General features: G+C 24.8%; 21 protein-coding genes and 3 non-coding genes across 56 annotated transcripts; 12 read left to right on the top strand and 12 right to left on the bottom strand.

The window, feature by feature from the left end:
- Positions 1 to 57,547: 57,547 nt before the first annotated feature.
- LOC122498051 lies at positions 57,548 to 63,806 on the top strand. Of its 3 annotated transcripts, none has more exons than XM_043605574.1 (24): positions 57,548 to 57,705; positions 57,890 to 57,926; positions 58,081 to 58,280; positions 58,373 to 58,465; positions 58,540 to 58,814; positions 58,897 to 59,026; positions 59,117 to 59,270; positions 59,427 to 59,472; positions 59,591 to 59,746; positions 59,836 to 59,968; positions 60,047 to 60,148; positions 60,307 to 60,462; positions 60,582 to 60,689; positions 60,769 to 60,855; positions 61,436 to 61,576; positions 61,676 to 61,813; positions 62,117 to 62,215; positions 62,283 to 62,408; positions 62,485 to 62,580; positions 62,644 to 62,784; positions 62,856 to 62,990; positions 63,135 to 63,222; positions 63,436 to 63,510; positions 63,592 to 63,804. In XM_043605574.1, exons 1-24 carry the CDS (start codon positions 57,646 to 57,648, stop codon positions 63,651 to 63,653), a joined length of 2,838 nt encoding a protein of 945 aa, XP_043461509.1. In that variant the 5' UTR covers positions 57,548 to 57,645; the 3' UTR covers positions 63,654 to 63,804. The 3 variants fall into 3 exon arrangements, with proteins under 3 accessions (XP_043461509.1, XP_043461508.1, XP_043461510.1); XM_043605573.1 differs by having other exon boundaries at positions 59,355 to 59,472; positions 63,592 to 63,801; XM_043605575.1 differs by lacking the exon at positions 59,117 to 59,270 and having other exon boundaries at positions 59,333 to 59,472; positions 63,592 to 63,806.
- Positions 63,807 to 92,333: 28,527 nt separating this feature from the next.
- LOC122498060 (protein abrupt-like) lies at positions 92,334 to 219,918 on the bottom strand. Of its 5 annotated transcripts, none has more exons than XM_043605600.1 (9): positions 219,373 to 219,696; positions 216,336 to 216,530; positions 215,851 to 216,126; positions 212,377 to 212,512; positions 212,210 to 212,278; positions 161,867 to 162,039; positions 141,489 to 141,708; positions 118,335 to 118,449; positions 92,334 to 94,250 (listed from the first exon to the last, which is right to left on the bottom strand). In XM_043605600.1, the coding sequence occupies exons 1-9, from the start codon at positions 219,559 to 219,561 to the stop codon at positions 94,199 to 94,201; spliced, it is 1,425 nt and encodes a 474-aa protein (XP_043461535.1). In that variant the 5' UTR covers positions 219,562 to 219,696; the 3' UTR covers positions 92,334 to 94,198. The 5 variants fall into 5 exon arrangements, with proteins under 5 accessions (XP_043461535.1, XP_043461534.1, XP_043461536.1 ...); XM_043605599.1 differs by lacking the exon at positions 92,334 to 94,250 and adding an exon at positions 115,458 to 115,640; XM_043605598.1 differs by lacking the exons at positions 92,334 to 94,250; positions 118,335 to 118,449; positions 141,489 to 141,708; positions 161,867 to 162,039 and adding exons at positions 204,405 to 205,594; positions 219,703 to 219,918 and having other exon boundaries at positions 219,373 to 219,587.
- A 477-nt stretch (positions 219,919 to 220,395) lies between these two features.
- On the top strand, positions 220,396 to 303,577 carry LOC122498050 (trafficking kinesin-binding protein milt). 6 transcript variants are annotated; one of them, XM_043605570.1, is made up of 11 exons: positions 220,396 to 220,715; positions 227,559 to 227,760; positions 242,250 to 242,354; positions 242,734 to 242,838; positions 292,224 to 292,300; positions 293,175 to 293,550; positions 295,765 to 296,000; positions 296,086 to 296,276; positions 296,453 to 296,716; positions 298,751 to 299,734; positions 302,623 to 303,577. In XM_043605570.1, exons 1-11 carry the CDS (start codon positions 220,692 to 220,694, stop codon positions 303,095 to 303,097), a joined length of 3,039 nt encoding a protein of 1,012 aa, XP_043461505.1. In that variant the 5' UTR covers positions 220,396 to 220,691; the 3' UTR covers positions 303,098 to 303,577. The 6 variants fall into 6 exon arrangements, with proteins under 6 accessions (XP_043461505.1, XP_043461503.1, XP_043461504.1 ...); XM_043605568.1 differs by lacking the exons at positions 220,396 to 220,715; positions 227,559 to 227,760; positions 242,250 to 242,354; positions 242,734 to 242,838 and adding exons at positions 253,820 to 253,976; positions 268,958 to 269,722; XM_043605569.1 differs by lacking the exons at positions 220,396 to 220,715; positions 227,559 to 227,760; positions 242,250 to 242,354; positions 242,734 to 242,838 and adding exons at positions 253,822 to 253,976; positions 268,881 to 269,722 and having other exon boundaries at positions 298,775 to 299,734.
- A 4,177-nt stretch (positions 303,578 to 307,754) lies between these two features.
- On the bottom strand, positions 307,755 to 310,369 carry LOC122498054 (peptidoglycan-recognition protein 1-like). Its single transcript, XM_043605579.1, has 4 exons — positions 310,220 to 310,369; positions 308,592 to 308,802; positions 308,183 to 308,301; positions 307,755 to 308,109 (listed from the first exon to the last, which is right to left on the bottom strand). Exons 1-4 carry the CDS (start codon positions 310,269 to 310,271, stop codon positions 307,925 to 307,927), a joined length of 567 nt encoding a protein of 188 aa, XP_043461514.1. The 5' UTR covers positions 310,272 to 310,369; the 3' UTR covers positions 307,755 to 307,924.
- A 482-nt stretch (positions 310,370 to 310,851) lies between these two features.
- LOC122498052 (ankyrin-1-like) lies at positions 310,852 to 323,588 on the bottom strand. 3 transcript variants are annotated; one of them, XM_043605577.1, is made up of 3 exons: positions 323,448 to 323,563; positions 315,183 to 315,504; positions 310,852 to 312,701 (listed from the first exon to the last, which is right to left on the bottom strand). In XM_043605577.1, exons 2-3 carry the CDS (start codon positions 315,500 to 315,502, stop codon positions 311,249 to 311,251), a joined length of 1,773 nt encoding a protein of 590 aa, XP_043461512.1. In that variant the 5' UTR covers positions 315,503 to 315,504; positions 323,448 to 323,563; the 3' UTR covers positions 310,852 to 311,248. The 3 variants fall into 3 exon arrangements, with proteins under 3 accessions (XP_043461512.1, XP_043461511.1, XP_043461513.1); XM_043605576.1 differs by lacking the exon at positions 323,448 to 323,563 and adding an exon at positions 315,781 to 315,940; XM_043605578.1 differs by lacking the exons at positions 310,852 to 312,701; positions 315,183 to 315,504 and adding exons at positions 318,323 to 320,391; positions 322,852 to 323,173 and having other exon boundaries at positions 323,448 to 323,588.
- Positions 323,589 to 323,876: 288 nt separating this feature from the next.
- Positions 323,877 to 329,446, top strand: LOC122498049 (exocyst complex component 3). Its single transcript, XM_043605565.1, has 5 exons — positions 323,877 to 324,080; positions 324,570 to 325,049; positions 326,624 to 327,476; positions 328,326 to 328,757; positions 328,885 to 329,446. The coding sequence occupies exons 2-5, from the start codon at positions 324,586 to 324,588 to the stop codon at positions 329,380 to 329,382; spliced, it is 2,247 nt and encodes a 748-aa protein (XP_043461500.1). The 5' UTR covers positions 323,877 to 324,080; positions 324,570 to 324,585; the 3' UTR covers positions 329,383 to 329,446.
- A 226-nt stretch (positions 329,447 to 329,672) lies between these two features.
- On the bottom strand, positions 329,673 to 347,964 carry LOC122498048 (serine-protein kinase ATM-like). The gene is made up of 17 exons (XM_043605564.1): positions 347,828 to 347,964; positions 347,637 to 347,752; positions 347,312 to 347,449; positions 345,794 to 346,175; positions 345,298 to 345,648; positions 338,741 to 343,228; positions 337,671 to 337,997; positions 337,230 to 337,535; positions 336,589 to 337,141; positions 333,579 to 334,051; positions 333,081 to 333,304; positions 332,871 to 332,987; positions 332,446 to 332,601; positions 332,164 to 332,309; positions 331,982 to 332,088; positions 330,131 to 330,397; positions 329,673 to 329,862 (listed from the first exon to the last, which is right to left on the bottom strand). The coding sequence occupies exons 2-17, from the start codon at positions 347,712 to 347,714 to the stop codon at positions 329,687 to 329,689; spliced, it is 8,289 nt and encodes a 2,762-aa protein (XP_043461499.1). The 5' UTR covers positions 347,715 to 347,752; positions 347,828 to 347,964; the 3' UTR covers positions 329,673 to 329,686.
- A 313-nt stretch (positions 347,965 to 348,277) lies between these two features.
- Positions 348,278 to 351,568, top strand: LOC122498071 (probable enoyl-CoA hydratase). Its single transcript, XM_043605622.1, has 4 exons — positions 348,278 to 348,543; positions 349,134 to 349,387; positions 350,641 to 350,935; positions 351,159 to 351,568. The coding sequence occupies exons 1-4, from the start codon at positions 348,426 to 348,428 to the stop codon at positions 351,431 to 351,433; spliced, it is 942 nt and encodes a 313-aa protein (XP_043461557.1). The 5' UTR covers positions 348,278 to 348,425; the 3' UTR covers positions 351,434 to 351,568.
- Positions 351,569 to 351,627: 59 nt separating this feature from the next.
- Positions 351,628 to 554,621, top strand: LOC122498070. Of its 6 annotated transcripts, XM_043605619.1 has the most exons (8): positions 351,628 to 351,940; positions 364,398 to 364,631; positions 365,910 to 365,956; positions 435,090 to 435,213; positions 435,713 to 435,876; positions 551,756 to 551,992; positions 552,115 to 553,062; positions 554,183 to 554,621. In XM_043605619.1, exons 6-7 carry the CDS (start codon positions 551,926 to 551,928, stop codon positions 553,023 to 553,025), a joined length of 978 nt encoding a protein of 325 aa, XP_043461554.1. In that variant the 5' UTR covers positions 351,628 to 351,940; positions 364,398 to 364,631; positions 365,910 to 365,956; positions 435,090 to 435,213; positions 435,713 to 435,876; positions 551,756 to 551,925; the 3' UTR covers positions 553,026 to 553,062; positions 554,183 to 554,621. The 6 variants fall into 6 exon arrangements, with proteins under 6 accessions (XP_043461554.1, XP_043461550.1, XP_043461552.1 ...); XM_043605615.1 differs by having other exon boundaries at positions 435,090 to 435,876; positions 552,115 to 553,073; XM_043605617.1 differs by having other exon boundaries at positions 435,090 to 435,876; positions 551,753 to 551,992.
- Positions 398,836 to 465,995, bottom strand: LOC122498067 (terminal nucleotidyltransferase 5C). Its single transcript, XM_043605613.1, has 2 exons — positions 465,272 to 465,995; positions 398,836 to 401,038 (listed from the first exon to the last, which is right to left on the bottom strand). The coding sequence occupies exon 2, from the start codon at positions 401,036 to 401,038 to the stop codon at positions 399,665 to 399,667; it is 1,374 nt and encodes a 457-aa protein (XP_043461548.1). The 5' UTR covers positions 465,272 to 465,995; the 3' UTR covers positions 398,836 to 399,664.
- On the bottom strand, positions 457,916 to 463,288 carry LOC122498059. The gene has a single exon (XM_043605596.1). The coding sequence runs from the start codon at positions 463,286 to 463,288 to the stop codon at positions 457,916 to 457,918; it is 5,373 nt and encodes a 1,790-aa protein (XP_043461531.1).
- LOC122498069 (2-oxoisovalerate dehydrogenase subunit beta, mitochondrial) lies at positions 516,979 to 542,972 on the bottom strand. Its single transcript, XM_043605614.1, has 8 exons — positions 542,652 to 542,972; positions 541,481 to 541,558; positions 539,770 to 539,972; positions 539,505 to 539,660; positions 525,623 to 525,794; positions 522,831 to 522,976; positions 519,948 to 520,034; positions 516,979 to 517,700 (listed from the first exon to the last, which is right to left on the bottom strand). The coding sequence occupies exons 1-8, from the start codon at positions 542,785 to 542,787 to the stop codon at positions 517,560 to 517,562; spliced, it is 1,119 nt and encodes a 372-aa protein (XP_043461549.1). The 5' UTR covers positions 542,788 to 542,972; the 3' UTR covers positions 516,979 to 517,559.
- On the bottom strand, positions 543,954 to 549,564 carry LOC122498066 (retinal dehydrogenase 1-like). The gene is made up of 12 exons (XM_043605612.1): positions 549,470 to 549,564; positions 548,628 to 548,871; positions 547,898 to 548,002; positions 546,889 to 546,990; positions 546,585 to 546,750; positions 545,993 to 546,297; positions 545,266 to 545,368; positions 545,019 to 545,200; positions 544,765 to 544,929; positions 544,458 to 544,615; positions 544,289 to 544,363; positions 543,954 to 544,157 (listed from the first exon to the last, which is right to left on the bottom strand). The coding sequence occupies exons 2-12, from the start codon at positions 548,673 to 548,675 to the stop codon at positions 544,088 to 544,090; spliced, it is 1,479 nt and encodes a 492-aa protein (XP_043461547.1). The 5' UTR covers positions 548,676 to 548,871; positions 549,470 to 549,564; the 3' UTR covers positions 543,954 to 544,087.
- An 833-nt stretch (positions 554,622 to 555,454) lies between the features above and the next one.
- LOC122498064 (retinal dehydrogenase 1-like) lies at positions 555,455 to 563,450 on the top strand. Its single transcript, XM_043605610.1, has 10 exons — positions 555,455 to 555,635; positions 560,219 to 560,323; positions 560,431 to 560,532; positions 560,676 to 560,841; positions 561,148 to 561,452; positions 561,523 to 561,625; positions 561,706 to 562,004; positions 562,169 to 562,377; positions 563,137 to 563,211; positions 563,304 to 563,450. The coding sequence occupies exons 1-10, from the start codon at positions 555,600 to 555,602 to the stop codon at positions 563,362 to 563,364; spliced, it is 1,461 nt and encodes a 486-aa protein (XP_043461545.1). The 5' UTR covers positions 555,455 to 555,599; the 3' UTR covers positions 563,365 to 563,450.
- Positions 563,451 to 563,507: 57 nt separating this feature from the next.
- Positions 563,508 to 566,781, bottom strand: LOC122498065 (NADH dehydrogenase [ubiquinone] 1 beta subcomplex subunit 2, mitochondrial-like). Its single transcript, XM_043605611.1, has 3 exons — positions 566,568 to 566,781; positions 563,807 to 563,927; positions 563,508 to 563,726 (listed from the first exon to the last, which is right to left on the bottom strand). Exons 1-3 carry the CDS (start codon positions 566,678 to 566,680, stop codon positions 563,652 to 563,654), a joined length of 309 nt encoding a protein of 102 aa, XP_043461546.1. The 5' UTR covers positions 566,681 to 566,781; the 3' UTR covers positions 563,508 to 563,651.
- Positions 566,782 to 577,893: 11,112 nt separating this feature from the next.
- On the top strand, positions 577,894 to 760,800 carry LOC122498063 (zinc finger SWIM domain-containing protein 8 homolog). Of its 5 annotated transcripts, none has more exons than XM_043605609.1 (21): positions 577,894 to 578,007; positions 746,411 to 746,662; positions 750,039 to 750,220; positions 750,398 to 750,708; positions 752,195 to 752,627; positions 752,918 to 753,169; positions 753,506 to 753,802; positions 753,892 to 754,509; positions 754,588 to 754,764; positions 754,874 to 755,060; positions 755,325 to 755,451; positions 755,576 to 755,732; positions 756,263 to 756,462; positions 756,561 to 757,062; positions 757,162 to 757,290; positions 757,411 to 757,621; positions 757,788 to 758,098; positions 758,317 to 758,418; positions 758,513 to 758,880; positions 758,995 to 759,144; positions 759,227 to 760,800. In XM_043605609.1, the coding sequence occupies exons 1-21, from the start codon at positions 577,983 to 577,985 to the stop codon at positions 759,291 to 759,293; spliced, it is 5,058 nt and encodes a 1,685-aa protein (XP_043461544.1). In that variant the 5' UTR covers positions 577,894 to 577,982; the 3' UTR covers positions 759,294 to 760,800. The 5 variants fall into 5 exon arrangements, with proteins under 5 accessions (XP_043461544.1, XP_043461542.1, XP_043461543.1 ...); XM_043605607.1 differs by having other exon boundaries at positions 757,785 to 758,098; XM_043605608.1 differs by having other exon boundaries at positions 752,195 to 752,645; positions 755,343 to 755,451; positions 757,785 to 758,098.
- Positions 615,205 to 615,275, bottom strand: Trnag-gcc. Its single transcript has one exon. It is a non-coding gene; the product is annotated as a tRNA-Gly (tRNA).
- Positions 615,818 to 615,888, bottom strand: Trnag-gcc. The gene has a single exon. It is a non-coding gene; the product is annotated as a tRNA-Gly (tRNA).
- A 10,381-nt stretch (positions 760,801 to 771,181) lies between the features above and the next one.
- Positions 771,182 to 771,263, top strand: Trnas-aga. Its single transcript has one exon. It is a non-coding gene; the product is annotated as a tRNA-Ser (tRNA).
- Positions 771,264 to 776,357: 5,094 nt separating this feature from the next.
- LOC122498062 (alanine--glyoxylate aminotransferase 2-like) lies at positions 776,358 to 793,416 on the top strand. Of its 2 annotated transcripts, none has more exons than XM_043605602.1 (9): positions 776,358 to 776,510; positions 780,515 to 780,609; positions 783,918 to 784,036; positions 787,435 to 787,669; positions 789,702 to 789,795; positions 790,322 to 790,530; positions 790,974 to 791,199; positions 792,411 to 792,809; positions 793,081 to 793,416. In XM_043605602.1, the coding sequence occupies exons 2-9, from the start codon at positions 780,545 to 780,547 to the stop codon at positions 793,186 to 793,188; spliced, it is 1,455 nt and encodes a 484-aa protein (XP_043461537.1). In that variant the 5' UTR covers positions 776,358 to 776,510; positions 780,515 to 780,544; the 3' UTR covers positions 793,189 to 793,416. The 2 variants fall into 2 exon arrangements, with proteins under 2 accessions (XP_043461537.1, XP_043461538.1); XM_043605603.1 differs by lacking the exon at positions 776,358 to 776,510 and adding an exon at positions 776,729 to 776,783.
- A 2,849-nt stretch (positions 793,417 to 796,265) lies between these two features.
- On the bottom strand, positions 796,266 to 798,703 carry LOC122498058. Its single transcript, XM_043605595.1, has 3 exons — positions 798,053 to 798,703; positions 797,015 to 797,453; positions 796,266 to 796,826 (listed from the first exon to the last, which is right to left on the bottom strand). The coding sequence occupies exons 1-3, from the start codon at positions 798,296 to 798,298 to the stop codon at positions 796,489 to 796,491; spliced, it is 1,023 nt and encodes a 340-aa protein (XP_043461530.1). The 5' UTR covers positions 798,299 to 798,703; the 3' UTR covers positions 796,266 to 796,488.
- A 33,605-nt stretch (positions 798,704 to 832,308) lies between these two features.
- Positions 832,309 to 838,128, top strand: LOC122498057 (serine-aspartate repeat-containing protein F-like). 6 transcript variants are annotated; one of them, XM_043605590.1, is made up of 7 exons: positions 832,309 to 832,458; positions 832,603 to 832,761; positions 832,988 to 833,161; positions 833,240 to 834,175; positions 834,344 to 835,327; positions 837,065 to 837,154; positions 837,406 to 838,128. In XM_043605590.1, exons 1-7 carry the CDS (start codon positions 832,395 to 832,397, stop codon positions 837,459 to 837,461), a joined length of 2,463 nt encoding a protein of 820 aa, XP_043461525.1. In that variant the 5' UTR covers positions 832,309 to 832,394; the 3' UTR covers positions 837,462 to 838,128. The 6 variants fall into 6 exon arrangements, with proteins under 6 accessions (XP_043461525.1, XP_043461528.1, XP_043461527.1 ...); XM_043605593.1 differs by having other exon boundaries at positions 833,240 to 834,553; positions 834,929 to 835,327; XM_043605592.1 differs by having other exon boundaries at positions 833,240 to 834,553; positions 834,845 to 835,327.
- A 3,817-nt stretch (positions 838,129 to 841,945) lies between these two features.
- Positions 841,946 to 927,355, top strand: LOC122498055 (chondroitin sulfate N-acetylgalactosaminyltransferase 1). Of its 5 annotated transcripts, XM_043605583.1 has the most exons (11): positions 841,947 to 842,265; positions 842,377 to 842,912; positions 874,505 to 874,562; positions 895,983 to 896,032; positions 903,068 to 903,216; positions 919,452 to 919,571; positions 923,016 to 923,679; positions 924,054 to 924,236; positions 924,532 to 924,714; positions 924,971 to 925,118; positions 926,502 to 927,355. In XM_043605583.1, the coding sequence occupies exons 4-11, from the start codon at positions 895,998 to 896,000 to the stop codon at positions 926,775 to 926,777; spliced, it is 1,758 nt and encodes a 585-aa protein (XP_043461518.1). In that variant the 5' UTR covers positions 841,947 to 842,265; positions 842,377 to 842,912; positions 874,505 to 874,562; positions 895,983 to 895,997; the 3' UTR covers positions 926,778 to 927,355. The 5 variants fall into 5 exon arrangements, with proteins under 5 accessions (XP_043461519.1, XP_043461518.1, XP_043461517.1 ...); XM_043605582.1 differs by having other exon boundaries at positions 841,947 to 842,912; XM_043605584.1 differs by lacking the exon at positions 874,505 to 874,562 and having other exon boundaries at positions 841,946 to 842,912.
- Positions 852,087 to 853,642, top strand: LOC122498056. The gene is made up of 5 exons (XM_043605587.1): positions 852,087 to 852,243; positions 852,397 to 852,459; positions 852,656 to 852,997; positions 853,076 to 853,220; positions 853,345 to 853,642. The coding sequence occupies exons 1-5, from the start codon at positions 852,204 to 852,206 to the stop codon at positions 853,493 to 853,495; spliced, it is 741 nt and encodes a 246-aa protein (XP_043461522.1). The 5' UTR covers positions 852,087 to 852,203; the 3' UTR covers positions 853,496 to 853,642.
- Positions 927,356 to 940,488: the final 13,133 nt, after the last annotated feature.

Genomic DNA, 940,488 nt, shown 5'->3' with positions numbered 1-940,488 from the left:
AAAAGTTAATTTTATTGAAATTTATTCATCTAATCATCTGAAAAGTAACAGACATTCTAGTATGGACGAACCCTACACAATCCTGAAAGAATAGAGAATTTATTTCAATTTTTAGTAGTAGCACCGGTACACCCGACGCCATCAGACCAATCAAAGATTAGTATAAAAACGAAAATGAAAACTTTATTTCCTTCCAAATTTATATCAATCTAATCATCTGAAAATTACCAGACTTCTAGTAGGGACTGAACCCTACACAATCCTGAAGAGATAGAGAATTTTATTTGAATTTTTTTAGTAGTGGCAGGTCCACCCGTACGCCATCAGACAATCAAATTAGTAAAAACGAAAATAAAATTATTCATTCCAAATTTATTTAATCTAATCATCTGAAAATTACCAGAAATCTAGTAGGGACTGAACCCTACACAATCCTGAAGAATAGAGAATTTTATTTCAATTTTTTAGTAGTAGCACCCTCACCCGAACGCCATCAGACAATCATAATTTGATAAAAAGGAAAATAAAAATTTATTTTATCCAAATTTATTTAATCTAATCATCTGAAAATTACCAGAGTTCTAGTATGGACTGAACCCTACACAATCCTGAAGAATAGAGAATTTTATTTCAATTTTTTAGTAGTAGCAGGTTCACCCGTACGCCATCAGACAATCAAAATTTGGTAATAACGAAAATAAAAATTTATTTCTTCCAAATTTATTTAATCTAATCATCTGAAAATTACCAGAGTTCTAGTAGGGACTGAACCCTGCACAATCCTGAAGAATAGAGAATTTTATTTCAATTTTTTATCAGTAGCAGGTCCACCCGTACGCCATCAGACAATCAAAATTGGTAAAAACGAAAATAAAAATTTATTTCTTCCAAATTTCACAAATCTAATCATCTGAAAATTACCAGAGTTCTAGTAGGGACTGAACCCTACACAATCCTGAAGAATAGAGAATTTTATTTTAATTTTTTAGTAGTAGCAGGTCCACCCGTACGCCATCAGACAATCAAAATTGGTAAAAACGAAAATAAAAATTTATTTCTTCTAAATTTATTTAATCTAATCATCTGAAAATTACCAGAGTTCTAGTAGGGACTGAACCCTACACAATCCTGAAGAATAGAGAATTTTATTTCAATTTTTTAGTAGTAGCAGGTCCACCCGTACGCCATCAGACAATCAAAATTGGTAAAAACGAAAATAAAAATTTATTTCTTCCAAATTTATTTAATCTAATCATCTGAAAATTACCAGAGTTCTAGTAGGGACTGAACCCTACACAATCCTGAAGAATAGAGAATTTTATTTCAATTTTTTAGCAGTAGCAGGTCCACCCGTGCGCCATCAGACAATCAAAATTGGTAAAAACGAAAATAAAAATTTATTTCTTCCAAATTTAACAAATCTAATTATCTGAAATTACCACACTTCTAGTAGGGACTGAACCCTACACAATCCTGAAGAATAGAGAAATTTATTTCAATTTTTTAGTAGTAGCACCCTCACCCGAACGCCATCAGACAATCTTAATTTGATAAAAAGGAAAATAAATATTTATTTTATCCAAATTTATTTAATCTAATCATCTGAAAATTACCAGAGTTCTAGTAGAGACTGAACCCTACACAATCCTGAAGAATAGAGAATTTTATTTCCATTTTTTAGTAGTAGCACCCTCACCCGAACGCCATCAGACAATCATAATTTGATAAAAAGGAAAATAAAAATTTATTTTATCCAAATTTATTTAATCTAATCATCTGAAAATTACCAGAGTTCTAGTAGGGACTGAACCCTACACAATCCTGAAGAATAGAGAATTTTATTTTAATTTTTTAGTAGTAGCAGGTCCACCCGTACGCCATCAGACAATCAAAATTGGTAAAAACGAAAATAAAAATTTATTTCTTCCAAATTTCACAAATCTAATCATCTGAAAATTACCAGAGTTCTAGTAGGGACTGAACCCTACACAATCCTGAAGAATAGAGAATTTTATTTCAATTTTTTAGCAGTAGCAGGTCCACCCGTACGCCATCAGACAATCAAAATTGGTAAAAACGAAAATAAAAATTTATTTCTTCCAAATTTAACAAATCTAATCATCTGAAATTACCAGACTTCTAGTAGGGACTGAACCCTACACAATCCTGAAGAATAGAGAATTTTATTTTAATTTTTTAGTAGTAGCAGGTCCACCCGCACGCCATCAGACAATCAAAATTTGGTAAAAACGAAAATAAAAATTTATTTTATTGAAATTTATTCAATCTAATCATCTGAAAATTACCAGACTTCTAGTAGGGACTGAACCCTACACAATCCTGAAGAATAGAGAATTTTATTTCAATTTTTTAATAGTAGTAGCAGGTTCACCCGTACGCCATCAGACAATCAAAATTTGGTAATAACGAAAATAAAAATTTATTTTATTGAAATTTATTCCATCTAATCATCTGAACATTACCAGACTTCTAGTAGGGACTGAACCCTACACAATCCTGAAGAATAGAGAATTTTATTTCAATTTTTTAGTAGTAGCACCCTTACCCGAACGCCATCAGACAATCAAGATTTGGTAATAACGAAAATAAAAATTTATTTCATTGAAATTTATTCAATCTAATCATCTGAAAATTACCAGAAATCTAGTAGGGACTGAACCCTACACAATCCTGAAGAATAGAGAATTTTATTTGAATTTTTTAGTAGTGGCAGGTCCACCCGTACGCCATCAGACAATCAAAATTTAGTAAAAACGAAAATAAAAATTTATTTCATCCAAATTTATTTAATCTAATCATCTGAAAATTACCTGAGTCCTAGTAGGGACTGAACCCTACACAATCTTGAAGAATAGAGAATTTTATTTCAATTTTTTAGTAGTAGCACCCTCACCCGAACGCCATCAGACAATCTTAATTTGATAAAAAGGAAAATAAATATTTATTTTATCCAAATTTATTTAATCTAATCATCTGAAAATTACCAGAGTTCTAGTAGGGACTGAACCCTACACAATCCTGAAGAATAGAGAATTTTATTTTAATTTTTTAGTAGTAGCAGGTACACCCGCACGCCATCAGACAATCAAAATTTGGTAAAAACGGAAATAAAAATTTATTTTATTGAAATTTATTCAATCTAATCATCTGAAAATTACCAGAGTTCTAGTATGGACTGAACCCTACACAATCCTGAAGAATAGAGAATTTTATTTCAATTTTTTAGTAGTAGCACCCTCACCCGAACGCCATCAGACAATCTTAATTTGATAAAAAGGAAAATAAATATTTATTTTATCCAAATTTATTTAATCTAATCATCTGAAAATTACCAGAGTTCTAGTATGGACTGAACCCTACACAATCCTGAAGAATAGAGAAATTTATTTCAATTTTTTAGTAGTAGCACCCTCACCCGAACGCCATCAGACAATCATATATTGATAAAAAGGAAAATAAAAATTTATTTTATCCAAATTTATTTAATTTAATCATCTAAAAATTACCAGAGTTCTAGTAGGGACTGAACCCTACACAATCCTTAAGAATAGAGAATCTTATTTTAATTTTTTAGTAGTAGCAGGTCCACCCGTACGCCATCAGACAATCAAAATTGGTAAAAACGAAAATAAAAATTTATTTCTTCCAAATTTATTTAATCTAATCATCTGAAAATTACCAGAGTTCTAGTAGGGACTGAACCCTACACAATCCTGAAGAATAGAGAATTTTATTTCAATTTTTTAGTAGTAGCACCCTCACCCGAACGCCATCAGACAATCATAATTTGATAAAAAGAAAAATAAAAATTTATTTTATCCAAATTTATTTAATCTAATCATCTGAAAATTACCAGAGTTCTAGTAGGGATTGAACCCTACACAATCCTGAAGAATAGAGAATTTTATTTTAATTTTTTAGTAGTAGCAGGTCCACCCGCACGCCACCAGACAATCAAAATTTGGTAAAAACGAAAATAAAAATTTATTTTATTGAAATTTATTCAATTTAATCATCTGAAGATTACCAGACTTCTAGTAGGGACTGAACCCTACACAATCCTGAAGAATAGAGAATTTTATTTCAATTTTTTAGTAGTAGCAGGTTCACCCGTACGCCATCAGACAATCAAAATTTGGTAATAACGAAAATAAATATTTATTTTATTGAAATTTATTCCATCTAATCATCTGAAAATTACCAGACTTCTAGTAGGGACTGAACCCTACACAATCCTGAAGAATAGAGAATTTTATTTCAATTTTTTAGTAGTAGCACCCTCACCCGAACGCCATCAGACAATCATAATTTGATAAAAAGGAAAATAAAAATTTATTTCTTCCAAATTTATTTAATCTAATCATCTGAAAATTAACAGAGTTCTAGTAGGGACTGAACCCTGCACAATCCTGAAGAATAGAGAATTTTATTTCAATTTTTTAGTAGTAGCAGGTCCACCCGTACGCCATCAGACAATCAAAATTGGTAAAAACGAAAATAAAAATTTATTTCTTCCAAATTTATTTAATCTAATCATCTGAAAATTAACAGAGTTCTAGTAGGGACTGAACCCTACACAATCCTGAAGAATAGAGAATTTTATTTCAATTTTTTAGTAGTAGCACCCTCACCCGAACGCCATCAGACAATCTTAATTTGATAAAAAGGAAAATAAATATTTATTTTATCCAAATTTATTTAATCTAATCATCTGAAAATTACCAGAGTTCTAGTAGTGACTGAACCCTACACAATCCTGAAGAATAGAGAATTTTATTTCAATTTTTTAGTAGTAGCAGGTTCACCCGTACGCCATCAGACAATCAAAATTTGGTAATAACGAAAATAAAAATTTATTTTATTGAAATTTATTCAATCTAATCATCTGAAAATTACCAGACTTCTAGTAGGGACTGACCCTACACAATCCTGAAGAATAGAGAATTTTATTTCAATTTTTTAGTAGTATCACCCTCACCCGAACGCCATCAGACAATCATAATTTGATAAAAAGGAAAATAAAAATTTATTTTATCCAAATTTATTTAATCTAATCATCTGAAAATTACCAGAGTTCTAGTATGGACTGAACCCTACACAATCCTGAAGAATAGAGAATTTTATTTCAATTTTTTAGTAGTAGCAGGTCCACCCGTACGCCATCAGACAATCAAAATTGGTAAAAACGAAAATAAAAATTTATTTCTTCCAAATTTCACAAATCTAATCATCTGAAAATTACCAGAGTTCTAGTAGGGACTGAACCCTACACAATCCTGAAGAATAGAGAATTTTATTTTAATTTTTTAGTAGTAGCAGGTCCACCCGTACGCCATCAGACAATCAAAATTTGGTAAAAACGAAAATAAAAATTTATTTCATCCAAATTTATTTAATCTAATCATCTGAAAATTACCAGAGTTCTAATAGGGACTGAACCCTACACAATCCTGAAGAATAGAGAATTTTATTTTAATTTTTTAGTAGTAGCAGGTCCACCCGCACGCCATCAGACAATCAAAATTTGGTAAAAACGAAAATAAAAATTTATTTTATTGAAATTTATTGAATCTAATCATCTGAAAATTACCAGACTTCTAGTAGGGACTGAACCCTACACAATCCTGAAGAATAGAGAATTTTATTTCAATTTTTTAATAGTAGTAGCAGGTTCACCCGTACGCCATCAGACAATCAAAATTTGGTAATAACGAAAATAAAAATTTATTTTATTGAAATTTATTCAATCTAATCATCTGAACATTACCAGACTTCTAGTAGGGACTGAACCCTACACAATCCTGAAGAATAGAGAATTTTATTTCAATTTTTTAGTAGTAGCACCCTTACCCGAACGCCATCAGACAATCAAGATTTGGTAATAACGAAAATAAAAATTTATTTCATTGAAATTTATTCAATCTAATCATCTGAAAATTACCAGACATCTAGTACGGACTGAACCCTACACAATCCTGAAGAATAGAGAATTTTATTTGAATTTTTTAGTAGTGGCAGGTCCACCCGTACGCCATCAGACAATCAAAATTTAGTAAAAACGAAAATAAAAATTTATTTCATCCAAATTTATTTAATCTAATCATCTGAAAATTACCAGAGTCCTAGTAGGGACTGAACCCTACACAATCCTGAAGAATAGAGAATTTTATTTCAATTTTTTAGCAGTAGCAGGTCCACCCGTACGCCATCAGACAATCAAAATTGGTAAAAACGAAAATAAAAATTTATTTCTTCCAAATTTATTTAATCTAATTATCTGAAAATTACCAGAGTTCTAGTAGGGACTGAACCCTACACAATCCTGAAGAATAGAGAATTTTATTTTAATTTTTTAGTAGTAGCAGGTCCACCCGCACGCCATCAGACAATCATAATTTGATAAAAAGGAAAATAAAAATTTATTTTATCCAAATTTATTTAATCTAATCATCTGAAAATTACCAGAGTTCTAGTAGGGACTGAACCCTACACAATCCTGAAGAATAGAGAATTTTATTTCAATTTTTTAGTAGTAGCACCCTCACCCGAACGCCATCAGACAATCATAATTTGATAAAAAGGAAAATAAAAATTTATTTTATCCAAATTTATTTAATCTAATCATCTGAAAATTACCAGAGTTCTAGTAGGGACTGAACCCTACACAATCCTGAAGAATAGAGAATTTTATTTCAATTTTTTAGCAGTAGCAGGTCCACCCGTACGCCATCAGACAATCAAAATTGGTAAAAACGAAAATAAAAATTTATTTCTTCCAAATTCATTTAATCTAATCATCTGAAAATTACCAGACTTCTAGAAGGGACTGAACTCTACACAATCCTGAAGAATAGAGAATTTTATTTCAATTTTTTAGTAGTAGCACCCTCACCCGAACGCCATCAGACAATCTTAATTTGATAAAAAGGAAAATAAATATTTATTTTATCCAAATTTATTTAATCTAATCATCTGAAAATTACCAGAGTTCTAGTAGGGACTGAACCCTACACAATCCTGAAGAATAGAGAATATTATTTCACGTTTAGTAGTAGCAGGTCCACCCGTACGCCATCAGACAATCAAAATTGGTAAAAACGAAAATAAAAATTTATTTCTTCCAAATTTATTTAATCTAATCATCTGAAAATTACCAGACTTCTAGTATGGACTGAACTCTACACAATCCTGAAGAATAGAGAATTTTATTTCAATTTTTTAGTAGTAGCAGGTCCACCCGTACGCCATCAGACAATCAAAATTGGTAAAAACGAAAATAAAAATTTATTTCTTCCAAATTTCACAAATCTAATCATCTGAAAATTACCAGAGTTCTAGTAGGGACTGAACCCTACACAATCCTGAAGAATAGAGAATTTTATTTCAATTTTTTAGTAGTAGCAGGTTCACCCGTACGCCATCAGACAATCAAAATTTGGTAATAACGAAAATAAAAATTTATTTTATTGAAATTTATTCCATCTAATCATCTGAAAATTACCAGACTTCTAGTAGGGACTGAACCCTACACAATCCTGAAGAATAGAAAATTTTATTTCAATTTTTTAGTAGTAGCACCCTTACCCGAACGCCATCAGACAATCAAGATTTGGTACTAACGAAAATAAAAATTTATTTCATTGAAATTTATTCAATCTAATCATCTGAAAATTACCAGACTTCTAGTAGGGACTGAACCCTACACAATCCTGAAGAATAGAGAATTTTATTTCAATTTTTTAGTAGTAGCAGGTCCACCCGTACGCCATCAGACAATCAAAATTGGTAAAAACGAAAATAAAAATTTATTTCTTCCAAATTTCACAAATCTAATCATCTGAAAATTACCAGAGTTCTAGTAGGGACTGAACCCTACACAATCCTGAAGAATAGAGAATTTTATTTCAATTTTTTAGTAGTAGCAGGTTCACCCGTACGCCATCAGACAATCAAAATTTGGTAATAACGAAAATAAAAATTTATTTTATTGAAATTTATTCCATCTAATCATCTGAAAATTACCAGACTTCTAGTAGGGACTGAACCCTACACAATCCTGAAGAATAGAGAATTTTATTTCAATTTTTTAGTAGTAGCAGGTTCACCCGTACGCCATCAGACAATCAAAATTTGGTAATAACGAAAATAAAAATTTATTTCATTGAAATTTATTCAATCTAATCATCTGAAAATTACCAGACATCTAGTAGGGACTGAACCCTACACAATCCTGAAGAATAAAGAATTTTATTTGAATTTTTTAGTAGTAGCAGGTCCACCCGTACGCCATCAGACAATCAAAATTTGGTAAAAACGAAAATAAAAATTTATTTTATTGAAATTTATTCCATCTAATTATCTGAAAATTACCAGACTTCTAGTAGGGACTGAACCCTACACAATCCTGAAGAATAGAGAATTTTATTTAAATTTTTTAGTAGTAGCAGGTTCACCCGTACGCCATCAGACAATCAAAATTTGGTAATAACGAAAATAAAAATTTATTTTATTGAAATTTATTCCATCTAATCATCTGAAAATTACCAGACTTCTAGTAGGGACTGAACCCTACACAATCCTGAAGAATAGAAAATTTTATTTCAATTTTTTAGTAGTAGCACCCTTACCCGAACGCCATCAGACAATCAAGATTTGGTACTAACGAAAATAAAAATTTATTTTATTGAAATTTATTCAATCTAATCATCTGAAAATTACCAGACTTCTAGTAGGGACTGAACCCTACACAATCCTGAAGAATAGAGAATTTTATTTCAATTTTTTAGTAGTAGCACCCTCACCCGAACGCCATCAGACAATTAAAATTTGGTAATAACGAAAATAAAAATTTATTTTATTGAAATTTATTCCATCTAATCATCTGAAAATTACCAGACTTCTAGTAGGGACTGAACCCTACACAATCCTGAAGAATAGAGAATTTTATTTCAATTTTTTAGTAGTAGCACCCTCACCCGAACGCCATCAGACAATCTTAATTTGATAAAAAGGAAAAAAATTATTTATTTTATGCAAATTTATTCAATCTAATCATCTGAAAATTACCAGACTTCTAGTAGGGACTGAACCCTACACAATCCTGAAGAATAGAGAATATTATTTCAATTTTTTAGTAGTAGCAGGTTCACCCGTACGCCATCAGACAATCAAAATTTGGTAATAACGAAAATAAAAATTTATTTTATTGAAGTTTATTCCATCTAATCATCTGAAAATTACCAGACTTCTAGTAGGGACTGAACCCTACACAATCCTGAAGAATAGAGAATTTTATTTCAATTTTTTAGTAGTAGCACCCTTACTTGAACGCCATCAGACAATCAAGATTTGGTAATAACGAAAATAAAAATTTATTTCATTGAAATTTATTCAATCTAATCATCTGAAAATTACCAGACATCTAGTAGGGACTGAACCCTACACAATCCTGAAGAATAGAGAATTTTATTTGAATTTTTTAGTAGTGGCAGGTCCACCCGTACGCCATCAGACAATCATAATTTGATAAAAAGGAAAATAAAAATTTATTTTATCCAAATTTATTTAATCTAATCATCTGAAAATTACCAGAGTTCTAGTAGGGACTGAGCCCTACACAATCCTGAAGAATAGAGAATTTTATTTTAATTTTTTAGTAGTAGCACCCTCACCCGAACGCCATCAGACAATCATAATTTGATAAAAAGGAAAATAAAAATTTATTTTATCCAAATTTATTTAATCTAATCATCTGAAAATTACCAGAGTTCTAGTAGGGACTGAACCCTACACAATCCTGAAGAATAGAGAATTTTATTTTAATTTTTTAGTAGTAGCACCCTCACCCGAACGCCATCAGACAATCATAATTTGATAAAAAGGAAAATAAAAATTTATTTTATCCAAATTTATTTAATCTAATCATCTGAAAATTGCCAGAGTTCTAGTAGGGATTGAACCCTGCACAATCCTGAAGAATAGGGAATTTTATTTCAATTTTTTAGCGTTAGCAGGTCCACCCGTACGCCATCAGACAATCAAAATTTGGTAATAACGAAAATAAAAATTTATTTTATTGAAATTTATTTCATCTAATCATCTGAAAATTACCAGACTTCTAGTAGGGACTGAACCCTACACAATCCTGAAGAATAGAGAATTTTATTTTAATTTTTTAGTAGTAGCAGGTCCACCCGTACGCCATCAGACAATCAAAATTGGTAAAAACGAAAATAAAAATTTATTTCTTCTAAATTTATTTAATCTAATCATCTAAAAATTACCAGAGTTCTAGTAGGGACTGAACCCTACACAATCCTGAAGAATAGAGAATTTTATTTTAATTTTTTAGTAGTAGCAGGTCCACCCGCACGCCATCAGACAATCAAAATTTGGTAAAAACGAAAATAAAAATTTATTTCATCCAAATTTATTTAATCTAATCATCTGAAAATTACCAGAGTCCTAGTAGGGACTGAACCCTACACAATCCTGAAGAATAGAGAATTTTATTTCAATTTTTTAGTAGTAGCACCCTCACCCGAACGCCATCAGACAATCATAATTTGATAGAAAGGAAAATAAAAATTTATTTTATCCAAATTTCACAAATCTAATCATCTGAAAATTACCAGACTTCTAGTAGGGACTGAACCCTACACAATCCTGAAGAATAGAGAATTTTATTTCAATTTTTTAGTAGTAGCAGGTTCACCCGTACGCCATCAGACAATCAAAATTTGGTAATAACGAAAATAAAAATTTATTTTATTGAAATTTATTCAATCTAATCATCTGAAAATTACCAGACTTCTAGTAGGGACTGAACCCTACACAATCCTGAAGAATAGAGAATTTTATTTCAATTTTTTAGTAGTAGCAGGTTCACCCGTACGCCATCAGACAATCAAAATTTGGTTATAACGAAAATAGAAATTTATTTTATTGAAATTTATTTAATCTAATCATCTGAAAATTACCAGACTTCTAGTAGGGACTGAACCCTACACAATCCTGAAGAATAGAGAATTTTATTTCCATTTTTTAGTAGTAGCACCTTCACCCGAACGCCATCGGACAATCATATATTGATAAAAAGGAAAATAAAAATTCATTTTATCCAAATTTATTTAATCTAATCATCTGAAAATTACCAGAGTTCTAGTAGGAACTGAACCCTACACAATCCTGAAGAATAGAGAATTTTATTTTAATTTTTTAGTAGTAGCAGGTTCACCCGTACGCCATCAGACAATCAAAATTTGGTAATAACGAAAATAAAAACTTATTTTATTGAAATTTTTTCAATCTAATCATCTGAAAATTACCAGACTTCTAGTAGGGACTGAACCCTACACAATCCTGAAGAATAGAAAATTTTATTTCAATTTTTTAGTAGTAGCAGGTCTACCCGTACGCCAGCAGACAATCATAATTTGATAAAAAGGAAAATAAAAATTTATTTCTTCCAAATTTATTTAATCTAATCATCTGAAAATTACCAGAGTTCTAGTAGGGACTGAACCCTACACAATCCTGAAGAATAGAGAATTTTATTTCCATTTTTTAGTAGTAGCACCTTCACCCGAACGCCATCAGACAATCATATATTGATAAAAAGGAAAATAAAAATTTATTTTATCCAAATTTATTTAATCTAATCATCTGAAAATTACCAGAGTTCTAGTAGGGACTGAACCCTACACAATCCTGAAGAATAGAGAATTTTATTTCAATTTTTTAGCAGTAGCAGGTCCACCCGTACGCCATCAGACAATCAAAATTGGTAAAAACGAAAATAAAAATTTATTTCTTCCAAATTTATTTAATCTAATCATCTGAAAATTACCAGAGTTCTAGTAGGGACTGAATCCTACAAAATCCTGAAGAATAAAGAATTGTATTTGAATTTTTTAGTAGTAGCAGGTCCACCCGTACGCCATCAGACAATCATAATTTGATAAAAAGGAAAATAAAAATTTATTTCTTCTAAATTTATTTAATCTAATCATCTGAAAATTAACAGAGTTCTAGTAGGGACTGAACCCTACAAAATCCTGAAGAATAAAGAATTTTATTTGAATTTTTTAGTAGTAGCAGGTCCACCCGTACGTCATCAGACAATCAAAATTTGGTAAAAACGAAAATAAAAATTTATTTTATTGAAATTTATTCAATCTAATCATCTGAAAATTACCAGACTTCTAGTAGGGACTGAACCCTACACAATCCTGAAGAATAGAGAATTTTATTTCAATTTTTTAGTAGTAGCAGATTCACACGTACGCCATCAGACAATCAAAATTTGGTAATAACGAAAATAAAAATTTATTTTATTGAAATTTATTCCATCTAATTATCTGAAAATTACCAGACTTTTAGTAGGGACTGAACCCTACACAATCCTGAAGAATAGAGAATTTTATTTCAATTTTTTAGTAGTAGCACCCTTACCCGAACGCCATCAGACAATCAAAATTTGGTAATAACGAAAATAAAAATTTATTTTATTGAAATTTATTCCATCTAATTATCTGAAAATTACCAGACTTCTAGTAAGGACTGAACCCTACACAATCCTGAAGAATAGAGAATTTTATTTCAATTTTTTAGTAGTAGCAGGTTCACCCGTACGCCATCAGACAATCAAAATTTGGTAATAACGAAAATAAAAACTTATTTTATTGAAATTTATTCAATCTAATCATCTGAAAATTACCAGACTTCTAGTAGGGACTGAACCCTACACAATCCTGAAGAATAGAGAATTTTATTTCAATTTTTTAGTAGTAGCAGATTCACCCGTACGCCATCAGACAATCCAAATTTGGGAAAAACGAAAATAAAAATTTATTTTATTAAAATTTATTTAATCTAATCATCTGAAAATTACCAGAGTTCTAGTAGGGACTGAACCCTACACAATCCTGAAGAATAGAGAATTTTATTTCCATTTTTTAGTAGTAGCACCTTCACCCGAACGCCATCAGACAATCATATATTGATAAAAAGGAAAATAAAAATTTATTTTATCCAAATTTATTTAATCTAATCATCTGAAAATTACCAGAGTTCTAGTAGGGACTGAACCCTACACAATCCTAAAGAATAGAGAATTTTATTTCAATTTTTTAGCAGTAGCAGGTCCACCCGTACGCCATCAGACAATCAAAATTGGTAAAAACGAAAATAAAAATTTATTTCTTCCAAATTTATTTAATCTAATCATCTGAAAATTACCAGAGTTCTAGTAGGGACTGAACCCTACAAAATCCTGAAGAATAAAGAATTGTATTTGAATTTTTTAGTAGTAGCAGGTCCACCCGTACGCCATCAGACAATCATAATTTGATAAAAAGGAAAATAAAAATTTATTTCTTCTAAATTTATTTAATCTAATCATCTGAAAATTAACAGAGTTCTAGTAGGGACTGAACCCTACACAATCCTGAAGAATAGAGAATTTTATTTGAATTTTTTAGTAGTAGCAGGTCCACCCGTACGCCATCAGACAATCATAATTTGATAAAAAGGAAAATAAAAATTTATTTCTTCCAAATTTAACAAATCTAATCATCTGAAAATTACCAGTGTTCTAGTAGGGACTGAACCCTACACAATCCTGAAGAATAGAGAATTTTATTTCAATTTTTTAGTAGTAGCACCCTTACCCGAACGCCATCAGACAATCAAAATTTGGTAAAAACGAAAATAAAAATTTATTTTTTCCAAATTTATTCAATCTAATCATCTGAAAATTACCAGAGTTCTAGTAGGGACTGAACCCTACACAATCCTGAAGAATAGAGAATTTTATTTGAAGTTTTTAGTAGTAGCAGGTCCACCCGTACGCCATCAGACAATCAAAATTTGGTAATAACGAAAATAAAAATTTATTTCATCCAAATTTATTTAATCTAATCATCTGAAATTTACCAGCGTTCTAGTAGGGACTGAACCCGACTGAACACTAGCATGTGTATCTTAACACTTTTAAATAATTATTCTAAAATAAAAAATTATACAATAGGTATACAGTAAGAAAAGCTATCCGTCAGTCATAGGAAAGTATGGGAATCGCATAAGTCTGTCTCACTCCCACTCATGGGATATGACTGACGTGCTAGGTTATCGTACTGTATATTGTATTGAGGAAGCTAAATGATCATGAAATGATCAACTTGTTTTTTTTTTTGCTTCCTAAACTATAAAATTACTACGAATTCTAATACAAAACCTTCAATTATTTCTATTTCTGACAATAATTTCTTTTTAAATAACTTAATTTTTCAAGAACTATTATAAAATTATGACTTATAAATTATTTGATGAATAATTTTTACAATTTTCATAAATACTAGATTTACAGGAAAATTTAAGTTAAAACTACTAAAAAAAAATTGAATTTTGGAAAGATTAAAAATAAATTCCAGAAATTGAATTATTTTTAAAAGTTATAAAAATTCTTCGCACAAATTCAATTATGTTCAAAAATTTTTTTTAAATTCTCGTCAAAATTTCAATTATCATGGGCCCCATTATCATTATAAATAATAAATTTCTTCTTCGAAATTCAAATATTTTTAAAAATTTTATCAAAATTCTTGGCAAAATTCCACAGGAATTCAATTATTTACAAAATTTTTAATAAATTATTATTATTAATTATTTTTAATAATTCAACTATTTTCATAAGTAATAAAATTTTCACAGGAATTCAATGATTCAAAATACAAAATTTGACAAAATTTTTCGAAAAAAATCAATTATTTAAAACTTTTTTATAAAATTCGTCACAAGAATTCAATTATTTTTATAAATAATAAAATTCTTCACCAAAATATAAATTTGAATAAAATTTGTTGCAAGAATTCAATTATTTATAAAAATAATAAAATTCTCCACAGAAATTCAGTTATTTTTTAAAAACTTGAATAAAATTTCTCGCAAGAATTCAATTATTTATAAAAATAATAAAATTCTTTACAGAAATTCAGTTATTTTTATTAACTCAAATAAAATTCGTCGCAAGAATTCAATTATTTAAAAAAAAATTTAACAAAGTTCTTTTCAAGAATTCAATTATTCTTATAAATAATAAAATTCGTTGCAATAATTCAATTATTTATAATAATAATTAAATTCTTCACGAAAATTCAGTTATTTTTATAAACTTGAATAAAATTCGTTGGAAGATTTCAATTATTTTCAAAAGTAATAAAATTCTTCGTAGTAATTCAATTATGTTCAAAAATTAAAAAGAAATTATTGTCAAAATTTCAAATTTTAATTATTTTCATAAATAATTAAACTTATCACAGGATTTTAATTATTTTTTATACAATTTTAATCGAATTCCTCGAAAAATGTAATTATTCTTAAAAATTTATTAAAATTCTTCAAAAGAATTCAATTATTTAAAAATTTATTGGTATAATTCTTTATGAGAATTCAATTTTAAGAAACATTCAATTATTCAATAAATTATTTATTTTTTAATTTAAATAATTGAATTCTTCTAGAATTTTCCATTAAAAATTAATTTAAAAATGAATAAAATTACCGAATAATCGATTTGTTATTTATGAAAATAATTGAGTTCTTGCAACGAATTTTAATACATTTTTTTTTAAATAATTGAATATTTTAAGAAATTTTACTATTTGTAAAAATAGTAAAAAAATTAAATTCTTGCAAAGTATTTTATTATGATTTTTGTAAATAATTATTCTTAAAAATTTATTAAAATTCGTCAAAAGAATTCAATTATTTAAAATTTTTTTGGTAAAATTCTTTATGGGAATTCAATTTTAACAAACATTCAATTATTCAATAAATTATTTATATTTAAATTTAAATAATTGAATTCTTCTAGAATTTTCTAATAAAAGTTAATTAACGAAGAATCGATTTGTTATTTATGAAACTAATGGAATTCTAGCAATGAATTTTATTACATTTTTTTTAAATAATTGAATTTTTTTTGAGAAATTTTACTATTTGTAAGTTTAGTAAAAAAATAAAATTCTTGCGAAGAATTTTATTAGGATTTTTGTAAATAATTAACTTTTTTTTTTAAAAATCAGGAAAAAAGTGAAAATTTTGTTGGAAATCAGGAAAAAAAAATTAAATATTTGTGGCAACCCTGATAGATTGAAAAATGAGAAGATAAAGTATAAAAGGTCAGAAAATAAAAAATAAAATACTTGGAAGTAATATACGAAACAAGAGCGGAAATTAGGCAATATAATATGAACTGGAAAAAAAGTGAAATGAAAAAGAATTCCCATTTTTATAGTTTCATTGTGACCGTAAATGTCTCTTCAATAAATTTAATACCAAAACAGAGTGGAACGTAAAAGTATATAAAAGTTGAAGATTGGTCGGCATAGTGAGCATTTTCTTAAGTGAAATGAGACTGTTTAGTGCACATATTCTTTTTTAGTCCTCCTTGTAGTGAAAACAGTACAGAGGGTGGGGGTTAATCTACAAGAGATATCGTAAAAGAATGGGGTTTATTATTACCACTAGGATTTCTTTTGAATGTACTTTGCACGTGCTGGCTCTATTATGAGAAAGCACTGAGTATAAGAGATAATTAAATGAGAGGCACTCTTCGCGAGCACAGTCTCGCAAAAAAAAAAAAAAAAGAAAAAAAAAAAACTTTACAGCACATACTCTGATATGCGTTTTTCAAAACGAAGAAAAAAAATACCGCAGTTTTTCAAGTGAATTCAAATAAAAATAAGTTCACAGTAATTTTTCTAATTACTTTCTTTTCACACATGTCAAATTTTATCATCAGGCATACTTACATTTGAAAATGTTGCGGAAAATCTTTTCAGGCCTCGCACTCATCTACTAAAACCTACTATTTACTACTTTTTTTACGATTTGATATTATTTGGATACTTTTTTTTATTTGTTACACTAAAAGCTATTTTTTTCCATGTTTGAGAATTTATAGTATTTTCAATTTGTTGACAGTTGAAAAATAAAAAAATTGTTTTAAAAAATTTTAATAAAGTTATTGGAAAAAATTCCAAAAAAATTTTAATAAAATTCTTTAAAACGATTCAATTATTATTTTCACAAATTTTTTATAATTCAATGATTTTTAATATCTATTAATAAGAAATTTCCCAAAAGAATTGAATAATTTAAAAAAAAAAATGTTTATAAAATTCTTCGCAAACATTCAATTATTTTCATAAATAAAAAAATTTTCACAGGAATTCAATTATTTAAAAAAGAATTTTCCTAATTTTTTTCTAAAAGAATTGATTATTTATAATAGATTTTTATAAAATTCTTAGCAAGAATTCAATTATTTTTATAAATACCTATTACAATTCTTCTCAGGAATTCAATTATTTTTAAAAATCTATATTAATAGTCGCTGTGTTCCGGCAATCTGTTCGCAATTTAAAGTTAGTTGATGTTTACTTTTTTGTTTTATAACTTTTTTAATAATTTTTCTTTTTAAATATTTTCAAATTTCAAATTAATGTTTTGAAAATCATTGAATTGTTGCAAAGAATTTTATCAAAAAATTTGATAATAGTAGAATTTCATCGAAGAATTTTATTATTTAGAAAAATAATTTAATTCTCGTGAAGAATTTTATTAAAATTTTTGAAAATTCTAATTAAATTCATTTTGAAAAATTTCTTTGATTTTTTTTTTTTTTTTTTTTTGAATAATGGACTTTTTTAAAATAATTTTCATTAAAAATTTTGAAAATAATTGAATTTAATGAACAATTTCTTTTAAGTTTTTAAAATAATCGTGTCTGTTAATAATTGAAATTAAACATTTAATTATTGAATTTTATTAAACTTTTAGAAAACAATTGAATTTTTGCAAAGATTTTACTATTTATAAATAGAATTGAATTGTTTTGAAGGATTTATTAAAATTTTGGACAATAATTATGATCCCCAAGTTTTGAACGTTCAAATGAACGAAATATTTTTTATTGAAGATATTTTAATAAATTATTTATCACAAATAAATTTAAAAACTGAAATATTTACGTTTAGAAACTCAGTAATTAATTTTTTGGATAGTAACGCAAAATAATTGCAATAAAAATTTAATTTGGAGAAGAAATAAATAAATTTCGTTCATTTGAACGTTCAGAACTTTAGGTTCTTCAATAATTGAATTTTTTCGAAAAATATTATTAAAAATTGAAAAAAATTGGATTCTTATAAAATTTTATTAAAATTGTATTAAAAATAATTGAATTTTTACAAAGATTTTATAACGAATTAAAAAAAAAATTGAATTCTTTCGTAAAATTTTTTGGAAACCAATTGATTTTTTGCAAAGATTTTACTATTTATAAATCTAATTAAATTGTTTTGAAGGATTTATTAAAAGTTTAGACAATAATTGTATTTGTTCGTGAAATGTTATTAAAATTTTGTTAAAAAATAATTGAATTTTTACGAAGAATGTTACTCTCTAAATCTGAATCAGCGATAAGTATGCCACTATTTCAATTAGCGTATATGCGCTGTGAATTAGTGAAATTTCACTAAATAATCAGTGAATCTTCACTGATTAATTAGCGCATATACGCTGTTTTAAAATAGTGGCATACTTATCGCTGAGAATCAGTGAAATTTCGCTGATTCAGATTTAGAGAGTATTATTCATGAAAATAATAATTGAATTCAAGCGAAGAACTTCATTAAAAATTTTGAAATTAATCAACAAGAACAATTATTTAGTAAATTTATGAATAATTAAATGTTTTTAAAGTTTGAATCTGAAATTATTCAAAAATTTATATTTTGAAGGAATTCAATTATTTTTAAAAATTTTAATGAAATTCTTTATAATAATTGAATTGTTTTCAATATAATTTTAATAAAATTTTTTGAAGGAATTCAATTATTTTCATAAATAATATAAAATTTTTAAAGAAATTCAATTATTTAAAACATAATTTTCGTAAAATTTTTTGTAAAAAATCATTTCTTTAAAAAGATTTTTTTTAAATTCTTCTCAAGAATGCAATTATTTTAAAAACTTTAGTAACGTTCAGTGACGAAAATTTTAATTATTTTCATAAATAATAAAACTCATCGCAGGATTTCAATTATTTTTAATATAATTTTAAATTAATTCCCCTAAAAACGCAATTCTTCTTAAAAATTTGAAAAAAATTCTTCGAAAAAATTCAACTATTTAAAAAAATTAATATAATTTGTTTCTTAGAGTGTAATAATTATTTTTAATTCATTTTTAATTACATTTTTTGAATGAATTCAATTATATTATCAAAAATTTTAATGCAATTCTTCGTAAAAAATTAATTGTTTTAAAAAATTTTGATAAAGTTTTTTATAAGAGTTCAAATTTAAGAAATTTTTAATTATTCAATAAATTATTTATTTTTGTATTTAAATAATTTTATTTCCGTAGAGATTTTTAATAGAAATAGATTTAGAATTTGAATAAAATAAAATTATTAAAGTTTTGAATAATTTTACTTATAAATTTAAAAAAAAAAATAATGATTGAATTTTGAAAAAATTACTTTTGTAATTTTTAGAAATAGTTTAATTAAAAAAATGCGTTACATTGAAATCATTACAAATATTTTAATTCCTGTAGACAAAATAAATGAGTATTTGAATATTTATTTTAAAAAGAATAATTATATTTTTGAATGTAATTAAGAAATTATAAAAAAATTGAATCGTCAAGTTTAATTTTTCGATAGATACTTTTTTCTGTCTTTAAGCTATTTTTTTTACTTTTTTAATATTTATTATTTTTATTTTTTATTTCTATATTTAAATGTTTGCATTTCTTTATATTTGTTGTTTCTACTTTTTTTGATTTTTTTTTTTTTTGTTTATACTGTTTTTACCTCTTGCTTTTATTTGTTGTTTTTATGCACGCAGACGTCTTATACCGTCAGAAACTATAGTTAAAGTGTTTTACGATTTAATGAAACAAAGTACTGAAGCAATGGAAAACAAAGAAATTGGTTAGTAAAGTTAACATAAATTTAGGTGCATTAGGACAAATTCTCTTGGTTCGAAACTGCTTTTAGTACAGTGTAATATAAACTTATATGTATATGAATCTCCATTGAATTTGTCTTTAGCTGGAATTATTCTTGTGCCACACGTTCCATTCTCTTTTCAAAACAACTAAAAAGATTCATTAACAAATCTCTCCACACTCAAAGTGACACTTTCTTTTCATATTTTCCACAATTTTTTTTTCTTAATAATTTTATTAAATATTACACTGTAAAAAAGGGAGTTAAATTGTAACTCCCCAGGGGATTCTATAAAAGTCACACCCATTAGAGAGTTAATGCCAGGGGAGTTAAATAAAGAGAGTTAAAATTTAACACCCAAATGCTAACTCCCCATGGAAAAAATAACTCGCGCGGTTGTTGAGTGAAGGGAGTTAGAAATTAACTCTCTTTTGGAGTTGATTTTTAACTCGAAAAATTTAACTCCCAACTCTCGAGTCCGTTAACTCCCTAAATTTTTTACAGTGTATGTGTTTTGTCAAATCGAAATTATGCAACGAATTTTATTCAAGTTTATAAAAATAATTGAATTTCTGTGGAGAATTTTATTATTTTTATAAATAATTGAATTCTTACGACGAATGTTACTCAAGTTTATAAAAATAATTGAATTTCTGTGGAGAATTTTATTATTTTTATAAATAATTGAATTCTTAAGACGAATGTTATTCAAGTTTATAAAAATAATTGAATTTCTGTGGAGAATTTTATTATTTTTATAAATAATTGTATTCTTGCAACGAATTTTATTCAAGTTTATAAAAATAATTGAATTTCGGTGAAGAATTTTATTATTTATAAAAATAATTAAATTCTTGAAAAGAAATTTGTCAAATTTTTTTTAAATAATTGAATTCTTGCGACAAATTTTATTAATTTCATAAATAATTGAATTCTTTTGACGAATTTTAATAAATTTTTAAGAATAATTACATTTTTCGAGGAATTCGTTTAAAATTGTATAAAAATAATTAAAATCCTGTGATAAGTTTAATTATTTATGAAAATAATTAAAATTTGAAATTTTGACAATAATTTCTTTTTAATTTTTGAACATAATTGAATTACTACGAAGAATTTTATTACTTTTGAAAATAATTGAATTCTTGCGACGAATTTTATTCGAGTTAATAAAAATAACTGAATTTTCGTGAAGAATTTAATTATTTTTATAAATAATTGAATTCTTGCAACGAATTTTATTCAAGTTTATAAAAATAATTGAATTTCGGTGAAGAATTTTATTATTTATAAAAATAATTGAATTCTTGAAGAGAACTTTGTTAAATTTTTTTTTAATAATTGAATTCTTGAAAAGAACTTTGATAAATTTTTTTTAAATAATTGAATTCTTGCCACGAGTGATCGATTTCTTCATGTTTTATAATAATTAAAGATGACCAAGCAATAAAATCGTTATTTTATATTATAAGAATATTGTTACTGTTATTTCATTAAAATTATTTACATCATTTTAATTCAATTATTATTTTCTAAAATTTAAAATGATTTTTTATGAAAATAATTGAATTCCATTAAAAAAAATTTATTATTTATAAAAATAATTAAATGTTTGCATACAATTTTATTAAAAAATTTTTTTAAATAATTGAATTCTTTTTGGGAAATTTTTATTAAAATAGTAGATATGGAAAATAATTGAAATTAGAAAAATTTTTGAAAATAATTAAATTGAAATTAGGACAAGAATTTTTTGATATTTATGAAAATAATTGAACTTTGGAGAAGAATTTTGTTATTTATAAAGATAATTGGGATTTTTGCGAGAATTTTTTTCAAATTTTGAATATTATTTATTTGAATTTTATTTAGTTGAATTAGTTGAATTTTATTTATTTTTTTTTAAATAATTGAATTTGTAATTTCTTCTAAATTGAATTTTTTTAGTGCTTTCAACAAAAATTTAAATTAGAAAAATTTTTAAATTCTATTATTTTTAAAATTGTTAATTTTTATTTTAAAAAGGCAGTAAGAAGTTGCAGTAAGAATTGTTGCTAGTTAATTCAAATAAAATAATTTAGTTATTGAATCTGTTACTTGAAAAAAAAACCTTTTTAAGTTCGTATTTCAAAGAAAAAAAAAAAATGAAAATTTGTTTGATTTTGAAAATAATCATATAAAGTAATATGGGTTTAATTACTCGTAATGATGTATAAGTCTATATAAAGGAAATGAAATTGTTTTGCAAATATATCATGTATAGTATTTGCATAGGTCGTTGATGCAGTTTGTGCTGACTGGTATATATATTGACAAGCGCCATATGCTTCTGCAGGTATTGCTTATTTCAAACTACATATACCACTAAAACATGAAACATCACCGGAAATGCATAATATATTCGTGCGAGCATAAACCCTTTCACCCATTAAACATATCTTACGAACTAAAAAAATAAAAAAAAAAGTGGAAAAATCAAATAATCTTCTGTTGATGTACTATAGCTCTAGGAAAATATTTACTTTTTATTTCAGTTTATATTCTTAAACGTAAAGTATACTTTGCCTAGTGGAGATATATACACCGAGTGCAAATAATATATCGAATAAACATTGAAAATACGTATGAAAATATATACACAAACAAACGGGAATAAAAAAAAAGAAATAATATATATACCCTACAATACAATTTTTATATGCACGAATTTCAATATTTAATCATTATTTTTTTAATTAACGAACCTGATTTATCCAATACTTTCGTTCATTGGAAAAATAACAATTGAATTTTCGAGATTTTAAAAGCGAATAAAATCAGAAGAAATAATTAATGAATACATTTCTCTCCACTGAATGATTTTCCAAATGAATAGATATATAGTTTTCAGATGCTAAATTATAAGGGATTTTATATGAAAAGAGTGTTAAAAATTAGGTACATTATTAAAAAAAAAGGTTTAACGTAAAGTTGAAATAATTTTTTTTTCTTGTTTGTGACAAACAAAAAAGTTATGTATTTATGAAAAGTTTTTGAATAGCAGTTGGGGATCTAAAAGCATCAGTGGAACGGATGGGAAAATTATGTGTTAAATGAGAAAAGTTTAAGGGTTTTATGTGATTGGCAACTATTCATATTTTTGACTACGCTATTTGACGGGAGTTTTTTCTTTTTAAAAAGAGAAATATGTAATAAAATATAAACTACGTTTTATAAACTTTACTATATTTTACTATAAAAAAAATTGACAAATTTTGTATACAACTTTTAATGATGCTTTGACTTTATTGAGATTTAACATCATTTACTTTCTTGTGAAATTAGGAATTAAAAAAGAACTTCCCATTCCTACCAAGTTTTGTCGTTTTCTCCCCCTCTATATTTTTTTATTCCCTAATTTTCAAAAAGAATTTCCCTTTTATTCACTAAACTTTGACTGCTGTCAATTGTTGTTAACAATTGACATAGAAAATAATTTTTTTCTCATCCAGGGTCGATTATTAAGCAATCCTAAAAAGTTTTGTCGTTTTCTCCCCCCTATTTTTTTTTATTTAGGTATTTTCAAAAAAATTCCCTTTTTTGTTTACTAAATTTTAACTGTTATTAATTGTTATTAACAATTCAGATTCTTCTTTTAATTAAACGAGTTGAATATTAAAAAAAAAATTTTTATTAAAAACTAAAGTTTTTTTCTTTAAAATTTTCAAAAATTTATAAAAAACTTATAAAAAAATAAAAGCCAAATAGAAAAAAAACATAAAAACAATATAGGTAAAAATAAAAATGAAAAGAGTAAATAAATAAAATGTTGTGAAGCATGTTTGATGTCAGGATACTTTATCAAAAACGCAACTATTTACTTTGGGTCGAAATATTTTTTACTCCAGTTTTATGTTCTTTATAAATACAAAAAATAACTCTAGAGCTTAAGAAATACCGAAAAGAGAATTCAAAGGGTTAAAATATTGGAATATTCGAAATTTCCACGAGAGGAAATTTTCAAATCTTTTGAAATAATCTTTGAATATCCTTTGAAGTTTCAAAGAACGTATTAAGAAAAAAAGTTTCTTATTATATTTTTTGAATAATTAAATTGAATTCTTATTCAATTTATTTCTATATTTGAAACTAAAATAAATTAAATTTTTATTCAATTTATTTTTATATTTGAAACAAAAGTAAATTAAATTCTTATTTATTTTATTTTTATTTAAAACAAAAGTAAATTAAATAAGAATTAAAATAAACATTTATTTTTAAATTAAAATCAAGTTTTCGTTTCTTTTAAAAATGATCGAAATTTTCCCAAACTATTTACAATGAACGTATATTAAAGGACTTGAAATAGTTTTTCAAACAAAATGTATAGAACTTTTCCAATCTTATCCTTTTAACGTTATTGTTATTCTTTCCTATAAACGAAGAGAACTATAGTTTAAAAACACGAAAAGAATGGTCATAAAATATGAAAAGGTATTACACTTGAAAAAACATTCGTATCAATTTTTTTTTTTTTTGTCTCTAGTATTATAGCAATTTTGAAATCTCTGTGGGAAATTGTTTTTCCATGATTTCATCATAAACAACATGTCATATTTATTATCGTGTTTCTTCTATCTTTCATTTTTTACTCATCGCAATTTTTTTTACGAGTTTGAATATTCACAATGAGATGACTTTTTTTTTTTTTTTTTTTTTCTTTTTTTTTGAAAGGCAGATTTTATGTTTCAATCTCTTGTGTAACGATGACATTAAACCTTTTTCACGAGAATTAAATTTTTAACGGGCATTTGGTTGTCGCGTCATCGGGACAGTTTTTTATTTATGAAGAAAAGTTAACACACATGTGAAATAGTGAAGTGTCAAAAATATAATTTTTTTTTCCCCCGATGCAATATTGTAAATGTGAAAAATTTTATTTTCATGGAAAAAAATATTTATATTGGATTCTTTCTTTTATTATTCATATATTATTGGTTTTTTTTAATATTATTACGTATTATTCATATATTAGGAATTTGCATTTTAATAACGAATTGATGAAAAAAATTCTTCTGCTAATTTTCGTTTGGGGAAATAATCAAATATTGGAAAATTGCTTTTAAATTGATATTAAATTAAGAGTAGAGGTGGGAAACAATTAAAAAGTACAATTTTGTCTGTTTCGAATTTTAATTAAATATTTTTTATTTTTCTGTAAAATTTTATTATTATAAAAATCTTTAAAATTGATTTTTTAATTTATTTTCTATTTTGTTCATTTTTGCGTTCTTGACAATAAATAATTATATTTCTTTCTTTCTTTTTTTAACTTTAACAAAAAGAATTGTTATTTTACCTTCTATAACGGAGTTTCGTTTTCAAAACATAATTTACTCTTTTTAACGTAACATTTCCAATTTATTCTTTCATTTAAAAAATCCTTCTTCGCAGCAGATGTTAATTTTCAGCTTAAGTGAACTCTATTTGAATTTCTCTTTCCTTTGTGCACTTTTATGCTTTTCCTTCTATTGCGATTAGACGTTTTTTTTTACTAAAATCCGGTTTAATTTCCACCTCTCTTCCTGCTTTTCTTTTTTAAAAAGTAAAAAAAGAATAAATAAATACTTTTCTATTTAGACTTATATCTATTCATGCCATTAAAGTTTATTTTAATACTTCCTTCGTTTAACTATTTTTCAAAATAAGAATAAAACTAAATTTTTTAGAACGAGAACAGAGTATAAATTCAGTAATTGAAACACTAATTTTTTAAAATATTAACATATGAATATTATTTATTATATTTTTATTATTTCATTTATTTGTTACTGTAAAAATAATGAAAGGTAACAATTATTACTTTCACTGGAATAATAATTAAAAATTATTATTTACACTCTTTTAATAATTTAAAAGTAAAAAATTATTATTTACACTACAATAATAATTAAATGTTGAAATTATTTCTCTTACTGTATAAATAACACTGGGTTACAAAAAAATGGTCATATCGTGTTTATTCAAAGTTTCCTGTATTTATTTAAAGTTTAAGTGTCACTGAATAAGAATATACCAGAAAAACATTTTTTCATTCGGTCATTCCCTTAAAAAACGAGTTTAAAGTTTCAAAAAACCGTATTTTTAGCACTTTTTGAGGCAGCGTAACAAGAAAACGCAACATGATAAAAATCTCTACAAGAGCTTAAATAAAATCTTAAACCTTCAACTTTAAGGCTCAGAACTGAAAAGTACTTAAATAATCAATGAAAACCTCCTTAATCAAGCAGTCGCTACATAAAATTGTCAAAAAAAGCTAGAACAGGAAGCAATTGGTAAAAATCGATTTCCCTAACCGGATTCGGTTGCAACTTGTTACTTGAGGTTTTTTGAGGTTTCTAATGACGAATTGGAACTTAGATTTAAAAATTTCAAAATGGCAGACTGAAAATAATGAGTTCACTTAATTTTTCAAAATTTGCGTTGATAATTTTAAAAAATTGAGTCTGCCATTTTGAAATTTTTAAATCTAAGTTCCAATTCGTCATTAGAAACCTCAAGTAACAATTTGCAACCGAATCCGGTTAGATGAATCGATTTTTACCAAGTGCTACTTAACCCAGCTTTTTTGATAATTTCAAATAGCGACTGCAGGTTTTCAGTGCTTATTTAAGTACTTTTCAGTTCTAAGCCTTAAAGTTGAAGGTTTAAGCTTTTGTTTAAGCTTTTGTAGAGATTTTTATCATGTTGCGTTTTCTTGTTACGCTGCCTCAAAAAGTGCTAAAAATACGGTTTTTTGAGACTTTAAACTCGTTTTTTAAGGGAATGACCGAATGAAAAAAAGTTTTTCTGGTATATTCTTATTCAGTGACACCTAAACTTTCAATAAACACAGTAAATTTTAAATAAACACGACATGACTATTTTTTGTAACCCAGTGTAATTGAAGGTAAAAATTATTATTTCTATGATAACAATAACTTTGTAGATATTTAAGTTAGAAATAATAATAATAGTAATATTAGTTCTTGAGTCAAGAAATTACATTTACTTTTGTCTTGCTTTAAGGGTAGAGATTTGAAAGCAATGAAGGAGAAACTAGACTGGAAAACATTTTGCAAATTGAACGCCTGAAGCGAACGTAGATTATGTGCATTTTGCTACAAATATATATATAGAGAGAGAGAGAGACAGAGAAATGTAAGCTCATATGAGTAGCGTTAAGTAACATTATTATTAAAAAAAATAAACTTAACGTGACTTGCCTAAAAACTGTTAAAATACCAGAAAAAACACAAAATTTGGTTATTCAAACACAATATATTTACTATTAAATAATTTTGTAATTATAATCGGGAATAAAAAAACATGATAGAAAATGAAAATTGACTAAAACATTCTAAATTCCCAGTTAAATGAAAATTCTAAAGAATTTTACCAGTATGATTCAACATAAAAATCTAGTGAATATTCCATAGAATTTTCGGGCGAGAATATTTTAGCTTTGAATTAAATTTAAATTAAATAGAATTTTAATTTTTAAGGGCATTTGAAATTCTGTGAAGTCATAATGGGTCAAATGTCCTTAAAATAAAAAAAAAACCTGAGAACGCTAAGGTCACCGCTAGATGGCAGTTGAGTTGATAAAATCAGATTCTACGCCACCTGGTGATGACCTTGGCGTTCTCAAGTGGAGAAATTAAACCATTTTAATACCAAAAAAAATTTGTTATAATTAAAAAATGTTATTGTGAGAATAATTTTATTTATTTTTCAGAAAATACTTTTTTTATTTTTAATTTCCTATTAAAATAAAAAGAAATACTATAAATTTATACTTCTTTATATTATACTTTTTATTTATTTTTATTACTTTTCATTTATATTAATTTTATACTTGAATATTCGTGTTGAAATTCCATAGAAATTTTTTTATATTCTTGTACAATTCTATAGAACTTTTCATTTTTTTTCTGGGATTGAATCTGTTCTACTTGAAAAGGACAATTTCTTTATTTTTTCTCATGGATTTTTTTACTCTCTTTATTTTTTTGCAATAACAAAATGAGAAAATGAAAAAGTAAACAAATTGGAGAGAATAAAAAAAAATTAATAAAATAATACTTAATAAACAATAAATTAATAAAATAAAAATAATAATTAATTAATTTGGAGAATTTTAGAGAAATAACATAAAAATGATTACAGAAATTCAATTATTTTCAAAAGTAATAAAATTCTTCGCAAAAATTCAATTATATTCAAAAGTTGAATAAAATTCTCGTCGAAATTTCAATTATATTTAGAAATAATAGTATTCTTCTTCGAAATTCAATTCTTTTCATAATTTTTAATAAAAATCTTGTCCAAATTTCAATTATTTTTAAAAAAATTTCCTCAATTAAATTTTCCAAAAGAATTCAATTATTTAAAAAAATTCTAATAAAATTTTACGCAAACATTTAATTTTTTTCATAAAATAATAAAAATTTGACAGAAATTCAATTATTTACAAATTTTTTTATAAATTTCTTCTAAATAATTCAATTATTTTTATAAATAATAAAATTTTTACAGAGATTCAATTATTTTCGTAAATAAAATTATTTTTAGGAATTCAATATTATTTTCACAAATAATAAAAATCATCGCAGAATTTCAATTATTTTTAATTCTCTATGACAATTCAATTTTAAGAAACATTTAATTATTCAATAACTTATTGACTTATTAACTTATTTTTTTATTTACATAATTGAATTCTATTAGAATTTTCTAATAAAAATGGATTTAACAATGAATTTTACTTAAAATTTTATTTTTTGAAAAAGTTTATTTCAACTATACTTGAAATTATTTTTTTTAAGTTTTTATTTTCTAATATACATATTTAATTGAAGAATTTCCGAATAACTGAAATTGTGTAAAATTGAATTCTAAACAAATGAATTTGAAAATTCTCAAAGGACTTGTTCAAAAATTATTAAAAATAACGGATTTTTTGAAGAATTTTAGTTAAAAATACTATAAAAAAAATTTAATTCTGTAGAAATTACAAATTATTCCAGAAATTCAATTATTTTCAATTCTATTCGAAAAATGTAATTACAATTCGTCAAAAGAATTCAATTAACACAATTATTTAAAAATTTGTTGATAAAATTCTTTATGAGAATTTAATTTTCAGAAACATTCAATTATTCAATAAACAATATTTTTCTATTTAAATAATTGAATTCTAGTAGAATTTCTTAATAAAAATTGATTTAATAAAAATGAATATCAGATAAAATTTTAGATAATAATTGAATATTAAAAGCGTGAATTTTTAGAAGTAATTGAATTTTGAAATTAATTTTGTGAAAAAGTTTAATTGAATTTTTTTTTATATTATTTGAAGTTTTTATTTTGTAATATTTATTTAATTGAATTGAAGAATTTCCGGATAATTGAAATTTCGTAAAATTAAATGTTGTAAACAACTGAATTTGAAAATTGTCAAAGAACTTTTTCTAAAATTATTAAAAATAATTGCTTTAAAGAAGAATTTTAGTTAATAATTCTTGAAAATAGTAATTGAATTGAAATGATGAAAATTCGAGCCCAGTAATAATAATTATTATTTTTCTGAATGAAATTCATTTCTTTACATTAATAAATTAATGAAAAAATAAAATAATTTAAAAAAAGTTATTACAGAATTTTCAGAATGAATTCAGATTCAATTTTTTGTTTCTCAAGAAAAAAATGTCCTTCACTTCCCCTAAAGGACAATTTTTTTTTAAACTAAAAATTTTTTTCCCACCAAAATGATTGAATGTTTTGTTTTTTCTCTCTTTTTTTTAAATGCGTAGTACAATTTCTTTTGCGTCTCCCCGAGAGAGAGAGAGAGAGTGAGTGAGAAAAGGAATGGAAAAAGTTAAAGAAATGAAAGAAATATTAAGACTTGGAATTGTTGCGTTGTTTGTCTACCAACAATATTCAAAACACATCTCAGAGGGATTTGAAGTAACTTTATCTCGCATATAGTCTCAGTTGAAATCAGTGTTTGAGAATTCGATGGAGCAAGAGAGAAAACTTCTAATTCTTTTTTTTTAGAAAAAAAAAAGTTTTGATTTCACGGGAAAGTAAAAGTCCGTTTACTCCACGGTTACCAAGTTGTTTTAATCAGACACCCAAAGTAATCTAATATAATCCCACTGGTGAGCCTCGTCCCGTGATTAATTCATTTTATCATAGGAAAAAAAAGGAAAGTAAAAAACAATCTTTACAAAAAAAAAAAAAAGAAAAAAAAAGAAGAAGAAGGTTAAAGATTAAACGTTTATTCTGGATCAAAAATTCTCTTGAAATGAGATTAAATTTTTTCGTTTTTCTCCTTCTTCTTTTTTTGGAGACGGGGAGAGCAAGAGAAAATAATCCTCTTGGAAATTGAACTATTGTTAGGTGTTATTTTTTTCTTTTCACTTTTAAAATTTTAATTATCGAAAAGAATTCACTGCACGATTAAATATGGATTTTATTTTCTTTCTTTGTACCAAAAAAAAAAAAAAAAAAAAATTATCTACATGAAAAAAATGGTTTTTTTTCTCGTATCTGAAATTGACAAGCGCAAAAATTATTGCGTTTCGTTTAATTCGTATTTTATGTCCTTGAAATTCATAGCCAGATATCATAATCGAAATCCCCTTATAATGCCAAAGACAAATCGGAATATTTTATTAATATCGTAAAATGATAATAAATAGAAATGTATTTCTTGGAACAATTTCCTTATTTGAAAGGATTCTTTGTTTAGAGTTTTCATTGAAATTCGATTCTGGATTTTTTTTTAATTGAAAAAGAAAAATTGGAGGTAAAATTATTATTAATTTCAAAAATTATAAGAAAATGTAGGTATTTATTTATTTATTTATATACACGGACCGTGAGAAGAAATCAATTTTTTTCAATATCTACTATTTTAATAAAATTTCACAAAAGAATTCAATTATTTAAAAAAATTTTAATAAAATTTTCACAAAAATAAAATAATTAAAATAAAATTTTCATCAAATTTCTTTAAAAAATTATTCAAAGATTTTTTTTTTATAAAATTCTCCGAAAGAAATAAATTATTGTTAATAATTTTGCTATAATTTATTTATAAGAATTCATTTATTTTGAATACGATTGTAATTATTTTCCTTAAAGGAATTTAATTATTTTCACTATTCTAATAAAAAAAAAAATTCTTCAAAATTCAATTATTTAAAAAAAATTTAATAAAATTCTTTCCAAGGATTCAATATTATTTTCATTAATAATAAAAATTTTCCTAGAAATTTAATTTTATAAAAGAATGTTAATAAAATCGCGAAAATATTCTTTTTTTCAGAAGTAAAATAAAATTCTTCGCAAGGATTTCAAATATTTTTAAAAGAATTTAAAATAAATTCTTCAAAAAATTCTTAAAATTTTTATTCATTTTCTTTTTTTAAAAAAATTCGATAATTTTTAAAAATTTTGATAAAATACTTAATACTTAATAAAAATTTAAAAATCATTTTATCGTTCACTTTTTAAAAATTTTTGGAAACCAATTATCGCGTAATTTTCAATAATTAGATTGTTAATTTTTTATATAATAAATTCGAATAAATTTAATTTTCTTTTTCAGATTTCGGACAGTCTCCTGGTTTTCCAATTTAAGGGATTAATACCACTCTAGAGGCAGAAATAGAAACCAGTTTTTGATGATTTGTTTTGGGAAAATGAAAAAAGGAAAATAGGATTTTTATATTGTGAATTAAATTAATTTTGATTAATTTTGCCTGTGTTTAAAGATTTTGAAGAAAATTTTTAACTTAAAATTAAAAAATGTTTTTATCTCATTGACATATAAAATCTCTACGGTAGAAAATTTTTTCGTTTTTAATTCTTAAGTTTTTGGTATTTGAAAATTTAAACAAAAATTTAGAGCTAATGCTGTGTTATTAGGCCAGAAATTTTTTTAATTTTTGACTGTAATTTCATAAGTATTGACCTGGAAACCATAGAAAAAGACTGAAATTTTATATTTATCATTTTGTGGCAACCATGTTTTGCCAAAAAATAAACAGTAATTTGTTTATAAAAATATTACATCCAATTAAAAAAATTATATGTACTTCCCAAGTTTATAGTATATTATAAAATTTCTTTGTTTTTTGTTCCAGGACTTGAACTTTAATTTACCTTTGCCATTTTGTTATATAGTTTTTAAAAAAAAAATTTTTTTGTCCTAGCTGCACGAAAAGTATGTCATTTTGGGCACTTAAAGTGGGCGCAAAGTAACTGATTCTCGCCCGGGGCCGGGGAAGCGGGCGCAAAAGTTCTTTTACGCCCGCTGACGTCACACAAGCGGGCGCAAAAGTACTTTTACGCCCGCTTGCTGTACTTTTGAGCCCGCTTCGCTCGTGCCCTCAATGCCATACTTTTCATGCAGTTAGGACAAAAAATTATGTTCGCAACATGGGCGCAAAGGTGATTACGACTTTGGCGAGATTTCGGGACCTCGGGGACACTTTCGCACCCTCGGCTTCGCCTCGGGCGCGAAAATGTCCCCTCGGTCCCTTCATCTCGCCATCGCCGCAATCACCTATTTTGCGCCCTTGATATGATAATAACTATTTTCCACACTTTATTATGTATTTAAATAAATCCTCTAAAAAGAAATTTTATTCTATTTCTTATTTTCTCAAAATAAATTATCAAAGATAGGTCTCTTATTGTGTCTCTAGAGTGGTGTTACCCCTTATCACAACAACTTTGGCGAAAAGAGGTAAATTTTTATAATTTCTTTTTTAAAACTAAAAATTTGAAATTAAAATATAGTTACCTAACAATATAGTGACATTTTCGTTCAACAAAACAAAAAGTAAGCTTCACTGATATCACAAGAAAAAAAAATAAAAATTTTAACCTGTTTTTGGGGTAAAAAATCCCTGTAACAAATTTTCTCTATACGAGAGGGCTAAATTCGTTGAATTTTGACAAATCGTTGACTTGGTGTTTGGTTTGAAATAAAATTTCAATCATAGCCAAAAACAACACCAATATAGATTATTTTAATCTTTTCTAGTAATAGTTTAATCCTAGAAATGGTGGTCAAAATGAAAATCAAAAAGTATTTTACAAAAAGACACTGACGGTGCTATAATGTTAAAGTACTAAAACTTTTTCGTCCTGAAAATTGTTCTTCACGAAAAACGACTGTCTTGCAGAATAATAAAAACTAACGTAAAGTTTATTATTTTTTTTCGCTTTCAATTTTATTTGTCTTACATAAAAATAAAAGCAGATGTAAGGGAAAAATTTTTTTGGCTCCTATTACTAATGCTTTTTATATAGAGGGTTGTTAAACTAGAATATGTAGGGTGGACTTTGTGGTAAAGGGGATGAAAAATTCGATTTACCTTCAACCTACTAAGATCCATTCTTTCGAAAAAGAGAGAGTTTTATCCGATAAAGCATCTTAAAGACGCAGTGATTTTATGTCAAGAATTTAATAATAGCAAAGAAAATTTAAGTGCAAAATGTTTTTTTTTTTTGCTTAAAAATGTTTTCTTATAGATTGAGAGGGAACTTTTGTTTTGAAACAACTAAATTTTTGTTGAATCAGATAAAAATAAACTACGAAATTAAATATACCCAATATACCCAAAGTTTGCCTAAGTACAAATTTATTTGAGTTAAATGAAAATCTATTTTTCTTATTGATTGACTCGATATTAAATTATTTACTTATCTTGAATATGAATATTATTTAGCACACAAATAAAATTTTTATTAAACACAATTAAAATTTTTTAGTAAGCTCTGAGTGATTATGTCTTATTTTTGGTTAGACTTATGAAAACATTTGCATAACCAAATTGTGTTTCATAAATTTACATAATCCTTTCGAATAGAACTAAGTTCAAGTAAGCTTTGAATTCAGACGTTTATTACATAAGAGCAAATTTAAAGGTTTTTGATAACTCTGATAGTAAATAAAATTCCTTTTCCATGATAAGCATTCTCGAAAGTTCGAATATATATATGATTTACCTGAACTAAACTCTCAAGTGTCAAATCCTTGTTTAATATGTTCTCCCAAACAGCATTTCAGTTTATTGATTCCAAAATTATCAAATGTTTGTTTTATCATTTTTTTTGGGGCGCATGACTTCAGCCAAATTATTATATTTATAATTGTCATATATCCGAATTTTTAACTTCATAATCATCATTTACTCGAAATTTAGGTGTCTATAATTTGATGTTGACATTATTATAATAATATTGAGAATTGATAGGGGAGAGTGGGTCAAAGGCGCTATGCGGGGCAAAGACGTTTTTTAAAATATCTCCTTTATTTTCTGTCTATTCCAATTGGTATTAAAAATTAAGTTGCAATGCAATCAGACCAATTGATTAAAAAAAGAAAAACCTAAAAATATCAAATATTTTAAGAAATATAACAAAAAAATTGTTTTGCAAAAATAAAATGATAATTTTACTGAACAAACTTTTATTTTTTAAAACATAAGTTTAAGTATTTAATTTTTAAAAACGTAACATGTAAATAAATTAAATATTTCTTTACACAACTGGCGTGGTGTTTTAGTTTAATTTTGTATCTAAATATTTTAAATTTAAAGTAAAAAAAAAGTTTGTTATGTGGGGCAAAGACAATATTGAACATAATTTGGTTAAAAACAATGGAATATTCCCATTTTTTCCTTATTAATTTACAATATAAGGTTAAAATCACTAAAAGTTTTTATTTTCTATTTAAATAGTTTAATTCTTTTAATAATATGTGACACGGACAGTTAAAAGGGACCTACGATCCTACGTAAACGTAAACCTAGCGCCTTTGCCCCACTCTCCCCTATTTGTTATAATTTACTTTTAGTCAAATTTTTATTTTATAGATTTTCTAAGTATTAAAAATATAAATTACAATAAATTTCGCACTATGAAATTGTATGTATAATAATTTTTTTAAGTATAATAATTATTTTTTATAATTTCTATGGAATCTAGTTATAAATTAACATAATTTTTAACTTGTGAAATGGAAAGTAATATAATTATTAAAAGTACCATCACTGACTGTATAATATTTACTTCTTATAATTTGTATGAAATCTAATTATTATTTGAAATAATTACTGTTTTTCACATTTTTCAAATAACCGAAATTTAAATCCTCGAATTATTATTTGACATCATTTAAAATTATTTAAAGTTTTATTTCTTATAATTTTTATTGAACAGAATTATTATTTAATATAATGTTTATTTTATAAATCTTTCAAATATCTTAATTTTTATTCCACTGAATATACCTGAATCGCAGAATATTTTACGAATTAACAATAGATTTTCATTGTTTTCACAGTAAAATTTTCATTAAGTCGTAGAATATTCTGCGATTCAGGTATTCAGTGGCATGAAAATTAAGATATTTGAAAGATTTATAAAATAAACAATTTTAAAATTAATTAGATTTTTAAAAAAATTTTAATCTAATAAGTTTTCTATAAAAATTCTAAAATTATTTTCAATTTTCAGTGTTTTTCAATTTATTTTAACAAAAAGATTGTAAAAAAAAAATTGTTTATCTAATTCAGGTAAATTTGTCAAGTAACTATAGTTTTGAAGGAAGCATTTAAATTATTGCAACGTTTCATTAATTTTTGAATTTTCATTTATAGAATTAGGACGTGTGCAACGAATATTTGATTTTTTCTTTTAAAATTTTAATTATAAAAAAGGAAGGAAATAAAATTCAGTCGGATAAATTACGTGAATGATATTAAATGTCAACAATATCTAATCCATTAGCTCTGTTACACCTGACAATTTAGTTCTAAGTAAAGGTGCTTTTTTATCACATCGTATATACATTTGTATATATATATATTTATATGGATCAATAATCTCATCATTTGCGAGTAATTTTAACAATGCATTTCCAAATGTAGAGCAATAATGATTATTTTTTTACATAATAATGATTTTCTTTTTATATTTAAAGTATTAAATTTAAATAATCAATATTTTTTGTTTTCAAGAACATTAACATTTTTTTAAATAAATTTCGTAGAAAAGGAATTAATTATACGATTTTCCATCTTCTTGGTTTTATATACCTACATTTTTGTTTATAATTTTTTAAAACAATACTTTGCGAATTTACATTCACGAAAACCTTGAAATAATAAATTTTAATTTTTAATTTGAAAGTTTTCAATCTATATATCATCATCTATATATATATATATAACTTTCACCTCCTCATTTTATTTATATATGAGCTTTTAGAGTACCCGAGGAAAGTGGTGCATCATCTATTTTTCCATAATAATTTTAATTAAAATATTCTTGAAAAAAAGTAAAAGAAAATTTATTGAATTATAACTTTTTTTTCATGAAATTATATATTCTTTATTTTCAAATGCAGTATTCTGTTACTATAGTATTTTTTATTTACATTGCATTGGAAAATTACATGTTTTATGCAATATTGTTTCATGCTGAAAATAAATTTAAACATATGTAGATATTTATTTCCTTTCGATGTTTAATTAATTGTAAATGACACAATATTGTGTGAGCAAATATTAAAATTCATTAAAAATTGGTAAAAGCTTTTTGCAAATTTTTCACGCTCTGTAGGTATACTTTCTGACTGTACAATTTAAAAAATGTGTCAAATAATTTTTCCGTAACGTACAGAGTATGTTCCATTTCCAGAGTTGCCACAGGTCAGGAAAATCAGGGAAATCAGGCGACAAATTTTTGCAGAAATTCTATTATTTTTAAAAATTAAAAAAAAAAAATTCTTGTCAACATTTCAATTATCTTTATAAATAGCAAAATTCTTCGCCGAAATTCAATTATATTTAGGAATTTTTGTAATATTCATTTAAAAATTCAATTATTTTCATAAATAACAATATTTATTTCAAGAATTCAATTATTTTTCAAAATTAATAAAATTCTTTCCAGAAATTCAATTATTTTTAAAAATTAAAAAAAAAAGTTCTCGTCAACTTTTCAATTATCTTTTTAAATAAATAGCAAAATTCTTTGACAAAATTCAATTATATTCAGGAATTTTTATTAAATTTAGTAAAAAATTCAATTATTTTCATAAATAACAATATTCATCACAAGAATTCAATAATTTTTAAAATTAATGAAATTCTTTCTAGAAATTCAATTATTTTTAAAAATTTTTTAAAAAAAAGTTCTCTTCAACATTTCAATTATCTTTTTAAATAAATAGCAAAATTCTTCGCCGAAATTAAATTATATTCAGGAATTTTTATAAAATTTATTATGCAAAATTCAAATATTTTCAAAAATAACAATATTCACCACGAGAATTCAATTATCTTAATAAATATGAAATTCTTTGCAGAAATTCAATTATCTTTATAAATAGCAACATTTTTCGCCGAAATTCAATTATATTCAGGAATTTTTATTAAATTCAGTAAAAAATTCAATTATTTTCATAAATAACAATATTTGTTACAAGAATTCAATTATTTTCAAAATTAATGAAATTCTTTCCAGAAATTCAATTATTTTTAAAAAATTTTTTCAAAAGTTCTCGTAAACATTTCAATTATCTTTTTAAATAAATAGCAAAATTCTTCGACGAAATTCAATTATTTTCATGAATTTTAATAAAATTCAGTAAAAAATTCAATTATTTTCATAAATAACAATATTTATTACTAGAATTCAATTATTTTCAAAATTAATAAAATTCTTTCCAGAAATTCAATTATTTTTAAAAATTTTTTTCAAAAGTTCTCGTAAACATTTCAATTATCTTTTTAAATAAATAGCAAAATTCATCGACGAAATTCAATTATTTTCAGGAATTTTAATAAAATTCATTGCAAAATTCAATTATTTTTATAATTAATAGTATGTTCATCACAAAAATTCAATTATTTGCGAAAATTTTAATAAATTTTTTTTAATTCAATAATTTGTTGATCTACTATTTTAATAAAAATTCCCAAAAGAATTTAATTATTTAAGAACAATGTTTACAAAGTTCTAGACGAATATTCAACTATTTTCTAAAATAATGACATAGGAATTCAATTATTAAAACGGAATATGCATAATTTTTTCGAAAAAAAAACCAATTGTTTGAAACATTTTTTTATAAAATTCTTCACAATAATTCAATTATTTTCATAAATAATAAAACTCATTGCAGAATTTCAATTATTCTTAACACAATTTTAATGGAATTCCTCGAAAAGTGTAATTATTTTTAAATAAAATATTCAATTAAAAATTAAAAATTAATATTCGAAATATTAATATATTTCGACGAATATTAAAATTCGTTGAAAGAATTCAATTATTTAAAAATTTGGTAATAAAATTCTTTATGAGAATTAAAGAATTTGTCATTACATTTTTCGCAGTAATTCAATTATTTTCATAAATAATAAAATTATTCGTAGGAAGTCAATTATTTTCAAAATTGTTTTTAATTCAATAATTTTCATATCTATTATTTTAATAAAATATCCCAAAAGAATTTAATTATTTAAAAACAATTTTGACAAAATTTTACACGAATATTCAATTATTTTCTCAAATAATGAAAATTCCACAGGAATTCAATTATAAAAAAAAGAATTTCCATAAATTTTTTCGAAAAAAGTCAATTTGTTTGAAGCCTTTTTATAAAATTCTTCGCAATAATCCAATTATTTTCATAAATAATAAAACTCATTGTAGAATTTCAATTATTTTTATTACAATTTTAATCGAATTCCTCGAAAAATGTAATTATACTAGAATTTTCGAATAAAAATTAAAAATTGATTTATAAATTAATTTCTGTTAAAGTTTTAATAGATAATAATTGAATTTTGGAGAAGTTACTGATAATTGCAATTTTTTTTTTTAGAAATAATTGAATTTTGTAAAGGTTTTAAATTAAAATCTTTGAAAATATGAATTTTTCATATTTTTAATTAAAAATTCTGTGAAACTATTTTTTTTCAAAAAGCTTAATCGAAATTTTTTATAATTATTTCAAGTTTTTATTTTCTAATGTATATTTAATTAAAGAATTTCCGAATAATCGAAATTTCACGTAAAATTGAATTGTAAACAAATGGATTCGAAAATTCCCATGAAGAACTTTATCAAAAATTATTAAAAATATTTGATTTAATTTAATTTTATTTAAAAATTGTAGAAAATAATAATTGAATAAAGATTGAATGATTATAAAACATGAAGATCCATTTCTTCATGTTTTACAATAATATTTTTATCATTTATTGAATTTCAAAAGGTTTGAATTTAGAATTTTTTAAACTCATAATTTACATGGAAAAATAATAATGATTAATTATTTATTTAAAATTGTAAAGTTATTGGTATTTTTGAATAATTTTACATTTAACGAAAATTGTAAATTAATGTAAATAGAATATTTTTTTGAGTATATAATAATTTTTAGAGTGAATCAGAATTTTCTTTACGGTTAAGGGAAAAAGTGAAAAAATTTTCTCTGAAAATGAGGGAAAAGTCAGGGAAAAACAAAATTAAATTTTTGTGGCAACTCTGATTTTATAAGTAACTTTTTGCTAATTCAGATTTAAAGAGTAAATTTACACTTTAAATACTAAATTTATTTTAATGTATGCAGTTTTAGTTTAAAACAGTAAATAATGTTAATTTTTTTTAAAAGTTAAATTTTGATATTGAAAGTGTGAGAAAATAATTTTTCTAAATTTAATTATATTGAAATTTGTTAGTATTCTTGTTAGAATTGAAAATTAATAATGAATTCGCACTCCTTGACCCGCATGAAAAATAACATTCGATTAAAGTTTCATGCTTTCATTTTGATTCACAGAGAAAATAAATATTTACTGAAATGTGAGAAACGATGCTTGGGAAACTCGGGATGAGTTCCAACCCTTGAAGCACAACTCCATACCTCAATTTAATGGATATTTACTTGAAGAAAGTACAGTTGATTAAATAGAATTCTTTAAGCTTAGGTCACTCACATTCTCCTTTTATTATTTTCTAATTCTTTAAACTCATCCTTTTTTCCCTTTTTTTCGGAAAATAAAAATTTCTTTGAAAATAGAGTACAATTTTATTTTTTTTTTCTATATAATTTTTTATTTTCTAAAATGAATTTTATTTTCATTCTGTAAAAAAAAAGAAAGTCAAGAGTGTGTGTATAAGTAAGATTTAAGATTATTTCTATTGCGATGGGGTTTGGTTTTTTTTTCTACTTAAGGGACGATCAAAAGGGATATGAAACGGATCGAAAATTTTTTTTCGAAAAACAAGAAAACCTTTTTCTGTCAAGAAATGTCGCTTTTTCGTCTTTTAAGTAATGTATAACCTGAAAGAGATGTAAAAAGTGTTTCTTGAAGGAAAAGGGAGATTTTTTTTTTCCTCCACCTATATAACTATATATTTTTATAGAAAAAAAAGTGGGTTAAAGACCTGAAAGAATGGAATTTTATGATTTTGTAAGAAAACTTTAGTACTTTGAACAGAATTATACGGTCGATGGAATGTTTTTTTAAGAATATGCAAAGCAATTTTCAAAACAAAAAAAAAATAATTTTTTTTTTGGCATTTATGATCGAATTTAGTACACAATAAAAATTAATTTTAGCGTCAGAGAAATATTTTTATGGAAAAATTTTAATAAAACAAAAATATATGTATTACGAATAGAACTCTTCAAGTTTTGTATAAACAAGAAAGTCGAGTTTTTAGCGTTGAAAATTTTTTTATGACAAAATGCATATATTTCTTTCTTCGACACAGTGGGAAATAAAATTCGTTTATAGTTTTAGCGCTGAGGGAGAAAGTTTATATTTATAAATTTTTAATTATGAAATAGAAAATTAAATGAAATTCTCTTTTCTGATTCCTGTCAATACAAATTTAAAACTAATTTGAAGAAAGAGAAAAAAACAAAATTTGTTTGTAAAATTTACTTTCTTTAAATAAAAAAATTTTTTTTTTTGAAATAAATCTTTTCTTCTGAGTGTGACATGTAGTAAATTTGAAATTTGTTTGATTAAATTTTATTTCGACTAATAACTGATACCAATTTTCTTCGCATCAAATTGCCAGTAGGTACACGTAGGAGAATTGAAAACGTGTCATGTAACGTACGCTTCAGGTGAAACGTTTAATATGAGATTATGTTTTGATAGAAAATGTTAGGTAATTGCTGTTGCGCACTTTACATAATATCCACATTGTTAACAATATTTGCTTATTAATTACAAACGTATAATTATATCTTAAATTTCATTTAATAAACTGTCAACTATAATTAAATTTAATTCTTTGGGATAAAACAGTTTTTTTGTGTCATAACAAAATTTTGTTCAATTCATTAAATATTTATTAATATTAATATTTATTAAATATTTCATTTGACTACACGAGAGACGTTTTACACCCCCTCAATTTTCTTTACATTTGACATTTATATCAAATTCCTATTATTCAGAAAATAATATCACCTGCAGCTTATTATTATAATCAATAATTACTGTTTAAAATTTTTTTTGTTACTCATACATATTTACTAACAATGAGTCAGTTTTTTTTTTTTTTTTTTGGGAAAAAAGGTCCGTAAAGTCAGTAATTTGATTGAAAAAAGACGAAAAGTTCGAAAATTGTACGAAAAAATTTGTAAAACTTTAGAGAAATTACAAATTATTGCAAAAATTCAATTATTTTCAAAAGTAATAAAATTCTCTGAAAAAATTTAATTATGTTCAAAAATTTTAAAAAATTCTCGTCAAAATTTCAATTTCTTTTAGAAATTATAAAATTCTTCTCTAAAATTCAATTATTTTCAAAAATTTTAATGAAATTCTTAACAAAATTTCAATTATTTTTAAAAATCTTAATAAAATTCTTTGCAAAATTTCAATTATTTTCATAAGTTTTAATAAAATTCTTAACAAAATTTCAAATTATTTTCAAAAATCTTAATAAAATTCTTTGCAAAATTTCAATTATTTTCATAAGTTTTAATAAAATTCTTAACAAAATTTCAATTATTTTGAAAAAATTTCCTCAATTCAATGATTTTCAATATCTACTATTTTAATCAAATTTTCCAAAAGAATTCAATTATTAAGAAAAATTTTAACAAAATTCTACGCAAACATTTAATTTTTTTCATAAAATAATAAAATTTCACAGGAATTCAATTATTTACAAATTTTTTTTTATAAATTTCTTCTAAATAATTAAATTATTTCCATAAATAATAAAATTTTTACAGGGATTCAATTATTTTGGTAAATAATAAAATTCTTCTTAAAAATTCAATTATTTTCATAAATAATAAAACTAATGTAGAATTTCAATTACTTTTAATACAATTTTAATGGAATTCTTCGAAAATTGTAATTATTTTTAAAACTTTTATTAAAATTCGTGTTAAGAATTCAATTATTGAAAAATTTGTATATAAATTTCTTTATGAGAATTGAATTTTAAGAAACATTCAATTATTCAATAAATTATTTTTTTATAATTAAATCATTTGAATTCTAATAGAAGCTTCTAATAATATTTGATTTGAAAATTAATTTCACTTAAAATTTTAGATTATAATTGAATATTAAAAGCATTATAGCGTGAATTTTTAGAAATAATTGAATTTTGAAAATGTTAAAATTTTAGAATATTAAAATCATTGAAAATTTTAATTTTTGACACTTTTAACTTAACAATTCTGTAGAAGAATTAATTTTTTTGAAAAAGTTTATTTCAATTTTACTTGAAATAATTTTTTTGAAGTTTTTATTTTCTAATGTTTATTTCATTGTAGAATTTTAGAATAATTTAAATTTTTGGTAAAATTGAATTGTAAACAAATGAATTTGAAAATTCTCAAAGAACTTCTTCAAAATTTATTATAAATAATGGATTTATAAAAAAAATTTAGTTAAAAACAGTAAAAAAAAAAAAAATTATTTTGGAGAAATCTCTTATTATATTAAGTTGAAGAACGACCGACCGACCGACCGACCGACCGACCCTAGCCGTATATATATGTATATCTTTTAAAAATAATATTAACACAAATGTATACATATTCACAATGTCACGCATGCGCAGTAGTGTTCTGTCAATGTTACGCATGCGCAGTAGTGTTCTGTCAATGTTACGCATGCGCAGTAGTGTTCTGTCAATGTTACGCATGCGCAGTAGTGCTCTATCACTGTTACGCATGCGCAGTAGTGTTCTGTCAATATTACACATGCGCAGTAGTGTTCTATCACTGTTACGCATGCGCAGTAGTGTTCTGTCAATATTACACATGCGCAGTAGTGTTCTGACAATATTACACATGCGCAGTAGTGTTCTGTCAATATTACACATGCGCAGTAGTGTTCTGTCAATATTACACATGCGCAGTAGTGTTCTGTCAATATTAGGCATGCGCAGTAGTGTTCTGTCAATATTACGCATGCGCAGTAGTGTTCTGTCAATATTACGCATGCGCAGTAGTGTTCTTTAAATATCAGGCATGCGCAGTAGTGTTCTATGAATATCAGGCATGCGCAGTAGTGTTCTATCAATGTCAGGCATGCGCACTATTGTTCTATGAATGTCAGGCATGCGCAGTAGTGTTCTATCAATGTGAGGAATGCGCAGTAGTGTTCTATGAATATCAGGCATGCGCAGTAGTGTTCTATGAATATCAAGCATGCGCGCATAACACTCACACATGTATACTCACACATATACACTAATCACATGTACATGTATACTCACACATGTTCATAAATTACATACACATGTATACTGCTCATATGCAGATATAAACTCCTACATATACACAAATCACATATATGTATAGATTTAATAAACGATTGATAATATAAATTGTTGAATTTTTTAAGGTTCGTTGATGCACGTAGTGTCTGTTGAAATTTTTTTAAATATACGTAAATACCTCACTCGCTAATGCTGCGCTGTCTGTGTTGTAATGGAACTTATTTATTTACTTGTGTATTTACTTATTTATTTCAGGGTTGCCACAAGACATCGATTTTAAAATTCCATGACTTTTCCAGGTTTTCCAGACCATTTCTTAAAAAATTCCAAACCAGAAATAAAATTGTTTTGGTATGTTTTTAGCTAATTACGACAAAAAGTATAAAATCCTTTAAGTAAATTGTTAACAAAATAAGTTATTAATTTTTAATTTCATTATTAACAAAAAATTAAGTTAAAATTTGTAAGGTTATTTGAGATACGCTCCGAAGAAAGATGAGGAGCAAATCTTTTTAAATTTAAAAATTTAGTTAAGTTTAGAATTTTTCACAATTATTAAACCAGTATTTTAAAAAGCATTTTAATAACATTTTATGAAACTGAAGTTACCTACGTTTATTCAATGACAATTTTTTCTTTGCTAATTATTTATTTTAATGTTAGAAGCCTTTTAAAAAATTTTAAAAGATCAAAGTCGGGGAAATTATTAATTTTGATTTTTTACACAGATTTTCGAAAAATCCATATATTATTTAAACAAAATTATTATTTCCTCACCTCATAAGCAATTTTTTCTTTTACAAATTATTTATTTTAATGTGACAAGTCATTTAAAAAAATTGTAAGAGGATCTAAGGAAGACAAGGAAATTAGTGATTTTTAATTATTTTTTCGTAGATTTTCCAAATATCCCGAAATTTTAACTAAATTATTATTTCCTTGCTTCAGAAGCAATTTTTTTCGATTGCAATTTTTTAAAGGGCTTCTTACATTAAAAAACAATTAGCAAAAGAAAAAATATTCATTGCATAAAAGTTGGTAGCTTCAGTTTCATAACATTTTGGGGTTTCTAAAATGTATTAATTTAAAAATTATTTAAAGGAAGATAGAGACCAAAAGAAACTAAAATTTAGAAATGCCATATTGATTTCAATTGTAAGCACTAAATTTAAAATCAAAAAGTTGTATGTCAACTTGAAAACTTGAAATTTTTACGACTCAAATACAAAAAATTGAGCTTTTAGTATCAGGCTTTATAAAATTCCCTGACAATTCCAGATTTTTCAGGTTTTCCATGAGTGAAAAAAAATTCCATGACAATTCCGGGTTTCCCAGGTTTTCCAGGTCCGTGGCAACCCTGTATTTGTTTGGCAGACATCAACAATAATTTTTTAAATGGATAATCAGTGAAAAATGACTTATATTTCTGTAAGTTAGTGTTTCACTTCGATCCGCGAATTTCATTTTTTCGAGCGATTATTTGGTTATCGTCTTTGGTTTTCAAACGATCATCTTGTTTATTCTTTTGTTAATTGTCAAATCGTATCGTCTAATTTTCTAATTGTCATCGACCGAACTTCTCGACTGCTTCTCGACTTTCCCATAACTGAAAAATAATACAATAATAACCTATTTTTTGAAAAAAATCGATATCCAAAAACATTTAAATTCTTTTTTATTAATTCTATTAAAAACTAAAATTAAATTCATTTTAGTGAATTAAAATTATTATATCAAGTTAAAAATTAATTCAAGGTGTCTAGTGAATTATTATTTTTAAATTCCCGGACCAAAAATAAATATTCCCGGATTGATTTTTTAAAACAGCAATTACTATAAAATTTAAATATTAATACTTTTAATAAACAAATTTTTAAGAAAATCAATTTTAAAAAGTCAATAGACATCTTTATTTAGAGAAATATATATAATATTACTTGTTATATATTACTTAATAAATCTATAACATTGTAATAGTTGGATCTAAATTTAAAATTAACCTACTTTTTTATTTTTCTATTAGTTGGGCTTTTTTGCGGAGTATTATTATTATTTTTAATTGTGTATTTAAAAAATAAAAATTAAAAATAATTATTTTTAATTTTTATTATTAAAAAAAAAAAGTTGTCTGTTCATTGAACAAGACCTACATGTCTTATAGTACACTGTAAAAATTTTTAAAAATTTTTCTAACAAAACTGTTAGAAATATTTCGAAAACCCTTACGAAAATGAGTTTTCTATACAGAATTCGATATTTTTCGAAAAATGTAGAATAATTTCAAAACTCTTAAGAAATATTTCGAAAAGTTGGTAAGAATAAGTGATTTTCGTAAAGTATAAGAAATTTTTCTAACTCTATTCGAATATTTTCTTCAAGAAGTAAGAAAAATAACAAAAGTTTTAGAAAATATTTCAACTTTTATTTCGAAATTGATTTTTCGAAAAAATTTAGATTTTTTTCTACTAAATTTCTATATTTTACTTAAAGACATTTCGAAAATTATCTTAATAATGTAGAAAAATTTCAATTTTTATTTCGAAATTGATTTTTCAAAAGAAGTTAGATATTTTCTATTTAATTTAAGAAAAACTTTTAATTTGTTTCATTGCTGTAAAAACCTTTTTATTTGCAAAAAAATTTACAATTTTTAATTGTAAATATATATTGTTATAATTATGTAGTAATTAATTAAATAATTAATTATTAATAATATTAATAATAATATTAATAATAATATTAATAATAATATTAATAATGAATATTAATAATAATATTAATAATAATAATAAATAATTAATTAATTAATAATTTAATTGTAATTAATTATTATTATTTTAATTAATTATTAAATTACTAATTATATAATATTGTTATTGTTTAATTTAAGAAAAACTTTTAATTTGTTTAATTGTTGCAAAAACCTTTTTATTTGTAAAAAAATTTACAATTAATATTAAATTAAATTACAATTTTTAATTTTAAATATATATTTTGTTATAAACGATTGAGTTTTATAAAATATTTTTGAATTTCACTTTTAATTTATCTGGTAAAATATTTTTTGCTCTTAAGCAAAGAAATAAAGTAATAAAACATCTAGAATGCTTAAAATATTTTCTCGTTTTCTAAAGATTTGTCACATCTGGTTTGTCTTAGGATGACCAGCTTTATAAGGGTTTCTTGTTGTAAGTCCCTATTTTATGAGTTTTCTAAACCCATTTTTTTTATAGATTTATTTAAACTGAAAGTAAGAGAATGTTTTTGGATTGAAATTTGGAGAGGAAATGTTTTTAACATTTTCTAAGGAATTTCTTTCAAAAAGCCTTTCAAGCGTCAGTTGCTTTTCAGTTTTTGCCGAAAACGTACTAAAATCGCGTGTGACAAAATAGTTTTCGAAGTTATTTTTACGTGTAATGATTTGTTAAGAAGGATTGTACCACTACAGGATTATTTAAAAAGGTAAATAATATTTTTAAATACATTTAACCTACGCTAAATATTAATAAGTAAATCTATAAAAAAAATTAATTTCAGGCATTGAAGTAAAAATTTAAGGGAAAGTGTCCCAAGTAGCACGTAACATTACTGTTATGTTACTGTAATATTACATTGTGACATTACAGTGACATTCCAGTAATATTAAAGTATTTCCGTCCCAAGGTAATATTACAAGTAATATTGCAATGCTATTACATGGTAATGTTACATTAATGTCATTGTAATGTTACAGTAATATTACATTAAGGTCACAGGAATGTTATAAAGAAAAATCGCAAAATTCCGTATAATATTAATTTTATAAATTTTTTGTAACATTATTTTTTGTGACATTACTGTAACATTACCATAAAATGTCACTGTAACATGTTATACATGTCACTGTAATGTTACATTATAATGTTACTAACTTTACATGTTACATTACAGTAACATTACGTGCTACTTAGGTGTTCTATTTTATTCTTTTTAATTAATATTAAAATTTTGTTTTAAATTAATTTCAGAATGCTCTTAGATATAAATCCTTCTACTAAAGGCAGTAAAAGACAAAGGAAAAACAAATTTCAGAAGATCAATGAAGAAGATTCACGTGCTATTAAATTAATAAATAACATTATAAAACATATAGATAGTAGTATCTAATTGTAAGATTTTTGAGAGCAATGCAATAGTTAATAGTATTATTAGTGTATTATTTGTGTGTATGTTTGTATGCTGTTAATGTGATGTGATTGTTTTATAATACTTAGTATATGATATAAATAAATGCAATTTTTCGACTTATTGTTTATCAAATAATAAATAAATATTATAAAATCAAAAATAAATTGAATAAACATAAAATAAAATATATATTCAAGCAGAATTTAAATATTCATTTTACCATTGCGTTATTAAAAAAATTAAAGTGGCATACAGAAACTTTTTTTATCAATTTATTAGAAATTAATGAAATTATGTTTTGACATTTTTTAAATACTTCAAAAGAATTAGAGTATTTTATAGAAATTTCTTTTAATTTTTGGTTAGAAAACAGTGTATTAATATTTAGAAATATTTATAATTTCTTAATTAGTAAAAATTTTAAGTTATTTTAAGTTATTAAAATTTCCACTTCATTTTTAGTTAGAAAAAAATTATACATATTTTAGAAATTTATTTAAATACGTTCCTAGTAAAATCGATATGAGTTTCGAAATTTTTCTTAATACTTTGTTCGAAAAAAGTCGAACAGATTACAGAAATTTTTCTCATCGTTTGGTTAGAAAAAAGTCGAAAAGAGATTCGAAATTTATCTAAACACGTTGCGGGAAAAATCGAACTGAGTTTCGAAATTTTTCTTAACACTTTCTTCGAAAAAATTCGAATAGGTTGAAGAAATTTTTCTCAACGTTTGGTTAGAAAAAAGTCGAACTAAGTTTCGAAATTTATCTAAACACGTTGCGGGAAAAATCGAACTGAGTTTCGAAATTTTTCTAAACACGTTGCGAGAAAAATCGCAATGAGTTTCGAAATTTTTCTTAACACTTTGTTCGAAAAAATGCAAATAGATTGAAGAAATTTTTCTCAACGTTCGGTTAGAAAAAAGTCGAAAGGAGTTTCGAAATTTATCTTAACACGTTGCGGAAAAAATCGAACTCAGTTTCGAAATTTTTCTTAACACCTTCTTCGAAAAAATTCGAAATAGATTTCGAAATATTTCGAAATTATTGTTTCGAAAAATTTCTAACCTTTGCGAAATAAAACTGGCAAACAGTTTTTCGAAAAATTTCGAAAAAAATTTTTACAGTGTATTTTGGCCCCCTGAATACGAATATGAAGTCAGAATTGCTCCATCACCCTCTGTTTTCTTTTAAATCGAAAAAACTACCCTTAAGTCTAAAATTCAAGAATTAAAGTAAAAAAAAATAAAAACACGGCTTTCTTCGGAGTAGAAGAATATATTTATGCGTTTTCTTCTTTCAACAACTCAAATAATGTCAAAATTGCTCCACCACCCCTACTTTTTTTTAAATCGAAGAAAGTACCTTTAAATCTAAAATTCAAGAACTAAAGTGAAAAAAAATGAAATAACCGGTTTTCTTCGGAGTAGAAGAATATATTTATGCGTTTTCTTCTTTCAACAACAAATAACGATAAATTAACTCTGATTCTGCTTTTTAGTTATGAGAACAAAAATAAAGGAACGTATGCTTTTGTCTAAAACTAATTGTTTTTATTGTTGTTAGTATACTCTGGGTTCATACTTAAAGGGGTAGTTTTTTCAATATAAATCAATAAGATGGTGATGAAGCAATGCTGATGCTTTTTTAAAAAGTACATAAATATATTCTTCTACTTTGGAAAAAACCTGTTATATCATTTTTTACTATAATTCTTGAATTTTAGATTTAAGGGCAGGGGGTGATGGAGCAATTTCGTCATTATTTCTAAATTGTTGAAAGAAAAAAACGCATAAATATATTTTTCGACTTCGCAAAAAAACTGGTTATTTCATTCTTTGACTTTAGTTCTTGAATTTTAGATTTAAGGGTAGTTTCTCCCATTTAAAAGAAACAGGGGTGGTGGAGCAATTTTGACATTATTTCTGAGAGGTTAAAGGAAGAAAACGCATAAATATATTCTTCTACTCCTAAGAAAACCGGTTATTTCATATTTTTTTACTTTAGTTCTTGAATTTTAGATTTAAGGGTAGTTTCTCCCATTTAAAAAAACAGGGGTGGTGGAGCAATTTTGACAATATTTCTGAGTGGTTGAAGGAAGAAAACGCATAAATATATTCTTCTACTTCGCAAAAAAGTGGTTATTTCATTCTTTGACTTTAGTTCTTGAATTTTAGATTTAAGGGTAGTTTCTCCTATTTAAAAAAACAGGGGTGGTGGAGCAATTTTGACATTATTTGAGTTGTTGAAAGAAGAAAACGCACAAATATATTCTTCTACTCCGAAGAAAGCCGTGTTTTTATTTTTTTTTACTTTAATTCTTGAATTTTAGACTTAAGGGTAGTTTTTTCGATTTAAAAAAAACAGAGGGTGCTGGAGCAATTCTGACTTCATATTCGTATTCAGGGGGCCAAAATACTATAAGACATGTAGGTCTTGTTCAATGAACAGACAACTTTTTTTTTGTGTGCCTGTGATTGTAATCATGCCTAAATTAAAAAAATTTAACATTTTTAGGTATAAAATAATTTTTTAATAAACATTAATAAAAATTTAGTTTTCTAAACATTATTCAAAAGTAGACGAAAGAACAAAGTTTTGTCCTCTTGATGTAATTTTTCTAAATTCAATAGATTAAGTTATAGATAATTAAAAATAAGTATACTTAGATTTCTTTGAATAATTTTTTAACACAATTAAATTTTTCAAATATGTCTACAATAGAAACCTTTTTGAATAGTTGAAATTGTGCAAAATTTAATTGAAAATAATTAATTTATTTCAAGTATTTTGTTACAATTTTTTGAAGAATTTTAATTGCAAATTTTGAAAATAATTGAATTACCAAAAATTTAAAAAAAATTTTTAAAGGTAAATTAGGATATAAGAATTATTTTAAGAAATTCAATTATTTTCGAAAAATAACATTATAATATTTTTAAAAACTAATATTATTAGAATTTTTTTATAGTAATTTTTTAAGATTTAATTATCTTCGAATAATGTAAATAAACATTTATGAAAATTTACTTCAATAAGACGAGCGAACATGACAGCTTGGTTATCAAAACAAAAAGAAAATCGTTTTTTGTTCGTTTCTCGGATCGTGTTGCTCGAATGAAACACTACTGTAAGTGTAATTTTCAACTGACTTTTAGTAAAATTATTTGTTTGACAGAAATTTACAATATTAATAAATAAATCACAATAAAATAATAATCAGTGAAGAATGACTGATATTTTAGTACTTTTCAACTGATTTTCAGTAAAATTCCACTGATTATGAATCCAAAGTCACTTTTTAAAAATACAAAATGGCGAATCCAGGATAGCGGACGAAAATGAAAGGTTTAGTAAGAGAATACGTAAAAATAACATTTCGTATAATGTACAATGACATTTTTTGTAAATGTCACTTCATAATTTTTGTCTTATTACACAATGATTTTAAATAAAATAATTTATATTTTTATAAATATTAATAATTTTTTACATTTTCTAACCACTATAAGGTTTTAATTTTGTAAATGTTCAAATTCTGGTTTAGAAAGAAAAATTTATATTATTATACAACTATATTGTCTAGACTTGCAAAAACCCAAAGTCTAGACTTTGTTGTAACAATATTGTTACAATATATATTGTAACAATATTGGTGACGGTGACATGCGTAAGAATACTGCAGTAAAAATTTCAAAAAAACACCCTGATCATTACCTACAGAAAATCCTATTAGTAAGAAAAGAATGGACGTATCTTCGCCCTTTTCTTACTAATTATTCAGAGAATCAGGCTAACATTCAAAATCTAACCTTCTAAGTTTAGTTATTTCAAAAAAATTATTTTATTGATGCAAATAAATATTTATTTTAATTAAAAACTATGCATTATTTAATCAAGTAATTTTTATAATTGATTTAAAGCAATATTTATTAAATTAAATTATTCTATTTAATTGACTTAAGTAATTTGTATTTGGTTCAAATAACTATTTAATAGATACCATAAATTAAAATATTTATGTCCAGTAAATATTTACTTAGTTCAAATAAAAAAAAAAATAAGTAAAAACTAATAAGTTTAAATACAACCGAACGAGCGTTAGCGAGTGAGGTATATGTTGCTAGTTATAAATTATTGCAGAAACTCAATTATTTTCATGAGTAATAAACAGAAATTAATTTAAGTATAAATAATAAAATTATTTTTAGGGATTCAATTATTTTCACAAATAATAAAACTCATCGCAGAATTTTAATTATTTTTAATACAAAAATTAATCAAATTTCTCGAAAAATGTAATTATTTTTAAAAATTTTATTAAAATACGTCAAAAGAATTTAATGATATAAAATTTTTTTTAAAAATTCTTTCCAATAATTTAATTATTTTTATAAATAATAAAATTCTTATTAGGAATTCAATTATTTTTAAAAATAATACAACTCTGCGCAGAGTTTCAATTATGTTAAATACAATTTTAATTGAATATCTCGAAAAATATTTAAAAATGTTTATTAAAATTCGTCGAAAGAATTCAATTATTAAAAAATTTGTTGATAAAATTCTTTAGGAAAATAAAATTATGATAAACATTTAATTAATTATTTATTTTTGCATTTAAATAATTGAATTCTCGTCGAATTTTTTTAACAAAAATTAATTCAAAAATTGATTTCAGATAAAATTTTAGATAATAATTGAATATTAAAAGCGTGAATTTTTAGAAATAATTGAATTCTTAAATTAATTTTTTTGCAAAAGTTTAATTGAATTTTTTTTATATTATTTGAAGTTTTTATTTTCTAATTCATATTTAATTGAAAAAGAATTTACGAATAATTGAAATTTCGTAAAATTGAATATTGTAAACAAATGAATTGGAAAATTGTCAAAGAACTTTTTCGAAAATTATTAAAAATTCAAGAAAAATTCTAGAAAATTTTTTTTACTGGAAAATAATAGTTGTTTATAATTTTGTTGAACAACTTTATGAATCTTAGTCAGCCGAAAGATTATGGACATTTCATACGCCCCTCGATAAAGTTAAATTTAAGTGAAATAAAATTTAAACTCTTAGTCATCAAAATATTTTTTTAAGAATAAAATTTTACATCTAAATGAAAAATTTCCGAAACAATATTAGGAAAAAATTGTAATATTCTTTTATTTATTTATTTTTTTTTCTTATAAATTGCAACAAGTGAAATTCTATTAAAATAAAGTAAGATATAATGTCTGAGATGTAATTATTATTCAACGTAACACTCGGTAGTTACATATCTGGAATTTAGATCAGTCGACGAACATTGAATGCCAATATATATGCGCGTATATTCCACGCAGGAAGAGACTAATATATATTGAAAAAAAAATCCAATCTGCCTAGAGTTCTGACCAATTTATTGCCTTTTGCCCTCATTTTTTTCCTTTATTACGAACCTCAGCAATGTTCCAATGTCACTTCATTTATAACTTATACATTCATATATAATTACACGATATATTCGCGAATAATACTTTGCCCTGTGAGTACAGTTGTAATTATTCGATTTTCTTTTCGTTTATTGCTGCCAATTAAAAAGTTTAAAAAATAAAAATGCTGAGACAGAGAGAAAATGTGCACAAAGTTCTAGACTCATAATGGTGGAATGAAAAGTGTAAAATTCTGTCATGAATATTATTTATGTTGCAGTTCTTTATTACTCTTTGAATTTTTATTAGTAAAAGTGTAAAAATTTATGATTAACATTTTTTATTATTCGAATTAGTATATCTATTTTATATTTCATTAAAGAAGCTTCTTTTCTACACTGGAATTTTTATATTAAAAACAATTTTGCTTAGAAAGAAAAATTAAGATTATAAGATATTAAAAAATTATATGGAAATATTTTATATTAACATTATATCATAGATGGCAATTTCTTGTCAGAAACAAGCAATTTTTAACGCAAATTGAAATATAGCTATGTAAATAAATAAAAGGATTACAAATTTTTAATAGTTAAAAATTAATTAAATTAAATTACAGTATAGTGAATTAAAAATGATGTTTTAATATTAAACAAAAATGGTATTATAACAAATGTCGCTTAAGAAAATTGAGAAAATATTTTTCATATTCTATATATATATATATATTAAAAAGCAAGGAAGTGTGGAAATTTAATAAAAATTTTTGTGTGAATTTAGAAATTCGTGCTGTTTTGTGTTTTATGAGATTCAGTGAAATAATCTGTCTATAGTCAGCCACAGCGCGTAAATATTATACGTATATCTAACTTCATAAAGAGGAACACGATGGCTGACTAAAGTCTTGTTTTTCTACTGAAACCTTATAAAGATGTCTAGCAGTATGTATGTATATATATCCTTATGTAAAGTATTATTTTCTTTTTCATTTAATAAAATTCCTTGTTCGGAATAATAAATGAAAAGCCATTTAATTATACTTGTTTGTTCCATTCTTCGAGATTCTAATATTAATATTATTATTTTTATTATTTTTATTATATTATATTTTTCATAAGTAATATTCTCGAAGAAAAAATGTTGATTTGGCCTTCAGTTCAGATCAAAAAATTAAATTACCAACTGAAGAAAATCACAGTAAATCGTGAGGTATTAAAAAGTGTTGCAGATTAAATTAACACCAAAAAAAATTTAAAACAATCAATTTTGGTGTTATTTTTTACAATGAATGAAATTTTAGTTCATTATTTTCAAAAATTTTTAACTACAATTTTACTTTTTCTCAATTATTTTTAATAATTTTCGAAAAAGTTCTTTGGCAATTTTCAAATCCATTTGTTTACAATATTCAATTTCACGAAATTTCAATTATTCCTAAATTCTTTAATTAAATGCATATTAGAAAATAAAAACTTCAAATAATATAAAAAAAATTCAATCAAACTTATTCTTAAAAAAATTAATTTCAAAATTCAATTATTTCCAAAAATTCACGCTATATTGCCTTTAATATTCAATTATAATCTAAAATTTTAACTGAAATTCATTTTTATTAAATCAAAATCAATTTTTATTAGAAAATTCTACAAGAATTTAATTATTTTAATGCAAAAGTAAATAATTTATTGAATAATTGAATGTTTCTCAAAATTCAATTCTCATAAAGAATTTTAGTAACAAATTTTTAAATAATTGAATTCTTTTGTCAAATTTTATTAAAACTTGCATGAACATAATTAGGTACTTTTTCAAGGAATTCAATTATAATTGTATGAAAAATAATTGAAACGTTGCTATGAATTTTATGAGAGTTTTCAAATTAATTCGTTTACAATTCAATTTTACAAAATTTCAATTATTCGGAAATTCTGCAATTAAATATATATTAGAAAAATAAAAACTTGAAATAATTTCAATAAAAATCCTATTAAACTTTTTAAAAAGAATTAATTCTACAGAATTTTTTGTCAAAAATATGAAAAATTAAGAATTTCAATGATTTTAGTTTGAAATTTTTTCAATGTTTAATTATTTCTAAAAATCTACGTTATAATGCTTTTAATATTTAATTATGATCTAAAATTTTAACTGAAATTCATTTTTAGAACCATTTTTATTAGTAAATTCTACGAGAATTCAATTATTTAAATACAAAAATAAATAATTTATTAATGTCATGTTTCTTGAAATTAAATTCTCATAAAAAATGTTATTAACAAACTTTTTAAATCATTAAATTCTGTGGATGAATTTTAATAAAAATTTTAAGAATAATTACATTTTTCGAGGAATTCGATTAAAATTGCATTAAAAATAATTGAAATTCTGCAATGAGTTTTATTATTTATGAAAATAATTGAATTCCTAAAAGAATTTTATTATTTATAAAAATAATTGAATCCCTGTAAAAATCTTATTATTTATGAAAATAATTGAATTATTGCGAAGAAATTTATAAAAAAAATTTGTAAATAATTGAATTCCTGTATAAAAATTTTTATTATTTATGAAAATAATTGAATGTTTGCGTAGAATTTTATTCAAATTTTTTTTAATAATGGAATTGTTTTGGGAAATTTTATTGAAACAGTAGATATTGAAAATCATTGAATTTTAGAAAACTTTTGAAAATAATTGAAATTTTGACAAGAATTTGATTAAAATTTTGTAAAATAATTGAATATCAGAGAAGAATTTTATTATTTATAAAGAGAATTGAAATTTTGACAAGAATTTTTTTAAACTTTTGAACACAATTGAATTTAGTAACTATGTTACTAATTTAGTTAGTAAGTTAGTAACTAACTTACTATTTTCCCTGGAGAAGCTAAATTCGTTGAATTTTTACAAATCGTTGACTTTGGTATTTTATTTAAAGTAAAATTTCATTCATTGTAGAAAATAACACCAAATTTGATTATTTTAATCCTTTCTGGTGTTAATTTAATCCTAGAGGGATTAAACTGTTGCAGATTATTTTAATCCATTTCTGGTGTTATTTTAACACTTCTCGTTTTACTATGATTCTATCAGGAATCGAACCCTGACTAACAATTTACAAATTCATTACCACAACATCTGAACTAAAACCTAAATTATTTTTTAGAAAATTCAAAATTATACAACATACGTCATTTTGAATTTTAATAATAAATTTTCTAAAAATTTTAATATCTCGGAATATTATACATCGATTTTTATGAAATTCACACATTTTCCTATTAAAAATATATACTTTAAAATGAAAATAAAGTTAATAAAAAAACTTCATTTTAATATAAAAAATTTTTTTTGATTATTTACTCCTTTCTGAAAAAAATTTTATTAACATATTTGGATTTCTTATGAATTCACCTTTACTTTCAAAAAAAAAAATTTACGGAGACTCAACTGGTTCCGAAGATATTGAAGCAATCTAAATTTTTTTTTAAATTAAAGGTGAATTCATAAGGAATCCAAATATGTAATAAAATTTTTTTCATAGTGGAGTTAATAATAAAAAAAATTTTAAAAATTTTTAATTGGTAAATTTCATAAAAATCGATGTACAATATTTCGAGATATTAAAAATTTTAGAAAATTAATATTAATATTCAAAATGACGTATTTTGTACAATTCAGAATTTTTAAAAAAATAATTTGTGAAAATTAAGTCTCATATAGTGTAGAACTACGATTCCATTAAGTTTCGTAAAAAATCGGTATATTCGAGAAATGTTTCCTATTTAATTGGGAAATAATTGTTTAATTAGAAAAAAATATGGATAAAAATATAAATAAATTTTTAAAAAAATATAAAAATTGTGATAAATTAAAAATGCGATTAACTTTTATAATTCGTGTGAGAATAGATTAAACGATATTAAGTAAACTATCATTGAAAAAATAATAAAACATATTTCTTGAATATTTAATTATCCTACCTTAGATTTTACTATGAGCATAAAAAACTACAGCTGCAATATTATCTACTTATTGGCTCGAAGAGCAAATAAAACTCTATATAGATAACTGAAGAATATTTTATGTATTTTTGGAAAATGTAGAAGTGTTTGAAATAAAAATTTATTTATACGTGGCGCTTTGTTAATTCCTAAACGTCTCATTCAGTTTCCGAAAATTACTAGTGAACAGAAAATGATTTACACCTGTATTTTACTTTGTGCATTCATTGTCCCAATCACGTACACAGTGAAGGTAGATATTTGTTTTTTAAATCATAATTTGACAATATGTACCATTCGACACTGAAAGATACTCCACGCAGCAAAAATTTTTAATTTATGTTTATGACCATTTTACATTCAATATTAACAATTCTTATAGTTTATAGAACCAAAAGTGTTTGTTCATAAAATAATTGTAAAATTTCTTCCATTAGGCCCAACAATATTTTACTGATCATGAAGCCAATGAAGGTATTCATAAATATTTTCTAAAATATCAGTCACACTTTTTTTTAAACATGATAAACATTTATCTTATAATAGACAATTATTTATTTGCAGTAAACGAACATTTTAATCAATTTTAAAAAAGTAAGAAGTATATTTACATATTCAAATTTTTCAGAATCTGATGGGGAAGTGATTTCGATTGAACATTCAATTCATAAAAGAAGTATTCCTGAACTTTCGCTCTATATAAAAAAACATAACTATGATAGAAAATTTATATTGCAGTCATCGCAAGGATTTTTTGCTGGTAAAAGTACAAAAGTCTGGGTAGCTAAAAAAAATGGCACCAAGTTTACATATATTCGACAAAAAGATGTAAGTTAGATCTGCTTTTTTCTGGTCCTAATTTTAAATTTACCAACTTGTATTTAAAATAATTATTAAAATATAATTCATAACATATATAGATTATGGAGAAATTGAACCTTACATTTTATCACGACCGAAAAACGAGGTCTGTAATAACTCATACAGTAAATGAAAAAGGTGTTTCAGAATTCGTAAGTAAAATATATTTAACTCCCGTTATGGTCTTTCTTAAAGCTACAGGTGTCTAAAAAAATTATCTTTTTAGAATGGTATTATTGATTCTGACAAAGTAATACGTTCGCTAAATAATGTCAAACGCTTTCGCCGTGATGTTTCATCAAAATCACAGTTGGAATCAGAAAACAATGGTTTCAAGAATTATCACGTACTTTTTAAACGAGAAGTATCTCCAACAAATAGCGGGAAATCTAATTATTCTCCAAATTCCGCACCTGATCATGACGATTTGAGAAATATTAACGAAACTCCAGTTATAGTATATCCAGAAATATTAATCTATGTAGATACAACAATTTTTCTGTAAGTTAAAGTTTAATTTTTAAATTCTATTACATACTAACTCTCCATTAGAGTTAGCAATAGAAATTTTTTCTCTTTTCAGACACTTTAATAGCAGTATCGAAAAAACTGTTGCTTATGTTTTAACATTTTGGAACACAGTAGATCTTTATTTTCGAGAAATGGATGATCCTTCAGTTCGTTTAAGTATAGCTGGAATTGTTGTGTGTGAGGTATTTTATTTTTACAACAAAAATAATTAATGACAAAAATTATCGATATCTTTTCCATCGTACTTTAAATAATTTTCTTTCTAACCGAAGGATCCAATAGAACCGATAGATGAATACATTCTTAATGACACGACTTTGTTTAGATTTACAAATTTTATGTTTAATCAAACTGATTTCAAATTCTCTATTGATTACGATATTGCTGTTTTTTTCGTTAATCCAAAGAAACCTCAGTCATACAGAGGTGAATTTTTTTAAATCATTTAAAATTATACTTAAGTACAGAATGTTTGTACCTATTAATAGAATTTAACAAAAAACTTTAAAGGATATGCATATAAAGACGTTTGTTTGACAATAGCACGAAACATATTCTCAGTTGCAATTATATGTGATGCAGGAAACTTTGATGGAATTTTTACAGGTGTACATGAAATAGGTCATGTGTAAGCATAGCATTGAAATTAATAATACTTAAATAAATTAATCAAATTATTATTACTCCAAAAAATATGGTTAATTTTTAATAGAATAATTTTTCATATTAGAATTTAATTTTGCTAGATTGGGAGCTCCTCATGATGATAACGAAAATATGACTGCAGAAAAGATAGAAAAATGTACTTTTAAGAAAGGTTTTGTTATGAGCTATCATAGAGTAAATGAAAATCAATTTTACTTTTCTCCATGTTCCAAAGAAAAAATGAAATTGAAATTGAGGTTAAATTCTTTATATTTACCCATTAAAGTAAAAAATGTGAATCGAATGAATTGTTTTTTTTAAATAACATATGCACATTGTAAACTAGTTCAGAGCAAGCTAAATGCGTTCAGAATAATCCAGCTGTTGGTAGAACTGATGATCAAATGCTATCAACTTTTTCTGGACAATACATGTCAGCAGATGAACAATGCATATTCTTAGGATATGAGAGAGCGCTTGTAAGTTATTGTTTAATATTGTTATAAGTGAAATTAGTTTTAAGAAAAGTTTAATAATTTAGGTTTATTTTTTAAAAGGTGTCTCCAAGAATTTGTGTACGATTAGAATGCGTCGAATATTTTGTAAAATTTAATGAAATTGAACCAGCACTTGAAGGAACTCCTTGTGACGTGGAAAGCGTGAGGAATTTATTGATATCAATTAATGTTTTTTGTAATTATAGTATAAACTCGACGGCTCAAATTTGTCTTCTATTTCTGACCTCATCTGACAATACTTTATACTTATTTACCATATTTTCACACTATAAATCTAACACATTTTATTCATCTTATAGGTCTGTTTAATGGGAAAGTGTGTAAAACTACAATCTGATAGAAATGACAGGAATTCAGATCTAAATGTATTATTTCCAAACCATTTTCTACCGTATAAGAGTAATAAATCTCTCGAGGAGCAATGTGATGAAAGGGGAATATCAAACGTTAAAAAAGTTATTTTAAATTTATTACAAATTTAATAATTTTATAATTTTAATAATTTTACAATAGTTATATGCATTCAACAAAACATGTTACAAACTTCTGAAAGTTGATTGAAAATTTATTCCAGGCTACTTTAAGTGGTTGTAGACTTAACTGTCAAGATATAGATAGTACGGGATTCATTTTAAATACATTTTATTATCCTGATGATGGAACTGTGTGTAATAATAACGGAGTAAGATAAATGTGAATTTTAAATTTTTTTTAAAATAAGGCTGTTAATATTGACAAATAAAATATTTTTAATTCTTTAGTATTGTCTAGATGGAATATGTTACGATGAAAATTACAAATTAGCTGAAATTCAGTGTATAAATTCTGGAGCATCAAGCTTTTTAAGAGTTAGTATTCTACAAATAATAATAATTCTTTTTTACGTCATTTAACGTAACTTTCATTTTCAGTTTCACACGATTCACACTGAAACTTTTGTTTTTACTTTCACAAATTTACATTTATATTTTCATTTTTGAAATGACGAATAACTTTTTAGAGTAAAGTGAGATTTTAAAATATTTAATTATAAAATGAGCAATATCATTGAAACAAATTTGATGCACTTTAGAGGAATTTCCTCTCGTATATTATTTGCCAATTATGGTTATAAACACTTAAACTATAAAAAGTGTTTTGTTCAAATATTAACCACCAAAGAATAAAAGTATTCTACATTCAAGTGGAATACTTTTGTTTTGAGATGATATTAGAAGATATTTCCGTTAATTATGAGATGACAGTTTTTAGGGTGTGAGAATTTTGAAAATGATTTTAAAAAAGAAGCACTTTTTACATTAAAATTTATTCGAATTTGTTTTTAAATCAATATTGTTAAACTAACACTTAAATAACTAAGTATATAAATACAATTATTTCAAATCTTTTGAGAATAATTTAAAAAATATTAAATTGTTGATATTTCAGAAGGCCTCAAAAGAATGTCACTTAGTCTGCAAAAAGATACATTACGAATTTCCTGATACATTCCATAACCAATCTTATAAAAAGTATGATACCATATCGATAACATTAGCTCAAGATGGATTTCCGTGCAATAAAAATGGAGTAAGACTTATGATTAAATATAAAATTTGTTACTGCAATGCATAAAAATTATAAGCAAAATAAAAAAGTTCCAATTTTAACACTTTTTCTCTTTTTCAGTACTGTAAAGATGGGCAATGTGTCAATGTGACAATTATGTCAACTACTGTCAGCACTATTGAAACAACTACTCCCTTAGATATATATAAATCTCCCCAAGAACGATGCAAAAATATTTCAATGACTTGGATTCTCGACGTTAGTATTAGAACAAATGTGAATTGAATATTCACATTTTCATTTATTTAATTTAATATTTTTATATTTCATTGTCTTCAATTTTTATTAGAATAAGTACAGGAGATTTAGAGCACCATTTTTCAATCCGCTGCTAATTTCAAGAAACTTGATAAAAACATTCAATTATTGTAAAATTCTTTAATTTGAAACTTTCTACGTGTAAGAATGTAAAGTTTCCGTGATCTAGCAAGTGTAACATCTCTACCATTGTTCCAACTCTTCCGGACTTACCTAAGTTTATTTATTTTCCTTGATTTTTAGTATAACGACGGATGTATAACTCATTGCAAAAATGAAGAAAATAACAAAATCGATGATAACTTAGTTGCTGAAAATGGATATCCTTGTGATTATAATGGAGTAAGGAACATTTTGACAAACATATATTAATTTGGTAACATAAAATTTCATTTGTTTTCTTCTTTAGACCTGTGAAGATGGAAACTGTATGAATATGACAATAGTGCCATCAACTACTCCTTCAGATAAATGGCATGGTTTTAAATCTCCTAGTGAACGATGTAATATGATTGGAATGACTCTGGTAGAGAATGTTAGTTTTGGAACAAAAAATAAATTCAATTTTGTGTGTTTATTTCAATATTTTCATTTTTTCCTCCGCTTTTTAGTATAACGAAGGATGTATAGCTTATTGCATAAATGAAACTAACAAACTTGATGATCGTTTAGTTGCTGAAAATGAATATCCTTGTGATAATGATGGAGTAAGTGGCATTTTACCAATATGTACAATTTGTCACGATTAACTTCGACTGTTTTCTTTTTAGATCTGTGATAATGGTATTTGCTTTAATATGACAATTATGACAAGTACTATTCGTTCAACTACTCCCGTAGAAAGACAGTACGGTGAATTTGAATCTCGTTTGAAACTATGTCTAAAAATTGGAATGTTTTTGTCGTATGATGTTAGTATTATAACGATATAATATTATAAAGTTTTCAAATAATCCTTTAATTTATTTTTTGACATTTTTAGCACGATAGAACTAAATGTACAATCGTGTGCACTAGCAGAAATGCGTTAAGTATCAAAGATATATTTAAAATAGATGAGAAAATTGTCTTTCAAAATTTAACCGCAGAAGATGGATATCCTTGCGAAACAGATGGAGTAACTAAAATTTTTTAATATTTTAATTTTGCGAATTTTAAAGATATTTACATTTTACACCATTGTTCATAACTCTTTTCACATTATATAAAAATAATTATCACCTACGCTAGATTCTTCTCTTATTGCTTTACAATTTTTCAGTATTGTTTAAATGGGAAATGTATTATTATTAAAAGTTCTCCAAAATTAAATATGACATCCACTAATTGGGCTACTGATGAACTGAGAGGAAAGTATTTAAATTAATGCACATTATGATTTTTAAAATATTATAACTAAATAATTTTCAAAAATAGTTTTTATAATCTCTATCCTGAGTGAAGAGATTCACGACAATACTTTTAGAAATTTCATGCAATAATTTCATAGTATTTCTGTAAATATTAGTTACCAATCTTTATAGGCAGAAATTTATTTACAATTTATATAAAAATATTTACAGTTTTTCCAAAAAAGAGAATTGAAATTAAGAAAAAAGTTTTTGACTCGATAAGTGAAGATCAAAATGTTGCTGATGGTTAGTATTGAAATAAATTCTTATATTAAAATTTGCAATATTTCGTGAAGAGAGCATAAGTTGATTTATTCTTATCTTTAGATTTCTCCAATGGCGATGAAGATATAAAAAGTTTTGCGAGTGACCTGGGAATTGAATTTTAGAATCGACTTTTTTGTGATTTTAATTCGAGGAGCTAAGAAAATTAATGTTTTAAATAAATATGAGATAATTTAATAATTTCCTAATAATAATTCAAAAATGTTGCAATATAGATTTAGTATTGTTTTCTTTTTAAATGATGGTACATGTAAATGATGATACATTATTAAAGAATAAATAGTTCAGTTTGTGTTTTAATAAATGCAGTTACTAAATTTGCAATGTTTACTTTTTACTCTTTTCTCTTTATTATTTATTTTCTTATATTTATTATTATTTTGTTTATTTTCTTGAAAAAATTAATAAATGATTATTTATATTCTTCTAAAAGAAAAATTAGACGAAATTATTTTTAATGAGAAGAATGTGAAGATGATTGTAAATTTTAATTAATTTTGTAGATTTCTATTTCTTACACCATTGATCAAATATTAAGTTAGATTAACATTTACGCTTATAATATTTTAACATTATTAAGTAAAACATATGTATACATCAAGCCAATATTGAATATTAATGAGTTTCAGGAGATTATCTCATTAGTTGGTAATTAGGTCAAATTGAAATTATCGGACCCAAAATGCAAATAATGTTCTAAATGAAATCTTTCGTGATTAATTTTATTAACGAGAAATTAAAAAGAATAATTCATTATTTAGAATAAAATCATAATTATAGTTGGGAAATTCTCGAAAGAAAACTGTAATTTAAAATTACATGTTTTTTAATTATTCACTGTGTATCCTCAAAAGAGATGAGTAAAATCAGCTCCTCTTGGTTCAAATAAAATTGTCTGTTAAAATCTCTAGGGAGTGAAATACGAACTTTTTTAATTCTATAGAGAGAAAAAATGCTAATTGTTTTTTCCTCATTTTATTCGTTCTATTGTACTTACCTTCTTCTGAAACATTTTTTATCTTCGGCTATTATTTAATATTAAATTTAATAAATTGTATATAAAAATACAATAAAGAAATAAAATATTTCGTATTTGGATGATGGAATAATATGGGTGATACTAGACCAATAACGGGTAATAATAATAACTCATTAAAAATTATTTTAATTAGTTGATATATTTAATATCATTACCTTCCCTTTATTTTGCTTCTCTACGGGTTTACAATCTACACGATATATAATAATCTCGGCTAATAACGACTTCTTTAATTTTTTTTTTTTTTGTTTTTCCCTGTATGCATCTTACTCATTTTTCTAGCTTTCATATTCTTCCACTATTAACGTCACTTACATAATTATCTGTATTGCGTAGATATAGAGCTGGTATAATTAATCACTAATTAATTATTACAGGTTTTTTTTTATCACAATTACGGTATTATCGTTTAGCCTGCGGTTTTGAGCGGCAAGCATTCAATCCGAGCGAATTCGATTTTTTTTTCTTTTTTTTTTAATACACTATGTACATGATTCTTATCACATGTAATTTCGTATAATTTACATAAAAAAAATCAAAATCTCGATAAAATAATTAGAGCTTTTTTTTTCTTGCATAATTAATTGGAAAATAACACGAAGAGTCGTTTATGTTTTTTAGTTCAATGAACAAAATTTTTATGATTTCGATCTTGATTCATTAATGGAAAACCAGATTTCTTTTAAGTTTAAAACAATTTTTTTGTCTTTGAAAACAAATTCTTTTTTATTTGGGAAGCAATGATTTTGAGTATTATTTTGTTTTAATTTGGATCTTTTTATTTTTTAGTTCCTCTATCTGAATTAGTCGAAAGTCCGCCACTAATTTAAATTATAGTATAAATTTCTACTAATACACTTATTTTATTACATTTTTTTTATTTTCATTTTCTTTGCATTTTATTTTAAAAAAAGTCGACTAATTTAAAAGTAGGAAATATTTCTACTAATTTTTACAAATTATAATTTTCCCTAATTAGTGAAAAGTTCACTAAATTGAAATTAGTAAATATTTCTGCTAACTTTTACTAATTTTCCACTCGAACATGACTAAACAAAATTTACTCTAAAAATGTGCTAAATTATGAACCTCTAATTTTAATAATATAATTAAATTAGTAAAATTTACTATTTTTAGTTCATGCACTTTTTACTAATTTTAAGCAGTGGTTTCAAATAATTTGAATATAAGTGTACTTTTAACTATTTTTAATTACTGTAATTTTTACTAATTTGAATCAATGTACTTCTTACTTATCTAATTACTGTATTTTTTACTAATTTGATAGTGAAGTTTTTTACTAATTTGAATAAATAACCGAAAAAACCTTTTTGTTTACTAATTATTGACGAATTTTAATTAGTGTATTTTTTTAACTAATTTTAATTAGCGTTCTTTTTACTAATTTTAATTAGTGTACTTTTTATAAGTATCAATAGAAAAACTTACTAATTTGAATTAGTGTATTTTTTACTAATTTTAATTTCCTTTTTACTAATTTTAATTCGTATTCGTTTTACTAATTTTATTTATTTTATTTACTCAACTTTTTTTTATTTTGAATTCGTGAACTTTTCACTAATACGAATAGTGGACTTTTTACTAATTAAGATTAACAGAGGTTGGTTTTTTTTTTGTCTTAAATTGTAATTAATATTTATAAATTTTTCTTGTCTCGTGGTAAAATTGAAAATATAGGAATATATTTAAATATACATGTTAACAATAATATATATGTGGGTATAAAATTTTTTCTCTATGTGAAAATCACCACCAACATGATACAAATAGCACTCAAGAAAGTGCAAAAAAAAAAGAATATTTTTACAATTTTCATTTTTTTTTCTTTTTTGCAAAAATACAAATTCCTCTGGAAGTGAATGATGTATTTCATTCGGTTTCTTTTTGTTCATAATTTTTTTTCCAATTGAGAAAAAATGAATTTAAAATAAAGAAACAATCGCTAGTGATTGCAATATTGGTGCTATAAAATCGGTACTCGCTTCGGCGATGCTTTTTTTCTTTTTACTTTTTTTTTATACAATATTATCAGTTTTCTACAATATAATTCTTCGATGTTCCGCAGCTATAGAATAAGGTAACTCAAATTCTATCCCACTATTTCTATATTTTTTTTTTAATATTACAAAGCTCTTTTGTTTTTGTGATAAAGAGAAATATTGAGTTTCTTTCTACTCAATATTTTCTTTCACCAAAATAGCGATAATTAATTTGAAAACTGAAAATTTTTTAATTAATATCTTTATGAATTTTTTGATGTTTTGAAATTAAGATTTTAAAAAAAAGCGAAGGATTTAATGTTTGAGTTACCTCAGTGAAGAGCTTATTTTTTTTTGCGTTAATCTTAATTAAAGGTATAATAATTATTGCTTCAGGTTTCGTAATATTTGCATTGACTGATTTGTTATTTATGTGTTTAATCGGAGCGAGCAAAGTTATCCTTTGTGTCCTAAAATCAATTGTGATTTAGGGGTGCTCTCTCGTTTGTATATCTATATACGGTATATCAATGTCGTTGAAAGTTTACATTGAGTTTGACAGTTTCATAAACTGTTGAGAACTTGCCTCCAGTTGAGTTAACTATCATCGCTTAACAAAAACTTAGATATCGTTCACACTGTTTTGTAATCTAATGTAAAAAAATTATTAACGTTAAATTTAACGTAATAATAACAAATTGAAGTGATTTGAAAATCTAAGTCCATTTATATTAATTTTTAAACTCTGTAAATTCAATCTCTGAACGTAAATAATTATAGAATTTCGAACAACTTGAGATTCTGTATAAAGCCGCTATTCTCCACCTGAGAACGCCAAGGTCACCGCTAGATGGCACTTCAGTTCTTTCTTGGAATTTCTCTTGCCATCTGGTGGCGACCTTAGCGTTCTCAAGTGGAGAACCATTTTATCAAAAAAAAAATATTATTTTCAGAATAATTTAATTTTCTTTCAGTAAAAACTTTTATAAAATTGTTAACTTCCTATTAAAATAAAAAAAAAACCGTTGTAGTAATTTTAGTAATTAAATTATTTGCTAGAATAAATTTATTTGTTAAAATTTAGGATATTTGCTGAAATAAATGTACTATTTGTCAAAAAAAAATTACCATTTACGAAAATAAAATATATTTATGAAAAAATAGTGTGAGAGGAAGAATTACAAGGAAAGAAATATTTTTTTTATTTCTGTTTTTCAAAATTGTTGAGGGAAATAAACAAGCTTTTAGTTGGGAAAATATTTGTAGCTATGTGATACATTTGAGAAATTTTCTCCCACAGTATCTGCGTTGAATAATTTTACTTTAGGAAGGCCCCGTACTTTTGCAGTAGTAGTGAAAATGTGTAGAGGGAATTTTTAATAGAGTATGTACGCTGTTTATATTTATATATCCACTCGGCACTTTTCTGGTTTAATACGTTTTACTTTTTTTTCCTCAGGAGATATTTTATCAGTGTGTTGACTTTTAATGTCACAATAACGATCCTTTTCAGGTTTTTAAATATAATTAAAGCTTTCTATAAATATCCGAAAATACATTATCGGTTTTCTTTTTTATTAATTTTCTTTTTTTTTTTGAGTATTTTTTAATACCTTTCAGTTAAAAATAAACTTTAAAAAAAATCGATTGTTACTGTTAATTAAATTATTGTTATTCATAAAAATGGTTAATTAAATTATTGTTATTGTTAATAAAAAATGCTCTTTATTTAGAAAAATTATTTTTATGTAAAACTTTACAAATAGTTTGGGAAATTTTTTTGTGGAGAAAGATACCTTAGAAACATAACCTCCAAATGTATCGAAACTCTACTGCGCAGACTCACAAAATATTTGTCCGCCATTTTGTTCCACCTCACTTGGGAAAAATTAAATATTTTCCACATTAATCGCTTGTTTTCATTTATTTTTTTTTTATTATCTTTAAAATTTCAGCAGCTGTATTTAAATATATTTTTTAATTGATTTTATTTGAATTTATTTATTTGCATTTACGGTCAGTGAAACTATTTTTTACAACAAAGTTCATGATTATAATTTTCTATGGTTAATTCGATAAAATTTTATTTCAAAAATAATTATTTCTGTTTATCGCGAATAGTGAAAAATTATAATTTATGTCTATAAATAAAAATGAAATCACTAATTACGAAAAATAATACATTTTTATCAGAGGGAAAATTTGTTTGTATGCTCTTTATAAGAAAAGTTCTATTCAGTGTTAATGTTCCTTTCATATTCATTGATTAAATTAATAAATTGGTTGAAAGAAAGAAAATTTTGTTTTCTTTTTATTTGAAAAAAAATATATAAAAATTACAAAATAGGCGCAATGAATGGAAAATTTCATATTATACTCGTTGTATTACGAAATATAATGGATTCATTTGAAAAGTTGACGTTGAAAAATAAAAGGAGATCGAGTTAAATGAATGGATCTGGTGAAACAAATAAGAATCAGTGAACTGTGATGTGCATGGACAGCATTAATGATTTTGGCTCCACTACTTCATTGGATGAACTATCGATTTGATATATATTGTATTGCAAAGCACGATAGAATTGTACATATAAATGCTTATTTGCACATTTTCTATTGTCTCTATAGTTTAGAATTTACGAGAACCTCATTTGGCAAGTGAAAATGTTTCAAATATATATATAAAAGCTCTTTAGTTTCGAGCGTAACAAAAAGTTAAAATTGAGGAGTGTGAATGTAGAACATTGTAAGTTTCCTAAAATACACTTGCCACTAGCCGAATTTGTAAAAACATCCACAAAAAAAAAAAAAAAAAAAAAAAAATTACACAAAAGGGAGTCCAAATAAAATAAATTATAAAAAACAAGTAAAATAGCCAAATTCAAAAGATATGAACTTATAAATATAAAGAGTCAAAAAAAAATAATAAATAAAAAAATAAAAAAGAGGAAAAAAAATTCTTATAGAAAAAATTAATTACTTTGTTTGTAAAAATATTTGGGACAAATCGTGAATATTTAAACAAAAAGCACAATTTGCAGTTAACTTTATCGAATTCGGAGTCGATAAAAAGCAACTTCCGCGTTTCTACACGAGTGCAAAGTGCATCGATCACTCAACTAGCTCAACCTAATGCAGCGTTGGTAATGTAATTGCTTCCCCTGCACATGTTCACGTTTTAAAGAAAAACATTTTTTAAACAACTTTTTTTTTCTATTAACATTTTACATAAACATCGAATTAACTGTATTTTTTTTTTTTTTTTTTTTGCTTTTAAATTTATAATTAGAAATTCTTCACTGTTTCACAGTGTTTTTAGAAATATTTGCAACAAAAAGGTATTTTTTTAAAAATTAATTTTTACTAGTTGAGAAATATTAATTAGTAAAAGTTCTCTTTCAAATTTGATAGTGAAAGGTCAAAGAATCACAAAATAAATTCTTTGTAATTACACGGAATAAACGACTTTTTTATTTTTAATCTTTAATCTACTACTTAAACTCGATCCGAGGCCTGATATTAAAAAAGAAAAATTATTGTACCTTAAAAAAATGTTCGTTAAATAACAATTTTTTTTAGAGAGAATTAATTATCAACTAAAAAAATAATATTTATTTATTATATTAATATTATTAATTAAATAATAATTGCTATTAAAGGCAAGAGACAAATAATAGTTTATTTTCGTATTGTGTATAATTAATTGTCGGCAAAAGAAATAACTTTTTTTTTATTTTAATGATGTATGTTCAACGAGTTCGAGAGTAGAGTTTGACTTAATGAAAAAAAAAGAGAGAGAGACAAAAGAAAAGTAATCTTTTTATATTTACTTACTTACTTACTTCGTTTTCTTATAAAGAAAGAAAAAGTATAGCATCGCTTTACTATTATTTAATTTAAAACTTTCGATGAGTATTATTACTTCTTTTTTAAATTGAAATTTTGTACTCGTGTCTGTTTCATTTTTATTCATATACAGTTTCATTTGGCCTGCACAAAATAAAATAGAGTGAAAAAGGGAGAGTGAGAGAGAGAGAGATACGAGGAATGCGACGTGATTTTTAAAGTCAAAAGGCATATATATCTACACTTTCACAACGAAAATTACATTTGCTATCACATATTTTTTCCGACAGAAACTTTTTCCGTTTATTATCCACATCAGATGGGAAATATACTAATAATAGTAATAATAATAATGTTAATAATAACAAAAAATATAAATATTATTGATGATAAAAGTTTGGTAGCCTTTTAACAATTGTTGATATTACTTTATTTTTTAATAAATTTTTAATAAAAAAATATAATAATTCTGAGAAATATTATTTCGAAATTTACACAAATATTTTTTCTATAGATAAATTATTAATTATACGTTATTAATATATTAATGTGATATGTTAATTAAATTTTTGTTTTTAAATTTCGCGCCAATACAGTTCTTTAAATTGCCGCCTAGGGGGCATGAAAATTCTCTCATAAACGAGATGGAACAAAAGAGAACATGAATGATCTTTTAATTACAAATCACAAATTACAAATTTTTAATTTTCTAATTTCAATGTTTAAATGTTAAATGTTAAATGTTTAAATGACAATGTTTAAATAAATATCTTTTTCTACAAAATATTTACACGGAGAGAGAATATATATTAAATTTTGTAAAAATATTTTATAAATTAGGAAGAAAATGTAACAAAACGAAATTAATATTCTTGATATTTGATATAATTTTTCTAAATTTCACATAAGGTTTTTTAAATTTTAGTATTTTTTATATCAAAATTTCGCTTTTTTACATTTTTTCCCCAAATTTTTAAAATACTTTTACAAAATTTAATATATATCCTTTCTCCATGTTCTAAAATTTTTTTATAGAAATTCTATACAGAATTATTCTAGTAAAATTGTATAAATTTTTTTTTGACTGGCTATTTATGTAAAACATTATTTTTTTATAATTAATAAATAATATCAATGATAATAATAATGTAAACTAAAAGTTATATTTATTTATTTTTTAAACGTTTAAAATAATTGTTAATAAATTTTTTAGTTTCAATTATTCTTATTATTATTATTATATTTAATATTAATATTTATATGAAAAAAATGTAAACAAATATTTTAAGAAAAAATGAAAAAAGATGACAAAAGACCAATTATTCAGCTAGGAATTATTCATCTGTCAATATTAACTGAAACAAAAGAATTGTCTGACTGAATACTGATATATTTTCTACTTACAGGTCACCAGTCACTGAATAATAATTGAGATTAATACCAAAGAATAATCAATTTTTTTTCTCCATTTTTTCCCCTGTAAATAAAATTAAAATTTTATTTAACATTACAAAATTTTTATTTTTTTTTTAAATTTCTTATCCATTTTTGTTTCTCCGATTTTTTTTTTTCATTCACGATTTGTGTTTTTTGAACTGTTAGTTTTGATATTTTAAAATATAAGCAAAACTCGGGGTCAAATATAATATTTATTTTTTCACTGGTGTATTGCATTAATAAAATTAATTAAAATTGCCTCGAGGTTTTTTTTTTTATTTAATAATTTCGTTGAATTAAAATAAAAGCGATGTGGATGGTATAAAATAGGTCTGCAGTGGTCGTTTTAATTTGAAAAAGGAATTTAAATAGAATTTTCGATCAAAAAGATTTTAGAGAAGTGTTATATAGTTTGATAGTGTAATACAAAGTGAATTAAATATACTGAGAATTTAGAGAAGCTAAAGTTATTCCAAGAGGATAAAATGAATCCTGTAGTATTTCATTAAAAACGTCTTTCATTTACATCAGGCTCTCTCTCTCTCTCTGTCTCCTTCTTTCTCTCTCTCTCTCTGTTAATCTCACTTGGAAGAAAAAATTCGAAAGACAATAGAATCTTGAAAAGAAAAAAAGGGGTAAAAATCTATTAACTATATGTGGGTTAGATTTACTGCATAATAAAATTTATGTCCGTAAATTAAAGCCACCTTTTTATATCTCGAAGTGAAATGAAAACCATTTTTACTGCTTTCCACTTTTTTAATGCCCTATATATTGAAAACAAATTTCAATTCCAAAAAATGTAAGTTTTTCTATTTTTATTATCATTTTTTAAATTTTAAATTTGGTCTTGGGTCAATTTCCTAAGAATTCCGAATAGTAAAAAATTCGTTCGTTTCCGAGTTTGCGCAGAAGTATTCTAACCTCTAAATGTATTGAAACTCTACTGCGCAGACTCGGAAAATATTTCTCCGCCATTTTCTTCCACCTCACTTGGGAAAAATTGAATATTTTCCACATTAATTGCTTGTTTCGATTTGTTTCTTTTTTAATTTCATTAAAATTTTAGCAGCTTTATTTAAATACACTTTTTAAATAAATTTACTCTTGGAATTTTTTTTTATTTATTTTTAAAATTAACCAACTTTTTCTTACGACAAATTTCAGTTTTCTGTTGAGTAAAATTTTTTATTTTAAAAATAATTTCTGTTTATTGAGGAAAATTATAATTTTCCTGGTGTGTGGAAAATGTATTAAGATATTTAAAAATAAAAATAAAGCTCACCGAGGTTACTCACTGTAATAATTAATTTCGCGTTTGTCCATTAAATGTAATTACACTTGACAGGATTGCCAAGCAATTTACAAACCCTTTATACGTTCTAATGGAATTCAAATAGAAGCTTAAATAGCTTCGCTTCTATTATATATAGAATAATTTTTTTTTTCACTTTTTTTTCGTTAGAGAAAAACATTTATAACTTTCTCGATACAAAGTTTCATATTTAAAAAAAAAGTAGTAATAATAACACGGAAAATAATGGACGTCCATTTTCCATTATGAGACATCTTTTACGTTCGTTGTTCCGGAAACAAAATAACTCAGAACAAGAGATGTGTAGTGTGAGTTATAACTTATGATAAAAATACGAGAACATTTCTGTTTATAATTTTTCAACTGACTATTTTATTAATTTTTTTTCTACTTACTGTTTTTTTTTCGTTTTGTGAAAAAATTATGTATCTGTATAATTCTCAAAAATAGGCTTGGCTTTTTGCTCCGAAGTGAGATTAAAATTTATCCGTTTGTATTCTTTTAAAAAAAAAATACTACTTGTAGCTTGTTCGAGCTTTTAAGCTTAACGATAAATTCGCAGAAAGAAAATAAAATTTACGGATAATGAAATGTTTCGTTTGTTTGAAAAATACTCGTTGACTTTATGTGAAAAAAATTTTCCCATTTTCTAATGAATTCAATTGAAAATTAGAAATAGTTATTAAATTAGAGTAAATAATTTATTTTAAAGAGCAAAATTTGAAAAAATTCTGTATCCGAAAATTCAAATTTATTATAAATAAATGTTTGAAGAGTTCAATTTTATAAGGATTTTATAGTCTGTAAAAATTGTGTGAAAAGTTTTAATCGAATTTCGAATTTTGTTGCGGCAATTGAAGAGTTAAGATTTCTTTTTAAGAGTCACACCTTAAAAGTTTTGGGAAAATTTTTTAAGGGCCTCCTGAAAAGAAGTTTGAGATTTAAATGCTCCTTTTTTCTCCATGCTTGAGAGAAAAAAAAAGTTGAATTGAGTCGAACTTTTTTTTAAGTTGAAGAGGCCTTGAAATGATCTCGTTATTTCCGCTTAATTAAAGAAACTTTTCTCATGACAAGTTTTATATAACTTTCGATATGTTCTTCTCTTGCTGAAATATCAATATTCACGTCTTTTTTAAATTTGGAATTTTTTATATAACATTTAATAATTTCCCTTTTTTTTGTCATCATTCTATTAAAAAAAAAATTATCACCCTCTTCGAGTAGCAAAAAGAGTTTGAAAATTTTGGTCATCATCAAATAATTTTTCTCTGAGTAAATTCTTTTTTTCAATACGGCGAAGAAAAATGAACTTTTCTCATTATTCAAAAAAAAGGTTTTGTTGCGAATTTTAATAAATGTTTTGTAGAGAAAAAATCTTTTTTATTTAATAAAGAAAGATTACCAGGTGATTTTTTGTTAGGGAAGAAGTAGGTATCAGATTCCTCGCGAAGAAGTTAGAAAACGAAAATCCGAAGCTCGTTGCTGAGTATCTATCTATACTCTCAGGAGATTCACATTTTAAATTGGAATTTTTTACAACGAACTAGTAGATTTCAAATTCTCAAGATTAAACATGCAGATGAAAAAAAAGAAAATAATTATCAATCAATAGTTCACAGGAAATTCGTTAAAAAAAAAGTCTTTCCGGATTTTTATATTTATTTTTAGATTCATGTGAAAATTTGTTTCAGAGTACTTTCCTAATACTTTGTTTTCAATATTAAAAAAAAAATAATAATCATAAAATTATTACTCATAAATTATTTAATGAATAATTTTATTTATTTGAATAATTTATTATTCATTTACTGTTTATTTCATTACAACTGCTAAAATTTCATTCTGAAAAAAAATCCGATTCTTGAGGCGGGATTCGAACGCCGAACACGAACGCCGAATTGATATGCCTTAAGCTCCGCAGCCATGATCACAAGTAAAGAAAAACTTACAAAATTTCGCTTCAATAACGAATTTCACAATTTACCTCGAAGTTGTTTATTTATTTTTCTTTTTTCTAGTAATTATTTTAACTTTTTAGAATTAAAAAAAACGAAAAGGAAAACGAAAGAGCAATAACATAAAAGGTTAAAGGAAATGGAATGAAAAAAAAATGGAGTGCGAAATAAAACAGTCTGAGAACGAAATAATCCATGAATTTATTAAAAATAACACAGAAATTCAAAGTGACACAACAAATCAAGAAATAAGCCGCTCTACAACTGAATAATAATAATGTAATAGTAATAATAATATAATATAATAATAATAATTAATCTTTATAATAATAATAATAATAATAATAATAATAATAATAATAATAATAATAATAATAATAATAATAATAATAATAATATTTAATAACTAATAATAATAATTAATCTTTATAATAATTAATCTTTATAATAATAATAATAATATTTAATAACTAATAATAATAATTAATAATATAATAACTATAATAATATAATAGCTCTTGACAATTAAACTTATCACAACTGTGGAAGAACCGAAGACACGTCTTCGAGAAACTTCCTTCTGTACTGAGATGCTATCACGAAAAATGGTATCTAACGCTGATCTCTAAGTTCTCTGACTGAATACATCAAAAAAATTATTATTTCAATGTATTCAACCTTATAAGCATCACGCGACACCATCTAATAAATTCAGCGAAAAGAAAAGAAAAGCTTTGCTGATCCAATATTAATCTTTCTCTTTTTACTTAAACTACTTAATTATTATAATTTTTTTTTCTCCCTACAATTGAAAAATGCTCTAGGCGAAAAAACAAGTGCAAAATTGAATCAACAAAAGCTTATCTTGCGCCATAAAAGAGCAAAGAATTTTAATATTATTTTGACAAAAAAAAAAAAAGAAGAAAAAAAAAGTACACCAAAAATTACTGTATATACTTAATCCGTAAATATAATCATCATTTCTTCGAAATAAATTTTCTTTTTCTGTTATTAATTAACTCTCTCATTAACACTTTAAAAAATTTATCTCGACGCTTTAATAGAGGAATAAAATATTTTCTTTCTATTTTTCTCTTTTCTGTAACAATTGACGCTGATCGAATTTCTATATATATGTATAGTAATGTATATTATACCTTTAAGAGAAACTCGTCTAAAGTAATTTTCTAACTCACGTTCCGAAAGTTAATTACGATATCGATAAAAAAAAGGGAACATCGAAGAAAAAAAAAGCTCACACTAGAAACATTTTATTTTATGTTCTCGTTTCTTTTATATAGAAATATCCCGATTTTTTATTATTTTCTCGATTCTCATTAATGTCCGGGAGTATATAAAAATTAAAAAAAAAAAAACATAAGAAAGGTAGTTTCAATTTTCTTCGTTTTCACTTTTTATCGTTGTCTCTATTAATAAAGCTTTTAAAAAAAAAATTTTTAATAATTTTCCTAAATATAATTTAATGATCTGACCTGACAGGGGAATTTTTTTCTAAGCATTTCATTCGCCTTTTTATTTTAGGAAGAAATCAATTTATGAAAGTAGACAATTTTTTTTTTTATTCTACATTCAGTGAAGTGTTTTTATTTTAAAATTCAAAATATTTGTCTTAAATAAATATTTGACTCATCAACTAAACGTTTTTATGTTTCAAATTATAATTTTATATCAGGGTTGCCACAAATATTTAATTTTATTTTTCCCTGACTTTTCCCTGATTTCCAGACAAAATTCTCACTTTTTCCCTGACCCTAAAAAATATTCTGATACACTCTAAAAATTATTAGAAACTCAAAAAAATGCTCTATTACATTTATTTACAAATTTCATTAATTGTAAAATTATTCACAAACATCAATAATTTCTTTTTTAAATAAATATTTAATCATTATTATTTTTTTGTAGGAATTAAAATTCTTCAATACTTTCAAATTCAAACCTTTTTGAAATTCAACAATTTATAAGAATATTATTACAAAACATAAAGAAGGCGATCGCCTTCTTCATGTTTTGTTATAATTTAAATTACCATGAAATTTTCCAAAAAAAAAATTTATTATTTACAAAAAACCTAATAAAATCCTTCGCAAGAATTCAATTATTTTTAAAAACTTAAAAAGTAGTAAATTTTCTCAAAAAATTCAATTATTTGAAAAAATTGTAATAAAATTCGTTGCAATAAATTAATTATTTTCATAAATAATTAATCAATTATTCGGTAATTCATTTTTTAATCAATTTTTATTAAAAAATTTTAGTAGAATTCAATTATTTAAATTAAAAAATAAATCCTGCAATGAGTTTTATTATTTATGAAAATAATTTAAAATTTTCTCAAAAATGTTATTAAAAATTTTTCTAAAATAATTGAATTTCGGTGAAGAATTTTATTATTTACAAAAATAATTGAATTCTTGAAAAGAACTTTGTTAAATTTTTTTTAAATAATTAAATTCATGCGACGAATTTTATAAAAATCTTTTTAAATAATTGATATTTTTCAAAAAAATTTATGAAATTATTTTATATTAAATAATTGAACTCATGTGAAAATTTTATTATTTATGAAAATTGAATTAATTAAATTGAATTAATTAATTGAATTATTTCAAAGAAATTTATTAAAAATTTTATAAATTATTGAATTCCTGTGAAATTTTAACAAGAATTTTATTCAAGTTTTTAAAAATAATTGAATTTTGAAAAAGAATTTTATTATTTATAACAATAATTGAAATTTTGACGAGAATTTAAAAAATTTTTTTTTAAATAATTGAATATTAAAGAATTTTATTATTTATAAAGATAATTGAAATTTTGACAAGAATTTTTAAAAAATTTTTGAACATAATTGAATTTCTGCGAAGAATTTTTAAAACTTTTGAAAATAATTTAATTCTTCCAACGAATTTTATTCAAGTTTATAAAAATCATTGAATTTCGGTGAAGAATTTTACTATTTATAAAAATAATTAAATTCTTGAAAAGAACTTTGTTAAATTTTTTTTAAACAATTGAATTCCTGCGACGAATTTTATAAAATTCTTTTTAAATAATTGATATTTTTCGAAAAAATGTTTGAAATTTTTTATATTAAATAATTGAATTCCTGTGAAAATTTTATTATTTATGAAAATAATTGATTTATTTCGAAGAAATTTATTAAAAAAATCTTGTAAATTATTGAATTCCTGTGAAATTTTGCCAAGAATTTAATAAAAATTTTTCTAAAATATTTGAATTTCGAAGAAGAATTGTATTATTTATAAAGATAATTCAAATTTTGACGAGAATTTTTTAAAAAAATTTTGAACATAATTTAATTTTGGAGAAGAATTTTATTATTTTTAAAGAAATAATTGAAATGACCAGAATTTTTTTTAATTTTTGAATATAATTGAATTTCTGTGAAAAATTTTATTATACTTTTGAAAATAATTGAATTTCTGAAATTATTTGTAACTTTTCCAAAATTCAATTTTTGTCAGTATTTTTAACTAAAATATTCTTTTATCAATCTAGTATTTATGAAAATTGTGAAAATGATTTATTAAATAATTTATAAGTCATAATTTTATGATAGTTCTTGTAAAATTAAGTTATTTAAAAAGAAATTATTATTTGGCACAAATAAAAATTTTGTCAGCAATACATTTTTTGGAAATGGACCGGAAATAAAATTTAAATTGAAGCAAATAAGAATGATTTGTAACTTATTAAATAGTCGAGAAAAAAGCAAAAACTTTGTGGCAGTTTTGTAAATTAATTTTGTATGTTATCTAGTAAATGATAAAAAAAAAGTAAAACGTTTAGTAAATTAAAGAATAGAATAATTTAGGTTTCTCAAATGGATCTTAATGGTATTTTTTCCGATTTACGGTTATTAATCTTTAGGTCAATTAATCTTCCTCCTCGAGATTGATTCTATATTCTTAATTGTTTCCTAAAAGACGATTTCGTTTTTTTTTTATTGTTATTAATTGTCATCTCATAGGCACATGTAACGTACTCGAACATTTTGTCTACAACTATGAAAACAAAAAGTTAGAATTTACAATAAACTTCTGGTAAATAGAGTAAATAATATATATAATATTTATATTAGAAAACAGGGGTTCTTTATATATTATTTGGTGTATATTTCTGATTCTCGGAAATACTGCATTTTCATTGAATCATATTTTACAAATTGGAGTGCTTTCTTTTTTGGTGCATTTGGCATTTTTTTGGTTGGTTAGTATATGCTTATACAGAAAAATGGGAATTAAAGGCATTTTCAAAGAGCTTCACTTTCAAAAGAGAGACTTTCGATTTCCTCTTTCAAAGGGATTCCAATTTTTAAAATCCCTTTTGACCTCCTTTAAAAAATCAAAAGGTTGTTTCAATATATCTATAAGAAATTTTGTTTGCCTTTTCTGAATTTTTTTTCCAAACTTAATGGACCAGAAAGGGGAAAAAAAAAATTGAAACCCCCCCATACGATCTGTTTCATTTCTCTCATTTCAATGCCAGACATTCTTCTTCTTCTTCTTTTTCTTCCTTCTAGTTTTATGCAAAAGAAGAAAAAATTGACTAATCTGTTTTTCGATACAGAGAACGGAACTCTTGTGAATTGTAAAGCAATTTTTGTATATAACAAATAGCCTTTTCTTCGGATCGTTTAAAAATTCAACAAATATTCCATCTATTCTCGTTTGCCATATCAATAAACGTTTTACGTAAGTTTTTTTTCTCTCCAAATGCATCGTTAAACTCACGTTATTTATTATTCTTGAGCAATTTTTATATTCTCGGTGTTTTTTTTTCTCTCTTGCTTTTTATAATTCACAAGTTTGAATCGATAAATTCTGCTCTCGTCTTTTCTCGAGTAAATTTGTTTTGCAAATTAGGCACCTGCAGATTTTCGTGGATAGTACAAAAGAGTAGTTTTTAGAATTTATTAAATACTCCGCCCTCCTCCTCCTCCCCCTTCATGGTAGAAAATTTTCGCAGGGGATTTACTGATTTTAGAAAGTTTCTAGATCGTCTTTTTATCAAAAGTTAAAAAATATGCTTTTAATAAAAATGTAAAAATATTATCGATTTAAAAACACAATTAATTTTTAATTTTGAAGAAAAGTCTAAAAAAAAAAAATTGAGAAAGAATCTGACGGGCAGTCAAAACAAAAATCCCGCAAATATTGATCATTTTTTACTCTTTTTTCATCTCATACAACTATTTTCTTTTTCAAATATTAATCTTTTTTTATTAATATTAGAAATTCTAATTAAAAACGGAAAATTTAAAATTGAAATAAATTTATATTAATTATTAAACTCTCTGGATTTAATGTTTAATCATAAATAATTTAAAAATTACGAACATTTTAAGATTCAACATGGCTATTCTCCACCTGAGAACGCCAAGGTCACCGCTAGATGGCACTTGAGCTCTTTCTTGGAATTTCTCTTGCCACCTGGTGGCGACCTTGGCGTTCTCAAGTGGAGAAATTAAACCATTTTATCAAAAAAAAAAATATTTCCATAGATAAGAAATATTATTGTGAGAATAATTTATTTTCCCTTTCCTATCAAAAAATTGTTTCAAATCCTAAGAAAATTTTGATATGATTTAAATGAGTTATTTTTAAAATACCAAATTATTGGGCTAACTTTTACTCCGATTGTTCGTTGGATTCTTTCTTCAAAAATTTCTGTTTTTTTAGAGGATTATTTTGGTTGTTTAAAAACCAAAGAAAAAATTAATAAAAAATAACAATCTTTTTGATTATTATAATAATATTAATAATCTTTTAGAATATTATACAATAATATTATTATTATTTATATTATTATAGTTTGCATTATTATTATATAATAATTAAATAGATTATTATTCAATATTATAATTTAAATCATTATAATAATAATCGTTTAGAATATTATTTTTCAGTGAAATATTTGTTTAAAAAAATGTCTATTTTTTTTTTTTTAATAGAAAAAAAATACTGTCCTTTTTCGTTGACTCAAATGTAAACTTTCATTTGTTTCTTTTTTTTTCTCTTATCAGAATGAAAATTTGCAATATAATTGCTGTAATTGCTGAAAATTTTAAGGTGCGAAATAAAAGCGCAATTATTTAAACGCCGATCGTCTTTATAATCTTTAGGGGGTTTTTTTTTCTCATGCAGTGTATATAGATATAAAGTCGATGTTTACTCGAGGCAACATTGCTCGCCCTAATTAAGACAATTTTCTACATTAACGATGCGCACTAATTTCAAAATGCGAGTCCAAAATTAGCAGTGGTTGATTATAAAGAAACAAAAGTTCGTATAATGATACTTTTTGATGTTAATTGTCATATCTCTAATTAGTGTTTTTCCAATGCGACAATTTTTTTTTTTCGTAACATTGTAATTTTGCGGTGAGAATTTAAAAATCAAAATATTAAAAATTTATTTAAAAAGAAACAATAAAATTTTCCATTTCTTTTCGATTAAATTGGATTCTAATTATTTTCGGAATTCTTCTAATTATGTATGTTTGTGACTCGAATGAATTATATTTTCTTTACGTATAATTAGTCTCGCATTTTTGCAATGCAGTTTTCTTTTTAAGAATTCATTTTTAATTTTGTAGAATTCGAAACAATTTTTGTTGTAAAAAAACAAGAAACAATGTTGAAAGTGAGTAAAATTTGTTGCGAAATAGAACCTAAGAAGCATTTTATAGGTTATGTTTGTTATCTTTCGACATTGAATAAAGGTTTTTTTTCTAATTTTGTAAAATAAAAAATAATTCTTATTCAATATTTTATGAACAATAAAGGCTAGAACAAGTATTTTGAATTAAAAGTTAACTCACTTTATGTATTTTCATTTAAAGGATAGACAAACATAACCTATAAATTTTTGCTTCTAGGTGCCTTTCGTTACGATGCGTCAAATTTGTAAAAATAAAAAAGTGGTAAAATCAGAAGGTAAAATAAGTAAAAAAAAAAGGGTAAAAAATCTTTTTAAGAGTTAAAAATAACACCGAATTTAAAATAACTATTTGTTTTGCAAATATCGAAAGTAAAAAAAATTCATAAAAAAAATTCATAAAAACTACTGCCGATTTTTGACTCACAATTCGAATTTTAGACACAGTGATGTGTGTATGTGTCAGGGGAGAGGTGCTTACTTTAAGTTTAAATCTACTTAAATATCTCTATCTACCCTTAATTTACTCATATTATCTATTATCGTAAGGCATGGAGTATGTTACTTGTGTCGAGTGACCTCACTCCTTTCTCGTTAGACTTTAAAACCTAATATGTTTTTTTTTTCATATATATATACCTATTGCTTATCGGTTTGAAATATTTCTTCTCGTCGATTCCTAAAACCAATTCGTTGGAAACTATTTTGGTATAATTATATCTAAATATACAGATAAAAGTATGCATAAATATTTCTCTATCCCATCGAACGGAGAAGGTGTCCCGACACTATTATTTTCATTCTTCTTTAAACCGATTTTTTTTTATAAAAAAAAAAAAATTGAAAAAAAAACTCCAATGAAATTGACATACGACGAAGGGGATCTTCTTTCGTATTCGTGAGTCGTTTTTCTCGCATTCATTGCACTGGCATGTATATGGGATAAAAAGTTTAAGAAATACAATTCCCTTGGAAACGTTTTTGCCAGTGAATTGTTAGCGATAGAGGCACATTTTTAAACCGGAAATTTTTTTCTTTTAAGTTCAGGCGAAATAAACTTTTTAATTGACACATTAGGATTTTTTTTTTAAATTTTGCACATGTTTTGATTTCTAATTTGACTGGACAAAAAAAGTACAATTGTACATTTTGTTTGTTTCTTTATCTTTTGTCTTCTTTTTTTATTGTTAAAAATGAAAAGCAAATAATAAGACAGTAATAGTTTCTCATAATATTTAAATAAATATTATAAAACAGAATTAACATTATTTAAATTATTTATTTATTTAAATTATTTGAATAATCTGGTTAAATATTATAATGACTTCAGGGTTGCCACAGGGCAGGGAATTCAGAGAAAAGTCAGGGAAAGTAAAATTGGTCAGGGAAAAGTCAGGGATTTTTAGTAAAAGTACTGGAAAAAATTGAATTTTTAAAATTCATGAGAAAACTCTGAATTTTGATGTTTTTTTTTGTCTCGTAAATTATGAAATTACCACGAATTTGAATACAAAACCTTCAATTTTTTCTATTTCTGACAATAATTTCTTTTTAAACAATTTAATTTTTCAAGAACTATCATAAAATTATCACTTATAAATTATTTAATGAATAATTTTTACAATTTTCATAAATACTAGATTGATAGAAGAATTTTAGTTAAAAATACTAAAAAAACATTTAATTTTTGAAAAGTTACAAATAATTCCAGAAATTTAATTATTTTCAAAAGTTTTAAAAATTCTTCGCAAAATTTCAATTATGTTCAAAAATTAAAAAAAAAATTCTCGTCAAAATTTCAATTATCTTTATAAATAATAAAATTCTTCATCGAAATTGAATTATTTTTTAAAAATTTTAATAGAATTCTTGGCAAAATTTCACGGGAATTCAATTATTTACAAAATTTAAAATAAATTTTTTCGAAATAATTCAATTATTTTCATAAGGAATAAAATTTTTGCAGAAATTCAATAATTTAAAATACAAAATTTCATAAAATTTTTCGAAAAAAAATTCAATTATTTAAAAAGATTTTTATAAAATTCGTCGCAAGAATTCAATTATTTTTTATAAACTTGAATAAAATTCATTGCAAAAATTCAATTATTTATATAAATAATAAAATTCGTTGGAAGAATTAAATTATTTTCAAAAGTAATAAAATTCTTCGCAAAAATTCAATTATGTTCAAAAATTAAAAAAAAAATTCTCGTCAAAATTTTAACAATCTTTTTAAATAATAATCTTCTTCTCCGAAATTCAAATATTTTAGAAAAATTTTTATTAAATTCTTGGGAAAATTTTAATTATTTTTATAAATAATAAAACTCATTGCAGGATTTTAATTATTTTTGATACAATATTTTAATCGAATTCCTCGAAAAATTTAATTATTCTTAAAAATTTAATTAAAATTCATCGGAAGAATTACATTATTTAATAATTTGTTGGTAAAATTATGTATAAGAATTCAATTTTAAGAAACATTCAACAAATTATAAGTATTTAAATAATTGAATGCTCGTAGAATTTTTTTAATAAAATTTAAAAATTGATTTAAAAATTAATTTCAGTTATTGTTTTAGATAATAATTGAATTTTGGAGGAGTTACTAATAATTGCAATTTTTGAGAAATAATTGAATTTTGTAAAAGTTTCTTTTTACTTTTTGTCTTTCTTAAAAATTTTATTAAAATTTGTCAAAAGAATTCAATTATTTAAAAATTTATTGATAAAATTCTTTATGAGAATTCAATTTTAACCAGCATTCAATTATTCAATAAATTATTTATTCTTTAATTTAAATAATTCAATTTTTCTAGAATTTTCTAATAAAATTTGATTTAAGAATGAATTACCGAATAATCAATTTATTATTTATGAAAATAATTGAATTATTACAACGAATTTTATTACATTTTTTGAAATAATTGAATATCTTTGAGAATTTTTACCGCTTGTAAAAATAATTGAATTTTCGCGAAGGATTTTATTAGGATTTTTGTAAATAATTAATTTTTTTTTAATTTTATGGTAATTTGAATGTTTTGAAGAATTTTAATTTTTAAATCTCGCGACATTTTTGAAAAGAAAAAAAAACAAGAAGACAGAGAAAACAAAGTGTAATGTGTTTAATGTTCTACTTCTCTCTTTAAATATTAAATAAATTAATCCATTTCTATGATGTGCTATTTTTTTTTTTTTTTTTTTTTTTTTTTTTTTTTTTTTTTGATTTTACAATGTAGAAATAAAAAATACTTTTAGGGAGTAAAGTAGCCAACAGTATGATATAAGGAGAAGAAAATAGTTTTCAAATATGTATGAATGTGTCTTTTCTCAGAGAGAATCATTTTCTTCAAACACTTTACACTTTCACGATTGAATACTCAAGGTTTGAATTTGGAATATTAGCAATTCTAAACCAAGTTCTCTCTATCGCCAGTTTATTGGCAAGCCACTTATGATAAAATGCTCGTTACACTACAATAAAATAGCAAGTAAAATTTATACCTCACTTTGAAGATCGATGATAAACCACAAAACTGGGCTCTTCAATAGCGATTTCTAGTCAATTTTCGGATTTTATACCCAGAAAAAAATGTAGGTTAACTTTTATTATATTTATCAAATAAAATCTAAAGACTTTCATTTAAATTAAAATTAAATTTACATTTAAATTTTTTTTTTTTTTTTTTTTTTTTTTTTTTTTTTTAATTACATTTTTAAAAACGGTAAAAAAATTTTAAAAAATATGTTAATATTTTGATTTTCTATGACTTAATACTTTTACTTTACTATTAATAATAAATTAATAAATATTTGGTGTCACAGTAAATAGTAAAAAAAAAATTTTTTTCTTGCAACGAAAACCGCAATTGAGAATTTTCTGCTCTTTTCTCATATAAGAATTTTAAAAATATATGTACCATGGGATAGACTGCAATTTTTACGTGAGACTTTTCTTTTCATACAAAAACCTTTAAAGAGACTTTAAAAATAAATGAAAGTCTTTGCTATAAATTTTTATTCTCACACTCTGATCTTAATGTCTTCTTAAAATGTTTTACGTTGCTATCTTCTTGTAAGAGTAACGAGAACGTGGATTTTATAAATTTCCCATTCATTCAACATTAAGGGGAGTTCATATTCCCGACATAACCTCAAACAAAAAAATACTGCTTCTATGACAATGCAACTATAATCGCAATTAGAATTTGATTTAAAAAGTTCAATTCTGTTTTCGTTTAATTAGTGCGAGTTAAAAATTAAAATTAAAATCTACAAAAATTAGAAAAAGAAGAGAAATAAATTTTAGGAAGCAAAAAAAAAAAAAAATTAAAAGAACACAAACGAAAAACAAACAAATAAACAGACGGATTATTTGTCTTTATTGAGAAACTAAAACACGAGAATGAAACAATTTGTGTGAACTTGCAGTTTATTCACGCCTCAAACTCTGATTGAAATGAAATTTACTTAGTGGTTTTTAGTGTGTCTTGGGGGTCTCGTTCTCCGTTCGATTGCATTTCGATCACTAGTCGTATGAACTATCCATTATAGGCGCTTGGTACACGCGAACGGACTTAAAGAGTCCAAATCGCAAACTCACCATCACAAAAAACTTTTATTATCGCTCAAAGAAGTTGTCGTACTATGGTATAGCTATTTACAAACGTTCTCTACGAGAGCGAAAAAACTACGCGCGGTTTGTTTATTTTTATTTTTATTTTTTTTGCTATTTTTACCTTTTTTTATTTATTTATTTATTTATACTCGATAATGAGAAACTGTTCGTGCAAATGAGTTTCTTTGACTTCTTAGTGCAGCCATGATACTCACATGCTCGATCATATAATAATTTTTATTTCGCTTAGAAATTTTTCATTTATTATCATTTTTTTTTTCTTTCTTTCTTTCTTTCCATCTCTTTTTTTTTTTTTTTAACAAATCGTCAAGAAAATCTCGTGTAACCATAACGACACCGTTAATCCCTATTAAGAATTCTCTCGACTCACAAGGGACCGAGGAACGGATATTTATAGTTTCAAATAATCAGTATTTACTTTGAGTTAAAATGTACTTCTCTTTTTTTTGACTTAATGTAATGTAAATTTTTCTTTTCAAATAAAAGTCATAGGATGAGAAAAATTTAATTTTTTTTCTAGAAAAATATTTTAAACATGGAATATTGTATCAAGAAAAAATTAAAATGTGGGGGAAATGTCCTGTAAAAAGGTTATTTTTTAAAGACAATTTTTTTCTAAGAAAGACAGTGCAAATTAAATTAAAAAAAAAAAAAAAAATTTTAGAATTTTAAATAAGTGTTCGATAGTGACGGCAAATTATACAGTAAAAATAAGTCTAGTAATTTTTACAATATTTATAATGTAAAGTTCTCACAAAGATTAAAAAATATAAATATAGGTACTATTTATGAAATAAATGTTCTTTGAAAATTTATCAATATTGAAACAATGTATTTTTTAATTCAATAATATTAACGATTTTAAACTATGCATAATAAAATTAATAAAATTATTAATATTAATAACACTAATAATAATAATTGTAATTCTAATTCTAATAATAATAATAAAAATAATTTTAATAATAATTATAAAAATAATAATTGTAACAATAATTATTATTACAATTATGATAATAATGGTTATAATAATCATAAAAATTATAATAATATTCTCTATTCTTGTTCAAAGACTTAGTTTTAATGGCACATTAAGCTTAAATATTTAAAAAAAAAATTACAACAAAAATAATTCATCAATAGCTGACATTAAAAATAAGCAACTTTTAATATTTCCGTCCATACTTATTATATACATAATTATATATTTTACCCTATCACATTTTTCTCAAAACTGAATCAATAAAATTTCACTGATTTAAAAATTTTTTTTTATTGAATTTCAAATAAATTCATTAAATTTAATTAAATTAATTAAATTAAATTCATTAAATTTAATTAAATTCATTAAATTAAATTCATTAAATTTAATTTAATTAAATAAATTTTAATTAAAATTAAAGTAATTAAAATAAAATTTAATGTTTTTAACTCAAATTAAATTTTCAGTTAAAATTTCAAGGATCCTGTTTTAGAGATAAATAAAAAATACAACTTGACTTTTAGTTTCTCAAGAAATTTTTCATTAAAAAACAAAATTTTATTGTTCTATTAAAAATTAAAGATATTTTTCTATAATTGAAGAATAATTTTAAAGAAATCATTAAACATTTAAAATTTTATAATTAAAATTTTTAATTAAAACTTTTTATTTAAATTTTTGATTTAAATTTTCAATTTAAATTTTGAATTTAAATTTTGAATTTAAATTTTAAATTTAAATTTTAGAGTTTTTTATTTCAAAATTATTTTTTAAAAAAAATATGATTTCTAAATCCTACATATTTTTATCAAATATTAAAATATTGCAATCACGATAATAAATTATTTTTTGTTCTTTGGAAGTTTAAAGTTTCACAACTTCTCATAAATAAAAAATTTCTTTATATTACTTAACAATTTTCTCACTTATTAAACCTAATGCAAAAAGAAAAGAACAAAAAAATATGAATATTGCCGAAAAATTTTATTCAATTCTTTTTAAAAATCACATTTCTTCTGTCAGTCCAATTAAGAAAAGTAAAAGTTAAAATAAAATTATTAATAACATTTTATTCGAGAAAGAAGAAAAACATTTTTTTTAAAACATAAACAAAAAAATATAGAAAGTAAAATTGTGTAAAAAAGTTTTTTAAACAAAAAACTATATTTTAAAAAATTTAAAAAAAAACAAAAAAATTTTATTAAAACAGAAAAAAATATAGAAAGTAAAATTGTGATCACTATTTAGAAAGTAAAATTTAAACTTTCTGAAATTTTTGGCAACTTTTCCTATTTACGGTTGAATAAATTTTTACTATACAACGGAAGTAAATTTTGCTGATTGTAATTTTTACTCTAATATTTACTTTCATGTTTAGTGGAAAAGTAGTGAAAAATTTTCCAAAACAACTTTATTTTTTTAATTTATAAATTAGTAATTCCGATCATTAAAAAATTAGAGAGTAAAATAAAATTTTACTGTTCAGTACTTTTTAATATTTTGATTTTTTCCTTTTGGAAAAGGAAACTCAAGAAGAAAAAAAGAAAATTTATTCAATTCGTAAAAGAAGCATTAAAATTTATTTCAATTCATAGAAAATTAATTAGCAGAAATAATTTCGTTCTCATTAAAAATTAAATAGTTAAAAGATAATTGAAATGATAATTAAATGATACTGTTTATTACTTTTTAATTAAAAATTTTTTTCCTTTTGCGAAGGAAAACAAAATTATTTTAATAAAAAATGAAACAGTAAATAAAATTCATTTCTAGTTTTTTTTTGAAACTTGAAAAATAAAATATTTCCTAGCATCCCAGGAATATAAATTTTGTAAAAATTGATAAAATAAACTTTTTGATAAAGTTGAAAGAAAAAAAAAGACAAATGAAGACTAAGCCGTTATACTCGGTGCCCTTATGTCGAGGAATGTTGGCATTATTTGGTGCATTATTTGTTATAAATAGTGTTACGTATACGAAATTCGCGATTGTTTTTGACGGTAACAGATATTTTGGTATCATTGCGCGAAAAAAAATGAATATATATTTGACACGTGTGTCGATGCGATAAATCGTATAACGTATTTATAGGCCCCGTTTTCTTGGCCTTTTTATAAAATCATATATTATATATATATCACCAAATCAACAAATAAATATCCTAAATATATATAATATATATGTATATATATTAAATATGTATGTAATATATAATAATATGCTCTCCCAACAAATAATATAATATGTTCATCTATTCGAAATATTTAATATAATAATATATTAGGCTGATCTATGTGAAATCTACCCTTGTATCCCGGAAGGGCCGGGGGCTGATTCACCCCCACTCATTTTTTTTTTATTTCTTGCCCTCACTATTTTTCAAACATTTTTTTTTTATCCTTTTTATTATTATTATTATTTATTAACTTTTATCATTGTCATCATCTTTATTTTTTCTTCTTTTTTTTTATTCAAAGTCCCAAATTTTTTTCTCGTCCCCCTTGATCTGCAACTCACAGCCAACCAATTCGTCTTAAAAAGAAAAAATCACGGATGCCCAATTTTCTGGCTAGATTTATGACCAAAACCCCGCGAGCAAAAAGAGATAACTCTCTTTTCATTATCGTCCACTTGAAATTAACGCTTAGATTATTATTATTATTTTTTTTTTGTTAACATAAAATTATTGCACTAAGTATTTTGGGGGGTAGGCGCGAAGCACAAATGGATTGCGTTCAACGTGCCAATAAGGGTATTTTTTTTTTTAAAATAATTTTCATGGAAATAGAATGTTAAAGAAAAAGAAAAAGAAAATTTGCGCTTGTATGATAAAGGAGCGTCACAGCCGGATTCTCGCGTTGGCCGTCATCCTATTTTTTTCTTGAATTTAATCTCGGATTTCGGTTCGCCGAGTTTTTTTTTCAAAACACCTCGTCATACAGCGCGCATAGAATTTTTCTTTTTTTTTTCTCCACCCCTCTTTGTTTTTTTTTTCTAACTCAACTTGCTTTGCTGACTTTGTCCGTTGGCAGTCAAAGGCCGTCGACCGAACACAGTTATCAGACACGAAATCAGATTAATGATTTATTATTTTTGCGCTTGACATTTTATAGGTTTATTATTCAAATTTCTTTTGCGGCAAAAATATATTTCAATCTCGAAATCATTTGGAGAATAAAGAATTTGCAGGGGGAAAAAATTCCCTGCAATAAAAAATTAGGTTCTTGTTACTATATAATATTAAAATCGATAGGAAAAAAGTAAGGTAATACTTGAAATTATTTTTGAAAAGAAATTTGCGAAAAAAAAATTGTTAAGAACCCGGAGAAAAATATAAGTTTTACTATTTGTCAAGTAAAACTGTTTTTTCCGCTTTTGCAATTTTTACCATTTCCGAAGTAAATTTTTCCACGTTCGAAATTTATCGATTTTTCTTTTAATATCATATTCTATTTGATAAAATTTCTTTTCTTTAATCCTAGGTACTATTTCTAAATTTTATTTTTCAATTCTATTTCTTATTTTTATTTCTAATTTCTAATTTTTGAAATTCGTATTTTATTTCTTTTCCATGTAAACGGATTTTTGTTAAACATAATTTTTATCTCACGTTATATTTTTCATTCAAGAGAATTTTTGTTTCCTGAAAATTTCTATTTTACTTATTTTTCCAGCACAAAAATTCTAATTTAATCGAATTTTAGTTTCTACGAATTTTCATTTGCCGACATTTAAAAATTAACAAAAACAAAAATTCGGCCAAACTTTGATTCGGTTAAATGAAAATTTTTTGATCTAAAACTTTGTAAAAACGAAGAATCAGACGAATTTAGATTCGGCGGTTAGGAAATTCTGACATTTAAAAATTAACAGAAACGAAAATTCGGCTAAATTTTTATTCGGTGAAATAAATTTCTTGCATTTAAAAATTTGTAAAAAAAAAGCTAAATTTGTCGAATTGGAACTTTTAATATTTTAAAATTCGCAAACACTAAAATTCTCTTAAATTTTGGATTCGGCAAAATGGAAATTTTGACATTTAAAAATCGGCGGAAACGAAAATTCGGCCAAACTTTGATTCGGTGAATTGAAATTTTGACATTTAAAAATTTACGGTAATAAAAATTCGGCCAAATTTAGATTCGGCGAAATGGATATTTTAATACTTTAAAATTCGCAAAAATTGAAATTATCTTAAATTTGAATTCGGCGAAATGAAAATTTTTGCATTTAAAACTTTGCAGAAAAAAACATTCAGACGAAATTTTATTTGGTGAAATGGAAATTCGAACATTTATATATTTTCGAAAACAAAAATTCGGCTAAACTTTGATTCGACGAATTGAAATGCTGACAATTAAATATTTAAGGAAACAAAAATTCGGCCAAAATTAGATTCGTCGAAATGGAAATTTTGATATTTTAAAATTCGCGAAAACTAGAGTTCTCTTAAATTTTGGATTCGGCAAAATGGAAATTTATTCATTTAAAAATCGGCGGAAACGAAAATTCGGCCAAACTTTGATGCCGCGAATTAAAATTCTGTTATTTAAAAATTTACATAAACAAAAATTCGGCCAAATTTAGATTCGGCGAAATGGAAAGTTTTACATTTAAAAAACAACTAAAACGAAAATTCAAACAAATTTAGATTCAGCGAAATGGAAAGTTTAAATATTTTAAAACTCGGCGAAATTCGGAGAAATGTAAATTTTTTCATTCAAAAATCGGCCAAACTTTGATTCGACGAAGGAAAATTCTGACTTTTAAATTTGACCAATCACAAATTTTACTGACCTAAAAATTTGTTGAAATTAAAATTGTAGCAAATTTAAATTTTCTGAAATGAAAATTCTTCAATTTAAAAATTTCCTAAAAATGAAAAGCCGAACGACTTTGGATTTATAAAAATTGAAATTCTCAAAATTAGAAATTCGTAAAAACGAAAATTCGGTCAAAATCCGATTCGGTCAAATCGAAGAATAGAAATTCGGCTAAAAGAAATTTTTTTCAAATAAAATACAAAGTAATAAAACTCTTTAATTGATTTCTATCGGGGATGTTTATCAAATTCAACTAAAATTCACTTACCTACGTCGTCAATGATCAGAAAATAGTAAAATTTACTTCATAAACAGTAAAAATTACTGCATTTGCGGAAACGAGCAAACATTCCGGACAGTTATAAATTTTACTATACGAAAGTAGTAAAACCTACTTTATTCATTCTTTTTCCAATAGATTTTGAGTTTGATCTTGAAATCCGAGTTTTGATCTATAATTGAAAGCCAAGTTATTAGTATCTGAAATCGTGTCTGAATTACAATCTACGTAAGACTAGTAATCCGGTTAGAGATCGGGAACACATGAACTGACTTAACTCCCAAAGACCTTTCGCATCTTTCGCTAAAGCCTTGTGGATTTATTGAAGCAGTCAAAATCCGCTGAATATACCTCGTGTATCATCTTCCATTTCTAGAGATTATCAATTTAATTCATGATATTCGTATACAATTTTTGCTTTCAAAAAAAAATTCTATCTTATTTCCATGTTCAAGTCTTCTTTAAGAGAAAACTTAAAGGAGCAGTTAATAATCGAAGCATTAAACATGTAAAACGTTTGACTTTTTTTTCTTTTTCTTTCTCGACAAAAAAAAATAAATAAAAAAACAAAAAATTTCCAGAGACTAAATTTCTATTTGGATGATGATGATAATGATAATAATATTTAGAGGGGAGAAAAAAGACTGACCACGAGAAAATTCAGCACTTGACACGTTCAAGAAACCAAAGGAGGCTTGAGAGTGGAATTTAAAGACGAAAAGCGCTTTTTAACGCGAGATGGTTTCCGGCAGTTTGCCTTGAATGCGAATGCAAAATCACGAGTCTGTGAGGAGTAAGTCCGGAGAGCTGGGGCACTAAGTGCCCGAGCGCAAGATTTCTAAATCGTGACCCTTTCATCTTGCATCGTTACATTTGCATCTTTTTTCGTGTCTGTCGCAAAAGAATCGATCCACGGTCTTTATTTCTTCAGCCGAATTTCGGCTTTTAACGCGAAAGAAAAGGAAATTATAAATTCTTCGTTAATGTTTAAAAAATTTGGAATCACGAAATTCTTAATTTCGTTATAAAGCACAAATAAAAAGAGGTTTTAAAAATGCATCGCATTTTTTGTGGTCGCCTTAATGCTAACCTTGAACCAATTGCCTTTGCAGACAGTGTTGATACCTTGGAGTGCATTTCCAGTTGAAAATTAGGTTGACGAGCTAATCACAAGTAAGTGGCAGCTGCAGCGGAAGTGGCGGCCCTAAGGGTGGCTCGGAGGGCACGATGAATGGCATGCAATCTCATTAAGCTCCCGAGACTTTGGTCCTGGTGAGCCTCTTCCTCGTCTTCATCATCTTCTTCTCCTTCTCTTTCTTCTTCTACAACTTCTTCTTCTTCTTCTTCTACACCATCTTCTTCTTCATCTCCTTTTCCTTCTCCTACTTTTTTTCTTTTTCTTTCTCCTTTTCTGAAATTTTCTCCTCTTTCTTCACCTTTACCTCTTTCTTCACCTTCAGCTCTTTCTTCACCTTCTTCCTCTACCTCCTCATCATTCTCATCCTGGCTCACATTCCGATTATTATTCGGGTGTCGGAGATGTTGTTGTAGACGAGGGTGCGGGAGGACGCGGCGAAACATTAGGGTGGACTGCACCCCGCACGCACCCCTTGCCCCCTCTCACTTATCCTCTGACTCGGCCATGGACGAGGGTTCAGTGTCCTGTCTCTCACTGAAAGCAAAATGAGAAAAAAAAAAAAATTCTTCATTATTCACAGTGTGGGGAAATTGTTGGAAAAATTGCGACAACAATTTTGTATGAGGAAATATTCAATTTTCGAGCAATATTCACACGCATTCAATTTTCAAAGACCTTTTGCCTTTGCCATATTGTGCGCTTGAACAAAAGAAAAAAAAAACAAATTCACTTTTCTGCGAGTTTAATTGTAAAATTCGAAAAATACGTGTTTTTTTCTCGGAAATGTGGGAAATTGTTGATTTGGACTTTTATTCAATTATTTACTTCACTTTTCATGTTCGGAATAATTTTTAATCTTTCTAATCGGGTCAAAACAGAAATGAAAAATCGAATCGTATAAATTTTACTATACAAAAAAAGTAAAGTTTATTTAATTTTAAGTGTAATATTTACTTTCCTATTTACTGAAAAAAAGTAGCTATCAAAAAATTAAACTTGACGACAAAAAACAAAAAACTCGTTTTAGACACTTCACAAAACTATAACAAAAATTCAATTCTATATTTTATTTTTCTGACTTTTTCCTAATTTTCATCAAAAATATTAACTTCTCTCTTATCCTGATAATAAATTGAATTCCTGCAACAAATTTTATAATTGATGAAAGAATTTAAATATATATAAAAATAATTTCATTCTTACGAAGAATTTATAAAATTTTTTAAATAATTCAATTCTGTTTGGAAATTTTATAAAAATTTATATTTAAAAATCATTGAATTGCAAAAAATTTTTAAAAATAATTAAATTTTACAAAAAAATTCAATTAAAACTTCTGACAATAATTGAATTCTTGCGAACGATTTTATTAAAATTTTTTTAAATATTTAAATTTCCAAGAAGAAATTTATTACTTTGAAAAATAATTGAATTCTTGTGATGAATATTGTTATTTATGAAAATAATTGAATTTTATGAAAAAGCCTCAAAATAATTGAATTTTTGAATAATTTTGAATTTTATTAAAATCTAAAGGAGTAATTGAATTATTTCAAAAAATTTAATTAAAATTATATTTAAAATAATTGATTTTTTTGAACAATTTTATTAAAATATTTTTAAATAATTGAATTCCTGTGAAAAATTTTAATATTTTTGTAAATAATTGAATTCTTCCAAAGTATATTTAAAAACATTTTTTAAAATAATTGGTTCTTTCGAGGAATTAAAATTAAACTTTTAAGAATAATAACATTTTTTGAGCAAATTCTGTAAAATTGTATTTAAAATAATTAAAATCCTGAGATGAATTTTATTATTTATAAAAATAATTGAATTTTTGCTAAGAATTACATTAAAATTTTCAAAAACAATTAAATTTCTAAGAAGGATTTTATGCAACTTCTTATTTGAATAATTAAATTCCTATGAAATTTCTTTTATTCATGAAAAGAATTGAATTCTTACGAAGATTTTTACAAAATTTTTTTTTATTAATTGAATTCTGTTTGGAAATTTTATGAAAATAGTAGATATTACAAATCATTGAATTGCGAAAAGTTTTTAAAAATAATTAAATTTTACAAAGAATTCTATTAAATTTTTTGAGAATAATTAAATGACTGCGTGGCATTTTATTAACATTTATTTTTCATAATTGAATTCTTAAAAAACATTTTATTATTTATGAAAATAATTGAATTCTTGCGGACGATTTTATTAGAATTTTTTTAAATAATTGAATTTCCAAGAAGAAATTTATTATTATTAAAAATAATTGAATTCTTGTGATGAATATTGTTGTTTATGAAAATAATTGAATTTTGCAAAGAATTTTATTAAAATTATTACAAAAAAATTTAATTAAAATTGTTTTTAAAATAATAGACTTGTTTCGAACAATTTTGTTAAAATATTTGAAAATAATTGAATTCCAGTGACAAATTCTTATCCTTTTGTAAATAATTGAATTCTTCCAAAAAATTTTAAACATTCTATTTAAATAATTGATTCTTTCAAGGAATTAAAAACAAATTTTTAAGAATAATTATTACATTTTTGGAGAAATTTTTGTAAAATTGTATTAAAAATAATTGAAAACCTGAGATGAAGTTTATTATTTATGAAAATAATTGAATTGTTGCTAAGAATTTTATTAAAATTTTCAAAAAAATAATTGAATTCCTGAGAAGAATTTTATTCTTTATGAAAATAATTAAATTCTTGCGGACGATTTTATTAGAATTTTTTTAAATAATTGAATTTCCAAGAAGAAATTTATTATTATTAAAAATAATTGAATTCTTGTGATGAATATTGTTGTTTATGAAAATAATTGAATTTTGCAAAGAATTTTATTAAATTTATTTCAAAAAAATTTAATTAAAATTGTTTTTAAAATAATAGACTTGTTTCGAACAATTTTGTTAAAATATTTGAAAATAATTAAATTCCAGTGACAAATTCTTATCCTTTTGTAAATAATTGAATTCTTCCAAAGAATTTTAAACATTCTATATCAATAATTGATTCTTTCAAGGAATTAAAAACAAATTTTTAAGAATAATTATTACATTTTTGGAGAAATTTTTGTAAAATTGTATTAAAAATAATTGAAAACCTGAGATGAAGTTTATTATTTATGAAAATAATTGAATTGTTGCTATTAATTTTATTAAAATTTTCAAAAAAATAATTGAATTCCTGAGAAGAATTTTATTCTTTATGAAAATAATTAAATTATTGCGAAACATTTTATTAAAAAATGTTTAAAAAGAATTTAATTTCTGTAAAAAATTTTGTTATTTTTGAAAGCAATAGAATTCTTCATAATTAAGAATATTATAAACATTGTTTTAAATAATTAATTTTTTCGAAATATAATAGATATTATGAAAATTTTATTTTAAATATTTGAATTCTTGTGAAAAACTTTAGTTGTGAAAATAATTGAATTTTTCGATTAATTAATTTAAAATAGTATTAAAAAAATTAAAATTCTTATATGAGTTTCATTATTAATGAAAATAATTGAATTCTTGCTTAACATTTTATCAAAAATTATTAGTGAAACTATTTTAATTATTGTGAAGAAATTGTATAAAAATTTTTGTAAAATAATTGATTTTTTCGAAATTTTTTTGAAAATACTATTCTAAACTAATTGAATTCTTGTGAGAATTTTATTATAATTATAAAAATAATTAAACTGAATTGAGTTTTATCATTTTTTTCTTAATTATTGAATTTTGGATATTTTTTGAAAATAATTGAATGGTTTTAAAGAATTTGATTATATTTTTTGAGAATAGTTTTTTAATTTCTAGTATTAGTGAATTTAAAGTAGTGGAAATTCTAAAATTTAATTCAGAATATTTTTTTTCACAAATTCAAGGGAAACACTCAGCCACTGGAAAAATGGGTGAATTAAGATTAAAGAAAGTTTTTTGAATTAATAATTATTGCTTGCTCCAATATCTCTCCGAATTAGAATACGACAACTTTCATTCTCTAAAGCCAAATGAAATCGCTATCAAGAATAATGAATTAATTAATATTCTTATGAAACTGTTTGCGTTTTTTTCAAAAAAAAAAAAAAAGGAATAAAATAAAAATTATTTCCCTTTGTTTTGTGAGCGAGAATCTTCATTGAAATTCAGATGGGATAGTATGATATTTCAAAGCAAATCTCATAGTTGACCTGGAATTTTATTAAAAAAAAAAAGTTAAACTTTCTGACACTTGAATTTAAAAATTAAGTATCGAAAGAAAATATCCGCGATTTTATAAAAGAGAAATCCATTGCGTTTTAAGACTTTTAAAATTGACTTTTATCTTATAAAAGGTCTTTAAATTTTATTTCTCAAAGTGTTTCCACTTTCAATGGGAATAAATTACATTTTCATGTTTCTCAACATTCATAAAGAAAAGCGTTTACCGAGACAATAAAATCACTGAATTATTATGACTCATTTCTGAAACTATTCAAGTTTCACTTTAAATAAATTAAGTTTCGAGAATTATATAGTTTCGTGAGGAAATAAATAGAAAAGTATCAAGTAAACTAGAGGGACTTTTTATAATGAAAAACTTATTCTATGAAAAACGGAGATCATTTATAGAACACTTGTGATAATAACTGGCTTATCTCGAGTCATTTCGAGATTGAATCAGAACATTCTGTAAGGTCAGGAAAAAAGTCAAAATACTTTCTGACAATCAGGAAAAAGAAAATCAAATTTTTTTCTAGCTTACAATTTATTTTTACGAAATTTCGATTATTCTGACATTCTTCAATAATTAAATATATATATTAGAAATTAAAAATTTCAAATAATTAAAAAAAAATTCCATTAAACGTTTTGAAAAAAATTTATTCTACAGAATTCCAGACTTCGTACTCGATAATTAATTTTAAAAAAGAAGCAAAAAGTAGCTTTTAAACTAAAAAAAGTAGTAAAAAGTATAGCTATCGAAAAATTAAACTTGACCAAAAAAAAACTCGTTTTAGACACTTCACAAAACTGACAAAAATTCCATTCTATATTTTATTTTCCTGATTTTTTCCTAATTTTCATCAAAAAATATTTACCTCTTTCTTAACCTGCTAATAAATTGAATTCCTGCAACGAATTTTCTTATTCATGAAAGAATTCAAATATTAAAAAAAAATAATTTAATTCTTGCGAAGAATTTTATAAACATTCTTAAATAATTGATTTTTTTTTTTTTGACTAATTTTATGCAAATTCTAATAAAAATAATTGAAATCCAGAGAAATTTTTATTATTCATGAAAAGAATTAAATTTTTACGAAGATTTTTACAACAAATTTGTTAAAAAATTGAATTCTGTTTGGAAATTTTATAAAAATAGTAGATATTGAAAAACATTGAATTGAGAAAATTTTTTTTAAAAAATTAAATTTCACAAAGAATTCTATTAAAATTTTTGACAATAATTAAATGTCTGTGTGGTATTTTATTGAATTTTTTTGAAAATAATTGAATTCCTAAAATGCATTTTAATATTTATGAAAATAATTCAATTCTTAAGAATGATTTTACAAGAATTTTTTAAAATAATTGAATTTCCAAAATAAAATTTATTATATTTAAATTTATTAAATTTTTATTTATTAAAATATATTTATTTTTTTATTAAAAATAATTGAATTCTAGTGATGAATATATTGTTATTTATAAAAATAATTGAATTTTGCAAAGAATTGTATTAAAATGCCAGAAAATAATTGAATTTTCGGGAATTATTTTGCTATTTATCGACATAATTGAATTTTTCCGAAGAATTATTTATGTAAATCATTGAATTCTTGGGAAGAATTTTATTAAAATGTAAAAGAATAATTAAATTACTTCAAAAAAATGTAATTAAAATTTTATTTAAAATAATTGATTTTTTTTCGAACAATTTTATTAAAATATTTGAAAATAATTGAATTCCTGTGAAAAATTCTAATATTTTTGTAAATACTTAATTTTTTCGAGGAAGTAAAATTAAATTTTTATGAATAATTACATTTTTTAAGCAATTCCTGTAAAATTGTATTTAAAATAATTGAAATCCTGCGATAAATTTTATTGTTTGTGAAAATAATTGAATAGATGGTAAGAATTTTATTAAAACGCTTAAAACGAATTAAATTTCTGTGGAAAATTTTGTTATTTTTGAAAATAATTGCATTCTTTATAAGAATTTTATAAACATTGTTTTAAATAATTAATCTTTTTTATAATAAATATTATGAAAATTTTATTTTAAATAATTGAATTCTTGTGGAAAACTGTATTTGCGAAAACAATTGAATTTTTCTATTAATTAATTTAAAATAGTATTAAAAATAATTGAAATTTTTCGATGAGGTTTATTACTTACAAAATTAATAGAATTTTTGTGATGAATATTGTTATTTATGAAAATAATTGAATTCTATTAAAGTGCCTCAAAATAATTGAATTTTTGAATAATTTTGAATTTTATGAAAATCTAAAGGAGTAATTGAATTATTTCAAAAAATTTAATTAAAATTGTATTTAAAATAATTGATTTTTTTCGAACAATTTTATTAAAACATTTTAAAATAATTGAATTTCTGCGAAAAATTCTAATATTTTTGTAAATAATTGAATTCTTCCAAAGAATTTTAAAAAACATTTTTTTTTTTGAATAATTGCTTCTTTCGAGGAATTGAAATTAAATTTTTAAGAATAATTACATTTTTTGAGCAATTCCTGTAAAATCGTATTAAAAATAATTGAAATCCTGCGATGAATTTTATTGTTTATGAAAATAATTAAATTTTTACGAAGATTTTTATTAAAATTTTCAAAAAAATAATTGAATTCCTATAAGAAGAATTTTGTTATTTTTGAAAATAATTGAATTCCTATAAGAAGAATTTTGTTATTTTTTGAAAATAATTGAATTATTGCGAAAAATTTTATTAAAATGTTTAAAAAGAATTGAATTTCTGTAAAAAATTTTATTATTTTGGAAAATAATTGAATTCTTCATAAGAATTTTATAAAAATTGTTTTAAATAATTAATTTTTTCGAAATAGGTGAATAATAAATATGAAAATTTTATTTTAAAGACTTGATTTTTTATGGAAAATTTTATTTATGAAAATAATTGAATTTTTCGATTAATTAATTTAAAATAGTATTAAAAATAATTGAAATTCTTGGATGAGGTTTATTATTTGTGAAAGTAATTAAATTCTTGCTTAGAATTTTATTTATTTATTTATTTTATTTTTAACGGGCTTGAAGCCCTTTCGTACATTGTACTTAACAAAGTATTTAACAAATTATAATAACAATAACAACAATTATAATTGCGCGCGAATAAACATTTTAGTTTTCAAAAGTGTTAACTATTCGTAATTTTATCAAAAAAAAATTTTAAAAATTGAATTTCCATGAAAAATGTTATTATTCCTGAAAGTATTTGAATTATTGTGAAAATTGTATAAAAATTTTGTTAAATAATTGATTTTTTCGAAATTTTTTTTTGAAAATGAAGTTACAGTATAACAATATTCTTGTAATATAAAATATTGATTTTACCACTCGGTCATTTTTAATTATTACAAGTTGTTGAATTTCAAAAAGGTTTGAATTTGAATATTTTGAAGAATTTTCAATTCCTGGGAAAAAAATAGTAATGATTAAATAATTACTTAAAAAAGAAGTTATTGATGTTTTCGAATAATTTTACAATTCAAGAAATTCGTAAATAAATATAACAGAACATTTGTTTGATTATCGAATCATTTTTAGAGTGAATTAGAATATTCTCTAGGATGAGGGAAAAAGTCAAAATTTTGTCTGAAAATCAGGGAAAAGTCAAAAGAAAAACAAAATTAAATTTTTTGTTGCAACCCTGAACAAAAATAATGGTATGGGAGTCTGTAAAGTACAAAGTTTCCTTGGGAGTAAGAACAATGAGAACTCTCTAAATCTGAATTAGTAAAAATGTTTACTAATTTGAATTAGTGACTGACTTTTTGCTTTTGAATTAGTAAATTTTACTAATAAATTAGTAAAAACGATTATTTATTACTAAAATCTGCTAATTAAAAAGCAAAAAGTCAGTCACTAATTCAAATTAGTAAATATTTTTACTAATTCAGATTTAGAGAGAAGAATTTTGAAAATTCTGGAGAATCCATACCTTGTTTGATTGGATATGGTTAGCAATCAGGTACATATGCATTTTCGTTGGTTAAACTTGAACCTCAAAGTAATTCATAATAACATTCGTTAAGGGTCTCTGAGCAAACGCAGCTTTTACCACATATTAATGACAAAATTCCATCTAATAGAGGTGATAGTCAACAGAAATGAGTATTCATTCCGATTTTCAAAAGAGAATCCACCTTTATGTATATTACGTCTTTATTACCAGTTTTATTAACCATAAAACTCACTGAATGAAAGTCATGCTGTGAAAGAAACATTTTCGCATATCATCATTGCTAATTATCCATCTCATTTAATTTATTATCTCGACTATCATTATTTTTTACTTAAAAAGAAGAAAATCACAAATTAGAATATTTATCTAAAAGAAAGAAGGTATTCTCTGATTATTTGCAACAAAGAAAAATATTCGCAGAGGAATTTGTAATTTCCAATTTTGGCGAACAAAGACACATAATTAAATGCTGTGCTACCATTAGTTTTCCAATCCTTAGAAATTTAAGATTTTGATCTTTGATTCTAGAAATCTAGTTAGGAACTTCTTGAAAATATATATATAATGGAGCAATTTATAAAATTCTAATTAGCAATAGAAATAAGCGAGTTTGCGCTTACAAGATCCCTCCGGACATTCCGAAACTTATACGTTCGAGGAGGTTTCAAAGTTCTTATGACTAACTATAACTAGTTTCCTAAAGCGTTGATGCGTTACGATTGGGAACAAGATGAAATATTTAAATGTCTTGTTGAAATTAAGTAATAAACTTCCAAATATTGTAAGTAGATTATCGTTTAGTAAACATTTCTTTCAAAATACGTTCCGGTAAAAATTCTCTTTTCAGAAATTTTTTTCGATTATTTTACTAAAACCATAATGAATATTAATTGTACTGCTTTTTCAGACTTGATTTATGCAAAAAAATAAAAAAATTTCAAAGACCTTTACTTCTGTTTAATTACCAATAAATCACAGAGTTCGAACTAAGTCCGTAAATCACGTAAAGGTCCGTAAATTTGCTTTCAGTACGTAAAAGTCAGTTAAAAAAAAAAGTCCGTAACGTCCGTAATTTGATAGATAAAGGATTGCAGGAATTAAATTATTTTCGAAAGTAATAAAATTCTTCGCAGAAATTCAATTATGTTCGAAATGTATTTTGAATTCTCTTCAAAATTTCAATTATTTTTAGAAATAATAAAATTCTTCTCCAAAATTCAATTATTTTCAAAAATTTTAATAAAATTCTTGACGAAATTTCAATTATTTTCAAAAATTTTTCTCAATTCAATGATTTTCAATATCTACTATTTTCATAAAATTTCACAAAAGAATTACATTATTTAAAAAGAAAATTTTAATAAAATTCGTCTCAAGAATTCAATTATTTTCAAAAGTAATATAATTCTACACAAAAATTATTTACAAATTTTTTAAAAATTTCTTCTAAATAATTCAATTATTTTAATAAATAATCAAATTTTTACAGGGATTCAATTATTTTTGTAAATAAATTATTACTTTTTATTTAAATAATTGAATTCTAGTAGATTTTTCTAATAAAAATTGATTAAAAATTAATTTTACTTAAAATTTTAGATTATAATTAAATGTTAAAAGAATTATAGCGTAAATTTTGAGAAATAATTGAATTTTGAAAAGGTTTTATACTAAAATCATTGAAAATGTTAATTTTTCATACTTTCAACTAAAAATTCTGCATAGAAGAATTTATATTATTGAAAAAGTTTATTTCAATTTTACTTGAAATTATTTTTTTTTTGAAGTTTTTATTTTCTAATAAATATTGAATTGAAGAATTTCCGAATAATGGAAATTTTGTAAAATTGAATTGTAAACAAATGAATTAGAAAATTCTCAAAGAACTTTTTCAAAAATTATTAAAAACAATGAATTTATAGAAGAATTTTAGTTGAGAACACTAAAAAAAATTTTAATTTCTGAAGAATTACAAATTATTGGAGAAATTCAATTACTTTCAAAAGTTATAAAATTCTTCGAAGAAATTAAATTATGTTAAAAAATTTTTTTTTTAAATTCTCATCAAAATTTCAATTATTTTTAGAAATAATAAAATTTGTCTCCGAAATTCAATTATTTTTCATAAATTTTAATAAAATTCTTGGCGAAATTTCAATTATTTTCTAAAATTTTCTTCAATTCAATGATTTTCGATATCTACTATTTTCATCAAATTGTCCAAAAGAATTCAATTATTTAAAATAATTTTAATAAAATTCTACGCAAATATTAAATTTTTTTCATAAAATAATAAGAATTTTACAGGAATTCAAATATTTACAAATTTTTTTTATAAATTTTTTCTAAATAATTCAATTATTAGATCATAAATAATAAACTTTGTACAGGGAATCATTCATTTATTTTTGTAAATAAAAGAATTACTTTAAATTTTTTTTCTGACTAAAAGTCACTTATACAACTGGGAGAAAAATTACAAGAAAAATGCTGTGGTTTTGACTACTGATAAACAAAAAATCGAAATTGGACATTTCTGTCTGACTAAAATTCAGTTTTACTACTGAAAAACAATTCTTTTTAATTTTTTTGTGACTAAAAAACACTTTTGCAACTAGGAGATAAATTACAAGAAAAATGCTGTTGCTTGACTAGTGAAAGCAAAAGAAAACGAAATTAGACATTAATGTCTGACTGAAATTGACTTTTACTACTGAAAAACAATTATTTTTTATTTTTTTCTGAATAAAATTTACTTATGCAACTGGGAGAAAAATAGCAAGAAAAATTCTGTTGCTTGACTAGTGAAAGCAAAAGAAAACGAAATTAGACATTTCTGTCTGACTAAAATTGACTTTTACTACTGAAAAACAATTATTTTTAATTTTTTTTTTTACTAAAAGTGTAAAAGTCACTTTTGCTGCTGGGAGAAAAATTACAGGAAAATTAACATCGTTTGACTACTGTTAACAAAAAAAAAACGAAATTGGACAATTCTGTCTGACTAAAATTGAGTTTTACTACTGAAAAACAATAATTTTTAATTTTTTTTTGCCTAAAATCACTTATGCAACTAGGAGATAAATTACAAGAAAAATGCTGTTGCTTGACTAGTGAAAGCAAAAGAAAACGAAATTAAACATTTATGTCTTACTAAAATTGACTTTTACTACTGAAAAACTATTTTTAAAAATTTTTTTCCGACTAAAAGTCACTTATGCAACTGGGAGAATAATTACAAGAAAAATGCTGTGGTTTTGACTACTTGTAACAAAAAAAAAATCGAAATTGAACATTTATGTCTGACTAAAATTGACTTTTACTACTGAAAAACAATTATTTTTAATTTTTTTTTTTTTACTAAAAGTGTAAAAGTTACTTTTGCTACTGGGAGAATAATTACAAGAGAATTAACATCGTATGACTAGTGATAATCAAAAGAAAACGAAATTGTACATCTCTGTCTGACTAAAATGCTTCGAAAAATGTAATTATTCTTAAAAATTTGATTAAAATTCATTGTAAGAATTTAATTATTTTAAAAACCTTTGACACATTTTTATTTATTAGAATTTAAGTATTACTTTTAATACATTTTTAATTAAATTTCTTTATAGAATTACATTATTTTCAAAAATTTTAATTAAATTCTTTTTAGCAATAATTAAATTTTTTTTCAAAATAATTTTAATAAAATTCTTCGTAGAAATTTAATTAATTTCAAAACTTTGTCAAAATTCAATTATTTTCAATGTCTTCTATTTCAATAAAATTTCACAAAAGAATTCAATTAATTTTCAAAAAGTAATATAATTCTACGCAGAAATTCAATTATTTTCAAAAATTTACAAAAATTCTCGACAAAATTTCAATTATCTTTATAAATAATAAAATTTTTCTCCAAAATTCAATTATTTTTAATAAGTACAATTTTCATCAAATTCTTCGAAAAATAAATATTATTCTTAAAAATTTTATATTAAAAAAAAATTTGTCTAGAGAATACAATTATTTATAAATTTGTTGATAAAATTCTTATATGAAAATGCAATTTTAAAGAAGCATTCAATTATTTAATAAAATATTTATTTTTGTAGTTAAATTATTGAATTCTCGTAGAATTTTTTAATAAAAATTGATTTAAAAATTAATTTGAGTTAAAATTTTACATTATAATATTGAATATTGAAAGAATTATAGCGTGAATTTTTAGAAATAATTGAATTTTGAAATTAATTTTTTTGAAAATGTTTAAGTGGATTTTTTTTTAATATTAGGTGAAGTTTTTATTTTCTACTTTATATTTAATTGAAGGAGAATTTACGAATAATTGAAATTTCGTAAAATTGAATCTTATAAACAATTGAATTTGAAAATTGTCAAAGAATTTTTTCGAAAATTATTAAAAATAATTGATTTAAAGAAGAATTTTAGTTAAAAATTCGAGAAAATAGTAATTGAATTGAAATGATGAAAATAATTTTAAAGATGTTAGAGTTACAATATTTTTATAATATAAAATAATGATTTTATCACTGGGCTAACTTTAATTATTATAAAACATGAAGAAATCGATAATTCCGAGTCAAAGACTCGGAGTGATTGATTTCTTCATGTTTTATAGTTATAAAAAAATTAATTTATAGTTTTAAGTAAAATGTTTTCTTATTTGACTTGGACTGGTTATATTTTTGTCAGTATTTGGTCCGTAATTTTTATTTTTGGTCCGCATTTTGAAATACTTTCACTGGTTCGTGCCTTGAAATCAAAAATTAAATGAATTAGTTCCACCAAGTACGAATACTATTTTAATTATTTTTTCAACGATAAATAATCGTCTTTGGTATTCAGATTTAATTGTCATAACAGGAGGTTACAAATTGAAGCAAATTGTCCATTTCGGTTGTTGATTGGAAACGAATGCATGAACGATAGAAATCAATGAATTCCAAACATTGTCAGGGCAACCGCAGCCTATCGCTCTATAGAACTAATAAACTTTCTGGAGACGAAATTTCTTCTTTTTTTTCTCTTTTTTTTTTTTTTGTTCCAATGGGAAATATTCCCAAGGAGACAGCATATCGAGATAAAAGGAAAAGTGTGTCTGGAATTTAGGGAATCTTTGTCATTATTTCCTTGAAATCGACTTTGTCTGAATTTCGGGAAACCGTTTCGTCCAGGAGTCCATTCGTGAAATGAATTTCGTAAAGGTTCTTTCGCTTCGAGGAATAGTGAGCATTTCGATCCCCAAAGTCTTTCATAAATAATAATGAACACGTTCGATTCAGCGTCAGATCTTCGTGTTCTGTAGATATTGAGAGAATGACAAACAAAACATACTGGTTCTCGCAAAAACAAAAATAAAATCGAGAGAAAATCTAGTTTAGGTACTGTATATAGACACTTTTGCGAAAGTTAGTTCTCTCCTATTTAGAGACAAAAGTTTATTTCATCAAACGAATATATATATACAGAAAATAGAAGAATATTTCACTCGAAATATTCAAACTCTTTTTTTCTTTTTTGTTTTTCAATTCGGATATATCTATTTTTCAATATCAAACTTTTTTTTCTTTTTGGTTTGGAAATTGTTCTTTTTTTCTTGGTAATATTAAAGGAGATGGATCATAGACAGTAAGGGAGTATTTTTTACGAATGGGAATTCCGATTTTTGAGATAATATGAGAAATGTCATTTATAATCGCAACATGAACTGGACATTCATCATCATCATCATCATATGAGAGAAGACTTGAATAAAAAATTGGAATTTCCAAAAAATCCTATTAGTTTTACTATTAAAAATATATATTACGAAAATGACAAATTAGAATACTTTTTTTTGATTATTTAAACTAAATTTTTTCAATAGTTAAATTCATTATTTTCTTCAAGGAGAATTTTCACTTTAAATTGACAACTTAATGAGGTGAAGATGAAATTTGCGGAAGTGGTTAGAAATCAATTTCAACTCGCTCGATTCAACAAGTTCTAACGATCTTAGTTTCCTAATTCATTTTAATACAATCACACCCTAAGTCTCATTGAACTGTTTATTTAGTATTGAATTTTTAAAATCAAGTCATAAATTCAAGAACTGATTAATTACCTTCCTTGATATTATTAATTCTACAAGAAAATTGACAAAGTTTTTTGCTACAAAATTATTATTCAATTATTTTTAAAAATTCATGCTGTAATGCTTCTAATATTCAATTATTATCTAAAATTTTAAGTAAAATTAATTTTTAAATCAATTTTTATTTGAAATTTTACGAGAATTCAATTATTTAAATACAAAAATAAATAATTTATTGAAAAGTTAAATATTTTACAAAATTGAATTATTATAAAGAATTTTATCAACAAATTTTTAAATAATTGAAATCTTTCGACAAGTTTTAATCAAATTTTTAAGAATAATTACATTTTTCCAGGAATTCGATTAAAATTGTATTATAAAAATAATTGAAATTCTGCATTGAGTTTTGCTATTTAGGAAAATAATTGAATTCCTAAAAAGAATTTTATTTACGAAAATAATTGAATATCTGTCAAATTTTTATTGAAATTAATTTAATTTTATCAAAATTTTTTTAATAATTGAATTCTTTTGGAAACTTTGATTAAATATATTGAATATCAATTCAAAATCATTGAATTAAGGAAAATTTTTAAAGATAATAATTGAAATTTAGCCAAGAATTTTATTCAAATTTTTGAAAATAATTGAATTATTGCGAAGAAATTTATAAAAATTATTTAAATAATTGAATTCTTTTGACGAATTTTAATAAAATTTTTAAGAATAATATTTTTTCAAAAAATACGATTAAAATTTTATTAAAAATAATTAAAATTCTGCTATGAGCTTTAATTATTTATGAAAATAATTTAATTATTGCGAAGAAATTTTTAAAAAATTTTGTAAAGTAATTGAATTTATGAAAATTTTTGAAAATAATTGAAATTTTGCTTAAAATTTTATAATTGAAATTTTGAGGAGGACTTTTTTAAATTTTTGAACAAAATTGAAACTAATTGAATTTCGCAAATCTTTAACTATTTTCAGAAATTTTAATAAATTAATTTTTAAATTAAATTTTAATTAAAATTTAAATATTTTAGTTAAATAATACAAAATCTTTACAGAAATACAAATATTTTTAAAAGTTTTGATAAAACTTTTTCGTAGGAATTCAATTATTTTTAAAACAATTTTAAAAAAATTTCTCAATAAGATTCAATTATTTTTAAAAATTAATGAAATTCTTCGAAAAAATTCAATCAATCTTGAGAATTTTGATACAATTCTTTATGAGAATTAAATAATTTACAATACAATTTTAATTGAATCCATGAAAGAATTAAAAATTTTTTGAAAATAATTGAAATTTTGCAATGGAATTTTATTATTTGAAAAAATAATTGAATTTCAAAAAAATTTCTCAATAAGATTTAATTATTTTAAAAAATTAATAAAATTCTTCGAAATAATTTAATTATTCTTGAGAATTTTAATACAATTCTTTATAAGAATTAAATAATTTTCAATACAATTTTAATTGAATTCCATGAAAGAATTGAAAATTATTTGAAAATAATTGAAATTTTGCAATGACTTTTATTATTTGTGAAAATAATTCAATTTTTTGAACAAATTTTAGAAAAATATTTTAAATAATTGAATTCTAGTGAAAAATTATATCATTTGTCAAAATAAATGAATTTTTGCAAAGAATTTTATATTGCTTAAAATTCTACATAATTTATGATAACAATTAAAGTCTTTCGAGGAATTTAATTAAAATTGCATTTAAAATAATTGAATTTTTATAACGAATTTTATTTAAACTTTAGAAAGTAATTTGAAATCTTTAGAGAAGTTTTTTTAAAATTGTATTCGGAATAATTACATTTTTGCGAAGAATTTTATTATTTATGCAAATAATTGAATTCCTTTAGAAAGATTTTATTGTTTATGAAAATAATGAAATTATTGCAAAGAAATTTGTTAAAAAAATTTGTAAATAATTGAATTTTTGTGAAATTTTTATTATTTCTAAAAATAATTCAATGTTTTACGTAGAATTTTATCTAAATTTTGTTTAAGTAATTGAATTCTTTTGAAAAATTTTATTAAAATAGTAGATATTGAATATCATTGAATTGAGGAAAATTTTTAAAGATAATTGAAATTTTGCCTGTAATAATTACTGTAATGATAAATTTAAAAATTCTGTATTGGATAATGTAGCATAACTCTTTCTTTAATAAAGAAAGTTTGTTGATTTTTCATTATTTTTGTCCTTTTCTTCTTTCAAACACATGCCATCTCATTTCGAGGTTTTCGCTGAATTTGCTGGAAAAAAGAAATGAGAGATCCTTCGGGACACTCCTACAATTAGCTCATTTCACCAACCATGAACTTTATTTTAGGATTTTATATACCTTTTGTCTCCGTGATAATTCTTGAAGAATTCACTTCTATTGCATCTTTATACATTTATGAAATATGTATAAAGACGAAAGAATGTACTTCGAAATACGCTTTACTCTCCTCTAGTTTGTATATAAGGACAAAAAATCTTGAGAGAAAAAGTATTTTCATCTGTCAGATATACAACTTTAACAGTGGACAAAAAGAGGATGTGAGAAGAAAAATTACACTCTAGAATAAATATATCTTTTACTGAGATAATGTTTTAAGTGAAATAACATTTTTCCACGTAATAAATTTTAATATTCGAATATTAAATTATTCACTAATTACAGGCTTCGCACTCATCTACTAAAACCTACTATTTACTAATTTCTTTACGTTATGATACTATTTGGGTACTTTTTTTAGATTTCAGCCACTAAAAGCTACTATTTCTGTTTTTTCTTTAAATTTCCAGTACATTAAATTCACTAATATTAGAAATCAAAAAACTATTCTCAAAAATTATAATCAAATTCTGTAAAACGATTCAATTATTTTCAAAAAAAATATTCGAAATTCAATTATTTTCAATATCGAGTATTTTTATATTTGGCAAAATAATTCAATTATTCAAAGCAAAAATTGATAAAATTCATCCAAAATTAAATTATTTTCATAAATAAAATAAAAATAAAATAATAAAAAAATTAAAAATTAAAAAATTAAAAAAAAAATAAAATAAAAAAAAATAAAAAAAAATAAAATTTCCACAGAAATTTAGAATAGCATTTTCATAAAAATTTCGAAAAAATCAATTATTTAACAAAATTTTTATACAATTCTTCACAATAATTCAAATACTTTCAGGAATAATAACATTTTTCATGAAAATTCAATTTTTAAAAAAAATTTTTCATAAAATTCTAAGCAAGAATTCAATTATTTTCATAAACAATAAGACTCATTGAAGAATTTCAATTATTTTTAATACTAATTTAAATTAATTAATCGAAAAATTCAATTATTTTCACAACTAAAGTTTTCCACAAGAATTCAATTATTTAAAATAAAATTTTCATTATATTTATTATATTTTAAAAAAATTAATTATTTAAAGCAATGTTTACAAAATTCTACTGAAGAATTCCATTATTTTCAAAAATAACAAAATTTTTCTCAGAAATTCAATTCTTTTTATACATTTTAATAAAATGTTTCGCAATAATTCAATTATTTTCATAAATAATAAAATCCTTTTTAGGAATTTAATTATTTTATATAAATAACAAAAAATTCTTCCCTAGAATTCAATTGTTTTCATAATTAATAAAATTCATCGCAGGATTTCAATTATTTTTAATACAATTTTACAGGAATTTCTCAACAAATGAAATACTTATTTTTAAAAATTTGACTTTAATTCCTCGAGAAAATCAATTATTTAAAAAAAAATGTTTGAAATTCTTTGGAAGAATTCAATTATTTACAAAAGTATAAGAATTTTTCATAGGAATTCAATTATTTTAAAATATTTAAATAAAATTGTTTGAAAAAAATCTATTATTTTAAATACAATTTTAATTAAATTTTTTGGAAATAATTCAATTATTCTTTTACATTTTAATAAAAATTCTTCTCAAGAATTCAATTATTTACATAAATAATTCTTTAAAAGAATTCAATTATTAAAGATAATTAACAAAATTATTCCCGAAAATTCAATTATTTTAAGTCATTTTAATAAAATTGTTTGCAAAATCCAATTATGTTCATAAATAACAATATTCATCACAAGAATTAAATTATTTTTTAAATTAATAAATTTCTTCTTGGAAATTCAATTATTTTAAAAAATTCTAATAAAACCGTTCGCAAGAATTCAATTATTTTCATAAATAATAAAATTCATAAAAGAATTTCAATTATTTTTAATACTATTTTAAATATTTTTAATAAAAAACTTCAATTATTTTCATAAACCAAGTATTCCCCAAGAATTCAATTATTAAAAATAAAATTTCCATAATATTTATTATTTTTCGAAAAAATTAATTATTTAAAACAATTTTTATAAAATTCCTATAAAGAAATCAATTATTTTCAAAAATAACAACATTTTTCAAAGAAATTCAATTCTTCTTAAACATTTTAATAACATTTTTAGCAATTATTCAATTGTTTTCATAAATAATAAAATTTATCGCAGAATATAAATTATTCTTAATACAATTTCACAAGAATTTCTTAAAAAATGTAATTATTCTTAATAATTTGATTTCAATTCCTCGAAAAAATCAATTATATTTTTAAAAAAATGTTTTTTTAAATTCTTGGGAAGAATTTAATTATATACGAAAACTTTTCGCAATTCAATGATTTTCAATATCTACTATTTTCATAAAATTTCCAAACAGAATTCAAGTATTTAAAAAAATTTTTGTGAAAATCTTCGTAAGAATTAAATTCTTTTCATGAATAATAAAAATTTATTAGTAATTTAATTATTCAAATTAGAATTTCCATAAAATTAGTCGAAAGTCTAATTTTTCCAAGAAATCCATTTCTTTTAAAAACATTTTAATAAAATTTTTCACAGAAATTCAATTTTTTTAAAAAAATTTTAATAAAATTAGTCGCAATAATTCATATATTTTCATAAATAATAAAATCCTTCTTAGGAATCTGATTATTTTTTAAAATTTTAATAAAATTCTTAGCAACAATTCAATTATTTTTATAAATAATAAAATTCATCGCAGGATTTCAATTGTTTTTAATACAATTTTACAGAATTTGCTAAAAAAATGTTATTATTTTTAAAAGTTTAATTTCAATTCCTCGAAAGAACCAATTATTTTTTAAAAAAATGTTTTTAAAGATACTTTGGAAGAATTCAATTATTTACAAAAATATTAAAATTTTTCACAGGAATTCAATTATTTTCAAATATTTTAATAAAAATTGTTCGAAAGATATCAATTATTTCAAATACAATTTTAATTTCATTTTTTGAAATATTTCGATTACTCCTTTAGATTTTAATAAAATTCTTAGAAAAAAATTCAATTATATCGATAAATAACAAAATTATTCAAAAATTCAATTATTTTGAGGAATTTTAATAAAATTCAATTATTTTCATAAATAACAATATTCATGACAAGAATTCAATTATTTTTGAAAGTAGTAAATTTCTTCTTAGAAATTCAATTATTTAAAAAAATTCTAATAAAAACGTTCGCAAGAATTCAATTATTTGCATAAATAATAAAATGCTTTTTAAGAATTCAATTATTTTCAACGAAATTTAATAAAATACCACACAGACATTCAATTATTATTGTCAACAATTTTAATATAGAATTCTTTGTAAAATTTAATTATTTTCAAAAACTTTTCGCAATTCAATGATTTTCAATATCTACTATTTTCATAAAATTTCCAAACAGAATTCAAGTATTTAAAAAAATTTTTGTAAAATTGTTCATATGAATTCAATTCTTTTCATGAATAATACAAATTTCTCAGGAATTCAATTATTTAAATTAGAATTTGCATAAAATTAGTCAATAATATAATATTCTTCGCAATAATTAAATGATTTTTATAAATATTTAAATTCTTTCATCAATTATAAAATTCGTTGCAGGAATTAAATTTCTTATCAGGATAAGAAAGAAGTAAATAATTTTGATGAAAATTAGGAAAAAGTCAGGAAAATAAAAAATATTGACTGGAAGTTTTGTCAGTTTTGTGAAGTGTCTAAAACGAGTATTTTTGGTCGTCAAGTTTAATTTTTCGATAGCTACTTTTTTACTACTCTTTTACTACTCTTTTTAGTTTGAAAGCTCCTTTTTTACTACTTTTTTTACTTTGAAAGCTACTTTTTGCTACATTTGTAAAATTAATTATCAAATGCGAAGTCTGTAATTATTATCATCCCTATGCCTGAAAAAACGTAAAAGAAAACAAAAATACTAAAAAAGAGATTGTAGACAAAAAAGTCTAATTTGATTTTTTTTTTACCCAGGTTATGAAATTCTAAAATTGGCAACAGTGGCGACATCTAAATCTACTTTACCGACTGTAGATATATTGGATCATGTGTAGCATCAAAAAAAAAAAATTAAGGGACCATATAATTTTTAATAAAAAACTGTCATATTTTCTAGAAGAAAAATCTCTTCATATATGCAGGAAACATGGACAGAAAAATAGTATGTAGGATATGTGGTGGTTTGTCGGAAATGAATGAGAAAAGCCGACGTTCATGATGTATTTGAAACTTTATAGTGGTTAGTCGTGTCTGCAAAGAAGACATCATTTGCTAGAGGATAAAAACCAAATGTCCCGAATGAATGTAAATAATTTTTGACGTGCATTCATTCAGGGATATTACGTTCCTTGTCAAAAAGAAACAAAAAAAAATAAAAAATAAAGAAAACTACCCGTGACAATTTAAAACCCGAATCACTTCAAATATGAATCTATAAAAGTTTCACAAATTTCGTCTCGGGAGTGATAAAAAGATTTTTAAGACATTTTTTCTTAATACCACTAAAGATAAAAACTTTATCCAAACGAGTCCATTAGGAAAAGTTAAGTAGTCAGAGCGAAAACTTTCTAGCAAAAAAAACCAATATTCATTTGGAGATTTAAATTTTACCTTCAAATACGAATATTGAACAACGAATTAATTGATTTTAACAAAATTTCCTAATTGAAAATAATTTTTGAATTATAATAAAAAGATAAATAAATAATTTTGAAAAAAAAAATAAATTCAATTTAAATAGAACATGAAAGGAGGTTACTCCACTAATTATTCCACGTAGCAAAGAAGATTACATCATCCAGCTCCTGTACGTGTAAAGGATTATTTGATCGACAAAGCGAATTAAGCGAAAGTACTTAGAAATTGTAATCAACAAGTTTAGCGCCAACGTCTGTATCACTTTGCATATATTTATAAAATCAAGACAACATTTCATTTAATTTCATAAATTAAAAATTCAGATAAAGTAAACAAAAAATTTTAAGTACAACTGTTAATTTTATTCTTTTTTTTTTGAGAGAGAGAATATATCAATTTTTTTTTCACACAAAAACTATCTATATAAAGTTGATAAATTAAATGAATATCGGATAGGACATGCGGATATCAAGAGCGTAGGGAAAATGAAATATTCCCTGAATTCTTCATTGAGAGAAGATCGATTGTTAAATTGGCTTCCATTGTGATTTCGCTATACTTTCACCTCCCCTCACAGCCTCACAACTAAAAAAAAAATTCCTATCATCACGAACTGTGCGATGGAAAATACAAAATAAAGTTTTAATCAACAATGGCCTTTATTAGAAAGCATGAAATGTATATATACATAAGAATTAATTTTTCCCGACAAAAAGCTATCATTGCTTATAAATTATACTTTTTATATAAATATACAATGAACAAAAAATTTATTTCATTCGAATAAACGATTCTTTGTCTATTGTCAAAATAATATTTATTTGTATCAAACAATTTTTTCGGGGTCAAAATCTGGAGGTGATTTTTTTTTAGGTCATTATACCCAATTTTTTGAAAATCTTGACGTGTTAGGCAATTTTGAGACCAGGAATCGTATCCAGCTGGCAAAAATACATTGGAATCGACTCCCATGTCAGAAATGAGACAAAAAAGTTTTTTTTTGGGTCTTTACCCCCCCCCCACTTTTTTTAAAATCCTCTATTTTTTGGACTTGTGAAAATTGATCTTAAAGTTCACGTTTTAGGTTTTAATTCAAGAATTCAAAGGAAGTTGTGTAATTTTACTTGTAATTTTTCTCCCTGTTGCATAAGTAAATTTTATTCAGAAAAAAATTAAAAAATCGTTTTTCAGTAGTAACAGTCAATTTCAGTCAGACATTAATGTCTAATTTCGCTTTTTTGTTACAAATAGTCAAAAACAAAGCATTGGTCTTGTAATTTCTCTCCCAGTAGCAAAAGTGACTTTTAGTCAGAAAAAAATTTTAAATTATAGTTTTTTAGTAGTAAAAGTCCATTTTAGTCAGACAGAAAAATCTAATTTCGTTTTTCTTTTGTTATCAGTAGTCAAACCAAAGAATTATTCTTCTAATTATTCTCCCAGTTGAATAAGTGACTTTTAGTCAGAAAAATATTAAAAATAATTGTTTTTCAGTAGTAAAAGTCAATTTTAGTCAGACATAAATGTCTAATTTTGTTTTTTTTTTATCAGTAGTCAAACGGTGTTACTTTTCTTGTTATTTTTCTCCTAGTTGCATAAGTGTTTTTTAGTCAGAAAAAAATTAAAAATGATTGTTTTTCAGTAGTAAAACTCAATTTTAGTCAGACAGAATTGTCCAATTTCGTTTTTTTTTTTTTTTTTTGTTAACAGTAGTCAAAGGATGTTAATTTTCCTGTAATTTTTCTTCCAGCAGCAAAAGTGACTTTTACACTTTTAGTAAAAAAAAAATAAAAAATAATTGTTTTTCAGTAGTAAAAGTCAATTTTAGTCAGACAGAAATGTACAATTTCATTTTCTTTTGCTATCACTAGGCGAACCACATCATTTGTCTTGTAATTATTCTCCCAGTTGCATAAGTGACTTTAAGTCAGAAGAAAATTAAAAATAATTGTTTTTCAGTAGTAAAAGTCAATTTTAGTCCGACAGAAATGTCTAATTTGTTTTCTTTTGTTATCACTAGTCGAACCATGTTAATTTTCTTGTAAATTTTTCTCCCAGTAGCAAAAGTGACTTTTACACTTTTAGTAAAAAAAAAATTAAAACAAATTGTTTTTCAGTAGTAAGAGTCAATTTTAGTCAGACAGAAATATCTAATTTCGTTTTTTTTTTCTTATCAGTAGTCAAACGATTTTAATTTTCTTGTAATTTTTCTCCCAGTTGCATAAGTGACTTTAAGTCAGAAAAAAATTAAAAATAATTGTTTTTCAGTAGTAAAAGTCAATTTTAGTCAGACAGAAATGTACAATTTCGTTTTCTTTTGATATCACTATAGTCATACGATGTTAATTTTTCTGTAATTTTTCTCCCAGTATCAAATGTGACTTTTACACTTTTAGTAAACAAAAATTAAAAATATTTGTTTTTCAGTAGTAAAAGTCAATTTTAGTCAGACAGAAATATCTAATTTCGTTTTTTTTTTCTTATCAGTAGTCAAACGATTTTAATTTTATTGTAATTTTTCTCCCATCAGCAAAAGTGACTTTTGCACTTTCAGTTAAAAAAAATTAAAAATAATTGCTTTTCAGTACTAAATGTCAGTTTTAGTCAGACAGAAATATCTAATTTAGTTTTTTTTTGTTACAAGTAGTCAAAACCACAGCATTTTTCTTGTAATTTTTCTCCCAGTTGCATAAGTGACTTTTAGTCATAAAAAATTAAAACAAATTGTTCTTCAGTAGTAAAAGTCCATTTTAGTCAGACATAAATGTCCAATTTCGTTTGTTTTACCCGTAGTCAAATTTTAGTCAGAAAAAAATTTTAAATAATTATTTTATTTAGTTATTTTATCTAGTTCGAGCCCTGAAAAATGATAATATCAAAAAACAAGTTTTTTCGAGACTTTACCACCACTTTTCTCAAAATTCATAATTTTGGGTACAGTAATTTTGGATAATTTTGGGTCCCGGAATTATTAGCGGAGTATATATTGAAAACCACTCCAATATTAAAAGTAAAAAATATAATGTCAAATTCTACGTAATTAAAAATGAAATTTAATTTTTCCCAGAGTAGAAAGAAAAAGAAGTTGAGCGCATCTAATTTTAAATTCCAGAGAGCACAAGTGCGAGATTTTACCATAGGGATTCCCTGTGTGAGTCAGCAGAAAAAATGCTGATTGAAGAGAACTAATTGTGGATTCATAAGTTTGAAAATAAAAATCAGACGTCGAAATGAAAATTGATTTTTAAAGAAGAAAGGAGTCTTTAATTATCATGAACTTACCAGATGTAACGAATAGACTTCATCTTTAGAGCCGTAGAATTCTCTTTGCACTTGTAGGCCAGGACCTGCTTGACGCTACTCACGTCCACCGAAGGGAACCTCGATGTCACGTACGCTGGAACATCAAAGCAAAATATGCCTTTAAGCAATGTTTCATCAACAGAGTATTGGTCAATATTTAGCTGTATAAGCATCCACCTATTATTAATGATGTCGCTTGGCAATTCCTCGAGGGAACTTCGTAAACAGAGGAGTTTAATCTCATTAATTTATTAAGGTGTCGTCTTACCTTCAGGCGAGAGGAAAATCAATTATTTCCTTGATTTCTGTTTTTTTTACTAATTCCTCAATATTTTTAATTTTTCTTCTTCCTTTTCAGGACAGGGTTGCCACAAAAATTTAACTTTGTTGTTTCCTGATTTCCAGATAAAATTTTGCCTTCTTCACTGAATCTATTAAAATATTCTGATTCAATCTAACAATGATTAAATGCTCAAAAAAAAAAAATTTTCTAATACATCTATTTAGTAATTTCTTTAATTGTAAAATTATTTCAAAACATCAATAACTTCTTCTTTAAATAAATATTTAATCATTATTTTTTCATTGGAATTAACATATAGAATAAAAAAATAAAAAAAAAATTTTTTCGAAATTTAACAACTGTGGGAATTATTATAAAACATGAAGAAATCAATCACTCCGAGTCTTCGAGTCGGAGCAATAGCTTTCTTCATGTTTTATTATAATTAAAAATGACCTTCTGATAAAATCACTATTTTATATTATAAAAAAATATTTTTACTTTAACTTCATCAAAATTATTTTCATCATTTCAATCCAATAAACATTTTCTAGAATTTTTAACTTAAATTCTTCTTTAAATCAATTATTTTTAATTGATTGATAAAATTGATAAAAATATATTAAAATTCTTGTGAATAATTAAATTTTCTAAAAATTATAATTCCAAATTCTTAAAATAATTGAATAATAATTTAAAATATATAAAAATAAAGAAAAGGAATTGAATTTTCAAAATGTTTAAAAATTATAAAATCCAAAATTCTTAAATTAATTGAATAAAATGCATAAAAATTAAGCAAAATAAATTGAATTTTCGAAAATTTTTTAAATATAATTTAAATTTTCTGCAATATTATAAAAATTAATGACAAAGTTCTTGGAGAATTTTCAAATCCATCTGTTCACAATTCAATTTTAGGAAATTTTTAATATTTAAAAATTCTTCAATTAAATATACATTAGATAATAAAAACTTGAAATTTAATTTTTACGAAGAATTTTAGTAACAACTTTTGAAAATCTTTATTTTTTTTTTTTTAAAGAAATTTAATTAAAATCTTACTGAAATTTATTATATAAAAGAATTTTACAACAATTTTTGATAATAATTGAAAACTTTTTGAATAATTTTATTAAAATTTTTTTAAATAATTGAATTTCTGAGAAGAATTTAAATAATAATGTACGTAGGGTAAAAAGTCCCAAGGTTTTTGAAGAATTGTATTAAAATTTTAAAAAAAATTGAATTCCTGAGAATTATAAAGATAATTTAATTCTTGACGAGAATTTTTAAAAAATTTTGAAAATAGATTAATTTCTGCAAAGTATTCTATTAATTTTCAAAGGAATTGAATTTTTGTGATAAAATTTGATATTTATCAAAATCATTGAATTCGGAAAAATTTTTTATTAAAATTCCTTAAAATAATTGATTTTATGTGAAGAATTTTGTTGTTTATCAAGATAATTGAATTCTTTTGCAGAATTACTTAGAATTTTTTTTTAATAATTGATTTTCTACGACGAATTAAAAGTTATTTATGAAAATAATTGAATTATTAAATAAAATAAAATAATATTAAAACATTTTCTCAAAAATTGTGGCCAAAATTCTAATTAAATTTAAAAACTAAAACTTTTCGAAAATCTTAATTACTTTGGAGAAATTAATAAATAAAAATTTAGTCTAAAATTTATTTACGTTTTACAGAATTTTAATTATAATTTTAAAAAAATTATAGCTTTTTAAGAAATTTTAATTGAATTGTTTAAAATTTTTCATTTGATTGGAACTTTTAAAAAAATTATAGTAAAAAAAAATTTGAAAAGCACTCGAATAGATTATAAAAATAATAATAAAATTTCGAAAAAGAATTGAATTTTCAAAAAATTTCATAATAATTGAAAATTATTATTATTAATTATTATTATTACTTAAAAGTTAAAAGTAATTGTACTGAAACTAGAGAAAATAATTAAATTGTCCATAAATTTTAGTTAAAAAATCGAAAAATAATTGATTTTCTGATAAAGTATATTAAAATTCTTGTGAATAATTGAATTTTCTAAAAATTATAATTCAAAATTCTTAAAATAATTGAATAATTAAAAATAAATTTTAAAAATTAAGAAAAGTTATTAAATTTTCGAAAAGTTAAAAAATTATAAAATTATAAAATCCAAAATTCTTAAATTAATTAAATGCTTGAAAATATATAAAAATTAAGCAAAATAAATTGAATTTTCGAAATGTTTTTAAATATAATTGAAATTTCCTATAATTTTATAAAAATTAATTGAATTTTTTTAAAGAATTTTGTTGAAATTTTTAAAAATAAATGCAGTAAAATTTGCCATAGAGTTCAGGCAAAAAGTTAATATTCTGCCTAGAAATCAGGGAAAAATAAAATCAAATTCAAGTATTTTCCATTCTTTTTCCTCTATTCAAATTTTTTTTTTTTTTAATTCCCTTTTCTTTCATTTCCACATATATACATTTAGAAATTGAGATTCAATTAGAGACAAACTCTCGAAAGATGTAAGAGGCGGATTTCTTGCGATGACAATGTTGCGATAAAAGAGGTAATAAATTTCAAGTAGGAAATTAGGTACAAATTTAACGAGTTTGCACTTGACGCGTGTTATAAATCAAGGGAATAAATCAGAACGATAAGAAAATCCCAATATCACGCTTTGAACGTGGTCAGAAATCCCAGGAGAATCAATTCGATTTTGAGAAAATAGAACTTGCACTGTTCAACCACTCGCCCATCATTTCATGAATTTATCAAAAGGCTACACCTTTGAGATGCTGTCAAATAAAATTATCATTTTCGGAAAAAGAAAAGATGCACGCGATCGTAAATATATATTATATAGGTAAATTCAGAAAGCGAACAAATAAACTTCAATAGACAAGCGTAAAAAATTTATCAAATTTCATATGAAAAAAAAAATTATAATAAAATAAAAAATATTAGTATTATTATTATCTTTTATTTTTTCATTCATTCTGTCCGCAGTTTGAAGTTAAGTTTTGTGTACGTTTTTGTTTTTTTTTCTACAAAAAAAAAATTGTTTGAAAAATTGAAATTGTGCAGGTTTTTCTTCTGTGATTTGCAATAAAATATTAGAAAATTGTTAAAAAATTATTATGATTAAAAAATGGAAAATATATCCATTTTCCATATTTTTTTATTTCTCAATAAAAATTTTGTATACAAAATTATTAGTTTCTTTTGCAAAAAAAAAGGTTGCATAATTCCTATTTCTCAATTACAATTTCCGTATAAAGTTCAGTTTTTTTAAAAGAAAATAATTTGCATAATTCATTTTACTCAATTACAATTTTTTAAAAAACTCTAAGTTCTTTTTTATAGAAATAAAGAGAAACATTTTTTTAAAATTCAATTTGTCAATCATAATTTTTAACTAAAAATAAAACTTAGAATTAAAAAAAAAAGGAATTTTATAAAATAGAGGAAAAAAATGTTTGTAATTTTTATTTTTTAATAATAATTTTTAACGAAAGTATAATTTTTTAAAGAAATTAATGAAAAATATTTAAATAATTTCTATTTTACAATCACAATTTTTAGACAAAATCCACTTTTTCCTTTTCATTTCTGAAAAGGATGAAAAAAAGTAAAAAATTTGGACAATTTATATTTCTCAATTAAATTTTTTTTTTTTGAAATTTTATTCTTTTCAGAAATAATTTTTAAAAAATTGAATGATTTCTATTTACTTATCACAATTTGTGAACAAAATCTCAAAAATTTTATAAAATAAAGAGCTTTTTTTAAAAATTTGATTTAACAATTTAAATTTTTTAATTGAAATTTAAACTGAGAATTTTAAAAGATTTTTATAAAATAAAGGGAAATTTTTGATTAATTTTGAATAAATATAAGAAATTTGCATAATTTCTATTTCCTCATCACAATTTTTGAACAAAATCTCAAATATTTTAAGAAAAATAATTTTTATTTTTATAAATTCGATTTGTCAATTATTACAAATTTTTAATTGCAATTAAAATTGAAAATTTCAAGATTTTTGTAAAGTAAAGGAAAAATTTTTTCGTAATTTTGTTTTGTTAATTATTTTTTGGTTCACAAAATTTTTAGTTTCTTTTGAAAAATGATTTTTATATTTTTAATTTTTTAATCACAATTTTTATACAAAATCCTAATTTTCCTTTTTTTAAAAAAAGAAAAGAAAAAAGAAATAAATTTCAAGAATTTATGTTTCTCAACTACAATTTTTTCATAAAACTATCATTTTTTAAAGAAATAAATAAAAAAAATTGTCATAATTTCTATTTTCTCATCACAATTTATTGAACAAAATGTGATGTATTTTAAAAACAAAAAAACAATTTATAAATTCGATTTGTCATTTCTAAAATGAAGGAAAACTTTTGTAATTTTGATTTGTTAATTATTTTTATGGGTTACAAAATTTGTAGTTTTTTTTTTAAAATTTCTATTTTTCAATCATAATTTTTAATATCGAAAATATAATTTTTTAAAGAAATTAATGAAAAAAAATTTGCATACTTTCTATTTCATAATCATAATCTTTTTCACAAAATATCAGAAATTTTTAGTAATAATGGACAAAATTGTTTATAAATTCTATTGGTAATCACAATTTTTAATTGTAAATAAAACTGAGAAGATTAAAAGATTTTTATGAAATGAAGGAAAACAATTTTCATAATTTTGATGTTTTAGTCATATTTTTTTATTTCAACGGTTTTAGTTTTTTATTCAAAAAATATTGTAGGTAGAAAATTGAAATTCAGCAAACTTTTTTCTTTATTTTTAATGGTGACTAGGAATATTCTTAAAAAAATTTTATTGAAAAAGAGAAATTATGCAAAATTTTTTCATTTTTTCAAAAAGAAAATATATAATTTGTAATAATATAAAAATTGTAATTGTCAAATCAAAACCATTTGTTCTTTTTAAATAAAAAAAAAAAGTTTTATTAAAAAATGTTTGTCAAATCAAAATTCTGTATGTTTTTTTTTACTTATTTATGAAAAGAATTTGAAAATTATTTGTTAACAAAATTCCAAATAATTAAAAAAAAAGTTTGATTTTATTTATAAAGATTAAAAATACAATGTTAATAATTGTTTTGAATTGACTAGTTTTTTTTAATAATTTTTTTTAAATTCACTAATGAAAATAATAATAAATTTTTTGGTTGTTATTATTAATCATCAATTGTATTCTTTTAATACTTCACTCAGAACGTGCACGCGCGTATCTAATGCTAGTAAAATGATAATAAAATAAAAAAGAAAATAAATTGAAAATAAATAATTGCAAATACTTTGATAAATTTCTTGTCAACTCAAGTGAGAAATGATCTGTTCAAAATTAATAAGCGAAGAATTTTTCAAGTTATCAATAAAAAATAGTAGCAGATGCAACGATCATCATATTTTGTTGGATAATATTAATAATAAACGAACGAGTTTGCAATCAAGCGTAACAAATTTTACATTTTTTTTCTTATACAAAAAATAGGAAACTTCACGTTAGAATGCAAAATTTTCCATGTTTTAATTTAACAGAAAAAAATATTTTTAATTAGAATACTAATTATTCTGGAATAATTACTTAATCCAAAATAATTGTTTTGGATTAATTATTATTTTGAAAAAATAATTATTTTTGATTAATTATTATTTTAAAATAAAAATTATTTTGAATCAATTAATATTTGGAAATAATAATTATTCTGGATTAATTATTATTTGGAAATAATTATTTTGGATCAATTATTATTTGGAAATAATTATTTTTGATCAATTATTATTTGGAAATAATTATTTTTGATCAATTATTATTCAGAATTAATAATTATTTTAGAATAATACAATAATAATTATCCTAGAATAGAATAAAAAAAAATTGAGTGTCAAATAATAAGTAATCAAAAGTTAAAAAACAATTTCCGCCTTATTTATTTCGCTTTTTTCCCCTCAATATCATAATTCGTTATTCACGAAGCAGAAATTTTACTATTTTTTCAAAATTTAAAGTGAAAAAAATTCAACTCGAAGCAGAAAAAAAATTAATGAGAAGGCAACTCAAGAATTGTATTTCTTAACGAATGTCCTAAATAATAATTCCACTGTACACTGGCTTCAAAGAAATATTTCATTTCACAAAGGAATCCAATTCTTTATCAAAGTCTTTTTAAATCCTTTTCATATATAACTTCTTATTTATTTCTCACAATAAGACATCTGGACATTTCATAAATCAGACAATATTTTACGAGACATGCGAAGGTGATAGATTTAATAACAAAAGTTTATTGATAAAAAAAAAACTATTTCACACCTAAAAACTTCTTTTTACAAACACATTCTTCTATCATCAAAAAATAACTTTTTTTAAATTTATTTTTTATGTATTTTTTTGTATTTTCTTCATAAGAGACAATTAATTTCTTCGAGCTCAGAAAAATATTATTGCTTGTAAGTAATATTTTTATTAGAAACAGTTACGAAGAGAAAAGTAAAAAACAAAAAAAGTATTTGACATTTTTATCTATTACCCTTCTTGTTGAAATTTTCCGTAACTTTTACTTTATTTTTTTTCTCCTTCTCTCTCTCTCTCTCTCTCTCTCTCTCTCTCTCTCTCTCTCTCTCTCTCTCTCTCTCTTTCTCTCGTTTCAAGAAAGTTTGAGCTTAGAGAAAATATCAAGTTTGATTATTTGAACTACATTGACAGTCGATATAATGGAAACCGAGAAAGGGACACGATAAAATTTCTATATTACTTTCCTCCTTCTTGGTTGATAGTTGGAAAAAAAGGGTCAGAGGAAATTTGATACTATAAATATAATTTACTAATACAACATTTTTTTATAAGTTGACAAGATAATTTCAAATGACATGAATTCTAATATAAATGAAATTAACTGACAACATATGTCAAAAAGTTTGAAAATCATCAATTTTTGTCAATAAACTTTTGGATATCAAAGACAATAAAATATATTTGACATAGAAAAAAGTCAAGAAATTAATAATGTATACAAAGTGACATACGTCGTGAGACTTATCGATATTTCTGCGATCGAAAAAACGAAATAAAAGATGTTTACTTGAAGGGCTTTTTGTATTTCAATTTAAAGCTTGTAAAAAATGTCTCGTTTATTAAAATTTAAATCTGTGGACAAAATATTTATTTGAAAAAATAAGAATGAGGACAGAGGACAATAATTCTTCATTATTGTTTTTCTAAATTCTCCTTTAAATTTGATATTAATTCTCTAAACTTGAATTAGTATTAAGTACAAATTTTATTTATTTTTATTTTGTAAAAATTAGTCATTTTAGCGGTAAGAAAATAAGGGACGTATCAATATTCCGAAAATGTTAATTCAGATAATAGTTATTTGACATAAAACCATTTATGTCAAATAAATTTCATTTGACATCAAATTCAGTTGACACAAAATTCATTTGACATAAAATTAATTTAACATAAAATTCATTCGACATAAAATTCATTTGACATGAAAATCAATTGACATAAATTTCATTAGTCATAAAAATTAATTGACAGAAATTTCATTTGACAAAAAATTTATTCATTAGACGTGAAATTCATTTGACATAAAACTCATTTAACCTACTTCACATTAGCAATATGAAACTCATGTAAAATAATTCTAATTTTACATTAAAATCACTTGACATAAATTTTATGAGATATAAAAGTAACTTGACACAAATTTTAATTAATATAAATTCCATTTGACATCAAATTTATTTAACATGAATTTCATTTGACATAACATTTTTTTAACGTAAATTTTTTTTGACATAACTCATTAAATAACTCCAAGTTAACATAAAAAATTTTAATTTTGTCCAAAGAAACATATCTTCACAATATCTGATCGGTTAGTTTTAAAATTCGCGTTGATATTTTTATGCCAAATGAACTTTATGTCAAATGAATTTTATGTCTTATAAAATTTATGTCAAATGAGTTTTACGGACAAATAAAATTTAAATCGAATGAATTTTACTTTAAATGACATTAAACGTTTATTAAAGGATTTGAAAATAAACGTTTATCGACATTTAACAACAATAACATTCAAACGAATTCAACGTCAAATGAATAATATGTCATGAAATTCATGTTAATAAAAATTTATATTAAATGAAATTTCTGTAAAATAATTTTTATGTTCAATGAAATATAAGTTAAGTGATTTTTATGTCAAATGTTAATTATGCTAAATGAAATTTATATCAAATGAATTTTGGGTCAAATGCAATATATGAAAGTAATTTTTATTTTAAAACTTATTCAATTTAAGTGATTTTTAATTGGAATCATTTCTATGTCAAATGGTAATTTTGTTAAATGACTTATATGTCAAATATAATTAAATAAATATTAAAGTTAAATAATAATAATATTAAAGTTAAATGCATTTTATGTCAAATATAATAAAATATTAAATACATTTTATGTCAAATATAATAAAATATTAAATGCATTTTATGTTAAATAACATTTATGCCGAAGAAAATCAAAAATAATAATTTTGTAAAAATTTAAATAGAAAAATGTTTTTTCCCCTCTAAATTGTTGAGTCCACTAAAGTAATTTACTTTCAGAACAGTAAAAGTTTCCATAGAATATCTTTTTACATTTAGAATTAAAAAAAAATATAAAATACTCGAGTGAAATTTCACTTTTTCATTAAAAAAGAATCCTTTGAAGTATTACTCAAAATTTCTTTTATCAGAATTTTTTCATATTATTTCCTCAATGAAAGCTTTTGGATTTAAGAATATATGTACATTTCTTCATTAGTATTAAAACTAAAACAGTTTTTAATTTAACTTTCTAACCTATATTTATATAGAATTGTTAAACTGCTGGAGAAAAACGAAATTTTCTTTTTCAAAAGAAAAAAAAAAAGAAAAAGTCTTCACTATTGCTGATTGTGAGCTAAATATATATAACAACAAAGTTGGCAATTTCACGAATTGCATCTCGGTACCTAATTAACCTACAACATTGTTTTGGTTTTAGGTTCACCGAAAGTTAAGTCTGCTGGTAGTTTAACTTTTCCACATATATCACATTCAAAGCGGATCTAATTTAAATTCTAGAGATTCGACAAGATTAAAAAAATGTGTTTTTCTCCTTTTTATTCTTTTGCTAGATTCTCTGAAAAGAATTAAAAACATTTCCCCTTTTCTACTGTGATGTATCTTTGAAATATAAAACACATAGAGGTATCTAAAAAATTTATCTTTCAAATTGAGTTGAATTTTGTAAATTTATGAAATTTAGATTTTTGTAGCTTTTGTTATTGTAACTTTCAAATTAATTTATTTATATTTTTAATTACTTGTAACTAGTTCTAAAAAATGAGAGACCTATAGTAGCAAAAACAATTATTTTTTAAAATTGAATTCTTGTAAAAAATTTTATAAAATTTTTTGAAAATAATTGATTTTTTTCGAAGAGTTTTAATAAAATTTTTGAAAATACATACATTTTTCGAGGAATTTATTTAAAATTGTATTAAAAATAATTGAAATCTTACTGTTAAGAATTTTATTATTTATGAAAATAATTGAATTCTTGCAACGAAATTTATTAAATTTTTTATAAATAATTGAAATTTAGTGAAGAATTTTATTGTTTAAGGAAATAATTGAATTCTTGGGAAGGATTTTTTTTTAAATTTTAGGAAATAATTGAATTTTTTGAATCATTTTACAAAAATTTAAAAGAATAATATTCAATTACAATTTTATTAAAAAATAATTGAATTCTTGCAATAAAAATTAAATTTTTTTATAAATAATTTAAATTCTGGGAAGAATCTTATTATTCAAGAACATAATTGAATTCTTGAGAAGGATTTTTTTTTAATTTTCTGAAATAATTGAATTTTTTGAATTATTTTATAGAAATTTAAAAGAATAATTTAAATATTTCGAATAATTCAATTACAATTGTATTAAAAATAATTGAATTCTTGCGATAGATTTAATTTACATTTTTTGAAATAATTGAATTCTTTTTATTTATTTTATGAAAATTTAAAAGAATAATTCAATTATTTCGAATAATTTAATTTAAATTGTATTAAAAATAATTTAATATTCTTGCAATGAAATTCATAAAATTTTCATAAATAATTGAAATTCTGTGAAAAATTTTGTTAACTAAGAAGATAATTGAATTCTTACAATAGATTTTATTCATAGTTTTGGAAATAATTTAATTTTTTTGAACCATTTTATTAAAATTCAAAACAATAATTCAAATATTTCGAATTATTCAATTGCACAATTTTATTAAAAAATAATTCTATTCTTGCAACGAAATTTATTAAATTTTTAAAAAATAATTAAAATTTAGTGAAGAATTTTATTGTTTAAGGAAATAATTGAATTCTTGCAAAGGATTTTTTTTATTTTTCTGAAATAATTAAAATTTTTTGAACCATTTTATGAATATTTAAAAGAATAATTCAAATATTTCGAATAATTCAATTCCAATTGTATTAAAAATAATTGAATTTTTTGAATTATTTTATAAAAATTTTAAAGAATAATTCAATTATTTCGAATGATTCTTGCAACGAAATTTAAAAAATTTTTTCAATAATTGAAATTCTTTGAAGAATTTTATTAATTAGAAGATAATTGAATTCTTGCAATAGATTTTATTTATATTTTTTGAAATAATTTAATTTTTTTAATCATTTTATGAAAATTAAAAAGAATAATTCAATTATTGCAAATAATTTTATTGAAATCGTATTAAAAATAATTAAATTCTTTCATCGAAATTTAGTAAATTTTTATAAATAATTGAAATTCTTTGAAAAATTTTATTATTTATGAAAATAATTGAATTCTTAAACAAAATTTATTAAATATTTTATAAATAATTGAAATTCTGTAAAGAATTTTATTAACTAAGAAGATAATTGAATTCTTGCAGTGGATTTTTTTTCATTTTTTTTGAAATAATTGAATTTTTTAATCATTTTATGAAAATTTAAAAGAATAATTCAATTATTGCAAATAATTTTATTGAAATTGTATTAAAAATAATTAAATTCTTACATCGAAATTTAGTAAATTTTTATAAATAATTGAAATTCTTTGAAAAATTTTATTATTTATGAAAATAATTGAATTCTTAAACAAAATTTATTAAATTTTTTATAAATAATTGAAATTCTGTGAAGAATTTTATTGTTTAAGAAAATAATTTAATTCTTGCGAAGGATTTTTTTATTAATTTTTGGAAATAATTGAATTTTTTTGAATCAATTTAAGAGAATTGAAAGGAATAATTCCATTATTTCCCAAAATTCAATTAAAATTGTATGAAAGATAATTTAATCCTTCCAATGATTTTTATTATTTATGAAAATGATTTAATTCTTATAAACAAATGTTATAAAAATTTTAGTAAATAACTAATTTCTTTCAAACAATTTTATTCAAATATTTAAAATAATAATTGATTTCTTTCGAAAAAGTTTCTTTAAAATTGTATTTCAAATAATTAAATAATTGTGTTATTTCAATTATTAGCGGATTTGAAAATTTTCAAAAAAAGAAGAGAAAAAACTATGTTTCAGTGTCGCATATTTAATAAAAGTATTCAAATTGTAAAAAAAAAATGTAAAAAAAAAAAAAAACAGTAAATAGTAGGTTTTAGTACAGATTAGTTTAATTAAAATTAGTTTAATTATTTAATTAAAATTTATTAAATTATTTTATTTGTTTATTTAATTTTTATTTTGTAAAATCAGAAATTCAGAAATAGTTTTTAGTCAATATTTTGGATAATAATAAAAATAAGTAAATCGAAATAATACAAAAAGAATTTTTAATCGAGGAAAAACTATTTAAAAAGAAAAACAATTACTTTTTGTACTTGCGTCCTTTTTTTCAATGCACATCACACAGGGAGAAAAATTTATTTATTTATTCATTTATATTCTAGAAAAGATAGAGATTTCACAAAAAAATGCCTTAAAAAAATATCGTCTCAAGCAAAAAAAAAAAGGGCCGAGTATGAACAATTTTTATATATAGTTTTTTTTTACTTTCTTCATCGCTGTATATCCTTTTGGAATCGTTTCGTCAAGAGATTCATTTATAAGAAAAAAAAAGAGGAAAACTTCTCCCCAGGGTAAACCAAGTGGCATAAAGAGGTAATATGAGAGAATATATAGATCACCTATTGGACAGTCGAGCATTTTCTTAAACTCTCGGGACTGAGGTTAAGATGTTTCACGAGCCAAGTATGTCTTACAAAAAGTTTATACTGATGCAGTCTGTCAGATGTGATAAATTATCCTCCCCTATCCATTTATTCAATAAGGACTATATCTTTTATCCTCAGAATTGTATTTTCAAAAAAAAAAAAAAAAATTCTTCTTCCAAAAGACAATATAGACTTAAAAATCAAACTTTAACTTTTACACCATATTTATTTTGCGCATCAATAAAAGTTTACTCAATTGATCACTGTAATAGAAGAAATGTTTATTTTATTGGGAAAATTGTGATAATCGATTTTTGAAAATATTTCCCGCTAAGACTATATGATAGAATTTAATATCAATTGTTAATTTAATTGTGAAGTTAATTGAGGTTTGTTTGTGGGCAATTACAGTTGAATTGGTCGAGACAGGACGATTAGAATTTATGGTAAATGTGTATGCATAGCTCTGTACTTTGTGATTGACAGACAACCTTTGTTTGAAGCTACGATTAGCTGTGGTATTCGATAATGAAGATGTGACGAATTTAATTGTAAATGACTCCCCAGCTCGTTAGCTCCTTCCTATGCGTAATTTTATTCAATATTTCACGAATTGGAACGAATTTTATTGAATATTTTTAAACAAAGAATGAGATTCCAAATAGAAAATGTATTCTTAATGAATTACTTATTGTCAGAAATATTCTATACAATTTTACTACAATAATTCCATAGAATGATTTAATGTAAAACCTAGTGAAGATCTTCACTAGAATAATACAATAAAATTTTTACAAAACTTCTATGGTAAATATTTGATAGGAATTTATATAATTATTTTTATATAAATATTAATTAATTATATTAATATATATTAAAATTATTATTATACATTTATATTAGGTATAAAAATATTTTTACTCTAACATCTTTAAAATTATTTTCATCATTTCAATTCAATTATTATTTTCAAGGATTTTTAATTAAAAATCTTCTTTAAATCAATATTTTTTAATAATTTTCGACAAAAATTCTTTGACAATTTTTTTAAATAAATATTTAAATACCTATTTATTTTGTCAACAGGAATTAAAATATTTCAAATGCTTTGAATATCACGCATTTTTTAAATTTAACTATTTCTAAAAATTACCTAAGTAATTCTTTCAAAATTTAATCATTTTTATTTCTTGAAATATATAAAAAATGAAATTATTCAAAACTTAATCATTCAATTATAAATCAATTCTTATTAGAATGTTCTATAAGAATGAAATTATTTAAATACAAAAATAAATAATAACATTTTTCGAGAACTTGGATAAAAAATAATTGAAATTCTGTGATCAGTTTTATTATTTATGAAAATAATTGAATCCCTGTACAAAATTTTATTATTTATGTAAATAATTTAATTATTCCGAAGAAAATTATTAAAAATTTTGTAAATAAATGAATTCCTGTGAAATTTTTATTATTTATGAAAATAATTAAATGTTTACGTAGAATTTTTTTAAAATTTTTTTTAAATAATTGAATTCTTTTGGAAAATTTTATTAAAATATTAAACATTGAAAATCATTGAATTGTGGAAAATTTTTGAAAATAATTGAAATTATGCCAAGAATTTTATTAAAATTTTTGAAAATAATTGAATTTTAGAGATTCATTTATTTCTTGAAATTTACACTATATTGCTTTCCTTATTTAATTATTATCTAAATTTTAACTGAAAAAATTGAAATCAATTTACATTAGAAAATTCTACGAGAATTCAATTATTTAAATAAAAAAAATAATTTATTGAATAATTAAATGTTTCTTAAAATTGAATTCTCATAAAGAATTTTATCAACAAATTTTCAAATAATTGAATTCTTTTGATGAATTTTAATAAAATTTGAAGAATAATTACATTTTTCGAGAAATTCGATTAAAAGTGTATTTAAAAAAAAAATTGAAATTCTGCGATAAATTTTATTATTTCGGAAAATAATTGAATTTCTAAAAAGAATTTTATTATTTTTGAACATAATTAAAATTTTTGCGAAGAAGTTTATTTTATTACTCTTGAAAATATAATTGAATTTCTGCAATAATTTGTAATTTCTCCAAAATTAAATTTTTTTTGTTAGTGTTTGTAAACTAAAATTCTTCTATAAATTCATTATTTTTAATCATTTTTGAAAAAGTTCTTCGAGAATTTTCAAATACATTTGTTTACAATTCAATTTTCTCAAGTTTTAATTAATCAGAAATTCTTCAATTAAATATATATTAGAGAATACAAACTCCCAATAATATAAAAAAATGCAATTAAACATTTTTAAAAAAAAATAATTTCAAAATTCAATTGTTTCTAAAAGTTTACGATAAATTGCTTTTAATATTCAATCATTATCTAATATTTTCACTGAAATTCATTTTAAAATCAATTATTAATAGAAAATTCTACTAGAATTCAATTATTTAAATTTAAAAATAAATAATTTATTGAATAATTGAAAGTTTGTTAAAATTCAATTCTCATAAAGAATTTGAACTGAAATTCATTTTTAAATCAATTTTTATTAAAAAAATTTTACTAGAATTAAATTATTTAAAAACAAAAATAAACAATTTATTTAATAATTAAAAATTAAAAAATTTAAATTTTCTTAAAATTTTAAATTCTCATAAAGAATTTTAAGTGAAATTCATTTTTAAATCAATTTTTATTAAAAAATGCTTCGAGAATTCAATTATTTAAATACAAAAGTAAATAAAATATTAAATAATTGAATGTTTCTTAAAATTGAATTCTCATAAAGAATTTTATCAACAAATTTTTAAATAATTGAATTCTTTTGACGAATTTTAATAAAATTTTGAAGAATAATAACATTTTTCGAGAAATTCGATTAAAATTATATTAAAAATAATTGAAATTCGGCAAAGAGTTTTATTATTTGTGAAAATAATTGAATCCCGAAGAATAATTGTATTATTTTTTATCATAATTAAATTTCTGCGCAGAATTTTATTACTCTCGAAAATAATTGAATTTCTGCAATAATTTGTAATTTCTCCAAAATTAAATTTTTTTTTTTAGTGTTTGTAAGTAAAATTATTCTAAAAATCCATTATTTTTAATAATTTATGAAAAAGTTCTTTAAGAATTTTCAAATTAATTTGTTTACAATTCAGTTTTAGCAAATTTCAATATTATTCGGAAATTCTTCAATTAAATATATATTAGAAAATAAAAACTTAAAAACATAATTTCAAGTAAAATTAAAATAAACTTTTTCAAAAAAATATTAATTCTTCTACTGAATTGTTAGTTAAAAGTCTGAAAAATTAAAATTTTCAAAGATTCTAATATGAAACCTTTTCAAAATTCAATTATTTCTAAAAATTCACGCTACGTTTTTAATATTCAATTATAATCTAAAATTTTATGTGAAATTTAGTTTTAAATCAATTTTTATTAGAAAATTCTACTAGAATTAAATTATTTAAATAAAAAAAAATAATTTATTGAATACTTAAATGTTTCTTAAAATTAAATTCTCATAAAGAATTTTATCCACAAATTTTTTAATAATTGAATTCTTTCGACGAATTTTAATAAAAGTTAATTTTCCATTAAAATTGTATTAAAAATAATTAAAATTCCGCATTGAGTTTTATTATTTAAATAAAAATAATTGAATTCCTAAAAAGAATTTTATTTACCAAAATAATAATTGAATCCCTGTAAAAATTTTACTATTTATAAAAATAATTAAATTATTTAGAAGAAATTCATGAAAAAATTTGTAAATAATAGAATTCCTGTGAAATTTTGATTATTTTATGGAAAATATTAAATCCTTGTTTCGAATGGAATAAGTAAAAACTATTAAAATAGGCTTTGCGCGAAAATAAATCATATATTAAACTTATAATGATTTTTGTGTGAAAAATACAAAAAAGTGCATTTTTGGACCATTTCCAATTTATTAAATCATAACTTTTTTATTTAAAAAAAGAAAGTTTTTCGATTATGATATTACTAAAAAAACATAGCGAAGATTAATTGTACAAAAGTTTGAAACAGATTTGAAAATAATTTTTAAAGTTATTAAATAAGGGAACAATGGGGAAGCAAAAGTAACCATTGAGTGAAGAATCATCTCTATAAAAATAATTCTATAAATTCCTATCCAATATTACTGGAATTAATGTAGAAATTCTATTGAACTGTTCTACTGAAATTCTATATAAGTTTCACATCATTTTATATAAAATCATTCCATAGAAACATTCCAGTAAAATTTTATACCGATAATTGTTTTATACTGTAACTAAAAAAATAATTATTAAAAAACTTCGACCAAAACTAATAACTTTTCATATGATGAGAATGTAATAACTCTAATGAACAGAAACAAAAATGCATAATTCTATGGATATATTATTTTAAAATATTACGTATAATATTCATTAAATTCAATGAATTTATTCATTGTTTGTATTAAAATTAGAGAATAATGAAAATATCCATTTGAAAACAAGAGAATTATTATTCCAAGAGTAATTAGTGTTCGCATATATGAAATGTTTGCAAATGTTTATATATATAAATATATAAATTACAAAGTAAACAATTTGATATATGGATTGTTGCGCACAAATAACTCATCAAAACAGAACATAGATTTAAAAACTAATGAAGAAACGAAAAATTAATTCCCGTGAAAGTTTTTTAATTAATTTTTTGCCTCTACTTCAAAGTTTTTCCTGGGAGGCTAACTCGAAACTTCAATATTTTGACTTTTACTTACAATAGTTGATCGTAAAGGAAACGAAAGAAAAAAATATTATAAAGGGGGGGGGGGTGAAAAATACAGACGTAGTAAATTTAATTTTTCCGTATAGTTGAATTCTTTAATAATTTGTCCTTACCTGCGCGAAGATAAAGAAGATGAGGACATTAAAAAAATGAAAACTTGAAATAATTTCAAAAAATTTTCTATTAAGCTTTTTGAAAAAAAAAAATTAGTTTCATAGAAATTTTAATTAAAAGTATGAAAAATTACGATTTTCAAAGATTTTAATTTGAATTAAATGTTTCTTAAAATTGAATTCTTCTACATAATTTTATCAATGAATTTTTAAATAATTCAATTCTTTCGACGAATTTTAATAAAATTTTTAAGAATCATTACACTTCACGAAAAAATTCGAGTAAAATTGTGTTAAAAATAATTGAAATTCTGCAATAAGTTTCATTATAGATAAAAATAATTGAATTATTGCGACGAATTATATAAAAAAAAGTTTCAAACAATTGATTTTTTTTCAAAAAAATTTACGCAAATTATATTTTTAATTATTGCATTTTTGTGAAAATTTCATTATTTTAGAAAATAATTTAATATTCGTGTAGAATTTTGTCAAAATTTTTTTAAATAATTGAATTCTTTTGGGAAATTTTTTTAAAATGGTAGATATATACAAATGAATGAATTAAGAAACATTTTTAAAAATAATTGAAATTTTCTCATAAATTTTATTAAAATTCTCGAAATTAATTGAAAAGATAATTGAAATGTTGACAATTTTTTTTAAGATTTTTTGAAAATAATTGAATTTTACATTGAATTTTATTTAAATTTATAAAAAAAAATTGAATTTTACAATGAATTTTATTAAAATTTATAAAAAAAATTGAATTTCGGCGTAGAATTTTGCAATTTATAAAGATAATTTGAATGTTGACAGGAATTTTTTTTTTTTTTTTGAATTTTTTGGAAAGAATTTTGACATTTATTAATATAGTTGAATTCTTTCAAAGAATTGCGTTAAATTAAAATTCAAAAAATTTGAAACTAATTTCAACAGAATTGAAATTGAATTCTTTCGACGATTTTTAATAAAATTTTTAAGAGTGTTTTCACTTTACGAGAATTTTGATTAAAATTGTATTAAAAATGATTGAAATTCTGCAATAAGTTTTATTATAGATGAAAAGAATTGAATTATTTCGAAGAATGATATAAAAAAAAGTTTGAAACAATTGATTTTTTTCGAAAAAATTTATGCAAATTATATTTTTAATTATTTTATTCCTGTGAAAATTTCATTATTTGAGAAAATAAATAAATAATTGAATATTCGTGTAAAATTTTGTCAAAATTTTTTTTAAATAATTAAATTCTTTTGAGAAATTTTATTAAAATAGTAGATATATAAAAATGATTGAATTATGAAACATTTTTTAAAAGAATGGAAATTTTGTCATGAATTTTATTAAGAATTTTTGAAAATAATTGAAAGGATAATTGAAATGTTGACAATTTTTTTAGATTTTTTGAAAATATAAATAATTGAATTTCAGCGAAGAATTTTTTTATTATAATTTTGAAAGTAATTGAATTCTTGTCATGAATATTGGTAATTATAAAAATAATTGAATTTTACAATGAATTTTATTAAAAATTCATTAAATAAAATTGAATTTCGGCGAAGAATTTTTCTATTTATTTAAAAAGATAATTGAAATGTTGACGAGAACTTTTTAAAAAAATTTTTTAAAATATTTGAATTTCTGGAAAAAAATTTATTAATTTTGAAAATAATTGAATTCTTGTGATGACTTTTGTTATTTATGAAAATAATTGAATTTTGCAATGAATTTTATAAAAATTTCTGAATAAAATTGAATTTGGGCGAAAAATTTTGCTATTTATAAAGATAATTGAAATGTTGACAAGAATTTTTTTTTTAATTTTTAAAAATAATTGAATTTGTGCAAAGAATTTTAATATTTATTAGGATAATTGAATTCTTTCAATGAATTGCGTTGAAATTTTTAAAATTAAAACTAATTTCAAACAGAATTGAAATTAAAATTTTTCAAAAAAATACTTCATTAAATGATTTATAAGTAATAACTTTATGGCAGTTCTTCAAGAATTAAATTATTTAAAATAAATTATTGTCAGAAATAGAAAAAATTGAAGGTTTTTTTTTTACAATTCGTGGTTATTTCATAGTTCAAGAGGCAAACAAAAGAGACACCAAAATTTAGAATTTTCCTATGAATTCTAAAAATTTAATTTTTTTCCAGAGCTTTTAATAAAAATCCCTAACTTTTCCCTGAATTCCCTGATTCCCCTGACCTGTGGTAACACTGAAAAAGAATAAAGAAAAAGGAGAACAAAATAAAAAGAAGAATAAAGAAAAAGGAGAAGAAGAAGAAACGAAAAAAAAGAATAAAGAAAAAGAAGAAGAAAAGAAAAAGAAGAATAAAGAAAAAGGAGAAGAAGAAGAAACGAAAAAAAAGAATAAATAAAAAAGAGAAGGAAAGAAAAAGGAGAAGAAGAAGTATAATGGATATGAGTTAATTGTTAAGTTAAGTGACGAGATAAGTTACAGGGATGATTTTGCGAAATACACGACCACAGTGATAAATAAGCGGTAAACAATAATCAATCGCCGAAGCAATTAATATAGTAAAGTTGAACTATGAGGGCGAGTGCTTTAACTACTTTAGTCATCGAGATATCGATTTTCGCGATGAGAGTCAACTTCAGGTCAAAACTGAGCAAACGACGTGCCTTTCTAGACCCTAAAGTTAACGACGGCACTACTCTCCGATTTCTCTGACACGGTCACGTTTGAACCCACTTACTCGTTAGCTTTACAAATGGTTACAACTTGTCTTAAACCACCATCGCCACAGTCACTCTCCTAATGCCAGACAATGGTTTCCTGTTACTATACTTCCAAAACTTCAAAGTCAACTTCCCTTCCAATGTTATTCCGATCGGATAACATATGTCTCAATATTGATCGCCAATCCCTACTATCAAATAAAATTCTTACTTTTCAAATTTTTTTTATATTCATCCTTTACTTCTTTTTTTCACTTCTTTATTTTCCAACGAGTTTTTTAATCAGAAGAATTATTTTTTTCATTCGCTCTGGTATTAATCTGCATAATTGCAATTTTACTATATATTTTAATTCTAGAATTTAATTATATCAGAGTTGCCACAAAATATTAATTTTGTTTTTCTCTGACTTTTCCCTGATTTCCAGACAAAATTTTCACTTTTTCCCTGAACCTGAAGAACAACAATAACTTCTTTTTTAAATAAATATTTCATCATTATTATTTTTCTATAGAAATTAAGATTCTCAAATTCAATAACTTATAATAAATTTAAGATGCCAGAGTGATAAAAACATTAATTTATACCTAATATAAGAATATTGTAACTATAAATTCAAATTTTCAAAGATTTTAATTTTAACCCTTTTCAAAATTCAATTATTTCTAAAAATTCACGCTATAATGCTTTTAATATTCAAATTATAATTTTAAATTTTAAGTGAAATTAATTTTTTAATCAATTTTTATTAGAAAATTCACCGAGAATTCAATTATTTAAATACAAAAATAAATATTTTATTCAATAATTCCATGCTTCTTAAAATTGAATTTTTATGAAGAATTTTATCAAAATTTTTAATAACAATTGAATTCTTTCGACAAATTTAAAAAAAAAGATTGTCAAAATAAATGCAATTTTCTATCATTTTATTTAAAATTGTATAAAAAATAATTGAAATTCTGCGATAAATATTGGTAATTATGAAAATAATTGAATTCTTGTAACGAACTTGATTAAAAATTTTTTTAAACAATTGAATTCCTCTGAAGAATTTTATTTGTGAAAATAATTGAATTCCGAAGAAAAATATTATTATTTATGAAAATAATTAATTTCTTGTGAAGAATTTTATTCAAATTTTTTTAAATAGTTAAATTTTTCAGAAGTTTTAAAAACTTTTTAAAAAATAATTTTAATTAAATTTCATGAAAATAATTGAAATCTGACAAAGATTTAAAAAAAAACATTTTTTTTAAATAATTGAATTCCTGTGAAAATGTTTATTTTTGAAAAGAATTTTATTAAAATTTTTTTAAATAGTTGAATTTTTCAAACCTTTTTAAAAATAATTTTAATTAAATTTCATGAAAATAATTGAAATCTGACAAAGATTTAAAAAAAAACATTTTTTTTAAATAATTGAATTCCTGTGAAAATGTTTATTTTTGAAAAGAATTTTATTAAAATTTCTTAAATAATTGAATTTTTTCGAAGAATTTTTATTTTTTATACGAAAATAATTGAATTGTTTCGAAAATTTTTACAAAGATTTTTGCCAATAATTGTATTCTTAGGAAGAATGTTGCATTTTACGAAAATAATTGTATTCTATGACCAATTTTATTATAATTTTTTAAATTTATAAAGCATTTTATCAAAATTTTTTAAAATAATTGAATTCTCAAAAAAAATTTTATTATTTATGAAAATAATTGATTTCTAGCGAAGAATTTTATTCAAATTTTTTTAAATAATTGAATTCCCATAAAAAAATGTATTATCTGTGCAAATAATTGAATTCTTGAGAAGAATTGTATTGAAAATAATTGAATTGTATTGGAAAATTTTATTAAAATTGCAATTTTATTAACTAAATCTTGTAAAGAATTTTGTCAAAATTTTTTAAAATAATAGAACTTTTAAAATAATTTTATTTAAATTTTTCAAAATAATTGAATTTCTTAGGACTATTTTTGTCAATTCTCTGAATTGAAAAATTAAAAATAATTGAATTGGTGCGAAGAAAGTTATAAAAAATTGGTAAGTAATTGAATACCTGTTAAATTTTTATTAAAATTTTGTTTAAATAATAGAATTCTTTTGGAAAATTTTATTAAATTAGTAGATATTAAAAATAATTGAAATTTTGCCAAGAATTTCATTAAAATTTTTCAAAATAATTGAATTTAGGAGAAGAATTTTATATTATTTATAAAGATAATTGAAATTTTGACGAGGATTTTAAAACATTTTTCAACAAAATTGAATTTATGCGAAGAAGTTCATCACTTTTGAAAATAATTAAATTTCTGTAATCCGTTCTTCTTAAAGTTTCTATTTAAATTCAAACAAAAAAGACACAAAATTTCAGAATTTTCTTAGAAATTCTAAAAATTAAATTTTTTCCAGTACTTTTAATAAAAATCCTTGACTTTTCCCTGACTTCCGTGACCAATTCTAATTTCCCCGACTTTTCCCTGACTTTTCTGACTTGTGGCAACCCTGTATTTGAAACAAATTTAATTCAGGAATAAGAAAAATTTAGTTTTTGCTTTAAAATTCATTTTGATTCAAAAGTTTTTAAGGTAAACAAAAATTCAAGGTTCTTGTTTTTCAAAAATCTTTCTCGACACCAAAAATACCAGGACTTTCGCAGTAATTCTGGAATTTTATTATTTTTTCACTACTTTTTAAGTTTTAATATAAAATTCCTTAACGTTTTTCAGATTTAACTGACTTGTGGCAACTTTGATAATTCTTATTATAATTTGTAATCATTATTTTTTTAAAAATTATAATCTCTATTAATTATTTTTTAAAAAATATGATATTTTTAAAATTATAAAATTATAATTATGTTAATACTAATTATTATGAAAATAATATGAGGAATTACTCACATATGATTGCCTGCACTTTTGCTTTATCAAGAGCTGGCTTAACGGGACGTTCAGTAGCCGTTCCTGCACGACTCCAACGTTGTCCCGTGACGGAACACGTCGCTAGTTCCGTAGGACTAAATAAAATTGCTGCAAGTCCTCTCGTTAATTTCCGATAATCGCTCCACTTGACAGCTCTTAACTGTTCTTCACAGATTGCTATTCCCTCACCCAAATGAACCTGTAAAAGATCATTTTAGACCTCATTAAAAAAAATCTTTTTTTAGAATAAAAAATATCTCTCTCAATACTGAAATAAAGTTTAATTATAATTTTACTTTCTTTTTAAATAAAAAAGAGAAAATTGTAGTATTGCGGTACTCGAAGTAATAAATCGGCCGAAATAAAAATTTTTCTACTATATATACAATATTATTGAAAAATTGCGGATTATTGAAATTAATTTTTCTTTACTTTGATTTTAATTGACTGTACCTCGTGCTTTAATAGTGAAAAATTCGAGTTGTTTTTAATAATTATTTGATTTGATAGAAAAAGGACGAAAAGTTCGTTAATTTTACGATATAATTTGGAGAATTTTAGAGAAATTACAAATAATTGCAAAAATTCACTTATTTTCAAAAGTAATAAAATTCTTCGCAGAAATTCAATTATATTCAAAAATTTTTTTTAATTCTTGTCAAAATTTCAATTATTTTTAGAAATAATAAAATTCTTCTTCGAAATTGAATTATTTTCAAAAATTTTAATAAAATTCCTGGCATAATTTCAATTATTTTCAAAAATTTTAATAAAATTCTTGGCATAATTTCAATTATTTTCAAAAATTTTCCACAATTCAATGATTTTCAATGTTTAATATTTTTGAATGAAATTTTCCAAAAGAATTCAATTATTTAAACAAAATTTTAATAAAATTCCACGCAAACATTTAATTTCTTTCATAAAATAATAAAAATTTTGACAGGAATTCAATTAGTTACAAATTTTTTATAAATTTCTTCTAGATAATTCAATTATTTTTATAAATACTAAAAGTTTTACAGGGATTCAATTATTTTCGTAAATAAAATTTCTTTTTTGCAATTCAATTATTATTTTCATAAATAATAAAACTCATTGCAGAATTTCAATTATTTGTAATACAATTTTAATGGAATTCCACGGAAGTGAAATTATTCTTTGAAAGTTTATTAAAATACGTCAAAAGAATTTAATTATTTAAAAATTTCTTGATATAATTCTTTATGAGAATTCAATTTTAAGAAACATTCAATTATTCAATAACTTATTTATTTTTGTATTTAAATAATTAATTTCAATTATTTTTATCAATTTTAGTAAAATTCTTAGCAAAATTTCAATTATTTTAAAAAATTTTCCTTAACCCCTTGACTGTTTGAGGAAAATACAACATGATTGTCCCAAACTGCCCAGCGGAATCTGATACTTTTTCAAATAGTATAATATATTTAAATTATAACTAATTATTCAATTATTTTCTAAAATATCATTAATGACCCTCATAATTTCTTATAATATTGATATAAAGAAAAATATAGTATCAATTTATTTACAAATTATATTTATTTTGAGTGATAGTGAACACGACCCACGGGTGGGTCGGAAACAGTTATGGCCATACTTTTTCACGACCCACCCGTGGGTCGGAAACAGGCAACGGGTTAATGGTTTTCAATATATCTACTATTTTAATAAAATTTTCAAAAATATATCAGTTATTTATAAACAATTTTAAAAAAATTCTACGCAAACATTAAAATAAATAATAAAAATTTCACAGGAATTCATTTATTTACAAAATTTTTAATAATTTTCTTCGGAATAATTAAATTATTTACATAAATAATAAAATTTTGTACAGGGATTCAATTATTTTCATAAATAATAAAACTGATCACAGAATTTCAATTATTTTTTATCCAATTTCTCGAAAAATGTAATTATTTATTTTTGTATTTAAATAATTTCATTCTTATAGAACATTCTAATAAGAATTGATTTATAATTGAATGATTAAGTTTTGAATAATCTCATTTTTTATATATTTCAAGAAAAAAAAATAATTAAATTTTGAAAGAATTACTTTGGTAATTTTTAGAAATAGTTAAATTTAAAAAATGCGTGATATTCAAAGCATTTGAAATATTTTCATTCCTGTTGACAAAATAAATAGGTATTTAAATATTTATTTAAAAAAATTATTCTTTTTTTTATAGAAATTATAATAATAAAGTAATTAGTCAAGTTTAATTTTTCGATAGCTACTTTTTTACTACTTTTTTTTGTCTTTAAACTACTTTTTCTTGCTTTATTAAAATTAGTTATCGATTACGAAACCTGAATTAGATTAATGAATGAGGGTCACTTTTACCAAACCATCAGTTCCAAAGTTTTGTTTTTCCAATTTTATTTTTTCCAAAAATTTACATTTCCAAACTGATTTTACCAAAAAAAAATTTTACCAAAAATATTTGAATCTTTTTCAAAATTTAATTATTTTTTCAAAATTCATGATATAATGCTTTTAATATTCAATTAATTAAATTTAATAATATGTGAAACATTTAGGTACTGAAATTCATTTTCCAATATAAAAATAAATAACTTATTGAGTAAATGAGTATCTATATAAAAATTGAATTCTCCTAAAGTATTTTATTAATAAATTTTTAAATAACTGAATTTTTCGACGAATTTTAATAAAATGTTCAAGAATAATTACATTTTTTGAGGAATTCGATTAAAATTGTATTAAAAATCATTGAAATTTTATGAGTTTTTATTATTCATAAAAATAATTGAATGTTTATAGAATTGAATTCTTGCGAAGAAGTATAATTTTGTAAATTAAACAACATGAACTTGCTGCTGGTAGTATAATGTGTTTTGTTTAAAATGTTCCAAAAACTATATTTGGAAATTTTTTTTTTTTGGAAAATATAAATTTTGGGAAAATTGGTTATTGGTAAATTATTTTTGGAAGAAAGAGATTGGGAAATAAATTGGTAAAAGTGACCCCCTACCAGATTAATATTACTTTTTGATACTTTACAGAAGTTGATATTGGAAATTAACAAAAAAAAGTACAAATTAAAAGAGACATAGTTGGCAGGATAAGTGGCTATTATTATTTTATGTTTTATAAAATTGAGAGCGTAGCCTTCGCATTCAATAGAAATTCGACTATCCAATGCATAAATTTAAATACGAATTCAAGAATTGCATTCGAAAGTACCTATGTAATTAATAACGAAAGTATGCATTCCCTTAAATGTTATTTCACTTGTGCATTACCCCAAAAAACAAATTGAAAGAAACTTCTTACTTGTTGTTTTTGAATAGAATTTGTGAATATCATTATCATATTGAGCTTTTTGATTCTAAAGAAGAGAGAGAGAAAGAGAGAGAATAAGAAAGTTTTTCTTTGCGAATATTTAGCTTACAAAGAGGATTTCGAAATGGAGTGAAACAGCTCCACAATAGAAACAAATATAAGACGAGAAACGTCAGGCAAGAAATTGAGATGGGATACTTTGGAGGCATGTTAAAATAAACGACAGCCCGAGAAAAGAGTGCCAGACACTGAAACAAATTCCGATATGCCAGCTGCTCATTCTCTTTCTATCATTACCTTCTTTTTCTAAGTCATCGATTTTCAAAATTTCAATAATTGAAAAAGAATTTTCAACTTTTGCAGCAAAATTTCTTTTAACAAATGCGGGCAATAGTTTGATTTTGAAAATTAAAGTTTTACTTATACAGACTTTTGGAGTTTAAAAAGTTGAAGTATTTTTGTTAGTCTTTTATTCAGATAAGAATTGAAAACTCATTTTCTGTGATGTGTATTTGCATATAAGACCAACTATGGAGATTTATCGTGGAAACAAGCAATTAACAAGAATTGGTTCACGTTTAAATTTTCACCGAAAAGTGGATTTTAAATTAAAAGTTCAAAATAATCTCGGTGAAGTAAGTTTTCATTGTAAAGTACTTTAAGTGATTATATTTTCCCCACTACTAAATGAATTACATTTTTAAATTTAAATAAGAGAACATTTTACTTAAAATTATAAATTAAATTTTTTCATAACTATAAAACATGAAGAAATCGATCATAAAGATAATTGAATTTTTTAGAATGATTTTATTAAGATTTTTGAAAATAATTAAATTCCTTCAAGAAAAATAATTAAAAATGAAATTGAAAATAATGATTTTTTAATAAACAAATTATATCAAAATCATTTTAAATAATTGCATTTTTCGCGAAATTCATTTAAAATTATATTTAAAATAATTGAAATCCTGCGATAAGTTTTAAAATTTATAAAAAATAATTGAATTCTTGCAACGATTATTATTAATAATTTTGAAAAATAATTGAATTTTTGCGATAAATTTCATAACTTGAATAATTTTTGACCAATTTTTTTTTTCTTGGTAGCAAATTAAAGGGGAATTATTGCTTCTTAAAATGTGACAATTGCAAATTTTTTTAATAAATTTTTGATACCCTGCGTTCCCACCCGCCCGTATCAGAAAAACGAAAATTTGAAAAAAAAATACAGAAAAAATTCATAACTCGAACAATTTTAGACCAAATGTTTATTTCTTGGTCGCAAATTAAAGAGGGATTAATGCTTCTTTTCATTGGACCAATAGAAATTTTTTTAAAACAATTTTTGATAGCCAGCGTCCCCACCCGCCCGTACCAGAAAAACAAATATTTGGAAAAAAAGTTCAAAAAAAATTCATAACTCGAACAATTTTAGACCAAATATTTATTTCATGGTCGCAAATTAAAGAGGAATTAATGCTTCTTTTCATTGGACCAATAGGAATCCTTTAAAACAATTTTTGATAGCCAGCGTCCCCACCCGCCCGTATCAGAAAAACGAAAATTTGGAAAAAAGTTCAAAAAAAATTCATAACTCGAAAAATTTTAGACCAAATGTTTATTTCTTGATCGCAAATTAAAAAGGGATTAATGCTTCTTTTAATTAAACCAATAGGAATTTTTTTAAACAATTTTTGATAGCCAGCGTCTTCACCCGCCCGTATCAGAAAAACGAAAATTTGGAAAAAAGTTCAAAAAAATTCATAACTCGAACAATTTTAGACCAAATGTTTATTTCTTGGTCGCAAATTAAAGAGGGATTAATGCTTCTTTTAATTAAACCAATAGGAATTTTTTTAAACAATTTTTGATAGCCAGCGTCCCCACCCGCCCGTATCAGAAAAACGAAAATTTGGAAAAAAGTTCAAAAAAAAATTCATAACTCGAACAATTTTAGACCAATTTTTTGTTTTTTGGTCGCAAATTAAAAAGGGATTAATGCTTCTTTCAATTAGACCAATAGGAATTTTTTAAAACAAATTTGACTGCCAGCGTCCCCACCCGCCCGTATCAGAAAAACGAAAATTTGGAAAAAAGTTCAAAAAAAATTCATAACTCGAACAATTTTAGACCAAATATTTATTTCATGGTCGCAAATTAAAGAGGAATTAATGCTTCTTTTCATTGGACCAATAGAAATTTTTTTAAAACAATTTTTGATAGCCAGCGTCCCCACCCGCCCGTACCAGAAAAACGAATATTTGGAAAAAAAGTTCAAAAAAAATTCATAACTCGAACAATTTTAAACCAAATATTTATTTCATGGTCGCAAATTAAAGAGGAATTAATGCTTCTTTTCATTGGACCAATAGGAATCCTTTAAAACAATTTTTGATAGCCAGCGTCCCCACCCGCCCGTATCAGAAAAACGAAAATTTGGAAAAAAAGTTCAAATAAAATTCATAACTCGAACAATCTTAGACCAAATGTTTATTTCTTGGTCGCAAATTAAAGAGGGATTAATGCTTCTTTTAATTAAACCAATAGGAATTTTTTTAAACAATTTTTGATAGCCAGCGTCCCCATCCGCCCGTATAAGAAAAACGAAATTTTGGAAAAATTTAAAAAAAAAATTCATAACTCGAATAATTTTCGTCTAATTTTTTGTTTTCTGGTCGCAAATTAAAGAGGGATTAATGTTTCTTTTAATTGGACCAATAAGAATTTTTTAAAACAATTTTTAATAGCCAGCGTCCCCACCCGCCCGTATCAGAAAAACGAAAATTTGGAAAAAAAGTTCAAAAAAAATTCATAACTCGAACAATTTTAGACCAATTTTTTGTTTTTTGGTCGCAAATTAAAAAGGGATTAATGCTTCTTTCAATTAGACCAATAGGAATTTTTTAAAACAAATTTGACTGCCAGCGTCCCCACCCGCCCGTATCAGAAAAACGAAAATTTGGAAAAATTTAAAAAAAATTCATAACTCGAAAAATTTTAGACCAAATGTTTATTTCTTGGTCGCAAATTAAAGAGGGATTAATGCTTCTTTCAATTAGACCAATAGGAATTTTTTAAAACAATTTTTGATAGCCAGCGTCCCCACCCGCCCGTATCAGAAAAACGAAATTTTGGAAAAATTAAAAAAAAAAATTCATAACTCGAACAATTTTCGTCTAATTTTTTGTTTTTTGGTCGCAAATTAAAAAGGGATTAATGCTTCTTTCAATTAGACCAATAGGAATTTTTTAAATCAAATTTGACTGCCAGCGTCCCTACCCGCCCGTATCAGAAAAACGAAAATTTGGAAAAAAGTTCAAAAAAATTCATAACTCGAACAATTTTAGACCAAATGTTTATTTCTTGGTCGCAAATTAAAGAGGGATTAATGCTTCTTTTAATTAAACCAATAGGAATTTTTTTAAACAATTTTTGATAGCCAGCGTCCCCACCCGCCCGTATCAGAAAAACGAAAATTTGGAAAAAAGTTCAAAAAAAAATTCATAACTCGAACAATTTTAGACCAATTTTTTGTTTTTTGGTCGCAAATTAAAAAGGGATTAATGCTTCTTTCAATTAGACCAATAGGAATTTTTTAAATCAAATTTGACTGCCAGCGTCCCTACCCGCCCGTATCAGAAAAACGAAAATTTGGAAAAAAAGTTCAAAAAAAATTCATAACTCGAACAATTTTAGACCAAATGTTTATTTCTTGATCGCAAATTAAAGAGGGATTAATGCTTTTTTTAATTAAACCAATAGGAATTTTTTAAAACAATTTTTGATAGCCAGCGTCTTCACCCGCCCGTATCAGAAAAACGAAAATTTGGAAAAAAGTTCAAAAAAAATTCATAACTCGAACAATCTTAGACCAAATGTTTATTTCTTGGTCGCAAATTAAAGAGAGATTAATGCTTCTTTCAATTGGACCAATAGGAATTTTTTAAAACAATTTTTGATAGCCAGCGTCTTCACCCGCCCGTATCAGAAAAACGAAAATTTGGAAAAATTTCAAAAAAAATTCATAACTCGAACAATTTTAGACCAAATGTTTATTTCTTGGTCGCAAATTAAAGAGGGATTAATGCTTCTTTCAATTGGACCAATAGGAATTTTTTAAAACAATTTTTGATAGCCAGCGTCCCCACCCGCCCGTATCAGAAAAACGAAAATTTAGAAAAATTTCAAAAAAAATTCATAACTCGAACAATTTTCGTCCAATTTTTTGATTTTTGGTCGCAAATTAAAGAGGGATTAATGCTTCTTTTCATTGGACCAATAGGAATTTTTTAAAACAATTTTTGATAGCCAGCGTCCCCACCCGCCCGTATCAGAAAAACGAAAATTTGGAAAAATTTCAAAAAAAATTCATAACTCGAACAATTTTAGACCAAATGTTTATTTCTTGGTCGCAAATTAAAGAGAGATTAATGCTTCTTTCAATTGGACCAATAGGAATTTTTTAAAACAATTTTTGATAGCCAGCGTCCCCACCCGCCCGTATCAGAAAAACGAAAATTTAGAAAAATTTCAAAAAAAATTCATAACTCGAACAATTTTCGTCCAATTTTTTGATTTTTGGTCGCAAATTAAAGAGGGATTAATGCTTCTTTTCATTGGACCAATAGGAATTTTTTAAAACAATTTTTGATAGCCAGCGTCCCCACCCGCCCGTATCAGAAAAACGAAAATTTGGAAAAATTTCAAAAAAAATTCATAACTCGAACAATTTTAGACCAAATGTTTATTTCTTGGTCGCAAATTAAAGAGGGATTAATGCTTCTTTCAATTGGACCAATAGGAATTTTTTAAAACAATTTTTGATAGCCAGCGTCCCCACCCGCCCGTATCAGAAAAACGAAAATTTGGAAAAATTTCAAAAAAAATTCATAACTCGAACAATTTTAGACCAAATGTTTATTTCTTGGTCGCAAATTAAAGAGGGATTAATGCTTCTTTCAATTGGACCAATAGGAATTTTTTAAAACAATTTTTGATAGCCAGCGTCCCCACCCGCCCGTATCAGAAAAATGAAAATGTGGAAAAAAAGTTCAAAAAAAATTCATAACTCGAACAATTTTAGACTAAATGTTTATTTCTTGGTCGCAAATTAAAGAGGGATTAATGCTTCTTTCAATTGGACCAATAGGAATTTTTTAAAACAATTTTTGATAGCCAGCGTCCCCACCCGCCCGTATCAGAAAAATGAAAATGTGGAAAAAAAGTTCAAAAGAAATTCATAACTCGAACAATTTTAGACTAAATGTTTATTTCTTGGTCGCAAATTAAAGAGGGATTAATGCTTCTTTTCATTGGACCAATAGGAATTCTTTAAAACAATTTTTGATAGCTAACGTCCCCACCCGCCCGTATCAGAAAAACGAAAATTTGGAAAAAAAGTACAAAAAAATTCATAACTCGAACAATTTTAGACTAAATGTTTATTTCTTGGTCGCAAATTAAAGAGGGATTAATGCTCCTTAAAATGTGACGATTGAAAATTTTTGAAATACATTTTTTATAGCCATTCTTGGGAAGTTTATTAATTTTTTTTAAACAATTGAATTTTTGCGAAAAATTTTATAAAAATTTCTGAAAATAATTGAATTTTTGCAAAGAATTTTAATCAAATTTTTTATGAATAATTGCATATTTTCGCGGAATTCAGTTAAAATTGTATTAAAAATAATTGAAATCCTGCGATGAGTTTTAAAATTTATAAAAAAATAATTGAATTCTTGCAACGATTATTATTAAAATTTTTTATTATTTAAAATTATTACGAATAAATTAATTAATTATTTATTATTTGTAAATAATTGAATTCCTGTCTAATTTGTATTACTTATGAATATAATTGAATTTTTTTTATTAGAAGTTTATTAAAATTTTTGAACACAATTAAATTCTTTCAAGAAATTTTATTATATTTATTAAAATAATTGATTTCCGAACAAAATAATTTGTCAATATTTTTGAAAATAATTGAATTTCGTAAAATAATTTTATTATTTATAAAGATAATTGAAATATTGACTAGAATCTTAAAAAATTTTTTAATAATTGAATTTTTCTGAAGAATTTTATTACTTTTGAAAATAATTGAATTCTTGTTTATATATTATTAAAATTTGAAAAAATAATTGAATTCTTGCGAAGAATTTGATAAAAATCTATTTAAATAATTGTATTTATTTCAAAAAATATTAGGCAAATTCTGTTATTAATAAATAATTGAATTCCTGTTAAAATTTTTTTATATATAAAAATAATTGAATGTTTGCGAACATTTCTTTTTAATTATTCAATTTTTTTGGAAATAGTTTATTATTAAATATTTATAATCGAATTACGAAAAATTTGTGAAAGTAATTGAATCGTTTTAAAGAATTTTATTTAAACATTTTTTGAATTTTTTCCGATAACTTTATTAAAGTTTTTTAAAATAATTTTTTATGTTTTAGTAGATGAGTACGAGGCCTGGTATTTTTTTCCTTTACCAAGAACTTTATTTAAAAAAAATTATGGACGTTCTCCAATTATTCATCTTCGAAATAGAAAATATTTTTATCTTGAAAAAAGAAAATGGTCTGGACATTTTTTTTACATGATTTAGTCAATTTAAATAATAGGGCGTTTTTTTTTTAAAATGACTTCTTTTCCGAAAGGATTCAGTACTTACAGAATTTGTTAAGAATTCAACTACATAGAAATTATTTGTTTCTAGGATCTTCTTTCTTGACCCTTTTTTTGACATGAATTACTTAGTCGATTTAGAAATTATTTGTTTCTGGGAAAAGGAAAATGGTCTTAATCCTTTTTTTGACATGAATTACTTAGTCGATTAACATATTAGGGCATTCTAGTTTGTGAAATATAATAAATTAGCAATTTGTTTTTTTATCACTGTCAGTTCTTTCAAACTAAACTAAACAAAACACTTCTTTGAATCCAAACAACTTTCATCATGAATGAAAATTCATCATGCAAATTGTTTGAAACTAATCACAATGCTAACGATGTGTGAAAATAAAGACCGTTTAACCCACAATGAAAACGAGAATGTTGAGATCTTTTTTTCTAACATCACGGATCTTGTGTGTTCTTTATAAATTAGATGGTTCGCTTATCGGTGGAATCTTATTGGCCAGGCGGAAAACGCGTCCAGGATAGGGATGTCTAGTTAAATATGTCACCGCCGGCGTTATTAATTACCTCGACTAATGGTCGATTACTCCCTCTCTCTCTCTCTCTCTCTCTCTTTTGCCCAGGCCTTGGGGGTGATTATCCAAACATACGATGTCACACAGTTATCTCCATTTTGCACTTGACTTAGAATACAAAAAAAACAAAAAAAAAGAAGAAGAAATATTATCGAGAAATGGGAATCATTTAGGGAACATGGACCGAGATTCTGTTAACGAGTTGAACAGGAAGAGGGAATTTCCCTCAAGCTCTTGTTATCGATTACTGTTGAACCATACTTCCGATTTCTACATTTCTAGCAATGGATAAGTCTTTGTTGGAATAAAAGCAACGTTTGCTGATTTTGGAATTTCATCAGGGGGAATGGTGCTGCCACTTGAAGATTTTATCTCAAGAGAACATACAAGAGGCTTTTAGTGGTGATAGTATAGTTGAAAAGCAGTATTTTAGTGTCCATTACGATAAAAATCAAGAGATATTTAATGAGGAAGCTAATCGTTTTTCTTTTGCCAAATTCTCGCCTTGGGATGTGCAGAACCAAAAACTAAATTGTGACTTTTAACACTTAACAGTACTAAAGCTGAAATTAATTGTCTCGAATTTTGAAATTTCCGCAATTCTCAAAAATTGGATACCTTCTTTCTTATCGATCGTATAATCATTAAATTTTAGATGCAACATTTCAGAAATTAATTGTTTTTTATAATTTGAATCTAAATCTAAATTTTTGACTTCATCGAAATTCATAGAATGATTAAATGTAGTTTGATGTTTGCATTAACAACAGATACAATTTTTTTTTTGTTTTTATGTTCCTTGATTCTTTTTTCCAAACTGCGTTTTGATTCACCGATATAAATGTCAGAACAATTATTATAATTAAATTTGCACGGCTTGAACGAGTTAAAATATTTCAAAATAAAATGGACTTTACGGACCAAAAATTAAAGATTGTGGACCAATTGTTGACAAAAACATAACCAGTCCGAGTCAAATTAGAGAACATTTTACTTAAAACTGTAAATTAAATTTTTATAACTATAAAACATGAAGATATCGATCACTCCGAGCCTTCGACTCGGAGTAATCAATTTCATCATGATTTATAATAATTAAAGATGACCAAGTAATAAAATCATTATTTTATATTATAAAAATATTGTTACTCTAACATCTTCAAAATTATTTTCATAATTTCAATTCAATTATTATTTTCTAGAATTTTTAATTAAAAATCTTCTTTAAATCAATTATTTTTAATAATTTTCGAAAAAGTTCTTTGACAATTTTTAAATTCATTTGTTTATAAGATTCAATTTTACGAAATTTCAATTATTCGTAAATTCTCCTTCAATTAAATATAAAGTAGAAAATAAAAACTTCACCTAATATTAAAAAAATTCAATTAAACTTTTTCAAAAAAAAATAATTTTCAAACTTCAATAATTTCTAAAAATTCACGCTATATTGCTTTTAATGTTCAATTTTTAACTCAAATTTTAACTGAAATTCATTTTTAAATCAATTTTTTATTAAAAAATTCTACTAAAATTCAATTATTTAAATACAAAAGTAAATAATATATTGAATAATTGAATATTTCTGAGAATTGAATTCTTTTTATAAAGAATTTTATCAACACATTTTTAAATAATTGAATTCTTTTGACGAATTTTAATAAACTTTTTAAGAATAATTACATTTTTCGAGAAATTCGATTAAAAGTGTATTAAAAATAATTGAAATTTTCCGATGAGTTTTATAATTTGTGAAAATAATTGAATGCCTAAGAAGAATTTTAATATTTTTGAATATAATTAAATTTCTGCAATAATTTGTAATTTCTTCAAAATTAAATTTTTTTAGTGTTTTTAATTAAAATTCTTCTACAAATTTATTAGTTTTAATAGTTTTTGGAAAGGTTCTTTAAGAATTTTCAAATTCATTTATTTACAATTCAATTTTACAAAATCTCAATTATTCAAAAATTCTTTAATCAAATATATATATATATATATATATATATATATATATATATTAAAAAATAAAGGTTTCCGTTTCCGGTACCGGTTAAAGTTACACGTGTGGGAACGCGATCTTGAATTTTTGGAAATTTTTAGTGAATTTTTAGCAGAGGGAGGGTTTTGAGTGAAGTTTTGAGTTGTGTGAGGTGTTTCTGTTGGAATAATTGAAAATTTGGGGAAATTAGGGGAAAGGATTGTGTGATATAAGTGTGAAAAGTGAAGCAGGGAAGTGAAGGTTAGGTGTTGCGAGTGGGGAGAGTGAGTTAGGTAGTAAAGGGTTAAGTAAGTAGTGAGGGGTGAAAAAGATAAGGGGGGTGGAATTTAATGGTGAGGGGGTTGAGGGGTTGTTCAAAGAACGGTATAAGGGGTGTAAAGTTGTTAAAGGAGGAGTGTGTGGAGAAAAGAATTGTCGCTTTTGACTGGCGTGGTGTGTAGGTAAGGCAGGTATGGCGTTCTTAGAAAGGTCTCCGATAAGGGACCGTAGAGGGCAGGAGGTTACGGCTGAAACGAGCGAGCCAAGCGAGTCAAGAATTGATGAAAAGTCTGGGAATGGGAAAGGAAAGAAAGCGGAAATGGCTGTAGCGGTAATTGATAGCGTGGAGAAGTTTAATAAGAAACTAGCGGTGCGAAGGGGTAGGAAGTCAAAAGCAGAGTTGTTAGGCTTGGAAGACCCGGGTGAGTCGCCGGCTAGGATGCATGCGTGGCTACGGTCAGGGGATTTAAACAGCAAAGCGGTTAGTGAGGGGTCGAAAAGTGATGAGGAAAAAGAGGAAGAGGGGGAAGAAGGGGGATGGATGGAGAAAATGCTGAAGATGGGGGAGCAAACAAACCGGAATATTGCGGAATTAAGTAAAAAAGTGGATTGTGGATTGGATAGGGTGGGGGGAGAGCTAGTGGGATTGAAAAGGGTATGGAGAGAATGGGAGGAAAAATGGGAGGAGGAAAAGGAAATAATTTGGGGGAGGCTAGAAGAATTGGATAAGGGACAAAAGGACGAAAATGAAGAAGTTAAAAAAGAGATGAACGACTTAAAGATAAGGGTAGAAGGGTTGGAAAATGAATTGGGTAGAATTAAGGGGGAGAGTGATAAAAGGGAGGGACAAAAAGGTAGGGGGGTAGGGGAGGGTTTAGAAAAAAAGGTAGACAATTTAGCATGGAAGTTGGGGCAAATGGAGAGGGAGAAGAGAAGGAACAATATTTTGGTAAGGGGATTGAAAGTGGTGAAGGAGGGGGGAAAAGAAAAAATAGAGGAGTTATTGCGAGAGCTGGGAGGGACGGTAGGGGTAAAAGGGGTAAGAGGGGTGGGCAGGGAGGAGGGAGGCTTGATGAGTTTGTGGGTGGTCGAGTTGGAGAACGAGATACAGAAAAAGGAGATTTTGAGGATTAAGGGGAGATTGAAGGGCAAGGAGGTATGGATAGAAGAGGACAGAACTTGGGAGGAGAGAAAGATGAATTGGAAGATTAATGAAAAAGTCTGGGAGGAAAGGAATAAAGGTAACACCGTAAGAAGGGGGAAGGATTGCGTGTGGATTAATGGGGAGAGGTGGGGAGTTAATTGGGAGACTGGGGAGTTAAATAAGAATGAAAGGGAAAAGGGTTTTGGGGGTATGGGGGGGAGAGGTGGGGAATTAACGGAGAAGGGGGGGGAATAAAAGTTGTGTTTTGGAACATCTCGGGATTGAAAAATAAGGATGACGGTTTTTGGAAGGATATTGGTAAATGGGATGTGATAATGCTAAGTGAGACTTGGGTTGAAGATAAGGATTGGGAAAGGGTCAAAAGCAGATTGCCGAAGGAATTTATTTGGGAATGTCAAGGAGCAATAAAGGAAAAGGTAAAGGGTAGGAGGTAGGGATTTAAATATAAAAGAATTTATGGGTGGGGGTAACAAGGAGGATGGTTGTATGGTGAGGGGGGTTAAGTTTGGAATGGAAAAATTAACGGTAGTAGGGATTTATAGAAGAAGAGGGGAAAGAAGGGGTTGGAGACAGCTGGAAGAATGGATTGAAAAAGGGAAGGGGGAGAAGATTCTGATAGGGGGGGACTTTAATGCTTGGACTGGAGAACTGGGAGGAGGGGAGTGGAGTGAAGAGGAGGAAAAGTATAAAAGGGTGTCCAAACATAAGGAGATAGACAAGGAGGGAAGGAAGTTGATTAGCATTATGGAGGAAACGGGGTGGGAAATATGTAATGGGGGCATTGAAGGGGATAAAGAGGGAGAGTTCACATTTATAGGGAGGGGGGAAACGGTTATAGATTATGTAATGACGGATGGGAGGACGAAGAGTAATATTAAGCGGATGAGGGTGGGGGTTGAGGGTGGTTCGGGACACTTTCCATTGATAGTGGAAATGAAAGGAAGAAAGGAGAAGTTAAAGAAAAAGATAGGAAGTAAAAGGGTTAAAGTCAGAATGGGAAACTGGGGAAAGGAAAGCGTAGTGGATTTTGAAAACAGGATGCAAGAGATGGAGGAAAGATTTAAAGCAGAAGCAGGGGTAAATGAAAGAATTGAGAGATTAAGATGCGTGATGGAGGAGGTGAAGGGGGGCATAGAGGAAGAAGAGAACAGAACGAGGAGGAGCAGAAAGGGTTGGTGGGATGAAGATTGTGTCAAAAGTAGGGAAAATTTGAGGAAAACTGTAAAGGACTGGAGGGGGGGTAGAATTAGAAAGGAAGAATATAATAGGATTCATAGGGAACATGGGAAGTTAATAAGAGGAAAAAGGGAGGAGGGTAGGATAAGATTTATGAAGGAAGTGGAAGCGGCAATTAAAGAGGGCAAGGAGTGGGATATAATAAACAGGGAAAGGAAAAGAAGACGAGGTTTGAACAGAGAGATAGAAATGGGCACATGGACGAATTATTTTAAGGGTCTAAGTGGAGGGGTAGGGAGTAGAATAAGGGGGGAGGGAAGGAGAAAGGACATAGGGAGGGATGAGAAACAAATTACCAAGGAGGAGATAAGCGAAGCCATAGACAGACTTAAAAGAAATAAAGCGGCTGGGGGGGATGGGATGGAAGGGGAATGTTTAAAATATGGGGGGGAGGTGGTGAGGGATGAAATGTGGAAAATTGCGAATTTGGTGTGGGAGGGGGAAGGGTGGCCAGAAGAGTGGAAAACGGGCTTAATAGTTCCAATTGTAAAAAAGGGGGAGGGAGGGAAGGTGGAAGATTATAGGGGGGTAACTCTGATGCCTGTCGGGTATAAGGTGTATGCGGAGGTGGTTAGGAAAAGGTTGGAAGAAGTGGTGGAAAGAATGGGGTTAATTCCGCATAATCAGACAGGATTTAGGGAAGGGATGGGGACGGTAGATAATATATACGCATTAAATTTTTTGGTAAACAGAAGCATTAAAAAGGAGAAAGGTAAATTAGTGGCGGTGTTTGTTGATTTTAAGGCGGCCTTCCCATCGGTTAACAGGGGGATTTTGTGGAAGACTTTGAGAGATTTGGGTATAGGGCAGGGGTTTATAGAGAGAATTAAGGAATTTTATGAGGACACCAGGGAAAAGGTTAAAATTGGGGAAGAGTTGGGGGAGGAGTTTTGGTTGGGTAGGGGGTTAAGGCAGGGCTGCCCCCTTAGTCCAATCTTGTTTAATTTGTTAATGGCTGACTTAGAGGAGAAAATGGAAAGAAAAGGTAAAGGGGGAGTGATTCTGGGAAAAAGACGTGTGTATGTACTAGCGTATGCGGATGATGTAGTGTTGATGGCTGAGAATGAAAGAGGGATGAAACTGTTGATGAAAGAATTTGAAGGATACGTCAGAAAGAAAGATTTATGTGTGAATGTGGAGAAGACAAAAGTGGTGAGATTTAGAAGGATAGGGGAGGTGGAGGAGGTGGAATGGAAGCTAAATGGAAGAAGAGTGGAAGAAGTGAATGAGTTTTGTTATCTGGGTTATTGGTTTAATTGGAACGGGGAGCAAGAGTTAAATATTGAAAGAAGAATAGAAAAAGGGGGAAGGGTGATGGGACAGGTATGGGGAATTGGGGAGAGGAGATTTAAGAATGATTGGAAGAAGCGTGTATGGTTGTTTGATGCTTTGGTATGGGCGGTGATTAGTTATGGAGTGGAAGTATGGGGGTGGGGTGAGATTGGAAAGGTTGAAAGTTTGCATGAAAGGTTTTTAAGATGGACTATGGGGGTAGATAGGAATTGTCCGGGATACATGTTAAGGGAGGAATTGGGAAGGGAAAAGGTTGTATTGAGGCAAAGGAAGAGGGCAATGGGATTGGAGGAGAAGTTGGAGCTGGGAAGAGGGAGTGACATCGCGAGAGAGTGTTTGAGGATGGTTAAGAAAGGGAAAGCAATGAGAAGGAAAGATATTCCAAGATGGGAGAGAGAAAGAGGAGATGCGTTGGAGGAGGGAAGGAGATGGGGCGGAAATGAGAGGGAGGTGATGGAGGGTTGGAAGAAAAAGGATGAGAATGAGAGGTGGAGCAGGATAGTGGAGTCAAAATATAATAGATGGTATAGGATGGTGAGGGGAGAGAAGGAGCCGGGGTATTTAGGAAAAATGAAAAAGTATGAAAGTTGGAATAGATTGTGTAGGTTTAGAATGGGTGAAGGAGTGAAAGAGTGTAGGTATTGGATGGATGATGAAGAGAAAATGTGTAGGATGTGTGGGTTTCAGGTAGAAGATTGGAAGCATGTTTTGGAGGAATGTATGGGGGAAACTGAAGTGGGAGGGGTGGAGGGAGGGATGGGGGATAAAATTAAGTGGATTTTGGATGAGAATGGGAAAGGGGAAAAATGGATAGAAAGATTAGAAAGAATGAGAGAAGAGAGAATGTATTAGGGCCGATAAAGGGAGGGGTTTTTTGTATTGGGGTAAGGCAGTAATGCTTAAATATAAAAGGTAGTTTGTAAAGTTTTTAAATTTTGACGAAGCCAAAAAGGGCAAATTGGAACGGGAAACGGAAACCCGGTGCACTGGCGGATTGCGATTAGTAGATATAAGTAGAGCGTATTAAGTTTAGTTGTAAGTGAAAATGTATTTTAGTTTTAAGTAGAGGATGTGTATTAGGGAGTCTCGAACCCTGCGTGAGCAGGGAGAGTAAATAAAGATAATATTAAAAAATAAAAACTTTAACTACTTAATTTCAAAATAATTTCACTTAAACTTTTCTCAATGGGTCATTCCAGCAAAAATCGTCTAGAGCTGGTTGCTCGATAATTTTAAAAAATTCTGTAATTAATATATAATATTCTTCAATACAATTAGATTATCCTTTAGTGGTTTATAGCACCAAATATATTTTACATTCTTTTAAATAATTATTTTAAATTTCGAACTGGTTATGAAGTCTAACATAACCCATTTTTCGAAAATTCAGTATAAATAACTAAAAACAGATTAAAAATACTGCTTTTTATTTTAAATATATATATTTTTGTTAAATACATTTAAATAAACGAAAATTATTAAAAAATAACTCACCAGAACATTTAAATCAGTATTTTTTTGTACTTGCACAGTATAATAAACATCATTTTCTTTTTCTTATATCTTCTGTGGAGAAAAAGGAATCTTCACGAAACCTTTTAAACTGGATTTGTTTTAACATTATAAATTTATTTTAATTGAAATTTTTTTGGGACCTGTACTCATTAATTATTTAATAAATATGAAAAATTATATAAATTTAACCTGATTTTGATTAAATTTTTATTTTCATGACTAGACTGAAGTTCATCACCTTATCGTTTTTTTAAAGAAAACAAACTTCAGTCTAGTCATGAAAATAAAAATTTAATCAAAATCAGGTTAAATTTATATAATTTTTCATATTTATTAAATAATTAATGAGTACAGGTCCCAAAAAAATTTCAATTAAAATAAATTTATAATGTTAAAACAAATCCAGTTTAAAAGGTTTCGTGAAGATTCCTTTTTCTCCACAGAAGATATGAGGAAAAGAAAATGATGTTTATTATACTGTGCAAGTACAAAAAAATACTGATTTAAATGTTCTGGTGAGTTATTTTTAAATAATTTTCGTTTATTTAGATGTATTTAACAAAAATATATATATTTAAAATAAAAAGCAGTATTTTTAATCTGTTTTTAGTTATTTATACTGAGTTTTTGAAAAATGGGTTATGTTAGACTTCATAACCAGTTAGAAATTTAAAATAATTATTTAAAAGAATGTAAAATATATTTTGTGCTATAAACCACTAAAGGATAATCTAATTGTATTGAAGAATATTATATATTAATTACAGCATTTTTTAAAATCATCGAGCAACCAGCTCTAGACGATTTTCGCTGGAATGACCCCAATAATTAATTCTTCTACAGAATTGTTAGTTAAAAGTATGAAAAATTAAAATTTTCAAAGATTTTAATATGAAACCTTTTCAAAATTCAATTATTTCTAAAAATTCACGATACAATGCTTTTAATATTTAATTATTATCCAAAATTTTAACTGAAATTCATTTATAAATTAATTTTTATTAGAAAATTCTACGAGAATTCAATTATTTAAATACAAACATAAAGAATTTATTAAATAATTGAATGTTTCTGAGAATTGAATTCTTTTTATAAAGAATTTTATCAACACATTTTTAAATAATTAAAAAAAAATTTTTGAAAATAATTGAAATTTTGCCAAGAATTTTACTAAAAATGATAAAAATCATTGAATTTATGTAAAGAATTTTAATACTTTTGAAAATAATTGAATTTTGGAAATTCAATTATTTCTTAAATTTCACACTTTATTGCTTTTAATACTCGATTATTATCTAAACTTTAACTGGAAAAATTGAAATCAATTAACATTAGAAAATTCTACGAGAATTCAATTATTTAAATACAAAAATAAATAATTTATTGAAAAATAATTAAATGTTTCTAAAATTGAAATTCTCATAAAGAATTTTATCAATAAATTTTTAAATAATTGAATTCTTTCAACAAATTTTAATAAAAGTTTTAAGAATAATTACACTTTTCGAGGAATTCCATTAAAATTGTATTAAAAATCATTGAAATTCTGCATTGAAATTTTTTATTTATGAAAATAATTGAATTCCTTAAATGAATTTTATTTACGAAAATAATTTAATCCCTATAAAAATTTTATTATTTATAAAAATAATTGAATTATTTAGAAGAAATTTATAAAAAAAAATTGTAAATAATTGAATTTCTGTGAAATTTTTATTATTTTTTGAAAAAAATTAAATGTTTACGTAGAATTTTATTATTTTTTAAATAATTGAATTCTTTGGGAAAATTTGATGAAAATAGTAGATATAAAAAAAATCATTGAATTGAGGAAAATTTTTGAAAATAATTGATATTTTGCCAAGAATTTTGTTAAAATTTTTGTAAATAATTGAATTTTAAAGAAGACTTTTATTATTTCTAAAAATAATTGAAATGTTGACGTGGATTTTTTAAAATTTTTGATCATAATTGAATTTCTACTAACAATTTTAATACTTTTGAAGATAATTGAATGTTTGCAATCATTTGTAATTTCTCTAAAATTCTCCAAAAATTATATCGTACAATTTACGACAATTTACGAACTTTTCGTCCTTTTTCTATCAAATTACGTACTTTACGGACCTTTTTTCAGAAAAAACAGATTTTTACTTTCCCAAATTTAACAACCGAAGTCAAAGACTTATTAACCATTGGAATTGACAATAAATTATAATCTTTTAAGATCTTTGACAAATTGTACAGTATTTAAAAAAAATATGGAATAATTAAATAAATTTTTATTTTATAATTAGGCGTAAAATGTATTTGTTGAAAACTTACCACACCGTCTGAGGAGGTTTCTTCAAACCCTCGAAAAGCGGGCATTGTGGGTGGAGTTGTCCTCATATCAAGAGGCAACCAATCACCTCGAGATGGAGAATTACCATGAATGGACGTCATATGTCTTCCACCTCGCGTTCCCAGTCGTGGCCTGCCACGACGAACTCTTTTTGCTGCAAAACAAAAACAAAAAAACAATTATAAATAACATTATATTTTGAAACAAATTCTAAATTATCGGTTTTTTATATAGATCTAAAAATCTAATAGAAAAAATTTTTAATTTTACCCCCTAAAAAACTTAGTTTTACCTAGTTCAATATAATAATTTTTTACTCAAAATATTTCTCAAAAATTCGTCAATTAATTTAAAAATATTTAACCAACAATAAAGAATTATATGATAGAGGCAAAAATGTACAAATGAAAATGAAGAATTATGGAAATTATTACCTTTTTTTGATGACAGGTGATGATTAATGTATCTAGTGACCTAGTCCGAATGGACATATAAATTCTTCATTACGTTTAATATAATTACAAATATTCACCCGAGATGTCAATTTTAAACTTTGAAAAATTAAAATATTAAATACAATTATTCTAAATAATTTGATAATTTTTATGATGAAATTATCAAAAAAAATTTCTCTTTTCTCTGACCCGACAAAAAAAAAAGAGCAGGAAAGAATGAGAAATTGCGTTTCTTCGACTTTTCCGAGTGTCATTTACTTGAAACACTTGAAAATGACTTCCTTGGATTGAACTTAAAAAGTATTTGTGAAGCCAAAAGTTTCTGGTATGACTGAAAGCAATTTCTTCGATTTCCTATTTAAAGTTTGCATTTCGGTCAACGAGTTGTGCTATGGTCGAAACGCCCAGAAGTGCTATTCAATAGGAATCGATGTACATACATGTACCACTCTTTCGACTATTTCCCTCTTTCTTTTCTTTTCTCTCACCGAGCTCTCTTATTCTAAAAACAAATAAGGAACAAAAAAAAAAAAGACAAAAATTACAGGAAAACAAAATTACCTTTCGAAACTCACAGAAATAGAAAAATTTAGAAATTACCTGAACAACTTCATTTTACTCTAATTGCTTTTTATTTTCTTTAACATTTTCTTTTTCGTTCTGGAGAAACATCACCAGAACGAAAAATAAAATGTTAAAGAAAATAAAAAAAAGGAAAAAAAAACAAAATTTTCCTCCAGAACGAAAAACAAAATGTTAAAGAAAATAAAAAAATTTAAGTTGCAATTATTACCACAAGAAAAATATTTAAAATAATGAAATTTAAAAAAAGTTAGAATAAAAAAAGTATTAAATTTAATTTTTTAAAAGTATTTAAAAATAATTTTTCCATAATAATATATTTTTTAAAAAATGAAAAATTTCTTTAAAAAAAATAAAATTAAAAGAATTTTAGTAAAATTTTCTTTGACAATAATAAAAAATTCTTTTAAAAGAATTTTTTGAAAATATAAACAAAAAGTAATCAAGTTTTTGAAGAATTTCAATTACGAATATGAAAATAATATTTTTGCAAAAAAATTTTAATGATAAATCTAAAAAGCACGCTTTCTTGAAAATTTAATATAGTTTTTTGTAGATATAATTGAAATTTTTTAAAATTATGAAAAAAAATTCTAAGAATTAATTTCTCAGACATGTTATTTTTCAAAAATAATTGAATTTTCGCCTGAAAATCACAAAAAAAGAGAAAATCATAACGTTTATAATTGACAATTGAAAGGAAAAAAATATATTTCTCCTGACAAAAAGTAATAAAATATTTTTATTTACTTTTTCATCATATAATTCATTCATCAAAAACTGTGCAAAACATTTTTTGAAACAAAAATTTACAGATGAATTTAAATAAAAAAATTATTTTCCCCCTAAATCTTTGATTATAAACTTTACAAAGTTCAATGAACGTTGAATTTTTAATACAAAAAATTTTGCTTAATTTGAAAAATTAAAAATTTCTTTAGAGAAATTTAATTAAAAATTTTGAAAATAATTCTTTCCTCAAAAATCTTAATAATACTTTTAAAAAATTTTATTTAAAAAAAATTACTGTCATTGTTTTTTGTTGAATTTCTTAAAAAAGAAATTTGTATAATTTAGAAAATTACAAATTTTTTTCGAAAAAATTAATTGAAAATTTTGAAAATAATTGTTTCCTCAAAAATCTTAATAATACTTTTAAAAAATTTAATTTAATCAAAATTACTGTAATTGTTTTTTGTAGATATTTAAATTTTCAAAATATACAATTAAAAATGTTAAAAATAAACGAATATTAAAGAATTATGTTAAAAGTTATTAAAAAACAAAGGTAACGTTATTTTAAAAAAATTATTGAAACTCACAACATTTATAATCGACGATTGAAAAAATGAAAACATTTTTCCGGACATAAATAATAATATAATTTCATTACAGATAATTTTTTTATGTTATAAATTATTTATCAAAAGCTAGGCAAAACATTTTTTACATAAAAATTAAAAATAAATTTAAATAAAATATTTTCTCTGCTAAATAGTTGGTTATAAACTTTGCAAACTCGAACAGCTTTCAATTTCTTAAAATAATTTTTGTATAATTTAAAAAACTAAACAATTTTATGAAGAATTTTAATTAAAAATTATGAAAATAATTATTTTTTACAAATTTTTAATAATAATAATGCTAAAAAAATAAATTTTAAAGTAATAGTTTTTGATAGTTTTTTGAATTTTTAAAATATGTAATTGAAAATAATTGAAAATAATTGAAAATAATTGAATTTCAAAAAAAATTATAATAAAAAAATTCTAAGAATTACTTTTGACAAAAAAAAATTGTTAATATACTTTTTTTGAAGCTTTTTTTTCATTTTGATATTTCATTAAATTTTTTGAGAAATTATTATTGCAATTATTTAAAAAATTTGCGATTAAAATTTTTCAATATTTGATTTTTCAATATTCTAATAAATTACTTAAAGAAATCAATTATTTTCAATGACATTTTACAAAATTTTAATTATTTAAAAACTTTTTAATTATATAATTATTTCTAAAGTTTCATTATCTTGGAAAAATTATTCAAAAATAAATTTGAAACATTTGACTACAATTTTTTTCACACTATAAAAATTGAAGTAATTTGTATTTGAAAAAATTTGGAATATTTCGAAAAAAAATTTTAAAATTCGTATTTTTAAAAAATTAAAAAAAATTAAAAATTACGTAACATTTCGAAATACTTTCAATTATTCTTCACCGAGATAACGAAATAGTTTTAATAAAATATAAAAAAAGTGTCGCAAATTATTTTTTCATTCTCAAAGAACTATTTTCTATTAAAAAAAAAAAGAAAGAAAATAGAAGCCGAATAAACAAAATCAATCAGGGCATAAAGTAGATGGTCACTTTTACTATACAGAATGATCGATTAACTGCTAAACAATTCATTAACTGAATTCAATGAAACAAATCGTTTGAACCTTCGTTCAAATGTTTTCAACTCAATGCCTCTGCGATCCGACTTTAATTCCACCAATTGTATTCATCTGATCTAGATTCAAAGAACTGAGCTTTTTGAAGTGAAAAATCCTCTCTTGAATAAAGAAAAAAAAAAAATTTTTTTTTTTCTTCTTTTTGGAAAATTTTTTTCTATCCACCAATTCACTTGACTTTATTGTTCTTTATTATTATCCAATTTAAATTATTGGAACCATTAAAATTTGACGCAGATTGAGTCCTCTCTCTCTTGGTTTTAATTACAAAGGAGTTAAAGGATCAAAGGGAATTTAGTCTGATTATATATAGCTTCGGATTAAAGACTTGAAATGGAAATCGTCGAGAGTCCTATTCACTATATTCAATAATCTTTTGTTTAATCAAAATCAGAAACAAAACTTAAATAGCAGTCATGAATAATAATTTTAATCGAGTAAATTACAAGCACATTTCAAATATAAGAAAAAAAAACCGCATATCTAAATATAGGTGGATAAAAAATTTGTTTAATTAAAATTTTTTTCTTTGAAGAAACATGAAAAATTGCATCATTTCAGTTGAATTATTATTTTCTAGAATTTTTGATTAAAATTATTCATTTAAATCAATTATTTTTAATAATTTTTGAAAAAATTCTTCTTTGAGAATTTTTAAATCCATTTGTTTACAATTAAATTTTACTAAAATTTCAATTGTTCAAAAATTCTTTAAATAAATATATATATTAGAAATTAAAAACTTTAAATAATTTCCAAAAAATACAAATTTTTCTACATTTTAATTTGAAACCTTTTTAAAATTCAATTATTTCTAAAAAATCAAGATATAATGTTTTTAATATTCAATTATTCTCTAAAATTTCAATTGAAATTCATTTTTAAAAATCAATTTTTATTAGAAAATTCTACGAGAATTTAATTATTTAAATACAAAAATAAATAATTTATTGAATAATTGAATGTTTTTCAAAATTGAATTCTCATAAAGAATTTTATCAACAAATTTGTTAATAATTGAATTCTTTAGACGAATATTAGTAAATTTTTAAAGAATAATTACATTTTTCGAGAAATTGAATAAAAAATAATTGAAATTCTGCGATGAGATTTATTATTTATGAAAATAATTGAATCCCTGTAAAAATTTTATTATTTATGTAAATAATTTAATTATTGCGAAGAAAATTATTAAAAGTTTTGTAAATAATTGAATGCCTGTGAACTTTTTAATTATTTATGAAAAGAATTAAATCTTTGCGTAGAATTTTATTAAAATTTTTTATAAATAATTGACATATTTTTTAAAATTTTATTAAAATGGTAGATATTGAAAAACATTAGGAAAAATCTTTGAAAATAATTGAAATTTTGCCAAGAATTTTACTAAAATTGTTAAAAATAATTGAATTTCTGTAAAGAATTTTAATACTTTTGAGAATAATTGAATTTTGGAGATTCAATTATTTCGAAAAATTTACACTATATTGCTTTTAATATTCAATTATTATCTAAATTTTAATTTAAAAAATTTAAATCAATTTACATTAGAAAATTCTACTAGAATTCAATTATTTAAATAAAAAAACAAATAATTTATTGAATAATTGAATATTTCTTAAAATTGAATTCTCATAAAGAATTTTATCAACAAATTTTTTAATAATTGAATTCTTTCGACAAATTTTAATAAAAGTTTTAAAAGTAATTACACTTTTCGAGGAATTTCATTAAAATTGTAATAAAAATAAATAAAATTCTGTATTGAATTTTATTATTTATAAAAATAATTGAATTCCAAAAAAGAATTTTATTTACGAAAATAATTGAATTCTTCTAAAAACTTTATTATTTATGAAAATAATTGAATTATTTAGAAGAAATTTATAAAAAATTTGTAAATAATTGAATTCCTGTGAATTTTTTATTATTTTATAAAAGAAATTAAATTTTTACGAACAACTTTATTAAAAATTTTTTAAATAATTGAATTCTTCTAGAAAATTTAATTAAAATAGTAGATATTGAAAATCATTGAATTCAGGAAAATTTTTGAAAATAATTTAATTTTGCCAAGAATTTTATTACAATTTTTAAAAATAATTGAATTTCAAAGAAGAATTTTATTATTTATAGAGATATTTGAAATTTTGACGAGAATCTTTTTTAATTTTCAAAAATAATTGAATTTCTGCGAAGAATTTTATTACTTTTAAAAATAATTGAATTTCTGCAATAATTTGTAATTTCTTCAATACTCAATTTTTTTTAGTGTTTTTAACTAAAATTCTTCTATAAATTCATTATTTTTAATAAACAATCAAATTTATATATTTAGAAATTTTAAAGAATTATTTAAAATCTCTAATTAAAACTCATTCAAAATTGAAATTTTCTAAAATTTCAAATTAAAACCTTTTGAAGTTAATTTATTTATGAAAATTGTAAACGCAACTCTTTTAAAATTCAATTAATTTAAAAATATTTAAGTAAAATTATACATTAAATAATTTACAAGTAATAATTTTATGATTGTTCTTCGAGAATTAATTTATTTGAAAAGAAATCATTGTCAGAAATAGAAAAATTGAAGATTTTATACTGGAATTCTAATTATAGTTTATGAGGTAAAAAAAAAACTAAAATTTAGAATTTTCTTATGAATTCTAAAAATTTATTTTTTCCAGTAGAAATAATATTAAAAATATAGAAATGAAACTAGTTCATCATAATTTAATATATTATTTAATTTGAATATTAATTACAAAAAGGTAATTAACAAAAATCTTAGAGTTATTCTGACTTTCACTTTTCTAAAAAAATTGTTTGTGTCGAAAAAGTTCTATAGAATTTTTCTAGAATGGTTTTACAGAGTCACACTCTATTCGCTTGATTTCGTTTGTGAGAGAATTTTCATGCCATCTAGGCGGCGAATCAAAGAACTGTAATGGCGCGAAATTCAAAAAAAAAGAATAATTTAATTCATAATTTTAATGTTATATGTTCATTTCCTTAATATACAACCAATAAATACATTAATTAATTATAATCATAAATAATTAATATCTTAATTATAATCTCTCTCTAATCTTCATTAATTATAATATTAATTAATTAATTAATAATCAAACAAGTGGAAACTTCTAACTAAAAACTAACAAATAAATAATAAAATTCAGAGAAAAATACTACTGAATTGTTCTAGTGAAAATCTATAAAACATTCACTAGATTTTATGTAGAATCATTCTAGTCAAAATCTATAGAATTTTTTTTATTAAATATAAATTAATCTTATTAATAATATTAATCTAAATAATAACAAAAGTTTTTACATCAGACACATGCGACGAATTCTAAAGAGAGGGAACTAATCAGCAAAAATTTATAGATTATGTCTCTCTATGATAATTTTATCCTCATTTTCATTTAATTAAAGATTCCATTTTAATTTTTGTTTTCATTTCATTGAGGTTCGATAAACATTTTTTATTTTACAATTATTAAATTTTCGGCTTTAAAAAATTAAGACCTAATAAAAGCTATTAAATTTAGTTGCTGTTTAGGCTCCTTTCTTCAGTGCGCGCGTCGTTACATATTTATAACATTTGATTGCACTTTTTTTTAAGTATAGAAGAAAATAATTTTTTTTTTCTTTCACTCCGGTAATATTATTTATATAGCACTTATTAAAAATAAAGGAAAACACTCGTATATTTTTTTCCAATAAGTAAAATACTGTTTGGTCATAAAAATAAATGAAATTCGCGTATAAAGTTAAATTAATGAATATATCGAGAAAGAATGGTTGCCTCTTTTTCTATCTATTTCCTGGTAAAATTTATTCTATACATGTTACGAATATACAGGGATTTATCAAGATATACTGAAGCAAATGTCGATTTTTATCCGGATGAAATATTTATCGCTTTAAAGCAGTACAAGAGTTGAAGGTAGAAAAAAAATTTTATTTCATGGTCATTAAAAGGACAATGAATCGTAATAATAAATAACCGAGAATTAAAAGGTACTTTTTGTTAAACACAATGCCTTAATTGAATCGCATTACAAAAAAAAGAAGAAAGGCCAAAAAAAAAATGTAGAAGGAAAATACTCCGGTTTCCCATCCATTGAGTCGAGACAATGATTCGTTTAATTTTCATTAGGCTCTTTCTTTCAAAACTAATTCCATGTTTGCTACTTCATTACCAAACTTTGTATTTATCAAAAGCGTAGATTTTTTTTCCTTTATAATAAGAAACTCGAAAAGTTTCTTAATTTCTCGAATTTTCATCCTCGAAATCAACTCGAAAAAATTGCGATCTAAAATTCTTATCAGAAAAATAAAAATTCTCCAAAGAATAATTTTCGAAATAAATAAATTTTGACAATGGGATTTATTTTCGGATTTTTTACTCTTCAATAGTGAATATTATAGACAATTGCAATATTCAATTATTCTCTAAAATTTCAACTAAAATTCATTTTATAAATCAATTTACATTAGAAAATTCTACGAGAATTCAATTATTTAAATACAAAAATAAATAACTTATTGAATAATTGAATGTTTCCTAAAATTAAATTCTCATAAAAAATGTTATCAACAAATTTTTTAATAATTCAATTCTTTAGACGAATTTTAATAAAATTTTTTAAGAATAATTACATTTTTCGAGAAATTGAATAAAAAATAATTGAAATTCTGCGATGAGATTTATTATTTATGAAAATAATTGAATCCCTGTAAAAATTTTATTATTTATGTAAATAATTGAATCTCTGTAAAAATTTCATTATTTATGAAAATAATTTAATTATTGCAAAGAAAATTATCAAAAAATTTGTAAATAACTGAATTTCTGTAAAATTTGTAATATTTATAAAAATATTTAAATGTTTGCGTAGAATTTTATTAAAATCTTTTTTAAATAATTGACAGATTTTTGAAAATTTTATTAAAACAGTAGATAATGAAAAACATTGCGAAAAATCTTTGAAAATACTTGAAATTTTGCCAAGAATTTAACTAAAATTGATAAAAATAAATGAATTCATGTAAAGAATTTTAATATTTTTGAAAATAATTGAATTTTGGAGATTCAATTATTTCTAAAAATTTACGCTCTAATGCTTTTAATATTCAATTATTATCTAAAATTTTAACTGAAATTCATTTATAAATCAATTTTTATTAGAAAATTCTACGAAAATTCAATTATTTAAATACAAAAAAAAATTTATTGAATAATTGAATGTTTCTTAAAATTGAATTCTTATAAAGAATTTTATCAACGAATTTTTAAGTAATTGAATTGTTTTGACAAATTTTAATAAATGTATACTAAATTTATAAATAATTGAAATCCAGTGAAATTTTTATTATTTATGAAAAAAATAAAAATTTTTACGTCGAATTTTATTAAATTTTTGAAAATAATGGAATTTAGGAGAAGAATTTTTTTTTATTTAAAAAAATAATTGAAATTTTGAAGAGGATTTTTTAAAAAATTTTTGAACATATAATTGAATTTCTACAAAGAATTTTATTACTCTTGAAAATAATTGAATGTCTGCAATAATTTGTAATTTCTCCAAAATTAAATTTTTTTTAGTGTTTTTAACTAAAATTCTTCTATAAATGCATTATTTTTAATAAAGTTCTTTGAGAATTTTCAAATCCATTTGTTTACAATTCAATTTTACAAAATTTCAATTATTCGGAAATTCTTCAATTTAATAGAAAATAAAAACTTAAAAACATAATTTCAAGTAAAATTAAAATAAACTTTTTCAAAAAAATTAATTCTTCTACAGAATTGTTAGTTAAAACTATGAAAAATTAAAATTTTCAAAGATTTTAATATGAAATCTTTTCAAAATTCAATTATTTCTAAAAATTCATAAAGAATTTTGTCAACAAATTTTGAAATAATTGAATTCTGTCGACGAATTTTAATAAAATTTTTAAGAATTATTACACTTTTCGAAGAATTTCATTAAAATATTCTAAAAAATAATTAAAATTGAAAAAATCTTTAAATTAAGGAAAATTTTTGAAAATAATTGAATCCCTGTAAAAATTTTATTATTTATATTTAAATAATTGAATTATTTAGACAAAATTTATAAAAAATTTGTAAATAATTGTTTACAATAATTAAATGTTAAATTAAATTTGAAATTGAAAAAATTAAATTTTTGCGTTGAATTGTATTTAAATTATTTTTTAAATAATTGAATTCTTCTGGAAAATTTGATTAAAGTAGTTGATATTGAAAATCTTTGAATTAAGGAAAATTTTTGAAAATAATTAAAATTTTGCCAAGAATTTTATTGAATTTTTTTTTTTTGAAAATAATGGAATCCCTGGAAAAATTTTATTATTTATATAAATAATTGAATTATTTAGAAGAAATTTATTAAAGAAAAAAAGTTTGTAAATAATTGTTTACAAATTAAATTTTAAATTGAAAAAATTAAATTTTTCCGTAGAATTATATTTAAATTATTTCTTAAATAATTGAATTCTATTGGAAAATTTGATTAAAATAGTAGATATTGAAAATCTTTTGAAATGAGGAAAATTTTTGAAAATAATTAAAATTTTGCCAAGAATTTTATTGAATTTTTTTTTGTTGAAAATAATTGAAATAATTGAATAATTGAATCATATGAATTTTTTATTATTTTGTGAAAAAATTAAATGTTTGCAAAGAACTTTATTAGAAATTTTTTTGAAGAATTAAATTCTTCTGGAAAATTTAATTAAAATAGTAAATATTAAAAATCATTGAATTCAGGAAATGTGAAAAAAGTTTTTGTTGAAAATAATTGAATTTTGCCAGGAATTTTATTACAATTTTTTGAAAATAATTGAAGGAAAATTATCCGGTTTTCTATTCATTCAGTCGGGACAATGATTCGTTTAATTTTCATTAGGCTCTTTCTTTCAAAACTAATTCCATGTTTGCTACTTCATTACTAAACTTTGTATTTATCAGAAGCGTAGTTTTGTTTCTTTTTAATAAAAAAAAACTCCAAGTTTCTTAATTTTCTCGAAATCGACTCGAAAAAATTGCATTCGATCTAAAATTCTTATTAGCTAAATAAGAATTTTCTAGGGAATTATCTTCCCTCGAAAAATCGAAATGAATAAATTTTGACAAATGGGATTTATTTTTGGATTTTCAACTCTTCAATAGTGAACAGTATAGACAATTGCTTCAGAAATCAATTTAAATTTCAATTAAGTAGGATCATAACCGACACTATAGGATTCAATATCAGAACGTTGAATCTGAACGTTCTCACATTTCATGGATGCATTATTGGAATGTGTATTGAGTGAATCATGTGGAATTGTATCTCCATAATCGTCAATATTGAATGTCGATTGATTAGTAAAAGTTGTTGGCCTTTGAATTTGTGAATCGATTGTCATTAATTTAACTGGTGGTCCTGTGGGTTTTCTTTGAAGTGAGGTAATTTCGAGGAGATCGGTGGCGGTGGGATGTGCCGATCTGACATGACGACGCAGGTTACTGTTGTTGCTGTAGATCCGAGGGCAGACGGGACATACACGAGGTGAGTCCCAACAGGTGCCACCTCCAATTTCACCGCCAGCAGCACTTCCAGTTACTGAACTGCTTCCAAATGCAAGCATCGATGATGATGATGATCCAGAATCTGCTGGCACTGCCTCGTCTCCTATCAAGCCCTCGTCACCAAGCACGATCTCGGCTGCAACACACCACCGGACCAAAATCTCAATTAGTCCCATCGACGTCGTCACATCACCATCGCTCTTAAACCACCGCCATCGTCCATCTCTAACTCTGTTTTTCTTTTTCTTTTTTTTTTTATTCTTGGATAAATTCTAAGCTAATCTTTTCTCCGGGTGAAGGAATATTAATTAATTACTTAATTAATCCCTTTTAGTATCGGTTCTTTCACCTACTACCAGGGTATTGCAAAATACGGACTTTACGCACCAATTACTAACGAAAATATAACGAAAGTAAAAATTGTAAAATCAAATATCACTTTCAAAATTGAGGGTCCCAATCATATCACAGAAAAAAAAGAAGTGTTGTTTTAACAAACTTCATTGGTGTTAAAATAACACTAGAATGTGTTAAATTAACACTAGAGGGTGTTAAATTAATATACATTTTTAATGGGGTTAAAATAACACCATCTGAAAATTACACGCAACAAATTTAACACATATTTTTTTCTGAAAGAACCGTTTATAAGTTTTTGAGACTCAAAATTCTTGACCTCTAAATAAAAATAGCATTTAAAATTTCAATTTCGATTACCAAAATGTTTCTCAAAAAATTGGGATTAAAAACAGTTTAATTTTTGACTTACAGGGCAATGATTTTGAGTTTAATAAAATTATAACCGGTTCTTTGAATGGGACCCTCAATTGTTAACCTTTAGAGGGCTGGGGTAGCCACCATTTATTTTGACGAATCTTTTTAACGAATTGACTTCTAATTTATAAATTTTGTTTAAATAAAAAATTACTAAAATTTATGCAAATTTACCGGCCCTCTAAAGGTTAATTTCAGTGTTTTATAATGTAAACTTGATAAGGATAGTGGCTACTACCGAAACGTTGTTTCATCGAAAATAAAATAATAATATTGTGGTAATGGAAATTGGCCTAAAAATCCCTGGTCTCAATCAAAGAACCGGTTATAATTTTTTAACGCTCAAAATCATTGTCCTGTAAGTGAAAAATTAAAAATTAAACTGTTTTTAATCCCAATTTTTTGAGAAACATTTTCGTAATCTTTCAATTATACGAAATGTTTTCAAGAAATTGAAATTTTAAATCCTTTTTTTTTATTTAAAGGTCGAGAATTTTGAGTCTCAAAAACTAACCGTTTCTTTGATTGGGACCCTCAATTCTTTTTCTCGAATTTTCATAATTTTCGAAAAAGTTCTTTGACAATTTTCAAATTCATTTGTTTACAATATTCAATTTTACCAAATTTCAATTATTCGTAAATTCTTCTTCAATTATATATTTGAAAATAAAAACTTCAAATAATTTCAAAAAGAATTGAATTAAACTTTTTTAAAGAAATTAATTCTACAAAATTATTAGTTAGAAGTATGAAAAAATTCAAATTTTCAAAGATTTTTATCAACAAATTTTTAAACAATTAAATTTTTTCGACGAATTTTAATAAAATTTTTAAGAATAATTACATTTTTCGAGGAATTCGATTCAAATTGTATTAACAATAATTGAAATTCAGCGATGAGTTTTATTATTATTTATGAAAATAATTAAATGTTTACATAGAATTTTATTACAAAAATTTTTTTTATTGAAAATTTTTGAAAATAGATAATTGAAATTTTGCCAAGAATTTTATTGAAATTTTTTAAAATAATTAAACTTTTGCGAAGAATTTTGTTACTTTTGATAATAATATTACATTTTGCAGATATTCAATTACTTTTATAAATTTTAATAAAATTTTTCACAAAAGTTTAAATATTTTGGTTAAATAATAAAAGTCTTTGCAGAAATTCAATTATTTTGTAAAAATCTTAATAAAATCTCTTGGCAAGTATTCAATTATTTTCATAAATATCAAAATTTTTGCAGAAATACAAATATTTCCGAAAGTTTTAATAAGACATTTTCGTAGGAATTCAATTATTTTTAATACAATTTTAAAAAAATTTCTCGATAAGATTCAATTATTTTTGAAAATTAATTAAATTTTTCTAAAGAATTCAATTATTTTTAAGAATTTTGATACAATTCTTTATAAGAATAAAATAATTTTCAATACAATTTTAATTGTATTCCATGAAAGAATTTAAAATTTATGAAAATAATTGAAATTTTGCAATGAATTTTATTATTTGGAAAAATAATTGAATTTTTTTGAAGAATTTTCGAAAAATGTTTTTAAATAATTCAATTCTGTTAAAAAATTATATTATTTGAGAAAATAATTGAATCCCCAAGAAGAACTTTATTACTTTTGAAAAAATTGAATTTTTGCAATAATTTATAATTTCTCCAAAATAAAATTTTTTTTAGTGTTTTTAAATAAAATTCTTCTATAAATCCATTATTTTTAATAATTTTTGTAAAAGTTCTTTGAGAATTTTCAAATTCATTTGATTACAATTCAATTTTACAAAATTTCAATTATTCGGAAATTCTTCAATATTAAATATATAAGTAAAAACTTCAAAAAAAATAATTTCAAGTAAAATTGAAATAAACTTTTTCATAAAAATTAATTATCTACGAAAATAATTGAATCCCTGTAAAAATTTTATTATTTATGAAATTAATTGAATTATTCAGAAGAAATGTATAAAAAATTTGTAAATAATTCAATTCCAATGAATTTTTTATTATTTTGTGAAAAAAATTAAATGTTTGCGTAGAATTTTATTAAAATTTTGTTAAATAATTGAATTATTTTGGAAAATTTGATTAAAATAGTAGACATTGAAAATCATTGAATTGAAGAAAATTTTTGAAAATAATTAAAATTTTGCTAAGAATTTTTTAATTTTTAAAACTAATTGAAAATAATTGAAATTTTGCCAAGAATTTTTTAATTTTTAAAACTAATTGAAAATAATTGAAATTTTGCCAAGAATTTTATAATTTTTAAAAATAATTGAAAATAATTGGAATTTTGCCAAGAATTTTATAATTTTTAAAAATAATTGAAAATAATTGAAATTTTGCCAAGAATTTTATAATTTTTAAAAATAATTTAAAATAATTGAAATTTTGCCAAGAATTTTACAAATTTTTAAAAAGTAATTAAAAATAATTGAAATTTTGCCAAGAATTTAATTATTTTTAAAAATAATTGAAAATAATTGAAATTTTGCCAAGAATTTTATTATTTTTAAAAATAATTAAAAATAATTGAAATTTTGCAAAGAATTTTATTATTTTTAATAATAATTGAAAATAATTTTTGAACATAATTGAATTTCTGCGAAGAATTTTATTACTTTTGAAAATAATTGAATTTCTGCAATCAGAAAGGTTTAGAAATTAATATGAAAATTAGCAGACTTGAGGAACTAAATGTCAAAATTGTTCTACATGTCTAGTGATGCATTAGGGAATATTTATCACCCAATTACGATATTCAGAACGTGATACCACACAAGCGTGCTCACTCGACATTCTAGTAAATTTTTAATTTCACTTTATAGACGAATACCTAAAGCATAACTTTTTTTTTGCCATAAAAGTTTTTTACTTTTTACGAAACAATTTAAAAATTATTGTTTCCTCATAAAGAAAATGATACATAAATCTATTAGGAGATACAATACCTAAAAAATAATTTATAATGCAAAAAAAAAATTGTTCACTAAAAGGTTTTCTGGATAAAAGGGTCTAGAATTCTACAGACGGACGGACGGGCGGGTTAACTAAATATTTATAAATAATTTCACATCTCAACTTCCAAAAAAAAAAGGAAGTGCAAAATTTTATAATTTTCTACTTCCTTTTTAAAAATAAATCAATTATTTTTAATATTTAACTTTTAAAAAAGTAGTAAAAAATGTTCTAATTTTCTACTTCCTTTTTTTCCAAAATAAATCAATTATTTTTAATATTAAAAACATAATTGAATCTTGAATATTGAAAAGGGCTGAAATCTGAAAATGACTGGTTTTCAAACTTGAACCCTATTCAAAATTCGCAATACAGTTTAATATTAAAGCTGATTATAACAATTTGTTTACTAAATTAATTATAATTTTAATAAACTTAATTATTTAATTTGAATTAAACTTAATTTATTATTTTAACTAAAACTTATAACTTTAATTAAACCTACAATATTGTAGTTGTTAATGAAACATTATTATGTTTTTAATAAAACCTACAATATTGAAGTTTTTAATGAAACATAATTATATTTTTAATTGAATAAATTTAATTAGCAAAAGTTATTTCTTTGTTAAAAGAAAGCCGAATAGCAAGTAAAATTAGTTAGTGAATCGATTATAAAATGTCATTTGGTGTTGAAAAATATTTACTCCTCATTAATACATTATTTATCGTTGATGATAAACATGTATAGCGACGACACTTTACGACCTGAATTTAATGTTAAATAATATTTTAACCTGAAGTGCCGTCTTAGGCAAGCTTTTAGGATACAATATGTACGTCATAAGTAAACAAGTATGATATTAGTTTCCAAATAATTACGTTTAATATCCTCATAATTTCCGTATCATCAAAGTCTCTATTGTTGTATACATTCCATTGAAAGTTATTTGAGAGAATATTGTTAGCTATTTCTGGTTGAAATGGAAATAGTTTACGGATCATTATTGTCGTTCTTTTGTGAGAGTGCCAATTACAATTAATAATATTGATATTGAAATTCATACATAATGCAATATTATAATTTTTTTTTGTACCTAAAGACACTTTAAAATTAAAATGAAGAATGTATTTACGATAGGGAAGACTTTAAAGCAACAGGAAACCACAAAATCTACAAACAACTTTTCAAGTGTATTTAATATTTTATCGAGTTTAATGAAACTTTGAGACAGACACTTTATTCCGTCCTTCTTGACAGTTTACACATATTTTCAAAATCAAATGATGATAGAAACATTTTAAGGGGTAGTAAAAAATAAATTGAAAAAATTCGTGAATAATTCAATTATTTTCCAAATTTTCAATTAAAATTCATTTAAAATTAAATTATTTTCAAAAAATTTTGATCACAATTCCACGTAAATCAATTATTTAAGTAAATTTTTAATTCATATTCGTAAAAATTCAATTGTTTCAAAAAATTTTAATTTAATTCTTCCAAATTGAAATTATTCACAGCATTTGAAATTCTAATCTCTATAAAATTCAATTATTTTTAACAACTGAAATTAAAATACTTTACAAATATAATTTCTAAAATTCAGAAATAAAATTCTTCGTAAAAGCAATTATTTTCAAAATTTTTAAATAAAGTTCTTCCAAAATTCAATTATTTTCAAAATTTTCAATTAAAATTCAATTACTTTCAAAAATTTTCAATCACAATTCTTCGAAAATCAATTATTTAAAAAGTTTAATTCAAATTCGTAAAAAATTCAAGTATTTTCAAAAATTATAATACCAATTCTTCCAAAATTCAGATATTTTTAAAATTCCCTATTAATATTCATCTGAAATTCAATTATTTTCACAAATTTTAATAACAAAATTCAATTATTTTGAACATTTTAAAATTTAAATGTAATTCTAACAAAAATTCAATTATTTTCTAATTTCTTAATTCAGATTCGGAGAGAATTGAATTATTTTCAAAAACTGCAAATTTTAACTACAAAATTCAATTATTTTTAATATTTCAAAATTTAAATGTAATTCTAACAAAAATTCAATTATTTTCTAACTTTTTAATTCAAATTCGGAGAAAATTGAATTATTTTCAAAAACTGCAATAAAAAAGTTTTTTAAAATACATTAAAAAATATAACTTGAAAAATTCAAAAATCAAATTCTTCGAAAAGAAATTATTTTCAAAATGTTTAATTAAAGTTCTTCCAAAGTTCAATTATTTTCAAAATTTTCAATTAAAATTGAATTATTTTCAAAGTTTTCAATTAAAATTCAATTATTTTCAAAAATTTCAATTACAATTCTTCGAAAATCAATTATTTTAAAATTTTAATTCAAATTCATAAAAAAAATTCAATTATTTTCAAAAATTTTAATTCCAATTCTTCCAAAATTTAATTATTTTTAAGATTACAAAATTTCATTGTAATTCTACCAGAAATTCAACTACTTTCTTAATTTTTAATTCAAATTCAGAAAGAATTCAATTATTTTAAAAGATTGTAATTAATGTTCTTCAGAAATTCAATTATATTAAAAATTATGAGTTCAAATATTTTGCGAAAATACAATTATTTTCTAAATTCTTAATTACAATTCGTGAATTCTTTAATATTATTTGAAAAATTTTAATTCTAATTCTTCCAAAATTCAATTATTTTTAAAATTTCCAGTTAAAATTCATCTAAAATTTATTTATACATTTATTTATTTGTATTTACAGGCATGCCATAAAAATTATGTGAATTATTTTCAAAAATTTAATCACAAATCTTCGAAAATCAATTATTTAACAATTTTTAAATTCATATTCATAAATAAATCAATTATTTTTGAAACTTTTAATTCCAATTTTTACAAAATTAAATTATTTTTAAGATTTCAAAATTTAATTTTAATTCTACCAGAAATTCAATTATTTTCTTAATTTTTATTCCAAATTCGTAGAGAATTTAATTATTTTAAAAAATTGCAATTAAAATTCTTCATTAATTTAATTATTTTCAAAACTCTGAATTGAAATATTATGAAAATGCAATCATTTTCTATAAACTTAATTAAAATTCTTGGATAATTCAATTATTTCAAAAATTCAAATTATAAGTCATCAAAAAATTCAATTACTTTCGAAATTTTTAATTAAAATTCATCTGAAATTTAATTATTTTAAAAGTTTTAAGCTAAATTCTTTAAAAATCAATTATTAAGAAAATTTTAATTCATATTCGCAAATAAATCAATTATTTCAAAATTTTTAATTCCAATTGTCACAAAATTCAATTATGTTTAAAATTTCCAAATTTAATTATAATTCTACCAGAAATTAAATTATTTTCTTAATTTTTAATTCAAATTCGTAGAGAATTTAATTTTTTTTTTAATTTCAATAAAACTTCTTCAGAAAGTCAATAATTTTCAAAATAATTCAAATGCTTCGAAAATTAAATTTTTTTCTAAATACTTAATTAAAATTCGTGGATAATTCAATTATTTCAAAAATTTTAATTATAATTCTTTAAAAATCAATTATTTACAAAAAAATTATTTCTTATTCATAAATAATTTAATTGTTTTAAAATTTTTAATTCAAATTCTTCAAAAATTTGAAATCCCAGTTTTTACGAATTTCAATTATTATTAAAATTTGGAAATATAATTCGTGGATAATTCAATTATTTTCAAAAATTTTAATTATAATATTCTTCCAAAAATAATAATAATGATATTACATTCTAAAGTATAATCAAAAATGTCACTGACAGAAATTATTTTGAAAAATGTTGCTAAAATTTACTTTTGATAAAAACATTATTGAAAAATGTTTTTCTCTTTTTGCAATCTTTTCAAAATTGGCAACTTTTAACATGAAATAACGACTTTGCGGTATTGTGGAATATTTTTTCCTCCTTCAAAATAGTAAACCACGATTTATTTTCATTGAGCTGATTTTATCGATACTTGTGCCATTTGCACTAATGGTATAAAGAGAGAGAGAGAGAAAAAGCGAGAACTTCAAGTGTTAAATAAGCTTGATTATTGGATTTTAAAGTGCAAGTCTTTTTGTATACGACAGGTAGAAATTTTATAAATTATATTTAGCAAATAAGTTTTAATACACACAAGTATAATTTCGTTTCGCTCTCCACGGAAAGTAATTACAAATATGAATATGAAATTTCCAACTTTCAAGTTCGAAAGGAAATGTCTATTACGGATTTATGTGTCATACTCAATTCGCAGTTGAATTTCGCACAGAGTATTTAACAAGGAATATTTCTAGACATACTAATATTTCTCAAGAAGAAAAATATAAATTATAAATTATTCTTTAAATAATTTAAATAATTCTCTTGAATAATTTAAATAATTCTTTTGAATAATTTAAATAACTGTTTTGAATAATTTAAACAATTCTTTAAAATAATACAAATAATTTTTAAAAATAATTTAAGGGGCTATTTAAAAAAATACGTAATACTACATTTTGAAAATTTAAACCCCTCCCCCTTGCAACAAGGTAAATTTAAAAAAAAATATTTAAAAAAAAATTATAGAAAATTTCAAAATATTTTTAATAAAAATATAGAAAATTTCAATTATTTTAAAAATGTTCAATTAATAATTATTTATAAAAATTCAATAACTTTTAAAAATAAAACTGAAATATTTTTAATATTATTTTCTAATTTAAAATTTTAAAAAATTTTTTTTACATTAATTGTAGTAAAATATTTTAAATTTTTTTTAGAATTTTAAATTAAAACATCTTTAAAAATTAAATTATTTTCAGAATATTTTATAACCAAAATTCTTTGAAAACTCAATTATTTTTCTTCATTTCCATGTAGGGTCAATCTCTAGAAATGAACAAATTCAGAATTGAAATTTCATTTTAAAAAAAGTTGAAAATTCACTTTTATTATTAGTCCTTTGGCAAAAGGGGGATCCTAATAAGCCTATAAAATACGTGGTTACAATCTTTATCAACATTATTATTAAAAATTAATGTTTTTTAATCAGAATTTTTGTTGAAAATTTCTCGCAGCTAAATGGGTTTCAAAATTGATGAAAATTAATTAAAACTCGTTACTCAGGGGTTTTAGGGGTCGCCGATTACGAATCCGATGTCAGTTTCTCAAAATCCAAAATGGTGGATCCAATATGGCAGACACTTTCTTCAAAAATTTAACGGATTTGCTTGAAACTCGTTACTCGGGGGTTTTCGGGGTCGCTGATTATGAATTTCAAGATAGTTTTTGAAAATTGAAAATGGCGGATCCAATATGGTGGACACTTTTTTCAAAAATTCATCGGGTATGCTTGAAACTCGTTATTCGGGAGTTTTCTGGGTTGCTGATTACGAATCTGATGTCAGTTTTTGAAAATTCAAAATCCCGAAATCCCCAGAGCGACAAGTTTTAAGCCAATCTAATTAATTATTCATACTAGATCAGCCATTTGCAATTTTCAAAAACAAACATCAAATTCGAATTCAGCGACCCCAAAAACCCCTGAGGAACGAATTTCTATCGAATAGCATCAATCTTCAAACTATCCGCCATATTGGATCCGCCATTTAAATTTTTTTTTAAACTGACCCAAAATTCGTAATCAGCGACCCTGAAAACCCCCTAATAACAAGTTTCAAGCAAATCCGATGAATTTTTCAAAAAGTGTCCGCCATGTTGGATCCGCCATTTTGAATTTTTAAAAACTAATAACAGATTCGTAATCAGCGACCCCGAAAACCACCAAGTAACAAATTTTATGCAAATCTGAGCAGTTTTGAAAAAAAATGTCAGCCATATTGGATCCGCCATTTTGAATTTTCAAAAACTCACATGAGATTCGTAATCAGCAACCCCGAAAACCCCCGAGTAACGAGTTTCAAGCAAATCCGATGAATGTTTTAAAAAATTGTCCGCCATGTTGGATCCGCCATTTTCAATTTTCAAAAATTATTATCATATTCGTAATCAGCAACTCTAAAAACCCCCGAGTAACGATTTTCAGGCGAATCCGATGATTAATAAAGTCTGTAATTTACGTGCTGTGTAATGGAAATATACCATGGGTAACGGAGGGGAGTTTTCTTCCATTATACAGCTTCAAAATGTTATGATTCTAATATAAAAAAAATAAATATTATAAATAAATTAATGACAGCATTTGTTTTCTTTGTTTTTAAATAAAACAATGTTTTAAAGATTATTAAAAATTATTATTATTTACGTCCTAAAAACTAAATTTACTGCGGTAACGGAGGGGAGTTTTTATTGTGTCGATGAACACTGACAAACTAAAGATTCTTTTAAAACTAATTGTTTTCATTTTGTTTCATCATTTTATGCAATAACCATAACTATACTGACACTACAAAGAGTTTTGATGTATTTATTTCTATTTTATCGTTTTTGTTTATATTTTATAATTATATTTGTGAGCGGTAACGGAGGGGAGTTTTATTTCTGCACAAAACTAATTTAATTCTAGGTAAAAATAACTAACAAATATTTTACTTTATTTTTCATGATTCAATTAGAAATAAAATAATAAGTAGATATTACCGGGCAAAAGATTTTTTTGTATTACAGAATTAATATAATACCTTTTCTATAAATGAAACTTATTTCATGAACGGTAACGGAGGGGAGTTTTTATGCTATATAAACACGTGTATCTTTAAATATTTCAAATTTTCGATTTATTTTTCATAGGATCCGATTAAATCATGATGAATGCTATTATTAGGACGTAAAGATTTTGAAAAATTATTATTATTTATTTTTAAAAATCTAATGTACGTGTCATGTGTCCCGATTGTGAGAATGACCCTGTAATATTTTAAAGAATTCAATTATTTTGAGAATATTAAATTAAAATTCTTAGAAAATTCAATTATTTACCTAATTTTTATTGTAATTGAAAAAAAAACAATTATTTTTCGAATTTTAAATTGTAATTTGTGGGCTACTCAATTATTTTCCGAAATTTTGAAAGGAAATTTTTAAGTTGTCAATTATTTTAAGAATTTTGAATTCAAATCCTTAGAAAATTTAATCGTTTACAAAAAGTTTGATATAATTTTTGAAAAAATCAATTTTTGAATTTTTAACTAAAATTTTTGAACAATTCAATTATTTTTAGTAGTTTTAGAGTAATATTATTTAAATTATTCAACTATCTTAAGAATTTTGAATTAAAATTCATTAAAAATTTAACTGTTTACATTTTTTAAAAAATAAATTTTTAAATTTTTGACTATAATTAAATTATTTTCTGTAGTTTTACAAAAATATTATTTAAAACATTCAATTATCCTAAAAATTTTCAATTAAAATTCTTCGAAAATTCTACTGTTGACAAAAAGTTTTATGTACGTTTTTAAAAAATCCATTTCTGAATTTTTATCTAAAATTTGTGGAAAATTCAATTATTTTCTGTAGTTTTGAAAGAATATTCAAGTACTTGGAGAATTTTTTACTAAAAATCATCAAAAATTCAATTATTTTCCGAAATTTTATTATTTTTTGAAATATTTGATTACTTTTAAAATTTTTTTTCCGTGGAATTTTTTTTTAAAACTTTAATTTCTTAAAAAATAATTGAATTTAAATCTTTTAATCTTTCACTTATTAATAAAAATTTTAATTATTAATAACATGTATTTTGAAAAATTATAAATTATAATTAAAATTCTTCAAAATTTGATTATTTTTTTATATTTTTCAAAAATTCAATTATTTTAAAAATATTTTACCAAAATTTCAATTGTTTGAAAATTTTTCAATTGTAAGTAGGTAATTAAAAAATTATTACCTTTCAAAAATTATTTAAAAATATTTTTAAAAAAATTAATTTTAAGAGTTTTTTCTATAATTTCTTGGAAATATCATACCTTAATAAATTTTTTTAAAAAAACATGGACATTATTTTAAAAAATTTTAATTCCAATTCTTCCAAAATTCATTTCTTTTTTTTATTTAAAAATTTAATTGTAATTCTACCAGAAATTCAATATTATTATTTTCTTAATTTTTATTTTAAATTCGGAGACAATTAAATTATTTTAAAAAAATTGTATTTAAAATTCTTGAGTAATTCAATTACTTTCAAAATTTTTAATTGAAATATTGCAAACTTGCAATCATTTTCTATAAACTTAATTAAAATTCTTGAATAATTCAATTATTTAAAAAATTCTAATTATAATTCTTAAAAAAATTCAATTACTTTCAAAATTTTGAATTAAATTTCATCTGAAATTCAATTATTTTAAAAGTTTTAAGCTAAATTCTTTGAAAATTAATTATTAAACCATTTTTAATTCATATTCGCAAAATAATTCAATTATTCAAAAATTTTTAATTTCAATTCTTCTTTTTGCTTTCAAATTATTTTAAAAAATTGAATTTTTTATTAAAATAATTGAATTCTCGAAGAACTTTCGGAAAATTATTTATAAGAATTTATTTAGAGATGAACATTATAGTTAAAAATTATAGAAAATAATTGAATTTTGAAGTTGTAACTTTTTGGAAATTATTAAATTTCACAAGGTTTTAAAAATTAAATTTCTTAATATTTTATTTCCCGTAAAAAAATAAATAAGAAATATTTAAATATTTATTTAACATGAAATTATTCAATTTTTGAATAATTGAATTTATAAATCAGGGAAATACAAAAGAAATTTTTTTTAACAAAACTGAATTAAATAAATGACTATTTCGACTTTTTTTTCTATTTTTAATCGACTAAAGCGAATTTTTTTGTGTCTTAAAGTTGATCCGAGGCCTGGTCACTTTTACACTCTTGTACATTTAAAAATGTTAACTTTTTTATTTTTCATTCATAAATTTTATTTTCATGAACATAAGGAACTATTTTTCAACGTCGATAATAACTTCAGGGAGGTGAGCTTGATCTACTTTACCGACCGTTCATAGATGGGAAACTCGAAGAACTAAAAGTAACTTAATCAAACGGAACCTAAGTTGAAAATGTACGCCATTTAGAAAGCAAATAAGGGACTAAAAAAATGTCCCAAAAAATACTAATTTTGCAACACTGTTTTTTGTCCAAGAAGAGAAACAATAGTAAATTTCGCACAACTGGAGTAAAGTTTATTTATTTTAGTACGTCTTCTTTAGATAAATATTAGAGACATTAAAGTCAACAAAGGGACAAAGTACCCTTGTTAAGTGTGAAATTCATCATCTAGTTTTGAGTAGAGTGAGAAGTCGAAACATCTTAGGAATGCAAAGGATGCTATTTCTCTGTTCTTATAATACATCCCTTGGACTTTAGTTAACACTACCTCCACTGCACTTCTCTTCATTCAAAGCCATAATATACAAAAGGAGAATAGAACGTGAGTGTATTATACTATAACCTAAACTCGAAATAGTTCTCACTGTATAAAGCATATTATGTACGTAAAGCACGTTTGTAGATATAGAAACAACGTCATATATCCAAAGATTCGCCCCCTGCTTTTAATACAACATAACCTTTTTTTCTTCTTTTTGAATTTTTATTTTTTTTTAATACTCTACGCAGCACCTAAAAACAAATATTAAAAAAAAATATAACCCACTTCTCTCATATACAAGATGAAAAAGCGGTAGGTACTTTCAGTTAATTAGATTTTCCACCAACCGAACTCCAAAGTTTTTATTATTTCCTTTTTCATGTCGAGTTTCTATTTCGCAAGGAGAAAAATTTCAAACGAAAAGAGAACATTTTTTTTCTACCGCACACCATTCTAATAGCAGTTTATATATATAGAGTCCTTGTTTTTTCAAAACTATTTTTAAAAATTTTTATTACTTTTTTCCTTATTCAAACTAAATATAAAATTTTTTTAAATTTATAAAATTTCCGAGTATTGTTCCATTAACATTTAAGGTGATATCGTAAAATTTGTTATATAGAGAAAAAAAAATTTTTTTTTCAAAAAAAAATTTTTTTGTGTCAAAATTGTACTGTCTCGTCAGAACAATTCAATTATTTAAAAAAATTTAAATGAATTCTACATAAGAATTGAATTATTATTTTCAATATAATTTTACTTAAATTCTTCGAAAAAAATTACAGGAGTTCAATTACTTTCAAAATTTTAATTATAATTCAACCAAATATTCAATTATTTATATATTTTTAACTAATTCAAATTTTTGGATAATTCAATTATTTTCAAATACTAATTCCAATTCTTTAAAAAATCGATTTTGTTTTCAGAATTTTAAAATTTAATTGTAATTCTACTAAAAATTCAATTATTTTCTAAATGTTTAATTCAAATTCAAAGAGAATTCAATTATTGTCAAAAAGTCCAATTAAAATCCTTAAAAATATAAATTTCAAAATTCTCAACTCAAAATCTTTGAAAATGCAATTATTTTTTAAGGAATTTAATTAAAATTCATGTATAATTCAATTATTTCAAAAGTTTTAATTTTCATTCTTCTAAAATTTAATTATTTTCAAAAATTTTAATTTCAATTCTTCTAAAATTCAATTATTTTTAAGATTTTAAAATTTAATTGGAATTTAAAAAAAAATTCAATGATTTTCTAAATTTGTAATTCAAATTCGAAGAGAATTTAATTATTGTAAAAAACTGCAATTAACATCTTTAAGAAAATTTAAATTTCAAAATTCTTAAATCAAAATCTTCAAAAATGCAATTTATTTTCGAAGTATTTAATTAAAATTTCTGTATAATTCAATTATTTACAAAAATTTTAATTCCCATTCTTCTAAAATTCATTTATTTTCAAAAATTTATTCTAATTCTTCCAAAATTCAATTATTTTTAAGATTTCAAAATTTAATTGTAATTCTAAGAAAAATTCAATTATTTTTTAAATTTGTAATTCAAATTCGAAGATAATTTAATTTTTGTAAAAAAAAGACTGCAATTAACATCTCTAAAAAAATATAAATTTTTAAAATTCTTAACTCAAAATCTTTGAAAATGCAATTATTTTCAAAGTATTTAATTAAAATTTCTGTATAATTCAATTATTTTCAAAAATTCTAATTCCAATTCTTCTAAAATTCAATTATATTCAAAAAATTTTAATTCAATTCTTCCAAAATTCGATTACTTTTAAATTTTCAAAATTTACTTCTAATTCTACCAGAAATTCAACTATTTGCTTAATTTTTAATTCAAATTCGTAGAGAATTCAATTATTTTAAAATAATATAATTAAAATTTTTCGGAAATTCAATTACATTCAAAATTCTTAATTAAAATTCATGGATAATTTAATTATTTCCAAAATTTTAATAATAATTCTTCCAAAATTCAATTATTTTAAAAATTCTCTATTAAAATTCATCTAAAATTCAATTATTTTTAATAATTTTTAATAACAAAATTCAATTACTTTTAATATTTTAAAATTTAAATGTAATTCTAACAAAAATTCAATTATTTTCTAAATTTTTAATTCTAATTCGGAGAAAATTGAATTATTTTCAAAAATTGCAAATTTAAATTATTCAAAACTTTGGTTTTCCAAATTTTTAATACAAATTATTCGAAAATGGAATTATTTTCAAAATATTTAATTATAATTCGTGGATAATTAAATAATTTACAAAAAATTTTAATTACAAAATTTAATTATTTTTAAGATTTTGAATTCCTTCAAAATTCAATACAAGATTTTTAATTTAAATTCTTTGAAAATTTTATTATTTTCAAATATTTTAATTCCACAATTATAATTCTTTCAAAAATCAATTATTCTCAAAATTTTTAATTAAAATTCTTTGAAATTTTAATTACTTTTTGCAAATTTTTATTTAAATTAAAAAAAAATGAAAACAATATTCAAAATTTCTAATTAAAATTCTTCAAAAATTTAATTCTTTTAAACATTTTAAATTGAATTTCTTTAAAATTACAAACGTCTCTCTAAATTTGAATTTGTTAAAAATAACTAATTTGATGCTAAAAAGTCAGTCACTGATTAAAATATTAATATTACTACTAATTACTCTCTAAATTAAAATTTAGTAAAAATATTTACTAATTTGAATATTAGTGACTGACCTTTGGCTTTCAAATTAGTAAATTTTACTAATAAATCATAGTTTCTACTAATTTATTAGTAAAATTTACGAATTCACAAGCAAAAAGTCAGTCAATTATTCGAATTAGTAAAAATTTTTAATTTTTTACATTTTTACTAATTCAAATTTAGAGAGCAAATAGTTAGTAATGACTAATTATTGTTAAATTTACTTTTAGACTATGTCTACTAATGATTAAAGAATTAGTTACTTTCTACTCATAATTAATAATAATTAATAATAATTAATAATAATTGTCTACTAGTAATTAAATAATTACTTACTTTCTGCTAATAATAATAATTAGAAAATAACTTATTATAATTAGTTATTTTTTTTTACTAAATGCTGAATCAATATTCACTAACAATTAGCTATTTTTAACTATAATTCAGAATTAGAGATATAATCTAAAACCTTTTGCTATTGTTATTCTTAGATTCCTTTCTTCATAGCTCGTCACAAATATATTCTAACGATATTCCACAAAACGATATTTAACAAAAAAAATTTTTAAATAAACATTCTAAATAACAAAAAATTTCTAAACAAAAATTCAAAGAAAAGAAGCAATGCGGATTAAGAAAAATCACCTATAGCCGAAAAAAATGTTGTTTATTATTAGAACCTTGAGTATAAAACAAACGCAAAATAGGAACATTTCTAATACATATGATAGCATTGTAATACTTATGCAATATAAACGATGAGAAACGAGATGACTTAAATATACATACGTTTTGCATGATGATAGCACTTTAAATAATGACAATACAATAATTATAATGACAATGCTTGATAATAATGATTAAACAGAGCTCGAAAAACACTGCATTCAATAAATTCAATTTCCATCATTCTTTTTTTTACACTTTTTATTCTTTTACTTTTTTCTTTTCTTTTTCTTCTTTTTCTCCATTTTTTTTTTTATTTTTCAAAATTTCATTTTTAATCTAAAATTAAAGTCTTTTCTTTTATGCCACATATTCAAATATTTATGAATTTCAATTTTCCGAGCTCTGATTATAGAAGAATTACGTCATTTAAATATGACGCGTCGAAAAACACAGGATTACAGTTTTTCTGCGTTTCTCCTCTTAAACGTACAATACATAAACGTAAATGCGATATATGTACACTTACACAACCGTGAAATTTACATCATTTTTTTTTTCATTGGCTCAAAATAGCCATTAATCGAAAATTTTTCTTTCATTTTTTCTATCAAACAACAATTTTTACTTTTTTTTTATTAATTGATTTTTATCATCATTTTAGAATGATTTTTGTCTCACTTTTTATTTTACAAGGAAATTTATCAAGTTTCCTATCATTATTTATTATTATAATCGAAAGAGTCAGAAATAGTTTTTTTTTCTACTTTAACGATAAAGCCGATGTAAATACGGTTTTTTGTGTATTTATTTTTTTTTGTTTTTTTATTTAAACAATATGACTTTTTGCGCTTTTTTTTGCTAATGATAGTTTTCAAAAAAGGTTTTAAAAAATATTGCACTTTTTTTTGGGAATTTTTAATTTTATAATTCAAGAAAAAAAAGAAAAAAAAAGGGAATGAACTTTATTATATTATAAGTATTTGAAAACGTATTTATTTTTTTACCTTTTTAAATTCTGAATAAAAAATTATTTTTTTATTAAATATTTATTAAAATGAAAAAAGGATTTTCTATTTTTAGTTTCTTGAAAACTATCTTAGGAAGGGCAAAAATTAATTTTGTTCTGATATCCATTGTCAATAAAAAAAAAAATGAACAAATTATTTCAATTGTAATTAAAAATGCAGCAGAAAAAAACTTAAAAACAAATCAAAATTTAAAAAAATTAATATTTCGAAAATTAACAATTCATTACTAGTTGAATATTCATTAATTAACTAGTTAATTGAATTTTATTTAAAATTTTTTTTTCCACTATGGAAAAAGAAGAATTCAATTTTGTTTAAAGTTTGTATAAAAAAAATTTTTTAAATTAAAAGAAAAACATTTTTAAACAAAATTAAAAAAAATACTGTTTATAAATAAAGAAAATTTTACAATTTCTTGAAAATTAAAAAAGTCTTCAAAAAAGTTATTAGAAAAAGTTTAAATAAAAATTTTCATGTACTTTACAAGTCTCAAATTTTTACAATTTTTTTTAATACTTTAAATAATTGTTTAAAAAATAATACCGATATTTTCTTTTAAAGAAACAACTACTCTGGCAAGTTTGCTTTAAATGGAAACTAATCACAATGATAATATAATCACAGAATCTTTATAGTATAAACTATATACATATAGTAATAATAATAATAATAATAATAATAATAATAATAATAATAATAATAATAATATTAAAATTAGTAATAATAATATTCATATTAATAATAATAATAATTATATTTGGAAAATTAAAACTATAAAAATTTGAAATATTACAATATTATTAATAATAATAATAATAATAGCAATAATAATAATATGAGGAGAGCAAATGTGACACTAGATTTCAGAACATGAATTAAATTTACATGTAGAGATTTCTAATCGGTTTCTACGTAGGTCGCTGTATTCATCTTATGAATAATTATTATTATACGTAACTTTTACATGCTGCATCCTCGCGATGTGGTGTATGACAAGTACAAAAAATTACCGATTACATGTACGAATTTTCGTACCCAAAAAATGCAATTTTCTTTCTTACGCCTTTCCTCAATAACTTCATTCAAGTTTTATTTTACTTATTGCACTATATATTCGATTTTGATGTAAAGCTCATTCTCTTGAGACAATTTATAAAATTTTCTTTTCAAACTTTAATTTTTATAGATTTTTATTAAAAAAATTAACTGGAATAAATTTATTTCACAATTAATTTTTTATTTGAATGCATTTTGAAATTTTAATTTTCAAATTTGAATAAAAATGGTCGATTACATGTACGAATTATTCAATTGAAACGAATTCATTTTGAAAATTATTTTCATTTAAATTGAATTTTCAAATTTGAATTAAAGTTCGAATAAATATTATTTGAAATAAATTTATTTCGCATATTATTTTCAATTTGAATTTTCAAATTTTTGGTCAAATTTGAATAATAATTAATTGAAATGAATTTATTTCCGAATTTATTTTCAATTTGATGGAATTTTCGAATTTGAATAAAAATTAATTGAAATGCATTCATTTCGCAAATTATTTTCAATTTATTTGAATTTTCAAGTTTTAATTTTTAGATTTTTATGAAATATTAATTGAAATAAATTAATTTCGCAAGTTATTTTCATTTTTATTGCATTTTCAAATTTGAATTTAAGTTCGAATAAATATTTTATTTGAAATAAATTTATTTCTGTAAATTATTTTCAATTTGAATTTTCAAATTTTTGTTCAAATTTGAATATAATAATTAATTATTTATATGAATTTATTTTCAATATGATTGAATTTTTAAATTTAAATTTTTAGATTTTTATTAAAAATTAATTCAAATAAATTAATTTCACAAATTATTTTCAATTTAATTGAATTTTCAAATTTAAATTTTTAGATTTTGATTAAAAATTAATTGAAATAAATTAATTTCTCAAATTATTATCAATTCAATTGAATTTCCAAATTTTTGCTCAAATTTGAATAATAATTAATTGAAATGAATTTATTTTTTGTTATTTCTTTTTATATTTGTTCTTTTATTTAAAAAAAACTGTTTGTTACAAAAAGATGAATTAAAATTTTCATAAATTGTCCAAAAAGAATTAATGCTGATAAAAGAGAAATTTCTAAAATCTCATGCATATCATTAATTGTTTTTGTTGTCAAAAATTGGAAAAACATTGAAAACTAAAGTTCGATTTTCACGTTCAAAAAGAAAATGAATTTTTTTGTCAAATAAACGTGAAAATCAAAAACTCGAATTTTCAATGAACTTTTAATTTACCATTAAAATTGTTTGTTTTTTATTAAATCTTTTGTTTTTCTCTACTCACATATACACTGACTATCAGTCGCACTTAAATACTATTATGAGTAGTATTTTCGACAATTACTCAAGATCCTAAAGTTAATTATTATTTTTAGTAACCTCGTTATGCACTTGCTTCAACTAAATAATTTCACTTAGTCATTAAGCACTGATTACTTAAAAGCGAGAAATTCATATACTCATTATCAGTCTCCTCGAAAAGACTTTCTAAAAAATGTTCAAAATTAATGGTTATTTACAATTCACATTTTCAAAAATTTCGTTTCAATTTGAATTTTTGTTTTTTTTTTTTTATAAAAGAGAAAAAAATTAATAATTCCTATTTAAATTGTATCAAAAATCGCATGTGAAGAATATGAATCGTAAATTTGTCTTTTTTATAGAAAGAAAATTTCGCTTAGTTTAAAAATTTTACAAAAGAGATGAGTTAAAAAAAAAATTTATTTTCGAAAGCCACGTAAAAAATATTTGACTCACAAGAAACGATTGTTTATATTATTTATATTTCATTGTCATTTCTTTTTTTTCTCAATATTCAAATTTTTCAAAAACTTTTAAACAAATTTTTACAAATCATTCGAATTTAATTGTTTTCATTTTTTGTTTCATTACATTTTTATTTTTTAAAGTTACTTAAATTAAATTTTCCTTTCAATTCAATTTAATTTTTTGAATGTCATTCAATTAATTCTTTAATGTAAATCAAAACAATTTTTAATTTAATTCAATTCAATAAACTTTTTAATTTAACCGAATAAACGTTTTGTTTATTTCGATTTTTATTTTATTTAATTTTTTTCTGTCACTTCAATTAATTCTTTAATTTGATTTAACTTAATTAATTCTTTAATTTGATTCAATTCAATTAATTCTTTAATTTAATTCAATTCAATTAGTTATTTATTTTAATACATCAATTAAATTAACTTTTTTTAATTAATTCTATTCAATTAATTACTTAATTTAAATCAATTCCAAAAATTAATTTCTCAATATAAATCAATCCAATTAATTTTTAATTCAATTCAATCTAATTAATTCTTTAATTTGATTCAATTCAATTAATTTTTTTTAAATTTAATTCAGTTTAAAATTTAATTAAATTGGATTACATCATCTAGTCGATTATTGCACCTGAATCTTAGATTAGATAAAATTAACATAATTAATTTTTACAGTTATTTATAAAATCCTTTAGATTTTTAAATTATCTGAACTAAAAAAATCTTATTTTTAAAATTAATTTAATCAAATCAATTTAAAGAATTTAATTAATTAATTATTATTTACTTCAGTTTATTTTTTGACAATAAAACATAGAATGTATCGATCACTTCGATTCAGTTAATTTTTATTTAATTTTATATTTTAAATTGTCATTTATTTATGAAAAATTTGAATGGAGAAAAATGATTAAACTTTATAAAAGAAAAATTGCGTAATTAAAATAAAAATGAGTGAGACGAGTGGCACCATTTTTTAAAAGTCTCGTTAAACATGACCGAATAACAATGTTTATTCGGACAATAATAATAAAAAATGTTTTTAAGCAACATTGCCGACGCACAATACACTAACTAAAGCTATACGACCCTTGCTTGATATGAACTTGGCAATAATTTGTCTCGATTACTCAAAAAAAAAAACGAAACATATTTTTTTATTTAATTTTTCTTTTGTTTTTTTTTCTCTTCATTAAAAATACCTAAGAATACAATATGTTCGCTAAGAACTGACTAGATTAAAAAAAATCTATAAAGTGCAACTTAACAAAAAGAAAAGTAATAAAAAAAAAAAAATACTCCAAAAACCCTACGCGAAAAAAGTGCTTAAGTATCAATAATTATTTTTTTTTGTCACTTTTCATTTTCAAAATTTAAAAAAATACCTATTCAGTTACTATATATTAGCTTGTCCGAATAAGACGCAAGAAATTACGTCTACTTTTTTTTTCTTTGTGTTTTTTTTTCTTGTCTTGTCTTCCTTTTAAAGAGGTAAAAATTCCGATATCTAGACCTATATTAGTTAAATTTTCGCGTATACACGACGTCACAAAAACCCTCGGATACAAATGCGTGTTAATTTACATATTTACAGAATATAAATAAAAGCACTCGAGAATCCTAGCTAGAAAAGAAAAGTGAAAATACGATTTTATTCTCCGTCTTCATTTTTTTTTTCTAAATTGTTAAATTTTTCCTTTCGATTTCTCTGATACTTCAATTTTTTTTTCATTACATTTTTCATTGTAATTTTCTTTCTTTAATTAATTTTCTGGTAATTAATTTTTTATCGTTTCTTTCTATAACATTTTTAGTTCCTAAATTTAATTTTTTTTCAATTTTTACATTTATATCTGTTTGATATAACATATTTAACCTTCCGTCAATACACTGGGTCATTTTGACCCTGATTAAAAATTAAATTAAAATTAAATGTTTAATTTCTAAAACTGAATTAGTAATATACCACTAGCAATTTAGTTAGTTAGTATTTTACGTAACTTTAGTCACTAATAAAAATACTAAAATTTTACCAAATTTTAGTAATTTTCTACAAATTGTCAGTTAAATTCTACTAATTAATAAGCTTTCTACTAATTATTAGTGAAATTCCACTAATTAGTAAATTTTCTAAAAATTATTAGTAGAATTCAACAATTCAGTGGATTTTTTTACTAATTTTTAGTAAAATTCTACTAATTAGTAAATTTTCTACAAAATTTTTAGTGAAGTTCTACCAATTATTGCGAACTTTCTACTAATTGTTAGTAAAATTCCACTAATTAGTAAATTTTCTACAAATTGTCAGTTAAATTCTACTAATTAATGAACTTTCTACTAATTATTAGTGAAATTTCACTAATTAGTAAATTTTCTATAAATTATTAATAAAATTCAATCAATTAGTGAATTTTCTACAAATTGTTATTGAAATTCCACTAATTAGTAAATTTTCTACAAATTGTCAGTTAAATTCTACTAATTAGTGAGCTTTCTACTAATTATTAGTGAAATTCCACTAATTAGTAAATTTTCCACAAATTATTAGTAGAATTCAACAAATTAGTAGATTTTTTACTAATTGTTATTGAAATTCCACTAATTAGTAAATTTTCTACAAATTTTTTTTTAACTTCTACCAATTAGTGCGAGTTTTCTACTAATTTTTACTGAAAATCTACTAATTATTAGTGAAATTTTACTGATAATTAGTATTATTTTACTGACAATTAGTAAAATTTCACCGATTGCTAGTAAAATTATTACTAAATTATTTGAGTGACTATTTTTCGTCTTATAATTACTAACTTTTTACTAATTCAGATTAAGAGAATAAAAATTTTTCTATTTATTTTATTTGAGAATTAAATTTAAAATCCTCTTTTTAAGACTTTAAGTGTTATAACACGAATGCAGCTGATTTAAATTTCCATTGTCAATTCTCTCTAACATTGAATTAGTAAAACATAACTAATTATTTTAGTAAAATATGAGCTGACATTTTGCATCATCAATTAGTAAAAAATAACTAATTATTAGTGGAAATTAAATAGCAATTATTCTTCTGAAAAAAATAACTAATTATTAATCGAAAAAAACTTATTACTAGTAAAAAATAACTAATTAGTAGTAGAAAATATTTTATTTATAGGTAGAAAATAACTAATTAATAGGAAAAATAAATAATAAAAAATAAATAGGAAAATAGTAATTGACTAATTTAATTAATTGAGAAAAAACTTTAGTTATTTTTACATAATCTGAACATAATTTTAACTATAATTATTAACTTTTTAATTAATGGAAACATTATTTTTTAAATCAGTGACTAATTTGAAAATAAATAATTTGAGAGTAAAAATTGTATGAATTTAATTAGTTATTCGTACTTATTTAATAGTAAAAATACTATTAAATCTATTATTTTTGCTAATATGATAGTAAAAGTACTATTAAATTAGTTATTTTTCCAACTTCAAAGTTCATTAGTTATTTAGTCATTATTAACTATTTGATTAATATAATTATTACTATTTGAATTAGTGACTGATTCAAAAACAACTAATTTGAGAATAGAAATACTTATTAGTTATTCTTACTAATTTGATAGTAAAAATATAATTAAATTAGATATTTTTTACTAATTCGATAGTAAAAATATTATTAAACTAGTTATTTCTACCACTTATTTTTCTTCCACTATCTATTTCTACTCTACTGAAGATTCTCTCAAATTAGTTATTTTTACTAATTTGATAGTACAAATATTATCAAATTAGTTATTTTTACTATTTTGTTAGTACAAATACCGTCAAATTAGTCATTTTTACTATTTTTATAAAAAAAAAATACTTCTGGTTATTTTTACTAATTTGATAGTAAAAATAATATTTATTATTTTCTACTAATAATTACTTATTTTTAACTAATTGCTGAATTATTTTCAGATTTTTCTAACTTCATAGTCTCTATATTTTGAACTAATTAAAATTTGGATTTCATAAACTGTTAATTACGCGGCAAAAAATAATTGTGTCAACGGAAGATTAAATATGATTACAAATATCGTTTTCTGACTAATTTTGCCCCTCTTCCTGCTCTGGCCAATTTTTTTTTATTTTCCCCTATAATAAAATAAACTCAATTTCTAAAAATTTATTTTCGATTTTCTCTCTCGAAAATATACTAAAATCGACAGAGAATAGAATTCATTAAATTTTTCATTAACACTACCAAAAAAAAAGCTACATTTTTCTCTACTAATAATTTAAAAACGAAAAAATTATTATTATATTTAAAATTTAGTGCTGTGCTTTTAACTAACTAAAATTGTGATACCTAATCCTATATTTTATTGGGTCAATTATTGATTTGAATCCTTGATTATCAACTCGATATATTAGATAAGAATTGTAAAATTTTTAAATACTTATTATAGTGAACCAAAATTATTTTGTTTTTTTGAGAGATGTACATTGTTTCAGAGATTGAATTTGTAATTTGTTCGACTTTTTTTTTCTTTTATATCGGACGTGCTTTTCATTTGCTTCAAAAAAAATTTTTTTTTTAATTTGCTTTCTTGTTTTTTTTTCATTTTTAATTAAACTTTTCCATTTTTTTCATTCTCTTTGCTTCTTTTTCTGTATTATATTATTTTGAACGGTTTAATAATCTTGGATGTTGATCGGAACTCGAAATTGTTAATAATAACAGAGTGTATTCTGTTTGTGATATAACTAGGTAACCGGTTTAATGCCCAGCGAAGTTCAGCCTGTCAAATTATGCCTATTATTATGTAACGTGTGTAGCACGTCACTCGGGGGTAATGTAGTATGGATATTAAACTTTGAACTGCAACGATTATCTCAATAATCTCGAGAGTATAAAAGGAAAAAAAATTGTTATTTAATATTTTTATTAAATATTGGATAATGTTGAATATTTATTATTAATTAAATATTCCATTCACATTTTAATACTAATTAAATATTTATTAATATTTAATACTTATTAAATGTTATTGAATATTTAATACTAATTAAATATTTATTAGTATTTAATACTAATTAAATATTCATTAATATTTAATACTTATTAAATATTATTGAATATTTAATACTAATTAAATATTTATTAGTATTTAATACTAATTAAATATTCATTAATATTTAATACTTATTAAATATTCATCAATATTCAATACTAATTAAATATTCACTAATATCTAATATTAATTAAATATTTATTAATATTTAATTCATATATTCATCAATTAATTAATAATAAAATATTATTTATCATTTTAATGAAGTTCACAATAATTATAATCAACGATTTAGAGAATAAAATAATTTTCTCAACAAATTTTTTGTTAATCTCCGCTTGAAAATTTTTTCTCTGGACAATTATTTTTTATAGAGAAAAATTTTATTGCTTTTTGTGAGAAAAATATTTTTTTTCAAAAAAAAAATTTTCAAATTTACAATTGTAAAAAAATTACAATTTGTAAAAAATTTACAATCGTCGATTATAAACTTTGTGAACTTCACCGACGTGATTTTGTAGAAAAAAATTTTGTAAAATAAAAATATAAAAATAAAAGCACATTAATAGTAAAATTAAAGAAAAATAAAAATGAACTGAAAATAAGGAGCTTAGCCTAGTGGATAGTGTTCAAGTCTACAGTGCTTGAAGGTCTCGAGTTCGATTCCCAAGGGAGGCGGATATTTTAATTTCAGATTTAATAAAAATAAATAAATTCAATTCAATATTTGAATAACAAATACAAAAAATTAAAAACTTGTTTCTTGTTTAATTAAATTAAAAATAAAGTATAAACAAAATAACATTAAATTATAAACAAAATAAACATAAAATAAACAAAAAATAAAATCAAAATAAACAAAAAATAAATAATATAATTAAAAAAATAAAATAAAAAGAAACGAAAAAAAAAATAAATAAATCAATGAAATAAAAGAATAAAATTAAAAAATTGAAATTAAAATACCATGAAATACAAACAGTGAAAATTAACTCAAAGTTTCTAAAAATGAGTCACTAGAAAATACTAAATGGTAAACAACTATGAAAAAAAATTAAAAATAAACAAAAAAAAAACAAGAAAATGAGATAAATCGTGCAGTGCAGAGTTTAATTTTTGACATCAACACTGTGTGGCGGTTGTATAACAATATAATAATATGATATGCAACATTTATAATCTAACCTTATTTCCATATTAATTATCAGTTATGCTGGGCATCTATTGTTTATTGTAACTTAAAGAATCATTTGAAAATTTATATTTTTTTTTAGTATTTCAACTTGTAAAAAGAAAACAGAGCTATTGCTTATCAACGTAGTAACAGATAATAAAAACCGTTTTTTTTCTTATTTTTCTGTTTTATAATTTTTGTTGCAGTTGTTGCAACATTCGTACTATTGTAAATCTGTTTTTTTTATTGTAAATATATTATAATAATATATAGCTGCATCTGCTTTGTAATTTGATTGTATGTGAGGTATGGAGCCTATTTTTTTTTCGTTTGACCGGCACGTTTTTGAAAAAAAAGAGAAAAGAAAAATCTTTTTGCTAATAAGACCACAAAAAGACGATTCTTTTTTTTTCTTTTATAAAAACGCATTTTTAACTATTTTCTTTTATTTATGGAACTATTGTCTTCTGTAAAATATATAAAAAATCCTGAGTTGTACTGTGTGGTACTATGGCTATGGAATTGCGTGGCTTCATTCAATGTTTATTGCTCTTTATTCGTACAAACAAAATCTTTCGGGAATCACTTGTTCTTGACTTTAAAACACAAAAAATTTTATTTTAAAGCTAAAAAAACGTTTTTTTTAAATTTAATGCATAAAGTAGATTGTAACTTTGTCCCTTTTGGTGCAAATTCAATTATTTTTTTAATTTAAAACCTTTTTTTACTAATTCAAATTTAGAGAGTACTTAGGTACTTTAGTAAATATTTATTTTAAAAAATGACTGAACTGTTACAAGAACTGGAAATTAATAAAAAAAAAAATACACCTGCAATTAAAAAAACAACAAAAAACAAAAAAACCCTCAGAAGAAAAAAAAATGTCAACTAAAATTGAGGCCGATAATTAGATTTCAACTTGTAAAATATATCTTGAAAATTTATAATTTTTTAATTCTGTTTAATTTTTCTGTCCTAATTTTTAAGCACGCATTGGCTCTTTTTTCAGTTTTCAAATAAAAAGAATCACTAAATTTGGACGAAAAATGATTAAAGTTTCAATTTATTTTATACATTAACTTTAAAAAAAAAACGGTTTTTTGCTCTAAAATGAAATTTTTGTGTTTTTTCAGTGAATTAACATCTATCATTATTTTTTTTTTTGATATTCAAAACTAACAAATTAGGAAATTTCCGATTTAAAGTAATTTTACTTTTTTTATTTTTTGTAACTATATAATAATTAATATTATTATTATTTACAATTAATTAATAATAATTATTAATTATTCCCGTGAAAAAAATTAATAATTTATTGACAATTTTGAAAATGTTTTCCAAAACAAAATATTTTTCTCCAATATCACGGAGGGATAATAAATATTAAATTTTGTAAAATTATTTTTAAAAATTGGGGAAAAAATGCGACAGGGCGAAATTTTTATATTAAAAAATACTGAACATTAAAAGAACTTTTATGAATTTTAGTAAATTTATATTAAAAATTAATTACTATTCTTGATATTTGATAAAACTGTACTAAATTTTACAGAAGTTTTTCCAATGTTTGGTATTTTCATATAAAAATTTTCGCTTTGTGACATTCTTTTCCCAAATTGTAAAATACTTTTACAAAATTAAATATTTATTCTCTTTTTGCATAAAACTAAAATTTCTCTAAAATTTATTTTTTAATTTATTTTTTAATTAAATAATTTAGAAAAATCGTAAATAAATTCTCCTTAAATGAGAAATAAAGGAAATTTTAATCTCTTCTCTTTTCGATTTCTTTTATTTATATTTTTTATTTTCCTTTTTTCTATTCACTTTCTTTTTTTCTTCCCTTTCCTTTTCTTTTTATTTTATTTGTTTCTTTTCTTTTATTGTTTTTCTACTATTTTATTATTTTTCTATTATTTTCTTTTCTTTTTCATTTCATTTCATTTCATTTCTTTTTCATTTTCCCCTCTTTTTTCATTTTCTTTTTCACTTTCGTAATAATATTGAAATTGTAAGCCGAAGAAAAAGCAATAAACAGTGAAAAATTCAGCCCATTTTTCTTATTATAATAACGTTCATTCAATCTTGCTGCAATTTTTGCAATCACGGTTTGTCAATAACTGTTAATAATAAATATTATCACTCTGTTGAGCTGTCGATTGGCTGTATATTATTTTTTTTTTTTTTTTTTTTGCAATGTATGCACGTGAAAAATATATCATGTATGAGCTATTTCAATGCACATTGCGCTGCAATTGTAAAAAGTAAATATAATTCTCTGTAAGAATATAATATTGTTGTAAATATCTGTAGTCTGTGTAACACTGTATAGCATCAAATAAAATAACAAGTTTATCCGGCTGCAGAAGTATTTCAGTACGAGGTGGGGTGGCCGATCCACCTTCGTTTTTTAAAACTCCCAATGTTCATTTTTTTTCCCCGACGCAGAGTTCCATCATTGGCAAGATTCTTTTTATTCACAAGAATATAAAAAAAAAAAAAAACTTTTTTCCTCATGAGACAGAAAAATTTACCGTAAAGAAAAGGAAAAACAAATATTTCTTTTTCAAAATAAATTCTCTGACATTTTTCGTTTTAAATAAAGAAAATCTAATCATTTCGTAGTTTAGGATAAAAATCCAAAAACTTATTCCTTATTAAAGAAAATTTTAATAAAAATAAATAAAAAATCAGGGTGGTCACAAGTTTCAGTTTATCAATTTCCCTGATATTTCTCTGACAATTTACTGACATTAAAATTATTTTCCCTGACAGAATTCTTCTTACAGGAAAATATGAGTTTACGGAAAATGACAAAAATTTATAAATTTTAATAATTTTTAAAAATTACAATTACAACGCTCTTTCTGAATTTAATTATTTTCTACGATTTTCAACTAAACTTCATCTTTAAATTAACTACATATTTAAAATAATTTTCCAAAAGTTCTTCTAGAATTCAATTATTTAAATATAAAAACTCAATTTTTTATAATAATTGCAACTGTCTATGTTTTTTAAAAGTTATTAAGGTATAAAAATTTCAAAAAATTATAATAAAGAAATTCTTAGAATTAATTTTTTTGAAATATTTAAAGATAATTTTTGAAAGATAATAGTTTTTAAATTATTTACAATTGAAAAATTTCCAAACAATTAAAATTTGGTAAAATCTTTTAAAAATAATTGAAATATAAATAAAAATAATTAAATTTTTGAAGAATTTCAAATATAAATATAAACATAATTTCTCCAAAGATTTAATAAGTTTAAAAAAATTAATTTTTATTAATTTTGATCAAAGGTAATTGAATCTTAAAAAATTATGATAAAACAATTGTAAGATTTAGATTTTAAAAATATGTAATTTTTCGAATAAATTGAATTTTTGTAAAATTTAAAAATAACTAATTAATTTTTTGATGAATTTTAATTAAAAATTTTGAACAAGACTTCTTTTCTCCAAAATGTTAGAAATAATTCTAAAATGTTACTATTTTTTGTATGTTTTTGAATTTTCGGAAATATTCAATTGAAAATACTGAAAATATTGAATTTGAAAAAATTAGTAGCTAATTTTTATTAACTTTAATTTTTAAATTTACATTTAAAAATTTTTCATTTCTGATAATTTAATTATTTTCAAAATTATTTTCAGAACTTGAAAGAATTCAATTATTTTTAAATTTTTCGATAAAATTCTTTGCAAGAATTCAATTATTTTCGTAAATAAAAAAATTCATCGAAAAAATTCAATTATTACCAAAAATTTTAATAACATTCATGACAAGAATTCAATTATTTTCATAAATAATTAAATTCTTCGAAAAAATTTTATTATTATTCAAGCTTTTTAATAAAATTGTTCGCAAGAAATTCAATTATTTTTAGATTTTTTTATAAAATTCTTTGCGATAATTCAATTATTTTCATAAATAATAAAATTTTTCGGAGAAATTCAATTATTACTAAAAATTTTAATAAAATTCTGGACAAGAATTCAATTATTTTCATAAATAACAAAATTCTTGGAAGAAATTTAATTATTATTAAAACTTTTTAATAAAATTATTAACAAGAATTTAATTATTTTTATAAATAACAAAATTCTTCGAAGGAATTCAATTATGTTTAAAATTTTTGATAAAATTCTTTGCAAGAATTCAATTATATTGAATTTTAAAAAATTAGAAGCTAATTTTTAATAATTTTCATTTTTAAATTTACATTTAAAGATTTTTCATTAACATTTTTTATAACTCAATTATCTTAAAAGTTTTCGATTATGTAATATTTTTGAAATGTTGATTTTCAAAAATAGTAAAAAAAAAATTGTAAAAATTTAATTATTTTTAATTAAATTTTACAAAATTACAATTATTCAAAAAGATTTTTGAAAGATTTGTTTATAGTTATTTTTCGTATTGTAAAAATCGAAATAAGTTGCACTTTCTTTTACTAAATATTGTGTTATTTTGTTGCAAAATGAAGAAAAGTCGAAAAAGTCACAATTTTTGAAAATATGTCGAAAAAAATCTCAATTTTCTTATTATCCCTGACAAAAATTTTTTTTGTCATCTCCCTGACTTTACTGACATGTGGCCAGCCTGAAGATTTATTAAAACAAATTTAATTAAAAAAATATATTAAAACAAATTTATAATTATAAATTTTATATCAATAAATATAAAATTGATCGCTTGAAAACTGAATGAATAAAAATTTCTTAAAATGAAAACTAAATTCATTAAAGAGACGAAAATTGCTTTTAAAAAGAATAAAAAAAATACTTGAATCAGTATTATTGTTTACCAAAAATATGTTATTTAATTCTTAGGGAAAGATATCAACGGATATCGTTTGTAGAACTCTGCGTCTTGAAATTGAACAGGCACGGGAAATATACGTAATACTCTCTATATACAAGAAAATACAGCGAAAAAAATTCCGCTGTCTTAAAAAATAAAAAAAAAAATTTAATTCGTACCCTAAAATCAAAATGTTTCCTCCTCTTGTTTCCCCTTAAAGAAAAAATTCTCCCTACAAATTTCGAGTCTTCAAATCAACTTTTAGTTTTTTTCCTCCCTTTTCTACAAAAAAGGATTTTTCTTTTTTTAAATATCAGCCTTATTTTTTCGCAAAAAAAAAAAGAAAACACCTTTTCTTTTTTTTTCCGTCAAATCTACACCTATCGCTTAATAATTCGAAAGAAACTTGTATTTTTTCTCTTTTCAAAAATACAAATTTCTGTTTCTTTAATACGTTTCCTATTTTGTAATCAATTTTTTTTTTTTGTTTGTTTGCTTCTTTCTAAAATTAACAATAAATCTCGCCTTGGGCGAACTATTATCACAAAAATGATACTTGGGAGTTTGTATGTTCTTTTCACGAGAGAAATTGAAAAAAATGTCTCTATATGTAAAAAAAAAAAATTTGTTTAAAAAATTCTAGTGAAATGTGGTGTTAAACTGTTGGAGAACACCAGCAACGAAATTTTTCGTATCACTTATTTGAGCGACTGATTCCATCGAGTAACTATCATCGTCGACATCTCCTGAAAAAGATCGCGATGATTTACTCTCGACAATTTTACAAGTGGTGCTGGTTGCACTTTCATCGGAAGAAGGAACTTTTTCTGTTTGTTGAGTTCCAGCAGCTGCTCCTGGAGTAGCAGTAACAGCAGCACTTCCACCACCTCCTCCTCCTCCCGCTGAACCATTCCCACTTCCTGTTGTTCCTAAAACTGCGGATGGTGCTTGCCGTTGTGCCGTTGATGCCGCCTCAACCTTAACTTGTTGGTGATGATAAATTTCCTCTTGCCGTTGACGATCGGCGACGCTCAACTCATGGAAGCTGACCAGATGTCGCTTGAGGTAGAGTTTGGTCTTGAACGGCTTGTTACAGAGAGGGCAAGTGACACTCTGAGGGTTGTGGATGAGGCGCATGTGCTGCCGCAGGTTGGACAAGTTACTGTACATGCGGTTGCACACAGGACAGGGGCGCGGGTCCAGCGAGTGCAGTTTACGCAGGTCAGCTGCAACACACACACAACTTGCTCTAACCGGTAGCAGCCCACATAGCACGTTTTACCACAGCATAGCACCACACACTCTCTTTCTCTCTTTTTTTTCTTTTTCTTTTTTAATCACCCACCACAAGGACAGCAACAACCAGCAAAACGATTCTAGTAGCAATGACAGGGTTACTGCACACCATTTTTATTTACATATTCCCCACTGTCTTGATTCTTTTCTGCTCATCAATTTTTTCTTTCATATATATATTTTTTTTTACTGCTTATATTTTAGTCTGCAAATTTTTATATTACATATTTTATACTATTTCTTATTGCAAATTTTTATATTACATATTTTATACTATCTCTTATTGCAAATTTTTATATTACATATTTTATACTATCTCTTATTGCAAATTTTATATATTACACTGAATATTTTCTATTGCAAATTTTTGTACTGCATTTTTTCTATAGAAAATTTTTATACTGCATTTTTTCTATTGCAAATTTTTATACTGCATTTTTTTCTATTGCAAATTTTGATATTACATATACTGCTTATCTTATATTACAGATTTTATACTGCATTTTTTCTATTGCAAATTTTATACTGCATTCTTTCTATTGCAAATTTTATATTACATATCTTATACAGATTATTTTATATCAAAAATTTTATACTGCGCTGTTAGAAAAATCTGTATTAAACTTAATAAATTGTAAGTGAAGCAAATATGCAATACGAGCATTGAAATTTAGTATACATTTTTATTAAAATTACACTGTAAAAAAATTTTCTGTAGATTTAGAGTTTTTTTTTTATCGAATTTTACAGAAACTCGTAAAATAAAATCTTTAAAATTAGCGAATTTAAAATCCCTTTTGTAAAATTAATACTTTTAAAGTGTAAATTTGACAAATTTCCATAAATTTACTAGTTTGAAAGTAGGTAATATTTTTGTTTTTTTATTACCTAACCTACTTTCAGAGTACAGGCCTCGGATCGACTTTAAGGTGCAAAAAAAAATCGACTTAAAATGGAAAAAAAAGTCGAAAAAGTCGTTTATTTAATTCATTGTCATCACAAAAATTTTATTTTTTATTTGATTTTTAAATTTAATTATTTAAAACTTGAATAATTTCGTTAAATAAATATTTAAATACTTCTTGTTTGTTTTTATACGGGAATAAAATTTTAAAAATTTCTATTTCTAATTCAATAACTTCTAAAACTTACAACTTTAATTCTCTTAGTTTTACAAACATTCAATTATTGAAACACTTTTGTTATTGTAAATTTTGAAAATTTATTTTAGTAATTTATAAAAAAAATAGTTGAATTGTTTCGAAGAAATTATTAAAAATTTTAGGAAATAATTGAATTTTATGGAAATATTTGAAAATATTTGAATTCTTCCGAGAAATTCAATTAAATATGTTTTGAAAATAATTGAATTCCTACAAAGAATTTTACTATTTATAAAAATAATTGAATTCTTGCGATGAATTTTACCATTTATAAAAATAATTGAATTTGTTTCGAAAGATTTATTAAGATTTTAGAAAATAATTGAATTTATTCGAAAATATTAAAAATTATTTTAAAAATTAAATTCTTCCGAGGAATTTAATTTCAATTATTTTCAATATTTGCAATTAAAATTCTTCAAATGTTGATTTTCAAAAAAATTTTTAAAAACACTTTAAAAAAATCAATTATTTTTAATTAAATTTTACAAAATTTCAATATTTATTGAAACTCTTTTCAACTGTAAATTTCGAAAATAAGTTGCATTTTATACTAAAAATTATTGCAATATTCGGAAAAAAAAGTCGAAAAGTCGTAATTTTTGAAAATATGTCGAAAAAAAAGTCGCATTCTTTGAAAATAGTCGAAAAAAGTCGAAAATGTTATAATATCCGAGGCCTGAGAGTAGTAAATTTACGGAAAATTTAAAAATTGACACAATTATAAGAATAATTTTACAAAAGGGATTTTGAATTCGCTACTTTTAAAGGCGTTATTTTACAAGTTTCTATAAAATTCCGTAAAAAACTCTAAAATTACAGAAATTTTTTTTACAGTGTAATATACATTAATTACATTAAATTTGATATAATTTGTATTACATTTAATATAAATGTATATTAATCTTAATAAAAATATATATTAAATTTAATATAAATATATATCAATTTTAATAAAAATGTCTACTGAATTTCAATGTTAGTATTGCATATTTGATTTATATAAAATTTATTAAATTTAATATAGATTTTTCCAACAGTGTGCTTATTTTATATTACATATTTTATACTGCGTATTTTCTATTGCAAATTTTTTTTTTTTTACTACGTATTGTCACCTCAATGTGCGAACCATAACTCCATTTAACATATTAAAAATAACGAAGCTGCTTTATGAATTTTTAATTTTATATATCATGTATTTCCAGTGTGGCCGCAAAATTTGATTTACAAAATTCCCCGACTTTTCCCTGACTCATTATTCTTTTTTCCTGATTTATAAATTTTTGAATAATTTGTAACAATTTTATTTCTAAAGGAAAACCTAAGATAAAATCTAAACACTCATTTTAGCAAGGTTTTTTTTAATTGTTTAAATAATTTTAATATTCATTTCTTTCGATTAAAAAATCCCTGACTTTTGAAGAATTTTTACAAATTCAAAATTTAAAAAATAATTTAATTCGTTCGAGTAATTCTATTATAATTGCAAATTCTTGCGAATTTTTTCGACGAATTGAATTAAATTTATATTGAAAATAATCCCATTCTTATATAAAATTTTATTGATATTTATTAAAAATAATTGAATTCTTTCAAGAAATTTTATAAAGATTGTATTTAAAATTGTTGAATTCCTTCGAAGAATTTTACTATTTATGAAAATAATTGCGATTCTAAATTATTTTCCATAATTATTCATTGTGCTAAAGACAAATTGTTCAATTGTCTAATTATGTTCATTTTTTAAAATTATTTAATTAAGTTAATTTTTTTTTACTATAAAAAATTTAAAAAGACATTTTTTTACTACTATATTTTTGACGAAAATTGGAGTTACAAGTTTTGCAGATTATAGTGACAATATTTTCAATTCTTTTATATGGAAAAATGTGAATATTTTTTGCTCGAAATATTAAATTTTACACAAGAAATTCCTTTTCCCACACGAGAAGCTAGTTTTTTTTTATTCTCGAGAAAATTGGCAATTGAAAATTTCAAGACAGCTGTTAAAAAATATGCAGGAACCCTGAATATCGAACACCAGGGTGGCCAGAGGTTCATTTTTCTCTGAATCTAAAAATTTTTGTCATGAATTTATCTAAACTTTTATTATTTCCCCTTTTGAGAATTATTTTTCTAAATATTCTTTTCTTTAAATAAATAGACTGAAATTCTGTATTCCTTAAATTTTGTAATCTTTATACTTCTTTAAAAATTTGTCAAATATATTTTTAATATTCCAATAATTTTTTATTAAATTTTCTAAAATTAATTAATTAATTTAAATTATGATGAATTACAAGAAAATAATTTTTGACTCGCTCTGAGGAAAGAAACCGCAAGCAAAAAGTTTTCAGAGAGCATTTATATTTTAAATTATAATTAAATTATATTTAATTATAATTAAATATAGTTTAACATATTCCATAAATATTGTTATGAATTTATTAATTCGTTTATTTTTTCAATTAATTCCTTTTTTCTACGGTTATTCTACAAACAAGTAGATTTTTCACTTTTTATTGATAAAAATTACGAGAATGTTCTTTTCAAAGTGTCCAAGACAAATTTAATTTAGAAAAAATTTTCTCTAAGAAAAAATCTGATAATTTTAAAGAAAAAAAAATTTAGATTTCTTTTTCAGACCTGTGGTCACCCTGCAAACATTGCTGTCTGTGCATTTTTGATTTTTTTGCATGATCTAAAGATTGCAATTTGCACTGAAATTCTAAAAGATTCTAGATTTTTCTAATATACTTTAACTATGGCAGAATGTAAGAGTCTAAATACTTTTAAACTAAGTAAAAAATCTTTATTATTATTATTATAAATATAAAATTATTTATTCCTATAATTAAATTAATTAAATAAATAATATTAATTTAATATAAGATATTAAATATTTAATAGTAAAGTTAGTAACTAAAAGTTGAATAAATATAATTTCAATAAATAAATTTAGAGGTAAGATATTATCAATAATTAATATAATAATCAATAATTTTGATAAATAAAATTAAAAATAGAATTTATTATTATTTTTCTTATATTAGAATCATCATAAATGTAATTAAAATGAATTTTATCTAGAAACAAAGTTCGAATATTTAAAACACATAAAAGATTTATAAAAATAAACTGTTACGTACTGCCAAGTTAAGTATTTAAAAAAAAGAAAAAAAACATTTTGAAAGGGTGTTTTGATTTCTCTAAAGGAACTTGAGGTGAATTTAGTGAAAAGTGAAATCTAATAAACGAGCACTACAATATCTAAACTTAATTGTTAATAATCGGAAATAAAATTTACACGAAAAAATGTTTTTTTTTTAAATGAAAAATACTAATGCAAGGATCATTAACATAAAACAAAAGTGAAAACCGCTCGATAATTGAAACAAAACTATTTCAAAAGACAGTAAAATAATGCACTTTATTTTAAAACGAAATTGCATAAAGTGCAATCTTGATAAACTTCTAATGAATGACTGTGTGTATGAAGTGTCGATAAAGACGAAACATGTCCACAATGCTAATGAAATATTAAACATCTCGTCTGTCTAAATTTAATTTTGATTCGATTCTTAATCTCTTTTTTTTTATTTACAAACAAAAAATTGTAATCAATTTTGAAAATATTTCATTTTTCTTTCATTTTAGTTATTCGGATAGTAATTTTTCTTTTCTTCAATCTTTTGGTACTTTAAGTTTCTAATTTTTTTAAAAATTTTTATTAAATTTTCACATTAAAATCTCAATTTTCAATTTAAAATTTCAATTTTCAATATAAAATCTCAATTTAAAATTTCCATTTTCAATATAAAATTTCAATTTTCAATTGAATATCTGAATTTTCAATTTAAAATTTTAATTTTCTATTTGAAATCTCAATTTTCAATTTAAAATTCAAATTTTCAATTTAAAATCTCAAATTTAAATTTAAAATTTCAATTTTCAATTAAAAATATCAATTTTCAATTTAAAATCTCAAATTTAAATTAAAAATTAAAATTTTAAATTGAAAATTGATATTTTTAATTGAAAATTGAATATTGAGATTTTAAATTGAAAATTGGTATTTTTAATAGAAAATTGAGATTTTAAATTGAAAATTGATATTTTTAATTGAAAATTGAAATTTTAAATTGATATTTTTAATTTAAAATTAAATTCGCCATTATTTAACTAATAAATTGAATAAATTTACCAAATTGAAGTTCAGAACTTTTTGATCAATAAAAAGATGTTTTCAATAATTAGGTACATTCTTCAAAGAAAACGCAACAATATTGTCATAAAAATGTATAAAAAAAGATAATTTTTATTTTTGCTTTAACAATGATTATAATAAGAATTAATAATATAATAATTATAATTAATAATTAATTATTATAATATAGTAAAGTCAGAAAATTACTTTAACAATAATTGTTATATTTTTCTTTAAAGCAAAATTAAAAATCATTAAAAAATTTGTTTTCGTTAATCAACGTTGTAGACTTCAACTTTGTATTAATTTTTATAAAAAAAATTGTTACATTTAAAAAGAGAGAATCTATTTTCTTATTTATATTTAAGAGAATAATGATTATAGTGATTCTCTTCTTATTAGTAATTTTCATTAATAGAAACTTTTGTCTTTAATTTTCGTTCTATTAATTTCTATTAATTTTCTTTTCTATATTAATAGAACAGAAATAATTTTTCCAAAATTAATTTTTTAGACAAACTTGAAAATGATAAAAAGAGCTTTTTTTCTCCTCTTCAAGCATAAAAACATATACAAAGTTAGGAACATAAACAAAAAGCGTAAAATGCGAATGGAGATAGAGAGAGAGACAGACAAAGAAAACAAAAATGATTTCATGTTATTGATTTGTAAAAAGCGAGAGATAGAGATAATTCATTAGCATTGAGCGTGATGAACGAATGGTAAATAATGTAGTATTTCTTTTTAAAATACAAAATGAAAAGAAATGATAAAGCCAAGGGACATGAAAAAATTGAAAAATACACCACAAATTATTGTGGTTTAATAAAAAAAACAAAAATAATTTTCTTTTCTGGTTAAAAAAAAACCCGGCCGGTTATCGTTCATACACCACAGCTGTGTGATTATTAGCTGTAAACTGCACTCTGCGGACCAAAAAATGTGCCCGTTTCGATGCCTCCGAGTGTCAATATTGTTCTCCTACCGCCTACCAAACAAGGCCTACCGAGCTACACACGAGCTTACCATTTCAAACCGTCAAGATTCCTTCCTCCTTCCTTCACTCTACTCACATTTCTTACTTGTGATGTAATTGGCTAGGTTGTTGCTGTTTGTAATGGTGCTCGCACTACCAAAATTATTTTTATTGCAATCATATTTTTTTTACTCACCCTGCTGATCCTGGTTTAACTCGCTGTTCCCGTGTGAAGGTCCCGGCATTCCACCCTCAATTCCGCTCCCTAAAAATAATTATAACCCTTCTTGAATCATATTCTTCAGAATTTATAAATATTTAAAACCCCCTTTTCGATCAACTTTTTTTTTGCAAATTATATACCTGAATACGAAGTTGGATAGGATGGCAAAACTTCCATTCCGCCATCCAAACTGAGAAATCCTCCCGGTAAGGTATTGATATCCGGTTTCGTAGAACATTCATCATCACTTCCATATTCTGGTAATTCTATTTTTGGCTGAAAATTGGAAATTAATGTAATATCGATTGTCAATGAACACTTTTAAAAAGAAACATTTCTACAAAAAGAAATTATTAATAATATTAAGAATAATAATCAGGGTTGCCACAAAAATTTTATTTCTAGATAGAATTTTGACTATTTTCCTAGACCCTAAAGAATATTCTAATGCCCTCTAAAAATAATTAGATCAGGGATGCCACAAAAAATTAATTTTGTTTTTCCCTGATTTCCAGAAAAAATGTTCACTTTTTCCCTGACCCTAAAGAATATTCTGATTCACTCTAAAAATTATAAGTTACTCTAAAAAATATTCTACTACATTTACTTACGAATTTCTAAAATTGTAAAGTTACTCGCAAACATTAATAACTAAATTTTTAAATAAGCATTTAATTATTATTTTTCCATAGGAATTAAAATTCTTCAAAACATTCAAATTCAAATATGAATATTATTATAAAACATGAAGATATCAATCACTCCGAGTCTTCGACTCGAAGTAATTGATATTTTCATGTTTTATAAAAATTTAAATTTCGATTTTCAAAAAAAAATTTAATTATTTACAAAAATTATAATAAAATTAATTCGTTGCTGAAATTCAATTATTTTCATAAATAATAAAATTATTCACAGAGTTTCAATTATTTTTAATACAATTTTAAATAAATTTCTCGAAAAATGAAATTATCTTCAAAAATTTTTTCTAAGAATTAAATTACATTTCACAAATAATGAAATTCTTCGCTGAAATTCAAAAATTTTCAAAATTTACTATTTTAATAAAAGTTCTCAAAAGAATTTAATTATTTAAATAAATTATAATAAAATTCGTTGCAGGAATTCAATTATTTATTTTTTTGTTACAAGTAATACAATTTTTCACATGAATTTAATTATTTTTCAAAAAAATTAATAAAATTCTTTGTAAGAATTCCATTATTTTCATAAATTATTATAAAATTTTTCTGAGCATTTCAATTATTTTTAATACAATTTAAAGTAAATTTTAGAGAAAAATAAAAATATTTTCAAGAATTTAAATTACATTTCACGAATATAATGAAATTCTTCGTTGAAATTTGCAAATATTTTCAAAATCTGTATTTTAATAAAAAGTTCTAAAAAAAATTCAATTATTTTTAAAAAATTGTCATAAAATTCGTTGCAGGAATTCAATTATTTTCATAAATACAGGATTTCAATTATTTTAAATACAATTCTAAATTAATATTTCGAAAAATGTAATTATTTTCAAAAAATTTATTAAAATTCTTCTAAAGAATTCAATTATTTTTAAAAATTCATGCTATAATGCTTTTAATATTCAATTATTATCTAAAATTTTAAGTGATGTTCATTTTTAAATCAATTTTTATTGGAAAATTCTACGAGAATTCAATTATTTAAATACAAAAATAAATAATTTATTGAATAAATGAATGTTTCTTGAAATTAAATTATCATTAAGAATTTTATCAACAAAATTGAATTTTTTCGAGGAATTTTAATAAAATTTTCAAGAATAATTAAATTTTTCGAGAAATTCAATTAAAGTTGTATTAAAAATAATTGAAATTCTATGATGAGTTTTATTATTTATGAAAACAATTGAATGTTTGTAAAAAAAGGTTTTTATTTATTATTATTATTTATTTTTATTATTATAAATTTCATTTTTTGAAAATTGAAATTTTTCAAAATAATTGAATTCTTTTGAGGAATTAGAAAAAAATTTTCGAAAATAATTAATTTCTTGCGAGGAATTCAATAAAATAATTGAATTCCTTTAAAGAATTTTATAAAAAATTTTGAAACGTTAAAATTATAAATAAATAATTAAATTTCTTCGAAGAATTCTATTATATGAAAATATGTAATAAAATTTCTGCAAAGAATTTTATTAAAATTTTTTTAAATAATTGAATGCCTGCGAAGAATTATTATTACCTATTCAATTAAAATTCTATTAAAAATAATTGAATTTTTTGATAAAATTTTTCGAAATTTTTTGATAATAATTAAATTCTTTCGAGGAATTCAATTAAAATTCTATTAAAAATAATTTAATTCTTATAAAGAATTTATAAACATTTTTGAAAATAATTGTCGGAAGAATTTCATTTATTTGTAATAGTAATTAAATTTCTACAAAAAAGAATTTTATTAAAATTGTATTGAAAATAATTGAATTCATCTGAAGAAATTTACTAAATTTTTTTTTAAATAATTAAATTCTTTCAAGAAATTTTTTCAAAATTGTATTGAAAATAATTAAATTTCTGCGAAGAATTTTCTTATTTATACAATATTTTAATTTTTGCAAAGAATTTTATTAAAATGTTTTGAAATAATTGATTTGTTTTGTAGTATTTTATTAAAACGTTAAAAAATAATTGATTTGAATTGAAGAATTTTATTAAAACGTTTAAAAATAAAAAATTATAATTATTTTAATTAATAAATTGTTTTTTTTAAATAAAATAAATTAAAAATTTTTCTAAATAAATTTGAAATTATTCAAAAATTGACGTTGATATTTGAAAATAAAAAATTTTGTAATTCAGATAATATAATAGTAATAAATTAAATACTATATTAATAGGTTTCTCGCCTATCATTTGCTAGTTATTTATAAAAAACTTTAAACGCAGTTTTTATAAAAACTCACTTCTTTTTGAATTTTTAAGTAAAATATTATTCGCTATATAATTTCTAAACAATAATTTTATTATAATAGTAATTCAAGAATTAATTTTTTTAAAAGAAGTTCAATTTCAATTCTATATAATTTAATATTATTGTTTCAAATAGAAAGAATTGAAAGTTGCATTAAATCATTTCACTAATTTTAAAGATTGCTAAACAACAAAATTTTGAATTTTCTCACAGATTCTAGAAATTTAATATTTTTCCAGAACTTTTGATAAAATTCTTCGACTTTTCGCTGATCAATTTTACTATCCTTGACTTTTTTTAACTGAATTTCCAGATTTCCCTGACAAGTGGCAACCCTAAATTAAATTAATTAGAAATTATTTTCACTCGTTTTCCAAAATGAACGAAATTGATTTACAAACTTCAATTTAGATTCTGTTTTTAGAGTAATTTTTAAAAATATCTAAATTGAAAAACTATTTCGTTCATTTGAACTTTCAGAATTTCTTTTATTTTTCCTTTTTTAGGTTTAGAGTATTTTCGTAAATTTTTTAAATTAAGATTTCTTACATTGCGAATCAATTATTTTTTAAAAATAAAAATTGAGAAAATTAAATTTTAATGTTCGAGGGAATTTTTTCTTTCGCGTTTAAAAATTGATATTGGAAAAATACCTCAACTACATCGACGTCTTTATAACAGTCAAGTTGAACTTGAGGTTCAATGACAGGTCGAGAACGAGGTCCGCTCGTTGGTGGAGGTGCTGCTGATGCTGCAGCAACTGCTGCTGGTGGTATAGGACTAGAATTTTGAGGTGAATCACTTCTTTTGCACAGCCTTTTCAATGGTGGGGGACTCGAAGGCGATGGAGTTTTACTGCGCTCGTCATCAAAACTCGGCGATGTCAAGCCACGACCATTCGAAGTGTGTATATTGTTCGTCTTCGAAAACTGGAAACATTCCAAAATCTTATTCATCACTGAAAATTTTCATTTTTCACGCCGCATTTTCTTGGTCAAGGTCAAATTGTAAATGACAAAACTGTATCATGACAAACTGTTGTCATTTGTATTTTTTTCAAAAATAGAAAAAAAAAGAATCAAAATCAAAGTGAAAAAAAATTTCTGAATTAAAAAAATTCGATTATTTCAAAAGTTACTTTTTCGTTGTTGTGCTGATTGCTTTGGGAGTCTGTGAGGCCACGGATTTGAAGAGATTCGGCAGTTCGCAGAAATGTTGGCAATTCAGCTTGAGAAATATTCACTTCCCCAGCGTACATAAACTCCAGGAGCGATTGTAAATGTTCGAATTCAACATCCCTCATGAATATTATCGGATGTTTACAAGGATTTGTCTGTGAAATTCATTTAAAACTTGTTAGGAACATATAAAGTAAATTGAACCATTTGAATTCTAATTCTACGAACGTTTCTTTACGTTAAAATTAATAGTTTACAATTTTTATTTTTTTTTAAAATTCAGTTTTGATTATTATTCAAAAAACAATTGCGAGTTTAGGTTTTTTTTATACAAAAAGGACAAAAAGATCAAAAAAGAAGAAAATCGGGAAAAAGCAAAAAACAGGGTAGTCACAAGTTTTCTTCCTGAATTCAATTATTTTCTACAGTTTTCAACTAAACTTCATCTTTAAATTAATTACGTATTTTAAATAATTTTCCAAAAGTTCTTCTAGAATTCAATTATTTAAATACAGAAACTCAATTTTGTATAATAATTGCAACTGTCTATGTTTTTTTTAAGTTATTAAGGCATAATATTTTAATAAAAAATTATAGTAAAGAAATTCTAACAATTAATTTTTTTTAATATTTTAAAAATAATTTTTGAAAGATAAGTTTTTTAAATATACAATGGAAAATTTTCCAAACAATTGAAATTTGGTAAAAACTTTAAAAAACAATTTAATTTTTGAAAAATATAAATAAAAATAATTAAATTTTTCAAGAATTTTAATTATAAATATGAACATTATTTCTCCAAAGATTTAATAAGTTTCAAAAGTAAATTTTTATAAATTTTTATTCACTTTGTTCGAAGATAATTAAATCTTAAAAAATTATAATAAAACAATTTTAAGAATCGGATTTTAAAAATTTCTAATTTTTCGAATAAATTGAATTTTTCAATTATTTTCAATTATTTTTGTAAAATTTAAAAAAAATAATTAATTTTTTGATGAATTTTAATTAAAAACTTAGAACATGACTTTTTTTCTCCAAAATATTAAAAATAATTCTAAAAATAAATGTTATTATTCTTTGTATTTTATTTGAATTTTCGGAAAAATGTAATTGAAAATACTGAAAATATTGAATTTTAAAAAATTAGAAGCTAATTTTCATTCATTTTCATTTTTAAATTTACATTTGAAGATTGATCATTAACATTTTTGATAATTTAATTAATTTCAAAATTTTTAATTAAAATTATTTTAAAAAAAAAATTTTTTTCTCAGAAAACTTAAAAAAAAATTCTCAAAAGAAATTAATTATATTACAAAAATTCTAATAAAATTGTTTAAAGGAATTTAATTTTGTGTTCTAAAGATAATTTAAATATTTTCTAGAAATTTAAATAAAATTCAACAATCAAATATACAATTTCAATTATTAATAAACACAATTATTTTCAGAACCTGAAAGAATTCAATTACTTCATAAATAATAAAATTCTTCGAAGGAATTCAATTATTTTCAAATTTTTTGATAAAATTCTTTGCAGGAATTCAATTATTTTCGTAAATAACAAAATTCTTCGAAGAAATTTAATTATTATTAAAACTTTTTAATAATATTGTTCCCAAGAATTCAATTATTTTTATAAAAACAACATTCTTCGAAGGAATTCAATTATTTTCAAAATTTTCGATAAAATTGTTTGCAAGAATTCAATTATTTTCGTAAATAATAAAATTCATCGAAGAAATTCAATTTTTTTCAAATTTTTCAACAAAATTCTTGACAAGAATTTAATTATTTTCGTAAAAAATAAAATTCATTGGAGAAATTCAATTATTACAAAAAATTTTAATAAAATTCTTCGGAGAAATTCAATTATTACCAATAATTTTAATAACATTCTTGACAAGAATTCAATTATTTTCATAAATAGCAAAATTCTTCGAAGAAATTTAATTATTATTGAAACTTTTTAATAAAATTATTTGCAAAAATTCAATTATTTTCCTAATTAATAAAATTCTTTGAAGGAATTTAATTCTTTTTAAAATTTTTAGAATAAAATTCTTTGCAAGAATTCAATTATTTTCATAAATAATAAAATTCTTCGAAGCAATAAAATTATTTTCAAATTTTTAGAGTAAAATTCTTTGCAAGAATTCAATTATTTTCATAAATATTAAATTTCTTCGAAGACTTTACTGACATGCGGCCACCCTGAAAAAATGAAAATTTGACATTCAAAGATAAAAATCTTTCTTTCTAGACGGAAAAATTGAATTCAAACTTTTCCATTAAATTCCAAAGGCAATAATTTTATAATTTTTCAATAAATCACATTCAATCTGTCAATATTCTTCTCTCTCGAACTGCTCATCTACATGAGGAGTCAAGTGCACGCTAAAAAGATAACAATTACATAACTATGTTTATGGTGACCCACATCTCAGAACTAATTATATTGCATTGCAAATTCTCCACAATATTTCGCAAATAAAAAAATTATCATTTTTCGTTAATTTTCAAATAAAAATAAAAATCGAATTCAAAAGAGGACAAAATAAAATTTTAAAAAACAGAAATTGAATCATTCATTTTATTAAAATAAATAAAATAAATAAAATTGCAAAAAAGATGGAAAAATCGATTTGTTTTGAGAAATTTCGCGAAAAAATAAACGATGAATATTATTTTGATTGTTTGAGAGAGATGCTGGTAGAGAATATATGTAATTGAGGGAGGATGAAGATTGTATATATGTATATCGAAAAATAAATGCATGGCCGATGAAATGGAAGTATGGTGTCGAATCAAAAGAGATACATATAATGTATATATGTATGTATGTACGATAGAGAGAGGTAGTGTCTGGCATGTGAGTGAGAATGAGAGAAAGATATCAGAAAAAGTCCATTATAAATGAAAAAAGAAGGGGTGGGGATCACTTTGATGTCAAAAGAAGAAAAAGTTTATTAGACAGAGATGGGTTTTTCTAACCTTGAATAATTCCTTGAAGTAAGGACTACAGGCTGAAAGTACGACCTTGTGTGCCTGTAATCGCCTACCGTCACAGGCGAAGGTAACGTCGACAAAGTCCTCGTCATCGCGAAGCGCCTCAAACTGGCTCGTGATATTCGCCTGAAAATTGTTCCACCGCAAGCAGAACTGCTGCTGACTATCCGTCATTCTCTTTCACTCGACTCCCTTAACACCTAAAATCACACATGGGGAACTTAAAGTACCGCACAGCTAACTAAACTTATTTCTCTCATTACTGTAAAAATGTAAAATGTAAAAAGTGAATCGATGACTGAAGAGGAAACGTACGATATAAATAATGACAATCGATATTCAGGTTGCCAGCTATCACGGAGAAAAATTCTCTAGTCACTCCAATTGTCCGCGACAATTTTCCCATAGTTGAGAAATCAAAATTAGAAAAATAATCCCTCGACAAGAGAGATGAGCACAAAATTAATATTATTATCGAATCGAAAACTAAAACTAAACATTTTTTCTCTGATTATAAACGTTAGCAGACTATACCGGGAGAAGTTGGTTTGAAACTAAATTCACGGACTTCCGGAAGTGTTGCCAATCGCACAAATGTCTGGGTTAATTTCACCCTTTTTCTCTCCTTCTTCCCCGAAATTTGTTAATCCGAAATATATCCAAGTTTTCCCCCCGATTAATTTGAGTAAATTTATTTCAATTTACAAGATTGGGCCGATTTTTACAAGAAATATTTAATTACAGGAAAATCACTAGAATTGAAAAGTGATGATAAGGCAGAAACTGTTATTACCTACAACACCGCTTTCAATATTCGAATTATTTAAATCCTCTTTAATTATATTCATTATTATTATATTACTCGATTATGTTTTACGAAATTATACGAAAATGATATCAATTTCAATTTTAATTAAATCTAAAAAGATTTACGAACTTCTTTTTATCGTTTTCAATTTGAAATTGGCGCCAAGTCTACGATCACTCGTCGACTAACGTCACGGAGTTGCGTCTGCTATGCGCGAACTCGCGTTGCGATGTCCGTGCATGCTGTTTGATTTTTAATTTTTCCCTTTATATCTCTCGTTATATCTTTCAACACTTTGAATACAAACGTAAAGTGAATCACTCTTAACTTTTCTAGTCTTCTTCTTCGCGCTCGTAATCATTCCCCGAAAAAAACGTGATTTCGGAATTAAAAAAATGTGCAATTTGAAAATGATAAAGTCTAAGATGGCAGTTTTGTGACGTGAAGGAGACGGTGTGTGTTTCATCAACAAAATAAAAATTTATCCTGCGCGAGGATGCGTAGCAAAACTACCTGTAAGGTGAGTAAATAAAACTTGATTTTCAAACAAAATTTTATATCTCTTACATTTTTTAGTTACATTAGTGAGAAAATAAAAATCTCGAACAAAAATCAATTATATTGTAGGCTTTGTAGGCTTTGCAAAACGTTCGTCGACATTTAACCTAAATTCGTAGGCCTCTGGGCCTCGCGAACACCCTAAGCTTACTGCAGAATTAAATCAATATTTTAAATTAGAACCTTCGATAATATTATTTCTCCCTATTTCTTTGAATTGTTGACTTGAAAAAAAGTCATCTTTCACGGTCGCTTTGCGGGCGAATGTCCTTTGCACTTTGCATGATTCATTTTATTCGGAAAAAAGAGCAATCAATTTTTATTATTTTTCAATTAAACTGTCATTCAATTTTCGTTTATTTTATCTCACTGAATTGATTTTTTATTTTCAAATAATATTGAGAGGAAAAAATCAATGTAACTTTGACCTTTTCCCAAATGTCGAAAATGAAAACAAATCTTGATATTCGTAAAAAAAAACCTGTATACTAATTTGAATGAATTGTCATACTGTCTTTTACCTATTTTCGTGTTCAATTGTTGTGATTAGAAAAACCGAATGTTTTTGTTTCTCATTTTTATTGATTGTTGCAATTCTTTATGCAATTTTAACTTATCTTTGATTCACTCGATTAACTCTAATTATCATAAGGAGTGATGTATTTAAATTCAAATTCTTGAAAATGGAAAGAAATGCTAATTTTCGGTAACAATTTGTTAAAAAACTAAAGGGCAGATAGTATCATAACCTCAAAATTGGATTTTTTTCAAAAATTGACACATGTTAATATTTTCTTTTACAATTAATTATTAAAATTAGACAAATAGAAAAATTTCTTGATTTTATTCAATTTAATAAAAAAAAAATTTTACTTTGTGATTATTATTTTGAACTTTTTTTTTCGTTTTTTCTTAGACATTTCTTTGTTTTAATATTAAGAGAATTTGTGTTTAATTAAATGTAAGTGTGACAATTGGACTGAAGGAAAATTGAAGGTTTGCTTAAATTTTTGCAGCTACTTGTCCTCACCTGTAACTGGTGATTGTTGTGGTTTCTGTCAGAGAAACCAGGACCTTGGTACCTAATACCCGACGGTGAGTCTGTTGACAACTAATTCAATACAGAAATCTTAAGTGCATATTTCTGATAATTTCTTTATCTCCCATGGAAACCAAACGATGAGATTACCAATTCAATAATCGATCACTGAAACATGAATTTCAATTCTCTTTTAGTTTTTCGTTAAATTAAAGATACAAGTCTTGATTTTTTAATTTAGTTTCTAAATTATTGTTATTAATTATTATGAAATTAATATTTTGAGTTCATTTTGTCCATTTTAAATTTCTGCATGGAAATTACAAGGAAATTATTTTCTACTATTATTATTTTATATTCGAACGTTTATTGAAATGGAAATCTTTTTTTTTTTTTTGTTAAGAATTGCAAGTACGAGAAAAAATCATGCGACAAGTTTTGCTGAACTTTAAACACCTGTAGATAAATTTATAGCCCACGTAACCATAAGTCAAACATATTCTATTGATGGCGTAATGCATGTCACTTGTCTTTGACTGCATTTATAACTTTATATTTTGAAGTACGTCCGGTCGAAGTACCTCATGCCAACTACTTTGATTGCGCAACGAAAGCCTATCTCTTTCTCTCCTTTTTTTTTCTTTCTCTCTTTCCCTCTCTTTGTACAAGGAGATTCTCCGAGACCTGTCAATCTCTTATCAAAATTAAACGACAAAAATGTCCCATTCACTTATCTGGTTTTAAAAGTTTAGTCAAAAAATTTATTTCCTATTTTCAAAATTTGCAACTTATTTCATCATAATGAATTTTTTTTTCAATTTGTTTCGGCAAATTTTTTTTCAATTTCTTCTGATAAATTTTTATTTTTGAGTTGTTTTGTTTTTTCAGGGTTGCCACAGGTCAGGGAATTCAGGGAAAAGTCAGGAATTTGTATTAAAAGTAATGGAAAAAATTGAATCTTTAGAATTCGTAGGAGAATTCTTAATTTTTGTGTCTTTTTGGTTTGCCTCATAAAATTACCACGAATTCTAATACAAAACCTTCAAATTTTTAATACAAACTTAATTAATTTATACAAATAATGGATTCACAGAAGAATTTTTATTCAAAAAGGGTAAAAAAAAATTGAAATTTTGAGAAGTTAAAAATTATTGCAGAAATTCAATTATTTTCAAAAGTAATAAAATTCTACGTTGAAATTTAATTATTTTCAAAAGTGATAAAATTCTTCGAAGAAATTCAATAATTTTCAAAATTTTTAAAATTCTCGTCAAAATTTCAATTATCTTTATAAAGAATAAAATTCTTCTCCGAAATTCAATTATTTTTAAAAATTTTTTAATAAAATTCTTGTCAAAATTACAATTATTTTCAAAAAATTTTAACAACTCAATGATTTTCAATATGTAATTACTATATTAATAAAATTTTTCAAAAGAATTCAATTATTTAAAAAAAAATTTAATAGAATTCCACGCAAACATTTAATTATTTTCATAAATAATAAAAATTTCACAGAGATTCAATTATTTACAAATTTTTAAAAAATTTCTTCTCAATAATTTAATTATTTTCACAAATAAGAGAATTCTTCCAGAAATTCAATTATATTCATTTTAATAAAATTCTTCGCAATAATTTAATTATTTTCATAAATTATAATAAAATTCGTCGCAGAAATTCAATTATATTCATAAATAATTAAATTTTGTACAGGCGGGATTTAATTATTTTCCATAAATAATAAATTCATCGAAAGAATAGAATTATCTAAATAAATGACAGAAATTCAATTATTTTCAGAAATTTTAATAAAATTCTTTGGAATAATATAATTATTTTCATAAATAATCAAATTCTTCGCAATAATTCCATTATTTTCATAAACAATTCAATTTTAATACAATTTTAATAATTAAATTCCTTAAAAAATGTAATTATTCTTGAAAATTGTATTTAAATTTGTCGAAAGAATTTAATTATTTCAAAATTTGTTGATAAAATTATTTATAAGGATTCAATTTAAAGAAACATTCAATTATTCAATAAATTATTTACTTTTCTATTTAAATAATTGAATTCTCCTAGAATTAACTAATAAAAATTGATTTAAAAATGAATTTCGATTAAAGTTTTAGATATTAATTGAATTTTAAAACTTACCGCGTGAATTTTTAGAAATATGTAATTGAATTTTGAAAAGGTTCCAGATTAAAATCTTTAAAAATTTGAATTTTTCATACTTTTAACTAACAATTCTGCAGAATTAATTTTTTTGAAAAAGTTTTTTTTTCAATTTTTTTTTGTAAATATAATATAATATACCTATTTAATTGAAGAATTTCCGAATAATCGAAATTTCGTAAAATTGAATTGTAAACAAATAAATTTGAAAATTCTCAAAGAACTTTTTCAAAAATTATTAAAAAGAAATTTAAGGAGGAATTTACGATAAAAAATCTAGAAAATAATAATTGAATTGAAATGATGAAAATAATTTTGAAGAAGTGACTTTAACAATATTCTTATAATATAAAATAAATAAATTCGAAAAGGTTTGAATTTGAATCTTTTGAAAAATTTTAATTCCTATGAAAAAATAATAATGATTAAATTTTTATTTAAAAATGAAGTTATTGATGTTTTCGAATAATTTTTTATTTAAATGAATTCGAGAATAAATGGAATAAAACATTTTTTAAGCATCTAATTATTTTTAGAGTGAATCAGAATATTTTTTAGCCTCAGAGAAAAAGTCAAAATTTTTTTTGGAAATCAGAGAAAAGTCAGGGGAGAAAAAATTTAATTTTCGTATAGCAACCTTGATTTTGTGGATTTATTTTATTTATTTCACTTTTGTTTCGGCAAATTTTATTTCAATTTCTTCAGTGAAATTTTTTTATTCTCTTGGTTTTGAATTGTATTTGCTTTTTTTGTACAGCACGAGTTTGATTTATAATTTCTTTTAGTTTTTTAGAATATTGCGGAGAGAATGGGAGCACCTCATTTTATACTGAAAATCGAAGGCATTAGAGTCAATATAGGCTTCCTCACACCTGATTTATCACTAATGGAGCATTTTAGTCTTGTGTTGATTATGCAAGATGTCTTCTTGCAGCCACTTGCCATTTATCTAATACGGACGTAGATTTGTGACACGCTCAGCTTTTAAAAGCATATTCTCATTCAGAATCCACACATTATACGGACATTTATATACTGGAAACAATTAACTTTTAACCGTGGCAAATTCTGCGAGAAATGAAGCCATATGACGATGTATCTGACTCAGTTCTATATTTGCCTTCTTCAATTCGAAACAATTCAAAAGGAATTTTTGATGGATTATTTTGACTTTTTTAACTACATTTTCATCACATGAGAAGGATTTTTTTTCATCACTGAGAAGTAACGATTTCTATTGTAAATCATAAATCAAATCTTAAATTTTTTTCCTGGCAATTTTAATTTTTGACTTTGTAAAATTACGAAAGGTGGAGAATTTAGTTTTTGAGTTAAAAAATTTCCTGAAGCAAATTATTATTGCAATTTTCGAAACTTAACCAGAATTAAGAAAGATCCGAAACCTTAGTATTTTGATTTTTTATTTAATTTTTCTAGAAAACTTTTTCAAAGTAAATAATGTTTCTTTCTAATTTCTATTCGTTTGATTTAACTGTATATAAGAATTCATAAGTCAAAGGAATTTAATCAATTTTAGAATTTAGTAAAAATAAAAATAGAAAATAAAAATTGGGTAAAAAAATTAAAAATAGCGAAAGTAGAAAATTTGAAAGGATATCTAATTAAAATAAGTGGAAATAAAAAATAAATAGGTGAAGAATAAAAATAGCAAAAACAGGAAATAAAAATAGAAAAATAAAAAATAAAAACAGCAAAAATAGAAAATAAAAATATCAAAAGTAGAAAATAAAAATAAAGGAATTAAAGAATGAAATATGAAAATAACAGAAATAAAGAAAAAAATTGCAAATTTTAAAGAACTTAAATTTTCAATTATCTTTATAAATAATAAAATTCTTCTCCAAAATTCAATTATTTTTTAAAATTATAATAAAATTTTTGAAAAAATTGCAATTATTTACAAAAATTTTCCTCAATTCTATGATTTTCAATATCTGCTATTTTAATAAAATTGTCCAAAAACATTCAAGTATTTAAAAAAAATTATGACAAAATTCTTCGGAAACATTTAATTATTTGTATAAATAATAAAATTATTTACAGGGATTCAATTATTTTCTTAAATAATAAAAATTTCATAAGATTGCAATTATGAATGAATTTAATTAGAAATTTTAAAGAACTTAAATATTTGAAAAATTTTAAGAATTCAAATTCTTCTGAAATTAGTTACAATTTTTAATACAAACTTAATTAATTATTAAAAATAATAGATTTATAGAAGAATTTTAGTTAAAAAGACTAAAAAAATTGAAATTTTGGAGAAGTTACAAATGAATGCAGAAATTCAATTATTTCCAAATGTAATAAAATTCTTCGTAGAAATTCAATTATGTTCAAAAAATTTTTTTAATTTTTCGTCAAAATTTAAATTATTTTTATAAATAATAAAATTATTTTCTAAAATTATAATAAAATTCTTGACAAAATTACAATTATTTACTAAAACTTTCCTCAATTCAATGATTTTTAATATCTATTTAAAACAACTTTCCAAAAAAATTCAATTATTTTTTAAAAAAAGGTTTGATAAAATTCTACGCAAAGATTCAATTATTATTAATAATTAATTAAATTTAGTTCAGCAGAAATAAAATATAAAAATAGCTAAAGTAGAAAATAAAAATAATAAAAATAAAGAATAAAAATAGCAAAAATAGAAAGTAAAAATAGCAGAAATAAAATATAAGAATAGCAAAAGTAGAAAATAAAAATAGAAATAAATATTGAAAATAGGAAAAATCGAAAATGAAAATAGCGTAAATAAAAAATTAAAATAGTAGAAACAAGTAAAATTAAAATAGCAAGAATACTTTCTTTTTAATATTTGTATATAAAAAAATTATCAAAAAGTATTATCATTATCAAAAAGTAATGAAGAGGAATTTTTTTTCTAGAAGGAAAAAAGTACCACCTTAAATAGCAATTTGTACTCACAGCGATGATTCTCGGCCTCTAACAAAGTTTTCTCTTTGTTCCTCAAAATATCCTAAAGATGAAGAATCCTTTTTCTTCTAATTTAACTCTTGTTTCATAGGTCACAATTTTGTGACCTGTTATTCGTCACCGCCCACGATTTGGATAAGTTTCCAAACGAAAACAAAACCTTTTAGTTGATTTCCACTCTTCGAGGAGAGAAGCTTCCTAATTTGAAAATGAATTTAATAAAATAATTAAACGTTTTTTGCAATATTACGCAATTTTTCAGTCCTTAAATTAATATTAAAATTTTCTTCATTTATTAATTTCAATTATAAATTTTTTTGTTTCTTAATTTAAATTAATATTTTTTGTTTCTCAATTTAAATTAACAATTTTTATATTGTTTGAAAATTTAAATTTTGAATCTGCTCTGAAACGGTTGCTTTATTGTTTAAAACTGACAGTTATTAAAATAAAAAACAAATTTTTAAGAACAACTTAAAAATTTGGTATGGAAAAATAGAACTTAGCAGGATTTGTTAATTAGATTAAGGATATTAACATAATTAGATGAAATTTGTAATTTGAGTGAATAAAATAAATGAGTAATTAATGATAATTGGTGTTTATTTCTTGTAGGAAAGTGAGGCGATCTCCTTCGTCGCCAAAGCTGCGTCCAAGCTGGCCGCCGTGGAGGATGTGGGTCTGCAGAGGCCCGAAACCTCGTTTGACACCTCCTTGAAGGTTTCGCCAACAGCCAAGGCGGCTTTACAATTATTAAAACGAAGAAGACCTTTTACCTCGACCTCCGCTACCACCCGAGACGCTGAGACCATTACAGGTAAGAAATCCTGTTTCGTCAATTTATCACTAATTATTCATATTTCTTTCTCTTTGAAACAAAAGGAGAGATTTCAATTCTTTTTTTTCACTCTCATCTTCTTTATTTAAAAAATGATTCCTCATTAGCCTTGACGAGAATTGTTTATTCGAATTAAAACTCGGCAAAAATTTCGATATAAAAAATTATAATTAAATAGTTTCTATTAATGTTAATTAAATTAATATTAATTGATTAAATTACTATTATTATTAATTAATTAAATTACTATTAATATTAATTAATTAAATTACTATTTGTATTAATTAATTAATTACTATTAATTATATTAATTATATAATAATAATAATCAAGATATTCTGTTCTCACGTGAAGTTAGTGTTTTTTGATTCCAAACTGTTTTACAGTTCGAATTGTTATGTCAAAAGTTTGACAGTTAATTAAAAAAATAATAAAATTAGTGAAGTAAGAAAATTAAACCCAAATAAGTAGAAAAATACCAAATTATTGAAAATCTAAATTGTATTTTAATTTTTTTCCTCAATTCTCAATTTCAAAATTTCAAAAACACAATAAAGTGGTACGTTGCAATTTTTACAAATAATTAATTATTTTATAAATTATTCATTTTTATATTTAAATAATTCAATTCTTGTAGTTGAATTTTAATAAAAATTGCTTTAAAACGTAATTTTAGTTAAAGTTTTAGAAAATAATCAGAAGTGTTAAAGTAGAATTTTCAAATAATTGAATTTTAGAAAAGTTGTTAAATTCAAATCCTTGAAATTTTAATTGCTGTAAAAGTATGTAATAGTATTTAAATATAAAAAATTATTCATTTGTTAGTTTCTTTGAAAACTAAAAGTTTTGAATAAAATTCAAAAATTCTAAAAAGTAATTGAATTTTGGAAGAATTGTAGTTTAAGTTTTCATAATAAAATTAGGTTTTTTGCAAAATTGTAATTAAAATTTTTTGAGACTAGTTGAATTCCCGAAAATAATTTTAAAAAATTGAAACAATTGGAAATTTTTTCAAATTTTATTAAAATAAATTTTATATTTTAAAGAAATTTCTTTTTTTTTACGTTTTTGAAAATTATTTTTAAATATAATTGTATTTTCGAAGAATTGTAACTAAAAATTTAGAAAATAATTGAATTTTACAAAAATCATTCTATTTAAATAATTATTTAATTCTCGTTGTTGAATATTGATAGGAGTTAATTTAAAAAAATTTTCAGTTACAATTTTAGAAAATAATTGAATATTTGTAGCGTTATAACAGGAATTTTAAGAAATAATTAAATTGTAAAAGATTTTTAACTCCAATTCTTTGAACATTTTAATCGATGGAAAAGAATAATAAAATTTTTCTATAAAAATGATTAAAGTTTTGAATAATTTCAATTTAAAAATAAAAATAAACTAAAGAAATAATTGAATTTTGCAAGAATTGCAGTTGTAAGTTTTAGAAATAATTAAATTTCAAAAGGTTTTTCATTGAAATTATTTGAAATTTTAATTTTTGTGGTTAAATAAATAAGTATAAGTTTTTAAATATTTGCTTAATACAAATTATTGAATTTTTGAATAATTTAATTTAGAAATTCCGAAAAGATTTTTTTTTTTGAAAATATGTAATTAAACTTTTTTGAATTTTATTTTCTTTTACTCTTGAAAATTATTTTGAAATATAATCGTATTTTTGAAGAATTCAAACTGAAAATTTGGAAAATAATTGAATTTTTAAAAAATTTAGAATTGAACTTATTACCAGGATTGTTGCAATTAATAATTATTTAATTATAATTCTTTGTATCGAAATTTACTCCCTTGATTTTATTCATTTATCTCAATTTCATAAAATGATGCTCAATTGCATGAATCGTAAAATTCGATTTTAATTGGTTTCGTTTTTTTTCACATTTAATATACAACGATAGTTTAAACAATTTACGAAAGTTGTAATTTTCCTAAGATTATTGTTATTTACCGTTTTATTCGTCTGGCAGATGTTAGGAATAATTTAAGTCCTTATCTTTTTTGCCTTTCAAAAATTATTACACATCTCAGTTGAAAATGTTTTTAATTCTCTAAACAAATAGTTGGATAATAATTCTTTTTACTTAAATATTTTATTCTTTCAGTTCCTTAAAATTTGAATTTAAAAAATATTAAAATATTAAATTTTTTTACAAAAAAAATGAAAAAAATGACTAATCAACACTTTTAACATCTTTTATTAAAAGAAAATTTATAATATTATATTTTTTAAAAATACAATATTTATTATTATTATTATTATTTCAAAAGTTGATTCTAATATTTATCTAATAGCAAACCTAATATTAATTCAATCGAATTTGAATTTAAATTATTGATGTTCAACTTTTGTAAATAAAAATAATTTTTTCTCTCCATGAATTGTAATTTTTCTTGACAAAGTTACGTAAATTGTTTTTCGCTCTAAACAATCTGGAAATAGTCTTCAAATGCAGTTATTAATAACAATGAAAAAAAATAATGCTATGTTAATTGAAGTATTTAGCTTCGAAAGAATGAATTTTGAATGAGGAGATGGGAATAATTTTAGTGAAAGTAAAAAAAAAACTTTTGTGCTATTTTTGCTAATGGAATTAGCACACAATATACAAGATTAGAGTCTCAGATCATATGCGAGTTCCGTGAGTCTTATGTGAACAAAGTTACACATTACGTGTCACTCGACAACTTGGAAAAATAAAAAATTCTACACCCTCATCGTTCTTTGCACGTAAACAATTTGTCATTCGACACATTCTACTTACCGTGGCAGCAGATATGATCGATCCAGAAGAATAATCACTGAAAGTCTTTACGCAAATAGCATTTCATTGTCTTCTATTGATAATTTAAAACTAAAAACTTGTCACTACGTTTCTTCACGATGAAAATCCATTTTGTTGGAAATTATTGGGGATTTTTTTTCCTTGGTGAAAATTGTTTTGTCTTTTTTTAATAAACTTTCACTGTTCTCTTTTTTTGATTTAGGAGATTGGAAGTTTTTAAAGTTTCACGGTGGATGTTCGCAGAGTTACTGGAATTTTGTAGCGTGGCAAGATTTTATAAAGAGTCGTGCAAGTTACCTGCGCGAACTCATGGTGTTCCCCATTGGTCCGCGTCAAATGATGATTACTCTGAAGGATAATGTGTTAGTGCTCCGGTCTGATTTTCCACGACGGAGCGATGATCATCATCATTACGCTCATGCTGTTGTTGCTGCTGCTGATGATGATGATGATGACGATCATCATCATCATCATCATCATTAAAATCATCTTCATAATGGAAGTTCCCTGCTTTCTGCTATACCAATCATAATAATCATTATCATCACCATCATCGTTACTATAACTGCAAACCATAATTTTTCCCTTTATTATTATACACATGGTTTTTATTTATTTTACTTATTATTTATTTTACATTTTATTATTATAAATTATATTTTATCATTTTTCTTCCCTTTGTTTTCATTTTTTATTTATTTTATCATTTCTTGTCCTTCATTTTCATTTATTATACTGTGACAGTAAATTTTAGTTTAATTCGAACCTATTTCAAATTCTTCGTCTTAAAAAACTAAAGAATTAATGGTATGCAATTAATCACCTAGACACTCCCAAAATTTCATTTTAGAGCAAAAACCCGTTCTTTAAAGTTAATGCATAGAATAGCTTCTAACTTTGTCCTTTTTTATCCAAACTCAATGATTTCTTTTTATTTTAAACCTAACGAATAGTTTTTAAACCTTACGAGTGTTTTTTGTCATAATTAAATAAAATTCTCGTTAAAATTTCAATTATCTTTATAAATAATAAAATTCTTCTGCAAAATTCAACTATTTTCTAAAATTATAATAACATTCTTGACAAAATTGCAATTATTTACGAAAAATTTTCTTCAATTCAGTGATTTTCAATATCTGACATTTTAATAAAATTTTCCAATAGAATTCAAGTATTTAAAAAAAAATATGATGAAATTCTACGCAAACATTTAATTGCTTTCATAAATAATAAAAATTTCACAGGAATTCAATTAATTTACAAATTTTTTTATAAATTTTTTCGTGATAATTCAATTATTTTTATAAATAATAAAATTATTTACAGGGATTCAATTATTTTCTTAAATAATAAAAATTTCTTAAAATTGCAATTATGAATGAATTTAATTAGAAATTTTAAGAAACTTAAATATTTGAAAAATTTTAAGAATTCAAATTCTTCTGAAATTAGTTACATTTTTTAATACAAACTTAATTAATTATTAAAAATAATGGATTTATAAAAGTATTTTAGTTAAAAAGACTAAAAAAATTGAAAATTCGAAAAGAATTCAATTATTTGAGAAAAAGTTTTGATAAAATTCTACGCAAAGATTCAATTATTTTCATACATACAATGAAAATTTCACAGGAATTCAAATATTTGTACTAATTTTTTTTATAAATTTCTTCGCGATAATTCAATTATTTTCATAAATAATAAAACTCATACCAGAATTTCAATTATTTGTAATACAATTTTAATCGAATTTTTACAAAAATATAATTACATTTTTTTACAATTCTTAAAAATTTGTCGATAAAATTCTTTATGAGAATTGAATTTTAAAAAACATTCAATTATTCCATAAATTTTTTTAAGTTAAAATTTAGATAATAATTGAATATTTAAAGCATTTTAGCGTGAATTTTTAGAAATAATTGAATTTTGTAAAGGTTTCAAATTAAAATCTCTGAAAATCTGAATTTTTCATATACTTTTAATTAACAATTCTGTAGAACTATTCTTTTTAAATTGTTAATTTCAATTCTGGTGAAATTAGTTAAATTTTAACGGAATTCTTCGAAAAAAACTGAATTATCTTGATAAATAACAGAATTCTTCCAGAAATTCAATTATTTTCAGGAACTTTAATACAAATTTTTTAAGGAATTCAATTACATTTTGATAAATAATAAAACTCATCGGAGAATTTCAATGATTTTTAATACAATTTTAATCAAATTTTTCGAAAAATGTAATTATTCTTAAAAAATTTATTAAACTTCGTTGAATTCAATTATTTAAAAATTTGTTTATAAAATTCTTTATGAGAATTCCATTTTAAGAAACATTAATTAATTTACATTAGTTTGTCTTAATTTAGAAACATTCAATTATTTAATAGATTTTTTATTTATATAATTAAATTCTCGTAGAATTTTCTATTAAAAATTAATTTAAAAATAAATTTCATTTAAAATTTAAGATAATAATTGAATATTAAAAGCATTATTGCGTGAATTTTGAAAAGGTTTCAAATAAAAACTTTGAAAATTTGAATTTTTCGTACTTTTAACTAAAATTCTGTAGAATTAATTTTTTTTGAAAAAGTTTAATGAAATTTTTTGAAGTTTTTATTTTCTAATATATTTGAAAAATTTCCAAATAGACGATATTTATCGTAAAATTGAATTGTAAACAAATGGATTTGAAAATTCCCAAAGAACTTGTTTAAAAATTATTAAAAATAATTGATTTGAAGAAGAATTTTGGGTAAAAAAATTCTAGAAAATAGTAATTGAATTTAGATGATGAAAATAATTTTGAAAAAGTTACACTAGTAATATTCTTTTAATAAAAAATAATTATTTTATCACTCGGTCGTTAAATACTTTTAATTAACAATTCTGTAGAATTTTTTTGAAAAAGTATAATTGAATTTTTTTTTTGAGATTATTTGAAATTTTTATTTTCTATTATATTTTTAATTGAAGAATTTTCAAATAATCAAAATTTCATAAAATTGAATTGTAAACAAATAGATTTGAAAATTCTCAAAGAACTTTTTCAAAAATTATTCAAAATAATTAAGATGAAAAAATCATTGAGTTTGGATTTTATTTTTATTCCTCATTCCCAACAAGAATAGATTCAAAACTTTCATCCTGCTTCTAAAAATTCCCTTCCATAAGAGATATTTTTAATTTTTCAGTTTTTCGAACAATTGTGATTTTGTTCAAAAAAAAAATTCGTTTCATAGATTATTTTGAGGTCGCAGGGCAAGGAGTCAATTAAAAGAATCGAGAATCGCTGATGTTCTCTAATTATGAAAAAAAGATATTTCTATCGTTAGGATGGGTCAGTGACAGAGATTAATTTTAAATATATAGGTAACGTGTTTCCTTGCACGCGTCTTTCTCGCGCAGCCGCTTTTTAAACGAATTACATAACTTTTAACTTGTGTCACATGATTCGGAACATCTCTCTCGCGTTTAGATATAAAATAGGTACATACTTATACAAAAATATCCCACGACTCTAGAAAAAAAAAATCTTTGAATTAAAAATTATTCAAAATTATTTTTTTAATCGCTTCACATCATAACTGGAACGAATAAAATTCCAATAAATTAAAAAAATTAGCAGGATAATATATTCGAAGCGTTCCTCAATTACAGAGATCAATAAGTTATTTTACTTCTCTTAATTATTAATTTAAATAAATTTTATTAATTTCGCTAATTATTTAAAATAACGTTACAGAAAGAAACTAAATTTTAATTATAGGAAGAAAATGGAAAATGCAATTTCTTTTTTAAAACATTGAAAATAATTCATAAATAGTATACTTTGAGTGATAAATTTTATAATTAGATAAAAATTACCTTCGAAACTGTCGCATTATAAAAAAAAATTAAAATAAATGATAATTACAGTAATTGAACTATCTTAGAATAAACTGATAATTTTTTTCATAATTTCCTTTATCTGATGTCGTGAAAAATAAAAATAGGATTATATAAGTGTCTTTAGGTCTTTTTTATAGTCGTAATACATCAATGTTTGCCATGCATCATTATTTCTCGTAAGGTATAATTAAGTTGTGTGAAAAACGTGTGTCTTTTATTATACACTCTTTCTTATACTCTGTTTATCAAACGGAATTTTTACGATTTACCTGTAGTTTATCTTTTCCCCGTTTCTTCCGATTTTAATTCATATTTATTTATTTATTTATTTTTCTTTTTAATTTTTATTCATTATTCATTAATTTTTGTAAAATTCTATTATTTTCCCAATTTTCAGTTAGAATTCTTCAAAAATACGATTATATTTCGAAAGAATTTTTAAAAGTATAGAAAAATAAAATTTCTTAAAATATAAAATTTATTTCAGTGAAATTAGAAAAAATTTGCAAATTATTTTTTAATTTTTTAAATTATTTTCGGAAATAAAGCTTAAAAAAAATTTTAATTACATTTTTTAGAAATTGCTGAATTAAATTATTCAAAAACTCAATAATTTTTGTTAAACAAATATTTAAAGACTTATTGATACTTACTTTTTCCACAGGAGAAAAATTGAAAAATTTGTCAGTAAATTAAAAATTTTGGTAGTAAATTGGAAATTTTGTGAATAAATTTGAAAATTTTGTGATTTAATTGTCAGTAAATTGAAATTTTTTAAACAAACAGAAATTTTTGGCAATAAATTGAAAATTTTATTAGTAAATTGAAAATTTTTGCAGTAAATTGGCAGTAAATTGAAAATTTTGTCAGTAAACAGAAATTTTTGTCAATAAATTGAAAAATTTGTCAGTAAATTAGAAATTTTGTCAGTAAATTGGAAATTTTGTGAAGAAATTGAAAATTTTGTCAGTAAATATTGTAATTTTTTAAGTAAACAGAAATTTTTCTCAATAAATTAAAAATTTTATTATAGTAAATTGAAAATTTTTCTAGTAAATTGTCAGTAAATTGAAAATTTTGTCAGTAAATAGAAATTTTTGGCAATAAATTGAAAATTTTATTAGTAATTTGATAAATTTGTCATTAAATTAAAAATTTTGTCAGTAAATTGGAAATTTTGTGAATAAATTGAAAATTTTGTCAGTAAATTGAATTGAATTATTTTTGTAAAATTCAATTAATATTTTCTAAATTTTTAGTTTCAGTTCTTCAAAAGTACAATTATATTTAAAAATAATAGTGAAAAAATAAAATTATTTAAAATATAAAATTTATTTTAATTGAATTTGACAAAATTTCCAATTGTTTCATTTTTTAAAATTATTTAGAATTTCCAAATTTTTTCAAATTTTAATAACTTTTGTAAAATAAATTTTTAAATACATTTTTTTATTTATTTATCCACATGAATTAAAATTTCAAAATACTTTCATTATAAAACCTTTTGAAATTTAATTGTATATAAAAATTGGAACTGCAATTCTTTCAAAATTCAATTATTTTTTTTCAGTTTTTTTGAATAAAATTATCCAAAACTTTAATAATAATTTTTTATAGAAAAATAATATCTCAATGATTTTTTAAAATAAACATTTAAATATTTTTATATTTTTCCAGCGTTAAAAATTTTTTATCTTTTAACTGATGCAACTACGAGAATTGAATTATTTAAATAGAACAATTATTGTAAAATTCAATTATTTTCTAAATTTTTAGTTCTAATTCTTCTAATACAATTATATTTTAAAAATATGAGCTGCAATTCTTTCAAAATATAATTACTTTTTTGGAATGTTTGAATAATATTATTCAAAAAATTTTAATTATCGAACGTGAATTTTTATTTTAGAAAATTAGTTGTACAAGTTTAATTTCAGAGAATTGGTTAAACAATTTTTATTTCAAAAGATTTTTATTTTTGAAAATTGATTATCTAATTTTTATTTTAGAATTATAATTATTATTCTAAATAATATATTTGTTGTGAAAAATTATTTTGACAAAAAGAATAATCATTGTTTCTATTTATTCATCAGGAGGAATTGAGGGGAAAAAAATCAACTTCATTCATCTTTAGTATTTTCGGAAAGATTATCCTCGACATATGAGTTTTAGAGGGAAGGTACCAAATTCGTTCTTCGCGGAATATTAAAGGGACAGTAAATTGAAATTGGCTCCGATCCAAAGCAAACAAGACAGTGTGCCTTCTATTTTCTGCGATGCGGTAGCTGCGTTTAGGCCGTGTTCAATCTCAGAATTTTCAGACTTGGAAGTCTTGTATCGTACTTCGTTCGATAAACTCTGAACAGGCGCCGGTTTTTTTTTTCTTTTCAAAATTCCACGTGTGACTCAGGAAAAATAGTCCAAAAAGAAAATAATATATTGTCACAGTGACACTTCTCTATTCTTCTTAAAGTGTGAATTCTGTGCATTTTGTTTCATTCTGTGCTGTGAAAAGGGAAATTTTCATAGAAAAATGAAAATGTTTGTTGAAAAACATTTTCTCTCTCCGGCTTTATTTTTTACTTGATGATGATAGTTTTTCGGAGAAAATTCTGATGCAGAGAAAATTTGTTAAGAAAAATGAAATAATTTCTGAATTAATGGTGATAGCGACGTAATTTTTGTAAAATTTGGATGAAAGTTATTTTTTCGATTTTTGTGGAACTTGATGAATAAGTTGGATATAAAATTTATTCCTGTAGTTTTCCCTAGAAAGATATGTCCCTCGGCGCGAGTCGAGTGGTGAAAAGGCCCAGAGGCCCGGCGAAGTATAAGGAATTTTACGAAAAGAGAGAAGCAATCCTTGGAAAGTGGCGTGATGGTATGGAAATTTGTTAATTAGCGTTTATTATATTCGCCGTTTTGTTACTTATCACTGAATGTGAAAATCGATACAATCGGTACTTAAGTTTTAGGCAAAATACTAAAATCTAAACACACAAAAATCTAAAAATACTAAAACCTAAAAACACAAAAATCTAAAAATACTAAAATTTTAAAACACCAAAATCTAAAAATACAGAAGATTAAAGTTTCAAGAATGAGTATTCTCTATATTGAATCATTTTATTTTTGAATGAATCTATTTTCTTTTGTAAATCGATTTTTCTATAAATTTCCTTCGACTCGAATTCAATATTTCTTGGAATATTTATTGCAACAGAAATTGTTTTTTGAATATTTTCGGTTCCCTGCTTTTTCAAGAAAAATAGAAATCAAAGTCTCTGTTTTATTTCTTCGTTATATTATTCCATATTTAATAATTTTTATACTTCATTTCTTCCAAATATTGAATTCAAAAAATAGACAAAACTTTTAAATTTATTTACAATTTTTGGCAAAAATTAAAACTTTTGTCAGTAAATTGAAATTTTTTTGCAATAAATTGAAAATTTTGGCAGGAAATTAAAAATATATTCTGAAAAAATTGAAAAATTTGGAAGTAGGGGAGAGTCTCCAGTTGTGAGACGGGTTTCATTTTTGACCCGTAAATTGTAAACGGGCAAACGAAATTGTAAATAAAATATACCGTTCGAAAGGTAACAGAAATACACAACTTTTATTAAAAGAAAGTATAGTGTTTCGATGAACTCAAAAAATTTTACGATACATTTTCCGAGCACATCGCTTTTTTCAAAAAAAAAAAATGTCTCCAGTTGTGAGACACTCATTAAAAATTGCTAAAATTTAATAAGTTTGACATAAAACGTTATGTTTAGTAGAAATAATTAAATATATTAATAATATATATTATTATATACTAAATAATAATATTTATTCGCCAAAATATGACTATCAAATAAACACAATTTAATAGCTTCAACAAGAGCATTAAAATTGATTTCTTCTGAATCAATTGACTTTTTTCCACTTGACATGCCCAAAAATACTAGAAAAAAGAATCAAAACAACATTTAAATAGTATGCCTGCAAAGTAGTATTTTTTATGCTGCCCAGATGGGTGTTGACACCGTCTCACAACTGGTGATATGCTGTGTCTCACACCCAGAAATTGGCGCTATTTTGAAAAAGGAAAATTAAATTATTTTCAACCGTAGATTGGAACAATGCAATGTTGCATCACAAAATATAAGGAAAACACTAAAAGAAAATGCATTACATTTACCTTTTTCAATTAATTAAATTGCAAAAAAAGTACTTTGCATTTATTGAAAAAACGCTTTTTAGTCGATTATCACACACAGTGTTGGTATTTAACAAAAACAGTTTATATATCCGCCTCGGTGTACACGAAATAGTTGGCTCATATAAAAAGAAATGTTTTTATATAAACCAATCGGCTTTTTAATATTGCATGTTAAAAAAAATTGACTGTCTCACAACTGGAGGTGTCTCACAACTGGAGACTCTCCCCTAAATTGAAAATTTTGTCAATAAATTGAAAATTTTATTAGTAAATTGAAAAAATATTATGAAAAAATTAAAAACTTTGTCAGTAAAATGAAAATATATTCTAACAAAATTAAAAATATTTCAGTAAATTGAAAATTTTTGCAGTATGGAAATTTAAAAATTTGACAGTAAATTAAAAAATATGGCAGTAAATTGAAAATTTTATCAGTAAATTGAAAATTTTGTCAGTAAGTTGAAAACTTTTGCAGTAAATTGAAAAATTTTTCAGTAAATTGATTATTTTGTCATTAAATGGAAAAATTTGTTAGTAAATTGAATACTTTGTCATTAAATTAAAGATTTTGTGAGTAAATTAAAAAATATGGCAGTAAATTTAAAATTTTATCAGAAAATTGAAAATTTTTCAGTAAGTTGGAAATTTTGGCAGTTAATTTGAAAAATTTGTCAGTAAATTGAATATTTTGTCATTCAATTAAAGATTTTGTCTGGAAATTGAAAATTTTGCAATAAATTGAAATTTTTGTCAATTAATTGAAAATTTTATTAGTATGTAAATTGAAAATATATTCTGACAAAACAAAAAATTTTAGCAGTAAATTGAAAATATATTCTTACAAAATTAAAAATTTTGGCTGTAAATTGAAAAATTTTGTCAGTAAACAGAAACTTTTGTCAATGAATTGAAAATTTTATTAATAAATTGAAAAAGTCAGTAAATTAAAAATTTTGTCAGTAAATTGAAATTTTTTAAGTAAACAGAAATTTTTCGCAATAAATTGAAAATTTTATTAGTAAATTGAAAATTTTTCCAGTAAATTGAATATTTTGTCATTCAATTAAAGATTTTGGCTGGAAATTGAAAATTTTGCAATAAATTGAAATTTTTGGCAATTAATTGAAAATTTTATTAGTAAATTGAAAATATATTCTGACAAAACAAAAAATTTTGGCAGTAAATTGAAAATATATTCTAACAAAATTAAAAATTTTGGCAGTAAATTGATAATTTTGTCAGTAAATTAAAAAATTTGTCAGTAAATTAAAAATTTAGTGAGTAAATTGAAAATTTTGTCAGGAATTGAAAAATTTTTCAGTAAATTGAATATTTTGACATTAAATTAAAGATTTTTACTGTAAATTGAAAATTTTGACAATTAATTGAAAATTTTATCAGTAAATTCAAAAATTTTGCAGTAAACTGTCAATTTTTTCAGTGAATTTATTTATTTATTTATTTGAATTGAAAAGATTTTCTGCCAAAAATTTCATAAGTAAATAAAAAAAATTATAAATTTTGTCAAAAAAAAAGTTTTTCTTACGAAAAAATATTGTATTTTTCCCATTGATTTGTCAATGAAAAATCTTTCCTGAAAAATATGTCAAATTTCCTACAGACAAGGTTGAAAACAACACAAGATTCCAAGATTTTTGTCTGGTGATTGCTTTTTCTTATTTTCTCGCGATAAATAGTTTTGAAGCTAATGTTAATAAATTCTGTGGATTTTGCAGGGAATTTTTTCCTTTCTCATGAGTTCGTTTACCTTAAAGAAAAAAATTATTGAACCGAATTCTTCGCTCGATAGTGATTGAGAACAGTTTGAAAAGTACCGGGTGGATGTACTAGAGACGAAAATACTATTTCTATTTTGGTATTCATGCAATGTCATTGTGGAGTAGATGCAGTTCTTATTTCCCAATTGTTCAAAAATTCCCTTTCTTTTTTTAAGGAATTTTATTCCTAAATATTTGAAATAAAAATGGTAAATTTTGGTCAATATGCTTTTTTCTTTACTTACAAATGAAACAAATAAAATTAAATAAAATAAAATACAAAACATGAAATAAAATAAAATGCAAATGACATCTAAATGGTAAATTTAGAAATACCTAGTGAAATTAAAATAAGGAATTAATTTTACCAATTTTATTATTTTTCAATAAATAAAAACTATTTTGAAAAGTAAGAAAATTGAGAAATAATTAAAAACTATTTTAAAAAGTAAGAAAATTGAGAAATAAGTAAAAACTATTTTGAAAAGTAAGAAAACTGAGAAATAATTAATTTTTTCAATTTCATTACTTTTCAAAAATAATTAAAAAAACTACTTTGCAAAATAACATAATCGAAAAATAATTTTTTCAATTTTGTTATTTTTAAATTAAAAAAAACAGCAAAGTAATTAAAGAATAATTTTTTCTTTTTTTTAAATTGAAAATGTGAATTCTATTGGAATATTTAGGTGAATACAATAAATGTAAGAAAGAAGCTGGAGGATAGTTTCATTAGCAGAATAGATTTTTATTGACTGTATTAGTTAACAATTCAACGTTAACTACAGTTTACAGAGTTTCATTTATAAAAGATCTTTTCAAATAATATCTTCTTTGTGTATTTTTGTTTCAAAAGTTGACCAGTTTTCAATATTGGAAATCAATATAGATGGATGAGAAAAAATAGAAATATTTATTTTAGAATTTATAGAAAAATTTTGTTAATATTTTTTTTTCTTCAATAGTAATAATTTGCTTTTAAGTACATTATCAGGATTATTTTTTTCGTTTTCTATTGTCTTTGCTTATCAGACGGATGTTTGTTATTTTCAAGTTTTTTTTTTCTTCTTTTTGTATTACCGACGGCTTTTCAATTTAACCGACGACCTCATAACCAGATAACAACTTCGTAGTTCCCTATCTCATTCGAATGTGGCAGCACAAGTTCGTTTTTCTATTTAAAATAAAAATTTAGTTTTAAAAATAAATTTGAAATTAAAAAAAAAAATTAAAATTTAATTTTTAATTTATTTTTTTTTTAACATTTATTTTTTGTTATGTTCATTTTATGTATTTTTTTATTTATTTTATTATTATTTATTTCGGTAATTCATTTAACTATTTGCTCATTTTTTGTTTTAATTTTAACAAATTTCAATATTAATGTTTATTTTGTTTTTGTTATTATTTTTATTATTTAATTTTTTATTAATTATTTAGTCAATATTTATATGGACTCACAAAAATAAAAAAATGCCCCTTGGTACAAATAGTATTTAAAATAAAAAATTTTCTAGAAAGACAATAATAAGAGATAATTATTATTATACAGGAAATTAAATTTCATATATATGAACATTTTATTTCGGTTGTAAATTCGATTAGGTGTTAATAAATAAATTATCTATACTCTGTTGAGACTGAAAATTATACTAAAAAGTTGACAATTGTAATTTTATTAAATTATATAATTACAATGATTGTTTATCTGGTTTTAGTAATTAATTTTTTATCAGATTGGAAAAAATAGAATGAGACATTGTTTTTATAATTGTTACAGAGGTGTGCAGCGGAGGGGAATTACCAGAAGTAGAAATAATCAGTTTACTTGAAGAACAAATACCGAGGTATCGTTTAAGGGCAGACGCACTTACTCAGTTTCAAGGTAAATTGTCTATTACTTTTTTAAGCTACTAATTTTAAAAAGTTAATTTTAATTCAATTTAATTGCAAAAAGGATACTAGACCTTATTCGGTTAAAATTTATTTTAAGCTTAAAATTTTTGGCTCAGAGATTAAAAATTAAAAAATTTCCGAAGCACAATTTGTACAAAATACAAAAATATTTGTAAGAATAAAAATATTTAGAAAAATAAAGAAAGTATAAATATTTTTGAAAAATTAAATAAACAATACAAAATTCTTACAAGGAAGAAATTTTTTTTATTTAGACGAAAATTTAGTCGAAAATTCTGATTCTTAAAAAATTACAACCGGTTCTTTGATCGAGAGATCAATTATTATTAATGAATTTTTATTTTCAGGTTACGAGAACGCTGATTGGTTCGTTCCGGCTCCTGCTTTACGATTAGAGGACGTGGATTTGAAATTATCACCGGAGCAAATCCGAGAGACACTTAATTATTTTAGTGAGTACTTTTTTTCATTTATATAAAAAGTTACAAATTTTTCGTCTCGTTTCGAAGTAGTTAAGGATCTTTTTCTGCAAATTAGCACAAAAGGATGTGCTAATTTTTTCGAAAAATTATAATTAAGAATTAGAATTCTTATATTTAAAGAGTTAAACTCCAAATTACAACTTTAAGTTTTCCAACTTTGCAAGTGAAAGAGAAATCTTATTTTCGGAATAGTAGAATTAGAAACATAAAGGGAAAATTATTCCCAAAATGTCCCCTTTTCGAGAAAGATGTGCAATCTTTTTTTTTAAATCAAAGTTGAACATTTTTATTGTGAAGAAAAGAGTCATTAAATTTTAGATGAATATTAAAAACTTTTTTATGACTTCAAGTGAAACGTCAGAACGTGAATCATTTCTGAATAGTAAAAATTATCTTTTATTTATAATATCGTAGAATTTTCAAATTCAGGATTTATAGAAAAATTCAGGTTTCGTATTCATCTACTAAAACCTACCTACAAAAATATTGAAGTGAATTTCTGGGAAGAATTTTATTATATTTATGAAAATAATTGAATTCGTTCGAAGAATTAATTAAAATTTTAAAAAAAATTAATCCTTTCGTGAAATTTTATTTAAAAAAATTTTTATTAAAATTATACTAAAATTATTTGAATTCCATAGAAGAATATTATTTATAAAAATAATTGAATTTTTGAGAAGAATTTTATAAAAATTTTGGAAAATTGTAACTAAATTTTTCTGAAGAATTTTTTTGCATTTTTTAAAATAATTTAATTCATTCAAGAAATTTTATTAAAAATGAAAATAATATTGAATTTCTCAAAATAATTTTATTATTTATTAAAATAATTGAATTCTTTCAAAGGATTTATTAAAATTTTAAGGAATAATTGAATTCTTTCGAAAAATTTTATTCAAAATTTAAAAAATATAATTGAATCCTTTCGTGAAATTTAATTTTAATTGTATTAATTTAATTCCATAGAAGAATTTTATTATTTATAAAAAAAATAATTTAATTCTTGTGAAGAATTTTACTATATTTATTAAAATAATTGAATTCTTACGAAGGATTTATTAAAATTTTAGAAAATAATTGAATTCTTCTGAAAAATTTTATTATTTGTGAAGATAATTGAATTCGTTCGAAGAATTAATTAAAATTTTAGAAAATAATTGAATCCTTTCGTACAATTTTATTAAAATTATACTGAAATTAATTGAATTTTTGAGAAGAATTTTATTCAAATGTTTGAAAATCGTTAATAAATTTTTATGAAGAATTTCTTGGAATTTTTTTAAATAATTAAAATTTTTCGAAGGATTTATTAAAATTGTAAGGAATAATTGAATTCTTTTGAAAAATTGTATTCAAAAATTAAAAAATATAATTGAATCCTTTCGTGAAATTTATTTAAAATCGTACTGAAAATAATTAAATTCCATAGAAGAATTCTATTATTTATTAAAAAAAATAATTTAATTCTTGGAAATAATTTTACTATTTATTAAAATAATTTAATTCTTACGAAAGATTTATTAAAATTTTAGAAAATAATTTAATTCTTTAGAAAAATTTTTAAAAAATAATTGAATCCTTTGTGTAATTTTATTAAAATTGCATTGAAAATAATTGAATGCTTCCAAAGAATGTTATTATTTATTAAAATAATTGGAATCTTGCGAAGAATTTTATTCAAATTTTCGAAAATAATAAACAATAATTTGTAATTAATTATGTACCTAATAAATGAATTTTTTAATTTAAAATCTGAAATTATTCAAAGAGAATAATTAGTAATATTTAATAATTTATGAACCAAGACAACCGAGTGATGAAATAAAATTTTTTTTATATTTACAGATAGATTTTGATAAATACTGATAGACTTGAAATTTTTTCAAACAAATTTCTTTTTCTTAGAGAAAAAAATACAATTTTTACGTATTGCATTTTTTCATTTCCGTTTAAAATATAGGGAAAATGGATTTTTTTATATTGACTACTCGCTGAAAGTATTACATAATTATAATTAATTAATGAAACTAAAAGTAATCAAAAGGAAGTGCACTGTCACTGAAGGAAAGGAAACGCATCCCTTTTAGCTTAAGGCCACTTGTGGCTAATTTCTAATTCCATTATTGTGATCCCATTGTTATTATTTCGTGTGGTATTACTTCCTCTTAAGGAATATCAACTGTAATCTTCTTCTTTTTCTTCTTTTTTCCAACTTCTACGATTAAGTACATGCGAAACGCATTCCTTGTAAACAAGGCCGTGTAAAACTGCTCATTTAACACTCGAACTCACTTTATCCTCAAATGAAATTGTACCTCTCGTAATAGTTTAACATTCGTCACTTTAGTTGGTTTTAATTTTTCCATTTTTCCTCATTATTTATTCTTTATTTCCGAGAATGGCTTTTAGAAAAATTCTGTTTTGAAATTTAATATATTCTACATTAGAAAGACAATATTTTATATATGAAATTTCTATTTCATTTCTCGTTTGTTTTCTAGAATTGTTTTTTTTAATAAGGGCATGTTAATTGTAGGTGTGTTCGCTAATAAGGTGCGGTCACAATCCCACGAATTTATTTATAAAGACTTGTTGCGTGAAAACGGAACAAAAAAATCCACATTTTTGTCTCGGTTTATAAAATTAGTGTCTTTTTTTTAATATTAAAAATAAAAAGTTAATTTTCGATGTCTATTTGGAATTTTTTTTCGAAATTTCAATTAACACGAATTTAATTATCTCGAGTAATTAATTAATTGGATCAAGTGATAGGCGGTTATCTCGAAAAATCTCAATCTTCAAAATAATTAAAAAGAATTAAATTATAAATTCGTCTCGTAAAAAAATTAAGTCATTGAAGAATTAGAGGATTTTATTCTTTTCGAACTTTGAATTAAATGTAAATTTCGTTTATTTATTTTGCATTGAAAACTAATTATTAAGGTAAAGCAGAAGATTATTTAATGTCAAGTATACCATTTAAATTTTCGTTCTATTTTAGGAACAATTATCGACCGACATTCCTCACGAAATTGGTTCGAATATAATTTACCTAGTTCTAAACGTTAATTCACGAAATGTCACATTTTGTGAATTTTTCTTTCTTGTAAATTTTTTTTCCTAACTTTTTCTGAATAACAAAATATTATTCGTTTTTTAAATTTCACTTTTGGTGTTTATCAACGTGTGTATACTTCTTTTAAGTTGTCTGTACTTTTTGAAATATTGCGTTCTATTTTTAAAAAGCAGTATACACCGGAAGTGATCTCTCTTAAACTTTTGCACTTAAATTCTTTTATACTGTGAAGCGCTTAAAATTCTGTGCATAAAATGTTCGAGAAAAATGGTTTTTACAATTATTTTTATTTTTTGCTAAAAAAATTTTATCCATTGCAAAAAAAATGAAATTTTTCTTATTTTTTTAAACGTCAAAAGTTTTAAAATAAATATTCATGAAATTCAAATTTCAAAAATACAATAAAGAGGTACAGTTGCAATTTTTAAAAATAATTAATTATTTTATGAATTCTTTATTTTTGTATTTAAATAATTGAATTCTCGTAGTTGAATTTTGATAAAAATTTATTTAAAACGGAATTTTAATTAAAATGTTAGAAAATAATTAGAGAAAGTAGGAATTTTTAGAAATAATTAAATTTCAAAAAGTTTTTTTTTAACTCTAAGCTTAAAAGTTTTGAATAATATTATTCAAAAATTCTAAAAAATACTTAAATTTGGGAAGAATTGCATTTCAAATTTTTAAAAATAATTATATTTCAAAAGGTTTTACAATGAAAGTATTTTGAAATTTTAATTCGTGAGAAAAAATAAATAACAATATGTATTAAAATGTCTATTTTACCAAAATTATTGAAGTTTGAAAAGTTTAATTTGAAAATTACGAAAAAATTAGGTTTTTGCAAAATTGCAATTAAAATTTTTTGAAGATAGTTGAATTTTCTAAAATAATTTTAAAAAATTGCAACAATTGGAAATTTTGTAAAATTTCATTATAATAAACTTTATATTTAAAAGAATTTTATTTTTCACTTTTAAAAATTATTTTTAACTATTATTGTATTTTTGAAGAATTGGAACCAAAAATTTAGAAAATAATTGAATTTTACAAAAATTATTCTATTTAAATAATTCAATTCTCGTAGTTGAATTCTAATAGGAATTGATTTCAAAAAAATTCGGTTAAAATTTTAAAAAATAATTAACGTTTAAAATACGTTTAACTTGAATTGTTTGAAAATTTTAATCGATGTAAAAGTATAAAAATATTTAAATGTTTATTTTAAAAAATTATTAATTGTGTATTTTTTGCTATAATATCATTAGTTTTAATTTTTAAATAATTTTATTCAAATATACTAAAAAAATAATTGAATTTTGGAAGAATTGCAGTTACAATTTTTAGAAATAATTAAATTTCAAAAGATTTTTGATTGAAATTATTTGAAATTTTAATTTTTGTAGAAAAATAAATAACAATAAGTTTTTAAATATTTGTTTAACAAAAATTAATGAATTTGTCAATAATTTAATTTAGAAATTTCTAAAAAAATTTGTTTTTTGAAAAAATGTAATTAAAATTTTTAGAAGTAGAATTTCCGGAAATAATTTTAAAAAATGGAAATAATTAGAAATTTTGTTTAATTCTATTAAAATAAATTATAATTTTAATTTTTTTTAAAGAATTTTATTTTTTCACTTTTAAAAATTATTTTTAAATATAATTGTGGTTTTGAAGAATTGTAACTAAAAATTTAAAAAATAATTGAATTTTACAAAAATTATTCTATTTAAATAGTTCAATTCTCGTAATTTAATTTCTGATAGCAATTGATTTGAAACAAATTCCAGTTAATATTTTAAAAATAATTGAATATTTAAGCGTTATAACAGGAATTTTAAGAAATAATTAAATTGTCCTCACGATTTTTAACTTGAATTCTTTAAAATTTTTAATTGATGTAAAAGTATAAAAATATTTAAAAATTTATTTTAAAAAGTTATTAATATATATTATTTTTCTATAAAAATTATGAAAGTTTGAAATAATTTGATTCAACAGATCTAAAAAAAATAATTGAATTTTGGAAGAATTGCAGTTCAAATTTTTATAAATAATTCAATTTTAAAACGTTAATTTGCAATTATTTGAAATTTTAATTCCTGAGGAGAAATAAGTAACAATAAGTTTTTAAATATTTGCTTAACAATAATTATTGATCGTTGACTTCATTGTTTTAATAATTAAAAATTTATTGAATTTTTGAGTAGGTAGTTTAATTTAGAAATTCCGAAAAAATTTGTTTTTTGAAAAAATGTAATTAAAATTTTTTGAAGAAAATTAAATTATTTAATTAAAAATATCTTACATTCAAGTTGTAACTAGAACTATTTTGACAATTTTTTCACGAGCCTTTCAATTATTTCTGAATTTTTTTTTAATTTAAAGAAAAACTGTTCGAAAAATTATATTTTTTAAAAAATAAAGAATTTTCATTACATTTCAAGAAGAAAATTTTTTAACTCTCAAATTTTACGAGCTTTTATTTCTTCTAGTTAGAATTAAAAGAGAAAAGAATGGAATAAATTATTTTCACATTTCGAAATAATAAATATTAGATAAAATAATTCTGAAATTTGAAAAAAAAATTGAATAAAAAATTCGCTCTTTTAGAATTTAAATAACAATTTAAATTTTAAAACTAGAATTAAAATAGAAAGGAATAGAAGAAATTAGTTTTACAAATATTATTATTCCAGGGAGAAAATATTAATCAAATTAATGATCTCGTTAAAATTGAAATAACTCAACATTTTGCGAGTGATGAAAAAATTCATTTAAATAGAAAGTAGGATTATTTTTGTTTTAAATTGTAACTCTTATCACGTTCGAAGGTGGAAGGTGTAATAAAATAAATGGTCATCTTGAAAATTACGAGAGTATTTAAAATGTTTTCTTTTTTATTGAAATAATAATTCGTATCTGTTTATGTAATTCAACGAACGGTGAACAATTAAATAGTTTATTTAGAGAAAGCACGATATATAAAAACAAAACTAGACTGTGGCTTGGAAAATTTATATACATACACAAGTATTTATTTAATAGAATGAAATAATCAGGATTTATTCTTTGGAACAAGTGGGACAAGGTTGTTGATTCTTCCAATTGTTCACTTTGGCAGAAAATTCTTTATATAATTTGTTAATTGTCGATAATTAGCATTAGATAAATATTGAATTATTGATTCGAGAGAAGAGAAAAAAATTTTTGATGAACAAATTCACTTTTCTTAGATTCTTGTATTTCTTTTGTATTTGAGTTGGAATCCGGATGGACAAAAGAATTCTTCAAAATGCAAAATTTTTGAACTTCTTTATTGAAAGTTTATAAAGCAAAAGTAGTTTCAGTTGCAACGTTGTATTTTCTGTACTAGGATTGTAATTTTGATTCTTTTTTCTTTATAAATTTCCAAGAAGTTTAAACTTGTAATTCAATTGAATTACTATAATACAATTTCGATATAGTTATTTATTCAGATATTCGTGACGAAGAAGCGATGCAGTTATGTCGTAACAATCAAGTAAGGACACTAAAAATTACTGTTATGTATATATTGTACCAGTAGTTGACATTTTGTCTGATTACGTATAACTTTTTATTTCAATTTATAGTTTACAGTGGCCTTTCCACTATATATTTTTTGTTTATATAACATAATGGGGTTTCTGATAATATTCGAAATACCATTTTCTATATTTGAAAAAGTTCCATTTTTAGCAAAGAAAAATTTTTTTCTGAAGTTTGCATTTTTGTAAAAGTTTTTCTTTTTTCTACAAAGGCATTTCTTACAAAAACTTGTACAATTTTTGTAGGAAATGATTTTTTTTAGATATTTGCTTTGAATTATTCACTTTTGTTTATGTGATGACACAATAACAAAACAATGCATTTAAAAGACGATAAAATTACATTATTTGCCAAATTCTTATAATACCGAAATGGCTTAAAATTCTCTTGTAATCTCCCAACAATAATAAATCATCAATCAATTATTCGGTGTTGATAAAATATTGTTTACTCATTTTTTTGGTTTTTCTTTTCATTCTTTTCTTCGCCGTTCGATATCGATCAATGCGATTAAATTTGTTTTTGGTACTTCAGATTTTTTAGAATTTGTAGTTGGACAGGAAATTTTAGGTAATTCAGGGGAAAGTTAGGGAAAGTGGAATTGGTCAGGGAAATCAGGAAAAAGTCAGGGATTTTTATTGAAAGTACTGGAAAAAATTAAAATTTTCAAATTCATAAGAAAATTCTGAATTTTTGTGTATTTTTTGTTTGCCTCATAAACTATGAACGCAAATTTCAATTATTTTCTTAAATAACAACATTCATTACAGAAATTCAATTATTTTCAAAAGTAATAAAATTCTTCATAGAAATTCAATTATTTTCAAAAATTTTAACGAATATGTCGTCAAGAATTCAATTTTCTTTATAAATAGTAAAAATTTTCACAAAAATTCAATTGTTTTCATAAATAACAATTTTCATCACAAAAATTCAATTATTTTCAAAAAGTAATAAAATTCTTCGTAAAAAATCAATTATTTTCAAAGACTTTAACAAACATCTCGTCAAGAATTCAATTTTCTTTAGAAATAAAAAAAATTTTCCACCAAAAATTCAATTATTTCCATTTAAACAATATTCATCACAAGAATTCAATTATTTTCAAAAAGTAATAAAATTCTTCATAGAAATCCAATTAATTTAAAATAGTTTAACGAATATCTCAACAAGAATTGAATTTTATTTATAAATAGCAAACTTTTTCACAAAAAATTCAATTGTTTTCAAAGTTTAAATAAAATTCTTTGCAAAATTTCAATTATTTTCAAAAGTTTCTCGCAATTCAATGATTTTCAATATTTACTACTTTCATAAAATTTTATCACAAAATTTAATTATTGAAAAAAATTTTATGATACAATTCTATGAAAACATTCAATTATTTTCATAAATAATAAAATTTCAAATATAATAAAAATTCAATTATTTTCATCGCAGAATTTCAAATATTTTTCATACAATTTTAAATAAATTCCTCGAAAAATGCAATTATTCTTAAAAATTGTATTAAAACTCGACAAAAGAATTCCATTTTAAGAAATATTCGATTATTCAATAAAATAATAAAATTTGTTGAAATAAATCAATTATTTTCATGAATAATTTTTAATTCGTCGTAGAAAATTAATTATTTTCAAAAATTTGTAAGTTTAATTCTGCAAAAGAATTCAATTATCTTGAAAATCAACAAAATTCTTCCCATAAAATCAATTATTTTAAGGAATTTGAATAGAATTCTTTTCCAAAATTCAATTATTTTGATCAATATCAAAATTTATCTCAAGAATTCAATTCTTTTGGAAAGTAATAAAATACTTTGCAGAAATTAAATTATTATTTTCAAAATTTTTGAGAAATTATCGTCAAGAATTAAGTTATTTTTATAAATGAGAAGCGAAATTCTTCTCAAGAAGTTAATTATTTTCAAAAATTTTAAAATAATTCTTGGCAAAAATTCAATTATTATAAAACAAAATTTAATAAAATTTTTCACACAAATGCAATTATTTTCCAAAATTTTAATTAATCTTTCGAAACAATTCAATTATCTCTTCATAAATAATAACATTCTTCGGAAGAATTCAATTATTTTTATAAATATTAAAATTCTTTGCAGGAATTCAATTATTTTTAAAAATATTCGAAAGAATTCAATTATTTTTTTAAATTTTGATAATAATCTTCGAATCAATTCAATTATTTCTTAAAATTTTAATAAATATGTTTCGAAAGAATTCAGTTATTTTCAATACAATTTTAATAAAATATCTTAAATGAATTAAATTATTTTAAAAATATTAAAGAAATTCTTCGTAAGAATTTATTTAGGATTTTCAAATATTTTAATAAATATTCTTCGCAAGAATTCAATTAGTTTCATAAACAATATTCTTCAATTGAATTTAATTATTATCAGTATAATTTTAATAAAATTTTACTAAAGAATTCAATTATTTTTTTAAATTTTTGGAAAGAATTAAATTAATTCTTTAAATTTTGACAAAAGTCTTCGAAAGAATTCAATTATTTTAATAAATAATAAGATTCATCTGAGGAATTCAATTATTTTCAATACAATTTTAAAGAAAATTTCTTTAATGAATTGAAATATTTTAAAAACTTCAAAGAAATTCTTCGTAAGAAATTATTTAGGATTTTCAAATATTTTAATAAATATTCTTCGCAAGAATTCAATTATTTTCATAAACAATATTCTTCGATGGAATTGAATTATTATCAGTACAATTTTAATAAAATTTCACAAACAGATTCAATTATTTTCAAAAAATTAAATAAAATGTTTGGTAAGATTATTTATTTCTGTATTTAAATAATTGAATTCTCGTAGAATGTTGTAATAAAAATTTATTTCATAATGAATTTCAGTTAAAATTTTAGATAATAATTGAATATTAAAAGCGTTATTGCGTGAATTTTTAGAAATAATTGAATTTTGAAAAGGTTTCAAATAAAAACTTTGAAAATTTGAATTTTTCGTACTTTTAACTAAAATTCTGTATAGAATTAATTTTTTTTTATAGTTTAATGCAATTTTTTTAAAAATTATTTAAAGTTTTCTATTTTCTAATTATTTTATTGAAAAATTCCCTAATAATCGAAATTTATGGTAAAATTGAATTGTAAACAAATGGATTTGAAAATTCCCAAAGAACTTTTATTAAAAATAATTGATTTGAAGAAGAATTTTAGTAAAAAATTTTAGAAAATAGTAATAATTGATTTTAAATTATGGAAATAATTTCGAAGATGTTAGAATAACAATATTTTTATATAAAATAATAATTTTATCACTGGGTTATTTTTAATTATTATAAGAACCAGGGACTCTTTCCAACACAAATGAACACAAATATCAAGTTTGTGTTGTGATCAGAACACAACACAATTCAAAAAATTGAAATGTGTTGTGTTCAGAACACAAACAGATTTCAATAATAAATTGAACTCGCCACATGTGTTTTTTCGAACACAAACACATTTCAAAATTTGAATTGTGTTGTGTTTTGAACACAACAAAATTTTAATATTCAAATTGAGTTGTGTTCTGAACACAACACAAACTCAGCACAAACATTTGGTAACTGTCCCTGATATTAAGAACATGTTTTATAATGTTCTATAATGTTCTGTTTTATAATAATTCAACAACCTTATAGGTTGTTGAATTTCAAAAAGGTTTGAATTTGAATCTTTTGAAGAATTTTAATTCCTATGGAAAAATAATAATTAAATACTTATTTAAAAATTTAGTTATTGATGTTTTCGAATAATTTGACTTTTGAAGAAATTTTTAAATAAATGCAATAGAAATTTTTTTGAGCATCTAATCATTTTTAGAGTGAATCAGAATATTCTTTAGGGACTTAAGGGTCAGGGAAAAAGTTAAAATTCTTTCTGAAAATCAGGGAAAAACAAAATTAAGTTTTTGTGGCAATTCTGTTGGAGTGCTTCTGGTACAACGACAATATTTTGGACCAAAAATATACCAACTAGTCGTTTAATTATCGGAGTAACGACAATATTTTGGACCAAAAATATACCAACTAGTCATTTAATTATCAGAGTAACGACAACAGAGAATGTTCTTTTTTTCCCTTAATGTTTCGTAATAAAATTGAATAAAATTCAAAAGTACTGAAGAAGTAGTTGAAAATAAATGAAGTAAAAATGTAAATGTCGTTGTCTCGCATGATTCCACCGGTTATCCGTAATGTGGCGCTTCTGTTCGACGAGGAAAAGTTCATATACAAGAATGGCAGAGGGAGACCGGCTAGAAAATTGAACGGCAGTTACGTTCATGCCTTCGTGTTGGGCTATGCCTTCGATCGTGACAATGTGTTGTTGCCTCCGTGAACGTCATTATAAATTGTCTTGATCACGTGCCAATGAGTGTGCAAGAATTTTCAGAAAGGAATTTCTATAAAAAGTGCCTGTGAGTGATTAAGAAAAAAATTAAAAGAAAATTGCAATTTTTAATGTACCCAAAGATAACAGAATTTTGAGATAACAAAAGCTTTTTTGGAATCCATAACTGCTCCACTACGCATACACACTGCATTTCTAACAGAATCCCCATGGACCATTCTCATTTTCCCTCTCTCTTGCTTCTTCTCTCAATTTTGTTTGAAGAAGACGAATCTTCTTTTTCTCTCAGTGCCCTTGGTTGGAGAATTCTTTTAAATGGTTGTAGTTGAACAAACCCAACGTTGTCAAGTACATGAGGCGCATTCCTTGAATATATTCCAGACGCAAAGATTGATCTCTCTCGCAGCTTACGTACATTCGGAGCACGAATTTTATAACATAACCTATCCGAAAAATATCGGATTAGATAATTTTTCAGGGTGTAATCGATTTTCTTGTCTGGAAAGTACTGATGAATGGACTATTATTAGTAATACAGACTTTGGATAGTACGAATTTTTATACTCTTTTCGACTTTCTTTTAAAAAGTGCGACTTTTGTTTCAAATTATTGCAACAAAATGGGTAAAATTTTTGTTGTACGAAATTCAAAGTACTTCAATTTTTATAGTGCAGAATCTACATAGTCAAATGTTTCAAAATTTATTTTTGAATATTCTAAGAAATATGAAAGTGCGATTCCAGCAGATTGTTAAATGTTTTCGGAGCAGCTCATAGAATTACTTGAAAAGTAATATTAATTTTCCACATTTATTTGAATCAAATTTCAGAAAATCAACTTTTTGGACCAAAACAATTGTTTATTTATACAAAATACAATGATTGCTCAAAATTGTTTGAATACAAAATACAACAAATGCTCAAAATTGTTTGAATAAAAAATACAAGAATTGCTCAAAATTGTTTAATTGCTCATGTCTTTTAAATGATTGAAGATAAACCAGTTTTGTTTTTTGCATTCAATTCAGAAAATGAATCACTTCAAGTAAGTAATAAACTTATTTACAATATTTTGTTAACTAACAATTTTGAGTAATTTTGTTGAATTTTGTAAACAAACAATTGTTTTGGCTCAAAAAGTTTTGAAATGATTAAACAATCCTTTTGGTTAAAACTATACGAATAAATGTAATATTGATGTTAATTTTTAAATTTGCAGTGACTGCTCCGAAAATATTTGATAATCTACTGGAATCGTACAGAATTAAAAAGTATTTAAATAATTAAAATTGTATAAAAATTTTTAGGAAAATAATTTATTTTTTTCATGTTATTGGAACCTTTAACATTCTAGTATCATTTAAAGTAAAAAAGATTAATTAAAACAAACACTTTCGGGTAATAAACAATATTTTTTTAATATTTAAATTTTCTCCAACGTTTCGAAATCGTAAAGATTTCTTCTTGAGTCGAAAATTAAAATTACAGATGTCAAAATAATAATAATAATAATAATAATAATAATAATAATAATAATAATAATAATAATAATAATAATAATAATAATAACAATAATAATAATAATAATAAAAATTTAAGAATTTTATTAGAATTTTTAAAAATTAAATTTTTGAAAAATTTTAATTGCGAATTTTTAAAATAATTAAATTGAGCAATTCCACGCCAAGTGATCATAAGAATTTTCGATGATTTTAGCAATATTAAAAATACTTTCAGAATTTGTTCCTTTTTATACATGGAATAAAAGTGTATAAAAGTTTTTTCAAAATTTTCAAAATTTTTTGAGTTACCTCTTACTCAAAATTTTGGTCGGTTTTTCAAAAAAGGCACATAACTTTTTTTCTTGTTAACCGATTAAGATAATTTTTTTTGGAAAATACTCATAATAAGAAGTACTTTAAAGAAAAAAATAAAAATTTAAAAAAAAAATTTTTTTTGCCCGAAAAAAATTTCAAAAAATTTTTTGAATTAAAATTTTGAAAAAAATATATCTTCGATTTGAAATTTTTTTTTTGGTAAATATTGTCAATAAAGTAAAGAATACTTCCTGTAAATTTAATTATGGGACAACAATAACTTTACGAGAAAAAAAATAAAGTGTCCAGCGCGGCGTGCTGGGACTTGTGCATGTATTCACTTATGGCGGCGCAAGTTTCGTTTCAAATCACTCTACAGGTCACAATTCTTTACCAAAACGCTTTTTCTTTTTTTCTAAATCTTCGTAATTAAATTCTCTATCGATCTCTCGAGCCTTATTTTTGAATTTTTGTTTTTAAACATTTTTTAAATAACAATAAGTATTAAAATAATCAAAAAATCGTAAAATATATTTTCCTTAGTTTTATTGATTAAAAAAACTATTTAAAAAACCTATTAAAATAATGTTTGATTGATAAAAAATAAAAAATTATTTAGTTAAAAATTGTTATACAATAAAAAGTTATTATTTTGTTATAAACGGTACTTAGGGTTAAAAATTTATATTTTTTCTGAATTGTGCAATTTTTCGTGAGTAATACATCTACTGATGATAAAAAAACAATTATTTATTAAAACATTGTTTAAACAATTAATTGTTACTATTTTTTACATAAAATATTTATACTTAGGGTAAGAAATTTATATTTGTTTCTTATGTAATTTTTTAAATTTTTTCATAATTTTTATTTGGGTTAGAAATTTCTAATTTTTTCTAAACAATTAATTGAAAAGTTGAAAACTATAAACTGTTTAAACAAGGGTTAAATAATTAATTTTTAGTTTTTCTTTTATACTTGAATACTTTACTTATGAAAAATTGCACAATTCAGAAAAAATATAAATTTTTAACCCTAAGTACCGTTTATAACAAAATAATAACTTTTTATTGTATAACAATTTTTAACTAAATAATTTTTTATTTTTTATCAATCAAACATTATTTTAATAGGTTTTTTAAATAGTTTTTTTAATCAATAAAACTAAGGAAAATATATTTTACGATTTTTTGATTATTTTAATACTTATTGTTATTTAAAAAATGTTTAAAAACAAAAATTCAAAAATAAGGCTCGAGAGATCGATAGAGAATTTAATTACGAAGATTTAGAAAAAAAGAAAAAGCGTTTTGGTAAAGAATTGTGACCTGTAGAGTGATTTGAAACGAAACTTGCGCCGCCATAAGTGAATACATGCACAAGTCCCAGCACGCCGCGCTGGACACTTTATTTTTTTTCTCGTAAAGTTATTGTTGTCCCATAATTAAATTTACAGGAAGTATTCTTTACTTTATTGACAATATTTACCAAAAAAAAAATTTCAAATCGAAGATATATTTTTTTCAAAATTTTAATTCAAAAAATTTTTTGAAATTTTTTTCGGGCAAAAAAAATTTTTTTTTTAAATTTTTATTTTTTTCTTTAAAGTACTTCTTATTATGAGTATTTTCCAAAAAAAATTATCTTAATCGGTTAACAAGAAAAAAAGTTATGTGCCTTTTTTGAAAAACCGACCAAAATTTTGAGTAAGAGGTAACTCAAAAAATTTTGAAAATTTTGAAAAAACTTTTATACACTTTTATTCCATGTATAAAAAGGAACAAATTCTGAAAGTATTTTTAATATTGCTAAAATCATCGAAAATTCTTATGATCACTTGGCGTGGAATTGCTCAATTACCTACTTAACAAACATTTTAATGAAAAATAAAAATGAAAATAAATAATCAAAGTTTATTGAAAATTTTTGTTATTAAAATGCAATTTTTGGAATTTTTTCATTATAATTTTTTTAAATTCAATTATTTTAAAATTAACAATTTAATAATCAAATTTTGAAAAATTTTAATTTAAAAATTTTTAAATAATTGAATTAATAAAAATTTTAATGAAAAATAAAAATGAAAATAATACATTTTTATTAAGAATTTTTTTTATAAAATGTAACTCTTAGAATGTTTTCATTATAAATTTTTTTAAATTCAATTAATTTAAAATTAACAATTTATTAGGTATTCAAATTTTGAAAAATTTTAATTGCAAACTTTTAAATAATTGAATTAATAAAAATTTTAATTAAAAATCAAAACGAAAATAAATAATCAAAGTTCATTGAAAATTTTTGTTATTAAAATGTAATTCTTGGAATTTTTTCATTATAATTTTTTTAAATTCAATTATTCTAAAATTAATAATTTAATAATTAAGTTTTGAAAAATTTTAATTGCAAAATTTTAAATAATTGAATTAATAAAAATTTTAATAAAAAATAAAAATGAAAATAAATAATCAAAGTTTATTGAGAATTTTTTTTTATTAAAATGTAATTCTTAGAATGTTTCATTATAATTTTTTTTAAATTTAATTATTTTAAAATTAACAATTTAATAATCAAATTTTTAAAAATTTTAATTGCAAAATTTTAAATAATTGAATTAATAAAAATTTTAATAAAAAATAAAAATGAAAATAAATAATCAAAGTTTATTGAGAATTTCTTTTTATTAAAATGTAATTCTTAGAATTTTTTCATTATAATTTTTTTTGAATTCAATTATTTTAAAATTAATAGTTAAATAATAATTTATTAAAATTTTAAATTATAAATTAATTAAAAGTTTTCAATTACATATTTTAAAAATTTGAATATCTGCAAATCTGCATATCTGAAATTTTGTTTTAAAATTAATTTTTTACAATTTATTAAAATTTTATAGAGAACAATTATTTTCAAAATTTTTAATTAAAATTCTTGAAAAAATTGTTAAGTTTTTTAAATTATACAAAAGTTATTTTCAGAAATTCAAAGTTTTAATTAAAAAAAAATAAAAATAATTGACGATTTAGAAGAAAATCCAAGGCCTCACTAATAAATAATAAAAAATAATTAAATAAGTAATAAAAAAATAATAAAATAAATAATAAAAAATAAGAAATATAATAATAAATAATAAAATAAATAAATTATAAGAATTATTTATATTTCTACGCTTATTAATTATTTACAACACGAAAAAAATATTTCACCTGGAACAGCGATAATTTTCTCTAGAATAGCGAAAGTCTTAACTAAAAAATCTAAAAATTTTAAAAAATTTTTTTTGTTTTAAAATCAATAATTCACAATTCTGTTGGAATAATTATTTGTTGATTCAGTAAACATATTTCACAGCTATAGAATAAAGTACAAAGTGCTATTTTAAAATGTTCTACATAAGGTTTATTCTCACTGTCTCGGTTATAATCCACATTATTTATAAACAAAAATATCTTGAATGTGTTTTTCACCAGAAAGAAGTTATAATTAGGATAAATAATTATCTCTTTCTTCGAATATATATAATCGATCTTCCCGTCGAATTTTTTTTATTCTTACACTTTGTGCAAATTTAGACTCTAATTATGGAATAACAGTTTTTAATTTTAGACTCACAAATTCTTTTCCTTGTTTATATAAATTATAAACCTTTTTTGAATTACAGGATTTGTTTTTACAAATTAACATAAAACAGAGAGATTCCATCATTTCACTCATGAGATTTTCGTCTTTGATACTTCTTCGAGATAAATATCAATTTCTTTAAAATTCTTACATCAAATTTCTTTAAAACTTTCTTCTGATTGTATTCGTCTTTTATTGTTTTCGAATTTTTGAATGTATAATTTTTACCTATTTTCTTATTTCAATTCTTGTAAAATATTTCCATATTAATTATTTTATGATCCTCAAGTTTAGAACGTTCAAATGAACGATTATTATTTTATCACTATTATTAATAATAATAAAATTTATTTATATTCTTGAAGTTAGTTTCTTACTCAAAAATATTTAATAATATTTATTATTATTTATTATATAGATTTTTAATAGTTTATTTCTTTAAATTTGAATTCCATTAGAAAATATATTTAGTAATTGAAAAAAGTTAATTTCTAACACAAAGTAAACACTTAATTTTTATTTATTTTTTTATTTTATTGCGTCATAATTCTTGTAAATATTTGAAAAGAAAGAAATTTTGTTCATTTAAACCTTCAGAACTTTATAGACTAATTTTTTTAATCCTAAGTAATAAAAAATTGTCATATAGTGTAGAATTGTAAAGATAGGAATCGAAATAAAAAAAATATCAAGATTTCTGAAATTCGATATAAAAGTAACGAAAAAATTATTTCACTGAATTTAATTTTATACAGAAAAATTTTTAAGACCCCTCTAATATTCTAACAAACGAAATGAAAGTGAATAGATTTTAGATAGGAAAATGGGAAGAAGAATTTATATTTATTTCTGATGTCACGATTTCAGTTTTAGAATCACGAGAATTTTTTTTTAGAGAGAGAGAAGTTATTTTTGTTTAAGTACAAGTTTTGTGTTAATTTTCTGTTTTAAAATTGAAATTTAGAAAAGCTTGTCTTAAAATTTTCTGTATCGACAAGTTTGAAAGTCAATAATTATTAAAGCGTAACAAATAGTGTTTTGACGATTAGTTCATTAATAATCATCAATAAAGTGATTAGTTTCGTCTGGTTTGCCGTTAATTGTAAAAGAAACTGTTCTATTAAAAATGCATTTCAATTTATTCACTTTCCATCTTTTTCAGTAATTTTATGTTATTATTAACGACTACTGACATTATTACTATTATTATTACTTTTATTACTATTGGTATTATTATTTTGATTATTTTCAGTATTATTACTTCTACTTTTGTTATTATTTTTTAAATTTAATTTGAATTATTATACTTATTAGAGTTCATTATAAACACGAGTAACTATAGCAATAATAATTAGCATACAATTTTTCTTTTTTAATGTCTTCAATTTTATAACTAATTTATTGAAAATCATTGAATTCTTTCAAAGAATCAAAGAATTTTATCAAAGAACTTGAAAGAAATTGAATTCTTTTGAAGACTTTTATTTATTTATGAAAATAATTGAATTCCTTCAAAGAATTTTATTTTTGAAAATAATTGAATTTTTGCGAAGAATATTGATTAACATTTTTAAAAATCGTAAATAAATTCTTTAGAAGAATATTTCTTTGAATTTTTTTAAATAATTTAATTTATTCACGAAATTTTATTAAAATTGTATTGAAAATAATTGAAATTCAAAGAAAAATTTTATTATTAAAATAATTAAATTCTTTCGAAAAATGCCTTTCTAAAATTTAAAAAAATAATTGATTTCTTAGGAATCATTTATTAAAATTTTAGAAAAGAATTGAATTCCTGCAAAGAATTGTACTATTTATAAAAATAATTAAATTCTTCCGAAGAATGTTATTATTTATGAAAATAATTTAATTGTTTTGAAGAATTAATTAAAATTTAGAAAATAATTGAATCCTTTCGTGAAATTTTATTTAAATTTTTAAAATGCTTGAATTTTTTCAAAGAATTTTGTAATTTCTGAAAAAAATTGAATTCTTACAAAGAATTTTGTTATTTACGAAACAAATTGAATTCTTGCAAAGAATTTTGTTATTTATGAAAATAATTGAAATCTTGGTAAGAATTTTATTAAAATTTTTGAAAATCCTAAATAAATTCTTTTGAAGAATTTCGTCGAATTTTTTTTAAATAATGGAGATTTTTTAATAATTTTAAATCAAAATTCAAGTTTTTAAAATAATCATGGTTGTTAATAATTGAAATTTAACATTTGATTATTGAATTTTATTAAAATTTTTAGAAAATAATTAAATTCTTTCCAGAATATTATTACACCTATTTAAAATATTTTAATTCATTCAAGGAATTTTATTAAAATTGTATTGAAAATAATTGAATTTCAAAGAAAAATTTTATTAATAAAATAATTGAATTCTTACGAAAAATTCTTTTCTAAAATTAAAAAAAATAATTGAATTCTTCCGAAGAATGTTATTATTTATGGAAATAATTAAATTGTTTCGAAGATTAATTAAAATTTAGAAAATAATTGAATTCTTTCCAAAAATTTTATTAAATTTTTTTTAAAATAATTGAATTCTTGCAAACAATTTTGTTATTTATGAAAATAATTGAAATCTTGGTAAGAATTTTATTAAAATTTTTGAAAACAATTAAATTCTTCAAAAGAATTTCATTAAATTTTTAAAAAATAATTGAATTTCGTTGAAGAATTTTATTATTTATGAAAATATGTAATTGAATTCTTGAGAAGAATTTTATTAAAATTTTTATAAATAATAAACAATAATAATTATCTATTTTTGTAAATGAATTTTGGAAATTTTGATTCTTAAATTATTCAATAATTGAACTTTATAACTGAAAATAAAAAATTTTGTAATTTGCATAATAATACTAAATTAAATATCATCGCTAGCCAATATTTAATGACAATACAATATTGTTAATAAAAATAAAAAAATAAAATAAAAATAATTAAAAAAAATGTTGAGATAAATTTTTGTAGAAAGCCATATAATTTAAATAATAAATAATAATAAATAAAAAGAATGATAATAGTTATCGTATTAATTTTTTAATTAAATTGTAACATGAAAAAAGATTTTAAAAAGAAGCTTTTTTAATTTTTTATATATTTATTTATATTCATATGTTTATTTTTTATAAATTCTATTTGTATTGTTTTATTATTTTTTTTGCGGAACATTGAGAATGATAAGGATTTCTAGTTGCTTTTTTTGCGCAATTATAAACAATATATTGGTTATCGGATGAGCACGACATTTTTACACGCTGAGTGATATAGTATTTTGTAATTTGCTAATTCGGTGAAACAAAAGGTTTTCTTTTTCCCTGCTTTTTATAAATGCACAACTGCTAATTTAATAAATGCCAACGTTTGTGTCTATATGATTATCGATCGGTAACTTTATTTCGGTCGTTAGGTCAACGACTCGAAGAAAGTCATGAAAGGTAATGATCTATGGCGCATCTGAAGAGATTCAGACGATTTATGCATAGCGGTTTTGCATATTCCTCAGCAAAAGGAAACTTCAAGTTCATTACTCCATTTGTAGTCAGTTTCTTTGTTTTTTCTTTTTTTTTTTTTTTAATTGAAAAAGAAACATTTTTTTTCCTTTAGTATTTTTTTGTAGTATTTAATTCTCTACTTTTACTTCTTTATAGTATTTAATTCTTTATTTTTACTTCATTATAGTATTTAATTTCTTATTCTTTATTTTAATTCTTGATTGGACTTTTTTTCTCTTTTTGATTTTTACTCGCTTTTCTTTTTTTCTTTTTTTTCAATTTGGAAATTTTTTTCCAGTATTTTTTGTATCGTTTATAATTTTTTTCTAATGGTTTTAGTTTTTTTGTTTTTACTCGAGAGTTTTTGATTATTATTTTTCTTTCAATTTTCTCCTTTCTTTTTACTTCAACTTTTTTTCTTGTTTGCTTTTGTTTGAGAAGTAGAAAAAAGTTGACTATTTTTGTCAATGGAAAATTAGAAAAGTTTTTTTTTCTTTATCAATTTAGTTTGTATTAATTTAATTTGAAATTAGATTAAAAAAATTTAATAGAATTTAAAGGAAAAAAATTATTAAATGAGTGAAATTTAGATAAAGACTAAAATTAATAAAAACGTATTTATAAAAAAAGTAATTATTTCTCTAAAGTTTTGAACAATATAAAGCGATTGAAAATTTTTTGTTTGAATATTTTCAAAAATTATTTTATTGAAAAGGACAATAATGTTAATTAAACATTTACTTTCTTGAGAATTAATTTTTTTTTAATATACAAAACATTTATTTTTAAAAAAATGCAAATTAAAAGGAGTAAAAATAATTGTTGGTTCATTTGAACATTTGAATCGTTATCAAAATCCTGTTTGATTTTCGTTTAAAAAATTAATAATTTATTTTATTATGAAAAATTAATAATTTATTTTATTATAAAAAATTAATAATTTATTTTATTATGAAAAATTACTAATTTATTTTATTATAAAAAATTAATAATTTATTTTAGTGTAAAGAATGAATAATAATTAATTTTTCTGTAAAAATTTAATTATTCCTATAATTAATTTTAGTACTAAACATTAATTTTATTATTGAATAAGCGAATTTCTCTTCTTCTTTTAAAAAAAGTTAATTATTACGTATCAAATTAAAATCAATTAAATTGTAAAATTTATTAATTAATTTAGCTCTATAAGTGAGTAATAGACACAAGAATATGTAATACTCCACTTCGCATGGGTAAAAATAGTATATCTTTTGCTCTAATAATCCTGAACAATTGAGTCATGCCTATATATATGCATATACCTGCATTTATAAAAATAAACCCCATATAATGAATCCTAAAACTCTTAAGACTAATTAACTAATAATTCTTTTTTTTCTTTTTTTTTCGAGAAAGCATACCTAATCGACACAGTTGATTTTAGAAAAAAAAATTGAAAGATAAATTAAAAAACCTGTCATTTTATGGTTTTCATGTTTCTTTTTCTATAATTGAAATTCAATTAACCAGTATTAGAGATTTTTAGATTTGGATATATTCATAAAATTTCACTGTTATTATCACAATATTATAGACATTGATAATTATATAGTAATTCCGGTTTTAAAAACATTTCCGTTATAATCGTTTTCCTTTTTCTTTATATTACAATGTCAAATGCTACCTGTTTTTGTATTTTATTCTCAATTTCGTTGTTTTTTAGAAAGTTTATTTTACTGTAAAAAACAGTTGTGTTCGTTGGGGACATTTTTACACTTTTTTTTTGTTTTCTTTTCTTCGGAAAACATTATTTATAATATGAGCATAAATAATTAACAGTTATTCTTTTTTTAAACTTTTTTAATTTATTTTTTTTAATGTTTTCAATTTTAAAATTTATCTATTGAAAATCATTGAATTCTTACCAAGAATGTTATCAAAAAAGTTTGAAAATAATTAAATTCCTTAGAAAATTTTTATTGTGGATTAAAATAATTGAATTCTTGCAAAGAATTTTATTAAAATTTTTGAAAATCCCCTAATTAAATTATTTTGAAAAATTTCTTTGAATTTTTTAAAAATATTGGAGTTTTTTTAATAATTTTAATTAAAAATTGAAAGTAATTGGATTTTATATTATTACGAATTTTTTTCAAGTATTTTAATTAATCGTCTTTGTTAATAGTCAAAATTAAACATTTGAATTTTGAATTTTATTAACATTTTTAGAAAATAATTAAATTCTTCTCAGGAATTTTATTAGAATTTAAAAAAAAATTGAATTGATTTAAAGAATTTTAGTAAAATATTGAATTATTACAAAAATTTCTTTAATTTTTTAAATATAATTGATTTTGTTAATAATTGTACCTAATTAATAATTTTACTATTAAATTTCATTGAAATTTTAGATAAAAAATTCCATTAGAGTTTTTGTAAATAATTAAATTTTTTGAAGAATTTCTTTACGTTTTTTGAAAAGAATGTTTTTTTTAATAATTTTATTTGAAAACTTTGAAAATAATTGAATTAAACAAATAATTTTTTTCAACTTTTTTAAAAAATCGTGCCTATTAATAATTATAATACCTAAATAATTTGATAATTGAATTTTATTAAAATTGTATTGAAAATAATTGAATTCCTGAAAAGAATTGAATCCTGCGAAGAATTTTATTATTTATAAAAATAATTCAATTCTTGCGAAGAATTATTTCACTATTTATTAAAATAGATGAATTATTTCAAAGGATTTATTAAAAATTTTAGAAAATAATTGAATTCATGCAAAGAATTTTATTATTTATAAAAATAATTCAATTCTTATGCAGAATTCTACTATTTATGAAAATAATTAAATTCTTTTGAAGAATTTATTAACATTTTAGAAAATAATTAAATTCTTCTGACAAATGTTATTATTTATGAAAATAATTAAATTCTTTTGAAAAATTTCTTTAAGTAACTAAAATAATTGAATTTTTAAGAAGAATTTCGTTAAAATTGCATTTAAAATATTTGAATACCTGTGATGAATTTTACTATTTATAAAAATAATTGAATTCTTTCGAAACATTTATTAAAATTTTAAGAAATAATTGAATTCTTTTGAAATTTTTTTTAAATAATTGAATTTCTGCAAAGAATTTTAATATTTATAAAAATAATTGAATTCTTCCGAAGAATGTTATTATTTAATATTTATGAAGAAATAATTGAATTGTTTCGAAGAATTAATTAAAATTTTTGAAAATAATTGAATTCTTACCAAAAATTGAATAATTGAATATTGAATTCTTGCGAAGAATTTTATTAGAGTTTTTAAAAATAATAAACAATAATAATTAATTAATTATGTGCTTAATAATTGAATTTTTTAAATTTCGAATCTGAAATTGTTCAAAAATTGAAGTTTATAATTGAAAATAAAAAATTTTGTTATTTGCATAATAATAGTAATAGAAAATTGAATATCATGTTTCACGCATAACATTTGCTAGTTATTTGTTATAATTATCAATTAATTAATATTACTAACAATTAAAATAAAAATAAATAAAATACTAACAATTAATTGTCCAATAACTAATAATTATTATAATTAATAATTACTATATATGCAATTATAATCAAAAGTGTAATCATAATTTGTAAATAATTTTTTTTTCTTTGAACGATGAGATATAATTTGTTATTTTCGCCTCTAACATCGTTTGTGCATCGTCTTTTTTAAAATAAGATCAACAGTTCAAAGTATGAAATGCCAAACGAGTGAAACATTTACATCTGACATTTTCTATACAATATTCTTATCCAACAATAATCGCTAAATGATTTTAGAAAGTAAAATAGTAAATTATTTTTGAATAGTTTATCTTGTGGAGTTTTTCTTTTCGTCTTTTCTTTTTTCATCTCATTTTAGATATATTGTTGTTTCCAGTGTAAGTTTATCCGATATCGAATCAATTACAGGTTTTAGAATTTGTACGATTTCTCTCTTGTTTTACATTTATTTATTTAATTTCAGTTATCTTTAATTAGTAGCTAATTAATTTAAACGAATGAAAATTATATTTTTTTCTGAATTTTTTTTTTGTGAATTTCTGAATTATTCTCTGAATATTTTAATAATTTTTGGAAATAGGTATCTGAATTATTTTCTGAATTTCTGAATTTAATTACATTCGTCTCTCAATTTATTTCTTCTTTTATTTCACAATGACAATCACTGTCCATCAAACTTCTTTCCTGTGTGGCAAAATTGACCTAATTTGAAATTTGAAATTTTTATAATTTTTTTTATTTAGAGGAAAATTAAAATGTTTCGTTATTTTTTATTTTTTCATTAGAGAAATAATTAAAAATTGATGAATATTTGTGAATTGCATTTACTTTGTTATTTTATTTCATTTTTATTATTTATTTTCTTATTTTATTTATTATTTTATTCCACCTTTTTTATTTACTTTTTTTATTTATTTATTTATACGGGTAGTTCCCGTGTAAAATTATATTTTATTTATTTATTTTGTTTGTTATGATAAAAATCATCAAAATGAATATTTGTTTATTTTTATTTTTATTTATAAATTGTGATAATTAAATTCGCTTATGATTTTTGATGAGCGGAAAACTTTCGATATGTTTTGTTTTTATTTTCCATTTTTATTTTCGTTTGACATTTTTCAAATATATATTCTCGAATGATAATTAATATATCGAGAGCTTTTATTGTCAATACAGGTTGTTTTGTTCTGAATGAGTCTGCGTGTGAAAATAGATCGAACCATTCCTATAATGATTTTTATTTATTGAAAGTCGTTTTGTGGTAGAATAATAATTTGCTTTTCTGCATTATAGATATTATTACCTATTGTGAATTATAGGAATTGTTTCGAAAGGAAAGGAAAAATTGACATTTGAAATTTTCCCTCGTGTTCGAATTATATATCCATCGAATTATTTTATCGTTCAACTGAATTATTATACTTCCTGATTAATGTTATTCGATTTCTTTATTCAAAAATATTGTGAAGAAATTATTTTACTTTATTTCCCCTTTACTTTTTTTTTATCTTTTTAGGCCTCGGATATTATGACTTTTTCGACTTTTTCGACTATTTTCAAAAAATGCGACTTTTTTCGACTTATTTTCAAAAATTGCGACTTTTCGACTTTTTTCCAAATGTTGCAACAAAATACCGCATTTTTAGTACAAAATGCAACTTATTTCGATTTTTATAATGTGAAAAATAACTATATAGACAAATTTTTCAAAATTATATTTTTGAATAATTTTTTACGATAATAAAATTTAAAAAATTTACTTATAATTAAAAAATTTTAGAATAATTAAAACTTCGTAAAATTTAATTGAAAATAGTTTATTTTTTTAAGTATTTTATTAAAATTTTTGAAAATCAACTATTAAAGAATTTTAATTGCAAATTTTTAAAATTAATTTTAATAATTAAATTCTCAAAAATTTTAATGGAAAATCTTTAAGTGTAAATTTTGAAATGAAAATTAATGAAAATTTTCTTCAGAAGGTTTTGAATTGAAATTTAAAAAATTTTATTTCCTGTAGAAAAACAGATAAGAAGTAGGATTTAAATATTTATTGGACAAAATTATTCAAGTTTTAAATAATTGAATTTAGAAATTAGTGAAAAGTAAGGAAAATACAAAATAAAATTTTTGTAACAACACTGAATTAAATAAAACGACTTTTTCGATTTTTTTTTTTGTATTTTTAATCGACTAAAGCGACTTTTTTTGCGCCTTAAAGTCGATCCGAGGCCTGAAATTATTTTACTTTATTTTCCCTCTTACTTCCTTTTTTATCTTTTAGAAAAATATTTTTTTGAAAATTTCTCTAAAAAGTATTGAATTACTTTTTTTTAAATTGAATTGAAGTATTTTTTAATAAGATTTTGAAAAAAGAGTTGTAAAATATAATTTGAAATGACGCACTCAACACGACCTTCTAAGACAAGCTTTTTCTTATCTCAATATTCTGTTATCTGAAATATGTCAAGACCCTGGAATGGATGCTGTGCACCATTCAATTAGTAAAGAAAGCAATTTTATTAACTCGTCTTCAATTCGCTTGTAGAGGAACGAAAAAAATGAAAAGAAAACTGGACTAATTCATCGCCTATCGACACGGATTCGGATCGGAGCAGAGGAAAAAAAAAGAGAAGAGCGAACGAGACAAATATCACATCGATTGTGACCTTCTCGGAATTGTTCGGAATCAAAAAAAGAGAAGCTGATTGAAAAAGAGAAAAATTGATTTAAAACAAAGTGTATTCTACGAAATTTTTGCTTTTCGTGAGAATTATTTTTTTTTCATCCTAAAATTGAAACCGAGTTTGAAACTATGTCATGACCAGCACCGACTCGACGACCTCATTTTGCACTAAAAGCGAGGAAAAGGATGATGATGATGTTCGTCGCATCGATTCCTCGTCCTCGAGACAAGCAACAAGACCGAGAAATTTTGGCTCCACAATTGCCCTCGGAAATTCAACATTTGAATCGCTTGCACTCGATGTTTCATTCTCAGGACTTGCCAGTGCATCGACACCAACACCAACGACAAGGAAAAGGACGACGACAAATTTTTTCACTCGAAATCCAGAGGAGAGAGATCCTGAAATTTGGGAAGATATTGGAGTTGTTGAATATTTGGAGAGAGGACTCAGTCCTGGTGATGAGAGTACTGTCGAGGATCGTGAAGAGACACTTCGACAAGTTCTGTCCGAAACAGATATACACGAGGGCGATGGAGATCTGTCGGATTTTTTATTTCACGTAGCACGAACGAAACACGGGAGGATTTACATTCGTGTCATTCGTACACTTCTCTTAAATCGAGGTAGATTTTTTTTGCTTTATTTGCAAATTTTTGCAATATTCTTACTGAATATTTTTTTTCTAAATACGAAAAAGTTACTTGTTTTGTAGAAAGGGATCGAGATGTTAAAAAAAAAATTGTGGGTTATGATTAACTTTCAGTTTCTTTTGTTTTTATTTTACTTCTTTTGTTTTCATTACATCCGCAGCTCTTGGATAAAATCTATCTTCTTTATTAATAATCATAGTATTCTGGTAATTAAAATTTTATTGAAAATAAATCCCATAAAAGAGAGGAAAAAATGTTGAATTTTAAGTAATTCGGATTTTTGAATTTTTGATAATTTTCGATAATTTTAGATTTTTTACCAAAGAGTCGAGACTATTAAATAAGTAAAGTATTTTCCAAGAGCACAAAAATAATGAAGCTTAATCCCATAAAAGAGAGGAAAAAATGTTGAATTTTAAGAAATTCGGATTTTTGAATTTTTGATAATTTGGATAATTTTAGATTTTTTACCAAAGGGTTGAGACTATTAAATAAGTAAAGTATTTTCCAAGAGCACAAAAATAATGAAGCTTAATCCCCTAAAAAAGAGGAAAAAATGTTGAATTTTAAGATTTTCGGATTTTTGAATTTTTGATAATTTGGATAATTTTAGATTTTTTACCAAAGAGTCGAGACTATTAAATAATTAAAGTATTTTCCAAGAGCACAAAAATAATGTAGCTTAATCCCATAAAAGAAAGGAAAAAATGTTGAATTTTAAGAAAATCGGTTTTTTTAATTTTTGATAAATTTTTGATAATTTTAGATTTTTTACCAAAGGGTGGAGACTATTAAATAAGTAAAGTATTTTCCAAGAGCACAAAAATAAAGAAGCTTAATCCCATAAAAGAGAGGAAAAAATGTTGAATTTTAAGAAAATCGGTTTTTTTAATTTTTGATAAATTTTTATAATTTTAGAATTTTTACCAAAGGGTGGAGACTTTTAAATAAGTAAAGTGTTTTTAAAGAGCCCAAAAATAATGAAATTAGATTTAAAATTCCACTAGTATTTCGTAAAAATTTGACCTGGAAGTCATGGAAAAGGTATGGAATTTTAAATTCGGATTTCTGTTGGAATCCTGCCAAAATGTTATGTTTGAAAATTTTAAAAATTTCACATGTTAACGCAAAATTTTGAAAAGTAAATTAATTTCCAAATTTTTTATTGCAAAAATTTTATTTTGAACTAATTAGAACAAAAATGATTCTACATATAAAAGAAGACTTGAAAATAAATAAAATTCTGTTTTTCTTAGAAAATAATATTAAATAATATTAAAAAATCGTATTTTGCATTTTTATATTAGTTTTTCCACAATAAATATTTAATTGAAAAATTTTCAAATTATTGAAATTTCATATAATTGAACTGTAAACAAGTGGATTTAAGAAATATTTTTGGTAAATTTTCTTTTTCTTTAAATAAATATTTTAATTCATAAATTTTCTTTAAAAAAATATTAAGAATAATTGAATTAGAGAAGAATTTTAATTAAAAATTCTAGAAAATAATTAAATTGAAAACTGGAAAATAATTTTGGATAAATTCTCATAAATTATTGGATTTCAAAGGATTTAAAATTTTGATTTCGGAATTTTTTAAAATTTATTATTCTTTAAGGCCAGGGAAAAAGGAAAATACTGTCCGGAAATCAAGGAAAAATAAAATCAAATTTTTCTGGCAACCCTAAAATGACTCTGGACTTTTTCTCACAATTTTCGAATAAATGTGACTTTTTTCAAAAATCGCAGGAAAAATGTCACCTTTTTACAATTTTTGTTTCTGGAAATAATTCACTAGATTTGAAATATTTTCGAAAGTGTTTTTTACTCTTTTTTTTACCTTTTTTATCTTTTTTTTCTCTCAAGACATCAATTATGATTGTATCTGAAACGTCCATGACAAGAATCTCTATTTCAATCGATTCTCTCAACTTAGAATCTAATTCCATTTCATCTAGAAAATTGTTTATCGAACCGTAAGTTGTTATTGGAGTTATAAAATTTTTTTTGCTATTGTGTTAAATTGCTACTAAAAAAACGAATCATTTTTTTTCCCGCGCGATAGGTGCATGTAAATATAAATTAGATTACGAATTAAAATTCTTCGAAGATGATTAAAGAATTTAATTTCTGCAAATTTATTTCATCATCATAAAAAATGCATTGTTCGAGAGGTATAAAGTGTTTCGATCCAGAAGATATATTCTCCTATTTTTCCCCCCGGTTTGAATAAAACATTATTTTTTTTTTGCATTGAAAAGATTTTCAAAAGGAAAGGAGTAATAAGAGCGATACGATTGTTATCATCGTGAACCATGTCAAAAGAGACCTTGTGTGTGAGAAGACGACCTTTCTCTCTCGAGACGACGACGACAGCTTGAGCACTTGTACTTTAACATATTTTTTTTCATTTTCTCACACGAGTTTCCACTTTTAGTTATATAGAGATGCGTTAGTCAAGAGTCCGCTTCTTTTCTTTTTCTACTTCTTCTTTTTTCTTTTTATCATGTAATTCCTTTTTATTATTTAATCCTGTGAAATTTCTCAGCTTAATGAAAATAATTGAATAGTCTCAAATAGTTTTAATTAACGGTATTTACTTTTATCCATACAGTTAGATTGATACAAAGAATTCGCAATTTTCAGAAAAAGAATACACACACCGTTTTTGTAATTATGTAATTCTGGTTATTGTTGGATTCATTAAACTAGAATATAAAAAATAAACATTTGAAAAAGGGGAAATAAAACTAAAATACTAAAAATTTTCTCTAATTTTCAGACAAAATTTAGATTTTTTTCCTAGTCATAAATTTTAATAACCAAATTAATTCTTAGACAAAAAATAAACCTAAAAAAATAGATCATAAAAATAACAAATAAAAGTAAATTCAAAGTTTAAGTCCATTAATTTATTAATAGAAAAAAAAATTTATTTGATTCAAATAACCGATTAATTGACTATTATCAATTAAATATTTAATTGCATCAAATAACTAATATTTATTGGAGTCAATTAAATGTTATTTACTTCAAATACTGAAATTATTGGTTAAAATATTATTTGATTCAAGTAAATATTTAATTGATAATAGTCAATTAATCGGTTATTTGAATCAAATAAATTTTTTTCAGTGGAATATTATTTGTCAAACTCTCTAAATTCAATGTTTAATCATAAATAATTAAAAAATTACAGACTTTACCAATAAATTAATAGAATTTCAAAATATTTATCAGAAAATTTTAACTAATTTAAGCAGCAAAAAAGTTAGATTATTTTTTTTTTATAAAATTGAAATTGACTGCTTTTTTAAAGAAAGAAAAAATCAAAATGTTGTCTAGAAATCAGAGAAAAACGGAATAAAATTTTTTCGGCAAACCTGGTCAAGGAAAAAGTTAGGAAAAGTCAGAATTTTTTTCTCCATTCGTAAGAAAAAAAAATAATAAAATTCTCGAAGAAAATAAAAAAATCTACTTATTTTTAATAAGTTTCAAATTAAAAATTATTATTATAAATTGATGCTTTCAGAAGTTTTGTTTATTTTTTTTAAGAGAAAAGTCAGATTTTTAAAATATTTCAATTCTATTCTTTTAAAAATAATCGAATCTTCATAAACAAGTAAAAGAAAATTTTTGAAATAATTCAATTTTTCTAAAATTCGATTAAAAAATAATTTAATTTTTTTAAATATTTTATTTTTCTTATTCAAGTTTTTAAAGATAATCGAGAAAAGTTAACTACCAGTAATTAATTTTCTTTCTTAAATCAGATAAAAAATTAAATTTTTAATTCTAAAAATTATTCTTTTTCTAATAAAAGTAAATTTCACTTGAATTTTTTTGTAATAGGAGGAAAAAGTCTAGAAATCAGGGAAAAAAGGAATAATTTTTTTTTTTGCATCCCTGGTCAGGGAAAAAGTCAGGAAAAGTCAGAATTTTTTCTCTTAATTTTTACAAGTTAAAAAATTTTAAAAATTCCCCAAAAAAAATTAAAATTTCTATTAATTTACACAAACAAAAAAATCTACTTATTTTTAATAAATTTCAAATTAAAAATTATTTTTAAAAATTGATGCTTTAAGAAGTTTTGCTTATTATTTTATTTTAAGAGAAAAGTCATATTTTTTAAATATTTCAATTCTATTCTCTTAAAAATAATCGATTTTTCATAAACAAGTAAAAGAAAAATTTTGAATTAATTCAATTCTTCCAAAATTCGATTAGAAAATAATTTAATTTTTTGAAACTTTTAATTTTTCTTATTGAACTTTTTGTAAATATTCGAGGAAAGTAGGATTAATTTTATTTTTTAAACTAGATAGACAATCAAATTTTTGCTTCTAAAAATGATCTTTTTTTCTCATCAAATTAAATTTCACACTTGAATTTTCTTTAATAGAAGAAAAAAGTCTAGAAATCAGGAAAAAACGAAATCAAATTTTTTTGGCAACCCTGATAGGGAAAAAGTCAGGAAAAGTTAGAATTTTTTTTGTCAATTCTCACAGGACGAATTCTCGAGGAAAATAAATTTTTTTTATTAATTTCTTAATTAATTAATTTCAAAAAGTTTCAAAATTTAAATTGTTAAAAAAAATTGTAAAAAAAAGTTGATGTTTTAAGAAATTTATTATTTCAAATTCAGAAAGTTAGATTTTTAAAATATTTCGATTCTATTCTTTTAAAATTAATCGAATCTTCATAAAGAAGTAAATGAAAATTTTTCTAAAATTTGCTTAACAAATAATTCCATTTTTTGAAACTTTTCATTTTTCTTCTTAAACTTTTCGAAAATAATCGCGAAAAGTTAACTACCAGTAAGTAATTATTTTATTTTTTAAATCAGATAGAAAATAAAATTTTTCTTTCTAAAAATTATCTTTTTTCTCATAAAATTAAATTTCATTTGAATTTTCTTTAATAGAAGGAAAAAATCTAGAAATCGGAAAAACGAAATAAAATTTTTTTTGGCAACCCTGGTCAGGGAAAAAGTAAGGAAAAGTCAAAAAAAAAAAATTTCCAAGTCTTTCATGACAAGAAATAAAAAAAAAATTGAACTATATACAGTTACGTCATCATGGGGGAAAAAATCGATAGACTAGGTTATGAAATGGTTCTTGTTAGTGGTCAAGGTTGAACTTGTGGTGTTCCCTAAAAAAACAACTCTTCCTTTTTTCATTCCAAAAACCCTCTATTAATTTTCTTTTAGGGGAATTTTCCCTTATGACGTCAGTTGGCAACACTGAGTCTTTCATCCCCTGTCTACTGCAAATATGGTGGATCGATTCCTCCCTCGCGACTTAACTCCGTCCACTTCGCGCACATTTCTCGTGTTTTTATCAAAAATACAAAAACAAAATCATATTTAAGAAGAAAGTGTTAAAAAATCACTTCCGGTAGTAAAATGTTATTTTTATTTTTCAACAATTGAATGATGATAAATTTTTTCGAAAAAAAACAAGTTCAAGTGTGTGTTAGTGTGTTGCGAGGAAAAAAATGGGGTGTTTTCCAATTGTCTCTCTATATGTGATTTGCAATTGATCGTTTTTTTCATTTCATTTTTCAAATTGTGAATTATTCGATGATGGATTTTGTTTTTTGGAACAAAATTTTTGAAATTTCGAAAAAATTGTTTAAATTGCGTCACGATCTGATGACAATGTTTCAATTATGTATCTCTACGTCTTTCATTGAAATTTTTAAAGTTGATAGTTTTTTTATTATGCAATGAAGCCTGCAATTGAGATTTTATAGTCGAGAGCCTCGAGAGAGAGAGAGAGGTATTTTGAAAATGATGTAATAGTTGAGTGGAAAGGTTTAGAAAAGAATGGTTGGTAGTACTTTGTCATCTGCATCATCTATCTTGAGAATGTTAACACGTGTTTCTGTCAAAATGGAAAATGACAGTTTGATTAGATATTTTTTTCTTCTTTGACACTTTTTCCCAAAAGAATGTTCAGTTTGGATTTCGTTTTTACTTTCTCCTCAATTGCTTCTATTTTTCCTTTTCTTTTTTTTTTAATTTCAAAAATACAATTTTTGTACATTACAAAGTGTTCCATACTTTGGAAATTTTTATTTCCTTTTATTTAGATTTTTTATAAAATTTATCATTCTTTCTATTTTTTGGATTTGAATTTGAAAATTGGCTTTAGAATTAATAGTCAGTAGGAAAATTGTGAATTACGTAATAATAGAAATTCATCGTTTTGAGATTAAAATCGGATTGAAAGGAAACCTTTAATGGTTTAGTCCTTGTCGGTTTTAATTTGTCATGTCTGAATATTAAAAAATTAAAATTTGCTTTCAAGTTTTTTCTTTTTCTTCTTTTATTTTGATAATTATTGACGTAATGTGCGAAAAGGTTTCCTCTTTTTATGACATTGCACTCCGGTCTTCTTCTATACTGTTTAAGGTTTTATAAAGTTGAAAATCAATAATTACATTGATAGCTCTAAGAGAAATGTTTGAAACTTATTGTTACTGGTTTCGTTTCGTTCACAACACTTGAAACTAGAGTCTTTGGTTATAGTTGAGAGGGTTAAATAAAGAAACTAACATCATTAATGTTTTATATTCTAGACCCACTTTTAAAAGTTGAAAATAAAAATAATAATAAGGAAAAGTGAAATAACAATAAGTAGAAAAAGAAATAAATATAAAAATAGATTAATTTTGATTAATAAATGGGAATATAATTATCTTAAATAATAATCGTGGTGTTATGATCATAACTATTTTCAAAATTCTTCTCTTTGTCATAAAATCCTCTGAAGTAAATAATTATTGTAACTATACTTTAAATTTGCTAATAGATGAAAAAAAATTATTCTTCGCAAAAAATCAATTATTTATAAAAATTTCAATAAAATCCTTCGCAAAAATTAAATTATTTTCTCAAATAATAAAATTCTTCACAGGATAAAATTTTCCAAAATAGTTCAATTATTATTTTCAGAAATTTGATAAAACTGTTTGCAAAAATTCAATTATTTTCATGTAAATAACACAATTTTATCAGGAATTCAATTATTTAAAATACAATTTATATAAAATTTAAAATAAATTCAATTATTTAGAAAATTGTTATAGAAATTCTTGTCAGAATTTCAATTATTTTTACAAATAATAAAAAATTTTTTAAGAAAAATAAATTAATTAAATTCCTCTCAAAAATTAGTTTTCGAAAATTTCAATAAAATTCTTTGCAAGAATTCAATTATTTTTATAAATAAAAAAACTCATCGCTGGAATTAAATTATTTTTAAAACAATTTTAATTTAATTATTCAAAATATTTGAGTTATTCCTTTAAATTTTCATAAAATTATTCAAAAAAAATTCAATTATTTTCAACAATTTGAATAACATTCTTTACTAGAGTTAAATTAATTTCTCAAATAATACAATTTTTCACGGGATTTCAATTATTTAAAAAAATTTAATAAAATTCTTCGCAAGATTCTATTATTTTCATAAATAATAACATTCTTCCGAAGAATCCAATTATTTTTATAAATAGTAAAATTCTTTGCAGGAATTCAATTATTTTCAGTACAATTTTAATAAAATTTTCCAAAAGAATTCAATAATTATTTTTAAAAATTCGATAAAACTACGTAAAAATCCAATTATTTTCGTAAATAATACAATTTTAAAAAGCATTCAATTATTTAAAAAATTCTTGTCAAAATTTCAATTATTTTCACAGATAATAAATTTTTTTTTAAGAAAAATAAATTATTTTAAAAAAAAAAATTAATTAAATTCTTCTCAAAAATTCAATTATTTTGGAAAATTTCAATAAAATTCTTTGCCAGAATTCAATTATTTTTATAAATAAAAAAAACTCATCGCTGGAATTGAATTATTTTTAATACAATTTTAATTAAACTTATTTAAAATAATTTAATTATTCATTACAATTTTCGTATAATTCTTCGCGAAAATTCAATTATTTCCAAAAATTTTGAATAAAATCCTTCGCTGGAATTAAATTATTTTCTTGAATAATACAAATTTTCACGCGGGATTTCAATTATTTGAAAGAATTTAATAATATTCTTCGCAAGATTTCAATTATTTTTATAAATAAAAACATTCTTCGGAATAATTCAATTATTTTTATAAATATAGTAAAATTCTTTGCTGGAATTCAATTATTTTCAGTACAATTTTAATAAAATTTTCCAAAAGAATTCAATAATTATTTTTAAAAATTCGATAAAACTCTACGTAAAAATTCAATTATTTTCCGTAAATAACACAATTTTAAAAAGAATTCAATTATTTTGAAAATTATTCATTAAATTCTTGTCAAAATTTCAATTATTTTCACAAAGAATAAAATTTTTTTTAAGAAAATTCAATTAATTAAAAAAAAAGTTTATAAAATTCTTCGCAATAATACAATTATTTTTATTGATAATAAAATTCTTAGCAAAAATTCAATTATTTTCGAAAATTTTAATAAAATTCTCTACAAGAATTCAATTATTTTTATAATTAAAAAAACTCATGGCAGGATTTCAATTATTTTTAAAAATTGAAAAATGTCGATTAAATTCTTTAGAAGCATTACAATATTTTTAATGCAATTTATATTAAATTCCTGAAAACAATTTCATTATTTTTTTAAAATTTTCCTAAAATTTTTTGTAGAAATTCAATTTATTTTCCAAAATTTTAATGAAATTCTGGCCAAGAATTCGATTATTTGTAACAAATTTTAATATTTTTATTTTAATAATTTAATAATTATTCTTAAAATTTTTTTTTAAATTCTTTAGAGAATTTCAAGCATTAAAAAAAATTTTATTAAATTTTTTATAAATTCAATTTTAAGAATTTCAATTTTTTTATTTAAATAATTGAATTCTCGTAGAACTCTCTATTAAGAATTGATTCAAACGCGAATTTCAGTTAAAATTTTACATAATAATTGAAGAATATTACAAGCTTTAAAGTATTAATTTTTTTAAATAATTAAAATTAAAAAATTATTTTTAAATTAAAATGTTTGAAAATTTTAATTGTTTTAAAAACAATAATATTTTTGCAAAATATTATTGACTTATCATTTTCTTAAAAAAATATTAAAATTTTGAATAATTTTTTATTTAGAAATTTTCAATGGAAATTATAGAATATTATAATATTATAATTTATATTAATATAAAAATATAGATATTTTTAGAAATAGTTAGATATAAATTTCAAAAAGATTTTACATCGAAATCATTTCAAATATTTTAATTCCTGTGAAAAAATAATTAAGAATTTAAATATTTATTTAATAAAGATTACTCAAGTTTTGAATACAATTTAACTTAGAAATTGCCCAAAAAAATGAGTCTTTTGAAGAATTTTAATTAAAATGGTTTTAAAAAAAGATTTTTTCACTTTTTTCTACGTTTAAAAATTATTTTTAAATTGTATTATTTGGAAGAATTTTAATTTTAAATTTTGAAAATAATTGAATTTGAAAAAATTTAGAATTCAAGTTATTAGCAGGATAAGAAGAAATGTAAATATTTTTTATGAAAAGTAGTAAAAAATTTGGGAAATAAAATATATAGAATCAAATTTTTTCTGATTTTTGTGAATCGTCAATTTCAATTTAGCGACTTTTTACTACTTTTTCTCAGTCTTAGAGATACTTTTTGCTATTTTTTTGAAAATTAATTAAATTAAATTAAATTAAATTAAAATAAATTAAAATAAATTAAATAAAATTAAATTAAATTAAATTAATTAATTAATTAAATGACTTAAAAATTAACAATCGAGTGCGAAGCCTGTACAATATGAATAATGTTTATAAATGTTTAAGGTGTATTCAATTTGTGAGTGAAATTTGATTATGGCAGTATAATGATGGCAAAACTACCACCACGGAAACTTGATATCTGCATGCGTAGGTCATGTTCGTTACATTACCGGTTCGGAAAACAGGTTCACAGTCATTTTCTGCTCACAACACCTCGATTTTATTATCCTCAATTTTTCCCCCTCTGGTATAATCTTTGAGAATATTTCTCTTCTTCTCGTTCTCCTTAGAAAAATAGAATTGTGAGAAAAAGGAATAAATTGGAATTTTTAATAAATCTTGATATCATTGATTGTAATAATACTCCAGTTATTTTTTTTATTGTTTACGATCTTTGTTTCTAGATTATTTACCGTATATTCCTAATTGTCTGAAAATATAACTGATGGTGGTAATCAACTTTTATTATTTCGATTTTCACAATCTTCCAATTTGTACTTTTTGTAATCACAAAAATAAATTAATTTGTTTGTTTGTTTCTAAAGTCCCTTTCTTTAGAGAATTTCTTCGTCACATTTAATTGTCGAAAAATGAGAATTTAAAAAAAAATTCTCTTCTTGGACTTGTTAATAATAGATGAAAAATGAAATGAAAAATAATTTTGAATTATGTCGGACGTTTATAAAGAGGAATGTGTGGGGAGAATAGTGAACTAGAAAGAAAGTGTGAAATGTCGAGACAGTTTTGAGAAAAATTTTAATATCCTGGAGGAGACAAGATCTAGTGGAAGGTCCGAGGCAGAGGCCCCGGGACCGGAAAATGGAATTGGTAACGATAATGGAAATGACAGTGACTTAGAACAACAGCAGGGGGAGAGAAAAATTGAATTTGTTCAGGATGATGACGATCCATATGAGTATGATGAGGAAATTCCGAAACATAACGAAAATGTACATTCTGGATTGTCATTACCATTAACTTCGACGATTACACCATTTTGTGAAACTTGCAGTGGTCTCAGAAGTCCTCTCTTTCTTCTAACATCGCCCGCCGATGGACCATGTAGGCATTTTACAGTTTGTTTTCTCTATTTGCTGTCTTAAAGCGAATGGAACGATTTTTTAGTTTTGAGTTTATGAGACTCGCCATACTCCTCAATTAAATTTTACGCCAGAGAGAAATTCTTTTATAAAATAATATTATTATCAGGTCCGTAGGCCTAACTATTAATACTTTATAATTTTACTCATAAATTAATCGAAATTTCATTAATTCCTTTAATTTGATATTTTTATAGCAAATTAGAGTGAATTCAAAATTAAAATCCATTTATATTAATTGTTAACTCTCTAGATTGTGATCATAAATAATCGTAAAATTACGAACATTTTTAGATTCAATATGGAGTTGATTTTCTCCACCTGAGAACGCCAAGGTCACCGCTAGATGACAGTTCAGTTGATAAAATCAGCTTCCACGCCATCTAGTGGACGATCTTTTCGTTCTCAAGTGGAGAAATTAAACCACCATTTTTATTTCTTAGAAAATTATTTAGAATTAAAAAAATGTTACTGCGAGAAGAATTTAATTTTTCTTTCAGTTAAAACTTTGATCAAATTTCTATTTTCATTAAAAGAAAGAAAGAAAAAGAAATATAAAGAAATAATATTTCAGTAAAATTTCTTTTTCTATAGAATTTAGGTAGTTTTTTAAATTTGTTTAACAAATAATAAAATAAGCCCGTAAATATAGTTACATTTATTTTAAATAATTAAAATTCAAGAATAACTTTTTGAAAAAAAAGAAAAGATTTTAGTTTAAAGAAAATTAGCAATTTTCAGAAATAATTCAAATTTGCAGATTTTAAACTAGAATTTTTTGAAATTTTCTTCACTGTGAAGAAATTAACAATAATTAAATATTTATTTATAAAATCGTTCAAGTTTTTAATTCTTTTATCTAAAATATTTTAATAACAACATTTTTGTAAAAATAAAAATATTTAAATACCTAATAAAAAAATAGTTTAAAAAATTATTTTTTTTTTGAGAAATTCTGTTTTTGAAATATAGTTAAATATTTGTAAATAATAAAATTCTTCTCAGTAATTCAATTATTTTGAATTTTATTAAAATTTAAAGAACTTTGATTTTTGAAAAATTTTAATTTCAATTTCGTTGCAATTAGTGAAATTTTTTAATATATATTTTATGGGTATTATTTCAAAAATTTTAACGCAATTCTTGAAAAGAATTCAATTATTACTGATAAATATCAAAATTCTTTCTAGAAATTAAATTATTTTCAAGAATTTTAATAAAATTCTTCGCAAAATTCAATTATTTTCATAAATAACAGTATTCATTACAGGAATTAAACTATTTTCAATTCTCTGGAAACATTCAATTATTTACAAAGATTTTTTTAAATTCTCATCAAAATTTCAATTATTTTTATAAAAAAGAGCAAAATTCTTCGCTGAAATTCAATTATTTTCATAAATAACAGTATTCATTACAGGAATTAAATTATTTTCAATTTTCCGGAAAAATTTAATTATTTAGAAAATTTTTTTTAAATTCATGTCAAAATTTCAATTATTTGTATAAAAAAAGCAAAATTATTCTCTAAAATTCAATTATTTTCCAAAATTTTAATAAAATTCTTTGCAAAATTTCAATTTTTCGAAATCATTGAATTATTCATTTAAATTTTCATAAAATTATTCGAAAAATTTGAATAAAATCCTTCCTAAGAATTCAATTATTCAAAAAAAAAAATTTAATTAAATTCTCTGCAAGATTTCAATTATTATTTCAATTTTTTTATAAGAATTCAATTATTTCTATAAATAGTAAAATTCTTTGCAGGGATTCAATTATTTTCAGTACAATTTTAATTAAATTTCCCAAACGAATTCAATTATTTAAAAGAAATTTGGATAAAATTCTACTCAAAGATTCAATTATTCCCATAAATAATAAAAATTTTACAGGAATTCAATTATGTAAAATAGAATTTGCATAACTTTTTTAGAAAAAAATGAATAATAAATTTTTTTTGAAAGAATTCAATTATTTTCATAAATAATATAGGTACAATTTTTTTAAAGAAATTCAATTATTTAAAACACAATTTTCATAAAATTTTTTGAAAAAAATAAATTCTTTAAAAAGATTTATTATAATTCTTCTCAAGAATGCAATTATTTTAAAAACTTTATTAAAGTTCGGTGACAAAAATTCAATGCTTTTTTAATTCAATTATTTTCAAAATTTGCAATTAAAATTATTATAAAAAACTACATTATTTTTAAAAAACTTGAAGAAATTCTTCCAATGAATTTTATTAGTCACAAAAGTCTAATAAAATTATTTACCTAAAAGAATTTAATTTTATTCATTTTTTTTAATAATTTAATTTAATTTTCTATCAATAATTTTAATAAAATTGAATAGTAAAATTATTGATAACAAATAATTATTAACAGAATCAATTTCTATTGTAGATTCTAGAAACTGTTGAAAAATAAAATAAAAAAAATACCACAGGTCTGAGAGTATTATTCAAACTCGAAAGTTTAATGTACTTTGGAATCTATTGTTCAGAAATAAAAAGCATGTTTTACACTTCATGTAAAACGAAAGGCCACTTTATTGATATTTTATTATCAGCACTTCTTAGGTGTTCATTTTATCATCACTAAAATATATTAATAGAAACTACTTTAATGTTGATAAAAATAAAATTCAATATTTTTCCCTCCCAAAATTAGAATATAATAAATAATTAAAAAGTAAATTAAAAAAATATGCAAAAAAAGGCCTTAAAGATGAATTTACCTATAAATATATTAAATAAATAAAATATATTATAAATAAATAAAATTATAAATACTAAAAATAAAAAAGGAAACAAATAAAAAATATTTAAAAAATATCAAAAAAATATTTTTTTATTTTATAACAAAAAATTAAATAATTAAATATTAAATATTAAAAAATATTTTTACAAAAATATTTCAAAAAAGAATTTATTCCTTTTTTTTCCTAATAAACGAGTTTTCTTGCAACGTATGAACAAGTTTTCGATATGCGACAATAATCTTCACTTTCCCACGGCTATTTTTATTTATTTATTTTTTTTTTTTTTTTGAAAAAGGAGAAACATGCGCATAATGTTAATAATTTTGTCATTAATATCGAAAAAATCGATATTAATGACAAAATTAAAGAAAATTTCAAGAGAAAATCATTAGTTGGAATTTTCTCTTCGTGAGTGATTAAGTAGTCCGAGCTCGTCATTTACTTAAATGGAGAGTGACCAAAAAGGAGGTAGTGCGAAAAACCACATATGTTGTGGGAAATGATCACGTTTATGATTATATTTATGCGAGGAGAGAGGAAAACCATTATTTACTTCTTCAAACACTCGAGTCAGGAAGAAAATTTGCAATTTTATAATTTCACGGACTCTTCACTACGGAACTCACATATATTACTTATGCTTTAATCTAGTTTCTTTATGTGAAAAAAAAGAACAATTCCAACTAACCAATTGCCTTAGAAATTCCAAATTATTGTCATTTTCTATTTTGGAGAAATCGCCACATTGTTTTTTTAACATAAAAATAATTTTATTCTTGGGAAGAATTTTATTAATTGTAAAAAAAATAATTGAATTGTTTCGAAGAATTTATTAAAATTTTAGGAAATAATTGAATTCTATGGAGAAATATTATATTAAAATTGTATACTGAAAATAATTGAATTTTTGCAAAGAATTTTATTTATGAAAATAATTGAATTCTTGCAGAGAATTTTATTTAGGAAAATAATTGAATTCCTGCATAGAATTTTATTTATAAAAATAATTGAATTCCTGCAAAGAATTTTATTAAAATTTTTGATAATAATCAAATTTTTTTGTAGAATTTTATTATTTATGAAGATAATTGATTTTCTCGCAAAGAATTTTATCGAGAAATTTAAAATTAATGATTGAATTTCTTGGAAGAATTTTATTATTTATTAAAATAATTGAATTCTTTCAAGTTCTTAAAATAATTGTGTTTATTAATAATTGAAATTAAACATTTGATTGTTGAATTTTATTAAAATTTTTAGAAAATAATTACATTCTCTACAGAATATAAAATTAAATTTTTTTCAGGAATTTTTTTAAGTTTTTTGAAAACAATGTGGTTTTTTTAAATAATTTTAATTGAAAATTTTAAAAATAATTAAAAATAAAGAATTTTTTTAACATTTTAAAATAATTGAATTCCTTGAAGAATTTTGTTATTTATGAAAATAATTGAATTCTTGCAAAGAATTTTATCCATAAATTCGAAAATAATTGAATTACGTCGACGAATTTTATTATTTATGAAAATAATTGAATTCCTTCGAAGAATTTTGTTATTTATGAAAATATTTGAATTCTTGCAAAGAATTTTATCAATAAATTCGAAAATAATTGAATTCTTGTCAATTTTATTGTAATTTTTGGTAATAATTGATTTTTTTTTTGAAGAATTTTATTTAAAAAATTTGAAAATAATTAAATACCTAATAACAGTTTTTTTATTTAAGAAAAAGATTGAATTCTTGTGAACAATTTTATCAAAATTCTTAAAAATAATTAAATTCCTGCGAATAATTTTATAAATTATGAAAATAATTAAAATTTTGTTAAGAATTTTATTAAAATTTTCAAATTAATTGAATTTTTCGAGGAATTTATTAATTAAAATTGTAATGACAATATTCCAATTCTCGCATAAAGAATTTAATCAAATTTTTTCAAAATAATCGAATTTTTGCTAAGAATTTTATTAAATTAATAATTTAATTATTAAATAATTAAATTTTTCCGAAGGATTTCTTTTTGAATTGAACAAAGAATTTTTTCCAACATTTTCAAATAATTGTGTCTGTTAATAATTATTAAATTATTTAATTAAAAATTAAAGACTTTATTACTGAATTTTTTAAAAATTGCATTTAAAATAATTTTATAAATAAAATAATTTAATTCTTTCGAAAAGAATTTTATTATCTATAAAAATGATTGAAATTTGAAAATTTTTGAAAATAATAAGCAATAATAATTATGTACTTAATAAGTGGATGTTTAAAATTTTAAATCTGAAACTATTGAAAAAATAAAGTTTATATTTGAAAACTTAATTGAATTAAATTTACAGTTGACTGAATTTACAAATTTTTATATAGAATTTTTCCATCTGCTTTTTTTTCTTTAATTAAAATTATAAGGTATCGAAGAACGGGTGCGAGAATCCTTATATTATAAAATTGGACGCGTGTCGATTGAAAGTGAAATACAATCTAGCTTTATAACTGCACTTTTCAAAAAGGTTTCTTAAGGATGACTTTTCAACACGCGCGTCGTCATTTGTCAATTAACAATGTAAAGCGCAAAGACAATATTTTTGCGGTTTTTGCAACACCTGCTTGTTTATTACCTTGAAGCAAGAAATACATTTACTCACTTCAAATCAAATATGTAAAAAAGAAAAGAAAAAAATAATTACAATAAAAAAAAATAATAATAATAATAATATTATCACTGAAAATAAATTTTCAATTTTCATTTATTAATTAAATTTCAAGAAATTCATTTGAAAATCTAACGGAAAAATAAATAATTCCAAAGAATAAATTTTTCATTAAATCAGTGAGACAGTATCGACAAACATTTTATTCTATTTGTGATTTTTCTCTATATTTTTTTAGAAAAAAAACAATACTCTGGGAAAAGAATTTATATGAATTTTTACTTCCGTGAACTCCTACCGATTGACTTGTTTCTGCTTCGTTGGTTAAAACAATTTTAGAAGAAAATTATTATTTTCAAAAACAATATATAATTTTGTATATTTTTTGACAATATCCTATTTTATTGACTATAACATTAACAATAATTAATTAACAATAATTTAGTACTCATTAATTTATTATTTATTATTTGTTTATTGATAAAAAACATTTTTGTTCGTTGTTAAATTTAAAAAAAATTATTTGACTATTTTCGTAGCATTTTTGTTCTTTGTTGAATTTTAAAAAGAAAATTTTACTTTTTCGTGATATTTTCGTTTCAATTTGTTTAATTAAAATAAAAAATTTTTTGACCATGTTCAAATTTGTTTAATTTAAACAAAATTTTTTTGATTATTTTCGTGACATTTTTGTTGAAATTTGTTTTTATGAACAAAGGATTTCTTACCTTCTTTTTATCTTTTTTTTTGAATATAGTAAAATGTTGAAAAGGAAAAATTACCAACTAACACTTTGAATGTACTGAAATTTCAAGCGAGGTCAACTTGACTTTTTTTCTTGTTTTATTCTTAGTAACTGTTGGACCTCAACTCGAACTTTTCTTTACTCTTCTCTTCCAGTATTAAACGTTGCACTATTATTTGAGGGGCTCAAAGTAAAAGTGGTATAAAATAACAGTGCAAGCAAAAGTGAGTCAAGTTTTCGTAAGCGCGGAAGAACGAAACAAATGTTACGCTACGAGGAAAAACGAATTACTTTTGGCTGCGAGCAAAAGCGGGATAAGATTTCACTGCGCGCAAGAAAGGGATACAGATATATTCCGTTTTTGCCCGCACTCATTTTAAGATTCATTTTTGCCTGTTTCACTCTTCCCATATATTTTATAGGTATTATTACCACTTTAATACTTATAATGATATTATTTCAAAATTAATTAACAAATTCAATTTTTTAAAATTTTAATTTAAGAATAATATAATTATTTCAAGTTTTAGGTATTTAAATATAAATTCAATTACTTTACAATCAGACAAGAATCGAAAATTTTTTTTCAGCAGACCATCAATTTTTTTGCATTTTCCTATTCAAGTAGGTACCCAATAAATACCTAATAAGTTTCGTCCTATTATCGATAGGGGAAAGTTGTTAAATCAACCCCTAAATTTAAAAAAATAAAAAAAAATAGGAAAAAATTGTTATTTAAAAACTAATAACGAGACCATAAATTTTATTGCATAAAATTCATTCACTCGATGCCCAATCAATACAAAAAAATTTTGACCCCCAAATCGATAGGGGAAAGTTGTCATTTTCAACCCTTAATATTTAAAAAATCGAAAAAAAATTACAAAAAACTTTATTAAAATTGCAGTTATCCTTTGACCAGCGATTTTCTTTTTGTTTATTGTTTCTACATACTCCACTAATAAGTAAAAATAATTTCAGAAAAATCGCCGCCCGGAAAACTTGACTTTTTTGCCCGTAAAAATTAAAAAATTGAAAAAAAAGTTAGAAAAAAATTTGTGAAAATTACAATTATCCTTTGACCAGGGATTTTCTTTTTGTTTATTGCTTCTACATACTCCACTAATAAGTAAAAATAATTTCAGGAAAATCGCCGCCCGGAAAACTTGATTTTTCTGCCCGTAAAAATTAAAAAATTGAAAAAAAATTAGAAAAAAATTTGTGAAAATTACAATTATCTGTTGACCAGGGATTTTCTTTTTGTTTATTGCTTCTACATACTCTACTAATAAGTAAAAATAATTTCAGAAAAATTGCCGCCCGGAAAACTTGATTTTTCTGCCCGTAAAAATTAAAAAAAAATTAGAAAAAAATTTGTGAAAATTACAATTATCTTTTGACCAGGGATTTTTTTTTTTGTTTATTGCTTCTACATACTCCAATGATAAATAAAAATAATTTCAGAAAAATCGCCGACCGGAATACTTGATTTTTTTGACCATAAAAACAAAAAAAAATAAGAAAAAAATTGTAAAAATTACAGATGTCTTTTGACCAGAGATTTTCTTCCTCTTCTTACTTCTACACATTCCCCTAATGTATCTACACAATTTCAAAAAAATTGTCGCCCGGAAACTTTGACTTTTTTGCCCGTAAAAACAAAAAAATTAAGAAAAAATAGGTAAAAAAATGGTGAAAATTACAAATTTCTTTTGACGAGAGATTTTCTTCTTGTTTCTTACTTCTACATATTTTCCTAATGTATCAACAAAATTTCAAAAAATTCGTCGACCGGAAACTTTGATTTTTTGCCCGTAAAAATGAAAAAATTAAAAAATTAAAAAAAAAATGTAAAAATTACAGTTGTTTTTTGACCAGGGATTTTTTCTTCTTTGTTATTACTTCTACATATTCCTCTAATATGTGTACATAATTTTAAAAAAATTGCCTTCCGGAAAGTTTTACTTTTTGCCCGTAAATATTAGTAAAACTCAAAAAAATAAGAACAAAAATTGTTAAAATCACAGTTGCCATTTGTCCGAATTGTGCAATTCAAGGGGAGATTTTTATTTATCGTGTCTTCTTTTGGCATTCGTTCAGTGCTCGGCCAATGCAGCGATACTTTAAATCCTACGGGAAGACGAGATTACCCGAATACACCCGAAGTAATTCTCCAACACAAACTCTCAACGTCGCCTGTTCTCTCCGCGAACTTGAGTGTTTGCCTGTTGGGTCCTAGCTCTGGTGCGTTCGGCAATTTTCGGCTTACCTTGAGATTTAAAGACTCGCTACGTTGCTTTCCACGTTTAGCACAAAGAACGAAAATCGAATAGGGACTACCAAATGACATTTTGGTCCTACACACAGTGGGATTTTTTTACAATTTACTTTTCAAAAATGTCTTCAGCCTACAATTTTTAAACGATTTGAGTGATCTTGTATTTAAATTAAAGGGGAATAAATTCTTATGACATCCCTTGAGACTGATTTTTGAGATTTTAATTGTTTATAATTTTTTAGTTTAATCAAAGTTAACAAATTAATACAATTTTTTAAAATGGACTTTTATTTCTTATTCCGTTACTGCACATGATTTAAATCAGTTCAAGATAATCCAAGCAGACCACTAGGCAATTAATAAAACATATAATAATTTTTTTAAATTGTTGTAAACAATAATAATTGAAAAATAGATTTTTCTGAAATTATTTTTACTTATTAGTGGAGTATGTAGAAGCAATAAACAAAAAGAAAATCCCTGGTCAAAAGATAATTGTAATTTTCACAAATTTTTTTCTAATTTTTTTTTAATTTTTACGGGCAGAAAAATCAAGTTTTCCGGGCGGCAATTTTTCTGAAATTATTTTTACTTATTAGTAGAGTATGTAGAAGCAATAAACAAAAAGAAAATCCCTGGTCAACAGATAATTGTAATTTTCACAAATTTTTTTCTAATTTTTTTTCAATTTTTTAATTTTTACGGGCAGAAAAATCAAGTTTTCCGGGCGGCAATTTTTCTGAAATTATTTTTACTTATTAGTGGAGTATGTAGAAGCAATAAACAAAAAGAAAATCCCTGGTCAAAAGATAATTGTAATTTTCACAAATTTTTTTCTAATTTTTTTTCAATTTTTTAATTTTTACGGGCAAAAAAGTCAAGTTTTCCGGGCGGCGATTTTTCTGAAATTATTTTTCATTATTAGTGGAGTATGTAGAAACAATAAACAAAAAGAAAATCGCTGGTCAAAGGATAACTGCAATTTTAATAAATTTTTTTGTAATTTTTTTTCGATTTTTTAAATATTAAGGGTTGAAAATGACAACTTTTCCCTATCGACTTGCGGGTCAAAATTTTTTTGTATTCATTGGGCATCGAGTGAATGCATTTTATGCAATAAAATTTATGGTCTCGTTATTAGTTTTTAAATAACAATTTTTTCCTATTTTTTTTTATTTTTTTAAATTTAGGGGTTGATTTGACAACTTTCCCCTATCGATAATAGGACGAAACTTATTAGGTATTTATTGGGTACCTACTTGAGTACGAAAATGCAAAAAAATTGATTGTCTGATGAAAAAAAAATTTCGATGCTGAGCATCGATGGCAACTTCAGGCACATTAAAATTTAATTATTTAAAATTTCAATCTAAATTCTAATGTATATTTAATAAAAATTGAATTTTAGAAAAATTAAACTACGAATATTTGTAAATTTTAATTGCTAAAAATTTGCCTTAAATTTCATACTATAATTTTTTGAAAATAATTAATTTGAAATATAATTTTTGTTAAAAAGTTTGTAAATAATATAAATGTAGGAAATTTGAAATACAAATTTTTGTATATTTGAAATACTTACTTTTTTTCACAAATTTAGGTCAGTAATTACATTTTAAGGAATTTTTAATGCGAGATTTTTTAAACATAATTGAATTTCTAAAAAATTTTATTACAATAATTGAAATTGACTTATGAAACTAAACTTTTATTAAAAAAATTTTAATAATTGAACTTTGGAAGAAATAGAGTTATAATGTTTAGTAATTTTGACTTGAAATTTTTTGTTAATTTCAATTATTAAAATTTATTATTTAACAACCTTTTGAAAATAATTTTTCGAGAAAAATGTTCGAGAAAAATGAAAAAGTTTTCCAGTAAAAATTAGCATGTTAAAAACTTGAAAAATATTAGGAAATTATTTATCTACATATAAATAAATAAATAAATAACATGATCATATTTTTAATGTAACTAACAAATTTTTCAACAACAACAAAATATTTAAAATAAGTTTTGGAAGAAATATTCTGTTCACTTTAAAGGAATATTCTATCAATATTCACACATTATTATTATTATTTTTATTATTTATTCTTATTTTATTATTCACACATTGAAACAATTAAATAAAAGTAAAATAAACGAAATGGAATCAAACGTCAAATTGTCAAAATGTAGCGACGGCTCGTATCTCGACATTACTATAGACTTCACGGTGCGAGCAAAAGCGGATCAACTTTTGACTAAGAGCAAAAATGGGATAGCCATTTAGCCCGCTTTTGCTCGCGCTCGAAAGAAATTCTGTTTTTCCTCGCAGCATTCATCTGGCCCATTCTTACCCGTCAGAAAAGTTAACTCACTTTTGCTCGCACTGTTATTTTATACCACTTTTTCTTTGAGCCCCACATTTATTCTAGCCTTTTAACCAGAGACGTTAAATACACTTCAGAAAGTATGTTTTTCGACTCAATTTTAGAACAAAAAAAATATACTTTTTTTCTATGATTCGCAATTATTTTATTTCTTTATTTAGGTTTTTAAAAGTATTTTTATTTATTTTTGAAGAAAATTTAGTCTTGTAATAATTATTTTCGTTTTATTTTTTATTTCTCCAATTTTCAAATTCAAATTACAAGTTTTATTTTGTGTTTTATATTTACCTACATATTTTGTTAATCAATCGATTAAAAATTAATTACTCGGTGAAATAAATATTTGTGTCAATTATCGTTAAATTAATTAATAATAACCAAAACAAAAAGGAATAAATTTCTTAATCATCGACAAAGATAAATTTTGTGATTTTTTTCTTATCAGATTTGGAATTACTTTTTATTTAAAGAATATACAGAGGTTTGTTTTTTAATTTATAAATTTGATTAATTAATTTTGAATTAATAATTTAAAGGACTAAAATTAAATTGAAGGTCACACTGAAAATTCTAGGACAAGACAGAACAAATGCGGCTAGAAAAGTTTTTGTTTGATCGATTACCACAAATCTTCGAATTTCATATATTATATATTTACGTAGTATAAATTTCCTTATAATCATTTATAGCAATCGGAAATTTTCTTATCGTACAGGATTACAATTTTCTTTTTTTAATGATAATAATATCGACAATGATAATAAATGTTTGATTTTTGTTTTCAGTCTTATGCAGCAATCGGGTGAGCCAAATGACCAAAACCTACAATGATATCGAGGCAGTAACAAGGCTTTTGGAGGAGGTAATAAATTTGTTTTTGGAGTTTTTTTTTGTAATTACAATTTTTAGTTTTCTTAAAAATTAAAACAGGGTTACAACAGGTCAAGGAAATCAAAGAGATGTCAGGGAATTTTATTACAAGTTTTAGACAAAAATTAAATTTTCAGAATTCATAAGAAAATTTTGAATTTTTGTTTCTTTTTTGTTTGCCTCATAAACTATGAATTTACCACGAATTCTAATACAAAACCTTCAATTTTTTCTATTTCTGACAAAAATTTTATTTTAAATAACTTAATTCTTGAAGAAATATCATAGAAGTATCAAATATCATAGATAAAATTATTATAAATTATTTAATGAATAATTTTACTTGAAAATTTCAACAATAATTGAATTTTATAAAAGTTGCGTTTACAATTTTCATAAATAAATGAATTTCAAAACATTTTAATTTTAAAATTTCGAATATTTTAATTTTTAATGAATTTAATTAGAAATTTTAAAGAACTAAGATTTTTGAAAAAATTTAATTTTAATTTTGTTGCAATTAGTTGAATTTTTTATTATATATTATATAGATATCAAAATTCTTTCTAGAAATTATATTATTTTCAGGAATTTTAATAAAATACTACGCCGAAATTCAATTATTTTCAAAAATTTTAATAAAATTCTTGGCAAAAATTTCAATTATTTTAAATAATTTTTCCTAATTCAATGTTTTTCAATATTTATTATTTTAATAAAATTTTCCAAACGAATTTAATTATTAAAAAAAAGTCAAAATTTTATCTGAAAATCAGGGAAAAAAAACTAAATTTTTGTGGCAACCCTGTAAAATTTTAATCTAATTCTAATTTTTGTTTAATTAAATTAAATTTTTTATTTTACAGAAAGAGAAAGACTTGGAGTTGACAGCACGAATTGGCAAGGAGCTGTTGACGCACAATCAAAAACTTGAGAGCACTGTCAATGCCCTAGAAGCTGAACTTAAAACGGCAAATGAAAAAATTACGCAATTGACGCACGAGTCGTCGAAGAAAACCGAATTGATACAAATATTAACTAATGATGTGGATGATTCGGGTTCGGAAGCTGCGACACCCTCAGGATTGCAGGGCATCAATTTGGATGTCATGCAACGTAAGATAACTACACTCGAGGATGAAAATAAATCGTTGAAATGCGAATTCACAAAACTTGTTAAAGAAGCTGACAGTTGTGAGGAGCAGGAGGCGCGTCTCGTCAAAGATATCGCTAATCAACTTGGTAATTATTTTTTGCTGCTTTTTATTATTTTACTCATTTTTGTCTTTCTTTGTATTTTTTTATATATATATATTATATAAATGAGAAAAAAGAACTTCTTTCCAATTCTATTCTTATTAACAGGCTTCGCACTCGTCTACTAAAACCTATTTACTACTTTTTTTACGTTATGCTACTATTTAGATACTTTTTTTAGATTTCAGCCACTAAAAGCTACTATTTCTGTTTTCTTTTTAGAATTTTCACTACTTTAAATTCGCTAATACCAGAAATTAAAAAACTATTTTCTAGAATTATAATCAAATTCTTTAAAATGATTCAATTATTTTCACAAATAAAGTTTTCCACAAGAATTAAAAAAATTAAAATAAAATTTTCATAATATTTATTCTAATATACTTCGAAAAAATAAATTATAACAAAGTTTATAAAATTCTTACGAAGAATTCAATTATTTTCAAAAATAACAAAATTTTTCACAGATATTCAATTTTTTTCTAAAGTATATTTTTATAAATAATAAAATTCTTCTAAAAAAATTCAATTATTTTTAAAAAATTTAATAAAATTCTTATTAACTATTCAATTATTTTCATAAATAATAAAATTCATTGCAGGATTTCAAATATTTTTAATACTATTTTAGAGGAATTACTCAACAAATGTAGCCCAAAAATAATGAAGCTAAATGCCATAAAAAAGAAAAAAAAATGTTGAATTTTAAGAAATTCGGTTTTTCCAATTCTTAATCATTTTAAATTTTTTACTAAAGGGTGAAGACTATTAATTAAGTAAAGTGTTTTTGAAGAACACAAAAATATTGAAGCTAAATGACACTAAAGAGAAGAAAAAATGTTGAATTTTAAGAAATTCGGTTTTTCGAATTTTTGATAATTTTTTATAATTTTAGATTTTTTACCAAAGGGTGGAGATTAATTAATAAGTAAAGTGTTTTTGAAGAGCCCAAAAATAATGAAGCTAAATACCATAAAAGAGAAGAAAAAATGTTGAATTCTAAGAAATTCGGTTTTTTGAATTTTTCATAATTTTTATATAATTTTTCATAATTTTTTTTTTTTTCATAATTTTTTCATAATTTTAGATTTTTTAACAAAGGGTGGAGATTAATTAATAAGTAAAGTGTTTTTGAAGAGCCCCAAAATAATGAAGCTAAATGACATAAAAGAGAAGAAAAAATGTTGAATTCTAAGAAATTCGGTTCTTTGAATTTTTGATAATTTTAGATTTTTTACCAAAGGGTGGAGATTAATTAATAACTAAGGTGATTTTGAATTTTCTTTTAGATTTTAATAAAATTCTTTACAAGAATTCAATTATTTACATAAATAATTCCTCGAAAGAATTCAATTATTAAAGATAATTAGCAAAATTATTTCCGAAAATTCAATTATTTTGAGGCAATTTAATTAAATTCTTTGCAAAATTAAATTATTTTCATAAATATCAATATTCATCACAAGAATTCAATTATTTTGAAAAGTAATAAATTTATTCTTGTAAGTTCAATTATTTTAAAAAATTCTAATAAAATCGTTCGCAAGAATTCAATTATTGTCAAAAATTTTAATTAAATTCTTTGTAAAATTTAATTATTTTTTAAAAACTTTTCTCAATTCAATGATTTTTAATATCTACTATTTTCATAAATTTTCCAAATAGAATTCAATTATTTAAAAAAATTTTTGTAAAAATCTTCGTAAGAATTCAATTTTTTTCATGAATAATAATAAAATTTTTCGCAAGAATTAAATTATTTTTATAAATATTTAAATTCTTTCATGAATAATAAAATTCGTTGCCGGAATTCAATTTATCAGCAGGATAAGAAAGAAGTAAATATATTTTTGGTGAAAATTAGGAAAAAGTCAGGAAAATAATGCATAGAATAGAATTTTTGTAAATTTTGTTAAGTGTCTAAAACGAGTTTTTTTTTATTGTCAAGTTTAATTTTTCGGTAGCGACTTTTTTACTACTTTTTGCTACTTTTTTAAAATTAATTATCGAGTGCGAAGTCTGCATTAATTATAATGAAAAGAAGTTAATTAGAAGAAGAAGAAGAAGAAGAAGAAGAAGAAGAAGAAGAAGAAGAAGAAGTTAATTAGAAGAAGAAGAAGTTAATTATGTTATTAGGGAATTTTTTTTATTCGAAGAAAAGTAATTAGATTAATGAAATAATTGTTTCTGTTTGAGCAGCAAATGCAAATATGGAGGTAGACGGGATTGCCGAGGAGTTGGGCCGACAGAAGGAGGAAAACCGGCTTCAACACGAGCAAATAGTGAGTTTGACCGCGAAACTATCAGAGACGGAATTACGACTTGCTCGATTGATGGCCGAGCACGATGAAATCGGAACAACTCTAGTTATAACCAGGGACAATCAGAATACATTGGCTAGTGAACTCGCCGAGTTTAAAGACCGTTATGCAGAGGTAACAATTTCTTTTTCTTCCTCTCTTTGCGCCTGAAGAAGAATTTTCAATTTAATTATATCTAATTCTACTTTTTCTTTATTAGGTTGTTAACTTGTTGGCGGAAACTCAGGAGCAACTCAAGAAACAGAGGAAGCGCTCAATGCCAACTGTTCGAGGTGGATCACTCTATCCGTCTTTAGTGGCTCATCCTCAACCTGATTCCATTGCCTCGGAACTCGAGTCTTCACTTTATTCTGAATCGAGTTTGGATTCTGGAATAAGTGCAGATAGATTGTGAGTATTTTTTTCTTAACAGAACAAAGTAAGTTTGCTAAGAGTCTGGGTAATGTTAGAGAATTTTATCCAGAAGTTACTGGAAAAATATCAAATGGCTAAAATGAAAAAAAAATTTGTTTAGACAAATGTTTTTATTTAAAAGTAAAGGTGATATTTTTTGTTTTGTTTTGTAGACCGACGTACAAGAAAGTATTTGAGACGGTTCGCAGTGCCTCGAGAACCTCGTTTAGTGTAAGTGAAAGTCAACAATTTCCGCGACTTGGTTCGATGACAACTTCCACCCTTTCGACTGGCTCTTCCGGACCGAGGATGAGTCTTGGTCCTCAAATGCGAGGACGATCGCGTGGAATGCCTGGTGCTTCAACTTTTGTCAGTTTAGATTCTACTGGACACAGCGATAGTGAGGGTTCACTTATTACTGACTCGGAGGAATATCCGTAAGTTTAAATCCAATCGGAAAAAAACAAATGCAGAGTTGTTTTACTATTTTGACAATAGTTTTCTATTTTTCTTAATAATTTTTATCTATTTTGTAAATTTTTTCGTAATTTTTTATGTTTTTTTTATGTATTTCATACATTTTTGGTAATTTTTATTTATTTGATACATTTTTCAGAATATTTATTTTATTTATTTAATTTTATCAGGATTGCCACAGGTCTGGGAAATCAGGGAAAGATCAAGAATTTTTGTTAAAATACTGGAAAAAAATTGAATTGATTATTCAAATTCTTCTGAAATTAGTCAAATTTTATTAAAAGAATTTCATTAATTATTAAAAATAATGGTTTTATAGAAGAATTTTTAGTTAAAAGCACTAAAAAGAATTGAATTTTGGAGAAGTTACAAATGATTGCAGAAATTCAATTATTTTCAAAAGTAATAGAATTCTTCGCAAACATTCAATTATGTTCAAAAACTTTCCAAAAATCTCGTAAAAATTTCAATTATCTTTATAAATAATAAAATTCTTCTCTGAAATTATATTATTTTCTAACATTTTAATTTTAAAATGAATATAAAATAAAATAACTTCAGAATAGTTCAATTATTTTTATAAATAACAAAATTCTTCGAAGAAATTTAATTATTATTACAACTTTTTAATAAAATTCTTTGCAAGAATTTAATTATTTTCATAAATAACAAAATTCTTCAAGGAATTCAATTATTTTCAAATTTTACGATAAAATTCTTGGCAAGAATTAAATTATTTTCATAAATAACAAAATTCTTTGCAAGAATTCAATTATTTTCAAAAAAAAATTTCTTCGAAAAAATTTAATTATTTTTATAGAATAGTAAAATTTTCATAAAGAATTCAAATATATTTATAAATAATAAAATTCTTCGCAGTAATTTGATTATTGTAAAAAATGTTAACATCCTTGACAAGAATTCAATTATTTTCATAAATAACAAAATGTTAGCAAAAATTCAAATATTTTAAAACATTTTTAATAAAATCGGTTACAGGATTTCAATTATTTTCATAAACAATAAAATTCATCGCAGAATTCCAATTATTTTTAATACAATTTTCATCAAATTTCTCGAAAAATGTAATTATTCTTAAAAATTTTATTAAAATTCATCAGAAGAATTTAATTATTTAAAAATTTGTTGATAAAATTCTTTAGTAGATTTTAATTTTAAGAAACATTCAATTACTATTATTTTTGTGTTTAAATGATTGAAATCTCGTAGATTTTTCTAATAAAAATTTATTCAAAAATTAATTTTAATTAAAATTTTAGATAATTATTGAATATTAAATATTTAATTGAACAATTTACGAATATTAAAAATTTCGTAAAATTGTATTGTAAACAAATGGATTTGAAAATTCTCGAAGAACTTTTTCAAAAATGATTAAAAATAATTTACCTATATAAAAAAGAATTTCCGTTAAAAATTCGAGAAAATAATAATTGAATGGAAATTATGAAAATAATTTTGAAGAAAGTTAGAGTAACAATATTGTTATAATATAATAATAATTATTTTATCACTCAATCATTGTTTATTAATTATAAAACATGAAGAAATCGATAATTCCGAGTCGAAGACTCGAAGTGATTGTTGTCTTCTTGTTTTATAATATAATATTCTTACAAATTGTTGAATTTCAAAAAGATTTGAATTTTAATCTTTTAAAGAATTTTAATTCTTATGGAAAAATAATAATTAAATGTATTTAAAAAGGAACTTATTGTTTTTTTCGAATAATTTTATAATTGAAGAAATTCGTAAAGTGACAGAACATTTTTTTGAGTATCTAATAATTTTTGGAGCGAATCAGAATATTCTTTAGGGACTTTAGGGTCAGGAAAAAAGTCAAACTCTTGTATGGAAATCAGGGAATAACAAAATTTAATTTTTTTGGCAATCCTATTTTATCAATTTTTATTATTTTATTTTATTTACTTTTTTATTTCAAATGAATTAAAATGGTGAAAATTGACAATCAGGTCAAGAATTAATTTTCACCCTAGGGGACCTCAACTTCCGGGCGTGCCGGGAGCACCAGGAGCAGCCGACCTGGAAGCAGCGCTGCGTCGTTTGACACCCGCGGAAGTAATTGCAAGACGTGCGTGCCTAAGCACTGGGACTGGTTACACCTACGACTATGACGGTGGTGTTCATTCGCCGCCGAATTTCCTTCCGTTCGGCTGTCGAACGCCTGACAGCATAATGTCAACCGGAAGTAGCGGGAATCTCAGCGGCTTCAGCGGCAACAGCGCCGGTGGCTGGCGACTTCCGGAGAAATTGCAGATCGTCAAGCCCATGGAAGGTTCGCAGACTCTTCATCATTGGTCCCAATTGGCGACACCCACACTCGGTGGCTTACTCGAGGAACGTCCCGGAGTGAAGACGCGCGGCGGTCGACGACTTGAGGACCTGGGACTCGAGACCTATACACTGACCGACGTCGAGGAGGACGAGGAGTACGCGAATCCAGGGAAACTCTTCCAGGACACTGGATCCGTTTACACCTACACGAATAGCACAGTTTTGCATCCTGACGATCACACGAGTGTGACGGCGAGCGTTGTTGGCAGCCGCGTTGCCAGCGCGCCCGACAGTACCGTCAATTCGGGAATGAACACTCCGAGGACTCTCAGTCGGCGTAATTCCACTTCGACATTCTCGACGACCCTCAGTCTCGCCAAGATGCTCAACGAGCGGGGAATCAAAGCTGTGACACCGTCGTGCGTCGCAACGCCCAATGAGGATAAGAATTTCTCGCCGACAGCAACGCCTTGCAACAGTCCCGATGGCAGTCCCACACACTCGAGGTCTGCGTCGCCTTCGCCCACCAGTTCGTCACTGTCTTTTGGATTATTCACCACTGGCGCTGAATTGCTGAAACGGACCTTTGGCAGCGAGTCCGCGACGCCTATTCCAACTGCCTCGCAAGTCAAGAGGAAACGAGCGAAAAATCCTCTCTCAAGGTAAATTGAAATTCTATTATTATCTCTAATTTCTTTTTCATACTTGCAGGATTACCAGAGATTTTTAGAGAAAAATCCGCAGGGATTCTAACGGTCTGAGAATTTTATTCAAAGTCAGGGAAATTTCTATAAATTTATACAAAAATTAAGATTTTATATAAATTTTGTGTCAGTAACCATATTTTTATCCCAGAAAAGCAGAAATAAGGTTATTAAAAAGTCGGGGGATTTTTTTCTCAATCCTTATTAAACACCCTGACAATCGTCTCTAATTTCTTTTCCATAATTGCAGCGTTTCTACAGATCAGGAAAATCATCGAATTCATCAAAAAAGGAAAAAAATATAAAATTGGTCAGGGAAAAGTCAGGAAAATTTTTTTAAAATACGGGGAAAATATCAAATTTTTAGCATTAATAGGAAAATTCTGAATTTTTTCTTTTTTGGCTTATAAACCTTGAAGTTCAAACCAATTTTAATGACAATCTTCAATTTATTCTATGAAATTGAATTGAAGATTTAATTCTTCTTGAATTTTTTTTGGCTTATAAATTTTGTGATCAAAACAAATTTTAATAAAAGTCTTCAATTTTTTCTATTGAATTTCTTTTTAATAATTTAATTCTTGAAGAATAATTATAAAATTATTATTTAATGAATAATTTTACTTCAAAAATGTCAAAATTAATTAAATTTTACTAGAATTGCGTTTAAGATTTTTATAAATAATTTTAAAATTAAAATTTTTTAAAAATTTGATAATTTTAATTAAAAATTTTAAAAGGTTTGCAATAGAAGTGTTAGAAAAATTGAATTTCAATTTAAATATTGTACTTGAATATTTCATTATTTTACATAAATTCCAAACACTATTTAAATTACTAGAGTTGTGTTTACAATTTTTGTAAATAATTAAATTTCAGAGGGTTTCAAATTTAAGTTTTAAAAAAATTTGAATTCGAAATTGATAATTTTAATTAAACATCAAAATTAATTTAACTTTACTACAGTATCGATTTCAATTAATTTCAATACAATTTTAATAAAATTTCACGTAAAAGTTTCAATTCTTTTGTAAAAATTTAATAAATCCTTCGAAACAATTTAATTATTTTCATAAATAGCAAAATTCTTCCAATGAATTAAATTATTTTTACAAAAACTCTTTTTAGGAATTCAATTGTTTTCAATACAATTTTAATAAAATTCAATAACCAAATGTTTAATTTCAATTATTAACAAGCACAATTATTTTAAAAATATGTAAAAAATCCTTCATATAATTCAATTACTTTCACAATTTTCAATTAAAATTATTAAAGAAACTCCATTATTATAAAAAAATTCATAGAAATTCTTTAAAAGTATTTAAATTCAAAATATTTAATAAAATTCTTCGAAAGAATTCAAATATTTTCATAAATATTAAAATTCTTTGAAACAAAAAAATTCTTTTATTAATTCAATTATTTTCAAAATTATTATAAAAAACTACATTATTTTCAAAAAACATAAAGAAATTCTTTAAAAGAATATAATTAGGATTTTTAAGAGTTTTAATAAAATTCTTGGTAAGAATTCAATTATTTATATTAATTTTTAATACAAATTTTGGAAAGAATTCAAATATTTTTAAATTTTTTGATAAAATTCTTTGCAAAAATTTAATGATCTTCAATACATTAATTTTATAGTTGAAAGGATTTATAAAGAAAAAATGATCAATTATAAATTCAAAATTAATTGAAAGAATTCAATTATTATCAATATTTTAATAAATTCCCTTGAATGAATTAAATTCTTTTAAAAAATTGCAATAATATTCTGAGAAGAATTTAATTATTTTCTAGAAATTTTAATAAAATTCAATAATATAATGTTAAATTTCAATTATTAACGAACATAATTATTTTATAAATTTTGAAAGAAGTCTTTTGTAAAATTTAATAATAAATATAAATTTTATTAAAATTCTTCGCAAGAATTCAATTATTTTCGTAAATAATAACATTTTTCGAATGAATTCAATTATTTTCAAATTTTTCCATAACATTTTTTGCATTAATTCAATTATTTTCATAAATAATAAAGTTCTTCGAAGCAATTCAATTATTTTCATAAATAACGAAATTCTTTGAAGGAATTGCATTATTTTCAATACAATTTTAATAAAATTTTTAATTATAATTATTAACAGACACGATTATTTTAAAATGTTAAAAATATTTTATTTTTCAATTATGATCAAAATTTTCAATTAAAATTATTAAGAAAAAACTACATTATTTTTAAAAAACTTAAAAAAAAATTCCTCAAAAAAATTTAATTATTTACAAAAACTCTAATAAAATTGTTTAAAAGAATTTAATTTATATTCTAAAGAGAATTTAGTTATTTTCTAAACATTTTAATGAAATTCAACAATCAAGTGTTTAATTTCAATTATAAATAACCACAATTTTATTTTAAAAACTTGACAGAATTCAATTATTTTTATAAATAATAAAATTCTTTGAAGAAATTCAATTATTTTCAAATTTTATGATAAAATTCTTTGCAGGAATTTAATTATTTTCAAATTTTTTTTATAAAATTCTTTGCAAAAATTCAATTATTTTCGTAAATAATAAAGTTCTTTGAAGCAATTCAATGATTTTTATAAAATAGTAAAATTCTCATGAAGAATTAAATAATTTTTATAAATAAAAAATTTTTTCGAAGAAATTCAATTATATTCAAATTTTTCAATTACATTTTTTTGCATGAATTAAATTAATGATTTTCAATTGATTAATTTTAGAATTGAAAAGATTTTTTTAAAAAATTAATTAATTTTAATATGTAATTAATTTACTTTTAACTTATGTGAATGTGAAAAAATAATTTTCAGATCAGAGAAGAAAGCATTGACGGGAATTCGACTTGTGGAGAAACTCGAGAGAATTGGAATCGATACAATAATGTCCGCAACAACATCAACAAATATATCGCCATTGGCATTACAGGGTGCACTTTATACAAGGCGAAATATGGAGAGTCCCATGGCTCAATTGACCTTCCTGAAAAATTCCATGTCCTCCAGTTTCAGTCAAGAGAAATTGGATTTATCTTCCTCGGCATCTTCCATCAGTGAAAATTCAATTTCATCATTGCCCAGTGATAGATCAAGGGGATTGAGTGATAGTGAGGGGAAATTGAGTTATGGATCGAGTCGACAACGACGCTCGGGAAATCGTTCGACGAGACCCGATCTTGGACAAGTGAAACCACCGGCTGCTCCTCCCGTCACTAAGGAATCGGCTGCCCAGTCGGCACTTGGCACACTTAGCTCACTTCTATTTGGTAGAAAAGGCGGTTTGCTCTAAATTATTCATTTTTTTTAATATATATATATAAACATATTCCGTTTCTCGAAATCCCTTTAAATAGGAGACGACGAGTGTTGAAGATTTCGATGAATGGCTGTGAAAAAAGAGCACACTTCAGAATTTTATTTTTTAGCTATTAGTTACTAGAATCTAGTATTTAGATTTTCTTTCCTAGTCGAATTTTTTTTCCACTAGTTGAAATTTTTCTTTCTTTTAAAAGTAAATTATTTTTAAATACTTTAGTTTTCGCTTTCAAATATAGAAAGACTTTCAAAATACAAAAGTATTTTGAAAGTATTTTCGAATTGTTGGAAATTTACAGGGTGATCACAAGTTTCAGTTCATTCATTTCCTTGACATTTCCCTGACAAAATTGTTTTTACAGGAAAATATGAAAGTTTATAGGAAAAATGAGTAAAATTTATTAATTTTAATAATTTCTAAAAATACAATTATAACCATACGTGAATTCAATTATTTTCTACAATTTTTAACTAAACTTCAAGTCTAAATAAAATATTTTTAATAATTTATCGAAAGTTCTTTTAGAATAAATTCAATTATTCAAATACAAAAACTAAATTTTTTTGTAATAATTGTAACTGTCCATGTTTTTTCTTAACTTTTTAAAGTATAATATTTTCAAAAAATTATAATAAAATTCTTCCTATTAATTTTTTAAAAATATTTTTAAATAATTTTTTAAAGATAATATTAATGAATATTTTAAAACTTTGAGAAAATAATTGAAGTTCTTAAAAAAATTTTTGTACAATTTAAAAAACTAATTTCATTTTTGATGAATTTTTTAATTAAAAAATTTGAACATTTTTTTTCTCTAAAACATTAAAAATAATTCTAAAATATTATTATTTTTTAGTATGTATTTGAATTTTCAGAAATATTAAATTAAAAATACTGAAAATATTGAATTTTAAAAAATTAGAAGCTAATTTTCATTAATTTATTTTCTGAAAATTTTAATAAAATTCAACAAACAAATGCTTAATTTCAATTATTTTAAGAACTTGAAAGAATTTAATTATTTTCATAAATAATAAAATTCTTCGAAGGAATAAAGTTATTTTAAAATTGTTTGATAAAATTCTTCGCAAGGAATTTTAATTATTTCTATAAATAACAAAATTATTCGAAGGAATTCAATTATTTTCAAATTTTTCGATAAAATTGTTTGAAAGAATTCAATTACTTTAAAATTTTTTGATAAAATTATTCGCTGGAATTTTAATTATTTTTACAAATAATAAAATTGCTCGAAGGAATTCAATTATTTTCAAATTTTTCCATAAAATTCTTAAAAAGAATTCAATTATTTTCGAAGGAATAAAGTTATTTTTAAATTTTTCGATAAAATTCTTGGCAACAGTTAAATTATTTTCAAATTACAAAAAATTGTCGTATTTGGTTGTAATATTTGGAAGTTAAGTCGAAAAAGTCGCAAAATTTTTTTAAATAAGTCAAAAAAAAGACTCAATTTTCAAAACTTTCCGGACAAAATTTTGTTTTCCTGACATTTCACAGACTTTACTGACATGTGGCCAACCCTGATTTAGCTGTTTTGCAAATTCGCTATTTTCCAAATAAATAATTCATTGTCCTTCTAGTTGAAAATTTGATTTTTATCAATTTTTATCAATCTTAAAAATTTTTTTTTTATTTTGGTTGAAAATATTTTTTAACCATGATAAAATTTTTATTTTCTGCAATTAATTAATTAAAGATCTTTAAAATTTTGTTTATACCGAATGTATTATTAGGTATTTTATAAAAAGAAATTGTAAAAAAGAGGAGAGAAACGAAAGCGTGTGTGAGAGAGAGAGATATTGAAGACGTAATTCTGAAGTGACTAGAATTATTGCTTTATTGAAAATGAGAATATCAAAATTACTGCCGTTAACGTATTGTAGGTGTAGAAAAAAATACTCACTTTAAAATTCTGAAATACAATATTGAATTCAAAATTTTATAATATTTATATTTAAACAAACTTTTTAGAATTAAAAATTTTATATTATTTATAAATATTCTCTTATTATTTTCTTACGTTTTATTTTGGAAATAATCTTATTCTTATTTTATTTATTGGAAATGGAAATTCAAATTCATATTTCAGATTTTAAAGTTGTAAGGAATTTTTTTTTTAGGGAAATGTTCAACACTCGCGTCTATACCAACAGTATGCGGTTTTTTTATGTCCCTCGTATTATTTTCTTTTACTTTCTCTTCTTTTTATTTTAAATGACATGTGCTTTCAAGAATTGCACACATTTATCAAAAAAATAATATTGTTCATATGCGATTAATATTCTTTTTATATATAGAACTGTCGAACTTTCTAATTTGCATTTTTTCTCAATTTAGAGAAAAAAAATAAATTTTTGCAAACAAAAATTTTAGACAGTTTTAGAAAAAGAAATTTTTAATTTCGTGAATCAAATATTCCGAAATTTTGATAAAAGTAAAATTTTTTATTTCGTTGTAATGACAGGATTATTACAAAAAAAAAATGCTTTTTGAAAACCGATTTTTCGAAAAAAGGTAATAATTCTTTCGAATGTTTACTTTTTTGGTTATTTGGAAAGTTTTTTAGAGAAATTTTCAGCGATTAAAAGAACGTTTTTCGTTTTGTAGAAAAAAATATATAGAAAAATTTAACATTTTCTCATCGAAGGTAAAACTTTTTCTTTTTTCATTATCAATCAACGATGGTGCAAAAAATAATTAAAATTCTTTCGAATTATGATTCTGAATTGAAAGATTTAGCGTAAAAAAAATTGCAAACGCGTTTCTAGTCGCGTTCGGTGTCAAGCCTATTGTTATTTATGATAATTCAAAATAATAAATATTAATATTAATATATGAAAAAAGAAAGACACGCGAACGATCCTATTTTGCTAGTAGACAAAAAGAAAAAAAAATAAAGAGTTCTAAGCCATAGATGAATGAAATATAATAAATTACGAAAAGTAATTGATTAATTTAATTGAAATAAATGTACAGAGTGTGTATATATGGACTGGTTAGTTAATCTATTTATTTTGCTATTGACAGTTGAAGGAATCGATAGCTCGGAATGATTAACAGTTTACACATCCGCGACATTTCATGCACAAATTTAATTGAAAATAAATTTTATTGAATTTCGAAACGTCAATAATATTGATTTAATGGTGAAAAAAAATGTAAACCGCTTCATTTCATTGAGTATTTAATTTAAATTTAGTAATTATTCGAATTTGCTATTGTCAATCTTTATTGATTTTACTGAAGATTGTGCATTTAGCATGAAAAATCGACGTCATTGTAAATAGATTTTTTTTAATCAATTGTATCTTGAATTTGTTTGTTTTAAGAGAAGAAACTTAATTTTTTTTTAATTTGCCAACCACTGTAATGTGCATGGACAGAAAGCAGCCTTGTATATAATAGACGTACAAAAAGAATTAAAACAAAAAGTTGAAAATCATATTTTGTTGTTATTTAATACTTTTTTTGATATTTTAGGGCTCGAACTAAGTCCGTAAATCTCGTAAAGGTCCGTTTTGCTTCAAGTCCGTAAAAGTCAGTTTTTTTAAATGTTCGTAAAGTTCGTAATTTGCTAGAAAAAAGACGAAAAATTCGTAAATTGTACGATATAATTTGGAGAATTTTAGAGAAATTACAAATGATTGCAAAAATTCAATTATTTTCAAAAGTAATAAAATTCTTCGCAAAAATTCAATTATGTTAAAAAATTTAACAAAATTCTTGTCAAAATTTCAATTATTTTTAGAAATAATAAAATTTTAATTATTAATTAATATTATAATTTTAATTATTAACAACATTTTTGTCAAGAATTTAATTATTTTCACAAATAATAGAATTCTACCCAGGAATTCAATTATTTTTGAAACTTTTAATTATTAATAATATTTTTGTCAAGAATTCAATTATTTTCACAATCACATAGAATTCTTCCCAGGAATTTAATTATTTTCAAAAATTCTTCGCAAGAATTCAATTATTTTTATAAATATCAAAATTCTTTGCAGGAATTCAATTATTTGTAAAAATTTCATAACATTCTTGTCAAGAATAAAATTATTTTTCAAGATAATAGAATTTCCCGAAGAAAATAATTTTTTCTGTTTATTGAAAAATTTTGATGAAATTTTATCAGAATTTAATTATTTTCAATACAATTTTTATTAAATTCTTGGAAAGAATTTAAATATTTTCTTAAATTTATTATAAAATTCATGTCAAGAATTTAATTATTTTCAAATATTTTTGACATATAAAGATTTACAGAATTTTTTAGAAGAATTTAATTATTTAAAAATATTTTAATAATATTCTACGCAAACATTCAATTATTTTCATAAATAATGAGACTCATTGCAGAATTTCAATTATTTTTAATACAATTTTAATCAAATTCCTCGAAAATGGAATTATTTAAAAATTTTTTTATTAAAAATCGTCAAAAGAATTCAACAGTTTAAAAATTTGTTGATAAAATTCTTTATGAGAATTCAATTTTAAGGAAAATTCAATTATTCAATAAATTATTTATTTTTGTATTTCAATAATTGAATTCTAGTAGAACTATTTCTATTTGAAGTTTTCATTTTCTTATATATATCTAATTGAAGAATTTACGAATAATTGTAATTCGTAAAATTGAATATTGTAAACAAATGGATTTGAAAATTGTCAAAGAACTTTTTCGAAAAAGTCCGTTTTTTTAAATACTTTTACTGGTTCGAGCCCTGCTATTTCCTTTCAGCTATTTTGAAATTCGTAATTTTAGATTGATTTTTAGGAGCGGGAGGACCATTCGGACCATTTTTGAATTTGATGAAAAAGTTGATCGCCTGGACTAATAATATTAACGACTTGGCGTGCTCCGACTACTTTGACATCATTTCGCAAATATCCTTCCGATTTTCCACATTTGATTAAATTGTGAGCTGCTTTCATCATTTCCTCACTTGCCTTCTTGTCTGAAGTAAAAAGCAAAATTTAAAATATGCGTAAAGAAGAATATTTTTTATATTGAAAAGAAAAATTACTTACTTTGAAAGTTTCCTATAAATGCAACTCCTAAACCTTTTTTATTGTAACCGTAAGTGTGCGCGCCTTCTTTGTACCATCCAACACCTTCGTACACGTTTCCATCTCCTCCAATTGTAAATCTTTAATTAATTATGAAAAATTTTATTTATTTGTTCGGTAAATAATGAAGAATTAGATTTCATTCTTCATTTTATCTAAAATTCTTCTCTACTTAAAGAAGTTTGAATTTTTTCAACTATGAAAATAATTTTTTTCAAATTAAATTATTTTTTTAAAATTAAATTAGGTATTTTTTAAAAATTAATTCTATTGTGTAATTTTATTTTAATAATTAATTTATTTATGCGCATTGAGTCCGTAATAATTAATATTAAATAATTTTAATAATAAAAATTTGTAATTTACTTACGAATAGCCAATATCGTGCCACTCGAGAGAATCCATGTGATAAGATTGAATATTTTGCATTTGACTAGAACAACTCGATTGACTTAGACATTCTGGAGTTACGGTATGATGAATAACGACATATTCAAGAGGAGGTATTAAAAAATTATCTAATACCGACTTTTTTGCATTCCATTGTGTTCTCAAAATAATATTTGGACATGAATCTTCCTCTGCAAATTATATTACGATTTCTAATATCAAATATTTTACTATGAAATTTTCATGAAAAAATTCAATTATTTTTAAAAAAAATTTTGAAATTATTTTAATAAATAGTAAAATTCTTTCCACAATTTACATAATTTTTTTAGATAGTAAAATTCTTCTTAGAAGTTCAATTATTTTACACACAATTTTTCTTCATTTTTCAATGTATTTTCGTAAATAATAAAATTCTTCAGAGAAATTTAATTATTACCAAAAATTTGAGTAACATTCTTGACAAGAATCCAATTATTTTTATAAATAATAAACTTCTTACAAGAAATTCAATTATTTTCAAAATTTTTGATACAATTTCTCGCAGGAATTAAATTATTTAATTTAATTTAATTAATTTAATTATTTATTTTATTTCTTCGAAGAAAATTTAATTATTTTCAAAAATGTGAATAAAATTCTTTGCAAAAATTCAATTATTTTCGTAAATTAAAATTCTTTGAAGGAACAAAGTTATTTTCAAATTTTTGGATAAAATTTTTTGCAATAATTCAATTATTTTCATAAATATTAATATTCTTCCAAGGAATTCAATTGTTTTCAAATTTTTGATAAAACTCGTTGCGAGAATTCAATTATTTTTGTAAAAAAAAAAATTCTTCGAAGGAATATGGTTATTTTTAATTTTTTGAATGAAATTCTTGCAAGAATTCAATTATTTTCATAAATAATAATATTCTGACAAGAAATTCAATTATTTTCAAATTTTTTGATAAAATTTTTGTCAGGAATTCAATTATTTTCGTAAATAATAAAATTCTTCGGAGAAATTCATTTATTACCAAAAATTATAATAAAATTCTTTGCAAGAATTCAATTATTTTCGTAATAAATAATAAAATTGTTCGAAGGAATAAAGTTATTTTCAAATTTTTGGATAAAATTCTTTGCAATAATTCAATTATTTTCATAAATATTGATATTCTTCCAAGAAATTTAATTGTTTTCAAATTTTTGATAAAATTCGTTGCGAGAATTCAATTATTTTCATAAATAATAAAATTCTTACAAGGAATATGATTAAGTTTTTAAAATTGAAATAAATTAGCAGAAATAATCGTTGATTTTTAATACGGATTAATGATTTATTTATTATAAATTTATTAATAATTAATTTATTAATTAATTAATATTAATAATTTTTTTTAATTATTGATTATTCATTATGAAGTATCTACTATTAATTTATTTACTATTTTAATTAATTGATTCATTTGATTGTTATTATTGATATTATTTTGCATATTTTTTTTGTTTTTATCATTATTATTATATTATAGTAATAATCAAATATAAAAATATATTAATAAATACAGAATAGTCAAGTGTTAATTATCAATAAATAGGATTAAAAAAATTTTTACCTACCTGCTAATGATATAGAAAGTATAACGGCAAAAATAAATAATTTATGAAACATTGTAGAACGTATAATAAATTGACTGTCTGTCAAGATTCGCCTTAATGCAACTAAAAGAAACTAATAAATAACTATCAAGGAACATGATTCATTCAATGGCAAAGGTCATTATCATTATTTAAACAACACTCAACGTGAACGAAAAAAGAAATAAAATTTTTTTTCAACATCTCTGGTATTCCCGTTTGCGAGTGTTGTTAATTTCTGCAATTTATCAGATAATCATCCAGGAAAATATATCTTCTTTGAAAACTAAAGTCTTTCTTTAAATTTACGAATTTTCCCGCAATTATTAACAAACTTTTCAAAAATTTTATTTTTAGTTAATTTAATAAATTTCAAAATAATAATTTTAAAACTCTTCAAAACAAATTTTTCAAAAATTTTACTTTATAGTTAATTAAATAAATTTTAAAATAACAATTTAAAAAAATTTTATTTTTAGTTAATTTAATAAATTTTAAAATAATAATCTTAAAACTTTTGAAAACAAATTTTTCAGAAATTTTATTTTTAGTTAATTTAATGAAAATAGAAGACAATTTTTTTTAGAAAATCAAATTTTTATCAACTCTTTTCTTTTCTTACAAAAGTATAAAATAGTATGAAAATACTACGATTCTTTTAACTGCGTTTAACACACATTTTTTTTTAATTATCGTTGTTAACAATTTTAAATATTGCAAATATTTTTTTGCTTCTCTTACACATTTTTTTTTAATCTCAATAATTGTAAGTGCTTTAATAACGTATGAGTTATGAAATAACTTTGGTTTTTCGCTATTTCGACTTTAAGTCGAATTATTATTCAGTCGAATCTCTATCTTAATGGAGAATATGTTTAAAATTAAACACGTAAATAGAAAAACGTTAAATAGTTTACGACAAATTCACGATACGTTTAAACGAACAAAAAAACATAAAATGGAAGTAAATTAGATTGGAAAATAAAATAAAAAATCTTGAAACACATTTCGTCACCAACGACGTCTTTTTGCTCTTCCTCCTCCTACATGCACATCATCATCGCTAGATCCACTTGATTCCTCATCAACTTCCGATTTCTTTCTCTTCATAACTCGTTTAGCATTCAATTTCAAATCGCGAGTATAATTCGGAAACAAATGTCGACAATTCTCCTCATTTATTTTCTTCGCAATATTCTCATTTTCCATATATTCCTTCAATTTATCATCATTGGCGATCAAAAAATCGTAATAATTCACACCATCCGCAATTACATTTTTCTTCAATTTTTTCAATTCATTTTTACATCTCGTATAATAGGGTTTGACAAATGTTGTTTGAAGAAATTTCACATTCTGCTGAGCGTTCCTCTTGCCGAGTGCTTCCAATCTCACCAATTCACGAACAAATAATTGTGAAACCAAACGAAAAGGTTGTGGATCTTTGAAAATAGTGTAACCCTCATCATTGCCGTGATATTTTTCATATTTAAATCGATTGTACGTATATTTATTATGCGTGAGATTGTAAATTTTTCTATTCCTAAATCTTTCTTCTCGAATTTCTTCACGTTCCTTACGACGTTCCTCCCTGCTCTGCTCATAATCTTCCTCGTCCTCTAAACCACCGAAGAAATTATTTCTATACTCATCTTCATCGGAATATGAATCATCGGCACAATAATAATCATCTTGAATTTCTTGCACTGTTTTCTGTAAATGACCGACAGCGTATTCAATCGGAGTTTTTAATTCATTATCCACGGAATTAACATTCGCGCCGTACTTGAATAAAAGATGAACAATATGAGGAATTCCATTTTTTGCCGCACAATGAAGAACGCTTTCCTTATCCTTCGCTGACCATCCATTTGGATCGGCGCCTATTTTCAATAAATAGCTGAATACCTTGCTCCTGTCGATCCAAACTTGTTTATCATATTCGTCGTAAGAATCTTGAAATGAATCGAAAATCATACATCCTATAATGTAGCATAGTAAATTTTCACCATTCGATGCTTGAGCATTCATATCGGCTCCTGCTTTTAGAAGAAACTTGACGAGATCCAAATCATTTTCTTTGCAAGCCAAAAAAAGTGGAGTTAAACCCAATTTAGAGAACTCATTAATATTCGCACCGCGATCCAATAGTAATTGAGCGCTAGCTTGCTTATTGCCTTTAAGTACAAAATGAAGAGGTGTAAATCCCAATTTACAACTATCCCTGTATTCTTCACTTAAATTGTATGAGTCGAATGTTCCGAAAATCAATTTTCTTTCGTATTCATCTTCCGGTTCCGATCTTCTATAATACATTGATTTCTTCTTGTTATAATCCACAGATTGTACTTTTGTATTTACAACAGAATCCCTCTGTAAAAGCATCTCGATCACCTTTTCATTTTGTGTTCGAGCCGCGCAAATTAGTGGAGAACAGAAATAATTTACTTCCACGGTTTTCTTTCTGGAAAAACAAAATTTAGCTTTCAGTATTATTCGAAAAAATCAATGAGTTCTTTTTTAAATAAATATTTAATCATTATTAATTTTTATTAGTAGGCATTAAAATTCTTCAAAAGATTCAAATTCAAACCTTTTTGAAATTCAACAACTTTTTAAGAATATTTATTATAAAACGTGAAGATAACTATCGTTTTCTTCATGTTTTATAATAATTAAGGACGACCGAGTAATAAAATTAATTTTATATTATAAGAATACTGTTAATGCAACTTCTTTAAAATTATTTTCATCATTTTAATTCAATTATTATTTTTTTAAATTTTTAACTAAAATTCTTCTTTAATTCAATTTTTAAAAAGTTTTTGAAAAAGTTCTTTGAAAATTTTTAATTTCATTTATTTACAATAATTAAATTCAATTATAAAATAAAAACTAAATTAAATTTAATTATTTTCCGAAATTTTGAACTAAAATTCCTTTCTAAATAAATTTTTTTTTAAATAGTTAAATAATTAAATATATATTTAAAAATTGAACACAAATTTTAAAAGAATTGAAATTAAATTTTTTCGAAAAAAATAATTCTACAGAAATGTTAGTTAAGGGAATTAAAAATACAAATTTTGAAAGATTTTAATTTGAAACCCTTTTAAAATTCAATTATTTCTAAAAATCCACGCTATAATGCTTTTAAAATTCAATATTTAATTATTATCTCAATTTTTAACTGAAATTCATTTTTAATCAATTTTTGTATTAAAAAATTTTACTATTACTAGAATTCAATTATTTAAATACAAAAATAAATCATTTGTTGAATAATTGAATGTTTCTTAAAATTTAATTTTCATAAAGAATTTTAACTAAAATTCATTTTGAAATCAATTTTTATTAAAAAATTCTACTAGAATTCAATTATTTAAACATGAAAATAAATAATTTATTGAATAATTGAATGTTTCTTAAAACTGAATTCTCATAAAGAATTATAAAAACAAAATTTTAAATAATTGAATTTTTTTGACGAATTTTAATAAAATTTTTAAGAATAAGTACATTTTTCGAGCAATTCGATTAAAATTATATTAAAAATAATTGATATTTTGCGATGAGTTTTTGTAATTTATGAAAATAATTGAATTCTTAAAAAGAACTTTATAATTTATAAAAATAATTCAATTCTTGTAACCGATTTTATTAAAAATATTTTTAAATAATTGAATTTAAAAAAAATTAAGTTATTTATGAAAATAATTGAATTGTTGACAAGGATTTTATTTAAATTTTTTAAAATAATTGAATACCAGTAAAGATTTTTGTTATTTATGAAAATAATTAAATTGTTGACAAGAATTTTATTTAAATTTTTAAAATAATTGAATTCCTGCAAAGAATTTTATAATTTAAAAAAATAATTAAATTCTTGATGAGAATTTTATAATTTAACAAAATAATTAAATTCTTTCGAATTAAATTAAAATAAAGAAATTTTATCAAAATATTTTAAAAATATTTCATTTCTTCCAGAAATTTTTTTATCTATGAAAATAATTGAATTTTTGCAAAGAATTTTGTTTTTTGGAAAAACAATTGAATTTTTGGGAACAATTTTATTACAATTTTTTAAAATAATTAAATTCCTGGGAAGAATTCTATTATTTGTGAAAATAATTGAATTCTTTCAATGAATTTTATACACATTCTTAAAAATAAAAGAATTCTTTCGATTAATTTTATTTAAATTGAATTGAAAATATACAAATTCCTTCAAAGAATTATATTACTTATATGAAAATAATTGAATTCTTGCCAAGAATTGGGTTTTTTTTTCAAAATAATTGAATTCTTGAGAAGAATTTGACTAAATTTTATAAAAATAATTTAATTGTTTTAAGAAATTTTGTTGATATTTTAGAAGTTAATAAATAGCAATAGATAATTAATTCTGTCGAAAAATTTTATTGAAATTTTGAACATAATTGAAATATTTTGAATGACTTAATTAAAATTGTATTCAATAAAATTGATTTCTTGCAATGAATTTAGAAAAATATTCTATTCAATATGTTACAGAAATTCTGATAAACAACTGTTATCAAAATTTTTGAAAATAATTGACTTCTTTCGAAAAATTTTCTATAATATGAAAGTACAAGTCGTAAATGAAAATAAATAAATAAAATTGTATTTTAAATAATTGAATTCATGTGAAAATTGTATTTATGAAAAGAATGGAATTTTTGCGAATAATTTTATTAACATTTTTTTAAAAATTAAATTCTTAGCATAAAATTTTTTTGAAAATAACTGAATTTTTGCGAAGAATTTTATAGAAATTATTCACAATAATAAAAAAAAGTATCCAAATAATAGCAAATCGTTAAAAAGTAGAAAATTGATTTTAGTAGATGAGTGCGAATACAAAAATAACAAAATATAAGAAATATTAATTTCTTAAATAAATTAATAAAGATGTACATACCCTGATTTATTTTTAATCTTTGGATTCACATTGGCTCCGTGATTTAATAGCATTTCAATAATACTATTGTGCTTATTCAAAATTGCTGCATGCAGAGGCGTCAAATAAGATCCAACGACATAATTTGGGTCAACTTTGTTTTCCAGCAAAAATTTGACGACATCCACTCGTCCATTGAAGCAGGCGAAGTACAAGGCAAAATAAAATTTATCCTCTTTCTTTGGAGCGGCAGAAGTAGCTTCATAATGTTCTTTTATTTCTTCAGCGTTTCCCTTCACAGCAGCGAGAAATAACGGCGATTGACAAATTTCCTTATCCATTGCTGTGTAGCACAAAAAATATATTTTATAGACTATAATTTGAGTAATTGTACTGAAAATTATAAAATGGAAACACTACACTATAAACACATAATAAGTAAACAAAAGAGTCATAAATTTTGTGCTGTCTATTCAAAATATTTGAATTACAATTAGTTTTTTACTTTTAAAAATTAATACGACCACGTGTTGAAAATTGGAAAAAAAATTAAGAGCTTAGTTAAATAGATTGTAAATATAAAATTGATTAATTAAAAATTTTAAACAAAGATACTTACTTATTCGATGATATTTTGCATTCTACTTTTAGTCTTTTAGAGAAAAGTATCACAGAAGTTCAAACTCCAAAGACAGACGAATCAGGATTAAACAAGCAAATTAGCAAACTCCAAAGACGAAAGACGAATGAAGTAGGCGCCAAACGTTAGACCATTGAATGAACAATATAGACTGGAAACTCATTTATTTATTTATAAGGGTTGGGTAGGCAGAGTTTCTTAAGGAATATTAATTCAATTATTTTCATAAATAACAAAATTCTTTGAAGGAATTTAATTATTTTCAAAATTTTTCGATTTAATTCTTTGTAAGAATTCAATTAAAGTTCTTGTCACGTTCCAAGTACGAAAATAGGGAAAGTTTCGAGCCGAGAGATTACAACAAGTAATCGGTAAGAGTGCTCGGAGATTTCTGCCGAGGAAGATGATGTAGTCAGTCCCCTGGGTCCTGGTCCCCAAAGGACCCTGCGTGCGTTGAGTAGAGGGGATAGCTACCCCTACCTTTGAACGTCTCTGTGACCAATACAACCCTGACGGAATGTTATTTTACAAGTTATTTATACACGCATACCATTCTTTAATTTGTATTTAAAATTAACATTAGCAATGAAGTGTGTTTTGAACAATTAATATTTGTTTCGTCAATATTATAGAGCGGTTAGATCCTAGTAACATTTTTGTATTTCTTATATATCATTTATAATTAATCATTCACTTTTATGATTTATAATATTACAATATAGCAAATACATAATATTTAATAAGTTAAATTCGTTTAGCGTTGTTTTATACAAATTTTAATGTCGTACATATAATTCAAATATGAAATTCGTATCAAATTATAATTAAATAGAAAACTCATTTCCCTTTTTTATGTATGAAAAATGAGTCATTGGTTTTTCCTGAAGGTACAATACCCTTTTTTATAGCGGGGACTCGAGTAAAGCCCGAGTCCCACGGTCCCTTTTTTTATTGCTACCACATGTTTGGGGTTTCCCAACGTTTTCGAAGTTCAGGAATGTGTGCTTTTCAAAAGACTATTTTTTATAGAAAATAAACCCCGTTTTTTCTAAACTCTAATTTTTTTGTATCCTACGTGACATTTGCCTCTTTCTCGCAGATTATTTTAACATCTGTGATTTTAACTATTATTCTTATTTTCGAGGAACAGCACATGTATGGTTGTTATTCTATTTCATTTCCCGCAGATTTTTTTGGACGTAATAAAATTCTTTATGGAAATAAACAAATTGTTGAAAAAATTCTTCATTTTTCAATTATTTTCAAAATTTGAAATGAAAATTATTTAAAAAAACAATATTTTCAAAAAACTTAAAAAATTTCCCCAAAAAAAGTTAATTATTTATAAAAAATTCTAATAAAATTGTTTAAAAAAATTTATTTTTATATTCTGAAAAATTTTTCAAAAAATTCAACAAACAAAATGTTTAATTTCAATTATTATTATTAATGAACACAATTATTTTAAAAACTTGAAAATTCAATTATTTTAATTAATAATAAAATTCTTCGCAGGAATTCAATTATTTTCGTAAATAATAAAATTCTTTGAAGGAATAAAGTTATTTTCAAATTTCCTTTATAAAATTCTTTGCAAAAATTTAATTATTTTCGTAAATAATAAAATTCTTCGAAAGAATTCAATTATTTATAAATTTTTGGATAAAATTTTTTGCCAGAATTCAATTATTTTCAAATTTTTGTATAAAATTCTTTGCAAGAATTCAATTATTTTCGTAAATAATAAAATTCTTCCAAGGAATTCAATTATTTTCAAATTTTTAGTTAAAATTCTTTGCAAGAATTCAATTATTTTCATGAATAATAAAATTCTTCCAAAGAATTCAATTATTTTCAAATTTTTGGTTAAAATTCTTTGCAAGAATTCAATTATTTTCATATGAATAATAAAATTCTTCCAAAGAATTCAATTATTTTCAAATTTTTGGTTAAAATTCTTTGCAAGAATTCAATTATTTTTATGAATAATAAAATTTTTACAAATAATTCAATTATTTTCGTAAATAATAAAATTCTTCCAAGGAATTCAATTATTTTCATGAATAATAAAATTTTTACAAATAATTCAATGATTTTCGTAAATAATGAAATTTTTCGGAGAAATTCAATTATTACCAAAAATTATAATAAAATTCTTGACAAGAATTAAATTATTTTCATAAATAACAAAATTCTTCGAAAAAATTAATTATTTTCAAAAATTTGAATAAAATTCTTTGCAAGAATTCAATTATTTTCATAAATAATAAAATTCTTCCAAGGAATTCAATTGTTTTCAAAATTTTTGATAAAATTCGTTGCGAGAATCTCTGGTATTCTCGTTTGCGAGTGTTGTAAATTTCTGCAATTTATCAGATAATCATTTAGGAAAATATATATCTTCTTTGAAAACAAAAGTTTTCTTTAATATTTTCAAATTTTCCCGTAATTATTTAACATTCATTAACAGTTTTAATTATTCAACAATTTTTTAATTTAAGAAAATAAAATGAAAATTTAATTTAATGAAAAAAGAAGACAATTTTATTGTTTAGAAAATAACATTTTTTATCAACTCTTTTCTTTTCGTACAAAAGTATAAAATAGTATTCTAAAATAGTAGTCTTTTAACTACGTTTAACAGGCATTTTTTTAAATTATCGTTGTTAACAATTTTAAAAATTCCAAATATTTTGCTCTTTCTCTTACACAATTTTTTTTTAATCTCAAACTTTTTTTAATCTCACTTTTCGTACAAAATTATAAAATAGTATAAAAATACTGCGATTCTTTTAATTGCGTTTAACACGCATTTTATGAAATTATCGTTGTTAACAATTTTTAAAATTGCAAATATTTTTTTTTCTTTTTCTCACACGATTTTTTTTAATCTTAATAATTGTGAGTGCTTTAATAATCTATAAGCTATGAAATAACTTTGGTTTTTCGGCCTCGACTTTAAGTCGAATCACTATCTTAATAAAAAATATGTTTAAAATTAAACACGTAAATAGAAAAACGTTAAATAGTTTACAACAAAAGTTCACGGTACGTTTAAACAAACAAAAAAACATAATACTTATAGAAGTAAACTAGAGTGGAAAATAAAATAAAAAATATTGAGAGAAGACACAATTTGGTCCTCAACGACGTTTTTTTGCTCTTCCTCCGCCAACTTGCACATCATCATCGCTCGATCCACTTGATTCTTCATCAACTTTCGATTTCTTTCTCTTCATTACTCGTTTAGCATTCAATTTCAAATCACGAGTATAATTCGGAAACAATTCTCGACAATTCTTCTCATTTATTTCCTTCGCAATCTTCGCATTTTTCATAAATTCCTTCAATTTATCATCATTGGCGATCAAAAAATCGTAATAATTCACACCATCAGCTATTACATTTTTCTTCAATTTTTTCAATTCATTTTTACATCTCGTATAATAGGGTTTGACAAATTTTGTTTGAAGAAATTTCACATTCTGCTGAGCGTTCTTCTTGCCGAGTGCTTCCAATCTCACCAATTCACGAACAAATAATTGTGAAACCAAACGCAAAGGTTGAGGATCTTTGAAAATAGTGTAACCCTCATCGTTAGCCTGATCCTTTTCATATTTAAATTTATTGTACGTATATTTATTATGCGTGAGATTGTAAATTTTTCTGTTGTCAAATTTATGTTTTCGTCTAGCTTCACGCTCCTTTTGACGATCCTCCATGTCCCTCTCATGTTCTTCCTCTTCTTCTGAATCATCGAAGAAACGACTTCTATAATCATCATCATCAGATGATGAAATATCCCAATAATAAACATCTTGAATTTCTTCTAATGTTTCCTGTAAACTACTGACTGCGTATTCAATCGGAGTTTTTAATTCATTATCCACGGAATTAACATTCGCGCCGTACTTCAATAAAAGATGAATAATGTGAGGAACTCCATTTCTTGCCGCGCAATGAAGAACGCTTTCCTTATTCTTCACTGACCATCCATTTGGATCGGCGCCTACTTTCAATAAATAACTGAACACCTTGCACCTGTCGATCCAAACTTGTTTCTCGTATTCGTCGTAAGAATGTTGAAATGAATCGATAATAATACATCTTATAACGTAGGATAGTAAATTTTTACCATTGGCTACTTGAGCTTTCATATCGGCTCCTGCTTTTAGAACAAACTTGACGAGATCCACATCATTTCGTTCGCAAGCCAAACAAAGTGGAGTTAAACCAAATTCAGAACTCTCATTAATGTTCGCACCGTGATCTAATAGTAATTGAGCGATAGCTTGCTTATTGCCCTTAATTGCAAAATGAAGAGGTGTAAATCCCATTTGACTATGATCACTGTATTCTTTACTTAATTTATCTGAGTCGAATGTTCCGAAAATCAATTTTCTTTCGTATTCATCTTCCGGTTCCGATCTTCTATAATACATTGATTTCTTCTTGTTATAATCCACAGATTGTACTTTTGTATTTACAACAGAATCCCTCTGTAAAAGCATCTCGATCACCTTTCCATTTTGTGTTCGAGCCGCGCAAATTAGTGGAGAACAAAAATAATTTACTTCCACGGTTTTCTTTCTGAAAAAACAAAATTTAGCTTTCAGTATTATTCGAAAAAATCAATGAATTCCTTTTTAAATAAATATTTAATCATTATTAATTTTCATCAATAGGCATTAGAATTCTTCAAAAGATTCAAATTCAAACCTTTTTGAAATTCAACAACTTGTAAGAATATTTATTATAAAACGTGAAGATAATAATTAAAGATGACCGAGTAATAAAATTAATTTTATATTATGAGAATATTTTTAATGCAACTTCTTTAAAATTATTTTCATCATTCTAATTCAATTATTTTTTAAAAATTGTTAACTAAAATTTTTCTTTAATTCAATATTTAAAAAGTTTTTGAAAAAGTTCTTTGAAAATTTTTAAATTCATTTATTTACAATTAGATTAAAATTTAAAAATAAAAACTAAATTATACTTAATTATTTTCTGGATTTTTTAATTAAAATTCCTTTCTAAATAAATTTTTTTAATAGTTAAATAATTAAATACATATTTAAAAATTCAAAAAAAATTTGTAAAGAATTTAAATTAAACTTTTTCGAAAAAAATAATTCCACAGAAATGTTAGTTAAAGGAATTAAAAATTCAAATTCTCAAAGATTTTAATTTCAAACCTTTTCAAAATTCAATTATTTTTAAACATCCACGCTATAATACTTTTAAAATTCAATTTCATTATCTAAAATCTTAACTAAAATCCATTTTTAGTAAAAATATTTTAAAAATTTACTATTTTTACTAGAACGTTTCTCAAAACTGAATTCTCATAAAGAATTTGATCAACAAACTTTTAAATAATTGAATTCTTTTGGCGGATTTTAATACAATTTTTGAGAAATAATTACATTTTTCGAGGAATTCGATTAAAATTGTATTTAAAAGAATTGAAATTCTGCGATGAGTTTTATTATTTATGAAAATAATTGAATCCTTGTAAAAAATTTTATTATTTATGAAAATACTTGAATTATTGGGTAGAAAAATATTAACATTTTTTTTAAATAATTAAATTCCTGCAAAGAATTATATTATTTATGAAAGTAATTGAATTTTTTAGAAGAATATTATTTAAATTTTTTGAAATATTTGAGTTCCTGCAAAAGAATTTTATTTATGAAAATAATTGAATTTTTGCAAAGAATTGCAAAAATCCACATTTTAATGCTTTAAAAATTCAATTTTATTATATAAAATCTTAACTAAAATCGATTTTCAGTAAAAATAGTAAAAAAAAATTTTGAAAATGATTGAATTCTTGCCAAAAGTGTTAATATAAGTAAATAAAAATTTTAAAAATAATTGAATTCCTGGGAAGAATTTTATTATTTGTGCATATAATTAAATTCTTATCAAAAATGTTATTAATACTAAAATTTTTATATTTATAAAAATAATTGAATTCTTGCGAAGAATTTTATCAAAAAATTTGAAAATAAATTTATTCCTACGAAGAATTTGATTATTTACGAAAATAATTGAATTTTATTAAAGATTTTATTCAAACTTATGAAAATAATTCAATTTCTTGGAAGAACTTTGTTATTTATGAAAATAATTGAATTTCTGTCAAGTATTTTATTATAATTTTAGGAAATAATTGAATTTCTCCGAAGAATTTTATTAATTACGAAAATAATTAGATTCTTGCGAAAAATTTATCAAAAAATTTGAAAATAATTGAATTCCTTGTAAGAATTTTATTATTTACGAAAATAATTAAATTCTTTGCAAACAATTTTGATATTTCTAAAATTAATTTTATGAAAATAATTGAATCTTTGCCAAAAATAATTAAATTAATTAAATATAATAATAATTTTCTTCAAATAATTAAAATTATTGAATAAGATTGAATTTTTGACAAAAATGTCATTAATAATTAAAATTTTTGAAACTATTGAATTTTTTATTAAAAATTTTGAAAATAATTAAATTCCTGCAAAGGATTCTATTATTTGTAAAAATAAATTAATTCTTCCTAAAAATGTTATTAAAATTTTTGAAAACAATTTAATTGTTTCGAAGAAAATATCGAAAATATCGAAAGAAAGTATCGAAATTTTTAAAAATGAAATGGAATTCTTTCGACGAATTTTATAAACATTTTTAAAAATAATGAAACTCTTTTAATTAATTTCATTTAAATTGTACTGAAAATAATTAAATTCGAGCAAAGAATTAGATTATATTTATCGAAATAATTTAATTCTTCTCAAAAGTTTTATTATTTGCGAAAATAACTGAATTCTTATGATAAATTTTATTTAAATTGTTGAAAATAAATAAATTCTTTTGAAGAATTTTATTAACATTTTGAAATGAATAATATAGAAAAAAAAGTATCCAAACAATAGCAATTCGTAAAAGAGTAGAAATTAGATTTAAATAGATGAGTGCGAATACAAAAATAACAAAATATAAGAAATATTATTTTCTTAAATAAATTAATAAAAATGTACATACCCTGATTTATTTTTAATCTTTGGATTCACATTCGCTCCGTGATTTAATAGCATTTCAACAATACTATTGTGCTTATTCAAAATTGCTGCATGCAGAGGCGTCAAATAAGATCCAACGACATAATTGGGATCAACTTTGTTTTCCAGCAAAAATTTGACGACATCCACTCGTCCATTGAAGCAGGCGAAGTACAAGGCAAAATAAAAGTTATCCTTTTTCTTCGGAGCGGCAGAAGCAGCTTCATAATGTTTTTTTATTTCTTCTGCGGTTCCTTTGACAGCAGCGAGAAATAACGGCGATTGACAAATTTCCTTATCCATTGCTGTGTAGCACAAAAAACATATTTTATAGACTATAATTTGAGTAATTGTATTGAAAATTATAAAATGGAAACACTACACTATAAACACATAATAAGTAAACAAATGAGTCATAAATTTTGTGCTGTCTATTCAAAATATTTGAATCACGATTAATTTCTAACTTCTAAAATGAATACGACCACGTGTTGAATATTAGAAAAAAAATTAAGAGCTTGGTAAATAGATTGTAAATATAAAATTGATTAATTAAAAGTTTTAAACATAGATACTTACTTATTCGATGATATTTTGCATACTACTTTTAGAGAAAAGTATCACAGAAGTTCAAACACGAGGACAGACGAAACAGGATTAAACAAGCAATAATGCAAACGGCAAGAAAAGAGAATTAAGCGCCAAGACGAAGACCAATGAATAAACAATATAGACTGGAAACTCATTTATTTATTTATAAGGGTTGGGTAGGCAGAGTTTCCGGATAAGGAAAGTTAAATTAATTTTGAAAGAAAGATTATTAATAATAATTATTAATAAAAGAAAGAAAAAACGATTATTAATATTTTTTGTTGTTTAAACATTAATAATAATTAATAATAAAGGTAATTATAAAAGGAAATAAATAAAATGGTAATTGCACCCGAATTTAAAAGTCGGCGGCATTTCTAGTTCGTTGTTATTTTTTAGAGGGCGCTGAAAACTTTAAGTGGATTCTAACCTACAAATTCAATCTGTCAGAAACGTCAAAAATTTGTTATGATATTGAATAATACTAATTAAAAATATGTTTATTTGAAAATATTCCATAATCTACAGTTATTTATTGTTATTAATATAGAAAGTTGTTATTGTATAGTATTTTATTGAATTGTTACTGATTATTCATGTTTTATTATAAACGCTAAAGAGGTTAGTATAATTTTTCTCCAAAATAATTTTCTTCTATATACTTTAAATAATTCATTAATTTTTTATTATTATTATTAAAACAACAATTATTTCATAAACAAACAATATAGAATATTGACACAATTTTAATTATACTGTTTTCGCTTTATTACATTTCTATTTTCGTTTTATAATTAATTATGTAATTATGAACGTAATGTTTTTATTTAAAATATTTTTTCCTTTAATATTATTTCCCGTGGATAAACAAAAAAATATTTAAATATTTAACAAAATTATTCAAGATGAATAATTGAATTTAGAAATCAGTGAAAGGCCAGAAAAATAAAAAATAAAATTTATATGCCAACGCAATTAAATAAACGACTTTTTCTACTTTTTTAGTCCTATTTTTAATCGACTAAAGTGACTTTTTAAATTTAATTAACGTCTTAAAGTCGATCGACTTTAACGGTCAATTATTAATTATCAACAATTTTTTATTCTTAGGGGAAATATTGGGAAAATGTACGATTTACAAAAACTTGAGGAGGAAGCGAGGGCAACGGCGACAAAGCAAGTGGTTAATATGCTTCAAAGACCTGATCAATTGGAAAAAGTTGAACAATATAAACGAAGAATTAATCGAAAGAAGGCCTCTGTTGAGACAATGTTAAAAACGGCAATGCAAAGTCAACTCGATGGTGTTCGCGTTGGTTTCGATCAATTACAAAGTTCATTGCAAAGTGTTTACGCAATAAAACAAGAATTATTAACAATTGGCGAATCATTTGGCACTGCACCTGAATTACATGCAAAATTACAGGCCGTTCAAGACGAAAGTATGCGACATTCACAATATGTCACTGCAAAAGAAAATTTAAAACACATTTTCACCGTTCCTGAGAGTGTTGAAAAAACTAAACAATGGATCAATGAGGGGAAACTTCTTCACGCACATCAATGTTTAATGGATCTTGAAAATTCAAGGTAATTATTTTTTAATAAGAATTTTTACAGGATTGCTACAGGTCAGAAAATTCAGGGAAAAATCAGGGAAAGTATAATTGGTCAAAGAAAACAGGGAAAAGTCAGCGATTATTATTAAAAGTACTGGAAAAAATTGAATTTTTAGAGTTTATAAGAAAATTCTGAATTTTCGTCTAAACTGTCAAATTACCACGAATTCTAATAGAAAACCTTCAAATTTTTCTATTTCTGACAACAATTTTTTTTTCAAATAACTTAATTCTTGAACAACTATCATAAAATTATTTAGATAATTTTATTTTTAGAAATTATTTAATGAATAATTTTACTTAAATATTTCAAAACTAATTAAATTTTAAAAGAGTTGCGTTTACAAATATCATAAATAGATGAACTTCAAAAGGTTTAAATTTAAAATTTTATAAAGTTTCAATTTTGAATGAATTTATTTAGAAATTTTAAAGAACAGATTTTTAAAAAAATTTAATAAATCAAATTCTTCAGAAATTAGTTCCATTTTTTTTTTAAATTTAATTAATTATTAAAAATAATGGATTTATAGAAGAATTTAAGTTAAAAACACTAAAGAAAAAATTGAATTTTGGAGAAGTTACAAATGATTGCAGAAATTCAATTATTTTCAAAAACTAATAAAATTCTTCGCAAAAAATCAATTAGGTTAAGAAATTAAAGAAAATTCTCTTCAAAATTTCAATTATCTGTATAAATAATAAAATTATTCTCCGAAAATGAATTATTTTGACAAATTTTAATAAAATTCTTGGCGAAATTTTGTAGAATTAGTGTTTTTGAAATAGTTTAATTGAATTTTTTTAAAATTATTTGAAGTTTTTTATTTTCTAAAATATATTTAATTGAAGAATGTCCAAATAATCGAAATTTTATAAATTCAATTGTAAGCAAATATTGATTTGAAAATTCTCATAGAACTTTTTCAAAAATTATTAAAACTAATTGATTTAAAGAAGAATTTTAGTTAAAAATTCTAGAAAATAATAATTGAATTGAAATGATGGAAATAATTTTGAAGAAGTTACAGTAACTTGTAATATAAAATAATGATTTTATCATTTGGTCATCCTTAATTATTATAAATCATGAAGAAATTGATCACTCCGAGTCGAAGAATTTTTGTTTTGAATTTGAATGTTTTGAAAAATTGTAATTCGTATGGAAAAATATTAAGGATGAAATATTTATTTAAAAAAGAAGTTATTGATGAAATCGAATAATTTTACAATTAAAGAAATTCGTAAATAAATGTAATAAAACATTTTTTTGAGTATCTAATAATTTTTAGAGTGAATCAGAATATTCTTCATGGTCAGGGAATACATAGTCAAAATTTTGTTTGAAAATCAGGGAAAAGTGAGGGAATTACAAAATTAAATTTTTGTCGCAATCCTGTTTTAGGTTGATTTCTTTAAGATATAAATAATAATATTAAAAATATTAATATAAATATTAAAATAATAATATTAGTATATTATTTACAAAAAGAAGAATTAATAATTAAAAGGAATAATAATTTTTAATATTATGAATTCTTTTAGGGATGATTTGCTCTATGAACTGCACAAACTTCCAAATCAATCGATGCCTGACACGGTAATGTTGAAGGCCTATTTCGAGGACGTGGAGAAACTCTCGCAATTAATGGAGAAACAAATACGTTTAGTTTTGAGTCGAACATTAAATACAGTGAGAAAAGAACCAACGGTAATTGTCACAGCCCTTAGAATTGTTGAACGCGAGGAAAAAGCTGATCATTTTGCCGTACAACGTCATCGACAATCGGGTTTCATGCCACCGGGACGTCCGAAAAAATGGAAGGAAATGGCAATTGCAACATTGGAAAAATCAGTGGCAAATCGAATTGAAGGAACGCAAGTCGATGAGCGAGCTGACAATAAAATGTGGCTTGTTCGTTATTTGGAATTAACACGTCTTCTAATTCTCGAGGATCTTCGTGTTGTTAAAACTCTATGTGGACCTTGCTTTCCACCCTCCTACGATATTGTCAATAAATTTGTGAAAATGTATCACACAAGTTTATCGCAACACTTGATGGATATTATTGCCAGCGGTCTCGAGGGCAATGAATACGTTTCAGTGCTCGCTTGGATAATGAATACCTACACTGGTGCGGATTTAATGAAACATTCTGAATTGAATATCGATACGAGTGAAATTGGTCCGTTGTTGAATAAGGAGATGGTGGACGATTTGCAAGAGAAATATTTGCGTAATATGTATCAGAATTATGAAGAGTGGATGAAGAAGACATTGGAAACGGAAAAAGTTGATTGGTGGAGTGGAATATTACCTGATAGTAGTACACAGGATACTTACTATCATACTGCAGCACCTGTTATTATTTTTCAAATGATCGATCAAAATTTACAGGTATTTTTCTTTTAGTAGTAGTACTTTTTTTTCATTGATCACAGACCGTCACTTTTTTTTACCTTTTAAATTTTCTCACCTATTTCACCTATTTTGTTGTTAATTTTCACCTATTTCACCGATTTTGTTAACTTATCATATATTTAATCCAAACTAGTTTTTAAGCTACTGAGATGACTTGCTGATGAATTGACAATTGTTTCGTGAATTATTTTTTTAAACATATTCTGCATTTAAAATAATTGAATTTTTTAAAGAAATTTTATTAAAATTTGATTATGAAAATAAATGAATTCTCGACAAGAATTTTATTTTAATTTTTAAAATACTGAATTCCTGCAAAGAATTTTGTTATTTATGAAAATAATTGAATTCTTGCGAATAATTTTATTAAAAATTGTAATAATAATTAAAATTCTTCGAAGAACTTTGTTATTTATGAAAATAATTGAATTCTTACAAACAATTGAATAAAAAAGTTTTAATAATAATTAAATTTCTTCGAAGAATTTAGTCATTTATGAAAATAATTAAATACTTTCAAAGAATTTCATAAAATATTTTTGAAATTAATTAAAATCCTGCAAAGAATTTTAGTATTTATGAAAATAATTGTACTTTTGCGAACAATTTTATAAAAAAGTTTCAATAATAATTAAATTTAATTGTGTTTGTAATTATAATTCTTATAATCACTAATTTATAATAAGTCACTAATTTTGAGAAAATAATTCATTTTTTCACCTTATTTAAGGGACAAAAATACTTTGATCCCCACATTTTCCATTTTTTTTATTTTTTTTTCTTCTTGATTTTGAAATGAAAAATTGTTTTTCCCTCTTTTTTTAGGTGACAAAAACGATCAGTCAGGATTTAACTTCAAAGGCTCTCCAATTGTGCATTGAACAAGTGACAAAATATGCGGATATTTATTCAAAGGCAATAACTGAATTTAAATTGAGACATTTCGATGATCGTAGTCGTGTTCCATATTTTACTCATCACATGATTACCGTAGTGAATAATTGTTTGCAATTCATTGAACTCGCACAACAAATGAAACAACTTTATTGGCTGCCAAATGCAAGTGGTGAAATTGCGCGCAAATTTGAGACACTATTGGATAATTATCAAAGAATTCGAAATGATGCAGCGGCAATTTTACTCGAGGAATCATTTCTCGATTTGGAATTACATTTTCACGATCTACTCACACCAAAATGGCTCTCGTCGCCAATACCCGTTGAAACAATTTGCGTTACTCTCGAGGATTATTTTCAGGTAAAATTGCAAATTATTTTCTTTAATCCTTTTTTTAATTTTTTTTTTGTAAAGATTTACCTTTTCTTTCTTTTAATTTTTTTTAAAAGATTTTTTAATCTTTATCTGTTTTTTTCTTTTTTCACAGGACTACAATCATTTGCGACCGAAGAATTTCGATTATGTGATAACCGAGGCACAGAAATTAATAGCAAAACGTTATATTTCGGCAATGTTACAAAGGAAAATATCGTTGAAAAATTATGACGAATGTTTAAATTGCACATCGAAAATAATGGCCGAGGCGGATAAATTAAAGAATTTCTTCTCGCGAATTGCGCCGAAAGTTGGTAATTTTGATTCGCCGTTTGAAATAATAAAACGTTTAGCCGAAGTATTGCGTTGCGAGGATTCGGAAATATTGTCACTCGATCTTCATTCATTGGTGGAAAAATATCCCGATATGAGTGAAGATCAATTGGTGAGATTATTAAGTTTGAGGGGCGATATACCAAAAGGTGAGGCGAGAGAAAAAGTTTCTTACATTTTAGAAGCATTACGCAATCGAAGAATGTTACAATCAAATCCCGATAGTATTTTTAAGCAAATTATCATTCAGGACAGTTTTCTCAGTTGGAAAACATAAAAATAGAAACTTATATTTATATTAAAAAATATTTTATTTTTAGGTAATAAATTATTTTTATCAACTTCATGAAGTTTTTTACTTACACTTTTACAAAAATGGTAGAAAAATTGTTTTTTTTTATCTTTTATTTAAAAAAAAAATTGTATATTAGAGAAGAGAATCTCTAATATTAGAAAGAGAGCATTTTTTTTTATGTAATACTGTCAAAAAATAGAATTGTAGAATACTAAAGCTTTCGAACAAAATCACTGTTTTGATTCATTTTGATTTTCGTTTGTTTTTTTTCACGGGTAAAATTAGATCACAGATAAGCTTGCCATCCAAAATATAATCGACTTAATAGCGATGGATCTCTTGCCTGTTGGATGAGTCTTTCAATTTGTCCCTCGATACTTGAGGGAACTGCTTCTTCCATTCCTGTTAATTTTTGTTGCACTCGTACCAAAGCCCTTTCGGCAATTTTATTTATCTCCAAATCTAAAATTAGTTAAAATTTATTAATTAATCTAAAATTGTCAATGGAAGTATGTTTCAATTTAAGAATTAAATACTAAATGAATTACTGTTAATTAAATTAGTTTCTGTTAATTAAATTAGTTTCTATTAATTATTTAATAATTTAAGAAAAACAAGCGAAATTTGACAAGTACAATTTCTTTTTTTGAACTAAAACTATTCAGAGATTATTAAAATTAAAGAAAACCTTTTTTGTTAATTTTGAATTAGTTTTCAAACTTTTAATTACCAGTTTCAAGCAATTGGATTGAATTGCTGCTTCGGCACATTGATGATGGTGTTATCGCCCAAGTGAATAGGGGATCGTAAAGAAGAACTTGAAGAAGAGTTACAATAACTTCCTTTTGTTCGCGAAGAACTTTCATTGTTTGCTCGCAGCATCGTCTCATTACGCCCTCGACTCCCGATATTCCCATTGCCACTTCAATATCACGCGTTAATCGAAATGGAATTAATTCCGGTACAGGTAACACTTTTCCTTGCTCAAACGCAATTCCTAGGAAAAAGCAAAAAAAAAAATTTGTTATTTTCTTCAAGAAAGTTAAGTATTTTTTTTTAATATTAAATTATTAATTAACTAGAAGAATTCAATCTTCGTTGGAACTTGGAAGAATTCAATTAATTTTATAAATAATAAAAATCTTTATTGGAATTCAAATATTTTCAAAATAATTTTAATAAAATTTCATGAAAGGATTGAATAAGATTTTAAAATTTTTCGATAGAATTCAATTATTTTCTAAAATTTTAATAAAATTCTTCTCATGAATTCAATTATTTTTATAAATAATAAAAGACTTCCTAGGAATTCAATTATTTTCAATATTTCAATACAATTTTAATAAAATACAATAATTACAAGTTTTTAATTACCATTATTAACAGACACAATTCTCTTAACATATTTGAAAAATTCTTTGTTCAGTTTAAAAAGAAATTCTTCTAAAGAATTTAATTATTTAATTTAAATTCTTAGCAAAAATTTAATTATTTTGAAAAAATGTAATTAAATTCTTTATGAGAATTGGAATAAATTTTCAATACAATTTTAATTAAATTCTACGAAAAATTCAATTAATTCTAAAATTTTAATAAAATTCAGAACAAAATTTTAATTATTATCATAATTTATAAAATTTTTCGCAGGAATTTAATTAGTTTAAAGAATTTTGATAAAATTATTTACAAGAATTCAATTTTTTTCATAAATTACAAAACTTTTATCAGGTATTCAATTATTTTCAAAAAATTTTATAACATTCTTGGCAAGAATTTAATTATCTTCATAAATAATAAAATTTAACCAAAAAATTAAATTATTTTCAACAATTATTATAAAATTCTTGCAAAAATTCAATTATTTACATAAATAACAAAATTCTTTGCAGGAATTTAAGTATTTTAACAATTTAAACAAAATTGTTGTCAAGAAAATTCAATTACTTTCATAAATAGCAAAATTCTTCGCTGGAATTGAATTATTTTAATATTAATTTAAATAAAATTCTTAGCAAAGATTTTATTATTTTAAAGAATTTTAATCAAATTCCTTGTAAAAAAAAGAATTTAATTAAATACTTCGAAAATATTTAATTTTTTTCCCTAAGTAGTAAAATTTATTGCAGAAATTAAATTATTTTCGAAAATTTATAATATAATTCTTTGCAAAAATTAAATTATTTTCACATAATTAACAACATTTTTTGCAGTAAAAGTTGACTTATTTTTAAAATAATTAAATTTTTGGCAAGAAATTTAATTATTTTGGAAAATTTGGATGTATTTCTTAATAAGAATTCAATTATTTCAGAAGCAAAATTATAAAAGAAATATTTTTAATTGAAAACAATTTAGTTCATATTTAATTTTTATTATTTTTTAATCTTTAAAGCATTTAATGAGAATTTGATTGATTTTAATATTCAAAAAAGAAAAAAGAAAAATTACCTGTAAAAAAATTAGGTAAAAAAAAGCAAACAAAAACAACTAAATTCAAATTGCGAACAGATTACCGGAATACAACGATTATTAATATAGAAAGAATAGCTATACTATTAATTTAAATTGAAAGGAAAATTACCGAAATCAATGTGAATAACTTCCGCTGTTATTTTATCGAGAAGAATATTACATAAATGTCGATCACCAATGCCAAGGATGTAGCCAACGATAGAAGTGACGGCAACACTGAAATTAATTTTTTTAATTCAATTATTTAAATTAATTAAAATTATCTGTTTAAAAAAAGAAGAAATATTTTACCTTCGCGTATAAGCGAGTCGTCTCTCGAACCAAGTCTCGGGTGACAAATAAGTTTCTATGAAAAAATGATGGAAAGCAGGCGTCATGTTTTTACAGCAATTCATATACGCCTGTAGTCTAAAATCATTCGATCGCTTCAATGATCCCTTCAAAAAAAAAAAATAATCATCAATTTATTCACAAAAAAAAAATTCTGTCAAAAAACAACAAAATACTTTAAAAACTCTAATTTTATTATATTTTATACTTTTTAATGATAAAGTACTTTTTTTTAAGACTCACTTCCATTATTGCTCGACATTTTGCCACAGAATAATCGTTCGGATAATATTTTTTGTGAATTCCAATGCTTTTATTCGTACCGATCAGAATTTCTTGAATTGGCTTAGTATTTTCGCACCATTCTAAAATGCCCGATCTTTGAGTTAACGGAACCACCTACAAAATGATAAATTATCAATTTTTTAATTTAAAAAATTTTTCTTTGTTGTCTTAAAAAAAGAGGCAAACAATTAAAAAATTGTACCAAAAAATATTTAGTTACTGTTTTGCAATTTTTTAATAATTTTGTATTTCTTATTACAAAAAAATTGATAAATTTTGAAAAGAATGAATTAAGATAAATAAATAAATAAGAAATTAGAAATATAACAAATTATTTTACATAAATAATAAAATATTTAAATAGAAAATAAAAATATTGAAACCTTGTAAGTTCTGACAACTAATTTTCGTTGTTTCGTTTCCTTTCTCGCTTTTAGCAATAAATTCATGACGGAAAATACTTGTTGCATAACGGCATCCTGTCTAAGATCATCTTTACCCTGCGAAAAAATAGAGGAACAAAATATTTTAAACAAAAATTTGATTAAGGAAGAAAAAACTCGCATATTCAATAATTAAAAAAATATTCCTACTTTCACTAATTGTATCCTTTCGATTCCGTCAGTTCCAACGCAAATTATTTTCTTCGGTGCATTTATTCCTCCGACGTATTCAAAGGTATTTAAATATTTACTAACACCAATTACGTCCTCGTAATTTTTATTCGGCCTCACATCCATTGTGATGGTGGGTACAATTGCATTTTCAAAATTTTTCACTTTTAAAATATCTTGATTTCGAGGAATATTGCATTTTTCTGTGAAAATTGTCAAAAAATTTTTTTTATTAAAAATTTCTGCTGTTTTCGTTCATTTCTTCCTGCTCAAATTAGAAATTAAATTAAACTATATTCAAAAATATGTAATGAAATTCTTTGCAAGAATTCATTTATTTTCACTAGTAACAAAATTCTTTCGAAGAAATTCAATTATGTATTTTTAAAAATTTTGATAAAATTCTTACTTGAAATAATTGTAAAATTGTTGAAAGATTATTTATTTCTCGCTTTAAGAAGAAAAAAAAATACTCACGAGTTGCGCGGGGAGTTTCGACATAAGCCAATTGAACCAAAGCGAGTGCCAATTGTTCCATTTCGCGGACAATTCCACTAATTTTATTCGATTTCGAAAGTTTTTGAATTAATTTCATTGCGCCAACAACTCTCGCCTCAATTTTATTGTGCTTTGTACCATTGGACGTGAATTTTGTATCCTCATATAAATGTTTCAATGCCAATAGAACTGGCAACGAATGAAATGGATGATCGAGAGCGCATCTTTCCAAAATATTATTTATTTTCATTGAAAATTCATCATCCTCATCACTCATGTGTGCAGCCAATTGCGGTAGCATTTGAATGAATTTATAACTCGCAATTGTCGGTAAATATTCGTCTAAAATTTCATTTACTTTCGTTAGAGCAATATTGTCAAGCCACAATGAAACAACACGGAAAATAATGAAATTATGCTCCTCGCTTTGACGTAAAGTTTTCACGTAAAATCTGCGTAAAAAGAAAGTGTATTAATAAAAATTCTACAGAGTTGTGACAAAAATTGAATTTTGTTTTTCCCTGATTTGCAGATAAAATTTTGACTTTTTCCCTGACTCTGAATAATATTCTGATTCACTCCAAAAATTATTAGATACTCATAAAAAATTTCTATTACATTTATTTACAAATTTCTTCAAAAGTCAAATTATTCAAAAACATCAATAACTTCTTTTTTAAATAAATATTTAATCATTATTATTTTTTCATACGAATTAAAATTCTTCAAAAGAGTCAAATTCAAACCTTTTTGAAATTCAACAACCAATAAGAATATTATTATAAAAATAACCCAGTGATAAAATTATTATTTTATATAAAAATATTGTTACAATTTTACGAAATTTCGATTATTCGGAAATTCTTCATAATTAAATAGATATTAAAAAATAAAAACTTGAAATAATTTTTAAAAAATTCCATAAAACTTTTTCAAAAATATTAATTCTACACAATTGTTAGTTAAAAGTACAAAAAATTCAGATTTTCAAAAATTTTAATTTAAAACCTTCTCAAAATTCAATTATTTTCAAAAATTCACGCTATAATGCTCTTAATATTCAATTATATCTCAAATTTCAATCGAAATTCATTTTGAAATAAATTTTTATTAGAAAATTCTACGAAAATTCAATTATTTAAATACAAAAATAAATAATTTATTAAATAATTGAATACATCTTAAAATTGAATTTTTATCAAGAATTTTATAAAAAATTTTAAAAATAATTGAATTCTTTCGGAGAATTTTAAAAGAAATTTCAAGAATAAATGCAATTTTCTATCATTTTATTTAAAAATGTATGAAAAATAATTGAAATTCTGCGATAAAAGTTTTGTTATTTATGAAAATAATTGAATTTTTGCAACGAATTTTATTTAAAATTTTTTAAATAATTGAATTTCTCAGAATTATTTAAAACTTTTTAAAAATAATTCAAATTCCATCGAGAAAATTCATTAAAGAATTGAAAATAATTGAAATCTGACGAAAAATTTTATTAAATTTTTTTTAAAATAATTGAATTCTAGAGAAAAATTTTATTATTTATGAAAATAATTGATTACTTGCGAAGCATTTTATTCAAATTGTTTTAAATAATTGAATTCCCATAAAAAAATGTATTATTTGTGAAAATAATTGAATTCTTATAGGAATTAATAAATAATTCTTATTGAATTGTATAGGAAAATTTTATTAAAATTGCAATTTTATTACCTAAATCTTGTAAATAATTTTGTCAAAATTTTATAAAATAATAGAATTTCTAAAAGAATTTTATTTAAATTTTTCGAAATAATTGAATTTCTCAGAACTATTTTTTTCAATTCTCTGAATATATTTGAATTCTTTCAAGAAACTTCATTAAAAAATTAAAAATAATTGAATTGGTGCGAAGAAATTTAAAAAAAAATGATAAGTAATTGAATTCGTGTGAAATTTTTATTAAAATGTTGTTTAAATATTTGAATTCTTTTGGAAAATTTTATTAAAATAGATATTAAAAATAATTGAAATGAGGAAAAATATTTAAAAACAATTGAAATTTTGCCAGGAATTTTATTATAATTTTTTTAAATAATTGAATTCCCATAAAAAAATGTATTATCTGTGAAAATAATTGAATTCTTACGAAGAATTGTTTTAAAAATAATTGAATTGTATAGAAAAATTTTATTAAAATTGCAATTTAAAATTGCAATTTTATTAACTCAATCTTGTAAAAAGTTTTCTCAAAATTTTTTAAATAATACAATTTTTAAAAGAATTTTTTTTCAATTTTTCGAAATAATTGAATTTTTCAGAACTATTTTTTTCAATTCTCTAAATATATTAGAATTTTTTCGAGAAACTTCATCAAAAAATTAAAAATAATTGAATTGGTTCCATGAAATTTATAAAAAATTGGTAAGTAATTGAATTCCTGTGAAATTTTTATTAAAATTTTGTTTAAATAATTGAATTCATTTGGAAAATTTTTTTAAAATAGTAGATATATAAAAAATCATTGAATTGAGGAAAGTTTTGAAAAATAATTGAATTTAGGAAAAGAATTTTATTATTTATAATCAAAATTTAAATTTTGACGAGAAGTTTTTTTTAATTTTTGAACATAATTGAATTTATGCGAAGAAGTTTATCACTTTTGAAAATAATTGAATTTCTGTAATCAGTTGTTCTTAAAATTTCTATTTAAATTTATTAAAAATATTGAAATTTTCTAAAATTTCAAATTGAAATTTTTGAAGTTTATCTATTTATATGAAGATTGTAAAAGCAACTCTTTTGAAATCCAATTAATTTTGAATTTTTAAGTAAAATTATTATTCATTAAATAATTTCTAAGTAATAATTGTAAAAACTTAATTTTTTCCAGTACTTTTAATAAAAATCCCTGACTTTTCCCTGAATTCCCTGACCTGTGGCAACCATATTCTATATAAACAGATCAATAGAAAATGAATCGATAGAAAAAAAAGATACTCACTGCAATGCCATGGTGAGATAATAATTTTTCTCCTTCTCCGTCTCCTCGAGTGATAATGCGTCAATTACGGTTTGTCGTTTATTTTTTGCGAATGCAATTCTCACATCGCGATCCTGATAAGCCAATTCGTTTCTATGCGAATCTAAGGACATTTCGGCCATTTTTCTCATACTATCAAAATCACTGGACTGCATGTAATCCTTTAATTGTCGATAATGAACGTCAGCGAAACGTGCCAATGCCGCTTGTGTTTTATTCAAATTCCTCAAGTCTTGCGATGATGGTTCATCAATTTTCATAAATATCTTTATTGCCTCTAAATATTTCTTTAAAATTGTTTGCCGATTACCGGATTGCGTCTCTGCCATCCAATTTCCATAAACACGCAACGATTCCGCGTGAAGACGATAATTATTTTTCGTCTGATTTAGTAAATTTCTCAATAGCGAACGCGCCAATCCTTCGTCCTTATTCATCCAAGCCAGCAATGATTCCTGATAGTGTAATTGATCACGAATTTCACACGAGAGTCCTTCTTCTTTCGCCAAAGTGCCTGAAAAATTTGTCTTTTGTTTTTAATTTGCATTTTTTTTCTACCTAAATTATTCATATTATTTTTGTTTTGTATTTTAATTTCTTACCCAATGAACGTGCGGCTTCCTTCAGAAATCCCTGTTTCGATGCAATTTCAGCAATTTCCAAATAAAATTCAATGAGAGATTCCTTTAGAATGGGAATTGTTTTAAAGTTGTCTTGTATTTTACACAAGACACTTCGTTGCCAGAGTAGTGGTTCAATATATTGAAATTCACTTTGTCGAATATAATCCTGTGATTTCCAGTCGGAAATTATTAACTCGTAATTTTGCGATTCGACTGAACTTAGATCCTCAATTTCCTGGAGCATTCGCAATTTTGTTAAACTCGGATAAACGGCTTTACAACTTTCTGAAAAAAAGAAAAAATAAATCAATAAAATAACAAATTATTAGAATTCAAATATTATTGGTTATTAGAGAATAATAATAATACCTAGACATAAAAAAATATTTCTTAAAATAAAATGTTAGCTTTCTTATTTACCAGAACTGATGTTTCGTAGATCTTTAATAATAATTGATCGTGCAGATTCGAGTGATGATTTTAATACGAGAAAATCGTCTTCGTGAAATGATTTCAAACACTTGTAGTGATGAAAGGAAAAATTTTCCCTATCGACATTAAAGTCGCTGGAATTTTCTGAATTTTCGCAATTTTTTTTCAATGTCACACAATTCCAGTTGGCGAGTCGCCAAGCGCATTCGTAATGAAAATCATCAATTTCAGACGATTCTTCACCTTTATTCGTAGTTTTTATAAATTGTCCCAAAAGATATTGACAACCGGAATTTTCCAAGGCGCTCATCATTCCTGAAAATTATTTTAATTATTAGATTATTTTTATTTATTGATTATTAATTTTATTAATAATTTATTTATTATTAATTTACTTTCATTTTTATTAGAATTTCTAGAATTAATCTTCGGTTTTTAAATATATTTTTTTGATAATTTTTCTGTTTAATATTTTATAATATTGAAATTTTAATTTAATGCTTTGAAGATTAAAAAAAAAATTAAATAAACCAAACTGTTTTGAAATAAAAAAGCTTCTTTTACATAAATTCTTATTAATTTCTTTTATAATTTTGAATAAAAAATAATTGAAATTTTGTAAAGAAATTTATCAAAATGAAAATAATTCAATTTCCTGCGAAAAAAAAATCAAATTTGTGGCAAGAATTTAATTTTTTTTCGGAAATAATAAAATTTAGAGAAATTTAATTATTTTGAATACAATTTCAATAAAATTTATTGGATGAAATTGAGTTATTTTTTAAAAATTTTTAATTCCTGCTAATAATTTAATTATTTTCAAAAATAAAATCTCTTGAAAGAATTTAATTATTTTCAATAATTTTAATCAAACTTATGGGAACAATTCAATTATTTGCGAAAATTTTAATCAAAATTCGTCGCCTTGATTTGTATTATTTTCATAAGTTACGAAAGTCTTTTGAAAAATTCAATTACTTTCGAAAATTTCATTAAAATTTGCAAAATTAAATTATGCTTTCAACTGTAAAATAAAGTTTAATTAATTTTTGTCTCACCACTAAGTGAATCATAGCCATTCGTTAATTTTGAATCCTGTAGAACTACCATTTGATCCCATTGTTGAAGATCAGCGAAATATTGCAATCTTGCCTCACGATCTTTAAGATGATAAGTTCCACAACCAAAAACAGCGTCTGGATCACCAATTTTTAAACTCGCATCACGAATAATATCCTTGACAATTTTCCCCTGAATTGGATCTTGATGATAAATTCTATCAATTAACAGTGAACTTTCAATTTCACGTTTACCATTTAAAAAATTCTCACACCACAATTCAACGTACATTATTGATGTGAAATACGCCGAACATAATTGTGCCGCCTTAGCAATTGGTAAATAATCAAATTTCAATGCAATCACATCATCGTCTTGTATTCTCAAAAAATTCACCAAATTCAACATATATCTTATTGAATCGTGATTACGAAATTTCTCCATTTTTGAATTAGAGCGAAAAAATTGATTGATACAATTACAAAAATCATAGGCTAACGTTGCATCGTCACGTATTATAATATTAACGACACGATACAATATTTCCTCGCAAAATTGTAAATTAACACGAAATATTGGTATTAAATTTTCCAAATAAAAATTCGTGAATATCTCCGCAATTGAACAGGTTAATTCAGAAATCCAGTCGAAATAGGAAATATTCACTTGATCATTCCACAGATGATTGTCCAAATTTGTTAATCTACGAAATTTTCCTCTCTCAATTGCAAGACGATTTTTCGATTTATTGACGATAATAAACGGTTGGATTCGTTCAACGCAAAGTCGTATTTCTTTTTGGTGTAAATTATTCTCGAAAGTCGCTCGATATTTCCCGTTCATTAATTTTGTCCCCCATGGTGAATTCACTACCGAATAAAGTGCAGTTGTGGAAGATTTTCTCAATTCAATATTCTCGTCGATTATGTGATTCGAGAGGAATATTAATATCTTGTAAGTTAGAGTTTCAAATCGATCGTTCGATTCACGAATTTCCATTTTCTCTTGATGGAGAATCATTGTCGTTAAATCGCCTGGACCCAATATTCCGAGGCATTTGACAGCTTCCTGGGAGACATTTAAATCTGAAGATTCGGTCAATTTCACTAGACGATAAATTAACTGATGTAAAATACTCGAATCGGAATCTTCGGCGAAACGTAAATTCTCCAAACTCTTGTACAATTCGTTCACTTCGGTTTTCTTCTTTTGAATTTTTCCCTTTAGCAATAAAAGACAACTCACGTTACTCGGTAAATTAATTTCCTCCGTGTAGTGCAAAAAATCGTTGATTTCATTCGCAAGGGTGTATTTTGTTTTATAACTCTCGTGAACTTGGCGAATTTCATCAAAGAGGGGATTATTTGGAAAGGAATTCAATTTTTGGATACAATCCGAAAAATTCCCGGTTTGTTCGACGATGAGAAAATTTAGTAAACTTAGGGCAATGGACGTTTTTCGATCGACTAGCGGTGTTAGAGTTCGGACAATAACCGGAAAAAATTCCTTAACACTCTCCGATTTTTCCGGGAGGATTTCTTTGAGAAATCTCTGAAAATACTGACAGGAGAAATCGACGAGCTCCGTTTTCATTAAATGCAGCAACGTGTAAGAAATATCTCGAATTATAAAGTTTTCCATCTGCGAAGAATTTTTCTTTAATTCTTCCAGTAATAGAGAGGAAAAGTAAACATACTGGTGAAATGCTTTCAATTCCCTAGATTCGTAGATATTACAAGTTAGAGTCATTAGTATTTTTTGTAAAAATTCTCCGGCACTTAGTAAATATTTAATTAACCCTCGATCTAGTAGTTCATTTTGTACTAAATTGAAACATGTTTCAATTTCCTTCGATTTCAATCTCATTGGTATTGATTCGGAAAACGTGACACTAACTTGAAAAATAAGTTCGAAATTCTCTTCGTCGTCGAAACCTTGCAGAAGAAACACAATTAGTTGATCGAAAGATTCTTTTCCGATTGTTTCGAAATTCTCTTCAATTCCATACTGATCCATATTCTTCAATTTTTGCAAAAGATCCCCGGCCCATTTTTCCCCTCGGGCGATGTAAAACAAAAGCCATGCGAATATTTTCGGAAATTGTTTCCTATATTCCTGGGAGAAATTTATTTGGTACTTTTCGCAGTATTCTTTTATTTGATCAAAATTCTTGTCCCTTGTGATGAGGAGAATGTGAATTATATCCGGAAATTTGGATTCACACGAAGAGTCGATAATTGACCAGGGAAATGTGTCGAACGTTTTATTTGAACACCATTCGAGAAGGAGAAAATCGTGATTAAATTTGCCGATTTTTAACAACTTTTTAATCATCTCAATCGGGATGTTCTTTAACTTGAGTAAAATTTGAAGAATACGATTTTGAAATTTATTATTGCCGCTGATAATTGCGGCGAATATTGATAGGGATCGGAGTAAATTTTCCTCCGTTTCGTCGATTAGTATTAGCATTAGCTTCTCGTAAAAATATCTCTTCCATGTGAAATCGATTTGTTGAGAGGAGAATATTTTGTAGACACACATCGCCGTTTCTAGACGAACTAAAAAAAAGGGACTCTCCACATAGTTGAGAATAAGTTCAATAACTGAAATATCCTGCGAGAGAGTTTTGAACGTAGCGTCAATTTCGAACATTTTTTTTATTGATTTTAGAAATTCCCAATGAACTTGAGAACCATATAAGTGCTTTTTAATGTTGCGATCGATTTCCAAAAGGATAGATTGAAATTTTTCGGAGAACAAACCGATCTTCGTTACTTGCTTGTAGAAAATTGGGAGAATTTTCAGAACGTAGCGAACAATCTTCGAATTTCGGTAGAATGTCGAGAAGAGAAGTAACAGATATTCGATTAGATATTCAAGAATATCTTCTTCGAGGACCAAATCACGATTTACGACCTCGAGGATAAGTGTCGCGATTTTAATATCGATATTCGTGGACATTTCACTGATATTATTGCCTATTAGACTCCTCATTAATTCCTGTTGTATTTCATTCATTTTCGATCCAATCGTCAGTGAGGCGTAATTTTTTAGCGTTCTAGTAACTTTTAATTTTAAAATCGCTTCCTTTGGCAGTTCCGTCAATGACGATTCAATCGGAAAATCGGCCGCCAAAGTCTCGTTGATATTCGGACAACAAAACATTGAATTCTCGTGAAATGCAAATTGTTCGATAGTCAAAATTTTGTAAATACAACTCAGTGATTCTTGACTGATACTCGAGAGAATTATTTCGCTCACCTTATCGTGATAACTGACTTGAAAAAAAACACTCAAGGCGTTTAGAATCACCTCCAGATCTTTGAGCCGTTGCTTTGTGAAATCGACACTTTCCAAAAAATTAAAAACTCCCTCCAGTGTATCAAAAAGAAGAGCAAGACAATTATTTTCAAAGTTCATTGATTCAAAGGCGGAAATTGTTCGCGCGACTATCGTACACTTGAGTATTTTTTTACCAATTGACGAAATATCCAAATCACCTTCTTGAAGGAAATGGGAAATTTCCCCAATTATAAATTCGAGTTCCTCCTTTTGCCATATTGGTGATTTTGAATCAGTCTTCTTCTCCTTTTCCCTTTTTTCTCCCCTCGAGAATAAATCGTCGGGAAAATTTTGTGACACATGACAATTATTTATATCGTCCAGTGATAATTGTCGAACAGTGTCTAAAAGACACATTTCGTATTGAATCGAAATTGTAAGATCCTCTTTTTCTTCGGAATCTTTACACCATGTTTTCAGGGGAAAACAAGAGAGAATTTCGCCGAGTTCATAAAGAGGAAATTCGGTGAAATTCATCTCCCACGGTATATTTAACAACCATTTGATAATTTGACGTTTTAATGATACAATTTTATTGTCCGTCTGGGTAATTTTCTCTGGCAATGGAACATGACGACAGAGTAGAAATAAAGTACGAACGCTATTCGATGACCATTTCATTGTTCTTGTGACGAATGCACGAAGAAGTGTGTCGTAATTTGTCACATTTCCACCAACTATTAACGATTGTATCAAAATATGTCCGTGTTGATCGTTTTCAATTGAAGGTAAACAACGAAGTAACGAACTCAATATTTCACTTGTGAAATTTTTTAAATCCACAATTTTATCATTTTTGGCAAATTTTTCATGAACTGACAATAAATTTTTTGCTAATTGACATAAACTGTCGAGGGCATATTTGTTTTCGGTTAATTTCGCAAAATTTTGTTTCACTATTCGAAGTAGTTCGATGAATTCATTGAAATCAAATGTATCGGGATATTTCTCGAGAACATTGGCTAAAATTTGTATCATTGGCCATGCGAGTTTTGTCTGCTTTCCATTTATGGTGTGAAGGAGAATTCCAGTATTGATATTTAAGCGACGTTTCTTTGTTGGTTGCGCGTATTCGCCATCGAATTCAGTATTTAAAATTGCTAATTGTTCGTTCGTTGGAAGCTTGCTCATTTGTCGAAAAACTGAAACAAAAAATTATTTTAATTATAAAATAAAATTATAAAAATAAAATTTCAATCTTGGAATAATTTTAGATCAAAAATTACAAAATTAAATTATTAACTATAAGAATTTACTAATTAATTGTAATTATTTAATATTTTCAAAAACTTTAATAAAATTATTAATAAAATTTTTTGGAGGAATTCAATTATTTTAAATAAAATATTATTCAATATTATTATTAATAAAATATTATTTTGAATAAAATAATTCTTTCTCAAAAGAAATCGATTATTTTTAAAAACTTGACAAAAAATTCTTTGCAAAAATTCAATTGTTTAGAAAAATTTTAATTAAATTCTTTATGAGAATTGGAATATTTTCTAAACAATATTAATTAGATTCTTTGGAAAAATTCAATTATTTTTGAAAATTTAAATAAAATTCTTGTCAAGATTTCAATTAATTTCATAATCTATAGAATTTTTTTTGGAGGAATTCAATTATTTTAAAAAATATTTAATAAAATTGTTCTCAACATTTCAAATATTTTCATAAGTCACAAAATTATTTGCAGGAATTCAATTATTTTTAAAAATTTAAATAAAACTCTTGTCAAAAATTCAATTATTTTTGATAAATAACAAAATTCTTCGCTGGATTGTAATTATTTAAAAAAATTTTAATAAAAATCTTCTTTAGAATTCAAGTATCTTCATAAATAACAAAAATTTTTCGAAGAAATTTAATTATGTATTTTAAAGAATTTTTATACAATTCTTAGTACAAATTCAATTATCTTCATGAATAATAAAATTCTTCGCAGGAATTTAATTATTTTGAACAATTTTGAGAAAAATCTTCTAAATTATTCAATAATCTTCATAAATAACAAAATTCTTCGCTAGATTGTAACTATTTTCAAGAATTTTAATAAAATTCTTCTAAAGAATTCAAGTATCTTCATAAATAATAAAATTCTTCGAAGAAATTTAATGATTTTCAAAAATAACAAAAACTCTTCGCTCGAAATTAATTATTATTAAAAATATTTGTTAAAAAATTTCACAAGAATTAAATTATCTTCACAAATAACAAAATTCTTTGCAGAAAATCAATTGTTTTTAAAAATTTTAATAATATTCTTTGCAAAATTCAATTATTTTAATAAAAAACAAAATTCTTCGCTAGATTGTAATTATTGTAAAGAATTTTGACAAAAATCTTCTAAGGAATTCAAATTCAAAAATTCAAATTCAAATTCAAAAATAGCAAAATTTTTAGCAGGAATTTAACTATTTTCTAGAATTATTGTATTGAAATTCTTACCAAGTATTCAAGTATCTTCATAAATAATAATATTCTTCGAAGAAATTTCATTATTTTAACGAATTTTAATAAAATTGTTTGCATAAATTCAATTATCTTCATAAATAATAAAATTCTTCTCAAGAATTGAATTATTTTAATAAGTAATAAAAGTCTACGAAGAAATTTAATTATTTTAAAGAATTTTAACAAAATGCTTCACAGAAATTCAATTACTTTGAAAAATTTATGAGAATTGAATTATTTTCCTAAATAGTAAAATTCTTTGCTGAAATTCAATTCTTTTGAAAAATTTTGTATAATTCTTAATAAGAATTCAATTATTTTTTGTAGAATTTAAAAATATTCTTAACAAGATTTAAATTTTTTTTATAATTAATAACATTTCTCGATGGAATTAAATAATTTATCAAAATTGTAGTAAAATTCAATTATTTAAAAACTGTTATTATTATTAATTTACTATTATTTTAATTAAATTTCTCGTAATAAATAACTTATATTTTAAAATTTTACTTAAACTTACATTTTTTTATAAGAATTCAATTCTTTTAGATTCAAAATTATATAAGAATTATAATTAAAAATGAAATAATAAAAGAAGTATTTTGAATTAAAAACAATTTAAATTAAATAATTTTTTCTATTTTTTAATCTTCAAAGCACGGAATTAGATTTTTATTAATTTAAAAATTTAAAACCTTAAAAAGAAAATTAATTTATTGTGAAAAAAAATATAATTTGCTGTTCATTTTTTTACCTGCCGTGGCAAAATGAATGAAAGGTTGAGACAAAATTTCCGCTCGCGCTTCCTTCATAATCATTGAAAACATATTTTCCAGAATATTTCGCCATTCCTTTGGATTTCGAGCGTAAAAAACCGGATCATTGAAAGTAACACCATTTGGATTGTGCACTTCAATTAAAATAAGAAATAAAACATATTTTTCCTCTCGTCCCTCGAGAAATACAATGTTTGGCAATATTTTTTCGGCAAAATCACACAATTCCTTTCGTTCATCAATTGCAATTAATTGACAAACTTTCGCTGCTAATTGAAATGCAGAATCTGCTAATATTTGATCCGATTTGGCACTCTTGAAAATTTCCTCTAAAAAAAAAAGTTTTCTTGGCAAATTAGAATATAAAAGAAATTTAGAATTGAAAAAAAAATTTATAATTACAAAATACGAAAAGAAGAATAAAAACCAAAAATATAGAAATTTAAAATAGATTAAAAAATAATTTCTTTTTACCTAATACAGGGAGAAATTTTGGTAAAACCAAAGTCAAGTGTGACTCTAAACAACAGTAATTGACGATGGAATAAATTGTCGTTAGTAACAAACTTTTGCCCTGTGATGTTGTTTGATTTGGATAAAGATTCACGCAAACTCGCAATAAATTTTGCCAATTATCCGATGAAAATTTCACTCGACAAGCATAAACGGGAAGAATATACGTTGGCAGTGCTTTTAAATAAATTCGATGACAATAGGCGTATGTTTCTTTCTCCAATATTTCCGCAACAACTGTTGAAAAATCCATTTTTGTCAGCATCATATTTGAATTCTCGAACGTTCTCTGCGCTAAATCGGAAATTTTAATTCTATTCGGACCCGATTTTCCCATGCCCTCCTGAAAAATTTCCAAATTCAATATTAACAGAATGTTAACACATTTCAAATATTTTACGATAAAATAAAAGTTGTAAAATTATTACAATTAAAATAAAAAAATGTTGGTACAATTGATGTTAACAATTAGATGAATATTTCTTAATTTTAAAATAAAACAATTTCTGTTCCCATTTTAATTTTTTTTAAATTATGATTGCCACTTTTTTCATAAAAAAAATTTACGGTCATTTCCCGGTAATAAAGATTAACTCTCAAAATAATTCTCTGAATATATTTGAATTCTTTTGGAAAATTTTATTAAAATAGATATATTAAAAATAATTGAAATGAGGAAAATTTTTGAAAATAATTGAAATTTCACCAGGAATTTTATTAAATTTTGTGAAGATATTTAAATTCCCATAACAAAAATGTATTAGTTGTGAAAATAATTGAATTCTTAAGAAGAATAGGAATATTTTATAAAAATTGAAATTTCATTAACTAAATCTTGTAAAGAATTTTGTCAAAACTTTTTTAAATAATAGAATTTTTAAAAGAATTTTATTTAAATTTTTCGAAATAATAAATTGAACAGTTTTTTAAATAATTTAATTTTATTACAATTTTTTAAAATTATTTGATTCCATCGAGGAATGTTATTAATTATAAAAAAATTTTAATCTTGGTAAGAATTTTATTAAAATTCTACAAAAAATAATTGAATTCTTATTAAGAATTATACAAAGTTTTTCAAAAGAATTGAATTTCTGCGAAGAATTTTACTATTTAGGAAAAGAATTCCATTCTCATAAATTTTTCAAAGTAATTGAATTTCTGTGAAGTATTTTATTAAAATTTTTTTAAATAATTAAATTTCTTCGCAGAATTTTATTACTTATTAAAATAATTCAATTCTCATAAAGAATTTTACTAAAATTCTTTAAAATAATTAAATTCCTGCGAAGAATTTTGTTATTTATGAAGATTATTGAATTCTTTAATAGATTTTTTGTAAAAAGTCTTTAAAATTGTAATTAAATTCTTGCGAAGAATTTTATTATTTATGAAGATAATTTTTATGCATTTTAGAAACTGAATATCTTTCCAGTACTTTTCATAAATAAATAAATAGTTAACATTTTTAACACTTACATCAATTATTATCTGCTGAACTGTACTCATTATTTGATTCCATGTAACATTGTCCGCTATATCTTCCACAGTATTGTAACTAATTTCTTTAATGACATCTGGATTTTCGTAGAAACTTAAAATATTATCGATAGCAAGCTGCAAAATATTTACAAATATTAAATGAAGGAATATTAATATAATTAATATGGTAGAAAATAAATATCGTATAGTAATTGCGCAGAAAAAAAAACCGGTATTTCCACTGACAAGGAACATTAATACAACAAAACGCAAAATGTGTTTAATAATTAAAATAAATACTCTAAATAAAAATAAAACATACCTTTTTGTCTGTGACTTTTTTATATTTTAAATCATATAGAAATGTTGATAATTCTGTTGAGACGGTTGAGATAGACATTTTATTTTGTTGATAAAGTTTCTTTTCATAAACCTAACCTAAAAAAAATTTTACGTCTATAATCACTTTTGACCCTTTTGACGTCAATATATACTTAGAAAATGTACACTCACTAAAAAACACTTCAGAGTTTTATATCCTGGCACATTTTAAAATAATAATAACGATTTAAAAATTGTTTATTTATTATAATAATATTTTTTTTTATTTTCTCTCATTTTAACAGCGGTACAACAATGAGAATATAAACATTTGACAGTTGACACAAAGCAGAAGCACGTGATCATGTGGACAGAATTTATTTCCGGTAATTCAAAAATTCTATTTTCGCGGGAAAATATATGTGTTTTTTATTATTATATTATTACGAGTTCTACTTTTTACAACATAAATACTTGCAAAAAGAACTACTAAATTTTCAAAAAACTACTAAAAAAATATTTTCTCGGTAGTTTTTTTTTAGAAATTTGTTTTGAATTAAATCAAAGTTGACCGGAAGTGTTGGTATGACTGATTGTCAATTTCACTACTGCGCTATTGGCACTACTGTTGATGTTGATCAATCTAACCTAACCTATACTGTTTTTGTTCCTTTGCACGTGAAAACAAAAAACAATATTTTTCCTATCATTTTTTAAAGGATTAGAAATAGTTGGTAAATTAAAGGATTCTTTTGGATTGTTCATTAAAGTTAAATAAAGATATACAATAATGTTTTTTACAAGAAGATTGACAGTTTTGTGTAAACATTTAAAACAAAATTTACAACGAAATTTGACCACCGAAGCTCCTGTTGTCACTAATGTATCGATTTCAAAACCCGAAGAAGGTGAGATTATATACGCTAAAAATAATTAATTTTACAATAATAAATAAATTATCCTACATTTAGTGTATAAATATTTATAAAAGTTTGATTTTTCAAAGTTTCGCATGTAAAAAAACTAACCTAAAAATTAAAAAAATATCCGCAATTTTTATTTATAAAAAAGAACATAGAATTGAATATATCAATAAAAATTAATTAATATTTGTTAACAATACGTAAATAATATTTTTTGACAACAAAAATTTTAATTTTGGTAGAAATTTAGTTATTTTAAAAAATTTTAATAAAATCTTCGGAAAAATTCAATTATTTTTATAAACAGCAAAATGTTTTGCAGAAATTATTTTCATAAATAATAAATTTTATTTTATTTTATTTAAAATTTATTTCGAAACATTCAATTATTTTCATAAATAATAAAATTCAAATTCAAGTTTTTTTTTTAACTTTTGTGTAATTGATTTTAATTAAATTTCCTACGTATTTATTCTTTTCATAAAGAGAAGATGGAGAATTAATTGATTTATTAGAAACAATTATTTTTGACTATTTATTGTGATAATAAAAGAATTTTTGTTTTGTTCATTTAGAAAGAACAGTGTTAGTGGAGGTGGACAATCAAGTAATGACAATTGGCATAAATCGTCCGAGTAAAAAAAATAGTCTTGACTTTTCGACTGCACAATATCTTTCAGAAGCTTTAGACACTTTTGAAGCAAATCAAGAAGTCAAAGTTGGCATTCTTTATGGAACAAATGGCAATTTTTGCGCTGGTTACGATCTTCATGAAATTGCCAAACATAATGAGAAATCAGATAATCTTTTGCCACAATTTTCTTCTCTGGTAAAATTTACAAAATTTTTCTCTAAAAAAATTAATTATTACTTCAATTCTTGAAAATTTTTGTTTTAAATTAAAAATTTTTAATATTTTTAATTACATATTTTCTAAATTAAATGAATTAAAATTTTTTAATATTTTTAATTATTTTCTAAATTAAATGAATTAAAATTAATTGAAATAAAAACAAATTTTCATTGTTAAAATTTAATTTTCTTACTTTTAAATTTAAGTCTTGATTTAAATTAATTTAATTTAATTTATTTTAATTACCAATTTTATTGACAAATACTAAGACATTTGTAAGTAAAATTAGTAATTTATCTAAATTAAATTCATACTATTTTCTATTTTTTAATTAAAATTTTTCTATATTTGTTTTCTTTTTATTTTTAAATGTCAACTTCAATTTTTGAATAATTTCAGATTCAAAATTAAAAACAATTCAATTATTAACTAATTTACTAATTAATTATTATTGTTTATTATTTTTTAACATTTTAATAAAATTCTTCACAAGAATTTAATAATTTCCATAAATAATAAAATTCTTCCTAAAAATTAAATTATTAATATAAATAGTGAAATTCTCCCAAGGAATTCAATTACTACCAAAGGTTTTAATAATCTTGAAGAGAATTCAATTATCTTCATAAATTATAAAATTATTAGTAGAAATTTGATTATTTTTATAAATAGCAAAATTTTTTACATGAATATAATGTTAAAAATTTTGATTATATTCTTGTCAAGAATTCAATTTATTGTTTTCATAAATAATAAAATTCTTCTCAGGAATATGATTATTATAAAGAATTTTGATAAAATTCTTATAAAGAATTTTAATTATTTAAAAAAATTTTAATTGGAATTCAATCAGTTTTTTAAATTTTGAATAACATTTTTCGAAAAAATTAAATTATTTAAAAATATATTTAAAAATCATTTGTAAGAATTTAATTATTTTAATAAACTAGTAACATTCTTTGCAAAAATTAAATTATTTTTATAAATAATAAAATTGTTAGTTTATTTATTTTGTTCCTTTTATTTCTATTTAATTTTCTATTTTTTGTTCTCTATTTTATTTTTGATCAATAGTTTAAATTTTTTAATTTTACGTATAAATTATCCAGAGTTTGGTGCAATAAAATTCTTTTTTCAAAATTTTGAAGAAATTGTGAAAATTAAAGATATTGAATTTATTTTTTATGAAAAGAAAAAGTAATTTTAAAAATATTAATATTTTTTTTCAGAGTAGTAGAGACAGTCTTATTAAGAAGCCGCTGATTGCGGCCGTGGAAGGTTTCGCGATTGATGTGGGTCTTGAACTTGCCTTGATGTGTGATTTGAGATTAATTGACGAGACAGCTTCACTTGGTTTTCTGAACAGAAGATTTGGAATTCCCATAATGAGTGGAGGAACTGTGAGACTTCCAAAACTTATCGGTTATTCCCGAGCGATGGATATGATTTTAACTGGAAGGCTCATTAATGCCACTGAGGCTTTTCAATTCGGTCTCGCCAATCGTGTTGTCAATTGTGGATGTGGTAAAGAAATTAAAATTATTTTTTTCAATTTAATAGTTTTTTTTTGCAGATTTTTGATTGATTTTTTTTTATTAAATTTTCCTTTGTTTAAAAAAAGTTGTTTCTTTAGGAAAAACCTCTTTGAAACAATTTTTTCTTTTCCGTATTCAAATTCGCTTCTTCAGTCAGTATTTAAAAAATTTATTTAAAAAAAATAATTAACTTGTCGATTTTTTATTTACAGCCGTAGGTGAATCTGCCGTTTTGGCGAGTAAACTGACTTTTCATCCACAAGAAGCTTTACTCGCTGATCGTTTATCGGCTCATCATGCAACATTTTCCGCAATTCACATTGACGAGGCGCTGCAATTCGAAAAAGACTGCGCCTCAAATCCTCTGTTCAACGAGGGTGTTCGGGATGCAAAGAAATTCTCCGAGGAAGGAATCGGAAAACATGGAAAAATCGTCAATTTTTACAAAAGAGAAGAAGTAAAAGATATAAGGGATGATCTACTATAAACAAAAAGAATCTCTCCCCAAAAAATTGAGCTTAATCTCAATCTTTTCATCCCTTTCATCCCCTTTATTGACAAACTTGTAAATATAATTTAATTTTTCAATAAATAAGCCGAAAAAAAAGAATTTTTCTCCAAATTGCTAATTTTTTTTGCTCTATTTATTTGCTTTTTTTTTGTTACAGTGTTTATAAAGAAAAAAAAAACCTCCCCATCCAAAAGAAAATTAGTGGACACTGATTTGAAAATTTGCAAGAATAATTAAAATTTGGAAGATATAATTAAAAAAGTAGTTTCAAATCCACTTCGGGAAACTGATGTTAAATTGAAAGTCGAGAGAAAAGTGATCATTAGCAAACAAGTGGCAATTGAGTTGAATTTTCGCAGCCTAGTTAATCTCCAGTTGAAATGAATTTTCATTGTTTCGTCAAATTGGAAGTATTTGAGACAGTAACGTTTGGTCTCGCTCTTGATGACGAAAATAGTATTTAAATACTAAAAAGAAAACACGGTAAATTTATTATTTCTATTTTTATTATAATTTTTTAATCAATCGGTACATTTCTTATCATGGGAAAAAATTAAATTTTATGTCTAAAAAATGGAGATTCGTCAACATTTTCTAAAATCTATTTTAAATTGAAATTAACAAAATATTTTTTATCAAAGAATTTCTATTTTTTCAATAAATAATTATTTATTTTTGAGAATTTCTATTCGAGTGAATTATTCAGGGTTGCCACAGGTCGGAGAATTCAGGGAAAAATGAGTGAATTTTATCAAAAGTACTGGAAAAATATTCAATTTCCAGAATTCATAAGCCTGAAAAGATTTAATTTAATTAAAAATTTTTTCTACTTTTAACAATAATTGAACTTTATTAGTAGGATTGAAATTATTTTAAAGAATTTTAATAATATTCTTTGCAAAAATTCAATTATTTTCATAAATAACAAAATTCTTTGCAGGAATTTAATTATTTTAATGAATTTTAATAAAATTCTTTGCAAAAATTCAATTATTTTCTAAAGTAACAAAATTGTTCGCAGGAATATGATTATTTTAAAGAATTCAATAATCTTCATAAATAATAAAACTTTTGTCAGGAATTTAATTATTTTAATGAATTTAAAAAAAAAATTCTTCGCAGAAATTCAATTACTGTGTAAACTTTAATAACATTATTTACGAGAATTCAATTTCAATTACATTTCGTGAAAGAATTTAATTATTTTTATAAAAATTCCATAAAATTCTTCAAAACAATTAAATTAGTTTCAAAAATTTGAATAACTTTCAAAATTAAATTATTCAAAAATTAAATTATTTCAGATTCAAAATTACAAAAATCACAAAATGTAATATAAAAATTTATTAAAAAATTTTAGCTTTTTAAATAGAAAAAATTTCACACTTTAACGTAAAATTGTAGAAAATAAATTAATTTCTACATTTTTTTGCAATAACATTAACACAAAACTTATCCTCTAAATTTAAACTAGTAAAAATTTGAACTAATTAGAACAAAAGTGATATAAATTTAAGTTAATTTTTTAATTGTACATAGAACAAAATTTTAAAATAAATAAAATTCTGTTTTTCTTAGAAAATAAGTTTTAAAAAAACCGCATTTTGCATTAATATTAATCAGTTTTTTTATATTTAAAGAGTATTTTTATATTTTTATGTTTAGAATAACTATTTTTATATTTCAGAATGTTAAATTAATATTACTAATATTATTAAGAATTTGAATTTCAAAAAGTTTCAGAAAAGTTGAATATAAAAAAATTTTAATTAAAAATTCTGATGAACTTAGTTTTTTGAAACATTTTTATTCAAATTTCTTTGAAATAGTAGTTTTTTTCTTTTTTTGTATTTTATGGATTGAAAAATTTTCAAATTATTGAAATTTCATGAAACTAAATAAACAAGTGAATTTCAAAAATATTTTAGATGGACTTTTTTTCCTAAATAATTGAATTCTTAAGGAACTTTTTCAAAAATAAAAACAATTAAATTAGAGAAGAATTTTAATTAAAAATTCGAGAAAATAATTGATTCGAAATCTTGAAAATAATTTTGGATAAGTTACAGTAGCAATTATTATTACAAATAAAGATATTCAAAAATAAATGGAATACAAAATTTTTTGTGTCTCTAATTATTTTTAGAGAGAAGTAAAATATCCTTTAGGGCTGGAAATCAGGGAAAAATAAAATTTTTGTGGCAACTCTGAACTATTTTAATTTATTTAAGTAAAAATAATCTCATAATAATTGAAAATTCAATAGATTTCAATTTATTTAGATAAAAAATGAATTGAATACAAATTCGATTCTTCGATTGCTTGGAAAAATTTTCTTACATAAATGAAAATTTTTGCAAGAAGAAAAATTTTATTTTCTATCTGATAATGAAAAATTAAATTAGAAAATGAAATATTTCGATAAAATAGATTTTAAGGGAATATTGTTTTTCGAATACGCGCAAGCGCAATTAATTTTTCGCAAAACTCTACCACGACTATTCTGGTTTGTGTTAATCGATGCGTTCAACTATTTTGTGGCGGAATAATTCCTCTCTCAATAATCGGGAATTTCATATTAACGTTAAACAATAGGAAAAAAATTTAATTGGCGAAAGTAAAACAAGACAAGAGAGCTACCGTTACGACTATGATGAAACGAGTGCAGGTGGCAGTGAATGATTATGCAACATCCCACCTCTCTTCTCACAGAGAAAATTGACGTTGCACGACGTCGTCGTTCTCGACGTCGTCATCGTTCGAAATTGATAGAAAAAAAATTATTTTTTCCTTTTTTTTTCCTTTTTCTATAAATATCTCTTATTTCTATTTTCTACAAAAATAGTCTCATTAACGACTCTTCTTTCAATTCAAAGAGAAAAATTTTTTTTTCCTCTTTCTATCTCTTTTTTTTACTAAATAGTCTCTAATTATTGAAGTGCATCCGTGAATTTTCTTCTTTGTGAATTCTCATTTTTTTATAACATTTCTTTTGAGAAAAATGATATATCTCTCTCTTGGTTTGTAGATTTTGTGTATTTTTTTTTCTTCTTCTTCTTCGACATTTTATCTCTTGGTGGTTGCAATTTTTCTTTTTATTTTGTAATTTATTTTATTTCTCGGTTTTTCCCATTTTTCTAACGCTGCTATCGATTTTACATTTAATTTTCTTTTTCCTCGTATATCGCGTTCTCTTTCTTTTGTTTCATTTTGTGTTCAAAACATTTTATTAATTCAATGAGATAAATTTTCCATTCTTTCTTTTTTCTTGTTTTTATTTCTAATTATTTATTTCTGGATGTTACAATTTTTTACTTCCAACTTAATTTAATTTTTGATTTTTGTATTTTAGTGTATAATTTTTTAAAAATATTTTTTGTACTGATTCTCGGATTTTAATTTAACAAAATGTAAGTTAATTATTTAATGTTAGAATAACAATAATAATAATAGCAAAAATAATAATAACAACAAAAATTCAATTATTATTTAATACTTTGAACAAAAGTAATATTGATTTTAATTTTTAATTTTCTCTTTTTCCATTTATTCAGCTGGTTTCTATTTCAAATTTCTCTTTCTATTTCAAATAATTGAAAATAGTTGGTTAATTTTCTATTTGATTCAGTTTTCAGTTTATTTCCAATTTTAGAATTTTATCTCTATTTTGAGATTTTATTTTTTATTTTCTATAAAAAACATATGTTTGCTTATTTACTTTTTCTATAAATGCGCCAGTAAAATTGCAATTTAAACAAATTTTAAATATAAATTTTCTATTCCCTTTTAAGTTTAACAAATTTTTTTTTTAATTCAATTCAATTATTTTCACTACAATTTTAATCAAATTTCTCTAAAAAATACAATTATTTTTAAAAATATTAAGTAAATTCGATTATTTTCAAAAATTTTAATATATATTCAATTATTTATAACAATTTTGATGAAATTTTTTTTAAAAAATGATTATTTTCAAAATATTGAGTAAAATTCCTTAAAAAAATTTAACAATTTTCAAAAATTCAGATTAAATTCTTTGAAACAATTCAATTATTTTTATGAATTGTAAAATCCTCCTCAAGAATTTAATTATTTTAATAAATAATAAAATTCTATAAAGGAATTCAATTATTTTGATAAATAATTAAATGTTTCGCAGGAATTCAATTATTCTTAATACAATTTTAATAAAATTTCTCTAAAAAATACAATTATATTTAAAAATATTATTTAAATTCAATTATTTTCAACAATTCTGATAAAAAATTCTTGGAAACAATTCAATTATTTTTATAAATTGTAAAATTCTTGGCAATAATTCAATTATTTTTGTAAATAATAAAATTCTTCTGAGAAATTCAATTATTTTCAATACAATTTTATAATTAAATTTCTGAGAAAAAATTGTATTATATTCAAGATAATTTTAATAAAATTTCTCTAACAAGTTCAATTATTTTTAGAAATTCTATAATAAAGTTTTTGTAAACAATTCAATTGTTCTCAAAAGTATTTAATAAAATTCTTTGTAAATTTCTATTACTTGCAAAAATTTTCAATTAAAATTACTTTACAAAATTACAAATTTTTTTACGAAATTTAATAAAATTCTTGAAAAAAAATGTAATTATTTACCAAAACTCTAATAAAATTGTTTAAAAGAATTTAATTTTCTATGAATAATTTAAATATAATTTAATAGGAAAATCGTTAATTAAAATTAACAATTAACATGATTATTTAAAAAAAAACTTAAAAGAAAATCTTCATAAAATTCAATTACTTTCAAAATATTCAGTAAAAATTAGTTTTAAAAAACTCCTTTATTTCCAAGAGAATTCAAATAAATCCAATTATTTTACAGAATTTTAATCAAAATCTTGCCAAGAATTAAATTATATTTAATACAATAATTTTAATTACATTTTCTTCGAAAGAATTCAATTATTGAAAAAAATGTTGATAAACTATTTGAAATGAATTTAATTATTTTCAAAATTTTTTTTATAAATACTTTACAAGAATTCAATAATTTTCAGTACATCGACAATTTAATTAATCATTTCTGAAAAGTAATTGAATTCTTGAATAGAATTTTATTCCAACTTTTTAAAATAATTGAATCCCTGCAAAACAATTTATTATTTCTACAATTAATTGAATTTTTGCAAAAATTTTAAAAAATAAGTGGATTTTTGAGAAGAATTTTATTAAAATTGGATTTAAAATAATTTAATTCTTTTGGAAATAATTTAATTTTCCCTGGAATCCAATTATAATTGTATTTAAAATAATTGAATTCAATTTATTGTTAATTTTTTCCATTTCAGTCATTTCGTAGCATTCAATTCTTTGAATTTTTAATATTTATCTCGAAGAAAAGATTTTAAAAATTTTATGAAGAAAAAATATTTGTTTTATTTTTCTTTCTCTCAAATCGTTTATAAAAAGTAGACTATGTTATTTTTCCTTTTTAACAATTTTTCTTTTTACTTTATTATTTTGAAAAATATATTTTCCTCTTTAATGTTCTTGTTCTATTTTTCATCTCTTGAATGTTTGCTTGTCCCATTCATCTTTCAACATCTCTTGGTACTTTTTTTTTGAGGTTGTTGAATCTTTCTTTCTTTCCTTTTTTTGTGAGACCAAAGCCAAGAAGCTCATCTCATCCTCTTTATATTATGTAGTTCATGAATCCCATTGCGACTGGTCCATTTTCTTCAGTTGTTTATAAAGGTGAACGTGGCAAACCGCGCAGTAAAATTTATGCAATTATTTGCAATACTCCCATAGACATGTATAATATACATATATAGAGACTATTTTTTCACCACCAAGATCTTTTGTATTGAAAACGTCAGTAGCTCTCTAAACATTAAAATAGTAATAATAAAATAATTGAAAATAAAAATAATATTTTTCTTTTAAAATTAAGAAAAAGGAAAAAAGTTTTTTTAATTATTATTTATTTTTTAAAATTATTATTTACTATTTTCAAAAAATATTATTTTTAATAATTTTAAATTATTACTAGAATTCTCTTGTTATTAATATTATTATCCTTATTATGCGTTTTCTTCTTTTTTTCATGAAAAGTGCGTAATACGGAATTTTCGTTGCATTTATGCAGTAAACATTGCATAATATTCTGCAATAATGAGGATTCATTTTATATGCTTTCTCGCACCTTTCTTATCGGTTCATCTCTTTATTAATAATGGATATAAACATATTTTATATTTTAACGCTAATTCATTAGCGCTTATAATCAAATTATTGAGGGAACTTCATTAATATTATTGCGCGAATAAATTCGTGCGCGCAATATTTTTTTTATTTTTTTTTTTTTGTTTTAATACAAACTGATTCATTATCTGAAAAAAATAAATTTTCATTAGTGAAATTATTATTTCAGAAAATAAAATATTTTCATAATTATTATTTGCAGAATAATAGATTTATTATTTTAATAATTATTTACAAAAACAGGATTGCAACAAAAATTTAATTTTGTTTTTTCCTAACTTTTTCCTGATTTCCAGAGAAAATTTTGATTTTTTCCTAAAGAATATTTTGAAACTACTAAAAAAATGATTAGATACTGAAAAAAATGTTCTAATACATTTATTAGAGAATTTTTTTTAATTGTAAAATTATTTAAAAACATTAATAGTTTTGTTTAAATCAATTATTTTTTTAATAATTTTTGACTAATTTCTTTGAGAATTTTGAAATCTCTTTGTTAACAATTTCAATTTTACGAAATTTTGATTATTTTGAAATTCTTCAATTTAAATATATATTATTAGAAAATAAAAGCTTCAAATAATTTCCAAAAAAAAAAAATTGAATTAAAATTGTTCATAAAAATTATTTCGGCAAAATTATTAATTTAAAATTCAGATTTTCAAAGATTTTAATTTAAAACCTTTTCGAAATTCAATTATTTCTGGAAATTGCAATTATTCATAATTTTTAAAAAAGAACTAAAATTCTTTTCTAAAGCAATTATTTTTAATAATTGAATAAATATTTAAAAAAATTCTTCTACATTTAAAAGAATTGAAATTAAAATTTTTCAAAAACAATTGTTTGACAGAATTGTTAAAATTAAAAGTATGAAAAATTAAGATTTTCAAAAAGTTGAATTGAAAAACTGTTTTAAAAATTCAAATTAATTCTAAAAATTGCAATTATTTGTAACTTCTCCAAAAAGTCAATTCTTTTCTGGAGTTTTTAACTAAAATTCTTCTTTAAATTAATTTTTTTTAAATAATTTTTTACTAATAGTTCTTTGAGAATTTTGAAATCTCTTTGTTAACAATTTCAATTTTACGAAATTTTGATTATTTGGAAATTTTTCAATTTAAATATATTATTAAAAAATAAAAGCTTCAAATAATTTCCAAAAAAAATTGAATTAAAATTGTTCATAAAAATTATTTCGGCAAAATTATTAATTTAAAATTCAGATTTTCAAAGATTTTAATTTGAAACCTTTTCGAAATTCAATTATTACAAATAATTGCAATTATTCGCAACTTTTCTAAAATTTAATTATTTTTTAAGGGTTTTTAACTAAAATTCTTCTCTAAAGCAAATTATTTTTAATAATTAAATAAATATTAAAAAATTCAGCTACATTCAAAAGAATTGAATTTGAAATTTTTCAAAAGAATTCGTTCTACAGAATTGTTAATTAAAAGTATAGAAAAATTCAGATTTCCAAAGAGTTGAATTTAAAAAACCTTTTCAAAATTAAATTATTTCTAAAAATTGCAATTATTTATAACTTATTCAAAAATTCAATTTTTTATACAGTTTTTAACTAAAATTCTACTAAAAATCAATATTTAATAATTAATTAAATATAATATATTAAAAAATTCAACTAATTTTAAAAGAATATGAATTATTAAAATTGTTCAAAAAAATTAGTGCTACAAAATTGTTTTCTGCAAATAAATTTATCACGATTTTTAAGAATAATATTGAATTCAGATATATTATTAGAATTGTATTGAAAAGAATTGAATCTTGCAAAGAAATTTAAAATAATTGAAATTTTGCCAAGAAATTTATAAAAATATTTAAGAATAATTGAATTCGTTTGAGAAATTTTATTGAAAAGAATTGAAATTTTGCTTCAAAATTTGTCAAAAATTTTAGAAATTATTGAATTCTTCTGAGACATTTTATTGAAAATTTAAATTTATTAAAGGTAAAAATAATAGAAATTCTGCAAAAAAATTTATCAAAATTTTTAAGAAAAATTGAATTCTTATATTTGATTAAATTTGTATTGAAAATAATTGAATCTTGCAAAGAATTTGAAAATAATTGCAATTTTGACAAGAAATTTATAATAAAATTTTAAGAATAATTGAATTCTTTTGAGAAATTTTATTGAAAATAATTGAATTAATGCAAAAAATTCAAAATAATTGAAATTCTGCAAAGAAATTTATTCAAACTTTTAAGAATAATTGAATTCCGATATTTTATTAGAATTGTATTGAAAATAATTGAATCTTGCAAAGAATTTTAAAATAATTGAAATTTTGACAAGAATTAAAATTTTTTTTTTTAATAATTGAATTCTTTTGAGAAATTTTATTAAAAATAATTGATATTCTGCAACGAAATTTATCAAAAATTTTAAGAATTATTGAATTCTTTTAATAAAATTTCAAATTAAATTCATTGAAATGTACTAAAATTTCAATTTGAAACCTTTTGAAATTCATTTATTTATGAATATTGTAAAAGCAACTCAGAAAATTCAATTTCTTTTTATATTTTCAAGAAAAAATTATTCATTAAAAAATTTAAGAGCAATAATTTTGTGATAGTTCTTGAAAAATTAAATTATTTGAAATAAATAATTATTGTCAGAATTAGAAAAAATTGAAGGTTTTGTATTAGAACTCGTGGCAATTTCATAGTTTATGAGGCAAACAAAAAGAATTTTTTTTTAAATTTTAGAATTTTCTTTAGAATCAAACTTTAGAATTTTTTTATGAATTCTAAAAATTCATTTTTTCCCCAGTACTTTTAATAAAAATCCCTGACATTTTCCTGATTTACAAATAAAAAGAAAATGAAAATTGAAATCGATTTAGAATTGAAATGACATTTTGAAAATTAAAGTTACAAGATTAATTTTGAGTATTTAAGTAGCAGCACTTAAGAAGTTATTATAAATATAGGTTTAATATATTTGTACTTAAGTAAACTAATGTTTAGCCTTTCTGTCTCAACCCAAGGGAAAATGAACTTAAATTAGAACTCTGATCCAGTAATCCGTTGGTTGTATGTTAATTTGTTTGCTACCTCTCAGTTGGATGTACACGAACATACATTCATTAGTTTAGTTTTGATTTATTACTAACTGGATTTCACAACTCCTGGATCAATCAATTTTAAACTATAATTAAACAGAAAAATTACAAAATTAAAAATAGATTAATCGACTTTTTGATATATTATTTATTTGCGTTATTTTAATAACTAATTATTATAACTACTACTACTATTATTATTATTATTATTATTATTATTATTATTATTATTATTATTATTATTATTATTATTATTATTTTAGTAATATTGTTACTCTTATTATTTTTACTATCACTTTTATATTATTTTTATTTTAATTATGAATTCATTTTATTCTATTCCCCTTCTTATAGCTCAATTTAATAGATTTTAATTCTCTAAATTAAAAAAAATAGGTTTCTAAATTAAAATTAAGAAAAATGGGAAAAAATTGGTTTAAATGAAAAAAATGGATTTAAATATTTCTTTAAGAAAGTATAAAAAGATATTAAATAATGCTAGTGTAAAAATATTTATCTTAATTCTTTACAATTTTTTTTTATTTTCTCAGAAGTTGATTTATCATGTTTGTTCACGTATATATGCACATATATTGTATATATTCTTCAATGAAAGGGCAACCGAGAAAAACAGGATGAATCCACTTGATATAATTTCTCAATATTTAGCAAAATGTTATTATTCACATTATCTCGAAATACAACAATGTTTCATTTTTCTTTTTTTTTAACGAAACCACAAACAGAAATAAAACTTTTATCAAAAGTTCGACGACGAAAGAATAACATCATCATTATTATGTATCGTCTCCTTTTTTTAATTAGGGTCCATTTTTTACTTGAATAAAAATAATTTTTTTAAAATTTTATTTAAATGTTTTTAAATTTTATTGAAAAACGAAATATTTATTAATATTTCGAAAATTAACAGGGTTGCCACAAATATTTAATTTTGTTTATCCCTGACTTTTCCCTGAATTCTAGAGAAAAATTTAACTTTTTCCCTGAAAATTCTATAAAAATTCAATTATTTAAATTAAAAAAAAAAATAATTTAATGAATAATTGAATTTTTGTTAAAATTGAATTCTCGTAAAAAATTTTATCAACAAATTTTTAAATAATTAAATTTCTGAAAAGAATTTTGTAACTCTTGAAAATAATTTTATTCTCGTGATTATTATTGTTATCTATTAATGAAAATAATTGAATTTTACAAAGAATTTTATTAAAATTCTTGAAAACAATTGAATGTTAAATTATTTTTATTTATGAAAATAATTGAATTTTACAAAGAATTTTATTAAAATTCTTGAAAACAATTTAATATCTATGGGAAAAATTTTCATATTTATCAATATAATTGATTTCTTTCTAAGAATTAGATTTAAAATTTTTCTAAATAATATTAAATACATTATTAAAAAATTCAACTAATTTTAACAGAATTGAAATTAAAATTGTATTAAAATTAATTGAAATTCTGCGATGAATTTTATTATTTATGTAAATAATTGTAAAAATAATTGAATCCATGTAAAAAATTTTATTTATGAACATAATTGAATTATTGAGGAGAAATTTATAAAAAAATTTGTAAATATAATTGAATTTCTGTGAAATTTTAATTATTTCTGAAAATAATTAAATGTTTGCGTAGAATTTTATTAAAATTTTTGTAAATAATTGAATTTTAGCGCAGAAAAAAATCTTCGCTGTTTATAAAGATAATTGAAATCATAATGAGAATTTTTTTTTTTAATATTTTGGAAAATAATTGAATTTCTGAAAATAATTTTATTATTCTTGAAAATAATTTTATTCTTGTGATTAATATTTTTATTTATGAAAATAATTGAATTTTGCAAAGAATTTTATAAAAATTCTTTGAAATAAATTGAATTTGCGTAAGAATTTTATTAAGATTTTTTGTAAATAATTGAATTCTTTTGGAAAATTTTATTAAAATAGCAAATATTGATAATTATTGAATTGGAGAATTGAAAAATTTTTTTAAAATAACTAAAATTTTCCCAACAATTTTATTAAAATTTTTGAAAATAAATTGAATTTCGGAGGAGAATTTTATTATTTATAAAGATACTTAAAATTTTGACGAGAATTTTTTTCACATTTTGGAACATAATTGAATGTCTGTGAAGAATTTTATTACTTTTGATAATAATTGAATTTCTGCATTAATTTGTAACTGTTCCAAAATTCAATTTTTTTCGTATTTTTAACTAAAATTCTTTTATGAATCTATTATTATTTTTAATAATTAATTAAATCTATATTAAAAAAATGGAACTAATTATTTCTTTTACAGTTTAGAAATTAAATTTAAAATAATAATAAGAGGAAAATAATAGTAATAATAAACAAATAATAGTAACAATAAAAAAATAATAGCGATAAGAAAAATAATAATAGTAACCATAGTAACAAAATAGTAGCAATAATAAAAGTAATAATAGTAAAAATAAATAATAACTATAAAAAAAAATTGATTAATATAGAAATAACAATCACAATATTGCTAAATTAAATGAATAAAATCAATTTTATGCAATTTATTAATATATTAATATTATTTAAATTATATAAAGTATAAATAAACTGACAGTTTTGTTTGGAATATTTACCTGTTATTTTTTTTTAATAATAAAGGATACAAATCTCATTAATCAAAAATAAAATTATTCCAATTTAGTCAATTTTGAATATATTTCATAACAAACAAAGTATTTAATTTTCAAACATTTTTGTTTATAACATTCTTTTGTTTTTGTTTATTTATAATAATAAAATTAACCTCAAATTGAGGACGTTCTTTCTTCTTGTTATTGCGTGTGGCAAGGTTGGATAATTTTTTTCGCAAGTTTGCAAGCAGGTTCATCGATATTTGAATAGATGGCGCCAGCGCGGACCAGGTTAGCCAACATTGCTCTATTTGAATAATTTTGCTTTTTAATGAAAAATATATAAGAAATTTTTAAATAAATATTATTTGAATAACTATTTATCACAATTTCGAACAATAGGAAATTATAAATTTCTATAAATATTTATTATTTTAACAAGAATTTGGAAATTTTCATTCGCGCCAATAGTTTGGCGCCATTACATTGGTACATCGGTGTTCACACACTTTTGTCATTAGGAACTTTTCCCTGCTACCGGTCACATCGCTTCGATTTCAACTTTCCTTCGCACAAAAAAAAGGTATATTTTTTGTATTTTTATTAAAAATTTCCACCTCTTGAATGTTTTACTACATGGATTGTACGATATTCAATGAAAATATGAAACAAAAGGAGTAAATGTGATTGAGATTTGGTGAAAATTGACACGATGGGGAAATGGGGGGGAGTGCCATTGTCGTTTCACAAAACGTAGAATCCAGTAGAATCTCTCGCAAAATTAATATTGTAAACGAAATGGAATAAAAAAGTGTGTCAGATTGTGTATTTTTGATGGGAAAATTGACGGAAATTGAGAAAAATGGTTGATTTTTCATTTCGGTGAATTGACATTTTTCAAGATGGCGGCAATGCATGTACAAGTAAAATAACAATGTGTCAATTTACTTTGTTGCAGAATTACGATTCTTTTTGGTGAAGGATGAGCTTTATGACCACTATAGGTGTACAAGATTCTTGGAAAAGATTGTGTAGCGATTAATTTTCGGTCTCTTTGAACGGTTTTAATTACAATCATTAATTGTGATTCTAAATTAAAACCCAGAGGAGGGATCTCCGGAAATTAATTTGCTGCTAATTTTTTATTACGAAAAAGAATCATTCGACTCAGGGAGGAATGACCAGGATTTTGGTGAGAATTTTTTTTTGATAAATTATAATATATTACAAAAATATAATTATTTTATTGAGAAATCCGTCGGGTTTAATTATTGATAAACTTTTATTTTGTTTCGTAAATTTTTTCAGGTTATGTTTTGTCAAATTTGTTTATTTTTAACATTTTATTTTTGATTCGCGTCACATTCTCAATTAATTTGACAGAACGAAATTAATAATTCGGAAATAATAATGAAAACAAATTTGACTCGAACGGTATTTCGATAAATATTGTTTTAATTACAATTCCGCCTCTCTTTAGTTGAATAAATTATTGCAATAAAAAAAAATCTAAAAGGGCAAATAAAAGTAGTTTTCTTTGACATTTTACGATCAATGATATTTATTATTTACGAAAATTACTAATTGCAAAATACATTCCTTATGGAATTTAATTATAATAATAATAATAATGAAAATTAATAATAAATATAGGAAATTCCAAATAATTAACAATTATTAATTCGTAATTATGAATTACTATTAATAATTAACAATAATAATAAATATAAAAATTAAATTAATAAAAATAAAGGTAAAATAAGAATTATAAAATTTATTGGTATTATAAAATTTAATTAATAATTATAAAATATGATTAATAATTTAAAAAATAATACAATAAAATTATTTCCCTTTTTCCTTAATAATTAAGATTTTTATTAATTTGTAATTAATATTAATAATTATTATTTAATTAATAATTATCATCTCATTGAAAATTATTTATTTAATTATTAATTATTATCTTATTAATTCATAATTATTATTTAATTAATAATAGAAAAGTTTTATTGAATTTACTTTTGTAAATTTCGTCCTAAATGTTATTTGCGTCGGTTAAAAATTCCAATCGACAATAAATTGAAAATATTATTGGCAATATTGACAAAATTATATTACAATATTGACAATATTATTTTGAAAATAATATTGTCACATTTGAAAGTAAAACTTTCCATTAAATTATTTGGAATTTTAAAAATTCGATTTTGAAATCGAGTAATCATTTATTTAAATACATTTTGAATTGATTTTTCTTTTTTTGTATGAAATTTTTTATTCATTTGAAAAAATTGTTTTTAAAAAAGAAATGTTAATGAATAATTAAATATTTTCAATATTTATTTATCCTCTGAATATTAATTTAAATGTATTTAAATTTTTAATAATTGTTCAATAATAATTTAAACTCCAATTAGATTTTTCAAATTCTGCTTTTTAAAAAGAATTTATTATTTTGTTTTTTCAGATCTTCCTCACGATGTGCACCTTGGTCAGAATATCAGGCCTCGGATTGTAAATTACTTTTTTCATTTACTTTTTATAAAATTTAATTTTTTCGATTTTTCTAAAAAACTTTAAATGAATTTAAATATTTTCTTAGTTAAAATTCAAAAATTAATGAAATTTCCTTAATATTTGTCAAGAATTTTAAATTTATTTATCCAATTAAATCAGAAGAAAAGAATGATTACGAAATACTTTGACAATTTTTTTTATTTAAATTTTGATTATTTTTATAACTCTGTTTCTTTAATAAATGTAAAATGAAAAATCTTTACAAGCATTCACCACAAACAATATTAACAAAAATATTCGACTAAAAACTTATTGATCATTAAAATCCACACCTTCGCTTGAGTTTGAATAATTTTTATAAAAAACTTGAAAAATCATTTTGATACGAGAAATATTAAAACATTTTAAAAATCTGTTCTGACTAAATTCAAAATTGAAATATTCCTCTGAGTACAATTTTGATATGTTTTGAATAGAATTTGCGGAAAATATATTCCTATGAATTTTTTTATTCAGGAATTAATGAAATTTCTCTTATATTTAACAAGGATTAAAAATTTCTATCTATTAAAATACAAAGAGAAAAATGGTTATGAAAATTTTTAACAATTCTTTTTATTTAAATTTTCATAATTTATATATAAATTTTCTTTATCTTATGTATCTGAAAAAAGTTTATAAGCATTAACCACAAATATACCTATAAAAAATAAATTGACAGCAAATTTGCTGATCTTTCAAATTCAAAACTTTGCATCAATTTGTATAATTTTTTTTATGAAAGACAAAAATATTTTATGATAACATTCAAAATTGAAATATTCGTCTGAGTTCAATTTTGAATAAATTATCAGGAAAATTTTCCTATAAATTCTTTTTTATTCTGGAATTAGTGAAATATCTGTAATATTTATCAAGAATAGCCAATGATAATAAAATATTAAAGAATTAAATTTAGTAAAAATAAAATAAAAGACAATCGACTTTTCTTCTATTTTAAATTTATAAAATACTTTCTTTACATCTAAAAATCGATCCGAGGCCTGAGGTATCAGCATGGGAAAATTCTTTTTGGTGAGTCAATAAATAATTTAAAAATTAAAATTTAAGCAAAATGGAAAATCCGTTTGTAAGGTACGAACAAAGTAAATAATTTAAAAAGCATGACCAATTTTACTGAGAAATAATTTTAAAATCTGACTTTTTTATCTTTGTCTTTTTAATTTGGAATTCTTTTAAAATACAAAAATTACAAATGTGCAAAATATTGCATAAGAATTGGTTTAAGTGTTAGATAATATCGTAAAAGTTGATAGCAATAAATATGTAGGTTCATAATAACAAAAATTTGTTCAGTCTTTTTTAAAGTTTTTTTCTCAGTACTTGCAAATTTAACATTTCTTTGAATTTAAAATTTATTACCATGTTTTCGTTTTTTAATACATATTCACTTATTGTACTAATTTTGGTACAATATACTGTCGAAACAAATTTATATAATTCAATTATAAATTAATACGCAGAGATAAATTCCCATTAAAATAAATTATTAATTTTTGTTTTCTATTTTGCCCAAAGAATTGGTCGTAAAAAATCCTTTTTTAAAAGCCAGATATTTTCCTTATACAGGGTGTCTAACCAGAATTGAGAAAATAATTCCCTGACTTCTTACTAATTTTATTTCTTCCTTCTTGGGACAAAAATATGGTAACTGACATATCTAACAATAAATTAATATCTAATGATAGAAACCAACGATAATAAAAATCTTATAAGTTTTCTTAGATTAAAAAAATCTTTTAGCCACAAAAATTTTAATTTTTGTATTAATTTTTAGAAATTTCCCTGGAGTTTCAATGAAATTCTTTAACATTCCCTGACTTCCCTGACCGTTAGACACCCTGTTAATAGTCTCCACCCTTTAGTAAAAAATTTAAAATTATTAAAAATTATAAAAAATTGGAAAATACCATACTTACTTAAAAGTCTCGACTCTTTGGTAAAAAATCTAAAATTATCAAAATTTATCAAAAATTCGAAAAACCGAATTTCTTAAAATTCAACATTTTTTTTTCTTTTTTATGGCATTTAGCTTCATTATTTTTGTGCTTTTAAAAAATACTTTACATATTTAATAGTCTCGACTCTTTGGTAAAAAATCTAAAATTATCGAAATTTATCAAAAATTCGAAAAACCGAATTTCTTAAAATTCAACATTTTTTTTTCTTTTTTATGGCATTTAGCTTCATTATTTTTGTGCTCTTGGAAAATACCTTACTTACTTAAAAGTCTCGACTCTTTGGTAAAAAATCTGAAATTATCGAAAATTTTATCAAAATTTCGAAAAACCGAATTTCTTAAAATTCAACATTTTTTTTTCTTTTTTATGGCATTTAGCTTCATTATTTTTGTGCTCTTGGAAAATACTTTACTTATTTAATTGTCTTCACCCTTAGGTAAAAAATTTAAAATTATTAAAAATTATCAAAATTTCGAAAAACCGAATTTCTTAAAATTCAACATTTTTTTTTCTTTTTTATGGCATTTAGCTTCATTATTTTTGTGCTCTTGGAAAATACCTTACTTACTTAAAAGTCTCGACTCTTTGGTAAAAAATCTGAAATTATCGAAAATTATCAAAATTTCGAAAAACCGAATTTCTTAAAATTCAACATTTTTTTTTCTTTTTTATGGCATTTAGCTTCATTATTTTTGTGCTCTTGGAAAATACCTTACTTACTTAAAAGTCTCGACTCTTTGGTAAAAAATCTGAAATTATCGAAAATTATCAAAATTTCGAAAAACCGAATTTCTTAAAATTCAACATTTTTCCTTCTTTTTTATGGCATTTAGCTTTATTATTTTTGGACTCTTCAAAAACACTTTACTTATTTAATTGTCTTCACCCTTAGGTAAAAAATTTAAAATTATTAAAAATTATCAAAATTTCGAAAAACCGAATTTCTTAAAATTCAACATTTTTTTTCTTTTTTATGGCATTTAGCTTCATTACTTTTGTGCTCTTCAAAAACACTTTACTTATTTAATAGTCTTCACCCTTAGGTAAAAAATTTTAAATTATTAAAAATTATTCGAAAAACCGAATTTTTTAAAATTTAACATACATAAAAACAAATGATAATAAAAATCTTCTAAGTTTTGTTTCATTAAAAAAATTTTTCATTCACAAAAATTTTAATTTTTGTATAAATTTTTAGAAGTTTCCCTGGCTTTCAATGAAATTCTTTGGCATTCCCTGACTTTTCCCTGACCAAAAAAATTCCCTGACTTTCCTAACTTCCCTGATCGTTAGACACCGTGTTATATTTAAAGTCCCTTTAAATAATAATTAGTTGAAATAATTAGTTATTTCCCCAAACTTGTTTCAACTAAAAATAATAATTTAAAGAAAGCATATTGTTAAGATTTTATAGAAAAAAAAGAGGCACTTTGCAACCGTTTTACATTTGTTCACAAGAAAAAAAAACTGTCCAAAGAAATGATAAAAAATGCGTAATTAATGCAAGAATTGCGTTTTTCATAATGTAGATGAATCTAGAAATACTCATGAGAACCTTTTTTGCGTTTTGGTTCAGTATTTCTCTTACTAGTTGCACAGCAAAAAATTTTAATAATTCTTTTAAACAAATTTCCCACAAAAAAGTATTTCCTTGAAATGTGTCATCGGCGTTACATGTGATAATCCTTCGGTTATGTTTCAAAATTAAAATGAGATATCCCAGATGCAATTTTAATGAATTGTATTTGTCATTCGTCAAATTTAATTGCAAAAGACAGTTGCAATAAACATTTACCACATTGCTGAACTCAATTATCCTGGCAATATTGCTATATGTTTAACTATAACCAGAAAAGACAGAATATAATTTTTTATATGAAATTTGCGACAAGTTTATTTAAAAACTCACTATTTTTATAAAAAAAAGAATAAAATTGATGTATTTTTCGAAAAGTTAAAAGCATTGAAAAAGAATTATTAGATACAAAAATTTAACAGTTTAATTAATGAATAATTCTTGATTTTTAAGTTTTAATTTAATTTCTTAATTACGAAAATTTTTTAAAAATATTTTTCTAATCATAATACAGTCATGCATAATTTTTCGGGGGTACTTTTTTTGTTGTTGAGAAAAAGATTTTTTTTTTTTTTGAAGTTTTCGATATTTACGCTCGACTTCCCCACTGATGATCGGAACTTTGTAGGAGGCTTTATTATATTCTCTTTGTCAATACGATCAAAGTAAACTGTCTAGAAAATGAAGGTATTGCAGTGACAAAAAAATCGAATAAAAAAAATTCTTTCTCATCGCTTTGTGATAAAAGAAAATAGTGTAAAATTATTTCTCAACTTTATAAAACTGAAGGTTCTCTATATAGATAGATTTTTTCTCACCCTTAATAAATTATTGAATAAAAGACATCTTAAATTAAACAATTCAACTTAACGATTTTACTCACATATTTACTGACAGTGCAAAAAAACAATTGACATTAAGTTTTTGCTTCAAAGGGATAGGAATTTTATATCATTTTGATAACTTTTTCGAATTAGTTTTCAATCACTATCTGACAATTTAGAAATTTAGGATTATCTCGTAAAGGAAGATCGACTATATAAATTGTGATTCCCTAATTTAAAAAATTAAAATTAGCCAAATTATCTTGGAGAATACAATTTTTTTGGTCTAAAAGTTTGCTTTTAAATTCAATATTATTATTGTTTCATTATTGTGAATAAGTCATTGTGCATTAAGTATGTGTATGTTGAAAAAAATTGGACTCTCCTTGATCCGTTTGGTTAAAGAAAAGAAAAAAAAAATGGTTGAACCTTGGAAATAAGTTAAAGGATGTATTTTCGTGTTTTGTGGCTTGGGGATATTTTTCACCAAGGGACTCAGGAGTGATGTATGTGCCTAACTAGAGGCTCACACATAGAGATGTATGCAGGTACAGGAGGTACTTACATAGTACCCATGGCGAGGTCGGGGGGCCGCCTCGAGCCATATAACAACCTACATTTTATTTACTGCACTTTTACTCGGCGCACAAGCTTAGCCGGCCTTGTTGCGGCCTGAATACCTTGCTAGTCCGCATCTGAGGCCCTTTCTATCGCCAGTCTGTGATTTCAGTTTAATATGCGCAATTCGCTGTCGTATGCCGAGCGTATATATAGGAGATAAAGACAGAAAGATAGAGTCGCGCATTAAATACACCTAAAGCCATATGTATATACATACTAGAGAGCCAAAGTAGATTCGAAGTTCGACCTTTCCTCTATTCACAATTTTGAATCGTTTCCCTCTTGTATATAAAGTGTAAAAGTTACGTGATTCCATGCATAGAAAATCACATAGCAACACTATGTAACCCTATTTGATGCGCATTATTATCTTTTTTTATTGCTGCGTAAATAAGTCAAGAGTCGACGAAAAATCGTAAAATTCTTGTTGAATTTACTCTTCTTTTTTCTTTTTAAATATTTTATCTTTATAGTAAAAGTAGTTTGTGTCTAAAGTTCTTTTACAATTGATTTAAAACAGGAAACAAGACATGCAAAATTTTACTATAAAAAAAATCTAAGAAAAGAAAGTTTTATGAAGAATAATTTTATTTTCACAAAATAATAAAAGAAATAAATTTTGAGTGACAAAAGTTAGGTTTTAAATCTTCCTTTACGTATATTCCTTTGGTATAAATAAATTTGCATATAATTTTTATTTGGTTTCTATGTGAAGATTACTGTAACGACTTTTACCGACACTTTTTAGTTCAGACTCAAACCACTTAATCAAAACTTAAGGGCGTGTGAAAGTCTATTGCAACTTTCTTAGTCTTAATTGTTACCCAACAAGGTAAATAAATAAAAAATGTAAATTTAGGGTTTTATTAGTGCTTAAAAATAAAGTCTTAATATGTTTGAGGAATAAGGAGCATTTAATAAATAAAATAAATTAAAAACAGTTTAATAATAAATCATTTTGATTAATTAATATCAAAGGAGAATTGTGTCAAGTAAAATTTTATCAAATGAGTTTTCTGCCAAAGGAAATTTCATGTTAAGTGCTTTTAACATCAAGTGTGATTTATGTCTTGTTGGAATTTGAAGAATATTTATGCGCTCCCATTAGCAGTAGAACAAACACAGTTATTGCTAAAACAACGAAATATTATGTCAGTAACCTAAATATAGGGTAGGGTTCTTAGACATTACAAAAATAATGGCTCTAATCAAGAAAACTTTCTTTTCATTGAACAAAAGTATAATGATAGTTGTATAGTTAACGCGCGTATACATTTGAAACAATGAAGTGAGCGTTCTAGATTTTCCACTCTCGTATATCCAAAACTGTCAATAAAAAATTCTAAGAAGGGTAACGATAATAATGCTAATGTCGACAAGCGTGAAAAGTTAAATTTTATGTGTTTCAATCACGCGTTGAACGAATACCTTTGAAGCAACTGACCGAGGAGAACTTTCTGGCGCAATGTTTTAGTTGAATTTTGTGCTGATCTGTCGCAATGCCTTTTTCCAACTTGCATTTAGGAAACTGTCTGGTGAACCGAGAAATTTATTCCTTCTTGCACTTTTTTAAATATATACACGACGACATAATACCAAGGCGAGACCTACACACGTTTTTCAAGAGCGACTTGTATAATTTTTTACTTCCGGTCGACAGTGAAGCAACATGTCCAAAGGATCAATTTAATTTAAACTCAAATATTTTTTCAATATTGCTGTTATTATTACTTTTTGGTTTTTTTTTCACTCGATGTTATTGTTTATTTCAATGTTTCTAAATTAACAAAGTCGATTGAGTGATAAAATCGTAAAATTCAATAAGTTAATATGGTTGAATATTTTTTAGATTTCAGAAGAATAAATTGTAATAATTAAGAAGTTAGGAGAAGTTAGGGTTTTCAATATCAATTTAATTAGTGTTGTGGATATTTTTAGTTTAACTTCTGTGGCATGTCTCGAAAATTTTTTCTAAGCATTGCAAGTAATTATATAGAATAGCTCACGAGATGTACTTCAATTAATGAAGGGCTCACTGACCCTCGAGGACACTTAACAGCCGACAGCTGATGATAACTGGTCTTAAGATGTCAGACCACTGTCAGGCGTCAATATATTTGTGACAGTCGAACATTACAGAATACTTACTGTTTGACCTTAGGAATAGATGATTCGTAATTAGTACGGAGAGTCAATAGTTGACAGTCGATCAAAAATTGCATTGATAAATAGATTGAACCTAGAATCCAAGGAACCTGTAAAAAGACTGTTTAAATCTCTAGTCCTAAGTAATTAAGTATTGTCATGTATGCAGTGATTATCTGGAGCCTTATAGGTATCTTGAAGAGCTTGAAAAGATTCAAACCTCATTTATATAAAAAAATCTTATTGTTAGTAAACTATACTCCAGAGTATGCTGTTAGATACGAAATTGGTTCACCGAAATTGGCATCCAGTCAGGGAATTCAGGGAAATCAGGGAAAAGTCAGGGATTTTTAGTAAAAGTACTGGAAAAATTGAATTTTAAAAATTCATGAAAAAACTCTGAATTTTGATGTTTTTTTTTGTTTGCCTCGTAAACTATGAAATTACCACGAATTTTAATACAAAACCTTGAATTTTTTCTATTTCAGACAATAATTTCTAAATTGATAAAAGAATTTTAGTTAAAAATACTAAAAAAATTGAATTTTGGAAAAGTTACAAATAATTCCAGAAATTCAATTATTTTCAAAAGTAATAAAATTTTTCGCAGAAATTCAATTATATTCAAAAATTAAAAAAAAATTATGGTCATTTCAATTATATCTTTAAAAATAATAAAATTCTTCTCCAAAATTTAATTATGTTCAAAAATTTTTTAAAAATTCTCGTCAAAATTTCAATTATTTTTATAAATAATACAATTCTTCTTCGATATTCAATTATTTTTAAAAACTTTAATAAAATTCTTGGCAAAATTTCACAGGAATTCAATAATTTACAAGATTTTTAATAAATTTCTTCGAAAAAAAACAATTATTTTCATAAATAATAAAATTTTCTCAGGAATTGAATTATTTAATATAAAACATTTCAAAATTTTTTTCGAAAAATATCAATTATTTAAAAAGAATTTTATAAAATTCGTCGCAGGAATTCAATTGTTTAAAAAAAATCTAACATAGTTCTTTTCAAGAATTCAATTATTTTTAGAAATAGTAAAATTCTTCACCGAAATTCAATTATTTTTATAAACTTAAATAAAATTCGTTGGAAGAATTAAATTATTTTCAAAAGTAATAAAATTCTTCGCAGAAATTCAATTAGGTATGTTCAAAAATTTTTAAAAAAATTCTTGTCAAAATTTCAATTATCTTTATAAATAATAAAATTCTTTAATATTCAATTATTTAAAAAAAATTTTTTTAAAATTCGTCGCATGAATTCAATTATTTAAAAAAAATTTAACAAAGTTCTTTTCAAGAATTCAATCATTTTTATAAATAATAAAATTCTTCACCGAAATTCAATTATTTTAGAAAACTTTTAATAACATTTTTGGGAAAATTTTAAATTATTTTCATAAATAATAAAACTCATCGCAGGATTTATTTTTTAATTTAAATAATTGAATTCTTCTAGAATTTTCTAATAAAAATTGATTAAAAAATGAATTACCGAATAATCGATTTACTATTTATGAAAATAATTAAATTATTGCAACGAATTTTATTACAATTTTTTCAAATAATTGAATTTTTTGAGAAAATTTACTACTTTTTAAAAATAATTGAATTCTTGCAAAGAATTTTATTATGATTTTTGTAAATAATAAAATTTTTTTTGAAAAATTTCATGGTAATTTAAATTATAACAAAACAATTATATTGTAATAATATTCTTATAAATTTTTGCATTTCAAAAAAGTTTGAATTTGAATGTATTGAAGAGTTTTAATTCCTACAAAAAAATAATAATGATTAAATATTTATTTAAAAAATAAATTATTGATGTTTGTGAATAATTTTACAATTAATGAAATTTGTAAATAAATGTAATGGAACATTTTTTTTAGTTTCTAATAATTTTTAGAGTGAATCAGAATATTTTTTAGGGTCAGGGAAAAAGTGAGAATTTTGTCTGGAAATCAGGGAAAAGTCAGGGAAAAATAAAATAAAATATTTGTGGCAACCCTGCCAGTGTTTTTAAGATATTTTTCAGTTTTATTGAAAAAATGTTACAAATCGTAAACACTATAAACTTTGTTTTTTGCGTTTGAAAAACCTGTTGACAAAAAAACAAAGTTTAAAAAATTTAATTGGTGTTATCAAGTGGGCTATTTGTAACTTTTCCTAACTCAATTTTCCTAAAGTCTTTGACTCCGAACAATATAGTTTTTCCTAATATATGTTTTTTATGACTGTATGGGATCTGCAATTGTTTTTTCAGCAGCAATAAATGTCATTCTATTTCTAAATTCGGAGTGAGTAGGTGTCAAATGTTTCTAAATTTTTATTGGAAATTAATATTGCGATTCTAAATTAAAAGTGTAATTTCTATTTAATAATTGGAACCAAATAATTTTTATTTTATATATTCATTTATATTAAAAAATAAAAACTATAATACTATTTTAATACTAATTTGGAAAAATAATGGAGATTGGTCCTTTAGGAATTCTCGCTTAAGAAAATTGTTTTAGGAATTTCAATTTTAGGAAATTTTGAAATTAGGCAAATCGGTAGGGAATGTACGATGAAAAAAAAAGTTTTTTATTTTTGATCTTTTAAAAACTACGAACTTTTTTGTCCTTACGGATATTGTTTATACTTTGGATATTTTGTACTTTTGACTTTTTTGAGTGGTCTTTTTACTTTGAACTTTTTCTTTTTTCTTCATATACGAATATTATTATCTTTAAACAAGGTTTACTTTCAAATATATCGTTATTGCGTCATTTTAATTTTTAAATCAAGAAATTGAGACTTGGTGTAAAAAATACGTGGTTTTTACCTGATACACGTCTGGTAGTTTTCGTAGCAAAATCCTGTTTCTCTGTTTTACTCCTTTCGAACTGAGACAACCTTGTGTTTGGAAATCCTTTCTAGATATCGCATAAAATTCAGTAAGCATATTGGATGTCTGTAAGTGGCCTTGAAACATACTCAGATGCTGGTCCTATCTTCATTGAATTAAATAAGGTGAACAAGAACAAAAAAAAGAACCCCTTTTTTCTCTAATGATGATGAGAGAAAAACGAAAAAATTCCAAAAGTCAACCATTTTTTTTTTAAATTTTGAAATTAACTAATAAATATTTGTTGATAGTAAATAGTTTTAATATTATTTTATTATTTGAATAATAAAAATTGAAGTAAATTATTTTTTGTTGTTTTAAAATAATAAAATCTGATATAACAGGAAATAAGAGCAATTTCTCAATCCTTATATCAAATACATTTATTAATAATATAAACTTCAATACATAAACGTTATACATATTTTATTTTTCTCTTTAATCTATGAAAGACTGAATCTAGCCGATAATTTTTTTTTTTTAATAAAACCACACATTTATTTAGAAAATTACAATAAGTTTCTATCTCTATACATTAACATTTCAATACTTTTTGTTTTTTTCTCGATAGAAGAGAAGAGATAATGTTTTTTTTTTAAAGGAAGGACAATTAGGAAGCAAGAGAAGTAAAATATTTTTGTGTATCGGCATTTACAGAGATATTTATTTTTTTTCAAATTTTATTCAATATTTTATATAATAATAATAATAATAATAATAATGGTGGAATTAAACTTTAATTTTAATTAAGTTTTATTTTAATTAATTTCAATTTCCGTGCGCGTGCGTCGCTTATTTGGCCAATGTCTCTCTCTCTCTCTCTCATTCTCACTCTCTCTTTCTTTTTTTCCCGATATGTGAGGTACAGAATAATAATTACAGTAACTGTGTGTGACGCGCGTCCGTGACACTTCAGAGGCGCGAATTCCAATTCTCCACCCAACAAACACTACTTGTACATATTTTTTATCGAAAAATGATGACAATTGTATTTTCCAGTTTTTTTTTTATTATTAGATTCTCTCTATTATTAAAATTACTTAAAATATTATTTTACCATTGGGAAAAATTATTTACTAAAATGAGAAAAAAAAAAAACTGAAAAATTTTCGTAGAGTTATGGGTGTGAATTTTAAAATACAAATAAATAGGAAAATATCTCATGGATAAATCTAGTAATTAAAACACAATCTACTTCTTTTCTAAAATCTATAGTTTTAAAAATTCGTGACGGAAAAAAGTTATCAATGAAACGATTTTCTTATATCAAAGTCTTTTCGTTTCATATAGTTATGTATATATTTATATATATATATATTTGTCCAAGTAGCTCCAAACAGATTTCTTAAAAAAAAAGTTTGAATTTTCTTTATGAAACTTTATTATCTGAAAAAGATGTTTTTCTTTTCTTAAGAAAATTGTTTAAAAATTTCGGAGTTTCTTTATTGGTTCATTGTCTTAAAGTTTAGTGCGACAGTCTTAAATTTAGAATCGAGAAACAAATATTCTACATATCAAAGTTATCATTTTTTCTTTTCTGATTTCACTTGGGTTTATTTTGTCACTCTAACGATATAAAGGAAAAAAATTTTTTTTTTCTATAAGTACTCTCATATGTTTGATTATTGCTTATGTAAACATGTGCTAAATAAAAGCAATTATTCTCTTTCTGAAAATCTACACATCATTTTTTTTTATATATATATACTATAGAAAAACATTTTATTTCTATTGAATTTCTTCCACTTGGAAAAAAGATTTCGCAGCTGATTTTCGATTTTCATATTTTGAATTTGATTCCATTTTCGAAATTCCATATTATAGAGGGTAATTTTTCCAAGTAGATTTTTATATACGTGACGAAAGCTCTAGGAGCTCGTGGAAATAATAATTTTCGAACGAAAAATATATTTGAATTTTTCTATATTTATATTATATGGTTTTTTTTAAATGCCATTAAGTTAAATTCAACATACATGATATTTTTTTTTGTTTCTGCGCTAATTTTGGAGATCGTCTTTTTTTTTGCAATACTCAATTTATTATAAAAGCAAGTATTTCGGCAATCAAAACTATCTTGATATGTGACTTTCTTTGTTTTTAGATTCAGGAAAGAAGAGATCACATCGTTTATATATCACAAGTCATTAAAAATTATATCACAAAAACGTATATAGTTCATCAACTTTTTGCCGAAATGATGTAAAAAAAAACAAAATTTCGATTGGTTTTTTTCTCTCATTCGCATTATTTTATTATCGAATCGTTCTATTTTCTCTATTTCTTTGAATTTTCCGTAGTTTACTGTTTTTTAATTCCCTTGAAAAGTGATAATGATAATGAAAATAATAATTTTATATAATTATGATAATAATAATAATTTTTATAATAATAATAATAAAAATAATAATAATAATTATAATAATAATAATAATAATAATAATAGTAATAATAGTAATAAAAATATTAATAATAATAGTATTAATAATAACAACAACAATAATTGTAATAATATTAATTATAATATTATAATTTTATTCAGTGAAAATTTAAAATAGATAAAGTTCACAACGTTTATTGTCATTGATTGAAAGAAACAAATATTTTTTATGCATAAAACAACATTGTTTGTCTAAAAATTTTTCTTTATGAAGTTGTTGATAGAGAAATAATGTAATTTTATTTTATTTTAATTTTAATTTTAATTTTAATTTTAATTTTAATTTTAATTTTAATTTTAATTTTAATTTTAATTTTAATTTTAATTTTAATTTTAATTTGATTTTAATTTCAATTCAATTTTAATTTTTCAATTTTAATTAAAACAATTTAATACCTACTAATTTTTTTTAGACAACAATTTTATTACAAAAATTATTTTTTCTTGTTCATTATACACGTTTTGAACTTCATCAACATAATATTTTGACGTATTTTAATAAACGAATTTTTTTTTTGTCAAATACGGATCATTCGAATAGAGAAAAAATTTTTATTGCAAAAGAAAGTATTAAAAAATTGTCGTATATAATATTACACTGAGAGAAAAGATTAAATAGTTTTAATTTTTCTCAGAATAATTTTTAGTTAATAAAATGCGCTGCTGCTAGTTTGCAATTTTTGTTCTTAAACATAATTATTTTATTAATTTGTTTAACTAGTTTTGTTTGCTAATAAAATTTAAAATTTAAATATTAACGATTTAATTAGTAACATTACTAACTAAATGGCTGGAGTGACGAATTAAATAGTAATAGAAACTAAATTTAATTAATAAATAATAACTAAATTTAGTTAGTTATTGTAATTAAATTCATTTAGGAGTAATTAAATTTAGTTCGTAATATAGTAACTCACTAAATTTGAATTAGTAAGTTTTACTAACAAATTACTATTTATTAGTAAATTTTACTAATAAATTAGTAGAAATAAGTATTTATTAGTAAAATTTACTAATAAATTAGTAGAAATTACTATTTGTTAGCAAATTTTACTAGTAAATTAGTAGAAATTAGTATTTATTAGTAAAATTTATTAATAAATTAGTAGAAATTACTATTTATTAGTGAAAATTTACTAATTCAAAAGCACAAAGTTCGTCACAATTTCAAATTAGCAATTAGTAATTCAAATTTAGAAAGAATTAAATTTAGTTAACAAAAAATAAGCAGCGACCTTTTTACTAACTAAATAAAATATTCAATCAATCATTCCCCTCAGTGTAATAATATAAATAAAAAATATTTTACTACTTTTTGTTGAAAATCGTTCTTTCATTGATTAATAAAATTTTTAGAAAATATTCCCTACATAGAAATCAAAAAAATGTTTTCACAAAATTTCTATTTTCTAAATTTGGAAATTTTTTTCTTTAACGGTAATTAAATATTTCAGAAAGTCAGTCAATTTAGTTTTCAGAATTTTAGTACTTTCTTTTGTATCTAGTTCAATTTTTGAATTATCATTTCGCTTTTCGTGATGGGTTTACGAATATTGCAAATTATAGAAATCTTTTTTTTTGCTGTAGAAAATTAGATATTCTTAACGAACGCGCACAGATAGTGTATATGAAGTGTATTTGTGTGTGTAGGTGTGTATGCATATTTTATAATAATGCTTAGCGTAGTGAGTATGTAGTGTCTTAGTTTTTTTCTTTTTTACATACTCTTCTATATTAATTTCTAATTTTACAATCATTCGCGAGATATCGACATTTTTCTTTGTACCCAAAATTGAAATTTCAATATAAATTGATTTTCAATCTTTTTCACTTCAAAATTTTCCTGATGCATTCTCCTACTTGCAGAAAAAATTTGCAATGAAAGTTTCGTAAGTTTGCTGCAAGCTTCTTGCAAGCTTACAGGTTACTTGGTGAACTCTTGTTTTCAAATTTTACAACATATTTTGCAGGAACATTGTCTAAATGTTTGCTAATGAGTTTCCGAATATTGCACTGAAAATTTCCTCTCGCAAACGTCTTTTCGGGGTAAAACTGTAAAATATTGAGGTAATGAGTCCTTTTAGGGTAATTTAGGGTACACAGAGAAAAGCGAGTGTTGTTTTTGATGCGGGTAAATTTTGGTAGGGTAATTTTAGTGAGGATAAATTTTCTATAATAGAAAATTTACCTTATTTTCGGTGTTAAAATAACACTTCCGAGCTAAAGTTTGATGCAGACACTTTTAACACCGAATTCAGTGTTAAAATAACACTCACTTTTTTCTGTGTAATATTAACATATTACCCTAAACAGGCCCTGAAATATTGACACAAGCTTGCTGACAACTTCTATTAACTGAAATATTGTCTAGCTACAGATAGTTGATTATCTATTTTTTACCTCAATTTTTCAAACCCTAAAAAGAAAATCTTAATTTAAGATCAGTCTTAAATTCATATCAGCACTGTCTGCTTTCACGTAAAATCCTCAAAAATCTACTCTTTAATTTTGAATTATTGAAAATTATTAATTTCAATTAGTGACAGGCATTTTTTGCTTTTGCATTAGTAAATTATACTAATAAATTAGTAGAAATTACTATTTATTAGTAAAATTTACTAATTTAAAAGCAAAATAATTTTTAGTTAGTAAAATACGCTGCTGCAAATTTTGCAATTTTTATTGTTAAGCGTAACTATTTTATTAATTGGTTTTGCTATTTTTGTTTGTTAACAAAATTAAAATTTTACACTCACAGAAATAATTTATTCAACAAAACTAATTTCCTTTTAAATGTCCTTTATTCGTTAGCAAAAATAGTTTTATTGTAAAAGGAATCTTTTAAATATAAAAAGGTTAGAAGTTTATTAGAAAAAAAAAACGTTTGAATACAAACTGATTTCTTTTGATTTTTAAATATAATCCTTTTATGTCAGAAGGATAATTTCAAGTGATTTGACGTTTGTAAACATATCAAAATAATAATATAAAAATTTTTAATTACTCTTTACATAATGCAAATGTAATCTGCACAATTTTTACAATAATTATTTATAAAAAAATATTGGATAAATACAAACTTTAAATAAAATATTAACAATGTTGGATAATTATAATAATTATTTATATATTCGAAAACTGTAATTTAATTTATTAAAAAATGTAGAATCTAATTCATAACTTTTTAAAATTAAAAAAATTGATAAAAGGTTAAATATATATGGAGATTATGATGAAAGAAATTTAGTTCTTATTATTGCCTATCAATATATTATTTGCAGACTAATGCTATTATTATTTTATTTTAAATTTAATTTCAAATATTTTATAAATTTGAGTCAAAAATAAATAAATTATTATTTAATTAAATAAATAAGTTAATGAATTACTGATAATTAGAATAAATAAAACTTTTATCAGTATACTGATAAAATATTTCTTTTTAATATTAAACAAGAAACATTTAATAATTAAAGGATATAATTTAAAGGAATTTCCTTTTAATAGAAAAGGAATTCTTCTTAGACAAATATTAAAAGGAATTTATGGTAAAAGGATTTCTTTTTACTTAAATAGACAGTTTTGTGAGTGTAAATATTACAGATTTAATTAGTAACGTTACAAACTATATGGCTAGAGTGACTAACTAAATAGTAATAGTGAAAATGTTTATTAATTGAAATTTAAAGAATTAGGCAAAAATTAAGCAAATGCTTATCTTAAAAATGTTGAATTTGTATTTGAGACTCTTTTGGTCTTAAAATAAGACTTTCTTTTTTTTACTTAGGCAATATTTTGAAACTCGTTGCTTAATATTGAGGCATTTCTCTATTATGTTGTACTATTCGGGTTAAAATTAAAAATTTTGTTTGATAAATTTTTTGCTAATATCGATATCCCATTATCAGTTGCTGTCCTTGTATGTAAGGGCCCATTAAGTTAATCATAATATATAGGGACTTTTGCTAAATACTCACGGAGAGAAGGGTTAAAAATTTATAAACATGGAAATCATGTCTTTTTTCTGTGAACTATTCGTTTATATTTATATTTTATTTATATTTCATTTATATCTCATTTATATCTCATTTATATCTCATTTATATTTAATTTATATTTTATTTATATTTTATTTATATTTTATTTATATTTAATTTATATTTTATTTATATTTTATTTATGTTTTTTATATTTCATTTTAATTTAATTACATCAGACCAATATTTTCGGAATTTTTTTTTCAAACTAGTTGATTCTACTTTCATTTGTAGAGTAATTTCCATTTTTTGCCCTTCTCTCCGTGCTGTAAACGTTAGTCTGATAACAGTCAAAGTTACTATTAATTACTATGTATTACATTATAATTCATTAAGCATTATATATAATATATAGATAATTATTAGCGAATCGCTCTTTTGCTGTGTATTTCAAATAGCAAAGATTATATTATGGACACAATTATATTTACAACAAATACAAATCTCGCGCGCATTCTAAAGATTTTTTTAATTCTTCTTCTTTTTGAATTTTGATCTTCTTTCATAAAATTTTGATCTTTTTTTTAAAATTCGATCATCTAATAAAATTTTATTATCAGCGCATGTGAAAAAAATCCCGAATGCGCTGCTATAGATTTTCTCTCACATTCAAGTGGCATGTTTATTTTTTTCCTTGTACAACAGCTTGAATAGAAAGTAAATTTATTAATTTATAATAATTTGTAATAAAAAAAGTATATACTTTTTAATAAATAGTATTTTTTATGCAAATTAATTAAATATTTGGATTAAAAAACAAAATTTTGTCGATTGTCAAAGCGCAAGCAAGTTTACTCGATATTATTATTTAAGTATAGAAGTTAAAATAATTTTTTACTTTCATCTGTTGATAAATTATAGTAATATACCCTCTGATTTTTTTTTTTTTGAAAAGTGATAGAATTTTGGTATGCGATTAAATGTTTTATATTTACAAGCAAAAGAAAATGTTCCAATAAGCAAACCATTATTATATAATATGGCTTTATTTTTGGAATTAAACTTTCATTTTCTGTTTCAATAGCAACTTACCTAGAATTTTTTTTTTTACAATCGTCACAATCAGATTCCTGAGACCGGCTAATATATACTTCTATATATATATATTGTATATTTATATATAAATTGTTATGTATTTATTTATATATAAATTGTAATATATATTTAATGTATAATCGAAAATAATATTTAGTCTTCATTGTTTCACGCAAGGGCGCTCGCACGATATAGAAAATTGTTTGAACGATAAGACGAGTAAAAAAAGTTTGATCTTTTATTTTTGTAATAATGACATTTTATTGCAAAAAGAAGAAAATATTCACAGCTTTGTAGTATAATTTTATTTATACAATTACTATTTTTTGTTGTTGTTGTTTTTTTTTTATTCGTAACTTGAGATAAATTTTTTTTTTATTTTTTTTTTTTGCAATATGTAATATATGTTGGCACGCGCGCGCTCGTGTGTGAGTGTATATATTTATAATGTATATAATAATGACACTCAAGAGTGTCGAATCAGTGCGCAACTTTATTTACACATTTCGATTTTTTTTTATAATATAATTATACATACGCATCATCGTTAATTGTACAATATTCACTAAAAACTAGCAGAAAAAAAATTAAAAAAAAAAAAATTAGTAGACTTCCTAAAACGACACTGTTTCTCTGAAACCGGAATTGTTTCACAGCCTGAATATTTAACGTAGAACGCGAAAAAAAGAGCCACTGAAATTTGATAGGAGACACAAAAAAAAATTTACTGATTACTTAATATTTATTTATGTCATTTTTTTATTCAGATTTTTTCCTTTCTTTTTCTCAAAGGTACATAAATAAATCTCAAAGGTACTTCAAATTTGTTAAAATTTAGTTTCTAAAAAGAAAACTATTTCTATCATTATTGTGGTATCATAATCAAGATTATTGACAATAGCTGCGTCAATAAACTTAATTTGATTTAGAAAATTTTTTTTTATTTTGTATTTATATTAGAATTAGAGATTTTTCTACTAATTTTCCAAAAAAAAAAAGATTTTCTATTAGAAAACAATTGTTTTTCTACTTTAAAAGCAGAAAATTACTATTTTTCCTCCTTCGAAATTACTACTTTATTCTTTTCGAAATTACTGTATTTTCCTTTGGAAAATTATTACTTTTTTCTTTTAGAAAATTACTACCTTTACTAGATATCTATATTTATTTTCAATAAAGTATTGTGTGAAGCGTTCTCAATGTGAAAAGTCAGCAGCAATTTTTCGATATATATTAAAGAATTGAAAGTCGTAATCGGTGAAAGAGCGCGGGGTATTGTGACGAGAGAATTTGAGTGCTCGTAAAAAGAGAAAAAAAAATAGAGGAAGGAAAAAAATTTTGCTTAGCATCTCTATAGGAAATTATTTTTTATGGGAAAAATATATTCCAAATAAATAGGTATAATTGTAAAATTTTTTCTTAAATACTTTTTTTGCAAGGTTTAGAAATGTTAGGACAATATTTCCTCATTATTGTCATTTTAACTTTATATTGACATCATTTTGACACAATATTGTCATTGTTTTGTCATAATATTGCTATGAAAATTAATAAAAATTAATGAAAATTAGCTTCTAATTTTTTTAAATTCAATATTTTTGCAGTATTTTCAATTATATATTTTTGAAAATTCAAATACATACAAAAAAAATAATATTTTAGAATTATTTTTAATATTTTGGAGAAGAAAATGATTTTCAAAATTTTTAATTAAAATTCCTCAAGAAATTAATTAGTTTTTTTAAATTATACAAAATAATAACATAAATAATAACATTTTAGAATTATTTTTACCATTTTGGAGAAGAAAATCATTTTCAAAACTTTTAATTAAAATTCCTCAAGAAATTAATTAGTTTTTTTTAAATTATACAAAAATTCTTTTAAGAAATTCAATTATTTTCGAAAAATTACATTAAAATATTTTCAAAAACTAAGAATTGTTTTATCATAATTTTTTAAGATTCAATTATTTCGAACAAAGTAAATAAAAATTTATAAAAATCTACTTTTTCAGACTTATTAAATCTTTCGAGAAATTATGTTCGTATTTTTAAATAAAATTCTTCAAAAATTCGATTATTTTTATTAGTATTTTTCAAGACCTCAATTATTTTTAATAATGTTTTTACCAAATTTCAATTTTATGGAAATTTTTCAATTGTATATTATTAAAAAACTATTATTTTTCAAAAATTATTTTGAAACATTTTAAAAAAATTAATTGTTAAAATTTCTTTATTATAATTTTTTGAAAATATTATATTTTAATAACTTGAGAAAGAAACATAGACAATTAAAATTATTATAAAAAATTGAGTTTTTGTATTCAAATAATTAAATTCTAATAGAACTTTCGGAAAATTATTTAAAATATGTAATTAATTTACTGATGAAGTCTAGTTGTGAATTGTAGAAAATAATTGAATTCAGAAAGGGTTATAATATTGTAATTTTTAGAAATTATTAAAATTCATAAATTTTTTACCCATTTTTCGTATAAATTTTCATATTTTCCTGTAAAAAGAATTTTGTCAGGGAAAATAATTTTGATGTCAGTTTTTTTTTTTTATTTTTTTACTTATTTTTTTTTTTTTTATCTGAAACTTGTGACCATCTTGGAAATAATTATCGTGCTTTCTGATTCAATTTAGTATAAGAAATACGAAAAAATTGATAAAATTCATGAAATTTGAAAATAATATGTTTGCAAGTAAAAATTGAAACAAAATTTAAATATTCGGATGAATAATAATTTCGACTGTTTTTTTTTTCTTTTTTTTGAAAAGGAGAAACGTGAAATATTCATCGGTCATTGCACCTTCGGGTCACGATGCACTTTCACGAAATATCATTACTTATATGACGCACACATTAAAGAAAAGAGCGAAACAGGAAGAAATTCTGATTGATTCGACTTCTTATATTTACATAATAACCGATACTGCTTCCCGCCTCTAAGAATTCAGCATCGAATAATTATTCGCACGAACTCTGAATTATATCTGATAAGAAATAATTACTTTAGTGACACTCGAGAAAATTCCAATATAAGATGCTTTCGCTTTTCTTTCGTATTGTTCCTTGTAAAAAAGAATTCTTTACTTTTATCTCGAAGTTTTTCTTTTTGAATTTCATATAATGAATTAAAAAAAAATTAAATTTGTTATTTTTGATTTTTATTTTCATTCCTTATTTTGATTAACAAAAAATTAATTAATTAAAATTGCTATCATATTGCCCTCAGTAATAAAAATTAATAAAAATATTTTTTAATATATTTTTTATTCATATTTATTCTTTTTGAATAAAACAGTAAAATTTTTAAAAAGATTTAATTACATTTTTTTTATATTGAACTGTGCCAATAAATATTTCTCTGAATCTTTTTCCTCTATAATTATACAAAACAATTTTTATAAATTCATTTCATGTTTTTTATGAAACATGTTAATTGAAATTCGATAATAGCGAGTTTATTTAATATGTTACGAAAGGGGAATAAATTAAAGGTAACTGCAAAATTATTTGATAAATGATTTAATAATTTCGCTCAAGCAATGAATTGAACATGACATTTGAATAAAATTTACATGATCTATGGGGAGAAATAATGAAAAAAAAAAGAGAAACGTTTCACTGGAATGCGTGAATAATAAATAATCATATACGGAAGAAAAGTACTTGGAAAATATTTCAATGATTTATATTATTGAGACGAAAAATGATAAAAAAAAATTTACATCTTTTAAATCTTTGAAATTGTAAGACTATCGTTTTCTCAATTTAAAGGGGATAAAAATTTATCTTCTATTCTGAATCAAAATGGTTCTCTTGTCTTTTGTCTCTTTTCTTTCTTTTTGATGCTTTTTGGAGGTTCGCCAGAAAAATTTCAAATGGCGCTAAATTCCCTTTTGTCTTGGGATCAAAAGTAGGAGAAAAAAAATTGTATCTACTAATTTAAACGTAGAAAAATGTTTAAAATGAGAAAAAGACCTACCATAAGAAAACTATTATTAGAATAGGTCGACATTTAGACTTGAAGTTTAAATTAGCAAGGGGAAAAGTGCTCTTAAATAAATTTACTACTTCAACAAAATCGAAGAGTTATAGAATCTAAATTCATTTTTTCAAAATTCAAAGAATATAAATAAAATTCAAAAATTTTTTCCTTTTTGTAAAATTGTAAGTATTCTAGTTTATTAAAAAAATAAATTTTTGTTTCATTTTTATTTTTATAAAAAGTATTTTATTTCGTTTGTATTAAATATTTAAAAATTATTCTACACACTAAGGGAATAATTTTTTTTTTTTTTGAATGTTAAGGAAATGAAAAGTTGGTTAATTAGAGATAATTAGAGGCTCAATGAAAAATAATTTTTTCTTCCTCCTCACTTTCAATAAACGATATAAAGTTATTATATTCTTATCGAAAAATTTTACGTCAGGTCGCGTAATGTGTTGTTTGCCACTGATAGACTGAAAATTATAGCAAAATTAAATGTGATTTAGAAAAATGAGTCGATAGCAATGAAGCGTGCACTGTTTTTCAATGGAATTGCTCTATCAAACTTTAGATAAGATAATTTCCTTATTTTTACACTATTTCTCTAATAGGTCAACGCAAATTGCAGAAAAAAAGCTTCAAAGAAATTTTTTTTTTTTTTTTGAGCAAATAATTTAATTTTATTTCATTCTTTTTTGAATAATTTTTTTGAAAATAGTATTTCTGAATTATTTTTATTACTTTAATGAATTTATGGACTATTATAAATATATTTTTTGATACGAATATATCTAAGTTGGCTAAAAAAAATATTTCTTTGCTTTAAAGAAATCTTTTCTTTGAATCAATAAATTTTTAATTTAATAAGCAAATTTTCCCAAAAATATCTTTTTTTCTTTTCTTTTTCATTATTTTTTGATAGAAAAATGCACAGAAAGAGATATTTCTTTGAATTAAAGAAATTTTTTCTTTGAATCAATAAATATTCAATTTAATGAGCAAATTGGAAAGAAATGTTTCTTTGATTTAAAGAAATATTTTTTCAAATCAAAATAAAAATATCCAACAAATAATTTCTTTGAATTTTGTCGACTTCTTCTTTGTTCTAAAGAAACTTTTCATTGCTTTAAAGATGTAAGTTAATGAAAGTATTTTTATAATTCAGAACATTTAAAAATAATTTTTTTAAAGGAATGAACATTTTTTTCAATTAAAATAAATTTTATCTTCAATTTAAAAAGTTTAAATTTTAATTAAAATTTTTAAAATTCTAAACAATTTCTATGTTATAAAATTCTTTGAAACAATGCAATTATTTTCAAAAATTTTTGGAAAATCTTTCTCAAGAATTCAATTATTTCCATAAATAACGAAATTCTTCGATGCAATTCAAATATTTTCAGTTTCTACTATTTTAATAAAATTTCTCAAAAAGATTCAATTATTTTAATAAAATTAATAAAATCTTACGCAAAAATTCAATTAATATCATAAATAATAAAATTTCCACAAGAATTCAATTATTTGGAATACAATTCTCCATAAAATTTTACGACAGAAATCAATTATTTAAAATATTTTAATAAAATTCATTGAAAGAAATTAATTATTTTCTAAAATTTTTGATTCCATTTGTTTATAAGAATTAAATTACTTTTATAAATAATAAAATTCATCATAAAAATTAAATTATTTTTTAAACAATATTAATTGAATTATTCGAAATAATTGAATTATTCTTTTAAATTTTCATAAAATGATTTAAAAATATTTAATTATTTTTAAAAATTTTAATAAAATCCTTCACAGAAATTCAATTATTTTTACAAATAATAAAATTTTTCACAGGAATTCAATTATTTAAAAAAATTTAACAAAATTCGTTGCAAAAATTCAATTATTTTCATAAATAATAAAATTCATCGCAAGTATTCAATTATTTTTAATAAAATTTAAATTAAATTATTCGAAATAATTGAATTGTTCTTTTAAATTTTCATAAAATGATTCAAAAAAATTCAATTATTCCGAAAAAATTTAGTAAAATCCTTCACAGAAATTCAATTATTTTTACAAATAATAAAATTTTTCACAGGAATTCAATTATTTAAAAAAATTTAATAAAATTCGTTACAAGAATTGAATTATTCTCATAAATAATAAAATTCTTCACAGAATTACAATTATTTTTAAAACAATTTTAAATAAATTCCTTGAAAAACGTAATTATGTATTTTCAAAAATTTTATCAAAATTCTTTGAAAGAAATTAATTATTTAAAAAAATTTTAATAAAATACTTTATAAGAATTCAATTTTAAGAAATAATCAATTATTCAATCAATTATTTATTTTTTTATTTAAATAATTCACTGAGAAAACAATATATTTGAATCAAACATAATTTTCTTTGTCATACAGTCATTCAAAAATTATCTTTGAATTAAACAATAATTTTCATTCAATACATAATTTCAGTTGAAAAATATGTTTAATTCATAAACATATTTTTTGGTTGGCTACTTATTTTTGAATTAAAAAAAATTTATTCTCAGTGTTGAATTCTTGTAGAACTTTTTAATAAGAATTTGTTGAAAAATTACTTTCAGTTAAAATTTTAGATTATAATTGAAAATTATTAAAAATTTTCTATGTAAACATAAATAAGTAGTTAAATATTTATTGAACAGAAATTATTCGAATAATTTAATTTAGAAATATTTGAAAAGAAAATTGTCTTTTGAAAATTTTTAATTAAAATCTTTTAAATATAGTTAAATTCTTGTAAAAATTAAGAATGTTTATTTAAATTTCCAATTGATCGCATTAATGTTCCAATTAATTGCAAATTTTAGCAAAATTTAATTAAAATAAATTTTTTGATTAAAAAAAATTTTTTTTTACTTTTAAAAATTATTTTTAAATATAATCGAATTATTGAAGAATTCTAACTAAAAGTTTGACAAATAATAGAATGTCGTAAAAATTTAGAATTGAAGTTATTATCAGGATAAGAGAAAAAAGTGAATATTTTTTTTTTTTGGAAATCAGGAAAATGTCAGGGAAATACAGAATGAAATTTTTGTGATTTTTCCCAATCGACTAAATAACGAATTTTTTAGTCAAATTTAATTTTTCGATATAGCAACTTTTTTTTACTACTTTTTTCAGTCTGAAAGACACTTTTTGATACTTTTTTTAAAAAATTAATTATTGAGTGCGAAACCTGTTGCAGTAAGTTTAGAAAAATTTACAGTAGCAACCTTGCAGGCGGATTGCAAGCAGATTGCAGAAAGCTTGCAGTGCAAGTTTCCCGTAAGCTTACAGTAAAAAAAAAAAAAAAAAAAATTAAAATAGATTAGAAACTTTTTGTCGATTTATTAGGGACGCATGATTATTCCCCAAATGTCATTTTTCCGAAATGTCATTTTACCGAACTGCACTTTTGCGAATAGTCATTTTTGCGAAAAGCCAATTTTGCGAAATGTCACTTTTGCGAATTGTCATTTTTGCGAAAAGCTATTTTTGCGAATTGTCATTTTTGCGAATGGCCATTTTTACGAATTGTCAATTTTCCGAAAAGTCATTTTTGCGAATCGCCATTTTTACGATTTGTCACTTTTTCGAAAACTCATTTTTGCGAATTGTCATTTTTACGAAAAGACATTTTTGTGAAATGTCATTTTTGCGAAAAGCCATTTTTGCGAAAAGTCATTTTTACGAATTGCCATTTTTGCGAATTGTCATTTTTAAGAAATGTCATTTTTGCGAATTGTCACTTTTGCGAATCGCCATTTTTACGAATCGACATTTTTACGAATTGTCATTTTTGCGAATAGTCATTTTTACGAATTGTCATTTTTGCGAAAAGCTATTTTTGCGAATTGTCATTATTGCGAATTGACATTTTTACGAATTGTCAATTTTCCGAAAAGTCATTTTTGCGAATCGCCATTTTTACGAATTGTCAATTTTCCGAAAAGTCATTTTTGCGAATTGTCATTTTTACGAAAAATACAATTGTGAATTTATAGACCTACAAGTTTTCTATTGTATTTTTCGCAAAAATGTCAATTCGCAAAAATGACTTTTCGGAAATTTGACAATTCGTAAAAATGGCGTTTCGCAAAAATGACTTTTCGGAAAATTGACAATTCGTAAAAATGGCGATTCGCAAAAATGACAATTCGTAAAAATAACTTTTCGCAAAAATGACTATTCGCAAAAATGACAATTCGTAAAAATGGCAATTCGTAAAAATGGCGATTCGCAAAAGTGACAATTCGCAAAAATGACATTTCTCAAAAATGACAATTCGCAAAAATGTCAATTCGCAAAAATGACTTTTCGCAAAAATGACTAATCGCAAAAATGACATTTCAGAAAAATGGCTTTTCGCAAAAATGTCGTTTCACAAAAATGACAATTCGCAAAAATGACTTTTCGGAAAATTGACAATTCGTAAAAATGTCGATTCGCAAAAATGACTTTTCGGAAAATTGACAATTCGTAAAAATGGCGATTCGCAAAAATGACAATTCGCAAAAATAGCTTTTCGAAAAAATGACAATTCGCAAAAGTGACATTTCGCAAAATTGGCTTTTCGCAAAAATGAGTATTCGCAAAAGTGCAGTTCGGTAAAATGACATTTCGGAAAAATGACATTTGGGGAATAATCATGCGCCCCGATTTATTATTAAGTGACCTCGTGTGTCTTTGGAAATGAATTGAAAGGGACAAAAGTGTAAAAATGCGAAAAGGGACAGGAATAAGAAATATGTAAGCGATCCGACCTCGGTGTATAATGTGCAGTGTTGCATATATATATATATATATATATATATAGATATAGTGGAGGACAGAGGAATAGAGCGACAATCACTGTCGACTGACTCCTTAGCATTAGTGCGAGATATACCTGAAAAACCAGTTTGCAAAGTTTTTATTTCGATGTTACTTTCGCTTGCGTCCGAAAGGAAGAGTGAGCAAACGAGTAGCGAATCAGCGAGAGTCAAACGACTCAACTAGGCCTGTATATGTGTGGGTGAATGTGGGTGTGAGTGAGCGTTTTAGCGAGTGAACAAGCAAACGAGCCTATCTATGTATACTAACGGGGTCACCAGACGATATCGATGCGAACAAGTTGAGATCGTTTCACACAAATACAAACTCCCCTCCTCCCCCTTTTTCTTATTCAATATATATAATAATTTTCGTAACTATTAGTTATGCAAAGACGTCAGAATGGAGAGAGAGAGAAAAAAAACAAACAAAATTATACCATAAGAGAATTTAGTTTATTTTTATACTCTTGATTCATTTTTGACGGAAGAGAAATTTTTTTTTTTTTTTCATTGGGCAAAAGTTTTTTCTTATTCTGAATAATGACTTTGCAATAATGCAAAAGGTTTTTTTTAGTATTCAAAGAAATATTTTTTGCAATAAGATTATTAATTTTCTTTTTAAAGATTTTTTATTAATCAGAAATTTTATTGAAAGAATTAAAAAATTTAAAAAAATTTTGATAAATTTCGTAGCAGAATTTTAATTATTTTAAAAGATTTTTTATTAATTAGGAATTTTATTGAAAGAATTCAATAATTTTGAAAATTTTTGATAAATTTTTTATAGCAGAATTTTAATTATTTTAAATAAAATTTTTCAAAAGAATTCAATTATTTTCTTACAATTTTTTATAAATTTCTTGTCGAAATTTCAAATATTTTAAAATTCTTTGCAAAATTCAATTATTTTTAATATAATTTTATTGAAATATCTAAATTCAATTATTCATGCAAGTAAACATGAATTTAATTATTTTCAATAAAATTTCTAGAAAAAATTTAATAATTCTGATAATTTTTGTAGCAGATTTTTAATTATTTTCAATAAAATTTCTCAAAAGAATTGAATTATTCTTAAAATTTTTTATAAATTTCTTGTCAAACTTTCAATTATTTTTAAATTCTTTACAAGTTTCAATTAATTTCAATACCTACCTAAAATTTTATTAAAATACCAAAATTCAATTATTCTTTAAAATATTGATAAATTTCTCTTAGGAATTTTAATTATTTTCAATTTTTCGCATGAATTCAATTATTTACAATAAAATTACCTAAAAGATTTCAATTATTTTTAAATTGTTTGATAAATTTACTTGAAGACGTTAAATTATTTTAAAATACTTTCCAAGAATTCAATTTATTATTCATGCAACTAAGCATGAATTTAATTATTTTCAATAAAAATTCTCGAAAGAATTAAATAATTATTAAAATTTTCGATAAATTTCGTATAGCAGAATTTTAATTATTTTTAATAAAATTTCTCAAAAGAATTCAATTATTCTTAAAATTTTTTAAAATTGAAGATTTTTCTCATATTTGAAAAAAAAGATTTGCAACAATGAAACAGTTTTTTTTCTTCGAAAACCTAATTTTGCAATGAGAAAATTAATTTTGTAATTATTGAAAAAGAGTTTTTTGGTATTCAAAGAAAAATTTTGCAAGAATGAAAAAGTTTTTTCTTAATTGAAAAATATTTTGCAACAATGAAAAAGTTTTTTTGTCCTTAAAAATATTTTGCAATAAGGAACAAGTTTTTTCTAATTAAAAAAGAGATTTTGCAATAATGTAACAATTTTTTTCGTATTCAAAGAAATATTTTACAATAATGAAGGAATTTTTTTTTTCGTTAAAAACAGGATTTTGCAATATTGCGAATTTTTTTTCATATTCAACGAAAGATTTTATTAGAATAAAAAAATTTTTTCTTTTTCGAAAAATATTTCGCAATAAGAAATAAGTTTTTCCAACTCAAGAAAAGATTTTTGCAATAATGAAAATTTTCTTTTTATTCAAAAAAAAAATTTTTCTAAAATTAAAAAATACAATTTAAACACATTTATTTAAAAACATTTTTCTTTGTTGAATAAGTTAAAAACTGTTTTCTTCAAGTAAATGGAAAAATAATTCTTTCTCTGAACAAAAGAATAATTGTTTCAAAAAATCAAGATATAAAATCGTTTTTTTGCAAAAGTAATTTAAAAAAATTATTACTTATAGAAAGAATTCCTTAATTATCGTTTGTAATTTCCGGGAAATCAAATCGTCTACTGAGAAATAAAAGTTAATGGTCTTTATATTTATACGGCTTAAATTATTAATATTTAATCTTGTGATAAATTTTTCATAATTGGTTGTGATTATTAATACAATTATAAAAATTATTTTATAATCATTAATACAATAATAATAATTTTAATTATTAATATAAAAATAATTATTATATAATTAAAAATATAATTTTATAGCAATTTTATAATTATTAGAACAACTATAATTATTTTTATTATTATTAATATAATTATTATTGTGATTATTATTGTAATTAGTATTGTAATTAATATTGTAATTAATATTGTAATTACAATTGTAATTAATAATTAATTACTATTGTAATTACAATTGTAATTAATAATTAATTACTAATATAGTTATAATTATCATAAATACAATAATAAAAATATAAATAATAATTTTTAATAAATAATCAATATTAATAAATCTTGAAAACTGTCGTAATTTCAAATAATAATATTTTAATAATATGAATTTATTTATAAATTTATTTATTTGTAAATTTAATTAGCATTAATAATAATAATAATAATAAATCATATAGAGAATCATCTCTACTCTTAATAATAATAATAATTAAAAGAATAAAATATTTGTATTCTCTCGTCACTATAGTTTGATTCAACTTGATTGATTGAAATTAAAAGAATTGAATTTAATCGAGAAATTGGCTGCAGCTTTCCACGGGAATCACTCCCCCCCTGCCCCCCTCTAGACCCCTGAGATCCATCTCTTGGTTTCGCCATTCAAATTAATTCTCCTCTCAAGTAACACATCATAAAGTCATTTATGCAATTAAATTCGATTCTTAAGCGTATAGATTATTTTAACAAGGCTCTTAATACGACTCGATTAATAATCATAAACTTAAATTTGAAAAAAAAAATTATAAGTCCAAATTTCATAAAAAATATGTCCCAACTTTCAATGTATTTTTTTTTTCATTTCGGACGGAAATTTTTTTACATCAGGACTCGAGGACATTTATTATTTTGGAATTTAAAAAAAGATTTTTTGGAATTTAAAGAAAACTTCTTTTTTTTATTAATAATAATAATAATTGAAAATTAATGTTTCTTTAATGCAACAATTTTTATTTACAAACTTTACAAAAAAAGGACATTAATTTCTCCTGTAAATTACAAGAACATTTTCGCCATGTGATAATTTTTTTTACATTTCTTCAGTAGACTTGAATTTTTAAAATTGTAATAATAAAAAAAACAACTATTTTTTCTAATAAATAATTAAAAGAGAACGTATAAAAATGATTAGTTTAAAGAATTTGAAATTAAAAAAAGAAAAAATGTGTCTCAAAATGCGAAGAAGGATTTCTTAAAAAAAAAAGACAGAAATAGAAGTATTCGCGATAATTTTGTGTGGCTGTTTTTTCTTTTTTTGGTCGCCTACGAATTTTCAGGCTGCGTCAATGTAACGGTTGTAATTCGAGCTCGAGACGTCGATTTGGTATCTCACATATTAATATAATATATGTATATGTATATTTATTTATTATTATTTTTATTTTTTTTTTTTAGATTTTTTTTCCCACTTTTTATGCCAACGATCTTACAACGTAGAAACTAAATGAAATGTGATCACAGCCACACATTAATAATAAATCATTTATAGATAATATGCATGTATATTTTTTGTAATGTAGAATTTTTAAATATCTATGTATATATATAATTTTTTTTTATTTATGTATATGTATAGAAAACGCCTCTTTTCTAAAAAAAAAAGAATAATAAGTGTCTAGTATCTCGAAATCAGAACGAGTATTTTAACAGCGAATCGGGAGAATTTTACTTATGACGTTTATTCTCTAAATTTAGTCCATTCTTTATCTAATCTTCCTTGACCATGAGTATATATATATATTTATTTAAAATAGGCGATTTGCTCGTAAATACTTTTAACACAAATATTTGAATTTAAAAATTTTGAGAAAAATTTATAACATTAAATATTTTTACTAAATTGATTCAATTTGTCATCAGGGTTGCCACAGGTCAGGGAATTTAGATTGTGGAATTTTATTAAAAGTATTGGAAAAAAATTAAATTTTTGGAATTCATAAGAAAATACTGAATTTTGTTTTTGAAAAAATTGAAGGTTTTGTATTAAAATTCGTGGTAATTTCATAATTTTAATACAAAACCTTAAATTTTTTCGATTTCTGACAATAATTTATTTTAAATAATTTAATTCTTTAAGAACTATCATAACATTATTACTTAAAAATTTATTTAATGAATAGTTTTTTATTGAAAATTTCAAATATAATTGAATTTTATAAGTTTTGTTTACAATTTTCATAAATAAATAAAGTTCAAAAGGTTTTAAATTGAAAATTTAAAAGATCTGAAATTTTGAATGAATTTAGTTAGAAATTTTATTGAAAGAATTGAATAATTCTTAAAATTTTTGATAAATTTCTTGTCAGAATTTCAATTTTTTTCAATAAAAATTCTTAAAAGAATTCAATTATTAAAAAATTTTTTTTTAATTCTTGTCAAAATTTTAATCATTTTAAATTTTTTTGCAAGAATTCTATTATTTTTAATGCAATTTTAATAAAATAACCGAATTCAATTATTCTTTAAAATGTTGATAAATTTCTTTGTGGAATTTCAATTATTTTGAATTTCTCGCATGAATTCAATAATTATTTTCAAAATAATTTCCCAAAAGAATTCAATAATTTTTAAAATATTTGATAAATTTACTTGCAGAAGTTAAATTATTTTAAAATACTTTTCAAGAATTCAATTATTCTCAATAAAATTTTAAAAAAAGATCAGAATTCAATTATTTTAAAAAATTTGCTTCATTTCTTTGATGAATTTCTATTATTTTTGCTCTTAGAAAATTTGAATTTTGAATGAATTTAATTAGAAATTTTATTGAAAGAATTCAATAATTTTTAAAATTTTTCATAAATTTCGTAGCAAAATTTTAATTATTTTCAATAAAATTTCTCAAAAGAATTCAATTATTCTTAAATTTTTTGTTATAAATTTCTTGTCAAAATTTCAATTATTTTAAAATTCTTTCCAAGATTAAATTACTTTCAATAGAATTTTAATAGAATATCTGAATTCAATTATTCATGCAACTAAGCATGAATTTAATTATTTTCAATAAAAATTCTCGAAAGAATTGAATAATTATTAAAATTTTTGATAATTTTCGTATAGCAGAATTTTAATTATTTTTAATAAAATTTCTCAAAAGAATTCAATTATTCTTAAAATTGTTTTAAATTGGAATTTTAATAAAATGAAAAATGCAATTATTCTTAAAATTGTTGATAATTTTCTTTGCAGAATTTCAATTATTTGGAATTTTTTACATAAATTTAATTATTTTCAATAAAATTTATCAAAAAAATTCAATTATTTAAAAAAGTTTTTATAAATTTCTTGTTAAAATTTCAATTATTTTAAAATTCTTTGCTAGAATCCAATTATTTTCAATAAATTTTTAAATATCAGTATTCAATTATTCTTAAAAATCTTGATAAAATTCTTTGCAGAATTTCTATTTCTTTTTACTTTTAGAAAATATGAATTGAATTTGAATTGAATTAGTAATTTTAAAAAACTTAAGTTTCAAGAAAAATTTTCATAATTCAAATTCTTTTGAAATTAGTTGATTTTTTAAATATTTATTTAATTAATTATTAAAAATAATGGATTTATAAAAGAATTTTAGATAAAAACTCTTAAGAAATAATTTAAGTTTTAAAAAAATTACGAACAATTGCAATTTTAAGAAGTAATTGAATTTCGAAAAGATTTCAAATTAAAATCTTTGAATATCTGAATTTTTCATACTTTAAATTAATAATTTTGTAGATCTAATTTTGTTTTGAACAATTTTAATTCCAATTCTGTTGAAGTTATTTGAAATTTTTATTTTTTAAGATATATTTAATTGAAAAATTTTCGAATAATTGAAATTTTGCAAAATTGAATTGTAAACAAGTAGATTTGAAAATTTTCAAAGAACTTTGTAAAAGATTATTAAAATTATTCGATAAATAATTTATTTAAAGAATTTTAGTTACAAATTTAAAAAAATAATAATTGAATTTAAATGATGAAAATAATATTGAAGATGTAACTGCGTAACATTATTCTTTTTAGTTATTCAACTTGAAGGTTTGGATTTAAAATTTTTGAAAATCTATCCCTATTGAAAAATAATAAAGGTTTAATATTTTTTTTTTAAATAAAACTATAGATGTTTTCGAATAATTCTACAATTAAGGATATCCGCAATATTAAGAACATTTTTTTTGAGTATATCTAATTTTTAGAGTGAATTAGAATTCTTTGGGTTGAGGGAAAAAATGGAAGTTTTGTCTGCAAATCAGGGAAAAATAATTTTTTTTGTGGCAAACCTGTGATTATCAATTTGTTTACTATTTTCTTTGTTGTGAATTTTTGATTTTGAAAATATCGCCTTTTAGAAATAGTCCCCCTTTGCTCTGATAAAGAGCGAACATACCAAAATTGAGGAAATAATCTGCTTCCACAGGGCCTAAGAACGCAATACGCTTTGACATCCAACCGTTATTTGACACGACACTTGGTGTTGGACTGCGCACAGCACTGATTGATTTAATTTGATAAATACATCTCTGAAATATAGGGTCGTTCGTCAATCATCACAAAACCGAGAAGCACTTGAAAAATATACGCAGTTAAATAAAAATTCCCGTTTAATGATATTTTTTTTTTTTTTGTTTTGTTGTGGTTGTCGCTGTTTTTCTTTTTCGTTAACTACCAGAAACTAGGTGTAGGCTAGAGATGATAATAGTACTAATTAATAGAAAGAAATAATTATTATAAAATGTGTTTTGAGATGAGTCAACTGATATTGATGATCAGGTCTGTTCTGTTGGATATTTACGCTTCACTCATGAGAACTTGGGATCACGACGAGCAGGCCATCCACGAATTGCAGGTGCAAGTGTAGCACGCAGTTGGTATCACTGGTGTGTAATAGTATCCATTAGCGTAGACATAGGCTGGTGGTCCTGTTGTTGGCTGTTGACTTGAGTGCCGTTGTTGCTCCTCGCATAGTACTTGATAAGCAAGATTCTCGATAAGTGCAAGTGTTTGTCGTCGTTCGTGTCCCATAAGACAGACGGTTGACTCCTCAACGACATTGTGCAGCAACATCAAATACTGATACTTGAGGGCCTCCTCCTCAGGTCCGACAAAGTGATTCCAAAGGTAGTTCTCGAGTTTTGCCTTCTGCTGGCTTATGTCGGGAAAGTCTATGAAGAATCGAGAACACATGTATCGTTCGAGTGTTTTTATGTAATCGGGCTGTGAGGGTTTGTACATCTTGACGAGGAGATTGCAGTACTTGAGGAGGCCACCGCCTCGAATCTCCTCTGGATGCCTGGTGGAAATGAGCTTCTTGTGCAAATGATAAAGGGCCTCTTGGAAATCGCCGTAGACGGACTCGCCAACAACAGTTGGATAGAAATTCTCGCCAATTGGTAGCCTACTGCATTCGTAGAATAGAAGCAGGGAGTCGAGGACAATTTGAAAGGAATCAACGGAGAATTCAAATTGTCGTCTCATTGAATCGACGAATTTGAGTTCAACATTCCGATGACCTCGATTATTGCCGAGCGATATTAGGGACCATCGGTCGCCCTCGTTATTCACCTTGACCATTTTACTGACATAGGCCTCCTTGAGACTGCAGGTGGTGATGCGCTTTCTGCTCACACCCTCTGGCAATAAATCAAACAGAGAGCAGAGTACTGCTTGCTTGACTTTATCGTAATTACGACCGCTTGACAGCTCAACCGCAAAGATGAGATCTATATCGTTGTAGGGTTGCGATTCAGTGGCGAGTACATGCGATGCTGCTCTACCGTTTAATCGTATGTCGCGCACCTTCATACCAGCTCCACCGTTACTTGGATTCTCCTCCAATTTGCTACGCACCACTGTCACGAGATCGCGTAATCGCACCTCGAGTGTTGGAAAATTCCCCCTTCCGTGAATGCACACAACTTCATTCATCACATCATTAAGACGTCGAACCTGCTCGAAACTTAGAACAGCGAGCCTCTGCTGTGGATCCGCGCACTCGCTATTGTTGTTTTGATTCTTGTTATTATTATTTACAACACTGCTCTCATTTTCCTCAACATCATCACTGTTTACATCGTCTGGATAATCGTAGTTCCCATCATCGTCAGGGATGTTTTTAATGCTGCCATTCGTTTGGCAGTTAGACTCCATTGCGATTTTTGATTCCAAGTCAATGTTTGAGAAGCGAAACATCTGCAACAGAAAGAACATTTGGAAATTAGTATCACTCAAAGAAGTTTAGTCGAAAAATTCTAATACTATTATGAAGGTTGTATGTGTCCTGAATTGAACATTTATTTGAAAAAATCTATTCATTGTAATGCCTCTATTTTTACTAATGAATGTATTGCTGAATGTACACTGTTAAAAGAAAGGTACTAATTTAATACCAATTTTGGGTACTAAATCGTGATTTGGTTCTATTTTAATACCGAAAATCAGCTCTAATTTAGAACCTTTTATTTACAGACGTATTGCTCTTAATATATGATATTTGATATATGATAATAATGAATAATATATGATATATGATGCTCTCGATATTGTATTGAGTCATGAGAATTGTAACTTCCGGATTTTTACGGATTCCTTAAGTGACCTACAGAGTTTACAATCTAACGAACTAAATATTAGGATTAATCCATGTTTTCGAAATTAAAAAAAAATACTTACAAATTACTAAAAAAAATTAAACCTTATAAAATTTATAAAATTTATAATTAGATCACTAGCAGGGATCTCAGTTGGTGGGTTTGGTGAAGAACCAAGAATTCGTTATAGACAATACAATTTTAAAAGTTTGTTATAAAACATACCATTCCAAAGAAGATCTATAAAAGTGTTGTACTAAAGAATTCCTAATGATTAACAAACATTTGTTATAAATCTCTAGAAAGTTTGAGTAAATGCATTGATAAGATAAGCAAGAGCATTCTTCAGAAACCTCTTTTTAAAAATGCATAAACTTATTTATGTCTATCAACAGAGTTGACAAACTTGGGTAAAAAAATAGCAAAAAAATATCTTCTTTGAAATTGTGCTTTACAAACATCTCCCGAAATGGTATAACTAAAATCAGTAATATTCTCCTATTTCTCCAATTTTTAATACAAATTTACAAAAATTTTCATTATTTTTTTGTTAAAAAATTTTTTAGTTATTTTAAAGAGAACATTTCTATATTTTTGCAAATTTGTGAAGAATTTTAGTTTTTTAAAGAGTAAAAAGCTTTTAATATTATTTTCTCGTCAGGAGTTATTAAACTTGGAAATATTTTGTATACGAATTGACAACAGAAAACAATTAATAATATTGAATTTTAATAAAATTATTAGAAAAAATTCAATTATTTTTAAAAAATTTGATAAAATTCTTTGAAAGAATTCAATTATTTTTATAATTTGTTAAAATTCTTCGAAGAAATTCAAATATTTTTAATACAATTTCAATAAAATTGCTCGAAAGAATTCAATTATTATTAAAAATTTTTTTAAAATTTTAATAACATTCTTCGCAGAAATTCAATTTTTTTGAAAAATTTTGATAAAACTTTTTATAATGGGATTCAATTATTATTTTTAAGAAAATTTTTATAAAATTCTACGAAACAATTTATTAATTTTTTTCTAAATTTAATTATTTTTATAAATAATAAAATTTATGGCAAAAATCAATTATTTTGAAAAAATTTGATTATATTCTTTATAACAATTTAATTATGCTCAATTCAATTTTAATTAAATTCTTTCAAAAAAATCAATTATTTTTATATTTATTAAAATTTTTCTCAGGAATGAAATTATTTTCAACTGAATTTAATTATTTTGAACAATAATGTTGATAAAATTTTTCTTTTTAATTTTAATTATTTTTATATTTTACAAAATTCTTCATAAGAATTGAATTATTAAAAAAAATTTATTAAAAATCTTCTAAACAATTCAATTATTTTCAAAAAATTGAATTGAATAAGAATTCAATAATTTTCAAGAATGTTAATAGAATACTTCGAAACAATTCAGTTATTTTAAAGAAATTCAATTATTTCCATATAATATAATAGAATTCATTACATTAATTCTAGTATTTTGAATAATTTTTATAAAATTGTATTTAAGAATTCAATTATTTTGAGAAAATTTCAATTATTTTTATATTTATTTAAATTCTTTAGAGGAATTCAATTATTTTCAATACAATTCAAATAAAATTTCATGAAACATTTCAATTATTTTTTAAAATATGGATAAAACTCTTTATAAGAATTCAATTATTTTTATAAATAATGAAATTCGTCGCAGAAATTCAATTAGTTGGAAAAATTCTAACAAAATTCTTCTTAAGAAATCAATTATTTTTATAAATAATAAAATTCATCGCAGAAATTCAATTATTTTCATAAATAATAAAATTAATCGCAAGTATTCAATTATTTGGAAAAATTATAACAAAATTCTTCTTAAGAATTCAATTATTATTTTGAAGACTATTTTAATTAAATTCCTCGAAAGAAATAAATAATCATTTTTCTCAATTTTTAGAAAAGTTTAATTATTTTCATAATTGATAAAATTTTTCACATGAATTCATATACTTTCTGTACAATTTGAATAAAATTTCATGAAATATTTCAAGTATTTAAAAAAATTGTAATAAAATTCTTCTAAACAATTCAATTATTTTGAAAAATTTGGATAAAACTCTATACAAGAATTCAATTATTTTTAATACACTTTTAATTAAATTCATAAAAAGAATTTAATTATTTTCAAAAAATTTGAAAAAAATTCTATGCAAGAATTAAATTATTTTTGATTCAAAATTATAGAATTTGATAAAAATTATAGCTTCATTAATTTTAAAGTTGAAAATAGGCATTTAAGAAAAAAAATTGTAAAAAAATAATATCACTATGATTTTAAATTTTTTAAATTAAGGGGTTAGAGTCAGTCACGAATTTAAAATAATTTTTCTATAAAGTTTTTAAAATTTTTTTCTATAATCGTTCAGGTCGATGAATAATTAGAATTCAGAAGGTGATGGATATTGGCTAACTTAAGTATTGACAGTTAATTGGAAACATAGGTTCGATTAAGTCAGTTTCAAACCAAACTCCTACTAAAGTCCTGGTAAATTTGTAACTTCCCTTATTAGATATTACTTTAAGGATAACTTGTCCTTTGGGGTTTGACTTTTGATCCAAGTTTCTCTAATTAAAACTGAGTTATGTGCCGTAAATTTTGTCATCAATCGTCTGTTAAAATTTTGAAATTAGTCGAATGATTATTTAACTGAAAAGGAAAAAGTTAACAACTTGTAGGAACCTTTTCTCTTTTTATCTCTCAATTGATCCATTTATCAATCCTTTTTCTATTTTGGGAAAAAAATTAAAAAAAAGAAAAAGAAAACTGAACCATGAAAGGTAGGAACGTGTTAGATCTAAAAAAAAATCAATTGCATTCAAGTAGTTATCGAATAATGATGAAAGATATCAAAAAGGTTTTGCGGAATACGTCTAAATCAGTGTTGATTTCTACTTTGTAAATCGTTTTTGCTCACTGCTGACAAAGTCTGGAAACCACATTCCACTAGGCGGATAAAAATACAGACTTGGCCTGCAATAATAATTATGTACATGCTTCTTTTTTTTGCTCCATTTTCCTTTGGGATTTTTTTTAATGTTTCCTAATATTTATATTGTGGAAAGATTTTTTTTTTTTAAATAACTAGAGCAATTTTGGAAAAAAGTGTTTTTTTTGTTTTAATAGATCTTTTTAATTTTTTCGTGAAATACTTTTTCTTTTACTCTTCGAAGAATATTAACAAGAAAGAAAGAGAGAGAAAGAGAGGTTTACTAATGGTTATTTAGTCTGTTTCACAAGGTTTATTTTCTCGTTTGATTTTTCATTACCCTATAACCTCACTTTATTACGTTTCTAATTTTAAAATAAAAGAAGAAGGTCGATTGTAACATCGACTTCTTTTTGCCTGACGAAAATACAAAAATACAGATTCTTTTTTTCAAGTTTATTAACGAATTAAGAAAAATAAAATTTTAATTTTTACTATTTTGCTTTAAAGAATGGTAAATTAAAAGTGGATAAAATTTTTAAAAAAAATTACACTTGTAGTTATATACATTTTCTCGGGGAATTTATAATTCATTAAAAGTTTTAATGTAGAGAAAATATAAAGTTTACTTTGTACATTGACTGTGAAAAAATGTCGAGTATTATTTTTTAATTCTCTTTGAAAAAAAAGTGGTGTTTACATATTTGCTCTCTTTATTTTGATGTTACGGGAGAAAAAAAAACGGTTTTGTATAAAATATTCAGATTATTTGTAAATATGAGAAAAGTTATTGCAATCACAAAGTTGGGGCAATATTGTGCTTGAATATTCAGGTAATATTTACGCAATATTGCACATTGTATTTAGTTTTAAATATTTTTTCCATAACTGATATAATTAAAATTACAATTACAATACAAAAAATTTGCAAATAAAATTAAAAAGTTATAAAACATATCTTAATATATTCTTACCAAGAGATAAATTCAATAATATCAAATAATAATATTTATAATAATACAAATATAATATTGCTTTGGTATTCCACTATCTTAATAAATATTAAAATTCTTTTCAAAAATTCAATTATTTTCAAAAATTTAAAAAAAATTCTTAATAGCATTTCAATTATCTTTATAAAATAGAAAAATTCTTCGCCGAAATTCAATTGTATTTAAAAATTTTTATTAAATTCATTGTAAAATTCAATTATTTTCATAAATAACAATATATTCTTCACAAGAATTCAATTATTTTCAAAAAATCTAAAAAAAATTGGCAACATTTCAATTATCTTTATAAATGAATAGCAAAATTCTTCGACAAAATTTAATTATTTTCATGAATTTTAATAAAATTCATTGCAAAATTCAATTATTTTCATAAATAATAGTATTAATCACAAGAATTCAATTATTTCAAAAAATCGAAAAAAAAAATTGGCAACATTTTAATTATCTTTATAAATGAATAGCAAAATTTTTCGACAAAGTTCAATTATTTTCTGGAATTTTAATAAAATTCATTGCAAAATTCAATTATTTTCATAAATAATAGTATTCATCACAAGAATTCAATTATTTTCAAACAATTTTAATAAAATTAATTGCAAAATTTCAATTATTTTCAAAAATTTCACTTAATTCAATGATTTTTGATATTCTACTATTTGAATAAAATTTTTCAAAAGAATCCAATTATTAAACAAAAATTTTAATACATTCAATTATTTTCAAAAAAAAAAAAAAATCAATTGAAACTTTTTTTTATATAATTCTTCGCCATAATTCAATTATTTTAATAAATAATAAACCTTATTGCAAAATTTCAATTATTTTTAATACAATTTTAATCAAATTCCTCCAAAAATGTAACTATTCTTAAAAGATTTTATGAAAATTCGTCGAAAGAATTCAATTATTTAAATATTTATCGATAAAATTATGCATAATTGAATAATCGTAGAATTTTCTAATAAAAATTGATTTAAAATTTAATTTCAGTTTAAGTTTTGTAAATAATAATTGAATTTTGGAGATGTTACTAATAATTGTAATTATTAGAAATAATTGCATTTTATAAAGGTTTCAAATTAAAATCTTTGAAAATTTGAATTTTGCATACTTTTAATTAAAAATTCTATGGAACTAATTTTTTCCAAAAAGTTTAATCGAAATTTTTAAAAATTATTTCAAGTTTTCATTTTCTAATTTATATTTAATTAAAGAATTTCCGAATAATACAAATTTTACGTAAAATTCAATTTTAAAAAATGAATTTGAAAATTCTCAACAGAACTTTACTCCCGTTAAGAATTAAATTACCTTTTTTATAAATAGCTAGCGAAAATCTTCTCAAGAATTACATTTATTGTCAGCAATTTTAATAATATTCTTGGCAAAATTTCAATTATTTAAAAGAAATTTAATTAAAATTCTTCGCATGAATTCAATTATTTTCATAAATTTATTTTTATTTCAATTCTTCTCAGGGATTCAATTATTTAAAAAAATTTTTGATAAAAAAAAAATTCTTAAAAAACTTTTGAATTATTTTCAAAAATTGTTATAAAATTCTTTAATATGATAAATTTCAGTAAAATTTTAATTAAATTCCTTTAAAAGAAATTAATTATTTTCAAAAGTTGTTAATAAAATTCTTTGTAAAAATTAAATTCTAAGAACCATTCAATTATTCAATAAAATATTTATTTTTGTATTTAAATAATTGAATTCTCGTAGAATTTTCTAATAAAAATTGATTTAAATGTGAATAATTTCAGTTAAAATTTTAGATAATAATTAAATATTAAAAGTAATATATCTTGAATTTTTAGAAATAATTGAATTTTGAAAATGTTTCGAATTCAAATCTTTGAAAATCAGAAATTTTCGTACTTTTAACTAATAATTCTACGTAGAATTAATTTTATTATTAATTCACTGGGTTATCTTTAAATAAGTTATTGAATTTCAAAAGGTTTGAATTAGAAATTATGAAAATCTTAGTTCTCATGGAAAAATAATAATGATGAAATATTTGCTTAAAAATGAAGTTATTGGTGTTTTTCGAATAATTTGACTTTCGAAGAAATTTGTGAATAAATGTAATAGAAATTTTTTTTAATATCTAATTATTTTTAGAGTGAATCAAAATATTCTTTAGGGTCAGGGAAAACTGTGAAAATTTTGTTTGGAAATCAGGGAAAAGTGAGAAAAAAAACAAAATTAAATTTTTGTGGTACCCCTAAATAATTTATGGCAAAATATTTAATTCTGATAATATTGTCGATCCTGAACAACTTTTTTGTTCCTAATTAAACAATTGAACAGCAATTGTGTAGAGGAAAAAAAATTATTTTTTTTTAATGAAATAACAAACGAGTTACAATTGATTGAGAAAAAGGTGATACAAGGACTTTGGCATTCGTGACGTCCTAGATATCTAGATACATACGCAGACGCTGCGCCGAGTCGAGTAGTCGTCGAGATACTCTGTGTCACATCACAGCGTGTGTCGAATGTTTCAGCAACAGTAGTTGTTGAAATGACGTCAGTCGAAAGAAAGAGAGAGAGAGAGAGAAAGAGAGAATCTCATTAGTTTTACGGGGGCGTATCTGAATGAACCAACTATCGACAATAATTTTTTTTTCCATCTTGCCAGGTGTAGAATTGCTATATATTTACAAAAGCTTTTGCGGGGGCGATAGATGCGCAAAAGGTACTCTCTTTTTTTTTTCGTTGCCACTTTCAACTTGTTCGAGTGGAACGACCCACCAACGCATGGTGGCGGTATATATATATATATGTATACTGTATACCTTTACATTGAAACACCCACGCGATATGGACCAGGGGGATGAAAATGTATCGATCCAAGCGCAACACGACACGACTTTGTGCCGCCACGATATAATAATACTCTACGAATATAGTAGTTTCCAGAATCGAGACTGTAATAATATACGTGTGCGTAGATTCGGGCAGTTTACTCCCTGAATACCTCACTCACTCTCATTTTATATATATATATATAAACATGAGTTGACCTAACGAGAAATGCTTTCAAGTCACGAAAATCACTCACGTAAACGCCTACGCTTTTCATATATATAACGACGAGAGAATTCTGTTCATGTTACCCTCATTTTATGGACTTATCTATACAGTCGCCACACGGTGTACAAGAATTGAAAAAATAAAAATTTGCGAAATTTAAAAATAAAATATTATTTGACATTGTTTCATTTTTTATAAAAACATTTTTTCTATAAAGAATTCGTATTTTTTAATTTTAGTAATTTTGTTATTTTTATTTTTTTTTTATAAATAACAATGATTTAAATTTCGCTATTGGAATAATGACATGTTTTTTGCGATTTTCTCGATAGTTACATAATTATTTATTTTATTTTTTTTATGCCACGAAATCCTAAAATATGTAGGCGCTTTGTGCCTGTTTTTTAGGTTATATTTGTGTTACTTTTACGTAAATTAAAAGTTTCTGTTTAATAGTTTGAAACTAAAATCAGTTTTTATTAATTATTTTATGTATAATGAAGATTTAAATATCAGTATAGTTTATATTGAGAGTTGATCCCCTTGGTGTAATTTCATTCGAAAAATTAAAAACATAACCTAAAATTGTTTGCTTCTTAGGTACCTTTCTTCAGAGCGCGTCTAATTTTCTAATTTTCTAATAGAAATATGATTTTTATTACTATTATTATATGTTATTAATGTAATTATTAACTATAATAATCGTCTTATTTTATCTTTCATTCTGTCCACACCTAAAGTTAGTTTTCGTCTATTCTTTTGTTTTTTTTCTTTAAAAAAAATTTGTTTTGACAAATCGAAAATATGCAGGTATTTTTTCATGATTCATAATAAAATAATATTAGAAATTAAAAAATTAAAAAAAAAATGATGATTAACAAATGAAAAATTTAACCATTTTGTTTATTATATGCTGTTTTTAATAACAAATTTCGTTTGACTGATCTAAATTATGCGAATTTTTCTCTTGTTTATTTATAAAAAATAGAAAATTTGTTAAAAAATTATGATCAAGAAATAGTAAATAAATACCCATTTTATGCATAATTTTTATTTCTCAATAACAATATTATTCACAAACTCATTCTTTTGTTTTGAGGAAAAAAACATTACATATTCCTGTTTCTTAATATTTTTGCAGAAAATTTTCAATTTTCATATAAGGGAATAATTTACATTATTTCAATTTTTTAATTACAATTGTTTTAATAAAATTCAAAGTTTTTTTTAAAAACGAACGAAACAAATGTTTATAAATTCTATTTGTCAATTACAAATTTTCATTGAAAATGAAAATATTTGAATTTTTAGAAAATAAAGGAAAAAGTTTTACTCAAAAAAAATGTTTTGCGTTACATTTTTACGAATTTCTTTAATTGTAAAATTATTCAAAAACATCAATAATTTATTTTTTAAATAAATATTGAATTATTATTATTTTTCCACAGGAATTTAGACATTCAGAAATTCCAAATTCAAACCTTTTTGAAATTAAACAACTTATAAAAGTATTTTGCTATAAAACATAAAGAAATTGATTTCTCCGAGTCGAAGACTCGGAGTGATCGATTTCTTTATGTTTTATAATAATTTATAATAATTAAAAATTTATGAAAATAATTGAATTGTTGCGAAGAAATTTATAAAAAATTGTAAATAATTGAATTCCTGTTGAATTTTTTTTATTTTTGACAATAATTAAATGTTTGTGTACGATTTTATTCAAAATTTTTTAAATAATTGAATTTTTCTCTGAAAATTTTATTAAAAAAGTAGATATTGAAAATAATTGAAATTAGGACAAGAATTTTATTGTCATTTTCGAAAATAATTGAACTTTGAGGAAAAATTTTGTTATCTACAAAGATAATTGGGATTTTGATGAAAATTTTTTTTCAATTTTAAACATAGTTGAATTTTATGAGAAGAATTTTATTACTTTTGAAAATAATTGAATTTTTGCAATAAATTATTTGCAATTTCTCAATTTAAAAATTATTGTTCGACAGATCGAAAAAATGCAGGTATTTTTTCATGATTTATAATAATACAATATTTGAAATTAGAAAATATAAAAAAATTATTATTAACAAATAAATTTTGTTTATTATATGCTTTTTTTAATAACAAATTTCGTTTGACTGATCTAAATTATGCAAATTTTTCTCATTTTTATTTATAAAAAATAGAAAATTGTTAATTTTTATAAAAAATTATAATTAAGAAATAGGAAATATTTTATGCATAATTTATATTTCTCAATAACAATATTGTTCAGAAACTCATTCTTTTCTTTTGAAAAAGAAACATTTCATATTCTATTCTATTTGTCAATTACAAATTTTAATTGAAAATGAAATTGAAACTTTTTAAATTTTTAGAAAATAAAGGAAAAAATTTTACTCAAAACAATGTTCTGTTACTTTTATTTACGAATTTCTTTAATTGTAAAATTATTCGAAAACATAAATAACTTTTTTTTTAATAAATATTTAAATATTATTTTTCCGTAGGAATTAAAATTTTTCAAAACATTCAAATTCAAATCTTTTAAAATTCAAGAACTTATAAGAATATTTTTATAAAACATGAAGATAGCGATTGCTCCGAAAATAATAAAACTTTTTTTAATTTGGTGAAAAAATTCCCGGTTTGGAATAAAATTCCTATTTAAAATATATTGAATCAATTAGGTCAAAAAAATAAGTTGAAGATCTTTATTATTTATTATTCTTACACTTATTATTATTTTTATTATTATTATTATTATTATTATTATTATTATTATTATTATTATTATTATTATTATTATTATTCTTAATTATTTACTATAAAAATTTAATTAAATAAATATTTGTCTAAGTTCATGACTATATGTAAACGCCTGATAACAATTTCAAATGTACGAGAACTCCAATTATTCCCGACTAATCTTGATTCAATCCGGAAGAAGGTTATTTTTTAATTAAAATCAAATTTGAATTAAAAAAATATTCTTTAATTTTTTTTTCATTTTTCTCTGAATTTTAATTAAGAAAAGAAATTGTTTTCGTAAATTATTAGTTGATTTTCTGTTTTGTTAATAATATAAGTAAAAATAATAATGAATTTTTTGTAGAAAGAAGTATTTTAGAACCTATCTAGTAGAATTACAAAAATTTGTGCAAAAAAAAATTGAATAGTATTTTTATTTTATTAACTAATAATTTATTATTATTATTATTATTATTATTATTATTATTATTATTGTTATTATTATTATTATTATTATTATTATTATTATTATTATTTAACTAATTTAAAGAGAAAGTTCTCCTATTTTAAATTATTTGCTCCAGTTCATTTAAAACAGCTGTTTAAAATTTTTCTTTTGAAAATTGAATATAATATTCTCTTCTTAGTAAAATTTTAGTAAAATCCGAAAAAAAATTATTTTTTTTATCTTTCATAGAAAGCCAACAAAAGACAGCAATTGTTAACAATTAGCGATTAAAGTAGTTTTACAGATAACCTAGTTTCCTTGGAAAGGCAGGAAAAGCAATTTCCTTCTTTTTTTCGCGTAAAGAAAACGCTTATAGACACGTTTTTATATGAAAGTACTTCTTCTTATTTCATTTGACCTTTACAACTTTCCGATCCAATAACTGTGAAGATTAAATCGAAAATGTTCTATATGCAAAGAACTGAGAGAGAGAGGGGGTATCATAAATTATTTATATATGTGTGTGTAAATTTAGCTTGGAATACTTATTTGCGTATTGACTTTTTGTTCTATGGTTCCGGTTTTTTGTCAAAAAGGGAAAAAAATAGTTTTTTTTATTGTATAATAATTATGAAATTATTACAAATTCTATGAATGAGCAAAAATTTTTATATAGAAAGCCACCGATGAATGTAATTCTAGAGTCATCGTGTGACGATTTCGTAACATTTTTTTTTTAATTGATTGACGAAAAATTTCTTTATTCAGAATAAAAATAATCTTTTTTTATTGTGAATAACGAAATTTTTGGTTGCTCAATTCTGATAATAATCTTTTTTTCTAAAATTTTTTTTTGGTACAATTATAAAAATAATGAAAATAATAATAATAATAATTATTAATGTAAACAACTTAAATAAGTTAATTTAATTGAGTAGTGTTTTTGCTCTATTTTTTTATACTATTTTATAAATAATAAAATTCTTCATAAAATTTCTATTATTTTTAATATACAATTATAAATAAATTCCTCGAAAAATGTAATTATGTATTTTTAAAAATTTTATCAAAATTCTTCGAAAGAAATGGATTATTTTCAAAAATTTTAATAAAATACTTTATAAGAAGTCAATTTTAAGAAATAGTCAATTATTCAATCAATTTTTTTTTGTATTTAAATATTTGAATTGTTGTAGAACTCTTTAATAAGAATTGATTTAAAAATGACTTTAAGTTAAAATTTTAGATTATAATGAAATATTAAAGGCAATTGTAGTATGAATTTTTGTAGAAATAGTTAAATTTTAAAAAGCATTTACATTAAAATTATTTAAAATTTTAATTTCCGTGGAAAAATAAATAATTATTTAAGTATTTATCGAACAAAAATTATATTATCGAATAATTTAATGCAAAAATAATGTCAGAAAATATTTTGAATCTTTTTGGATTTTTATTTATTTTTTTTTTAAATTGATAGATTGATTTTCTCCTAAAAAATTGCTATAAAAATAATTTTACTGAAGATTTAAATTTATTATTATCTTTATAAATAACAAAATTCTTCTCAAAGTTCAATTATTTTCAAATCAATTTCAAATTCCCAAAAATTGTACGCAAACATTTAATTATTTTCATAAATAATAAAAATTTCTCAGAAATTCAATTATTTACAAATTTTTTATAAATTCCTTCGCAATAATTCAATTATTTTTATGAATAATAACATTTTTTTTAAGGAATTCAATTATTTTGATAAAAAATAATTAAAAATTGTAGAAAATAATAATTGATTTGAAATGATGAAAATAATTTTGAAAAAATTATTGTAATAATATTCTTATAATATACAGCAATGATTTTATCACTTGGTCATTTTTAATTATTATAAAAATATTCTTATAAGTTATTGAATTTAAAAAGATTTGAATTTGAATGTTTTGAAAAATTTTAATTCCTACGGAAAAATAATATTTAAATGTTTATTTAAAAAAAAGTTATTTATGTTTTCGAATAATTTTACAATCAAAGAAATTCGTAAATAAAAGTAACAGAACATTGTTTGAGTAAAATTTTTTCGTTTATTTTCTAAAAATTTAAAAAGTTTCAATTTCATTTTCAATTAAAATTTGTAATTGACAAATAGAATAGAATATGAAATGTTTCTTTTTCAAAAGAAAAGAATGAGTTTCTGAACAATATTGTTATTAAGAAATATAAATTATGCATAAAATATTTCCTATTTCTTAATTATAATTTTTTATAAAAATTAACAATTTTCTATTTTTTTATAAATAAAAAGAAGAAAAATTTGCATAATTTAGATCAGTCAAACGAAATTTGTTATTAAAAATAGCATATACAATAAACAAAATTTATTTGTTAATAATAATTTTTTTATATTTTCTAATTTCAAATATTGTTTTATTATAAATCATGAAAAAATACCTGCATTTTTTCGATCTGTCGAACAATAATTTTTAAATTGAGAAATTGCAAATAATTTATTGCAAAAATTCAATTATTTTCAAAAGTAATAAAATTCTTCTCATAAAATTCAATTATGTTTAAAATTAAAAAACCTTTCTCGTCAAAATCTCAATTATCTTTGTAGATAACAAAATTTTTCCTCAAAGTTCAATTATTTTCGAAAATGACAATAAAATTCTTGTCCTAATTTCAATTATTTTCAATATCTACTTTTTTAATAAAATTTTCAGAGAAAAATTCAATTATTTAAAAAAATTTGAATAAAATCGTACACAAACATTTAATTATTGTCAAAAATAAAAAAAATTCAACAGGAATTCAATTATTTACAATTTTTTATAAATTTCTTCGCAACAATTCAATTATTTTCATAAATTTTTAATTATTATAAATTATTATAAAACATAAAGAAATCGATCACTCCGAGTCTTCGACTCGGAGCAATCGATTTCTTCATGTTTTATAGCAAAATACTTTTATAAGTTGTTTAATTTCAAAAAGGTTTGAATTTGGAATTTCTGAATGTCTTAATTCCTGAGGAAAAATAATAATAATTAAATATTTATTCAAAAAAGAAATTATTGATGTTTTTGAATAATTTTACAATTAAAGAAATTCGTAAAAATGTAACGCAAAACATTTTTTTTGAGTAAAATTTTTTCCATTATTTTCTAAAAATTCAAATATTTTCATTTTCAATGAAAATTTATAATTGACAAACAGAATTTATAAACATTTATTTTGTTTATTTTTAAAAAAAACTTTGAATTTTATTAAAACAATTGTAATTAAAAAATTGAAATAATGTAAATGATTCCCTTATATGAAAATTGAAAATTTTCTGCAAAAATATTAAGAAACAGGAAAATGTAATGTTTTTTTCCCCAAAACAAAAGAATGAGTTTGTGAATAATATTGTTATTGAGAAATAAAAATTATGCATAAAATGGGTATTTATTTACTATTTCTTGATCATAATTTTTTAACAAATTTTCTATTTTTTATAAATAAACAAGAGAAAAATTTGCATAATTTAGATCAGTTAAACGAAATTTGTTATTAAAAACAGCATATAATAAACAAAATGGTTAAATTTTTCATTTGTTAATCATCATTTTTTTTTAAAATTTTTTAATTTCTATTATTATTCTATTATGAATCATGAAAAAATACCTGCATATTTTCGATTTGTCAAAACAAATTTTTTTTAAAGAACAAAAAAAACAAAAGAATACACAGAAACTAACTTCAGGTGTGGACAGAATGAAAGAAAGAATAAGAAGATTATTATAGTTAATAATAATTATAAAAATATAGATATTATTTTTATTATTACATAATTATTTTATTTTTTTATTATTATTATTATTATTATTATTATTATTATTATTATTATTATTATTATTATTATTATTATTATTAATATAATTATTAATATAATTATTATTATAATTATTATTATAATTATTATAATTATTATTATAATAATAAAAATATAGATTTGAAATTAATTGAAAGTATTTACGGAAATGTGAAATTGGCATTATTGGCGATTATTTGGAATATATATATAATTGAGTTTGATTGGCAGAGTAGTCGCTCTTATTATTGAATCAAGAGGCCACTCTGTTATGTGTTGGGACGGGTGAAAAAAAATAGAAGTCAATGAATTTTTTTCCATTGTGCTAAAAAGGGAAGATAAGGGAATTGTGTATGGTTTGAATGTTTTGTTGATTTTCATGCTTAAAAACAAACATACGCAATTTACTTTCCCGTTGGAAGAATTGTTACAGCCTTCCTTTGAGTAGGTTAAGAAGCTCATGGCCAGCCACGGCGTATTTTTTTTAACCTTGACTATATCCACAGCCTTAAGAGTTCCAAGTTCAGATACCTGACGATTGCACGGTAAACAAAAGATTACCGGGAATTCTTCTCTTGTCAGGTGTTTTCTTCTTTTTGTGTGTGTATGTGCGTTAATAAAAAGAAGAGAACTGTAAAAATGCAATTCAAAAATTCTCCTCCAACTTCTGTTGTTGTTACATTAATCAATTCGCGGTAAAACCATTACAATTGATTGTAATAATATGACAATAATAATAGTAAAACTATCGAGAATTATGACTTTTCTGTTTCCTTGAATTTCTTTTTTTATCGATTGAATGAAAATGTAGAGTTACTTTTTTATTCATCTTAGTCATTTGTTGGTGGAAATAGATTTTTTTTCGCAGTAAGAAGTCTTAGATAATATTTTTTTTCGAATAAATGAAACTCACTTTTAGGATTTTTAAGTTCTTAGTGTTAAAATCGATGCTTTTTCACCCTAGGGCGAAAAAAATTTTATTTTCCTCTCTTATTATCTGATGGAAAAAGAATTCTGTCAGATTATACGAAAAAAATTCTAATTTGAGGATATTCGAATCACTAGTGTTAAAAGAAGTTGTTTTTAACCCTTGGGCGAAAAATTCGATTTTCCTCTCTTATTATCTGATGGAAAAAATCTTTATTTTTATTTCCTCCTTTTTTGACTTGCTAAAAATATTTTTATCTGCAAAATAAAATTGTAATCTATCCATAGAAGGCGAAAAGAAAAATCAAAATTTAACTTTGAAGGATAAAAATAATTCTTGTCATATTCTTGAAATGGATATTGCTATAATTTGCTATTTCAATTTAACTCGAAAGGTAATATTTTTATCAGAAATTAAGTTGAAATAGAAACGGTCAACTCTCATATGTCTAAAAATACTGAAAAGTTTTCCTCTTTAATTTACATTCAAATTGAATTTGATTTCCAAGTTTAAAATTTGATTTACAATTGTAATTCAATTTTTTTCTGTCAATGTTTGTATTTTAAATCAAATATTGATGGAAATAATATTTACTATAATAACACATTTTTTCTCTTTAAAATTATTCTATTAAAATTAAATAATTGAGAATTGTAATAATTATAATAATAATAATATTGATTTTTAAAAGTATTATTATTTAACAAATAAATAAAATAAATAATTAAAGTTTAAAAATTTATTTCAAATTATTTAAAAATTAGAAATAAATAAATTTATTTGGAGCAAAAGAAAACTAAAAATCAGGTCAAAAATAACCTTTATAATAATAATATATTATTTTAATAATAATTCTAGCGATAGAAAAAAGTAACAAATAATAATAATAATAATAATTATACCGTATTACTTAAAAAATCAGTAATTACATTATACTTTTTAATACACTTTCCTAATATGATTTTGAAATATAAGAGCAGTTTATTATATGGAATTCGATTTTTTGGTTAAAGTACAAGATTCATGAGAGAAGTTGCTATAGAAACACTCACACTTTGACATAATGAGATTACTCGACTTTTTCGGAGTTAATTCAATTATTCAATATATTAAAAGAAAGCCTACGCTTTGAAAAGAATATAGTTATAATAGTTACATTTTTATGCTCGCTCTTTTTTTTTTGAGCAAAAGAAAACTTTAAAAATTAGGTCAAAAATTTTGCGTAATAAGAAATCTGAAAATTTTTTTTTACATATGTCAAGTGAAAAAATTAATTTAAAAACGAAGAGACGAAAATATTAAAAATATTTTTTATAATATGTATTGTATTGGGGTAATAAGTACCAGAATTTTTTTTTATTTTTATTATCTAGGTTTTTGTTGTCCAATGTTTTGTAAATCGAATATTTACGAAAAATTGACAATTTAATGAAAAGAAATCGGATAACAAAGAAACGTCGATAATAAAAGAAACCGAAAGGAAATTTAAAGTACTGGTACTTATTACCCCATTTTTGCTTTAATTGCCCCATTAAAAGGTTATATCGATCAAATAAATTTTTGAAATTTAGGTCTAAAATTGCAAGGAAACAATGAAAAAGTAATATTTCTTCAAGTAATGAATAATTTTAATGAACAATTTTTTGTCTACTATTAAATAAATATTAACTTGAATTAATACTCACTTGAAGCGAATAAATAATTATTTGAATCAAATAAATATTTACTTGAGTCAAGTATTTTTTTATTTACGTGTGATTTTTCTTCAAGTATTAAAATTATTGGTTTAAAAAGAATTTATTTTGATTTAAATAAAAATTATTTGAAACAAGTAAATATTTATTTGATTCAATTTAATATTTATTTGAAACAAGTAAATATTTATTTGATTCAATTTAATATTTATTTGACGCAAGTGAATATTTATTTGACGCAGGTAAATATTTATTTGTTGCAAGTAAATATTTAATTGACGTAAATTAATATTTATTTGTTGCAAGTCAAATTTAATTGACGTAAGTAAATATTTATTTGAGGCAAGTAAAGATTTATTTTTTGAAGAAAAACGAAACGTCCGTAAATTATACGATATAAATTGGAGAATTTTAGAGAAATTACAAATAATTGCAGAAATTCAATTATTTTCGAGAGTAAAAGAATTCTTCGCAGAAATTTAATTATATTCAAAAATAATAAAATTCTTCTCAAGGATTTAATTATTTTCAGAAATAATAAAACAGATCGCCGAATTTCTACTATTCTTAATACAATTTTAAACAAATTTCTTGAAAAATGTAATTATTTTTAAAAATGTTCTTAAAATTCGTCGACAGAATTCACTTACTAATAAAATTTATTTGATAAAATTCTTTACGAGCATTCAATTTTAAGAAACATTTAATTTATAAATTATTTATTTTTGTATTTAAATTTTTTAATAATTGAATTCTCGTAGAATTTTTAAATAAAAATTGATTTAAAAATGAATTTTAGTTAAAATTTTACATAATAATTGAATATTAAAGAGCAATTTTGGATAAATTTTTAGAAATAATTGAATTTAGAAAAGGTTTTATTTTAAAAATTGACTAAATTTGAATTATTTTCAAAAATTTTCTTCAATTCAATGATTTTCAATATCTACTATTTAAATAAAATTTTCTAAAAGAATTCAATTATTTAAAATAAATTCAATTATTTTTATAAATAATAAAAATTTCACAGGAATCCAATTATTTACAAATTTTTTATAAATTTCTTTCTAATAATTCAATTATTTTCATGAATAATAACATTTTTACAGAGATTCAATTATTTTCAGAAATAAGGAAACTCATCGCAAAATTTCAATTATTTTAAATATAATTTTAATCGAATTTCTCGAAAAATGTAATTATTCTTAAAAGTTTTATTAAAAATTCGTCAAAAGAATTCCATATTTTAAAAATTTTTTGATAAAATTCTTTATGAGAATTGAATTTTAAGAAACATTCAATTATTCAATAAATTATTTATTTGCATTTTATTTGTATTTAAATAATTGAATTCCAGTAGAATTTTCTAATAAAAATTGATTTAATAATGAATTTCAGTTAAAATTTTAGATAATAATTGAATATTAAAAGCAATATATAGCGTGAATTTTTAGAAATAATTGAATTTTGAAATTAATTTTTTTGATTAAATGTAATTGGAATTTTCTTTGATATTATTTTAAGTTTTTCATTTCTAATATTGAAGAATTGAAGTTAATTGAAGAATTTAAGAATAATTGAAATTCGTAAAATTGAATAATGTAAACAAATGGATTTGTAAATTGTCAAACAAACTTTTTCGAAAATTAATTAATTTAAAGAAGAAGTTTAGTTAAAAATTTTTTAAAAATAATAATTGAATTAAAATGAAAATAATTTTGATGAAGTACAATACGCAAAGTAATCTCAAAACTTATATGAAAAGTAATAAATAATTTTTTTTGTTTAAATAAATTATTTGATTAAATTTTCTTTTCAACGGCTAAATTATTTGATTTAAATTTTTTTTTCTACGGCTAAGTTATTTTTCGTAATAAAATTGTTGATGTTGTAGAAGTTTATATTTTTGCGTGTGTATACATATATACATATATGCATATATGAAATGGAGAAAAAGTTTAATGAATGAGACGGTTAATGGCATAAAAAGCGATGACTCAAGCTGACTTGCGATTACAGTAGTGAGGAGGAACGAATGAGAGTTTCGCATTTTTTTTTTTTTTTTTATTCTCCTAGCTGAGAAATGTAGAACCAGTGCATCGCGATGGTAGACGACCTATATTTGAGTTGAGGACGCGCGGAAAATCGCTACACTTGCTTTTTGATTAATATCTTAGGAATGATGGCCGTTGCGGTGTTTAAATCTATAGACGCGCGAGGGTGAAAACTATATATTTGATAAAAAATGCGCATGCTTAGGAAATGGAGAATTGAAAAGTTAATGACAAATTGATTTACTTGAAGAAGTAAAAAGGCCTCTTTATATCTATAGATTCGTTGTTGTGTATATTAAAGAATTGTGCGTTACATTGTCAATTGAACTCGTCGTCGTCTTTTGTCGTTTATTTTCTTGTCCTACTTTTTAGAATTTCGCATCCGGAATATTATTTTTTTTTTCATTTATTATTTGTTTTCAATTCTGATTTTTGTAATTTTTTATTTATTTCCTTTTTTTTAATAATTTATATTTATTATATTGTATGGCAATGTTGGGGTAATATTGCCTCGTATATGCATTAGTACCCCGCAATATTGTTTTCAGAGAATATTGTGACATTTTCTTTTAGTCATTATTGAGAAAATGAATTTCTAAAAAATATTTCAAATTAAAAATAATCTGTACTTTTTAGAATTTTCTTTGTTTGGTAAAGAAATGTTAGATTCATTTTTTTTTTTTTTTTTTTTTTGAAAGAAAAATGTTGAATTTAATTTATTTTTAGTAAAGATGTAAAATTGTTTTTTGGATTTTTTAAAATTTAGTATAAAGATGTTGAAGGTTGTTTTTGTTTAAAATCCACATTTATTTCACATTATTAATTTGAATCCACATTCATTAATTTATTTTTGTTGAAAAAAGTTGAATTAAATTCTTTGTTAAAAAAAATATTGGATTAAATTTATTTTTGGTAAAAAAATATTAGTTTATTTTTGTCAAAAAATGTTAGATTCATTTTATTTTTGGTAAAAAAAAATGTTAAGTTAAGTAATAAACAGAAATGGAAAAAGAGAAAAGAAAATACAAATGTTCTTTTTTTTTAAACAAGTTTTTTGTTTTGCAAAAAATTAAATTTTTGATTTGGTAAACAAAATTTTTGTATTAATTTTTTGTTTTGGTAAAAAAAATGTTGGATTAAAGTTTTTTTTGTAAATCATGTGAGATTGATTATTTTCAGTTAATAAAAATTTTAATTGAATTTTTTTTTTATATTTACCAGTATTAGCGACGTAAAATACAAAGCTAATTCCAATTAACAATATCGAGAATGTTGCAGACTTCAAGGAAATAATAAAAATTTAACTTGATGAATAAATAGAGACGGTGTGGATAATAACGAGGAAATATATTTTCGCAGAAACCTTTTTAAATATTCATTTGCTTTTTTTTGCTTTTTTTTTTTTTTTAAACGAACATCTGTATTTTCTTTTCTCTTTTTCCATTTCTTTTTATTATTTTTACACTTCTTAGAAATTGTTTACTTATCTTAATATACATCGCTTATCTAATACTTTGCAATATTGTAAGTATTTTTTTTTTTTTGAAATCAAGAAAAAGGAGAAAATCTAATAATAATAAATAATTAAAATTTGATAAAATATAATAATAATAAATAATTGTAATTTTATAAAATCTAATAATAATAAATAATATTGAAATTTGATAAAATCTATTAAAAATAATTGAAATTTAATGAACAGTTTTAAAAATCAAAGAATTTTTGAAAAATAAAAAAAAATAATAAAATTTTTAAAGAATTTTAATTATAAAATAATATGAACATGTTTTTTCCAAAATTTTATGAAGTCTAGAAAATTAAATTTTTAAGAATTTCAATTTACACTTTGTTTGAATTGTTTAATTGTTTGTTCAATTGATTGTTAAAATATCATGATAAAACATTTCTAAGAATTGGGTTTTTAAAACTATTGTACTGTTTTTTTTTTTTTTTTTGAAAATAATGAAATTTCTTAAAAGAATTTCTGTAAGTTATAGAAGATTAATAAATTTTTTTGAAGAATTTTAATTAAAAATTTTGAACATAATTATATTTTTCAAAATGTTAAAAATAATTCTAACAAATTTTAATGTTATTATTTGAATTTTTTGAAATGTGTAAGAGAAAATAATGAAATATTTAAAATTTTTTAAAATTAGATTGAAAAATTTCTAAGATTTTTTTTTTTTTTTAATATAATTGTTAGAAGCAAATTTTTATTTATTTTCTAATTTTAAACTTTACACTTGAAGATTTTTCATTCAAATTTTTGAGAATTTAATTATTTTAAAAATTTGCAGTTAAAATTCTTCAAAAGTTGATTTTCAAAAATTGTAATAAAATACTTGAAGAAAATAAACTATTTTTAATTAAATTTTACAAAATTTCAATTATTCTAAAATTTGTTTAATTATACGTATATTTTTAAAATTTTATTATCGTTAAATATGCAATTAAAATTCTTCAAAAGTGGATTTTCAAAAATTGTAATAAAATACTTGAAAAAAAATAAACTATTTTCAATTAAATTTTACAAATTTTCAAATATTCTAAAATTTGTTTAATTATACGTATATTTTTATAATTTTATTATCGTAAAAAATTATTTAAAAATACCTATAATTTTGAAAAATTTGTCTATAGTTATTTTTCACAGTATAAAAATCAAAATAAATTGCATTTTATACTAAAAATGTGGTATTTTGTTGCAACATTTGGAAAAAGTCGAAAAAGTCGTAATTTTTTAAAAATAAGTCGAAAAAAGTCTAATTTTTGAAAATAGTCGAAAAATTCGTTATATCCGAGGCCTGTCATTATTTTGTCAGGATATTGCCTCAATTTTGCCACAATATTTAAATCTTACAGACGTTATTTTGCCTCAATTTTGTCAAACGTATTTTCTTAAATTTGCCCCGAATTTATTTATCGTATTGTCGTTATTTTGTGCAATTGCAATAATTTTTTCCATTTATTTCAAAATTAGAGAAAAAACAAACGTTTTATCAAAACGAGAATAGGATTCAATATACTGGTACGAAATAATGCTTTTATTTCAACGACTGTTCTCTCTCATTTTATTCCCCGACTTTTTTTTTCTTTCCCTAAGAATATTGTGAATAAGTGAGACCAACTGGAGAGTAAAGCGAGGGAAAAATGTCGTTTCTCGCCAAGTTTTGTCGTCAAAAAAGGAAGGGAGTTATGCGATTTGTGTTTCGGAAGTGATGGCAACACATTGGGGGTCTCTCTCTCCACTCGGGAAAACACACTGTGTACTTCTCTCGAATGTTCTGCGCGGCGGCCTTCATGAGAGAAAAGTTTATATAGGATGTCAATGAAATAAATCCGGGAATTTCTAGATGTTTGTGTATTTGAAACAACACGTTGTTTATCAATAGTTGTTTTATTATACATTGGATTGAGAGAGAGAGAAAGAGAGAGATAGAGAGAGAGAGGCAGTAGGCGAGTATTAAACCGAGAGTGGAAAAAGGGGTCGTCGTACGCCAGCTGGAACGTCGTGTATACACACGCGAGAGAAGGACGTCCTAGTTGTGCAGTTAACGGTCGTTGCCCTCAGCTCGTCGTGGTTTAAAGCACGTGCATCTCTTGCCTCCTGTTTTCGACAAACTGCAAAAATATTACCGTAGTTCCTTTCATTTTCATATATACATTGAGTTTCGTTCGTTTTGCAATTCGCAATGGCCTTAAAGTCGAACGTGTGTTTGGAAATTCTCGAAAATTCTTCCAATCGAGACGATTGTCGTTAAATTTAACTCGTTACTTGTATTTTAAGGTTATGTTCGCCTTTAGATTGTAGAATGACTATAAATGACCTTAATTTTTACCCCCAGCTTAACATTTGCCATTTGCCTATAATATAATATTTTCCCTTTTGCCCCTTGTCCCCTTCAAGTTACCCCTTGAGACTTGTATTTTGAGGTTATGTTCCTCCAAACTCCATTGTAGAAACACCCTAAATGATCATAATTTTAAGATTTTCTTCATGCCAAATGATATTTTTAAGTTACGTTCTGTTTTCTGAAGTTCCAGTCCGCTCTCCACTTTTAGTTCCATTGCAGAATCACCATAACTTTTAGGTTATGTTCACCCTAACTTCATTGTAGAAACACCTTAATTTTATGATCGTTTTTATACGAAATGATACTGTCTCCTGTTTTCTGAAATTATGTTCTATCCCGCTTTTAGTTCCATTGCAGAAATACCCTAAATTTTAAGGTTACGTTATCTCAAACTCCATTGTAGAAATACCTTTAATGATCTTAATTTAAAAATTGTATTCACGCGAGGTGACAAATATTAACTTTTCTTCAGTTTTCTGATGTTATGTTGACTTTTAATTTCATTGTAGAATTAACCTAATTTTGCGGTTATGTTTTCCTTTTAATCCATTGTTGAAATACTCCAAACGAGATTAATTAAAAAATTGTGTTTATGCGAGGTGACAAATTTTAATTTTCTTTCAGTTTTCTAAGGTTATGTTCGCTTTCAATTCCATTGTAGAATCACTGTAATTTTGAGGTTATTTTTTCTTTTAGTTCCATTGTAGAAACACCCTAAATGACCTTAATTTATATTTTTTGTTTATGCGAGATGAAAAATTTTAACTTTTCTTCAGTTTTCTATTGTTATGTTCGCTATTAATTTAATTTCAGAATTTGCCTAATTTTATGGTTATGTTTGCTTTTAATTGTAGAAATACCCTAAATGACCTCAATTTAAAAATTGTGTTTTTTATTAATTTTTACTTCCCTCTTGTTTTCTAAGGTTATTTTCGCTTTTGATTTAATTGCAGAATTACCCTAATTTTGAGGTTATGTTTACCTTTAATTGTAGAAATACCCGAAATTACCTTAATTTAAAAATTGTGCTTTTTTATTAATTTTTGCTTCTGAAATGACCTTAGTTTTGTTATCTAATGTTATTTTCGCTTTTAGTTTTAGAGGTTATGTTCGCTTTTAATTCAATTGCAGAACTAGCCTATTTTGAGGTTATGTTTGCCTTTAATTGTAGAAATACCCGAAATGACCTTAATTTTAAAATTGTTTTTTTTTTTATTAATTTTTACTTTCTTCCTGTTTTCTAAGGTTATTTTCGCTTTTGATTTAATTGCCGAATTAGCCTAATTTTGAGGTTATGTTTGCCTTTAACTTCATTGTAGAAATACCCTAAATGACCTGAATTTAAAAATAGTGTTTTTTTTTATTAATTTTTACTTCTCAAATGACCTTAATTTATTTTTTAATGTTATTTTCGCTTTTAGTTTTCGGAGGTTATGTTCGCTTTTAATTTAATTGCAGAATTAGCTTAATTTTGAACCTTCAATTGTAGAAGTACCCCAAATAAACTTAATTTGAAAATTGTATTTTTTAATAATTTCCACTTCTCTCTTGTTTTCTAAGGTTACTTTCGATTTTAATTTTTTGAAGTTATGTTCGCTATTAATTTAATTGCAGAATCACCCTTAATTTTGAGGTTATGTTTGGAAAACTTTTCTGAATCAACAAGAACAGTGATTAATAAAAAGTAGAAAAACCTATTTTAAACGAGAAAAAAATGTATTAAAAAAATTATTAAAAAAGAAATTATAAAAAAAATTTACAGAATTTTTTCTAAATTTTTTTGTTTTGCATTAAGTTTTGTATAAAAATTAGAAAATTAAAATTCTTTAAATAGAAAGAAAAAAAAATGAAAATAAACTTTCATTGAAACTTAGAGGATGTAATGTATAGCGTCAATCGGGACGAGTTCAACACTTATGAGGATAAAAAAAAAAGAGGAAGAGCAATAGACTTCTATTTTTCTTGCGTGATATCGAGAAGTGAATAGACAGTTTAAACAGCAGTAAATTTTCCTTCATGAAAGAATCTTCTTCGCTTAGTGGAAAATAAGTGGCACATCTTTTCTTTTTTTTTCTCATTTTAACTCCTAATTGTCTGCCAAGCGCAGTAGAATTTACTACAAACACGCAGAAAACTATCTATTACTATTAAACTGTCTCAATTATTTTCAATGCTATCTCTAAAATTATTCCGCATTTATAAACTTTCTTTTAAATTTAAATATATAAAATATCTTTCTCTAAATTTCAATTACAATGGGAAAACAACTTCATTTATTTTCATTTTGATTTTTTTGTAATTTTTATCTAAAAATTCAAAAAAATAACTTTAAGAAAACCAAAAAAAAAAAAAAAAAACAGAAGAAAAGGAAAGAAAGGTTAAAAATGTACAGTTTTTGATTAAAAATTTGGAAACAAAAAAAAGAAACAGTAAAAAAATTTTGCTTCTAAACTTTGTTAAAATTTACAAAGTTTTCTATTTTATAATAAAGAGGCTTCCTAAATAGTTTATAAAACCAATCTGACAAAAAAATTCTAAGGTTTCTTGTGACATCACAGTACTTTTAAGTCTCTCGTTGCTTGTTATTAAAAAAAAAGCAAATTCGATTGTTTTCCACAAAAGAATAGAAATAAAAATTCAAAAAAATTAATTCCTTTATTTCTATTGTTTGTAATTTTTATTATAAATGCTATAAAACCTGACAAAGTACAAAGATGAATAATTCCCTTATAATTAAGAAAAGTTTTCTTTTATTCTCACCTTGCCATCAACTTTTCTAGAAGTTGAAAAATTTTATTTCCTTTATTTTTATTAAAAGAAAAAAAGTGAGTAATAAGATTTATTTCTTCCTCCTTTCTACATAATGTCAAAGTTCATTTATTTATTTATTTATTTAACACTATAATAGGGCTTACTGAGAAATAAACCAAGTTCTTTGTTTTTCGTAACTTTACTTTTCTTTACTTTCTGGAAATGCATTAAAGAATGAAGAATTTCTGTAATTTAATTTACAGCATTAAAAATTCTCAAACTTTGCAAATTTATTCAGTTTAGGTATATTTAATACTTTTAATATTTATGTGTAACATTTGTAAAACTAAGCGAATTTTTAATAATTTATTTCGTAGCATTTGGAATTTCTTTTAATTCAAATTTTTAATTTTAATTCAAAATTTTTATTTTTATTAATTTAATTAATTTTAATTTAAAATTTTTATTTTTATAAATTTAATTAATTTTAATTAAAATTATAAGAAAGTAATGAATAATATAATTATGTTTAGAATTATAATTTTTATTAAAAACTTTTTCCCTTCCTTACAATTTGAATATAATATTTTGCGTGTATTTTTCAAAATGACAAAAAAAAGTTTAAATTACTTGAATTATGTTCATAAAAATTCATAAGCAACTTAACAGTAAAATTTCTATTTGACGTCTTTAAGTGAATATTCATATTCATTATAATGTATTTTTATACATTAGCACTCGCGTGTAGTTTTGATAAAAGCAATTTTTTTTTAAGTAAGAAGTTATATTTATAATTTACTTTAATAATTAAAAAAAATTTTTTTCTTTAAAAAAGAAAAGAAAAAATTTGGTATTACGTGCATAAAATTATATTTCTGAATTCATATAGGAGTATAAAGTAGTCCAAGCCATTTTTAGTCAGACACGCCGCGCACGCTAAACTCGTTTGTCTTTTTTTCATGATCCAAGTCAGCTGAAACTTTTATATACACACACACGCATAAACTGAGTCAGATGTTCAAAAAGGATTCATGAATCATAAGATTTCTAAAAAGGATCTATTGACTTGTATCGTTAATCATTTTTTCTTTTTTTTTTGGCATTGAAACTGAAAAAATATTTTTGTTTTTCATATTTTTGGTGCGACGACTTAAGAGTGAAAAATATTTTAACCCTGACAATACAGTCTTCGATTTTGTTTTCGATTTAAAAATTTCTTCCTTCTGGAAATTTCGACCCAAAAATAATTTTTCTAAATTACAAATTACAAGTTACAAAAGTTACTTTACAAAAAAAAAATAAAGAAATTTAATTGCAAGGGGAAGAAGAACTTAAATTTTATAAAAGTAAATATATTAGAATGACAATAACAATAATAATAAAAGACTAAAAATAATAATAGTAAAATAATAAAAGACTAAAAATAATAATAATAATAATAATAATAATAATAATAATAATAATAAAAAAACTAAAAATAATAATAATAATAATAATAAAAAGTACGATTAATAATAAATAATTTAAATCAGCAACTGGGATATAGAAAAATGATTGCATTTTGCATTAGTGATCAGAATTGACTGAAATCGATTACCTGACTGTCAAGCGTCAGTTATTATTTTCGTATTTCTCTTGAGACAAGGGCACAATGAATAATTGAGTAAAAAAAATCTCTAAACTGGAAAAAAATAAGTAATGAACATTAAACTTTCATAGAAACAATAAAAATTAAATTTTTAGAAATAAAAAAATATTCAATTAACTCCTCTTCTTGGTCAAGAGGTGTAAAGCTTGTGAATTTTGCATTAACTAGAGGCTTGGGTTCAATTCCCGTTAAAAATAGTTTTTTTTTCTATTCTAAAATTTTAATTATTACATTTCTTACTATGTAGGTATATAAATAGATAATTCCTGCAGTTTAGATCTTTAATCGATAATATATTCAACGGTATTCATAAAATGCAAATTGTTAGGGTGTTTAAGGTTTATTATTGTGTGCACGGTTCGTAAAGTCGATGACCTTCAACAAAAGAGAGTGTGAACAATGAAACAAAACAAATTCTTTCTATCAATTTCGACTCTTTTTTTTCCATGAACTTTCCCCTGTTTCTATAGTTGAAACTAAGTCAATTTAAATAAAAAAAATTATTTTATTTGTACCTTTTTTTCTACAATCATAATTATAAATTTCAAAGTCTTTAATAAAAATTTAAAAATTTAAACTTGCGAATCAAAAATAGACCTGATATTTAATTAATTTTTTTGATTTTATTAACAAGTTTTAAAATAAGCTATTGAATATTGAATTAATTTTTTAATTTTAACAAGTTTTAAATTTTAAAATAAGATACAAAAGAGAAAAAGTTTTTTAAAAATTTAATTGCTAGCAATCCATAATTTAAAAGGCTTATAATTTTTCAACTTTTTTTTTACATGGAATAAGGAGCAGTTGCTTTCTAGAATCCAGAAATAATCTGATAACAAGTTGTTTGTACTTTTCTCTTGAAAACTTTTTTCAAATTCTTTTCATTTCAAGAAAACTTTATGAAGAAATTAATCTTCAGTGGTTAACATTGAGACTTGAGAAACTTTTTTATTAGAAGTTTTGTTAGTAATAGTTAATATTTAAATACAAGAAATCAATAATGTTGATGATTAAAAAAAATTCACTTCAATGCATAGCTAAAGTTTGACGAATATTAATAAAAAAAAAATACACCACAATATTTGAAAGCAGAAAAAAATTTAATCATGATATATAATCTAATAATGTGATTATTATAACAAAAACTACAATAATTCGGATAATTTTTAACGAATTAAAAAAATTTCATTCGACGCCAAATTAAGTACTGGAAAAAATTAAATTTTTTGAATTTATAAGAAAAATTCTATTTCTGACCAAAATGAATTTTTTAATATTAATTAATTATTTCAAAAGTTTTAATGCAATTATTATTATCTTGCTAAATAACAAAATTCTTCACAAAGATTCAATTATTCTTAGGAATTTAAAAAAAAATTCTTTGCAAAATTCTTTTTTTTTATAAATAACAATATTCTTCACAAGAATTCAATTATTTTTAAAAGTAATCAAATTTTTCAAAGAAATTCAATTATTTTTACAAATTTTAACGAATATCTCGTCAAGAATTCAATTATCTTTATAAATACCAAAATTTTTCGCGAAAAATTCAATAATTTTCAAAAATTTAAATAAAATTCTTTGCAAAATTTCAATTATTTTCAAAAGTTTTTCAATAATTCAATGATTTTCAATATTTACTATTTTCATAAAATTTATCAAAAAATTTAATTCTTGAAAAAAAATTTTTGATGCAATTCTACGAAAACATTTAATTATTTTTATAAATAATAAAATTTCATTTCGGAATTCAATTATTTTCACGGCAGAATTTTAAATATTTTTAATACAATTTTAAATAAATTCCTCGAAAATTGCAATTATTTAAAAACATTTTATTAAAACTTGACGAAAGAATTTAATTTTAAGAAACATTCAATTATTCAATAAAAAAATAAAATTCTTTTTCAAAATTCAATTATTTTTATAAGTATCAAAATTTATCACAAATAATTCAATTCTTTTGAAAAGTAATAAAATACTTTGCAGAAATTAAATTATTTTCAAAACTTTTTTAAAATTCTCGTCAAGAATTAAATTATTACCAAAAATGTTAATAAACTTTTTGTAAAAATTTCAATTATTTAAACAAAATTGAATAAAATTCCTCGCATGAATTCAATTATTTTTATAAATTATTATTTAAATTTTTTCTCAGAAATTCAAGTATTTAAAAAATTTTTTTAAAAATGCTTCAAAAAGTTTTCAATTATTTTCAAAAATTGTTATAAAGTTTCTTTAATATAATAAATTTCAGTAAAATTTCAATTCAATTCCTTAAAAGAAATTAATTATTTTCAAAAGTTGTTAATAAAATTCTTTGTAAAAATTAAATTTAAATAAACATTCAATTATTGAATTATTTATTTTTGTATTTAAATAATTGAATTCTCGTAGAATTTTTTTTAAATAAAAATTGATTTAAAAATTAATTTCGGTTAAAATTTTAGATATTAATATTTGATTTTAAAATCATTATTGCATGAATTTTTAGAAATATTCTTATTATATAGTTATTAAATTTTAAAAGATTTGAATTTAAAATTTTTGAAAATCTTAATTTTCAATGGAAAAATAATAATGATTAAATTAATTGTGATAAGTAAAACAATTGTTTTCGAAGAATTTTACAATTAAAGAAACTAGTAAATAAATGTGTAGAAACATTTGTTTGAGTATCTAAAAAATTTTATTATTTATTTATTTATTTATTTTTATTAATTTTTACTCTAATTTTATTTTTAGAGTGAATCAGAATATTCTTTAGTGTCAGGGAAAAAGTAAAAATTCTTTCTGGAAATTAGGGAAAAGGCAGGGAAAATTAAAGACAAATTTTTGTGGCCACCCTTGAAAAATAAAATTTGAATTTGTAAATTAAATAAAATCGGGAGATTTAAATATTTAGATATTTACTTTAGGGAGATATTGAAATTTATGAAAATTTGTTTAATTTCAATTTGTTTAAATTTACTTGAATTAGGTTGGAAATGACGTAATAAAGTCTATTAGAATAAATAAAGAATATAAAAGGGATTTTTTTTTCATGAGTCTAGGGGAAGAAAGTTTTACGACGTTTTCATGAATAAATTTTTTTTTTCTCCTTTAGGGCTACGTGAGATATCCACCCTCGTGATTTCTTCTCGTGTGCTCTCTGACGTAAGGGAATTCGTGCGTAACAAACATGATCAGTGAGTGTGTCTTTCATGAATACGTGTTTGTGTGTGTGTGGGTGTATATTTATTGATGTATAAAACGTGTAAGTTAGACATTCGCCAACTGTGAAATATCCACACCTGATAGCAGTACTATGATACTCGATTCTGATGCAGCGAATCATATATATAAATATAAAAGTAAAAACATTGTTTTTTCTCTCATAAGTGCCACCAGACAGTCAATTTGTTACAATGCCAGGAATTTTTTTCTTTCTCTGTCTCGGCATTCTCTCTTTAAGCCAGGTCACACACATCAGCATGTCTCGTTACGCAACAACCGTTACGGAAATGTAAAATGTTCCAGTCAGGAACCAGATAAACTCAATTTCCTGTTTTATGTAAATTTTTATCAAAGGTTACAAAAAACGTCGACTACTGCTGCAATGAAATAGTTCTCGACAATTTTTTATTTACTTCCCCTTTTTGAGAAATGAGATAAAAGTTTTTTAAGTACAGTCAGAAAATGGTTTTTTCGTTTTGCTTCAATCTCTTTTATTTAGTGTTCGAGTCAAAAATTTTAACTTTCTTTTAGTTCTCCAAAAACATATTTTTATAGCTTCTTTTAAGCCTCCTTAACACTTCTAAATTCTTTTTTCGAACCTACTCTCTAAATTTGAATTAGTAAAAATGTTTACTAATTCGAATTAGTAAATTTTACTAAAAATTTAGTAGAAATTACTATTTATTAGTAAATTTTACTGAAAATTTAGTAGAAATTACTATTTATAAAGTAAATTTTACTAAAAATTTAGTAGAAATTACTATGTATTTATTATAAAAAATGAAAAATTACGGAACAATTACTGACGAAAAAATATAACCAGTCCGAGTCAAATAAGAGAAAATTTTACATAAAACTATAAATTAAATTTTAAAACTATAAAACATGAAGAAATCGATATCTCCGAGTCTTCGACTCGGAGTGATCGATTTCTTCCTGTTTTATAATAATTAAAGATGACCGAGTGATAAAATGATTATTTTATATTATAAGAATATTGTTACTCTAACATCTTCAAAATTATTTTCATCATTTCAATTTAATTATTATTTTCAAGAATTTTCTACTAAAATTCTTCTCTAAAGAAATTATTTTTAATAACTATCGAAATAGTTCTTTGACAATTTTTAAATTCATTTGTTTACAATATTCAATTTTACGAAATTTCAATTATTCGAAAAATTCTTCTTCAACTAGTTGTATATTAGAAAACAAAGACTTCAAATAAATATAAAAAAAAATTCAATTAAACTTTTTCAAAAAAATTACTTTTAAAATTCAATTATTTCTAAAAATTCACGCTATATTGCTTTTAATATTCAATTATAATCTAAAATTTTAAGTTTAACTGAAATTAATTTTTAAATTAATTTTTATCAGAAAATTCTGAGAATTCAAATATTTAAATAAAAAAAAAAAAAAATTTACTGAATAATTAAATGTTTCTTAAAATTGAATTCTCAAAAAAAATTTTATCAATAAATTTTTAAATAATTGAATTCTTTGGACGAATTTTAATACAATTTTTCAAAAATAATTACATTTTTCGAGACATTTGATTGAAATTGTATTAAAAATAATTGAAATTCTGTGATGAGATTTATTATTTGAGAAAATAATTATTGAATTATTGCGAAGAATTTTATAAAATTTTTTTAAATAATTATATTCTTTCGATGAATTTTATTAAAATTTTTAAGAATAATTACATTTTTTGTGGAATTTGATTAAAATTATATTAAAAATAATTGAAATTCTGCGATGAGTTTTATTATTTGTGAAAATAATTGAATCTCTAAGAAGAATTTTATTATTTTTGAACATAAATAAATTTCTCCAAAGAATTTTATTACTCTTGAAAATAATTGAATTTCTTTAATAATTTGTAATTTCTCCAAAATTAAATTTTTTTTTAGCTTTTTTAATTAAAATTTTTCTATAAATCTATTATTTTTAATAATTTTTGAAAAAGTTTTATGAGATTTTTCAAATTTATTTGTTGACAATTCAATTTTACAAAATTTTAATTATTCGGTATTTCTTCAATTAAATCCTTATATATTTGAAAATAAAAACTTGAAAAAAATAATTTTAAGTAAAATTTAAATAAACTTTTTCAAAAAAATTAATTATTCTACAGAATTGTTAGTTAAAAGAATGAAAAATTAAAATTTTCAAAGATTTTAATAATGAAACCGTTTCAAAATTTAATAATTTCTAAAAATTTACGCTACGTTTTTAATATTCAATTATAATCTAAAATTTTATGTGAAATTTAGTTTTAAATCAATTTTTATTAGAAAATTATACTAGAATTCAAATATTACCTAAAGTAAAAAAAAATATATAATTTATTAAATAATTAAATGTTTCTTAAAATTGAATTCTCATAAAGAATTTTATCAACAAATTTTTAAATAATTGAATTCTTTCGACGAATTTTAATAAAAGTTTTAAAAATAATTACAATTTTCGAGGAATTCCATTAAAATTGTATTAAAAATAATTGTAATTCGGCATTGGTTTTTTTTTTATTATTTCTGAAAATAATAAAATTCCTAAAAAGAATTTTATTATTTATGAATATAATTGAATCCCTGTAAAAATTTAATTATTTATTAAAAATAATTGAATTATTTAGAAAAAATTTATAAAAAAATTTGTAAATAATCGAATTCTTGTGAAATTTTTATTATTTATGAAAAAAATTAAATGTTTACGTAGAATTTTATTGAAATTTTTTTAAATAATTGAATTCTTTTAGAAAATTTTCCTCAATTCAATGATTTTTAATATCTACTATTTTAATCAAATTTTCTAAAAGAATTCAATTATTTAAAAAAATTTCAATAATATACGACGTAAGCATTTAATTTTTTTCATAAATAATAAAAATTTCACAAGAATTCGATTCGAAAACTTTTAATGTTTTGAAAATAATTGAATTTTAGAGTAGAATTTTATTATTTTTAAAAATAATTGAAATTTTGACGAGAATTTTTTTTTAATTTTTGAACATAGAATTTCTGCTAAGAATATTATTATACTTTTGTAAATAATTGAATTTCTGCAATTATTTGTAGTTTCTCTAAAATTCTCCAAATTTAATCGTACAATTTACCAAATTTTTTTCTTTTTTGTATCAAATTACAGACTTTACGGACCTTTTTTTCGAAAATAAACTGATTTTTACGGACTTGAAGCAAATTTACGAAGCTTTACGATAAGTTTTTAAAACTAACATTTGATCCAATCGGTATTGGACTAAAATATGATAGTTCCGGACAATTGTTTTGATAATAAATAAATACTTATTTGTACAATTAAATAATTAATTAATAATCTAATGAATGTTTATTTATTGATCCAAATTTCTTGACAGTAAATATTTGATTTTCTGATTTCAGGTACGCAGCATCCAAACAGCGATTGCTCTCGGTAGTGTCGTGTCGGTTGTGCAGTGATTAAATTCCCTTATAGTTCCGGGAGTGTTTGTGACTTTTTTTTTTAATACCGCGATAAAATATTTATTAGGCAGGGTTGTTATAATTTAATTTAAATTTATTACTTGATTTAATAGATGATTTAAATCGGGATTTAAATCAAAGACATATTTTCATTTTAATCATGATTTCAATAAACTTTTTACTTAAAAAAATAGGTTTTTAGTCATCTTTAACTTAAGGGGATGTCAAAGTCGGATGTGATTTTCCCATTGAAGCTTAATGTGAAAATCCAATCGACTTTGACATCCCCTTAAGAAAGACGTTAACAAAGAATCTGAGAGAATAGGAACAAAAGATGATACTAAAGTTACCAACGTTTACGTCGACGAAATTAAATTAAAAAAACCTTAAATTTTCTTTTTTCTTTTACTTTTAACTTTTTTTTAACTTTTTAAAAAAACTTTTTTCTTTCCTGCCCTAATTAGATTGAATGTCTGTTTAGGATTTAATGAAAATAATAATTAAATTCTTTTTATCAATAATTATTTGCTTTTTGGTCTTAAAAAAATTTCTTTTCACTTTTTGCATCTAGATTCTTCGGGAGTGTTTCGAACTTTTGAAAATCGCTATCGAAGTTTTTAGGGTTTTTTTGAAATCGTTTGTTTTTTTCGTTAATCTACATTTTACAATATGTGCGTGTCTCTGATTCAACTATCGGCCTTTGGTAAGAAGAATAATCGTCAAGGAGAGTACCAGGTACCAATTATATTTTCCTAATAATTAATTTATCAATTAGTATTATTTCTTAAGGTTCTATTCACTAAGTGATAGCAAATAGAGAACTGAAATTCTCCCCCCCACCCAAATTTTGCTATTTTTATCTAGAGGGTTTGAAATTTGGTACAAACATGTATCATAAAATTATCTACGGAAAAAAAATATTTATAAATCTCGAGTATCCAAACTCATACCATAAATATGGAAATTAATTTAATTTATTAATAAATAATATTCTGAAGTATATTAAAGTGTAGGAGTAAAATAAAAGAAAATATGTTTTTGTTATTTATCTCTCGATGAATCCATAGAAACTGCATAAACTTTTAAATGTATGAAAATTAAAAAAAATATATTTTATACAGTTATATAATTTGATACTTTTGATTTAAAACAACAAGGAAAAAAGAAATGTTTTCCTATATTTTAAAAATAATTTTAATTTGTTTTGTTTTTGTTTCCATATTTATGGCACTGGCAGTTATTGATAACAACGTTAGCTTTCAATGACCTGATATTCCCATTTATATTATGTATATACTTTTATACCCTCCTCTCAATTTAGAATTTAATAATTTCATTCGCGCAACATAGAAAATTATTAGCGATGAAAATTTTACTTTAGCACAAATTTCAAATTTTCCATTCTCTCTAAATTTGAATTAGTCAAAATGTTTACTAAATTTTGAATTAGTTAATGACTTTTTGCTTTTGAATCAGTAAATTTTACTAATAAATTAGTACAAATGACTATTTATTTTTGATTTGGTAAATGAATAAAAAAAAGTAAATAAATAATAATAAATAATAGTTATAGAATTTAGTCAATTTTACTTATAAAATAAGTACAAATGACTATTTATTTTTTATTTAGTAAATAAATAAATAAAAAAGTAAATAAATAATTAATAATAATAAAGTCCTTCAAAGAACTTTATTATTTAGGAAAAAAACTGAATTCTCGCAAAGAATTTTGTTAAAATTTTTAAAAATTCTAATTAAATTCTTTTGAAGAATTTCTTTGAATTTTCTTTAAACTAATGGAGTTTCTTTAATAATTTTAATTGAAAATTTTGAAAACACTTGAATTTTATAAAGAAGAATTTTATTAAACGAGAATAGAAAATAATTGAATCCTTGCGAAGAATTTTACTATTTATAAAAATAGTTGAATTGATTCGAAGAATTTATTAAAATTTTAGGACATAATTGAAATTTATGAAAATATTTAAAAATATTTAAATTCATCCGAAGAATTCAATTAAAATTGTTTTGAAAATAATTTAATTCCTTCAAAGGATTTTACTATTTATAAAAATAATTCAATTATTGCGAAGAATTTTACTATTTATAAAAATAATTGAATTTTTTCGAAGGATTTATTAAAATTTTAAGAAATAATTAAATTATTATGAAGAATTTTACAGAAATATTCGAAAATAATGAAATTATTTCGAGAAATTCAATTAAAGTTGTTTCGAAAATAATGGAATTTCTTTAAAGAATTTTATCACAAGAATTTTATTATTTCTTGAAAATAATAAAATTCTTTCGTGTTGTTTTATTTAAATTTGATAAAAAATAATTTAATTCTTGCAAAGAATTTTAGTATTTATGAAAATAGTTGAATTGTTTCGAAGAATTTATTAAAATTTCAGGAAATAATTGAAATTTATGGAAATATTTAAAAATATTTGAATATACATCCGAGGAATTCAATTAAAATTGTTTTGAAAATAACTGAATTCCTGCAAAGAATTTTACTATTTATAAAATTAATTGAATTATTGCGAAGAATTTTACTATTTATAAAAATAATTGAATTTTTTCGAAGGATTTATTAAAATTTTAGAAAAAAACTGAATTGTTTCGAAATGTGTTAAAAATTCAAAAAAATTTTTGCAAATTCAAATTTAGAGAGTTCTATAAAAAAAATTTCCTTTCAAAGAAAACTATTTGTAGAAAAAAAATTAATTTGTCGTATTTTCATAAATCTTTATAAGTTTAAATTTTCAGAACAAAAATTAAATTTCCTTTTTAATGAATAGAAATTTTTTTCCCATACAATTTGAGGGCATAAAAATAATTTTATTCACAAGTTAAAATTTATTTCTGAAAATGTAAATTTTACGATTAAAAGTTAAAATGGTAAATAATTCTTTTAAAAGAGGAACAATTGTCGTTTTTTGTTTCATAAAGAAAATAAATACGTCATATGAATGTAAACTTTGACCATTTGCTCATCTTTGCGCAATACACTACTAACGATTTATTTAAATTGTTTTTTTTGCTTTTTTGCTTTCGGGGAAAAAAGCTTATTCACACGTGAAATTTCAAGGTTATTGAAATTTTATTTGATAAAAAAAAAAGAAGGCATTGTAAAATATCCGGAAACTTATATTTATGAAGATTATTATCTCGATTGAGTGAGACGGATGTAAAATTGTGTGTTATTAAATTTTTTTCCAAGTCGATGAAGAAAAAAAGGATATTTTAATTCGAATACTTTTTTTGTTATTATAATATATTTAAATTTTTTTAACTCCCGGTATTTGTTGAGAAAAAAAAATAATAAAATACGTTTTTTTTTTGTTTTAGTTTCTATTAGAGGTGAAAATTTTAAATTATGAGTAAAATTACGCTCTAAATTTGAATTAGTAAAATTTTTTATTAATTTGAATGACTTTGTTTTTGAATTAGTAAATTTTACTAATAAACTATTAGAAATTACTATTTATTAGTCGGATTTTCTAATAAATTATAGTAAAAATTAAATTTGACCAATAAACAGTAATTTTTACTAAATTATTAGTAAATCCGACTGATAAATATTAAATAGTAATTTGTACTAATTTACAAGTAAAATTTACTAATTCAAAAGAAAAAAGTTCGTCACTAATTAAAATTATTAAACATTTTTATTAATTCTTTAGAGAGTAGTTGTAAACAGTAATAAAAATAACACTTTTTTTTGGTATAATTATTTTTAATCGTACAAAAGTCTCTTAACTAATATTGAAATCTGCTTTATGAACATCAGTTTTCAAAACAATATTCTACAATAACGAAACGTGTTGCAAAAGTGTATCTTTAATAAAGAATTTAGAAAGTGAAATTGCACAACAAATCTTTGCACAACAAAGTATTTTGAAAGGTCTAAGTGAATCCGTTAAAATTAATGGAATTATTCAAGAAGGCAAGTTGAAGTTATAAAGCATGTTATTTGAAATCAATCTGTAGAGGAAATGCAACAACTCGAAACATGAAGCAAAAAAAAAAAAAAAATTTACCAAAGTAATAATAAAATGTTTCAAAAAAATAAATATTTTTTTCAAACTTTTCCGCGAATTTAAAAATAAAATTTTTTTCCCGATAAACATATATATTTAAAATAAGGAAAATTATTTTCTTGTTTTTAGTCAGAATAGTAAAAATACTTCTTGATAAATAAATTACATTCGTTAAGGTTTTAAGGAAAAGTTGTTAAATAAATATTTCGTGGAATTTAATTTTGTTTTAATTCTAAATAAAGTATATTTTTAAATAAAGTATGTTTTTAAATAAAGTATGTTTTTAAATAAAGTATTTTTGAATACTCAAATATATTTGAGAATGAATTTAAAATTTTTGCCAATCGAAAAAGAAATATTTTTTTATTAGTTATATATTGTTTGAAACATTTGAATGAAATTGTATATTCTAATTTTAGTTCTGAATTTATGAATCATAGATTAATTCAAATGATACGAAATACTCTTGAATAAACTGTATTAGCATATAATTTAAATTTCATCAATTAACTAACTTCTGTTTTGATAACCTTAGGAAATTATTTTGAACCTTGATGAAATCAGAGTGCAATTCATTTTATTTCATTCTAAACTAAACGAAGTTAATAATTTTTCTCACATTCAAAATACAAACGGTAATTTTTTTTTTTTTTCTATCGACTGATGGCAATATTTTTTTCTTACAATCGAGTTACTTTTCTTTCAAAGCAAAATTTAAATTTGTTTTTAAAACTGGATTTTTTTTTTTTTTTTTGTGGTTTTGTATCGACCATTTTTTCTCTCACAATCGAGATAATTTTCTTTGGAGGTAAAAATTTGAAATTTTCATTTTTTGATTTTTTTATTGAGAAAAAAATTTCTTTACTTAAAAAATAAAAAAAAAATTGATAAAAAAAAGTTTTTTAAAAAAAACTTTTTGTAATGAAAGAAAAGATTTTGGATTTAATGAAAAGGACGAAACTGAGATTAAAAAAAAATGTCTTTATTTATAATGTGTAGAATTTCGAAACTTCTCACCGCAACAAGCTTGTTGAAAGAATTAGATAACCGTTAAAAAGTAGCATCATTAGTGTCGCTACAAATCGACAAGGTCGAGGTTTTGCTCGGTCGCAGTAAGTAATTAAAGTGGATTCCACGTCAATGGATTCGGGCCACTTACGTCATTTAATATCATGAAACGACTTCTGTATACACGTTTAACAACCCGGGGGGGAGAAAGGTTTTTTTTTTTTTTTTTTATTAAAATTTGACATAAAAAAAAACGAAATCGAAAAATTATTGCACTTTTTTTGAACTTGTTTGAAATTTTTAATGATTTAACGACATTTCCGGTGATGCAAAAAACTTGTTTCTTTTTTTGTTGCAATAACAAAAAAAGAAATCTATGCACTAGACAGTGAAATATAAGATCGTAAATTACAAGTCGAAAGGCATAGAGAAATAGAGAGAAACCCCAAAGGTGTTGCACTGCTGTAGCCTATGACTATATACAACTCAACAGGAAATGATCCGACCTTGTCGAGGTGAACCCTTACAGGCTTCGTGCGCTCAGATCTTGGCAAAAAAAACATTGTGTTTTACTCATTTATTGCTCCCGGTAATTTAGAGTGAAAAGTCTGGTGAAAAAAGGAGCATTAGAAATATACTTTCTACGACTTTTATGATTTCCTTTCGGTAAAAGTAATTTTATTACTTTACTTCTTTATTTACTTAATTATTATTTATTTATTTACCCCAAATGCACAAAATGCGCGAGAAAAACGTTTTCTAAACTTGTCACTTTTTGTCAATTTTTCATTAATTCGGCTAAATTTCTCGAAGACTTTAAATGATTTTTGAAAAATTTTTCTTGTGTTTAATTATTTAGTGACTAAACTAAGTGCCTCTTGTATTGAATTTCGAATTTGGTAAAAAAAAATTTTTAGTCCGTTTCCTACATTACCGACGTGACCAAAATCACATCCATTTGAACACACCCTTAAGTATCAAATGTGTATTTTATTATCAAATATTAATTCAATTTTCAATTATTAATTTACCTAATTATTATTAAAATTCAGTTAAGTATAATTCTTAATAAAAATTGAGTTATTTGTCAATTAAATAAAATTTAATGTGAATAAAATAAAATAAAGAAAATAAAAAATGCTAATAAAATAAAATTAATTATTAAAAATAAATTGTAAGTGAAATAAAATTAATTAATAATAAAATAAAGATAATAATAAAATAAAGATAATAAAATAAAACTTAATAATAGAATAAAAGTACTGAATAATAAAATGCAATAAAATTTGAAAAAGAAGAAAAATACTGCACTCGACGAGAGTGGAAAATTTAAAATTCATTAAAAAGTTGTTTGTTTCGTAATTGATTTATTTTATTTACAAACTTGAAGGAAAACTAATTCAGATGTTTAAAAACATTTGCGCGACAAACTTGACAGTTCAGCAACCTCGTTGAATTTCTTGTCGAAGAGAAACAAGTGTAAACTACACATTTACGTAACGTGAATCGTTACAAGTGTTGGATTAAGGGTTTCTCTTTTTTTATATACAAAACTCCGGAGATTACTCGTGTAAAAAATCATGAAACAATCATTTAAAGTCATGCTCTTTTCATTTTTGTTGATATTTATTAGTTTATTTATTAAGTAAATAAATTTTACTATATTATTGATTACTGATTACTATACTATTTAGTAATCGATTATCATTTTCAGTCATTTTTTAATTAAAGTAATTTCACTTTTTTTATTTTTTGGTATACTTGGAAAAAATTATTTGGTTCAAATAATAATTGATATTTACTAAATGAAATAAATAATTTAAATGATTATTTACTATTAATAACAATTCTAATAGTAAATAATAATTTTGGTTTATAATTATTTATTTCGGCTCAATTATTTTTTTTATTTGAATCTTTTACTTATTTCGAAAATAATTTATTATTTCTTTATTTTGTTTATTTTTTTTATTAATTTTTTAATTTATTGATTAATGTTTTAATTTATTTATAAATTTTTTTCATTTCTTCTTTGATTTTTTCATTATTTTGTTTATTCATTTCTTTTATTCGACTAATAATTTTTTCATTTTATTAAATTTTTAAATTCATGAATAATTTTTGCAGTTCTCTTGTCTTTTAAATATTGACATTTTTAAAAATTAAGTAAATTAAATTATTCTATGAAATAATAAACGATAAATTTGTCAGTTATGTGAAGCAAACATGTTTAATGATTAATGCGAGCTGATAAAACATTTTGTTTATCAAACAATACAACTTTGTTGGTAAAGTCGATATTCATAGACACATAAATAATTTTAATCAATAAAATATAGAATTAGAAATTTAAAAAAAAATATATTTTTGCATTTTTGAAAATCGTGAATTATTTTCCAAAAAAATACATTTCCACCTCCCGGGAAATAGAATAGTGACAAGTTTCTAAAAATAAATGTGTTTTCTTTTTAAAATAAAGATTTTTTTTTAACTTATAATTAATTATGATAAAATATAATGAAACGCATAAATAAACTTAAAGAGTAATCGAGTAAAAATTTTTCGTTCATATAATTTTCAAGAGAAAATTCTTGATTTTGCTTTCTTTTCTCTTCTTTTTTTTAAATAACAATAAAATGATAACATGGACACCAAGTGGACAAAATGAATACAAGTAAAACTTGAATAATTGTAACACAAGCCAAAGAGAAGCACGTTGAATGCACGACAAAGTTTTCCATTAATCTCCTACGTAAATATACGTCATTTGCTATAAATGAAGAGTACATTTTTCCTGTAACCGAGTTTATACATCTGCCGAGAATTACGTAAACCATTTAAAGACACTTAATAAATTATCATTTTTTTTCTCCCTACGCTATCAAACTCATTTCTGCCAAATGATAATTATCAACATGAAAAACAATTATTGTTATTATTTTTTTTTTTATTTCTTTACTTCATATTGAAGATTAAAACTAAAATTACAAAGAATTTCGAGATTTTTATTCTTAAACAAATATTTTTCTGCGCATTTTTTAACAGCAAAAATATGTGTTTTTAATAAATAATTAAATAACTAAAAAAATAAATTAATAGCAATAAATAGCAATAAATAATTTATTTATCTATTATAATTAATTTATTTAATAAAGTATTTAATAGAAACAAACATTTTTCTGCGCTTTTTTAACAGAAAAATTATGTATTTTTAATAAATAAATATGTAAATAAATAAATTATTAGCAATACATAATTTATTTATTTATTATAATTAATTTATTTAATCAAATGTTTAATAGAAACAAATTTTTTTCTGCTCATTTTTTAACAGCAAAATTATGCATTTTTATTAAATAAATAACTAAATAAATAAATTATTAGCAATAAATAATTTATTTATTTATTAAAATTTAGTTATTTGTAATTAATTAGTAAAAATATTTTTCAAAAATAACAATGATTGATTTTTAAGAAATTTTATCTTAATGAATTATTAATAAATCTATAATTTGAGGAATGTGAGAAGAGTGTAAGAAAAAATTAACTAATCAAATAAAGTGAAAGATAAAGATTTATAGCTATTTATAATGTTAATTGTCTTTATCTTTTGAAAATTATAAATTATCGTCAGTAATTCTCCATTATTTATTATTGAGAATCTTGCACAAATTTTTTTGTGAATTCACTAATTAGAAATTATTGATTTTTGCTAATATTAAAACAGAACTGATAATTTTTAGTGACTATAGGATTTTATTATTTTTAGTTATTATTTTCACTAAATTAGATTTTATTTACAAAAATAAATAATATAAATTATTACACGGAAATAAAAAAAAATAATAATAATAAATAAAATAAAATAAAATTGTGAAATTTGCAGTTATTTTAGGTGAAGATTCTTTCCTTTTAATAGTTTTAATAAAACTAAATAATAATATTAATATTAATAGTAATAATAAAAACGGGTTTGTTCTTTTTATATTGAAATAAATAAATAATAATAAATAATAGTAATTAAATTAAGAATAAAAATAATAATAACGAAATAATATCTAATAAATTTATTGCACTGTTTTTAAAAAATTTTTTTTTCGAATTTAGAAAAAAATTGATAGAAAAAAATTGCTGAGAAGCATAAAAGAGATTAGTTTTGATTGTTTTGATCGTTGTGTATTCAAATAACTGCAATTTCTTGATAGTTTATTGAGAGGAGAGTTAAACCTTGCAAATAATATAGTAGGTGTGAGATGGCAACACAGAGTTCACTTAAGAAATAACTTGATAGTACCAAGACCTTTCACCACATGCACGATCAACGTGATGCATACTATTATAAAAGGTTCTTCTGTCAGAAAAAAGTAAATCTCGCGCATAATTGAGAATTTTTTTTTTTTTTTTTTTTTTTTTTTTTTTTAATTAGTAATTTTTTTTCTTTTTTGCAACTGATAGAATTTTATTTTTTTTCGAATGTCGAAATGATTGTTGACTTGAAACATCATTAGTGATTTAAAAGCAAAAAAAAAAGAAGAAGAGAAAGAGAAGAAAAAAAACATTTTATGAAGTAAAATGGGTTCATTAATGTCAAATCGTGCATTATCTATTGTTCGCCGACATTAAAACATTTTATTTTTTTCAAAACAGTGTTTTATACACTCAATTTGATATTTTAAGTTCAAAAAGTCATTTTATAGGGAAGCTGTAATGATGAAATTGCGGTTTGTTTATTTTTTGGTTGAAGCCCCCCTCTTTTTTGTTGTGAATTTTTGCAAAAAAAAAAAAAAAATTTTAATAATAATGTTTTGACTTTTTTCAATTTTATAATTCGATTTTTTGAAAATAATTTAATTAAAATGAGATAAAATTTAATTGATGGGAAACAAATGAAAAACGAAAAAAAATTAATTAATTATGAATAATTTTTTGTTTTGAGAAAAAAAAAATAATTGACATTTATTGAAAGATTTAATTGATGGGAAAAGAGAGTGCTTGGTTAAAGAATTTCTGTGGTGATTTTAATGGATAATAACAATGATACTAGTCTAACCTGAAACGTCCCCGAAGGTAACCTCGCTTTTCTCTCTCTGCATGTTTCCGCGCACGTAATCCAGAAAGCATCGAACCGCGAAGACAGTAAACAAGAAATTTCTTATAAATCTGCGTGTTGTATTTATTCTTGTAAACAAAGTCAACAATTTTAAAATAGATTCCAGTTTTTTGTCATTTACTTTCACGTTATTAGAGTAAAAATAGTGACGATTTTTCCACTGATATTTTTTTTTTAAAGATGTCACAATATTGCTACTGTTTTTGATACAATATTGCCCTAAGTTTGCAATAAATTTTAACATAAAAAAAATTCAATTCAATTCAATTAAAATAAAATAAAATAAAAAAAAAAAATTAAAATTCTTCCAAAAATCGAAAAAATTAATTTATTAAATAAATTTTACTTATTTTATTTATTTATTTATTTAACTAATAAATAAATAAATAATATACCTAATTGAAAGGATTAATAATGGACAAATACATTAAAAATAAACTGACAAATATTTGAAAACAAAAGAAAAATATTTATTTCGAGTAAATAAAAATAAAAACGAAAATTGAAGTAAAAAGGAAAAAAAAATGAACGAGGAAAATGAATTTTCGTAAACAAAATAAAATAATTTAGAAGCAAGAAAACACAAGAAAAATGTTAAGCCAACATTAATATCTTAGAGTGTTTCTTATCTTTATAAAGACATAAAAGATAAATTATTATTGCAGTAGTTTGTAAATAGTTCCGTGTCCAGTAATAGTATAAATGACAACATTTTGATAATGATATGCTAATTTTGCAAGAATTTATTAGAAAATAAATGGTTTGCAATTATTATTTAATACTCCCGTAAATGTAAAATTTCATAATTTGACAATAAAGATTTGTTTTAAAAGCAAATATAAAAACGGCAAATATTTTTTTAATTTTCATAATAAATGTTTTTTAACTTTCAAATGCACTTTTTTTAAATAAATAAATATTTGCGAAAAATAAAGTATTTGATAAACATTTAAGTAATTTTTGTTTAAAAACAAAATAATTAAAAAAAGTAAGTAATTAAAAAATGCAAAAGGAATATGGAAAAGAAATTTGTAAATATATTATTTTTAAACTTTTTTTTATTTTCTAAAATTTTAAAAAATTAATAGAAAATGAAAGGAAATTTAAAAACAATATATTTACAAACTTTTTCATATTTTTTGCATTTTTTTAATTATTTAGTTTTTTAATTATTTTGATAAAAAAAAAAATTACTTAAATATTCATCAAATTCTTTATATTCCGCAAATATTATATTTATTTCGAAAAATGCATTTAAAAGTTAAAAAGTTTATTATGAAAATTAAAATAATATTTTCCTTCTTAGAAAATAAAAATTCTTTAAATTAAATTCTTTAATTAAAGACAATTTAGCGATTTCTTTTTGTAAATAAATTTTTGGAGAAATTTTCAAATTTCTTTCTATCGGAATGTTCAGAAAATTAGGTAATTAGTAATTAATTATTTATTAATTAGTAATAATTATTAATTATTATTTTGATATTTATTATTAAAATTAAATTTCCTCGTAAAATGAGAAAGTTTATACTTTCTCATTGTTTCAAATTTTTATTTTTCATGACATTTTATCCTTATGAGGACAAACAACGACCTTCTTAGAAAGAAGTTGTACATCCGGCTCGATAATTTTTTTTTCTTAACCCAGCTGCAATTCACACATGTATTTATTATTACCAAAATATTACTCGCATATTATTTACATATCTTGAAAAGAAAAAAAAAAATTCCCCGACATTTTGATAAAATATTTTTTCCTGAAACTTATTATATAATGTAAATTTATTTATTTATTTATTCAATTTTTTTAAATTCATAAAAAAAATACAAATAAAAATACAAAAAAAAAGATTAAATACTTAAAAACCTGTTGAAAAAAATCAGAAACAACTGGAAAATTTATAAGATAAATTCTGCAGATTAAAAGAAAAATTAAAATAAAGTTTTGTTATGGAAATTTAGTTTCTTTTTTAATGCAGAGAAGGAAAATAACAAATATGCAAAAATACATAAAGTGCTTAACGTAAAAAAAATTTTGCTAAAAAAAAAATGGAAAAATTGCATTTTATCTTGAAAATAATAATTTAAATTTATTTAATGATAGGACAATTTGAAATTGAATTATATCTCAAAGCTTTACTCTAGATAGTGACTCCCCAGTTACACACAATCATTGAGCGGAATGTTACAGGTCAGTGAATGACAAACGTAAAGAACATTATTTGAGTTCATGGCTAAACTGAAATTTGTTTTTTCTTTTATTAAAATCCCAATATTTATTGAAAGTTCAACTAAAAGTTAATAAATTAAAAAAAAAATAGGTATTTTAGAAATAAATTTAATTTTTTAGAAAATTTTTAATTTAAGTTTGAAAATAAACTCTTTTAATATTTATTCTCTCGTTGAATTTATTTTAAATGAATTATTAATAAACTATTGATTTATTTATTTAACATGGAAACGGTCGTGAAAGCGCTATAAAGATAAAGTGATAATAGTAATAATTATTATTATTATTTTCAGCCTCTTCATGAAATAAATAAATAAAATAAAATATAGTAAAGTAAATAATAATAAAAATAATATTAATTATAATAATAGAAAACAATAAAAATAGTTACAATGAAAAAAAAATTTATTTTATTAAAATAATTGTTTTGTTGTCTATTATCAAATAAAATATTTACTTGAATCAAATAATTTTTATTTAAATCAATAAAATGGTATTTAAGTCAATAATATTGAAATAAATAATAATATTATTAATTAATAATAATAATTAATAATGATATTGAATATTTGAAGCAAATACATGATTTGAACCATTTAATTGAGTCAAAAAAAATTATTTTATTCAAGCAAATATTTAACTGATAATAGTCGAGAAATCGGTCATTTGAATGAAATAAATTTTTTTTTCAGTGTAATTAATCAAATTTTGATAATAATTAAGTAAATTAATAAGTGAAAATTAAATTAATATTTGATAATTAAATGCACATTTGAAACTTAAGGGTGTGTTGAAGTCGATGCGATTTTTAAGTCCTTTTTTAAGACCATCTGTCGGTAATGTAGGAAATGTACTAAAATTTATTTTTTATGACCAAATTCGAAATTCAATACAAGAAGCACTTAGTTTAGTCACTGAATAATTGAACACAAGAAAATTTTTTCAAAAATTATTTAAAGTCTTCGAGAAATTTAGCCGAATTTTTAAAAAATCGAAGCAAATACCATTTAATTGACACAAATAAAAATTATTTGATTTAAGTAAATATTAATTGAACTGATTTTAAAACCTAAAATTGTCTTATTTTTATTTTACGTTCAAAAATGAGTTGAATTTAATAAAAAAAAAACGTTTTAGCTGTAAGTACTTTAGGACTTTGTTTTTATAGTATTTTTTTTTAAATTCAAAAGGTGGTCCAACCCTGACTATGTTCCCCTAACTTTCTTCGGAGTGCGTCGCATATTATTAAATAATAAATTAATAATTGTTCTTTTTAATAATAATGATAATAACAATTTAATTTAATATAAATTATTATATTGTTAATTAATAATAATAATAATAATAATTTAATTTAAATTAAATTATTATATTGTTAATCAATAATATAATAATTGTATTAATTATTACAAAATAAAATTTTCTCAATTTTCTTAAATGTTTAATTAATATAAAAATGTGAACTTTAAGAAAACTTTTTTTTTTCTCAATTCTTGCGAAATTTGTTTTTAAAATGAACGGAGGTTATTATTTAAAAACGTGAAATTGCGAAAAAAAATTTGAAATCAAGAATTTGTTGAGATGAAAAAAAATAAAACAAATTGGAGTCTTTATAAATGAAAATGGTTTCTGCGATAGGGAGTGACAGTCGTGAAGTGATATTTGAGTCTGCGAATACTTGTTAATTATGACTCTATCAAATCATTGGTTTAATATATATCGGTTTCAATTAAATGCGAGAATTCAACTGAATTTTTTTTTTTTTTTTTTTTTTTTTTTATTCACGTGTCTATATCGATGTATATTTAAATTAAGATTTGCGAGAGCTGGAGAGTTGTAAAATTCTAAACTATAATCTCCTTGAATTCTGTTACATATCCAATTAACGTAATCACAGAAAACTATATATTTGCTTATAACATATTCGCCTTCTTATTATTGCCAGCGGTGAGAAGTTCTATATAAAATGTTGAACGTTGGGACCGGTTTTTAAGTAATATTGCCTAAAAAAAAATACAGAAAAGAAGTAAAACTGATAACCAGAATTTTCAAATCGATCGCACGTAATACCAATCTTACAATTAAATTGCGTCAACGTTACAGGAAAATATTTATGTAAATTTGTTTGAAGCAAAAAGGAATGTTGAAAATTTAATATATTTTTTGTTAAAGTGAAATATTCGTGTTGTAAAAATTTAGTTTTTTTTTTCATGTGGAATTCGTTTGTAAATTTGGCGAAATTGAATGTTTTAATATTGAAGGATACGTGACGAGTTTAATTGAAATAAATTGACAAGGGAATAATTATTTAATGAAAATGTAAATAGAATTCAATTATTCTGCACGAATTGGTAACTTTTGACTTCGGTAACTTTTTATTAAAAACAAAATTGATTTTTTTTTTGTAAATTTTCTATGTAGATTTTTTTAACCCCTTCACTATGTTTTGGTGTCGCTGATTCTGAATATTTGGTCAAGATTTAAAAATTCAAAATGGCGACTGAAAAATTTTATAATTTTTGAATCTGGACATTTTTAATCCGCCATTTTGAATTTTTAAATTTTCATCAAAGATTTGGATTCAGCGACCCAACAAACCCCCGAGTTATCATTTTCAGACAAATTCCGTTAAGTTTTAAATTTTTCGGTCGCCATTTTGGAGCCGACATTTTGAATTTTTAAATTTTGACCAAAGATTTTGATTCAGCGACCCAAAAAAGCCCCAAAAAATAATTTTCAGACAAATTTCGTTAAGTTTAAAATTTTTTTTGGTCGACATTTTGTAGCCGCTATTTTGAATTTTTTTTAATTTTGATTTATAATTATACTATAATTATTAAAAAAAAAATTTTTTATTTTTACTAAAAATTTGGGATTTGGCGACCCAAGAAACTTTTGTTTAAAAAAAAATTTGTTTTCAATTACAGTTTTTATAAGGATATTATTATATTAAAAAAAATATAGTGAATATTAATTGTACAAATATTTGAAGTAGATTTGGAAATAATTTTGAAAACCTATTAAGTAGGGAATTGGGGAAGAAAAAAGTGACCACTGAGTGAATATGTAGTATAATATTCTTGGCTGAAAAGCAAAATTGACTCATATTTATTTGATGGTCGAATAAACACACACGAAGCATATTTCTCAAATGCAAAGGTATATTATGTCCAGAAAATGCAAACAAATTTTACTATTATTGTTTGTTGTTTTTTTTTCTACAGAGGATTCACTGTAGCGTCCTCTATACTGTATACATATAATGACAATAACAATTGTTTTATCCGATATATATTACAAAAGCCAGGAAACGCGCTTAACAAAGTTCACGTCAACGAGAACCTTGTTTCATGATAAATTCTGGTCTAACTATCGTAATTAATAGTCATCAATAACCACTGTAAATTATTATTTTTAACAAAATGGAAAAAACTATTTTTTAAAGGAAATATATACATGTTCATTAGAGGAAAATTTATTCCTTTGTCAATTTTTTTTAATGTTTAATGTTTTTAATTGTAAATATACATTTTTAAGCATAAAAGTATAAATATAGAAGATGTAAGAATTTATTGTTGATCAGAGTATAAATATTTTTTTATAATTTTTTTATCTTCCGGATTTCTAGGCGGGAATTTAAATTTTAAATTTCATTATTTGAATTTTTAAATTAGAAATATTAGTATAATACGTAATAAGGAATTTCCGCATTTTGAAATTTTTTTAGTTTTCTGATTTTTATTTATGAGTTTTCTGGAATTGATTGAAGTGATTAATTAACTTATTCTGGAATTAGAATTAAGAGTAGGTACATAATAAAAAATAATCCTGAATATATCTTTTGTCAAATGATGAAGACAAAATTTTCTAACGTACTCATAAAATTTTAATTTTAATTCTATGAGTTTTAACTCATAAAACTTTGAATTTTGGAAAACTTTAAAGTTCGCAGGATTTTTCCCTTAAAATTATTCTGTTATTAGAATTACTTGAACTCTGATTTGTAATATTTCAAGAAATTTTATTGCAACTCATAGAACTTTAATTGAAACTCATAGAATTCTAATTTTTAAAATTCCATTTTGGGTAAATTATTTTCGATTTTTACTTTACAGTAAAGTCTCCTTAAGATTATTCGCAAACTCTTCGTAACAAAACGAGAACTCTTATATCTAAACTCATAAATTACAGGGTAAAAACTCTTAGCATTGTAAATTTTAAAAATTTACAATTTTACTTTTATTTTTCAAATTTCCGTTTAGTGTAAATAAGAAAATTTACTAAGTTTATTGGGGGAATTTTTTTGTACTTGTAATTCTTATCAGAACTCATAGAACATTAGTGGAAACTCAGAATTCAAAACTTTGCAAATTTTGAAAAAGCAGTGAGTTTCTTAAATTTTTTTCTTTGGAAATATTTAATTATTAAGATTACTTAAACTACAATTTTTTAATTTTTCAAGAACTCTTATTAGAACTCATAGATCTTTAATCGAGACTCATGGAATTCCAATTTTCAAAAATTCCAAATTTGGTAATTCGTTTTAGATTTCCAGATTATTAGCAAACTTTTCGTTATATATCGTGAACTCTTATCTGAACTCATAAATTATTGGGTGAAAACTCTTAGAATTCTCAATTGTGGAAATTAAAATTTGACTGTCATTTTTTTCCGATTACTTAAAATTGTATTATAGAAGAAATTACACTAAATTTACTGGAGTTGTTTTTTGTACTTGTAACTCTTATCAGAACTCATAGAAAATTAGTGGAAACTCATGGAAAATTAGCAGAAACTCATAGAACAAATTTGTTGTTGATTTTCCTAAATAAATGAAGAAATTAATTTATAAAATTTTTTTTATGTTTTCAAATTGCCTTTAAGATTCTTTGGGTGATAAAAAAAACAATCTATGAGTTCTGATAAGAGGTAAGGGAACAAAAAGAAAAGAAAATTCTGTGGGTTCTACAGAACTCATAGAATAATAGGAACAAAAAGAACTCATAGAAAAACTCATAGAGCAAAAAGAAAACAAAATTCTATGAGTTCTGCAGAACTCATAGAATTTTTTGTTTTCTTTTTGTTCCCTCTAAAATTTAGTATTCAAAAATTATTCTGAAATTACACTTGTCTTTAAGAGACAATAATTTATAAAGACGCTCTTGTGTCATCGCGCTTTATGACTCGCGGTAATTTAAAAATTGAAAACGTGCGACTATTTGAAGAGATAAAAAGATGAAGAAAAAAAAAAGTTTAAATTGTAATGATGCGATTGAAGTGGTCAATTTTTGCAGTTGCTTTTTTTTATGAGTCGGTCGCTAAACTCGTAAAATTATTCCCAAGGACTTGTAAATACTTTCACAAAATGTGTGATGACGACGGCGACGACAACGACAAACTGTAGAACTCTCTGGACCGTTTGTCATTCGTTAAAGTGAATAAAAAGTATACACGCGGAACTGCTTTTCCAGTTATGCAGATCCCATGCAATTTCCTTGCATTTATCAATAGAGAGTTTAAACAGTCTCGCGAGTTTACTATGTATGCGGTGGGAGAGGGGGGGGGGGAGGGAGAAAAAAAAGATGCAATGGAAATTTTCTCAGTTAAGATCTCCTGGCAGAGTATTTATTGCTGGATGAACTAACTATTAAACAGATGGTTGTTACGAACGTAATTTATGGTTACGGATAACACTTATGTCGACATAAGGGGATCTTTGCTTTTTTTATTTTTTGCATTTTTCTCTTTTCTTTTATTTTTTACTTTTTTCTTTTCTTTTCTTTTGCTTTTGCTTTTGCTTTTTTTTTACTTTTTTCTTTTCTTTTCTTTTTTTTTTGCGATTTTTAATATTTTCTTTGCTTTTTTCTATTTTCTTTATTTATTTATTTATTTTTTTTTATAAATAAGAAATAAAAGAATATTTAGAAAAATTTGATAAACTATTTTTTGAAGAATAAATAAAATTTTTAATTTATTCTAAATAAAGTTTGTTTAACATGAACAAATATTTATTTGACTCAACTAAACATTTCGTTCAGTTTAATAAATATTACTTCAATTTTATTATTATTATTATTGTTATTATTATTATATTATTATTTTTTTTTATTAAGAGTTAATAAAAAATTTCTTTGGTTCAATGAAAAATTTGTTTCAGCCAATCAAATTCTTTCTTCGATGTCAAAATTTATTACACTAAACGAATTGTTTATCTAAATTAAATAAATAATTATTTAGTTTAAATAAACTGAATAAATAAATAAATAAATTCTACACACAGAGGAAAATTATTCTTCAGTCAAATACACACGATGTATAAAAATTATTTTTAACTTATTCTTAATAAATTTCACTTAACCTGAACAAATGTTTATTTGATTCAACTAAACTTTTCGTTAATTTAAAAAAATTTTGTGTTTGTAGAAAGAATTATTAATAATTAATAATAATAATATAAATGTGATAATATTAATAATATTTTTCACTCCCGAGTGATAAAAGTGAAATAATTTAATTTAAATTAATAATTTTTTTCTGAGTGCTTCATTTAACAAAAAAAAAAAAATTATTATTGACAAATTTGCTATGTTTTAATAAAAAATTTGCTTAGTGGAAAAAATATATCTTCCGCGTCGACTGAAAATGAATAATTCAAGCGGAATTTTTTTCTTCGCTAAATTTTCAGCAGATTTAAGTGAATCTAAATATGGAAGTTATATGTTTAAAATCGTATTAAAGATAAAATTTTTTTCTCTTGCATCATTTGACAAAATATTATATTCAACTTTCATATATATTTTTGCTGAATGTTTATATGAAAATAAATATATATATATTATATAGAAGAAATTTGATATTATATTCAGTTAAAATTATAATTATATTCAGTTAAAACTGTGAAATAACATTTAGTTTTCTTTATAAAATATAATAATATTCTCATATTAAAATTGCGCACCGCGCATAACTCTCGTTGCACTTTGTTATGAATGAAGTAATAATAAGACCGGGCATTTACAATATTACGTTGTAGTAATTGCAAATTATGAGATTCTTTTGAAAGACGTGATTTTAACCTTGAGAAAAACTGCTAAATCCTGAAATTCATCGAAACTCTCGTATATATAGGAAACTATGTACAACTAAGTACACTCTCTAGACTCATAATCCTCGGAAATTTTTTTTTTCCTTTTGTAAAAATAAACAATGACGCTATAGTGTGGATAAAAAAGAAAAGAGAATTTTTTTCTCTGGCGTATGTTTTATAGAGTAGAATGTAAATAAGTTTATAGATTTTTTTAGATTTTAATATGAATATTAATTTTATTTTTAATTTTAATTTTAATTAATTTTAATTTAATTTCAATTTTAATTAATTTTAATTATTATTATTATTTTATTATTATTATTATTATTATTATTATTATTTTTATTATTATTATTTTTATTATTATTATTATTATTATTGCTTTAGTTAAAACTATCATTAATTATTATTAATTCAATTATTATTTAGTAATTTAATTACTATCTAATAATTTAAAAATTAATACCCTTTGACTTTTTTACATTTTAGGGTATGTTTATAATTTTTAGAGTAAAAATACAGATAGAAAATTAATTATCATAACTTAATCCGGTTCCCGAAAAAGAAAGAAGAAAGATAATTAAAAAATATAAATTTAAATTTACATTTTTAATTATATCAACTAATTATTTAAATTTAGTAAATTGGAAAAATCGAAATTTTGAGAAAAACAAAATTTAAAAATTATTGTTCGAAAAAATTTAGCAAATAATAATGTGAATGATATCGTAATTTGTGAGATAATTTTATTACAGTAACTTTTCTCTTCTCCTTTTTTTTTAATGATAAGATAGTGCAATTTTAGTTCCGGAGTTATCTCTTTCTCAATAGTACATATATATTAAGAAAAATCACGTGATTCAAGAAAATAATTCTTTTTTCTATATAAAAAAGTGGCTCATTTTGCAAGAAAAAAAAAAAAAAATTGTAAAAAGATTTCAGTTTAAAAGATAGCTAGATACCTTCGTTTTTTTAAAAATTTATAACAGAAAGCACTTCCTAGAATCATAAATTTTAGATGAATAAAAAACATTATTACGAGTGGGAATTTTTTTAGTTAAAAGAAAACAAGTTGCATACCGAACATATTTTTCTAAATATTAACTATTTTTAAAAATTATTATTATTACCTCTATTAAAAAATTATTATTATTGACATTTAAATTTTTTATTTGAACCCTTAATAAATATGATTGTTTAATTCTTGACAAAATTTGGCATTATTATTATTACCTTTAAAAAAAAAAAAAAAAAATTACTCTATTATTACCTATTATTATTATTAATAATTATTAATTAAACTTTATTTTTTAAATATTATTCAGAAGTATAAATGTGAAAAGTATAATCCATAAATTTGGATTAAAACAAACAAGCAAAAAAATAGAAAAATAGATAACAAAAGATATTTTTTAAAAAGCAATACAAAACACGAAACGTTAATTAAAGTTTCTTTGTGCTCTGGAATTTAGAAATCTGACATTTGAAATCCCTTTGAGCCAACATCCTTCACATTGGAATTCAAATCCATTTACTTTTAACAAGAGAATTATACAAATTCGCGATTTAATGTCGATAAGCATTATCACATGTTTATTCAGTGTCTTATCAATATGCATTACGACTTACTGTCACTAGATAACATGTTTAGTGACAGGGTCATTAAAACTGTATAAAAGTTAATATACTTTTTTTACAAAAAATAAAAAAAAAAATAAAAAATGGAGAAAAAAGAGAAGGAAAGCAAAAAAACAAAGTTTCCTTTTTTTCCATTTTACTATTTACTCATTTTTTTATATTTATTCTAATAATAATTCTAAATTAGGATTAGTATTTTTTTTTCCTATTTTACTATTTACTTTTTTTTTTATTATTTATTCTAATAATAATTACAATAAATTGGGTTTCTCTTTTTCTATTTCATTACTATTTTTTCATTATTTATTCTAATAATTATAATAAATAAATAAATTCTAATAATAATTGTAAAATAAAAAAAAAAACTTTAAATAAACAGATTTTTTCTAATAATAAATAAAATAAATAAATTTGATAAATTAAAAATGTCGGCCATATGGACGAGAAATACGAATAAAATTAAAAAATAATTTAAATTGAAGAAAAATTACAAAGTTTTGAAAAAAAAGAATTTTTTTTTTAAAAACTCCAATTAGATCTGTTTTATTTAACTTTTTTTTTTTCTTTACCTCTTCTATTATAAATGACTCAATTACTACTCGATCGACAATGATTAATCTCATTAAGGAACAAGAGAGAATGAACGCCATATGTCAGATTCTCTCGTTCTCGCAAGAAACACTCCGGAGATCACTTGATTCAAATAATTATTGATAAATTATATATCATCAAAAGCAATTTCTCTCCCTGTAACAAAATTTTCTCCTCCAATAATAATTAATAGCAAATTATTATTTTTTTTAATTAGAGACTAATTTTGGAAAAAATTGGCAATTTTTTCCTTCTCAAAGGGGGGAGCGGCGGGGGGGGGGGGATTAGGAATTTTATATTTAATCTATTTATTTTATTAATAGAAAAAAATATTAAAAATATAAATTTTTTTTGTTACTTTTGCGATTTTTTAATTATTGAGGATTTTCGTATTTAATCTATTTATTTGACGAATAGAAAATTTTTTTGAAAATAAGAGAACAAAAAATATTGTTTTTCTTTTATTATTGTAATTTTTTCATTATTGAGAACTTTCTCGTATTTAATTTCTATATTTAGTTGTTGAATAGAAAAAATTTTGAAAATAAGAGGAAAAAAATATAAATACTATTCTTTTTTTATTTTTGCAATTTGTTTTAATCATTAAGGATTTTCGTATAAAATTGTTAGGAATTGGGAGGAGGGAAAAATGGTGTTAAAAGTGCTGTGGATCAAAGGGTACTCTAATAAAAAGAAAGCATCACTACATTGAACAATCTTCACTTTATATATATAATGCAACGTCTTAATACATCGAGTGTCGGACCCAAACTAAAACTAAACACACATTCATCATTCTTATCTATAATTCGTCACAAACATGAGTCATGCATACCTTTTCCAAAAATGATTATATTTTACAAATTATATTTTCGTACAAAATAAAACAGATTTCTAACATTCTCCCCCCTTTTATTTAAAAGAAAAATATTATCGTCACCCATTCTTTTTTTTCGAATATACATAAAATACAATTTTCTTTATTTATTGATGACTTTTAAAATAACTTTACAACTGACTAAAATTTGTTAAAAACATAGATTATTATTTTGGGTTTCTTTTTTATTTCAATACATTAATCTGTCGGGTATTTTACTTATACGACCACTCTTTGTTTTTACTTGTGTATCCTTATCTAAACAAATTTTCTCTCTCACACATTTTACAGTGTTCGTCGTTTGGCATTCTCTCTTATTAGTATTTACAATATTTTCTGACAAATTTCTATTTTTATTCTTGATTTTTTCGTTCAAATTTTTCGCATTTTCCTCATTGTCTTGATGGATCTCAAGCGGGTACAATCTCTGTATGGGTCTCTTAATTATTCCCGATTTTGTTTTTAAGATACATGTTCTTATTTGTCCATCTCGTCCTTTGATGAAATCGACAATACGTGCAAGAGGCCAATCTAATCTTTTTTGAAAATCATTTCCTATCAAAACAATATCATTTATTTTTACATTTCGATTTTCTTTTTTACCGTTCTTTAATAATAACTGACTAAGATATTCTTGTCGAAACCTGGTTCTCAAATCGTCAAAAATCTTTTTTCTATAAGTCAATTTTTTGTTTAATTTTTCTGCATAAAGCATGTCTAAATCTGGCGTTCCCGATTGTTTAATTTCTTGGAGAAACAACATAGGACTCAAAGGTATTAGGTCATCGCTATTTTCTGAAACGTATGTCAATGGTCTCGAATTTATTATACTTTCTGCATCGCAGAGAGAAGTCATTAAATTTTCGTATGATAAGCAAGCTTTTCCCAAAACTTTCCTTAAAATTGTTTTCAAGATGCCGATAAGTCTCTCCCACCAACCCCCCCACCATGGAGCAGCAGGCGGATTAAATCGCCATTTGATTTGAAAAATTTCAGTTTTCTTTATAATTCTTGGCCAATCCAATCCCTCTAAAGCGTTCGCAGTGCCCACAAAATTCGTCCCATTATCGCTATAGATATACTGTGGTCGTCCCCGCCTTGCGATGAACCTTCTAAGACACTCTACAAATCCCTCTACCGACAATGATGACGTCAACTCGAAATGTACCGCTCTGTATATCGCGCAAGTGAATACACAAATCCAACATTTCCCTCCCCCTTTTATAAAAACTGGCCCGGCAAAATCAATTCCGGTAACTTCAAAAATCGCTGCATCTCGTACACGATTTTCGGGGAGAGGAGGTGAATCACACTCCATGTGTTTCACTTTCTGCTTTTTACATATCACACACTTCGCTATCACGGATCTAATTATTTGCCTCAAAGAAATAATCCAAAATTTCTCTCTCAATACGTTCATAACAATTTGTGTTCCGGAATGACCGATACGTTCATGAGTTTCTCTTACTAATAAAGTGATAATTTCATGTTTGTCTAATAAAATAGGACTCAAAAACAAAGCACTATCTTTTCTATTTAAAATTTTCGTTTTTACAACGTATAATCCGTCTTTGTTTACAAAAGTTTTAAAAGAAGATAATTTATTTTTATTTGTATCTTGAAACATACTTTTTTGTAGATGTCTTAACAAATTGTTCTCAGCTTCTCTTAATTCAGATAACGTTAAATATAAATTTTTCCGATCTTCCTCCGACGAATAATTTTTTACTTTAGTATTTTGCTCACTGAACGCACCGTTTTGTTTTGTTTTTTGCTCTTGTAAAATTAATTTTCGGTTTAACAAAAATCTTCGTACCCACGCGATAAAACGTATAAGTTTAGTATACGATGAAAAAATACTATTTATATTGATTTCGTTTGACTCGTGATTAACCATATTAACGGTAGCGCTTTTCTTTACTTCCCTTTCTACTTCGACCTCATTTATTTTCTCCCTAGCTGACGGCCAATCATTTTCTGGTTTTTTCAACCACTCTGGTCCCAACCACCATTTACTTGCAACCAACTGTAGAGGATTACACCCACGCGATGGTAAATCAGCAGGGTTATTCTCGCCTGGCACATACTTCCAATTTTCTATATTTGTCAATTTTCGAATTTCCTTTACCCTATTGTGTACAAAAGTACCCCAATTTCCATCCCTATTTAACCATGCTAACACGGTTGTAGAATCGGACCAAAAAGTTATTTTTTCTACCTCTCTCGTAAAAGACTTGGCAACGGAGTCAGCAAGTCTTGCTGTTATCGAGGCGGCCAACAACTCTAGTCGGGGGATAGTTGTTTTCTTTGGAGCGATCCTAGACCTTGCACTAACTAAAAGGACAGTAATCATATTCTCAGACTCAATTCTAACAAAGACGACTGCTGCATATGCAATTCCGCTTGCATCTCCGAAAGCATGAATTGTCAATTTGCCTTCAGGTAATTTCCGTGGAAATTCTATTTCTTTTAATGAACTTAATTCTTTCGCCCATTGACAAAATTCATGCTCCCGTTTTTCGTCTATTCTTGAGTCCCAATCGACCTTTTCCGCCCATAATTGTGCTAATAATGTTTTTGGTGGCAAAGTTATAGGACAAGTAAAACCTATCGGGTCGTAAATTCCATGAGTCATGGACAAAATTGATCTTTTCGTAATAACTTGAGGAATTTCGGTTATTATTGACGCTGGATTAATTGAAATAGAATCCCTTTGTTTATTCCAAAGAATTCCTAGAACAAGAGTCGTTATTTTTTCCGAATTATCGCCCGAATATTCCCACAATCGTAAATCAAATCCTCCGCTCGATAGAATTTTTGTTCCTTCATGAATAAATTTGTGTAATTCGTCGACAGAATTAACACTTGTTACACAATTATCAGCATAAAACGACTTTTTTAATTTTTTCACAGAATTTTCCGACCACGACAATCCATTGCTTTCAGACGCCTCAATCAACGCTTTTTCTAAAAGCAATTCAATTGCCGCTGCTAGAAGGAAAGGACTGCAAGACAGTCCGAAAACCACTCGGCAATGTCTGTAAACAGTAACCTTATCCCCCACCATCCACAAAAATCGAAGAAAATCTCTATCATTTTCATTAATTCCAATTTGCAAAAAAGCTCGTCTTATGTCTGATACAACCCCAATTTCACCTTCGCGAAATCTATTTATTGAATCAGGTACAAGTTCTATCATATTTGGCCCGGTTTCTAAGCACTGATTAAGAGACGGATGCCCCACTTCATATGCTGACGCATCGAAAACTGGCCTAATCACGGTGGTACTATTCTCCTTAAAAACCGGTCGATGAGGTAAATAATGGCATTCGCAATCAATTTCTTTTTCCATTACTTCTTCGATTATACCCTCGTCTAACCATGATTTAAGTACCTCCCCATAATCCGCTAAAAAACCTTGCTTTTTTAATTTCTGTACGGTAAACTTTAATCGACGCTGTGCAATTTCTAAATTATCTGGCAATAATAAATGATCCTCTCTCCACGGTAATTTAAATTCATAACGACCCTCCTTTGTTACCTTTGCTGTCTCTCTGACAAAATTTTTCGCTATTATATCGCGTTCTGTTTTGTTTACTTTCTCGCTTGGATCAGTAATGCCTAATATTTCAAGTTTCCACAGTTCTGTCAAATCAACCTCCTGCGATAGCATTGTCGTAATCATGGCAACAGGAGTGTCATTCTCGTTCTGGGCCCTGGGCACTTTACCCATAATGGTCCAGCCGAGTAATGTTTCGAATGCTACTAAACCATTTTCTAGGTCAAATTTATTACCCGTTAATAATTTTCCCGCAATGTCAGCCCCTATAAGAACATCTATCGTTTTTTGACTACTTTCAATATCAGTTAAATTTATATTATGATCTTTTAATCTTTTTAGCCACGATTCTTTTTGAACACTTGGGATTGTATCGCAAATTACGTCTTGACCCAAAACAGAAAAATTACAAGTGTAAGATCCATCTAGACTTTTCAATCGGATTAAAAATTTCTCGTGTTTTTTAATTTTAGATTTTACACCCCCAAAAAGTGAATGAGCTATTTCAGTATTACCGCAAGACCCATATCCCAATTCATTTGCAATATCCACCCGTATGTAAGAACGCTGCGAAGCAGTGTCTATAATTGCTCTAACAATTTTTTCCCTACGATCTGAAAAAACTTTTACTTTTAATGTTTGCATACAAACTTCGGGTGAATGACTAAAAGTGGCTAAACTATTTTCATAATCTTTTTTATTTTCTCCCAATTTATCTTGTAGTACATCAGTTCTTGGGGGGAAACCTGCGCACAAAATCAAAACGTGACGTCTGCCACACCAACTACACCTCACTTTACTTCGACAATTCTTAGCCATGTGTCCCTTCTTCACACATACAAAACAAGCATTCGAATTTTGAACACACTCTCGCCTCTCTTTCAAACTCAATTTTCGCGCAGTCTCACAATCTTGACTTTCATGCTTGCTTTTACAAAATACACACTCTACAAATTTTGCTTCCCTCGTAGTGAGGAGAGCGCTTGCGCTTGCTATATCTTTGACTGTTTCAGTCTTACCTTTCGTCTTCTTACTGTTACCGCCTTCCGATGAAAACTGGAAACCTCGTAGAGCCATATCAATTCTTTCCTGATTCTCGACCTCACTTTGCAGAAATTCCAACAATTTGGCTAATCGATCCTTCGTTTCTCGTCCACCATTTGTATCGATATTTTCCCGTTGTGCACTTCTCTGCCATGCTCGAAGAACATCCTCAGGTAACGATGACTCCACCAGCGGGTATAACATAGCTGCACATTTGTCTGTTGTCACTCCAAGTGTGTCTAATGCTCGAATATAAGCTTCGAGTTTGTCAAAAATGCTTGCTAACGTTGCTCCTTGGTTCCCCTTCACAGCGTTGTGTAAAACGAGTGCTAAGAGTTCTCTGACGTAAAATTCAACGACAACGTCATCCCTTCCAAATCTATTTTTCATACTCGTCATAACTTTTCCATAATTTTCAGCCGTTGGGGGGAAGCTGCTAACCAAGTCCTGGGCTCGAGAATTTGGTGCAGTAGCTTGCACCAAATATTGAAATTTGTCTTCGTCTGTAAGAGCTGGGTCCTCGTGTATTTTTTTGAAAACGCTCCAAAAAGGAAGCCACTCCTTTATATTACCATTAAATTTTGGTAATTCAATGGTCGGTAACTTGAGCGTTTTTCTAGCAGGTAGTACTCCAAGATCCGATGCAGCACTTAACGGTCGTCCTAAGTTGCTTTCTGTGATTTTCTTGACCGCCATCTTTGCCTTTAGATATAGCATTCTGTAAGCATCGTCCGTTTCGAGCTCCCTCAATATGGCGTCTTCTGTTGAATCGGATTCGAACAATAACTTATTATATTCACTGTGAACTGCAGTCAATTCTGTCATCCGATCCTCCAATAACTCAAATGCAACAATTTTATCTTCCTTTGAACTATCTTGCGTCAGTTCTGCGTCAAATGCATTATGAGTCCTTGTGAAGGCAGCTCGCAAATTTTTCCGTTGCCTTCTGATGGCGTCCATTTTTATCACTTCCCGTTAAACGAAAAACTTTCTCACCAATTCACTAACTTCACCACAAAAGTCCTGTCACGGTCGCCACAAAATGTTAGGAATTGGGAGGAGGGAAAAATGGTGTTAAAAGTGCTGTGGATCAAAGGGTACTCTAATAAAAAGAAAGCATCACTACATTGAACAATCTTCACTTTATATATATAATGCAACGTCTTAATACATCGAGTGTCGGACCCAAACTAAAACTAAACACACATTCATCATTCTTATCTATAATTCGTCACAAACATGAGTCATGCATACCTTTTCCAAAAATGATTATATTTTACAAATTATATTTTCGTACAAAATAAAACAGATTTCTAACAAAAATCAATTTGACGAATAGAAAAAATTTTGACAATAAGAGGAAAAAAATAATGAAATATTGTTCTTCTCTTATTTTTGCAAATTTTTTAATTGGAAACAAAATATAAATATAGTTTTTTTACATTCTCATCACATGAGAAAGTATTAGTTTTTTTTGTTACTTTTGCGATTTTTTCAATTTTTTTTTTTCGTATTTTCGTATTTAATCTATTTATTTGAAGAATAGAAAATTTTTTTTTAAAATAAGAGGACAAAAAATATTGTTTTTTTTTATTTTTGTAATTTTTTCATTTATGAGAACTTTCGTATTTAATTTCTATTTATTTGTTGAATAGAAAAAATTTTGAAAATAAGAGACAAGAAATATAAATATTATTCTTCTCTTATTTTTGCAATTTTTAAATTATTGATAGGACTGTGTGTGTGTGTGTGTGTGTGTTAAATTCAAAACACCTTAAAAGGAAACCTAACATATGTTACCGTTTAAATAGACTATTATCTTCTGGCTAATTCTCTCTGCGATGTTTCCTAGCGGCGTAGTTTGAGCGATTAATTTTAAATTGAATTTGAGTGTTAAAATGAAAACAAAAAAAAAATTTCAAGAACGATTCTGGGAATTTTTTTTGTTCAAAGAATTTTTGTTTTTGTTAATTATTCATTTTTTGTTCATTTATTATTTATTGATTGATTATTTTATTCATTTATTATTTGTTGATTGATTATTAAATCATTTTTTATTCATTTATTATTTATTCGTTTACTGTTTATTCGCTTATTATTTATTAAGAGTGCGACAATCTGTTTAAAGAGAAAGAGAGAGAGAGAGAGATAAATTTGAAAAATTCCAAGTCTTATGTATTTGTCACTCTTGTAACTGACCAGCTGCAATTTTGCCAATCACTGTCCTCCTCCCTCCCTTGTCTCTCTCTCAATATACACGCAATTCAAATCACAATCGTCCCCCACACACACACACACACACATTGACATTTGCAATAAACGACATCAAAGTCTTATCCGAGAATATAAATTTCAACGAAAAAAAAAGGAAATTTCAATTGAAAGAACATGATTTGATCTCTTATCGAGGGAGAAGAAATGAGAATGAAATAAAGTGGAGAAAAAAAATATGCCCTCGAGAAATTGCGCGGCAAAAAAGAAAAGGATTGTGTTGAAGAAAACGGCAATGAGGACGCGTGCGCAGTTTCTAGAAAGAACGCGAGACTATTCGGTCGACGTACCGACGTAATACTTGTGTGCATAATACGATTTTTCTGCTATACCAATGAAAATTCTGCTCTCAATGCACATGCAAAAATTTTTTAGTTTTGGAAAATTTATTATTTTCTCCCTAAGGGTTTTATTTAAAAATTTTTTTTGTACAGCAAACATTTTTCCTTGAATTCTTTGTTTTTAATGATTTTTTTTTTGATCAATTTTTACCTATAGTGAAAATTTAATTCTGAATTTTGCGATTTTATCACTCAAAAAGGTAATTCTTTTTCGAAAAAAGTAAATGCGAGATTTTTTATTACTCGAAAAGAGTAAAATTCAAAATTCCCATTATTTCCCTAGGGGGTAATTTTTTTTTTTTGGTAAAAAATAAAAATTCAATATACTTACGTTGTTGTACGTTTTCTCCTTGGTTTAAGGGTAGTATTCACTGAAACTCGTGAGAAAGTTGTGGCACTGGTCGATAAAAGCAGATGGGCGATTTGAATTCGTCCTTTTCTTCTCGAAAAAAAAAAAAAATTCTTTTCAAATTTATAATTAATAGCACACACGTGCCACTTCTTTTTTTTTGACACCTATCAAGTTCCAAAGAAACAAAAAAGAGAAACTTCACTTCTCGCGTTCACTGTAAAAAGGAGACGCAATGTGACGTAAATTTTTTCTTTTTTTCTACTTTTGCACTCGTCCAATTTTTCTTTTGTGTCAATGTCACAATATCACAAAAATTAAAAAAAAAAATATGATGTTCTGCCGGCCGGCAGGTCCGGCAAGTATTTTTTTTTCTTAAAACCACTATTTATTTAGAATTTGTGTTTTTAAGAACGTTTTTTTTTTTTATTTTACTATTTCGATTTGTTTTTAAGTATTGTAAAGAAATTTATCCACCAACGATATTAAGGGTTTTTTTTTATTTTTGTTTAAATCCAAAAATATGTTGCGAGGCGTAGTTAGTTACACATCAACGGCGCACCAAGTCGCCGTGGCGAACCAACTGACACTGACACCTGACAGCGCAAACAACGTTCAACACGGCGCACTGCGCACACATTGGTTTCCTTTCCCCCCACTATATTTGCATTACACACACACACACACACATACATAATATTCTTTCTTTCTCACCCACCCTTTAGATGTTAAAACCGCGTCATCTCCCACTGACTACGTCACAATCCCCCCACACACAGAGACACACACCATCTTTTTATTCTCCCTCTGCTTTTCTCGACGGGAGGCAAGGAATAAGGAGAATACTTCTCCTTCGTCCACCCCCCACTTCACCCCTTCTCCTTGAATTAATTTACAAACAAAATCTAATTTTAATCGTTTTTTTTATTTAGATTTATCGCTAGTTATTTTGTTGTAAAAAATTTCAGATTTTTCTGAAAAGTTAGAAAAAAGTTGTTTTTTGACCTAAATTTACAGGTCCTTTGACCTGCGACCTGCGACCAGATTCTGTAATTCTAGACCTGAAGTCAAATTTTTTTAGTTTTTTAATTCAGAGACTGTTGACCTACTTTTGTTTTACCTCTTGACCTGTTTACTATTGTTTAATAACCATAGTCGTAAAATTTAGGTCCAGTCCAGAGGTCAACATAACCTTAAGGTTATGTAATCGTAAAATAATCGTAAAATGTAGGTTCAGTCCACAGGTCAACAAAACCTTAAGATTATGTTACCATAATCGTAAAATTAAAAGGTTTTGTTGACCCCCGGACTGGACCTAAATTTAATAACTTAAAAACCTTAAGGTTATGTTGACCTTTCTACTGGACCTAAATTTTACCACTATTTTATGATTATAAAATTTAGGTTCAGAACAGAGAGGTCAACAAGATCCTTAAGGTTATTAAGTAATTAAATTTAGGTCCAGTCCAGAGGTAAACATAATCTAACCTTAAGGTTATGTTATAACCTTAAAATTATGTTGATCTCTAGACTGGACCTAAATTTAACGATTTTTTTATGATTATTAAATTTAGGTTTAGTCCATAGGTCAACAAAACCTTAAGGTTATGTAACTATAATCGTTAAATTTAAGTCCAGTCCAGCGGTCAACATAACCTAACCTTAAGGTTATGTTATAACTTTAAAATTGTGTTGACCTCTGGACTGGACCTACATTTAATAACTTAATAACCTTAAGGTTATGTTGACCTCTCTACTGGACCTAATTTTTACGATTATATTATGATTATTAAATTTAGGTCCAGTCTGGAGGTCACAATATTACCTTAAGATTGGGTTAACCTCTGAACTGGACCTAAATTTAACGATTATTGACCTGTACTTACTTAAAATTTTTACCTCTTGATCTCTTTGCTATAAGCTCAGCTTTAAGGTAATGTTGACCTTTGGATTTGACCTAAATTAATTTGCTTGATTTCTTGATTTTTTTACTTCTTGATAACTTTACTATGAGCTAAGATTTAAACTTATGTTGACCTCTGAACTGGACCTAAATTTTAAGATTATGGTTTAATTTAGACCTGGACATTTTATCCAAACTGTGTGGTTATGTTTGCCTTTTGACCATTTAGAATATTAAGGCCAAATCTTACCAGAATAAATTTTTGTTAACCTGCACTTTTGACCTAAATTCTACCACGACCATTTGACGACAACTGGAATAAAGAGAATTCTTCTTCTGATCTACTTGTTGCTTCGACCTTTCCTTTTCTCCCTAATTCTTTAATTATTTTTTTTTCTAATTTTTATATTGACCTGCGCGTTTTGACCTAAATGCTACTCCAGACAGCACGTAAGGTTCTTGATCTAATTTGAATTTTTTATTCTCTTGATTTTTATAATGTCGATTTTTTTAATTTTTCAAACTTTTTAACTAAGTTTTATGATTATATTGACCTCTAGATTGGACCTAAATTTATGATTCTACGGTTTAATTGACCTCGACACTTGGTCGAAACTTTGTGATTACGTTCACTTTTGACCTGATGAGTTTTTTGTTTAAACTTCTAATGTCGTCGATGTACGACGATAAATTTTAATTGACCTTTGTTTTCTGACCTAAATTCTATCCCAAAAGAAACCTAAAGTTCTTGCTCTACTTTCTTTCTTTATTATTCTTTTGAATTGTATAATGTCGATTTTTTAAATTTAAAAAAATTTTTTTGGTTATAATTTTAAGAATATGTTGACCTCTGGACTGGACCTAAATTTTAGGATTACAGTTCAATTGACCTGGAAATTCGATTTAAACTGTATGGTTATGTTTGCCTTTTGACCTGCGTTTTTTAGTCAAAATTTTCAAAGTCAAAACGTACTGTGACAAATTTCTATTGACCTGCGGTTTTGACCTGGATTCCATACCTTGAACGCTCGATGAAATTTTTTTCCCGCAATAATTGAGGCTTCTTTTATTAATACTTATTTGGTAAATTTTCAAATTTTTATTGACCTGCGTGTTTTGACCTAAATTCTACATCGACCTTTCGACGAAAGAAGAAGGAAAAATAATCCTTTATTTCTTTCAATTTTCTATTAACCTAAGCGATTTGACCTAAAGTCTATCTTGACCTCACGACCTAAGTTTTCAGATTGTTTCATCTTCGAATTTCGAATTGGACCTAAAATTATAATTTTCATTCAGTAGGTTTTAAAGTGACAGACTCTTGATCTGCTTTGAATATTCTTGACCTAATTATTGACCTAACTGAAAATTTTTAATACCTTGATCTGTATGATGTAGATTTTTAACTTTTTAAAAAACTTTTTAGCTAAATTTTTAGGTCATATTGACCTGAATGTAAATTGACTGGACCTAAATATAATTATTGTGGTTTATTGACCTTAACATATAGTCCAGATTAATTTTGATTATTTTCGTTTATTGACCTTCTTCTTTTGTTCCAGACTTTAAGATCAAAAACTTTAAGGTTGTTCTATGTCAATTTCCGATTGACCTACGCATTTTGACCTAATTTTTATAATTTCTTTTTAATAATTTTTTGTGTCAATTTGATAACTGTTCATAGTTTCTAAAAGTTGTAAAGAAATATTTTTTGACCTAAATTTTCCTGTTGTTTGACCTTCGACAATTTGGGAACTAATATTTTGGACCTAAAATTAAAATTTCGATTTGTTAAAACTCTCACTTATGTCAAAAAAATCATAGTAAATAAATAACTCTCTTTGTTCCCCTGTTGATTAAAATACTATTAGATTGTTACCCTATTAACCATGTTTGATCTAAATTATGACCTAAAAATGACTTTTTTTGTAAGTTTGCCTCTTGACCGGTTTTTTAGGCAACGTTTCAATACGTTGTACTGTATTGCATTACATTGATTCGACAACGTCGCAATTGAGGAGTCGTGTGAAATAGAGTGGGGGGGGGGTAAAGTATTGAGAAGGAGGGGGGAGGACCTATAAATGTCTATTTCACTGAAATACCGGATCGTTTTCTTTTTTTTTTTTTTTGCTTTCATAAGCTGTTGATTATATCGGCTTTACAGCATATATGTTGATAAATTATGGAAGAAGCCGGAAATTTTTGAAGCGATAGAAACAATTTTATCAGAAACCGGATTAAAGGAAGGTACATGGAGGCTGTTAATATAGCTTCAATATTGACAATGTAGTAGCAGTTTTTTTTTTTTTTTTTTTTTTTTTTTTGTAATTACTGATATAATTAATGAGAAGATTATTGCAGGTGATAAAATACTGGATTATGATGATTGTGGTAATTATGAGGATTTCTTGGGGATTAAATAATGGTAATAATAAAAATTTTTATCTTATTTTTTTTTTAAATTGTCTTAAACTTTTTAATGTGAAGCTGGTCAGGGTTTGGAAATTTTTTTATTTCAATTTTTTTTTCTTTTTGTGTTAAAAAAAAGTATTTTTAATGCTGTGGTAGAGAGATGTTTGCGTGTGAAAAATATTTTTAGATTCGCTTAGGACTATTTTTGTTGGGTGTTTTTCATTTTAGGTCGATTTTATTAACTGCGAAGATAAATTCGTTGCAGTGAAAGGGAGTACGTGCCTTTTGGCACGCGTTGCAGTTTATATTATTTGTATTAATCTCACCCTAATAAGGATCATTGGAGTACGCTTTTATTTTATCAGTGCGAATATTTAGGGTCGAGGGACGTAAAATATTGTTAATTTGGAAGTAATTATTGTTTGATAATAGTTTTATTTTATTCCCCCCCAAAAAAAAATCGGAGTCATTTTATTTACCCCCCCCAAAAAAAATCGGAGTCATTTTATTTCCCCCCAAAAAAAATCGGAGTCATTTTATTTCCCCCCCCAAAAAAAATCGGAGTCATTTTATTTCGCCCCAAAAAAAAATCGGAATAATTTTATTTCCCCCAAAAAAAATTGGAGTCATTTTTTTCTTGCTCAAAAAAAAGTGGAGCGTTAAAAAAAAATTGTGTCCATAAAGAAAGTTAATGTAATTGCCAGAATAAAAAAAATCTTTCAAGGATTTATTTGACCAACAGTTATCTGTGAGTGATTTAAATGTATTCAGTTCATATATACTTTATATACTTAAAGGGGACATTACCATCCCCATTTTATTGATGTTGTTAATCAATTATTCTTGCTTAAGAAATTTTCGATAAAAGAGGTCATTGATTTTTAAAATTACCCTGGAATTAGGTGCATAAGTATAATTGCAAATTTAATAAAGAAAAATTAAAAAATTTAAAAATTTAATTGAAAATTTTGTATAAGAAAGTTTGTTAAAATAACTTTTTAACCTGTACGTTGATGTACGTTTCACTATACATGTAGCTTTTCGAAGTATAATATTTCAATTTTCTAAAAAGAATGTTCTTGAATTAATAATATTGATTTTGTTTAAAGTTTCTCTTATTTTGCCAATAAGAGAAAAACTTTACATCTTTGATAAGAAATTTTTTGGATTTTTAACGAAGAACCCTCACGATCATTGAAGTACTTTCTAGATCTTTGAAGAACTTTCTCGATCGTTGCGTTATTTAGAAAATATTCACGTTTTGATTACTTTAGACGATAATTATTTCTCTTCATTTTTAGTTTAAATAAATATTCTTGCATTTTGATTGTAAAAATATATTTTATAACTTTCGAAAGTTTTCTTATTTTAGATAAAAAGTTTTCGATAAAAAGTTTTCTTATTTAACATTGTTGTATAATTTTTATATTTAACATTCCATTCAATATTTGGTGAATTACATTATTTTTGTAGGGATCAAAACTTTTTTTGAAAATCGCTTCTTACTTTTGAATATTTTATATTTGGAAAAAAAATCGTTCTTCACCTTCTTGAAAGTTCTTTATCGAACGTTCTCGATTAGGTATTGTACTCGAGATATAAAGTATTCATGACTTTCGAGAATAGACTTTCGGCAAATATAATTATAGTTCTGGAAGATTCTTTAAAGATTTTCTTCTTAAAGATATTGATTTGTAAAAGTGTTCTAAAATAGAAATAGTTTTTTTTTCCAGGGTTAATTTGGTATTTTTCTTTAATATTTCCATTGATTCCGAAAACGAAAAATATGTACGTCTCAAAAATTATAATCAAATTCTTTAAAACGATTCAATTATTTTCAAAAAATATTCGAAATTCAATTACTTTTTAATATCTAGTATTTTCATGAAGTTTCGCTAAAAAATTCAATTATTTAAAAAAAAATTGATAAAATTCATCAAAAATTCAATTATTTTCACAAATTAAGTTTTCCACAAGAATTCAATTATTTAAAATAAAATTTTCATAATATTTACTAGGTATATTTCGAAAAAATTAATTATATTAAAAACAATGTTTATAAAATTTTTATAAAGAATTCAATTATTCTCAAAAATAAAAAAAAATTTCACAGAAATACGATACTTTTTAAACATTTTAATACAATTTTTCGCAATAATTCAATTATTTTCATAAATAATTTTTCGAAAGAATTCAATTATTATAAAGATAAATAACAAAATTATTCCCGAAAATTCAATTATTTTCTGGCATTTTAATAAAATTCTTTGCAAAATCCAATTGTTTTCATAAATAACAATATTTATCACAAGAATTCATATATTTTTAAAAGTTGTAAATTTCTTCTTGGAAATTCAATTATTAAAAAAATTCTAATAAAATCGTTCTCAAGAATTTAATTATTTTCATAAATAATAAAATACTTTTTAGGAATTCAATTAGTTTCACAAAATTTTTATAAAATACCACACAGACATTCAATTATTGTCAAAAATTTTAATAAAATTCTTTGCAACTATTCAATTATTTTCATAAATAATAAAATTCATCGCAGGATTTCAATTATTTTTAATACAATTTTACAGGATGTGCTCAAAAAATGTAATTTTTCTTAAAAATTTAATTTCGATTCCTCGAAACATCAATTATTTAAAAACATTTTTTTTAACTTTGGAGGAATTCAATTATTTACAAAACTATTAGAATTTTTACAGGAATTCTATTATTTTCAAATATTTTAATGAAATTGTTCGAAAGAAAGCAATTATTTTTAATACAATTTTAATTTAATTTTTTTTGAAAGAATTCAATTATTCTTTTAGATTTGAATAAAATTCTTCCCAAGAATTCAATTATATTTTAGGAAATTAAATTATTTAAGAAAATTCAAATAAAAATCTTTCGCAAGAATTCAATTATTTTCATAAATAATAAAATGTTTTTTAAGAATTCAATTATTTGCAAAAAAAAATCTAATAAAATACCACACAGACATTTAATTGTTGTCAAAAATTTTAATAGAATTCTTTGTAAAATTTAATTATTTTTAAACACTTTTCGCAATTCAATTTTTTTTCAATATATACAATTTTCATAAAATTTCCAAACCAAATTCAATTATTTAAAACAATTTTGTAAAAATCTTCGTAAGAATTCAATTCTTTTCATGAATAATAAACATTTCTCAGGAATTCAACTATTTAAATTAGAATTTGCATAAAATTACTCGAACAAAATCAATTATTTAAAATTTTTTATAAAATTCTTGGAAAGAATTAAATTATTTTTATAAATATTTAAATTCTTTCATGGATAATAAAATTCGTTGCAAGAATTCAATTTCAGGGTGGCCGGAAAATTTTTTTTTTTTTTAAGTTTCCTGACTTTTTCCTGACTTACAAATTTTTGAATTATTTAATATTTTAAGATTTAGATTTTCAGTAAAAAATAACTTGAAAATTAGTTAAACTTGACTAATTGAATGAATCAAAAAGAAATTTACTGAAACATCAGTTATTTTTAACTGACAATCAGTTAATTTTAATTTTTAACTAATTGTCAGTAGAAATATTATTATTTGAATTAGTGACTGACTGTTTGCTTCCAAAATAGTTATTTTTAAATTATTTAAATTCAGAGAGGACATTTATGTATCAAAGTTTTTTTAATTTCTGGTTTTTTTTTATCAATGTTCCCTGACTTTTAAAGAATTTTTAAAAATTCTTTTCTCTGATTTCCATTTTTTCCCTGACTTACGGCCACAATGATAATTTATTAGCAGGATAAGAAAGAAGTAAATATTTTTGATGAAAATTAGGAAAAAGTTAGGAATAAAATAAAATTTTTGCTACTTTTCTAAAATTAATTATCGAGTGCGAAATCTGCAAAATGTTTATTGAGTTAATATTGCCAATGTATTGCTATAATTTTGCCATCTTTGTTGACACCGTATTGGCACTATATTGACACAGATTATTTTTCCTTTATAACATAAACAATTCTAATGAAGTGGTTAATATTTACAAGTATATTATCATTTTGATTTAAATAATAAATATTCTAACCATGATAATAAGAAGAAATTTTTCATTTGTGGTTGGTTGTCGTCGCGCTCATTGTTTGGCAAATTAAAAAACAGGAGCAAATGACCTTCGCAACCGGATGGCTCGACTGGATGCAATTCAACCAGCCATAAAGTTAAAATATTTACATGTCAGTCCCCTGGGCTGGTTACTATTGAATTTTGTCAACCCACTTTTTTTTTCCTCTTTTACAATCATTTTGAATAACTGATTTTATAAATCAAAAATTTTTCTAATTTAAATGCGTCATAATCTACATTTATTAGAACTTAATAAATTGTAAACATCTTTTTTTTTGTCAGTTTCTGACGTCACACTCTTCTCTTAAACCATGGCCTTAAGATATTATCATTGTCAGAAGTTGAAATATTTTCTTATCTATTTCACTATTTTAGAGGAGATTGAGTTTTTCGGAAAATAATCATTTTCCCTTACTGAGAAAATTTTTTATTTAAAAAAAATATATTTATAATCTAAAAAAAAATACAAGAGTGATTAGATGATTGTTGTTGAGAAAATTATTTAAGTTTAAACCATACTTTGGAGAAGAATCATTAGTGTGCTTAAAAATAGCTTTAATTACTGCTCTGAAATTGAGAACTAGTTTCACCTTTTCAGTTCTAGTTTTGACCTTGCATTAAAAAGTTGTTTTTGCAAAAATCTTTTTTTGTATTAAAGTTTTTTTTTTTTTAAATCAAGTATATTATAGAGATTTACAAGACAAAATTATAGATGGAAATTTTTTTTTCTCCCCTAAGCCCGTGGTAGTATAATGAACTGTGTTGGCAATTTGTCAGAATTTCCGTACATTTAGACACGACTAGTTTTCGTCAGTTAATTAAAAATAATTTTTGTATTATGCTTATTAAAATAGTTTTTTTTTTAATTTAAAAAAATGTTTTTGACATTTAGTTAAAATTAAAATTTATTTAAAATAAAATTCTAAAGATTATTTCTATTTTAGGATTAATTTTTGAATCGGGAAGGAAAAAAATTAAAATTAGTTTTTTGCAATTTATTTTATTTTTTACTATCTTATTTAAATATAAAATCATTGAATTGAATTATTTTTATCAAAATTATTCGCCACTGAAATTAAAATTAAAAAATTAAATATTTTTAACTTGAAAAAAAATAATTTTTTTTTTCAAGTTAAAAATATTTAATTTTTTAATTTTAATTTCAGTGGCGAATAATTTTTGATTATGAAAATAATAATGTTGCAATTTTGGTTCATCTCTTTGTAATATTTTGAATGCGATTTGTTCATAGAGATGAGATCACGTGCTGAGCGCCCCTATCGATTTTTGGCTAGACATCAAAAATTCCTGACTAAACGTACGCTGACTTTATTTTGAATCGAATGTACGTATCTAGTTGTATGACACATGACATTTCCCCTTAACGGAGTTGTAGTTGCAATTAATTCTCTCCTGTGTTCTAGAATTAATTCCCAAATTGATTCATTAGAACTCAAATTGTCCAAACATGTACTTAAAAAAACGAAAAAAAAAGAAATTACCCGATAAATTAATGACTTTTAAGGATAATTTATCTATGCTCAACAATGTCAGCAATGCAAATAAAATTTTATGCACTTCAATTCCAAACATTCTTTTTTCAAAAAAGAAATAACACTTTTTTCGAAAATCAAATTTTTAGCAGGGATAAATTTATAGTAAAAATTTTATAGTAGAATTTTATTTTAGAAATATAAGTTAAATTTTTTTTAATAAAATAAAATTAATTCAATTTTTAAAATAATTTCAATTTCACACACAGGCCTCGGATCGAGTTTCGAGCAAAAAATGTAGTTTTAGTTGATTAAAAATAAAAAAAAGTCGAAAAAGTCGTTTATTTAACTCAGTCTTGTCAGAAAAATTTCATTTTGTATTTCCCTGAATTTAAATTCAATTAATCAAAACTTGAATAATTTTGCTAAATAAATATTTAAATACTTCTTATTTCTCTTTTCTAGGTAAATAAAATTTAAAAAATTTCAACTACTGAAATTTATTAATTTCTAAAAATTAAAATTATAACCCTTCCAAAATTCAATTATTTTCTACAATTTGTAACTAAACTTCATCTCTCAATCAATTATCTATATTAATTTTTAATAATTTTCCAAAAGTTTTTCAAGAATTCAAGAATTCAATTATTTAAAATTTAAATACAAAAATTCAATTTTTTACAATAATTGAAATTGTACATTTTTCTTTTTAAAAATATTGAGGTAGAATATTTTCAAAAATTTTAATAAAGAAATTCTTAATATTAATTTTTTTTTAAATATTATTACATAATGTTTGAAAGACAAAAGTTTTACAATTATATACATATTATATAATATATTATATTTTTAATACAATTTTACAGGAATTGCTCAAAAAATGTAGTTTTTCTTAAAAATTTAATTTCGATTTCTCGAAAAAATAAATTATTTAAAGAAAATCTTTAAAATTCTTTGGAAGAATTCAATTATTTCCACAAATAATAAAATTCTTAGCAAAAATTCAATTATTTTAGTAAATAATAAAATTCTTCGCAACAATTCAATTATTTTCAAAAATACTGAACATCTAGGGAAGAATTTAATTATATTCTAAAAAATTCTTCACAGAAATTTAATTATTGTTTAATTCTTAGAAAAAGTTTAATAATTTTCAAGTAATTTAACAAACTTCTTCGCAAGAATTCAATTATTTTCGAAAATTTTTTAAAAATCCTTCACAAAAATTCAATTATTTTCTTAAATAATAAAATTCTCCACAGAAATTCAATTATTTTCTTAAGTAATAAAATTCTCCACAGAAATTCAATTATTTTTAAAAATGTTAATAAAACATTTTTCACAATAGAATTCAATTATTTCCACAAATAATAAAATTTTTAGAAAAAATTCAATTATTTTTGTAAATAATAAAATTCTTAGCAAAAATTCCATTATTGTTGTCAATAATAAAATTCTTAGCAAAAATTTAATTATTGTTGTCAATAATAAAATTCTTAGCAAAAATTTAATTATTTTTGTAAATAATAAAATTAATTGCAAAAATTCAATTATTTTCTAAAATTTTTTTAAAAATTCAATAATTTTCAAGTAATTTAACAAATTTCTTCACAAGAATTTAATTATTTTCAAAAATAATAACATTCTTTGGAAGAATTTAATTATTTTCATAAATAATAAAATTCTCTACGGAAATTCAATTATTTTAAAAAAATTTTAATAAAATTATTCGAAAGAATTCAATTATTTCCTCAAATTAAATTGAAAATAATTTTTAAAAGACAAAAATTTTACAATTATTATGCTATTCAAAAGTTTCCAAAAAATTGAAATTTAGTAAAAATTTTTAAATAATAATTGAAATTTGATAAATTTTTTGAAGAATAATTGAAATTTGGTAAAATCTTTGAAAATAATTAAAATTTGATAAAATATTTTTCAAATAATTGAGTTTTTAAAAATATATAAAAATAATCAAATTTTTGAAGAATTTTAATTATAAATGATTTCTCTAAAATTTTAATAAGCCTAAAAAAGTAAATTTAAAAAAATTTTAATTTACTTTGTTCGAAGGTAATTGAATATTAAAGAAATATGATAAATTAATTTTAAGAATTAGTTGTTTATAAATATTGTAATGTATAGTTTTTCGAAAATAATTGAATTTATAAATAGAAGTTTTGTGTAGAAAAAAAAACTAATTAATTTTTTGAAGAATTTTAATTAAAAATTTTTAATAAGATTATTTTCTTTAAAATGTTAAAAATAATTCTGAAAAATTTTCAAGTTATTATTTTTTTATATGTATTTGAATTTTCGGAAATATCTAATCGAAAATATTGAAAATAATTGAATTTAAAAATTAGAATGAAAAAATTCTTAGAATTACTTTTTTCAAAAATATTTTAATATAATTCTTAGAAACTAATTTTCATTAATTTTCATTTTTATTAAATTTACATTTGAAGATTTTTCATTAAAATTTTTGAGAATTAAATTATTTTCAATATTTTGCTAATAGAAATTCTTTGAAAGTTGATTTGAAAAATTTATAATAAAAAAATTAATTATTTTCAAAATTTTGCAAATTGAAATTTTTTGAAAGTTGATTTGCAAAATTATAATAAAATACTTGAAGAAAAAATCAATTATTTTCAATTATATTTACAAAATTTCAATTATTTAAAAACTTTTTAATTGTATATTTCGAAAATGTAATTAGAAAAATTATTCAAAAATAACTTTTCAAAGATTTTTCTATTATATACTTTTCACACTAATAAAGATAGAAATAAAAATTTATAAATTTAATCCATTAAAAAGAACTAACTTTTAGAGGTAATTTATTAATTCCGAAAATCGATATTATAAAAAGTAAAATATATTTTTAGAAATAGAAAAAAAAATGATTTGCAAAAAGTAAAATTTTCTTTGATCTCTCTTTGTGTGTCAAGAATATTTTGCAAAAATGCATATTTTTGAAATACAGTTTTGTGCATATAGATATTGAGTGTAAAAAGAAAATTGTACATTTATTGAAACCTTGAGGAGAAAAAAAAAGTTTTAACTCTTTTTTTTTTCTTTCTACCGATTTTCCTGACGCGTAGAGAGAACGGTCGATTGAGAGTTATTATTTTGATGATTCTCAGTAGTTGAGAATTCTTATATACCTTCTTTAGCTTTGCTACAAATTCAAAGGTAATATATTAACATGTGACATAGCTGCGAAAATCCCACAAGATACACTTAATTATTGAAGAAACAATATCGATCTTTAATGTGTGTCAGGCAAGGACGTTGCTTTCTGATTCAAATATAACCGATATGACTTTCTTTTTATAATAAATCAAACAAAAGAAAATATTGAGATGGATATATTTTAAAGTTGTATATCTCGTATATAATTTCGAGAATATAATTGAAATTTATTTATCGCTCTTTTTAAACTGCGAAAAAAATTAAAACTGTAAAGAAAATTTTGAAATATATTTTTATTCTTTTAAAGATTTTGAAATATTTTTTTAACCTTCTAAAAATACTGGTCATTTTAGATCGAAATGGAATCAACAATAGGTTGTAAAATAGATTTTTTGTTTTAAAAAGTTTGGAAAATTTTGCGTTGTTATTAGTTTAAGGTTACTTAAAGGCAACTAAAACCTACTGTCTACTACTTGTTTCACGTTCTGCTATTATTTGGGTACTTTTTTTTTAGATTTCAACCACTAAAAGATACTAATTCTGTTTTTTTTTAGAATGTCCACTACTTTAAATTCGCTAATACAAGAAATCAAAAAACTATATTACAAAAATAATTAAATTTTTGTAAAGAATTTTATTATTTAAAAAATAATTGAATTTTTGTTAATAATTTTATTATTTTTGGAAATAATTGAATTCTTGTGAAAAATGTTTTATTAAAATTTTTTTAAAATAATTGAATTTTTGTAAAGAATTTTATTATCTAAAAAAATAATTTAATTCTTACAAAGACTCTTATTATTTTTGAAAATAATTGAAATTTCTGTGAAGAAATTTGTTAAAGTACTTGAAAATTATTGAACTTTTTCTAAGCATTGAAGAATAATTGAATTTCTGTGTAGAACTTTTTTTAAATTTTAGAAGATAATTAAATTCTTTCTGTGATTTTTAGTATTTTTTGTAAAAAAATCGAATTTTTGTAAAGAATTTTATTATTTACAAAAATAATTGAATTTTTGTTAATAATTTTATTATTTGTGGAAATAATTAAATTTTGTGAAAATGTTATATTAAAATTTTTATAAATAATTGAATTTCTGTAAAGACTTTTATTATTTACAAAAATAATTGAATTTTTGATAAAAATTTTATTATTTGTGGAAATAATTGAATTCTTCTGAAAAATGCTTTATTCAAATCTTTAAAAATAATTGAATTTTTGAAAGAATTTTATTATCTACAAAAAAGATTGAATTTTTGTAAAGAATTTTATTATTTACAAAAATAATTAAATTTTTAATAAGAATTTTATTATTTGTTGAAATAATTGAATTCTTGTGAAAAATGCTTGATTAAAATCTTTAAAAATAATTGAATTTCTGTAGAGAATTTTATTATTTAAGAATATAATTGGATTTTTACTAATAATTTTATTATTTGTGGAAATAATTGAATTTTTGTGAAAAATGTTTTATTAAAATTTTTTAAAAATAATTGAATTTGTGAGGACAATTTTATTATCTACAAAAAAGATTGAATTTTTGTAAAGAATTTTATTATTTACAAAAATAATTGAATTTCTGTGTAGAATTTTTTTAAAATTTTAGAAAATAATTGAATATTTCCTGAGATTTTTAGTATTTTTTTTGGAAAATAATTGATTTTTCGTAAAGAATTTCATTATTTACAAAAATAATTGAATTTTTACTAATAAGTTTATTATTTGTGAAAATAATTGAATTCTTGTGAAAAATGTTTTATTGAAATTTTCTTAAATAATTGAATTTCTGTGAAGAACTTTTAAAAAATTTTCGAAAATAATTGAATTCTGGCTAAGAAGTTTGTTAAATTACTTAAAACTTTTAAGAATTTAAAAATTAAATCTTAAATCTTAAAATCTTAAATAAAATTAAATAAAATTAAATTTAATTAATTAAATCTTAAATCTTTTAAGAACTTTTTTTAAGAATTGAACAATATTTAAATTTTTGTGAATAATTTTTTTTAAATTTTAGAAAGTAATTGAATTTTTCCTGAGATTTTCAGTATTTTTGAATATAATTGAATTTTTGTGAAGATTTTTATTATTTGTGATGAATATTGTTTTTTATGAAAATAATCGAAATTTGTAAAGAATTTTTTTAAAATTCATAAAAATAATTGAATTTTTGTAATGAATTTGGTTATTTTTTAAGATAATTGCATTAAATCTTTTGAAATAATTAAATAATATTAAAAAATTTATTCTAGTCAGAATTAGAAAAAAAATTTGAAGGTTTTGTATTAGAATTCTTGGTAGTTTCATATTTTATGAGGCAAACAGTAAAGAAAAAAATTACAAAAAATTCAGAGTTTTCTTATGAATTATACAAATTTAATTTTTTCTAGGACTTTTAATATAAATCCCTGACTTTTTCCTGACTAATTCCACTTTCCTTGGCTTTTCCCTAAATACCCATATTTCCTTGACCTGTGGCAACTCTGAAATATTTTTGCATTACGTTTTGGATTTTTTTAAATTACGTCTACATAGAGTGAAATTTTTTCTCTTATACTAATATCAAAATAAAATTTTTACTATTTTTTTTTTTTTTGCACATAAGGAAATAAATATCGAATTCGAATTAAATAGTTTCGTAATAATAGGCAACTAGAATGTATAAATGTAGAGTAAAATTACAATATATGTATCCGCAAAAGGGTGATGTTGATTTATGTGCAAATGAAAATAGACACGATGACAAATGTATTTATTGGGAATAATGATGCGGGCATCGGGGAAATCAGAAGAAAAAAAAAATCTCGCCATTATGCGACACAATGCCTATGTCGCAATTTTAGATGAAAGCATTTAGAAAAAAAAACTATCTTACTATAATAATATTATTATTAAAAATCATTGTGCAATTAAAAAAAATTTTTACACCTAGAATCTATTTTCAAAAAGTGCCAACAAATCAAATCTGCTACTAATTTACCGCTATCAATTTCATTCTACAATTTTTAAAAATGAAAAGAATAAAAATAAAATTATTAGTAAAATAAAAATAAAAAAGTTAAATTAAAATGAAATAAATAAATATTGCGAACAATAATTTTTCACGTACTGTTCAATAAGGAAAATTTATAATGAAAAAAAAATATATCAATTTTATTACGTATTTTTTACACCCACAATTTCAAAGAGGCGTATATGCAATACTTAATTACGTGTAATCATAAAAAAAACGACGTAATATAAATGCGAAGCCACTTCCAAATATCACAAGCCGGAAGTAGAGGAAAATGCAAAGTAATAAAAAAAAGTCATCAAAATGTAAACACAATAGCCAGATAATAAAAAATTAATTAATGCCCATATATATATATATCGTTCATTTAAATACTCGTGTCTCTTTTGAAAATTTTAATTAAAACTTTTTTTATTTTTTATTTAATGCAGAGAAAAAATATTAGCGTATAACCGAGTAGCAATAAAAAAAATTAAAATTTTGCCACTCTGTGATGGCAAAATGTGTCAAAATTAAGGCAATATTATAGTTCCAGTGTAACGGTAAAATATAGTGGAAAAATTAAAATTTAGTATCAATATTAAGGCAATATAGAATTAAGCAGAATTAAGGCAATATAGGGCAACATAGCAGATAAAAGTCAGGCAAAATAGTGACGATATTAAGGTAATTCTCACTCGATAATTAATTTTAAAAAAGTAGCAAAAAATATTTTTCAACCTAAAAAAGTAGTAAAAAAAGTAGCTAATAATAAAATTCTCTATAGAAATTCAATTATTTTTAAAGATTTTAATAAAGCATTTTTCACAAGAATTCAATTATTTCTACAAATAATAAAATTCTTAGCAAAAATTCAATTATTTTTGGAAATAACAAAATTTTTAACAACAATTCTATTATTTTCCAAAAAATACTGAAAATCTCAGAAAGAATTCAATTATATTCTAAAATATTTAAAAAAAATTCTTCACAGAAATTTAATTATTGTTCAATTCTTAGAAAGAGTTCAATAATTTTCAAGTTATTTAACAAATTTCTTCACTAAAATTCAATTATTTTCATAAATAACAAAATTTTTTAGAAGAATTGAATTATTTTCTTGAATAATAAAATTTCCCAAAGAAATTCAATTATTTTTAAAAATTTTAATAAAGCTTTTATCAAGAATGGAATTATTTACACGAATAATAAAATTCTTAGCAAATATTAATATTATTTTTATAAATAATAAAATTATTTACAAGAATTAAATTATTTTCCAAAAATACTGAAAATCTCAGGAAGAATTCAATTATTTTCTAATATTAAAAAAACTTCTTTACAAAAATCATTTAATTATTGTTCAATTCTTAGAAAAAGTTCAATAATTTTCCAGTAATTTAACAAACTTTTTCGCAAGAATTCAATTATTTTCAAAAATAATAACATTCTTTGGAAGAATTAAATTATTTTCTTAAATAATAAAATTCTCCGCAGAAATTCAATTATTTTAAAAAAATTTTAATAAAACATTTTTCACAAGAATTCAATTATTTCCACAAATAATAAAATTCTTAGCAAAAATTCAATTATTTTCTTAAATAATAAAATTCTTAGCAAAACTTTAATTATATTTGTAAATAATAAAATTCTCTACAGAAATTCAATTATTCAAAAATTTGAATAGAGCATTTTTCACAAGAATTCAATTGTTTCTACAAATAATAAACTTCTTAGCAAAAATTCAATAATTTTTGTAAATAAAAAAATTTTTAGCAAGTATTCAATTATTTTTGTAAATAATAAAATTATTTACAAGAATTTAATTATTTTCCAAAAATACTGAAAATCTCAGGAAGAATTAAATTATTTTCTAATATTAAAAAAACTTCTTCACAAAAATCATTTAATTATTGTTCAATTCTTAGAAAAAGTTTAATAATTTTCCAGTAATTTAACAAACTTTTTCGCATGAATTCAATTATTTTCGAAAATTTTTTTAAAATTCTTCACAGAAATTCAATTATTTTCTTAAATAATAAAATTCTTAGCAAAAATTCAATTATTGTTGTCAATAATAAAATTCTTACCAGAAATTCAATTATTTTTATAAATAATAAAATTCTTGGGAAAAATTAAATTATTTCCAAAAAAACTAAAATACTTATCAAAAATTGAATTATTTTTGTAAATAATAAAATTCTTTGCAAGAATTCTATTATTTTCCAAAATATACTGCAAATCTCAGGAAGAATTGAATTATTTTATCAAATTTAAAAAATTTTATTCACAGAAATTCAATTATTTTAAAAAATTTTAATAAAACATTTATCAAGAATGGATTTATTTACAAAAATAATAAAATTCTTAGCAGATATTCAATTATTTTTATAAATAATAAAATTATTTACAAGAATTCAATTATTTTTCAAAAAATACTGAAAATCTCAGAAAGAATTCAATTATTTTCTAAAATTTAAAAAAAAAGTCTTCACAGAAATCATTTAATTATTGTTCAATTCTTAGAAAAAGTTTAATAATTTTGTAGTAATTTAACACACTTTTTCGCAAGAATTCAATTATTTTCAAAAATTTTTTTAAAATTCTTCACAGAAATTCAATTATTTTCTTAAATAATAAAATTCTTAGCAAAAATTCAATTATTGTTGTCAATAATAAAATTCTTATCAAAAATTCAATTATTTTTATCAATAATAAAATTCTTAGCAAAAATTCAATTATTTTTGCAAATAATAAAATGCTTAACAAAAATTCAATTATTTTTGTAAATGGTAAAATTCTTTACGGAAATTGAATAATTTTTAAAAAATTTTAATAAAATTATTCCAAAGAATTTCAATTATTTCCTCAAATTTGTTTAAATTCTTCGAAACAATGTAAGGATTTTTCTAAATTATAAAATAAAATAAAATTTTTGTGGCAACCCTGAATTTGCTTTTAAATATTAGGTATGTAAACATGTTTTTTTTTTTTTGAAAATAGAATTTTTTGTTTTTTGTCGAAGAAAAGAGGGAGTAAAATTAAATCCTTTTTATTATATAATAGTTGTATTTTGATCAGCAATTCATATATAATGCTTTTAAAGCAGCTAAAGATGAGGCGTGGGAAGAACTTAAGTCTGGTTGCCAAGCAACCAAATGACCCAGATATTTTGCACCCTGTTGCTCACCAACTAAAGCTGGCAAAGTTGGTGAGGGCGCCCTGGTGTCGCCTTACGATCGAAACCGGAAAAACTCTATGAACACGAATATACGAATATAATGTTTCCTATATACCATTGCTACTGTTTCTCTCTTAATACATAAAGCTCTCTTCAATTTTCATCTCCCTAATGTATAAACGATTCGTTTATTTCAAGAAAAAAAAAATAAGAGAGAAAAGTCGTCGAACTACGATAAAAATGAGAAAAAAAACCCTTTTCATAGATTTATCGAGATATAAAAATTTCCTTTCACTATTCATTGTGTGTGGTAAGGGTTTTTAGCTGTAATATAAAGAGTACTTTAAATATAGTTTCGAGGGTCATTTACATTTTGAAGATTAATTAAAATTTATAGCTCCAGGGCTTTTAGAATTTTCATATCGATGTGCCGTAATAATTTCACTGCTGTCTAATAGGTTAATTTATGGAAAGTAGAAAATCTTTTTTTTAATAGAACTTACATTTAATTAAAATTTTATTAAATGTCAACGTTTGACACTTTTTTTTGAAAATTAAATGTCAAAATTTTGTTTAGAATAAATTAAAGCAGGCTTTTCGCACTCACCTACTAAAACCTACTATTTACTACTTTTTTACTGTTTGCTATTATTAAAATACTTTTTTCATATTTGTGACACAAAAAGATACTTTTTTCTGTTTTATGAGAATTTATTCTCATAAATATTCTCATAAATATTGTTAAAATAAACAAATTATTTTTAAAAAAATTTAATAAAATTCTTCCTAAGAATTCAATTATTTTCGAAATTTTTTTTTAATTCCTTCACAAAAATTCAATTACTTTCTTAAATAATAAAATTCTCCACAGAAATTCCATTATTTTTGAAAAATTTTAATAAAACATTTTTCACAAGAATTCAATTATTTCAACAAATAATAAAATTCTTATCAAAAATTTAATTATTTTTGTAAATAATAAAATTCTTTACAAAAATTCAATCTTTTTTGTAGATAATAAAATTCTTTACAAAAATTCAATTATTTTTGTAAAGAATAAAATTTTTTACAAAAAAATTCAATTATTTTCTAAAATTTAAAAAAAATTTCTTCTCAAAAATTTAATTATTGTTTAATTCTTAGAAAAAGTTAAATAATTTTCAAGTAATTTAATAAAATTTTTCTCAAGATTTTAATTATTTTTAAAAATTTTTTTTAAATTCTTCACAGAAATTCAATTATTTTCTTAAGTAATAAAATTCTTTACAGAAATTCAATTATTTTCATAAATAATAAAACTCATCGAAGAATTTCAATTATTTTTAAACATTTTAATAAAATTTTTTGCAAAAATTCAATTATTTTCTTTAATAATAAAATTCTTTTTAGGAATTCAATTATTTGTAGAAATTTTAATACTATTCCTAGCAACTATTCAATTACTTTCTTAAATAATAAAATTCTCCACAGAAATTCAATTATTTTTGAAAAATTTTAATAAAACATTTTCCACAAGAATTCAATTATTTCCACAAATAATAAAATTCCTAACAAAAATTTAATTATTTTTGTAAATAATAAAATTCTTTACAAAAATTCAATCTTTTTTGCAGATAATAAAATTCTTTACGAAGAATTCAATTATTTTCTGAAATTTTAAAAAAATTTCTTCTCAAAAATTTAATTATTGTTTAATTCTTATAAAAAGTTAAATAATTTTCAAGTAATTTAATAAAATTCTTCTCAAGAATTCAATTATTTTTAAAAAGTTTTTAAAAATTCTTTACAGAAGTTCAATTATTTTCTTAAATAATAAAATTCTCCACAGAAATTCAATTATTTTCCTAAATAATAAAACTCATCGAAAAATGTAATTATTCTTAAAAATTTAATTTCTTTTCCTCGAAAAAATCAATTATTTACATAAAAAAAATGTTTAAAATGCTTTGGAAGAATTCAATTATTTTCACAAATAATAAAATTCTTAGCAAAAATTAAATTATTTTTTGTAAATAATAAAACTCTTTGCAAGAATTCTATTATTTACCAAAAAATACTGAAAATCTCAGGAAGAATTCAATTATTTTCTAAAATTAAAAAAAAAAATTCTTCACAGAAATTTAATTATTGTTTAATTCTTAGAAAAAGTTAAATAATTTTCTAGTAATTTAACAAACTTCTTCGCAAGAATTCAATTATTTTCGAAATTTTTGGAAAATTCACCATAGAAATTCAATTATTTTAAAAAATTTTAATAAAACATTTTTCACAACAATTCAATTATTTCCACAAATAATAAAATTCTTAGCAAAAATTCAATTGTTTTTGTAAATAATAAAATTCTTCGCAACAATTCAATTATTTTCAAAAATACTGAAAATCTCAGGAAGAATTCAATTATTTTATAAAATTTAAAAAAAATCCTTTAGAGAAATTTAATTAGTTTCATAAATAATAACAGTCTTTGGAGGAATTTTTTTTTATAAATAATAAAATTCTGCACGGAAATTGAATTATTTAAAAAAATGTTTATAAAATTTTTCGAAAAAATTCAATTATTCCCTTAAATTTGATTAAATTCTTTGAAACAATTTAAGGATTTTTCTAAATTATAAAATTTTCTCAGGAATTCGATTATTTTTAATAACATTTTTAAAAAATTTCTAAAACGGATTTTAATATTTTTAAAAATTATAATAAAATTTTCATGAAAAATGCAATTATTTTCTAAATATTGGTAAAATTCTTTAGAGCAGAAATTCAATTTTAAGAAATAATAAATTATTATAAAATTATTTATTTTTCTATTCTTATAATTGAATTTTCGTAGAACTTTCAAAAATGAATTTCAAAAGAGTTTTAAATTGAAATCTTTGGAAATTTCGATTTATTCAAAATTGTAATAGTATTTAAATATTTATTCAAAATAATGATTAATTAATTATTCTTCTAAAGATTAATAAAGTTTATTTATTTATTTTAAGTTTGGACGGACAAAAAAGTTTGAACAATGTTATTTAAAAGTTGGAGAAAAAGAACAATTGAATTTTGTAAGAAGTAGAGTTATGTTTTTTTAAAAATAGTTAAATTTCAAAAATTTTTTAAATTGAAATTATTAAAAAATTTATTTAACAAAGATTATTTAAATTTCAAATATAATTTAATTTAGAGTTTATAAAAAAAATTTATTTTATGGAAAATTGTATCTTATTTAATTTTTTTTCGATATAGATGTAGTTAAATTCCCGTAAATAATTTAAAAAGTTTGAATTAAATTATATAATTAATTTAAATTAAATAAATAGTTTATTCTGTGACAATATTTGATAAACAATGAAGAAATTAAGTATAAAAATTAGTTGTTATTAAATGTGGATTTATTATTTTTGTTTAAAGAGACGTACATTGTGGCTGAGAAAGAAATATTGCACAATATTGCGGCTAATGAAATTACTGAATATATTTTAATAAACGGAAAGGTGACGCGTGCATTATTGTTAACCACTTTGTTAAACTATTACTTGTTATTTAATGTAACAAAACTGTTGTAGTTGTTTGTCATTCACTTATCATTTTTCCGATAAGATAACTTTACAAGGGTAATGACACAAGCAATCAGAAATAATTAAATGTATAGGGCTCGCCCGTATTTTTCTTCCTACAACATCACTAATCAGTTTAGTACTTCCCTTTTTAGACTGATTAAATTCAATATTCTTTTATCAAATTTCGATTTTAATATTTAATAATTAATATATTTACATATATTATGTTTAACAATTAAGTATATGACGTACGTTAGTGTCTAGTTTTGAATTTTTTTTTAATGTTTAATATTTTTTAATATCTTTTTTTATAAGTTAAGATTTTTAATTTTATTAAATTAAAACTTTCTTTCTGTCTTAAAATTAAAAATTTTTTAACCATGGTCATTCATCTCTTAATTTTACTCGTTTATTTCTGTTTATAAATATTTATATATATTTTAAACTCAGAAATAATTTAAAAATAAATTCCTTAATTATTTTATTCCATGCTTTGCATACGATTCCTTGTAAAAATGTTGTATTTTTATTTATTTTTGTTTTCAGTAAATTCGCGATTGTAAAACGTTTAAAAGAACACTGCAAAGTTAGTCCGGAAATTATTTTACATTATAGTTTTTTTTGAACTTTTTATGTATAAAATCATATTACGGAAGTTTATGAAATTTGTAAATGAAATGTTTAACAATGGTGAAATAATAAAAGGGGTCCAAAATTTAAACAATAGAATAATTCATTTAAGGAGATGTGGATTTTCTTTTGTTCCCATTCCCTCTCTCTCTCTCTCTCACACACATTCACTTCTTTTTTCTATTTTAAAAAACAATAATTTATTATTACTATTTTTATTATTATTATTATTATTATTATTATTATTATTATTATTATTATTATTATTATTATTATTATTATTATTATTATTATTAATATTGCGGAATTTTTCGTAGTTTAAACCTTATTAGGTGTAAGGCCGAAGGTAGTAAACTGCGTGCGCAGAGCGTCACAAGTGGTGGGGAACCAATCAGTGTCATGCCCCCTCCACCTTACAAGTGCCGTACATGTTCTCAACTGTTTTTTTTCTTTTTTTAAATTTAATACGACATATTGAATTGTAACTACGATTATTATTATTATTATTGAATTAAAATTAAAATAAAATTAATGCTCCTGAATAATAATAATAATAATAAATAAAAATATTTTTAATAATATTTATTATTATTATTTTTATTATTTACAATTTTTACTTACTTTATAAAAATCCAAATTTTCAAATTGCAATATAGGATAAATATTAAAATATTATTAAAAAGATTATTAAAATAATAATTTAAATAAATATTGTAGTGAAAAAAATGTTTAAAAAGAATATGCAAATAATGTTGTGATTGAAAAAAAGGAAGGAATTAAAAATTGCAATATTAAATAGCGACTATGATTAGAGTTGATTTTACACTTTGATTAAATATTCGATATATCGAAGTCATGTTAGTGACAAAACTAATAAGTAGTCTGCGATTTACCTTCGTAACAAGTAATATCCGTTTATCATGTGGCGTTAGCAATTAAATTATAGTTCAAATGAATAAAGCATTTACACGCTATAGTTATTTAAAATAAGTGGGTGTACGAAAATTATCATTACGTTTGTAATTAGAGGTATACTATTGAAATAGAACACTTTTTTTAATTATAAAATTTTTTATTTTTTATAAATTTTTTCTACTTTTTTATTTACAAAAGTTTTTTTTAATTTTTTATTTATAAATTTTTCTACTTTTTTATTTATAAAATATGTATTAATTTTTTATTTATATAAATTTTTTTTACTTTTTCATTTACAAAAGTTTTTTAAATTTTCATTTACAAAAGTTATTTAAATTTTTATTTACAAAAGTTTTTAAAATTTTTATTTACAGAAGTTTTTTCTACTTTTTTATTTATAAATTTATTGATTTAAATTTATTCATTCATAAACTGAACAAGCCCTTAATTTATAAATCTTTTCAATTTTTTTATTTATAAAATTTTTTTTCAAGTTTTTTATTTGTAAAAGTTTCTTTTAACATTTTTTGCCAGTTTATTGTGTCTAAGTATATAAACTATTGTTCAGCTGAAATAAACTTCTTTTAAAGTTTCACTTGCTAATAAATGAAAAAAAAAAGTGGAAATAATTTTTTTTCAATCAGAGATAAATTGCTTTGTTTACAAAACAGAAGCAGGTGTGGCATTTATTTTTTCGTTATCAAAAAAAATTTTTTATTCTATTTATTTTTGTTAAAATATTTTCATTATCCATATTGAGAACAATATATTTTTTTCTGAATATATTTTTGAATTCACGACAAAGTGAGGATTATCTGAAAATATTATTTTTTGTTTAAAAAAAATTCTTTTACTTTCCAAAGTTTTTTGTTTTTTTTTTTTGTTTTACATTCTCGTTATTTTTCGATACAATAGAAACTTTATTTCATTTTGTATATATTTAATAATAATATATAAATATAATAGTTGTAAAAGGATTATTTAATTAAATTATGTAGTCGAATATTTGTCACAAGGACTTTGGCTTGTAATTTGAGTTCGATGACTAAACAAGATGTTATTGACACTTTACGTTACTATTACATGACTTATTTCTTGACTTACCATTTACATAAATAATTCATATTTAATTATTATTCAAGTCATTTACAGTTCATTTATTTTCTGATCATTAAAATTTAAATCGAATAAATAAATTTTTATTTATTTTTTTTATTAATTATTAAATTTAATTAATAAAAATAATAGTTATTAATGTATTTACATTTTTCTTTTGTTTTTTTTTTTACTTTGAATTTTTTTTCTTTTGTATAGATAAAAAAAATGATTATTAACGAGAGCAGACTTTAGAATTTTTTTATCCTGAATTTTCAATAAAGAAAAAAAAAGAAAGAATAATCTATTCTCATTTTATTTCTCGACTAAAATTGAAAGCTTTCTAACAATTGTGAGTGGGTGAAGCTTTTGTTCCTTTCTTCTCATCTTGATCTACTCCTTGCAAAAAAAAGTGTTCTACTTTTAAACGAAAGTATGAAAAAAGATGTTAAAGAGATATACGCAACTTTCTTGAAACAAAAAGGATACTTTATTATAAGATAGCATTTTTTTTAATTGGCAACTTTTTTATTTTTTTTTGATATGCATTAATGGTCTGAATAATAATAAAGTTTAATTAATTGACTGACAATGTATCAATTTTACTGAGACTTTATATGAATAATTTAATCATTATTTTTATTGTTTAATTGTTTACTGACTGATTTCTAAATTTGGAAATTTTTATTTTTAAAAAGAAATTTCTATTTTTTATTTTTCTTTTACAACGAGAGGGAAATATCTGACTACTGTCACGGTCAACAATTTTAATTGTTATCAAAAGTGAACCCGCAAATGAAATTTTCTCATTAAACAAAAGTCCGTGTAATTGAATTTGTCTTTTGAGAAATGCCTTCAAAATATGCAAAATTCATTTGTATATTAATTAATTCAAACAAGAAATTAGATTCAATTAAATTACTCAAATATTTCACGTATCCATTTCTTATTTTTCCTTATTTTTTCCCCCAGAGTATTCTAAATATGAGCAAAAAATTTTTATTAAATTTTTCTCTTTCTTTTTTAATATTAAAAAAAAATAATCTACTCACAATATTCCAATATTATTTAACAAAAAATAGTTTTTATTAAATAGTTTTTATTTTATAAAAATTTTTATTGTTTATTACTAAAAAAAAAAAATCTACTTAGAATAATGTAATATAATTAAATAAAAAATTATTTTGACAAAATTTTAATTAAAATTTTCTCACTAATTTGCGTGAATAATAATTAACAGTATTAAAAGAATTTTTTTATATTTTATCTTAAACAACATTTTGTTGAATAAATTATGCTCGTTTGAAGATTTTAACTTATCGCGAATGACAAGACATTAACCTTTAATAATCCTTTCGATACATTGTCCAAAAAACAAGAAAACAAATTAGGAAGATAAAATTAATTGTTACCAAAATTAAATTATTATTTATGTGGAAAAATAAATTTTTATAAGACAAATCTCAAAAAAATAATTTAATTTAATGAAATGAAAAACGAAATGGAATTATGAATTTAATAGTTTAATTTAATAATTTAATTTAATTATTAAATTTTTAATAAGTACTTTAATTACTAATTAACTTATAAATTTTTTAATAGAAAATTAAATTATAATTAAATATTTAATATTATAATATTTAAAAAATATAATTTGTTGATTTATTATTTATTTGTTATTTAATAATAAAAATATAATTAAAACTACTTCGTAATTAATAAGTTTATATAATAATAATAGTACCGGAAGTTTTTCTTTTTAAAAGTTTTTTTTTGTAAATATATCGCACGCTGTTAATTTAAATTAAATGACATAAATTTTTAAATAATACATCAAAATTTAATTAAAGTTTATAAAAACATTTTCTAAATGGAATTTAAACACAAAAATTATTAAATTACGTTTCCTGTTCATAATTACTGATTAATAATTTTTTTAATTATAAAATTTTTTCTACTTTTTTATTTACAAAAGTTTTTTTAAATTTCTTATTTATAAATTTCTTCTACTTTTTTATTTATAAACATTGTTTTAAATTTTTATTTGTATAAATTTCTTTTACTTTTTTTATTTACAAAAGTTTTTAAAATTTTTATTTACAAAAATGATCTATTATATTATATTAATAATAAATATAAAACCCTGATGCAATAAGTGACTCTATTCGGCTTCAACACATCTAATATCAATAGCACAGTCAATCTGTAAAAGGCCGAATAAAGTCAGTTATTGTACCCGAAGTTTTTCTTTTTTAAAAGTTTTTTTTTTTGTAAATATCTCGCACGCTGTTAATTTAATTTGAGGAACATAAATTTTTAAATAATACATAAAAATTTAATTAAAGTTTCTAAAAATTCTAATAAAATTTTTTAAAAAAATTTCTAATTACATTTAGACACAAACATTTTAAATTACGTTTCGTGTTCATAATTACTGATTGAATAATTGTTTATTCACTTACTGCAATAATCTAACAATACAAGCTATTAATTTAAAAATTAATTTAATTTATAGTTTATTAATTTCAGTATTATTAGTTAATTTTGAATTTCATCTAATTAATTAGCAGTTAATTATTAAATTAATTAATTTATTAAGTAATTTATTAATTGTAGGAGTTTAACTGTTTGTAAATTAATGTAAATTATTTATTTTTAATATAATCAATAATTAAATAGTTAATAATAAATAAGTAATAAATATATTATTATTTAATATTTAGTAATTATTAATAAATAATTAATATTTGAATTGTATTTGTTTAATTATTTGTAAATTTGTTTAAAATATTTATTTTTAATATAATAAATAAAAATACAAATTTTTTATTCAAAATGGTTTTAATCGGGTGATTAGTATTTGTTGTTTTTTTTCCCCTATTTTTCTCGACACTTAAGAAGAAGTTCTATTTATAAATTCTCCGTAAATCTGTAACATTTGCAAAAGCGACAATTTATCCTTAGTGAATTATAAGTTTCGGAATTATTAGCATTTCGTCGTGTCAATGTAAAGTGATCGTTGAACGAAATAACAGTTACTTACGCAATTCACTGCTAGCATGCGCTCGATGAACCGATAAGTCTGCACTTCGTGCGTGACAGTATTTGTAATAATTTTTCTGCGTGGGTGTACATTGATCGAAAATTATTTTTTCGTTTTTGATTTACTATTTTTAACACCCCATTAATAAATTTGTAAATTTATTATGTTTACTGTGATTATTAATTATTCTATTAATTATTATCATTTTTTCTACTATTAAATATTGTCATTTTATTATTATAAGATAAATAATCTTTGCCTTATTATTATGATTATTATTATTATTATTATTATATCAATAATTTTTTTTACTAGAATTAACTTTTAAAATTACAGAAATGTTTTTTTTATTATTATTATTATTCTAATTTTTTTTTCGGTTAATACTTAATTTTTTAATTAATATAACTGAATTTGTGAAATATTTTCAAATGACGTAAGCAATTTTGTTATCAATAATAATTGTTGATGAATATTATCAAACTTTTTATTTCTTCTTTAATAATGCTACGGGTAAACAAAGAATTGCGATAGAGAAAACATTTGTGTATTGCGAGAAAATTTTTATTTTTCATCAGTAGTTAAAGTAATTGAGGAAAAAAAAGAGGAATATATTAGTTTGTGCGTTAATTTTGATATTTATTTTGTTTTGTGAAGGAAATTAATATTTTGTTTTTAGTAGTGAAGCGAAATTGGAATATTAAGAAAAGGTATATAGTGGTAAATGCATTTTAGAGTAAAAATTTGTTTTTTTTTCATCCTTCACGCCAACCAGTTTGACATCCTACTCCGTCAGTAAATTTGCATTGATGATACGTTAATTGTGGAGTTCTAGTTTGAGGTGGTGGTGTGTTTCATCCCGATCGGCAATTATTGCTGAAAGGATCTCCATCAGCACAATAATAATGCGTTGCATCTGCTTCTAAAGTGCAGAAAATTATTCTAATATGATTATTAAACCCAAGTGAGAAGCAAAAATTGAAAATATGAACTTTTTATAGTAGAATTCGAAAAAAATGTATTTCAGATTATTTTTGTACATTTTAAAAAATATTTTTTAATAAAATTCAATTCTATTTATTATTATTGTTTTAAGAATAATAACCGTAAATAAAAATTTAATATTTCATGTTGAAGTAAAAAAAAAATAAAAAAAAAACAGTTGAGAATATGCGCGGCGCTACAGTGGAGGGGGCAATGAATTTCTATTGGTCCCCTACCACTTCTGACGTGCTGCGCGTGCACATCTCAAATTTCGGCCATACAACTCAGGGGCAAATTAACAAATTTCACTTTGATTTTTTATTTCGTTTTGACTTCAAGTGAATATTAATATAATTATTAATTATAAATATTCTAAACATTACTTATAATTAAATTAAATAATATAATTTATAAATAAATGAAAATAATATTTATAAACAAGTATTGAAGTCAAAATGAAATAAAAAATCGAAATGAAATTAGTTAATTAATTTCCCCTGAGTTGTATGGCCGAAATTTCAAATGTGCGCGCGCAGCACGTCAGAAGTGGTGGGGGACCAATGGGCGTTCAGTTCCCCCTCCACTTTAGCGCCGCGCATATTCTTAACTGTTTTTTTTAAATTTTTTTTTACTTTAAGATGAAGTATTGGAATTATAATTACGGTTATTATTCTTAAAACAATATATATATGGAATAAATGCTCGTGAAGGTGAAGGAGGTGAAACATAATATTCACAATATATCATCAGTGGGAAAGAAAAAGATATAAAGGTCAACATAATGAAAAGAAGTAACGGGAAAACCCTGAAGGCCTTTGCCATTATGATAAAGGAGGAGCTCGTCCTAAGATTCTTTGACATACCTAAAGTAATATTCGATTCGTTGATTTAAAGGTTTAAAAATTTGAAAAATTGATTTTTTTTTATAAATAAAAAGCAAATTAACCTTTTTATAATACGCAGGCAAAATAAATGGTTTTTTTTAAATAGAAATAATTTTCTTTTCCATATTATTAAATTCAGGATAAATTTTTCTACTGCAAAAAATATTCCCATTTTCTTATTTATATTTGTTTACTTATTTATTCTTTTCTGTATTATTATTATTTTTAAGTTTATACAATTCTTCACAATAATTTAATTACTTTCACTAATAATAACATTTTCATGGAAATTCAATTATTTAAAAAAATGTTTAATAAACTTCTAAGCAAGAATTCAATTATTTTCATAAATAATAAAACTTATCGGAGAATTTAAATTATTTTTAATACTACTTTAAATTAATTAATAGAAAAATTCAATTACTTTCACAAATAAAATTTTCTAGAAAAAGAATTCAATTATTTAAAATAAAGTTTTCACAATTTTTATTATATTAAAAAAAAATTAATTATTTAAAACAATGTATATAAAATTCTTATGAAGAATTCAATTATTTTTAAAAATAACAAAATTTTTCACATAAATTCAATTCTTTTTAAAACATTCTAATAAAATTTTTCGCAATTATTCAATTATTTTCATAAATAATAAAATTCTTGTCAGGAATTCAATTATTTGTGAAAATTTTAATAAAAATAGCAACTATTCAATTATTTTTATAAATAATAAATTTATCGCAGGATTTCAATTATTTTTAATATAATTTTACATGAATTGTTTTTAGAAATATAAAATTATTCTTACAAATTTAATTTCAATTCCTGGAAAAAATCAATTATTTAAAAAATTGTTTTTTAAATTCTGTGGAAGAATTCAATTACTTACAAAAATATTAGAATTTATCACAGGAATTCAATTATTTTTAAAATATTTTAATAAAATTCTTCCCAAGAATTCAATTATTTACATAAATAATTCTTCGAAACAATTCAATTATTAAAGATAATTAACAAAATTATTCCAAAAAAGTAAATTATTTTAAGGCATTGTAATAAAATTGTTTACAGAATTCAATTATTTTTATAAATAGCAATATTCATCATAACAATTCAATTATTTTTAAAAGTAATAAATTTTTTCTTGGAAATTCAATTATTTTAGAAAATTTAAATAAAATCGTTCACAAGAATTCAATTATTTTCATAAATAATAAAATGCTTTTTAAAAATTCAATTATTTTCAAAAATTACAAATTTTTTTTTTTAAATTCAATTCTTTTTAAACATTTTTATAAAATTTTTTGCAATAATTGAATTATTTTCATAAATAATAAAATTCTTCTCAGGAATTCAATTATTTGTGAAAATTTTAATAAAATTCTTAGCAAGTATTTAATTATTTTCGTAAGTTATAAAATGCATAGCATGATTTCAACTATTTTTAATACAATTTTTAAGGAATTGCTCAAGAAATGTAATTATTCTTAAAAATTTAATTTCAATTCTTTGATAAAATCAATTATTTAAAAAAATGTTTTAATAAAATTCTTCCTAAGAATTCAATTATTTACATAAATAATTCTTGGGAAGAATTCAATTATATCGATAAATAACAAAATTATTCCCGAAAAGTAAATTATTTTAAGGCATTTTAATAAAATTTTTTACAAAAAATTCAATTATTTTTATAAATAGCAATATTAATCACAACAATTCAATAAATTTTTAAAAGTAATAGTTTTTAGGAATTTAATTATTTTCAAAAAAAATTAATAAAATATCACACAGACGTTCAATTATTGTCAAAAAATTTTAATAGAATTTTTTGTAAAATTTAATTCTTTTTAAAAACTTTTCTGAATTCAATAATTTTTAATATATATACTATTTTCATAAAATTACTAAACAGAATTCAATTATTTAAAACATTTTTTTTTAAATCTTTATAAAAATTCAATTCTTTTTATGAATAATAAAAATTTCTCAGGAGTGAAATTATTTTAATTAGAATTTGCATAAAGTTAGTCGAAAGAAATCAATTATTTAAAAATTTTTAAGATTTGAAAGCTACTTTTTGCCACTTTTTTAAAATTAATTATCGAGTGCGAAGTCTGTTTATATTTCTGGTGGAGAAAAAAATGTGAAGACTGTAAAATATTATCTTTCTGCTGTTAAAATGCAACTGAACATTTAATACCTATGCACTGCGATGTGTTACATTAAATCACATTTATAACAATAAAATAACAGTTTTTAAGTTTGCAAATAAATTGATGTCAATTTTTTTTTTTCGTTTAACGACTTCCTTTATAGTTTACAATTAATAAAATTTATCACGCGATAATTGAAAGTATCGTGAATATCAATTAAATACTAGTATTAACCAATGGAAATAATACCACAAGATATGACCTTTCTTTACATAGTTATATCGTATTTTATATACAATAAATATAGTTATAATAAATTAAAAAACCTTTTTTTTTTGCACAGAAAAATGATACTCCCTGACTATTAAGTCATATCTCGAAAGTATTTATAAGTTTACATTTAGGAAAACATATTTTACAATATTTTCAAAAATTACAATTTAATGATAAAATTTTACCAATTTTTTCTTGAAAACAATTTTATTTTTTTAAAAACGTTTTTAAAATTTTTTTTGCAAAAAAAAAAAATTGATTTTCTAATTGCAATATTGAAAAGAAATTTCTTTTAGTTAAAGTGTAAGAGCTGTGTATAATTTTCCCATGATAATAAAATAGTTATGTAATTAATAAATAATTATTATTGGTAATTATTATTTTTTCCTTTAAATGTAGGAAGTTCATCAAGTTAATTAACTTACGGTTACGTCTCGGTGATCCTTCGATTGAAACTATTAGAAGGCATAATAATGCCACAGTGAATACACCCCAAGTTATTCTCATGATTGATAATAATCTGCATTCGTTTCGAAAAATTAAATTAAATCCATTTTTTAATAAATTGTCTAATAAGGAAAAAAATTTAATTTTAGGAGAAAAAATAGCAATTTATTAATATTTAAATTTGTTACTTTTAATCCTTTTAGTTTCGACTGACATATTAGATCCGCCATTTTGAATTTTTAAATTTTATCTCAGTTTCAAAAAATACAGAAAGTGACAAATTTTTACTGATTTAAAATCTGTTTAATATTTTATTTTTTCTACTAAATAAATTAGTATTTATTTTCTATATAAAATAAATTATTATTTTTTATATAAAATAAATTATTATTTTCTAATAAAAAAAGTATGGAAAAATTACAAAGTTTCACACTTATTTCGTTGGAGTTTGTTCGGATTTGTACTAAATCTTTCGAACTGTGGATTATAGTTTTTTATATCCTACTGGTCATTTTCAAAAATTTACATAAAGAATAAAAAATTAAAATTTTTAAATTTGATTTCCTGGTCTATTATTTTTTTTAAATTGAAAATTTAATTTTTTGATAATTGATAATATAATGGGAAAATGAGCTCTAATCAACATTTTAAAGCAGAAGAGATAAATTGAACATTGAAAATGACTTTAAATACATGTTTACATTATTAAAAAAATGGTTTTCATTTTTATAACGTTTTTTTTTCTTTAATTATTAATTATTAATAATTATTTAATTCTTCACTTCCTATTATTGATTAAAACCATTATCAACTTCTATTATTAAATATTATCAGAAATTCAGAATAATTTTAACGTTAATAACTAAAGTTGTATAACAATTTTAATTGATGTATTTATTACCATACAGCATCAGTTTTGAATTTTTATTATAAAATATTTTTTTTTCTTTAAAAGTTACATGTGGTAAATTTTATATTTGGTCTGGTAATTTAAAATGATGATTTGACTATATTGACCTAATAGTGTATTTACAATTTTTTTTTTTAAATTATAAATTCGGGGAAAAATTGTCAAGAAAAGAAATAGAACCGGATACAATAACGGACTCAATTCGGCCTTTTTTGATTTTTCGCCTCTCGGCCTTTTTTGTTGGAGCCGAACAAAAACTGTTTTTGCATCCGGGTTCCTCATAAATATTACTCTTATATTTGTTCACTTTTAATTAAAAAAGAAATTAAAAACTTTGCTTTGAATTCTTTTAAATTTTGCTTCTGTAGGAACTGTTACTTAATTAATTCATCAGCTCGTGTTCAACGATTTTTTTTTTTGCGAACATTAAAAAGTTATTTTACATTAAACGGTATTTTAAACAAAATTAGCATCTGCAGTATAACATCTTATAATAATAAGTATTATTCAATAGAGAATATATTAAAGCTATTGCATTATATATGTAGATTAGAGTTAAAGGAGAAACTGTATTACATCGATTCGAGAACCGGTTGAGAATTATTAAAATAAAAAAATTCCATAATTACCGTTCATAATTTATTATTATTTTTGTGTTTTTTTTTGTTTATTTATTTATTTATTTTTTTTTTTTTTTGAGTAAAGAGACATTGATTATTTAACTTTCTTATTAGATATTTATTGACAAGCAGACATTTGAACTTTTACATATTTATTTAAATTTTCATTTCATTTTTTTTTATTGAATTAATCCAACAGTCCTTCGACCAATTTTACTTTATTTATTATTTAACTAATAAAATTTTCATTTTGAATTTTGAAAATTAAATTTGGAACTGGTTTCATGCAGGAAGTAGAAAAATATTAAATTTAAAAATTAAAAATTATCTTATTTAAAATTAGCTTTACACGATTCATTATGCAAGTTAATTTAAAAATATTTTTCCAATTTTTCGTTTCTAGGGAAAGATTTACATTATTAATTACATTTTTTTCAATTGTTTTATTTTTTTGTCGAAAAAGTAGTCAATACAGTTTTTTTGTAATTATAATTTAGGATTATTATAAATTATTTTTTTTAATTATTATAAATTATGATAATAATAATATAAATATAATAATATTAATAATAATAATAATTATAATAATTATAATTATTGACATTAAAAAAAAATATATTTAAAAAAATGGAAATATTTGCTTCTTGAATGCCGAAGTTGCGGACATTTTGTCTATACTTCATTGTCTAAAGTTATATATCGAAAGGAAAATTTTAACTGAACATTTAAAAGAACACGTTTTTACTTTTATACAAATCGATTAATTGTATAATTCTCTTTTTTTTTACAAATAAAGTGCAAATTTTTTTTTTTTTTTTTTTTTGAAAAATAAAGAGAAAAAAATACGCAACATTTTTTGAAATATTCATTATATTATATGAAGAATATAAATTTTCTCGTGTTTTTCCTCTAGAATTATAGAAATGATTGATTGTAATTGAATTAAAATCCAAAAATTATGTGATGGTTAATTAGAATAACGAGAAAAGTAGGATTCACTTTATTTGAAATTCTAAAGATGATTATGGTCACTATAAAAGCTCAAATCAAAACTTGCGAATGTCACTATTTTCCAAGAATAAGACAAATAACAGTGAGTATATAGAGAAGATAATTAAAAAAATATTTTTTCCGATTTTTAAAAAAAGAAATATATAGTTTTTTGAATTAAATAACTTTTTAAAATAAATAAATTAATTTTTTCAATTGATATCAAAATTTTATTTTTATTAATATTTTTTCTATTAAAAAGAGAAATATGTATAAATTTTCTCCGCACGAAATAAAATTTTTTAAGGTAAAGAAATTTTTTTATTAATTTAATTAATATTTGTAGAATTTCAATCATGAAACTGATTTTGGGTTTTGGTATTGTTGCACTTATATTCGTTCTAAGTGGACCAAATTCAACAGAAGGAGCCCGAAATGGCCGTAAGTAATTTGTTTTTATAAAAATAAGAAACAAAAAGCGATTAGAACATTTTTTAAAAATTTTTACACTTTTTTCTGTCCGCTCAAAATTTTTTTTTTATTTGAAATTTAATAACGATGGTAAATAATAATATAATAATTAATAATAATAAAATAATTATAATGTTTTCGTCAAATTTCTTTTTGCATTTTTCGGTTTTCTTTGTGCATTTTGTACTAAAAAATATTGTCAAATCTTTAGTATTTCTGTCCTTTGGGGTAAAAAAGGATCATTTTAACCTCTAGGGTTAAAAGAAGCTATTTTTCTTCCTAAGGATAAAACGTCACTTTTACACCGTTGAGAAAGTACATTTTCTTTTGATTTTATTTTTTGAAATTGCTTTTAATTTTTTTTAACTTATAAGTATGAAATTTATAAATTATCATTAAATTGATAAATTAATAATTTAACAACTAATTTAGCAAAAAGTAGTAAATATATTTAAATACTCAACATAATGGATCTACAATGTAATAATATTATAAATATTGTTAAAATTATTATTCTAACAATATTCATTATAATACAATAATTATATAACTATTTTATAATAATTAAAAATAATTATTATATTATAATAATTACAATGAACAATTATTAGTTATATAAATAATTATTATTAAAAAATTACTTAATTACATTATTTAATTAAAAAAATAATTATTAGTTAATATTGAAAATAAAACAAAATTAATATAAATAGGTATAAATTATTATTATTAATTATTAATTATTAATTATATAAATAATTATTATTATATAATAATAATAATTTTTTATAATTTATCCTCTATTTAAAAACATTTTTCTATTGACGTTAGCAACGGGTGACAAAACTTATTGCGAGAATGCTGACATAAGTGGAAATTGCTTGTCCGGCTGGAAAACTCCACCACCAAATCCCGAATTTAAAGCTGACACGTATCATCAATGTTCCTTTTTCGAGGGAGACGGATGTCAAAGTGGATATCGCAAAGGTTAAAATTTCTTTCACTTTGTGAAGAAAAAAGCATTAAATATTAATAAAGAAAAAAAATTTTTATTAATTTTTTTTTGCAAATACAATTTATGCTAATTATATTACAAGATAGAAATTTTGAAATTTCTGTTTTATTAATTAATTAATTTTTAATTTATAGAAAAAAATTAATTAACTAATAATTCTTTTTTCTTATTGCTTTAAATATGTATATGTATATCGTTAAAATAAAAATTGATTCATAATGGAATAAAATTTATTTTTGTCAAATTAACTTATTTTAAAACTGACGTAAAATTACTTGAATAACATTTATTTTTGTTTTAAAACAAAATATTTAAATGTTAAATTAAAATTACCTCGAGAATTCAATTGAAAAAATATTCCTTTATTTTGTTTTATTTATTTATTTTTTTTTTGCTTTAGACGAAAAAAGTAATTTTTTTATTTTCTATTGTTTTATTATTATATTAATTTGTGATTTTTATTTATTTTTTTGGAAATTATACTATTTCAGTTTATTACAATAAGAAAAAATTTGTTTTCTTTGTGGATTTCTTTACTAAAAAGTGTTGTCGATTTTTTTAAAAGTATTTCTGTCCCTTGGGTTTGAAGAGGATTGTTTTGATATCTTGGGTTAAAAGAAGGCATTTTACTCCCTAGGGACGACAAGTCACTTTTACACAACTTTTGAAAAAGTACATTTTCTTTTGGTTGCAATTTTTAATATTGAATTTTAATAATTTTTAATTTAATAATCAAGAAATTTATAAATTAAAAAAAAATGATAAATTTATAAATTAATAACTTTAGAAATTGAGAAAAAAATCAAGATTAAAATATAGTTGTTTTTCTCCCAAGAAAAATTAGATTTTACTGTTAAAATGAATTTAAAATTTTTATATTTGCTTCTTCCTTATTTTTTCTTCGTAAATTAATATTTTTTATGTAGAGAATTTTTTCTTTAATTAATTATTTTTTTTAATAATTATAAATTATTTTTTTTAATAATTATTAATTATTTTTTAATAATTATTAATTATTTTTTTAATAATTATTAATTACTTTTTTAATAATTATTAATTACTTTTTAAAAAAATTATTAATTATTTTTGGAAAATTGAAGAAATTACTTAAAAGAAAAAAATCTGCAACTGTGAAGAATCGAACCCAGGTCCTTGCTGCTCTTACGAGTCCAGCAGTGAAACCACTTAGCCACCTCACTTTAATTATTAGTTACTGTTTTTTTTACATTCTTATTTATTTTCATTCGATTTTACTGTAGGAAAAATAATTTTAGCTTTAGCAACAATTTACAAGCTTAGACGCAATTATAATTTTTTTTTCGTTTCAACGATTTTCATGTATACAGAGGAGAAAAAGTGCGTGCACGATACACGTGATTTAACGTGGTCTACTCACGTGTATAATGATTTAACTTAACAATAAATAAATATATGTATATACATATATATATATATATATATATATATATATATATATATATATATATATATATATATATATATATATATATATATATATTATATACATATGCACAGGTGAATAGTAGAAAGGCAAAGGCCTTGATATTTCATATGTAATAAGCTTTGTATTATCTCTCGGGTTTGGCGCAAACCTGGTTTCAGTGTTCAATTGCAAATCCATCGAACAGCAATATAATGATAGCGACGGTCGTTCATGCAAGGTCGAATAATTAGTGTTGAGAAATTTCCGATCACTCACTACAAACAAACAAATAAACAAAAAAAAAAAAAGACACATATATACAAAATATAATATGAGCACATTCCACTTGGGTCATTTTGGTAAAATAAGTGCGGTAGCATTCAATTACAATTGCAGACTTGTTTTGTCATTAAAAAAAATTTTTTTCTCTTCATTTTCAAGGAAACTTTATTTTCTTAATTGAGAATTGAATTTTTGGAAAAATATTTTTTTCTTTAGTTTAAAAAATAAATTTTTATGGATGAAAATATTTTTATTTATTTATTTACAAAGGTAAAAGGGTTTATATAATATTAAATTTTCCTTACGCACAATATGTGGAAATTTTTTAGTAAAAATATTTTTAAAAAATAATTTTTTTTATCAAAATATATTTTATTAAATTCTAAAGTATTTTTTTTCAAAATATTTTATATTTTGTTAAATTTTATAACAAATAGTTTATTTTTTCATTGCCCATAAATAAAATGAAAAACAAAATAAAAAAATAAACAAAAAATATAATTGTTTCGAATACTTTTTTCAATAATATATTTTCATTAAATATTTTTTATTAAAAATAAATATTTGTATTCAAAAATATATCTTTAAAAACATTTTCATATAAAAATATTTAGAAAAAAAAATTTTATATATAAAATGTAATAAAAATGTATTTTAACAAATAAATAAATAATATATTTCTCGTGTGGAGGAAGTACTTTCAAGTTTAAATTGATTCTTTTCGAATATCTCTTCTATTTATGACTAAGCTTTGGTTTTTTAGAAACATTTTTTACGCAAATATTTTCAAAATTATGATTTTTAACAAAAATATTGTACGAATTATATTTAATAAAAATATTTATTAAAAAATTTATTTTTCAATAAAATATATTCAATGAAAAAATATAATTTTGATTAAAGGCCTTTTATAGCCATTATTACTTAAAAACAGTTTGTGCAAAGCATTAAAAAGTATTTTAAAAAAAATATTTAAAAAAATATATTTTTGAGGAAAAAGTAAAAAAAACTGTATAAATAGAAATAAAATTGCCGGTGGAAAATTTTACACGAATTTTTTATTGTTTTAAGTAAAAGAGTTATTGAAAATTTATTATTATACTAATACATTTAATGATTTTATGATAAAAGAAAACTAAGTTATAATTAATAAATTCTCCACTTTGAGGCATGTACTCTATAAAGAAACCTGCGTCGTTGGTGGTCTTGTAAATATAACCGGTATTTGAGATTACATTTACTTTGAATTTATTGTAAATAACCTTTTATATAAAATGTATTTAAATAATAAATGCTTTTTAAAATAAAAAATTTTCTTTTAAATTCTCAAATATTATTTTCTTTTTTTTCAATTAAAGTATAGCCCCCCCCCCCTCTTTTTCTATAAGACAGGTCATTTTGACCGAATGAGACAAAATTTGGTACTCTTTAAATTAGAATTAGTTAAAAATAACTAATTATTAGTAAAATCGTGGCTTCAGAAATTAGTAAAAATAAAGAATTATTAGTAAATAAATATATATAAAAATAGTTAAATTTGACTAATTGAATTTGTTTCTTTCATGAAAAGTTTGACGTCAGTTTCCGTGCTACAAGCTTTGCTATAAGTTTTAGTGCTACAAGCTTGGCAAGATTTCATAGAAAGCTTGTCATAAACTTTTGTGCGCCACAAACTTGTCCATATTTTATAGAAAGCTTGTTTTACAGCTACAAGTTTGGTGGCAAGCTTTCCATGAAATCTTGCTGTAAGCTTTTGTGGGCTACAAGTTTGTCAAGTTTTAGAGCTACAAGCTTGGCAAAATTTCATAGAAAGCTTGTCGTAAGCTTTTGTCATGCAAGCTTGGCAACATTTCATAGAAATAAAGTTTATGAAATTTAATTAATTAATTAATTAATTAATTTTCATAAACTTTTGTGCGCTACATGCTTGGCAATATTTCATAGAAAGCTTGTCCTAAGTTTTAGAGAAACAAGCTTGGTGGTAAGCTTTCCATGAAATTTTGCCATAAGCTTTTGTGGGCTACAAGCTTGGAAAGTTTTAGAGCTACAAGCTTGGCAAAATTTCATAGAAAGCTTGTGGTAAGCTTTTGTCCTGCAAGCTTGGTAAAATATTATAGCAAGCTTATCATAAGTTTTAGAGCTACAAGCTTGGAAATATTTCATAGAAAGCTTGTAGTAAGTTTTAGAGCTACAAGCTTGGTGGAAAGCTTGCCATGAAATATTGCCATAAGCTTTTGTGGGCTACAAGCTTGGAAAGTTTTAGAGCTACAAGCTTGGCAAAATTTCATAGAAAGCTTGTCGTAAGCTTTTGTCCTGCAAGCTTGGTAAAATATTATAGCAAGCTTATCATAAGTTTTAGAGCTACAAGCTTGGAAATATTTCATAGAAAGCTTGTAGTAAGTTTTAGAGCTACAAGCTTGGTGGAAAGCTTGCCATGAAATATTGCTATAAGCTTTTATAGGCTACAAGCTTGACAAAATTTCATAGAAAGCTTGTCGTAAGCTTTTGTCCTGCAAGCCTGGCAAGATTGCATAGTAAGTTTGCCGTAAGCTTTTGTGCTTTCTTGGTTATAATATTTTTTAATATTATTGCAAACGAAGTTTGCCTCAATATTGCTTCAAAATGTACTTGCAATATTGGCAATATTTCCATAAAATGTTGACACAATATTAACCACAAATTTTTTGCTACTTTGCGGGCATTGAATGTACATATGGAAAGAAACAAAGGGAATATCTTTTTACTTTTACTCTCGAGCGAGCTCTCGAGTGATATTGGACTTTTTTTCCCCTTTTTGATGAATTAAGTCGTTCGGCAATTTTTTTTCATAATGAGACATTAATGTGTAATTTAATTTAAAAGTTGCTGCAGTTTTGCAGATATAGAGAGACTCGTATAATAAAATATACCTACCTTTCGCTTAACCTTTTGTCGCAGGATTGTTACTTTCACGCACGATTGCTGATCCTCGACCTCGCGGCGACAAACGCTTCTATTTATAAAGATCGGTATAGAGTAGTAGCCACAACTTTGCTAAAGTATCTTTGTATATATCTATATATACTTAGTTTAATTTTAATACAAATTGTCTGTCTGTCTGTCTTTTTTTTTTTTTTTTGATAATAGGAATTTCAACTCATTGTAATAAAAATTTATCAAATCCCCCTTCATTTTTTTTTCTCCCAATACAATGATAATAAATATTGGATCCGAAGTGATAAAATTTCAACGAATTGTCATAAAAATATGAAAAGTAACGAGATGGTCGTTAAATATAAATATATATAATTAGAAAACAATGTTTCTAGTTAAATTTATAGTTGGAGAAAAAAAATTGGTTTGTACTCTCCTTTTTTCTTTGGTAGTAAACTCAATTTTTTTAAATTCGCTAGTAAGTCAAGAAAAAAAAATTAGTCTCACTGTATAGGTAATTAACAATTTCTTTTGTAAAAATTATTGTTTAAATGTATTTTTAATTCTACAAATATTTTTCTTAGGTTTACTGTAAAATAATTCTGTAATTTTATCTATAAGGTATATACTTAATTTGTGGATTTTGTTTCTATTATGAAAATAATTTTAGTGTTTCAGTTTATTTTCACTATAGGCAAATTTTATTTCTTTTTTCGATTTTTTATGAATTTTGTAATAACAAAAATGTGTTATCAATTTTTTTTCTCAAGTATTTCTGTACCGTGGGCTTAAGGGGGGATTGTATTATAATCTCGGGATTAAAGAAGACTTTTTACTCCCTAGGGACGAAAAATTACTATTATATTTTTGGAAAGAGTACATTTTCGTTTGATTTTATTTTTTAAAATAGAATTTTAAAATTCAATCAAGAAATTTTTAAATTAGTAAATTCATAAATTAAAAATTTAGGAGAAGTGTAAAAAGAAGTCATTTTACTACCTAGGGACGAAAAGATATTAATAAATTAAAAAATTAAAAATTAAAGACAAATGTAAAAAGAAGCCACTTTACTCCCTGGAGACGAAAAGTTACTATTACACCTTTGGAAAAGTACATTTATTTTTATTTTATGTTTTAAATTTGAATTTTAATATGCAATCCAAAAATTTTTTAAATAATTTTATATATATTCTTATATTAATAAATTTATGAATTAAGAATTTAAGACAAGTTTAAAAAGAAGGTATTTTACTCCCAAGGGACGAAAAGTTGCTATTACACCTTTGGAAACATAATTAATAAACCGTAAAATCCCGTAATTTTCAATTTTCAACTAAAATCGATATTTTCGATATCTGTGGTGGCCATATTGATTCCGCCATTTTGAATTTTAAAAACCTGACTTCAATTCGACACTAGAGACACAAAAATAAAAAAAAAAAATAATTAAAATTCCCTCAGTAACGTCTCGAATTTTTTATTATTCCAAAGACGAAATATTTTTTCCATCCGCATACTGTAACGAAATAAATTCCTTTTTGTCTATTACAGAAAAATATTAATGATATATTAACTGTAACAATTATAACTTACAATTAGTTTGAAAATGAACAAACATATTTTTCACGTTATCTCGTACATAATCTAATGTGTCATATTTATACATATGAATAATTTAATATCTACTTTATTGATATTACAGGTATAATATAAAAATTGATGCAAATAACAAAAAAAAAAAACCGATTTAACATTTTAATTTCCTTTTCTTTATCCTTGAATTTTTCCTTCAACATATATACGAGAATTGAGAAGTAAATTCTATTAAAATTTTTGCCCTGTCAATGACTTCTTGGTCGAAAGAGTGATTTGAAATTGAAAGCAAAGAATTTACAGTTCTTATGAAATTAGCATAACGAGTGCTCGACACGATCTTATACCATATACTCTTGACCAATAAGTGCTCTGGAATGTTGTAATTTGCCTAATAATCTCTTTTTTCGAATATATTCAGTAATTAATTTAACGTTCGATTTCTATTGTCACTCGATTCACAAATTAATGAAAAAGTGAATTAAAAAATTTTAATTTTCGAATAAATTAATTGTAAATTTATTAATTTTAAATTTAAATTCAATTTTAAAAAATACAATTAATAGAAAATGGATATTCTTTCCAAAGGTGCAATAATATCTTTTCGTCCCTAGGGAGTAAAATGACTTCTTTTTACACTTGTCTTAAATTATCTTAAATTATTAATTATGAATTAAAAGTTTTTTTAAAAATAAAACCAAACAAAAATGTTTCTATTTCCAAAGGTGTAAAAGTAACTTTTTGTACCTAGGGACTAAAATGCCTTCTTTTTAAACTTGTCTTAAATTATCTTAAATTATTAACTAAAAATTAAAAAAAAAATGATTAAATACAATCAAACAAAAATGTTTCTTTTTCCAAAGGTGTAAAAATAACTTTTCGTCCCCAGGGAGTAAAATGGCTTCTTTTAAAACTTGTCTTAAATTATTAATTATAAATTTAAAAGAAAAAATTTTAAATATAACCAAACGAAAATATTTCTCTTTCTAATGATGTAAAAGTAACTTTTCTTCCCTAGGGAGTAAAACGGTTTTTTTAAAACTTGTTTTAAATTATTAATTTATAAATAAAAAATATTTTCGTTGTAGATTTCAATAAACCTAATTAATTGTTTATAGTTACAATAGTCAGAGAGAGAATTTAGTTTTACATATTATAATATATAAAAATATAAATACTGTAATTTAAGTAATTTTTAAAAAACAATTTTTATTTTCTTATTTCGAAATTTGTGTCATTTAATATTTATTTTTGAAACAAAATATACAAAATGCGTTAAACACAACCGCAGAAATATTTCATAATCGATAATATTTAATTTTAATTGAATTATTTCCTTCTCTTGTATGAAAAAGTGAAAAATCATACGTGAGAGATAAGAACTTTTGTATTTTTCCTCTTGATACCACCTGCAGTTTAAATTTTTTCAACAGATGCATATCCGGGTCATAAACTTTTATATAATATTTAAATTTGATTTCTTTTTTTCCTAATTGTGTCAATAAAATTGTTTATTCACAAAAAAGGTGGAAAATTAGCATAACAATTTTTTATACATACAAATTATTTACAAATTTTTTTTATAATTTATACAAAACAAAAAATACAAAAAATGGGGAATTTTTGATAATGTAAATTGGATCTTATGAAGAAAAAGAAATAAATTTTGGAAAAAACGTAATTTTTTAAGATTTTCATAAGAGTTTATTATCTTATAATTCTTTGTTGAAGTGAAAAATAAATATTAAATTTTGTTAAAGTATTTTACAATTTGGGGAGAAAAATGCGACGAAGCGAAATTTTGATATAAAAAATACTAAAATTTAAAATAAATTATATAAAATTTGAAATAGATATTTTAAATTTTAATTATTAATATTCTTGATATTTGATATAACTATATTAAATTAGACAAAAATTTGTTTAAAATTTATTTTTTATATCAAAATTTCACTTTCTCGCATTTTCTCCACAAATTGTTAAATTCTTTTACAAAATTCAATATTTATTTCCTCTCCTTTCTATGGATTAAATTTTTTCTTAAGTTCCTTATTTATTAAAAAAATTTTTAGTTAATTTAATTCATTGAAATAATAAATTTTCAATCGAAACAAATAAATTACTCCACTTTAGATATTTAATAAAATTATTTCCTCTTAAAATTATTGTAAAAATGGAGATAAGGACTACTCAGTAAACTTTGCAAATTGCAGAAATTTAATTATTTTCAAAAGTAAGAAAATTCTTCAATTCAATTATTTTCAAAAATTTTAATAAAATTCTTGGTAAAACTCCAGTTATTTTCAAAAATTTTCCACAATTCAATGTTTTTTAATATTTTCTATTTTAATAAAGTTTTCTAAAAGAATTCAATTATTGACGAAAATTTTTTTTTAATTTTACACAAAAATATAATTATTTTCAAAAATAATAAAAATTTCACAGGAATTCAATAATTTACAAATTTTTTTTTAATTTCTTGGCAATAATTCAATTATTTTTATAAATAAAACTCGTCGCAGAATTTCAATTATTTTTAATACAATATTTTAATTGAATTCCTCCAAAAATGTAATTATTCTTAAAAATTTTATTAAAATTCATCGAAAGAATTCAATTAATTAGAAATTTGTTAATAAAATTCTTTATGAAAATTCAATTTTAAGAAACATTCAACTATTTAATAAATTATTTATTTTTGTATTTAAATAATTGAATTCTCGTAAAATTTTCTAATAAAAATTGATTTAAAAATGAATTTCAATTAAAACTTTAGATAATAAATACTAATTGAATATTAAAAGCATTATTGAATGAATTTTTAAAAATAGTTTTAATTTTGACAAAGTTTCAAATTAAAATCTTTGAAAATTTGAATTTTTCATACTTTTAACTAACAATTCTGTAAAATTAATTTTTTTTGGAAATTATTTTAAGTTTTTATTTTTTAATACCTATATATTTAATTGAAATTTCGCAAAAATAAATTGTGAACATTATGGATTTGAAAATTCTCTTAAAGAACTTTTTCAAAATAATTTATTTAATTGAAGAATTATACTTAAAAACACTAAAAGAATTAAATTTTGGAAAAGTTACAAATTTTTGCAGAAATTCAATTATTTTCAACAGCGACAAACTTCTTAGCAGAAATTCAATTATGTTCAATAATTTTTTTAATTTCTTTTCAAAATTTCAATTATTTTCAAAGTAATAAAATTCTTCTCCGAAATTCAATTATTTTCAAAAATTTTTTTAAAATTCTATGCCAAACATTTAATTATTTTCATAAATAATAAAAATTTAACAGGAATTTAAATATTTGACAATTGTTTTTTATAAATTTCCTTGCAATATTTCAATTATTTTCATAAATAATAAAACTCATCGCGGAATTTCAATAATTTTTAATGCAATTTTAATCGAATTCCTCAAAAAATGTAATTATTTTTTTCAGTTTTATTCAAATTCGTCTAAAGAATTCAATTATTTAAAAATTTGTTTGATAAAATTCTTTATACGAATTCAATTTTTAAAAAACATTTAACTGTTCAATAAATTATTTATTTTTGTATTTAAATAATTGAATTCTTGTAGAATTTTCTAATAATATTAATTATTATTAAAATTTTTTATTTTCTAATATATATATATTTAATTGAAGAATTTAGCGAATTGTCGAAATTTCGTAAAATTGAATCGTAAACAAATGAATTTGAAAATTTTCAAAGAACTTTTTAAAAAATTATTAAAAATAATTGTTTAAAGAAGAATTATAGTTAAAAATTTTAGAAAATAATAATTAATATCTTCATGTTTTACAATAATATTCTTAGAAGTTATTGAAATTCAAAAAGGGACGAATTTTGAATGTTTCGAAGAATTTTAATTCCTACGGAAAAAATATAATAATGATTAAATATTTATTTTAAATAATACTATTCATGTATTCGAATAATTTTACAATATTAAAGAAATTCGTTAATAAATGTAACAGATCATTTTTTTTTTTTTTATAAACTTGGTCAGAATACATTTTTTATTTGTTTTTTTTACACTATTCATATTATAATTGAAGCTCAAATATCAAGAAAATAATTAATTTTCAAGCTTCATGAAAAAGATTTACGTAGGAAATTTTCACAAAAATTAATTTTTCTTAAAAAAAAGTTCGGTAACTTTTTTTTTAAGAAAAATAAATTTGAATTATAGTAAAAATGTTTACTAATTTAAATTAGTGACGGACTTTTTGTTTTTGAATAAGTAAATTATATTTATAAATAGTAATTTCTAATAAAATTTACTAATTCAAAAGCAAAAAGTTAGCAACTAATTCAAATTAGTAAATTTTTCTTAAAATTAAAAATATTTTCATTTTTTGAGAAAAAAAAATATTGTTTTCAGTAAATTAGCTTCTTTAGATTATTTAGGTTTCGTTTAGGTTATAGTTTTGGTAAATTAAGGGTAAAAAATTGCCAAAAATTACTACCCCTTTTTGCAATTTGTAATTATTCAATAAATTTCGTATATTTTTGAGGGGCAAAAAGAATTCACTGTTTAAGATTGATAGCTTTTTTTTAAAATTGAAATTAAGTTCATTGACTGGAAGTACATCTTCGCCATATGTTAGAGAGAGAGTCGATCCAATAGACTATTTACGCAAAAATCGTTTGATAAAAAGCAAAACTCGTCGACCTTCGATATAGTCTATACCTTCTCGGTTGTACGGCGACTGGCTCTTTAAAGTTTTCCTTTAAGTGTGTGTGCACGGTTGCCAACTTTCACGTATCATAATACACAGTGAAAGAATGTGGTTTCCCTTTCAAATTACAAAATGCTGTGAACTGAGCGCACTTCCTTCGGCAATTGAAAGGGGGGGGGGGAGGGGAGGTTTAAAAAAAAAATTATTATAGTGAACGGAAGCTTTTGTTTTCTTATAATCGAAAAAAGCATTCCTCCCCCCCCCCTCACCTCTCTTATTATTTTTTTCAAAAATTATCCTACCATTACAAGGAGAGTTACTTTTTGCTTCTTTGGCTTCCTGATAGAAATCGAAATCTATCTAAAAATGATATTTTTTTTTAATTCTATAGCTATTCCTGCGTTGAATTGATTTTATCCCAAGCTGATAGATGACCTTGGCCTAAATTTATTCACAGTCGAAATTGCATAATAGGCTCCTAAAAATAGCATAAAAATAATTTTTTTTTTACTCCAATTTCCCTTTATTAATTCCATTTTGAAAAATCTATATAGTAAAGATGAAAAATATTTCTATTATTGTAAATAATTGTTCATATTCTTGTATCCTGTTCAATTTGAATTGCAAATTATTTCCGTCATTTTTGAAAAGTATTTTTTTTTATATTGAATAATAATTTTTTTATTAAATAATTACTGTTTTGAGAAAAACTGAATATTGGAGATGGAACTTTGATTGATCGTTAGAGGAAACAAGGGGAAATTTTGCTTTTTTTTTGCTTATTTATTTTTTATTATAATAATAGAAGAGAAAGTTTGATAAAATAGATACCTACCTTATCAGTTTACGATTCTCGAATTATTATCGATATGTATCGAAATATTGTAGCTCGTGATTGGTTGTTTCGGGAAGGGAAAATGTTTTTTTATAACAAGAGAGGAAGTTGGAAGATTTTTTTTTTTTTTATTCTTTTCTATACTTTAGAAAGTCATTATTTGTTTGGAAAAAAAATTGTACATTCTTTTATAGAAAAGAAACAAGTAATAAGATACGAATGTAAAAGTATAAAAAATGTTTTTTATTTCTTTCTTTTCTTATATTATTTTTGCTTTTTATTTTATTTTTTTTAATTTATCTAATTTTTCTTTTTCATCGCCTTTCTTCTTTCTAAAAAGATTTTTAACTTTAATTTTATTTTCTATTTTTCAAAAATTTTTGACTTTCTTTTGGACACGGAGAGAGAATATTTATATTAAATTTTGTAGCAGGATTTTACAAATTGGGGAAAAAGTGTGACAAAGCGAAATTTTGATATAAAAAATACTAAAATTTAAAAAAAAATCTTATGTGAAATTTAGTAAAGTCATATTAGAATTTAATTCATATTTTTGATATTTGTTATAATATTATACTAAATTTCACATAAGTTTTTTAAAATTTTAGTATTTTCCCTAAGTATTTCTGTCCCTTGGGTTTAAAAATGGTTGTTTTACTACCTCGGGTTAAAAGAAGACCATTTTTCCCCTAGGGACTGCAAGTTATTTTTACACCTTTGCAAAAGTATATTTTCCTTTGGTTTTATTTTGGGACCGTTCAAAAAATACGTAACGCTATTTTTCGGATATTTAGACCCCCCCCCCTCCCCCATATAACGCAATGTTGTATACATTAGCGCCATTTTTTCTGCTGACCGTAACAAATAGCTTGACCCCCCCTCCCCCAAAAAGCGTTACGTATTTTTTGAACGGCCCCTTTTTAAAATTAAATTTTTATTTAATATCAAGAAATTTATAAATTATAAATTTATATTTTATAAATTTGTGAATAATAATACAAGTTAATAATATAATAATAATACAAGTTTGAAAAAAGTAATTTTACTCCCTAGGGACGAAAAGTCAGTATTACAATATTATTGTTCAGTTTAATAAATAAAATATTATTGTAATATTATTTGGAATAGTATTGTAACATTGTTAGAATATTATTGTAATATTAATCTGATATTACTTGTAATAATTTATATTGTAATATTCTAATAGTGACTTTTCGTGCCTAGGGAGTAAAATGACTTTTTTTTAACTAGTTTAAAATTTTTGAATTTATAAATTTATTAAAATATATAAATTTATTAATTTGAAAATTTATTAATTTGTGTATTGAAATTCAATTTTAAAAAATAAAATCAAAATTAAATCTACTTTTTCAAAGGTGTGATAGTAACTTTTCATCTCTAGAGAAAATGTACTTTTCTACTCTTTAAATTTAAATTAGTAAAAATGTTTACTAAATAATTTAAATTAGTGACTGACCTTATGCTTTTTAATTAGTAGATTTTACTAATAAATTAGTAGAAATTACTATTTATTAGTAAAATTTACTCATTCTAAAAGTACAAAAAACTCCAATTGGAGTTGATAACAGTTTAACAGTTTTTTATCAGCTAAGGATTTTTTTTTCTATAAAATTAATAAAAAAAAAATTTTTTAAATATAATAATAAGGAAATAATATTAAAAAGTACAAAAAACTGATAACAGTTTTTTATCAGCTAAGGATTTTTTTCCTTGTAAAATTATTTTAAAAGAATATAATAGGTAATAAGGAAATAATATTAAAAAATTCGAAAAAACTGGTACCAACTCTAATTGGAGTTAGTAACAGTTTAACAGTTTTTTATCAGCTAAGGATTTTTTTCTGTGTAAAATTAATAAAGAAAAAAAATGAAAAATTAAAAAAATATAATAATATAAGGAAATAATATTAAAAAGTACAAAAAACTATTACAAACTCCAATTGGAGTTTGTGACAGTTTAACAGTTTTTTATCAGCTAAATATTTTTTTCTGTGTAAAATTAATAAAAAAAAAATTAAAAAAATATAATAATACCTAAGGAAATAATATTAAAAAGTACAAAAAACTATTACAAACTCCAATTGGAATTGGTAACAGTTTAACAGTTTTTTATCAGCTAAGGATTTTTTTCTGTGTAAAATTAATAAAGAAAAAAAATTAAAAATTAAAAAAATATAATAATATAAGGAAATAATATTATAAATTACAAAAAACTGTTACCAACTCCAATTGGAGTATCGAAAACTCTACAAAAATAAACAATATGTGGAATATTTCCATAAATTCAATAAGGAAATTCTTTACGGAATTCCATTCAGAATTTCCGTAGAGTAGTTTCCGTAAAATCGTTTCACGTGGGGCTTCAATTGCAATTTATTTGATTTAAATAAAAATTATTTGATTCAAGTAAATATTTATTTGCGATAATATAGTCAAGTAATCAGTTGTTTGAACTGTTATGAATCAAATAAAATTTTTTTTATGGTAAAAATTTTTTTCCCCAAATATATAAAAAAAAAAGTGGAAATTTTTCTCTTCCACATTTATTAAAAAGAAAAAAAAAATATCGTTTAGAATTGAAAATACAAAGTTGATGTAATAAATATGAAATGGGAATGCGAATATTTTTTCTTTTGGTTGAAAACAAATTTTTATTTTCAAAGAAGAAATCTCAGTTTTGAAATTGAAATAGAACATTCTTACAAAGTGCGCAGGGAGAAAGGGATTTTGCAAGTAGTTTATATATATATAACGACATTTGTGCATATATGTGTATACTGACACTAACTATATATATATGTATATATATATATATATACATATACAATCGCAAAATACTTCAAGATACTCTCATTCGTCCCACGATAAAACTACCTTCGCTATGGACCGGTCCGCGTCCACGTGATACGAAGGTGGTAGTCATGCGAGTACGAAAAATCGATATCGCGGAATTTATCTCTATTTTTTTGATACGATATATATATATCTCTATATATATATAGTCAACACATTGAAATAATGACGTTACCAGCCACTCGTTAAATATTGTACTTCTATTAAAGTGAATATACATTTGACGAGTAAATAAACATATATATATATGCGTGTGTGACTTTGCTGAAAACAAGTTTAGCCTCCGAAGAGGAAAAAAAAAAAATTTTTCAATCTTCTTTCTTAGAAATACGTGTTTTTTCCTCAGTCGCAATATACATATATATAATATGTTCTATTTAGAAGTTGACGATCTTTTTTACTGATGAGAAACATCGCCACTTGTTTGGTATATAAAATGGCTCAAAAACGTGAGGAAATGGAGTGTCCCATCCGGTTACTCTACCCACTGGCGCTTCCAAATGCAAAAAACATCTTTCCTGTGAAAATAAATTTACAATGAGAGCATTTGAATGCTAATATTTTTGAGAAATACTGTTTAGATGGAAAACATTTTTTTTTTAATCATAATTTGTTTAAACAATGTATATAAATTATATAGCACCCTTGGGTATAAATTAACCCCAACTGTATTGGATTTAAAAGAGATTTCAGCCACTAAAAATTATAATCAACGATTCAATTATTTTTTCACAGACATTCAAATCTTTTAAAACATTTTAATAAAATTCTTAGCAACTATTCAATTATTTTCATTAATAATAAAATTTATCGCAGGATTTCAATTATTTTTAATGAAATTCTACAGGAATTGCTCGAGAAATATAATTATTCTTAAAAATTTAATTTCAATTCCTTGAAAAAATCAATTATTTAAAAACATGTTTTTTTTAAAAATTCTTTGGAAGAATTCAATTATTTTTTAAATATTTTAATAAAATTGTTTGAAAGAAATCAGTTGTTTTAAATAAAATTTTAATTACATTTTTTAGAAATAATTCAATTATTCTTTTAGATTTTAATAAAATTCTTACCAAGAGTTCAATTATTTACATAATTATAACAAAATTATTCCCGAAAATTCAATTATTTTTAAGCATTTTAATAAAACTCTTGACAAAATTCAGTTCTTTTCATAAATAACAATATTTATCACAAGAATTCAATTATTTTTAAGAGTAATAAATTTCTTCATGGAAATTTAATTAAATTAAAATTAATTGATTTCGAAAACATTAATTATTTAAAACAATGTTTATAAAATTCTTATAAAGAATTCAATTATTTTCAAAAATAACAGAATTTTTCACAGAAATTCAATTCTTTTTAAACATTTTAATGAAATTTTTCGCAATAATTCAATTATTTTTATAAATAATAAAATTCTTCTTAGGAATTCAATAATTTTTGAAAATTTCAAGAAAATTCTTTGCAACAATTGAATTATTTTCATAAAAACTAAAATTTCGACAGGAATTCAATTAATTTAGAATAGCATGTTTGAAAAACTTCCAAAAAACCAATTATTTAACGAAATTTTTATATATTATTCTTCACAATAATTCAATTACATTCATTTTTCAATTAATTATATTTTTCATTTAAATTCAATTTTACAAACAAATTTTTGATAAAATTTTAAGCAAGAATTCAATTATTTTCATAAATAATGAAACTCATTGAAGAATTGCAATTATTTTAAATAATATATTTTAAATTAATTAATCGAAAAATTCAATTATTTTTACAAATAAAGTTTTCCACAAGAATTCAATTATTTAAAATAAAATTTTCATAATATTTATTATATTTCGAAAAGACTAATTATTTAAAACAATGTTTATAAAAATGTTATGAAGAATTCAATTATTTTGAAAAATAAAAAAAAATTTCACAGAAATTCAATTCTTTTTAAACATTTTAATAAAATTTTTCGTAATAATTCAATTATTTTCATGAATAATAAAATTCTTCTCAGGAATTCAATTATTTTCAAATATTTTAATTAAATTGTTCGACAGAAATTAATTATTTTAAATACACTTTTAATTCAATTTTTTTAAAATAATTTAATTATTCTTTTGGATTTTAAGAAAATTCTTCCCAAGAATACAATTATTATTTACATAAATAACAAAATTATTTCCGAAAATTTGATTATTGTGAAGCATTTTAATAAAATTCTTTGCAAAATTCAATTGTCTTCATAAAAAACAATATTCATCACAAGAATTCAATTATTTTCATAAATAATAAAATATTTTCCAACTTATGAAAGAGAAAATTATTAGTCATAATGATAATTTTCTATTTTATTTATAACTGGAGTATCGATTAATTATTATTAATAAATTTTGATTTTATGACAAAATTGTCCTCCTTTACAATCTGATTAACAAGAATTGTATAATTAATATTATCAGTACTAAAAGTAGTTGGCGGTTGGGTAATTATTAAAATATTCATGTGGTTGAAAATAATCTTTTTGAAACATAAATGACTTTTTACATATAAAAATATATGAGCATTGATTATTGTTAAAATGAAAAATTTAATAAAAAAAAAAAACATTCTGTTTGTTGACCTAAATAAGGTGGAAAATTATCCAGGTGTTAAATTATTTGCAGAATTTCTATTTTCATTTTTCACTGCTTTATATTTTGTTTAAATAAATTATTTAATTTTATAATTAATGTTTTTTTAAACAATATTTTTTTTAATCTTACTTGAATCGATGCTGCGATTTCACTTCCAAAACCACAGGTCATTGGCGCTTCATGAGAAATTATAACGCGACCAGTTTTTCTCACCGACTGTAAAAACAAATTATTTTTTGTTATTTATCGGAATTTTTTTTAAAAATAATTCTTTTTCTGTAATTTTATTAATAATATATTTTTATGAATAAAAAGGTATAAGTAGAAAAAGAAATTTTTGGTATTTTAGAAAAAACGTGAGCTAAGTTGTAATTTTAAGGTCTCTCGACTTTAAAATTTTGACCTAAATTTTGGTATTACATCTTTAGATTCATAATTTAGGTGAATCACCTTTAGACCTGTAAATTAATATTTATTTTAATAATTAATAATTAATAATTAATATTTATTTATTGCTCCCTTTGACTAAAATTTTGATGTTACACCCACACCTTGACTTATTTATTCTTAAGTTAAATTTTTCTCTTGACCTTTGACGTTTGACCTAAATTTTCAAGTTCCCTTCTAGTCTTGACCTAGGAAACGTAATTTAAATTTTAATATTTTATTTACTTTTCAAACTATAAATTTTCATCGAAATTTTGACCTAAATCTTTATGCTATAACGTATTTAAAATAACATTTTTAAAATTTTTTTGTAACTGAGAATTGACCTTGAATCCCAGGTCAAATTTTATTTATTTAATTATTTATTTATTATTTATTATTTGTTATTAATTTATTTATTTTTATTTTTTTATTTTTTTTTACTCTGAGAATTGACCTTTAAACAGGTCAAGTTTTATTGCCCTGCGAAACGTGACCTACATTTTTAGGTTCCCTTCTCTTTTTGACCTACGAAACGTAATTTTACTTCGAATTCTTTATTTATTTTTCAAACTATAAGTTTCCATGTAAATTTAATTTCTTTAGAATTTTGACCTGCAAAATTTCGACCTAAATCTTGATGCTACAAGGAGGTTTTGTAACCATAAAATTTTATAGAGTAAATTTAAATGTAAATTATAGAATAAATTTTATAAAGTAAATAAAAGGTTACATTTTAAATAAAAAATTTTTCAGTTTGACCTGTGAAGTTTGACTTAAATTTTTAGGTTCCCTAATATTTTTTATTTAAAATATAAAATTTTAAAATTTCTAAAATCTATATTTGACGTAATTTAAATTTTATTATTTTTTTTACTTTTCAAACTATAAATTATCGTGTAAATTTTGACCTGACAATTTTGACCTCAATCTTGATGCTTTAAGAGGGAATTTTAAATTTATCTTTAAAATTTTAAAGAGTAAACGTAGTAACATTATTAAAATAAAAATTTTTGAATTTATTTTGTCTCTAACTCTGAGAATTGACATTAAATTTCAGGTCAAATTTTATTAACCTCTGAAAAGTGACCTAAATTTTTATGTTCCCTCCTCTTTGTGACCTAGAAAACGTAATTTATCTCACAATATTTTATTTACTTTTTGAACTGTAATTTAACTGGTAAAATTTATTTATTTTGAATTTTGACCTTCAAAATTTCGACCTAAATCTTGATGCTACAAGAGGGAATTTTAAATTTATCTCTAAAATTTTAAAGAGTAAACGGAGTAACGTTTTTAAAATAAAAATTTTTGAATTTAGTTTGTTGAGAATTGACATTAAATTTTAGTTCCTGGGAAATTAAATTAAAGTGACCTAGGAAAAGTGACCTAAATTTTTAAGTTCTCTCTTCTTTGTGACCTAGGAATCGTAATTTATCTTACAATTTCTTATTTACTTTTTAAACTATAATTTTACTGGTACCTTTTATTTCTTTTGAATTTTGACCTTCAAAATTTTGACCTAAATCTTAATGCTACAAGGGGGTAATTTAAATATAATATTTTTTAGAGTAAAATAGTTCCTCTTTTAAATTAAAAATTTGTATGCTTATTTTTTCTCTATCTCTGAGAATTGACCTTAAATTTAATTTTTTATTTTTTATTATTGACCTGTGATACGTGACCAAAGATTGTTAATGCGACCTAATTTTTATAGTTCCGAATCTTGACCTGAAAAATGAAATATACTAACATTTTTCTTTTTTAATTTTATTTTTTAATTTCTAAACTTAATTCTAGATTTTTTACTATGAATGAAAATAAAAAAAAATTTTTTTTTGAAAAGAGACAATGAGAAAAAATTAGATTGGAAACTATAAATTAAATTTCCACGGTTTATATTGTATTGGTTTTAAGAGGTTTTAAAATTGAACTACTGAATTACTTATGTATTCAATAGTATTGAACGAGTTATCTTCGGAGTATGGTATAGAAATGGGCAATTCTCCAAGAAATTTTATTACTGAGGAAGGAAAGATATAAATGTTGGAGAATCTCGTTATTTAAGTCTATTAAAATCAGAACGTTTTTCCGAATCCAATTAAAAAGATATCTTAATTTTTTCAACAATTTTATTGCTTATTTCTTGTTCTGTGTTGATTTTAAAAAACTTTTTTTTAATAAAAAAATTTGAATAGCTCCTAAATAAATAAAAATTTATTTAACATTTATTTCAAGTATATTTTTCTTTTAATTGAATAAAAAAAAATTAAAATAAAAAAATATCTACAAATTTTTTTTTAATTTAAGAAATATTTTTAAAGAATTGCAAAAATTGCAAGAAATAATAACTTCAAGCTTGTAACAACTTTTCGTTGTAAACTTGCAACAAGCTTGGTAATATTCAACATTAACCTTGCTGCAAGCTTACTGCAAGCTTCCTTGTTATCTGGATAATATTTAAATTTTTCCGCTTCCAAAAAGTGTTGGTTTCAAACTATAATTCACAATGAATTTAATAAACTGCGTTATTTGGAGAACCAGAATGGTTTTCTATTTAAAAAATTTCGAGAGAAAAATGATTACCTGACACACTGTACTGATGTCCCAGGGGAGAATGGAAACAAGGTCTATAACTTCACAGGACACTCCAAGTTTTTCTTGAGCCATATCAGCAACTTCTTGTAGAACATGCACCTGAGTACCCCATCCAATTAAAGTTACATCCTTGCCTGCAGTAGAATTTTTAAAATCCAAAAAGACAATAAAACAAATTATTATGCTTTCACATTGTATATTTCAGGAATTCAATTATTTTTGAAATTTTAAGAAAATTCTTTTCAATTCAATTCTTTCAATTCAATTCAAAATCTTTCAATTCAATTATTTTCATAAATAATAAAATTCATCGAAGGATTTCAATTATTATTGATACAATTTTACAGGAATCGCTAGTAAAATTTAATTTTTCTTAAAAATTCAATTTCAATTCCTCGAAAAAATCAATTATTTAGAAAACTTTTTTTTTAATTCTTTGAAAGAATTCAATTATTTACAAAATTTTTAAAATTTTTTATACGAAATCAATTATTTTCAAATATTTTAATAAAACTGTTTGAAAGAAATCAGTTATTTTAAATAGAAGTTTAATTAAATTTTTTGAAATAAGTTAATATTATTCTTTTGGATTTTAATAAAATTCTTCCCAAGAATACAATTATTTACATAAATAATTCTTCGAAAGAATTCAATTATTAAAGATAAATAACAAAATTATTCCAAAAAAATGCAATTATTTTGAGGCATTTTAATTAAATTCTTTGCAAAATTCAATTATTTTCATAAATAACAATATTCATCACAAGAATTAAATTATTTTTAAAAATTTTAATAAAATTTTTCGCAATAATTCAATTATTTTCATAAATAATAAAATTCTTCTTAGGAATTCAATTATTTTTAAAAATTTTTAAGAAAATTCTTTGCAAATATTCAATTATTTTCATAAATAGTAAAATTCATCGCAGGATTTCAATTATTTTTAATACTTTAAATGCTCAAAAACAGTAATTATTATTCTTAAAAATTTAATTTCAATTCTTTAAAAAATGAATTATTTAAAAAAATGTTTTTTTAAAATTCTTTGGAAGAATTCAATTATTTACAAAAATATTAGAATTTATCACACGAATTCAATTATTTTCAAATATTTTAATAAAATCGTTAGAAAGAAATAAATTATTTTAAATAGAAGTTTAATAAAATTTTTTGAAATAATTTAATTATTCTTTTGGATTTTAATAAAATTCTTCCCAAGAATACAATTATTTACATAAATAATTCTTCGAAAGAATTCAATTATGTCGATAAATAACAAAATTATTCCCAAAAAATTCAATTATTTTCATAAATAATAACATATTCTTCGTAAGAATTCAATTATTTTTAAAAGTAATACATTTTTTTTGAATTTTCTTCTTACAAATTCAATTATTTTAAAAAATTCTAATAAAATCGTTCGCAAAAATTCAATTATTTTCCTAAATAATAAAATGCTTTTTAGAAGTTGAATTATTTTGAAAAATATTAGAATTTTTAACAGGAATTCAATTATTTTTACATATTTTAATTACATTTTTTTTCAATAATTCAATTATTCTCTTAGATTCTAATAAAATTTTTCCTAATATTTCAATTATTTACAAAAAATAATTCTTCGAAAGAATTCAATTATGTCGATGAATAACAAATTTATTCACGAAAATTCAATTATTTTGAGGCATTTTAATAAAATTCTATGCAAAATTCAATTATTTTCATAACTAACAATATTCATTAGAAGAATTCAATTATTTTTAAAATTAATAAATTTCTTCTTGGAAATTCAATTATTTTAAAAAATTCTAATAAAATCGTTCCCAAGACTTTAATTACTTTTATAAATAATAAAATGCTTTTTAGGAATTCAATTATTTTCAAAAAAATTTAATAATATGTCACACAGACATTCAATTATTGTCAAAAATTTTAATAGAATTCTCTGTAAAATTTAATTATTTTTATAGACTTTTCATAATTCAATGATTTTCAATATCTACTATTTTCATAAAATTTCTAAACAGAATTTAATTATTTAAAAAATTTTTTGTATAAATCTTCGTAAGATTTTAATTATTTTCATGAATAATAAAAATTTCTCAGGAATTCAATTATTTAAATTAGAATTTTCATAAAATTAGTCGAAAGAAATCAATTATTTTAAAATTTTTATAAAATTTTTCGCAAGAATTAAATTATTTTTATAAATATTTAAATTCTTTTATGAATAATAAAATTCGTTTTATTCAATTTATTAACAGGATAAAAAAGAAGTAACTTCTTTTGATGAAAATTAGGAAAATGTTAGTAAAATAAAATTGACTTTTTGGCAGTTTTGTGAAGTGTCTAAACTAAAACGAGTTTTGTTTATCGTCAAGTTTAATTTTTCGATAGCTTCTTTTTTACTACTTTTTTTAGTTTGAAAGCTATTTTTGCTACTTTTTTAAAATTAATTATCGAATGCGAAGTCTGCTGCTAATATTATTTCAGTAAAAAGTATTCGTAAAAATTATTCTGTACTTTCTAAGAGTCACATTAAAAAAAAAGATATATAAAATCAAATTCCAAATTGAAAACTGTTGAGGGGGACCTTCTATTGTATGTAAAGAGATCAAGGAAATGTGTTAAAATGCTGTAAAATTCGAATCACTGATAAAAGTGAAATCTGTAAAGAAAAGATATACGACTTCTTTGTACAAAAACAATATAATAAAAAAGTAAAGAAAAGAAAAGAAAAAAAAATTGGGACAATAATACCATTGTATATTGTAAGGGCTGACCTTCTCTAAGGATTTCTGCTTTGCCAATGGGTGTTTTGTAAAAATTAAGAGGAACGTTTTCCACTGCTGATCTATAAAGAACTTTCGGCTCAAACACAATGCACGGGTCTGGTTCTTCAATACAGCTCAATAGTAAACCTTTCGCTTGTCTCGGTCCTCGAGGAACAACCACCTGAATTCAACAAATTCTAAAATTAGATTCTGATTAATCTTGTGTATATGTGTTGTTATAGGGTCTCGTAAAAAGGAATATTAATTTTTATTTATTTTCTTTTTCTTTCTTTTTTTTTTTTTTGCTTATCAATGCGTAATACACACCAGATCCGGATTATTAATATATACTTTCATGACTTTAACAGACGTCAAACGACAATAAACCCGTTGACCTTAACACGTTAGGAAACAAAGAGAGAAATAGGAAAATGTCATTTCTTAATCCTGGTTACTTTTTTTTAAAATTTTATTATTTAAATTTGAACAAAAAAAAATGCTCTCTAATCTCTTAATCAGAATAAATTATTGTTGTTTAATTATGTCAAATTAGTGCAATAAAAAGAATTGGTTTTCAATTTTTAATGGTATTGGATTTGAGTTTTTCATAATGGGACAATTGTTATGGTAATATTGTGACAAACTAGGGCAAAAGTACGGCAATTCTGGCAAATTTGTAGCAAAATTAAGGCAATATCGTGGAAAAATGGATCACAAAAATTTTTGGTAATGTTGTAGAAAATTGAGGCAATTTATAGTGGCAAAATTCGTCAATTAATGGCAAATTGCGTCAACATTTGGGCAAAATAGGACAATTTGTGGCAAAACTAGGGCAAAATTACGGCAATTCTGGCAAATTTGTAGCAAAATTGAGGCAATATCGTGGAAAAATGGTTCACAAAATTTTGGATAATGTTGTAGAAAATTGAGTCAATATTTGTCAATTTAAAGCCAAAATTGAGACAATATAGTGGCAATTTGAAGCAATATTTGTCAATTTAAAGAAAAAATTGAGACAATATAGTAACAATTGAGCCAAATTTACCGAAATAAAGGCAAAATGGTACCAATTGCAATATTGTAGCAAATTGTTATTGAAACAATAAAGTTTTAAAGACATGAGATATTGTAGCAAAATTGTTGCAAGTGTTTAATTAAAATTCAGACAATTTTATACCAAAATAGTGGCAAATTACTTAAATAAAAATTCGGGTAATTTTTTGGTAATATTAAAGCAAAATTGCTCAAATGAAAGCGATATAGTGTCATTTTTGAATAAATATTATGGTAAAAGTCAAATTTATTGTAGTGACCAGCCAAATTGAAGGAAAATTTTGTCAATTTTAGAGCAAAAAATAATTTAAATTCAGAAAAACAATAATGAAATCAGAAAACATTTCAAATGATCGTCTAAATCATCATTTTATTAAGTATTTCATAATTAATCTAACATCTGTCCATAACCTATGAAATAAACCTTGGAAGTAACCTTTTGCACCACGATGAACCATCATCACACCGCATAAGTATAATAAAATTTCTAGGTCGTCTTCTATTTGACATCATCTAATGTTTATTCATATGCATTTAAAAATCAAAAAGGAAAATTGCAACAGTAAGAGAAAGTCAAATTAGATGGAGTAGACACTCTTGAAAAAAAAGATCTTTTTATTTTGCATTTGGAATGTCTCGCATTTTAAAAGTTTTCTTCGGGGCCACAGATTATACTAATGATGATTTCAAATGATTTTATTAAAAAAGGAGTCAATTTTCTATTGCTTGTCAATTTGAAAACGATTTTGGGTATATTAAATCGTCATTTGGTTTTAATTTTTATAACTAAAGTTCTGAGATAGTAAAGAAAGCTTGTAACAAGTTTGCGGTAAGATTAGCTTTTATTAATGCCATGCTCAATTTGCTATGTGTTTTCCTTAAATTCCAAAATATTGCCTTAATTTACTACAATATTGCCTGAATTGCCGTAATTTTGCCTTATTTTGCCAATAATTTGCCCTATTTTGACACAATATTTCCCACTGTTCCCCTAACTTTTTCTCAATTCAGCAAACATATTGCCTAATTTTGACACAACACTAATTTCATTTGACATTGTTTTTCCCAATTATAGCCTAAATTTTTCACAATATTTCCTTTATTTGGTAAAAGTGCTGCTTTAATTTGCCATTATTTAGCCAAAATATTGCCTTAATTTGTCACAATATTTCCTTTATTTTGATACAGTGACGATTTAATATGCGATTATATTGCCCTAATTTGCCACAATGTTTTATTAATTTTGCCCCGCAGTAATGCTTTAATTTGCTATTCTTTTTCCAAAATACTGCCTACATATAACACAATGTTTTCTAAATTTTTCCACAGTAATGCTTTAAGTTGCCATTATATTGCCAAAATATTGCCGTAATTTGTCACAATGTTTTATTAATTTTGCCACAGTAATGCTTTAATTTACCATTATTTTGCCAAAATATTGCCTTAATTTGGCACAATATTTCCTTTATTTCAACACAGTGACGCTTAACTTAAAACTTTGGCTTTAATTTACCATTATTTTGCCAAAATATTGCCATAATTTATCATAATATTTTCTTCGTCCGGACATAATAATGCTTTAATTTATGCCATTATTTTGCCAAAATATTGCCTTAAATTGTCACAATATTTTCTTAATTTTGCCACAGTGAGGATTTAATATGCCATTTTATTGCCAGAATATTACCGTAATTTGTTACAATGTTTTATTAATTTTGCCACAGTAATGCTTTAATTTGCCATTATTTTGCTAAAATATTGCCTTAATTTGTCACAATATTTCCTTTATTTCGTTGTAATATGCCATTATTTTGCCACAATATTGCCTTAAATTGTCACAATATTTTCTTTATTTTGACACAGTGATGCCTTAATTTGGCAAAATATTGACTTAATTTATCACAATATTTTCTTAATTTTGCCACAGAACTGCTTTTATTTGCCATTATTTTGACAAAGTATTGCCTTAGTTTGGCACAATATTTCCTTTATTTCGATGCATTAACGCTTTAATTTGCCATTATTTTGCCAAAATATTACCTTAATTTGTCATACTGTTTTCTTAATTTTGACACTGTAATGCTTTATTTTGCCAAAGTATTGCCTTAATTTTTCACAATATTTTCTTCATCTAGACATAATTATGCTTTAATTTGCCATTATTTTGTCAAAATATTGCCATAATTTTTCTAAATATTTCCTTTATTTCGCAAAAAGTTGCTTAATTCGTCACAACATTGACTGAATTAGCTATTATTCTTTTAAATTGTTTTAATTTGGACACAGCATATCTTTAATTGAGCATTATTTTTCTAAAATTTTGCCTTAATTTCCTACAATAATTTCGTAATTTTACCATAGTATTGAATTAATTTGACATCATTTTGTCATTATTGCATTAATATTTCACAAAATTTTCTTTATTTTGCCACAGTGATTCTTTAATTTGACATTATTTAGCCAAAATATTGCCTTAATTAGTAATTATTTTCTAAAACATTGCCTTCATTTTGGCACAACATTATATTACCAAAATATTGCCTTAATATATGTATAAAGTAATGCTTTAATTTGACATAAATTTGCCAAAATATTGCCTGAATTTGTCACAATATTTTCTAAATTTTGTCACAATAATGCTTTAATTTTGACATTATTTTGCCAAAATATTGCTTTCATTTGGCAGAATGTTGTTTTAATTTTGTCGTATAGTAATGCTGTAATTTGACATTAATTTACCAAAATATTGCCTTAATTTTAGCCTAATAATTGTCTTAATTTTTATAAATCTAAAAAAAATTATTAAAGCATTATGCATATATTTATCATTAGCTAATTATTGATTATAACAATTTTTTATTTATCTATAATTAAAATATTTTGTTTTAATGATTGCAATGAGAATATTATTTATTTAAACCTTTCCTTAAAAGTGTTTTTATTACTTACAAAGCATAAATTTTGTGTCTAGTAAGACTAATAATTTATTACATTTATGGGTTAATATTCTGATTTGTAAAAATTTTATTTATTTAAAATAACCTGAAGACCAATCATGTTGATGCAAGTTTTATAAATCAAAATAATTAATATGATCAATAATTTGAAAGTGGTAATATAATAGATATTCAATTTTATAATCCCTGTCAACTATACAATGTGAAAATATCATAAGAATAATCTAGGTTACATCACTTAATCAATTTTTCTCCGTGTTAATTGGACACTATTTTATACCAAAATAATTTCTTAATTATTGAAAACATTTCCTTTATTTTTGCCACAGTAATGCTTTAATTTTCCACACTTTTTGCAAGCTTCCATATTAGGAAAGATAGTTTCTAAAAATATAAATGATTCTTTTTGGATTTTTTCCAATCCCATTTTATTCGAAATTTTGAATTTTAATTTCAAACAACTGTCGTCAAATTTCAATGAAGTTTCAATTCGTTTATATTTCAATGAAGCCTTAAAATCATTAACAAAAATACGATCACGAATTTACTTTTCAAAACACACATGTACCTATATAGCATAAATAATTTCGTGATTGTGAAGAATTTTTAATTACAATTCCAAGAATATAAATTACCTCACATTTCACACGCACGTTAAACACATAGATGGACTGGAATTTATCTTGATTTCAAACGATTTCATTACAAAGTTTTCTCAGTTTCAATTCGAAATGCGAAAACTATGAGAATTGAGACGTTGTTTCTTGATCGGGTTTTAATCGAATTGAGAGTGTGTGTATATAACTCTAAAGTCATGTTATCTGCGTGTATTATATATTTGAATTTAATCGTTAGTTTTACATCATCATTGTACACACACACACTCTCTCTCTCTCTCTCTCTCTCTCTCTCTCTCTCTCTCTCTCTCTCTCTCTCTCTCTCTCTCTCTCTCTCTCTCTCTCTCTCTCTCTCTTTCCATGTGCGGAAATTCTGTCAAAGCTTTTCAATGAATATTACACGACGCATAGCACGTGTATATAGATGCCACACATATATAGATGTATGAAGAAAGTTTTTTTAGTGATCACAATTTTTTTTCAAAGCCTATAAATATGTTTTCTTTGAATTACAAACAAAGGTGGGAAAGAAAACCATAATTTAATTCGACTTATGGGGAAGTATTTTTAAACAACATTGATGAATTAAGCCATTCTCATTAATTCTGGAATCTTGACAATTTTTTTTACACTGGAACTTTTTCTTTTTTTTTTTTTATCGAATTGGACACAAAGTTGTCTGACACTAAATCACGTATACATTATGTGTATGTACATAGATAGAAAAAAAATTGATAAACAGAAACTGTCAACTGGCTTAGTATTTGTCTACTACGTAATAACGTGTAGTAATTTATAAGAAAAGTGTTACTCAATTCTTCTCAATACTTATAATTTATAAATATATACAAACGGGTACTCTCTAAATTTAAATTAGTAACAATGTTTACTAATTTAAATTTTGCTCTTGAATTAGTTAAATTTTACTATTAGTTTAGTAGAAATTACTATTTATTAGTAAAATTTACTATATTAATAGTAAATTTAAAATTCGCTATTGAATTAGTAAATTTTACTATTAGTTTAGTAGAAATTACTATTTATTAGAAAAATTTACTATATCAATAGTAAATTTAAAATTCGCTATTAAATTAGTTAAATTTTACTATTAGTTTAGTAGAAATTACTATTTATTAGTAAAATTTACTATATCAATAGTAAATTTAAAATTCGATATTAAATTAGTTAAATTTTACTATTAGTTTAGTAGAAATTACTATTTATTAGTAAAATTTACTAGATTAATAGTAAATTTAAAATTCGCTATTGAATTAGTAAATTTTACTATTAGTTTAGTAGAAATTTACTATTTATTAGTAAATTAAATAAAATTAAAATATACTATGAATAAAAAAATAAATAATAAATTTATAGTTAAAATTTACTATAAATAGTAAATTTAAAATTCGCTATTGAATTAGTAAATTTTACTATTAGCTTAGTAGAAATTACTATTAACAGCAACAATTCGCGCGGCTAACTTCTTACTACCTTTTTTTAAATAAAATTAGCAATTTTAAAAATAATAGAATTTAAAAATTTTCTAATTTAAATTTTTGTTGAAAACACTAAAACAAATTCAATTTTGGAGGAATTACAAATAATTGCAAAAATTCCATTATTCTCAAAAGAAAAAATAAAGTTCTTCTTATAAAATTCAACTATGTTCAAAATTTGAAAAAAATTCTCGTAAAAATCCCAATTATCTTTATAAATAACAAAATTCTTCTCCAAAATTCAATTATTTTCATAAATGTCAAAAAAATTCTTGTCCTAATTTCAATTATTTTCAAAAATTTTTATAATTTCAATTATTTTCAATATCTAGTATGTTAATAAAATTTCCCAAAAAAAATTTAATTATTTAAAAAAAATGGTAATAAAATTGTATGCAAATATTTAATTATTAATTTCAAAAAAATAAAAATTTCACAGGAATTCAATTATTTTTATAAATAATAATTTTTTTTAAGGAATTCAATTATTATTTTCATAAAAAATAATTTAAAATTCTAGAAAATAATAATTGAATTAAAATGATTAAAATAATTTTGATGAAGTTACAATAACAATATTCTTATGATATAAAATAATGATTGAATTATTTTTAAAAAATTAAATAAAATTCTTGTCAAAATTTCAATTATTCCGAAAAATTTAAATAAACTTCTTTTAAAAATTCTATTATGAAAAAAAAATTTTGACAAAATTTTTTACAAGATTGCAATTTTAATAAAAATTTTTCTATACAATTCAATTATTTTCAATACAATTCTTCTCTTAAGAATTCAATTATTTTTACAAATAATACATTTTTTATGGGAATTCAATTATTTAAAAAAATTTGAATAAAATTTTTCAAAAGAAATTAATTATTTTCATAAATAATAATATTTTTCTCTGGAATTCAATTATTTAAAAAAATTTGAATAAAATTCTTCACAAGAAATTAATTATTTTTATAAATAATAATAATATTTTTCTCTGGAATTCAATTATTTTCACAAATAAAATTTTTCAAAGGAATTCAATTCTTTAAAAATTTTTTGAATAAAATTCGTTGCAAGAATTCAATTATTTTCATAAATAACAAAAGTTATCGCAATATTTCAATTATTTTTGGTACAAATTTAAATAAAATGATAGGAAATTGCATTTGTTTAAAAAATTTTTTTTAAATTCGCCGAAAGAATTCAATTATTTTTAATTATTTTTTAATTTAAAAAAAAAATTTTTTTTTGAGTAAATTCTTCATAAAAATTTAATGTTAAGAAATATTCAATTATTTAATAAATTATTTATTTTTGTATTTAAATAATTGAATTCTTAAATAATTTACTATTAAAAATTGATTAAAAAATGAATTTCACTTAAAATTTAAAATTATAAATAAATATAAAAAGCGTTATATCGATTTTGAAAATTGGATTTCAGAAGCTTTGAATTTGAAAATCTTAATTCCTATAGAAAAATAATAGATAATGATTAAATATTTATTTGAAAAAGAAGTTATTGATGTTTTTAAATAATTTTACAATTAAAGAAATTCTTAAATAAATGTAATACAACATTATTTTGAAAAATCTAATAATTTTTTGAGTGAATCAGAATATTTTTCAGGGTCAGGGAAAAAGTCAAATTTTTTTCTGAAAATCAGGGAAAAGTCAGGGAAAGACAAAATTAAATTTTTGTGACAACCCTGTAATAGTAAAATTTACAAATGAATAATAATTTCTACTAAATTAATAGTAAATTTTACTAATTCGATAGTAAAAATTCAGTCACTAATTCAAATTACTAAACATTTTTACTAATTCAAATTTAGAGAGTAGTTTTTTATTATTTAACAAATATAAAGTAATAGGACAAAAATATTTTATTACGTCACATTTATAGAAAAATTAAAAAAATAAAAATTTAAGGACATTCGAACCTTTGTTACGTCACAGTTTTTGAATATATGCTTTGTACAATCTGTGACGTCATAATGTTTTAAATATTCTTAGTATAAAATAAAAATTTTTAATAATCGATAAAATAAAAATAAAACTAGTTTCGGATTTAAAAATTTATTTTAATATTTTTTTTTTTTAAATTTACTATGCACTTTTGTATTTATTATTTATTCCTGTATTTACTGAACTTTTCTTTGTTTGTATTTGAAGACTTTGTATTTATTTTATATCATGATTTATTTATACTATACATTAAAAAATATTCTTGCGTGTTTTGTCAGATCTGATAACTGTTCGAGGGTGATATTACAAAATTTTTCTTTTGAAAATGACATGCCAAAAATAAATTTTCAAAATATATATACACCTACAATACATAGGAGAAATGTTCACCTTACTGAAATTATTTATTTATGTACGTATATTATATTTTTAAACGTTCAAGGAAAAAGAACAGAATTTTTTTTTCTATTAATGGGTTTAAAAATTGTGATGAAATTTTTAAAAATTGACGTAATAGTTCGGAACGATTTTCTTTCGTAACATATAATAGGAACATTAAACCGCACGTAATGTGAAGATTAGTAGTAGAAGGTATAATGTGGAGTAACACTTTCATATATTTTATTTTTATTTTCTTTATAATAGCAGAAAAGAAGACCTGCGAATATACATAATGTATGCTCAAATGTGTTGTGATAGTTGATCTAAAAAAAAAGAAAAAAAAACACAAAAAAAGAAATAAGTGAAAGGAAAGAAAGTTTATGGAGAATGTACAAAGATGATGATACACGATATGCACATTTGCTAAAGAAGGAATTTTACACCCTGAGGCTGATTTAGATTTTTCATTTGACATAATTGATGATCCAACTTGTTTCCGGAAAATAATATGAGTATAAAAACTGAATGGCAAAATAAATGGTGTATATGAGAAACAGTTTATGGCAATGATGTTGCAATTGGACAATTTAATGCAATGTTTCTACTGAGTTGCCTTCTTAATTTTTATATATACTTTTGGCTCAATATTGCCATTGTATTGCAAAAAAATTGATTGAATTTTAATTAAAGAATTGACACAATTTTGATGAATTATTTCATGGCATTAAAATTTTATTGTTTCAAGAACAATTTTCTGCAATATTGTATCAATTGATAGCATTTTGCCTTTGTTTTGGTAACTTTGGCTCAGAATTGCCTCAATAGCCACTAAATTCTCTTAATTTTGTCCTAAATAATTGCTGCAGAATTGCCTTAATTTTGTCACAATATTGTCACAGAGTTGACACTATTTTTCTTTAATTTTCTATGTCATACTATAAAATTTTCTTAATATTGCCGCAAATTACCACAATATTTAAAAAGTATTGTTTTAGTTTTGATTCTTTTTTTTAAATTTTGTCTTAATTTGTTACAATATTTTCTTAATTGACAAAATATTTTTTTAATTTGTTACAATATTGCCTGAATTGCATTAATTTTAGCCTCAATTTGACACTAAATTGACCTATTTTGCCTAAATGTTGCCTTAATTTGTCACAATATTTTCTTAATTTTGCAAGAGTAATGCTATAATTTGCCATTATTTTGCCAAAATATTGCCTTAATTTGGCACAACATTCCCTTTATTTCGACACATTGACGCTTTCATTTGCCATTATTTTGCCAAAATATTGCCTTAATTTGTCACAATATTTTTCTTATATTTTGCAACAGTGAATCTTCAATTTGAAATTATTTTGACAAAATATTGCCTTAATTTGGCACAACATTTCCTTTATTTCGACACAGTGACGCTTAATTTACAACTTTGGCTTTAATTTACCATTATTTTGCCAAAATATTGCCTTAATTTGGCAGAATATTTTTCTTATATTTTGACACAGTGAATCTTTAATTTGAAATTATTTTTCAAAATATTGCCTTAATTTAACACAATGTTTTCTAAATATTGCAACTGTATTGCTTTAATATGCCATTATATTGCTAAAATATTGCCTTAATTTTTCACAATATTTTCTTAATTTTGCAAGAGTAATGCTTAAATTTGCCATTACTTTGCCAAAATATTGTCATAATTTGGCACAACATTTCCTTTATTTTGTCACAGTAACGCTTTAATTTGCCATTATTTAGCCCAAATATTTTATATTAATTTTGCCACAATTATACTTTAATTTGCCACTATTTTTGACAAAATATTGCTTTAATTTTTCAAAATAATTCCTTTAATTCGATATAGTGACGCGTTAATTTGTCATTATTTTGACAAACTATTGCCTTAATTTGTTTTCTAAATTTTTTCACAGTAATGCTTTAATTTACCATTATATTGCAAAAATATTGCCTTAATTTATCTCAATCTTTTATAAATTTTGCAAACAGTAATGTTTTAATCTGCCATTTTATTGCCAAAATATTGCCTTAATTTGGCACAATATTTCCTATATTTCGACACAGTGACGCTTTAATTTGCCATTATTTAGCCAAAATATTGCCTTAATTTGTCACAATATTTTCTAAACTTTGCAACAGTATGCTTTAATTTGCCATTATTTTGCCAAAATATTGCCTTAATATGGCACAACATTTTCTTTATTTCGACACAATGACGCTTTAATTTTCCATTATTTTGCCAAAATATTGCCTTAATTTTGCCACACTGATACTTTAATTTGACAAAATATTGCTTTAATTTTTCAAAATGTTTCCTTTATTTCGATATAGTGACGCGTTAATTTGACATTATTTTGACAAAATATTGCTTTAATTTGTCAAAAAAGTTTTTTTAATTTTGCCACAATAAGGCATCAATTTCACATTATTTTGTCTAATTATTGCCGTAATATTTTACAGTATTTCCTTTATTTCGACACAGTGATGCTTTAATTTGACATTATTTTGCCTTAATTTGTCGCAATTTTGCGTTAATTGTGTCGTAGCAATGCTTTTATTTGACATTATTAAGCCAAAATATTGCCTAAATTTGACACAAAATTTCCTATATTTAGCCACAGTAAATCTTGAATTTTCCATTATTTTGACAAAATATTGCCTTAATTTGTTAAAATATTTTAATTCTGCAACAGTGATTCTTTAATTTGCCATTATTTTGCCAAAATATTGAATTTATTTGTCAGAATATTGTTTTAATTTTGTCGTAGTAATGCTCTAATTTGAAATTATTTTGCCGAAATATTGTCATAATTTGTCTCAATGTTTTCTTAATTTTGCAAAAGTGACGCTTTACTTTGTCATTATTTTGACAAAATATTGCCTTAATTTGTTAGAATATTGCCTTTATTTTGCCAGAATGATTCTTTAATTTACTACTATTTTGCCAAAATATTGCCTTAATTAGTTATTATTTTCTAAAATATTGCCTTAATTTTATCACAACATTATTTTACCAAAATATTGCCTTAATACACATATTTAATCTTTATTTTATGACAATTATTAATTGATAAAGAGGAATATAGTAAGAAGAAATATTTTTTCCCTTTTATCACATTTGACTTGTCACATATTTTCTTTTTATAAACGTTCCGTTGTAATCATTATCTTCTTAAAAGTATATAAAGAAAATTATAAAAATTAAATAAGTAAACCAAGTTGTATAAAACTTTTTTTTTCACGTCTTACATATAGGGTTTAATAAATAATAAAAAAAAATATTATTTTAACACATGGATATAGCTTGAAATCGATGTATTATATGGAAGTCGGGCATTTAATAAAAAATTTCTTCTGTTAGCCTGTAGGCTGTAGGTTAGAAGCTCTACATACATATCTATACAGCCTTCACGTTACACTTTTCTATTTTTATTTTGTTTATTTAACTTTTTTTTCTTATCTTGTGTTTTTTTTATAAATTCTTAATTTATTGTTTATCTAGTCTTTTTATTATAAATATTATTGAACTTTTTGTTATTATACTCAAGGTTGTTTATTCATTAAATTTTTAGTTGTTTAAAATTTCTTTTAATTTTTTTTAAGGGCATGTATATGGTTTAGATGTCACGCGAATCGATAAATTGGAAAATCTTAGTTGAGAAATAATGAATTTCCTTCTTTTACTATTTTTACTATTTTCTTTTCTTTTTTATTAAATAATTTTTTATCTAAAAGTTTAATTTTATTTATTCCACTTTTCTTATTCCAATTTCTTTATTATGAAATGCATTTACTATATGAATAATAAGTGGAACTTTTTTATTTTAATTTAATTGGATTGTTTATTTATAAATCAATTAATTACTTTGATGTTAATAACATATAGTGGACAAAATTAAAGTTTCTTTTATTTATTAGACTTTGTTTTAAACAATAATAATCGTATTTTGTGCTTTCATTCATAAAAAGATATATTATGAGTGATAAAAGTTTTAAAACAAATGTAAATAAAAATTACTCTACAAAAGCTGAATAAAGAAGTATAAAAAAATGTCTTATTTTTAACTGGGTTTTTTCACGATATGAATTAAAATACTTTGAAAATTTTAATTTGAGATATATTTTTTTTTTTAATTAAAACTTTGGACAAGAATATTTTAGATTGTAATTTCGAATTTTTTTTACTTTTCAAAGTGATAAATATATTCTTTTTACTATTTCTATTTGGGGAAAGTAAAAAAAATTAAACATGAAAACTAAAAATTGTATATGTAATGAATGCAAAAAAAATAAAAATATATATATTCAATAAATGAAATCTCATTCAGGAGTTTTCTATTCTATATCACGTATGTTGCGAATGACCCCTAAAGACTATTTTTCATTTGGATCATTAATCCGTATCCTCTTTCAATAGCTAAAAGCCTCTTTCAATGAAAGGCCATCCATATTAGGACTCCCTGGTATCATTTCACGGTCAACCTAGGGAAGTCTCTTTTTTTTCTCTGTATCACGCACTAAATAGTAATAAAAAAATAACTCAAAATAAATTATTTACAAAACACGAATAATAATCAATTGGAAAAGGAAGGTTGAGTTTCGTTTTTTATTGATGGAAATTTTTTTTTTTTTGTCTTTTTATCTCTTGTCTTAAATTTTAATTTTTTAATTAGTTCTCTTGTTAATGAAATTAATATTAATTTTAGAATATTACTAATTTCACAATATTAACTTTACAAGACATTTTTTTTTTTTTTTTTTTTTTTTTTTTTTTTTTTTTTTATAATAATGTTTTTTATTATTATTGTCAGAATATTGCCAAGTTTATAGTGCAAGGTTTACTGAAATGTAACAATATTTCAGAAAAAGTTTCCTGCAATCTTGACATAAAAGAATTAAAAGATTGCATGCAAGTTTTTTTTTTTTTTTTTTTTTTTTTATAATGTTTTTATTAATGTTTTTTCTGCAATTTTGCGTTGTAAGCTTGGAAATATTGCATGCTAAGCTTGCTGCAAGCTTGCAGTAAGCAAAGCAAAATGTCCTATGCTGGATTAATTTTTTTATTGCCTTAATATAAAGAGGCAGTATAAAAAAAATATTCCAGACATTTTGCTTTGCTTATTGCAAGCTTGCAGCAATCTTGCAGTGTAAACTTGGAAATATTTTACAACAACCCATCTGCAGACTTGTTGCAAGCTTCCATATTGCACGAATATTTACAATATTATTTTCCATTATTTTCTATCAAGAAAACCATATGTTGCATTCTTCTCTTCCAATTGATTATTTCCTCCAAAAAAAAAAAAAAAAAAAAAAAAAAAATTTGTTTTTACCTACAGTTATTTGAATATAAAATATGTTAAACAAAAAAAATTGCATATGCAAAAGACACAGATGTAGATATAATAACCTTGAGTCCGGGAGTGTGGGCGAAATAAGCCTCGGGACTTTGTGAATGGTAAAGTGCGCCATGACCAACAGCACCACTTGGCGCACGTACCGTCAGCTTTCCGCAGTCAAATGTACCACCACTTCGATAACGTACCTTCGCCGCTTCATTTACCAACTGTTGGTAATAGAGAAATTCTCACTTATTACAAACGGTAATAAAAATTTCAAAATGATCATTTTATCCAAAGAGAAAGAGAAAAAGTATTTATGAAAAAGAAATTTACCTGATCGAATGCTGGAAATATATAGTCAGCAAATTGAATTTCAGCTATTGCTGTGGCGCCCTGATTAGCAAGACCAATTCCAAATCCAGCAATTCCCTGCTCGCATAATGGTGTATTAAAAACACGATCTGCGCCAAATTTTTTTTGCAATTCCATTGTACAACGAAATACCCCGCCAAATGCCACATCTTCGCCGAAAATTACTGTAATTTTTTTTTTTTTTTGTAAATTCTGTTATTTTTTTTTAAAATAATTATTCTTATATTTAATTTATTGTTTATTATTATCTATTTATATTTATTATTTAATTTATATTTAATTTATTGCAAATTGTTTATTTCCTCTTTATTAATGATTACAAAAAAATTTATGTATCAAATTTATTTTATTTTTTTTTAAATTGTTTTCAAATTTATATTCAAATGATTTATTTAATATTTATAAAGAAATGTTTTTCAATTTTTGGAAGATAATGGAAAAATTAAAAAAAACGTCGTCTTATTAAAAAAGATCATTGTTTTTCTTTTTTAATTTTTTCATCATCTTCCAAAAATAAAAAAAAATTCTTTACAACTATTGTAATGGAAGGAAAAACTATTTCAAATAAAGATTTATTTAATAATTTTTGTTTAAATGATTTATTTATAAATTAATGTTAATTAAAGGGCAATTTTTATTTTTTAAACCCTCTTATATATTTAAAGAGCAATTCCACGTGAAACTATAAGTAAAAATTTAAAAAAAAATTTGTTTACAAAAAGTAAAAATTTTAATTTTCTAGTAATCGCTTAAAACTCTGAATTAAATGTTGTTCTATATTAAAGTAATAAAATCCTAAAATATCAACTTTTATAAAAATTAATTGTATAAATTATGTGGATAAAATAATAATAAAATATAAATAAAATAATAAAATCCTAAAATATTAACTTTTATAAAAATTAATTGTATTTATCTGGATAAAATAATAATAAATTAAAAATAAAATAATAATAAAATAATACAATTCTAAAATATTAACTTTTTAATATTTTTAAATATTAATTTTTTTAATTAACTTTTTTTTAAAAAAACTACCTCTTTTTTTAATTTTTATCATTTTTATCAGATAGCTGAAATATTTTTTAATAAATTATGCAATTTTTAAAAATAGGACTACAATGGGTTATCAAGAAAATAAAAACAAATCAATTTTTTAAATAAATTTTGATTTATTTTATTGAAAATCTATAATTGTTGTCCGATTTTTTAACTTTACATAATTTACTGAAAAAAATAGGTATCAGCTTTTCAATAAATTTTTTTTTAAAAAAGAGGTAATTTCTGAAAGAATTGAAAAATAAGGTTTATTTTTAAAAAAAGGGGTTAAATAATTTTTTTTTTGAAGAAAGGGTATTGGTATTGAAAATTACAGAAAAATTGCTTTAAAATTGCTTCAAAATTCACTATAATAAAAATTAAAATCACTTAAATTAAGTCAATTTGAATAAAACAATTTTCTTTAAAATCTAATTTTCTATTGGATCACTTTACATGGAATTACTCTAAGAATAAATTAGAATTTATAAATTTATGTCAAATTGAAATTCAGAAATTTAGCTTAAATTAAAATTTATAAATATACATTAAATTAAAATTTATAAATTTTTTATTTTTATATATAATATAAATTTTTAAGCCTTTATTTAATTTGCAAATTTTCGTTTTTTACCAGCTGTAGAATCTTTCTCCATAGCGAGTCTCAAAGCATCATTTATTGCTTGATACATATTTAGCCGTTTGGTTTCAACTAAAAAATGAAAAAATTTATTAATAACTTATTATTTTTTATACCTATTTTATTATATTCAATAGTCAATAAAAAATTATTAGTCTTATAATTAAATTATAATATTTTTTTTAGTTTTACCATTATTATACTATTTTTATTATTATGAAAACAAAATTTATTATTTTAAAATAACACAGTATTATAATATTTTATATCATAAATATATATAATAAATATATATAATATATATATATATAATATAATAATATATAATATAATATATATATATAATATATATAATATATTATATATATAATATATATAATGCAAAAATTTGCAATTATTTATCGCTTTCAGTGAATTTAAAAATTTTCAAAATGTTTATAAATGTAATATTTTTTTATTAAAATTTTCTAAAATTATATATCACTACGCAAATTTATTTTTGAAAGAATTTTATTTTTCTATTAATTTCTTTAGAATTATTTTTAAAAAATTCGAATTTTTATACTTTACATTAATAAAATAATAACAATAATAATAATAATAATAATAATAATAATAATAATAATAATAATAATAATAATAATAATAATAATAATAATAATAATAATAATAATAATAATAATAATAATAATAATATTAATTAACTTTTTGTACCGTTTATCCATATTTTACTTTATAATTAAGTGTTTTAGTATTAATATTATTAATATAATAATAATTACTGTAACTAATTTTATTATAATTATAATAATATTAATTATTGTTTAAATAATTTTACGTCCGTTTATTAAATAATATAATATATTATTATTACAATTATAATAAAATTAGTTATAATAATAATTATTATTATATTAATAATAATAATACTTAAACACTAGATCATAATGTAAAATATCGATAAATAGCAAAAGAAGTTTTATGCGCAAGTTAAAAAAACTCGATTTTAAATTTTGATATTGTGAAATCTATAGTCGTATATCGTGTTATTTTCATATGGTAATCAAGAAATTTCTTGTATTGAATCTCTATCAAAATTTATACTTTAAATGCAAGGCATATTTTTCTCTTAAAAATATGATAAAAAATAATTTCGAATATTTACCATTTGTTTGTAATTCTTTATCGGGTACATAGGTGAAATGCATATTTCTTGTGACATTTTTTTCTAATTCCAAACAAGGTGGAATAAACGGCGTGGCAGTGATTCGTAGACGCGCACACAACTTACTGAGTATCATGATTAAAGTCTACTGCTTTCGAACTCCAAAGACCGATAACACGCGTCAGCATTATCTGCAGCTCCAGTTATTTACATACAATGTATGAATCTTCCCCTCTCCTCTCCTCTCCTCTCTCTCTCTGTCTCTTCCCACATTGACAATTTTACTACATTTTTAGTTCCTATAAATTTAACTATACTCAATTTTCTCTATTGATACACTTATGATAATAAAAATATGTTTTCATTGAGGAAAATAAATTTTTTTTTTCCTCTCAATTTTAATACAGAGATGTAGGCAAGTAAATGGAAAACCTGTTTTACAGTAGTATAACGGTATATTAATCTTGTTTCTATTTTCTGAAAAAAGAAATTTTATTTTTTGGCGCCAAGTTATATTATTTAAATTTTGAAATTAATGTTCAGTTGAAAATGGTTGAGAAAAAAAAATTTTTAATTGTTTTTTTAATAATAATATAATTTAAGGTACAATAAATAATTTTGTATTTTATAGATGTATTCTACAAATTTTCTTTGTCCGACATTTTGAATTTTGAAATTCATTTCTCTTTCCTATTTTCGAAAAATAACGTAATTAAAAGTATAATAAATAATACTTATTGATGTATTGTGAATGTAAAAGTATTCTTTAAATACATTTTATATTTATTTTAGAGACGAATTCTACAAATTTCTTTTTTTTTTTGCCCACCATGTTTGATTCGACATTTTGAATTTTTAAATTCGTTTCACATTCCTATTTTCCTAAAATAATAGAATTGAAAGTATAAATGAATAATGAAAATAATAATAATAAATAAATATAATGAATAATAAAATGTAAAAATATAATAAAATATTTATTTATAAAATAAATGAATATAATAAATAAAAAAATTAAATAATAAATAATACTTTCTATTGTAATGTGAATGTAAAAGTATACTTTATGCATTTTATATTTATTTCACAGACGAATTCGATAAATTTTCTTTTGTCCGCCATGTTTGAATTTTGTTTCTCATTCATGTTCGCAATTCTAGAAAATCCTCTTTTGACATATTTTTGCAACATCTTTTTAAGGAATAAAGGTTTTTTCTTAGTAATTTATTTCATTTTCGGTATTTAAATATTTTTTGTTATAATAATAAATAAGGTCTAAATTAAAAATTTATTATTCCTATGTAAACTATGAAAAGTTTTATTCTAAAAAATTACAAATATTCTTCTTAATGTACATACTGTAGAGAAGCACCAATATTTTGTGTCTTTTACGAAAATGTTTTAGATGTTTACTAAAATTTGTTTCATTTTTCAATTTAATGATTAGTGGGTAATTTAATATTAATTGTCTTGACCTCCATGTAATGATCAAGTGAGTCAATTCCTCTGTAACATAAAAAGAAAATTAAATAAACAAGGTTTTACCATTTTTTTGTCAATTTTAACAATATTATCAACAGCTAACATATTTCTCCAAGTGTAGGAATAAATTTTAAAAAAATTAAAAGTTTCCTTACATTTCTCGTCCAATTCCTGATTGTTTGTAACCACCGAATGGAGTTTGTGCGGATAAATTAAACCATTGGTTGACCCTTTAATTTATGGGTGAAAGAAAAAAGAATGTTAATAATTGTAAATTAATTGTTGGAAATTAGTAATTGAATTGTGCTCTGTTGGCAAACTTACCAAACAGTACCAGCTTCAACTGCTTTTGAAAATTCCAATGCTTGATCAATATTTTTTGTGAAGACACCAGCGACCAATCCGTAAGTTGTATTATTTGCTCTTGCAATAACTTCCTCTAGGGTGTCGAATTTTAAAAGTGATTGCACTGGGCCAAAAATCTATAAAAATTAAGGGATGGTGGTTAATAAAATGCCTATTATTGCCCTAGGGCAATAATGGACACTTTATTGCCCTAGGGCTATAATGGTCACTTTATTGACCAGCTGGGCTATATGGAAAAACTTAGCACCCTAATAGTAAAAATTACCTCTTCCTTAGCAATAGTCATACTATCTTTGACGTTCGAAAAAACCGTGGGTTGCACAAAAAAGCCCAATTTGCCATGACGATGTCCACCGGTCTCTAATTTTGCACCCTCCTTTTTACCCAGTTCAATGTAACTCATTACTCTCTTAAATATTCTGTCATCAATCTAAAACAATTTTTTTTAGAGATTTCAAATAAAAATACGATTTAAATAAATTTGTAAAATATTTTAGATTTAAATTAATTTATAATTACTTGTGATCCGTAAAAAGAATCAGTCTCAAATGGTCCCCCGACTTTTAAATTTGTTGCCCTTTTCACGATCATATCGACAAATTTATCATAGACACCACTTTGAACGTAAACTCTTGTTGGAGCCAAGCAAATTTGTCCCGCATTTAGAAAAGCCAAGGACGTATAAGTAGCGGCTAGTTCAACTGAAAAAAAGGTGGTTTTAATTTTTTGTATTTAGTTTCTTTTTTGATTTAATTTCTATACTTACGATCTGCATCTTCAAAAACCACCAATGGACTCTTTCCTCCAAGTTCGAGGGTAACGCGCTTTAAATTACTCTTTGCTGAAGCCTCAATTATTTTTCTGCCAATCTAGATTATTTGGAAAATGATTTAAAGTTTGTGAGTCATTGTTAGGTTCTTCCATAGTTTTTGTGGTATTGGTGGAATAATTGATGATGATTGAATAAAATTTAATGTGTATCGTCAGAAATACGAGGTTTCAGTGTCTAAGGTTAGACAACCTCATCAGGAAAAACTAAAATAGAAACAAAACAAAATTCCGCAGATCTGCATCAGTTTTTTCATAACCCTGGGTACCAACTAGAATTGCTATTTGTGGGTAAATTAATAGGCTTTTAACAAAGTCACTCTCTATGATGATTGCAAAGGAAATTTCCCAAATTCTTTGAAATAGTAATCCTCACTATACCCACCAATTGTGTTTGGCTAACTTGCGGATTTACTTTAAGAAGCTTTCCCAGCACCTACGTACACTTTTTGAACCCTTCCCTTCCGACTCTTTTTTTTTGAGTCTCTTATCTCGACTCTTGCTAATAATAATTTCTTTCATCGATCATTTATTCTTTTACCAATACCAGATATTAAATTTGTACTATTTATTAAAAGAGAATATTCATAACAGAAAAGAATAGAAATTATAGAAGAGAATAGTAATTATATATCGAGTGTAGAATATTATTGTGGAGAACTTACATTAACAGAACCAGTGAAAGCGATTTTGTTAACATCAGGATGTTCTGCTAATGCTGAACCGGCAGTGATTCCATAACCAGGAACAACGTTAAGAACTCCTTTTGGAAGACCAGCTTCCTTAGCGAGATTCGCAATATAAAGAGCCGTTAAGGGTGTCTGCTCAGCTGGTTTCATAACCATTGTGCAACCTGTTGCCAGAGCCGGTCCAATTTTCATGCCCACCATAGTTATCGGATAGTTCCAGGGAATTATTGAACCAACCACTCCAACTGGTTCTTTTCTCGTCATTGCAAAGACATCTCCATCTGTAATTGCAAGTGGAGACAAATGAAGAAAATTACAAAATTATTGTTATCTGTCGCAACAATTCAGAATTGTCAGAATTACAAAATGGTGAATCAAATATGGAAGACAAATTTTTATCAACGGATTTGCTTTGAAACTTGTTACTCGAGGGTTTTTTTTTTGGATCTCTGATAACTAATATCAGATTTTCAAAATTGAAAATGATGGATATAAATGGAATAAAATACCTACTTAATTGACCGGATACAAAAATTAAATACAAAAATTAGTTTTTTTTTGTAATTACCAGCTGGTAAGGTGCTTCCATGGATTTTATCAGCGCATCCAGCGAAGTATCGAAGAAGTTTAGCTGATCTAATAACTTCATCAACTGAATTCGAAAACGGTTTTCCATTTTCTACTGATTGTATGCTAGCAAGTTCATTGACATTTTTGTCCATTAGATCTGCCAACTTTAAAAGATTAACATAATCCTCTATTATTATATGGAAATTTTATCTTCTTGCATTTTAGAATTCTAATAAGATAGCAATGTAAATTAATGTCCTCATTAACTAAAGTGAACATATACATGAATATTACGTCATCACCTTATTGATAATTACTCCTCGTGCCGAGGCATCCATTTGTCTCCATAATGATCCTCTTGAAAATGCTTCTCTGGCAGCTGACACTGCTTTATCAATATCCGCCTACAAAAATTTTTCATTTTTCTTTTTGCAAAATCATTCTCTAATAGTTTATTGAAAGTTTAATAATTTTTCACGTCTTGAATAGTTGATTAAGGGTAAAATAAAATACAGAATGAAAAATAGTGTTTGCTAACGTTAATTATTGGTTTTGCTATTATTTTAAAAAAAAAATTATTTTAATTATACAATTCTATTGTGATAATTCGATTAGGAAAAAAACTGAAGTTAAGTGAGATAAATGCTTTGTAAGCTTGAATAATTGCAGATCATCTTAATATGTTGAATTAGGATACATTACAAAATGAAATTAGTATTTTTTGAAACGTAGTTATTTATAAATATTATGCAATTTTTTTTTCTATGACACGCACGTATAATGTCATTTCATTAACTCGATATTAAGAATTTTAAATTTAATTATATACTATTATTGAAACGCAGTCAAAAATTTCAAATCTTTCTCTTTTATAACATCACTTTCAAAATTTGATGTAAATATTTATAAAGAATTTAGGAAATCATATATCAAAGCACATGGAAAAAATATTACCTATCAAACTTACTAAAATTTGTATAATTCTGAAAATTTTGGAAAAAAATTATAAAATATATTGTGCTGTTATTTTGTTTGAATTTATAATTTTAGTTATAAAAAAAAAATTATAAAAGTTTCTCCACATAATCATTGAACCTTTAAAAGTTTAATTTAAGATCAAAATAAAAAAATTTAACTACTTAGAAATATTTTTTTTAAATTATAGGATTAAAGGAAGAGTTTTTTATCAAAAAAAAAAAAAAAACTTCAAAAACTTTAATTTTTTGGATCTTAAATTAAAGTCTGGGCTTTGAATCAAATAATATTATTTTATAGAATATTATAAGAATTGCAAAAAAAAAAAAATTGTACCTTATCTCCTTCGGCCACATCGGCAATAACTTTTTCATTCGATGGGTTTATGACTGGAAATTTTTTCCCACTCACCGAATTGTGCCATTCATTGTTAATAAAAATCTAAAACGAACATAAATTTTAGGTAAATTATAAATTAGATGGAAAATTTTTAAAAATTATTATATTTTGTAAATTGAATAAACTGAATAAATTGAATAAATTGAAAAGTAAATTAGTCCTTTTTCTATTTTTAAAATTTTATCTTTTCTATTCTTGACAAAAAATGTTTATAAAAACTCCTTGAAAAAACTTGTTAACTTTATCATTTGATGGTTAAACATTACAATAATATAACAACTAATTTTTACGTTTTAAAACCTTTCACCTTCTTATCATGTCTATATTGTGATAACTATCCTCTTATTATGTATGCCATAATTGTACGGGTATTTATAGCTTTCTATGTATGAAAAAAAAGTAAATATAAATATTTCTAAGATATTTATGAAAATGTTTTACAAAATAAATTTTTCATAATATTCTTTTTTTTTGAAAAGATAAAATTTTTATGACTGAAAAATACAGTCGAACGCTTTTATAAACTCTATTTACTGATAAAAAATAAACTAAAAGATTATGTAGGATAAAAAATGTATTTAATTTTCAGTTTTTAATTTAACTAATTTAATTTTTGAATAATTTAATTCTAGGTAATTTATCTAAACAAAAATTGAATCAAACTTACCTTTGTGTATTGTATACTCGGATTTGTAATAGGCTTGAAATCAGTCATTTTCTGTTTGTTTGACTCAACACTGAAAAAATTTGATATACACACCACAGGTGAGAAAATAAACAACTTGAATATAACACAACGACTTGACGTGCTAGTAAATTCTCTGCAGCACAATGTATGCGGTAAAATCTTATATATAGTTCTTGCTTCCCCCAGAATTCAAAGAATTTTAGAAGTAAGTGATGCGCAGAATCTGTTTTAAATAATGTGTGTAATAAAGAGTGGGGAAAAAATTAAAATTTATTGTTTACTCAAAACATTTTTTTTTTATTTATAAAGATCAATCGATTTTATATGCAAAGCCCTATTAGTGTTCACATTAACCTTTCATTAATATGTTAATTTAGAAAATAATACTGGGGTTCTATACTACAATAGGTTCAAAATAATAGACGAGTTAAATGCACTCTTTAAAGACGCCGGCTTCATAAACTTTATTTAACAATATTATTATTTTTATCCAATCATTTTATTGAGACGGAATTAAAACAATTAAAGCAGTTACAGAAATTATTTTTAGAAAATTGAAAAAAGTGAAAATTAACTTATATGTATTAAAAATCATTTGTTTATTTAAATTGAAATTGATTTATCTAGTAAAATATATTTATTAATATTAAAATTAATTTATCTATTAAAATTTATTTATTAATATTAAAATTAATTTATCTATTAAAATTTATTTATCAACATTAAAATTAGTTTATCTATTTAAATTTATTTACTAACATTAAAATTAATTTATTAATGAACTAGAAAATTAAAAATATGAATTACTTTAATTTATTTACATTAAGGTTGGTTAATTCAAAGTTGGAAATTAAGTTACTTATATCTTGCTGTGAAGTTGAGTACTGATTGGAATAAATATTTTACTTAAACTTCTGCCCCCCACTTCTCTTTAGAGCTCTTCATATAACGTAGTTTAAAAAATGTTACTTAATGACTGTCCGCTTTTTATTTCAAATAAAGTAAAAATAAATTAAAACGAGTTTTGAGAACCTTGGAAAAGTTTACAATTATGACGTTTCATAGAATGGAAGTTTAAAATTGCAATGTATTTGATAGAGATGGAGTATAATCGTGACTCAACAAAATGTTCATTTTCTCTCTTAACTTAAAAAAGTGCACTTTATCAAAAGATATATATGCTCTTTTTTTAAACTGTTATAATTGATAAGATATAAAATGGTTATATTATTTTTTTAAAAATAGTTTAGGAACAGTAAAAAATTTGAGTACTAAAAATTGTTAGTAAACAGAAGTTAAAATTCGCTCAAAATTTAATTTTTCATCTTCTGCTGATTATCGGCTGTGGTTACTTTTTATGAATTGTGATTTAAATTAATTTTGATGACCCAGATATTAATTGCAATTGTTCTAGCAATAGTTTGGTACTATTAATTATTATTACAATTTTAGTACTAAAAATTGTTAGTAAACAGTAGTTAAAATTCTCTCAAAATTTAATTCAATTTTGAGCGAATTTTAACTTCTGTTTACTAACAATTTTTAGTACTAAAATTTTCTACAGCTCCCAAACTATTGCTAGAATAATTGCAATTAATATTTGGGTCATCAAAATTAATTGAATTCACAATTCATAAAAAGTAACCACAGCCGATGATCAGCAGAAGATGAAAAATTAAATTTTGAGCGAATTTTAACTTCTGTTTACTAACAATTTTTAGTACCAAAATTGTTTGCTGGTCCCAAACTATTGCTAGAATAATTCCAATTAATATCTGGGTCATCTAAATTATTTAATTCACAATTCATAAAAAGTAACAACAGCCGATAATCAGAAGAAGATGAAAAATTAAATTTTGAGCGAATTTTAACTTTTGTTTACTAACAATTTTTAGTACTCGAATTTTTTACTGGTCCGAATCTATTACTAGAACAATTCCAATTAATATCTGGGTCATTAAAACTAATTTAATTCACAATTTATAAAAAGTAACCACAGCCGATAATCAGCAGAAGATGAAAAATTAAATTTTGAGGGAATTTTAACTTTTGTTTACTAACAATTTTTAGTACCAAAATTGTTTGCTGGTCCCAAACTATTGCTAGAATAATTCCAATTAATGTCTGGGTCATCTAAATTATTGAATTCACAATTCATAAAAAGTAACCACAGCCGATAATCAGCAGAAGATGAAAAATTAAATTTTGAGGGAATTTTAACTTTTGTTTACTAACAATTTTAATACTCAAATTTTTTACTGGTCCGAATCTATTGCTAGAACAATTCCAATTAATATCTGGGTCATCAAAATTAATTTAATTCACAATTCATAAATGTAACCACAGCCGATAATCTATCTCTGTACTAGTCAGTCTGTAGCAAATCATTGTAATAGTTATAATACTAAAGGGGGTTTTCTGATTCACTCTGTCTCTGCATTCATGAATCTGTAGAACATCATTGTAATAGTTATAATTCTGATGGAGCCTTTGCGAGTTACTCTGTCTCTGTATTTGTCAGTCTGTAATAAATCTTAATAAGTCTTAATAAAATCATTGTAATAGTTATAATTCTGATAGGGTCTTTGTGATTTACCTTGTCTTAGTATTCATTAGTGAGTAGCAGGTTAGCAAGTTGGTCTTCATTGTAGCTATGGTTGTCTATTCCTTAAGCATTACTGAAAAGAGATTTTCAATTGCCCTGACTCGCATCATACTGTTTGTATTTCTTCCCGTCTACTACACTAGCCCAAAAATAAGATCGTATTTCCAACTGGTGGTGCAAAACTATGAACGATTGTTAGAACCGGGACGAAGGCGTCCGAAGAACACTTTGTAATTCCTAATGGTTTTTAAATTAGGATTTATTGTGGAGCTAAATCTGACATTACTGCTCAGAATTATTGCGAATATTTCAGAACAGTATTGCTGCAGTACTATTCGTATCATCTTTAGTGCGCTGTGAGCAATATTTCTCGACAATATTGTGAATATTGCGGAGAAGTATTGCAGCACGTCCACTACTCAGGATTCTGCATGGTGCTCTGAGGTCTTAGCTAGTAAGACTTACTTAGTTTTGTTTTATATGTCTCTTCTGTTTCTAGCAGCTGCTGTGATGGAACGAATTTCAGAATTTAGCAAAAAAAAAAATAACTAAAAAAGTTGTGTATTAACAAATGATTAAAAAAAAATATTTAAAAAGGAAAAAGTTATTAAACTCAGGAGCATAAGGATATATATTTTTAAAAATATAGCATTATTGTAGGAGTGAAAGATTATGGAGGAATCAACTCAGCAAGAACTTCAGGTTCAAAAGGAGGAAATAAATTCAGCAAGTGCAGAAGGTATTATTTTTTTACATAATAAAAACTATTTTTTGTTCTTAACGTTACAAAATTTCCTATTTTGCTTCCTCAAAGATGGGGGTTTGTATTTAATTCTGTATCTTATTATAATTTCTTTACAGTGTCAATGATATTTGATGATTTGTCAAAAATATTCAATGAAGTCGTTGGTATGAAAAGAAGGCGCGTCAAAAATATGTATGAACATAATTACGTTGTCGACTTGTTATATTTAATCGATAATTACGATTTTAAAAGATTAATAAAAATCCGTAGTAGCGTTTGTACTTCAATCTACGATTATCGAGAATTTATAAATATTGACGAAATTTCCATTATGAAATCTTTGTACAATAACTACCAGAATGAAACTGAATTACCAAATTCTGATTCAAATGTTGTACCAACAAGTAATCCTAAGATGATAGCTATGGTGGAAGATTGCTTTAGTAAAGTTCGTCAATTCTTGCAAGGAAATCATTTATCAGATACAAAAGAATGTGTATCATGTCTTAAGAGAACGAATTCGAAGTCATCGAATAATGAATATGATTTAACACCAATGGAAATTGCAGCAACATTTCATTTTACAACTGTTACGTATTTTCTCTCAGGAATAGGCACTGAACTTTATCCTCTCGATATTATGCTACCACCATTTACAGGAATTCCAAAAGCCATTAATTCACCATTGATTGTGCGAGTACTACCCAAAGGAATGGTAAAGGAAATCTTTCACCTCGTTGTATTTATTGCTTATCAAAATGATCTTCTAATTCATTGGAAAAATGGAAGACGCACAAGACCTAGTAAAATTGTGTATTATATTCTAAAGAACATCAATTCCCCTTCATCTATCGATGAGACAATGAAGACTTATTATTGCAAACGATTTCAATTAATAATTGAAGACACTAATCAATGGGATCCTGTTCTAATTCGAGCAAATGCCTTTGCTATGAAAGTGATAGAGTCTATGAGGTGTAGTAATTTTAGTAAAGCAATGACGAAAGCAATGACTCTGTTCAAATAGAGACTCAATTCAATCCTTTACGAGAAACGGGATGAAGGTGATTAATAGGTATTTCTTGACTGAACGTTTAGAGTAGTCTGCAACTGATTATTGGGATCCAATGACCAACTCAATTCTATGGAACATTTTAGGGATAAGGGGAGGTAGGGGCATGAAAAACTGAACATTTCCTAAATATATTTATGCTAGTTGGCAGTTCTTGCCTAGCACGAATTAATCAGTATTTTTACTCTTGTTTCTTAAGTTCTTTTAACAAAATTTTGGGGCAAAAATAATTATTCTAAACTAAATTAGGGGAAATCTAACATGTCTAAGATTCTCTTTTTCTTCAGAGGAAATTCTTTCTGAACAATTTGACATGCGGAAATGTAAATGACCAAAAACACCACATTTAATTTTTCTTCTACTAATTTTTAATAAGTTTGTAATGTCACTTTCTTGACTACTACTTTGGCGGATGACACACTTTCACTGTGACTAGTGGGTCACCCGGCAACTCTGGCTTATCCTACTAATTAACGATCACAATTCAGGGACAATTCCGACAGATGGCGTGACGATTCACATTGTCCCAAAATAAATTGACAGCAATTGAAGGAAATGTTAAATGGGACGCTATTTAAAATAACCAGGAGGAAAAAGAGGGGTAAAGGCTGGAGGTATTCACAGGAATAAATACTAAGTGGGGAGCCTATTTAAGTAGCCAGGAGAAAAAAAGAGGGGGGACGGGTACATATGTTTACCGGAGTAGCGACAGACAGCAACTGAAGGCAATGCTAAGTGGGGGGTTTATTTAAGTAACCTGTAGGTGAAGTGGGGGGAAACTGGCAGCGATGTGACAATGGGCAGCGCTCGGCAGCTACTGAAGGAAATCCCGAGTGGGGAGTCTATTTAAGTCGCCGATAAACAGGGTGGGGGAAACGGAATCGAAGTGGTCATTGCATCCGAATTTTCAATTACAATATAATTTATTTTTTCTTCAATGCCTTGCGAGAACTTTCGCCACGGTTTTTTTTAACCTGAAAAGTACTCCTTTCAGAGCAGGCGTTGGAGAAAATATTTTTTTTTTTGCTTTTTATCCTAAAGTTCAAAACACATTAATTATTTACTAGTGTTAATTTTATAAAATACGACATTTATCTTTATTTTTCTTTCAGCGTCTACATTTCAATATAATTTCTTCATATTCGAGATTAAGAGAAGTACTTTTCAAAAAAAAAAAAAAATGGAAGGAATTACATAAAAATTATAATTCTACATTCCCTACGAACAAGTGATGATTACTGTGATTATTAAGGATACGAATCAAAATAGAAATATATTTAAGCGTTAATATAATTATTTATCCCTATGTTTGTGTTCTTTTAATTATAAACTAAGTTTAGTTTTGTTATTTCTATTTGAAATTTATATTCATCATATTTTTCTTCATCATTTTCTGTTCAGTGAAACATGTGCGTTATTTAAAAAGAAAAAGGTTTTGTTTCACATGTAAATTGGTCTTAATTCTTATTGGTGTTTTCTTAAATTGTCAATCGAAATGTTTTATACAAATTTAATATTTTTATATAATAAAAAGAAACATTTAAAACTACAGATATTTTTAGTTATCTATTTTTTTAAAAACACTTCCAATTTTTCCAATCTAATCCTCGAGGTTTGTTTGTAAAAAAAACTTTTATTATAATTTATTATTATTATTTACTATCATGATTATTAGAGTCAGAATTCGGGAAGTGGGCAACTAATTTTCAGTTAGTCAAGATTTTTTCATGAAATTTATGTTTTTCTGTTTGAAATAATAAATAAAAAATACAGTTTAATAAACTAATAGGTAAAATTTAATGATTTTGGTATGATTACATAAAAATAACACGGTTTTTGATTCACATTTTTCATTTTTAAATTTAACGTAATTTGACAAAATTATAAACATTTTATTTAAACAAATAAAAATAAATTAAATTTTTCGATCTGTTATTTTATTTTTCAAAATTAAATATTGTTCCTTATTTAATGCCCAAGTTATTACCAAAAAGAAAAAATTGGTATTTTACTTTTGTTCAAAAGATATAAATAATTATAATAATAACAATAAGCATATTAAATAAAAAAAAAAAAAAAAAAAAAAAAAAAAAAAAAAAAAAAAATTAAATAAATTGTTATTATTTTACCAAATTACTTTAAATTTTAAAATGAAAAATGTCATTCTTAACATTTTAGAAAAATCAAAAAATATTTATAGTATAATTAATTTTAAAAAAACTTTTATATTTCTCAGTATTCAATCATTAATCACTCTGGTACATGACAGATATATATTATGTCATATTCATGCATAGTATTATATAGGATGTATAGGATATTCACATCAGCTCTGAAGCGACATCTGCACGGTATTCGTAATATAGCAAATGCTTTTATAAACATTTGTTGCGATAGTCGTGTTATTAAAGTGAAACCGAAGACCGGCTTGGAAACATTTGCTTGCAATTCCGTAACAGCCTTTCTTTCGGCAATTATCACTGTACATTTATTATTCACTGATAAAGAGTATAGAGAAAAGCTAAAATTATGGCAAATCCAAATCCCACCATAAAATATACAAAAGTAAGTTATTTTAAAACTATATATGAATTTTTTGACATCTAAAAATATTTATCAAGAAAAAAAAAATTATTTTTGGCAAAAAAGGAATCCATATTTTTGCAAAATAAAAGAAAAGTGGGTAAAATATTTTTTTTTTGGTAACATTGCTTTTTTAATATTAACCTTTCTGAAAAAATTGCCAACTGATTAAATTTTGCAAAATCATTTTGAAGAATTGCTAATTAAAATTCATAATTTATCGATACTTATTATTTATAATAAAAAAATGCAGAATTAAAAAAATATTTAATTACTCGTATTATAGTATTAATCGTACTATTAAAATCGTTGGCATTTTTAGATATTAGTTTAGATATTATTTAGATATTATTATTTTAGATATTATTTAGATATTATTTTAGATATTATGTAGATATTAGAATATTTAAAATCATTGAAATTTTTAGATCTTATTAGTATTTTTTAGAATATTTATCTTCTGACATGGACAATTATAGTTATGTAGCAAATATGATTAACATTTTGTTTCTGTAATGAAAAATAAATCATATTTATATAATGAAAGAATTCTTGTAATAAAATTTATTTATTTAATAAATATATTCTAAATTAATTTATTTAGAATTAAATCCCAAAAGAATTATTAACGTATAAGTAGAAAAAATGCATTAAGATAAAATAGAATTATTATTTTTTCGTAATTCTAAATTTGTTTACTTAGAAATAAATAAAAGAAAATTTGTTATTAAAATTTGTAAGTGAATAAATGCATTAAGATAAAATGAAATTGAGCTCCCGCGGGCAATAACTCGATCTGCGCTTGAACTGAAAAATTCAAGCCAGTCAAGCCGTCAACAAATGAAAAAAAATAAAAGTCGGAATTTTTAATTTTAAAACATACTACCGTATAGAGCATAAAAATGCGCAACTTTTTTGTCTTTAAAATTTTTTTGTAGGACTTTTATTTTTAATAATAATGGAAAAAACTGAATTTTTTTTATTCTTCAATTTCAATGAATTTCAAAACATAAATCGACTTTTCTCAAACAAATCTGCATGAAATTAATTAAAAATTGATATACTTACGTATCAGGGTCTACTGAAGACGATAAAATGATTAAAACATTTTAAAAAATTAATTGTAAAATTATTTGTTAATGTAAATAAAGACCTGTCGGTAAATACGTTTTCTCAACTTTGAAGAGAAAAAGTATGCGGTGAACTTTCGAGTTGACAAAACTTCCAGTGAGACATTTGTTTATTAACATGTCAAGAAGTTTTTTGGAAATTTTTATTTAAATCGAATGAAAAATAAACAAGATACATAATGTTTAAAAAAATATGCGTCGCGCGGCGTTTTGACATTTTGACGCGAAAGCTTTACGATAGGAGGAAATTATTGGTAACTATTGCTATTTTCTGTTGATTTATTTAAAAAATAATTTTATGCATGTATTGTATTTAAAATAAAACCAATTCTATACATTTATATATGATAGGCAGCTTTTTACGTTTTTTGAATCTTATTTCCAACTTTTAACTCAATCCAAGGTTAAGATTGTTTTGATGCACTATATACTGTGCATTAATTTAAACATAGCAGGTCCTTGTATTTTTTTGAAGAAAATACAGTTTACTTTATTCCTGTCGTTAAGTTTTTTTAATAATCCATGTGTTTTAAAATTGAAAATTAATTGTAAATTAATAAAAAAAATTTAAATAATGTCAGAAGTAGAGTGTGTGCAAGGTGCTTCAAGAAAACGACCAAAAAAGTAAAACAATCAGATTAAGAATACACTGAGAAAACAATTTATTTAATTCAATCAAATTTCTTTTAAATCAAACTTAAAATATTTTTGCTTTACAGTCAAATAAATGTGAGTTTAATTCAAACATATTTTTTGGTTCATTTATAAAAATAATATATTTAATTTATGGTTGATTTTAAATTATTTATAATCAACTTTTAAGTTTAAATCAAACATAAAATTTTTAAACGTAGGTATTTTTTGTTTAAACCAAAACAAAAAATATATTTGAATTAAAATTAAACATAATTATTCAAACAAATATTATTTTTGAATCAAAGCAGTAGATATTTTCTATATATTAGGATTAAGCTTACAAACTAATTTAAATTAAACAAAATCAATTAAAATTATTTTTTTACTTGAATCGAGTATGTTTTCTCTGTGTAACACTTTTATTTATTATTTAATGTTTTAATCTGGTTTGAAAAACCAAACAGTATTAACAAATTTTTAAGAACAAAAGAATTTAAGTTATGTATATATTTTAAAAAGTCAGATATATTAATAATAAAATTATTTTTTAAATAAATCAACAGAAAATAGCAATAGTTACCAATAATTTCCTCCTATCGTAAAGCTTTCGCGTCAAAATGTCAAAACGCCGCGCGACGCATATTTTTTTAAACATTATGTATCTTGTTTATTTTTCATTCGATTTAAATAAAAATTTCCAAAAAACTTCTTGACATGTTAATAAACAAATGTCTCACTGGAAGTTTTGTCAACTCGAAAGTTCACCGCATACTTTTTCTCTTCAAAGTTGAGAAAACGTATTTACCGACAGGTCTTTATTTACATTAACAAATAATTTTACAATTAATTTTTTAAAATGTTTTAATCATTTTATCGTCTTCAGTAGACCCTGATACGTAAGTATATCAATTTTTAATTAATTTCATGCAGATTTGTTTGAGAAAAGTCGATTTATGTTTTGAATTTCATTGAAATTGAAGAATAAAAAAAATTCAGTTTTTTCCATTATTATTAAAAATAAAAGTCCTACAAAAAAATTTCAAAGACAAAAAAGTTGCGCATTTTTATGCTCTATACGGTAGTATGTTGTAAAATTAAAAATTCCGACTTTCATTTTTTTTCATTTTTTGACGGCTTGACTGGCTTGGATTTTTCAGTTCAAGCGCAGATCGAGTTATTGCCCGCGGGAGCTCAATTATTGTTAATTTTTTATAATTCTACAGAATAATTATTAAAAAAAAAAAAAAAATGCTTTTATAAAAAGCCATTTTTTCATATCAATTTTACCACGAACTTGAAAATATGATTGACATTTTGTTTCTGTATTGAAAAATAAATAACATTTGTTATTAATTAAAATCATACAAATTGTTATTAATTTATGAAAGAATTCTTGTGATTCCAAATTTATTTATTTAATAAATATTTTCTGAATTAATTTATTTATTTAATAAATATTTTCTGAATTAATTTATTTACAATTAAATAAAAAGAAAAATTTGTTAACTTAAAAAAAAATTCATTAATAACATTTATTATTACTTAAAATCATACTAATTGTTATTAATTTATGAAAGAATTCTTGTAATTCCAAATTTATTTATTTAATAAATATTTTCTGAATTCATTTATTTAGAATTAAATAAAAAAAAACTTGTTAACTTATAAAAAAATGCATTAAGATAAAAAAAAATTAATAATTTTCCGTAGTTCTAAATTTGTTTATTTAGAATTAAAGAAAAAAAAATTGTTAATGTTCACGTGAATAATTGCATTAAGATAAAACAAAATTATTGTTAATTTTTCATAATTCTGCAGAATAATTATTAAAAAAAAAAAATGCTTTTATAAAAAGTAGTGATAAGTGTAGTTTTTTCCATATCAATTTAACCACAAACTTGAAAATATGATTAACATTTTGTTTCTGTAATGGAAAATAAATAACATTTGTTATTACTCTCTAAATCTGAATATGTGAAAATTCACATATTTGTACGTTATAAGTCGTCTTCTCGATCAATAAGTGCATATACACTTATTGATCGAGAGGACGACTTATAACGTACAATAAGTGAAATTTCACATATTCAGATTTAGAGAGTAATTTTAATAAGAATTCTTGTAATTACAAATTTATTTATTTAGTAAATATTTTCTGAATTCATTTATTTAGAATTAAATACAAAAAAAATTGTTAACGTATAGGTAAAAAAATGCATTAGGATAAAATAAAATTATTAATTTTCCGAAATTCTAAATTTGTTTACTTAGAATTAAATAAAAAAATTGTTAACGTATACGTGAATAGGTGCATTAAGATAAAACAAAATTATTGTTAATTTTTCATAATTCTACAGAATAATTATTTTTAAAAAAATACTTTCATAAAAAATAGTGATAAGTGTAGATTTTTTCATATCAATTTAACCACGAACTTGAAAACACTTGAGAGAAATATTTTGCATCTTTTTTTTATCACTAACTTCTATATATAAACTTTTGATAGTGGAATATGATATAATTGAATGTCTACGTGCAATTTATGAGTTGGATTACGGGTGAAATTTAAAAGGATAAGTATTCTCAAATAGTTTGAAGGTCGAAACATTGAAAACAATAATTGAACTGAATTGCATTAAACAAAATTTATCTATAGAATAGAAACAAAGTGGTACAATTTGGTTTCTTTTTTTGAATTTTTACTATAAGGGAATATTAAATTTCAGAATTCTTTTAAAAATCCAACAATTAAGAGAAATGGTCTTATTTATTTATTCTTAATTTTCTATTTTTTTCCAGTTGTTTATCAATAATGAATTTGTGGATTCAGTCAGTGGGAAGAAATTCCCGACAATAAGTCCGGTAACGGAGAAAGTTATCATTGAAGTTGCGGAAGGTGATAAGGTATTTATGGTTCATGAATTGAAATAAAAATATTTGAAAATTTGAAAAATTTAAAATTGAAAGTACAAATTTTAAAAGATAATATTACAAAAAAAGAATTTTTAAAGGCGGATGTTGATCGTGCTGTTGCCGCTGCAAAAAAAGCATTTGCACGAGGATCGGAATGGAGGAAAATGGATGCTTCTGGACGTGCAAAATTAATGAACAAGGTAAAATGATGAAAAAAAAGGAATAGGTCGTAAAAAAACAGTTTTTTTGTTACAGATTCTTATTTGCTTTTTGTTAGATGTTCTTTGTTTTGATTTTTTTGAATTCCTGTTCGCTGTTCGCTGCAAATTAAATTAATTTTCAGTTTGCTGACTTAATGGAACGAGATGCAACTTATTTGGCCAACATAGAAACATTAGATTGTGGAAAGACATTCACAAGTGCATTGGGCGATGTAAGTGCAAGTGTCGCAACAATTCGTTACTATGCTGGATGGTGTGATAAAATTCATGGAAGCACAATTCCTGTTGGTAAGATATGAAGCTAAAATTAACTCGAAAGTTGACTGAACATCCGGTATTTAAAAAAAAATTTTAAGTTTCATGAGCTTTGCACTAAAGATTTCGAAGGTTGTAGTCAAGCTTATTTTTAACTTTCGGGAAATTTTCGGTACTGTGTGATCAGTTACAGTTTGCCCTTAAAGCTATGCTGAACTTACAAATTCAATTATTAGAATTAAAATCGGAATTTGGTTCTGTTTCGAAATCCAAACCTCGGTAGTTAATCAACACTTGCAGTTTGCTTATGAATTTTCCATTCCTCTCTCTCTGCTTTAGATGGAAACAATTTTGCTCTAACTAGAAAAGAACCAGTTGGCATTGTCGGACAAATAATCCCATGGAATTATCCAATTGCAATGGCTTCTTGGAAATTGGGTCCAGCATTGTGTACCGGTTGCACTATTATTTTGAAACCAGCCGAACAAACGCCACTAAGCGCTCTTTATCTAGCATCATTGATCAAAGAATCAGGATTCCCAGCTGGAGTTGTAAATGTCATTCCTGGTTATGGTCCAACAGCTGGTGCTGCAATTTCAGAACATCCCGATATTAATAAAGTCGCCTTCACTGGATCTACAGATGTAAGAGATCAAATTCCTTTAATCAAATTTTTCTATTTTTCAAACCCAAATTTTTTTTTTTCACCCAAAGGTTGGTCATCGTATTATGGCTGCATCCGCGAAGAGTAATTTAAAACGAGTTAGTCTTGAACTCGGTGGCAAGAGTCCTCTCGTTATATTCGATGACGCTGATCGTGAGTAAAATTTAGAATTTCATTTTAGCCAATAAATATATAAAAATTAATCAAAAATAAAATTTTTTTTTCGAATTCAGTTGATGAGGCGGCAGAAATTGCCTACAATGCTCTCTTTGACAATCATGGACAAAGTTGTTGTGCCGGTTCACGAACTTTTGTACAAGCAAAAGTTTACGATGAGTTTGTAAAGCGAGCAAAGCAGTTGGCACAAAGAAGAAAAGTTGGCGATCCATTTAAGTCTGATACTGATCAGGGACCTCAAGTTGATCGTGACATGTTCGAAAAAGTTATGGGCTTGATTAAATCCGGAATTGATGCCAAGGCAAAAGTTGAAACTGGAGGAAAACGCGTTGGCAATGCTGGATTTTTCATTGAGGTTTGCAAGAATAATTAAGTTAAATCAAAAATTAAGATTCACAATTAATATTAATTACTACTAAATAATTAATTAATTTACTAAATAATCAACTAGTAGTATTAATTATTTAGTAGTAATTAATTAACTGTATTAATAATTGAAATTATTAACGAATCCAACAGCCAACGGTCTTCTCTAATGTCACTGATGAAATGAGAATTGCCAAGGAGGAAATATTTGGACCAGTGCAGAGTATTTTGAAATTCGAAACATTGGAGGAAGTTATTGAACGTGCGAATCGAACAAAATATGGTCTTGCCGCTGGAGTGATTACGAAGGACATTAATAAAGCTTTGACTTTTGCTCAATCAGTCGAAGCTGGCAGTGTTTGGTAAGATGTATTTTCTAATTTTGAATCCATTATAAAAACAATTTTTTGTCCTACCTGCACGAAAAGTATGTCATTTCGGGCACTTAAAGTGGGCGCAAAGTAACTGATTCTCGCCCGGGGTCGGGGAAGCGGGCGCAAAAGTTCTTTTACGCCCGCTGACGTCACACAAGCGGGCGCAAAAGTACTTTTACGCCCGCTTCATCTAGCCCGAGCGGGCGCAAAATTACTTTTACGCCCGCTTGCTGTACTTTTGCGCCCGCTTCGCTCGTGTCCTCAATGCCATACTTTTCATGCAGTTAGGACAAAAAATTATGTTCGCAACATGGGCGCAAAGGTGATTACGACTTCGGCGAGATTTCGGGACCTCGGGGACACTTTCGCACCCTCGGCTTCGCCTCGGGCGCGAAAATGTCCCCTCGGTCCCTTCATCTCGCCATCGTCCCAATCACCTATTTTGCGCCCTTGATACGATAATAACTATTTAATTCTTGATGTAAAAATAGCCTATTTGTGTCCCTAGTACCACAATAGAAACGCCTCCCTCGCGCTATTGGCTGCCTTTCAAGGTCAGGACTATGAGAACCAATCACAGTCTCATGACCTTGAAAGACAGCCAATAGTTAAAAGGGGGCGTTTCGAGTCTGCGCGTTAAGAACCAATAAGAACATTCACAATCCGAATAAGTTGTTTCCAACTGAATAGTTTTTCTAAAATATTAACAATTAACATAAAATATTAACAATCATGAAATTTTATCAGGGTTAATTGTTACGATGCCATTACGCCCCAAACACCATTTGGAGGTTACAAATTATCAGGCATTGGTCGTGAACTGTGAGTAATTCGTGAATTTTGACAACTTATTAAAGATTAAATATTTTCTTAAATCATTAATTTGCTTAAATGCTTTTGATTTACACTTTCAGTGGAGAAGAGGGCTTGAAACAATATCTTGAAGTCAAAACAATCAACATTAAAATGCCTTGAATAAATTTTTTTTTTTTATCAACGAAATTATATTTCTGAATAAAATTACAATTATACTATATTTTATCAATAAATAATAGAGCAAACTTTTGGAATTATTTTTAAATTTAAATCGTACACTGCTTTTGAAAGAAATTCGTTAGTGAAAATATTTAATATGTTTATTAAGTATTTTTAGGAAAATTTTGAGACATTTTAGATGAAGTGTTTTCAAACGAACCACTATTTAAAAAAAAAAAAAGATTTTGTTTTTCCTAAAATATCTACATAGTTCTTTTTTAAATTTATTAACAGACTGCGTCATCTGGTGGAATTCCAAGTTCAGAATCTGTGAAATTTTCGTGTTTAGGAAGATCGTATCCCTGTGGGCAGAAAATATAGAAGTAAATTTTTGCTTTTTTTTTGGTTAGTTCAGCTTTGTAGTGAAAAAATGGATAAATACCACTAAATGGTGCCAATCGTGCCAACAATGCCAAAGAATCCACCAAATTGCAAATCCTCCACCAACTTCAGCAGTTATATAAGCAGTTCTTGCAGGTTTACCAGGTTCTCTATACATCCATCTATAAAAATAAGAATAAAAAAATAAAATATTTGAAATAATGGCGATGCTCTCGGTGATCAGCTGCAGTGGACAAAAAAAATTTCCTTTTCCTCACTCAGTTCTATTAAAATTCGAAACATTTATCAAAATAAATGCAGGGGTTATTTTTAAAAAACAATTTCTAAAATTTTTTTTTACCTTTGACTGGAATCTATAAGGTTTGAGGAGGTTCAACCTCCAGATATAACTTCAAAATTAAAAAGTTATTTTCAGCGCTAAAATGGAGTTGATAATTAAAATTATAAATTAAATTTAATTACTATTAATTGATGTTACTTTCAAGAACTACAATAATAACAATAAGGAATAATTTGAGATTTTTTTTTAATGAATATTAATTACAATAATGAATAATAGTAACAATATTAATTATTAAAATTAATAATTGTTCTATATTTATTAACATTTTAAAAAACAATTGTAACTATTATTCAATATTTATAAACGATAGCTTAATTTACTCTTCGAAACATTTTATCAAAATTTAATTAATGAAAGACAATGAAAAAAAAAATTTTTTTTTTTAAATCCTGAAAATTTAGAATATGGGAAAAAAATGCGACAAAGCGAAATTTTAATATAAAAAATACTAAACTTTAAAAAAAAATTACACGAAATACAGTAAATTTTAATATTTGCTTTGTTGCACTTTTTCGACAAATTGTAAAACACTTTTACAAAATTTAATAATAATATATTCTCTTTCCGTACAATTTAATAATATTTAATTTAATTTAAAAATTTAATCATAATTTAAATATTCCATAAAATTGTTTTTATAGAAAATTTTTAACATGAATTCAATGGTCAAAAAATAAAATCGGTCCAAAAATTCGTTTTAATCCTTTTTGAATTATTGTTTTTCTCAAAAATTTGTCGATTTTGAAATGCATTTGTAATTTTATAGAAAATGTTTTTAAATCCGACAAAGAAATTGACAAACAACAAAAAATTGATATAATAATAAAATCAGACAATTTTTAATAAATTGAAAAATTCAAAATGGGTCACAATATTTTCTAACTGATTTTATTTTATGACCATTGAATTTTTAACTAAAAATTACGTTAAAAATAATTTTATCAATTATTTTAAAATTTGTTAATAAAATTCTTTATGAGAATTCAATTTTAATAAACATTCAATTATTCAATAAATTATTTATTTTTGTATTTAAATAATTGAATTCCTAAAAAGAATTTTATTATTTACGAAAATAATTGAATCCCTGTAAAAATTTTATTATTTGTGAAAATAATTGAATGATTGCGAAGAAAATTATAAAACATTTGTAAATTCTTTGGAGAAATTTAATTATTTAGAAAAATATTAGAATTTTTCACAGGAATTCAATTATTTTCAAATATTTAAAAAAAATTCTTTGTAAGAATTCAATTATTTTCTATAAATAACAAAATTCTTGTAAAAATTTTTTAACATATTTAATAAAATCGGTTGCAAGAATTCAATTATTTTCATAAATACGAAAATTCTTTGGAGAAATTCAATTTTTTTTAAATCTAATAATATTTAAGAATTTAAAGAATTTTGTTATTTATGAAAACGATTCTTTGTAGGAATTCGATTATTTTTAAAAATTTTAATCGAATTTTGGACAAGAATTCAATTATTTTTATAAATTTTAATCGAATTTTGGACAAGAATTCAATTATTTTTATAAATACCGAAATTCTTTGCAGGAATTGAATTATTTTCATAAATAACAAAACACGTCGTAGAATTTTAATTATTTTTAATATAATTTTAATTGAATTCCTCGAAAAATGTAATTATTCTTAAAACTTTTATGAAAATTCGTCAACAAAATTCAATTATTTAAAAATTTGTTGATAAAATTCTTTATGACAATTGAATTTTAAGAATCATTCAATTAATAAATTATTTATTTTTATATTTAAATAATTGAATTTTAGTCGAATTTTCTAATAAAAATTTATTTAAAAATGAATTTCAGTTAAAATTTTAGATAGTAATTGAATATTAAAAGCAATGTAACGTGAATTTTAAGAAATAATTGAATAATTGAAATTTCCGAATATTGAATATTGTAAACAAATGAACTTGAAAATTGTCAAAGAACTTTTTCGAAAATTATAAAAAACAATTGATTTATAGAAGAATTTTAGTTAAAAATCCTTGAAAATAATAATTTAATTGAAATGAAATAATAATGAAATAATAAAATAATTTTGAAAAAGTTACAGTAATTATTCTCTTATAATATAAAATAATGATTTTATCACTCGGTCATCTTTAATGATTATAAAAAATGAAGAAATCAATCAGTTTTCTTCATGTTTTATAGTTATGAAAAAATTTAATTTATAGTTTTGAAGTAAAATGTTCTCTTATTTGCCTCGGATTATGCAAATATTTTTATATTTGTTGTCAGTTATAATTAGTCCGTAATTTTTAATTTTTGGTCCGTAAAGTCCGTATTTTGAAATACTTTCACTGTTTCGAGTTCTGATTATTTTTTTATTCACCATTTAGAATGAAAATAGTTTTGCAAGAAAAAAGAAAAAAAAATATTATAGAACAAACGTTATAACCTAAAAAAATTATGTAATTTACTTACGGTCCATCCCAGTCACTTGCTTTCCTCACTTGTGGTTTATTGACAAGTCGATTTCTCTTCAGTGTTGTTTGTGCCACACATTGTACCAGTTGTTTACCCCGAGACAACAACATTTTAAAATTTTAAATTAAATCGAAATTTTTGACAATTACTCCCTGCTCAAGACAACATAATCAGATATCTGCTCTTCTATATGTTAGGAGAAAAAGTGTCACAGCGCCTCTAGTGGCAGTTCTAGTAAACTACTATCTATATCACAGTCGGTAATTTTTTTTCAATTTTTTGTTTTTACTTTGTGGAAATATTTTTCATTTATTATTTTATTATTTATTTTACAGTTCGTAATGTGTAAATTTTAGTGTTCGGTAGTTTTTTTTGCTAAAGCAGTTTATTTTTGTACAGCAGTTTGCAAAGATGACTTCGACTCTACTGTACCCGAAATGGTAACTTCTCTACTTTGAAAATTAGAAATATATTAAAAAAAAGAAGTTTCCAAAGGAAATTTTACCTGTTTAGCATGAAACTACGTTTACAGTTAAATTTCCCACTTTTAGGAATTAGACAGAATGACCTTTTTTTAGTGTACAAAATTTTTCCTAGAAATGTGTAAAATCGATAAATTCGTAATGTTTAGCAAGTGCTGCCACTATTGGGCTTTTAAAAATGGCGTTTCTTGTGATAGCAAAAAAAAAAAAAAAAAACGAAGGGCGAAAATAGGGGAGTTTCTTTGAATTGAAAATTTACGCGATTAATCGATTCTCAATGGGGGGTTTCCATATAAAACATGAAGATAGCGTTGTATGTACGCGTTGGAAATTTTCGTCATGAACCAATAGCAAGCACAATACTTGGAAAACTCTAGTAGGTGTCCAGTGTGTCTAGGTATTCTAGGTAGCTTGAAAAAAAGTGGGGAATAACATTGAGTTGTAACAGTGGCGCCGCCTGGCGATATTGCACGTCAGTCGATCTCCTACCTAAGGTTCAGGAGGAGGATCGCTCGCCATATTTGTTGTTGTCGTCGATGGGGTAGGCCAGGCCAGGGATTAAATATCGGGAGTTTTATTTTCAAACAGTGCGGTGATAGTGCGTTAATTTGGGAAAATAATTTTTAATTTAACAACTTGTCGTGTGTGCGCGCATAATGTCAGTTGAAGTTATTTCTTGATTATGTCACTTACATAAAACTGACGGGACACTCTCAGCTGTGTCCTGTTCTTGTTGTTTCGAGGTGTTATATATATTGAAAAAAAAACCTCTACTTTGAGGGGTTTTTTTTTCTTGTGTTTCAGTGAATTGAAGAAATACTGTCAGTGAAAGAAGAGATTTTCGACGGGAAGAAAAAGGTGAGTTTATTTTTAATAATAATCTTAGAAGTAGAGAGAGAGAGAGAGAGAGTAGAAGTGAGAGTTGAAAAAAGAGGGGTGGATCCCCTCTGTGGGATTCGGGTCGTCGCACGTTCTTGACGTGCCTGTCGACTTGCCAAGGTCTTTGTATTTGTGACACAGAATAATTATTTTTGTGTATCATTTCTGAAACATAACCTATCTCAACTTATTTGACATTTAAGTTTCTGGAAACTATTCTAACTAACCTAGCCTAACTTTTTGTTCTTGAGAATTAGGCATAGAGGTTGAGTTTTTTTTTGAAAAAGGATTTCAGGTTCAGGTAGTTTTGGGTTAATTGGAATTTTTATTACGGTTGGCGTCGGATTCTTCCTTTTTTTCTGTTGGTTCGGCCTGGGAAACGAAAGAGAGAGAGAGAGAGAGAGAGGAGGGTTGAAACGAATGCTTCAAAGGGAGGAAAAATCGATGATTCCATCAAGGAAAATCAGCTGTTCCACTTTTTCCCCAATGGCTCCGAATGTACACAACAAAATGAAAATACATTTGTTGCTGGGGGTTTTTAAAAAGACTGCAGCTGTTGACACTTGGTGCGGTTTTACTTCCAAGTCTTGCAGATGGACGACTTTCTCTTTCTTTGTGTTCCTCCCGTGTATATACTTACTCATTTCTTGAACATTGTTTTTGTTCCTCTGAAAAACTCTCCTGTTACTGATGATAATGATAATAATGACGATGTCATGTTACGAAAAGTAAATTTCGTTATAGTTTTCCATTCCCCATTTTCAGAGAGATGCTTATCTTCTTTTCTTATCAAAGGAATGCTATAAATGCTTTAAGTTACTTGAATCCTAATTTAAATTTAGAAATTAATCTTCAAAAATGATTATTTGAAATTGATGCTGAACTCAATAATTCCACTAAAATCAAAACACATCGATTAGTGTACACTGAGAGAAATGGATAGTAAGATTTTGATGTTAAAAAGATTATGTTACATGATAATTAATGCACATACTATTATGCTACTGGCTACCATCATAGATGTTACAAAAATATAGTTATGCTACCCTGTACTATCAAGATGTTACTCCGAATAATCTTTATGGTAACGGTTACTATCTAGATAGCTGTTTGTATTTGTAGCATTAAAGATGATCTCCCTAACCATCATTATGTTATCCACTACTATAAATTTCTCTCCATGTAATTAGTAAATTAAAATTAATACTTACAATTAGTAAGTACAGTAATGAGTTTGAGGATTTGGATTGAAAAAAAAAACCCGAGAGTGAGCTAATGAATAAACCAACATTTAGGAACAAAAGTGCACTTAGAACAATGAAGGAACAGGGTGGTATATGGACAAGTTTTGGAATATGTTGTGAAGGAGGCAATTTACTGGTGAAATTGAATGGAGAATTCAATGCTCCTCAATGGCGATAAAAGAGTATCGAGAGTGTAGGCAAAAAAGAGGCAAGGGGAGGAAAAGAATTGATGATAAGTCCAGTTATTGCAGGCACTTGAAGAAACTTAAAGAAGACGGAGAGAGAGAGAGAGAGAGAGAAATGGAAATGTATTGGAATATAAAAGACGCTAATAGGGAAAGTCAATATAATCTTGGAAATTTAGTCTAAAATCTAATTCTAGTTTGCGCCAGGTTAGGAAGTGGAACAAATTAAAACTAGATTCGGCTCCTATTTAGGACTCAGGGCCTGATTGATCCGACTGATAAAAGACACTAAAGTGTCTAGTTTAATCTACTTCCTAGGCTGGTCGCCTTTAGGGCCTAGTAAAAATTTCTCTACCATATCAATGTTTTTATAGTGAAAATTAAGTTTTTCGAACCTAAACACAAATTTTTGATTTAAAATATTATGATCCAGTTTAATAAAATTCAAGTTCAAAGGAAGAATTTATCCAAATGATGCAAATATTTAGTTGAACCAAATAATTGTTCGTCTGTACAGCAAAATTATTTTGGTTGATTCAACTAAAATATCAAAGTTTTTTTTAAGAATATCAATTTAAGACCAAAAAAAGGTATCAAAATTGTTCCAATGCAAAGTTAGATCAATTGAAGCTAAGTGCTAAGAAACAGAAGAAGAAGAAGAAGAAGAAAAAGAACAAAAAATGCAATTTTGCAAATTTTAAGCATGAATGACAAACATTTGTTGTAATCCGTAAAGAAATTGTCCTAATTTGTGCACTAAATTTCATAAAACTTTTTTTAAAGTTTAGTATTATTTGTATAAAAATTTCGATTTGTTGCCTTTTTTCCCAAATTGTAAAATACTTAATTGCAAAATTTAATATATATTCTCTCTCCGTGTGCTATTGAGAATAATATTGCATTCAGCGTTGCTTTTCTTTGTTTTGAAAGAGTGAGAAAGAGAAAGTTATCTTATTGATACATATAATGAAAAAGAAAATTAGTATAGTAATGTCAGAAAAATTTATCTAATCTTCATAATGTCATTTTAACTCTAATTGCGTAATAAGATAATTAAAATTTTTAAATTGAAACAATTTGTAAATATTGAAAATACAGTTATTCTTGTTTAAAAGCAATTTTATATTTTTTATTTCGTTTTGAATGAATTATTGAGGAACAAAATTTTTAGTATACCTATACCAAACCTGCTTAGAATAAGTTTTATGAGTTCTTAAGATTTTTGAAAAACTTCCTCAAAAAAATCCCTATAATAATAAGTTTACTTTAAAATAAAAATTGACCATATGCTACATTTAAAAAAATTTTAATTTAGAATTTCAGGTGTTTTTAATAATTTCTAAGTAATTAATCACTAATTTCTATGAGTTTTGCTAAACTTTCTGTTATTATTATTATTATTATGATTTATTTAGAGAATCATATACTTTTTTGACAATAATATTATCAGCAAATAACTTTTTAAAGAAGATGATGTAGTTAAGTGAATTAATTTAGGGTTTTATGAGTTTTAATTAAGTTTCTATGAGTTCCCATAATAATAACTTTTTAAAGAAGATGCTTTACAGGAGTGAATTAATATAGTATTTTATGAGTTTTAATTAAGAATGAAGAAGGCTCTCTACTTCAGTAAATTCAAAATTTTTGCTTTTATGAGTTTTAACTATGATTCTATGAGTTCGAATAAATTTTTTGATACTATTACAAAGAGTTTTTCAAATAATTCCTAGTTTTTCAAAATTATTTCATTGTTCTCTATTTCTTAATGAAAATCTAGAATTTTATGGGTTTTCATTCAAATGAATTGATTTTCAATTAAGATTCTATGAGTTTTGATAAAAGTTTTGAGATTTTAAAAAATGCTGCGAGTAATTCTATTGTTTTCTAAAAGTAATAATAAAATTAGTTTGGATAATAAAAATCATCGGAAAATTATTTAGTTGCTATACGTTTAACTTATTATTTTAGTAATTATAGTCATAAGAGTTTTAATTCAAATTCTATGAGTTTCGATAATAGTTATAAGATTATTACTGAAATTTCTAGAAATACTTATTTCAATTATTTTTCCTGTAAAAATATTTTGCTTTTCTCATTAAATCCGCAAAAAAGCTTCGACTGCAAAATTATTGCATTTTAGAATTCTATGAGTTCGAGTTAAAATTTTATATATTCAGTTTTCAGTTAAGAGTTTTAAAATATGTGTTTACAAAACATTTTTAAGGGTGACAATTTATTTTAAACTAGAAACAAAAAAAGATGCTTATAAAATAATTCTATGTGCTTTGATTCAAATTCTATGAGTTTCAATAAAAATTCTAGTTGAATTAAATTGTTAAATTTTCAAAATTGTCAAAGAATCCCATAAATAATTCTAATATTTTTCTTTATACGTAAAGTAAAAAAAAATGCTAAAATGTAAATTATCCAAAGTTAAGATTTCTATGAGTTTTTATTACAGTTCTATGAGTTTCGATAAAAAATTCTAGTTAAATTAAATTCTTAAATTTCTAGAATTCTCAAACAATTCCAGGAATAATTTAAATATTTTTCTCTATACGACAAATAAAAAAATGATAAAGTTTAAATTATCTACATTTAACAATTCTATGAGTTCTAATTAAAATTCTATGAGTTTCTATTAGTAGTCTAGTTTTCTGACAAAGAATTATAAAAAAAACCAACCAAACATTCTATTGACAGTTCACTGTATATTAAAAGTAAAAAAAAATTCTGTACATTAAATTTTTCAAAGTTTAAAGTACTATTGAGTTTTTATATTCTATGATTATGAGTTTCTATAAGAAGTCTAGTTTTCATACGATTATAAAAAAATCAACAAAAAATTCTATTGACAGTTCACTGTATATTAAAAGTAAAAAAAAATTCTGTACATTAAATTTTTCAAAGTTTAAAGTACTATGAGTTTTTATATTCTATGAGTTTCGATAAAGATCTCTTTTTAAATTAAATTTTTAGAATTCTCAAACAATTCTAATATACTTTTCTCTATACGAAAAGTAACAAAAAATGCTGATGTTTAATTTATAAGAATTCTATGAGTTTGGAATAAAATTTTATGAGTTTTTTTAAATTCTGCTTTTATTAAAAACAATTATGGAGATTATGACGTTTTCTTTAGAACTCTTTATTCGAATTCTAACATGTACAAAGTAGTTTAACTTTAAAATTTAGATAAATAAAAAAGAAAAATTAAAAATGCAGCAAACTTAAAATTTTAAATAAAAGAAAATCTTTAAAAAAAAGTGCAATCTTAATTTAATTTAATTTTTGTAATTTCAAACGTAAACTTATAACGAAAAATAACTTATTCACCTTGTTTAAATTAATAATTAATAATTAATAAAGAAATGAATAATCGCTTTTTTATTTACGAAATCATAATAAAGAATATCATAGCACAATAATAATAATATTTATGAGTATTATTACTGTTTTCACAATGTTTAAAAATAATTATTAAATAAAATTTAAAAATAATTCTCTCTCACTCTCGTAAATGATAATATTTGCGAAAATATAGTCCACAGTTTACTATTCAATTCTTTTGTGTGTGTGTGTGAGTGTTTATAAATGTATGTCTGGCATATAAGTTTATATAGTCAAGTAGTAAAAGTTACAACGGATTGTAATGGGCGTGAATAGTAATTTACGCAACATCGTCTCAACTAAGTTGCATAAACTGGTTCACGGTAGTTCCACGATGATAGCAACTGTTCGTGAATAGTTGCCCATAGCGAATTAGCGCCGTTGCGATTAAACACTTTGAAATTGCAATTATCGAGAGTCCGCGAGCAACACACAATGCAATGATCATTTTCCCTGACACGATTATTATGTTTGAGCTCTTGTGTGTTACTGCGAGCAATTCTACTTTAACTTCCTGCAATAATACAGTTGTATAAAGTGAAATAAATTAAAATAATCAATTTTCAAAATCTGTTTATTCGTTCATTATAGAGAAAAATGAGGAATTCTTTTTTTTTTCGTTTCTTTTTTTATTTTCAAATGAAAATCTATATTTAAATTTTTTAATTTAATGATTTTAGGAATAAATTTTAATTAAAATTATGTTAAATTCAAAATTTATGATTTTAAGATTAAACTAATTAAAATTACTTCAAAATTAGATGAATTTGAATAATTTAAAAATTAAACTAATTAAATTGAATTATAAATGAATTAATAAAATTTGAAATTTTTATTCGAAAAATCGAAATGAAAAAAAAAGGAATTTTAGGATTAAATTAATTAAAATGATGTCAAATTCAAAATTTATGATTTTAAGATTAAATTAATTAAAATGACTTTAAAATTAAATGAATTTGAATAATTTGAATATTAAACTAATTAAATTGAATTATAAATGAATTATAAATGAATTATAAATGAATTAATAAAGTTTAAAATAAATTTTCATTTGAAAAATCGAAAAGAAGAAGAATGAATCATATTTACTTGACTTGAGCATTATTTCAACTAGGATGAGTCAATAAACTCTCATGGCAGATATATATATATTTTCGTTGCAAAGTTACACTGACTCATTGGTAGTTATAAAGCACACATCAGATATTGAGTCATTATTATGCAGGTATGATGTTCTTTGATTTTATTTAGTGGCGAATGGAAACTTCCGGATGTGATATTTTTTTTCAAGATGAAAGAATTCTACTATAGTAGACGATGACTCTTAAGCATTCTCTCTCTCTCTCTCTTTCTTTTTTTTTTGTTTGATATAAAAAATTATAAAAATTAGGTACATGTTCACTAAACTCAGTAAATCTGTAAAAAAGTATATTTATTTTTTTTATAGCAAAATAAAAAGTAGTTTTAAGAACTGTTTGGCGCAAAATTTTGAGATAAACTAAAAGATCTGCTAAAAAGCATGAATTAAAGGCAAAAGAGACATTTTTTTTCCTATTAGTCTACTTTAGTGTATTTCAATAAGTTTGTCTTAAAATTTCGAGGAAATCTGACAATTCTGACTTCAAATTAGGATTTAAAGTAAAATTTTGGCTTTTCTTTTTAGGAAAAAAGTATAAATTGTGGACTTTTCCGATGAACCGAACAATATTTTTCCTATTTTGCATCGAGAAATAAAAAATTCATAATGCACTATTTTGAAATTTTACGAGGTCTTCAAGAAGTTTTTTGGCTTTGAAGTTTTCCTAAATTAGACAATTTTGAAATTTGGCGCATTTTTTTTGGAAAAATATCTAAATTCTGAGCTTTTTGGACGAACCAAAGTATTTTTTTCCTATTCTACATCAGTAAATAAACAATTCATTAAGTTTTTTGGCTTTGAAAACTCAAATAGCATTATTTTACAGTTTTGACTATTTTTTTTTTGGAAAAAAGTATAAATTCTGGGCTTTTCCGAAGAACCAAAGTATTTTTTTCCTATTCTACATTAATAAATGAACAATTCATTAATGCTTTATTTTGACATTTAGCGTGGTCTTCAAGAAGTTTTTTGACTTTAAAGTTTTCCTGAATTAAAAAATTTTTTCATAATTTTTTTTTTAAATTCTTGTCAAATTTTCATTTTTATTTTTAGAAATAATTAAATTCTTCTTCAAAATTCAATTATTTTCAAAAATTTTAATAAAATTCTTAGCAAAATTTCAATTACTTTCAAAATTCAATTATTATTATTGAATAATTGAATGTTTCTTAAAATTCAATTCCCAAAAACGATTTTATTAACAAATTTTTAAATAATTCAATTCTTTTGACAAATTTTAATAAAATTTTTAAGAAAAAATTTTTTTTTTTCGAGGAATTTGATCACAATTGTACTAAAAATAATTAAAATTCTGCAATGAGTTTTATTATTTATGAAAATAATTGAATTCCAAAAAAGAATTTTATATAAGAAAATAATCGAATCCCTGTAAAAATTTTATTATTTATAAAAATAATTAAAGGTTTGTGTAGAATTTTCTAATAATAATTGATTCAAAAATGAATTTCAGTTAAAATTTTAGATAATCATTGAATATTAAAAGCAATATAAATTAAAAAAAAAATTAAAAAAAAATTAAAATTAGCAATATAATTTTTAAATTAATTTTTTTGAAGAAGTTTAATTGAATTTTTTTTATATTATTTTGCATTTTTATTTTTTACAATATATTTAATTGAAGAATTTACGAGTAATTAAAATTTCGTAAAATTGAATATTATAAACAAATGGATTTGAAAATTGTTAAAAAATTAATAAACTTCTTCGCAGAAATTCAATCATATTAAAAATTTTTAATAAATTGTAAAAATTTCAATTTATTTTAATAAATATTCAAATTCTTGTCCGAAATTCAATTATTTTTAAAAATTTTAATAAATTTCTTGTCAAAATTTCAATTATTTTCAAAAATTTTCCTCAATTCAATGATTTTCAATATCTACTATTTTAATAAAATTTTCCAAAAGAATTCAATTATTAAAAAAAATTTTTCATAAAATTCTACCCAAACATTTAATTATTTTCAAAAATAATAAAAATTTTACATGAATTCAATTATTTACAAATTTTTTATAAATTTCTTCTTAATAATTCAATTATCATCATAATTAATAAAATTTGTTTACAGAGATTTAATTATTTTCATAAATAATAAAATACTTTTTAGGAATTCAATTATTTTCATAAATAATAAAACTCATAAATGAATTTTCAATTATTTGTAATAAAATTTTAATCAAATTCCTCAAAAAATGTAATTTTTCTTAAAAATTTTATTAAAATTCATCGAAAGATGAAAATAAAAATTTGAAATAAAATATTTGTTGATAAAATTCTTTATGAGAATTCAATTTTACGAAACATTCAATTATTCATTAAATTTTTTATTTTATATTTAAAAAATTAAATTCTAGTAGAGTTTTTTAATACAAATTAATTTAAAAATGAATTTCAGTTGAAATTTTAGATAATAATTAAATATTAAAAGCAATATGGCTTAAATTTTGAGAAATAATTGAATTTTAAAATTAATTTTTTTGAAAAAGTTTTTGCACTTTAATAAAATTCTTTGCAAAATTTAATTATTTTTATAAATAATATTATTTATCGCAGAAGAATTCAATTATTTTTAAAAGTAGTGAATTTTTTCTTGGAAATTCAATTATTTTTAAAAGTTCTAATAAAATCGTTAGTATGAATTAAATTATTTACAAAAATATTAGAATTTTTCATAGGAATTTAATTATTTTCAAACATTTGAATAAATTTGTCCGAAAGAAATCAATTATTTTAAATACAATTTTTTTGACATAATTCAATTATTCTTTTAAATTTTAGTTAAGTTCTTCTCAAGAATTTAATTATTTACATAAATAAATTATTCTTTGAAAGAATTCAATTATCTCGATAAATAACAAAATTATTCCCCGAAAATTCAATTTTTTTGAGGCATTTCAATAAAATTCTTTGCAAAATTCAATTATTTTCATAAATAACAATATATTCATCACTAGAATTCAATTATTATTGCAAGAATTCAATTATTGTCAAAAATTCTAATAGAATTCTTTGTAAAATTTAATTATTTTTAAACACTTTTTGCAATTAAATAATTTTCAACATCAACTTTTTTTGCAGAAAATTTCCAAACAGAATTCAATTGTTTAAAAAAAATTTAATAAAATTGTATGCAAACATTTAATTAATTTCATAAATAATAAAATTTGTTTAAGGAATTAAATTATTATTTTCATAAAAAATAATTTAAATTACTAAAAAATAATAATCGAATTAAAATGATAAAAATAATTTTGATGATGTTACAGTAACAATAATCATATATTATAAAATAATGATTTTATCACTGGGACATCTTTAATTATTATAAAAATTTAATTTATGATTTTAAGTAAAATATTCTCTTATTTGATTCGGACTGGTTATATTTTTGTAATTTTTAATTTTTGGTCCGTAATGTCCGTATTTTGAAATACTTTCACTGATTCGAGCCCTGAAATTTCGACTTTTTTTTTAATCTTCAATCTCTTGAAGCGACATTTTTTTGCCCCTTAAAGTCGAACCTAAGACCTGTGAACATGAAAGAATATATAAAAGTATTGAATTTCAAATAAATTAATCATTGATTTTTGCCTTCTTTTTTTTGTTTTTGTCTGTGTAAAGGATAGGTCCTTTGAAGAGAGACGATTGATTGAAGGTGGCGTCGGAGGCGGCGGTGTTGATTTCGGAGTTGGAGAAGAGAAAAAGAAAAAGAAGAAAAGAAAGTGGAGGTGGAGAAGTAGCACCAGTCGTGTCGTGCGTGCTACACACCGTACGACGATTTAAAACTGGCGGACAACCTGGCTCGGTCCCCCGTTGTGGTGGGTGGTAGTGGCGGAGGGGGTGGTGGTGGTGGCGGTACGGGAAGGGCCGCATCCGCCGCGGCAAATGCCGGAGCTGGAGCCGGTAATGGAGCACAAGGTGCCCCGGGCGCGATTCTCGATTGGGAAGAGACTGATCGTTTCTCATTCGAGGATTCCGATCGCTTTGAGGAGGACTCACTATGTAGTTGGAGCAGTGAGCCTGAATCCATATGCAACAATTGGCGAGGATGGCGACGACCACCTGCGGGATTTATGACCTCAAAGAAAACTGCTGAAGGTCAGTTGTCTTTATTTTCACTTAATATTGATATTTGAAAATTTTATTCGATTTACGTTTATCGACTAATTTTTTTATCAACATTATCCATTCGTTTCTTATTGACCTGCAAATTTTCCCATTGGACCAGTAAACTTTAAGGGGTCAATACTTTTTAAACATAATAATTCAATTATTTTCATAAATAATAAAATTCTTCTCAGGAATTCAATTATTTTTGAAAATTTTAATAAAATTCTCCTCAAGAATTCAATTGTTTTTGGAAATTTTAATAAAATTCTTAGCAATTATTCAATTATTTTCATTAATAATAAAATTATCCTCAGGAATTCAATTATCTTTGAAAATTTTGATAAAATTCTTAGTAACTATTCAATTATTTTCATAAATAATAAAATTCATCGCAGGATTTCAATTATTTTTAATACAATTTTACAGGAATTACTCAAAAAATGTAATTATTCTTAAAAATTTAATTTCAATTCCTCGAAAAAATCAATTATTTAAAAAAAAGCGTATTACAAAATTATTCCCGAATATTCAATTATTTTGAGGCAATTTAATAAAATTCTTTGCAAAATTCAATTATTTTTATAAATAACAATATTCATTACATGAATTCAATTATTTTTAAAAGTAATAGATTTTCTTCTTTGAAATTCAATTATTTTAAAAAATTCAAATAAAATTGTTGGTAAGAATTCAATTATTTTCAGAAATAATAAAATTCTTCTGAGGAATTCAATTATTTTGGAAAATTTTAATATAATTCTCAGCAACTATTCAATTATTTTCATAAATAATATGATTCATGGCAAGATTTCAATTATTTCTAATACAATTAATACAATTTTTTTGACATAATTCAATTATTCTTTTAAATTTTAATAAAGTTCTTCCCAAGAATTCAATTATTTACATAAATAATTCTTTGAAAGAATTCAATTATCTCGATAAATAAAAAAATTATTCCCCAAAAATTCAATTATTTTCATAAATAACAATATTCATCACAAGAATTAAATTATTTTCAAAAGTAATAAATTTTCTTCTTGGAAATTCAATTATTTTAAAAAATTCAAATAAAATTGTTGGTAAGAATTCAATTATTTTCAGAAATAATGAAATTCTTTTTAGAGATTCAATTATTTTAAATACAATTTTAATTAAATTTTTTTGAAATAATTTAATTATTCTTTTAGATTTTAATAAAATTCTTCCCAAAATTCAATTATTTACATAAATAATTCTTTGAAAGAATTGAATTATGGAGATAAATAACAAAATTATTCTCGAAAATTCAATTATTCTGAGGCATTTTAATAAAATTGTTTGCAAAATTCAATTATTTTCATAAATAACAATATTCATCACAAGAATTCAATTATTTTTAAACATTTTAATAAAATTATTTGCAATAACTCAATTATTTTCATAAATAATAAAATTCTTCTGAGGAATTCAATTATTTTAAATACAATTTTAATTAAATTTTTTTTGAAATAATTCAATTTTTCTTTTAGATTTTAAAAACAATCTTCCCAAGAATTCAATTATTTACATAATTTATTCTTCGAAAGAATTCAATTATTTTGAGGCATTTTATTAAAATTGTTTGCTAAATTCAATTATTTTCATAAATAGCAATATTCATCACAAGAATTCAATTATTTTCAAAAGTAATAAATTTCTTCTTGAAAATTTAACTATTTTCATAATTAATAAAATACTTTTGAGGAATTCAATTATTTTCAAAAAAATTAAATAATATGCCACACAATTATTCTCAAAAATTTTAATAGAATTCTTTATAAAATTGAATTATTTTTAAAAACTTTTCGCAATTAAATGATTTTCAATATCTACTGTTTTTATAAAATTTCCAAAAAGAATTCAATTATTTAAACAATTTTTTGTAAAAATCTTCATAAGAATTCAATTTTTTTCATGAATAATACAAATTTCTCAGGAATTATTTAAAATTTTTTTATAAAATTCCATTATGTTAAAAAATTTAAAAACATTCTCATCAAAATTTCAATTATTTTTATAAAGAATAAAATACTTCTTCAGAATTCAATTATTTTCAAATATTTCTAAAAAACTTTTGACAAAATTTCAATTTTTTTCAACAGTTCAATGTTAATGATAATAATAAAATAGAATTCATCGCAGAAATTTAACTATTTGAAACAAAATTTTCATAAAATTTTTCGAAAAAATCAAATATTCAAAAAGGCTTTTATAAAATTCTTTTCAAAGGTTCAAATACCTATTAAAAAGAAAATTTTTCAGAAATTCAATTATTTAAAATAAATAATAAAACTCATCGCAGGATTAAAATTATTTTTAATGCAATTTGAAATAAATTCCTGGAAAAATTATTCTTAAAAATTTTATAAAACTTCTTCCCAAGAATTCAATTATTTTCAAAAAATTTCAACTGCAACTGAAATAAATAACTTTGAAACAAATTTTTTTTTGTTAATTAAAGAAGACAATTATTACCTATAATAAATTAAAATTAGACTTAATTATTATAGTTATTTAATATTTATTTATTTAACGAATATCTATACGGGATCAAAATAATTAATTATTTAGTATTAGATAAAATTGAATAAAATATACCAATTAAAGTCTAAAAATTTCGTTCTCTAATGCCAACTAATTGGGAATCAAGGAATTAAAAATATTCAAAATACATTTTCGGTCATTTTTAGTGGCATGAATGTTATATATATATATACAATATAAAATCTCCAAACAACCCGCATCCAATTATTTCTGGCAGCGTGCATTGATGGAATAGATTTTTTCTTCTTTTTTTTTTGATATCAAACTATCCATCAATATCAGCAGGATTCTGACCTTTTGAATGACTGTAAAATATGAGAATATATATGGTAGACATTTGATGAGGGGTTGGCACAAAGCGTCTAAAATCCGAGAGCATATAGGGGTTTATCATATATGAGGTCCCTATTTTTTTCCTCAATTGATTTTCCTTTCAAGCTTTTGTTTAGTATTTTTTATTTTACTCTCCCCACACCCATAAAAAAAAATTGTATTATTGAAACTTAAAATTCACGCATTTTCTCGCTTTGAATTTAAAAAAAAGGAGAGATAGTGAATTATTTGAGTTGAAAGAATGATAAAATTTTAATTAAAAAAAAATGGCACTGCAAACTTGCTGTACGAAAACGAATTTTCAATTTACAAACTTTTTGACATCATATTTTTTTTATTAGAAAAAAATTAACAAAATCTTTAAATTTCAAAATTATAATAAAGATTAATTAAAAATAGAACGTATTAAATCTTTTGTGTCCCCCGGGAAACTTCTGCGAGTGAATTTTATTGATCAGATCAGATTTTCAAAATTCAAAATGGCGGATCCAATATGGCGGCCATTTTTTTTATCAAAATTGATCAAATTCGTTTGAAACTTGTTACTCGGGGGTTTTTGGGGTCGCTGATTACGAATCTGAAGTCAGATTTTACTTAACTTGAATTTGTTCAAAGTTTAGAATTTCATGAGTTTTTATTAAAATTTTATGAGTTCTGATTAAATTTTGTATGAGTTTTTATAAAAATTTTAGAATCATTTTGAAAAAAATTATAAAGAATTCTTAAATTTGTTCAAAGTTTAGAATTTTATGAGATTTTATTAAAATTCTATGAGTTTTGATAAGAATTTTAGTATCATTTTCAAAAAAATTATAAAAAATTCTACCAAAAACTGTAATGATAGTTTATTTTATAATAAAAATAAGAAAAAATGATGAACATTAAATTTTTCTAATTTCAAAATACTGTGGGTTATGATTCAAATTCTATGAGGTTTAATAAACATTCGAGTTAAAATAGTTATTAAATTTTTAGAATTCTCAAAGAATTCCACGAATAATTCAATTATTTTTCTTTGTACGAAATGTAAAAAAAAAATGCTGAATTTTAAATTATTCAAAAAGTGAGGAATTCTATGAGTTTTTATTAAAATTCTATGAGTTTCGATAAAAAAGTCTAGTTTCCTCACTAAGAATTATAAATAAATCACAAATTCTGATGACAGATCACTTTGTACTGAAACTATGTAAAAATATACTAAAGTATGAGTTTTTATTTTGATTATTTTATGAGTTTAAAATTCTCTGAATTTCGATAAAAATTCCAGTTAAATTAATTTCTTAGATTTCTAGAATTGTCAAAGAATTTCAATATTTTTCTCTATACGAAAAATAAAAAAATGCTGAAATTTTAATTATAAAAATTCTATGAGTTTTGATTAGGATTATATGAGTATATTTAAATTCTGTTTTTATTAAAAACAATTATGGAGATTGTGGGGTTTTATTTGGAACTCTTGATTCGAATTATATAGTTTTTGGGATGGCTGATTAAGAATATGAAGTCAAATTTTATACTCAACTTAACTTTACTGAACTTAAATTTGTTCAAAGTTCAGAATTTTATTAAAATTCTATGAGTTTCGATAAAAAGTCTAGTTCGCTTACTAAGAATTATAAAGGATTTTACCAAAAATTTTAATGACATTTCACTTTATACTAAGGGTAAGAAAAATATAATAAACCTTAAATTTTTTAAAATTCAGATTGCTATGAGTTTTGATTTAAATTCTATGAGTTTCGATACAAATTCCAGTTAAATTAAATACTTAAATTTCTAGAATTCTCAAAAATTCACGAATAATTCTAATATTTTTCTTTAAATGAATGGAAAAAAATGCTGATGATTAAATTTACAAAAGTTAAGAATTCTATGAGCTTTGATTAAAATTCTATGAGTTCTGGTAGAAAGACTAGTTTTCTTACAAAGAATTATAAAGAATTAAACCAAAAATTCTATTGACAGTTCACTCTATATTAAAAGTAAAAAAAATATTCAGTATATTAAAATTTTCAAAATTTAAAATACTATGAGTTTTTATTCTAATTCTATGAGTTTCGATAAAGATTCCAGTTTAATTAAGTTCTTAAATTTCTAGAATCGTCAAAGAATTCCAATATTTTTCTCTATACGAAAAATGCTGAAGTTTAAATTATAAGAATTCTATGAGTTTTGACTAGAATTCTATGAGTTTTGATTAGAATTCTATGAGCATTTTTAAATTCTGTTTTTATTAAAAACTATTATGGAGATTGTAGGGTTTTTTGTTTTGGAACTCTTGATTCAAATTATAAAATTTTTAGAGTCGTTGATTACGAATCTGAAGACGGATTTTAAAAATTCAATATGGCGGATCCAATATGGCAGATATTTTTTTCAAAATTAATCAAATTCGATTGAAACTTGTTACTCGGGGGGTTTTTGGGGTCGCTGATTACGAATCTGAGGGCAGATTTTCAAAATTCAAAATTTCGTCCCCGAAAAATCTGGAATAATATAAAAAATTTTTCAAAAATAAAAAAAAATATTTTGAGAAATTTTGTAAAAAAATGTCTGCCACATTTTGAAAACTTGTTCATCAATTAGTCAAACATTATTAAATCAATTATTATCAATTAATTAAATCAATTATTATCAATTAATTAAATAATTAATAATTAATTAATTAATTCATTAAATAATTAATTAATTAAAAAATTAATTAATTTAAATAATTAATTATTATCAATTATTAAAGATTTAGTAAGTAATTGAAACTAGTTTGTAACAATTAGTATCGGTTAGTTTATTACATGTAAGCATTTAGAAACCAAATGGTAACGTAATTTATTTAATAAACGAATTTGCTACCGTTGAAGCAATAGTAAGAAAAGGTAATTCTAATTTAGAGAGAAGAAGAAGAAGAAGAAGAAGATGAAAGATCGTCATTATATTGTGATTTAGAGTTAAGATAATAATGCGAAGCGTACACATTGCAAGAGTAGCTTGATCGCGTTACACGCAAATTACGTTCTTGTCCGGTACCTGAAGGTATACATTACTTCTTGCAATTGTAGTTAGTTATATGGGTGCACTCAGTGGTCTTAAATGTATACACGCTTTATGCATTCAAGAAAGGGAGGGGATCCAATTTACTCTACATAGTGGACATGACATTACAACTATACAATTTCCATTCAAATTGAAATAAGTTCGAATATAATTGGGTTCTTTTATTTATTTTTATTTTTTTTAAGATACGGTTTGCTCCATTTTTCTTGTTCTTTTTTTTGCGGTTTTTTTAATTTATAAGTAAAGGAATAGAAAGGGACAATTTTCTAGGAGGAAAATTGAGTAAATTTGTAGTAAGATAAAATGGAACTAATTTTAAATGAAAAGTTTTGCGAAATTGATATTTTTTTATGAATTCTAACACTGATTAGCCACTCTGAGTTTTTAAGAACTAAAATTAAAATAATTCAGTGAAATTAATTTTTTGTGTTTGAATTATGAACTGAATACGGAACTTGTACGGTATACAATTTGAAAAAGTATTAAATCAAATTCCATCTAAGTTTCCATGGAAACTATTTTAAAATTCTTTGGATCACTGAATATGAATTCGAGGTTGAATTTAAGAAATTCAAAATGGCGGATCCAATATGGCGGCCACAAAAATTTTAGAAATTGACTAGGGATCGATTGTGTAATTTCATTTTTACTTGGACTTTCATTACTTTCATTAAATTTCTCGAAAAATGAAATTATTCTTCAAAAATTGTATTCAAATTTATCAGAGAAATTGAATTATTTTAAAAATCTTTGCCTATATTTTCAATACATTTTTAATTAAATTTTTTCAAAGAATTAAATTATTTTCAATAATTTTTAATGAAATTCTTTGTAACAATTCAATTTCTTTCAATATAATTTTAATAAATTTTGTCTCAATTCAATTATTTTCAATGTCTACTGTTTCAATAAAATTTCACAATAGAATTCAATTATTTAAAAAGAAATTTTAATAAAATTCGTCTCAAGAATTCAATTATTTACAAAAGTAATATAATTCTACTCAGAAATTCAATTATGTTCAAAAATTTACAAATATTCTTGACAAAATTTCAATTATCTTTATAAATAATAAAATTTTTCTCTGAAATTCAATTATTTTCAAATATTTTAATAAAATTGTTCAAATACAATTTTAATTACATTTTTTTAAAATAATTGAATTATTCTTTTAGATTTTAATAAAATTCTTAATAAAATTTAATTATTTACAATAAATAATTCTTTGGATAAATTGAATTATGTCGGTAAATAATAAAATTATTTCCGAAAATTCAATTATTTTGAGGCATTTTAATAAAATTCTTTGCAAAATTCAATTATTTTCATAAATAATATTATTTATCAGAAGAATTCAATTATTTTTATAAGTAGTAAATTTCTTCTTGGAAATTCAATTATTTAAAAAAATTCTATTAAAATCGTTAGTAAGAATTCAATTATTTACAAAAATATTAGAATTTTTCATAGGAATTCAATTATTTGCAAATATTTTAATAAATTTGTTCGAAAGAAATCAATTATTTTAAATACAATTTTTTTGAAATAATTGAATTATTCTTTTAGATTTTAATAAAGTTCTTCCCAAGAATTCAATTATCTCGATAAATAACAAAATTATTCCCCGAAAATTCAATTTTTTTGAGGGATTTCAATAAAATTCTTTGCAAAATTCAATTATTTTCATAAATAACAATATTCATCACAAGAATTCAATTATTTTTGAATATTTTAATAAAATTATTCTAAGGAAATCAATTATTTTAAATACAATTTTAATTAAATTTTTTTGAAATATTTAAATTATTCTTTTAGATTTGAAAAAAATTCTTCCAAAGAATTCAATTATTTGCATAAATAATTCTTTGAAAGAATTCAATTATTAAAGATAAATAACAAAATTATCTTAGAAATTCAATTATTTTTAAAAAATTCTAATAAAATTGTTCGCAAGAATTTAATTATTGTCAAAAATTTTAATAGAATTCTTTGTAAAATTTAATTATTTTTAAACACTTTTTGCAATTAAATGATTTTCAACATCAACTATTTTTAGAAAATTTCCAAACAAAATTCAACTGTTAAAAAAAAATTTAATAAAATTGTATGCAAACATTTAATTAATTTCATAAATAATAAAATTTTTTTAAGGAATTCAATTATTATTTTTATAAAAAATAATTTAAAATGATAGAAAATAATAATTGAATTAAAGTGATGAAAATAATTTTGATGAAGTTACATTAACAATATATTCTTATAATATAAAATAATAATTTTATCTCTTGGTCATTTTTAATTATTAGAAAACATGAAGAAATCGATCACTCCGAGTCTTCGACTCGGAGCAATCGATGTCTTCATGTTTTATAACAATAGTTTTATAAATTGTTTAATTTAAAAAAGGTTTGAATTTGAAATTTTCGAATGTTTTAATTTCTGTGGAAAATCCTGTTCTAAAAATAAAATTAAAAATAGGAATTGTGCAAATATTTTTCTTCTTTTTCTAAAACAAAATAATAATTTTATTAAAAAAATTGTGATTCATAAAAAAAATAATGTAAAATAAATAAATTTTCTATTTCCTAATCCCAGGTGTTTAATAATTTTCTAATTTTGCTTAGAAGTAAAGAACAAAAATCAAATTTTAATTTGATAAAACAATATTTAACAAAATTTTAGTCTTTTAATGAAAAGAAGTGCAAAAAATTCTGATGATTTCTATTTGTCATTACAATTTTGAATTAATTGTAAAATAAAAATAATTATAACATAATAATATAATATACAATTTATCTAAAGATAACAAAAAACAAAAGTGTGAACAAAAGACAACTTCAGAGTGTGAGGAAGAGAAATATGAATGAATAATAGAATGAAAGAACATTCAAATTATTATAGTTATAATTAATAAGATAAAATTAGTTTTTTATTATTATTACTAAAAACCTCCATAAAAAATTTGATTTAAATAAAAAAAATTTTACTCATTAAAATTTAGAGAGGTCGTGATACTTTTTATTTAACGTTGGTTCAAGCTCTCACTGTGACAGGTGAATTTCAAATAAAATCAGTGGCAGCTGCTTATATCAAAATTTCACAAAACTTTCTCTTCTTGATGTAAATTTATATCAATTATTCAAAAATTAATATTTTTTTTTATTATTTTTTTTTTTATTATTTTGAATTTAACACTCAACAACTTTTGAGACTGAAAAAATATTTTTAAATATATAACAGGGTCTTATTTTTGTTTATACATCTATAAATTCTAGTATAATGGCTGCCTTGTTACCATGGGTGATAAATTTTGAAATGGGTCGTAATTTCTTCCTAACTCTCCAGGTTAATGTGAATATCACAAATCCCGCAAAGTTTGCGTGTAAATTTTTGTTCCTGCTTTCTTCAAAACTTATGCACGCGTGTAACGAATATTTGTGATTGTTTGCCAGTGGTTTTTTTTCTCTCGCAGTTCACGCAAGGCCTTTTTTATGCTCTTTCTCGTTAAGCCATTACTGTTGCATACGTATTAGCGATAATCTTCTGACGCAAACCTAACGGTTTTGGTGTTTTTTCTTTTTACTTTTTTTTTGTGCATTTTTTTTATAGCTTGTTCTTGTTTTGTTTCTTTTTTTCTTTTTTTTTTGACTTACAGAGTTGAGGTTCTATTTATTAACACATGAATCGCCAGCAGGAAACCATTTGGCGGAAATTGCTCTGCTCTCGAGACTTGAGTGCAATATTCCGCAATTTTACTCGTGCGTAGTATATACAGTTCTCGAGGTATATTACTGATTTAGTCATTTTTGTTTTGAAATAATTCATTTTTATGTTGAATAATATTTACATTGAGTTGTGAATTTTAAATTTTTCTCTCAGAATAATTTTTTTTTAATAATTCTTTCGATTTAGATAGTAAAATATTTAAAAAAAGGTGGATAGTAAAAATAATTAAAATTAGTTTGTCCCCCTTTTCCCTTTTGTCACCTTATTTCAATTTTATAACCTTCTTCACATTTTTTGACGATTTCTCAATTTTTACCATTTCTGACAATAATTTCTTTTTAAATAACTTAATTCTTGAAGAATTATCATAAAATTATAACTTAGCAATTACTTAATAAATAATTTTATTTATATGTACATTTCAAAATTAATTGAATTTTAAAATAGTTTCGTTTACAATTTTCATAAATAGATTGGCTTGAAAAGATTTTAATTTTTAATATTGTAAAATTTCAATTTTGAATAAATTTTATTAGAAATTCTAAAGAATCTAAATTTTTGTAAAAAATTTCAAAATTTAAATAATTATGAAATTAGTTACATTTTTTAATATATATATTTAATTAATTATTAAAAATAATGAATTTATCGAGGAATTTCAGTTAAAAACAGTAAAAAAAATTTGAATTTTGGAGAAGTTTCAATAATTGCAAAAATTCAATTATTTTCAAAAATAATAAAATTCTTCAAAGAAATTCAATAATTATATTCGAAATATTTAAAGAAATTCTCGTCGAAATTTCAATTCTCTTTATAAATAATAAAATTCTTCTTCGAAATTCAAATATTTTCAAAAATTTTAATAAAATTCTTGGCAGAATTTCAATTATTTGCAAAAATTTTCATTTTCCTAAATTCAATGACATTCAATATCTACTATTTTAATAAAATTTTCCAAAATAATTCAATTATATAAAAAGAATTTTATTAATATTCGACGCAAAAAATTTAATTATTTTCATAATAAAATAATTTCACAAGAATTCTATTATTTACAAATTTTTTATAAATTTTATCGCAATAGTTCGATTATTTTCATAAATAATTAAACTCATCGCAGAATTTCACTTATTTTTATTACAATTTTAAATCAATTAATCGAAAAATTCAATTATTTTAAAAAATTTTATTAAAATTCGTCGAAAGAATTTAGTTATTTAAAAATTTAGGGATAAAATTCTTTATGAGAATTCAATTTTAAGAAACATTCAATTATTTAATAAATCATTTATTTTTTTATTTAAATAATTGAATTCTAATAGAATTTTTTAATAAAAATTAATTAAAAAATGAATTTTAGTTAAAATTTTAGATAATAATTGAATATTAAAAGCATTATATCCTGAATTTTTAGAAATAATTGAATTTCGAAAAAGTTTCAAATTGAAATCTTTGAAAATCTGAATTTTTCATATTTTTAACTAACAATTCTGTAGAATTAATTTTTTCAAAAAGTTTAATTGAAATTATTCGAAGTTTTTATTTTCAAATATATATTTAATTGAAGAATTTCCGAATAATCGATGAAATTTTGTAAAATTGAATTGTAAACAAATACATTTGAAAATTCTCAGAATTTTAAAAAAAAAATTATTGTAAATAATTGATTTAAAGAAAAATTTTAGTTAAAAATTCTAGAAAATATTAATTGAATTGAAATGATGAAAATAATTTTGAAGAAGTTCCAGTAAAAGTATTTTTCATAGTAGAAAATAATTATCTTATCACTCGGTCATCTTTAATTATTATATAATATAAAACATAAAGAAATAGCTCATTTTAAAAACCTTTGCCTATATTTTCAATAAATTTCTAATTAAATTTTTTCAAAGAATTTAATTATTTTCAAAAATTTCAATAAAATTCTTTGTAACAATTCAATTTTTTTCAAAATAATTTAAATAAATTTTGCCTAAATTCAATTATTTTCAATGTTTTCGATTTCAATAAAATTTCACAAAAGAATTCAATTATTTAAAAAGATATTTTAATAAAATTCGTCTCAAGAATTCAATTATTCTCAAAAGTAATATAATTCTTCGTAGAAAATCAATTATATTCAAAAATTTACAAACATTCTCTGCAAGATTTCAATTATCTTTATAAATAATAAAATTTTTCTCCTAAATTCAATTATTTTCAAAAATTTTAATAAAATTCTTGGCGGAATTTCAATTATTTTTAATACAATTTTCATTAAATTTTTTGAAAAATGAAATTATTCTTAAAAATTTTATTAAAATTTGTCAAGAGAATTGAATTATTTAAAAATTTGTTGATTAAATTCTTTATGAAAAATCAATTTTAAGAAATATTCAATTATTTAATTTGTATTTAAATAATTGAATTCTCGTTGAATTTTCTAATTTAAATATTGATTTAAAAATGAATTTAAGTTAAAATTTTAGATTATAATTGAATATTCAAAGCATTAGAGGGTAGATTTTTAGAAATAATTGAATTTTCAAAAGGTTTCAAACTAAAATCTTTGAAAATTTGAACTTTTCATCATTTCATTTCATTTGAATGAAATGAATTTTGCAGAATTAATTTTTTTCAAAAAGTTTAATAGAATTTTTTTTTAATTATTTCAAGTTTTTAATTTCTAATATAATTATTTAATTGAAGGATGTCAAAATTAAAGAAATTTCGTAAAACTAAATTGTAAAAAAAAATGATTTAAAAATTATCAAAGAACTTTTTCAAAAATTATTTTTAAAAAAATTGACTCGAAGAAGAATTTTAGTTGAAAATTCTAGAAATGAATAATCGAAATAATGAAAATAATTTTTGATGATGTTTCGAATTGGTGTAATATTTGTTAGCTAATTTGTATTCTAGGTGCGAAAAAGATTGTAGTTTCATTCCCCATTATTAAAAATGAATATTCATGAGAAAATTAATGATTTAATTAAAATAGTGAGAAGGCGCTTCGATAGCTTATTTTCTAGTGCTTGAAGTTTGAAATTTTGCGCACAATGAACTATCTGAAAGTGGCACGTCATTTTAACGTCGACGCGAGTTTAATAAGGTTGTTAAAGCTTTTGATATTCGGCTTTACTCGTCTAGTCATTGTTAAGACTTTAATTTATTTTACTGACGATGTTAATTTTTTTTTTCTATGCAACAAAAACATTTACTCCGCTATATTTTTTCTCTTCTTTTTTCAAAACAAAGTACCTTTATCAATTGAGAATTGTTCGAAATTAATTAATTTCAATTTTTTACTATTATTTTTTCCAAAAAGTAAAGATTGAGAAAGAAAAATAAAAGAGTATTTGCAAAAAAATTATAATTACAAAAAAATTACAAAAAATAAACAAAAAAATACAAAGGAATACAAAAGAATTAAGAAGAGAAGTGAAAAGTACGTTTTTGAAGATAAAAAGATCGCAGTTTGGAAATATTTCGAATAGTTGAACACACGTTGTTGTATAGAGACAAGAGAGTAGGTCATTGGCAGCGACGAATGTTTGAGACGCGGAAAATAGTATGAGTCACACAAGACTAGTAGCTTCTCGAATTTTAGATACACCAGATGTGGGTTCAGGGTCCCTGACTATATTTCGAGTTCCTATACCTTTGAGAGAGTGTAATATAGAAGGCTTTCCGGAGAGAATGGCAACAATAAGGCGAACTGGTCAAAAAAAAAAAGAAATAAGATAAAAAAAAGTTTAGGACTCGAATGAAGGTTGTGGATGCAGAAAGAAAGTAAAAGAAACAAGAAGTAGACGGAGGTAAATAAATAAATGGTCTTTATAAGAGACGGATACCAGAGATTGCGCTTGCAATTCTGAAACAAAGAAATGCTTTTTTAAGAAACAATTCCAGATGTAAATGTTTCAAATATAAAAAAACTACTTTTAATATATTATGTTAATTTTTGGCTTTATTTTTTAAAAAGAGAAAAAAAAGAAAAACTCTAAACTGAGAAGAAATTTATTAGTACTAATCAGAGACATATAACTTTATTTCAATTTTGCCATAATTTTGTCCTTATGCTGCTATTATTCGCTAATACTAGAAATCAAAAAAATATTCTCAAAAAATATAATCAAATTATTTAAAATTATTTTCAAAAAATATTCGAAATTCAATTATTTTCTCAGTATCTAGTATTTTCATGAAATTTGACAAAATAATTCAATTATTTTTTTTTAAAAATTTGATAAAATTCATCCAAAATTCAATTATTTTCATTAATAATAAAATTTCCACAAGAATCCAATTAATTTCGAATAGAATTTCCAAAAAAATTTCGAAAAAATCAATTATTTAACAAAATTCTTTTTAAACATTTTAATAACATTTTTCGCAAATAATTCAATTATTTTCATAAATAATAAAATTCTTCTCAGGAATTCAATTATTTTTGAAAATTTTAATAAAATTCTTTGCAACTATTCAATTATTTTTAAAAATAATAAAATTCATTACAGGATTTCAATTCTTTTTAATACAATTTTACAAGAATTGCTCAAAAATGTATTTATTCTTACAAATTTAATTTCAATTCCTTGAAAAAATAAATTATTAGGTATACAATTATTTTTTTAATTCTTTGGAAGAATTCAATTATTTTGAAAAAATATTAGAAATTTTCTCAGGAATTCAATTATTAAATCAATAATTCTTCGAAAGAATTCAATTATGTCGATAAATAACAAAATTATTTTCGAAAATTAAATTATTTTAAGGTATTTTAATAAAATTGTTAGTAAAATTAAATTATTTTTAAAAGTATAACAATATTCATCGCAGGAATTTAATTACTTTCAAATATTTCAGTAAAACTTTTCGAAAGAAACCAATTATTTTAAATAAAATTTGAATTAAATTTTTTTTAAATAATTCAATTATTCTTTTAAATATTAATAAAATTCTTCTCAAGAATTCAATTATTTACATAAATAATTCTTTGAAAGAATTCAATTATTAAAGATAATTAACAAAATTATTCCCGAAAATTCAATTATTTTAAGTCATTTTAATAAAATTGTTTGCAAAATTCAATTATTTTCATAAATAACAATATTCATCACAAGAATTCAATTATTTTTAAAAATAATACATTTTTTCCTAGCAATTCAATTATTTAAAAAAAATTCTAATAAAATCGTTGTCAAGAATTCAATTATTTTCATAAATATTAAAATTCTTTTTAGGAATTTAAATTATTTAAAAAAAAAATTAATAATAAACTAAACAGATATTCAATTATTCTGAAAAGTTTTAATAGAATACTTTAAAAACTTTTCGCAATTCAATGATTTTCAATATTTACTATTTTCATAAAATTTCCAAACAGAATTTAATTAAAAAATTTAATTTAAAAAATTTTTTGTTTTAATCTTTGTAACAATACAGTCCTTTTTATGAATGTTAAAAAATTTTCAGGAATTCATTATTTAAATTAGAATTTGCATAAAATTAGTCGAAAGAAATCAATTTTTTTTTTCAAAATTTTTATAAAATTTTTCTCAAGAATTAAATTATTTTTATAAATAATAAAATTCTTCTCAGGAATTCAATTATTTTAAAAATGAATCAAATTCTTCGCAGAAATTGAATTATTTTTTTAAATAATAAAATTCATCACAGGATTTCAATTATTTTTATTACCATTTTACAGTAATTATTTTTAAAAATGTAATTATTCTTAAAGATTTAAATTTTATTCCTTGAAAAATTAATTTTTTACAAAAATATTAAAATTTTTCACAGGAAATCAATTATTTTTAAATTTTTTAATAAAATTGTTCGAAATAAATTAATTATTTTAAATACAATGTTAATGAAATTTTTTTGAAATAATCAATTATTGTTTTAGATTTTAATAAAATTCTTCCCAAGAATTCAATTATTTACATAAATAATTCTTCGAAACAATTTAATTATCTCGAAAAATAATAAAATTATTCCCGAAAATTCAATTATTTTAAGGCATTTTATTAAAATTGTTTGCTAAATTCAATTATTTTCATAAATAGCAATATTCATCACAAGAATTCAATTATTTTCAAAAGTTATAAATTTCTTCTTGAAAATTGAACTATTTTCATAATTTTAATAAAATACTTTTGAGGAATTCAATTATTTAAAAAAAAATTAAATAATATGCCACACAGACATTTAATTATTCTCAAAAATTTTAATAGAATTCTTTGTAAAATTGAATTATTTTTAAAAACTTTTCGCAATTAAATGATTTTCAACATCAACTATTTTCAAAAAATTTCTAAACGGAATTCAATAATTGAAAAATTTTTTTGTAAAAATCTTCATAAGAATTTAATTCTTTTTATGAATAATAAAAATTTCTCAGGAATCGAATTATTTAAATTAGAATTTGCATAAAATTAGTTCGAAAGAGATCAATTTTTTCAAAATTTTTTTAAAATTCTTTGCAAGAATTAAATTATTTTTATAAATATTTAAATTTTTTCGTGAATAATAAAATTTGGCACAGCGTTCCAGTGATTGGCATCCTTCTAATAACAAGAAATAACTAAAAACTAGTATGTTTTGCATATGATTATTAAAATTTGGAGCTGTTTTTACAAAAATCAAGTATATACTTTAGTATTTTTTTTGTTATTTAAAGAAAAAAAAGGGGGTGCCAACTTTTTAAGACAGTGCCAACCTAGGTTAAAAAAGTTAACGTTAAATAATTCTACTAACGTTAGACTAACGTTAACTAACGTTAGGCTATAACATTAATCAAAGTTAGGCTAACGTTCGGCTATAACGTTAATCAAAGTTAGTTTAACATTAGTTAACGTTAGTCTAACGTTAGTAGCATTAGCTAACGTTAACTTTTGGGAACGACTGGAACTGTTACCCTACTCATGTAAATATTGTGCCACATGTAACGTTTATTATTTTCCATTCAAAAAAAAAAAAAAAATATTGCATGATTATTTTTATATAAAATCAATATATACAAAATAAAATTTAAAAACCCGTTGAAGCAACTGGTGAATTTTGTTGAGTGACTGTACACATATATACACATATGCGTTTGACTTCATCCACATTAACTTTGGCGCCGTACTCTTCGAGTCTCGGAGACTGCGAGGCAGACTTTTCAATCGGAACGAACGATTGGAAGCGATACACAACCAAACATGCGGGAAGAACGAACAAGACAGAAAGAAAGAAAGAAAGAAAGAAGGAGGTATCTCCTCGTCCTTTTCTCTTCTCTCATATAAATTTTTTTTTTTTTTTACTCCTCTTTCCTTACCTTTTTTTTCAGCCGGTCCTTGCACCAACGATGGTTGGGATCAAGGCCGAGAAAAAATCAAAACAAAGAACAGAGTGAACCTATATGTAGCTTCGTTGCACACACTCGACTGCTTTCTATACCCCCCACCCCCACCACAATTCAGTGCATTTGTTAGCTTTGTAAAATTTTGCCCCATTCCCCCCCCCCCCCCCTTTAAAAGAAAATAAAAAAAAGAAAAAGTGACTCACCTTTTCCTTTAATCTTTTCTTTTTTGTTGCTCTATTGTTTTTATTGATTATTTTTTGAGCAGAAAACTTTGGAGAGGATTTTTTTGTTTATGGGAATTACAAAATGGTTCAGTAAGTAAAAAGTGAGGAAGGGGTGAATTTTTCTTTTTTCTTCTGTTTTAAGCAGAATTATTATTCTTGCAATAGAGAAAAAATCAAATTCGGTTATGAGTAATAAATGAGATTTTTAAAACGTTTTTTTTTTTTTTTTTTGAGGAATGTTGTGTGGAGCTTTGACATTTTGTCGGCTAGTGTCGACTTATTGTTGTGGATATCGTTAAGATTATGACAAATGGAAGTGAATGCAAGGTTGGAGAATGCTTTAAATCTCTTATGAAGTTTATAATCACCTTCAAGTGATTGTAAGTTTGAATTATTTCAATCATGTCTTGATGGTCAATTACATATATATATAGATAATATGTACAGTCAGTGCTGACTCATGACTTTCACTTTTTTAATATAATTTAATAACAGAGTTTTCAGAAATTATTTTATTGTCCTTCAATTTAATTTCCATTTAGTTTCGAGAAACTTCGTTACCATGATTCTGATGCTATTTCTTTCTAATTGTGCCAATTTATGTATAACTATACAATTTTGCCATAATCTTGCCACTATATTGCCCTAATTCTGTCACTATATTGCCTTAATTTTTCTACTATATTGCCCCCAATATTGTCACTATAATTCCATAATTTTAACACTAAATTGACCTAATTATTCTTATATAATATTGTCCTTATTTTGCCACTATATTTTGCTCCAATATCGCCACTATAATGCCATAATTTTTTGCTCTAAATTCCCCTGATTCTTTTATTACATTGTCCTTATTTTGCCACTATATTGCTTTTATAGGATCAGCACAATATTTCTCGCATAGCTTTTACTATTCCGCATAAAATATAAATACTACACATTGCACACATTTCGCTAACCGCTACTAACAAAAAAAATTTAATCTAGCTAATTTAAAAGAATTTTTTGTCTCCATTTTTTTGTTTAAGAGAAATTCGCATCTAGAGTGTATAGCTAACATTTGAAATTCAAAGCATGCACACGGCTGTGGCGAATAGGGTATAGTGTTGGCAATCAAGTAATTAAAATCCATCGTCTCCGTGTGCCGAAATGGTCACAAGACTCTAGACTACACACAAACTGTATATATATATATATATATATAGATGTGTAATGGAGAGAGAGAGAGAGAGAGAGAGAAGGAGAGAAGTTGTACACTGTTTCCTGCGGAAACAGTTCCTAGTGTAAACCAACTATGGATGTATTGGTGCAACACATGTACATGAGGAGACATAAGATACATGGGCGGACATTCTGTAGCCGCAAACGGGACCCGTTCATAGTATTCGCGGTGCATTAGTCTAATTGAAATCCAGATGGCGGCGAGGCGCGCGTGACCACACCGTATCTCAAGCTGTCACACTTCCTCAGATAGGTGCTAGAGCAACGTTCGGATCCTCATTATATTCTCCTTTTATACGGCTGCTGCTGCATTGCTCTCATTGTAAATAGAATTAAACACCTGGGTTAACGATGGACAGAGAGAGAGAGAGAGGGAGAGAGGAAGTTGATAATTTACAGAAAATTTTATCAATGCTGTTATGTTACAGATGACCAGAGATACTTTGTGGCAAAATTAGGGCAACTCAATAGCAGAATTCGAACGAAATTAACCAGGGACTTTCACGAAAAATTCGTGTCGCGTCCGTGTCGTGCCTTGACACGACACAAGTCGTGTAGTAATTAGTAATTTGTGACGTGTCCTGACACGTCACAAAGTTTACTTGGTAATTCGTGTTGTGTTCTGACACGACACAAAGTTCACTTGGTAATTCGTGTCGTGTCCTGACACGACACAAAGTTCACTTGGCAATTCGTGTCGTGTCAAGTCACGACACAAATAACGCCTACAAGATTCTAAACCGTGTTTCATGTGTGTTCTTAAAACGTATTTTGACACGACACGAAATACAAATTTCATATGTGTCGTGCGTTGGCAGGACACGAATTACCAGACGAACTTTGTGTCGTGCCTTAACACGACACGAATTACCAATCGAACTTTGTGTCGTGTCAGGACTCGACACGAATTTTCGTGTTTTTTTTTGTGTCCGTGTCAGTCCCTGAAATTAACACAATAATAATGTGGCATTAATAGGGCAAAATAGTGGCCAGACAATATATAGTCAATATTGGCAATTTAAGGGCATAATTGAGGAAATATTTGGGAAAAAGTATAGGGCAATATTGTGGTGAAATTATGGCCATTAAGGACAATATTGTGGATGTATTAGGGCAATATAGTGGCGCAAAATTGTGAGAGTATTAGGGCAATATAGTGGCAAAATTATGACAATATTCTGACAGCATTTGATCCGTTTTTTTTAAAAAAGGTCCGTAAAGTCCGTAATTTGATATTTTAATTGAGAAAAGGACGAAAAGTTCGTAAATTATACGATATAATTTGGAGAATTTTAGAGAAATTACGTAAATAATTGCAGAAATTCAATAATTTTCAAAAGTAATAAAATTCTTCGCAAAAAATCAATTATGTTCAAAATTTTTTAAAAAGTCTCGTCTAAATTTCAATTATTTTTAGAAATAATAATATTCTTCTCCAAAATTCAATTATTTTCAAAAATTTTAATAAAATTCTTGGCAAACATTTATAATTATTTTCATAAAATAATAAAAATTTCACAGGAATATCAATTATTTACAAATTTTCTATAAATTTCTTCGCAATAATTCAATTATTTTCATAAATAATTAAAATGCTTTTTAGGAATTCAATTATTTTTGAAAATTTTAATAAAATTCTTTGCAACTATTCAATTATTTTCATAAATAATAAAATTCATTGCAGGATTTTAATTATTTTGAAAACAATTTTACAAGAATTGCTAAAAAATGTATTTATTCTTAAAAATTTAATTTCGATTCCTTAAAAGAATCAATTACGTAGAAAAATGTTTTTTCAATTCTTTGGAAGAATTCAATTATTTATAAAAATATAAGAATTTTTAACAGGAATTCAATTAATTATATATATTTTAATACAATTGTTGGAAAAAAATGTATTATTGTAAATACAATTATAATTGAATTTTTTTCGAAGAATTCAATTATTTACATAAATAATTCTTCGAAAGAATTGAATTATGTCGATAAAATTGTTTGCAAAATTTCAATTATTTTTTAAAGTAATTTTCTTCTTGTAAATTCAATTATTTAAAATAATTGAAATAAAATCGTTTCCAAGTATTCAATTATTTACAAAAAGATAAGAATTTTTCACAGAAATTCAATTATTTTCAAATATTTTAATAAAATTGTTCGAAAGAAATCAATTATTTTAAATACAATTTTAATTCAATTTTTTTTTAAATAATTCAATTATTCTTTTAGATTTTAATAGAATTCTACATAAATGATTCTTCAAAAAAATTCAATTATGTCGATAAATATCAAAATTATTCTCGATAATTCAATTATTTTAAGGTATTTTAATAAAATTGTTAGTAAAATTAAATTATTTTCAAAAGTATAACAATATTCATCGCAGGAATTAAATTATTTTCAAATATTTCAATAAAACTGTTCGAAAGAAATCAATTATTTTAAATACAATTTTAATTAAATTTTTTGGAAATAATTCAATTATTATTCTTTTAAGTATTAATAAAATTCTTCCCAAAAATTCAATTATGTCGATAAATAACAAAATTATTCCTGGAAATTCAATTATTTTGACGGATTTTAATAAAATTATTTTTAAAATTCAATTATTTTCATAAATAACACTATTCAACACAAGAATTCAATTATTTTTAAAAATAATACATTTTTTCTTGGAAATTAAATTATTTGAAAAAATTCTAATAAAATCGTTGGCAAGAATTCAATTATTTTCACAAATAATAAAATGCTTTTTAGGAATTAAATTATTTTCAAAAAAATTTAATAATAAGCTAAACAGATATTCAATTATTATTCTGAAATAAAATAAATAAACTCATTGCAGATTTTCAATTATTTTTAATACAATTTTAATGAAATTTCTTGAAAAATTAAATTATTCTTATAAATTTTATTAAAATTCGTCGAAAGAATTCAATTATTTAAAAATTTGTTAATAAAATTCTTTATGAGAATTGAATTTTAAGAATCATTCAAATAATAAATTATTTATTTTTATATTTAAATAATTAAATTCCAGTCGAATTTTCTAATAAAAATTGATTTAAAAATAAATTTTCAGTTAAAATTTTAGATAATAATTGAATATTAAAAGCAATAAAGCGTGAATTTTTAGAAATAATTGAATTTTGAAATTAATTTTTTTAAGAAAGTTTAATTGAATTTATCTTATATTATTTGAAGTTTTTATTTTCTAATATTTATTTAATTGAAGAATTTACGAATAATTATTGAAATTCTTAAATTTGAATATTGTAAACAAATGAAATTGAAAATTGTTAAAGGACTTTTTCAAAATTACTCTAAAGAAGAATTTTAGTTAAAAATTCTTGAAAATAATAATTGAATTGAAATGATGAAAATAATTTTGAACAAGTACAATATTCTTATATTATAAAATAATAATTTTATCAAATCTTACAATTTCACGTCTCTTTTTTGTCTTTTTTTAAAATTTCATGAGACTTTTTGCGATTTTTGTTGTGAATTTATGCGACTAAGGCGATTTTTTTAGGTCTTATATAATATAAAGTCGATCCGAGCCCTGCATTATGTTAAAAAATTGAGCAATACACAAAATGTTGTGGCGAAATTATAATTATCTTATTTCTAAATTAAGAAAATAAGAATAACTTTTTAAATTAACAAGTAAAATTAATAATTTCACTTTGTTTGAAAGCAAAAATAAATTTCTGATGTAAAATTTTAATTTTAGCATAAATCTAGAAAATTATCAAATAAACATAGAAACTAATTTTCCAAAAATTTATAGTCTCATAAGTTTCATAAGTCAAAGTTTAATGTATGTCAAAACAAAATTTGCCAACGCTCTAAATACTATTTGTTTAGTCGCATGAATTATTGTCAAATATTTATAGACATAAATTTAATCTCGTAAGCGTACAAACTGTATGTTATTTTCTCTCTTTCCGAATTTCTTTTTTTTTTCCCGACAATCCCTACATAATGAATTAGGAGATCTTGCACTGTCCAAGAGATTACATTTTCTCGTCCTCTCCACTATTCTTCCTCGCGTGATTTATCATCCTTAATACCACTCTGCTGAACTTTCTTTTCGTGCATAATTCGAAAGGATGGGTAGAAGGTTGAAGGAGAAAGGGGGGTGGACTAAATAAAACGGAAAGAATTATTTGGGTTTCCAATTTTTCTTGGGACGTCTTTCTTTCCATTTAAATTGTATGGAGAGAGAGAGAGGAGGAGGAAAAAAAGTCAAAAAAATTCAAGAACCATAAATATGTCGAGAATTTTACTTTGCATTTGACACGGGCGAAAGGTTTACTTGACTAGAAAATTGTTATTTTTTTCTTGTTTTGTTAAAAAATTATTTTTCGTTAATTTTTTTCTGTTTTTTCTTTGTTTCAGGTATGTTTGCTGTACTTTTGTTATTTTGGAGAGAAAATATTTTCCAGTGCGTATGTATAATATAATATTTATTATTTATGGAAAATTTGTGAAATTTGCCACACAAAACCACACGGTTTACCGGCTTAAAACGATTTTATGTTTGATGTGAGTGTGTTTGTGTGTGTAAATGGGTATAGCTCAAGTGGCAGCAGTCTAACGTTTAAGTCATTTCCGCATGCATAAATATGCAAATCAGTGAATACTATACACAGTCTGTGTGAGTTGAAGCTATGGTGGCTTCCGATGCACTGAGCATGTTAATAACAAGGAGTCAGCCGGCAAGACAAGAAAGCAGTCTTCAATTTTTCTTCATGAAATAAATCTTATTTCATTTGACTTTCAAAGATTTTCATCTCAATTATAAAATGTATAGGGCGGGTTTTATTTGATTATTTCTTTTTTTTATGGAAGAGTTGGATTAAAAAGTTTTGCATTTAATAATAAATTGAGGCAAATTTATTTGGAATTTCGTCTCTGTATTTTTTTTTAAGAGTTTATCAATATAAATCTGTAAAAAAAAATAGGGACAAAATTTTAATAAATTTTGTCAAAAACAGTGTAAAATGTGGAGGAAATTTGCGGCAAAATAATGACAAATTGCGGCAATATAGTTTCAATTTGTTTAAATTCGTTAAATTCGCTAAAACTAGAAATCAAAAAACTATTCTCAAAAATTATAATCAAATTCTTTAAAACGATTCAATTATTTTCAAAAAAATATTCGAAATTCAATTATTCTCAATATTTAGTATTTTCATAAAAGTTCGCAAATGAATTTAATTTTTTTTTTAAAATTGATAAAATCCACTCAAAATTCAAATATTTTCATGCATATTAAAATTTCCACAGGAATTCAATTAATTTAGAGTAGCATTTTCAAGAAAATTTCGAAAAAATCAATTATTTAACAAAATTTTTATACATAGTTATTCACAATAATTCAAATACTTTCACTAAAAATAACATTTTTCATGGAAATTCAATTATTTAAAAAAATTTGTGATAAAATTTATTCTAATCAAGAATTCAATTATTTACATAAATAATAAAACTCATCAAAGAATTTCAATTATTTTTAATACTATTTTAAATTAATGAATCGAAAAATTCAATTATTTTCACAAATAAAGTTTTCCACAAAAATTAGATTATTTAAAAAAAAAAAATTTCATAATATTTAATTATATTTTGAAAAAAATATTTATTTAAAACAATGTTTATAAAATTCTAATGAAGAAATCAATTAATTTCAAAAATAACAATTTTTTTTACAAAAATTCAATTCTTTTTAAACATTTGAATAAAATTTTTCGCAATAATTCAACTATTTTAATAAATAATAAAATTCTTCTCAGGAATTCAATTATTTTTGAAAATTTTTAATAAAATTCTTTGCAATTATTCAATAATTTTCATAAATAATAAAATTTATCGCAGGATTTCAATTATTTTTAAAAGTAATAAATTTCTTCTTAGAAATTCAATTATTTTAAAAAATTCTAATCAAATCGTTCGCAAGAATTCAATACTATTTTCGTAAATAATAAAATTAGAAATTCAATTATTTTCAAAAATATTAGAATTTTTCACAGGAATTCAATTATTTTCAAAAATATTAGAATTTTTCATAGGAATTCAATTATTTTCAAAAATATTAGAATTTTTCACAGGAATTCAATTATTTTCAAAAATTTTTGATAAAATTCTAATCATGAATTCAATTATTTTCATAAATAATAAAACTCATCGAAGAATTTTAATTATTTTTAATACTATGTTAAATTAATGAATCGAAAAATTAATTAATTTCAAAAATGAAAAATGTTTTTAAACATTTTAATAAAATTTTTCGCAATAATTCAATTACATATTTTCATAAATAATAAAATTCTCCTTAGGAATTGAATTATTTTTGAAAATATTAATAAATTTTTCACAAATATTCCATTATTTTTAATAGAATTTTCCAGAAATTGTTCAAAAAAGGAAATTATTCTTAAAAATTTCATTTCAATTGCTTGAAAAAATCAATTATTTAAAAAAATGTTTTTTTTAAATTCTTTGGAAGAATTCAATTATTTACAAAAATATAGGTAAGAATTTTTCACAGAAATTCAATTATTTTCAAATATTTTAATAAAATTGTTTGAAAGAAATCGGTTATTTTAAATATAATTTTAATTAAATTTTTTTTGAAATATTTCAATTATTTTTTTTTATTTTAATAAAATTTTTCCCGAGAATTCAATTATTTGCATAAATAATTCTTCGAAAGAATTTAATTATGTCGATAAATAACAAAATTATTCCCCAAAAATTCAATTATTTTGAGGCATTTTAATAAAATTCTTTGCAAAATTCAATTATTTTTAAAAGTAATAAATTTTTTCTTTGAAATTCAATTATTTTAAAAAATTCTAATAAAATCGTTGTCAAGAATTCAATTATATTCATAAATAACAAAATGCTTTTTAGGAATTCAATTATTTTCAAAAAAATTTTTATAAAATACCACATAGACATTCAATTATTCTCAAAAATTTTAATAGAATTCTTTGTAAAATTTAATTATTTTAAAAACTCTTTGAAATTTAATGATTTTTAATATATACTATTTTTATAAAATTTCCAAACAGAATTCAATTATTTAAAACAATTTTTCTAAAAATCTTCGTAAGAATTCAATTGTTTTCATGAATAAGAAAAATGTATTAGGAATTAAATTATTTAAATTAGAATTTTCATAAAAGTAGTCGAAAGACTAAAATTGATATTAAAAGTAAATTAATATTTAGAATTTTTTATAAAATTCTTCAAAAAATTTAAATTATTCTTGTAAATATTTAAATTCTTTCATGAATTTTGTGTCAATATTGTGGCAATACTATGACAAAATTGTTTCAATATAATTACTACAAAATTCGCAATATATAATAATTTCTCCAATTGAAATAAATCCTGATATCAAAAATCCTTTCTGCTATATAGAAAAATAACAATTTTTTAATCTATCCAGTAAATTTCCACCCAACATTTAATTATGCATTCCATTTGAAACATGACAATATATCTCTCTATTTAAGAATAGTAATTGTCTATCACATTTAGTTAAAATTAATGATAAATATTAACATATTGCTGCCATTATTATTATCCATCGCCTTCTCTGCGTGTAGGAGTTTATTAATAATTTACAGTTGGAAAAAGATTTTTTTCTCTCTCTCTCCTTTCACAAGCGCAAATATTCCTGGAATCATCAAACACCAATTTAGTGGAGTTGCATGTGGGTTATTATATTGCTAATATTAAACAGTCTATTTCTCGACACTAAAACGTAAAAGCAATATTGCAATCAAATCCGTATATCTGGATTGTGACACACAGGCCTGTGTTCTTGTTATGAGTTATCAGTTACGCAAGTGCTATCCTAGTTCGCACGATTCTCTCTAATCATGCATACCATAAATCCAAGTTTATAACTCCACAGATATTATGATCTTTAGTATAATTTCTGTTTTTTCTGTCGAACTATCTACGAACAAAAAAATTCCCAGGTGGAAAAGTTAAGGTTAGCCTAATTTTAACTAACGTTAACTAACGTTAACTAAAGTTAGGCTAACGTTAGACTAACGATAACTAATGTTAGGCTATAACGTTAATCAAAGTTAGGCTAACGTTAACTTTTCACCTGGGTTTTTTTCTTCTGTAATTCGAAAAGTGTAGAAAAACCGATGCAATTTTTCTATGAATAAAAATTGGTACCAATTTCAGTTTATAAAAAAAAAGAAAATTAAAAAAAGAAACAGTTTGTCATATACCTTAAAAAATGACCATTTTTTCATTACTATTACAATCACAACGAGTCTATACAGTAAAACATCGACCCAAAGTTCTTCTCACCCTTCAAACATTCAACCCCCCCTCTTCTCTTCCTCACCACCCTCAATCCCAGGGAACTGTTCTCTTTGTCACCCGCAAGCAATGGCTCATTCCACTCTTTCAAACCCTCTTCACCTCTCGTTATACAAGTCTCATCGTTCGCGTGCAACAACCCCATTGTTTTTCCCAATACCAAGCGACACTAGTCCAGCAATGCTTCCACTGATGCATTTCTCTTTCTTTTCCTTCTTTTTTTTTTCTTCTTTTTTTTTTTTATTACCAGAAAAACACGCAGAGTGAAGCAGACGAAAAAAAAAGAAATATGAAACTGTTAGGTAAAATAATGAAATACTTTTTCTTTTTCTCCTCTATTGATGTATATATATACCAAGAAATGAAGTATTTTGGTGTGATATTTAACGAAATTGTGACTCTCGAGATAATAAAATTTCACTCTCTTTCTTCTCTTTCTGCTTTTTTGCTCTATAGGAGGGGAAATAAAAGTCAGTAGTACCCAATTAGAAGTAAAGCCAAGAAAAAGCAGGCATCAAATACCTATTAACTATGTGTGTGCACCAAGGAAATTTTACTATCAAGTAAAATTTAATGTTGTGTGAAATGTAAACTTGTCTTCAGGATGATCATTTTAAGAAATGTCAAACTTGTGACGATCGTAAAGAAAACGACACAAGGGTGTTTGTATGTATATATATATAGAAGTCAATATTGAAGATTTCGAAATATTCGTTTGATAAAAAGAAAAGAGGGTTAGCTTAACAAAAAAAAAGAAAAAAAAAATGGAAGGAAAAAAAATAAAACCCAATGAAGCGAGAAAATAAAAGCAATATATAGTCAAGATAGTGGAGATTGATATCAATAGAGGGAAGACAAAAGAAAAGGTCAAAAATTCCACACTGAGAGAAATAGAATATAAATTCCAATAAGCAGAATTTCACATAATTTATAATTGTGTCGGAACAGTTAAACAAATCTTTTTTTTGAGAATTAAAGAAAAACATTTTTTTTAAATTTTGTTTAATTTCTCTTAATTGAAAATCTGTTAAATGTGCAGTATTTTTAAATTTTCGAGAACTACGATTCTATGAGTTTGTTTATGTAAAGTTCAATGAGTTCTGATAAGAGTTCTAACATCATTTAAAAGAGTTAAAAAATTATTTTTGTTCTATTTTTTGATAATAGTTCGCATTAAATGGAAATTTAAAAAAAGCTGCATTACTTTCTTTTCAAAAGTTTAGAATTTTATGAGTTCTGATTAGGTAAACTTCTATGAGTTTCGTTAAGAGTTTTCTAATTGCTTCAAAGAGTTAAAAAAATCATCTTTTTTTACAAAATACTTTTTTTTTAATCAAATATATTTTTTTTTTTTTTACTAAATATGAAAGTAAAAAAAAGCTACATTACTTTCTTTTTAAAAGTTTAGGATTTTATGAGTTCTGATTAGGTAAACTTCATTAAGAGTTTTCTAATTGCTTCAAAGAATTGAAAAAATCGCTTATTTTTTACAAATATTTTTATTTTAATGGAATATCTGTTGAAGGTGATGATGAACTTGCAAATTTTCGAAAAATACGATTCTATGAGTTTTCTTTAGGTAAAGTCTAATGAGTTGTGCTAAGAGTTCTACCATTATTAGCAAGAGTTCAAAAATTATTTTCATTATATTTTTTGTTTAGTTAAATTATGTTCTTTGAATATTAGTTTGCAGTAAGTGAAAAATAGAATAAAGATTTGCTTTATTATGAGATTTTTTACTCTTAGAATTATACGTGTTCCGATTTTGGTAAAGTTGTAATGAGTTTCTGTAAGAGTTTTGTATTTAGTTTTAAGTATTAAAACAATACTTGAATTATTTATGAAAATAGGTTTTCTAAATGGAAAATGAGTTTTTTTATGATTAAAAAGTTACGAGTTACACAGTAAGAGTTTTCATATCATTGCAAAGAATTCTTCAGCAAATTAATTACAAACTTTATGAGTATTCTTGAAAATTCTATGAGTTTTATTAAAAATTCTATGAATTTTAGTAAAACTTTATGATTTTTTTAAAATTCTATGAGTTTTATAACAAAAAATTCTATGAGTTTTAGTAAAACTTTATGAGTTTTAGTAAACTTTATGAGCTTTGTTTAAAATTCCATGAGTTTTATCAAACGTTATATAAGTATTATTAAAACTTTATGAGTTTTATTAAAAAATTTCATGAGTTTTAGTAAAACTTTATGATTTTTTTAAAATTCTATAAGTTTTAGTAAAACTTTATGATTTTTTTAAATTCTATGAGTTTGACTAAAACTTTATGAGATTAATATTTTAAAAAAAAAATTTATGAGTTTTAGTAAAATTTTATAAGTTTTATTTGAGTTTTTATTTGATTTGAGCTTTGTTTAAAATTCCATGAGTTTTATCAAACGTTATATAAGTATTATTAAAACTTTATGAGTTTTATTAAAAAATTTCATGAGTTTTAGTAAAACTTTATGATTTTTTTAAAATTCTATAAGTTTTAGTAAAACTTTATGATTTTTTTAAATTCTATGAGTTTGACTAAAACTTTATGAGTTTAATTTTAAAAAAAAATTCTATGAGTTTTAGTAAAATTTTATAAGTTTTATTTAACTATCTATGAGTTTTATAAAAAAATCTATGAGTTTTATTAAAAATTCTGTGAGTCTTAGTAAAACTTTATGAGTTTTTTAAATTATATGAGGTTTTGTAAAAATTCCACGAGTATAATTTTTCAATTCTCCTTTGAATTTACAGCGAAAGTACTATTAGGACTACTTTCTCTTGAAATTTTTAAGATTTTTAGAATTTCTGAACCAAAAGAAAAAGAAAAGTCTGCAATTTTTTTTTTTGTAGAAATTGTAGGAATTTTGCTTTTGAGACTAGGAGATCTTCTTGGTTTGGTAATTTTTTTTAGTTTTTTTATTCGTATATATAAAAAAAAATTCAAACACTTTCTAAGAAAATAAAATCTCGATTTATCCTTCGTTTGCTTTTATCATTGATTGCCATCAATTTTGCTCTCCAATAATGAGCCATAAATTTAATTAATCGCACTAACGTCATGTTCAAGGCACGCTTATGAGTCTCTATATGTGTTCAGAGGTGTCTCTATCCTTTTCTATAATAAATAAAAAAAGAAAGAGAAAGAGAGAATAGTCTTAAACGTAGATCCGACCTTGTACAACGACCTTAATCTTCTCTTTGACCTCGTTGGCGCGAAGGGATTCAGTTTTGGTTCGAAACGACCATATGATATATATAATAACCACTTAACATGTCATCTCAAAGATGAAAAATATAGCCACAGTATAGTATCAAAAATCACGAAGCAAATAATTCTTTCGTGAGTGCCTTTTAAAAACAATTGAAAACATTGACGATGATGATAATGATGATGATGTAGAATCAGAAACGTTCATTAAATAACAGACTCTCACAATGAAAGGCTGTTCTTTAATTGCCAACAATAATTTATGACTCTTTTAATTTATTGTCGTAAATCTCAACTGCAAATAGAAAGCAAATTTGTTCTTTTTCGTGTGCTCATAAAAAAGAATTAAAAAAACCCTTTTCTTTTGTTATCTTTTTTCAAACTAAACTTTCATTTAAGAAAAGATGGTCAAAAAAAAAGACTTTGTTTCTTTTTTTCTGGTAAATATTGTAGCAATTTGCTTTTTGATACTGGTTTAGTTTTACCCCTAATGCCGAACTTCTTATCCCGGTTGGAGGCACATCCACACGTGTCTATTACCTGGTACAGAGTTTGTGTATATAACAATAGGGCGGTTCCCCTAAGCAATTACCAAGCAGTCAGTTTGAGAGTCTTCCTCTTTTTTTTTCTTTTTTTTTTTTGATGCAATGTATGTACACGTTGTGTGTAAGTGTATATACATTGTGCACAATGTTCAATAGAAAATGAAATGTGCAAATGACATTTCACTTGTGTTGGTAATTAAATTGCGTAATCTGTGCTATACTGTGAGAGTACAATAGAAAAATTGTCACAATGCTATGGAAAAAAAAAGTTGAGACCATACAATGTAAAAAGTTGGGAGAATGTAATGAACAAAATTGTAATCATACTGGTGGCAAAATTGTGTTAGTATTAGGGAAAATTATGGCGAAATTCTGGCAATGCTTTGGCAAAATTGTATGGCAATACTGTAGCAATAGTAGAGAAAAATCAGGGCAAAATTATGGCAATAATAAGGAAAAATTGTTTTAATACTGCTCTCTAAATTTGAATCAGCGAAAAGTCGCTGATTCACCAGCCCAGAGTATGCAGCTGATGAAACAGCGTATATACGCTGGAAAATCAGTGCATATACGCTGTTTCATCAGTGTATATACGCTATTTCATCAGCTGCATACTCTGGGCTGGTGAATCGGCGACTTTTCGCTGATTCAAATTTAGAGAGTGTAGCAATATTGTGGCAATACTATGCCAGTACAGAATTCGCACTCATCTATACTAAAACCTATCAATATTTTCAAAAAATATTCGAAATTCAATTATTTTTAATATTTATAGTATTTCCATAAAATTTCGAAAAAGAATTCAATTATTTAAAAAAAATTGATAAAATTGAACCAAAATTTAATTATTTTCATAAATAATAAAATTTCTACAGAGGAAATCAATTAATTTAAAATTTAAAATAGCATTTTCAAACAAATTTCGAAAAAATCAATTATTTAACAAAATTTTTATACAATTCTTCACAATAATTCAATTATACTTTCACTAATAACATTTGTCATGGAAATTCAATTTTTTAAAAAAATTTTTTAATAAAATTCTAAGCAAGAATTTAATTATTTTCATAGGTAAATAATAAAGCTCATTGAAGAATTTCAATTATTTTTAATACAATTTTATATTAATTAATCGAAAAATTCAATTATTTTCACAAATAAAGTTTTCCTTAAGAATTCAATTATTTAAAATAAAATCTTCATAATATTTATTATATTCAATTATTTTTCAAAATAAAAAAAATTTCTACAGAAATTCAATCATTTTTAAACATTTTAATAAAATATTCCGCAAAAATTCAATTATTTTCATAAATAATAAAATTCTTAGCAAATATTCAATTATTTTTATAAATAATAAAATTCATCGCAAGATTTCAATTATTTTTAATAAAATTTTACAGGAATTGCTCAAAAAATGTAATTATTCTTAAACATTTAATTTTCAATTCCTCAAGAAAATCAATTGTTTAAAATCATTTTTCTAAATTCTTTGAAGAAATGCAATTATTTTTAAATATTTTAATCACATTATTTGAAAGAAATCAATTATTTTAAGTTTTAATTAAATTTTTTTAAAATAATTCAATTATTCTTTTAGATTTTAATAAAATTCTTCCCAAGAATTCAATTATTTACATAAATAATTCTTCGAAAGAATTCAATTATGTCGATAAATAAGAAAATTATTCCAGAAAATTCAATTATTTTTAGGCATTTTAATAAAATTCTATGCAAAATTCAATTATTATGTTCATAAATAATAATATTCATCACAAGAATTCAATTATTTTTAAAAGTAATAAATTTCTTTTTGGAAATTCAATTATTTTGAAAAATTCTAATAAATTGTTTGGAAGAATTCAATTATTTACAAAAATATTAGAATTTTTTACAGGACTTTAATAATTATTTTAAATAGAGTTTCAATTTAATTTTTTTTTGAAATAATTCAATTATTCTTTTAGAGTTTAATAAAATTCTTCACCAAGAATTCAATTATTTACATAAATAATTTTTCGAAAGAATTCAATTATGTCGATAAATTAGAAAATTATTCCCGAAAATTGAATTATTTTGAGGCATTTTAATAAAATTCTATGCAAAATTCAATTATTTTTTATAAATAGTAATATTCATCACAAGAATTCAATTATTTTTAAAAGTAACAAATTTCTTCTTAGAAATTCAATTATTTCGAAAAATTCCAATAAAATCATTTGCAAGAATTCAATTATATTTATAAATAATAAAATGCTTTTTAGAAATTCAATTATTTTCAAAAAAATTTAATAAAATACCACACAGACATTCAATAATTGTCAATAATTTTAATAGAATTCTTTGTAAAATTTAATTATTTTTAAAAACTTTTCGCAATTCAATAATTTTTAATATCTACTGTTTTCATAAATTTTCCAAATAGAATTCAATTAATTAAAAAATTTGTTGCAAAAAGTGTTTTGTAGTTTTTCTTTCGAAAATATATTTGTATGGTTTATATTTATAGTATATTATTATTTATATATTTCTGAACAATGATAATATATTATTTATAGACAACAGTTAATTTTGTAATTAAAAAGAAAATAATCGTTTTTGTATTTTTAGGTGAAATTGTAATTAGCCTAATAGTAATAGTAGTGGCATTGTTAATGTATGTCCTCCATTAAAGCACGTACATGTTCACAACCATAGAAACGTATCACTAATGCATTATGCAGGAACATTGACCTGAAGCGCGTGCTGCACGCATTTCCTTTTATTATACCCTCTTAAATTCATTTATCTCTCTTTCTATTTTTCTTTCCACAAAATTACTCCTTTTTTAAATTTCCCCACTATGGGACTACATATTTTCTGAAAAATTGTACAAAAACAATTGTTATCATTAAAAAATGATAAAAATTATTTTTAGCAAACTATTTAATTTCTTCTTTATTCTTTTATCATTTTTTTTATTCTTTATTTTATTCTCTAGCAATTCTTTTTAATTATTTTTTTTATTATTTATTCTCTATCATTTATTCTTCATCATTTATTCTCTATTATTTATTCTTTATCATTTATTCTTTACCTTTATCAACTCTTGTGTATGTATAACAAACGAAAGTCTATTGAAAAAAATCATAGTTGTACATATGTGGAATAATAAAAATACGAAGACGAGTTTTCGTTTGATCGATATTGCCACTGTCAAGGAATAAAGGAAAGACTAAGTCATATACGTATTATTGATAGAAATTATTATCAAGTCGAATAGAATGAACCACAAGGTCGAGACAAAGGGCTTGAGGTGATTGCACCCTCACTCAATGGGGTCGAGTGCGAGTCTAAATATTTTATTAGATGAATGAATAGCTAATTTTGTTTCATGAAATATTTCTGATTTTCGTGAGTCACTTCATATAGAGTGAAGGGCTAAATTGTTGAGTTTAATGGTGGAAAAAAATTTCCAGGTCTTTTTGTATAATTACAGAAAATATAGTATAGTTCGATATGCTTGCAGTTAGTAATTTATAGAGTGAGTGTGCTGTAAAGTTTTATTAAGGGTGATACAAATTACAAAAGGTGATAAATATTTAGCACCTTTGCTTTATTTATGTGACATAAAGATATAATAAAGTAAAATCAATACCATAAAGATGGTATTGATTCAAAAAAAAGATGATAAAAGTTGGAGATGGGAAATATTAAAGTTGGTAGGAATTAGAAATGACAAAAATTAAAGATGGTAGAGATTTAGGATGGTAGAGAATACTCTCTACCATCCTAAATCTCCACCATCTTTAATTTTTACCAGCTTTAATTTTTTAGAGAATACTCATCTTTACCATCCTAAATCTCTACCATCTTTAATTTTTACCTATGTTTTTATCTTTAATCATTTGGAGTTCTAATCATTAATGCTGTAATCATTTGGTATTCCAATCATTAATGCTGTAATCATTTGGTATTCCAATCATTAATGCTGTAATCATTTGATATTCCAATCATACTCTACCATCCTAAATCTCTACCATCTTTAATTTTTACCTATGTTTTTATCTTTAATCATTTGGACTTCTGATCATTAATGTTTTAATCATTTGGTACTCTAATCTTTAGTGGTGTACAATTACAGCACTAAAGATTTGGTACCCTAATTATTAGTGCTAAAATTATTAGCACTATTAATTATTGGTAATACAATATTTAATGCTGTAATCATTTGGTACCGTAATCCTTAGTGCTCCAATTGTTAGTACTATTAATGATTGTTACTTAAAATCATTGAAGTTCTGTAACTGTAACAACTTAGTACTCAAATCTTTAGTGCTGCAATTATTTAGTATTGTAATCATTACTGATACAATTATTAGAATTATTAATAATTGGTAATATAATCTTTAGTATTGTAATTGTTTGGTATCCTAATCTTTGTTACTGCAATTGCAACTATTATTAATTGTTGTTACTTAAAAATAATTAATGCAGTAAGAACTATTGTAGGTGCTATAATCTTTAGTGCCTTAATCATTAGTGCTCTAATCATAAGTGTACTCTAATCATTAGTGCTCTAATAATTAGTGTACTCTAATCATTAGTGCTCTAATCTTTAGTGTACTCTAATCATTAGTGCTCTAATTATTAGTGTACTCTAATCATTAGTGCTCTAATCTTTAGTGTACTCTAATCATTAGTGCTACCATTATTAGTATTATTATCAGTTGTATTATAATTATTTTGTACTATAATTATTGGTGCTGTAATTGATTGTTACACTAATCATTCGTACAACAATGATTACCACCATTACATTCAGGTATTGTAATCTTCATTAATTATTGGTGCTTAAAAAGAAAAAATAAACAATTTTGAAAACAGTTGTTGCAGAAATAAACATTTTTGAATGGTACGTTTAACATAACATTGAAAAATGTTTAGTTTTGAATGGTATGTTTAACATAACATTGAAAAATGTTTAGTTTTGAATGGTACGTTTAACATAACATTGAAAAATGTTTAGTTTTGAATGGTATGTTTAACATAACATTGAAAAATGTTTAGTTTTGAATGTTATGTTTAACAGAACATTGAAAAATGTTTAAATGTTTAGTTTTGAATAGTTTTGTCTGCAACCGAATGTTATGGCAAACAGAAAAATGCAAAATACTTAATTTCCATTGGGGCTTATGGAAAGAAAAGCAAAATGACAATAATTAGACCGATAATTCCTTAGCTAGAAGTGAAATCCTCTACCCTACAATTAGCTTTCAACTTCGCGTCTATATATGTATGTATATATACAGTTCTCGACATTTTCAACATGCATTTGTTGTATATATGTATAATGAGTATGAGAAGAAGATTTTAATTCTTGGAAAATCCAGGCAAGATACTCCTTGAACGAGCGAATTTCTTAAGACAAACAAACTACTTAATAGCCATTGTTGAGTGCTTATTTCAGAGAACTTTCCTTTAGGGGGCGATATAAACTTTAGCGAAAAGCACCAGGTTTAATGGTACTTGGGATTTGCAGGTCTGTAAAGTGGTGTGAGAGGGGAGGAGGGGTATTTAAATTACCTGAGATAGATACTTTGCATAGATAGAGAGTAAGAGTCTCATTGAGAAAATTCCTATGAATCCGTTATCCTTTGTTTTCAAATACATATATATAAACATCTAATTGGCTGGAAAAAGACAATTAAAGTGTATTACAAAAATTTCAATGCTTACTGTCTTTCAAAATGGTTCCTTAAATGATTCTGCTTCATTTCTTAAATGAAGAAGAATTCAACAAAAGTCTTCTTTTTGTTATCTTTTTTTAAAAAAAATTTCCCTCATTTTTGAGTTGAATTTTGATACAAATTGATTGACAAATGAATTAAATTACTATCAGAGAAAATTTGCATTAATTTTTAATTTATTCTATATTTTTTTGTTATATTAATTCGTTGAAATTCGTTATACTTTCAAGTTGATTGTGTATATAGGGAATAAGAATTTTCACACTGATGCTTGTTGGCTCTGGTAAAATATATTGTCAGTTTAGCCATATATGCAGACGTTTCAGCACTAAATCACAGACTCGTATAAGGGTATGGTAATCCAAAGCAAGTCGTGATTACGATAGAAAGGGAGAGAGATAGATACTGGCTCAACAGTACCCATCAAGATCGAATGACTAAGAGAACGCAAGTCTATAGTCATTACGCAGGATCATCGCATCATCACCATTAATCCTCTAATGTAGTTTCAAATCATTTTGAATAATTTTACTTTTAATTAAATTTCTATTTATTAATAATAACAAAATTAATATCCTGATGCTTTTAGGAATTTGAATTAATACCTAAAAAATTAATGGTAATTTTAAGAACTGTAAAAAGAAATAATAAAAATAGCAACAATGGTGATGCTAGTAACAGGAAATAATAATAATAATAATTACTAGTAAAAGTAATTCTTTTATTATTGCTAAAACTTACTTTTTCTCTTGTGTTCTTTAATTAACACTAAATTGTATAATAAACTCGAAAAATTTTACTAATTTGCTGATAATAATTAATTTTTTTTGAAAAATAGATAAAAAAAAAGTTAACGAGGCGGTTTGTGAACATTTTTTTGTTTTTAAAAAGAAAAAAAAATTGCATCGGCCGGGAATCGAACCCGGGCCGCCCGCGTGGCAGGCGAGCATTCTACCACTGAACCACCGATGCTTATATGATATTCAATTTTCCCTTGTCCACTCAACGAGAGCGTCCTACAAACTCGTTGAACTACTTGTCGTGCGATAATTCAGTTTCTAATTCTTTATTAATTGCAATTAGTTATTGACTATAAATTAAATAATTATTAACTTAAAAATTATTTACATACTTTATTAATTAAGTATTGGAATTAATGTTATTGGTATTAATAGTATTGGTATTGATAGTATTGGTATTGATAGTATTGGTATTGATAGTATTGGTATTGATAGTATTGGTATTGATAGTATTGGTATTGATAGTATTGGTATTGATAGTATTGGTATTGATAGTATTGGTATTGATAGTATTGGTATTGATAGTATTGGTTTTGATAGTATTGGTCTCAATAGTATTAATATTAATAGTATTAATTTTAATAGTATTAGTATTAATAGTATTGGTATTGTCTACATTTAATTTAGCAGTAACTAAAAAAAATTTCATTAGAGTAAAAAAATTATACTGTAAATAAAAAATGCACTTTTTGAATAGTTTATTACAAAAAAAATTGCATCGGCCGGGAATCGAACCCGGGCCGCCCGCGTGGCAGGCGAGCATTCTACCACTGAACCACCGATGCTGCTTGATTACTTTTCTTTCTATTCGGACGCAAATAAACCGATTTAGCACGCGGAGGAGACTTTCTAAAGTTGTTTCCCTCTCCTCTGGCCGAGAAAACCCAATAGGGGGTAATCCAGACAAATGCGAGTACCCCTAATTTAAAGTCAGACTCTAGAGGCAATCGTAAATAAAGTTAAGTTTAGTTTGGAGGAACGTTCTCTATACGGCGCAACACTTGTAAAGCAGTAAAGTCTAATGGAGAAATAAATAAATTACACTTGTTATCATTATTATTATTATTATTATTATACTAATAATTATTTATTTATTTACAATATAAATGGTCTTGTAAAGAAGGAAAATAAATATTTTATTTTTTAAATTAAACTATAATGAATAATAGTTAACATTTTTATTATTACTTTTTTTTACTATCACTATTAAAAGAAATAATGTGAATAATTATAAAAAAGTAATAATATTTAGAAATTAAACGCGGTTATAAAATCACTTTGTATTTTATTTATACGATCATTTAATTTATGCTTGATGCTATTTTTTATTTTTTTTTTTTTTAATTAAATGCGTAATGCTATCTAAAGTGTCAATCATTAAATTGATGTAGTAGAAAGTCAGTGACTTGTCTCTTACCTCACCGTGTTTTATCATTTTTTTTTCTTCTTTTCTTATCATTTAATTTCTATAATTATAAGTTTCGATTTGACCATCAAGTTTCCTTCTTTTTTTATTCAATAAACAATAACATTATAATATTAATGATAATTTAAATAACATATAGTTATAAAAAAAAATAATAATAACAATCTTAGTAATAACAATAACAAAAAATATTAATAACATAATAACATAACTAAACAACAACAACATCAAAGAACAAAAATAGTAATAACATAATAAGAATAACAGTAATAGTAATGAAATAACGAAAAGAAACTATAATAACAATAATAAAAATGATAAAAATAACAATAACAATAATATTTACAAGTGGGTGTCAACATTTTAATGCTAAAAAAATGGTAATGAAAGCATAACTTATTATTTACGATCTCTATTACGAGAGTCTGGTTCAGGGTCGGTCATTGCTCTTTCAAAACAAGGCACAGTTATAACTAAGATATAAAAAAAGACATTTCGTTGTCTTGCCATTTAAATTAAAATTCAAGGCTAGCGATTCTGTTTAATAACTGATTTTTCTTAGGATTTAAAGAGGAATTATTCATTCTTCTTTCTACTTTTATAGTTTAGAAATTTAACGTGTGTATAATAGAAAATATAATAAAAAGTATTTTATTATTTTAAATTTTATATTATGATTTCGTAATAATTACCATATTTTATATAATATGATGATATCGTAATAATTACAATATTATTACTTTACTATTACTGTATAGTAATTATTACTATATTATTTACTTTATTATTGGTGTATAGTAATTATTACTATATTATTTACTTTATTATTGCTGTATAGTAATTATTACCATATTACTAGTTTATTATTACTGTATAGTAATTATCACTATATTATCAGTTTATTATTACTGTATAGCAATTATTACTATATTATTACTCTTTAAATCTGAATTAGTAGTTTTCTACTAATGAAATAACACGGATTTGTTTACCAATTAAATTAGTAACAGTTTTGACTAATATTGTGCTGTTATTTTGTTTGGATTTTAGTTTTGACAAATTTTTAGTAAAAAAAAAACTACTATTTGCTAGTAAAAAACTACTAATTCATTTAGTAAGCCGGCTTACTAATTTTAAATAGTAAAAAAATATGACTTACTAATGAATTAGTAGTTTTCTACTAGAATTTAGTAAAAAAAAAACTACTAAATATTAGTCAAAACTGGTACTAATTCAAATTGATAAACGAATCCGCACTAATTCATTAGTAGAAACTACTAATTCAGATTTAGAGTCTACTTTATAATTACTGTATAGTAATTATTACTATATTATTACTGTACAGTAATAATTACTATATTCAGGTAATAATACGGTAATAATTACTATACTATTACTTTTTTATTACTGTATAGTAATAATTACTATACTATCACTTTATTATTTCTGTATAGTAATTATTACTATATTACAAGCAACAATTAGCGCGCCGACGCGCGTTACTAACATTTTTTCACTATTTTATATAAAATTAACAATTTTTAAAATTTATAATTTAAATTTTCTGATTTTTTTTTTAACTTAAATATTCTATTGTCATATTTGCAATGAAAGATTTTTATAATTGAACTATAAAACAAATTTTATTTTTGAATTGGTAATTAATTGCTATTCACTTATAAATTAAATTGCTAAATTCTTTAATTAAAATTGCATTGTGAAAGAATTGTCATATTTTTGAAATGATTTCACACACAAATGATAGTATCATAAATTCAATGCTTATAGTTAATTTTAGATAAATCTTTTAATACAAATAAAATGTGTTTGTGTTTGATTGTATATTGTATAGGATGTGGATATCTAATCGTGATATCACGATTGTCAATTTATGATTTCGAATTTCAATATATATATATATATAGAAGTTGATAGTCAACTTACTCGCGACCTTCTCACCCGGTTCTCCATATACTATATTTTCTCATATATACTCGTAATATTTTTTTTATCCTCTCAACGCAAACAATGGACTGCAAATTGAAAGGGTTCACGTTCACCAAAACAAGGACTCGGGTTTATTCAAGGACCAAAAGATTCGCAAGGGAGATACCAGAAATCGTCACTTTCAAAAAAAAAAAAAAAAAAAAAAAAAGAAATTGATGCAACCTTTAGTACCATACTTGTGAGGGCGTTACTTGTCTCGGGCGTGGTTTTTTCACTATTATTCTTTTTTCAACTTTCTTCTTTTTTTTGTAATGAATTTTTTGCAGTTTCCTAGTATGTTTTTTTTTTTTTTTTACTTTTTTCATAACTTTCAACATTTATTTTAATTTTTAACTTAATGTTCCGTTAAGATTTTCCTAAGAAATAAAAGTTTTAATGGATCTCAAACTAAATCACCTTGAGGCTCGATTCTCCCGCAATTCATTTGGCTCTAACCTTGAGAAATCTCTGGATAGTTTCAATATAAGACAGAATCGACTCGATTCAAGAGATAAAACGATCCAGTAGCGCCCAGAGGGAAAAGTTTCTTTATGCCGTAACTTGTTCTTTTTTTTCATGGTTGTAAACTGAAGCCAAATGGCAATATCAAAGGTTCGTGTTCTTCAATATTTTTTTTTTATTATTTTATTTTACCATCATTAGGGTATAAATTCATCATTTGAAGCAAAAAAAAAAAAAAGGAAAATTGAATTCAGTTTGATTGGGAAATTATTTTTTAAAAAGGGGGCCAAAATTTTTTCCTTGTAGTAATTTTTATTTTTCTAAACTTGATGAAAATATATAATTATATTTCATGACTAAATGGCGAAACAAAATTTTCGTTGTTACCTTGTTATGTTCACTGGAAGGATGAAAAGAAAGACGACGACGACGCAAAGTAAGATAAACGAACCCAAAGTTTGTTAACCTCAACTTCCCTCTTTACTTCACTCTCTTTCTCTCTTTATAATCGTTGAAGGAGACGAAACAGAAACTACCTATAAAGTTTTCAAGCAACTCGTCAAAAAACTTTTTATTATAAGGATTTAAGTTAATTTCTTTTCACTTCATTAGTTATTACAAAACTTTTCTCCCATCATCCCTAGATATTGTGTTATGAAAGTGAATTATTTAAAAATCTAAAAATTAAACATTCAACATTATTTGAGAAAAGAAATTACAGGGTGTCTACTAAAACGGGGAAAACGGGGAAATAGCCGGGAATTTAATTTGACCGGGCGAAAACTGGAAATAAGTCAGGAATTTTATATGCCAAACCGGAAATTTTTTCACCAAATTAAAAAAAAGTTTATTATTTTAATTTCTTTTTAAAAAATTGCTTTTTATTTCAATTTTTATGGACATTTATACTGTTCTCTAGAAATAGTTAAAAATAATTAATTTGATAGTAAAACATCAGTCACTGATTCAAATATACCTATAGTATGTAAATAAATTTTTAAAAAATTATCGAATTAATTGAAATTTTGTGAAATTCAACTGAAAATAATAAAATTTATTAAAGAATTTCATTAAAAACTTTTTAACAAATCGAATGTTCAAAGTATTTTAATTTAATAATAATTGATGAATAATTCAATTTTATAAAGAGTCACATTCTAATGTATTCATGTTTCTTAGAGCGAAGATAAATAATTAAAATTTTTATTAGTTAATTTAAATAAAGATACACGCACTTACATTTTTTTTAATAAAATAGAATTATTGCAAAGTTTTTTTGAAAATTCTAAAAAATAAGATTTTTGAAATTTTACAATTCTGTTGTTGCACGATAATTGAATTTTTACAAACGAATAATTAAAAATTTTTGAAATAATTCAAATTTCTTTATATTCTATTAAAAATAATTATTTCTTTTAAAGAATTTTACTTAAATTTTTTCGAAAATAATAAATATATTCAATTATTTTCATAAATAAAGTTTTCCACAAGAATTCAATTATTTAAAATAAAATTTTCATAATATTTATTATATTTGAAAAAATTAATTATTTTAAACAATGTTTATAAAATTCTTGTGAAGAATTCAATTATTTTTAAAAATAAAAAAAAAAATTTCACAGAAATTCAATGCTTTTTAAACATTTTAATAAAATTTACAATAATTCAATTATTTTTGAAAATTTTAATATAATTATTAGCAACTATTTAATTATTTTCATGAATAATAAAATTCATCGCAGGATTTCAATTATTTTTAATACAATTTTACAGGAATTACTCAAAAAATGTAAGTTGTCTTAAAAATTTAATTTCAACTTCTCGAAAAAATCAATTATTTACAAAAATATTAGTATTCTTCCCAAGAATTCAATTATTTACGTAAATAATTTTCAAAAACATTTAATTATGTAAATAAATAACAAAATTATTCCCGAAAATTCAATTATTTTGAGTCATTTTAATAAAATTCTAAGCAAGAATTCAATTATTTCTAATACTATTTTAAATTAATTAATCATGTAATTCAATTACTTTCACAAATAAAGTTTTCCATAAGAATTCAATTATTTAAAACATAATTGTCATAATATTTATTATATTCCGAAAAAATTAATTATTAAAATCAATGTTTATAAAATTCTTCTGAACAATTCAATTATTTTTAAAAATTACAAAATTTTTCACAGAAATTCAATTCTTTTTAAAATTTTTAATAAAATTTTTCGCAATAATTTAATTATTTTCATAAATAATAAAATTTTTATCAGGAATTCAATTATTTTTGAAAATTTTAATATAATTCTTAGCAACCAGATCAATTATTTTGATAAATAATGAAATTCAATTATTGTCAAAAATCTTAATTGAATTCTTTGTAAAATTTAATTATTTTTAAAAATTGTCCGCAATTCATTGATTTTCAATATTGACTATTTTCATAAAATTTTCAAACAGAATTCAATTTTTTAAAAAAATTTTGTAAAAATCTTCGTAAGAATTCAGTTCTTTTCATGAATATGCAAAATTTCGCAGGAAGTTAATTATTTAAATTAGAATTTGCATAAAATTAGTCGAAAGAAATTAATTATTTAAAATTTTTATAAAATTCTTTGCAAGAATTCAATTATTTTTGTAAATAATAAAACTCATCGAACAATTTCAATTATTTTTAATATTATATTTTAAATTAATTAATCGAAAAATTCAATTATTATTTTCACAAATAAAGTTTTCCACAAGAATTCAATTATTTCCATAAATAGCAAAATTTCTCAGATTTGCTAAATTCTTTTGAATATTATTTTAAAAAAATATTCTTCACAAGAATTGAATTATTTTAATAAATTTCCATAAAATTTTAAAAAATAATTCAATTGTTTTCAAAAGTAATAAAATTGCTCGCAGAAATTCAATTATGTTTAAATTTTTTTTTTAAATTCTCCTTAAAATTTCTATTATTTTTATAAATAATTAAATTGTTCTCCACATTTCAATTATTTTAAAAAAATTTAATAAAATTCTACGCAAACATTTAATTATTTTCATAAATATGTAATAACATTCTTTGGAAGGATTCAATTACTTTAATAAATACATAGTAAAATTCTTTGCAGAAATTCAATTAGTATCAATACATTTTAATAAAATTGAATTAATCAAATTTTCAATTATAATTATAAACAGACAAGATTATTGAACAAAAATTTAAAAATTCTTTGCTTAATTCAATTATTTTCCAAATTTTTAAAATAAAAATTATTTAAAAAAACATTATTTATGTTTGAAATCAAATAAACTTAAATTTGATGAGAAAAAAAAATCGGGAAAAATTAGGATTAAGTCGGGAAAAAAACCGGAAATTTTGTTGAGGGAAAATAGTAGACAACCTGAAATTAAAATTTTTTTTCTCCATCGAAAAGAGGAGAAAAAAACAGCTTACACAATGGTTTCTTATTTTCTTTAAAGACTACATCTTTATATAAACGAAAGAACAATCTTAAACAGTGTGGAGTATAATTGAATTCGCGTTGATCTTCCGCACTACCAAGTTCCTTTACATTTATTCACAAAATTGTCTTGACTTTATTTCAAAGTCAGAGAGGTACATCTGACAATTTGAAATTGTCTAAAATTAACATCCTCTCTTCCATTAATCACACAACTTTATATTCTACTTTCTCTCCCCGCTTTTTCAAGGGAAAGAAGAAATTATCTCCTTTGAATTCGGAAACTAGAAAATTACATTTGTAATTTAATTGCAAATGCAATTTTCATCAAAAAGTATAATGTACATTAATTGAATAATAATTGTGTTGCACTTTGAGGATGATAAAGATGTTGAAAGGGAAATGGAAAGGATTTGATTAAATGGGTATTAAAAGTGTCTTCGGAAGAGTGACAATTGGAGAGTGCCAGAGAATGACAATAGAAGATGAAAAGGGTGCTAAGAATTTAACGACACTAAATGTTAATTCCATTCTTTGTGAATTTTTATGTTTTCTTGAATTATTATCAAAAATTTGATTTACATATCGTGGAGATTATTTATTTTTGGTTTCATTTTTACGTAATTTTCTGAGTCTTTATAAAAAAATAATTATAAAAAAAACTTTATAAAAATTAAAATTAATTTAATTATTGGAAAAAATATAAAATCCAACTCGAAATTATCTGACAGAAACCAAAAAAAGTACGAGTTTACAGAAAGGATTGTGAAGAATACAGATGTTTTATGGTAGCAATGAAAACGATCTTGGGAAAAAATTAAAGACGTCCGAGAATTCTCCACAAGTTCAGAATAATAACAAAAAACAGGCAGATCGTTTCATTAAAAAAAAAAAAAAAAAAAAAAATATGAAACAATTTTTGAATTACATTTTCAACATTTCAACAAATTTTCTTATATTATTATAATTGAGAAAAAAAGGCGCACACACCACTTTGCCATTTTGAAATCTACAAGTTGTTTTTGTCTCGATGTTGAAATGCCTCAACGGGAAAATTTATCGTCACAGCTTCACATTGCGGAGAACATTGCTGGCATTATTGGACAAGGGGATAAACTGTCAGAGGGCTGATAATTACAGTTCTTGATAGTTACTATTATTGGTAGTCTACTACTAAACCCTGCGCTGTGGAATAAATGAATGAATGAATGACGGTTACAAACACTGTTGTCCTGCTGTTAATGACAACATTTTTAGCAAAAATGGTATTATTTAATATTTCCCCGCATGTAAATGGAAAAATGGACAATTCTAGCTAACAATGGCCAAAGGCCATAGTTAGCCATTTAAGGCCATTTTTCATAAAAATTTAATTTTTCAAAAAAATTTTTTGATAAAATTCTAAGCAAGAATTCAATTATTTTCATAAATAACTCACTTGAAGAACATTTGAACTCACTGAAGAATTTCAATTATTTTTAATACTATTTTAAATTAATTAATAGAAAAATTCAATTATTTTTGCAAACAAAGTTTTCCACAAAATTCAATTATTTGAAATAAAAATTTCATAATATTTATTATATTTGGAAAAAATTAATTATTTAAAACAATGTTTATAAAATTCTTATAAAGAATTCAATTATTTTCAAAAATAACACAATTTTTCACAGAACTTCAATTATTTAAAAAAATTTTAATATAATACTTAGCAACTAAAACAATTATTTTTAATACAATTTTACTGGAATAGCTCAAAAAATGTAATTATTCTTAAAAATTTAATTAAAATTCCTCGAAAAAATCAATTATTTAAAAAAATGTTTTTTAAAAATTCTTTGGAAGAATTCAATTATTTTCAAATATGTCAATAAAATTCTTCGAAAGAAATCAATTATTTTCAATATAATTGTAATTAAAATTTTTTGAACTAATTCAATTATTCTTTTAGATTTTAATAAAATTCTTCCCAAGAATCCAACTATTTACATAAATAATTCTTCGAAAAAATTCAATTATGTCAATAAATAAGAAAAATCATCTTAGAAATTTAATTATTTTAAAAAATTGAAATAAAATTGTTCCCAAGAATTCAATTATTGTGAAAAATTTTAATTGAATTCTTTGTAAAAATTAATTAATTTAACAAATTTTTCGCAATTCAAGAATTTTTAATATTTACTATTATATCATAAAATTCACAAACAGAATTCAATTATTTAAAAAATTTTTGTAAAAATCTTTTTTAAAATGCAATTATTTTTATGAATAATAAAAATTTCTCAAAATTATTTAATTATTGAAATTAGAATATGCATATAATTAGTCGCAAGAATTCAATTATTTAAAAAAAAATTGATAAAATTCACCCAAAATTACAAAAATATTAGAATTCTTCCCAAGAATTCAATTATTTACATAAATAATTCTTCGAAAAAATTCAATTATGTCAATAAATAACAAAATATTTCCGAAAATTCAATTATTTTCATAATTAATAAAACTCATTGAAGAATTTTAAGTTATTTTTAATACTATTTTAAATTAATTAATCTAAAAATTAAATTATTTTCACAAATAAAGTTTTGTGCAAGAATTCTTTTATTTAAAATAAAATTTTTATAATACTTATTATATTTTGAAAAAAATAATTATGTAAAACAATGTTTATAAAATTTTTCGCAATTATTGAATTATTTTCATAAATAATAAAATTCTTCTCAGGAATTCAATAATTTTTGAAAATTTTAATAAAATTTTTCGCAAAAATTCAATTATTTTCATAAATACTAAAATTCTTCTCAGGAATTCAATAATTTTTGAAAATTTTAATAAAACTTTTTGCAATAATTCAATTATTTTCCCAAATAAAACTCATTGCAGAATTTCAATTATTTTTAATACAATATTACAGGAATTGCTAAAAAATGTAATTATTGTTAAAAATTTAATTTCAATTTTGCAAAGATATCAATTATTTACAAAAATATTTAAATTCTTTTCAAGAATTCAATTGTTTATGAAAATAATTCTTCGGAAAAATTCAATTGTGTCGATAAATAATAAAATTATTCCTAAAAATTTACTTAGTTTGAGGCATTTTAATAAAATTCTTTGGAAAATTCAATTATTTTCATAAATAACAATATTCATCACAAGAATTCAATTATTTTTAAAAGTAATACATTTTTCACTGAAATTCAATTCTTTTTAAACATTTTAATAAATTTTTTTTTGGATATTTCAATTATTGTCATAAATAATAAAATTCTTCTCAGGAATTCAATTATTTTTGAAAATTTTAATATAATTCTTAGCAACTATTGAATTATTATCATGAATAATAAAATTCATCGCAGAATTTAAATTATTTCTAATACAATTTTACAGGAACTGCTCAAAAAATGTAATTTGTTTTAAAAATTTTATTTCAATCCTTCGAAAAAATCAGTTATTTAAAAAAATGTTTTTTCGAAATTTTTTTTTAATAATTTAATTACTTTCAAAAATTTTTATTGAATTCTTCGTAAAATTTAATTATTTTTAAAAACTTTTCTCAATTCAATGATTTTCAATATCCACTATTTTCATAAAATTTCCAAACAGAATTCAATTATTTACAAAGTTTTAGTAAAAATCTTCGTAAGAATTCATTTATTTCATAAATAATAAAAATTTTCTCAGGAATTTAATTATTTTAAAATGTTTATAAAATTCTTCGCAAGAAATAAATTATTTTTATAAATATTTAAAAATTCTTTCATGAATAATAAAATTCGTTGCAGGAATTCAATTTATTAACAGGATAAGAAAGAAGTAAATATTTTTTTGATGAAAATGAGGAAAATTGTCATGAAAATAAAAAATATGGAATGGAATTTTTGTCATTTTTGTGAAGTGTCTAAAACGAGTTTTTTTTTTTGGTCATTAAGTTTAATTTGTCTGGTAGTGGCAATTTAGGAAACCATGGTGAACGATAAAAACATTTAAAATCTGAAAATTTGTTTATTTTAAACATGGTTAAAATCTATCGAATCATGGCTAACGACAAGAATATTTAAAAACCTGAAAATTTATATATCTTAACTGTGGATAAAATCTGGCGAACCATGGTCAATGATAAAAATAATTTAAACACAAAAAATTAATGTATTTTGACTATGATGAAAAACATGCGAACCATGGCTAAAACTAAATTCTTACTGCGGCGCTGATCTTATTGTGCGGGCTTTTTTCTTCACTGAAAGTTCGAGACTTCGAGTACATAATATAGAATATTAAAATGAAATTAAATCTAGAGACATTCAATTACGATAAAACATATATCATCATAATCGTATTTCGAATCCAAGTATCATTTGATTAAATGATGGTTACGTAAATATTAAAAGCTGCTTTTAGGATTCCTTTAGAATAGAAAATCTACATCTACATCCCTTCTATAGAAGAATGTAAAAAGTCCTTCATATTTTTAAAGTGAATTTTCAATTGAAAAACTTCAAAGAAATCATTACTATTCAATTGCTTCTAACTGTACATAGATATACATATATATATATTCACTGTACAACTGACAAAATCAATTTTCCCCGGTATTCTCAATTTCTTCCCGTGAATACTCCATTCTCATGGAAGAATTGAATCGACATCTATCCAAGAGGAGATAGAAGACTCAGCAAAACAGTCAAGAGAAACGAGTGTAGATATATATATATATACACTCTATGTGTATTTTCTAGGTGTTTCTTTTTCGCGTTAGGTGTATCCAATTTGAAATTGTTGGAAGGAACGATTGTACGTCTTTTCTTTGGGGCGTTTGTTCACTGGTTGCAATTCCATTTCTCTTGTGTTGGGTACTTAATCGCACATATACATCCACACTTTTCTCTCTCTCTCACTCTTTTTCTACCCCTTCCACCTTTCCATATGTCCTATTGGAATGAAAAGACAGGGTGTGAGTTGGCTGAGCAATAAAACTCGCTTGTGCAAAATCAATTTCACTTTATGGATACTTGCAGCCATCGTGCGGATAGAGACTGTCTTTGACACACGTGAAAGAATTTTTACGTTCTCTAACATCCTTTATTGTTTATATCGTTCTCGAATGATCACACACCAGTCAGGGACTATAAATACGTCATCTAATGCTGTCCTTTTTATTCCATCGTAATAATCATGGTAATTCTTTATTCAATAGAGACAGGTACCCGCGTGGAAATAAAAAAAATTATACTAGGCGCATGATTATTTCCCAAATGCATCATTTGACCGAAGTGACATTTTACCGAACTGCATATTTGACCGCGAACTGTCATTATAACGAAATGTCAATTTAATCAAACTTTCTTTTTATAACGAAATGCCATATTCACGAACTGCTATTTTAACGAATTGTCATTTTTCCGAATCGTCATTTTTGCTAATTGTCATTTGTTCGAAGCAAAATAATAACGATTTGTCACTTTTGCGAAAAGTAACTTGTACGAACTGTTGTTTGTATGAAAGGACACTTTTACGAATTGCCATTATTTCGAAGTGTCATTTGTAGGAATTGTTACTTTATCGAATTGCCATTTTTTTCGATAAGCAACTTTTGTGAACTGTTATTTACATGAACATTCATTTTTCCGAAATGTCAGATTTCCGAATCTTCATTTATGCGAACTGTCAATTCTACGAATCGTCATTTCATCGCAACACTATTTTTACGAATTTTCACTCTTGCAAAATGTCATTTTTACGAATTGCTACTTTAGCGAATTGTCAATTTGACGAATTGTCACTTTTGCGAAATATCAATTTTACGAATTGTCATTTTTACAAATCGTTATTGTTGCGAAATGTCATTTTTATGAAATGTCACTTTTGCGAATCGTCATTTTTACGAATTGTTATTTTTGCGAATTGACATTTCCTCGAATTGTCATTTTTGCGAATTGATCTTTGTTCGAATTGTCTGTTTTTGCGAAAGTGATAATTCGCAAAAATGACAATTCGTAAAAATGACGATTCGCAAGAGTGACATTTCGTAAAAATGACAATTAGAAAAAATGACATTTCGCAACAAATAATGATTTTATTATGGGAAAAATTACAAATGATTCCAGAAATTCAATTATTTTCAAAAGATTTAATAAAAATTCTTCGCAAAATTTCAATGAAATTCAATTATTTTTAAAAATTTTAATAAAATTCTTGGCAAAATTTCACAGAAATTCAATTATTTACAAAATTTTTAATAAATTTCTTCGAAATAATTCAATTATTTTCATAAGTTATAAAATTTTTGCAGGAATTTAATTATTTAAAAAACAAAATTTCATAAAATTTTTCTAAAAATATCAATTATTTGAAAAGATTTTTATAAAATTCCTCGCAAGAATTCAATTATTTAAAAAAATTTAACAAAGTTCTTTTCAAGGATTCAATTATTTTTATAAATAAATAAAATTCTTTACCAAAATTCAATTATTTTTGAAAAATTAAATAAAATTTTTCGCAATAATTCAATTATTTTCATAAATAATAAAATTCTTCTCAGGAATTAAATTATTTTTCAAAATTTTAATAAAATCTTAGCAACTATTCAATTATTTTAATGAATAATAAAATTCATCGCAGGATTTCAATTATTTTTAATACAGTTTTACAGGAACTGCTCAAAAAATGTAATTATTCTTAAAAATTTAATTTCAATTCCTCGAAAAAATCAATTATTTAAAAAAAATATTAGAATTCTTCCCAAAAATTCGATTATTCAAAAAAATTGAACAAAGTTCTTTTGAAGAATTCAATTATTTTTATTAATAGGTAATAAAATTCTTCTCCGAAATTCAATTGTTTTAGAAAAATTTTAATAACATTCTTGGCAAAATTTCACAGAAATTCAATTATTTACAAAATTTTTAATAAATTTCTTCGAAATAATTTAATTATTTTCATAAGTAATAAAATTTTCACAGGAATTCAATTATTTTTATAAACTAGAATGAAATTCGTTGCAAGAATTCAATTATTTATGTATAAATAATAAAATTTTTCACAGGAATTCAGTTATTTTTGTAAACTTGAATAAAATTCGTTGGAAGAATTAAATTATTTTCAAAAGTAATAAACTTCTTCGCAGAAATTCAATTATGTTTAAAAATTAAAGAAAAAAATTCTTGTCAAAATTTTAATTATTTTTATAAATAATAAAACTCTTCTCTGAAATTAAATAATTTTAGAAAAATTTTTGATACAATATTTTAATCAGATTCCTCGAAGAATATAATTATTCTTAAAATTTTTATTAAAATTTGTCAAAAGAATTCAATTATTTAAAAGTTTGTTGATTACATTCTTTATGAGAATTCAATTTTAACAAACATTCTGTTATTCAATAAATTATTTATTTTTGTATTTAAATAATTGAGTTCTTCTGGAATTTTCTAATAAAAATTAATTTAAAAATGAATTACCGAAAAATCGATTTATTATTTATGAAAATAATTGAATTATTGCAATGAATTTTATTACAATTTTTTCAAATAATTGAATTTTTCTGAGAAATTTTGCTAATTGTAAAAATAATTGAATTCTTGCGAAGGATTTTTGTAAATAATTGACTGTTTTTTTGAAAAATGTTATGGTTATTTAAATTATTGCACTACCGAGTTATCGAGTCTTCGACTCGAAGTAACCGCCTTCTTCATGTTTTGTAATAATATTCTTGTAAGTTGTTGAATTTCAAAAAAGTTTGAATTTGAATGTTTTGAATAAATAAATGTAATAAAGCTTTTTTTTGAGTATCTAATAATTTTTAGAGTGAATCGGAATATTTTTTAGGGTCAGGGAAAATGTGAAAATTTTTTCTGGAAATCAGGAAAAAGTTAGGGAAAAATAAAGGAAATATTTGTCGCAACTTTGTTACATTCTGTTAAAATAATAATTGTAATTTTTATCTAAAACAAGAGGAAAAATATTTTCCCCTTCAAAAATGCGTATAGTTAGAGAATTGCAAAAAAAAGAGGGGTAACATTTTTCATGATCCTCTCTCTCTTGAAATATGTATGGAATAAAAGAGAAGACAGACGAAATAGTGGGAAATAAATCGGATTCGTCTTTTGGCATTCAAGTCCTATTTCCGGTACAAAAGTGGCTTTATTGCGCATAACGGATGCGCTGTGTCGGAGTGTGTATTTTTTTTGTTCATTTTTTTTTTTTTTTTTTTTTTTTTTTGTTACTCTACATCTATATATATTTGTGTGTTTGTGTATGGATAAAGTCGCGCGCTTGTGATAGGGCTTTGTATCGCTGCTGAGCAACAATTTGCTCTTGTAGCCTTCTTCTATGAATAAATTATAGCTCTCGAACTCGAATGCGAAAAGTCTAGAGAACATTGCAGGTGCAGAGACTCTCACGACGCGGGGCTTTTCTCCTCGTGCGCGTACACCCAAGACCCTTATGCATTTTATTGCCCCCTGTAAAAAAAAAAACGTTCTTGTTTATGCACAAAGTTTTACTACTACTCGCGCACATAAATGCAAGACTCAAGAGTAAATAATCGAGAACCAAAAGAAAAAAAAAAGAAATTTTCAATTTTTTCAGTTTTTTGAAAAATAAAAAAAAGTAATTCAGGAAAGTAAAAAAGGGGACACAGTTTTTTTTTTATAGAATTGTGATTTAAATTCTCATAACTGGAGTGTTTGATGGAGAGAATATAATATTTTTATAACGTACCCCTAAAGCGAATCGGAGTATAAACATATTTTATCGTCAAACTACATTTCCGATCAGTTTCAAGTCTGCTAGAAGGCCTATAAAATGTCGCGTAAAAATTTTTTTTAAGTTGCAAAATACTTTATGTGGAAGCAGATTACGTCGTTTATATACATTACCTTATAGTATAACATTTTTCCCATTTATTTTCAAAACGTAGGATATGCATTCAATTTTATTGCTTATTTAAAACTTATTGTTTTTTTTTACAATTAACCCTAAAAATGTTCATATTTTGAACATGTCCGAAAATTTAGCATGGCATGGCCAACGGGAAAACTAGTATAAATTTAAAAATTTCTAAATTTTGACTGTAATTCGCAAGTTTCGCATTCATCTACCAAAACCTACTATTTACTACTTTTTTTACGTTATGCTACTAATTGGGATACTTTTTTTAGATTTCACCCACTAAAAGCTACTATTTCTGAAGAAAAAAGTAAATATTTTTTATGAAAATTAGAAAAAAGGCAGGAAAATAAAATATAAGATGGAATTTTTGTCAGTTTTGTAAAGTGTCTAAAACGTGTTTTTTTATCATCAAGTTTAATTTTTCGTTAGCTACATACTTTTCTACTATTTTTGTTAGTTTGAAAGATACTTTTTGCTACTCTTTTAAAATTAATTATCGTGTGCGAAATCTGAAATTATAATTAATAAATTGTTTTTTCTTTCTGTTTCAGGTAAATTTCATTTTGAATTTCAACAATTGGATTTTTTGTAAGTTTTAAACCATTTCTTTATTTTTTTTCTAAATAAAATATACTGAATATAAATAAAATTATAAGGGTTAAATTTTTTTTTCTAAATAATTGAGGAGGTTAATGATAAAATAAAAGAAATAAAAGGTAAAGGTAAAAGTGTGGTCGGCTGATGCAAAATTTAATTTCAATTCCTCGAAAAAATTAATTATTCAAAGAAAAGTTTCTTTTACAATTCTTTAGAAGGATTCAAAAGTTCGAAAGAATTCAATAAGAAAAATAAAACTATTCCCGAAAATTCAATTATTTTGAGGCAGTTTAGTAATTTTTTGCAAAATTCAATTATTTTCATAAATGACAATAATAAACAATATTCATCACAAGAAATCAATTACTCTTAAAAGTAATAAATTTCTTCTTGAAAATTCAATTATTTTGAAAAATACTTATAAATTCGTTCGCAAGAATTCATAATTATTTTCAAAAAAAAATTTAATAAAATACCACACAGACATTTAATTATGTATAGATGATATGTGAAAAATTTAATTACGTTAAAAAATGATTCAAAAACAATTTTTGAAAGATTTCTCTGTGAGCGTTATTAAAACATTTTTTAGATTATAGGTGACAGTGTTATAGGTTTTAAAAGAAAAAATTGGATCTCGTTTTATTAAAGCGAAAATATGGGCGTACATCGGGTACATTTGTTTATTACGAATGGAAGGGCAATAATAACAGCTGCAAGTGAGTGCTCTCATTAACCGTTACAAGTTCTATCACACTTGAAATCTGCACATGACTGGCGTGCTTATATGCAGATTAAAGATGCGTGTCAAAGCAAAATTATAGTATATGGTCGAAGATGGAATCGATTTGGCGAGACGAATTGTTAAATAAGTTAAACGATATATAACGTGAGGGCTAAGCAGAATTCATAAGTACACCTGGTTTGTTTCGTTTCTTATTTGACGAAAATAGTTTCTTTTTTTTTATATTAAATACTTGATGTTAGATATCTAGCAAAAGGTGGTCCAACCCTGACTATGTTGCTCTAATTTCACCCCTAATGGTAAAAACTACTATTTTATAGTAGTTTTTATAATTAGGGGTGAAAGTAGGGGAACATAGTCGATTTTGTAACTTTCCCACTCCTACTTCCCACTCCCACTCCCACTTCCCACCTTCCACTTTCCACTCTCACTTCCCACACTTACTTTCCACTTTCCACTCTCACTTTCCACACCCACTGCCCACCTTCCACTCTCACTTCTCACCATCCAATTTCCACTCCCACTTTCCACTCTCACTTCCCACCTTCCACTCTCACTTTCCACACCTACTGCCAACCTTCCACTCTCACTTCAGACTCCCACTTCCCAACTTCCACTCTCCCTTCCCACCTTCCACTTTTTACTCTCACATCAGACTCCCACTTCCCACCTTCAAATTTTCACGCTCACTTCAGACTCCCACTTTCCACTCTCCCTTCCCACCTTCCACTTTTCACTCTCACTTCAGACTTCCACTTCCGACTCTCCTTCCCACCTTCCACTCTCATTTCAGACTCCCACTACCTACTCTCCCTTCCCACCTTCCACTTTTTACTCTCACATCAGACTCCCACTTCCCACCTTCAAATTTTCACGCTCACTTCAGACTCCCACTTTCCACTCTCCCTTCCCACCTTCCACTTTTCACTCTCACTTCAGACTTCCACTTCCGACTCTCCCTTCCCACCTTCCACTTTTCACTCTTATTTCAGACTCCTACTTGCTACTCTCCCTTCCCACCTTCCACTTTTCACTCTCATTTCAGACTCCCACTTCCTACTCTCCCTTCCCACCTTCCACTTTTTACTCTCACTTCAGACTCTCCCTTCCCACCTTCCACTTTTCACTATCATTTCAGACTCCCACTTCCTACTCTCCCTTCCTACCTTCCACTTTTCACTCTCACTTCAGACTTCCACTTCCGACTCTCCCTTCCCACATTTCACTTTTCACTCTTATTTCAGACTCCTACTTCCTACTCTCCCTTCCCACCTTCCACTTTTTACTCTCACTTCAGACTCCCACCTTCCACTTTTCACGCTCAGTTTAGACTACCACTTTCCACTCTCCCTTCCCACCTTCCACTCTCACTTCCCACACCCACTTCTACCTTCCACTTCCCACCAAACCCTTTCCACTTCTACCTTCCACCTCCTACTCCCCACATTCTGTAACTTTTTCTTTTTCAACTTTCCGCTCTTACTTCTTACTCTCATTTCTTACACCCACTTCTCACTCTCACTTCTATTTCCCATTTTTACTTTACACTTTCCACTTTTCACACCCACTTTCTACTCCTACTTCCCACATTATGTATCTTTTCCATTTCCCACTCTTACTTATTATCTTCTACATTCACTTCCTACCTTCTAGTTTTTACACCTTCTTTTCACTTTTTCGCTCCACCTTCAATTTTTCAAATCTACTTTCCACCACACTTACCACTCTCACTTCCCACCTTCACTCTTAATCGTTAATCAGGTATTTTCATAAAAAAGTGGGAGTGGTGTGTGAGAGTGAAAGTGGGAAGTGAAAGTGTAAAATTGGAGTGAAAAGTGAGAGGTAAAAGTAGAAAGTGGGAATGTGAGAAGTCAAAGTAGGAGTAGAAAGTAGAATGTGGTAAGTGAGAGTTGAAAGTGGAACGTGAGAAATGGAAGGTGGGAGTAGAAAGTGGGTGTGAAAAATGGAAGGTGAGAGTAAGAAGTGAGAGTGGAAGGTGGGCAGTGGGTGTGGTATGTGTGTGTGGGAAGTGAGAGTGGAAAGTGGGAAGTGAGAGTGGGAAGTAGAAGGTGAGAAGTGAGAGTGGGAAGTAGAAGGTGGAAAGTGAGAGTGGAAAGTGGGCAGTAGGAGTGGGAAGTGAGAGTAGGAAGTGGGAATCTGAAGTGAGAGTGAAAAGTGGGTAGTAGAAGTGGGAAGTGTGTATGGGAAGTGAGAGTGGAAAGTAGAAGGTGGGAAGTGAGAGTGGAAATTGGAAGGTGGAAAGTAAGAGTGAGAAGTGAGAGTTGAAGGTGGGAGTGGTAAGTGGAAGGTGGGCAGTGGGTGTGGGAAGTGAGAGTGGGAAGTGAAAGTTAAAAGTGGAAGGTGGTAAGTGGGAGTGGGAAAGTTACAGAATCGACCCCGGTTGGACCACCTTTTTAACTTTTACCCGCGTGGAAAAAATGAAAAAAAAAATGGCATAAATTCTGGCAAATTATGGCCATTATAAAACAAGAATATTTTTAAACACATGCTACAAATATAAGATAAGGGGTCATAGTACACAAACTACATAAGGCTTTAAGGGGGAAGAGGGGGTCATGTTAAATCTTACGATCATCATACAAAATGTCGCTAATGTATAGAAAATGTCTTACGATGGGGGGAGGGGGGTCAAAATTTCTGAAAATATGCCTTACGTAGTTTGTGTACAGCCCCTATGGTAAATTTTCCTAAACATTAAGTTCAAAATCTTATGATCATAAAATTAAAACATTTCTGAAGATAATTCTAATCAAATTCTTTTTATTGTATAATTTTTTGCTGTAGCTAAATTAGTAGCAATGATTGCGTTTAGTGTTGCATTCGATCGAGAAATCGCTCGAAAAAAACGAGAAATCTCGTGAAGAAGACAATGAAAAAAATTGAATGATAAATCACATTCAATTGTTTTCATTGTCTTCTTCACGAGATTTCTCGTTTTTTTCGAGCGATTTCTCGATCGAATGCAACACTAATTGCGTTAGTTTTGTGGGGAATTTTCGATTGTCCCATCAGAGGACAAAGGCAATGAAAATGTGATTTGTATTTGTTCATTAAAGAGGCATGCGCTAATAAAATTATTAGATGCGAGTGGGAGTTCATATGAGTGTAATTTATGTTTGTGGAAAAATGAGAGAAAGGAATTACCGTTGGGGAGAGGAGAGTTGTAGATAAAAAAAAATAATATATATGTTCAGTACGTGTTTCCAGACTCGTAGGATGATAAAAAGACGTGTTTCGGATGTCTTATGAGATTTGCCAACTTTTTAAAAGGTCCTCCATTTCTTTTACCGTTAAGCTCACTTTTTCAAAGTCGAAACTTTTTTCCAAAAAATTATTGTCCCTTCATTCTTACTCGAACTTAATAAATCCTTTTCTCAAACACATAGATAACATATAATATTTCCTGAGTAAATAATTTTTATTTCTGAAATATATTCTTATTTGGGTTATTTGACAAAAAATACTTTTATCTTGATTCTCGAGGGATAAATATTTGAATTTTCAATGAAAATTGTCAATTAAATTGAAAAATTATCTTTGAGAGGGAAATGTCCGGATCTTGGGGAACTAGTCAAATGGAAGTAAATCAAATCTCTTGAAGTGAATGCTGCAACTGATTGGCCTTTGTGGGCTAATCAATGAGGCCGATTCAGTCCACGGTCAGCGTTTCCAGTTACTTCTTCAGTAATCGTTTATTGGTACTTTGTGCGCATCTATTAGTGGTCGCATATAAATCAGTGAGGTTTACTTGACGTAATTGTTTGTAAACTTTGTAAACGATCAATGCTCCATTCGATCGTATAATAGGTACACATTAGAAATCTTCTGCATTTAGCATGAAAATGTGACTTGAATTACTCTAATCAAATCAATTCGTTAATTAAATTTAATTGATTGAAAATTGATTTATGTTTATTCTACAATTGTAATAAAATTAGTACTTGATTTTTATGAGTGGGGAAATAAAATTCTATCTGCGAGAATAGAAATTTTTTGTTTCCTTTCTTCAATGAGTCATAAAACAAAAATTTGCCATTTTTTTATAGATGGAGATATTTCTAGTCTCGATTTTTCTTGCGATTCGTTCATTGTTGTGCTCTGAATAATGTTGTCGATAAATCTTAATGTAACGTTTCTATAAAGAAGAAGCTTTTATACTTGGAAACATTATCGAACGCCTGAGTTGGTCTCATGGGTTGTGCGACACTGATCTACCCCTCTCTCTTTTCAGTGAATGGCGCCCAACAACACGTGTTCCTTCAAATTAAATTTTCTCCCGTCACCATAAAAAAAGAGAGAAGGGAGAGGGAGAGAATTCAACTGAGTTGACGAAATAGGGAAAATAGTCTTTTATTTAACTGGAATTAAATTTTATTTTATTATCACCTTGACCCTTTTATATTATTGTTTTAGTTATTTTTTTTCCATGCTTCGTTTCGTTTAATGATCTTGGTTAGTTATTGTTTTTTCCTAATTTTGGTTCCCTAATTTCGAAGTTTGGAAATTAGGAAATGAATTTTGACAATAATGTTAATCCACCAATTAGAAATAGATTTTGATAACAAAATCTATTTCTAATTAGTGGATTTTTAGATATTTTTGATCAAATTGTAGTTATAGTGGGAATTTGTATCAATCATCGGATCACCCCAATCTACTTCATTTGACTTTGACATGACGTCAGTCAATCGCTAGGATTACTTCCGTAACAATTCCGGATCACAGTGATTGATGTAGAATCTGATCATTATTTTCGCGCGTCTCGACTGCGGTTTTCTAAAACTATTCTTAATTCGTAATTTAAAATGTCTACCAGTTAGTTTTGGATAAGTTCCTTAAAACTACGATCCCCTGGTTTTCGAAATGAAAATTCTTTTATGAATCCACCACTGGGTTTTGGAGTTCTTGGGTTAGAGTTCGTTTAGTCATTTATACCCTTCCGTATCTTTATTGTTCTGGCCTCATTCTTTGTATTTTTGACAAAGACTTCTTAGCTTCCTCTAGCTAGTTTTAAAGTATTTGCAGTTCTCTGGTCTTGCAGGTTTGATTCCTTGTTTATTGGGTCAAAAGACCGTCAGCTTTATTCCTTTTGTTGTGTGGTAAACTTCGCGAGGCTTTAATATTTTTGGGTTTAAATAAATGCTGCAAAAGTTGGTGATCATCAAAGACTATTCAGATTCTAATCATTGGAACTCTAGGTATCTAGGTAATGAACCTGATTTAGTTTCTTCGTGGTATGTTCAAGACTGATCGATTTTAGGAAGATTTCATCACATTTTGAACCTGTGATCGAAACTCCTGTTGCTGCATAAAGACAGAATCCGTATTACTTATTAATGTCCACGGGATGATGCGAGTTTGCGATTGAAAGGAATCAATGTTCAACCTTTTACATTAGTGGCACTTAGTCTTTTGGAATTACAACGTTAATACCTAATTCATCAAAGGGTTTTATTGGAGAAGCACTATGCTGATCTAGCATCGAATTGGTAGAGGAAACTTATTACAATTATCTTTTTAAACATGTTGAAGAGCGCGCCTAGTTTATCAAAGTAATTTTATTTGGAGCACATTTGGATTTGCTTTACTAACTTAAAATTGAATCTTGAGTAGAAGTTCTCTTGAATCTGTATGGTTCTCCTTTACTCGGGATTGCTAGCGTCCAATCTTATGCTGACCTTTCTTCCCGCAGGTTTATTCACTGGTTTCGAGTTTCACTACTGTGAAGGGTATCAACTTAGCAGCAACTTTACTGAAAACAGAATTGCAACTGACTTGACTTGTCACCTTACTTTTTCTTCACTCCCCTTCCTCTATGGTGACCACGTTCAGCAATGGTTCCAATCCTCCATGGTGCTTTAGTAAGCACTTGACGATGCTGAACATGGACTAATTATAATTTAAAGGACTCGTGCCCTTGGATATCATAGACGTCGCATCAAAAACCTGACAATCTACTGAAATGACTTCCCCTTTCCAAAATATTTGACTTCTTTTCTATCAATGTACTCCAATAATTTTACCACTCAATCTCAGTGATCGCATAAGCCAAATCCTAACCTCAACATTCAGTGAGCTTTGTTGCCTGTCATGGAAACACAGTTCGGAAAATTAAAAGCCTGCTTTCGTCTTGCGAAGAGGGAAAATTGTCTGGTGAAAAGGATTTAGCATGAGGTGGAGGAGAAAGAGGAAGGAGAAGGTAGAGTCATTCAAAGAGAAAGAGAGCAGAAAGAGAAGTAGGAGTAAAGGTGGAAAAAGTAGTGTACGCGTAGGAGGAAAAGGGAAGTTAGGATGACGGGCGAACGCCGTATTGAGATGTATCGTTGTATCCTGTGGAAGCCTTTCGTTGTCATAGCAACCGTATCGATCCCCAGCTTCCACGGGATATATGAAACGATCCTCAGTTAACGGATTCTATACGAAGCTATTAATGTGAGTAGGCTTGAAAATTGCGCCCTGCCATTCGTGTTTACCTCCAAATGACCTAGGTTCTTAGGAAAGATGTCCTATGGTTATAATGAGCTTACCAGGTTCCTTTTGTTTTGCTCAGTTAAAGCTCTTCGTGATACCTTTACCGTAATACTTTTATGGTTCATGGATTTGTCCGCTCCTTCATTCATTGCCAAAGACAACATTTTATGCTTCAGTTAAGACCACTCGGAAAATCCTATACCTTGAGTCTCGATTAAAATCCCTCTTCCTATAAATTCACCAATTCTTTGGTGTCTACCATTAATTCTCTATCGACCGATTAAAAACAATTTTAATTCTAAAGTTTCCTGGAAATCTGGAATTACCAGAAAGATTACCTTAAAGAATACTTTACAGAGTATTCTTAGAAATTATTTCAGTCTTTAAAATTTAAAAGATAAAAAGAATATTCATATCGGTTTGGGAAAAATAATCTGCTGGTTCTTATTTGATGAAATACGCCATGCAGACTAATAACGTTTGAAGGTAATAAGATTAAACGGGGAATAAATTTTGTTAATATGAATTTGCTTTTGATGTCGGTGGGTATTATATATTTGGAGTTTCCTATATGTATTGAGTGGAATATTTCCTAGAGAGAGAATTTGCAGCTTTCATTCTTGCATGACATAGTCATTACGTACTTGGGGAGGAACAATAGAGAAACAAGCGTGCAAGTCAGAACTTCCTTTAAGTACGATTTGTACGCCAGGTGTTTGAATTCGTTTTCCACGAGGGGTGTATTTACGAGTCAGGGAAAATTTTACCAATGTAATAAACTTTATACCTCATAGCAACTCATGTGTAATTTTGCAATAAAGGAGAAAAATGTATAATACGAATATTCACCCCTTCAAAATATGACTCTCATCATCTTTTACTTTATTAGCAACTACTTTATCTTGTATTTTATAAAATAAAACTCATTTATTATTAAATAGTAATTATTAAAGCAAGTTTCATTTTTTTTTGTAGTTATTTATTACTGGAGTGATCGGTAGATAGACAGATAGGCAGACATGTCACATGTCGCACCTGTCGCATGTAACGTATGTCATTTATGCTCTTGTGGAGTTTGCTGCAAGGATGAAAATGGAAAATGTTTAGAAAATTTTCCAAAAAGTTTGTAGATGTTATTCTATTAATATACATTATTGCACCAATTAGTTGTTTTTTTGGCAGACCTACCCCAACTTAATTCAACAAATGTTTGATCAGATTTAAAAAACCTTTGCAAATGAATGAAAATATTTTTCAATTGAAAAAGTACTTAGTGAAGATTTTTTTTTGTTATTCGGAGATCAGTTTTTTTTGCTCTTTTTTTATGCACCTGGTGTTTGGTAAAAAAGAGTCCGACCTTGCTTTTGTGAGAGTCAGTTGAGACGATCGTGTCGACAGAGTTGGACTTGAGTCGGGATCAGCTGGCACACCTGTCAAGCTATGTAATTTTATTCAGTCGTTCCACTTTAGCCGCTTTGTTGCTTTTGTCTCTTGCTTCGCAAAAAACCAAAACACCATAGAGACGTTTGCTTATATATATGTGTATAGCAAACGGAGGTCAACCAAGACCATAAAAAAATCGAAAGCAAAATAAATTACCGTATTTAAATTATTATTATTATTATTATTATTATTTGTGAATTCGATCGTTTCTGTGAAAGTTGCCGAATTATATTATTTTACCTCGAGCAATAAAGGAAATCATTTTGATTGGATGATACGAAAATTATTTCACAAAAATAACTGGTTTAAATTATTATGAATTTCAATTCATCAATGACGATATAAATGCTTAATTTGTACTTTTATACTTGTACTATTTGTACTTTATGTGTTTAAAAATAAATGCGTATAATACCCTTTGGAATGCTTGAAATTTTTTACTTAGTTTTGAGGTTACGTAAGCCTCTTATCATGGGAATTGTGACTTAATTTTTTTAAGCTTTATTCGTTTTTTGACCTATGCTATTTGATGACGTTAATTCTAAGTGAGGACGACAATGTGTTAGGTAAAAATTCTTTAGGAATAGTTTCACATTAATTTTATTGTAGAAACACCCTAAAAGTAATGGTCCCTTAACATTATTTATCCCATTGTAGAAGTACCATTGTCTCTTCGATGGTCTTACATTTGTCTCATTGCAGAATTAAAGAATTAAAATTCCTGTACAATATTACAGTAGAAATCGTACTGTAGAATCACCTTAAAAATAATGGTTCCTCTACAACGGCATTAATCCCATTGTAGAAGTACCCTGAATATTATTACTTCCTACTGTCGAATCACCTTAAAAATAATGGTTCATTTGCATCATTGCGAAAATGCCTTGGAAGGAGTTGTTCCTTGCAATAAGTTATCTCATTGTAAAGGCACCCTAAAAGTAATGATGCTTCTACAATTATCTACCATTAATCCTTTTTGTTGCCGAAAGCGGTAAATAACAGAACTCCTGAATATTATTACATCTCTACGATGGTTTTACATTTGTCTCATTGCAGAATTACCCTGAAAGGAATTGTCCCTCTACAATAGTTTAATAGTAATTTCACTGTAAAGAAACCCTGAAAGTAATGGTGTTTCTACAATTGTCCACCATTAATCCTTTCGTAGAAGAACACGGTAAATAACAGTACCTCTACAATACTTTAGAGCGGAAGTACAGTTAAGTACAGAAATACCCTAAAATTAAATGGTTTCTCTACAATAATCCAATAGTAATTCAATCTTAGAAGTATCCTAGAACGAATGGTTATTCTACAAAATTCTAATAGAAATCTAATTTAGGAACTATTTTTTAATAACGGAAAAAAATTTTTTTTAATAAAAAATACATTCTTTAACATCTAAACATTTTTGTTTTTAAATATAAATAAATTAAAAAAATTTTTTGATTTCCTTATTAATTTCCTTACTTGAAGACTTTTCGAGACAAAGATTTGAGTGCAAAAAAAAAAGTCGAGACGTCGCTGTAAAATAATAATTAACAAAGGCATTCGACCGATGGAAGGAAAAGAGAGGGGGTTTGCCTTTTGTAAAATAGTTCATCCATTAGCGAAAACGATTTACGCTAGGTGCACTCGTGAGACTGAAAAATGGATTTTCTCGAAACGAGTCCGTATCGTCAAGGGTGAAGAGAGGCGGGAATGTCGTCGTCGTCGTCGATATTAAAGAGCTTCGCAGTCGGTTTCAGCCTTGAGTTTAATGGTGCGAACGACAAGTCGAGGCGCGAGGAATAATCAATCAACATGCTTTGTCCATTTATGATATAGACAAAATATTGTCTTCGAAATTCAACGTCTTTTTAATGGTGCGGGGTGGAAAAAAAAAGAAATGCCAGAGAAAAAAAAATTGACATATTTGATTGGAAAAGCTTTTTGCGAATCGGAATGTTTATACTGTTGCGGAGTAGTATTAATGAAGATTGTAGATAAGGCTTAAATGCGCAAGAAAGATGCGCGGGGGAATGAGAGACTCTTGAGGTGCGCGGTAAATCATTTTAGACTCTAGAGCTGCGCAGTAGATCGTTTTAGACTCTAGAGGTGCGTAGTAGATCATTTTAGACTCTAAAGGTGCGCAGTAAATCATTTTAGACTCTATAGCTGCGCAGTAAATCACTTTAGACTCTAGAGATGCGCTATAAATCATTTAAGAATCTAGAGGTGCGCAGTGAATCATTTTAGACTCTAGAGCTGCGCAGTAGATCATTTTAGACTCCAGAGGTGCGCAGTAAATCACTTTAGACTCTACAGCTGCGCAGTAAATTATTTTAGACTCTACAGCTACGCAGTAAATTATTTTAGACTCTAAAGGTGCGCAGTAAATCATTGTAGACTCTAAAGGTGGACAATAAGTCATTTTACACTCTACAGCTGCGCAGTAAATCATTTTAGACTCTAGAGGTGCGCAGTAAAATCGTTTTAGACTCTAGAAGTGCACAGTAAATCATTATAGACTCTAGAGCTGCGCAGTAAAATATTTTAGACTCTAGAGCTGCGCAGTGATATCACAGAGTTAATACAAACATGTGCAGGCTGCGCGGTACAATTGCACGCATAGTTAAAGCTGCGCAATGCTATTGTAAAGGATATTTAGCTGCGCAGTAGTGTTTCAAGCCTAGGCAGTCATAAAAAAAGATATAACACCCGAGAATATACTCACATAAAATTGATACAATGATTTTTTTACTTTAATAAAATGTTTTTATTTTCAAAACAATAAAATGTGTTGAAAAACAGTTTGGATTTGTATTTCAATCAAAAGAACGAAAATTACGCATTCGAGTACTAGGTGAAAGACATCAAATACAGTATTTATTTTCAATGTATAATTTCTACAAGATCTCTCTCTATCTCTCTCTCCCTATTTCTCCTGTCATTCTCGCTCGAGAATGGAAACTCAAAAGGAAAGCAAGGAAGTGTTTACCTTTGTCGTCTGGAAAGTAACATAAAGAACCTTCTCATTCGCCAAGGGTGGTAATAAATATTGATTTTCGTAATATGGCAAGTTTGTGTGCGGCAAAGCAGGCAGAAAAGTTTTCTAAAATGGCGTTATCACAGTTGTTGGCTCTCACTTTTCCTCCTCCATTTTCATCCCTATAATGCTTTCTCTCTTCTCTTTTTGGTTTCTCCTTGAAGCATCATACAACCCATCGTCAAAACTATTCCCTGAGTCTTGAAGAAACTTGGAAACAGTGAAATAGACTGAGTGCATCTCACAATTGTTGAAATGTATATTTACATATGTATGTATACATATATATATGTACATATATATGTACACATATGTATTTATAGATGTGTGTAAGCATTTTATAAGTTTGCATGTAAGTAAGAGTTTCAGACCCAGTGGTATACTCAAGTTCTCACTATTTTCATGTTATCTGCAAAAGCAACGGTGTAGAGTAATAATAATAACAAGGCGAGTTTACGGTCCTGCAGAGTAACAGGGAGAGAGTCAGATAAGCCGGGGAAAAAGAAGGAAGATCAATAGTCCAGTGTATAGCGACGAACCATGGCGTCGCGCCATAGTCACTCGGAGACTTCGTGGGTCAGGTCGGTGATTACGATCACGCATGAGTTTTTTGACTCCAAACTGAGTAAACAAGCTTGTTTTCGTATTTTATTCCTTCGTTTTTTTTCTCTCTTTTCAACTCTTGCCTTTTTTTAGCGAACCTTTTTTTTTTTTTTTCTTTTTTTCTTACTTAAGACCCAGTATTTATTATAGAAAAGAAAGAGAGAGGGAAAGTAAAACTTGTGAATTTCATTTCGAGATCTTCCTCTCATTTATTTATACACTTTTAATGAGCTTTTTCTGTTAATTATTTCGAGTGAAGTCGGTAATTAACGGGTTTATTTGTTATTCATGCTCATATTTACTTTTCATTTTCGTTTCTCTCTCTCTCTCTCTCTCTCTCTCTCTCTCTCTCTCTCTCTCTCTCTCTCTATAGACAATAAATATTTGTCAGGAGAAAAATACACAATTTTTTTTTTTTTTTTTTTGACAAATATTTTTATACAAAAAGTTAAAATTGAAGTGAGAGAAAATTTGTCAATAAAAGTCACAAAGAGAAAATTTTTGTCAATGAAAATAATACTGAAGGGAAAAAACCTTTTTTTCCCTTCCGAATTATTTTTATTGACAAAAATTTTTTCCTCTAATGATAAAATAAGTTTATTATCCCTTTTTTTGGTTGCTAATTTAAGAAATGCTAATTAGGGTCGAGAAATAAGGGTTCGTTAAATTTATCTAGTTTTAAGTATAAAAGGAAAATTTTTTAATTACTGTTAATTGATGAGAAGAATGAAGAATCTTTGCGAATTGTTTTCTTTTCCTTTTTTTTTACAAAAATGTTGCATTTCATTAACTGTAATTTAATGCGAATTTAATTAAAATTCAATTCAAGGATAATTTAACTGAAATTTAATTTAATGGGAATTTTATCAATACTTGGATTTAATTAAAATCAGATGAAATTAATTTTATTAAATGATGCCACTATTATGTACTAATTATATCGATATCTTCATTTATAATTTTTTTTTATCAATTTATCTTTTTCAATTAACATTCAACAGTTAATGAATTTTTTTTTTTTACATTTACGACAGTATAAATTATATTAATAATGATAAGAAAATAGTAACGAATAATAAATATTATGCAAAATATAAATTTAAATAAAATAATTGAAATTTACAATGAATTTTATTGAAAACTTTCGAGAATAATTGAATTTTTGAGAAAAATTCTATTACAATTTTTATAAATATAATTAGATTGTTTCGAAAGATTTTATCAGAATTTTTGAAAATAATTGGATTTAATCGAAAAATTTTTATTAAAACGTTTAAATATAATTAATTTTTTTTAAGAATTTTATCATAACTGTTGAAAATAATTGAATTTCTTTGAAGAATTTTAATATTTATATAAAAATAATTGACTTATATTTTTTGAAAGAATTTTAGTAAAAATTTTAGAAATAATTGAGTTTATTTGAAGAATTTTATTAAAACGTTTAAGAATAATTAATCTTTTTAATGATTTTTATCAAAATTGTTAAAAATAATTAAATTCATTTAATATTTTAAAAATTACTTGAATTCTTTCTAGAAATTTTATTAAAATTGTATTGAAAATAATTGAATTCCTTTGAAGAATTTTAATATTTATATAAAAATAATTGAATTACCTGTTTTGAAAGAATTTTATTAAAAATTTTAGAAATAATTGAGTTTATTCGAAGAATTTTATTAAAACGCTTAAGAATAATTAATCTTTTTATTGAATTTTATCAAAATTGTTAAAAATAATTGAATTCATTTAATATTTTAAAAATATACTTGAATTCTTTCTAGAAATTTTATTAAAATTGTATTGAAAATAATTGAATTCCTTTAAAGAATTTTAATATTTATAAAAATAATTAAATTACATTTTTTGAAAGAATTTCAGTAAAAATTTTAGAAATAATTGAATTTATTCGAAGCATTTTATTAAATCGTTTGAATAATTAATCTTTTAAATGAATTTTATCGAGAATAATTGAATTTTTGAGAAAAATTCTATTACAATTTTTATTAAGATAATTAGATTGTTACAAAAAATTTTATCAGAATTTTTGAAAATAATTGGATTCATTCGAAATATTTTATTGAAACGTTTAAATATAATTAATTTTTCTTAAGAATTTTATCATAACTGTTGAAAATAATTGAATTTAATTAATATTTTTAAAAATAATTGAATTACATTTTTTGAAAAAATTTTAGAAATAATTGAGTTTATTTGAAGAATTTTATTAAAACGTTTAAGAATAATTAATCTTTTTAATGAATTTTATCAAAATTGTTAAAAAGTAATTGAATTGAATTAATATTTTTAAAAATAATTGTATTTTTTCGAGATATTTTATTAGAATTTTATTAAAATTAATTGGATTCTTCCGAAGAATTTTATTATTATTGGAAATAATTGAAATTCTGCAAATGTGTTCATTATTTATGAAAATAAATAAATAATTGAATTTCTTCAAAGAATTTTATTGAAATTATGGAAAATAATCGAATGTAATTAATATTTTTGAAAATAATTGTATTTTGTCAAAAAATATAATTAAAATTGTATTGAAAATAATTTATTTCCTCCAAAGAATGTTATTATTTATGAGAATAATTGAATTCATATGCGAAAAATTTTATTAAAATTTTTTGAAATAATAAACAAGAATATTTAATTATATACTTAATAAGTGAATTATTATTATTATTATTTTTAATAAAATTAATAATTATAATTATGTATTTATATTAATAATAATTATATATTATACAATTATATAATTACATATTATAATTAATAATTTTAATAATAATAATAATTATTATCAATAATTAATAATAATAGTGACCATAAATAATAATTTCGCACATATTAATATAACGAAATCACGAGTGAATCATATACAAAATTTCAAAGCACGAAATTCATCTAAAATATCTGGTGGATATTCTAAAATTCAATGGGATAACAAATTCAGAGATTAATAGTTAATGCACGTAGATCCTCTCATTAGTTGCATCGTGGAGAAGAAGCCTTTTGGAGCCAGTCATCCGTTTCCCGAGCTCGACTGGCTTGATTCGGTTAAGGGGGTTTAGGGGGAGCGATAGGTGGTGAGGGGGAGGGGGGGTTTAGTAACTTATAAAGATTAACGCCAGGTCGAGAAAATATCGGTCTCAAAGGGCTACAAGTGTGCTTGATAAGAACGCTCGTTAGAATAATAAATTGTCAGTATATAAAATGGACGTGTATATGATATGATGAAAGTTTACAAAACCCCTTCAACGATGGATAACATATTTTAGAGGGGGGGGGAAATGCATTTTAAACCCTAATTTATATTGTTCTTTTATAATCATTTTACTCCATTTTGTATCTGAGTAAAATAAGACATGTTTCTAATTTGACAATTTTATTGCAATTCATTTTATTTTTTTTTTCATTGGATTGGAGTTTTTCTTCTTGTTACGGGGTAAAATTGATCATTTCGTATTTTGTATGCAATTTTACCCCTATTGAATAGTTGACAATTTATAATCATTTTATTATCTTCAATCCTAATGAAATATAACAGTAGGGTTACCACAAAATTTTAATTTTGTTTTTCCCTGACTTTTACCTTATTTTTCAGACAAAATTATCACTTTTTCCCTGACACTGAAGAACATCAATAACTTATTTTTTAAATAAATATTAAATCACTATTATTTTTCTATAGAAATTAATATTCTCAAATTCAATAACTTATCATTATAATTTTATATCATAAGAATATTATTGTGTAACTATAAATTGAAATTTTCAAAGATTTTAATTTGAACCCTTTTCAAAATTCAATTATTTCTAAAAATTCACACAATAACACTTCTAATATTCAATTATTATCTAAAATTTTACCTGAAATTCATTTTTTAATAAATTTTTATTAGAAAATTTCCCAAAAATTCAATTATTTAAATACAAAAATAAATCATTTATTCAATAATTGAATATTTCTTAAAGTAAGAATTTTTATTAAGAATTTTATCGAAATTAAAAAAAATAATTGAATTCTTTAGTCGAATTAAAACAAATGTTAAATAAATGCAATTTTCTATCATTTTATTTAAAAAATTTTTTATTTTCTAAAATTTCAAATTGAAATCTTTGAAGTTCATCTATTTATAAAAATTGAAATTAATTTCTTTCACCCCCAGTTCACTAGGGATAAAATTGACAAGTATCTAATTTGTCAATTTATAACTATTTTATAATTTTTTTTTTATTTCATGATAAAATGGATCATCTGACTTGCTAAATAATTAACTACTTTCTCTCTCTTCTTTTTGGGGTAAAATAGGTAAAAACCTGAGTCCCTTTTTCACCATTCATTGATTTTTATCTCGAATGTTTCGATACTAATTCACATTCTTTTTTTTTAAAGTTTTTTTTAGACCATATTACTCCTTTAATAATAATTCATTTAATCTTCATCGTTTAACTTGAGTTGTAATTATAGAAACAGAAAAATGACGACGAAGAAATGAAAAAGTAATTTTCCAGATTTCTGGAAATGCGCAAAGACGAAAGTATTAAATGAAACGTCAGGTTGTAGATTGCAGCAAAGTTTATTATTTTTTTCAAAAAAAAAAGAAAGCAATTGTATTCAATTTTTTTTAATGAGAAAAATGGCTAACAGACTGTTTTTGCTACTTTAGATTAAATACGACGTACATTTACATTTTTTCAAATTATTTAAGATTCTCTGCAAAAAGCACTCCTTTCGTATTATTATTATTCACTTTTTAAATCATTAATTTTTTTTCTGTATTTACATTTCAAATCTTCAAATTTTTCTTCTTAAACATTATCAGGGTTGCCACAGGTCAGGGAAGTCAGGGAATTCAGGGAAAAGTCAGGGAATGTAATAAAATTGGTCAGGGAAGTCAGGGAAAAGTCATGGATTTTTAGTAAAAGTACTGGAAAAAATTGAATTTTAAAAATTCATGAAAAAACTCTGAATTTTGAGGTTTTTTTTTTTGCCTCGTAAACTTTTCTCAGAAATTTAATTATATTCAAAAATTAAAAAAAATTCTGGTCATTTCAATTATGTCTTTAAAAATAATAAAATTCTTCTCCAAAATTCAATTATGTTGAAAAATTTTTTAAAAATTCTCGTCAAAATTTCAATTATTTTTATAAATAATACAATTCTTCTTCGAAATTCAATTATTTTCAAAAACTTGAATAAAATTCTTGGCAAAATTTCACAGGAATTCAATAGTTTACAAGATTTTTAATAAATTTCTTCGAAATAAATCAATTATTTTCATAAATAATAAAATTTTCTCAGGAATTGAATTATTTAATATAAAAAATTTCAAAAAAATTTTTCGAAAAATATCAATTATTTAAAAAGAATTTTATAAAATTCGTCGCAGAAATTCAATTATTTAAAAAAAATTTAACAAAGTTCTTTTCAAGAATTCAATTATTTTTAGAAATAGTAAAATTCTTTACCAAAATTCAATTATTTTTATAAACTTAAATAAAATTCGTTGGAAGAATTAAATTATTTTCAAAAGTAATAAAATTCTTCGCAGACATTCAATTAGTTGTGTTCAAAAATTTATAAAAAATTCTTGTCAAAATTTCAATTATCTTTATAAATAATAAAATTCTTTAATATTCAATTATTTAAAAAATTTATTTTTTTAATTCTCGTCAAAATTTCAATTATTGTTATAAATAATAAAATTCTTCTTCAAAATTCAATTATTTTTAAAACTTGAATAATATTCTTGTTAAAATTTCACATGAATTCAATAATTTATAAAATTTTTCATAAATTTCTTTGAAATAATTCAATTATTTTTATAAATAATAAAATTTTCACATGAGTTTAATTATTTAATATATAAAATTTTCATAAAATTTTTCGCAAAATATCAATTATTTTAAAAAATTTTTATAAAATTCGTCGCATGAATTCAATTATTTGAAAAAAAATTTAACAAAGTTCTTTTCAAGAATTCAATTGCATATTCTTAGAAATAATAAAAGTCTTCACCGAAATTCAATTATTTTAGAAAAATTTTAATAACATTTTTGGAAAAATTTTTAATTATTTTCATAAATAATAAAATTCATCGCAGGATTTATTTTTTAATTTAAATAATTGAATTCTTCTAGAATTTTCTAATAAAAATTGATTAAAAAATGAATTACCGAATAATCGATTAATTATTTATGAAAATAATTAAATTATTGCAACGAATTTTATTACAATTTTTTCAAATAATTGAATTTTTTGAGAAAATTTACTACTTTTTAAAAATAATTTAATTCTTGCGAAGGATTTAATTAGGATTTTTGTAAATAATAAAATTTTTTTTTTAAATTTCATTGTTGCGAAGGATTTAATTAGGATTTTTGTAAATAATAAAAATTTTTTTTTAAAAATTTCATTGTAATTTAAATTATAACAAAACATGAAGAAGGCGATCACTCCGAGTCCAAGACTCGGAGTGATCGTCTTCTTTATGTTTTGTAATAATATTCTTATAAATTTGTTGAATTTCAAAAAGCTTTGAATTTGAATGTATTGAAGAATTTGAATTCCTACAAAAAAATAATAATGATTAAATATTTACTTAAAAAAGAAATTATTGATGTTTGTGAAGAATTTTACAATATTAATGAAATTTGTAAAAAAATGTAATAGAACATTTTTTTGAGTTTCTAATAATTTTTAGAGTGAATCAAAATATTTTTTAGGGTCAGGGAAAAAGTGAGAATTTTGTCTGAAAATCAGGGAAAAATAAAATTAAATATTTGTGACAACCCTGATAAATTATGTTTAATTTTACCAAATTATGTTTGTTACCAAATTTTTTTTACCAAATAATGTTTAATTATTTAAAAAGTAGAATTTGTTTTTTGGGAAAAAATTATTTTTTTAAAAAAATGTTTAGAAGTAGGTACTTTATCTAATTTATAACTTTTGTTGAACTGGAGAACCGGAGAAAAGAGAGAAAAAAAGGAGGAGAGGAAAGAAAAAGAGAAACCGATGCCGACGAACGGCAGAGTAAACAAATTAACTTGGACAAACAAATGGCTAGTGATGTGTATTATTTAGGGTTAACGAACTCATCCTTCTATTTACTGGTTGCACCTGGCTGCATCGTCTAAACACCGCGCGGCAAAAGAGAGAGAGAGAGAGAGAAGTCTTTGACTCAACTTGGACGCAAGTTTATAACTTTCGCATATGTGAGTCCAAGGACCTTAAGATAAGACCAGCTGGCAATGCTGTGTGTTGCCTTCACAATATTCCGTCGCATACACCTCCACACGCGAATGTGTATATAAACACTAAACACGCCTGAGGATATGAACATCAGTTCATTTGTAATGCAACACTCCAACAGAAATAATAGCTTCATCATTAACATGTAACCCATTCAGATGATCATTAGCGATACCTATGCATTATAAATTTTCTCATTTGTATGACGCCGAATACAATTAATTTACAAAATCATTTTTTTTCTTTTTTTTTTTTTTTTTACTAAATTCTAGAAATTAATTTCAATATTTTTTTGGTTAATTTTTAATCCTCTTTAACGCTTGACTTTTTTAAAATAACAAAAATTTCATCAAACGCTGTATTTAAGGGTTTTTGGGATCGCTGATTAGGAATCCAATGTTTCAATTATTATTTATGAAACTTTTGATAAATATAATTCGAATAAATTTTATATTTTAAAGAACTCAATTTTTCTTACTTTTAAAAATTATTTTTAAATATGTATAATCGTATTTTTAAAGAATTTTCAATTAAAATTTGGAAAATAATTGAATTGAAATTATTAACAGGATAACAGGGCTCAAACTACTTAGGTCCGTAAATTTGCTTCAAGTCCGTAAAAGTCAGTTTTTTTTCGGAAAAAAGGTCCGTAAACTCCATAATTTGATAGAAAAAAAATGCGAAAAGTTCGTAAATTGTACAAATGATTGCAAAAATTCAATTATTTTTAAAAGTAATAAAATTCTTTGCAAAAATTCAATTATGTTGAAAAATTAAAAAAAAAATTCTCGTCAATATTTCAATTATTTTTAGAAATAATGAAATTCTTTTCGAAAATTCAATGATTTTCAAAGATTTTAATAAAATTCTTTTGGCAAAGTTTCAATTATTTTTAAAAATAATAAAATTCTATTCTGAAATTCAATTATTTTCAAACATTTTATTAAAATTCTTGTCAAAATTTAAATTAATTTCAAAAACTTTCCTCAATGCAATATGATTTTCAATATCTACTATTTTAATCAATTTTTCCAAAAGAATTCAATTATTTAAAAAAGTTTTAATAATATTCTAAGCAAATATTTAATTTTTTCTCAAAATAATAAAAATTTCACAGGAATTCAATTATTTACAATTTTTTTTTTTTTTTTATAAATTTCTTCACAATAATTCAATTATTTTCATAAATAATACAATTTTTACAGGGGATTCAATTATTTTTGTAAATAAAATTCTCTTTTGGAATTCAATTATTTTCATAAATAATAAAACTCAATGTAGAATTTCAATTATTTTTAAAACAATTATTTGAATAAAATTCTTGGCAAAACTTAAATTAATTTCAAAAACTTTCCTCAATGCAATATGATTTTCAATATCTACTATTTTAATCAATTTTTCCAAAAGAATTCAATTATGTAAAAAAATTTCAATAATAAAAATAATAACAGTTTCACAGGAATTCAATTATTTACAATTTTTTTTATAAATTTCTTCTAAATATTTCAATTTTTTTTATAAACAATAACATTTTTACAGGAATTCAATTTTTTTTATAAACAATAAAATTCTTTTTAGGAATTCAATTATTTTCATAAATAATAAAACTCAATGCAGAATTTCAATTATTTTTATAACAATTTTAATAGAATTTCTCGAAAAGTGTAATTATTCTTAAAACTTTTATTAAAATTCGTGGAAAGAATTAAATTATTGTTTAAACATTTGTTGATAAAATTCTTTATGAGAATTCAATTTCAAAAAACATTTAAGTACCTATTGAATAAATTATTTTTTTTATTTAAATTATTGGATTCTATTAGAATTTTCTAATAAAAATTTGTTTAAATATAAATTCTGTAGAAGAATTAATTTTTTTGAAAAAGTTTATTTCAATTTTGCTTGAAATTATTTTTTTGAAGTTTTTATTTTCTAATTACAAAAATTGACGAATTTCCGAATAATTGAAATTTTGTAAAATTGAATTTTTAACAGATGAATTGGAAAATTCTCAAAGAACTTTGTCAAAAATTATTAAAAATAATGGATTTATAGAAGAATTTTAGTTAAAAAAACACTAAAAAAAAATTGAATTTTCGAGAAATTACAAATTATTGCAGAAATTCTTACATAATAAAATTCTTTGCTGAAATTTAGTTATATGTTCAAAAATAATAAAATTCTTCTTAGGGATTTAATTTTTTCACAAGTAATAAAACTCATCGCAGATTTTCAATTATTTTTAATACAATTTTAATCAAATTTCTCGAAAAATGTAATTATTCTTAAAACTTTAATTAAAATTCATCAAAAGAATTCAATTATTTGAAAATTAGAAGATAAAATTCTTTATGAGAATTTAATTTTAAGAAACATTCAATTAATTATTTTTGTATTTAAATAATTGAATTCTTGTAGAATTTTTTAATAAAAATTGATTTAAAAATGAATTTTAGTTAAAATTTTATATAATAATTTAATATTGAAAGCAATATAGAGTGAATTTTTAGAAATAATTGAATTCTGAAATTAATTTTTTTGAAAAAGTTTAATTGAATTTTTTTATATTATTTTAAGTTTTTATTGTTAAAATATATATTTAATTGGAAAAAATGGACGAATAATTGAAATTTTCTAAAATTGAAGGTTGTAAACAAATGAGTTTGAAAATTGTCAAAGAATTTTTTCGAAAAATATTAAAAATCATTGATTTAAAGAAGATATTCAGTTAAAAATTTTTGAAAATAATCGGAGCGATTGATATCTTCATGCTTTACAGTTATAAAAACTTAATTTATAGTTTTAAGTAAAATTTCCTCTTCTTTGACTCAGACTGGTTATATTTTTCTCAGTAATTGGTGTGTAATTTTTCTTTTTTGGTCCGTAAATTCCGTATTTTAAAATACTTTCACTGATTCGAGCCCTGGGATAAAAAAAAAATTTTTTTTTTGATGAAAATTTGAAAACAGTCAGGGAATAAACAAAATACAGAATAAAATATTTGTTCAGTTTGTCATTCGTAAAATTTGCAAATCGAGTGAAAGAACTTCCGAACAAGAAGATTGGAACGACTCGAATGGCTCTTCGCAGCTCGTGGATGTGCTTTTATACTGATCCGCTAGTGGTGGGGGTATCGGACGCGCCATTGGCTGCGCGTACTGACCGGCGCACTGCGATGCGCGGCAGAGTTGCGCGTCAACGCGCACCAATAGAATTCACACAAAAAGAGTGTATGATCGCATAAACGATTATGAAATCTTTATTTTTTTTATTTTAAATTATTGAACCGTTTTGTTTACGGTTTTTTTTTTTTTTGCAAAATTGTTCAAGAGAAGCGATTAAACAGGAAATGCATAATGTCAATTAGAGATAATAAAATCAATCTCTTGGATGTGTAATTTATTTTTTTTTCTCAAATAAAGAATGTAAACATTAATTTGTAGTTAGTGACTTGTTTTCTTGAAAAAATAAGAAAATGAAGAAGAGAATTTCATGAAACAACATTCCCTTTCTTACTGTAAAGAGAAGAGATTTAGATTCTCAATCTTAACTTCACGTATATTCTCTATTTTTCTCTTTCATACTTTCCTCTTCTTTTTTTTCCTTCTTGCTCGTACACTTACTTTTTTTTACCCTTCTTTTCTCTACCTTAATCTTCAACTCGTTTCCTCTCTGAAGAAAACCAGGTGCGCCCGGCGAATGCGAATTACTAGAAAATAACCCGAGTGTCGTCACGCCCCCTTCAATGAGGAAACAGTAGTTGCACTTCGCTTCATGCAATAAAACAAAGGAGAGAGAGAGAGAGAAAAAAAAGACCAACTTTAGAAAAAAAAAATTTTTTTCCAAAAAAAAAAGATAAAGAATTACATTTAATTTAAATGTAAATAAGAAATTCGTTTTTTGAAAAATATACAAATTTATAATAGAAAAAATTTGTAATAATGTAAAGAAATTTATGAACAAATAAATTTTTGTCATGTAAATTTTTTTTTATTTAACACATTATGTAAATTTTGATTTTAGTATTGATGGTAATTTTTGAATTATATTTTGACTAATTCTATTCCTTTTTATTTGTTTCAGGTGAGTCTCAACTTTGTTTAATATTTTTTTTCATCGCTCATATTGTCAGTAAGTAATAATTGCATTTAATTAAATTGTATTTCATTTATTTATGATTTTAATAATCAAAAAGTGATCATAAATATTGAATCAGGAAATAATTACAGAGAAATTTTCTGTCAAACCGATTTTTCGTTATAAAGCGGGTTTTCTGTTCATAAGTCAAAAAACTAAATTGTCCCAAACTTCTTGATCTAGAATAGTTTTTTATTTTATTTGTAGAAAAAGAGAAAAAAAAATGTTGAATTCGTTTTTATCTTATTCGACATCCTTGTAATACCCTCACCTCCCCCCTATGCCACCCCCTTCATTTAATGCCTCTAATTTCTTTTTCTCTTAGCCGCGCAAGCAAAGTCACAAAAGATTTCAGTCTTTTCTGACGAATTCCCCATGGAGTTGCCAATTCCTTTTTTTTCTCCTTCAATTCCTTCTTCTTTTATTTTTTTTTCCTTTTTTTTCTTGTCTTTTACAAATAACTGTCCCTTTCGTCATTCTTCGTTCAATCTTCGCCTCCAGCGAATGGCAAATCACGTCCCGTTCAAAGTCACTCTCTTTTGCACAAAGCAATAAAGTTTCCTTTGTTCTTCTCGAAGCAATTAACGAGTGCTCGTTTAGAAATATTTCATTCCCCTGGGAAAAAAACACACACATATATATATATTTACAATGATTTAACCATATTTCAAATATTCTTTCGGTTTTTTTCTCTCTATGATTTTTCTCTTCTTTTTGTTTCTTGTGATTTATATTTTTCTATATAATTTTGTTATTTACATTTTAATATATTTTCAGGCTTCGCACTTGTCTACTGAAACCTACTATTTACTACTTCTTTTCCTTTATGCAAATTTCGCAAAACAATTCAATTATTTAAAAAAAAAATTGAAAATTAAAAAAAAATTAATTACCTATTTAACAAAAATTTTATACAATTCTTAACAATAATTCGATTACTTCCAATAATAATAAACATATTTCATGAAAATACAATATTTAAAAAAAAATTTTGATAAAATTCTAAACAAGAATTCAATTATTTTCATAAATAATAAAACATATCGAAGAATTTCAATTATTTTTAATACTATTTTAAATTAATTTATCGAAGAATTCAATTATTTTCACAAATAAAATTTTCCACAAGAATTCAATTATTTAAAATAAAATTTTCATAATATTTATTTTACTTTGGAAAAAATAATTATTTAAAACAATGTTTTTAAAATTCTTATGAAGAATTCAATTATTTTCCAAAATAACAAAATTTTTCACAAAAATTAAATTCTTTTTAAACACTTCCATAAAATTTTTCGCAAAAATTCAATTATTTTCATAAATAATAATATTCTACTCAGAAATTCAATTATTTTTGAAAATTTTCATAAAAGTCATATAGCAACTATTCAATTATTTTCATAAATAATAAAATTCATCGCAGGATTTTAATTATTTTTTAATTAATTATTGATCAAAAAATGTAATTATTCTTAAATCATTTATTTATAAATCAATTATTTAAAAAAATGTTTTTTTGGTTGGAAGAATTCAATTATTTACAAAAATATTAGAATTTTTCACAAGAAATCAATTATTTTAAATGCAATTTTAATTACATTTTTTTTAAATAATTCAATTATTCTTTAAAATTTTAATAAAATTCTTCTCAAGAATTTAATTATTTACATAAATAATTCTTCGAAAGAATTCAATTATTTACATAAATAAATCTTCGAAAGAATTCAATTATGTCGATAAATAACAAAATTATTTCCAAAAATTCAATTATTTTGAGGCATTTTAATAAAATTTTTTAAAAAATTCAATTGTTTTCATTAATAACAACATTCATCACAAGAATTCAATTATTTTCATAAATAATAAAATTCTTTTCAGGAATTCAATTATTTTTCAAAATTTTAATAAAATTCATAGCAAATGTTTAATTATTTTCATAAATAATAAAATTCATCGCAAGATTTTAATTATTTCTATAATACAATTTTACAGAAATTGCTCAAAAAATGTAATTATTCTAAAAAAAAAAATTCATTTCAGTTCCTCAAATAAATCAATTATTTACAAAAATATTAGAATTTTTCACAGGAATTCAATTATTTTCAAATATTTAAATAAAATTGTTCGAAATAAATCAATTATTTTAAATACAATTTTAATTAAATTTTTTTTTTGAAATATATCAATTATTCTTTTAGATTTTAATAAAATTCTTCCCAAGAATTCAATTATTTACATAAATTCGAAAGAATAACAATTATGTCGATAAATAAGAATATTATTTCCGAAAATTCAATTATTTTGAGGCATTTTAATAAAATTCTTGGCAAAATTCAATTATTTTCATAAATAACAATATTCATCACAAGAATTCAATTATTTTTGAAAGTAATAAATATGATCTGAGAAATTCAATTATTTTTTAAAAATTCTAATAAAATCGTTTACAAGAATTCAATTATTTTCGTAAATAATAAAATTCCTTTTTGAAATTCAATTATTTTTAAAAAAAATTAAATAAAATAACACACAGACATTAAATTATTGTCAAAAATTTTAATAGAATTCTTTGTAAAATTTAATTATTTTTAAAAACTTTTTGCAATTCAATGATTTTTAATATTTACTATTTTCATAAATATTCCAAACAGAATTCAATTATTTAAAACAATTTTTCTAAAAATCTTCGTAAGAATTCAATTGTTTTCATGAATAAGAAAAGTGTATTAGGAATTAAATTATTTAAATTAGAATTTTCATAAAATTAGTCGAAAGAACTCAATTATTTAAAATTTTTTTATAAAATTTTTCGCAAGAATTTAATTATTTTTATAAATATTTAAATTCTTTCGTGAATAATAAAACTCGTTGCGGGAATTCAATTTATTAAGTATCAGAATAAGAAAGAAAGAAATATTTTTGATAGAAATTAGCAAAAAATCAGAAAAATAAAAAAAAATTAAAATTTTTAGTTTGAAAGCTTGTTTTTGGAATTTTTTTAAAAATTAATTATCGACTGCAAAGTTTGTATTTTTGCATTTTTTTTTAAATGCGTGATTTTCTTTTTGAAAAAGATGTGTCATTTTAATATACGTGAATTGTATGAGTCAGATCAGTTGGGAAGAGTTGGAAAAGTGGTTTCTAGTGGTATTTCCTAACAAATGACTTTTTTTTAACTCCTTCAAGGTAAGATTAGATTCTTGTAAAGGACCTTAGAGAGCGTCGACTTAATACACGTGAAAGAGTCTGGAGATGTTAAAGTGCTACGTGAGACTATTGAGAAGGTCAACGAGTAGTTGTTCCCTCCTATTGCCAGACCTTGATGCCTCTATATAGACTAATATCTTCTAAAATATATTTTATTATTCGTACTTTTTATGAATTTCAAACAATTTTTTTTTTTTAAATAAGAATTTAATTAGCAAAAATAGTAAAAGTAATGCTGAATAAGTATATTTGGAAAAATCGTAAAATTTAAATAATAAATCTTTTGAATTTGATGGTTTTCAGACATTGTGTCAAATTACCCCAAGTGGTGCCAATTTACCCCGCATTTTTTTCTATTAATTAATTCTTTCTATTTTTTTCAAATTAATTCTCAGTGGTTTTAAATTGCAACTATAGATTATAACTCTTGAATCTCCTAATTTCAATGTGTCAATATACCCATTACCCAATTGTTGTCACTTTCACCCCCTTTTTCTCAATATTCTTAATTATTTTAGCAAATACAAAAAATCATTAGTATAATCGGTTTTAAATTGTGCTTACAATTAAAATTCTTTTTATTGTGTCAATTTCAATGTGTCAATTTACCCCCAAGTGGTGTCACTTTACCCCTTTTTTACCAATATTTCCCAATTATACCCGAAAAAATATAACTTCATCAAAATTTTCTATTTTTTAAAGCCATTTAATTAAAAGTAAATAAACACTGATTGACTTATTGACTTTCTTTTTATGATAATGTTAATTAATTTTCTCGAGGACTTAATGAAATCGATAAATCGTCTCTCGAATGCATAATACATGCACAAATGAGAGAGGGAAAAAAAGTGAGTTAATTGAATCACTCTTATGAAGGAATAAAAAAAAAAAAAGACTAACAGTTAATTTTTTTTCTCTCTCTCTCTTTTTTTTTTGCTTCTATTAGTTGCAAATACTAATTAAATTCTTTTTTGTTTTTCTGCAAAAGTATTCAATGAAACGAATGAAACATTGAGCGAGATATTTCCCCGTGAAGAAGAAATGTTCTTTGCAGGATATGAGAAAAAAGAGGAGAGAAGAAGAAGAAGAGAGAGAGAGAGAGAAGCAAATGGCGTAATTAACATGAAACTTCATGCGTGACAGCAACGTCGAATGTCGTCGTCGTCGTCGGCAATTTGAATTCTCGAGTCACGTCGAAAAGGGTCTATACTCGTTACTTTGAATATTATACAATATAAAATCAAATTGAAATTCAATTGTCATTTAGTCGAATGAGTTTCTAAGAGAAGTAATTCGAAATTTAGATGAAATTGGTAAATTAACGTATAAAGTGAATATCAATTTTATTATATTTTATTCTCTAATTTTCTTTTACTTATTAATCAACTTTTGTTCAGATTTATTTTTTTGTTCTCTAATTTTTTCTCTAATTTTTTTCTCTATTTTTTTCTCTATTTTTTTCTCTATTTTCTCTCTATTTTTTTTCAAATTATTTTCTCTAATTTTTTCTGCAATTTTTTTCTCTTATTTTTTTCCTCTAATTTATTTATAGGAATAAAAAAAATTTTCCAAAGAAAAATAAATCGTACAGGGGTAAAATGGGTCAAATTAACACACTACGGGGTAAAAGGGAACATCATGTCAGAGGTGAAACGTACTAGTCGATGGGGTAAAAGAGTATTTCATTTCTAAAATAGTTCTTTGTTCTTTTTTCTACACTAGAAAATATTAATATGAAAAAATTTTTTTCACATAAAGTTTATTAATATTTTCATTATTAGAAATTTTCACTTTTGTTAAATTTTGCAAAAACAAAGCATCAAGGAATATTCTAAAATTATATTCACCTTTAAGAGAATAACAATAAAAGTTAAAAAGAAAAAAAAAACATTTTCAAAATGGGTCAAATCGTTACTATACGGGGTAAAAGGGAACTTATGGGGTAAAACGGATCACAATCCGGGGTAAAAGGTGACATTCACTCCTAAAACCTAGTTCTTCGTATACAATTTTTAACAGATACGGTCTTTTTATTAGTATTTTTATAAAATTTACATTTTCGAAAAAGATAATCTTTCAGTATAAATTTTATTATTTTCATTAAATTGAAATTTGCATTTTTATTGAATTTCATAAAATCAAAGTGTATCATGGAATATTAAATCAAATATTATGAGGTTATATTCGCGTTGACTTCAGGACGATATAAAGGTGGTAATAACACACACTATTTTTTTTTCTTCTCTTCTTTTTTTTTTTTTGCTTTTTTATTTCATTTGGAATGGTCAGAAGCAGTGATTAATTTATCAATATCGAAGCTGTAACGAGCGTACCGGGAAATGTTCGGTTCACTAGACTTATTCGATTCCACATCGCGCAGTGGGAAACGTTAGTTGATTACCAACGTCGAACAGGTTCGTTCTCTCAAGAGATATTCCACTCGAAATTCGTTTATTCAGTTGTTGAAAAAAAGCTTGGAAAGAAAAAAACAGAATTTTTTTTTTGAAAACAGTAAAAGTCGTTTAGAAAAAAGATGAATTTAATCCTTTTTTTAATACAGTGGAAAAAATGAGAAGAATTTAAAAATTAGTTAACAAAATCTTCAATACTGTTAATGATAATTTACTGTTATTAAATAAAGTGTCATTTTACCCCATATTCGATTTTTTATGCAGAATATTTTAAATCTGAATAAAAGAAATTTTTTCCTTACAGTTTTCAGTATTTTTTTTTATTATTCATTATATACATTTGAAAGTAATGTGTCATATTACCCCACTGTTCTAAAAAAAGGTTTTTTTTACACGGTATAAATCGTTTAGAAAAAAGATGAATTTAATTTTCTTTTAACACTGTGGAAAAATGAAAATAATTGAAAAATTATTATATAAGTTTTCAATACTGGCAATAATAATTTATTGCTGTTAAATAAAGTGTCATTTTACCCCATATTGGATTTTTATGCAGAATATTTTAAATCTGAATAAAATAATTTTTTACATTCAATTTTTAGTAGAATGTAAGTGATAATTACTTCAATTTAAAAAACGTTGGTCATTATTACCCCACTGTTCTAGGAAGAAAAAAAAACAATTTATTTTTGAATATAGTAAAAATCGTTCAAAAAAAAAGATGAATTTAATTATTTTTTTGGAAAAATGGAAATAATTTCAAAATTTACAATTCTTTATTATTGTTAATAATAATTTACTGCTGTTGAATAAAGTGTCATTTTACCCCATATTGGATTTTCTATAAAGAATATTTTTTATCTGAATGAAATAATTTTTGTTCCTTACAATTTTTAGTAGTTTTTTATTATTCATTATATAAATTTGAAATTCATGTAGCATATTACCCCAATGTTCTGTAATGAAAGAAAAGAATTCTTTTTTTTTAAACAGGCCAAATCCTTTTTGAAAAAAGATGTATTTAATTCTTTTCTTTAGACTTTTTAAAAATGAAAATAATTTAAAAATTAGTTTACTAGTCTTCAATGCTTTTAATAATAATTTACTGCTGTTAAAGAGAGTGTCATTTTACCCCAAATTGGATTTTCCGTACAGAATATTCATTTTAACTCTGAATGAAAGAATTTTTTCTCTTTTCAATTTTTAGTTGTTTTTAATTATTATTTATATAAATTTCAAAGTCATGTGTCATATTACCCCAATGTTCTGTAATGAAAGGAAAAAACTCTTTTCTCTATTTTTTGAAGACAGTCAAAATCCTTTAGGAAAAAGATGTATTTAATTCTTTTTTTTATATTTTTTAAAAATGAAAATAATTTAAAAATTAGTTCACAAGTTTTAATATTTTTAATAATAATTTAATGCTGTTAAATAAAGTGTTATTTTACCCCATATTGGATTTTCTCTACAGAATATTTTTAATCTAAATGAAATAATTTTTTTCCTTCCAATTGTTAGTAGATTTTTATTATTCATTGTATAAATTTGAAATTCATGTGCCATATTACCCCAATTTTCTGCAATGAGAGAAAAGAACTTCTTTCTTTTTAAACAGTCAAAATCGTTTAGGAAAAAGATGCATTTAATTATTTTTTTCATACTTTTTAAAAATGAAAATTATTTAAAAATTAGTTCACAAGTCTTCAATGCTGTTAGTAATAATTTTCTGCTGTTAAAGAAAGTGTCATTTTACCCCACATTGGATTTTCTCTGCAGAATATTTTACATCTGAATGAAAAATTTTTTCCTTTCAATTTTTAGTAGTTTTTAATTATTAATTATATAAATTTCAAAGTTATGTGTCATATTACCCCAATTTTGCTTCTGGCAGCTCTTTTTGGAATAAAAGTTAAAAAATAGAAAACTGTGGAAAATTCTTTTAATATAAAATGCGTTCAATTGAAGAGAACGGAGTCGAAATGAAAAATTCTTTTTCGCTCACTAACAGAGTGAATGAAGCAAATTATATGGAGTCGAAAGAAATTCGAATGGCAAAAAGTCGTTGACCGTGAAAAATTGTCTACTTTGGAGGAGTTGTAAAAATAAATGAGACGAAGTGTGTCTGGCGTCATATCCAAATATGATCCTGTTCCTTTATGGTCATTTACCAATAATATTTATCTTTTATGGAAATCGTTTTTTTTTTTTTTTTGAATATTTTTTTTAATATTGAATTTTTTTTTCATATATTTATAGTAAAAAAAGGACACTGAATATTGCGAACATTCATCGATGATCGAGGAATTTCGAGGGTTCCAGCTGTTCATCTGGTTTGACGTAGGTCGGGCATATATATAGGCAACAAAGACCAACAGCGACCACATTCCAGCAATAGCGTAGCACTTTATTTTTCCTTCTTCGCCCCATAAATTTTCATTCACTCTCCAAATTCATAATTTTTCTTTATATTTCTGAAAATTAATTTTAATTTCTAACTGAATTTTTTCGAACGTTTTTTATCTTTACTGCTTTTATACTTTTTTCTACTGAAATTGTTTTACTGTTATTTTTTTATTTTCCTTTTGTTCTAAATTGTTTGCAAATTAGGGTCATATTACCCCATGGCCTTTTATGGGTAGTATAACTGTATGAAAAGGGTAATTTGGGGTAATATGGTAATATATTTACTGCTTTTATACTGTTTTTTACTGAAATTGTTTTACTGTTATTTTTTTTGCTACAAACTGCTTGTAAATTTGGGTCATATTACCCCATGACCTTCTACGGGCAATATAACTATAGAAAAAGGATTTGGGGTAATATGGCACAATGGAGAGGTTTTTGTATTTATTTCCATTTTTTAATCTGTCATATCAACTTGTTTACGTCATTATGGGGTAAACAATGTCTTTTTTGCTTTTTAATTAGGAAAGAAAAATGCATTTTGTGAAGAATATTTTTAATTATGTTATTAGTGTTGGTGATTGTACCTGTTTCGAAAAATAAACAAGTGTTTGGGGGTCTCTTTAAATTTAAAATGCCCGAGGTCTTTTGAAAAGACACGGAAGCAGAGGAAACGCGTTGAGAAGAAGCGTTCTGACCAACTTTGTTTCTTCTTCTTTTATTAACGCTTCGTTTAAGGGAACATACACACAGGTCACATCTGACACACCAACTCCACATATAAACCCTACTCTTTTGTGTCTAAAAAAATACAGGTTTTTTTAAATTTCAGTGGCGTACGTCTCATTTTAATTATAAACTCTAGACTCTATTTTATTTTTTCATAATATAAAATCTCTAAAAAACCTAATTATAAAAAAAATATGCAAAATATTTAATAAGAAATTGATAAGAAATTTCAAATTTTATAAAAAATTGTCTAAAAAAATGTAAAAAATCCTTTGTGTTACTTTACCCCACAAGGGGAAAATAGAGCACTTGGGGTAATTTGACACAGTGATTATAAAGTTATCTAATGTGAAAATTATTAAACTGAAGAGAATTGATCGAAATATTAGAATTATGTAGTTCGTTTAAATATTTATTATATACTGAAACGGAATTTTTGATTTATGAAAATAAAATTTTGTCCTTTTTATCAGTATTTGAGATTCTAAAACGTTAGATATGTCTGTATGACAATACGCACCCTTTTGACTCAATGGAACACGAACTTGGAACAATGCTTGTGAATACTAATCCAATCAACCCCTAAAACATAGTTCTGCACTTCCTCAAATGGAATTTCAAGGAAATTTAATTTCTCTGAAAGCATGACCATGACTGCAATTCAACTTCTCTAAATATCATAATTATTCTAAACTACGTTTGCAGCGTTTAAATTAACATTCACGGAATTAAAATAAAAAAATTAAATATCAATAGTTTGATGGAAAAAGTACAATTTTAATGCATTTTATTTGGAAAAGAAACGCTCTGTGCAATATTACCCCATATACGGTACATATTTAAAATTTTAAAACGAAATATAGAAACGAAATATCAAGTCTGCAGACTTGATATTTTGATGCATTTGGAAAAGAAACGCTCTGTGCCATATTACCCCAAATACCAGGCTTCGTACTCATCTACTAAAACCTACTATTTACTACTTTTTTTACGATATGCTACTATTTGGATACTTTTTTTAGATTTCAGCCACTAAAAGCTACTATTTCTAATTTTTTTTTGAAAATTTCCACTACTTTAAATTCGCTAATACTAGAAATCAAAAAACTATTCTCAAAAATTGTAATCAAATTCTTTAAAACGATTCAATTATTTTCAAAAAATGTTCGAAATTCAATTATTTTCATAAATAACAATATTTATCACAAGAATTCAATTATTTTTAAAAATTCTAATGAAATTGTTCACAAGAATTCAATTATTTTCATAAATAATAAAATTGTTCTCAGGAATTCAATTATTTTTGAGAATTTTAATAAAATTCAATTATTTTTTTGGAGAATTCAATTATTTACAAAAATATTAGAACTTTCCACAAGAATTCAATATTATTTTAAATACAATTTCAATTACATTTTTTTGAAATAATTCAATTATTCTTTTAGATTTTAATAAAATTCTTCCCCAGAAATTAATTATTTACATAAATAATTTTGAGGCATTTTAATAAGATTTTTTGCAAAATTCAATTATTTTCATAAATTACAATATTTATCACAAGAATTCAATTATTTTTAAAAGTCATAAATTTCTTCTTAGAAATTCAATTATTTTTAAAAATTCTAATGAAATTGTTCACAAGAATTCCATTATTTTCGTAAATAATCAAATTTTTCTCAGGAATTCAATTATTTTTGAAAATTTTAATAAAATTCTTTGCAACTATTCAATTATTTTCATAAATAAAAAAATTTATCTCAGGGTTTCAATTATTTTTGATACAATTTTACAGAAATTGCTCAAAAAATGTAATTATTCTTAAAAATTCAATTTTAATTCCTCAAAAAAATGTTTTTTGAAATTTTTTGAAAAAATTCAATTATTTACGAAAATATTAGAATTCTTCGCAGAAATTCGATTATTTTCAAATATTTAAATAAAATTGTTTGAAATAAATTAATTATTTTAAATGCAATTTTACTTACAATTTTTTGAAATAATTCAATTATTCTTTTAGATTTTAATAAAAATTCTTCCCAAGAATTAAAATATTTACATAAATACTTCAGCGAAAGAATTCAATTATGTCAATAAATAACATAATTATTCCCTAAAATTCAATTATTTTGAGGCATTTTAATAAAATTTTTTGCAAAATTCAATTATTTTCATAAATAACAACATTTATCACAAGAATTCAATTATTTTTAAAAGTAATAAATATCTTCTTAGAAATTCAATTATTTTTATAAATTCTAATAAAATCGTTTGCAAGAATTCGTTCATTTTAAAAAAATTTAATAAAATACCTCATAGACATTCAATTATTGTCAAAAATTGTAATAGATTTTTCTATAAAATTTAATTATTTTTAAAAACTTTTCGCAATTGAATAATTTTTAATATTTACTATTTTCATAAATTTTCCGACCAGAATTTAATTATTTAAAAAATTTTTTGTAAACATCTTTGTAAGAATTCAATTCTTTTTATAAATAAAAAAAATTTCTCAGGAATTCAATTATTTAAATTAGAATTTGCATAAAATTAGTCGAAAGAAATCAATTATTTAAATTTTTTATAAAATTCTTCGTAAGTATTAAATTATTTTTATAAAGAAATAAATATTTTTGATAAAAATTAGCAAAAAATCAGGAAAATAAAATATAGAATAGAATTTTTGTCAGTTTTGTGAAGTTTCTAAAACAAGTTTTTTTAGTCGTAAAATTTTATTTTTCGATAGCTACTTTTTTACTACTTTTTTTTAGTTTAAAAGCTACTTTTTTTTCTTTTTTAAAATTATTTATCGAGTTCGAAGTCTGCAAATATGGTATTTAGAATTTGGATAATTTGGTAATCGTGTCCTTTGAGATAAAGAAAACTAGTTATTATTTTTAATTTAAAAAAACTTTCCCTCTAATTTCAATTTTCTTCCTCTTGTCGCAAAAAAGTCACAATTCTAATTTATTTTGTAGAATTTACAAGTAGTGTTTACAAGTATTAATTAGAAGGCTTTTAATTAACCCCTGACGATGTTTTAATTCAATTTCACGAATCAAGAGAGTAAGAAAAAAAGGAGAGAAAAAATCCACGACAAGAACACTGTAAGACTATCAATAAAACGATACGTCTAGAGTTAATTGTACACTGTATAGGTAGACACTTTTTTTGTTCATAAAAAAAAATTGGTCTTTTATTTATTTTTCTTTCTTTTTTTTCTTCTTCTTTTTCTTTTTGGACTACCCTGCTTCGAGACAGCAAAAAATCTTATTTGTCGAAGGGAAGAAAAAAAGGTGAGTTTTAGTCAGCATCTTTTCTCTCGGTCCAAATGAAACAACACGTGGGGTTGGGACCTGACAACTACCATTCATCCGAGACAGATGCTTAGGGGAAATCAGAAAATATATAACAACACTGCATTAAAAAGTTTGCTGAACCTAATTTTTCAGGATTTATTTATATTAAATTACTTGACATTAATTATTTTTATTATTTTCTTGCGAAGTGAATTTAATTATTTTCATTTTGACATTCATACTTAATTTGATTTTAGAATATATGCGAATTTTTCTTTTTTAATGTAATAAAGATTTGAAATTCGAAATTTTCGTTTAAATCCAGAACTGGTTCTGTAATTTAATTAATTGCTTCTAGCAGCAGGTAATTTGGATAAAAACAGTAAAATTTTGAGAATATGTTTACATTCATTTCTTGTTAAAATTCGTAGAATATTTTAGATAATTTGAATCCGGAACCAGTTCCGTACTTTAACTAATTTAACTATTGCCGATTTAGCAGCTCTTAGTATTAAAAACAACAAAGCTTAACAAAATCCTTCGAATTTATTTACTTTTTGTTTTTGGATAAAATCGTTCAGCAGTTTCGATTTAAATCCGGAACCAGTTCTGTAATTTAATTAATCGACTGAATGTAATTTTAGGGTAAGAAATAAATAAAATAAAGAAGTCAAGTAAACTAAGATTTATATTTTTTTTGTTTTTTAGGTAAAATCGTTTAATCGTTTCTATTTAAATCCGGAACTAGTTCTATAATTGTACTAAATAATTTTTAGAAACTAGTTTTGAAAATATTTGCAGTTTTCCACATTTATTTGATAAATTTAAACCTGAAAAAGTTCTCTAATTAATTTACACGATTACAATTAGTTTTGATATTCAAGATAAAATGTAAAATTATAAACTAAAGTTAAATATGGAACTTGTTCCGTAATTCATTAAGGTAGTTTTAATTGGTTACATTGTTAAAAATAAATACTTTTTCTATATTTAAATACATTTTAATTATACACTTCTTACCAAATAATTAAGCCAATTTCGTATAGTTAAATAAATTACAGAACCAGTTCCGCATTTCTATGATAAATTTTCTTGTTATAATTAATTATCGTATATATTATCGTATATAAATTACGAATATTTTCGTTTTTCTGAATAAAATGTAAAATTAAAAAGTTCAGTTGAATCCAGAACTGGTTCCGTAATTGTTAAGAACAATAATTAGAATCTTTGTGAAATCAGAACCTGTTTTGCAATTTAATTATTCGATTTTTCTGATTATTCCAAAATATTCAAGAAGTTTGTTTCAAAACTAAATTAAATTCCGGAACTAGTTCTGTAATTCACTTTCAATTGATGCTATTTTTATTTTATCATCATTTTATTATTATTTTATTTTTTATTCTGCAATTTTTTCTCCTTATTTTCATTTATTCGAAACAAATGTTTGTATTAATATTTTTTAAATAATTGAAATTTCTAGTTTCGAAATGAATTTTTGTCTAAATACTGTTTAAGCTTTATTTTCCTTATTTAATCCAGAATCAAATTCATGATCCGTTTTATGATAACATTTGGGATCAAAGGGACCAATTTAACAGTTTACCAAAATTCTGGGATCAAGTCGAGGCGCAATATTCTCAAATCAAGGATCAAAGTTTGAATTAAATTTAGCGTCAAAATTTAATCATTAATCATTTATTTTAATCCCTTGGGAAAACAAGAATCGAATTTTGGGTTTTGTTCGAAAGGGATAGATGTAAATTTTAGGATAACAATATTTGAATCACTGCGCGTGAAATATTGTATATATACGTGCAGTGAAATACAAGTAAAATAATATTTTTTTTTTTTTTGAAAAAAAAGTGTAGAGTTGTTTAAATAGAGGAATTATTTTTTTGTCAATATTATTTTTAGAAAATTTAACACAAACTAATGGATATTCTAATTTAATAGACATTATTTTTATTGCCATTTGAATTAGGGCTTGTGTAATGCAAATTGAATCTTGTTATAATGGAAGCCAATATAGGGTGAGACAGATGAGGATGTATTATTATAGTATAAGTAAGCTCGTTACGTTTTCATTCTATATTTTCATAAGCCGTTATGTATGGAGACACAACAATCGATTGTTATTTTCATTAAAGTCTGATAAAGTGATGCTTTCAAACAATGACTTTAGTACTGCAATAAATTCTCATTTCTCAAGATTGGCGGGAAATTTAAGAAATATGATTCGAAATATTCGAGAAATATTGGAAAAAATTGTTATGAATTTGAATTTTTAAATTCTCGCTTAATTAATTAAGAAAAATTAAAACTTGTAGTTTTATTGGGAACTAGTTCCGTAATTAATTCTAATTACTGTAATAATAACTAAATACTAAATTATATGTAATAAAAAAAGTTATTTCCAATAGGACGATAATAAAAATCTAATTTTTTTTTATAACTTGAGATTTTGTTTTTTGATTAGACTATTAATTTAAATCCGGAACTAGTTCTGTAGATAGGTTGATTTTTCATTATTTGTTCTATTATTCAAGATAATTTGGAAACCAATTTCTTAGAACACTTTTTGATTTTGATTCTAAATTAGATCTAATTATAGAAATTGGATCGAATTATGGAACAAGTTCCGTAATTGTATTGCTTTGTTTTTTAAAAATAAAATTTAAAAGGAAAAATTAAAATAAATTTTATTTTGTGGAATTGCAGCTGAAATTTTATTCCAATTTTAAATTCTTTCTTTAAAAATTTTTAAAAGTTGAGTTTTCGTGTTTTAATTAGATAATCACTTTTAATCCGGAACTAGTTCCGTAATTGTGTAACTCCTTTCGGAATAAATTTTAAAGGGTAAAAATTAAAATTAAATATTATATTGTGGAATTGGAGCGGAAATTTTATTTCAATTTTAAATTTTCGCCTAATTAATGAACGCAATTAGAAACTGTATAGTTTAAGTAGGGAACTTGTTCCGTAATTGTATTGATTTGTTCATCACGGAATAAAATTTAAAGTTTAAAATTAAATAATTTTTGGAATCGAGCCTGAAATTTAATTAGAATTTTCTAATTCTCACTTAATTAATAAATAAAATTATATTTTGTACCTTAAATTGGGAACCAGTTCCGTAATTATTTCTAATTTCTTCAATAATAACTAAATACTAAAATATATCTAATCAGAAAATAAATTAATTCCAATAGGATGATAATTGCAATCAAATTTTCTGGATAAATTCAGCTTTTTTTTAATTAGATCATTAATTTAAATCCGGAACTAGTTCTGTAGTTTCGTTAATCTCTCATTATTTGTTCCATTAAACAGAAAAAGTTAAAAACACATTTTTAACAATCTTTTAGATTTTATTTCTAAACTGGATTTAACTACAGAAATCGGATCGAATTACGGAACTAGTTCTGTAATTATATTCATTCGTTCCTCATGGACTAAAATTTAAAGATTATAATAATAATATAGTATAATTTAAAGATTAATTATATGAATTCGTTAGAATTATGGAACTAGTTCCTTAATTGTATAGATTCGTTCGAAGTACGGAACTAGTTCTTTAATTATGAAGCTTTGTTTGAATTACGGAACTAGTTTTTTAATTGTATGGATTCGTTTCTTTTAGTACCTAAATAAATTTTAAAAATAAGATCGACTTGCGGAACTGGTTCCGTAATTCTATTGTATTTCTATTGTAATTGTACTGGACCTAGTAAAATTTAAAGATTACAATTAAAATTCAAAGCTAATTTATTTATTTCTATTTTTATTGATTATTTCAATTTCTATATATAAAATTGACATTTACTTTTTTCAAAAAAGTAACTTGTCTTCGAATCGTGTGTAACAAATTATAAGAGTGACTTCGAATTGGAATTGGGCCTGACACTTGAGTGTGTGTTTGTTCGCCCGTATATCTTTTGGTACAGACATGACGGTAAAAAAAAGAGGGTGAATTTCAGTTTGAAGACGTTGTATATACGTCTTCACGGACCATTAGCTCAGGGGAATACATTCTATTACGTTACGTATATTTCTCTATAGAAGAATATACGAGAAACTCAACATTGGCATCTCACAGCCATATCCGAAATTTTTTTCTCTCTTGAGAGAAAGATTTCCGCTCTTCTTTCACAATGTCGCGCAAATATCCTTACCTAAACAATAGAACTGGCAATTTTTATTCCTATTTTCAGAGAGACGAAAATTATTTCTCTTGTTGTTAAAAATAAAAGTCAAAGGAAAAAGAAGAGAATATTAAAAATCTTTAAATTCAATTCGAAGTTTTGGAAATTTAGTTAGAACCTGATTTTTTAATTCGATCTTTGAATAATAATTATTTGAAAACAAAATTTGCCCTAAAAATTGAAATTATTCGAAAATTGGAAACTTTAGTTAAATTCGGTACTAGTTCCTTAATTTACTAAATTGACACTATTTGTTTCGATTATTTAGAAACTTTGGAATCTATTAAAAAAAAATTTTCTAACAACAATCGAATACAAAATTCGTTAGGAAAAAAATTCTATTCAATTATCAAGTAAATTTCATTAAAATTTACAATTATCGAATAAATTAAATTAAAATTTACACTTTACAAATATCGAATAAATTGAATTAAAATAATCTTCATGTTGAAATTCTCGATTGAAGGAGCAAATTTTAGAGTCTAATTTAACAGAATGTCAAATAGTACTTTCGAGATTAAACTAAGATTTGGATTGTGATTTTATGGTAAAATTTATGGTCGAACTTAGTAACAGATTTACGACCAATTGCGTCATCAAATTTTAGAATCGAATCGAAAATCAAAATCTAGATTTAATCATAAAAAATTTCGTTAAAAATAATAAAAATTAGAAGACAAATTTTTTGGTCCAGATTTATTTTAAATGATTATTTACAGTTCGATAATTGAATAAAGTTGAATTCTGCACTTCTTCCTAAATAATTAGGCCAATTATGGATAATTTAGTAAATTACAGAACCGGTTCCGGAGTTATATCCAAATTTTCAAATTAAATAGTTATTGTTCTGTAATTCATAGAATTGAACTAAAGTTGAAGATTTAATTGTCAAAAAAAAAAATTTTAATCTTATTGTGTATTTTATTTTAAAATTACAGAACTAGTTCCAAAGTTTTTGAAGGAAATTTAAAAATATTAATTCAGTAAAACCAAGTTTTGGAACTGGTTCTGTGTAGGTATTTGAAAATTATAAAACTAATTCCAGTCTTAAAATCCATAAAAAGACATTTAAAACTTGTCTTTAATTTGTTTCAGAACTTAGATTTTATTTTATTTCAGTTCCAGGATTTGTCTTCAATTACATTTAAAGATATTTAATTATGAAAAAATATGGAACTGGTAAATAGATTCGTAATTTAGTCTATAATTTAGAAATTTTAATTTGTAAGGAACGAATTAATACAATTACGGAACCAGGTCCGTAAGTCTTATTTTAAAATACGAATGAATACAATTAAGAAACTAGTTCCGTAAATCGAACGAATTCAAGAAATTAAGAAACTAGTTTTGTAATTCAAATCAATTTTTCATAATTAGATACAATTTAGAAATAAAATTAAGGCAAGTAGAACTAATTACGGAACTAGTTCCCGACTTAAACTACAACTTCTAATTTTGACTCTAATTAAGCGAAAATTTAAGTTGCGAATAAAATATTATAATCATTAAAATTTCAAAGTTCAAGTGATGATTTAAGTCCAAATTTTTAGTTATGGAACTGGTTCTGTAATTTATGGAATTAAATTTAACATAAAAATTCAAGTGCCAAGCTGTAAATTGTCGAAAATTCAATTTAAAAATACAAAATAAAGATAAAAAAAATGTGTTTTTTAAATTCTAGTTTCAACAGAACTAAAATACCATGAGGAGATAAAAATTTATCAAGGGATTTTTTTTAGGTATCAGTTTGGAATTGGAGTAGCGTAAATTGTGTCTCCCAGTGTTGAGAATTGGAGACTGTCGATAACAATGATAAATGGGGATGATGAAAATTGTGTGCATTTGTCTATAAATGTGTGTGCGTGTGTGAGTATTGTGACAGTAGTGTGGAAGAGAGATGGAGATAGAGGAGAAAACGCGGTGGGTGTACGATTAATGAACGCTCTATTCAAGACCGGACCGCAGGCAAAACCACGAAGCATTGCACTGTACAAGTACGTAAGCTCTATAAAACAACATAGACTCGCGATAATGGACGACCCAGCTAGAGTCATGCCAATGTATAGAACACTTAAAACACCCACGGTTCATTTTTGTTCGACAAGCGTCTACGTTGTTTCATCATTTTTCCCTTTTAACGAATATCTAATATTTAAAAACCAAAAAAAAAAGAATTATGTGAAAGTTTCACTTTCAATATTTTAAATCATATCTTGCAATTTCAGAAGAAAATTGCTTTTTTTATTCTAAATTTTCTGTATAATTAATATCGACAATTAACCAAATTAGGATGAATTAGGAATTACGGAACTAGTTCCGGATAATAGTACAAAATTCTGATTTCGATACAAAGTCGTCGGTGATCATTTCCGAACTTAAATGAAATGGATTAAATAAAAAATAGGTTCTATAATTTCAAAATTAAAATCCGGAACTGGTTCCGTAACTGTACAGCTCAAGACTAATTTCTAAACTAAAAATTTTAAAAATCAATTGTAGAGATTACTTTGAAATCGAGGCGATTTTTAATTTGATGATTAAATCTGGAACTACTTCTGTAGATATCAAATAAATTGCAAAACCAGTTCCATATTTCTTTATAATTAAATTTCTTTAAATGTAATTAAGGACTAAAAACGGAACTTAAATAAAATAAAAAATGAATTCCAAAATAAGTTACGGATTAAAATTTAGAGATTGGAAAGTAGATCGTCTTACGGAACTAGTTCCGTAATTGTATTGTTTCTATTGTAATTGTAATTTTAGTTTTGTTGAAACTAGAATTTGAAAAACATATTTTTTATCATTATTTTGTTTTTTAATTCAATTTTCGACAATTTACAGCTTGTTACTTGAATTTTGATATTTAGTTTAATTCCATAAATTACAGAACAAGTTCCATGATTATAAAAATGTGAAAATTTACTTGTCAAAATAAATATGGAACTAGTTCTGTAATTTAAAGCATTAAAGAACAAGTTTAAAATATTTTTTCTGGAAGTAATTTTAAAATTTCTTAAATAAATTACAGAACTAGTTTCATATTCTTTCATAAATAAATTTCTTTAAATGTAATTAAGGACTTAGTCTGGAACTAAAATAAAATAAAAATTGAATTCGAAAGTAAATTAAAGAAAAAATTTTAAATGTCTTTTTATAGAGTAAGACCAGAACTAGTTTTATGATTTTAAAATTATTTTCAGAACAAGTTCTCAAATATTTTTTAAAAAGATTTTATGGTTTTTCTAAATTTACTTTAGAAGAATAAATTTGGAACTAGTTCCGTAATTCTAAAATAAATTACAGAACAAGTTAAAAATATTTTTTCTGGAAGTAGTTTAAAAAATTTTTTTTTCATAAATTACAGAACCAGTTTCATATTCTTTCATGATTAAATTTCTTTAAATGATTCTTTTAATGAAAAAGTTTAAAATGTTATTTGAGGAGTAAATATTGAACTAGTTCTAAAATATTCTAAATTAAATTATAGAACAAGTTTCAAATTTCTTTAGGATTAAAGATAAAAATAGTTTTGTATCTAAAATTTCAGAACCAGTTCAAAATTTCTTTAAGATTTAACTTTTTTTTACTTGTGAATTAAATGTAGAACTAGTTCTGTAATTCTAAAATGAATTACAGAACAAGTTCAAAATATTTTTTCTGTAAGTACATAGTTTTTTAATTTTTAAAATGAATTGCAGAACCAGTTCCATATTTTTTCATGATTAAATTTCTTTAAATGTAATAAATGACTAAGTTTGGAATTAAAATAAAAATTAAATTCAAATGTAAAGAACAAGTTTTAAACGGGTTTTTTTTAAGGATTAAGACTGGAACTAATATTATAATGTTAAAATAAATTTCATAACAAGTTCCGAAAAAAAATTTACTGCTTCTGTATTTCCATCACTTGAATTTTGAAATTTAGTTTAACTCCGTAAATTGCAGAAAAAGCTCTCTAATTATCAACTATTTTATTTTGAAGACTTGGATAAAAATTTCTTTTAAAGAATTAGAACTTCAATTGTAATTCATGAAAATCTAAAACTAAAGAACAAAAAACCACAGTCAGAATTTTTTTATAATCTTAAATTACTGTCATAATCTAATTTTCAGAAAAGAACTCAAAGATCGAAGTTCATAATTCCCATGATTAAGTCTCTTGTACTAATTTGAAAATTAGTTTTGTTGATCAAAGACAAGATCATATCACGAGAATGAATTCTAGAATCTACTAGGGACTTAATTCCTTAGGATCAAAATTTCAAGTCGATTCTCTCTCTCTCTCTCTCTCTGTCTCTCACTTGAGAATTCAACTTCAAAGTGCAATGTAATTAAATTATTTAATTTCTTGAATTAAAATCTAAAAAAAACGACAAATTCGAATTATTGCAAGAATTTTGTGAAAATTTGCTCTTTCTTTTTGTTCGCATTTTTCATGAATTTTTTTTTAAGTTGATGATTGTAATTAGTAACTCCTTACAAATTGTCGAAAGTGGCTGAGTCAAGTTTTCGACGGTGTGTGCGTCAGGAGGGGAATTAATACAAGGAGATGTGGAAAGAGCGAGTCTGGGAGAGCTCATAGCTCAGAAATGTGTAGAGTCAAGCGAATTTGCGAATTTCAGTTGAGTTTATAAACTTTGTGGCAAGCTATTCGGAAGTTGCAACCAACATTTCGTCCTCCGGAAATGTATACATATATATCATATATTATATATAGTGGAGGAAGAGGAAAATTTCTAGAAAGAGAGAGAGAGGGCGAGAGAGAGAGAGAGAGAGAGACGAATGAAGGTCTAAATCTCTAGAGATCAAGTATCAGCCAGAGAATGGAATCCAACCCAAAATTGTGGAATGAGGATTTACCGCATTGGTAATAATTTAAGGTGATTCCTAGAAATGTATTCGCCAAAATTGAGGGACCTGAGAGTAACCCGCATATAATAGTGTCAAAGATCATTACAAATGTAAATTGTATCATCCAACTTGGCTATCGGAATTATCTAATCTCCCCGAGGGAATTGACGGGTTTCGTTGATGAAAACAGCGATATAGAAGGGAAAACTAATTTCCATTATTCTCATCGAGAGATATTTTATGATTTTTCAAACAATAATCTCTGTAGTGATATTAAATTAAATTTTACAAAATCAATTTTGTTAATCATGAAGAAAATACGCAACAAAATACCAAAAGAAAACTATGTATATTTATTTACAACGAAAATCGTTGCCAGCTACAATTTAATTACATATTTCCGTATGCTGTCCCAAAACTCCTCTCCCTGGTACTTCTGCCGTTCCACGTTATTGGAGCAATTGTCAGAAAAATTTGCTGTCCCAAAACATGTTTTCCTCGGTACTTCTTCTATTCCACGTGTTTGAGGCTACATCTGCTGTCCCAAAACTGCTCTCCATGGTACTACTGATATTCCACATTATGGGGACAACTAATAGAAAAATATACTGTACCAAAAACTACTCTCCCTGGTACTTCTTCTATTCAACGTTATTGGGACAACTATTTCTACTACTGTCCCAAAACTTCTCTCCCTAGTGATTCTGCCATTTCACATTATTGAAGCAATTGATAGGAAAGTCTACTGTCCCAAAACTGTTTTCCCCGGTACTTCTTCTATAACACTTAATTGGGGATACTGTTAATAACATATATACTATCCCAAAACTGCTGTCTCTGTTACAACTGCCATTCTACGTTACTGGGACAATTAATAGGAAAATATACTGTACAAAAACTACTCTCCCTGGTACTTCTTCTATTTAACGTTATTGGAACAACTAATACTAACGTCTACTGTCCCAAAACTGTTCTCCCTGGTAGTACTGCTATTGAAGCAACTGGTAAGAATATCAAATACATCATTGATTTTTCGTTTCAGTTATTTTCATCGAGATATTTTATTATTTATATCTTTGCTCCTTTACAATTTAATTAAATATTCGCGTTTGCTGTCTCGAAACTGCTGTCCCTGGTACGTCTGATATTCAACGCTATTGGGCTAACAGGTAAAGTCGTCTGATGAACCAATTTTCTTGTCGTGTACATATAGTCGACGCTGTCCCAAAACTGCTGTTCTTTGTAGGTTTGCTCTTCTACGTTATTGGGAAACTTGTAGAAACTTCTTCTGTTCTAAAACTGCTCTCCGTGACACTTCTACTATTTCACGTTATTGAGCAATTAATAGGAGCGTCTTCTGTCCCAAAAATTGCTTCCCCTGGTACTTCTCCTATTCCACGTTATTGGGGCAACTGTTAGGAACGTCTTCTGTCCCAATACTGTTCTCCCTAGTACTTTGTTTATTCCACTCTATTAGAGATACTGATAATAATGTTTGCTGTCGAAAAATTGCTCTCCCTGGTACTTCTACCATTCGATGTTATTGAGGAATACTGATAGAAAAATATTTTGTCCTAAAACTGATATTCCTGGTACTTCTTCTGTTCAACGTTATTGGGCGAATGGTACAAATTTCTACTGTCCCAAAATTGCTCTCCCCAGTACATCTGCTATTAGAACAACTTGTAGAGGAACATCAGATTCACCAAAATTTTTTTTTGGACTAAGTTATTTTCTTCCAGACTCTGTCCCAGAACTGTTGTCTTTGGTACGTCTACTATTCTACGTTATTTTGAGAAAAATTACGTTATTGAGAAACAGCAGGCGTTTTTCATCTACTGTTCCAAAACTGCTATCTTTGACACTTCTATTATTTTACGTTATTGGGACAAATAATAGGAACGTCTTATGTCCCAAAACTGTTTTCCCAGGTATTTATACTATTCCATGTTACTGGGACAATTGGTAGGAACATATGTTGTCCTGATACTGCTCTTCCTGCTACACCCGCTATTGGAATAACTTGTAGAAACGTCTGATGAACAAAAATTTTTTCTGCTCTCTTTTTTTACGTCGTCTATTTCACGTTGTTAATAATGCTGCTGGAAACGTCTACTGTCTCATAAATACTCTCCTTTCGTACTCTGTTATTCTACGTGATTTGGGCAACTGATAGGAATGTCTGTTATCCCAAAACTACTCTCCCTGGTACTATTTGGCTATCCTTGGTTTTCGGCGTTACTGGGACATCTGATAGAAACGTGTGCTGTCCCGAAACTGCTCTCCTTTCGTTTTCTGTTATTCTACGTGATTTGGGCAGCTGGTAGAATGTCTACTGTCCCAAATCGACTATCCCTGGTTATTCAGCGTTATTGGGACATCTGATAGAAACGTGTGCTGTCCCAAAACTGCTCTCCTTTCGTACTCTGTTATTCTACGTGATTTGGGCAACTGGTAGAACGTCTACTGTCCCAAATCGGATATCTCTGGTTATTCGGCGTTACTGGGACATCTGATAGAAACGTGTGCTGTCCCAAAATTGCTCTCCTTTCGTACTCTGTTATTCTACCTGATTTGGGCAACTGGTAGAACGTCTACTGTCCCAAATCGGCTATCTCTGGTTATTCAGCGTTACTGGGACATATGATAGAAACTCCTGCTGTCCCATAAACTGCTCTCCTTTCGTACTCTGCTATTCTACGTGATTTGGACAACTGATAGAACGTCTAGTGTCCCAAAACTGCTCTCCCTGGTAGGTCTGCTATTAGAGCAACTGGTAGGAACATCAGATTCACCAAAATTGATTTTTCCTTTCACTTATTCCCTTTCCGGACACATATCCTTTATTCAGTGAATATCATCCTTTAGGGTATTTGAAAATACGTCTCTTGGAAAAGTAGTTGTTATGATTATGGTTTTTATCGATGAGAAACGAAAGAGAAATGATGAAATAAAATGAAAGAATGTATGAAGGGTTTTTTTTTTTTTGTGTGTTTGTGTTTGATAAGAAGTGAATCGTTTTGTTGGGAAAAAAAGCAAGATATATATGTTTTCTGCATAAGAAAAAAAAAGATGTAGAGCGGGAAGAATGATGAAGATGGCATGATATGCCAGATTCGTCGATAAACAATATCAAGAGGGCGGAAGAGGGAAATGAGTCTGAAAGACTTTGATCGAGGTTTACGTGCACACGGCTCTGTGTTATGTTAAGAGAATTTGAGCGGAAGGACCCTGGACCATTTCAGTTCTGAATTATGGCAACACTAGATCTTGTCTTGTGCAAGACTATGTATCCTCTGTCTTGTCAGCGCGTTATTACGACCCAACCACGATTAGGTTGCTTGAATATCATCTCATCCTCCTGTTCCTCAGTTCTCTCTCTCTCTCTCTCTCTCTCTCTCTCTCTCTCTCTCTCTCTCTCTCTCTCTCTCTCTCTCTCTCTCTCTCTCTCTCTCTCTCTCTCTCTCTCTCTCTCATCATAGGGATAATCTCCTGCTGGCAAGTAGACAATCACCAAACGGAAAACTACATTTTTCACACCTTCTTCCCAGACAAAATCCTTTAGACACTTTGCTCCAGTTTCATCACTATTTCTCCCGCAAGAACTCGTAAAAGTCATGAGAAAATTACTGCACTTTTTTCTTTTATTTTCTTGTGGAAAAATAATGAGTCTAGAAAAATGTTTTTTTGGTAAATCTCTGCTTGAACGTAAACTTGAGAATAGGGGAAGTTTTTTTAAAAGTTTCAATCGTATTTACTGTTTTCGTTTTTTTTTTTTTTTTTGGAAGCTAATAAAATATTTTTCTGATTATCAATTCCAAACGATTCTCTGAATTGTACCTATTGTAGAATATTTAGCCTTTGTTATAGTTTTCTCGCGTTAAGTTCTGTTAAATTAGAACTAATTTTACAAATTACAGAACCAGTTCCGTATTTTTGGTAAGTGTTCCATTAAAACCTAATATTTGAATTTCTGATAGAATTTTGAAGATAAAAAAAATTTAATTAGATGAATGTTTTTTTTGATGAAAATTGGCCTAAAAAATCTTTAAATTAAAAAACAATATTTATAACCAAAGTTATACGTAAATAGGAGAATTGCGATTATGAATATCGAGATTCAAATTTTCAGAGGAAATATATAACTGACAGTTAACAAACTGATCAATTAGAAAAAATGAATATGACACACTTGGTCGATAGGGAAGTTAGGTGATGATAAATGTAGTTGTGGGTATAGGCATAACGAATTATTGCGTGGCCCGAGACCCTCGTTTTAGTCTAAGAGCTGGCTACATAAAAATGCATGTTATAAGGTACATGAAAAATTAATATTTAGATAGGTTCCATTTGAGTCCCTGAGTACCGAATGCGAAGTCTGCCTGCGCGTTCTGGAAGATTAAGCCCGCGAATTGACGGTCGAAAATGATAAATTTGATAAGGAAAACATGTGATAAAGGTCATGGATAAAAGTTATAAAATTTAAAAGTATATATCACCAGTAAGCTTATAAAATTTTGGCAGACAATTTTTTGGACGACAAAGTATTGGCAGACAGTGTCAAAGTTGCGTAATCCGTAGTGAAAAAAAGATCATAAGAGTCATGGCTAAAAATTAATGGAAATAGTTAATGAACTCTTATGGAAGCTATATGTCAAGTGGCAGACAAAAATTCGGATGATAACATCGAGGCAGACAACGATAAAAAGCGCGGTTCCCATGCGATTTCGCTGATTTCGCGCTATTTGCACTAAATAGTTAATTTTTGAAAAATGTGAAATTTTTTTGGGCTACATTAATTTTTAAACATAATTTAATGATTTTATAAACTTTTGAATGAATATGATTTATTTTAAATTAAATTTTTTATAAAAATAAAAAAAATAAAAATTGAAAATGTGATTTTTGTATAGAATTATTAATTTTTTTAATAAATAGATAATAGATTGAAACTTCTGAGAAAAATGTATCCTAATTTAAAAAAAGAAAGAGCAAAATCGGTCAGTTGGTTTAAAAGTTAGAGCAACTTTTCAGAATTTGAAAAGTTGGTATCAATTCTGGCGTGAGCGATTGCTGCCGCGTGTCGCTGGATTCCCCCACTCTGCCCACCTAAGGAAGGTGAAATCTCGCACTCACTTTTACCTCTATTTTAAACAACTAAATAGTGCAGTATGGATTCCATAATTTTTTTGGTAATAGTGTTGTTAAGAATCTTTATATTTGTATAAAAAAAATTGTAAAATGTTAATAAATAAAATGTCACGATTAGAAATATTTAAAAAAAATTATTTCCCCCCCCCTTGGAGTTAGGTGCAATTTTTTTCTTTTAAAATTTCAAAAAAATATGTTTAATTAAATTACTTTTTTTCCCGATATTATGAAACAAAAATTGGCTGAGATACGCTTAATTGTTTATAGTGGGAAATATTACCTCTTTTCTGCAACTATTTTTATGCAAATAAACAAGAAAAATCATTTAGTGTGTATATGTAAAGGATAGATCTCATCTTCGCAAGTGAAACGATATTTTGAAAAATGTGATTTTTTGAGTTTCCTTCATTTTTCATACATAAAAAGAAACATTGTTTTTAGTAAACAAATGGATTTATTTAAAAACTATTTATCCCATTGGGCTCAAATTTGATACACTCTTTAAAGGTATCAAGGGCAATACTTTCTGTCAGTTTAAAAGTCATCTCATTAAAATTAAACAAATTATTAAACAATTAAGAAATTGCAATTTTTATCTGTTTAAATTAATCAATCCAATCAAGAAGAGTCTGAAGGTACAAATCTTTATACATACACTGACAATTTTATTTATTAAAAGTATGAGTTATTAATTGTTTTCATTTTTCAGCTGACATAAATGAAATCGAATCTGAGGATGATATCGAGTGCGACAGTGAAGAAGATGTGGAGGAAATTGAATCAGATGTAAATAATGAAGCATAAGATTCTATTTTATACAATTAAAAAATTTATGCTATTAATTGATAAGTTCATATTATCAGGAAAGTATAATATAAAACTTATAATTTAAGGTTAAGTGTGCATAATTATATTATTATTACAGTCTTTCGTAGAAAATTTATTATAAACATTGAGGTAAATATTATTTGGCGAAATAAAAATTAGTATTTAATAATTAAGTAAATTAATTTAGTAAATTTACTTCAAAAAGTTAACATTGTATGTATAAATTTACCGAATACAAAACACTATTGTAGAGTGAAATTAATAAATCACATATGACACTCCTTATATTCTCAAAATCACTATTAACTGTATTTCTTAATTGTTTAATAATTTGTTTAATTTTAATGAGATAGAGCTTAAAAAGACATATAAAATGATAGGTCGCAAAAAATTTTCAATTATTTGTTCATGAGAAAATTAATTTAAACAGATAAAAATTGCAATTTCTTAATTGTTTAATAATTTGTTTAATTTTAATGAGATGACTTTTAAACTGACAGAAAGTATTGCCCTTGATACCTTTAAAGAGTGTATCAAATTTGAGCCCAATGGGATAAATAGTTTTTAAATAAATCCATTTGTTTACTAAAAACAATGTTTCTTTTTATGTATGAAAAATGAAGGAAACTCAAAAAATCACATTTTTCAAAATATCGTTTCACTTGCGAAGATGAGATCTATCCTTTACATATACACACTAAATGATTTTTCTTGTTTATTTGCATAAAAATAGTTGCAGAAAAGAGGTAATATTTCCCACTATAAACAATTAAGCGTATCTCAGCCAATTTTTGTTTCATAATATCGGGAAAAAAAGTAATTTAATTAAACATATTTTTTTGAAATTTTAAAAGAAAAAAATTGCACCTAACTCCAAGGGGGGGGGAAATAATTTTTTTTAAATATTTCTAATCGTGACATTTTATTTATTAACATTTTACAATTTTTTTTATACAAATATAAAGATTCTTAACAACACTATTACCAAAAAAATTATGGAATCCATACTGCACTATTTAGTTGTTTAAAATAGAGGTAAAAGTGAGTGCGAGATTTTACCTTCCTTAGGTGGGCAGAGTGGGGGAATCCAGCGACACGCGGCAGCAATCGCTCACGCCAGAATTGATACCAACTTTTCAAATTCTGAAAAGTTGCTCTAACTTTTAAACCAACTGACCGATTTTGCTCTTTCTTTTTTAAATTAGGATACATTTTTCTCAGAAGTTTCAATCTATTATCTATTTATTAAAAAATTAATAATTCTATACAAAAATCACATTTTCAATTTTTATTTTTTTTATTTTTATAAAAAATTTAATTTAAAATAAATCATATTCATTCAAAAGTTTATAAAATCATTAAATTATGTTTAAAAATTAATGTAGCCCAAAAAAATTTCACATTTTTCAAAAATTAACTATTTAGTGCAAATAGCGCGAAATCAGCGAAATCGCATGGGAACCGCGCTTTTTATCGTTGTCTGCCTCGATGTTATCATCCGAATTTTTGTCTGCCACTTGACATATAGCTTCCATAAGAGTTCATTAACTATTTCCATTAATTTTTAGCCATGACTCTTATGATCTTTTTTTCACTACGGATTACGCAACTTTGACACTGTCTGCCAATACTTTGTCGTCCAAAAAATTGTCTGCCAAAATTTTATAAGCTTACTGGTGATAAATACTTTTAAATTTTATAACTTTTATCCATGACCTTTATCACATGTTTTCCTTATCAAATTTATCATTTTCGACCGTCAATTCGCGGGCTTAATCTTCCAGAACGCGCAGGCAGACTTCGCATTCGGTACTTAGGGACTCAAATGGAACCTATCTAAATATTAATTTTTCATGTACCTTATAACATGCATTTTTATGTAGCTAGCTCTCCGTCTATTTGTTCTCGTTAGTGCCAGAAGGCTTTTTCACGTTCGCGTCAGGTCGACGACCTGATAATAAATATTAATATCATCGAAACACATGTACAAAATATAAGGGACAGAAAGGAGGATTCGACTTGACATTATTTCGTCTCCTTTAGACACTCTCTTTCTATTTACTTAAATTTTGTTCCTTTAAACAAATTTTTTATTAAAAACTTTTAGAACCAGTTTAAGAATTACATACAGAACCAGTTCTGTAATTCTAAATGAATTACAGAATAAGTTTGAAATGTAAATTAAAGCTAGAACTAGCTTTATAATGTTAAAATAAATTACAGAACCAGTTTTAAATTTTTTTTGATGATGTAGTGTTGCTAATTTTTATTTAGGAATAAATTTGGAACAAGTTCTGAAATTCTAAAATAAATTACAGAACTAGGTTAAAATGTTTTTTCAAGGATTAAATCTGGAACTAGTTTTGGAAATTTTAAAACAAAATTCAAAACCAGTTCCATATTTTTCATTATTAAATTTCATTAAATGTAATTAACGACTGTAAAGTAAAATATAATCTGAATTCTAAAATAAATTAAAGAACAAATTTTAAATGTCTTTTTATGATTTAAAGCTAGAACTAGTTTTATAATGTTAAAATAAATTACAGAACCAGTTCTAAAAATTAGTTTGATGCTTTCATTTTTTAATTTAGGAATATAGGAACAAGTTCTGTAATTCTAACATAAATTACAAAACTAAGATAAAATGTTTTTTCGAGGATTAAATCTGGAACTAGTTTTGAAAATTTTCAAATGAATTGCAGAACCAGTTTCATATTTTTTTATGATTAAATTTCTTTAAATGGAATTATCAGTTCTATAACTTTAAAATGAATTTCAGAACCACATCAAAAATTTTTTTTGATTAATTAAATTTTTTTAATTTATTTATGGAATAAATTTGGAACAAGTTTTTTAAAATGTTGTTTAAGGATTAAATCTTGAACTAGTTCTGAAATTATAATTGAATTAGGACAAATTCAGAATTTTTTTTTGGATTAAATCTGAAACTAGTTTTGTAATTCTAAGATTTCAGAACCAATTTCAAACTTTTTTATGATTTATTTTTTTTAATTTACTTAAGAATTACATATGGAACCAGTTCTGTAATTCTAAATAAATTAAAGAATAATTTTGAAATGTTTTTTTTGTTGAGATTTATATCTGGAACTAGTTTTGTAATTCTAAAACGAAATTCAGAACCAGTTCGATATTTTTTATGATTAAATTTAATTAAATGTAATTAACGACTATAAAATGAAATAAAATCTGAATTCTAAAATAAATTAAAGAACAAATTTTAAATAACTTTTTATGATTTAAAGCTAGAACTAGTTTTATAATGTTAAAATAAATTACAGAACAAGTTTTAAAATTTGTTTGATGATTTAATTTTGTTAATGTTAATTTAGAAATAAATTTGGAACTAGTGCTGTAATTCTAAAATAAATTACAGAACTAGGTTAAAATCTTTTTTCGAGGATTAAATCTGGAACCAGTTTTGAAAATTTTAAAATGAATTGCAGAACCAGTTTCATATTTTTTCATGATTAAATTTCTTTAAATACAATTATTAGTGTATAACTTTAAAATGAATTTCAGAACCTCAACAAGAATTAAATGTTTTAAAATTATTTATGGAATAAATGTGAAACAAGTTCTGTAAAATAATTTGCAGAACTGGATTAAAATGTTTTTTTGGCAGATTAAACGTTAAACTAGTTCTGAAATTCTCAATTAAATTATAGGACAAGTTTAAATTTTTTTAAGGATTAAATCAGCAACTAGTTTTGTAATTCTAAAATTTCAGAACAAGTTCAGAATTTTTTAAGGATTAAATATGGAACTTGGTTTGCATTTCTAAATTTTTCTGAAACTGTTCTAAAACTTTGTGTGATTCAATTTTTTTAAATTTAATTGAGAATTAAATCTGGAACTAGTTCCTTAATTCTAAGATAAATTACAGAACTCCTTTTAAATTCCATCAAATTCCAATTTTCTTTAATTTCAAAATTGTCCGATAGTTGAAAATCTCTATGAATCTAAATTTGAGTTAAATTCAACGACTTATACCGAAACTGAATTAGCAAATTTGCCGCTAAGTCCAGAAATCACTGAAATGTACATTTAGAGCAAAAAAAAAAGTTGACTTTTATTTTTATAGCTAATTTGAAAATTCAACTTTCTTATTCGAATGTGTCTGCAATTTTCGTCTTATAACTTTAACGACCCACTGTGTCTGGATTACTTTTACACTATTTTATTTTTCCTTCCACCTCTCTATCTCTCAAAACATTATTATTATCATCCCTCCTCCCTTCCACCCCCTCTCAACCATTTTCCTTCGAGTAACTAAGAAGGTCGTAGGTTAAAGCTTTCTGTTTTCATGCTTTCAAGACTTTTGATACGTCTGATCATGATATTACTTTTGCCATTTTCTTTTATCGATATTGGCTTTCTTTGAGAGATATCAAGAGGTTAACGACATCAACTGAAAGGACTCATGGTGGATTTAAAGCTTTTCGAATTAAAATATTGGTCGGTAACTTTTTTAAACGACCGCATTTGCTGTTCAGGAAAAAAGAGTTTCTCTCTCTCTTTCTTTCTCTGCTACTACTGTGTTTGCTACTCTGCTTCTGATGGTGATGATGATGGTGCAATGGTAGTAGTGGTTTGCCTTTGGAAAAGTTTTACCACTGCGACGAACGAAGAAAAATGTCGTTCTCGTAAAAACTTTCAACGGATCTGAACCCAAGGAAAACGGACAAGAAGAAAAAAAAACCCCCCCAGTCGAACTCACAGGGGGCGTTCTTTCAGAAGTATAATGAGATTTTTAAGAGTGTTTTGTGTCCCTTGCGCAAATCTATCAATTTCTTGTACTACTAATGGAGTTGGATTAAAACTTTTTATTAGATTCTTCATAAATAACGATCTTTTGGAAAAATATTTTTCTCTTTGACAATCAATTATTATCAATTTTTAACCATGATTGAAAAATACTTTTCTTATGTGACAATTTTATTTTCGATCTTTGTAATATATTTTTGTAATACGATTTTTTGTCTTGGGACTAAAAAGGGGTGTTGACCTTGACGTTTAAAACCGCTTTTTTAACTTCTTAGGTTCGAAAATCGTCACTTTAATCCCTAGAGTACGAAAATTAGGGAATTATAGTCAGGGTTGGACCACAGCTATTTTTTAAATTCTTTTACTTCCTAGGTTCGAAAATCGCCACTTTAATCCCTAGAGAACCAAAAGTAGGGAATTATAGTCAGGGTTGGACCACAGCTATTTTTTAAATTCTTTTACTTCCTAGGTTCGAAAATCGTCACTTTAATCCCTAGAGTACGAAAATTAGGGAATTATAGTCAGGGTTGGACCACAGCTATTTTTTAAATTCTTTTACTTCCTAGGTTCGAAAATCGCCACTTTAATCCCTAGAGAACCAAAAGTAGGGAATTATAGTCAGGGTTGGACCACAGCTATTTTTTAAATTCTTTTACTTCCTAGGTTCGAAAATCGTCACTTTAATCCCTAGAGAATCAAAAGTAGGGAATTATAGTCAGGGTTGGACCACAGCTATTTTTTAAATTCTTTTACTTCCTAGGTTCGAAAATCGACACTTTAATCCCTAGAGAACCAAAAGTAGGGTTGAACCCCAGTTATTTTTTAAATTCTTTTACTTCCCAGGTTCGAAAATCGACACTTTATTCCCTAGAGAACCAAAAGTAGGGAATTATAGTCAGGGTTGGACCCCAGCTATCCAATTACAATTTTCTTTACTATTTTCATTACAATTTTTCATACCTCAAATTATTAATCAAGAAAGTAATTCAAGAAAGTAAAAATACTTTTTTAATAAAATACAAAATAGAATATTTTGAATTTGATGGCAAAATGTACAAATATATATATATATATATATACATGTCGCCGTTGTGAATGTACAATTCAGAATACAAAGGGTGGTAAAGAGTTGGTTGGCGGTTCCGTTTGTCGCTTTTGTTGAGCGATCACTTCGTCTCTAACAGGAGAAACAGCGCTCATTAATCTTCACATATCCAACTATATAGGCATCCACCTCGCCCCCACCAGTCCCCTCTTTTCACATAAAGGCAAGGCTATCAAAATCCTGCATTTTCCAACGTGAAAAGCAAAATTCTCCGCTTCACTCTCCCCCCCCCCCCTCTCTCTCTCTCTCTCTCTCTCTCTTCTCTTGGCTTGGGGAAATTGAGGAAACTTGTAACCTGTCCGACTCTTCCCAATGAAAAATGTTCGAATATGAAATTTAATATCCACATATATACAAACGTGATTTAAAGTTTCTCTTTCACCTTTTTTTTTATATTCCGTTTACTTTGCCCTTTAAATTGCCAATCAGAATATTTTTGAATTTTTAGTGAGATTGTTGTTGGGAGTTAAATTACTTTCTGACGACGCGACAACAAGAAGAAGATTAATAATAGTGACCACTAAAGTGATAATAAAAATGATAAATATGATTTTAAAAATAGTAAAAAAATAATATTAGTAACAACAACAACAACAACAATAATAATTACAACAATAATAGTTACAACAACAGTAATAATAATTACAACAACAACAATAATAATTACAATTACAACAATAATAGTTACGACAATAATAATTACAACAACTACAATAACAACAATAATAATAATTACAACAACAACAAAATAATAATAATTACAGCAACAAAAACGACAACAATAATAGTAATACACTGAGAAAAATTTTTTCAAATCCAAAAATAAGTAGTCAACCAAAATAGTATGTTTGAATTAAACTTAATTTTTATTGAATCAAACTTATTATGTATTGAATCAAAATTATTATGTTTAATTCAAAAATAATTTTTGGTTAACTGTATAACAAAGATTATTATTTTTGATTTAAATATATTGTTCTCTCACTGTAGAAATAATAATAATAATAATAATAATAATAATAATAATAATAATAATATATGTAATTTAAAAATGTAATAAAATAATATTAGTAATTTTTTTGTACAAATAAAAAAAAATACTATTAATGATACTAATGATATTAATAGTAAGAATAATAATAAAAATATTGTTAAATGAAAAGACACGAAAATATTAATTTAAATGTATTATTAAATTATAATCTAAATTATAATAATAATAATAATATAAATAATAATTAAATATATATATATAGGGTAGGGTGGGGCATTACTATTCTTGTTTGGATTTTTGAGTCTATAAAATGTATATAAAAAAAAATAAAAAAATGAGTAGAACCGTTTGAAAGCTTGACTTCTTAGCTACAATTTTGCCATGTATCATTTTGCTGTAACTCGATTCTGTTCCGAACTACAGCGATTTTACGAAAAAAAAATTTTTTTGATGTCGAAAAAAACGAGGGGCGTAACTATTCTTGCAGCTATTAATGATATAATACTAAAAAAATATATAAATTAATTTGTTAATTGGAGGATTTTTTCTGGTTTTTTTCTTCCAATTTCTTACAATTCTAACCTAGAAACAAGCACACACAAAAAAATACACTGTTTTGTAGTTTTTGCTGTCATCAGTGGAAGAATAGTTACGCCCCATCCGCCCATTTTTTGAAAAAACACTTGTAAAATTTTTGAACAATAGAATATCAAAAATCCATTATGATATTCGTGTTCAGCACTAAATTTGACTTTAGAAATAATTTTTCCGATAATTTTTCCGACCGTTTATCACTATTTACAATGGCAGACTAAATGAGTGAAAACAAGTAAGCGAGTATATCAAAATCACATTTGGGTACCTAACTCCAATGATAGATGGCGCCAGAAGCTCAAATGTGGCGTACAATGTTCATTTCACATGACAAGTATACAGTGTAAAAAAAACTTTAATCGGATGAATAGTTTTCTCTCCAGGACAAAGAATAGTTACGCCCCGCGAATAGTAATGCCCCACCCTACCCTATATATATATTAATATATATATATATATTAATAATAATATAAATTATAATTTAAATTGTAACAATGCGACTAACTTACAAATTATTTTGTTTCAGGTACGTTGATTTACTCTGTGATGATATAATTTACACTTTTGTGGATTACACGTGAGTAGCAGGATATTGTTTTAATTTTTTGAAATGATCATTAATTAATAAATATTAATATTAAATATTCAATTAATAATTATTAATTTTATTAAAATTTATTTATTTAACAAATTAAATTAATAAATTAATTAATTAAATTAATAAATTTATAAATAGTTAATTAATAATTTATTTAATTAGTTAAATTAATTAATATTAAAATTAAAATGATCTATATGCAGGAAAGTTTTAAATTCTGCTTCCTGACCAAGGAGATAACGTGTCTCCCCTCTTCTCGATTCTCTTAGTCAATAAGTGAGCGCGCATCCCCACCAACACGTTATTTCCCACCAATCAGAGGCAAGCCTCCCTTTCCACGAATTTTTGTCTAGCCAATAGTTACCACTCGGTTTTCTATAAATTCCTCGAAATTAAATAAATAAAAAAAAAAAAATAATAATAATAATAATAATAATAATAATAATAATAATAATAATAATAATAATAATAAGGAAATAAATAAATAATAAGAATGAATAAATAAAGTAAATAAGTAAATACTAAATAATAATAAATAATAATAAATTAAGTACATTAACATGTACTAGTCTTCTTTATTTTATTAAACTAAAAAAAAAATTTTTCAAGAAAACTGATTTTATGGAAGAAATAAAATGTTCTGATTATCTGACGATAATTTTCTTTTTTTTTTTGTTTATTTTAATTCTTTTTAAATTTCGTTTATTTTCTTCTTACATTTCGTTCAATTTTGTTAATAAATTTTCCTTGTTTGAAATTTTCAATTTTATTCTTTTTAATTTTGTTACTTTAAATTTTTTTAATGGTGAATAAAAAAAATGTTTTCTCTTCATGAGCAATTCCATGTGTAACGATCAATTAAAAATTTTAATTTTCTGGGAACGGCTTTAAAATTCTGGTAAATTGTTGTTCTGCATATAAAGGTAATAAAATCCTAAAATATTAACTTTAATGGAAATTAATTGTGTAAATTATGGGATTGCAGTATTATGCTGACATTTTTTTTTTTTTTTACATTTTTTCCAAATAAAACATTTTCAGAGAAATTATGTTACATTCAAATTATTATAATTTGTAATCAATCATAATCAGCTATTTAAACACTTTTTATTTATTTCATTGAAAACCCATTGTTATTCCATTGTTTAACTTTATATATAATTTGCTGGAAGAAATCTCAGCTTTCCAATAAAAATTTAATTAAATAAAAGAGATGTAGTTTCTGTAAATATTAAAAAAATAAAGTTTGGAGTCGCTTATTACGCATTTGTAGTCGAATGTTCAAAAATCAAAATGGCGGATCTAATATGGCGGTCGAATTTTTTAAAAATTCACTAAATTCGTTTGAAAAACTTTTTTCTCGGGGGTTTTTGGGGTCGCTGATAACGAATTTGCACTCGGATTTTTAAAATTCAAAATGTTGGATCCAAAATGGCGGCTATTTTTTTTTAAATTTATTGAATTCACTTGAAACTCTTTTCCTAGGGGTTTTTGGGGTCGCTGATTACAAATCTGGAAAAAATCTCAGCTTTTCAATAAAAATGATAGAAAAATATAAAAAGAGGTAGTTTTTGTAAAAATTGAAAAATAATGTTTATTTTCGAAAAAGAAGGGTTTCTTAATGTTCCTTAAAATCTAATTTTTTTTTAATTGGATCAGTTCACGTGAAATTGCTCTCAAAAGGAATTTGAAAATTCTAAATTGTAAAAAATGAGACGATTAAATTTTTTGCTAAATTTAACAGGTAAATTTGAACTAAAAAAAAATAAGAACTTGAAATATTTGAAATTAATCTTGACCTGTTTTATTTTCAATTGATATAAAATTTGTATATATATATAGTTTGTTAAAATTTTCTTTTCTTAATTTGCCTCCCCCTCTCACCCCCTCCAATTTAAATGTGGAGTTTTGAGCAATAAATGGGATTTTTTTTTGCCATTTTATTTTCTCTCGTGATTGCGAATTGACCCAATTTCATAAAGCACACGACTAGGCTCTCTCCGCTTCGCTTAATCTGGATGCAATGGCCTGACTTTAGTGGGTCAAGTGCGAAAAGCCACCGATGCTAAACGAAGGATGCATTAATCGATGATTCTCAAGTATCGTGTGAGGGACCATGTGTCGATGTGCAACAGTCGCGTGTTTATATTCTCCCTCCTCAATGTGTGCGTTAATTTAAATTGTCCGATTAAACGCACTAGATTTTAATTATCATTGGCACTTCACACAATAATATAATAATTTATAAAGTTGTAAAAAAAAGATTTATCAACAATTTAACCTTCGACTTCAATTATTATTATTATTATTCAAGTCTATTAGAAAAGATAATCTTTGTTTCACAAGAATTTACGAGAGAGGATGAGGAATTTTAGTTAAAATCAAAATTTATTTTATGAGTAAAATTTTGAAAATTATTTTTTAGTAAATTATTTTCTATATTAATTTCTTCTTCCTCTTTCTGAATAAGTTATAATATAATAGAATATAATTTAATTATTATGCAGCTATTTTTTCCTTTTTTCCCAAAAAAAAAAAATTAAAAACTTGTTGGAAAATTAAAATTAGAAAGTAGATTTTTTCCTTTTTTCCCAAAAAAAATTTTTTAATTTTTGTAAAATTAGAAAGTAGAAAATATTTTGAACATTTTCTGCTTCTTAATTACAATTCATGAACAAAATACAAGTATTAAGTAAAAAAAAAAATGTTATAAATCAAATTTTTTTAAAATAATTTTTAATTTATTTTGGAAAAAAATATTAACAAAATTTTTCTATTTGTTAAAAACGATTGTAAAATTATTCGAAAACATCAGTAACTATTTTTTGAAATATATATTGAATCATTATTATTTTTTCACAGAAGTCAAGATTTTTTATAATAAATTAAAGATAACCGAGTGATAAAATCATTATTTTATATAATAGGAATATTTTTACTGTAATTTTTTCAAAATTATTTTCATCATTTTAATTCAATTTTCACTTTTTTAGAGATTTTAAATAAAATTCTTCTTTAAATTCAATTATCTTTAATAATTTTTTGAAAAAGTTCTTTGAGAATTTTCAAATCCATTTGTTTACGATTCAATTTTACAAAATTTCAATTATTCAGAAATTCTTCAATTGAATACGTATTAAAAAATAAACACTTCAAATAATTTCAGATAAAAATTCAATTAAACTTTTTCAAAATAATTAATTTTACAGAATTGTTGAATTGTTGAAAACTTTTCAAAATCTAATTATTTTTAAAAATTTATGCAATAACGCTTTTAGTATTTGAATAATTTGTATAATAAATATTAAAATCTAAAATTTTAACTGAAATTCATTTTTAAATCAATTTTTATTAGAAAATTCTACGAGAATTCAATTATTTAAATGCAAAAATAAATAATTCATTGAATAATTAAATATTTCTTAAAATTAAATTCTCATAAAGAATTTAATGAAAACATTTTTGAATAATTGATTTCTTTTGACGATTTTTAATAAATTTGTTAAGGACAATGACATTTTTCAAGGAATTCGATTAAAATTGTATTCAAAATAATTGAAATTCTACGATGAGTTTTATTTATAAAAATAATTGAATTCCTAAAAAATAATTTATAATTTATGAAAATAATTCAATTTTACAATCCTTGTAAAAAGTTTTATTAAATTATTGAAAATAATTAAATCATTGCGAAGAAATTTATAAAAAATTTGTAACTAATAGAATTACAAATGAAATTGAGGAAAATTTTTTAAAATAATTGTAATTTTGACAAAAATTTTATTAAGAATTGTAAAAAAAATTGAATTTTACCTAGAATTTTACTAAAAATTTTTAAAATAATTGAATTTTGGAAAAGAATTTGATTACTTTTTAAAATAATTGAATTTATGCAATTATTTATAATTTTTATAAAAAAAATTCAGAAGAATTTAAATTATTAAAATTTTTAAAAACCTAAGTAATCTTTCAAATTTTTAATTAAATTTATTGAAAATTTAAATTTTATCAAATTTTAATATTCATCTATTTATGAAAAATTGTAAACGCAACTCTTTGAAAATTCAATTAATTTTATTTATTTTATTTAATTTTATTTAATTTTATTTAATTTATTTTCAAAATATAATTTAATATGAAAATGAAAAATGTTTTTAACTATGTTTATGTACTATACAAAAAGAAGCCACGTTATTTTAGGTAGTAAAAATAATAATTTACAAAAAAATATTCCCTTTTTGAAATTTTTACAATTTTGCCAACTATTATAATTTTTATAGCTCTTGTATGGTAAATATTTTACTTTTTAGAATAATATTGGATAATTTTTTGTATAATATAATAAAATGGAAATAAAGTTTTTTTTTTTTTGAGAAAATAAATATCGTTTGGTAGATTTTTACGTTTGGAAAGTTTTAATATTGAACAATTTTAATCCTGGTGAATCGCACTCTCTTTGATTGGAAAAGTTTATCAACTTAAATTATATCCGTATAGATAGACGACAAAAGAAGAGGATTCTCTAAGCATTGCAGTGAAACTTGTACTCACTTCAAATCTCTATGATAGTTTTTCCCAGGAGGTGAATTTGAGTTCAAGAATTGGATTTAATACTTATATTCAATTACAAAAAAAAATGTAATTTTAATTTAGAAAACATTTTTTGAAATAAAATTACAAATTAAAAAAAATTGGTCGCCATTTTGAATTTTTTGAAATACAATTAATTTTAATTTGAAAATGCATGATACATGCATTTTCAATTTAAAATTAATTGTATTTCAAAAACTTCAAAATGGTGGATCCAAAATGGCGGACAATTTTTTTTAATTCATTAAATTCGCTTGAAACTTTTTTCTCGGGGGTTTTTGGGGTCGCTGATAACGAATCTGCAGTCGGATTTTCAAAATTCAAAATGGCGGGTCCAAAATGGCGAAGAAATTTTATATTTTTGTTTGAAATTTTGTTTAAAAAAAATTCCAAACGGTAATTTTCGTATCAGAAGCAAATTATCTTTTCAAATACAGTGATTTTTCTAAAAAAAATTGTCATTATCTTAAAATTACTTGATTCCAATGCAACGCACAGAAAAAAAAATAGGAGAGAAAATTTTCTTGAAGAACCAGTGTGTTTATTTCCCCTGGGATGGAATATAACTCAATCGGTGGTTTTCCTGAACGGAAGTGGTCTTATTGTCACGAGTTTTTCATTTCTACTTTCCTGTGTACAGTGTGCACTTGTAATACAATACATCGGCGATCGCATCCTTCGTATTCCATTGCTATACGTGATTCTGAACGCAATATCCAGAGAGTTGATATCGGATTTGCGGTTGAAAAAAGACGTCCTCTCTTTCATTGATACAGTTCAACTGTATTTTTCATGTTTTTTTTTATATCTCTACACAATCTCAAAAAAGAAAATCTCTATTCGAAATCATTTAATTCTCAATTGACAAAAAAAATTGTTTATTTACAAAAAAAAATTTTTTTACTCACAAAAAATAACAATTTTTTTCTCACCAATTTTTATAATAATAATAATAATAACAACAGGGCTCGAACTAGGTCCGTAAATTTCGTAAAGGTTGGTAAATTTGCTTCAAGTCCGCAAAAGTAGTTTTTTTTTTTTTTTTGAAAAAAGGTCCGTAAAGACCGTAATTTGATAGAAAAAGGACGAAAAGTTCGTAAATTGTACGTTATAATTTGGAGAATTTTAGAGAAATTACAAATGATTGCAAAAATTCAATTATTTTCAAAAGTAATAAAATTCTTTGCCAAAATTCAATTATGTTAAATTTTTTTTTAAAAATATTCGTGAAAATTTCAATTATTTTTAGAAATAATAAAATTCTTCGCAGAAATTCAATTATTTTCAAAAATTTTAATACAATTCTTGGCAAAATTTCAATTATTTTAAAAAACTTTCCTCAATTCAATAATTTTCTATAACAACTGTTTTTTTAATAACAAATTCTTAATCAAATTTTCCTAAAGAATTCAATTATTTAAACAAATTTTATTTATTTATTTATTTATTCAAAATTTTAATAAAATTCTACGCAAACATTTATTTTTTTTCATAAAATAATAAAATTTTCACAATAAAATTACATTCATAGATAACGATCATTTGGAAAATATTTTTTCCTTTTTCATTCTTCACTGAATTCCATTATTTTTAGGAATTTTAATATAATTCTTTGCAAAATTCAATTATTTTCATAAATAACAATATTCATCACAAGAATTTAATTATTTTCGCAAAAGTAATAAAATTCTTCGTAGAAATTTAATTGTTTTCAAAAATTTTAACGAATGTCTCGTCAAGAATTTAATTTTCTTTATAAATAGCAAAATTTTTCACCAAAAATCCAATAATTTCCAAAAATTTAAATAAAATTCTTTGCAAAATTTCAATTATTTTCAAAATTTTTCCGCAATTCAATGATTTTAAATATTTACTAGTTTCATAAAACTAATCAGAAAATTTATATCTTATTGAAAACAATTTTTTTGATAAGATTCTACGAAAACATTCAATTATTTTCATAAAGAATAAAATTTCTTTTCGAAATGGAATTATTTTCATTGCAGAATTTCAAATATTTCTCATACAGTTTTAAGATAAGTTCATTGGAAAATGAAAATTATTCTTAAAAATGTTATTGAAACTCGACGAAAAAAATTCAATTTTAAGAAACATTCAATTATTCAATAAAATAATAAAATTCGGTTGCAATAATTGAATTATTTTTATAAATAACTTTTAATTCGTCGCAAAAAATTGATTATTTTCAAAAATTTTCAAGTAATTCTGCAAAAAAATTCAATTATCTTGAAAAACAACAAAATTATTCACGAAAATTTAATTATTTTGAGGCATTATAATAAAATTGTTTGCAAAATTCAATTATTTTGATAAATATCAAAATTTATCACAAGAATTCAATTCTGTTGAAATGTAATAAAATACTTTGCAGAAATTAAATTATTTAAAAATTTTTTGAAAAATTCTCGTCAAGAGTTAAGTTATTTTTAAAAAAAGGTTCCGAAATTCTTCTCCAAAAGTTAATTATTTTCAAAAATTTTAATATAATTCTTTATTTATCTTTATTTTCAAAAATTATGATAAAATTCTTTAATTTAATAAATTTCTGTAAAATTTTAATTAAATTTCATAAAAGAATTCAATTATTTAAAAATTTCTTGATAAAATTCTTTATAAGAATTCAATTTTAAGAAACAATCAATTATTCAATAAATTATATTTTTTTATTTAAATTATTGAATTCTAATCAAATTTTCTACTAAAAATTGATTTAAAAATGAATTTCACTTATAATTTAAGATTATAAATTGAATATTAAAAACATTATAGCGTGAATTTTTTGAAATAATTGAATTTTGAAAAGACTTCATATTAAAATCTTTGAAACTTTTTCAAACAATAATAAAAAATAATGGATTTATAGAAGAATTTTAGTTAAAAACACTAAAAAAATTTAATTTTAAAGAAATTACAAATTATTGCAGAAATTCAATTATTTTCAAGAGTAATAAAATTGTTCGCAAAAATTTAATTATTTTCATAAATAATAAAACTCATTGCAGAATTTCAAACAATTTTAATCAAATTTCTCGAAAAATGAAATTATTCTTAAAAATTTTATTAAAAGGCGTCAAAAGAATTCAATTATTTAAAATTAAATAGTAGATTTTTCTTAATGAAAATTGATTTAAAAATAAATTTCTTTTAAAATTTTAAATAATAATTGAATATTAAAAGCAATATTGCATAAATTTTTAGAAATAATTGAATTTTAAAATTAATTTTTTGTTAAAAAAGTTTAATTGAATTTTTTTTAATTATTTGAATTTTTTATTTTCTAATATATATTTAATTGAAGAAGAATTACGAAAAATAGTTGTCGATAGTGAAATGAAAGTACAATAAAAATTTAGGTCGAGAGGCGGAATGGGGAAATCTGCAGTTATTTTTGAACTACTAATAGCTTTTTAAGAGAGAGCATTAAAACTTTTATCTCTATTTATGAGTATTTGATGCAGGTACTGTTTTTGAAAATGAAATATTAAAACGCATCTTTGTGCACAGATCCATTAAATATCGCTTCCTCTAAGTAATAGTCTTCATTGTAGTTTCTCTTTAACGAGACTTAAGTAGAGGAGAATAAAATGATGAGATTTAGTCCGCAGTGCCAAGTTTAATATTACAAAGAAAGATGTAAATTCAGAAGATGAATTTGTGGCAAAGCCTTTTGTTACACAAAGGACTTTTTTATATCCAACTAATTTATTTCAGAGCAATTTCTTATTGCCAGAAAAATGTTATATTTTTTAAAAAGAGAAAAAAATTAAATTTCACTTGAGATAATTTTGTTTATAACTCAAAAATTTATTTTCAATTAATACATTTTTACTATTTTGTTCTTCATTATAAAAGTTTTGTCCTTTTTTTCGGTTTTGAAAATTATTATTTTTTTTAAATTTTCTTGGAACTTTTTTTAACGAAGAAAAAATAAATTAGACCTTCGGATTTTTTGGAATTTTTTTTCTACATATATTTGAAGTATTTCTAAGGAAAGTTTTAACAAAAAATATTAAAATACTCATAATGATTGCTTTTGGAAATAATAATATGTTTTTTTGTTTGTTTACGAAGCATAAGTTTTTTAATAGAAAAATTAAAAAAAAGGATAGAGTATTGTTTTGAGAATGGGTGGAAAAATAAATTTTTCTGTGACGTTCAAGAGGCATCGACCTCTGGTTTTGATAGGATCGATATCTTACAGTGAATAAACCGCAAAAGTTAATGCATGAAAAATCCCCGAGTATCTGGAAGATTGAAAGTTTTTTTTTCACTTTTTCTTGAACTGGAAAAAAGTGCTACGTCCGCGTTTCACGAGTTGCCAATTTACAGATTTTCCATATGAAAATCGAATATAGAATGAAATTTGATTTTCCTTCTTCAGCTACAACTAGAGGCAAAAAAAAAATCAATTTTCTTCGAATTTTCTACGAGAATTTTTTTTTTTTAAATTTTCAGAAAATATTTATAAATACATCCAAAAGTACAGTTTTTAATGTAAAAAAAAAAACATTTGATTTTTAAAAATTTATTAAATTCGTTTGAAACTTTTTTCTCAGGGGTTGTTGGAGTCGCTGATTACGAATCTGCAGTCGGATGTTCAAAATTCAAAATGGCGGATCCAATATGGCGGTCGAATTTTTTAAAAATTCACTAAATTCGTTTGAAACTTTTTTCTCAGGGGTTTTTGGGGTCGCTGATAACGAATTTGCAGTCGGATTTTTAAAATTTAAAATGGCGGATCCAATATGGCGGTCGAATTTTTTAAAAATTCACTAAATTAGTTTGAAACTTTTTTCTCAGGGGTTTTTGGGGTCGCTGATTACGAATCTGCAGTCGGATTTTCAAAATTCAAAATGGCGGATCCAAAATGGCGGCTAAATTTTTTTTAATTCATTGAATTCGTTTAAAATTTTTTCCTCAGATGTTTTTAGAAAAAAGAATTTTGATATTTAAAATCAATTTTTTTGTGTTACTTTACTGCATTAAAAATTTTCACAAAATGCAAAAAAATAATTCTGGAAACTATAAAAACACCTGTCGTTGAGGAGTAACTTTTTTTTTTTTTAAAGACATCCCAAGTAGATAATATGCAAAATTGTGACGTGAACTTGAAGGATTATTTTGTATATGAAAAGGATAATCTTTCTTGTATGTGTAGAAATTTTTAAGTTTGTATTGGCACGTCTTATATATCTCGGGCGTGTTTACTGGCTCCGCGGTATTATAATATTGTGTGTAGAGGACGGGGAGTTAATGCAAAGTATGTTGCTCCGTCAGAGCTGAACACGGTTAGAATTTCGTTTTATGCACTACTTCCTGTACTAATACATAAATACACACATACACAAACTGCGTTCACAAAAGCCGAACGCGTAAACTTTCAACTCCACGCTCAATTTTCCACGAGCAGCAAAAAAGAGAGAGAGAGAGAGAGAGAAAAAAAATAATCACACCAATGGAAAAAATCCATCTATTTTAGACTTTAAGTCTCCTCGTCGCCATATTGGATCCGCCATTTTGAATTTTGCCCTTTTGACACCAGATTCAAAATTTAATTACTTATGCAAATAATTGTTATTCTAATATTTAATTTAATATTTAAAAATTTGTTAATTTTAAAACTGATGTAAGGTTTTAAACTGATGTTAGGTAAATACGTAAATATTTTTTTAATTAATATTAGAAAAAAAACTATTAAAAAAAGTGGGAAATTAATAGCATTTCTATGGTTTGATCAACTTGAAGTTGGCTGTCCAAGTAATATTCAACTCAGTTTAGTTCTTGTTAGAAACTTTGTTGAGTAAATTAATAACAAAGTGAAGTTTCGAGCTCTATTATGTACGTTTAGCGAAACTCTCAAAGAGCCAACACATAGTTATTGTGATTAGAATATTTTTATTACTTGTTAACGTTTTTAATTAGAAGCACAAGAATTTTAAATTATCCTCTAACTAATAAAACTATTTTCTAATTTAGAAAATTCTTTATTAAAGACAAACAAAGACCTCGAGACATTCGGACATAGATACATTAATTATTCTCAATAATTTTCCTGAATTCAATGATTTTCAATTTCTTTTATTACTTTAATCAAATTTTCCAAAAGAATTCAGTTACCTATTATAAAAAAAATTTAATAAAATTCTACGCAAACTATTTTTATATTTTTTTCATAAAATAGTAAAAATTTGACAATAATTCAATTATTTACAAATTGGTTTTATAAATTTCTTCCAAATAATTCAATTATTATCGTAAATAAAATTCTTTTTAGGAATTTAATTATTTTCATAAATAATAAAACTTAATGCAGAATTTCAATTATTTTTAATGCAATTTTTAATGGATTTCCCGAAAAGTGTAATTATTCTTAAAACTTTTATTAAAATTTGTCGAAAGAATTCAATTATTTAAAAATTTATTGATAAAATTCTTTATGAGAATTCAATTTTAAGAAACATTTAATTATTCAATAAATTATTTTTTTATTTAAATAATTGAATTCTAGTAGAATTTGCTAATAAAAAATGATTTACAACTGAATTTCACTCAAAATTTTGGATTATAATTGAATATTAAAATCATTATATAGAGTGCATTTTTAGAAATAATTGAATTTTGAAATGGTTTCATATTAAAATCTTTAAAAAATTTTTATTTTTCACACTTTTAACTAACAATTCTGTTGAAGAATTAATTTTGTTTTAAAAAGTTTATTTCAATTTTACTTGAAATTATTGTTTTGCAGTTTTTATTTTCGAATATATATTTAATTGAAGAATTTTCGGATAATTGAAATTTGGTAAAATTGAATTGTAAACAAATGAATTTGAAAATCCTCCAAAAACTTTTTCCAAAATAATTAAAAATAATAGATTTATAGAAGAATTTTAGTTAAAAACACAAAAAAAAATTTAATTTTGGAGAAATTACAAGTTATTGCAGAAATTCAAGTATTTTCAAAAGTAATAAAATTTTTCGCAGAAATTTAATTATTTTTTAAAATAATAAAATTCGTCTTATAGGGATTCAATTATTTTTACAAATAATAAATCTCGTCGCAGAATTTCAATTATTTTTAATACAATTTCAATCAAATTTCTCGAAAAATGTAATTATTTTTATAAATTTTATTAAAATTCGACGAAAAAACAAAAATAATAAAACTCATCGTAGAATTTCAATTATTTGTAATACAATTTTAATCGAATTTCTCAAAAAATGTTAATATTCTTACAAATTTTATTAAAATACATTAAAAGAATTCAATTATTTAAAAAATTTTTATAAATTTCTTCGCAATAATTCAATTATTTTCACAAATAACAAAATTATTTTTAGAAATTCAATTATTTTCACAAATAACAAAATTATTTTTAGGAATTCAATTATTTTCATAAATAATAAAACTCATGGAAGAATTCCAATTATTTTTAATACAATTTTAATCAAATTTTTCGAAAAATGTGTAATGATTCTAAAAACATTATTAAAATTCGTCGAAAGAATTCAATTATTTAAAAAAATTTAGTTGATAAAATTCTTTATGAGAATTCAATTTTAAGAAAGATTCAATTATTCAATAAATTTTTTTTATCTCTTCATTGAATTCTAGTAGAATTTTTTAATAAAAATTTATTTAAAAATGAATTTTTGTTAATAATTTAGGTAATAATTGAATATTAAATGCAATATTGGGTGAATTTTTAGAAATAATTGAATTTTAAAATGAATTTTTTTGAAAAAGTTTAATTGAATTTTTTTTAATATTATTTGAAGTTATTTTCTATTATATATTTAAATGAAGAAGAATTTACGAATAATTGAAATTTTGTAAAATTGAATATTGTAAACAAATGAATTTGTAAATTGTCAAAGAATTTTTGTCGAAAATTATTAAAAATAATTGATTTAAAGAAGAATTTTAGTTGAAAATTCTTGAAAATAATAATTAAATTGAAATGATGAAAATAATTTTGAAGATATTAGAGTAACAACATTGTTATAATATAAAACAATGATTTTTATCACTGGGCCATCTGTAATTATTGTATAAATCAGGAAGAAAATGATCACTCCGAGTCTTCGACTCGATATCTTCGTGTTTTACAGTTATTAAATTAGGACGTTATTCTAAAAGTGTTACTAACATTTCTGGTACTGAAAATAACACCCTTTTTTAGATATAGTGATTTTGAAAATAATTTATCAATGAATATTTTTTTAAATTGTTATATTGGATTGGAAAGTTCAATTATTTCTGAAAAGTTGAGTGGAGGTGTCGTTATAGTCTAAAAGAAAACTTCTTTATTGAAATTTGTTTCACACTTGATAACTGAAAACAATGGGATCGAGGAAACATTTTTTTTTTCCCAACTTGGAAACAGATTTATTGTTTAGATTTTTCTTCTTTCTTTTTTTTTCACTAAAAGAAGAGCTTTTTATCTTTATTTAACGTTCCCTTCGAAAGCTTTCAATTTCACTCGTGTATGCTGTTCATATTTGCATAGCAAGAGCTCGTGCAGTTTAAATTGCAGCACGTGGTAGTTCATTATATGGAGAAGCATTTTGTTTGCTCATCTATTTTGTGCGCACTTTTCTTTTTATTTGCTTTTTTGCCTCTTCTTTATTTTCATTTTAACGATACATACAGTGAAATATATATATATATATATATATATATATATATATATATATATATATATATATATATATATATATATATGTATGTGTATATATTAGTCCATTATTTCTTTCATAGCGGAAACATCAGTTCGCGGCTATAATCTTCTTCCTCTTTTTCTTCATTCTCTTCTTTTAAAAGATTCTTCTTCTCATTTGCGTAATGCCCCCTCTTTTTTTCCCTTGTTTTTATGGAGTCTTGTGGAGCATGAAAATTTTGCACCCTCGTACGCCAAGAAGGAGGATTGAGGAGGGTGGCTGCTCCTCTCCTTCTTCTTCTTCTACTTCTTCTTCGTCTTCTTTTTACCATCCCTTGAAAATTCTACGGATTTCACTTCCATCCTATAAAATCTTTTAAGAGTGCACATTGCCTTTTCTTTTCACAGGAAAACTTTTCCGTGTGGCGATGAAGAAAATCCTGTTATCGCTCCTTTGCGTCGAGATAGGATTGTTTAATGTGAGTTCTTGTCCGAGAAACATTCTACAACTTTCATTATATCTAGTTTTTAAAGAACAAGCTTTTAGAGGCTTTTGTGGAATTTCACCCGGCTTTCGGCTTCTAATTTTCTTGTTTTTGCATTTTTCCCCCTTTCTTTTTTGCTTTAATGTAACCTAGTTTTTATTCAAGTTGTCTTTGTGCGTGTGTACTTTGAGGTTTTTGAAGTTTTTCAAACAATTTGTGTGTGGGTTGAAATTAGTACCAGTTTTCTCAAGTCGGAAGTGAAATTACCTTTTTGTACATCGTCGATAAGTTACCACTTGTCGATAAAGTAGAAATCCCACTATCATTTTTTAAATCCACTATCAAGGCTCCCTTAAGGCTCAAGACTTATTTAAGGCTCGAAACTTGGTTAAAGCCAAAAACACTCCTAAAGCTTAAGACTCACTCAAGCCTCAAGACTTGGTTGAAGCTAAAAACTTTCCTAAAGCTTAAGACTCGCTCAAGGCTCCCATAAGGCTCAAGGCTCATTTAAGGCTCGATACTTGGTTAAAGCTAAAAATACTTCTAGATATTAAGACTCACTCAAGGCTCCCTTAAGGCTCGACACTTGGATGAAGCTAAAAAAACTCCTAAAGCTTAAGACTCATTCAAGGCTTAAGACTTGGTTAAAGCTAAAAACACTCCTAAAGCCTCACTCACTCAAGGTTCTCTTAAGTCTCAAGGCTCATTCAAGGCTCGAGACTTGGTTAAAGATAAAAACACTCCCAAAGATTAGGACTCACTCAAGGCTCATTTAAGGCTCGAGACTTGGTTAAAGCTAAAAACACTCCTAAATATTAAGACTCACTTAAGGCTCGAGACTTGGTTGAAGCTAAAAACACTTCTAAAGATTAAGACTCACTTAAGGCTCGAGACTTGGTTGAAGCTTTTTAGCTTCAACCAAGTCTCGATCCTTAAGTAAGTCTTAATCTTAAACTCTCCTAAAGCTTAAGTCTCGCTCAAGGCTCAATTAAGGTTCGAGACTTAGTTGAAGCTAAAAACTCTCCTAAAACTTATGACTCCCTCAAGGCTCCCTTAAGGCTCAAGGCTCATTTAAGGCTCGAGACTTGGTTGAAGCTAAAAACTCTCCTAAAGCTTAAGTCTCGCTCAAGGCTCAATTAAGGTTCGAGACTTAGTTGAAGCTAAAAACTCTCCTAAAGCTTATGACTCCCTCAAGGCTCCCTTAAGGCTCAAGGCTCATTTAAGGCTCGAGACTTGGTTGAAGCTAAAAACTCTCCTAAAGCTTAAGTCTCGCTCAAGGCTCAATTAAGGTTCGAGACTTAGTTGAAGCTAAAAACTCTCCTAAAGCTTAAGACTCCCTCAAGGCTCCCTTAAGGCTCATTTAAGGCTCGACAATTGGTTAAATCTAAAAACACTTCTAAAGATTAATACTCACTCAAGACTTCCTTAATGCTCAAGGCTCATTTAAGGCTCGAGACTTGGTTAAAGCTAAAATCACTCCTAAAGCTTAAGACTCGCTCAAGGCTCAAGACTTAGTTGATGCTAAAACTCTCCTAAATCTTAAGACTCACTCAAGGCTCAATTTAGGTTGGAGACTTTCATCATTAAAGAGCAAACAGATAAAATTATTTACCTTAAATCTTCTAACAAATCAGTTAAATTTTCTATATTAAATTCAAAACTATATTTACTCTAACTAATTACAAAGTGTATTGGAAATTAAAGAATCAAAATAATCCCAATTTTTTTGTTTATCTGTCAAACATTAAAAGGGGGTAAAGTAGATAATATTGTCGTGTGTATTTATATCCGTTTTGAGAATTTAATTCTACTGCTGTTGGTGCAGTCAGGAGAGATAAGCGCATTAGCCGGAACTACCAGGCGATAAGTAAATCAGCATAACGTGAACCGTCCTTCAACCTTGCTCATTAACGAGATTCCCATTCCTCTCTGTCTTCTTCTCATTCTATTTCTCTCTAACCTTGCCTCTTAATGAGGAAATAAGTTCATACAAAGCTTAGTAGAAAAGGTAATTAACCGTACACCTGGTCTACTTGGTCGGCATACGAAGACACTCGATTTACATCCACTGGCTATTCAGTTTTATTAAGACATTATTTTCTTGGTATCCTGTATGTTTCCGTTGATAATCTCAAAGGGAATTTTGTCATTTTCGTTCATATTTGACGATTTTAGAGAAATTTCTAATTTTCTAGAGTCATTTTGAGATTGTTTTTAAGGGTTTTTAAACTTATGTACAAAATTTTTAAGTCTTCTGAAATTTTCAGTCTATTTACTGTTCCATTACGGATTTTATAGCTAAACATTGTACTTCGAACTTTATTTGGGGATTTTAGAGCTAGTTTAATCTACAGATTCCTGCACCAACATTTACCGACACTCTTCAGTACAGACCTCCTGTGGTTTTTAGTCTAGGCTAAAAAGTGTCGGTGAATGTCGGTGCAGGAATCTGTTGATAGAACCAAATACTGAAACTTTTCGTTTTATTTATCGATTTTAATATCAGAAATTTATTTATTCGTCCGAATAATCACAGCTCTCCCTCCTATGGTTTGAGTCTAAGCTAAAAAGTGTCGGCAAATGTCGGTGCAGGAATCTATAGCAACAACCGGTGAATTCTGAAAATTTTCGTTTTATTTATCGTTTTCAAGACCTGAAAATTTATTTTCAGTCACATATATTTTGAGATTTAAACCTAAGATTTATATTCTTAATTACTGTATAATAATTTACAGAAATAAAAATTATTTCATCCAATCAAAAGTACAATATACAGAAAAGAAAAAAGGAAAATTTTTCTTGCATAATACGATAAGGCACATTATTATTTTTAATGGGCAATGATTTATTTTTTCCAGAGCTCTAAAGTAGATTATGCATATAATGAAAAAAACTGGAGTAGATGAAAGAGAAGATGAATATAAATAAACGCCAACAAAAAAAAAAATCTCAGTAAATTTGACGAGAATTCATAAATATATGACAGACTCTCTCTTTCGTAGTTTAGTAACGAGTATTTATCAAGCTTGTTCCAGTTATGCTGAAAGGCAAAAAAAAGTCATCTTTTCACGCGCACAAACAAAACTTAAACGACTTTTCGTCGTTACGAAAGAGAGAAAGAAATTTCTTTTTTCACAGTCTCGTGCCAAGAATAAGTGTTAAAAAAAAGAAAATTACACTCCATGCGCCAGTCGAGCTTAATGTTTCTTTTACACGTAAAAAACTCACACATATTGATTTTAAATATTCAGGAAAAAAAATAAATAACGTGTAAATGTCAAAGTCACTTCTTAAGGAATAATTTTTTATTTTCATTAATCTCAGGCTTCGCACTCTTTTATTAGAAGCTACTATTTACTACTTTTTCTACATTAAGCTACTATTTGGATACTTTTTTTAGATTTCAGACACTGAAAAAAATTGTCAGGAAAATAAAATATCGAATGGGATTTTTGTTAGTTTTTTGAAGTGTCTAAAACGAATTTTTTGGTCGTCAAGTTTAATTTTTCGATAGCTATTTTTTTATTACCTATTACCCCTAATATTACAGCTACTCTTATTACCTTCCTAATTTTACCCCTTTTACCCCTAATAATTCCCCTAGTCCCTAATTACTCCTCTAAATATCAGATACATAATGTGTAATATTACCCCGATATTACTTGAGGGAAAACTGAAATACTAAAGTCTTATTAAAAATAAATAATTCAATATGCAATATTACCCCATATTTTATGATTCTAATATCACCTTGATTGGATTATTTGAATCTTAAATCGATAGGAAGGGTGTGAAAAAAGAAGTCATTACGATTAAATTCCTCCATCAATTAGGAATGGCACAAGCGTCGCTTGCAAAACATACATATCTATATATTGATTTATTAAGGTTGCTTATGCATTTATGTACCTTGCGAATTCGACCCAGATACCATCGTGCCGTGGAATCGAGGTCAACGTATATTATGAATGTTGGGAGTTGCCTTATACAAGGGGTTGCTCCACTATATAGTGGAGCCGTTTGATAAAAAAAAAGTAGTTACACTCCCTTCAGGGATGTCGCAGATTGCCCTATTGCTAAAAGCAAAAAAAAAAAAAAAAAAAGAAGAGAAAAAAACTTTTACACTCAGTGAATATCTATTCTTGCGTCATGAAAAATCCACTTTCTTGGTCAATAAAAAGATTTCTTTTCGGTGATAAATTTTACTTAACTTTGTTATTCTACTTTTTACCCCATGTCTATACCACTTCACCCCATTTGCTCTTAAATTTTCTTTTTCTTTCATTTCTAATTGTACAAGTGGAAATACTTTTTTAAATTGACTTTTCTGCCACTTGCGAATGATAAGATTTTATTCCCTTCGAGATAAAGTTTACTCGACTGTAAAGTGTAACATTCACCCCCTTCCTTATCTATATTTTTTCCGCGATGTTTCAAAAATGACTTCTTAAACCATTTTTCCAGATAAGAGAACATTTTTCAACACATTACAAAATGTGCCATTTTACCCCATTTTCTTTTATTTCTAAAAACTATTTTTCTGAATTTTTCTTTTCAGGAAAAATTTTTTCCTCAGATACAATAGATTTTTATTATTATTATTATTATTATTAAAAGGGGAAAAATGAATAGTTCCTTGAAATGGAAATTTTTTTCGCAAAGAATGCTCGTTTGCAATTTTATATGAAAAAGTCGAGTATAAAGTGAAACTAAAATAGACAAAGAGAGGGTGATTATCATTGCATAGGGGTTAAGTAGTGTCATGCGCAAGTAACGAGGGAAAAAAAAAGAATAGGGTGTGTTCTGGTGCAATAGCAGATGAAATTGCACCCGTAATGTGACTCCTAACGTAATGGAATGGAAAGTGTCAGAAAATCAAATCTCAATTTTCCTTTGTGATTGATTTCGTATTTTTTTTTCTTTTTTGTAACGTTCATTTCAATCTTAAAGCGTCTTAAGTAAATTTAGGGGTAAATTGATATGACCCATATGGGATAAAATGGATCAGATTAAATTATTATACGAAACTAAATTGAAAAAAAGAAAAATATTGAATTCATTTAAGTTCTAAAGTTGGGAAATTTTTATTTCGTAAAAATATTCAATATTTCTTGGAGAAAAATATTATTGGAATCAAAGCTTCAATTTAAGACCAAAAAACAAAGAAAATATTAACACGTTTCCGAGAAATCATTAAAAAAAATGTCCAAGTCTCATTTTGATCAAAATCATCGCCAAATAGTAGTGAAACTGTTTTGGTGATTTCTCAGAAACATATTAATGTTTTTCTTGTTTTTTGGTCTTATATTAATGCTTATAACATTCTGTATCTGAAAACAATTTATCGCAATTTATTATTGAACCTTGCAAATGTTATAGCACCAAAAATCCTTATGCAGAAATTCGTCAGTTTTTAAATTTTTGCCCCAAATGTTTAATTCATTACAAGATTTATAAAATTCAAGGTAAATTTTCGTAATTTAAGTCATAGTAACAGTGATATTTGAACTTTAATTTAAGACCAAAAAGCAAGATAAATATTAATCCGTTTTCGAGAAATCACTAAAAATGTTCAAGTCTCATTTTGATCAAAATCATCAGAAAATGGTGATGAAACATTTGTAGTGATTTCTCAGAATTTTATTAATATTTTTCTTATTTTTTTATCTTAAATTCAAGATTATAATAATATGTGTCTGAAAAAAATTGCCTAATAAAGTTACTTTGACGCTTTGGAAAATTATAGTACTTAACATCTTGAAGAAGAAATTCGATTATTTTCCGATTTTTGAACAGCTTGTTTAATTAGTAACAAAACTTATAAAATCTGTGAAAAACATTTTTATTATTGCATTACAGCAATTATTGAAGCCTAAGTTTCAATTTAAAATAAAAAAATAAAAAAATTAATTATTCGTTTCCGAGAAATCACTAAAAATGTTCAAGTGTCATTTTGATCAAAATCGTCGGAAATTGGTAGTGAAACATTTTCAGTGATTTCTCGGAAACGGATTAATATTTTTCTTATTTTTTGGTCTCAAATTGAAGCTTATTAGAATCTTTTGACTATAAAAGTTGTTAAAAGAATATATTTTGACGATTTGGAAAATTATAGCACTTAATATCTTACGAAAGAATTTCAACTATTTTTTGATTTTTGAATAATTTGTTCCATTAGTAGGAAAACTTAAAAAATCTATGCGAAAACTTTTTCGTTTTATATTAGAGTATTACAGGAAGCCAAGCTTTAATTTAAGGTCCAAAAAACAGGAAAAATCTTAAACTGTTTCCGAGAACTTACTAAAAATGTCCAAGTATCATTTTGGACAAAATCATCGGAAAATGGTAATGAAACATTTTTAGTGATTTCTCGCAAGCGGATTAATATTTTTCTTGTTTTTTGGTCTTAAATTAAAGCTTATAATAATCTTTTGCCTGTAAAAGTTGTTAAAAGAATATATTTTGATTATTTGAAAAATTATAGCACTTAATATCTTAAGAAAGACTTTCCAGTATTTTTCGATTTTTGAATAGTTTGATTAATTAGTTGTAAAACTTATAAAAACTATATAAGAAAACTTTTTCGTTTTCTATTATAGTATTTTTGGAATCCAAGCTTTAATTTAAGACCTAAAAACAAGAAAAATATTAATTTGTTTCTGAGAAATCACTATAAATATTCAAGTATCATTTTGATCAAAATCATCGGAAAATGGTAATGAAACATTTTTAGTGATTTCTCGCAAGCGGATTAATATTTTTCTTGTTTTTTGGTCTTAAGTTAAAGCTTATAATAATCTTTTGCCTGTAAAAGTTGTTAAAAGAATATATTTTGATTATTTGAAAAATTATAGCACTTAATATCTTAAGAAAGACTTTCCAGTATTTTTCGATTTTTGAATAGTTTGATTAATTAGTTGTAAAACTTATAAAAACTATATGAGAAAACTTTTTCGTTTTCTGTTATAGTATTTTTGGAATTCAAGTTTTAATGTCAGACCTAAAAACAAGAAAAATATTAATTTGTTTCTGAGAAATCACTATAAATATTCAAGTATCATTTTGATCAAAATTATCGGAAAATGGTAGTGAAACATTTTTAGTGATTTCTCGGAAACGGATTAATATTTTTCTTGTTTTTTGGTCTTAAATTAAAGCTTATAATAATATGTATGTAAAAGTAATTGTCTAACAACTTTATTTTAACACTTGGAAAAATTATAGTACTTAATACGTCAGGAAGAATTTCGATTATTTTTCGATTTTTGAACAGTTTGTTTAATTAGTGGCAAAACTTATAAAATCTGTGAGAAACAATTTTATTTTTGCTTTATAGTAATTATTGAAGCCTAAGTTTTAATTTAAAACCAAGAAACAAGAAAAATATTTGTCAGTTTCTGAGAAATCACGAAAAATGCTCAAGTATCATCTTGTTTAAAATAATCGTAAAGTGGTAGTGAAACATTTATTGTCATAATTTCAAAATCCTATGGGATAAAGTGGACAAGATTAAATTATTATTCGAAACTAAAGTAAGAAAAAGAAATTTATTAAATTATATTAATTGAAATTCTAAAGTTCGAAAATTTTTATTTCAAGAAAATAGAAAATATATTTATTTAATTTTTTCTTGGAGAAAAATATTTGTTTCCTTTTAGTGTTTATTATTTATTTTGTCTGATTTGGCAAATAGTTGAAGATGCATCGAATTTCTATACATTGTTACGAACTTATGTTCTATCTGGAGTACGAGTTTATTTCGATTTTATCAGGCAGTTTGCCACCACACCTTGGTTTACTGGATCGAAAACATGAAAAAAAGAGGAACTCACTAAAGGGAACCAGAGGGAGTTGTTGAAAGAGAACGATGTCGTGAGAGTGCTTCTTTGGCGAGTGGCCAGTTTTCACTGACATGTAGACTCCAATTCTAGAGTTTAACTCCAGTACTACACAATCATAAGTGATACCTCTCTGGAGCTCTATTTTTTTGAATTTTAACACCATTTCTAGTCATAAAAATTTAGGTTCTCCAAAATTACAAATAAAATTATGTTCGTATCACAAAAAAAACAATTTTACCAATATTTTTAAAGGAAAAAAATGTGAATATGTAATTAAAAAAAAATTTCTTTATGGAAATTTATCACAGTAACCAAATGTTTAATTAAAGACCAAAATAGTCAAAAAATATTCACGTATTCGAAAAATATTTTCAAAAATACAGCCGACTTTTTTTGGACAAAAAAAAAATAAAAAATGCTGTAATATTTTTTTCTATACTTTGGGAAGCCTTTAATTTTTTTCAAGCTTTCTAGTCTCAAATTAAAGCCTATAAAATTCTGCTTCGAATGACCTAAATTTAAGTACTTTTGACTTCTGGAAAAGCCAATATCAGATAAAAAGTTTCTAACAAAATTTTATTACTTTTTTCATTTTTACAAAAAATGTTTAACTTTGTGAGAAAATCTAAAAAAAGAGTTATAAAAAAATTTTTTTCGTAGAAAAGTATTCACTGTGATAATAATTTTAATTTAAGGCCAAAAGAATTAGAAAATATTCACGTGTTCGAAAAATATTGCACAAAATGAAGCAGAACTCTTTTGTTTAAAATTATACAAAAAGGATAGATGAATTTTTTTGATTGTATCTTCGAAACGCTTTAATATTTTTTTATCTTCCTGCTCGCAAATTAAAGTTTATGAAATTCTGCGTCGAATGACCTATTTTTAAGGTCCTTTTGTCTTTTTAAAAAGCAAATTTCAGATAAAAAGTGTCTGCAAACAAATTTTACTACGTTTCTCATTTTTGTAAAATAAATTTTATCTTGGTGTAAAAATTTTAAAGAAGTCTATAAAAAAGTTATTTTTTAAAGAATTATTCACTATATTCTTAGTTTTAATTTAGGACCAAAAAAAAGTCAAAATGTATTTACAGGCTCGAAAAATATTATCAAAATAGTAGCAGCACCTTTTTGTTTAAAATTATGCTAAAAAGATAGTTGTACTTTTTTTGTTCTATTTTGAAAAGAATTTAATATTTTTTTAACTTCTTGGTCTCTAATTAAAGCTTATGAAATTCTGCGTCGATTGACCTATGTTTATTTAATTTCTGACCTACTAGAAAGCCAATATTAGATAAAAAGTCTGCAAAAAAAATTTTAGCATTTTTTTCATTTTTGATGAACACGTTTAACTCGGTGTAAAAATCTAAAAAAAAAGTTATAAATAACATTTTTTTTCGAAAATAGTTGACTGTAATGCCTTAGCTTTAAGTTAAGTCCAAGAAAGTAAAAAAATATTTGAGGGTTTGAAAAATATTACAAAAAATGTAGCAGAACTCTTTTGATAAAAATTATGCAAAAAAGATGGTTGTACGTTTTTTGTTCTATTTTCAAAACCATTTAATATTTTTCTAATTTTTTGGTCTCTAAATAAAGCTTATGAAATTCTGCGTCGAATGACCTATATTTATTTACTTTTTGACTTACTAGAAAGCAAATTTCAGATAAAAAGTCTGCGAAAAAATTTTACCAGTTTTTTCATTTTTGTTGAACATGTTTAACTAGGTGTAAAAATCTAGAAAAACAGGAATAAAGAAAATTTTTTTCCGAAAATTATTTACTGTAATGCCTTAGCTTTAATTAAAGACCAAGAAAGTTGAAAAATATTCATGGATTCGGAAAATATGACAGAAAACTTTGCAGCACCTTTTTGTTAAAAATTATGCTAAAAATATAGTTGAACATTTTTTGTCGTGTTTTAGAAAGACTTTAATATTTTTTTAATTTTTTGGTCTTTAATTAAAATTTATAAAATTTTGCGTCGATTGACCTCTGTTAAAGTATTTTTTTGACTCTTTGAAAAGCCAATCAGAAATAATTAGTTTATCAAACAAATTTGACTACTTTTTTCATTTTTGTTGGACATGTTTAAATCGGTATAAAAATCTAAGAAAAAGTTATAAACAAATTTGATTTCATTTATTATTTACTCTAATGCCTCTAATGCCTTAGTTTTCATTTGAGAACAAGAATTAAAAAAAATATTCACGTGTTCGAAGAATATAACAAAAAATGTAGCTGTACTTTTTTGGGCCAAAAACATCACTGAAAATGCTGAAGTATTTTTTGCTCTACTTCGTTCAGCTATTAATATTTTTAAATCTTTCTGGTCTCAAATTAAAGCACATAAAATTCTGCTTCCAATAATAATTTTTTGACTCACTGATAATTCTAGATTAAATAATTTTTCAAAAAAAAAAAAAAAAATTGTAAAATATGTCTAAAATTCATTCAGGTATAAATATTTTTTTCTAATATTTATTTTTCAGCACTGTTTTTCAAAAATCATATAGAAAATAGTTTTCCGTAAATATCAAGAAAACAATTTTTCTTAAAAGAAATGTTCAAATAGAAATAATATTTATTGTGAATAGAAGGGAAAAAAATAAAATATAAATTTTCAATTTTTTTTTGAAAAATACGAAATGAATAAATAAGATTAAAGAGGAGATAGAAATTACGCTATAAATTTATATTGAAACGTGATCTCATATCTTTGGAGAGAAAATGGGGATAAAGTCGAAAATGTATACATGCGATTCCGATAAAAGCGGTCTTATCGTTTTTAGAAGAAAAAGCAGGACTAAAGGAAGAGTTTGGCATAGAAGGTATTATATAGCTTGATGAGGATGATATTCCAGGGGAGAAACTGCTGATTTCCTCGAGCAATCCGTGCACTATGGGTGGAGTCTCTTATATATATTGGAAAGAGAGCTTGAGAATTTGATTTCATAAAGAAATTTCCCTTTTTAAACCTCTTCTTTATTCTCTTTCATTTCGAAAATCCAAAATATATCACCCTTCAAATTATTACATTCAATAATAAAAATGATAATTGTGTTATTACTATTTTACTATTATGATCCTGACTACTATTATTTTTATTACTATTGTCATTTTTATTATTATTATTATTTTTATTATTATTATTATTATTGTTATTAATATTTTTATGTTATTCAAATTTTTTTTTACCACGAAAAAAATTGATTTCACTAAATTTATAAAGATATTGTCTTTAGCGTTTTCGATTCTTGGCAATCGTGCATTTTTTTAAAATTCATGTTGGAATATCGGATTTTAATCTACCTCGAAGAGGAATATAATTTTCATTGAAAACGATAAATATGAAATGCAATTGTCGTTTGTCGAGTTGATGAACTGTCCTGAAATTCTTATTCTCTCTCTCTCTGTTTTTTTTTATTTTTGCCATAAATAAACGAGCGTAATTTCTCTCTCTCGCTTTATCTCAATACGAATGGTGTCATTATTATCTTGATATACATGTACACACTAATACACGAGTTTATGTCAAATAAATTGCATCTCGTCGAATATATTACGCGACACGATGCAATTTCATTTTGTCAAAACCATTGAGGTTCTTTTTATGGCATTACAAAACTTCTTGCCTTTTATTATATACCCTCAACAAAGAGGCTTTTGTGAATCCAAGCATTTGAAAATTGGAATCTGACTTGAGCTTAATTAATTACTGAGGAGAAATTAATATTAATTTTAATTTGAAAAAAAAAATTTAAGTAACTAAAAATATTTAAATAATTGTTTATTAAAATTTTGAACAAAAGAAAAGTGTTAAAGATTATTATAATTTGGGATTAAAATAGTTTTCTATAAAATATATATTGATCTTTTGAAAAATTGTAGCACTTAATATCTTAAAGAAGATTTTTTATTGTTTTCCGATTTTTCAACAGTTTGTTTAATGAGTAGCAAAAGTAAAAAAACTTTTTCGTTTTACATTATATTATTATTGGAATCTAGGGTTTAATTTAAGACCAAAAAATAAGAAAAATATTAACACGTTTCCGAGAAATCACTAAAAATGTTCAAGTATCATTTTGATCAAAATCATCGGAAATTGGTAGTGAAACATTTTTAGTGATTTCTCGAAAACGGATTAATATTTTTCTTGCTTTTTGGTCTTAAATTGAAGCTTATAATAATCTTTTGACCGTAAAAGTGGTAAAAAAATATATTTTTACGATTTGAAAAATTAAAGCACTTAATATCTTGAAAAAGAATTTCAAGTGTTTTTTGATTTTTGAATAATTTGTTCCATTAGTAGCAAAACTTTGAAAATCTGTTTGAAAACTTTTTCGTTTTATATTATAGTATTACTGGAATCCAAGCTTTAATTTAAGACCAAAAAACAGGAAAAATCTTTAACCGTTTCTGAGAAATCACTAAAAATGTTCATGTCTCATGTTGATCAAAATCATCGGAAATTGGTAGTGAAACATTTTAAGTGATTTCTCAGAATCGGATTAATATTTTTCTTGTTTTTTGGTCTTAAATTGAACCTTATAATAGTATATATCTAAAAAAAATTGTCTAACAACTTTATTTTTAAACTTGAAAAAGATATAGTACTTAATACCTCAAAGAAGAATTTCGATTATTTTTATATTTTTGAACAGTTTGTTAAATTAGTAACAAAACTTAAAAAATCTGTGAAAAACATTTTTATTTTTTCATTACAGTAGTTATTGAAATCTAAGGTTGAATTTAAGACCAAAAAGCAAGAAAAATATCAACTCGTTTTCGAGAAATCACTAAAAATGTTCAAGTATCATTATTGTGAAAATCGTCGAAAAATTGTGATGAAACATTTTTAGTGATTTCTCGGAAAAGGATTAATATTTTTCGACTTTTTTGGTCTTAAATTGAAGCCAATACTAATCTGTGTTGCAAAAAAATTGTCCCACAAAGTTATTTTGACGCTTTGAGAAATTATAGTTCTTAATAACTTAAAGAAGAAATTCGATTTTTTAACAGTTTGTTTAATAAGTAGCAAAACTTAAAAAATCTCTGTGAAACATTTTTATTTTTGCATTATACTAATTATTGAACCCTAAGTTTCAATTTTACATCAAAAAACAAGAAAAATATTACAGCTTTTACGAGAAATCACTAAAAATGTTCAAGTAGCATTATTGTGAAAATCATCGAAAAATTGTAATGAAACATTTTTAGTGATTTCTCGGAAACGGATTAATATTTTTTGACTTTTATGGTATTAAATTAAAGCTAATACTAATCTGTATTGATGAAAAATTGTCTAACAAATATGTATTAATCTCTTCAAGAGTTATCGCACTTAATGTTTCGGAGAAGGATTTTAATAAATTTTTGAGTTTTTCACATATTGTTTAATTAGTAGTAAAATTTATAAAATCTACGAGGAAATATTTTTTGTTTGCATTACAGTATGTTTGGAATGCAAGTTTCAATTTAAGACCATCAAAAAGCAAGAGAAATATAAACCCGTTTCCGAGAAATCACTAAAAGTGTCCCAAGTCTTATTTTGATCAAAATTATCGGAAAATGGTAATGAAGCATTTTTAGTGATTTCTCAGAAACTTATTAATGGTTTTCTTGTTTTTTGGTTTATTGAAATTTTAAAGAAAAAAGTGCTTCAGTAATTTCTAAAATATTCTTTAAAACTAGCTAATAATTTCCCACTTCCTTGGTCTTAGGGCAGAATCATGATAACTTTGATGATTTCCTGTAAAAAATATCTAAATAAAAAATTGTTCGTTTGTAAAAAGAAAAAATGTTTTTTTTTCAAAATGAAAACAGACGCTTGTTTCTCTTTATCAAAGTTAATCGAAATTGATTAAATTGAACAGTGGCTTAAATGGCCTTCGCTACTCTGCTTGGAAACTCAGGTTGATTGGACAAAGTCGGGAAAATCGAACGCTTCAAGAATATCAAAAGTAAACGTGAAAGCAATTCATTAAATAAAGTTGTCTCTTTGTTATCCAAACATGAATCACTAATTAGATTTCATTCACATTGTCATATTACTCTCAAATTATTAAGCAATTGTATTTTTTTAGAAAAAGAAAAATGTTTTCAAAAAAATATAATTCTATTGAAATCTAAATTCTTTTTATCTAAGAAATTCTAGCAGAAAATTTAATTTTAAAAAACTAATTCTCAGCTAATTTTTAATTATCTCTCTTTCAAGTATAAATTAGAATTTCGAGAATTTATTTGGTACAAGATGTTTAAAACTAAAGTCTCAATTAAAAAAACATCTATTTCTGGAAATAAATAAGAATTATATTTAAAAAAATTGTTAGTTAATAATTATTTTTTTTATAAATATGACGAGGGACACTTTTATTCTCTGTACCCGCATCTTTATTAGAATTACGAAACAACCCTTTTGCTAATGTTTCCTTTAAATTCCCACGCCTTCCTGTGACTCTTATATAGTATACATAAACATACGTATAATTTTCTTTTATGTATGAGAACATGTTCATGAACGTCATAAATAAAAAATCTCATGTAGCACCTCGAGCTAAGACTCGAGAGGAACGGGTATTATAGAAATTTAATAAGAAGAAAAAAAATGATCTGTCTTGTAATAAATGCTGTTGGGCTCGTGCTCATTAAAACTCATCTAACCATGAAGACGTTCATTAAAATGTAATATCCACACTTAAAACATTTAGGAACTACTTGTTAAATAATGTCCTAGAAATGTTAAAATTACTAAATTAAAATATCCACTGACACTCTCACTAATTTTTAATATTTAAAATAAACAAAAAATTTTACAACAAATTTTTACAAGCAGATGAAAATTAATTTTCTTCAAATTTTGAGAAACTATTCCTTTTGATATGAATCAGTAAAGGAAAAAAATTCAAAACAGTTGCATTACTAGCAAACGAGATATTAAAATTGAAATGATTATTTTTTAATTTTTGCCAATGTGAAGATTTCTGAAACTTTCACCCCAATTAATAAGTATATTAAGGAACGTATTTGCAAAATTTTGAACTAATTCATATTCTTTTCTAAGTTTGGTTAAACTGTGAATTATGCAATAAGTATTTATTTTCTTTTTTAATTTACGTTCTAATTATTATTATTATTATTACTAGAGATGATATTAAACTTTAATGATTGAATACTAATAATATTGTCAAATTATAGGATTTCAAAGTGAAGGGAACATTTCGCATGAATTAACTTTATAGTTTCCAAACAGCTATTCAAGTTTATAGTTAATGAACAGAGGAGATTTCGATTGTTATAGCCAAGTTACCGAAACAGCTTGGGAGACTTAGGTGCTTGTTGTATGTGTTAAGTTATCGTAAGCCAGACATTAACACCGACCTTAGACGTTCAAAAATTTATCTTCCTAAATTCAAAAAATACTACAAAAAAGACTAAATTAATTTAAACAAATAACAAGAAATAATATAAGACTTTGATTCTTGAGGAAACATTTTGATTATTTTTTTATTTTGAAGCATTTTGTTTAATTAGTATTAGAATTAACAAAATCTGTTAAAAAATTTTTTGTTTTGCATTACAGTATTGATGGAATCCAAGCTTTAATTTAAGACCGAAAAACAGGAAAAATATTAACACGTTTCCGAGAAATCACTAAAAATGTTCAAGTATCATTTTTATCAAAATCATCGGAAAATGGTAGTGAAGCATTTTTAGTGATTTCTCAGAATCAGATTAAAATTTTTCTAGTTTTTTGGTCTTAAATTCAAGTTTATAATAAGTTGTGTCTGAAAAAAATTGACCAACAAATTTATTTTGACGCTTTAAAAAATTGTAGCACTTAATTTCTTAAAAAAAATTTCGATTATTTTTCGATTTTATACCAGTTAGTTTGATTAATAGGAAAATTTATAAAATCTGTGAGAAAACTTTTTTGTTTTGCATTATAGTATTATTAAAAACCCAAACTTTAATTTAAGACTAAAAAATAGGAAAAATCTTTATTCGTTTCCGAGAAATCAATAAAAATGGTTCACTACCATTTTCGGATGATTTTGATCAAAATGAGACTTGGACACTTTTAGTGATTTCTCGGAAACAGATTAACATTTTTCTTGCTTTTTGGTCTTAAATTAAAGCTTAGATATCACTGTTACTGCGACATAAATTACAAAAATTTACATTGATTTTTATAAATTTTTCCCGCAATTACAAATTTTGGGCAAAAATCGATAAACTGGTGAATTTGTTCGTAAGGATTTTTAGTACTAAAATATTTGCAAGGTTTAAAAACAAATTGCAATAAATTTTTTCTAGATACAAATTGTTATAAACTTGAATTAAAGATCAAAAAACAGGAAAAATCTTAACCCGTTTCCGAGAAATCACTAAAAATGTCCAAGTCTCATTTTTATTAAAATCATCGAAAAATGGTAGTAAAACATTTTTAGTGATTTCTCGGAAACGGATTAATATTTTTTTTGTTTTTTTGTCTTAAGTTAATTATTATACTAATGTGTGTTTAAAAATAGTTTTCTATTAAATATTTATTGTTGTTTTGAAAAATTATAGCACTTAATATCTGAAAGAAAAATTTCGATTATTTTTCGATTTTTGAACAGTTTGTTTAATTAGCAATAAAACTTATAAAATCTCTAAGGAAACTTTTTATTTTTGCATTATAGTATTATTGACACCCAAACTTTAATTGCAGATCAAACAACAGGAAAAATCTTTATCCGTTTCTGAAAAATTATTAAAAGTATTCAAGTCTCATTTTGATCAAAATCATCAAAAAATGGTAGTGAACCATTTTTATTGATTTCTCGGAAACGGATTAATATTTTTCTTGTTTTTTTGTCTTAAGTTAAAGCTTATAATTCAAACTTTAATTTAAGACCAAAATACAAAATAAATATCAATACGTTTCCGAGAAATCACTGAAAATGTTGAAGTATCATTTTGATCAAAATCATCGGAAAATGGTAGTAAAACATTTTTATTGATTTCTCTGAAACGGATTAATATTTTTCTTGTTTTTTTGTCTTAAGTTAAAGCTTATAATTCAAGCTTTAATTTAAGACAAAAATACAAAATAAATATCAATCCGTTTCCGAGAAATCACTAACAATGTTCAAGTATCATTTTGATCAAAATCATCGGAAAATGGTAGTAAAACATTTTTAGTGATTTCTCGGTAACGGATTAATATTTTTCTTGTTTTTTTGTCATAAGTTAAAGCTTATAATTCAAGCTTTAATTTATTACCAAAATAGAACATAAATATTAATCAATTTCCGAGAAATCACTAACAATGTTTAAGTATCTTTTTAATCAAAATCATCGAAAAATGGTAGTGAAACATTTCTAGTGATTTCTCGGAAACGGTTTAATATTTATTTTGTATTTTCATCTAAAATTAAAGCTTGAATTATATGCTTTAATTTAAGACAAAAAAACAATAAATATGATAAACCGTTTCCGAGAAATCACTAAAAATGTTCAAGTATCATTTTGATCACAATCATCGAAAAATGGTAGTGAAACATTTTTAGTGATTTCTTGGAAACGGATTAATATTTTTCTTGTTTTTTTGTCTTAAGTTAAAGCTTACAATTCAAGCTTTAATTTAAGACCAAAATACAAAATAAATATCAATCCGTTTCCGAGAAATCACTAACAATGTTCAAGTATCTTTTTAATCAAAATCACCGAAAAATGGTAGTGAAACATTTTTAGTGATTTCTCGGAAAAGGATTAATATTTATTTTGTATTTTCGTCTTAAATTAAAGCTTGAATTATAAGCTTTAATTTAAGTCAAAAAAGAAGGAAAAATATTAACACGTTTCCGAGAAAACACTAATAATGTTCAAGTTTCATTTTGATGAAAATCATCGGAAAATGTGAGTGAAACATTTTTATTAATTTCTCGGAAACTAATTCGTATTATTTTTCTGAAATATTTTCACAATTTCGAATGATTTTTAATTATTTTTTTATATTAATTAACAATTTGATTGATAGACAGAACTATTATTGAGAGAAAATTTTATTTAAATAATAATTCATTCTATTAATTAAAATAGCAATGTGAATTGAATGAAATTCAATAAAAGATTGGAAATGTTTTTAATTATTTAAAATGATAAAAATTCATAAATATAGTTTATTGTTATTATTATTGTTACTAATTAAAAAGAGAATATCTTTTTTAAAATAATAATATTGATATTAAATTAAATAAATAATCTCTATCAACGATTTTGCCATTCTAATATTAAAGTCAATGTTTTTATATTCAATTTTCCGCAATACACGGAAACAACGTGCGGGACTTTCTATAATATCCAAATCTGATATATGAGCAATTTCAAAAGCCTCGTTGAATAATTTGGACCACGCCATTTCCATACGTGATATTTCAGATCTGATAGGGGTACAATTTTACGATATTGGAATATTGCAGAAATGGAGCGACCGAGGAGAACAATAACACGTACATTAACGTTGGAACGGGTACGCATAATGCTCTTATAGTTTCACTAAATATGCAAACGTTACTAGAGAGACCCTCCACCAAAATTTCACTTTATCTACTGTACGTACGTTTGAGAAATCTCAAGTAAAATCTTCTCTTAAGTATATATTCAGAGAGAGATATACATTTTGCTGTTCATTTTCCCAAGCTTAGTTGCTGTGTCACAGTCATTTTTTATTCTCAATTCAAAAAAAAAAAAAATTATTTTACTTCTACATTTTCTTTTTTACAAATGGAAAATCAAATTTCTTCTTTTGATTACTATCATCAACATATTCTCATCATAGTCAAAAATTAAAATACCGACGTCAGAAAGTCTTTTATTTCGCAAAGAATTTTTCACCGCAATATAAGTGTACAATTTTTGTTTTCAACGTCAAAATTCGTCGCTTTTATCACGTCTTGGCTCTAAATTCCATATTAGAGTAAAAATTGAGTTGGGATAAGCGTACAGCCAGCCGCGCGTCGTTGAAGGGTCACAGCGGCGAATCGGTTTACAATTCGTTCGACTTTTTCGTACAATAAGCTTCTGATCGTGAATTGTCGTCACGTCGACTTTTAGAATGGAACCGATCTCACGACAGAAGAAGAAAAAAAAATATATATATATCGGTCTCCAGGATCAACTTTCGGAAGCAATGAACGTATATATACATCCTTTACGAATTCATCGTAAATTTTTCGAAAAGTACGCTGTTCCAATTCTCTTTCGAAAATTCATTAAATTTATTTTTCTCTCAATATGTTTTGAATTAAAAAACATTGTGCTTTGTGTCCTTCGTAAAACTATCGAATTTATATTTTATAAACTCAATTGTTTTATTGGGCTTTTTATTTTTTATTCGGTTTGCCATTTTACCCCATGTGCCATTTATTTTTGATCTTCTTCAAAGCAATTAGTTTTAATAATTTTCGAAAAAATTCTTTGACAATTTTCAAATTCATTTGTTTACAATATTCAATTTTACGAAATTTCAATTATTCCTAATTCTTCTTCAATTAAATATATAGGGTAACTGTACCAATTGTCGAGGGTTTTAGGCAACATGTGACTTTGACATTTTTTTTCTCGGAAGTAAATGCACTTTAAAATTTGATTTTTGTATATTTGGACGAAGGATCTAATAATGTTTAATATTCATTTTTATTTTTTTAATATAAACTAAATTGTTAAGCAAAAAATATATTTAAAAGTCAATCGAGCAAAAGCACCATTTGTCGATGGTCTTGTGCTAATTTCTCGAGGGTCTGTTCCAATTGTCGAGGGTATGACATTTTTAAACATATAACCCAATATAACCTAACAATTAACCTGTACAGATATTAGAAAATCGAGTAGATATTTATTTTTTCGATAAAAATATTATAGAACATTACCAGAAAACAAATATATTTATTTAACTATAATTAAATAATTTATAATATCGATATAAAACATTTTTATAGTAGATGATACAGGACAGAAAATTATTTAACTGTTTTTTAAACTTTTATAAATAAGTTAATTAAATTTAATCAATTTTGTTAATCAGACATTAATTGAAAAAATAAATTAATTTAAGTCACATTAAATTTGTAAACGAATAAAATAAACTTTTATTACGAACTGTAAATATAATGGTTAATTATAATTAAACTATAGTACAAAATTTTTTAGTTTTAAATAATGCATTTTTTTATTAATTTTTTTTCCGTCTTCCTTGTTTTTTTTGGTTGATTATTTTCTGTTGGTTGTAAATTTTTGGAGCATTTTTTTTCTTTTTCTCTGTACCTATAAATGTTTGGTATTTATGTTTGACGTTTAGTAAATAAAAACTTAACCATCGATAAATGGTACATCAGCGAAAAAAGTGACTACACCAATTTTCGAGTCATTACCTCGAAAAATGGAACTGTCAAAAAAAAAGGAACCAAATACCGATGATTTGCTTTTAAAAAATATTAAATATTTTTTTTAACAAAAAAACATGCATACAAAATTAATTTGGTTCTTGTACAAAATTATAATAATAATTTTGTACACAAAAAGTCATTATAAATACGTTTAATTTGCATTTCTAAAAATCTGTTCCAATCAACCTGAAGTATTAAGAAAACGGAGATTCGTGTAAATTTCACAGCAGTGAATTATAATATTAATTAAATAATTATTTTAGTAGAATCGCTACGAAATTTGTATATATAAATATACAGTTGAAAATACAAAGATTATTTAGAAATTATTTTTGTTCTTAAATATTATATATTATACTATTTATCTAAAAAAGAAAATTATTATCCTCGACAATTGGAGCACCCTCGGCAATTGGTGCAGTTACCCTATTAGAAAATAAAAACTTCAAATAATATAAAAAAAAATTCAATTAAACTTTTTCAACGAAATTAATTTCAAAATTCAATTATTTCTAAAAATTCACGCTATATTGCTTTTAATATTCAATTATTATCTTAAATTTTAAGTAAAATGCATTTTAAATCAATCTTTATTAGAAAATTCTACGACGATTCAATTATTTAAATACAAAAATGAAAAATATATTGAATAATTGAATGTTTTTAAGTGTTTGCGTAGAATTATATTAAATTGTTTTTTTAATAATTGAATTCTTTTGGAAAATTTTATGAAAATAGTTCATATTTTGAAAATTATTTAATAGAGAGGATTTTTGAAAATAATTGAAACCTTGCAAAGAATTTTTTGGAAAATAATTGAATTCTTTGGAAAAATTTTATTATTTATAAAATTAATTGAATTTTTTTACAATTTTTTTAAAAATAATTGAATTTTTTCTAGAAATTTTATTATTTATGATAATAATTGAATTTTTGCGAAGAATTTTATTAAAATTTTTGAAAATAATTGAATTTTTTTGAAGAATGTTTTAAAAACTTTTGAAAATAATTTAATTCTTTTGGAAAATGTTATTAAAGTAGTAGATATTACAAATAATTGAATTAAAGGAAATTTTTGAAAATAATTGAAATTTTGCAAAGAATTCTTTAAAAAAATTTGTAAATAATTGAATTTTTTAAAAAACTTTTATTATTATGTGAAAATAATTCAATTTTACATAATTTCAATTGTTCGGAAATTCTTCAATTAAATAAATATTAGAAAATAAAAACTGCAAAAAAATAATTTGAAGTTAAATTGAAAACAACATTTTTTAAAAATTTTAAGTGAAATTTAATTATAAATAAATTTTTATTAGAAAATTCTACTAGAATTCAATTATTTAAATAAAAAAATAATTTATTTAATAATTGAATGTTTCTGAAAATTAAATTCTCATAAAGAATTTTATCAAAAAATCTTTTAATAATTGAATTCTTTCGACCCTCACAGCACCGGGATATTCAGGATATCCCAGAGACGTCCTGGGGATATCGATTTGTTTTCGGAAGTTTGGATATCTCTGGGATATCCTAGGGACGTCCATGGATATCCAGAGGATAATCCAGGGATATCCAAACTTCCGAAAACAAATCGATATCCCCAGGACGTCTCTGGGATATCCTGAATATCCCGGTGCTGTGAGGGGAAGAATTTTAATAAAAGCTTTAAGAATAATTAAACTTTATAAGGAATTTCATTAAAATTGCATTAAAAATAATTGAAATTCTGCAATGAGTTTTATTATTTATAAAAATAATTGAATTTCTAAAAAGAATTTTATTTCTCCAAAAGAATTGAATCCCTGTAAAAATGTTATTATTTATGAAAATAATTGAATTTTTTAGAAGAAATTTATAAAAAAAATTTGTAAATAATTGAATTCCTGTGAAATTTTTATTAATTAATGAAAAAAATTAAATGTTTGCGCAGAATTTTATTAAAATTTTTGAAAGTAATTGAATTTCGAATAAGAATTTAATTATTTCTTAAAATAATTAGAATTCTGACCAGAATTTTTTTTTAATTTTTGAACATAATTGAATTTCTCGGAAGAATTTTATTATTTTTGAAAATAATTGAATTTCTGCAATTATTTGTAATTTCTCTAAAATTAATCAAATTATATGGTACAATTTACGAACTTTTTGTCCTTTTTCTATCAAAATTATAGACTTTATGGACCTTTTTTTTTAAAAAAATTACTTTTACCGACCTTTACGGGATTTACGTACCTTTTTTTAAAAGAAAACTGACTTTTATAGACTTGTAGCAAATTTACGGACCTAGTTCGAGCCCTGTGTACATTTATCCCAGTATTAGGCTACAATACCCCATGTGTGTGTGTCACATTACCCCACTAGATCGAAAAAGGTACCAGAGCCATTCTTAAATTTTTTTTTGAATCAACAATAAAATTCTTGAATGAAATAAAACTCTAATTTCATTTTTTTTTTCACTTTTTCTTAGAAAAGAAATTTAATCGAGTAGTTTTTAGTTTAAATTTGTAAGTTTTTTTTCCACTTGTTTTTTTTTTTTTGATGGAAGAGGACGAGGGTAGAAAACGAGTTGTGCGGTGGAGTCACGCAATACAATTTTCTCGCTTTCCACAAAACCATGACAGAACCGAGGAGAGGATTATCTTGAACGCAGAATCCCGGGGTCCACCCTGGACCAACCTGGTCGTTGGTGCATCGACCGGGTTTCCGACCAACCAAGACAACTGTAGATTCACACGATTCTCTTTCTCTCACTCTCTCTCAGTCTCTCTTCTTCTCTCTCATCATCCATCCCCCACAGCTTATGCTGAAATGCGTTTTATTGTTCGCATCCTAATGAAAAATTAATTAATTGCTTTCTCTCTCTCTCACTTTCGTTCAACTCTTTTTTTGTATATGTGTTAAATAATCGTACGTAACATTGCTTTAGAAATGAGTTTCTAAATCTTTTTTCCCCTTTTAATTTTACGAGAATATTTTCACCCATCGAATTTGCAGAGAATTATTTAAAATTTACTGGTAATTAAGATCGAAATGTGAACTTTAATTTGAGAGGAAAATGAGTAAAAATTATTCCTCTGCACTCGAGTTATTGTTGAAAATTTTTAACGATCTTTTTTTGACTCATTTGGACAATAAAAGACACTCGGATATTTGTTATAATTTATTTCCGAAACTTGTAAACATTTTCTAACCATTTTTTCCTCAATTTAAAGTTTGTATTTCAATCATAATTGAGTAAAAATTTCAATAATATTTGAATACTTTTTCTAACATTCTGTCAAAAGAAAATAAGTGAATTTTATTTGCAAACTTATCAGAAACAATATTTCTCTTGGGGTGAATATTATTTAAAAATTTCATTCTTTTTGATTTTATTTGTTCATTGAAATATTTAGAGATCTTATAAATGCATTATTATAATTTATTATCTTCAACGTAATGTGACAGTCATATTGTGCTTTGAGGCACATGAATTTTAGGTATCATGTAAACGTTACCACATCGATTTGAAGTGACATATAGATTGACATGCCTGGAGACAATTTCCATCAAATTTTATATCAACGAGAATAAACTGTATGTCCCTCCATAATATTGACACTGTATCCAATTAACTTTAGTTCAATTAAGTGCCCAATAAAAGAGATTACATGTACACATACACACATATATACACTTATCGTCATTTTTCACTCTTTTAAACAATATTTTTTAACTCGTTTATCTTGAAAAATTGTTAGGAAAAAATTTCTAATTTATAATCGGATTATTATTCGAACGTAAACTTCAAATTAATAACTCCCAAAAAAAAGGAAAAAAAAGAGAAAATTTAAAAATTGCTTAAATATTGAAACGAATTTTGTTTCGTTTACAAAACTAGCATTAAACGATAAATATTCTTTACATAAAAATATTTATTTATAGAAACTGATTATTGAAAACTAAGCTTTAATTTAGGACCTAAAAATCAGAAAAATATTAATGCTTTTCCGAGAAATCACTAAAAACGTTAAACGTCCGAGCACTTTTTTTCTAAAATCATTAAAAAAATTTGCAGAAACATTAATAGTGATAATTTTGGACCAGGTAAATATTTTTTTAAGTTTCTAGGTCTTAAATCACAGCTTATAACAGTTACTATCTAAGCAAAATTCCCTAAAAAATATTTTCTGTATGATAAAAAAATTATAGCACCAAATATCTTCAAGAAGAAATTCGTTATTTTCTTTACTTCTAAACAATATGTTTAATTTAAATGACAAAATTTTTAAAATCTACAGGAAAGTTCTTTAATTGAGATTGTGTTAGCATTGAAATTTAAATTTTAATTTAAGACCAGAAAAATCAAAAAATATTAATCTGTTTCCGAGAAATCACTAAAAATGTCAAAGTCTCATTTTGATCAAAATCATCGTAAAATGGTATCGAAACATTTTCTGGTCATAACTTCTAAACGAGTGAATATTTTCCAAGTTTTTTGGTCTTAAATAAAAGCTGATAACAAACTGTAATCACAAAAAATTTTGTGAAACATATTTTTTTATTCTTGGAAAAATTGTAACACTAGATATCCATAAGAAGATATTGGTCAGTTTTTCGATTTTTGTTCAAAATGTTCAACTGGTGTCAAAATTGATAAAATCCAAGGAAAATTGCTTTTATTTAAATAATTATAACAGTGCTCTCTATAATTTAATATAAGACCAAAAAGCCAGAATAATATTTGATTATTTTCCCAAAAAAACCCAAAAATATTCACTTATATTTTTTTCTGAAATCAGCAAAACGAGGTACCAAAAAATTTTGAGTCATAATTTCGTTAAAAATTAATATAATTTATCTCCCATTGTCTTAAATGAAAGCTTATAACAATCTGTATCAAAGAAAAATTTCCGAAAAATCCTTTTTTATCCTTGAAAGATTACTAAAGCAAATATCGTTAAGAAGAAATTGGTTAGTTTTTCGATTATTTTCCAAAATGATGAACTGGAGTCAAAATTTGTAAAATTTAATGGTGACATTCGTAAATTACTAAGTCATAGTAGCTTTGATATCTGAGCTTTAACTTAAGATCAAAAAACCAGAAAAATATTAATTAGATTTCGAGAAATCACTAAAAGTGTCCAAGTCTCATTTTGATCAAAATCGTCGAAAAATGGTAGTGAAACATTTTTAGTGATTCCTCGAAAATGGATTAAAATTTTTCTTGTTTTTTGTCTAAAATGAAAGCTTATAATACACTGTGCATAGAAAAAATTTAGTTCAAAATATTCTTTAAACCTTGTAAATATTATAACACGAAATGTCCTTTAAAAGAAATTTCTTATTTTTTCGATTTTTGCCCAAAATATTTCATTGCGGTTAAAATTTATAAAATTCAAGGGACATTTTTCTAATTTATGTCGTAGTAACAGTGATATCCAAACTTTAATTTAATACCAAAAAGCAAGAGAAATATTAATCCGTTTCCGAGAAATCACTAAAAATGTTCTAGTCTCATTTTGATCAAAATCATCGCATAATGGTATCGAAACATTTTTATCCATAATTTCTAAACTGTTCAATATTTTCCTTCTTTCTTGGTCTTAATTGAAAGCTTATAACAATTTGCATCTGGAAAAAATTTAGCGCAATTTGTTTTTGAGCCTTGCAAATATTATAGCACCAAAAATCCTTATGAAGAAATTCGTCAGTTTTTCGATTTTTGCCCAAAATTTTTAATTGCCTCAAAATTTTGTAAAAATAAAGGGAAATTTTTGTAATTAAAGTCGTAGTAACAGTGATATCTAAGCTTTAATTTAAGACCAAAAGACAAGAAAAATATTAATCCGTTTCCGAGAAATCACTAAAAATGTTGAAGTATCTTTTTTTCTAAAATCATCGAAAAATGGTAGTGATACATTTTTAGGGATTTCTCAGAAACGGATTAACATTTTTCTAGTTTTTTGGTCTTAAATTAAAGCTTATAACAATCTGTATCTGGAAACAATGTATCGCAATTTATTATTGGACCTTGCAAATATTGTAGCACTAAAAATCCTTATGCAGAAATTCGTCAGTTTTGTTATTTTTGCCCAAAATGTTTAATTGCGTCCAAATTTTGTAAAAATAAAGGGAAATTTTTGTAATTTAAGTCGTAGTAACAGTAATATCTAAGCTTTAATTTAAGACCAAAAAGCAAGAAAAATATTAATCTGTTTCCGAGAAATCACTAAAAATGTTCAAGTATCTTTTTTTCTAAAATCATCGAAAAATGGTAGTGATACATTTTTAGGGATTTCTCAGAAACGGATTAACATTTTTCTAGTCTTTTGGTCTTAAATTAAAGCTTATAACAATCTGTATCTGGAAACAATGTATCGCAATTTATTATTGGACCTTCCAAATATTGTAGCATTAAAAATCCTTATGCAGAAATTCGTCAGTTTTTCGATTTTTGCCCAAAATGTTTAATTGCGTACAAAATTTATAAAAATAAAGGGAATTTTTTTAAATTTAAGTCGTAGTAATAGTGATATCTAAGCTTTAATTTAAGACCAAAAGACAAGAAAAATATTAATCCGTTTCCGAGAAATCACTAAAAAAGTTCAAGTATCATTTTCGTTAAAATCATCGTTAAATGGTAGTGAAATATCTTTAGTGATTTCTCAAAAACGGATTAATATTTTTTTACTTTTTTGGTCTTAAATTAAAGCTAATGAAAATCTCTCTAAAAAAAAGTAAAAGTTATAAACCTTGTACCCTTTTTAAAATTTTCTTTCCATCCATTAAATTTGAGTAAAAATTCATTATTATATTGAAGTACATTTTTTATATAGAACACTTTTTTTCTCAAACTTTTTTTCTGATATTTCTACTTGATTTCTGATTTTAAAAAATCGTAAAAACGGGTATACGCCTTGGGTCAGATTTTAATAATGTTTAAATAAATTATAGGCTTTATTTTGTCATTTTTTTCGCCTCCACTATATAATTCACGGTTAATTTGAGGATCTTTCGATCTTCTTGTAAAATGCAAGTGCATGCAACGATTTGCCATGACCTCACTCTGCACGAAAATAGTTCTTGAGGGGAACGATCTCTTACCGTTTATGTATAGAAGGCACATTGTACTGTTGCAAGAAAAGATAATATAATCCATTTCTCACTGAAACGTGAGAAGCTTGATCGAAATTTGTGCAGCATCGCTCCCCAAGTCTCCTCACAAACATTTGCTTTTCATTTTCTCCACACAGACACACACACATACATTCTATTTTTTATTATTTAAAAAAACAAAATTTCAATTATTTACAATCGGAAATTTTTTTGAAACAAAATTTTGTTTTCGATATTATTAAATTATAAAATTATTTAGGAAAATTAAATCCTTTTTTTTTTTTTTTTTTTGGAGTGGTAACGAAAATAAAATTTAGAAAAATTTGTTAAATTTTTTTCCTCTTTAAATAATTGGAAATAGAATCGTTTCGGTGTATTATCAATTTTGAAGTTAACACGTCTTTGCCAAATTATTCAATTTCCGTGATTTGTCGGTTTAGTCCTCGTAAAATATCACGTTATGTCCCCGCAGCAGTTTCGTCAATAAACCGGAAATTCATTTAGTGTCGAATTTCCACCATAAATTTTCCCGTCACCGTGACAATACTCTAAATAAAATATTTTTTTTCATTTCGACAAAATGATATGAAACAAATAGTCAAACGCAAAAAAAAAGGAAAAAGTAAAATAAAGAAAGAAAAAAAGTAAAACAAAAAAAGATACAAAAACGTTACGAAAATTAAATTACCAAACAGATAATAAAATAATTGTTTCACCAGGAAATTTTTTATTTTGAGTCGAGTCTATTTTCTTTTTAATTAATTTTCTTTTCCAAATTTTCCATTTCATTTCAACTTTATTTATTTCGAAGTAAAAAAAATTCTAATGGTTAGGAAAAATAATTTTTTTTATCTTTGTTAAGAAAATATAAAAAAGAATCTGATTTACTTAGATGTGAATATACAGATTGTATATATGTATATTTTTTCTTTTCAAAAGTCATGTCGTTGGAAATAGTGCCTTTTTATGTTTAGATGAAAACTTGATATTATATATGTTATTTTTCCAAATAACTGAAGGGACAAAAAAAGGAAAGAAAGAAAGAGAAAAAAAGCAGAGACCTTTCAGAGTGCTGGATGATATGCCGTTGGCGTCACTGAAAAATCAATAAAGAACGAGTGACAAACCGGGGAAAATTCGCGGATATATTCATAAATATATTTTGCCTGTGTATATATGTGTTATTCGTTTCGTCGAGTCTGAAACATTTTTTCTCTCCTCTTTTTCAAATCACGTTGACATTAATCTGAAATTTATATATATATTATAGATTTTTTTTTATTGTTGTTATTCAAAAAAATGACTTTTACCAAAAAAAAAAAAATCGAAAACTACAACAATAATGTCTACAACGAAATGTTTCAAAAAATTTAATTTTCAAGAAAATATTTTATTAAAATCTCGATTAAAATAAAATCCTATTATTAATATTAATTAAAAACTAATTTCATAATTAAAAATTTTAATTTTGTTCCATTTTGTTTTTTTTTCCAGGTAAGCTGTAACGAGCGTTTTCTACTTTAAAGTAATTCTCTTCTCATAAAAATTAATTTCACCAAAGAACGTGAGTAAGAAAAAGAATTTTTAAATTCTTCCACAATTATTCTTGTTTCTAAATTCTAATTACAAAAAATTATTGTGCATTATTGAATAACTGTGAAATATTGCGAAATAAATTAATAAAGAAAGAAATTTTAATATTTTTAATATTTATTATTACCAGTTTATAAATAAACATATTATTACAGTATTATATTATACTTCTAGTAATATTTATTTAGCAAGTTTTGAAATTTGTTTTTGACCTTTGCAAAAATTTGTCAATTTTTAAAAGAAATTATAATTAACTAATTAAAACTAAAAAAATTGAATTTTATTAAGTTTTAATGACAATAATAATTATTATTGTTTTCCTCTCGAAAGTAAAAATAGTTTACTTTATTCCCTAGGGTCAAAATGGTCCACTTTCTACCAAAGTGTAAATTAACTGATCATGTTATTATACCTAATAATTATTATTAATTATTTTTAACTATTAATAATTAATTTTAGTTATTATTAATTATTATTATTAACCAGCGCGCTTAACTTGATGTTCAAATTTATTATTATTATGCAAATTACAAAATTTTATATTTTCAAATATAAATTTTTGAATAATTTCAGACTCAAACTTAAAAAAAATTCTATTATTAATTAATTTAACAATTTTAATTATTCTTGTTAATTAATTTAAAAAATTTAATAAAATTCTTCCCAAGAATTCAATTTATTTCATAAATAATAACATTCTTTGTACGAATTCAATTATTTTTATAGATAGTAAAATTTTTGTCAAAAATTCAAATATTTTTTAACAAAATTTTAATAATATTTCAAGAACGAATACAATTATTTTCTAAAATTTTAATAAATCCTTCGAAACAATTCAATTATTTTTTTTAAAGTAAAATTTTTGCAAAAATTTAATTATATTCTAAACAATTTCACGAAATAATTCAATTTTATTCTTAATTCGTTCTAAAAAATTTCAATAGAATTCAATTATTTTAAAAAACTTTAATAACATTCTTTAATTTCAATTATTAACAAACACAAGTATTTTTAATAGAATTTTAACACCATTTCATGAAAGGATTCATTTTTTTTAAATTTTTTAAAATATTTTTCGAAATAATTCAATTATTTTCTAAAATTTTAATAAATTTTTCGAAAAAATTCAATTTTATTTATAAATAGCAAAATTCTTTGCAGAAATCAAATTTTTTCATACAATTTTAATAACATTTCACTAAAGAATTCAATTTTTAAAAAAATTTTAATAATATTTTTTGAAAAAATACAATTATTTTCTAAAATTTTAATAAATTCTTCAAAAAAATTTAATTATATTTATTATTATATATATCTTTGCAAAAATAAAATTATTTTTCATACAATTTTAATAACATTACATGTAAAAAATCAATTAAAAAAAAATTTTTATAATATTTTTCGAAAAAATTCAATTATTTTAAAAACTTGAAAGAAACTGGTCATAAAATTCAATTATTTTAAAAGTTTTTAATTAATATTAGTAAAAAAAACTTCATTATTAAAAAAAATAGTCAAAGAATTTTTAAATTCAAATCAAATTCAAAATTCTTCGAAGGAATTCTATTATTATCAAATTTTTTGCCTATTTTTTGCAACTATTTGATGATTTTTAATATAATTTTAATTTTAAAATTGAAAATATTAAAAAAGAAAAAATATTTTAAAAGTTAAAAAACAAAAAAGTAAACAACAACTAACTTCAAACTGCGAACAGATTATATCGAAACACAACGATTATTAATATAGATTATTATTTGAGTTAACTAATAAAATAATTAAAAAACAAATTAAAAATACATTATTTTATTCATAAATAATTTTTTTATTTTACTTTTTTATTACTTATTTATAAAATAATTTTTTTTTTGATTTTCTTGCAATTTAAACTTCACTTTCTTATTAATTATGAAAATATGTTTGAATTTAATTTTGATGTTAAGTTTTGAAATGAAGGTGAAGCTCGTTTGGTGCACTGTATATATATATATATATATATGTACATATGGAAATGGTAAACTCCAAAATGATCTTGGCTTTTGCTAAATGTACCAAAGTGGTATAAGCATCCATTAGGAAGAAGGGGTGTGGGGGGAGGGGTTGGTTCATTCGCACATCTCCGTCTCTTGTTGTCTGCGCCAACGTAGATTTTAAGCAATAACCAAACGTGCGCGACGAAACGTTAATTAGACCCACAGAGTTGACTGTTTGAAAAACATGTGAGGGTGGCTGATTATATACATTTGTTTTCCAAGCATCCAACCAACCAACAAGCAATTTTCAGGAACAATTTTCCTTCTAATTGACGAAATTCGACTTAATAGTGTTGTAATTTTTCTTCTTTTATTTTTAATAACAACCGAATTGTTTTATATCAGTTTTTTGTTTAAATTTGAGAATTTTATTTTTTAAAATTAATTTCATTAATTTTTTTTATTAGTTTGTTTTAATTAATTTTATTTCGTTAATTTTTTCGTAATATTTATTTTATATGTAAGGACAGGGAAAAAAAAATTATTCCCTAGGGGCAAAATGAATCACTTTTTGCTGAGGTGTAAATGGGCTGATTTTTCCCCTAGGTTAAAAATAGATTACTTTGTTCCCTAGGGTTAAAATGGTTCAAGGTAGCAATGTGTAAATTGGCTATTTTCTCCCCTGGGTTGAAAACAGTTCACTTTATTCCCTAGGGTAAAAAAAACCTTTTTCTAGCAATGTGTAAATTGTCTATTTTTGACCCTAGGTTAAAAACAGTTTAATTTGTTCCCTAGGATAAAAAAAATCCTCTTTCTAGCAAGATGTAAATTGGCTATTTTTACCCCTAGGTTAAAAACAGTTTACTTTTCTCCCTAGGTTAAAAACAGTTTACTTTCCTCCCTAGGGTCGAAACAGTTTCTTTTTACAGTGGTTTATTGTTACGCTGTTAATTATTAAGGGCAAAAGTAATAATTTTTTAAGAAAGGAAACAAAATATGTTAATTTCTTCCCTGGGTTACAAATAGTTATTTTTTCACCCCTTTGAGTGTAATAATGAACAATTTCCTTTATTGTTTGCAATAATAGCAATTCAATAAATGTTAGACGTTCCAATTTCAAATAGTGTGTCGATAAATTAATCTGCAATTAACTTTCAGAGACTCTGGCAGTGATAATGATAAAGTAATTAAGAGAAATTGAAAGCATTGTTAATCAATTTAGCACGCTCATGTTACAAAGAGAAATAATTATATTTGTCATTTCATCCAGACAGAAAATATTTCCAGTTTTGTTGTCTGTACCATCGTCGAAATTAGGATATAACAATAATAGTAATAATAATATTAATAATAATAAAAATAATAAAAATAAATAAATGAAATAAAAATTGACTAAAAATTCAAAAAATAAATATTTAATGACAATAATTGTTTTTAACATTCATTAAAAAAATCAAGAGGTAAATTAATAATAAAAAAAGTTGGAAAAAATAAAATTTCTCGATGTTTAGAAACAAAAAGTAATAAATAAAAAAATGATTCTTAATTAGATTTCTTCACTTGAGAAATAAATTAAAAAGTTCTGCTTAATAATGATACTTTCACAGCTATATAAAAAGTATCTTTCATAAAAAAAGAAGTTTCGATAATTATGATGGATATGCGAACGAATTTCTAAAAATGTAACTTCAGGTGAAAAACTTTTCATTCCTTTGGTTCGTCCTTGCTTCTTATTCTTCAGAATTTTTTTTTCTCCCTTTTTTCCTTTGTCCTTTCATCTTTCAGAGTTTTCTTCTCACTTTAACGAATAACTTTTTTTGCAATTCCCTTAGACATAAAAAGAAAAGTATTCTTTTCGTGTGACATCTAGTCTTCTCTATATATTTGCAAAAAAAAGAAGAAGAAGAAGAAGAAAAAAAAAATGTTGGCAGTTTTCTATTTAAGATTTTTCACGAACAAAATCTCCAGACTACACTTTGGCGTGAGAGAGTATATATACTATATATATATTGAAGATGTGCACTTCATAAATTTATGACTTTCATTCTAAAGGTACCAGGTGGTGCATCATACTGACTAAAGTGTATTTCGCAGAGAATAATGCGATTTACCTTGATGAATATATGTATATATACAAATCATTCCCCTTCATTTTAATGTATACATACACTCTACATGAAAAATTTATCAGAATAATGAAAAAAATTAATAATAGAAGTAAAATAATGGTAGTAAAATGAATAGATACAAAATTTGATTAGGAGAATTTAAAAAAGAGTTTATTTATTTTATTTACTATTTATTTATTTATGAATTTGAGAAAAAAAATATTTTATTCATTAGCTTTGGGAGAATGTATTTTATTTCCTAGGACAAAAATAAAAGTGCTTTGATTTGAATCGCCTGACATATTGGAATCGCCATTTTAAATTTGAAAAAACTAATGTCAGATTCGTATTCAGAAACCCAAAAAACCCACGAGGAACAAGATGCGCTTAAAAATTAATAACTTTAAAAAAAATTTCAGCCATATTGAATCCGCCATTTTGTATTTTGTAAAATAAATGTTAGATTTGGATTCAGAGACCTCGAAAACCCACGGGGAACAAGTTTCAGGCAAAAATAATAACTTTTTGAAAGAATGTCCGCCATATTGGATCCGCCATTTTGTATTTTGTAAAATAAATGTTAGATTTGAATTCAGAGACCTCAAAAACCCCCGAGGAACAAGTTTTAGGCAAAAATAATAATTTTTTGAAAAAATGTCCGCCATATTGAATCCGCCATTTTGTATTTTATAAAATAAATATCAAATTTGTATTCAGAGACCTCAAAAACCCCCGAGGAACAAGTTTCGAACAAAAACAATGAGTTTTTAAAGTAATATCTGCCTCATTGTATCCGCTATTTTAGTTTTGGAAAAACTAATAGTTAATTCGAATTCATCGACCCCAAAAACCCCCGAGTAAGGTGTTTCAGATAAAAGCAATCATTTTTTCAAAAATAATCCGCCATATTGGACTCGCCATTTTAGATTTGGAAAATCTAATGCTAAATTCGTATTCAGCTACCCCAAAAACCCCTCGAGTAAAAGATTTCAGACGAAAGCAATAATTTTCTCAAAAAATGTCCGCCATATTGGATTCGCCATTTTAGATTTGGAAAAACTAATGTCAAATTTGTGGTCAGCAACACCAAAAAGCCCAAAAAGAAAATAGCTATTATGTTTTTAAAGAGAGAAAAAATGTGCCTTAAAAATTAAAAATATTTTTTGAGACAAAAATTATTCTGTATATAGCGAAAAAATAATTGTACCTTGGAGTTTAAAAATTCAAAATGGCGCTTCCAAGATGGCGGAACAAGCTGAATTCAATATTCTCGATGTAAAGTGAATGCATCTATTTGAATATTGATTAAAATTTTGTGCAAGTCCAATTTTTAAAATTAAAAATGTCGGATTTAAAATGTTGATTGCCAAATTGACAATTTCAATCAAAAAAAAGGAAATTTGCCACTTGGGGGCTTTTGAGGTCGCAGATTTCGAATATAAAGTCCGATTTTCAAAATTCAAAATGGAGAAATCAATATGGCGTCCAATTTTAAAAATTCAAGATGGCAGATTCAAAATGGCGATTGAGAAATCAGTTATTTCAATAAAAACGGATAATATTTGATACTCGGAGGTTTCTGAGGTCGCAGATTTTGAATATGAAGTCCAATTTTTAATATTCAAAATGGCGATTGGCAAATTGACAATTTCAATAAAAAATTATGAAATTTGACACTCGGGGACTTTTGGGGTCACAGATTACAAATATAAAGTCCGATTTTCGAAATTAAAAATGGTTGATTCAATATGGCGTTTAAAAAATTATTGATTTCAATACAAACGAAGGAAATTTTCTACTCGGGGGGTTTTCGGGGTCGCAAATTACGAATATGAAGTCTAATTTTCAAAATTCAAAATGGCGGATTCAATATGGCGGTTGACAAATTATCAGTTTCAATAAAACATTATGAAACTTGCCACTCGGGGGTTTTTGAGGTTATAGATTACGAAAACAAAGTCTATTTTTCAACATTCAAAAAGAAGAAATCAATATGGCATCCAATTTTCAAAATTCAAAATGGCGGATTCAATATGGCGGTTGAAAAATTGTCAGTTTTAATAAAACATTATGAAATTTGCCACTCGGGGGTGTTTAAGGTTGCAGGTTACGAAACCAAAGTCCATTTTTCAACATTCAAAAAGGAGGAATCAATATGGCGTCCAATTTTCAAAATTCAAGATGTCGGATTAAAAATGGCAAAATTCAAAATAAAAAAATTTGATAAAAATAATGCATGAAATCGAAAGATTTTATATGCATTTTCCTTGACATTTATCGAAAAATGTAGGAATATTTTCTTTAAAACTTTTTACTTGCGAAAATTAATTCTTTATACAATATTTAAATATAGAAAAAGTAAAATTTTTTTGGGGAAAGTATATTATTATGTATAATTTGATTATTAAAAGAAAATTTTCCCCATATATAATTGAATGATGCTTCTATTTATTTACGCTGTCAATCATCATGAATGAAGGAATTGAATGAATAAAATGAATGAAGGTGGGTAAGAGAGTTGATCTTTGGTAATAAATGACGTTATTACTCGACGTCGATAACTTTATTAATATCTCCGGACCCAGACGACTACCGATGAGAAAGCCCAATTTGCCTCCGTCTGCTACTCCTCTAATGAACTTTCCGAGGGGTTGGTTTGAAATGTTTCTACTGAACGTAACTGTACGTGGTTGATTAACCTAATATAATCTAAAATATGTTAAGAGAGAGAGAAAGAGAGAGAGAGAGAACAAATTTTCTCCCAAAGAATGATACAGAAAAAGAAAATATTTCTAAAAGTTTGCAACAGAAAAATTAACATTAATTTTTCACCTTTTTGTAACAATTATTTATTTTTATCGTAAGAAAATAAAAAACAAAAATTAAAATAAAAAAAGGAAAATGTTGAAAGAAACAAAAAATAGAATATAAAATATAAAATTAGAATAGTGTAAAAAAATTAAATATTTAATAATTGAAAAATAATTTACAAACCTACTAAGTATTTATAAATTCATAAATAAATTATTGACGATAATAGAAAAAAAAAATATGTGTGATTATTTAATATTCACAAGTATAAAATATGTCATTCTCAGAAATTAAATTCAAATATCAATGCACTGTACGTATATTCAGCTTAAAGCCCCCACCTCTATTGTGCTCTAATGGGTTTGAGCGTTTATTTGCCACGGAACGTAATGCCTCGACTTTATCGCCATATACTGGCAACGTTTAAAAACTCTGTCGTGACCAAACTCTCTCGCGAGTTAGCATGGCGTGTCAGGCGGGTGGACGTTAAACGCAAATTTAATTTCAGTACAGTGATCCTTTTCAAGAGGGAGAGCGGAAAATTCAGTATACCTATTATAAATTCTGACGTACGCGGGCGATCAATTGCTCTGAATATAAAAAGAATGAAAGAAAAAAAAATAGAGACAGAAGAAGAAGAGAGAGAGAGAGAGAGAAAACGACAAAATATAAGAGGAGGAAAAAAAAAATTACAGGGTTCAATGCACCAATTATTGCGCGAGTATCACCGTTCGACAATTTATCACAACACTTAAATTAAATTGTTATGTTCAACCGAAAAACTTAATTTGAATATATATTGTCTGTGGTTATTTTTTCTTTTTTTGGTGGTGTTTTTAGATTTTTTTTTCTAACACTGGTTATTTAAAGTGAGAGTAGAATTTTCTATAGAGGTATTCAGTTTAATATTTTCGTTTTTATTTGTATTCCGTGTGATAAGATTTATTTTTTGTATTTTATACAATTTTTTTTTATTATCATTAATTGTGTTATAATTTGCTAACGATTAAAAACGTTAATGCGCGGGTATTTAGTGTAATTATCATTACTGCGCAGGCGTACGTGACGCACAATTTTACTGCGCAGGAAAATATTGAAAATAACGCTTTTGCGCAACTATGAATGATGCGCAACTTTACTGCGCAGGAAAATATTGAAAATAACACTTTTGCGCAACTATGAATGATGCGCAACTTTACTGCGCATGAAAATATTGAAAATAACGCTTTTGCACAACTATGAATGATGCGCAACTTTACTGCGCAGGAAAATATTGAAAATAACGCTTTTGCGCAACTATGAATGATGCGCAACTTTACTGCGCAGGAAAATATTTAAAATAACGCTTTTGCGCAAACTATGAATGATGCGCAACTTTAATGAGCAGGTATCCTCTGCAATTATCATTACTGCGCAGGCATACATGTCCCACAACTTTACTGCGCAGGAAAATATTTAAAATAACGCTTTTGCGCAACATTACATTACATTGTAATTAGTTTTACTGCGCAGTTAATCATTGAGGAAGTAACTTTACTGCGTAGCAAAATATTAAACATTACGCTTCTGCGCAATTGTTGTATTGTCATTATTTTTACTGCGCAGTTTAATTTTTTTACTCGAAAATTTTACATTACGCGAGTAATTTTATTGTGCAGGCAAAAAAGTATGAAAAAACACAAAGCAAACTAATTTTACTGCGCAAAATTATAAAATTAGGCAACACTTTAGTGTGAAGCGAAAAATTATAATAAATAATAATCCACCATTTTGAATAAAATAATTCAAAAATGAAAATGGCAGTTCTAAAATGATAGACACATTTTTAAAGTGTTATTGGTTTTATTTGAAACTTTTTCCTCGATATTTTCGAAATCGTTGAATACGAATTTAATATTCGTTTGAGAAAATCTAAAATGGCGGATACAATATGGCAGATATTTTTTTTAAAAAAATTATTGGTCTCGTATGAAATATTTTATTGGAGTGTTTTCGGGGTCAGTGAATTAGAATTTGATATTAGTTTTTCTAACTCTAAAATGGCTGAACCAATATGGTGGACATTTTTTCAAAAAATTATTCGCTTTTGTCTGAAACGTCTTAATTCAGAGTTTTTGAGTTTGCTGAATATGAATTTGTTCTTAGATTTTAAAAATTTTAAATGGCGGATCGAAAATGTCAGTTCAAAAATTGTCAATTTCAATAAAACATTATAATATTTGTTACTCGGGGTTTTTTAGGGTCGTTGAATATGAAAATAAAGTCTGTTTTTCAAAATTCAAAATGGCGGATCCAATATGGCGGACAGTTTTTCAAAAAGTTATTAATTTCCTCTTAAACTTAGTATTCAAGGGTTTTCGAGGTCGTTGAATACGAAAATAAAGTCCATTTTTTAAAATTCAAAGTGGCGGATCTAATATGGCGGACAGTTTTTCAAAAAGTTACTAATTTTCTCTCAAACTTGTTACTCGGGGGTTTTCGAGGTCGCTGAATACGAAAATAAAGTCCATTTTTCAAAATTCAAAATGGCGGATCCAATATGGCGGACAGTTTTTCAAAAAGTTACTAATTTTCTCTCAAACTTGTTATTCGGGGGTTTTTGAGGTCGCTGAAAACGATTCTTTTATTAGATTTATAAAATTTAAAATGATAGGTTCTGTATAGAAAATTCTTTTCCAAAAAACTGATGACTTTTGTCAAAAATTTACCACTTTGGGATTTTCAGGATCGTTAAATACGAATTTAATATTATTTTTTTTCAAGAAATATGCGACTGGCTATTTGTGTAAAAAAATGTTGATTTAATCAAAAGGAATTAAATTGAGCAGACAAAATGTGTTTTTATGAAGGTACGAATTTACGTGCGGAGTGGTAAATTGAATAAAAGACTTTAATAATTACCGAGTAAATAAACATGGTATATTTGTGCTCGAATATCCGTGTACATTTCATCGCTAGAAACGTCATTTCCGTTAATATTGGCGAAACTATAATCATAAAATTCGGAAAACTCGGTTGCATCGTGAATTTCGATTTAATGAAAAACGATTTTTATGAACGCGAACAAATATTGTCTGTACTAATTCTCGTTTTTTTGTTTATTTAAAAATATTTTCATGTTCTAAGTTTCTTTTTTTCAAATTCTTTTGTTTTTTTTTTTTTTGAAAATATATAAAAAGATTTTTTTTTTCTTGAAATGTATAATGAAATTATACTACAGTTATTTATTATTGTAATTTATTTAAGAAATATTTTTACATCAAACTGAGAGAATTAATAAAATTTTTAGTGATGTATCATAAAAGAGCTTTATTTCTCCAGAGTAGAGAAAAATAAATATTGTCCCAGGCGTCCGATACCAGGGAAGTTCGCAAGCGAGATTAAAGTACATGTACGTTTTCTGAAAAAGAATAAAAAAAAAGAGTATGAGCAAACAAAAATAAACGATTCGAATGTTATTTCTTCCTTGGGACGCATTATTTTTCAAGAATTATACGTTAGCCAAACGAGTGAGTGCACAAATTTTTCTATTGCACCTGTATTTTTTTTTTTTGTTGCTTCTACTTTTTTTCTACCTTTTATTAAGCAAAAATCTCTCTTCAACATTTGATTTTCTTTGCATCTACGCTGGGGGGTTTTTTTTTCTTTCTATTTTTAGTTGACATATACGAGTTAGCAGGCGTAATCTACTTTATGCAAATCTCGCATTAATACGAACCGTCACGATGACGTTTTCGCCCGCGAAATTCGTATAAGCGAGCGTGTGTGTGCAATGTCGGAGTGCGTTTTGGCGACATGGAAATTTATGCGATTGAAAATCGTCCGCGCAAATCGAAAGCAGCACCCAGACGAATGAGATCACGTTTCCGCTTCACTCTTCAAGCTGAAAATCGATTTCCGGTATTTTATGCTCCTCCAGGGGGCTCCTCTTTTTAATATGCTTTTCGAAAAAAAAATACTTTAAATCGATTTTATACACATTGTCTAAAATTTAATAATTAGGGACAGAAATAAAATCAGGATAAAACGTGGAAACAAATAAAAAAAAAATGGTTTCGATTTCACCCCCCAAAAAAAAATTGCTCTAAAATATTTTACTTCAAGTGTGTGTAAAAATTTACTACTTTTTTTTAAAGATGCTTTTTTTTACGATCCATATTTGTCCTCTTTATAGTGCTTTTCGAATAAAAGGAAAAGTTATTATCCATGGAGAAATTTAATCGTGGTCGTATAATCTCAAGAATCAGACAAAGTACTGATTGTTTTACATACGATTGACTTTATTAGCCAAGAAACAAAGATAGTATAATACTGTGTGTTAGCATTTTAATTGAGGTACTAGCAAACTAACTGCAGATAAAGCATAAAGAACATAACCGGTCCCCTTGTATTGAAACGATAAATGCATGGTAGCGTGGTGATACGGAATCTGACGAATACATATATTCGAAGGCAGATACGAGTTCCCTTTTCCGTATCCCATGCTCCTTTGCTGGAAAAAAAAGAGAGTAAAAAAAAAATGGAAAATACATATACGCGGACTTTGGACAAAAAAAAAAGCTCAGAACGATACTGTGACCGATACGCCCTCTAAAGTGTCACGATTTATGGATTGTTCTGCAATTTTTTTTCCTCTCTTTCTCTTATAAAGTTTACTACTGCATTACGTAAAGTGGGGAATTTTTTTCGATGTTGATTTTTTATTTGGAAAATTTATACTATCACTGGATTTACAAGTCTAATGTAAAGTCGACGGAAAGGTTTTGTGAAATACTTTTGTTTTTATAGACGGTTTATAAAGGATTTTTAATCCCCTTTTAGCGGCAGCGACCAATAAGTGAGTGCGCATCCCCTCCAGATAAGGAGGGCCAATAAACTGCACGTCCCCCCCTAGAGTCAACCATATTATTGTATTTAATAATAATGTTATGTCTCAGAACGAAACCAACATACCAAATTTTTTCTAAATTATATATTTAAATTGTCCGGCATCGGTAATTCAAACCTGATTTATTCACAAAGTGGAGGGCTCTGATATTAAGGGACAGATTTTAAGAAAGAGTGACTGTTAAATTAAAATTAAATTATTAAACTTTTTATTTGAATCCTTTACAATTAGAATCAGAGAGAAAGTGTAGATCCAGATGTCTTCAGGGACACTGAAACGAAATTAGAACTGTTTGGAATCAATCGACAATTTAAATGGGGACCAAATTTAAGAGTATTTGTTATTTACTGTTTAAAATTATTCTTAAAGTCGTAGACCCAACAAGCGGTATCTCCTAGCGGAAACTGAGAATGCAGTAGATTTCCCTCGAATTGTTTTCGGACCAGCCAAAGTGAAAGGTTCGGAGTCCAGGTGTCGATGTAAATTAGATAAAACACCCCTCAGCCTAGGAGTGACCGAATTATTGATTTGACGTTGATGTCGAAGTAATGCAGTCCTTAGAAAAATAGAAATGTGCCTCGCAGTAGAAATTATCTCCTTGAATGAATTTGACTAGAACGAGACTCGAAGAAGGAACCTTGGTACTTGAAAAGATTTTCTGAACTAGAGGCGAAGAACAAACTTGATGACAGTACACAACTAGTTAACTTAGTAGCGATTGCTGGACTGACACGAAGAAGACGCGAAGTTCGGTGGTGACTTTTGAACTAACTTGAAGGCATTTCCTAAGACTGTCGAATTCGGAAAGGGTGTCACCTTTTATAGCTTTCTTTTGCAAGGGATACCACCCTTGCACCCTATTGTTCTTGGGGTCAGATTGTTATTATTGATTTAATTTTTAATTCCTGTATTAGACCGGTTACCCAATAGAAGGATGACAAAATACAGATGACCATATTTGGTATCTGCTATCCAGACAAAGACTTGGGATCAATATTGCCTTGATTCGAAGAAAATAATGATTCAGTTTTTAACTTTACAATAAATATTATTTTATAAATTATATAAAGTACGTCGCGATGATATGACAATAATATTTTTTCATTCACATTACAGATGGACAGAATGTACTGACACTTTGCGAACTTTCGGCGCGATGTGTCGCCTCGCATATTCCCTTCGAACTGGTGGAGCATGTCTATCCACCAGTTCCAGAACAACTTCAACTCAGGATAGCGTTTTGGAGTTTCCCCGACAACGAGGAGGACATTCGACTTTATTCCTGTTTGGCGAATGGAAGCGCCGAAGAATTTCAACGTGGCGAACACCTCCATCGGTCAAAATGTGTCAAAGACCCCCTTCAAATAGGTAAATAAATTTTCAAAACACCAACATTTAATTCAAATCCAATAATTATCATTAATTTTATTAGCATTACTAGAATAAACTAAATTACTAAAATTCATTAAACATTTAATTCATTTAAAATTAAAATCATAAAGCATTTTTGATGAATTTAATATAACATGAAATATTTCACAATATTTAAAAAAAAATTACATTCCTTTCTCCCTTTGATATTCAACAAAAAGAATTTTTTTCCCTTTTTCAATAAAATGTTATGATGGAATCGATAATTAATTGAACATTTAGTATTCACTGTGAATTCCATGGACGAATTGCTGCGTGAATAGAGAAAGGAATTTAATAGAGTGTAAAAAAAATATTTGTCGATATTAATAAAAAATGAGAATGTAAAAAGAGAAGGACTAGTGGAAATTTATATGGAAAAAATTGGAAAATTTCAATTCACTTTAGCTTTATTTATTCTTCAGAGATACCTAGAATATCAGAAATAATAGTAAAAATGCAAAAAAAAGAGGAAAGAAATGGAAAATGCTGCTGTAGAGAGAGAGCAGTATGCTTTTCCTGTGTCAGCTGCATGTTTACTGAGATAAAAAAAAATCTACCACGTTCGTGGAGAAACTCGACATATTTTATTTAAATATGCAACAGAACTGAGGCGTAAGATATTCAGTTTGTCTCATAAAATAGAAATATGTATTACTTTTTACTCATGGAAAATGAAGGGATTTTTTTTTCCTTATACCTTATTCTTCTTGATAGAAGTTCATACATTTTGTAATAAATGAAAAGTTTACAATAGAAAATAAAATTGGATCCTTCTCTTTCAAGCGCACGTATTTTTGCCTTTCGTTCTAGTAAGTAAAATTTCTTTCGTCTCTTTAAAAATTAATTTAACGAAATAAAAATGTATCTTCTTCAAGTTTTCCCTAATCGTTTAAATAACTTATTTTTATAAATTAGAAGAATTAGAGATAGAGAATGAAGAGATAGAGAATGAAGAGTAAAGGAAAAAATTCAAAAAGAAAATCATTTTAGATGTCAATTTATTTTGTTTGAGAAAAAAGAGAAATGGGGGAAAAAAGGGCTTTTATAGTAGAAGTACAAAATTTAGCATGGTTTCATTCCCTTTATAGGATTTTGAATTTGACAAGATCATTAAAATTTCATGCACGTTCTGAATATTCGCTTCACTGGAGCTACAGACACTATTCAAATTTCGCATTCAAGTTCGAACCATCCTGACATTCAAAGCTACATGGGAATTTCATTATTGCCAACTGAGAGAAAATTTTCCAAAGGATTTGAAAAAGATCTGATTTTAAATTAGCGAGTCAGTCACTTTTCTTTATTATTTCTTTTTTCCTTTTTCTTTAAAAAAAAGATTTTTAGAGTTTTCGAGCTTTCAACAGCTTTTTATTTTTATTTTCTGTGGAGGAAGGAGAGGGCGGAATAGTTGGAGAAATGTGGCACACACAATAAGAGAAGGTATGCTTTTGTGGTTGAATAAAGAAAAAGAGAAAAAAAAACAACAGGTACAATCCTTCCTGACCTTAAGGCCATTTGTGGTTTCGTCATATTTTCTCTCTGCTCGCTGAAAAAGGATCTTGTTCGATGTAAACTGCTCGGTACTTTTCCTTGGCGAAAAGCTGAGCTTGAGAGATATTTCAATTGAATCGTTTTCTTTTTTCTCATCGCATTTATTTATTTTATTGCTTCTATAGATGGGAATATTTCTTCTTTTGATGTTTGAAAAATTTTTATTTCACGAGAGTACAATGAAAATTATTTGTTTAGAGTATGAATAGAATTTTTATTTCGGTCAAGTGGCCTAAGAGTATATGGATGTTTAGAATTTTTTACGGTATTACATAATTAGTAAATTTACAATAACCGGCTCACAAATCAGATGAACTGATATGATGATGCTTTCTTTTAGATGCCCAAGTTTGAATAAAGTTTAAATAAATTATTGTGGCTTGTGCTTTCCCTGACCCGAACTTATCGAAAGTTTCGATACTTTAGGTAACTTGGAAAAATGACTTACATTAATGTAAGTGGCCTAAGAGCATCCAGATATTTAGGATTTCTTACGGAATTGTATAATTAGTGAATTTCAAATAACCGGCTCACAAATCAGATGAACTTATATGATGATGCTTTCTTTCAGATGGATTTGCGTGATTAGTAAATTTCTAGTAACCCACTAAAAACCACCAACGTCTTTGGCCGAACCCTTCCTTTTCTGTGGAATCATCGTCAGGTTGTAAACTTTGTTGGAAAAGATCTGACTTTATGTTTTGGTGTCGTCGATTCGAATAGGGCTCATCAACTGCGGGATCCAATACGACTGCAACTAACTGCTTCTCCATCTCATTGGGTACCAGTCTTCTAACATTCTGGGCATTGTCTATCTTGTTGTGCTTACATCCGTGGAGGGAACTTTTCAATTCCCTCTGATAGGATCCCCTCAAAAAATTCAGTTCTTGGCTTGCCGCTATCCCTAATCGTCTGATGTTTCTTTTGTTGCTCTGCTGTCAGCCACTGTTTGAATCCCAGGGCTAAGCATTTGTCAGCAACACTAGTTGGAGGCTCAGGCCCTATAAATTGTCCCCAAGCTTCTGTTTTAGCTAGTTCATCCGCTATATCATTACCAATGAATCCACTATGACCCTGGGACCCAAAAAAGAGTAACACGGGTACTTCTAATTAGTCTATTGAGTGCCTCATGCTAATCACCGATTATCTGTAAAGTTACATCCCGTTTCAAGGCAAAAATCGATGAACATGATTTCGGATTGTAGCATAGTATCAGTGGACTGTAACTTATACGAGGGGTCCACTTCAGATGCACTTATTGTCAAAAATATCTAATTCCAATTTATGTACGTAATCAATTTTTTTAGATGCCCTTTGTAAAATTATGTCGATGGTAGAAATAGAAGACAAAAAGTTTTTCTTAACTACAAAAAAGATTTGTTCTTTTCCTTTCCTTTTTTTCTTTTTCAACTAAATGATACATCTTCTTCGTTTTTGTTCTTGCAGACTTTGCAACGTCCTCATTTTCTTTATTCTTTCTAATTTAGTCTTTTTTATTCAGTAGAGCGCAAAGTAAAGTTTAAATCGATAAAAAGATATCTGAGAATTATTTCTCGTTTCAAGAGAGTCGAGCAAAATGAGACTCATTACTCGGTCTCTAAAGACAATATTTTTTTAAAAAAATATATTTTCATGACCTAATTACTGTTAATCGGTTCGTTTAACTAAACTATTTTTATGTCTGTAAATCTGAAATTAACAGAATCAAGGAAATTGGAAAAATTAACTTTCGATTTAAATTGTAAAATATAATTTTCACTTTTTTTCATTTCATTTATAGGTTTCCACCTAAGTGCCAGTGTAAACGTCCCAATATTATCGACTTCAAGTGGAAACAAGGCCCAATATAATGTCGCCGTGACATTTGATCGTCGAAGAATCACCTCCTGTAATTGCACCTGTAATTCCACTGCTTATTGGTGTTCGCACGTGGTTGCTGTTTGCTTACACAGGATACACATGGTAAAAAGGATTTATATTAGTTATTATTTTAATTATTTAAACAACCCAATATCTTGAAGAAGCTATTTTCCTTTTCCAGAGAATGATCAATAAATATATTAAGCTGAAAAGGAACTTTTAGAACATTGTAGTTGTGTCTAGGGGTTTAAATTAATTATAGAAAATGTCTTGTTCCAGCCAACACAAGTTTGCTTGAGAGCTCCAGTAAGTGAATCACTTTCGAGGTTGCAGCGTGATCAGTTGCAGAAATTTGCACAGTATCTCATCAGTGAATTACCGCAACAAATTTTGCCGACTGCACAGCGACTACTGGATGAATTATTGTCAGCCCAACCGAGTGCAATCAACAGTTACTGTGGTGCACCAGATCCAACGGCAGGAGCGTCAGCACACGATCAAACCTCCTGGTACCTAGATGAGAAAACACTCCACGACAACATCAAAAAAATATTGATCAAATTTTGCGTACCAGCGCCTATAGTTTTTAGGTGAGTTTTACATATTTTTTTAAATCGAATCACTTACTGCAACAGATAAAAATATGAACTATGGTCAAGCAACTCAATATCAATCTAGCGCATCTATTTCCTCCTCTTCTCAATAAATGACAAAAATATTTATCTCATTTGCATAATATTTCCTCATTTTATTATCGAATATTTTTTTCTATTTGTGCCTGTTAATGTTATAATAAAGTACTGAAAAAATAATTTAAAAACTGCTTGGTAAACTTATTAGGGCAGCTCAATATTAAAATCCGATTTAATTCCACGAAAATTAAAAAGGGAACTCAAAAGCGAAATTAAATGATGTTAATATTAAACTCGTTTTAAAAATTCAAAGGCATTAGTCAATTTTATCTATAGACGACATAATCCCACGTTGATACGTGTACGGATTCCAGTTTTCAAATGAGAGGCTGACTAAAATCGGATTAATCTACTGAAAATTTTATACAACCGGCAACGCAATCTATTGCGTTTTTCAATATTTCAACATTTTAAAAGTGTTTTATAATTTCTATATTTTTATATATACAATTGCAATTTATTTATCGTTACCTAATTTTATTTACGGATTATGGACAGTCAGCGGCATGAATAAGTAAACATTTTAAATATCTTTTTAATGCAGCTTAATTTTTTACAAAACGAATTATGGACGTTATTTAGAATTACGTGTAGAAGTAAAAAATTGATTCTTGCTTTTAGTGATGTGAATTATCAAAGTAACACCGCATAAACTTTTAATGTTTTTTAAGTTTGTTGAAATGGAATTGCATAATTAGTATATTTCCAATAACCGGCTCCCAAATCAAATGATCCGAAATTCTTTTTTATAGACTCTTTAACTGAATTGAATATTTTTGTTTTTACAGAAATATCTGCAGTAAAAGCTTCTAATAGAAGATTAATCTTAAGGTTTTTGAGGATTGTTGAAATGAAATTCCATAATTAGTATATTTCCAATAACCGGCTCACAAATCAGATGAACTGAAATTCTTTCTTTTAGATGCTTAAGTTTAAATAAAGTTGTCTTGTGCTTTCCCTTTTCTAAAATTTTCGTAAATTTTCGACACTTTATAGGTAAAACGAAAAACTGACTTAGATTAACAGGCATTGATGGAATGTTGAAATAAAATTCGTAATTAATAAGTTTATAGTAACCGGCTCACAAATCTGATGATCCTAAATTTTTTCTTTTAGATTCCTTCACTGAATTGAAAATGTTTGTTGCAATAGAAATAGTTGTAATAAAAGTTTTTAATACAACATTAATCTTAATGGATTTGGGAATTGTTGAAATGGAATTGCATAAGTAGTAAATTTCTATTAACCGGCTCACAAATCAGATGATCTAAATATCTTTCTTTTGAATCCCATTATTGAATTGAAGGTTTTTGTTGATGATAGAAACGTTTGCAATAAAAGTTTGGAATAGAAAAAGTAATATGAAAATATTTTTTGCTTTTAGTGATGTGAATTATTTAAGTAACACTGCACCACCTGCAGCGGCGGAATGGTCCTCTTTACTACGGCCATTACGTGGTCGCGAACCGGAAGGCATGTGGAATCTCCTTTCAATTGTTCGTGAAATGTTCAAGAGGACCGATAGAAATGCAATACCTCTTCTTGAAATTATCACCGAGGAATGTATGGCCTGTGAACAAATCCTCGTCTGGTGGTTCAACACAAAGGTGGCATTACTGAATGGCACGAGTCATGGTAATGGAAAACACGCCAATATGAACAGTAATGCTCATGCCTCGCAACATGCTTGCTCATCACTTTGTGACGAAATTGTTGTACTATGGAGGCTCGCCGCATTGAATCCGGGCCTTTCACCCTCTGAGCGCGACATGCTTCACGGTCAATTTGCTGCCTGGCACATGAAGATCATCGAGAAGGTACGTCGAAGGTTGAAGGTAATGATGATGAGTGTTAATTGCAATCGCTTATAGAACTCAACGGGTTCATTTATCATAATATCGATTGTCACTTATCAGTTTGAATCTGTCTTTAAACCAATAATTTATCATTTAGTAATCATAGTAAATAGTATTTATTAAATAATTTTCAATCAAAAGAAACAAAAGATTTTTTGTAAAATTTGTATTTGGAAAAATTAATAAAGTTCTATTTTGTGATTATATCGAAGAATAATTATGATAAGATGAGTATAATTTAAAAATTTTAGGTAATGAAGAGTCGAGGTAGTTCTGTTTCGCATAATTCACACAACAGAAATAATGGAGGTGGACAGAAGGATTCGTTGAAAACTGATCTGGAAGTGTTCACAGGGTTCAGACCTGCTATAGAAGCCTGTTATTTAGATTGGGAAGAATATACTTTACCTGGTATAACTTACACTGCGGAAAGCAATCCTATGTATCATTGTCCATTTACTTGCTTTAGACATGTTGGTGACACCAGAACAGAAGTGAATCAGGTAAGCTTACATAAATAAAATGTACCTAAGATGTAATAAATATTCTAACCAGACTTTATTCAACTTGCGGAAAATTCCTTCTTTTAGACTAGTGTTTTTAATCATTACATCCCGAGTATGACTATAGTAAATTTCTATTAACCGGCTCACAAATCAGATGATCTAAAATTCTTTTCTTTGGACCCCTTAACTGAATTGAAATATTTCCCACTGGACCCACCTATGTTCAGAGTTTCTATTTGCCATTATTGTGGACTCTAGCCCAAGAGAGCACCAAAGGCGACTGTGGAAAGAAGTATTTCTATTTCGAAAACATTAATTTATCTTTAATTGCAGGTTAATTCAAGTGCTGCAGTTTTGAATTGTCAGCCACCAACTTCTCATCATCATAGCAGGCGGCCTTTAAGCCTTGGCCTCGTTGAATTTAGTTATCAGGATAGACGAAGATTAAATCCTCGTGAATTTCCTACTTTGTGTTCACGGATTGGCGGTGGTGATGGAAATCGAAGCAGCGACAGTTCGGAAGGTTTCTGCGAAAATGATGGGGATATGAATGACATTTCTGAGCCGCCAGTTGTCTTAGTTAGAAGAGGTTGTGGACAAATTAATAATTGCGGTGACACTGATTCACAAGTAAGTAACAATCTAAGAACTTTCGAAGTCCTTATCAATTAAGGACGCTTTTTGGGAGCAAGAATAAACTCGATTTGGTATTATTTTAGGAGGGCGGTGGCAGTGAATCGTCATCGAATAGCAATGCTAGTTTGAAGAACGCTCAAGGCTTGGACAAGCATCGCTCAAACGCCTCGTCCGAGACGCATAGTGATAGTAGTGATAGTTGTAGTAACAAAGCGCCGTGCGAAGTGAAGTGTAATAGGACAACGGGTGTGGTGGACTTCTTAGAAGCGTCATGTTCCGTATTAGCTAAAGCGGGCAGTTCTAAAAGTGAACATGAATCGGATCAAGAGAAGGATCCATCAAGGAGGCCGTCCAAGGATGAGAGCTCATCGTCAAGTAGTGACAGTCCATCCGGCGACGAATACAATGTATATTATTACGATCCAAAAGCCGCTGTCAATAATGGCACTGGCACTAGTAAAGAAACAAAAAGTGAATCTCATGGCGCGACTTCCGCGAATACTAGTAACGTTTTAGGTAATCTTAAAAAGACAGAAGACCCGTGGGATATACTTTTTGCCCGAGCTGAAGGTCTCTACGCACACGGTAATACACGTGAGGCCTGCATTCTCGGAATTAAATTGGCCGAAGAACTTCTCGCCAGTCCTCCTGATCTCATGATCGAAGTGCCTCCAATGCCAGTTAAGGGCAAGCGAAAGAAGGTATTTAGTACTTTAATAATTTTCGTCAACAATACAACGAACATATCTAATAAATACTAAAATATTTATACATTTCAGCAACAAGTCAATCCTGCATCCCACAAACTCACCTGTTTGGCGTCTGCAACTTTGGCCAAGTGTGGATTTCTTTGCACGGTTCTTGCAGAGAATCCGGAACATCATAATTTAGCATTCCGCGTTGGATTATTTGGCTTGGAAATGGCGAGACCGCCAGCGAGTACCAAACCATTGGAGGTAATGAAATATTCTCAGAAAACAGTAAACAATTTTTCTAAATTATCACGGCTGCCTTAGATCTAATAAATACTTCCAGAAAAATGAGTTTTTAAATTTCCTTCCATAGGTAAAGTTAGCGCATCAAGAAAGCGAACTCGTGGGTCTATTAAAAAGAATTCCATTGGGACCTACAGAATTGATGATGGTCAAACAAAGAGCAAAACAATTGCGAGACGGTGTTCTTCGATCGAGGGGACACGCACTCCTTCCGATTATGCTCGCCAGCTTTATTTTCGACGCACTCAATTCTCCAAGTATGATTTTTCCTTTTCTCTCTCATTAAAAATTTCTTGTAATTCAAAAATTAAAGTTCTTAATTTAAAATTAACTGATAAATAATTCTCAGTAATTGAAATTACTTTTTTTCCTTCTTTTAAAAATGATTTCTGAGAAAAAAGATTTAAACTAAATAAAGAGCAAATAGCAGTAGATGCGACTAATAATTTCAGAGTAAAAGGTGTTAAGTTTAAATAATCTTTAGCAAAAAAAAAGTTAAAAAATTGGGGAATGATTCGCAGGACTGAAACTGCCCACAGGCGTTGACGAGAATCTCGGGTTCGAAGCAGCGGTTGCCGCTCTTGGACTTAAGGCGAATGTCAGCGAGGCAGATCATCCTCTTCTTTGCGAGGGAACCCGACGTCAAAGGTAATTTTTAAATTTCCAAAATTAAATTTAGTTCTAGTTCGTAATGAGTCTTTGTTTTCATTATCGTTGATGATTATTCGCTACGTTTTTATTTTGGGATATAATCTAAATTATAATTTTACAGAGGTGATTTGGCAATTACTCTTCTGGTTCACTATAAGGATGAACCAAAAAAAGTTGCCAAGATAATGGACAAACTTTTGGATCGTGAAGTACATCAATTGATCAAAACTCCGATTGTCAGCAGTTACTATAGTTCGAATCCTCCTACCAGAAGCCAGGTTTGTTTTTTATTGTTCGTATTTAGTTTTAGGTTTACGTCCCGCTAAATCTTGAAATTGGTTTTCTTTTTAATCGATATCCTGAAGTTTTGGAGAATTATTCAAACAGAATTGCAGAACTAGTAAATTTTTAATAACCGGCTCACAAATCAGATGAACTGAAACTATTTCTTTTGGTCTAATATTTTTAATAATTACGTCCCGGTAAATCGTGAAATTGATGTTATTTTGAATCGATTCATAAATAGAATCCTGAAGTTTTGGAGAATTGTTAAAACGCAATCGCAAGACTAAGTTTTTAATAACCGGCTCATAAATCAGATGAACTAATATCAGAAAAGGAATAGTTCTGCACTGAACAAATGAGGAGCTGGATCTTAGAATCTACTTTTCCTCAAGTCTCCCGCTGAAGAGATCTTAGAATACTAAATAATTGATTCTTTGATGGAGCTCCTCAACTGTACATGGTCCTTAGCAAACTTAAATTGTATCCGTTATTGCAAATTCGATTTTTCTTCTTCTTGAAACAGTTGGCCGACTTTAGAAGGGAAAAGTCCTGCTCGTCACCGTTGACTGGAGCAGAGGCAAATAATTCGACTGATGGAATTGCCGGAACGTCCAGTCGACCCCACAGTAGCACGAGTGCAGAACTCGAGGCCGGAATAAGTGCGATGACTGTTCAGCCGCAAACACCCCAGCAGCCGTTGCCTTCAAGAACAAAGGAGCCTAGGTAATTTTCCAAATGGAACATTAAACTTAACTCCAGATATATAATTATTCAAAGAGTATTTTCAAATAGTAATTTTAATACTAAAAATTTCTATTTAGATACAAAAACAAGAGAGCATCAATTCCGAAGCCATCGATACCAAATCAACCGTCAGAAGCGGGAGCACATTTTATGTTCGAATTGGCAAAAACAGTTCTCGCTAAAGCTGGTGGCAGTAGTTTGACTTCGTTGTTCACTCAAGTTTCAACGAGTCAAAATCATCATGTGCCTCATCGGGCACTTCATATGTGTGCCTTCCAGTTGGGTCTTTATGCCCTAGGTCTTCACAATTGCGTCAGTCTTAACTGGATTAGCCGAACGTACTCGAGTCATGTTTCATGGATCACTGGACAAGCAATGGAAATTGGAACGCCGGCAATTTGTTTTCTTATTGACAGTTGGGAGGGTCATTTGACACCGCCTGAGGCTGTTAGTATCGCTGATAAAACTTCACGTGGAAGTGATCATAATATAGTAAAGGCCGCAGCGGAACTTGCACTCTCCTGCCTCTCGCATTGTCATGCGCTAAATCCGAACGAAATACAAAGAGCCATCTTGCAGGTATGTCTTCTATTCATTAAATTAACTACCGATGGTAGTTACGTTGTGAAAGAATTATGTATAAAGTTAGGAGACTGTTAAAGGGAGATTTTCTTTTAGTGCAAGGAACAAGGCGAAGAGATGCTGGAAAAGGCTTGCATAACGGTCGAAAATACAGCGAAGAAAGGAGGCGTGTATCCGGAAGTACTTTTCCAAGTGGCCAAGTACTGGTACGAGTTGTACCTCAGGGTAAGTTTCTATCTTCTAAATTATTAAGTTCCTCTTTTTAAATCGACCAAAGGCAAAGCTACAGTTCAATTAGGGAATGTTTATTTATAATCAGTACAAATATTATAAATTCCTGTTCAGCATACACCTGGTGGAGAGCAACAAGACGAGATTCCTCATGATCCTCTTCAATTGGATCCAAATGGAGCACTAATGGTGGAGTCTGGACCCCCAGTTGATATGACCACTGGTCAAATCATGTCGGGTCCGACACAAACAGTAGTTGTCACCAGTGCACAACCTCCTCCTCTACCTTATCCTCATCCAACGATAACTACTCTGGCCCCTCTAGGTGAGTTCATAGTAATTAACTCTAAATATTACACCAAAGAGATATTTAAAGTTTTCTTTACTGTTTGAAGTAAATAAAAGTAAATAAAAGTTACTAATATCTACTATATTTATTTTAATACAAATTGCTGTGATTTGGAAATTTAAAAAATATTCTTCTCAAGAAGTTGCAATGCCATACGCTGTGGGACCATACAATTTTATACATCCGCATCATTCAATGCCTGCGTTTCCGGGTCCAATGCCTCCGCATCGGGTTGCATTACCACCTCCGCCTCATATGCAGATGTATCACACAGCATTTCCACCGCATCCAGGACATCCTCAACATCCTCAGCATCATCATCCTCCACAGCCAACGCAACCACCACCTGTGCCGCAGTATTACGCTCCCCAGCCTACAGTGACAACTGTCAATGTCAATCCACCACCAGGAACTCATCACATGTTTACTATGCAGCAACCAATGCCAGTTAATGTAAGTCATTCCTAAGTTACCTAGGAACCAGTTTCACCAACTCCGGTTAAATGTTAATCAATGATTAAAGTCATTTTAACCGCCCATGATTGGTCGGTTAAGGATTTAATCATTGATTAACTTTTAATCGGAGTTGCTGAAACTGGTCCCTAAAGTGTCTAAAATTTTAACACGTTTGGGAAAGGGAAATCATTTAATAATTCTTTCGAAATTTCTAGGTTCAAACGAGTGTTCAGTCCATCCCTGGCCAAAATGGAATACCAGGACCAACGTTAGTTCAAGCTCAGCCAATTATTTCGACCGTCAGAGCTCAATCTCAGGTAAAAACTTTGCATAAAGTTCACAGAAAGAGAGAGATATAATTTTGATTTCTATTTGATAGAACTTGAAATAAATAAAGGAATTCAATTTCAGGTTCACAGACAAAGTCAACCGTTTACATCGCAGCAATTTAGGGCACTTGTTTCCGCTTACCGAGTGGGAATGTTGGCACTGGAAACTTTGGCACGCCGTGTTCATGACGATAGACCGCAGGCAAAATACGCAAGAAATCCACCTTACGGCGAGGATGTCAAATGGCTATTGAGAGTCTCTAAGAGGCTTGGTACTCAGTACCTTCATCAATTATGTATTTGCACTGTGAACAGTATTGTCAGTCCCTTCGTTCTTCACGACGTTGCCCTCGAGTCTGCTCACTATCTCGCAAGAAATAATCCTACATTCGTTCTTCAACATTTACGCTCCGCTCTTCTGGCTCCACTTGTTCATAAATGCCAGCAAATGTAAGAAAACTTTTTACTGTTCAGTCAGTTTTGTGAAGTGTTTAAAACTAGTTTTTTTTGACATCAAGTTTAATTTTTCGATACATTTATTCAAATATTTTTATTTATTAATAGGTATATTCAGTGTATGCATCAGAAGTTATATCATCTGATAACTGCTGATTACGAGGATTTTGCTAGTGTTGTTTGTGCGGCGCGGGCAGCTTTTAACATCACACCAGAGGGTCACACACAATTCAAGGAATGGTTACAGTCCATAAAGAGGTAAAAAAATCAATGTCTCTCAAGGGTTCATAACGCATCGACGGTGTAGAATATTTTGAGTTTTTTTATTTTAATTTTTCAGGTCGCAATCATGTAACAAGGAACTTTGGGTGCATATCAACACAGCATTACAGCAGAACAGTAAATGACACAGAGTAGAAACTGGAGTACAGTGGCTTGCATTACATCCACAAAATCATCAAATAATCGACGACGCGCAGCAGCAATTATCATCATCATCATCAACAACATCATCATCATCATCATCATCATCGTCAACAATCACCGCCGTGTCATCACCAGTATTGAATCAAGAACAACGTCGAATACGAACGCGAATTGCCCATCAACGACAAGAACATCATCGTCCCTGTCAAGATCAACATTCGCAACGTCGTCGACGTCCAACATTAGTTGCACCAATTCATAATGATCACCGAGCCATTTCCTCATCCATCTCACCGTCAATCGCGGGAGGTCGTTGAGAAACACATCCAAAAGCAAACATGAAAAAAAAAATACTCTCTGGACAGAGATCCCAGGGACGAGAATTATTTTTAGTTTATTTACACTATTTAATTATTCATTCAAATTAGTTCTTTTTATTCACGGGCTTTGAATGAAAATCGAGTGAATGTTTTTTTTTGACATTTTAATCTTCAATGATTAAAAATCATTTTAAAAATTTTTCATTCCCTTTTTTTTATTTTGAAAACTTCTTTTTAGCAAATTCTCTTCCCTTTTTAGTTTAATTAATAGATTCATTAATCTATTCATTTTTGTTCTTAAATAGAAATTTTACTTTTGCGAGAAAAAAAAATGATCTCCGTGTGCAAAATTAGATTAATAACAAGGCCCGGCAGTCTTGATTAATTTTTTATAGTTAAAATAACAATTTATAATTTTTATAAGTTATAATTATTATAATTGTTGTAACTCTTATTATTAAAATTAAATATGAATTTTACATTCTCATTATTTGAATTGAAATTCTCAGTTTGAATCAGAGTCCAGTTTGCGACTGGGTAAAAATAAAAAAAAAGTATCGCGACGCAAATAATATTAGCAAAATCAAAATTCAAATACCCGGAGAACGCAGTAAACGAATCATCGATCGACACACGAAATGAATTTCTTTTTTTTTTTTTTTAGAATGAACGTATATTTTTAGCTTGAATTTAGATAGGAAATATTCTTTTTTTTCTTCTTCGACTCTTAGATAGGGTGAATTCTTGTTTTATTTTTGTAAAACGAGTAAGAACTGAAAATTTTTTTTTTTAATCTATAATTATTGTCTATTTATAAAAAAAAATTTTCAGATATTCAGAGCGAAATATATATTATATATATATATATAAAAATATATATACCCTGTGTAAAGGGTACTAAAATTTCCCCCCCTCGACCCTCTCATTCAGATTCTTGTTAATTTTTTTCCATCTCCGTTTTTCTCATTTTCTATAAAAAAAAAAAAATATAGAAAAAAAAAATATTGTCGCGTACTTGTTTTGTACAACATAGAAAAAAAAATATACATATTATTCTCGGTTTTGTCTCGACGACAATCCATCAAGAAAATGATCTCTGTAATTTTTAAATTAAATTTATTTTAAAAAAAAGTATGAAATAAAGAAATGAAGAATCTTTAAAAGCTAACATATCATCAAATTTTGAGCCACCTTTTCCAGTTCTTTTTTTTTTGTGTTGTTGTGTGTTTGTGTGTTTTGCATGAAAATTATTTTTAATATCATTTTTTTTGTGGCTCGAGGAATTTTTTTTTTTTGTTTGGAATCTTTTCTCTAATCTTTTTTTAGTTAACTTCTAAATTAATAAATTTAAAAAATTCTTTTCTTAATTTAGTCTTAATTTCTTCAAAATTCTTCATCTTCTATATTTATCTTCAGTATCTTCAGAATCTTCAGTATCTTTAGTATCTTTAATAGTTCCAAGTAGTTCTCCTTTCATTTTAATATAGACATTAAATCTTAGTCTCTAGGCTCTCCTTAGATTTTAGCCTATAAAATAGTATTTTTTTTATTTCAAGAAAGACAAGACCATTTTTAGTCTCCTAGATCATTAAGAGACTTAATTTTTTCTCTCACACACACTCTCGTCCATAAAAAAAACGAAACAAAAGAATAAAACTTACTTTTCCTATTCAAGAAAAAAAAATGAAAAAAAAAATGAATGAAAGAAAGAAAATGCAATTTTTTTAAAAAATACAGCCAAGCCTATAGGAAAAATTTTTTAAATTTAAGCTATAAAATCTCCGAGATAACGGTAAGAGAAAAAGAAATTTATTTTCTAATACTCGCTATCCACGAGACGCGACGGCGCGATTTTTTGTTTTGTTTTTTTCAAAGTGACGTCGTGACGATAAAAAAAAAAAAAGAAATATTGTTATTTGTTTCTAGTATTGAACACTGAACAGTGCCTCGTCAAAATCTATGTGAACACTTTTTCATAGCTGAGAATGTTCATTATAATGGTGACATTTTTCTGCTCTCTGTACTCGTATTATTCAAAACAGTGTTAAACATGTAAGTTTATCTAGAGTCGTAGGTTAAGAAAAAAAAATAAACGTAGAATTTTCTTAAAAATCATTTTTTCAAGGGAAAAAAAAATTGTCGAATCAATTATTTTTCTTATTAAATTTATGCATTTAGAATTATTTTTTTAATTCTGCTTTTGCTCTCAAAAATAGAAATTTCCAGATTCTTAGGAAAAAAATTACAAAAATTACAAAATTACAAATTTTTTTTTTTGTAGCATTTCTGGTTTTCTTTCAGTTTGATCCTTTTTAAAAATTTTTGACTTTGACTTTCATTTTCTTTTTTAATTTCTATTATTTAATTTATAAAAACTATTTTTTTTTTTTTGAATTTCTTCAAGAATATTTCTTTCAATTTATATATACAGCGGGAAAAAATTATTTTTTGAAATAAATGCAAAATATTATTGAAGAAATTTAAATTAGCCACGGGCGAATTTTGATTTTAAACTCAAATTTTTTAGATGTAATTATTTAATTTCATTTTCATTTTCACTTTGAATTCGTCTTTGAATTTTGAATTTACTAAAATTCAATGAGAAGAGTCAAAGAAAAAGTGAACGTGACAATGAAAATGGAATTGAAAATAAAAGTCGAAGTGAAAGTGAAAATCAAAGTCAAAGTGTAAAATTTTTTTTCTACAATTTTTTTTAAATCCGTAAAAACGTATTATTAATTTACCAGACAGACAAAACTTTAAAAACTTACGTTTTTTTATTCTTCTTTTCCACTTTCACAAAAGCTGATAATTGACAAAAATATGAATCGATAATTTTTTTTTTGAATCCCTTTTTTTTATAATCAATTCAAATTATTTGAAAATAAATTCTAGAATATAGAATAAACATATATATAAATAAATAATAAAAAAATGAAAATTTACGCGAAAAGAAAATATTAATCATGCAATTTAGCAAATCATCACAAATGTCATATTTAAGAATTATTTTCTGTTCATCTATCATCTTATCGTCTTATCGCTCTCATCTATCAAATTTTTTTTTATTCGTATTTTCTCATAAATTCCTGTTAATTAGCTAATATAACAAAAAAAAGACAAAAAACAAAAAAAAAGTGGATAAATACGATAAAAATCAAATTTTTTCTGTTTTTCCTACTACGCAGAGATCGAAAATGGTTGTGAAAAGATAAAAGCAATCTGTTAATGAAAAATATTGTAAAAAAAAATATTATTCTCGCTTCTCGAAATAGTTAATTGGAATTATTTTTTTTTTTACTTTCGGCACTTTTAATTTACAATATTTTATCTCATCTTTTTTATTTATTCTATTCTTCTTCATTCTATTTTTTATTATTTAACATTTTTTATTTTCTAAATAGGCATGAATTTTTAATTTAAAATTTCAATTAAAATATGTTTGCTTTTTTGTTTAAAACTTCGAAAATTCACTTGTAGAAAAAAAATTTCTAGGTTGTGCCAAAAAATATTGAAACTGGCGTAAGTTTTTTTTGTTTTAAAAAAATATTTTCTACTTTAATTTCCTTCTTACTATAAACATTTTTTTTTATTTTTCCTCAAAAAAAAAAAATTTTTATTCATGAAAAAGTGTAACAACCAAAAAAATGTTAATATCAGTTTGCACACGGTAGAAAAAAATATGAAAATATATTTTTCGAATTTTTTGGCTCATCCTAAATAATATAAAGAAGAAAAAACACTTCCCTACGCATAATATAATATTCATCTTATATATAAAAAAGCATTTTTTCATCAAACTTTTGTCCTTAGCTATTTAGTCAGTTTAGCCTAATTAGATGATTGTAAACATTCAAGAACGTCCTAGAGGAAAAGAAAAATAATATCGTTTTTTAGTATTTAAAATCACTATAAAAATAAAATTATTAATTATTATACCGTAGAAAATGCGTTTAGTCTCGGCGTAGAATGCTAATATTAATAACAATTTATTATAATATTCTCACCGAATATTTGAAAAAAAAATCGGTGAAACTCGTACTTAAGTCAAACAGGTAAATATAAAATATAAATATAATAATATTAATAATAAATATGAAATAAAAATTTTTAAAAATATATATTATATATATTATATATATAAAATATATAAAATGGTTTATATATATAAATATATAGAAATTATTAACATATAAATATAAAAATTATTAATATAATGTATAATGGCGTCTAAGAATACTCGCGTTTCTACCGCCACTCTTAATGAGAAAAAAAAACAGAAGAGATTGATAAGGAAACTGCTCAGAGATTAATTCTTTCCTCCTCCACCTTTACCCCCAAAAAATTAGTCAGTAAAAAAAAGAAGAATGAGAACGAGAAAAAAAAACCGAAATAATGAGGAAAAAAAAGAAAGAGCGTGCAAAAGCTAATGAAAGAGGCGAAAAAGAAATATATTTTTACACTTGGTACCAAAAATAAAATTAAAAAAAATTTTTCTTCAGAAGAAAATTTTAGGCGTTCAATCTAGACTCATATAGTGTATTTAAAAAAAAAATCGAAAAAAGCAAAAAAAAAAATCTGTACTAGTTCTGTAGAAACGCGAGGACGTCGCGGAGGTTTTGTCAAAGAACCTTTTCTTTAAAAAAAAATTTTTCTCTTCGGTTTTTCAAGTTTTTCACTCGAAGCAAAAAATTCAAATGTCATTTGACTTACAAAAATATTTTGTAAAAGTTTCAAAACCAATGGAAAATGAATAAATAAACAAAAAAAAAATGAATTTTTCTCTAAAAATAATGACATTTGCTGCTACGCTTCTAGTGAACGAACAAAAAAAAAAAAACTAATTCAAAATATTTCACGAAAATATTGCACATTTTTTCTCTATTTGTACATATATACAACTGCGGTTGTACTGTTTGTTTTCGTGAGCATTGAAAAAATATTCAGCTTTCTATTACAAAAAAAAAAACAATTTCCAAAAAAGTTAAAATAAACGAAACTTTTCTTCTTGATAGTATTCAGAAATATAATTTTATTTTTTCACGATATATATATGTGGAATTTTTTGAAAAAGTTTTGGAACAATAGTAATTTTTTATATTAATAGAAAGAAAAAGGGAAAATTTAAAAAATATTTTAAAAACAATACTTAAAAAAGAATCTAAAACTACAAAAAAGAAATTCTCTTAAATTCTGAAACTTTTTCAATTTTCTCCATCTATGAAAAAATTCATTGGCGAATAGAACAGTTTATAAGAATCAGTTTTCAAAAAAAAAAAAAAAAAAAGAAGAAGAAAGGGGAAGGAAAATAGAAAAGCTCAGGATCCTCTTTTTATTACATGTTATAAATATTAAGAGTGTATCGAAATTTGTGCAATTTCTTGCAAACGTCGCAGGTTTCGATGTCATATTAATTAATTTCGAATTTAGCGTGCATAATGAAACAATAGGCAATTAGTGATGTGGGGATTATTGATAATATCGATATTTTTTCGATTACCGAAGATAATAATTTTTAATTATAATAATAATGGAATTATTATTATTTGAATGGAATTATTATATTATACAATTATGATTATAGATATAATAATATTCAATATAAAGTATATAATTAAAATTATATATATCTATATATTATAATTTATATTATTATATAATTATAATTAAATTAATTACAATTGATAATTATTCATAATTTATTGTATATATAACTGTTAAAAAAATTGTATAATTATATAAACTAAAGTAAAAAATTGTCAGCATGATTAGTGCGATTAGTGGTAATTGATGCACCTGTCTTTGAAATATAATAATTCAATAGGGAAAAAATTTGCAAAGTAAAGACAAATTTATCATTAAAGTTTATGAAGTTCTGAATCTAAAGACCTAAGAATAAATATTTTTGGACACTTTGCAGAAATTATTTCACTCGATACATTCGATAGAAAAATTCAGTAATTTTTCACTTTTTGAGCATAAAGTTTCGCTTATTGTAAAATTTTTAAAAGATGAAGGAAAAACTTTATATTCACAGGATTTTATCAGTCAAACGTAAGCTTTAATTTAAGACCAAAAAAGTTTAAAAATCTTAAGAGGTTTGGAAAATATGACTAAAAATGTCCGAGTACAGTTTTCATAAAAAATGTCGAAAAGATAGGTTTGGATATTTTTAGTGATTTCTCAGATTTGCGTTAATATATTTAAACCTACTTGGTCTCAAATTAAAGCTTAGGACATTCTGAATCAAATGATATAAGTTTGAACCATTTTTTACCATTTCGAGAAATTTTATCACTTGATACATTTTGTTGAGTAATTCAGTAATTTTGTACATTTTGCGCAAAGTGCTTCGTCAGCTATAAAATTTTTAAAAGATGAAGGAAAAACTTTATATTCACAGGATTTTATCAGCGAAACATAAGCTGTAATTCAAGACCAGAAAAGTTTAAAAATCTCAAGAGGTTTGCAAGATATGACTAAAAATGTCCAAGTACATTTTTCATAAAAAAATGTCGAAAAGAGATGTTTGGATATTTTTAGTGATTTCTCAGAAATACGTTATTATTTTTAAAACTAGTTGATCTCTAATTAAAGCTTATGACATTCTGAATCAAATGATATAAGTTTGAACCTTTTTTGACCATTTGAAGAAATTTTATCACTTGATACATTTTGTAGAGTAATTAAGTAATTTTTCACTTTTTGCGCAACATCTTTCGATAATTGTAAAATTTTTAAAAATATGACAAAGAAATTTTATGCTAATAGGATTTTATCAGCGAAACGTAAGCTTTCATTCAAGACCAAAAAAGTTTAAAAATCTTAAAGGGTTTGCGAAATATGACCAAAGATGTCGTAGCAATGTTTTCATAAAAAATATCGAAAAAAGATGTTCGGATATTTTTAGTGATTTCTCAGAAATGGGTTAATATTTTTCAATGTACTTGGTCTCGAATTAAAGCTTATGATATTCGGAATCAAATAATCCAAGGCTGAACCATTTTTGACCATTTGGAGAAAATTTATCACTTGATACATTTTGTACGGTAATTCAGTAATTTTTTACATTTTGTGTAATATCTTTCGCTAATTGTAAAATTTCAAAAGATGACGAGAAAATTTTATATATTGACAGGATTTCATCAGTGAAACGTAAGCTTTAATTCAAGATCAAAAAAGTTTAAAAATCCTAAAGAGTTTGCGAAATATGATAAAAATTGTCCAAGCAACGTTTTCATCAAGAATTTTGAAAAAGGATGTTCGGACTTTTTTTTAAAGATTTTCTAGAAATGCCTAAACATTTTTAAAGCTACGTGGTCTGAAATTATAAATTATTAATTATAAAAAATTAATTGCTTACCGATAATTTGATGCATAAATTTTGTAGGCTTTTAATTATTTTTTTCTACTGAATTTTCATATTTCAGAAACGTTTGTCTTTCTTCTGACTCTTTTCGCGCCACTGATTCTGATTTTTAATCTGTACTATACAATTATAATAATTAATTAATGTAATTATCGTAATTCAAGTAAATTAAGAAAATTATTCTATTTATCATAGCAGTTAACTAGTTACATCAGGAATTTTAATTAACGATATCAAAATGATTGATAAATCATTATATTTGTAATTTTTATTAATTAATTGAAAAATTTTTTATAATCAATTGATACAAAATAATAGTGAAACTATCGTTAATTTAAAAATCGAAATATCGATATTTCAGAGAGAAAAAGAAAGAAAGAGAGAGAGAGAGAGAGAAAGAGAGAGGGGAAAAAATTCCGGTCCCATCATTAATTGTTAATATGATCAAACGTCGAGATCTCTAATTGTCAGGCTTCTTGAATCGGCTCAAATTCAAAGTGCTCAATATTGAGAGACGAATGAAAAAAAATCCCGTTGCTCAGCTCGTTCTCTATATAATTATTCAAATATCGTTGACCGATCCGAGCAAATCTAACGAAGAAGAGTCTTTTCTTTGTCTTATTTTTTTACGCTTACGCCACATTAATGATTATATGTACTATTTATAACAATTGTAATTATTATATCTTGAATATTCAATATTATTATCATAATTATTATTATTATTATTATAAGATGAGAGTCTAAATACATTAAAATGGCCAAGTCGTCCTGCGACGAAAATAATTGATTTATATAGCCAATTAAAAAAAATGAAAAAGTGCGAAACTGGCTTAGATATTTAAAATGATATAGGTTTATTCAATTTTATATGAATAAGGTCAGTGCAAAAATTTTGTTTAGTAAAAAAAATTTTAATTGGAAAAAACAAAATACAAAAAATAATTCTGCTTTTGAACAATGTCAGCTGTGTTGAGAAATCAATTAGATGAGTGAAAACAAGTACTAGGGAAATATAAAATTCTGCACCTAAAATTTATGCCAATATGTAGTGCAATCTACAAAAAATTTCTCTGAAAGATATCACTGTTAAAACACATAGCACAAAAAAAAGAAAATCCTTAATATCGTCTATTGACATTATCGTATAATATAATTTGTCCAAAGTAAATAAAATTAATTCTTCACACTAATACTAGTTGTGGAATTTTACTATCTTTAATTTGCGATTAGAAAAGATACAAAATATCGAAATCTTTTGAAGAATTCACTAAAAGTGTCCCAGCATCTTTTTTTGATGATTTTGATAAAAACGGCACTTGAACATTTTCGATAATATCTCCTGAAGATATGAATATTTTTTTAAGTTTCTGGTCTTAAATTAAAGATAAGATTGACTAGAAATTGTAGTAAACTATTTGGATTTTATTATAAATTTTTCTGGATAATATCATTGTTCAAAGACATTGCACAAAAAGGTGAAAAATCCATAATATCGTTAGATGAATTTATTGGATTTTTTAATTCATCTAAACTTCTAGAAACAATTTATTCTTACATCACTAGTTGGAAAACTTCATTGGCTTTAATTTGAGACCAAAAACGTTGAAAAATATGAAAACCTTCCGAAGATTTCACTAAAAGTGTTCCAGCATCTTTTTTTGATGATTTTGATAAAAATCGATGCTTGAACAGTTTTTATGATATCTCCTAAAGTTATGAATATTTTTTTAAGTTTCTGGTCTTAAATTAAAGATAAGATTGACTAGGAATTGTAGTAAAATATTTGAATTTTTATATACGTTTTTCTGGATAATATCACTGTTTATATACATTGCACAAAAAAGTGAAAAATCCGTAATATCGTTAGATAAATTTATTGGATTATATAATTCATCTAAACTATCAGAAAGAATTTATTCTTACATCACTCGTTGAGAAACTTCATTGGCTTTAATTTAAGATCAAAAGCGATTAAAAATATTAAAGCTATCCGAAGATTTCATTAAAAGTGTTCCAGCCTCTTTTTTTGATGATTTTGATAAATTAGATCAACAAACATGTTTGATGATATCTCCGAAAGATAATAATATTTTTTTATCATTTTGATCTTAGATCAAAGCTAAGATTACCTAGAAAATGTAGTAAAATATTTGAATTACAATAGAAGCTTCTGTAGAAAATATCATTGTTTAAATAAATTGCTCAGAAAAGTGAAAAATCCGAAATATCCTTAGATATATTTATTGGATAATATAATTCATATAAACTTTCAGAAACTATTTATTCTAATATCACTCGATGGGGAATTTCATTAGCTTTAATTTCAGTCTAAAGAAAATTAAAACTATTGAAGCCTTTCGGAGATTTCGTTACAAGTGTCCCAGCAACTTTTTTTGTTAATTTCGCTAAAAGCGATCCTCAAACATTTTTGATGATATCTCCGAAAGATGTTAATATTTTTTAAACTTTCTGGACTTAAATTAAAGCTACGTTTGCCTACAAAGCAAAGTAAAATTGTTATACTTTTTCATAAACGTCCCTAGATATTGTCTCATATTAAACACAGTGCACAAAAAGTGAAAAATCCTTGATATTGTTTCCTAAACTTTGCGAACTGTATAATTCATTTTAAAACACTGAAAATTGTTAAAAACAAAATTTTTGATGAAGAATATTATATACAGTTTAGTTTAAGATAAAAAAAACTTTTACAATTTCTAGTAAAAATAAAAATTCTTGCTAATTGAACGTATAGCATAAAAAGCAAAGAAAACGGAATATTTGCACAGACCTTTTCAACTATAAGAAATATATGTGGATATTTATAAATTACGTAATTAATTAATTATAATTACGTAAGACAAAGAAAATATATAAATATAAAATAAAAAACCGATGTAATGTCATTATAACTCGATATATTTGTCATGATTCATGACCACCGTGTATCAGGATAATTATTCAGGTCGTGAAATAGTAGAGTATAGATTTTTCAATTTCTAGATGTTGAACACGAGAATATTTTATAAAAAATATATATATTATATATATAATATATATTATATATACATTATATATACATTATACTATATCGAACATTTATTGTGGGATATATATTGTTGCTACGGACTATGTATGTGGCCCCATTTCCATTAAATAGAGTTAAAATAAAATAAAAACGATGATATGAAAAAGAGTAAAAAAAAAGAAAAAAGAAAATGGAAAAAAAATTTGGGGCCTCTTACCTACTCATTAAGGAAGCATACATACTATATTATTAAAAAAAATACTGTCATTATTCTTGCTAAGAAACAATGACGACAATGACGACTTCTATTATTATTATTATTATTATTATTATTATTATTATTATTATTATTATTATTATTAATTATTATTCTTATTATTATTATTGTAATTAAAATAATTATTATTTGAACTGATATTAAAATTATTTTTACTTTTTTTTATTATGAATAATATTTATTCTATTATGATAATAATGAATATTGTGGAGTGGATCTATTTACGAATCCGTCGATCGTTGATGTAATCAAACGTGTTCTGCGTGAATTTTAATAGAACACTTTAAATTGAAATTTATCGTTGTATTTTATTTCACATCCCTCACACTATATGAATATTTTATGTGTAAGTAAATTTATTTTTAAAAAAAATTAGTTTAAAATTTATAAAAAGGACGATTTTTAATTATTTTACTTTTAACTGATATTAATTAATTTTTTTAACTATTTAAAAATAATTAGTTTTTAGACTTATTGGTTTATAAGGTTTTTAATCACTAAAGCTTTTTCTTTCTTTCTATTCACAATTTCTAAGTTCTATCATAAAACTTTTAAACATAATAAGTTTCTTAACCGCCATAACTTTTAAAAAATTTTTTTAAATTAATTATTAATTTTTTAATCGCTTTTAATATTATAACATTTTTTTTAACAATACAACAGTTTTTCAATCACTAAAACATTTTTTTATTTTTATTCAAAATTTCCAAGTTTAATCTGTCATCAAATTTTTAGAGACAATAAGTTTATATATATATGACGAATTTAAAAATAAAGTTGTGGAAAATAAGTTATTGAAGTGAAAACTACACTTAAAATTACTTTCTAAAATTCTGATGAGTCGGTACGAAGTTTACTCCACGATTTTCATAGCAGTCGTGGCCGAGTGGTTAAGGCGTCTGACTAGAAATCAGATTCCCTCTGGGAGCGTAGGTTCGAGTCCTACCGACTGCGAGGATAATTTTTTTTTTCTTTATTCCAAAGTAAATAATTTTATAATAAATTTTTTTTTTTTTTTGAAATCTAAAAAAACTTATTTTTTTATTATTATTATTAATAAGTTTTATTTTATTTTTATTGTTATAAATAAATGAATAAAAAAGAAAAATATTAATAAATTTTGAATAATTTTTTTGTTTATTGTAAACGAACAATTATTATGTAATTTTTATGAAGTTTTTATGCTTTAAGACGCGATTTTCCTAGTTAACAAATCGAGATGATATTATAGATATTTATCCTAAAGAGGTATTAGGAAAACGTGACATATATGAAACGTGCTTATTGCATTGTATTATCTATGGCACGTGAATCCGATATGGAATAATCAAACTTGCGATTAGTCTTCGTAAAGCCACTAAGAAGCGTACAATTAGTAATTTATACACAACAGCAAGAAAATATAATTACAAAAAAAATTTTAATGTTAGGAAAAATGATAAAATTTTTCAAATAAATTCAAATTATTTTAATTTATTTTGATTATAATCTTTTATTAATTATTATTTCATTATTATTACTATTGTTATTATTAAAAAAATTTTATAGTAAATTTTCATTAAAATTTTTGAAAGTTAAATTTTTTTAAACATTTCTGTTATTTTTATTTTATAAATTTTTTTCACTCACAATTTTTTTAATTTTATAAATTTTTTTTAACTCACAATTTTATTTATTTTATAATTTTTTAAATATGTATCAGTCGTCAACTAATTTATTTTTCATTTATTAACCATAATTAGTCAAAATTTCTACTAATTTTAGTAATTTTTCACTAAAAGAGAAAATTGTTAGAATTTCTTATCTCTAAAGGCAATAGTTAAGTTTTACTAAAAATTAGTAAACAGTTTTACTAATTTAAATTGGTGGCCAATTTTTTTTTTGTTAATTCTGATTATATTAGTTTTTTTACTTTTAACTTTAACTTTCACTTTGAAATTTATTTTCACTTTGAAAGTCAAATTCAAAGGGAAAATCAAAGGCGAATTACAAAATAATTACACTCTCGATGCCAAAATTAAAAATTTAAATCAGGAAATTAAAAAAAATTGTTTATTTTTTATTTTCTCGATAGCTATATTAATTCGGATTTAGTTCAATTAACAAACTAAAATGAGTCAGAAATAAATCTAAAATACCCATAAAAAAAAAAAAATCAGTTACAATTAATTAATTCCGCGGAAATTATAATTCTGAATCTGTTTAGTGAAGTGCTAAAAATAGTAGATTTATTTACCATCCAAGTGTACATTGTTTTGTAAATATTTCTTTACACATATATATCTACATGTCTTTTTACGTTTTTAGTGACGTTATTAATGGATTTATGTAGAATATGACGTTAATAATGCTCATTACAAAATTTAATTGATTTATTAAAAACTCAAAATAAAGAGACTAAATATTGTTTTTGAGATAATGTGTCTTTTTCACCTTTTTTCAATTTTTTTATGCCGATAAACCTCGAGGATAACTTGAACGATAAAATTACAATTCATTGACTCTAAAATGCCAAAAAAAGAAAAATTCGAATTAAATACTTAAAAGTTATTTCAAGCACTCATCATAATATAATCGATTTAATTTCGTATTTTTTAATTTACGATTAAAATCAATATAATTAAGTTTCTTTTTTTTTTGATACGATGAAAAAAAGATTCCAATATATTGTCATTATTTGATTAAATACTGAATAAAGTACACAAAAGCTGACAATAAAATGTGTGTTTATATCTATATAGATATAATAATTTCTTTGATATTTTCTTGAGACAATATTGATTAATAAATTAAAGTGTGTATGGACAATTTCACGCACGTGGATCTCTGGAAATTATTGCGTCCTTTATCAATCTAATGGAAATTGTTTAGAGAGAAAATTTCAGTCACGTGACTATTATAGTGATTACAACCATTAATCACATGTGGTGCAAATCTTTTTCACGTGACTATCATCTTCTAATCAATAAAGATTTTATAATTAAAATAATGATAATAATAAATTATTTTCACGAATATAATGTTTTATCATTTTTGTTTTATTTGGAACCAGTTTTTTAAAAATTTCGAAAAAAAAAGAAAACAAGACGTAAAATTTTTTTTCCATTTAGTGAGTATATTACAATAAAAAATAAAATTGCATCTATACTATCGTTATTTATAAACTTGCACAATTACTCGAGTGGCAGATAACGTTTAATTCTTGCATAAGTTATCGGAACGTGTTTAGTTCAATACATTTTTTTTTTCAGTTGCGAAATGAATTTTTTTATAATTTTCATTTAGTTGTTTATATTTATATTAAAATTATTATAAATTAATATAAAAATGTAATAATAAATATTGTATTAATAATTTTTAAATATATTATGAAATGTTTTCTAGGAAATTTTTAATTTTTCTATTAGAAAATATTTCAAGATATATTTTTTACGCATCAGTTTTTGATAAAAGAAAAAATAATAAAATTTTGATTAACATATCGAATTATTAATAGACTCTATAATATAGTATTTAGAATTTCAAATTAAACATTTCACATATATATATTTAATAATGTACCACTAAATTGAAATTTCGTGTCTATTCAAACTCGAAAGGTTAATTTAATTATTATTTATTGACCCACAGAATTATTTCGTTCTTGAAATAATTGGTTGAATGAATTGTTAACGCTTCTAAATTTTGAACTGGATTTTTTCCTTTATTTCATTTAGTGGTACACTGGAATATTTTTCTCGGTATAAAATATTTATTTGATTAGTACAAAAAAATAAATTAATAAAAAAGTTAATAAGCTAAAAATAAATGGTGGAACAAGAACAAGAACAAGAACAAGAACAAGAACAAGAACAAGAACAAGAACAAGAACAAGAACAAGAACAAGAACAAGAACAAGAACAAGAACAAGAACAAGAACAAGAACAAGAACAAGAACAAGAACAAGAACAAGAACAAGAACAAGAACAAGAACAAGAACAAGAACAAGAACAAGAACAAGAACAAGAACAAGAACAAGAACAAGAACAAGAACAAGAACAAGAACAAGAACAAGAACAAGAACAAGAACAAGAACAAGAACAAGAACAAGAAAAAGAAAAAGAAAAAGAACAAGAAAAAGAACAGGAACAAGAACAAGAACAAGAACAAGAACAAGAACAAGAACAAGAACAAGAACAAGAACAAGAACAAGAACAAGAACAAGAACAAGAACAAGAACAAGAACAAGAACAAGAACAAGAACAAGAAAAAGAAAAAGAACAAGAAAAAGAACAAGAAAAAGAAAAAGAAAAAGAACAAGAACAAGAACAAGAACAAGAACAAGAACAAGAACAAGAACAAGAACAAGAACAAGAACAAGAACAAGAACAAGAACAAGAACAAGAACAGGAACAAGAACAAGAACAAGAACAAGAACAAGAGGAAGAGTAAACAGAAAAAAAGTGCAACAAGAAAAGGAAAAATATCAAACATGTACAAGAACAAGAATCAGGATCAATGAAAGAACAATAACAAGAACAAGAAAAAAACAAAGAAATGAGACAGATACAAAAAGAAGAGTAATTAAAATCAAGATTAAAGGAAGAAAACAATAAAGAAGGACAAGAAGTGAAAAAGGAACAACAACAACAAAAATTAGATCAAGAATCAGGACAGAATGAAGAAAACAAAAAGTGGAACAAGAACAAGAAGAATAACAAGAATTAGAAAAGGTGGAAGAACAAAAATAACAAGAGTTAGGACCAAAGGAAGAACAAAGAAAAGAACAAGAAATGAGGCAGGAACAAGAACAAGAAGAATAACAAAAATTAGGATAGAAGGAAGAGCAAGAAGTGGAACAGGAACAAGAAGAATAGCAAGAATTAAAAGAAGAGGAAGAACAAACAGAGAAGAAGAATTCTAACAGGTATAAGAAAAAGAAGAATAACAAAATATAGAAGAAGAAGAAGTGAAATATGAATAAGAAAAACAAAAATTAGTACATGGAGAAGAGCAAAAAATGAAACAAAAACAAGAAGAATAACAAAAAGCAAATCTAGAAGAAAAAGGAAGAAGCCAAAAAAAGAACTAGAATAAAAGAACAAGAAGAAGAAGAGTGTGAAGGTGAATATGAAGAAGAAGACAACCAACAATAAGAATACATAGAATTAGAATAAAAAGAAGAAATAGAAAAAGAACAAAATGAAGAACAAGAAGAAATAGAAAAAGAACAAAATAAAGAACAAGAAGAAATAGAAAAAGATCAAAAAGAAGATAAAATAAAATGAATTCTGAAAAAAACAAGAAAACAATGTAGTAAATTATAAATTTTTTCAGATTGTTTTCAAAAAAGTTAATATTTATAAACAATGTCACGTAAAAACTCTAAAACAAATAAATGACTCTGCATATAGCTTTTATTCTGACAGAAACAATCAATGAATGCAAAAATAGTCACCCTTTCCATTTGTGTCTCAATATATATCATACATGTGTAATGGAAAAATTTACAATCTTATGGAATGTAATTTTCATTGATATCACTGAATGTAATGGAAACTTTACGACAGCTGATACTCCTCGATAAAAAAATAAAACAAAGCCATACGACATTCATCAGAAGAAATTTAAACCCTAATTAGAATGAAAATTACAAAACAAAAAAAAATTAATAACTTCTTTAAAAAAAAATTTTTTTGCAAAATATTAACTCTTATTGTAAAAAGTTAACTCTTATTGTAAATAAAATTTTAAGACCTTCTGATATTAATGCCACTATCTTTATATTATTGATTCTATTCCACTATATTTTCAAGCATTTTCAAGAGAGTGGAATTAATTAGGTAACCTTCATGAGGCGCCAAGTGTAAATAATCAATCTCGTTGATAGAAGACGAAAAATTGAAATAAAAATTCTCTTTTATTTACACAATGATGAGAATGGGTAAAATATTATCTTTTTTTCATTAAAAAAAATCTATTAGATCAATAAATTTTAATGAGTGTTAAATGATGATGGGTTTAGTATAGATGAGAGCTTTTCAAGGAGGGGGGGGGATGGATTTGCGGAATATAAAGACTTTGGTGGTGCGCGCGCAACTCCCCGCTTTTTTTCGCTTACTTAGAGGCTTTATAAATGACGTCACTGGAGTAGGTCGCGACACATAGTTGACAACTGCATTCACAAGTCGAGGATCAGCCGACTTCCGTCTTTTCAATCAGGTATGACACTCTACTATCACTTTCACTATACAGATCCTTCTTGCTGATTTCTCTCTCTCTCTCTCTCTCTCTCTCTCTCTCTCTCTCTCTCTCTCTCTCTCTCTTCATCCCTTCTCTCTTATTTCCCTTCGTTCATTCAACAATATCAATATCACTAACAGTCAATATTTTTTTTTCATGTTAATCTCTTGCACTTTTCGTCAAAGATAATGGTAATGGAATTTTTCTTCAGTTGATGTCTTTATTTTTGTTCATTTATCAGAAATTTTTAACGTGAGTTGCTTTCTTCAATTTTTTGGTTAAAATTTGTATTTTCTATACTTCAAAATTGCCTTAAAATTTCTTAATTTTTTTAAGAATTTGTTCTTCTAGTTGAAATTTCTGATTTTGCTTGAAATTTATTCTCTTTTCTTTAATTTTGGTATTTCTTTTAAGGACTTTTCTTTGAAAATTTTTTTAGTACAATGAAACTTTTTCTTCCATTTTGAAATTTCTTCTTTTGTCTGCCTTAAATTTTTGTCTTTATGCTTCAAATTTTTATCAGATTGCATTGAAAATTTCTTTTATGATTAAAATTTATTTTTCTGCTTTGAAATTTATTCCCCTGCTAAGAATTTTTATTTTTTACTTAAAAGTTTCTTCTCGTTGAAGAATTCTTCTTTCTTCTGCTTTAAATTTTTGTTTCATGCTTTAAAATTTTGGTCTTATGCTTTAAAATTTTTGACTTATGCTTTATAATTTCAATTTTAGGTATAGAATTTTTGTATTATGCTTTAAAATATCATTTTTTGCTTTAAAATTTCTTTTATGCTTAAAATTTATTCCCATGCTTAGAAATGTCTATTTTTTTACTTTAAAGTTTGTTCTTCTAGTTAAAATTTCTTCTTTCTTCTGCTTTAAATTTTTGTTTCATGCTTTAAAATTTCATTTTTTGCTTTAAAATTTTTGTCTTATGCTTTAAAATTTCATTTATGATTAAAATTTATTTCCCTGCTTAGAAATTTTTATCTTATGCTTTAAAATTTCATTTTTTGCTTTAAAATTTCTTTTATGCTTAAAATTTATAACCCTGCTTAGAAATTTTTATTTTTTACTTGAAATTTTGTTCTTCTAGTTGAAATTTTTTCTTTCTTCTGCTTTAAATTTTTGTCTTATACTTTAAAATTTCATGTTTTGCTTTAAAATTTGTCATTATGCTTAAAAATTTTTCTTCTACATTTAAATTTATTCCTGTTCTCTAAAATTACTTTTAGAACTTTAAAATTCTTGTTTTAGTTTGTAATTTCTTCTTTCTTCTGCTTTAAATTTTTGTCATTCTCTTTAAAATTTCTTATTTTCCTTTAAATTTAAATTTTCTTCTTAAAAATTTGTTTTTCTTCTTTAAAAATTATTCTTCAGCATTGAAATTGCAATTATTACTATAAAATTTTTTTTGGGCATGAAATTTCTTCTTTCTTCTGCTTGAAATTTTTGTCTTATGCTTTAAAATTTCAACTTTTTTGTTTTAAAGTTTCTTGTTATGCTTAAATTATTTATTCTTCTTTAAAATTTATTTCTCTTCTTTAAAATCCCTTTTTGTAGTTTAAAATTCTTTTTCCAGTTTGAAATTTTTTATTACATGTGCTTTAAATTTTTTTTCTTTTGTCTTAAAATTTCTAATTTCTCTTTAGTATTAAATCTTCTGCTTTAAAATTTCTAGTTTTGCTTAATTGCTCTTCTTTGAAATTCTTCTACGAAATTTTTTCTTCCGATTTAAAATGCCTCCTTACCTTACCTCTTTTTGTTTTTTTCTTTTAAATTTTATCAGTTTGCTATTAAATTTATTTTTGTCGTTAAAATTCACTCTTCTGCTTTAAAATTTATTCCTCTGCTTACAAATTTTCATTTCTTACTTTAAAGTTTGTTCTTCAAGTTGAAATTAATTTATTATTCTTTAAAATTCTTTTTTCGGATTAAAATTTCTTTTTTCTTCTGTTTTGAATTTTTTTCATTTTCTTTAAAATTTCTTATTTCACTTTTAAATTAAATCTTTTGCTTTAAATTTTCCTATTTTAATCAAAAATTAAATTTTCTAGTTTAAAATATATTCTTTTGTTTAAATTTTTATTTTTTGCTTAAATTTTTTGTTTTGCTTTAAAATTAAATATTTTGCTTTAAAATTTCTTGTTATGCTTAAAATTTATTCTTCTGCTTTAAAATTTATTCCTTTTCTTTAAAATCTCGTTTAAAACATTAAAATTCATTTAAAATTTATTTTTCTGCTTTAAAATTTATTTCTCTTCTTAGAAATCCTTTTTACCACCGTAAATATTTTTCTTCAGTTTTGTTTTTTTAAATTCCTTTTAGTATTAGGAAAATTTCTCTTCTATTTAAAATTTCTTTTTTCTTGTTTTAAATTTTTGTCCTTTGCCTTAATATTGTTTTCTATGGCTTTTACTTTAAAAATTGTTTCTTCTGCTTTAAAATTCTCTTTAATATTTTGAAATTTGTTCTAAGATTTAAAACTTTTTCTTTTGCTCCACAATTTTTCCCAATATTTTAATATTTCTTCTTTTGTATTTAAAATTTTCCTTTCTCTCCTCCTTCAAAAATTCTTTCCTTTAATGTCATAAAAATAGTGCTTGGTGTGAATGTCTCTTTTCATTGCCAAGAAATTCGAAACTGTATATGAAAAAAAAAAATGTTTATGCACGCAGCTAATATTACAAGTTATGAAATTTAGAACTGTGTTTAGTTCGTAAATGCTTATTTCGTTTACTCTGAAGTAATACTTAATTCAAAAGTAGACTCTAATAAAATAAAATACGTTTTCAAAGCAAATAATTTCCATTTATTTAATAATAAATATATTTGTTATAAAAATTAAAATTTACAAAAAATATTAAAAAATATGTATTTTAAAATTCTTGAAAATTTTTTAAATTTAAAATATAATATATAATAAAACAACTAATTAAATTTAAATATTATTTATATATGAAAATTCACATTATTTTCATTATATGCAGATAATTATGCCGAATTAATAATGTTGATTGATAAATTATTAAAATGATAATAATTATTTGATATTGCAGGAAACGCGCATATTGCCTAAGGGGAATTAAATTTGCGTATATGGCGTAGACTATTACCTTTAAAATACACATGCCTATCACTTAATCAAGGTTTATCGTATTTTAGCATTTAATCGAAAATGGGCTTTCTGTGTGATGTTTCACACGCTGGAAGTTTTAATGTCTATTAAGGGGGAGCGTATCAATTAATCGTTCATGTATATAACATTAGTAACGATTAAAATAGAATGGAAATTTTTCTCTTATTTATTGACACATATATATTAACTTTCTCACAATTAATTAAATCCGAGAATCAAATTTTAATAAATTAAAAAAAATTTTATACTTTCAAGAAAAATATAATATAATATAATATAATATAATATAATATAATATAATATAATATAATATAATATAATATAATATAATATAATATAATATAATATAATATAATATAATATAATATAATATAATATAATATAATATAATATAATATAATATAATATAATATAATATAATATAATATTATTAAAACAATATTTAATTATTTATGAAAATTGTAAAATTATATTTGAATTTTGTTGTTTTAAAAAAAGGTATAAAATTTAAATTTTAATATTTACAGGAGTGAATTTTATTACAATAAAAAGATTAAATGTTAATTTACCGAAAGCGACAATTACAATATTTGTAATGAATCGATAAATTTATTGTTATCAATGGATAAATTAATAATTTATAAAATTAATTAATAAGGTGTAAGGAGAAAAAATATTTGTGTTCCTTTTTTTTTTTTGTTGTTGTAAATTTCAGTATTTAATATCTTAATAAATTTCAATAAGAAAGGAAATAAAATTATTATTTATTTATCATTTATTTTAAAAATTATTATTAAATATATTTTTTTTACACTAACTTAAAGTGTTTTGTTTCATTTTCTTTCAGATTGAAAGTGAGACAGTGAATTTTTCAAAAATGACAGAAACTATAGAGCAAATGTCCAAATCGGACACTCTAAAACTTCGAAATAGACATATTGGGTAAGTTTCTAAAGTTTAAAATTATTTTTTTTTACACTAGGGAGTAAAATATCTTTTTTTTACCCTAGGGAAATAATATTATCGAGTTAATAATAATTTAAACAAAAATATACATATTGGGTAAATTTCTAATGTTTAAAATGATTTTTTTTATGCTAGGGAGTAAAATGACTTCTTTTTACCCTAAGGAAATAATATTATCCAATTAATAATAATTTTAATAAAAATATACATAGTGGGTAAGTTTCTAAAGTTTAAAATGTTTTTTTGACACTAGGGACTAAAATGTCTTCTATTTACCCTAAGGAAATAATAATAAAATAAATCTTAAGTTTGAAATTATTTTTTTGATATTGGGGAGTAAAATGTCTTTTTTTGACCCTTGGGAAATAATATGATTCTATAAATAAATTACAATTTAATTAATAGCAGTAACTTGATTAATAATAATTTAACTGATAGCAGTAACCTAATTATTAATAATTTAATTGTTATAATAGTGATATAATTAACAATAATTAAAAAATAAATTAATAATATTAATTTTATTTATTAATTGGAGTAATTTATTTAATTAAAAATCTTAAAATTTTATCAAAAATTGTTCTTAACTGCGAGAGTAAAATTACAATCTTTAAATCCTAAGAAGAAAATTGACCTCTTTTTATAATCGTTTTTAACGATTGGAAAATTATATTTTTTTTTATCCTAGAGAGAAAAGTTGAAATTTTTGTTTAGAAAGTACTTTGTTTATTTCCACCTTAGCGATAAAAATAATTTTTTTATAACCTTTCAATAGTGATGATAATTTTTTTTTATAATAATAAAAATAATAATAATCATGCTCTTATTTTAGAATTTCAATTATCAATAATTAATAAATCACAACAATAAGTAATCAAGCAGAAAGAATTATTAATGGCAACTTGTAATTTGCTATTAAGATAACAATAGGGAACTAAAATGATTTCGATAATTGTTTCACACTCTTATTATAAAGTTATTTATGCCCAATTTATGTCATACTGACTTACATTTATTTTATATTTATTTATATTTATATTTATATATATTTATTTATATTTATATCTATTTTATAAATTAATAAAAAAATAATAATGTCAAAAAGATACAAATACTTGAGTAAAAATGATTTTTTAAGATAGATTTAATAACGTATTATATTTAGTTTACAAAAAAGATTAAATAATAAAATAAAGAATAAATAAAATGTAAAATGTGGTAAAATTTACTAAACGATATCATAAGAATTAATAGTGTATACTTTGTCATTCAAAAACAATTTAATTTAATTTTAATATTTTTAAAATTACCGCTCAGTGCGCATAGGTTTATGCGCATCGTTTAAAAATTCATCCTTTCGATTCCAGGCGGCGCATAAATTTTTCTCTCACAAGCGTAGCATTGTCATGTTAATTTTAATATACAGAGTGTAAATTTTGCAATACACTTTTTTATATTAATATATTATATTTAATATTTTATATTCAGTATAAATTTAATAATAAATTATATATTAATAATATTTATAATTATAATTATATATATTATAATATATTATATATATTATTATATTATTATTATTATTATTATTATTATATATATTATATATTATAATTATATTTATTATTACATTTATTATTTATAATTTATATTTATAATTAGTGCAATTTTTAGTTTGGAGAAAGTTCTTAAAATAAGTTAATTATATTAATTAATTATTAATATTAATATTTATTAATTAATTATAGTTTTTTTTTGGTAACAATTTTTTTTAAACAATACAATTTTAATTTTTTACATAGAAATTAATTGTTTAATTAATCTTTCAAGTTGTTAGTTAATTAACATCTAAACGGTTTTGATATCAGGAAAATGTAAATTAAATAGAGAAAATTGATTACATTTGTCATGATAAATGTATAAGTGTCTAAGAAAGGAAATTTGCCTCTAATATGAGAGACAGAGCGAGGGAGAGGGAGGTTCTGGCTTTGAGAGTGGATTTTCCCCACTCAAATTGAAATTCACTTGATATAAAGCATGAGGATCATATATGGCAATGTGCTTATGTCAAGTCATTACCATGTTAAATGCTTCTCTAGAGCTGATGGCTGAATTGCGTTATATCAGAGGTAGGAACTTTGGTCATCTGATAGAATCGGCGACACTGTTGAATTGATCTTTTGTGAATTAGCATATTATCACGTGTGCATTTTCGAATACTGCGGTGGTAGATAAAACATCATGGTCAAATCATAACTCATAAAACCCTCCATAGAATAATTCAAAATATTAAATCGTTTCAAAGGGTTATATATATACGTTGAAATGCAAATTGAGAATACATATTTCAGTTATATTTACACAATTTATATTTATACAAATATGAATTTTAAAAGATAGTCTAAAACAAAATTTGAAAAAAAAAATTTTATTTGGAGAAATGAATAATTATTTTTTTTTTTTATTGAGAAGAATTTTCAATTGTATTAATAAACATTAAAAATATTATTATTAGTTTATTGGCGGAGTTGGAAAATTAAAATCTATACGCCTTCTTGAATTAAGTAAAAAAAAAAAAATTCTGCGCTTGTGAGAGAAAAATGTAAGCAGTATGCGCCACCTGGAATTCAAGGGACAAATTATGAAACGATGCGCAGAAACCTATGCGCACAGCGCGGTAATTTCAAAATTATTAATTTTTCCAAACTGTGTTTTTATATTAATTTTAATTAAATATTTATTATTTTTATGAATCAAACATATTCGGACAAATAGGCTAAAGAAGTTAATTTGTCCGACAACAATTATTTGAAAAAAAATTTGTCTACAAAATTAAAAATAATTAACTAAGAAAAATTGTTTTTATTCTTTCTCTTTCTCTCTCTCTCTCTTCTTTTATTAACTTTTAAATGGAATTTTTAATATTAAGTGAGATTTAATCAACGTTTCCAAACAGATTGTATTTTTTTATATCGCTGAAAAAAAACTTGATGATGCGACAAATGATGCAACAGTATTTTCAACCCGAAACCCGATAACAGTATAACGCATGAAATGCTTGTTTGCTTTACAAATTGCCTTGGGGGAAAAAAAGGAGAAGATTTAATCTAGTTTTATAAAAAAAGAAAAAAGAAATTTTCTCTACTGTCGATATTTAGAATTTTTTCGTGCTTTGAAAAAAATTTCCCCCAAATATTTGTTTTTCTTTTTTGTTTTTTATTGATTTACATTTTTTTAATTTAATTTTCACATTTTTTTATTTGTTCTTTTTGCATTGCTTTCAGAGAATCGTGTACACTTTTTTATCGATCCAATCCCTTGAAGATTGTTAAGGGTGAGGGGCAATATTTATACGATGAAAAAGGCGAACGTCATCTCGACTGCATCAACAATGTTGCCCACGGTATGTATTTTAATGTTTAATCTAGTGGAAAATGTTTTATTTTTTTTTTCCTGTAAAAGAAAATAATTTTTTTTTTTCATGAGTAATTTGAAAGAAAATAAATTTTTTTTAGAGTAAGTTAAAAGAATAAATTTTTTTTAATAGTATTTTATCTCGACAAATAAAATAGAAAAATTTTATGTTAAATTTAAAAATAAGTAATAAGAAAAACAAACTTTTTTTGACGCTTTATTTTGCTATTTGATAAAAAAATATGGATAAAAAATATTACTATCTCTACTGCACAATTATATTCTATAAGCAAATTATAAATTAGAACTAAAAGTCCTTCACGTGACATTAGAATCACGTGTCAAGTAGTAGTAACACGTGCGTTGACAATATTTTCAAATGTAAATTTAACGTTTGAGATTAAAAGGATCATTATTACCATAAATACAAAAGCAATGTGGCGTTGAATTCCTGAATATCAATTTGAACAATCAACTTGTTTCCTTTAGACATTATCGCCAGTGCCCCAGTTGCTTTTAACTACATTTAATAGGCACACATTTGCCCTAATATTACTAGGCACTTATCTATAATACATTTTTTTTTTATTTTTAAAGGTCGCAACCTACAGAATTTAATATGAAATTTTTTAATATAGATGTAGATATCAAGAAAAAAATATTGCTACCGTAATAATTTGTTGCAAAATATTAGCTTTAATGTTCTTTTTGATAAAAAAAAGGGGGAAAAAAGCAGGAAACTATGAATTTGATGATAAGAATGTGTTTTTGAACTGAAAATTTATTTATTTTTATTTATTTCTATTTATTTACTTTATTTGTATTTATTATTATTGGTCATTATCAATTATTGCATTAGGTCAAAGTGGAATACAAAGACGGAATATACAAAGCAAGCGTCATTATTTGCTAAACTAATAATACCAGTAGCGATTAAATTCATTAAACAATGATAGATAGGAAGGAAATTTACATTATGTTAATAGTAATTTTCCTTTTTAGAAGATATTTTTTTTACTGCAAATACTCTTTTATAGTAAATGACATTTAGTTTAATTTTTATTTTTAATTTATTTATACTTTCAATTAAATTTTCATTTACACTTTAATTTTACACATTTACACTTTTACACAATTACATTTACACAATTTTACATTTTACACATTTTCCTTTGCACTTTTATTTACATTTTAATTTGCACTTTTATTTGTAATTTCATTCAAATTTTCATTTACACTTTCATTTACATTTTCATTTACACTTCCGCTTACATTTTCATTTACACTTTCATTTTAATTTACACTTTCATTTTTAACGAAAGGCTTTTAAAGTGAAAATGAAAGTGTAACTAAAAGCATTTATTCTTTGACTGATGTAAATTTTTATTCTTAGTTTTTCTTCTTTGAAATTTCATTTTCTTTTTGATAAGTAGTTGTTTACTTTCGATTTCATTTTCATTTTCACTTCGACAGATACAGTTTCGATTTTAAAAAGTTGCACTTTTACTTTCTCTTTGACAAACATCAATTTTTGTTTTCATTTTTTAATTTTAAGATTTTCATGTTAACTCTCTGTGATGAATATTCATTTTCACTTTCATTTTTATTTTTTATGATTTTCAATTTCACTTTTACTCTCATTTTTACTTTTTATGATTTTCAATTTCACTTTTACTTTCATTTTCACGAATATTCAATTTTCTTTTTAAGATTTAAAAAGAATAAATAAAAAAGTAAAGAATATTTACTTTTTTTTGGCAAATATAAATTTTCAATTTTATTTTCACTTTCATTTTTACCTTTTATGATTTTCAATTACACTTTTACTCTCATTTTGACTGATATTCAGTTTCGTTTTAAAGATTTAAAAAGAATAAATGAAAAAGTAAAGAATCTTTACTTTTTTTGAAAATATAAATTTTCACTTTCACTTTCGTTTTTACTTTGTATGATTTTAAGGTTCACTTTTACTGATATTCAATTTCGTTTTAAAGATTCAAAAAGAACAAATGAAAAAGAAAAGAATCTTTACTTTTTTGGCAAATATAAATTTTTGTTTTCATTTTCACTTACAAATATTTTGATTTTGACTTTCACATTCGCAGATATTCATTTTCATATTCATTAATACTTTTACTTTCATTTTCACGAAAATTTCATTTTATTTTTCACTTTTTAGTAGTTTTTTTATTTCCACAAAGAAAAATGTTCATTTTCAATTTAGTTTCCACTTTTTCTATGAAAGATCTTCATTTTAGTTTCTGTTTTCACTTTCATAAATTTTTATTTCCACTTTAACTTTGACGAATATTCATTTTTGTTTTCATTTTCACTTTAAGAGATTTTCATTCTTACTTTTTCTATAATAAATATTTATTTAGACTTTCATTTTTACTTTTTATCATTTTCATTTTGATTTTTACTTTCTCTTTGACAGATATTTATTTTCGCTTTCACTTTCACTTTTAAATATCAATATGGAACTAAAAGTTAAAATGAAATTATAAAATTGCACCCCTTTTACTTATCAATAATTTTTTTTGTCGGAAATTATGAAATTTCATTTTGACTTTCACTTTCATTTTTACTTACAGAAAAAAATATATCAAAGTGAAAATGAAAATCTACGAAAAACTTTCACTTTTGATTTCACTTTCAGAAAGAGAAAATCAAAATTCACGAAAAAAGATTCACTTTCATTTTCATTACAGAAAATAAAGAAATTAGAAAATATGTCAAAGAGAAAATTAAAATCGTTTTCACTTTCAGAATGAGAAAATGAAAATCTACGAAATAACTTTCACTTTCATTTTTTACTTACAGAAAATGAAGAAATGAGAAAATATGTCAAAGTGAAAATGAAAATCTACGAAGAAACTTTCACTTTCAGAAAGCAAAAATAAAAATTCACAAAAAAAGATTCACTTTCATTTTCACTTACAGAAAATGAAGAAATTAGAAAATATGTCAAAGAGAAAATTAAAATCTACGAAATAACTTTCACTTTCATTTTCACTTACAGAAAATGAAGAAATAAGAAAATACGTCAAAGAGAAAAAATTCTAATTCTACGAAAAAACTTTCTCTTTCATTTAAACTTTCAGAAAGAGAAAATGAAAAGTCACGAAAAAAATTCACTTTTATTTTCACTTACAGAAAATGAAAAAATGAAAAAATATGTCGAAGAGAAAATTAAAATCTACAATAAAACTTTCACTTTCGTTTTCACTTTCAGAAAGAAAAAATGAAAATCTACGAAAGTGAAAGTGAAAGTGAAAAGAATACATAATAGAAAATGAAAACATATAATAGAGAAAATGAAAAACTATTAAATTGGAATTTTTCGAAGTTTTTATAAATAATTGTTTTCTTTTTGTAAATTTTCAGTTGGCCATTGCCATCCTGATGTGGTGGAGGCGGGACAAAAACAAATGGCCTTATTGTCCACAAATAATCGTTTTCTACATGATGATTTAGTAATTTGTGCCAAAAGATTGACATCATCTCTTCCAGAACAGCTGTCTGTTTGCTATCTCGTCAATTCAGGAAGTGAAGCTAATGATTTGGCCCTTCGACTTGCACACACACACAATGGAAATAAGGACATTATTGTCTTAGACCAGTAAGTCTCAAACAAAAGACTTTTTTTTTCAATTTATCAGTCGTGTCTGATAATATTTAATCTTATTATCATTTTTTTGTTGCTTTTAATTGTTCGGCATAAATTGATTAATGCCTTTCAAACAATTCCATTAAATTTTATCAAAAAACAAAATTCTATTTTTTGTCATTTTTTACACTAATTTTTCACTATTGTGAAATTTTTTTTTTGTAAGTAATCTATTTCAGATATTTTAAACTCATAAATATTTTATTGAATTATACATAAAAGAAACAACAAAAAATTTTTTTTATTAGTAAAATAATTTGTTTGAAATAAATTAAAAACTCTGGATTTTTTAAAATAAAATTGTTTGAGTAAAAAAGTAGAATTGTTTGAGTTTTGTATTTAATTTTACATGTTAGTTAATATTAAATTACTTGTTTGTAATTATTTTTTAATTAGTTTCAGAAAGAGGGAAATGTCGAACTTTTAAAAGTCAACAAAGAACAAAAAACCAGTTAATTCTAATTAAAAATCGTGATATTTATTTTTCCACGAAAATAAATTTGAATTGAATTTTATTATTAATTAAAATTTCCAATCAGTTGTTGTTAAATATTTATTTTATTTAATTTTTAATAATTTTATTTTATATAATATATCTTCTGAATTTACATTTCAGGTATAATTTAATTTTAGTTTGATTAAATATTTCTCGATATCGTTTGAATTAACGAATTTGTAATTAAATATTACCTGGTTATTGATTCCAGTAAAAAATTTATTAAATCGAAAAAATATTTTAATTTAGTAATTAAAAGTATGACTGATATTCACATCGCTTTCTTCAGAAGTTTAGCATTGCTGAGTAATTGAAAATATTAATTGTTTACAGTTTTAAATAAATAAAATTTATTTTAAAAAATTAATAAATTTTTCTGACAGTAAAAAATTGATACTCAGTTTTGCATCTCCAAAAAATGTTTTTTTTTTGGAAAAAAGAAATATTTCTGAGATTTCGAGTGTGGAGGTTTAAATTGTGATTGTGAAAATGAATTTTCAGATTTTTCAAGCGAACATTTTTTTGAACGAAACTTAACTAATCGTGTGGGTTTGTGTTTTGCTTGTTTACAGCATGAGAGAAAATTGTCAAGAAGATTGCCAAGTGCCAAATTCAATGTGGAAGCTATCATCAAGAACAAATTTGGGTCCTGCAATAACACTCTTGTCATTTTAGGTGACACATGGAAGATTTATGCTAAAGGCAAATGAAAAAAAAAATTTGTTTCTTGTGCGTGTTAGAATTCTGCCTCATTACTCTAACCTCGGATGAGTGCTTGTCCAAAAAAAATCAACATCTCATTAACTCCAGAATAAGGCAGATTAATTTCCAAAAAACTCACCTTAAAAAAAAATCTTAATTAGTGAAAAGTGAGAATCTCTTTTTCTTTAATTTATAAAATAATTTCTAAAAAATCGAATAATGCGAAAAATTATTTTTAAAGTAAATCACAAACAAATTTCCAAACATTCACAACTCACTAATTTTGATTTAGGAAATTCCCTTATTTTTCTAATAATATTTTTCATGCTATCATTGATTGCAATTAGAAGCTGTAAGTAGAAATTTGTTACTTTAGAAATTTTCGTAATGCTTTAATTTTTTTGTATCCTGAATGTCTTTTGGAGGCAAGAATGAAAGAAAATTAACAAAACACTATTTTTCATCTGAAAAAATGTTTAATTAACACAAAAAAAAATTAGCAGCGAAAAAAATATTTCGACTATTACAAAAAAAATCGCTGTATATAATTTTTTAATTCTTGACTCGCAAGGAAAATGGACATTGAAATATTTTACAGCGGATTTTGTTGCTGGCCTGCAAAACATTTCGGTTTCTATTTTTATATAAACGTTTCCGTTACAGTCACATCGAGAAGTGGTGATAGTAGCAAAAAAAAAGAAGGAAACAAATTCTAATTGTTCTATTTTGTAAAAATAGTGAAGATTTTTAAGGTACTTGCTAAATTATTTATTACTTTGATTCTAGTGCTTACCATGGACATTTAACATCCATGATTGACATCTCACCGTACAAGTTCAATCAACCGAAGGGAATTGGAAAAAAAGATCACATTCACGTGGTGAGTGAAGTTTATTTGTTTTCTTAAGAATTAAATTTTATGGTAAGGGCACTATAATATTTTTGTACGGTCCTGGCTTGGATTGAAGACGCCGCGTACTGAGCGCATGCGCAGCCCCTCCAACGACCAATTTTCTGAGAAGACGCTCCCCCCCTCTCTTCTGACTATAAAAGTCAGGCGCGCGCCACGTAGCATCGCATTCTCTCAATGCACTTTCTACCGTACGAATCTATTAAAGAAGGGATTTTATTTAATGAATGAAACTTGCCCTAGAGACTAACTTTACCATATAATTTCTTCTTTTCCTTTATAGAATCAAAGAACAAATTTCCCCAACAGTAGTAGAAATGATTATAATAATTAATTAATGTTATAATAAAAACCTAACTCTAAACCAAATAGTTTAAAAGTCATACAGTAGATTTTGCTAATTGCTAATAAAGTCAATGTCTTCATTTGTAATTTTAGTTAAATAATTTCATGGTCTATTTTTTATAAACAAAATTTTATTTTTATCACTTGACAGGCACCATGTCCAGATGTATACCGTGGAAAATATCGTGACGTCGACTATCCTGGCGAGGATCTTGGTCTGAAGTACGCGAATGACGTGAGAAAAATTTGTAAGGATGTGAAAGAAAAAGGACGAGGGATTTCAGCTTTCATTGCCGAGAGTCTTATGTCCGTCGGTGGACAAATTCTACCACCTAAAAATTACTATAGAAACGTCTACAGGTAACTTGAAAACCATTCATTCCATTTACAGTGACTCAGATAAAACTTTTCTCTTCTGAAAGAGAAAATTTTTTCTAAATAAAAAAAAATTGAAATGATCTATCTAAAATAATTTTTTATAAATACACATTGATTTGTATTTTTAAAAGAATTATCTCAGAAAGGAAATTTAAACAAATGTTTACATTTCACGGAATGATAAGAATGTTTCTATTTGCTAAATATTGTACGCGGAAGATTTTCTAAAGAGAATAAATAAACACTGATTATATTTATTAAATATTGAAACTGAAAAGATTTTGAGAAATAGTTTTTGATCGAAAATTAAAGATTTTGTTGTTTATTGAAAGAATAGTTTTTTTATTGTAAAATGGATAATAAGTGTCTAGGCGAAATTTAACAATGAAGATGGAATTTCAATTGAAGCATTCATCTTTTTTTAGACATGTTCGAGAAGCTGGTGGCGTTTGCATTGCTGATGAAGTGCAAGTTGGATTCGGGAGGGTTGGAACTCATATGTGGGCTTTCCAGCTTTATGGTGAAGACATAATTCCAGATATAGTCACTGTCGGAAAACCCATGGGTAACGGACATCCCGTTGCAGCAGTAATCACTACAAGGGAAATTGCTCGAAGTTTCGCTGATACTGGAATTGAATATTTTAACACGGTAAAGTCAGATGAATTTTGATATTAAATTCCAAATCTTGGTGATTTAAAAAAAACGTTCAACTGAGTGACAAAATTTTTGTATTTCGCAATTAAATTCCTCTTAGAGGTAAAATTTACTCTATTTCTGCAAATCACTAATTATTCATCGGTCGCGAATTTATTTTTCTGAATACAATTCCCAATTGAGTGCTGTACTTTTTTTCTCCAATTTTTCCAAATATAATTTAGAAGCATTCGGACGCTGATTGAAATGATAGTTTTAAATTCATTAAAGTTTTAAACGATGATCTTGCTGAGTCTTAATTTCAACAGAACGTTTTGTTGTTTTCTCACTCCAATTTCCAGTTGACTAGTTCTAGTGCTTTCTCTGGGTGCAATGTTCTACATCACCTTTAACAAGTACTTGGCATGATGCCTAGAGGTGGTTTTCGACCATCATTGATGTTTCTACTTCTATTTGAACAAAAGCATCGGCTGTCTCATTTCCTTTGATTCTGAAATGACCGCGCATCCAAATTAGGGAGATTTCAAATCCAGCTGATACAAGGCCGCAGGCATTTTGTAAAATAATTTTAATTTAATAATTTGATTAATTTTGTAAACACAGTCATTTTTGTTAGTGTCCTGAATTTAATTAAATTGTAAAAAAATCTTGATATTCTAATTTCGAAAAAAGAGTTCTGCTTAACGTCAAACAAAATCTGACGCTTTCAACATAAACAAAATTTATAAATTTAAATAAACAAATTTCTTCGTCAGGCGCCAATTAATTTTCAATACCAAATTAATAAACCGTACTCTGACCCAATACACTCAAGAGAACTTCAAGATTTTCTTTTTCTTCAGAGGAAATTCTGCCTGAACAATTTGGAAAGCAGAAATGCCAACGACGAGACGCGACTGGCACAATACTGGCACTGACTTACTCACGACGATGAAATCTTTCTTTCTGTTGTCAGTCTTTAATTACACCAACAATTTTTCTTCTACTGATATTTAATAAGTTTTTATTGTCACTTTCTTGACTCCTACTTTGCTGGCTAACACACTGTGACTTGTAGGTCACTCGGCAACTCTGGCTTCTGACTTATCCTACTAATTAACGATCACGCTTTAGGGACAATTCCGACAGATGAGGTGACGATTCACATCGTCACAAAAATACAAAAATTTATTATTAATAATTCTCTTTTTAAACTGAATTTCCAGTATGGAGGGAATCCAGTTTCGTGTGCAATTGCCAATGCAGTAATGGACGTGATTGAAAAGGAAAATCTTCAGAAGCGTGCACTGGCGGTGGGCAATTATCTTCTTCAAGAACTGAAGAAACTGCAAAAACGTCATCCTATTATTGGTGATGTTCGTGGAGCGGGATTATTCGTGGGAATTGAATTAGTTAAGGACAGAGTGAAAAGGACACCAGCAACTGCTGAGGCTAAGCGAATAGTAATGAGACTGAAGGAGGAAAAAATTCTCATCAGCAGCGATGGTCCCGATGTTAATATTTTAAAAATTAAACCACCATTGGTTTTTAATAACGAAAATGTTGATCATTTACTCACTGTATTAGATGAAATTCTCAAGGAAATTGAAATCGAAGATGAGGAGGTAATATAATTTTAATTCTAAAGAATATTAATTATAAAAATTCAATCAAAACGGAAAATATATTCTGGAGCATACTTTGAATCGTTTCATTATGAAAGAAATTAATAATTAATAACAGTAATTTTGTGAATTCAGTGGAGGATTAAATTTTTTCCCACACTGTAATTATCATTTTCACTAATTTTCAATTACCAAAATTAAATTACGTTATTAATATTTATGAAAATCTTCCATTAAAGGATGTATGAAAAATAAGTGATTTAATTTTCAGGTCGCGGAGCAAAGGGTCAATATTCGCAAAGCAGTGATAAAGCCAGTGAAAATTGAAGGAGATGGAGTTTCCAATAAAGTAAAACCAGTTCTTGTACGAGCGAGTTAATTTTTTTAATTTTTAATTTTAGTATTTTATTGATATTCTATGTTTGTGTATGTGTATGAAAGAGAAGAGTAAATGTGATGATTAAAATTTATCATTTTTTGTAAATATGCATGAATGCGATAACATTTCTCAATATTAATTTCCAGTAATATAAATAAAGTATAGATATAATTATATATATTGTATGTCAATAGTTGAAATTTCTGAATAAAAATCATACGAATTGTAGTTTAAAAAGTTCTCTTTTAATAACCTCATCAAAAGTGGAGTGATGAATTATTGCAATATTACACAAAATGTTAGTCGTTATTTATATTCTAAAAAGAATTAAGACACAATTTGTAATACAAATTCAAAATGGTATTACATTTTGAATCTGCAAAGTCTTGTTTATCGTAAATGCTTCTTTGATCATAGCAATAGAAATGCTTTTAACACAAATAAATAAACGATCAGATGATCTAACAATGGAATATCTTATATTCCTTAATGGTCTGAAAATCCTATTACAGGCTTCAAACCGGAATTAAATATCGAGTTTCAATGGAGTTCAAAATTTCATCATTATTCAAAGGAGTCCATGATGACCATCGCGAATGGTTGGAATTATATGATGACGGACCTATATCCTCCTTATCCTTATTTTAATCACAAAACTTTTTTCACTTCTGATCACCTATGATATTTTATATGTATTTTTTTATTGTTTTGCCACTTTTCACTTTTTATCATCCCAAATATTAAGAATATTATTAAGAATGATGAAGAATATTTAAGAAAAAAACACGTGTTCTTCACTTTGTAATCTGTAATATTTATCATGTATCATGTATAATATTCGTACTCGACGCTAGTTTGGGTTTTGGTAAATAATAAATTTCGTAAAGATAAAACAGTGAGCTCGGTTATGAGCTAATCCGAGAAAGTTCTTATTTTATTATTTTCATCGTGATCCGGCTAGTTACCTGACGCCGGGAAATTTCCCTAAAACGGATTATCGCTGGTATTGATGTTTTTATGCCACAATACCTAAAAATATTTGTCAGAACATATTCATAATTTAAAAAGAATTAAAAAATGTAAATATCATGTTTTTGCAAATGTTTCACATAGAACAGACGCTTGAAGATTGTCTGTTTCCAACCATGTGGAATATTGCATGTAATCAGTTGAATAATATGGACGATCCTTCTGAAGTTCATGCCAGTAGGGGTCCTATATATATGGATATTCACTAGACAAGCCCTTTACCCCTTACTTTATAGTCAATTGACTTCCTTTGAATATCTAAACTGTCAAGAGAATTCGGACAAATTTTCAGATAATTGGTAAATAATTGTCAGAATTAGTTCTACGCATGACAATGAAGATTATTTTCCACTCTAAGGACCACGATTATTCGAAAAGTATTAAACTGTATTACTAGACATTTTATTCTTGCATTTCAGACTATTCATGACTATATTCACGAAAGGATTAAATGCTTAAAAAACCCTCATCGTAAATTCAGGTTTAAATCAATACTTTTTTATTTATTATAAAACTGAATATTTTGTTGAAGAATTGAATATTATTTTTATTATAAATGTGTGACGTACTTTTTTAATATTGAAATTCAAGAAGATATTCGCGCAGTAATTTTGATATTCTTTTTCTAGTACATCATTAGTGTTCCCATTAAGCTCAATCCCCCTCACGCAGATTCAAGAAGACACCCAGGAGAGAACATCGTGTCTCCTTTTGCCTGCACTTTGCCTTATTGTCAAAGGATTTCTATGCAACCTATCTGAGACGAGAATGGAGGACTTGAATCGACATTGTTAAACAGTACATTCACGATTACGTTCTCTGAATACACCTCTCAAATGTCTGTTTCTCAGTGGATCCTGTCTGAAAAGCTGCCGCTAACAAGCTTAATTCAGACTTTAAAATAATTAACATTCTAGCGTTTATAATTTATTTGCAAAACAAATTAAATGAAAGTAATTAGACTCGAAATAAATATATTACGAGCTGGGGAAATTAATTAATAGGAAGCTTGTATTCTAGAAATATTGAGGATTATCCGTTGCTGTTTGGGGTCCCTAACAATTTTTCTTTGATTGAATGGTTTAGACAAGTCTGTTATTTTTTTAAGGGTTTACATCCGATTAGACAGCCGAAAAAAATTGGTATTTTAGGAATTTTTTCTAAGGAAGCCATTGAGTATTTTAGTTTAAAAATTAATTCACATATAACGAGTACTTTGAACTTTATTTTGACATATTTTATTTATGAACATAATTTTTTGTAAAACTTCTGTAAAGAATTTGCGGGAGTTCCTCCGAAGCGAGGCATCTTGTGGTGAGCAGGATATTCCATGTTCACAAACTTGAATGTAACTTGGGGAATATTCAACGGATCGTCCTAAAATTTTCTGAGTAAGTATTAAAGTAGAAGTATTAAATTTAAAAATTGGACCAAATGCACAGCGAATGTGCGAAGAAGTTGACCAACGCCGAGGATCCATCGCCAACCTGAGAACGCAGGAGACGACAAAGGAGACCAGAAAATTAAATAGAGCTCAACAAAAGGAATTCGACGACATTCTTTCCATTCTAGGAGAAGAGTATTTAGGCTCAGAAATTACTGAGCTACTTTTTAAGAATAGTTATTTTCGTATCAAGGGCGCAAAACAGGTGATTGCGACGATGGCGAAATGAAGGGACCGAGGGGACACAATTTCGCGCCCGAGGCGAAGCCGAGGGAGCGAAATTGTGTCCCGAGGTCCCGAAATTTCGCCAGAGTCGTAATCACCTTTGCGCCCATGATGCTAACATAATTTTTTGTCCTAACTGCATGGAAAGTATGTCATTGAGGGCACGAGCAGTGAATTCTTTTTAATGATTTTTTCGATTTACCTAATCTTGCCCTCGCTTCAATTATTTTTTGCGTCCGAGGTGTGAACAAACTTTCTTGTCCTACCTGGACAAAAAGCATTTCATTTTAGACACAAACTGTATATAAAAAGTTAAAAAAGAGATTTAAAGGAAACAAGCATGGGGCTATATGTTTTTTAAGAATATTTTAAATACATCTTAAATTGAACCAAAATTTTTATTTTGAAAATATTTTAAACAATACTTAAATGTCACACATTGAATGGTATGTTTTGTAGTTTAACAAAATTCATAAACTTTCGTTAAGAAAAAATTAAATTTTATACATATTTGTTGTTTTTTGAAACAAAAACTTAACGAGGCGAGATAAAAAATAATGAAAATATGAGCAAAAGATACAGATGTGTGAATGTCAAATTATTTATTTGTAGATGTTGAATGTGCAGTGCGATATGTTATATGTAATTGATTGATTGTTTGATTCTTGAGAATTATTAATTTGTGATGAATAATGAATGTCATTGGTTTTCCGAACTTTGTTTGATGTGTTTTGCCCTGATGAGCTAGCTGCAGTTGAAATAGAGTCAATATCTGATGCAATTTCGTGGATAATTTTTCGTTTATTTGATTTTTTATTATTTGACTCATTCGATGGAATTTCCTTGATCTGCTTTGAACCACTTGATGAGGCTAAATTCACTGAGGCTTCAATTTGATTTCCAATTTTTCTCTTGTATGTTGTTGATTCTTCAATGTAACCTAGAAATATATTTATTTTTTAGAATATTAGTTCATTTTTATTTATTTATTATTATATAAATTAGTTATTTTTAAACAATTTTTAAATATAGGAAAACAAAGTTTCGTTAAAAGTTATAGGGAGGATTTTAATAAAATGTCAAATACTAGAAAAACAAATTTTAATTTAAATAAAAATGAAATTTTACCTTCCGCTACGGCTGAAGTTTTCCAACCTCCGAGACGTTTAAGAGCGATTATGTCCGCACCAGAATCGGCTAGTAATGTAGCAGATGTCCTTCGAAAGCTATGTCCGGTATATAATTCAGGATTTTCGAGATCTAAATATTTGGCAATTTCACTCGGCATTTTACCGAATTTATTTTTCCCAATAACTTGGGTGGTGCACTTTCCTTTTTGAAAGTTAAGGAAAAATTTATTCGAATTAGCATTTTTTGGTCTTAGAGATTCGTACTTTGACACAATTTCTCGAAATTCTCCTTCCACAGTAAATGATCGTGGTGTTTTGGTTTTTGTATTTGGTATTTTTATTAAAAGCAGATTGCCTTCATGAAGAACATCTTCCATTTTTATTTTTGATAATTCTTCCCTTCTGCAAGCACCACTTATGCCGAAAATTAAAGCAACCTAAAAAATATTTCAATTTTTAATTAGCTTTTATTATATAATTGGTAGTTTTTGTTTTATTTGTTTATTATTAAAGCATTTCTTAATATATTTTATTTATTTATAGAAGGTTATTTATTTTATTTTATATATTTTACAATCATATGCATGCATTTTTAGCAATCATTATTTTTAATTAATATTTTTTTAATGTATTATTGATTTTTAACTTTATAAAATTTAATTAATTAATTTATAATTTTTTTGTTATTGTTATACTTTTTAATATATATTGTACTTATTTATAAATAAATATTTGCATTTTATTTTATAGATTTTAACAATGATATGCATGATTTTTTTGAAATGATTATTTTTAAGTATTTATTTTTATATTATTATATTTATCAATTATTTATTTAACGTGTAACTTTATTTATTAAATTAATAAATTTGTTGATTTGTTGTGCAGTTATGAAATTATTTTTGCACGCATTATTAATTATTATACATATTTTTATTAAACTTTTTTTTATATATAATTATTGATTATATAAATTTTTGTTTTATTTTGTTTCTATCTTATTTTCTTTTTTATAGATATATATATTTTTACTTACTTTTGTAGCCAAAAATATGTCATCCGGAGCTTCGGACAGAAACATGTTAACATTTTCGGGAGATAACGTCTTCGATTTTTTTGATTTGTAACCATCTGAGTTTCTTTTCAGAAAACTTGTAACTTTCATAAAGCTTGCAATGTTAACATTGTCATTGTTTTTTAGAGTAGATTTTAACATGGAGTATGTTGACCATACCGTTGGTGGTTTATACTTTTCAGATAATTCTATCAAATATGCTAACATAACATTTTCTGTAATAGTCGTCACCTTTTTGATTTGGCCCAGGTCTTGAATGTTGTGTAGACACTGTTATATTTATTCTTTGAAGTTGACGGCAGGAAATCTTTTTGAGCCTCTTTCACAAGTTCGCGAATTTCCGGTGGTGTGTGGAAATTAGTATCTTCATTTTCATCCGAATCATTTGAATTATCCATCATCTTTTTCGAATTTTGACAATTTTCAGCAATGACAAAAAGAAACGTGCTTGATATCGTTAACACTAAGTCGTCTGCTACGCTACGGCGTTGTTTTTCGGAGGGAATAGAACCAGATATTAAGGTCGTTCTCCAATAGAATCCTAAACTCATACGCTGCGATGCGTAACTAACGTATGGTTTTAGCATGGGTAACCATAGCAACCCGACGTTACTGCGTCTGCAAATCAACGCAACGCCGCTTTTTGAATCCTATTGGAGAAAGACCTTTATGAGACAGGGAATCGGAATCATCGTTTGTTGAGCAGGGTTGGACACATAAAATACTTTAGTTAAATTACGTGGCCTTTTACAGTAAAATATCTCGCATTTTTTACTTAAAATGTTTAATACACAATGTATCTTTGAGTAGAGGGGGGTAAAATACGTACTTTACATATTATGTATACGAAACTAGCTATTTTACGTGAAAAAAATAAAGTAACGCAAAATTTTCTTTACTTTATGACCGTTAAAACGAAAGAAGCGGGCGGAAAATAATTTGCGCCCGCTCGGAGGTAGAAGAAGCGGGCGCAAAATATTTTGCGCCCGCTTGGAGGATGGTAAGCGGGCGCAAAATATTTTCCGCCCGCTTCCCCTACCCCTGCGTTGGAATGAGTCACTTTGCGCCCGCTCTAAGTGCCCGAAATGACATACTTTCCGTGCAGGTAGGACAAAAAAATATTTGTTTACTTGTTTCAGACAAAAATTAAAATGCCAATCATGTACACCATCAAGGAGTGCTCCGGAAAAACTGATTCACGCCAATGCTTATATCTACGACATTTTTAATTAAAAACTACTTTTTTTAAATATTTATAAAGCTTAATATATGTATTAAATTAGCAATAAATGTAAAAAATTCCTACCTCAAGTAGTTTCGTCAAAAAAAAAAAAATTCCTAAAAAACCATCCGATTTTCATGCGTTCAGGGTGGCGTATAACCCCCTAAATAAATTTCTTGTTCACTTCTAATTTCCATTTTTAGAAATTTAAATCAACTGAAAAATATTTCAAAATAGCTGCTTTTTGGAAATTGTTCTGTTTTTGGGGGAAAGAAAGTAATAATTGACTTGCAAATGTACATTCATAAAATAAATCATTTTGATTTTATGGAGATGAAAATGTAAATTTAACTTGCACTCGTCAGTGGGAAAAATTAAAGGGGTTGTCGTGATTTAAATGAGAAACAAACGTAAGTAGTCATTTTCTTGTTGAGCTTAGCAATCTTCAATGTAAACTACAGTTCGTTGGAAAATTACAAAGGAAGTGTATTCACAATGTGGAGAGGGTGAATACACCGCTCCTAACAATCCTTGGTTTGCCTTCCTTGCAGTATGCAAGAGGCAATTCAAACTACAAACGTGCACCAGCTCAATGGATCGAATCAGGACCGCGATCGAAGCTAACCGCATAGTTATTTGCTCATTGTCGGGCAATAATTTCCAACCTACGTGCTAACTCGGCACGTGGCATATACACCTATCTATATCCATGTTTACACAATATCTTAAATGAGATAATTTCAAATATCGATGAACAAATAAAATTATTTTCTCATTCGTATGAATAGTTAATTATTAATAATAAATTCACTATTATTTTTAGATGTCAACTTTCAGAATATCTCATTAAATGTACAATTTATTGTGAGTAGAAGTGGGAGATGTGAGGAAAACCATCAGGGTCGCTGATTACGAATCCGATGTCAGAAATTCAAAATTCAAAATGGCGGATCCAATATGGCGAACGACATTTTTAAAAATCGATTCTATTTACCTGAAACGCGTTACTTGGGGGTTTTTGGGGTCGCTGATTACGAATCCGATGTCAGTTTTTCAAAATTCAAAATGGCGGATTCAATATGGCGGACAATTTTTTTAAAAATCGATTCAATTTGCCTGAAACTTGTTACTCGGGGTTTTTTGGGGTGGCTGATTACGAATCTAATGTCAGTTTTTCAAAATTCAAAATGGTGGATCCAATATGGCGGACAACTATCATAAAAATTGATTCAATTTGCTTCGCGATTTTGAATTTTAAATTTCTGACATTAAAGTAAACTATGAGTCTAAATGCACCACAATGATTTTGATGGTTGACTGAAAGCTTTAAATTTTTATTTACCAACAAATTTTTGGAACTTTTTCCCCCAACATCATGAGAACTGCTGGACAATCAAGTCAAACACGACAATCACAGTTTCTTGTCTATATTTCAACCAAGGGTTTACCACAAACAGGACTTTCGTACTTTAAGTTTCGAAGGAGCGGCAAACACTGTAATCAGGGAGGAAAACCGTCTCACTAGTTACCTCGGCAAAAAGCAGCATAGCTTTCAACACGACAAGAAACTCACGGTTTTCTCATTGCTGATCAAGAAGAAAGTAAAGCAGCTACATTGATTTAAAAAACTCTTCTCTTTTTCATATTCTTTGGGGTAATATTTTATTTTCAAATCGCATAATTCTGAAGTGAGTAAACACTTTCGAAATTATACAAAAGAATTAGAATTTTAACAAGAATTGTTATAAATTTTTTAACATAATTGAATTTTTACGAAGAATTTTTTTTTTGAAAGTAATTGAATTTATTAAATTTGTCTAAAATTCTCCAAATTATGTCGTTTAATTTACCAACTTTTCTTCCTTTTTCTATCAAATTACGGACTTTTCGGATCATTTTTTTTTTTTAAACAGACTTCGAATTTATCGTCATCATAATTCATATGCATTTCATTTAAATAATAATGAAAAAAGAACTTAATTATATTCTGCACCAATTAATTATTTACATAAAAAAGATAATTTGAAAATTGGTAAAATATTTATAGTAAAGTCTTTAAAGAAGACAGAAGCTTTGCCAGAATGTCTTCGTTTGTCTTATTGGTAAAATATTTATTCTTCTACGAAAATGTAGACAAAGAGATATTAAAAAACACCTTTCTAGTGGAAGATTATATTAATTATCATTTGGAAAGATGAATAAGAAAATTTTAATTTTCAGCTATACAATAGAAGTTGGAATTTCTTGATAAATTTAATTTAACAATATTGTAAGAATAAAATTCTTTTTATTTTCTGCTTCCATTGTTTTGTATATTTCGCAATCTTACTCTAAATAAATGCATGCCTATAGAACGTTCGTGATAAATTAAAAATATTTTTTCATTCACGTGTACTTGGTGCAAGAAAATATTTTTCTTCTACCTCGAGGCAAAGAGATAATACTGATATTATTTATTACATAAATTCTCAACACATATTAATATTCTATTCCTTTTATAAGAAGAACTTAATTTAAAACTTAAAAAAATACATCATTTTTATGAAAAATTTAATTCTTGAGAAAAATAGAGAGAATTTTATTTTACGGACACACGTTTCAATAATTTATTAAATTTGAAATGGTTTTTATTGTATTTTTTTTTTGGAGTGCCTTTGGGATTTCTGCAAATTTAAAAGAAAGTCTAATCTACTGGCTGAAGAAACCATAAAGATGAAGAGAAAGAAATAGAAAATTCTTTGGAAAAAGAATGCTTCTATCTTCACTCCCAAGACAATTCTGACGTATTGCACAGGAGAGCATTACGTTTAGGCTTTTCACCGGTTGACAGATAGAAAAAAAATGAGAAAAAAAGTATTCTCTACAATCTTGATCTAAAAGTTACGATTCTTTTTTTTTCGATAATGGAAAATATATACTGAGAATTATTTACACACTTCTAAATACATTAAATTGAAAAACTATTTTTAAGATAAGATAAATTGAAACCAACTCTATCAGAAAGTATCAGAAAAAAATATTCCTTATATTTTATGGTTTATTAAGAAAGTAATACAATTTCACCTTGTGGCTTAATTTCAAAACTTCTAAATTAAAGTTACGCTTAATTTCTTGTTCAAGAAACTCCTTCAGAATTAAATTTAAGGGAAAAGACTACACGACTTCTAGTGTATGAGTAAATAGAATCATGACTCTTAATTTAATCCACGAAATTAATTATTGTAATGAAAAAGTCTCTATTTTTAAGTTACAAAAAGTAGTTGCTTCAAAATCCAATTTGTTCTTAGTATTTTTAACTAAAATTATTCTATAAATCCATTATTTTTAATAAAACTAGTTGAATATGTATTAAAAAATTTAACTAATTTCAGAAGAATTTTAGTTTAAAATTGTTTTTTTAAATCTAAGTTTTTTTTAATATTTTTAATTAAATTAATTTATAATTGAAATTTTACCAAAAAAAATTCTCCGACATTTCCAGGTTCTCCAGGGGTTGCGTAGCAACCCTGTTTATCTTAAGGGGGTACCGTGAGTTGTAATTAAAAAAATTTTGAGAAATTAAAAATTGATTATGCTTTTAAAACTGTTAAACATTTAATCCAATATATTATAATTCAGAAAGATAGATCCCAAGTGATTAAAAGATTTATTGACTAGAGTTTCCTAGTCTCACGACAAGGATTAGAGTTTGAATTTCCGTGAACACGGTATACACAATGTTTGGAGGTTTATCTAAACTAGATCAACATGTTGCAATGTTAATGGTCTTTGAGGTAAATCTAGACCAATTTTGTCCACATGTTGAAAAGTTTATTTTCAAACTAAGCACATACAATTTTTTACAAGATTCATATCTTCTTAAATCATGTTAAAATATTGAAAATCTTTATGTCATTCATTAATTTTTACGAAAAATGGCATATTTTCGTTAAATTCGGTTTCTTTTACGGTAATAAAATTTTTTAGAACTTTATATCCAGCAAAGAATGGAAATATTTAAATGAATAATATTTTATACTTTAAAATGAGGTGAAACTAATATTTTTTTCTTACAACAAGATTCTACTGACATGTTTGTATATATATGCATACATACATTGAATACTCTGAAAAGAAGTATCGAAGCATTCGTCGAATGTAAATATATATATGTAACTGAAAATCTTAAAAGGAATGAAAATATTTCTTTGAGGTTGCTATTCACCTACATCGTTCTCAAGGAACTTACGAATATACGGTATATGGTATTGGAAAAATAACCACAGAAATTGTGGTTCTCAATTTTTGAATGGACATCAAACGTACTATTTTCTGATATTTTTACAAATAACGAAATAGAAAATTTTTCTTCTTACTTGAATTACTTGACAAATCGATAGTGAAAAATTTATTCTATAAAAAATAAAAATAAATTTTGATAAATATTTGTTTACTATTATAAAATTTAATAATTAATTTAATAATCTTAATTAATGAAACATAATATTTACCTCGTTAAATAAAATATTTTTTTTTAATTATTTGGTAATATTATTAAACAATATTTTTGTTTTATAATTTATTTAAAACGCATGACAACGAGAATTGATCCTACCGTTAACTTATACTAAAAACAATTGTATTAAAACTTTTTTTTGTTTACAAATAAAATATAAAATAGCAAGATAATAGAGATGAATTTTATGCACATATTCCACTGTTATAACATACTTTATCTACGTGTGGGTAAGTAGGAACATGCGTCTATGATTGGTGAATGCGTGTAGGTCGAACGACTTTGATAAGGAATTGTAATAAAGTGCTCGTAATCTTTATGACAATCGTTATGGTTGAATGAGCCGCGTTGTGCAAAAGTCGTTAACACGGAAAACGTTTCTGTTAGTATCATCCTTTCTATTTGGATTCAATGCGGTTGAAAATTTCTCAAAGGTAGAATTTTTTCCTGCACCAAGATTAAACTTTTTTCGATTTTTTGAAAAACATTTATAAAGTTTCGGTTTCTCAAAAATGTTGTCAACTGTGCTTTATTGATAAATTTATTAAAAAATATATCGATTGGGATGTCAAGGTTTTACGTGAAAGACTTTCCTATACTGGGGGATCGATTCTGTAACTTTTCCACTTCCCATTCTCATTACCCACATACCACCATCACTTTCCTCTTTCTACTTCGACTTTCACTTTCCACTTCCTCTTTCCACTATCACTTCACACTTTCCACTTCCTACTTCCACTTTCTACTTCCACCCTCACTTCCCACTCTCACTTTTCTCTTCCTACTTTCACTTTCCACACTCACTTCCTCTTTCCACTCTCACTTCCACTTTCCACACTCATTTCACACGTTCCACTTCCACTCCCACTTTCTACTTCCTACTTCCACTCTTACTTCACACTTTCTACTTCTACTCTTACTTCACACTTCCACTTTTGACTCTCTCTTTCTACTTCCTACTTCCACCCTCACTTCCCACTCACTTTTCTCTTCCTACATTCACTTTCCACTCTCAATTACACTTTCCACTTTCTTCTTCTACTCTCACTTCCCACTTCCACTCCCACTTTCTACTCCCCACATCTCACCCTTACTTCCTACTTTCCACTCTCACTTTCTACTTCCCACTCTCACTTCCTACACTCACTTTTCTCTTCATACTTCCACTTTCTACTCTCACTTTCCAATCCCTCTTTCCACTCTCACTTCACACTTTCCACTTCCTACTTCCACCCTCACTTCCCACTCCCACTTTTCTCTTCCTACTTTCACTTTCCACTTCCACTTCCTACTTTCAACTTCCACATTCCACCCTCACTTCCCACTCTCACTTTCCTCTTCATAATTCCACTTTCTACTCTCACTTCACACTTCCACATTCCATCCTCACTTCCACATTCAACTCGCACTTCATCTTTCCATTCTCACTTAACACGTTCCACTTCCACTTTCTACTTCCCTCTCTTACTTTCCACTTTAAACTTTCCACTTCCAAATTTCAATCCCACTTTCTACTTCCCACATCCTACCCTCACTTCTACATTCTACTCTTACTTCTTCTTTCTAGTATCACTTCCCACTTCCACTCACACTTTCTACCTCTCACTCTAACTTTTCACTCTTACTTCCCACTTCCATTTTCCCAATTATTTACCTCTTTCCACTTTGTGGAGTATGAGACAGGAACGTGGAAGCGTGAAGTTAGATTGTTAAGAGAGAATGACAGTGAGAAGTTAGAGTTAAAAGTGAGAAGTTTCAGTGAAAGGGGTAAAGTGGGAAAGGTCAAGGGAAAGTAAAAAGCGAGAATGGGAAGAAAGAGTGTGAAGTAAAAGTTGATAGTATAAGTGGGAAGTGGAACGTGTGAAGTGAAAGTGGAAAATGGAATGGGAGTGGCAAGAGGAAGTGAGAGTGGAAAGTGGGAAGTGAGGGTATGAAGTAAAAAGTGGAAAGTTTGAAGTGAAAGTGAGAAGTAAAAAGTGGAAGTGAGAGTAGAAGTAGAAAGTGTGATGTGAGAGTGAGAAGTAAGAGTGAGAGATGGAAGTAGAAAGTGGAACGTGTGAAGTGAAAGTGAGAGTGGGAAACGAGGGTGAGAGTAGGAAGTAGAATTTGGAAGTGAAAGTAGGGAGTGAAAGTGAGGGTGGGATGGGGAAGTGAGAGTGGGAAGTAGAAAGTGGGAGTGGAAAGTGAGAGTTGACGTAGAAAGTGAGGGTGAAAAGTGGAATTGAGAGTAGAAAGTGAAAATAGGAAGAGTAAAGTGAGAGTGGAAAGTGTGGGTGGAAAGTGGGAAGTGAGGGTGGGAAGTGGAAAGTTTAAAGAGAAAGTGGAAGTAAGAGTGGAAGTAGAAAGTCTGATGTGAGAGTGCAAGTAGGAAGTAAGAGTGAGAGTGGGAAGTAGAAAGTGGAACGTGTGAAGTGAAAGTGAGAGTGGGAAGCGAGGGTGAGAGTAGGAAGTAGAATTGGGAAGTGAAAGTGGGAGTGGAAGTGAGGGTGGGATGGGGAAGTAAGAGTGGAAAGTGAGAGTAGAAGTAGAAAGTGAGGGTGGAAAGTGGAATTGAGAGTGGAAAGTGATAGTAGGAAGAGGAAAGTGAAAGTGGGAAGTGTGGGTGGAAAGTGAGAGTTTGAAGTGGAAAACTTACAGAATCAACCCTCAGGACTACCTCCAAGGTTGTTAATTGTCAACTTCAATTCATTGTTATTATTTATTGTTACAATTGTTGTTATTTGTTAATCATAATTTGTTATGTCAGTTTTGTTATTTGTTAGTTTTAACTTGTTACTATCATTATTACAATTCTGTTATTTGTTAATTAGAATTTATTACTATTTATTATAATCTTGTTATTTGTTAATTATTATGTGTTATTACAATATAATGTCAGGATAATTAATTAAATTAATAGTCAAAGTTTCTCCACATGTTTTCGGATTGACAGCCGGAGCAGTAATGACGATGATGTCGTTGGGCGTAGCAGGGTCTCTCTTAACCGTCCGTGCTATTCCTACAAAGCCTTACACTTTCTTCCAATATCAGTTTTTCCAAAAGACGCTCCTCTGTCCGACTCTTAATCTCCACCATATATTCTATTTTTATTAAAACAAAAAAAAATTATAATACAATAAATTATTCTCTGTATATTTTGAAACAAATTGATAATTTGACAGCTTAAGAGAAATAAAAAATTCATGAGCGAAAAAAGAAATTGTGCATTCGACACCCACTCGGTATTGGGGCTTTATTTATTAACGTGGATTACTTGCGAGATGAAAACGAGTGCACGACTTGCATGGAAATTCGGGCGGAAATGAAAAAAGTTTTTCCCAGCACTCGCCGCGGACAGATTTCTCCATTAGTCTCGTGCGTCAGACTCGTTGCCTTCTATATACACTCTCTTTCAACCTTCCACAGTTTCGCTATATATGTATACATTTATACCTATAAATGCATACGTATGTGCAAGTAAGCGTAAACTAAAATCTATTCTGTCGTGCGAAACGTGAGCACTCTGAATTTTTTCAAAAATAAAAATTGTAAGCTTTTTTAACAATAGTTTTTTAGGTGAAAAAATGCAATTTCTTAGATGTTCATCATCTAAAAAAAGCGACGTATATGTTAATATATGGAAAATTAACTTCTCCCACTACGTAAAAACATTTAAAAATATTTTTAAAAAAATTAATTTCACTTGAAAACAAATTTGAATATTAATGTAGGGTAGTAAATAATATGAAAATAGATTGAATGTTGAAAATTTATGTTACCGTCAATATTGTAGCTCGCAAGTTTGGCTCCCATGGGTTTTTAAGAGAATTGCATTTTCGCTCGCGATCCGTTTTGTGTTTAATCAAGTTCTGGCAAGCGGCGTTGCGGAAAATTAAGTGACCTTGAACACCAAGCGAGACAAGTCTCACAATGAAGTTTTACGCTGGTGTTATATTTTTTATGAGGTCAAATATTTTCAAAGGCGCTACACTCATTTGCCATAGTCACTAGGCTACATATTTTATTAGCGTCAGAATGTAAATAAGCTAAAGATATTACGAAATTATGATATTTATTGTTGATTTTATATATAAGATGCAACAGTTCCAACTATTATTACTAATTTATTTCAATTAATACAAATATGACGTTACATCACAGATTTTCAAGGGAGTGGGAATCTCATTTTAAAATGTTAAATGTTTTCTTAATTATTTGCAAAAAATATTTAAAATCTTCCCTGACCTAAAGAAGGATATAAAGCCATTAGGAAATTTTAGGAGCTCAAGTTACGTTAAAAATGTTTTTACCGTTTTATTCTTTTTTTTATTTTCCAATGGTTCCATTCCATCATTCCTTTTTGACAGTCATGTTTAAGCTCTTGTAAAAGGTCATCAATCATTATTCGTCAATATGAAGCATGTCTAAAGCATTCTTCGACATAAGTGCTTTTTATAAATTTTTCTTAAAAATTGAGGATATGGATGAATGGCTTTATAAAAACTTATTGATGTTTTGTAATATTTGCAGAAAACGTTAATTGAAAAAGTTTTTTGCTTTAAAAAAAACTGGCCTTACAAATAGTAGTTTGAGTCAACAATCAGTTTCAATATAGGTAAATTTAAGGGTATCATAAATTACAGAAAAAATGTTTAGTATTCGAATATAGGAAAAAAGGATTTCTATTACAGTTCATAATTGAAGATCCACTGTCTTTCTCCTATTAAACGAAAAAGAAAAGAATTGAAGCAATTCTTTTTTGCAGTGAGTTTGTACACGTTACTTTACAATCGATAACTTTTCAATTAAATCTGAGGCTTTTTAATTAGCCTCGTCCTATCGTAAAGAAGAAAACTAAATTATCTTTTTATACCTTTTAATTAAATTCCAAGTTAGTGACAACACACTTTTATTATTATCTTTTAATGCTTTTTTGTGTTTTATGAAACACTAAAATGGAATTTTTATAATTTGTAGAGAACAAATGCGAGAAATATTGTACATTCAGTTAAAGGATTTCATTTTTTCTCTCTTATCTTTCAGGGACAATAAATGTTAATCCACTTTCTGTCAACTGTAGATAATTTAAATGAGCGTTTTCAAATGGTTGTGAATTTTAGTGCAAAATAATAATTAATGACAAATTAGTTGAAATTACTTATAAATGAATTATTCCTTTTTGAAAACTAAATGCATTGTTTAAACAAAAGAATTGTTTAATAAAATTAAGTGTCTCGTATTGAACAGGTACTTGAATAATATTTTGATGAATTGTGTTTTATGATGAACATTAATCAAAACAGATTGACGTCCTTGCTTTCAGAAGAAAAGGATCAAACAGAGGGAAGAATAGTGTTTGATTCTAGAAACAAAAACCGATATTCAATTTACCAAATTCCATTAACGGGTTTCAGGCGATAAGCGTCGAGAAAAAAAAAAGTTGCTGAAAAAGTAAATCAATAAACCTTTTCTGGTGTTAAGTGTAGAAAACTGATATATATCTTTAGTGGGGTTGTCGCATTTTGAAACATCTACTTTAATTTTAGTTACACTTAAATTAATCAACCAAAAAATTTTTTGTTTCTTTTTCGAAATCTTCGTTTGCAAATATTTATTTCTCTGAAAAATTGACTAAATAATTAATTCAAAAGTTTCAACATTCTTCGTGACACTTGGAATCCACAAGATGCAACACAGCTTATCGTCGTTAGTCCAAACAACTAGTTTTACAATTAACCATTGAGCTCATAGCATGATACTGAACTTAAGATTCAAGTTCGAGATAACCACCAGTCTTAACACCTGTTTTAATCGTTATTCTTTTTAAAGTAAAAGACAATTTTCTAATTTTGTAAATCGTATTGTATAATTTTCAAGTCTTCTTTCCCGTTGGTCCTTAAATAAAAATACTTTCATAAACTTTAGTAGGCTCTGTAATGAATTAAAATTAAATTAATAATTTAATTAACTAACAATAAAATAATTTAAAGGAATGTTACACAGTACTAGCTAACACCTTTAAATCTGTTTGGTAGTGGATCCCCTCCTTCCTACTTATTGTTCAAGTAGTGAGGTGAGAATCTCTACTTTTCACTAGTGGAATTTTAGGAGATTAGAATGAGGTGTTAAATGAAGTTAAGATAATTATAAACAATTACAATTTATTATTCGTTCCTCTAAAACCCTAATACATATTTATTTATCCCTTTTTTATTCTCTTTTATATCTTTAATTTAAAACTATAATATATTCGTGTTAATATGTATATATAATTCTAACACAATCTTTATTCTCCTCAAATGTATATTTGCGTGTGTGTGAAGTATTATTTAAGTGTATGTATACAATTGACTCACCTATTCGTTATTTGATATTATTCCTTTAAACTTCTTATAATCCTTTTCTATAATATTTATTTTAGATCAACTTTTTATAGCACAATTTCTCATTTAGAACTTTTATTATTTTTCACTGTTTATACTTAATTATTAATTATCAGTAATAAGAATAAGAACTTCTTTATATTCAAAATAACGGCCAAACTAACCCACGACTTACTATCGCGAAGACTCACGGGAAAATGCCCAGATTTCCCTGTGTTAATGGATTTTATTAATCGACATTACAGTGTTGAAATTATTCTTTAGTTTATTGCACCTGCTCGTTGCCAGGCGCTTTCTGCAAGCTTGCAGTTTTGGACAGTGGTGTGATCTTGGTTCATTAACCTGGACACACCACTTCTTAGATTTCACAATACATTAGTATTTTAAGTATCATTCTTTTAAATTAAGTTCATTCACTTTTCAAAGCAAATTTATAAATGTGTGAAATGTAATAAACAGCTATAAATAAGAATTATATTTTATGTATTTTAATTCTTGTAACCAATATTATAACGAATAGATGAATTATGTTTGTTTTATTATTATTTTTAATATGGGTATTTGTATTTTGTTCACACTTTCTTATAAACATTATATTTGTATTTTGTTATCACGAAGGGATAAATTGTGACGAAGTCGGTTCGTCACAGGCTCATTCGAAATTAGGTTCATTTGAAATTAATTTAAAACGAGGAGAATAGAATTCATTGATGACGTTTAAGTCAGAGGAGCAATGTAAAAACATGGATAATAATATTCCTTGCAACTAAATAATTATATTTGTAATTTATTTTAATTGTTTGCACTTTACTCCGAAGCTCAAAGAAAGGCCAGTCCAAGATTAGTTATTGTTTCGTTACCAGAGTTGTTCTCCACAATTCTCAGTCCATATAATTTATTAATCAAACCGTCATGGTGACAGATTATAACATTTTTACATAACTTCATTTTAATAAAAATTTCCGTAGACAGAGTTCAGAATATTTGTCTTTTAAAATTCAGTTTTGGTCAGACTTCCTGAGGCAGGCATCACCTTAGTTCATCAACAAGCTGATTAGAGAGAAGTTCATTCCAGGGTAGTGGAGTTAGACTATTGGGAATTCGATTAATTGACTCAGATGGCTTTAACAGATCCACAAACCTCATCTAAAGATCTAAACTTTTGGCACTAGATTAACTTTGATTTCTGAAACTTGTAAACAATTTAAATGGCAAAATTTATATTTGTGTTCAAAGTTCATCCATTGCTAAAAAAAATATCGTCGATAAGGCTATCCTATTTAAATTTTTTCAGAAAACAACAAACGTTTTGGAAGTCAAGATTAACAATTAATTAAAATATTTCTTGTCAATTTTTTTGCAAATACTTCAAAATTTATGTTCATCATTTGAGAAAAAAAGATTCTTATGTAAAAATTGGGGAAAATTTTTTATTTTCGATTGAGATTTGAATATATTTGAAATTGTCGTAAATCGATAAGAAATATCAAACACGTTTTGGGAATTGCGTATCTTTTTTGCCTTGAGGGTTTCATGTTTTCACAACTCGCAAAATGTATATAAGAAGTTTGGCTGATTTTCCCCAGAGAATGATGAAAGAAACGTGAAAACTGTGAAGAAGTTGAAGAAGAAAAATGGAGTTTACTGCACTTGTTCTCTTCAGTGATACTTATTTATTTCTTCTTTCAGTTTCCTTTTTCATTTCCAACATAACATTTGCCTACAGGCGTTTTTATATCTGTAGAGTAAATTCAAAACCCTGCTCATACGAATATTGCTTTTTGAATTTCAAAAAATAAAATTAAAAATCTATTCCAAAAGAAAATGACTTAGATACATTTTCTCTTTTTCCATGCAACTCAACTCAAAAATTAAAATTCCCTGGAGAGATGTTAGGTTCATCCACTACAATCTACGGTTTTTTGTTCGTTAATCTGCAGCAAGTCATTGTAATATTTATTTGAATTATTGTCATCTTCACAGACTACCCTCCATCTACGAATATTGATTTTGAATTTCAGAAAATTAAATTGAAAAAAGTAGAATTTAATTAATTTTGATATTTCTTTGTAGCACATAAAATAGTGGTTGGTGAGAAGCAGTGCAGTGTAAAGTAATCGTTTTCCTTCAGAAACAATGGAGAAAAGGAGATTTCTACTGTAAAGTGAACATAGACTTGTGAAAATAGCGGAGGTAAAGAATCTTAGGCGGTTGTAAAACACGGTCGAGGAGAAGAAGAAGCAGCAGCAGACAAAGAAGAGGTAAGTCGAAAAGTGAGAGGAAAAAGGAAGAGAGAAAAAAAATAAGAAGAGGAAAAATAGAAGATACCTACGAAGGGCAAAGGAGTGCTGGAGGGCAAGATGGGGTCGGTATATCATGGTGATGTATGCCGGTGGCGATCAGTTCTGCGCCCCGTGAAAAATTAAACCCCTAGCTTCCAAGCAGACACCGCCTCTGCAAATCCAACATCTACCACTGGCCCCACGTAGTCTCATTCATTCTTTTTCCTAAGTTCACAAGTCTAATGCGTAGGAAGCATTAGCCACCTAAATTATAATTATAAAATTCTTTCGTTAATAAATACAGATGACTTTCTAAATTATTTTCCATTTTTAGATTTGCTCTGAAACAAATTTCTCTATTAATTTTACAAACAAGTTATCTAAGCTCAAACTGTCAATTACAATGTAAATTAACAAGTTATGTAAGCTCAAACTGTCAAATACAATCTACAATATCGTCATATTGAAATTTGTAATCAAAATCAATTTACAGATTCTTGAATCGATTCCTAAGATTATAGATTCGTAGATATTTTTCTCAAGAATAGTTTTTTTTTCTTTTCGACACCAAATATTCCTTTAATGTATGCCTAAGGGAAGAATGAAGTTTATGTAATATGGCAATTTTCATCCTAAACTGTAGAAAGGAGGAAAAACGAGAGAAGGAGTAATCGAATCCAGACGTGGCAACAGGAGCTCTTTATTAATTTTTTCAATGATTAATCGAGCTTAATAAATTACATCAAAAAAGATGTTTCAACAGGATTCTGATATTGAGACCATATATCTCAAATGCTCGATTTTTAGTTTCTGTGCAAAAAAAATGTGTTCTCGATAATTACGATTAAAAAAATGATCGCAAAATTAATAAACCTACATTGCAAAGAAGTGAAAAGATAATCATTTTTAAAAAGAGCATCCAATCTGGAAAAAAAATTGCTCTAATTTAAAATTTAACTGACACATATAAAAAATTTTAAACAGTTGATGAATATTTTTATTGCTGCACTTTTTTTTTGAAGAAGCAGAGATATAGAATTAATATGTTTCAGATCACGTTCATGAAAAAACAACTTTACTTTAGTATGGCTTTAATACCAATATCCTGTTTCGTTGGCAAAAAATCTTATCACGTGTCTGGTTTGCAGCCAAGAATTCGTCTAGCTTATAAGTTCCACCACTCAGGAGTTCAAGTGAATGAAAACTTTAAAATAATAAAAATAATATCCTGCATAAAAAAAGGGAGAATACGATTTTTCATTTCTGGAAAATTTCTTTTTTTTAAATTGAAAAGTTAACAGATTTTAACATATCTGCTTTAATTATACAATCATAATTTAATTTAGAAGCCATTATATATAAATATTTAATTTTTTGGATACATTCTGAAATCTAAAAATACCTAGCTTAGAAGCTGGGTGTTTACCTAGCTTCTAATGTTTGAAATTGATTTGACAAATATCGAAGAATGATGAAATTCAAACTGTTCGTCTTTGCAGACCTTCCTTCAATGATTTTATGTCATTAGATCACCTTCATTATTCCAGAGAGATAATTCGAAATTCAAGAATTTACAGTATTAGTTATTCTCGGTATCAAAGTAAATGCCCAAATCGAACATTCTCTAGCAAGTCACCTCCACAATATAATTAGTACATCAGATTGATATTATTATGAAGACTGAAACTGGCTTCTTCAATATTATTTGTCTATTCATTAGTCATGGTGACGTTACACTGCTGAAGTTCCAGACATTAAAACAAAAAGACATTGTAAAAAGAGAAAAATAAAAAAACCATACTATAATTGAAAGCATAAAAGGGAAAACAAACAGGAAAACCATGAGAGCGTTAAAGGGAAATAACTGAGTTGGAGTATGAGTTGAAGAGTAAAGTGAAGGAATAGAGACGTAACGAAGGTAGATAGGTAAGTTCGGTACTGAATTTCAATGGGAAGATATCCAATTACAAGAAGCGAGAGTATGGGTAAAAGTGATCCTTGTAGAGAGGCACGACAACAATAATTAGTTTCTTACACCGTGTAGTAAGAGTAGAAGCAAACGAATCTTCAAAGAGCTAAGGAAAGAACCTTATTTTCGCAATAACGGTTCGTAAAGTGATTTCTCTTTTGTGACATAAGAATCGAGTTTTCTCTTAACGTGTGCCCTTTTTATACACAGCATTTCCTGACTTTAATTTTCATTCAAAGCTTGTTTAACATGCCAAAAAAGTAAGTGAATTTTTTATGGTGTAACTGTTTTTTTCTATTTAGTTAAATAAGTCGTAAATCCATTTTCTATTTTGCTGAGCTCAGTAGACTTTAATCACCAAGTCTAATTTTCGATTTACGCTAATCTATTTAAATTGAATGAATAGCTTATTGTATCTTTGTATTGTTGTAGTCTATACTCAGAACAAGGGAAGCACTACGATCTAAAAAGGTGAGTTTTTAGTGGTCCAAATTTTCTTTAAAAGAGATTAACTACTGCTATAGGATCCTTCGAATGGAAACTTTATAATTGTAATACAATTTGATTTTTGCATTTAGACTTTACTTGTGGAATGATGATCACCGGACTTCTTATTCTTACTTCTTACGTTTTCTTGGCTTCTTACTCATAATTTTTTTATTAAAACAAATTTTATATTTTGTTAATTAAGGGGTTACGCCATCCTGAAATTTTCAAAATATTGAATTTTTCTTTCTTGCTTAATTTCAAAGTCTATATTCTAACGAGTATTTTGAGATGTCTCCGAAGACAATGTCTTAAATAATTACGAAAGTTATGTTCATTAGAAGTCAGCACGCTATTCATTCTTTTGCTCCGAGCAACAGAGTAAAGATTGTTGAGTTTTATACGTAAATTTTAATATTAAATAAAAATGCCAAAAACTGCTTGCCCGGGTAGAAAGTATTAAATTTAAAAATTGGACCAAATGCACAGCGAATGTGCGAAGAAGTTGACCAACGCCGAGGATCCATCGCCAACCTGAGAGCGCAGGAGACGACAAAGGAGTCCAGAAAATTAAAAAGAGCTCAACAAAAGGAATAAGACGACATTCTTTCCATTCTAGGAGAAGAGTATTATGGCTCAGGAATTGCTGACTAATTAGTAAGTTGACAAAATTTCAAGTTATAATACATTAAAGTACATACATTTTTTTCTTCTTTTGCGTTTTCTCGAAACCACATTTTTCGAGGCGTTGTACATGATAACTCAAAAACTATTCAACCGATTGACTTGAATTGACTCTGTTCAAAATTTATCACTTTTTAAGAAAAATATTTGTTTACTTGTTTCAGACAAAAATTGAAATGCCAATCATCATGTACACCATCAAGGAGTGTTCCGAAAAAACTTATCCACGCCAATGCTTATATCTCTGACATTTTTAATTAAAAACAACTTTTTTTTAATATTTATAAAGCTTAAGATATGTATTAAATTAGCAATAAATGGAAAAAAGTCCTACTTCAAATAGTTTCGTCAAAAAAAATTCCTAAACAACCATCCGATTTTCATGCGTTAAGAGTGGCGTAACCCCTTAAAGCTCTAGATGACATGTTCCAAAATTGAAAAACATTTAAACTTTCAAATGGAATGCAATTTTTAAAACTAATTAGAAAAACCAATGTCCAGAAATATTGGGATAGAAAGAAGCTTGCGTCTAGAGATATTCTTCGGTTCTCTCTCGTTGAGTTCGAAGCAATCATGTAATCGTACCCAAGTTTTCCAATTTCGCCACATACAAGGAATAGGATGTCGTTTGCAGAAAAAGCATCTGTTTCATCACGATTTTATTGCTTTACCGGTCTTTTAGTTTTAAAAAATGTATTAAATTCCTAAAAGTATTGATGAGATTTTACTAGACTTGTTTAATAATTAAAGGGTAAAATTCCATCGAAAATCAGATTTCATTTGACGATATTAAACATTTTCAGTATAGCAAAATTGATTAATAAAATTTAATATCGATGTAGGAATGTCAAATTAAATTTTGAAATAATCTGTTAAATAACTATTATTGAGTTCGTTGAAAAGTGAGCACGTGTCCAGTTTTTATTTAATAAAAAAAATATTAGTTTTTGGATTATATCCCAAAATATTATTTAAACAGATTATTAATGTTTTTATACGTTATCAAAGTGCTGTGTTGTACAACATATTTTAATATATGCAGATACCGACTAAAGCCTGGTCCATTAGTTGTGATGAGTTAAATTGTCAAAAGTACTTTTACCAAGTTGATTTACATCTGACTGTATTCGACATCAAATTTCTATATTCGTAGGTAAACTAAAAGCAGCAGATGTTGACTTTTCCTAGAATGAGAATTCCGTTCATTTGTAAGTCGAATGCCAATTTTCATCTAAATTGTTTAATACATGCAGACGTATTTTAACACTTTGGAAATAATTTCAAAGAACCTGTAATACGTCACAAGTTGTTGGTAGTTAGGAAACTGTAATTCTGTGACGAAAATAAAAGTTACAAATCTTTCTGTAAATCCTGTAATAGAAAAAGAAATCTCCACCCCATTTGCCTGACTACATCGAATACGTTAGAAAAGGCAGAAGTTTTGAATTTTTTCCTATTTTACGATTTTGACGTTCTTTCCATACCGGAAGTGATTACATGAGAATTCACGAAACGTCGTGGTTGCTGCGGAGAAACGAATTTCATCTTGAATGCTTTCCGCTATACACATAGAGGAATCCATCTTGAATTGAATTCTGTTCAGTTCGTAAAGTTCTTCCCTTATCCCTGTTCCGTTATGCGGTGGCACTGGTATCCAGACAATTGATGCTCCCCAAAACGTGGGGTCGATTTGGTTGGATATTTTGAGAATGCAGGAAATCAATAAACCATGTTTGAAATTACAAACGATCTGTGGTAGAATAATAATTTGGAAAGAAATATAAATATTTGGTAAATAACTTATTTTGAAATCAATCTTTTCTCCACTCCTTATTTTTGTCACTTCCCTTGGTCATTTCTTTTGGTCACTCCTTTTGTCATTCCGCTTGTATACGACGATAAATTATTTGGCTAAAATGAAAGAAATGATATAAATCTATTTTCTAACGACAAGTAATTTTAAATATGACACTAAACATTTTTTTTTCCAAATGATACAAGTAATAAGAAAATTTAGATGCAAGTTTACAAACATGAGACAAATGCAAATCGGCTAATTTTAATAAAACTTATTTGAAACTATTTCCATTAGGTGTATAGTTTCACTGTTTTTGTTTTGGTCGCCCTAGTTGTGTAGGATCTCGAGTTCACCTCAGTGCTTTCACAGTAGGGAAGTTAAGGCCAAGGAGGGAACATTGTTTCCGCCTGTGATTGTGGTTGCATGAAACTTTGTGCATTCAACCTGTCACTGGCGTTGTAGTTGTACAAGCCAAGAAAATTAATTTCGAATAATAAGTAACGACTCAGCTGTAAGTCGTCGCGTCCCATAGTCGACTTTGTAATTGAAATTTGTCACGTGTGTCATTTGCATAAACTACTTTTATTTTTTCTTTTTGAAATTTCTCTGTTGCATTTAATAATTTTTAATGTTTGTAACCAAAAGGCACATGGATGCGCATCTAATGATGATATGTTGTTAATGTTAATGATGATATGTTAATCCACTATCATAGTTGATAGATGATTGTGTTATGAGACTAAAAATACGATTTCTCAATTGTCTAATATTTGAAAAAGAGCAGCGACAAACTTTTATTCAGGCCCAATTTACGCATTTAGGTGCATTTTACTGGGAATTTCAAACTAAATTTGAAGCTTTTTAACATTTTAGTGTAAAAGCGAGCAGGAAATTAAGGCTTTTAGTTGCTTGCCAATTGAAGCATTTTTACAGCGTACGTTGAATGTGTATTTGAAAAGTACGTGAATCGAGAAAATCATTGGTGAGAGATAAAGCGATTTCACCAATTCAGTGGTAATTCAAAAAAAAAACCCCAAAAGCAACGACATGGGTCCAATGCTTTTAGATAGAAAATAATGTAACGATATCCAGTATGTGTTACAGTGAAAAAGACTGCATGGCAACTTTAGCATTTTATTGAATAAGCTTTTCTTTTATTTTCAAAAATCGAGGCAATTACTATTTCCCAATATGCTAACATTCTCACTAAAAACTTTCCTGTACAATAAATTATACAGAAAAGTATCTAGTGAGAATGTTTATTTAATTTTTTTTTAATAACGAAAAGACTAAAGTTTATTATCATCATGCTTATGCTTACAATATGATGGTGTAGGTGAAAATAACGGAAATTCAGGAATATAGAGGCAAGCACTGGTAAACAAAATAAGCACCACATTTGCGCCGAACAGAAGCAATAAGCGCGAGGATCAATGTTGCCGCAGCAATTCAACCGGCCAGAAGCATTATTCAAATAACACCATCATTTATGCGACCGACGAATTCACTACGAGTACCAAATTCGATCCTGACAAAGAGCAAAAGTTCATCGCACCATTTGCAACCTTTTTCTATTTTGGCATTCTTTTATAATTTTAAAATAAAAAACTTCTTTATTGGATACTCGAACTTAAAAATTAAAATTCCATCGCGAGATGTTAGGTTCACCCACGACAATCTAAGGATTTTTTGTTGACATCACCCACGATACAATTTGTCAAGTAAAGTCCATCTCTCGTTGCATCAGGAAAAAGTCAGGGATTTTTATTAAAAGTATAGAAAAAAATTTTATATTTGGTATTTATAAGAAAATTCTAACTTTTCGTATCTTTTTGTTTGACTCATAAACTATAAAATTACCGCGAATTCTAAGAAAAACTTCAATTTTTTCAATTTTAAATAATTTATTTTAAATAACATAATTGAAGAACTTCTTAAACTTCTTTTATTGAAGAACTGCCATAAAGTAATTTCTTATAAATCATTTAATATGAAGCATTTTTTTTAAAAAACTTTAATTTCAATTCTGTTGAAATTAGTTTGAATTTTAAAAATTGTAACTCAATTATTTAAAAAAAATTCAACTATCTTAATAAATATTAAACTACTTTCCAAAAATTTAATTATTTAAAAATTTTTTTTTAAAATTCTCGTCAACATTTTAATTATTTTTATAAATAGCAAAATTCTTCGCCAAAATTCAATTTTATTCAGGAATTTTTATAAAATTCGTTGTAAAATTTCATTATTTTCATTAATAACAATATTCATCACAAGAATTCAATTATTTTCAAGGAATCAAAAAAAAAAATTGTCCTCAACATTTCAATTATTATTATAAATTAATTGCAAAATTCAATTATTTACAGGAATTTTAATAAAATTCATTTTGCAAAATTTAATTATTTTCATGAATTTTAATAAAAATTAATTGCAAAATTCACTTACTGTCAGGAATTTTAAAAAAATTCAATTATTTTCATGAATTTTAATAAAATTCATTGAAAAATTCAATTATTTTCATAAATAATAGTATTCGTCACAAGAATTTAATTATTTTTAAAAATAATAAAATTCAATTGAATCGTGAATTTCGAAAATGGCTCAACTAGGATTTTTTTTTAATTTCACTTTTTTTGCAGTATTACATATTCGTTGACGTTTTCTTAAAAGGAAAATTTCATCTGAGGTGCTTTTAGCAGAGAAAAGTGTAATAAAGTGTGTTTTCCTTTGACTTTTAACCTAAGATTGTTTATTTTCTGACCTAATGTTGAATTGTTTTTGAGTTAGAAAAAAATGTAATACATTTTAAAATTAAATAAATAAATAAATAAATTGTTTCTTGATTGTAAAATATTTTATTAATATATTTTTATGATTAAAAATCTAGTTACTACGAAAAAAAGTTGGACTATTTTAATCATAGCTGTTTGAAATAAACAGTCTTTTGTGTCTCCTGTAAAATTTCAAAAAACCCAGTTGGGACAATTTTTGAAATTCACAAATCAATTATTTTCAAAAATTTTTATAAAATTCATTGCAAAATTTCAAATGTTTTTTCAAAAATTCTTCTCAATTAAAAAATTTGTATATCTATTATTTTAATAAAATTATTTTCCAAAAGAATTCAATAATTTATTCGCAGTTATTTTCTAAACTAATGAAAATTTCACAAGAATTCAATTATTAAAAATAGAATTTGCATGAATTTGTTCAAAAAAATCAATTGTTTGAAACTTTTTTATAAAATTCTATGCAAACTTTGAATTATTTTCACAAATAATAAAAATTCTCCAAGAATTCAATTAGTTACAAATTTTATAAAAATTTTTTCGCAATAATTCAATTATTTTCATAAATATGAAAATTCTTCTTAGAAATTCAATTATTTTCATAAATAATAAACAACTTACCAGAATTTCAATTATTCTTATTAAAATTTTAATCGAATTTCTTTAAAAAATGTAATTATTCTTAAAAATTTTATTAAAATTCGTTAAAAGGATTCAATTATTTAAAAATTTGATGACAAAATTCTTTGTGGGAATTCAATTTTGAGTAATATTCAACAAATTATTTATTTTTTTAAATTTAGGATGAATTTATCATTCGGTGGTGGAGGTACTACCTTTAATTTTTTTTTTTTTTTATTTAAATAATTTAATTCTCGTAAAATTTAATAATAAAAATTGATTTAAATATTAATTATAGTTTTAATTTTAGATAATAATTGAATATTAATAGCCTTATAGCATGAAGGTTTAGAAATATAATTGAATTTTAAAAAGGTTTTGCACTTAAAATCTTTGAAATTCTGAATTTTTTATATTTTTAATTAAAAAAATTCTATGGGACTAATTTTCTTCAAAAAGTTTAATCGAAATTTTTTAAAATTATTTAAAGTTTTATTTTTTAATCTATATTGAATTGAAGGATTTTTTGATAATTGAAATTTCACGTAAAATTAAATTGTAAACAAATGGATTTAATAATTTTCAAAGAAGAACTTTTTCGAAAATTATTGAATATAATTGTTTTAAAGAAGAATTTTATTTAAAAATTTTAGAAAATAATAATTGAATTAAAATGATGAAAATATTTTTTAAAAAGTTACAGTAACAATATTCTTATATTATATAATATATAAAAAAAATGATTTTATTACCACCTGCAAATTTTATAAAACATGAAAAAATGGACCACTTCATTTTTTCTAAATATATTCTAATAACGAAAAAGATAAAGTTTTAATTTTAATATTCTTGTCAACTGTGTTAATATTGAATTCGTTGACATGTGTCCTCTCGACACCACCATCGCAGTCTCGTAGGTAAAGCGAGATTGACGACAGCGCACGCAAGCTGCGCAGCTTGCACTCCCCCCACCACTCGCTTCAGCCGCGATGGTACCAAGCGAAGCGTTATAACTATTATTTCACAATCTTTTTATTTATTTTACATTCTTTGCAAATTAATTCACGTTCGCTTAATTTTCAAACTGATTTAACTATTTGGATAAAAAAATAATAACTACCTATATTAAAATAATATATTAAATAAATACAAAGAAAATATCATAATGAAACAAAATGAAAAAAAGGATTTTTAATTTGAATAGAAATTCTGTTTAAAGGATGATAACACTGAATTTTTATGAAAATAATTTTCCCTATTATGATGACCGTTGGTTACAAAAGGAAGGGTATGATCGTTAATCGTTCTTTGTTTTCTTGTTACCTCTCATACTTTTCATACGATTTCATAGTTCAGAGGTAGCGGGCACACAAGACGGCGTTAACGAAGTGAGAAGGGAGATAAAACATAATGCCTCTACATAATCCAACAAACGTCCGGCGTTAAATTCAATGAAAATCAGATTTTCACACTTTTTTGTCTCATAATTTTTCATTATAACACACAAAGCTGCCTTGATGCTTCATTTTAATTTTAGAATTTTCCCTGAATAAATGTATATTTTATTCAACGAAAACTGTGAAAAAAAATTCTTTTTTATAATTCTTTTCTAAAATTCTTTTTTTAAATTCTTTTTAAAAATTTTTTTTTTTAATTCTTTTTTAAAAAATAATTCTTAATATAAAAATTTCTAGTTATAGAGTGAAAATTGAAGATAATTACAGTGAGTGTATTTCATAATTGGAAAGGAAGATTTTCGAAGGTTTCATTACTTACCAAAGTTGTAATGTTCGATTTTCTGGGATTTCACAGATGGTGGCCTTTTCCGAATTAACGAATTGGACAATCCGTTGAAAGTGCAGGCACTAAAATCAATTGGAGAGATTTCGAAGACTCAGACTGATCGAATCTATGGAGAATCGTTACTCTTGAGTTTTCATGGGATCGAATCCTATTACTTACAGTCTGCTTCAATATTTTAAAGCACTCTTTCCACTTGATGAAAAATGTAGTGGGACAAAAAATGAAATTAGTTAATCAAAAATTTTATTTTCCTCCATCATAATTTTGTAAATAAGAATATTTTAAAGAATATACAGTGAGAAAAGTGAATACTATATTAAAAAGGAAATAAAAGTTAAAAGGAAGTTTAAAAAAAGAATTGTTTTAAAGAAAATATTATTACGAAAAGTGATTATTAAAAGAAATTATTTAGAAATATTGTGAATAATTCATCTTTAACAATAGAAACAAGAGATTTATAAATCTAATTGAATTACCTACAGTTTGAATATGGTGGTAGAATAATGCAGGCAAACAGCAATAAACCCTAATTACAATAATTGTTAGCAACTCCAGTAGGGCTTCGATATAATGGTATTATACATGAAAGTACAGAGAATATACTAAAATTATCTTGTATGCATCATACCGGGAAAATGAGATAAACTTGTCGATGCATAAGTTCTCTGGAAACTTAGGAACACATATATAATAATAATACAACATAATAATTTGAAATTGTAGTTTTCAATAGAAATTCTAGGCAATGTGAAATGTACGTATCCCAACCAACAGTTTTGTATTGTTCCTGTTTTCAGTCCTATAAATGTAGCTTCCTATCGATTTTCAATTTCATTCTCTCAATTTGCAGATATTCGATAGAGAGTAAAAAGTTGCGGACAAACTTTATTTGATTGTCAGAAAATTTTATTGACTCTTTTATTTTAGAAGTCAGTTTAAATGTAAATATATACTTTAGTAAAAAAAAATTAATAATTGATTTGCTATGTAGTCGGTCAAAAATTTAAATTCCAACCGATCAATAAGAGAATGTTCCTTATAGAATATGACCTCTTTCTCGTTTAGTGGTAAATTAATGAAGAGAATGAAAAATACAAGAAATTTTATTTAATAAAAAATTAAATTACACAAAATTAGGTGACATTTAGGAAAAACTTTTTATTATTTTCTTTACTAAGTCTTTAGAAGACTTGTGGATTAGTAACCGCGAAAATCCCTCGAGTGACAAGATTTTAAATTAATCTCTATAATCTATAATTTTTTGGAAAAATTCCGACATTTTGAATTTTGAAAAACAGACTTCGAATTCGTAATCAACATCTTTAGAAATCTTTGAATAACAGTTTTCAATTAATGTTAACCCTAGAAACGGAAATATGATTTTTTTACCCTCTAACGGACAACTGGGGTGCTTTGGCACTTCAGATTTAAAACATTTGTGAAAGGTTTCTTTTTTAATGAGAAAAAGGTGTAGAATAGTGAATTTTCTTTGTTTTTCTGTAAGGTAGATGATGGTATTATTCATTTTTTTAATCAAGTAAAAAGAAATGTAAAAATGCGAAATGCAAAAACTTCTAAAAATTGACATTTTTTATTAAAAACATTGTAATTTCTCAAAAAATTGACAAATTTATAAAATTTCTGTAAATTTTGAAAGCTTTAAGATCCACTTTAAGGGAAAATTATTTAAATTTAATTTTATTGGAAAAAGTATAATTATTTTGAACAGATGAAAAGTGATTACAATTTTGAAAGAAATTATTTTCAAGAATTTTTAACTAAAAATCTTCTTTTAATGAATTATTTTGTAATTATTTTTGAAAAAGTTTTTCTTTGAGAATTTTTAAATTCATTTGTTTACAATTTAATTTTACGTAAAATTTCAATTATTCGAAAATTCTTCAATTAAATATGTATTTGAAAATACAGCATTTTAAAGAATTTCAATTAAACTATTTGAAAAAAGTAGTTTCAAAGAGTTTTTAATTAAAAGTAGGTATGAAAAAAGTATCAATGAATTTAAATTTGAAATCTTTACAAAATTCAATTATTTCCTCTATCTAAAACTTTAACTGAAATTATAATGTTTATATTAATTTTTAATAGAAAATTCTACGAGAATTCAATCATTTAAATACAACATAGATAATATATTGAATAATTGAATGTTTTTTAAATTTTAATTTAAACTTTTATCAAGAAATTTTCAAATATGATTGAATTCTTTCGATCAATTTTAATAATACTTATTAAGAAAAATTAAATTTTTCCAGGAAATCGATTGAAATTTTATTAAAAATAATTGAAATTCTCCAAAAAGTTTGATTATTTATAAAAATAATTGAATTATTTATAATAATTTATAATATTATAATAATTAATATAATATAATAATTTATAGGTAATATTTATAATAATTGAATTGTTGAAAAAAATTTTATAAAAAAAGTTCAAACAATTGACTTTCTTTTCAAATCTTATGCAAATTCTATGTTTAATAATTAAAAATAAAATTTTAATTATTTTGGAAAATAGTTAAATATTAGTGTAGAATTTTGTAAAAACTGTTTTTAAATAATTCAATTCTTTAGGGAAATTTTATTAAAATAATGGATATAAAAATTATTGAAAGAAGAAAAAATTTTGAAAATAATTGAAATTTTTCAATGAGATTTATTAAAATGTATGAAAATAATTGAATTTTATTATTTTATTTTTCAATTATTTTGAAAATATTTGAATTCTTGTGATGAATACTATTATTTATGAAATTAATTGAATTTTGTAATAAATTTTATTTAAATTCCACAAAATTATTTAATTTCTTCGAACAATTTTGCTATTCATTTATAAAGATAATTTAAATTTTTACAATTTTTTTTTTAGAATTGTTGAATATAATTGAATTTTTGCGAAGAATTTTATTAATTTTAGAAATAATTGAATTCTTCTGATTTTAGAAAATAATTGAATATTCGTGCAGAACATTGTAAAAACTGTTTTTAAATAATTCAATTTCTTTGGGGAAATAGTTAATTTGGGAAATAGATATACAAATTATTAAATTAAGAAAACTTTTTAAAAATAACTGCAATTTTGCCATGAATTTTATTAAAATTTTTTAAAAATAATTGAATTTTTTTCACAATTCAAATTTTTCTTATTAACTTATTTTTCAATTATTTTGAAAATAACTAAATTCTTGTGATGATTATTGTTATTCATAAAAATAATTGACTTTCTCCGAATGCTATTATTATTTATGAAAATAATTAAATCCCTGAGAAGAATTTTAAAATTTATGAAAATAATTTAAATTACAGAGAAAAAGTTAATGCCACATTTTTTAAAAATTTGATTTTTTCGAAAAAAGTTATACAAATTCTATTTTAAGTAATTGAATTTCTGTGAAATTTTCACTTTTTTGAGAAATAATTAAATGTTCGTGTAGAATATTATAAAAAATTTTGTTTAATAATTGAATTCTTCTGGAAAATTTTATTCAAATAGTAGAATATTGAAAATCATTGAATTAAGAGAAATTTTTAAAAATAATTGAAATTTTATTAAATTTTATGAAAATAATTAAACTTTGTCGAAGAATTTTGCCATTCGTTAATTATAATAATTGAAATGCTGGCGACAAATTTTTAAAAATATTTTGAAAATAATTAAATTTCTGCGAAGAATTTTATTAATTTTAAAAATAATTGTATTCTTGTGATAAATATTGTTATTTTTAAAAATAATTGAATTTTATATTAAATTTTATAAAAATTCCTGAATATAATTGAATTTCGGCGAAGAATTTTGCTATTTACATAGATAATTGAAATGTAGACGAAAATTTTTTTTTTCAAATTTTTAAAAATAATTGAATTCTTGATGAATACTATTATTTATAAATATAATTAAATTTTCCAATGAATTTTGCTATTCATTAATAAAAAAAATTCAAATGTTGTCGACAATTTTTTTTTAAATATTTTGAATATAATTGAATTTTTGCGAAGAATTTTATTAATTTTAAAAATAATTGAATTCTTGTGATAAATATATTGTTATTTTTAAAAATAATTAAATTTTATATGGAATTTTATAAAAATTCCTGAATATAATTGAATTTCGGCGAAGAATTTTGCTATTTACATAGATAATTGGTTAAATTTAATTTTAGACACAATTTTACAAAAATGCTCCATAAGTTGCAATCCTTTAATTTCAAAAGTAAAAAATTTATTTGAAAAATTTAAAATCTAAGTAAAGTTTAACAAATTATAATATAATAAATCATTATAAATTCCGTTGAAAATTATGTAACGAGTAGAATAATTAAAATATGTAAATAAAATTTATTTACGTAGAAAGAGGGGGGAGGGGGGAAGTTTAATACTGACTATATTACAAAGTATGGAGATCACGTGTTGTGTTGTAATCACGCGATCTACCAGTTTTCATATAAAATGTGTGTTGCATTTATACACTGGCTTGAGTTCTTCACGCTAGATCACGTGTGTAAGCTTCTTTATTCGCTGGCACGTCCAATAAACGGCGCTTTGTACCTTATCGCGGAAACATTGAAAGCCTAAGCGTTAAACGTGCTTAACCACAAGTATGTTGGAGAAAATAGAGCGTCTCGTTTCACAACTTAATAAAAAGATTTTCTAATGAAACGTCAGATTTTGCTATTTAATTATATGCAACTTACTGAAAATTTTTACTAAATAATTTCAAGAAGAAAAATATAATTTTTAATGTAATTTGTCTTGTGTCTCATATTCCAAAAGTTGGAACTTCCAAAAGTTCCAACTTTTGGAATATGAGACACAAGACAAATTACTTTTCTAGCTTATTTAAATTAACTTTTTTTTTCTTTCTTACAAACAGTAAAGAATATTTTTTCTATAAAATATTTTTTCTAATGCAAAATTTTGATCGAAAGGAAAAAAAATTGTTAAATGTAGAATTTCATTTTGAAATTATAGCATTTTATTTAAATGCAGAATAAGGGTAATTAAAAGTCGATTTTCACCGGTTATTTGAAATTTATAGGCAGGCGGTACATTAGAGATGGTTCAGCGAGTATGGTCAGCGGTGGACACGACATTGGACATTTTATAGGATCGTTAGAGCGTCTGAGACGTATTTATGTCCGGAAACTCGAAGTTAAGCTGTCCTTAGACATTTTAAATGATCCCAAAATGTCGCTAAAAGAGATATTCTGTATATGATGAAAAAAATAAAATTTATATTAAGATTTCAACATCCTTGAAATATTCAATATTTCAACACAATTTTAAATATTTAAACAACTAAATATTATTCTTCATTTGCAAGAGTTAAAAATTATCCACTTCATCAAGGAAATTATTTTTCAAAGTAGAATTTTCGAAAAAAATGGAAAAATTTTTTTCGATTTAAAAAATTTTTCAATTTTAGTAGAATAAGAGAAAAAATGTTTTTTTATTGATCTAATCACCAGCAGTAAGTTTCAGTATGAAAGCTTCTAGAAAAGAAAAAAGTATTATTGATTTTTTATTCAACTTCGTTTCTCAGGGCCTTCAGGAACGTTGATTACGAATTCGATGTCAGTTTTTCAAAATACAAAATGGCGGATCCAATATGGCGGATAATTTTTTTAAAAAATCGATTCAATTTGCCAGAAACTCGCTACTCGGGGGTTTTTGGGGTCGCTGATTACGAATCAAGTACGTAAAAGACAGTTTTCTTTAAAAAATGGTCCGCAATCCTTTGAAAGAATTCAACTATCTTAAAAAATATCAAGATTATTTCCAGAAATTCAATTACTTTCAAAAATTTGAAAAAAAAAAATTCTCGTCAACATTTCAATTATTTTTTGTAAATAGTAAAATTCTTCCCCAAAATTCAATTATATTCAGGAATTTTAATAAAATTTAATGTAAAATTAAATAATTTTCACAAATATTCATTCACAAGAATTTAATTACTTTTAAAATTAATAAAAGTCTTGGCAGAAATTCGATAATTTAATATCTAAAAAAAAATTGTCGTCAAAATTTCAATTATTTCTATTAATGAATAGCAAAATTCAAGTATTTTTATTAATGAATAGCAAAATATAATTATTTTAAGAAATAATAAAATTCGAAATTCAATTATTTACAAACATTTTAATAAAATTCTTGGCAAAATTTCAATTATTTAAAAAAATTTTAATAAAATTCTACGCAAACATTTAATTTTTTCATAAAATAATAAAAATTTTAAAGGAATTCAATTATTTTAAAACATTTTAATAAAATTCTTGTCAAAATTTCAATTATTTAAAAAAATTTTAATAAAATTCTACGCAAACATTTAATTTTTTCATAAAATAATAAAAATTTCAAAGGAATTCCATTATTTTCAAACATTTTAATAAAATTCTTGGCAAAATTTCAATTATTTAAAAAAATTTTGATAAAATTCTACGCAAACATTTAATTTTTTCATAAAATAATAAAAATTTTAAAGGAATTCAATTATTTTAAAACATTTTAATAAAATTCTTGGCAAAATTTCAATTATTTAAAAAAATTTTGATAAAATTCTACGCAAACATTTAATTTTTTATAAATTTTTTATAAATTTCTTCTAAATAATTTAATTATTTTATTAAAATTCGTCGAAGGAATTCAATTATTTAAAAAATTTTTTTGATAAAATAATTTATGATTAATTCAATTTCTAGAAACATTTAATAATTCAATAAATTATTTTTTATTTAAATAATTGAATTCTAGTAGAATTTTCAAATAAAAATAGATTTAAAAAAGGAATTTTAATTCCAATTTTAGATTATAATTGAATATTTAAAGCATTCAAAATTCAATATTTTTAGAAATATGTAATTGAATTTTGAAAAGGATTTATATTAAAAGAATTTTAAAATTCTCAAAGAACTTTTTTAAAAATTATTAAAAATAATGTATTGATAGAAGAATTTTAGTTAAAAACACTTAAAAATTTAATTTTGGAAAAATAACAAATTATTATTTTATAAAATAATGAATATTTTACAGGAATTCAAATATTAAAACTATAATTGACATAAATTTTTTCGAAAAAAATCAATTGTTTAAACTTTTTCAATAAAATTTTTCGCAATAATTCAATTATTTTCACAAATAAATAAATAATAAAATTCATCGCAGAATTTCAATTATTTTAAATACAATTTTAATCGAATTTCTAGAAAAATATAATTATTTTTAAAAATTTTATTAAAATACGTCAAAAGAATTCAATTATTTAAAAAAATTTTCTAAATTTCTTCGCAATAATTCAATTATTTTCATAAATAATAAAATTTTTACAGGGATTCAATTATTTTCGTAAATAATAAAATTCTTTTCAGGAATTCAATTATTTTTATAAATAATAAAACTCAATGCAGAATTTCAATTATTTTTAATACAATTTTAATCAAATTGCAAAAAAATGTAATTATTCTTAAAAATTTTATTAAAATTTGTCGTAAGTATTCAATTATTTAAAAATTTGTGGATAAAATTCTTTATAAAAATTCAATTTTTAGAAACATCCAATCATTCAATAATTAATTTATTCTTGTATTTAAATAATTGAATCCTAGGAGAATTTTTTAATACAACTTATTTAAAAATTAGTTTCAGTTAAAATTTTAGATTATAATTGAATATTTAAAACAATATATATTTTTTTTGACATTATTTATAGTTTTTATTATCTAATATATATTTAATTGAAGAAGAATTTACGAATAATTGAAATTTCATAAAAGTGAATATTGTAAACAAATGAATTTGAAAATTGTCAAAGAATTTTTTCGAAAATTATTAAAAATAATTGATTTAAAGAAGAATTTTAGTTAAATACTCTTGAAAATAATAATTTAATTGAAATGATGAAAATAATTTTGAAGATGTTAGAGTAACATTATTCTTACAATATAAAATAATAATTTTATCACTCGGTCATCTTTAATTATTATTATAAAACAGGAAGAAATCAATTACTCCGAGTCGAAGGCTCGGAGTAATCGATATCTTCATGTTTTATAATCATAAAAATTTAATTTATAGTTTGAATTAAAATGTTCTTATATTTGATTTGGACTGGTTATATTTTTGTCAGTAATTGATCCGTAATTTTTAATTTTTGGTCCTTAAAGTCCGTATTTTGAAATACTTTTACTGGTTTGGGTCCTGTTTTATTTCTAAAAAATTCGTCCGCCATATTGGATCCGCCATTTTGAATTTTGAAAATCTGACGTCAGATTCGTTAATCAGTGACTCAAAAATCTCCCTAGATGCCAAATTTGATTAAAAATTAATATTCTTTAAATTCCATTAAGAATTTAATGCTAATTTTACTGCAATTTTATCTAATTTTATTTGCAAAAACAGAAATAATTTATCAATTATTGAAATATTGAAGTATTGAAATTAATTTCAAAATTAGATTCATCCTCGAGAATTAAGGTGAAATTTTCGTTGTCTAGATCCTATTAGTGGGAAATAAAGTTCATTTTCCAATTCTCAATGTTCTTTACTGTACAAAAGTGAAGCTTAACTTAACGACCTCGTTAGTGTCAAAGGTACTTGGGTAACGTTCGATGAATTTATCCGACGTCAAATAAATAGACGTAGTAACGGCACCCGAAGCTTTTACTTACAGGAGTACTATTAGAATGTCAAGCACGAAAAGATTAAGATGAACCGTTTCTTGATAATTCCTTCAACAAGACCTTTAATTTTACTCCTCCAAAAAAAAGGAGAGATGAGAAAATACCGAATTGGGTAATTGGCACTAATTGAATTTGACTTAAAGAACTTTCCAATCTATTTTCTAAGACTCCATCTCTCTCTCTCTCTCTATTTTATTTCTGATTGAAGAACAAGGTGATAAAAACGACCGCCTTTGCAGTTTCACTCGAATTGGATTGAGTAATATACTGGACCCGCTGTACTTTGTCGAATGCGCCATGTTAGTCTTTGCTGACGTGTTCGACACGAAAAGGGACTTTCCTTCTCACTGAAAACTTTTGTGAAGCCTTAAAAAAAAATCCCTTCTTTAAGTAACAAATTGGAAACAGAATTGATCCAATGTTAACAGATCTTACGATTCGTTTCGTTTAAAATTGGATTAAATTCTCTAAATCTAATTAGATTAGAGGCAAAATTATTAAATTGATTTTTAAACCGTTTTCCGCCATATTGGATCCGTTATTTTGAATTTTAAAAACAAATCACTTTTGACTTTTTTAAAAACGAGGAAGTTTTTTGAAAATAATAGGTTACAATTTGTTTAAATTATAAGTAACAAGTTCCAAGTTTTTTGTTTACTTGAATAATAATAAAATGTTAATAAAAATTTTATCTATAAATTAATCACTATTTTTTCGCCTTAACTTAAATTTATAAAATGAAAGGAAGTCATGTTTATATTATGAAAAATTTTTCGAGAAGCGTTCAAAAAAGAGAAACGGCACGTGCATCAAATTTTATCACGTGAGTAATATGCAGAGATATATTTGTTATAAAGACTTTTAGAATTAAGAGGTAAGAAATAATTTGCATTGCTTTATAAATGTTTATAGTTATGAAATATGATGATATTAATAATACTTTTTTTTTAACAATAAATTATATTATCAACGAAAAATTTAAGAAAAATATTTTATAATTATGTGTGATAAAGTGTATATAAAGTTTCGTGTACTTAACAAAGCTTTAGTATAATTTAAAATTTTGTAACGTAATTAAATTTTTAAGTCTTTAAACAAATATGTTTGGTAAAATTATTATTTTATTGTCCGTCTTAATAGTTGTTCAAAGTGCGACTATAAAAGGTATACGAGTATTTTTATTATTAACTTGCGATAAGTAAAACACAAATATTAAATAATTAGGCAAAATATTTTTTTACCCTTTTTTATAAAATTTAGATTACAGAATTTAAAATACTTTTAATTTTATTTATTAATTTATTACAGATGGAAAAAGTTCTGAAGTGGAAAAATCGGTCAGTAATTTGGAGAAAAGGAGTATAGAGGACTGTCAAAATAATCTAGTGACAAAAGTGAAGAATTTTTTTCACTGTTTAGGCACTGGTGTAAAAGATGCATTAACAAGAGTATGCAAATGGATAAAAGGTATCGTAAAGTTTATTTAATTTTTCCTTTTCATAAGAATGAAGAGTGTTGTACTTTTAAAAAGGAATAACATTTTTTTTGTAACTTTACTCAGAGTGGTAGTTAATGTAAATATTTTGTATTAAAATTTTCATTTATTATATTATATTAGTAGATTACTGATAAAATCATTTTCATATTTAAAAAAAAAATATTGTCACTAGTAAAATATTTTAATTTTTTAAAGAAAAATGTTCAAAGCGGACACAAGCAGACACAAACAGTACAGAAGAAACGGCTGAACCTAAAGATGACACTGACGGCAATTCTAAAGGTTCTAAATCTGTAAAAGCTACACCACGCAAACCATCGAATGGAAATACTGGTCAGACGGTCAGTAGTACTGAACCCTCGTCAAATGGTAAGTGATTTTTATTTTATGATCTAAATATTATCTTATTTGTCTATACGCGAGTAATTGTTGTTATTCTTTAATCAGAAGAAACGTCTAGTTCAGAAGATAGTTCCGAAGAGGAGTCAAAATCAAAAACTGGAAAACCGTCAAAAAATGTCTCTACTTCTAGTCCTGTTAATGAACAAAAAACAGAACATTCACCAGACGGTCCAACAGAATCATCTAAAGCTGCAGATGCTTCAACTGATGTTTCTACTGCTAGTACAGAGCCAGAAGCTGGTACAGACAAGTCAACTGTTGGTTCACCTGAATCATCAAAAACGACATCTGCTATTCCTGATACTAGTACTGGAGCAGAAGCTGAAACAGAAAAGCCAACTGAATCATCAACTGGGGCAGAAGCTGATACAGAAAAGCCAACTGAATCATCAACTAGAACAGAAGCTGATACTGAAAAGCCAACTGAATCATCAACTGATGCAAAAGCTGATACAGAAAAGCCAACTGAATCATTAACTGATTCAAAAGCTGATACAGAAAAGCCAACTGAATCATCAACTGAAGCAAAAGCTGATACAGAAAAGCCAACTGAATCATTAACTGATTCAAAAGCTGATACTGAAAAGCCAACTGAATCATCAAGTGCATCATCAACTGGGGCAAAATCTGATACAGAAAAGCCAACTGAATCATCAGCTGCGACATCTGCTATTCCTGATACTAGTACTGGGGCAGAAGCTAATACAGAAAACCCAACTGAATCATCAACTAGAACAGAAGCTGATACTGAAAAGCCAACTGAATCATCAACTGATGCAAAAGCTGATACAGAAAAGCCAACTGAATCATTAACTGATTCAAAAGCTGATACAGAAAAGCCAACTGAATCATCAACTGAAGCAAAAGCTGATACAGAAAAGCCAACTGAATCATTAACTGATTCAAAAGCTGATACAGAAAAGCCAACTGAATCATCAACTAGAACAGAAGCTGATACTGAAAAGCCAACTGAATCATCAAATGAATCATCAACTGGGGCAAAAGCTGATACAGAAAAGCCAACTGAATCATCAGCTGCGACATCTGCTATTCCTGATACTAGTACTGGGGCAGAAGCTAATACAGAAAACCCAACTGAATCATCAACTAGAACAGAAGCTGATACTGAAAAGCCAACTGAATCATCAACTGATGCAAAAGCTGATACAGAAAAGCCAACTGAATCATTAACTGATTCAAAAGCTGATACAGAAAAGCCAACTGAATCATCAACTGAAGCAAAAGCTGATACAGAAAAGCCAACTGAATCATTAACTGATTCAAAAGCTGATACAGAAAAGCCAACTGAATCATCAACTAGAACAGAAGCTGATACTGAAAAGCCAACTGAATCATCAAATGAATCATCAACTGGGGCAAAAGCTGATACAGAAAAGCCAACTGAATCATCAAGTGCATCTGCTATTCCTGATACTAGTACTGGGCCAGAAGCTAATACAGAAAAGCCAACTGAATCATCAAGTGGGACAGAAGCTGAAACAGAAACGCAAACTGAATCATCAACTGGTGCAAAAGCTGATACAGAAAAGCCAACTGAATCATTAACTGGAGAAGAAGCTGATACAGAAAAGCCAACTGAATCATCAAGTGGGACAGAAGCTGATACAGAAAAGCCAACTGAATCATCAACTGATGCAAAAGCTGATACAGAAAAGACAACTGAATCATTAACTGATTCAAAAGCTGGTACAGAAAAGCCAACTGAATCATCAACTGATGCAAAAGCTGATACAGAAAAGCCAACTGAATCATTAACTGATTCAAAAGCTGATACAGAAAAGCCAACTGAATCATCAACTGATGCAAAAGCTGATACAGAAAAGCCAACTGAATCATCAAGTGGGACAGAAGCTGAAACAGAAACGCAAACTGAATCATCAACTGGTGCAAAAGCTGATACAGAAAAGCCAACTGAATCATTAACTGGAGAAGAAGCTGATACAGAAAAGCCAACTGAATCATTAACTGATTCAAAAGCTGATACAGAAAAGCCAACTGAATCATCAACTGATGCAAAAGCTGATACAGAAAAGCCAACTGAATCATTAACTGGGGAAGAAGCTGATACAGAAAAACCAACTGAATTATCAACTGGCATACTTCCAAATGCAGGTAACGTTACAGAGTTAATGGATTTTTCAGCAGATGATATAAATGTTTAGTAATTACTAAGCATTTTGGATTTTCGCAAATTTAGATGTTAGTCTCTCTCTTTGTGTTATAGTAATATAATGTTTTTCTAAAACTTTTTAAATTTTTACTGACTTTTGTTGCTTTTTTTCTTAAGAGTACTTTCTGGTGCAGAATTGATAAAAAATAAACACTTTTTCATGATCTTATTGAAAAAAATGTAATATAGTTATTGCAAAAATTCCTTTTGGATAGTGTTATATATTACAAGAAGAGAGTTCAAAAAATTTTTTTAAGTATTTTTAGTTCATTTTTGCAATTGTAGCTGGCGACTTCCAAAAGGTGACTTTTCTTCATGGAGACAGTTTCCGGTCAATCTCTTTTACATAAATTAAAAATTCAAACGGAATTCTCTGCATAAAGATTTTTTCTAGACAACAAACCTTAACATCAATTTCAAAAAAAAAAAAAATTTACAATTTTTAAAGAAATTTTTTGCAAAATGTCGAGAAAATGGTATGTGTTTGAGTCAATTTACCCCACTGTATAAAATAACAGACGGCAAAAATGTTGAATTTTAGAGGTTTGTTGCCTAGTTTTTTACATAATGAATCGAATAGTTTTTGGTAATTTCAAATCGGTTTAGGAATTCCAAGAAAAAAATTCCGTTTTCAAAAATGAGTTTTCTAGAAAAACGCGTTGTAAGTTTTCCTACTGTATTACAGTGAGTTAAGAAACGATCATAAAAATTGTTATAACTTTTTTTTAACATTTTTTTTTTCAAAAATGGTTTGGGACTGTAATTTTATGGCACTAAGGAATATTTTCAAGTATAAAGAAAGAAAAATTGATTTTTTTAAAAATTCTTTACCAGAAAGTCTCCTTAGAATCTAATTATTGGTATCATTTAGGCATAGCATGTATAACACAGGAGTACAAAATTTTTTTAAAAAGGAAATATTGACCGGGACATGTTTTTTGAGTCGCTGAATTCGAATCCGAAATTAGTTTTTCTGTTTCTATGAAAGAAACAATTTTAACACAATGAAAAAATACTATATAATGTTAAGAAATCAAGGAAACTCGTAAATATTCAAAATTTAAGATGTCGGATCAAATATGACGTCGATTTTTTAAAAATTCAATCAATTCGCCTGAAACTTGTGACTCGGGGGTTTTTGGCGTTGCTGAATATGAATTTCATCTTACTTTTCAAAATTTCAAAATGGCGGATCCAATATGGCGTCGATTTTTTAAAAATTCAATCAATTCGCCTGAAACTTGTTACTCGGGGGTTTTTGGGGTTGCTGAATACGAATTTCACCTTAGTTTTCAAAAATTCAAAATGGCGGATCCAATATGGCTGACGAATTTTTTAAAAATTTAACACTTTTACTTAAAACTTGTTACTCGGGGGTGTTTGGGGACGCTGAATACGAATTTCACGTTAGTTTTCAAAAATTCAAAATGGCGGATCCAATATGGCTGACAAACTTTTTAAAAATTTATCAGTTTTACTTGAAACTTGTTACTCGGGGGTTATAGTTTATAGTGTAGTATATAGTTTGGTGTCAATAAATACAAATTTAAATACAGAAATGTTCAAGTCCTGCTTAATTTGATTAGTTTCTTTAAAACAGCACCCTATGGGATAGAAAAAAATATTGCTTTTAATTTTTGTTTATAACTTATTAATTCTAAACGTAATTTTTGTTTTAGCTTCATTGGTAACTAAGACATTAAATGATACAATAAAAGCCGTTAACCAGAGTTTAAGTGTTGATGACACTACTGCTAAAATGAACGAAGGTAATTCTAAAACTGATAAATATTATTTGTATTCTAATTTTAATTCCTCGCAATCGTTCGAGTTACAAAAGTAATATCCTTATTTCACTTTCAGTTATTTATAGTTTTTTTTATTAATGCCTTTAATTTTGAAAAGTGCAATATCTTCATTATAACTGTGATTTTTTTTTAAGTAAGAAATTACACAAGTGCTGTAGAATTTTAGTTTGTTATTGTCTTATTATGTTTCAAAGAAAAATATATTTTTTCAGGTTCTTCGTCTACTGAAGTCCCAGTTCCTACTGAAGATCAAAAAAAGTCTAAGTAAAAAGTTTGTTCTACAAGTTCTACTATAGTGTTATAATGGTGTAATCTAAAACTAATATTTTCGCTTAAGGATTTTAGACGATATTCACAAATTGTAAAGTAAGAATAAGTGATTGAAATATTTAAATCTATTCATTAATTTATTAAACGATGTGTATAACTTCTAGAAACAATATTACAATTGTATTTTGCTTTTCTAGTTTCTTGTTAATTTAATTTCGAATCCACTTTTGTACATTTCGTTAAAATTCTATATTTTTAAGCCTCACAATTGTAGCTTAATGAATATTTTTAAAAAAATCGTGCTTAAAATAAATGTTTCAATCTGTAATTTGTATCTTCTATTGACAATTGTTGAAAAAACAGAAAATGGTTTTCCACAAATAAAATCCTTATAAAAAGGGGTTTAATTTAAATTTTGTTATTTTATTCAAAAGTACACAATTGTTGAATATTTTTAATAGAATTGTATAAATCGTTTATTTTTCGGATAATATGGTTAATTTTCTAATTTCTCTAAATTTTTGTAACTATATCGTAATAGGATTAAATTTGTCGGAACGATGTTGTACAATTTAAAATTCACATGTCGTTTAGCAGAGAAGTGAAGAGTTAGGGGGCCAAAAGAGAAATTGCATAAAGTGAGAGATAAAAGAAGGGTCAATCGTGAAAAAAAAGTGTACTCGTTGCTTCGTTACGATTGTAGTTACGGTTTAGAATTGGGATGTTAGCCATTGGCAAGCTGTTACATGATGAACGAACTGTACCAGCCGATACTGACATTTCAGCCATGTAATTGCCTTGTAGTTTCGTGTTTCCATTATTTTATTCATGATCGTAAAAATTAGTGTTAAGGGTAGATAAAATACTGAAACAACATTTTGGCTTAACTGTCGAGCATTTTATAAAAATCCACTTTTAACTTTTTTATTATCTTACGGTAAAATTGTTTTATTATCTTAAAAAATAAAAATGCAATCAAAACAAAAACAATGGTTTCGTGGTGCAATTCTTTTATTAAGAATCGAGTAGATATGTTGTAACCCTTTCCATTTTTTTACTGCACTTTATGCGACTATTAATACGAATCTGAATATTTTTGAATTTTTAGAAAATAAAGGAAAAAATTTTACTCAAAAAAAAAAAATGTTCTGTTACATTTTATTTACGAATTTATTTAATTGTAAAATTAATGAAAAAGATCAATAACTTCATTTTTAAATAAATATTTATTTATTATTATTTTTCCATAAAAATTAAGATTATCAATACCTTCAAATCCAAATCTCTTTGAAATTATTAATTTCTAGAAATTTTAACTAAAATTCTTCTCTAAATCAATTATTTTTAATAATTTTTCAAAAAGTTCTTTGACATGAATTTTTAAATCCATTTCTTTATAATTCAATTTTTCGAAATTTCGATTATTCGGAAATTCTTCAATAAAATATATATTAGAAAACAAAAGCTTGAAATAATTTTTAAAAGAAATTCAATTAAAATTTATCGAAAAAAATTAATTCTACAGAATTGTGAAAAATTCAGATTTTCAAAGATTTGAATTTAAAAACTTTTTAAAATTCAATAATTGTTTCTAAAAATTTAAGCAGCTATGCTTCTAATATTCAATTATAATTTAAAATTTTACCTGAAATTCATTTTTAAAATAAATTTTTATTAAAAAATTCTACGAGAATTCATCTATTTAAAAACATAAATAAATAATTTATTGAAAAATTAAATGTTTCTTAAAATTGAATTCGCATAAAGTATTTTTAAGAATAATTACATTTTTCCAGGAATTTGATTAAAATTGTAATAAAAATAATTTAAATACTGGAAAGGGTTTTATTATTTATGAAAATAATTAAATTATTTGCTAAGAAATTTATAAAAAATTTGTAACTAATTATTGAATTCCTGTGGAATTTTTATTATTTGTGAAAATAATTTAATGTTTGCGTAGAATTTTATAGAATTTTTTTTAAATTCTAATTTAAAAAAAAAATAATTAAACTTTTTCAAAAAAATTTATTCTACACAATTTTTAGTTTAAAGTATGAAAAATTCAAATTTTTAAAGATTTCAATTTAAAACTTTTTCAAAATTCAATTATATTTCTACAAATTCACGCTGTAATGCTTTTAATATTCAATTATAAAATAAAATTTTACCTAAAATTAATTTTTTAAACAAATTTTCATTAAAACATTCTACGAGAATTCAATTATTTAAATACAAAAATAAGTAATAATTTATTGAATAATTGAATGTTTCTTAAAATTGAATTCGCATAAAGTATTTTATGAACAAATTTTTAAATAACTGAATTCTTTTGACGAATTTCAATAAAATTGTTAAGGATAATTAAACTTTTCGAGGAATTCGATTAAAATTGTATTAAAATAATTGAAATTCTGCTATGATTTTTATTATTTATGAAAATAATTGAATTATTGAGAATAAATTTTTAAAAAATTACTTATTTGAATTTCTGTCTTATTATTTTTGAAAATAATTAAATGTTTACGAAGAATTGTATCAAACATTTTTTTAAATAATTGAATTCTTGTAATAAACTTTATTAAAACATTAGATATATTAAAAATCATTGAATTCAGGATTTTGAAAATAATTGAAATTTTGACAAGAATTTTATTAAAATTTTTGAAAATAATTGAATTTTAGAGAAAAATTTTATTATTTATGAAATTTTGATGAGAATTTAAAACAAATTTTGAACTTAATTGAATTTTTGCGAAGAATTTGATTACTTTTAAAAATAATTGAATTTCTGCAATCATTTGTAACTTCTCCAAAATTCAATTTTTTTTTAGTGTTTTTAACTAAAATTTTTTCTATAAATCCATTGTTTATAATAATTAATTAAATGTTTATTAAAAAATTCAAACAATATCAGAGGAATTTGAATGTTTAAAATTTTTTAGAAATCTTAGTTCTTTTTTCAAAAATAAATTCACTAAAAATGAAATTTGTAAACGTAATAAATTCTATTAAAATTCAATTAATTTTGAAATAATTAATTTAAAACAAAGACGATAGGTAAAAGGTATTTAATAATTTTTTGATTGTTTAGTTTATTAATTTTCATTTCATTTAAAATTTTTGCGTAGTAGTGAATGAATATATTAATAAAAAAAATTGAGTGAATTTATGAATTAAAAATGAACATAAAAATTAACAAATTTCATTATTTTTATTCCAATTTAGTAAATAAAAAGTATTAATATTTTTAATAGTGAATAAAAAATAATTTTTGATATTTAAAATTATAATTCATATTTTTAGAATTTCGATACATTGCAAGATAAAAAATACCGAGGAAAAATTTAATTTTTAATTATCTCATATTAACATTTTTTAATTTTAACCAATTTTTTAACTAATACTGAATCGATATTTTCAGATTCCAATTTTTATTCCGCATTCTAAAAATAACTTATTTTCTATCTTAAATTTTATTTTTCTTCTATTTTTAATACATGACAAGAATAGGACGTCAGAGCGTCAATTTTTTTTTGCTCCTGATTCTATAATTAAAAAAATGATATCAATTTGTAAATTAGGATATAAAACGAAATTTTTTTTTATAATTTTTAGTCTATTTTTAGTTATTATTACCCTATAATGTGTAATACAATTGAAATGAAAATTAAAATATGAATTTAATTTCAAAACGTTTTATTCATAAAATTTCTACAATTGAAAGAATTCGATAATGATATAACCGGTTGGATAAAAGTTAATCACTCCAATAGCAAATTAATGTTTAACGAAATAGATGAACGGGAGTGTAAAATTTGTTCGAAAATTTGCACTATCCAAAAAGTCGATTTGGCGTTAAAAGCTTTCCACATCAAGTCATAAACTCCATACAATGTACGTATTGTGTCGTTAAAAATGTTTTACGCTTTGCTGCCAACGCGACATGGAGAAATCCATTAGGAAATTACACTCCACAAAGCAAAATATAATTTCAAATTTTTGCCTTAAAAAAACTTTTTTTCAGAAATCTTTTCCCACTGTGACATTCAATTGTGATTTAAAAAGTTTCATTGATAGGAAAAAAACAATTTTTTTCGATACAAATAAATTGGAAGTATTAAGAATCCCACCGCTGCCACCATTTGGAGTAATATTTTTTTTTTGTTTAACGAGTCTAAGCGAAGCATTGAAAAATGTTTGAAAAAACAAATTAAATTATTGTTCTTTCGTGAATATTTTAATTTTCTGTTTGTTTTGATTTTTATTATGAAATTTATTAGATATTTCAGAGCTTTTTATTAGATATATATTTTTGGAGCGGAATTTTATAGGAAATGTTTCTATAAAACATTTTAGTGATGCTTACCACCTATTATGTCCTCGAATATTTTCTAAAGCGAAAATTTTTGGAGCACTCTTAATTCTGAGTTGCTCCTTTTTACGTTCGCGTACGAAATATTCCGAAGTTATCCGAGGATTGTGCGATGCGCAAACTCTGCGGCTTCATTCCACATTTAAAGCTGTATATAGAGGAAGAGGAGAGAGAGAGAGAGATAGAGAGAGCGAGCTTTCGAGGTAGTACAGCGGTTCTTGGATCGACAGGTTTCCACGGGCCGTGCCACCGGCAACCTCGATCTCTCGAATTATTATTTTTTGTGGCAAAACATGTGCTTGCAAAAGCTACGCGAACATTCAGTGTGACACTAAATCTCATTTCTCTAAGGATTCATTAAAATTCATCAATTCATCAATTCCAAAAATTTTATGAATTTTTCCTTTCCCATTTCTTTTCATCAAAGGTTTTATTTTTTTTTTATTTTTACAAATTCCGTTAAGTAACAAAAGTGAGTGAAAATTATCTCCTTTATAATACAGTCTTATACAATTTCAACTCTTGTCGTTATTTTTAGAATTCACTAATGAATTTCAATTATTGGAATTAACGAATTCCAAGCAATCGAATTGGTTCAAGGTTTTCTTCTCTATTTGTACAATTAACCTTTCTTAATCGACAGTTCAAATTTCCCTTCAGGAGAAATAAGAAAAAAAATAAATAAACGAAAATAATGATTATTAGAATGAAATCGATGTTTTCTCATTGATGTTTAACAAGAAATTGGGTGTGTCTCACAATTGAGTGGGTGGAAAAAAAAGAGATGTGTTTTCCTTGTTAAACGTGTCGAACAGAGAGTAATAGAAAAACGAAAACAAGAAAAATTTATAATGGGAACACGATAAAATTGAAGAGTGTGTGAGTGAACCACGTGCTTCGAGCGGTATTTTAGAATATTGTTTGTTCGAAAATATTATCAAAAAAAATTTACTAGAATCGAAAGGACGATAACTTTTTTCGCGAAGGATAACAATAAAATAGTGCCCATTGTGATGAAAGGAACCTGCTTAGATCAGGCGAATTGCCAAGCGGACGTAGGAAGTTTTAATCAAGGTTAGTTTAGAAGCTTGACCTAGACCACTATATATATACACATCACACGATAACTCCATAATTCTAAATTCTCACTGAATTGATATCGAAAAATTTTTTTTTTATAATCTTGATCATCAAAAATAATCAAGATTTACAAAAAATGGAAAATTTTTTTTTCTCTTTATCAAAAAAAAAATTTTAACAAGACAACACTTTTATTCTAATGCAACAGAAAAAAAGAACGAAAACATTATTTTCTTATCACGGCGGTATTTCTACCTTGCAGTAAAGTACAACATGTAAAATTTATGACTTTACGTGGGTAATATCCACAAACAGTCGTAAAGAGTAAAATCATACTATTTACCGACTTTCGTGTCTGTTTGTTTGCCACTATTATGCAACTGAAATTCGTACAATTTTATTGGAATATTTCAATTTTTGTTCACGTATCATTTGTTTTCTAATTCTTTGACAAATATTTTAAAATAAAATTTATGATTAATCATCCGAAATGTAGGCAACGATTCATTGAACCGAAATAGAGAGAATTTTTTGTTTCCTAAAATTTCAGTATTTTTGACCGCACTCTTTGAATATTTTTTTACGCACTGAAAAGTGCGTAAAAAATATTGCGATTTTTTTTTTTTTTTTTTTTTTTTTTTGAGAAATATAAATAGAGAAAATTTATTCAAACCTTTTGTACATTACATCAGTTTTCAAAGATTTTGACCTGCGGCGTTTCACTATCAGCACCTGAATACGAATATAAAGTCTGATTCTATTCTATTCTAATTTGTCAATTACAAATTTTAATTGAAAATTAAATTAAAACATTTAAATTTTGAGGAATTAAAGGAAAAAAATTTTACTCAAAATAATGTTCTGTTACATTTTGTTTACGAATTTCTTTAATTATTGTAAAATTATTCGAAAACATCAATAACTTTTTTTTTTTAAATAAATATTTAATAAATATTTAATTATTTATTTATTTCAAAATTATTTTCATCATTTTCAAATCAATTATTATTTTCTACAATTTTTAATTATTTTTTATGAAAATAATTAAATTTCTTAAAAAAAAATATTATTTATAAAAATAATTGAATTATTCCGAAGGAATTTATAAAAAATTTGTAAATAATGGAAATCATGAGAAATTTTTATTATTTGTGAAAATAATTAAATGTTTGCGTACTATTTTTGGGAATTTGAAATTTATTCGAAAATGATTGAACTTTGGGGAAGAATTTTGTTATTTATAGAGATAATTAGGATTTTGACGAGAATTTTTTTTTTTAATTTGAAAGATAATTAAATTTTGTATTTTGTTATCTTTAGATAGATTGTATATTATATTATTATGTTATAATTATTTTTATTTTATGATTAATTCAAAATTGTAATGACAAATAGAAATCATCAGAATTTTTTTGCACTGCTTTTCATAAAAAGACTAAAATTTTGTCAAATATTATGTTTTGTCAAATTAAAATTATGCAGATTTTTTTCCTTACTTCTAAACAATAATAAAAAATTTATTTTTTTTGCATTATTTTTGTTTATGAATCACAATGTTTTTAACAAAATTATTATTTTGGTTTAGAAAAAGATGAAAAATATTTGCACAATTCCTATTTTTAATCTTATTTTTGAAACAGGATTTTCCACAGAAATTAAGACATTCAAAAATTTCAAATTCAAACTTGATCAAAATTATTTTTATCATTTTAATTCAATTATTATTTTCTAGAATTTTAAATTATTTTTTATGAAAATAATAATGGAATTTTTTAAAAAAATTTTATTATTTATAAAAATAATTGAATTTCTGTGAAATTTTTATTATTTATGAAAATAATTAAATGTTTGCATACAATTTTATTAAATTTGTTTTTTAAATAATTGAATTCTTTTTGGGAAATTTTATTAAAATAGTAGATATTGAAAATCATTAAAATTAGAAAATTTTTTGAAAATAATTGAAATTAGGACAAGAATTTTTTTTAACATTTATGAAAATAATTGAAAACTTTGAAGAAGAATTTTGTTATTTATAAAAATAATTGTGATTTTTACGAGAATTTTTTTTCAAATTTTGAACATAGTTGAATTTTATAAGAAGAATTTCATTTTTTTTTTTTTTTTTTTTTTGAAAATAATTGAATTTTTGCAATTATTTGTAATTTTTCCAAAATTGAATTTTTTTATTGTTTTCAACAAAAATTTAAATTTTAAATTCTATTATTTTTAAAATTGTTAATTTTATTTTCTAGAATTTTTAACTAAAAGGCTTTTCTAAATCAATTATTTTTAATAATTTTTAAAAAAAGTTCTTCGAGAGAATAATTGAATCCTCGTAAAAAATATTATAATTTATGAAAATAATTGAATTTTGAAACGAATTTTATTAAAATTCCTGAAAATAATTAAACATTGTCGAAGAATTTTGTTATTCGTTAATAAAAATAATTGAAATGCTGACGACAAATTTTTTTTGAATATTTTGAAAATAATTGAATTTCTGCGAAAAAGTTTATTAATTTTTAAATAATTGAATTATTATGATGGATATTGTTATTTATGAAAATATTTGAATTTTACATTGAATTTTATTAAAATTTTTTAAATTATTGAATTTAAGAGAAGTATTTTATTATTTATATAGATAATTAAAATTACGCCGAGAATTTAAAAAATTTTTTGAACATAATTGAATTTCTGCTAAGAATTTAATTACTTTTGAAAATAATTAAATTTCTCAAATGAATATGAAAATTAATGAATTTCGTTATTTTTATTTCAATTTAGTAAAACGTTATTTCCTTATCATTTTATTCATTTTAAAATTTTTAGTGGTTTTTGCTGGTCATTTGAAACAGAAATTGATTTTTTTCACGAAAAATCCAGTTATTTTATAAAACCATTTTAATGTAAAAATACTTGTAAAAATTATCTTCGGGGGAAGTATTTTATATGTAGAAAGTGTGTAGCAAGTTTGAAATGAAACGGTAATGAAGTTTTCAAATGTCAGTGAACACGGACTTTTAAAAAGTGGTTTTTAGAAAAAGGTTTTTAATACTTTAACTCTTTAATGCCTGACTCTTTAAAGTAACGAAAATTTCATCAACTACTGTATTTTAGGGTTTTTTGGCTCGTTGATTACGAATGCAATGTCGATTTTGCAAAATTCTCAAAATTCAAAATGGCGGATCCAATATGGCGGATGATTTTTTACAAATTGTTCAGATTTGAATGAAACTCATTACTCGGGGGGTTTTCGGGGTCGCTGATTACGAATTCGATGTCAGTTTTTCAAAATTCAAAATGGCGGATCCAATATGGCGGATCATTTTTTACAAATTGTTCAGATTTGAATGAAAGTTGTTACTCGGGGGTTTTTAGGGTCGCTGATTACGAATCCGATGTCAGTTTTTTAAAATACAAAATGGCGGATCCAATATGGTGGACAATTTTTTTTTAATTCATGAGATTTACATGAAATTCGTTACTCGGGGCTTTTTGGGGTCGCTGATTACGAATCCGATGTCAGTTTTTCAAAATTCAAAATAGCGGACGTTTTTTAGTTGATTGGATTTGTTTAAAACTTGTAACTCTTTTTTTTTGGGTCACTGATTATAAATTCGATGAGAGTTTTTGAAAACAAAAAATCTAGTTACCAGAATTGAACCACGTGGAGGTTAAAGAACCTAAATAGATGAATTTTCCTCTTGATAAAATGGCACACAAGAAAGAATAAATGAATTTATTTTTATTTCAAAGAAATAAGAGATAAATGTATGCAGAAGACATTGAGTGGTTGAAATCTGATTGTGACGTGAATACTCTTCCATAATGGTAAATTTGGTTGTCTCATTACTCGCAGTAATGTCGTCTCATTATTAAGGGAGAAACCTCTCGTCGTCGAGCATTGGGTACCAAAATCCCTTATTCCATTCTCCTCCTTGTCCTGTTTTCGCTTCACCATCATACGGCCCTCTCTGCCTAAGGCTCTCAAACCTTCTCTCTCTCTCGTATATACGATATTAAAACGGATGACAGGGGTTCTAAGAGGTATTAAGGGCTGCTGACCTAGAAGAGGGTTAGACAACAAGGGCTGCTGGATTCTGAAATTCTACTTGTCACTCTGCACTCTCTGAATTTCATCCTATTCGAGAATTCAACGATCATTTACAAATTACCACAAGTGTGATAAACGATGTCCAAATACTTTATTAATTAAGCTTCTCAAAAGATCAAAGGGAATTTTTTTTTTATGAAAATTTTTTTTCGTTCACTGCCACCTTTGGAAGCAAAGTAAAGATTGTTAATAACAACTATAGATTCCAAAGGTTTTTCAAATTTTTTTTCGTTCACTGTCACCTTTAGAATCTTTGGTAGTGAAGTAAAAATTGTTAATAACAACCATAGATTCCAAAGGTGGCAGTCATTTTAATTTAAACAGGGCTCGAACTGGCTTCGTAAATTTTCTTCAAGTCCGTAAAAGTCAGTTATTTTCATAAAAAAAAATCCGTAAAGTCCGTAATTTTATAGAAAAAAAAGAAAAGTTTGTAAATGGTACGATATAATTTGTAGAATTTTAGAGACATTGCAGAAAATCAATTATTTTCAAAAGTAATAAAATTCTTTGTACAAGTTCAATTATGTTGAAAAATTAAAAAAAAAAAAATTCTAGTCAAAATTTCAATTATTTTTAGAAATAATAAAATTGTTCTCCGAAATTCAATTATTTTTAAAAAATTTTAATAATATTCTTGGAAAAATTTCAATTTTTTCATAAAATAATAAAAATTTCACAAGAATCCAATTATTTACAAATTTCTTCTAAATAATTCAATTATTTTCATAAATAATAAAATTTTCACACAGATTCAATTATTTTCGTTAATAAAATAATTCTTTTTTGGAATTCAATTATTTTTATAAATAATAAATTTCATCGCAGAATTTCAATTATTTTCAATACAATTTTAATCAAATTTCTCGAAAAATGTAATTATTTTTAAAAATTTTATTAAAATACATCAATAGAATTCAATTATTTAAAAATTTGATGATAAACTTCTTTGTAAAAATTCAATTTTCAAAAACATTTAATTATTCAATAAATTATTTTTTAATATTTGAAAAAAATTGGATTCTAGTAGAATTTACTAATAAAAATTGATTTACACCTGAATTTCACTAAAAATTTTAAATTATAATCGAATATTAAAAACATTATGCCGTGTATTTTTAGAAATAATTTAATTTTGAAAAGGTTTTATATTAAAATCTTTGAAAATTCTAATGTTTTATACTTTAAGCTATAACAATTCTGTAGAAGAATTAATTTTTTTTTAAAAAGTTTATTTCAATTTGACTTGAAATTATTTTTTTGAAATTTTCGAATAATTGAAATTTTGTAAAATTGAATTTAAAAAAAAAATGAATTTGAAAATTATCAAAGAACTTGTTCAAAAATTATTCAATATAATGGATTTATAGAAGAATTTTAGTTAAAAACTCTAAAAAAAAATTAAATTTTAGAGAAATTACTTATTATTGCTGAAATTCAATTATTTTCAAGAGTAATAAAATTCTTCGCAGAAATTCAATTATGTTTAATAATTTTAAATAATTCCCGTCAAAAGTCCAATTATTTTAGGAAATAATAAAATTCTTCTCCAAAATTCAATTATTTTCAAAAATTTTAATAAAATTCTTAGCAAAATTTCAATTATTTTCAAAAATTGTTCTCAAATCAATGATTTTCAATATCTACTATTTTAATCAAATTTACAAAAAGAATTCAATTATTTACAAATTTCTTATAAATTTCGTCTAAATAATTCAATTATTTTCATAAATAATAACATTTTTACAGGGATTCAATTATTTTCGCAAATAAATTTTTTTTTAGAAATTCAATTATTTTTATAAATAATAAAACTCAATGCAGAATTTCAATTATTTTTAATACAATTTTAATAAAATTTCTCGAAAAATGCAATTATTCTCAAAATTGTTATTAAAATTCGTCAAAAGAATTCAATTATTTAAAATTTTGTTGCCAACATTTTTTTTTGAGAATTAAATTTTAAGAAGCATTCAATTATATTCAATAAATTATTACTTATTTTTGTATTTAAATAATTGAATTCTCGTAGAATTTTTGAATAAAAATTGATTTAAAAGTCAATCTCAATTAAAATTTTAGATAATAATTGAATATTAAAAGCAATAAAGCGTGAATTTTTAGAAATAATTGAATTTTTGAAAGTAACAGTCACAGTTTTCACAGATCGGGTCAAAAGCTATTTTTCAACGCTGACTTTAAATTACCAAACTATCCTTCCCCCAAGCAACGAGTTGTTGTTAATAAATTTGTGAACAGAATATACGATTTACAAGTATAATTATTTGATTTGCTTTATTGTGAAATATGACAATACAGTCAACAATCAAAAAGTTTTCTCGTATATTTAATTATGCAAAGTATGAGAAAATGTTGGAAAAATATATTTTTCACTAAAAACTCTCTTTGTATCTCAAGTTTCATTTATTGCTTTATTAAACTTGAAATAACTATCACAGGAGAGAAAGTTGGAAAACTTGAAATTGAAATGAAAATATAAATTGATTTCCATTTGTACGTAGAATGTCATAAAGAATATTTTTTTACCCAATAAAAGAAACGTAAAACTTTTCCTTCTTTCGAATTGCATTCGTTTTCATAAAAGTAGAAAAATATTAAATAATACAATACTTTGTTAAAAAAAAAAGAGGTAGGTATACAAAATGGAAAGCTTTATAACAAATTTATTAAAACTTAAACATATTATATTTAAATATTCAGAATTATTAAGAATTTATGTTGTATTGTAAAGAAATCCTTTTTCTCTAGACAATTAAAAAAAAATACAAAATGAAGTACTGCAACTGAATTGTCTCGTAAACTTCGAGAAAATTAATTGTAAATACTTAATCAAACAGTTTCATATTGACTATATTCATTAATGACACTGTCTTTTTTTGATTCTTTTTTTGTATTTTCCATGACATAAATGATAAAGAAAACTTTTCAAGAGGATTTTCCAATATCCCATTGTTGGATTTCAAGTCTATCCTATTTGATGGCATTTTCATCTAAAGAACTCAATTCAATGGAAAATACTTCCATGTTCAGAATGTAAACAGAGATGAGATTCTTTTATATATCTAAAGCCCTAGGACAGTAAACGGAATCAGAAATACGAAGTCCTAGGATAAGATCATTGAAAAATTCTGACATGAAACTTCAGAAATAGTATTCAAGTTTTTCAATTTCATTTTCCATCTGACATATATATTTTATTTGTCAAAAAAAAAAAAAAAATGAACTTTAACTTTCTTGTAAGTAGTTTTTTCTCTTCAAGAGACACATATTAAGAATAATGGAGGAGAAGTTGGATGTCTCGTTGATTTGACTCCTGACAGGGCAATATCTCATGCGAGTGGATTTCCTATTGAGCTATGTAATCAACGTAAACGGACTAAAGGTATCGCGCGTGATTTGTCACTTGGATAAACATGACGAATTCGTAAACGATGTTACATGATCGATTAATGTCCAAACGGAAGTTCATTGCGTTTTGACTAGCGATAATGATGTTGTCGAGTAATGTTGACGTTAATACCAAAATAATTAACAGTTTCACAAAGTCAATTCAAATCAGTATAATTGGATAATTATTTATTGAAACTACAAAAGAATTATAGTTTCCCCGAGCTTTTTATTGTTTGCAATATTCCAATTTGTGAAAAAAACAAAAAAATTTTGCAATATTCGACATCGAAAACAAAATTTTGTGTTTAATGAAATGCAAACATTATTTTTTAATATAATGAAGAACATAAAATATTCCATTAGGTTCGATCGTAGACTCTGAATTGACAATTCGTATACACAGTGGGGAAATCGGTTTATACATTATTTTAGATTGATATTGTTGTGTAAAAATAATGGAGCGTAATGAAATCGACATCAATGGGATAATGTAACAAAACGTTGAAATGGTATCTCAATAGTCAAAAAACAAATTTTTATGAGCTTTTCAGAAACACGAATGTGTTCACGAAACTTTTTAGAATTTACTTCCGGATGCAAAAGAAATTTCTATCTTGAAAAACGACGCTGGTCTTGACATTTTTTAAAAATTTAATATAATTATTAAAAAAAAAAATTAATTTAAATATAAAATCCAAACTAAGAAATATTAATTTCTAATTAAACAAAATGTTCTTATTTATTTCTTATATTTATTTTCCTTGTGAAAATTTAAAACACTTTTAATTTGTAACAAAATAAAACTAGTATACATAGAAATATGTATGACAAAATGGTGTAATAAATTTTTCTTTTTTTTCAATGTAAAAAATTTTGTAAAATAAATATTTATTATTTTAATAACGATAATAAATAAACAGTTGAGGATTATAGTTCCGCGTTCTGTCAGCGCGACTGGAGCGAGTGGTGGGGGAAGTGCAGGCTGCGCGGTTTGTGTGCGCTGTCGTCATGTCTCGCTTTACGTACGAGCTATATTAGACTACTATATGGTATAGTGACAAGAGGACACAAGTCAATTAATTTAATATTAACACAGTGGACAAACATATTAAAATACAAAAATTATCCCTTCTTCAGCACACTTAACAAATGACTGACACTTTTATGTGAATATGATGATAATCCAATTAAATATTACAATTATTTGCAGGAGATCGATGAATGCGGAGACAGAATTAATTACAAAGGCCCAAATATTCAACGAATTTTAAAATTATAGAGTTTAGAGAATATTTATTTTGTTTATTTAGCTAAAGAAACATTTCACTTATCACTAAAAAATGGTTACCTAATGCAAATTTCTGTATCGTAATTTATACATACTCTTATAACTAAACGTAAAATATGACATATGTATATTAGAAGACGAATTTTTATTATTGAGATGAATAATAAATGAGCATTATTATTGATTCAAATGAAATTATAGCTGGAGAAATTTGAACCAAAATTTTAATATTAAATGAAATGTGATAAAGTAATACAAACATTTGAGTATATTTCTAGAATAATTAAATTTAAGCAAATTGTATTTACAATAAATTACGCATTTCATAATTTAACACTTGTATATGTAAGACAATATGATTTTAAATAATTGTATTACTTAGTTGCTTTTGCTATAAAACACAGAACATACTCCAGAGAAGTGATAAATTCTTTTGTTTTACAAATTGATTATTCGTTTAAAAGTAAAAATGAGTATCCTAATTTTCTTCATTTTAACGATAATAATTTGTAAGTAGATGTATTAAGATTTTTCTATTATAATTTAATTTAGAATTATGAATTTGAATTAAAATTATAAAAATTATATTAATATAATATATTATTATTTTTGTTTTTATTTATTATTAGTATTATTTTATAAATAAAAATATTTCTGTTCAGCTTTATCAAGTGCTCAATCTAGAGAACAATATAATACAACATCGGAAGGCAACCAACTATCCAGTGAGTTATCTGTTATTAATTATATCTTTATTCTATTAAAATATTTTTATCTAAAAAGTTGAATGAAAAACTTTAAGAACATTAATCAAGAATTTTTCAAACATATTTTCTTTTTATTTTAGTAATTTAATTTACAATTTTGATCTCAATTGGTAGTAGTTCAATATTAGTGATTATTAAATCTCTTCTAATACAGATTTTTTGAACTACAATGAAGTTCCAAATGATGCAGTTTCTGAAATACTAAATTTGAAATTAAGTGACTTTAACAGTACATGTTTAGTAGAAAATGAAATTGTTAAAAAAATGATTGCCTACAAACAAACACTTAATAACATATTGGAAACACTTCATCCTGAAAAAAGAAATCATACACTCAATACAGACAGACAATTAAGTATGACTTTATGGCAGAATATTTTTAACATTACTAGGGACATAGAGATTTGTTTTCCAGTTGGTATCACCTTAAGACCATTTGACAAGTGGAATTTAATGTATAGTGTTTCATCTGAGATTTCTGAAAGAATAAAACATCGTAAGATATTATTATTTATAATCATTTTAGATCTAATGTTTTAAAAAAATTTTACATTTTTTTTTAATTTCATTACAGAAAATGCATTTTTACATGAAGACGCTAGATGCTTAGCGAGAAAATCACCAGAAATATATCAATGTCTTCAAAAAAAAGTAGAAGGCGAAGAAACTTTATTTTTTACACTGTTAGGAATACTGGGACCCCAATTAGGTTTATGTCAGTAAGTAAATTGAATATAATTAATTAAAAAAAATGAAATCCAAACTCAAATATTAATTCCTCATTAAACAATACGTTCTTATTAATTTCTTGTGTTTTTCAAAATTTTCTTTCATTATTTTCAGTGAAAACATTGATGCTAAATTATGTTACTTAAGTATTGTTAGTTCATGTAATAATCCAAATGCAGTTTTATCTTTTAAACATTTGCTAAGCCCTCCAGGATCAAAAGAGCCGTGTGTAAGTCTAGAAGGCTTTGAATATGCAACAAAATAAAATTAGTACACATAAAGAAATATGCTAAATTTGTGTAATTTTTTTTCTATTTACAAACTTTTGGAAAATAAATATTTCTTATTTCAATAACGATAAATAATAAACCTAAATAAATAAATAATAATAAACCTAGTTTTTACAAAATCCTAAGTTGATCTAACCCCTTAATTTGATAACTGTTTAATAGTGCAATGTAAATTCCGGTGTCTTAGTAATTTCGTAAGTAATTAGGTTCAAACTGGATGATATCATTCTGGTAAGGTTGAATCATTTTTGTAAATATATCTATAACTTATAATTTCAGCGCCAGTTGTGAATTCCATTTTGGTTAACAACAAAATTATATGCAGTATTTGCTTCTTTAAATTTATTCAGCAAACTCAAAGAGCGGAAGTATTTCCGTCCCATAACTTGGACGTGGTGACAAAGTGGTTGAAGTGCTTGAAAAGTCACGACTTCCACTTGCAAGTTTTCACGCTGAGCAAGCGCGTAAGGCGTGAACGAGTTCGTAACCATTCATTCACGTACTTCCTCCTAGTTGCAGAGAAAACTTTTTTTTGCAATTTCATTTCCGTATTTCTTGGTTTTTCGTTTTGTACAATTTCCCCCATATGAATTCATGTACAATATTAACTTTAATCAGCCAAAAATTAATTCAAACAACTTTAAATTTAATTAAACATATTAAAATTAAAATTTTGTATTACTATTAATTCTTCAACTAGAAAGAAATTAATTTTTAGTTTATTAGGCGAAGAATTAAAATTTGTAAAGTGAAGTAGTTCTTTCTGAAAATGATATAGACGCTATTAATTTATAAGTAGCTGTTTCAAACATTTATAGATGTCATTATTGGATACTCAGTAATGTAGTTTCCATTCAGTTGGGAATTTGTGTTCATCAGGCCTTATTACAAAGTTCGAGGAGAGTCTATACGGCCTCATCGCTCAGAAGTTCTTGTAGAGTTTCTGCTAACCAAGAAGTTTACGATTATATGTATACATACGTATGCGAAGATACTTTGCTGTATCTGTCATGCAGAGCATATGTATGCGGTATGCATTCCATAACTATGAAACTTTGTTTACGAGCAGGGTCGACTGGCATTGAGTTTATTGTTCAGGGGGTTTTGATACTGACCGGAAGTGTCTGCAGAAGTGTGAAGTATGCTTGTATTGATTTATATTCCACCATTCAAATCAGAAACTTTGAAAAGCTATTCAAATACCTGGCACATATTGCATTGAAAGGTCACCAGTAGATTGGTAATGGGGAACGAGAAGATTCCTTGTATTCAAAATGATACAAATAACATAGTGTGTTCACAAGTCAAAAGTTATAATCATTTTGAAATTGTAAAGTAAATGTTTGTTGATTAATAAAAAATAGTTTTATTAAAAAAAAAATAAGGGATATAAACCTATTACTGTTTAATCAAGATACCCAAATAGTTTAGATCGGAGTTCATTAATAAGACTTTACTCTATACATGGGTGAAGTTATTTGTAACTCTTGCGGAAGCAATTCCGGTTGAAATTCTCTCAGTCTTTCGTACTTGAAAATAATAATTAATTTCATCTAATAATGTGCAAATCCCGCGGCTAATTTATCATGCACACGAGATGTAGATTATTGCGTATATGAGAAACATCGCGGAGGTCGAGATGTGCTGTATTAGCAATTAGAAACCTTCGATATACCCTGCTTTCTCGTTTGCTTTCCTCACCCTCATCAACGATGATAGACATTTAACGTTTCAATGTACACCTACACATTTAACATTTACTCTGTTGTGTAATGAAAATTGTTGCAAGCAAATTCCATTTTCAGAAAATCGTAATATATTTAACGGTGTAAATTCTTCTCATCACAATGGATTACAGGCTATTGTTCAAACAACAAACAGATTTTTTCGTTTTGCAGCAAAAGAGTTAAACATACCATACGATATTTACGATCATTTACGGAAAAGACTTAATATTTTTCGAGAAGCGACGTTTCGATGACTTGGTTTGTCATCATCATCAGGCTAAGCATTAATAATGTGTTGTGGAGAAATGTCATGACTCCTATAGTTTAAATTGTTTCGGTGATGTTCGATAATGGATTGTAGCTTCCTTTATGTTTAATAAATTAAAATTTTCCTTTTAGTAAAAATCTTCTGAAATCATAACATTTCCCTGCTTTATAATTACCACTGGTAAAATAAAATTGCAAAAATAAATATTTCTTTTTCTCCCAATCTTCCTCTTGACGAAAATTTCTATTTACTCATCTAACGAGCTTGAGTCTGCGTTCGTGTAGCTTGTTTGCGCAACAGTGAGTACCTAAATTCCTGCCCCACCAATTTCTACATCAGCCGTAAACTTGCTGAATGATGGTACACATCGGGTTAATTCAGAAACCGCGCTTTAATGAACCGAAACGAAGCCAAAGCACAATAGAAGCACGTAACAGTAATACACGCATCTCGGATTCTGTGTCCTCAGCTGGAAACACGATTTGCAAAATCCCTGATAATGTTCGATGTCCATTACAATTTGTTATCGCGATTATATACACTTGTTAAGTGAATACGTACTTAAATCTACAAACATAGGCTCATAATCAGATAATAAGCCCGATGATTATCCATAAATCTGATTATGTGAGGAAATTTTTATCAAAGTGAATCATTTTTAATAAACTCCATTTCTGATCAAAGATTCTTTTAAGTCTATAGTCTAAATATATCTTTTATCTAATTTTAAAACGAAAAATCGTAAATAAATTGAAGTACATGTTGTTATAAATTGAATAATATTAGAGTAAATTGTGCCACGAGAAAAATGTTACCTTGAATCCATGCGAGCTCCTATCTGAAATCAGCTATTATCATTCTCTGGCACTATGTTGTTGCCATTCGTTTTCCATCAGGAAATGCTATCGATTTTTACGATGATACCCTTGGATTTTCACAAATAAAATTGCATCATTGGAATTTTTACGATTGTATGCTTTACCCAACCTCTAAAAGCTCACGTATCTCATATAAAAATATACACTATGTTATGAACATAATTCCATTATCGACTATCCGTTCATTTCAACAGTTTTCCCTTTTGATATTTTCATTTAAAAACCATTTTTTAATTGTGAATATTAACTACAATTGAAAGGCAAAATCCAGTTAATAACTGTAAATATCGACAAGCATATCTATTGTTACAATTTTTTTTAGATATTTTAACTTTCACAAAATTTGATTTAAATTTTTTCGAAGTAAATTTGTAACACGGTTGCTTTATTTCAATTTTTTTTTTTTTGCTACAAATATTGTATATTAAAAAGATTTGAGATTATAACTACTGACAACTAGGCAGGTGCATCCCTTGAAGTTGAGCTTAGATAATCCTTGGCAAGCTTAAGGCGCGCTTTCGGCTTACGGAGAGTTTGCAACGACTAAGGCTGGTAAGTTACGAGGATTCCATAAGAATTAGACCACACCAGCACGCTGTGGGCTCTTATCTTCTTTCCATAAAGCACAAATAATCCGAGCACAATAATTTTTAAGATAAGACTTTCTTTTTTACTATATCTCATATTCTATGAACTTTCAACTTATAATACTGTATTTCAACAGGCGAAATTCTTCAAAGTACTTACTTTTCTTATTCTTGTTTGTTGACAGTACCATTTTTCCATGCAATTCAATTGAAAATTTCAAAATTAAATGCAAAGAATTTTTGAAAATAATTGTCAACAGTGAATTGTACGGATATTAAAAATATTTATTACAAAATATCATTTTTTTTCTGTTCCAAGAAAGTTTATAATACAGGGTGTCCCAGTCGAGGGTGTACATATTAAAGGGTCATATTCTACTGAAAAAATTAAGACGAAAGGTCCTTTGCACTTTTTAAAAATGTTCAGTAGTGTATGTGCGCCTTTATCCATGGTGTGATGTTAAGTTGACCCACGACAATCAACTGCTTTCTGTTGACATGACCCACGATACAATTTGTCAAGTAGTTTGTTTTAATTTAGCTATTTTCTGCTTTTCTTGAAAGAGTTATTGCTTTAAAGTATGTTTGTAAAAATAATTCTTTCGGAGTTATAATTTTGGTCAGGTGATTAATTATGTCTCTGTATTCGTCGATTTGCAGCAAGTCATTGTAATGTTTAACTGGATTATTACTATCATTAATTAGGCAAAGGCAAATAAGGTTAAGAAAGACATTCTTATGTTAATATTGAATTAATTGACTTGTGTCCTCTTGACACAACCATCGTAGTCTAATACAGCTCGTAGGTAAAGCGAGACTGACTAAAGCGCACGCAATCCGCGCAGCCCGCTCTCCCCCACCACTCGCTCTAGTCGCGTTGGCACAGAGTTATACATGCCAAATAAATACAGGTATCCCTTTTTTACTAAGTGTTAGTTAATTAATTATCTTGATGGGAGCATTGAATATTATCATTTTTTTACTAGTAAAAATAATAAAAATTCTCGAACTCTCAAAAAACATAAACAACACTCAAAGTTTCTGCGGAATGCTATTTATGAAATAGACGTACGTACTAAATTCGAAACTCAATAAAAATAAAAAGGGAACAAAAGAATATGGATTCGGTTATCTGAAATTAATGGTTTAACTTTTCTGTTATTTGCAGAAACATGAGGATATAAATTGGTAATAAAAACTCCTGCCCCTGTGTCCATGAACTTTGTTTACACGTTTGTGACAAATGGCTTAAATGGTTCGTAAGTTTGTAAATATTCATGGGTGACATTGTTTTATACAACTTCTATTTATCGTTATTGAATTATACTAGAACCAAATCGGCGCGCGCCCACTCCTGATCGTTTAAGACAAAAGAAAACCTTAATTTAAGAACACAACAATAATGCAAGACTATTTCACTAATTGTGTTCATAATATGTAAATTACAAAGTAAAAACACTACAGATTTAAAATCATTAAAATATTAAAACATGTAAAGTATTTCAGAAATTATATTAATTTTAATATTTTAATTAAACAAGGCAAACTCAAGAATTTTTTAACTGACTCTAGAAAGTTACTTAAATTTCTTTATTATAAGTTTAATTGCTAAAAAAATAGATTATGTTTTAGTGACTTAGACGGGAAAGATGTTTATTTATTAATTGCAATTACTTACAAAAAGAAAAAATTATTTTTATCACTAAAAAGTAGTATTTTACATAATTTTTAAAAACTTACCTATATCCTCCTTATCCTTATTTTAATCACAAAACTTTTTTCATTTCTGATCACTTATGATATTTTATATATATTTTTTTTATTGTTTTGTCACTTTTCACTTTTTATCATCCTATATATTAAGAATATTATTAAGAATGATGAAGAATATTTAAGAAAAAAAGAAATCGTGTTCTTCACTTTGTAATATGTAATATTCATCATGTATCATGTATAATACTTGCACTCGATCACGTGGAATAAATTAGAACCTCAAAACAGCGCGCGCACAAAAATTTGAAATTATTTTAGCCAATAGCGACCGTCATCATCGTATTTCAACCATGTTTTGCTATTAAAGAATAAATATTTATTTTCCAAAATTGTTTACATTGAAAAAAAGAAAAATTACACTATGTATACTAATTTTATTTTGTTACAAATTAAAAGTCTTTTAAATTTTCACAATGCACTCTCGATCCTGGTGGGCTTAGCAAATGTTTAAAAGATAAAACTGCATTTGGATTATTACATGAACTAACAATGTTTAAGTAGCATAATTTAGCTTCAATATTTTCACTGAAAATAATGTAGAAAATTTGAAAAAAACACATGAAATTAATAAGAACACATTGTTTAATGAGTAATTAATATTTTTGAGTTTACATTTTATTTTTCAACTTTAAAATCATTTAATAAATATATTCAATTTACTTACTGACATAAACCCAACTGGGGCCGCAGTCCTGCTAACAGTACAGAAAATAAAGTTTCTTCTCCTTCTAGTTTTTTATCAAAACATTGAAATATTTCTGATGCTTTTCTCGCTAAGCATCTAGCGTCTTCATGTAAAAATGAATTTTCTGTAATAAAATTGAAAAAAAACTAAGATATAAATATTTTTTGAAAAATTAGAGTATCTAAAATAATTATAAATTATTATCTTACGATGTTTTATTCTTTCAGAAATTTCCGATGAAACACTATACATTAAATTCAACCTGTCAATTGGCCCTAAGATGAGACCAAATGGGAAACATATCTCTATTTCCTGAGTAGTGTTGAAAATATTCTGCCATACAGTTATACTTAATTGTTTGTCTATATCAAGTGTATGATTTCTTTTTTCTGGATGAAGTGTTTCAAATATGTTGTTAAGTGTTTCTTCATAGGCAGTAATTTTTTTTACAATTGCATTTTCTACTAAACACGTTCCGTTAAAATCACTTAGTTTCAAATTTAATATTTGAGAAACTACATCATTTGGAACTTCATGGTAGTTTAATAAAACTGTATTGAAAGAGATTAAATTGATACTATTATCGACATATTACTGATTGAGATAAAACTTTTAAGATAAATGTAATTTAGTAGAATAAAGATTTATTAAATAACAGATAACTCACAGGATAGTTGGTTGCTTTCCGATGTTGTATTATATTGTTCTGCATATTTAACACTTGATAAAGCTGAACAGAAATAATTTTATTAATAAAATAATAATAATAAGTAAATAAAATAATAATTTTTATAATTTTAATTCAAATTCATAATTATAAATTTAATTCTAATAGAAAAATCATAATGCATCTACTTACAAATTATTATTGTTAAAATGAAGAAAATTAGGATACTCATTTTTATTTTTAAACAAATATTCAATTTGTAAAACAATGAAATTTGCCGCTTTTCTGGAGTATGTACTGTGTTTTAAAGCAAAAAAAAAACTAAATAATTATTTAAAATCATATTTTCTGAAATATACACGTGTTAAATGCATAATTTATTCTAAGTTCAACCCGTTTAAATTTAATTATTCTTCCAATAAACTGAAATTTCTGTATAATTTGATAACATTTTATTTAATATTAAAATTTTCTTTCAAATTTTTTCAACTAATTTCATTCTTATCAATAGTATTGCTTATTTATTATTTAAATAAAACTTCGTCTCATAATATACACATGTCATATTTTACGTTTACTTAAAAAAGTATGTATTAATTACGAAATAGAAATAAATTTGTATTTGGTAAAATTTTTCTAATGATAAGTCAAATATTTATTTAGCTAAATAAATGACAATGACATATAAAAATAAATAAAATAAAGTTTCTCTAAACTTTAATTTTAAAATTCATTTAATATTTGCGAGTTCTAATCAAATTATTAGGGAATTTTTTCTAAACCCTAAAGTTAATTTTAAATTAAAAATTTATTTTTTCACATTATATTTTCAACAAATTAACATTGTTTTTATAATATCAATTTCTACAGCATAATCCAGTAGTTTTTTCGCGTTAAGCACGAATAAATAAAATTTTATACTCTTATAATCTTAGCTATTAGGAATAATCTTTTTCGTTACTTTTATAGGCTATTATTTTGTTTATTCTATTTCGTGTCCCTAGAATGGAATAGCGTCCAATGTCGGCAAATATTATTTTTTCGAAACTTAATAAACTTTCCAGCGCCATGAAGAATTAAAACCTTTTTTTTTTTTTCATTCGGTGGTTTTGAAAAGGAAATGAGGAAAATTAAATATTTCCATTTTCTCAAACTTTCAGTTAGGTGTAGATAAGCTGACTCGGGGAAAAAATAAGAAGAAAAAATTGAGAGAGAAAGTTGAGGATTATGCAAGCTCGCATTGTATTAGACCACAGCTTGGAGAGTTTTGCATGATTCAACAACATCGCAGGACGGTCACCAAGCTTTAGCGATGCATACTGCGGGTTCTAAGTTTCGCCAATTTCATTCATAAATCAGCTGGAATTAAACCGCAGTGCGGGGAAAATGTCTGATGCGCTTTTCCCTCGAAAATGCATGTGTATTTGGGCACCGATGGTGGAAAGAGAAATGAAAAGGGGGAGGGGGTTAGGGGGGGGGCGATAGAGAGAGAGAGACATAGAGAATGGGAGAAAATATAGAAGCTTCCGGAAAAAACGGCTTCGCCATTAACGTATAGGGGGCACAACGCAGCGGAATCGTTTCAAGCTCTTCAGAGATCGATTCGTTTGATTTTTCCCTTTGTTTCTATTTTTGCCCGGCTTGCACTATAAAAGCCCGTCGTTCAATTCGCAGCTATTATGCCCACCTCTTTTTCTGACTGTCGGTCCGAATTTATCGAGCATCGACGGTTCCGCGCGAGAAGATATCGATTTTCGTGTCGGTTCGCTGCGTACGTGTTTTGCAAACGCTTTAAAGAAATATATTACAGTGCACTTAACACCCCTGAAAAATATATAGAGGGCCGCTCCTTCATTTCACTTGGTCGCGAGAAACTGCACCTTTAGACTTTGAATCGATATCACTAAGAGGTGAAAAACATTTACTTCATTTTTATTTTTCGCTTTTATGAACTAACAATATTCAAATAATAATTAAAATCATAATTCATTGTTTCTGATTAACATTGTGGAATATTTCATTTTTGTTTTAAACGAAATTCAAAATAATTTGATTTTATAATTAAACTTGATAAAAAAAATGGCATAGACGAGAAATGTAATTAATTCATTGTCAGTCTCGAACTGTATTAATTGACGCAACACGAAAATGTACTCTTCATTACTAATTAAGCCATGCAAAATGAGAGCCTTCTCTAATTCGGTTTTATTGCGCAGATGATACAGAAATCATATCAATAATGAATGAATAATTAATAGACATGACCAAAAATACCAATTCCGTATTACAGTATAAAATGACAATTGGAGATGAAGTTTACTGATATAAATGATATGCTAATTGGAATTATAATTATTTTAGTAAGGGAATCTTTCTTGAAAAATATTAGGAAGCCTACTAAAGATGTAGTAGATAATGCTTTTCGTCTTTAATTTAATTATGTATTCAAAAAGACCGCCAGGGGGTCGATTCTGTAACTTTTCCACTCCCACTTTCCACTTCCTTCTCTCACTTCCCACTCTCAGTTATAACTTTCCACTCTCACTTCCCTCTTTCCACTTCCTTCTCTCACTTTCCACTATCAGTTCTAACTTTCCACTCGCACTTTCCACTGTCAGTTTCAACTTTCCTCTTTCCACTTTCTTCTCCTACTCTCAGGTCCAACTTCCCTCTATCTCTTTTCACTCTCACTTTTCTTTTTCCACTTCTTACTCTCACTTTCCACTATCAGTTCTAACTTTCCACTCTCAGTTCAAACATCCCTCTCTCACTTCCAATTCTCACTTCCACTCTCGCTTTCCATTTCCACTCCCCACTCTCATTATCCACTTCCCTCTCTCACTTTCCACTCTCATTTCACCCTTTCTTGTTCCTTCTCTCACTTCCCACTTTCACTTTTCACTCTCACTTTCCACTATCAGTTCTAACTTTATCAGTTCCAACTTCCCTCTGTAACTTTCTCTTTCACTTCCCACTCTCAGTTCCAATTTTCCTGTCTCACTTCCCTTCTTCTACTTCCCTCTCTCACTTTCCTCTTTACACTTCCTTCTCTCACTTCCCACTCTCAGTTCCAAGTTCCCTGTCTCACTTTACACTTTCACTTCCTTCTCTTAATCTTCACTTTCATTTACCACTTTCACTTCCCTCTATAATTTCTAATTTCCACTTTTTGGATTGTGAGACGTGGAAGTGAGAGTGGGAAGTGAAAAATAGAAGTGGAAAATGGGAATTGAGAGGGAAAAGTGATGGAGGAAAGTAGATAGTGAGAGTGGAAAGTAAAACGTGGGAAATGGATGTGGAAAGTGAGAGTGTGAAATGGAAGTGGAGTATGAAACAGTAGAGTGGAAAGGGAGAGAGGGAAGAAGATAATGAGAGTGGAAATTTGAAGTGGGAAGGGAGAGTGGAAGTGAGAGTGGGAAGTGGGGGTGGAAAAGTTTCAGAATCGACCCCCAGTTCTTTGACTGGTGCTCGAATGCGTACGGATTGTTGGGGCGTACAATTTCTTGCAATACCACAGGTCATCGTGGAAAGGAGAAATCCTAAAGTCGTCGTGAAAAGATGAACGATAAAGGACAGGTTAAAGAACCTAAAAACCACTATCGAATAGACTAAGAAGACTAATTTAAATGGGAGGAGACTCCAATAAAGAAGTTCTTACCACTGAAGTAGCCAAAGCGGTTGGAAGCTTGGGAAAGGTACAGTTGGTGGATGGAAAAGTTACTCTCGAGATCCGTGACTTGGATTGTCTTACCCAGGAAGATGAGGAACATTAGAGACTATAAAATATTCTCAGAAAACAAAAAGGTGACTGTCTTAGGACCAAACAGGCGAGGGATGAAACTTTCTGTTATAGTCACCACCCACAGTGGAATCAAAAGTCATAACCAAGCCTAGAAGTTATCGAAAACAAATTTTATTTTCGTACTAATAAGAAAATTGATTAATCTTTAATACATTAACTGTTTAATTAACTATCGACATGCGTTCATTAAAAGGTTTTATATACGTAGTATAGTTATTGTTTCTAAAAAATTGACCGGCCTCTATGAGAGTCTCTATATTAATGATCACCGCAAAATACGTGACGTTGACTATAATCCAATGTGCTGACATATTATGTGTTACTTGATTATATCAACGTCCGCAAACTGTTAATGTCCTTGATTTTGGAATTTCATAATTAATTAAATTTATTTTCAGTTCTCCATTTCTAAATCGTATATTAATTTTTGATAGCAATCATTATTTCCATATTGATAACATGTAAAGTGTTGTTTTTCAAAAATTATATTCTGTTGAAAAAGTTCCCACTGTATATTAAATTGAAATTAATAATTTATCCTTATCTCTGATATTAATTATAAATATAAATACTGAGTATTTACGGTAGTAATAATAATATGAAAATAACCTTTATACTAAGTCTGTAAATTTTTAATTAGGTATTTCTCTTTGTTTGTTTCGCCTTTGGGAAATTCGTTAAGTTGGTAAATTTTATTTTAGTTTGTTGAGGATTTTAGACTGCGATAATAGCTCTCTACCTTCGAAGAGGAATTCAGATAAGAGAAATTCAAAAGGGACCTGCAAACTTGTTTAGGTACCACTTGATATAATGCAGTCTCATTTTCAAGCTTAAGTGCATTTCCTCCCACTTTAATCTTCCTGCATCTTCATCTCACTTCTCGAATGATATACCACGCTAAAGTGTCAAAGTTTATAGGTGGTAAGTTACTTAAGAGGTTTAACTTAGCCTCCTAACACTGGTCTGTTAAAGGCGATCTATTGTTTCAGAAAATACTTGTCACACATATTGCGCTATTAATTTAATCATGTGAAAATTCGTTGAAATTAGTTGACATCAGAACGATGAAAAAAGATTATATATAATAGTTATTTAACCTTAAACTGTCAAATAGAAAAAAACATTGATTAAAACTAAAATTTTATGTCAAGCAATTCAATTTTGTAAAATTACAATATGACCAGAATTAAGAATTAATTAATTTATTTGAAATTTATTCGAGAATAAAAATCTTTGCTTAAAATCAAATGACATTAGTTTCTAGTCAACCACAAAAACAATCTTTTCGCCAGGGATTCGTTATTGACAAGAAAAGACACAAAAATTGCTGTCGTAAACTGTGAGAAACGGGATTTCAGAGAAAATGTGTATATAGTGCTTCCGGTCGATTGGTTGGATGAAAAGCGGATGGGTCCATTTCGAAAATATGGCAGCAGTAATATGACGTAGCACTCAGGCAAATGATCGAAGCGTTTGCTCGAACGTGCCTCCCTTCGTACCGCAAATTTTCCGGCTTTTTGCTACTAGTTTACCAAATGGACGTTCTGTCATTTTTCTGCGAAACCCGTAAAACAGTTGACTGCATTGCTAGAAACGACAACGATGCATTTTTCAAAAGCCCAAACCCCAGAACTCTCCACTTCAAACTCTATTCAATGGAATTTAACATCGAAATATTTTTGCTTTTAAAAGGTATTTCATTCAGCGTTATCTAAAACGCGTTACGTTTAAATGGCAAACTTTTTCCAGCAGGTTGATTAAGTAATATTTCTCAAAATCCATTTTATAGATTCCACCATCCTACATTGGAGATTATATTTCCACTATTTGAATTCCAGCATTCTCTGTTATTATATTGTCCTGCCGCAAGCATCCAGCATTTGGATTTGTGAAATCGAGCATTTGGACAGTGGGATCCAGAATCTGGGTTACTAGGATCTATAAAAATGTCACGTTATTGATCCTCTATTTAAAAAAAAAAAGAATTCAAATCAGTTTGTCGATTGCATCAAAATGGAAACAATGAGAATAGAAAAGATAAAACGATTCATATTTGCTTCTGATTTTTAAAAGAAGAATGAAAACTCAGCGAAACTCCTAGTTTATAGCAATATTCTTTCGGAGATATCTAAAAAAAAGCGGATGGACTGCGGAAATTGCAAAGAGTGCATCTTTTACAGTTCGTTTTAACATTCATTTTCATCACGACTACAATTGCATCTGAAGGTTAGAGTCGGCGTCAAGCCGATTTTTGCAATGTTTCGCCCTCATCAAAGGGTACATCGTTGTATGGTTGATACCAATGCAGGGCCGTTTATTCCGTTGATCAAAGGCGTAATTCCACATGCTCAACCACATATTCACTTTTACGACTTACCCCACTATGGAATACCAGACTCGTATCACCATTGCTTTTGCGAATCACGTACTCGACCGCATTTCCGGACACTATCGTATTTTTCCGAGAGGGCTAAAAGCTGCTCGGACTACAAAATTTTTGACCTTATTCTTCTTTTTAGTTTATATTAGAAGAACTCTTAAGATACTTTAAATCCATCCTCTCCATTTTATCGTTGATTTTATCTTTTTGCTATATTTTAAGTAATTAAACTCTAAAGTGACTCAACGCAATGAAATTAAATCTTAATTAACCAATAATTACATTTATAATAAATCATTAAACAATTTCAGCAACATTTAGCAATATTTCGACCTCAGCGAAATCAGTGATCCAGAATAGCGATTCGATTATTCAGAAACACTTCTCTCTTCTAAAGTGAAATTTAGACTACCAATCCATAAGCTTCGTCAACACATCAGTTATTGATTCAATATAAATTCCATGTCAGTCAGGAATTTTCGACTTAGATTCGTTACACTGACCCAAGATTATGAACCTATTAGAGTATTCAACAATAGAATTGGTAACGATAACCAATAGGTGACGTCCATAAAACTGGGGGTCGATTCTGTAACTTTTCCACTTTCAGATTCCTACTGCCAACTCTTACTTCCCACTCTCACTTCCACTTTCACTATCCATTTTCCACATTCCACTAACACTTCCACTTAACAGTTTCATACTCCAAGTTTTCATTGCCGACCCCCAAAAACCACTCTCACTTCCCACTTCCACTCTCACTATCCACATTCCAATATTATTTGCTACTCTCACTATTCACTTTCACCTTCCACTTTACAGTTTTATAGACCCACTTTCCATTTCCGTCTCCAAATTACCACTCTCACTTCCACTTTCCACTTTCACTATCACTATCCACTTCCATCTCTCACTTCCCACTTCCACTCTCACTATCCACTTCCCTCTCTCACTTTCCATTTCCGACTCTCAATTACCACTCTCACTTCCCACTTCTTGTTTCCACTATCCACTTCCCTCTCTCACTTTATATTTTCCATTTCTCCCACTCTCACTTCTCACTCTCACTATCCACTTTCCTCTTTCACTTTTCACTATCACTTTCCATTTCCGAATCCCAATTATCACTCTCGCATCTCAATCTCACTATCCACTTCCCTCTCTCACTTTCCACTATCACTTTTCATTTTCTACTTCCAATTACCACTTCTACTTTCCAGTCTTACTTTCTACTCCCAATTAGAACTCATGTTTTCCACTTCCCACTTCCACTTTCCTGTCTTACACTCCACAAAGTGGAAAGTACAGTGGGAAGTGAAAGTTGGAAATGGGTGTGAAAGGTGAGAGTCGTAATTGGGAGTGAGAGTATGAGACTGTAAAGTGGAAGTGAGAGTAGAAAGTAAAGAGTTAGAGCGGAAGTAGTAAGTGAGAGTGGAAAGTGGAAGTGAGAGTGAGAGTGAAAAGTGAATAGTGACAGAGGAAAGTGAAGTGTGAGAAGTGGGAGTGGAAAGTAAGAAGTGAAAAGTGAGAGTTGAAAGTGAAGAGTGAAAGTGTGAAGTGAAACTGGAAATGTTACAGAATCGACCCTCTCTCTGGTATAATAATACTATTTATTTCGGTAATTATGTAGAAGAAAGCTTCTGCATAATTATCTTTATTTATTTATTTATTTACAAAAACCATTCCCGCATTCCAAGTGGACCATAAATGGGTAACTAAAGTTTGATACAAAATTATACATAATTAGAAAATAACTAACAATAATTATAGAATTCAAAGATTTTATGGACAACTGAATTATAAGAATAAATGTTAGTTCACATTATAAATTTCAAATTATAAAAAATCGATGTAAGAATTAAGAGTAGATGTGAAAACTTTTGCTGATGAAGAAGATAAACAAATTTATTATTAAATATTAGGAATTAAATGTAATAAATAATTACATTAATATATTAAATGATGCAGGTTATTGGATGCCCAATATTACAAATAGTTTTAAAGAGAAATTTTTCTACATGGATTTATCATATTAACACTGAAAGAATGAATAAAAAGAAATATGTTATACCATGAAAAATAATTAATCCAAATATTGATCCACTGTTTGCAAATGTGTATTTTTTTCCCGGATCCAGTGTTCTTTTCGACGCCGATGATCATTTATCGACTTTTTCTCAACTTTTTGAATTCAGCAGCTCAATTTGCCTCGGCTATTTAATTTCTTCTCTATTTCCATCCATTTCATCCGCATGGTATACACCGAGTCTGTTAGGATGCATATTCATTTTATTTCCCTGCCCTCGTTTCATCCTCATTTATTCTTCCGGCTACGAAAGATAAACATTGCGAAGATTTCACGAGCGGCTGAATCGCCGTCGTCTACCAACTTTTCTTTCTAAATCTTGCTTTCAGGGGTGTAGCAAGAAATAAGTTTCAGAGAGGGATTTATGAAAATATATCAGAGGCGAAAGAATCAATAAGAAAACTTAGAAGATTTGGGAAATTTTTGTAAAGTTAATGTTCATTATAGAAATATCTTTAGATCAGAATGAAATGATTTAGGTGACAAGACGATCTTTTTATAATAGTGGAAAATTGAAATAAATCTCATTACAATGAATCGTGGATCTTAAGAAAGTATTGTTAAAAAATAACCTGGCACTGTCTTTAATTATAATTATTATTTAGAAATATAATTTTTTTGATAAACATTTATCTTTAAAGGTTAGTATTAATTTCTCGGTGGGAGAATTTAAAACAATTCGTATTTCTCGGAAATGGTTTATTACATTATACATGCACTTAAAAATCTTGGTTCATGCTTTCAGTATACCTCATACGTACATTTTTTTTAACTTCGTAAAACTTTTTTTCTACAAGACATTTACACGAGTACGCAAAAGTATAAATTACTCTAATTTGCAAGTCAAATTTTACAAATATAATTGAGGATGCATAATATATAAGTAGAAGTATAAAATCTATGTGGTACATACTATTCGAGAATGTTTGGAATGAGCTCAAGTGGTTGGGGTTGTTTGGCAAATGAATAGAAAACGTGTGTTCGTGTATTTAAGTGACTGGAAGTTCGCACTTGGAGGAGTGTGAATTGGCACTTAGACCAATTTTACCGATTGTATATATGGCATAACCCTATGACTAAATTATAATCAGGAAAATCAATCTACATAGAGAATTTTAACTAATATTTAAATTAACTATACTTATCAAACGCAATATAATTAATTCTCTAATGGTGAAATTACTTTATCACAAAATAAAAATTTCTTTCATGTAATTTTTTTTTTTGATATGAACAATTTTATCCTACGTGCTTAAGTTGTCCACATTTTGAAAGGCTTTCAAAGTAAACTTTATAGCGGAGAATTAAATATCTCTCCTAGAAACTTCATAATAGTCGCTTATAAAATTTCTTTAAGGAAAGATTTTCTCGCATACAGTTGGATCGAACATCTCTTTTTTCGAACAAGTGAGAGAATTTTAAAGCATAAATCTTGGGAAATATAATGTTAGTATAAGAGATAGCTGGAGAACGTGAAGCCGTATCGAGATAGATACAGTGAATGTAAACACGGGTCTGCACTTACGGAAAGAAATGGCGCTGCTTCAAGTAAAAAGGAGGATTAGGAAAAAAAGAAGCTAGGGTCGTGTACGAAGGCGTGGATATTAAAGAAACGGATGAATTCCTACCGAGGAAATCCTATACTCCAAGGGATTTCAATTCTTTGGTTATAAACCGAAGGAATATTCTCATCCCAATTCTCAAGGGGAAACGTTATCGAAAACAAAATCCACTCTTAGAATTTTGAATCAAACATGATATATTCATGAGGGCCATTAAGCCAAGATGACATAGATAAGTTTCGTACTTTTATTTCTTTCTAATGTGAAGGATTATAAGGAAGTATGAATTGTTTATATCAAAGCTTGTCTATTCCTAAAGAAATTTAAGCCTAAAGTACCCTAAGTATCATAAATATGCTGATGATTTTAAGTTCTATGTATCGTGTCCATTATCATCATTACCAGATTTGTTTGTAATGATATAATCTGATAAAGATTAGGTTTAGCAATGGAAAGGCGATAATGGACTTGCTCTTAACTTCAATAACACTCAGGCTATGATGATTTGGCGGGTCTTCTATTAACTTTTCCTCCACTTTCACTAGAAGGGATTCCTATAGTATGTAAGGAATCAGTAAATGATTTTGGTTTAAGGGGTTACGCCATCCTGAACGCATGAAAATCGGATGGTTTTTGGCCTGGATCAGTTTTTCCGGAGCACTCCTTGATGGTGTGAATAATTTTTCAAATTATTCAATCGAAAAAATCCCACGTCACTCTGTGAAAAATCTATTTAGGAAGATGTATTTTAATTTTCAAGTCAATCGGTTGAATAGTTTTTGAGTTATCATGTACATCGCCTCGAAAAATGTGGTTTCGAGAAAAGCGCAAAAGAAGAAAAAAAATGTACTTTAGTGTATTATAACTAGAAATTTTGTCAACTTACTAATTAATCAGCAATTCCTGAGCCACAATACTCTTCTCCTAGAATGTAAAGAATGTCGTCCGATTCCTTTTGTTGAGCTCTTTTTAATTTTCTGACCACCTTTGTAGTTTGTAGTTCGTTTTAGGGTCTTCCAGTGTTCATTAATGTCAAATTAAATAAAAATAATATTTATTTGTGGATGAAAAACTATTATATGAATTTAAATTATTCTTTTAAAGTTAATCTTAGCTTTGTGAAAGCAGTTCATTAGGGGTCGTGGAAAACTATTATATGGAAATCACATCAAAGGGAACAAGCCACTGGGGAGAGGATTTTCTGTATTCATTGAAAAAAGAAGAGAAATAGGATTATTCAAAAACTGCTTTTGCTATCAAAGGAAAAAGGCAGATTAGTTGAACGATAAAACCAATTTTCTATCATTACGTTTTATCATATTTCTAAATATATTAATGTTGTTTTTTATACCTGAAAAGAAATATTTTCTATTTTTTAAAGCTCTTTTAAAGCTCTTTTAAATAATTTTAAATCAGATGAAATCAAATTAATGAGATTATAAATCAAATTTGTATAAAACTTTTTTAAATCATCAGAAGAATAATTATCACAAGTCTTGAACTATATGCGTATTTAATTATATAATACAGTAATATTTTTAATAAGTCAATTTTTTAATTAAATAACATTAATTAATTTACGACCCTTGTACAAACTTAAATTTTCATTAACTGAACAAAATAGAAGTTTGATTTTAGAAGCATTTGTAAGGAGTTGTTAAGTATCCTGAAAGCTAAGATAGTTGAACATTTTTTTTTGTTGCGTTGGGTCGTTTTGGCATAGCAGTCAGGTAATAATGCCAAACAGAATACTTAACGAGGGTAGAAGGCAAAGTTTAAAGTTAGGACGTCTTTAAGGTCTTCCGTTGTTTACCAGTTAGAGCTGTTATCAACAAGAGGCTATCGAGAAGTTCAGTATTCCGCTTCGGCGAATGGAATACTAACGACTGAGACAAGACCAGCATTGTCGATGAAATCGGAAAGGATGCTCCAGGAAAGTTCCTAAACGACCATTTGGAAATCTGTTTTCAATTAAGGTCACCCCTTACCCCTACAGGATATTGCAACCAATCACAATTTCATAATTTTCTACCGGAACATCAGTTTTCCATTTTACCGCAAATTCATAAATTATATATTGAACGAGTTTTCATTATTCGGAAATTATTAAACAACAGTTTAGTGACTTTTTCTTATTGTAATATTGATTATTATTTCGTATTTTCATACTTTGCAATCTATAAATATAATTAAAATTTAAAAACAATAAATATTTTGATAACCTGGCGAAATCATTTGAGATCATGGTGCACAATTTACCTCAGGGATGTGGACTGACAAATTAAAAGGAGAAGGGATACATTTGGTTAGATTTACCTCCAATTCCGAATGAATTAGATTATGAACCCGGGTAAAAAAATGTTGGCTACCTCAAGGCTAGCTTAAGGCTCAAGGCTCACTTAAGTCTCAGAACTTGGTTGAAGCTAAAAACTTGTCTTAAACTTAAGACTGAACTTAGATATTGGGCTCGCTTGAGGCTCAAGGCTTGTTTAAAACCAAAAACTTGTCTAAGACTTAAGACTGAACTAAGACTTATAAGACTCGCTTAAGGCTTAAGGCTTAAGGCTCACTTAAAGCTCAAGACTTGTTTGAAGCTAAAAAAACTCCTCTAAACTTAAGACTGAACTTAGACATAATGCTCGCTTAAGGCTTAAGGCTCACTTAAGGCTCAAGACTTGTTTAAGGCAAAAAACTAGTCTAATACTTAAGACTGAACTAAGGCTTTTAAGACTCACTTAAGGCTCATTTAAGGCTCAAGGCTCACTTAAGGCTCAAGACTTGTTTGAGCCTTGTGTCTAAGTTCAATCTTAACTCTTTGACAAGTTTTTAGCTTCAATCAAGTCCTGAGACTTAAGCGAGCCTTGAGCCTTAAGCAAGCCTTGAGGTAGCCTTGAGATATTCTTGAGGTAGCCTTAAGGGAGCTCAGTCTTAAGTCTTCAACAAGTTTTTAGCTTCAATCAAGTCCTGAAACTTAAGCGAGCCTTGAGCCTTAAGCTAGCTTTGAGGTAGCCTTGAGGTAGCCTTAAGGGAGCTTTGAGGTAACCTTGAGGTAGGCAACATTTTTTTACGCGGGAACGAAAATTAAAAATGTTTTTAGTGGACAATTACTATCTACAATATAATTATATAATTTATTTTATGTTGAAACCTTTCACGGTTTAATTAATAATTCACGAGTATACTAATTAATTTTTACATTTACACATTAATTAATATTAGAAATTGCAAGAGACACAAATGAGAATTCTTAGACATATTAATATAGATAGTTTTTATTCTTTCGGAATGGGAAAATGCAGATAGTAATTAGTCTAAATAGATTGCATAAAATTGCAAGGTGGTTATGCGAAGCGGGACCCTCCAGATTGCACCAATTAAACCATAGTAATCCCAGTCTGATGCAACTTTCAGGGACGAGTTGTTTCAGTTGTCCGCCCTGCATTAATGTAAATGTCGTATTCCTTTTAACCATATTCTGTTGCCGCTTCCATTCTAATACGTAAATATGCAACACTTTTTGAATTGTATTGTCATTATTGCCACTTGAAACCAAGCTCATTTTAATTGCCAAAATAAGAGAAAAACATTTAAATACTCTTGTTCCTCTTATTCCTGAATTCACAAATAATTTTTACAAGCACTAATTAAAATGAAAGTGTTAATAACAAAAAAACAATAATACTAATATTAGTCGGCAATCATCGGATAAATTTACACGAATTATAAAGTAAAATTTCCTGCAAACTAATATTTTCCATTCAAATCTATTGGTTTTGGCTTCAGTCGTGGACTTTTCAATAGGATAGAAACTTTTGAAGTAACAGAATTCGCTGATGGTGAACGAGCTGATTTCCATTTAAAGCAGACAGATCTCGTCCCAGTCTAACCAGACAATTGGACAGTTCCACTTTAATTCGTTATCAGGCACGGTACACCTAGCTAACTTGCAGTACAGTTTTGAATAAAAAAAATGATACTGAATATCGTAACAAGCCATTTTCAAAGCTTTCTGACATTACCCTCACTATCTCGTTTTCTTTGACTTTTTTTTAACATGGAATTTTTTTAGTGCCTAAAAGCCAATAGTAAAATGGAAAATTGAGTTTTGTCGCTTAGCCGAGTTCCTTTAGTCCTTTATAACAAAGCGTGAAATATGAAATTGCCACAATATGCAGTAAAACGGAGAAAGCAGTACCGCCCTTATGCTTCAAACAGCCTCCATAACGATCTCGTTCTAATAATCCTCAAGTTAAAGGACATTGTGCTTGACGCTTTTTCGAAAGTGTGGCGTTGCGCGAATTTTCTACTTCCGTTCCGCAGAAACGACTTCTTTTACTTCTTTCGGCTCCAACTACTCGAGATTTTTACGATAGCACCTCGCAAGAAATTTTATGAGCTTCTTATGTCTTTGGAGATTTCTTTTTTAATTATAAATAACCTTTAGATCGTAAATACTTTAATGAAGAATGTTTTTCAGACTCTTCACACAATCTTCAATTAATTAAAATAAAAAATTGTATCCTATCGACAAATTTTTAAATAATACAAAATATTTTTTTTTTGTTACAGACAGAAGTGGGAAAATTTGACGCACAATGTCAACCATTCACGTTACATTGCGATAGGGGTAAGACTAATTTTTTTTAATTTAATATTTCACCATTAAATTTTTCCATTCCTTGAAAATTACATATTGTTTCAATAATTCAGAAGCATACTTTATAATCTCTATTTTAAAATAAAAAGTTAAAATTCTTTTCTCATTCATCATGTATTATCAAAGTTTTCTTGGTTATGCAGAGGACTATCATGAATCACATAAATTTTGCGTCACTCTATAGGAAAAATTTTTGAAAGTAGAACGAAAAACTGTCGGGAATAAGGAAGCATCACGTGGACCAAGAGAGAATTCATTTTTTTACTTTTTTTGCCTCACACAAAAGATCGTTGTAAAGGTTTGTAGTTGAAAGAAACGAACACACACACACAGACAGTGGAAGATGAGAACTTTAAAGAAAAAGAATGAGTCTCAGAGAAAACTCGTTGACGCTCACTGTCACGGAACTTCAAAGAGTCCTTACACCAGTTTCGGAAAATGTAACGCGTTTTGTAATAATCTCCACCTCTCTCACTGGGGAACATTTTAAAATTGCTAAAATGAAAAACTTTTCTGACTTTCAATAGACAATTTTCTAGCCGCAAGTTACAAAGAAAAGACATTGAAATATTTTTTATCTTTACAATTTAAATTGCGGTAGGACATTAGTTTTTTCAAACTCTTTACAACTGTTTTTAAAAAAACTTGATAGAGGAAGGAACATTATAGTACAGGTATGTTTATTTAAATTTTTATTCCTAAGTAGAAAAATGGACTCGCAACTTTTCTCGCATTATACTTTACCAACGTGAACAAAGTCATGATGAGAAAACATGCTCAAAAAATGATTTATTTCCGTAAACCATTAAGCATTTTTCTCTGCTTCATTTACCATCTTTTTGTTGGGACAAGAAATATTTCTGCACAAGATGAGGCGAGAGTGAAAAAAAGAGACCTAATCGCCGCAGCCATTCGTCCAACGCTGATGATCTTTTTGTGGGTTAAAAGTTTCTTTTAACCGCACTAAAATTTTCCTACAACCGACATACATTAACCAAAATATTTACTGACTCAGTGCTGTCGAAAAGAAGAGCGAGAAATTACCAAACATTATTTTAGTTTGTTAGGCTACTTGTATTTTAATATTACGTATAGAGTTGGGACTTTTTACTTTGTTAGAAATTGTAATTAAAAAGAATTAATGTATCGTTGAAGTAAATTTTTGAAATTAGTTCATTTCGGAATACTGTTCTTAAAAAAAGAACAAGTATATGACTATCGAGAGCACGGACGTTGCAGAGAGGCCCCTACCCCCACCAAAACCCTCCCCACCAAGAGCGCGAGTATAAAAACAGACCTTCGAGCGGCAATGAGTCATTATTCTTCTAGCAGTCGACAGAGGTACTCGTAAGAATGAAATCATCCCTGCGAGTAAATTTTACCACCCAATTCATAAACTGTTTTGGAATTCTAGTGTGTAAAACAAGTTATTTAATCTTAAACTATCAAATAATTAAATACTCGAACACAGCAAACGATAACAATGCAAACAATTATCCTGAATTCTAGTTTCACTAAATACTCCACTGTAGACCATAAATGATAGGAATCATTTATGGTCTACAGTTAGAAATGAATACTACTCCTATAATTACATGGATCATTTAATTCATTAATATTTTTCAACCCCAAATATACAAGTTATGTAATCTTAAACTGTCAAATAATTATTCAGATAAAATTGATAATCATGCTAAGGTTTGGCCCTAATTTTTAGAGTTTCACTTTAGATCCTGCACGTAAAATACGTATCAAAACATTGTTCATAAAATAATACTAAACATTAGAGGATTAATGTTGATTTCATGATTTTAAGAGTTTCTCGTATATATATTTTGTACAATACAACTTACGGGCAGGTACACTCGCTCCATCGGAGTACAACTAAACTTTCATTCGTGCGTAAAGAAGTTTTATTCTGGAGAAGTACTAGCGGCGGTTTACCCGAGGCAATGAGAAAATTTGAAGGGTAAGAGGCAAGAGGTGAATAAAATGAGGGGGTTTTGGCGAAAGTACCTCAAACACCATCGAATCCACATATCCGCTTTCGAGTCCTGCATACAAATGTTCGTTGTAGTTCGACAAGTAGTTTGCAGACTATTTTGTCATATTGAAGGACCAAAAAAAGTGAAAAGACTCGACAAATTTAAAGTTTTCTTCGTTCTTTACACATATTTCTAACAAAGTGACGCAATTGAAAGATATAATTATTTTTATTTTTCAAAGTCTTTATAACTAAAATTGTTCCTGTACTTTTTAACTTACAATTTATTAACGACTTTCGTCTAAAGCATTTGATACAATTAATTTTTAATATACTGTTGCATAATTAAATACCTTTTTTGACATTTGCTTTTTATTCTTTTATGATTTTGCTCTTAACATATCCTATTTCGAACACGAAAGAAAGACGACATTGCAAAAGTACAAAACTAATGGGGATGTCAAGGGAATTCCGTCGTGGAGGGTGCTTGTGTTTACAGTGACATATCGGATCATATTTTATTTTCCAGTTTCCGCTTCGATCATCACACCTAACATTCTGCAGTTGCTCTGGAATTTAAAATGCCTGTTCTTTCTCTAAAAACAAAAAGAATAAAATCAAATAAAAATTATTTCACTTTTTCACATGCACGAAATATGCTGACACCATAAATAATTGGTGACAATTATATTTTTCATTTCAACTATCTGACGAATCTGTGTAGATGTGTGAAAAATAGAAAATAATAGAAAGCATTTTCGTTACATTAAATATTATTTTTTACTTAAATGTAGAACTGAATTAGCATGTCATAGTTGGGTGATATATTAAAAAGTATATAACAAATGGAAACTAATTTTAGATTCGTATTAATTGTAGAATATTAATTATTATAAATTTTAATTATCTTTCTCTTGTTATAAATTAACTTTTCGCATTCTGAATTTAAAATCAAATTGTTATGCAATGCTACTAATTACATTTAATATTATTATGATTATTTTTAAAATGTATTGTAACATTTCGCTTTTGTGCTATATTATTTGCATTTTATGAAGTTTCTTCGATGATGGTAAATTATAAACTATCTCTCTAGTTCATGAAAAACTTTTAAGGAATTTCAAAATTCTCTTCTCGGAAGAGAAGAATGTAAGATGAACTTATCTGGAATCGCAGGGATGTAAAACATTAATGAGTTCTTGCATATTGAAATGTGAGATTATAACGAGAGAAGAGAAATAAATATTCTAAAGCATCACGTGCCCCGTGCGATCACGTTGAAAATAAATCTTAACGAGGCCAGATGCAGAATATTAATTACGAAAGGCAGATTCCGTGCTATTGGATATTCTGTTCTATTCTATCCTCTCTCCCTCTGCCACCCTTTTTCACCCTTTGCTTATTTCTCTACCACCTTCAGCGGCACGAATAATGAATACGACGTGGCAACAGAATGGAAAGCAGAAAAGAGCTTTACGAAGGGCGTAATAGAATAAAATAAAAACCAATATGTGCGCACCGTGACGAGAGAAGATTTATATGATAAAATATGATGCGAATTCGTCGAAATTGAAAAAGAAAATGGATTCGAAAAAAAAGGATTGTCTAAACAATAAAGCTTTTATTCTAAATTACTAATTCTTACTGTCATGAATTCTGCTATAAAGCCATAACAATTTTTTAATTAAAGGAAGACCCCACGTTAGAAAACTTAAAAATATCGTTCTTTAAAGGATTTGGAAAAGGAAGAGAATAATTTAACCATCTGGAGTTTTGGGACACTTTAACATTTATCTGAAGTGTTTGTAAGTTTTTTTACAAATATTAAGAAGTACTTGAGTTAAGATAAATTATTAACAACGGTGCATATTTTTATTTCTAAAATGATGACAAAGGTGGAGATCGCAATTCATGTGTGAAACATGTGTTAATATGGTTATTATTTACCTCATCGCTGTACTTCTCCTTACATGGGAAACAGTTTTGGCTTCATTTACAGTTTGCAAACTTATGATCGACTTCTCTGCACTTGAAGAACGCAACCGATCAGTCTTCCGCCTTAGAATCTTTTCCTATATATCCGTAATCAAGACATTAATTAAGGGAACATAGAAAACGATTCTAAATAATTATTTAATTGACAATTTAAGATTATATAACTTGTATATTAGGGTTTTAAAAATTAGAATGAATTAAATGGTCAATTTAATTACAGGAGTAATATTCATTTCTAAGAGCAGAACATAAATGATAGGATGTTGAGTGAAACTCTAGAACTCAGGACAGTTATTTGCATTGTTATCATTTATTTTGTTTGGAAATTTAATTATTTGACAGTTTAAGATTAAATAACCTGTTTTATACACTAGAATTCCAAAACTGTTAATGAATTGGGTGGTCAATTTACTTATAGGAGTGATTTCATTCTTACGAGTACCTCTGTCGACTGCTGGAAGAATAATGACTCATTGCCCCTTGGAGGTTTGTCTTTATACTCGCGCTCTTGGTGGGGAGGACTGTCAGTGAGACGGATCTTGGTGGGGGTAGAGGCCTCTCTGCAACGTCCGTGCTCTCGATTGTCATATATATTTATTCTTTATCTCGGAACATTATTCCGAGATGATGAACTAAGAGAACTGTAATTGAACCTGTAATTGAAAATGTCAATTTTCCTTCAGAGGGCCATGTGACTTTTTGTCACATCGATGACAGGTTGTTCAAGAAACCTGAAGAAGAATCGCTATTTTCTATTACAGAACGTTTAATAATTAATTTCATAAGCTTCAATATAAATAAAATGATAAAATATTAGAGAAGTATTACGTTTTTTCTATAGTAAGAAAAAGGAAAGAAACTTTTCCACGATATTTCATTCTTTATAGATTTTTCAATTTCAAAGTCTTCACTTTATCATAATGAGCTTTACTTGAATTGTTGAGTTGGATCACTATCGATATTATCTTTTTTACAATAACTGATTTACTTACTACCACTCACTACTTTACTTTTCTGTTTTATGATTGAAAGTGTAGAATAAGAAGACGAAGGGAAAAGCTCTGCTCAATATAGGTGTAACCTAGTCTGAACACTGATCCATGAAGATCCCGTGAATTATATTATGAAAAAGAAGACGGTTACGTAGTTTTATGAATAATTCAAAAAGCTCCTTCCTCCCGGGAAACAAATGAAAAATAATGGAAGCGAAGCGGAAGTTCGCCGATACATTTGCCATTATTTCTCTCGTCCTTTGAAAAAGAAAGCTTCTTCTTCTTCTTCTTTCTCTTCTTTTACTTCGTCTTTTACTTCACTACTTTTTTTTTCTTTCTACACCGACCGCTTTATTTGATCGAGCGTAACCAATCGGAGAGAAATCTATTGCCAGTTAAAAATCAACCAAGTTAGAAACAGATGGAGGCATTATTTACCAGTGATGTGGTAAATCGTATTATTGAACATTTAATAAGCTGCGAAATGTGCTTTGAATTTCTTTTCGATTTCTAAACTACTTTCTGTACAACTACATCGTTTAAAAATTTATTTGTTCTTTTTAAGTTGTATTTCTTTGTTTTATTATAGTCACCTGCAACTTCCAACTAATAAAATAGAAATAAATACTTTTTTTGTATAGTACTTTAAATTTTAATGATAGTATGAATAACATCAATTGGAATAATTGTTAGTTTTTGTATGCGCGTTTTATTACGAATGTAATTGTGTATAGGTACGCAAAATTATAGTTACGGTTCTGAGGGCCCATAAGTTAGTGCAGCGCATGCGTCACCTCCGTCCAATAAGCGACAAGTCCCGCTTCCCCCTCCCGTAGCCTGCTGGGTATATAAGTGGTGACCAGCAGTGGTCAAGCGCAGATGAAGTGGTTCTACCGCACTAGAAGGTTATACCTACATTCAAATGATTTGCAACAGATTGACGAATACAGAAACACAGTGAACCACAAAGACCGCACCAAAATTAAATTAAAATGTTACAAATTATTATTTTCCTAATCTGTAGTTTTTATCGAAAACCTAGGTTCACCTCTATCCACAGAATAAGTCAACCTAATCAAAGTATGACTCTAGGTATTCTGGAAACATCCGATATTCCTCCTGTCCCATACTTCCAAACATATGTTATTTGTTACAGTACGAAACTACCGTAATAAAAACTAAGTGACCAATAACATAACCGAATAATCCTACGAACATTCCTGCATAAGAAGGACATGAGGAAACACATAAAGGACACAGAGGACATAAATAAAATTCAAATTGGTATTGTTAGTGAGGATTCTAATTTGGATAGCAAGTGGTTTTATTATATAATTATATAAGGCATGTGAATTGCAGAATTTCTGAATGAGAGTTCTATTCATGAAGTTCAAAATCGCATTTCGTGGTATGTTCCCGCGAAGGAAAGGACAATTTGATAGTCTAAAAGTGTTGGTTATACTCATGGTGCATGAGTCTGTGCTGTTCTTGTGTGTCCAGTCTTATGCGAGAGAACAGGTGCGCTAAATTTGTTTCTCATTTCCATACTATACCGACAGTGTGTGTATATATATTCTATAGGAAGTAACTTTTAGCTAAAACCGTGACGGTATTCTCTTCTGTTAGGAGGAAATTATGAGTAAGCTTTTGTTTAAACTAGTAAGTTAGAATGTACATTATTTTTTTTAAATTTGATAATAGCAGAATTGTAAATGCATTTGCTGTTTTAAATGTTTATGTAAACAGAACAATCAGAGAATTATTGTTATTATAACAGTTATCTTGTACCGTCAAGTAATAAAATACTCAAGGAAAACAAATAATTATGATTAATTCATGGTCTTTGGAATGCCTAGCATTATTTAAAGGTGATGGTCTTAGAGCACAACAATTGGTGAATGCTGCATGCAGATGTACTTGACCAAGAAGCAGCGGAAAGGCTAAAGAGATTCAGGAGCATAAAAATAGGTTTTGTGGCATAAGTGAACAGGAAGAAATTTATATTTATAACAAGTTATGAAACCTTAAACTGTCAAGTAATTAAATAATCAAAGGAAATAAATTATATGTTGATTTTATAGTTTTTGGAGTTCCTAGCATTATTTAAGGGTTATGGTCTTAGGACCCAACTAGCGTTATAAAGGGCTCATGGTTGTAATCACCAAAGAAGCGGAAAGGCTTCAGAAATTGGGACACATAAAGATAGGTTTTATGACTTTAGCAATCAGGAAGAGATTTATGGTCACTAGGTGTCATCGATGCCTAGATTATCGCCACATAGGAAGAGCTTTTAAAGCGATGGACAGATTGCTTGCGTGCTACAAGTACTATGCTGATCACAAGTTTACAGACTTTAAGAGAACCCAAACCAAGATCACAGGTACCTTTTCCTACGAAATTTCAAATCTGAGAATGGTTCCCTAGGTAACCGTTGGAAAGGCGAAGATTAAATTAAATTTAATTATATCTGATCACTTGAAATACAGAAAAAATAAACAGAGATATCAAATTCATTTTTATCAAGCTTTCAAGATAAGACATTTCGTTTATGAACGACCATAATGGTAAAGTGCAGAAGCTTGTTTTTCATAATGGCAGCAGAGAATCGTAACGACTTTTCCTTTTTTGTACCACATACATAATATACTTTTCCTAATGTAATAATAAATTTTGGACGCATTTTTACTTATACTGTTCGCTGAAAGAAATTTAATTTAAAATTAAATTTTTTTTCAAAGTTTTCCTCTTGAAAAAATACGACGCGAAAGAGTGTTTTTAATTTTGAAAACAATCAAGAAAATGTTCGAAGTTAGTTAAAATTAAAGTTTCTGGAGAGAACTAAGTTTATAAATGCCGTTTTTAATTTGAAAATGATAAAAGGAAAATATAAAACGGAAGTGTAGTCTTTGAAATTTACTTTTATTATGACCACTGAAAATTATACTATGTATACCTGCAGGAGATCATGACGATGGACTGCTTTCTCAAAATGAGTGCACAAAATTGTAATGACTCATTTCTCTTTAACGTTATGTCATAATGTGGCTTGCAAAATGTAATTGTGGACGTATAAAATTTTATGTATCTCAATATTACTTCTAATTGGACTAGAGGTTCTTATTTAATATACAAACTAACTGTAATTAAATAATAACTATAGATTCGGCTATAATTCAGATGTTGTTAATTTATATTCATATCTAGAGTAATTAAATTTGCAATTAAAAAAATGCAAATACGATTTGATGCCACCAGGCTACAAGATCAATTTAAGGAGTAAATTCTTTTTCAAAAAGAGATTCAAACGATCTCGTGCTAATCATTTAGCCTTATTTTTATCCGATAAGTCGTTAATTCCAGAGTATGAATTTTGACTATTTGTATAGTCGAAAACCAAAACAGGATAAGATATTATTTTCGGTTTGTTTGGTACAGCTAACTATAAATTCTCTTTGGGCCTTGTAAGAGATAACGAATTAGTGTGTAGATCATGACATTCAGTAGTGTAATTTTAGCCAAATTTTGTGTTTATTTATCCGGCTTACCGACATTACCAAAATTACTAATTGTCGAACATGTGGCTCGCAAATGGGACGCTGCCATCTTCAATTGCCGGCTGATTCATCGTTAAATTTTCATCACCTGAATGTTGATATTTCTTGCTGAATTCCAAAGAAATAACTGATTTGTGTAATTCAAGAAATAATTTCTTTGTTCAAGAAAATATTGTTAACAATATAAGCAACAGTTCAGAAAGCAAAGTTTTATTAAAATGAGATTTAGATAAATTTGTTCTCATAGATAAGCTCAGTTTGTCTAATCTTGTTTTCCTATTTACGTAGATTAGTAAAATTTTAATAAGCAAGAGTTCCTGAAGCGTTGATGCGACAACGAGTTCTGTTACACAGCTCGAACGAAATTTCCTCAGCGGTTTGACCGCGTAGAGAATTATTATTATTAACTGAGTTTAACCAATGCAATTACGAGTTGTGTCGTCGTTGCCACTTCGTGCTTGGCTTTTCACGAGGTTACAGAGAATTCACGTCGCAGGGGAAACACAACCGAGGTGCTCGTTAATCGTTTTGTTCAAATTCCTGTTGGAAAGTTTTCATGTCAGTTTTCCCTCTCGAGGCACATTTAGTTTATATTTAATAATTTATACATGACCTAAAAACTTTTCCCAACGAATCAGAAATAATTTAAACAGCATCTACTCGGTCATGATAAAAAAAAATTGTCCAGGAATAGTAGTCAGAACAGAGAAATAATTTAATGAATGTGTGATGTTGTTTTTCTCTACATTTCTCGTCTTTCACTATACCAATGCATTAGCAATTGAATAATTAAATTTTGTATTTCGAAAATGTTTAATGAATACGAAAAATAGAGTTAATTTAAATAATGCGTAACTACCTCATAATCTAGTAGATTCTAATGATTTATGCCATGTGTATTTGTATTATCGTACATAATAAATCAGAAACGTCATCAACATGTAGTGGAGGGTGTTGCAGAATATAAATGGTAAACAATGCTGACCGCATGCTGGCTTTATTCTGTTCGGGATTATTTACAAGATTCGCAAATCCAACACATTGTAAACACAAAAGGCAAATGCACTTTGCAATAATAATACAAACACACGTTTTTGATTACGTTAATTTATAAATATCAATTTTCTTGATTAAATGCCATGGCAACATTCGCTTTATTGTAAATAATTCAACAATTCAGTGGAAATTTTCATTAGAATTCTAAATTACGAAGTGATTTTAATTTTTGTTTAATTATTCAAATTTTTTATCTAGATATTCTTTAAAATTTAGGTACATAATAATTTTGATAAGATGTTTCGTGTGTGTATGGTGATAGTAACTTTGTTGTGTACCGCAATTTCTCTTTGGCATACAATAGATTCAGAATTAACAGGACTCTGTAAAATGTACCAACATTGTGTCCTAGCGGATGTGTAGAAAATTTGCGAAAATGAAATTTCCTGCTTATGATGACACAATGTCCATTAGACTACATTGTCTGACAAAAACATGAATTCTTCAGAGCATTTAGTCTACGTTGAACAAGCAGAGAGCACAAACAACTAATATTGGCATATGATGCTTGCCGCACTTAGTATCCGTTATGTAGTATGTACAAAGGACACCTCTTTTATATGAGGAAATGAAAATTAGCACTGTGACACGGCCGCTAATATGTCTACTTTATAAAATTCATATGCAGTGTCAGAAGTATCTTATCTTTAGCGTATCATAAATTTTATTTCGTTTTTAAAAATAAATATCTCCAGTAAATAAATTGTGCTTTTAATTATTATCAATAACTAATATTGAATTATTTTTAGCACTCCAAAAAGCATCCAAAAGATTATATGTTGATCAGTTTGGATTCAGTATTGCAAAACTTTAAAAACCATTATTTTTTCATAGATATGTTGATGACATAATCTCGTGCATAGCAAATATAAAAATTGATGATAATGATTAAGGTTCTTAATTAGGACGAAAGGTTACAATTTACTTTTGAAATACAAAACAATAATTCTATAAACTTTCTTGATGTTCATCTTATCAATGATAAGGTTAAGTAAATAAGCCTACTAAACGGTAAATCCTATCATGTAAGATATCCTAAATATCCGGTTGTTGTTAGGGTACAATTCTGTAATGACAAAAATGTGTGGAATTCTGTCCACAATATTAATGTAAATTTGAGGAGGTGTTGAAATTTAATAAAAATTTTCAGTTAATTAAAACTCTAATTGAGTTAGGTCAAAGCCTGTTTAGAAAGTTGTAAGTTACGCTAAAGATGAGTTCGTAAAGTATTCCAAGATTGTTTACAATTTGCTAAAAAAAATAATAAGTCAGGTAGAAAAATTTTATAAATATTGATTGTGACTTGAAGCACCTTGCATAAGAATGCAGTGAATTTTCTTTAAAATGTTTCTCAAAGATTCCTTTGTGAAATCTAATACGCCGCACTTTACGAACCAAAGTGGCGCTACATATAGATCTTGATCTTTCTGTATAGGGTCGTAAGGTCTGCAACTTTACTTAGCGTTAGTCTCAAAGGAGACTAGCGTTATTTTGAATCTCATCCACTTTCCTTGAATCAGCCTTACAAGAATCCGGCCAGACGTTTTCTCATCCTTCGAAAATCCCAAAGGGAATTGACGAGCAGTGTCGAAGATGCTTCGATAAGCAGTGAGAATGTAGTGAAATCGCCATTTCTAGAGTTGTCGAGATCCAGTTGGTTGAAGGTTAACAACTGTCAAAGTATTCTCAAGACCCCTAGGGTGCTAAATAAATCCAATAAAACTAAACCGCCTGAGACAAAAGCAATACATCTTTTAAATATTTTATTTTTAATAAAACTACACGTCTCTCAAATATATTGAATTATTAATAATCCGATTTTGCATTATGACATTAATAATTTCAATAAAAAAATAGGTAATAATTTAGTGGAAAGTTGTTCTCTTTTATTTCAAGTTTCCATTGCTTTTTTTGGAAAATCTTTGTAGTATGCAGAGAGCACGTTCGAATAATGTGCAGCATAATTCGACGATACGTTAGGTTGAGGAAGCAAAAAGAGAAATAAGCTTTGTATGTAAAAGCCCCGGTTTACCACTGGAATTGTTGCAGTGAGGTGAAAGAGAGACAGCCACGGGAATATTTCAATGCTCCTTCACAACGGATCAATACAATGGATGCGTATAAATGCACTATGAACCCCATCGTTGTCCAAGTGTTGGATGTAAATCCTCTTTACTATTTGAAATCGCATTATGCCAAACCGCGGAAACTTCACGAGACGAAAGAGAAAAATGTCCTGAAAAATATATAGCTTTGGTCATCTATAATAGATTTTGATTTTAACGGATTTGCTTTTATAGAAAGAGAGTTTGAATAAACAAAAGAAACTTTTATGAAACTATTAATCTTTTAAAAGTATCACATCCGAACATCAATAGAGCGTCATGAACTTTATGTACCTAATAGGTTGTAATTTGTAAAGTGGAACTTAAATAATCATACTATAAAAACCATTCGAGGTTATGCTGAAAACCATCAATTAATAATTTGTTTTTTTATTTAATTTTTCAGAAAATTTAATTCATTGACAGTTTAAGGTTTTATAACTTGTTTTCTTGACATTTTTCAGCATTTTTTGATCCTATTCTGCAAATGATTCTTGTCTCATTTTCTGTTAGGGCGTGATGCGCTTTGACTTAAGAGGTTATGCTGAAAACCACCAATTAATAATTTGTTTTTTTATTTACTTTTTGAGAAAATTTAATTTATTGACAGTTTAAGGTTTTATAACTTGTCTTCTAGGCATTTCTCAGCATTTTTGATCCTATTCTGTAAATGATTCCGTTCTCGTTTCCTGTTAAGGCGAGATGCGCTTTGAGTTGAGTCGGTGGACGAACTGCTTAAAAATACTGAATGAGTTAGTAAGGCTCCCCTCTCTGACGGCGTGACGAGATCGAATGGTGGGGGAAAGCGGTCGGCGCGGCCTACGTGCGCAGTCGTCAGTCTCTCTCTGTCTGCGAGCTGTGCGCGTCTAGGATGGCTGTACTATATCGAATAGTCTATTGCTACATCTTTGGTAAAGTTCGTAAAAAATAATCGATAGTTAAATTCTGAATTCATAGTGTCGCATCAACTAATTTAATATAAAAGAATAAATGTTGAAAGAGGTAGCTAATTTTTTATAGTTTGAAAATATAAATAAATGTTTATCCCCATTTATAGCGTCCAACAAATAAAAGATTAATATTTAAGAAACTTTTATTATTAACGTAGAAGTGACCCTAATTTTCCAGTCTGTATTGTTGGTCGGTGACTACAAGTGCGAGCTTCATACCTAGTCTCCTGAGAACCAGAAACGTCAGTTTCCTGTTTCCGGGTTTCTTGCAGCACATCTTCTAGGCACCTGCTGAATTTCTGCTTCCTGGGTTGAGGAGTATAAGTTTTGCATCTCAACAGTGACTTTTCGATCCACCGAGTGCACTTTACAATAGACGATGTGAGACTACTTTTAGAATTTCTCTTAAAATATTACTTTTACTATTAAAAATTTGTGATTATCATGTAACTCTCCAAAAATTAAAATGAAATATTACTTTAAAAATCCTATATGAAAAATACCATTCGGTTAGATTCCAGAAAGCCGCTAGTACGTGAATATCCAAAATCTACGTTATAAAAATTTTGATGTAACTTTCAAGACACATACATTTTTGTTTGACATGAGAAATGTTTCATCCAGTAGTTAGAATTTCTTCTTCTTTAAATTCAAAGTAAGAATTTGATGTCAGTCTCTTGAGAATATAGTGGCACAAAAGTTATGCGCCCGCATGATAAAAAAAAATAATAAAGGTAGGTAAATCATTGCTAGAAATAATGAGGAGATGAAAATACTTTTGACTGTATGAGGAAACTTACTATTATTATCTCCACAAGTCTCAAAAACTTTCCTAAAGGAAGTTATGTCTCTCAATTTTTACAAAACTATTTTTTAAAGGTGAAAGAAAAACTAAGATCTCTCTTGGCATTCTTTGTTCTTTCTTTTCAACCATTTTTTCTTTGCTCTACTTTCAAACATGTTGATGCTTTTACAATTAAGGTATTAGTTTGTCAGCTTCATTATAAACTTTCCTTGTAGAATTGGATGAGTTTTGTTTCTTATTTTCTGCAACGGAATCATCGAGTTGGAATCAAAATCACAGAAACTCTGTAGTAACAAATGTCATTAAATGGAAGGTAGGTTTTTTTTTACTTTCTAGATAAGAGTTCCTTAAGACGTTTGAAATAAGAAAGGTTTCTCTTAATAAACTTGAAAACATCTTGATATTAATGAAACTTTCTTTGAAAAGCATAATTAAAGTTTTAAAGAAATTAATACAATTTTTTTTAAATTTATGTATCCTCGTAATGGGTAAATTTAATTTTTTTTAAAAGGCAATAAGTTGTCATAAATTCCTCTCGCTTTTTCGTTTTAGGTTTTCAGTGAATATTATATTTTATTTTAGATCATTTTCTATGTTTCCCCAGGCTTGTTTGCTCTTATTTTTCTCGAGAAATCTGAGAATCCTAGCGTGAAGAGGGCATCCCCATGCATTAATATTTCACCCATCCTGCTGAAAGAGCTCTTCTCCACGCCACGTAGACTTCAAAGGTCGTACGCCTAGAAACTGAAAAGAGGAAAGGGAAACTCATGTTAGATCTCGGGAGAGGAATTTTCTCGTGAAAACTGGAAACGAATTTCAATCCATAGTTCATAAAACGAAAAGGAGAAAACTACTAAATTTTATAAACACATCACGTTCATTTAAAACAATTTGGAACTTTTCATTTTTTCTAATGAGAATTACAAATCTTTTACAACATGATTATTAAAAATCAACGTTACATGTGAAACTATAGGTGTAAACATTCATGTAACTTAAGAAAGCAATTACTTTGACATGAAATCCTTGAAAGAATTTTGATGTTCGTAAAACTAGGTGCTATCTGTAAGGGTGATTCTATGGATAATAACAGTTTTATCACCAAGAAGAAAACGAGTATAAAGTTCCGAAGAATATGAGCTACTTGAGAGGGATCGTTTACATCGAAGAAGAACCACAAACTTTGATTTAATAAAGAAAGTTTGTTTTAGCGTTCCATTTCTTGTTCCACAACAACTTGAGTTTCAAGCATGTTTTCTTGCCTCGTAAAAGATACCAGAGTTTTAAATAACATTTTTTCGGATGTTGTTATTCCACTTGGTATGTTAAGATGCAGAAAAGAATTTGTCATCTGACGTCATTTTACGATCCAACAGATGTATATAATTTTCTAAATTTTAGGGATCAGTGTCATTTCCCACCTTTCACTCTCACTTCCACCTTCCTTTTAAAACTCTCACTTCTACCCTTCCAATTTCCACTTCCACTTTACACTCTCACTTCCCAATCTTACTTCCCACTTTCACTTTACACTCTCATTTCCCTCCACTTCCCATTCCCACTTTTTACTTTCCCACGATTAGGAGGGGAAAGTGAGAAGTAAGAGTGAAAGGTGGGAAGTGTGAGTGGAAAGTTGAAACTGGTAGCAGAAGGTGGGATGTGAATGTGGAAAGTGAAAGTGTAAGGTGGGAAGTGAGAGTGTAAAGTGGGAGTGGAAATTGGAAGGTGGGAAGTGAGAGTTGAAAGTGGGATGTGAATGTGGGAAGTGAGAGTGTAAGGTGGGAGTGGAAAGTAGGAATAGAGAATGGAAGATGGAAAGTCTTTTAGACGCATTTTTAGAACAAAAATTTTCCATAAAATGCGTAAAATATTTTTACAGACTAAAAGACTGTAAAAGACATTGGAGATATTGATTTTTCTTTAAGGTATAAACTAAATACACAAAGACATTAAATTTCTTAATATAAAATCGAAATATTTAAATCGTGAAAAATCAATCTTATGAATAATAAATATAATTCACGTCAGGTACATGTTCATCTAAAAATGTTATGTAGATCGAATTCTTTTCGTTTTCGTATTCCTTATTTTCCCATTCGTTTTCGTACTTTTCCCCGATGGCGGAAACGTTTTTCTTGGATCACTTCCAGAATTTAAGAGCCTTGGGTGAATTTAAAAAGACGATTTTCGTCCTTTGTCGGCTAGACACTTTGAGGACGTCGAGTGCCTTGCGAATCAACGAGCACGTTTTCCCTTTGTCGCGTATATGTTTATTTTATTTCACCAACCAAAATTCACGAAAGTGACAAATTCACTAATATTGTCGTTTTATGAATTATGCAAAAAGAAATAATTTTACATATATTTCTATTAAAGTTCAAAATAAGTTATCATTTTAATTTTTGTTGCATATTCAGTGAACTTAATTATTCTAGGCAATGGGACGTATAGAAGATTAATATTAAATCAGATTAATTGAATCAGAATTAGAGATATTTGATTTATCTCATTTCAAAGTCTCAGCTCATTAATGTGTCTAGACGCTGTTTAATTCAAAATTTATATGACAGTATGTTCCATTGCGGATTTAAGAGATTCTTTAATGTTAAATTGTATCTTTTGAACTAATCAAATTGTGTCTTGATTATTTACTTGAATTCAAGTAAGACATTAACATTTAGACTATTTTCCTCTATTCGATTTTTCTTCAGAAAGTTTAATTCAAAAAATGTTTTGTTTTTCGCAGAAGTGTCTTAAGGATAGTGATTTATTTTTGTTTGCACAATTTACAGCGAACAACAATTGAAAGGATTTTTCGCTTTCAAGGAGATTCTTTTTTCTTTTCAAAAAGTTTACTTCTTACGTCGAATTACGCGTCTCCTGTATATCGTGCTAAGACCCATGGGAATTTCACGTCACGCGAGTTGGTCAATAATGGAAAAAAATCTAAGTAACTTCAGATAAAAACATAGTTTCTGTTATAGAAATAAGATATGAAATATGAAACAGACATGTCACACGATGAGTGCACTCTTTGTTGTTCTTTGATAAATGAAACTTCGGTTCGTGCCGTTTCTAGTTCAAATAAAATAAATTGAGTTTCATCATTTTGTTCTGAATCGATTCTTATATATTTTTAATATTTTTATTGATACAGTTCTTTATATTTTTATAGAGATTCGAAAAGGAAATGAATATTAGAAGAAGCAATGTTTGTTTTTAATCCGCTGTGGTCCTGCCTGTAAATTATAATTTAAGGGGTTTACATCCAGGTGGTCGATTCTGTAACTTTTCCACTTTCACTTTCCACTTTCACTTCCCACTCCCACTTTCCACATTCACTTCCCACCTTCCATTTTCACTTTCCCCTGACCACATTCACTTCCAATATTCCACTTTCCACCGTCCACTTTCTACTACCACATTCAACTTCCCACTCTCAGTTCTCACTCCCACTTTCCACTGCCCCAATTCACTTCCCACTTTCCTAATTCACTTCCTACTTTTACTGCGCACTTTCGCTTCTCATTTTTCCCTCCTAATGGTGGGAAAGTGAAAAGTGGGAATAGAAAGTGGAAGCAGGGAAGTGAGAGTGGAAACTGAAAGATGTGAAGTGTGAGTTGGAAGTAGAAAGTAGAAGGTGGGATGCGAATGTTGAAAGTGAAAGTGGGAAGTGAATTTCGGAGTGGAAGGTGGGAAGTGAAAGTGAGAGTGGAAAGTGGGATGTGAATGTGGGAGGTGGAAAGTGGTAGTGGAAAGTGAAAGTGGATCGCCCTGAAATTTTCTGAGTGTTCAAAATCCTAAGTATATGTAACCCCTCAATAATTATTTTGAAAACAGACTAAAACACATCGTTTAGTACACATTGCATATCAAGTACCTCAACTAATAAAGTACATCGATTAATAAGTACAACTTAGTAAATTTGCAAGAAGAATTATTTTGGAAATAAATCGACAACAGTTTGAGTGACATGGAAACTCTTTTCTTTCATGGTTGGTTTTTAAATTTAAATATTCTCCCTCAACATTTAGTAAGCTCATCGTCTGATTAAATTAGGTTTAATTCTGAAACTAATTTAAAACGAGGAACATATGTATATTTAAAAATGTTTTAGTTTTGACTTTAAGTAAATAAATCTTTTATTACAATGTAAATAAAAAAAGTCTTTTGATCATGGTCTATTTGTACTACAAGCGAGTTTGTAATTTTAAGTACTTTAATATGTTCAAAAGTCATATTTTTATAAAAGAGTAAAATCCTGTGTCAGAAAGTATAAAATGAGTGAAAATGAAAGAAAAATTAATTTTGAAACAAGACCAACTAATTAAATTCTGCAAATTAAATCTGAGAATATTTAATTTCAGTGGTTGGCTAAATATTTCCTGGAATACATTTAGGAAGTTCTACAATAAATGGATAAACTTTCCTAATATGTGAATGAAAATTCAAACTTCACTTGTTGTCAGTTATTTTGATAATTGAATTTTGTATTTCTATTCTCACTCAGCAAATTAAAGAAAATTGTTTATTTTTATTCATTTTATTATTAAAATATAATGTCAAAACTCAGAAATAAATTTATTTTTAGGTGAATTATTAATAAATGTAAATCAAATTGTTTCAAGTTGAGATAAAATTTAGATCCTCTAATTCGGTGTGTTGGACACAATAGATACAAGGATTTTCACTCATAAATCTATCCAGTTTCTAGGTCTCATGCACCTGTACAACTGGGATAACAACCAGGAGTGGTTGCCACCGAAATGCGCTCTAACAGTATGCTTTCATTGCTGCGATATCGAAAAAATAACAAATCATGACAAAGTTTTTTTGATTGGATATATGTAAACATTGAAGAACTTTGTTTGCTTTTAATTTTTTGCAGTAGTATTTCTTATATAATATAAACATTGAATTCCATTTTTATTTATTATTTTTTTTAATCTATATAAAGGTTACAAATAAAAGTTTAAAAAAAACTGAAACTATCAAGTAATTAAACACGTAATTTAAATGAACAAAATTTTTATTGTCATTTATCGTAATTTTGACTTTATTTTCTTCAATTTATTTATAAGTATAACAATTTAAATAAAGTTTTATTATTAAATTATAATTATTGTCAATATATTTGTCATAAAGAGATTTTGTTTAATTTTACAGGAGAGATAGAAGAAAATAAAAAAAATTATATAATTTAAAATCAACAATAACAGTCAGTTCCCCTTAGGCTATTATATCCTATTTCAAGTATTAAAAAACATTTCATAATAAATAAATTTTGTTTCCTTTCATGTACGATGCTACTATTTATGTTGGTTTAACGTTTTAGAGGAAATAAAATATAATTTTCGATTTAAAAAAATATAGCCTATATTTAATTTAAAAAACAATTTCACCGGATTTAGTATTAAAGGCAAACTGACAGCGAATATTCAAAAAAAAAGTTATTCTCAATTTTTTTTTAATTGATACGTGACGTATATATTGGGCTTTTATTTACATTGAAGGACGTTCATGTTTATTCATGATTTATAAAAAAGAACATATGTCATGATAATAAAGGGAAATATTATAATATATTTCTCGTTGAGCTTTATTTACATTACAGTGAACACAGTAATATGTCACTCAAATTTTTAAGGATATTTAAAAACGTTGAACGTAAAATTTATTTGGAAAATTTATTACCTTACTTAAATGAATAATAATGTATTTCATTATATGGGATCATATTTCGTGGTCACAATTTTTTTGCTGACCAGTCATGAACCAACATGAACTAAACTTTGAGGATTCTAATTTTAAGAAGGCCGTAAAATCCCTTCTACAATTTTAACATCGAGAAAAATATTTTTTACAATCATTTTGTGAACAACAAATTTTTCTGGAGAAACGTAAATTAAAATGGGACAAGTATATGATGACGTACTGTGAGATGGATTACTTGATAAATTGTATCGTTGATTCATAAAATCGTAGTAATGCTTTAAGAGAAACCGATACCCCCACCAGTTCCGAAGCGGACCAATCACGAGACAGGTATTAGTTTCTCGGGTATAAAAGCAGACTTCCGAATGGCACTCAGACAGTGTTTCTCCAGCTGCCAACAAGAGCAAACAGCAAACAATTCCTGAAATAATTTCCACGCGTTGGTAAATCAAAACAAGTTATTTAACCTCATACTGTCAAAGGATTGAATACCTAATTTCAATAAATTAAATTTATTTCAACTTAGAACGGTATCTTTTTCTAGTGTAAATATTCTCTACAACATAAATATTTTTGTTTTGAAGAAAAACTGTTATGGTAACTATAATAAATTTTCTAAACTGCATTTACCTCAGAAATATTTCCACGCTTCCTTTGATGTGATTTTACATAATCTTATTTAATTTAATAACAAAAGAGAATATACTTATTAAATTGCCTTACTAAAATGAAAAGAGATAATAATTAATTCTCTCTGATAATAATTAAGGTTAAAAAAATAATAATCAGAGAAGGTGCAAATAAATTTTAATATGTATACAGGATCTAGATATTATGAACAAAATTAATTTCTCTTCCTAAATATGAAGATACTTTAGAGGTAAAAATTTTATTCTCTCTTTTTGTAAATATAATTAACGCAATAGCATGGAATATTGTGCTTGGTTATGAAGATAATAACAACTGTCGTATAAAGAGGAAAAGCGACAGAGCGTTAAAACAGTAATGTGGTATTTCAGAATTGTAGTATCCAGCGAGAAGTGTGGATGTTCGCTTGAACTTCCTAGACTAGGAGTAAGAAACGCAATTAAAGTGCTGGCGTGCAGCACGAAACTGGCAAGCTCATAAAACCCCCGAGTGACTTTTCTCGCTTTTTAAACGTTTATCAGGAGCTACCTCTCGTAACCCCTTTGGCGACATTTTTCATCTGCGGTCCATTCGAGTTCAAAACTCTAGCCACGCTGTATTTTACCATACAAAACTGAATTATTTAAAATCCTCTTTACTCTTTTCTGAGAGTTTCTTGGCACGAGATTGGTCTTTTGGGAGTATATTCATTTCGTTTAGTTATGTTTTTTTCCAAAAGTACATTAACTCGTTCTAATTTTTTATTTTCATGAACAGCAGTCTAAATAGTTTCCTTTTTAAATAGGTAGTAAAAGTGTATTTTTGTTTTCAATTAAGGTTAATATTTTTATTAATGTCCATGGCTTAACATTGGGGTTCGTAAAACTTTTATTTTGTAAAACTTTAATCATTGTGTTATAAATACAAATTTACATATGATTCTGGAATATCATCATCTGCAGTTTAGATATAGATATATAGTTTAGTAGTAGAAATTGTTAGAACTTTATTAATTCTTTGCAAAGTGAATGGAATAATAATTATTTGACTATATTAAACTAATTTACATTCCTACCGAATTATTTTCTATCATATCCCATAAAAATCGGCGCTGTTGTAGCTTCTTAATATTTTACTACAGTAAAAAATAATTCCTTTACTTGATTCAATAGATAAAAAACTTTCCAGTAATTGGCGACATATATAAATTAAAAGACAGCTTTCGAAAGACTGTCTGTTTCGTGTACGTGAACTGTTGGTAAAAAGAATTCTAGAACATGATTGCAGAAGATATTCAGTAGTGTGCAATCGAACCTTTGAATTTCTGCTAACTTTCATTAAAACCGGAATTTCACCAATCATTTACTTTTACGATTTTCACGAAAGGGTTTTCCAATAATCCGCTATCGACAATTTTGGTAGGTACAACAGTTGTAATAGACTTTTTATATACTTAACATATATTATTTGCTTTGCATAATTTTGTTTTCGTTAATAAAGAGATTTTGATGCTACACTAGAAGAATTTATTCTTCAGTTATATTTATAACTGTTTTAAATTTCTTCTGACAGAATGTTCCAATTTTATTTTCGTATTTGTGTTGCAGGTCCAAATTTCCCTTATGTCCACAAGCATGGTCTTTTCAAGTCTCGCCAAGTAAGCATTCAAAGTATTAGATTTGATCTCAATCAGAACGAAATCAATTTTTAAGTTACTTAATTGAAATTAAAATTCAAGACAATTAGTATAAAAGATAAATTTATAAAAATACCACCAAGATTTTGTTTTGTTACATAATTTAATTTCTATTTGATTATCTAATATTAAAATTTTGGATAAAAAGTTGATTGTCGACATTATTTCAAGTTTCATTTCTTTCCTGATTTTCTATACTGTCTTTTTCCGTTGCGCAAGCAAAGTTCTAAGGCGCTTAAACATCCACAAAGACTTTTGTGCTTACATACTTATTACGTGTGCTTTGCATCTGTAAGAGGTTTTTACGTAAAAAGGTAACCTTCAACTTTTTCCTTTTTCTGCTAAAGAAATATCTCATGTTCTTGCTTACATTTGAAAACTTCATTGTAATGCAAATGGGAAAAAAATTAATAAATTACGAAATAAGACTTAATGAGAATGTAAGAAAGATTTTTTAAAAAATTACTTTAGATGAAAGAAAAATTTTTAAGCTAGAGTAGAAATAAAACAATGGTCAATTATTAATTGTATTATAAATTGTAACGTTGCAATTCTGCTCTTTTAATTTTGTCCTCGATCATGATGGAAAAATGTGAAGCTCCCCTTCATATTCTATATTTTGTAACTTAAATAAGGAGAAAATCATATGAAACTGTAAATAAACTGGAAAGTTCTTGAAAGCAGGAAGGTGACGGTTTTAGGACCCAATAAGCGAGGGTTAAGACTGAATTATTATAACTGTGCAACGATTTTATAAAATGCGACTGTACCTCCTGGCGTCAAAAAGAAAACATTACTACTGGTCGCTTACCGGGACTTAAAAAATACTTTGGATGTATTTTTAAAAATAAATCTAATTAAATAATTAAAACAATTAGGATGATTTATAATTGTCAATAATTCCCTTTTTGAAAAAATAATTTCTCTTCGAAAATGCAATCAAAAGAGAAATTTATAACGAAAGTCCAGTTGAAAAGTTAACGAAGGTTCGGTAAATAGTGAAGAACGTTGGCAGTTCGCAGTCGCACCCAGGTTTACCTTCATTAGCGATTTCGAAACTCGGTGAATTCTAGGACTCACGCGAGAACGAGTAAATACGATTTGCCACCGAGTTGTACAAAGGAAAAGCACTGAGAATTACGTCGAAAATTTTAGGAGCTTAGTACGACTAGTTAAATTGCTAAATTGATTGTCAGAAAAAAGAGATGAAGAAAGGGCTTTTAAAGTTTCTTCTCTTTAACAATATTAGCATTCTATTTCGATTACGTGAAAAAATCTGAAATTGTCCATTTTTGTATTTTACGATAACGATTAATTAGAAAAAAATTGTTTTTAAACTATTTACCAGAAAACAAAATATCAAGTAATTACAATTGTTTTTCTCTCACGTGCCTCTTGAGAAGTTCATTCACCAAGGGAACTCGACGACAGAAAGCAGGGATTCTCATGGGGTAGAAAGCATGAAAGCGTGACACAACCCCAAGACTCGGCGGTATTTGTAAAGTGAGTCAAGATAGTGGTGTGAGGAAGGAGAGAGAGAGTGAGGGTATTCCCATTCCATATACAGCGCAAAGAGCATTACACTTGGGGTATTTTATAAGAGGAAGGTTTGCTCAAAATAGCACCTTAATACTTTATGTCGAGGCTCGTTTCTCACTTCTTAAGCCATGTATCCTTCCTTTTCTGTCATTTTTCCTTTTTATCCTTGTACTTCCACCATGTCGTCTTCTTTTAACTTTCAAGTTTTATGGCCTATTTTTACTGCGACGACGATTATCTAATTGCTTTTCATATTTTTTTAAAAAAGAATCTAATTTCTTTAATTTTATGGAACTTTATGAAGTTTTAATCTGTGAAAGCGTAAAAAATATCAAAACTCTAAAAAATTTTGACTGCTGTTAGTCTGTAGTAATTGTACAGACAATTAAGAAATGAAACTTTGTCATTCTAACGCAAATTGTTTGTAATTAGATGACAGGAGGAAAATTCCCATTCGTTCTTAATTTCCGCTTTCTAGACTAGAGGCAAGTCAAAAATCAAGTTAGGACGAACAATGTCGAATGGGTAGAGAGTATCTACTTAAGTATTTAATCGTTTTGGTAGAACATGACATTTCGGTACTTAGATCCTTTTAACCATTTAGTCGTTTGCCTCACTGACGTTAAAGAATTTTGATTGATGACAAGTGTCATCATGGTATTTCAACCAATCGCGACCGTCATCATAGAATTTTAACCAATCGGGACAGTCATCATGGAATATTCAACCAATCACGACCGTCATCTTGCCAAACTCATCCAAAAAAAATTAACTGTTTTTCTATTAGGATTTTGTAGAACAGTTTGCCAAAGATTTATCAAGTCTCGCGTCAACAGGAGTAAGACCCTCTGTTAAGTTAATATTCTAAACATTATAATTATCTTAGGATGTCGTGATCAATTCCCAGTAAATGAATTAACCCTTAACACCATCACTGTGAATTAACTCTAAAGATATATTTAAATTAGAATTATTAAAAAATATAGAGAAAAGTTTCACTAGAGTAATCTATTATCGATTACTGAAGAATCGAGGTTCTTTTCTGGGCTGAATTCCAGAAAGAGCATTACCTCCAAAGACTGTATTTTCGCTTATCACGAATGTACTTTAATGTTCGCTGCCAAAGTATGAAATTGCTTTAAGTCATCTGAATTATTTTTGACTTTGTAAAAAGTCATTTTTTTGTTAATTTATTAGGAGTGCATGTAAGTGAATATGTCAGCAGAACAAAAACAAAGTTAAGCGAAATGAAAAGAAGCAAGAAAACGGCTCGAAGAATAAGGTTGAACTATTTACGATAATTTTGCATAAATTTGATGTTAATATTTCACTGGAGAAACACGACTTTACATTTAGGAGAAAGGAAGGGAAGCCCAATCTGGTACGAAGATAGATGTTGTTATGTCTCAGAATGAAACCAACATATCCTAAATTATATATGTATAAATTGTCCGGCATCGGTGATTCAAACCTGATTTATTCACAGAGCGGAAGGCTCTGATATTAAGGGACAGAATTTAAGAAAGAGTGACTGTTAAGTTGAAGTTAAATTATTAAAGTTTTTATTTGAATCCTTTACAATTAGAATCAGAGAGAAAGAGTAGATCCAGATGTCTTCAGGGATACTGAAACAAAATTAGAACTTTGTGGAATCAATCGAGAATTGAAATGGGGACAAGATTTTTAGAGTATTAGTAACTTACCTTTTAAAACTATTCTTAAAGGCGTAGACCCAACAAGCGATACCTCCATTAGAGTGAGGTCGAAGAAATGACGTTGTCTAACGGAAACAGAATATGCAGTAGATTTCCTTCGAATTTTTTTGGGGACAGCCAAAGTGAAAGGTCCGGAGTCCAGGTGTCGAATTATTGATTTGACGTTGAAGTCGAAATAATGCAGTCTTTAGAAAATTAGAAATGTACCTCGCAGTAGAAATTATCTCCTTGAATGAACTTGATAAATACGAGATTTAAAGAATGCACTTGGTACTTGAAGAGATTTTTGGAACTGGAGTCGAAGAATAAATTCGATGACAATACACAACTTGTTAACTTGGTGGCGGTTTCTGGACTGACACGAAATAGACACGTGGGGGTAGTACACGACTACTTAACTTGGTGGCGATTCCTGGACTGACAAATTCGGCAAGAGTGGCACCTTTTATAATATTCCTTTTGCAAATGAGATGACAATGTGATGATTTTTTGTTGTAATACAATTATACTTATTGTATACTTATAGTATGTGAGAAAACACTGCTCAGAAAGGAAATAAAATTTTGCAAATTTAAATATGATTTCGCCTTGGCTGAACGTATGTTGTCAAACATGTTCATGGGAAAGATGTGACATAGACGGATTCTGCAAAGGAGGTTGGAGGGGGATTGCATATGACAGCAGGTGGGTTTTGGTAGTCCAATGTCTCTTATAGTTTTTATATAACATATGCGAAACGTGATGCTTTCGATCTTAGAGAACTGCACGTAAAAGCACGTGTGCACACCTGTACTCTAACTTTTTCATATCCTTCTGGCGGCTTCAAACGTGTCATGGCGTTCCCTACGTGAGTCGTTTGCCAATTTTTGGGAATTCGATTTGAATCTCAAAAAAAAGAATGCATCAGCAATTTCAAGTCCCAATATGTACAAGATTTCCATAACTATTTTTTAAATGCATCTGTTATCAATGATGATTGACGACGAACATCTATAATGTTAGAATTAAAACATCATTACGCGAGGTGCTTCTCACTCATGAAATAGCACCATATTCTGATTCAGATTTCGTAAAAGTCTGTCACTGAACGCGTGTGCAAGGAACTAGGTAAAACGCTCAACTTCGCATGATTTCGTAAAAATCTGTCAAGCAATGTTTAAATGAATCTAACGGAATCTTAAGTGAGAAGCCCCTCGTCATTACATAAGCTCTAAAGGAATCCTGTTTCAAAATACACCAGCTTATGAAAATATTTACCGTAAAAAATTAATTGAGCCTTAATGAATTAAAAAATTAATTAAAATAGGAGCCCTATAGTCGAATTTCGTGATATAATAAATTTGGTATCGCAGCGAAAATTCTAAATAGTTTTACAAAAGAAAACCATGTTACGCTATATATCACAAAGTGGAAAATGACTTATGACTCTACTTCGAATTAGCCTCGATAACCTCAGTATACAATTCAGAGAGGCTAACGTTTGATATGTAAATCTGGCAATTATACAGAGTAATTGTGGCAATTACACAATTATTACAGGCTTAGAAACCACCTTGAGGACTATTAATTTCATGACTGTCAAAATGTCTCTGAATTAATATTGTGAACCTGATGCACTTGTGTCAAGACAAAATTATAATATTGTGAGAGAAAAATAATTTGCGTATTTATTTTGTTATTTATTAACATTTCAAAAGTTACATTTACATTACTCATGTAATCAAAACAAGAGTGAATTTACTATTCAGCATGCTATTCCTTGTTTTCCTTCGAAGAATTATTTCGCATCTCGGTTCTCCTTGTTTTCGCCTCTGAGGTCGACCTCTTGACCACTTTCTCAAAATTTACAGTCCATATTTCTGTTAAGAATTGATAGCGTACATTTCACTGTTTACAGTGATTACTTTGGAAAATTTTTGAGGAACTATTTTGTGCTAGTAATTTTAGAAACATATTTCGTTCGATAGGAACCATTTCAGTGATTGTGGGCTGAATTTTGTGAATTCAAGCATATCAATTTGTCTAAAGGTTGTAAACCCTTTGAATATGTGCAGCAATAATAATGAATAATTCATTTATGCCAGGGCATCTATTCTTGTCTTGGTTAGATCAACTTTTAAATAATAAAAATTTTATCGAAACATTAGTAAGTGAATGTATTAATTCGCATAAGAAATACAGTGGGGCAAATGTATTAATTTAACAATAAATTAGGTTTGTTCGATAAATAAGAAGTTTGATAATAAAGAAGTTCTTAAAAATCAATGAACTGATATTTGGAAATCTTCAAGTTCTTTTCTTAAAGCTTACAGTATTACTTGCATCAGAATTCAGTGGCTAGTATGAAAGTGTTTTGTCTACAGGTGTGACGGCAATTTTCAGAAATGATGCCCGTTATCAACCTGGAGTTCAAGCGTGTCCAGACGATTTCCCGAGGGTGTTTATCTGCGATCCGCTTCGGCCTTTTGAATCCTCCCACCTCCATCTACCATTCCTTTTCCCTCAGGTCAAGATATTTTTCTTTTTCTTTCCATTTTACCTCTGCTTCTTTTTTATTTTCTTCTCTACTACTGCCTGGTTTTCTTTACTTTTCTCAACTCACTTCCGTTTCAATTTTCCTGGAATTTTTCACATTCGATCGATTGCCCTCTATAGGGTAATTGGCAGCTGCCAATTGAAACATTTCAAAAGAGTATTTAGAATCAAAAGATATGTATTCAATTAAAAGTTCTTTTACAACACTTGAAATCCTTATTAAAGAAAAATGAAAACTTTTTTAGCAATATAAACAAAAATTTATAAAATGTTTAATTTTTATTTCGTTTTCTATGTTTTGAATTTTTTATATTCATTTTTTTTGAAAACAAATAATGTACGAGAGAGAAAGAGAGGGTTTGGCAGAAGGCCAAGAATGGTATTTATCATCTAAATCAATCATTCCATCTCCAAGTCCTTGAGTTCCATGCCGGATCACGTACTTTTGGTCCTGATCTTGTAAGGAATCCACTCTGATGAGCTGCACTTCACAAACCATGATCTATATACAGTAACTAACATCCCCTATCTTCGGTCATTGCTCTGAGTACACGAACTATTCTGCAGATTCAATTCACATGTCTCTTCATGAGTAGAAGTGCATTAGGTACTTGAGGAATTCTATTTTGTCATGTGTCTTCAAGTATCTTTTAGATCCGTCCTCTACACCGTACTTTTGACAAACATCATTAGTTCTAAAAGTACAGATATGTTGTAGACGTTAAGAAATAAACTAAAATTCTAAAAGTAGAATAAAAATAAAAATTACCTTAATTTGCAATTTGATTCATAGGGATAACAAAAGCAAATCGTAAGTTTATTAAATATTCTTATGAACCACGTTCATATAGTAATCTACTGTTGACAATTATTTAAATACAATTATATTTATGTGCAAAGTATAAATTTAACTAATGATGATATTCATGTGGTAATAACTTTAAATTTAGATTAGGTTATGAGGTATCTATAGATTTTCCACAATAATTGTGTACACAGAAATATAAAATGTTATAACGCATAGAATATTTATTTAAATAAGTTGCGTCAAGTCTGATGTCTAACCAATCAAAACTAAGTATCAAAATATTTCGTGTTTTTTTTTTAACTAATAGGCTTAAATTGTAAGATTTGAAGACAAAACAATGTAGTTTCTATGTAAATTTGATCGTGTTTACCCAGAAGGGCACATGTTCTCTGATTGCAGGCGACGCAGGGACATAATGTTGCGCGTGCTGGGAGTTCGACTGTTGTCGAGGCTACTGGTCCTTGTCTGTTCGCTCTCGTTGCTGTCACTCCTCTTCCTCAGTCGCTGTGGCTTCAATAATCTCGACACGGACCTCATTGACACTGCTGGTGAGTTAAAATTACAATCCTTAATTAAGTTAAAAAAGTAGTTTCCAAAATGAACTAATTTTTTCATTCTCATCATATTTGTTTGAATATTAACGGGACAGACCATTTCGTACGTTTAGTATTCCTACAATCTAAAAGTTACTTAAGTAACGTAAAAAAGATACAATATCAAGGTTGGCGCGTTAAAAGTTAGAGTTTGGTATAAGTCTAAATAATAAATTTGTTTCTCTGCTGAGTCTATTAAGAAATTAGTTGTTCCTTTACTCTCTTTATCTCCTCCCTCTGCATCACTGTTTTGTCATTCAACATCCTCCAGTTGAATGACAAGTCAATCCCCCAGTCCTTAAACATCCTTTACTGGATCTTTAACGGATCCTTTATGGTTCCTGTACAGGAATATACTTGAGGAAACCCTGCAAAATCCTTTACGGATTCCGTACAGGATCCTTTTTACAAACAAGTACCTACAATTTATAAAGGTGCAAGTGTTCCTGTATAGGTACCTTTACATGAAACATTGATACCAATGTTCCAACACTGAAACCTACATGGGATCCTAACAAGATCCCATGGATCACCGAAGGACCCATCAGGGTTCCTGTATCCATCAGGTTCCCTTCAGGATCCTGTTAAGGGACTTAGCTTACAACATTTAGCAAATGACCCATCAGGCAAAGTAGAGGTCTGCATTGCACAGCAATGCAGTTTCGTTTACAAGAGTAAACAAAACTGCTTACCCTTATTGTATTATAATTAAAATTGAAAAAATCCTTACACCTCAACATTTTCTTGTAGTCCTGCATTAAAAAAAAAGTGTTAAATGTCCTATTGCAGGGGATAAAAAGTTGTATTAACACATCGCCCAAGTGGGCGTCAAGCTTATGCTCCTGAGCCGATTCTGAAAATTTAGTTGGAACTCTTCCAGCTTTACAAAAACAGCTGACACAGCTGGGACTTGAATTTCAGGATTCACAGGAAATCCAAGCTTTTCCAGGATGCCGCCATTTCGTAGGGTCGTCTCATAAATTGCGACACCCTCGTTGAGACGACAGAACGGAAGTAAACAGTGACGTTAAGTAGCTCCGCAACAAGATCTCGAGAGAGTCTCGTATAATTGTCGACGTCATAATTTTCCTTCTATTATTTCCTGGTCTCATTACAAATTCTTCTCTTCCAAGTGACAATTACGCGAAAACTTTCTCCTAATTTATCACTGTCAAAAAAAAAGATTTATCATTTTTGATAGAAAGAATTTTTTTTTTTTAAAGCAAAAATGTAAAGATAATACCAGAAATATTGCTGTTTTATAAGATGACAAAAATTTATCAAAATCCCTACTTTGGGAGACTTGGAAATAAAGCTTTTTTAAATGAGGAAAAAATAAATTAACTACAATATTAAGACCACTTTGAATTCTAAGAATGTGTCAAGAAACAATTATATTCCTAACTGCATGATGAATTGTCTAGAATTCTTAATTGCTTAATCCGGTGTTGGTTATCTCCACAAGTTACTATAACTGATATAACAGGCGCTGCGGAACTCTGGTAAGATAAATGACCGAGGATCAGGACCATATTATTTAACTCTCGAGTTTAATTAATGCTCTGCACCAACCATGCTACTCTTTACGTTTAATTTGTACAATATTTTTGAATGCATGCAAATGGTAAAATATCCACTATCTGAATAGACGACGTTCATTGCAATTACTCGTTCCTTTTTTTTTCTACCCACTTTTTAAAATCAATCCTGCTTTTAATGTAAATTATTATCATCTACCTTTTTAATATTCCTTAATTTATATCAAATATTGAGTTAATTATTCTATTTTAAAAAATTTTCTTCTTTTTAATAAGTTTTAAAATGAATGGCATATTTCAATAAAAATGGAAATGCAATTACTAATTCTTTTTTCCTGTTTAAATTTTCTGTTTTCTATTAAATTGTCAAGTGAGATTAAAGTTGATTAGAGAGCTATTCATTGTCGGAATATTAGAGTTGAGCAAATGAAAAAGCGAGATCGTCTTGTCTCTCGTTTTCATTATGAGATTCCAAATGTGCTCTCTGAATTTATGATCTGCTTTTATTAAGCTCGGAACGTAATATTACAACTCAACATGTTTTTTTCCTTTTTTCTTCAATTAACGTTTGTTCTGTATTTGTTACATCTATGAGCATTCAAAAATATGTGATATTAATATAATGATGCTACACATAGATGTTGGATTTAAATGTCATAATTAAAGAATTTAATAAAATTTTTATTTTAAATTCTTTCAGTAATATTTTTTTACTCATCTAAAGCACAGTAATAAACAATTATTTTTAATAAATTATACAAATAATACATTATTCATACACTACCGTCCATAAGTAAGTGGACATACACCTGTTACTTTAATTGTTTAAAAAATGCAGTAATTAGGGTCGATTCTGCAACTGTTTCACTTTCCACTTTACATTTCAGTTAAAATACTTTCAGACTTTTCAAACATATTATTTAAATTTGTCTCATTTTTTTCCAGAGCTGCTGCATAAAATGTACACTCCACTTTTTTTTTAATGTTGTGCTTTGTTTTCTTCTACAAATTAGAGATAGTAAAATAAAAAAAAAGTTATCGACAACACGTACCATCGTGAGAAAGCGAATGTAAACGTAAATTTTCAATGGTGCTACAGGGAATTTTTAAATTAGTCAGTGGCGACAAGCGTTTTCGTGCTTTCACATTGATGAATAAACCCCTTCAAAAAAAAAAAAAATAAAAATAAATGGTTAAAAAAATAAATAATAAAAAAAGAAATACATTACTGTGGATCGTCGTGTTTCGGTAAACAACAGAGGCAACATTTTCCCCGTTCCCAAGGAGAGTGAACAAATTTTACCTTCTCTCGTGTCATTGCTTTTCTCTCATGAGATTTCCGGTCCCTGTCGTCGACACCAAAGCAAACCGGAAATTGAAATAGTTCAATCGATGTTGATCTGTCAACATTTACTTTTCACAAAAATTCCTCTTGGATGATATTTGAAACATTTTGTAAAAAATCAGCTTCATATGAGAAATTTTAAAATTGTTCATTAAAAATATTTGGTAGAGAATATTTGATAAAGAGTAAAAGAAATTTTTATGCAACGCATTCAAACGATTTGTTATGTCTCAGAACAAAATCAACATATCCCAAATTAGGATTTATTTAAATTGTCCGGCATCGGTGATTCAAACCTGATTTTTTCACAGAGCGAAAGGCTTTGATATTAAGGGAAAGGTTTTAAGAAAAAGTAACTGTTAAATTGAAATTAAATTATTAAAGTTTTTATTTGAATCCTTTACAATTAGAATCAGAGAGAAAGAGTAGATCCAGATGTCTTCAGGGATACTGAAACAAAATTAGAACTTTGTGGGATCAATCAAGAATTTAAATGGGGACAAAATTTTTAGAGTGTTAGTAACTTACCTTTTAAAAATATTCCTAAAGTCGTAGACCCAACAAGCGATACCTCCATCAGAGTGAGGTCGAAGAAATGACGGTGTTTAGCGGAAACAGAATATGCAGTAGATTTTCTTCGAATTGTTTTCGGGCCAGCCAAAGTGAAAGGTCCAGAGTCCAGGTGTCCTATTAAATTGAAATTAAATTATTAAAGTTTTTATTTGAATCCTTTACAATTAGAATCAGAGAAAAAGAGTTAATCCAGATGTCTTCAGGGATACTGAAACAAAATTAGAACTTTGTGAAAGGTGCGGAGTCTAGGTGTCGATATAAAATAGTTGAAACACCCCTCTGCCTGAGAGTGATCGAATTATTTATTTGACGCTGAAGTCGAAGTAATGCAATCCTTAGAAAAATAGAAATGTGCCTCGCAGTAGAAATTATCTTCTTGAATGAACTTGACTGAGACGAGACTCGAAGAATGCACTTGGTACTTGAAGAGATTTTTTGGACTGGAGTCGAAGAACAAATTCGATGACAGTACACAACTAGTTAGCTCGGTGATTATTGCTGGACTGACACGAAGAATACGCGAAGTTGATTTGAGGGTGACTTCTGATTTTGTTAAAATAAAGTTTTAAAAAACTGTCCACTTTTCACGCGTTTAGGGTGGCATAAAATCATTGTATAATTCCTTTTGTAAACTTATTTTCAAAAAATGTTTCCAACTTATTTTTTCAATTAATCAATTTTTATTGAATTGAATTTATTAAAATTAAAGTGTATTTACTTTGAAATGTATATTTTAAGTTTCTCTGCAAATATTGAATGTCCATATCGCCTGCCGTCTCAATAATGCAGGAATGTCAATTCTTCCACACATACAAAGGATATTGTCCAATATCGAAAATCGATATTTGAAATTTAACATAGGAGAAATTTGATCTAGCTTCAGTAATATTACTATACTTTAATAAAATTCACATTTTTACCTATCTTATTGAAGGGTAATAATATTACAGCGAAATTTATAATTTAAAACACCTTGGTTTTTGAGAAATAATTTATAAATTCTAAATTAGGAAGATTAAAGTAAGCATTAATTATTATCCAACTTTAAATTTCCATTTATTACGAACGGTCATTGGAAGATAATCAAAAATGAATAATAATTAAAATTTAATTTTACCTTTATTCAAGGATTAATGAAAAATCTTCATATATATATTATTTCAATTTTATGTTTTATCATGTGAATAAATTTTATTAATAATATAGTATTGTTTTCGTAATTTATTTAAGCGAAAAAAATAGAAAAATGTTTTCCAGGTCACCTGCATAATTTATCTTTTGGTTCGGATTGGCTGTTGATAAACTGAAGTTTCAATATTCTGAAATCACTGGAAGGGAAGCAATCGTCGTCTCGAAAGTTCGCAATTTCGTTGCGGTACATCACATCTAGCGGCAATTATACCGGATATTGGTTTAGTTGAACTATATAAATTTCAGATCTATTTTACCGAACATTATCAAATATTGTCATTTATTTAACGTATCTATAAACATGAAAAAGAAATATTTCACGAAATAATGAAAAAAAAAAAATGCTGGAAACTTTTTTTAAAACTCATTAAAAGTTAAATCTGTAAATAAATAAGATGGAGGCCTGAATAATTTTTGAATGAAGACTCTTCGTATTCAGCATATGCCACGTAATGAAAATTTAATTAGCGCACAAGGAAAACTTTACAAGCAAAATTATAATTATCTGTTTCATGTTGTACGTGCTTTGTATAATAACAAGCTTAAATAGAAAAAGAATCTCTTACTACTTGTTTCTCAGAGTTTTTAAAAAATATGTCCTCACTACATCCGTTGTTATTAAAAGTAATCTCATAAATAGTAAAAACTCTGTTCCTTTAAAAAATTCACCTCTATCATCATTAGCAAAAATTCGCGCCTTAATTTTAAATGTCTTATAAAGTAAAACATTTCAATTGATCTCAAAAACTCAATACAATAATTGTATTCCATTATTTTACTACAGATATGTTGACGATACGATCATTTGCATTCATAGGGACCATATTGACTTTGTCATTAACACTACAAATTGATAATCAAATTAATTTTCTGAAAGTTACTTTAAATGTTATAAAAAGAATAATTGGTATCAAAAGTCAACCTCTTCAGGTAGATTTATCAATTGCTTCTCTCAAATCATCCAATTCAGCTAAAAAATTAATATTGTGTTTGGTGACAGAACGATTCTGTAATTAATAAGAAGGAAAATATTAGTTTTCTTAATAAAGCGTATTAGTATTATTTTTTTAATTTTAGATGTGTAATTGTTGTATATTTATTAATTTGGTGTTTCATTCATTGAATTACCCTAAAGATGACGGTAAACCAAATCATCAAAACTCTGCAACTTGACAAAATAACATAAATATGTTTTTACCTTCCATTGATTTTTACTTCTCATCTAAAATTACTTAGAATTATAAAATGAAACGTTGGTGTGTGAAATTAATTGTAGTTTCTCTAAAAGAAATTGCTGCCGGAATTTTCGACCATCTAGAAAGATAAAACTAACCAGGGTCATCCTAATAGATTTTCTAAAAGGTGCTATCGGTTTCCGACTGTTGGGTCGTTTTTTTTAGTCTTTCCTTTCCCCGTAACCTTTGTGCAAGAACGAGGGGTGGAATAGCGTTAGACAACTCAAGTCGAGGGTGGAGATACTCTAAGAAACTTTCCTATTATTCGAGCAAGACTACCTATATCCTTCTGGCTGGAAAACCCTTTAAAGGAACCAGTAACTTAAACTAAAAATAGTAGCTAAAGCATCGAAGACATGAAATCGAGCGTAAGAGTTTACGATCAAATTATGCGATACATGCAGTGAATATTTGCAAAGTGCGGCAAAACTTGAAGCTACAACGACAGCTGACTGAACTTTTTACCCTTTTACGTCCTTTGAAAGATAAAAGCTCTTGGCTTTTAGTAAAAGTACCTTTTTTACGTTCACTGATCTTATATCAACTGCTTTGGTTTCTTGTGGTATTTCTTTATTCTCTAACATTTTTATAAAAAAAGAAATTGTTAAACCAAAAGAAAAAAGATCGATGAAGAATTTTTAATTAGCATATTTGAAAAGAAAAAATTTGTAAAAAGAAAGTTCAAAGTGAAATTTTTAATAACACGTCTTTAAAAATAATTTTAATCCCGATTTTAATAAATATTTCAATTATACGTTATTGATAAAGTTCATATAAAGTCTATATACTGTTTAAAATATAAAATTCTCTATGAAAATGATGAGATTAAATTTATTTTACAGCCAAATAGTAAATATTTTATTAAGCAATTTTTTTTTGTGCTGCAAGTTATAATGAAAGTAATAAAATTTTTATATTGTCAATAAACGCATTATATATTATTTATTATTCAGGTTTTAAAATGTGTTGAAAACAAAAATATTCCGAAATCTGTCATGAAGCAATGGAAAATTTTTCCTTGACATGAATTTTGTTTTTCTGCGATGTAATACTAAAGCCACTGGTAATTTGTAAAGGGTTTAGTGTAGTTAAAATAGCGGTGTGTGATGCTATCAAACCCTCTTTCCTCGTAAAAAGTTCCATCTACTCTCCGGCTCGTAAACCTGCTGGTAGGTATAAATTACTTTTAAATGCTTGCGCTTCCTGCTTGGCAGGGGTATCGCACGTGGTAATAAATAATGTCACGTGCATACGAAGCCACATGTCTCGAAGGAAAATTCAGTGCCATCGAGTTCTGGCCCTTTGACCTACACCCTTTCACTCATTCTTATCGCACTTGCTGTACAGTTCTACGTTTATGAATCAATGAAATGTTTTTATATGATTTTATATGATTAAAGGTGTGTCGTATTCCATTTTTTAATGTAACAATTCTTTTAATTCGAAAATATTATTGTCAACGGCGACCATATTAAAATCTATTTATTTTTGGCGGAATACTTTTAATTGCCACCAAATTAATTAGTTGTGTACTGTCATTGAGTTTGTTCTTCGACTCCAGTCCAAAAAATCTCTTCAAGTACCAAGTGCATTCTTCGAGTCTCGTCTCAGTCAAGTTCATTCAAGAAGATAATTTCTACTGCGAGGCACATTTATAACTTTCTAAGGACTGCATTACATCGACATGAACATCAAATAAATAATTCGGCCACTCCTAGGCTAAGGGGTGTTTTATCTAATTTACATCGACACCTGAACTTCGGACCTTTTACTTTGGCTGGCCCGAAAACAATTCGAGGGAAATCTACTGCATTCTCTGTTTCCCCTAATCAAGATGATTTCCTCAACCTCACACTGAAGAAGGTCTCGCTTGTTGGGTCTATGATTCTAAGAATAATTTTAAAAGGCAAGTAACTAATACTTTTAAATTTTGTCCCAATTTAATTTCTTGACTGATTCTACAAAGTTCTAATTTTGTTTCAGTGTGCCTGAAGATATCTGGATCTACTCTTTCTCTCTGATTCTAATTGTAAAGGATTCAAATAAAAACTTTAATAATTTAATTTCAATTAAACAGTTCCTCTAAAATTACTGCAACCTGTCTAACGTATAGATTAATTAAAATTATATTTTACCGAAAGGGTTTTAAGACAAGTTTCCTCAATTGAAAAATGCCATGAATGTTAAATAAGCCTTCTGTATTATGAGCTAGATGAGAATATCAGAGTGGACTTACCGTGGTTGTGTTTGGTTTCAGGATGAAGTACCAAAAATATAAGAATAAAACAGTTATTTAAATATAAAGTTTTTATTCTCTTTAGATTGAAAAATAAAAGAGCAGTTGAATTGGAAAATAATTGTTTGCTCTTTTTAGAAATGAAACATTGTTATTTGGTTTACTGCAATGAATCCGCTAATCGATTTCCCATGTGGATGTTAGTATGAAGCACCGATCTCAATAAGCGTAATTCAATTCTCAAGCACTGCCATATTGCTTTCTGTAGTACTATTACTTCATGGCAATACTGCCAACATAATTCTTGGGCACCTGGTTCTGCAGATGTGGTATTGTACATAATGCAGAGAACAATATCAAATTATCTTGGTTAATTGGATAAATCTGATTCGCTTCTACACCACAAGATAAATTTTCTATTTTACTTCTTTAGAATATTGTTTTAGTTCTTAGGAAGTTATTGATTGTAATTATCAACATTTATTTCATTACTTTTTTATTTTTTAATTGTTTAGTTTTTCAAATTACATAGTTTCTTCTATATTCTTTATGTGAAGAGAGTAGATATGCAAATTAGGTAAGGGAAGACATTCGTATGTTGTTAATTTTGAAAAGTAGAATAAAGTAATATTACCTTACATTGACTTTAAGTTCTTTGTTTTAATACTACGTCTGTTTAGACAATTTCCAATTAAGATAATTGCTTTACAGATTGCAATGAAATAGAAATAAGTCTACTGCGTTCGATTCAATATTAAGAAGGGATACCGGGTAAAGAAAATCCTAACTTCGCTAAGAGTTCAGTTTTGAATGGTGCGTCACCTGAATAACTTTAATTTATTAAAGTGCGGATGTGTTAAATTTGTAAAGTGAATAATTTAATTTTATCGTCCACTAATTTAATTAAATGTTAATAAGGACAGCACTAGGTTTTAACCACCAAGGAACACATTTTTTTAACTGGAAGGGTGAACGCATTCAACAAATAATATGCGATTCAATACCATTTTCGAATACCGTCGAACAGTCAGTTAATTTATAATTGTTTGTTTTACCTTATGCTAAAAATAATATTAATTTAAAGAAAATAAACAATATTTTGTGTGACATGGTTAAAATATATCGAATTCCAAGGTTAATATGAGTGAAAAGGAAAATTTGCAAAAAGTACCTATTACATAATCAGCAGAAATGCGAGAGCGCCGTTATTAATTCTCATCGAATGATTGGTCGATCGTTTTGTTTCGATGTTCACTGGCGCACATTTAATTATCGAGTTAATGAATGCGCTCAGCGAAACGAAAAATTACCAGTAAACAACGAGACACTGCATCCTCGTCGATATTTGGAAGTCGATGATGGATGTCTATAATACACATTGCGAGAAGCAACCCACTGTACAAACATAATCATGTTAACACGAATATATACAGACAAACACTTATATGTCCATATAACGTTGGAATACTGGACGTCAGAATTCGAATCCCTCTCCGATTTATTGGTAATTCCCAGAGCAAATATCGTAATTGCATTGCGAAATCGTTGGGGGACCCTCTTCTTTGTTTGCATTATACTTTTCCACTCTTTTTTTTTGTTTATATTTCTATGTTCGTACATATGAAAAAAACAATTTAATTACAGAATTTTTTGTATCGATTTTCTATGAATCTATTGTTCTATTAATATTTCGAACATAGTCCGTTAGTGATCAAATCAAATTACAATTAATAAAAGATTACACTTCATTTATTTTTTACGTAACTGCAATAAAACAGCATTTTTATCTGAAGATTATGTTTTGAAAGACATTGATTAACTTCAATTATGTTGGTGATATTAGTAAGTATTACACACAATTACTAAATTTAATTGATACTATGCCAGAGTAAATAATGTATTTGAATTTGGTTCCTGTGTGGAATATGTTTATGATGTTCGATCGCAGTTAGCTATTGGTTCTCTCTTCAAAAAGGGTGTGTCAACTAGGCGATGAAAGAGAGAAGGATGAGAGGAACTAGAAACAGAGATATGAAAGAGCTGGTTAAACTCACGTTGAGGATGAAAACCCATGGAACAAGTACGGAGTAGCTGGCAAACTTTAGGCCATTTCACTTAGTAGATGGGTATGCAGGTCAACATACTGCATTCGCCCTTGGGTACACATTTCATGTAGGTTGGTACTCATGTCGAAGGCTAAGTGTATGATCAAACAGGAAGGCTATCACAGTTTGTTTGTCCCTAGATGTAGGATTCAAAGTTCTCTGTAGCGTATCTGCATTATTTGTTGACCCTAACAAGTTTGACAAGGGATAAATAAAATTAGTCTCTGATGCATGACACGTTTCAGTTATAAGCCTTCAGTGAAATCCATCTGAAATAATCTAGTTTGCTTAGAAAGTTTTTAGAGTTTACTACAAAGGAAAAATTATTTTGGCGATCAGCATTGATGTTTTTTTGAACATCTTTTAAAATGTGTAACGATTGCTCTCACCAATCTTAATTTTATATTTATTAATTGTCATTCGCAGTGGTCTTTTCTAATTAATTATATTTTACTTTTTATATTAATATTATTAGCGCGACTTATCAAGTGAGAAGTTGTAGATGGCGCATAATTCGCGCCTAGCAGACGACTTCGGTAAGTCCACTTTGACATTCTCATTTGGCTCAACAAACCGAGGGGCTTTTCACTTAAGATTCCGTTAGATTTATTTAAACATTGCTTGACAGATTTTTACGAAATCATGTTTAAAATCATGCGAAGTTGAGAGTTTTACCTATTGCGCACGCGTTCAGTGACAGACTTTGACGGACTCTGACGAAATCTAACATAATTGTAGTTTTGTTGATACAGAGTATGACAAGATCTGAACCAGAATTTTACGTTATTTTATGAGTGAATAGCCCCTCGCAACAAACGGTAGACTTGTTCATCACTTTTTGCATCTCTACCTGAGAAAACTTTGCTCGAATCTTTGAGCGCTATCGGTTAAGTCGAACCCCCTTTTTATAATCTCTATATTTTAAATCAAATCTAAACCCGGTTGCCACAAATGTGACTTTTCGCTTTTGGTGGTGGAAATAGATCCAGTCTCCGTATCGAGTCATCCACTACCGCATCATAGATCTGCGTAGGCATAGGCAGAAATTATACGACTATCGAGGTTGCAACATAACACCTGCGGACTATTGTTAAAGGACCACCTGCAGTTATTTGGTTTATCCAAGGTCGTAACAAGAAATATCGACGGGAAAAGGATATCAGAGAAATTACCGTTACCGCAAGAAGGACTAATTTGGAAATTATGTACCGTAAAAAAGACACAATATATTGTTTAAGGACGTTACATTAATTTTTTGATATTCGCAAATATTAAAACCGCTAGAGGTTTGGAATGTAGAGAATCAAAAACAAAAAGGATGATAAGATTGAAATCGGACGATAAACGTTCCCTTTATTGTGTCAGATCAATCTTCAGGTATTAGAACGTTATTTAACCGAGGACAACAGTCAAACTTAATAATTGGATGAGTTTGTGGTTAACAGCAATTTTAGTTTGTTATGATACTGCCATCAACCAGAGAACAAGATTCGAGTGCAATACGAGATGTATTTTACGATTAGCATTACTTTAGTTATGTGTCGTTATAAATAGTAACGATCACATATTTTGGTTAGGATTGATAAAAATCATAGTCACGATGGTAAAATACTTTCTTTTTGTTAGATCGAAAAAAATTTTACACTCGACTTAAGTATAGAAATATTATTTAATTTCCAACACTAAATCATCTATTACGGAACCGTATAATAAATCTTCTGCTGCTATTCGACTGTCACAAATACATCTACGTCTAAAAAATGATAAGTATCTATTGGAACTTATTTTTTCCAAATTTGCAACTTAAATAAATTTATTTGTAGGTACCGTTAGAAATTTATAAGACAAAAACAGTAATTCTGCGAAAACAGAATTTATTTACAACACATGGATGATGGCAATACAAAAGGTGTTCGACTCTGGGCGATTTGCCAATACAGAAGGGTTTCTCACGAATTTCGGATAAATTATATATCATATGAAAGTCTTTGCCAAGTTAGAAAAATTATTGTCATTTGTATTCTATATTCAAAACTAAAGAACAAATACCTTATTTATTTATAAATTAAATCAAATTTTCAACTTTCTAGTTATATTATAAAATTGTAAATTATTAAACAATTTTCTTAAATTATATCAAATGCGAGATTTACTAGTAAATTTTGAAATGGAAACCCATCAGTATAAGCTTTACACTGTCAGATTGCGTCTGATCAAATCCTGTCGTAACTACTGTGAGGTATTTCACACGCGCTTTCTTCAGTAGAAAATGCGTTTATAGTCAGCCATGCGGTGATTGATTCACTCAATGATTGCCTATAAACTTTTTCATCAGGGAAAAACGTATTTTACATTTTCGACACATATAGGAAAATATTTATAATAAAAAAAAGAAGAAATTCGGATAAGGATTTTTTAATAGTACAATTTTGAAAAATAATGTAGTGCAATATAAATAAATAAAATATGTAAAAAATTGCATTGGTAACGTATCCTAAATTTATCTTCTTCATTTTTGTCAGCATAGTAGAACTTGTAATTTAAAAATGATTAATCATTATTCGAGTTGTCGCTTGAGATTAGGAGTGAAAACTCTTGTCTTATAACAACTTAAATAGAGAGTGCTTTCGATGTGAATGGATTTACGGACATTTTTATGAATTAGTGTCAAAAAGCATTTCTCGCAGAAAAGAGAGAGTGAGAGAAAGATACTGGACTTAAGACGCTGGGAAACAAGATGCCCATTAAGCAGCGAGAAGGGACATTTATTTCACTTACACTCTGTGCGCGAGGGAGAAACGCCACACAATTTATCGTACTTACTAGCCCGATTCTTTACAGGCCGTAAACCCTCTCGTAGTTGTAGGAAACCTTCTACAACGTACTTGTACAGCATGGCATCGTTGTTGAGAGAGAAAAGTCAAACTCACCAAGCGCACTAATTGTACAACAATTGTAAACTTTACATTTATTTCTGTTTCATCTTCTGTAACTTAATTACTGCAAATAATATTACTTGTTTTAGACATAATTATACAAACTTTAGAAAAAGTTATTTTAAACATTATTTAGATTAGATTACATGTAGTTGTTTGAAATAAATATTAATTTAAACTTATTTAAAATGTATTTACGTCAAGGAATTATGGAGCAAGAGCAGAATTTTTTAATAATGTACAAAAATATTTTTAATTAATTTATTAATTTAATATCATTTGATTGTCCGGAGATGCAAAAGGCAAAAGGGTGGCTGGCCCCTTGCCGAATTAGTCTTCTTAGACTTCAGTCCAGGAAACTCCTTTAAGTTAGTTAGTCCAGGTCACCATCGAATCAACTTCGCGTCAGTCCAGGAATTGCCACCAAGTTAATTATTTGTGTACTGTCATTGAGTTTGTTCTTCGACTCCATTCCAAAAAATCTTTTCAAGTACCAAGTGCATTCTTCAAGTCTCGTCTTAGTCAAGTTCATTCAAGAAGATAATTTCTACTGCGAGGCACATTTCTAATTTTCTAAGGACTGCATTACCTCGACATAAACATCAAATATATAATTCGGCCACTCCTAGGCTGAGGGGTGTTTCATCTAATTTGCATCGACATCTGGACTCCAAACCTTTCACTTTGGCTGGCCCGAAAACAATTCAAGGATTTCAAATCTTGTCGCAATTTAAATTCTTGACTCATTCCACAAAGTTCTAACTTTGTTTCAGTGTGCCTGAAGACATCTGGATCTACTCTTTCTTTCTTATTCTAATTGTAAGGGATTCAAATAAAAACTTTAATAATTTAATTTCAATTTAACAGTTACTCTTTCTTCAAACCTTTCCCTTAATATCAAAGCCTTTCGCTCTGTGAATAAATCAGGTTTGAATCACCAATGCCGGAAAATTTAAATACATCCTAATTTAGAATATGTTGGTTTCGTTCTGAGACATAACATTTGTAACGCTGTAAAGTTTAAAATTCCTGAAATTTCTGGACCATGCCCATGATGCGGACGTGAAACCCCCTTTTCATTATTAATAATATTGTTAAACTATAAAAGGGGTTATTATAATTAATGTAATTAGAGAATACGCACATAAAGTCAAAATACAATTATTTTGATGTGTCAAAAAGTTCGAGAGCACATCCTGGCAACAGTAGTAATTAAGAATAATTTCTGCTTTATTTTATTGTTCTGTTTAAGCTCGTTGAACGCAGTTTTCAATAGCGCGAGTTTAACCAATCACTAAAATTCTCCTAGTTTCGGAGTAAAAAGGGCTTGGAACACAACTTGAGGGCGTTAATATCTTGTTAACAATTTAAAAGGATATCAACTTTAACGGTTCGCTTTCAAGCATTTATTGCATCAAAGTTTTTATATTTTTGTTACCCTTTAGGATTCAAATGGCAGAATTCTGAAATATAAAAATTATTACAACTAAGTTAATTTATAATTGAAATTATTTGAGGAACGACATATTATTGTAATTTTGTGTCGCTTTATGAGTAGGAAATTCAATGACAAGTGGATGGGATGCAAAACGTTGAATATAGAACATTCGGGTTTCCGGGCTTTTCAGCATTAAACAATAACGGAATCCATAGTGTGAATCTACAGGCACCACGATCATATTATCAAGTTGCTTGATTTTCAACAAAGACTGCTACCTGCATCATCTTACAGTAGCAACATTATGTCAATTTCCGATCAGATGACAATATTTCATCTACAGATATCTACTCCATAGAATATTATCTTCTCCATATTGAATAGAAATACGTTTTATCCCATAGATATCATCAAAAAGACTCACAATAAAAATCTACTTCGGAGTAGATTCTATACCTTTTGATGAATTCTCGGTTAGGGTTTTCACAGATTTTTTTTAGATTTTAATATTCCGCGTCTGGAATGCATATCATGCGGTGCTCCTTACCTTACTATTCTTTTAATAGTTAATCAATTCTGAGCATAAACGAATATTTGCAAAATTAAAAATGAAATTAAAACGGAAATTTAAAATTCAGATTTGGTGAGATACAGTTTTCTCTAACAAGAAAGCTTTTTCATTTTATCTGAAATTTAGATGTTGCGGAATATTTCGTGATTTCGGGAAAATAAATTTCCAAGGAAATATTAATAAAACAAAGAATGAGCTCTTGCTCCTAATTCACAAAAAGGCTTTTGAAAATAAATTGTGTTTTTATAATATGGAAAATTGGGTCGGTAGAGGAGCCAAAATGGTAAGTTTCTGGGTCATAAAGTTGTTGAGAACGCCAGAGGGAGCATTCGACCGTGTATAGTGAATATAAAGCTAAATAAAATACCATCCGACAGTCAGTCCATAAAGAAGAAGCTAGTAAAAGCAGTAGGATAAAAATCTCAAAAGTAATACCTTATTTATTACATCGACCTAAAAACTTTTGCCCTTTCAACATTTTATTTTTATTCTCTCTCTCTCTCTCTGGTCTTTTTTTATTTTTATATTCACAAGTTTTGAAATCTTGTAAATTTATTATTTCTATGTTATACAGAACATTAAAATGTAATCATAATATTTTTCCCTCTTTCACATTTATATTTCTCATTAAAATTATTGCATTTCTATTTTATTGTACATTCAATTTGGAGAATCTCAAAAATGTGGAAATTGTTTCGATATAACAAGGACTTCTGAATTCCTAAAATGTCAGGCGAATCGTTTGACTATTGGAATCCGGGCAATTCATGTTTTCATGCAGCAATGGTCACTGATAACATTCCACATGCTTTTACAGCTTTTTAAAGAGAGAATTTTAGAGATTTTTTTTAAAGTTGTATTTTCGATGTACCAATTTAGCTGTTGTAAAATTACGATTTGTTAAATCGGTATTTTATTATTATTATAATAACTTTCATTGTAATTAAGTTTATACATAAGTTTCTATTTGATATTTAAATATGTGAAAATTTAATGGTTTTATTTGATTTTTATGTTTTCAGGTCCTGTCACTTCTGCCAACTTAATAGAAGCGAATATACGTGAGGAAGAAACTAGACTCGAAGTTGAGAGACTTACAGCAGAAATTCGAACCCTAAAACTGCAGATTTTGCAACTTACTGGTAAAGATATATTTTATAATTGTAATATTATATATATATTTGTAATATTCGAGAGATCAAAACTATTATTAGTGTGAGATAAGTTTGCCTACCTTGTCAATGAACCTGAGTTCATTGACATCACATTTAATAGGAATGGTATTCATCTATAAATATTATATCAAATTCAATATTGGTTTCCTCCTTCCATTTGGTTTTACTTTTTGGGAAATTATCTATCCGATAGATTTAAATCAGTTAAAATTAAACATGATTATTCTGATCCACTTTTATCTACTTCTAGTTTCTTCCAAAAATTGGTTTCTTTTCCAATAAATATTCTCTCCCAACAATTATTAGTAGATTCATTGACTTATCCTCATCCCAAACTAGGTTCAATTCTTAAACTAATTTAAAGCAAGGGACATTAATTTTTTTTGAGGTTTTAGTTCTCGACATGACACTTGTATAAAATAAATATTTCATTTGTATGCTACAAAATTGTGTAACCTTTAGTTTCGAGGATTTATTAGTATGTTATTCATCATATACTATTGTCACACATTACTTTTTTTAATAATTCCTGTAATCGAATTCAATTAACACTAATTTTACCCTGTGGTCTATTTGTGGATAACTTAATTTTCAGTTCAAAAAAACTACGTATTTCTGAGGTCAATGAAAACCGTTTTTTCCGCCTCAACTTTCGAGATTAGTAAGCGATCTGTATAGATAAGTCAAGCACGAGGGATTTGTAATTACAGAGTCGGTCCTTCCATTGGTCGATCGATCTTCCTTAATGTCATTTACTCATGCCCAGATAAATCTTCTTCTCTGGGATCAAGGCCGACGTGGTTTCCGGCTGGAGTTACCTAGGCGCAGAAATTACCCTTTCAGTTATTAAGACGCATTGCTTTTTGACCTTCTTGTTTTTCATTACTTTCATTACTTGAAATTTAAATAAATTATTTATGAGGAACAACATTTACGTGAATTCTGCGGTAAATTTATCCGAGAAAATTAAAATTATACTTTAAAAAAGGAAATCTAATAGGATAAGGGAAATGACCTTGAATTTGTAGGCAGCGTCCCTAAAAATCTCTAAAAACATGTTTGGTATTTAAACATTATCCTCCCCCTTTCTGGGAGTGTTACAGAGCTGAAAAAAATTTTGAAACAGTTTAAAGATTAGATTGATACTTAAATTACACGACATCAAGTTGAGTTCAGTCCTAAGACCATCACCCACCAACTTTGTGGCTTTTCGAGGACTTCATTCAGTAACTGCCGGATTTTATCTTCCTAAGTAAGGCAACCGAAATCGCGGATCTCGAGAGTTACTTTTCTATCGACCTCCTACACTTTAAGAATACTTCCCATCCACTCTGGATCCCTCTGCGTTTAATGCCTACTTGTTCGAGTAATCTCCAATTTAATAAGGTGGTCTTCCTTCTTAGAATTAAAGTTTGTAGACACATCAAACAACTAGGAAGCGTTAAAAAATCTCAATTGAAAAATATTAAATACGTTTACTTAACGATTAATTAATTATAAAATTTAATTTCGACAGTAAACAAAAATTAATAATTCAACAATCTTTATACAACCTTAAGTAAAATTCACTGAAGACGTTATTTTAAATCCAATTTCAAGTTTTAATTCAACTCATAGTTAAAGACTCAACTACGAACTTGAATCTAATATCGTTATATCGTTATAAAATCATTTACTTAATGGTACTTTCTCGTGCAAATGATATAGCTTCTTTGTCTGCTTCTATAGAATTTAAAAAAAATTATTTTTTATTTAATGAAAATTAAAATAGGGACTACAATCGTTTTATGATGGTAATATTGAGCAATGATATTAACGACAATTGTCACGTTAATTACCTAACACATTTTTCATTAAATGAACATAATGGCGCATGAACAAAATATTTCATTTATCATTCTCTTTGATTATTTCCATTATCAGGAAACGGTAAATTAATTCTCGAGTACTTTTTTTTTAGTCATCCTTTCAAATGCATTCTTGCAGAAGAGAACAAAGAACATAAATGTTTGATAACGCAAAAAAGAAAATTGCTGAAACGGTTCAAACTGTGCAGAAAGGCCATTATCACAAGGTGTAAGCGGGGAAAAAGGGAAGGGAAAAAAGAAAGTAGAAATGTAAAGAGAGGTGGGGTTAAAATTTATGTCAGTACGTTACTTGTTGGAGTGCCCTTTGAAAGTGGAAGTTTTTATTTGTTTGAAGATTCCTTGGAAGTTTAGTGTGCTTTAAAAACCTCTCTTGCTCTACCTGTACACATCGATCGATAAGATTTTAAGAGGAGAAAATAAAGATGCGCAATACAAAGTTATAAAACCAGCGATTAATGTACTGATGGTGATTTAAAAGAAGCCAAATTCGGTTAATTTGAAATACTACTACTTCAAATATTTAACGTTCATTATTTTACAATTTACAGTAGCTTTTAACAACTTAATTAGTATTGTTTGCTTTACTTTTCGAAATGATATTAAGTATTTAATTTTGTGCGTGGGGACTTACAACAATTAAATTACTATCAAACACCTGAGACGACGAATGATTGAATTGAAGCAGAGAGGTTTCTCTTCAATATTGTTATCGACTTACGTGTCTTGAACTTAGATTCACTGGAACAAATATTAGTTTATTCTTCGGTCAATTCAGGGCACAACCAAAAATAAACTCGTAACATAATTCAATAGTTTAATTAAACAAAGTGGAGCCTAATTTAATGAGGCGGCATCAATGCACCTCTTCATAGTCGGGTGAACTTCACAAAATGCACACCTATCCGCGATCAGGCGTGACAAATACAATTTTTGTCAGACCTTTGGTTCTTCAATTCATCTTTTTCTGCTCGGGTCAGGTCTTCTAGGCAATGACCTCTTCCCGTCAGGTCTCAATCGTCACTGACTTGAACACTTGATCCCTTCTCCTTGCTCCGTCCCTCTCCCTCCCTTTTTCTTCTCACTTAAATTTCAATTTTCCTTGTTCTCATCGACAACAAATATAAGGGACTTGAAAAGAAACAGGACAAACCGATGATAAGAAAGAGCAGGGCATAAACCTATATTTCCAATCTTTCCACGTCTTTTTGGATGGTGACAACAACGTTTGTTCGATCCTAGGATCATCATCTTCCTGCTTTGCTCTTAATTGAGAAAGAACTTGTCCAGGGCTTTTTGGAGTCCTTCAATTTGTCTACCCCTTACCAAACTTTTCAATGATTTTAGACATCGTTGGTGAAATTCTCATTATTTGTAGAGCCTTCTTGGGCCTTGTTTCCCACCACTCGTGTTTTTAATTATGCTAATTTAAAAAATGTATCAATTAGACAAAATTCTGAAATCGTTAAATTAATTTATTTCGAAACAGAGTAATGAATTTATAGATTAAATAAGAGTTAACCTAGTAGGAATTTTCATGTTTTAGGTGGACCACCCGGACACAGTGAAACATCATCTTTAATAAACGCTAGCGATGTGGGTGATTGTTTGGCGGCACGTCGACAAGTTGAATTTGCAGAGATCACTCAGGGTCTTCCATTGAACAACGAATATGAGTTAATAGCATTTAATCATTTTACATTCTCAAGACTTTATCCAGTGGACCTAGGACTGGGTAAGCGTGTCGTTGAAAAGCCAATTGGATTTAAGAGAAAGGATTTACTTGAGGCCCTAACTAAAGCAATGGAAGCCTTAAATAAGAATGTATCGTCGCTTTCCTTAAGGTATACATTGGAAGACTTCTTGGAGGGTCTGTACAGAATAGAGCCAACAACTGGAACACAATATGAAATGTACTTTAGAACAAAGAACTTAAATAAAAGTGCTGCACAAGTGACGCATTCAGGATATACTAAAATTACCTTAATGAGGCCTTACGCTCCTATTCAATTTGTCTCAACTAAGAGGCAACATGCAAAGGAAAAGGAATTAATTCATATAATCCTACCCCTTTCTGGTCGTACAAGTACATTTCAGAGCTTTATGGACAAGTTCGTTAAAATTGGTCTTAAGAATGATAGAAGAGTACATTTAACGGTTGTTTATTTTGGAACTGAGGGATTGTCAGAAGCTAGAGCTATTATGTCAAGGTAGTGCAACAGAAAACGATTTATCAGTTTCTGTCAATTACAAATTTTGTTGGTAGTCCTAAATATTTTTCTTCATCTCCTAGCTGAAGGTGGTATTAAATATGTTAATGTTAACTTTTCGGCGATGATCCTGGGTACTTAAGAGATAGATATAATTCGATTAACTAATTTTGTGTCTTTTCTCTACACTTAAATTAATTTACGAAAAGTATTGGCTAAATATATTTGGCAGCAGGAGAAAGAGAGTTTACTTTAAAAATCCTATTTTTTAAAAACAAAAATTAGTTAGTAAACAAAATTTAGACTAGGGATGAAGAAATATTCAACTCTTGACTAATATATGTTAATAACGATTGCATTTTTTATATGTCTAGAATTTTAATGACTCGTGGTAGTGGTGGAACAAATCAAAATTTGCGACTTCTTGCTTTAAATGAAACTTTCTCAAGAGGCAAAGGTTTAAGAGTTGGCGCTGAAAGAACCTGGGAAGGAGAGGGAGATGTTCTTTTATTCATGTGTGACGTCGACGTTGTCTTTAGTGCCAGATTTCTAGACAGGTGAGCTCTTAAAATGTAATTGAAAATAACTTTAAAGTATAACCTGATTATGAAAAGTTTTTAACAAATCGATTTGTGCATATTTTTATCTATAATAATTATTAAATTATTAAATTTTTTTTTTTTTATAAAAAAAAATTTTTTCTATTAAATATAATATTCTGCTTCTTATATTCCCTTAAGTAGTTAATTAATGAGAATGGTTCAATTTGCGAAATTGCGAATAATGGTATTCTGAATTTAAACTTTAAATCGATCGATAATTGAGTGAAATTTGAAACTTGTCCTATCATAGGTGTCGATGGAATACATCTCCTGGTCGAAAGGTCTATTATCCTATTGTCTTCAGTCTATATAATCCTCACGTTGTGTACACACTTCAGGGTCGCGAAGTGCCGCCTGAAACTGATCAATTGGTTATATCAAGAGACACTGGATTTTGGAGAGATTTCGGATACGGAATGACGTGCCAATACAGGTTACATTAGCCATTAAACCTTGTGATAAATTTATATTTTGACTCAACAATTTTCACACTAGTGTTATATAATAAAAACTTGTTTAATATAAATTTAAATTATTATTTAAATTCATATTTAGTTTTTAATCTTGACGTGTTAATTCGTACTTTAAAAACTCTTTTAAATTCTTTTCAAAAGAAAACTTAATTTTTCTTTTTCTCGACCTTGGGTTTGAATCTTTTTTTTATGCAAGACCTGTAATAATATTTGCAGATCTGATTTTCTGAGGGTAAGAGGATTTGACGAGGATATTGTTGGATGGGGTGGGGAAGACGTCACTTTATATCGAAAATATGTCAAGAGCAATATCAAGGTCATCAGGGCTACGGATCCGGGGATTTTTCATATTTGGCATCCAAAGGTAATTTTGAAATAAGTAGAAGATTCCATCCTTGGAAGAAAATAATTAAATGATGAATTTATTTTGCTTATTAGAGGGCAATAAATTTTATTTAAGGGGTTACGCCACCCTGAAAGCATGAAAATCGGATGGATTTTTAGAAATTTTTTTGACGAAACTATTTGAGGTAGGAATTTTTTACATTTATTGTTAATTTAATACATATCTTAAGCTTTATAAATATTAAAAAAAGTTGTTTTTAAATAAAAATGGCGGAGATATAAGCATTGGCGTGGATCAGTTTTTCCGGAGCAGTCCTTGAAGGTGTACATGATTGGAATTTCAATTTTTGTCTGAAAGAAGTAAACAAATATTTTTCTTAAAAAGTGATAAATTTTGAACAGAGTGACGAAGCTATTTTCAAAAAAAATTTACGCAAATGGAAGCACTTTAAAAATTGACTTCGTGTTTTGGGCTAAAAATACTGTATAAAAAAATTGGATAAACATTTTTCAAATTATTCAATCGAAACAATCCCACGTCACTCTGTGGAAAATCTATTTAGGAAGGTGTATCTTAATTTTCAAGTCAATCGGTTGAATAGTTTTTGAGTTATCATGTACACCGCCTCGGAAAATGTGGTTATTCGAGAAAAACGCAAAAGAAAAAAAATGTACTTTAGTGTATTATAACTTGAAATTTTGTCAACTTACTAATTAATCAGCAATTCCTGAGCCATAATACTCTTCTCCTAGAATGGAAAGAATGTCGTCCGATTCCTTTTGTTGAGCTCTTTTTAATTTTCTGGCCCCCTTTGTCGTCTTCTGCGTTCTCAGGTTGGCGATGGATACTCAGCGTTGGTCAACTTCTTCGCACATTCGCTGTGCATTTGGTCCAAATTTTAAATTTAATACTTCTACTTATATACTTTCTATCCGGGCACACAATTTTTGACATTTTTATTTAATATTAAAATTTACGTATACAACTCAACAATCTTTACTCTGCCTCTGTAGCTCGGAGCCAAGGAATGACAAGTTTCGTAAGGTGCAAAATACTTTTAGAAACTAGATTCTATTACAGTGGAAGGGATACAATAAATAGGACCCTTCGCAAATCATGACAGGGCCCCTTAGACCATTTACAAGTGGAAAGTAGTTAAGAAGGCGCCAAACGGCTTCCAGCAGCTCTCGGCGCGCTGACTTCTAATGAACATTACTTTCGTAATTATTGAGACATTCTCTTCGGAGACATCTCAAAATACTCGTTAGAATATAGACTTTGAAATTAAGCAAGAAAAAAATTAAATATTTTGAAAATTTCAGGGTGGCGTAACCCCTTAAATATAAAATGTTTCTTCGCGGTCCGTGTACTAAATATTTCTTTTTAACAAATTAATTTTAGGTATGCTCTGGTGGACCTGGTCAACGATTATCAACAGATCAATATCGAGCATGTATTCGTTCTCGAGCGTTAAATGAGGCCTCACACGCTCAACTGGGCTTCCTAGCATTTCGCGAAGACATTGCCAGTCAATCTCTAAATCTAAAATCATCTTCGCCGAAGAAAAAGAAGCCTCCATTAAAAAAGGAGAAGAAAAAATTGCCAAAGCAACAGACCAAAACGCAAGCTCAAGTTAAAGAGAAAATCGTAGGTAGGACATCAAAGGATCAAACTTGATCCCCTAATACTGATCGTCAGGAATTTTGACTGTAAATATTCTGTATAAAGAAAAAGAAAAAAAAATCCTTAAAGGCTGCAAAGTGTTATCTTTATTCGAAGGTTATTTTCAAGGAATATATCAATTCCGAAAGTTGAGGAAAAACCTAATAGAACCTTTATAAAAAACAACAACAGTTCAAGGGAGTATTTTACGTTTGTGGATGATGAAAAAAAAAATTCTAGTCGTTTGTAAGAAGTTACCGAATTTTTTTTTCTATTACTAAACGAAAATTAAAACATAAGAAAAGAAATAAAATTTTCCAAAATGATTAAAAATGTATTAAGACCGTGTCAAATCCTGTGCCTTGAGTTTTAGTAATTTAGTTTATAACTAGAAATATTTATTTCAAAATTTAATATTTTTTTATTTGTAATAGCTAATTTTTACTTTAATTTAATAGGTACAAAAAATATTAAACTCAACGAAGATATCTTGTTCCTAGGACACGGTCTTAATTCCAATATTAATTAAATGAAAAAAGAAAACTTGTATCTAGAAGAATTCAGATTTTAATTTTTTTTAATTTCACTTTTCCGAAATTAAAAAATTTCTATTTTTATAATTATTATGTATATTTGTAATAAATATTTATTGTCATTTTTATCATAATTATTATTGTTAATAGTAATGTTACTGTTACTAATTTTATTATTGTTGAATATTTTTTTCGTATCGAAAAATAGGAAAATTTGCAATAAGAATTTTAATAAATTAATTTATAAAAAAATCTTTTTTTAATTTTTTTCTATAGTTAAAGTTATCAGAAATATTTTATTGTGATAATGTGCTGTGAGAAGTTTAATATATACATAAAAAAAGTGTTGATTTTCTACAATGATAAAATATTTCGGTAAAATGAAACGAGAAATATTGTCAGGAAAAAATGAAAATCGATTGCTCCTTGGAATTGTTAAAGTGATTTCCTTCTACAATTTTGTGGAAGGACCATGTATTTATATTAAGGCAATTTTTATGACAATTTCTACAGCGAAATTCGTTTTATCGAATAAAATAAAAAAAAAATAAAATAAAAATTGGATTTTTACGCAAAATCATGAGATGAATGTTCTCAAGGTCAATTAGAAAAATGCAATAGTCGACTCAGTGATGATAATCTATCAAAAATAAATCATTTTTTCACACAAAATTCACACTTTTTTAATATTTTTTTATACTTAATATTTTTAACTTTTTTACTTACAGAAATATTTCTAAAAAAAAATATTTCCTTTTTTACTTAAACAGAAAAAAAATAATATTTAAAGTTTCTAGTCAAAGAAGAAAGACACAGGAAACATATCACTGGAAAAGACTTATTGGAAATAGAGTAAAATTTTTCATTATATTTAATGGATAAGCTTTCATCGCTGATTCGAATTGTTATCATACGTCCGAGATAATAGTTGTACATAAATATGAATGATAAATTAAAAATTAATTTTCTTTTGCAATAAAAATTTTTATTTACAAATTTTCAAAGTAAAAGAAAATATTAGTTTCAAGTAAGTAAATAGAACAAGAAAGAACAAACAAGTCTGCACCAATTAGGCGATTAGCAGCATTGAAAGTTGTATAAAATAATAACACGATTTTGTTGAAATGATAAATTTTTCATTTTCAAATTATTGAAAACAAATGACATCTTTCAATCATGAATGTTTCTATGTATATCTTTTCAAATGGGATAAATATACAAAAATGAATTCACGATTAAAAATTTTATTTTTATAGAAAAGTTTAATTAAAAATAAAAAAGGGTTTAAATTTATTTACTGTAATTAAAGAAATAAATTCTTTTGTTAAAAAATTTGTATACTTATCAAAAAATTAATTTATTGTGTATTGAAAAATTCCGATGAGTTTTAAAATTTTAAAGATATTTTATAGAAATACACATAGAAATAATTGTACGAGGAATAATACCATTTTTATTGTATTTAAAAAAAATTCCGTGATAAATTGGTATATTTATTCCTAAAATACGAATGAATTGTTGTATGAAATGTTATGTAAACGAAAATAAAATTATATAAATACACAATTTCATCTTACTTAATTGAGTTTAATTATTTTCTGAATTTATAAACAATTTAAGTTCTTTGCAGTATTTTATTTATACTCGATATAAAAATAAAAATATTTTTATTGCTGTAACCTTGCGGCAACATTACAAGAAATTAAGAAAAATTCTCGTCAAAATTTTAAATATCTTTATAAATAATAAAATTCTTCTTCGAAATTCAATTATTTTCGTAAAAAATTTAATAAAATTCTTGGCAAAATTTCAATTATTTTCAAAAATTTTCGTCATTTCAATTATTTTTGTTATCTACTATTTCAATAAAATTTTCCAAAAGAATTCAATTATTTAAACAAAATTTTAATAAAAATTTAACAGGAATTCAATTGCTTAACAATTTTTTATAAATTTCTTTTCACCAATTCAATTATTTTTTATTTTTAAATGAACTTTCTTTGAAAGAATTCAAACATATTCAGAGAATTAAAAAAAAAGTTCTGAGAATTTCAATTATTTCGAAAAATTTAAATAAAATTCTTTTAAAAATTCTATAATTTGAAAAAATGTTGACTAGATTCTTTACAAGATTTAGTTAATAAAATTGCAATTTTAATAAAATTTTCCTATACAGTTCAATTATTTTCAATACACGGAGAAAAATGGATTATATGTGATACAATCCAGATTATACTTCTTATGATATTTTTACATTGTATATAGGAGAGTTAATTGGGATTATAAAATTAAATATCTAAGTATTACCACTTTCAAATTATTCATCATATTAATTTCGATTATAAAACTAGCATCAATATAATTAGTCTTTAAGTTATTTTAAATAAATAAAATAATGACAAATCAGAACTACAAAACCAACAAATTTAAAAAAATTAATTTTATATTTTATTGCCTAATAATAAAATTAAAAAAAAAAAACCTTTCAATTTGTGTTTGCTAATAATTTATAAATTATATTAATTTATTAGTTATTGTCAATCCATAAATTTATTTTTTTAACAAATCAATTTATTTATTTATAAATTTTTGGTAATTTCTTTTTTATAAATATACAAAACTATTAAAACTATTATTAAGAAACTATTATTAAAATATTTATTAATTAAATAATAAATAATAATAATATACTCAATCTTGAAGAATAGAGAATTTTATTTCATTTTTTAAGTAGTAGCACCCTCACCCGAACGCCATCAGACAATCAAAATTTGGTAAAAACGAAAATGAAAATTTATTTCTTACAAATTTATCAATTCTAATCATCTGAAATTTTCTAGAGTTCTAGTAGGGACTGAGCCCTACTCAATCCTGAAAAATAGAGAATTTTATTTCAATTTTTTAGTAGTAGCACCCTCACCCGAACGCCATCAGACAATCAAAATTTGGTAAAAACGAAAATAAAAATTTATTTCTTACAAATTTAACAATTCTAATCATCTGAAATTTTCCAGAGTTCTTGTAGGGACTGAGCCCTACTCAATCCTGAAGAATAGAGAATTTTATTTCAATTTTTCAGTAGTAGCACGCTCACCCGAACGCCATCAGACAATCAAAATTTGGTAAAAACGAAAATAAAAATTTATTTCTTACAAATTTAACAATTCTAATCATCTGAAAATTTCCAGACTTCTAGTAGGGACTGACCCCTACTCAATCCTGAAGAATAGAGAATTTTATTTCAATTTTTTAGTAGTAGCAGGTCCACCCGTACGCTATCAGACAATGAAAATTTGGTAAAAACGAAAATAAAAATTTATTTCTTACAAATTTAACAATTCTAATCATCTGAAATTTTCCAGAGTTCTAGTAGGGACTGAACCCTACTCAATCTTGAAGAATAGAGAATTTTATTTCATTTTTTAAGTAGTAGCAGGTCCACCCGTACGCTATCAGACAATCATAATTTTGTAAAATAGAAAATAAAAATTTATTTCTTCCAAATTTAGTAATTCTAATCATCTGAAAATCACCAGAATTCAAGTAGGGACTGAGCCCTACTCAATCTTGAAGAATAGAGAATTTTATTTCAATTTTTCAGTAGTAGCACCCTCACCCGAACGCCATCAGACAATCAAAATTTGGTAAAAACGAAAATAAAAATTTATTTCTTACAAATTTAACAATTCTAATCATCTAAAATTTTCCAGAGCTCAAGTAGGGACTGAGCCCTACTCAATCCTGAAGAATAGAGAATTTTATTTCAATTTTTCAGTAGTAGCACCCTCACCCGAACGCCATCAGACAATCAAAATTTGGTAACAACGAAAATAAAAATTTATTTCTTACAAATTTAACAATTCTAATCATCTGAAATTTTCCAGAGTTCTAGTAGGGACTGAACCCTACTTAATCCTGAAGAATAGAGAATTTTCTTTCAATTTTTTAGTAGTAGCACCCTCACCCGAACGCCATCAGACAATCAATATTTGGTAAAAACGAAAATAAAAATTTATTTCTTACAAATTTAACAATTCTAATCATCTGAAATTTTCCAGAGTTCTAGTAGGGACTAAACCCTACTCAATCCTGAAGAATAGAGAATTCTATTTCAATTTTTTAGTAGTAGCACGCTCACCCGAACGCCATCAGACAATCAAAATTTGGTAAAAACGAAAATAAAAATTTATTTCTTACAAATTTAACAATTCTAATCATCTGAAATTTTCCAGAGCTCAAGTAGGGACTGAGCCCAACTCAACCCTGAAGAATAGAGAATTTTGTTTCAATTTTTCAGTAGTAGCACCCTCACCCGAACGCCATCAGACAATCAAAATTTGGTAAAAACGAAAATAAAAATTTATTTCTTACAAATTTAACAATTCTAATCATCTGAAATTTTCCAGAGTTCTAGTAGGGACTGAACCCTACTCAATCTTAAAGAATAGAGAATTTTATTTCATTTTTTAAGTAGTAGCAGGTCCACCCGTACGCTATCAGACAATCATAATTTTGTAAAATAGAAAATAAAAATTTATTTCTTCCAAATTTAGTAATTCTAATCATCTGAAAATCACCAGAATTCAAGTAGGGACTGAGCCCTACTCAATCTTGAAGAATAGAGAATTTTATTTCAATTTTTTAGTAGTAGCACGCTCACCCGAACGCCATCAGACAATCAAAATTTGGTAAAAACGAAAATAAAAATTTATTTCTTACAAATTTAACAATTCTAATCATCTGAAATTTTCCAGAGCTCAAGTAGGGACTGAGCCCAACTCAATCCTGAAGAATAGAGAATTTTATTTCAATTTTTCAGTAGTAGCACCCTCACCCGAACGCCATCAGACAATCAAAATTTGGTAAAAACGAAAATAAAAATTTATTTCTTACAAATTTAACAATTCTAATCATATGAAATTTTCCAGATTTCTAGTAGGGACTGAACCCTACTTAATCCTGAAGAATAGAGAATTTTATTTCAATTTTTTAGTAGTAGCACTCTCACCCGAACGCCATCAGACAATCAAAATTTGGTAAAAACGAAAATAAAAATTTATTTCTTACAAATTGAACAATTCTAATCATCTAAAATTTTCCAGAGCTCAAGTAAAGACTGAGCCTATCTCAATCCTGAAGAATAGAGAATTTTATTTCAATTTTTCAGTAGTAGCACCCTCACCCGAACGCCATCACACAATCAAAATTTGGTAAAAACGAAAATAAAAATTTATTTCTTACAAATTTAACAATTCTAATCATATGAAATTTTCCAGAGTTCTAGTAGAGACTGAACCCTACTTAATCCTGAAGAATAGAGAATTTTATTTCAATTTTTTAGTAGTAGCACTCTCACCCGAACGCCATCAGACAATCAAAATTTGGTAAAAACGAAAATAAAAATTTATTTCTTACAAATTAAACAATTCAAATCATCTGAAATTTTCCAGAGCTCAAGTAAAGACTGAGCCCAACTCAATCCTGAAGAATAGAGAATTTTATTTCAATTTTTCAGTAGTAGCACCCTCACCCGAACGCCATCAGCCAATCAAAATTTGGTAAAAACGAAAATAAAAATTTATTTCTTACAAATTTAACAATTCTAATCATCTGAAATTTTCCAGAGTTCTAGTAGGGACTGAACCCTACTCAATCTTGAAGAATAGAAAATTTTTTTTTATTTTTTAAGTAGTAGCACCCTCACCCGAACGCCATCAGACAATCAAAAATTGGTAAAAACGAAAATAAAAATTTATTTCTTACAAATTTAACAATTCTAATCATCTGAAATTTTCCAGAGTCCTAGTAGGGACTGAGCCCTAGTCAATCCTGAAGAATAGAGAATTTTTTTTATTTTTTAAGTAGTAGCAGGTCCACCCGTACGCTATCAGACAATCAAAATTTGGTAAAACCAAAAATAAAAATTTATTTATTCCAAATTTAACAATTCTAATCATCTGAAATTTTCCAGAGTTCTAGTAGGGACTGAGCCCTACTCAATCCTGAAAAATAGAGAATTTTATTTCAATTTTTTAGTAGTAGCACCCTCACCCGAACGCCATCAGACAATCAAAATTTGGTAAAAACGAAAATAAAAATTTATTTCTTACAAATGTAACAATTCTAATCATCTGAAATTTTCCAGAGTTCTAGTAGGGACTGAGCCCTACTCAATCCTGAAAAATAGAGAATTTTATTTCAATTTTTTAGTAGTAGCACCCTCACCCGAACGCCATCAGACAATCAAAATTTGGTAAAAACGAAAATGAAAATTTATTTCTTCCAAATTAAGTAATTCTAATCATCTGAAATTTTCCAGAGCTCAAGTAGGGACTGAGCCCTACTCAATCCTGAAAAATAGAGAATTTTATTTCAATTTTTTAGTAGTAGCACCCTCACCCGAACGCCATCAGACAATCAAAATTTAGTAAAAACGAAAATAAAAATTTATTTCTTACAAATTTATCAATTCTAATCATCTGAAATTTTCTAGAGTTCTAGTAGGGACTGAGCCCTACTCAATCCTGAAAAATAGAGAATTTTATTTCAATTTTTTAGTAGTAGCACCCTCACCCGAACGCCATCAGACAATCAAAATTTGGTAAAAACGAAAATAAAAATTTATTTCTTACAAATTTAACAATTCTAATCATCTGAAATTTTCCAGAGTCCTAGTAGGGACTGAGCCCTAGTCAATCCTGAAGAATAGAGAATTTTTTTTTATTTTTTAAGTAGTAGCAGGTCCACCCGTACGCTATCAGACAATCAAAATTTGGTAAAACCGAAAATAAAAATTTATTTCTTCCAAATTTAACAATTCTAATCATCTGAAATTTTCCAGAGTTCTAGTAGGGACTGAGCCCTACTCAATCCTGAAAAATAGAGAATTTTATTTCAATTTTTTAGTAGTAGCACCCTCACCCGAACGCCATCAGACAATCAAAATTTGGTAAAAACGAAAATAAAAATTTATTTCTTACAAATGTAACAATTCTAATCATCTGAAATATTCCAGAGTTCTAGTAGGGACTGAGCCCTACTCAATCCTGAAAAATAGAGAATTTTATTTCAATTTTTTAGTAGTAGCACCCTCACCCGAACGCCATCAGACAATCAAAATTTGGTAAAAACGAAAATGAAAATTTATTTCTTACAAATTTATCAATTCTAATCATCTGAAATTTTCTAGAGTTCTAGTAGGGACTGAGCCCTACTCAATCCTGAAGAATAGAGAATTTTATTTCAATTTTTTAGTAGTAGCACTCTCACCCGAACGCCATCAGACAATCAAAAATTGGTAAAAACGAAAATAAAAATTTATTTCTTACAAATTTAACAATTCTAATCATCTGAAATTTTCCAGAGTTCTAGTAGGGACTGATTCCTACTCAATCCTGAAAAATAGAGAATTTTATTTCAATTTTTTAGTAGTAGCACCCTCACCCGAACGCCATCAGACAATCAAAATTTGGTAAAAACGAAAATAAAAATTTATTTCTTACAAATGTAACAATTCTAATCATCTGAAATTTTCCAGAGTTCTAGTAGGGACTGAGCTTTACTCAATCCTGAAGAATAGAGAATTTTATTTCATTTTTTAAGTAGTAGCAGGTCCACCCGAACGCCATCAGACAATCAAAATTTGGTAAAAACGAAAATAAAAATTTATTTCTTCTAAATTTAACAATCCTAATCATCTGAAATTTTCCAGACTTCTAGTAGGGACTGAGACCTACTCAATTTTGAAGAATAGAGAATTTTATTTAAATGTTTCAGTAGTAGCACCGTCACCCGAACGCCATCAGACAATCAAAATTTGGTAAAAACGAAAATAAAAATTTATTTCTTACAAATTTAACATTTCTAATCATCTGAAATTTTCCAGAGTTCAAGTAGGGACTGAGCCCTACTCAATCCTGAAGAATAGAGAATTTTATTTCAATTTTACAGTAGTAGCACCCTCACCCGAACGCCATCAGACAATCAAAATTTGGTAAAAACGAAAATAAAAATTTATTTCTTCTAAATTTAACAATCCTAATCATCTGAAATTTTCCAGACTTCTAGTAGGGACTGAGCCCTACTCAATCTTAAAGAATAGAGAATTTTATTTCAATTTTTAAGTAGTAGCACCATCACCCGAACGCCATCAGACAATCAAAATTTGGTAAAAACGAAAATGAAAATTTATTTCTTCCAAATTAAGTAATTCTAATCATCTGAAAATCACCAGAATTCAAGTAGGGACTGAGCCCTACTTAATCCTGAAGAATAGAGAATTATATTTCAATTTTTTAGTAGTAGCACCCTCACCCGAACGCCATCAGACAATCAAAATTTGGTAAAAACGAAAATAAAAATTTTTTTCTTACAAATTTAACAATTCTAATCATCTGAAATTTTCCAGACGTCAAATAGGGACTGAGCCCTACTCACTCCTGAAGAATAGAGAATTTTGTTTTATTCTTTAAGTAGTAGCAGGTCCACCCGTACGCTATCAGACAATCAAAATTTGGTAGAAACGAAAATAAAAATTTATTTCTTCCAAATTTAACAATTCTAATCATCTGAAATTTTCCAGAGTTCTAGTAGGGACTGAGCCCTACTCAATCCTGAAGAATAGAGAATTTTATTTCAATTTTTTAGTAGTAGCACCCTCACCCGAACGCCATCAGACAATCAAAATTTGGTAAAAACGAAAATAAAAATTTATTTCTTCCAAATTTAACAATTCTAATCATCTGAAATTTTCCAGAGTTCTAGTAGGGACTAAACCCTACTTAATCCTGAAGAATAGAAAAATTTATTTCAATTTTTTAGTAGTAGCACCCTCACCCGAACGCCATCAGACAATCAAAATTTGGTAAAAACGAAAATAAAAATTTATTTCTTCCAAATTTAACAATTCTAATCATCTGAAATTTTCCAGAGTTCTAGTAGGGACTGAACTCTACTTAATCCTAAAGAATAGAGAATTTTATTTCAATTTTTTAGTAGTAGCACCCTCACCCGAACGCCATCAGACAATCAAAATTTGGTAAAAACTAAAATAAAAATTTATTTCTTACAAATTTAACAATTCTAATCATTTGAAATTTTCCAGAGTTCTAGTAGGGACTGAAGCCTACTCAATTTTGAAGAATAGAGAATTTTATTTCAATTTTACAGTAGGAGCACCCTCACCCGAACGCCATCAGACAATCAAAATTTGGTAAAAACGAAAATAAAAATTTGTTTCTTCTAAATTTAACAATCCTAATCATCTAAAATTTTCCAGACTTCTAGTAGGGACTGAGCCCTACTCAATTTTGAAGAATAGAGAATTTTATTTTAATGTTTCAGTAGTAGCACCCTCACCCAAACGTTATCAGACAATCAAAATTTGGTAAAAACGAAAATAAAAATTTATTTCTTACAAATTTAACATTTCTAATCATCTGAAATTTTCCAGAGTTCAAGTAGGGACTGAGCCCTACTCAATCCTGAAGAATAGAGAATTTTATTTCAATTTTACAGTAGTAGCACCCTCACCCGAACGCCATCAGACAATCAAAATTTGGTAAAAACGAAAATAAAAATTTATTTCTTACAAATTTAACAATTCTAATCATCTGAAATTTTCCAGAGTTCTAGTAGGGACTGAACCCTACTCAAACCTGAAGAATAGAGAATTTTATTTCAATTTTTCAGTAGTAGCACCCTCACCCGAACGCCATCAGACAATCAAAATTTGGTAAAAACGAAAATAAAAATTTATTTCTTCCAAATTTAACAATTCTAATCATCTGACATTTTCCAGAGTTCTAGTAGGGACTGAGCCCTACTCAATCCTGAAGAATAGAGAATTTTATTTCAATTTTTTAGTAGTAGCACCCTCACCCGAACGCCATCAGACAATCAAAATTTGGTAAAAACGAAAATAAAAATTTATTTCTTACAAATTTAACAATTCTAATCATCTGAAATTTTCCAGAGTTCTAGTAGGGACTGAACCCTACTCAAACCTGAAGAATAGAGAATTTTATTTCAATTTTTCAGTAGTAGCACCCTCACCCGAACGCCATCAGACAATCAAAATTTGGTAAAAACGAAAATAAAAATTTATTTCTTCCAAATTTAACAATTCTAATCATCTGAAATTTTCCAGAGTTCTAGTAGGGACTAAACTCTACTTAATCCTGAAGAATAGAGAATTTTATTTCAATTTTTTAGTAGTAGCACCCTCACCCGAACGCCATCAGACAATCAAAATTTGGTAAAAACGAAAATAAAAATTTATTTCTTACAAATTTAACAATTCTAAGCATCTGAAATTTTCCAGAGTTCAAGTAGGGACTGAGCCCTACTCAATCTTGAAGAATAGAGAATTTTATTTCAATTTTTAAGTAGTAGCACCATCACCCGAACGCCATCAGACAATCAAAATTTGGTAAAAACGAAAATGAAAATTTATTTCTTCCAAATTAAGTAATTCTAATCATCTGAAAATTACCAGAATTCAAGTAGGGACTGAGCCCTACTCAATCCTGAAGAATAGAGAATTATATTTCAATTTTTTAGTAGTAGCACCCTCACCCGAACGCCATCAGACAATCAAAATTTGGTAAAAACTAAAATAAAAATTTATTTCTTACTAATTTAACAATTCTAATCATCTGAAATTTTCCAGAGTTCTAGTAGGGACTGATTTCTACTCAATCCTAAAAATTAGAAAATTTTATTTCAAATTTTTAGTAGTAGCACCCTCACCCGAACGCACATCAGGACAATCAAATTTGGTAAAAACGAAAATAAAAAATTTTCTTCTTACAAATGTAAAATTCTAATCATCTGAAATTTCCAGACTTCCAAATAGGGACTGAGCCCTACTCACTCCTGAAGAAATAGAGAATTTTATTTTATTTTTTAAGTAGTAGCAGTCACCAGACGCTATCAGACAATCTATTTAGACGAAATAAAAATATTTCTAAATTTAACATTCTATCATCTGAATTCCGCTTTAGGACTGGCCCTACTCAATCCTGAGATAAGATTTTTTTCATTTCAGTGTACCACCCCGATCACAATCAAATTTGGTAAAAACGAAAATAAAATTTTATTTCTTCTAAATTTAACAATCTAATCATCTGAAATTTTTCCAGACTTCAAGTAGGGACTGAGCCCTACTCAAATCCTGAAGAATAGAGATTTCAATTTTTTCAGTAGTAGCACCCTCACCCGAACGCCATCAGACAATCAAATTTGGTAAAAACGAAAATAAAAATTTATTTCTTACAAATGTAACAATTCTAATCATCTGAAATTTTCCAGAGTTCTAGTAGGGGACTGAGCCCTAGTCAATCCTGAAGAATAGAGAATTTTTTTTAATTTTTTTAAGTAGTAGCAGGTCACCCGTAACGCTATCAGACAATCAAAATTTGGTAAAACCAAAATAAAAATTTATTTCTTCCAAATTTAACAATTCTAATCATCTGAAATTTTCCAGAGTTTCGTAGGGACTGAGCCCTACTCAATCCTGAAAATAGAGAATTTTATTTTCAATTTTTTAGCTAGTAGCACCCTCACCCGAACGCCATCAGACAATCAAAATTTGGTAAAAACGAAAATAAAAATTTATTTCTTACAAATGTAACAAATTCTATCATCTGAAAATTTCCAGAGTTCTAGTAGGAACTGAGCCCTACTCAATCTTGAAAAAATAGAGACATTTTATTTCATTCATTTTTATTATTAGCACCTCACCCGACCGCCATCAGACAATCAAAATTTGGTAAAAACGAAAATAAAAATATTTTTCTTACAATTCTAACAATTCTAATCATCTGAAATTTTCCAGAGTCTAGTAGGAACTGAGCCCTACTCTCCTGAAAAATATAGAATTTTATTTCAATTTTTTAGTAGTAGCACCCTCACCCGAACGCCATCAGACAATCAAAATTTGGGTAAAAACGAAATAAAAATTTATTTCTTACAAATTTAACAATTCTAATCATCTGAAATATTCCAGAGTTCTAGTAGGGACTGAGCCCTACTCAATCTTGAAGAATAGAGAATTTTATTTCAATTTTTCAGTAGTAGCACCCTCACCCGAACGCCATCAGACAATCAACTTTGGTAAAAAACGAAAATAAAAATTTATTTCGTACAATTTAACAATTCTAATCATCTGAAAATCACCAGAATTTAAGTAGGGACTGAGCCCTACTCAATCTTGAAGAATAGAGAATTTTATTTCAATTTTTCAGTAGTAGCACCCTCACCCGAACGCCATCAGCAATCAAAATTTGGTAAAACGAAATAAAAATTTATTTCTTACAAATTAAACAATTCTAATCATATGAAATTTTCAGAGTTTCAAGTAGGGACAGAGCCTACTCAATTCTGACAAATAGAGAATTTTATTTCAATTTTTGTTTTTATAGTAGCACCCTCACCCGAACGCCATCAGACAATCAAAAATAGGTAAAACACGAAAAATAATTTATTTCTTACAAATGTAACAATTCTAATCATGAAATTTTTCAGAGTTCTAGTAGGGACTGAGCCCTACTCAATCCTGAAAATGGAGAATTTTCTTTCAATTTTTAGTAGTAGCACTCTCACCCGAACGCCATCAGACAATCAAAATTGGGTAAACGAAAATAAAAATTTATGTTTTACAAATTTAACATTCTAATCATCTGAAATTTTCCAGAGTTGTAGTATGGACTAAAACCCTACTAAATCCTGACGACTAGAGAATTTTATTCATTTTTAGTAGTAGCACTCTCACCCGAACGCCATCAGACAATCAAAATTTGGTAAACGAAAATAAAAAGTTATTTCTTACAAATTGTATCAATTTTAATCATCTGAAATTTCTAGAGTTCTAGTAGGGACTGAGCCCTACTCAATCCTGAAGAATAGAGAATTTTATTTCAATTTTTTCAGTAGTAGCACCCTCACCGCGAACGCCATCACACAATCAAAATTTGGTAAAACGAAAATAACAATTTATTTCTTACAAATTAACAATTCTAATCATCTGAAATTTTCCAGAGTTCGAGTAGGGCTGAACCCTACTTAATCCTGAAGAATAGAGTAATTTTATTTCAATTTTTCAGTAGTAGCACCTCACCCGAACGCCATCACACAATCAAAATTTTGTAAGAACGCAACATAAAATTTATTTCTTACAATTAAACAATTCTAAT

The sequence above is a fragment of the Leptopilina heterotoma genome, unplaced genomic scaffold, assembly GCF_015476425.1.
Source record: "Leptopilina heterotoma isolate Lh14 unplaced genomic scaffold, ASM1547642v1 Lhet_141, whole genome shotgun sequence".
Classification (NCBI taxonomy): domain Eukaryota; kingdom Metazoa; phylum Arthropoda; class Insecta; order Hymenoptera; family Figitidae; genus Leptopilina; species Leptopilina heterotoma.
The sequence above is the reverse complement of the archived record's forward strand: the minus strand, read 5'-3'. Positions and strand labels throughout refer to the sequence as shown.

What these genes read in the sequence shown, in the direction of transcription:
- LOC122498062 (XM_043605602.1), top strand. Translation starts at nt 780,545, where the DNA reads ATGACAGAAACTATAGAGCAAATGTCCAAATCGGACACTCTAAAACTT. An exon ending in CATCAACAATGTTGCCCACG is followed by an intron (nt 784,037 to 787,434) that starts GTATGTATTTTA and finishes GTAAATTTTCAG; the next exon opens with TTGGCCATTGCCATCCTGAT. An exon ending in TACTATAGAAACGTCTACAG is followed by an intron (nt 790,531 to 790,973) that starts GTAACTTGAAAA and finishes ATCTTTTTTTAG; the next exon opens with ACATGTTCGAGAAGCTGGTG.
- LOC122498049 (XM_043605565.1), top strand. Translation starts at nt 324,586, where the DNA reads ATGTACGATTTACAAAAACTTGAGGAGGAAGCGAGGGCAACGGCGACA. An exon ending in ATGGATCTTGAAAATTCAAG is followed by an intron (nt 325,050 to 326,623) that starts GTAATTATTTTT and finishes GAATTCTTTTAG; the next exon opens with GGATGATTTGCTCTATGAAC. An exon ending in CTCTCGAGGATTATTTTCAG is followed by an intron (nt 328,758 to 328,884) that starts GTAAAATTGCAA and finishes CTTTTTTCACAG; the next exon opens with GACTACAATCATTTGCGACC.
- LOC122498063 (XM_043605604.1), top strand. Translation starts at nt 577,983, where the DNA reads ATGACCTCAAAGAAAACTGCTGAAG. An exon ending in CCAGCGCCTATAGTTTTTAG is followed by an intron (nt 750,709 to 752,194) that starts GTGAGTTTTACA and finishes TTTTGCTTTTAG; the next exon opens with TGATGTGAATTATTTAAGTA. An exon ending in AGCAACCAATGCCAGTTAAT is followed by an intron (nt 758,099 to 758,316) that starts GTAAGTCATTCC and finishes CGAAATTTCTAG; the next exon opens with GTTCAAACGAGTGTTCAGTC.
- LOC122498052 (XM_043605577.1), bottom strand. Translation starts at nt 315,502, where the DNA reads ATGGATAAGGAAATTTGTCAATCGCCGTTATTTCTCGCTGCTGTGAAG. An exon ending in AAGATTAAAAATAAATCAGG is followed by an intron (nt 312,702 to 315,182) that starts GTATGTACATCT and finishes TTGTTTTTCCAG; the next exon opens with AAAGAAAACCGTGGAAGTAA.
- LOC122498069 (XM_043605614.1), bottom strand. Translation starts at nt 542,787, where the DNA reads ATGATACTCAGTAAGTTGTGTGCGCGTCTACGAATCACTGCCACGCCG. An exon ending in GGAGAAAGATTCTACAGCTG is followed by an intron (nt 539,973 to 541,480) that starts GTAAAAAACGAA and finishes AAAAAATTACAG; the next exon opens with TAATTTTCGGCGAAGATGTG. An exon ending in AAATCGCAGCATCGATTCAA is followed by an intron (nt 517,701 to 519,947) that starts GTAAGATTAAAA and finishes TTATTTTCACAG; the next exon opens with GAAAGATGTTTTTTGCATTT.
- LOC122498059 (XM_043605596.1), bottom strand. Translation starts at nt 463,288, where the DNA reads ATGGACGCCATCAGAAGGCAACGGAAAAATTTGCGAGCTGCCTTCACA.
- LOC122498054 (XM_043605579.1), bottom strand. Translation starts at nt 310,271, where the DNA reads ATGTTTCATAAATTATTTATTTTTGCCGTTATACTTTCTATATCATTA. An exon ending in ACTTTCTATATCATTAGCAG is followed by an intron (nt 308,803 to 310,219) that starts GTAGGTAAAAAT and finishes TATAATTTGCAG; the next exon opens with AGGAAGATTCATGTCCAAAT. An exon ending in ATTTATAGGAAACTTTCAAA is followed by an intron (nt 308,110 to 308,182) that starts GTAAGTAATTTT and finishes TTTTTACTTCAG; the next exon opens with ACAAGAAGGCAAGTGAGGAA.
- LOC122498066 (XM_043605612.1), bottom strand. Translation starts at nt 548,675, where the DNA reads ATGACTGATTTCAAGCCTATTACAAATCCGAGTATACAATACACAAAG. An exon ending in CTTTCACTGGTTCTGTTAAT is followed by an intron (nt 545,369 to 545,992) that starts GTAAGTTCTCCA and finishes CAAATAATCTAG; the next exon opens with ATTGGCAGAAAAATAATTGA. An exon ending in GTTGAAGCTGGTACTGTTTG is followed by an intron (nt 544,364 to 544,457) that starts GTAAGTTTGCCA and finishes CATAAATTAAAG; the next exon opens with GGTCAACCAATGGTTTAATT.
- LOC122498058 (XM_043605595.1), bottom strand. Translation starts at nt 798,298, where the DNA reads ATGTTAGCATATTTGATAGAATTATCTGAAAAGTATAAACCACCAACG. An exon ending in ACATATTTTTGGCTACAAAA is followed by an intron (nt 797,454 to 798,052) that starts GTAAGTAAAAAT and finishes AATATTTTTTAG; the next exon opens with GTTGCTTTAATTTTCGGCAT. An exon ending in AACTTCAGCCGTAGCGGAAG is followed by an intron (nt 796,827 to 797,014) that starts GTAAAATTTCAT and finishes ATATATTTCTAG; the next exon opens with GTTACATTGAAGAATCAACA.
- LOC122498070 (XM_043605619.1), top strand. Translation starts at nt 551,926, where the DNA reads ATGGAGGAATCAACTCAGCAAGAACTTCAGGTTCAAAAGGAGGAAATA. An exon ending in AAATTCAGCAAGTGCAGAAG is followed by an intron (nt 551,993 to 552,114) that starts GTATTATTTTTT and finishes ATTTCTTTACAG; the next exon opens with TGTCAATGATATTTGATGAT.
- LOC122498065 (XM_043605611.1), bottom strand. Translation starts at nt 566,680, where the DNA reads ATGTTGTTGTCTCGGGGTAAACAACTGGTACAATGTGTGGCACAAACA. An exon ending in GCAAGTGACTGGGATGGACC is followed by an intron (nt 563,928 to 566,567) that starts GTAAGTAAATTA and finishes TTATTTTTATAG; the next exon opens with ATGGATGTATAGAGAACCTG. An exon ending in ACGATTGGCACCATTTAGTG is followed by an intron (nt 563,727 to 563,806) that starts GTATTTATCCAT and finishes TTCTGCCCACAG; the next exon opens with GGATACGATCTTCCTAAACA.
- LOC122498055 (XM_043605584.1), top strand. Translation starts at nt 895,998, where the DNA reads ATGTCCACAAGCATGGTCTTTTCAAGTCTCGCCAA. An exon ending in GTCTTTTCAAGTCTCGCCAA is followed by an intron (nt 896,033 to 903,067) that starts GTAAGCATTCAA and finishes CTCTGATTGCAG; the next exon opens with GCGACGCAGGGACATAATGT. An exon ending in AGTGCCAGATTTCTAGACAG is followed by an intron (nt 924,237 to 924,531) that starts GTGAGCTCTTAA and finishes GTCCTATCATAG; the next exon opens with GTGTCGATGGAATACATCTC.
- LOC122498067 (XM_043605613.1), bottom strand. Translation starts at nt 401,038, where the DNA reads ATGTTTCGCTTCTCAAACATTGACTTGGAATCAAAAATCGCAATGGAG.
- LOC122498051 (XM_043605573.1), top strand. Translation starts at nt 57,646, where the DNA reads ATGATTTACACCTGTATTTTACTTTGTGCATTCATTGTCCCAATCACG. An exon ending in GAAACCTCAGTCATACAGAG is followed by an intron (nt 59,271 to 59,354) that starts GTGAATTTTTTT and finishes AAAACTTTAAAG; the next exon opens with GATATGCATATAAAGACGTT. An exon ending in GTACATGAAATAGGTCATGT is followed by an intron (nt 59,473 to 59,590) that starts GTAAGCATAGCA and finishes TAATTTTGCTAG; the next exon opens with ATTGGGAGCTCCTCATGATG.
- LOC122498056 (XM_043605587.1), top strand. Translation starts at nt 852,204, where the DNA reads ATGAGTATCCTAATTTTCTTCATTTTAACGATAATAATTT. An exon ending in GGAAGGCAACCAACTATCCA is followed by an intron (nt 852,460 to 852,655) that starts GTGAGTTATCTG and finishes CTTCTAATACAG; the next exon opens with ATTTTTTGAACTACAATGAA. An exon ending in TTCTGAAAGAATAAAACATC is followed by an intron (nt 852,998 to 853,075) that starts GTAAGATATTAT and finishes ATTTCATTACAG; the next exon opens with AAAATGCATTTTTACATGAA.
- LOC122498060 (XM_043605598.1), bottom strand. Translation starts at nt 219,561, where the DNA reads ATGACGGATAGTCAGCAGCAGTTCTGCTTGCGGTGGAACAATTTTCAG. An exon ending in ATCAGCACAACAACGAAAAA is followed by an intron (nt 216,127 to 216,335) that starts GTAACTTTTGAA and finishes GAATGTTTCCAG; the next exon opens with TTTTCGAAGACGAACAATAT. An exon ending in AAGACGTCGATGTAGTTGAG is followed by an intron (nt 212,513 to 215,850) that starts GTATTTTTCCAA and finishes TCCAATTTTCAG; the next exon opens with CCAAAAATAGAATTACCAGA.
- LOC122498071 (XM_043605622.1), top strand. Translation starts at nt 348,426, where the DNA reads ATGTTTTTTACAAGAAGATTGACAGTTTTGTGTAAACATTTAAAACAA. An exon ending in GATTTCAAAACCCGAAGAAG is followed by an intron (nt 348,544 to 349,133) that starts GTGAGATTATAT and finishes TTGTTCATTTAG; the next exon opens with AAAGAACAGTGTTAGTGGAG. An exon ending in TGTTGTCAATTGTGGATGTG is followed by an intron (nt 350,936 to 351,158) that starts GTAAAGAAATTA and finishes TTTTATTTACAG; the next exon opens with CCGTAGGTGAATCTGCCGTT.
- LOC122498057 (XM_043605588.1), top strand. Translation starts at nt 832,395, where the DNA reads ATGTTTGGTAAAATTATTATTTTATTGTCCGTCTTAATAGTTGTTCAA. An exon ending in AGTATGCAAATGGATAAAAG is followed by an intron (nt 832,762 to 832,987) that starts GTATCGTAAAGT and finishes AATTTTTTAAAG; the next exon opens with AAAAATGTTCAAAGCGGACA. An exon ending in TACTGAACCCTCGTCAAATG is followed by an intron (nt 833,162 to 833,239) that starts GTAAGTGATTTT and finishes TTCTTTAATCAG; the next exon opens with AAGAAACGTCTAGTTCAGAA.
- LOC122498048 (XM_043605564.1), bottom strand. Translation starts at nt 347,714, where the DNA reads ATGTCTATCTCAACCGTCTCAACAGAATTATCAACATTTCTATATGAT. An exon ending in AAAGGATACAATTAGTGAAA is followed by an intron (nt 332,988 to 333,080) that starts GTAGGAATATTT and finishes ATTTTTTCGCAG; the next exon opens with GGTAAAGATGATCTTAGACA. An exon ending in TAGTTGTCAGAACTTACAAG is followed by an intron (nt 332,602 to 332,870) that starts GTTTCAATATTT and finishes ATCATTTTGTAG; the next exon opens with GTGGTTCCGTTAACTCAAAG.
- LOC122498064 (XM_043605610.1), top strand. Translation starts at nt 555,600, where the DNA reads ATGGCAAATCCAAATCCCACCATAAAATATACAAAA. An exon ending in TGGAAGCACAATTCCTGTTG is followed by an intron (nt 560,842 to 561,147) that starts GTAAGATATGAA and finishes TCTCTGCTTTAG; the next exon opens with ATGGAAACAATTTTGCTCTA. An exon ending in TATATTCGATGACGCTGATC is followed by an intron (nt 561,626 to 561,705) that starts GTGAGTAAAATT and finishes TTTCGAATTCAG; the next exon opens with TTGATGAGGCGGCAGAAATT.
- LOC122498050 (XM_043605568.1), top strand. Translation starts at nt 269,230, where the DNA reads ATGACCAGCACCGACTCGACGACCTCATTTTGCACTAAAAGCGAGGAA. An exon ending in AGATATCGCTAATCAACTTG is followed by an intron (nt 293,551 to 295,764) that starts GTAATTATTTTT and finishes CTGTTTGAGCAG; the next exon opens with CAAATGCAAATATGGAGGTA. An exon ending in GGAATAAGTGCAGATAGATT is followed by an intron (nt 296,277 to 296,452) that starts GTGAGTATTTTT and finishes TTTGTTTTGTAG; the next exon opens with ACCGACGTACAAGAAAGTAT.